Source organism: Aquarana catesbeiana, linkage group LG06 (genome assembly GCF_042186555.1).
Source record: "Aquarana catesbeiana isolate 2022-GZ linkage group LG06, ASM4218655v1, whole genome shotgun sequence".
In the NCBI taxonomy this organism is placed as follows: domain Eukaryota; kingdom Metazoa; phylum Chordata; class Amphibia; order Anura; family Ranidae; genus Aquarana; species Aquarana catesbeiana.
In genome coordinates, this window is record NC_133329.1 from 96412485 (window position 1) to 97313757 (window position 901273).

A 901273-nucleotide genomic window follows, 5' to 3' on the forward strand; every position below is an offset into this window, starting at 1 on the left:
GACAAAAGCATTTTCTAAATCAATGAATCGCTCACTTAGTAAATTCCAACTAATCGACTCCTGGAGAGCTCATAATATTGGTGTTAGGGCTTTCACCCACTACTCCCACCCACATGACTGTTATGCTAGGCTCGATTACATCTTCACAACCCCCATCATATTGGCAAACTCATCAAGAGCCCGAATCCACCCCTGTCCGTGGTCTGACCACGACATGGTTGAATTTGAAACCTCTCATATTGGTCTTGCCCCTACCCCATTTAATTGGCGTCTGAATGATTCGATCTTATCAGACCTATCCACTATTCAGAATATAACCACACACATTGAGGACTACTTTAAAAATAACTCAACTAACGACATCTCCCCCACTTCACTCTGGTCTGCACATAAAGCAGTCATCAGAGGACATCTGATTAGTATAACCGCAGCCAAAAATAAAGTTAAACTCATAGACATCAAAAGCCTCACAAAAGACCTAGACCTTCTATATATTAAACTGAACCAATCCCCGTCCCTTGAAACTACAAAATTAATTCAATCCAAACGTCAGGCCCTAGATACAATTCTTTCAGCAGATACTGAAAAATCCCTCAGATTTTCTAGGGCAAAATTTTTATTACATGGTAACTCTAACTCTACCATGTTCGCAAAAAAACTCAATCAAGAGCATAAACCTCCTCACATATACAAACTACGCAACCAATCAGGTAACTTGGTCACACACCCCAAAGAGGTACTAGACATATTCTCCTCTTTCTATAAAGATCTTCTCTCAGGCCCCCAAACCCAACCTCATCACACTTCAATTAAGTGGCTTGAGAAATTACATCTCCCCACCCTCAACGATCAACAAGCCTCTTCCCTCAATGATCCATGCACAGACGCCGAGATCATCAATATAATTAAATCCCTGAAAACCTCAACAGCACCCGGCCCAGATGGTTTCTCCTCACTATATTATAAGAAATTTGCTCCCCTCTTAGCCCCCAGATTAACCAAATTATTTAACCATATTCTGATGGGTGGCCAGTTTCCAGAGGATATGCTTTTAGCAAATCTATCCCTTATCCCTAAACCCCTTAAGGATCACACCCTTCCTCAAAATTTTCGCCCCATCTCAGTTCTCAATAATGATTTAAAAATTTTCGGCAGACTCTTGGCTGACAGATTGGCCAAAGTCATTACTTCTCTTATGCACATTGACCAAACGGGTTTTATTCCCGGTAGACAGATTACAGATAACATTAGACTTGTCACTAACATAGTGCAGGATGACAATCTCTCTTCCCACCCGGTCTGCCTTCTCAGCCTTGACATACACAAGGCTTTTGACAGTGTAAGCTGGTCATACCTTAACCACCTACTCCCTAAATTCGGCATCACAGATAAATTTATCCATGGATTTAATGCTCTTTACCACCTTCCTCAAACCAGAATAAAAATCCCAGGCCATAACTCAGACTTCTTTTCTCTAAGTAGAGGTACCAGACAGGGCTGCCCCCTTTCCCCACTACTATTTGCATTAGCAATAGAACCCCTAGCCCAAGCTATAAGAAATAACCAAGACATCAATGGATATAGTAAAGGCCCAAATGAATTCAAACTGAGTCTCTATGCAGATGACGCTCTACTATTCCTTACAAACCCTCTCATATCTATACCCAACCTTATATCTGAGCTTAACTCCTTTCATACTCTATCAGGCTTGGGCATCAACATCAACAAATGCTCAGCCCTGCCCCTCAATCTGTCCTCTAACTTGATCACAAACCTACAGCAAAATTTCAACTTCATATGGTGCTCCAAATCATTCAGATACCTTGGTATCCAAATCACATCTCATCACAAACTTCTATATAAAACTAACTACACACCTCTTTTCTTACACATTAGCTCTCTTCTTAAAATTTGGTCCTCTTATCGCATCTCCCTTCTTTGTAGAATATGTGCTTTTAAGATGATGATTCTCCCCAAACTTTTATACTATTTCCGTTCTTTACCTATCAATGTCCCCAAATCCAGAATTGAAGCTCTACAAAGAGAAATTAATAAATTTATCTGGTCTAATAAGAAACCAAGATGCAGCTACTCTCTCATGTTCAGACCCCAAAATAAAGGTGGGCTTGGCCTCCCAAATATTTGGCAATACTTCATAGCAACCAAACTCACACAAATAGCCCAATGGTTTGCCCCTAACTCAAACATCCCATGGCTAAATTTCGAATCAAATTCAATCTCTCCATACTTCATACAGGGTTTATTATGGTCCAATCTAAACTCCCACCACAAAATCCTCAAACTAAACAATATTGTGGCCCACCATCTCCAATTTTGGCTTAAAATCAATAAAACCTTTAAACTATCATTAGACACTCCCCCTCTAGCATCCTTTTTAGGAGACTCCAGACTTATACAAAACCATAATAATAATAATTCATTCCCTCACTGGCGTAACAATGGTCTGACTACCTTAAGATCATTACTCCCATTCAAGACGTTCATCTCCTTCCACACCCTACAATCTAAGTACAACCTTCCTTCTTCCGAACTCACAAATTATCTCCAGATTAGAAATTTCTATACAGAACACTACTCATTAAACATCCAATCTCAAACGACCTTATTTGAGCATATTTGTCTAAACTCCCCAAGGGACAAAGGCTTGATTTCTATTATTTATAGATATCTAAACGATATAACGATACCTGAAAAGTCCGGCCCAATGTTACAATGGGAAGCTGATTTAGACATTCCTATCTCCTTAAAAACATGGAATACCATGACAGATAACCTTCGTAAATGTAATATCGCAGCTTCATTTAGAGAATCGCCTATGAAATTATTCTCTAGATTATACCTGACATCCTCGAAAATTCACTCCTTCTATCCAACCGCCTCTCCTAACTGTTTTAGGGGCTGTAGGGTACCTGGCACATTCCTTCACATATTTTGGAGCTGTGTATATCTAGAGCCTATATGGAAAGCTGCTGCAAGTAAAATGGAATCTATAGCAAAGAAAAAAATCAACCTTTCCCCACAATTATGCATACTGTATGCAACAATTCCTGACATACCAACTTCATGTGTTAGACTGATCCATTCCCTACTTAGCTCTATCCAATGGATGATAGCCCTAAACTGGAAATCCCGAAACCTACCTTGGCCTCAAGTCCTGTCTAGGATGGATATGCTTAAACTTTCAGAGAGAATCCATCATACCCTACATGACAGTATGCATACCTTTAATAAAAAATGGACTCTATGGACTTGTGATTAAATCTTACTATACTATATTTTGCCTATTGCATACACTCCCTCAGATGTTATAATATCTTTACTCGCTTTACACTTGTGTATTACTCAAATTATACTGTATATTGTCTCTTATATACATCATTTTGTACTCAACTGTTTCAATCATCATAACTCTGTAACTCCTTTGTACTGAATCTTCCAAATAAAACTTTTGTAAACAAAAAAGGACCAATATCATTAACGAATTAAAATTCCTTAAAGCAGATGTGGTATTGCTACAGGAGACCCATTTCTCCTTGTGTACAAACCATAGAATACTCCCTAAAGATTACCCCCTATGGTACTATGGGGATTCCCCCATAAGTCGAGCAAAAGGAGTGGCCATAGGGTTTGCCAGGGGGTTAAGGTTCGACCTCGAAGAGAGAAAGACAGACCCCGAAGGGTGCTATTTATTCCTGAGAGGTAAATTGAATGGAGTCGAGTCTACCCTGGCAAACATATATGGCCCAAACAAAAACCCTATTGGCTCCCTATTGAAAGTAATAGTTGCGTTAATGGAATTCAAGAAAGGGGGGTCATAATCGCGGGAGATTTCAGTTTTGGGATGGAGCCTACGAAAGATAGTACGTTGCGTGTACAGGAGACTGGAACGAGATGGAGGAACAAACTAAAAATAACACTGCATCAATATCAACTGGTTGATGTTTGGAGGCTACAACACACTAAAATAAGAGACTATACGTTCCACTCCCCTGTACATGCGACGTACTCCAGATTGGATTTCTTTCTGATAGAGCACAGATTATTAGAGGTTGTTGTTAGCACAAACATAGGTATAATGACTTTCTCTGACCATGCGCCAGTGACATTGAAGATAGGAGAGTTTTGCAAAAGAAATAACTTGTGGAGATTAAATGAAGAACTATTACATGATAAAGCAATAGAAGAGCGAATGAAAAAAGAATTAGAGCAGTTTTTCAAAGAAAACAATACGGAGGGTATATCAGAAACCACAGTATGGGAGGCCCATAAGGCCTACATAAGAGGTATTTTGATAATGGCTGGGTCAGAGAAGAAAAAGAGGACTAGGGAGAATACAATAGCCCTGAGTAAAGAAATTAATAAATTAGAACAGCTGCATAAGAATAAGATCGATAGAGAAATCCTATTAAAACTTAACCCGAAAAAGGGAGGAGATGAGAGAACTCATAGAGCAAGAAAAGCGAACGACCTACAACATGGTAAAGAGAGAAAGGTATCAATATGGGAATAAGCCCGGGAAATATTTGGCGCAGGTATTAGTGAAAAAAAAGCAGCTAATTATATAGACAAAATACGAACCACAGGAGAATTTGTACATAAAACAGTAGAAATCGCCAAGACGTTCCAAGAGCACTACGGGAGTTTATGTTCCATTAAGAAGCAGGGTACTAAAGAAGAGGCCGAGAGGAAACGTGAAAAAATAAAAGCCTATCTGAGAGGGATCAGTTTAAATAAAATTTCAGAGGACCAACTCAGTCACCTAGAAGCCCCTATTACAGAGGAAGAGATAACAAAAGCCCTAAAAGAAATACTTGCGGGGAAAAGTCCTGGACCGGATGGCCTGACGATACTTTATTATAAAAAATTTAAAGATATTCTAATTCCAAAAATGTGTTCCTATATGAATGGGATAGGGGAGAAGTGGGATTTCCGTAAAGAAGCCTTAGAGGCTACCATTGCAGTCATCCCGAAAGAAGGGAAAGATGGAACGTTATGTTCCAGCTATAGAACTATTTCTCTCCTAAACTTGGATACTAAGATATTCGCAAAAATTCTCGCTGGATAGATGAAAAAAATAATGCAGTATATAATACACTCAGACCAGGTAGGCTTCGTCCCTGGAAGGGAGGGGAAAGACAACGGAACCAGAACCTTGCTAGCAATACAGAAGATGAAGGACAGCGGGGCCCCAGGACTACTCCTGTCGATTGATGCTGAGAAAGCATTTGACAGGGTAGACTGGGGCCTTATGCAGGGCACTTGGGAAGAAATAGGATTGGGAACGAAAATGATAGAACGTATAAAGGCACTATATAACAGACCCACAGCAAGGGTAAAGGTAAATTGGACAGTCTCAGCACCGTTCGAAATGTTCAACGGAATGAGACAGGGGTGCCCACTCTCCCCCCTGCTGTTTGTGCTGGCTCTGGAACCCCTTCTAAATAGTATAAGACAGAACCTAGACATTAGGGGGATAATGGTAGGGAAGGAAACTCATAAACTAGCGGCATATGCGGACGATATATTGTTCTATATAACCCGCCCCACGATAACTCTCCCAAATTTAATGAAAGCACTAAAAGAATACGGTGAGATATCCAACTTCAGGATGAATTCGGCTAAATCTGAGACCTTAAATTTCAATATATCAAAAAAGGAAGAACTTATACTTCAAAAAAACTTTCCATTTGCATGGGGTAAAAAAGAAATGAAGTACCTAGGAGTTAAGATAACCAACTAGTTTAAGACTATATCAAGTAAACTTCCTCCCTTTACTGAACGACATCAAAGCAGAGTTAAACAGAATAATTTCAGGACGAATATCCTGGGGGGGGAATTAATATTTTTTAAATGGTTATCCTGCCTAAAATTATGTATAAAATGCAGATGCTTCTGATCTCACGCCCAGAGGTTTTTTTTAAAACATTACAAAAGATGTTTTCAAGATTTGTCTGGAGAAGGATAAAAGCACGAATAAGTTTGAGACAGTTAACTAAAGATAAGTTGAGAGGGGGTTGAGGCGCACCAGATGTAAGAAATTATTACAATGCTATAGTACTGTCACGGATAGTAGAATGAGCAAAAGAAAATACAGAAAATAGATGGGTTAAGATGGAAAGCACAATAAGCACAGCTAAATTGGGTAAAATAATTTGGAACCCAACACGATATAGAAAGCTCAGTAACGACACAAACAATATCACTGTCAGAGAGGTTACCTGTCTGGGCGCTGGTGCGCGCCGGGGCGCGTTGGTGCGCGTGTTCCTGTGCGTGCTGGGGCGCGTGTTCCTGTGGGCGCCGGCGTGTCTGGTCTGGCCGGCCGTGGTGTGCAGCATGGCGTGCGGGCGCATTCGCGCTAGTGTGCGTTCATCTATGGGCGTTGCTGCCGGCGTGCCTGGTAGTACAGGCGTGCACGCCGGTGTTCGGGGGCGCGCTCGGGGGTGCGGGTGAATCGGCGCGCGCACGAGCGCGGCGTTTGGCGCCAATCTGCCTATTTAGGTCTGCCTCAATCCCTGTTCGGTGCTACCTGATCAACAGCTCTGTGCCCAAGTTCCGTGATCCTCTCTGTGTTCTGTATCTCTGAAGTTTGACCTGTTATGACCCGGCTTGCCTTTTGGACCCCCCTGCCTGAACCCGACCCCAGCTTGTTTGACCCCGCTTTTGCCTGCTCCTTTTGTACCTCTGCTGCCAGCCCGTTGCCAACCTCTGCCTGTGTGTGACCAGCCTAGTAAGCTCCTGCTCAGAATCAGTTCCAGCGTTCCTGAGTTCTACCTGCTGCTAGAAAGACCACCTTTCTCCAGGATCCATATACCAGGCCCTCATACCACTCCGTACTCGCGGGCTTCCTGTCTGCTCTATCAGGGGCCCCGAGTCGGATACGTAAGGGAGCCTACCCTCTGCCCAAGTGGACTCACCTGTCTGGTAAGTGTGGGACCTGACAATCACTAGAAATGCACTAAAAATATGGGACAATCTACATAAAAGGGAAAAATGGGAATACAACTCACCCCTAACACCATTAACAAACACAGAATATTTCACCCCAGGAATAGAGGCATTGTTTGGAAAATGGATAACACGGGAGAATGCACAACTGAAAGACATTATGGAGCAAGGAAACATTTACACTTATCATGAATTAAAAAACAAATGGGAGTGGAAATCGATAGACGAATGGCAGTATAACCAATTGAAACATTTCACAAAGTCTTTGCCCCAGCCTATTAGAACTGAGGCAAATTTACTCCCCTCTGTGTAGATAAGGGCAAGAAGAGGGTGATCTCAAGGATCTACAGAGCGTTAATGGAAAGGACAGGGCCGGAGATACCACCGTATATCGAAAAATGGGAAAAGGAACTCGGAACATCTGTGAAAAAAGCGGAGATCAGACAAATATTGCGGCAGGTACATGCTACTTCAGTGAACAATAATATGATAGAAATAAACTATAAATGTTTGGCTAGATGGTACATTACCCCTGATAAAGTACATAAATACCAAAATGAAATGTCACAATACTATTGGCAAGGGTGCAAAGAAATTGGGACCATGTCCCATATATGGTGGCAATGCCCGAAAATTAAAGAATATTGGGATGAGATTAGGCAAATAATCAGAGAAATAACTAATATAACGGTCCCAGACGATCCGTGGGGTGCCTATTCCACGGGATGAGAATGCCAACTAAACAATACATGAAAACCCTGCTACCACCACTCTTAAATGCGGCTAAAAGTCTTATACCCAGACACTGGAAGGAACCAATAAAGACCTACAACGAAGAATTGGTGTAATAAAATAAACGAGATCCAAAATTTAGAGTATCTAAGGTTTAGTGATGGAGAGAGCCTGGAAGTCTTTGAGGAAAAATGGCAGGAATGGGTTAACTATAAGTTAACAATAAGATACGCCGAAGTCATGGGTGCATAGGGAACACAGTAGAGAAGGAATAAAATAAAAAAAACAGAAGAAAAGGAGGAACACAGAGGGGGAATAGAGAGAGGTGACCTGAAATGCGACTGGTAGAGGGGGGTATTTTGGGGGGGTTGGGGGCTGGACGGGTAGGGTGTGGGAATGGGGTTGTACATTTTTGGGTATAAATGTATTTAGTTATATTAATCATATAAGTATATGGATGTTATGGTAGCTTCTAACATGCTAAATGAGATATGTTTTGATACAGACAAAATGAACAAAGAGATTAAAATACAAATGGGGGAAAAAAAATAGCTACTATGATGTAACATGTGATGGGACAAAAATGAACTTTAAAGGTGAATTTAAGTATCCCAAAAGAATTTACTGAAGTAGCTTAAAAAAAAAAAAAGAAACCGAACATGTCAAGCCTTAAAATTGTGTGCAAGATAAAATAAAAAAAAAACTCCACTAAAAGCATCATAGTCTCTAAGACTTAGTCTAAGGCTTGATTCACACCTAAACCGGCTGCGGATCGCACACCAGCGCTGTCCGTCCCTGTTCTCCGTTTCAGGGATGAATCAGGGCAGAATCTTTGCCTCAATTCTGCCCTGAAACGGAGCCAAAGAGGCACAGCGTTTCTGTGCAGTGCTCTCTGCAGCCGCAACGGAGATATGTGAACAGGCTCCATAGGGAGCCAGTCACATTCTCCTGCTATGCGAATTAGATGCAGGGAAACCAGCATTTAATTCGCATAGGTGTGAACCCGGCCTAAGTGACTCCAAGTTAAAAAAAAAATATATAAGAAATGTCTGGGAAAGTTTCTAATGAGATATAAATTAGACCAAATGAAGGTTAAGACCTTCTCCAGTCAAACCCCTAAACTTTCTGAGTTGCCCTAAATGAAAAATAAGTCTATGGCAATGATGGCGAACCTTGGCACCCCAGATGTTTTGGAACTACATTTCCCATGATGCTCATGCACTCTGCAGTGTACTTGAGCACAATGGGAAATGTAGTTCCAAAACATCAGGGGTGCCAAGGTTTACCATCACTGGTCTATGGGGTCCGAAATAGAGTCTATAATCTGCCCAAAAAGGGGTTAAAACAGCACTACTGCACAGGACCATGCAGCTCCATCAGCCAGCGGGAGATTGGTCTGGAAGCTGTGAGACATAAAAAGGAAAAGGCAGATCGCAGCGGCTCCTTGTGCAATAGAGTTTTATTAAATTACCAAACAACAATTAAAAACAGTTTGCACTCACAAAGGTTGTGTGGAACAGAGAGTTCATGTGGATAGCCACGGCCAGCATACAGGATGCAATCCTCCGAATGGTGGGAGAGCAAAGGCTGAGGAGAGAAGGGATCCAGCTTGCAGCAGCAGACACGCGAACCGCTCCTTCTGGCCAGGGAGTCCCAATCCGTTATCACATGACTCAGAGCTGTGCCAGCTGACAAGAGACGCTCTGGGGTATGCTATGAAAACACATTTCAGAGGGCATGGCCTCCTTCTTCAGGTCTGCCTATTGCTCTCCCAAAGGTCCTTTTATCTAATATGGACAGCTCCGGGATTATTAACCCTAGCGGTGCCAACTGATGGACTGTCATAGGATACACACAGGCATGATTAAACAAGTAACAGGCTTATATCTAAGATCGATGTTCATTACGTATCACCCTTGAATTTATTTGACCCTAGGGTGGCTGTCATGTTCCTACACAGTAGGACCTACTTAAAGAAAAGGGAGGAGTGGAGGGGGAAAAAAAGAAGAAAGGAGCAAGAAGAACCAGGACATGCAGCTACTTGAAATCAATTTGATTATAACGTATACCACTGATATTGCAACCTTAATAAAATGAATAATTATTTTTATATTATTATACAAGTTTAAACATTTTAAAATAGTTTATATATGTGTGTGTGCTTACTTTATGTCATTCTGTATACATTTTATGTATAAGAAACCTTTGCGTAATAAAAATAAAATAAATATAATATACAGTATGTGGTATGTGAATACCTGACACAAAACGACTTTGAAGAGTAATATGTGATTGTTATATTCACATTGTATTTGTTTGAGACAGCACACTTTTAATATTTCTTTAGCATTCATTGGTTTCTAGAATCACCAGGGTCCTAGCAACCAAAGATGTCACTTGTGTGCCCTGCCGCCTGACAGCCTAGCTACGGGGACAGCTACTCCTGGCACTGTACTCTATGGGGGACTCTGATAGGGACATCTGATGTAAGGTGAGACTGTGATGGGGGCACCTGATCAAAGAGGGGACTCTGATTGGGACACCTGATCTAAGGGGGGACTCTGATTGGGACACCTGATCTAAGGGAGGACTCTGATTGGGACACCTGATCTAAGGGGGATTCTGATTGGGACACCTGATCTAAGGGGGACTCTGGGACACCTGATCTAAGGGGGGACTCTGATGGGGCACCTGATCTAAGGGGGGACTCTGATGGGGACACTTGATCTAAGGGGGACTCTGATGGGGACACTTGATCTAAGGGGGGACTCTGATGGGACCCCGATGTAAGAGACTGTGGTGGGGACACCTGATCTAAGGGGGGACTCTGGTGGGAACACCTGATCTAAGGGGGGACTCTGATGGGGACACCTGATCTAAGGGGGGACTCTGATGGGGACACCTGATCTAAGGGGGGACTCTGATGGGGACACCTGATCTAAGGGGGGACTCTGATGGGGACACCTGATCTAAGGGGGGACTCTGATGGGGACACCTGATCTAAGGGGGGACTCTGATGGGGACACCTGATCTAAGGGGGGACTCTGCTGGGGACACCTGATCTAAGGGGGGACTCTGCTGGGGACACCTGATGTAAGGGGGGACTCTGCTGGGGACACCTGATGTAAGGGGGGACTCTGATGGGGGCCCTGATGTAAAGGGGGGACTCGGATGGGGACCCTGATGTAAGGGGGGACTCTGATGGGGACCCTGATCTAAGGGGGACTCTGATGGGGACACCTGATATAAAGTAGGAGTTTGATTTTAGGAGGTATGCTTTAAAATTATGTTTTAAAGGGAACCTGTAATAATAAACATACAGTTTCCACCACTGCAGTCTCATTTCTAATGGAGCAGAGTGTGGGGTTGTCACCCCCATGGTAGGCTGTGTCCCGGGACAATTACACAGTCAGTGAGGTAGGAAAATTATGACTCCATCCTGCATACTTGTTTCAAGTCAGTGACTTACTAGACAGTAAAGTCAGATCTGGTAGCTCCCATATTTCTATAGTCTGGTTTTCTTTGGTGCCAAACTCCGGCTTCTCACCTTTTCCTACTAATTTTACATTAAAAATTATACAGATGAGGATTCATCTTACCCCACCTAAATTGTTTGCTCTTGGATTCTGCCCAGACCCATTGTGTGCGAGATGCAAGGAAGCTAATGAGGGCCTGATACATTTTTTTGCGGTGCTTAAAGTTGCACCGCTTTTGGACTGGCATAGTAAACACCATCAACAATGTTTTTCAAGTAACCATCTCTCTTGACCCTAAACCGTGCTTATTGGGTATACTGGATGAGGTTATAACGGACAAGTATGTCAGAGAGGCGGTGTCCAGAGCACTGTTCCGAGCTGGAAAGCTGATCTTGCAACACTGGATCTCTCAAACCTCTCCAACTTTAGAGATGTGGTTGGCCAATATGGGATGAGTGCTTGATATATCAGCATAGAGGCAGTCCGACCCGATTCAAAAAGATCTGGGGATGCTGGCTAGCCAGCCCTGGCTTGGCTCCATTAGACCTAATTCTTGATAGGCTATTGACTTAACATGGGAACTCAACTGCTCAGTGTGTCCTCACCCTTGGAGTGAGTTTCATTTAAAGTACTGGGGAAGAGATATCTTTGGAGCGCATCTATGGAGCGCTGTAGGAGCGGTGTATTTACCTCTCCTAAAGCATCCCTTCCCATTGAAAACAATGGGGCAGCGCTCCAAATCCGCCTGCAAAGCGCCGCTGCGGGCGGTTTTAACCCTTTTTTGTCCGCTAGCGGGGGTTAAAACTGCCCACTAGCTGCGCTAAAACAACAGTGAAGCACCGCTAAATATATCGCTGATTTACCGCCAGCGCCCGCAACACTTCAGTGTGCAAGTAGCCTTAAAGTGACGCAGTGCCGAATCGCAAAAAATGGCCTGGTCATTCAGCAACCAAATCTTCCAGGGCTGAAATGGTTAAGAGACTTTTTTTTTTCTTTCAAACTACAATTTTTTTTTATTGCATTTTAGTGTAAATATGAGATCTGAGGTCTTTTTGACCCCAGATCTCATATTTAAGAGGACCTGTCATGCTTTTTTTCTATTACAAGGAATGTTTACATTCCTTGTAATAGGAATAAAAGTGACACAATTTTTTTTTAAAAGAACAGTGTAAAACTGGAGGGCTTCAATTACGAGGCATGGCTGCAAACACTAAATTTATTATCGCTGGAGAAAAGACGCTTGAAAGGGGACATGGTAGCAATCTACAGATATCTCAATGGGGATCCCAGCATAGGAAAGAAACTATTCAGACCTAGGCAGTGCAAGAGGACACGGGGCACACAATGAGACCGGAGGATAAGCGGTTTAACATTAAACTGTGTACGGGGTTCTTTACTGTCAGGTCAACAAGGATGTGGAACTCTCTTCCACAATTGGTGGTGGCTGCGGGGAGTATGGATATTTTTAAAGGACTCTTGGGTGTACATCTTAAAGGACATAACATACAGGGATATGGGAAATAATTATAGACACTGATACACATGCACCTACACAAGCTGAAATAGATGGACTATTGTCTTATTTTGGCCTTACCTACTATTACTATGTAACTATAAATCACAGTGCACCAATTACAATTTTAACGTGAAAACAATCAAAAGTCTATAATGGTGATAACTTGCAAACAATACTGTAAATTCAAAAGTCCATGTGTGATGAGAGATGACCAATCACCGGGCTCGTCAGAAAAATTTTAATTGTGCCCAAATCTTTAACATATAATGCTCCACCGGGTGTGTAAAATAGATATGCGCTCACCAAAACCAAAGCCAACAAGGTGACCATCGAGCAGATAATAGCCAAATCCACCTCTCAGGGGACCAGAACAAATTCTTCCAGCAATCTCCTTTCTCCCACTGTATACCACTGAAATAAAAAGCTCCAGGACGGACCAAAAGAAGGGAGTATATAGTGTAGTATGTTTTATTAGAATATGAAACTAAAGCAAAGCAATATGTATGCACTCACATTTCCATGAGGAAATACAGGCATTCAACATGAGCATCTTCCCAGCTGTAACAATATATCTCGTACCGCCGCTCACTGAACCCAAAGCCAGCATGCGTTCCATTAATCAGAAGAAGTGAGGGGTTGACTCCGGAATTGGCTAGAGTAGGCTTGTACCTCAATGCATTTCACGCATGTGCGCATCATCAGGAAGTAAAACATAAGTTTTTTCTGAAGAGCACGGTCATTGGTCATCTGTTATCACACATGGACTTTTGGATTTATTATTTGCAAGTTACCACCACTATGGACTTTTGATTTTTTTTTTTTTTTCATGTTAAAATTGTAATTGGTGCACTATATGTAATTTATGCATTTATAATTGGGTAATTAGGGCAGCACTGGTTTGGTCAATATATTGTGTAGCGTTGGCACTATAAAAGGGGCAGCAGCCTTATACCACTTAGTGTGAAAAGAAAAAGACAGTGGAAGGAGAGGTTGGCGCCCCTCATATTGATTACACTTAATTTTTCAGTACTGTCACATTTTGAATGACAATTAGTCATGTAACACTGCACCCAGATTACATTTTTTTCCACACAAATAGTTTGTGCATAAGTGGAGCGGACAGAGACTTGTTATCCACCTGCTCTGCTCAGCAGGGGATTAGCGGGAGAAGATCCCCCACTGAGCAAGCAGATTCCGCCCCCTGTGAAAGGGCCCCAACTTTTATTCTGTGCTTAAAGCGGTAGTAAAGCCTTTTTTTAAAAAAAACCTGCAAGACATTGGCATAATGTGCTAGTATGAAATACCTTAGAATGAAGCCCTCCAATGGCACGCTGTCACCACTGGCAGGGTTTCCATCTTTACCTGGTCTTCCTTCTGGGTTTGCATGCTCCAGCCGTTTAATTGGCCAAGCCACGATGATGTCACTTCAGCATGTGGGAGTCACGGCCGCTGCACTGGGCTCAGAAGGGGCGGCATAGGTGATGTCACCAGCTGCATGCAGTGTGTATTTCACCTAAATAGTGCAAGTTTAGGAGATATTCACTGTACCTACAGGCCTTATGGGCTGGGGAGCTACAGTTCATTGAGGGAACCATGAATGCCAACATGTACTGTGACATACTGAAGCAGAGCATGATCCCCTCCCTTCGGAGACTGGGCCGCAGGGCAGTATTCCAACACACCTCCGCGATGGCCACTGCCTTGCTAAAGAAGCTGAGGGTAAAGGTGATGGACTGGCCAAGCATGTCTCCAGACCTAAACACTATTAAGCATCTGTGCGGCATCCTCAAACGGAAGGTGGAATGCAAGATCTCTAACATCCACAAGCTCCGTGATGTCATCATGAAGGAGTGGACGAAGACTCCAGTGTCAACCTGTGAAGCTCTGGTGAACTCCATGACCAAGAGAGTTAAGGCAGTGCTGGAAAATAATGGTGGCCACACAAAATATTGACACTTTGGGCTCAATTTGCACATTTTCACTTAGGGGTGTACTCACTTTTGTTGCCTGCGGTTTAGACATTAATGGCTGTGTGTTGAGTTTTGAGGGGGCAGGAAATTTACACTATTATAACAAGCTGTACACTCACTACTTTACATTGTAGCAAAGTGTCATTTCTTCAGTGTTGTCACATGAAAAGATATAATAAAATATTTACAAAAATGTGAGGGGTGTACTCACTTTTGTGAGGTACCGTATGTGGGTAAGGCTTAAGGTGGCCATATACAGATGGGCTGGGGAGCTACAGTTCATTGAGGGAACCATGAATGCCAACATGTACTGTGACATACTGAAGCAGAGCATGATCCCCTTCCTTCGGTGACTGGGCCGCAGGGCAGTATTCCAACACACCTCCGCGACGCCCACTGCCTTGCTAAAGAAGCTGACTGCTTTGATGGGGGACATGGGACAGCCTGGAATGCTGTTGCTGTTCTGGAAAATAGGTTTGGCCCAAGACAAAAACTAAATAATTTGCATAGCTCCACCCACTATCCTAATAAATCCTTTTTGGTGACCAAATTGAGAAATGCTGGTTTTTGTATTGGACGGTTCTACTGTGCCTTACCCATTGGAGCAGGAAATTTTGGATCCATTTAAAGCACCTTATTATGTACCATATATAAAAGCATGTTGGGCCTTGTTCATTAAAGTGGAATTCTGACTAACATCTGACTAGCCTTAAAATTGCCCTCTCCTAACCTCAATACTAACTAACCTAAGTAAGAAAGATGTACTGTATATACTTACCTATTTTCAGATCGCTCTGGTCATATGATGTCCTCTGTGCCAGCCCCCACGGACGCAGGGGAGAGGGAGCACCGACATCGGATGGACCAGTGAAGCCTATGGGTGATGTCATTTCTCTAGGCTTTACTAGCTATTGTCAGGGTGACCTCTGCTCTTTCCTGCTGCCGCTGCTGGCTGACACAGGACAGACCATGTGACCAGACCAGAGCAGCCTGAATATAGGTCAGTATATACATCTTTCTTACGCAAGTTAGTATAGCTGGGGGAGGGGACAATTTTAAAGTGATTGTACTACAAATGCTCGATTTTTTTATGTATTACAATAAAAAATTATACTTACCCTGCTCTGTGTAATGGTTTTGTACAAAGCAGCCCAGATCCTTCCAGGCTGTCCCATGTCCCCCATCAAAGCAGTCCCCCCGTCAGCGTTCTTGGCTCCTCCCCCCTGCCGAGTGCTCCCATAGCAAACCGCTTGGTATGGGGGCACTCATTAAACTCATGCGTGCTCACTCCAGAGCCCCGCTCTGTGTATTCATTGACACACAGAACATGACTTGGCCCCACCCCCCCCCCCACTTCCGCCAATGGCTCCCGCTGCTGTGTCTAAGCCTGTGAGGAAAGGGAGAGCCGCTGCTCTTGTGCACATCGCTGGATCGAGATCGGCTTCAGGTCAGTATATGGGGGGAGCTGCATGCAGAAGTTTTTTTTTACCTTTATGCATAGACTGCAAAAAAACCTCTGCCTTTAGAATCACTTTAAGGCTAGTTTGGTGTATAGCCGGAACACCACTTTAATGTAGTGAAGGGCGGTACTGTTAGTTTTGGTATTTTCAATAAGATTGTCACTTTAAGCCCTTCCAACCTTTAAGAGTTGAAAAAGCCGCGAGGCAGAGGTGGGCATTCAGGTCATGTGACCGCTGTAATTGGCTGTCACATGATCAGAAAGCTCCAGATCGCTAGTATGCATCAGGAGTTTACCAGTACATGCCGGCTACCGTGCTTTCAGCACGGTAAGTAGTTTTGATAGAGTCATCTATATGTGGCTGCTCGGCGTGAAGGCTGCATATATGTGTGCGGTTGGGGTCAAGGTTTTAATTCCATAGTGCATAAACGATTTGCTATGAGAAGCTGAAGACAATAAAAAAGTCCCATGTAATTCTGCAAGAAAAGACAACACATGGCCATAGTGCAGTCATTTTTATTGTGACTTTGTCTTACAAGTTGCTTTGCGCATTTAACAAACATAAGGCAATAGTGATGAAGCAGCCTATGAGATAAGCCAAGACTTCCTCTTTGAAACGCCACTTCCTGTTGAAAGTGTTACCATCGCTGACAACATCCGAGGAAGCCATTTTGGGAGCTGAACCAATCTTTGGCCTAACAGTTCATTACAAACTGGTAACTGTGCTGTTCCATGTGAGCTGACAAACTGCAATCTCTCAGGGCAAAATTCCTGGAAATTTAAAGGATCTGTCCAATCAGGGATTTTGGATTCAGGAGCATGTGGTTCTCATAATGACAACTAAAAAAAAAAAAAAAAAAAAAAAAAAAAAAGCACCTGCTGTAGATTTTAGGTGCACTGGCTTTGTTTAGTGCTGTTCAGTATCCAAAATGGCTGCCTCCTACGTCACCATCCAGTCTGCACATTGCTTCCAGCAGACTATGACAACACAGAGAAACTTCGTACCTTGCAATAAATAATTTATCATACATAACTCCGTCCATACATAGAGAAGCAAAGCAAAACTGTCTCAGCTCCTGCACACAGGGAACTACTGCAAGCAGAAGTTTGGTTAAGTGCAATGTCTTACATTGAACATCTATAGCAGCCACTGATTCATGGCGTTTGTCAGTCATTCTAGCAACTGTTATCGCAAAATGACAAAACATGAACACATCTGTAAACTTGAATGAAGTTCCTTTTCCTGGTTATGCAAAATTGGACGTGTCTGTATGTAGAGTTGGGTTGTAAGCTGTGCCTTTTATATTGAATAATAATGCAAAATAATTGTAATGCCTTTTTTATTTTTGTCTTTAATTTTGATTATCCTGTTTTTACATTCTAACCAGCTGGATCAACAAACCGAACATTAAAAAGGAAACTGAACAGATTCTCTGGCTGTCTATTGGTATGGTTGAATTGGTAGATGTGATTTGTGCATATTTAGAGAAAATTAGAATTGAGTAAAATAATTCTGCATTTCTGTGACAGAACGCATAGGAGTACCTGCTGGACTGGAGAACTGTTTGTAGGTGTATGATGGGCTGGTATTGCAAGCAGGAGGAATTGTATAGTGCTCACTTTTGGTTTTCTATGGCGATGCCGGACATCTTTATTTGGTATCTGTATTATCCCACCAGTACTCAAATGATGTACTATTGTCCGGAGACAGCAAAATTTGTTTTTATAGAGATTGTTGTGTCAAAATGGTTATCCTTACTACTTGTACTGCGTTATGAAGGGCATCAGCTAACAATCCTCAATCTTTTTTTTTTCATCCAGATGAACCCTTGAAATCATTTTTAGATCTTGGGAAACCCCTACTATAAAAGGATTACTTCTACAGGTGACTATACATTAGCATGATCAGGAAGTTGTAGAACATACGAAAAAAAAAAAGAAAAATCTGTTCCTTTGCAGTGGGGCTGCCCCGCACTCCAAAGGGTTAAGTGCTCGTTTAGGTCTAGGGGGCTGAAAAAATGTTTTACTTACCTGATCCTGCACTCCTGTAAGCTCCCTCCAATCTATAAGACTGGTCCCCTGCAGCCTCTTCTACCCTATGGTCTAGCTGTCGCAGGTCCTCTGATATCAAGTTCAATGTGGAGTCCATAGCCCTGCTGGAGCATTCGGGAGTACAGGAGAGCAAAGGATCAGGTAAGGAAAAACTGCTTTTTTTGTAGTACTGCTGCCAGAACACACAGCCACTTATGCCCCGTACACACGAGCGGAATTTCTGTCATAAAAAAACTTGGATGGTTTTTCCAACGGAATTCCGCTCAAGCTTGCCTTGCATACACACGGTCACACAAGTTCGCTTAACTTTCAACCGTCAAGAACGCGGTGACATACAACACTACGATGAGCCGAGAAAATGAAGTTCAATGCTTCAGAGCATGCGTTGAATTGTTTCCGAGCATGCGCCATTTTTTGCGCGTCGGAATTGCATACAGAAGATCGCATTTTTGGATAGGAACTTTTTCCGACCGAAAAATAGAGAACCTGCTCTGAATCTTTTGAATTGGAATTTTGCCAGCAAAAGTCCGATGGAGCATACACACGGTCGCATTTTCCGACCAAAAGCTCTCATCGGTCTTTTGGTGTCTGAATTTCCGATCGCGTGTACGGGGCATTACTGTATGTAGCTAATGCTACTATAGTCCATTACAGCACACACATGGGGCACATTGTTCTGTAACAAAAATAGTTTTTTGGGGCCAGCTTGGCTCACATAAACTATTTAAAGTGACATTATACAAAGCGGTAGTAAAGTGGAGCAAAAAAAAAGGTGGGCTCCGAGCAGTTTAGGTCATAATGTGCTAGTATGCACCACATTTTAGCACATTATGACAGACTTACCTGAAAATGAAGCCCTCCAGCGGCGCACTGTCACTGCTGTAAGCGCTTCCATCTTCATCCGGCCTTCCTTCTGGGTTCACAGGCTTTGGAAGGTAGGAATGGTAGAGCCACAATGACATCACTTCTGTGTGCAGGGCACTGAAAGAACGGCATGGGTAAAGTAAATATCTCCAAACGGTGCACGTTTAGGAGATACTTACTGTAAAATCAATAAATTTTGTTTACTCCCACTTTAAATGAAGCAAATATTAATGGCCAGAAAAGAAACACAAACTGTGTCCCCTATCAGTAATTGTCAGTGCAAAAGTGCCCCTCCCCCCCTTTACATTGGTGGCCAATGGATGAGTGCACCCCTCACATTGGTGGTCAGTGGAGAAAAGCCCTTTACATTGTGATCAGTGTAGAACTGGCCTCTTACATTGGATATCAGTGGAAAATTGCCCCTTATGTCAATGATTAATGTAGGTGGAAGATCAATCTGCCACTGCTCACAGGTCAAGGTACTAGCAACCCCTGGAGAAACCCTGATTCAGAAAATTTGATTTAGAGAGACTGTCCGTCTTTTGGAACAACAATCTTCTGGCCCTCTTTGGTTTGAAGTTTAGACAAATCCCTTTTCTGTATATATTAAAGCCAGTTTAAAGGAAATGTACTGGTGGAAAAAAAAAACACTTGTGGGTTTGTAAATTATTTACAATCCATGTAACTGGGAGCATGGCAGGGGTGTCCTATGCCTACATACGTTATATTAAAGGTATCACTCTCTAGTTTATCAATGCAGAGAGACAACAGAAGCAGACAGTTGCAGTTGATGCATTCAATGACAAAAAAGGAGTTAAGCCTCTAAATACAGAAAGGTAAAGATTTGATTTTTATTTTTAGCTGGTGTATCCAAATGTACCATGATGTTGGTATCTGACTATCTTCTAGGAACTTGATGTACAGATAATGTGACTATTCTTCATTCAGTTACCTCTCTATCTACCGGGTGCTTGAAGTAACTAGATCTAAGTCTTAGGGGCACAGGTGATCTGATGTGAACACAATTAGTATAAATGAAAGAAAATAAAAGACATAATATCAATAAACACATTGTATCAAATATATTAAATAAGCAGCTCATATAATTTGGTTTGCATTATGCATACATGCTTTAGGCTCCTCCTGTCTTGTAAAATGTGCTGGTCATTCATATACAGTGGGGGTGATTTACCTGTGGCCTACCAATTCACTAGAAAGCAGAGAAATCTGTCACACTGCGGGTGGTCATTTTCTGTAGATTTTATATTATGTAAATACTTCAACAATTCAAAATAACACTTCTGCAAGGGACGGTGCTGGAGACGAGGTGAGCGCTGTAGACCAGAGCTGTTATATTTTATAGATGCTGGGAATAGTTGTTTTATTTTGATGGAGTTGGGCTTTCAGATTCCAGCTGACAATATAGAATGCTAAAGTCAAATTCTGGCCAAAACAAAGTCTTTTACGAGTTTTAGTTAACATTTTCAAAATAAGTTTAAATGTAGTATAAACCTATCTGAATGTTTTTTCCAATGAGCAGACGTCTAATCAGGGAACCATTTTAATAAGAAACTTTCTTTTTCAATTCCGTCTTTTAGCTGATTATAGACCAATGGTCTCAAAATTGTGGCCTGAGAGCTGAATGGTGCCCTTTGCTTCCCTTTTAATTGGCCCTTAGGACAGTATTCCACCAACTGACATCAATGATGGGACACCATTCCCCTTACTGACACATCAATGGGGCATAATTCTTCCCATTGATACCAACAACAGGGTACAACATCTCCCTTTAGAAACCAATAGTAGGACACTTATGCCAGGGTGCTTTTTTTACTCCCACTGGCCACAGTCAGAGCCTGAAGGACAGTAAACTGGCCCTTTTCTTAGAAATTTTGGAGACTCCTGTTCTAGGCTAACCATTTTCCATGCTCTGAAGCCTGAATACATACACTCCTGAAACATTTATGTGTAACACTGCTTTCTTTTGTAACTTCTGTTGGTGTGGTTCGGAGAACCATATCTATGGTCAAACAGGGTTTTTCATTTCTGTTGTCCTGGGATATGACTCTTCTCTTTAGTGTGCTTTACATACTGTTTTATTGTAGCATTGGCTCAAATTCTAGGACAATGGAATTAAACACCTCTGCTGGAGGAGAGAAAGACGCGACCAAAAAAAATAAATGCCAAAGACAATATTTTTTGGTAACAGGTGCCTATATAGACCAGTAAACAGATGGAAAAACCCTTCAAAGCAAATATCTACAGCTTTAATTTTCTCTCTCTATATTTCAGTGTTACCTTTCTAGCAAGCAGAACCTTTTCTTCAAGTGTCTCACTACATCTAATGTACTCTCTATAAAACATACAAATACAACCTCTCTCTAAAACAAAGTGAACCTGATTTAAATAAAAGGAAAACGATCTGTTGGAACTCAGTTAGAATCCACTTCTTGGTTTTCCAGGGCAAGATGGATTTTAAAGTGTGGCATCACACAAAACATTTTAGTTTGGGGCAGGTGTAGTCAGGGCAGGTTTCGACAGCTCTGTGACCTCTGAAATGGGATCTACTCACCACCTCACTTACAATACTGGCTGATCACTGAGTTGAGTTTTCTCAACCACTAAAATGTAAGCAACTTTAAGGTGCAATTCTACCTCGATTTTTTCACTGTTGCCCATCTGGACAGAGCAGAAATCAGTGTTTGATGGGTCACAGGAAGCTTACCTTCAATGCTAGCAGTGGGTGAAAATCTCCACACTAAAGTCTTGGTGAACTGCAAATACCCAGTATGGAATCAAACTATGTCAACCTGTCCAAAACAGTTCTGCTTTGACTTTAATTGCATTAGCCAATATGTTTGTTTCCCTCAATTCATTATGAGCACCCGTTTTAATTCACTTTTATCAACTATGTACTACATTTCTGAAATATAGACAACCTCCATAGTGAGGTTAAAGTGGTTTTGTCAAAGACGCACAGTGGAGATGATCATTTTTAAGTTGAGCTAAAGCAGCCAATCAGGGACCTGGAATTTAGTGACATCACCAACTCATAGTGAAGCAACAGCCTGCCGTTTTAAAAGGTTTAGTTTACAAATATGGAGATGATGGCTTCACCATAATGGTGCCATCAACGAAAACATCAAGCAAATATTACCTAGACAGGAGGAGCCAATTTTCGCCATGGCAATACTAGTACTAGTCTGTGCCTTTAAGCCAATATGCAGATTCGCCTATGCAGGTATAATACATTATAAATATATACAAGAGCACACAGTACATCATTTAAATAACTCTAGGGATAATAGTGCTCTGTACCTCTATCTACAGGACTGCTTCATTGGTTACGACGCTATGAAAATATAGCGAATACTACAAAAATATACAAATTTCCAGCCTGAGACCAGGTCATGCAGGTTGGCAACAAGAAAATGTTAGCTGAGCTTTGTAATAAGTAAAACCATCTCCCACTAGCTGACTATTAACAAAGGATTAAAGGCTAAATGTAACTTTTCAAGAATATTGCCTATGCAGCCAAAGAACCCTACTGGGTTAAAAAAAAAAAAAAAATCAGCAGTTTTGAAAAATGTTGATTCAAAAAAAAAACTTTGAGAGTTAGCATTTTCCCTACTTGCCTTGTTGCTGGGACACGCCTAGGATCACAGGAGTGGGTACTCTCCCTCATTCAAAGCCCAGCACATGCATGGTGAGCTGTATTCCCCTTGACAGCAAAGGTAATCCTTCATCCTGCCTTGTTGCTGGGATCCCTCAGCCGTTGGTTGCTCGCCCCAGTATCAAAGAAGTGAGCGCCTCCTGGTCACAGCAGCAGCTGCAATTGACACAGAAGAATGTGCATGGCACATGCACAGGCTCCTAAACAACAGAGAGTGCTTGTTTCTGAGATGCTGGGGGTGACTGCATAATGACTGCAGTGTATTAGCTACAAGGCAGGATGTGGAGATTGCGAACTATAAGAGTTTTTTTTAACAAGGTTCCAGGGAGTGCAAATAGCCTACAGGTATGGCAATTACAATATTCAACATTTTTCAAAGCTGACACTACGGAGCCATTCCTAGACATTGGAAATTGACGTCTGTCTGCTCCATTAGAAAATGGCCTGAGGAATTGAATTTTAATTTTTTTACTTGGATTAACTTATCTGTGTCTGCCAAACTTTAGACATTTCTATGACAACACACGTCCTGCTGGGTTGGGTAACTGGTGGGCCCAGGTTGTGGGCCTCCCCCTTGTTTTGTTTTTATCCTTTTTCTCGCTCTCTTTTACTTTCATCTCATTCTCTCATACCCATCAACCTGCTCTGTTTCTCTCCCAGATCCATGATGACCTTGGGTAGTCCCCCTTATAGTGGGCACCCTCTCTTTATGGTGCCTTCCAGATGTTTATTGCCTCCTTCCCTCCATCAGGCTCACCATACCATCCCTGTTATAGTGTCTGACGATAGAGGCAACTTGTCATTGAAGTTTTCATGTTTGGGGCAAACTATGTGTTCTGTACACAACAATGAGTACCCAATTATTATTGTTGTTTTCACCTTCTGTACATGCAAAACAGGTCCTATGTTGTTATTGCCTAGCATGTACTGCATTACGGATCAGTGTTTTGTTATTTTGAACATGCAATAAACTTACTTACTTACTGGGGCCCCTTGATTGCATAGGCAATTTTTTTTTTTTTTAAAGGTGAACTTGGCCTTTAAGTTAATCTATTAGTACAGGTTCCTCCTAACAGTAAACACAATTAGCATGCTACAAGTCCCATGATGCATTGCAAGGCTGACAGTTACAAGCCTGACTCCCACAGGCAGAGGCATTATGGGACTTGTAGTTTCGCAACAGCTGGAGGGCCGCCAGTTTGAGACCCCTGCTCTAAACCATCCACATCCTACTCTTATGGAGTTTTAAAAATATTGGTCTTACTCAAAACTGTTCTTTTTCAAACTGTTCACGGCCACCAGAGATCAGTCACCTTGTTAATTCTGATGAAATATCCACTTAATAAGCTGAAACTCTAAAAACAATGGTTGACCCACTGCACAGCACAACACAACACATTCTGCCTGAGAGTGAGAGATGGTTTTGAAAAATGGAGGTATTTTCTACTGAAGTATCTCCAGATAATACTAAACTGCTCTATTTGCATACCTCTGGCCTAGTTATACGTGAAAAAGCATTTGTTAAAGTGCGAGGCGCTCCATGCAAACGGCTGAAACAAAAAAGGAACATGTATATGTGGTAAAAAAAATACATTCAGAAACAGGCAGGCATAATAATCGTACCCTTAGAAGAATGTTGAAATGGTACTGCAATAATGTAAGCTCCCAAGCAACCTTTACATTGAGTGTTTTAATTTGCTGGGTGTTACTTTCCCCCTTCAAGGCCATGTGGTCATTTTAGGCCTAAAATAAGTTCTCTGGCCTTTGTATTATTAAAGGCACCAGATGACATCAAACACTGGGGGTTATTTACTAAAACTGGAGAGTGCAAAATGTGGTGCAGCTCTGCATAGAAACCAGCTTCCAGGTTTTGTTGTCAAAGCCTAATTGGACAAGCTGAATTTAGAAGCTGATTGGCTACCATGCACAGCTGCACATTCTGAGTGCACCAGTTTTAGTAAATCAACCCCATAGTGTCAACCACCATTTTGTTTCCAGAAGTAAAATGTATCATTGTGCAACCCGTCCATTCACTAGGTAGCCTAATATGGCCAGTACCTAGCAAAGTTGACTAGCTGTATGCCTATACATTTTACTGCAATGCCTAAAGTGGTCTCTGTGTGGTCAAGTATATCACTACCTTTAATGGACTAAAGCATCCCCTGAGGTTACAATACACCCTCATATTTTTTCCCATTCTTCTACCAGAAAACACAAAGTATTCAGTTCATTTAAGCTAATACTTGAAAAGAGCCTTGTCCGTTATTTCCTTTAGAGAGGTGTTCCCTGCTTTGAAAGAAAAAGATATAAAAATATTTTTGACAAAGGTGCAAATTTTACACATTGCCCTCTAGTGCAGATCGGGAGGACAAGAGGACCGTTCATACTTCGTACTCAGAGGTTGACGATGTGTCTTGTAAACTCAGATGTAGTGTTAAGACAAGCAAACCAAGGTGCCATGTCCTATCTGCCAATCAGAACATTTAAATCTTATCCACACATTACAAGTTCCTCTATGTAACAGCTTCAGTCTCTTCTCATAAAGAGTTCTTGCCCTCTAAGTGCACAGTGAGAGTCTACCTCACCTCGCATTCCAAGAGCATATCTGTATATCCCAGCCAATTACAATTCTGATTCCCTTTTTTTCCTGGCAACATGCTCAGGTTTTAGTATCACTACAGTGCAAAAGGGAAATGGAAGCTCTTGCAGCACCCTGAATAATCTAGGGACCCTCAAGGACTGTTGTACTGTCCCAGGACTGTCCAGCATATCCTTCAAAATACTCTGGTCCCTTTTGAAAGCACCATCAATACGTTGCAAAAAGCCTCTCCTAAAATTGGCTGGACATCAGCGTACTTCTTTGGTCCTTCTCATTTCCTCATCATTATAGGCTGCTTCTTGTGGATCAGTGTTTCCCAGCTTTGTAGTCTAATGAATGTCAACAAAACAGGGTCCAGGACAGCCAGCTGCCACTTAAAAAGAACAAGCCACCAGGGCTTAAGGCACACTTCCATGCTTAGTGTCACCAGGACACCTTTAACATGGTTTATTGATAAGCCACCAGGGCTTACACGGAAATACGAGTAAATCTAGCAAGCCACCAGGGCTTAAGAAGGAGAGATTCAGGGCTTTAAGGGCCTCCAGGGCACAAAGCTTCTGAAACAAGGAAGACAAAGCATTTTTGTTGATGTCAAGCTTGGAAACACTGATAAATATTGGATCAAAGACCTTCAATGTTCATAGGTCCGTAACAAGAGAGCCATTCAAGAGTCTAAATTGAATCTTGCTGTTTTCCAGATGATTTACAGAATCAATATCTGGAACTATTTTCAGAAGTTATCTCAACACTCCTGGACATTTGGAAAATGCTCAGTGCAGCAGTCATCAACTGCTGAGATCAACAGAACAAGAACCCTAGGGTTGGTGTCCACTAACTGACACTAGGGTGAACTCTGTTGTGGGCCCGCACTGACTTTCTCCGTTTGGTTTGAGAAGTGTATGATAACTGCATAGGAAGGAGAGCTGGTTCTTCTGCCACCACCTTGTCCACTGTGATGATTTTGCTTGCTGAACTGTTCTCTAGTGCTTGAGAAACTGTGGATGGCCGTGGAGCCAAAGAGTTCTTGCTAACCCTCGGGTACGGTTCTGACTTAGAACTTCTGCTCTTTGTTGAGGTGAAGCTCCGGTTGAGACCTGTGGTCACTTCTGTGGTGCATAATATTTTTTTAGTTGAAGCCTTAACGTGTTTTCTTCTCTTGGCTGCTCTTCCCCGTACTTCTTCTAGGCTTCGCTCAATTTGATACACCTCCTCTGTGGCATTGTTGACTACATCAAACTGGGACAACAAGGTTTCTAGCACAGGTAGCAATCTCTGCATATTAGCATCCACCTCTGCTCTCTCCCTGGTGCTCATGGCACTCAAAGTGTCCAACTGGCTGGAGATGGTAGAAAAGGATGAAGAAGAGGAGGTGTCAGAAGCAGCGCTAGGAGTGGAGCCTCTGAGTGACTTTGTATCGCTGGAGGAACGAGAAGGAAGAGGCTCCATACCTTCGAACCTCACCTTGTGACGAAACTAGAACACAAAACAGAAAAATATAAATAAATGTGACATGATCGGCTGGGTCATCATCTACATTTTTTAAGACCCACAAAATTAGTCTCTATTCTAGAAAGCAGATATTATACGGCAAGTAGCACAAATGACCTCAACCTTGCTTTATCTACCTCTTTCACTTTGCTGACACCCATCCATATCCGTAATCTCCTAAGAAAAAGCTCCACCATCTCATAATCCTGCAGTTCAAATGCTGGTCTGAACATGTCGAGTCGAACATGACGGTAGTTGTTGACCAAGATGGCTGCAAAGAACCTCACTAAGATCCACAGCTCCAAGACCTGGTAGCTCACAAAGTAAAGGCGGTGTAAGCAGGATGAATACGGAAAAGGAACTTTCAGACTAAAAGCCCCACGAGCCACAGAGAAAAGTGAGAGAATGCTGGACCTGAAACTGTGAAAACTTTCCCAGGAGGAGGAGAAAAGCTGTGAAGAGAAAAAGAGATGCATTAATATACAAAGAACTTATTTTAAAAAAATTACCTGAAAATCTTTGACGTACCATATATTTTCCAGTTCAAGTATGTGCCAAATAAAAAAATTACAGAATATACAGTCTCTCAATAGCATCATTAGTTTTTGTTTTTTTGAGCCCCCTGTGTCATAATTTTATTGATCCTGCCAGTAGGTCCATTATTGTATCACTTCCCTATGACGGGCCAAGCTGTCCAGCAAAAGTAGCCGTTACATGGGTTGGAACAAATCACACAACATTAACAGGGATGCTTTTAATGGTCAGATTGAACTGGTTCTGTTTAAATGTTTTTGGGGAAAAAAACTGTTGCCATAACTGCTTAAAGAATTAGTTCACCCTAACCAAAAAACTGCCTATGCAGATAAGAGGTGTCTGTAAATAAAAACAAACTGCAGGCCTAACAAAAGTTGAACATACCCTTGCTATAGGTGTAGGCAGGGCCGATCCTAGGGTCACAGACACCTGGGTGCAGAAATATTTTGGGCGCTCCCCCACGGGGGCGTGGTCATCTTACTAACTCCACCCCTTTGTAAATGTTTCTATGGCAACGACTGAAACACAGATATGCTCCCCTAAGGAGTCTTTGTTAACCTGTGATCCTCCCATGATCTCTTAACAATAAAGAGAACAAGATAGTCAGAGACTGCAGACATAATACAGGAGATGGTCAGAGACTGCAAACATAGTACAAGAGATGGTCAGAGACTGCAGATATGATACAAGAAATGGCTAGAGACTGCAGACATAGTACAAGAGATGGTCAGAGACTGCATACATGATACAAGAAATGGTTAGAGACTGCAGACATGATACAAGAGATGGTCAGAGACTGCAGACATAGTACAAGAGATGGTCAGAGACTGCAGACATAGTACAAGAGATGGTCAGCGACTGCAGGCAAAGTACAAGAGATGGTCAGAGACTGCAGACATAATACAGGAGATGGTCAGAGATTGCAAACATAGTACAAGAGATGGTCAGAGACTGCGGACATGATACAAGAAATGGCTACAGACTGCAGACTTAGTACAAGAGATGGTCAGAGACTGCAGACATGATACAAGAGATAGTCAGAGACTGCAGACATAGTATAAGAGATGGTCAGAGACTGCAGGCATAGTACAAGAGATGGTCAGAGACTGCAGACATAGTATAAGAGATGGTCAGAGACTGCAGACATAGTATAAGAGATGGTCAGAGACTGCAGACATAGTATAAGAGATGGTCAGAGACTGCATAAATAGTACAAGAGATGGTCAGAGACTGCAGAAATACTACAAAAAATGGTCAAAGACTGCAGAAATGATACAAGAGATGGTCAGAGACTGCAGACATGATACAAGAGATGGTCAGAGACTGCAGACATGATACAAGAGATGTCAGAGACTGCAGACATGATACAAGAGATCTACTGCGCCCCCTTCCTCCAGTAAATGGTCCCGCCCAGGGCATCTGCCCCTTCTGCCCACCCCTTGTACCGGCCCTGGTCAGAGACTGCATACATAGTACAAGCGATGGTCAAAGACTCCATACATAGTACAAAAGATGGTCAGAGACTGCATACATAGTACAAGAGATGGTCAGAGCCTGCATACATTGTACAAGAGATGGTCAGAGCCTGCATACATAGTACAAGAGATGGTCAGAGCCTGCAGTAATACTACAGGAGATGGTCAGAGACTGCAGACATGATACAAGAGATGGTCTGGAGACTGGCTGTGTTTGATGGGCACAGTGGCTGCGTTTGATGGACACAGTGCCTGAGTTTTATGGGTACAGTGGCAGCATTTGATGGCACAGTGACTGCGTTTGATGGGAACAGTGGCTGTGTTTGATGGGCACAGTAGCTGCTTTTAATGGGCACAGTGGCTGCGTTTGATGGGCACAGTAGCTGCTTTTAATGGGCACAGTGGCTGCGTTTGATGGGCACAGTGGCTGCTTTTAGGCGGGGCACAGTAGCTGCGTTTGATGGGCACAGTGGCTACGTTTGATGGGCACAGTAGCTGCTTTTAATGAGCGCAGTGGCTGCGTTTGATGGGCACAGTGGCTGCGTTTGATGGGCACAGTAGCTGCATTTGATGGGCACAGTGGCAGCGTTTGATGGCACAATGGCAGCATTTTATGGCACAGTGGCAGCGTTTTATGGGCACAATGGCTGCTTTTAGGTGGGGCACAGTGGCTACGTATGATGGGCAAAGTAGCAGCTTTTAATGGGCACAGTGGCTATGTTTGACGGGCACAGTAGCTGCTTTTAATGGGCACAGTGGCTGCATTTGATGGGCACAGTGGCTGCGTTTGATGGGCACAGTGGCAGCGTTTGATGGGCACAGTGGCAGCGTTTGATGGGCACAGTGGCAGCATTTGATGGGCACAGTGGCAGCATTTGATGGGCACAGTGGCAGCATTTGATGGGCACAGTGGCAGCATTTGATGGGCACAGTGGCAGCGTTTGATGGGCACAGTGGCAGCATTTGATGGCACAGTGACTGTGTTTGATGGAACAGTGGCTGTGTTTGATGGGAACAGTGGCTGTGTTTTATGGCACAGTGGCAGTGTTTGATGGGTACAGTGGCAGCATTTGATGGGCACAGTGCCTGCATTTGATGGCACAGTGGCTGCATTTTATGGCACAGTGACTGCATTTTATGGCACAATGGCTGTGGTTGATGGGTACAGTGGCTGTGGTTGATGGGCACAGTGGCTGTGGTTGATGGGCACAGTGGGCGTTTGAAGGGCACAGTGGGCATTTGATGGGCAGTGGCAGCATTTGATGGGCACAGTGGGCATTTGATGGGCACAGTGGCTGCTTTTGATGGGCACAGTGGCTGCTTTTGATGGGCCCAACTTTGTCACCTACCTCCTTGACCGGCCTGGTGCAGTGCAGGGACTGGAGACACTCACAGCAAGGCGCAGCAGCAGCGCTCTCTTCAGACACGCTTCGGCTCCGTCCGCTCCGCTCCCTCTCTTAGCCATGCTGTCTGAAGAACATGGCAGAGGTGGGCGGAGCTTGCTCACTAGCCACGGAGGCGGCTTGCAATGAATGCTGGGGCGGCCGCGGTCTCTCACTGACGTCACTGGTTGCTAGCTAGATGCCGGGCGGCCGGCGATTCTAGCAAGTCAAGTGTGCAACCAGTGCAGTTAGCTTCGACCGGGCCCCTCTTCTGCAGGCACATTACACACATAGTAACCACATTTTGTTGCTTTGCAGCCTAAATTAAGACAGACACAGATTTTGTTTTTTTCCAGCTGTATTTACTAGTGCAATTTATAACATTCAAGTAAAAGATATAAACACCAACATGTCAGAAAAAAAATAATAATTCACAAACAGAATCACCCCCTTATGTCAGTATTTTGTTGAACCACCTTTTGCTTTAATTACAGCCTTTAGTCTGTTGGGATATGTCTGTACTAACTTTGCACATCTAGACTTTGCAATATTTGCCCAGTTTTCTTTGCAGAATTGCTCAAGTTTGGTTAAATTTGATGGGGACATTCCACAGATTTTCAATGGGGTTTAGATCTGGGCTCTGACTAGGCCGTGGAAGGACATTTACCTGTTTCTCTTTCAACCACTGTGTGGTCATTTTTGCTGTTTGCTTTGGGTCATTCTCATGTTGGAAGGTAAACCACCTTTCCATTAACAACTTTCTAGCAGAGGGCAGCAGATTTTCCTCAAGAATTTGATGGTATTTTGCCCCATCCATTTTTCTTCTATCCTGACAAGTGCTCCAGTCCCTGCTGCAGAGAAACATCCCCATAACAGGATATTATCAACTCCATGTTTTACTGCAGGAATGGTGTTATTTGAATAGTGAGCTGTATTGGATTTCTGCCAGACATATCGTTTGGTTTTGAGGCCAAATAATTCAATTTTAGTCTCATCTGATCATGACACACTTTTCCATGTGGCCTCAGAATCTTCAAGGTGTGTTTTGGCAAAGCAAAGTCATGACTGCATGTGGCCTTTTTCTTGTAACCCTCCCATACAAGCTACATTTCTGGAGAATTTGAGATATTGTTGTCACATGCACACAATGGCCACCCTTTGTCATAAATTCCTGCTTCAGAGATGCTGTATGCCTCTTGGTAGCCTTTCTGACCAGTTTCCTCGTGGCTGTTTCATCCAGTTTGGAGGGACGTCCTGATCCAGGGAGGGTCTGTGTTGTACCAATTTCCTTTCACTTCTTAATAATAGACATCAATGTGCTTCTAGACATTCATAAAGCCTTTGATTTTTTTTCTATCCCACTCCTGACTTGTGCCTGTCCACAACTTTATCCCTGAGATCCCAGTGACAGTGCCTTGCCAACCATAGTTGATTGTTTGCTTCAGTTGCCCTACCAGGTACTGAAATGCTCCAGGAAAGCTCTTTTCATGCTGAGCTAACCAAAATGACCACAGCTGGTCACAGTTGAAAATCGAATGGCTTTGTGTGCCATTGAGAGGGTGATACACTACACCTGATTGAGTTTACAAGTTCTTTTTAGGAGGGGGTGATCCTTTTTCCAACTCAGTGATTCCATTTTTGCATGCTATTGAAAAAAAATCTGACATGTTGGTGTATAATACAGCTGAATAAAACAAAATCTTTGTCTTCATTTCAGGCTGTAAAGCAAGAAAATGTGATTATTTTAAAGGGGGTGTTTTTTTTCTATACCCACTGTATGTACCTCATGAAGCCTGAACGGAATGCTCTCAGGATGTTGCTGAGGCCTAGTCATTACTGCCCACCACCTTCATCAAAGGAGTGAACTCTCGGACTCTGCACTCAGAGACACTGCATCAGAGGAAAGAGAAAGACCATATGAGAGGGTTTGAATCATAGAGAAAGCTCGCTTAGCAACGTCCTTGGAGTATTTCAGTCAGGCTTCATGAGGTACGTAAATGGCCTACACCTATAGCAAGGGCATTATTCAATTTCAGTCAGAGCTGCACAGTTTTTTTTTTTATTTATTTACAAACTCCCCTTACCTGAATAGGCAGCTTTTTGTAAAGGTGAACTAACCCTTTAAAGCCCAATTCCAAGTACTTTTCGCTATAAGTAGCCAGTACTCCAAATATATTACATTAAAAACTGTTATAATTAAGCTGAAATGTGATAGATTCTAGACTACATGACATGATTTGAGTGCATGTTTCTAGTAGCCAGATACTTACCAATAATCCTAGTTGAGCGTACACCAGTAGCAGTCCTAATACCACCCCAGCTGCAGCACACAGCTCCCTTATAGACAGGCCCAGTGTCTTCCCAAACATGGACCACTCTCGGATGAATCTGAGCTGCTGAGCGGCCTGAAAAAAAGCAGAATGTGTTGAAAGGAGGTTTTAGCTTTTTTTCTTACATGCTTGAATGGAAGTAAAATTATCATGCAAAGATTATTTCCTTCATGACCAGGGCAGTATTTAGATTTTGAAAAGGTGACATTGGTCTAATAAAAGTTTTTTTTTTTGGTTTTCCAGCCTGACGGGTTTTATTTTGGTATCACACGCTCATAGGCTTTTTAAAGGGTTATTAACCAGTTCCTGCCCGGCCAATAGCAGACTGACAGCAGGGCAGTGGCTTTATTATCCTGAATGGACGTCATATGACGTCTTGTCATGAAGCGCCGATTGAGCAGCTGCAGGAGACGCACAATCTGTCACCGGCTGTGTCCACGGGACACGGCCGATGACTGATCACAGTACCGGCTCGCTGCCATGACGAATCACAGCAGCTCACATGACAGTTGTATACAATGGATGGCTTCCTTTCATGACATCCATTATATACAATTGTGTTGCTAGCTGTGATTGGTCAATTTGATCACATGGTACAGACAGGGCCAATCACAACCCATCTGTACTATGCAATTAGCTTGACCAATCTCTGCTAATAAAAACAAAATCAACATAGATCAACTTGCTAATGTTACTGATAAAAAAGGCCCCATTTCCTCGATCTACGAGTCATTGGCTCTTAGTTGTCAAAGTAGGGTGCAGGTTCAAGGTAGAAGGGACTGGTCATCGGATATCCTAACCATTGATGGTGAAATATGGCAGTCCATTTTAGAACAGGTCCCATTGGTTTCCATTTCCCCTACTCAGCGCCTGTCACAACTTTTTGTTATTCACCGGGTTCATAGAAACCCCCTCAAGCTGTTTAAATGGCATTGTAGAGAGGTCCCTGACTGTCCCAGGTGTGGGGATTCTATAGCTGATCATCTGCATATGTTCTGGACATGCCGCAAGCTTGTAATTTACTGGAACACAATTATTTCAGTCATCAATCAAGCCTTTCAGGTTTCCCTTCAAAATGATTCTCTGACTTGTGTTCTAGGGTTTCTGGATGAAGAACTTTTTACACCTCACGTTCGCAAGGCTATTACTCGCCTGCTGTATCTGGCACGCAATTGTATACTATTGAAATGGATAGCCCCCTCCCTCCTAAGTTTGAGGAGTGGCGCACCCAAGTAAATACCACCCTACTCAGGGAAAGGCATATCTTCAAAACTAGAGGTACCCCTCTCAAAATTTAATAAACTATGGGACTCATAGATTCAGGTTCCAGGGTTAGCTCCAATTGCCCTGGTCTCCCTGCAAATTCTACAAGGCCTATAGTAATACTTCAGTCACCTGTAGTTCTAAATTCTAAATAATTGATATGTTCAGACTTCGAATGACATAGCTGACATGTGTAAAATAAAAATCTTGCTGAATATGGCAGGTATGGTTTTAGTTCTGGTTTAAAACAGTTCAGTGGCACTGATACAGGGCTGTTTCCTCTGCCTATCGCTGTATACTTTGCTACTAGAAGTAAGAAAGTTTTGGTATATATACATGTTTTATATATTGGTTATAAGTGGTGGATATTGACATGTGAGTTAACATGTTACAATGACTCTTCTTGCTAGTATAATACTATAAGTCTGCAAACAATTCAATACATGATGTGAGATCAATTGCAACATTTTTTAACGTGCGCTCTACCGTTGTACAGTGCCAACGGTTTTGGTTGTTTGTATGTATGTATATTTTAATAAAAAAATTTTAAAACATTTTTCAATAAACAAATTGTTTAAAAAAAAAAATATGGGTGCAGTGCGTAACATGCTTCAAAAGGATCTTTAAACAACTGCAGCCTGACAGCTTTAGTTTTCTTGTGCCTGTCACTGAGCAAAACACAACGGCACCTGCACCATCAGGTTCACTTTGCAAACAAATCCATGTGATTGCCATGATTTAATTTAATGGTGATCACATGATTGAGTGGTTTCTGATGTGAGACAAATGCTGCTGTCAGTGATGGGCACTTAGGTTCAGGTCCCCTGTTCCGTAATGGAATGTAGATTAATGTTTGCTCAGCATCATACTCTAGAGATGTTAACTTGTAGATTGCTGAAGGTAAAGCTAGGTAGACATGTACTGAAAGTCGGCCGGTTCCTGCTGAACTGGCCGACCTTTGGGTCATGTGTATTCCTCTCTGTTCAACAGAAGCTTGCTTCTGTCGAACAGTCATGCTGGAGAACCAGCATTCGATCAGCACTTGCTGCCAATGGCTACAGCACTGATCACTGTATTCTGACAGGGGGAGCCCTCACTGTCAGAATACAATAGTGCAGCACATCGCTTGTGTGGATGTGGGGATCTATCAGTTTGTGTGTGTTTGCCCTGCTTAAGTGGTCTAAACTGATAATTTACCTACCAATATACAAAAAACTAAGCAACACTGCTGTGATCTGTGGCATTATGCATCTAGTGATGTCACTAGTTTTAATAAATTTATCAGCTGCATTGCATTTACCATTTTGACAGGATGAATGCAAGAAATGCAATGCAGAAATGAACGTTGACAGAGCTCACCTTAACAGTTAGAATGAAAAGGACACAGGCAGACAAGCTGTGAAAGGTGGAACTCAGGAATGCGACCTGATGGAGACCAAGGAATGCAGCTCTGTCCTTCAGGTACTGATCCCACTGTTCATCAGCCAGGCTGCCGTGACTAAGGTACATGACCACAGTACACACTGATAATACTGTCATCAGCCACTGGATGTAGTTCCAGAAGTGGGCGAAGTACTGGCGTCCCTCCTTCCTTATCGTCAGACACTCAGAGAGGACAAAGTACACCACAAACATCATTAGGAAGACCTGTGAAAAAAAATAAGTCAATTAAAGGAAATTGATCCAAAGCAACCAGTCGGAATTCACCATTCACTGATTTGAAGTTGGTAAACAAGTTTTACTGGTTTGTATGACCATACTGCAATAAAACAAGTCATCTATTTATTATAACAGAACATAACATACCATCATGACCAGAAGGAGGTGGGGTCCGCTGCTTAGGCGCAGTAATGGGAAGGCACGGATATCAACAGATGGAAGAGTTCTACCCGCCAGAGGGAACTCCAGAAGAAGCATCACTGAGGAGTACAGGTCAACCCCAGGACTGTACAGCGAGAATTCAACAAACAGCGCCCTCGTCCTGTAGGAATACAACATAAGCACACAGGGAAAGGGGCCTTAGATGATTCACCAGCATATTTACACAGGCAATTCCTGATACTGCAGAGAAATCAACCCCCCCCCCCCCCCCCCGACTCCCTTTAAAAACAGTACCTGCAGGTATTCTAGTTAAAAACAAGGTAAGTATTAGTCTTTTCATATATAAATTCTTTATTAACTACTTCTGCCCCGGAAGAATTTACCCCCTTCCTGACCAGAACATTTTTTGCGATACGGCACTGCATTGACTATTGCACGGTCGTGCGACGCTGTACACAAACAAAATTACGTCCTTTTTTCCCCACAATTAGAGCTTTCTTTTAGTGGCATTTGATCACCTCTGCCGGTTTTTATTTTTTGTGCTATAAACAAAAGAAGAGCGACAATTTAAAAAAAAACACAATATCTTTTACTTTTTGCTATAATAAATATCCCAATTAAAAAAAAACAAATTTAATCCTCAGTTTGGGCCGATATGTATTCTTCTACATATTTTTGGTAAAAAAAATTTGCAACAAGCGTATATTGATTGGTTTGCGCAAAAGTTATAGCGTCTACAAAATAGGGGCTAGATTTATGGCAGTTTTATTTATTTTTATTTTTTCACTAGCAATGTCGGCGATCAGCGATTTTTATCGGGACTGCGATATTTCGGCAGACAAATCGGACACTTTTGACACATTTTTGGGACCAGTGGCATTTATACAGCAATCAGTGCTATAAAAATGCACTGATTACTGTGTAAATCTCACAGGCAGGGAAGGGGTTAACACTAGGGGGCAATCAAGTGGTTAACTGTGTTCCCTAGGTGTGTTCTAACTGTGGGGGGCAGTGGCAGCTGCTGCTCAAAATGTTTGGGGGGGGGGCACAAAAAAACCTGAAAAATTCTGGAAAAAAAAACCCCATCAATTGCAGCCTCACTGTGCCCATCAAATGCAGCCACTGTGCCCATCAAACGCAGCCACTGTGCCCATCAAACGCAGCCACTGTGCCAATCAAACGCCGCCACTGTGCCAATCAAACGCCGCCACTGTGCCAATCAAACGCCGCCACTGTGCCCATCAAACAGATAAAAAGTGGTTCTGGACAGCCGCACTCCAAATATGCCTTTTATTCAAAAACTACAAACAAAAATACATGCCACAGCAGAACAAAAGAGCTATCACGTTTCACACTATATGTAGTGCTTAATCATAGCTATGATTAAGCACTACATATAGTGTGAAACGCGTTAGTATGAACACACAATGGGATTTGTGTGTTTACACACACAGATCCCAGTTCTCGCTCTGTCACGAGCGATCAAGGGTGCCCGGCAGGCGCATCGGCTCCGGGGACATGCTGTGGGTGTGCGCGGGTGCCTCCTACATCGTTTTAAAGGGCCGACGGCCCAGGGGAGCCATCCTGCCACAGTATAACTGCGGCGGCTGGTCGGGAACCGGTTAATGTCCAGGAGTAAAATATATTTCCATTATTTTGTCAAGTAAATATGACAGTATTGTACATGGTAATTTTATAGTTACCCATTTCCAGCCAGCAATTGGAGCTCTAGGCACATTCTGATATGTTTACCTGGCTAATTCTAACTGCTCTGCTGATAAAAGGCTGCTGTTTACAGTTTTCGATAATTTAAGATCTAATTGCATACATGGCTGACTGAGCCTGTACTCTTTCTGTATAAAAATCCCTCTAAATTCTCTGACACTAGGGTCCTAGAATTAATTAGTATTTTTTCATAAAACAAAATGTCTAGTTACCAGTAAAAGTATGGCTCCTATCCAAACTCTGCTACTCCCGCAAAGATCCTAAAAAGGTCCTCAAAGGGAACTTTTCCAAGTTTAATGGGATTTATTCTCCCAACGCAAATACACCTTTGCACACTGGGACTCTCCCTCATATAGGTAATGTGACCTCAGTGCTGATGGAGAGGGCAGGAGAGGGGCAAACAAGGATGCTGTGAAGGCGCCTGACGTCCTCCTTATCAACCAATAAGGAGGCCGGCAGTTAGAAGGTTGTAATGGTGCATAATGAAAACCTGTGGCTTTAGGTAACTAAAAGGCAGGCTTGATCCACCCACTGGCTTTGAAGGCAACCTGGTTGAAATAGGCTGAAAAAAAGAGAGCACATACAAGAGAAAAGCACAAGGCATGCTACTTACAGATTATCAATCCAGTGGTCTTCCTGGAGTTTCCCAATGATAGCCTTGTTTTCTTCTAAACCAACACCCAACTGCTGAATATACCCGGAGCTGTCATAGAAGGACAAGTAACCCCAGTACCAGGCTCTAAAGACATGAAATAGAGAAACAGGGAAATAATATTCACTATTCATTTTATACGCAACGTAAAAGAACTACTGCCTGAAAAGTACCATTAGATGTAACATACCCGGTATCATCAGGTGGAGAGTGCAACCAAGACTGGGAAGAGGTGAGCCAACCGCCATCATAACCTGCATCATCAAAGACCTCAATCTCCTCTGGACATGCACCATGTCTGCATGCTGCTGGGAAGAACATTAGAGACATATTTTCAACATCTCAAGCATAAGCATGTCCCAAATTATATGTTCTGGATGGCAATCATAATTACATTAAAAGGATAAAGACATATTCTTGGCTCCATATCATGCATTAGATCTCATGTTGAATATGCAATTGAGTTTTTAGGTACCAGTTCACAAAAAAAGATGTGCAACACAAAATGTGCAGGGAAGGACAACTAAATAAATAAGGGGTATGGACGACCTCAGCTAAAAGAAAAGATAAAACTGAATTTATTCACAATTAAAAGGGATATGCTTGTGACTGGAAGAGTTTAACTTCCACAAAGGTTCTTTACTATAAAAATTGTGAAATTACTGAATAGCCTTTCACAGGAGCTAGTACTGACTCTAAAAGCACATAAAAACAGCTACTAATAGTTATATAGCTAAAAAAGCACAGTAGAATGTTGTTCCAGAGAGTATCCAATTGCCTTTGGGGAACTGGAAGAGTATACTGTACCATATTTTAAAAGGGTTTTTTGCCTTCGTCTGGATAAGCTGCAGACTTAGGGCTCTATGGATGAAAGTGTTATTTTCTTATTAGGTTGAACACAATGGACAATGGACCATGGGCAAACTACATTATGCAACTAACCTAAATGCAGAATGTAATAGGAAAAAAAAGAAAAGGACGTGTACGGGTCACAGCAACAAAGTTCTCAAACTTCTCAACTGCAATCTGATTATACTAAAGGATGATGTAAAGGAACTGTATAGAACAAGAGACAATGTGCCACTGCACCTTTTTTTAGCCGAATCTGGCGAAAACGAGCAGATCCCAGCAAGTTGCTGTAGCTTCCCCTCTGGATGTTGCTCAGATATGGCAGCAAGACATCTGATGCCCAGTCCCAAAACTCCTCGGATCTGTAAATGTATAATAAGCATTTGTTGTTTGTACTCAGGACATTACATGGGAATCCTCCTGAACTTTTCAGCTTACAGGAAACCAGTGATGTCGGGCAGTGTCACCTCATTACTTTAGATTCCACTCAACAATCGTGACTAGGCTGCCTAAGCAAGAATTCGTTTTTAAAGCAAACCTGTATTTTGCTACACATACAGGTTTACTTCATTGCCCTCCACCCTAGCAGCATATGTTCAACCTTTCTGTTCAGTGTCAGGAGGGAAAAAACAACTGGTACTTTCAGGTATGGAGGAGCATGAGACTTACTCTATTTGACAGTGCAGACCCTTAGTAATAGGCCCAGCACCATAACATAGGCAAAAGAACACTATCCTCTGACCTGTGTAAGCTCCAACTAGAATGACTAGTGGTGGGGGCAAAGGAAAGGTTACGTTTGTTCTGCTGGGAAGAGGAGAAATTAAAGTACACCTGTTGCTTTACCCTACATGGACAAAACACAGGTTTGCTTTCAGGTTATGAGTGTGGCTTAAAATGCAATAGCAAGACCACATCAAGGCAGCTTGCTCAGTCAATGATAACTGACAAAAATATAACACAAACTTAACTATATATTAACATATGAGTATAATAAATTATTAACAGGGTAATTATGAATGTGCCTGCAGAGAACACCGTGGCAACAAATTAAAAAAAGGTATAAATGGACTTTTAAAAAGGAAGCAATGATGTCTAAACAATAAAATGCATTTTTACTGCAGAAAAATTGTCCCAAAGAACTTTCATACTTTTTTTTTTTTAATTTACAGTCACTGATACCATTGGAATCATTCAGTTGATTATGTCTTACCTCTTAATCTGCAAGAACCTCGGACTCGCCATCTCTTGTCTAATTGAACGCTGCAGCAGGTAAGCACTGGAGTTCACAGAAGAATCACCATAGTTTGTGAGAAGTACTACCAAGCAAAACAGCATGTACACCACCAGGTTCTGTGGGGAGGAAAAATATGTACTAGTAACCACACAGGACGTATGTGAAATATCTAGACTTTATGTGATTTTGCAGTTTATAAATTCCTTAAAGTTCTGAGTGTAAGCAGGACATATAGCTGGTTACCGTTAGCATCTTGTGCAGCAGTTTCACCTTGCGAGCCTCCTCTCGGGCCTGGAAAAGAGCAAAGCCCTGCGGGGGCCGGACCTTGGTAATCCTTTCAGAGACGTGCTCCACCAGGGGGCACTCTACAAGAGTGTCCTCCTCCTCAGGGTGCAAACGCTTCACCACCAACGCAAAGTACAGGGCTTCTGCCATCACCTGCCGTGAATTCAAAATGTTATGTTATGACTTGGGAACACTGAAAACGCTCTTGTTCACAGTAACTATAAAGACAAACTGAGGAGCACAATTCTATTTTACTAACTCTGGATTTTGCGCAACCTCACTATATAACTGAGAAAATACACAACCATGATGGTAAAGTAGTGCCCCACTTTGGTAGGAGTAGACAACCCCAAACCCTGAGTACTGAGTGGAAAGTAGCCTTAAATGCTTCACGAAAAGTGTATACTAGCCACAGCTTTTTGCTATATATCCCCTTAGAACACCTTTTTTTTTAATGATGCTTACATAAGCAGACTGATGCCACGTGGTGGGGAAGCCTGAAAGACATCCTCAAGTCATTGACCCCATTACTTTCCCAGTCTGCAAACAACATGAATTCCATAAGAGATGATCCATCATGGCTAAAGTTCAAAGCCAACAAGTTGCTTTGTTCAAAACATTGTCAGTCAGACATAATGGACAAAAAAAGCCATGACATGTTTAGAACAAGACCATTTTTGCACATTATGCCTCCTAACAAATTAGCAGACTGTTTAAATAGCATAACACTGCTCAACTCTTTGCCTTTTTTTAAGTGGTTCTAAAGCCTAAACATTTTTAATCTTAATGCCTTATTTGCACTAAGGTAAAAAAATATTTAGGCATTGAATGTTGCCGTCACACCCCCTCCCCCTCATACTTACCTGAGCCCTCATTTGATCCAGAGCAGTGCACGTCTGCAGATTTTTTCTCCATCACTTCTGTATCTCTCTGGCTTTGCTGGGGCACCGGGAGCCATTGGCATCCAGTGCTGCCAATCAAAGCCAGTGACAAGGGAGCAGGGGATGGGGACCGAGTTCCGCTGTCTATGCCAATGGACGCAGCAGCGGGGCTCAGGAGCGAACACGCACGAGTGCCCCCATGGGAAGCGGCTTCCTGTGGGGGCATTGGAAAATGAGGAGGAGCAAGGAGCGCCTGCGGAAGACCCGAGAAGAGGAGGTCTAGGGACGCTCTGAGCAATTCAATTGCCCAGAGCAGGTAAGTATAGGCATGTTTGTTATTTTTATTACTTTTTCCTTTATAACCGCTTTAAAGTGTAACTAAAGGCAAACCTTTTTTTTTTAGTTTTGGATATAGTGCAGAGGGTTTAGAACGCTTGTCAGTTTTTATTGCTGTCTGTGCCCATTAGAGAGATTCACCCTCTCTATTTGTCCTGTGATCTGTTATTTGTCATTATCATTGAAAGTGAAAGCAACAGAAATCCCAAAGTTTGGGTTGTCTCCAGTAATCTTCCAATGGGGGGTTCACTAATTCTGGTGACCTGGGCATCTCAAAAGAATCCCCTTAATTTGCAGGGATTTCCTTTCACTTCCTGTTTGGCTATTGGACAGGAAGTGAAGGAAAATATCTGTAATGGGACACAGATGACAAAAAAAAATCTGACAGGGGATATAACACTCCTTTGCTTTAGCCATAATGAAAAAAAAAGTGTTGTCTATAGTTCTACTTTAAAGTGACCCTGTAACTTTACTTAAGATTTTAAATCGAGATATACTTGTAAAAGAAATCTGTAAATACTTATCTTACCGTTTGTGTCCACCACCAAACTCATCTCTGACCCCCAAAAAATCTTCATGTGAATGGTGGTTGTAAACCTTTTTTTTTTTTTTTTTTCATTTTAATGTTAAATATGTTATACTTACAGTGGATATAAAAAGTCTGCACACCCCTGTTAAAATGTCAGGTTTCTGAGAAGTAAAAAATGAGACAAATATAAATAATTTCAGAACTTTTTCCACCTTTAATGTGACCTATAAACTGTACAACTCAATTGAACAACAAACTGAAATATTTTAGGTGGAGGGAAGTAAAACTAAAAAAAATGTGGTTGCATAAGTGTGCACACCCTTAAACTAATACTTTGTTGAAGCACCTTTTGATTTTATTACAGCACTCAGTCTTTATTGGGTCTTTCAGCATGGCGTATCTTGCCTTGGCAATATTTGCCCACTGTTCTTTGAAAAAACACGACAAATCTGTCAGATTGTGAGGGCATCTCCTGTGCACAGCCCTCTTAAGATCACCCCACAGATTTTCAATGGGATTCAGGTCAGGGCTCTGGCTGGACCATTCCAAAACTTTAATCTTCTTCTGGTGAAGCCATTCCTTTGTTGATTTGGATGTATGCTTTGGGACGTTGTCATGCTGAAAGATGAAGTTCCTCTTCATGTTCAGCTTTCTGGCAGAAGCCTGAAGGTTTTGTGCCAATATTGACTGGTATTTGGAACTGTTCATAATTCCCTCTACCTTGACTAAGGCCCCTGTTCTAGCTGAAGAAAAACAGCCCCAAAGCATGATGCTGCTACCACCATGCTTCACTGTGGGTATGGTGTTCTTTTGGTGATGTGCAGTGTTGTTTTTGCACCAAACATGGCCAAAAAAAAGTTCAACCTTGGTTTCATCAGACCCTAACACATTTTCCCACATGTTTTTGCTTTTGCAAAATTTAGCCAGGCTTGGATGATTTTCTTCGTAAGAAAAGGCTTCCGTCTTGCCACTCTATCCCATAGCCCAGACATATGAAGAATATGGGAGATTGTTGTCACATGTACCACACTGCCAGTACTTGCCAGATATTCCTGCAGTTCCTTTAATGTTGCTGTAGGACTCTTGGCAGCCTCCCTAACCAGTTTTCTACTCGTCTTTTCATCAATTTTGGAGGGATGTGCAGTTTTTGGTAATGTCACTGTTGTGCCATATTTTCTCTACTTGATGATGACTGTTTTCACTGTGTTCCATGGTATATCTAATTCTTTTGTACACTTCTCCTGACATTGATACCTTTTAACAATGAGATCCATCTAAAGCTTTGGAAGCTCTCTGCAGACCATGGCTTTTGCTGTATGACGTGACTAAGAAAATGTCAGGAAAGACCTACTAGAACAGCTGAACTTTATTTGGGGTTAATCAGAGGTACTTTAAATGATGGCAGATGTGTACTGACTCCTATTTAACATGAGTTTGAATGTGATTGCTTAATTCTGAACACAGCTACATCCCAGTTATAAAAGGGTGTGCACACTTATGCAACCACATTATTTTAGTTTTTTATTTTTACTCCCCCCCCCCCCAAACGATTTCAGTTTGTTTTTCAACTGAGTTGTACAGTTTATAGGTCACATTAAAGGTGGAAAAGATTCTGAAATTATTTATCTTTGTCTAATTTTTTTTACATCACAAAAACCTGACATTTTAACAGGGGTGTGCAGACTCTTTATATCCACTGTCCCTGCTCTGTGCAATGGTATTGCACAGAGCAGTCCTTTACCTTCTTTGATTTACCCCCACTGACATTGTTCGCTCCTTCTCCTCTCTGAGTGCCTCCTTACTAAACTGTGTGCTGAGGGGACACCCATGCGGACGTGCTTCTGAGCCGGGCTGTGTGCATCCACAGACATGCACACAGAGCAGCTCGGTCACGTCCCCCACTCCCTCCTCACAGGATATGACCGACAGTTGCAGGAGCCTATGACTTTTGCTGCTCTCAGTGTCCTGTGGAGGAAATGAGATTAGTGCTGCTGCAGATAGAACAGCGCTGGATCCAGAGAGGATAGGGTTGGGTGGAAACAGGCATTGAAAGGTTTTTCTTTTCTTTAGTGCAGAGAATGAATTAGGGTGAAATATCTTTTACATTTAGAACCACTTAGGCTAGGTTTCCACTAGTGCGTCCCCAAAGTCGCGCGATTTTGCCGCGATTTTTTACCGCGATTTTACCGCGACTTTTTACCGCGATTTGAAGCAATGCCTGTATCTATAGACCTCAAGTCGCATCAAAGTGGGACCAAAGTAGTGCAGGGACTACTTTGAAGTCGCTGCGACTTGAAGTCGCACAGATATGAACGGTACTCATTGGAAATCATGGGAAACAATTTGTCATGCGACTTTTCAGTCCCAAGTCGCATGAAAAGTCGCACTAGTGGAAACAGAGCCTTAAAGTCTGCGTGGAAACCAATTCTTCCCGGTGTGTTGATCTCTTAAATCCCCTGCAGCTCCCACTTTAAGTTTAGCTATGTAAACAAAATCTAGAAAAATCTGCATTTGTGGTATGATTTGAACTGTATTCTATACTGTATGAATGTAATCGTTTGTGTTTACATGCATATTATTATCATTATTTATTACAGGTACTTATATAGCGCTATTATTTAAAGCGGAGTTCCACCCAAAAGTGGAACTTCCGCTTAAAGGACTCCTGACATGCCACATTTGGCATTTAATTTTTTTGGGGGGGAGCGGGTACCTAGTTTTGACAGGTACCCAGCTCCCACTTTCACTTGGGCCGCCTAGGCGATTCGAGCGGAAGTTCTCCTCTCCCCCTCCCTCCCTGCAATCTTCTGGGACACGTCATAGGTCCGAGAAGATTACCCAGCCATTCAGGACGCACAGCGCCACTCACGCATTTGCAGTGCACACCCGACTGTGAAGCTGCAAGCTGTTGCAGCCAAGTGCCCACACTTGCAATGCCAGCACCACGGAGAGAACCGAGGCTTCGAGCAGCCGCATTGCTGGATCCTGGGACAGGTGAGGGTGTGCTTATTAAAAGTCAGAAGCAACACTTTTTGTAGCTGCTGACTTTTAATAGAGACGGAACCGGCTGGAACTCAGCTTTAAGCAACACTTTACTTATATATTGTACATTCACATCAGTTCTTTCCCTCAAGGAGCTTACAATCTAAGGTCCCTAGCTCACATACATACACATACTAGAATAAATTTAGATAGGAGCCAATTAACCTCCCAGGATGTATTTGCAGTGTGGGAGGAAGCCAGAGTACCCGGAGAAAACCCACGCAGGCACAGAGAGAACATGCAAACTCCAGGTAGGTAGTGCCGTGGTAGGGATACAAACCGAACAACGTTAGTGCTGCTAGGTGTAAGTGCTAACCACTTAGCCACTGTGCTGCCCATAGCATAAATGGACCTTATGCTGCCACCCAATAAATTCAGGGTTAACGTGTCAACAATGTGTACACAGCAGGGACAATGCAGATTAACCTTGGCCTTCAGTTATTCAGAATGACTGGAGGCAGAGGTCATTCTGCATCTGTGCTGCTGCCAGTGATTACTTACTATTTATGTTTACATGTGGCGGCGGTACAGAGACACAAAATTACCTTAACCCTCGGACTCTCAGAATGACTGAACACCAAGGTAATGTGCCTGCTCCACATGAATGACTCGATCTGGGTCGATGTGTAAACATCAACAGTGTGTAACCAGTGTTAGGCACAGAATGTACGCATCTCAACTCATGCGGATATAAACGAATGTATACCTATATAAAATTAGATGCAGCAGGAACAACTTTTTATGCTTCATAAGTCCATACAGTTATGTGCATGAGGCTCAACAATTGTCTAACTTTTTTTTCTAACACTCATTCACTGTAAGCATGTTCCAGATCTGTAGATCAGAAGTACTGATGCCAAATTGCAATGGCTGAATTTTAATTTTCCTCCCTTTAAAAGCGTCTACCTTGTTATTTTAAAAGAAAAAAAAAAAAACCTCTTCAGATCTCACCTTCAAAGGTTCCAGGACAAAGAATGAGAAGAGGAAGCTGAATATTCCAGATATTAACCACATAAGGCCTACGCTGGAGGTGAAGCCCACCCCAATCCACACAGATACCCCGAAACAGCAGAAGAGGAGAAAGCAGCTAATAACGTGAGCTACACGGGTGCACCAAGAGGGTAACATACTTCCACGTCTCTGGAAGGCATCTGTGATAACTGTAGAAGAGAAAGACGACAATGGAAGATTGTAACCAGTGCTGTAAACCACCTTACCAAAGGTAAAACTACAGATTACATTCTACTAAAAAGATTTAGGGTGTATGTCCGTGGGCTTTGGGCTTGTGTCGATTGTATCTGTTTAAGATGCTTCTGAGATCATTTAGAATTCATTGACAGTTGTGGATGACCTCCTTCTGATTTGCACTTTTTAAAGTGGAAGTCCATGCTAAAACTAAAATCCCTGCATCTATAGCCAACAACATTCTAACACTAACCTATCTAGCCCTGTAAAGAAGAAATCAGTATACATACCTTTTCTGAAGCCAATCCAACACGATCTCCAGCGGCGGAAGCTCTGCTGAGTACACGTCTGACGGCTGTGAAATGAATGGGGAGTGACGGCACCCATAGAGTTACTATGGGGCTTTCATTGTCGGAACGTGTCCTCTGCACCTACCTCCACAGCAAAGCCGCGGCTCACAGCTCAGCATGGGATCAGAACTTCCGCCCCTGGAAATCGGTATGTATACTGATTTTTTCTTTACAGGGCTAGATAAGTTAGTGTTAGAATGTTGGTGGCTATAGATGCAGGGATTTTAGTTTTAGCATAGACTTCCACTTAAAGTCAGTTTTTAAATTCCTTTAGACATAGATAGTATAGGAATGCAAACCGCATCTGGAGTAAACAAGACCATAAAAACAGACTCCAAGGCTGGATCTCCAATTATACATGTGTGGGTTACCATGTACATTGGTAATACAGTGCACATGTATTTGGGAGTGAAGGGGGCATCCTATTAATTCGTATTGGGTTCCAAAAACATGACAATGCAGTAAGCAACGCATCTGACCTTTTCAATGCACTGTAATGCATAGACAAGAATAATATTGTGGTGCACTGTTTTGGCAAAAAAATCGGGTCGGGTACCATTTTTTAGGCAGATGAACAAAGAAACATGCAGAGCTGTATTATGAATAGAAAAGCTCTCTGCTTATGTCCTCTAAGCACCCTCCCTGACACAAATTTTTATCTCGTGTGTCAGAGAACTTGTCAGAAGTGACTCTGCTGATAACAGAGGAATGGAGCACCAGAGAGAAATGGCATTCAGAGCTTTGAAGAGAGATAAGTAAGCACTACAGATATATGTGCCTAGGTCAGATTTCATGAATGGGGTTTACAACAACTTTAAAGGTACATGGGAAAATGAACTGGCTGCTCCAAAGCAACTTTTGGCATTGCACACGAATCGTGTGAAGGGGCCTTTAACAAAAGCTCTATTATCCTGCACAATTTTATCTCTGAGCCCCCAGATTTTTTATTTTATTAATGGCAAAACATATTGTATTTGTAATGAGCATATAATTTAGGTCATTACTGCAGTGCTGACTATAAAGTTACTTTATATGTGAGTTTCGTGTTTTTAAATCCTTTGCCCTCTTTTTTTTGTTATTGCATCAATTTGTAGATTGGTCACTAGCGGTAGCCTTTCATTTGCCTCAACCCTGTCTGGTATCCCTGCTTAAAGGATAAGTTCACCATTGGGGAAAAATACTAAGTGCACATATTTTTGCAGAAAACAATGCACTTATGTTTTCCCAAGGAGCCTGCTAAGCATTGCACCCGCAATCAGTGTTCCATGGGTGCAATGTCAGGCTCCTGCAAACAAGCCCTACAGCTTTCAGCCCATACCTCTGTACAAGCTTTCAGTTTGAAAGCTGCAGGGGTTGTCAATGAACTACAATGGCACTCATCAGTTCTCTTGAAGTTCATTGAGAACTACAAGCCGCCTGCCGTGGTGGATGATGGGACTTGTAGTTCATTCACAGATCGCTGTGAATAAATGACATGGCTGTGCGGGTGGACAGCCATGCCATTTCTGAAAAGCGATAGTGGTTGTGGTGAGAACCCCTGCTGCTGTCATGGGCAGGGGAGGATGGAGGGACTGCTGGAGAATGTTACATGTTACACCCTAAATATGGGTGTAACATGTACAGTGGGTAAAATAAGTATTGAACACGTCACCATTTTTCTAGGTAAATATATTTCTAAAGGTGCCATTGACATGAAATTTTCACCACATGTCGGTAACAACCCATGCAATCCATACATACAAAGATCCATGTGAATGCCCCTTTTAGCTTGAAATGGTTAACATTACCAGGAATTTGTATTTGTACTTTAAATTCATAAGTACCTGTCCTGGTTGACTTGATGGATTTGACTTCTCTGGGAGGTCCAGTTATCGTTTGGCCTTTTTCGTTTAATTTATCCAGCATTATGGTTTCTGTTTTATCGGCAAAAGGGTTTGACCTGTCAAAGTAATCAGCAGTGTTAGTTAAAGTGATTGTAAATGATCACCTTGTAAACCAACCAATCAGTTTAAAATAAAAAAATTAAAGGAAAACATTATTGTAAAGATATAAAAAAATAAACAGTACAAATACCTTTTTTCCCTTTTTTATAGGTGATCACATTGCCTCTGTTAGTAGGGGTGGAGGAGAAGGAGAAGCAGCAGCACACTGAGCTTCCCAGTGAATGGCTGCGCGAGGGGGTCAGGACAAGTCTGACAATTGTAGGAGAGCACACAGAGTTTCCCAGCATAGATAGAAAACTGGCCGCGGTGTCCTCTCCTGCTTAGTGTGGTCAGATTTTAATAGTAAGGCAGAGGGACTGGCAGGAACACCAGGGATTTCACACAAAAATAGGATTTTTTATAACAGCTTACCTGTCAAATCCTTTTCTTTCGATGGACATCATGGGATACAGAGCCTCAGTAACAACTGATGGGATGTCCCAGAGCAATGCTATCTGAGGGGGGGGGCCACAACCAAGTAGGGTGCAATCAGACCTGAGGACCCTGTACTGCTGCCTGCAGCACACTACGCCTAAAGGCGATATCCTCATGCCTTCTCACATCCACCTGATAGAATCTGGTGAATGTATGGACTGAAGAACAGGTTGCGGCCTTGCAGATTTGAGACATAGAGGCCCGGTGATGCACTGCCCAAGAAGCACCAATAGCCCTTGTGGAATGTGCCCTGATCTAAAACGGAGGAATCTTCTGTTTCAAACCGTAAGCTTGAATAATCAACTGTCAAATCCATTTAGAAATGGTAGCTTTTGACGCTGCCTGTCCCCTACTGGGACCCTCTGGCAGCACAAACAAAACATCCGTTTTGCGAATTTGAGCAGTTGCCTCCAGATAGGCCTTGACTGCTCTTACTACATCCAAAGAATGTAGTGATCTTTCTTCCGGAGAACAGGGATCTGGAAAAAAGGAAGGCAGAACAATGTCTTGGTTTAGATGAAAATCTGAAACCACCTTCGGTAAAAAACTAGGATGAGGGCGCAATACCACTCTATCCTTGTGTACAATCAAGTAAGGCTCTTTATAGGAAAGAGCTGCTAATTCTGATCCTCTTCTAGCAGAAGAAATGGCTACCAGAAAAATTCACTTCCTTGTCAACAAGACCAAAGGAATCTGACGTATTGGTTCAAAAGGCTGTTTCTGTAACACAGACAGAACCAAGTTCAAGTCCCAGGGGTTTAGGGGCGCCTAAACCGGAGGATTAAGATGCGTCACCCCCTGCATAAAGTTTCGGACCAAAGAATGCGAAGCAAGTGGCCGTTGAAATAATACTGATAAGGCCGAGACCTGGCCCTTGATGGTACTCAAGGCCAGCTTCAACTCTAATCCCAATTGTAGAAAATCAAGAATTCTACCTATCACATATTTTCTGGGATGCCAACCCCTGGATTCACACCAGGATACATAAGCTTTCCAGACTCTATGATAAATCATTCTGGAAGCTGGCTTCCTTGCATTGATCAAGGTAGATATCACAGGACCTGAAATCCCACGACTATTCAGAACGTGGGTTTCAATAGCCAAACCATCAAATTTAGCATTTGTAAGGCAGGATGGAACACTGGACCTTGAGATAACAGGTCTGGGCGTACTGGTAGGGTCCACCTGGAACCCACCGTCATCCTTACTATTTCCGCATACCAAGTCCTTCAGGGCCAAGCGGGGGCCACCAGAAGTACTGACTTCCTTTCCTGCCTGATCCTGCGAAGGAGTCGTGGCAGTAGCAGAATAGGCAGGAATGCATAAATCAGTGAGAACCGATGTCACGGAATCACCAACGCATCCGTCCCGCATGCAAGAGGATCTTTTGTCCTTGCCACAAATCTGTCTATCTTTTTGTTGAATCGGGATGCAAAGAGATCCACATCTGGAACCCCCCATCTTTGGCATATGGCCCAAAAGACGTCGGGATGCAAAGACCATTCCCCTGGAAGTAACTGCTGGCGACCTAAATAGTCCGCCTGCCAGTTCTCTATCCCTGGAATGAAGACTGCCGATATGCATGGCACATGCTTCTCTGCCCAGACTAAGATCTGCTTCACCTCTTTTTGAGCAGCTCGGCTCCTGGTGCCTCCCTGATGATTGACATAAGCCACTGCTGTGGCATTGTCGGACTGGATCCTGACCGGGCAACCCTGTAGCCTGACAGTCCAGGCCTTTAGGGCTAGATATACTGCACGGATTTCCAGAATGTTGATGGGTAAGGTCCTCTCGGTTCTGGACCATACCCCTTGGACCGCAGACTGTTCCAGAACTGCTCCCTAACCCGACAGACTGGCATCTGTGGTTACCACCGTCCAGGTGACCGGTAGAAAGGATTTCCCCTTCTGCAGGTTTTCGGGTATTAGCCACCAATTGAGGCTCTGATGCACCATATAAGACAAGTGCATCGGAAAGTCTAATGCCTGAACCTTCCTGTTCCAGGCTGACAGAATACTGTGTTGCAGCAGTCTTGAATGAAACTGAGCATAGGGAACTGCTTCGAATGAAGACACCATCTTTCTTAGCAGCCTCATACAAAGGCGGACAGAAGGACCCTTTTTGGTCCTGACTGCCAGAATCAGCTCCCTTAAAGCAGTGATCTTTGCCTGAGGTAAAAATATTTTCTCCTGGCTTGTATCTATGACCAGACCTAAATACTCCAGTCTTCTTACTGGTTTTAGGAACGATTTTTCTAGGTTGAGAATCCAACCTAGGTGTTCCAGATACTTGACTGTGGTCCTCAAGTTCCCGTTCAAGGAGACTACCGACCTGTCTATCAAGAGCAGGTCGTCTAGGTATGCTATGACAGCTATACCCTGAGCCCTTAATCTGGTCATAGGAGGAGCCAAGATCTTTGTGAACACTCGAGGTGCAGTGGCTATCCCAAAAGGCAGAGCCACAAACTGGAAATGGTGCCCTCCTATCTTGAAGCGCAGAAACTTCTGATGAGCAGGAAAAATGGGCACATGCAGATATGCATCTCTGATGTCTATCGATGCCAGAAATTCTCCTCCCTGCAGGATGGAGACTACTGTCCGTATTGATTCCACGTGGAAGGACTGAATCCTTAGGAATCGGTTCAGATCCCTTAAATCCAGAATGGGTCTGACATCCTCATTTGGTTTTTGGACCGTAAAAAGGTTGGAATAGAAGCCCAATCCTTGATCCTTCGCGAGAACCACCATAATGACCTCCAGCGACAAAAGTCACTCTAACGCTAGAAGGAGCGACTGCTTTTTCTCTGGATCTCTGGGGACACCTGATCTGAGGAAACGAGGAGGGGGAAATTCTTGAAACTCCAGCTTGTACCCTAAGGTTACCGTGGAGATTACCCATCTGTCCTGGAAGTCCTCCTGCCAGAGCCTTGAGAACTGTAGCAGTCTTCCCCCCACTCGAGCGAGCGGGGCGCCCCTTCATAAAGAGGTCTTAGTGTCTTGCCTAGTAGGCTTCTTCCCCCAGGACTTCTTTTGTCCCTGGGGTTGACTCTTGTTTCTTGATCCAGACGGAGGAGGCCGTCGAGACTGCCTGGAGGCTGAAGCTGGGGAGCTGGGGAAAGAGTCAGTTTGAAAGAGGGACGCTTACTCTTCTTCTTAACAGGTAAGAGAGTGCTTTTCCCACAAGAGATTCTCTTGATATAGTTATCCAAGTCCTCTCCAAAAAACCTTGCACCACGAAATGGAAACCCAGCCAGCAGCTTCTTATATGGTGCTTCGGCTGACCAATTTTTCAACCATAGGATTCTACGTATATGCACCAACCCCAGTGAAAGACGAGAGGTTTGCGTGATAGAATCTCTGATGGTGTCAACAACATAACATAAGGCCGCTGGAAGGTTAGCCAACCCCTGGGCCTGCTGTTCAGGTAAAACTTTGATGACCTGCTTAACATGGTCTCTTAAGTATTGACAGACTCCAATCGCTGCTACTGCAGGTTGAGCCACTGAACCTGCTAAGGAGAAAACATCCTTCAATAGGGATTCCATCTTTTTATCCACAGGATCCCTGAGCATTGTCTACAAGACAAGTCAGACTATTATTTACGGAGGAAATTGCCGCATCAATGGCCGGTATTCCCCACATTTTAATAAACTTTTCTTCCATAGGATAAAGTGTTGAAAAAACGCGGGAAAAAAACGTTTATCTGGGTGATCCCACTCAGAATAAAGGAGCTTTTCAAGTAAATTATGGACAGGAAAAGCATGTGTTGTTTGAGGAGGTTTCAGTGACCCTAAAGAAGAAGAGGGTTCTTTAACTGATTCAGATATGGGCAACTTAAATGTGGAGCAGACCAATCCAGTAAGGATCTGTACTAAGACTTTCTCCTCTTGGGAAGCCGAAGCGAGCCCCCCATCCCATCCTACCTGGAGCCGGCCGGAGGAGCTTGTGCAGCGTGCGAACACTGAGACAGACATCAGCATGAGAAGGTATGTGCTCTTAGCAGCCCCCGGTGGTGACAATAGGCATAGCATGCATTTACCTTAAAGGAGAAAACCTACTAGGATTAAAAAATTCTATGGAATCTCCCTTACCGTATCCAGCCGCAGGGTTCTGTTATACAGACCCAATCTTCACCTCTTACGGTGGGCTCCGTTTGAAAAAACCTTCAGAGACTGGGGCCCCCTACGAATAGGGGGATCCACAGTTCTGGGCCTGTAAAGCACCCGGCCAGAAATAAGGTTAGAAAACCATTTTCTGATATGCGGGGTCCAGCTCTCTAAAAAGAGGAAGCGTTACAGGTAAAACCTTGTTTCTTCGGACACGAGGCCCGGGTACCATCCAATTCGGCCTAGAAAAGACACTTTGAAATGGATCCGGTTCGCCTGGCTTGCCCCAGTATAGGATATAGGATATTCCCTTTGGAGCTCAGCACAGGACATCTTTACACGTCCATCACCTAAGACACTGGTGTAAAAACTGAGGTATCCCTGTGAGGGGAGGGATTATATAGGGGGTTGAACTTCCTGGTTAGGGTGTGCCAGTGTCCAATCACCTAGTGATACCTATATAACCCATCAGTTATTACTGAGGCTCTGTGTCCCGTGATGTTCGAGAAAGAAAGAAGCAATACAAAGAGAACAGGACACTTTCTCATATAAGTACATGGTACAGCAGGGACATATAAGGAATATGAAGTGTTGGAGTAACAAACGCTTTACCAGTGTTAACCGCTTCCGGACCACCCCACGCACTTATACTGTGGCAAGGCGGCCCTTCAGCACGAAATCACGTACCTGTAAATCTTTTGTTTCTTCAGTTCTGGGGCACGCACACGCATTGCCTGACCCGCTGCCTGTCCCACAGCTCACCACCGTCACCAAGATGGGGTAAGTGCCGGTCAGACAGCGAGCGGGCGGTGGGGGGGTCACAGTGAGGCTGCATATGATGGGCACAGTGGCTGCATATGATGGGCACAGTGGCTGCATTTGATGGGGCACAGTTGCTGCATTTGACGGGGCACAGTTGCTGCATTTGACGGGGCACAGTTGCTGCATTTGACGGGGCACAGTTGCTGCATTTGACGGGGCACAGTTGCTGCATTTGACGGGGCACAGTGGCTGCATTTGATGGGGCACAGTGGCTGCATTTGATGGGGCACAGTGGCTGCATTTGATGGGGCACAGTGGCTGCATTTGATGGGGCACAGTGGCTGCATTTGATGGGCACAGTGGCTGCATTTGATGGGCACAGTGGCTGCATTTGATGAAACAGTGAGGCTGCAATTGATGGGCACAGTGAGGCTGCAATTGATAGGCACAGTGAGGCTGCAATTGATGGGCACAGTGAGGCTGCAATTGATGGTTTTTTTTTAGTATTTTACAGAATTTTTCAGTTTGCCGCCACTGTCTCCAGCCCATATTTGTAAACATATTGCTTTGCAAATAAAACAAATGATAAAATCCTTTGTCCCCGGCCTCCAATACCTCTGGGTGATGTCACTGTGCCTCCAGAGAAAGCGGGGAGCTCAAAATCTCACATAAAATGCACTCCTGCAATGGGCTTAACAGTGCATTCGTAATGGATTTTTTTTTTATGTTGTCACTGGACAAGAACATACACTATATTACCAAATGTATTGAGACGCCTGCCTTTACATGCACATGAACTTTAATGGCATCCCATTCTTAGTCCGTAGGGTTCAATATTGAGTTGGCCCACCCTTTGCAGCTAGAACAGCTTCAACTCTTCTGGGAAGGCTGTCCACAAGGTTATGGAGTGTGTCTATAGGAATGTTTGACCATTTTTCCAGAAGAGTATTTGTAAGGTCAGGCACTGATGTGAACGTGAAGGCCTGGCTCGCAGTCTCTGCTCAACTTCATCCCAAAGGTGCTCTATCGGGTTGAGGTCAGGACTCTGTGTAGGCCAGACAAACTCGCTCATCCATGTCTTTATTATGGACCTTGCTTTGTGCACTGGTCCAAATCATTTGGTGGAGGGGGGATTACGGTGTGGGGTTCTTTCTCAGGTGTTGGGCTTGGCCACTTAGTTCCAGTGAAGGGAACTCTTAAGGCGTCAGCATACCAAGACATTTTGGACAATTTCATGCTCCCAACTATGTGGGAACAGTTTGGGGATGACTCCTTCCTGTTCCAACATGACTGCGTACCAGCGCACAAAGCAAGGTCCATAGAGAAATGGATGAGTGAGTTTGAAGTGGAGGAACTTGACTGGCCTGCACAGAGTCCTGAACTTAACCCTATAGAACACCTTTGGGATGAATTAGAACGGAGACTGCAAGCCAGGCCTTTTCGTCCACATCACTGCCTGACCTCACAAATGCGCTTTTGGAAGAATGGTCAAACATTCCCATAGACACACTCCTAAACCTTGTGGACAGTCTTCCCAGAAGAGTTGTAGCTAATATAGCTGCAAAGGATGGGCCAACTCAATATTGAACCCTACTGACTAAGACTGGATGCCATTAAAGTTCATGTGCGTGTAAAGGCAGGCGTCCCAATACTTTTAGTAAAATAGTGTAGGTGTAATGGGGACACCTGTTCAATGACTTCTGTCTAGGAGAGGATTTTCCCATTTTTTTCCGCTCACTTCTTGTTGTGTTTCGAGATGGGAAGTGAAGGGTAATCTTCCCAATGCAACATAGACAAAAAAATGCCTACTCTATCCAACACCAAAAAAGTAGCTGACTACATACAGTATATCACAAAAGTGAGTACACCCTTCACATTTTTGTAAATATTTTATTACATCTTTTCATGTGACAACACTGAAGAAATTAAACTTTGCTACAATGTAAAGTAGTGAGTGTACAGCTTGTATAGCAGTGTAAATTTGCTGTCCCCTCAAAATAACGCAACACACAGCCATTAATGTCTAAACCACTGGTAACAAAAGTGAGTACACCCCTAAGTGAAAATGTCCAAATTGGGCCCAGAGTGTCAATATTGTTTGTGGCCACCATTATTTTCCAGCACTGCCTTAACCCCCATGGGCATGGAGTTCACAAGAGCTTCACAGGTTCCCACTGGAGTCCTCTTCCACTTCTCCACAATGACATAACTGAGCTGGTGGATGTTAGAGACCTTGCACTACTCCTCCACCTTCCCTTTGAGGATGCCCCACTGATGCTCAATAGGGTTTAGATCTGGATACATGCTTGGCCAGTCCATCACCTTTACCCTCAGCTTCTTTAGCAATGCAGTGGTCATCTTGGAGGTGTGTTTGGGGTCGTTATGTTGGAATACTGCCCTGTGGACTAGTCTCTGAAGGGATGGATTCATGCCCTGCTTCAGTATGTCATAGTACATGTTGGCATTCATGGTTCCCTCAATGAACTGTAGCTCCCCAGTGATGGCAGCACTCATGCAGCCCCAGACCATGACCACCATGCTTGACTGTAAGCAAGACACACTTGTCTTTGTACTCCTCACCTGGTTGCAGCCACATACGCTTGACACCATCTGAACCAAATAAGTTTATCTTGTCTCATCAGACCACAGGACATGGTTCCAGTGATCCATGTCCTTAGTCTGCTTGTCTTCAGCAAACTGCTTGCGGGCTTTCTTCTGCATCATCTTTAGAAGAGGCCTCCTTCTGGGACAACAGCCATGCAGACCAATTTGATGCAGTGTAAGGTCTGAGCACTGACAGGCTGAACCCCCACCTCTTGTTAAACCCCTGTATGGTCTTGGCCACCATGCTGCAGCTCAGTTTCAGGGTCTTGGCAATCTTCTTATAGCCTAGGCCATCTTTATGTAGAGCAACAATTTTTTTTTTCAGATCCTGAGAGAGTACTTTGCCATGAGGTGCCATGTTAAACTTCCAGTGACCAGTATGAGAGAGTGAGAGCGATAACACCAAATTTAACACACCCAGGGGCGTACCTAGAGCATTTGGCACCCGGGGCGGATCCTATATCTGGCACCCCCCCTTTACTGATCATGCCTGTACGCACTCAGCCCCCCTCACACCTCTACGCACTCAGCCACCCTCAAACCTCTACGCACTCAGCCACCCTCACACCTCTACGCACTCAGCCACCCTCACACCTCTACGCACTCAGCCACCCTCACACCTCTACGCACTCAGCCACCCTCACACCTCTACGCACTCAGCCACCCTCACACCTCTACGCACTCAGCCACCCTCACACCTCTACGCACTCAGCCACCCTCACACCTCTACGCACTCAGCCACCCTCACACCTCTACGCACTCAGCCACCCTCACACCTCTACGCACTCAGCCACCCTCACACCTCTACGCACTCAGCCACCCTCACACCTCTACGCACTCAGCCACCCTCACACCTCTACGTACTCAGCCACCCTCACACCTCTACGCACTCAGCCACCCTCACACCTCTACGCACTCAGCCCCACTCACACCTCTACGCACTCAGCCCCACTCACACCTCTACGCACTCAGCCCCACTCACACCTCTATGCACTTAGTCCCCCTCACACCTCTATGCACTCAGCCCCCCTCACACCTCTATGCACTCAGCCCCCCTCACACCTCTATGCACTCAGTTCCCCTCACACCTCTATGCACTCAGCCTCCCAACACACCCGTAGACACTCAGCTGCCCCCCCACACACACACACCTGTACACACTCAGCGTCCCCCCCACACACACACACCTGTACACACTCAGCTGCCCACACACACACACCTGTACATACTCAGCTGCCCCCCCCCACACAGCTGTACACACTCAGCTCCCCCCCCACACAGCTGTACACACTCAGCTCCCCCCCACACACACACCTGTACACACTCAGCTCCCCCCCTCACACACACACCTGTACACAATCAGCTCCCCACCCCCCCCACACACACACACACCTGTACACACTCAGCGTCCCAGCCCCCCAACACACACTCCTGTACACACTCAGTGTCCCAGCCCCCCGACACACACACACACACCTGTACACACTCAGCATCCCGCCCACACACACACACACCTGTACACACTCAGCGTCCGTCCCCCCTCACACACACACCTGTACACACTCAGCGCCCCCCCCCCACACACACACACACACACCTGTACACACTCAGCGTCCCCCCCACAAACACACACACCTGTACACACTCAGCGTCCCCCCCCACACACACACACCTGTACACACTCAGCGTCCCCCCCACACACACACACACACCTGTACACACTCAGCGTCCCCCCCCACACACACACACCTGTACACACTCAGCGTCCCCCCCCACACACACACACCTGTACACACTCAGCTGCCCCCCCTCCACACACACACCCCTGTACACACTCAGCTGTCCCCCCCCACACCTGTACACACTCAGCCCCCCCCACACACACCTGTACACACTTAGCTCCCCACCCCCCCCACACACACACACACACACCTGTACACACTCAGCACCCCCCCCACACACACACACCTGTACACACTCACCGTCCCAGCCCCCCGACACACACTCCTGTACACACTCAGTGTCCCAGCCCCCCGACACACACACACACACCTGTACACACTCAGCATCCCCCCCCCCCCCACACACACACACACCTGTACACACTCAGCGTCCGTCCCCCCTCACACACACACCTGTACACACTCAGCGCCCCCCCCCACACACACACACCTGTACACACTCAGCGTCCCCCCCACACACACACACCTGTACACACTCAGCTGCCCCCCCCACCCCTGTACACACTCAGCCCCCCCCCCACACCTGTACACACTCAGCTCCCCACCCCCCCCCCCACACACACCTGTACACACTCAGCCCCCCCCCCCCACACACACACCTGTACACACTCAGCTCCCAAATCAGAAACACACACACTTGTACACACTCAGCTCCCCAATCTCCCACACACATTCCTGTACACACTCAGCTCCCCACCCCCCCACACACACCTGCACACACTCGGCTCCCCCCCCCCACACACACACCTGTACAACTCAGCTGCTCCTCCCCCCTGTACACAAACAGCCTCCTACCTTCACTTGTACTCACAGCCCCTACTTGTAAGGTGGTCTTCCTAGTCCCAGGTCCTGTTTCTACATGTCCCTGTGAGACACAAGAGGAGCTGCAATCCACGAGGGGTGCACATGCAGGAAGCAGCCAGAGGTGGCAGTAAAGAGCCCGACTGTGAGCTGAATAACAGAGGAGCATCGTTGCTGACACGCACAAATATAGAGAGTCAGCCGCAGCTACAGAGCAACCGCCTGCCTTGTCCCGTCCCTGGTAGCTGGCCTGATACCCCCCAATGTGCGATACCCGAGGAGGCCTGCCCCCCCGCCCCCCTCATAGGTACACCACTGACCACACCTGAGCCCTTGTAACACTAACAAGTCACATGACACAGGGGAGGGAAAATGGCTAATTGGGCCCAATTTGGACATTTTCACTTAGGAGTGCACTCACTTTTGTTGCCAGCAGTTTCAACATTAATGGCTGTGTGTTGAGTTATTTCGAGGGGACAGCAAATTTACACTGTTATACAAACTGTACACTCACTACTTTACATTGTAGCAAAATGTAATTTCTTCAGTGTTGTCACATGAAAAGATAGAATAAAATATTTACAAAAATGTGAGGGGTGTACTGTAGATGTAGTCTTAAATATTTGTTGCCCCTTCCAGACATAAAACATTGCATTTGAAATGAATAAAGGAATGGCAGCTTAAACCATACAGGGCCTTATCCATCAGAAAATAAAATACAGTATATTGTAACGTAATAAGCTGTATGGCCCCACAAATGTACTCACAGGTCTGACAAAAGATCTGTCTCTGTACGGGAAATCCTCCGCAGGTCTTGGGGGAGAGACATGCTGCTGGCTCCATCTTTACAAAACACAAGAAATAACTGGTTAAGATTTAGCAGTTTCTAATATACTAAGCATCTGTTCTTTCCACGTTTTTTTTAAGGGTTAAAATACAATGTTAAAGCGGAGGTCCACCCACCCCTGCAAAAATTAAAATCCAGCAGCTACACATACTGCAGCTGCTGACTTTTAATAATAGGACACTTACCTGTCCTAGAGTCTGATGGCGGCACCGCAGCTGATGTTTCCATCAGTTGTCGGGTGCTAACGCTGCCATTGCCAGTAAGGGAACCCGGCCTTGTAGCATTACGGCTTCACGTCGGGTCCCTACTGCGGGAGCCACCGCTGTTCTCTCCTACTGGCCCGGCAGTGGGGGAAGGAGGAGGGAAGAGGAGGGAGCCGAGCCGCTGACGTAATTCGCTGCGGCCTGGACTCCCGGAAGTGGGGACAGGGTACCTGTCAAAGACAGGTATCCGCTCCCCCCGAAAGGTGCCAAATGTGGCACCGGAGGGGGGAGGGAGGAGACAAATGAGCGGCAGTTCCACTTTTGGGTGGAACTCCGCTTTAAGGTAGCAACATGGAAAGTTGGGCCGCTGGTCTCACACACAAGCAGTGGTTCAGGTCTCCAGCAGTCCAATGTGGACTCCTAACATGGCTCCAAATAAGGGCACTGTTTAGAGAGCTAGAGTGCTGTGGATTGGAGCAGTGTGTAGGGGTGCATCCGACCATATCTCCAAGGTATTTCATTCCTTGCTGCAGCTTTTAGGAACTTAAAAAAATAAAAATAAATTATAGTGTATACAGTTAGGTCCATATATATATTTGGACACAGGCACAATTTTAGTTTTTTTTCAAGTATTTACCAAAACATATTCAAGCTATAGTTATATAATGGATATGGGCTGAAAGTGCACTCTCTCAGGTTTATTTGAGGGTATGTACATCCAAATAAGAGGAAGGTTTTAGAAATTAAAGCTCTTAAGAATAGCCATCCCCCTTTTTCAAGGGACCAAAAGTAATTGGACAATTGTATCATAAGCTGTTTCATGGCGAGGTGTGGGCTACTTCTTTATTATTTCTTCATCAATTAAGCAGGTAAAAGGTCTGGAGTTGATTCTAAGTGTGGTATTTGCATTTGTGCTGTGAACTTACATCATGGGTTCAAAGGAGCTGTCCATGCAAGTGAAACAGGCCATTGTAAGGCTTCAAAAATGAAACAAATCCATCAGAGAGATAGCAGCAACATTAGGAGTGGCCAAATCAACAGTTTGGTACATTCTGGGGAAAGAAGAACGTACTGGTGAGCTCAGCAACATAAAAAGGCCTGGATGTCCACGGAAGTCAACAGTGGTGGATGATTGCAGGATCCTCTCTATGGTAAAGAAAAACCTATTCACAACATCCAGACAAGTGAAGGACACACTCTCCAGGAGGTGGGCAAACAGAGCCTAAAGTATGAAAATTGTGCCTGTGTCCAAATATATATGGACCTAACTGTATGTTACTGTATATGCAGCCTGAATCACAGTTATAAATAGAGAACTCAACTAAGCTTTAAAAAAAACTACGGGGTGCAAAAGAAAAATCATATCCACCTTGCTGCCTAGAGCTGCAGCTGTCCCCCGCCAGCTCTAAACCAAGAACTGAGTGATCAAAGACCACTGATCACTCAGTTCTCAAGTCTGCTCTGAACACAGAGTGGTGACTGTCAGTCACCATTCTGTGCTCTGCCCCTTCAGCGCTCACTGGAGTGCCAGGATGAGGAGGGGCAGGAGAGGCCGGCTCAGGCTCTTAGTGGCACGCTGAGAGGCTGAGCAGACTGCCACCCCATACATCTGGGTGGATCTGGACATTATTGTCAGGATCCCTGCAGAGCCTAGACTGGCTTGGTGACTGCTGAACTTGGGTCACAGCTTTGGCCATACTTCTCCTTTAACAGCTTCCCGACTGGCTCACGCCGATATGCGTTGGCAGAAGGGCACATACAGGCAGATTAACGTACCTGTACGTTGCCCTTTAAGAAGCAGTTTGCGGGCGCGTGTACCGCCGCGACCTCTGTGAGTGTGATCGCGGGTCCCGTGGACCCGATGTCCATGAGGATACCCACGATTGTCTCTCGGAGAGGAAGAATGGGGAAATGCTGATGTAAACAAGCATTTCCCCGTTCAGCCTAGTGACAGGATACTGATCACAGCTCCCTGCAATCGGAGCGGTGATCAGTGTCATGTAACACATAACCACGTCCCCCCCAGTTAGAATCACTCCCTAGGACACACTTAACCCCTTCACTGCCCCCTAGTGGTTAACCCCTTCACTGACAGTCACATTTACACAGTAATCAATGCATTTTTAATTGCACTGATCGCTGTATAAATGTGAATGGTCCCAAAATCGCGCCAAAAGTGTCCGTTCTGTCCGCCATAATGTCGCAGTCATGATAAAAATTGCTGATTGCCGCCATTACTAGTAAAAAAAAAAAGAATAATTAAAATGCCATAAAACTATGCCCTATTTTGTAGACGCTAAATCTTTTGCGCAAACCAATCAATAAACGCTTATTGCGATTTTTTTACCAAAAATATGTAGAAGAATACGTATCGGCCTAAACTGAGGGGAAAAAAATGTTTTTTTATATATTTTTTGGGGATATTTATTATAGCAAAAAGTAAAAAATAATGTGTTTTTTTTTCAAAATTGTAGCTATTTTTTGTTTATAGTGCAAAAAATAAAAACCGCAGAGGTGATCAAATACCACCAAAAGAAAGCTCTTTTTGTGGGGGAAAAAGGACGTCAATTTTGTTTGGGAGCCACGTTGCACGACCGCGCAATTGCCAGTTAAAGCGACGCAGTGCCAAATCGCAAAAAGTGCTCTGGTCTTTGGGCAGCTAAATGGTCCGGGGCTTAAGTGGTTAAATACCCAGTCCCAAATGTAGATTCTTCTTTCCCTTCAACCCCCACTGGAGATAAAAGAAATAGCTAGTATTTCCAGGAATGGGGAGCATGCGACTGTGTTCCATTCCCCCCACAATGCAGTGCTGGGTTCCTGAACTTCCAGTTACTAGGCCTGAACATTGTCCTGAAGGAGCAAGTAGGGAGACTTGAACCCTGTGTTAGCTTTCATCTTTAAGCATGCACAAGTTCCTTTTAATTTCCAAGCTTTACATTGACCTTTTACATTTCATGAGTCCTTGTCATTGCCATGCAATGATTTCTGAGTGTGCTAGAAAATCTCTGAACAACCGGATACCAATATTGCTAACAATCCAAAACTGACCAAAATTCAGACCAAATACTAATGAAGTAAAGTGAAAAACAAATGCACAAAATGTCTCAAACCTCAAGAAGTGGCAGCCAACATTATTGGATGTGTCCCCACAAATTAAATATTGTATTAAATATATAAATGTGGCGCTAACTCAATAAATGCTAATAAGCAAGCAATAAAAGCAATATTCACATAATCAATAAATCAAATCAGGTCCATAATTATAATCCAATCAGTGAAATAACAATCCAAATTCATAGAAGTGCACGTGCAAAAAAAAAAAAAAAAGTAAAATCCTTGATTCCAATAATCAAAAGTGCATGTGCAATCAAAAAATGAATCACCATAAATTTGTTGATAGTAGATGTGTAGCAGTCAAGTGCAGGGAGAATATATATCGATTATTATAATGCGTATTCACAATTGCTTCCACCATCCATAATTCATCAATAGTGTGCCCCAGCCTCTCACCTCAAATAAAAACCCCAACCAGCGCTTCTGGTAATTGTGATCTTTTATGGCGGTTTCCGCTCTACTCTTCTCCTTACAGGCACCAGGCAAAGGTGTAAGCAGTGTTTGGGGATAAGTATAAAGCAGTGTTTTCCCACTGTGCAAAATACGTCTTTCTGAGTATCCTCCACTCAAGAATTTGTATGCATGTGATTCCAACTTTAAAGCAGAATTTCCATCTTTCTGGATATAAATCACATAAATGAATTTAATTCACATTTACTTGCATTCAGTTCTCGTCACTGTTTGGACACAATTCAAATTCTTGCTGTAACATCGTTAGGTACCTCACGATTGGTCTTGACCTATCACATGCACGCTGAGGAGTGGAGCCCCCTATTCACCTCAGGCGGAGCTGGTGTGAGGGAGTAGGAGTGTTCAGAAAGACAGAGGGAAGAACATCCTGTGCAAGCTCTAAACTAAACTGACTTGTCAGTGCTTACATAGGACTTCAGGACTTTGGACACCTTCCTAGAACCCATGTGATAGGTCAAGACCAATCATAAGGCACCTAATGCTGTTACAGCAAGAATTTGAATTGCGTCTAAAGAGTGACGAGAACTGAATGCAAATGCTAGATAAAGGAATAATGGACTTTATAGGCACGTATAAAAAAATAGGATTTTTTATAACATCTTACCTGTAAAATCCTTTTCTTTTGATATACATCACGGGACAGAGCCTCGATAATTACTGATGGGTTATATAGGGTATCACTAGGTGATTGGACACTGGCACACCCTAAACAGGAAGTTAAACCCCCTATATAATACCTCAGTTTTGTAGCAAAGCAATATACCGTATATACTCGAGTATAAGTCGAGTTTTTCAGCACATTTTTTTGTGCTGAAAGTGCCCCCCTCGAGTCAAGCACTTTTCTACAGCAAAAAATTTCATTTTCCGAACCGACTTTGGGGCCCCGTATCTCAGGGCCACTTTGCTAGGAACCCCAAATTTGGTGTGCAAATCCAGTGGAACTGGTACCACAACATATCCAAAGCTGGGGTTCCTAGGACCAAGTGGCCCCGAGATACGAGGCCCCAAAGCCGGTTCGGAAAATGAAATTTTTTGCTGTAGAAAAGTGCTTGACATTTTCTGAACCGATTTTTGGGGCCCTGTATCTCAGGGACACTTGGTGCTAGAAACCCCAGTTTTGAATATTTGATGGTGCTAGTTCCACTGAGTTTGCACACCATATTTGGGGTTTCTAGCACTAAGTGGCCCCGAGATACGGGGCCCCAAAGTCGGTCAACTGTGTCCATCTGTAGCAATGTCATTTCGGGACCATTTGGGTTCAGAGACCCCAAATTTTGGCTGCAGCTAGGGGGCTTCTAGGAACCCTTAACTACTGAGTTTGAAGTTTGGGGGACCTATGGCTGCAAATGGGCACAGTGAGACATGCAAATGGGCACAGTGAGGCTGCAAATGGGCATTGTTGACCCTCTTTTCCACTTACAGTAGCTGTGCATTTCTCACCCTCGTCTTATACTCGGGTCACTAAGTCTTTCCCATTTTTTTGTGGTAAATTAGGGCCTCGACTTATACTCGGAACGACTTATACTCGAGTATATACGGTAAGTTTATTAGAAGTGGGGCGGGACCTCTGTGTCCCGTGATGTACATCAAAAGAAAAGGATTTTACAGGTAAGCTGTTATAAAAAATCCTATTTTCTTTCTCGTACATCACGGGACACAGAGCCTCAGTAATTACTGATGGGACGTCCCAGAGCAATGCTATTTGAGGGGAGGGGACCACACAACGTAGGGTGTAATCAGACCTGAGGACCTCGTACTGCTGCCTGCAGCACACTACGCCCAAAGGCGATATCCTCATGCCTTCCCACATCCACCTGATAAAATTTGGTGAATGTATGGACTGAAGACCAGGTTGCAGCCTAGCAGATTTGAGCCATAGAGGCCCGGTGATGCACAGCCCAAGAGGCACTAATCGCCCTTGTGGAGTGTTCACTGATTTGAAAAGGTGGAATTTTTTGTTTCAAACCGTAAGCCTGAATAATCATTTGTCGAATCCATTTCGAAAGGGTAGACTTTGACGCTGCCTGCCCTTTATTGGGACCTTCTGGTAGTATGAACAAAACATCCCTTTTGCGAACTTGAGCAGTTGCTTCCAGATAGGCCTTGACTGCCCTTACTACATCCAAAGAATGTAGTGACCTTTCTTCCTTGGAACAGGGATCTGGAAAAAAGGAAGGCAGAACAATAACTTGGTTTAGATGGAAATCTGAAACCACCTTTGGTAGAAAGCTAGGATGAGGGCGCAATACCACTCTATCCTTATGCATGATCAAATAAGGCTCTTTACAGGAAAGGGCTGCTAACTCTGATACTTTTCTAGCAGAAGAAATAGCTACCAAGAAAATTAACTTTCTTGTCAACAAGACCAAGGGAATCTGACGTATAGGTTCAAAAGGCTGTTTCTGTAAAACAGACAGAACCAAATTCAAATCCCAGGGGTTTAGGGGCGCTTTAACTGGAGGATTAAGATGCGTTACCCCTTGCATAAAGCTTCAGACCAAAGAATGAGAAGCAAGTGGTCGTTGAAATAACACTGATAAGGCTGAGACCTGGCCCTTGATGGTACTCAAGGCCAGCTTCATCTCTAATCCTATTTGTAGAAAGTCAAGAATTCTACCAATGACATATTTTCTGGGATGCCAACCCATGGCTTCACACCAGGATACATAAGTCCTCCAAACTCTATGATAAATCACTCTGGAAGCTGGCTTCCTAGCATTGATTAAAGTAGAGATCACAGGACCTGAAAGCCCACGACTCCTCAGAACGTGGGTCTCAACAGCCAAACCGTCAAATTTAGCGTTTGTAAGGCAGGATGGAATACTGGACCTTGAGATAATAGGTCTGGATGTGATGGTAGGGTCCATGGGGAACCCACTGTCATTCTTACTATCTCTGCATACCAAGCTCTTCTGGGCCACGCTGGGGCCACCAGAAGTACCGACTTCTTTTCCTGCCGGATCCTGCGAAGGAGCCGTGGCAGTAGCATAATCGGAGGAAACGCATAAATCAGTGAGAACTGATGCCACGGAGTCACCAACGCATCTGTCCCGTATGCAAGAGGATCCCTTGTTCTTGCCACAAACTTGTCGACCTTGTTGTTGATCCTGGACGCAAAGAGATCTACATCTGGTATCCCCCATCTTTGGCATATGGCCCAAAAGACATCGGGGTGAAGAGACCATTCCCCCGGGACTAACCGTTGGCGACTCAAATAGTCCGCCTGCCAGTTCTCTATCCCTGGAGTGAAAACTGCCAATATACATGGCACATGCTTTTCTGCCCAGACTAAAATCTGGTTCACCTCTCTCTGAGCTGCAAGACTCCTGGTGCCTCCCTGATGATTGATATAAGCCACTGCTGTGGCATTGTCGGACTGGATCCTGACAGGGCAACCCTGTAGCCTGAGAGTCCAGGCCCTTAGGGCTAGATATGCCGCCGGACGTCGCTCTGCCCCCCCTCCTTTGACCACCCCTCCCGCCCCCCTCCTCTTTTTCAAAAAACTTGCGCTTCCCTGCGCGAGACGACCCTCCCGGACAAGCGTGGAGGGGAGGCTGGGGTGGAGGAGGAAGGAGAGAGGCCGGCAGATGATGGGATCTGCCATTAGTAATAGCGGCGGTAGTGCGATATACTACCGCCTTTCAGACCACCACGGCCCCCCTAATCTTGGGGGGAATATCCCCGAGGAAGAGCCCCCCCCCATCCCATCCTACCTGGAGCTCGGCTGGAGGAGCTGTGCAGCGTGAACACTGAGACAGACAATCAAGCATGTGAAGGTATGTGCTCTTGGCAGCCCCCGGTGGCGACAATAGGCATAGCATACATTTACTTAAAGGAGAAACCTACTAGAATTAAAAAAATAGGATTTTTTAAAACAGCTTACCTGTAAAATCCTTTTCTTTCGAAGGACATCACGGGACACAGAGCCACAGTAATTACTGATGGGTTATATAGGTATCACTGGTGATTGGACACTGGCACACCCTATCAGGAAGTTCAACCCCCTATATAATCCCTCCCCCTTGCAGGGATACCTCAGTTTTGTAGCCAAGCAATATAGTGTATTAGAAGAGGGGCGGGACCTCTGTGTCCCGTGATGTCCTTCGAAAGAAAAGGATTTTACAGGTAAGCTGTTTTAAAAAATCCTATTTTCTTTCTCGAACATCACGGGACACAGAGCCACAGTAATTACTGATGGGATGTCCCAGAGCAATGCTACCTGAGGGGGGGGAACCACGACCAAGTAGGGTGCAATCAGACCTGAGGACCCTGTACCGCTGCCTGCAGCACACTACGCCTAAAGGCGATATCCTCATGCCTTCTCACATCCACCTGATAGAATCTGGTGAATGTATGAACTGAAGACCAGGTTGCGGCCTTGCAGATTTGAGCCATAGAGGCCCGGTGATGCACTGCCCAAGAAGCACCAATAGCCCTTGTGGAATGTGCCCTGATCTGAAACAGAGGAATCTTCTGTTTCAAACCGTAAGCTTGAATGATCAACTGTCGAATCCATTTAGCAATGGTAGCTTTTGACGCTGCCTGTCCTCTATTGGGACCCTCTGGCAGCACAAACAAAACATCCGTCTTGCGGATCTGAGCAGTTGTCCCTAGATAGGCCTTAACTGCTCTTACTACATCCAACGAATGTAGAGATCTCTCTTCCGGAGAACAGGGATCTGGAAAAAAGGAAGGCAGAACAATGTCTTGGTTTAAATGAAAATCAGAAACCACCTTCGGTAAAAAACTAGGATGAGGGCGTAGTACCACTCTATCCTTGTGTATAATCAAATAAGGCTCCTTACAGAAAAGAGCTGCTAATTCTGATACTCTTCTAGCAGAAGAGATGGCCACCAGAAAAATTAACTTCCTTGTCAACAAGACCAAAGGAATCTGACTTATTGGTTCCAAAGACTGTCTTTGTAACACAGCCAGGACCAAGTTCAAGTCCCAGGGGTTTAGGGGCGCTTTAACCGGAGGATTAAGACGCATCACCCCCTGCATAAAATTTCGGACCAAAGAATGCGAAGCAAGTGGCCGCTGAAATAATACTGATAAAGCAGAGACCTGGCCCTTGATGGTACTCAAGGCCAGCTTCATCTCTAATCCTAATTGTAGAAAATCAAGAATTCTACCTATGACATATTTCCTGGGATGCCAACCTCTGGATTCACACCAGGTTATATAAGCTTTCCAGACTCTATGATAAATCATCCTGGAAGCTGGCTTCCTTGCATTAATCAAGGTAGATATGACAGGACCTGAGAGCCCACGACTCTTCAGAACGTGGGTCTCAATAGCCAAACCGTCAAATTTAGCGTTTGTAAGGCAGGATGGAACACTGGACCTTGAGATAACAGGTCTGGGCGTACCGGTAGGGTCCACGGGGAACCCACCGCCATCCTTAGTATTTCTGCATACCAAGTCCTTCTGGGCCAAGCGGGGGCCACCAGAAGTACCGACTTCCTTTCCTACCTGATCCTGCGAAGGAGTCGTGGTAGTAGCAGAATAGGCGGGAATGCATAAATCAGTGAGAACCGATGCCACGGAATCACCAACGCATCCGTCCCGCATGCAAGAGGATCTTTTGTCCTTGCCACAAATCTGTCTATCTTTGTGTAGAATCGGGATGCAAAGAGATCTACATCTGGAACCCCCCATCTTTGGCATATGGCCCAAAAGACGTCGGGATGCAGAGACCATTCCCCTGGAAGTAACTGCTGGCGGCTTAGATAGTCCGCCTGCCAATTCACTATTCCCGGGATGAAAACTGCCGATATGCATGGCACATGCATCTCTGCCCAGACTAAGATCTGGTTCACCTCCTTTTGAGCAGCTCGGCTCTGGGTGCCTCCCTGATGATTGATATAAGCCACTGCTGTGGCATTGTCGGACTGGATCCTGACCGGACAACCCTGTAGCCTGATAGTCCAGGCTTTTAGAGCTAAATGTATCGCCCGGATCTCCAGAATGTTGATGGGTAAGGTCCTCTCTGTCTTGGACCATATCCCTTGGACCGCAGCCTGTTCCAGAACTGCTCCCCAACCTGACAGACTGGCATCTGTTGTTACCACCGTCCAGGTAACCGGTAGAAAGGATTTCCCCTTCTGCAGGTTCTCGGGTATGAGTCACCAATTGAGGCTCTGACGCACCGCATGCGACAGGCGCATCGGAAAGTCTAATGCCTGAACCTTCTTGTTCCAGGTCAACAGAATACTGTGTTGCAGCATTCTTGAGTGAAACTGAGCATAGGGAACTGCTTCGAATGAAGACACCATCTTCCCTAGTAGCCTCATACAAAGGCGGACTGAGGGACCCTTCTTGGTCCTTACTGTCAGAATCAGCTCTCTCAAAGCAGTGATCTTTGCCTGGGGTAGAAATATTTTCTCCTGGCTTGTATCTATAATCAGACCTAAATACTCCAGTCTTCTTACTGGTTTTAGGAAAGACTTTTCTAAGTTGAGGATCCAACCCAAGTGTTCTAGATACCTGACTGTGGTCCTCAAGTTTCCATTCAAAGAGGCTACCGACCGGTCTATCAAGAGCAGGTCGTCTAGGTATGCTATGACAGCTATACCCTGAGCCCTTAATCTGGCCAGAGGAGGAGCCAAGATTTTTGTGAACACTCGAGATGCAGTGGCTATCCCGAAAGGCAGAGCCACAAACTGGAAATGGCGCCCTCCTACCTCGAAGCGCAGAAACTTCCGATGAGCAGGAAAAATGGGCACATGCAGATATGCATCTCTGATGTCTATTGATGCCAGAAATTCTCCTCCCTGCAGGGTGGGAACTACTGTTCAAATTGATTCCATGTGGAAGGATTGAATCCTTAGGAATCGGTTCAGATCCCTTAAGTCCAGAATGGGCCTGACATCCCCATTTGGCTTTTGGACCGTAAAAGGGTTGGAATAGAAGCCCAATCCCTGGTCCTTTGCGGGAACTATCATAATGACCTCCTGCGACAAAAGTCGCCCTAACGCTAGAAGGAGCGACTGGTACTTCTCTGGGTCTCTGGAACACCTGATCTGAGGAACCGAGGAGAGGGGAATTCCTGAAACTCCAGCTTGTACCCTAAGGTTACCGTGGAGATTACCCATCTGTCCTGGAAGTCCTCCTGCCAGAGCTCTGAGAACTGTCGCAGTCTTCCCCCACTCGAGTGAGCGGGGGCGCCCCCTCATGCAGAGGTCTTAGTGTTTTGCCTAGTAGGCTTCTTTCCCCAGGACCTCTTTTGTCCCTGGGGTTGACTCTTGTCTCTGGACCCCGATGGAGGCGGCCGTCGAGACTGCCTGGAGGCTGAAGCCCCCGGCGCTGGAGAAAGAGTCCGTTTGAAAGAGGGACGCTTACTCTTCTTCTTGACAGGTAAGAGAGTGCTTTTCCCACAAGAGATTCTCTTGATATAGTTATCCAAGTCCTCTCCAAACAACCTTGCACCACGAAATGGAAACCCAGCCAGTAGCTTCTTACATGGTGCTTCGGCTGACCAATTTTTCAACCATAGGATTCTACGTATATGCACCAACCCCAGTGAAAGACGGGAGGTTTGCACGATAGAATCTCTAATGGCGTCAACCACAAAGCATAAGGCCGCTGGAAGGTTAGCAAACCCCTGGGCCTGCTGTTCAGGTAATACTTTGATGACCTGCTTAACATGGTCTCTTAAGTATTGACAGACTCCAATCGCTGCTACTGCAGGTTGGGCCACTGATCCTGCTAAGGAGAAAACATCCTTCAATAGGGATTCCATCCTTTTATCTACAGGATCCCTGAGCATCTGAGCATTGTCTACAGGACAAGTCAGGCTATTATTTACGGAGGAAATGGCGGCATCAATAACCGGTATTCCCCACATTTTAATAAACTTTTCTTCCATCGGATAAAGTGTTGAAAACTTTCTCGGCGGAAAAAAACGTTTGTCTGGGTGATCCCACTCAGAATAAATAAGCTTTTCAAGTAAAGTATGAACAGGAAAAGCATGTGCTGCTTGGAAAGGTTTCAGTGACCCCAAAGCAGAAGAGGATTCTTTAGCAGTTTCAGGTATGGGCAACTTAAATGTGGAGCGGACCAATCAAGTGATGACCTGCACTAAGACTTTCTCCTCTTGGGAAGTCGCAGAGGGTCCCTCTCCACCTGAATCCTCCGAAGAGGAATCATCCATCCCATCCCGATCCTCTGAAAGGGATTCATCTCCTTTATCCCAGAGCTCCTCTGTCTGAGGGTCTTGGGGAACAGAGGAAAGCCTAGTGCGTTTTCTTCCACTGAGTGAAGACATAATCACGGCCATTAATCTTTCCTCTAGACCATTAATGGTTGAGGAAAAAACCTCTTGTGTAATATATACAGGGGCTGAAGTGCCAGAAGCAGGTGTAGCCCCTGACCCCGATGGCTCTCCCTGGCTAGCCGTCCCTGGCCCATCTTTAGGGGGGGAGGATGCTGCCGACAGGGGGCCCTCAGAACCTGAACGAGATCCCCTAGTGTCTCTGGTTCCTGGGGTGCTTGAACCTCTTCTACCCATAGTGCAAAGCAACAAGGTGTGAGGTATACAAATGAACACTGCCCGCTGAGCGATGTAGTCTGGCTAAAAGCCTTGCTACCCAATGCTCAGTCTGGGGTTACTTCAGTAAATGCTGCCTAGGAGAATGCCTGTGTCCCACCTTACATGCGACCGTCAGCTCTGTGTCTCTCAGAAGGCTGTGTGCACCTGTACAGAGTGCCTCTAATAGCCTGCAGCTGGCCTGAGTGGGGAGTCTAAGCACTCAGTGCTGACGTCCCGCCCCTCCCCCTCTACCGCCCCCCTTCGAGTTTTGAAAAAAATAGGCGCTTCCCACGCTGGCCGACTCTCCTGTCATGTCTCAGGAGGAAGGCTGGGAGCGGGGGGGGGGGGAGAGACTGGTACAAGATCTGCCTGAACGGCTAGATTCAGAGATGGTGGCCATTAGGCCGCAGAGTCCGGGTGGTATAACCACTTTCTAGACCCCTGCGACCCCTCTCTAGCCTGGGGGGGAACATTCAAACATGAGAAATCCCCCTTTCCACCTTACCTGTTTGCAGCCTGCTTGATACGCTGGGACATAAACAGCGATTACAACACCTGAGACAGACATGTCAGCATGTGTAGGTTTGTGCTCTTGCAGCCCCCGGTGGTCACAATAGGCATAGCATGCATTTACCTTAAAGGAGAAAAGCCACTAGAACTCAAAAATTCTGTGGAATCTCCTCTTACCTTATCCAGCCGCAGGGTGCTGTTTACACAGACCCAATCTTCACCTCTCACGGTGGGCTCCGTTTGAAAAAACTGTCAGAGACTGGGGCCCCCATCAGTAGGGGGATCCAACAGTTCTGGGACCGTAAAGCACCTCGCCAGAAATTAGGAAGTTTAAAGCCATTTTCTGATCTGCGGGGTCTAGCTCTCTAAAAAGAGAAGCGTTACGGGTAAAACCTCGTTTCTTCGGACACGAGGCCCGGGTACCATTCAATTCGGCCATGAAAAGACACTTTGAATGGATCCGCCAGTATAGGATCTTAGGATATTCCCTTTGGAGCTCAGCACAGGACATCTTTACACGTCCATCACCTAAGACACTGGCTTAAAAACTGAGGTATCCCTGCAAGGGGGAGGGATTATATAGGGGGTTGAACTTCCTGATAGGGTGTGCCAGTGTCCAATCACCAGTGATACCTATATAACCCATCAGTAATTACTGTGGCTCTGTGTCCCGTGATGTTCGAGAAAGAAATTCTGTGGAATCTCCCTTACCTTATCCAGCTGCAGGGCAGGGGCGGATCCAGGGGGGGGGCAACAGGGCAATTGCCCCCTCCGAGATTGTGTTTGAGTGGGTGGGCAGGGCAGGCATCGCTGTGGGTGAGAGAGCCGGCGGGCGGCTCCACAGCTGAGAGCACGGGCGGCTCCGTTAAGTGAACAGCTGTGTGCGGCTCAGTGACAGTTAGTTTGTGAGCGGCTGCAGTGCTGGCCAATCAGGGAGCCGGCGGGCAGCTCCACAGCTGAGAGCACGGGCGGCTACGTAAACAGCGGTGTGCGGCTCAGTGACAGTGTGAGCGGCTGCTGGCCAATCAGGGAGCCTGCGGGTGGGGGAGCAGAGAGATAACATCATCTCTCACCGCCCAGCGCCGCCCTGCATCCCTGCAGTTCCGCCCACACTGTTGAAAGTACAGGCAGCCGCGGCAGCAGAGAGATTACATCATCTCTCTGCTGCCCCCCCTGGGGCGGATGGAGCGCTGACACATCCGCTCAGGATGAGCCCTGTGTTTGCTCTGCTCCCATCGCTCTCCCAGTGGCAGCAGCCAGCCCATTCCTCCCTGCCCAGCACTGATGACAGGGGGTCACCAGTTAAATAAGCCTGACTCTGACTGGGACACAGCAGACAATTATAGCAGGCAAGTGACAATCCGCAACCTGTGGCATGGGACGTGGCAAGTGACAATCTGCAACGTGTGGCATGGGACGTGGCAAGTGACAATCTGCAACGTGTGGCAAGTGACAATCCGCAACGTGTGGCATGGGACGTGGCATGTGACAATCCGCAACCTGTGGCATGGGACGTGGCAAGTGACAATCTGCAACGTGTGGCATGGGACGTGGCAAGTGACAATCTGCAACGTGTGGCATGGGACGTGGCAAGTGACAATCCGCAACGTGTGGCATGGGACGTGGCAAGTGACAATCTGCAACGTGTGGCATGGGACATGGCAAGTGACAATCTGCAACGTGTGGCATGGGACGTGGCAAGTGACAATCCACAACGTGTGGCATGGGACGTGGCAAGTGACAATCCGCAACCTGTGGCATGGGACGTGGCAAGTGACAATCTGCAACGTGTGGCATGGGACGTGGCAAGTGACAATCTGCAACGTGTGGCATGGGACGTGGCAAGTGACAATCTGCAACGTGTGGCATGGGACGTGGCAAGTGACAATCTGCAACGTGTGGCATGGGACGTGGCAAGTGACAATCTGCAACGTGTGGCATGGGACGTGGCAAGTGACAATCCGCAACGTGTGGCATGGGACGTGGCATGTGACAATCTGCAACGTGTGGCAAGTGACAATCCGCAATGTGTGGCATGGGACGTGGCAAGTGACAAGCCGCAACGTGTGGCATGGGACGTGGCAAGTGACAATCCGCATCTAGTGACAGGTGACGTGGCAAGTGACAATCCCCAACATGTGGCAGATAACAGTGGCAAGTGACACGCTCGGGGCTCCCACTGATTCTATGGTGAGTTGAACCATTTCATTTTTTATAACCATGTAATAATAGTAATAATGCGCTTCAATCATCCTGACACCATAACAACCATGGTGCCGTGATGATTGAAGCGCTAACACCAGCCATTTCCCCGTTAAATTTACCCCCAAAAAAACGTATTTTCTGGCAGTGCCCCTCCCGAGACTAGGCTCTGGATCCGCCCCTGCTGCAGGGTTCTGTTATAAAGACACAATCTTCACCTCTCACGGTGGGCTCCGTTTGGAAAACCTTCAGAGACTGGGGCCCCCTATGGATAGATATAAGGCTAGAAAAAACAAATTCTGAAACGCGGGGTCCAGCTCTCTAAAAAGGGAAGCGTTACAGGTAAAACCTCGTTTCTTCGGACACGAGGCCCGGGTACCATCCAATTCGGCCTAGAAAGGACACCTTGAAATGGATCCGGTTCGCCTGGCTTGCCCCAGTATAGGATATAGGATATTCCCTTTGGAGCTCAGCACAGCACATCTTTACACGTGACCAACACCTAAGACACTGGCGAAAAAACAGGTATCCCTGTAAGGGGAGGGATTATATAGGGGGTTGAACTTCCTGTTTAGGGTGTGCCAGTGTCCAATCACCTAGTGATACCCTATATAACCCATCAGTAATTACTGAGGCTCTGTGCCCCGTGATGTATGAGAAAGAAAGTATACATTTTTAATAATTCACATAAAGTACATACATATACAACAAAAGCAATATGGGACACCGTGTTCAATCCCAGAGGTGACACTACAGTAATACTTCCTGTGTGGCAATATGGAGAAAATGCCCACACTGTGATGTAGCGTTCCTCTTGGTGAGTCCCACAGTCCTCATAGGTTAAAAAGAATTGCTTGCACATGTTTTACAAGTATTACTGTAGTGTTACCTCTGGGATTGAACATGGTGTCCCATATTGCTTTAATAGAACATTTTTTTTGTATATGTATGTATTTTATGTGAATTATTAAAAATGTATACTTTTTTATACATGCCTATAAAGTCCATTATTCCTTTATCTAGCATTTACAATTTACATAGGATGTGCCACACCTATATTTAGGTGTTTGATTGCCACCTTAGGGCAATGCAAGAAATTTAGTTTCAGAGAACTGAATGCAAGTAAATGTGAATTAAATTCATCTATGTGATTTATATCCAGAAAGACGGAAATTCTGCTTGGAAGTTGGAATCACATGCATACTAATTCTTGAATGGAGGGAGTGGAGGAGACCAAGTTTGACGTATTTTGCACAGCGGGAAAACACTGGTTTATACTTATCCCCAACCATTGCTTACACCTTTGCCTAATGCTCTAAGAAGAAGAGTGGAGCGGAAACCGCCATAAAAGATCACAATTACCAGAAGCGCTACTAGACCCATTGGGGTCTTTATTTGATGTGAGAGGCTGGGGCACACTATTGGTGGATTACTACTATCAACAAATTTATGATTATACATTTTTAGATATTAATGCACTTTTGATTATTGAAATCAAGAATTTAACTTGTTTTTTTTGCAGATGCACTTTTTGCACTTCTAAGAATTTGGATTGTTATTTCACTGATTGGATTATAATTATGGACCTGATTGATTTATTATGTGAATATTGCTTTTATTGCTTGCTTATTAGCATTTATTGACTTAGCGCCACATTTATATATTTGAGACCAAATACTACATTCTCTTCTGAGTATGTTGTCTACTCTAACTCGCCCATTTCATGTTATCACTTCCATCATTGTATGCTCACCTGATGCTAAGAAATGACATGGCATGGATGGGGGAAGGCCTAGTACCACATTGTCCTCCTCACTGGGATGGCAGCTGCCATCTAACCCAAGGTGTTGACTACTGCGGTGTTTCTCCAGTTTCTGGATGCTGTTCCCCATGATGGTCGGGTCACTTAGTAGGTCTGGCCAGCTGAGCATACCATCATTGGCACTCCACTGAATGAAACTGCACAGATAGAGACATACATGTTAACTATACCTTCCAACTTTCTGAGATATGAAAGAACTCCTGTTAGCACAAAGAATGTACAGAAAAGGACACCCCACTCCGACACCTCCATTTGCACAAGTTAGGAAGAATTAATACACAAGTTTTTTTTACTACTAGTTTTCTTCATATTGAAAATTTTAAAATAACAAATGTGAAGTTTATTAAAAGGTTTAAGGTAGTTTGACACCTTTTGGTAAATTATAAAACATTTTTATAGAGGTCAATACATCAGACCAAAAAGAGGGACAACTGAGGAGGAAAGAGGGACAGAGGAATTTGGTTCTATAAGGAGGACAGTCCATCCAAATGAGGGACAGTTGGGAGCTATTATCATAATTGGCAAAAAACTACAAATCTATTAATATATGCAGCAAAAAGATAATGAAATCCAGTGGACCTTTTGACATAGTTAACCTCTTTGCTCTGAGCGCATGCAAATGTGCGGCCGCGCCTTGACGCAGAGCACCCGTATATTTGCGCGCCCTAGCGCTGATAGAGCTGTGCCGAGAGCGGCTAACTGAAAGCTCCCTGTGACCTGGGAAAAGTGTGTGGGCCGCTTGGGCTCGATAGGGAGGGAGTATATAGACAGTGCATCTGCAGCTGCTGCCAGAGTGCTGACAGGGGATGGAGCCCATCCTGGCTCCTGCAAAGATTCAAGGGAAAAAAGTAACCCCTGGAAGTCGCACATCTATCCCTTGTAGGGATATGGAATTCATGCGTATGGGGAATATTACTCCCCATTCCCTATCCCCATGTCTAATCTCTTGGGGGGGGGGGGAGTGAAATGCGTTGAGGACTTGGCCTGGTCGGAGTCCAGGCTGAGGTTGCCACTCTATTCATTGCAGCAGTACCTCATAGATGTACGACTTCCAGGGGTTACGTTACCTTTCTTTCCTTTAACAGAAAGCTCCCGTCTGCTGCTTGCAATCGGGAGCTTTCCGATCATGCGACCGCTGTGACAGACAATTATGGGGGTCACATGACCATAAGCCATGCCTCCCAGCATTCTAAAGCCCTTAAAGGGCCAGCAGGCACTGGCTTTAAGGGGTTAAAGCGGTTGTAAACCGCTGGGCGCTTTTTTTTTTCCTGCTAGGTAAAGGCATAATGTACTAGTATGCATCACATACTGGCACATTATGTGAAACTTACCTGAAAACGAAGGCCACTTCAATCTTCACCCGTCTTGCTTCTGGGTTTGCGGACTTCAGCTTTGTGACTGGCCGGTGATGACGTCATGGTACAGGGCTCTGAAGAAATGGCACGCGTGGCCGTTCCTTCAGAGCGCATGCTCCAGTGATGTCACTGGCTGCTAGTACAGTAAATATCCCCTAAACGGTACAGGTTTAGGAGATATATACACTACCTATAGGCAAGCCTTATTATAGGCTTACCTATAGGTAAAATTCAGAGATGGTAGTTTACTTCCTCTTTAAATAAATGACAACAAAGAAGCGATGAACTCTGAAGACCAACGGAGATACAAGAACCACAGATAAATACAAGTCCAGGAACTCACCCCTTTGTGTCATCCACAATTATTTCTGTTTTGGTCTGGTCAGAAAATCCCTATGAAGATGAGGAAAGAGATTTCATCACCACATCACAAACACTTTACAATTTTGGAAATGTTTACACTGATGTCCACAACAACATCACATGATATTAATGGGGACATAGATTCAGGCAATCTGACCATCCATGTGATATAAGTCAGTTGTGAATGATGTAGGGCACACAGTAGACATTTTTTTGGCAGTTCTTTCAACCAGGTCCACTTTTTCATCCATTGTAGTGTGTTTTTGGAATAGCTCTTTCTGTTCCTACACCCTGTGCCTTGGTGACAACATTAACATAATCCAGAAATCGTAATCAAGAGTGGGCACAGTGTGCCTATGAAACTCCTGCTAGGCTCCTGTAGGGCTATAAGAACAGAGGGTGCCTAAGCACTGTCACACGTTTGGTTGTGGCCTGCTGCTTCTAATCTTAAATTCTATGCCAACTCATATTGGCTTTATTGAATTGCTTTGTCACATGTACATGTGTTTTGAGAACTATCCAACTATGAATGATGTGACATCCTCACCTCTCCATGTATCCCTGTATATGTCATAAAAGAACTCTCCATCAACATATTGTCCAGGTAGTTATCTATTTCCAAGGAGTTCTGATCGAAGTATGTGAGGGACGGCCGGACACAGGTCTGTGGGAAGAAAGTACACAATATAGACCATGCTGTGATATATGAGAGGGACACAATTAAATGTCCGCTAGTAGACACCAGTCAACTCACCTTGCTGCGAGCTCGCCTGAATAGGAAGAGGATGAACAGGTAAATGGGATAGACTAAGACACTTGTCACCAATCCTACAGCCACTGAGTCCACACTGAGGGGAACCACCTGAGACACCGCACCATCCCTGTAAGAGGGAAAAATTTGTTCTTTACTTAATACTACAAGAAAAGGAAAGGGATTACCTAGTATTACAACCAACAAAGAGTCACCCATTGCAATAAGATAATATAACAAAACTTATAATAGTATGCAATGAGAATATCCACATTCTTTTGTAAGCCCAACGGTGACTGGTTCCCTTTAAGGCAAACCTGTGATCTTCCCTTACATGGCAAAGCAACAGATTTGCTTTAAAGTGATTTTAAAGCCAATTTTTAAAAAATAAACAAACATGTTATCCTTACCTGCTCTGTGCAGTGGTTCCTTCAGAGGTCTGTGCCGTGGCCGTGACTCCCACGTGCACGCACAGGAGTAATGTCATCGCAGCTCAGCCATTCAAGAGCCCGCAAACCCTGAAGAAAGTCCAGGCGAAGATGGAAGCCTCTGCAGTGGTGACAGCGCACTGTTGGAGGGCTTTGTTTCAAGGTAAGTCTTTCATAATGTGCTAGTATGCGATGCGTACTAGCACATCATGCCTTTACCTTGCAGGGAGACATCTTTTTTTTTTTACGTTTACTACCGCTTTAGGATAAAAAAAAAAAATCTTCTGCCTTTAGAACCACTTTAATCCCCTTCCCATTACAGATGATACTTACTTCTGCAGAAGGACTAAAAGCAAATACCCGCTACTTCTGGATATGGAAGAGCATGTGACAGCTCTGGGCCAAGCCATGCTGTCACAGGGGTGTAAGCAAAGTTATATATTTCTCTTAAAGTGGTTGTGATAATTAGATGTCTAATCAATGTTTTGATGTTGTGTGGTAAAGGGCTGGGAGCAGTGTGGGCAGTAGGGTGGTAGAGGGAATATAAAATAAAAGTTTTTTTCTTTCTTTTCTAGTACTATGTGTTACTACATGTCATTTCATGATGCTGTATCTGTTTTAAATTTGGTAATATGAAATTCAATAAAAAAGGAAAATAATGGAAAAGTGGTTGTAAATCCTTACATATGCCCACTGAAGTGACATGCACCGAGATTAAACAAATCCTTCTACATAAGTTGTACTTATTTATCTGTAGCCACTTCTCCTATACAGCCCTTCAAAGTACACAGATCAAAGGCTATTTTCTGAGCCCAACAGAACTGAGTGCAATCTGAGACCTGAGCGGAAGGAATGGACCCAACTTCTACCCAGTCTCATAGTGAAACATGCACAGCTGAGGCTGTCAAACACTTGCTGTGTGCTGGTGGGAATGGGGGGGGGGGGCAGGGGACATCTCACGGGAAACTTTGATGTTGGCATAGCCGGTCAGAAGTGACTCGGGCAGATGGCAGAGAGAAGACAGAGCAGGCAGAACTGACCTTAGGTGCTTTGGATCGAGGCAAGAACATACTGGGGGATGTGCTTTGTCCATTTTTAATTTCAGAGGATTGGAGCCACTTCCGGTAGCAAGGGAAAAACATAAAGGCTACTCCTGCTCATCTCTACTTCAGAAGATACTAGTTGTCTGGCTGTCATGATGACCATTTTACTCCAATGCTTGGTGTCCTGATCCAGAACTAGTAGGCAGATGATGTATAACTTTTAAAGGTTGGTGACTCTAAAGGTATTAAAACCATGGTGTCAACATATCAGCCAGGCAAGCAGCATTTTCAGCAAGTTGGCCATGACAGCCCCCATATTTCTCATATGACAGGTTTACTATAAATGGCTAGGAAAGCACCTAACAATAAAAAAAAATCCTAAAAATGGGACTAATACATTAAAAGCAATTTATGTAGTCTAAGGAAAAGGGAGGTACACCCACCCATGATTCCGATCTCCCACAACGCCATACCACACCGTGTTGGCACACAGGAAGAGGAAGATAAGAACTGCACAGCAGGTGGCTCTCTGAACGCGGGTGAAGCGGCTACGTGGCGGTCGGTCCCACATAGACAGCCAGACGTGTTTCTCCGAAATGCCTCTCTGCAGTTCTGCCACAAAAATTCGAGAGAACCTCTTCAGCTCCGTCTCACCTGAAATACAAACATCCTGTCAGTGTGTATCCAGAAAAAGTAATACAAGCCACCTAAAGGTCATATAAAGATAACTCACTGGCAGCAAAGATTTCCTTCTCCACCCGCCGGCCACTGTCCTCCTGACCTACAGACAGCCAATCATTGACTAAAAAGAAGTAGCTTTTGCTGCTTTGCAGGTCTCGAATGATGACGTGTTGCACATACCAAGATGGACTGAGCCCTGAGACCAACACAGAAATATCAGCATCACAACTCTATCACATCATGAACATGACATAAAATTATTATAAACATAATTAAGGTAGATGTAAACTCTAAGTCAATGGCATAAAAAGTTGCACTTTTTTTTTAATATATAGTATACTTGTTTTCCCCTTTTTTCATCCCTTACACCCTCAGTGCCAATGATCTCCTGCAGCCACCATCTGTCTACAGGTTATGGCTGCATATCATTTTTCAGGGAAGGGGAGATGGTCACAACAGTGGATCTTGCCTGTGCAATGGGTGTTGAAATGGCCACAAGTAATCTCCATCTGAAGTCTTTGTGACAAGGTGACAACGCAGTAGGACAAATGGAAATATGGGACGGAGTGTTGTCATTTTTAACAGGAAGTGCTCGACTAAGGATCCTCATGGCAAGGTCACCAGGCAAATTAAAGATGACTTAAATGGCTTTTGAAATTTCATTAACATGTTAAAGCTTATATGAGATTTTAGCAATTGGGTTTAGAGCTACCTATTTAGCTTGCATAACATGTGTGGACTGAATGTTGCTTATTATTCCAGCAGTCTGTATCCATGCTTATGAAGAGATGACATTTGTTTAGAGGTCAGTGTAGAAATAACTAATCCTTGTTGTGTCTGTTCTGTCCTTCTTGCATGTATTTTTTATTTGTTGTATTGAACCTCATAAGGTTAATATTGTTCAGTAGTATGCTGACTTGGGCTGACATGGGCGGCACAGTGGTGTAGTGGGTAGCACTCTCGCCTAGCAGTAAAAGGATCGCTAGTTCGAATCCCAACCACGACACTACATGCCTGGAGTTTGCATGTTCTCCCTGTGCCTGCGTGGGTTTCCTCTGGGTACTCTGGTTTCCTCCCACACTCCAAAGACATGCTGGAAGGTTAATTGGCTTCTGTCCAAAATTGGCCCTAGTATATGAATGTGAGTTGGGGACCTTAGATTGTGGGCTCCTTGAGGGTAGGGACCGATGTGAGTGTGTGATGTATGTGTGGAGCGCTGCATAAAATTGATGGCGCTATATGGGTACCTTAAATAAATAATAATATAATAGATGAGCATCTTAATGAGATACAATATATAGGGATAGGGACCATTGTAAACACTCACTCAGGTTGAACTGGATGGACTGGTGTCTTTATTCAACCTTACTAACTATGTAACTATGTGACATATATAGCAGGTTTTGAGCCTTTTTTTTTTTTTAATTCCTTTAATTAACAAAAAGTAGCATTTTCAAACATGTGCAAAAATAGTGCATAACAAGGTCATATATAGACAGACTTGCAAAATCAGTGGTCTGCATCGCATCAATAAGCACCCAAAAAATGTCCATCTGCAAATCAAGCAACTACCGACAAAAAAAAACCCATGAAAGTCTCAGAAAGAGGTGGCAGGTGGGAGTCTCCAAGGCTTACAGATGAAGTGCAGCATAAGAATGCAACTACGTTCAATAGGAAAAAAGTAAATAAAGGGAGCGGGGTTGCCAGAGAGGCCCTGGAGGCCATAGTGACCCAGACAGGGTCAGCAACCAAATATAATGGCTGGGTAACTACCGTAACTGCAAGGGATATATCACCCAGCTTTTATATATATATATATATATATATATATATATATATATATATATATATATATATATATATATATATATATTTATAGGGTATTGGAGAGGGAAAAGGAAGGAAGGGGAAAGGGCAGGGGGAGGAAGGGGGAAAAAAAAGGTAAAGAAAGAAGCCAAGGAAGAAAGATGAAACCAAGTAAAACAGTCTCTCTCACCCAAGGCTAAGATATAACCCTAACCACAGGCCTTGAGGGCTCAGCCAGGTTGCGTTTACTTATTTGATTTGGTATCTCCCTCTGTATGCCCCTCTTGTTTAATGCTGGCTAGTTCAGTCCCAGCTAAACATGTCCTGTTTCTTCTATGTTCCTTCAGTCAGTGTTAGTACAGCTGAGAGACAGGGCTTAGGAAAGTTATTGTCATCTTACGCTTCAAAGGACTGGAAAAACATTAACTGCACTTCAATTAACTGAAGTAAAATTGTGTTGCATTCAGCTTCTGTGTCTTACTAAAGAGTTAAGCTGCCTGTTGATGGTGCCAAGTCAGCAGGTGACTATACTCTGGACATAGACCCAAAGCCTGGACAGACTGGGTATAAGGAGGTCTGGTAATGTATAAAGTGACTTTTGAAATAGAACAGTGTCTACAAGCCCAATATATGCTACAGCAATACTTGCATTCAATTTATTAAAGTGAATTTATTAAAGTGATTGTAAACATATATTTGTATTAAATAACAAACATGTTTTACTTACCTGCTCTGCACAATAGTTTTGCACAGAGCAGCTCCAATCCTCCTCTTCTGGGGTCCCACCGCCAATGCTCCTGGCTCCTCCCTCCTTTCGAATGCCCCCCTAGCAAGCCACTTGCTAGAGGGGCATTTGTGCAGGTTTGATCCTGAGCCACGATGTGTGTGGGTCCATAGATGCCCTCACTGACTGGGACTGACAGCAGCAGGGGAGGAGTAGCTGAGCCAGCACAGACAGTAATTCAACACTCCCAGAAGAGAGGGCTATGATGTGCGAGGAGTGAGCTGACCTAGGCAACCAACATTTTCCGGAGTGTCAGTTCTCTAGAATATTCAGAGGTATGTGGAGGAAGGTAGCTGAACACACATTTATGTAGTAGTGAGGTTTAATTTTACAAATACTGTATATTGTATATGTGATTGAATTTTTACCTTTGTTATCGTGCCATAAGCGGATTTTCCACACATTTCCCAGGCTCTTCTCAGTGGCTATCTGGAAGATATCCACACTGTTTCGGTGGAAGGTATTTTCACCATCCAGATGTCTGTGTCCACTTTTATTATCCACTCCATATAAGCTTATACCTACGTGGGCTGTGGTGCCTGAAATGCGGGATAGAAAGAGAATAGGGACAGTCAAAGTATAAAACTGTCCACATAGCAGATCACATCTGGGTATTGCCAGACACATCGACTGAGAGATCCATTTAGAGATCCATTTAGACAAGAAATCTATAATTTTCCAAGAAGTTCATTAGTGTTATGCCTGATACACACTTAATAGTTTTTTTCTCTTTCACCCAAAACTGACAGCTCTGGTCAGAGCCACTGTACTAATGATCTGATGATCTGATCTGAAACATGTAACAAATCTAAAGAAATGAAATTTGGCTGAAAAAGGGAAAAACACTTTGAAGCTGGACCCTAAGGACATGATTAGGTTCGCTTAGTCAAAAAAAACAAGTTATATAGTTCTTACTCACCTGATCCCCGCCCCCAGCCTGTCTTCACCAGGACCTCAAATTTATAGACGCCAGCCTTCCCACAGAATGGTATGACCCCGGCCTTGCTGACATCCAGACGGTCTAGTTTGTGGACGATAATGGTGGCTACGGAGTAGGTGGCAAAGCAGACGGCACATGTCAGAAGCACAATGTAATTGATTCCGGGAGGCGGAGGCTGAGGAAACAGACATAAATGAGTTTGTATAAGCGCTCGCATGAAACTGTGTGCTCCTGTTTATATTTTTTGAAGATATACATGCACATAATAGAATCCGTTACTTTATTCCAATAGATTTAACCTGTACCCTATTTTCAGTGGATCAAATAAAATGATATGCTTTATTAATTATTCCTGGGATGGGCAGATTAAATCATGGGTCTATGCTGAAGAAGACAGACCGGGCTCTCCAGCAGAAGGTGGTTTGATATAACCCGAACCAAAGAGCCGATTTGTCAATAAAACTCTATCTGACCAATGTGGCCCTAGTGTGAATGTAAATGTGTCAGGGTGGTTGGGATATTAGTAGGCAACTCAGAAGGAGGGACCGATGGCAATATTTCTAATATACTCTGGAAAGAACTCCATAATGTGTAATCAGTACATACATATGAGAAGTAGATCAATAACTACCAGATGAGTTTCAGCCTCAACTTACAGGGTAGATAAAGTTGACGGAGTGGGGTGGGACGAAGAGGCTGGCACCAAAGGCGGTGAGATGCTGGGTCAGACAAACAGCCTGGTTAGAACGGGTGTCCTCCAGGGGTACAACTCCCTCGGTCTTCCATCTCATCTCAGTACCATCAAAGTACTGACACAGGGAGGTATACAGTCCCACCGTCACATCCACAGAGGACCACATGTAATGGTTGGTGATGTTTAGGTAATAGTGTCTGGTCAGGTTTCCTTCCCTAGGAGAACAAACACAAATTTAATTCAGAGGGAAAAATAAAACCAAAAAAATATATGTCGCTTACAATAAAATTATATACAATGCATATTCTCATTCTTTTAAAAATTGCAGTTTCATCTATAACTCTTCTATACATGTACTGGAATTCCAGTAATTTTTAATTCTTTCCACTGGAACATTTTAATTCAAGCTATACCTTACTTACCATTACCATTGAAAGTGTTTTATCATATCTGTTTGACAAGTGTAAAAAATACCTAATGATCATGTCAGCAATGCAGGGCTCTCCTGTGCCCAGTGCTTCTCTTACTGTGTTATTTCAAGGTTAGTAATTATTGCTCCAGTCCTTATCTTGGGACTACAGAATGGTTAAGCTGGCCATAGACAGTTTAAACACCAGGACATGGAAATGCAATAATTTTAGTAAGCATAAACTGATAAATACCTTTTCTCTTCAGCAGTTAGAGCAATCTTGTGACTTCTATCACTGTCTGCCTAAAGCTTGTAGTAGGAGTTCTAATTTTCCCCTGACCCTCTGTCTGGACAGTGTTGATTGGCCCTGTGCTGATCACATGCACTCTCCCAAGAAAAAAAAAAAGCTCTCTAGCAATACACACCAAACTGAGCATGTGCAGCCTTTCCCCTAATGCTCTATTCTATCAGGAAATGGTCTGACGTCAGTGGAAGTGGAGGATCAGAGAAGACAGGATCACACAGCCTTTTTTTACACAATGCGGAGGATTAACCCCTTAGGATCCACAGTGTGTATAACAAGCATGCTTTACTGCATATGCAGACTGATTTTACTGTTGTGGGTTTAGTAACACTTTAAAATATAATTACATAAACCTTGTTAATGCATTCAAATGCCCTTAAACTCTTATGCCGCGTACACATGATCGGAAATGCCGCCAGCAAAAGACTGATGTGTGCTTTTGGTCAGAAAATGCGACCGTGTATGCTCCATCGGACTTTTGCTGGCGAATTCCAGCCAGCAAAAGATTGAGAGCAGGTTCTCTATTTTTCGGTCGGAAAAAGTTCCTATCCAAAAAAGCGATCGTCTGTATGCAATTCGGACAAGCAAAAAATTACGCATGCTTAGAAACAATTTGACACATGCTCGGAAGCATTGAACTTCATTTTCTCTCAGCTCTTCGTAGTGTTGTACACGTCACTGTGTTCTTGACGGTCGAAGGTTCAGAGAACTTTTGTGTGACCGTGTGTATGCAAGACAAGGTTGAGCGGAATTCCGTTGGAAAAGCCATAATATCTTTTTTACGACCAAAATCTCGATCGTGTGTACGGGGCATTAAAGTGAATCAATATATGTATTTTGACAGGTCCACTTTATAAGCAGGAATCACAAGGCTCTTGCACATATCATTAACCACTTAACAACCGGCCCATAGCCAAATGACGGCTACAGGGCGGTTGCTTAACTCTGGGAGGGCGTCCAGGGATGTCCTCCCAGAATTCTGCTCTCGCGCGCCCCCTAGGGCGAGAGCATCCAGAGGACCCGGCGCATCACGGATCCCGGTAAATGGCCGCTGATCGCGGCCGTTTACCATGTGATCGCGCCGTCAAATGACGGCGCAATCACATGTAAACAAACCGGCGTCATTCCTCTCCTCCCCTCCTGTGTACCGATCAGGACACTGTGAGCGGAGAGGGGGATGGATGGATGGCTGCAGCGTTGTGGGCTGGATGTGTAGTGCCCACAACGCTGCACAGTGACATCCAGCCATCCATCCATCCATGCTCAGCCATCCCCACTACTCTGCATGCCCTGCAATGCTGTGCAATACTCTGCAATGCCCCACAATACCCCTGCAATACTCTGCCATACCCTGGAATACCCCGCAATACTCTGCCATACCCTGGAATACCCCGCAATACTCTGCCATACCCTGGAATACCCCGCAATACTCTGCCATACCCTGGAATAGCCCGCAATACTCTGCCATACCCCGCAATACTCTGCCATACCCTGGAATACCCCGCAATACTCTGCCATACCCTGGAATACCCCGCAATACTCTGCTATACCCTGCAATACTCTGCCATACCCTGCAATACCCTGCAATACTCTGCCATACCCTGCAATACCCTGAAATACCCCGCAATACTCTGCCATACCCTGAAATACCCCGCAATACTCTGCCATACCCTGCGATACCCCACAATACTCTGCCATACCCCGCAATACTCTGCCATACCCTGCAATACCCCGCAATACCCTGCAATACCTTGAAATACCCCGCAATACTCTGCCATACCCTGCAACACCCTGAAATATCCCGCATTACTCTGCCATACCCTGCAATACCCCGTAATACTCTGCCATACCCTGCAATACCCCGAAATACCCCGCAATACTCTGCCATACCCTGAAATACCCCGCAATACTCTGCCATACCCTGCAATACCCTGAAATATCCCGCATTACTCTGCCATACCCCGCAATACCCAGCCATACTCTGCAATACTCTGTGATACCCAGCCATACTCTGCCATACCCAGCCATGCTCTGCAATACCCCGCAAAAATCTGCAATACTCTGCCATAACCCGCAATACTCTGCCATACCCAGCCATACTCTGCAATACCCCACAATACCCAGCAATACCCAGCCATACTCTGCAATACTCGGTGATACCCAGCCATACTCTGCCATACCCAGTCATACTCGGCGATACTCTGCAATACCCAGCCATGCTCAGCGAATACTCGGCCATGCTCAGCCATACCCAGCCATGCTCAGCCATACCCAGCCATGCTCAGTCATACCCAGCCTCTGTATGTGGCCAGGCTGTGGAAGTCTCACACATGTGGTATCGCCGTACTCAGGAGGAGTAGGAGAATTTATTTTGGGGGGTCATTTTTGGTATGTACATGCTATGTGTTAGAAATATTGTATAAATGGACAACTTTGTGTTAAAAAAAAAAGCGTTTTAACCACTTCCATTCATACGACGTCCTTGACTTTGTGCGGGGATATCTGAATGATGGGTGCAGCTACAGGCATCATTCAGATATCAGCTTTTTCAGCCGGCGATTCCCTACACCATAAGAATGATCATAGCGGCAGTTCCACTGCTTGATCGTTCTTACGGGAGGCGAGAGGGGACGTCCCCCCCTCCCGCCACCCTCCGGTGCTTCTACCGACTCACCGCTACGATCGAAGCCAGGATCTTTTTTTTTTTTTTTTTTTTTTTTTTATTTCAGGCACAGCCTAGAGGTGAGATGTGGGGTCTTATTGACCCCATATCTCACTGTAAAGAGGACCTGTCATGCCATATTCCTATTACAAGGGATGTTTACATTCCTTGTAATAGGAATACAAGTGATCAAAAAAATTTTTTTTTTGGAAAAAAGTGTCAAACTAAAATGAACAATAAAAAAAAAAATTAAAAAATTTTAAAGCGCCCCTGTCCGTGTGCTCGCATGCAGAAGCAAACGCATACGCAAGTCCCGCCCACATATGAAAACGGTGTTCAAACCACACATGTGAGGTATCGCTGCGATCGGTAGAGCGAGAGCAATAATTTTGGCCCTAGACCTCCTCCGTAACTCAAAATTTGTAACCAGTAAAACATTTTAAAGCGTCGCCTATGGGGATTTTTAAGTGGCGAAGTTTGGCGCCATTCCACAAGCGTGTGCAATTTTGAAAGGTGACATGTTAGGTATCTATTTACTCGGCGTAACTTCATCTTTCATATTATGCAAAAACATTGGGCTAACCTTACTGTTTTGTTTTGTTTTTTAAGCAAAAAACAGTTTTTTCTCCAAAAAAAAACGCGTTCGAAAAATTGCTGCGCAAATATCGTGCGAGATAAAAAGTTGCAATGACCGCTATTGTATTCTCTAGGGTCTTTGCTAAAAAAACATATATAATGTTTTGGGGTTCTATGTAATTTTCTAGCAAATAAATGATGATTTTTACATGTAGGAGAGAAATGTCAGAATTGGCCTGGGTGCTCCAGAACGCCTGAAGGTGCTCCGTGCATGTTGGACCTCTGTATGTGGCCACGCTGTGTAAAAGTCTCACACATGTGGTAACGCCGTACTCGGGAGTAATAGCAGAATGTGTTTTGGGGTGTAATTTGTGGTATGCATATGCTGTGTGTGAGAAATAACCTGCTAATATGACAATTTTGTGAAGAAAAAAAAAAAACTTGATTTTGCAAAGAATTGTGGGAAAAAATGACAACTTCAAAAAACTCACCATGCATCTTTCTAAAAACCTTGGAATGTCTTCTTTCCAAAAAGGGGTCATTTGGGGGGTATTTGTACTTTTCTGGCATGTTAGGGTCTCAAGTAATGAGACAGGCCATCAGTACTTCAGGTGTGATCAATTTTCAGCTATTGGCACCATAGCTTGTGGACGCTATAACTTTCACAAAGACCAAATAATATACACCGATTTGGGTTATTTTTACCAAAGATATGTAGCGGTATAAATTTTGGCCAAAATATATGAAGAAAAATTACTAATTTTCAAAATTTTATAACAGAAACGAAGAAAAATTTATTTTTTTACAGATTTTTTTTAGCGCAAAAAATAAAGAACCCAGCGGTGATTAAATACCACCAAAAGAAAGCTCTATTTGTGTGAAAAAAAGGACAAAAAAAAACAAAAAAATTCATATAGATATAGTGTTGCATGACTGAGTAATTGTCATTCAAAATGTGAGAGCACCAAAAGCTGAAAATTGGTCTGGTTATTAAGGGGGTTTAAGTGCCCAGTGGTCAAGTGGTTAATTATGCTCAAATATACGTGTGTGTGGCACTAGATCTCCAAACTAGATCTCCAAACCCCAGGCACCAAGACTTGCCTCTGCAACTTCGACTTACCACTGCCATTGCACTCTTCAATAGGGGTGCTCTCTATTGGGTTTTAAGGTGCCCCATTGGACCTTGTGATGGCAGGGAGTGTGCTGCAGCTGTGAAGTCAAAGTAAAGTCAAGTCCTACCTGCTTAGTGAAGCGATGTTTAACGTGAGCTCCATGCTTTGCCCATGCAGGGAAAGCCAACAGGCCTCATAAGCTGCACATACACCTCTTCCATTTGGTTTCCTGCTGTTTCATTCAGAAACTTGAAGCAAGAAGAGAAAATTCTGTGCAAGTCCCACGTCATGGAACTTACACAGGGCTAAGGACTTTCTCCCTGCCCCATGTGAAAGCCCTTGGTGACTGAGTGGCCAATCCCCAAACACCAGCATCGTCACGTGGGAGGAGGTGGAAATAAGTCACATGCTCCTCATACCTGGAAGTACCAGGTATTTCTCTTTGTTCCCACTTAGATTCCAGGCTGCATACCAAGGTACCTTTAATTGGCATTCAATATAATAATTTTCAGTGATAAGGCTCCCTTTAAAGCTGAACTGCACAAACCAATGCAGCTCAGTACCTATTAATACATTTTTATGCAAGAAACGTATGTAAGTACCTATATTTGACTTGGTATCAGTCTCTTGCAGGTTTACTACCCAGTTTGTATAATAGAGCTCAAAGAGGGGCAGAGAGAAGCAGCACAGGAGCCAGTTAGATGCAAAGCAGTGCAAGGGGCATGCTGATAGGTGGAGAGAGCAGAGGGACAGAGAGATGAGCTCATTAATCTAATGCTTTTACTGTCCAGTCACAGGGTGAGGGTGGTGACAGTACCTGTATGTGAAAGTGAATTGCATCAGAGAAAGATCAGGTCTATGTAGCAGAACATGATTGGATGGGCAGAAATACAAATCTATTGGCAGGTAAAACAGCTCTCATACAACCCCTGGCAAAATTATGGAATCACCAGTCCCTGAGGATGTTCCTTCAGTTGTTTATTGTTGTAGAAAAAAAGCAGATCACAGACATGGCCAAAAACTAAAGGCATTTCAAATGGCAACTTTCTGGCTTTAAGAAACACTAAAAGAAATCAAGAAAAATAATTGTGGTGGCCAGTAACAGTTAGATTTATAGAACAAGCACAGGGAATAAATTATGGAATCACTCAACTCTGAGGAAAAAATTATGGAATCATGAAAAACAAACAAACAAAATAACACTCCAACACATCACTAGTACTTTGTTGCACCACCTCTGGCTTTTATAACTGCTTGCAGTCTCTGAGGCATTGACTTAATGAGTGATAAACAGTACTCTTCATCAATCTGGCTCCAGCCTTCTCTGATTGCTGTTGCCAAATCATCTTTGCAGGTTGGAGCCTTGTCATGGACCATTTTCTTTAACTTCCACCACAGATTTTCAATTGGATTGAGATCCAGACTGTTTGCAGGCCATGACATTGACCTTTTGTGTCTTTCTTCAAGGAATTTTTTCACAGTTTTTGCTCTATGGCAAGATGCATTATCATCTTGATAAATGATTTCATCATCCCCAAACATCCTTTCAATAGATGGGATAAGAAAAGTGTCCAACATTTCAATGTAAACCTGTGCATTTATTAAAGATTTATTGACTGCCATCTCCCCAGTGCCTTTACCTGACATGCAGCCCCATATCATAATTGACTGTGGAAATTTGCATGTTTTCTTCAGACAGTCGTCTGCATAAATCTCATTGGAACGGCACCAAACAAAAGTTCCAGCATCATCACCTTGCCCAATGCAGATTCGAGATTCATCACTGAATATGACTTTCATCCAATCATCCACAGTCCACGATTGCCTTTCCTTAGCCCATTGTAACCTTGTTTTTTTGTGTTTAGGTGTTAGAGATGGCTTTCTTTTAGCTTTTCTGTATGTAAATCCCATTTCCTTTAGGCGGTTTCTTACAGTTCGCTCACAGATGTTGACTCCTGTTTCCTCCCATTTGTTCCTTATTTGTTTTGTTGTACATTTTCTGTTTTCAAGGCATATTGCTTTAAGTTTTCTGTTTTGACGCTTTGATGTCTTCCTTGGTCTACCAGTATGCTTGCCTTTAACCACCTTCCCATGTTGTTTGTATTTGGTCCATGTTTTAGACACAGCCGACTGAGAACAACCAACATCTTGTGCAACACTGCGTGATGATTTACCCTCTTTAAGGAGTTTGATAATCCTCTCCTTTTTTTCAATTGACATCTCTGGTGTTGGAGCCATGCTTCATCTAAGTCCAGTTGTTGCAACAGCTCTCCAAGGTGTGATCGCTCCTTTTTACCTACATACTAACAAGCAGATTTAATCTGATGCAGGTGTTAGTGTTTGTAATGAAAATTTACAGGGTGATTCCATAATTTTTTCCTCAGAATTGAGTGATCCCATAATTTATTCCCTGTGCTTGTTCTATAAATCTAACTGTTACTGGCCACCATGATTATTTTTCTTGATTTCTTTTACTGTTTCTTAAAGCCAGAAAGTTGCCATTTGAAATGCCTTTAGTTTTTGGCCATGTCTGTGATCTGCTTTTTTTCTACAACAATAAACAACTGAAGGAACATCCTCAGAGACTGGTGATTCCATAATTTTTGCCAGGGGTTGTATATGTATTCCATCAGTGTATTTAGCTGTGTGCCTGGAGTTCAGCTTTAAACCAAATCTTTTGAAAACTGCTTTTTAGTGAAATTCCGTAAATTCTAGGGCTCCATGCACACTGGAGCTCAAAAACGGCTGTTTTTTTTTTGGCGTTTTTTTTTTAAAGCCCATAAACTCCACTCTATGTTATCCTATGTGTTCATGCACACATGGACATTTTTTAGCTTTTATCAGCAGTGGAGTTTATGGGCTGTTGTCTGAACGCCCTAAAATCGCGTTCAACAGCAGTCCTAAAAACGCCAGAAACTGGTAAAAGCTGTTAAACGCGGTTTAACGCTGTAAACAGAGCGTTAAGCCTCGTCATGTGTTTATCTGCCTCTATTCAAAATCAATGGAGCCCATTGGTTTGAATAGAAGTCGTACCTAAAGTCGGATCATGACGATCCGACTTGCGGTGCGACTTGTGTGCTGAGGATGTTGAAGGGGAACCCCCGCCAAAATGAAAAAAAAAAAAAAATTGGCGTAGGGTTCCCCCCTCAACGATACCAGACCCTTCGATCTGGTATGGATTTTAGGGGGAACCCCCACGCCAAAAAAAATGGTGTGGGATCCCCCCAAAATCCATACCAAACCCTTATCCGAGCACGCAGCCCGGCAGGTCAGGATAAGTGGGGGAACGAGCAAGCGCCCCCCCCCCCCACTCCTGGACCATACCAGGCCAAATCCCCTCAACATGGGGGGTGGGTGTTTTGGGATGGGGGGCTCCCACCCCAAAGTACCTTGACCCCATGTTGATGAGGACAAGGGCCTCTTCCCGACAACCCTGGCCAGTGGTTGTCGGGGTCTGCGGGCGGGGACTTACCGTGATCTCGCAGCCCCCTTTAACAAGGGGGCCCCCTAGATCACGGCCCCCCACCCTAGGTGAGTATGGGGTACAACGTACCCCTACCCATTCACCTAAAAAAAAAAAAAAAAGGGTAAAAAATAAACACACTACACAGGTTATTAAAGTATTTTATTAAAGCAGCTCTGGCTCTTCTCCCTCTTCTGGCGACGTGTTCTCTACTCTCCAGTTCTTCTCCCCTCTCTCCGCTATCTTCTGCTCTCCGCTATCTTCTGCTCTTTTGCTGGGTCTTCTCCCTCTGTTCTTCTTCCGATGTTGACTCAACGCAATCTCCTGGTGTAATGCTGGGTCCGCCGTGTGCAATGACTTATATTGGCATGGGGCGGGGCCACCTGCTGACATCATCCGGAGGCCCCACCTTCTTATGACGCCATTGTCCCATCATGCCCTGGGTGGTGACGTCATAAGGAGGTGGGGCCTCCGGATGACGTCAGCAGGTGGCCCCGCCCCATGCCAACATATGGCATGGGGCGGGGCCAAATAATGTTGATCACGTTGAGTCAACATTGGAAGAAGAACAGAGGGAGAAGACCCAGCAAAAGAGCAGAAGATAGCGGAGAGAGAGGACAGCACAGAGAGGAGAGGGGAGAAGAATGGGAGAGGAGAGAACACGTCACCAGAAGAGACGGAGCTGCTTTAATAAAATACTTTGATAACCTCTGTAGTGTGTTTATTTTTGACACTTTTTTTTTTTTTTTTTTTTTTTTTAGGTGAATGGGGGTACGTTGTACCCCATACACATTCACCTAGGGTGGGGGGCCGTGATCTGGGGGGCCCCCTTGTTAAAGGGGGCTTCCAGATCAAGATAAGTCCCCGCCCGCAGACCCCGACAACGGCCGGCCAGGGTTGTCGGGAAGAGGCCCTTGTCCTCATCAACATGGGGACAAGGTGCTTTGGCGTGGGAGCCCCCCTGTCCCAAAACACCCACCCCCCATGTTGAGGGCATGTGGCCTGGTATGGTCCAGGAGGGGGCCACTTATCCTGACCTGCCTGGCTGCGTGCTCGGATAAGGGTTTGGTATGGATTTTGGGGGGGCCCCCCTTAAAATGCATACCAGATCGAAGGGTCTGGTATTGTTGAGGGGGGGGGAACCCTACACCAATTTTTTATTCATTTTGGTGGGGGTTCCCCTTCGACATCCTCAGCACCCAAGTCGCACCGCAAATTGGATCATCATGATCCGACTTCTGGTGTGACTTCTATTCAAATAAATGGGCTTCTATAGGGAACCACTGATTTTTAATAGAGGCAGAGAAACGCGGCTAAAAGCTTGACATTGACGCCAATGCAAATGCTGATAAAATCGCTTTTTTGAAGCCGCATTTTCCTGCCAGCAATCTGACGTCCAGAATTACTTTTTTGAGTGTCCTGTGTGCATGGAGCCTAAGAGCAATTTTGATAAGTGGTAAAAAGTAATAAGAGCCATAAACCAGAGCAAACAGATTGAATATTTTATGTGTTAAGAAAATGCTTGTCTGATACTAGTGACTGCACCAGAGACAAGGGGAATGTAATATCACCCAACGGAACATGGAAACAAAAAAGAGAAATACCTAAAAATAGGAAATATTATTATTATTTAAGGTACTTATATAGCGCCATCAATATACGCATCGCTTTACATCGTATATTCACATCGGTCCCTACCCTCAAGGAGCTTACAATCTAAGGTCCCTAACTCACATTCATATACTAGGGCCAATTTAGACAGAAGCCAATTAACCTACCAGCATGTCTTTGGAGTGTGGGAGGAAACCGGAGTACCTGGAGGAAACCCACGCAGGCACAGGGAGAACATGCAAACTCCAGGCAGGTAGTGTCATGGTTGGGATTCGAACCAGCGACTCTTTTTACTGCTAGGCAAGAATGCTACCCACTACACCATACAAATACAATCTCCAATACACATGTTCCTAATATATTATAGTAAAACTTAATCTTCCTTGTACAAAAAGTATGGAGAAAAAAATAATTGAAACCACATTATATACATGCTGGTATTTAAAATCAAACCACATTCCCATCGATTACTGCCATAAAGCATTTCTTCTGTCTTATTTATGGGCCCATCAGCACCACCTACTGGGATATTTATATAACTGCAGGGACACCAACAAACTAGGCATAACTGAAAAAATGTCTGGGGATACTGCAGAAACTCTGGCCTGTACTCCATTTTAACAAGCAAACAAAGGGTTCCCTGTGCACCAGACTGGCTTCAGAAGCACTTGGCTCCCAGGTTTACCTACGAACATAATATAATAAATGTATTTTAACCACTTGACCTCCAGAAGATTTACTTCCCCTTCACGGGCAGGCCATTTTTTGTGATAAAGCACTGCGTTATTTTAACTGACAATTGCACGGTCAGACAACGCTATACCCAAATAAAATGGGTGTCATTTTTTTCCCCCAAATAGAGCTTTCTTTTGTGTTATTATTTTTTATGTTATAAGCAAATAAATAAATAAGTAAATAATTTAGTAAAAAAACAAAAATTTTTTTTTTACTTTCTGCTATAAAACATATCCAAAAACAAACAAAAAAAAAATTCTACATAAATTTAGGAAAATACGCATTCTGCTACACATTTCTGGTAAAAAAAAATCTCAGTAAGCATATATTGATTGGTTTGCACAAAAGTTATAGCGTCTACAAACTATGATATATATATATATATAGATATATATATATATATATATCTATATATATATATATATCTATATATATATATATATACACATACACACATATATATTTTTTTTAATTTATTTATTCTGTCACTGGCACTGTATGAATGGAACTGGCTGAAAAGGGGTTAAACATCTAGTGTGATTAAAGGGTTAAATGTGTGCCTAGCCAGTGTTTTTGTTGTGCTTTTATTACTAAGGGATGTGATGGACTTTATTCCCTGCTTTGCATCGCTTCCCCCCGTCAGGACGGTGCTCTGCCTTGTTTACAGAGCTCCATCCAGCCTCTCTTCCCGACAATCGGCAGGTGCCGGCGGACATCCATTGGCCGGCACACGCTGATCGGCTTCTGCTGTGACTAATCAAAGTAGAAGCGGTGCACCCACTAGGCGGAAGTGCTGAATCATGTATATATACGAGATTCTACACAGAATGCCTACCCTGTAACAGTAAATCAGTTAGAGGGTGGTCGTTAAGTGGTTAAAAAAAAAAAGGTAATTTTTGAAATGTATACATTTGTGTTACCTTCCAAGACATTGCGCCTCAGGATTCCTTCACAAGGGTACGTATATCCATGTGAGGGATGTGTTTGCTTGCATAGGTGTTCAGTGAATCCATGTGCAGACAGTCCCATACATGTCAATTGGGATACAGCAGCTGCACAGACACAGCCACTGCTCCCAATCTGACATCCATTTAATATCTCTAATCAGGTTTAGATTGTGCCATTGGGGCTCAGCCCGTAGGTGGGCACCTTTAGCCCACCACATCTACCATATAATCTGACAGATATTCTCTTACATGGGAGCGATGAAGAACGTGTACAGCTTATGGTCATCTCCCTTTATAGCATCCAATGTGATCTGCTTCATGGCACTGCAATTGTACTGGTTGGGATGATCGGTCTCATGAAGATAGGCAGAGATGTATGGCTCCTTTTCCATGTGGGAGTACCACTCTGGGCAGAGACAGAGAAAATCAGTTTCACTAACAGAAGTTTCCATAAAGTAAAAAGAAGCCTAACAAATGCCTTGGAAAAATAGACACAAGGTTATTCAAAGAGGCCCGATCACCAGAACATTCATTTACAAAAATTTTACATAAGATTATATGTGCATATAACATTTTTTATTCATGTTAATAACCTGTAAAATCCACCCATTATATAGATCTCCACAAACCATAAGACTGCTGGTGGACGCCGCCATCTTGAATTGTGATATCAGCAGTCCCAGCAGACTCAAAGCTGTCACTTAAGTGACACTCTATAGCAGGGATATGCAATTAGCGGACCTCCAGCTGTTGCAAAACTACAAGTCCCATGATGCCTCTGCCTCTGGGTGTCATGCTTGTAGCTGTCAGAGTCTTGCTATGTCTCATAGGACTTGTAGCTCTGCAACAGCTGGAGGTCCGCTAATTGTATATCCCTGCTCTATAGTATTCCTGTTCGCTCCTCCCCCAACTATATAGGTGGTTATATAGGATGGTGAGGGGAGGGGTGGATGAGCTGGGCCAGCACAAACAGTAATTCAACACTATGAGAAGAGGAGAGGGTAAATATGCAAGAAGGGAGGGGGCTGTGCTAGGGCTTTGACTCTTCCTTGTGGTAACCACATTTTGAAAAGTTCAAAGGCACATTGCAAGTGAATAAAAAAACATGTATGCAAAAGCAATACAAAATTGTGATTATCCTTTGCTTAAAATTCTTGCTTATTCTGGGGTTTTTATTTTTTTATTTTCAGTTTGGTGACATGGCCTCTTTAGTAAAACTGTGCAAAAAGCAGAACTTAAAGAGGTTGTAAACTGAACAAGTTTTTTTTACCTTAATGCATTTCCTGCATTAAGGTAAAACACTTCCAATAGCTGACCCCCCCCCCCCCCCCCAGCATGGTCTTGGCTCCAGCACCTCTCCTTTCACTTCCTGGTCTCACAGGACACACAGAGTGGGGGGGGGGGGGGGGGGCATTGGCTCCTGATGCTGTCAGTCAAATGCTGGCAGAGGGGGGCATGGCTGAGCTAAGCTGCATGTGTACACGGACATACATAGACTGACTCAGGAGCGTGCCTGCATCCCAGATAGCAAGCAACTGTGCTGCAAGTTTGAAAATGACTTGCTAAGCTATTGTTAGACTTGCCAGGCTTGACAAGTTTGTTGCACAATTGCAGCAAGTCCGCACTGCATGACTCCAGATCAACTTTCTTTGCAAACATTCTGCAAGTCTGCTGCAAGTTTTGGTTCAGTTATGTTGTGCAATAGTCATCTCACCACAGGGGTCACTGTGGCTGAATTTTCATGCTATAGACTTGCAGAGCTCTTGATGTAGACTCACCACTGCAACTTTGATCTTGTTAGAGACTTGCTACGCATAATTGCTACAAATTGGAAAAGTGTCAACTAGAACGTGTGCTTCAAGTGCTCTGCAAGTGTACAACTTGCCAGTGAAAATGTGCAGTAAGTTAATAGATTTATAATTCAACACTGGGATGGGTGTGCCCATAGCACATGGCTTGCTAAGGGAGCACCCTGAGGAAAAAGGAGCAAACAGTGCTGGCGGGGGACTCCAGAAAAAAAGATAAGGGGCTGCTCTGTGTGGTATTGTTGCACAGAACAGGCAAGTATAACGCCTTTTTTTTTTTTTTTTAATAGCACAAAACAAAAAATATCCTATAATATCACTTTAAATATAAACTGGAGAAAAAAACAAGCAACCACTCAGATTAATTTCTGCTGCTTTCAGAACACTAAAAGCTTGTATCTGATTGGTTGCTTTGGGGTTCTGCATAACTAAGTTCCAGGAGCTAGGTGGTCAATGCCCTTACAAATGAACAGGATCTTAAGGTCATTGCACACAGCAATAATGTATGAACACCAGATCTTCCTGGAAGAAATTTCCTGTGCAAAAAATTTGATCATTTACATGCCTATAAACATTTTCTAGCTCCCAGAATACCAAATATTCAAATGATATAATCTACTATTCAAGAGGGAGGTGTAATAAATTCAAAACTAGTAAGGCACATTTTCATATCTCTTCTTTTCACTGATGTGGCACTAGTATACTGATATGTACGCATCTGTGTCAACAGGCCCCATTGAAAACAATGGGCTGCACTCAGATCAGAAAAAAAAACACCTAAGTGCTTAAAAAATTGGCGTTTTTGGCACCCGTGTGCAAGAGCCCTTAGCATTATGGACCCTCTTCTACCGTCATTAAAGGAACTCTGTTGCTACATAAAAAATTAGTGGCTATAAAAGCAGAGAAGTAGAGCTTATTTGTCCAGCCACTCGTGCCTTCAATTCTTCTTTTGTGAAGATCTATGCTGGCGGAAGAATATTCAACTTTTGACCCACTTCCAGGGGTGTCAGATGCCTGGTCACCCATGCGCACCTCAGTTTCACCCACCAACCACTACTGTGTCCTGTAGAGACACAAGCTGGTGGGTAGTACCACAGCTTACACAGAGGTCAGCCTACCGACACACTCAGGTGTGTTGTCTGCCGAAGACTTTAAGAGAGTGAAGAAAACAGGCATATAAAACTTACATGGGACATGTAAGTATTATTTTTTTTTTTTATTTGCGAAAAAGAGAGTGGTTATAATAGAAACACATTCATTGGGTCTTTAAAAAACAAAGTTTGGAGGGGCGTGGCCTGACCTGGCATGGAGAAAGTCGCCTAATCCCGGAGCTCCGTCCGCCACAGGATAAAGCTGCCTGAATATCGAGGTACCGTCGCACCGCACCCACACTAAACTATGGGGACGGCATCACGGAACTCTTCGGCATCACGCTCGAGATCCCCGAGAGATCTGGCCGGGGCACAGGGGCAGAACATCCCTGAGATGTTCAGGACGGGTAGAAGCAACATGGCGCCTTCCCGCCACACGCCGGCTCACTCCTCACAGCCACCCTCGCAATCACAACAGCAGTCAGTAATGCCGCCTCAAGTACTGCTTTCACCCGAAGGGAGTGAAGGGATAGAACTCATGCCCCACCCGCCCCTGAACATCCATGATCTCCGCTCCATAGTGGAGGACATCAAAGGAACCCTGTCAGCGGCCATTTCTGAACTCAAGCTTGAAATCAGATCGCTTAATGACAGGGTACAAGTGGTAGAAAAGGTCACGGAAAGGCAGGAAATCATTATACAGTTGGTCACAGAAGACATTGACTTTCACACTAGGCAGATGAGGGATATGCAGAGGCACCTTGAAGACCTCGATAACAGGGGCAGAAGGCATAATTTACGCATCAGAGGCCTACCAGAGTCCGTTGAAGGAGAGCAGATCTCTACAACAATAATTTCCATTTTTAACAATCTCCTCAACCGCCCTACCCAAACCCTGATAGCAATGGAACGCATACACCGCGCCTTACGCCCTAAGGGCAGGGAGATAGACCCCCCACGGGACATAATCTGCTGCATTGTGGACTTTAGACTCAAGGAGGATATTGTTAAAATGGCGCGGGGCAGACCACAGATCCTGTATGAGGGAACGCAGGTACAAATCTTCCAAGATCTTTCCGGCATCACGCTCCAGCACAGGCGCGACCTCAGACCCCTGCTGGAGGTCCTGAAGGACAAACAAATAACATATAAATGGAAATTTCCCTTCTGCCTCACAGCTTCTGCCCACGGCCGCACAGCCATCCTCAAGGTCCCGGAAGACCTACCACATTTCTGCGCCACCCTCGGCATTCCATCAGTGCCAGTGCCCAATTGGTACACAGCCTTTCGTCCCAGGCCTCCCACCCGGGAGATGATGAGGGAAGACCCTATGGAGACTCACCCACCCCTGCTCAACAGGAGAAGATCTCCTTCCCTGCGCAGAAGCAACACTGTACACCGCTCCAACTACAGGGCCAACAGCCCCGACCTCTCGCAGAGATCCAGGGGCCCAAGAAGGGACCGTCACAGGCATGTCTAATATGCCCAGCTCCTTCATGAGCAGACGTCATTCTGTCTTCATCACGAACGGCCCTGCCTGCTACTTCCACTTCAAATCTCAAACCTCGTTATCCGTTTAATTTCCTTCTTTTTACACGTTTTTCTCGTTTTTTTTTTTCTATCTCCGCTCTTCGCTGGGTTATTTCATAGACGCCCAACTCAAGCTATATTGAGAGGATATCGGCGGTCTTCTCTGTCCTTGCGCCTCCTTGAACTCTCTCCTACCATTGGCTAAGAGGTGAGAACTATGCATGCATGGGACATCCCCACTCACCGCCTTTCAGACTTAAACTGAAGTCTGACCTGACAGATGTACACGCCCCTTCCAGCCGGGCTCCAGCCGAACAAACTCTCCATCCCCCATGACTACAACCCCCAGACTGCATCACTCCTGCGCCTCAATGGGCACCTCCGCAGCACGACGCGGTACGTCGCTACGTCGCAGATAGGAGCTTCAATCAACTATTGCCTCCACGTCTCTACACATGGAATCTGCGCACTTCTCCATCAGCAGACGCATTCGGTTTCCTACCAGCAGCCCCTGTCTCGCCCTGGACAACGCATCGGCCCCTGCCTACCAATTGTACCGGACTTCCATCGCTACGGAGGTCATCGCACTCAATCCGCCGGCTGAACGAAATGCTAGACGCGCTTTACCGCAGTAAGCCCTACACCCACGTACAGGAACAAGAAATATCCGGTAGTCCTTACATTTGTTTTACAGTTTCCTCGCCTACTGGCAAGTTATACCTGCTGAACTATCTGTTATGCTGACACGTTCAGGCTTTTGTTTTAGATCCTGCTTCATCTTCATGGCTACCCCATAATTTGACGCCACCTTATTGAGCAGTCTATTACTAAAAGTGATTATGTTAGCCTTGGGAAAATTGATTTCAAGATGCTGTTTTTGGCTCAATCCCCGCTCTGCCAACTCCGACCCCCTCCCCTATGGGAGTGGATAGGTGCTTTTTGAGAAATTGCAGCCAACGCCGGTCTTCACCCCACTGCTGGTCTGGGGACTGGTGGACCTTAATACTCAGCATTTGAAGTTGCTTCACCCAAGGGCATGTTTGTGTTAATTGTTTTTATTGACCCCTTATTTCAATACTCTGTTGGACTTCAGCCCCCTAGGGTTCCCCTGATGATGGACGAACCTAGGCTAGCCTCCTAAAGTCCTTACCGCTCACGCCTAAAAAACAACTTGAAGCTACACACCTCATTCACCTGCTTCATACCATCCTGTGGCGGAGGACTTTGTACCCTCTTTCGTCACACACTCCCTTTTCCTTCTCCATCGCCTGGTTTTAGGTCAACTCCCACACGGGCTTGTTGTGAGTCACCACCTCCCTTCAGGGGCGGGGCGTCCCACGCAAGACCTGTACCCCACCGATCTATAGTTAGGGAGGTCAGTGGACACAGGGTTCCACCCCTCTTCGGTGCTTCTCCTATTGACCACACGTGTGTCAAACACAATATACCTACATATCGTCCACACACCTATACATACCCACCCTCCCCTTTTTCCCCTCCCACTTCCCTATCATGGCAGACGCAACACACTCATCCTCCACACAGGGTCTCTCACCTCCTATAACCCAATCACTTAAATTGCACTCGGTGAACATAAGAGGTCTCAATACCCCTGAAAAACGTTCGAGATTACTACTCTCTCTCCAACAATCTCGCACACATATTGCGCTCATACAGGAAACACACTTCCGTACAGACTCTATCCCTAAATTACACAGTAGTTACTTCCCCACGGCGTTTCACGCCTCCAATGTGGAGGCAAAATCCAAAGGGGTCACGATCCTCATTTCAAAAAACTGCCCGCTCCAGATAACAGACACGCTACAAGACCCTCATGGCAGATACCTCTTTATAAAAGGCACCCTACATCACTCAACATACACTTTTGCGAACATTTATGCCCCCAACACAGGCCAAGTACCCTTTTTCAAGACGACTCTACAACTACTAGCCAGCTTCCAGGCTGGAACCCTTATCGTTGGCGGTGATTTCAATATCTCACTGAACCCGTCGATAGACACTTCAAACGGGTCCTCCTCCATCTCGTACGGAGCCCTGCGGGCTATCAAAATTCAACTAAGTAATCTGCTTCTTCATGACACGTGGCGCACACTGCACCCCAAAGAAAAGGATTACACGTACTTTTCACCGCCACGCGATAGGTATTCCAGATTGGACCACTTCTTTCTTTCCCAAAACGACCTGAATAACCTCACTAAAGCCACCATTGAGCCATCCCTCATCTCGGATCACAACCCTATTACTATGACCCTTCACCTACCGACAAGGTCTACAAAGACGCATATTTGGCGCCTGGACAGCTCCCTACTGACGGATGAGCTAAATATGGACAGACTGACCAAACGCTTAACTGACTACTTCGACATTAATTCCACTGCAGACGTCTCCCCCGTAACCACCTGGAATGCTCACAAATGTGTCATTAGGGGGGAATTTTTGTCTATAGCCGCTAATCGCAATAAACTCAAACACGCCTACATCAACGAACTCACCACACGTATACACAAGTTAGAACAGGCCCACAAAGCCTCCACCGCAACGGCTTCGCTAGCTGAACTGACACAGGCCAGAGAGGAACTTTTGGACGTATTGAACAAAACACTGAAGCGTAAATTCTTGCTAACACAAAAACTGTACTACGAATTTGGTAACAAATCCGGCAAACTGTTAGCTAGAGCACTCCAATCCAAAAAGGCCTCGTATACCATTCATAAAATCACCAACGCGGCTGGGGAATCTTTCGTTAAAAATTACGATATCTCCTCCCAATTTGTACAATACTTCACCAAACTGTATAATTTGTCCCCAAATCAGCACACTGACGTCTCACTAAACAGAAAAACCGCCCTCTTGAATTTCCTAGAGCAATACGGACCTACCCCGATCTCCACAGAAGACGCACACTCCTTAGACACCCCTCTTACAACAGACGAACTTACTGTGGCATTACGACAAATGAAGACAGGTAAAAGCCCCGGCCCTGATGGCCTCTCGACTTGTTACTACAAAGCCTTCCCAGCCCTTCTTCTCCCACAGCTTGTGAAAACCCTTAATGCTCTGACCCCCTCCACAGATGCCTACAATGAAACGCTCACAGCCCACATCACTCTCGTCCCCAAAAAAGACAAGGATCCCACCCTAGTGACGAATTACCGCCCCATCTCCTTACTAAACGTAGACCTGAAACTATACGCGAAAGCATTAGCCAACAGACTCCTACCCTTCCTCCCATCTTTAATCTCGCTTGACCAAGTGGGCTTTGTCCCGGGTCGTGAGGCAAGGGACAACACCACCAAAGCCCTGAACATACACCACTGGCTCACAAAAACGTCTACAAAGGGATTCTTTCTCTCCTTGGATGCAGAGAAGGCGTTCGACAGGGTGGCTTGGGACTATATGGAAGCCACCCTTAAGGCGATAGGCTTACCTCCACGCATGCTCGGAATGATTTTAGCCCTCTACGCCGCCCCGACAGCTAGGGTTCGGATCAATGGCGGACTGTCGGACGCCTTCTCTGTATCCAATGGAACTCGCCAGGGGTGCCCTCTGTCACCGCTTATATTTATCTTAACCCTTGAACCCATGCTACGCAAACTTAAAGATAACCCCACTATCAAGGGGGTGGATATTCATCACAAACAGTACAAACTGGCCGCATACGCGGATGATATACTTCTATTCCTGACAGATCCCATCACATCTATCCCCAACCTTCTCGCTGACTTCAAGCTCTTCCACACCCTCTCCAACTTGCAAATTAATTTTGACAAATCCAAAGCCCTCAACATTACCCTACCCACTGACACAGTTGACCTCTGTAAACTTAATTTCCCATTTGGTTGGGAGCGCTCGGCTATCTCATACCTTGGAATCAAAATCACCACTGACCTGAGAAATCTGTACTCCAGTAATTTTGCTCCCATGATCCTGTCCATCCAAAAAGACCTACAAAAGTGGCACCTTGGCTCCTTCTCTTGGCTGGGCAGAATCGCCATATTGAAGATGAACGTACTACCCAGACTCCTCTACCTCCTCCAAGCCATACCAATCCGGTTGCCACCAATATTCTTCAGATCTTACAAACGTATCTGCAGCTCCTTCATATGGGCATCTAAACAACCGAGACTTAACTGGGACAGATTAGTTCTTCCCAAACGACTTGGAGGCCTGGGACTCCCAGACCTCCCGAAATACCATTGGGCTTGCCACTTAACCAGATTGATCGACTGGCACAAACACCGTCTGCGCAAAGTGTGGATAGAACTAGAAGACTCCTTTGCGAGTCTTCCGCTTGTCAACTCCCCATGGGTTAATAGTAGACATATACCCGAAGCCTTCTCGTCCCACCCATCCATTGGTGCCACCCTAACGATTTTTAAACGGGTATGCAAGACACTTCACATAACACCAGCTCCGGGCCCCATGACACCTCTGGATAACAACCCAGAATTCCCCCCCCGGGTCTAAGGTCCAAAACCCCCGCACTGGATACGGAAAACACTCCAACAAGGGCACATAGCTGTTTTCGAAACGGTTCGCTACTCTCCCACACAGACCTCACCACGACACTCTCTTCCTACCACTTACCGTTCTTCAAATACCTACAACTACGACACTTCCTCCAACCCCATACAAGGGATCGCCCAGGTGGCAGAGACCGCACCCCACTGGAACTCCTCTGCTCTGATAACGAACCCCAAGGACACCTGATAGCCACCACCTACTCTCTCCTGTTCTCACAATACAGAGTCAAAAACGACAAACTAGTTCAGCAATGGGAGGCTGACCTAACACTGGACCTTTCCACACAGGAATGGGATTCCATTTTCACCCTTATGCACAAGGGGTCCATAAATGTTTCCACACAAGAGAACAGATATAAACTGTTCTCTAAATGGTATAGAACACCCGACAGGGTCCATCGCTTCTGTCCAGCCATCCCCCCAACCTGCTGGAGGTGCGGCTCCACCAAGGGCACCCTACTGCACATATGGTGGGAGTGCAATCTCATACAGCCGTTTTGGAAGGAAATCCACCGGCTGATCGCTCAAATATCCTCATACACACCGGCCTTCACCCCTGAAAGATATCTACTACACCACACGTCAGTCCCGACGGGATCCTACAAAAAGTCACTCACCATACATTTAGTCAATGCAGCCAACCTCTGCATCCCCGCTCTCTGGAAGAGTACTACACCCCCCACGGTCCCAGACTGGATCCGGAGGGTAGATAAAATAGCTGAGATGGAAAAACTTATTTGCCAAGCCAATGATAACACTACCAAATTTAATACCACCTGGGCATGCTGGTTACACTTCCGTCAATCTCTCCCCCAGACTACCCTACCTAGCACTTCCTCACAGACACCACTTTGAGCACACAGACATTGCAATCCTGAACCCCTGCTTCCGCTGTGCTGCCTACCCCCTGTTCTTTCCTCTTACCCGTTTCCCACTCCATTCAGATACATACTCCCACCTCTTTACAGACATATTAGACAAGGTCTCTTTTGAACATACGCTTCCGTCCTCTTCACTTGTGATAGAAGCTGATTGCCACCGTTGTCTTCCTGCCTTCCCCGACACCTGTTTACAACAAACCAGGTCACCCAGTGGAACTGTATTGTAATCCACGTCACATGTTAGTTGATGACCCCACTTATTTCACGTCTTCAATTCCCGACCCATTCACAGTGATGGTCCCTTTGGGGGTGAATGGAACCGGGTACTGCCTGTGACAATCTTGACGTGACCGTTACCGTTCTTAAGATCCCACCCTCTAGAATCATTACCTTACCTTCCATTTATTGCTTTAGTTCAAGGAATTTTAGTTACTTCTGAAATGCATGTTCATTTACGGGATTTGACTTGCTGTTCACCCTCAGAGTGTGGATTACGTTGGATACTATACATATGCTCTCAGCTTTTATGTACTTACTGTTTGAGATGTATGTCACGTATACTTTGTACGTCTGTAAAACTTAATAAAATCTTTTGAAAAAAAAAAGTTTGTTGTCCCTGTTGAATTTTTTTGTCTGACGTTCTTGTTGCACTAGCATCCCAGTTAAGGTAGGGTAGGGACATACAGTCAGACAACAAGTATTTAAATTCTTCTGTCCCCTCTAGAATGGTTGTTTAGGGCCAGTAGGGTGCTGGCACAGACAGTAGATTGTCTTTTGACAGTCCTCTGTTGTCAAAGGCACCTTTGCATTGTGGAGTCAGGAGCAGAAAAATTCCATACTGGAGGGGAGTAGAACCAGAAACTCTAGAGGCGAGATCTCTGAGCAATATAGGGTGTGAAAGATTCTGGCCACAAAATCCTCAAAATTTTGCTTACAGAAATCATTTAAATCTGAAAAATCTGTTCTGGGTTAATAGTGCCTTTAAATCATTACCCTGCTCTGGAGAGTTTAAAGGCTAAATTCACCTTTAGCACCAGATCACATCAGAATTTAGGGCGTACAATGGTGGCAAATGCCTCCCCTCTACCCTCACATCGGTTTATAAAGGTGAATGTACCCTTTAAGGGACAGAGCAACAAAAACTAATATTTCAGTTTTGGAAGACACGGATCACTAGAAAACTTGGCCCTAAGCAAGGTAGCAACTTCACCACCCCCAATATCCTCCATTGTCCTTGAAAAGGATTGCAATAGGCACAGTACTTGCCCAAACAGGCTCCAACTCTCTACAAGTTCTTCCCTTTGATGAATTAGCTCTCCCCCTGATTTCATGCAAGAGCATGAAGGTTTTAGCTGACCTTCCTGACCCCTGGCTCCTGCCTAGGTTGCCTTGTGGATGATTTGGTAAACTCAGGGATTAACTCTTGGGACAGTTTTCTTGGGGACTTTTAAGACAAGATTCCTCAGCTTAGATTCCCAGGTTTGCCTCCCAACTGTTACCACCACAAAAAAAAATTTAGTGGATGCTTACTGATGCAACAGGAGGAGTCAAACGCCAAAGTAGGCAGAGACGGAACATGGTATTATGGTGAAGAAATCATGCTGCTCGAGTGCTCACAAAATATAATAACTAAGAGGATGCATGAGCCCACCAGATCTTATCTATAACTGATACACTCACTTTGGGGGGATAAATATACGTTTCATTTTTTCTTTGTATTTTCTTAACACAATATATGTTAATTTATAATAAACAGTATACAATTACTCACCATCCAGGACTTTATAGGTAATCTGAATGTGAAGGCCTGCATTCTCATTACTGCTCTCTGCTTCAATGTCCACTTTCACCGAGCGGCGGCTCTCAATCGTAGCCACACCTGCTGTGATATTACCAACACCAGTGTTATTGGCGACACTAACTGTGATAGCCTTTTCAGAATCCAGGCTTTCCACTGGGATCTGACTGCCATTACTGGTCTGGAATTCCATAGAGGCTACCTTGGTGGAGACGGTGTAGTTGCTGATGAAGCCAAAGGGGTAAGGGTTGGAGTCCACTTGGATCATGACCTGGATAATGTCCGTTAAATCTGGGAAGGTGCTATTAAAGCCCTGAGGTATAAAGAACTGGCAGCCTGTTCTGTTACTGTAGCAGAGCAGGTTAAGTGGATCTGACCGTTTGCCTCTGGCCAGAATTTCTCCTCCTTGTAAGGTCAGGGGCTCCTCATTCAGCACTCTGGACTTCATCATGATCCTCATGAGGTCAGAGGACAGATTGTAAGCTTCAGAGGCTACTGTCGCATTGTTCAGACTACCACACAGCTTGCCTCCTTTGTGGACTGATGATTTGGTATTTACAAGTTGGATGACATCTCCTGTAACAGAACCAGGAATGTTATTATAATTGTGACCTAGCAATCCTTGATCATTTGAAGAAATCCTGATAGTGTACAGAACCGGTAATTATTGTTTCTGTCCTTTTTCCAAGTAGGAAAATAGAAAAGTAAAAAAAAATGCTATATCCTTCCTTATGCAACAAAACTGTTACATGTTTACATGTTTATGCTACCTACTCCTAACCTTCTGAATGCCTAGAAACTGGACAACCTGTACCTACCTGTGTAATTTTTTCAATTAAATACATTAAAAAAAAAAAAAGAAACCAAAGAGATCATTTGTTCAACAGCTATGTCCTCAATGCAATATGGTGGACTTTAAAGTGGACCATGTAGTATAAATATACTATACAGTACTTATAATGTCCATGCCCCCACTGTAAATGTAATATTCTGAAAGTATATGCAAGAGACACCTGTAAAAAAAAAACAAGTTAGCTATTATCCCCCCCCCCCCCAAAGTCTCTGCATTCTCATCATCCTTCCTGGGAAATTCCTGGGGAATGCAGAACGAACAAGCCAAATCTCCCAAGAAGACATACTACTAAACCTTAATCCTCTCCTATTTGGTTCATATCAGTGTAACAACATCCCATCTGAAATATAAATATTGGAAGCATGGACTTGTCCAGAGAACAGTGAGAAAATGTGCTGGAAGCAGTGCAAGCTAGCTCTCTTAATACTTCTCAGCATTTATCACAATTATACCTTTTATTGTGAGTTCATTATACCCCAGTAAAATTGTTTAAATGGGGCTTTTGTCAGAGCCAGTTTGTCCTAAATGTAGAAGGGTCCATGGGGATCTCATTCACATGCTGTGGAGATGTCCCAAATTACACAGATACTGGGCGTCTATTCTTGCAACAGTTAACAGAGTATTCCAAAAAGACATCTCTTTCCGACCTCAGGTGCTACCTGCTGGGAGTTTTTGATGACATTATACTGCATGCCTTTACTAAGCAAGCTGTTTCTATGGCCTTGTTTCAGGCACGTAAAATTATCCTCCTCCGCTGGAAAAGCACTTCACTTCCATCTCTTAAGGAATGGCTAGACCATATGGATACTACTTTAAGATATGAACGGGTTATTTACTAGCACCATGGATGCTCAGCTAAATTTGGCTTGATGTACCACGATTGGCTCCAGTAGACCTGATTATTGATAGGAGATTAGGGTAGAATGCCTTTGATTACTGAATTTTGGTTAATTACTACTACCTAACTTTGGAATGTGCCACAGTGGTGCTCTATTGGTAATGTCATTTTGTTTTCAGACACTAGGTGGGGTTGTATGTTCTCTTCTATGAGGTTGGAAGCTGTAATTGACTATTTGCTTTTGTACATTACAACTTTACATTCTTTAGTGAGTGTTTATGGAACATGTATGCTTGAATGTGTTCAAATAAAACTTTATTTGGATTAAAAAAAAAAAAAAAGATATATACCCGGTATATATATATATATATATATATATATATATATATATATATACTGGAAGCATATAAAAACAGTTTGTGGGACTTTTTAGATACAAATAGATTGATATGATAACATGGCACTTGCTCACACTCCCTTGTTGGTCCACCTCACATAAAGAAGCTCCACATGGTACTCCCTCTAGTCCTCCAAATATGTTTCCCCTTAGGGCTCTTAATGTGGCCACCTTGGCTCATATTCCAGGAGTGTGACCACTGCATAACAGTAATCTACATTAAGACTCTGCTTCTCCCTTGGCCCCCTGCTGTCAAACACAGCCAGCGATGAGGAGCGAGGGTTGGTTGGGTGATTGAGCCCAGTTCTTTAGACAGCGAGCGCAAGAGGGAGCAAGCATGCACAAGTGCCCCCATTGCAAGCTTCTTGCTGTGGGGGCCCTCAGTGGGGGGGGGGGGGGGGAGTGCAGAGCACTGGCGGGGGACCCAAGAAGAGGAGGATTGGGGCTGCTCTGTGCAAAACCATTGCACAGAGCAGGTAAGTATGACATGTTTGTTATTTTAAAAAAATAATAAAAATTGTGCCTTTAGTATCAATTTAATGTTGAATGGTGTATAATATAATCAGCTACTAAATAACCAGCCATACATTGGTTGTTTTTTTAAGAAGTAATTGTTTAATGTTCGCATATAAAAATATGACTTAATGTAAAAATGTATTCTGGATGTATGTGTATCTTAAAGGTCATGCAAACTGTTTTTGTATGCTCACAAGAAGACACACCAGTCCATTTCAAGTGCGTCTTCCCATGAAATGTGGGCTATTTTGCATTTCCCAGGATTTGATCAGATAATGTTCAGCTTAGATTTGCATGTGCCAATAAATTTAAAAGAACAATCTTTAATAGGTTTTCAATCTTTATTTCAATTGTCTGTACTAAATAAAAGATATGATGAGTTGCCACAAATATGTCACAATCATTTTAACCAAATGCCTGGCTATCTATATGACCTCAGTTCTAAAATGGCAGTAAAATAACATCCTCTGTTATTCTATAGCAACCAATCAGAACCAAACATACAGTCCACAAGTGGCATCGAAAAGTTTGAAGAAGCTCTTAACACTAACAAGATGACAAGTGATCATTTGCCAAAACACAGAGTATCAAACAGTTGCTATGTTGTTGTTTTTTTTTTTACATATAGAATAATGTTTTCATTTTTTCATTCTTTCCCCCATCTCAGTACTGTTGATCTTCTTCGGCACCTTTCAGCCACTTCCTGTCTGTATGCACTTTCTCAAGCATTGGCTTCACATTGTTCTTGGCCAGCTTCCTTCTAGTGACAACCATGGGCATGCCTGTGCCATATTTGTTGGTACAACATATAACTGGTTGTAAATTCTATCAGGGGAGCATATCATAGGGTAATAACACAGAAACGCTACTGAGAAGACAATTGCCTCCCTATAGCAGGAAAGGCCTCAACAAGGAACTTCACAGCACCACAAGGTATTAAATGAAATGAGAAAAAGTAATGAAAGCTACAGGTTTTAAAAAGGATTGAAAACAACTTTTGAAATTGCCATATAGCAGCGTATATGAAATGTAAGTGATTGGGTTTAGATCTACTATATTGGCCATTGTGCTCAGAACAGACATCTCATATTTCACCATGATAAATGTGGCCCACTCAGTCTACGCTCAGAGACAACTTTGTGAATGTTTTGACGGCTGACCTCTAACAAGTTGGTAGTGGCGGAAAACAGAAGCTTATTTTTTTTGCATGACTGAGCCTAATCTTAATGGCTGGATCCCAGTCTGGCTGCAGAATATACAGCGAAATGTCTGGCAAATGAAGACAGATCTCTTGTATATCCGTGGAAGGTCTGTGCAGTCTTAGTTCTATAAATCTTTCCCCTTCAAGAGCCCAGGGAGGATTCATAATTCAACAGGAATGTTTCTGTGTGTCAGCATTTTGGTTCCAACCCAGTGACATTATTAAAAGCCCTTATCTCTCCACATTCCACTACTGTCATTAGCACGCTTCAATAGCTGCCCCAAGAAAACATTGCATTACCATCTTCTAATATTTATTGCCAGCTGTGCCATCCTTAAAACATTTGCTGTGGAGACAATTTTATTTTTCTATTAAAAACCCTACTGATTTAAAGGAGAATGCCTTCCTATACACTTATTTAAAAGGAACCTGTCACGGTTTTACTTTGCTAACTGGAGCACCTAAACTTGGACCCTTTAGGTTACTATAATCTTCCTGGTGGTGAACAGGATTTAATCTCTACTCTTGTGAGTCATTGTATAGAGACTGCTATGAATACTGCATGGTATATTTGTAAGAGCCACTTCAAGTGGATGGCAAATTGCTTAACAGGACTTGTCATCTTTACACTCATCTGCAAGGAGACACAGGTATGCAACTCTTTCATTCTGTAGTTGAACTATACAGACATAGAAAACTTGCCAACAACAGGATTGCTAAAAATAGGATTTTTTAAAACAGCTTACCTGTAAAATCCTTTTCTTTCGAAGGACATCACGGGACACAGAGCCACAGTAATTACTGATGGGTTATATAGGTATCACTGGTGACTGGACACTGGCACACCCTATCAGGAAGTTCAACCCCTTATATAATGTCTCCCCCTTGCAGGGATACCTCAGTTTTGTAGCCAAGCAATATAGTGTATTAGAAGAGGGGCGGGACCTCTGTGTCCCGTGATGTCCTTCGAAAGAAAAGGATTTTACGGGTAAGCTGTTTTAAAAAATCCTATTTTCTTTCTCGAACATCACGGGACACAGAGCCACAGTAATTACTGATGGGATGTCCCAGAGCAATGCTACCTGAGGGGGGGGAACCACGACCAAGTAGGGTGCAATCAGACCTGAGGACCCTGTACCGCTGCCTGCAGCACACTACGCCCAAAGGCGATATCCTCATGCCTTCTCACATCCACCTGATAGAATCTGGTGAATGTATGAACTGAAGACCAGGTTGCGGCCTTGCAGATTTGAGCCATAGAGGCCCGGTGATGCACTGCCCAAGAAGCACCAATAGCCCTTGTGGAATGTGCCCTGATCTGAAACGGAGGAATCTTCTGTTTCAAACCGTAAGCTTGAATGATCAACTGTCTAATCCATTTAGAAATGGTAGCTTTTGACGCTGCCTGTCCTCTATTGGGACCCTCTGGCAGCACAAACAAAACATCCGTCTTGCGGATCTGAGTAGTTGCCCCTAGATAGGCCTTAACTGCTCTTACTACATCCAACGAATGTAGAGATCTCTCTTCCAGAGAACAGGGATCTGGAAAAAAGGAAGGTAGAACAATGTCTTGGTTTAAATGAAAATCAGAAACCACCTTCGGTAAAAAACTAGGATGAGGGCGTAGTACCACTCTATCCTTGTGTATAATCAAATAAGGCTCCTTACAGGAAAGAGCTGCTAATTCTGATACTCTTCTAGCAGAAGAGATGGCCACCAGAAAAATTAATTTCCTTGTCAACAAGACCAAAGGAATCTGACTTATTGGCTCAAAAGGCTGTTTCTGTAACACAGCCAGGACCAAATTCAAGTCCCAGGGGTTTAGGGGCGCTTTAACCGGAGGATTAAGACGCATCACCCCTTGCATAAAGTTTCGGACCAAAGAATGCGAAGCAAGTGGCCGCTGAAATAATACTGATAAAGCAGAAACCTGGCCCTTGATGGTACTCAAGGCCAGCTTCATCTCTAATCCCATCTGTAGAAAATCAAGGATTCTACCTATGACATATTTCCTGGGATGCCAACCTCTGGATTCACACCAGGTTATATAAGCCTTCCAGACTCTATGATAAATCATCCTGGAAGCTGGCTTCCTTGCATTAATCAAGGTAGATATGACAGGACCTGAGAGCCCACGACTCTTCAGAACGTGGGTCTCAATAGCCAAACCGTCAAATTTAGCGTTTGTAAGGCAGGATGGAACACTGGACCTTGAGATAACAGGTCTGGGCATACCGGTAGGGTCCACGGGGAACCCACCGTCATCCTTACTATTTCTGCATACCAAGTCCTTCTGGGCCAAGCGGGGGCCACCAGAAGTACCGACTTCCTTTCCTGCCTGATCCTGCGAAGGAGTCGTGGTAGTAGCAGAATAGGCGGGAATGCTTAAATCAGTGAGAACCGATGCCACAGAATCACCAACGCATCCGTCCCGCATGCAAGAGGATCTTTTGTCCTTGTCACAAATCTGTCTATCTTTTTGTTGAATCGGGATGCAAAGAGATCTACATCTGGAACCCCCCATCTTTGGCATATGGCCCAAAAGACGTCAGGATGCAGAGACCATTCCCCTGGAAGTAACTGCTGGCGACTTAGATAGTCCGCCTGCCAATTTTCTATTCCCGGGATAAAAACTGCCGATATGCATGGCACATGCATCTCTGCCCAGACTAAGATCTGGTTCACCTCTTTTTGAGCAGCTCGGCTCCGGGTGCCTCCCTGATGATTGACATAAGCCACTGCTGTGGCATTGTCGGACTGGATCCTGACCGGACAACCCTGTAGCCTGATAGTCCAGGCTTTTAGAGCTAGATGTATCGCCCGGATCTCCAGAATGTTGATGGGTAAGGTCCTCTCTGTCTTGGACCATACCCCTTGGACCGCAGCCTGTTCCAGAACTGCTCCCCAACCTGACAGACTGGCATCTGTTGTTACCACCGTCCAGGTAACCGGTAGAAAGGATTTCCCCTTCTGCAGGTTTTCGGGTATGAGCCACCAATTGAGGCTCTGACGCACCGCATGCGACAGGTGCATCGGAAAGTCTAATGCCTGAACCTTCTTGTTCCAGGTCGACAGAATACTGTGTTGCAGCATTCTTGAGTGAAACTGAGCATAGGGAACTGCTTTGAATGAAGACACCATCTTCCCTAGTAGCCTCATACAAAGGCGGACTGAGGGACCCTTCTTGGTCCTTACTGTCAGAATCAGCTCTCTCAAAGCAGTGATCTTTGCCTGGGGTAGAAATATCTTCTCCTGGCTTGTATCTATAATCAGACCTAAATACTCCAGTCTTCTTACTGGTTTTAGGAAAGACTTTTCTAAGTTGAGGATCCAACCCAGGTGTTCTAGATACCTGACTGTGGTCCTCAAGTTTCCCTTCAAAGAGGCTACCGACCGGTCTATCAAGAGCAGGTCGTCTAGGTATGCTATGACAGCTATACCCTGAGCCCTTAATCTGGCCAGAGGAGGAGCCAAGATCTTTGTGAACACTCGAGGTGCAGTGGCTTTCCCGAAAGGCAGAGCCACAAACTGGAAATGGCGCCCTCCTACCTCGAAGCGCAGAAACTTCTGATGAGCAGGAAAAATGGGCACATGCAGATATGCATCTCTGATGTCTATTGATGCCAGAAATTCTCCTCCCTGCAGGGTGGGAACTACTGTTCGAATTGATTCCATACGGAAGGATTGAATCCTTAGGAATCGGTTCAGATCCCTTAAGTCCAGAATGGGCCTGACATCCCCATTTGGCTTTTGGACCATAAAAAGGTTGGAATAGAAGCCCAATCCCTGGTCCTTTGCGGGAACTATCATAATGACCTCCTGCGACAAAAGTCGCTCTAACGCTAGAAGGAGCGACTGCTTCTTCTCTGGGTCTCTGGGAACATTTGATCTGAGGAACCGAGGAGAGGGGAATTCCTGAAACTCCAGCTTGTACCCTAAGGTTACCGTGGAGATTACCCATCTGTCCTGGAAGTCCTCCTGCCAGAGCTCTGAGAACTGTCGCAGTCTTCCCCCCACTCGAGTGAGCGGGGGCGCCCCCTCATGCAGAGGTCTTAGTGTTTTGCCTAGTAGGCTTCTTTCCCCAGGACTTCTTTTGTCCCTGGGGTTGACTCTTGTCTCTGGACCCCGATGGAGGCGGCCGTCGAGACTGCCTGGAGGCTGAAGCCCCCGGCGCTGGGGAAAGAGTCCGTTTGAAAGAGGGACGCTTACTCTTCTTCTTGACAGGTAAGAGAGTGCTTTTCCCACAAGAGATTCTCTTGATATAGTTATCCAAGTCCTCTCCAAACAACCTTGCACCACGAAATGGAAACCCAGCCAGTAGCTTCTTACATGGTGCTTCGGCTGACCAATTTTTCAACCATAGGATTCTACGTATATGCACCAACCCCAGTGAAAGACGGGAGGTTTGCACGATAGAATCTCTAATGGCGTCAACCACAAAGCATAAGGCCGCTGGAAGGTTAGCAAACCCCTGGGCCTGCTGTTCAGGTAATACTTTGATGACCTGCTTAACATGGTCTCTTAAGTATTGACAGACTCCAATCGCTGCTACTGCAGGTTGGGCCACTGATCCTGCTAAGGAGAAAACATCCTTCAATAGGGATTCCATCCTTTTATCTACAGGATCCCTGAGCATCTGAGCATTGTCTACAGGACAAGTCAGGCTATTATTTATGGAGGAAATGGCGGCATCAATAGCCGGTATTCCCCACATTTTAATAAACTTTTCTTCCATCGGATAAAGTGTTGAAAACTTTCTCGGCGGAAAAAAACGTTTGTCTGGGTGATCCCACTCAGAATAAATAAGCTTTTCAAGTAAAGTATGAACAGGAAAAGCATGTGCTGCTTTTAAAGGTTTCAGTGATCCCAAAGCAGAAGAAGATTCTTTAGCAGTTTCAGGTATGGGCAACTTAAATGTGGAGCGGACCAATCCAGTGAGGATCTGCACTAAGACTTTCTCCTCTTGGGAAGTCGCAGAGGGTCCCTCTCCACCTGAATCCTCCGAAGAGGAATCATCCATCCCATCCCGATCCTCTGAAAGGGATTCATCTCCTTTATCCCAGAGCTCCTCTGTCTGAGGGTCTTGGGGAACAGAGGAAAGCCTAGTGCGTTTTCTTCCACTGAGTGAAGACGTAATCACGGCCATTAATCTTTCCTCTAGACCATTAATGGTTGAGGAAAAAACCTCTTGTGTAATATATACAGGGACTGAAGTGCCAGAAGCAGGTGTAGCCCCTGACCCCGATGGCTCTCCCTGGCTAGCCGTCCCTGGCCCATCTTTAGGGGGGGAGGATGCTGCCGACAGGGGGCCCTCAGAACCTGAACGAGATCCCCTAGTGTCTCTGGTTCCTGGGGTGCTTGAACCTCTTCTACCCATAGTGCAAAGCAACAAGGTGTGAGGTATACAAATGAACACTGCCCGCTGAGCGATGTAGTCTGGCTAAAAGCCTTGCTACCCAATGCTCAGTCTGGTGTTACTTCAGTAAATGCTGCCTAGGAGAATGCCTGTGTCCCACCTTACATGCGACCGTCAGCTCTGTGTCTCTCAGAAGGCACCTGTACAGAGTGCCTCTAATAGCCTGCAGCTGGCCTGAGTGGGAGTCTAAGCACCTGTGCTGACGTCCCGCCCCCTCCTCTACCGCCCCCCCCCCCCCCTCGAGTTTTGAAAAAAAATGAGCGCTTCCCGCGCTGCCGACTCTCCTGTCATGCTTCCGGAGAAAGGCTGGGGATGGGGGGGGGGGGAGGGAGGGAGGGAGGCTGTTAACAAGATCTGCCTGAACGGCTATCTTGAGAGATGGTGGCCATTAGGCCGCAGAGCCCGGGTGGTATAACCACTTTCTAGACCCCTGTGGCCCCTCTCTAGCCTGGGGGGAACATTCAAACATGAGAAATCCCCCTTTCCATCTTACCTGTTTGCAGCCTGCTTGAGACGCTGGGACATAAACAGCGATTACAACACCTGAGACAGAGTCAGCATGTGTAGGTTTGTGCTCTTGGCAGCCCCCCGGTGGTCACAATAGGCATAGCATGCATTTACCTTAAAGGAGAAAAGCCACTAGAACTCAAAAATTCTGTGGAATCTCCTCTTACCTTATCCAGCCGCAGGGTGCTGTTTACACAGACCCAATCTTCACCTCTCACGGTGGGCTCCGTTTGAAAAAACCGTCAGAGACTGGGGCCCCCATCAGTAGGGGGATCCAACAGTTCTGGGACCGTAAAGCACCTCGCCAGAAATTAGGAAGTTTAAAGCCATTTTCTGATCTGCGGGGTCCAGCTCTCTAAAAAGAGAAGCATTACGGGTAAAACCTCGTTTCTTCGGACACGAGGCCCGGGTACCATTCAATTCGGCCATGAAAAGACACTTTGAATGGATCCGGTTCGCCTGGCTTGCCCCAGTATAGGATCTTAGGATATTCCCTTTGGAGCTCAGCACAGGACATCTTTACACGTCCATCACCTAAGACACTGGCATAAAAACTGAGGTATCCCTGCAAGGGGGAGGAATTATATAAGGGGTTGAACTTCCTGATAGGGTGTGCCAGTGTCCAATCACCAGTGATACCTATATAACCCATCAGTAATTACTGTGGCTCTGTGTCCCGTGATGTTCAAGAAAGAAAGGAGCAATTGCTCCCTCGCTGGTCATAACATGGCAGAATCTCACCCAAGCCTACATCCCGCTTAAAGTCCACAACCTTTATCCCTGTCCACCATGTGGGTCACAAAGGTAGAAGAACTAAAAGAAATGGAAGATTATGTGCTCTCTTCACAAAACAAACATGATCTGTACTCAAAAAAGTTGGTCTACTGGAAAGCTGTCTGTTTCTCATAGGAAGGTAAATCCCATCTGATGGACCTAGGTTGAAAATCTTTCTTCTCACTGTCCCGTGGGTCTCAGGGGTCTCTCCAATTTTTTACTTTTCCCCTCGTGTTGCATTTTATTTTCTTTGCATTATCCTTCTCTTCACCCTCTTCACCATCTTATTTTCTACTGTATTCATTCATAAGTTAGAGTTCTTTTTCCCTCACTACTGAAAAATCTTTTAAAGTAGTAGTAAAGTCCCCCTGGACACTTCTACCTACAAGTAAGCTTATAAATAAAGCTTACTTGTAGGTACTGTAAATATCTCCTAAAATGTGCACCGTTTAGGAGATATTCAGTATCCCTGCAGCTGGTGACATCACATGCGCAATGCGCTCTGAAGGAACGGCATGCCTGTGCTGTTCCTTCAAAGCCCTGTGCCGTAAAAAGTACATGCGCATGGGAGTGCCGTCACCGCGGCTTGGCCACTCAAAAGAATTGCAGCCCGTGAACCCCGAAGAAAGGCCAGGTGAAGATGGAAGCCCTGTCAGCGGTGACAGCGCACCCCTTGAGGGCTTCTTTTCAAGGTAAGTTTTTCATAGTGTGCTAGTATGCATTGCATACTAGCACGTTATGACTTTACCTTGCAGAGAGAAGATTTATTTTTTTACTTCTGCTTTAATTTGGGATACGTAATGCTATGGGTGAATATCTCCCAATAGTGGTAACAATGAAGCCTTGAAACAATTCGCAATCATTGTCTGGTTATATTTCTAATGCAGTTACACCTAGGTTCAGTTTTTTACAACTTTGCCAAAATAGCTATGTGAACACCTAAATTCATGCTGACGTTTTCTTGTGCATGTTGATCCTATCGTCGATCGTGACGTGATCTGTATTCTACATATACTATGTTCTGTTTATCGTACATGATGCTTGACAAATAGATAATGAATCTGCAAAAAAAAACATGGCAGAATCTCGCTCACCAGCGAGAGAGCAATGACAGAGCAACACCTCGCTGGTTTGGCCAAATGGGTGTAATACAATAAGAGCATGTGAGTGTTCTCTCTGTCTTGACTTTCGTGACCATGACCATAATACTGCCAGAGTTCCTACAGCTGGCATCATTCGCACGGGTAAAACCTTATTTAAAAAAAAATAAATAAAAAAAAACTGTTGCTTCATCTGCTCTAGGACCCCTGACAGTGTTACTGGCTGTCACTGAAGGCCAAAAGCTTAAAATTACTTTACATAAAAGACCTCTTGGAATATTCTTACCCGTAATGTTCAGAATATTATCTGCGATTGTGGTAGGAGTCATCATTCCTTGCGTGGTCTCATTCTGAAGGATGGACATCATGGCTTCCAGCTTCATCAGAGTTTTCCGCTGACAGGATGCACATGCCAGCTCCTTACTGGCCACCTAGAGACAGGAAAAAAGTCTCATTGTTCTACTCCGTTGGCAAAGCTATGAACAAAGCAGGTTCCTAACTTTTGTCATGAAGCATCTTGAGGGCAGCAACAACCACAACAACAAAACCTATTGCCTGACTAAGGAGCAATTACAACACTGACCTGTGGACAAGTGAAGGAGACTTTATTCTGCCTATCATTCTATTCATTCTAACAGAGTCCAGCTTCACAGGTGTGTTGATGGTCATATTCAATTAGCATGCTGTAATTTATATTTGTTTAAAGGGTCATTCAACCCCAAACTTATATTTTAGATTTCGGGTGACACGGAAGAGTTGAAATACAAACACTGCACTGATATGTATATATGATAAACATAGAGGATAATATAATAGCTTTACTGCACTGACGTCTTGGTGAATCACAACCTCAACATCTTGAGAAAGGGCTCAGACTCCTCCAAACATTGGTCCAATAACGCTAATATACTGTCCTTGTTCATCTGTGAAAGCTGTTTGAGCACCCACAATACCTGTTGCTACATTATTTGTTTTGTGTGGCGTACCAAGTAATTTATCTTGGACAGAGTGCCAATACCACCTTACCAAACATACATACATACATACATACAAGGGACAGCTTTGCATTGAAGGCATGTATTCCTAGGTCTGCACACTTGCTGTGGCGATCATGAGGGTGTCTCAATTTTTCTGCTGGATTTTTATTTATTTTATATTCCAAAGAATGCAGCAGGTGGTATTAAACACACACAGAGAGCAAGAATTGTGTCATGGAGATCTCACTGTTGACATATAAGAAGTAATAAAATACTTATTTTGGGTAGAGTGACATTTCAGTATTGGTGCAAGTTTTCAGTTCCTCTTCCTTTCATCAAACACATGCCTGTACCGTTTATACATATACATTCATGACAAGTTCTGATCTCTACTGCACAACTATTATTTCTTACCGTACACTGCGCCAGTGCAGCGGCTATCTGCCGTATGTCGTCCACAGTATTGACTTTCAGGGATATAAGGGCATCTGTGATATTCTTGCGTACAATTCCCAAGTTCTGCTTGCCAATATTTTCATCTTTGTTCACAGTTTGTTCATACTGATGGCAAAAAGATTATTTGCCCATTATAAAAAACTACTTACACTAGACAGCAATCAGACTGAAGAGAGATTGCATCAATAAAGGCAACATATAAGAGTCTTTACCTCATTGAGAACTGTTATGAGAGCCAAGGAATACTCAGCCACGTGCTGGGGGTCTCCCTGTTTCAGTAAACCCTGCAGGGCGCTCTCTGTTAGGTTATACAACCAGTGACCAAGACTTTGGAAGCCCTCTGGAATTTTAGGCATGGAAATAACTAGGGACCTAGAGAGAAAACAGAAAGAAGGAGCAAGCTAAGAGGTATGTACACTGATAAGCAACCTCAAAATTATTATATTGTCTTTGAAAGAGAAGCAAAGCAAAGAAATGGAAATGAGGAGTAAAGAGGACATGGAAGGAAAATGGACCAAAGATCGGAAGTAGATGGACGAAAAAAAAATCAAAAAGTATGGATAGAATGGCAAAGAGTAAGAAGGTGGAAGGAAAGCAAACAGCACTATTGACAAAAAAAAGAGGAAAAAAGTGAGATGACAGGAAAGAAGAATGGCTGTTGAGGGAAGAGGATGGAAACGGAGGGAAGAGAATAAAAGGATGTAAAGAAAGGCAAGCAGAAGGAACAGGTAATGTAAGGGGAGGAAAGGGCAGGGAAGAGGAGAAAAGAAAAAGGCAGGATAGATACGATAGATAGATACGATAGATAGATAGATAGATAGATAGATAGATAGATAGATAGATAGATAGATAGATAGATAGATAGATAGATAGATAGATAGATAGATAGATAGATAGATAGATGTTACTCCACTTACTGGTTTAAGGCCACGGCAGTTGCCCCCTGCTGGTCTTGTACTAGTATGGAAAGCTCCACCACAAAGTTGGTCTCATTGTAGCCGACAGGCAGGAAGGTGCTGTGCTCTGATCGGCTGCCTTTATACACCCAGAAGTCATCACAGTTACCGGCTCGGCAGCGTTTAGCTCTCAGTATGAACACTAGGGCCACCTCATCTTCTGTATCTCTCCAACCTATTAAACCAGCAGTGATTAGGATTATATGTCATATTGTCTGCCTGTGCCAGCATGTACATTATTATTTCAAGTAAAACATTTACAGTGTACACTGTGAGATAGCCAAGACTTATAACCTACAGTATTCTGCTCTTTAGTATCAATTTTCTCACAACTTCCAACAGACTGGACAAAATACCAAGGTATATCTGCTGTTGGCTTTCAAATTATCTGTCTGTTTATTTTGAGTTCTTTGACATCTGGGCGCAGCATGATCCCGTTGGGTCGTCCAGATCTCGGGAATTTTTGTTAATAAGACTAATAGCAAAAGTTCTGAAAGCTGTTGAGATACTACATTATTTTCATATTGAGGACAGAACGCATAATATTGTACTGATCTGCCTATGTATGTTTCTTTTCTATTAAACCAGATTGCCCGATGTCGAGCATCTGGTCTTGTTAATGTATTCATCTTCCGCTTGGAAAATTACTTTATATACAATAAAAACTTATTGAACCTAAAAGTGTATTTTACCAAGTAGGAGGCATGTGCCACTGGAAGGACTTGAACATGAAAGACATATGTTTCATATTCCAGTGCTTCGGATTGCCCAGTCTGTGGAGGGCAGTGAGGAGTGCATAGTCCATTTTAAAGCATCAGAGTAAAGAGTTCACAACTGCATAGAGGCCCACCGCACAGCGCAGGAGATTGAAGAGTGTCTTTTGGATGCCACTGGAAGGACACTGGCCTTGCTGTAAGGTTTCAATCTATGGGTTTTCTCATTACTGGTGATGGAAGCACATTGTATCCCCTTGACTTAATTCTTCTAATGCCGTGTACACACGGTCGGACTTTTCAGCAACAAAAGTCCGACAGCCTGTCCGACAGACTTTTGATGGACTTTTGGCGGACTTCCGACGGACTTTTTAACGAACGGACTTGCCTACACACGATCACTCCAAAGTCCAACGGATTTGTACGTGATGACGTACACCGTAATAAAATAAGGAAGCTGATAGCCAGTAGCCAATAGCTGCCCTAGCGTCGGTTTTTGTCCGTCGGACTAGCATACAGACGAGCGGATTTCTGGGTCCAGTGCAGTTACGACGTAAAGATTTGAAGCATGTTCCAAATCTAAAGTCCGTCAGATTTGCGACTGGAAAAGTCCGCTGAAGGTCCGGTGAAGCCCACAAATGATCGGATTGTCTGCCGGATTTGGTCCATAGGCGTCCGTCGGACCAGTCCGGTCGAAAAGTCCGACCGTGTGTACGATGCATAAAAGTAGCTGTACTGCTCTGACTGGGCTGAAGCAAGGGAATGCTCAGTTTTGGCTTGTATTTTACACATTCATGTTGTCACATGATTATGTGCTGTAGATCCTCCATCATTCATACACAAATGGTTTGCAATATGACCAAAAGTGTGTGGACACCTGACTACCATCACACCTATAGGAGCTTGTTGGAGAACCCACTCCCCAAGACCATAGACATTAAAATAGAATTGACCCCCCTCCCCCCCCAACCCTTCTTTGTGTCTACAACAGCATCGAGACTTCTGGGAATGCTTACACAAGAATTCAGAGTGTGCCTGTGGGAATTTGTGCCAGTCACCCAAAATGGCATTTGTAAGGTCAGGTACTGACCTTAGGTGAAAAGAGCTAGCAAGGTGTTCAGTAGGATTGAGATCAGGCTTCTGTGCAGACCACTTTTGTGCACAACGACAAAGTCATGCTGAAACAGGAAGGGTCCTTTCCCAAATTGTTGCTACATGTTGGAAACTCACAAATAACTAAATCACTAAAATACGTTTGTATGCTGTAGCATTAACAGTGCCCTTCACTGGAAACACCTCAACTCATTATTTTGTAGGGTTGTCCACATGCTTTTGGCTACATAATATGTGTGATGCTCAGGTGTCCACAAACTTTTGACCATACATTTTAGTTAGCTGGTACACAGACTAAACAAAATTATAGAATTTAGAGTCAATCAACTTTGTTCATGTTTGAGTGGAATGTACAATGACCTTACCAGTGCAGTTAAAGTGGACCCGTGTGGTCAGAGCATGAATGGTTTCATTGGGGAAGATTCTACATGTTCCTCCAAATGGAGGGCTATTTGGTAGCAGATCAATGGAAGCAAATCCCTCCTCTTCCATTGTGGGATCACTGACGTGAAGAGTGAAGGTGTACCCCTCTCCGTCCTTTAACACTCCCTGCCTGAGCACTAGGTTCATTTCCCGGTCTCCAGTGGTCGTGGTGGAGGCATTGAGGACAAGAGTCTTGTTGCTGAAGCTTTGAGCGGTCCACCTCTATAAAAGAGACACACAGCTACAATTACAAAGACAAGAAACAAGCCCTACTGGGCAATTTGTTTTTCTTTCAGTCTGCTCCCCCTACAGTTTTTAAATACTGAAGACTTCTAAAACGTGTTTTTTTTTACACCCTGCATTCTCCTCCACTACCAATCACAGCTCCTATTACAGACTGTATGATGCCAAGTATCTTTAAACCTACTTTCTGTTAGCCCAGGGTATCAAGGTCACATGCCAAGGGGCTACAAGCACACACTGTACTGCCACAGGAAGAAGACCTCAAGATATCTCTAAAAAAGGGTACATAAACAAAAATTGAAAAAGGAGTGCAGGGGGGTGCGCCAAAAGAACTAAAGTGGAGGTCTACCTAACTTGGAGTTGGGCAACCCCAAGGCTTGCTTTCCAATTCAACCTCCATGACTTTCTTCCTCCCTCCAGGTTCATCCCAGCCCACGTCATCTCCCGTGCATTGGCGCGCTTGCCCTGTAGGCCGGCTCGGAGTTCGTGCGACTCTGTGGACACTGTCATCTTCCACTCCCAGATGTCTAGGACATTGTCCTTCCTACATGGGCTGCGCTTTGAGAAGCAGCTAATCTCCCACACTGTCAGTGAGTTGGCTTAATTGGATTACATCTCCTGGTTACATACAGTGCCTTGAAAAAGTATTCATACCCCTTGAAATTTCCCACATTTTGTCATGTTACAACTAAAAACGTAAATGTATTTTATGCGATAGACTAAAACAAAGTGGCAGATAATTGTGAAGTGGAAGGAAAATGATACATGATTTTTAAATTTTTTTTTTGCAAATAACTATCTGAGAAGTGTGGCATGCATTTCTATTCAGCCCCCCTGAGTCAATACTTTGTAGACCCACCTTTCACTGCAATTACAGTTGCAAGTCTTTTTGGGTATGTCTACCACTTTTGCACATCTAGAGAGTGACATATTCAATTCCATTTTTGGATGATGGATTGAGCAGTGCCCTGTGAAATGTTCAAAGATTGGGATATTTTTTTATAACCTAACCCTGCTTTAAACTTCTCCAAAACTTTACCCCTGACCTGTCTGGTGTGTTCCTTGGCCTTCATGATGCTGTTTGTTCACCAAGGTTCTCTAACGAGGGCTTCACACAACAGCTGTATTTATACTGTATAAATTACGCACAGGTGGACTCTATTTACTAATTAGGTGACTTCTGAAGGAAATTGGTTCTACTAGATTTTAGTTAGGGGTATCAGAGTAAAGGGGGCTGAATACAAATGCATGCCACACTTTTCAGATGTTTATTTGTAAAAAAAATTGAAAACCATTTATTATTTTCCTTCCACTTCACAATTATGTGCCACTTTGTGTTGGTCTATCATAAAAATCCAAATAAAATACATTCACAGTTTTGGTTGTAACATGACAAAATGTGGAAAATTTGAAGGGGTGTGAATACTTTTTCAAGGCACTGTATGGTTTTAAAACTGAATTCTGTGTATGAATAAAATGTGAAACTTTGGTACCTCAATGGCAGTTTTCCTCACTTGTTGTTCTTAGACACTCCTGTTCTGTAGCCACATAATTGTATATAGGGCAGTGTGATATCTAACACACTGCTGTCCTCTGACTACTATTCTCAGATTTGATGATTCCATTACTGTACTGCTTACGGTTCTCTTTGCTGGAGAAGATGCTGTGCATGAGGACCTATAGTGTAAGGATCTTGCTGCTTCTGCTTCATTCATTCTGTGGATCTGTGCTTCCTCTACCTCTCCTTCTGCTTCTTGAATGTTCCCTCACCAGTCATCAGATCCCCAGTCATTGGGGAGGCAGCTCTTACATGAGGAAGCAAAGCTCTGCTAATACCAAGATGGCAAGCCCCAGTGCCCCCATAGCAAGCGGCTTGCTATTGGGGGCACTGGTTGGGGAGGAGGAGCCAGGAGCGCCGGCAGGGACCCGAGAAGAAGAGGATCGGAGCTGCTCTGTGCAAAACCATTACACAGAGCAGGTAAATTTGACATGTTTGCTATTTTGTTTTTAAAAAAGCTGAACCTTTAATATCACATCAAGTCGGTTATAGGGAAAAGATCAGCCACAGACAATAGTGGTGACTGGCCCCTTGTTTTCTGCTTTCCGTTTTTTTGACAGAGTTTCCACATTAGAAAGCCCCTTAATGATTTTTTTTTTTGGGGGGGGGGTTCAGCTGCTAAGTACATTTGAACTGCTGACTAGATATCTAAATTGTCAAATATAGTTGTAGTGTTAGATTGAGATCTTACCCCAGTCCTGGATTCATCATAACAGTTGGTGCAGGACCCTTCTAGGTAAACATAGGAGCTGGCACTCACTTCGTACACAGACTGTGCCTTACAGGAGACACACTTAAGAGACACAATCGGAACCCTGCCTTTTTTAATTAAAACCTGCACAATAACAAAACAAGGATAAACAACTGATAAAAGATAGTTGGCAGCACACACATATAAAGTACAGCAAACGTCATATAACGAATATTGTTTCTACAACTGTAAGAGAACTATATGGTTTGCTTTTTGGTTCTGTTACCCCCACTGACCACAAGTTCATTGTTCACGAGTGGCAACAGCAGTCCCCCTCAGTGCTTTAAAAACAAATGTCCTAGTAGGCTGGGGGGGCATTTGACAAATGGACAAATACAAAAATGGCATTACACTATGGTGCTCAGATCCTCTTTGTTCTAGTCAACTTTCTGTATTCTACAGAAGCACTTTATTCCTCTACTCACTCACCAACCATCATCAATACTAATATAGATGATTTCCATAATTACATCACGTTCCATGTACAAAAAATGACTCCCCTTTATAAAGCAGCATATAGGCCTTAAAAAAAAATCTGACAAAACTCAGAGCACTTAAGGTACTTTCACACTGGGGCATTGGGAGCGTCAGCGGTAAAGCACCGCTATTTTTAGCGGCGTTTTACCGTAGTTTTTGCTGAGGTTTTCGGCCGCTAGCAGGGCGCTTTTAACCCCGGATAGCAGCCGTAAAAGGTTAAAACCGCCCGCAATTTGCCGGCGGTGCTGCCCATTGATTTCCAATGAAGCCAATGAACCGTGGGAGCGATAACTTATCTTTGGCTTTTCACATGCGGTCCATTGAAACATATTCCTTCTATAGTGAATCTGTACTTTGTTTAAGAAGAAACTGTCCTGCCTAAGAAAAGATTCCTTCTACTGCCTTTATCCACTATGCAAGTTTTATTTTGTTACTGGGGCCTCCAGAGTTTATAGCTATGCCCTAACAATTGCCCTTCCATGGTCAAATAAGACTGCCTCAAAAGCCACTTGGACCATTCTCTTTGAACAGGAGGCTCATGCTTGGTGGAGCTAAGCCACAAAATCAGGTCCTAGTAACAAAGTAAAACTAAATAAAAAATAAGCATTAAAAAGATACTATTAGAAATGTTGTGGTCTTCTGTTAGGCTGGACTTTTAAAAGTACAAGTTTCACTTATTAAGGTGCTTGCTAGCCCCACCGAAGTTAACAGAGGGTCTCTGATTGGCTGCAATAAGTTGTAGGACACATTAGGGCTGGGAGATTTTCTAAAAAAAAAAAAAAACTGCGATTTTCTTAAAAAGAACTCGATTCACGATTCGAATCGAGTTTTTTTTTTTTTTTTGACACTTCGCCGTTCCTGAGGAGCTGCGGGCAGGAGTTTTTTAGGTGAGGCCGCGCCTTCGGCTTAGTCCGCGAGGCCAGGTGCCACGGCTTCGGCCTCACCTAAAAACTCCTGCCCGCAGCTCCTCAGGACCGGCGCGGTGTCAGCTTCGGTCCTGGGGAGCTGCAGGCAAGAGTTTTTAGGCGAGGCCGTGGCTTCGGCCTAGTCCGCGGCGTCCAGCCTCGCGGACTAGGCCGAAGCCGCGGACTAGGCTGAAGCCACAGACTAGGCCGAAGCCGCAGACTAGGCCGAAGCCGCAGACTAGGCCGAAGCCACAGACTAGGCCGAAGCCGCAGACTAGGCCGAAGCCGCAGACTAGGCCGAAGCCGCAGACTAGGCCGAAGCCGCGGCCTCGCCTAAAAGATTCAAGATTTAAATCGATTTTTTCCCCAGCCCTAGGACACATGATCACTGCAGTGAACATCACTGGATCCAGGGTTGGCACAAAGTTCAATAATGAGTCATCTCTACATTTGCACACCGTTTGATTGGTGGACTCGGCATGTCTTCCAGGCTTGCGGACAGTCAGAAAAAATGTGTACTCCACATCTGGGTGCAACCTTGACTTATGGATAGACACTTCACCGAGCTCAGACATGATGTCTGAACTGCAAACCGTATTCTGCAAACTCTGAAATTACAACAGAAAATAAATTACAAAGAATTTTGTGACATGCACTCCAACAGTCAATTTATCTTTAAAGAGGAAAAAAGCCTATACTATAAAGATTTTACCCCTTTAGATATAGATGAGGAGAAAGGAGGGCACATACTAACAAGGCAGTTATAATGGCCATTGCCAAGGTTCCTGTAAAGCCCCCATACTAAATGCTCTCATTGTCTAAGGCAACAAATAAACAATATGGCCAAGAGTATTAGACCATTTCTACAAATTGATTTGTTGCATTCAGGTGCAGCCAAGTCCATCATGACATGGTTTGAAGGGTTTGATGTAGACATTGTAGAGGAACCAGTATCCTGCTCAGAGCCCCGACTTTAAGGATGAGCTCCGGCGTGTTCGCACAGCCCACGTGCAGAGCCCGCCAGGAAGTCGGCACTGCGCTAATCACAGGCAGTGAGACATTTCCCGATCTCTGCACCCGCGCATCAGGACAATGTCTCACTGCCTGTGATTAGCGCGGCGCAGTGCTGACTTCCTGGCGGGCTCTGCACGTGGGCTGTGCGAACATGCCAGAGCTCATCCTTACCTGACTTCAACCTGACTATACAATTGGGATGCTGACCGCAAATCAATCCAAAATCAGCAACTGTCCTTACAAATGCCAGCTTGGCTGAATGGACACACATTCCCACAGGTACACTTGTAAATCTTGTGGTGGAAAGCCTTCTCAGAAGGGTGGATGCTGTTATGGTTGCAAAGGAAGGATAACTCCATAGTAATAGTTTGGGAGTGGGATTAACAACAAGCTTATATAGGTATGGTGGTCCACAAACTTTTGGCGTATGAGAAAGAGGGGATACGGCACATTCAACATTATTACGTGATCTCACAAAATGCTCTTTTGGCTGGGTGGGCACAAATTTCAAAAAGACACACTCCAAAATCTTGTGCAGAGCCACCTCCATATAAATGCCCATGGCTTTAGAATGGGATCTAGCTCATATTGGTGTGATGATCAGGTGTCCACAAACCTCTGGCCATATAGTGCATTTTTCCAAGGTCTTACAAATCTTTTTGATTGTAAATTATTTCATTTATACAAATGTGAAAGTTGCTTGTTTAAGGCTGGTTTCACAAGGGCTTTCCAATCAGGTCCGCCTGTCAGTTTTTCAGGCGGACCTGATCGGACCATCCCTAGCTCTCTATAGAGCTACAGATGTCAGCGGACATGTGTCTGCTGACATGTGTCTGCTGACATCCGCCGGCATACAATCCAATCCTATCCACCTAAAACAGCAGATCAGATCAGATGACAGTCTAGTGGAAATGGAGAGGCAGTTCGTTTCCATCTGACAGCCCCAGAGAGAACAGTGAGGCAGTGTCCATAGTGCATAGTGGAGCGGACACGAACCTGTCATCCGCCTGCTCAGCAGAGTGATTCCCTGCTGAGCAGGCGGATGCGGACTACGGATAAAGCCCTTGTGAAACCAGCCTAAATGTTCAGATTAATCAGAACTAAGATTTTAGTCTTTGCTCTCTCAATCGTCTCTTCTCCAGAGAGAATACGTTCAGTGCTCGCAACCTTTCTTCATTACTAATGACCTCCAGACTCTTTATTAGCTTTGTTGCCCTTCTTTGTACTCGCTCCATTTCCAGTACATCCTTCCTGAGGACTGGTGCCCAGAACTGGACAGCATACTCCAGGTGCCGCCGGACCAGAGTCTTGTAGAGTAGGAGAATTATCGCTTTATCCCTGAAGTTAATCCCTCTTTTGATGCATGCTAATATTCTGTTTGCTTTGTTAGCAGCAGCTTGGCATTGCATGCCATTGCTGAACTTATCATCTACTAGGACCCCCAGGTCCTTTTCCATCCTAGATTCCCCCAGAGGTTCTCCCCCTAGTGTATAGATTGCATTCATATTTTTGCCACCCAAATGCATTATTTTACATTTTTCTACATTAAACCTCATTTGCTATGTAATTGCCCACCCCATTAATTTGTTCAGATCTTCTTGCAAGGTTTCTACATATTGCGGAGAAGTTATTGCCCTGCTTAGCTTAGTATCATCCGCAAATACAGAAATTGAACTGTTTACCCCAACCTCCAGGTCGTTTATGAACAAATTAAGATTGCAGATGGATTTGCCTGACTTAGTGCGGCATAATGGATTGCTGCTTACACACAGACAATTCAGTACAGCAGGGTCATGATTTTCTGATGGTACTGGGGGTTGAAGTGTGCAGAAGACAACCGCAAGAGATTCAAATAACATTTTTTATTGAGCCTCAATTTAAAGCATACCTTTTGCTAAAACTACAAATGGGCTTTCAGGACTGACTGACTGAAAGCATTGATTTCTTTGTGTGGCTGAGATTTTTTGTCAGCAGTCATTGAGTAGGTAAGCTAATTGATTACAATGAAACATAAATAGACACTAAAGAAAGAATCCAAAAATCTATATATATTTAATAGAGTCATGGAAATAAATAGTTCCGCTTTAACTTTTTCTTCTAGCACAAGTCTAAATTCGAAAAGTGATAGTTGTGAACACCCATCCCACCCAACATCAGAAGGATAATATGAGATAAGGATAATAATTCACCCCTTTTCTACCACCTTAATTTCAGCAGCCACCGTAGGCACTTCCTTAATGTATCACAGGATCTTTAAGTGAGGAAAAATGCAACATTTGAAGATGTTTGTGGGTCAAAAATAGAGGGGAAATCTTCAAATGGGAACACTTGTTTCAGTGATAGCTGTGTAACAGGGAACGTACTATGGAGAGATCTCTTCTCACTTCCTGTTTTATATCAAGATAGTAAATGAAAGGAAATTTGGCAAGGGCTTTTAATCAGTCCCTACTCAAAAACTAAAAATGAAAATTAAGGCTTTAGATATACTTAGAAAAACTCTTCATTTTACATATAGTTACATTTTTTTATTGCTATACCAACTACACTAACAATATTGGGACCAAAAACAAAGTGAGCAATAAGGACAGCACAGAAAGGTAAAATAAAGAACAAATCTCTTACCTTTGATAAGGTCGTACAAGACCATTTATAAGTCAGTGGAGTTTGCTCATCTTCTTCAAGGTTTGGGTCATAAGACTTTTTTCCATCCAAAACTAAGTCCCGACTACTTGACCAAACACGGTAAGATCCACCATCAATGATGGGCACCAATTTGCTAGGCATCATAGTCACATTGGCAAAGCTGCTTCTAGAGAGGGGTGTGTCTCCAAAAGACACAGTGAAGACAAAGCAGTAGTTTCCTATATCAATGGCTAGTTTAGGCACCACAAGCTGGGGTCTGCTCATATCCACATTCAGTAAGTGGACTTTGTCTGACTCATGATAGCTTAGGCAGCTAGAAGCTTTATAAATCTCCCATAGGTGTTCTGTTTGATAGCTGATGCAACCTCGCAAATTAAACTCCGCCTCAATATAATTTCTTTGTGACCTCCTCATGATTACTTGAGTTGGTAGCTCTAGCTGAACTTCTGGCTCTTCACATTCTAAAATCCGGGTGGTGACTGTCATTTCAGCAATCCAAAAGCTGATCAGGTTGGAGGCATTGACCTTTACCACAAAGTCTCCTGGGGTTAGGTAGGTATGTTTGGCAGTGGCAGCATATGTCACCAAAGCAAAGGCATCATCCCCAAACGTCCACTCAAAACGAACATCTAAGGAGCTAGGAACCACAACAGCACTAAAAGTGGCACTTCGGTTGACAAAAGTTTTGACAGGCACCAATGTGACACTGACAATCAGTTCTTGAATTATGATTACTTTGGAGATATTCTGACTTCCTAAAGCATTAGATGCACTCAAGTGGATTGTAAGCACCCCTGCAGCCATTGGCATGTAGGTTACATTTCTGCCTGCTAAGCTGGTTGGCGGATGACCCTGTAAGTCAAACTGCCAGGTGTAAGCAACCAGAGAACCATTACTGACCTCCGCTCTGAAGCTCTTTTCAATTCGGGCTGGTAATGCTCTCTCACAGCAATTTACAATTTTCAGATTCTCTATTGCTTCAAGCACAGAAATCATGACTGTGACCCGTTCCTCACTCACTTGGTTGTGGGCAACCACAGTCACAGGATAGCCACCGATTTTCGTGAATTCATGGGTGTAACTAGTACCATTAAGTAAAGTGGAGAAATCCCCATTAATAGTCAATTTATAGGTTACATCAGTACCGGCTGACATGATGACATTAAATGTGACTCTTTCACCAGGTTCCACCACCATTTTACTCACCAGTAGCTTCAAACCACATATTTTGTCTTGAACAGTAAAATTTTTATAGGCAATTTCCCAGCTCACATCATTGGATGCATTCAGGCTGACAGTATAGAATCCAGGTCTATTAAAAGGCACAGTAGCTGACCTTTCTTCCTTGTGCTCATCTTCAATACTCCAAATCCACGACACATTGGTACCACGTTGCACATTGCCAATAAGGTAAACAAGAGTTCCAGTTGGTACATAATCATTTTTATGGTCCAGGCTTGTAATGCTCAAACCTTCAACTGGCTCTTGAACAAAGATGGCGATGGTTGAGTTGACTAAACCTAATGTGTTGTTCGCGATGGCAAACACTTCTTTTGGATTAGGATGTAGGAAATTGTAAAGGACAAAAGATTCATATGTGAACCACACCACACTTTCTTCTAGATACCAAGTGTACATCACTCCTGAACCACTACTCAGACTCATGCTAATGTTGACTGTGGTATTGATTGCAACTGGGTTAGGATGAGCATGGAGCTGAACTTGACCAAGGCTTTCCACAAAAGTTACACTCATGGACACACTTGCATTTCCCAACATGTTTACAGCTTTTAAGACAAGTGTGTAAGATTCTGGTTGTAGACTTGTGAACTGGTAGGTCTTTCCAGCACCAGTCTGAACTACACTGTCATTTTTCAAAATAAACCAGCTGTATGAGATATTTGTCCCATCCTTCACTGTGGCCTGGAGAGGCAGACTCTTGTTGGTTGGGAAACAACAATCATTGACCAAGTCCCCTGTGATGATTTGCAGTCCTTCGATCATTTCCAAGACGTAGATGATGATACTATCCTGCAAGGAGCCAAGTTCATTTTCAGCCGTCACAATTACATTAAACGTCCCAATAGATCGAAAAGTGTAAGAAATTGTGGAATTGCAAAATATGGACGAGCATCGATCACATAATATCCATGAGTATCGAACATTATCCCCTGCCTGTAGGAAGGCTGAGAAGGTCACAGAGCCATTTAAAGGCACTATTGTCCTGGTGGCATTCATAGTCAGCCCTTGAATCCTTGTCTTAACTGTGACATTCAAATGTGTTCGGTTAAAACTTACACTATTATAGCTATATAGATTGATAGTAAAGGTGCCAGTACTATTATAAGCATGGGCTACGGATTGTCTTTTGTCTGTAAAGCCATCGCCAAAATCCCAGTGATGTTCAACTTTTGACCCACCACCCAAGGCTTCAAATAAGTACACTTGATCTAGTGCCAAAACCTCACTTCCATTGTGCTTGATATCTAGTGCTCCGATGGGTTCTTGGACATCTACAATTGCTGTTCCATTGTGAAAAGATACGTTGTTGAACACGGACACTGTAACCTGATATACTCCAGGGACTTCATACACAAAACTAATTTCTGTTCCACCATTAAACTTTGAGCCATTGGTCCCAAAGTCCCAACTGTATCTGTACTGGTAGAGAGGGAAGACAATCACTTTAAACAAACTCTCATTACCTAAACTTACATTCTGTAGAGTGGGCAGTATTGTAACATTGACAATCTCGGGTTCTATGCAGATGTTGGTAAAGTAGTAAGCCTTGTTGATCTGGCTTGAGAGAATTAGGGAAAGCGGAAAAATTCCACTGTTTGGAAAGTCATACTTCACAGATGGGAAACCATATACAGTGATGCTTGATGAACCATTATCAAATGTCCAGTTAAAGGTGTAAGTCTGGTAGTCTCCCGTAACATGAGCGGTCAGAGTGACGTTTGAATTTTCCAAAATGCAAGTAGAAGGCTCTATCTTAAGAATTTGTAGGACATACACCCACACTTGGAGGATCTCAGACATGGAGTTCACTGGATTCCATGCAGTGACATTAACGGTATAGTTACCATCTTTAGAGTATGTATGGTTTACCATAGGCTCATTACCCTCTAGGAAAGAACCATCTCCCATATCAAATCTCCATGTAAGAGCATCTCCACTTTCCACTGAGGCATTAATGAATGTCTGCAAACCTCTTTCAGTAGGCTCATCTGATGTTACAACTAAGCCAGTAATTTCTTCATAGACATAAAAAGTCTTCACAACCCTTTTTTCACTGACATCATTCAGTGCCCAAATGCTGACATTGAAGGATCCTGTCTTATTATACGTATGATTCACAACTGACTTGCTGCTGTTGTCGTAGTAAGTACCATCACCTAGGTTCCATGAGTAAATGATGCCAAATGAAGAGGGTTCAGCTGTTGCTTGAAAACTGACCATCCTGCCACTGACCAATACCTCGGCATCCGTTTCAATGGTCAAGTTAGTCAAGATGCTCTGAACTTGGAGAGAGATCAGTTTTGACATATTTTCATTCTTGTTGAACACTAACAGTGTCACATTATAGGCACCTGAAAGGATATAGAACAAAATTACATTGGCAAGTTAAGGGAGTTCTATTGTCACAGCATACACTTTCATTTCATAACATCAGCATTGTAATAGCAATACAAAAAAACTGTAATTATTGACAATCCAATATAAGCTTACTTGAAAAATCTACTTTCACATTATGAGTGTTGCCTGTCTGCTTTCCACAACTTCCTGTATTCCCTGCATGCTTTGCAGCTTCTCCTGTTCTCATTCTTTTGTTTTATTTTCCATTTCTAAGGACTACATATCCCATGGTACCTTTCTGTCTGCAAGCAGCGATTCCTGTACTGACTCCACCTCCGTAAACTCCTCCTCCCAGTACAGATGTGGTTCAGAAGGCAAGCACTGTGAATCCTGTGACACAGCAGTGTCAACTTCAAGGGTTCTTCACAAAGTAGTTCAGGAACAATTATAACAGGTGAGCATTATCCTGCAGATGACTTTCCAAGCCTCTTACAAGGTTTCCAATCCACTTATGCCAAGTTGATCCAATAAACTGTTGAAACCACCAACTGTGTGTCTTCTCCTATATTCTCTTTTACTTCCCAACTATATTCAACTCATCACATGTGAAACCCTCAAAAACTCATAAAGTGTAGAATTTTATAAATAAATGAAAACATATCTATATTGTGCTCACATGTGAATATACTAACATCAGTGCACCACCAGTGATAAAGTGCTCCACACACCATTTGTGCAGCCTCTTACTAAATAATTGAATCAGAACCGCTTATCATTCCAGGTAGGACAGCAGATCAACATCCCTTAGCGTTCCTTTCCTAGGAACACTATATTGTCCTAGATCACTTTTACAAAGTCTACGGACGAAACGCGTGACATCAGATATCTGAACCGGAAAGTACCCAGGTGGCCATGTGAAGTGTTGGATGGTTGTATACCTTCTTACATGTAAGTATATTGGTAGTGAACAAAGCAGTATTTATGGAATTTTCTGCACTATGAACTTTTTGCTTTCTCCATGTTCTTTAACTATTGATCTATGGGGAGGTTAGAACTGAGAAGGCTGGGAGAGAGCCCTAGATTACCATACCCTGTGCCTTTAAGGATCCATGTTGGTAAGGTTTTTAACACATATAAAAGTTGCAGGTGTATGGGAATCAAAGGTTTGCAGTTTATGGCTGGTATTAAAGTCGAGTACTGAGAAGATTGGAAGAGAGATCTAAGATTACCAGATTATGTGCCTTAAAAGGACCTACCTCTGGTAGGGGTTACTACATGTTAAACTGGCATGTGGTGTGGGAATCACAAGGTTTGCACTTTACTACTTATATAAATGTGAGCAATATTTATTTATTTATTTATTTATTTATTTATATGGTTTGTAATGTATGGCTCATCTACACTGCAGCTAAAAAAAAGCTGCTTTTACAGGCATTTGAGCTTTTACTTCAGCTTGAAGCTTGTGCTTTTTTGTGCCCTTTTGTGCATTTTTATTGAGCTTCTTAAAGCTTCTGTGAGCTTTTTTGAGCATAAGCGTTTTTTTCACAAACCAACCCCTTAGCTAATTTTCTTTTTTCTTTTTGTGTATTTTCAAACTTCTTTAAACTTTTTCATGCGTTTTCACGCACTTAGGCCTCTTTTCTGCTTGAAAGCTCCTCTCAAAAATGTGGGTTTGGTGGGGGTTTTTTTATGCCTGTAAAATCGTGAAAAAGCCATAGTTTGCATAGACACATTGGCTTACATGGTGGGGAGTTTCCAGGCATCAAAAATTAGAGCTCAAAAGCCTGTAGGAGCAGCTTCTTTGAGCTACAGTGTACATGAGCCCTAAGGGTTAAAGTCTAAAACGTGCAGGGAAGGTTGGGTCCCCTTTAAAGTGGAACTTTGCCCAAAAAGAGAAGTTCCGCTCTTCTCCCCTCGCTCCTCTGCCATATTTTGAATGAGGGGAGGCGGGGGTTGACAGGTACCCACTTCCCCTCCGGTGGGAGGGCCGCAGCGATTCCACTAGAAGTTCTCCCCACTTCCCCACAACCTATTGAGACTCGTCACAGGTCCCAGAAGGCTGCGTGACCATTCACAAAACAGCATGGCACGTGCATGCGCAGTGGGAAACTGGCTGTAAAGCTGAAAAGAGTCACAGCTGGCTGCCCACAGCAAACATCCCACGCCAGGGACCTGAAGACCGGTGCAGAACTGGCCCAGGTGAGGACGGCGCTGTATCTTTTGACAGCTGAGTGTTTGTTTATTAAAAGTCAGCAGCTACAGTTTTTGTAGCTGCTGACTTTTAAATTTTGCAGAACTGACTGAAGCTCTTCTTTAAATATAATCATTTGCTAGGCAGGCTCATGCTCCCCAGACTGATTTACCTTTAAAATACACTCTGACCACAGTTTGGGCATTTCTAGACTAAAGTGCAACTCAGCCTTACATACAGTGCCTTGAAAAAGTATTCACACCCCTTGAAATTTTCCACATTTTGTCATGTTACATCCAAAAACGTAAATGTATTTTATTGGGATTTTATGTGATAGACCAACACAAAGTGGCACATAATTGTGAAGTGGAAGGAAAATGATAAATGGTTTTCAAATTTTTTTACAAATAAATATCTGAAAAGTGTGGCGTGCATTTGTATTCAGCCCCCTTTACTCTGATACCCCTAGCTAAAATTTAGTGGAACCAATTGCCTTAAGAAGTCACCTAATAGAGTAAATAGAGTCCACCTGTGTGTAATTTATTCTCAGTATAAATACAGCCGTTCTGTGAAGCCCTCATAGGTTTGTTAGAAAACCCTAGTGAACAAACAGCATCATGAAGGCCAAGGAACACACCAGGCACAATGCACCACAGAGTGACACAGGAAATCATTTTTGCCTGTGGCGACCAAGATATATAATTCTTTTCTGTGAGGGCTGGAGGTGAAGATTTAATTCTGGTTTATGATCAGGATTTTGTGTTTTTATAGTATTGTGTTGGTTATTATTTGGGGTGGTGTTAGAGAAAGTGGTGTATTATTTGTATTTGGTAGTTTGTCTGTTATTTTAATCTGTGTTATTTATTCTATGTTGTATTTTAATTGTATGAATGTTTTATTTGTAGTGTAGTTTTATTTTTGTTATTTGGTGTTAATGGCTGTTATTGGTAATTATGTTGTGTTTTTGCATCTTGTTCAGTTTAACCACTTTGCGCCCGCGTTATAGCTGAAAGACGGCTGCAGCGCGGATGCTATCTGCCGGGTGGCTGTCCCTGGACGTCCTGCTGTTTACTTCCGCGATGCGCGCTCCCGCGGGCACGCATCGGGGAAGTTCTGTGCTGGCCGTGTCCCTTGGACACAGCCAGTAACAGATCGCTGAAAACGGCCAATCATAGCAGCCGTTTTCAGCGCGATCGGCGGTGCCAATGAGAGATGATCTCAAATGTAAACATATGAGATCATCTCTCATTGCCGGCTCTTCCTCCTCACACAGAGACCGCGTGTGAGGAGGGAGAGTGACCTGTGCTTCAGAGTTTTAGACTGAGTGAAAAAAACACATACACCGTGCCAACATTATAATATCAGTGCCATCTGCCAGTGCCAGTGTCATCTGCCAGTGCCTCTGTCAGTCCCATCTGTCAGTCCCATCTGTCAGTGCCATCTGCCAGTCCCACCTGCCATCAGTGCCACCTGTCAGTACCATCTGTCATCAGTGCCACCTGCCATCAGTGCCACCTGCCATCAGTGCCACCTGCCATCAGTGCCACCTGTCATCAGTGCCACCTGTCATCAGTTCCACCTGTCATCAGTTCCACCTGTCATCAGTTCCACCTGTCAGTGCAACCTGTCAGTACCATCTGTCAGTACCACCTGTCAGTGCCATGTGCCATCTGTTATCAGTGTCACCAGTGCCACGTGTCATCAGTGCCACGTAAGAGTGCCAGCTATCATCAGTGCCTTCTGTCATCACCAACAATGGCTAGAAGATTATATATAGCTGAGGAGGCATACAATATTCTTGCGGGCGACGAGAGCAAGGGGGAGCTCTCCGCTTTGGATTCCTCCTCATTTTCAGATTCTGAGTCTGATGTGGACTACGAGCCTGTCCTAACCAGTGGTACACTGACAGCCTCAGAGGAGGAGGATGAGAGTCCGCCCGCCAGACGAAGGCGTACTGGTGAGGCGGCAGTGCCATCCACCAGCACCGCAGTACCTTGGCAAAGGCCACGTACCAGTGGGGTGTCACCTCAGTCCCAAAGGGTTAGGTCCCATGCCAGCCTTCCCTATTCCCTTCAAAACGCCTTGTGGCTGCCTCCTAATTCAGGAGAAGCTAACGTTCCCCCTTTCACTGCCCAGCCAGGAGTCCAGGTGGACACAGAAAATTTTTTCTCGATAGACTTTTTCCACCTTATTTTTACTGAGGACATGCTTGTATCAACTGTGGCCCAGTGCAACCTATATGCCCAACAATTTATAGCAAGTAACCCAACGTCCTATTATGCCCGTCCCTACGAGTGGAGTTCCCTAACAGTGGAGGAGTTTAACATTTTTTGGGCCTCACATTCTGTATGGGACTAAACAGAAAAAATGAATTACGTTCGTATTGGTCTACCCTCCCCATCTACCACATGCCCACCTTTTCCTCAGTAATGCCCAGGACCAGATATCTCATGATTATGAGATTCCTACACTATAACGACAATAACCAGTGCCCTCCCCGAAATCACCCAAATTTTGACAAGCTTTTTAAAATTCGGACCCTAATAAATTATTTTTCTGAAATCTTCCCCCAGTTGTTTACCCCAGACCAACACATATGTGTGGATGAGTCCCTTATCAAATTTTCTGGCAGGCTGGGCTTAAAACAATTTATTCCCTTCAAAAGGGCCCGCTATGGGGTGAAGATGTACAAATTGTGCGATCGTGCTACAGGGTATACCTATGCCTTCATGGTATACGAAGGGAAGGACACCCAGCTACATCCCCCTAATTGCCCAGAATACATTGGATCGAGTGGGAAAGTCGTTTGGGAACTCATAAACCCACTCCTGGAGAAAGGCTACCATCTGTATGTGGACAATTTTTATTCTAGTTTGCCCCTGTTCCGAAACCTTCACAGAAAGAAGACTCCAGAATGCGGCACCGTAAGGACGAATCGGAAGGGCTTTCCTCAAAGCCTCATCAACAAGAAGTTAAGAAGAGGGGAGGAGGCGAGCTTATGGAATGAGAAAATTCTGGCTGTGAAGTGGAGGGACAGAAGGGAAGTCTACATGCTTTCTTCGATCTACAACAATACATTTGTTGAGATCACCAGGAGGAATGGCCCAATTCAAAAGCCAACATGTATCCATGAATACAACATGTATATGGGGGGGTGTCGACTTCAACGACCAGATGCTCGAACCCTACCTTTCCACTAGAAGAACATACCAGTGGTATAAAAAAGTTTCGATTTATTTATTTAATTTGGCCATATACAACACCTATGTAATTTATCGCAACTCCACCAGGAGGAAATCACCACTGCCCTTATATACTCGAACGGCCCACCAGAAAACATTAGATCCGATGTAATTAGCAGACTCTCTGAACGCCACTTTCCCAATAAAATCCTTCCCAGACCAACAGGCCAAAAACGTCAAAAAAAATGCCGGGTGTGCTCCAAACGAGGGGTGAGAAGAGACACCACTTATCATTGTCCCCAATGTCCTTCCCAACCAGGCCTCTGCATAGTTGACTGTTTCCGCCATTACCATACTTCACTAAATTATTAGTGAAGTATGGTAAACATAATCCTCACTTCCTGCCATTTACCTTCACACCCCTTATGCCTCTGCTTGCTCTGTAACTGACCCTGGCTTGTTATTCGACCATGCTTCTGCCTACCAATTCTGTTTATATCTCTGCATGATCTGGAACTGACCCTGGACTGTTATTCAACCACGCTTCTGCCTACAGATTCTGTTTATACCTCTGCCTGATCGGGAACTGACCCTGGACTGTTATTCGACCATGCTTCAGCCTACCGATTCTGTACATACATCTGCCTGATCTGGAACCAACCCTGGACTGTTTGACCATGCCTCTTGCCTGCCTCTTGGACTGATCTTGTACCCTGCCAGTGTGGGATTCAGAACACAGGGGGTCTCACATATGTGAGGGGCTCCAGAATTGTTTTTCTGGATGAAGAAAACAATTTCATTTGTTTTCTCATTCCTAGATTAGGGTCTGGAGACTCGGAGGCTTCAAAGAGATTTGGGTGGGAGAAGCCTCTACCCTGTCCCCATTCTGTCCTGAACGAGGCCCTACTTCTGCCTGCTGCCTGTAGGACCTATGCCATCATGCCTCTGCCTGTCGCATGAACTGACCACACCACCTGCCTACTACCAGGACCAATATATTGGCACTGCTGACAATCTATGCCTGCACTGACCCTGGACTGTATATGGACAGTATCCCTGCCTGCTGCCTGTACTGACTATGGACAGTATTCCTGCCTGTTGGCTGGAAAATTGCGTTCGCTTTTGCTGACCAAGTCCCTGCCTGCTGCCTGGACCAGTGCTATCCTCCTGTGTATAACTGCGCTACTACAACCACTGGTAATCTTTTGTTTACTCTTTGCTCAGCATAATGTATTTTGGGGTGTAATTCTTGGTATGTGAATGCGATGTGTCCCTAGAACACCTGATGGTGTTCCTTGCATTTTGGGCCTCTGTACGTGGCCAGGCTGTGTAAAAGTCTCACACATTTGGTGTCGCCGTACTCAGGAGGAGTAGCAGAATGTATTTTGGGGTGTCATTTTTGCTATGTACATGCTATGTGTTGGAAATATCTTATAAATGCACAACTTTGCGTAAAAAAAATGCGTTTTCATTTTTTTTCCACATTTTCCAAAAACTTATGGAAAAAAAATGAACCGTTCAAAAGACACATTATGCCTCATAGATTATATGTTGGGGGTGTTAGCTTTCCAAAATGGGGTCAATTTGTGGGCGTTTCCATTTTCCTGGTGCTGCAGAGCCTTCAAAAGTGTAATAGGTGGTTGAGAAATGAGATGTGTAATTTATGCTCCTAGAACGCCTGATGGTGCTATTTCAATATTAGGCCTCTGTATGTGGCCAGGCTGTGTAAAAGTCTCACACATTTGGTATCGCCATACTCAGGAGGAGAAGCAGAATGTATTTTGCGTAAAAAAAATGCGTTTTCAAATTTTTTAATAATTTGCAAAATGTTATCACATGAACTAAGAAAAATGCTTTTTTTTTCAAAATTTTCGGTCTTTTTTCATTTATAGCTCAAAAAATAAAAAACCCAGAGGTGATCAAATACCACCAAAAGAAAGCTCTATTTGTATGAAAAAAAGGACAAAAAATTTATTTGGGTACGGTATTACATGACTGAGTAATTGTCATTCAAAGTGTGACAGCGCTGAAAGCTGAAAATTGGTCTGGGCAGGAGGGGGGTTTAAGTGCCCAGTTGTCAAGTGGTTATGTTGTGATCTTGTGTTGTCTTTGTTAAGTGTGTCTGTGTGGTAACAATTTCCCAATTTCCCTTTTGAATTAATAAAGTATTCTGTATCTGTAGACAGGTCCAGGATACAGTTGTGGGGAAGTTTAAAGCAGGGTTAGTTTATAAAAAAATATCCCAAACTTTAAACATCTCACAGAGCACTGTTCAATACATCATCTGAAAATGGAAAGAGTATGGCACAACTGTAAACCTAAAGTGACAGGCCGGGCAAGGAGAGCATTAATCAGAGAAGCAGCCAAGAAGCCCATGGTAACTCTGGAGAAGCTTCAGAGATCCATATCTCAGGTGGGAGAATCTGTCCACAGTAGTGGTACACTCCACAAATCTGGCCTTTATGGAAGAGTGGCAAGAAGAAAGCCATTGTTGAAAAAAGCCATAAGAAGTCCCATCCGCAGTTTGTGAGAAGCCATGTGGGGGACACAGAAAACATGTGGAAGAAGGTGCTCTGGTCAGATGAGACCAAAATTGAACTTTTTGGCTTAAAAGCAAAACTGTCACAGTCCCTACCTCCCTACCGTGCCAAGCAGACAGCCAGGCGTGGTCGCGCCCCAAGTGGCTCTAGGTGGTATTGAACACATGACTGTTATTACTCCGGTTGCTTTGCCCCTGAGCCACTCCTCAGTTCTTTATTCTGCCTGCTTTCCAGCTAAGCCTAGTTCTGCATGAAGTACTGAGGGCTTTTCTCTGGATCTTACCTTGCAATCAGTACCTGTCACTCCTGGTTCAGCTGAGGCAGTTTACCTAATCAGCTGGATATAAAACACTGCCTCACTCTCAGGGCTTTGTCAGTTCATTGGTTTCCTGTTTTGTCAAAGGTTCCTGTATTCCTGTGTTCTAGTTACAGCGTTCCAAGACTGACTCCAGCTTCTGCCCCTAGCTCTGCTTGTCGTTTATTCTGTCTTCTGGAATCCCTGACTACGGCTTTACCTCAACTATCCTTTGGCAAATTCCTGTTAAGCCTCCGTGCACAGATTCACAGCCCAGGTAGCTTATTATCCTGTTACCGTGGGCTGTGTGTATTTGCAAGGGTGAGCATACATCTCTGCATCATGGACTCCAACCAAGGTAAGCCCTTACATAAAGCTATGTGTGGCGGAAAACTAACACTGCACATCACCCTGAACACACCATCCCCACTGTGAAACATGGTGGTGGCAGCATCATGATGTAGGGATGCTTTTCTTCAGCAGAGACAGGGAAGCTGGTCAGAGTTGATGGGAAGATGGATGAAGCCAAATATAGGGCAATCTTAAAAAAAACCTGTTAGAGTCTGCAAAAGACTTGAGACTGGAACAAAGGTTCACCTTCCAGCAGAACAACGACCCTAAACATACAGCAAGAGCTACAATGGAATGGTTTAGATCAAGGCATATTCATGTGTTAGAATGGCCCAGTCAAAGTCCAGACCTAAATCCAATTGAGAATCTGTGGCAAGACTTGAAAATTGCTGTTCACAGACTCTCTCTATCCAATTTGACAGAGCTTCAGCTATTTTGCAAAGAAGAATGGGCAAGAGTGTCACTCTCTAGATGTGCAAAGCTGGTAGAGACACCCCCAAGAAGACTTGCAGCTGTAATTGCAGTGAAAGGTGGTTCTACAAAGTATTGACTCAGGGGGGCTGAATACAAATGCACCCCACACTTTTCACATATTTATTTGAAAAAATTTGAAAACCATTTATCATTTTCCTTCCACTTCACAATTATGTACCACTTTGTGTTGGTCTATCACATAAAATACCAATAAAATATATTTACGTTTTTGGTTGCAACATGACAAAATGAGGAGAATTTCAGGGAATACTAAAAATTTTCAAGGCACTGTACAACCAAGGCATATATACAACATGTTTAAGTCCTTCGGCCTTCAACATGAACAGCTTTACTGAAGGATTGTGAACATGGTTTCTTCAGACTTTCAAGGCACTGATCTCTGAAGAAATTACACATAACATTTTGTCCTTGACTTCCTATTGAGCATGTTAAAGAGTTAAATTACTTACCCGTTTCTTGGTAGGTGTGGGTGACACTACTCTCAACAACTACCATATGCATGGGCAGGTCAGGAACAGAGAATGACTGATTATAGGGAGGCCGAACATTATAATCAAGCGACGTGTCATCTCCAAATGTCCATCTGAAAAAGAAGCCAAAAAAGACTAGACTTACATACAGAATACAACTAAACAAGATTGTGGAGATCTCTATGCAAAACCCATACAGCTGAAATGCATATAAAGGTGCAGATTATTTAACATGGCTGTTTACTTAAAGGGTAGCTCCACTTTCATGGGAAAAAATATAGAAAATAAAATATACAATTGCTACACAAGCCATGTTGTATATGAAAGTGGTTAAGTGGTTATAAAGCCTAACATTTTTTTTACCTTAAAGTGATATTAAAGGTTCTTTTTTTTTTTTTTTAAATAACAACCATGTTATACTTGCCTGCTCTGTGCAGTGGTTTTGCACAGAGCAGCTCATATCCTTCTTTTCTCGGATCCCCTGCCAGTGCTCCAGGCCCCTCCCTCCCGCCAAGTGCCCACAGCTTGCTATAGGAACTACTGAGCAGCTGCTGTGTGTCCATTCACACATGGAGCGTTCCTTGGCCCCAACCCCACTCTGTCCTTATTGGAGCGCTGTGATTGACAGTAGTGGGAGCCAATGGCTACCGCTGCTGTCTCAGTCAATGATGTGAGAGAGACAGAGGAGAGCCAAGACTCTTGTGCACATCGCTAGATCGAGATCAGGCTCTGGTAACTTTTAGGGTGGACTGGGGGTGCTGCTGCATACAGGTGTTTTACCTTCATGCATCCTTGAGCCTTTAGAACCACTTTAATGCATTCCTTGCATTAAAGAGGAAGTAAAGCGCTGGGTTTTTTTTCTGACCTGCAAAAGTAAAGGCATAATGTGCTAGTATGCATCGCATACTAGCACATTATGTGAAACTTACCCGCAAAGAAGCCCTCATTGTCATCACTGGAGGCCGCATCCATCTTCACCCATCTTCCTTCCGGGTCTGCGGACTCCAGTTAAATGTAAATGTCCGCGTGACGTCACTCCTGAGCACGCGCGAGGGAGCCGACGGTCACAGCAAAGGGCGCATGCGCCGATGACGTCAGTAAATATCTTGTAAAGGGTGCAGGTTTAGGAGATATTTACAGTACCGGCTATAGGTAAGCCTTATTATAGGCTTACCTATAGGTACAAACAATAGATGAAAGTTTAAATCCACTTTAAGGTGAAAATGTTTAGGAGGTAGTATCCCCCCTTACCCTCCCTTCTACTTAAGTCCTGTACACACGAGTAGTTTTTTCTTGTTCAACCCAGCAGGCTGAGAGCGTTGATCGGGAGCCGGTCGGCAGACCTTTTTCGGTCATGCCCCGTCGTCAGAAGCCAACTCCAGGACACACAGGCTGAATGTCAGCTGGTTTCTATTGAGCCGGTCGATGCCACCTGACATTCAGCCTGTGTGTACTAGGCTTTACCCGAGCCCTTAATTCAGCGCTTTGCCCATATGCAGAGGCTCCCCTCACATCCAGGGTCTCACAGGCTTTGCTGAGGCAGCTTGAACCACTGGCTCCTGCTGTTGTCAACCAAAGTCAGTGAAGAGGGAGCGGGAAGGCAGGGCCAAGCTGTACTGTCTATAGACGCAGGCAGTGGAGCTGAGTAGAGCGTCTGTGCGAGTGCCCCCATAGCACGCGGCTTGCTATGGGGGCACTTGCAGAAGAGGAGAATCCAGGAGCAAGAGCTGGGGATCCAAGAAGAGGAGGTTTGGGGCTGCTCTGCTCATTGCACGGAGCAGGTATGTATAAACCTATTTTTTTTTTTTTAATTTATCATTTACAATTACCTTAATGCATCTAAAATTATCTTTCCTTTTCAATCTGCAGGCACTGTAATGTTGTAAAATGCAAGGCAACATGATAGCCTGACGGTGTTCTTTGTTTTGTTAGTGCACACAACGCCTCCAAAAAATGTCAGCTCCTGCTTGTGTATTTGGTGCACCATGATACAAGTCGAATTTTGGATATGCAATATGAATTTCAGTTTTGATGAGATACTCCACAAAGCTAAAATACTTCTAAAGTGATGCAGAAACTGCAACTTTTCTCATTAGAATGCTGAGAGTGCATTATTTACTGTGTTTTTCTGCCTCTTTGTAATGTCCTCTCTGAGCTCCCAAACTTCTTTTTCCCCTCACTTCGATTTGTTCGTAACAAGCAGTGCATGTTAGTTGTGGTCATGTGCATGGCTCTATGCACACTACAAATCCCATAGCCCAAGAGAGGGTGGCTATGTTCCTACATACAATGAGACCATGGAGAATGAACATTCAGATTTTGCATTAAGAATACTGCACATACTTAAATAGAATTTTAATTTTTTAAACCAGTTTAATGTCACTTTAAGGTTAAAAAAGAAATACATTTGTTAGAAGAAGGCTGAGCCATGCTCACCGAAATGTGACTTCCACTGCAGAGTCGATAAGTATGCTTGCGGAGAGCTGTAATGGAGCATCCTGGGTAACGATGCCTGGGATGCTGGAGATCTTAAGGTCGCGCATTGGGTTCATCTTTTCTACAGTCACGTTGTAACTAACCGAAGCATTGCTAACATGGTTTGAAGCTGTCAACTGTGGGAAACAAAGAAGTTTTAGGCTTGGTTCACACTGATGCGACCTAGAATCCGACTCGTGAGGCCCCAAGTCGGATGACATGTGAAATTCAACGTTTCCTATGAGAAAGGTCTTAACTGATACTACACTGATCTGTCCGACTTTAGAAAAGGTTCCTGCACTACTTTGGTTCGACTTTAATACCACAGAGTGTAAAAAGTTGCAAAGGCATATCTTGAAGTTGCATTGAAAGTCACGGGCTAGTGTGAACCGAGCCGGTTCACACTGGGGCAGCTTCAAAGTTGCCCGACTCTCGTCCAACTCTGAAGCCACCCCGTACAGCGCGACTTCAGCACGGCTTGCAAAACGACTTCTGTATAGAAGTCAATGCAAGCTGCTCCGAAGTCGCCCCCAAGTAGTACAGGAACCTTTTTCTATGTTGGAGCGACTTGAGTCACACCTATTAGAGCAGTTCCATTGTACTGCATGCAGCGCGACTTGTCAGCCTGACAGGTCACCCATGTGAACCACCACTTACATTGAGTTATAATGGTTACAATGTACACTTTGGGAAAACATAATTCTACGAATATACAGTGGATATAAAAAAGTCTACACACCCCCGTTAAAATGTCAAGTTTCTGTGATGTAAAAAAATGAGACAAATATAAATCATTTCAGAATTTTTTCCACCTTTAATGTGACCTATAAACTGTACAACTCAGTTGAACAACAAACTGAAATCTTTTAGGTGGATGGAAGTAAAACTAAAAAATGAAAAGAATATGGTTGCATAAGTGTGCACACGCTTACACTAATACTTTGTTGAAGCACCTTTTGATCTTATTACAGCACTCAGACTTTTTGGGTATGAGTCTATCAGCATGGCACATCTTGACTTGGCAACATTTGCCCACTCTTCTTTGCAAAAACACTCAAAATCTGTCAGATTGCGAGAGCATCTCCTGTGCACAGCCCTCTTCAGATCACCCCACAGATTTTCAATCGGATTCAGGTCTGGGCTCTGGCTGGGCCATTCCAAAACTTTAATCTTCTTTTGGTGAAGCCATTCCTTTGTTGATTTGGATGTATGATTTGGGTCATTGTCATGCTGAAAGATGAAGTTCCTCTTCATGTTCAGCTTTCTAGCAGATGCCTGAAGGTTTTGTGCCAATATTGACTGGTATTTGAAAATGATCATAGTTCCCTCTACCTTGACTAAGGCCCCTGTTCCAGCTGAAGAAAAACAGCTCCAAAACATGATGCTGTCACCACCATGCTTCACTGTGGGTATGGTGTTCTTTTGGTGATGTGCAGTGTTGTTTTTGCGCCAAACATATCTTTTGGAATTATGGCCAAAAAGTCCAATCTTGGTTTCATCAGACCATAACAAATTTTCACCCATGCTTCTGGAAGACGTCAGATTAGTTTTTGCAAAATTTAGCCGGGCTTGGATGTTTTTCTTCGTAAGAAAAGGCTTCCATCTTGCCACTCTACCCCATAGCCCAGACAGAATACGGAAGATTGTTGTCACATGTACCACACAGCCAGTACTTGCCAGATATTCCTGCAGCTCCTTTAAAGTTGCTGTAGGCCTCTTGGACTCGTCTTTTCATCAATTTTGGAGGGACGTCCAGTTCTTGGTAATGTCACTGTTTTGCCATTTTTTCTCAACTTAATGATGACTGCCTTCACTGTGTTCCATGGTATATCTAATGCCTTGGAAATTCTTTTGTACCCTTCTCCTGACTAATACCTTTTAATAATGAGATTCCTCTGATGCTTTGGAAGCTCTCTGTGGACTATGGCTTTTGCTGTAGGATGCGACTAAGAAAATCCAAACAACCAACAGTATACCTCTCAAGGGAGGTATTAGGTCTTTCAAGGATGTGGGTTTGTCACTAAGGTGAGCACTAGAGTTGCCACCTCATGCCTTCAAACCCAAACACATATTAATTACACAGGTTCTGATGCTAATTTAATGCAGATAATACACCAAGTGAGTTTAATTACCACCTTAATCAGCCACAGAACCTGTGTAATTCATATGTGTTCAGGTTTAAAGGGATGAGGTGGCAACCCTAGTGAGCACAGACACAATTGGAGTAAAAGAGGTGTACTGTTGGTTGTTTGGATTATAAATATATAGGATGTGGATGTGAGTGGTTGTCCCTGGAATTGGTAAACTGAACCCGACTAAGAAAATGTCAGGAAAGACCTACTATAAAAGGTGAACTTTATTTGGGGTTAATCGGAGGCACTTTAAATGATGGCAGGTGTGTACTGACTCCTATTTAACATGAATTTGAAAGTGATTTCTTAATTCTGAACACAGCTACATCCCCAGTTATAAGAGCGTGTGCACACTTATACAACCACATTATTTTAGTTTTTTATTTTTAACCCCCCCCCCCCCCCCCCCCAAAAGATTTTGGATTGTTTTTCAATTGAGTTGTACAGTTTATAGGATGCATTAAAGGTGAAATGATTTATCTTTGTCTCATTTTTTTTACATCACAGAAACAGGTGTGTGTAGACTTTTTATATCCACTGTACTACTTTAGGCTCTAATCACACTTGTGTGACTTGTCATGTGATTTTGGACACTAAAGTCGCATGACAAATCGCACCCCATGTTTTTCAATGACAACCATTCAAATATGTGTGACTTTAAAAAGGTTCCTGCATTACTTTGGTCTGACTTTTTTTGCCACTTGAGTGCCATAGACTGCAATGTAAACCCTCAAAAGTCACACCTAAATGTTACACATGCAACAGTTGTGCAACCGTTTCCATTATAATTGGTCAAAGCCAAAGTAGCATCCAAGTCGCACCCATCCAAAGTTGCATCAAAGTTTCACTCCGAAACAACAGCAACAAGAGCAATGGACTCATCATATTTGGATGCCAAGGCAAAACGTCCAAAGAAAAAATCCCCAACACTTACTGTGAGCTTGTACACAGCGGCAGACTGATAGATCACATTGAAGACAGTGTTGTAATATGTAAAAGATGAGCGGTCGTCCACAGTCCATTTAAAGATCACGTCTGATCCGGATTCCACAGAAGCAACATTACTCTACAAAGACAAAGGGGAATAATAAAGTACAATGTAATGGAGATGAGCAAAAATCATAGTAGAAAAAATGAGTGACATTTGTAACATCCACAGTAACGATCAAATGGACACTACAATTTCTTAAAGCGGAGCTAAACCTACCTTTCCTCCAACGGTCTCCATCCCTGATCTTTTCATTGGCCATTGCGGGATGACGTCACTCCTGCATATGTGTCAGTCATCCCGGCACACAGGGACCATGCCAGTGATGTAAGCTGAGCTGCCCATACACAGCTCATTTTACATACCAGAAAAGCCAGCAGGCAGGCAGGTAGGTGTACTTCATCTCTTACCTGACTGGTCCCTGTGGAAGCTGCAAATCACTGTAGTAGTCGCTGCTATAATGGTGATAGCAGCGATCTTCCAGGGCCTGTGCAAAGAAACTGCCCTTCTGCAGAGTAACCACAGGGGGGCGCTCCCTTGGCACTGCCATCATTCAAATGCCTTATATTTTTTTCAATGAATACAAGAATTTCCTTGATTAGATAAGGTGGCAATTGTGACGTCACTGCCCCACCTTTTTACCTCCAATTAGTATATGTCTTGCATAAATGAAAAAAAAAGATACAAGGCAATCTGTGAATGGCAGCAGTGGAAAGTGAGCAAAACCTTTCATCTCTATAGTAAATACGCAGAAGGGAATCTATTCGGCTATAGCGGCAATCCCTGTATTTGCGGCAACTACTGCAGACGTTAGTGCCTTCCACCATGTGTTTTGCAGACTTCTATTGATCCTGGCTAGACCAATGTAACTATGCAATAAAAATCATAAATAGACTTCAGCTTTAAGGATACACTCTAGTCAAAATTGAGCCTTGAGATGCATACAGGCAACATGTTCTAATTCTTTAGTGGTTGTAAACCTTTACATTTTCCCAGTGAAGTGACTAACCTCAGGTGATACACAGATGAAAAAAAATCATCCTATATAAGTTGTATCTGTTTATCTGTAGTCTTCTTTTTTCTATCTACATCTGTTCAAAGTCCAGAATTTATAAGCTTGTCTGAGAGTTAAGAAAAAAGGAGGGCGGAGAGCTGAAGTTATACTCTGCAAAGCTGATTTAAGGGAAGAGACAACCCCCCCCCCCCCCTTGCAAACAGCACACGGGAACAGAGCAGAGGCTGTCAATCTGCTGGGGGTCCCTCCCTGTCCCCTTTTTTCTCCTGGAGTCAGGAAAACTTGTCAGAATGGACTCATGCTGATAGCAGAGGAATGAAGCAGCGGACAGAATTGACAATTGGTGCTCTTAATTCAGACAAGTACACACTATAGACCAGGTAGGCAACCTTAACGAGGTGGAGATCTACCGGAAACAACATGGGAGAAGTCAAAGATCATGGGGCACAGTGTCACCTCCTCTCACCTGATTTAAACCTCCAATTGCCATACTACCGTGTTACAATCACGTGCATTGCACAGCAATCATGGGTTTAATTCAGCTGATGAGGAGGCAACATATCGCCTTCTCACCACCTGTTAAAACACACTAGAATCGCTTTTCAGAGGAGCAGCAGTGCCTGCTGCATTTATACATGAGCCCTTAGTTGCATTCGGCAGCAGCACCCTTAAGGCTCATTCCCACGAAGTTGGGGAGGTGGTAAAACCCTGCGGTTGAGTTGTAGTTTTACTGCCCCCAATCCCTACCCCCTTTAGCTGCTGAATCAGCACCCAAAGGTGTACACATGTCGCAGCAGGAATTAAGCCCCCTGTTTGCTTTTGGTGGGTGCTACCGCCTGCCAATCACAACCTATTCAAGTATATGGGGCCACTCTACAAGTGCCCTGCAACAGCATGCTTCTGCGAGGTCCAAGGAGTTAAAGCAAGTTGTGAGAAAGCAAGGGGATGATGGTTCAGCTTTATGGTTTTATGGTGAATTTTAGCCTCATTTATGACACTTGTATCTAGTCTATAGAGCAGTATGGGATGGGCACAGACTGGATTTACAATGCTTTCACTATGCTCTGAACAGCTTTCTTGAAGTCTTGAAGGGTCTTTTAGCTCCAATCTGCATCTGTTCAACAAATATCTTAATGAGAAGGTTGGCACTCACTTCAAACAAGCTGTTATCAGACTTTGGCAGGCTTTCACAAAGCTTCAGCACTGCTTGAAGCTTGCTGGAAGCCTGCTAACAGCTTGCAGGGACAGGAAGCATTTCCTATTAAAGTTAAACTCCAGGCAACCATCTAAACACACAGATGAAATACTTATATGAAAGCCGACTAAAAATTCCATATCTGTTAATACAGTTCTCAGATCTCAGCCAGGAAGGCAGCACTATTTTCTCTGTTACTCTTAAAGAATACAGCGGTGACACCTTCCTGACTACAGCCTGCTGACTGGACAGCGAAGGAGCAGAGGCAGACCGAGTGGTCATCTCTCTGCTTTCTCCTCTGTTCAGAACATTTGCATGAAACACACGTGATTAATTTCTAGTGTCGTCTTTCAGTCTGTTCAGATACAGCAAAAAGTAGGTACTGACAGCCGGTTTATTTATGTAGCAGGTTCTGGTAAAATGCCACCCCTCATCTCCTGATATTCACCTTCGCTATATTCCCCTGCAGCCCTCTGTAGTCCTTGTTTAACTTTCTGTAAGGTCTCTGATTTAGCTTACACAGGGTTAGTGACATTCTCCACTGCAACCATATGACAGTGTTCAGGTCTAGTCATTGGCCCCTCAGGCCCATACATATTCTCCCCCAGCACAACACAGTGTTTAGGCCTTGCAATTGTTCCCTCAGACCCATACATATTCTCTGCTCCCACATTCCACCTTGTGACAGCATTCAGGCCTGGCCATTGTTCCCTTAGGCCTACACATATTCTCCACTCCCACCACATGATAGTGTTCAGGCCTAGACATTGTCCCCTCAGGTCCATGCATATTCTCCCCTCCCACCACATGACAGTGTTCAGACCTGGACATTGTCCCCTCAGGCCCACATGACAGAGTTTAGGCCTGGCCATTGCTCCCTCAGGCCCACACATATTCTCCCCTCCCACCACATCACAGAAATTAGGCCTGGCCATTGTTCCCACAGGCCCATGCATATTCTCTTCTCCCACCATGTGACAGTGTTCAGGCCTGGCCATTGTCCCCTCAGGCCCATGACAGTGTTCAGGGCTGGATTTTAGGCCTGGCCATTGTCCCCTCAGGTCCATGCACATTCTTCCCTCCTACCACATGACAGAGTTCAGACCTGGCCACTGTCCCCTCAGGACCAAGTATATTCCCCCCACCACCACCACCACCAGACAGTGTTCAGGCCTGACCACTATCCCCTTAGACCAGTGGTTCTGAACCTGGGGGTCGGGACCCCCTCAGGGGTCGAATGATGATTTTCCAGGGGTCACCGAATCCTGGGCTGTTCCTGAAGCCCACACCACTCACCTAGCCTTTTCGTGCCTGCCCAGCAGGGCTGTCCCTGGAGCCTGTGGAGGCCCAGCTGGGCTGTTCCTGGAGCCAGCGGCTGCCCACTCAGCCTCTTCACAGCCATCAATTCAGATTACGGCATAAATGGGGGGCAGAGACTAGAGGTCAGCTGACTGGCGAGGAATGTGAAGTGTGAGGGGCTGCAGAAGACCCAATCTCCTGATTTCGGCATAGGTGTCACTGCTGTGAGACACAGTGAAGCCAGAGACACAGAGAGTAACACTACCTGTGATTATAGTTGCCATTAAAAGTTCCCACTGCAGTTCTCAGATCAGCAGATGACCTTGATCAAAAGCACCTAAGCTGGCTGATCAGAACTCCTGCCACTAATCCCAACATCCCACCAGCACTGTCACTGATCCCAACTCCCTGCCAGCACTGCCACTGATCCCAACTCCCCGCCATCACTGCCACTGATCCCAACTCCCCGCCATCACTGCCACTGATCCCAACTCCCCGCCATCACTGCCACTGATCCCAACTCCCCGCCATCACTGCCACTGATCCCAACTCCCCGCCATCACTGCCACTGATCCCAACTCCCCGCCATCACTGCCACTGATCCCAACTCCCCGCCATCACTGCCACTGATCCCAACTCCCCGCCATCACTGCCACTGATCCCAACTCCCCGCCATCACTGCCACTGATCCCAACTCCCCGCCATCACTGCCACTGATCCCAACTCCCCGCCACTGATCCCAACTCCCCGCCATCACTGCCACTGATCCCAACTCCCCGCCATCACTGCCACTGATCCAAACTCCCCGTCAGCACTGCCACTAATCCAAACTCCCCGCCAGCACTGCCACTAATCCCATTCCCCCCCACCAAGGAGTAAGAGAAGGAATAAAAATAGAGAATACATGGAAGGGAGAGGAAAAGATGGAGAGGCACAAAGAAAAAGGGAGAGAGATTAAGAGAAAAAACAAGAAAGATGGCTAGAGAGAGAGAGATGGGGAAAAAAACAAGAAATTAGGATAGAGAGAGATAAAAGGGAAAGAAAGGAGAACAAAGAGAAAGAGTGGTACATCCTAAAATGTACCATAAGGGGTTTTAATACTGTACGAGTGGAAGGGACTCAGAAAGCGCTAAATGTGCGTGAGTTAGGGGCGCAAATTACTTGTCTTGCCTTGGGTGCTGACAACCCACGCTACGAAAATAATTTTAAAGGCCCACACATAATTTTCCTTCTCACTACATGACAGTGTTAAGGCCAGACCATTGTCCCCTCAGGCCCATGCACATTCTCCCCTCCCACCATGTGACAATGTTCAGGCCTGGCCATTGTCCCCTCAGGCCCACACATATTCTTCCCTCCCATCACATGACAGTGTTAAGGCCTGACCATTGTCCCCTCAGGCCCATGCACATTCTCCCCTCCCACCACGTGGCAGTGTTCAGGCCTGGCCATTGTCGCCTCAGGCCTATGCATATTCTCTTCTCTCACTACATGACAGTGTTCAGGCCTGGAGACTGTCCCCTCAAGAGGTCCATGCATAGTCTCCTCTCCCATCATGTGACAATGTTCAGGCCTGGACATTGTCCCCTCAGGCCCTTGCACAAGCTCCACTCCCACCACATGTAAGTGTTTAGGCTTGGTCACTATACACGCATATTCTCTCTTCTCACCTTGTGACATGCATCCTGGGAAACAGTGAAAAAGATTGCATTGCCCCTCCATACCTGGAAGAACTGGGTGTTCCAGAACTGAATGATAAAAGCAACAATTTTTGGAAGTACAGTGGAACCTCGGTTTGCAAGTAACGCGGTTAATGAGCGTTTCGCAAACCGAGCACTGTATTTCTAAAATTCCTAACTCGGTTTAGGAGTGTTGTCTCACAAAATGAGCAGGATTCAGGCCAAAAGCGGTGTGCAGTACCGCTTTTGGCCTGAGGTAGGGGGCGCCGGAGCCGAGCAGAACCGAAAGTCGCCGATCGGCGCCGTTCGGAAATGCACGGAAAGGCCCGAGGTCAGTTCGGCTGACCTCGGAAAGGCTTGTGAACTGAGTCTTTCCGAGGCTCTCCGGTTCCCCCTCGCCTCTGGCCGCATGCGGTATTGCATCCCACTGAAGTCAATGCGGAACTAATTATTTTAGTTTCCATTGACTTCAATGGGAAAACTCGCTTTGATATGCGAGTACATTGGATTACGAGCATACTCCTGGAACGGATTATGCTCGTAATCCGAGGTTCCACTGTACTTTCGAACCACATTCATTAAGTCATCGAATGTACTGATGACAATTTTCATATCAAAATCCGTACGAATGTTCGTTCAAAAATTGACTAGTGTATGGCCAGCTTAAGAGTTTGCTTTAAAAACTGGCAGCGGGACTCTCTGCTATAAAATTTTTGAAAGAACAAATGTGCCAAGAGATAGGAGTCAGCTGTTGGCAGATTAAAAAGGTTGCAACGGTAGTTTTTTTATACCTTAAAACCGAACTTCAGTCATTTTTTCATCTTTCCATCTATTAAATCTTGTTGTTTTAACTTTGGGTAGTAAAAAATGTTTTTTCTGCTAGTAAATACCTTATACAGCCCACTTTCTGTTTCTTGTCTGGTAAAAAGCCTAGGCTTATGACATCATGCACAGCTCTTTCTCTCTCACTCTTATGAGAGTTTGCCAGGAAGGGAAGGGGGATGAGTCATAAGAGGGCCAATGAGAGCTGCAGAGCTGGAGGTATGCCTCTGTGTGTCTGTGTAAATCCAGGAAGTGAACAGGCAGCAGCCTCAGCTGCCCACAGTTAAAATGGATGCAGCCAGACTCAGTGGAGGGAGATTTCTGCAGCATATTTGGTAAGTACAGCATCACAGTATATATAAAATAATATGCAAAGTGGTTGGAGGGAAGCTTCAGAATGGCAAAGATGTTTTTATTACAAATTATGTGGACAGACTGCAGTCCTCTTTAATGCATTCTCTGCATTAAGGTAAAACTTTTGTAATGTTAGCTCCCCCCCTTCCCTAATACTTTCCTGAGCCTGATCTCAATCCAGCGTTTTGCTGATCTGCAGCGCCGCTCTTCTCTGCCCTCTACTCAGAGGAAACGCAGCAGCGAGAGCCACTGGCTCTTTCTGCTGTCAATCAAATCCTCTGAGCAGACAGCGGGAGTGCAAGGCTGAGCCGCACTTTGTGTGTTAATAGATGCACATAGCCCAGATTGGTATCGAGCTCAGCACTTGGAGAGAAGGAGGAGCCAAGACTGCCATTGGGGGACCCCAGAAAAGGAGGATTAGGGCTTCTCTGTGCAAAACCATTGCGCAGAACAGGTAATCATGACATGGTTGTTATTTTAGAAAAAATAAAATTAAACCTTTACAATCACTTTAACGCATCAAACACAAAGGAAATCAAGTCATGACTTGAAGCACCAGATCAGGATACAATGTTCCTTTCTGCACCATTTCAAGACACAACAACTTTGTCCGCTCTGGCCCGACATCTCACCACATGCACACTATGGTCTGGGAGCCAAATAAGCTTTCTGTATGTTTATAAGTTTACAGTGGTTTATAGGCCTTGCATTAGGTTTGTTTTTTGTAGGTTGTCATGCTTCATTTTTAACAAAAATCTAACATGTTTACTTCTGGCAGAATCCACGCTAACTGTCGTTGCATCCTGACATAAGGGCGCCACATGGAGAAAGCATGATGGGAAACCGGATAGGAGGAGAAAGAGGAAAAAACTGCACAGTCGACTTGGCAGTGAGTCACTGGCTGCGGTTTCTGCATCATCTATCTTTAGGCATGCTGTGATCACGTCAGTTAATTATGTAAGATAATAGCCTGCAGCACTAGAAAATTAGGCAGTATGGCACCCGTAGCAAACCCTTTCACTCCAAAACCTTCTGACATTTATTAGCTTGCAATGTGATTAGTTACAAAGTATTGTCATTGGTGTGTGTTCTTTAAGGGGACACGGTCGTCTTGCCTACTCAGGGCAAAATGAACCCCAACCCACTGATACCTTGCCAGCACTCCGTAGTCCCTAGCTAGTTGTCTGATTGTTATGATGCCCCTTTCGCTTTAATGCTCTCTATGTCACAGCTCTTGAACAAGTATGCAGTTAGAAAAGGCTGAAAAAAAAAAAAAAGGTCAGAAGTACATATCTGCAGACAGCAACAACCTCTCTTTATTAAATCCCTCCTTTTACAGCTCTAGCTAATTTTTAAATGAGAGGGAGAGTGCATTTAAGCAGATAACTAGTGCTGTGCCCTCTCTTTAGCTATGCCATGTGACTCTGGGAATCCTTTGTCAGGTATTCTCAGTGGACAGTAGGGATGAGCTTTTGAGTTCAAGTCAAACTCATGTTCGACTCGAACATCGGCTGTTCGCAAGTTCGCCGAACAGCGAACAATTTGGGGTGTTCACGGCAAATTCGAAAGCCGCGGAACACCCTTTAAAAGTCTATGGGAGAAATCAAAAGTGCTCATTTTAAAGGCTTATATGCATGGTGTTGTCATAAAAAGTGTTTGGGGACCTGGGTCCTGCCCCAGGGGACATGGATCAATGCAAAAAAAAGTTTTAAAAACGGCCATTTTTTCAGGAGCAGTGATTTTAACAATTCTTAAAGTGAAACAATAAAAGTGTAATATTCCTTTAAATTTCGTACCTGGGGGGTGTCCATAGTATGCCTGTAAAGGGGCACATGTTTCCCGTGTTTAGAACAGTCTGACAGCAAAATGACATTTCAAAGGAAAAAAAGCCATTTAAAACTACTCGTGGCTATTAATGAATTGCCGGTCCGACAATACATATAAAAGTTCATTGATAAAAATGGCATGGGGATTCCCCACAGGGGAACAACGAACCAAAATTAAAAAAAAAAAAAAGACGACGTGGGGTTCCCCCTAAATTCCATACCTGGCCCTTCAGGTCTGGTATGTATTTTAAGGGGAACCCCGCAAAGAAAGAAGATAGAAGAAAGAAGAAGTATTTAAATAAAGGAATTGTCAAAAACTGTCTCTTGTCATTTTTAACATCTTTGACACTTTTTTTGTGAAATGGTAGGGGTACTTTTGTACCCCCTTACCATTTCACACAGGGGGGAGGGCTGGGATCTGGGGGTCCTCTTGTTAAAGGGGGCTTCCAGATTCCGATAAGCCCCCCACCCGCAGACCCCCACAACCACCGGGCAAGGGTTGTGGGGATGAGGCCCTTGTCCCCGTCAACATGGGGACAAGGTGTTTTGGGGGGGCTACCCCAAAGCACATTCCCAATGTTGAGGGTATGTGGCCTGGTACGGTTCAGGAGGGGGGGGGCTGCTCTCTCGTCCCCCCCTCTTTTCCTGCGGTCTGCCAGGTTGCGTGCTCGGATAAGGGTCTGGTATGGATTTTTTGGGGGACCCCATACCATTTTTTTTTTTAATTTTGGCACGGGGTTCCCCTTAAAATCCTTACCAGACCTGAAGGGTCTGGTATAGACTTTGAGGGGGACCCCACGCCATTTTTTTTTTTTAATCTTGGCCGGGGTTCCCCTTAATATCCATACCAGACCTGAAGGGCCTAGTATGGAATTTAGGGGGACCCCCCACGTCATTTTTTTTTTTTTTTAATTTTGGTTCGGGGTTCCCCTGTGGGGAATTCCCATGCTATTTTTATCAATGAACTTTTATGTGTATTAATAGCCGCGAGTAGTTTTAAATGACTTTTTTTCCTTTGAAATGTCATTTTGCTGTCAGACTGTTCTAAACATGGGAAACAAGTGCCCCTTTACAGGCATACTATAGACACCCCCCAGGTACAAAATTTAAAGGAATATTACACTTTTATTGTTTCACTTTAAGCATTATTAAAATCACTGCTCCCAAAAAAACGGCCATTTTTAAAACTTTTTTTTGCAATGATCCATGTCCCCTGGGGCAGGACCCAGGTCCCCAAACACTTTTTATGACAATAACTTGCATATAAGCCTTTAAAATCAGCACTTTTGATTATTCATGTTCGTGTCTTATAGACTTTAATGGTGTTCGCGTGTTCGAACAAATTTTTTGGACGTTCGCATGTTCTGGTGCGAACCGAACAGGGGGGTGTTTGGCTCATCCTTAGTGGACAGCACCAGCAAAAAAACACAACATTTATGCATACAACCAGGTGTCCCCAAGACCAGCCAAAATAAAAAAGAGAGGGGGTTGCAGCACAGGAAGCTTTATTTACTGTTCATTTAGGTTCAACAATAATCTAGCAATGTTTCAGACATGCATTCCCTTTATAGTTAATCATAAAATAGAATGCAAGACAGAACGTGAGATAAAAAGTAGCAACATAATACCTTCTGCATTATATTACTTTTCATATTGTTTTTATTTTCTTGTAATATAGAATGATTACTTTATATTCATTCCTTGTCACTTCTGGTTTGGTCTTTTATGCTTATTCTATTGTATAATTAGCTTGAATAAGTTCAGGGGTGCCTGAAACATTGCTTGATTATTGTTGAATCGAAATGAATAAGTAATGCTCTCTGCTTCACCACCCACTCTCTCTTTATATATATATATATTTATATATATATACACAGTTGTGTATGATACAGTTGTGCTCATAAGTTTATATACCATGGCAGAATTTATTATTTCTTGGCCATTTTTCAGAGACTATGAATTACTTTCACTCATGGTTAGTGTTTGGCTGAAGCCATTTATTATAAATCAACTGTGTTTACTCTTTTTAAATCATAATCACCACAGAAATTACCCAAATGACCCTGATCAAAAGTTTACATACCCTGGTGATTTTGGCCTGATAACATGCACATAAGTTGACACAAAGGGGTTTGGATGGCTATTAAAGGTAACCATCCTCACCTGTGATCTGTTTGCTTGTAATCAGTGTGTGTATAAAAGGTCAATGAGTTTCTGGGCTCCGGACAGACCCTGGGCATCTTTCATCCAGTGCTGCACTGATGTTTCTGGATTCTGAGTCATGGGGAAAGCAAAAGAATTGTCAAAGGATCTGCGGAAACAGGTAGTTGAACTGTATAAACAGGAAAGGGATATAAAAACATATCCAAGGAATTGAGAATTCCGCAGTGTTCAAACTCTAATCAAGAAGTGGAAAAAGAGGGGGTTTGGTGAAACTAAACCATGGTCAGGTAGCCCAACTAAAGTTTCAGCCACAACTGCCTGAAAAATTGTTAGGGATGCAAAGAAAAACCCACAAATAATTTCAGGTGAAATACAGGACTCTCTGAAAACATATGGTGTGGCTGATTCAAGATGCACAATAAGGAGGCACTTGAAGAAACATGGGCTGCATGGTTGAGTCACCAGAAGAAAGCCATTACTATGCAAATGCCACAAAGTATCCCGCTTACAATACGCCAAACAGCACACAGACAAGCCTCAAACCTCTGGCACAAAGTAATTTGGAGTGATAGGACCAAAATGTTGCTTTTTGGCCACAATCATAAACGCTTCATTTGGAGAGGAGCCAACAAGGCCTATGATGAAAGGTACACCATTCCTACTGTGAAACACGGAAGTGGATCGCTGATGTTTTGGGGATGTGTGAAGCTACAAAGGCACGGGAAATTAGGTCAAAATTGATGGCAAGATGAATGCAGCATGTTATCAAAAAAATACTGGAGGAATATTTGCATTCATCAGCCAGGAAGCTGCGCATGGGATGAGCTTGGACATTCCAACATGACAATGATCCAAAACACAAGGCCAAGTTGACCTGTCATTGTCTACAGCAGAATAAAGTGAAGGTTCTGCAGTGACCAACTCAGTCTTCTGACCTCAATATCATTGAGCCACTCTGGGGAGATCTCAAACATGCAGTTCATGCAAGACAGTCCAAGAATCTACAGGAAATGGAGACTATTTGCCAAGAGGAATGGGCAGCTTTACCATCTGAGAAGATAAAGAGCCTCATCCACAAATACCACAAAAGACTTCAAGCTGTCATTGATGTTAAAGGGGGCGGTATTAAGAACTGGGGTATGTAAATTTTTGATCAGGATAATTTCGGTAGTTTCTGTTGTCATTATGATTTTAAAAGAGTAAACTGATAATAAGAGTAAATTGATAATAAATGGCTTCAGTCAAAAAGCAGTACTTGACACGCATAGAATATTTTACGATTATCTATTGAGATTTATAAAATATCCCATTGCAGGTGCTTTGCCCCCCGTCGTCCTCTCCAGGTCCAAGAGCGTGGCCCCTTGCAAGTCTGGTGGACTGTGAATTCACCTGGGGGGGCGCGGAAGGGACGTGCGGAGACGATGGTATCACTGAACGCAAATGTTTTTTAGCAATCTGGTTTGTGCGATACATCCTCACTTTCTCATCTGTCCAATGGTAAATATACCTCTAGGTATATGGAGATATTTTTTGCACAATTTTAAATGTTGTAATAATGTTTTGTATACTGTTAAATGTCTTAATTAGAACTCTTTGATATATTTTCCTGGAAATTTTCAATTTTTTGTATACTTTTGGGTTGTGCAGCCCCGGAGACTCTCATATATGTTTTTTTCTATTCTATATTTCCAAATGGCTTCAGCCAAACACTAACCATGAGTGAAAGAAAAGTTTTTCTGTTATCATTTATATTCTCTTAAAAATGGCTAAGAAACCATAAATTCTGCCAGGGTATGTAAACTCATGAGCACAACTGTGTGTGTATATATATATATATATATATATATATATATATATATATATATATATATATATATATATATATATATATATACATACACACACACACACACTATACACATACACATACATCTAAAAAACAAGTTCAAAAACTTAAAAGCTTCAAATAATAAATCTCTGATTTCCTTTAGCATGGAATTAAAACTGCTGCGAAAAGTCTGCCTCAAACTAATAAATGTCAAAAATAGAGACCCATACAGAAAAAAAATTATATATATCTATGCACATTAAGGTTACAAACAGATTTTTTTTTTAATGTGCTCTACAAGCTTTTAAAGATTAAAGGTTGGTTCAGACACATATTTTTCCTGTAGATCTGTAATTTGTGCATGGCATCTATGTGATATAAAGTCAACTTACCACTCGGGTGTTGAGCAGCACTCTGGCTTGAGGGTAAGGGCTTGTGCTCAGTCCTCTGATCGGGTCCTCCATCTTCACTAAAAATGATATATTTTGGGAGCTTATCTCGTTTTGCACAGTTATTGAAACGTCCACAACCCCTCTCCCCAGCCCAAGTAGATTGACCTCAGAGTATGAAATGTCGTCTTTATCTGTGGTACATTCCATGGATACAGCAAAAAATTTTGGAGGACATGTTCGATTGAAGCTCCAAGTCTGGTTGTTGCCAGTCCAAAATGAGGTGGCATTGGAGCCTGAGAGAATCTTGAGAATCACAACGGGATTGTCACTGGGAATGTAGTAGATTTCATCTTGTGGTGTTGGATAGACGACACTCAGACCAGAAACCGGTGACACCACACTAAAGCTGTAAGACTGCATAGCTTCGTACAACTGGTTGGTAAAGTTTGCCGTGACTGTATATTTTCCAGGAGGCCATAGACCAGGGTTTAGTTTACCGCTGAAAATCAAGGCAAGCTTTTTGGTGGTGCCAATGACTCTTAATGAGCATGTGTTGTTGATAAGTGCTTCTCCTACGAGGTGCCCAGGAATACAAGTAACCCAATCTGACTGGTAGAATGCATGGTATGATCTGGAGGAGTGGCAGTGTAGAAATGTTTTGTTGGGGGCATCATGTTGTAGAACAATAAGGTAATTGGGGAGCATTTGAACACTTGCATCTTCAAACGTTGCCTAAAAAATGAAGAGTGAAAGTTTACAGAGGCGTCACAAGCATGAACATCAAGATTGCTGTATTGTATAGTGAAAGGCCTCTCAAAAGGCACCATGTGTACACTGCTGGTTCAAATTCTCCCCGTAGGTGGTACATGGAAGACCTAAGGATGTATGGGCTGGAAAGTCATGCATGACAACTTGTAAGCTCTAGGATTAGCTAGAAGGGAGCATGTTCCTTTAACCAGCAGAGTAAATGTGTGCACTGATATGGGATGAGCTTGGTAGGTGATAGGCATGCCTAACCGTAGCCAAATTGTTTATATTCCTTTGGATAAAGCAAAGAAGATTAAGAGATTTTTTGCCTTATTTTCTTTCAGGTCATAAAGTGACGTTTAATCTTTCCAAGGGGGACCAAAACAGAACCAAAAACACATTTTTACTAGAGTGGGGAAGATTAGAACTTCTGATTATGTATAAATTGCTGTCTGTGCCTTCCTGTCCCAGTCAAAACCACTTCTTTATTTCTTGTACAGGTGTCACAGTGACAGGAAGTGAAGACAATTCTCCGCAATGGCACACACAGAAAAAAACCAACAGACATTTTTAACTCTAGCTAACTCTATCCAAAACTAAAATAATGGCTGGGATAAAATTTTTTATAAGATCTATTGCTCCAGACCTCCTCCAGAAAATGCCAGTTGCTTGGCAGGTATGCTGATTCAGTGGAATCATTACTCTAAAGCTGGCCATACACTAGTAGAATTTTGTTCAAAAGATTTCATTTTAAGAAAATTCATTACGTTTTCAGTGGTCAGTGGGGGTCAAATTGATGCAAATTTTTGACCGCTGTGGTAGGAAAATTTAAGGCACAGGATAGAAAACTTTTTTCAAATGAGTGACTTTCTAACAGGTAATGTGGTCTTCATTCAGGAAATTTCATTCACCCCACTATTTAATGCTAAAAGAAAACAAAATATTGAAGTACTTCCAAACAACATTTATCAACTCATCAAATGACTGACAAGAATCAAGAATTTTTGTATGAATGTTCGTATGAACATTTATTCTGAAATCTAGTAGTGAATGGCCAGCCTAAAGACTCTGGACTAACAGTGCAAATCAGGCGCTGTGACTTCAAAGTTCCTGATCACCAGTTAAGAAAGAACTAAGTCAGACAGTCAGCTGAAAAAACCTTTTCCCAAGGAGGACACCAGTGGCAACCCCCATATTTCTCACAGACCAGGCTTACTAAAAATGTTTTCTTTAAATAGGAAAAAGACATAAGATTACCAAATACTGTGTAGCATTGCCAGCAGGGATTGTGAAGAGATATTCCTTTATTAAGGTGAAGTTTGGAAGGCTTCTGTTGGACTGGGCCATTGATGAGAAGGTGGCATCTTTAGATTTGCTGGATGGGAAATGGCCACTCTCCACTGGTATACTACTGTTGGTGTAATTGCAGGAATCCGGCTCTTCCTCACAGTCAGGGAGAGTCTCGTTTATTGGCTTGCTGCTTGGTGGGGAGCTTGCACTTTGAACTGGACAGTCTGACCGAAGAAAACAACATTAGTGAACCACAGAGGTCAGATGGGACAATCAAAAAAATATTATAAATAAACATTTACATCCCATAGAAAATAGGGAAAAAAAATTAACCTTAAGAATAAGTTAGAGTCCGATTTTATTTAAAGAGGTTCTAATTGGGCAAAGTGATTGGTTCGTTGGAAAGGTCATCCCCACACACCTTCGCTTGGCTCCCTACCTACTCTCTTCACCTGTTAGTGCCATGGATCGAATCCCAGCGTAAGCTCTGTAAGCCTTAGTGATTTGACACTTAGGCATCCTGGGAGAAAAGAGAGAAGTTCACATGCTGCATTTTATGTTGTGCAGATATAAAGTCATAAGAGAGGATGAGGTATTCTGTGGTTCCACAGAGAAGAAACTAGGCAGGGCTGACAACACTGCTTGGAATCTTAGAGCAGCAGAAGCCGCGTTGTCAACTCAAACAAGAATTCAGGCGCTCCCTGGATTACTGGGAGGACCACCATGTGTTTTCCTGTACTTACAGCTTTTTTTTTTTTTTTTTTTAAGTCAACACATGAGGAATGTGCAAAGCACAAGAATATACTGTAATAAGGAAAGTGCTAATATTTCTGCAATTCCTCCAATTGTATCCTCCTCTTCCCTCCCCAAGTTACCTCTTGTCTACGCCTCTACCCACCTACAAGCATCATCCCATGTCTCCATCTTCCTACCTGCTCCCGGTTCCACCCCTTTTAGAGAATACAAAACCAAGTATAATTTTGTGGTGCCAAAAAATTTGTACAGAATTTGATAATAACAAGGAAGGCAGTAAAACAGATCCCCTGCAGCCAGCAACACTAGACCCTCCAGCAGTCAGCCAGAATCAATAGACCCTCCAGCAACAATAAATCCCCCACTCCCATAAACACTACATCCCCCTTCCCCAAATGACAATAGTCCCCCAACAGCTAGCATCAATGTACCCCCCAGCACCCCTTGCCAGTACATACATTCAATGCTGGAGGCGCTGGAACTACGTGCCGCCGCGTTCCCAATTAAAAAGAGCCCTGGTTGCAGCAATTAGAGCAACACATGGAAGCCAGTGTGTGTTCATTTTCTATATTTTTTAGAGATCCCGTCACTGGCTAATTGCTGGCAGCACCAGGATCACTGGTGCGACATGGCCTCCATTGCACACAATTGTATTCTTTATATAGTGATATTAAATAGTTGATGGAATGCTTTATGTTCATTGACATGGTCCGAATAGCCATACTGCACACAGTCTCCTCCCTTAGAAAGTCAGAGTCTACAGCTTTCTTAAAAAATTCAAATAATTAACTAAATTCCAAACACAGAGAAATATTTTTTTGTTTTTACGCCATCTCCACGGCAACCGCATACCTTGGACGACGTTTTCACAATTTCTACCAAGTCTGTGTCGGGGTAAGGCTGCTCGTATGTAGGCTTTATCTTAAATATTCAACCAGTATCTGAGCCAGCAGGTTTATCTCCCGCCCATCTGACACAGGTGCAGAAGTGGAAAAAGACACATTTTTTACTGGAAAATGACGGCAGTGTGAAAAGGAAAATGTACGACTGGTGTATACAGGATGAGATCACCTCTGTCTGGATATGGAGCAACTTTCTGAATTTCAGGATTGACCCCTGCAATATCTGGAGCCATTGTAGACCAGACTCAGACAACAGAAACCTCTAGGAAAACTGGAGGAATGGGAAGGTGCCACTGTAGATTGTAGAAGGTAGTTTTTTTTAAATGAATGATTGCCAAGAGAGAAAAAAAAAAAAAAGTCCGATTCCCGGTTCACACTGATGCAGTGCAAATTCACTGGGAATTCTGTGCAGATTCCGCGCCGCATCCAAATCACGCCCTGTTCATGCAAACCTCTGTGGGTGTGTATGTTAACGACACCCCAAAATCGGTTAGCAAGTGTGATTTGCTGAATCGGATTCAAAGGGTCCTGCACATTTTTCGTTTGGATTTGGTGTGATTTGAGCCATACAGCATAATAGCTCAAATCGCACTGCCGAAGAATTGCATGTGATCCGAACAGGAATGCAGTGCGATTCCTGTTCAGATTTGCATGCGACTTCCGCACCGCGTTGTGTGAACCGGCACTAAAAGAAAGATGTGGAATTTAACCGTTTCAGTACTGGGCACTTTTACCACCTTCCTGAGCAGGCCAATTTTCAGCTTTCAGATTTTGAGTAACAATTGCGCGGTCATGCAACACTGAACCCATACGAAATTTTTATCATTTTTTTTTCACACAAATAGGGCATTTTTTTTGGTGATATTTAATCAACGCTGGGTTTTTTATTTTTTGCAAAAAAAATGATAAAAGACTTAAAATTTTGGGGGAAAAAAGTTTTTCTTAGTTTGTCAGAAAATGTTGTAAATAAATAATTTTTCTCCTTCGGGTGAGCTGATGAGGCAGCACTAATGGGCACTGATTAGGTGGCACTTATGAAGAGGCACTAATATGCCGCACTGATCGGTACTGATAAGCAACACTGACTGGCATCACTGATGGGCACTGATTGGTGTCACTGATGGGCACAGACTGGCATCACTGCTGGGGCTTCACTGATAATCGGGGCACTGATGATCAGTGCTCTGATTACCTGTACAGGTCTCCCCTGTGAGGAGATGCTATTGATCAGCTCTCCTCTCCTCACACATCTGTCAGTGTGAGGCGAGGCGAGCCGATAAAGGGCACGTACACGTTTAAGTGTGATTGGCTGTGATTGGACACAGCTGACCACATGGGTAAAGAGCTGTGTCATCGGCTCTTTACCGAGTTCGGGGTCGTGCCGGGTCATCACCGCGCTGTGTGCCCCGGCGGACACGCAAGAGCGGTGACACTGGGGTGACGTCATATTACGTCATCCCAGAATGGGAGGGGATTGGTGGGCGGGAGGAGGTTAAATAAGAATACCAGATATGCAAATTTTTACATTTGTAATAGATGAAAGAAAGAGGGCGCACTGACCTAGTGCATTATCGCACAAAATTTGCATTAAGAGTAAAATAAAAATAGTACTACACACAAACATAGGTAGTATAAGCGCTCATTGGCCCACTCCCAGTCTAGCCGATGACTCTAGCATAGGGGGGACCTCACCAGGGTCCCTACAGGCTGGCGTGTTTCGAAAGATTGTCCTTCATCAGAGCTCTTAATAAAAATTTTGTGGGATAATGCACTAGGCCAGCGCGCCCTTTTTCTTTCATCTATTTTTAAAGTGGTTTGAGGACAGCAAGACTTCAAGCGAATTATCCATCTTTGCAACGGAGTTATATTTCCTATTGCATTATCTCACTTATGCGTAGGCTATTATTGTTGCGGTTTATTTATATACCATACCTGTGGGATCCCCCAGGAAGCTGGAAATCACTGAAGTTGGCACTTCTAGAGTGATCTCCGCTGTCTTCCAGGACCTGTGCCGAGCAGCTTCCCAGCTACATTGCGAACACAGGAGGTCTCTCGGTCAGCATGGGTGCCCTTAAGAGAACACTTTGCATATTTTTCAAGGAATACAAACTATTCTCTGATTGGGTGACGTGGAGAGGCAGGGTGGTAAAATCATTACCTCCACCTTGTCCAATCAGAGAATACTTTGCATTCATTGAGAATGGCACCTGTGCCCAACGAGTGACCTCCTGTGTTCACCAAGCAGTGGGCCAGCCACTCAGCACAGGGCCGGGAAGCTAGTGTAGATCGTGTAGCAGCAGGGCTTAGTACAGGGATTTCCAGTGTCCACAAGGATCCCACAGACATAGCACATACATACTTATATTGGTCCAGGCTGAACCAATAAAAATTGACATACCTGGAATTTAGCTTTAAAGAAAGCACAGGTCCATTCAACATTTTTTTTTTCTAATTTTAGATAGAGTGGGGAAAAATCAGAACCCCTGTCAGTTTTTCACTGCTTTACAGGACTCTGGCTACTTTTCACTTATGCTACGGTGACAAGTTTAATCAGACAGGAAGTGAGGGAAAAACCTACAACAGTGACAGAAATAAACATGCTTTTAAAGATCTATTTTTTTGTGCACCACAATCCACAGATTGTTCACATATGACGTTTCAGTGTGCTAAAATTCACTTGCATCGTACTTTACTCTGGTCCATCTCTTCAAAATGGGCAAACAGCAAACTACTATTTGCCACAAATGGCAGGTGTTGGCCAGGGTGTTGGTTAAAACGGAAAATTGTATACACACCTTTCCCTAGATTTCCTTTCCTGTCGCATCTTCATGGCAGCATACACTTTGGGTTGTGACTCCGCCCCCACAACCTGATAGGACCACGTAGCTATGTATCCCAGAGATTGCCCCCACCCCAGTATTCTCTGTATATATATATATATATATATATATATATATATATATATATATATATCAATCACCTCAGAGGGGTGGGCATCTGTATGCTGTCATGAAGATGCGACAGGAAAGGTACATTACGGAAATTTTTTTTCAATTTTCCGTTTTCCTGACACATCATGGCAGCATTCACTTTGGGGAATAACTCGCAAACTGGGTAGGAATGCAGAATAAGTTTATTTAACAAGGAATAGAAGAGGTGGCCTGGATAATTGTTCTTCCAAATTCCACTGTTGACATCTGTGCGGAATCCACTTTGTAATGTGTCATAAAGGTGTTCTTAGATGACCAAGTAGCATATAGTTTCCGAATATACTCTGCAGTAAGCTGCCCAAGAGGTCGCCACGCCACTGCCCTGGTGGAGTGCGCCCTTAAGCCCTCGGGTATTTGTGACATACTCAATGAATAGACTTTCTTGATGGCCTTCACCAACCATGATGCAATGGTGCGGGAGGATGCCGCTTGTCCTTTCCTAAAGCCATGCAGAATGACTAAAAGATTTTCCGTCTTCCTGAGAGGGCTGGTTTTACCCCCCGCTAACTGCCGAGAAAGGGTTAAAACCCACCGCAAAGCGCCTCTGCAGAGGCGTTTTGCCGTCGGTATAGCCGCGCTGTCCCACTGATTTCAATGGGTAGGAGTGGTGAAGGAGTGGTATATACTCCACTCCTTCACCGCTCTGAAGATGCTGCTAGCAGGACTTTTTTTTCCCTCGGGGCTTTCACACTGGAGAGACAGCAACGGCTGTTTCGGGTCGGTTTGCAGGTGCTATTATTAGCGCAATAGCGGCTGCAAACCGCCCCAGTGTGAAAGGGCCCTTATTCTATACTGCATGCTGCTATTTGAAGATTGATTTTACTATGGGATCTTCTACAACTGTTTGTAAGTAGTTCCTTTTTACCATTGCTTTAATAAATTTACACTCAAAAGGATAATGCACATGGCTGGGGGGCCCTTTTTTTTTTCTTTTTCTCGTTGTCTGTTAGGATTCCCCATCCTTGAGGGCAGCAAGGCCTGTGGTTATACACTGCTTGTCTGGTCATCCACTTGTGCGCAGGAGCGTTATTTCTTCACTATTAGTACTCTAGAAACCTAGACCTTTCAGCTTCCAGGCCATCAGATGCAGCTTCTCCGGGTTTGGATGAAGGAGATGGCCCTTAGAGAGCAAGTCCACCAACAACGGGAGAGGCAGCGGGTCCACTGCGCTCAGTTGTAGAAGAGTTGTGAACCATGGCCTCCTCGGCCAAAAGGGAATCACTGCTACTACCATTCACGTTGATCTCGAGTCTGAACAGGAACCTCCCTATGAGAGGTGTCGGAGGAAAGATGTAGCCCAATCGGAAATTCCAAGGGTGTTGAATGCAGTCTGTCCCCTCCGTCAACGGAAAGGGGACCCTCAACAGATATCTCTGGCACTTCGCATTCGCTGGTGTCGCTGCTAGATCTATGTCCAGCATACCCCAGGTCTGAGATATGAGGGAGAAGGCCTGATGATTCAGTGACCACTCGTTGTTGGAGAGGAAATTCCTGCTTAGTGAGTTGGCTAGCAGATTCTGGGCTCCCGGGACATACACCGCCTTTAGATCTGACAAATTCAGTTGCGCCCATTCGAGAATGGGACGGACTTCCTTGATCATGGAGCGACTTCTGGTGCCCCCCTGTCTGTTGATGTAGGCGACAGCCACTCTGTTGTCCATTCGTAACAGGACCTGTTTTCCCCTTAGAAAAGAGCTGAAGGCTAATAGTGCTTGAAATGCTGCCTTCATCCCTAGTACGTTTGAAACGACATCCTGCGTCTTGAATGGCCAACGGCCCTGTACTGCGTAATACCGGTAGTGCGCCCCCCACCCCTCCATGCTGGCATCCGAAGTAACCACTTCCTGGAGAGGGGTGACTATGTGTCTGCATCTCTTCAGACCTTCAGATTGTATAATCGTGTCCACCACAATACTGACTGTTTGACCTCCCTTGAGATAACAATTGGCTGAAGCATGGACACGCCATTTCACTGGCGCAGGAACGAGATTTGAAGAGGTCTTATGTTCCCCTGTGCCCATTGGACCATCGGAATGGCTGCCGACATTGAGCCCAAGATACTGAGGCACGCTCTGGCTGGTAGTGTTGTGGCTGGAAGCAGTTTCCTTATTTTCTGAACCAAGGAGGGGATTTTCTCCTGAGGAAGCTCTACTGCGTTTACCTGGGTGTCCAGTTTCGCTCCCAGGAAGACCATTCTCTGAGTGGGCTGGAGATCGCTCTTCCCCCAGTTTATCAACCATCCGAGATTCTGCAGGGTGGAAATCAGTATCTTCTGACGGCAAATGAGAGATTCCTGGCTGTCCAAAAGGAGGAGGATGGACTCTTAACCCCTTTACCTTAGGGAAGCTATTACAGGTAACAGAACTTTTGTGAATGTCAAGGGGGCAGAAGAGATCCCAAACGGGAGGCTTTGAACTTGGAAGTGCTGACGGTTTACCGCAAACCGAAGAAACTTCTGAAATGCGGCATGAATGGGGATATGAAATTACTTGTCTTGTAAATCAACTGTAAGCATCCAGTCTCCTATGTTTATGGCCTGAAGAATTGACTGTAAGCTTATCATTTTGAAAGTTTCCACCAGAATTCTCCGGTTGAGATTTTTTAAGTCCAGGACAGGATGCAGATCCCCTGACTTCTTCTTTACCAGAAATATTAGGGAGAAAAAACCTTTTCCCCTCTTGGAGCAATGGTACCTCCACTATCGCACGTTTCTGGAGTAGATCCTGAATGTATTTTACTAGTAATAGTCTTTTTTCTCGTGACGCTGGTAATCTGGTTGTACAGAACTGGTCCCTCGGGACCCGCTTCTTGAAACTTCATCTGTGCCTGAATTGGATGGTGGCTACCGTCCATGGGTCCTTTATTGTTTCCGCGCAGGCCTGCTTGAACTTCTTGAGCCTGGCTCCTACCACAGCTGACTGGGCGGACGCACCTTCAAAAGGTCTTCTGGTCCCCAGTGGCAGGGGTTTTGGTTTCTTGAACTTCAGGAAGGAAGTCTGAGGGTTCTTCCAGTTCCTCCTGTATTCTTTCCCGGGTCTGTAGGATTTCGCCTCCCTGTATCTTTCCGGGAGGTTTCGCCTGAAGGGTGGTGGTCTCTGCTGTTTTACCCTCTTTCCGAAAGAATAAGCCCTGACTTTCTGCTGGTAACTTCCAGTTTTGCCCCAAAGAGGTTTGTTCCATCATATGGAATCCTACACCAATTAGATTTTGAGGCAGGATCCGCTGCCCAGGGCTTCAGCCATAGTGCCCTCTTGGCCATTACCGAAGCCAGCATTGCTCTTAAGGCAGACTTGATCGTATCTACGGATGCCTCCGCAACGAAATCTCCTGCGAGACTTCTTCTTGAAGGGCTGTTATTATTTCTTCTCTTGATCCGTCCCCTCAGTAATCAATTTTTTGACGTTAGAAGGCCAGCTGGAAATGGCTCTTCCCACTGCAGCTAATGCCAAAGCTGGTCTACAGGCGCCAACTGCGGACACATAGGCTCTCTTGAGGTCGAGATCGATCTTCCTGTCTAACACATCCCTGAACGTTACCACGTCCTCAATAGGAAGTGTTACGTGCCTAGCCAGGCGCATCAGGGATGCGCCCACCACTGGAGGAGAGACTGACGGGTTCATGTTAGGCTTCTTGAGTGGGTATGGTTTGGCTAGTCTGTTACTAAGACTGGTCTTCTTTTCGGGCTTTTGCCACTCTTCTTTGATCAGGTCCTCCAATTCGTCGATAAATGGGAACGTTTCTGCGTCTTTCTTGAGGTTTGGAAAATACTTTTTCAGCTTCTGTTTCTTTTGGCTCCTCCCATCATATCGCCTCTTTAATCGATTTCACGAATGGCTCTATCAGCGAGAAATCGAAGCCAGCTGAGATCTCCAAGTCTTCACTGTCAGACAGGGCCTCCGGAATCCTTGATGTGATGGGAGTAGCGGACGAGGAACTCTGAGCAGGCTTGTCTGGTTCAGGAGCAGAGACATGCAGAGTCGAATTTCTAACAGACTCCCTGACATCCGACTCTTTTTCCCTAGTGGCTTCATCGAAGCACATACAGCAGGCCAGCTTATCCAAAAGTGCTATGGCACCACATACCCAGCAGGAGTTCCCAGCTGGACGGGAACGATGTGTAGGAGACAAAAGCCTGCGCGTTGGGGATCTCCTATGATAGGAGTGACTATGCCGTGAGTAGGACTTTGAGCGGCTTCTTCTGCGACTTGAGCGACTTCCCCTGTGGCCTGAGCGGCTTCTTCCGCGATCTGAGTGGCTTCGCCTGTGACCTGAGCAGCTTCTCCTGTGTGAGGTCTCTCTGCGTCTTGAATTTGGCGATCTTGAGGACCTGATAGGGCTGTCCAATTTAGGCAGCGTTAGTGGCTGGCTCTCTTTTTCAATCTTCACTACTTACCAAAAACATCCTCCCCCCCCCTACCTATTAGGCTTGTAGTGGTCTGCTGAGGCAGCGGCCTCCATGAGTGATGACAGAAATCCCACCTAAGAAAAGCACAGGGAAGTGAGGAAAAACATGCAGAGGAAGGAACAGGAGAGAAGCACAGTTAGTCAAGTAGAAGCTTACCCAGGAGAGGAAATAACACAGCAGAGTGGTTATTAGTGCAGAGAAAGCAGGTCTGCTGAACCAGGTAGAAGAGAAGTGGGAAAGAAAACCGGATTGAAATCTGCCACCGTCGCGGCGGTGATGACGTCGCGCTTGACCGACGAGGAGCCCGGCACCATATTGGAAGCTGGCAAACCGGGAACTCGGCCGTGACACCACTGTCTGCGCATGCACGGAAGCGCCGGAACGCTCGGCGCACACGCTAGGCAATCCTGTTGGACTATAGGACTCAGGAGACCCACCCAAAATGCTGACAGTGCGCAAGATGAAACTGGAGGCCGCTGCACAGAGATTAAGCCTGTTTAAGGCTTGTAAGACATCCAACGGCATACCCATGAGAACACCAGAGTGGGGTTCCTTCCATCTAGCTTGTTTAAAGGCTGTACAGGCAAGGACTTCCACCCAGGAGAGGCTTGAACCTGGCTGGGGCAAAGCGGTAAGGGGGTGCTGATCCATTCGGTCCTGACAAGTGAGGGGAAAAAAAAAGGAGAATACTGGGGCGGGGGCCCTCTCTAGGATTAATAGCTACGTGGTCCTATCAGGTTGTGGGGGGCGGAGTCACAACCTAAAGTGTATGCTGCCATAATGCGACAGGAAAAGATATTATAAGGTAGGACCATGTTTATCACGTGTTCTCACACCCAATATTTACAACCCAAAGTGGGCACCACTGCCCAAGACCCCAATTCAGATAGGGATTTTGCAGAGCAGTATTGGCAGCTCTGCACATGCTCAGTTTTCAGTGAGTTTCGATGCTTAGCATTTCCTCCCTATCACATCTGAACAGCCCATGTGACTATAGAGTCACACATGTGGGTGTATAAACATGACAGCCCACTCCCTCCCTCCTCCTCCATGCCCACTAACCAGCTAAAGACGATGGGCGTGGGATATTACATGTAGATAAATGCTGGCTTCACCTCCTCCTTATTTTAAGACACAGGCTGGAGGGGCGCGACACAGCCTGTGACTGGCAGAAATCTGCCCACACCATGTTATTGCCAAAAAATAATAAAGATTTGATTTCAAAAATATATTTGTATGACAATTTAAATTAGTTTATTGATATTTATGATTTAGTTTTACTCTGTATTCCAAAGGCTTTTTTTTTTTTTTTTTTTTTTTTTAACGTGTAACCAGCAGCAAGGGACTAGAAGCTCCTCCTGCTTATGTTTCCCTGCAGACAGGCTGGGAAAGATCTGGGTCATGTGACAGCTGTATATTGAATAGGAAAAAGGTACCTAGGATTTATTTATTTTTTTATAATTAGGCCTCATGTACACTGTTGCTGGTAAACGGAAGTTCAGAGGCAGTTGGCTGCTTTTTTCAGCTGCCCCTGATGTGTACATGTACACAGGTTCATTTAATGTCGTTTTTCGGCAGTTGAGTTTAGAGGCCTTTTTTGGAAAGCAAAAATATGAGCTCAGATGCTGAGTTAGAGGCATTTCAAACGGCAAACGCTTCTAAATGCTTCTAAAAGCGTCTAAAAGCGGTGCCTCGCGTTTTGTTTACAGGCGTTTTTCATTTTTGGCTATATTTTTTTTTTTTTTAAAAAAGCATTTTTTTCAAATGCTTCTAAAGGCAAACGTGGCTAAATGCGGCATGTAAACGTGGCAAAACAGACGTTTTAAACGCGGGTTACTATCTGTCAAGTTAACTCATTCAGGAGACGTAAAAACGTCCCGTGAACATTAAGCCTTATAGTGCCATCATCCAAATACAGAAATAGTAGGGCTAATGTAAATTAAACAGTGTGTGTTTAGTGTCACCCAAAGTCTTTTTTGTGATGTGGATTTAGGCATGGTAAGGAAAACTCTCCGACCAATGCTGTGGATGTCCATTTCAAAACTACATTTTTAAAGTGGATGTCCAGTGAAGTTTTGTAAATAAAGTGTTCCTTTGTAGAAAAACCTATGGGAATAAAGGAGATCTGCTAAGTTTGATCAAATCTGGGAAGCCGTGCCAACTGTCAAAATACCTAGTCAGTGGCTGTACCTGATTTGATGCAGCCACTGTTCGGCCAAGAATTTTTCAGCAGGTTCCTTTGATAAAAGCTGTGAGAATAATCGTCTTCAGTCGAACACAGCAGGGCCAGCAGGACCACCCGATGAGCAAATTTCATCTAGTTCGTCAGGAAACTGACAAAGTTCGCACAATGTATGGCTAGCTTAAAATATGGTGGTGTCCTTTAATAGTTACCTGCCGCAGCAACTAACAGCTGCCCCATACCTGGTCATACATTCCATGGGACATGGGAGGCAAAAAATGGGCAAAATAGTGAAGTGGAGGCAATCTTGTAGAAAAAGGGACACTTCGCTAAACTTAATAAAAGTTTAGCGAACAAGTCATGCCATTCTTGTTCATAAATTTTTACACACCGTTTCACAAAGGCTTCATCTGTCTCGTAGAAAATTTACAAGTTAACCGGATTCTTACCTTGTTCTGTGCTCTGTGTATACACCTGGAACCTCAGCTGCACAGGGTCTTGTATTTCCTCGGTTACAAACTCCAGAGCTGATATGTACACTTCCCGTGAAAAGTGCAAACCAGGGAAAACCAAAACCTAGGAGAAAACAAAGAGCTGAAGTTGTGGGTACTTATTATTTGAATCATCTGTGAACCATCATTCTTCTCTCCTGCCAAGAGGAAATACAGAGCCTTTACTTTCTCCATAAAGGTGATGTGGCCCGTCAGTGTTCTGCCTCAACTAGGACACAGCCAGGACAAGAAGCTGTATTGAAAGATGAAGGACGAGGGGGCAGGAGGCGGAGCCTAGCGGAGCAGACATGCATTGTTAGAGCTCCACACCGCTGAGGAGAGAAGAGAAGGACAAACGGAGCCTGCAGGCTCAAAAGGTATCCATTTGAACCTTTTTGCCCCAGGGAACAAACTGTGAAAGTTTGGGCAGGAAATATGGTATTGGGAGGAAACCGTGGCAGAAATAAAAATCACCTCACAAAGAGCTCACAGGCACTCACTGCAACTAAAGCAGCTCCAGTCACCTCACAAGATACAGCATCAGGGCGCTCTCACAGACAGAAAATGTCACAGCAAGACTCTCCATTTGAGTCAGATACAGAACAAATCCTCTCACAAACTTCTCCACAAGACTCCTCAGCATCCCCAGTAATATTATTACAATTTGAAAAGATGCTTCATAAGGCTTTAAAACAAACCTCAGACCAAATAACAAAAAGCCTAACCAAAGAAATGCTGGGAAACCGCACCGCAGCCTTAGAAATAAAAATGGATGAAATTGAAATTACAACCCAAGAAAATATAACAGAATTGGAACAATTAAAAGAAGAGAATTTAATACTTCAAACTAAGCTTGAAGATTACGAAAATAGAGCCAGACGTTCAAACTTGCGCATAAGGGGAATACCTGAAACTGTGACAGACCTGCAATCTACTATTACTGCTCTATTACAAGAACTAAAGCCAGATATCCCTATTGAACGTTTAGAACTGGACAGAGTACACAGAGCCCTCACAGCCAAAAAGAAAGATGGACCCCCACGTGATATAATCACAAAATTTCATTATTACAGAACGAAAGAACAAATACTAATTGCTGCAAGAGAAAAAAAGGAACTTGATTTTCAAGGACACAATTATCAAATTTTTGCTGACCTATCCCAACTTACTATTACTAAAAGACGATCCATGAAACCCCAACTAATGGAACTGCAACGCCACAACATTATGTATCAATGGGGCTTCCCCTTTTCAGTCAGATTTAACTACCAATGTACAATTTACAGAAGCAGATCAGCAGATGAACTACAACAAACCCTTTTAAAATTAAATCTGACAGAACCCACAAGCAGCAACACTCCCACACGCAGAAGAATGGCATCATCTTCACCTTCAGGCAGCACCCAGAAAATTTCAGAACAAAATGGGAATCATCATTCTCACAAAAGAGGCCGTTATGCCACATCATCCATGGACCAAGAAGATTCAATGGACTGACATCCTAATTCCTGATATCTCTTCATTTATTATACTAAGAGATGGTTCTCTATAAAAAACCTATATTTATAACTGAATGTAACTGCATTCTGATAGTCACACACTGTGTGGGATCATGTTACATTCCAGTTATATTTCTTATTACTTCTGATTCATATAGCCTTAGAATATATAAGTGAAATAAGGAAATTCTTGTTCAGTTATATATTATCAGGTAATAACAATAGATTTATTACTTTTTAGGACAAATATGTTCAATAACCCAGAAGTAATGGAAGCTTTTTCTTTCTTTTCTTAAAACAAATATATTATTACCTAACTAGTTCCTAGAATTATGTTTTTGTTTATTCTAATCTGAAGCAATACAACCTCAATTTTATGAGTTAACATATCTAAACAGTTACATATGAATAAAATATGTAATTGTTTACTCTAAAAGGGTTAAAATCCCCAAATAATTTAAACTATCTTCATCAATACCAAAGTTATTAACAGTACCTTTCTAACTGAATTATTTAGCCTAGGGCGAGACTAACCATATACAACCACCCTGGAATAAATAATTTCAACAAAAACTATATTCTGCACTCCAATTAATGAAACATCATTTTGATGTCTTTTGACATAGCACTTCTCTCCTGTAAGCGGAAGATCCGTGTACCCCCATTAGCCCTCCTCATTCTCCCAACCATATTATGTGGGAGTGTGACGAAGGCACTTATTCCCCTGAGAGAGATATTTATTCTCTTTCACGGGTAAATTGTGATTACTTGCAAAAAATAATTTATACAATGTATCATCTAATCTCATATGTTTTTTGTTTACTCTTTACTCCAGAATTCACTGGTTTCTTTTCTATCTATTCATCTCTTCAGTCCACACAGGTTGATCTGCGCAGTCAGCTCTGCATAACAAAAAGTAAGTCAAAACTATTTTATCTATTGCCATGGCACCACTGAATATACTTTCCCTGAATGTTCAGGGAATAAATGTCCCTCAAAAAAGGACCAAAGCCTTCCGTACTTTCCATAACAAGAAGGCTCACATAGTATGCCTCCAAGAAACACACTTCACCAAACATTCTACTCCAAAATATATTTCTCCTTTTTATCAACAAATTTACACGGCTTCTGCCTGTACCAAGCAAAGGGGAACTCTAATTGCATTTCACCGATCCACACCATTCACCTTATCATCAGAAATTAAAGACCCAGAAGGTAGATACCTGATACTCATGGGTTATATAATGGATACAGCAATCACGGTGATTTCCTACTACGCTCCTAACAAACAACCTACACCATTCCTCTCACATATATTACAAGTGATTAATACACACAAAATGGGAACAGTGATAATGTGTGGGGATTCGAACCAGGTCCTCCTCCCATTTCTAGATAAATCACCTTTTACACCATCCAAAATAACCTCTAGATTACCTTTTTCTCAACTTCTTTCCAAATACAATCTGGTAGATTCGTGGAGAGAAAGTAACCCAATGAAAAAGAAATTCACTTATTTCTCGCACCCTCATCAAACCTTCACCAGAATAGATCATATTTTTCTAACAATAGGAATGATACCAGAAATTATTGCATCAGATATAATTCCGATTCCGTGGTCTGACCATAATGCAGTATACACTACTATAGCCTCAGCCATACCAAAAGCGCATGACCCAACGTGGTACTTACCGGACATAATGCTCAAACACCCACTACATCAGATGGCCATTGAACAAGCTTTAAAGGAATACATATCAATTAATAATACAACAGACATCTCCCCAATAACACTGTGGGAAGCTCATAAGCCTGTCTTGCGTGGTACAATACAAAGACAAATGCCACTATTTAAACGGGAACGCAAAAATCTAGCAAAAAAACTAGAACTCAATTTTAATGCAGCCTACATATCATTTCAAGATAATCCATCTCAGAGTACAAAATCTCATCTGGAAAAATCTAGATTGGCATACGATCTATTTCTCACTGAGTCAGTTGATAAATCCCTCAAACGCTCCAAACACAATTTCTACATGAATACAAACAAACCAGGTACATATTTGGCTCGGGCATTAAATTCAACTAACAAATCTTTCAAACCAATACGTTTGAAATTATCAAAAAATGTTTACACTTGTAATCCAGTTAAAATAGTCCATAAATTTCACTCACATCTCGCAACTTTATACAAGACAAACAATGAATTTAATCCTACAGAGGCTGAATCCTTCTTCTCAAAAATAACCTTACCTGAGTTATCTCAGAATCAAAAAAGCAGTTTGGATGAGCCTATAACTATAGATGAAGTTGCTAACACCATAAAAGACCTAAAACTTAACAAAAGACCAGGCCCAGACGGCTACTCGGCTTTATACTATAAAACATTCTCAGAAATACTCTCTCCCATTCTCACTGAAACTTTTAACAAACTTCTAGATGGACATTCTTTTCGGCAAGAAACACTAATGGCAATTGTTTGTATGATCCCAAAACCCCTTTCTGATGATACTTCCTGTGTGAATTATCGGCCTATCTCTCTGTTAAACCTCGATATTAAATTATTAGCAAAAATAATAGCAAAACGCCTCAATAGCATTATAGGAAAATTAATACATAGAGATCAAGTAGGCTTCATGCCAAATAGACAGGCAGGCGATAATATACGCAGGGCAGTGTTATTGGCACATATTGCTAAAAAACGGAAAATCCCTTTATGTTTTCTATCTCTCGATATTAAGAGGGCATTTAACACAGTATCCTGGCAATATATGCAATATTCATTACAAAAATGGGGTTTTGGACCCCACTTTTTAACATGGATCAAAGCATTATATAATAAACCCAAAGCCTATATAAAATATGCTGGATACAAATCTGAAGCCTTTAATATCGAAAGAGGTACCCGACAGGGTTGCCCATTATCTCCCTTATTATTTGCCCTTATACTCGAACCCATGGCCCAATACATCAGAACAAACCAAACTATAACTGGCATTGAAGTAGGAGGTATTACACACAAATTATGTATATTTGCAGACGATATATTACTTTTTCTATCATCACCACAGGTCTCTGGTCCTAACTTAATACCAGCTCTTGATGGATTTGCAGCCCTATCCGGCCTTATGATTAATCCTAAGAAATGCCTAGTGCTTAATATTTCACTCACAAACATGGAATTGATCCCGGCTAGGGCTGCACTCCCATTCACATGGGCAGAAAAATCAATCCCATATCTTGGAATTCATTTAACAGTATCTCATTCTGACTTATTCTCAACCAATTATCCTCCTGTATTAAGACAGATCACAAATCTAATAAAACAATGGTCGCAACTTCCTTTATCCTGGATAGGGAAGATTAATGCAATCAAAATGACTATTCTACCCAAATTGCTTTATCTATTCAGAGTCCTCCCTATTCCAATTCCTTCCTATTTTTTGAGAATAGTACAAAAAAGAGCAACTTCGTTTATATGGGGCTCTTCTAAACCACGTATACCTATACACACACTACATCTTCCCAAAAATAAAGGAGGCCTGGGATACCCTAATTTTACTAACTACTACAGAGCAGCACATTTGGCCAGTCTGTCCAAATACCATGCAAAACAGGAAATCCCATTATGGGTATTTATAGAGGCTTCAGAAAATGACCCTCTATTAATATCAAATTTATTATGGCTTGATCCTAAAGACCGCTTTAAAATTCATAATCCCATAACTAAACACTTCTTATCTCTCTGGGATAAACTAAAAACCAAATATCAGTTACAATCTCCACACAATCCTCTCCTTTCTTTTATCAGAAATCCTGCCTTTTATCCGGCATGGATCTACCCAAATTCTTTTAAAGCTTGGACAACATCAGGCATTCAGACACTAAATGACTTCATAGCATCTAAATCATTCCTTTCATTCCCATCGCTTAAAGAAAAATATGATCTACCAAACTCTGAGATATTTAGATATCTCCAAATCAAAAATTTCTATACACCATTCCTAAAGGGGGATACACCATTATCCCAATTATCCATTTTTGAATCAATCTGTACAAAAGATCCATTTGCTAAAGGTACAATTTCATCACTTTATAATCAATTATATGGAGTAGCAAATCTTAATAGACCCTCTTATGTTCAGAGGTGGGAGGAGGACCTGGGACGAACTTTAGAAGACACGGACTGGTCTAACATATGGCTCACATCTAAGTCATCTTCACCCAACATCTTAGCACTGGAGACAAATTATAAAGTCCTAACTCGCTGGTACCTGGTACCCCGCTAGAGTGGCAAAATATTCACCTAATACCTCAGCTCTTTGTTTTCGAGGATGCCCAGAAATAGGCACATATTTACACATATGGTGGACGTGCCCAGTAATCCAAACCTTCTGGAAGGAAGTCTTCGTGATTGCATCTAAAATATTTTAAAAAATAATACAACCAGATCCATATTTAACTTTACTTAATCTAAAACCGGAATGGTTAACACTCTCTCAATTCAAACTTATGATCCAACTAATAACGGCTGCAAAACAAACAGTGGCTAAGGCATGGAAATCTCCTACATTGGTACTAGCAGAAACAATTCACAGAATGAATAATACAATGTCCCATGCTAAGATGGTAGCCATCGATCAAAATCAAATTCCAAAATTTGAAAAACTTTGGCATCCTTGGATAAAACAACAGTTCCTGTCAAACTTCAATGACTCTGTCCTGTTGCCATGGTAACAGATTAAATGACTTACAGAGACACCCATTCTAAGGCTTCAAAGAGAACTAAAAAGAATAATAAACTGACGAGCGGGACAACCTTGTGGACCATACCTCTACCTTTCAACCCTTTTTCTTCTTTCTCTTTCCTTTTCTCCACCTTACGATTAAAGCTCATTATCAGAATTTTTTTGACCTATATACACTCTACAATAAACAATATGTATAGTAGGTATAAATCATTTAAATACCTACAAAAGTAACTAAGGAAATTATATATATCTTTAATTTAGGTTTACGTGAACCCAATGTTTAATATTTGAAATTTCATGATATTTACCTATATAATAAAAGAATACAGTCTAATTGTTGTGTAGGCAGCTTTCCATACACTTTTCTTGGGATTGGCGCAATATTATTATTTTTGTTTTATTTACCTATATAAACCCTACTGTAAAACAATGAGCTTACTTTATAGATCCTTGTAAACTTACTTTATGTATCTTTATAACATTGTATACTCAATAAACTTCTTTTGACAAGTAAAGATGAAGGACTCCTCAGTGGCCCTGAAACGCTACTGTTTGCTGGTGGCGAATAAATGTCCTGAATGTCTACTTTGGTGTGGTGGTGATAAGCTACTGCTTGGACTGTATGCTTGATGGCACCATCTGTAATTTTACCATGCTGATGTTTTGGCCTATGGCTGTAAGGCTGTAAAGAGTATGCTGGATTACTTGAATGTATAGTAATTGGAGGAACGCAGCAGTGCCTTCCGTCTGCTGGAGGGTGGCACAAGAATGAACAATTACCCACATTTCTACGCTATGTAGCCCAGCTGTACAAGAAACTTTAAAGTGGTACATATATGAATGAAGTGTCTTACAAGCCTTGCACATGTAAAGAAGGAGTTGACTGCACTCCAGTCCTCCGATAAATGAAAGCTTTATTGGGTACAATCCAGATAAGATGTACACCAAAAGCCCAAGACACAAGATGACAATACAAATGTTAACGTGTTTCACGCATATTGCGCTTTGTCATAACACAGTACACCTGTGTAGCAAGTTCACTTAAATGTCAGCAATCTCAACTGACTTAAAGTGATATTAAAGTCTTGTTTGTTTTTTTTAAACAAAAAAAAAAACATGTTATACTTACCTGCTCTGTGCAGTGGTTTTGCAGCGCAGCCCAGATCCTCCTCTTTTCGGGTCCCTCGTCGGCACTCTTGGCCACTCCCTCCTGCTGGGTACCCCCAAAGCAATCAACTTGCGCCCCCCCACAGTTTAAAACGCTGGCCACCAGCACAAAAAATCATTGGTTGGGGTCCGCTGCCTGGGTCCCTCAGGACGCCCAGGCTCCCTACATATGTATGGGCGGTCCCCCCCTGATTGTGGCCCTGTCAGTATTATCATACCAGCAGCAGTGCGGCTGCTTTATGGGGGTGCCAGGCCAATTTGCCTCCCGGCCCAGTCTGCCTCATAAGACCGGCGCTACACTAAAAGTGTAGCGCAAGCCAGCGGGGACTCTTTTCGTGTCGGCCTAGGCCAAGATACAGAGTTGGTATGGAGGTCTTAACTGTAACCCCTGACATCTTCAAGGCACATAATATTCAGTATATGTAGTGCTATGGAAGACTGCCAGAGACTGTGAAAATGTGATTGGAGATTAAAGACATAATGCAAAAGACAGTAGTAAGAATAGGGAAATGCAAGGTGAGGCTGTTAATGATAACCACCAATACAGCCCTTTTGCAAGCTAGAGATCCCACTACTGACTGCTGGGTTGTGAAAGCCACTAAACAAATACCAAAGGGCGCATGTTGCCCTAGAGCCACAGATTGGGGATTAGGGGCCTATACAATTATTATTTCTTCTTTTTTGTTTTTTTTTGCTTGTGATGTGAACAGTAGTTTACCTTCTCCTGCATCAACCTTGCTAGAACAGGACCTGTAAACAAGCTTATCTATAGTACACTTACCTCCACCTCCCCAGAAGACAATGCACTCTCTACTCTTGTTAAATTTTGTAGAGGCCAATTCCTGTCAAACGCCAAAGATCCCACCACAAAGTATTCTGCGTTCAGAGAAACAGCTGGGAATTTAAAAATAAAAGGGCAGCATTACTCTCCAGCACACAGATGACGTCATGCCCAACAATCCCACACAAGAATACCACCAACTGCAGAAGACCGCTCTCCATTTTCTGTGCTTTTTTCTAGTTTGTTACAATGAAGTGATAAAGCAATATGAGAAAAGGTGTGAAAAAAAAACAGAATGAAAAGTGTTCTTTAAATTGTATTTTCTTTTTTACAGGCTTGTTTTTCCATCATTTTCACCTAGTAATCCTGCAAAAGCACTCTTCCTGCAGTAGGGTAATAACGCTCACTTACTACACTATGGGGTTGATTTACTAAAACTGGGGAGTGCAAAATCTGGTGCAGCTCTGCATAGAAACCAATCAGCTCCCAGTTTTTTTCTTTGTCAACGCTTAATTGAACAAGCTGAAGTTGAAAGCCGATTGGTTGCCATGCACAGCTAAACCAGATTTTGCACTCTCTGGTTTTCTTAAATGCACACCTTTATCTATGGAGGAGCAGTGTTGGCACACCTAAAGATTGTAAGTTCATGTTAAATTGTAAGCTCCTTGAGGGCAGGGACTGATGTGAATGTACAATATACAGTATATGTAAAGCACTGTGTAAATTCACAGCGCTATACAGTAAGTGCCTGTATGATTACACAGGACATTTAACAGGTATTTTTCTGTAGACACAGAAATTTTGTTGCCCCAATGAGCTGACTTTACATATTCCACACTTGAAGGAACGTGGCTTGTTGACCTTGCCTGGTTCAGGTATGTTGAGTAAAATTTCAGTAAAATTTAACCACTTCATTTGCTCGACAGTAATATTTACTGTGAAGATGAACAGGTATGCACCGATAACCAGACATCAAAAAAGAAACATCAATGTGTTTCGCACAAAGTGCTTAAAGTAGTTCTAGGACCTCTTGTTTTCTGTCCTAAATACATTGGTGCCATGCAGCTGGGCAGTAAAGAATAAATTAATTTTAATACAAAAGTTCAGAAACACAATAAGAATGATCACAACTGCAGGCTCTAGGTTTGTGTACACCACTGTTCCCTTGACTCCCTTCCCCCTCCTCCTTGGGAATATACACTCACCGGCCACTTTATAAGGTATGCCAGTTCAATTGCTTGGTAATACAAATTGCTAATCAGCCAATCAGATGGCTGCAACTCAATGCATGTAGGCATCTAGACGTGGTGAAGACTGAAGTTCAAACCAAGCATCAGACTGGAGGAAAAAAGGGGGATTTAAGTGACTTTGATTGTGGCATAATTGTTGGTGCCAGACGGGCTGGTTTGAGTATTTCAAAAACTGGGCAGACTGGTTTGAGATGATAGAAAGGTAACAGTAACTCAAATAACCACACGTTACAACCAAGGTATGCAGAATACTATCCCTGAATGCACAACACATTGAACCCGATGGGCTACAGCAGCAGAAGACCACACCGGGTGCCACTCTTGTCAGCTAAGAACAGGAAACTGTTCACAATGATACAGTAACAGAGGGTGAATGGAGCGCTGACAGGTGCTGCTAGTGGGTAGATAAGGGGCAGTAGCGTGGGGGATAAGATATGTCCAGCGGGTATTAAACAGTTAAAAACAGTTAAAGATGGTTAAGGCTTCTATGATGAGCGGCAGCCGGCTTGTCAGAGTAGAAGGGACTCTGTGGTATGAAAAAGCAGAAAAGCAAAAAGAAAAGCAGCACTGCTTTTCTTTTTGCTTTTTCACACAGGCTCAACAAAATTGGACAATAGAAGATTGGAAAAACATTGCCTGGTCTGATGTGTCTCGATTTCAGCTGCGACATTCAGATGGTCGGGTCAGAATTTGGTGTAAACAACACGAAAGCATGGATCCATTCTGGTTTGTATCAACAGTTCAGGCTGGTGGTGGACTGGTGTGGGGGATATTTTCTTGGCACACTTTGGGCCCCTTAGTACCAACCGAGCATTGTTTAAACGCCACGGCCTACCTGAGTATTGTTGCTGACCGTGTCCATCCCTTTATGACTACAGTATACCCATCTTCTGATGGCTCCTTCCAGCAGGATAATGCACCATGTCACAAAGCTCAAATCATCTCACCACTTGTTTCTTGAACAGGACAATGAGGTCACTGTACTCCAATGGCCTCCACACTCACCAGATCTCAATCCAATAGAGCACCTTTGAGAAGTGGTGGAACGGGAGATTCGCATCATGGATGTGCAGATGACAAATCTGCAGGAACTGCGTGATGCTATCATGTAAATATGGACCAAAATCTCTGAGGAAGGTTTCCAACACCTTGTTGAATATATGCCAAGAAGGATTAAGGCAATTCTGAAGGCAAACAGGGGTCCAACTTGGTACTAGCAAGGGGTACCTAATTTAGTTGCCGGTAAGTGTATGTGTCCCATGATACCAAGTGCCAATGCACTTGTACCCCCCCCTCCAACTTGCACTGGATGCATGTGATGTGACCACTGCTCTGACTGACTTCCACTGCACTTACGTGTCCCATCCAGCCTGCTCTCAGAAGGAGGAAGAAAAAGCTTTTAATAAAAGATGAGCAGCATCTAATGAAATTTTGGACGTCTGCTGCAAAAAAACGAAATAGCATCTAATATCACTAGATGTATATATCCTAATTAGGCGCTTTTTGCAAAATGCATTAAGGTTTTTAGATGTCTGCTTATCAGTGCATGCCTGTACATCTTCAAAATAAATATTACAGTCAAGCAGAACAAACAAGGGAATGCAGCAGTTTTGCTTTACAGGTAAGATCTCTGTACTTGCAGAAAATGTTCTCTAGGTTGAAAAAATAAAACGAATGCAGCCATCTCATCACAGGGATGGAAAAGCTGCAATATATGACATTTTTTGTTCTTGAGTTCAGATACACTTTAACAACAGTAGCCAGTGTACATTCAGAATAATTTTTTCGTTTTTTTTCCATCATTAGTACACAGTGCATACCCTGTGGCTTGTATTCACAGATGTAGTTGTGTGTGGCACTGCACAGGTCGGTATTACACACTCCATTGGGCCCCATCTTCACACAACGATCGGCCTGGGACGGCTCCGGCTGGCCAGGGAGCCAATTCTGGCAGCTCTCCAAATCAAAGCTCCGGCTGTCATTGAATCTGATCCACACCTCCAAACCACTGAAAAGATGACAGGGAAAAGACAGGATTCGTTTTACGAACACGGGAATGACACAAGTGTCAATGACCTCAGCACTGCTTATATAATCTTACGTAAGCCACACATACAAATAAAGCAAAATTGAGGTTTCGTTTAAAGGTACACTGCAGGTAAACATTACAAATTTGCAGTTAAACTGGCCTGGGGGGACCAAGCCTACCTGCTGGCTTGTCCAATATTTTATCTTGGAAGCGATCATGTGCAGCTGGCCGACCTGCAAGCTAAGCCTCTATGGATGTCAGGATTTTTATTTTCTGAATGGCCCTAAATCTGTACAGACACACAATGACATGACAAGTGGCTGCAGTCCCACCTGGAACCATAGTAAAAACCCTGTTGACTGCATTTGGACTATACAGCTTACAAATTTAAAGTGTATAGAAACCCCAACAATGAACTGCCCCTATTCTCTTTTTGGTCTTTCAAATAAACCATCAAAAGTGTTTCACTACATCGGTTTCTTTATATCAAGTGCAAAACAATACCCATTGATCCCAACAGAAATTTTGTGAGTTCCTGTGCTCTCAGCCCCTGTAAGGGCTCTTTTAAACGGCAGCCAGGGGCCAGTAAAGACAGGTGGCTGAACCACGGTTTTTCTGTCCTCCGGCAAACCATCTGAGTTCTGACATTACAGCCACACATGCCGTGGCCATGATACTTTGTTTTACAGCCATGGCATTTTAAACTCAGGTTGCAGAATTTGACGAGGCAGCACATCTGTCAAACTCATCCACTCAGATCAATGGGGCCGCACCAAAAGTGAGAGTCAAACATTTAGGCCTCGATCACACCATACGTGCAGAAAAACTGATGGAAACCGACGTGCAGATTTCACTTGCAGAGACACGAGATTACATCAATTTTCAGGCATATATCAGTGAGTTTTAAACACGTTGCAGATTTCTGAGCAGAAAAAATCTGCATGTGATACATGTGTTGTGGTGTGAACAGGGCACATAGTGAACAACTGGGTTTTTTTTTTTTTTTTGTGCTCTTACAGACCGCATGCAGAAAAACGTATGCCTCTGCAAATGGTGTGAACAAGGCCTTAAAGCAGAGTTCTGCTTAAAAAAAAAAAAATTAAAGCCAGCAGCTACTAATACTGCAGCTGCTAACTTTTAACAATCGGACACTTACCTGTCCCAGGGTCCAGCAATGCGGGGGGGACGAAGCCCCGCTCGTCTCCCCCTCCTCTCTGCGGCGACGGCATTGTCACTGTGGGCGCCCGGCTGTGGCTTCCCAGTTGGGCACGCACTACGCATGCGCGCCGTGACTGGCCGGGCAATCATCTGGGACCTGTGACGTGTCCCAGATGATTACCGAGAGGGAGGGGGGAGAGGTGATCTCCGTTCCGGTGCTGCGGTGCGCCGGGAGGAAGTGGGAGCTGGAACCCTATAAAAAGAGGGTATCCGCTCCCCCCCCCAAAAAAAATGACATCACCTTCCCTTAAAGCCGAAGTTCCATTTTTGGGCGGAACTCCGCTTTAATGACGCGGCCTCGCAATGCAAAATTGCAGTTCAGAAATAAAAAAATTAAAAAAAAAAAGACAGACATCAGAAGGTGGCAGTAGCACCTCCTGAGCGCCTGTCAGTCACCACTATACCGCCCTCTGAAAAATAATCTACCGTGGATCACTTTGCAGAGGACAGTAAGCTTACCACCTATCTGAAACAACCCTTACTGTTAGCATGGTGCACTGTTCTCTATGGACTAGAAAAAACATTCCCCCATCACATTACAGAGAAGAGAGGTGGAGGTATATAGTAGTCCTTCCTAAGGTGAAAACACTGCTTACCCATACATACACTAAAGCAAGCGCGCGTTGTCACCCTAGGACAGTGGTCTCCAAACTGCAGCCCTTTGCTTGCCTTTATCCAGCCCTTGAGGCATTATTCCTGCCATTAACACCAACAATCGGGCACTATTCATTCCACTGACACCAACAATGGGGCATAATACCTTCCACTTACAGCAAAAATGGGGCACTATTAAACTGACACCAGCTATTTCTCCCCCTAATACCAAAGATTGGGCATCGTTTACTTCCACTGGCCACAGTCTGGCCCCCCTAAAGTCTGAAGGACAAAATCCATTTCAATTATTAATATGTTCTGAGCTGTGCAAGGAATGTGGAGCATCTGGTGAGGGTCTCAAACAAACACAGGGCAGAAAAACAAATTCAAAACATTGTCTCTGCTGGAAACTACACCCATGACTCTGGTGCTCCAAAGCAGGAGTGATAATCATTGACTCACCGCACTGTCTATAGCAGTGTTTCTCAAACTTTTTTTTTTCAAAGAACACCTGAAAAGATTTAACAATTTTTGTGGTGAAGAACTTATTTATTTTTACATATATGTTTAATATGAAATTTAAAGTGAAGGATGTGCCTGCTTTCGAGAGCAAATCAGATTGAAGCGATTGTAATCTTCTTTGTACTTTCGCTTGCTTCCTTGCTTTTCATTTTGCTTTTCATTTAACAGTTTCTCTTTCAGGGTTCCAGACTTGATTAGGCATCGCTAAACAATGAACAAACTTTATTTATAAGGATCAAAGTTGGAATGGAGTTGGTCAAAGATACTGGGCTTTCCGTAAGAAACAGAATTGACATGCATGTATAATGTATCAATGATTTGTGACTAGATTAGGACCACTTTGTCAAATATTAATTTAAATATTAATTATAAAATTAAATGTTTTAAATATAGATTTCAATAAAAGTTATGATAAGTTTTTTGTGGTGTTGGAAACACCTAAACTCAATCATTTAGAGGGGCGTCTATCCTATGAGTGCATCTGATTAGTAATTTTTATCTTTATTGAAGCAATTTATTGCACTAGATTGGTGAGCTCTCTGTTGGTTCTGATATTGTAGCATTAACAATACCCTTTCATAAGGAGAAGCATTCCTGTTGCCGGCTCTTTGACCCTATGGATCTGTACTGGAGGTTACATATAGTTACATAGTTACATAGTAGGTGAGGTTGAAAAAAGACACAAGTCCATCAAGTCCAACCTATGTGTGTAATTATGTGTCAGTATTACATTATATATCCCTGTATGTTGCGGTCATTCAGGTGCTTATCTAATAGTTTCTTGAAGCTATCAATGCTCCCCGCTGAGACCACCGCCTGTGGAAGGGAATTCCACATCCTTGCCGCTCTTACAGTAAAGAACCCTCTACGTAGTTTAAGGTTAAACTTCTTTTCTTCTAATTTTAATGAGTGGCCACGAGTCTTGTTAAACTCTCTTCTGCGAAAAAGTTTTATCGCTATTGTGGGGTCACCAGTACGGTATTTGTAAATTGAAATCATATCCCCTCTCAAGCGTCTCTTCTCCAGAGAAAATAAGTTCAGTGCTCGCAACCTTTCCTCATAACTAAGATCCTCCAGACCCTTTATTAGCTTTGTTGCCCTTCTTTGTACTCGCTCCATTTCCAGTACATCCTTCCTGAGGACTGGTGCCCAGAACTGGACAGCATACTCCAGGTGCGGCCGGACCAGAGTCTTGTAGAGCGGGAGAATTATCGTTTTATCTCTGGAGTTTATCCCCTTTTTAATGCATGCCAATATTCTGTTTGCTTTGTTAGCAGCAGCTTGGCATTGCATGCCATTGCTGAGCCTATCATCTACTAGGACCCCCAGGTCCTTTTCCATCCTAGATTCCCCCAGAGGTTCTCCCCCCAGTGTATAGATTGCATTCATATTTTTGCCACCCAAATGCATTATTTTACATTTTTCTACATTGAACCTCATTTGCCATGTAGTTGCCCACCCCATTAATTTGGTCAGGTCTTTTTGCAAGGTTTCCACATCCTGCAGAGAAGTTATTGCCCTGCTTAGCTTAGTATCGTCTGCAAATACAGAGATTGAACTGTTTATCCCATCCTCCAGATCGTTTATGAACAAATTAAATAGGAATGGTCCCAGCACAGAACCCTGGGGAACCCCACTACCCACCCCTGACCATTCCGAGTACTCCCCATTTATCACCACCCTCTGAACTCGCCCTTGTAGCCAGTTTTCAATCCATGTACTCACCCTATGGTCCATGCCAATGGACCTTATTTTGTACAGTAAACGTTTATGGGGAACTGTGTCAAATGCTTTTGCAAAATCCAGATACACCACGTCTACGGGCCTTCCTTTATCTAGATGGCAACTCACTTCCTCATAGAAGGTTAATAGATTGGTTTGGCAAGAACGATTCTTCATGAATCCATGCTGATTACTGCTAATGATACCGTTCTTATTACTAAAATCTTGTATATAGTCCCTTATCATCCCCTCCAAGAGTTTACATACTATTGATGTTAGGCTAACTGGTCTGTAATTCCCAGGGATGTATTTAGGCCCTTTTTAAATATTGGTGCTACATTGGCTTTTCTCCAATCAGCTGGTACCATTCCAGTCAGTAGACTATGTGTAAAAATTAGGAACAACGGTCTGGCAATCACTTGACTGAGTTCCCTAAGTACCCTAGGTGACGGCCCGACACTGGCGCTCAGTTCATGTATCTCCTGAGAGAGCTTAGGTGAGTTTCTTGTGTATTCACATCTGAGCGTTTTGGAGCTCGAAGCTCCAAAACATTCAGGGAGAAAAAAGAAAATCAATCAATCATTCTCTATGGAAATAGTTCACATCTCCACTACAAGCTGCCTGAAGCCAAACCCTTAAAGCTCAAATAAGTGTTGTAGCTACTTTTGTAGCTCAATACGAGCAGATTGGTGCTTTCTGAAGTGTTTTACTTTTCTCCACAGAAATGCATTGAAAAACGCCATTTGCCTGTTTTTTCCGTGTTTCGTCAAGGATTTATAGGAGCGTTCTGTGCTGGTTGTTAGGAGCTGGCACTCGCCGGTGTCCTAACAACCAGTGACTCATCTTTGCTGTCAGCAGAAGCAAGGATGAGTCATCAGTTGTTAAAGAGTCGGGACCCGGCGGCATCCAAACAATGATGACTCATGCCTGCTGTTAGTAGGGAATCCCTGTTGAAAAGAGAATGTAAACAAAAGAGCTGACACTGAAAAACAAAAAAAAACAAAAAAAAAAAACAGAGTGGAGTTCCCTCTTAAAATCCATACCGAACCCAAAGGGTCAGCAGGCATGAGTCATTGTTTGTTAGGACCCTGGCAGATGCTCGCTTGCAACTGGTTAGTAAACAAGCGGGTGCCAGCTCCTTAAAAAGTAAAAGCTCAAAAATGTTTTAAAAATGCTGTTTAAAAACATGCAAAAACACTCAAAAGCGCACATAAAAACATGCAAGAAAGCACCCCAAAAAAAAAAAAAAACGCTCAAAAACGTAATGCTCAGGTTTGAATGCAGAGGTAAAGTTGATCATTTTGCAGCACAGCCTTATGCCTTGTACAAACTTATGCCTTAGGTCAAACTTGTCTTGCATACACACGGTCGCACAAAGTTGTCGGAAAATCCAAATGTTGTGAACGCGGTGACGTACGACACGTACGTCGGGACTATAAATGGGGCAGTAGCCAATAGCTTTCGTCTCTTAATTTATTCTGAGCATGCGTGGCACTTTGTGTGTCAGATTTGTGTACATATGATCAGAATTTAACCGATCGGATTTTGTTGTTGGAAAATTTTATATCCTGCTCTCAAACTTTGTGTGTCGGAAATTCCGACGGAAAAAGTCAGATGGAGCCCACACACGGTCGGAATTTCCGACAACACAATCCGATCGCACTTTTTCCGTCTGAAAATTCGACCGTGTGTAAAGGGCATTACAATTTGCCAGAAAGGCAGTGCGACGCTCTCATTTCTAAAAGGAAATGAAATATGTACAGCGTAGCTAACTTCTGTCTCTGTATATATACTTTCCTGCTATCTGGCCATCTGCTTAGGATAGTGAGAACTAGCAGTCCAGCTCTTCAAGCAGTTGGCTTGGGGAAGAGGATCTTACTTCCAGGCTGCACATGTGTCTCTTCTCCCAGCATGCTCCGCTGCCAAGGACAGACCGGCTAAAACGAGTTGCCTTTGGGGCCTCGGAGAGGAGCTAGAAGAGGTCTGCACACAGCTGCTGTAGGGAGATGTGTATACAGGAGCCTGTGCCAGGAGCTGGCTGGCTGCTAGGGAGGAAATCGCACATTGCCTCCCGCTCTGGAGACTGAGCAAATAATCTGAAAAACCCAGGACTTCATCAAGCAAGAGGCCCAGAGCTGCACATTGCTATAGATGAACCTCCCACAGTACACTGCTGGAAAGAAGAAAGGACCTCTGGGCAAATGGCGTTTCTGGAGCATGTCCTGCACCGACGAAGCCTAGTAGGTTGAAGCAGCTCTATATATTGCCATACAGGCAGTGCTAATTCAGCAAAGACCATAATGTGTTAAAAGCACATTCTATCACATAAGAAACATTTTGAATCCAAATCCGAGGGAATAACACTTTAAATTTTACTGATTGGTGCATACCAATTAACAAAATGAGAGTCAAATAATAGTGCAAATGGTTCTCTAGCACAGTGATCAGGATATGGGAGTGCATGCTGGGATTGGAATTAAAGTACAGGCGGAAGACTGCGGTTATCTAAAAACGATTTAAATTATGTGACTAATGACATTAAAATCCTAAAACTGGATTTACTCTTACATGCTCTGTTTAATCACTAATCTGAATAATCAATTATGTGAGGTATGATCAAGCTTATGAGTTAAAGTTATTCCATAGCAGAAATATGTTGTAAAGAATGCAATTAAGGAAGTCAGACCATGCATCTGCTATACTTCTCTTACCAGCACTCCCTCCAATGCTCCTTCCTCCTCTACATATGACCTTCTCCCCTGTGGTCATCCTTTCCATTGATATGTTTTGCAGACTTGAGTCCATACAAGACAAGGAAGCATGTTACATGTGTGGCTGTAATGCAGTGGTCCCAACCTTTTTGGCACCAGGGACCGACTTTGATGTAGCCAGGGATCGGGGGGGCTGGTGGTCATCGAGTCGGTCCTTAGCCCCCCTTCACAGCACAACCCCTTCATATCAGTGTCCAAGTCTCTCTTTACATAACAGTTCCCCCTTTAAAGAAGTCCCACAGTGTCCTCATTTCCCCTTCACACCACATATCAAAGCTCCCCTTTACAGTGTAGCCCCCTTTACAGTCATGTAAAGGGGACTGCAATGTAAATGGGCACCATGATGTAGAGGGGATTGCACTGTAATGATTACAGTGCCCCTAGCAAACACAGTCCCCCCCGTCCCCCCCAATCACAGTCCCGCTTGCAGTCATGGCCCCCCTCTCCTATTTTACAACACAGTGCTCCTGCCAATCTCTGCCTCCTCTGCACAGTCTTACCTACGGCAGGGCAGAGGCAGTTTTATCAGTCTGTGTGAAGGAGGGCGGGAGCTGCTCAACTTATCATATTAACAAGCATGTGATTGTTAACAGGGTTAGCAGGGTCTAGCAGCCAATTGCTAGGTCCAAGCAATGTCACGTAGTGTCTGGTGACATCCATGCTTTCACAGGTTGGCAACACCAGTCTTTTCAATGATGATTAATCATCAGTCCTTAGGAAGGATGTCCTGGAACTGGAGAGAGCACAGAGAATGGCAACAAAGCCAATAAGGGGGCTGGAGGACATAAGTTATGAGGAATGACTACTAGACATTAAACTTATTCTCCTTGGAGAAGAGAGGCATAAGAAGGGATATGATGGCAATATACAAATATTTTTATGGTGATTCCAACATAGAAAGGGAGCTATTCAGTCTCAGGCTTCTTAACAGGACAAATTAAAGGGGTTGTAAAGGTTAGCGTTTTTTCTCCTATCCTTTCACCTCATCTTATGCATTAAGGTGAAAAAACATCTGACAATACCGCCCCCCCCCCCGCCCCCGTTTCACTTACCTGAGCCCCTAAACCTGCTGCGCTCGCCCCCCGATGTCCTCTTCGCCGCTCAGCGTGGCCGTTGATTGGCTAGAGTGGATGGATTATTGAAAGCAGCGCAGCCATTGGCTCGCACTGCTGTCAATCACATCCAATGACGCGGCGCGCCGGGGGGCGGGGCCGAGTGATGCAGTGTGCGGCTATAGCCGCTGGCTGCATCACGGGAGCACGCCCACAAGAACTAAACACCATGCGAGAGAGCTCACATGAAGGTGGTTAGTTCTTGTGGGGAGGAGCAGAGACAGCCGCCGAGGGACCCCAGAAGACCAGGTTCAGGGCCACTCTGTGCAAAACGAGCTGCACAGTGGAGGTAAGTATATGTTTGTCATTTAAGAAAAAAAAAATTCCTTTACAACCCCATTAACCTTGAACTGCGTAAGGGGTTCTTTACTGTCAGAGCAGTAAGAATGTAGAACTCCCTTCCACAGTGGGTGGTGTCTGCAGGGAGTATCGAAAATTAAAAAAAAAACTTCTAGATGGGCATCTTATACAATATATAAGGATATGGGAAATTGTATTAACATAAACACACCCACACAGGTTGAACTGTATGGACTGATGCCTTTATTCAACCTTACCAACTATGTAATTATGACTGTGGAGAAGCGGTAAGGTGGGTGGGGGCCCTTTGCAGCGACACTGTCACTTTGTCGTGTATAAGCAAGGTGACACGATCTCTTTAATAAATAAATTTTTAGGTCATTTTTGAAGTGTAGCATAAAATCCCAGACATCTCATATAAAAGTGGAACTCCCACCAAAACCTTTTTTGTTTTTTTAAAGCTGAACTCCAGGCACAAAAATGTTTATTTAAAAATATTCTCGATAGCCACAATGGATATAAATCCATTTTGTGTGCATCAAATGCCCTTGCAAACACAGATATCACCTTATAAAAGTATTATCTGTGCTGTACATAGTCTGTGCAGAGAGCAGAGCTTTGGGAGGGGGCCAGCAGCTCCACCCACTACAGACTGCCAGCAGGAAACTACAGGAGAGGGCGGAGACAAGATCAGTCACCCTACACAAGGAAAGAGCAAAAGCGACTTGGTCATTATTACAGAAAGCTCCTACAAGAAGCAAAGTTTCACACTGGATTACTGCATAGATCTGGAAAAAAATACACAAAGTACACCAAGATGCAAGTAAGAATGTACAGTACATGCCCTTTGTGTTTAGACAATATTTGTTTATCACAGAGTTCAGCTTTAAATTCTGGAAATTTAGTGGGGAAGGGTTAGAAAAATCTTGACCTTTGTTACCAGAACAGAAAGTAAAGGAAAATATCTCAAAGAGGTTTGCCTAAGCCATCAACTTTTGAAATTTCCCTAATTTCTGCTGCAGTGACAATTGTCACTGGAATGTTAAGTAAGGATGAATGTCCATGACGGAGGTTCTAACCCTTCCTTACTCTATTAAGGGTTAAAATAAAAGTGCTTGGACTGTATACTAACTTCAGAAAGCTGACTTTAGCTGGTGGCATGTCCAAGGAACACACAAGAACATGAATTCTCTTCACACTGTGGTTTGACATCTGTTATCGCAATTGCTGGCCAAGACTGAAAGTCTTTCATCATTCAGCAGCCCTGTCCTTTAGAGTATATATATTTATACGTTTCTTATAAAACATTTGTATAATTGTATGCACTACGCTCTCCTTCTTATTCCTTTTGTATAAATCTTCAAACACCAAACTTAAAAAAAAAAAAAAAACACTGAAGCTCCACAGGACAAAATTATATTTATAAAAAATAATGAAAAGAAAGAAGGTCAGAAAGAATTACAGAAATTGTAGTTTCCTTTTACACTGGTGGCCAGTGGTGAAGCGCCCCTTAATATTTGAAGGACAGTGGTAAGGTACTTCCTTACATTGGTGGTCAGTGGGAAAGGGCCAACTATTAATGGTGGTGAGTGGAAAGGGATCCCCGCCCCTTTTCATTGGTGGTCAGTGTAGAAATGCCCCAATACACTAGTGGTGAGGTGCCCCTTCTCCAGACATTGGTGGTCAGTGGGGAAGGGCCACCTGTTAATGGTGGAGAGTGGAAAAGGATCACCAGACATTGGTGGTCAGTGGACAAAGGCCCACTGGTAAAGTGGTATTAAAGGTTCACCTTTAAAAAAAACAAAAACAAAAAACAAACATGTTATACTTACCTGCTCTGTGTAATGGTTTTGAACAGAGTAGCCCTGATCATCATGTTCTTGGGTCCCCCGCTGGCGCTCCTTGCTCCTCCCCCTTGACCAGTGCCTCCAATAGCAAGCCACTTGCTATGGGGGCACTGGTGCATGCTCCCTCCCATGTCTTGCTCTATGCGTCCAAAAGACACATACAGCTGCGGCTCAGCCCCGCCCCCCCTCTTTGGCTCACTGACTGTGATTGACAACAAGCAGTGGGAGCCAATGAGGAGAGGGTGTCCTGGGACAGCCGAGGCTCTCGTGCACAATCGCTGGATCGAGAGGGGGCACAGGTGAGTATTGGGGAACTGTGGGGGGAACAGCACAAGGTTTTTTACCTTCATGCATACCACTTTAAGAAGGATCCCTTTGTGTACTCCAAGTACTCCTTTACAATGGAGATCAGTGGTGAAATGCTCCTTACATTGGAGGTCAGTGAAAAAAAAAAAAAGTGCACTTTAACATTCAGTGGGAAGAGTGTAAGAATGTCCCTTACACTGCTGATCAGTGGAAGAAGGGTCCCCTTACACTGATGGCCGGTTGGAAGAACATTCTTTAAACTGGTGGTCAGTGGAAAAAATGTCACTAAAATGAATTAAAACAGGTCCAAAGCCACTGGACTATGCCGACCGATGTTAGCACCAGAACTATGCAGGCACCATTAGGCGGGGGGGCCAGTCTGGCACTGCTCATGGAAACCCTAGCAATCTCTGGGGGAACATTGGTCAAGAAAAGTTTCTTTAAATGTATTATGCCTACCATAATGATAGCTGCGATGTGCAAGTTTTTGTCAGTGTGCTCTCCCCAAGTCCCAGCTCAAGAAACAATTTACAATACCTGGTAACATGAGCCTTCAAAAAACTCTGTAACTCGAAACTGCTGACCACTGCCATGTCACCATTCCCCCAGTCCTGGCAGGTCTTCTGGGCCTCGTACCACCCAGCCTTCTCTGATATTAGCTGGTAACAATGGTTATTGCCGGGGTACACGACACTTCCCGGGGGACAAGCAGGAGACACTTCAAGAGAAGAAAGGAGTCACCATGTTAATGGCCTACAATGACATTGAAAAGTTGCTTGTAACTACATCCACTCATTCCTCACTGGTTGCTCAGTTTATACCAGGACAGAAATTAGAGACAAGCATCAGGCCCCATCCACCAAACTCATTCACTTTTTACAAATTAAACATTGGCTAACTATGGTGTTCACTAATAAAGATCTGGCGTCTCAATAATCATTATTTGAGCACATTTGATGCAGCACACCTTGCCCCCCCCCCTAAGACTTATCTCAATTCTCTAGTTGCAGTTGAATAGTCTCAAAAGTCCTAATAGAAACACTTACATTTCTAGGGGGGAATAAGACCTCAAAAGTATCAAACACAAGGAAGACTGGTCACAAATCTGGTCCATGATGGCTTCCTGCTCCCTTGACACACTAAAACTTTAAAACCATCTTGCGGTGGTACATGGTCCTGTCTCGTTTGGCACACCTACACCCGTTTTCCTGGCACCTGTTTAGGTTTTGCCCCTTTCCAAGGGATTCATGGTATGTCTGGTTGCATCTGAAAATCCCCAGTCCTCACAAGGTCTTTAAATTGCCATTTGTATTACTGGCAGTGAAACTATAACTATAGCAAGAGCTTCAAAACAACAGTTTGTACCTTTTACAGAAGTCTACCGCTGCTTAGATTTCTTTGTTATCAACAAAATCTCACCAGCATTCTCTTGATATGCAAGAGAAACAGTCGGACCCCGTGGATGAAATATGTCCACCCCTCTATGCCCACGGCCAGTTTTGTGCTGCTATAGGCACTGAGGTCCCATGATATCAGCTAGGGCAGGGGTGTCAAACTCAATTTTATCGTGGGCCGCATCAGAATTATGATTGTCCTCAAAGGGGCCAGTTGTATCTGTAAGATTAGATGTCCAGCGCATCACCTCCCCTTACATTAAATGTCAAGGGCCCCCACCATCAGAAGTTGAGTCTCCTACTCTCCCTAAGATCACAGTTCACCCCTTTTCCTTATGCTGCTGCTGGGAAGAGGCTGGATGCATTGCTTGAAAGCAGAAAGTAGGGGTCTGGAGGAGGACCAGAGGAGGGCTAGTACTCTCCTGCAGCTGCAGGAGAGGTTTAAGGGCCACATGACATGGTCTGGAGGGCCGGATTCGGCTCGCGGGCCTTGTGTTTGACACCTGTGAGCTAGGGTGTCCCCAACATCTTCTTCCACCCTCTTCTTTTTTCCTTCCCTTCTTTACACCTTTTCCCCTCCTGTCCTCCCTGGCTCTCCTGCCATGGAGGCCACTTTTTTTGTACCTTGATTTTGCTTAAATATCTGCATGGGGTTACACTCTGTATCCTTTGAAAAAAGTTTTGTTTTTTTTTTTTGTTTTTTTAGGACAAGCTTTTGGGGTGTGCCCCCCCCCCCTTCTTCAATGTCCAAGCAGTACTAATGTACAATGTTTTCGCAGATTGTTAATAAGACATCTGAGAAAAGTAGGGAAAAAACACACACAGCAAAGGTAATTAAGCTTAAACATATGTGGTGCGGAAAACGCTGGGATCCCTGCACATTTCCCGAATCGCAATCTCACTGTGTTTGTGATCCACTGTGTGTGTCGATGCAAAGTTAATGACAGCCCAAAAGGATAGCAAACGCAGTGCGGTTTGCCCATCACATGATCAACTGAGAGGAAGTGACAGCCTGTAAAGCTCATTTAATCAGTACCTGCCAAGTCATCCTGTGATGTTACAATATATTGAACTTCCACATCTGTTCCTCCTCTAGTCATCACATGGACATCCACGGTTTCATTGGTCCTGACCAGGGATGGGCCCAGGAGCTTTACCTCTTCTGGAATGCCCACCACCCGGAGCTCTTCATGTAAGAGGAGATCTCTGCTGCCGAACCTCAGTTCCACCGTCACATTGTACACCCCTGGCTGGGCGTATCTGTGGGTGATGCTCACCTCATTGGTGTTGAATACCTGGCTAAGGTTGAATTCCTGGCTCCCCAAATTCCAGCGTAGATGACGGACAGGGATCTGAGACATGACCTGAAGGTGCACAGCTTCCCCGAGTCTGTACACATCACTGGAGGCATTCAGAGAGGTGAAAGACTCTGTCCTGAATACATCCTGGATAATGGTGAGACCACACCCAGACAGGAGGGATGGAGTGCCACAAACCTCCCGACACCGAAGAGAAGCATTAGAGGGCAAGATGTCACCACATAGGCAACCATGCTTGGAGTCTGGAGCCCAGTAGTTGTAGAGTTCGGCATAGCACTTGGCACTGCATGTCTCATTATTGGCATAAGTCAAGGCGCTGGGCACGAAAATCAACACAGATTCACTGTCAGTTGATGGACTGGGTGGACAGTAGATCCGATCAGATCCTAAAATATCAAAATATAAAAGAATATAAATGGTTTAACTGGAAAGATATATAAGTTACATTAAATAGACAGATAAGTGAATAAACATAGATCAAGATAGACGAATAGATTGATTGATCTCTGTGTCTTGTGCGGAACACTATAGCAAGATACTACACAAATGCAAAAATAGAAATTATTTTTCAATGTTTTCATAAAATGAAATCTGATTGTATGCTATCGGCAACATCTCCATCTTTTGTTCTCATATTCTTTAGAAAGGCTAGATTAAAAAATTATTTAGAATAGATAAATAGACAAAAACTACCTAGGCACATACAGTGCATCCGGAAAGTATTCACAGAGCAGTATTTTCCACATTTTGTTCTGTTACAGCCTTATTCCAAAATGGATTAAATTAATTATTTTCCCTACAATTCTACAAACAATACCCCATAATGACAACGTGAAAGAAGTTTGTTTGAAATCTTTCCAAATTTATTAAAAATAAAAAATGAAAAAAAACCCATGTACCTAAGTATTCACAGCTTTTGCTCAATACTTTGTTGAAGCACCTTTGGCACCAATTACAGCCTCAAGTCTTTTTGAGCAATTTCTCCCATTCTTCTTTGCAGGACCTCTCAAGCTCTATCAGGTTGGATGGGGATTATTGGTGCACAGACATTTTCAGATCTCTCCAGAGATGTTCAATCAGGTTCAGGTCTGGGCTTTGGCTGGGCCACTCATGGACATTCACAGAGTTGTCCAGTAGCCAGGCATGTCCTGGTCATTGGGACTACCTGGAGTTTCCCGGTGGGCCGATGGCTCAGTGGGCAGGTTTCAGTGACAGCTTGTCAAAGTAACTGCTGCGCGGTTCATGCAGCCATTAATTTGAGCACGACTGTACTGACTATAGGAGAAATAAAGTAGAACAGGTAATGGCTAGTGAAGGGTGGGGGAGTGAGCTTGGGTGGCATCGTGGTTGGCCGGCTGGGGGGGGCAGGTTTGTCCAGCCAGCCGGTATGGAAGAGACCTGTCATCCGCACTGCCCATCACCTCACTTCATAGTGTGCAACCTGGCTCAGCCTCAGCGCCGCTGCCTTGCTGAAAGGCAGCCAATGGCTGTGCAGCAATGCCAGTTTCTGAAATTCCAGACAATGAGGCTGTAGCAAAGTTCCTGCATGACATTAGCCCTCCCACTTCACGCAGTGATGTGAGAAGGAGAAAAATACAGAGAATACGTGAAATAATAACAGGGTGGGGGAGTGAGGAGTTATGTCGCGTACACACGAGCGGACTTTTCAGCATCAAAGGTCTGACGGTCTTTCCGACGGACTTTCGACGGACTTTCGAACGACCGGACCTGCCCACACACGAACAGACTAAAGTCAGTTTGAAAGTCCGTTAGTTTGAACGTGATGACGTACGAAGGGACTAGAAAAAGGAAGTTGATAGCCAGTAGCTGCCCTTGCGTCCTTTTTTGTCCGTCGGACTAGCATACAGACGAACAGATTTTTTGACCGGACTCGAGTCCGTCGGAAAGATTTGAAACATGCTCCAAATCTAAAGTCCGTCTGATTTTTCGACAGAAAAAGTCAGCTGAAGCCCACACACGGTTGAATTGTCCGACGGATTTGTTCCGTCGGACCAGTCCGGTCGAAAAGTCCGGTTGTGTGTACACGGCTTTAGAGTATATTTTCAGTTAACACATTTTCATACAGAAAAATAAATGTTGTAAAACTTGAAGAACAGATGATTTTGGACCTTTTTGGATGGTTAGTCATTTATACTGCCTTGTTAATTCGCATTGTATGTTAGAGTGGATTTTTCCCTGTCTTTTTAGGTTTGTGATTCCCACAAGTTGATGATTGAACAGTTTCTTGTTAATTATATATTCAAAAATAAGATGTTATTTATTTATAACTGTTTTTCTTTATTTATGATCACACTGCCATTGAACGGAGTGTAACTTACACGTCATTCTAAAGGCGTCTGTAATGTTGGAATGCATCTTTTTTCTCTAAATAAAAAGTTTAAAAAAAAAACATTTATACGTAAGGTGGAATGTTTTTACTTGCGCAATGGTGCAAGAATTTTTTTTTCTGTGCAATTGCATATAGTTTATATGCTGTTTTTGTGCGTGTATGCAAAATTAAAGTGGGCTGGTCTGGATAAGTCCAGGGACAAATTTTTGTCCCAGTCCAGCCCTGCCCATAGCCACTCCTTTGTTATCTTGGTTGTGTGTCGTTGTCCTGTTGGAAGATGAACCTTCGCCTCAGTCTGAGGTACAGAGTGCTCTGTACTCTGCTGCATTCATCTTTCCCTCGACCCTGACTAGTCTCTCAGTTCCTGCCACTGAAAAACATCCCCACAGTATGATGCTGCCACCACATGCTTCACTGTAGGGATGGCATTGGCCAGGTGATGAGCGGTGCCTGGTTTCCTCCAGACATGACGCTTGCTATTCAGGCCAAAGAGTTCATTCTTTGTTTCATCAGACCAGAGAATTTTGTTCCTCATGCTCTAAGAGTCCTTCAGGTGCCTTTTGGCAAACTTCAGGTGGGCTGTCATGTGCCTTTTACTGAGTAATGGCTTTCGTCTGACCACTCTACCATACAAGCCTGATTGATGGAGTGCTGAAGAGATGCTTGTTCTTCTAGAAGGTTCTCCTCTCTCCACAGAGAAACGCTGGAGCTCTGTCAGAGTGACCATCAGGTTCTTGGTCACCTCCGCTTGCTTAGTTTGGCTGGACTTCTTCCATTTATGGATGATGGAGGCCACTGTACTCATTGGGACCTTCAATGCAGCAGAAATTTTCTGTACCCTTCCCCAGATCTGTCCCTCGATACAATCCTGTCTCAGAGGTCTACAGACAATTCCTTGGACTTCATGGTTTGGTTTGTGCTCTGACATGCACTGTTAACTGTGGGACCTTGTATAGACAGGTGTGTGCCTTTCCAAATCATGTCCAATCAACTGAATTTACCACAGGTGGACTCCAATCAAGTTGTAGAAACATCTCAAGGATGATCAGTGGAAACAGGATGCACCTCAACTCAATTTTGAGTGTCATGGCAAAGGCTGAAAATACTTATGTACATGTAATTTTTTTCATTTTTTATTTTTAATAAATTTGCAAAGATTTCAAACAAACTTTTTGCAGGTTGTCATAATGGGGTATAGTTTGTAGAAATTTGAGGAAAATAATGAATTTAATCCATTTTGGAATAACAATATAACATAACAAAATGTGGAAAAAGTAAAGCAGTGTGAATACTTTCCAGATGCACTGTAGATTAGGTAGGACAGACAGGCATACAAAATATCTGATTTTTTAAATGACTTAAAGTGAAAGATAAGGCTAACGTTAGTTATTTTTAAAAATGTCCCCTTTCCCTCCTACCTATCCTGCCTAACCTGTATAAAAAGATCTGTGTATTTACTTATTTTTAAATCCACTCTGGTCTAGTCAAATGATCCTGCAGCTCCAGCTCCCCCGTGTCAGTGGGCGGCTGCAGCAGAGGAGAGGAGGGAGTGCCGACATTGGCTGGGCCATGGGAGCCTATGGATGACAGCATGGCTCTGGGAATTAACAGCCATGTCGAGTGCTCCCTTACACAGGGGAGCTGCAGGATCCCTTTGACGGAAGCGGATTATAAATAGGTAAGTACGCAGATCTTTTTTTTTTATACAGATTAGGAAGTATATGGAGGTGAAGGGGGCATTCTTAAAAATACTTAGTATTAGCCATTACTACCTTTTTGATTATAAAAAAAAATTAAAAATAATCAATCTTCGACTTGTCACGGACAGAGATATGATTAAATAAAAGCAAACTGGGCTATTTTTTTTCTGAAGGGCAACACATGCCACATCTAGATTTCTGAAATCATTACTTGTTACAATAAGGTTTTCCTATATAAACCTGCCCAAGGATTGCTTGTTAATTTACATTTCCTAAAAGCTGGAATTACTGTGGTCAGTGCTGTGCTTTAATGTGCACCACTAAAATACATCTCTCCTCATCGTCCATTCTTCTCAGCCAGTTGACCAGAAAGTGACAAACGTTTTGAAAATCAGGACTCCGAACCACAAGATCACACCGTGTCAAGTTATGGGCACTATTTGGTGGAATTGTCTTAATCTGCACTATTTACACCACCCAATTGGATGGTCATTTTCTTTTCCCATTGTCATTTTAGGGAAACAAAGGAAAAAAAAAAAAAAAAAGATAGCTATGGCCAAGGCAAACTCAGTCAATTCTTTATTCTTTTTTTACACTTTGATCAATGAGGCCCAAAATGCCACCCTAAGCAATCCAAAATTACAAAACATTATTTAGAAAAAAAAATAGTTCTCTATAACCCAATTAAAAGAAAGTTCTCCATAACCCAATATGTCAGTGTTCACTTACCGCACAGATATTTGGAGAAAGAGACATTAAAGAGCTGCTGGCCAGAGGCCACGTGAGGCCGGTCGCACACAGTAGAATCCGCCTGCACAACGCTAATCCCGCTCTTATTCGCCCAGCGAGGGAGCCATGATAGACGGCAGTCACACAACCATGGATTGTCACTAAGGTTTCTGCAACGAGCCCCAAAGGATCCAATCAATTAACAGCTTGTACAGTCTATGCAGTTTCTATAATTCAGATGCCAAATTCGCACAGCAGCCGGCCTGTCACTATCAGACAGCAGAGTGAAGCATCCGAAGAGTCTCTCTAATGGATCTAAGCCCAGATAAAAGGGAAATTCCAGCTTATTGTTTTCCAACAATTCTAAAGCACCAAAGCTACCAATCTGTGCAAAATTTATGTACAAGAGGGACTCATTTGTACAGCTATCTGCTCCATCCAGGGATATGAACCCTTCTCAATGTATAAAAATCACTTATGAGAACAACCCAACTGAACTGCTGCTGAGTGGGAGATACAATGACCACTACTGAGGTTGTTCAGGTAATCCCTAAAGTAATAGATGGGTAGAATTTCGAACAAAAATTCTTAGCAAAATAATATTCTAAGAAAGTTAGCTTGTTTTTCTAATCATTAGTGGGGTCAACCCAACATTTGTTTTCGACTCCAGTGATGAGAAAATTTGAAGGAGCGGGATGGAAAATGTTTAATTAGAAGAAACAAATTTCTAACATGTTATGCAGTTTCCGTTCAGTAAAGTCCATTTATTCAAAAATTAAATGTTAAAAGAAAACAAACTCTTTCAAATGAAATTCAAATGATCTGAGAATTTTTGTATGACTTTTCCTAAGACTTTTCATTAACATGTCTACAGTATCCACCTTAGGCTAGCTTTATTATGAAAGCAGGAAAGTCACTGAGATAACAAGCTGTCCATTTGCAAGCAGATCTGCTCTGCTTTTAAAATAAAAGGGGCCTGGTTAAGGTGATGTGGGCATTTTAGAGAGACCATACCTGGGTTGCTCCTTTGTACCAGACATATTCATATGAGAGGAGGCCATTCCTAGAACATTCTGGCAAAGAAATGCCTTGTACTACCCAAAGAAGAGCTGAAGACTGTTACAGGTCACAGAAAAGTCTGGACTGACCCCCTTGACTGTCCATTCCACAACCCTTACATTTTGAGTAAACAAATGTTACAGGGACTATGACATCACATGGAGGAGCAGTTAGGCTTGGGTCCCTTGACTTAATGGCCTCTGAAGTAGCTGTACCCTCTGCTACCGCTCTAGTCACACCCTAACCTATATGTTTACTTCATCTCAGTTAGTCCTCAACACAAACTGGCACCGCCATTCATAGATAATCAAAAATATTTAGTATGTGCACTTACATTTCCGTTAGATTCTGCAATTGTTCAAAAAGTTCTTCGTTCAAGGTTTCAATGTTGTTATTAGAAAGGTCCCTGAAAAACAAAAAAAGCACAATTAGAAAGCTTTCCAAAACAATCTCTCTCAGTTCATAAGCTGCCCCTATAACAAAAATTAATTATCATGTTGTACACAAAACACCAATTTCACATTAACCACTTCACCTCTGAAAGGTTTTACCCCCTTTGTGACTGTGGCATTTTTTGCTATTCAGCACTGCGCTACTTTAACTGGCAATTGCACGGTCATGCAACACTGTACCCAAATGAAAATTATATAATTTTTTTCACACAAATAGAGCTTTCTTTTGGTGAAATTTAATCACTGTTTTTTTTTTTATTTTGTGCTATATAAACAAAAAAAAAAAATACCAGAAATTTTGAAAAAAAAAATAAAATAATTTTTCTTAGTTTCTGTTATAACATTTTGCAAGTAATCTTTCTTCATAAATTTAGGCCAAAATGTATTCTGCTACATTTCCTTGGTAAAAATAACAAAAATCAGTGCATATTATTTAGTCTACATATACAAAAAAAACAGTGGTCATGGGACTTTATATGAGGCGTGTCACTTCAAAGAATAAAAATACATAAAGTAGAGATTTTACTATACAAAGAGGATTAAACAATCTCAAAATACATGTTGCAATTTTAGGAAAAAGAGCCAATGAGGCCATAAAAATCTGACATATGGCACATGATTAATAGAATAAATTCATAATTGATAGATAACATAATAATTTTTACATATATCAAACAAAACAAACAAGGCAGCGCTACATAATTAAACACAATATGCTTATTAAAGATATGCTATATCAAAGTGTGAAAAAAAAGTCTGTCCTAATTTGCAATTTATCGGTTATTCCAAACTATATATATATATATATATATATATATATATATATATATATATATATAGTGAGTCCAGCCAAATGTAAAACAGATCTCATTTAACACATTGCAGTAGTGACTTATCACCAAAACCTCCACGTGTGAGAAGGGGGGGGGGGGGTGGATCGGCCCCCTTGTGATTAAACTCTTACCAGACAATGCTGGAAAATAGGCATCAACACCAATCTCGGATGTTCACTCTGAATGGGTTTCACCTTATACTTAAAGCGTAAGTAAACCCCCCCTATCGTTTTCAGCCAAGGAAGCTACCATCTTTGCCTCTGTTTAATCTACAACTGCCATGATGCTGCACACGTGATCAGTTATGACACCTGCCATTGGATGGTTTTACAGTTTGGTTGAGAGTGTTACATTCCAGCACGTGCCAGAAATGAAACTGTTTTATGGATGGGTTCATTTCCACTTTAATCGCAGGGGATGGATCTCATGCTAATTGGCTCATTCCAAAGCAAAAGAAAAAAAGTTCCATAGCGTAATTCCATTTAAAAAGTTTTATTAAATTGAAACATTACAGCATTACAACGGTGAGATCAGCATACATCCAGGCGGGGAAAACAACACACGTGTCTCCTACCACACGCTCCTCTGCTCTGCTCTCTGGCAATAGCGAAAGCTGTGTCCCGATCTGCGTGCTGACATCACAACTGGCAGTCGTTTGGCGCGTTTCATCATCAACGACATCATCTGAGGGTATGGCCTAACGATGCGACATACCGCTCATATACTGACCCAATGCAAGCTATTAACCCCATGTAAACCCCGGGTAGCAGGCACCGCTTTGATCACCACCACCCGGTAATTATAACATGGCTGTCAGCTACCCGCTGATGCAGGCAGTGTCTGCTACCCGGGGTTTACATCGGGTTAATAGCTCGCATTGGGTCAGTATATAAGAGTGGTATGTCGCATCGTTAGGCCACACCCTCAGATGATGTAGTTGATGACGAAACGCGTCAGAATTAGGCCAAACGACTGCCAGTTGTGACGTCAGCATGCAGATTGAGACACGGCTTGCGCTATCGCCAGAGAGCAGAGCAGAGGAGCGTGTGGTTGGAGACACCGCGTGTGGTAGGACAAAAGCTTCTGTTTGGTGCCTTCAATAGCATGTTAAAACCGAATATAGGTGATGGCCATTTTCTAGACTCCTCTGAACCATAGCTTAAGTGGCTTTGGGATGCAAAGTTGGCTGACTGTTTTGTCAGGAGATAGGCTAACGAACCTGTAAATATCAAAAGCCAGGTTTAGACGACACGACTCCTTTAACATTGGTTGAGCTTCCTGGGCAAGTAGACCTGAGGCCCATCCAATCCCTTTCTTGAGAAAGATTTGATTGTGCAGTTTGAGCCAATTGGAATCTCAATGATAGACAGTGTAGAGAAGCAGTATAAAAATAACTATATTGGACATTGAGGGAGGCTGGACTGAAAGCTGGAGAGGGAACCTGACGGGGAGCTGGAAGGGAGAGAACTTGACTAAGGTGTACCTGGTGAGACCCTGACTTAATAGCGAGATTAGGGATAGCTTGACAGAGGAGTAGCTGGTAGACCCTGACTGAATAACCAGATTGGGAGCAGGACTGGAGGGGAAGCTGGACTAGAGACTGGGAGACCCTAACTGGAGGCTGATTATGGAGTGTGGTAATATTTGAGGTGCCTGCTAGCCAGATATCTTTCCAGTTTATAATTTCTGGAGTATATGGTCTTTGGCTTTATAAGCAGTTCTCTTCTTTGGTACAGAGGTCGTATTAATGGCTAGCATCACATGCTCCTGTTAATGTGCGTCTGTAATGTTTATACCTCTATTGTCAGTTATGTAATAATTCTTATGGGAGACTGAGCTGTTCATGTTAATTATGGGTACAATATAATCTTTTTTGCCTACAGTGTGTGTTTCATTGCTAACCTACCCCTAAAAAGAACGGTGAGAAGTGGGCGTGAATTAATATTATTTATGAATGTCCTTATTATTTGTGTAAACCCCCCCCCCCCCCATTTTCTTACAAAGTAACTAAAATGATTGAAGCCACTGGATTAGATTAGCAAGCTCCTAGCCTTTTCACGTAGAGGGATCAGCATTAGTTACCTTCCTAGTTCTCTTAGTACAGGTCTCCTTTAAACGTAATGCCAGGAAGCATCTGCGTTTGCAACAGGTCAAGCTGTAAGAATGGAGGTGGAGGACAACTGGGAATTGTAAAGATTATTCACCACCAAAAAATGAATCATTCGCCTGTCATGGTAGGCTAGAGATTTAACATATTTTTATGTGCTTTTTAATGAAACGACTGACACTGACCTCATCGATCTCAGCACATGCACGGGACGCCATGAATGCGGTCTTTGGCAGTGGCGGGTGGGAGAGAGTGCTGTGAGTACGCTGTCAGTGAACAAGCTCTCCAGAGGGCCTGCTGGACTATTGAGAAGATTGGAACTGTGTAAACTTTCCCACGGATGCAGCGATGGTGGTGAGGTAAGCCTGGCTATGACCCATCCAGATCTCAAACCCCAAAATAGCTTAAGACAACACCTGCCCACTGCATTCTGCCTGGCCGCCTTGTGTACATGATGTAGCCGATTAACCCACAGCATGCCAGGAAAAAACAAAATCAATCATAGCATGTGTACATGACATGCCATCTGCACTCTACTCCATCTATAACTGGCATCATTATATTGTCCATACTACCCATCCCAACAAAACTGTCCTGACTTGAAACGTATTTCCACCTTTGCAGTCAAATTTGAGAAAACCCCATCACAGTGTTTGTTATATGTTCTCATCTTGCACAGCATACTTAAAAAAATGTATTTCTTAGCTTTTGAAATGAATGCGATTTGGCTTGTTGGGTGTTTGAGCTACAGACTTCTAGCAGAAAATTGCTCAGGTGTGATCGGGGCCTAATCGCCACTGTTCCTACCTAAGCATTCTATTGCCTGAAGCAAAACGCCTGTCGCTCAAAAAAAGTGTATGAGCTTCTTTATGGCAGGTTGGAGGCAGATTGGGCCTCATAGACTTAAATGGGAATGCCTGAAAATGTGTGACATTGTGACATGAGCGTTTTCTGCTCAAACAGTAGTTCTCCACCCCTAATCTCCTCTACCTCTCCTCCCCTAGGGCTTTCTATTGGCTAAACAAGGGGAAAGGGGGATGAACAAGCTCCCCCGGACCATACCAAGTCACATGCCCTCAACATGGGGGGGAGGTGCTTTGTTGATAGAATGGGGACAAGGGCCTCTTCCTCACAACCATGGCCTGTGGTTGTGGGGGCCTGCGGGCGAGGGGCTTATCAGAATTTGGAAGCTCCCTTTAACAAGGGGGCCCCCAGATCCTACCCCCCCCCCAATGTGAATGAGTATGAGGTGTCATGGCTGGGAATTTCTAGCGAGTATCACAGTGTCTTTGTCCCCACACAGAATGAGCTATACCCCATACACATACAATACAGGAGGGTGGTTTCTAGGTTTTTAACACTTTGTTAGGACAGACCACGTTCAAAACTGCTTTACAGCTGATAATGAAAACCTGCAAACACAGTACAGACAAGGTTAATTACATTAACTCCACAGCCCCCTCCTAAACATTAGGTTAGCCATACATTATCCACTTGCCAACCGCCCCAAAACAGATTTACTGCTACAGGGCGACCTCGCTGTGCAGAATCACACACACACACACACGCACACACATATATTCCAGGTAGGGGGCGCACCACTTCTGCTGTGATTTGTCACAGCAGGAGGCAATCAGTGGGTGCCGGCCAATGGATGTCTGTCGGCATCTGCCGATCGTCAGGAAGACACACAGTCTATGTAAACAAGGCAGAGCTCCATTCGAGCGGGGAAAATCTATAATTTCCCTTAGGGCCCTTTCGCACTGGGGCGGGGCGGCGTCGGCGATAAAGCGCCTCTATTGTAAGCAGCGATTTATCGTCGGTATTCGGCCGCTAGTGGGGGGCGGTTTTACCCCCCGCTAGCGGCCGAGAAAGGGTTAAAAACCACCGCAAATCGCCTCTACAGAGGCGCTTTGCTGGTGGTATAGCCGCGCTGTCCCATTTATTTCAATGGACAGGAGCAGTGAAAGAGCGGTATATACTCTGCTCCTTCACTGCTCCGAAGGTGCTGCTAGCAGGACTTTTTTTCCCGTCCTGCTAGCGCACCGCTCCAGTGTGAAAGCCCTCGGGGCTTTCACACTGGAGAGACAGCAGCCGGTGTTTCGGGTCGGTTTGCAGGCACTATTAGCGCAATAGAGCCTGCAAACCGCCCCAGTGTGAAAGGGCCCTTAGTAAAAGCACCACACACAGTACACAAAAACACTGGGCAGGCACACATTTAACCCTTTGATCACCCTAGATGTTTACCCACCCAGCAAGTGTCCCAGCCAGTGTCATTAGTACAGTGACAGTGCATATTTTTTAGCACTGATCACTGTTGGTGTCACTGGTTCCCACAAAGTGTCAAAAGGGGGTAAGGAGGGACTCCACTGGGAATGCCTGGTGTAAGGAGGGACTCCGCTGGGAATGCCTAATGTAAGTAGGGACTCCGCTGGGATTGCCTGATGTAAGGAGGGACTCCGCTGGGGACATCTGATGTAAGGGGGACTCCGCTGGGAATGCCTGATGTAAAGAGGGACTCTACTGGGGATACCTGGTGTAAGAGGGACTCCACTGGGATTGCCTGTTGTAAAGAGGGACTCTACTGGGGATACCTGGTGTAAGAGGGACTCTGCTGGGATTGCCTGGTGTAAGGAGGGACTCCACTGAAATTGCCTGGTGTAAGGAGGGACTCCTCTGGGAATGCCTCATGTAAGGAGGGACTCCGCTGGGGACACCTGATGTAAAGAGGGACTCCGCTGGGGACACCTGATGTAAAGAGGGACTCCGCTGGGGACACCTGATGTAAAGAGGGACTCTACTGGGATTGCCTGGTGTAAGAAGGGACTCCGCTGGGGATATCTGATGTAAGGGGGACTCTGCTGGGAATGCCTGATGTAAAGAGGGACTCTACTGGGGACACCTGGTGTAAGAGGGACTCTGCGGGGATTGCCTGGTGTAAGGAGGGACTCCGCAGGGAATGCCTGATGTAAGGAGGGACTCTGCTGGGAATGCCTGATGTAAGGAGGGACTCCGCCGGGGACACCCGATAACAGGTAACGTGGCAAGTGACACACTCAGGGCTTCCACTGATTCTACATTATGGTGAGTTTAACTATTTCTTTTTATATTACAATGTAATAATAGAAATAATGCGCTTCAATCATTCTGTCACCATAACAACCATGGTGCCGATATGATTGAAGAGCCAACGACAGGTGTTTGGAGTATCTTTATCTGCTGATTGTTAAACTTTCTGAAATACACATATTTCTATTGTGGTGTAGGATCTGGGACTGCTGTTCCTCCATCCCTCTTTCTTTCTTTTGCTCTCTTTCTCCCTTTGTTTCTCCCCTCCATCATCTCAGACTCTAACCACACCCAATTTGAGTCATGCCCCTTTAAGCCACGCCCAATAGTTAGCTTAAACCACGCCCATTTTTCGTTGTGGTGTGCTGTGCACCGCAGTTTTATTCCCCCCTACGTCAAATGAATGCCCCTCCCTCTAATTATAAGACTCCGCCCACAGGCCAAAAAGTGTCCCTATAAATTTTTTTTACAATGTTGGCAACAACTATGCATGTAATATCCCACCCCCACTGTGTTTAGCTGGTTAGTGGGCATGGAGGAGGGAGGGAGGGTTGGGCTGTTATTTACCACTGCGTATACGCCCACATGTGTGCCTCTATAGTCAAATGGGCTGCTCAGATGTGATAGGGAGGAAATGCTCTGCATAGAAACTCACTGAAAACTGAGCATGTGCAGAGTTGCCCCCACAGCTGCAAAATCCCTAGCTGAATTGGGGACATGAATAAAAGGTGTAGGTAGAGAGCAGCAGGATCAACCAGGTTTTTTTGCAGACTATAGAAAACGAATCTCATAGGGACTGAGTGAGTATGAACAGCATGTAAAATTCTGGTGTCTATTGCATTGCACAGTTGTATTAGGACTCACAATATAACAGCTAAAGCTATAAAGTAGATGTGAGACTACACAACTGGAGGTTGTTAATACAATGTCTATTTGACTATCTTTTTTTTTTTTTTTTTATTAAGTTCCGTTGGCTTTTAACTCTCGGCATCTGAAATATCAATATGGGGCGGACTGAACATTTTTTTTTTCCCCAATTAGAACACAGCTATTTTCGGTGATATGAGTTGTTGTATCATAACAAAAACAAAACAGAATTAAATCATTTCCTCTTATTTTTGGAAGCAGGCTCTTTTCTGATGGCCAAAAAAAAAAACAAAAAACAGTCAGTAGAACAATGCAGCAATAACTCTCTTAAGCTGCTTGACAAAACAACGCTTTGATCGGCCAAATAAGAGAAGATAAACTGAAGCGGTGGCTCAGAGGGAGTTAATGGCGGGAAGTCTGTAGAAGTTTTCATTCTCAATGAAATGCGCAACTTGTGGGAAAAGGAGGAGGGAAGAAGAAAAAAAAGGAAAAAAGAACATTTTGTTCTCAAAGACGGGATATAAAAAACATGTGGATTAGGAAGATGTGGGTATGATGAAAAGAGTCATAGACTATAGTGACACCTGGGAATCTCACCAATAATGATTAAAGTGGACCTCTCATACATCGATCAAACATAACATAATGACCAGGTGTTCGAAAAGCATCAGAAAACACAGTGCATCACAGTTTGCTGCGTATTGGACTGCCGCAGACCGGTCCGCCAAAAGCGCCTACAATAAGCACGTGAGCATCAGAACTAGACCAAAGAGCAAAGGAAGAAGGTGACCTGGTGTGATGAATTCAAGAATAATTTGAGGAACACAACAATGAGTTTGAGTTGTTGACTTGGCCTCCAAATTTTTCAGATCTCGGTCTGATCCATGGAGGCCCCACCTCACAACTAACAGAACTTAAAAGATCTGCTACTGACAGCTTGGTAACAGATACCACAGTATACCTTCAGAGGTCTGATGAAGTCCATGCCTCAATGGGTCAGGGCTGTTTTGGTGGCAAAAGGGGAGCTACTCACTATTAGGTGGGTGGTTATAATGTTATAGCAGATCAGTGTATATTTACTTGTTTTAAACCTTTTTTTTTTATTATTTATTTACACATTTCTTCAGTTGGTTTCTGGCCTAGGCCAAAATGATGTCACACATCCCAGGAGTATTTAGGACAGGGCTATCTTAGTTAAGCACATCCTCCTGCCTAAGATAAGGGCAGATGAAGTCCAGGAAGTAAATGCTACATGAATCATCTGCCCTAAGTCAAGATGGCCACAGATAGAAATACTAAGGGGGGGGGGGGTTTCAAAGTGATTTCTCAACAAAATAAAGCAGAGAGACATGGAGGGATGGGAGAGTTTGCTTTTAATAGTAAAATGGAATCAAATAGTGTTTTCAGTTTGTGGTGCTCAGATACAGTTTAGTTCCACTCTAGCATCTCTTGTACCTCATTTCCGATGAATATCAACTGCAAAACGGTAATCTGAAGGAACAGTAGAATTTTCTAAGCCATTTCTGGTTTAGTATGTCATTTAGTGGTCCATTGTTGCCTAAAACTGGCTGAGTATACGGGTCCTTGGAGTTTATCTGATCATTGCCAGCTATGACAGTGGCTGTTCAAGTACAAACAGCCCCTCAGCACAGAGTACAGAAGGGCAAAGGAAGGTATAAATACCGATCACATTGATCAAATCAAACTTCCATGGTATGTACATTCCTACTGTAAAGAAGGAATTGAACAATTGACCTATCCCATAAATACAGTAGAGACGGCTATTTTATCAGAATAGCGATTAGACTAGATGCTTCTCGCTTAAAGAATATTTCCAGGCTAAATCTAACTAGTTGCAAACAAACAAAAGGAAACCAAATCTCCTGCGCTCTAGAGGAAAGTGCGACCACATACAGTCAACAATCTTCAATTGATTTGACTCCCGCACCCTCTATTTCTTATTTTTTAAACATAGCTAGTCCCCTTCTGACACCTACGCTGACTAAAACTGTAAAAGATGTATATACTGATCTATTTTCAGCCCGGTCCAATCTGGTTACGTGATCCTGTGTCAGCTGCAGGGGAAAGGAGGGAGCAGCAACAATGAATGTAAAACCTGGAGCGGTGACGTTACCCATAGACTTCTATAGGCCCACTCGTTGCTGCTACGATGTATGGCTTGCTGATGGGCGTGTGTTCGCCTTTCAAAAATAGGGACTGAAGCGCCACTTCACTGCTAAGAGGCCCAGATACAACTTATTCCAAAAAAAGTCAAATCCAAAAAGTAGCCAAAAATGCCACTTTCATCAGGGCTTGATTGGAAACAATATAAATGAACTGAACTGGAATGGACTTGAAGTGAAGTGGGCCTTTATTTTATTTCTTACAGCACGATTACAAGCCTACAGGCCTTGTCAACAGTTGGCTTGGTACCCAGACTAGTCCACTGACATTGTTTCCAATCAAGCCCTTATGAGGGGGGGCATTTTTTGAACCCCCGAAATGCATTTGTTACTTTTTGGATTGTCCCCCTGACTATTTTTGGAATAAAGGTGTATCTGGACCTCTTAATAATGGTGCGCTGTTTAAAATTTCCATTTTTGTTACATTACACTACAAACCAAAGAGACTGTGGAAATCCACTGGGGTGTTGTTCGAACGTACTTCAACATTCAACTTTGGAATGAATGAACTTTTCCCAAATGAAAACCACATTCACTGTTAGAAATTAATTTATTAAAAAAAAACAAAACAAAAAAAAAAACAAAACAAAAAAAACAAAAACAAAAAAAACCCAAAAACATTTCCATCCCGTTCCTTTAAATGTTCTCGTCACGGTGGTCAAAAATTAATGTCAAATTTTACCCTGCTAAGAATTAGAAAATCAAACAAACCTTTAAAGCAAAAAATTATAAACAAAGTTCTACTAGTGTATCGCCAGCTTTAGGCACAATTTTTAAAAGGGGTGGGAGAAAACAAATATCTTTGAGGGTGTCAGAGTGAGCTATGCTGGAAAAAATCCAAAACAATCACTGTACTCACTGGTCCTGTCCATAAATCACTGAGCACCATGCCATGTACACCGAGCACTGCACTGACACAGCCTTACAAAAGAGAATGGCGCAGGCTGGGTGATCCATTATATAACGTTTTTACAGCATTGTGGGGACAGAACTTAAACATCACATCTCTAAACTATACCGAAAAGGCTAAAAAAGACACACATCTATTCCTAACACAAACCAAATGTGCATTCTATTGACAGGATCACTAAAAGGCATGTGGATAACATGACTGCCTGAGCATAAATACGTATTAACACATTATTATGTTAGATATAGGCATTTTAATTAACTTGAGAGGTCATTTCCCTGAAATTTCAGCAAAAATCTGGAGATTTAGGTGAAATCTGGCAATGTTGGCAGAATGAAAGTCAATGGGGAAGAAATTACAGGCTAACTCCACCTTTTACACAATGTTGAAGCCTATACCCGTAATTTAGGGTGTAATATGTAACATGGTGCCAAGCGGTCCTGGCTCTGCCCACACAGCCATGTCACACAATCATAGAGACATGTGAATGAAAGAACTACAAGTCCCATCTACCACCGGGAGGGACTTGTAGTTATAAAGTCAAATCCAAAAAGTAGCCAAAAATGCCCCTTTGATCGGGGCTTGATTGGAAACGCTATGAATGAACTGAACTGGAATGGACTTGAAGTGAAGTGGGCCTTTATTTTATTTCTTACAGCGTGATTACAAGCCTACAGGCCTTGTTAACAGCTGGCTTGGTAGCCAGACTACTCCATTGATAGTTTACAAGTCCCATCTACCACCGGGAGGGACTTGTAGTTCTCAACTGAATACAAGTGCTGTGATCACCACAGTCATAGTCCACAGACGCTTCCTTTAGCTCTCCAACTGAAAGCCCATATGGAGGTTTAGACATGAAGATGGAGGAAGGGTTTGCAGGCTCCTGTGCTATGTTTTTTTGCTGTAAATATACTATATGTGCATTTATTTTTTTTCTTCCAAAAGATGGACTTAGCATTTAAAGAGTTTTTTTTTGTGGTTTAAAGGGTGGGCTTTAAATGGCTCCTGAGGATTACAAAAGCTCCTTTTCCCTATTGTGGGCCTGTTCTTGCACCAAAATAGCCCCTGATAGTACTTTTTTCTTTTAATTAAAAAAGCAAAAAAAAATTGCGGAAAAAGTGAAAAAAAAATTGACCATAAGAAAATAAAAATCAAATATACAGGAAAAAAAAAGTATGCACACCAAAAATATCTTACATCCACTAAATACAAAAAAAGGAGTACATGGTCAAATTGTGAATGTCTGCTTCTGATTAATTTTGCCGAAATTGCTGTGCTCTGCTACATTATTTTGTAAATCTAGTAAATTATTTGCAGTCACATGAGAAGTGTTTTTTTTTTTTTCTGTAAATTTCTGTTTATTCAGTTTTATAACATACAGACAACACAGTCCACAGATTGTGGAAATCAACCACCGGCTACAGTACAATTGTCGGTGTGCGTTAAACAAAAAGGAAAAAGGAGGACAAAACAAAAACTATAACCTCTCCCCAGAACAACAGAGTTTTCCCTAGACAGATACATGCATTGCTTGAACCTCCAGCCGGAGGTAGACATATATTGACACAGTGATGTCGTTTTAAGATGCCCTGCACAGCTCTGCTGGATAATGCCAGTACTGCGGTCCCCCTACCTCCCCCCTCCACATCCGGAGAAATGAAGATCTACATAGGAGAGAACCATTCCCCACTCTAGAGTGATCAGTACCTCGAATATTAGTCAATCTGCAATCTTCAATACCCCCCCTTTACATTCACCAACCTCTTGCATTTGATATCCAGGATCAGTAGCTATTGCCTTCCTCAAATCAATCTGATGCCGTGTCTGTAGAAGCCAACCAACCGCCCCCAGACCTTGTCGAATTTAGTCAATGCCCCTCTGGTACAGATAGGTAGCTTTATAAAATGGAATAGCCTTATTGACCAATGCCTTCCAGGACTCCAGAGGTGGAGTCAAAGAGCACTTCCACGATAGGATAAGTCATTTTTTGCATAGTACAACAAACAATAGGGTAAGAAGGGTCCGTATTGCCTTGGTGGCGGCCAAAGGTTCCACCAGATGCAAGAGACACACCTCGTCAGACATGGGAATCACGAGAGAAGTGACCGACCTGATACAGCTTGCAACAGCTTGCCAGTAATGTTTAACCTGAGGACAATCCCAAAATATGTGCATGAAGTTTGCTAGTGGTACAGAGCACGTCCAGCAACATGAGAAGTATTTAAAACAGAAAAAAAAAAAAAAAAGCGATTTGGAGCTTACACAGAGAGCTCTCTCCTCTTGGAGGAAGGGGAGTGAGGCACATGTGCCCATACCCAGAAACACTGGGTGCATCGCTTTGCTCCTATTGGCCAAACGAGCAGCAGAGGGGTGATGGAAAGGTGAATATGTGCATATTGATGCATTAGCAAACCAAAGGCTCTCTTAAAGACTAATAAAACTCTATCTACCTTCCAGGTTTAACAAAAGGTGTGCTTTAAGAACCCATCGCTGGGCTTTGTGGAACACAAATATTCAGTCTGTCCGCAGTACAGAAACTGCTGCCGAAATTTCCTGCCACTTTTCCAGCTGGAGAAACGTGCCAGTTGGTTGCAAAGGCCCACATGGTGTTCGGAGCATGCCTTGGCTAGTGTGAAGAGGATATTATTCTATCCATTCCTGCCTCTGTTTGTTCAGCTGGAGCCTGACTTTAACCCCCTCCTTGACACTGAATAAAATTTCAAACAATGTTTCAGCCTCAAGATTACTGTACCTACATTTCAAACCAGTTTCTACCACTGCTCAAACATAATCTGAAAAAAAAAAAAAATACTCAGCCATCATCTTCTCCAGATTGCCAGATATTTCCATCCAGAGGTCAGTTTAAAGAGGAGCTCTAGGCAAACAATCAACGTGGACCACACGTATGTCCTACCTTACATACTGTATACTTCTGCAAGCATCCTCCATATCCACAGTTTAACACTCCCATTTCCACTTTCTGAAATCATGGGATGGCAGGTTTCGCTGTACAAGGTATTCTAGGAAGCTATATTAAAGATAGACTGAGGTACTTAAACTAGATGTGTTTAAAATAAATGTACTGATTTTCTTTTAATAAATACTATCCTAGAAATGGTAAAATCAACCAAAAAGGGAGCTCGGACCTGCCAAGATGTGGAGGGAACCCCTATGGAAGACCACCAGCTGCCTATCATTCTTCATTGCCCCTCTTTCCTACCCGCTCTATGTCCAGTCCTTCCCCGCCCCTTCCCTTTTCTGTGCCCCTCCTTCCTGAACCCTCTATCCCCCTAACCTCCTTCCCCTCGACCACCTCCACCCCGCTATTCTTTTTTTTTATTCCACTTCAGTGATTGCTTTTGAGAGACTTATTTCAACTTGCCGTTCAAACTTTGTCCCTTCTCATTTCCACATAATTGTGGCGTCTTTTAAAAGAAGGAAGCTTTTATTTATATCTATATTAAAAAAATACATTTTTCCGTTCTACCCCCCCCCCCCCCCCTTCTCACCGTTAAATCATTTCTTTCTTTCCCAGATATTATCCTATCTTAAGGCCCTATACCTTCCAACATCTTCTGCCAATATCTGTCTGAGGTTTTATATTTTCCCCACCCACCCCAGATAGTATTGAATTTATCTAATTGCCCTTTGTCCTTACAGCCTAGTAGTTCCATTTTATTATAGTAATCCACTTGTCTGAACCATTCTCTTTAAATCTGGTCTTTCACTATTTTACCAATTTTTTGGGATCAGTCCCTTTGCAGCGTTTAATAGTTTTTGGCGTTACTTTTTTCATGTATTGCTTTATAGGAGTGTTAGAGTCGGTAAACAAATAAGTCAATATGTTATTATCTATCTTCTCACCCTCTATTTCCTTTATACAATCCACAACGCTATTCCATGGAATCTTCTACTTTAGGTTTAAATATTAGTTTGTATAGAGGCAAGTTCCTTCCTTGTTTCACATAAGGCCCCAAGGCAACCATGAGAGCCTTAGCTAGTTTGCCACCCTGACAGCCTCTACCCAGAGGTGACACAATAATGAACATCTAGCTAATGATGGGGACTTGGTTGAGCTCCTATACACCCTATTATCAGCAGGCCTATAAGAAAGGATACAACCTGAGAAATTATGGGAGGAATTGGCCTTCTGACCACCACTGTTTAGGCTTAAAGTGGGAGTCCAGCGACTAATCTTTTTTTTTTTTTTAGGTCATTGAGACACTTTGCTAATCCCAAAATAATACTCACAGTTTGGGTGTAATATTTCCGCCTCTGTCTGTTTTCGTACTGAAGAATAACTTTAAAAATGTGATGTTGGCTGTTTCCATCTTGCCTGTGGGCATGTGAAGCTCACAAGCATTGGATTTCCTGGATGCGGTGAATGCTGTTCATTCACAGCTTGTTCACAAGCATGATCATTGTTCCCGCACTGAATCTTTGGAAGCCTGACACTAAGCTCCCAGGAGACAGTGCGGCGCAGGGGAAAGGCAATAAACACGCCTACTTCCATGGGAGGAGAGACAGGAAGTGCCACAATAAAGTACAATATAAAGGTAATTACAGCGATAAAAAAAAATTTCGTGCGGCATTTGACCATCTATGCAATTAACTGAAGGGGGTAAGATTAAGTTAAAAATTTGAGTGGAACCCCGCTTTAAGGGCACCTGCAGTCCTTATCAGAATGCCCACAGTACTCAGACCAAATACACAGCTATCGCTTCTCTGAAAGCTATCAGAAGCTATCGCTTCTCTGAAATTTATAGGGAACCCTGCTTCTATTTTGTTTATATCTTAATATGTGTCTTCTACTAAAAATTTCCCACACCTCCTAGATGTTCAAATGTATTTTGACGACTGAATGTATATCATGGGGAAAAAAATAACAACGTTCATTAAATAATTAGATGAAATTCTTACAACTAATAACGTCCACAGTTATGATTACTAGAATGTGATAATGTCTTCTTTTTTATTCATGAAGACCTATCAACTACTCAACTAATTAACAACTATCCTTGTTGGATTCTCAGGAAAGATGATATTTCTTTCCTGTGTGTGGCAACATTGGCAGAAGTTGCCCAGGAGGTTTTATTTTGCTTTCTCCTGGACAAAAACTGCTGGAGCTCAACCTAAGTCAATTAGCCAATAAATCTTTAACCAGATGGACCTCAGTCTTTTCAAACTAGTTTATTATGTAACTGTGATTATATTACAGTTAGATGAAATCCGGTTGCCATGAGTTCCTGGATTTGGTGTAGTATCTCTGTTCTTGACACAGCCAACAAAGTAGGCCTTCTATCACATGTTTTTTTAAGTGCATACTACATGCCAAGTAATGTAGTAGTGTAACATTTCAGGTATTTATTACCTCTCACAAAGATCCCAGTACACCTCAGGACATTTACCATATCTGCCCTACTCTCCAGAAGGAAACACCATCTTAGTTCAGGTATCATTCAGGCATGCACTGAGATGCTGGCTCAGGAATGGCAAAATTGTGTAAAACCTGGTGCCTGTGGCCTGTAACATAGCATATAATTGAGCTGTTGCTTAGGGTCATGGAGGAACAGCATGAGGATGTTACAAGGGGTGGGAGGAGATGGGGGGGTATGGGAGTACAGATAAGGTTGCATGGGGTTGTGGAGGAATGGCGTGGGGATGTTGCAAGGGGGGAGAGTATGGAAGAGTGACTGACTGATGGGTCAGGTGTCTGGGGCCTATACTACTGATACAGGACACAAGCAAAAAACCGAGGTACCTCCAAAGGGGGGGTGTCCAAAAACTTTGCCAGCCTTCAATCACCTGAAAGTAGCAGCCTATGAGCCAGAAAATATAGAAAATAGAAGAGACTGAACCCTATGGGCTGGAGGGAATCCAGCTAGGGTGGGGGACAGTAAGTCCTTGTAGGCAGGTAATTTATTGTACTTGGGTACCATATGTGTCAAAATGTTTCCCCTTTATTGTGAAGGGAGGCTGTGAGGTCTTCCATTTTCATGATTTTGTTAACTATGGCAAACCATGAAGTTAAGGACAAGGTGGTGGGTTGCCTCCATAGGGTGGGGATTCAAGCAAAGCACAAGCCATGTTTAGCAGATATACAAGGAGAAATGTTTTGCATTTCTTCAGTGGAATATCATTTAGATGTAATATATACTCTAGTGGGTTCTGTCCAAGATCCACCAAGATAAGACTTAAGATTCGTTTTCTGACCTTTGCCCAAAAAGGTCAACAACTTATTTTTAATGATAAACGAGTACATCTATTCTGAAATATGATGCTGTTCATTTCTATTGTGACATGTCAGCAAAAATTACTCCTGCAGAATTGAAAAATTACTGAAATGTTAATGAATATGTCTGTGTTTTGATCTTTAACAGGCCTGTTGCTATGAAGTAAGCTTTCTTCTTACTGGGCGATTACTAGCTGTAATGAGAGGCTTTAAATCAGAGCAGAAACTGGAAGTTCAATAGACACTTTGTCATAGTCCACGCCAATATAATAGCCATTTTATGATAAGGTATTAGAGAAGATCCTTTCAGGCCCCGCTACAGTGTTCTTGGAGCTAATTTACCTCTCCCAGAACACATTTTATTCTAAGCTGTTCCTCTCATTACCGTCCTGGACAAATTCCATTCATCAAAAGCCGCTCAGAAAAGAAAACATTCTATCCGTCTTTTCTCCCCTTCACTTTTGGTCTGAAACGAAGCATACCGTGCCCGCAAATGACATAATGCGAGCTGACATCACTCTTGGCTCTCGTCTCTGGTGCAGTTAACCCCTCAGAGCTGGAGGAAGCTCGCACTTCTCAAAATTCGTAAGTGAAGGCTTCTCTGGTATCAGGAGCACTGGGTTTAGGCCAGGGTTGGCAATCCTGGCATTGGACAAAAGGGTACCTTCTTTGCAGCTAGTTCTACACGGACGCTTTCTGATATAGCTTCAAGTGGACCTCCACCAAGTTGTAAAAGTTCAAAGTCAGCAGCCACAAATACGGTAGCTGCTGACTTTTAAAATCAGGTACTTACCAGTCTATGGATTCCAACACTGTCTTCCCGCAACCGATTCTTCCCACTGCTGCAGAGCCTCCATCTTGGATTTGGGAGCCAGCTGTTACTCCTGGAATCACAGTTGGCTCTCCATGACGCAGGGAGACTGATCCCTTTAGCCTTGGGATGTGTGACACGTCCCAAGAGGCTGCGGGCGGGATGAGTGAAATCATCCTCACCTTGGTGAGAATTGAAGAAGTGGGAGAAGGTACTAACAAAATGTGGTACTCACTCCCCCAACAAAACCTGCAACTTCGTTACAGGCTGGAGCGATGTGAGACAATGAGTGCTACTTCACTCTCTGAGTGAAGTTACAATTTAAGGTGGTCATACGCTAGTATTTCCCCATGAACAATCCTAGGAACATACGAAAACTCTTATCAGTACATTCAATGACCTAATGAATGCTGTTCAAAAGTACTTAAAGCGTAACTCCACTTTTGTCGAGAAACAAACATTCCCCTCTGGGTGATCTATGTATTGCAAGGATTAGAACAAACTTTATTGCAGATTCCTACATTTTGTTAAGCAGGCCATGCATGGTGGAATTTCGAATGAATTTTCTTTTCAAAATCTGAAAGTTCTTTTTTTTTGTGATCCGATGATGCCACCATTGATTTTCGAAATTTGGCCGACCAAGCCTTCAATTTCACCTCATGTTGCTACAGAAAATAATTTTCGTGGGCGGGAATCTTCTTTTTTCTCCGTAAATTTTCTTTTCTTATTACATTTCTCGCACGATTCTCCCATCATTGATTAGAAAATCGTTCGGTTTTCAAAAAAATTCCAACATGTCCAATTCCTCAAATTTGATTGCCGCATGAAAATTGGCAATTGTTGCAGCACACTAATGGTGCGAAATTCGTACGAAAATTCTTTGATACGATTTTCGAAAGAAAATTCTTTCGAAATTCGAACCGTGTATGGCTGGCATTATTCTAAAGAAATCCATGTGTTTTTCTCTGTGCCTCTGTTCTAAGTGGGTCTAATGGGAGTGCTTTCATAATTAACTGTCAGGTGTGCAGATACAGAGCGCTAATGAGGAAATCTGCTGGGTCTACATCCCTTTAGACGTGTTCCTATTGAAAGTATCTCTCCAAAAATGACATTTTTGTTGCAGGGGATGCCTGAAATCTGACCTGTATCTTAGACAGACTTCTGGGAAAATTGGTGAGCCAATCACACAAGCAGGAATTTATGTTTCTGGGGGGTGGTCAGTACACACTCTGTGTACAGAACAACTCCAGGTAGCCATATTGCAATGCATTCTCAGAAAATTATATTGGCTGCACATTGAAAAGGAAAGGTAATTTTTAATAGCATTCAATTACAATATGATTAGTGTTGCAATTATATGCGCTACATTGTTTTTTTCTTTATTTGCTATTTTTTTCCCTCCATGAAAGTGGAGTTACCCTTTAAAAATGTATTTTGCTTTTGATTTCAGAATGAATGAACTTTCCTGAAGGAAAAACATTCACTGTTAGAAATTCACTCATTGAAGAAGAATCTTTCTTCCTGTTCTTTCAAATCTTCTCGTCAGTTGAAAATTAATTTTGATTTGACCCCACCAGCGATTAGAAAATCAAATGAAAGTTCTGAAAATGAAAAAGTTCCAATAAAGTTCTACTAGACTAGACCATGGTCTGCTTTAGTCTTTCTACTAAAATCACTAGACTGAATATTAAACTGATGAAACAAATGGTTCCCTGTGATGTGAGATACACAAGTAACATGTAGTAGCAAAGCGGGATCAATGAGGGATTAAATGCTACCGCATGCTACAGTGTATAGGGAGTCATTAGTCCATCTGTTTACCAATCAGTTGCTACTCCTGGCAATTAATAATTTTAGTAGCATGATTCAACCATTATAAAGTCACCCATATAACTCTAACTAATGCTAGCCTTCAATAGCAGCTACTGATGTGGTACAATGCTTGCAGTAGAGCCAGGTCTGCGACATTGGAACAATCTAATAAAGGTTATAGGAAGGAGCACCATTTTTTTTTCTTATACAAACCAGATATAGTTTATCAAAAACAAAGTTTGGATGCATTTCAGGGGTTCTACGGAATGCTATTTTTAAGGGTTTAAAGCTAAATTCGAAGAATTAGACATCTACCCCCTGCACTGCAAGGGTTAAGTGCTTGTCAAACCTAGGTGTGCAGGAATAAATAGTACAACTTACGTTATCTCCCCCCCCCCCCCCCCCCCCCGGTAGGCGCCTACCATCCATGTCACCACTCCCACAAAGCCTCTTCTCTAAGCTGCTCCCTAGCCTGCTTCCATGTACAGTACAAGGTTAACAGCCCTGCATTGTACGTGACGATGACAAGGGACTTGTACAATCTCCCCTGAACGATTTAACTTAACAGATAATTAGCCACGTTTAAAAAGTCCATTTTGCCATGTTTAGTAGCGTTTGCGTTTAGAAGCATTTGAAAAAAAATGTATTTTTTTTCAAAATAGCCATAAAATGAAAAACGTCTGTAAACGAAAAGCAGCTAAACGCGACTGAACTGATTTTTTTGCCGTCAAAGAAAAGCCTATAAACGCAACTGCCTGAAAACGACATTAAACGAACCTGTGTACATGTACTAATAAGATAACATTGGATGAGTTCAGGGGCAGTTGAAAAAAGCATCTGCCTCTGAATGTCCGTTTACCAGCAGCAGTGTACATGAGGCCTAAGAATTAGGCCCCATGTACACGGGACGCTGAGGCAAAGTCCTCTGAACAAATTTTTTTGACACCTTGAAACCTGCGTTCAAAAAACACCAGTTTAGCCGCGTTTGCATGCGCATTTAGCCGTGTTTGTGTCTAGAAGCGTTTATTAAGATTACCTCATTTAAGACCCTCCCCAAGCTCAAAAAACATTGTAGTTAACTGTTTCAGCCATTTTGAACAAAGTGAGTAGCAGCAGCAGAGAGAGCAGTTGTCTACTTGTATTTGCCTCTATTTCTGTGCTTTTTTTTGCAATGGATCCCATAATGAGCATATGTGAGGAAATGCTCCTGACATTACTCTTGATGAGGCTAGAACGACGTAGAAAATTGTGTGAGAAGTCCAGAGTCAGAGTTCGTCGCTATTGGACCCATCCTTTGATTGCGCAGCAAATGTCGGCAGGATATTTTGTAAACATGTACGTACAGCTGCGTACCTACCCCGTCAAATTTTTTAATTTCACACGCATGTCCATTGCCACATTTGACCTTCTACTTGAAAAAGTATGACTATATATGGCTATATATATATATATATATATATATATATGGACTATATATGGTCTATGAATCATCGCAAGTAATTAAAGCATTTTTAACTGTTTTTTTAATGTTTTTTCATTGTTTTCCATCATATTTTTGTCTTTTTTTTTTAGGTCTAAAATACCTTTAAAAAGGTCTAAAATACCTTTAAATACGCTTATAAACAAAAATGTGGCTAAACGCGGGTACCTGTTTCTGAAACGTGGAAATCTTCTGCGTCTGAACCCATTTTTTTGCTTCCAAAGAAACGCTGTTAAATGCAACTGCAAAAAAACGGCAATAAACGAGACTGTGTACATGGACACATAGGATAACATTGAATGAGTTCAGGGGCAGTTGAAAAAAGCATCCAACTGCCTCTGAACGCGCGTTTAACAGCATCCCATGTACATGGGGCCTTAGTCTGGTAAATTTGCTACACTACAAACTAGATAAGGCCCTTTTCAGACGGAGCAGATCTGCCTGCTCAGCGGGGGGGGGACCTGTCCGCTGATCCCCGCTGAGCAGGCGGATGACAGGTCCATGTCCGCTGCATGCATGCTCTAGCATGCCTTCCTTAAGTCGCTGACCCCTGTGCTAGCTTAAAGAGTATCCATTGTAATGTTCGCAATGGCAAATGCTTATTGGTCAACACGATTACGTAACCATCCTGACCAAGCGCTTCTTTCTTCTGGGACAACTTACCAAAAGAAGAAGCCCCAGATGTGCTTTTCATTGGCCAGCACAGTCAATGACTGATGAGTGGTTGCCTTTGCAAGAATTATGATGGATACTCGCTTCGGAATTCTGTATTGGCGGTGTACAGACTGCTACAACAGAAGCACAAGACACCATGGTCATTATGTGAAGTGGGGTCCGCAAGGGTGGTCAGGATATTTGGCATTAGTTCACATTTTTATTTTTTGTGAAAAGGTGAACTTACCCTTTAAATTTGGTCTGCACTATTGTTTAACTACAGCCCACATAGCAGCCACTAAAGATTTTTAGTTGTGTTTACCTTGGGTGTCTACACGTATAAGTTTGATTTTAATAAGTTATTGAAGGAAAGCATTTAGTGCTTGCAGTTGAGCGGTCCTATACAATGGCCTTCCTTCTTCCACTTTCCTTTGGCCAGGAAAACGGTTGCAGTGCGGTTGCCATGGCAGCAAACAGTTTATTAGTTTAATGAACAGCTGGGTATGATCTCTTATGAGGACCTTCCAGGAAACACACAGCCTCATTTCAGGGGGTGTGGTCTCCATCCAAGCGTCAATGCACCCAATTTTTAGCAAAGGGGGCGGAGGGCCCTTTCCTCAACTTGGCTTCTGAGGTTTATGCTATGGATCATGCCCGAATGCCTGAAATGACAGGGAAATTCTGGGTCATTCCGCCGACCCGGGACTCAGAGCTAGCCAATTAACTCCTTTGTCGCTATAGCCAGCGGTGCCAATTAGTGTATATTGACAGCGGGGAGGTCTCTGTACTGTCAAAATACAATAGCTCAGCGGGGAGGATTCCCTCATCCACATGGAGTGTGTAGATGGGGGGAATCGAGTCCTTTTTTTTTTTTTTTTTTTTTCAAGCCACTGGTTGAACGCAAAAAAAAAAATGACTTATGTATGTATGTACGTACGTATGTGTGTGTGTTTTTTTTCTTAGTTCAAGGGGAAAAGCAAAATCACTGGTGGTGAAAGGAAACAACATTCATTTACAATTCACCTCCGTAACATCTCTAAAATTCGCCCTTTTTTAACAAATTAAATCACCAAGCTCCTCATTCACTCCCTTATTATCTCTCGCCTTGACTATTGCAACTCCCTTCTCATCTCCTCTTCAGTCTATCATGAATGCTGCTGCCAGACTTATCCACCTTACCAACCGCTCAGTGTCTGCCAACCCTCTCCTCCAATCCCTACACTGGCTCCCAATAACCCAGCGAATTAAATTCAAAATACTAACCACAACATACAAAGCTATTCACAACTCTGCCCCGAGCTACATCACTAATCTTGTCTCCAAATATCACTCAAATCGACCTCTCCGCTCTTCTCAAGACCTCCTGCTTCCATCCTCTGGAACTCGCTACCTCCATCTATCCGGCTATCCCCTACTCTTGCTACCTTCAGGCAATCCCTGAAAACTCATCTCTTCAGGAAAGCCTATCACGTCTCCAACTAATATCCTACCACTTCCACCAGCTCATTCCCCACAGTTACAACCTTTTGTACCACCTGCCCCACCCTATTAGATTGTAAGCTCTTCTGAGCAGGGCCCTCTTAATCCTATTGTATTATAACTGTATTGTCTCCCTTTTATATTGTAAATCGCTGCGTAAACTGTTGGCGCTATATAAATCCTGAATATTAATAATAATAAAAAAAATAATAATAGATTAGGGGTCTCCAAAGTAACGTTCTAAAGTTAAACAAAGGGCCAGTATACTGCCCTTCAGACTTTAAGGGGGCCGGACTATGGCCAGTGCGAGTAGAAAATGCCCTGGCGCCTTTGGGAGTAAACAATGTAAAACAATGCCCCATCATTGGTATTAGTGCAATACCCCATCATTGGTATTAGTGGGGGGGGTATTGCCCTATTGTTGGCAACATGGAAAGGAATAGTGTCCCATCAATAGTGCCCCGGCACTGGTGCCATTGGGAGGCATAGTGCCCCGGCACTGGTGCCATTGGGAGGCATAGTGCCCGGCACTGGTGCCATTGGGAGGCATAGTGCCCGGCACTGGTGCCAGTGGGAGGCATAGTGCCCCGTCACTAGTGCCAGTGGGAGGCATAGTGGCCCGTCACTGGTGCCAGTGGGAGGCATAGTGCCCGTCACTGGTGCCAGTGGGAGGCATAGTGCCCCGTCACTGGTGCCAGTGGGAGGCATAGTGCCCCGTCACTGGTGTCAGTGGGAGGCATAGTGCCCCGTCACTGGTGTCAGTGGGAGGCATAGTGCCCCATCACTGGTGTCAGTGGGAGGCATAATGCCCCATCACTGGTGTCAGTGGGGTGAGTAGTGCCCCATCACTGGTGTCAGTGGGAGGAATAGTGCCCTATTGTTGGCATCGGTGACAGGAATTGTGGCCCATTGTTGGTGTCAGTGGAAGGAGTAGTGCCCCATTATTGGTGTTAGTGGGAGTAATAGTGCCCTATTGTTGGTATTAAGAATTATGGACCATTGTTGGTGTCAGTGGGAGGAAAAGTGCCTTGTATCAGTGGGATGAAAAGTGCCCCAAGGGCCGGATAAAGGCAAGCGAAGGGCCACATACGGCCCCTGGGCCACAGTTTGGAGACCACTGATATAGATCTATGGGTATTTGTTTATCAATAAGAGAACGATAAATTTAGAATGTTATTTTAAGGCTTCATGCACACGAGACGCCGGTGCAAACTCTGCTGAACACGTTTTTAAAAGCTGAAACCGGCATTTAGAAATGTCCGTTTTGCCGTGTTTGCATGCCGCGTTTAACTGCGTTTAGCCGCGTTTTACCACGTTTGCGTCTGGAAGCGTCTGCAGAGCAGAGAATGACATTTCGAGACCCAAATTTGGGGCCCCGCATCTCGGGGCCACTTAGTAGTAGGGACCCCAAATTTGGTGTGCTAACATAGTGGAGCACTACACCATATCCAAATTTGGGGGTCCTAGCACCAAGTGGCCCCGAGATACGGGGCCCCAAAGTCGGGTCGCAAAATGTCAAGCACTTCTGCAGCAGAGAATGACATTTTCCAACCTGATTTTGGGGCCCCATATCTCAGGGCCACTTGGTTCTAGGAACCCCAAGTTTGGTGTGCAAACAAAGTGGAACTAGCACTACAACATATCCAAAGCTGGGGTTCCTAGCACCAAGTGGCCCCAAGATATAGGGCCCCAATGTTTTTTCTTAAAATGTCATTCTCTGCTGCAGTTTACCATCATATTTCTGAGTTTTCTGGTCCAAAAAATAAGGGTCCTTTAAAAACACTTGCAAATGCGTTTGGCGTCTGAAACGTGGAAAACTTTTGCGTCTGAACCCATTTTTTTGCTTCTGGAAAAACGAGGTTAAACGTAACTGCCTAAAAACGCCAAAAAAACGAGACCGTGTACATGGACACATAGGATAACATTGAATGATTTCAGGGGCAGTTGAAAAAATTGTCCAACTGCCTCTAAACACGCGTTTAACAGCGTCTCGCGTGCACGAGGCTTAAAGAAAGCTAAATGTGATGAAAATAGAGAAAGGAGAGATTTGTTGATCTGCATTTCCCTGGCAAGTGGTCTCCAAAGCTTTAATCCCAAGGCCGAGCCAACAAAGTGAGGTTTTCTGGGATTAGTTCAGCCCTATGGTGCTGCTCTGCCTCTTCCCAGACAGATGTCTTCCTTGCAATAAGACAACCTAATATGGTCACAGAGACTAGAGAGAGAACGAGACGGCATCACACAAACATCACAACGCCCTGCTGCGCTTTCACGGTTTGGCAAATCGCTGCACTCCTGTCCTTTGATGGTTTACACATGACAGCTGTGTGTCTTTGACACAACAGCCCTAAAGTGTACCTGTCATTTCTAATTGGCAGAGGAAGTCATCTTGTCTGTTCTACAAATAAGTGTCTGCGTACACAACCTGCAGGATGAAGAAGAGATTTCAGCCCGTGTGTGACATTCCAGACCTCTTCCATGGCACACAGACAGAGCACTACAAATCAGTGGGGATCCTCTTAATGCAAGACGCGTTGATTTTATAGTAACTCTGCTTTGCCCATAATGTTCTTCTCCCCCCCCCCCCAGCAGCACTCATTGCTCCTTCACTTCCCTGCTGATCCACTTAAATGCCTACAGCAAAAAAAACATCCTTATGTTTCAGGAAGGTATCGGACAGAGGCCCTGGATTCAATTCAACAATAGTTTATGACTGAACAAGATCAATCAAATTCATATGAATGGCAATGGTCCAATCAGGCTGACCACAAACCGGGCACCCTGCTACCCAAGGGACCCAACGTTAGACATTTACATGCAAAAAGTCTAATTCTCAGACCAAAGAACTAAAAGATCAAAGTCTTTTAAAAATGGTGCTTGTAAAATACTGACGCATTTCGGGGGTTTAAAGATCTCCCCCTTCTTCATAGCTCAATTATTACATATAGTTGGGAGTACTCAAAAATGAAATGGCACAGTCACCACAATTAGTTGTTTGGAAGAGGAACAAAGAAAAGTCCCAATGAGCAAAATAACAGCAGTACATATCCTTATGTACCACTCAGAGCTTATAGAGAAGAGCTCCCCACCACCATGTGACAGTGCTAAACGGATCACAAATAACCAACACTGTCTTATGAAATCAGTCATGTAATACTCAATACGCAAAACACCAGGCAGCATATGCAGGAGAGGAGTGTAGGAGATGTGACAGTAGGCACTATGTGCAGGAGAGGAGTGAAGGAGATGTGACAGTATGTGCAGGAGAGGAGTGTAGAGGATGTGACAGACTGCAGTATTTGCAGGAGAGGAGTGTAGGGGATGTGACAGTAGGCAGTATGTGCAGGAGAGGAGTGTAGGGGATGTGACAGTAGGCAGTATGTGCAGGAGAGGAGTGAAGGAGATGTGACAGACGGCAGTATTTGCAGGAGAGGAATGTAGGGGATGTGACAGTGTGTGCAGAAGAGGAGTGTAGGAGATGTGACAGTAGGCAGTATGTGCAGGAGGGGAGTGAAGGAGATGTGACAGTAGGCAATATGTGCAGGAGAGGAGTGTAGGGGATGTGACAGAAGGTAGTATGTGCAGGAGAGGAGTGTAGGGGATGTGACAGTATGTGCAGGAGAGGAGTGTAGGAGATGTGACAGTAGGCAATATGTGCAGGAGAGGAGTGTAGGGGATGTGACAGTGGGCAGTATGTGCAGGAGGGGAGTGAAGGAGATGTGACAGTAGGCAATATGTGCAGGAGAGGAGTGTAGGGGATGTGACAGAAGGTAGTATGTGCAGGAGAGGAGTGTAGGGGATGTGACAGTATGTGCAGGAGAGGAGTGTAGGAGATGTGACAGCGGGCAGTATGTGCAGGAGAGGAGTGAAGGAGATGTGACAGATGGCAGTATGTGCAGGAGAGGAGTGAAGGAGATGTGACAGATGGCAGTATTTGCAGGAGAGGAGTGAAGGAGATGTGACAGACGGCAGTATTTGCAGGAGAGGAATGTAGGGGATGTGACAGCAGGAAGTATGTGCAGGAGAGGAGTGTAGGGGATGTGACAGCGGGCAGTATGTGCAGGAGAGGAATGTAGGGGATGTGACAGTAGGAAGTACGTGCAGGAGAGGAGTGTAGGGGATGTGACAGCAGGAAGTATGTGCAGGAGAGGAGTGTAGGGGATGTGACAGATGGCAGTATGTGCAGGAGAGGAGTGTAGGGGATGTGACAGCGGGAAGTATGTGCAGGAGAGGAGTGTAGGGGATGTGACAGACGGCAGTATTTGCAGGAGAGGAGTGTAGGGGATGTGACAGCAGGCAGTATGTGCAGGAGAGGAGTGTAGGAGATGTGACAGTATGTGCAGGAGAGGAGTGTAGGAGATATGACAGGGGGCAGTATGTGCAGGAGGGGAGTGAAGGAGATGTGACAGTAGGCAGTATGTGCAGGAGATGAGTGTAGGGGATGTGACAGTAGGCAGTGTGTGCAGGAGAGGAGTGAAGGGGATGTGACAGTAGGCAGTATATGCAGGAGGGGAGTGTAGGAGATGTGACAGTAGGCAGTATATGCAGGAGGGGAGTGTAGGAGATGTGACAGTAGGCAGTCCTGCCTTATCCATGATCTGTTACAGTATCGGATTGTTGCTGCTCTCATTTTGCTTTTGGGGAGTAATACTTGCACAAAGTGTACTGCTATTTTATGGGTACACTTCATTTCTGTACTGCCTTATTTCTTTTGTTATACTGAAAAACTTTAATAAAATCTCAGTAAAAGAAAGCAGGGATTTAACAGTTTTAAAAAACAGTTACATTCCCGGCACGTGCCAGGCATGTAACTGCCACATTGCTTGTGCTCTCAACTCAACTGTCAAGCAATCCAAAGGCTGGTGTCATAACTGATCACATGTGCAGTATCATGGTAGTTGAAGATGAAACACAGGCTAAGATGGCAGCTTCCATGGTCGAAAATGATAGGAGGGTTTAGTTCCACTTTAAATGACTCTCCAAACAGTTTATGACTGACTATTTAGGACAGAGGCTCACTAGGAGTCTTTTGCAAACTGTGTCCCCTTCACACGGCTGCCTGGTATAGATATGAGATTTAAATCTGACTGTTTTTGCTACCAACTTGCGAATTCTGGGGCAAATGAGGATGGCACTGTGTTCAGTACGAGTTCCCTATTCTCTCCACACAGATTAAGGTTAAGACCATCACCAGGTCTTCTCATCCTAAAACAGTACCTGATTTCATAAATGGTCTTTGGGCTGAATGGGCACACATTCCAACATACACATTAAAAAATATTGTGAAAAGCATTAACAGAAAAAGTGATAGGCTACTACAGGCACATATAGGTGTGGTGGTCGGGTGTCCACAAACCTTTGGCCTAAAGCCTTGTACACACCATCGGATTTTCGTCCGGGAATTGTGTGATGACAGACCGTTTGCCTAAAATCTGACCCTTAGTACGCTCCATCTGACAATTGTTGTCTAACTTTCTGCCAACAAATGTTGGATGGCAGGCTAGTAAATTTTCGGTGGACAACGGTCTGTTGTCAGATTTTCCTATCGTTGTACACAAATCCTTCACACAAAAGTTGAAAGTACAAAACACGCATGCTCAGAATCAATGCTCACCAAACACGACATTAGCAGAAGGTGCCCAAAGGGTGGCGCTCAAGAGCTGAAATTTCTCGTAGTACGTCACTACATTCGTGCTTGTTGGCCAACAATTACAAACGTAGTGACTTACTAGACGTACTATGTGGTTTTTCATCTCTTTTGCGCCACCCTCTGGGCTCCTTCTGCTAATTTCGTGTTAGTAGAAGTCTGATGAGTGTTGATTCGCGCTTTTCAGTTCGCCCTTTTCAGTTCGCGCTTTTCTGTTCGTTTCTAAACGGCCATTGATCAACCAGACATGCTGCGGAATCGGAGGAGATAACGTGTTATTTATTATTGGCCTTGGAGTTATTGCTTTGACATTATATTTTTGGTTGAAAATTGATTTGATTTGGTATATTTTCTATATTTTCTATATTTTTGGTTGCATAGAATGCACTTTTTGGTTAAGTTCTATTGGCAGATAGCATGTCTAATTTTATTTGTTTTCTTTTTTAAATGCACATTAAAAAAATTGTGGAGAATAATACTTGGCTGTGTGTTTTACTTCAAATGACAGTTTGGGAGTAGGCAGTTACATTTAAAAAAATACAATGTAAAACTGACAAGGGACAACAATATAGTTGTATCTTTGTTCTTAAAAACTACAGGATAATGGTGTTGTGGTAACTTGCCCCCAAAAAAAAAAAAAAAAAAAAAAAAAAAAAAGCATAATAATAATAATATTATTCTTGATAGCAGAAAAAAGCCTTTGAAAATTTGTTTGCAATAACTTCATCAGTATCACCAGCAAAGCAGCTTCATTATTACCCCATTAAAAAAGAAGAGAATTGTGCACTGCTTTTGCCACATCACAAATGTTAATTCTCCATTGCGAACGCTAGTTTACAAGACCGACTGCTTCTGGCTCGTCCTTGTTTCCGAGCATGCGTGTTTGTACTTTGGAAAAAAAAAAAAAAAACATAATAATATTATTTTCGATATCACTAGAAAATAAAAGCCTTTTAAAATACGTTTGGCAGAATGCCATCAGTATCACCAGCAAAGCAGTTTCATTATTATCCCATTAAAGAAGAAGAGAATTGTGCGCTGCATTTGGAGATTTCATAATTTGCCACGTCACGAATGTTAATTCTCCATTACAAACGCTAGTTTACAAGACTGACCACATGCGTGTTTGTACTTTGGACTTTTGTCCGATGGACTTGTGTACAAATCCAACAACACACATTTGTCTGCGGAAAACTTGAGAACATGCTAGCCAACATTTGTTGGCGGAAAGTCTGACAACAATGTCCGATGGAGAATACAAACGGTCAGATTTTCCGCCAACAGCCTGTCATCACACAATTCCCGTTGGAAAATCCGATTGTGTGTACGAGGCTTTAAGCGATCGGATTTTCGGCTGGGAATTGTGTGAGGACGGACTGTTTGCTTAAAATCGGACCGTTGTCCATCGGACAATTGTTGTTCAACTTTCCGCCAACAAATGTTGTACTAGCATGTCATCTATTTTCGGCAGACAATGGTCAGATTTTCCCATCGTGTGTACACAAGTCCGTCACACAAAAGTTGAAAGTACAAACACGCATGCTCGGAATCAATGCTCAACAAACACGACATTAGCAGAAGCGTCCCAAAGAGTGGCGCTCAAGAGCTGAAATTCCTCGTAGTACGTCACTACGTTTGTTGGCCGACAATTGTGTACCGTTTGTATGCAAGACAAGTTCCCAGCTAACACCCTTCGGACAAAAGTCTGACGCTTTGCCGAAAATCCGATCGTGTGTATGAGACTTTACAGTGTATTCGTCAGTCAAAAAAATTTTATTTGTGTCTTATACACTTTTCTATATAAAAGAAGACTCATACTTTTTTTTTTTTTTAAGAAACATGCTGTTCTTCATTAAAGACTGGCAAGCAACAGGTTAGCCAAGTCTGCAAAGCAGATACTTAACAAGGCTCCCCCCTCTCCACATTCGCTGCTACTGATGGAAACGGTGACCCAGCTGTGGTTTTCCTGAGGCCCCTCCATAACGTACCAGTGACTGCTCCAGACATTTAGAGAAAGGGAGGTGGAGGCGTGACGAGCGTGCGGCTGTCTCTTAACCCATTCCCACACGTAGGGTTAAATTACAATTGTCGAATTATTTACATACGAAAAAACAGGACTGTTGATGAGTCCGTATTGTATAAAAGATGAGGAAATCCCCATTTATGAGGCCTGGCAAGGCATGGCAGAGGCTCAACAAAATGTTCAGACAGTAAGTCGCCTGCCTCGGGCTCTTAAAACCCCGTGCCATGTTCTTATGAGTGTGAAGGGGTCTCTGCGGCAAGTTTTGGCACCGCAGAACGAATTTACAGTATTTTGATGGGGTCGGTTTCACACTTCTCTTTAAGCAAAATCCATCTTATTTCATTATTACATTCAAAAAGAGGAGGTCGTGAACTTAGGAACACTCGTAATAAACGCATTAAAACGTGGCTGCACGAATGTCCAAAAAATCTTCCTGCAGAACATACATTGTTAAAGTGTATGTAAACCAACAATCGATTTTTCAGTATGTTTGGAGTCGTGCCTCACTGTGTATAGTTTTCATAGGCAAACCATTTATTGTTGCAAAGTTTCTTACACAGAGATCCTGCCAGAAATGGCACTTCCTGTTAAAGGTTGACAACGCTAAGCTGCTGCCTTGCAAAAAACAGTTGTTATGTCAGCCTGCAATGCAAAGTCTCTTTTAGCCAATGGGCTGCTTATCAGGTCTAAGGTACGCCATAGATGAATTGCTCCATTCTCCCAACAACACAGTCATCGTTGATGGGTGAATGCCTACCGCAGCGCTATTGTGTTCTGTCAACTAAAGGGAGGTGGCGGGGGGGCCTTCCTGTCTGATGGAGCACATTGATTACTTCTAGTGGCAATAGCTGCAGGCAGCAATCGCATGCTAAAAATCCTACAGGCTGGTTGTATGCCAGGCGATCGATGTATCAATTTGGCTACAATCAGCCTGCCCGTGGGTCAAATCTCGGCCGGTGCTTGCTAAACTGGCAGAGATTCCATTCATCTATGGCTGGCTTAAAGGGTAACTCCACTTTTGTGGGAAAAAAATGTATATAATATAATAATATAAATAATATAGTGTATACAATTGCGACACAAGTCATGTTGTCGTTAAATGTTATTGAAAATGACCTTTCCTTTTCAATCTGCAGGTCTGTAATTTTCTGTAAAGTGCAATGCAATATGGCTACCTGGAGGCGTTCGTTACACAGAATGTGTACTGACCACACCACAGAAACATCATTTCCTGCTTGTGTGATTGGCTCACTGATTTTCCCAGAAGTCTGCACTAAGACACGAGTCAGTTTTCAGGCACCCCCTGTAACAAAAATGTCATTTTTGGTGAGATACTCCTAATAGGAAATTATGTCTAAAGGGATGCAGACCCAGCAGCTTTCCACTAAGATACAAGTCAGATTTCAGGCATCCCCTGCAACAAAAATGTCATTTTTGGTGAGAAACTCTCAATAGGAAATCACATCTAAAGGGATGCAGACCCTACAGCTTTCCTCATTAGAGACCTGAAGGTGCAGCAGCTGATTGATAAATTATGAAACCACCCCAATTAGATTCACTTTCCGACATGGACACAGTGGTTAGTCTAAAAGGAAGGGCTGTTACTGGCCGGATCTCCAAGTAAGAAACTTTGCAACAGAATCACAAAAAATATTTGCTTAAAGCAAACCTTAAGCCTCCCAAGCATGATCCCGCCTCTCCTCCCTTCCACCCATCCTCTGAAGAAATAGGGCTTTTTTTTTTTTTTTTTTTTTTTATATAGAATGTCCACCTGCCTCCCCATGCACATCACCTGCCTTAGGCAAATGACGCACACACTGCCCATTGTGCCTCCTGGGATATGCAAGTCACACATCCCAGGAGGCATCACCTTTCATTGAGGTGAGGAGGAGGGGGCGGACCTGTCAGTGCGTCATGGGGGGGGGGGGGGACAGCCGGCAGCCAAGCAATGACATCACAGCGAAAAATGGCAGCGCAGGACTGAGCGCTGCCAGAAGAGAAGAAGCTCTCAGCTGGACAGTGCTGGATCTGCTGGGTGTGTGACTATTAAAAGTTTGCAAAACTCACCACCAGGTAAGTAATGCTTAAAATTGAGGCATGATGCCAAACATATGAAAAATAGATTTAGATTTTACATAAAGTATACTTTAACACACAAATGAAAACACACAAATTGACGCAGCTTTTTAAATGCAAATACCTGAATATGACCTAGTATCAGCCTCTTGCAGTCTCTATACAGCAGGGCTCGTGTAGAAAAGTAGAAGCAGCACAAGGAGTCAATCAGTTCATGTTCTGACACGAAGTATGCTGATAGGAGGAGAAAGCAAAGTGAGAGAGAAGAGCTAATCACTGTGCTGCTTCTCCTTTCACTCTGCATTAATAGACTGGGGTAGGTCCAGGAAGAACTGGGCTCAGAGGAAGTGGGTTGAATGATCCCATCCATTAGACCAAGGACATCTAGTTGCTGAAAAAAAGTACTGTGATGGAAATATCTGAATTGAAGCTGAATATTAAAAGTAAGTTTTGTTACTTTAGCTTTCATTGGGATTTTCAATTTTAATCTTGATATTTTTGGCTGCAGTTTTGATTTAAGCTGTTTTAATAAATGCTTGAAAAAAAAAAAAAAAAAAAAAAAAAAAAAGGGAATTAAAAGGGGAAGTACAGCCAAAGCTCATTTGGCTGTACTTCTCCTGTGGATCCCAGGAGTGTAGATCGTTCTATACTCCTGTGACCCAGGCTGACGTCACAGCGGCAGTCCAGGCTGGGGCAAGATCACAACAATATGGTGTGGATCCACCCACAACCGACACCTGGCTCAGCCTCTCAGTGAGCCACTGAGAGCATGAGGCGGCCGCTCCCACCCCCTTCACAGCCCAGCGCTACAGTGAACATGGGGGGGGGGGGGGCAGAGCAGAGAGGCGGTGACTAACAGTCACCAGCTCTCTGCTCCAGGAGCTCTGAGAACCGAGCGATCAGCTTTGTTTGTTTGCTCGGTCTCCGTTCAGGGTTTTTTACCTTAATGCATCCTATGCATTAAGGTGAAAAACCTCCTGTGCTGCAGCTGCCCCCCAGAGCCCCCCTTTTACTTACCTGAACCTGGTCTTTCCAGCGACGGGGATGAGCACAGCAGCTCCAGCCAATGTCTCGGGTCCTCATTGGATAGATTGATAGCAGCAGGATCCATTGACTTCTGCTGCTGGCAATCAAATCCAATGACTTGGGAGCCGGGGACGGGTCCGAGTTCTGCTGTTTGTGTCAATGGACGAACGGTGCGTGCCCGCACGAGTGCCGCTAGGGAAAGCGCTTCTCAGCCGGGGCACTCGACAAGAGGAGGAGCCAGGAGCGCCGCAGAGGGACCCCAGAAGAGGAGGATTGGGGCCACTCTGTGCAAAACCCTTGCACAGAGGAGGTAAGTATGACATGTTTGTTATTTAAAAAAATAAATAATAGGACTTTACAACCCTTTTAATCTCAATAGAAAAAATACTGTTTCCGTAGCTAATTAAAAAGCTTTGGATTGGAGTTCAACAATTTTTTTAGTCAAGTTTATCTGAAACTATTAGTGCATCTAGCACTACCCTCTGCCCAGACTGACAATACTGCTGTCCAAGGGTGGCTTCATTGCTCCTTCAAACAGATTGGAGCCACCCTAGGGCAGGAAGTGTATAATTGGCCTGATTACCAGTTGAAATAAAGGGAAGCCTAAAAAAAAAGGAAAACTAATGCAGCCACCACATCTAAGGGTTGGTAAACCGCAATATATTATATTTTTGGTTTTGGGTTTAATACCGCTTTAAAACACATAGAATCCACAGGTCTACATGAAGGACAGAGCATCCACACTAGCACTAAGCCTGCAGTATCTTCTACGATCCAGCCCTCTTGGCCCATGTCCTGGGATCCTCAGATCTGGCTGTCCTGAAGACACTCCTCTGGAAAAACGAGCAGTCTAGGTCAGGCTCGGAGCGGAGGAGAGTAAACATCTGTGGATTCCAGACACATTGGGTAAGGGATCCGATCCTTCACGTGCGTGCGGTATGGAAAGCCTCAAACATGCACATCCAAGGTATACAAGCAGGAAAACACTAATCCATAGGGTGGAGGAGACCACCGAAGAGCTGATCTGCTGCACAGGATCAGGATGTGGTTAAAGTGCACCTGTCACCTACAGACTGCCATTTTGTGGGCTGAATAAATCATCAAAACAGCCCATCAAATTAACAAGAAAAAGATGTCGCGGACTAAGGGAGGTGTAAATTATTATGATTATCCAGCCACAGCTGGAGTCTATGCATGTCGACAGGAAGTGGCTGTACAGAGGATGGGGGAGATCAGAAACACTGAGATTGAAAAAAATAAAAATAAAGTATAAAAAAAAAAAAAAAAATATGGCAATGGTTAATGATACACGGCACTTCTTTAGGGCTCATTGCATCAGCTAGTGAATATTAAGGTGTGAACATGTATGATAGTATATGTTTTTCATGCTGGTTTCAATGTTCAAAAATAATATCACAGTGCTTTTTCTAACATTTGTTATTTAAAAGGTAACTCTACTTTTGTAGAACAAAATACATCAAATAAAAAAATAAACAATTGCTATACAAGCCATATTGTAATTCAATGTTTTTAAAAACTACCTTTCTGTTGACATGGGGATTTATAGATAGGCAACTCCTATCCTCATATTGATTAGTGGTTCCAAATTATCAATAACTACTGCAGTACGGAACAGACACAAAAGATACGCTCAGCATCTTTCCAAATAACTGTTCTGCCTTATTATGACGCGATTGAAGGTTTTTATACACATGATTACATAGGTATCACGTTATTATTACAATTGTACGTTTATGGTAACAAGGGGCGTAACATAGGCAGGCTAATTCTAATCAGAGAATGTAAACATGTACTGAAAACATTATTAGTGTTGTGTGCACAGTGAGGGCAGTGTGCAATACATACAAAATAGAATATAATTATATACAGAACTTACAAATTTCCTTTACACTGTGAAATTCAATGCTTGTGTAATTGGCTTCAGAAGTCTGCACTAAAATACAAGTCACATTTTAGGCACCTAAAAGGAATTTTAGTTTAGGTGAGATACTCTGCAAAGGGTTTAATTACTTCTAAAGGGATGCAGACACTGCAACTTTTTTTCCTTAGAACACTTAAAGCGGGATTCCGGCCAGGATAATTTTTTAAAAAAGTCAGCAGCTACAAACACGTAGCTACTGACTTTAAATAAGTAGACTTACCTGTCCTGGGTGCCCGCGATGTCGGCCGCCGAAGGCCGACCCGTCCCTCGGCTCTCGGGTCCCGGCATCCTAAGTAAGGGAAACAGGCAGTGGAGCCTGGCGGCTTCACTGCCATTTTCCTACTGTGCACGCGTTAGCGGCGCGGCGTTCTGTGAATGGCCCCGTGGTTTTCTGGGAACACACACAGTTCCCAGAAGGCAACGGAGCCGCTCACCGAGGAGCAGGACACGCCGCGGAATAGGAAGAGGCAGATTAGGAAGACTGCCTAGCAACAAGGGTTCAGGTAAGTTTAAAAAAAAAATTTTCAATTTTTTTTTTTTTTTTACGATTTTTCATGCAATTTTTTATTTTAGGGTGGCCCTCCACTTTAAGAGTGCACCGGGTGATTATAATGAACCAGACCCTCCCATTCAGAATCAGTCTGCAAAGGACACACCAGAGCAACAAAGTTAAAATTCCCGCAACTGTCATCGATCACCCAGAGGGGAATGTTTTCTTTCTCAAAAAAAGTGGGGATACACTCCAAAATTAAAAACTCTATGCGCGGAAGCGTGGCACAATGCAGGGCATCAGAACGCACTGGAAAAAATTGCAATGCAAACAGTATGACAGAAGATAAAGAACCCCGTGTATGAACGAGACAAGGAAAAAGGACTATGGGGGTTATTTAAGAAAGGCAAATCCACTTTGCACTACAAGTGCACTGCAAGTGCATTTGGAAGTGTAGTCGCTGTAGATCTGAGGGGAAGCTCTGCTGATTTTATCATCCAATCATGTACAAGCAAAAATGCTGTTTTTTTATTTTCCTTGCATGTCCCCCTCAGATCTACAGCAACTGCAGTTCCAAGTGCACTTCTAAATGCACTTGTTTGCACTTGTAGTGCAAAGTGGATTTGCCTTTAGTAAATAAACCCCTATACCTCTGTAAAATCAAAATCAGAATAATTAAATACCTAAAGCCAGAAAGTTGTACAGCTGTGACTGGAGGGGAAACGGGGACACCACTCACAGGGGAAGGGAGACCCCTAAATACAACACAGCAAGCAAAGAAAATTTTCCCAACAGGCACACACACCCAGAAAAAAAAATAAAAAATGACAGGGGTTTTAATTATTATCTGCTATAACCTAAACTAAAAAAAAAAGGCAGCTTTTGATATTCCTTTAACCACTTCAACACTGGGCACTTTCAACCCCTTCCTGCCCAGGACAATTTTCAGCTTTCAGCTCTGTCACACTTTGAATGACAATTGCGCGGCCATGCAACACTGTACCCAAACTAAATGTTTAATATTTTGTTTACACCAATAGATTTATTTTTGGGGTATTCAATCACCACTGGGTTTTTTATTTTTTGCTAAATAAAAAAAAAGGCTGAACACTGAAAAAAAAAAAAAAAAGTTTTCCTAATTTCTTTTAAAAAATGCAGCAAATAAATAATAGTTCTTCAAAAATTTAGCCCAAAACGTATTCTGCTACTTTTCTTTGGTGATAAATAATTTTAGCATTTTTTTCACACAAATAGAGCTTTCTTTTGGTGGTATTTAATCGCCGCTGTGTTTTTTTATTTTTTTCCTAAATAAATGGAAAAAAAATAGTTTTCCTTTGTTTCTGTTATACAATTTTGCAAATAAATAATCATTCTTCATAAATTTAGGCAAAAACTTATTCTGCTAAATTTCTTCGGTGAAAACAACCCCAAATCAGTGTATTATTTAGTCTGTAGGAAAGTTATAGAGTCCACAATCTATGGTACATATCTGAAAATTGATTTGAGGCCCGAAAATGCCAGGACAGTAAAAATGACCCCAAACGCCCCCTTTTTAGAAAGTAGGCAGTCTGAGGTATTTAGTAAGAGGCATGATGATTTTTTTTTTAAGTTGTACTTTTTTGGAAAATGAAGAAATTTAAAAAAAGTTTTTTTGCTTTTACACAAAAAAATGTTATTCTATTTTTTTCCATACTGTCACCAGTGCAGTACAGTGACATATGACTGGTGTGGCGGTGATCAGGGACACTGACTGGTGACAATATTTAAAAAATGATACACACATTATATATATATATATATATATATATATATATATATATATATATATATATATATATATATATGAGATATAATATATTATATATACACACACACACACGCACAAACTTAAATGGATGCGTTGGGGCGCCTACGCGTGAAAACGTTGATTGCGATACATGTGTTACATATTGCTGCGCACACCGGAGTGAGAGCAATAATTCTAACACAAGACCTCCTCCATAACACTGACAGGGGGCTTTTGAAGCATCGCCTATAGAAAATATAGGATACTGAAGTATGACGCCATTTCATGGGCACACAAAAATTGAAGGTTTGGCATGTTGGGTATCTTTTTACTCAGTACAACCTCGTCTTTTATATTTTTTCCAAAAATGTGGGTAATGTATTGCGTTTGTTTACCCTAATATTCACGTTAGTGTGTTTTTTACTGAAATCTTGCATTTCCTAGACCTTTGCGGTAATATTACGTGACATTAAAAAAAATTGGAACTACCACTAGGTTATTCTCTAGGGTATCTGCTTTCAGAAAATATATAATATTTGTGGCTTTTGTGTAATCTTCAGGCCAAAAAGGATTTCTTAAACACGTGTGCAAAAAAACGCAAAAACGGCTCTGGCAGCGAAAGGGTTAAAGGGAAACCAACCTGGAGCAGTCAATTCATTATCTTTGAAGAATACCGAAAACCCTACACCAGATTTGGTTGTTTTTTTCCTTGGCGAATCCAACCAAAATCTGATATTAGGTGTATGTCAATTATTATTTACGGTATGTCCTTTTCAGCAGTGAGATCCATGCATGTGCATTGCAAGCTTAAACCACCAAATTTACTATGCCCTTCTGCATCTTCCTGCCGGAGATTTCCTGCTTTTTTTTTTTTTTCTTTTATTGGAATGTGTGTCTTTTATAATGTCTTTATTATATGCAAGACTACAAACTGAAAAAAACAGTTATATTTTTTTAAATTATCCATGTAAAATGTTATCATTTTTTTTTTAATTATATATACCGCATAGGTATGGACCTAGCCTTAAAGGACTGATAGCTTGGTGCCAGATACTGGATACCTTCAGAGGTCTAGTGGAGTCCATGGTTATTGTGGGTGATCATAATGTTATGGCTGATCGGTGTATACAGTATATCTATATGTATGTATCTACATACTCTATGGCTTCCCTTATGCAACAGGTGACATGACAGATCTCTATACAAAAATCTCGATTAAGACTTGTAGTTGAAATATCAGTTTTGGAGGTAATGATCCTTTAAATTTGTTTTTTTCTTAAATTTTTTCTGGTTCTACAGTTACCAACATCAAATGCAGCATAGCCAAGCTGAAGCCTCAAGGACACAGGCTGGCACGTTAGAGACAAAGTATGAACTGACCTCTTCCATGTCACATGCTGCATGTCACAGAGTGTCAGTAATCATTAACTCTCCCGTCATCATGTATTTACTAACTATAATGTTATCGTCAAACAAGGGCCGCTAAATTTACAGCCGTTCCAGGCAAAAGAATAAAAACCCATCAATGAAGTGCTCTTTCTATTCAGAAAATACTGCCAAAAATCAGAAAGATGATTCAATTTACATTGGGATTTGTATAATCCACTGCGGCCATCTGCAGCAAGCTTTCACATGTGCTTCTGGGTGGGACTGCAATCTCAGGTCACATGATTTACCAGCTTCCTTCCTTTCTGTCTGAGACGCAGCAAGGCGTCTACAGTGGCCAAAGTTGTCTAAAACATCTGACCTGCACATTGACAAAAAAAATATATATATATACACATACACACACATACATATATATATATACACACATACATTATTATATTATATATTTTATATATATATATATATATATATATATATATATATATATATATATATATATATATCCGGAAAGTATTCACAGAACTTCATTTTTTCGACATTTTGTTATGTTACAGCCTTATTCCAAAATGAATTTTCCTCAAAATTCTACAAACAATACCCCATAATGACAAAGTGAAATTAGTTTGTTTGAAAATGTATTAAAAATAAAAAAAACGACAAAAAATCCCATGTATATAAGTATTCACAGTCTTTGCCATGACATTCATAATTGAGCTCAAGTTCATCTCGTGTCCACTGATCATCCTTGAAATGTTTTTACAACTTGATTGGAGTCCACCTTTGGCAAATTTAGTTGATTGGACATAATTTGGAAAGGCACACACCTGTCTATATAAAGGTTCCAGTTAACAGTGCATGTCAGAGCACAAATCAAGCCATGAAGCCCAAGAAATTGTCTGTAGACCTCTGAGACAAGATTGTATCTAGACGCAGATCTGGAGAAGGATACAGAAAAACTTCTGCAGCATTGAAGGTCCCAATGAGCACAGTGCTCTCCAACATCCATAAATGGAAGAAGTTTGGAACCACCAGGACTCTTCCTAGAGCGCACCTGTTCGACCAAACAGAGCAACCGGGGGATAAGGGCCTAAAGCCCTGTATACTCGATCCCAAAAATCGGACGATAGACCATCTGTTTTTTTTTTTTTTTTTTTGCATGCTAGTCAAATATCGAACATGAAGAGCTTACTAAAGTTACGAAAATTCTCGTACGACAGAACAAAAAAAAATCGGAAGTGAAGTCATGTGTTGTAGTGTATTTTGTATTGTATTTTCAAATGACAACTGTATTGAACAAATGAAAATCGTACGAGAAATTTTTTTGTGCTTGTCCGATCAGATAATAATTGGATGAACTGTCGTGATTGGCTCTCGAAAAGCTCTATACAGTACTAACAATTCGATTATCGTACAATCAATTCGAAAGCGGTATTTTGCGTACGATTTTCGGATCATGTGTACAGGCCATTAGTCAGGGGGGTGACCAAGAACCCGATGGTCACTCTGACAGAGCTCCAGCGTTTCTCTGTGGAGAGAGGAGAACCTTCCAGAAGAACAACCATCTCTGCAACACTCCACCCATCAGGCCTGTATGGAAGAGTAACCAGACGGAAGCCACTCCTTAGTAAAAGGCACATGACAGCCCGCCTCTGGTCTGATGAAACAAAGATTGAACTCTTTGGCCTAAATGGCAAGAGCCATGTCTGGAGGAAACCAGGCACCGCTCATCACCTGGCTAATACCATCCCTATAGCGAAGCATGGTGGTGGCAGCATCATGCTGTGGGAATGTTTTTCAGTGGCAGGAACTGGGAAACTAGTTAGATTTGAGGGAAAGATGAATGCAGCAATGTACAGACACATCCTTGATGAAAACCTGCTTCAGACCGTTCTGGACCTCAGACTGGGGTGAAGGCTCATCTTCCAATAGGACAACGACCCTAAGCGCACAGCCAAGGAAACAAAAGCGTGGCTACAGGACAACTCTGTGAATGTCCTCGAGTGGCCCAGCCAGAGCCCAGACTTGAACCTGATTGTACATCTCTGGAGAGATCTGAAAATAGCTGTGCACCGTTACTCCCCATCCAACCTGATGGAGCTTGAGATGTCCTGCAAAGAAGAATGGGAGAAACTGCCCAAAAATAGGTGTGCCAAGCATCATACTCAAAAAGACTTGAGTAATTGGTGCCAAAGATGCTACAACAAAGTATTGAACAAAGGCTGTGAATACTGATGTACATGGGATTTTTTTTTTCATTTTTTATGTTTAATAAATTTGCAAAGATTTCAAACAAGCTTCTTTTACGTTGTCATTATGGGGTATCGTTTGTAGAATTTCAAAGAAAACAATGATTGTAATCCATTTTGGAATAAGGCTGTAACATAACAAAATGTAGAAAAAGTGAAGCGATGTGATAACTTTCCAGATGCACTGTATTGCCCCGTACATAGGTTCGGATTTTCTGACGGAAAATGTTCGATGGGAGCTTGATGTCGGAAATTCCATAGGCTCCATCGGACATTTTCCATCCGAATTTCCGACCTCAGATCTGGATCTCAAATTTTCCAACAGCAAAATCCGTTGTCGGAAATTCTGATCGTGTGTACACAATTCCGACGCACAAAATTCCACGCATGCTCGGAATCCAGCAGAAGAGCCGCACTGGCTATTGAACTTCATTTTTCTCGGCTCATCGTATGTGTTGTACGTCACCGCATTCTTGGCGATCGGAATTTCCGACAAGATTTGTGTGACTGTGTGTATGCAAGACAAGTTTGAGCGGAAAAAAAAACATGCATTTTGTTGTCGGAAAATCCCATCGTGTGTACGGGGCATATGTGTTCAAACCTAAAACACTTTCAATTTGTGTGCAATCAGGCAAGCCCTTGCACTACATAGCTGAAGGTAAATCTAAAAGGAAATTGAATAGGAAAATTGTATAATGTATGGCCAGCTCAACTCCAGCATAGTGCAGAGACATCTTGTAAGATTTAGGATCTTCTGCATTCCCGGGATCTCATTAGAAGGATTGTGCCATCACCCTTGAACTTGAGCCTGAAGGTGAGAAGTATATTCTGTACTCCCTCTCTTCATTTAAATCATAGTGCTCTTAGAATACTTTATATATTATAGTATATATTTACCTATACTAAATGATTTTTTTGTAAAACAGAGATTGTATACATATAGAGAAAAAAAAACATCAGTAGAAGGTCTCATGCCGTTACACGGGACGTTATAAAATCGTAAAACCGTGAGTTTTTTTTCGCTATTTTTCCCCGCGGTTATTATCGAGAAAGCACAAACTATGGGAACAAAAACGACAGTTAGCCATGTTTTACCATGTTTTTTACAGCTCAAAAACTCCTCTCAAAACCCAATAGTTCTGGGGAGTTTTTTCCATCCAAAAAAAAAAACTGCTGATAACAGCCTATGTGCATGGACACAAAGGATAACATGCTGGGGAGTTTACTGGCTGTAGAAAAAAATGCCAGAAGCCAAAAACAGCAACCTCTGCACCCCCCCCCCCCCCCTAAAAGATTTCAGTTTGTTGATCAACTGAGTTGTACAGTTTATAGGTCACATTCAAAGGTGGGAACATTTCTGAAATGATTTATCTTTGTCTCATTTTTTTACGTCACAGAAACCTGACATTATAACAGGGGGGTGCAGACTTTTTATATCCACTGTATTTATTATAAAATTAGGTAATTGTTTGGATCTTCACTTTTAAAAAAGAACACCCCACCCAATTCCTTCAATAATTATTCCAGCCCCATCACTCTGCAGCATAGCAACCAGTGCTATACAGAAAAACAATGTAACATTATTAGTACTTATTCTCACTGATCAGAAGATCAAATAAGTGACCTAAGATCTGCATAATTTGTGAGATAATACAACCTTTCAAGTAAAAAAAAAAAAAAAAAAAATGTAATCTTATTCAGTCATAATTCTTCCCCCTTTCCTTATTTTAGCTATTACATTTTTATGCAATTTTAAAGCATTCATATTTAATTTTTTTTTTTTTTGTTACTTTTTTATTTTTTAGTGTGGTATTTAAAAATGTGCAAACAAAAAAAATGTGTTTATTCTATTTGAAAATTACTTTGCAATGCTTTTTACCAGAATCATAATCTTTGAATTATTATAAAAGGGGCAGATTATAGAATAAAATACACACATTTTAACCACAGTATCATCTTTTTAATGTAAACACTGATGAAAGTACAAAAAGGGCGTTGTATTTTACGTTTATAACTTGCATAGAAATTATATATATATACATACACACACACACACACACCACACACATATATTTTTTATATATATATATATATATATATATATATATATATATATATATATATATACACACACACACACACACACACACATATATATATATTTCTATAACTTTTTATTGAAAAAAATTATTGTAACAAACATGACTTAGGACAAGACAAGAAATATATATATTTTTTTTTTTTGCAAGACAATGGGGTTGATTTACTAAAGGCAAATGTACTGTACACTGCAAGTGCACTTTCTACAGAGATTAGTAAATGAGGTAAAAACTTCACTTTTCAAAGATTTATCAACCACATACAAGGAAAATAAAAAAAAAAACAGCAATTTTTGTTTGTACATGATTGGATGATAGAAACCAACATAGCTTCCCCTCAGATCTAGAGCAAATGCACTGAAGGCTGCTTTCCCACAGAGGAGGAGTTTAAAAAAGGGCTTTTGCGTTTTAAAAAAAAATGCCTTGAAAAGCTCAAGAAAAATGTTTCCCTTTAAAATCAATAAATATGTTGACACTGGGGCGGTCCACTACCCTTGCGGTGAAAAAAAATCCTGCTTACAGCATCTTTGAAACAGGTTTGGGGCATTAAAAAACGAAATAAAAACACCAAAAACTCACCTTCCCAATTAAAGAAATAGAAAACGCTGTTAAATGCATTTTTGCAGAGATCAGTGTGAAATTCCCCTTAAAGTGCACATGTAGTGCACAGTATACAGTATTTGCCTTTAGTAAATCAACCTCAGTATCACCCTAAAGAGCCCCTTTAGTGCCCGTTCACACAGGGGCGGCACGACTTGCAAGTCGACTCACCGAGGCGACCTGCACACGACTTCAGCGGCGACTTGCAAAATGACTTCTGTATAGAAGTCAATGCAAGTCGTCTGAAGTCGCCCCAAAAATACCACAGGAACCTTTTTCTAAGTCGGAGCGACTTGCGTCGCTCCTATTAGAACGGTTCCGTAGTACAGAACGGGAGACGACTTGTCAGGCGGCTAGGTCGCCTGACAAGTCGCCCCTGTGTGAACCGGCACTTAGGATTTTTCAGCCTTCTCCAAATTCTTTTTTTTTTTTGCTGCTGTGATTTGACTTCCTTTTAGAGGGTGGTTAAGTTCGTTCTCCATTCTCCATGACCCCACTTTATGTAGGAATGTAGCCACCCTCCCTTGCACGCTCCTGAGATGGACTTAGGCCTGGTTCACATCTATGCAGGTTTGTAGCCCACCTTTGCATAGGCACGGCAGCCCATTTATTTGAATGGGCTGCCGTGCCTACGTTTCCAGCAGGAAAAAGGTTCCTGCACCATTTTAAAAGTGCAGCGGCCGTGATATCGCATAGTGCTTTTTGCAACATGCGATTACTCGGTGCGGTTCTCGCACACGAGAAATGCTCCATTTTTATAATGAATGGCAGCCCCGTACATTTTTAACCACTTGCCGACCGCTGCACGCCGATGTACGTCCTAAGTTTGGCGGCGTATATCGTTGTTATGGCAGCAGCTAGCTGCCATAACCCCGGAATCCCAGTTTTCGTGCGGCGGTCGGCTTTCAGATAAAAGTGGTCTCTGCGGGCGGATTTGCCGCAAGATCACTTTTATTGGTGGCGGGAGAGGGCCCCCCTCCCGCCGCGATCCGGTGCCCTCCGCCGCTTACCGGAGCCATTGGTAGCGGCGAAGGCGATCGCGTCTGTCCCCTTGTTGTGCTTGGAGACGAGTGAGGGGAAGATGGCGCCCACTCATGTCCATGACACTGCTCGGCGGAAGCGACGTCAAAACGTCACTTCCGACCATACGTCTTAAAAGGCACATTTTTTTTCAATGTCATTTTTTTTTTTAATTACTTTTTTTTTTTTTTTTTTTAATTGCATTTTAGTGCAAATATTAGATCTGAGGTCTTTTTGACCACAGATCTCATATTTAAGAGGTCCTGTCATGCTTTTTTCTATTACAAGGGATGTTTACATCCCTTGTAATAGGAATAAAAGTGACACAATTTTTTTTTTAAAACAGTGTAAAAATAAAATAAAATCATGTAAAATAGATAATAAAAAAAAAAAAAAAAAAATTTTTTAAACCCCCCCCGTCCCGTCGAGCTCGCGCGCAGAAGCGAACGCATACGTGAGTAGCACCTGCATATGAAAACGATGGTCAAACCACACATGTGAGGTATGGCCGCAATCGTTAGAGTGAGAGCAATAATTCTTGCCCTAGACCTCCTCTGTAACGCAAAACATGCAACCTGTAGAATTTTTTAAATGTCGCCTATGGAGATTTTTGAGGGTAAAAGTTTGATGCCATTCCACGAGCGGGCGCAATTTTGAAGCGTGACATGTTGGGTATCAATTTACTCGCCGTAACATTATCTTTCACAATATAAAAAAATTGGGCTAACAACTACTGTTATCTTATTTTTTTATTCAAAAAAGTGAAATTTTTCCAAAAAAAGCGCGCTTGTAAGACCGCTGCGCAAATACGGTGTGTGAAGGAAAGTATTGCAATGACCGCCATTTTATTCTCTAGGGTTGTAGAAAAAAAACAATATAAAATGTTTGGGGGTTCTAAGTAATTTTGTAGCAAAATAAAACTGTTTTAAACATGTAAACACCTAAAATCCTAAATGAGGCTGGTCCTTAAGTGGTTAAGTAGCAGATGTGTATAGATTATTTTTTGGAAAATAAGGATTTCATATAGTCTTAAGCCTTGCCTGACACCAACCATCAATCGAAAATTAAGTTCTTAAATTGAAAGCAATAATATGCTCTCTATGTGCAGTAATTCCCAGCATCCAATAAGATGTCACCCTGCAGATTACAACTGTCAGAACAATAAAATATGACTACTGATTGGTTCGGATTCATGTCTTTGGCACATCAACCTTCACACTGTTAGATAAGCCTCAAAACCCATCTGTTTGAGCCTCAAAAACATCGAATGCACTGAGAAAAAGAGTTGCCTATAAAATGAAAACCATAAAAAAAGAGGCCAAGGTGAAAACAGAAAAAAAAAGGTTCCTTCAGACAGCAGATGTTCAGTGATCTGCCAAGCTATACACAGTTAATACGCAGTATTCCTCTGCCAGTTCTAAGAGGAGGAAAAGATTCCCGGAGAGGTTGGCGCAGTACGCACGGAGCGCTCCAGCTGCATTGTACAGCACACCGCGCCAATGTTCAGTCAAAACAGGCATCGCTAATCGTTCACAGCATCTGGGACACGTAAAAGAGCCAATCTACCCTTTCTCTACTGAACTCACAATAATACCGCGCTCGCCTTTACTTGGAACTGGGTTTCAGGGTCATTAACCTCAAGAAGAAAAATTAAACACATTTCATCTTCCCCGTCTTTTTCTCTTTTTTGGTCTATTTTTACCTGATTATCCTGCCAATAACATACTTGGGGTGACAACGGTCACAAATCGTAGTGTATCTATGGAGCAGTGTTATCACCCTAGGACAGGACTAGGGCACACCTTTCTCTAGCATGCAGGGGTAAAACTGGCAACGCGCTAATAGTTTTTTAAAGGAACATTTGTACAAAAACCTCTCAGTACATTCGATGACTTGATGAAGGTTATTTGAAAGTACTTCAAAATTTTGTTTTCTTTTAACAATCAATATACTTTCCCGAATGAAAATCACATTGTCACTGTGGTGGAAATAAAAACAAAAACCCATCAATTTGATCCCACTAACAATTCAAAAAATAGAATGAATGCTCTTAAAATTTAAAGTTTGATAACGTCCAATGACGAAACGCGTAAGCTGTGGCTACGCTACTGCGTCATTTCGGGTATGGAAGTAAGGGGCTGGAACGCAGGTGGAGCGCAAGCTGTGAACCAGTGCCCTTACAGATTGCCTGTTTCATTGTGCTTATAGGTCTCCCTGTACTGGGACACCTTTTGTTTTTGCTTATTAAACTTTTAATAAATACTTTTTAAAAATACTACACAATGGAAGCCCTATCTCTTTCTATGAGGATCTAACTATGAACAGCTGATGAATCTACTTTGGGAAAAGTGACCAGGAAGATTCCCTTGGATACCCTTACTGGGTGGAGTGAGCTCCTGAGGCCCTACAGACCACAGATACCACGTGTGGACCACTAGGAGAGATACCAGGAACCATCCCAGGCTATCTTTACATGCCCATTACCCCTGCAGGGGTGCAGGGAGCTGGTGAGTGGGCACTCATCAGGGGAAGCACAGAAGTCACTCGATTCTCTGAACACAAGAGTCACTTGAGCACTTTTTTTGTTTTTCGCTGGTCATTTTGGAGCTTCACAAATAATTTTTTTACTGTATATATATTTTATATCCTCATGCTGATTTTTTTATTATGGTTTATGACTACACATATGTGTCACTGGATTTTGCTGGTTTTGGGTTTTATACATTTTTGCACATAATGTATATATATTTTTTATCTTTTGGACATTAAGGTTTTTTTGATGGTACATGGATCCCATGAGGTTTATCTCTCAAGGTTATTCTTATGCACACATATATATGTGAGGTTTATTGGGATTCACTTAATATTTATTTTTATCTGTGGATTGCACACTTTTTTATTTTTTGCACATTGGTATGGATGCATGGAGCCTGCATTATCGGGCTAACTAACCCTTCCGTACACGCATTCACCACTGGCATGCACATTGCCACTATATTCATCCTTATAAGTTAGCCAGTAGGTACGCCACCAACCCCACACCTGCACATCATTAAAATTCTATTAGTGTATGGACAAAAGTATTGTGACGCCTAACTTTAATGGCATCCCAGTCTTAGTCCGTAGTGTTCAATATTGAGTTGGCCCACCCTTTACAGTTATAACAGCTTCAACTCTTCTGGGAAGGCTGTCCACAAGGTTTAGGAGTGTGTCTATGGGAATGTTTGATCGTTCTTCCAGAAGCGCATCTGTGAGATCAGGCATGAGAAGGCCTGGGTCACAGTTCATCCTAAAGGTGTTCTATCGGGTTGATGTCAGGACTCTGTGCAGGCCAGTTAAGTTCTTCCAACCCAAACTCGCTCATCCATGTCTTTATGGACCTTGCTTTATACACTGGGGCCCCACTCATGTTGGAACAGGAAGGGGCCATCCCCAAACTGTTCCCACAAAGTTGGGAGCATGAAATTGTCTTGGCATGCTGACGTCTCAAGACCCCTTTCACACTGGAGGCGTTTTTCAGGCGCTACAGCGCTAAAAATAGCGCCTGAAAAAAAGCCTCAGCTGCAAACCCAGTGTGACATCCTGAGTGCTTTTACACTGAGGCGCTGCGCTGGCAGGGTGTCACAAAAAGTCCTGCCAGCAGCTTCTTTGCAGCAGTGAATACACCGCTCCTGCCCATTTAAAACAATGGGGCAGTGCCGCCATACCACCGGCAAAGCGCCGCTGCTGCAGCGTTTTGCGGGCAGATTTAACCCTTTTTCGTCCGCTAGCAGAGGTTAAAACTGCCCCGCTAGCAGCCGAATAGCACCGCTTTACCGCTAACGCCCGACGGCTCAGTGTGAAAGGGGTCACGCCTAACCCCTGAAAAATAACCCCACACCATAATCCCCCCTCCACCAACTTTGTGGGAACAATTTGGGGATGGCCCCAACGTGAGTGGTGCCCCAGTGCACAATGCAAGCTCCATAAAGACATGGATGAGCGAGTTTGGGGTGGAGGAACTTGACTGGCTTGCACAGAGTCCTGACCTCAACCCGATAGAACACCAGCGGAGACTGCAAGCCAGGCCTTCTCATCCACATCAGTGCCTGACCTCACATATGCGCTTCTGGAAGAATGGTCAAACATTCCCATAGACACACTCCTAAACCTTGTGGATAGCCTTCCCAGAAGAGTTGAAGCTGTTATAGCTGCAAAGGGTGGGCCAACTATTCAATCCTATGGACTAAGACTGGGATGCCATTAAAGTGGATGTAAACCCAACATTTTTTAATTTTTTTTGATGTCATAATGTAGAGTATAAGATTTTCTATCATTTGAGCCCAGTCTTGCCACAAAGAGTTAATCCAGCTCTGAGCAATCCTCTTTTATTGTTCAGTGAGAAAAAACTTGACAAACAGAGAAGAACTTTGTCAAATCCTCCCCCTTGCTGTGAGTGACAGGTGATTTGCATATCTCATGCACTAGCCTAAGACATGCATTATTTTTTAATTCCCTCCCCCACTTCTTTCTTCAGCAGCTCTGCAAGGATTGGCTGTTCCACACCTCAGCATGATTTGGCATGCTGAAGTCATGTGGTTACTTTCCTGTCTTTTCATTGGATGTTAGAGATCATAGCAGAAGTCCAGTATAATAAATACACAGGAGAAAATACATATTGACAAGGGGAGTGTAGAGGTGGGCGGGGAGTCTACTGACATCACGACTCCACCCACCGAGCTCCAGACAACAGACCCCGCCCACAGAATATGCAGTTTTTCAGGTCTCATAACAGACAGAGGGGAGACATTTGACAGGTAAAGATACATGCAGAAGGCCTGTATATCCTTATAGATAACCCCTATGGCAGTAGTTTAGAAAGGATGACATTAGGCTAGTGCACGAGATATGTAAATCACCTGTCACTCACAGCAAGGGGGAGGATTTGACAAAGTTTTTCTCAGTTTGTCAAGTTTTATCTCACTGATCAATATAAGAGGATTGCTCAGAGCTAGATTAACTCTGTGTGGCAAGACTGGGCTCAAATGATAGGAAATCTTATACTCTACATTATGACATCAAAAAAAAAAAAAAAAATTCGGGTTTACATCCACTTTAAAACAGATCCCTAAGGGCTGGTTCACACCAGTTACTGCACTGCTGCTGATGTACGGTCCTAAGTTTGCCATCTTCAGAGCTCTTTCTTTGACACTATCAGAGAGGTAGCAACCCAAGCCTGGAAGAAGGTCTATCTACACAGTACTTTCATTATGCATAAGCCCCTTTGAAGGGGATTCAGTCTAGTTTATATCAACTAGAAGCAATACTTCACCTCTATCAGTCCAGCGCTATCTCATACACACACATCAGTTAGGCCTCATCAACATGGAGCAATAAAAATGCTGCTTTTAGGAGGATCTGGCTTTTTTTTCTGCTTTTGAACGCCCCCCTCTGTTAGAGGCAGAAAAAAAACACTGCTAGCGCATTCAGGAGCAACAGTGTTTTGACAGAAAAAAAAAAAATGCTTGACACATGTAAACGCATTAACATGCGATGCAGCAAGCACTTGAACGTTTATTCATTTCAATAGCCAGAAAATATTATTATTCTGGCCAATTAAATTAATTAACACCCAAGCGCCTGATGAGCCTGAACACATTTCCACGCATCAAGCATTTTTCTGCCAATATGCTGCTACCAGGAGTAAAGGGTGTTTAGGAGATCTGGGCAAACAACATGTGTGTATGCGGAACTGAGAAGTGAGAAAGCAGAGAAGCCCAGGAATTTATCAGCACACAAGATTTCTGGCAGAATCAACCAGTATTTCTTACTAATAGAACAGATATAACAACACTTCCAGTATGATATATAATAGACCAAAGATAGCTAATAACAGATCGCTGTTATGCTGGATACACACTAATAGAGTTTCCTTAGAAATTATTCATTTTAATTACATCTGTTTGTTTTTCTAATTTTTTGTGGTGTCAAATTATCGTTCGACCACATTGACAGGAAAATTCGAAGGAGCAGGATGGAAAGTTTTTCTCAAACAAATGGATTTTCAACAGTGAATGTGGTTTTCGTTCTGGAAAAGCCCATTGATTCCAAAACCAAATGTTAAAAAGCAAATAAAAATTTGAACTACTGTATTTATTGGCGTATAACACTCACTTTCTCACCATGAAAATCGGGTGCAAAAAGCGCGTTTGTGTTATACGTTAATACTTCAATTTTAGCTGCCTCGGAGGGGACAGGCCGTCAGATTACAAACAGTGAGAATCTCCTGTTTACTTGGCGGCCCCTGTAATAGGAAGTCCCGTCTCCTGGGCCGGCATTGGACCACTGTTCTGTCTATCATAGGAGATTCTCACTGTATGTAATCTGTTGGCACTCATTCCGCCCCCCTGCCTGTCCCCTCTAGGCTGCAGATGGGCATCGATCAGGCTGCACTGATGGCAATGGTGAGGCTGCTGCATTGATGGCAATGATGATGCTGCTGCATTGAAGGCAATGGTGAGGCTGCTGCATTGATGGTAATGATGAGGCTGCTGCATTGAAGGCAATGGTGAGGCTGCTGCATTGATGGCAATGGTGAGGCTGCTGCATTGATGGCAATGGTGAGGCTGCTGCATTGATGGCAATGGTGAGGCTGCTGCATTGATGGCAATGGGGACACTGCTGCATTGATGGCAAGGGTGAGGCTGGTGCATTGATGTGGACTGATGAGGCTGCAGATGGGCATTGATCAGGCTGCATTGATGGCAATGGTGAGGCTGCTGCATGGATGGCAATGGGGAGGCTGCTGCATGGATGGCAAGGGGGAGGCTGCTGCATGGATGGCAAGGGGGAGGCTGCTGCATTGATGTGAACTGATGAGGCTGCAGATGGGCATTGATCAGGCTGCTTTGATGGCAATGGTGAGGCTGCTGCATTGAAGGCAATGGGGAGGCTGCTGCATTGATGGCAATGGGGAGGCTGCTGCATTGATGGCAATGGGGAGGCTGCTGCATTGATGGCAATGGGGAGGCTGCTGCATTGATGGCAATGGGGAGGCTGCTGCATTGATGGCAATGGGGAGGCTGCTGCATTGATGGCAATGGGGAGGCTGCTGCATTGATGGCAATGGGGAGGCTGCAGATGGGCATTGATGGCAATGGGGAGGCTGCAGATGGGCATTGATGGCAATGGTGAGGCTGCAGATAGGCACTGACACTTATTTTGCTTCAAAGTTCTTTTTTTAAAATTTAAGTTTTTTCCTGACATTTCCCTCTTAAAATGAATGTGCGTGTTATACGCCAATAAATAGGTACTTTGAGCGACATTTGTCAAGCCGTTGAACAATTTTAGTATGAATGTTGGTATGAATACTTGTAAGAACACTGTCCTGTGTCCTGTATTCACTTTCTGTGTTCTGTGAACTCTCTGCTGTATTTTTTTGATGGGGCTGACAAAAATAGGAGGTACGGTAATCATATTATAAACAATTCAGTGGTAATTTGTTCTGACAGTGCAAATGCTGAATGCATCCCTATGGCATTTTCTATTCATTGACCCTTTACCCCTGGAGTGTTTTGACATGCGATTTGACATGTCAAATCAGCGGCAATTGCCTTCAATGGCACCGTCCTAATCGTGCGCTGCCGCATCTGCGGCGCTGCACCGATTTCAAAAAGTAGATTCTGTACTACTTTTTGTGATTTTAGGCTGCAATTTACATTGACATCTGTGCAGAAACCTGCACAGATGTCTCTAAAATAGTGGCTGAAATCGGGACTGACATGCGGGATTTAAACCGTGCAGCCTTAAGCCTAGTACACACTGAGTATATTTCCATTCAACCAAGCTGGTTGAACGAAAAAAAAATGTCAGCTCCAGTCGGAGCTGCTGTACTAATGATCTGACGTTAGTACAGTGATCTCCCCTGCTGAGTTGTTGTGTTCTAACAGGGGGACAGCCCCCCCCCCCCCCAACCGCCAGAACACTAATCGGCGCTCTCTGCCAATTGGCTGAAAGCGCTGATCGGCTGCTGGTTTTCCAGCATGCTCGTCCGACAGAAGCCGGACAAACGGACCGGCTGCCATACAAACGGACCGAATGTCAGCTCAAATCATTTGTAAAAACAATACTTGAGATGGTGAAGTTTGTTTCTGATGCAAGTAATAATTAAGTTCTGAGCAATTAGAGACTACACCACCTTGGAACACCAGACCTGCAGTACTCTCTTAAATTCAACTTTACAGGGGAAGTGTACCCTTTATTCTACCCGTAATTACTGGTTATACTGTCTATACACAACTATAGAGAATTATCTAGGAGACTGCAGGATAGGATTCATTATGGTGTATGTAACTGAGTTGTATGCCTATATCAGATGCGTTTTTAAACTTTCATGTCTATTCTCTGTGTTTTTGTATGCTATTAATAAAAATTAAGTTTTTTATATTTTTTGTAGTTTATTATGGTTGTGCCCTCAAAGTCCCACTATTTAGCCCCTTGATGCTTTCTATACATTATCGGGGACGTTGGCACAAATAATATCCAAAGTACCTACAGAGTCACCCTGTATACTAGGTACTTTAACACTAGAATTTTTCTGTTGCTACTTACCGTAATTGATAATGTGAAGATGTGCTGACTCTGTGAAAGGAGTGGGAAATCCCACAGTGATATAAAAAAAAAAAATATTATATATATCTCAATGCACGCTCAACTGCGTCAAAGTGATCCCTCCCTGGCCAGTCTCTACTGAGAAAACATTTATCTTTACTACCCTCCTTTGTGTCATTATGTTTATTTATTTATTTATTATTATTATAATTCACAGCCTCTTTAAACGTACCTTTAAGAGGAAAATTGCTAAGAAATAACCTGAAGATGGACGTACACCTCCAACCAAAAAGCCAGAATGCAGTTGACGTAGGGGTATGCTGTGACCTGGTCCACGATGAATCACAGATTGATTACTCAGAGCAATGACTCTTCCCAAACCTCATATCAGCCTGTCTGTACCGATCAGTGCCAGAAAGAACACTGCGCTATCAGTAGAACAGAGGCCAGGGCAACGTCACGGAAATCCTCAGAAAACTCAAACTTACTCAAAGCAGTATTTTGACGAAGCTTTATATGGCCAGCTAGAACTTATGCTCTCAGGTTTGGATAGCGTGGGGTTGGATTAGAACCCCTTTTCTGTTTTCACTGCTACCCAAGACTAAAGCTTAGTACACACTAGTATTTTTATTTTCGTTCAACCCAGCAGGGCTGAACTAAAACAAAACTGACGGCTCAGGAGGAGCCGCTGTACTAACTATTCAACGTTAGTACAGCGATCTCCCCTGCCATTGGCTGAGAGCGCTGATCAGGAGACCATCGACAGACTTCTTTTTTTTGGTCATGCCCCTTCAACAGAAGCTGGCCGAATGGAATCGGACCAACTCTGGTTTCTACTGAACCAGCCGATGCTGCCCAACATTCGGCCCATGTGTACTAGGTTTTAATAGGGAGAACAGGGAGTGAGGGAATATCTGGAACAGGAACACAGAGAAGATATGCTTTTGTTTAGAGAGAAAAAGGAAAGGCTAGAACCCCTGTAGAATTTGTATTTCTATTTGTGTGCAATTGCAGTGCACAGAGAAAGAGACACAGTGTTAAATGAACCACTTCCCCTTTTGCCCCTGTACATCCCTTTGGACCAGAGCAGGTTCTACATTTCTGCTATTTTCCCTGTTTATTCACCAATAACTTAAAGTGGTTTGTAAAGGCTCAAGGTTTTTTACCTTCATGCATTCTATGCATGAAGGTAAAAAAACCTGCTGTGTGTAGTAGTGCCCCCAGCCCCCCGTAAAGCTTAGCCCCATCTTGATCAAGAGATGTGCATGAAAGCTTTCCTGGGTCCCTTCGTCCTCATTGGCTGAGACAGCAGCGGTAGCCATTGGCTCCTGCTACTGTCAATCACAGCCAGTTAGCCAATGAGGAGAGAGTGAGGGCGGGGCCAAGCCACACTCCATGTGCTGCTTGCTATGGGGGCACTAGGCAGGAGGGAGGGGCCTGCAGTGCTGGCATGGGCCTGGAGAAGGAGGAGGATCCAAAACCATTGCACAGAGCAGGTAGGTATAACAAGTTTGTTATTTAAAAAAAAAAAAAAAAAAAACTGGAGCTTTAATGTCACTTTAAAGTGGTTGTAAACTCAGAAAAAAAAACCTGCAAGACAAAGGCATAATGAGCTAGTATGCATCGCATACTAGCTCATTACAAAATACTTACCTTAGATCGAAGCTGTTGCACACCGCTGTGACCGGCGACATGTCTCTTGGAGTTATTTCCGGGTTCCAGTGCTGTGATTAGCCGGAGCCGCGATGACGTCACTCACGGCTCTGGGCATGCACGTGGGAGCCGCCGGTCACAGCGCGGCTACGGAAGACATACCGTATACTGTTTTTTAAGGACAAACAGGGCTTTCTTTTCGTGGTACTGTCTTGCAAAAATCGACATTTCTTAATGCAGTCCTTAGACAAAAGAATAACCAAACTAAAAATGAACTTTTTTTCTTTTTGGCCAGTGCTCGTTTAAAAAAAAAAAAAAAAGTGTAATAGGAGAATCAAAGTATCAATATTATTCTGTAAATTGTCCTGTATATTATTACACTGAAATTATGATTCTGGTACTTTTCTTTTTTTTGGTATTTTTAATAAACCCTTACAATCAACTTTGACCTGCACGGTTTAGAAGATATGCCCTGTATCAGCATGTGCTGACATCATCGCGGCTCATCACAGCGCCGGAGCCCGCGATACCTGGAAGGATCTCCGGGAGCAATGTCCCTGGCCGGAGCTTTGTTCTGGGGCCGCTGAGGGGGCTTCGATCTAAGGTGAGTATTTCATAATAAGCTAGTATGCTATACATACTAGATCATTATGCCTTTGTTTAGCAGGTTTTTTTTTTTGGGGGGGGGGGGTTAAAACCACTTTAATGCAAAAGAGGCATACAATAAATATCCTCTGCATTAAAGTTCTACACACTGTACACTGAGCTCTGTTTACAATTTCTGCAATACTGAGATGAATGAACTCCCGCGCGTGTGCAGGAGTGGCGTCATCTTGGTTCGGCTAATGAAAATGGTCAAAGATGGTCAAAGATTGGTACCTGGAGGCCACTGGGCTGAAGATGTCAGTGGCAGCTCTAGGACAATGCAGTGCGGTAAAAAAGGTGAACATAAAGCCGCATTAATGGGTAAAAAAATAGAAATAAGAAAACAGTAGAAAAAGTGTTAATTAGGGGTGATTAGGGCAAACTAGCAATTAAGAAAAGGTTTAAATAAACAAATTGTATAATTTAAAAAAAAATTCATTTTAGAGCCGAGAATTGCCAACAATTGGGAAGGGGAATGGCAGAAGGGCAGGAGGACTGGACATGCTACACACGTCCTCTGTGATATAATGGCCATGTGTAGTATGTCCAGTGTCCTTAACTGGTTAAAGAATGAAAAAAAAAGAAATAACCCAAGATGCATTTTCACATTTCTGTCTATTTGTTAAATAATAAACGCATAGGCAGAACTTTTTTTTTAAATACTGTAGTTTATCTACTAAACAATATCGTTAAAATGATCTAAAAAATAAAAATAAATTGGTTACAGAGATATTGTTAAGTTAACTGATGTATACCGAAGCTGCTAAATTTGGTCTGAGCATCTGAGCTTCAATGACTTCAATGATAGGTCATTTCTAGCCCAAACTTTTCCCCCTTGTAAAGTTTGGAAGAGATAGAACTTCTACACAGAGGAACTCTCTGTTTAATATAATCTGTGACATTTACTTATTCAGGAACTCCCACTCCCCTCTCTCCTAGCAAAGACAAGACTATCTGGAGTAATCAATTATACACAGGCGGACAACAAGCATATATGCAGTGCTAGAATTTCTTGCCAGAAAGCCTAACATGCTTTGCATTGGATGCACACCGTATGAAAGGTTTATATCAGAAATAAAAATTTGACGCAAAAAACAATAGCAACCGCCCTACATGACACAAGCCATTTTAGTTATAATGGCACACCCCAGAAAAGGCCTGTTTCAAGCAGGCTTGTATAGGCCTTTTTTTTGCTAACTGAGGACCTTACGATACTACCAAAAGTCTTAGCATACAAAATAAAAAGGTAAATGCGCTTTTACTGCCTTGAAGTTTTTACAGGCAGTTTCTTTCAGGCTCATAGTTCTCTGCATGACTAACAAACCACTAACAGTTAACAGGAATGCTATGCCTGTTCAGCTTCTCCCGGGTCCACACCTTCATACAAGAACATTTATGAAATTTCAGACCAAAAATCTGTGCAGCAAAAGGAGCTTCCAGAATACTTACTGGGTGTAGCCAGACCAGAATATCCCCACATGATCTCTATTGACTCAGAATATCCCACGCTCACTCCCTCATTTATCTATATTTACACTGCCCATACTTCCATCCAGGAAGCCAACATCCATGACAGTACAAAGAGATGCTGCTGACTTGTACAAAGTCTTCAAAATAACAATCTGATTTTGTAAATTGGTAAATTACCTACTTAAAAGGTAATGAGGCCTGTACAATGTTAAAGTGACTCTATCACTAAAGAAAACGCTTTAAAAACAGGTCTCCCTGTTATTGTAAGAAAAGGCTTAAAACTCAACTACTGTATCTAACCAACAACTTTCACTGTGTTGCCATGCTAAGCTTGCTAAAGAATCAGAGAGGCCAACCCTTCCGGTGGTTCTAGATACCAGGTCCCCTCTTCACTCTGTGGTTTGATCCACTGACCCCCTACTTCACCACAAGACACATTTGTGATCGGCAGATCCAACCACAGTGCTCAGCATACAGATAATTGCTCTACCATACATGAAAGTACCGGGTTCAGGTAAATTCACAGGGCCCCAGCAAACAAACACAACACGGGGGAAACACAAGAAAGGCAAAACAGGCTATAAGGGGAACCCATTTTTTTATTTATTGGATGTCCCAATGCAAAGTCAGGTGAGGACTGGACTGTTTACACCCATCGTAGAAGCCGGAGCAATGACCATGTGATGGTTGGAGGCCATTCTTATAGCACAGAAAACTTTTTCAACTTTTGGCCAAAAAAGGTGGATGTCTTCTTGTCCACTGTTTTCATTAAAACATACACATCTATTCTCAGATAAACATCAGAAGATCTGGGAACATTTAGGGTCCATGCAATCTGGGCTTAAAAAAACCTGCTTCGACAGTAATTTAGTATTTTGCCTGTAGAAGCAGCTCAATGTTATTAATGTGTCCATGCACATTAGGTCATTTAGAGGCATAATTTAAGCTCAACGTTTGGAGGAAAAAAAAAAAACCTTCTGGTTTGCATTTTTGAGTTTTCTGGCAGAAAAAAAACTCTATGCTCCTAAATGGAGCCAAAAGAACTGGCGTTTATTAACTACTTCCCACCCGTGCTATAGACGGCTACAGCATAGGCCACCAGTTCTGGGAGGGCTTCTCACGTGCATGCCACCCGTGCGCCCCCTGAGGTGCGCATCGGGCGCGGTCTGTGACCCCTGTGCGCTTTGGACACAGCTGATCACAAATCGAGGTAAAGGCCCAATCACAGCGGCCCTTTACCATGTGATCAGCTGTGTCCAATCACAGCTGTCAAAGATGTAAACAGACTTCACTGGTTATTGGCTCTCCTTTCCTCACACAGAGACAGCATGAAAGGAGAGCCGATCTGTGAGTACAGCATTTACACTGATAATCAGCGCCCCGATCATCAGCGCCCTGATTAAGGCTTCATGTACACGGGACGTTTTTACAACCTCTCCTGAACGATTTAACTTGACAGATAGTAACCCGCATTTAAAACGTCCATTTTGCCACGTTTACATGCCGCGTTTTTTCAAAACAGGCAAAAATGAAAAACGCCTGTAAAGGAAACTAAATGTGAGCTACCGCGTTTAGAAGAGTTTGGAGCTTGAAATGCCTCTAAACTCAGCTTCCAAACCCATTTTTCTGCATTCCAAAAAAAGCATCTAAACTCAACTGCCTAGAAACGACCGTAAACGACCCTGTGTACATGTACTGTACTGATAAGATTACATAGAGGAGAGTTCTGGAGCAGTTGAAAAAAATGCCCAACTGCTCCTAAACGTCCATTTAGCAGCAGAAGTGTACATGAGGCCTAACAGTGCAGCCCTATCAGTGCAGCGTATCAGTGCCCATCAGTGCAGCCTCATCAACGCCCATCAGTGCATATCAGTGAAAAAGTTAAATGACATTTCATAACAGAAACTAAGAAAAGCTTTTTTTTTTTAATATTTTTGGTCTTTTTTAGCAAAAAATAAAAACTAAATACCACCAAAAGAAAGCTCTATCGGGCTCAAAAAATCATAAAAATTTACTTTGGCTGCGCAATTGTCATTCAAAATGGCCTTGGCAGGAAGAGGGATGAAAGTGCATGGTATAGAAGCGGTTAAACCCAGTGAGCATGGACTCTTAAGCCTTGTACACATGATCGGATATGTTTGATAACAGGCTGTTGGCGGAAAATCCGACCGTGTGTACGCTCCATCGGACAAGTGTGGTCGGATTTTCCGCAGACAAAAGTTGGATAGCAGGTTTTAAAATTTTCCGCGGACAAATGTCTGTTGTCGGATTTTCCGAGCGTGTACACAAGTCCGTCGGACAAAAGAACAAAGTACAAACACGCATGCTCGGAAGCAAGGACAAGCCAGAAGCGATCGGTCTTGTGGACTAGCGTTCGTAATGGAGAATTAACATTCGTGACGTGGCAAATTATGAAATCTCGAAATGCAGCGCACAATTCTTTTCTTCTTTAATGGGATAATAATGAAGCTGCTTTGCTGGTGATACTGATGAAGTTATTGCAAACAAATTTTCAAAGGCTTTTTTTTTCTAGTGATATCAAGAATAATATTATTATGCTTTTTTTTTCTTTTTTTTTTTTATTATTTGGGCAAGTTACCACAACACCATTATCCCATAGTTTTTAAGATCAAAGATACAACTATGTTGGTGTCCCTTGTTAATTTTACATTGTATTTTTTTTAACTGTAACTGCCTACTCCCAAACTGTCATTTGAAGTAAAACACATAGCCAAGTATTATTCTCCACAATTTTTTTTATTGTGCATTAAAAAAAGGAAACAAATAAAATTAGACATGCTATCTACCAATAGTACTTAACCAAAAAGTGCATTCTATGCATCCAAAAATATAGAAAATATACCAAATCAAATCATTATTCAACCCAAAAAAATAATGTCAAAGCAATAACTCCAAGGCCAATAATAAATAACACGTTATCTCCTCCGATTCCGCAACATGGCTGGTTGACGGAAAGAAGAACCTGACAGGGAATACTCTCTATTGGTGTGCCACATCCCAATAAGTCAAAGAAAGAAAAAATTCCCCAAAGGCGGGACTTTAAAGGCACTACCACAGTGTAAAAAAAATATACATTTTATTTACAGAAAATTCATATCAAAAAGACAATGATAAACAATGATGATACACATAAACAGCAATATGAATACAATAGACCATCTATGAAAATGAGTGTAGCTCCCTGAACCGACGCGTTTCAGAAATTTTTTCCTTTCTCAGGGTTCATACATAGGAGATTACATTTAAAATTCATCGACAACGCATAAGTATCCATATGATTAAAAACAAAAATAATGCAGCTTCACGTCTGGCCTCTCTCAGGTATCAACTTGGGATCTAATTGAAACCCCATTGGCTGTATGGAAAGAGATATCCCCCCAGAAGGGAAAAAAGGCCCAAGATGGCGCTGAAAAGCGATGTGCCCTGCACCCAGGCACAGCGTTTGTGTGTGTGTACCGGGGTCCGAAATGTGGAGGGCCTAGACGTGAAGATACAAAAATTATATAGGTGGGTAGTCTGGTAGGTGTGGACATCGGTACGTAGTATCCAAAGCAGTACGGTTTGAGGAACATCCTGTGATTTCCAGGCCAGACCGTCTTGATCCCAGCATGTCTGGTTGACGAACGGCCGTTCAGAAACCAAATGAAAAGCGTGAAATGAAAAGCGTGAAATGAAAAGCGTGAATCAACACTCACCAAACTTCTACTAACACGAAATTAGCAGAAGGAGCCCAAAGGGTGGCGCTAAAGAGCTGAAAAACCATGTAGTACGTCACTACGTTTATAATTGTTGGCCAACAATTGTGTGGCCGTGTGTATGCAAGACAAGTATGGGCCAACGCCCTTCTGACAAAATTCCACGGTTTTGTTGGCCAACAATCCGATCCTGTGTACGAGGCTTAAGACTTGGGAATGTAGTCAGATGAAGGCAAACTTCAAACAAGGTTAATAGCTCCGGGGAGGCAGCTCACACACAGCAAGGCTTCCCTCGATAGGCATCCAACAGTAGCTCAAACCATAAACATACAGAAAAGGAGTGCCAGCCCAAAATCGGATAAGAGAGTCCAAGATGATTTTATTTATTGATAAGAGTCATAGGAACAGCCTATAACAGATCTATATTAGAGCCGGTATTGAAGTCTCCTCATGGAGGAACAGTCTGACTCCACTGAGGCTTAGCATCTGCTGTCAAATCTTTACTCCATAAGGAGAGTTCAATACTAGTTCTAATATAATTCAGTGCTTCTTTGCCGTTTTCTCTGAGTCCATCCAAGTTTTATCCTGTGTTGAGCCCTGATGAACTGGGAGTGGTGTTGCCCCCTGAAAACACGTTGGCAGTTTTTATATGCCTTTTTTTTTTTTTTATCAACAATTAAAATCATCTTGGACTCTTTTCTCCTGTTTTGGTCTGGCGCTAACTTTTTCATGTGCACATCTATGGCCAGTATAGAGATTTTATTAAAAAAAAAATCAGTCCAGAAAACATAAAGGTTTAGTTATATAATATCAAGACAGATACAGAATATTAGCTCTATCCACTTGTTTGAGCTCCGTAGGGTCTGTCTGGAGCCAGGTCCTTTCGGCTAAGGAAATCTTCAGTAAACGGCATCATAGGTGTGTCCACATTTGGATCTAATTACACAAGTATATTATGCAGTAATTATAGAAGTTGCATAGCTTACCGAGTCTACACGTGGGACACAATATAGCGTCACACTCAGGCTTTTGGGAATGGTGGATGCCAAATGCTGATTTGAAGCATTCATTTTTCAGTGCATCCAAGAAGATAAGAAAAGACAGGTGAGTAGCAAAGATACAAGGCTATTTATTACATCTAATTTTCTATAAAGCCCTTTTTTAATGTCAGACATTTTACCATACACTGTAAGCCCCATGGAGAGTTAGAGTTATGGGTTCTATCCATGCTGGATGTCGTCCATATACTGAGAAGATGATACCTCTGCGCTGTGAGTTGAGCCATCAGCCGGACGTTTAATTTGATTGTAATTAGCAGTTTGGGCATACGAGCCAAGAATCCTGACAATAAGTACAGACCGCTTCAGAGAACGGCGTGGAAAAATGACAGTGAAGCAGAATATGATATATCCCCGTACAATACACTCTCGTTTCGTTTCCATACTCCCTTTTCCTACCAACACTCCCTAAATTATACACTGACACATTCCGGGCAAACCAGGAGAAATCTGACATCAACAATGGCTAGGAACCCAAACTGCCTCAACTACCCAGGTTTAAAAATGCACCTGCAGTTTAGAAACACGCATTATAGGCTAAAGTACCCAATTTCTAACTAGGGTTCCTCCAGGTTGTTGGTGGTTCCTTGAACTGTGGCCGATTTACCTCCCATCTGATGGTGTCTGCATAGTTTCAGGACCAACACCATTTGGGAGAGCCAGCAGAATGACACCAATGATCTTTTAACAGGTCTGTAAGGTTGTCAATCTGACCATCAATGTAAGGGGGGGGGGGCAGTCTTCCCAACTGTTCAACAATGTAAGAGGCATTCTTCCCACTGACCCCTAATTAATTCATTTTAGCAGGGGTCTCCTGAGACCTAAAATCATTCCAAGGGTTCCTTTGAGGTAAAAAAGCTGAGGTCTACCGTAGCATCTTGTAGTGATCAATCGATAAATCAATTGCTATTACATTCTCAGGGCTGCCAATAGGGGGTATTATTATATTATTATTATACAGGTTTTATATATAGCGCCAACAGTTTGCGCAGCGCTTTACAACATGAAATACCCACCATCCCTCCTGTACGGGGCCCCGGGCCATCAGTTCAAGCTTCACCTACTCTCCCCCCCTGCTTGTCAGCTGCAGCAGGGAAAGCCGAAGGGGAGGATCAACAGGGATTGCCCCCTTCCCCCCCCCCGATCACCCCCTCTTTGAATAATAGGGAGCTTTCTCTTTATCCATTCTGCAGTGCAGCAGAGGCTGCAAAGAAAGGTTAGGGGATCTGTGTCCTTAATCCCTGTGTCTCAAAAGTGACCCCTAAGATTTCACCAAAGCTCCCTGCCCTCTAGGGCTGTTAAAACATTTAAAAATTAAAAATAAAAAAAAAATACATAAAGGCTCATTCACACAGTTATTCTGGCCAGGTGAATAAGTGGTTTGCTCATGACGCTGGAGCCATGTTTGGGGCCATATACCTCCACCAACCGGACTGTCAGGTAGGCTGTACAGGGCGCCATGATTTCTAATAGCAGCCCTGTACATGCTGCTCAAAACACATTTTCCTATGGTGTAAGCTACACAAGTAGTATGCCATAGCAGAACCATTCTCAATCAGGGTTCCATGGAACCCCCAGAATTCCTCCAGGAGGTAGCTAAAGATTCCTTGAGCTTTGGCCAGTTGATCCGCCATCTGATGTTGCCTGTATAATTTTGTGTCCAACACCACATGGCAGAGGCAACGGCATGACATCAATGATGATTTTAGATGTATGTAAGGGTAGAATCCTGCCTACAAATGTAAGGGAGGCATTATTCTTACTGACCACTAATGTATGGGGCATTCTTCCCACTAATCCCAGATAAATTAATTTTAGCACAGAGGATTTCTGAGGCCTGAAAGATATTTCAAGGATTCCTCTGGGATAGAAAAGTTGAGAAAGGCTGCTCTAATAGAATAGGAGAGGTTGGATACTGTACTTCCAAGGGTTTTACAATAGTATGCAGCACAAAACATTGCTGTGCCAACTAACCCACATTACCCACTAGCTGCCAGGGTAAAATGCATATAAATGGAAGTTAGCGTGCATGTCTAGGAAATGCTTTTTTTTTTTTTTGCTTTCTGTGCTCCTCCTGGAAGATTTTTTTCGCATTTCCTGTCCTTGTAATAATGCTGTCTGCAAGACAGGAAGTGGGAAGAAATCTCTCCAACAGGGACACAATGATAAAAAAAAAAAATGCTAGTGATAAAACGATGAGCTCAGTGCGCGGCTTCTCCTTTCACTGTCCAAGGCCAGGCTGGGGGTTAGACAAGTTACTTAAAAAGGAGCCCCAGTCTGGAAAAAAAATAATTAAAAGTCAGCAGCTACAAATACTGTAGCTACTGACTTTTAATATAAGGACACTTACCTATCCAGGGATCCCGCGATGTTGCCCCCCCCCCCCGAGCCGATTCGTCAATTGGTTTTTGGTGCAGGCGTCGGCATTGTAAGTGAAGGAAACCAGCAGTGAAGTCTTCAGGCTTCACAGCCAGTTTCCTACTGTGCATGCGTGAGTCGCGCTGCACTTTCAGAATGGTCCTGCTGTCTTCTGGAACCTGTGTGTGTCCAAGAAGGCAGCAGGGGGAACGAGGAGGGGCCCGAAATGCACGTAGCTTGCCGATCTTACCCAGAAGTGGAAGCGGGTACCTGTCAAAACCAGGTACCCGCTCCCCCCCCCCAAAATGTGCCAAATGTGGCAGTGGAGGGGGGGGGGGGAGGTGCGACAAGCAGAGCTTCCCCTTTTGGGTAGAATTCCGCTTTAAAGAGGATCTTCAGTTCCCCCAAAAAAATGAAATGAAAGGACACTTACTAGCCCAGGGATCCAGTGCCGTGCTGACCTTTGGCTGGTTCTTTGCTGGTCTTTGGGTCCTCGGCGCCACCATGTCTAGTGTGGGAAGCCAGTTGTGGGGCTTCACAGCTGGCTTCCCACTGCTCATGTGCACGCAGCACTGTACTTTGTGAATGGTCCCGCAACCTTCTAGGACCTGTGACATGTCCCAGAAGGCTGCAGGCAAAGGGGGAAGGGGGCAACTTCTGCTCGGAGTGTCTAGGTGATCTGAGCGGAAGCAGGTACCTATTAAAACTGGGTAACCTCTTGTCACCTACCGCCCCCCCCCCCCCCCCCAAAAAAAAGGGTTTAAAAGTGATGGGGGGGGGGGGGGTGGACAGAAAAGCAGAACTTCCCTTTTGGGTGAAGTTTTGCTTTAACTGCAGCAGAGAATACACGTCTCCTACCCTGCCATTAAGGGCCATGCTGTGTGGTAGAGCTGTATAGTTCTCAGAACTGAATGGCCAAAAATACAAATCCTTTAGCAGGTAATGTAGATCCCATATATGTATTTCCTCTGTGTATTTTTTTTTTTTTTTTTTTAAAGGTAACTTTTCCTCTGTGTATTTAGCTGTTCCCTTGGAGTTCAGCTTTCAAGAAAACAAATAATTACTTTGATGTTTACAGAATAACTTCCCCCTATTTGACATTGAGCATTATTCTGCAGTATAAAATACTTTTCTATAGGCACTGAAAGGTACGGTTCTATTTAAACTTTGCAGTACATTCAAAACATAATAGTGTGTTGATTTTTGTAGCTGGAAGGAGGTTACAAACTGCTTCCAGAATATTTTACAATTACGGCTCTAACACCTCTCCATCCTTTAGTTTGAGGGGCCAAAAATGTTTGAAACTCCCAAACCATCCAAGAATGAGGTCCTGAACATGTTTATCCCACCCCGATGGAATGTTATCTGCCAGCTTCAATACCAAATAAAACTCCCATCATAAACTACAGCACTGTACAGGAGACATGTAATACTAAAGCCTCAGTTTTCTTTATAACAGATATTGCATGTACCTCTTGGCCAATTAATCACTGGACAGTTAATCATGTACCACAATGCCACATAGTCTTCATCTAAATGGCGTTGCCTCCCACTTCCTCTGTGCAGCTTCCCCAAATTTCCAGTTGGGGCGCACACTCTGAATGTGAAAAAAAATGAAAACGTTTCCTGTTGCCCTCCTCGGGACTACATGTCCCATCATTCCTAGCACCACAACATCGTAATTTCTATTCCTCTGGGCTGCATGTACATGTCAAGCGCAGGCAACAACTGAAGGTATTTTTTGAGGCCGCTTGTAGGGTTGGAGTCATCTTTGCAATGGAAGCCAGAGGACCAGGTGAAATGAGAATAAAGCAATAGAGCCACTTTAGAAGAAACATAGCACAATGTAATGCCAAAAGCATCATAATTAGCACAAAAAAGGACAGTTTAACATGACTTTAAGAGACTATATTGGAAAGACATGTTAACCGAAAATTGATATTTTAGTTATCGTTAGGGGATAAGGGGTTGAATCACCAATGTCTTCCAGAGAGATCCCCTCGTACATCCATGGCTGTTTGGTGGACCAGGTACAGAGATCTCACTAATGGCATCCCACAAAGATTTGGGTGGACCACCTTCTCATATATCCAGTGCGGTCAGACTAATCCTTTTTATGTACCAGGGATTACAATGTAATAATGTTTGCGGCAGGGGTAGGCAACCTCGGCCCTCCAGCTGTGGCGAAACTACAAGTCCCATGAGACATTGCAAAACCCTGACAATCACAGGCATGACACCTAGAGGCAAAGGCATGTGGGGATTTGTAGTTTCACCACAGCTGGAGTGCCGAGGTTGCCTTCCCCTGGCATCTGAAAATGGAAAAAGAGTACAGCACAACGGCAAACCTACCAAGACATGACCGTCCACCGAAACTGACAGGCCGGGCAAGGAGAGCAATAATCAGAGAAGCAACCAAGAGGCCAATGGTAACTCTGGAGGAGCGGCAGAGATCCACAGCTCAGGTAGGAGAATTTGTCCACAGGAGAACTATTAGTTGTGCACTCCACAAATCTGGCCTTTATGGAACAGAGTGGCAAGAAGAAAGCCATTGTTGCAAGAAAGTCATAAGAACACAGCAAACATGTGGAAGAAGGTGCTCTGGTCAGATGAGGCCAAAATTGAACTTTTTGGCCTAAAAGCAAACTGCTATGTGTGGTGGAAAACTAACATTGCACATCACCCTAAAAACACCATCCCCACCGTGAAACATGGTGGTGGCAGCATCATGTTGTGGGGATGCTTTTCTTCAGCAGGGACAGGGAAGCTGGTCAGAGTTAACGGGAAGATGGATGGAGCCAAATACAGGGCAATCTTAGAAGAAAACCTGTAATGTCACGTACACACAACCGGTTTTGCCGCCGGAATAAACTCCGAAGGTTTCTCCGACGGAACTCTGACGGAATTCCATTCAAGTGGTCTTGCCTACACACGGCCAACCCAAAGTCCGACCGTCAAGAACGCGGTGACATACAACACTTACGATGGGACTAGAAAAAGGAAGTTCAATAACCAGTAGCTTCCGTCTCGTACTTGCTTCAGAGCATGCATCGTTTTTGGTCCGTCAGAACAGCATACAAACGATCGGTTTTCCCGATAGGAATTGGTTCCGTCGGAAATATTTAGAACATGTTTCATTTCTAGGTCCGTCAGAATTTTCGAGAAAAAAAAAAAAAGTCAGATGAGGTCTACACATGATCGAATAGACGATGAAAAGCTTCCATCTGACCTTTTCTGTCGGACATTTCACTTGTGTGTAAAGAAGAAATACGGGACTTGGCACATCATTTTAACATGGATTTGGGTAAGTATTTTGAGCACTTAAGTTAGTTGAGGAGGGGGGTAGTAACCGGGAGTTTAGTGACCAGCTTTTAAGTAATTTTTTAAGGCTGGGTTCACACTTGAGTATGAGCAATTTCATGTGATTTGACCATTTATAACAATACATAAATCAAAACTAGAGAAAAAGTCAGACTATATAGGACAGACAAGGAGTCTTAAATAAAAATCTAATTTTTATTGTACATAATCTTTAAAAACAGAAAAAACTTTATAAAAGCATTAGTTTATGGTGCTTAATTGATCAACTGTACATAAAACGATTATAATGCTCTTGGTTGATAGCTCCAATGAAAGAAAAATCCTCATGTGTCAATGCGTTTCGCCAAAGTTAAGCTTCATCAGGACGCATGAGTGTAGTACAGTAAAAATAATGGGTCAATAGGATCTGTTAAGGAAGTGGGTCCTCTGGTTTGGGTGCACCGATTTGTTATGTTGCACATCGGTGAACATGTCTTTCAAGATTGGATCAACTAGGGCTGGGAAAAAAAATCGATTTGAATCTTGAATCGAGTTGAGAGGTCAAATCGATTCAAATCTTCTTCAAATCGATTATTTTAGATTTTTTTTTTTTTTTTTTAACAGCACCGCGCCGGGCCTGAGGAGCTGCGGGCACGATTTTTCAGGCGAGGCCGCGGCTTCGGCCTAGTCCGCGAGGCCCGACGCTGTGCATGGGTGGGTGGGTGTGTAGGCGGGGTAGTGGGCGAGGCTGTTGGTGGAACACCGCTGTGTATTGGAGGGCTGTGATATCAGAAGGAGGAGGGGGTGGGGGGAATCACAGGGACATTCCCGGGCTGCAGAGAGAGAGAGAGAGAGAAGGGAGGGTGAGTCAGAGCTGCCTGTATGGTGTATTTCATGAGATACTGATAGCCATGTGATCACTGCCAGAAAGAATAATACCTCAGAGGAGAGAAGTCACATCACATCCCATTCCATATATTCACCCTTCTTAAATTTCATTACACAGCACTGTGCTCAATATATGACAATACCCCCATATGACATCACACAGCAATGTGCTCATCACTGTATACTGACATGCTACATCACTGAATACTAAAACACTACATCACTGAATACTAAAACACTACATCACTGAGTGATGTAGTGTGTCAGTATACAGTGATGTAGCGACGTGTCAGTATACAGTGATGTAGCGACGTGTCAGTATACGGTGATGTAGCGACGTGTCAGTATACGGTGATGTAGCGACGTGTCAGTATACGGTGATGTAGCGACGTGTCAGTATACGGTGATGTAGCGACGTGTCAGTATACGGTGATGTAGCGACGTGTCAGTATACGGTGATGTAGCGACGTGTCAGTATACGGTGATGTAGCGACGTGTCAGTATACGGTGATGTAGTGTGTCAGTATACGGTGATGTAGTGTGTCAGTATACGGTGATGTAGTGTGTCAGTATACGGTGATGTAGTGTGTCAGTATATACGGTGATGTAGTGTGTCAGTATATACGGTGATGTAGTGTGTCAGTATATACGGTGATGTAGTGTGTCAGTATACGGTGATGTAGTGTGTCAGTATACGGTGATGTAGTGTGTAAGTACAGTGATGTAGTGTGTCAGTTTACAGTGATGTAGTGTGTCAGTTTACGGTGATGTAGTGTGTCAGTATACGGTGATGTAGTGTGTCAGTATACGGTGATGTAGTGTGTCAGTATACGGTGATGTAGTGTGTCAGTATACGGTGATGTAGTGTGTCAGTATACGGTGATGTAGTGTGTCAGTATACGGTGATGTAGTGTGTCAGTATACGGTGATGTAGTGTGTAAGTACAGTGATGTAGTGTGTCAGTTTACAGTGATGTAGTGTGTCAGTATACGGTGATGTAGTGTGTCAGTATACGGTGATGTAGTGTGTAAGTACAGTGATGTAGTGTGTCAGTTTACAGTGATGTAGTGTGTCAGTATACGGTGATGTAGTGTGTCAGTATACGGTGATGTAGTGTGTCAGTTTACAGTGATGTAGTGTGTCAGTATACGGTGATGTAGTGTGTCAGTATACGGTGATGTAGTGTGTCAGTATACGGTGATGTAGTGTGTCAGTATACGGTGATGTAGTGTGTCAGTATACGGTGATGTAGTGTGTCAGTATACGGTGATGTAGTGTGTCAGTATACGGTGATGTAGTGTGTCAGTATACGGTGATGTAGTGTGTCAGTATACGGTGATGTAGTGTGTCAGTATATACGGTGATGTAGTGTGTCAGTATACGGTGATGTAGTGTGTCAGTATACGGTGATGTAGTGTGTCAGTTTACAGTGATGTAGTGTGTCAGTTTACAGTGATGTAGTGTGTCAGTATACGGTGATGTAGTGTGTCAGTATACGGTGATGTAGTGTGTCAGTATACGGTGATGTAGTGTGTCAGTATACGGTGATGTAGTGTGTCAGTATACGGTGATGTAGTGTGTCAGTATACGGTGATGTAGTGTGTCAGTATACGGTGATGTAGTGTGTAAGTACAGTGATGTAGTGTGTCAGTATACGGTGATGTAGTGTGTCAGTATACGGTGATGTAGTGTGTAAGTACAGTGATGTAGTGTGTCAGTTTACAGTGATGTAGTGTGTCAGTATACGGTGATGTAGTGTGTCAGTATACGGTGATGTAGTGTGTCAGTATACGGTGATGTAGTGTGTCAGTATACGGTGATGTAGTGTGTCAGTATACGGTGATGTAGTGTGTCAGTATACGGTGATGTAGTGTGTCAGTATACGGTGATGTAGTGTGTCAGTATACGGTGATGTAGTGTGTCAGTATACGGTGATGTAGTGTGTCAGTATACGGTGATGTAGTGTGTCAGTATACGGTGATGTAGTGTGTCAGTATACGGTGATGTAGTGTTTCAGTATACGGTGATGTAGTGTGTCAGTATACGGTGATGTAGTGTGTCAGTATACGGTGATGTAGTGTGTCAGTATACGGTGATGTAGTGTGTCAGTATACGGTGATGTAGTGTTTCAGTATACGGTGATGTAGTGTTTCAGTATACGGTGATGTAGTGTTTCAGTATACGGTGATGTAGTGTTTCAGTATACGGTGATGTAGTGTTTCAGTATACGGTGATGTAGTGTGTCAGTATACGGTGATGTAGTGTTTCAGTATACGGTGATGTAGTGTGTCAGTATACGGTGATGTAGTGTGTCAGTATACGGTGATGTAGTGTGTCAGTATACGGTGATGTAGTGTGTCAGTATACGGTGATGTAGTGTTTCAGTATACGGTGATGTAGTGTGTCAGTATACGGTGATGTAGTGTGTCAGTATACGGTGATGTAGTGTGTCAGTATACGGTGATGTAGTGTGTCAGTATACGGTGATGTAGTGTTTCAGTATACGGTGATGTAGTGTTTCAGTATACGGTGATGTAGTGTTTCAGTATACGGTGATGTAGTGTGTCAGTATACGGTGATGTAGTGTGTCAGTATACGGTGATGTAGTGTTTCAGTATACGGTGATGTAGTGTGTCAGTATACGGTGATGTAGTGTGTCAGTATACGGTGATGTAGTGTGTCAGTATACGGTGATGTAGTGTGTAAGTACAGTGATGTAGTGTGTCAGTATACGGTGATGTAGTGTGTCAGTATACGGTGATGTAGTGTGTCAGTATACGGTGATGTAGTGTGTCAGTATACGGTGATGTAGTGTTTCAGTATACGGTGATGTAGTGTGTCAGTATACGGTGATGTAGTGTTTCAGTATACGGTGATGTAGTGTTTCAGTATACGGTGATGTAGTGTGTCAGTATACGGTGATGTAGTGTGTCAGTATACAGTGATGTAGTGTGTCAGTATACGGTGATGTAGTGTTTCAGTATACGGTGATGTAGTGTTTCAGTATACGGTGATGTAGTGTGTCAGTATACGGTGATGTAGTGTTTCAGTATACGGTGATGTAGTGTTTCAGTATACGGTGATGTAGTGTGTCAGTATACAGTGATGTAGTGTGTCAGTATACGGTGATGTAGTGTGTCAGTATACGGTGATGTAGTGTGTCAGTATACGGTGATGTAGTGTGTCAGTATACGGTGATGTAGTGTGTCAGTATACGGTGATGTAGTGTGTCAGTTTACAGTGATGTGGTGTCACCTGTCACCACCGAGCTTGCCTCAACCTGCTGTTGTTGATAGGTACATTTTCCTTGCAAAGAATGTTTAAAATGCACTTAAATTTTTTTTTTAATTTTGTTTGTTGATGCACTTTAAGATAATAAAAAAAAATTTTAAAAAAATCGGATTCGAATCGTGAATCGAGTTTTTTATAAAAAAATCGCAGATTTTTTTTGGGGGGAAAATCTCCCAGCCCTAGGATCAACACACTTTATTTTGGTTATGTGGACTCTATATAGAATTTATTTGGATTTATAATGACTACCAACATATCACAATAAGATTGTACAACATATGTGGCATTTTTGTTCACCTTTTTTTCCCCCTTTATTTTCCTGACTTTTGTAGTATTTGATGATATATATTATTTATAGAACTGTGCATTTTTCTTTACACAGTTACTACAAGTCTGATATCACAAATGTATTGTTCTGGCAGCTTATTCATATAGATCACCTAAGCGCAGTGATTTCTTTAGTGTGGACGGAAAGTATTCAGACCCCCTTAAATTTTTCACTCTTTGTTATATTGCAGCCATTTGCTAAAATCGTTTAAGTTCATTTTTTTTCCTCATTAATGTACACACAGCACCCCATATTGACAGAAAAACACAGAATTGTTGACATTTTTGCAGATTTATTAAAAAAGAAAAAAACTGAAATATCACATGGTCCTAAGTATTCAGACCCTTTGCTCGGTATTTAGTAGAAGCACATTTTGATCTAATACAGCCATGAGTCTTTTTGGGAAAGATGCAATAAGTTTTTCACACCTGGATTTGGGGATCCTCTGCCATTCCTCCTTGCAGATCCTCTCCAGTTCTGTGAGGTTGGATGGTAAATGTTGGAGGACAGCCATTTTTAGGTCTCTCCAGAGATGCTCAATTGGGTTTAAGTCAGGGCTCTGGCTGGGCCATTCAAGAACAGTCACGGAGTTGTTGTGAAGCCACTCCTTCGTTATTTTAGCTGTGTGCTTAGGGTCATTGTCTTGTTGGAAGGTAAACAGCATGATGGTGGCCCACCACCATGCTTCACTGTTGGGACTGTATTGGACAGGTGATGAGCAGTGCCTGGTTTTCTCCACACATAGCGCTTAGAATTAAGGCCAAAGAGTTCAATCTTGGTCTCATCAAACCAGAGAATCTTATTTCTCACCATCTTGGAGTCCTTCAGGTGTTTTTTTAGCAAACTCCATGCAGGCTTTCATGTGTCTTTTTTCCTCAGTTTAGGCCGATACGTATTCTACTACATATTTTTGGTAAAAAAATAAATAAATAAAAATCGCAATAAGCGTTTATTGATTGGTTTGCGCAAAAGTTATAGCGTCTACAAAATAGGGGATAGTTTTATGGCGTGTTTATTAATATTTTTTTTTTACTAGTAATGGCAGCGATCAGCAATTTTTATCGTGACTGCAACATTATGGCGGACACATCGGACACTTTTGGTGCTATTTTGGGACCATTCACATTTATACAACGATCAGTGCGATTAAAATGCATTGATTACTGTGTAAATGTGACTGGCAGTGAAGGGGTTAACCACTAGGTGGCGCTGTAGGGGTTAAGTGTGTCCTAGGGAGTGATTCTAACTGTGGTGGGGGGATGGGCTACGTGTGCCACGACACAGATCACCGCTCCCGATTACAGGGAGCTGTGATCAGTGACAGTGTCATTAGCCAGAACGGAGAATCGCTTGTTTATATTAGACTTTCCCCGTTCTTCCTCTCTGTGAGACGATCGCGGGTAGCCCTGCAGACATCGAGTCCGTGGGACCCGCGATCACACTCACGGAGCTCCCGGCGGGCGCGCATGCCCACAAGCCGCCTCTTAAAGAGCAACGTACAGGTACGTTAATCTGCCTGTACATGCCCTTTTTCCGCAGTATATCTGCATGAGGCGGTCGGGAAGCGGTTAAAACATTCAGGCACAATGATGAAGATTATCACTTGCAAGGTTTGCTGCCATCTTGCCCTATTTTAATGGCGTCATCATCATCACACAGACCCACCAGCTGCCAGCATTTGGCCAGCAGAGATCTACAATGAACTTACCCACCTCTTCCACACAGGACAGAGCAAAGACACCGTGTCCTCCCACGGAATGATAAAAGCTGGTTAATAAGTGTCACTGGAGGCACAATCCTATTCATGCATGACTCTGGTACTCTGCTAGAAACCCCTACACCAGCAATTTCCCACGCTGCTAAAGAGTTATACGGTAAAAGGATCTACAAATAAACATATACAGTGATCGTTTAGACTACTGAACAATGCATTGCTACTGACCAATGCATGCCGACCCATGAGAATGAGGTCCTGTTGGCAGTTCGGTAATCAGAAGACAATCCTTGTAACACTGGGGTCTTGGATTCAGTTCCCATCAGGAACACTATCAGCATGGTATCCATATATTGTCCCTATTTTTGTGTAGCTTTCTCCTGGGTGCTGCCATTTGATCCCACAACCCACAGAGATACCAAGTGGATTATTGGCTTTCTGTTTAGGTTGATCCCAGCATGTATGTGTTGGCTGATAGTAGTAAAGGGACAATTCTAGGACTGATTTAAATGGTCTCCGAGAAGACATCAGGACTGTATACATTACTAACAAACACAGGATATATTAAAGCGTTTGCTACCCCAAAACTTTATATTCCTGATACCATGTACTTGTATGAGAATTTTTTTTTCTAGATAATTATTTAGAACCCCCAAACATTAAATATTTTCTGAAAGCATAGGCCCTGGAGAATAAAGTGGTGGTTGTTGCAATGTTTTATGTTGCACAATATTTGCACAGCCGTTTATCAAACTAAAATTTTCAGGAAAAAAAAATACACTTTGATGAATTTTAGTGCACATGAACATAATATAATACCGATTTTTTTGGTAAAATATAAAAGATGGAATTATGCCGAGGATATAGATACCTAACATGTCAGGCTTTAAACTACGGTAGCTAAAAAAAATCTCCATAGGCGACGCTTTAAAAGCCCTTACAGGTTACTGGTTTAGGAGGTAAAGTGTAAGCCTGGTGCTAGAATTATTACTCTCACGCTGATGTTCTGGTGATACCTCTCATATGTGTTGCGATCACCGTTTACATATGCGTGCATTTGCACACGAGGACAGAGGGCAAGGGCACTTTACAATTTTACAATTAAATTTGTATTTATTTACTTTTTTTTTTACACTGTCTTTTTTTTTTTTTTTTTTAATCAACTTTATTGCGATCAGAAGGGATGAACAACATCCTTGTGACACTATGGGCAGTGACAGGTGCTCTTTACTGAGAGATCTGGGGTCTGCTAGACCACAGATCACTTCTCTGCTTTCAAAAAGCATCTGATCAAACAGAGATCGATTTGATCAGACGCTTTACAAGCCGGTAACGACTTGTAAACAACAAAACAGGAAGTGATAAAATTCTGGATTTCATTTGTCACAAAGGAGGGGCGGATATGGATGTACCTCCTACTCCTCTGTGTTCAGCTAGCCAAATAGGATGCAGCGGTCTCTATGTTCTGAAATCGCACCAGAGCCTGGAAACGGCAGGGCTGGAGCGTGAAAATAACAACACAAGAAAGAGCATGCTGATAGTAAGAGAACGCAGAATGAGCTCATCCCTGTGCTGCTTCACCTTTCACTGTCCAGTAATAGGGTGGGGCAGGCTCATTATGACCTGGACTCAGAGGAAGAGGGTTGAATGATCTCATCAAACTGAGAACATCAAGTTGCACAAAAAAAAAGCTGAATTTTCAAGCAAAAGTATGTTTTGTTATTTTAGCTTTTATTGGGCTTTTCAAATTTCGATTGATATTTTTGGCTGGAGTTTTGATTAAAGCTGCTCCTCCTTTCACTGTCCAGTCGCAGGCTGTGGGCAGGTCCAGGATGACCTGTGCTTACAGGAAGTAGGTTGAATGATGATGGTCAACAGAGTGAGGACATCTAGTGCCAGAAAAAGTACTGCAGGGAAAATCTCTGGATTGAAGGTGAATATTACAGCAAAATGATAGGTTTTGTTATCTTTCAATAGGCTATTCATTTTTTTTAGGCTGGAGCTCAGCTTTAACCCTTTTGTTGCCAGTTCCAGGACCCAGGAAAGAACGTATTGCAATGCGATCTGCATTGAATTAGATTTAGTGGCGCACAGAGGAGATATCCAGGGTCTTTTAGACGCACGTTCGAACACAAACGCACATTTCAAGGGCGACTACGCATGAAAACGTTGATTGTGATACACATGTTGCATATCGCTGCGCACACCAGAGTGAGAGCAATATTTCTAAAATGTCCAGGCTCCAGATTTATCTTCCTAATCTTGGCGTCACTACCTAGTGAGTTACTGACTTGCAACAAGCATGCAGCCAGTGATGTCAAAAGTCTGTGGTAAGTTGCTCACTAGTAAAGCTGCCCAGAGCCAGCGACAAAACAAGTTAGCAATGGCTGCTTCCACATTTCTGCCCTTCTCCGGCAGAGCACAGACGCACCGTTAGGTGGGATCCCTTTTTTTTTACAGATCCCATCTGTGTGAGCGGCAGCTTCCAGGCTGCTTGTATTCCGCCAATGAACATTTTCACATAGCTGACATTCCAGACCACAGTTGCCATAGCAAGAATGCAACCGTTACCACTTTTTTTTTTCTTTTTTTTTTGTTTCAACAGTTAAAAAAAAAAAAAAATTTTAAAAAAAGCACAACAAAATTCAATATTTTGCTACAAAAAAAAAAAATGCTTAAGCATTTAACGAGACCCCGTCAGCAGAATTCATTCTTTAAGTTAAAAACCTTGCAGAAGTAGAGGATAAGAATTATCGGCACTTGCAGCAGGTTTCCCAACTCTTAAAAAAAAAAAAAATGTAGCAGAATACATATTGGCTACAGTGGCAGATGAGTTCTGGGTTCTATAGATCTCTATGAATAAATAACATGGCTATGTATATTGTAAAGCGCTGCGTAAACTGTTGGCGCTTATATAAATCCAGTATAATAATAATAATAATAATAATAATAATAATAATAATAATGTTGCACAGGAGCACCGATTTCAAAAATGACTTCAAAAGGGGTTGAGGGGGCCATTTTCAGCATATTACACCCTAAATACACATGTAACGTGTTGCAAAAGGTTTCGCTAGCCTTTAAGGAGCGCTTCACACGGGGACACACATATTGCGCCGTGCAGTGCATTTTGACAGCCCATTAATTTGAAAGGGCTGCAAAATGCACTGGACCATGGAAAAGGTCCAGAGCTTGCACTACTTTTGATAACACACTGCACCAAACTGCATGCAATTTGGTGCCCGCAAACACACTACATTTGTGACCTGCATTTGGGGTGCCATTAATAATACATTGGCACCTGCATGCAGATTGCAAGGGTAGCGCGTTTACCTGAGGTTTGGACCGGCCCTAAGCTGGCCATACACCAGTAGAATTCTATTTGAAAATGTGTTTAATGCACTGACGCGTTTCACACAAGGTGGTGCTTAATCATAATATGAGTAACACAACTCTGTGTGAAACACGTCAACAGCAGCTACTCTGTGTCCTTCTATGTGCTGTCTATCCTTGGAGACTGTACAATAAATGGTTGACACAGATCGGCAGTGGTGTGCCGCCACTTCTGATCATACTCCGTTTCCCCCCACACTCCAAATACATGCTGGTAGATTAATTGGCTCCTGTCTAAACTGGCCCTGGTGTATGAATGTGAGTTAGAGACCTTAGATTGTAACCAACTTGAGAGACGGGATTGATGTGAATCTACAATATATGTATTGTGCTGCGTAAATTGAAAGCGCTATATAAGAACCTGTAATAAATAAATAAAATAATAACTCACATCACACACTAGTGGTGCCATTATTTCTCAATGGGAGCATAAACAAGGAGCAGTTTTGCCGCACTTGTCACTTGACAAAACCAGAGATGTGAAGGCCTGGGAAAAAAAAACGGAAAAATTCGGAAAAAAACATTTTTTTCCATTTGTTTCCTGAAAGTGGATGTAAACCCGAATTTTTTTTTTTTTTTTTATGTCACAATGTAGAGTATAATGCCCTGTACACACAATAGGATTTTCCAATGGAAAATGTGTGATAGGACCTTGTTGTCGGAAATTCCGAAGGTGTGTGGGCTCCATCACACATTTTCCATAGGAATTTCCAACACACAAAGTTTGAGAGCAGGCTAGAAAATTTTCCGACAACAAAATCCGTTTTCGGAAATTCCGATCAGGTGTACACAAATCCGACGCACAAAGTGCCACGCATGCTCAGAATAAATTAAGAGACGAAAGCTATTGGCTACTGCCCAGTTTATAGTCCCGACGTACGTGTTTTACATCACCGCGTTCAGAACGATCGGATCTTCCGACAACTTTGTGTGTCCGTGTGTATGCAAGACAAGTTTGAGCCAACATCCGTCGGAAAAAATCCATGGATTTTGTTGTCGGAATGTCCGATCAATGTTCGACCGTGTGTACAGGGCATAAGATTTCCTATCATTTGAGCCCAGTCTTGACACACAGAGTTAATCCAGCTCTGAGCAATCCTCTTTTATTGTTCAGCGAGATAAAACTTGACAAACTGAGAAAAACTTTGTCAAATCCTCCCCCTTGCTGTGAGTGACAGGTGATTTACATATCTAGTGCGCTAGCCTAAGACATGCATTATTTTTTAATTCCCACCCACTCCTTTCTTCAGCAGCTCTGCAAGGATTGGCTGTTCCACACCTCAGCATGATTTGGCATGCTGAAGTCATGTGGTTACTTTCCTGTCTTTTCACTGGATGTTAGAGATCATAGCAGAAGTTCAGTGTAAGAAATACACAGGAGAAGATTTGGATGCCGCACACCGGATGTAGTCAAAAAACTTCACTTTATTGAAAAAAATGGGATCATCAAAATAACAAGACTGTCATGCAGAAAGTACAGGTAAGCTGACGCGTTTCGCACTCAGGACTGAGTGCTTACTCATAGCTCCCCTATGGGGGATCGGAGGAACACGGACCGTCTGTCCGTGTTCCTCCGATCCGCTCTGCAGACGGATAGAAAAATAGGATTTTCTTCCGTCCGCAGAATCGGACGAGAGCGGAGGCGGACGACATCGGGTGTTAGCGGATGTACATCCGCTGACACCCGCTATCCCATAGGGATGCATGTATGTCCGTATTTCATCCGAAAACGGATGGATGAAATACGGACATACGGTCCGCATGTGTGAAAGGGGCCTAACACTTCCCCCGTCTTCAATTCTTTTCATGAGAATGGGGTTTTTATTTTTATTTAATACTTTGGAGAGGAAATATAAAAAAAAAGTTACTTTTGTTTTTGAAAATTGTTTTGTGGAGGCTTTTTGGCTGTTCCACATAAACTAGTAAGCTTGTTGCTCCCTTTGTTACAAATAAATATTATAAAAAAGTAAATTCTGTTTGTAATAATTGTTTGGCTACACTATATTTTTAATATGCTAGTTGTGATAATTTTATGCCAAGTCAAATTGTCCATAGTCATATTTTATGTTCCTAAAGTAACAGAATGACTTTCAATCTAAGGCCCCTTTCACACTGGGGCGGAAGGGGGCGTCGGCGGTAAAACCACGCTATTTTTAGCACTGTTTTACCGCGGTATTCAGGCGCTAGCGTTGCTGTTTTAACCCCCCCGCTGGCGGCCGAAAAAGGGTTAAAACCCCTCGTATAGCGCGGCTATAGCCGCGGTATTACCGCGGTATAGCCGCGCTGTCCCATTGATTTCAATGGGCAGGAGCGGTTCAGGAGCGGTGAATACACCGCTCCTTCACCGCTCCAAGGATGCGGCTCGCAGGAGATTTTTTCTTCTGCCAGCGCACCGCTTCAGTATGAAAGCCCTCGGGCTTTCACACTGAACAAACAGCGGAGGCTGTTTAGGGGCGGTTTGCAGGCGCTATTTTTAGCGCAATAACGCCTGCGAACCGCCCCAGTGTGAAAGGGGCCTTAGAAAGACAAAAAAGTGCTAATTTTTTTTTTCAATTTTTCCGAAAATTTCAGTTTTTTTCCCCCCCATAAAAAACGGAAAAAGAAACGGGTTTTTTTTCCAAGCTTCAAAATTTCCGGAAATTTTACATCTCTAGACAAAACACGCAACGCCAAATAGCTTGGCTCAGTGCCAAAATTTGGTGAATAAGCTTCTTTGGCACATTTCCTGGGCAGCAAACAGCCCATTACAGTTAATAGGCTGCTGCGCCATTTTTTTTTTCCATTATTTTTAGCCAGTGGAAGCCTGGAGCCTAAAAAGAAGGTCATGTATTTTGTCATACTACAAGCGACACTTCGCCATGGTGTGAACAGGCATGAAGGAAAATCATGGGATTTTGGATGTTGAGTGTTTTGGGGCTTCCAGCCCAGGTGTAAATAGGATCTTAGCGGACTACAAACCACCTCTCTTCTATTCTTTGAAGATGATAAGACAGAGAGGTGTTCAGTAGTCCTAACACGCTTTCTGCCTTATGCCCTGTACACACGATAGGATTTTCCGACAACAAAATCCATGTTTTTTTTTCTGACGGATGTTTGCTCAAACTTGTCTCGCATACACACGGTCACACAAATCTTGTCCGAAATTCCAAACGTCAAGAACGCGGTGATGTACAACACGTACGACGAGCAGAGAAAAATGAAGTTCAATAGCCAGTGCGGTTCTTCTGCTTGGTTCCGAGCATGCGTGGAACTTTGTGCGTCGGAATTGTGTACACATGATCGGATTTTACGAGAACGGATTTTGTGGTTGGAAAATTTGAGATCCAGATCTCAAATTTTGTGTGTCGGAAATGTCCGATGGAGCCTACACATGGTCAGAATTTCCGACAACAAGCTCCCATCAGAACATCCTAACTTGTGTACGGGGCATTAGGGTGACATTGCGATAAATACAGTACAGCCAGTAAGTGTTGTCACCCTAGGACAGGTAGTGTGTCATAGGTAGGGTCACCTGGTGAAAATAAAGATATTACATTTTTAGTCTTGGGTTTACTGGTTCCCAAAAAGTGTCACTTAGTGTCAGTTTTGTCCGCCAATGTCGCAGTCCCACAAAAAAAAAAAAAAAGTGACATTACTAGTAAAAAAAATAAAATTGAAATTCCATAAACATATCCCATAGTTTGTAGATGCTACAACTTTTGCGCAAACCAATCAATATACGCTTATTGGGATTTATTACCAAGAATATGTAGCAGTATATAATATATATAGTTTTTTTTTTTGCTTATAGCGCAAAAAATAAAAGCTGCAGAGGTGATCAAATATCACCAAACTAAAGCTCTATTTGTGGGGGAAAAAAAGGGACATCAATTTTATTTGGGTACAGCGTCGCACGACCATGCATTTGTCAGTTGAAGTAACTCAGTGCTAAATTGCAAAAAATGGCCAGGTCATGAAGGGGGGTAAACTTTCTGGGGCTGCAGTGGTTAAACACCTTTTAGGCAATTCTTTCTGAAACCCTACCACCTTCATTAGAAACTTTTTTTCGGGGGGGGGGGCAAAGCTATTTACATCTCTAAATATAACCTATTATTAACAAACAACAGCTTGATAGGTGCAATTATATAAATTAGTTGTTTGAATCCAGATAACCAGGACAAGTATGGCCTCATACACACAGGGCGTCTCTCCTAGATGCCTTTCCCCCTGGCAGCAGTGTTCTCGCAGGAAAAAACGCTTGACACTTGCAAATGCGTATAAACATCAAGACGTGTTTAGGCGCATAAAGCACTTGGCTGTGAATTCATTTCACTGGCCAAAATAATTTATTCTGGCCAGTAAAATGAATTATTGTTCAAACGCTTAATGCACTTAGCGCTAAAGTGTATTTATACCCATCAAGCTTTTTTTTTTCTGCCAAAACTACGCTGCTCCTGGATGAACTGGCAGTGGGGCGTTTTCTGCCTCCAAACGCTTATGTGTGCATGGACACATAGGCTAACATACAGGGGCATTTAGAGCTAGAAAAAAAAAACAAAAAAACGCCAGATGCCCCAAAAACCACAAACGTGTCGAGTCCAAAGCCCAATCTTTATTAAAAAAATAAATAAATAAAAAGATGGTATTAGGGATTAGGCATGCCAGCCCCATTGGGCAGCACAGTGACAATGCATCGACAATAGAGATGCACCAAAATTTCAGGTGGCCGAAAATTGTGTTTTTGTCATTTTTGCCGATAGAGAAAATAGTGCCGATAATGGCACCAAAAACGCACACGATTTTGCCATGATTTTCCTGTGCTTACGGTGTATTTTTCATACATGTGACTCAAAAGCCGCTTAAAAATGTAACACAGGTGTATTATTGATGCATTCTTGCTGCATTTTCAATGCATTTCAACAAGAAAGGGCATTTTTGGTGCATTTTTTTTTTTTAACTGACCAAAAATGCATCACGCATGATTTTTAACGCCACAACGGAAGCGCAATGGACCAGTGTGAAGACATACATAGAATATAAAAGGGATGCATTCTTCTTGGGCTTTTCTTGTGCTAAAGGTGCCAATAATGGCCCACAAATTCATATTCATTTAAAATCATGATATTAATTAAAAAGTCGAATATAATACAAACACACATATATAAATATATATATATATATATATATATATATATATATATATATATTTATATATATTTATTTATTTTTATTTATTTATTTATTTTTTTAAACTGTCATTTTCGGTTTTGGCCAAGTGCATCCTGAATTTTCAGTTTTAGCACCAAAATTTCCATCCAGTGCACCTCTAATAGACAAGCTAATCTGTTTTGTGTCCTACTGTTTCAGTCTACACCAATGCACTGCCTGTGTGATAGTTGCAGTTTTACACAGTGCATTGTGATATGCTACACTACACTAACACTTCACAATTCAATTGGCTGCAGTGCACAGAGATGAATGAAATGCCATTTTGTGTCATATCAATAAAGTAAAAAAAAAAAAAAAAAGACAGAAAAAGTAAACAGTGCCATGCATTATATCAACGTATCACACTGCCCCTACACAACACACACTGAGTATAGTACGCAAATGCTAGTGTGAATTGGCTTATAAATAACCTGTGAGTGTGTGGCTACAAGGGAACTACAAACCCCAGCATTCCCTAAATGGCAGGGGGCAGCGAGTTCTTCAACATCTGAAGGTACACAGCCAATGGGGCGGATAAAACTGGAGAACAAAGTGGAGGTGTAACCAACGGCAACCAATCAGTTTGAAGTTTCTATGTTAGGGAAACAATTACTGGGAATTCTGCTGGTATTCATTTCCCATGAATCTGCTCCCAATGCATGTTAGAAAAAAAAAAAGTTTTACAATTATAATGCATAAAATGCTATAACAACTATATACAGTATCTCAAACTGCACAATTTGCAACAATGATGTTGAATTAGTAACATTTTACTAGTGATAGTATTAAAGTGTATCTAAAGTCTTTTTTTGTTTCTGATACAGTAGAGAATGTATAAAGAGTATCTAAACCCAAGAATAAACATGTAATATATTGTTGCTAACCAGTTCTTAGACATGGTGTCTGTCTTTTTCAGACTTAGTTTTTCCGCTTTATACTCACTTGTTAATCCTGCCAATAACACACTTTGGGATGTATCTACAAAACATTTGCATAGCTGTTCATCCATCGATATTGCATGTTAAATAGTTTGGTGCAAATGGAGCAAAAACTGAATGTTCTTTGACTATATTCTCTGCAGATCAAATTAATAAAAGGGGTGGAAATACTGCATTATGGCCACTAGATGGAGCTAAAGAGCACTTTTTTTTTTTTTTTTTTTAGATAGTCAGCACCATCTAGTTGGCATAATGTGGTATTTAACCCATTCACACATTTGATCTGCAGAGAATATAGCCTGAGAACATTCAATTTTGCTCTATTTGCACAGAACAAAATTTACATGCAGTTTCGATGGATGAACGGTTATGCAATTTTTTTTTGTTTTTGTTTTAAATACACATCTTCCTGTATTAGGGTGGCTACACTCGCATGTAAAATGTGACATTTACCTAGGACAATTCCTTAAAGTGGAATGCCTGATAATTCTTTTTTAGTTAAACAGGGAAGGGTTACAACCTTTCCATCACTCCATCCAAAAACATAAATAAATACAAAGGCAAAAAAAATTAAACTTATAAATCAAACATGCACTCACTGAAAATGTATAATATACAAGCTGCCAACTGTTACACGAGTCTGAACTCTAATATACTATAAAGTATCTCTTGTGTGCTGATAGCAGACCACCTTCACTGAAGACATGCTGGCAGCAGACTCTAATACTATTATGTCATTTATGGCTCCCAATATATATTTTATAACAGAACTACAGGGAAACCAACAGCAGTGCCAGACAATACCAACCTCTCCATATAACCCAGCCTTGTGTGTCCTGTCTGTACAGCCCAATGACACAATGCACAAAGTCTGCTGTAACCAATGCAAATCAACACAATTTATAATGAATACCATTTAACCCCTGCTGTGCCAAGGGGGGTAATGAACAGAACCAATCGAAAAACTAAAACTACAAGCTAGTCATACACTAGCAGAATTCTTTTTTTTTTTTTTAAGTTTCTTTGATTTTCTGATGGTCAGTGGGGGTCAAAACAATGTTTAGGTTATTTTGAAACCATAGTGATGAGAAAATTCGAAGGTGCAAAAAACGTTTTTTTTTTCTCAAATTTCTAGCAGTGTGTGTGGTTTTTGTTTGGGTAAAGCCATTCATTTCAAAATCGAATGAGCAAACAAAACGTTGAAGTATTTTCCATTGACATTCATCAAGTTATTAAATGTACAGGGAATGTTCATTCCAAAAACTACTGAGCTGTCTTACAAACTGTCAAATCAACCGCCATACAAACAAAATTTCATAAAGTGGAAGAAGAAAAATATGACTGCTTGCAAGATATACATAAAATAGAGAGAGAATATAGGACTAGTTCAAGAACAAGTCCATAAAGGATTATATAAAAGGGCAGGGAGAGATGTGAATGTACAATATACAGCTGTGCTCATAAGTTTACATACCCTGGCAAAATTTATGATTTCTTGGCCATTTTTCAAAGAATATGAATCACAACGCAAAAACATTTCTTTCACTCATGGTTAGTGTTTGGCAGAAGCCATTTATTATCAATCAACTGTGTTTACTATTTTTCATAATGACAACAGAAACTACCCAAATGACCCTGATCAAAAGTTTACATACCCTGGTGATTTTGGCCTGATAACATAAACACAAGTTGACACAAAGGGGTTTGAATGGCTATTAAAGGTAACCATCCTCACCTGTGATCTGTTTGCTTGTAATGTGTGTGTGTGTGTGTGTGTGCGTGCGTAAAAGGCCAATGAGTTTCTGGACTCCTGACAGACCCTTGCATCTTTCATCCAGTGCTGCACTGATGTTTCTGGATTTTTGAGTCATGGGAAAGTAAAAGAATTGTCAAAGGATCTGTGGGAAAAGGTAGTTGAACTGTATAATACAGGAAAGGGATATAGAGAGATATCCAAGGAATTGAGAATGCCGATCAGCAGTGTTCAAACTCTAATCAAGAAGTGGAAAATGAGGGGTTCTGTTGAAACCAAACCACGGTCAGGTAGACCAACTAAAATTTCAGCCGCAACTGCCAGGAAAATTGTTCAGGATGCAAAGAAAAACCCACAAATAACTTCAGGTGAAATACAGGACTCTCTGAAAACATGTGGTGTGGCTGTTTCAAGATGCACAATACGGAGGCAATTGAAGAAAGATGGGCTGCATGGTCGAGTCGCCAGAAGAAAGCCAATACTACACAAATTCCACAAAGGATCCCCCTTACAATACACCAAACAGCACAGAGACAAGCCTCAAACCTTCTGGCACAAAGTCATTTGAAGTGATGAGGCCAAAACTGAGCTTTTTGGCCACAACCATAAAACGCTTCATTTGGAGAGTCAACAAGGCCTATGATGAAAGGTACACCATTCCTACTGTGAAACACAGAGGTGGATCGCTGATGTTTTGGGGATGTGTGAGCTACAAAGGCACAGGAAATTTGGTCAAAATTGATGGCAAGATGAATGCAGTATGATTATCAAAAAATACTGGAAGAACATTTGCATTCATCAGCCAGGAAGCTGCGCATGGGATGTACTTGGACATTCCAACATGACAATGATCCAAAACACAAGGCCAAGTAGACCTGTCATTGGCTACAGCCGAATAAAGTGAAGGTTCTGGAGTGGCCATCTCAGTCTCCTGACCACAATATCATTGAGCCACTCTGGGGAGATCTCAAACGTGCAGTTCATGCAAGATAGCCCAAGAATTTACAGGAACTGGAGACTTTTTGGCAAGAAGAATGGGCAGCTTTACCATCTGAGAAGATAAAGAGCTTCATCCACAAATACCACAAAAGACTTCAAGCTGTCATTGATGTTAAAGGGGGCAATACATGGTAATAAGAACTGGGGTATGTAAACTTTTGATCAGGGTCATTTGGGTAGTTTCTGTCCTTATGATTTAAAAAAAGAGTTAACATAGTTGATTGATAATAAATGACTTCAGCCAAACACTAACCATGAGTGAAAGAAAAGGGGGGGGGGGGGGATTATATATACACACACGGTGCCTTGAAATAGTTATAATGTTCCACATTTTTTCATGTAACTAAAAATGTAAATGTATTTTATTGGGATTTTATGTGATAGACCAACACAAAGTGGCACATAATTGTAAAGTGGAAGGAAAATGATAAATGGTTTTCACATTTTTTTTACAAATAAATATGTGAAAAGTGTGGTGTTCATTTGTATTCAGCCCCCGAGTCAATACTTTGTAGAACCACCTTTTGCTGCAATTACAGCTGCAAGTCTTTTTAGGGCTGTCTCTACCAGCTTTGCACATCTAGAGAGTGAAATTTTTGCCCATTCTTCTATGCAAAATATCTCAAGCTCTGTCAGATTGGATGGAGAGCGTCTGTGAACAGCAATTTTCAAGTCTTGCCACAGATTATCAATTAGACTTAGGTCTGGGCTTTGACAGGACCATTCTAACACATGAACATGCTTTGATCTAAACCATTCCATTGTAGCTCTGGCTGTATGTTTAGAGTCGTTGTCCTGCTGGAAGGTGAACATCCGCCCCAGTCTCAAGTCTTTTCCAGACTCTAATGCCGCGTACACACGAGCGGACTTTATGGCAGACTTGGCCCGGCGTACCGGATTTCGGCGGACAATTCGATCGTGTGTGGGCTCCAGCGGACTTTGTTTTCTCAAAAGTTGGACGGACTTAGATTTGGAACATGTTTCAAAGCTATCCGACGGACTCAAGTCCGGTCGAAAAGTCCGCTCGTCTGTATGCTAGTTCGACGGACAAAAAGCCACGCTAGGGCAGCTATTGGCTACTGGCTATGAACTTCCTTATTTAAGCCCGGTCGTACGTCATCACGTACAAATTCGCTGGACTGGTTAATTGTGTGTAGGCAAGTCCGTTCATTCAGAAAGTCCGTCGTAAAGTCAGTCGAAAAGTCCCCCGGGCAAAGTCTGCCGTAAAGTCCGCTCGTGTGTACGCGGCATAACAGGTTTTCTTCTAAGATTGCCCTGTATCTGGCTCCATCCATCTTCCCTGTCCCTGCTAAAGAAAAGCATGGTGTGTTCAGGGTGATGTGCAGTGTTAGTTTTCTGCCACACATAGCATTGTGTTCTTAGGCCAAAAAGTTCAATTTAGTCTCATCTGACCAGCGCACCTTCTTCCACATGTTTGCTGAGTCCCCCCACATGGCTTCTCGCAAATTGCAAACGGGACTTCTTATGACTTTCTTTCAACAATGGCTTTCTTCTTGACACTCTTCCAAAAAGGTCAGATTTGTGGAGAGCACGACTAATAGTTGTCCTGAGGACAGATTCTCCCACCTGAGCTGTGGATCTCTGCAGCTCCTGCAGAGTTAGCATGGGCCTCTTGGCTGCTTCTCTGATTAATGCTCTCCTTGCTAGGTCTGTCAGTTTAGGTGGACGGTAATGTCTTGGTAGGTTTGCAGTTGTGTCATACTCTTTCCATTTTCGGATGATGGATTAAACAGTGCTCCATGAGATGTTCAAAGCTTGGGATGTTTTTTTATAACCAAATCTTGCTTTAAACTTCTCCACAACTTTATCCCTGACCTGTCTGGTGTGTTCCTTGGCCTTCATGATGTTGTTTGTTCACTAAGGTTCTCTTACAAACCTCTGCGGGCTTCACAGAACAGCTGTATTTATACTGAGATGAAATTTCACACAGGTGGACTCTATTTACGAATCAGGTGACTTCTGAAGGCAATTGATTCCACTAGATTTTAGTTAGGGGTATTAGAGTAAAGGGGGCTGAATACAAATGAATGCCACACTTTTCAGATATTTATTTGTAAAAGAATTTGAAAACCTTTTATCATTTTCTTTCCATTTCACCATTATGTGCCACTTTGGGTTGGTCTATCACATAAAATGCCAAAAAAAAAAAAAAAAAAAAAAAAAAAAAAAAAAACCCACACATTTCTGTTTTTGGTAGTAACATGACAAAATTTGGAAAATTTCAAGGGGTATGAATACTTTTTCAAGGCACTATATATCTCTATCTATCAACACTCTCATCCAAACCTCGTCAACTCTTTTCTACCCTTAATTTCTTACTTCATACCCCACTGCCCCCACCCACCAACTTGCTTACCGCTCAACAGATTGCCAACCATTTCAAAAGCAAAATCGACACAATTCACGAGGAGATATCCAGCATTCAACTTCCTCCCCTACCCAACACATCAGGTCCAACACCGCACTCAATACTCTCCTGCTTCTGCCCAGTTACCACCGATGACGTTGATAAACTCCTCCACATGGCCCACCTTACCACCTGTCCCCTCACAATTACTGCGACCACCTTCCCGCTCTATCCTAAACTCCCTAACCCACATCTTCAACCTCTCCCTCTCCTCCAGCACCTTTCCTTCCCCTCTCAAACAAGTACTGGTTCCCCCATACTTAAAAAACCCTCACTAGACCCCACCTGTTTGAATAACTTAAGACCCATCTCCCTGCTCCCGTTTGCCTCCAAGCTCATCGAACACCTTGTCCATGACTGAATGAGTCGCTACCTCACGGACAACAACCTTCCCGACCCCCTACAGTCCGGCTTTCGTCCACAAAATTCCACTGAAACTGCCCTACTAAAAATCACCAATGACCAACTAACTGCTAAAACCAATGGCCATTACGCCATACTCATACTCTTAGACCTCTCTGCTGCCTTCGACACAGTTGAACACCTGCTCCTCCTTAGCAAACTACACTCCCTTGGCCTCCGTGATTCTGCTTTATCCTGGTTCTCCTCCTACCTATCTCAGCGCACTTTCAGTGTCACTTACAACTCCATCTCCTCCGCTCCTCTTCCTCTTTCTGTTGGGGTACCCCAAGGCTTTGTCCTTGGGCCCCTCCTATTCTCGCTCTATACCTCTTCCCTGGGCCAGTTGATAACCTCCCATGGCTTCCAATACCACCTCTACGCCGACAACACCCAGATCTATCTCTCCACTCCTCAACTCATCCCCCTTGCTCTCCTCACGGATCTCAAACTTACTGAATGATATATCAGTATGGATGTAACACCACTTTCTCAAACTCAATCTTTCTAAAACCGAGCTTGTTATATTTCCTCCTTCCCGATCCCCTCCTCCATGACTTTACCATTAAGATCAACAGCACAACCATTGGTCCCTGCACACATGCCAGGGTGCTGGGTGTAATCCTTGACTCTGACCTCTCCTTCAGCCCCCCCCATCCAATCACTGGCCAAATTCTGCCGCCTTAACCTCTGCAACATCTCCAGAATTTGACCCTTCTTGTCTAATGACACCACATAGCAACTTATTCACTCCTTGATTATTTCCCGCCTTGACTACTGTAACTCTCTCCTTAATGGCCTAACCTTACACAGGCTATCCCCCCTTCAGTCTATTATGAATGCTGCTGCTAGAATAATACACTTCACTAACCGATCCGTGACTGCTGCTGCTCTCTGCCAATCTCTTCACTGGCTTCCCCTACCCCACCGTATAAAATTCAAAATGATAACCACAACGTCGCCCCCAGCTACATCACCAACCTCATCAGATATCGCCCAAATCGTCCCCTCCGCTCCTCCCAGGACCTCCTGCTCTCTAGCACCCTTGTTTCCTCCTCCCATGCTCGCCTTCAGGACTTCTCCAGAGCCTCTCCCATCCTCTGGAACTCCCTGTCCCGGTATGTCCGATCAGCCCCTAACCTGTCCACCTTTAGGAGATCCCTGAAAACTCACTTATTCAGGGAAGCCTATTCCACACCCACCTAACAACTGTCCCCGAGTCACCCCCATCAAATCAGTCCCCGCAACTATTACCTTTTGTACCACCACCCCCTCCCTTTAGAATGTAAGCTCTACGACCAGGGACCTCCTGCCCCTTCTGTATTGAACTGTACTGTAATTGTGCTGCCCCCCTCTACATTGTAAAGCACTGCATAAACTGTTGGTGCGATATAAAATCGTGTGTAATAATAAAAAATATATATATATATATATATATATATATATATATATATATATATATATATATATATACATATATATATATACACACACACACATTTTATATATATATATATATATATATATATATATATATATATATATATATATATATATATATATATATATATATATATATATATACACACTGTACATATATACACACACACACATACACAGTATTTATTTTTAAATATTATTTTCACTTGATCCCTAATATATAACTTTTTTTTATATATATATTATTATTACTTATTATCAATTTATTTATTTATACGTGGACACATTATACATACCACAAGGACCAGTTTGTTTTTTTCATATATAACAAAGCTGGGATGATGTGCAGTAACCCATAGCAATCAGTCAATTATCACAGCGTGCACAGAAAATGACGATAACTAATTGGTTGTTTAGGTGCCCCTAGATTTTGTCCGCCCCCCTATTATATAAAGTGGAAAGTCCGGATCTGTGTCGGCGGCGATGTCAGATACAACAGAAAAAAGAAAATCTCAAATATCAGCACAGCCAAAGAACTCCCTGACAATAATAATAATAAATATAAATACAATCAGATATTTTGTATCCATGTTTTTTCCTCCCCCGGCACTCTGATTAATCACAGGATGGGGATCTGGATAGTCTGGTATGTCAGAGTTAAAAAGTTTTTTTAAGTTTTGGGAAAGTTTTGAAAAGTTTTTAAAACTCTGTAAAAGTTGGTAAACAAAGCTGTCCTGAGCTGTGGGGCTGCCAGGAGGGTCCAGGGGGTAAGGTAGGGGGTAGAGGGTGCATGGCAAAAGGGGTGTAGGGAACAATGGGTGCATGGTAGAAGGGGTGCAGGGAAAAAGAGGTACAGGATAGTGGGGTGCAGGAAAGAAGAGTAGAAGGAGTGCAGGGAAGAAGGTATGTTGGATAGTAGAGGCGTCGAGTAAATGGACGCAGGGCCAAAGGGGGCATAGGGTAAGGGGGTTAGAGGGTAAAAAGGGATGCAAGGTAGAAGAGGTTATGTTAGGGGGCTATAGGGTAGAAGGGGCATAGGGTAAGGGTGCAGAGTATAAGGGGGCGGTATAATAAAGTATTGGGGTGTACTCACTGCACAATGAGGTATTATCAGGTTGGGGGTGGTATATATCATTAGGGGTGCAGGGTATGGGGGTGGTATATTAAAGTATTGGGGTGTACCCACAGCACAGTGACATTGTCAGCGTATGAGGGGGGGGGGATGCTACAGAAAAGGTGCAGGGTATAAGGGGGGGTGTTATAATAAACTATTGGGGTATACTCACAGCATGGTGACATTTCTGGGTATAAGGTGGGGGGGGGGGGGTAATAAGGGTATACTTGTATAATAAAGTATTGGGGTGTACTTACAGCACATTGACATTGTTTGGGTATGGGGTTGTGGTATAGTACATTAGAGGTGCAGGGTATTGGGGGGTATAGAACATTAGGGGTGCAGGGTATTGGGTGGGGTATAGTACATTAGAGGTGGAGGGTATTGGGGGTATGGTACATTGGGGTGCAAGGTATGGGGTGCACCCCTATAATGTAGTATGGGGGTGTACTCACAGCACAGTGAAATTGCCAGGGTATAGTACATTGGGGGTGTACCCCAATGACATTGCCGGGGTATAGGGGGGTGGTAAAGTACATTGGTATGGGGGGTACCCCTATAATGAAGTATTCGGGTGTACTCACAGTAACATTGCTGGGGTACAGTACATTGGTATGGGGGTGTACCCCTTTAATGAAGTATTGCAGTGTACTCACAGCAGTGACATGGGGGGGTGGTAAAGTACATTGGTATGGGGTGTACCCCTATAATGAAGTATTGGGGTGTACTTACAGCACAGTGACATTGGGGGGTGGTAAAGTACATTGGTATGGGGGTACCCCTATAATGAAGTATTGGGGTGTACTCACAGCACAGTGACATTGGGGGGTGGTAAAGTACATTGGTATGGGGGTACCCCTATAATGAAGTATTAGGGTGTACTCACAGCACAGTGACATTGGGGGGTGGTTAAGTAGATTGGTATGGGGGGTACCCCTATAATATAGTATTGGGGTGTACTCACACCACAGTGACATTGGGGGGTGGTAAAGTACATTGGTATGGGGGGTACCCCTATAATGAAGTATTGGGGTGTACTCACAGCACAGTGACATTGGGGGGTGGTTAAGTAGATTGGTATGGGGGGTACCCCTATAATATAGTATTGGGGTGTACTCACACCACAGTGACATTGGGGGGTGGTAAAGTACATTGGTATGGGGGGTACCCCTATAATGAAGTATTGGGGTGTACTCACAGCACAGTGACATTGGGGGGGTGGTAAAGTACATTGGTATGGGGGGTACCCCTATAATGTATTGGGGTGTACTCACATCACAGTGACATTGGGGGGTGGTAAAGTACATTAGTATGGGGGGTACCCCTATAATGAAGTATTGGGGTGTACTCGGCACAGTGACATTGGGGGGGTGGTAAAGTACATTGGTATGGGGGGTACCCCTATAATGAAGTATTGGGGTGTACTCACAGCACAGTGACATTGGGGGGTGGTAAAGTACATTGGTATGGGGGGTACCCCTATAATGAAGTATTAGGGTGTACTCACAGCACAGTGACATTGGGGGGTGGTTAAGTAGATTGGTATGGGGGGGTACCCCTATAATGAAGTATTGGGGTGTCACCACAGTGACATTGGGGGGTGGTAAAGTACATTGGTATGGGGGTACCCCTATAAAGAATTATCGGGATGTACTCACATCACAGTGACATTGGGGGGTGGTAAAGTACATTGGAATGGGGGGTACCCCTATAATGAAGTATTGGGGTGTACTCACATCACAGTGACATTGGGGAGGTGGTAAAGTAGATTGGTATGGGGGGTACCCCTATAATGAAGTATTGGGGTGTACTCACATCACAGTGACATTGGGGGGGTGGTAAAGTACATTGGTATGGGGGGGTACCCCTATAATGAAGTATTGGGGTGTACTCACAGCACAGTGACATTGGGGAGGTGGTAAAGTACATTGGTATGGGGGGTACTCCTATAATGAAGTATTGGGGTGTACTCACATCACAGTGACATTGGGGGGGTGGTAAAGTACATTGGTATGGGGGGTACCCCTATAATGAAGTATTGGGGTGTACTCACATCACAGTGACATGGGGGGGTGGTAAAGTACATTGGTATGGGGGGTACCCCTATAATGAAGTATTGGGGTGTACTCACAGCACAGTGACATTGGGGGGGGTGGTAAAGTACATTGGTATGGGGGGTACCCCTATAATGAAGTATTGGGGTGTACTCACAGCATAGTGACATTGGGGGGGGTGGTAAAGTACATTGGTATGGGGGTACCCCTATAATGAAGTATTGGGGTGTACTCACAGCATAGTGACATTGGGGGGGGTGGTAAAGTACATTGGTATGGGGGGTACCCCTATAATGAAGTATTGGGGTGTACTCACAGCACAGTGACATTGGGGGGGTGGTAAAGTACATTGGTATGGGGGGTACCCCTATAATGAAGTATTGGGGTGTACTCACATCACAGTGACATGGGGGGGTGGTAAAGTACATTGGTATGGGGGGTACCCCTATAATGAAGTATTGGGGTGTACTCACATCACAGTGACATGGGGGGTGGTAAAGTACATTGGTATGGGGGGTACCCCTATAATGAAGTATTGGGGTGTACTCACAGCACAGTGACATTGGGGGGGTGGTAAAGTACATTGGTATGGGGGGTACCCCTATAATGAAGTATTGGGGTGTACTCACATCACAGTGACATGGGGGGGTGGTAAAGTACATTGGTATGGGGGGTACCCCTATAATGAAGTATTGGGGTGTACTCACAGCACAGTGACATTGGGGGGGGTGGTAAAGTACATTGGTATGGGGGGTACCCCTATAATGAAGTATTGGGGTGTACTCACAGCATAGTGACATTGGGGGGGGTGGTAAAGTACATTGGTATGGGGGTACCCCTATAATGAAGTATTGGGGTGTACTCACAGCATAGTGACATTGGGGGGGGTGGTAAAGTACATTGGTATGGGGGGTACCCCTATAATGAAGTATTGGGGTGTACTCACAGCACAGTGACATTGGGGGGTGGTAAAGTACATTGGTATGGGGGGTACCCCTATAATGAAGTATTGGGGTGTACTCACATCACAGTGACATTGGGGGGGTGGTAAAGTACATTGGTATGGGGGGTACCCCTATAATGAAGTATTGGGGTGTACTCACAGCACAGTGACATTCCCAGGGACTTGGTCCAGCTCTTGCAGTCCTCCTCCGGAGCAGTTCACCAGACAGGTAGGTGGGTCACACGTACAGTTGCCCGGGCAGGGTTGGCACCATGTGTCGGGGGGTGCCCCCGATCCGAGCCCCAGTAGGAGCCCAGCGGCCAGCAGGAAGAGGGGGCAGACCCGCAGAGCCCGCACAGGGGGGGAGGCGCCATCTTTCCTCCGGACTCCAGCCTGGCCATTTCCACAATGCATAGCTCACTCACATCGCACGGGATCCCCTGCTGCCTCCCACAGACAGCCAGCACCGGAGAAGCCCGCTAGTCCCGTGTCCGGAGCCCGGCTCTCAGCGGAGGGAAGCGCTCATGATCGGGGCGGCTCTTCTCACTCGCTGGGTCGTTGTGTCTTCTCTGTGTCCTGGAGGGGAGGGAGCTGACACTACCCTACTATGGACACTAGGTGGCGACCGAGAGAACGGCCCGTTCAGATGGAATACAGGCTGCGGTTTTATAAATGGCCGGTAGAGGGCGCTAAGAATAAATGCAGTATTGTTCCAAGCAGGATGCAAAATACATTCATTAATGATCTAGTAGAAGTATGAGGATCCAGTTATTTATAGAGAGAGATGTCTCTCTGTTACCGCTAGGAGAGAGGGATGGGATAGAACGTTATTCATAAAATAGGTCAGGATATGGGATTGTCACCAGACCCTAGGTGCCTATTTATAAATAAGTTTTACATTTATATATTTATTTTAACATTTACGACCTAAAAATAGTGCAAAAAAAAGGATCTTAAAAATTTGCGCTTATTTATTTTTTTTTAATTGCAAATCCGAGGGAAAAGCTGGGAATAAACATGTCCACTCCTATAATGTCCTTAAAAAGGGAATCATTTCCTTAAACATGTTTTTCCCTATTTTTACTATTAACATTTTTTTGGGATAGTAAAAGGAATGTTTAAAAGTCTTGTATAATTGTTTTTGTTTGTTTGTTTTTTTTAGATACGCGAGAAAGATGTCACCACTCCTATAATGTCCTCAAAGGGGGTCATTTCCTTCAATAACATGCTTTTCCCTAGTTTTTACTATCAAAGTTTTTTTCGTTTTTTTTTTTTTTATAGCAAAAGGAAAGTTTAAAAGCCCTGTCTGATTTTTTTTTATGTGTTCCCTACTGGGGAGATTTCCCTTCACTTCATTTTCTAAAGACACAATAGGAATTCAGAGAAAATCTCTCCAAATTAGTGATCTAGAAAGTATGAGGATATATTTATTGATGACTCTCAGTTACTGCCAGGAGATCAGAATAAAAAAAGAGACTGCAGGCATACAATAGAATGTTATTAATCAAGTACAGTAGCTCAAAATACAGGTCCTCCAATGTCTCCAAATGGGATGATATGCCCTAGTTTTTTTTGACTATCAAAGTTTTTTTTTTTGTTGGTTATCGAAAGAAATGTTTAACCACTTCAGCCCTGGAAGGATTTGCCCCCTTCCTGACCAGAGCACTTTTTGCGATTCGGCACTGCGTCGCTTTAAATGACAATTGCGCGGTCGTGCGCTGCTGTACCCAAACAAAATTGACGTCCTTTTTTCCCCACAAATAGAGCTTTCTTTTGGTGGTATTTGATCGCCTCTGCGGTTTTTCTTTTTTGTTCTATAAACAAAAAAGAGCGACAATTTTGAAAAAAAAAGCAATATTTTTTACTTTTTGCTATAATAAATATCCCCCAAAAATATATAAAAAAACATTTTTTTCCTCAGTTTAGGCCGATATGTATTCTTCTACATATTTTTGGTAACAAAAAAAATCACAATAAGAGTTTATTGATTGGTTTGCGCAAAATTTATAGCGTCTACAAAATAGGGTATAGTTTTATGGCATTTTTATTATTTTTTTTTATTAGTAATTGCGGCGATTTGTGATTTTTATCATGACTGCGACATTATGGCGGACACATCGGACACTATTTTGGGACCAGTGACATTTATACAGCGATCAGTGCTATAAAATGCACTGATTACTGTGTAAATGACACTAGCAGTGAAGGTGATAACCACTAGGGGGCGATGACGGGGTTAAGTGTGTCCTAGGGAGTGATTCTAACTGTGGGGGGGAGGGGCTACAACACACATGACAGCGATCACTGCTCTCGATGACAAAGAGCGGTGATCTCTGTCATGACACTAGGCAGAATGGGGAAATGCTTTGCTTAAAAAGGCATCTCCCCGTTCTACCTCCCTGTGACATGATCACGGGCAAAGGGGATGTACCTGTACGCCCTTTTGCCCACCCGTGCCATTCTGCCCACGTATATCGTCGTGCAGTGGTCGGGAAGCGGTTAAAACCCCTGCCTCATGCCTCTTTTTTTTTTTTTTGCTGTCTGTTCCCCACTGGGGAAATTTACCTTCACTTCCTGTGCTAAAGACAAAGCAGGATGTCAGAGAAAGCCTCTCCAAATTAAAGTGGAACTTCTCTCAAAAAGCGAAATCCCAGATGTTTGCTCCCTTCTCCCTTTTTATAACTGAATTATAGGTTGCAGTATTTTTTTGGGGGTGGGAGTACCCATTTTTTTTTTAAATGTAACTTTAAGTACCAATGTTTATTGATACCCACATCCACAATCCTCGCCCAGGCATGAATGACACCCCTTGCCCCACCCCCTGCCCTCTTGAAGCCTCCTGGGACATGTGACATCCCAGAAGGCTGCCAGACTAGTCACAAAGCGACATGTAAGCTCACGCTTGCACAGTGGGGAGACAGCTGCCTTCCTCTGAAAGCCACAGCCAACTCTTGTATCCAAAATGGTGGCACCGGGGACCCGCAGCGGTAAGAAGAACCAGTTGCAGGAAGACAGCACTGGACACCAGGTACTGGTAAGTACCTGCTTTTTAAATTGGAATTGTCGCTTTAACAGGTGTCCCTGTTGGAAGATTTCTTTTCACTTCCTGTTCTGGTGACAACTACCAAATTTCCCATCACATTCTGTTCCAGGACTAATAAAGGGGTTGATTTTTCCACCTGGGACAAAGAGAGCCATAAAAAAACACAACTAATAAATATATAGTATAAAAGTAAAAATGTAAATGTATTTTATTGGGATTTTATGTGATAGACCAACACAAAGTGGCACATAATTGTGAAGTGGAAGGAAAATGATAAATTGTTTTAAAGATTTTTTGAAAATAAATATGTGAAAAGTGGATCATGCATTTGTATTGAATGGAAAAAGAATTAAATTGAAAGTCCAGTGCACACATTTTATAAAATCAGATAACAATAAACTGCAGTCCTTCTTCCAAAGTAAACGGTGAGTGCAAAAAATATATATATTTTTTTTAAAAAATGGCAATAAAGTGCAGTCTTTCTTCCAAGATAAATGGTGAGTGATTGACAGACAGATCCCAGCGTCAACAATCATAAATTAGTACTGAATCTCAGACAGGGCACAAATCCACCACCATGGCCGCACACTTCAAATCCAAGGATTATGCGCATCAAACTACCAAAGCAATCTCCATATGATGTCATCCGTCAATGGTCATCGCACATGCAATAAGGAAAACATCTCCTCATGGTGTAGTATGAAACAATAGTCTATTTCAAACATAGGTAGACTTACATTTAAAATTGAAGATATGCGAGTAGCCACAGCAGAGTGGAGTTACACATCAGCAAGATGCTGAAAATGGAAGACTTCTGGTTTTGGCTATAACCAGAAGTGACATCAACTGGCTCCCTCTGACGCGTTGCGCCACTGTCACGTGACTTTATCAAGTCAATCACTCACCATTTATCTTGGAAGAAGGACTGCACTTTATTGCCATTTGTTTTTTTTTGTTTTTTTTATATTTTTTGTACTCACCGTTTACTTTGGAAAAAGGACTGCACTTTATTATTTGATTTTTTTAAATTTGTGCACTGGACTTTCAATTTGATTCATTTTCCATTTAATACTGTACTTTTTTTTACTGTATTTGCTTTTACATATGTTTCTTACACTTATATTTTTTTACACTTATATTGGTGTGTTTAGATTTTGTCCTGCTCCAACATATAGGTTTTATCAACATTATTGGTGTTAGTGACACTAAAGGAGTTTGGCAGCTTTATCACCATTTTGTTGGACCGCACTTTATTACTTGATCATAGTTGTAATTTATACTCTGAGTAGCGCATAAGTTCATTTACATTTGTTTGCATTTGTACGGCGCCCCCCTGAGCCAATACTTTGTAGAACCACCTTTCACTGCAATTACAGCTGCAAGTCTTTTTGGGGATGTCTCTACCAGCTTTGCACATCTAGAGAGTGACATTTTTGCCCATTCTTCTTTGCAAAATAGCTCAAGCTCTGTCAGATTGGATGGAGAGCGTCTGTGAACAGTAATTCTAAAGTCTTGCTACAGATTCTCAATTGGATTTAGGTCTGGACTGAGCCATTCTAACACATGAATATGCTTTGATCTAAACCATTCCATTGTAGCTCTGGCTGTATGTTTAGGGATGTTGTCCTGCTGGAAGGTGAACCTCCGCCCCAGTCTCAAGTCTTTTGCAGACTCTAAGGCTGCTTTCACACCGAGGCGTTGGCGGCGTCAGCGGTAAAGCGCCGCTATTTTTAGCGGCGCTTTACCGTTGCTTTTGCAGAGGTTTTCGGCCGATAGCTGGGCGATTTTAACCCCGCTAGTGGCCTTAAAAAGGGTTAAAATGACCCGCAAAGTGCTGCTGCAGCAGCGCTTTGCTGGCAGTTTGGCGGCGCTACCCATTCAGTTCAATGGGCAGGGGCTCCAAAGATGCTGCTTGCAGGTGTTTTTTTAACGTCTTGCCAGTGCATTGCCTCAGTGTGAAAGCACTCGGGCTTTCACACTGAGACTGCAGGGAAGCCGTTTTTCAGGCGCTTTACAGGTGCTATTTTTAGCCCAAAATAGCCTGAAAAACGCCTCAGTGTGAAAGAGGTCTAACAGGTTTTTTTTCTAAGATTGCCCTGTATTTGGCTCCATCCATCTCCCCATCAACTCTGACCAGCTTACCTGTCCCTGCTGAAGAAAAGCATCCTCACAACATGATGCTGTCACCATCGTATTTCACAGTGGGGATGGTGTGTTCAGGGTGATGTGAAGTGTTAGTTTTCCGCCACACGTAGCGTTTTGCTTTTAGGTCAAAAAGTTCAATTTTGGTCTCACCTGACCAGAGCACCTTCTTCCACATGTTTGCTGTCTCCCCCACATGCTTTCTCGCAAACTGCAAATGGGACTTCTTATGGCTTTCTTTTAACAATTGCTTTCTTCTTGACACTCTTCCATAAAGGCCAGATTTGTGGAGTACACGACTAATAGATTCTCCCACCTGAGCTGTGGATTTCTTCAGCTCCTCCAGAGTTACCATTGGTCTCCTGGCTGCTTCTCTGATTAATGCTCTTCTTGTCTGGGCCTGTCAGTTTAGGTGGACGGCCATGTCTTGGTAGGTTTGCAGTTGGGCCATACTCTTTCCATTTTCGGATGATGGATTGAACAGTGCTCTGTGAGATGTTCAAAGCTTGGGATATTTTTTTTATAACCTAACCCTGCTTTATACTTCTCCACAACTTTATTCCTGACCTGTCTGGTGTGTTCATTGGCCTTCATAATGCTGTTTGTTCACTAAGGTTCTCTAACAAGGCTCTGGGGGCTTCACTGAACAGCTGTATTTATACTGAGATTCAATTACACACAGGTGGACTCTATTTACTAATTAGGTGACTTCTGAAGGCAATGGGTTCCACTAGATTTTACTTAGAGGCATCAAAGTAAAGGGGGCTGAATACAAATGCACGCCACACATTTCAGATATTTATTTGTAAGAAAATGTGAAAAACATTTATCTATTTCCTTCCACTTCACAATTATGTGCCACTTTGTGTTGGTCTATCAAATAAAATCCCAATAAAATACATTTATGTTTTTGGTTGTAACATGACAAAATGTGGAAAATTTCAAGGGGTATGAATACTTTTTCAAGGCACTGTAACACAAACCAATATTTTACTTAGTTAAAACCTCTGACATTTTATATAGTGTGCAAGCGTATGTTATGATTCTTGAGATTTTAGTTGTGGATAGAAATAAAAATGTCAGATCTTTTAAATAAGAATCTTGATTTGTGTTATTATCAGTGGGAGCTGAAAAATACTTTTATATACCGTATTTATTTTTTATAGTTCTCTTCCCAAGGTATTAGTTTCCATTTCCTGACAGGCTCCATGGCAGCATACGTGTGGGTTGACCCCGCCTCCATAACTACCCAATAGGACCCCTCCCTATAAATTTCAGCTGTGGGCTCTCAGCCGTGTTCCTTTTTTGTCCTCCTCCGTAGGACCTGATGTTTGGTTCTCCTACCTGAAGACGATGTCCCGCGATCGTATCGGCCGACTGATGTGATGTCTCATCCCTCCAATAAGCCTTGACTGTTAGCAGGGTATGGAGTGTATTGCAGAGTAAGCGCTGAAGAGCTGGAGTCATTTTTGAATGAAAAGCGCGCACAGGCCGATTGCCTAGCAGTATGCAGGTGGCCATTATCTGCCAAAAGCCCGGTGTGTGTATGGATGTTCCGGCCGAGTCGATCGTAGGTGGTGGTGAGCACATATCGCCTTCATGGCAGCAGTGTATATATTTGTTGTTGTTGTTTTTTCTCTCTGTATGCTCTTTGTCAAATTGCCTATGCAGCGGCTGGTTCCCTGTGCGTTCCAGCCGCCGCTCCCTCTACTTCCGGGTTCTGTCTGCGTTCTGCGCAGGCGCAGTTCCGGAACGAAAGCGAGGCCTGGTTTCAGCATGCGCACGACGACCGTGGGCCTGGCGCGGCCGTGACGTCACGCGGCGCCAATTTTAAAAGCCTGGGGAAGCTTGCAGAGCTCGGGAATGATCGTGGGCATAGCGGCGACTTCCCTGAGCATCTGCAGAGCCTTCCCCAGGTAAGTGCAGTACAGATGGGTCTGTGCTTGCTGTTTTGCTTTCTGGTGTATCTGATTTACTGTGTTCACCTGCAGTGATTCCCAGCATCAGCCATGGACTCTTCACTGCCTCCTGGTGGCCAGTCCTCTCGCAGCAGGTAGGATTTGAAAGTATATTTCTTTACTTACCTGCTGGGGGGAAGAGAGCGGAGTGTAGGGCATCATTCTGACTTGTGCCTTTCTCTCTCTCTATTCCTGTCTTCCTTCTTTCCTTAGCCCTTCTAGGTCTGATCAAAGACAAAGTAGTTCCCGCAGAAGGAGCGGGTCATCTAAATCACACCACCGGCATTCCTCCTCTGGCTCTAGACACCATGGTTCATCCTCTAAGTCTAAAGACCACATTAGAGGCTCTCCTCACCCCCCCTCATCTCATAGGGGACCGGAGAAAATATGTTGGGGATGCAGGGCCCCAGTTCCTGCCAGCAAGTCTCTCTGTGACCGCTGTTTTTCTAAAGCAGCTAATGAGAGGGAAGGTGCAGACCAACACCTGGAAACTCTAATCAAGCGAGTTGTGAAAGAATCACTGCAGGAGAGAGACGCTGCAAAGCCTCGTGATTCTCCTCAAGATCCACTGATTCCCCTGTCAGAAGAGGGTCCAGTTCCTGAGACGTGGGAGTCTTCTCAACCTAGCCACCAGTCAGCTCCCCCCTCAGATAGTGGGTCAGAAGCAGATGATCCTGGGATGGGCTTTGAATATGCCTGGTTCCTTCTCTGGTGAAAGCGGTTAAAAACGCTCTGGTTTGGGAAGATCCAGTTATTTCTCCTGCTAAACAGAGAAAGTTTTTCAAACAGCTCAGCAAGGAGCGTCATTATTTTCCTTTCCTCACGGAAGTGGGAGCTATAATTTTTGAAGAATGGGGCAAGATAGATAAAAAAAGCTCTATGCAATCCAAAGTCGCAAAACTATACCCTTTCAAGGAAGAAGAGGTTAAACATCTTGAGTCAGCTCCCTTGGTAGATGCTGCATTAATGAGGCTTGTGAGATATGTGACTCTGCCTCTTGAAGATACAGTCTCATTTAAAGATCCGCTAGAGAGACGGATTGATGCCGACCTAAAAAGGATTTACCTGACAGCAGGCACAGTGTGCAAACCAGCTCTGGCCTTAGCAGCAGTCTCTAAAGCTTTGGAGGCATGGTCAGACAATGTGAATGATTCTCTTAGAGGTATCTCTGAAGAAGCGGCTAAGAGCTCCCCTATTCAGGAAATCAGGCTTGCCTCTGCCTTTCTGGGGGAGGTCTCTATTGACATTGTTCGCCTAGTGGCTCGGGTGATATTGTCATCGGTCACCGCCCGTCGGGCCTTGTGGCTGCGACCTTGGTTGGCGGACCCAGCCTCTAAACAGGCTTGGTGACGTATTCCATTTGAGGGTTCATCCCTCTTCGGCAACAAGCTGGATAGTGCCATTACCCGGGCTACGGGTGGTAAATCGGGGTTCCTCCCTCAAGACAGGCGTTTACAGAATCAAAAACGCACCTTTTCAAGATCGCAGAACACCGACCGTGCAAGGGAAGCACGTAGTTATAGGCCTGGTCGGGAATTTTCTAGATCCTGGAAATCCAGGCAGTCCTCTTTTAAAAAGCCCACAAAAGGGGCTTCTACCAGTAACCAGGACTCCACTAAGTCCTTTTGAAATTGGGCCCGCTCAAACATGTCAGGTGGGGGCTCGTCTGCTCCACTTCCGGCATGTTTGGGCGGCCTCAATTCGGGATTTCTGGACTGTCAAGACAATGTCCTCAGGCCACACCTGGGTTTTCAACAGCACTCCCAGACTAAGATTTATACCAACAAATCTTCCAAGTTCAGAAGAGAAGAAACAAGTTCTTTTAGCTTACATAAGCTCTTTATTAGCTCAAAACGCAGCCATTCCTGTTCCAGATGGCGAATGAGGAGAAGGCATGTATTCTCCTCTGTTTCTGGTACAGAAGAAGAACGGCACATGGAGGCCTGTTATAGACTTGACTCATCTCAACCGGTTTATCCGAAAGGAAAAATTCAAGATGGAGTCACTATTAACGATTCAACAATCGGTTCATCTAGGAGATTGGCTGGTGTCAATAGACTTGAAAGACGCCTACTTTCATGTCCCAGTGGCAGCAGACTTCCAAAAGTTCCTTCGCTTTGCTGTAGGCGATCAACACTTACAGTTTACCTGCCTTCCATTTGGTCTCACAACATCACCTCGGGTGTTTTCCAAGGTTCTGCTGGCTGTTGTTGCTCTGCTCCGAGTCAAAGGAGTTCGCCTTCACCACTATCTCGACGACTTCCTCCTTCTAGGCCAGGACAAGGGTCAGCTTCTAAAGCACAGGAGTCTAGTAATTTCCACTCTCCAAGAGTTTGGGTGGCTCCTGAATTTGGAGAAAAGTCACCTGATTCCATCTCAGTCTCTCATATTTCTGGGTGCCCATTTCAACACGCTAGAGGGCACCATCTCGCTACCAGAGGAGAAGATCGTGGTGATCCGGGACAGGATCCGTTCGACTCTTGCTTCATCTCACCTTTCCGCTCTTCAATGTCTGAAGGTGATCGGCACAATGGCAGCCACCATTCCCATGGTGAAGTGGGCTCAATGGCGCACTCGCCCATTCCAGAAAGGGTTTCTCCAACAGTGGGATTCTCCCAGCAAGAATCAGCGCATCCTTCTCACTCCATCCATGAGAGAGTCTCTCCTTTGGTGGCTCCAAGGGAAAAATCTCCGCAATTGCCATTCGATTCTTCCCATCACATGGGTCACAGTGACCTCAGATGCCAGCAATCGGGGCTGGGGTGCTCATTGCCTGTCAGAAGTGGCTCAGGGCAGATGGATCTCGCCATCTCAGAAGACTGTATCCAACGTTTTGGAACTTCGAGCGGCCTTTCAGGCGCTCAGATCCTTCTACCATCTGATAAAGAACTCCTCAGTGATGCTCCGGTTGGACAACACAACCGCTGTGGCCTATATAAGGAAACAAGGTGGGACTCGCAGCTGGTCCCTCCTAAGGGAAGTGGAGCCAATCATGAACTGGGCTCAGAAGAATCTGTCCAACATTTTGGCAGTCTACATTCCGGGGGTCCAGAATGTTCAGGCGGACTTTCTGTCCCGTGTTCAAATGGACAACAACGAGTGGTCCCTGCACAAAGAGGTGTTCAGGTGGCTCCTGACACTGGGAGTGTCTCCAGAAGTGGATCTGTTTGCATCCCCATGCAACTACAAACTCACCAAGTATTACTCGAGGTTCCGGGATCCCCAAGCATATGGGATAGATGCCCTCACGGATCGGTGGAGGTTCAACAAGGCGTATGCCTTCCCTCCGGTACCTGTGATACTCCAGTTTCTCCGCAGGCTCAGAACAGAGGAAGTGGAAGTCATGGCAGTGATACCGTTTTGGCCCAACAGGCCATGGTTTCCCCTCTTAACTCTCCTCAGTTATCGGGAGTCAATCCCTCTGCCTCTCAGGGCGGATCTTCTGTCCCAAGGTTCTATCCTGCATCCATGCCCTGCTCATCTACATCTCAGGGTTTGGTTTTTGAGAGGGGAAGGCTTGAAGCCTTAGGTTGTCCAGAAGAAGCCATCCCGACGCTTCTGAATGCCAGACGGAAGAGCACTAATAGAGTGTATGAACATATCTGGTCCAAGTTCACAGAGCACATGGCCTCTAGACCTAATCCTTGTGGTTCTCCAAAAGTCCAGGATATCCTCAGCTTTCTGCAAACAGGGTTGGATTTGCCTCTAGCAGTAAGTTCCCTTCGTGTGCAAATATCAGCCATCTCGGCATTCACATGAATTTCATGGGCTAACCATGCCCTGGTTCGCCAATTCTTCAAGGGTGCTATCAGGCTAAGACCTCAAAGGAAACCGAGATTCCCCAAATGGGATCTTCCCCTTGTTCTAGATTTCCTTTCCACGCTTGGAACAGATCCTGATGATCCTCTATCAGTTAAAGACCTCACACTCAAGACCGTCTTCCTGGTGGCAGTAACTTCAGCCAAGAGAGTGTCTGAAATCAGGAACTTAGGTTCCAAAGAGCCTTTCCTGACCTTTTTCCCGGATAGAGCAGTATTAATTCCCATGTTGGGCTCAAACCCTAAAGTGACATCTATTTTTCACGAAAATCAGGAAATTGTATTGCCTACCTTTAATACAACAGAAGGTCAAGAAGTTCATCCCCTTGATGTGGGACATACTTTGAGTCAATACCTGGAAGCTACGGAATCATTTAGACAGACGGACTTCCTTTTCATTCTTCTGCAAGGGAAAATAGAGGAAAACGGGCCTCAATCAGATCCATCTCTGCTTGGATAGTACAGACCATTCAAAGGGCTTATAAAGCGAAGGGCTTGGCTCCTCCAGAGGAAGTGACTGCACACTCAACTCGGAGTATCTCAACCTCGTGGGCGGCTTCTCTTCATGTCGCACCCGAAGTTATATGTAGAGCGGCTTCCTGGTCATCTACCAATACGTTTGTTTCTCACTATTGTGTTGAACCTGCCGCTTTGTCATCCATTAATTTTGGTTTGAAAGTGCTGTCAGTGGACAGTGTTAAATAAATTTTATTTTCTCGCTCAGCATTGTGCCCACCCGGGTGTGTTTGGCGAGTTATTTCCCACACGTATGCTGCCATGGAGCCTGTCAGGAAAACGGAAAATTTATATCAAATACTTACCGTAATTTTCCTTTCCTGATAGGCTCCATGGCAGCAGGAGTCCCTCCCAATGCTTGGAGTAGGCTAGTTACGAAACACGGCTGAGAGCCCACAGCTGAAATTTATAGGGAGGGGTCCTATTGGGTAGTTATGGAGGCGGGGTCAACCCACACGTATGCTGCCATGGAGCCTATCAGGAAAGGAAAATTACGGTAAATATTTGATATAAATTTTCCGTTTTATATTATTTGTTATTACTTATACCTCATCCAGGCAAGGGGTCATTTTTTTTTTATTCTAGCAATAAAAACCTGACAGAGGGCTTAACAATTCTCCACTCCATATGAAAATAAAAATAAAAATTTTTGGCTTTAGATACACTTTAGTGATTATATTTGCCAGTTTAAATGTAGAGCAAAGATGGAAGAATTTTATCCCTCTATTTAAACTGCTTTATCAAACATGGAAATAACAATGTATCCCCGAATCTCCCACTGGGGGAGACACCAAAGATAAATATGCATAAAAACAACAATATTTATTATACACAGGTAAAATCTGAGAGTACAATCTAAAATCATGGGAAAAATGCTGCCATGTTTGTTATACAACCAACATTTAAAGTACCCCCCCTTTTCTCAATACAACCAACAGAGCCAAAGGCCGATGGTGGGATTGACATGTTTTGCCCAAAATGGGCTTCTTCAGGATCCACTTGGGGTTCACAATATATTAACCCAAAATGGCGGATAAAGCGGGAGGCTGATGGGGAGGCTATGCCACAGTAATTCTACCAGCAGGATGATATCAAGAGAAATGATAGTCTTCCTTCCACAGAAGAAGAGCCCAATTTAAATCCCATAGGCCAGAATAATGTGTGGGGAAGAGATGATAATCACAACCTTAAATAGAAACCCCACCAACCATCCACATGGGTCACAAAAAACGCCAGCCCTGCATGCAGCCAATATAGCAATCGGCCTGGATTGTAAAAATGGCAACTTTCTAAATAAAAAAGTATCACGATCCAGAGAAAGTGCTGCAAAAATTAAACTAAAATGTTAAATAAATAATAAAAAGAAATGAAAATAAATGAAAAGTAGGGGAAAATAATACCAGAAAAACTGCTTAATCCAAAGATCAAAAGTTCAAAATCTTAAAATAAATGGAAAAATTGCCATTCTGATGCTTAATGCTCACCTGTGCCCAGCATAAAACTATTTATTTACAGTTGGAATAATAAACAAGAAACCACTGGGTTGCACCGTGGATACTCGTATACATAAATATAGACGAGTGCCACGTCCCAATTCATATATGTAGTTACAGAAGAATGTTTGGACCGTATTCCGTGGACCTTATGGGCACCACAACACAAACTGTTTTATATAAAATTAAAAAAGTCTTTCTTAGTGCATCATTAAAAACAAAAGTTAAAAAATATAAAGTAGTAACATATATTTCGCACCCTGTATGGATTAGTATGGAAACCCTTATGCCGCGTACACACGGTCGGACTTTTCGTCTACAAAAGTCCGACAGCCTGTCCGACAGACTTCCGACGTACCTTCGGCGGACTTGCGGCAGACTTTGTTACGAACGGACTTGCCTACACACGACCACACAAAAGTCCGACGGATTCGTACGTGATGACGTACACCGGACTAAAATAAGGAAGTTCATAGCCAGTAGCCAATAGCTGCCCTAGCATGGGTTTTTGTCCGTCGGACTAGCACACAGACGAGCGGATTTCGGGGTCCGTCGTACTTACGACGTAAAGATTTGAAGCATGTTTCAAATCTAAAGTCCGTCGGATTTGAGGCTAAAAAAGTCCGTTGAAAGTCCGGAGAAGCCCACACACGATCGGATTACCAGCCAGCTTTAGTCCGTCAGCGTCCGTTGGACTTTTGTAGACGAAAAGTCCGACCGTGTGTACGCGGCATTAGATTATTAGTATGGACAAAGGATTGTATTGTTGTAACACAAACGGGTATCACCATCCATTCACATGTTTCGCATAGTTTCCCCTTCTTCAGGAGAAGAAGGTGAGAAAATACAGAGAATTGGTTAAAAGAAGGGTCCCATTGGCGGTATAACACAAGATAACATAAGAAGAATCATGTAGGGCCAAACACAGCAACAGATCTTGTTAAGGAGACATGAAACTCAATCAGTATTGGAAACCAGATATCACATATCACCTAGAGAGATCAATAACAGTACCAATATCGCAGAAAAATGCAAGAGAAGCTCTCAAAACACTTATGTTGATGTAGAGCACCTCGCAAGCAGTACAAGATTAGTACCAGCCAAAAATCACTATATGTAATTCAAATCTCAAGAGGATCTGCATAACAATGTTCTCCTTAGCATAGAGTCCCTCACAGACTGCAGTGTTTTGAGAACTTCTGTTGCATTTTCTTTGTGATATTGGTACTATTGGATCTAGAATAATTTTGGATGTAGTGGATCTTTCTAGGTGTTATGTGATATCTGGTTCTAGTATTGATTGAGCTTCATGTCTCCTTAAAGTGATATTATAGTTTTTTTTGTTTTTGTTCTTTCGTTAAATAACAAACATGTCATACTTACTATTTGTCTATAGGAGAGCACCTAATCTCCGTAATTTTCTAGTACATAATGCTGTAGATCCCCCGAAGCAAGTAAAAATTAGTACAGGCCTAAAAGGGTTCTATAAATGCCGTAGGTGCCTAGCATGTAGGGTCAGCAAACTACAACCCAGGAAGAGAGAAACATTCAAATCTACAGTTGACCACAAACAATACAAAATCAGGAAACTAATCACATGCCAGAGTACTTACGTCACGTATATTATAGAATGTCCCTGTCACCTTCAATACGTGGGCAGAACCACCCGCCCCCTGGCAGTCAGAATTAGGGAACATATTAATAATATAAAGAAGGGGTTCCCCAAACACCATTTGTCTAGACATTTCGATGAGGTGCATCAGAGGGACCCCACAGGGCTTGTGTTTTATGGTATAGATCATGTGGAAGATCATTGGAGAGGAAACAACAAACTCACTCTGATCTCCCAAAATGAAACCAAATGGATCTACCGCTTACAATCCCTGGCCCCGAGGGGGTTAAATCTGGATATAGATCTGAACTGTTTTATAGCTAACCCTTAGCTATGGACCTGTTTAATTATTGCTACCATATGAAAAGCCCTTTGGGGGGATCAATTAATATTGATCCAACTATTGATCCTAGTATTGGCACCCCTCAGGTGCAGCATTATGCCTCCCTGTTCTATGTAGGACATACCTAAGACCTGTATGTGGGGTTTTTTCCCTATACCATACGGCTTGGGGGTACATAGGCCCCCAAGGTATATATATTTTTTTCTTTTCTGACATGGGTACCTATGATTAGGGGTATACATGTGGAGCCCCCATATGTGGTGTTGACCCTGAGAGGGGACATGAGGGGGTGTACATACACTTGAGGGGTGACTGATGGTTGTGTTGCCAGAATATATAACATCATTATACATGAGTACGTATACTATTCCATCATATGAACACAGGGGTCCACTATGTGTTATATTGGTTCTTTTTTAAAAATCCTAGTGAATGTATTTTAAATAATTTTCTCTTATGTTTAATATATATATATTTTTATTAATTAATTTTTATTAATTAATTTTTAATTAATTTTTAATTTTTATTTTTATTGATTAAATTATTAATTTTATACATATATATGTTTTGCTCCTATTATGCCGATACCAATTCCTTATTCCGGCTTATGTAATAATTGATGAATATAATCCCCTAGGGGGCTAGAAGCGGGCGGCTAGAACACTCTTTAATTTTGATATCCCGTGAGGCTAGGGGTTATCTTGTCATCAACATTATGGGTAGAGTAGTAATACATCGGGCTACCACTAGGTCCACCCAACGTATGATCCATCCTATTTCCCCTCTTATCCCTGCATTTAAACAGCTTGGAGCAGGAGTTGGTATCGTTTAGTCACTCTGAGAGGTCAAATGAGCACTAATGCTATGTAGAACATTACTATCTATGCTGTTAAGGATTATGCTGTTAAGTCTGCCTTCCTAATGACAAGCGGAGGTATAAGTTCAGGCTCCCATATATGGTAATTGGATCTCCTCTCCGCCTTGCAATGATTTGCTCTGGGAGGCGACATGAGACTATGAGTACACCCAGGGGAGGAGAGTGGGAGGAACACATACACTGCTTGTCTTTAAATAACATAGGACGAGGTACGCTAGCTGCGCCTTTGATAACGTCGATGACGAAACGCGTAAGGCGGAGCTACGCACTGACGTCACACGCGGAAGTAGGAGAGTGTGGAACGCAGCTGAGGCGCACGCCGCGCAGCTGACGGTTCTAAACGGCCTGCACTCTCCATACGAAACAGCTAACACGCTGTGTGACTGTCTGGCTTGGTTTTTGAACTCTTTATTTACCCGGTTTATTTTTATTTTTATTTTTGTACTGTTGTGATAAATAAAAAAATTTAAAAAAAAAAAAAAAAAAGCTTCCAGTTTGGAGACAGGAAGTCTTACCCTGGGTCAGAGGTGCCCCAGCCTGTAGCCAAGAGACAGAAGGTCTTACCCAGGGGTCAGAGGTGCCCCAGCCAGCAGCCAGGAGGTCTTATCCAGGGGTCAGAGGAGCCCCAGTCAGGAAACAGGAGGTCTCAGTCCAGGAGTCAGAAAGAGGTTGAAAGACAAAAGAAAACAGGTATCACACTATGGAGCCCTGTTTCTTCTCTATGAGGATACACTGAAGGAGACCTCACAGCTGGAGCGGTGGACCTTGATGACCCATACACATCTTACTGGTGCCTACCATTACATGCCTACTACCCCTGCAGGGGTGCAGGGAGCTGGTGAGTGGGGATCTTTGAGGGGGAGCACCGCAAGTCACTGGATTTGATCAGCTGTTTTCACGAAAGTCACCGATTACAGACGTTTTCACTTCCTTCACTTGGACTTTATTATATTTTTTACACTATATATATATTCTTTTCATCAAAAAATTTTTTCCACTAAGTTGTTCATTAATTTTCATTACTTTTCCATCAGTTTATATTATCTAATGTGCAACACTGCACTATATGTCTAATGTTGGGACTATTCAAATTCACCTTTTTGCTTATAAGCACATTTGGACACATTTGGGGATCAATATAAGTTCGTACCGTGGTGTTTTATTTAACTTTATTTTGTTTGGCTGTCACTATTGATTTTTTATCAATTGTCACCTATTTAATTTGTGTTGATTAATCACATGGTGTACACCTGCATGTAGGTATGAGACTGATCTGCTAGCACAGTCCACTCAGGTAACGTGGACATTTAGATCCACTACCTAATGAGGGATAAAGGTGTGTATTTATTATTATATAGTTCCTGGTTTCTTTTGAGGTTCATTAAATTATAAATCAAGGTACCCTGATAAGGTAGCGCCATCCACCCCTAATCAATTCCTTTCATCTCTGTACAATGATTTTGCGCAGAGCAGTTCCGATCCTCTTCTTTTTGGATCCCTCGTCGTCTCTCCTGGCTCCTCCCCCTTGACCAGTCCCCCCAATAGCAAGCCGCTTGCTATGGGGTCACTGGTGCATGCTCGCTCCCAAACCCCGGCTCTACGGTATGTATCCATAAGACACATAGAGCCCTAACTCGACCCCATACCCTGCTCTCTCCTCACTGACCCACTGGCTGTAATTGACAGCAGCGGGAGCCAATGGCTCCCGCTGCTGTCTCAGCCAATGAGGAGAGAGAGACCCGGGAGAGCCGAGGCTCCCATGCACATTGCTGGATCGAGAGGGTGCTTAGGTGAGTATTAAAGGTGGCTATGGGTGGTAGCTGCATTAAGGTAAAAAACCTTCTGCCTTCACAACCACTTTAACATCTGTTGCTGTGTATGGCCCTAATGTTGGTGCATGGTTCTCCTTATGTTATACCACCAATGAGAGGACCCTTCTTTTTAACTGATTCTCTGTAGCATTTCTATTTTTGCACCTTCTTCTCCTGAAGAAGCGTAAAAGACGCAAAACATGTTGAGCTGCTCCCCCTTTAAACTATGTGTTACAAGAATACAATCCTTTGTCTGTACTAATAATACTGTGTTATTGTAAGGGTTCCCATCCTAATCAACATAGGGTGCAAGATTCACTATATTGCCAACAGTATTGCTATGCCTGCCTTTACACGCACATGAACTACCGCTTATCTGTCTCCTTCCCCCCCTCTGGTGCCACATTTGGCACCTTTCGGGGGGGGGGGAGTGGATCTGTTTTTGACAGGTACCCTGTCCCCGCTTCCATCGGACTTCACCATGGCGAGGTACATCAGAAGTTCGGCCCCCTCCTCCTTCCTCCTCCTTCCCCTGCTGTGGGGCCAGTTGGAGAGATCAATTTGTAAATGGATAGAAAACTGGCTAAAAGACAGAATTCAGAGCATAGTAGACATGTGTGCCCTCAATAAATTTGTTTTGTTTCGTTCCGTTCCGTTTCGTATTAGAATTAATTCTTATTTCGTAATTCGTGTCCGAAATTTCGTACGAAATACGATTTTTCGTTAGGTTCGGTAACTTTTTGTAACAATTATGAATGTTCGTTATGATGAATTTATCATTATGAGGGGCTCCCACCATCCCTGTGCTGTGCTGACTTCCTGGGTTTTTAACTTTTAGGTTCGTTCATAACAATTACGTTAGTTTCATAACAATTACGAATGTTCGTTAGGAATTTGGATCCGAAATTCGTACGAATTTTCGATTTGTACGAAACTAATCGCACATGTCTAGAGAGTAGTGGTTAATAATTCTTACTCTGAATGGTCTAAGGTTATCAGTGGTGTACCCCAAGGTTCAGTATTGGGACCCTTACTTTTTAATATCTTTATAAATGATATTGGGTCTGGGATTACAAGTGACATTTCTGTCTTTGCAGATGACACCAAGCTATGCAGTGGAATAACGCCTTTACAGGATGTCTCCAATATACAAGCCGACCTCAATGCGCTGTCTAATTGGACAACTTAGTGGCAAATGAGGTTTAAGGTTGATAAATGTAAAGTTATGCACTTGGAGGCTAAGAATATTCATCAAATATATGTCAAATTCATTGATATTTTTAAATATTTGCTATTTTTGCACTAGCGCTGCTAATGTTTTAGAAATTTTTCTTTGACATATATTTGATGCATCTCATTTTAGTATAGCAGCTGCCAACTATTGTTTTATCAATATTTTCTCTGTGTGCGCTGAGGGAGGGATACTGAACATAGTTTTTATCTCTCATTCTTTGATATTTAAGAATATTCATGCATCATACATACTAGGAGGAGTACAACTGGGGGAGTCAAAGGTAGGGAAGGATCTGGGGGTTTTGGTAGATCATAAGCTCAATAATAACATGCAATGCCAAGCTGCAGTTTCCAAAGCGAGCAAAGTCCTTTCTTGTATTGAGAGGTATGGACTCCAGAGAGAGAGATATAATTTTGCCCCTGTACAAATCATCAGTCAGACCTCATCTGGAATATGCAGTTCAGTTTTGGGTACCAGTTCTCAAAAAGGATATCGGGGAACTGGAGAAAGTGCAGAGAAGGGCAACCAAACTGATAAGCGGCATGGAGGAGCTCAGCTATGAGGAAAGATTAGAGGAACTGAATTTATTCTCTCATGAGAAGAGGAGATTAAAGGGGATATGATCAACATGTACAAATACATACTTGTATGTACATGCATGTACAAGTCAATATAGTGAACTTAGAGTAGAAATAAAGAAAAAGCTGCACTAAGCCAAACAAAAAAATATGATGCAACAAAGTAACCAAAGCAGCTGACACACAAACAAACCAAGTCCACTAAGTATACAGAAAACCAAAGTGCAGCGCTACACTTTGGTTTTCTGTAATATAGTGAACTTGGTGTTGCGTTATTCACTTTAACCACTTGACGACCGCCTCACGCCGATGTACGTCGGCAAAGTGGCACGGACAGGCAAAATCACGTACAGGGTACGTGATTTGCCTTCCGCGGGTGGGGGGTCCGATCGGACCCCCCCCCGGTGCCCGAGGCGGTCGTCTTTTGTCCAGCGGCGATCGGTGATGAGGGGGAGACCATCCGTTCGTGGCCCCCCCCTCGCGATCGCCGCCGGCCAATGAAAACACTCCTTTGCTGCTGTATGCTAAACAGCAGCAAAGGAAGTGATGTCATCTCCCCTCGGGTCGGTATTTTCCGTTCCGGCCCGAGGAGAGAAGACATCTATGTGAGTGCACCAACACACACACACACAGTAGAACATGCCAGGCACACAAAACACCCCGATCCCCCCCCCGATCGCCCCCCGATCCCCCCCCAATCACCCCCCCCCCCCCTGTCACAAACTGACACCAGCAGTTTTTTTTGTTTTTTTTTTTTTTTTTTTCTGATTACTGCATAGTGTCAGTTTGTGACAGTTACAGTGTTGGGACAGTGAGTATTACCCCCCTTTAGGTCTAGGGTACCCCCCTAACCCCCCCTAATAAAGTTTTAACCCCTTGATCACCCCCTGTCACCAGTGTCACTAAGCGATCATTTTTCTGATCGCTGTATTAGTGTCGCTGGTGACGCTAGTTAGTGAGGTAAATATTTAGGTTCGCCGTCAGCGTTTTATAGCGTCAGGGACCCCCATATACTACCTAATAAATGTTTTAACCCCTTGATTGCCCCCTAGTTAACCCTTTCACCACTGATCACCGTATAACCGTTACGGATGACGCTGGTTAGTTCGTTTATTTTTTATAGTGTCAGGGCACCCGCCGTTTATTACCAAATAAAGGTTTAGCCCCCTGATCGCCCGGCGGTGATATGCGTCGCCCCAGGCAGCGTCAGATTAGCGCCAGTACCGCTAACACCCACGCATGCAGCATACGCCTCCCTTAGTGGTATAGTATCTGATCGGATCAATATCTGATCCGATCAGATCTATACTAGCGTCCCCAGCAGTTTAGGGTTCCCAAAAACGCAGTGTTAGCAGGATCAGCCCAGATACCTGCTAGCACCTGCGTTTTGTGCCTCCGCCCAGCCCACCCAAGTGCAGTATCGATCGATCACTGTCACTTACAAAACACTAAACGCATAACTGCAGCGTTCGCAGAGTCAGGCCTGATCCCTGCGATCGCTAACAGTTTTTTTGGTAGCATTTTGGTGAACTGGCAAGCACCAGCCCCAGGCGTCAGGTTAGCGCCAGTACCGCTAACACCCACGCACGCACCGTACACCTCCCTTAGTGGTATAGTATCTGAACGGATCAATATCTGATCCGATCAGATCTATACTAGCGTCCCCAGCAGTTTAGGGTTCCCAAAAACGCAGTGTTAGCGGAATCAGCCCAGATACCTGCTAGCACCTGCGTTTTGCCCCTCCGCCCGGCCCGGCCCAGCCCAGCCCACCCAAGTGCAGTATCGATCGATCACTGACACTTACAAAACACTAAACGCATAACTGCAGCGTTCGCAGAGTCAGGCCTGATCCCTGCGATCGCTAACAGTTTTTTTTGTAGCGTTTTGGTGAACTGGCAAGCACCAGCCCCAGGCAGCGTCAGGTTAGCGCCAGTACCACTAACACCCACGCACGCAGCATACGCCTCCCTTAGTGGTATAGTATCTGAACGGATCAATATCTGATCCGATCAGATCTATACTAGCGTCACCAGCAGTTTAGGGTTCCCAAAAACGCAGTGTTAGCGGGATCAGCCCAGATACCTGCTAGCACCTGCGTTTTGCCCCTCCGCCCGGCCCGGCCCAGCCCACCCAAGTGCAGTATCGATCGATCACCGACACTTACAAAACACTAAACGCATAACTGCAGCGTTCGCAGAGTCAGGCCTGATCCCTGCGATCGCTAACGTTTTTTGGTAGCGTTTTGGTGAACTGGCAAGTGCCAGCGGCCTAGTACACCCCGGTCGTAGTCAAACCAGCACTGCAGTAACACTTGGTGACGTGGCGAGTCCCATAAGTGCAGTTCAAGCTGGTGAGGTGGCAAGCACAAGTAGTGTCCCGCTGCCACCAAAAAGACAAACACAGGCCCATCGTGCCCATAGTGCCCTTCCTGCTGCATTCGCCAATCCTAATTGGGAACCCACCGCTTCTGCAGCGCCCGTACTTCCCCCATTCACATCCCCAACCAAATGCAGTCGGCTGCATGAGAGGCATTTTTATGTCCTCCCGAGTACCCCTACCCAACGAACCCCCCAAAAAAGATGTCGTGTCTGCAGCAAGCGCGGATATAGGCGTGACACCCGCTATTATTGTCCCTCCTGTCCTGACAATCCTGGTCTTTGCATTGGTGAATGTTTTGAACGCTACCATTCACTAGTTGAGTATTAGCGTAGGGTACAGCATTGCACAGACTAGGCACACTTTCACAGGGTCTCCCAAGATGCCATCGCATTTTGAGAGACCCGAACCTGGAACCGGTTACCGTTATAAAAGTTAGTTACAAAAAAAGTGTAAAAAAAAAAAAAAATATGAAATAAAAAAAAATAGTTGTTGTTTTATTGTTCTCTCTCTCTCTATTCTCTCTCTCTATTGTTCTGCTCTTTTTTACTGTATTCTATTCTGCAATGTTTTATTGTTATTGTTATTGTTATTATGTTTTATCATGTTTGTTTTTCAGGTATGTAATTATTTATACTTTACTGTTTACTGTGCTTTATTGTTAACCATTGTTAACCATTTTTTTGTCTTCAGGTACGCCATTCACGACTTTGAGTGGTTATACCAGAATGATGCCTGCAGGTTTAGGTATCATCTTGGTATCATTCTTTTCAGCCAGCGGTCGGCTTTCATGTAAAAGCAATCCTAGCGGCTAATTAGCCTCTAGACTGCTTTTACAAGCCGTGGGAGGGAATGCCCCCCCCCCCACCGTCTTCCGTGTTTTTCTCTGGCTCTCCTGTCTCAACAGGGAACCTGAGAATGCAGCCGGTGATTCAGCCAGCTGACCATAGAGCTGATCAGAGACCAGAGTGGCTCCAAACATCTCTATGGCCTAAGAAACCGGAAGCTACGAGTATTTCATGACTTAGATTTCGCCAGATGTAAATAGCGCCATTGGGAAATTGGGGAAGCATTTTATCACACCGATCTTGGTGTGGTCAGATGCTTTGAGGGCAGAGGAGAGATCTAGGGTCTAATAGACCACAATTTTTTCAAAAAAGAGTACCTGTCACTACCTATTGCTATCATAGGGGATATTTACATTCCCCGAGATAACAATAAAAATGATTAAAAAAAAAAATATGAAAGGAACAGTTTAAAAGTAAGATTAAAAAAGCAAAAAAATAATAAAGAAAAAAAAAAAAAAAAAAAAAAACACCCCTGTCGCCCCCTGCTCTCGCGCTAAGGCGAACGCAAGCGGCGGTCTGTCGTCAAACATAAACAGCAATTGCACCATGCATGTGAGGTATCACCGCGAAGGCCAGATCGAGTGCAGTAATTTTTCCAGTAGACCTCCTCTGTAAATCTAAAGTGGTAACCTGTAAAGGCTTTTGAAGGCTTTTAAACATGTATTTATTTTGTTGCCACTGCACGTTTGTGCGCAATTTTAAAGCATGTCATGTTTGGTATCCATGTACTCGGCCTAAGATCATCTTTTTTATTTCATCAAACATTTGGGCAATATAGCGTGTTTTAGTGCATTAAAATTAAAAAAAGTGTGTTTTTTCCCCAAAAAATGCGTTTGAAAAATCGCTGCGCAATTACTGTGTGAAAAAAAAAAATGAAACACCCACCATTTTAATCTGTAGGGCATTTGCTTTAAAAAAATATATAATGTTTGGGGGTTCAAAGTAATTTTTTTGCAAAAAAAAAAAACTTTTTCATGTAAACAATAAGTGTCAGAAAGGGCTTTGTCTTCAAGTGGTTAGAAGAGTGGGTGATGTGTGACATAAGCTTCTAAATGTTGTGCATAAAATGCCAGGACAGTTCAAAACCCCCCCAAATGACCCCATTTTGGAAAGTAGACACCCCAAGCTATTTGCTGAGAGGCATGTCGAGTCCATGGAATATTTTATATTGCGACACAAGTTGCGGGAAAGAGACAAATTTTTTTTTTTTTTTTTTTTTTTTTGCACAAAGTTGTCACTAAATGATATATTGCTCAAACATGCCATGGGAATATGTGAAATTACACCCCAAAATACATTCTGCTGCTTCTCCTGAGTACGGGGATACCACATGTGTGAGACTTTTTGGGAGCCTAGCCGCGTACGGGACCCCGAAAACCAAGCACCGCCTTCAGGCTTTCTAAGGGCGTGAATTTTTGATTTCACTCTTCACTGCCTATCACAGTTTCGGAGGCCATGGAATGCCCAGGTGGCACAAAACCCCCCCAAATGACCCCATTTTGGAAAGTAGACACCCCAAGCTATTTGCTGAGAGGTATAGTGAGTATTTTGCAGACCTCACTTTTTGTCACAAAGTTTTGAAAATTGAAAAAAGAAAAAAAAAAAATGTTTTTTCTTGTCTTTCTTCATTTTCAAAAACAAAATGAGAGCTGCAAAATACTCACCATGCCTTTCAGCAAATAGCTTGGGGTGTCTACTTTCCAAAATGGGGTCATTTGGGGGGGTTTTGTGCCACCTGGGCATTCCATGGCCTCCGAAACTGTGATAGGCAGTAAAGAGTGAAATCAAAAATTTTCACCCTTAGAAATCCTGAAGGCAGTGATTGGTTTTCGGGGTCCAGTACGCGGCTAGGCTCCCAAAAAGTCCCACACATGTGGTATCCCCATACTCAGGAGAAGCAGCTAAATGTATTTTGGGGTGCAATTCCACATATGCCCATGGCCTGTGTGAGCAATATATCATTTAGTGACAACTTTATGAAAAAAAAAAAAAAAAAAAGTGTCACTTTCCCGCAACTTGTGTCAAAATATAAAATATTCCATGGACTCAATATGCCTCTCAGCAAATAGCTTGGGGTGTCTACTTTCCAAAATGGGGTCATTTTGGGGGGTTTTGTGCCACCTGGGCATTCCATGGCCTCCGAAACTGTGATAGGCAGTGAAGAGTGAAAGCAAAAATTTACACCCTTAGAAATCCTGAAGGCGGTGATTGGTTTTCAGGGCCCCGTACGCGGCTAGGCTCCCAAAAAGTCTCACACATGTGGTATCCCCATACTCAGGAGAAGCAGCTAAATGTATTTTGGGGTGCAATTCCACATAGGCCCATGGCCTGTGTGAGCAATATATCATTTAGTGACGACTTTTTGTAAATATTTTTTTTTTTTTTTTTTTTTGTCATTTTTCAATCACTTGGGACAAAAAAAATAAATATTCAATGGGTTCAACATGCCTCTCAGCAATTTCCTTGGGGTGTCTACTTTCCAAAATGGGGTCATTTGGGGGGGTTTTGTACTGCCCTGCCATTTTAGCACCTCAAGAAATGAGATAGGCAGTCATAAACTAAAAGCTGTGTAAATTCCAGAAAATGTACCCTAGTTTGTAGACGCTATAACTTTTGCGCAAACCAATAAATATACGCTTATTGACATTTTTTTTACCAAAGACATGTGGCCGAATACATTTTGGCCTAAATGTATGACTAAAATTTAGTTTATTGGATTTTTTTTATAACAAAAAGTAGAAAATATCATTTTTTTTCAAAATTTTCGGTCTTTTTCCGTTTATAGCGCAAAAAATAAAAACCGCAGAGGTGATCAAATACCATCAAAAGAAAGCTCTATTTGTGGGAAGAAAAGGACGCAAATTTCGTTTGGGTACAGCATTGCATGACCGCACAATTAGCAGTTAAAGCGACGCAGTGCCAAATTGGAAAAAGACCTCTGGTCCTTAGGCAGCATAATGGTCCGGGGCTCAAGTGGTTAAGGTCATCACAGAGGACAAGGGGGCATTCTTTACGTCTAGAGGAAAAAAGATTTCATATCCAAATACGGAAAGGTTTCTTCGCATTAAGAGTTGTGAAAATGTGGAATAGACTCCCTCCGAAGGTGATCCTGGCTAGCTCAGTAGATTGCTTTAAAAAAGGCCTGGATTATTTCCTAAATATACATAATATAACTGGATACTCACATTTATAGGTAAAGTTGATCGAGGGAAAATCTGATTGCCTCTCGGGGGATCAGGAAGGAATTTTTTCCCCTGCTGTAGCAAATTTGAGCATGCTTTGCTGGGGTTTATCACCTTCCTCTGGCTCAACTGTGGGTGAAGGATTGTGTATATGGGATTGTATTTTTATTTTGTTTTTGGTTGCACTAGATGGACTTGTGTCTTTTTTTCAACCAGACTAACTATGTAACTATGTAACTATATAAGAGAGCGCAGTGTGCTTCGAGCATGCACAGTAGGGGATCCCCTTACCGGCAATGGCGGTGGCAGCACCCGACACCGATGGAAACATCGGCTGCAGTGCCAACATGGCTGGATTCCAGGACAGGTAAGTGTCCTAATATTAAAAGTCAGCAGCTACAGTATGTGTAGCTGCTGACTTTTATTTTTTGGAGGGGGAAGCCGGAAGACGGCTTTATTGGCATCCCAGTCTTAGTTTGTAGGATTCAGTACTGAGTTGGCCCACCCTTTGCACCTATAACAGCTTCAACTCTTCTGGGAAGGCTGTCCACAAGTTTTAGGAGTGTGACTATGGGAATGTTTGACTATTCCTCCAGAAGTGCATTTGTGACGTCAGGCACATGTTGTAGGAGAAGGCCTGGCTTGCATTCTCCACTCTAATTCATCCCAAAGGTGTTCTATATGGTTGAGGTCAGGACTCTGTGTAGGCCAGTCAAGTTCCTCCACCCCAGACTCACTCATCCATGTCTTTATGGACCTTGGTTTATGCACTGATCAAATTATTTGGTGGGGGGGGATTATGGTGTGGGGTTGTTTTTCAGGTATTGGGCTTGGCCCCTTAGTTTCAGTGAAGGGAACTTTTAAGGCATCAGCATACCAAGACATTTTGGACAATTTCATGCTCCCAACTTTGTGGGAACAGTTTGGGGATGGCCCCTTCCTGTACCAACATGACTGCGCACCAGTGCAAAAAAGCAAGGTCCATAAAGACATGGATGGGTGAGTTTGCCGTGGAGAAATTTGACTGGCCTGCACAGAGACCTGACTTCAACCCAATAGAACACCTTTGGGATGAATTAGAGTGGAGACTGCGAGCCAACATCAGTGCCTGACATCACAAATGCGCCTCTTGAGGAATGGTCAAATATTCCCATAGACACACTCCTAAACCTTGTGGACAGCCTTCTCAGAAGAGTTAAAGCTGTTATACTGTAGCTGCTAAGGGGTGGATAACTCAATATTGAACCCTACATTATTCATTCTAAAAGATCACAACAAAGACATTCAGTCATTTCTAATGGTGGCCATACAAATAATGATCTGATCAAATGATTCTTCACAGAATTGGACCATATGATTGGATCTATGAATTATTAAAAAAACACACTTTGTCATCAATAGATTTGGAGCTGATCTAAACAATTTTACCAAAATTAATCTGATTGGTCATGATGAAAAATCCGATCGAGGAAAGTAGCTAGAGGTTTATATGATTGTTAATTGTATGGTGCATAAAATGGTAATTTCCATCTTCCTATCGCATTTTTTTTTGGACAGTAAATTGAAAGACAGTTATGGTCGTATAAGAATTTGTTATGTTTTTGATCTCCATAACAGCTTAAAACACTTTTTGTGTTTACATTAGAGGGCTGTCAGGCTGCCAAGATTCTGCGCTTGGCTGCTATTTTCTCCACAGTACATATAGATACTGAGATGAATGCTCAGAATCTGTAAAAACATTTGTGTGCGTGACCTCAGCACAGATTCACCTTAAAAAAAATTCCTCCCTCCCCCGACCACTTATAATGATAAAATATTTTAACCCTGTTTGCTATTTTATTTAATAATAATGATCTATGTAGCCAAGTCCCGGGCCTCTCCAGGCCTAATGGTGACCTCCAGAGTTAAGGACAGCTGACATCCTTCTGTGTAGAGTGGGTTACGAGGCATGGTGGGTGCAATGTAAGGTAGATTAATGGGCGCCAGACACTTCTTGAATGCAAAGAGATTTCTTTTCTCTTAAACAGAACTGTGGGAAATAGGACACCCTTTAGTAGTTGCAATGTTAATTAGCAGACTTCTATAGGTAGACAGCCATGCAGGGAAAGGCACCCAGCCGGACACCACATCTGCATGTGTAGACACGCTTTCTCCTATGTTAACAATCTTGAACAGTTTCTAACAAAGTTTGTAATGAACTCTTTCACTTCCTCCACTATCTTCTTTTTAGATCTTCACTCAACTGAGCTCCCAGTCACTTAGACCCGCTGATCCACTGCCACTGGATCTCCTGAGCTCTTCCAATCTTCTCACTGAGTATCTTCCTCAAGCGTCACCCCCTCGTCCCTGCTGAGTCCCTAGCTTGGCACTCGTAGATACTCTTCAAGCGTCACCCCACTGGCCTGCTCGGTCCCTGATTTGGCACATAATATTGCTCCGCAAGCGTCACCTCCACTGGCTGGCTTGACATCTGCTGAAGTCTCCTGATTCTTCAGTGAAGAGAATACTGCTCTGGTACTTGCTTCAGCTACTCACAGTGGCCCCTGGTAGTAAGGCGGATGGTCCCTTAGTGGGGACAGCTTCCCCTCTACCTCCGACCACGACAGGTTCTCCGGCCGGCAGGACCGTTACTTCTGGTTGGACTGCAAGCCCCAATCCCAACCCTATGCTGCTCTCTTGCTTCTGGATAGGCCCTCAGACAGCCTAGCAGCCAGATGTCCCTGGGATAGGCCCACCCAAATAAATAGGCTCTCCCAGCAGGCCAAGGGACCCAAGAAAATCCCTGCCCATTGGCTGAGACACCCCATCTATTCCCAACCTGTCCTTGCAATGCCCTTGTCTCATCTAATGCCACCAGATACCCAGCCATCTAGTGACAGAAGAGAGAAGTGCAGCAATTCCAGAATTAGGGTGGAATCAATTGACCTCCTATCAGTTGGCCAAGGCAACTATCACTTTGCAGGTAAATTTACTAGCAACCCTGCCTAAATATCAGGGTGCTACATCTACTTAAAATGTATAATTCAAAGGCCTTTTTCTCTATTATATAGTATATTAAATGTATTTGGATCTCTCTAGCCTATCTTACCCAATCACCAGACAGTGACCAACCAATCTCTATACCCATAATACTCTATGATCGATTGTATTATTCCTATTCACCACCTCTGCACCTTTTACACCAGCGCTTTAAATGGACCATGATGCCATAGGCTGGTAGGAGGGACTCCTGATCATGTGGCTCTGTGACATCATTGGGAGCCCATGCTACAGGATTCTGAGCATTGGTAGTTGACCAGTAATTGTTCAGTGACATCTTCAATACAGTTCTGGGGGCCCTGATGGAGCGTGCCCCAGAACAAGACAGTAGTGACATAAGGCCTCATGCATATGGTAACACTCCAAATATTCTGGATTTTTTTCTGCCAGAAATTGGCAGATAAAATGCCTCTAATGTTGCATATGTATGTGCGTATACGAATGTATTGTGTTCAGCGTAAACGCATTCTATTGGCCAGAATATTTATTTATTCTGGTCATATTATTTTATTCTGGCTATGCATAAAAATGCTGATAACCTGTTCTCCGAATGCAGATTTGGACCTTTTTTTAGGGTTAATGCACACAGGACTTAAAAAAAATGTCTCTTTTACAGGTATTTGGCTTTTTTACAGCCTGTAAAATCACCTCTAGGTTAGCCTGTGTGTTCATGCACACAGAAGTATTTACAGATATATTAAAGGAAGAGCGTTTAAAGGCAAAAAAAATAAAAATTACCAGTGCTTTCAGGACAGGACCTTTTTTAGCAGAAAAAATGCTTTACATACCCAAATACGTGTATAGACATATCTAAACATGCCTAATCGCTAAATGCATTCAGCAGTTGAGCATTCATTCTAATGCCCAGAATAAAGTAATATTCAACAACCCATGTCCAGTAGTTCTTTTTGCATCCCATGGCTCTACCGTCTCTGTGATGCTGCATGTAACTCTCTGTTGCACATTCACTCATTTAAGGTGCATAGTTTTTGTCCTTCATAATCTCTCATATATGACTTGTTATTGATTTACTTAAAGCAGACCTTTCCCCTGTTTTAATAAAATTCCCTACAGCAAGCGGCTCTGAATGCTGAGGAGAAATCATTTAACAGTCTTTTTTTTTTTTTTTTACAGAAAATTATTTTTAAAAGTATAAACTAGGGGAGAGAGCCTGAGCTACCTCCTATAATTTGGGATTTTTAAGTGGACAAAATCATCTGTATAATAAGGTAAGCACAAACTTAAAAGTTTGAGTAAAATTACATTTTATTGAATACAAAATCACACATAATCAAGTGTAATAAAATCATGAGCTACAGACAGTCCATTAGAGATACTTAGTACTAATTATTATTAGTCCGAATATTGCCGGTAAAGGTGCTTGAATATGCGATGTGCCAACATGTTTCGCAGATTAACTGCTTCTTCAAGGGCGTCGCTTACTTCTGTTGGTATCTCTAGATTATATAAATTCATATTAGGTACTGTTTTATAGTTACATCATTCAGATACAATTTACAGCGCTAGTAGGAGTGCTTACCCAGTATAGGTTATCAATGCCTAAAAATGGGGGGGTGACTATGAAGGGGGGAGGAGCTAGAGCAGACACCTGCTGCATACACCTTGGAGCTGGATGAGAGAGAACGTGAGTGCGGCCCCCCCTGTAACCTGGATAGGAGGAGCAGTGGGGGCGGCTGCATATAGAAGAATCATTCTCTCCATCTTCCTCCTGCAGTCTCTGAATGCCTGCGAGAGGGAGAGGAGAAGTAGGCATTCCAAGACTGCAGGAGGAAGATGGAGAGAATGATTCTTCTATATGCAGCCACCCCCACTGCTCCTCCTATCCTGCTTCTTTCTGCTGCCTCCCTGTGCTCTCCACCCATGCTCTTTGCCCCCTTGTGCTCTCCACCTCCCCCATGCTCTCCAGCCTTCCCAGTACTCTCCGCCTCTCCCCCCATGCTCTCCAGCCTCCTCAGTGCTCTCCACCTCCCCCCAAGCTCTCCAACCCCCCGTGCTCTCCACCTCCCCCCATGCTCTCCTCCGCCCCCCCGCGCTCTCCACATCCCCCCATACTCTCCGCTGCCCCCCTGTACTCTCCACCTCCCCCCATGCTCTCTGCTGCCCCCATGTGCACTCCACCTCACCCCATGCTCTCCGCCACTCCTGTGCTCTCCACATCCCCCCATGCTCCCTGCCACCCCTCTGTGCTCTCCACCTCCCCCTGTGCTCTCCACCGCCCCCCTGTGCTCTCCACCTCCCCCCATGCTCTCCGCTGCTCCCCCTGTGCTCTCCACATCCCCCCATGCTCTCCACCGTCCCCCTTGTGCTCTCCACATCCCCCAATGCTTCCCGTCGCCCCCCTGTGCTCTTTACCTCCCCCCATGCAGCTCTCCGCTGCCCCCGCCCCGTGCTCTCCACTTCCCCATGCTCTCCGACACCCCCCTGTGCTCTCCACCTACCCCCATGCTCTCTGCCACCCCCCCTGTGTTCTCCACATCCCCCATGCTCTCCGCCACCCCCTATGCGTTCCACATCCCCCCATGCTCTCCGTCGCCCCCCCATGTGCTCTTCACCTCTCCCCACGCTCCCCACCGCCCCCCTGTGCTCACCACCTCCCACCATGCTCTCTGCCACCCCCCCTGTGCTCTGCACCTCCCCGTAATGCTCTCCGCCACCCCCCTGTGCTCACCACATCCCCCCATGCTCTTCACCACCCCCCCTGTGCTCTCCACATCCCCCCATGCTCTACGCCACCCCCCTGTGCTCTCCACATCCCCCCATGCTCTACGCCACCCCCCTGTGCTCTCCACATCCCCCATGCTCTCTGCCGCCCCCCCTGTGCTCTCTAACTCCCCCCATGCTCTCTGCCACCCCCTGTGCTTTCCACATCCCCCAACATCACCAAAATACTCCCCTCCCTAACCAATGTCACCGCAAAGCTCCTAATTCACTGCCTGGTCATCTCTCACCTCGTCGACTGCAACTTCCGTCTCATTGGCTTATCTTTAAATAGGCTATCCCCTATTCAGTCCATAATGAGCCATCCACAACTCGGCCCCCACCTACATCACTAACCTTGTCTCAAAATACCAACTAAATAATTCTCTTCGTTCCTCCCAAGATCTCCTGCTCTCTAGTTCCCTTGTCATCTCCTCCTATGCTCACCTCCAGAACTTCTCCCAGGCCTCTCCCATCCTTTGTAACTCCCTACCTCAATCTGTTTGACTATCTTCAACACTACCTATTTTTAGGCGTTCCCTGAAAACTTTATATTCCAGAGAGTTGAACAGAGAGTCATTTACATCAGTCTCTGCACCAGATGAGCTTACATTCTAAAGTCCCACTACTGTCACACAACCAAGCTGATGATACCTGCAACATGCCGGAATGGAAACGTGTTGGAAATTATTGATTATGTCAGGGAAATACCTTATTTTTTTACAAGCTAATCGTCTGACATAAACATGAATTTGCTGTCAAGACAAGTGACACTGCCCCAAGGGTAAGATTATGTAAAAGTCAGTGCTGGATCAAAAGAAAAAACATTTTTTTAATTAATACACACATAAAATAAGTGCATTAGACAGAACCAAGATTTATGATTTCCCTGTTAATAATAATATGATTTTTGCTTGAGGCTTTGCTACTGACTTGTATCACGTTGCAAGACTGCATTTGTCCTCTAGGGGGAGCTCTTACTACATGACAGCTATGCGGCCTTCTCACTCTGGAACTGAGCAGGTACTTGATAATAGAATGCTTTTGCTTGTGAGCAGAGCTGTTAATTAATTTTCATTTCATGCTGCATATATTTTAAGTGTTATCATTTCTATGTTTTCCCTATTAAGTGTGCTTATATCTTTTCTTTCTTTAGCTGATTGTCCCTTCACGCACCAGTATCAGGCCATCTTTATTCAAGGCTTCAGATGGGAGCCGGTGGAACTAATGAACGCTTAGAGGCAGATTTATCAAAGCTGGCCAAAGTCAGACATCTCCAGTTTGTCAGAATCCACTATAATTCGATGTTCATTTTCCCCTTTATTATACAGACAGTGCCTAGCAATATCGATCTTCAGCACAGTGTAAAAATAGCACATTGTGCATGTAAACCTTAAAGGGTAACGCCACTTTAGTGGAAAAAAATCTAGCAAATAAAAAAATAATATAGCATCTACAATTGCTGCAAAAGCCATTTAATGCTTTAAAAATTACCTTTCTTTTTCGAACTCTGTAAAATTCAGTGGAATGTGAAAACTGTGTACAGAACGTCACCAGAAATGTCATTTCCTGCATGTGTCATTGGCTTATTGATTTTCCCAGAAGCCTGCTCTAAGATACAAGTGAAATTTTAGGAACCCTCCACAATAGGAATTTTAGTTATGGTGAAATACACCATAATTACTTCTAAAGGGGTGCAGACACTGCAACTTTTCAAATCAGAACACTGAGAGTGCACTAGGTGATTATAGTGGACAAGTCCCTCCCAATTAGAATCAGTCTGCAGAGGATGTGATAGAAAAAACAGCTATTTCTTCAGAACAGAGGTCTCCAAACTGCAGCCCGGGACTAGGATGCAGCCCTTGTTTGCCTTTATCCGGCCCTTGGGGCATTTTTCCTTCCGCTAATGCAATACACTATTCCTCCCACTGACACCAACAATGGGGCATAATTCCTGTTACTGACATCAACAACAGGACACTATTTCTTCCACTGACACCAACAATGGGGTACTATTCCTCCCACTGACACTAACGATGAAGCACTGTTCTTCCACTGACACCAATGATTGGGCACAATTCCTCCCCCAAATGCCAAAGATGCATTGTTTACTCCCACTTATGCCAGGACAATTTTTACTTCCAATGGCCACAGTCCGGCCCCCCTAAACTCTGAAGGACAGTAAACCTGCCCTTTGTTTAGAAAGTTTGGAGACCCCTGCTTCAGAGCAGCAAAAAGCAGAAATCTGCTACAGAGTTTCCCCACAATGTACATTGACCACCCAGAGGGGATTGTTTTTTCTCTCTACAACAGTGAAGTTACTCTTTAAATCCATTTTGCAGTATGTTTGGCACCATGTTTTAATGTATAAAGTTTTCCTAAGCAAACTTTTATTTCTTAGTTTGTTGCAAAGTTTCTTACCTGGAGATCCTGCCAGTAGCAGCACTTCCTGTTTCTGGCTGGCAGTGCTAAGCCTCTGCCTTGTAACTAGCAGCAGTGTTGTCAACCCATCATGTGTGCTCCATTTGTTGGCCGTTTGGCTGCCTATCCAATCTGAAGGAGGCATCCTTAGACCTGTAATAGGATTAAAATGGCCAGCCAAACTGGCACTCACAGAAGGATGACAATGCAATTGTGAAGTAGTGTGGTTTAGCAATGTCAGCCTAACTTCTGTAGTAGTGGAAAATACCCACTGCTCCATTCGTACATGGACAGAAGGCCCACCTCATGTTAATAAAATAGTCCCCTACTATATATATATATATATATATATATATATATATATATATATATATATATATACACACATACACACACACACACACACACACATTATATATATATATATATATATATATATATATATATATATATATATATATATTCTACTGTAAGGGACTGAACCGGAATCAGTTCCTTACAGTAGATCAGTCCCGGAATGAACCGACCCGGGTTTTTCCAGTCTCTGTGGCAGGCTAGGTTCTGCACCGGATGTCTTGGGCCACTTGAGTCCACACTCAGGTGGACTTTAAATGACCTGGAAGAGAGCACAACAAAGCTCTGGCCTGAGTCTCAGAAGGTAATCTGAGAGAGAGGAGCTCTGTTTGGATTGAAAAAAAGGTTTGCTTTACCTCATGTTTTGTGGGTGATGGGGACCATCCTCGCACTGTATAGAGAGCAGTCTACTGTTTAGTTTAGCACCGGACGTCAAGGATTTGGTTTACTGTTTTTGTTTATTTTTTTGTGACTTGCAAACCACTTGTAAATAAAGCGGGAAACACGCCCGATTTTAAGAAAACTGCCTGTACGCTGACCTTCTTTCCGAGAAGAAAGTGATCCCCACGAGCTAATCTCCCACACGTGGTGGAGAATGCGGGCAGTTTCTAAAAATGGAGGAAATGCTAAAGGCCCTGCTACAGGCAAATGCAGCTCAGCGGGAAACCAACCGCCAAGTCGCAGAGGCCGCTGCAGCACAGCAGGAGATGTACCGCCAAGTCGCAGAGGCCGCTGTAGCACAACAGGCGGCCCAGCAGGAAATGAACTGGCAGTTCGCAGAGGCTCTGGTGCAACTGAAAAAGGCGTCCGCACCTCCTGTGCCAGTGGAACCAAAGTTGGCACGTGCATCCTACCACCTACAGAAAATGACACCTGCCGATGAGGTTGAGGCATACCTTGCGACTTTTGAGAGAGTTGCTGTCAGCGAAGGTTGGCCAAAAGAACAGTGGGCGGGTCTGTTGGCCCCATTTCTGACCGGAGAACCTCAAAAGGCCTATTTTTATCTGGAACTGGATAAGGCCCAGGACTATGAGACTCTAAAGACAGAGATACTCGCACGCTTGGTTGTCAATATGGCAGTCCGGGCCCAGCGCGTGCATAAGTGGACCTTCTCCAGCAGCCAGCCACCCTGTTCTCAAATGTTCGACCTGGTCCACCTCACCAAGAAGTGGTTGCAGCCGGAGACATTGACAGGCCCTCAGATCATGGAACGTATGGTAATAGATCGGTACCTGCGTGCGCTCCCTGCTACTCTGAGGAAGTGGGTCGGACAGGGGGACCCCAAAACTGCAACCCAGTTGGTGGACCTAGTGGAGAGGTACATTGCCAATGAGGACTTGGTGAACCCATCTATGCCCCACTTCAGTGTCTCTAGGGGTGCAAGATCGCCCGGCGGTTCTGGTAAGACTGTTCCGGGGGTTCAAGAGCATGGGGAAGGTGGATAAGACTGTTGTTACAGCTGATGAGACTGTGGGTCCTAGACCTGGAGACTGGCCAAAGAAGCCAGGAAAATCTTTGGGGTTGTTAAGAGGATTGGGGTTAGGGCACATACGGTGTTTTCGTTGCCATGCATTAGGGCATATTGCTGCAAACTGTCCTATAGATGATGAACCTATGCAACGTGATTATGCTTTTATGAAAAGATGCATTACTCTGTTTGCACAGGTCGCATGTACTGCATCATGTCAGAGTCGCATTGAAAAACAGATGTGTGTTATTTCAGTGGATGGAAAGCCACTCACAGCCTTGCTAGACTCTGGTAGTGTGGTGACCCTAGTCAGGAATGATTGTGTGAACCCCACAAAACTACATCCCAGTACTATTGGGGTAATTTGCATCCATGGGGACGCTCGGGACTACCAGACAGCGGTGGTTGATACTCCCTGGGGCAGTGTAACACATTCAGTGGTGGTGGTACCTTCACAGCTTCATGAAGCTTTAGTGGGGAGAGATTTTCCCCATTTTTGGAATTTATGGGAGAGCAAAGGGAGGCTGGTAGATAGAGCTCCCCCTGCTGGGGAAGCATGGGAACTCTCACCGGACCCTTTTTGCCAAAAGGAAAGGGGTGCTGTTGGTGGGATCGAGGAACCTGGAGATCCTCTTCCTTTCCCTGTCATGGCTAGGGAGCCGGAGGACCTGGAAGCTAGCTCCCAGCCCGAGGGTAACGAATAGGAGAACACCTCTGACCCTTACAATTAGAGTAGCCAGAATGTGGTACCCGACTTAGAGGTCAGGAGAGAGGATGTCTGTGCCGAGCAACTGCGAGATGCCCCCCTCATGAGAGCCAGGGAAAACGTTAAGATGTTGGATGGGGAACCCGTAGATCCTAACTGGGGGGGTGTATTTCCCCTACATGGCCATTAAAAATAAATTTATTGTATTAAGTGGTAAAACGTGGCGAGGACGAGATAGCACAGCTACTGGTTCCCAAACCCTTCCGCAGGGTGGTTCTAGACCTGGCCCATGGTCATGTAATGAGGGGACATCTCGGTATTGAAAAAACCAGGGAGAGAATCGTCCAGAGATTTTTCTGGCCTGGCATGTATGCAGATGTCAAGGAGTACTGCAAATCGTGCCCCGAGTGCCAAATGTCAGTGTCATCGGCCCATTTTCGCAGCCCCCTTGTCCCTCTACCAATAATCGAGGTCCCCTTTGAGAGGATTGGCATGGACCTGGTGGGGCCGTTTGTGAAATCTGCCCGGTGTCACTAGCATATTCTGGTGATCCAGGACTATGCGACGTGCTATCCCAAGGCCATACCCTTGTGCAACACCTCCGCCAAGGCTATTGCCAAGGAGTTGGTCCAGGTGTTTAGTCGAGTTGGGAACCCAAAAGATATCTTAACCGATCAGGGTACCCCATTTATGTCCAGGGTTACCAAGGAACTGTGTAGATTATAAAAAATCTCCCATCTCCGTACCTCTGTCTACCACCCCCAAATGGATGGTCTGGTCGAAAGATTTACTAAAACTCTGAAAAGTATGCTGAAAAAGGTGGTCGACAAAGATGGGAGAAACTGGGATTTTTTGCTACCATATCTCATGTTTGCCATACATGAGGTTCCGCAGGCATCCACAGGCTATTCCCCCTTTGAGCTTTTGTATAGTAGACATCCCAGGGGGCTGCTAGATGTCGCCAAAGAAACGCGGGAAGGACAGGCCACCCCATATAAAAGCATCATAGAGCATGTTTCCTTGACGCAGGATCGAATTGCAGTTGTCCTGCCCCTGGTGCAAGAACATATGGAGTGAGCCCAGGAGGCCCAGAGGAGGGTCTATGATCGGGGTGCCAAGGTCCGTACTTTCAGCCCGGGGACAGAGTGTTGGTACTGGTTCCCACAGTGGAAAGTAAGTTCCTAGCCAAGTGGCAGGGTCCCTTTGAGGTTGTCGAAAGGGTGGGGGAGATAAACTACAAAGTCTACCAGCCAGGGAAATGGAAACCACATCGAATTTATCATGTGAATCTCTTAAAGGCCTTGAAGGACAGAAAGACTTTACTGACCACTTCACCGCCTCCAACAGACCGGGTACCGGTGACACCTGACGTCCCCATAATGGATTCCCTGTCCGTGGCACAACAAAGTGACGTTAGGGCATTTGTGCACAAAAATAGAGACTTTTTCTCCCCCTTACCCTGACTGACCAAGGTGATCCAGCATGACATAGTGACAGAACCAGGGGCTCAGGTAAATGTAAAGCCATATAGAATCCCAGAGGCCAGGTGAGAGGCAGTCGCAAAAGAAATCAAAAACATGTTAGAGCTGGACATGATAGACGAGTCCCACAGTGGGTGGTCGAGCACCATAGTGCTGGTCCCAAAACCTGATGGCATTATCAGGTTTTGTAATGACTTTAGGAAACTCAACAGTGTGTCCAAGTTCAATGCATACCCGATGCCTCAGGTCGACGAACTCGTGGACAGGTTGGGACAGGCTCGCTACATAACAACCCTAGACCTAACGAAATGCTATTGGCAAATACCGCTGAAACTGAATTGGCCAAGGAGAAGACTGCCTTTTCTACTCCTGAGGGCTTGTTTCAGTACAAGCAGATGCCTTTTGGTCTGCACGGGGCCCCTGCGTCGTTCCAGCGAATGATGGACAAAACTTTGAGACCACATTACCCGTATGCGGCTGCTTATTTGGACGATGTGTTCTTCCACAGCCCAGATGGGGAATCAGGTACAAGGAGTGAGAGATTTCCTTAGGGAAGCAGGTCTCATGGCCAATCCAAAAAAGTGTGCCATAGGCATGGAGGAAGCCAGGTACCTTGGGTACATCATTGGCTGGGGACTTGTCAAGCCTCAGACCAATAAGACTGAGGCAATTCAAAAGTGGCCCCAACCAGTAAACAAGAAACAAGTTTGGGCCTTCCTAGGCATTACAGGGTAATACCAACGGTTTATACCCGACTTTGCCACCATTGCCGTCCCTCTGACCGACTAGACGAAGGGTAAAGGGTCAGTCATGGTCAAATGGAATCCTGAAGCCGGGGAGGCGTTTTAGAAATCAAAACAGGCCCTTTGTGTACTACCAGTGCTGGTGACCCCGGACATCACAAAGGTGTTTGTGGTACAGACAGACGCCTCTGATGTGGGCCTAGGTGCTGTACTATCCCAGAACAGAGATGGTGAGGAGCACCCGGTTGTATACCTGAGCCAAAAACTGAATAAGCACGGAAAAAACTATGCTATTGTCGAGAAGGAGTGTCTCGCTATTAAATGGGCCTTGAAGTCCCTGAAGTATTACTTGTTGGGTAGGTCATTTAAGCTGGTCACCGACCATGCTCCCATAAAGTGGATGTGTGACAACAGGGAGAAAAATGCCCGTGTGACAAGATGGTTCCTGGCTCTACAGCCCTTTAAGTTTACAGTAGAGCATAGGCCAGGCAAGCTCCAAAACAATGCAGATGCCCTCTCCCGCATGCACTGTATGTTTGGGTCAATTGCTCAGCCACAGGGGCTTGAGCAGAGGGGGAGGATATGTGATGGTATGCGAGGTAATGTAGTGGATAATCGCTATATTTCACCTCGCATTCATTCTATTGTAAGGGACTGAACCCGAATCGGGCCCGGGTTTTTCCAGCCTCTGTGGCAGGCTAGGTTCCGGTCTGGATGTTCTGGTCCACTTAAGTCCACATTCAGGTGGACTTTAAATGGCCAGGAAGAGAGCACAGCAGAGCTCTGGCCTGAGTCTCAAAAGGGAATCTGAGAGAGAGGAGCTCTGTTTGGATTGAAAAAAAGGTTTGCTTTACCTCATGTTTTGTGGGTGTTGGGGACCATCCTCGCACTGTATGGAGAGCAGTCTACTGTTTAGTTTAGCGCCAGATGGCAAGGATTTGATTTACTGTTTTTGTTTATTTTTTTGTGACTTGCAAACCACTTGTAAATAAAGCGGGCAACACGCCCGATTTTAAGAAAACTGCCTGTACGCTGACCTTCTTTCCGAGAAGAAAGTGATCCCCACAAGCTAATCTCCCACAATATATATATATATATATATATATATATATATATATATATATATATATATATATATATATATACTGTATTAGTCTTAACTGAGGCAGGTAGCTGTAAAAAATGTGTCTTTTGTAAATAATTTATCGTCATTGACAGTCTATCCATTCTTTCTGAAATGATGAATGTATGACCCGGGGGGGGGGGCAGTGTTATACAGTTATATGAAGTTTGTCTATGAGCTCTTAAAGCTCCAGGTAGATATTTAAAACATGCATGTATGTATTTAAAATAAAAATCAGTAAATGTATTTATCGATAATTCAGTAAAGTTTACATAAAACTAATATAAATAGCGGAATTTAACATGATTTCAGATTTTTGTAATTCCCTGTACTGTACAGCAATGTTCAGACTTGGAAAAAAACAGGGCAGTATTGTGAGGTATTTAGGTGTCCTGCCTAAATATCTAGAGTAGATGGATAACTTTGCAAGTCTGTTGCTGCTCCCTCGCTTGCCAATCACAGGGCAGGGGCAGGGAGGTGAGCTAGCTGTGTATCTTAACTGTAGAGAAAAATCATGTCATCAGGCTGGCTGAAATGTATATGTAGCACCCTCTAGTGTGCCAAAAGTAGAATGGCTAGAGTTTTGTGAGAGTAGGTAAATTTCAGGCTTGGTTGGCAGCCAAGCCTTGGTGTGTTTTGATCTGGGTTAAGAGTGACTCAGAGAAGAGCTGGTGACTAACAGGCAGCGTCTCCCAGACCTCCCAGTTTTTCCAGAGCCTTCTAAAATATTCTGGAAAGGAAGAAGTAGAGGGGAGGTGGAGCTTTTTGGGGTGTTTTAAGGAGCCCTGACCAATCCCCAACCTGGATTGGCAGGGGGCAGGCCTCCTTAAAGCGGAGTTCCACCCAAATGTGGAACTTCCCCTTTAAGGCATCCTGACCCCCTGACATGCCACATTTGGCATGTCATTTTTTTTGGGGGGGGGCAGGTACCTAGCTTTGACAGGTACCCAGCTCCCACTTCCGCCTGCGTTGCCTAGGCGACTCCTCCTCTCCCCCTCCCTCCCACACTTGCAATGCCGGCACCGCGGACAGATGGGGGGAAAAAACAGAGGCCCGTGGGACAGGTGAGTGTGTGTTTATTAAAAGTCAGCAGCTACACTTTTTGTAGCTGCTGACTTTTAATAAACACCGGCCCAGCTGGAACTCCGCTTTAAATACCTAGGGTCAGCCCAGTTGGGGAGGAGTTGTTTGGGTGGAAGCTGGAGATGGAGTGTTAGGCTGTTGGGGCCTTGGGGGGAGCTTCCCAGTCTGGGGGGTGACCTTGGGCCTGGGACTAAGGTGTGGACAGGACCCTTCTCACGACACACGGAGGTGTCCTGGACAGATGACACGGGAGAAAGAGAGGACAGTGGGAGAGCACTGCCAGGTAAAGTCCCCAGGGAGGAACAACAGGTCACAGCCAAGAGGGATGGTGAGTGACACACAGTCAGGAGTGGACTGGGGAGGCACACCTGAGAGGACTGGGAGATTGCAGTCTGAGATGGGAACAGAGCCAGTGGAGTGGACTGTGGTGGCACAGACAGTAGAGAGAGGCAGCTGCAGCCAGGAGGGCTGGCAGGGCCTGAAGATGTGGTACTGGGCTCAGTAGCCATGTGGACAGCTAGCATTGGGACTACCTTCATTTTTTTGCTATATCAAAGGGGCCCACGGTCCCTGCCTGCAGAGGGCATCTGCTTTAGGCCTGGCTGACCCAGTGTCAGGCCTACAAACAGTGCTAGCTGGTCCGGGAAGTGCAAGCAAGTGATGTGCTGGAGTTGTATATACCGGATGTGTATATAGTTAGACCCAAATAGATTTTTCTGCAATCAAATGGGCATCTCATGAATATCCCATCCCCATCCAAGTTTATTCCCCTCAATAAAAATACAAACAAAGTTCAAGGACTGGTTTTCTGCCTGAGGGTGAACGAGAACTGTGTGCCTGGCTGGGCAGGGTGACAGAAGGACCACAACAAACAGCAGCCCTCACGAGGGTACCGCTACATATAAATCTCAGGACTGGAACTTTAAATCTTTTAACCATCAGTGTATCTCAGCTGTGCATTTAGCTGTTTGCCTGGAGTTAGCCTTAAGCTGACCACATACATTTGATAATGTGACTTTTAAATCTTCTTTGGATCTAACAGCAATGGTGCAGTGAATGGATTGTTTAGTGGGTCTTCACATTACATTGATAAATCTAAAGAATATTGTAGAAAGATTGTATGACCAGGTTAAAGATTTTGGATGGTATTAAGAGGTCACACCTGAAAATTCAAATATGCTCAGTATCAATAACTCAGGACGTTTCTGCTCCACACAGCTGCTTTTCACCTTTGTTCAGAACCACATTTCTAAAACATTGTCTACTAAGAAAAAGTTCTCTCTGTTCACAGAACAGTCACTGTTCTTATTTTTGTGATGTTCTGTTCATCCTGATCACGCTTCCTGCCCGCTTAAGTAGACACGGCTGTGCCAGAGAATTAGCATGAAATCTCTGTCTGCTCAGAAAAGTGGTGAGAAGCAATCAAGAGGTAATTTGGAATAATTGAAGGGAAACATGATAGGTCTCACTATGATAGAATTACAAATCTGCTAAGGAATACTTGTTTCTGATCTTCATGTCTGGGACCTTGTTTGGTCTTTTGTGTGTTAAAGCAAAAGGCACAAAAAGGCCTATGTGTACCTTATCAGCACATTAGGCACATGCCTGGGGGCCCTGCAGATTAGGAAGCAGCATAAAAAATGAGTCATGGTAAAAATTATACAGATATTTGTTGCATTATATTTAATTTCTTCTCCCCTCCCATACCTCCCCTAAACCTCCCTCCCTGCCTTTCCATTCTGATCTTTCCCTTTCCTAGCCTTTCCTTTCCCTTTCTTAGACTTTCATTTCCTAGCTTTCCCTTTCCCCTTCTTGCCTTTCCCTTCCCTAACCTTTACGTGCCCCTTCTTATCTTTCCCTTCCCTAGCCTTTACTTTCCCTTTCTTATCTTTCCCTTTCTTAGCCTTTCATTTCCTAGCTTTCCCTTTCCCCTTCTTAGCCTTTCGTTTTCACTTCTTATCTTTGCCTTTCTTAGCCTTTCCTTTTCCCTTCATGCCTTTCCTTTCCCTGGCCTTTACTTGCCCCTTCTTATCTTTCCCTTTCCTATCCTTTCCGTTCCCTTTTTCATCTTTTCCTTTGATAGCCTTTTCTTTACTCTCTTTCCATTTCCTTCACGTTGCCTTTCCTTTTTTTTCTCTTCCCCTTCAATTTCCTCTCCCTTTATTTTATTTTTCCATTTTTTTCCTTTCCATTTTGCCCCCCCCCCCCCCTTTCCTTTTTTTCCCTCTTGTCTTTCCATTTTTTTTTTTTTTCCTATCCTTTTCTTTCTTTCCACTCTCTTTCTTCTCAATCCCTTGCCCTTTCTTTCTTTACTTTCACTTCTATTTCTTCTTCCTTTACTTTCTAGATCTTTTTCTTTCCACTCCCTTGTTTCCCTTCCACCCCCCCCCCCCCCCCCATTCCTATGTCATTCCTTTCTTCCCCATCCTTTTTTTCTCTTTACCTTCTCGTTTGTTTATATCTTTTGCCTTTTTTTCTCTTTCCCTTTACTTTCCTCTATCCCTCCTTCTCTTCTCTTCCACTTGCTTCCCTTTGTGTTCATTTACCTTACACTTTTCCTTCCCTTTCTCTCTCTTGGCTTTATTTTTTTTCCTTTCTCTAACTCTTCCCCTTCCCTTTCTTCTATGTCCCTTTCTTCCTTTTTTTCCCTCTTTCCTTTACGTTTGTCCTCCCTTTCTTCCTCTTGCCTTTCCTGTTTTCCTTTACTTTCTTCTTTCTCCCATCCTTTTCTACTCTTTCCTTTGCATCCTTTTAATTCTCTTTCCTTTACTTATTGCCTTGCTTTTCTCTTGCCTTTGATTTTTTGTTTCTGTTTTTCTTTCCTCTGTTTTCCTTTCCTATCTTTTTTAATTCCCTTTTTTTCTTTCACTTCTCTACCATCCACTATTCTTATTACAAGTCCCTTTTTCCTGTGTCTGTAATGTACTGTATGCAGGACATCTGACTGCACAGTCCAACAATTCTAGTAGCTAAGAGGAATGATATAGACTGGAGCAACCCAACTAATCACAGATCAGCATTTAATGGTTTGGAACCATATGAACTGTTGTGAAGTGGTCAATATTGTTTTCTGTCTTATTTAAGATGGATTGTTTTATCTTTCTAAAGAAATTATTGTCAGTTAAAAATATACTTTTATAGTAGTCATTGAATACTATGTCACCAGATTTCATTACAGAGGGATAATCAACATTACATTATTTAAATCTTTTTTTTTTTTTTTGTATGTATAGATTCCTCCTATAACATTTTACATTTTCTGTATGTTTAGCAAATATACTATATAGATCCCTACCCAAGAATAAGTGAATCTAGAAAATGATCACAGGTATTATTTTTATATTATATTTTGTGGAGATTGTCACTTTCTAACCTACACAGGGAAAATGACAACTGAAATCTGATTAGTTGCTATAGGCAAGCAGGCAGCAGGCGGCTTTAACAAAGCAGAAAGGCTGTGGGGAAAATAAAAAGAGGAACAGAGCAAGATGATGGTCTGTACTCAGCATACAAATGCTAGCGCTGGCTATTCAGGACAGATTTTATAGGCGTGTGATGACAGAAACATTTTCTATGGTGGTGTATTAAAGTTTAGGTTTGTTCTGGAGAAAGATTTTATTTCTAATAAAGCAATATCAGTGCCAAGAGTGCAGCTATAGATTTTTAAATAAGATTGACAATTAGTTAAACATTTTAAGAAATAAATAACTGTGAAAGCTAACAGGTAAGGTCCATTAACACCTTGGCAGTCCATTGTGTTTAATGCACGCATGTTACTGAGCATTATGTCACGTGGAAATGTGTGTTGTGTTTAGACTGCTTGCTCACTTGCATTACATTTTTAGGCCAGGTTCACACTGCTGCGGGATTGAAATGGTGCGAGTTCAGCTGAACGCGCGCAATTTCATACCCGCATGTCAGTCTGACGTCGGGGGCAATTTCAGAGACATCTGTGCAGGACATCTATTGAAATCATCCTCGAAGTCACCCAAAGTAGTACAGAAACTACTTGTGCAAATCAGTGCGGCGCCGCAAAGTTGACTTTGCACCGATTCGGACGGTGCAATAGCCGCCGATTTAGCATGCGATTTGACATGTCAAATCGCATGCCAAATCGTATCAATGTGAACCTAGGCTTAATTACATTTTTAATTGACAAACTTGTTATATTTACCTGCTCTGTGCAAGGGTTTTGCACAGAGCATCTCAGATCCTCCTCTTCTTGGGTCCCCTGCTGGCACTGATGGCTCCTCCTCGCTGCTGAGTGCCCCAATAGCAAGTCTCAAAGTCAGTGAGCAGAGAGAGAGGGGGCAGGGCCCAACCGAAGCTCTGTGCCTGAATGGACACACAGAGCATCTCAGCCAATGAGGAGGAAGAGTCCCGGACAGCCAAGACTCTTGTGCAACATCGCTGGATCGAGATGGGGCTCAGGTAAGTATTAGAGGGGCTGCTGTACACAGAAGGTTTTTTTAATCTTAAAGTGGTTGTAAACCCACAAGGTTTGGAATATGCATTAAGGTGAAAAACATTCTGTGCTGCAACTCCCCCCAGACCCCCTTTTTGTCTTACCTGAGCCCGATCTGATCCAGAGATGTGCACCAGCGCAGCGACTCCTTATTGGACTGATTGATAGCTGCAGGAGTCATTGGCTCCCGCGGTTTTCAATCAAATACAGTGACACAGGAGCGGGGGCCGAGTCCCACTGTCCGGGAGCGAACCCACACAGGTGCCCCCATGGTGTGGGTTCGTGGGGGCACCCGCTGAAGAGGAGGGGCCTGGAGCACCGGTGGAGCATCCTAGAAGAAGAGGATTGGGGCTGCTCTGTGCAAAATCATTGCACAGAGCAGGTAAGTATAGGCATGTTTGTTATTTTTATTTAAAAAAACAAGGGTTTACAACCCCTTTAATGCATAGAATGCATTAAGATTTAAAAAAAAAAAAAGAAAAAAAAAAAACCTTCTGACTTTAGAACCACTTTAAACAATTACAATTGACTAGAGTTGCACTAATGCTAGAAAAAACCTACAAATTGAGTCCATAGCCTGTAGCCCATATGCAGTAGTGATAGGGAAAGTAAACTGAATCCTGGAATTGCCTTGCTGCTCTCAACACCAACGGGACACCAGAAGGTGAAAACAGATCAAAAAAAGAGAGAGAGCACACAGGCTCTTGGTGCAGTATTCTTTTAATATAAAATTAAAAACAAAATAATCACACTCACAAAATAAGGCTTGTGTAAGGCATTGTACCCATTTCCTCCAGTCCTCCAGTCCTGCCAATGGAGGAATCTTCTTATACTGGCTTGCAGCATGGAGAGTGTTCGCCAGCAGTTCCAGTTATACCATGTCATTCATTCCCCCAGCTGACAAGCCATGTGGTGAGGTTGGTGCGTGCCAGTCATCCGGCAGGCCATGGCGAACACTCTCTATTCTGTGAACCAGTATAAGAATATTCCTCCATCAGCAGGACTGTAACAAAATGGATACATTGCATTACACAAGCCTGATTTGGTGAGTGTGATTATTTTGGTATTAATTTTATATTAAAAGAATACTGCATCAGGAGCACGTGTGCTCTCTCTCTTTATTGATCTGTTTTCAGCTACAGTATTTGTAGCTGGTGATTTAAATTTTTTTGGGGGGAGCCTAGAGCTCCTCTTTACTGGAATGCTTCAGCCATACAGTTCAAAATTAAAAAAGGTGTCCCCTATCTAACTCTCTCTCTAATAGGCTGCCCAGGCAAACCTCCACAAGGTAATAGTCCATGTTTGGCACTCTCCAGACGCTGTTAAATCTCTGGCCCCCCGATGCCTCTGAGGGACTGCATGGGACAGCTACCCTGCTCTGCAGCATTTACATCTCCTTCCTTATGGGAACAGGTGAAAGGCCTTGGACCCCGGCCTTCCCCCTTTTTAAAATACCAGGCTGGGTCCATAAAGCCCATGAACAGCAAGGCACAGTATTGACCTCTTCCAAGCCTAGGTCAGCCATTATATAAATAACCTGTAGGCAAACTGCCAACCCAATACAATCCAAAAGCAACCATGCTTCTTTTAAGCCTTCACCAACCAAGGGTGCTCCTCAAATGCCAGCACCTAAGTCCCCTTCTTCTGTATCCTTGTATCCATCTGTTTGACTGAACCTGGTACAGATGCATCAGTAGGTCAAAATGTCTCTACAGGATACCACATAATCCAAGGCCAGCTATTCAGTCACTTTTCTGCATTGCTAGAGCATGGGGACTTTGAAACAGAACCATAAAAGCCTTTAGATTTAATAGAGGTGTTGGAGTTGACACTTGTGATAAGGACATCTGGCTGCAAGATGTATGGCCACACGTCAGACTTACAGAAGATAGTCCAAAGTGAATTTTGCTCACATCCAGTAAATGCTGTGCGGAAGCTTAAGTAAGTAGAAAAAAAATGTGAGCTGTCAGATGAAAAGATATATGATGCTCTGAGGACCATTAAGACATTCTCAAACACCAGTATTATTTAACTCATTCTAAACTACTTCTCTGACCTAAAGAGTTGCAATTTTTTAATACAACTGGTCCCTCTCCACCAGACTAATTGATCACAGAGGACTCCCTTTTTATCCTATAATCTACTCCCATGATTCCCTACTGTTGGCAACCCTTATAATACTGTTGCCAAGCCACAAAACATTTAGTACATATAGAAAGAATACATTAAAAAAGATAGCTCTTACATTGACCCACATCTAATGTTCTTTTTATACTTTGGATAGTTTTCTTGGGAAGGAGGTTGGGGGGTGTTATTTTGCAGGGTGTTATTACAGAGCGCATGCATTTATGCGTGTGTATTTTAAATGAAATGGATTGCCAAGAGAAACACCAAGCTAAATAGATTTCTGGATTTTAAGTTGGGCATTGTTTAAAGTGTAAAAAATTATCATGAAGGTGACCGCGCCAAGATGATAACAATGCTCTTAACCTGTCCTGCTGCTATCTAATTGAGGAACCTCAACCAAACTAAAAATATATAGAAAAGACAGCGTTGTGCACAGGTGTGTACAAATTAATCAAAATAATATATGTGTATCATGTGCTAAATTCTAATATTATCCTTATTAAACCCTTATTCAATATCATCAATATGGCAGTGCTAGTGCTATCCAGAGAAAAACTTTGTATCATAAAAAACAAAAACACCAAACAAAAAGTTTCAAAACAGCAATAGTCCCACATTCAAGTGTGTAGTCTGTGAAGAAAAATTATCTTAAAAACAAAAAAATCTTTAAACTCTTTAATGTGTCAGAAACATTGTCCCTGGGAAGATGTCCAATGACGAAACGTGCGTAAGGGTGTGCACTTGGAGGTATAGCCATCACGCTAGATTGGGTGTCTGCTCGCGGCATCGGTATACCTGGAGCTGACCCGTACATGATTTTATGCTTGCAAACCTGTGTTGGGGGAGACACTTCTAAATGTAAGTGCATCGTGATTTTAATAAAGTGAAGATATTTTTTAAAGGATTTTATGCTATGCTGACCTTTCTCTCCTAATCTGGGTTATACCTCTCTGGAGATATTGCTTGAGATCAGTAGAAGAGTGCAGAGAAGATCCATTATAGATTCATGGATGATTGCGTCCTGTAAGGGAAAATGCTTGTTTGCTGGTTTACATATTACCAACCATTGTTATTGGTGAGTGATCTTGATCATAAGTGGTGGCGGATTATTCACTTGGTGTGGTGATAGTATATAAGAAGAGGAAAGCAAATTGTCAAGTTGCACTTAGCTGTCCTTTTGAGACCACACATGGAATTTGCTATACAGTGCCTTAAAAGTATTCATACCCCTTGAAATTTTCCACATTTTGTCATGTTACAACCAAAAAGGTAAATGCATTGTATTGGGATTTTATGTGATAGACCACATTGGTTTTCAAAATTTTTTACAAATAAATATCTGAAAAGCATGTCGTGCATTTGTATTCAGCCCCCCTAAACCAATACTTTGTAGAACCAACTTTCGCTGCAATTACAGATGCAAGTCTTTTTGGGGATGTCTCTACCAGCTTTGCACATCTAGAGTGGATTTAGGTGTGGACTTTGACTGGACCATTCTAACACATGAATATGCTTTGAATTAAACCATTCCATTGTAGTTCTGGCTGTATGTTTAGGGTCGTTGTCCTGATGGAAGGAGAACCTCCGCCCCAGTCTCAGACTCTAATGCCGCGTACACACGAGCGGACTTGCAAACGGGCTAAACTCCATCGGCATTTCCGACTGAAAGATTTAGAACATGTTCTATATCTGAGTCCGTCGGAAATGCCGACAGAAAAAGTCTGATGGGGCATACACACAGTCAGAATGTCCGACCAAAAGCTCCCATCGGACTTTTTCTGTCGGAAAGTCCGGCCGTGTGTACGCGGCATAACAGGTTTTCTTCTAAGATTGCCCTGTATTTGGCTCCATCCATCTTCCCATCAACTCTGATCAGCTTCCCTGTCTCTGCTGAAGAAAAACATCCCCACAACATGATGCCGCCACCACCATATTTCACGGTGGGGATGGTGTGTTCAGGGTGATGTGCAGTGTTAGTTTTCCGCCACCAATAGCATTTTGCTTTTAGGCCAAAAAGTTCCATCTTGGCCTCATCTGACCAGCGCACCTTCTTTCACATGTTTGCTTTATTCTCATGGCTGTCTTTCAACAATGGCTTTCTTCTTGCCACGCTTCCATAAAGGCCACCAGATTTGTGGAGTGCACAACTAGTAGTCCTTGCATGTATCACGGTGACATCAGCACGTTGCTCCTCTCTGACGATAACGTCACACCTGACGTCATCGGAGGTGTGATGCCGGAGGTGCCCCAGGATGACGTCAGGCAGTGTGTGTGGAGGTGGAAGGCAGATCTTTTCTCTCATCGCCATTCCCGGGTGCATTGTGTGTTGATTCACAGTGGAGATCTACTAACAATAAGAGTGGACTGTTTACAATGTGCAATTTGAGTAATTTTATTTATAAATGATCACTTTAGAAAGGTTTATTTCAATTCACAGCACGGATTCACTATGGAAATATAGCGCGATTTGACATTGGAAATTGTTGATTGATGTGTGTATCTTGCAGGAAGTCGCTGCTTTCTTTCGATATACATTTCAATTTCATTATAAATCACAATTTATATCACAGGGTATTTGGGACAGCGCAGTTGAATTATTATTGATATCACTGTATATGCAGTCTAGATGTATTTCACAAATAAGTAATGAGGGTTCAAGTGGGCTTTAAGGAATATTTAAATATTTTACTGTCTATAGCTTGGCCACAATTCTACTTTAAGTCAACAGCTCCTAATGAATATATGTACTTGATTCTCATAGACATATGTGGCTCCAACCAACATAACGGCTCCACTCCACTGTGCAAAGTGATTGCTCCCAATTGAGGAAAAGATAACCACACTGTACAGGCTCGATTTTAATCTATTCTAGAATGACAGGGAATAAATGAGATGCTAGCGTATACCGGCAATATATGGCATACCGATCTAATCATAACGCAATTTGCAATTTGCAACTCAGCGCTATTAACATGCAGGTCTATGGAAAATCTGTAATATACTGTGCAAACAGGGTCATGGAATACATCTGGAAAATCCATTTACAAGCTCTGTGCTGCCTAACAGACACATTGACATTAGATAATAGATGTGTGCAAATCTGAAACCTGAGTAGCAAGAAAGCAATGCAGAGCCGCTTAAAAGGAAAGTATAATTACTTTTCATGAACACACATTTTAAGCTATTATTGCAATGTTTGCTTTAATGTAGTTTTTGTCTGATTTACTTCTATTCAAGCTTTTGTGCACATTTTCGTTTCGTTAAATGTAGAGATTTGTAGATTAGCCACTAGGGGGCAGCTGCAGCTACTTCCAACGACTCTTTACAGATCACCGACTGCTGAGATTAGACATCTATGTCCAAGCGTGTGAATACTCCTCCAGCTAGTAATAACTAAGCTTAAAACTGCTCCCACCTAATCCTATACTAACTACCTTGCAGTAGGAAGATGCTTATACTTACTTATTCTCGGGGTGCTGGTCCGGTCATGTGATCGGCTCCCAGTGGCAGCTTCAGGGGAGAGGAGGGACAGCAGACAACGGATGCCCCATAGCAAGCCTATGGGTAACTTCACCCCCCAGGCATTTTGGTCATTATCGGCGTTCTCTCCTCTCCCCTGAAGCTGGTCGATGGGCAGATTACGTGACCGTATCAGAGTGCTCTGAGAATTAGTAAGGCAGACCCTAGATTATGAAATTTTCTTTCCTTCCACAGGTGGAAGAAAAAAAAATTGCACAATTCCCCTATCAACACAGTCTGTGTTGATGGGGGAATCCTTACAGTAGCACTATTGTGTTCTTCCGGTGGAGAGCCTTCCCCCCCACGATTAGTGTTGCCAGCTACAGCCAGCGGCACTAATCTTTTAGAAAAAACCCAACAGGCTGGTTGTACACAAATTGATTGATTGACTTGTGTACTTGTGTACAACCATCCTGTTGGTTAATCTATCAAATCGATTGATAGATCGACTTGTGTACAACCAGGGTGCTCATATATGGATTGAAGTTCAGACGGCCCCTCCTGAACCATACCCATGTATGGCTGGCTTAGGTATAAGTATCTTCCCTCTCATCTTCCCTCTACGGGGTAGTTGTACAGGTGTTAGAAGGGGGGGTCGGAGCAGATTTAAGCTTAGTTACTATTAGCCTGGAATTGTACTTTAGGTTCCGATGTTTCCATTAAAGGGTACTGTTGATGCCACAAAGACATTTTTGACAATTGTGCACTTCTAATCTTGTGGTAACAGTTTGGTGAAGGCTCTTTTCTTGTCTGGAATGACTGTGCCCCAGTTTACAAAGCCAGCTCCATAAATGTTTGGATGAGTCTAATGTGGAGGAACTGGAGTGTCCCTTACAGTGCCCTGACCTCAACCCTACTGAACTTTAGTCGGCCTCTGAAAAGAATGGCACTGTGCCTTAAAAGTAATATTAAACCCACATTTTTTAAGCTCTTTCAGCAGTTGATGTAATCACTTACTTCCTGAGTAAGGCTTTTCCACTGGATGGTCCTGCGACAGGTGTTCCTAAAGAGGAGGTGTCTACAGAAAGCACAGTCCTGTGAGTACTAATGACCCCGGGTGGAAGAAGAGACTGTTAGCAGAAGATGGCTGCTTAAAATGTTGCATATGCTTTCACATATGACTGCTGCAGACCACCCACTAAATGCAGGGATGTGCAGTCAGGGGAGGCAGTGCCATGAACATAAAAATAAATAAATGATTTTTAAAAATTATTGAGCTTGGGGATTAGGTAACGGAAGTCCCACCCCACCGCTGGTCAAACTTTGGGACACTTGGGACCTATAGTTGCGGAGATACGCAGAGATTGTGCAGCTTGTCAGAAGCTACATACCGAGCGACCAGTTTAAATAAAAGCTGGCACACTCTGTTTGCAGCAGACTGAGAGGATGAGCTCACAGTGCCTCTCACTTCTTGTCAGAGGCACTGAGCTCAATGGACAGCTTGGAGCCTTGGACCAATGGTAAAGTACCATTGACCCCAGCTGTCAAATAAAAATGCTGCAGTGGAGACACGCCCAGGGGCGGACTGACCATCGGGCAGTTCGGACGCTGACCGAGGGCCCGTGGCCAGTAGGGGGCCCCATGGCAGCTTCCACTTCGGGACCCGATCTACCCGTCAGCTAGCTGTGATTGACGGGCTGATCGGGTCCCTGCTCACTGCTAAGAGACTGCAGTGTATACACACACCTCGTGATGCGCTCCTCCTCCTCCCCGCCGGCCCCTCCTTCCCTCCCGTCCATCCCAGGTGCTTGTATCTGTCATCACCTCGGACGGACAGAAAAGAGGAGGGGCCGGCGAGGAGGAGGAGGAGCGCATCACGAGAGGTCTGTATACAGCCGCTTCCCGCGCTACTCTGCATGTAGGAAGGAAAGTGCAGCAGCTTGTACCACGTGCTGCTATTAGAAAGTTGCTGCACAGCTTCCCACCCACAGTGTCCCCCTGTGCCCCCCACCTCCCCACTGTGTCCCCCTGTGCCCCCCACCTCCCCACAGTGTGCCCCCCACCTCCCCACAGTGTCCCCCTGTGCCCCCCACCTCCCCACAGTGTCCTCCTGTGCCCCCCCCACCTCCCCACAGTGTCCCCCTGTGCCCCCCACCTCCCCACTGTGTCCCCCTGTGCCCCCCACATCCCCACAGTGTGCCCCCCACCTCCCCACAGTGTCCCCCTGTGCCTCCCACCTCCCCACAGTGTCCTCCTGTGCCTCCCCACCTCCCCACAGTGTCCTCCTGTGCCCCCCACCTCCCCACAGTGTCCTCCTGTGCCCCCCACCTCCCCACAGTGCCCCCCTGTGTGCCCTCCACCCCCACAGTGACCCCCTGTGCCCCCCACCTCCCCACAGTGACCCCCACCTCCCCACAGTGTCCCCCTGTGCCCCCCACCTCCCCACAGTGACCCCCACCTCCCCACAGTGTCCCCCTGTGCCCCCACAGTGTCCCCCTGTGCCCCCCACCTCCCCACAGTGCCCCCCTGTGCCCTCCACCCCCCACAGTGACCCCCTGTGCCCCCCACCTCCCCACAGTGACCCCCGCCTCCCCACAGTGTCCCCCTGTGCCCCACAGTGACCCCCACCTCCCCACAGTGTCCCCCTGTGCCCCCACCTCCCCACAGTGACCCCCTGTGCCCCCACCTCCCCACAGTGCCCCCCTGTGCTCCCCACAGTGCCCTCCACCTCCCCACAGTGTCCCCCTGTGCCCTCCACAGTGTCCCCCTGTGCCCCCCACCTCCCCACAGTGTCCCCCGGTGCCCTCCACCTCCCCACAGTGTCCCCCTGTGCCCCCCACCTCCCCACAGTGATCCCCTGTACCCCCCCACCTCCCCACAGTGTCCCCATGTACCCCCCACCTCCCCACAGTGCCCCCTTGTGCCCCCCACCTCCCCCCTCCCCACAGTGCCCCTCCACCTCCCCACAGTGTCCCCCTGTGCCCCCCCCACAGTGTCCCCCTGTGCCCTCACCTCCCCACAGTGCCCCCTGTGCCCCCCACCTCCCCACAGTGTCCCCATGTGCCCCCCACAGTGCCCCCTTGTGCCCCCCACCTCCCCCCTCCCCACAGTGCCCCCCTGTGCCCTCCACCTCCCCACAGTGTCCCCCTGTGCCCCCCCACCTCCCCACAGTGTCCCCCTGTGCACTCCACCTCCCCACAGTGTCCCCCTGTGCCCTCCACCTCCCCACAGTGTCCCCCTGTGCCCTCCACCTCCCCACAGTGTCCCCCTGTGCCCCCACCTCCCCACAGTGTCCCCCTGTGCCCCCCACAGTGCCCCCCTGTGCCCTCCACCTCCCCCCTTCCCACAGTGCCCCCCTGTGCCCTCCACCCCCCCCCCACAGTGTCCCCCTGTGCCCCCCACCTCCCCACAGTGCCCCCCTGTGCCCTCCACCCCCCCAGTGTCCCCATGTGCCCTCCACCTCCCCACAGTGTCCCCCTGTGCCCCCACCTCCCCACAGTGTCCCCCTGTGCCCCCCACCTCCCCACAGTGCCCCCCTGTGCCCTCCACCTCCCCCCCACAGTGCCTTCCACCCCCCCACAGTGTCCCCCTGTGCCCCCCACCTCCCCACAGTGTCCCCCTGTGCCCTCCACCTCCCCACAGTATCTCCCTGTGCCCTTCACCCCCCACAGTGTCCCCCTGTGTCTTCCATCCCCCCCCCCATGGTGTCTCCCTGTGCCACTCACACACAGTGTCCCCCTGTGCCCTCCACCCATCTACAGTGTCCCCCTGTGCCCTCCAACCCCCCCCCATGGTGTCTCCCTGTGTCCTCCACCCCCACTGTGTCGCCTTCCCCCCTGATGGCTACCCTGAAAGACACTGTGTTAAGTCTGGAGGATCCCAGTGCTCTACTGTGTGCCCTGTGTTTTGGTTTGTGCCCTGCTATTTGCCCTACTGCGTGCCCCATGGCCTGTGATGTGCCCTGCTAGTGTACCCCCTTATGTGCCCTACTCTGTGCCCCTTGCCCTGTGATGTGCCTTGTGATGTGCCCTGCTGTGTACCGCCTGTTGTGCTCTACTGTGTGCCCTGTAATGTGCTCTGTGTGCCCCATGCCCTGGGATGTGTGCCCTGATGTGTACCACCTGTGTCCTGTTCCCAAGGATGTGCCCTACTGTGTGCCCTGCTGTGTGCCCTACTATTTGCCACATGCCCTGTGATGTGCGGCACGCTCCCTGCTGTGTATCTCCTGATGTGCTCTGTGATGTGCCCCGCTGTGTACCCACTGATGTGCCCTGTACCCTCTGTGATGCACCATGCTGTGCTCAATAATGTGCCCTGATGTGTACAGCATAATAAACCCTGTTGGGTGCCCCATTATGTGTCCTGTGATGTGCCCTACTGTGTGCCCCATGCCCTGTGCCCCATGATGTGCCCCGTGCTCTGCTGTGTGCCATGTGATGTGCCTTACTGTGTGCCCCATGTAAGTGGGGCTTTGTGTAGGTGCGGCTTGCATGTGGGCGGAGACACAGGGGGCCCCATGATCTTCTATTGCCCGGGGGCCCCATGAGTTGTCAGTCCGCCCCTGGACACGCCTTTCACTGCAGTGTCATAGAAGTGGGTATGTGTCTAAAAGACACATGCTCTCTTCCAGCCCTCTTAACTACAAGAAAAAAACATGGGTTTATGGGTATAAGATTTACCCATAATCCCATGTTTTTCTCACACAGTTAAGAGGGTGAATGAGAATCTTCTACTGCTGAAAAAGGTACTGTTTTAATCAAGTTAAATCATATATTCTTATGCTATATGTTATAACATAATTTATTATTAATCTGTTTACTATGAAATTACTGGTTTGAAGTTATAACTTCAAACTTCTGTAATTTATCCATTAAGCCACCTGCTTGAGTACAGATTTTGAAAGTATAGTAAATTACCTTAAAAACAATATATAATAATTATTTGTATATTACTTATGGGGGTAATTAACCACTTGCCATCCAGGCCAATTCTGACACTTCTCTCCTACATGTAAAAATCATCATTTTTTTTGCTATAAAATTGCTCAGAACCCCCAAACCAAATATATATATATATATATATATATATATATATATATATATATATATATATATATATGTTGTTTTAACAGATACCCCTAGGGAATAAAATGGTGGTCATTGAAACTTTTTATGTTACACGGTAACAGCAATTTTTCAAACGTGTTTTTTTGGAAAGAAACTTCCATGAATAAAAAAAAAAACACTAAAGTTAGCCCGATTTTTTTGTATACTATGAAAAATGATGTTACACCGAGTAAATAGATACCTAACATGTCACGTTTTAAAATTGCGCACACTTGTGCAATGGCGCCAAACTTCTGTACTTAAAAATCTTCATAGGCGACGCTTTAAATTTTTTTTACAGGTTACCTGTGTAGAGTTACAGAGGAGGTCTAGTGCTAGAATTTTTGCTCTTGCTCTAATGTTCACCACATATGTAACCTGTGTGTATCTGGCTCTGATACTAGCCAGTGCCTCACCAGCCACTGACCTCACCGCATGTCCCAGACTAAATGTAATTATGTATTGTCAAATGACTCTGGAATGTATGTCAATGCAATGTGACTATGCTATTCCCCAAATTCCATCAGTAAAGTGCAGCAAATCTACTCATTTGTGCTGGATTTTCCCTCCTTGGGCTATAAAAGTCAATGGGCAAGAAAGTTGTGTGGAGGATAGTGTGTGGAGTGGGGCACAATATGGCGGAGACTTAGCAGAAGGGGCAGTGTTCTAGCAGGACAGGAGCAATGGGGGTAGGGACTTCTGCTCTTGGTGCCAATTCTAGCCAACCATGAAGCCCCTCTTACATATGTAGATAAATACAAACTGTGCAGCTTTGAACAAAGTTGAATAATGCCCTTGCTATAGATGTAGGCCATATACGTACCTAATGAAACCTGACTGGAATACTCCCCAGGACGTTGCTAAGTGAGGCCTAGCATTACTGCTCACCTCCACCATCACAGGAGTGAGCTCTCAAACTCTGAGCTCAGAGCTACTGCATCAGGGGAGTGAAAGCGCATGTGAGGGAGTTTGAATCAGAGAAAGAGCTCACTCCTGTCATGGTGATGAACAGTAATGATTAGGCCTCACTTGCCAACATCCTGGGAGCAGTGACGGCTGGTGCTATAAAAATTTTTTTTTTGGGGGGGGGGGGGCGCAAACAAACTGAAAAAAAACCCCATCAATTGCAGCCACTGTGCCATCAAACGCAGCTACCGTGCCCATCAATTGCCACCACTGTGCCCATCAAGCGCAGCCACTGTGCCCATCAAGTGCAGCCACTGTGCCCATCAAACGCAGCCACTGTGCCCATCAAACGCTGCCACAGTGCCCATCAAACACAGCCACTGTGCCATCAAATGCAGCCACTGTGCCCATCAAACGCAGCCACTGTGCCCATCAAATGCAGCCACTGTGCCATCAAACGCAGCTGCTGTACCCATCAATTGCTGCCAGTGTGCCCATCAATTGCCACTACTGTGCCCCATCAAATGCTGCCAGTGTGCCCATCAATTGCCGCTACTGTGCCCCATCAAATGCTGCCAGTGTGCATCGCCCGGCAATTACCTGTCTCGCAGTGGGTCAGCGGCGGTGCCCTGCACGCTCCTCGATGTCTTCTTCCGTCCTCTCTATCAGGCGTCCAATCACAGAGCCTGACGTTTCAGCCAATCAGTTGACAAGTAACAGACTTGAACACCTGATTGGCTGAGAGGCGGTTCAGTGTTGGCAAAGCAAATTCCTTCACTTTGCTAACACACAGCTGAGTGAACAGCGAACGAGCAGCATTGCGCCCGCTATTCACCTTTTTGGGCGCCTATTATGACCTACGGCTCTAATCTGGTGCTTCCAAAAAACAGCCCTGCCGCTGTAATTCAGGTGCCCGGTGCCCGAAAAGGGGCAGGACACCTGAATATTGGGTGTCAGCGGCGACCATAGATATGAATCTATCTATGGTGATAGAGCGGTGCCAGGAGAGAGGGGGCGACGCTCCTGTGCCCTTTAAAAAACAGATTACAGCGCACACATACAAAAATGACATTTATCCTGCAAAGCTAGTTAAAAACACCTGAACATATTCAAAAATACAGGTCATATAGTGCTAAGCCCATTTACTGCAACAAAGTACCCCGAATTAGTGGGTCCTACCCTAGTAATAGAATGGAAGTACCTGTGTCTCAACCATGAGAGATAAACTCCTCTATGTGGGAGAACTGAAGGGATTCCTCCTATGCAATGGTGGCCACTAATAAAAGATAATGAAGAGCTCCTGCGCCCTTTATGGGTGCACCGCCACTGAATGGGAGTATTCCAGAAGGTATGTAAATAGCTTACACCTATAGCAAGAATACAGGATTTACAGGGCACCTGTCATACATCAGGTTCATCAAGTGAGGCCTAGTCATTACTGCTCACCTCCACCATCACAGAAGTGAGCTTTTTCTCTGGTTCAAACACCTAATGTGTGCTTTCACTCTTCTGATGCAGTAGCTCTGAGTCCAGCTTTTGATGTGATGGTGGATGTGATCAATAGCAGATAGGGTTCACTTAGCAACGCCCTGGGAGTTTTCCAGTCAGGCTTCAAGAGACACATAAATGGCCTACATCTATAGCAAAGGCATTATTCAACTTTAGTCACAGCTGCACAGTTTGTTTCTATTTTACAAACACCCCTTATCTGCATAGGCAGATTTTTTTTTTGTAAAACTGAACCTTTAAGCCCTTATTCACTCGGGCCCTCATGCGGGAAGATTGATCTGGGAAGTGTAAATAAACGTTATACTCCCTGGAACACTTGTACACTTGTGTTTACACGCCTTTAGAAGATCTTATCTGCCCCCGCACACACAGGGGGTTATTTACTAAAGGCAAATCCACTTTGCACTGAAAGCGCACTTGGAAGTGCAGTCGCTGTAGATCCGAGGGGTAGATTTGAAATGAGGGGAAGCTCTGCTGATTTTATCATCCAATCAAGTGCAAGCTAAAATGCTGTTTTTTTTATTTTTCTCGCATGTCCCCCTAGGATCTACAGTGACTGCACTTCCAAGTGCACTTGCAGTGCAAAGTGGATTTTCCTTTAGTAAATAACCCTCACAGTCTTCATTTTTTCTTAACAATTAAATGAAAGTACAACTAAGAACAATATATTTTGGTAGTTTTGGATGGAGTGTAGAGGGTTCCACGCAGTGATGAGAGTCGATCACACGCCTGTACGATCAGCTTTACTAATGATGACATTAATTGTTACTGGATTGTCAGGCAGAGAACTGCCCCAGGGTACAATCATGGCTGCCTGGGCTTGATGTATGACAGGTGCCCTGTACATCCTGTATACTGATCATCCCATATATAATCTGAACACAAGGCACTGGTCCCAGTATAAAACCAAGGCATCAATTGTGTCATTTCAAGGTGTGTAATAATAATAATAAAATCATAATGATAGTTTTATTAGAGCAGGAAATGACTTTTATTGTAGAATAAACTCCATATGGATGGAGGGGGAGGGGGGGATGGGTATAGCAGACTGATCATGAGCCCGGTGTCTGCTGCAGGGCTTGTATACAGAGTTAGGCTGTTATTTAATGTTTCGATGCTGGGCTTGCTGTTTGTTCTTTGTGGTTGCACACAATTAGATTGGCTTAGCAGGGGATGTGAGCGGGGATTAGAGGAGGAGGTGAGCCGGGGAGGGGACCAGGCACACGGCTGCTGTTGCACGCGATGACTGGGGAGAAGAACCGAGCAGCAACATCTGTCCTTCTTTATTTGAATAGCCCCGCCTGCGGGGCGCTGTGATTGGACGGGCGGGATACTCTTTGACAGAAGTTGCGAGAGGGAGGCGGAGGTGATTGGCGGGTAGAGCTGTCAGCGGAGTCCGGCGGCCACGCCTCTTTCCAGGGCTGATACCGGTGCCTGAGAGAGGTGATCCGGGAGAGAAGCGACCGGAGGGGAGAGAGCTGGGCGGGCCGATCATACCGGACATCCCGGGACTGGAGAGCTGGACCAGCAACAGGAGGGCGAGGCGTGCCGGGGATAAGTTCTGAGTGGGGGGGGGGGTGCAGGGCTGAGCATTGGGGTACAGGGCTGAGTATTGGGGTACAGGGCTGATAAGTGGGGGCTGAGCATTGGGGTACAGGGCTGAGTATTGGGGTACAGGGCTGAGAAGTGAGGGCTGTGTATTGGGGTACAGGGCTGAGTATTGGGGTACAGGACTGAGAAGTGAGGGCTGAGCATTGGGGTACAGGGCTGAGTATTGGGGTACAGGACTGAGAAGTGAGGGCTGAGAAGTGAGGGCTGTGTATTGGGGTACAGGGCTGAGTATTGGGGTACAGGACTGAGAAGTGAGGGCTGAGCATTGGGGTACAGGGCTGAGTATTGGGGTACAGGGCTGAAAAGTGAGGACTGAGTATTGGGGTACAGGGCTGAGTATTGGGGTACAGGGCTGAGTATTGGGGTACAGGGCTGAGTATTGGGGTTGAGGGCTGAGAAGTGAGGGCTGAGTATTGGGGCGCAGGGCTGAGTATTGGGGTACAGGGCTGAGTATTGGGGTTCAGTGCTAGGGAGTGAGAAATTAGTATTGGGGTCCAGTAGTAGCGTCTTTATTTGGGTGCAGAATTGAGGACTGAGCATTGGGGTGTAAAGCTGAGGTGTTAAGAGTCATTATTGGGGTGTAAAGCTGAGCAACAAGGGATCTGTATTGAGGGGCACAGGTGAGGAACGAGAGGTCAATATTGGGGTGTAGATCTGAGGAGTGAGGGATCAGTATTGGGGTGTGGATCTCATGAGTAAAGGATCTGTATCGGGGTGTAGATCTGACGGGGTCAGTATTGGGGTGTAAATCTGAGGAGTGAGGAGTCAGTATTGGGGTGTAGATCTGAGGAGCGAGGGATCAGTATTGGGTGTAGAGTTGAAGCGTGGTGGATCTGCATTGGGGTGTAGATCTGAGAGGTCAGTATTGGGGTGTAAATCTGAGGAGCGAGGGGTCAGTATTGGGGTGTAGATCTGAGTAGTGAGGGGGTCAGTATTGGGGTGTAGATCTGAGTAGTGAGGGGGTCAGTATTGGGGTGTAGATCTGAGTAGTGAGGGGGTCAGTATTGGGGTGTAGATCTGAGTAGTGAGTCAGTATTGTAAGACTTGTATTGGGCTTACTGAGTGAAAGTGAAAGGTTTGGAAGTGATATGCCAAGAAGTGAAGATATAGAATAGACGTGGTGAATTATGGATTACATGCTCATAACTGGGGTGCAAGTTGTGATGTAATTCAGTAGTTGGGGTGCAGGCCTGAAGAACGAGGAATTGGTACTGGGGTGCAGAGTAGGAAGTTACTAAATGGGGTGCAGGATTTTGGGGTGAGGAACCAGTACATGGGTGCAGAGTAGAAAGTTAGAGGGGTGCAGGATTTTAGGGTAAGGAGCCATTAGTGGGGTGCAGAGTAGGAAGTTAGTAGAGGGGTGCAGGATTTTTAGGCCAAGGAACCAGTATTGGGGTGCAGAGTGGTGAAGTCAGTTGTGGGGTTCAGTATTGGTGTGCCAGGTTTAGATTGGGGCCACAGGATCAGGCAGGAGCTCCTCTTGGTCCAGTGTTGAGGTTCTCTTTCCTCGTAAGTGTGCATGTGATGTATAGAGAGCTGCGCTAGTTAAAGGGTAAAGTGAGGAGAGAATAAACACAGCAAGGCAGTGCTGAACAGAAAGAAGGAAGGGACAACACAGAGCAGCTGAGTAACCCTGAGCAGAGTGCAGGAGAGAAGAGATTCCGCAGAGAACAGGTTGCACAGACCCACAGCGATCACATACACACAATACACCGGGCTGACATACGAGTTAGAAGCCAAGTTGAAGGTTGAGTGGAAATACCAGCGAGGAGACACAGACGACACATGTTAGAGTAGATCAGAGGGATTCAGAGCGTTCCAATCACACAGCAAAGAGAAGGAAGGTGTGGGAAAAGCTGGAAGGTTTATAAGGTAAACAATAACAGGCAGAGAAACAGAAGAGACCTCGTGTACAGAAAGACTGAGCAAGCCTTCCTTCAGCACGGAGAGGACACTCGGGAAGCCAGAAAATCTGATTCCATGCCAAGAGTGGATTTGCATTAACAGAAAGCACAGTCATTGTTGGGACACCTTATTGTTTACAGAGTGCAGTTGGAGCTACGTGGTCACTTTGACATCGGACTTGTTCCCAGAGCTCAGTTTAGGTTGAGCAGGATTGGATCTAGAACATCTCCGAGCGTTTAGCACCTCATCCAGTCCAGACATTTGCAGCTGGGGCAATAACTGGAGTTCAGGCTAACTAGTTTTTGAGAGCACAATTCAGGCTGGACGAAGAAGAGAGATGCTTCATTAATCCTCTGAACCCCACTTTCCTACCAGATACCTCTGGTGATCGGCTATACTTTTTTTTCTTGGTGGGACTTGTCTTTCCTGTAATTAGGCACTCTGGCTTGTACCCTGTTGGCAGCGACACCCATACGCCAGAGGATGTCGAGAAAGAAGAGTCAGAAAAGTAAAGGTAGCGGCTCCCCTGCTACGTGTAGTGTCCCGGCCACCAAAGAGAATGGCAAGGTGGGCTCTGAAGGCCATAGCAATGGCATGGTGATATCAGGGCGCCCATCCCTCAGCAACAGCGGGGAGTTTTACGACATTGCATTTAAGGTGAGACTTTCGATTTGTTGGTCCATGTGCACTTCATGTGTCCGCTATGGCATCTTCACCATGAAATTTTGAAAGAGTCATATACAATGATAATCCATAATGACCTTCCATTTGTCTGACTTGTCCAATATCTCTTAAATATATATATGTATATATATATATATATATATATATATATATATTTTTTTTTTTTTTTTCTTAAAAGATCTAATTTTCCAAAGGCCAGCCCACCCCAATGAAATATAAGTTGTAGGCAGATCCTAAGCTTCGGTTGACTGTCAGTACCTATACCTTGCCAGGCATGCCCCTTACCCTGCAAATGAGAGTACTTGGGCATGGACACTCAAATGATGGGCACTGCATGACGGAAGTGGAAAAGGCAAAGTCATGCACCAGAGCAGGGGTCCTCGAACTTTCTAAACAAATGACTAGTTCAATGTCCGTCAGATTTAAGGGGGGTAGACTGTGGCTATTGAAAGAAGAAAATGTCTTGATGTCAGTGGAGTAAACATTCCCCAGGCTTGGTGGCAGATGGGATTAAAAATGACCTAGTGCCTGTAGTCAGTGGGGGGGGGGGGGGATTATGCCTGATCATTAGAATCAGTGAAAGTATTAGTGTAGCATTGCTGCTATCAGTGGGAGGGACTATGTACCATCAAGGATGTCAGTAGGAAGAAATATGCCCCATCCGATATCAGTGGGAGGAATAGTGCCCCATCATCAGCGTCAGTGGTGGAAATGGTGCCCCATTTTTTGGTGTCAGTGGGGGGGAATAGTTCCCTATACTTGGTGTCAATGGAAAGAATTGTATCCTATTGATAGTGTCAGAAGGAGGAATAGTGTGCCCCATCATTGCAAGCAGTGAGAGGAGTAGTGTACCATTCAGATGTCAGTGGAAGGAAATCTGCCCCATTTTTGTCAGTGGGAGGAATAGTGCCTTTATGTTTCTGTCAGTGGGGAAATAGTGACCTATTGTTGGTGTCAGTTGCAGGAATAGTGTCCCACTGCTGGTGTTTGTGGGAAGAATAGTGCCTTGGTATTGGTATCAGTGCGAGAAACAGTGCTCCATAATTAGTGTCAGCGACAGGTATAGTGCCCATTGCTGGTGTCAGTGGGAGCAATAGTACCCCGTCGTTGGTATCAGTGGGAAGAATAATGCCCCATCAGTGGGAGGAATAGTGCCCCATCATTGGTATCAGTGGTAGGAATAATGCCCCATTATTGGTGTCAGTAAGAGAAATAGTACCCCATTGTTGGTATTGGTGAGAGGAATAAAGCACCATTGTTGGTATCAGTGGTAGAAATAATGCCCCATCATTGGTGTCAGTGAGAGAAATAGTAAACCATTGTTGGTGACAGTTTGAGAATAGTGGCTCGTCCTTGGTAGGAGGAATAGTGCCCCATAATTAGTGTCAGCAGGAGGTATAATGCCTCGCTGTTGGTGTCAGTGGGAGGAACAGTGCCCCATCGATGGTGTCAGTGGGAGGAATAATGTGCCCCAATGTTGGTGTCAGTGGGAGGAATAGTGCCCCATCAGATGTTAGTGGAAGGAAATGTGCACATTGTTGGTGTCAGTAAAAAGAATAGTCCCCCATCATTGGTGTCAGTGGGAGGAAACGTGGCCCATCTTTGGTATCAGTGGGAGGAGTAGTGTCCCGTTATTGGTATCAGTTGAAAGAGTAGTGTCCCATCGTTGGTGTCAGTGGGAGATATAGCACCCCAATGGCCAGTTAAATGCAAGCAAAGGACCTGCATCCAAAGGTTGCATTTTGGGGGGAGGGTATCTGCTATTCACTGGAGGGTTTGAGAGTTACGTTTAAAGTGGAACTCAAAGGGTTTACAGCTCATGTCAAACTGTTCCACAAATGCTATATTTTGATCTTCCTCACTCCTGCAGCGTGGAAAGGTGACCTGCCCTAAAAACTGGGTATCAGTCTGCTACTGACTTCCAGGTGACACAATGCACAAAGTGGTGAAAGTGTCTCTTCCAGTGTCATCTCCACCCCAGCTTGAGTACTTTGAGAATATATCAAGTTTATCAGTTTGACTGGATGCAGCATGCTTTGGGGGTATCAGGTGCTGTTTGGAATATGCATAGTCCACCACTTTGGGACGTGGATTGGCAGCCAGAGTCTGAACTCACTCTCAACGGCCTCAATGCTGTCAAGATATGCAGTCAGGTCTATGTTCCAAGGTAGGGAATTGCAGTTCTGGAGATTTAAGCAATGGGGCTAACACAAGGGAAGGCGTTTTCAATAATCAAAAAATAATAATTTTGTTTGAATTTGTTGTGAACTTGAGGCATTACTGATGATTTTGCGCCCTATAGTTACAAATATGGCTTTGGAGAATGCTGATCTGCATTAGTGAGGAGCTTGATGGGTTTATTCTTGGGTTCGGTCTGAGCTCAAGTTTGTCCTAACCTGGAAGTTAGCTGCTATTGCTGGGCCAATGAGCTGCAGGCAGGAAATTCCCTGCCCCACCACTAATGTACACAAATGCACAGGCATGATTGTAACATTATTGACCCAATATGGGCATGTGGCCATATTAGTTCAATGTCATTTACTTAAAGGAGAAGTACAGCCAAAACTTGTTTGGCTATACTTGTCCAGTGGATCACAGGAGTGCAGATCGTTCCCATACTTCTCTTTTAAAGTGGTTGTAAACCTCAGAAATTAAAAATGAACAAAGTACATCCCTTATCTGATCTCTCCTCCTACTGCTATCTGCTTGAGTTACTTCTGACAGTAATGTTGACACCACAGAATCCCAGGACACGGCTCCACCCCCCTCCAGCTCACACAAGGTGACTGACAGCCTCGGCTGTGCATGTTTCCCAATTAAATTACACTCAGCCTTCCTCTCTATGCTGCGCAGTGTGTGATGTCAGATCCCTGCCTTTTTGAGCTGAGAAAAAGCCTTTGATCTGTGTGGTTTAGAAGGCTGTAGAGAAGAGAGGGCTGCAGCTAAACGGGTAAAACATATGGTGAAAGATTTGTTTTCTCTTCATTTGTATCATCTGAGGCCAGACACTTCAATGGGTAAATGTAAGGCATTACAAACATAATTATTTGGCCATGTGGCCATATTAGATGAATGATGTCACGAGCCTCCCCACCATTTTGTACATGCGCAGCTGCAGGGTGCAAAATCTGCCTGCAGCTCATTGGCTTAGCAATGACAGCTAACTCCGGGGGTTTGGCCCCAACCCAAGCTCATCCATAATCTCTATTAATTAAAGTAGAATTCCAGGCTAAAACTGCATAATCTTAAAACTGCTCCCACCCCTCTTCCAACACCTATGCTAACAGCCCTGTAGAAGAAAGATGCTTATTCTTGCCTATTCTCAGGGTGCCCCGGACCGGTCACATGATCTCCCCTGTGTCAGCCAACACTGGCTGCAGAGGAGAGGAGACAGCGCTCCGACAACGGTTGGTATGCCTGATCATTGAAGTCACCTATGGGCTTACTTTGACCCATCTGTCAACAGCGCTCCCTCTTCTCCCCTGAAGCTGCTGCTAGCTGAAAGAGATGAGCCAATCACATGACCGGACCAGAGCGCCCCGAGGATAAGTAAGTATGCGCATCTTTCTTCCTTTCTTCTACAGCAGTGGTCTCCAAACTGTGGCCCGGGGGCCAAATGTGGCTCTTTGCTTGCCTTTATCTGACCCTTTTGGCACTATTTCATCCACTAATACCAACAATTCCGCCCCCACTGACACCAATGAAAAGGCACAATTCCTCCCGTTTACACCATCAATTGGGTCGAATGACACCAACGATGGGGCACAATTCCTTCCAATGACACCAACAATGGGGTACAATTTGTCACTTATCAGGTGTGACCAGAGCTGTGTGGACTGCAACAGAGTGAACCAAACGTATATAAATGAAAAAGTAAGTCATTTTTTTAAGATAAGTGAACAATATATAAATGCAACCACTTCCAATATCACACAGTGCACAACAAACCAATACCAAACAAGACCCACAAATAACAATCAGACAAGTATATACAGCAAAAGAGAATACTAGAATCGTAATCTTTAGCCAGGCCGGGGTCATAAACTGGAGATCAGCAGATGGGGGGCAAGGAGTAAGACAGACAGGGAGAAGGTGGAAGGGAGAAGGCTGCAGGGCAGGGATACAGGATAGACAGGACCAGGTACAAATACAGGATCAGGGCACAAGGACGATACCAAGGCAAGGATGTGTGAGCTTGCCGGATATTTATACTCATCCTCTGCAATCAGGCTCAGGTGATGCCTGACTGCAGGAGATGATGTCAGCTCCACACTGCCAGGAACCACCCGCTGGTGGACGCCAGTACTGCGGCCCAAAGATCACATAACACCAGCAGGGGAAAGCTCCAGACTGCCAGGAGACACCTGCTGGTGGACATCAGTACTGCACGCCAAATGTCAGACAGTGTTATCAGCGGGTGGAACCTTTCCTGACACAGTTCATCCCAATGACACCAACAATTGAGCTGAATGACACCAACAATGGGGCACAATTCCTTTCAATGATACAAGTGATGGGGCACAATTCCTTTCAATAATACCAATGATGGGGCACAATTCCTCCCAATGATACCAACAATTGAGCTGAATGGCACCAACGATGGGGCACAATTCCTTCCAATGATGGGGCTCAATTCCTTCTAATACTGAATGGACCCTCTGCACGTGCTGCACCCTTCCCAGCAAACTATGCAATGAAAAACAGGGATATTTAGTTCACACATATTGCAATACATGTTTAAGCTGACTATCTCCATTAAAGTAATCTCTCTTCTGGCCAGTCCTACACTTCCTTGCCACTGCCAATGCTACGGTGGACACCATGCCAATCTGGGGCATAAAGACACAAGGTGAGGGGAGAGCTACAAGGTTCAGGTATGGTCACTGACCTCCATACAACAGAGAAAAGATATACCCATGCTCAGTTATATCTTTTCTCAATTCCTTCTAATGATTTCAATGATGGGGTATGATTCCTCCCAATGACAGCAAAGATGGGACATATTGACATGCATTTTTTAACTCAGATCTCCGTAGTAGGTCCTACGTGTTAATAGCCTGAAGTTTGGTTAGTAAATACCCCTAATGTTCATGGTTGCCAACTGTCTAAAAATTATATATAGTCTATAAAAAAATACATTTAATAAAAAGAAAATGAAAAATACAAATCAAAGCAGTCTGCAACAAAAAGTCCATTGAACATTTATTTCCTATAAAATATTAAATCAGCAGAGTTTCATTGTTTTTATCTCATGATATAGAGCTGAAAATGTTAATGGGGAGGGCTAATAACATCACACATCTCTCCACAGTGCAATGCCAGCCCAGCCAAGCGTGGTACCTGTTACACATAATAGCCTCATGGTAATATACATCTTTCTAGTAAAGTGTTACATGTACAGGACTACTGCTGGAAATAGGCTGTCATATCATTCTGTGCAATTTAATTCTGTTCTGATGTTGTGTCTTTTTACATTGTAACCCCTTTACGACCGCTTAACACATATGCACAGCGGCAAAAAGGGTGTGCGTCACTGCACATAGGCGCCACTCACTCATTCACTGCGTGCTCCAAGCACAGAGACAGAATTTGTTTAAAGGGACGTCGGGGCAGGTGGGAAGGGGTTAAGCTGTGCTTGCTAGGCGTGCAGGTGTCGCTTAGTACAAGCTTAAAATGTATGTAAACCCTAAAAATAAACTCTTAATGCTCCCTTTTGTTCAATGAAATATACCAGGAAAAGCATTTTGTTATATGTATAATAAAAAAATACCCCAAAAAAGTATGGAGCAACAATTGGCCGGCTTCCTGTGATCCACATTGACCCTCAATCTCATTACTGTACTTCAATACTCTATGATCCATTGTGGCTATTTTTCTCCATACAATAGGATTGGGTATCTGTTGACTTTTTGTAGATGAAGGTGCTTTTTAATTTCCCCTTTTCTATATGTTTTGTACTGTGTCTGTCTTTTTTTAATATATATCGAATAAATTTGTTAATCTTTTTATACAAACCGCCTCATGCTGTGCTTAGAAAGTCCGTTGTTTTGAGAAACTACAATTTTCTCTCCCTTTTTTGTTTTTTTTTTAACAAAAAAAAAAATCCATTCACCCTTCTAGAAATCTGGTGAGCTCGTAACTTTCTATGTGCTCTACCTCTGCTGCACTGAAATTCCAAGCATTGTTATCAGCCCTGCCCAGTTCATCTTTTAGACAACAGAACGCCCCACCATATGAAAGCTGAGGAGAGAGGGAGGTGTTCTGTAGTCCAAATCAGCATCGAGCAGTCTGGGGTGACAACGCCTGACGAAGGGGTCCTGCGTGGCTCCGAAACGTAACATACCGTTTTGTGATGTGATCATTCTTGAATAAAAAAAAACGTTTGGACGAAATTGTTGATCCTTGGTGTGCTGGCGAATATCTACATATCGTATAGGTTCCAGTATCCAGCTGGCGGTCGCTACAGCACCCAGTGCTCTAAGAGCTTATTCTGGGAACGAGTGCGATGGGAATATGGACTGTGTAGGGTGACAACGTTTCTCCTCCATAGATACAGTGGATTGAGTGGTGTCACCCAGGTACAGGAAGTGCTTTACTGGCAGGAAACTTCTGGCCCCTCCTCCTTCCCCCCTGTTGCCTTCTGGGAGACACATGGGTCCCAGATGATAGCAGGACCATTCAGAAAGCACAGCGCGACTCGCGCATGCACAGTAGGATACAGGCTTCACTTCTTGTTTCTTCTAGTGAAGATGTCGGCACCTGCACCAAGAGCCGATGAACAGATCGGCTTGGGGCGAGCTCCCTGGACAGGTAAATGTCCTTATATTAAAAGTCAGCACCTACAGTATTTGTAGCTTCTGACTTAATATTTTTTTTCCCCAGGCTAGAACTCCTCTTTAAAGGAATTTTTCATTTTTATTGTTGCACTTTAAGAATCATTAAAATCACTGCTCCTGGAAAAACAGTTGTTTTTAGAAAAAGTATTTGCATTGATACATGTCCCCAGAGCAGTACCTGGACCCCCATAACCTTTTTATGGCCAGTTACTTGCACATAAGCCTTCAAAATGGGCACTTTTGATTTTTCCTGTTCGGCTCCCATAGACTTCAATGGGGTTCGCCGTTCGGGTGTTCTGCTGTAAACCCAACAGGGGGCTGTTCGGCCCATCTCTAGTTGTCAGCATAGAACAGAAATGGTATTGAAAGCCATGGGAGGCTATCAGCTGACCCAGAGAGGAGGTGTAGATTGGGAATAAGAGAGATCCAAGAACAAAACCTTGAGGGACCCCCGATGGAAGAGGAAGTGGAGAAAAGGAAGTAGAATTGTAAGTGACAATAAAGGTGAGGTGGAACAGATAAGATGAGAACCACCGAAGAGGACAGTCGCGAAGACCAAAGGAGTCGAGATTTTTGAGGAGGAGGGAGTGGTCATCCACTGCAATGGTTCTCTCGACCCTGTCCTCAAGTACCCCTAACAGGCCATGTTTTGGGAATTTCTCTTAGATAAAATAGCTGTCCAAAATACCAAGCCATCGACTCTGATTTAAAGCACCTGTGCAAGATAAAGGAAAACCTGCAAACATGGCCTGTTGGGGGTACTTGAGGACAGGGTTGAGAACCACTGATCTATGGTATATAATAATAATAATAATTATTATATGATAATATATAATATCTGAAATGCCTCTGGCAAGCATGACACTTGCATTTGCTTGCAACCAGCAGAAAGCTCACCATGTACACACAATGGGTGCTTGTTTAGGTTTCAGATCAGAAAACCGGAGCAGATATAAAAGACCCCTATTTTATCCACTTACGTATTACATAAATAATCCTAATTGTGTATTTCCAGGCAAAATAAAAAAACAGTCAGTACATCTCTGCAATATGTATGCGCATGTCCATGTTTTGTCTCTTTCCAAACACTGCAAATACAGAAGAATACCTGTTGATCTACTCGAAAGCCATTGGTCTCCTAATTTCCTGTAATGGAGTGGAAATGTGAATGCAGGTTCAGGTGCACTAAAATAAAGTCTTGTTAGTCATGCTTGTGTTCTCCCTTGTTGAACCTCCCCTCTTTTCAAATCCATAACATAATTTATAGTCCAGCCTGTCAGAACATCGACTAGGATGGCAACAATACCTGGAATTTAAGGTCAGCGGAGGCAGAGTTGTCATCTCATACAGATCTGGATTTCTCTTATTCAGTGTGTGGGGGCTTAACAAGAGAATATTGAAGTGTGTATGTCCAGCCTAAAGCAGTAGTAAACCGCAGCATTTAGTAGTAGCTTCATGATGAGGGGCTGCAGTGGTAGATCACTGGTCTTCAGGCCGGGAAGATTCATCATGGAAGGTCACATAGTGGCACATTCGAACATGGGCTTAGGAAAGGTTTTTTTTTTTTTTTTTTTTTTTTATCCAGAATTGTGAATGGGTGGGAATAGGGTGGGCAGGAGAAAGGAGTTACCATATATACTTGAGTATAAGCTGAGGTTTTTCAGCCCATTTTTTAGGCTGAAAAACCCCCCTCGGCTTATACTCGAGTGAGGGTGCAGCCTCACTGTGCCCATCTGCAGCCATACCTTAATAACTAAAACAGCAGGTGTCTCCCGCTGTGTTATGCAGTCTGTTCGGCGGCCGTCCATTGTAACAAAGCCCTGCCTCCTCCTCGTTCGTGATAGAAGAACACTGATACAATGCTGGGAAACTGTATCAGTGTTCCACCTATCATGGACGAGGAGGAGGCCGGGGCTTTGTTACAATGGACCGCCGCCGAACAGACGGCATAACACAGCATGAGACACACACTGTTTTAGTAATCAAAGGTATGGCTGCAAATGGGCACAGTGAGGCTGCAGATGGGCACAGTGAGGCTGCAGATGGGCACAGTGAGGCTGCAGATGGGCATTGTTTACCCAGTAGCAGCTGCATTTTCCTACCCTAGGCTTATACTCGAGTGAATACGTTTTCCCAGTTTTTTGTGGTAAAATTAGGTGCCTCGACTTATTCGGGTCGACCTATACTCGAGTATATACGGTACTTTGATTTGCTTTGATAAGCTTTTGTGTAAATCTATGCTTTGGCTTTGAAGAGGAAAGCAACAAGTTCACTTAACTACCCCCATGTCCATCTGTTCAGAGGTGTGGGCTCCATTGGGAGCAAATGTCTCAACATGTCTCCTGCTTCCATGAGACAGCATTTGGTGGCAAACATAGGGCTTACACAGAGTTTGGATTTCTGACTCCACCAGAAGAATGGAGAAGTAGGGGAAGTGCAGGGGAAGGGGATATCCATAGGTGGGGGGTTATTTTTACAAGATAACCTGTCTAAGGGGACCCTTATTGGCAAGTCCTGCTACCCAGGAGTGTGGAAAGCCATGCAGAAGTGGTCCATGCAAATAGAAAACATATTTGTGGTTTGCTGATCTAATGTAGGGCACATTTTCCTCTCATAACCCATCATATCTATTGTATATCTGTAAATACAGCTTCAGAAATTTTGTTTGATTTTCTACAATAATCTCATTTTACAACCTGGTTTTGAAGCATTAGGATGAAGGATAACAGCGTATAATGCCGACCTTCAGGGGTGTCACAGTTTATAAGATATATTTTCCTTCGCTGAAAGCCTGGCTGTATTGCAAAGTGTCAACTGATGAAATTCATAATGTCTAATTCTTATTGAAGTCAGGGGCTAAGGAGCTGGTCAGGATTTATCCGCCTGCAGATTTATTAATGCTTTTATACAGTGTGTGGCCCTCACATGAAAATAGACCAAAAACTGGTTGACATAGAATAAAATTAAAGGCAAAGTTGTCCTATAAAACTTTGATGTGGGATGTAGGCCATGGAGCTCAAACATGTGCAATAGCTTATAAATACTATTTACAGGGTTTATCATTTTGCAGCTGTTTCTTTGCACTCTTTTAGACAAACTGTAAGCTTACCGCCTGCTGAAAGGGTTTTCATTGGCTTTTTTTCAGGAGGTGGTATAGCAGCTGCTGGCAGACGTCCTGGTGCCTGTTTTTTCTTTATTTACTGAGCGGCAATTTCACATTGCGGGACAACGCCACAAATGTATGCCAAGCATTTGGTTTGCAGTTGCATTGCAGCCCCATTTATTTCAATGGGCGAGTTTAATAGGCAGTGCCACCTGTCAAAGTTAAAAATGCATTGGCTTGTGTACAGCCCTATCAAGCTGTTATGTTAGAACTACAGTAGGTGGTAGTACAGCGTAAAACTGCAGCTTGAATGCCTGTTTTTACTGCCCCCCCCCAGTACCAGAGTAAAAAAAATCTTTTTTAAGTATTTGATTTATAAGAAAAGTAGAACTAGCTTTAAACCCTTCTGTGCATTGAAGCCTAGATGCCCAGGCCAATTTTAGCTTTTAGGCTTGCATTGATTAACTTGACAGTAACTCTGTAGGGCATTATTATATAGCAGTGAATTAAACGTTCACAGCAGGTGAATCAGTCACTGTCATTTAAAACACATGTTCCAGGAAGAATGACCAGCAGTGAATACCTGGTGAACATCACCTTCACTGCTTTATAAATATATCTCTATGACTAATTTGTCTACCTATCCTCTTTCTTCCTTTAAGGACATATTAGGATTTAATTTTCTGCATTGTTTTAATAGCAATCTTGTTCTGTTTTTCCAATTAGAGGCAAATAAATGGACAAAAAAGTGAATTAAACATTTTTTTATTATAGGTAATTATATAACGCTGTTAATTTACGCGGCACTTTACATACATATTGTCCATTCACATCGGTCCCTGCCCTCGAGGAGCTTACAATCTAAGGTCCCTAACTAACATTAATACATATACATACTAGGGCCAATTTAGACAGAAGCTAATGAACCTACCAGCATGTCTTTGGAGTGTGGGAGGCAACCGGAGTACCCAAAGGAATCCCATACAGACACAGGAAGAACATGCAAACTCCATTAAGAGTAAGTGTCGTGGTTGAGATTCGAACTGATGACCCTAGTGCTGCTAGGCAGAAATGCTAACCACTTAGCCACTGTGCTGCCCATTTTTAATTCTTTGTTGATTTATTTCTTAATACTATAATTGTATCAGACAATTACAATATTAGACAAAGGCACACTGCCATCTACAGGCTGTAGTGACCTCTGCAAACAAGCCCTCAGCATGCATGTGATCCCTATGGCGTTGTTGATATGTTGACATAGTGATCACATGATTGAAAACCACTGCAGCACCAGATTGTCTACCATCAGCTGCTTCACCGGGCACTGATCCCAGTGATTGACAGCGATGGACTAGGAAGTGACGTCATACATGTCGCTTCCTGGTCCATTCACTGGGGGAGGGGTTGATAAATGGGTGTTCGTAGAGCTGCCGCTGTCCTTCCCAGTGACACCCGCTATGACCACACTGGGAGATGGGACAGTGGAGCCAGGTAAATATGGTGGCAGAGGATTGTGTGGGGAGGGCACGTTGCACCAGTTGTGAAAGTTCCGCTCGACTCTCACATGAAAACTGACGGTCGGCTTTACAAATGTAACCCCCCACCTGCAGCTGGGGGTGTGTTTAAAAGCAAGTGTTACCAGCGCCATTTTACAAAAGTGGTTAGAGAAGCATTTTCCTGTGTTCAGAGGGGTTAAACAGATACCCCGGGTGCATGAGGCCTTAATGCAGTATTCCTCTTTCTTACACTATTTCCTTAGAATGAGTTACAGAAAGTAAAATGATCATCTAGATTTCACGGTCAACAGGTACTCACTTTGAGCAGCTCCGCTCTGCTCTACATTAGATCACCTTTCTCTACTTTTCAGAAGCTCAATTGATTTTGGAAGAAAAAAAAACTTGTCTTTGCAGAGGATTAGCCTTGCAATCAGCGTCTTTTAGTCTCATGTGTGATGTGCGTCGGCAGATGAAGAAGTGATAGAGAGAAGCCGAATACGATGCCATCAAAACCATCTTGAGAATGAGGGCTGATTCCTACCGTCAGGAGCAATAGACCGAATTATAAAGATTGATGAATCATCACACGTCTTGTAGCCTTTATTAGGCTTTTTTATTTTTTTTGTCTGATTGCGCTTCTCAGTGTTGTTTTTCACAACAGATTTATCAAGTCAGTTCCCACATTTTGCATTTTATCTCCAGAAACTTTTGATGCTGAAGTGGGTCAATGGAATCTTTTATATATTAGAGGTAAATGGCTCCGTTTTTTTTTTTTTTTCCGTTCTAAGAAGCTTGGGAGAGATGGAAAAAAAATTATCTCATAATCTGCCTCAGAAAAGCTTCTGCGGAACATTAAATGCTGTTGGGATTATATATAAAGAAGAAAAGACAACCTTTTGAATACAAACTAGTTTTTTCCTCATTGAGTGAGACGACGAAAGGAAGAAATATGATAGATTAGATTTATGTAAAAAAAAAATAATTATCTTGTTTTTAAGGTTGAGAAACATTTGCTGGATCGGCTACACTGAAACATGAAATGTGTTACAGGTCCCAGGGGCAAGAGGTGATTTAAAGGGCCCTGAATAAACTTTATTACTGTATTTATCGGCGTTTAACACGCACCCTAATTTTAAAAGGGAAGTTTCAGGAAAAAAACATATTTTTAAAATAAACAACTTTGAAGCAAATTAAGGGTCAGTGCCCATAAATGTTCATCTGCAGCCTGATTAATGTCCTCAATGCAGTTTAAATAAAGTCCTCAATGCAGCATGATTAATGCCTTTTTTTAAATTTGAAAAAAAAACGCAATGTTTTCTACTTTCTGTTATAAAACATATCCAAATAAAAAATTCAATTTCTTGATAAATTTAGGCCAAAATGTATTCTCTTACATGTCTTTGGTAAAAAAAAATCCCAATAAGTGTATATTAATTAGTCTGTGCAAATGTTATAACGTCTACAAACTATGGCATATACTGTATACTGGAATTTACGAAGCTATAGACACTATACTGTAATGGCGGTGATCAGCGACTTATAGTGTGACTGTGATATGGTTGCGGGAAATCTGGCGCTAACAGACCCCTGCTAGGAGGTACATTAACTGACTAAATAACTCTGACGTCAATAGTGATCAATAGAGAGAGGAGCTAATATTGTTGTAGTAATTATTACAACCATTGGGTCAGCAGTGTTTTGGTGACGGATTCTCTTTAATTCTTCTAGTTTCACCTCTCTTGATTTTGCTCATTTTCCAGCTTCAGCCAGAGCTCTGAAGTCATCTGTTGTTAATCCCGGGTTATTTTTGCCGCATACAGCTGTACCCAGAGTGATGGCATAATGGACACTTGGAGACTTTAGCATGCTTAAAGCTATGCAGTTCCATGTTTTTCTTTCCATTTACAGCAGGGGTGTCCAAACTTTTTTCAGAGAGGGCCAGATTTGATGAAGTGAACATGCCTGAGGGCTGACCATTTTGCCTGACATTCTTTGAACCATTAAAATTCTGTAAGTGTGTTCGTCCGAGCACAAATACACTCCCCAACAAGAATTCTCTTGCCTTTGTGGCTGTGTGTGGTGAAGAGATGAGCTTGGGCGTGTTATTTGGATATACCGTATTTATTGGCGTATAACACGCACCTTTACTTTAAGAGGGAAGTTTCAGGAGAAAAACAAAAATTTTAAATAAAGAACTGTGAAGCAAAATAAGGGTCAGTGCCCATCTGCAACCTCACAAGTGCCATGAATGCAGCCCCACCGTTGCCATGAATGCAGCCCCACCGTTGCCATAAATGCAGCCCCACCACTGCCATGAATGCAGCACCACCACTGCCATGAATGCAGCCCCACCGTTGCCATGAATGCAGCCCCACCGTTGCCATGAATGCAGCCCCACCACTGCCATGAATGCAGCACCAACGTTGCCATAAATGCAGCACCACCGTAGCCATGAATGCAACACCACCGTTGCCATGAATGCAACACCACCGTTGCCATGAATGCAGCCCCACCACTGCCATGAATGCAGCACCACCGTTCCCATGAATGCAGCTCGACCGTTGCCATGAATGCAACACCACCATTGCCATGAATGTAGCCCCACCATTGCCATGAATGCAGCCCCGCCATTGCCATGAATGCAGCCCCACCGCTGCCATGAATGCAGCACCACCATTGCCATGAATGCAGCACAACCGTTGCCATGAATGCAGCACCACCACCGTTGCCATGAATGCAGCACCCCCATTGTCATGAATGCAGCCCCACCGCTGCCATGAATGCAGCACCACCGTTGCCATGAATGCAGCCCCACCGTTGCCATGAATGCAGCACCTCCACTGCCATGAATGCAGCCCCACCACTGCCATGAATGCAGCACCACCGTTGCCATGAATGCAGCACCACCATTGCCATGAATGGAGCCCCACCATTGTCATGAATGCAGCCCCACCGCTGCCATGAATGCAGCACCACCATTGCCATGAATGCAGCACAACCGTTGCCATGAATGCAGCACCACCACCGTTGCCATGAATGCAGCACCCCCATTGTCATGAATGCAGTCCCACCGCTGCCATGAATGCAGCCTCACCGTTGCCATGAATGCAGCCCCACCACTGCCATGAATGCAGCACCACCATTGCCATGAATGCAGCCCCACCGTTGCCATGAATGCAGTCCCACCACTGCCATGAATGCAGCACCACCGTTGCCATGAATGTTGCACCACCATCGCTATGAATGTAGCACCCCCCATTGACATGAATGCAGCACCCCCATTGCCATGAATGAAGCACCCCATTGCCATAAATGCAGCCCCCCCATTGCCATGAATGCAGCACCCCCATTGCCATGAATGCAGACTCACCATTGCCATCAGTGCAGCCTGATCAATGCCCATCCATCTGCAGCCTAGGGAGGGGGGCGAGACGAACGCCAACAGATTACATACAGGAGAATCTGTTTTCTCAGTGGCCTCTTTAATACAAAGTCCCACCTCCTATGATGGACAGAACAGTCATCCAATGGCAGCGCAGGAGACGGGACTTCCTATCACAGAGGACGCCTCGTAAACAGGAAATACATCTGTGTGTACGGCACTCGTCCCGCCCCCTCCCTCTCCCCTCTAAAGCAGCCATATATATCTTTTGTGGTGCTCGGGAATTCGTTGGGGGCCGCAAAAGATATACATGTCCAAATTACCAGGCGGGCTGTTCAAAACCGGAATGCGGGCCGCAAATGGCCCGTGGGCCGGACTTTGGACTTGCCCGATTTACAGTAATAGCAGATTGTGATGTGGAATACTTGCATCACGGTATGCTTTGGTCACAGGTCTCTGCTGGAAATAACAAGATTACAGTAGTGTACACTTACCTTGTTACCTGTTTATCTGTGACTTGGTATTGTTGGTGAAGGGGTCATGCATCATGGGTGAGTAGTAGCTTCTCTGAGCTGTGTGATAGTGAAAAGGCTAAAGACATAATACCCAAAACTTAAAATTAAATGTATGCATAAAAACTTTTAATGGAAATCTATAGCTTATTTCTTAGACACACATATACCTTTTCAACAGCTTAAAGGGCAGTGACACTAAAGTCTTGTGGGGTTTTTTTTTGTTAAAAATAACAAACATGTTATACTTACCTTCTCTGAGCAATGGATTTGCACAGAGCAGCCCAGATCTTCCCCTTCTCAGGTCCCTCACCGGCGCTCCTGGACCCTCCCTCCTGCTGAGTGCCCCCACAGCAAGCAGCTTGCTATGGAGGAACCCGAGCCGAGCTGCTGCTCTGTGTGTCTATTCAGACACACAGCCACGGCTCGGCCATCCCCCTCTCTCCTGATTGGCTCACTGACTTTGATTGACAGCAGCGAGAGCCAATGGCGCCCCGCTACTGTCTCAGCCACTGAGAAGGAAGTGTCCCAGACAGCTGAGACTCTTATGCAACATCGCTGGATTGAGATGGGGCTCAGATAAGTATTAGAGGGGCTGAAAGGACTGCTGCACACAGAAGGTTTTTTTATCTTAAAGTGTTACAAAACCCAGGAACCTGCATTCAGTATATCTGGTCTCCCACAGAACATGGAAATGCAATTATTTTAGAAAATATCAACTGCTAAATACCTTTTCTCATCAGCAGTTTATAGCAGTCTTGTGACTTCTATCAGTGCCTCGTTAAAGCTTATAGGAGGAGTTTTCATACTGCACTAGCTGTCCTATCAGGATGCAGGACCCCTGATCCTCTGTCTGGACAGTGCTGATTGGCCTTTTGCTGATTGCATGCACTCTCCCACAAAAAAAAAAAAAAAAAAACTCTATCAATATATACCAAACTGAGCAGGTGCAGATTAACTCCACTAACTGTTTTATTCGGACATGTTTTGGGGTCAATGCAAGAAGAGGAGGATCTGTGCATACAGGATCAAACCGCCTTTTTTCACAATGCAGAGGATTAGCCACTTTAGTTCCACAGAGAATATAACAAGCGTGTTTTACTGCATATATAGAATGATTTTACTGTTGTCAGTTTAGTAATGCCCCGTACACACGGTCGGACTTTGTTCGGACATTCCGACAACAAAATCCTAGGATTTTTTCCGACGGATGTTGGCTCAAACTTGTCTTGCATACACACGGTCACACAAAGTTGTCGGAAAATCTGATCGTTCTAAATGCGGTGACGTACAACACGTATGTCGGGACTATAAACGGGGCAGTGGCCAATAGCTTTCATCTCTTTATTTATTCTGAGCATGCGTGGCACTTTGTCCGTCGGATTTGTGTACACACGATCGGAATTTCCGACAACGGATTTTGTTGTCGGAAAATTTTATCTCCTGCTCTCCAACTTTGTGTGTCGGAAAATCCGATGGAAAATATGTGATGGAGCCCACACACGGTCGGAATTTCCGACAACACGCTCCGATCGGACATTTTCCATCGGAAAATCCGACCGTGTGTACGGGGCATAACACTTTAATGCATAGAATGCATTAAGATTAAAAAAAAAAATTTGGAACCACTTTAAGCTGGTGCCATGATCACTACCCCAGGTTTTCTCTTTCAGGGTGGCTCCTTTCTCTTGTAGCATCCTATGGAGTCACCCTTGCAATCAGGGCCTGGAGTTTTATCTGCATACACTGTGTGCATCAATAGAAACACGCAGCCCCATAGCCTGGGATAGCAAGACAATCGTCTGCTACTTCCTTCTCCAAGCTTACAGGCTGAGTTAAAACTGCACCGTCCACTGTTAAAGTGATTTGAAAGGTTTATTTTATTTTTTCTAATTTACAAAGATTTTATACATACCTGATCTGTGCAATGGTTGTGCACAGAGCAGCCCCAATCCTACTTTTCTGGGATCCCCCATGGGTGGTCTTGGCTCCTCCTCTTCTCCGAGTGCCCCCCATAACAAGCCACTTGCTATGGGGGCACTTGTACAGGCTCGATCCCCAGCCACAAACTCAGGCCGCACCCCCCCCCCGCTCTCTGCGCACAAGAGTTGATTGACAGCCTTCTGTGGGAGGGGAGAGAAGAGCAGGGCTGCTGCAGACTTGCACAGCATTGGATTTAGATCAGGCTCAGGTAAGTATTTCAGGGGGGCTGGGGGGAGCTGACATGGAAAGATTTTTACCTTAAAGCGTTTGTTACCCCAACACTTCATAATCCTGATATGTGCCTGCTGTACCATGTACTTATGAATACAAGGAAAGAAGTGCCTCTAAGTATAGGAGTATATACCACTTTAATAAAGTAAAAACAATTGGCAACTCACACAACTATTAAAAAAGGCACATCAGAATGGAGGCATCCTGTAGGGCTGTCATGAGTGTCCGTCAGCCATGGCTCCCGCCGCGGAAATCTTTCACTCATTACCTGGAAGTCGGCTGTGAGATGGAGCGGGTATCGGAGCGAGGCTTGGGGCGTTCGTGACGAGAGGGGTGATGACATCACACGTATACGACATGTTTCCGAAAATGTGCCCTGCGAGTGTAGTGGCAGTCGCGCTCTTTCTTCAAGCTCATGTACTTGTATGAGAAAGTATCCTGTTCTCTTTGTATAACTTCCTTTGTGTGAAATCCCTGATGTTCATGCCAGTCCCTCTACATTCCTAATAAAAACTGACCACACTAAGCAGGAGAGCACACACCGTGGTCAGTGTACTCTCCCCCTATGATCAGACTTGTCCTGACACAGCCATTCACTGGCAAGCTCAGTGTACTGCTGCTTCTCCTCCCCCAGCTCTTATGCAGCTGAGAACAGAGGGAATGTGATCACTTCTAAAAAAGAAAAACAGGTATTTATATATATATATTTTTTTTATATCTATACAAAAATATTTAGCTTTTTATTTCTATTTTAAACTGAATGGGTTGTTTTACAAGGTGATCGTTTGCAATCACTTTAAACTAAACAATGCTGGGGGGTTTATACTACTTTATCATTCCTAAATTTGAACTGGAGAGTTCTTTAAAGGCTTCAACAAAGATGCTTGAAGCTTGCAAAACTTGCTGCACACATGGTTCTTATACGAGCTAAAGCCTGTGTGAGCAAGACCTAAAAGAGCAACTTGAATTTTGGGGTTCCTGGGTTGTTCTGGCAATAAACTGAAGAATAAACAGCGGGGGGGGTTGATTTACTCAAACTGAAGAGTGCAAAATCTGGTGCAGCTCTACATAGAATCAGCTTCCAGGGTTTTTTTTTTTGTCCAAACTTTATTGAACAAGCTGAAATTAGAAGTCAATTGGCTACCAATTTTAGCACCTCAACCCCCTAGAGTTGCTTGCTGTGTGGTGTGGAAGCCAGGTAGAAAAAGCCACAGGTTTTCCTAAACTCCATTTAAAATACCTTAAATGTTTACTTGTGTGCCTTTTAGGTGTTTTCTCTTTTTTTGGGTTATATTATCAAATCTCAAGTTACATTGAAAGCAGGCCTTTCTACATTTTCTACTCAAGATTCGGTATGTTGCTTTTTTTTCTCTCAAAGCAACAACAGAGGTTTTCAAGAACTCCAGGATAGATTGGGCCTTATTTGCATATGTGTAGTTTCCTGTGGCTTAAAGAAGTATGGCCAAAGCTTGTTTCCCGATTCCCATAGACTACTGACTTTAGATGACCCCAAAGAAAAAAGTTGAGTGGTGGTAGGCTTGGAGACATGGGAGGTCATTGAACTGGACCTTGACTTCTGATCCATCTGTTTGGAAATGTTTGGATTTACACCATTTTTCATAGTAATAGCAAAGGATGGTAGATGATCTTTCTGAGACCTCTTGGTGGATGGTCCAATAAAGAAATGTTATCTAATTGAGAGACAAGAAACAATTGTAACATATAGAGGTAAGGTTCCCCAGTTACTTTAAAAAAAAAATTTTTTATCAGCCATCAAGTATAAAATTGCCTTCAGTCTTCCAGTTTGGGTTCTTTTCATACCAGTTATGAGCATTGTGCCAGTAGACTACTATTGAGAAGAAGAAAAAGGCTTTATCAGTGTAAAACACCATTAACATACATACTGTATCATATCAAGTTGGAGAGGGCGATGGTTGTGGGTAGGAGGGGAAAATGTAATAGGGAAGGGGGGTAGAAGGGGATTTAAAGCGGGGGTCCACCTAAACCGCCAAAAAAAAAAAAAAATATTAAAAGCCAGCAGCTACAAATACTGCAGCTGCTGACTTTTAATACATGGCCACTTACCTTTCCCAGGGTCCAGCGATGTCGGCAGGCGACGCCGAGAACCCGCTTGGTTCTCGGCAGCTGCCGCCGCCATCCTAGGTGAGGGAATCAGGAAGTGAAGCGTTGCGGCTTCACTTCCCGGTTCCCTATTGCGCATGCGCGTCGCGCTGCGCATCGTAACTGGTCCCCGCTATCTCCTGGGAGCTGTGTGTTTCCCAGGAGACAGCGCGGACTGACAGGAAGAGGCATAGACTCCCATGGGAGTCTATGCCGGAAGTGGGTGCAAATACCTGTCTTAGACAGGTATCTGCACCCCCCTCCCCCCTGAAAGGTGCCAAATGTGACACCGGAGGGGGGGAGGGTTCCGAAAAGCAGAAGTTCCATTTTTGTGTGGAACTCCGCTTTAAGGGAGTCTGTTAGCCTTGTATAAATATTGGTTATGAGGGAGTGAGTGCTCTTGGCCCCCATGCATACCTGAAGGATCAGAATTTTCACTACAAGTGCTTCACCGCTAGACCAGGATTTCTATTATATATAATATACCTGAGTGTATTGTCGCTTAAAGCTTTGAAGCTTGTCACTTGAAAAAATACATGAACTTCCTTTAGGGTAGAGCCGTACTTTTTGGCCTTCAGCGAGCGCCTGAAAAACACATGTGAATGGTGCCTATGATCGTTGAATGTATTCTTCACTTAGACCCCTTTCACACTGGAGGCGTTTTTCCAGGCGCTTTAGCACTAAAAATAGCACCTGAAAAAAGCCTCATCTACAATGACGACATCAATAAAAGTCCTGCAAGCAGCTTTTTTGAGGTGCTTTAGGACACCCCTCCTAAAGCGCCCCTGCCCATTAAAATCAGTGGGCAGCATCGCTGAAGTGCCTGCAAAGCACCTTGGCAGCGGAGCTTTGTGGGCACTTTTAACCCTTTATCCGACCACTAGCAGGGGTTAAAAGTGCCCAGCAGGCGCCCGAAAAGCTCTGCAAAAACTACGGTTTAGCGGCGCTTTACCGCCGATGCCCCCGCACTGGCAGTGTGAAAGGGCTCTTAAAGTGATACTAAACACACACTTTAATTTAAATTGTGACTTCTATTCCTGTATGTGGATGATGGCACTGCAATTATTTTAATAAAAAAAATTTAAAAAAACGAAGTACCTTTTTCCTAATCGATATACAGCTGTCACATGATCCAGCTCTTTCCCAGCCTGTCTGCAGGGAAACATAAGCAGAAGGAGCTTCTAGTCCTCTGCTGATGGTCACATGTTCAAAATAAAAAAAAAAACAGCCTTTGGAATACAGAGTAAAAATAAATAATACCAATAAATTGTCATACAAATGTATATATTTGAAAGCAAATCTTTATATTTTGTGGTGAACAAATACCACCAAAAGAAAGCTCTATTTGTGGGAAAAAAATTACATAAATGTTATATGGGTACAGCATTCAGGGCCATCTTTAAGGCAGGGCAAAAGGGGTAGCTGCCCTGGGCCCTGTCATTGTTGTGGGGACCAAAGCAGCTGCCTCATACTTGCCAACTATCCCGGTTTAAATTCCATTGTCCCTTGATTTTTTTTGTCCCGTGCTGTGTCCCGATATCTCAGTGTGAAGTGCTGCTACTAATGCTGCCCAGCTCTGCCCTATTTCCATGTACAGATGACTCACCTGCAGAACCTGTGTTTACATGTAAATAACCAGCATTGATATGTAAATAACAAGGGCATTCATATGTAAATTGACTCGGGAGGTGGCTTTGCTATGTAAGTAAAGGTGGCATTCATATGTATATCATGCCCCCCTGAGGTCATAGCTACCATCACCTTTACTGAATGCTGCCCACTGGGGAGGTAAAGGAGCTTGAAAGTCCTGCCTGCAAATGTGGTCATTAAGCCTAACATCAGCCTGTTCTGCAAAGGTAAGAAAATTGGTGGGGGGGGGGTTTTAGTGTGGGGTGTGCAGAGGTAGGCAGAGAAGGAATCACAGTTTGGGGAGGTGGGTGAAAAGATGAGCAGAGGAGGCTGGTAGAGTTAAAGGGGTGGAGGGTTGGAGTGGAGGTCATGGGGGAGGTTTGGGGTGCAGAGGTTAGCAGGGGTTTTAGGGTGCACAGGTGTACTGACAGGGTGGATAAAGATGTAGGTCACGTGTATTTTTATTTCAATGGGCTGCTCTATGCACTAGAAAGAAAGTCCCTAACCCTTTTTCAAAATCACACGGTGCCACAGCACATCTCAGCAGATGCGTGAGGGTGTCATCAACAATTGATGGCACTGCTGTGTATCTGATAAAGGGCAGCACATTTCTGTGGTGTCAGGACAGCGATTTTGCATGCGTTCCCAACACACAAATGTGAACGCAGGCAAAATGCCTCAGTTACACTTGTGGTCAGGATAAATCTTCTCATTACATTGGGACTTGGTGTAGAATCCTTTCATTCACACTAGTGGCCAGTGTGAATATCCCCCTTACATTGGTGGTCAGTGTAAATCCCTCCTTACATTGGTGGCCAGTGTTGAAACTCCTCTTTATTATGGTAGGCGGTAAAAAAAATCAGCATTGTCATTGATCACACCCTCCCCTCCACCCAGCACTGCCACTGATCCCAGGAGTCCTAGGATCCCTAGGAGTTTTCTATCTATTGATGGGTCTGCTCACTTCCCCAGTCCATGGTGTGCAGGCAGTGAGGAGATGATGTGCTGTAACCTCTACCAACCAGTGAGCAGTAATGATGTGCAGTAACCTCTAGCAACCAATCAGTGAGCAGTATTGATGTACAGTAATCTCTAATAACCAATCAATGAGCATAAATCATGTGCTGTAACCTCTAGCAACTAATCGGTGAGCCATAATGTGTGCTGTAACCTCTAGCAACCAGTCAGTAAGCGGTAATGATATGCTGTAACCTCTGGCAACCAATCGCTGTCTGATCTGATTCAGTAAACTGATTTTGAATCTAGCTGCTATGTATTGTATATCTCAGAGCAGATGGAGAGCGAAGTTGCATGGGAGGGGTGCCCAGGAAAATGTTTGCCCAGGGTCCAATCAATATTAAAGACGGCCCTGACAGTGTGGCATGACCGCGCAATTGTCACGCAGTGCGGTTTCGCAGAAACCTTCCAGAGGGCAAGTGGTTAAGGCCAGAGAGTGACATATACAATGCAGTTAGTCATTTAAGACATTTTTATTCATGATTGCCTAAAGCGGCACAAAGGGAAAAAAATTACTGTAATTTCACTTATAGCAGAAAAGAGATTAGCTAATATATTATTATAGTATAGTATTGTGTCAAAATGACAGGTCCCCTTTTAAAATACTTTCTTTGTTAGGCATTTGTTATAGATTTCCTTAGATATGAGTAATTATTTCAATCCCATCTCCATCAATAGTTCTCTTCACTATAAATGTGGCTGTGATCTTTCGCCTCTGTCACTTTTCTTGGCTTGTGATTGGGTGGCGGTAATTATTGTGACCCGGGTTTAATTACTCTTACAGTCGTTAGATTTGACATAAAGCGTTCGCACATCAAGTATGAAACAAATCACAATTAGCCGCTCATCCACAGTGCAATTTTGTCTGTGATATAGAAAATGGCCAAGAGATCAATTAGGCTTTGTCTTTAGATGGGTTTTATTTTTTTTATTTCTCCTCTGCTGAAGTTGATACATAGCACAGAATAAAAGTCATCTGTAAAAATGTAGCACACGTATTATCATATTCTACCACCACTAAAAAAATAATAATAATAATTAAAGCAAATAATTTACTTCCAGATGAACTGCAAGGATTTTGGAGTCATTGTGGGCAGAAGTTTTCACAATACAGAGGACACATTCTGTAACACATGGTTCCTGTGGGACAATTTTATTTGCGCGACTGCATATAAGGATATGGCTTTACTTGGCCTTGGCTTTACTTGGCCTTGGCTTTACTTAAAGTGATACTAAACACACACACTTTAATTTACATTGTCCCTTCTACAGTGCCTTGAAAAAGTATTCATACCCCCTGAAATTTTCCACATTTTGTCATGTTACAACCACAAACCTAAATGTATTTTATTGGGTTTTTATGTTATATACCAACACAAAGTGGCACATAATTGGGAAGTGGAAGGAAAATAATACATTTTCCAGTCTGAAGACCACTGGTTTAAAGAATCTCTAAGTTTTCTATACACCCTTCTTAGAGGATATACAAAATAACTTGAAAAGCCATGGCTTTGAAGAGTATTTTGGTTTGTTTATCACGTTCCATCCCTGAGTAACAGAGACACAAGACTTTACTTTGCATCCAGCTGACCAAACATAACGGAAGCTCGTGTTCACTTTATATTGCCCTTCAGAGGTATTTGAGATGCAGGCCAATTCGTATATTTTCCCTGAGAATTGCTTCATAGGTGATTCTGGTCACTGTCGAGCTGTAATGGTTCCATCATTCATCTCTCTTTTAAGCGAGAGTTCTTTAACTGGCCTCTGGGAGAGCGTTGCTGCCTGTGTACTAAGCTACTTTCTGCCTTTTTTCCCAACAAAAAGGAGGAAAGGCTGAGAATTTAAAGTCGCAGTGTTACTGCAAATAAAGGACAGTTTCCCAAAACAACAGAAATTCATCCTCCGTGGATCTGAAGCTGGTCATGCACTAGTAGATTTTCAAACAAATGTTCCTATGAAAATTCGTACGAAAATTCTCAGCACATTTGATGAATGTCGTTCAAAAGTAGTTCTAAAAAATGTCATTTCCTTTTAACATTCTATTTTGGAACAAATGGAATTTATCAAACGAAAACCACATACACTGTTAAAAAATTGTTTGTTTAAAAAAAAATTTCCAGTCTCCTCCTTAAAATTTTTTGTCACTGCGGTCGAAAAAGGAATGTCGATTTGACCCCACTAACCATAAGAAAATCAAATGAAGGTCCCTAAAACAAAAAAATTCGAACAAAATGTAACTAGTGTATACAAATCTTTGCTACGGTCACTGCAGTTTGTCATCATAACTCTTTCTTTGAGGCCGAGTTCACACATCCGTACAATGTGTGTTTTAAGCAAAGGGACTGTAAAAGGCCATACATGTAGTGAGCAAGACCCACAAAACAAAAATACAGTGGGAAAATAATTATATAATAAATAAATAAAAAATCCAGAAAACACACATGATACAAATGTTATAAATTGAGTTGCAGTTCAGTGAGTAAAATAAGTATTTGACCCTCAAGCAAAACATGACCTAGTACTTGGTGGAGAAACCCTTGTTGGAAAGCACAGAGGTAAGACGTTTCTTGTAGTTGGTTACCAGGTTTGCACACATCTCAGGAGATTTCCTTCTCTAAATCCTTAAAGGAGAAGTCCAGCCTGAGCTTTTTAGGCTGAGCTTCTCCTAAGGGTCACAGGAGTGCAATTCGTTTTGCACTCCTGTGACCCGTTTTCAGCAGAGAGAGGTCTAAAGTCCGCTCTCCCTGCTGACGTCACTGCAGTCAGTTGAGGCAGCGCATCATCCCAACTTAGGAATTCTGGATCCGCCAGGTGTCTTGACTGATGGCAGTCTCAGCGAGCTGAGACGCTGAGACAGCCGCTCGCCACCCCTCCACAGCTCAGCGCTCCAATGAGCGTGGAGGAGCAGAGCAGGAGAGATGCAGCACCTCTCCGCTCAGGGAGGTGAGAGAACCGAGCCAACTTCAAAAGACCTGCCATGCCCCTTACTAAATACCTTGGACTGTCTACTTTCCAAAAAGGGGTAATTCGGGGGATATTTATACTGTCCTGGGGTTTTCGGGCCTCAAGAAATTAGATAGTCCATCAATACATCAGGATTGATCAATTTTCATATATATATATATATATATATATATATATATACATATATATATATATATATATATATATATATATATATACATATATATATATATATATATATATATATACATATATATATATATATATATATATATATATATATATATATATATATATATATATACATACATACATACATACATACATACATATATATACATATACCATAGTTTGTGGACTCTATAACTTTCCTACAGACTAAATAATATACACTGATTTGGGCTATTTTCACCAAAGAAATGTAGCAGAATACAATTTGATCTAGATTTATGAAGAAAGATTATTTATTTGCAAAATAATTGCAAAATTTTATAACAGAAACAAAGAAAAACTTTTGAGGTTTTTTTTGTTTATTTAGCAAAAAAAAAGAAAAAAAAACACAGTGGTGATTAAGTACCACCAAAAGAAAGCTCTAGTTGTGTGAAAACTAATTTCTTATGGGTACAGTGTTGCATGAGCGCACAATTGCAGAGCGGCAGCGCTGAATGCTGAAAATTGGTTTGGGCAGGAAGGGGGTTAAAGTGCAGAAAGGTGAAAATTTTTGAAAAATGATACTGTCAGGAATTTATTTGTGCAGACTTGTGAAGGTACTGAAAGGACCACTCGAAAGCCTCGTACACATGATCGGATTTTTACAACCTGACAGGCTGTTGGCGGAAAATCTGACCGTGTGTATGCTCCATTGGACAATTGTCGGATTTTCCACGGACAAATGTTGGATCGCAGGTTTTAAAATTTTCAGCGGACAAATGTCTGTTGTCGGATTTTCCGAGCGTGTGTACAAAAGTCCAAAGTACAAACACGCATGCTCGGAAGCAAGGACGAGCCAGAAGCGGTCGGTCCTGTAAAATAGCGTTCGTAATGGAGAATTAACATTCGTGACGCGACAAATTATGACATCTCGAAAATGCAGCGCACAATTCTCTTCTTCTTTAATGGGATAATAATGAAGCTGCTTTGCTGGTGATACTGATGGAGTTATTGCAAACAAATTTTCAAAGGTTTTTTTTTCTAGTGATATCAAGAATAATATTATTATGCTTTTTTTTTTTTGGCAAGTTACCACAACACCATTATCTCGTAGTTGTTAAGATCAAAGATACAACTATATTGTTGTCCCTTGTTAATTTTACATTGTATTTTTTTTAAATGTAACTGCCTACTCCCAAACTGTCATTATTCTCCACAATTTTTTTATTGTGCATTAACCACTTCAATGCCGGGCACTTAGACACCTTCCTGCCCAGACCAATTTTCAGCTTTCAGTGCTGTCGCAGTTTGAATGACAATTGCGCGGTCATGCTACACTGTACCCAAACTGAATTTTTATCATTTTGTTCCCACAAATAGAGCTTTCTTTTGGTGGTATTTGATCACCTCTGCGGTTTTTATTTTTTGCTAAACAAAAAAATAAGTAAGTAAGTTTTCTAAGGCGGCACTGACAGGCACTGATACGGCGGCACCGATGAGGTGGCACCAATGAGCGGGCACTGACGATGGGCACTGATATGCGGCACTGATGGGCACTGGTAGGCGGCACTGATGGGTGGCACTCATATGCAGGACTGATGGGCACTGATAGGCGGCACTGATGGGTGGCACTGGGTGGCACTGGTTGGCACTGATGGGCACTGATAGGCGACACTGATGGGCAAAGAAAGGCGGCACTGCTGGGCACTGATAGGGTGGCGCTGATAGGCGGCACTGATAAGCAGCACTGCTGGGCACTGATAGGCGGCACTGATGGGCACTGATAGGCGGCACTGATGGGCACTGATATGTGGCACTGATACGCGGCACTGATATGACGCACTGATGGGCATCCCTGGTGGCACTGGCAGTGGTAGGCATTGAAGTGGGCACTGACTGGCAGCTGCCTGGGCACAGATTGGCAGCTGCCTGGGCACACAGTGGCATTTCCCTGGTGGTCTAGGGGCATACCTGGTGGTCCAGTGTGGATCGCTTCCCTGGTGGTCCTGGGCAGCTTCCCTGGTGGTCCTGGGTAGGATCCGAGGGGGGGCTGTGCTGATAAACAATCAGCACAGACCCCCCCTGTCAGGAGAGCAGCCGATCGGCTCTCCTCTACTCGCGTCTGTCAGACGCGAGTGAGGAAAAGCCGATCACCGGCTCTTCCTATTTACATCGTGATCAGCCGTGATTGGACACGGCTGATCACGTGGTAAAGAGTCTCCGTCAGAGACTCTTTACCTAGATCGGTGCTGCGGGGTGTCAGACTGACACCCCGCAACAACGATCGCTGCGATGCGCGCCCCCGGGGGCGCGCAGCGGCTCAATATCCTGCTGACGTCATATGACGTCCAGTCAGGATTTTGAAACCACTTTGCCGCCGTCATTCTGCTATATGGCGGGCGGCAAGTGGTTAAAAAAGAAAACAAATAAAATTAGACATGCTATCTGCCAATAGAACTTAACCAAAAATTGCATTCTATGCATCCAACAATATAGAAAATGTAACAAATCAAATCATTATTCAACCAAAAAAATAATGTCAAAGAAATAACTCCAAGGCCAATAATAAATAACACGTTATCTCCTCCGATTCCGCAACATGGCTGGTTGACGAACGGCCATTCAGAAACTAGCTGAAAAGAACGAAATGAAAAGTGCGAAATGAAAAGCGCGAATCAACACTCACCAAACGTCTACTAACACAAAATTAGTTGAAGGAGCCCAAAGGGTGGCGCTAAAGAGCTGAAAAACAACGTAGTACGTCAGTACGTTCGTATTTGTTGGCCGACAATTCCTTACCATTTGTAATCAAGACAAGTTTGGGCCAACGCCCTTCGGACAAAAGTCCAAGGTTTTTTTGGCCAACAATCCGATCGTGTGTATGAGGCTTTAGTCAGCATTTTGATTATAGGACTGTTGGCAGCTTTTGTGTACTGTGATTATTTTTTTAATTGATTTATTTTTCCCTTGTGTGTTGCACAGCATTTCACAGAATTCCCATCACCTCCCGCCCTAGAGGAGTTTACAAACTATCAGTCATACAGAGGCAGATATACTAGAGCTAATTTAGCAAGAAGCAGATCACTCTTCTAGTATGTCTAGAGAAAAAGCTGCCCAAAGACAGGAGAAAATACAAATTCTACATAGATGGTATCCCTGGGAACTGAAAACAGGTCCCCTGTGCAAGGTCACACTAGAAATTACTAATTTTCTCAATGATTGATTTCTATAGACTGATGCGTGTTGACGCAAATGTATCATGAGTCACGAGTTCACGTATATATTTGTGTGTGAGGTTTTACAACTGATTCATCTACAGGGTCAAGGAGAATTCAATGATGAACCCAGATGTGTCTAAAGTGTCATTGTGAAAGCCTTTATTTGAGTGTTTATCATTTTGTATGGAGCTGACGCATTTGTGCCTGATGGGTGAACAAAGCTTTGCAATATTATTTTCCATATTTTTACATAAACATCCAACTTTTTAGAAAGCAAGTGGGGTGATATGTTGTGACATTGGCCAGTTTGTAGGATACACTAAAGGTTTGGTAGTCCAGCTGTCCTTTAGAATGTAAAGGTCAACTCTGGGAATTAGACAAAATCAACTCTTTTAGCCCCCTCCCCCCCCCCCCCTTTACCCTACACACACACACCAAGGGCTAAATGCATGTTAAAAGAGAAGTATGAGTTTTAGTAAAAAAATATATATATATACTCACCTAGGTGGATGCTGTATCGGTCCCATGCTACATCTGTCCCCTGCTGCTTCTAAGACTGAGAACTGAGTGATCCAAGACCACTGGATGCTTGGTTCTCAATCTTCAGACTGTCGGTCACCAGCTCTCTGTTTGTCCCTCCAGCACTCACTGGAGGGCTGGGCTGTGCAGGGGGTGGGAGTGGCTGAGAGGCTGAGCCAGCTACCTGTCCAAAAATTTGGGTGGATCCCAAGCATATGGTCAGTATTTTTTCAGAGCCTGGACCAGCTCTGTGACATCAGCCAACAGCGGGTCACAGGAGTGCAGAAGGAACTGGAGAAATACTGTCAGAAAAGCTTTGGCTATACTTCTCCTTTAGGTTACAAAGACTGTAGCACTTACCTTACCCCAACTCTGGCTGGCTCCAGCAATCCCCTCCACCAGTCTGAGTTGTGGGTGATTCCTCTGGAATGACCCTGCCGGAGCAAGGAGTAGGGTAAGTATTTCTCCTTATCCTTGACCCTTATGCCGTGTACACACGGGAGGACTTTTCAGCATCAAAGGTCTGACGGACTTTTGACGGACATCCGACGGACTTTCGAAATAACGGACTTGCCTACACACGATCACACCAAAGTCTGAAGGATTTGTACGTGATGACGTACGACCGGACTAAAATAAGAAAGTTGATAGCCAGTAGCCAATAGCTGCCCTAGTGTCGGTTTTCGTCTGTCGGACTAGCATACAGACGAGTGGATTTTTCTACTAGACTCGAGTCCGTCGGAAAGATTTGAAACATGTTCCAAATCTAAAGTGCGTCTGATTTTCGACCGAAAAAGTCCGCTGCAGGTCCGATGAAGCCCACACACGGACGGATTGTCCGACGGATTCGTCCCGTCGGACCAGTCCGGTCGAAAAGTCCGCCTGTGTGTACACGGCATTAGACTGATCAAGCAATTAAAATAGTATTACAGGATATACCTAACTAATCTTAGAACTGCTCCCTCCCCTCTCTTATACCTACACTATCTACCCTGAGGAAGATGCGTATACTTGCCTATTTTCAGGGCGCTCTGGTCCAGTTGCGCCCCTCTGTCAGCTAGCGGCAGCTTCAGGGGAGAGGAGAGAGCACAGACAACGAATGGGCCATGGTAAGCCTATGGGTGATTACCAGACATTGTTGAGCACTCTGTTCTCTCCCCTGCAGCAGCAGCCTGAAAATAGGAAAGTATCTTTCTTCCACAGGTTAGGTAGTATAGGTGTTTGGAGGGGGAAGGAAGCAGTTTTAATATTAGTTAGATATATCTTTGAATTCTACCTTAAGCCTTGCAGAGCAAGGGGGGTGTTGTTCCTGAAGACGTCGAGGAAGAGTTTTACTACTTTCAACCTAATTGCTTTTTTAATGGGCCAGTCCAATTCTATGTGAACTGCTCAGTGTGAGGAAAGAACACTACAAATTTTCAGGGGGGTAAAACTTCAGCTTACAGAATTTAGTCCAAGCCCAGCAAACCTCATCCTCACTCTTCCGATGATGTAGGTCAACAATCATCTAATGGACTGTTGCAAGAAGTCACTAATCACTAGTGGGTAGTTGGACATGCAGGAACTATCTTGAAGGTGTAGGTAGGGGAGCGTTGGATCCAAATATAGCAATATATAGAGATCTATGAAATATATAGAGATCTTTAATGTACAATGTCTTTGGTTAAGCAGTTCTCATATCTTAAAGAGCCTCATAGGGATTGGATTTAGCAGATACACATTAGAAAGGGCACAATGCCTATGGTTGAAAGTCCAACGATATTGATTTCCTCATTAAAGAAAAGTAAACACCTTTGAGTGGCTTTAAAGTACTCTTTATCAGGGCTCTGTAGACTGGCTGGCATGGAATGGTAGACTCAAAAGACCAGAATTGCTGTTGCTGAAAACTTGTTGAATTCTCAAATCTTTTACATTTTTGAGTCTACCATCCCATTTATGTCAAACTATTGAGCCCTGGTGAAGGAAGTACTTTAAAGCTCAACTTTAGCTATTTTTGAAACACTCCTTCTAAGGTTTTATTAAACAAATGTGGCTGTAATAGTCACCTTCAATCCAAAGCTGTTACCCACAGTACATGTTTCTAGTCCTATGGGTTAAATGACACCAAACGTCACTCAACATGAAAGATAGAGGACTGACTGAGTGTGCAGTGTGTCATGGCCCTACAGCTTCCTATTCCTCCGGTGTATTGATGCAGAGAATGGCGCTGATGTCATTTCATTACTGTTATCTGTATTTCTGAGCACCACCAGGAGAAGACTGAAAAGGACGAAAACCCAGTGCATAAAATGACCAGTCAGAAGATGCCAGAAAAAGGTGATATAAGAGATATTATGAGAAAATAGACAATTAAAAATGTAAAAAGTCCCTCAACAAAAATTTTTGACTTTTCATAATGGGTAACTTCTAACTTTAAGGCTGGGTTCACACTAGAGATCTCAGCGGCTCACAGCAGGAGTCCAGTGCGTCTCCATTCACCATTTCAGGTCTGATTTCAGTCCGAATTTTGGGCTGAATTCAGACCAGAAATGAACCATAAGATGCACAGGGCTCTTGTGCAACTTGCACTTGAGCCGCTGCGGAGATGTGTGAACCGGCTCCATAGAGACCTGGTCACAATCTCCTGCTATGCGAATTGGATGCTGGGAAACCCGCATTCAATTCGCAATAGTGTGAACCCAGCCATAAAGCAGAGTTCCAGGCTTTTTTTATTAAAAGTTAGCAGCTATAAAAAGTTTAGCTCCTGACTTTTAATAAACAGACACTTATCTGTTCCACGCTGCATGGAGCCTCGCTCCTCACCCCCTCCTCTCCTCGGCGCCTCCATTGAAATTGTGGGCACCCGGCCATGACAGCTTGCGGCTTCGCGGCCGGGCACGCACTGCGCATGCGCGTGTCGCGCTGCGATCTCCCAGTGGATCGGCAATCTTCTGGGACCTGTCACGTGTCCCAGAAGATTGCCGAGAGGGAGGGGCTGCCTAGGGAGGAGGAGGAGTTGCCTAGGCGGCCTGTAGGCGGAAGCAGGAAGTGGGACAAGAAGTCTCACTCAAAACCAAGCACCCCCCCAAAAAAAAATTACATGCCAAATGTGAGGGGGCGAGGAGTGCCTAAAGCGGAAGTTCCACTTCTTGGGTGAAACTCCGCTTTAACCCCTTCCCGACCGCCGCATGCCGATATACGTTGGCAAAATGGCACTGATGGGAAAAAGAGCGTACAGGTACGTTCCCTTTAAGATGCGGCATCGTTCTGCCTAGTGACATGACAGAGATCACTGCTCCCTGTCATCGGGAGCAGTGATCGCTGTCATGTGAGTAGTAGCCCATCCCCTCCACAGTTAGAATCACTCCCTAGGACACACTTAACCCCTTGAGCGCCCCTAGTGTTTAACCCCTTCCCTGCCAATGTCATTTACACAGTAATCAGTGCATTTTTATAGCACTGATCGCTGTATAAATGACAATGGTCCCAAAATAGTGTCCGATGTGTCCGTCATAATGTCGCAGTCACAATAAAAATCACAGATCGCCACCATTACTAATAAAAAAAAAATAATAATAAAAATGCCATAAAACTATCCCCTATTTTGTAGACGCTATAACTTTTGCGCAAACCAATCAATATACGCTTATTGCGATTTTATTTACCAAAAATATGTAGAAGAATACATATCGGCCTAAACTGTGGAAAAAAATAGGTTTTTTTATATATTTTTGGCGGATATTTATTCTGGCAAAAAGTAAGAAATATTGCTTTTTTTCTCAAAATTGTCGATATTTTTTTGTTTATAGCGCAAAAGAGAAAAACCGCAGAGGTGATCAAATACCACCAAAATAAAGCTCTATTTGTGAGGAAAAAAAGACATCAATTTTGTTTGGGTGCAACGTCGCACGACCGCACAATTATCAGTCAAAGCGACGCAGTGCCGAATTGCAAAAAGTGCTCTGGTCAGGAAGGGGGTAAATCCTTCCGGGGCTGAAGTGGTTAAAGTCGAACTATAAGCAAAACTTTTTTGTTCATGTTGGATAGAGTAATGGAGGATTATAACCCCTGTCATATTTTTTTAAATTTTTTTTTGCCATCTGTGTCCCATTGCGGAGATTTCACTTCTTTTCCTGTCCCATAGCCAAGACAGGAAGTGAGAGGAAATCCCTGCAAATTTAGGGAATCCCTTGGAGTTTCCAGAACTAGTGTGCCCATTGGAAGATTTCCCCTCTATTACTTTTCTGGGGACAACCCAAAATTTGTGACTTTCTTTTACTTTCACTTTCAACGATAATTGTAAACAGGACAAATAGAGAGGGCGAATCTCCCTAATGGGGGTTCCAATCTATATCCACTCCAGCATAGCCAGTGTTTGGTTTTGTTAGTATAACATCTTTACCCCAATGTCCGAGACTCCTTTCTCTAAAACTAAAGTCATTTCTTTAGAGAAGCTCACTGAAGCATACAGGCCTCAGAAGGCCGAGCCGTCGAAATACCTCTTCTACCTCTCCCAACAGACCTTCGTGCATGAAATATGATGTCCTCTCAGCTGCTGATGTTGTGACAGTCAATGCTGCTTAGCCCTTTTTCTGTCATTTGTGTGTCTATTGAAGTGCAGTCCTTGATTTTACCAATCTGATTTAATACAGGGCACTTTTACCCCCTTCCTGCCCAGGCCAATTTTCAGCTTTATGTGCTGTTGCCATCTGAATGACAATCGTACGGTCATGCAACACTGTACCCAAACAAAATTTCTATCACTTTGTTCACACAAATAGAGCTTTATTTTGGTAGTAGGTAATCACCACTGAGTTTTCTTAGTTCTTGCTAAATAAAACTATGGTATATATCTGAAAATTGATTAATCCTGATGTATTGATGCCTCTCATTTCTTGAGGCCCTAAAATGCCACTACAGTACAAATACCCCCAAATTACCTCTTTTTTGGAAAGTAGACAGTCCAGGGTATTTAGTAAGAGGCATGGCGGGATTTTTGAAGTTGTCATTTTTTTTGTCATAGTTTTTTGGAAAATTAAGAAATATAAAAAAATGTTCACAACATATATAATATTAATAACATTTTTTTTTTAGCAATTTATTTTTTTAACACACTGGGGATCATTTACTAACGCTTGAGAGTGCAAAATGAGTCACATTTCTGCATAGAAACCAATAGAAACCAATCAGCTTCTAACCTCAGCTTGTTCAATTAAGCTTTGGCCATAAAACCTGGAAGCTGGAAGCTGATTGACAAATTTTGCACTCTCTAGCTTTAATAAATAAACTCCACTGTATCGAGAGAAATATATTGTTACCACAGTAACATTGTACCACTCTGGGGAAGTGATCAGGATTTTTTTTTTTTTTTTTTACACATGCTTGCTTATAGCAGAGAATTACATTGTTATAAGCAAGCATTTTACTAAATGAAACTGAATCAACCATAAAAAAAAAAAAGGAGAAAAGGGCGGGACTTTAAATGAGGCACGCAGTCATTGGTGAGGGGTCAAAGGAACATATATTTGATGTATATTTGATGTATATCATATTTCAGATTTACATATTTTTGCTCCTGAAGAGTGGATAAAACTCCCCGAAACGCGTCGAGCCTCCTGTACATGCAATGTTTAAACCGATCATGTGTCTAATTTTATTCATATGAATATTTGTATATTGTTATGATTATCATCAATTTTTAATACAATAGGAAGCTTCAGAGGTGGTGTAGTTCTAATTTCTCTCCACTGTCATGTATTAACATGTCCCTTTGTGTATATAGATTAATTATACTGTGACATTAATTATTACTTTGTATGATTTTTAATATGATAAACATCAGATATAGGTCCCTTTGACCCCTCACCATTGACTGTGTGCCTCATTTAAAGTCCCATCCTTTTCTCCTTTTTTCTTATACAGACAGGGATGGAGGCATGAGACCTAAACGGGTCTCTGCCTCATTCAAAGTCCCAAAATTCCCTTTTTTCTTGAATCAATCAGTCTGTATTGTTATGATTAGCTGTGATTGGTCAAAGCTAATCACATGGGCTGTGATTGGCCCTGTCTGTACCATGTGATCAAATTGACCAGTCACAGCTAGTAACACAATTGTACACAATGGATGGCATAAAAAACAAACTGTTTATAGTGTACAACTGTAATGTGACCTGCCGTGATTGGTCACAGCGATCGCATGGTACCGGCAGTGAGCTGGTACTCTGATCAGTCATTGGCTGTGTCCGTGGATACAGCCGGTGACAGATTGCGCCGCTGCATGGCCCTGCAATCGGTGCTTTCTGACAGGACCTCATATAAGTCTCGATTCAAAAGCCACCACCTGCCTGTCTATAGGCCGGAGGGGAAATGGTTAAAACTTCAGCTGGTATGAAGGTGATAATTGGAGCTTGTCAGGGACAATGCAACTATGAAGTGTTCAGACACCTGATGTGCATGCTCATTGTAGCTCACATTGAAGGAAGGAAGGATCAGAAGAAGGAAGGATCAGAAGGAGGAAGGATCAGAAGGACACACCCAGAGCCTGTAACTTCAAACACAAGGGTGCTTCAATTTTCCATGATGAAATACGGATCATTAATGTATTTAGCAAAGTTAAAAAAATAGTGTGCGTGTTTTCAGTGAACATATTTATTACAGCCTAAAAGGAGACTCATAGGCGGACCATAGATGGTATGAACTGATTCCTGCTGAATCAGCTAAAAATCGTTCCATGCGTGGCCCTTTCACCGGACTTTTGTCGAAGGAGCCAAGTGGGAAATTGTCAGCTAAACAATGCCTACATCCAGGCAGATGCAAGCACTGTTCAAGGATTCTGATAGCCAGCACTACATTTTCATCCATCCTCGCTGTTTAACGTGGATGGGGGAATAAAGTGATTTCTCTTATTCAGCTTTTTTAGGCTGAATGAGAAAAACCTTAACATACAGTACAGTATATGGCCAGTTTTAGTGCCACCACTCTAATCCCCGCTACAACCTTGTCAAACTTTGGAATACATAATACGCCTTCTGCTGTCTGCTGATAACGCACTAGTCAGCAATTGAGCAGCCTATCGCCAGGCCCCAAGGTCGGGGCTATTCCTAAGAAAGTACAACTACCAATAAAACTGCGTTATTGTTAGTAGCTGCAGTAGGGTTTAAAAAGGTGGCTAAGAGTTCATTTAGGCTTTGAAGGAAACTTACCAAACAGCTGACAGGTGAGTTTTTTGACAGGTTTGCTTTAAGAGACTCCGTCACCAGCTTAAAAAAGAGAAATAACAGCTCCCTTCCTCCTTCCATGTTTACCGCTTCAGCCCCGGAAGAATTTACCCCCTTCCTGACCAGAGCACTTTTTGCGATTCTGCACTACGACGCTTTAACTGATAATTGCGCGGTCATGCGACGTGGCTCCCAAACAAAATTGACGTTCTTTTTTCCCCACAAATAGTGCTTTCTTTTGGTGGTATTTGATCGCCTCTGCGGTTTTTATTTTTTGCGCTATAAACAAAAAAATAGCGTCAATTTTGAAAAAACGCATTATTTTTTACTTTTTGCTATAATAAATATCCCCCAAAAATATTTAAAAAAACAGTTTAGGCTGATATGTATTCTTCTAAATATTTTTGGTAAAAAAAAAAAAAACGCAATAAGCGTTTATTGATTGGTTTGCGCAAAAGTTATAGCATTTAAAAAATAAGGGATAGTTTTATGGCATTTTTATTGTTAATTTTTTTTTTTTACTAGTAATGGCGGCGATCAGCGATTTTTATTGTGACTGTGACATTATGGCGGACACTTGGGACATTTTTAACACATTTTTGGGACCATTGTCATTTATACAGCAATCAGTGCTATACAAATGCACTGATTCCAGAAAAATAATTTTCCCCATGGGGCTTTAAAACAGCAATGCACATAATGAAAGGAAGTTCTTAATGGATGTATAAAAAGTTTTATCCAATATCATGGTTTGAAGTACAGTATAGAGAATCATCTGGTACAGTAACACACATCTTATTCCCCAGTGCAGTAACAAACACATATTAATACACATAGTTAGGTTACATAATGTTACATAAATAGCAAGCCCCGACGCGTTTCAACCTGTATATGTCTTCCTTTTTTCATAATGCACTGATTCCTGTGTAAATGACACTGGCAGTGAAGGGGTTAACCACTAGGCAGCTAGGGAGGGGTTAAGTATGTCCTGGGGCGTGTTACTAACTGTGGGGGGGCGTGGCTACGTGTGACACATCACTGATCTCTGCTCCCGATCACAGGGAGCAGAGATCAGTGACACTGTCACTAGGCAGAACGGGGAGATGCTTGTTTACATTAGCATCTCCCCGTGCATCCTCTCCGTGAGGCGATCACGGGTATCCCTGCAGTGATCGAGTCCGCGGGACCCGCGACACGACTCACTGAGCTCCCGGGCAGGTGCAATGGCACAGCGACAAATTCAAAGGGACGTACGGGTACGCCCATTTGCCCAGCTGTGCCATTCTTCCCAGCGTGCACCGGTCGGGAAGTGGTTAAAGCCTTCTCCTCTTCTGGGATTGTCTAATTACTGTCTATGCAGGCCCAGCTCCTCTGCCCCTACCTTTTGCCCCCCTACATACCATTTATATGTAGCTTACTAGAGAGACGCGGAGAGGGAATAGTGTAGAGCAGGGGTGTCAAACTCAATTTCATTGAGGGCCGCATCAGCCTTATGGATCCCCTCAAGGGGCCAGCTGTATCTGCAACCCTAGATGTCCAGAGCACCCAACCTCCCCACATCAGATGTCAAGACCCCCCCTCCCACCATCAGAAGTCAAGAGTCCCCTGCTCTCCCTTACATCACAGTACACCCCTCTTACCTTGTGCTGCTGTTGGGAAGAAGCTGGGTGAAGAGCTGGGAAACAGAAAGTGCTGGGTCTGGAGGAGAACCAGAAGAGGGCTGGAGTCAGTTGCTGGAGTCTGCTGAGCACTGAGAACATGTGAGACGGAGATGAGGGATGCACAAAGAGGTGCAGGATCTGTAGGAGGAGTTCTGTCCTACGCTCTCTGTCGACTGCTGAGATGGTGAGGGGGGGGGGGGTCAGAGATGAGCCTCTTCGTGGCTGCACAGAGAAGCGCAGGATCTGGCGGAGGAGTTGTGTCCTCTCTGCTGGGACAAGGTGGAGGCAGAGACGAGGGAAGATCTGCAGCTGCAAGAGTGGTGCGAGGGCCACATGAAATGGCCTGGCTGACCGGATTTGGTCTGCGGTGTCCGACATATGTGCTGTAGAGTGTCACATCCAAAATGGAGATGCAAAGCAGCAGTCTCAGGGCTTTTGGATGTCTATACAGGAAAGTCTTTTACAGGTAAATAACATAACTATAAAAAAGTTACATGAACATATGATTTCCTAGGAAGATTTTTGTTAAACTGAATGGTCTGGCAACCGAATCAGTTTACCGGGAAAATGAATAGGTAGCAGTCCAGTGTCATCAAAGACACTTTATGGGTAGTACAGTTACTGTAGCACTTCTGCCTTGTAGCAATGGGGTTAGATTGCAACCAGGGCGCTACCCACATGGCGTTTGCATGTTTTCCCTGTGCTTGAGTGGATTTCCTCCCATACTCCAAAGACATGATTGTAGGTTAATCACAGCCTCCTATAACAGACCCTGGTAACACTCTGTTGAGTGGCTAGTGCACATTTCGGGCATTGGAACTACAAAGAATAAAGTAAGGGTTTGAGTTGCACCATAGATTGCAACATGGTCATGGCAGTAGGAAAGCGGGGGACAGTCTGAGCTGCTCTCTGAACATTAGTGTCATAGGCAGAATCCTGGTTTTCTTGTCTGCTAACTACAGACCGTGTAGGTCTTGTGACTTCTGAATCCATTTGTGGTTGACATATCGGTAGAGTTTATGTTATAAGCCAAATGACATTCGTTCATCTTGACACACTGCGAAGTGTCTGTCAGCAGGAAATGCCTGGTAGAATAACTGCTCTTAGCAGATGTGACCACTGATGTATGATGCATATTCGAGAAGCTGTCAAAACACATGTAGGCGATGGAAAAGTGATATATCCTCATCTAAATGTAGAAAAAAGTTGTGCCAGTGTGTTATACCCTGAAAATGAAGGCCATCTAGCTCCAGAATAGATCTTTGGTTGTTTTCTACCGGTTGTAGCATATGTTTCACAAGCACTAAGCTCAATAGCTGCCCCAGGCAATAAGTAGAGTCAAGCCGGGAACCATGAACGCCTTCCAGAATATACTGCAACTGTGCTAAATTTAGAAAGTCTATGGAGTTTAACTATATTAGCAAAATGTAATGGTTTTGGGTCAATGTTAGTTTAAATACAATAGGAGTCTGAGCATGGCCGAGGTTGCTCATTGTGAATCTTATATAGTCTTATATAGTGAGACCAGAGTGAGTAGCAGCAGCTGAGAGAGCAGCAGTGTACTTGTATTTACCTCAGTTTCGGTGCTTTTACTATGGATCCCATAATCAGCATATGTGAAGAAAAAATGCAAATTTTTTTATATATTTAATTTTTAAACTGCAATTGATTAGTATATTTTTCGTTTATTTTTTATATAAGCTGTATATGTCATTTCATTTTTTTTAATTTATTTATTTTGTCTTTTTCATGCAAAATTTCATTGCAATTTTTTAAAATATATTTAATTTTTAAATTGCAATTGATTTATATATTTTTTGTTTATTTGTTATTATAAGCTGTATATGTAATTTCATTTTTTATGACATCTTTTTTATGCAAAATGTAATTGCAATTTTTAAAATATATTTAATTTTTAAATTGCAATTGATTATTAGAATTTTTTGTTTAATTTTTTTTTTTTTAAGTATCTGTAATTTCACTCTTTTTAATTAATTCATTTTGTCTTTTTTATGCAAATTTTAATTGCAATTTTTAAAATATTTTTAATTAACCCTAACCCTAACTGGAAACCCTAACCCTAACTTGTTCTTTCAGGGGAAAACCCTAACCATAACCCCCTAACCCTAATGGGAAACCCTAATCCTAACCGGAAACCCTAACCCTAACGGGAAACCATAACACTTACCATAACCCTAAACTTGTTCTTCAAGGGGAAAACCCTAACCATAACCCCCTAACCCTAATGGGAAACCCTAACTTGTTCTTCAAGGGGAAAACCATAACCCTAACCATAACCCCCTAATCCTAATGGGGAAACCTTAACCCTAACAAGAAACCCTAACCCTAACCGGAAACCCTAACTTGTTCTTCAAGGGGAAAACCCTAACCCTAACCATAACCCCCTAACCCTAATGGGAAATCCTAAACCTAACAGGAAACCATAACACTTCCCATAACCCTAAACTTGTTCTTCAAGGGGAAAACCCTAACCCTAACCATAACCCCCTAACCCTAATGGGAAACCCTAACAGGAAACCATAACACTTACCATAACCCTAAACTTGTTCTTCAAGGGGAAAACCCTAACCATAATCCCCTAACCCTAACCGGAAACCCTAACCCTAACAGTAAACCATAACACTTACCATAACCCTAAACTTGTTCTTCAATGGGAAAACCCTCACCATAACCCCCTAACTCTAATGGGAAACCCTAACCAGAAACCCTAACCCCAACGGGAAACCATAACACTTACCATAACCCTAAACTTGTTCTTCAAGGGGAAAATCCTAACCATAACCCCCTAACCCTAATGGGAAACCCTAACGGGAAACCGTAACACTTACCATAACCCTAAACTTGTTCTTCAAGGGGAAAACCCTAACCATAACCCCCTAACCTTAATAGGAAACACTAACCCTAACCCTAAATTTCATGCAACTATGTTTGATCAAGTCGGGGGAGAAGCTCAATGGTGGGGTCATCTGGTTGAAATCTAACATATAGGTCAAATTCCAATTATACTTTGGCTAACAGCAATGCTAGTGGTGTATTGGATCATGCTCATTAGGGGTATATAAATGGTTTATGAAGCATATCAAGCAATTACAAGTTTTTAATTTTTTTTTAGTGTTTTTTCATCATTTGCTATCATTTTTAAGTTTTGTAATGTTAAAAAATAGGGCACCTGTAAAAACGATTATAAATGAAATCGCAGCAAAACGCCGGTACCTCGTTTTGCCGCATCTAGTTGCATTTAGCGGCGTTTCGCATCTGAAACACCGGAAACTTTGACGTCTGAAATCATTTTTTTTGCCTTCAAAGAAAAGCTTATAAACGCAACTGCCTAAAAACGACATTAAACGAACCTGTGTACATGTACACATAAAATAACGTTGGATGAGTTCAGGGGCAGCTGAAAAAAGCAGCCAACTGCCTCTGAACGTCTGTTTATCAGCAGCAGTGTACATGAGGCCTAAGCCTCCAAGTTGAAATGTATGATAGTCTACAATTCACTTGCTTGAAGTAAGGAAATAGTCTGAATAACTTCTGCTTTGGGGCATAGGTTTATTTTAAATGATAGAGACAGAATATCAACCAAAAATCCAGAAAAAAAAAAAGATACAAATATTAGAAATTGAGTTACAGTTCAGTGAGTAAAATAAGTATTTGATCCCCTACCAACCAACAATATGTCTAGCTCCCACAGAATGACTACTTACAAAGAAATGAAGGGTCTATAATTTTTTATCATAGGTGTATTTTAAATGATAGAGACAGAATATCAACCAAAAATCTAGAAAAAACATGATACAAATGTTATAAATTGAGTTGCAGTTCAGTGAGTAAAATAGGTATTTGATCCCCAAGCAAAACATGACTTAGTACTTGGTGGAGAAACCCTTGTTGGCAATCACAGAGGTAAGATGTTTCTTGTAGTTGGTTACCAGGTTTGCACACATCTCAGGATGGAGTTTGGTCCACTCTTCTTTGCTCCAATAATCTCTAAATCCTTAAGGTTTCTTGGCTGTCGCTTGGCAAAGTTTCAGCTCCCTCCATACATTTTCTATAGGATTAAAGTCTAGAGACTGGCTAGGACACTCCATGACCTCAATGTGCTTCTTCTTGAGCCACTCCTTTGTTGCCTTGGTGGTATGTTTTGGGTTATTATCATGCTGGAAGACCCACTCATGACCCATCTTTAGTGTTCTGGCTGAGGGAAGAAGATTCTCATCCAAAATTTTACAATATATGGCCCCTCAATGCTGCAAAGGTGGACTGTCCCTTTAGCAGAGAAACAGCCCCAAAGCATAATGTTTCTACCTCCATGCTTGACTGTAGAGATGGTGTTCTTAGGATCATAGTCAGCATTTTTTTTCCAAACATGGCAAGTCCAGTTAATGCCAAAGAGCTAAATTTTGGTCTCATCTGACCACAGCACATTCTCCCAATCCTTCTCTGAATCATTTAGATGTTCATTGGCATGACTGTACATGTGCCTTCTTGAGGAGGGGGACTCGCCGTGTTTGCTGTCAATCAAATGCTTTGACGAGGAAGCAGGGGGTGGGGCCAAGCTGCCAGTCTGTGTCAATAGACACAGACAGGACGGCTCGGGAGCGAGCCCCAATGTGTGCCCCCATAGAAAGGGATTTTCTATGGGGGCACCTGCCAAAGAGGAGGAGCCTGGAGCGATGGCAGGGGACCTGAGAAGAAGAGGATCAGGGCTACTCTGACCATTGCACAGAGCAGGTAAGTATAACATGTTAATTATTTTATGAAGCTTTATTGTTACTTTAAGGGGGGGGGCTGGAGTAAAACAGACATAAAAAAAGGGGGGGATACTTACCTCTTTTTAATCCGGTCACGTGATCCTGCAGCTCCAGCTCCCCAGTGTCAGTGAGTGGTGGTTGCAGGGGCGAGGAAGGAGTACCAACAATGGCTGGGCCATGTGAACCTATGGGTGACATCAAAGCTTTTGGAATTCACAACTGTTATCGAGCGCTTCCTTGCACGGGGGAGCCAGAACTGCAGGATCATGTGACTGGATCTGACCACATTATAAAAAGGCAAGTATACTAATCTTTTTTTGTATAGGGTATACAGGATAGATAGGAGCGGGGGGGGGGGGGGGGGGGGACATTTTTACAAAGTTATGTTAGGCTTTACTACTATTTTAAGATAACAAAGTAAAACAAATAGCTTTTTTTGTGATATTTGGGCTGATTTACTGGAGAGTGCAAAATCTGGTGCAGCTCTGCATAGAAACCAATCAGCTTCCAGGTTTTATTGTCAAAGCTTAACTGAACAAGTTGCAGTTAGAAGCTGATTGGCTACCATGCACAGCTGCACCAGATTTTGCACTCTCCAATTTTAGTTAAATAGAAAGTTGGGAGGAAGGCCTCAATAAGAGACCCTCAGTGGATAGACAATTTAAGTAAATCAACTCCACTGTCTTGCAAAAATAAACTTTTTTGTTATGCAATTCTAGACAAAAAAAAGTAACAAAACATAAAAAAATGCACTTTTTCCTTTTTTGATCTGTGTTTAAAAAAATGTTACTGTAGAACAAAGTATCTATTCATCAGGATAATTTATCCTGTTTAAAATTACACTAAAATTGTGATTCTGGCACAAAGTGTTGCAAAGATATTTACAAAGGACATACGAGAGTTTCTCTTTCAATTTCAAATTTCAATTTTAGATGCAATACAAAAAAATTTTTTTTTTAAAATAAAGAACAAACAAAACACATAAAAAAAAAAAAAAGTTCACATTAATGGTTAAAAAAACTGAAATAAAATAACAGCAGGAAAATAATAGCTGAAGGGAGAAGGTGAAGAAGGAGTTGATTAAGATAAACTAAGGGGTTATAGGGGTTAAATAAGCATAGGTAGGTCATGGCAGAAGGGTTGGACATATAAGGTTACTGGATGATGAGGTTTTTTGAAAACGTGTAGCATGCTGTCAGAAGCCAGAAGATAGAAGTACAATTAAATCAAACTTGTTAAGTAATAAAAGTAAAAAGAACAAACGTAGTCAAAACATAGCCAAAGTTCAGTAACCGGAACAGATAGTCAGCCAAGCCAGAAGTCAGGGAACAATGTAGTGGAACAGCAAGCAGGATCTGGAGCCAGAAGGGATGTCAGCAAAGCAAGTGTCAGATAAGGGTCCAAGATGCTGAGAGCGGTAACCTCTTGCGACTAAGCTCACTCCACTCCTGGAGATGGTACAGGGGGTGAAGGGCACAAAGAGGCACGAGTCACCAGCAGGCTGGGCAGGTCTCGTGTGAAGGTCACCGGCAGGGAGACAGCTGTGCAGGACTGGAAGACGCTGAAGCTCAAGAAGGAGGATGAACAGCTGATCCAACAACAGGCCGGGGGTCAAACACCGTTGACTAGTAAGAGTCTCTAGATAGGCAAAAACAGTCTAGTGCAAAGGACTGTTAGCAGGTCTGTCAGCAGGCTGATGACTTAGTACTGAAGATTGATAGCAAAGCCGTAAACAGGCCAAGGGTCAAACACAGGTAACTGGAAGCAAAGTCTGTGAGCAAGCCAGGGGTCGAGCACTGAAGACAATAGCAAAGTCCAGGAGCAGGCTGAGGGTCAATCACTGGAGACAGGAAGCAATATCCGTAGACAGGCCGAGGGTCAAACACAGGAAGCAAATGGAGAAGTCCGAGAGGCAAGCTGAGGGTCAGATGCAGGAAGAGATCAGAGCAGGTCAAGGTCAATCTGGGTCACAACAGGTAATCAAGAATCAGGACACAAGCAGGAAACACATGGGGAGCTGAAAGACAAACCAGCAATCTGGTCATGGCACAGAGTGGCTTTTATAGGCCAGTGGGAGGCTCATGTTGTGCACGCTATTGCGTACGCCGTTCTGCTGAATCGCGCACGCGCATAGCCGTTTCGCTGAATTGCACACAAACATTAGCTGTTTAGCCGAATTGCGCACGCGCATTAGCCCTTTTGCTGTATTGTGCCCAGGGATGCGCCGGAGTGCTGCTCTACCGCACATGTGCGAAGGAAGGCAGCGAGACTGGTACTTGCCTCTTTCCTGACAGTTCCCCCCACCCCGAGGGGCGGCCTCTGGACGCCCAATCTGGACAGTAAGCCTGGGTGTTTCTTGTGGAAGGCTTGGATTAAGCGTGGAGCGTGTAAATTACTTGAAGGTTCCCAAGAATTATCCTCAGGGGGGTAGCCCTTCCATTTAATCAAGTACTGGAGCTGCTTGCCCTTCTTCCTGCAGTCAATTATAGCTTTTACTTCAAACTCATTCTCGCCATTGATTTTAACCGGAGGAGGAGGTGGTCTTTTTCTTCCTGAAAAAGGGCTAGGAATCACCGGTTTCAGTAGGGATGCGTGAAACACAGGATGTATCCTATAGGAACTGGGTAAGGTTAATTTAAAAGCCACAGGGGTCACAATCCTTTTGACTTTGAAAGGCCCGATGAATTTCGGTCCTAATTTCCGAGAAGGACAAGGTAGCCTAAGGTTGATGGAGGATAGCCAGACTTCATCCACCAACCTTGAAGGCTGCATTTTCCTTTCTTCCCTTGTCATTGTGTCTTTTGTAACTGTCCTGGGCCTTCTGCATGGTTTCCTGAATTTTTTGGAAATTTAGCGAAGCCAATGAACCGCTGGACACCTTTTTTATCTGCAGGGGCAGGCCATTCTTGAATTGCTTTAACCTTTTCCGGGTCCATTGCGACCCCATCGGTGGAAATAATGAATCCTAGAAGAGTTTTTTCAAATTCACATTTCTCTGCTTTAAGGTAAAGTCCATGTTTTCTGAGGATAGTAAGAACTTTCTTTACATGAGTCTGGTGTAGTTCAATGGTAGCAGAGAAAATAAGGATGTCATCTAGGTACACAATTACAAAATTATCAAGGTACTCTCGAAAAATGTCATTTACCTGAATTGCACACAAACATTAGCCGTTTAGCCGAATTGCGCACGCGCATTAGCCGTTTCGCTGTATTGTGGCCAGGCATGCGCCGGAGTGCCGCTCTACCGTGCATGTGCGAAGGAAGGCAGTGATATTGGCAAGACTGGTACTTGCCTCTTTCCTGACAGCAAGTCTTGAACAGGATCGCAGGAGATAGTTTCTGTGATGTTGACCAAGGCAAAGGCAGAGCTCCTCTGGACTGGACAGCTTAAGTAGGCAGGACTGACGAGCAGGATATCATCAACAGGTGAGTAATTATGGAGAGATAGGAGCTGGCAATTATCCGACAGCTGAGCAGCTAGCTCAGAGAAGGAAGGGCTGAGCCCAGCCCTCACACACGCCCAGTGTCCTCAGCTGATTAAGTTGACTCTGTCAATGCCATGCCATGCCATGGCTCTGTCCAGTGCCATGCGTTGACTTAAATGCTGTTTGAGTTCTTCACATAGACAAATATAGAGATAAGAAATTCTGACACTCCTAAGCAATATGTTTGTTCCGGGCAAGTGAACTAAACATAGTGAATCCAGACAGTCAGGTAACTAGCATTTACAAGAGTAGGTCAGCACTGTAAGCTCCCATACTCTTTTATTATGACAGAGTGAAGATGTATGCAAAACAAAAGAAGAAAGCACCCTTGCAGCCCACTGTATATTTGCTTACCAAGGGTTATTCCAAACGAACCTTGACTTGAAAATAATAGAGTAACTGGTAGTTTGCTGAGGCAGATCCCATAAGGATCCTCTGTTAGAAGTCTGTTCTGTGATGATTCATTTGCATGCGGTTTGAAAAAAAATATATATATACACCAGGCTTTTTCAAAATAGCCTGCTGGTGAAATGATCTTTATTTCTGTGCGGTTTACCCTTCCAGGAGCCAAGAGATGGGTTTTCATTGTGGTTTACCACTGACACTTAGAGGTCCCTGCGACCTTGCTAAACTTAAGCATCTGTTTGTTTTAATTTGTTTGTGAACCTATAGAGGAACTCTGCTGGGTTTGCACTAAATGCCATTTTACTTTTATAAGGACATCAAGCAATATAAAGTCAGTAGGGGACTTAAAATGAAACCAAATCCTCCTTTTCTTTACAGCCAAGGAAGCTGCCATCTTAGCCTCTGTTTGATGTGCAGTTGCCAGGATAGTGCACATGTGATCAGCTATGACACCAGTCATTTGATGGTTTGACAGTTTTGCTAACAGCTAACATAAGAATACCAGTAACTGTAAGGCCTCTTTTACACTACCTCTTTTATACTAAAGCACATGCCTGTGGAGGGTCATATTTGCCTGCGCAGGTGTTCCATGCATCCCTGTTCAGGCAGTCACATCCATGGAGGTACATGGCCCCTAAAATGCACTGTCTACTTTCGGGGCCGTGCACCCACATGGATGTCAGATTGGGAGCAGCTCCTGTATCCCTGCAGCTGCTGCTTCCTAATTTACATCAATAGCCTGCCTGCCTGTGTAAGAATGCGCGGAATGCCTGTGCATCTCTGTGCGAGTAAACACGGCCATCCACCGGTGTATGCTTTAGTATATCCCTTGAGAACAAGGCCCTAACCACTTCAATACCCGCGTATAGTCATATGACGTCCACAGATGGGATCTCCCATCCTGGGTGGACGTCATATGACGTCCTGGGATTCCCGGCCATCTAGGGGGCGCGCGCGCCGCCGGGAGCGCGCGCGCCCGCCGCGTTCCTCGGGACCCGGTGCGTGTGCCCGGCGGCCGCGATGTCTGCCGGGCACCCGCGATTGCCCGTTAACCGGGCCGGCATGTGGATCTGTGTGTGTAAACACACAGATCCACAGCCTGTCAGCTCTGAGGAGAGCGATCTGTGTTCCCAGAACGGAGGAACACTGATCGGTCTCCTCCCCTAGTGCGTCCTCTCCCCCTTCAGTTAGAATCATTCCCTAGGAAACATACTTAACCCTACCCCGCCCCCTAGTGGTTAACCCCTTCACTGCCTGTCACATTTACACAGTAATCAATGCAATTTTATAGCATTGATCGCTGTATAAATGTGATTGGTCCCAAAAATGTGTCAAAAGTGTCCGATGTGTCCGCCATAATGTCGCAGTCACCAACAAAAATCGCGATCGCCGCTAAAAAAATAAAAAAATATTTTTTTTTTTAAAATGCCATAAATCTATCCCGTATTTTGTAGACGCTATAACTTTTGCGCAATTCAATCAATATACGCTTATTGCGATTTTTTTTACCAAAAATATGTAGAAGAATACGTATCGGCCGAAACTGAGGAAAAAATGTGTTTTTAAAAAAAAAAATTGGGCTATTTATTATAGCAAAAAGTAAAAAATATTGTGTTTTTTTCAAAATTGTCGCTCTTCTTTTGTTTATAGCGCAAAAAATAAAAACCGCAGAGGCGATCAAATACCACCAAAAAAAAGCTCTATTGGTGGTGAAAAAAGGACGTCAATTTTTTTTGGGTACAACGTCGCACGACCGCGCAATTGACGTTAAAAGTGCGACAGCGCTGAAAACTAAAAATTGGCCTGGGAAGGAAGGGGGTGAAATTGCCCTGTATTGAACCGGTTAAAGCATATGGGAATCCAAAAAAAAAAATGTAATATACAGTAGTACCTTGAATTGCGAGCATAATTCGTTCCAGAAGCATGCTTCTAATCCAAAGCACTTGTATATTAAAGCGAGTTTCCCCATAAGAATAAATGGAAACTCAGATAACTAGTTCCATGGTCACTGCTCGTGTATGCAGTACCGCATGTGGTCAGAGGTGCGGGGGCGCTGGAGACACTTGGGAACTGAGCGTCTCCGAGCATCTCCGAGTATCTCCGAGCGTCTCCGAGCGTCACCGGTGCCCCTGCACCTCTGGCCACATGCGGTACTGCACACCCCAGCGGCTTGAATCCTGCTTGTCTTGCGAGACAACGCTTTCAAATGGAGTTAGGAGTTTAAAAAAAAAAAAAAAAGCTTGTAGTGAGAAACGCTCGTATACCGCGTTCCTCGCAATTCGAGGCTTTACTGTCTTGCAGCTTACTAGATGTGTTGACTACATTTGTTTTCCTTTTTTTCCCCCGATTTTGTTTTCTTTGTTTTTACCTGGTGATCCTTGAAATATCACACTTTCCAAATGGTTACACTCATTACTGCACTGTATCTAAACAAGGAGCCATAGTTGGACTTCAAGTATGTCAACCTTTCTTTTATCTCTATTACATAGTGTTGATGGGATTATTAGTTCACAAAAGAAAGACAACATTGTTTTTGCTCACTGGAAGGAACAAGTATATGGTATTTCTAGCAAGATTAACCGGTATCTTCTGCACTTTCTGAAAATGTTATTAGCCTGCAAAAAGAAAACTAGCTCGGCCATCACATCTAAGCTGAAATATAGTACAGTTTTGTTGTGTTTAGATATAATTACCTCAATTCTTAACACTAACCTAACCCCTTAGCTAAGCCCTTACACCAATTATCCCCGCCTAGATTCTTATAGTTTTACATAATGCAGCAACATCAACACATGTAGGACACCCAACATTAGAGGCAATTTATTCTTCTAAAGCAAATACACTTTTGCAGAGTGGTACTGACTAGTATTCCAATATTTCTCTTCCCCCCCCCGTAGTTTTTATCCATTACTCAGCTACTGTGACCCCAATGCTGATGGGGAGGGGCAGCGGAGGAAGGATGCTTTGCATGGGACTTGTATACAATTTTTCGGCAATTTTTAGGCATTTTGCCAAGGCACCCCTGGAAAAACCTCAAGGCACCCCAGGGTGCCTGGGCAACCTCGTTGAAAAAGGCTGCCCTAGATAACCACACACTGCCCAAGCCACATCTTCGCAGCAATAGTGCTGAAAATAATGGCTTTCATTTTGATAGATTTGCAGATCAATGGTGATCAGCTATGTTCTTTATCGTTCTAGGTGATGCTGGTTGGCGATTCTGGAGTGGGAAAGACTTGTCTTCTGGTCAGATTTAAGGATGGCGCATTCCTGGCTGGCAGTTTCATCTCCACTGTTGGGATTGACTTTCGGGTAAGCTGCTTTCCATACTTTCTTTTACTCTTCATCAGAGACATCGATGTTATGAATATGGACTTCTCACCTAATGCTGGCCTTTGGTTTAGGACCATGTTGTATCATTCTAATCTCAGGGGCTGTGATATCTGCACAGCAAGGTACCATTTCACCTAGAAATTGTAGTTATAGAAAGTTGAATCTCCTACCAGCTTTTTCATTCTTCTCTGAATTACATTGATGAGTTTGTGGGCGTAAAAATGGTTGGGAACTGCAGTAGTCTCACCACTGATGTTCCCAAAAAGGGAGTCTACTGGTCGGATTAGGGCAGGGCTGGACTGGGACAAAAATGTGGCCCTGGACTTCATCCAGACCGGCCCAGGGCACAGCACATCCTTTTTGAGAATACATACATACATTTTTGCGAATAGCTAGACTTTAGCTTTTCTTCCACATTAGTACTTAAGGCCCGTACACACTATATGAAAATCGGAAGTAAAATTGCATCCGATGAACGATCAGCCGATTTTCAGATCGTTAGTACGGTGCTTTGGACAGCCGATTCCGATCTTTCGTCCGACAAAAGCTGTGCAGACTATAAAATTTTTGTTGTACGTGAGCTCAATGTCCGATTTTAGTTTAATTAGTAAGTTTTTTGTCTGAAAAAAATTGTAAGAGCCAGACTACACATGCTCAGAACAAAAGAATACATACAAAACTAGTCAACACATGACGTCACTTCTGAAGTTGTATTCTGTCGTATGAGAATTTTCGTATGGTGAGTAACCTCTTCACTTTGGACATGAGACCAGCATGCAACAAAAAACAGAGGAATGGTCGTCCGAAAATCTGATCGTGTGTACGATGCTTTAATCTTCCCAGTGTTTTCTGTTTTTAAAAGACACCACTGCCTGAAGAAACTGCAGAGTCTGGTCCAGGAGTTTTGGTTGCTGATCCCCTGCTGCGGTCAGTGGTTGGATCCGCTGGACCCTATGTCACAACTGTGTCCTGTAGGAACGTAGGAGCCAGTGGGAGAAACCACAGAGAGGAGCTGGGACCAGACATTTGACACTTCCTGAAATGTCAGATTCTGAAGGTTCTTCAACCAGTGGTATCTCTTCCCTATAGTAAAATTCAGCAACAGGGGCAGCTGGAGAGGTATTAACTGTCTTCTTTGTCTTTCTTTAGATTTCTTTTCAAATGACAGAGTCACTTTTGAGTCAAAAAGTAGATCTTGCTTGCCATGAATAAACATTTTTTGCTCCTTCGTGTTTCATTAAACTAGACAAACTAGATCACCTTGCCTGTCTAAAAGGACATTTGTGGTGGAGTTTCTGTGGTCTTGAGACCTGTCTGATAGTCTTAAAGTGGTTGTAAACTCTGTTACACCACTTGTACTTACAGGCAAGCCTATAAGGCTTGCCTGTAGGTACTGTGAATATCTCCTAAACTTGCACCAATTAGGAGATATTCAGAGTGCGTGCAGCTGATGACATCACCGGCACACGCGCTCTATAGGTCTGGCTTACAGTGCCGGAAATGGCGGGCTCCTGCGTGCATGTGCAGGAGTGACGTTATCATGCCCCCTGGCCACTCATGTAGCCTGAGGCCACGAACCCGGAAGGAAGACGGGGTGAAGATGGCAGTCGTCTCAGTGGCGCCGTAATGCTTCGTTCTAAGGTAAGTCATTGCTTTGCGGAGGGTTTTTTTTTTTTTACCACCAGCGGTTTACAACCGCTATAAAGCAGAACTAAACCCATTGATTGAAAGCCCAAGTTTGCCTAAAACAAAAACAAACAAAAAATCAGCACAAGGGATGTTACTTACCTTCACTGAGATATATGCTGCTGTGTCCTTTTGCCGAAATCTTCCTCCTCCAATGCCCCTTACCCCCCACCTATCAATCTTCTACCCATCCTCCATTGTCTTTCGTTCATGGAAGCTGTAGTAATGGCTTCAAAGAATTGAGGAGGGGGTGCAAAGGGTAGGCATCTACCAGGCATCTCTATCGAAGGGTCAGCACCTTTGGTGAGAACTGTCACGACCCGGTGGTGTGGTGGGGGGGGGTATCAGAGGAAGAAGGCTTCACCAAAAGGAGGACACAGCAGTACAAGAGACACGTCTCATCAAAGCTAAGTAATGTCCCATGTACTGAATTTTTGTATTATTTTTGTTGTTGTTATAGGTAGCATTAGGCTTTAACTGTTTCACAAAACAGTTACACTCAAGGTATGCCATGAATGATAACAGTCACAGCTGCTTGTGTCCTCAACCAAACAGTCAAGCCATCAAATGGCTGGTGTCATGACTGGTCACATCTTCAGCACCATGGCAGGTGGAGATCTACGAGAGAATACATGGAGGCTTCCTTGGCTGAAATGGATAGTAGGGTTTAGTTCTGCTTTAAGTTGACCATACATAGCTCAAATGTCAGCTGATTCCTGTTGAATTGGCCAAAATTCGAGCTCTGGGGGCCCTGTCTGTATCACTCAATTCCACAAAAATCGATTGCAAAAATCGAGGAGCCCAGTGGAAAATTTTCAGCCAAACAGTGATTATAAGATGGAGTCATTTTTCAGGTATTCATCTGCAGGTGTCATGGCTGTTTGAATACAATAACCAGCAGTGGAAATTCCTCCATACCTGCTGGTAATGTGTATGGGGGAATCGATTGACTTCTCTTGTTCAGCCCCATGCATGGCTTTACAGAGGAAAACAATCTATCCTAATGTAACCTATCTATTGTTTTAAAAACTTTGCTTCTCTGTATACAAATAAATCTATATGTACCCCGGGGGTGGCCTTATATGCCGATTGCAAATGATCCTCTTTTTTAATTATTGAGATAAATATCTTAGATTAGGTCTAATTAATTAGCAGGCGGTATGCTAATTAATTGTTGATTTATATGAATTAATTACCTGTGTTAATTTGACTCATATACCATGATACTTGTTATAATAAGTGATAATTCATAATATTCTATAATTTATTTATATTTGAGTAATGAGTTAGGTTTGTTCGTGTGTTAATTTGTTTGATTAAATGTTTAGGGATGCGCAGAGATTAGTCGAAGTTTAACTAATTTCATTGACTATTGTCAATCATTTTAATAAAAACTGAAATGTCTGGCAGAAGGAAAATTCGAACTCATATTCCAGGCTATCCCTTCATTAAAAAAAAAAAAAAAATCAATACCTGGATTTTTAAATGCTGCTTCAATAAGTACTAAAATCTGTCTTTATATTGATTTCCAATAATCCCTATGCAAGCTAGTACTCAGTACACAGAGATGGAGGGCGGGTGACAGTGGGTGTCACTGTATCAGGGTCGTATTGCATTATACAGAGTTGTCAATGTAAAGCTGAACATGCACTAGTAGAATTTAATTTACAATTTTTCATTTTAATAATGTTCATTCGATTTTCTAATCGTTAGTGGGGTCAGATCGACGTTCATTTTCGACTGCAGTGATGAGAAAATTCAAAAGAGCAGAATGGAAATTTTTATTTAGAAATGAACAAAATTCTTACATTGTATGTGGTTTTCATTCATGAAATTTCATTCACTCCAAAATCAAATGTTGAAAGCTAACAAATATTTGAAGCAGTTTTAAATGATTATCGTTATTTAGTTTCATACTGGGAAAAGGCTTACAGGAGAGGAAAGCGCAGAGAGACCTCATCTGTGCTCCACCATTGTCCAACCAGAAGGTTTCTGGCGGGGTGGTTGTTGTTGGAAAGGTACAACAGCAAAGATGCTTATAAACTGACTATATATATATATATATATATATATATATATATATATATATATATATATATATATATATACATATGCATTATACCTATCTATGCCAGCAGGTGGTGCTGTACTATTATAGTATATAGTTCATGTATTCTATGATATGAGAGGAAGTACCTTCTGTATCTAAGTGTGCCTTGTTTGTGTTTAGCTTCCTGTTCTCTGATAAAAGGCATGTAATATATTTCTCCATAAAAGTAAAGCCGTTTGCTGTATCCAAGAAGCTTCCAAAGCATGATTTCAGTACTCTAATGGGGCGTACACACGGTCGGACTTTTCGGCTACAAAAGTCCGACAGCCCGTCCGACAAACTTTCAACTGAATTTTGGCGGACTTGCGGTGGACTTTCTAACGAACTTACTTGCCTACATACGATCAGACAAAAGTCCGACAGATTCGAACGTGATGACGTACACCGGACTAAAATAAGGAAGTTGATGGCCAGTAGCCAATAGCTGCCCTAGCGTGGGTTTTTGTCCGTCGGTCTAGCATACAGACGAGCGGACTTCTGGGTCCGGCGGAGTTACAACGTAAAGATTTGAAGCAAGTTCCAAATCTAAAGTCCGTCAGATTTGCAACTGGAAAAGTCAGCTGAAAGTCCGGGGAAGCCCACACACGATCGGATTGTCCAACAGATTTGGTCCGTCGGCGTCCGTCGGACTTTTGTAGCCGAAATGTCCGACTGTGTGTACGCCCCATAATAGTTACCAAGCTGTAATGCTCCTCTGTTGTACAGAAAACCAATGTCTATCACCTGTCTATGATGCATGGCAGGGGGTGTGTGAATTCCAGGACTGGCTGACCTGATTTGCAAATCTTTGGCCTGTAAAAGGACCCATATACTGTACACTATATATAAATGCAAGGAGGCTCCCCTTTCCCTTCGGAACTGCCTTAATTCTTCATAGCATAGATTCAACAAGGTGTTGGAAACATTCCTCAGAAATTTTGGTTCATATTAACATGATAGCATCACGCCGTTGCTGCAGATTTGTCTGCTGCACATCCATGATGCAAATCTCCCGTTCCACCACATCCCAAAGGTGCTCTATTGCAGTGGTTCTCAACCTCAAGTACCCCCAACAGGCCATGTTTTGGGAACTTCCCTTAGATAAAATAGCTCTAATCAGTACCATGTCATTGATATTGATTTAAAGCAGCTGTGCAAAGTAAAGGAAAACATGGCCCGTTTGGGGTACTTGTGGGCTGAGGTTGAGAACCACCACAGCTTGCTATGGGGGCTTTCGGCAGTGGGGAGAGACCTGACTGGGGACCCTAGAAGAGGAGGATCGGGGCTGCTCTGTGCAAAACCAACTGCACAGAACAGATAAGTATAACATGTTTATCTTTTTTTTTTTTAAATGGTTTTGCAATCACTTTAAATGTTTCAAAAAGTTATTTAAATGAGATGAACTTTTGTACCAGTCGCTCCTCCATACACATTCAAGAGTTCTATTCTGTTTATTTCACAGCTGGGATCCCGATAACGGTTTACTGTTCATTGTTTTTATTGTAAAGCTTTTTATTGTCTGCATTGCTTCTTTTTCATCACCAATAAATTCACAGCAACAAAAGCTCATACATTTGCATTTCAAATACGAATTTAGTTTTATGGCTACAGTCCAGCTTTGGCGTGTTTTGTATTAACTGAATCATTTTAAATCAACTTTATTCATCACAGTGAGGAGCAAGTATGAAAAAAAAAAAAAGACGTTAAAAAATGACACGTTTATTTATTAACAACATACCAGAGTCCTTTTGGAGTCCCTGTAACCAGAAGAAAACAAGTTGATTTTATTTTACATATTTTTGTCTTTTTCTTTTTGATAATAAACATATTCAGGATAAATCTACAGTTATTTGGTAAATGCCCCTCATTCCTACCAGCAGCCTCTTCTAAGTCTTAACCACTCAAGGACCGGACCTATTTTTCAGACTCTGTGTTTACAAGTTAAAATCTTTTTTTTTTTTTTGCTACAAAATTACTTATAACCCCCAAACAATATATATATATTTTTTTCTAACACCCTAGAGGATAAAATGGCGGTGGTTGCAATACTTTCTGTCTCACCGTATTTGTGAAGCGGTCTTACAAGTGCACTTTTTTTTTTTGGAAAAAATACACTTTTTTGAATAAAAAAATAAGACAACAGTAAAGTTAGCCCAATTTTTTTTTATATTGTGAAAGATAATGTTATGCCGAGTAAATTGATACTCAACATTTCACGCTTCAAAATTGCGCCCGCTCGTGGAATGAGGACAAACTTTTATCCCTAAAAATCTCCATAGGCGACGTTTAAAAATTTCTACAGGTTACCAGTTTTGAGTTACAGATGAGGTCTAGGACTAGAATTATTGCTCTCGCTCCAACGATCACGGTGACACCTCACATGTGTGGTTTGAACACTGTTTTCATAGGCGGGCGCTACTCACGTATGCGTTCGCTTCTGCGCGCGAGCTTGTTGGGACGGGGCACTTTAAATTTATTTATTTTTTCTTATTTATTTTATTTTTATTTTGACACAAAAAAAAATGTGGGTCACTTTTACTCCTATTACAAGGAATATAAGCCCCTTGTAATAGAAAAAAAGCATGAAAGGACCTCTTAAATATAAGATCTGGGGTCAAAAAGACCTCAGAGCTCATATTTACACTAAAATGCAATAAAAAAAAAAAAATGTCATTAAAAAAATAAAATAAATGTCTCTTTTAAGAGCACTGGGTGGAAGTGATGTTTGACGTCTCTTTCCCCCTCCAATGCTATGGAGCCTAGCGGGGGCCATCTTTCCCTCACTTGGCATCCAGACAGTGAGGGGAGCAGACGCAATCGTCACCACCGCTGCCGACGGCTCCGGTAAGCGGGGAAGACGACCGGAGCGCAGCGGGAGGGGGGCCCTCTCCCGTCACCGATAAAAGTGATCTTGCGGTGAATCTGCCGCAGAGACCACTTTTAACTTAAAGAGAAACGCATGCCAGTTCCGCTCCCCTTGCCTTGCGGCTTCACAGCCAGTTACCTACTGTACATGCTTGAATCACACTGTGCTTTGTGAATGGACTGGCTACAGGGGGAAGGAGGGGGGGGGGAAACTTTTGGCTCACTTTGCCATAGCTGTCAAAACAAGCTACCCCCTCCCTCCACCCCCCAAAGGTGCCAAATGTGGCAGCAGACAAGTGGAACTTCCCCTTTTGGGTGGATCTCCGCTTTAAGTTGGCCATACACTGTGCACATTTGGTCTGGTTCCTGCTGGCCCCCCTCCATTTGACAGAAGCCAATCATTCAATCGACTTTTGCCAAACCGAACCTGTTGGAAAATTACTTCCAAACAACAGGTGCATCCAATCAGTTGCAGGAAGCATTTTTGTAAGTGATATTGAGGCTCGGTTCACACTAAACAAAAAAAGTGACAATTGTGAAAAAAAATTTTTTTTTTTACTTTCCGCTATAATACATATTTAAAAAAAAAATGTATTCATCAGTTTAGGCCAATATATATTCTTCTACATATCTTTGGTAAAAAAAAAATCACAATAGGCGTATATTGATTGGTTTGCGCAAAAGTTATTGCGTCTACAACCTACGGGATAGATTTAGGGACTTTGATTTTTTTAAATTGTTTTTACCGGTAATGGCGGCGATCTGTGACTTTTAGCGGGACTGCAACATTGCGGCGGACAAATCTGACCCTTTTCTGACCCTTTTTGGCGACCAGTGACATTATTACATTGATCAGTGCTATAAAAATGCACTGATTACTGTGTAAATGACACTGGCAGGGAAGGAGTTAACACTAGGAGGCGATCAAGGGATTAAATGTGTTCCCTCAGCGTGATCAAACTGTAGGGGGGATGGGCTGCCTGGGACATCACAGAGATCACTGTTCCCGATAACTGGGAACAGCAAATCTCTGAGATGTCCCATGTCAGAATGGGGATCCGCCTTGTTTACAGTGGCAGATCCCCGTTCTGCCTCTGTATACAGCGATCGCGGGCGGCCAGCGGACATCAAGTCCGCCGGACCCACGGGCGCGCTCCTGTGGCGTGCAGCGGGCACGCGCCCGCAATCTCACATGCACGGATCGATGCACAGGTTGGGTGATTCGCGCAGCGCTGCCAAACTGCAGCAGTAAATGTACATAAGCTGGTCGGCAAGTGGTTAATGACACCCCCAAATCAGTTTGAATATTGCAGTGCGAACTGTCAGTTCGGACATGAATCTGATCCATGCGATCTGATTCAGGTGCGGACCAAAAAAAGGATCCTGTGCGAGATGCGATGCGATGCAAATTCAGCCATACTATCTGTATGGCTGAGTTTGCATCGCACAGACAGCACATGTGATTTGTACTGCAGTGAGGTGCGAATCACATGCGATATCGCACAGCGCACTGTTGTGAACCGGGACTAAAGGTACTTATTAAAGGTACTAAAGGTACTTATTAAAGGTACTAAAGAAACTTATTAAAGGTACTAAAGATACTTATGAAAGGTAATAAAGTACTTACCTGCTCTGTGTAATGGCTTTGCACAGAGCAGCTCTGATCCTCCTTTTCTGCTGGTGTTTCTGGTTCCTCCTCTTCTCCAAGTGCCCCCCATATCAAGGCGGTAGCAAGCGGCTCAGCCCTGTCCCCCCGTAATTAACAGCCAATAGCTCCCGTTGCTGTCTCTCAGCCAATGAAGAGACAGGGACCTGGGAGAGCAGCTCTCTGCCCATTACTGCCTTGCCTTTGTAAGATAATTGCCCCCCCCCCCTTATACTGCACCTGCATACTACAACCCCATTCATCCTATAGATGAGCCACACTTAGTTGGGGTCGAGACATAAAAGAAGTGGGTGCAGTGGGGACATCATCACTGTAAGAGCTGTGTGGCACTGCGTAATAAAGATAACTGGAATGGGGAGGACGGTAAGGAGCAGGCACAGTGGGGATGGTAAGGATTTTACCAGTACAGTAGAGCTGCACGATTCTGGCCAAAATGAGAATCATGATTTTTTGTGATTAGAATAAAAAAATTACGATTCTCTCACGATTCTAGCAACGTCTTTCACATTATACAAAAAAAAAAAAAATGGGCTAACTTTACTGGTTATAATTTTTTTTTGAATTCATTAAAGTAATTTTTTCATTACATTTGAAAGACTGCTGCGCAAATACAGTGTGACATAAAATATTGCAACAACCACCATTTTATTCTCTAGGGTGTCTACTAAAAAAAATATATATATATATATATATATATATATATATATATATATATTTAGTTTGGAGGTTCTAAGTAATTTTCTAGCAAAAAAAAAAAATGATTTCAACTAGAAACCAACAAATGTCAGAAAAAGGTTTAGTGTTTTAAGTGGTTAAACTTTTTTCACTTACACAGGAAGTCTATTCCATTGACAAATTGTTACAATGTTTATACTTAAGTTCAACTGATAAAGAATGTTTTGTTTCTTGACAGACTGCTTGTTTTTTTCTCTTCCTTTCTTTTGAGGGTTGTGGCTTCAGAAGAGCAGAAAATTCTTTGCATAGAAAGAATTGTGAAACACTTTAGTCAAGATTGCGATAACGATTCTTGACGATTAATCACGATAACGATTCTTGACGATTAATTGTGCAGCTCTACAGTACAGTGGTCCTTTAAATTTCATTGCAGCGCACAGTGAACCTTATTCATATATGTGTTGGGGGGCAGACTCTTTTCAGTGTATATTGCCCCAAGCAAGCAAATACATTGAAGGTTTGGATTCGCAGCTGTCTTTTTCCAGTGCAGGTTTACATTGAATTGGTTGCTAGGAGGCGGCTCCGACTGCCGCAGTTATTCCCTTCAACACTTTGATAAAGCGTTTTGTATTGTCTCTGTTGATCCAGCGGCAGTTTACATCAGAGTACATCAGCCTGTGCCTGCAAAGTAGCTTCAAAGAAATCTAGAGACTGCAATTACTGAGCAGCTTATGAAAATGCTAGGTACCTGGCTGCCATGCTGGCCCTCTTGCTTTAGTACTTTGAATTTTACTGGCCCATCATTTTCAGGTATGTGCAGATAAAGACTTCTAACGTTTCTGGCTCTTTCCTGATCTGCATACTTGTCTCAGTTCAGAGAGTGATAAAACCTATGGGTGAGCGTCACAGCCAGGCAGTTTGCGTTTTCAAACGAAAAGGTCTGTAACGACATCCCCTATATTTATCTAATAGGTGTGCTTTAAAAGAGAAGTATTTTTTGTTTTGTTTTTTAAGGATAATACTTACCTAGTCCAATGCTGCATCTGTCCACCGGTGCCTCTAATGCCCCGTACACACGATCGGACTTTCCGACGGAAAATGTGCGATCGGAGCTTGTTGTCGGAAATTCCGACCGTGTATGGGCTCCATCTGACTTTTTCCATCGGTATTTCCGACACACAAGGTTTGAGAGCTGGATCTAAAATTTTCCGACAACAAAATCCATTCACGTAAATTACAATCGTGTGTAGACAATTCTGACGCACAAAGCGCCACGCATGCTCAGAATCAAACAGAAGAGCCGCACTGGCTATTGAACTTAATTTTTCTCGGCTCGTCGTACGTGTTGTACGTCACCGCGTTCTTGGTGTTCGGAATTTCCGACCAACTTAGTGTGACCGTGTGTATGTAAGACAAGTTTGAGCCAACATCCGTTGGAAAAAATCCTTGGATTTTGTTGTCAGAATGTGTGATCGCGTGTATGGGGCATAATGCCCCATACACATGATCGCACTTTCCGACAACAAAACCGTGGAATTTTGTTCAAAGGTTGTTGGCTCCAACTTGTCTTGCATACACACGGTCACACAAATGTTGGCCAACAATTACGTTCGTAGTGACGTACTAGACGTACTACTTGGTTTTTCAGCTCTTTAGCACCTCCCTTTGGGCTCCTTCTGCTAATTTTGTGTCAGTAGAAGTTTGGTGAGTGTTGATTCGCGCTTTTCTTTTTGCGTTTTTCATTTGGCACTATTATTATTATCATTCTTGAAAAAAAAAGCCTTTGAAAATCCGTTTGCAATAACTCCATCAGTATCACCAGCAAAGCAGCTTCATTATTATCCCATTAAAGAAGAAGAGAATTGTGCGCTGCATTTGGAGATTTCATAATTTGCCACGTCACGAATGTTAATTCTTTCATTACAAATGCTAGTTTACAAGACCGGCCGCTTCTGCTTCTGAGCATGTGTGGACTTTTGTGCGGCGGACTTGTGTACACACGGTCGGAAAGTCAGACGACAAAATTTTGTTGGCAGAAATTTTGAGAACCTGCCAGCCAACATTTGTTGGCAGAAAGTCTGACAACAAATGTTTGATGGAGCATACACACGGTCGGACTTTCCGCCAACAAGCTCACATCCAACATTTCTCGTCGGAAAGTCAGACCGTGTGTACGCGACATAACACTGAGATCCGAGCGATCTAACACCGCAGATCGCTCAGTTCTCACAGTTTCACAGTTCTCCGAGCAGCGATTGTCAGTCAGCAGCTCTCTGATCTAGCCCCTCCCCCCCGCGCTCACTGGAGCGCTGGGCCGTGGAGGGGGCGGGAGTGGCCGGCTCAGGCTCTCAGCAACTCGCTGAGAGGCTGAGCTGGGTGCCGGTCCAGGTATGTGGGCGGATCCTGACTTCATTGCCACGATCTTGCCTGAGACTGGATTGGCTCTGTGACGTCAGCAGACAGCGGACTTCAGCCTGCTGTCTGCTGAAAACGGGTCACAGGAGTGCAGAATGAACTACACTCCTGTGATCCATAGGAGAAATACAGCCAAATGAGCTTTGGCTGTACTACTCCTAACCACTTCCGGACCGCCGCATGCCAATATACGCCCTTACTTTGAAAAGGAATATCGTTGTTATGGCAGCAGCTAGCTGCCATAACCCCGGTATCTTCTTGTTCGGCCGGCGGTGTGGTTTCCGATAATAGTGGTCTCTGCGGCGCTGCGCTCCAGTGCCCTCCGCCGCTTACCGGAGGTAATTGGATCCTTCTTGGTGTTAGGTATGGAGACAAGTGAGGGGAAGATGGCCCCCACCTGTCTCCATACCATTGCAGGGCGGAAGCGACGTCAAAACGTTTTTATTTTTTTTATTGCATTTTAGTGTAAATATGAGATATGAGGTCTTTTTGACCCCAGATCTCATATTTAAGAGGTCCTGTCATGCTTTTTTCTATTACAAGGGATGTTTACATCCCTTGTAATAGGAGTAAAAGTGACCAAAATCTTTTTTTTTTAAAAGACAGTGTCAAAAAAAAGTAAAATAAATAAGAAAAAAAAAAAAAATGTAAAGCTCCCCGTCCCAACAAGGTCGTGCGCAGAAGCGAACGTATACCGTGAGTAGCGCCCGCCTATGAAAACGGCATTCAAACCACACATGTGAGTTATCGCCGCGATCGTTGGAGCGAGAGCAATAATTCTAGCTATTCAAAACTGGTAACCTGTAGAAATTTTTAAACGTCGCCTATGGAGATTTTTAAGGGTAAAAGTTTGTCGCCACGAGCGGGCGCAATTTTGAAACGTGACCTGTTGGGTATCAATTTACTCGGCATAACATTATCTTTCACAATATAAAAAAAAAATGGGCTAACTTTACTGTTGTCTTATTTTTTAATTAAAAAAAATTGTATTTTTCCAAAAAAAAGTCCGCTTGTACGACCGCTACGCAAATACGGTGTGACAGAAAGTATTGCAACGACCGCCATTTTATTCTCTAGGGTGTTAGAAAAAAAATTAGGGCTGCGGAAATTAACGATTAATTCCTTGATTAATCGTTAATTTTTTTGATCGATCAAAATTCTTTTGATCGGTACTCACCTCTCCTCCGGCTTCCGGGTCTTCAGGGAGTTCCATCGGAGATCCGGTGACGTCACGGACATCGACGTCACCGGACTCCTCCCCCCTTCCCCAAGTGCCTTCATCTGCTAACGAAGGGAAGGGGGGAGGAGTCAGGTGACGTCGATGTCCGTGAAATCAAAAATTGAGGAACCATTTGATTGATCTCACTGGTCAAAGTATTCAGATAAACATCTATGTAAATCCTGGACCTGGCTATGAAAATCAACATATCTGAGGGCTTTCCTGGCTGTAAGTCAGTTTGACGATGAACTGACATTTATTGGTTATCCAGCAATCAAGAAACATTTATGATGAGGGCACCTTTTTTTTGCAAAGAGCTGACACTTTGCTGTCTCAGCACCTGATGGATGTCTTTGGCTCTTCATCGGTCCACCTGATGCACAACGGTGCTATTTAAATAGACTGTAGGGTGACGCTGTAGCCCTGCCCCGCTGAGGAAGTTCTGACGAAGTTCTGATTAAATGCAACGCGTACGGGGGAGGAGCTACGCATGACGTCAGCTAAAAGTAGTTGGATCTATATGTGCTTTATAATTAACTAAAATTAGTTGATTAATCGATTAAAAAAAATTTGATTAATCGAACACGAAAATTTTAATCAGTAACAGCCCTAAAAAAAATGTATAATGTTTGGGGGTTCTAAGTACTTTTCTAGCAAAAAAAAACTGTTTTAACTTGTAAACAACAAATCTCAAAAAGAGTCCAGTTGAAATATTAAACTTTTTATCCTTTAACAGCCCTGTACTCTTGTATGTTATAAATTGTGCTTTGCAATTGTGCTTGTGCAAGAAATACTGTGATTTAATTTACTTTTTTTATCCTGTCCTCACACTGCAGTTCTCTATGCTGGCAGAGCTGAGTAATAGCCACACCTTTTCCTATATGTGTCCTCACACAGTCTTGTGTTGTGAAAAAGGGGAGGTGGCGTTTCTGACCAGTTCTGTGCTGATAATGAGTGTGCTTGGTTTTATTCTGGCAACAAATGAACCATATTTAGACTCCTTGCCTAATTGATGTGAGGAAAGTGAAGGCCGGAAGTGTACACATGCTGTGGCCAACATGTTTTCATGCAAAGTTACGGCAGGAAGTATACCCCCCTGTTGCTTTGTGAACCATTCAAGTGAATAGAAGCACTCTGCAACTGCATGCAATGCACACAGTTGAGGAACGCTAGTGTAGGGATCCAGGGGTTAAATCAATCGGTGAACAGGTGGTACAACGCAAGTCAGCTACTTTCTGAAGAGGGATCCAAATGTGGATTGCTCTTTAGAGAGCAAAGCCAGTATGAATGAGCCCCAACGAGCCTTAAATGACTCCACCACCAATGCCAACACCACCTGTCACCACAAATTTTGATTTAGAAATCGAAGGAGGAAAAAAAAATCAGCTGAACAGTGACTGCAGCCAGTCAGCTGCTGCCACTGTTGGGGTATTCTGACAGACGCAGGTACCTGCTGGGCTGAACAAGGGTAATCTTTACATGTATGGCCAGCTTTAGTAAGGCTGATTCCAGCTTTTGTAGAAGACAGGTACACTTCAACTCCTTCACACTCATCAAGCCACACTAACAGCAGGGAAAGGCAGAAGACGAAGTATAAAAGGCATGAAATAAAAGCGATTTAATAGCACTTGTCGGAGCCAGTTTTAGCTAAATAAACAAATCAATCAGCCAGATAAGGGATCATAACAAATATCACTTTGGTCTTGGGAACGCTGGCCCTTAAGCTGATGTAAGACAACATGTATTTATTTTACGGAGTAAAGTAATGATGCTGTCAGCGAATGATTTAACACCGCTCGATGAAATTTACAGGGTGCTTTCAGCGATAGAAGACCATAAAATGGAATAGAGGCTGAACCTGTTCTTCTGCATCTCACCAGCACAACTCAATGCTATGAGTGTCCATGTGTGCCGCAGGCAGCCTGTTATCAGCTGATGTTCACATGTGAGCTGTAACGGCGGCAGCCATGAATAAAACATGGCACCTGTCAGGAAAGCATGCGTCATGTGTGAGACCGGGGTATGCCTCACCTTCCCTATTATTCTGCCTTTTTGTTTGCAGTAGAACGGTAACATATGGCCTCTGGACACTTCATAAGGTACTCTGCCTTTTTAAAGTGCAACTTTATCTGAAAAATAAAAATTGCTAGAAGGAAGGCTTTTTATTGCAGAAGAGACATGCTATGTCTCCGCAATAAAAGTCTAAAGCCTCGCACACACGATCGGACTTTCCGACAGGAAATGTGTGATGACAGGCTGTTGGCAGAAAATCCGACCGTTTGTACGCTCCATCGGACAATTGTTGTCGGATTTTCCGCGGACAAATGTTGGATGGCAGGCTTTAAAATTTTCCGCGAACAAATGTCTGTTGTCGGATTTTCCGAGCGTGTCTACACAAGTCCATCGGACAAAAGTCCAAAGTACAAAAATGCATGCTCGGAAGCAAGGAGCCAGAAGCAGTCGGTCTTGTAAACTAGCGTTCGTAATGGAGAATTAACATTTGTGACGCAGCAAAATATGAAATCTCGAAATGCAGCACAATTCTCTTCTTCTCTAATGGGATAATAATGAAGCTGATTTGCTGGTGATACTGATGCAGTTATTGCAAACAAATTTTTAAAGGCTTTTTTTTCTAGTGATATCAAGAATAATATTATTATGCTTTTTTTTGGGGGGGCAAGTTACCACAACACCATTATACCGTAGTTTTTAAGATCAAAGATACAACTATGTTGGTGTCCCTTGTTAATTTTACATTGTATTTTTTTAAATGTAACTGCCTACTCCCAAAGTGTCATTTGAAGTAAAACACATAGCCAAGTATTATTCTACACAGTTTTTTTATTGTGCATTAAAAAAAGAAAACAAATAAAATTAGACATGCTATCTGCCAATAGAACTTATCAAAAAGGGCATTCTATGCATCCAAAAAATATAGAAAATACACCAAATCAAATCATTATTATTCAACCAAAAAATAAAATAAAAGCCTCATGCATGTGTCCTGCTTCTTAATATAGGGGGTCAACAATGCCAAGAGTTGGTGAAAGCAGGGGTCTGTCATCTGGAGATAATTCCGAAAATCATCCGGATTATTCTCCTGGAGCTCCCACAGCAAAGGCATATGATATAATTGGTCACGATTAATAAAGCAATCAATTTTTGGTCCAACAACTCCTCCTCCTGTTCCTGGACTGGACTTGGGTTAAAGCAATAACTCCAAGGCCAATAAATAAATAACACTTTATCTCCTCCGTTTCTACAACATGTCTGGTTGACGAACGGCCGTTCAGAAACAAACTGAAAAGCACGAAATGAAAAGCGCAAAATGAAAAGCGCAAAATGAAAAGCGCGAATCAACACTCACCAAACGTCTACTAACACGAAATTAGCAGAAGGAGCCCAAAGGGTGGCGCTAAAGAGCTGAAAAACCACGTAGTACGTCACTACGTTTGTGTTTGTTGGCTGACAATTCCTTGTCGTTTGTATGCAAGAAAAAATCCAGGCACACGCCTTCGGACAAAAGTCTGAGGTTTTGTCTGCGGAAAATCCGATCATGTGCATGAGGCTTTACAATGAGGGAAAAAAAGTATTTGATCCCCTGCTGATTTTGTACGTTTGCTCACTAACAAGGAAATGATCCGTCTATAATATTAATGGTATTTTTATTTTAACAGTGAGAGACAGAACTAAAAAATCCAGAAAAACACATTTCAAAAAAGTTATAAATTGATTTGCATTTTAATGAGTGAAATAAGTATTTGATCCCCTACCAATCAGCAAGATTTCTGGCTCCGAGGAGTCTTCTGTACAGGTAAGGAGCTGAGATTAGGAGCACTTTCTTAAAGGGGGTGCTCCTAATCTCAATCTCAGATTGTTACCTGTATAAAAGACACCTGTCCACAGAAGCAATCAGTCGATTAGATTTCAATCTCTCCATCATGGCCAAGACCAAAGAGCTGTCCAAGGATGTCAGGGACAAGATTGTAGACCTACACAAGGCTGGAATGGTCTACAAGACCATTGCCAAGCAGCTTGGTGAAAAGAATTCCCCCACCCTGCACAGCCAGGCACACAGAATTTCCGCAGGCACACCTGAGTCAGGGAACAGTCCATTTTTTTTTGTATGTATTGAGGGGATAAATCTTGGATGGCAGTAGGGGTATTAAGGGATGACCACTTGACTTTAAACAACTCCAGGGACAACTCCTAGTGTATACAGTCCTATATACAGCTCCTTTCCTTCCTCCAGCACTTCACTTGCTTGCAGAATCACCAGCAATGTCATTCAGTAAAAGTCTGTAGCACGGCCCATTACAGGCAGGGACTCGCAGCCCCTATACTTGTGGAATGCAGAGTGCCACTAACACATGTACTGCACTTCCTCCCATGGTCACTGGTCCCAGCACCGCCTCTTCAGGCCTTGCCAGCAATCCTGGCTGCAGCAGCTCCTTTCACTAGCCCTCTTGGATATTCCTCCACAGTCCTCCTGACTGATGCTCCCCAGTCCTCCAGACTAACACTCAGGAGATCTCCCGGACGTGCTGACTCTCTCTCCTACTGTCCTCTCCTTGCTCCCGTGCATCCAGGAAAGGATTTCTCTGTGTGTTGTAGAGGATCCCATCAGCACCTGAGCCCCAGGTCCAAGGTCAACTTCCGCCCCACCCCCACACTAGGGGCACCGTCAAGGGCCACCGACAGCCTCCTCAGCACTCCATCTCCATCTTCCACCTGGCTGCCCCTGCTGGCATGACCCAAGAGTATTTAAGAGGTGCCCGCCCCCTGCCAGCCCACTTTGCTGGGGATTGGCTGGGGCCCTCATCAATACTCCAAACAGCTCCTCCTAAACTCCACCCTCTACTTCTGGAAGCTTCTCCAACGTTCCGGAGAGCAGGGGGAGTCACCAGAGGTGCTGCCTGCTGAGTCATCCAGCCTCCCCGAGTCACTCAGCCCTGACCCAGATTCAACCCAGGCTTGGCTCTCAGTCAAAAAGTGGAAAAAAAAGTGTAATTGTCTCTTTTTTGCTCCAGTTCAGCAGGGGGTCTGTTCATGGATCCCCCACTGTTCCAATTGAATCCAGCTTGTGTAAAATGGGCCCTAGAGTTTTTTTTTTTAGAAAGCACCCAAAGCTTGAGTGGAAAAGCCTGTCCCCTGCCAGAATTCTGCAGAGAAAGATCCTTGCTCTGTGTGGAAGCAATGGTCTGCCTGCAAAGGTCCAGCATGCCTCTTGCTGAGTCACACCTAAAAGTCTTCAATCAACAAAACTCATTCTCCCTGCTGATTGGAAAGCTATAGATTTTATTTTAATAGTTGGCAAGACTGGCCTCTGCAGAAAGACCACTGCTTCCACACAGAGAGTAAGCCCTGGTTCACACCAGTGCGGCTTTGAAATCGCACTACTGCAGTGAGATTTTGTTGTGTCATTTCATTGCTGCTTGTGACTTCATTTAACAAAAGTCAATGCAAGTCGCAATTAAATCGTGAAAAAGTATTGCAGGAAACTATTTCAAAGTCGCACTGGTGTGAACTCGAGCTAAGAGTCCTTCTCTACAGCATGCTGGCAGGGGTAGCCTTTTTTACTAAGACCGCGGCTGCTTTATAAAGTAAACAGGGACTTTGCATACCTTTTATTTTCATGCACCTAGAACGTATTTAGCTGACTCGAAGTGGTTGTAAACCCTTACATATACCCAGTGAAGTGACTGGCCTCAGGTGATACACAGAGATAAAACAAAACATCCTACATAATTTGTACCTGTTAATCTGCAGTCGTCTTTTCTCTAAATACATTCAAAGTGCAGAATGTATAAAACTTGTCTGAGAGTTCAGAAAAAAAGGGGACGAAAAGCTGAAGTTACACTCTGCACAGCTCAGTAAGGAGAGCTCTGAGAGCTGATTGAAGGGAAGAGACACCCACCTCCACACAGCACACAGGAACAGAGCTGAGGCTGTCAATCTGCTGGAGCTCCCTCCCCTGTCACCATTTTTCTCTTGGTGTCAGGAAAACTTGTCAGAAGTGACTCATGCTGATAGCAGAGGAACGAAGAAGCAGACAGAAATGACACTTCGTGCTTTTAACTGAGACAAGCACACACTATAGAGGGATATGCTTTGTTCATATTTCATGTCTGAGCTTTAAACTGTAGTTGGGCTTTAAAACTGTGCCTAAAGCAACACCACACAGAATAGTAATACAAGATGCTTGATGCTGGAGGCTTTCGTGGATCTAGTCTCAGTATTTTGATGTTCCCAAAGCGACTGTAAAATGGAAGCTAAAAAATGCGAAACAAATAAAACCAACGTTCACTCATCCGTCCTTGTTAGGGATTCAGCTCTTCAGTTGCTGTCATAGTGACCATGGAAAGTGACAGGGAGCCGAGATGAAAGCCGGAGAGGTCCAGCTCGACGTTGGCATTGAAGCACTTCACACACGGCGTGCCGCATGGACTATTGTGGTTTTGTATTCCTTTGGTGTCCTGCTGGCTTCGACTTTCTTTTGTACCACCTGCTATAATCTTGAGGTTGGTATCTTGTCCAAATCATTTCTTTTTAGGTTTCCATGTTCAGCCCAGCTAGGCAGATGTTCAATATTTTCTCATCAGGAATCTGCATCAAGTCGAATGAATGTTTCATCCGTCTTAGGTGTGTTTTCCTGACAAGACAGGTCAGTGTCCACAGAGATTTGTGGCTTCAAGGGTGAGGAGGGGGGTCTGTGATGGATGAAATCCTACTATAATCTGTCTTTTTCATAACTCCTTTCCTCCATGGTTTGTGTATTTCTTCTTATTAAAGCTGAGCTTCAGGCATGATACGGAGTTCAGCTCTGATTGCGTCAAGTGGCATTGGTCCAGCTTGGCACAATGCAAGTATGCATATCTCATACCTGAGGACTCATTCACACCAGGCATGATAGGACTGTGTTGGGCAGCTATTCCAGGGCAGTCCCACCGCAAGACAAGTCACAATGCTTTGTCTCTTACCTGACCAGTTCACACCGCCACATTGCAGTGGTGTACACTGGAAAAAAATACGACATGCATGCAGTGGCAGGCCCATCAATTAGGGGCGCCTGGGCATCGCCCCCTCTCTTTAGGCCACCCCCTTCATGCAATGAATAGATTCATGCATAGCATGAATCTATCCATGGCTGCCACGGCCACCCCCTATTCATGCGTCCGGTCCATTTCAGGGCACCGGGCACATGAATTACAGCTGCCAGGGTTTTTTTTAAGCATCTGATTAGAGCCAGAGGCTCTAATAGGCTTCCAAATTGGTTGGGTCTCAGAGAATGCGACCGGAGCCCACCCAGGTGTGTTATAACAGCGAATGAATACAATGAATGAAAAACTGATCCTCAATCCGGCCAATCAGAAGCAGGTGTGAGACCCGTTTTCCGATTGGCCGAAAAGAGAAGATTCCCGATTGACCGCCGAGGAGGAGGGAGGAAATGGAAGCCACCATCGCCGTGATGACCCATGGAGAGCAGGAGAACGGGATGCCGCCGAGCAGGGGAAGCCACTGGTGATGGGGTAAATGATGGAGGTGATGGGGTAAGTGGCATACTCTTTGCCCCCCCCCCCCAAATTTTTTTAATGCAATGCAATCCACTGCGGGCAGTAGAAAATAATGAAATGTAACATTTCAATAAAGTTCATCAAAAAAGAAAAAAAAGAAGGAAACAATGAATTTCACAGAATTTTAAAAGAGCCAACTTCCCCAAACTACAAACCTTGCTAAAAGGCATGAATTGGGATAAAATATTAGGAACAAAGAACACGGAGGAGAGATGGGTTTGCTTTAAGGGCATATTAAATAAGGGCATTAGCTAATGCATCCCATTGGGTAATACATTTAAAAGAGCGAACAAAAGTCCTGGATGCCTTAACTCCAATGTAAAAATGCTTATAAAAGCAAAGGAGAAGGCCTTCAAAAAATACAAGGTTGAGGGATCATCATCAGCATTCAGACTTTATAAAGAATGCAACAAGGAATGTAAGGGTGTAATTAGGATGGCTAAGATAGAACATGAAAGACACTTAGCGGAGGAGAGCAAAAAAAATCCCAAGAAATTCTTTAAGTATGTAAAGTATGTAAGAAAAAAAGGGAGGACAGACCATATTGGCCCCATAAAGAATGAAGAAGGACATCTGGTTACAAAGGATGGGGAGATGGTGAAGGTATTGAATCTATTCTTCTCCTCAGTCTTCACAAGGGAATCGGGGGGCTTCAGTAACCAAAACTGCAGTGTTTATCCTCATGACACATCACAGGAAGCACCTCCATGGTTAACAGAGGACAGAATTAAAATTAGACTTGAGAAACTTAACATTAATAAATCACCGGGACCAGATGGCTTTCATCCAAGGGTACTTAGGGAACTCAGTCAAGTGATTGCCAGACCGTTGTACCTAATTTTTACAGACAGTCTACTGACTGGAATGGTACCAGCTGATTGGAGAAAAGCCAATGTAGTACCAATATTTAAAAAGGGCCCAAAATACATCCCTGGGAATTACAGACCAGTTAGCCTAACATTAATAGTATGTAAACTCTTGGAGGGGATAATAACGGACTATATACAAGATTTTAGTAATGAGAACGGTATCATTAGCAGTAATCAGCATGGATTCATGACAAATCGTTCTTGCCAAACCAATCTACTAACCTTCTCTGAGGAGGTGATTTGCCAGCTAGATAAAGGAAGGCCAGTAGACGTGGTGTATCCAGAGTTTGCAAAAGCATTTGACACAGTTCCCCATAAATGTTTACTGTACAAAATAAGGTCCATTGGCATGGACCATAGGGTGAGTACATGGATTGAAAACTGGCTACAAGGGCGAGTTCAGAGGGTGGTGATAAATGGGGAGTACTCGGAATGGTCAGGGGTGGGTAGTGGGGTCCCCCAGGGTTCTGTGCTGGGACCAATCCTATTTAATTTGTTCATAAACGACCTGGAGGATGGGGTAAACAGCTCAATCTCTATTTGCAGACGATACTAAGCTAAGCAGGGCAATAACTTCTCCGCAGGATGTGGAAACCTTGCAAAAAACTAATTAATGGGGTGGGCAACTACATGGCAAATGAGGTTCAATGTAGAAAAAGGTAAAATAATGCATTTGGGTGGCAAAAATATGAATGCAATCTATACACTGGGGGGGGAACCTCTGGGGAAATCTAGGATGGAAAAGGACCTGGGGGGTCCTAGTAGATGATAGGCTCAGCAATGGCATGCAATGCCAAGCTGCTGCTAGCAAAGCAAACAGAATATTGGCATGCATTAAAAAGGGGATCAACTCCAGAGATAAAATGATAATTCTCCCGCTCTACAAGACTCTGGTCCGGTCTCACCTAGAGTATGCTGTTCAGTTTTGGGCACCAGTCCTCAGGAAGGATGTACTGGAAATGAAGCGAGTACAAAGAAGGGCAACAAAGCTAATAAAGGCTCTGGAGGATATTAGTTACGAGGAAAGGTTGCGAGCACTGAACTTATTCTCTCTGGAGAAGAGACGCTTAAGAGGGGATAGGATTTCAATATACAAATACCGTACTGGTGACCCCACAATAGGAATAAAACTTTTTCGCAGAAGAGAGTCTAACAAGACTCGTGGCCACTCATTAAAATTAGAAGAAAAGAGGTTTAACCTTAAACTACGTAGAGGGTTCTTTACTGTAAGAGCGGCAAGGATGTGGAATTCCCTTCCACAGGCGGTGGTCTCAATGGGGAGCATCTATAGCTTCAAGAAACTATTAAACACCTGAATGACTGCAACATACAGGGATATACAATGTGATACTGACACATAATCACACATAGGTTGGACTTGATGGACTTGTGTCTTTTTTCAACCTCACCTACTATGTAGCTATGTAACTATGAGCTGCAGTTGGCGCATTAGCACTGCTTTCCTCCTACCATGTAAACCAGCCCTAAGGGGCCGCTGGGGAAGCAGGGAACCACTGTAGTAGTCGGCTCTACTACAGTGATAGCAGTGATCCTCCGGGACTTGCATTTTTTTTCAATTAATACAAGGCATTCTCTAAATGGTGGTGGTGAAGAGGAGGGGTGGTGACATAACAAGCTCTATCTCATCCAATCAATGAACACATTGGGGGGAGATTTAATAAAACTGGTACACAGGATCTGGTGCAGCTGTACATAGTAATCAATCAGCTTCTAACTTCAGCTTGTTCAAGCCAAGTAATTGTAAAGGTTAATTAAAAAATTAAAAAAAAACAAAAACAAACATGTCTATACTTACCTGCTCTGTGCAATAGAATTGTACAGAGCGGCCACGAACCTCTTCTTTTTGGGGCCCACGCCGGTGGTCCTGGCCCCTCCTCTCTGTTCAGTGCCCCCCTGGGAAGTCGCTTCCTATGGGGGCACTCATGCGTGCCTGCACCCGAGCCCCACTGCTGTGTCCATTGACACAGACAGCGGGACTTGGCCCCGCCCTGCACTCCCTCATTGCTGACTTTGATTGACAGCACTGGGAGCCAGTGGCTCCTGGTACCCCAGCAAAGCCAGCGAGACATGGAAGTGAGAGGGGTACGAGGAGCTGAAGACGTGCACAGCGCTGGACCGAATGTGGGCTCAGGTAAGTATAAGGGGGGGTGAGGGGGGATGCTGACATCTAAACATTTTTTACCTTAATGCAAAGAATGCATTAAGGTAAAAAATGTTTAGGCTTTACAACCACTTTGCCAATAAAACCTAGCTGATTTGTTACTATGTAAAGCTGCACCAGATTCTGTGTGCACTAGTTTTAGTAAATCTCCCCCATTGCACACATTGAAAAAAAATACAAGGCATACTGTGAATGGTGACGGTGCCAAGCAAGCAACCCCCTGTGATCATTGTGCATAGGGGAGCAACTCAGCACTGGACTTGGATAATCACAGCTATCACTGTAGTAGTGCCAGCTACAACAATGACTGTCGGCTACCCCAGCAGCCTCTCAGGTATGAGATATGCATAATTACAATTGGTCCGCCAAGCTGGAAAAATGGCTGAAAGTTAAAATCAGGCCATTGGTGGGAGTCTCTGTTATGTAAAGTAAAAGGGAGGCATTACAAGGCTTGCTTACAAGAGGGAGAAAGGGTATTAGTATGTTGAAGTTTAATGGTAGTTCAAAAAGCAAGAAGGAGGAAAGGAAGTACCACCAAGTCTGCAGATTGTCACCTTCTCTGTTTGTCCTAGTGACCATTGCCACCAGAACATGGTGATACTGGAATAGAAGGTGAGGGGTAATCATACAATGGGCAAATCACGTTCAAGTAACAATTTACTCTCACTTCCTTCTCTACTTTTAGGGTAGGAAGTGAAGAAAAGTTTCACAAACAATAACATTTAAAAAAAAGACAGCGGAACTTATAACTATTATGATCTTTCAATAATCATATTATTTATTGAAATACTGTGATCAGCTTGTAATCCTTAGAAATTATTCTATTTCATCAATAAAAAATGATGTAAAAGATAAAAAGACCAGTTAGCGATTGCTTTCTTATCCAAAGATGAAAAAAGCTTATGTTACAATGCGTGCACGTATTGGTCCACTGTGATGTGGTTCATGGGATTGTGGCCTTTTAGCTATGGCTTGATGCATGTGTAGGCATTGGTGTGCACTTGTTGGCACACATCTGAAAGAGTGCTTTGGTACATGTGTGATAGCACACATTGGCATGCATCCTTGTTGCTGAATGCATACACAGGCCTCGGAGGGTATTAAAATGGTTTCCATTAAGTTGGTCGGTGCTGTTTCTTTTTTTCAGCTACCATGTGCAAGAGAAAACTATTGTTCCTGCTTTACCCATTGCTGCCATGGATTGCCTGACTCTTATTTCCTGCCCCTATTGCCCATTTCTGTTATTCTCTTACCTGCCCCAATCTTTGCCTGGACACTGAATACTCTCTTGCCTACCGCCTGTCTCAACCTCTGCCTGGACACTGACTACTCTCTTGCCTGCCGCCTGCCCCAACCTCTTCCTGGACACCAACTACTATCTTGCCTACCACCTGCCCCAACCTATTCCTGGACACCGACTACTCTTTTGCCTCCTGCCTGCCCAACCTCTGCCTCAACAACGACTACTCTCCTGCCTGCCGTCTGCCTCAACCTCTGCCTGGACACTGACTACTCTCTTGCCTGCCACCTGCCTCAACCTCTGCCTGGACATTGATTACTCTCTTGCCTGCCGCCTGCCCCAACCTTTGCCTGGACACTGACTACTATCTTGCTTGCCGCCTGCCTCAACCCCTGCCTGGACACTGACTACTCTCCTGCCTGCCTCAACCTCTGCCTGGACACGACTACTCTCCTGCCTGCCTAAACCTCTGCCTGGACGCCAACTACTCTCTTGCCTGCCGCCTGCCTCAACCTCTGCCTGGACACTGACTACTTGCTTGTCTGCTGCCTGCCTCAACCTCTGCCTGGACACTAAATACTCTCTTGCCTGCTGCCTGCCCCAACTTCTGCCTGGACACTGACTACTCTATTGCCTGCCATCTGCCTCAACCTCTGCCTGGACACTGACTACTCTCTTGCCTGCCTCAACCTCTGTCTGGACACTGACTACTCTCTTGTGTGCAGCCTGCCTCAACCTCATCCTGGACACCAACTAATCTCTTGCCTGTCCCTTGCCCCAACCTCTGCCTGGACACTGACTACTCTATTGCCTGCCTTAACCTCTGCCTTGACACCGACTACTCTCTTGCCCGCTGCCTGCCTCAACCTCTGCCTGCACACCAACTAATCTCTTGCCTGCCGCCTGCCTCAACCTCTGCTCAGTCTGCCATTATATCATACATTGTCTCTATAGCATAGCGACCCTGTTTCAATTACCTTTTTGGTGAGGCGATCCTGAGAGCCAGGACCTTGTGTCATTTAGCAGCAAAGTAGGTTCACCAGCCAATCATTCTGTACGGGGTGTTCTGGTGAAGATCAAGTTGTCGCTCCAAACCTTGGGTGAGCCCATGTCACCTGCCAGGGCGATATAGACACTTTAAATTATATTATACTCCTGGTATCACTAACATATTAACAGTGTTTCCAGTTAGGCGGTACTACACTAATACTAATACTACGTACACTAAGGGTTCATTTTCGTTAGCAGTTAGGGGGCATTAAAACTACCTATTTGAGCTGTGTTTTTACCACCCCTTATCTGCTCCTCCTCCGTTGGCTGGAAAGGCAGCAGCTAGGGGTGTACACATGCTGTGGCTGTGATGCTTTGCTTTGCAGCCGTGGCAAGAATTTTACCCCCTGTCGCACTCAGCAGGCACTACCCCCACCCACCCCCCACCCCCACCGAATACAACCCATTCAAGTGAATGGGGCCACACTGTAACTGCCCAGCAACCGTGCACAATGCACACGATTGAGGAGTGGTAGTCTTGCATTCGGGGGATTAAAACAGGCAGTGAGGAGGCGATACAAAACCTCTTTACCACCCGCCAATTGCTTTCTGAAGAACAATCTGAACGTAGATTCGGAGAGCAAAGCAAGTGTACACAAGGCCTTAGGCCCCTTTCACACGGGCGGACCTGTCAGTTTTTTTCAGGCAGACCCAATCGGACCATCCATTGCTCTCTATGGAGCAGCAGATGTCAACGGGCATTTGTCGATTCTATTTGCTAAAAACAGACAGATGGGGGGATCGAATGAGTGAATGAGCGTGCGGGCTGGTGTGAATTCTAAGCACGTTTTATCTGGGTAGGTGGGTAAGTAAGTCCCCATTGTTCTCTTTCTCTTAGTACTTGTGGCAGTGTTTCTAGTCTGTCTCCTCAGTTCACATGTTGAACATTGTTTCAGACAGATGAACACTCTCCAGCCGAGCATGGTACCATGGACAGCTCCCATGAGACTCTTCCTCTCCTCCATCATTACCAGCCTCTGATTAGGTTTTTATACACATCATTTGTATCAATTAACAGTGTAATTACTTTTCGGTCCTGCATGTGTCAGAGGAAAATGTGCTTTGGGAACTCTAGCTGCCAGGCACTTCGATGAGAGGGAACTTCTCAGATGGGAGTTTATTTCTGTGGTTTACAGTTGAAGAGAAATAATTTGGAGAGAAAAAAAAAAAAGAGAAAAAAAATGTTATATATTTTTTTAAACTGTTATTTTTTGCTATTATTCAACCCCGGTGCTTACAACATGATACTACCACATGTGCAGAGAATACAAATTGCTTTATCATTCAAACCTTAAAGCTGGCAACAGTTTACCACATTGTACATTCACATCCGTCCCTGCCCTCAGGGTCCCCATCATGCATACACATACTAGGGTCAATGTAGACAAGAGCCAATTGAAACGAAACTTCAGCCCCGTTCTGTGTAGCTCCCCCCCTCCTGCACTGCCATTATGGAGTGTACCAAAGGGCTCTGCCTGACCATCGGATCCTGGCAAAGCCCTTTAGCATATCTGCAAACACGCAGGGCATGTTGCCAGTTCCATACCACTTGTATTTGTGTTTGCGCATTCGCGGGGAAGCCCCACACAAGCACAGATGTACAAGGAAACGTTTGCATGCGCAGATGTGCCACAGGGCTGTTGTTGTATGTGCAGAATCTGGGAGGGACGGAGGAGGGAGTGGGGTCCCAGACGTAATTCTCACACAGGTGAGAATTGCAGAGGTGCTGCTTTGCAGCACAATAGATTTTTAAAAAAAGAGTGAACAAAAAATCCAAATTAGTATATACTCGAGTATAAGTCAATATAAGTATAATAAGTTATAAGTATAAACCTAGGGTGAGAAATGTGCAGCTACTGTAAGTGGAAAAGAGGGTCAACAATGCCCATTTGCAGCCTCACTGTGCCTATTTGCAACCTCACTGTGCCCATTTGCATGGCTCACTGTGCCCATTTGCAGCCATAGGTCCCCCAAACTTCAAACTCGGTTGTTAAGATGCCTAGATGCCCCCTAGCTGCAGCCAAAATTTGGGGTCTCTGGACCCAAAGGGTCCCGAAATTGCATTGCTGCAGATGGACACAGTTGACTGACTTTGCGACCCCGTATCCCAGGGCCACTTGGTGCTAGGAACCCCAAAACCCCAAACTAGCACTACAACATATCCAAAGATGGGGTTCCTAGCACCAAGTGGCCCTGAGATACGGGGCCCCAAAATCGGTTTGGAAAATGTCAAGCACTTTTCTGCAGCAGAGAATGACATTTTATGAACCGATTTTGGGGCCCCATATCTTGGGGCCACTTAGTGCTAGGAACTCCATATGTTGTAGTGCTAGTGCCACTGGGTTTGCATACCAAATTTGGGGTTCCTAACACCAAGTGGCCCCGAGATACGGGGCCCCAAATTCGGTTCGGGAAATGTCATTCTTTGCACCAGAAAAGTGCTTGACTCGAGTATAAACCGAGGGGGGCACTATCAGCACAAAAAAATGTGCTGAAAAACTCGGCTTATACTCGAGTATATACGGTAAGTTAGGACTTCTGCCTAACAGTACTAGAGTTGTCGGTTTGAATCCCAACTGTAACACTACTTGCACGGGGTTTGCATGTTCTCTCTGTGCCTGCGTGCGTTTCCTCCGGGTACTCCGGTTTCCTCCCACACTTCAAAGACATGCTAGGAGGTTAATTGGCTCCTGTCTAAATTTGCCCTAGTATATGTATGTATGAATGTGGCCCCCCCTTTCATATAGGCACCTCCGCTAAGTGGAATTCACTTGCTGAGCAGGCGGATGACAGCTCTGTGTCCACTCCGCTATGCAGAGTGGACATGGACACAGTCCTGCTCTCTTCTATGGGGCAATCGGACCGCTTGTCCATTTCCATCCGATGCCAACCGATCTGATCTGCCAGACGGATGGGGAATAGGACCACCATCTGTCTGTTTTTGGCGGACAGGATAGGATCGGTTGGCGTCGATACACCATAGCACCATAGCAGTGACTGAAGGGTCTGATCAGGTCCACATGAAAAACTGATGGGTGGACCTAATCGGACAGCCTGTGTGAAAGTGGCCTTAGATTGTAAGCTCCTTGAGGGCAAGGACTGTTGTGTAGATTGTAAGCTCTTTGAGGGCAGGGACTGATGTGTAGACTGTAAGCTCCTTGAGAGCAGGGACTGATGTGTAGACTGTAAGCTCCTTGAAGGCAGGGACTGATGTGTAGATTGTAAGCTCCTTGATGGCAGGGACTGTTGTGTAGATTGTAAGCTCTTTGAGGGCAGGGACTGATGTGTAGATTGTAAGCTCTTTGAGGGCAGGGACTGATGTGTAGACTTTAAGTTCCTTGAGAGCAGGGAATGATGTGTAGATTGTAAGCTCCTTGATGGCAGGGACTGTTGTGCAGATTGTAAGCTCCTTGAGGGCAAGGACTGTTGTGTAGATTGTAAGCTCTTTGAGGGCAGGGACTGATGTGTAGACTTTAAGTTCCTTGAGAGCAGGGACTGTTGTGTAGATTGTAAGCACCTTGAAGGCAGGGACTGATGTGTAGACTTTAAGCTCCTTGAAGGCAGGGATTGATATGTAGATTGTAAGCACCTTGAGGGCAGGGACTGATGTGTATAATATCCATGTAAAGCGCTGCATAAATTGATGGTGCTATATACGGAAAGTACCTGTAATAATGAAGTAAGGAGACAGGGGCAAGGGAAGATTTATTTTAGGGTGAAGGTCCACTTTAACCTACCAGCATGTTTTTTGAAGTGTGGGAGGAAACCCACATAAGCAGAAGGACAACATGTAAACTCCATGCAGATAGTGTCCGGTTTGGAATTCAAACCAAAGACCCCAGTGCTGCAAGGCAGGAGTGCTAACCACTAAGCTGCTGTGTTGCCCATTATATGACCTTTCTTAGCTGCAAAAGGATCTGTAACTCTCTTCCCCCACAACACTATTATTGAATATTGTGGTGTCAGCTCCCCACCCCCAGTCTGCTGATTGGGCAAAAAATTAGCATTAACATATAGTCATCCAATCTGCTCACTCTGCTCTCTCCTGCCAACACATTTCTTTCCTGTCAGCACATGTACATGCAGCAAAGGCTGATTTGCTGCTGGTGTTTCCTCTCACCTTTGTAGCTGAAGTGCTGACGTGGATGGGATGCCATAGGCTGATATCAAGATAAATTTGGTTATTAACAGTAAAGTATGTATTTTGTTACTTTGAAAGGAATACACAGCTGCAGCTGGTTTTGCCACTGTCAGCCTAGTTTGAACTTTCAGCTAGTGTGCAAGGAAGAGTGAGAATTTTAAGGAAAATTCTTTCTTCAGTAAAAAAAAAAACTTCAGTGAAAAAAACACGTATTTGCATGACTACACTGCAAATATACAGTATTGTATAAAAATATTTCTTACTACAGAGATTTGGCCAAGCCTTTAATATGCAAATGAGTTCTTATAGCAAACTGGACAACTAGAATAATTAGTTGTTGACATGCATGGCTGCTCTCTGTATACATGAAAGAAGGGAGATATGTAAATTCCAGGAGCCTTAGTACCTCCAGTACAGAGCTTCTCCAATTTGTGGTGCAGATCATATGTTGGCTATCATAGCCGGGCCAAGGAAGAAGAGGTGGGAGAGGGTGGGGGGCTCTCCTGTCTCTTCTTTACCCAGCAATGTCCTGAACTGTTTCCCCTTTTTCATCTTTTGTTAAAACTCTTTTTATCCTTTGGTGCTGCTGATATCTGGCAGCCTTTATGCAGCTACATTTTGCCTTCATGCACTACAAATATGGCTGCATGGCATTTTTCATAGCAGATTTCTTGATAAAGTAGGTTGAACTGTCCATTTGTAGTTTCCATTGAAATCTCAAGGCACAGGGTGACAATTGGGCGATGAAAATAGAGTGTTGTCACCCTGTAACAGAAAGTGCCTGAACAAAGTGAAAAAGGATCACCAAGTATTAGTATGATGATGTAGATTTAGAAATATTGAAAGTGACTTTTGAAATTACAGCTTATGAGATTTTCGTGATTGGGTGTATACTACTTTGAAAACAAACAAAAATAAATAATTTTGTCATTATATGACGAAACGCAAAGGGAGGAGTTACCATATGTGTAACGTTATCACGCTATGCCGCCAGGATCGCGCCCATCTTGTTGGAGATCTACTTGGATGTTAACATGTGAGTTAATACATTTTTGTGCTTTCATAAAATTCTACCCCATGACTGTTGTAAAATGTAAAGATCTGCTGCGCTTATACCCACAGCTAAGATGATATAACTAGATAAACAGCAGCTAGCGCAATATTAATGAAATAGCAATAGAGAAATCAGGGGCAGCCCATCCATTAGAGGCGCCTGTGTGCCGCCCCCCCTATCCTCGCCACCTCCTATATGCAGAGGATGGATTCATGCATAGCATGAATCTATCCACGGCCGCCCCCTATTCATGTGTCTGGCCCCTTTCGGGTCACTGGGCATATGAATTAGAGAGGCCAGGTTTTTTTGTTTAAGAACCTGATTAGAGCCATAGGCTCTAATAGACTTCAAAATAGGGTGGACACGGGATGCAGAGCATTGCGTCTGGAGCCCACCCAGGAGTGTTGCAACAGCGAATGAAAATTCGCTGTTGCAACACTGATTCTCCTCCCGGCCAATCGAGAAGCAGGTATGAAACCTGTTTCCCGATTGGCCAAAACGTCAGGTGATCCTATTGGACGCCTAGCGCTGGGAGAAGGAGAGAGCAGACACCGCAGAAAGCTAAAAAACAATTAACAGAACCGCGCTAGAAAACTAAAGTGAATAAAATTCCCATCAACCAGAATATCTCAAATATTGTGTTAAAATCAAAACAACATAATATATACTAAACCCAAATATCAACACAACATGATTGTGATTAATTAGATAGTTACAGAATATTGTGACTGTATTAAAAAAACTTTAAAGCAAATAAATTATAAGAGGTGACAGAGAGGACACCGGAGCAGCTTTCCCCGAGCCCGCCACACTCTCACCGCCCGCATCCAGGGTAAGGACAGCGGGTGGTGGTGGGGGCTGTGTTAGTGCCGCGGGGTGGGGGTAGTGCCGGTCCACCGGCAGCCCGGGGGGGTTGTTTGCCGCCCCCCCCAAAAAAAACCCCACCAGCCGCCACTGAAAGAAATATTAAAAGGTGGTGCAGCGCTTAGAAAATCAATAACATAAAAAGTTACCCCCAAGAAGGATTTATGGGACTTTAACGGCAAACGCGTAATATAAAATATAATTTTATTCAATAGAAAACAATATTTATAAAAGACATGAATGTTGTCACAATTACATAGCAAGAAAATCACAAATGACAAAAAAGCTAAAAAAGCTGTACTGATATGTAGGAAATGAAGCTATGTTCTATAGTCTTCCACGAAGGCTTACGCGTTTCGGGAGTGAACAGGCCGTCCCTTCATCAGAGACAATTCGTGAGACAAGATCCCAAGCATATCAGTGTTGGAGCACCCATCGCCAAAGTCACGGCGGCGAAAATGTCAGAACCACCACGGATCCAAAAGGCAAAGGAGCCGGGGTGCGTGGCTGGCCCCACTCTATCCACACTGATCCGCCCCAGAAAAAAGACACCAGACAACACAAACCATTCAGAGGGGAACTGCGTCAAGGCGCAGAACCGACTGGGTATCTGGGAGTCCACAAGTGTATATTGATGGATCTAAGTGGAAATGAGGGAAAGGAGGGAACCATAACATATGTGGGATGTAAAGCTGATGAGTAACTATATGGCTCTTCACACCAGCAGAGTATGGACGTGCAGAGCTTCTTCCCACCGAGCACTGAATATTAGTGCAGATCCGTTCAGGTAGTCACACCGCCTCCGCACGGGGCCAGCCATGCACCTCGGCTCCTTTGCCTTTTGGATCTGTGATGGTTCTGACATTTTCGCCGCCGTGACTTTGGCGATGGGTGCTCCAACACTGATATGCTTGGGATCTTGTCTCACGAATTGTCTCTGATGAAGGGACGGCCTGTTCAGTCCCGAAACGCGTAAGCCTTTGTGGAAGACTATAGAACGTAGCTTCATTTCCTACATATCAGTACAGATTTTTTTAGCTTTTTTGTCATTTGTGATTTTCTTGCTATGTAATTGTTACAACATTCATGTCTTTTATAAATATTGTTTTCTATTGAATAAAATTATATTTTATATTACGCGTTTGCCGTTAAAGTCCCATAAATCCTTCTTGGGGGTAACTTTTTATGTAATTCGACCCTGGGGATGTTGGCAACACACATGATCTAGCTGGATGGTAGTTTTCCTTTTTTATAGTACTTAGAAAATCAATAAGTCCATAAGAAATAAATCCAAAGACGGTGTTCAGCGCACTTCACATCAAAGGTGGTTAGTAGAAGGTGAAAGAGGAGGAAACCATCACCGGCACCCGATAACACAGCCAATTACCCTTCTTAGTAGACCCTCATCACAAAGGTCACATAAGCATTGGATAATAGGGGAAGCTCTTCAATCTCCATGCATCTCAATCGGCCAGCACATAGGAACACAGATGTATCAGCTCCGGTCTCAGCTATCCTTCTCCATATACTCCAGCAATGACCACCATAGATTAATCCATCCCATGAAAATGTAAAGAGATAGACCTCATGGTGCAGTATATTAGAAATAAGTTTAGTAAATTAAAAGAAGATAAACTAGCATGCTCCGCATAAAAATATGCTTTGTTTGTAATAACATCCAGCATTCCCCACCCACAAGATGGCGGCCACGTCCGAGCATACACCAGCGTCACGTCGCCAACTCCTCCCTACGCGTTTCATCATAAAGTGACGTCGTCAGGGGCGTGGCTTGACGGGCGCTTGGATGCCTTATATATGCGGGACAATATATGTAACCTGCGTTCCAATCTCCGGAAGATGTGAAATCATTCACGGCTATAGCAAAGCAGCTTTAATTGGTTGTAAATGCGTTTTACAGCCAAATATTGACTTTTTTGTGCTTACCTTTTATATGAGTGATATACATGAAGGCTGAATACCGTTTTGTGAATGTTGAGACCCCAAGTGGGCATTCCAGATGTGTCTGTGGTATGAATAAAGGGTTGTTAAAAAGTGGGGCCACAGGGGTATAGGGGGAGCGAAGAAGTCACTTTTTACAAGATTCGCACAGATTTACTGAATGAGAAAGTGAAGGGCAATAGGATGGCTTTACGGTATTTGGTAGGGGTTCAACGGATCGTCATTGATCCGTGATCCGATCCGCAGAGGTTGATCCATATGGGACACCCACGATCCGCGGATCGCTCTGTGGCCTCGGCCATAGGAAAGGCCGCGGCTTCGGCCTAGCTCCGTAGCGGCGGCCATCTTGGTACACCCGGCGGCCGTTTAGCACGTGATCGCTCTGTCAAATGACGGAGCGATCACTTGTAACAAACCGGCATCATGTCATGACGCCGGTTCCTCTCTCCCCTCTGTGTACTGATCTGTACAGTGGAGGGGAGAGATCGGATGGCAGCAGTGCCAATACTCTGCAATGCCCTGCCAATACTCTGCAATGCCTTGCCAATACTCTGCAATGCTCTGCTGCAATACCCTGCCAATACTCTGCAATGCCCTGCCAATACTCTGCAATGCCCTGCCAATACTCTGCAATACCCTGCTGCAATGCCCTGCCAATACTCTGCAATGCCCTGTCAATACTCTGCAATGCCCTGCCAATACTCTTCCATACCCTGCCAATACTCTTCCATACCCTGCCAATACTCTTTCATACCCTGCCAATACTCTTCCATACCCTGCCAATAGTCTGCCATACCCTGCCAATAGTCTGCCATACCCTGCCAATAGTCTGCCATACCCTGCCATTAGTCTGCCAATACCCTGCCAATACTCTGCCAATATACCCGCCAATACCCTGCCAATATACCCACCAATACCCTGCAATACTCTGCCAATACTCTGCCACAGCCTGCCAATAGGGAGATTGTGGATATTACAGTGGGGGAGATTTTTTTTTGTGTTGATCTGAAAATGATCCGAACCGTGACTCCTGATCCGAGGAACGATCCGAACCGTGAGATTTTTTGATCCGTTGCACCCCTAGTATTTGGAAGGGACCCAGAGCACCCCACTTCACTGTATTCTATGATAAAAACTTTATTCTATGATAAAAATAAATAATAGCTCACTGGATAAAAAAATAAATTGCTGCAATATTCACCTTCAAATCTCCACAGTACTTCTTTTTACTACATCTGTTTGACACTCTGTATCTACTTTCTTCTTCTATCAGCACCTTGTCAACACAATTGGCTCCTTGTGCTGTTTTTTTCCCCCAATCTAAGCTCTGCTGTACAGGGGCCTCAAGAGGCTGATGCCCCACTGCTTGCTTGTAATTAAAACACATTTAATGATGCATTCATGAATACAAAATTGTGTTAAATTCAGCTTTAATCTTGCAGGGGGTCCATTTGGTCATTGTTATTACTAATTGTGTGGCATATGGACTTCATGTAACACATTCTATTGTTTGCTCCACTTGCTTCATTCTTTCTGCATTCTTTATGTAAATGGGTAAGATACGTACATCACCCTCAGAACTATGCCAGCAATAATACTGTGAAATATAGAGTTTTGTTGTAGAAATAGAACTATGGTCTAAATTCCGCTATGCTTACGCATGAAGATGAGTTATGAAGAATGTTGGTGATGATGTTGGTCTTTTACAAAGACGGGTTTTCACCTCCATGGTGATTCATTGTGTTAGTCATCCTTTTACTTATAATAGATCTGACTACATACTTTCCACAAATATTGAAATATTGCTAAATTGGAAGAGTTGTCTAACCCTTTTAATGGAGGGTTGTCATCTCAAGATATTTTAATGGAGGGCTGTCATCTCAAGATATTGCCTTGAAGCGAGGAGCTGTAGGAATCACTAAATTCACCCAATTAATTTTGTATCGAAGTTTCTTGCAAGTGAGTGCTGAACTCACGAAGTGCAGAATCTGATTCTCTAAACATTTTTGCATTTTAGCATGCCCCCCTCCACCACAGGAGCTGATGATATAGAACAGGTGAGCCTCCTGTTGCCTCAGGGTAGCAGAACTTTTTTTCCTGGTTTAGACCTGGTCATCTAATATGGCGAAATGAATAGCGGCCACACACAAAATTCAGGTTGCCCGAATGTCAGAGGCAAGAGTGTGCCATAACAAAAAGGGTTGTTCCCAAATGTACAATAAAATTCTATTACATAGTAATTCTAGATCAACCTTTCTTAACCAGGAAAGTGTGGAACCCTAGAGTTCTTCCAAATGTTCCTGAAGGTTCTTTGAGTGATGAGCACTCCCTACCTCTCAGATAAGTTACTACTGATATCGTTGATCTGTTTTTTTGTAAGGGGAGTATTCTAACTACTGGCCACCAGCGTAACGTGACATTCTTTCCAGTGACCACCAATTTATAGGATAGAGTAATTGAGGGTTATAACCCCCGTTAGATTTTTTTCGCCATCATTTTCCCATTGCAGAGATTTCACATCACTTTTTGTCCCATAGCCCAACAGGAAGTGAAAGGAAATCCCTGCAAATTAAGGGAATTCCTTGGGGACTCCTAGGTCACCAGAACTAGTGTTCCCATTGGAAGATTTCCCCTCTATTACTTTTCTGGGGACAACCCAACATTTGGGATTTTCTTTTACTTTCACTTTCAATGATAATGGTAAACAAGACAAATAGAGAGGGTGAATCTCCTTAATGGGAGCACAGACAGCAAAAAAATCTGACAGGGGCTCTAATCCCTCTCCACTCCATCCACAACTAAAAAAAAAAGTTTTGCCATTATTTGTACTTTAATAACTGTGGGGAATGAGCCGATAGAAGAGTTAAAGGTTCAGTTGTTAGTTGGACAGAATAGCCTTCCCTGAATAGATGAGTTTTCAAGGATTGCCTAGAGATGGCCAGAGTGGGAGATAGCCAGACAGATTGAAGTAGAGAGTTCTAGAGGATAGGAGAGGCTCTGGAGAAGTCCTGGAAATGAGCATGGGAGGAGGGGACAAGAGAACTCACTGCTTACTGTCCTCCTTACTTGGGAGTAGGTGCCTGCTTTCAAAACCTTTTGCTAGTTTGATAAGTTAACGTTCGTGCGTAATAAGTTTAAAAAATTTAAAGAGCCTCTCTGCTACTGCGCATCTTCACTGGTCTCACAATTCCATTAGAGTACGATTACCCTGTCAACGATTCGCAATGCATCAAGATTATTACTGCCCCTGGTTTTCATAAAAAAATTCAAGCAAATTACACAGCCCCCATGTACATTTTAACTTTAGAATGAGCTGGCAGGACTGTCCCGGGAGAGGCAGGGGGTGCCGGGATGACGTCATCCATGCAATCAATGCTGCCTTCTTTGAATCGATGCTGAATCGTGGAAGGCTGCATCGAGATGCATCAATTCTATGGTTATTTTCAACACTCCTACTCATCTTAAAGAAGAACTTCATTCACTCAAAAAGTAATGTACTGCTGATTCTCTCCCTTCCCCATCCAGGTAACTGTGTTTCAGGTTTTTTGGACATGTCACATACCCCTGTCCTGGTCTTGTATCCCCTATATTTGCTATTGGTGGCCTGTAGTGGGCGGAGTCTGCTGACTCCCTCCCACAGCCTGCTGTCTGCAGAGGATATGTACAGTAATGGTGTCACCACTTTTTTACAAGGTGATATCTGGAGTTTCAAAGTTATCTTGGTGCACGCAAAGTGGATTTTTTTTTGTGGCTATTGAGGAATCTGTTTAAATAAAAGTGTTTTGTCAATGGGAGCACATATTGATTTTCTGCACCTATATCCTCAAGAGTGCACCATCTGCAGGAACTTTTATAGATATCCCATCCTTCTGTCCATTTCAGATCTGATGTGGATCTCTGTTTTTTTTCCTATTGAACTAATGTTATTAGTTAGAAAATCACTCAGTGGTTCGCTGGTTCACTAGCAGCAAAGACTGTATATTATTTAGTGATAACCTTAGAATAAAGCAATTCAGGATGAGTTTAGTGTTCACACGGCATTACCAATTTCTCGCCATCCCTGAAGGCACCATCTATCTTTTATCTGACAGTGGCGTTTTTTCACATACTGTGCTTAATAGGAGAATCATACGATTAATTAACTAAGGCAGGCTGCGTAAGGCATGGAGACACAACATTAAAGAATGCATTTATCGGCTACGAGGAGGACAAATCCCGAGACGGAAAATCTCATGTCTGGTTTAGCAGTAAGAGTTATTATTATATTTTTAATTAGGGTCCTCTGCCAAGGAGAGCATATTAGTATCCAGGATTTCAATAGCTTTAGACTAGAAAGGATAACCACCTTAACAATATCAACTTTTCAAGAGGAGCTTCAAATTTATCTGCTGTAAGACTTATACATGTATTTTAGTTTTTGGCCCCAGCAGTGGGAACCTCAACTTATATCTGAAGACCCCTCTGGCTGCATATAGCATTGGTCCAAACTGAAGCCAATTATCCTACTAACTGAAGATGGATGATATTAAAAGGTCCTACTAGTTGTGCATTAAGGATGGTTAACCTTGGTATGTCTCTATATGCTTCTGTGCCAGTGTTGCCATTTTATTAAAGGTCAACAAACTGAAGGGTGCATTCATAATTTGTTCATCGTCTAATGTCATCTTCGTTATCCGGGGGAACAGATGGTTATAATTGCTTGCAGGTAGAAGGTTCTTGATGGCTAACCGAACTTTGCAACTGACAGTGGCCATAAGTGTAGAGCAGTAGCCTAGCAGCTAGTGTTAGAAGAATACTCTTCAACACTAGACCAACAGCTATGTACAATCTTCCTTTAACAATAGTAAAAGAAGAACTTTAGGCAAAACTTTTTTTTTCATTTTGGATAGAGTAAGGAAGGGTTGTAACCCCTGTCAGATTTTTTTGTTTGCCATCTGTGTCCCATTGCAGAGATTTCCGTTCACTTCCTGTCCCATAACCAAAAGAAAGTGAGAGGAAATCCCTGCAAATTAACCACTTGCATACTGGGCAGTTTTACCCCCTTCCTGCCTTGGCCAATTTTCAGCTTTCGGCTCTGTCACACTTTGAATGACAATTGCGTGGTCATGCTACGCTGTATGAATTCATCAGAAGACAGTATTTAGTGGGGCGGATGTTATAAACCAGTGTTTCTCAACTCCAGTCCTCAAGGCGCCCCAACAGGTCATGTTTTTACACACAAATAGAGCTTTCTTTTGGTCGCATTTAATCACCATTTATATTTTTTGCTAAATAAATTTAAAAAAAATTTGACCAAAAAAAACGTTTTTCATAGTTTGTTATAAAATTTAGCAAACAGGTAATTTTTCTCCTTCACTGATGTGTGCTTATGATGCTGCACTGATCGGCACTGATAGGCTGCACTGATGAAGAGGCACTGATAAGCAGTACTGATGGGCACTGATAGGCGGCACTGATAGGCAGCACTGATAGACACTAACAGGCAGCACAGATAGGTGACACTGATGAGGAAGCACTGATGGGCACTGATTGGCAGCACCGATGGCCATTGATTGGCAGCACTAATGGGCACTGATTGGAAGCACTGGTGGGCACTGTTGGGACTACACTGATATTCGGGACACTGATAATCAGTGCCCTGATTATCAGTGTAGATGTCCCTTTCACACACGCTGTCAGCGTGAGGAAAGGAATGCCAATAACAGGCTTGTGTTTACATGGTGATCAGCTGTGATTGGACATAGCTGATCACGTGGTAAAGAGCTGCTGTGATTGTCCCTTTACCCTGATCTGTGATCAGCTGTGTCCTAAGGACACAGCGATCAAAGAACATTCCACAGCGGGCGTGATCACAGGAGGGTGTTATATGACGCCCTCACAGAACTGGCTGGCCGAATCTGCAGAATCTGTCATTCAGCTATAGCGTGGTCGACAAGTGGTTAAGGAAATTCCTTGGGGACCCCCAAGGTCACCCCATTGGGATATTTTCCCTCTATTACTTTTCTGGTGACAACCCAAAATTTGGGATTTTCTTTTACTTTCACTATCAGTGATAATGGTAAACAGGACAAATAAAGAGAGTGAATCTCTTTAACAGGGGCACAGACAGCAATACAAACTGGCACGCATTGTAATCCCTCTCCACTCTGTCCAAAGCAAAAAAAAAGTTTTGCCTTTAGTTATACTTTAATGCCTCATGCACACTGGGTGTTTAGCCCTGGGGCTCCAGCGTTTAGGTTTGGATGAATGGTACAGGAGCACCACCTATCCCCACTGCCGACAGCCTGACAAACTCTATGAGAGGCTGAAAGCTGCTGCGGCTGGCACGGAGCTGGACATTGCACAGAGTGGTACTTACATTTAATGCAGTTCACACCCAGGGACAAATGCTCAGTCTGCGTCTGCGATGGGCATTCATCCCTAGGCATATACTGCACTATACATAGGTTCCACTTGGCGCACTGTTCAGCCTCAGCAGCTGTCAGTATCTCATAGAGTTTGACAGGCTGACGACAGCGGGGCTGGCCGGTGTGCCTGCGCTACCCACCCGCACCTAAATGTCCAAGCCTTTTTTACCAGAGTTAAACGCCCAGTGTGCATAAAACCTAAAGCATACCCTTTTTTTTAGGGTGGGTATGTGCTTACCATAAGCTTACTTTCACATTTACCTCCCAGAGAACCCTCATCCAGCAGTGCAATATTCACGTTTCCCCTTGTTGCCACCAAATACACAAAGAAAGTACACCAAGATCCAAGTAATAATACACATGCCTCTTGTAATTACAGAACATTTGATTATCTTGGAGTATCTTGAAAATTTCACTAGTACAGAAAAAATATCTGTTGACCCTGCCAGGAATCCAGGAAGAGCTCCTAACTAGGGATACGACTTAGGTGTATTTGGATCCTAGTCGAAATCCACCTAAGATATCCATACAGGAAGTTGTCACTGTGCACCACCAGTCATAAATAGACAAGGCAGCCCGTATGTATGCAGGTGCAGTCTACTTTCTCCACTACAGGTGGCACTCAATCGCAGCGGCATTGCAGATGAAGGGGAAGTCAACAGGACCATGGTTCCTCTGTGATTCACTAGGGAAGCTATCTGATTGGATGCTGCCACCCCATGTGGCTCTGGTTGCCATCTTGGGAAAAGGCAGAGTCTGTTTAAGACCCTGGCTCCCAGGCTTGGTGCACATTTCGCGTGTGGGTAGTGTAGGGACAGGTTACCCGTCTGTTAGTATTGGCAGCAGGGAGAGGTTCCAGGTGAGTAGGGAAGGAGCAGGGACACGCCATCCTTCCTGGAAGCCTCCACATTTGGGTCTGAACTGGCCAGGCTGCATTCCATCCCTCAAGATGGGCACTGTCGGTGCACACAAGACCTACTGCTGTACTCTTTGCTGCGACATTCTGTGAGTGCGCTCAGTCGGGGTGTCTTTCCGCCGAGTAGATGTGCTTTGTTGGGCTTTAACTTCAGTACAGTTCTGTTTCTGCAACTGAACTCTTGTGTGTTCAGTGCCGCAGCACCATGTCGTTCCTCCCCACTCGCAGCCACATGTATGTACTCCCCTTTGCCTCAGCCACATATGATTGGCGGTGCACAGAAACAGCTTTTTGGTAATATAGTTCAGATAGGTTTGGACCAAGATCTGACCACACCTGAGGCCAAGCATTGTTGTCAGCCCTGCTTGAGTTTTCCCGTCTTGGACTACAGAATGTTGGAATGAGGAGAGAGGAGGTGTTCTTCAGTCCGGCATGGGAGAACTAAGACAGAGTTGACAAAACTGCTTAGGAGTCAGTGCAGCAGAGGCACTGCATTGTCAGTTCACTACATGTGAGGAGTTCATTCCATTTCTGTTAAGATCAACAGGTACTTTTGAAGGGATAAAGCAAGGGCAATATGTATTGCAGAGATGTACTGATTTTTTTTTTTATTCTGCACAAACACTTTACAAACCATAAAAATATCTTCAGAGGAAACCCTAATTATATTGCTTAGTCACAACATGAGCACGGCTAATGAATCACTAGCCTGGGGGGATTTCCCTGAGACGACTCCAGCATAGCTGGAAGAAACGCTGAGGCCTACACCTGAGTGGCCACACTTGACGCCAGGGTGATTGTTAGGCACAGCAAAACATACGGCGATCACAAGGCTGCAACTTCGCTGAACTCATCGACTTAAATCATTTCTCCTTCATTATTCCCACATAACAAAGCCGGAGCCCACTTTACAGAGCCCTCATGTCTTTTTAGCGAGTCTTTAAATTCAAATATCTGTTGTGATTAAATAGCGAAAAAGAATGGAATGATCCCTCACAAACAAAAACCGCACAGAGCTGGAAGCTATTAGCACTTGTCATCAGGAGGAGAAATGACCAGCTGTGAGATCCGATTATTTTGCAGGGTAAACGTCTTGATTAAAGATTTTGTTTTATTTCCCCACTGCTCAGAATCTGCAGAATGCACATCTGTGGCCTTCTGTTCTTATTTAGACTGCTCTTATGATACTTCTGTAGCAGTGAGGGGTTTGGGTAGAAAGAAATGTGCCCTTGTTGCCCTTGCCAAGCAGATTACAGGGCTGAAACTGGTACAAAACCTCATACCAGCTCTTTTTGAATTTTTAGGAAATTAAAGTGTGTGATATAATGTAGTTTGGGCCTGTGGGTGGTATAAGAGGCCACTGCTGTGTGGTATAATTTGGCTTCAACAACTGGGTGATATTTACTGCAACTCCTGCATGATATAATGTTGCTCTGGCTGCTGGGCGATATAAGGTGCCACTGCTGTGTGATAAAATTAGGCCCAGTCTGCTGGGTGATTTGAGTGCCACTGCTGTGTGATAAAATTTGGCCCAGGCTGCTGGGTGATATGGGTGCCACTGCTGTGTGATAAAATTTGGCCCAGGTCACTGGGTGATACTGCTGTGTCATGTATTTTGGCTCTAACCTCTGGATGATATAAGTTGTGACTATCAGGGTCCGTGACTGTGACTTGTAGCTTTTCTTGCTGTGCCACCTCAGATGCTGGACAGCTCCCTTTCTGATCTCTTAGGGCAGGGGTCTCCAAACTTTCTAAGCAAAGGGCCAGTTTACTGTCCTTTAGGCTTTTGTGGGGTCAGACTGCGCCCAGTGAGAGTAGTAAACGCCCTGGCATCAGTGCCCCATCATTGGTTTTAATGAGAAAAATAGTGACCCATTTTTGATATCAATGAGGAGAATAGTACTCCATTGATGGTGTCAGTAGCAGTATGGGGAATGATGCCCCATCATTGGTGTGAGTTGATGGAATATTGCTCCAAGGGCCAGATAAAGGCAAGCAAAGGGCCACATCTGACCCCTGGGCCACAGTTTGGAGACCATGGTCTTAGGGCAATCTTGCCTTGTCTCTTGTTTCTGGTGAACCTTGAACTCTTTGTTCCTCCAATGAACTTCATAATTTAAGCCATGTCTCTGCACTTCCTCTTTGCCAGATTATTGTGTTCTCTCCATCCGATATGTACATGCAGCTTTCCTTATCTTCACTACCAACCTTTGGCTTGTTCCTTGACTACTATACCGCTTGATCCCAAGCTGCCTATAGAGGTGCAAATGTGTAAACCAAAGTGAAGCCACTGCCTCTGGGGTGGAAAAAAGGTACATTCAGTAAACAACCAATGATATTATACACAAATCTTAAAATAAAAGGACCAACTTCCCAATGGGGAACAATCCAGACCCAATGTGAGTAAGTCATCAGGCTGGATTCATGTGAACTGAGTTTGTTTCTAAGATACTTATCAAGAGCTCCCTCTTTGGAACAGTAGGTGCCTTGACTACTTTGAGTACCATGTCTTTATGGTGACTTGGAGCTTCACTCTCTGCCAAAAATATAAAAGATGTAAGCCGCATTCCAAAACGTAACTCTTCTTTCTGTGTTTAATAATTGTCAAAAAATACTTCATATAATGTCTCCAATGGAAACCAACCTTCCTGGACATGTTTCAGCACTGCTGGCTTCTTCACAAGGATTGGGTCTTCTCCTATCCTTGTGAGAAAGCTAGCAGTGAAAAGCGTTAAGGAAGGTTGGTTTCAGGTGGCGACATTATTGTATGAAGCCTTTTTTGACAATTAAACACAGAAAGAAAAGTAAAGTTTTGGAGTTGAACTTACATCTTTTATATTTCTGGCTACAGGATGATATAAGAAACCTGTGATGATCAAAGAACGTTGTAAGTGGAAGAAATGTTTCCATTGATTATATCCTGTAGAAGTCATTTAGTTCTGCCTCAAACAGCCATCCAAGTATTTAGATTTAACCTTTAGCCTTGGCAAGAACTAGAGTCACATTCTTGCTGTACTTAAGAGGAAGATTTAAGTAGGTGAAGTACCCTAGGGGTGGCACTTTAAATGGCACCTTCTCAAACTTTTCATCAGCGACTCTTGTGAAAACAGCAGCCTGTCCACCCTAAGTATAATCAACCACACATTCAGTACTTGTGGGTGTATAGCCATTAATCAAACATAATAATTATAAAGATCTTCATGTTGTACTTTGTGTCCCATCCCTTAAAATGAGACATAACACAGATCTTCCTATATCCTGTCTGGGTGGCAGAACACATAATTGGAAATCGCTAAACATCAAAGAGTGTTTCTGAGCTAGCACTTCTAAGGAGCCAAAGAAGTGCCTGAATTAGAAAGCGACTTCCACGGTACCAGATGGTGAAACAGACCACCAAATGTTGTGTAGGTTCTTATTTAACTACAGGAGTATGCTGCTTGTCGTCCCAGGAAGTTTACCTAGGAAGAGAACTGAACTGAAAGAAACATAAAAGGGCTTAAATACTAATGTTAATTAATGTCTTTAATGTAAGAATCTTTTAGATAGAGAAAGTATAGTGTATAAAAATGCTTCCATATATTCTGTACAGTGTATATACAATATCTTTTCATGTGACAACACTGAAGAAATTACACTTTGCTACAATGTAAAGTAGTGAGTGTACAGCTTGTATAACAGTGTAAATTTGCTGTCCCCTCAAAATACCCCAACACACAGCCATTAATGTCTAAACCACTGGCAACAAAAGTAAGTACACCCCTAAGTGAAAATGTCCAAATTGGGCCCAAAGTGTCAATATTTTGTGTGTCCACCATTATTTTCCAGCACTGACTTAACCCTCCTGGGCATGGAGTTCACCAGAGCTTTACAGGTTGCCACTGGAGTCCTCTTCCACTCCTCCATGACGGCATCACGGAGCTGGTGGATGTTAGAGACCTTGCGCTCCTCCACCTTTCTTGGTATCAAAAGAGCCCCTAATTTTCCACTTCTTGATAAGTGATTAAACAGTACTGACTGGCATATTCAAGGCTTCGGATATCTTTTTATATCCTTTTCCATCTTTGTGAAGTTTCATTACCTTGTTACACAGGTCTTTTGACTGTTCTTTTCTACCTCCTCATGGCTCAGTGTCTAGCCTGCTTAGTGCATCCAAGTGAGAGCTAACAAACTCATTGACTATTTATACACAGACACTAATTGTGATTTAAAAAGCCACAGATGTGGGGAAATTAACCTTTAATTGCCATTTTAACCTGTGTGCCACCTTCTGTGTCTGTACCAAGCCCAAACATTCCAGGGTATGTAAACTTTTGATGAGGGTCATTTGGGTGATTTCTGTTGTCTTTATGATTTAAAAAGAGTAAACACAGTTGATTGATAATAAATGGCTTCAGCCAAACACTAACCATGTGTGAAAAAATGTTTTTGTGTTATCATTCATATTCTCTGAAAAATGGCCAAGAAATCATAAATTCTGCTGGGGTATGTAAACTTATGAGCACAACTGTATATATACATATTGATATATGTATATCCATATTTTATATACATGGGGCTTTTTTTCAGTGGGAACGCAATTCCTGCATCTCCATCATTTCGGGCTTCCCCGCATCCAATTTACATGTCAGAAACTTGTTCACACATCTTCGGAGCGGCTCCGGTGCGAATTGCACTGGAGTCCTGTGCGTTTTTTGGTCCGTTTCAGGTCCGAATTCAGCTGAAACTTCGGACCCAAATCGGACCTGAAACAGTGAACAGGGAAGCACCAGACCCCTGCAGTGAGCCCCTCCATGTGGCAGTGTGAACCCAGCCTTAATGTTTGGGGGTTCTAAGTAATTTTCTAGCAAAAAATACTGATTTTTAACTTGTACGCAACAAGTGTCAGAAAAGGCTTAGTCTTTAAGTAGTTAAACTGACCTCATATGCAGACCAAAGTTCATCCGTTTGATCTCTAAAAGAACAGAAGGATACAATGTTTCTTTTTATCTCTCATCCCTGAGCATTGTAGGCTGCCTTTTTTTTTTTTTTTTTTTTTTGACAGCTGCTCTGCACTTGTTACATGAATCGTGAAAATGCTGGATTAAAGAGGAACTGCATAGCTCCCAGCTGTCCCTGACTTGGAGGGACTGTCCCTGATTTAGAGCAATGTCCCTCTGTCCCTCATTCCTCCTCATTTGTCCCTCATTTGTCTGATCTATATAGTATATAAAATGCACTTTTTATCTTTCAAAAAGTATTTCCCAGTGCTAAATCTTTCATCCAATTTCTAAATTGCTGCATTTATACATTTTAAAAGTCAATGAAAAGGAATAGTAGCGGTAAAAAAAGTTCTTGTGAATTTAATTAACCTTTTTGGGGGTGTGGCAGGGGCGTGTCCTATGCCTACATAAATTTGTTAGTAGGTGTCCCTCATTCCCATCTCAAAATGTTGGGAGGTATGGAACTGCAGTCTGCTCACATAATTTGTAATAAAAACATCTTTGCCATTCTGAAGCTTCCCTCCAACCACTTTGCATATTATTTTATATATACTGTGATTCCGTACTTGCCAAATATGCTGCAGAAATCTCCCTCCATTGAGTCTGGCTGCATCCATTTTAACTGTGGGCAGCTGAAGCTGCTGCCTGTTCACTTCCTGGATTTATACAGACACACAGAGGCACACCTCCAGCTCTGCAGCTCTCATTGGCCTTCTTATGACTCATCTCCCCTCCCTTCCTGGCAAACTCTCACGAGAGTGAAAGAGGGAGCTGTGCAGGATGTCATAAGCCTAGGCTAATGACCAGACAAGAAACAGGAAGTGGGCTGTATAAGGTATTTACCGGCAGAAAAAAAATGTTTTACTATTCAAAGTTAAAACAACAAGGGCAGAAGATTTAATAGATGGAAAGATGAAAAAATTACTGAAGTTCCGCTTTAAGATCATGAGGTGGTTTGAATCGAGATCGCGATTTTTTAACGATTAAAGAGGAGTTCCAGCCACCTGTAAAAAAATAAAAGTCAGCAGCTACAAAAACTGTAGCTGCTGACTATTGAAAAACAGCCACTCACCTGTTTCATGATCCAGCGGTGTGCTCACTCCAGTCGGTCTCACCTGCTGTCTTCGGTCTCCCGGCTCCGGCATCTTTACTATGGGCACCCAGCTGTGGCAGCTTGTGGCTTCACAGCCGGGGGCTCACTGCGCATGTGCGAGTCGTGCTGCGCATCGTGATTGGTGAATGCAGTCTTCTGGGACCTGTCAATGTTCCAGAAGACTGCAGGGGAGGGAGGAGAACTTCTGCTCCGAGTGCCGCGGCACTTGAAACGAAAGTGGGAAGCAGATACCTGTCAAAATCCGGTACCTGCTTCACCCCACCCACCCCCACCCCGCTCCGCAAAAGTGACAATTGTGCAAGAGGAGCGGTGGAACGAGTCCTTAAAGCGGTGGTCCGCCAAAATTTTTTTTTTTTTAAAGTCAGCAGCTACAAATATTGCAGCTGCTGACTTTTAAAATAAGGACACTTACCTGTCCAGGGCGCCCGTGATGTCGACACCCGAGGCCGAACAGCCCCTCGGTCCTTGGGTGCTGCCGCCGCAGTCTTCGGTAAGGTAATCAGGAAGTGAAGCCTCGCGGCTTCACTTCCTTGTTTCCTACTGCACATGCGCGAGTCGCGCTGCGCAATCCGAATGGTTCCTGCTGTCTCTGGGACCTGTGTGTCTCCCAGCAGACAGTGGGGGGGCAGGAAGTGGCGTAGACCCCCCACGGTAGTCTATGCCCGGAAGTAGGTGCAAATACCTGTATTATACAGGTATCTGCACCCCCCTCCGCCCCTGAAAGGTGCTAAATGTGACACCGGAGGGGGGGAGGGTTCCGAAAAGCGGAAGTTCCATTTTTGTGTGGAACTCAGCCTTAATGGCCAGTACACACGAGCTGAAAATTGGACGAAAAATACCGCTTTCGAAGTGATCGTAGGATAATCGGATCGTTAGTACGGAGCTTTCGAGAGCCGATCACGACAGTTCATCTGATATTATTCGATTGGACAAACACGAAAATTTTTCTCGTATAATACGAGATCGTAGGATTTTCGTTTAATCACTATAGTTGTCCTCCGAAAATACAATAGAAATACACTTCAACACATGACATCACTTCCAAATTTTTTATTCTTTCGTACAAGAATTTTCTGAAATTTAGTAACCTCTCCATTTTCGATATGCAACTAACATGCAAAAAAAACCAATTTTTTTTCGGATCGTGTGTACTGGCCATTAGTCAGAATTTTTGATTATCACAGTTGATGAGGGAGATACGATGTAACATTGAATACATCCGTGGCATCTCTATCTGGCTTGGGAATCACATTGATGAATGTGGCCTAGGCTGATGGCCTTTCCTAATATGATTACAAAATGAACAAAGGTGTGGCCCCAACAGATCCACAAATGTCTTTCTGCAAACTTCCTGGTGTATCCAGCATGCCTCTATCACGCTGCAGTCTGATCACGTCCGCAGTGCCCTGTAGAGTCAGACATGGATGTTGTTAAGTAAATACAAGTGGCTGCTTGTTTTCTATTTATAACTCAAAACCACACAACTGCCGTTAGTGAAATAAAAAGGGAATTGATCTCTGTATACATTCTAGAGCTTGCTCATTAGGTATAAAAACATTATGCTCTCAAGGCATGCCACCCCTCTAGGGATCATTTGCAGCAAGTGTCTTGCTTCGGGAACACTGAGACTTTATGTTTCAGCCACCTAATTTTCAGCAACAAAATCTTCCACAGCATTTCTTTCCAAAGAAAAGTAAAAATATACATCAAAAGGAAGGAAAATGATGACCATTGTTTGATACTTGAGTCTATGTGCTCATTCATTTGTACCATAAAGCAGTTTCTGCATTGCTGACGCACACCCACTGGGTTCAATTGCCTTCTATGATTCGATTGCATGCTGAGAACAACTCTCATGTTTAAAGATAAAAGCTTGAAACGTCTACTCTTGCCAGTAACCATTCCGTCATCTATTCTTGGGATAAAATTCTAGATAGGCCCCCTAGGTTACTGTCTAACAACATGTAGTAGAGATTGCTACAATACCGATTCCAGCATGGAGCTCCTTAGCATTGGTCCGTCCAGTTAAAGCACAGCACCATCCAATGTTGCCTTCACCGTTGTGTCTTCTCACAGGACAAGCCTACGTAGATCTACTATAGATGATTGTGGCTACCAATACTGAGTTTACATGGTGAAAATGCTGGTTGCCTGACTCTTATGCCGCGTACAACAACATGTAGTAGAGATTGCTACAATACCGATTCCAGGATTCCAGCATGGAGCTTCTTAGCATTGGTCCATCCAGTTAAAGCACAGGACCATCCAATGTTGCCTTCACCGTTGTGTCTTCTCACAGGACAGATGAAGGGTACATAGATCTACTATAGATGATTGTGGCTACCAATGCTGAGTTTGCATGGTGAAAATGCTGGTTGCCTGACTCTTATGCCTTGTACACGCGGTCAAATTTTTCCGACTGGAAATGTTGGATGTGAATTGTTGTCATAAAGTCAGACCGTGTATATGCTCCATCGAACATTTGCTGTCGGACTTTCCACCAACAAATGTTTCTTAGCAGGTTCTCAAATTTTCCGCCAACAAAACTTTGTTGTCGGAAAGTCTGATCGTGTGTACACAAGTCTGTCACACAAAAGTTCACGCATGCTCTGAATCAAGCAGAAGGAGCCGCACTGGCTATTAAACTTCCCTTTTCTCGGCTCGTCATACGTCTTGTACGTCACCGCGTTCCCACGTTCGGAATTGTTGGCCAACATTTGTGTGACCATGTGTATGCAAGACAAGTTTGGGCCAACAACCTTTGAACAGAAATCCACGGTTTTGTTGGCGGAAAGTCAGATCGTGTGGAAAGGCTGATTTATTGGACTCAGAGATGTCAAAGTCATTGCCCCAGATCAAGAATGATTATCAAGAAATAGGATAAGCATGACATTAACTGTCATTTGTAGAATGTGTGTTCAACAATGGTTGTATCCAAGTATCTCTCAGGAGAATGCTTTAGTCAGTGGTAGGAGGTTAGGTTGTCTCATTGATGAAGCTACATAAAGAAGATCCACCTGTGTTAAATTTAGTTGATTGGATGTGATTTGGAAAGGCACACACCTGTCTATATAAGGTCCCACAGTTAACAGTGCATGTCAGAGCACAAACCATGAAGTCCAAGGAATTGTCTGTAGACCTCCGAGACAGGATTGTATTGAGGTACAGATCAGGGGAAGGGTACAGAAAAATGTCTGCAGCATTTAAGGTCCCAATGAGCACAGTGGCCTCAATCATCCGTAAATGGAAGAAGTTTGGAACCACCAGGACTCTTCCTAAAGTGGGCCGCCCAGCCAAACTGAGCGATCAGGGAGAAGTGCCTTATTCAGGGAGGTGACCAAAAACCTGATGGTCACTCTGACAGAGCTCCAGCGTTTTTCTGTGGAGAGAGGAGAACCTTACAGAAGAACAACCATCTCTGCAGCACTCCACCAATTTAGGCCTGTATGGTAGAGTGGCCAGCCGGAAGCCACTTCTCAGTAAAAGGCACATGACAGCTCATCTGGAGTTTGCCAAAAGGTACCTGAAGGACTCTGACCATGAGAAACAAAATTCTCTGGTCTGATGAAACAAAGATTAAGCTCCTTGGCCTGAATTGCAAGCATCATGTCTGGAGGAAACCAGGCACCGCTTATCAACTGGCCAATACCATCCCTACAGTGAAGCATGGTAGTTGCAGCATTATGCTGTGGGGATGTTTTTCAGCGGGAGGAACTGTGAGACTAGTCAGGATTGAGGGAAAGATGAATACAGGAAAAGTACAGAGACATTCTTGATGAAAACCTGCTCCAGAGGGCTTTGGACCTCAGCCAGAGCCCAGACTTGAACTTGATTGAACATCTCTGGAGAGATCTGAGAATGGCTGTGCACCAACGCTCCCCATTCAACCTGATGAAACTTGAGAGGTCCTGCAAAGAAGAATGGGAGAAACTGCCCAAAAATAGGTGTGCCAAGCTTGTAACATAATACTTAAAAAGACTTGAGGCTGTAATTGGTGCCAAAGGCGCTTCAAAGTATAGAGCAAAAGCTGTGAATACTTATGTACATGGGATTATTTTCATTTTTTATTTTTAATAAATTTGCAAAGATTGTAACATAAGAAAATGTGGAAAAAGTGAATACTTTCCGGATGCACTGTATCTACAACATGTCTAGCCATGTATCTATATCCACTCTATCTATCTATCTATCTATCTATCTATCTATCTATCTATCTATCTATCTATCTATCTATCTATCTATCTATCTATCTATCTATCGTCCTTTCACTCTCTCTCCATCTGTGGCTTTTTATACACCCTCATTCCTCCTCCCACCTCCTTTTTATATCTGCTACTAATTACAGGCGCACATTAAAGTATGCTCCCCTCCCTTACCAAGTAAGTGTTCAGTGGTGGGTGTAAATACACTATAGTTTTAACAGTTCATTTTTTTATTCGCTGTAGATATATATATTTTTTTTTAATTTGATAGAATTCACTGCTTCTTTTGGTTTGCTATATTTTAACCTGTCTTTTTTTGCATTAAGGCAGATGATAAACCCTTATTGAATGGCATTTAGTTTGCTGTATACTATTCATCATAAACAATTTCTGTATAAATAAAATATCCAATGCTAAATCCAGGCTAAACAGATATAGTCTTAGTATAAAGGTGTTGGGTATGCCATTCCTTCAGATCGAATGCGCCGGTGACGTCACCGTCTACATTTAAAGTAAATATCTCCTAAGCGGTGCACGTTTAGGAGATATTTACTGTACATATAGGTAAGCCTTATTATAAAAATCATACAAGGGAGTTTACTCTCACTTTAAAGTGGTTGTTAACCCTTACAGACCACTTTGATCTACAGGTAAGCCTAGATTAAGGCTTACCTGTAGGTCCAAGAAATATCTCCTAAACCTACACAGTTTAGGAGATATTTGCAAAAAGACAGGCACCGCTGTCTCCGGCGCATGCGCCGGAGACAGCGGCGCGCAGGCACACTGAGCATGCCGCTGCTAATGGAGATATGCCGTTAGTGGCAGCTCCCGTGCGCATGCATGGGAGTGACTTCATCGCGGCTCCGGCCAATCACAGCGCTGGAGCCACGATACCCGGAAAGAAGATGGACGCTCCGTAGCAGAGGGCACAGCGGTGACATCGCAGGCTCCTGTGTCAGGTAAGTGACACATAATGGGCTAGCCCAGTATGCTTTACCTTTGCAGGGAAACAAAGAGGAAGTAAACCCCATCAGGGTTTACTTCCTCTTTAAAGTGATACTAAAGCTTCGTTTTTTTTTTTAAATAATAAACATGTCTTACCTCCACTGTGCAGCTCGTTTTGCACAGAGTGGCCCCGAACATCCTCTTCTGGGGTCCCTCGGCGGCTCTCACGGCTCCTCCCCGCATTGGATAACCTCCTAGGAGAAGCGCTCTCCCGAGGGGGTTACCTTGCGGGCGCGCCCCTGAGTCATTCATTTGGCGTCCATAGAAGCGGAATGTATGACTCGACCCCACCCCACCCCCCGGTGCCCGGGTCATTGGATTTGATTGACAGCAGCGGGAGCCAATGGCTGCACTGCTATCAATCTATCCAATCAAAGCCGGGACTCTGTGGATAGAAGGACGGCGCGTCCCTGCTGAAGAAGATGAAGGGGCTCAGGTAAGTAAAACGGGGGGGTTGGGGGCCAGTCACTCCCAGGTGTTTTTTCACCTTAATGCATACGATGCATTAAGGTGAGAAAACACGAACCTTTACAACCCCTTTGCATTAAAGTTTTCTGCGTGGAGTTTAGCTTGAAATCAGACATAGTAATACACAATTTCTGTGATGTATAGTATTCCTAATTAGATTTACCTAGCCCCTTGTTGCATAATGCAATGTTTATGCAGAGAAAGGCACAATTCAACATTTGTGCGTAACAGTTTATTTTTTTTTTTAACAATGCAGACACTTGATTATTCATCAGCATATAATATTCAGCCAGGGGCGGCGTGTACCAGCTGTCTGAGCTTATTGTTTAATCTCCCTAACTTTATTAATAACATTCTTTAGCTAGTTAGCGTTCTGATATTAAAGTCTGCCAGACCTTTGCTCTTTATACACTCGCTTATATTTGCACAGATCTGTGTTTCATGAAGTCTTGCTTTATTAACATGGTGCAAAGATCAAACTAACTCCCACCCGCAGCAACTAAGGAGTCAGCTTTCACTGGTATCATCAAACTAGAGGACATTTAGTTTGCTAAAGCACTGTGTGTTGTAAACAATTACCATACTATTCTCCTAAAATACTGTCTTTCATTTTTTTTTTAATTCTTTCATGCATCTCAGTGGTGCTGATCTCCTCTGGCCTCCTTCTGACACTTCATTACTACATGTGTAGCGCTTACCCCCACAGTAACTGCTGGTGATGATGGGCCCTCTGTTCTGCCATGATTCTCTTAACTGCTCGGTCACCACTGACGCACTTGGTCATATTCTAAAGCCGTTTATACCAGTGGAGTTAAAGTGGGATTAAACTCCCATCTCTGACTTTTATCTATAGGTAAGCTTATAATAAGGCTTACCTATAGGTAGTGTAAATATCTCCTAAACGGTGAATGATTAGGAGATATTTATTGTACATGCAGCCAGTGACATCATTGGCGCATGCGCTCTGTAGGAACGGCCACCCGGGCCGTTCCTTCAGAGCAGTGTGCCGTAAACGGCAGCTCCCTCACGCAAGCACGGGAGTGACCTCATCGTGGCTCCGGCCAGTCACACAGCCAGAGTCCGCGAACCTGGAAGGAGGACCAAGTGAAGATGGGAGCGCCTCCAGCGCTGGAAGGGCTTCATTTTAGGGTAAGTTTAACTTAATGTGCGAGTATGCGGTGCATACTCGCACATTATGACATTACCTTGCAGGGTATAAAAAAAAAAAAAAAAAACACCGCTTTAAGGGTTAGTGAGCAACCACTCAAATAAAAATGCATAGAAATTAAACCACAGCAACTTGAAGGTAAATTAATTAAATACACTATCTCACAAAAGTGAGTACACCCCTCACATTTTTGTAAATATTTTATTATATCTTTTCATGTGACAACTCTAAAGAAATGACACTTTGCTACAATGTAAAGTAGTGAGTGTACAGCTTGTATAACAGTGTAAATTTGCTGTCCCCTTAAAATAATTCAACACACAGCCATTAATGTCTAAACCGCTGGCAACAAAAGTGAGTACACCCCTAAGTAAAAATATCTAAATTGGGCCCAATTAGCCATTTTCCCTCCCCAGTGTCATGTGGTTTGTTAGTGTTACAAGGTCTCAAGTGTGAATGGGGAGCAGGTGTGTTAAATTTGGTGTTATCGCTCTCACTCTCTCATACTGGTCACTGGAAGTTCAACATGGCACCTCAAAGAACTCTCTGAGGATCTGAAAAAAATAAATTATTGCTCTACATAAAGATGGTCTAGGCTATAAGAAGATTGCCAAGACTCTGAAACTGAGCTGCAGCACGGTGGCCAAGACCATACAGCGGTTTAACAGGACAGGTTCCACTCAGAACAGGCCTCTCCGTGGTCGACCAAAGAAGTTGAGTGCACATGCTCATCATGATATCCAGAGGTCATCTTTGTGAAATAGACTTATGAGTGCTACCAGCGTTGCTGCAGAGGTTGAAGGGGTGGGGGTCAGCCTGTCAGTGCTCAGACCATACGTCGCACAATGCATCAAATTGGTCTGCGTGGCTGTCGTCCCAGAAGGAAGCCCCTTCTAAAGATGATGCACAAGAAAGCCTGCAAACAGTTTGCTGAAGACAAGCAGACTAAGGACATGGATTACTGGAATCATGTCCTGTGGTCTGATGAGACCAAGATAAACGTATTTGGTTCAGATGGTGTCAAGCGCGTGTGGCGGCAACCAGATGAGGAGTACAAAGGCAAGTGTGTCTTGCCTACAATCAAGCATGGTGGTGGGATTGTCATGGTCTGGGGCTGCATGAGTGCTGCCGGCACTGGGGAGCTACAGTTCATTGAGGGAACCATGAATGCCAACATGTACTGTGACATATTGAAACAGAGCATGATCCCCTCCCTTCGGAGTCTGGGCCGCAGGACAGTATTCCAACATGATAACGACCCCAAACACAACTCCAAGACGAGCACTGGCTTGCTAAAGAAGCTGGGGGTAAAGGTGATGGACTGGCCAAGCATGTCTCCAGACCTAAACCCTATTGAGCATCTGTGGGGCATCCTCGAATGGAAGATGGAGGAGTGCAAGGTCTCTAACATCCACCAGCTCCGTGATGTCATCATGGAGGAGTGGAAGAGGACTTCAGTGGTAACCTGTGAAGCTCTGGTGAACTCCATGCCCAAGAGGGTAAGGCAGTGCTGGAAAATACCGGTGGCCACACAAAATATTGGCACTTTGGGCCCAATTTGGACATTTTCACTTAGGGGTGTACTCACTCTTTGTTGCCAACAGTTTAGACATTAATGGCTGTGTGTTGAGTTATTTTCAGGGGACAGCACATTTACACTGTTATACAAGCTGTACACGCACTACTTTACATTGTAGCAAAGTGTCATTTCTTCAGTGTTGTCACATGAAAAGATATAATAAAATATTTACAAAAATGAGGGGTGTACTCACTTTTGTGAGATACTGTATATTAAAGTAATGCATACAATCATGGGGTAAATCAATAATCATGTGGTTAGACAAACTTAAAGTGGTAGTAAAGTCTCTTTTTTTACTTCTACCAAGGCTTACCTGTATGTACAGTGAAGTTTAGGAGATATTCACACTGCATGCAGCTGGTGACGTCACTGGCGCATGCGCTCTGAAGGGACAGCATTACCCATGCTTTATTCTAAGATAAGGCCAGGTTCACATATGCGTGCCTGCGGCTCACAGCAGGGGGTCCGGTGCATCACTGTGTTGCAACCCGCCCTTAGACACAGCCTAAACCTGCCATTCAACACACTGAACCCGCCCTGCAACACGCCCTTAAATACACCCAAAATCCACCCCGCAACAGTGAGGCAGAATCTGACAATTATGTTCTTCCTCGGTGCTTTGCACATCATCGGATACTGCCACCGATGATCTGCACATGTGCACTGTTGACGTCACGCTGGCTGATCAGCATATCAGCTGGAGTGACGTTGCATAATGCACATGTGTAGTCCCGTCGGAGGCAGTATTCGATAGGATACTGGCTCCATTGCAAGCCGGGCACACTCTCCTGTCATGCGAATGGGATGGAGGGAAACCTGCAAGTGTGAACCCAGCCTAAGTATTTTATGCGGTGCATATTAGCACATTATGCCACTGTATTGCAGGATTTTTTCTTTTTTTAAAGGTGTGGTTTACTACTGTTTTAAGAGTACCATAAAGGGTGAAATGATCTATGACCCACTAGCTTGCACTCAATGGTATTGGTAAGACTAAATTAACCTACAACCAGGTAACTAGAGTCTCAACCTCAACCAGTTCAGAAGAATCAACTGTGTCCTGGTGTATACCTTGTGCATACAACCCCAACAGCAGGCAGGTGTACGCATGTCTAGTGTGGGGGTACCACCTAGAGGTGATAGAAAGTACCTGGCGCCTAGTAGTTAACGTTGGTCAGCTTTTGGTGGGGCCTTTCTTTTTTTTTCAATAAATGCAGGGCATTCTGCGATTGGAGGAGGGGAGATTGTGACATTCATTTGCAGCTTTAATAACTCCTTTATATACAGCTTTTGCAAGCTGGCAGCTTTATTAGTAGAAGTTGCTTGGACAGCTGTAGATTACTTCTATAGTAGGTGGTAGGTAACCCACCCTTCCCTTGCCTGCCTCCACATGGTGCTCAATTTTAAGTATATATAAAAAAAATAATAATAGTGAAGCACTCCAAATAATGTGCAAAATATTCAATCAAATCAATTAAATATATAAAAAGGTGCCATTTCATCAAAATGTTACTAAACACATATGATACATTATAATCATGACAAACAAAGTGCATGTGCAATGTGCATATAAAAGTACAAGTACATACATCCACAAAACATTCCAGTGTGTTAACATCCAAAAACAAAATATGTGACTAGTCCATAAAAATCCCAATAGTTAAATGTCCATATCATATAATCTTCAACGTGATCTACAATGAATTCTCGCAGTGTCCAACAATCTACATTTTAAGCATCACCGTGTACCCCAGAGGAAGAGCAATTATTCCAGGGCCATCATTCACTGTTTACTCTAAGCTGATGACCTGTAAAGGCCTTTAAAGTGTCGCCAATGCACAGTTTTGGTTACTGTCATTTTTGGTCTTTTTACAAGCGCACTATCTGTTTACTCGGTGCATCTTTTATAATGTATCAAAAAAATTGGGTAATATATAGTGTTTGTGGGCACTAAAATTTATTTGAGCAAATTTTTTCCTGAAAATATGGGTTTGATAAGCTGTTGCCCTAATGCTGTATGACATAAAAAATTGCTACATGCCCCTATTTTATCTTGCAGGTTCTTCACTTTCAGAAAACCTATAATGTTTGTGGGGTTTAGGTAGTATTCAGGCCTAAAATGTGTGTTTTAATGTGTGCAGAAAAAATGGCTGTGGCAGCAAAAAAGATCCTGTTACTCCTCTAAAAAATCCAGCCAACTGTAGAAGAGGCTGGATACCTATCTGTCAAGGTGAACAGCAAGTAAACTATTGTTTTCTGTAGCGATGTAGTAGCCAGTGGGAGGAACCTGTCACATACCTGATAGGAGACTGAGATGGCGAGGTTGGCTTCTCTTGCAATTCCAGCCCAGACCCCACTGAAGGTGGAACAGATGGTGCAGAGGTACAGGAGGAACATGAGTGCTGGCAGGTGTTGCTGGTAGAACATGCAGTAGGAAATGCAGGCAGGAACAATCTGGCAGGACATCAGGTCAGGAACTGCAACTGCACAGGATGAGCCAGCTGATGTTAAAGGAGCACTCTGCATACAGCACTGGTTCAGAACACGAGGATAGTCAGAGCTTCCAGGAGACAGGAACACGCTGTGATAATTGACGCTGATATAGGCAACAGCCTTAGCAGGAACCCAGAGGTAACGTGGAGCCAAATCATAGACATAAGTGAAGTCACAGGTCTAGCCGAGGTCAGCAACGGGCAAACAATGCAGCACAGGGGCATAGACAGAAGCATAGTCAAGTGTAGCACCAAGGTCAGGAACAGGTAGGCAGAAGAGCAATCAGGATCCAAGATCAGGTCAATAGCAAGTCGATTCAGCTATGGAGATCAGGCACAGGATACAAGCAGAACACAGGAACAGATGAAGATCAGTCAGCGGAGAACATGGGCATGAGCATCCTTTAAATAGTCCATCTGGAACTAACGTAAATTGTGCATGTGTGCACGTGAATGAGCGTGCATTCTTGTTCGCATGTGTGCACCTGGTCACCATTCTGTGGAAAATACTATGCACATATCTGCGCACCAGACGTCCAACAGGAATTCCCTGACAGAATCACAGCGCCCAGTGGGGGACACGCTATTTGAGACACCTGGAAGTCTTGCATAGCAGTGATGCTCCTACCTCTGCCAGAAAGGTAAGTATTTAGCTTCTTCAGCAGGGGGCAGCTTTATTAACTCCTTTATATACAGCTAGTGGCATATTATCATAACTGGCCCTTTAAGCTTCAGGCCCCTGCTGCATTTATTTTCTTGCTTGATCACATGCTGCAAAAACTCATCACTTTTTAATATTCCCTACAGAACACTTCTGATTTTACATTTTCAGAAGTACAAACAGTAAGCTCTTCAATATATGCAGCAAGGCTTGTCCTCCTTGCATTTCGCAATAATTAACAATCACCTCTTATCAAGCATGAACCACAAACCGCTCACCCGGATTTCTCATTTCTTTCATTTCACAGCCAAGTAAATCTATATTCTTCTGACACACCTTTACTCCTTTTTAGGTAAGCAAAATCATATACAGGGATAATAATGAGCCGGTACAAAGAGCAATGGTGATGTCTAAAATTCAAAAGCCTACCGGAGGTTACTGCTGTCAGGTCAGAAGAAGATCATTTCTGGTGGGTGATTAGGAGCAGTAGGGTGGTTTAGCACTCTTGTATTGAAGTAGCAGGATGCTGGGATTCGTTTCTAGCTGGGATGTTACATGGAGTATGTGCTTGTGTTTGTTAGTTTCCTTGAAAAAATCTATTTCTTGTCATTATATGTATGGACAGCATTTAATTTACCAACAATGTTGTGTGTGTGGGGTGGGGGGTTACTTTAACAATCCATACACCTTATGCCCTCATTACACAATATAATTGGTAAAGTAGGTTGACTTTAGGACCTCACAGATCAAGCATATGCCAAAGGAAAATCAAAGTCAAAATTAATTAACCCTGCGTAAGCCTCAGAAATTTTAAAAGTTAGTAGACGCCTGAATCCTATTCCAAAACCATGATCATTAATGTGGAGCCGGCTTGCTTGTGCAGCTATAACAACCTCCATTCTTCTATGAAGGCTTTCAACAAAAATATGTGCCCATGAAGCCAAAAAGAGCATTTGCGAGGTAAAGTACTGATGTTGGATGAGAATACTTGGCTAGCAATCAGTGTTCTGAACTGGTCAAGAGGTCAGGACTCTGTGCAGACCACTCAATTTCCTCCACACACACACACCTCATCAAACCATGTCTGTATGGAGCTGGCTTTATGCACAGGGCCACAGTTATGCTGGAACAGAAAAGGGTCTTACCCAAACTGTTACCAAAAGGTCGGAAGCGCACAATTATCTAAATGTCTTTGCATGCTGTAACATTAACTAAAAGACCCTTCCATGGAAACACCTGAACTCTATAATTTGGAGGAGTGTTCTTGTAACGTTGGCCATTGCGACAGTGTGAGACACTGCCCCAATGTATATGGGCGTAAAAATTACACCGGATTTTCAAAGCTGCAGTATGAGAAGCTCTGGCAGGTTGAACGTAGGTAGTGGTGGTCTGTTTTCTCTGGATTTGGTCATTCTGGATTGGGGCCTGGAGCTTGAATGTTTCAAAGAGTATTGGGCAGAACCTTCAATCTGGTGTCCAGGCTTTGCTTGACTGTTGCAGCCTGTGTGAGTACACGGTTGTGGGGCAATATAAGCTTGATGAGAGTTACTGCAGTTGGAGGTGGAGTTGGAGTTGTTGCAGTTTCTGCAGCCTGGAGAGAGGTGTGCTCCTGTCTGGATACATAGGCTCGAAACAGTACTCCACGTGGGAGGGGTTCCAGGCCATTGGACTAAGAGAACTGGGCCAGCTGAGAGAGTCTGGGAGACTAGAGCTCTGGCAACTTGGAGAGAGACTATGGGAGCCAGAGAAATCTGTGAGTCTCAGAGGAGTGAAAATGCTTGGGGTATCAAGAGAACCTCTACCTAGGCGCTAAGAGTGGTCCCATGCAGCGAGGTACTGCAATTAACGCTGAGTGAGTTTAAGAGCCAGATGGCACGGCTTTTTCATTTTGTGTGAAGCTGGAACACCCTGTGTGAGAAACCCTATGTTATAAATACTTTTGTTTTTCTTTTCTTAATAAAAGTGGGCTACCAGGCCCTTAACTTTAGTTCCTGTCTGCCATGGACTCATTGTACAAATGCATCTACCACAAGAGCTATTAGTGTACATGATCATGACACCCCTAGGCCAGTATCTAAAGCTAGCCATACAAGCAAAGGTTTCTTAGACAGACCAAAAAAAAAATTAATGGTTTCCCACAACCATGGCAAACAGCATGAATGGAGGAATCTCTCCTGCCCCAAGCTATTGTATAGGGGTGGGACCTGTGGCTGTTGAATACCATAACAGTGACTCCATCTGATTGGATACACTCACTGATTGGTTAACAGTTTCTCACCTGGCTCCTTCAACAAAAGTTGATTGAAAAATCGACCTTTTGTTGAGACGGGTGGTGCAAACAGTTAGGATTTCGACTGCTCATCAGGAATGGGAAGATATTCAAGACGTGTATGGCCAGCATTAGTCTAGGACAGGGTTCTCCAAACTTTCTAAGCAAAGGGCCAGTTTACTGTCCTTCAGAAATTAGGGGGGCCGGGCTGTGGACATTGGGAGTAGAAACTGTCCTGGCATCAGTGGGAGTAAACAATGTATCTTAGGGGTAAGAATAGTGCCCCGTCAGTGTCAGTGGGAAGAATAGTGCCCAATCATTGGTATCAGTGGGAGGAATAGTGTCTAGCATGAGTGGGGGAAAAGGGCCCCAAGGGCCAGATAAAGGCGAGCAAACAGCCGCATCTGCCCCCTGGACCGCAGTTTGCAGACCACTGGTCTAGGACAAAGATGCTGACCCTAAATGATACTTGTACAAAGATGACAGTAGCTTTACAGAGAGAATCATTGTTCTACCGCTGTCAGAACAAAAAAGGCAAGGACCCATGACTTCATCAGATCAACAGGAAAACTGCTGGACTAAAGGTGTGCATGCTTTTATTTTTTTTTATTTTTTTTGTGTTTTAATTTTTAATTTGCTGTTGTGGGAGATGTGGGGTGTGTATTTTCTCCTCCCTTCAACATAATTCTTAAAGTGGGGTTCCACCCAAAAAAAAAAAACTACAACAAAAAAAATTTTTTTACTTACCTCTAAATGCCTGTTGCTAGGTGGTCCCTCGTAGTCTGCCTCTTCCAGTGCCTGGGCTGGTGACATCACTTCCCCCTCGGCACAGGAAGGGCTCAGCTCTGCTCCCTCTCTTCTGTCAATCATCTGGGACCCATTACAGGTCCCAGGTGACTGAGCGGCCAATCACGGCGCACGACGCCGCTCGCGCATGCGCAGTGGGTGCCAGGCTGTGAAGCCACAGCCCGGCGCCCACAGTTGCAATGCCGTCGCCGCTGAACGGAGGGGGAGACGAGCGGGCTTCGATCCCCCGCATCGCTGGACCCTGGGACAGGTAAGTGTCCAATTAAAAGTCAGCAGCTGCAGTATTTGTAGCTGCTGACTTTTAATTTTTTTTTTTTTTTTTTACTGGACCTCGGGTGGAACTCCTCTTTAAAGTCTTATTGCAGTGTTAGAATGTGAGACCTTGCTACTGTAAACTGCAAGAGAGTGTAACTTCTATGGTTGGAATAATTATTTACAACTTGTCTTTTTAAATACTGTATTTATTGGCATATAACACTCACTTTTTCACCATGAAAATCCTGTGCAAATAGCGTGTGTGTTATACGGCAATATTTCAATTTTAGTTGGCTCGGAGGGGACAGGGAGGGGGGGGCAGGACGAGCACCGTCAGATTACATACAGTGAGAATCTCCTGTTTACTTGGTGGCCTCTGTAATAGGAAGTCCCGTCGAGGCTGTTGCATTGATGGCAATGGTGAGGCTGCTGCAGTGATGGCAATGGTGAGGCTGCTGCATTGATGGCAATGGCGAGGCTGCTGCATTGATGGCAATGGCGAGGCTGCATTGTTGTGGACTGATGAGACTGCATTGATGGCACTTGTGAGGCTGCAGATGGGCATTGATTAGGCTGCATTGATGGCAATGGTGAGGCTGCAGATGGGCACTGACCCTTATTTTGCTTCAAAGTTCCTTATTTAAAATCTAATTTTCTTTCCTGAAACTTCCTTCTTAAAATGAATGTGCGTGTTATACGCCAATAAATACGGGTAGTTTACAATTTGTCTATTAAATAATAAAAGAAATAAGTAGGGTATACGTTTCAAAACTCTGTGTGAGCGACGCAGCACATATTGGATCTCTTATTTCTTAACCCACGAATGTCTCTTAAATCAATCCCATCATTTGGCGACTCTTACACAGTCCGCCACACATTTAATGGTAGAAAGAATTCTTTTTTCATTTATTGAGCAGTCAATTATTTTTTGTGCTCACTGGGTGAGGTTTCCCTTCTATTAACTTCCCTTTGTTTCATTCTAGTAAATGCCTCTGCGCTGACATGGTGACCCAATATCATTGCGTTGGCGTTTCCTCCAGAAAGTATAAGTGTAGTGACTACTGCTTGCTTATTACACTTCAGACCTGCATGTCAGGAAAATGATTTTCCTCCTGCATCTTGGCTGAGCTTGTGTAACAAATGGCTTTATGAAAGGCTTATTGCTTTGTGGGTCAGAACCCCCTTGGTGACTTGGCACAGCAGGCTCAGTAAAATCTAAACTCCTCATGAAACAATATGAGACATGTTATCGCAAAGAAATGGAATTATTATGTAATATCACTTGGTGAGCTGGATCTTGTTCCCCAGCGTGTCAAATAAAACCTGTACACATTTTTCTTTAACAGCCAATCAGATTAAATTCCAAATCTACCTTCCCCTCCACCCTCAGTCCTCTCCCCTCCCCCCTGGATTGCCACACCCATAGAGTTTTCTGTTTCACGTTTACCGTTTTTCAGATTTCTGGTGTCTTCAGGCCAGTTACTTGACACGCAAGGTCCTCTCCCATGCTCAAAAATGCAAAGATCAGCATAACATTACCAGAGAGAGAACACTAGCACTGTCGTATGGGAGGAAGAGGAGTGTGTCCTGGGTATTTCTCTTTAAGTACATCTCTAGACAAAAACTTTTTTTAGTTTTAGATCGTTGGAGAAAGTCATCCTTCTATTATAACCAGTGGCCATTGTCGCTGAGAAAGAAAGTAAGAGGAAATTCAAAATTTTAGAATTGTCCTCAGAACAGGTGGTAGGGTACATTTTTTCAAAGAGGACACTTGCTCCCGGGGACAACTGTCTTAAGAGAAGAATTCCCCTGACTTTAAGATATACTCAAACTTCCTGTGGCATCTCTAGGATGGAAAGTGAAGTGAAATTTCCCCAATGGTACACAGACAGCAAATAATACCCTATAATCTTAAACCAGTGTTTGGGTAGCCATATAGAAGTGTTATAAAATATAAAGGATTTAGTGCAACAGAATTTATATTTTTTCTGGATTCACATACCCTACCACCGACAAATGCAAATGACAGCAGCTTTTTAGGGGGAGAAGATTTAATAGAATGTAGTCCTTAGGGCATGCAGAAACAGTAACACCAAGGTATCAAAAACTGGACACTATTTGAAAGCACAGCCCCAGTAGGGGGTCCAACGGAAGCAGATTGTACTTTTTCCAATAGATTTCTAATCTCAGGTAGAAGCCAAATTAGTGCGTTAAGTTGATAAGATTTTGGAGGAGGTTGGTATCCCCCAAAAGTAGTAGGGCATCATCAGGGTATAACACTAGCTTCTTGACCCATATTTGGGGAACACGCCCCTAATCACACCCTTTTGGGATAAAATTCTCCAACTGTACTACAAACTGGTAGGCGACTGAGTTCCCAACACTCCTGCTTTTACCCTGTTATGTATGCTACTGAGGTCCTACAAGCAATACAGGAGGGGCTTACTCCGCCACTTCTTGACTGCTGCACATACGGTTATCTCCTGTAACTGGCAAAAATTGCGCCCCTCCCCTACTAATAAAAATGGATAAAACATAAAACTATCTTCTCTTCTGCATTGCCTCTCCTGAAACCTATAATTTCAGGGGATACACTAATCAGTGTTCCTAATGGATCCAATGCTAACGCAAATAATAGAGGCAACAGGGTACCATCCTGTCAGGTATTTAAAGAATATGTCCACTCAACATTTGATATTCCTGATATGTGCCTGCTGTACCATGTACTTGTATTAAAAAAGTCTCCTGTTTTCTTTGTCTTGCTTCCTTTGTGTGATATCCCTGATGTTCCTGCCAGTCCCTCTGCTTTCCTATTAAAAACCAACCATTTCAGGCAAGAAAGCACAGTGTGGTCAGTTTTCTGGTTGTGCTGGGAACTCAGCTTGCTCACCTCCTGCTGTTCCATTAATGATTAGACCGGTGTTTCTCAACCCTTTTTTCAGTCAAGGCACGCTTTAAAAATTATGAACAATCCTGAGGCACCCTTTAAAAATTATGGACAGTCTCGAGGCACCCTATTCTAAAATGTAAAAACTATTTCAATAGGTTTATTTATTTTTTATTTATTTTTTATTATATAAAGACACAAAAGCATCCAACAGAGTATAACCATACAAAATCAATACAGTATCTCACAAAGAGAATTATTTTTGGACAATACAAAGTATCATTGCAATATAGTGTGAGATACAGTAAATGCAGAATATCCATAAGCATCAAATTCTTACTTCCAATAACAAAGAGACAATTGCAGGGAATATAAAGAAGTACTTTCAGAAGGATACTCTCATTTTAAAAAAGAGAAATAAGAGAATAGAAATCAAAAAAGGCTAAAGGATGCCAACAGGTGCTAAAAAGGTAGGTTTCAGAAAGGAAATATATTGGGGTATGAGGAAAGTGAAAAAGAGAAGGAAAGAAAAAAAAAAGTGGGGGGTGGGACCAGGGTGATAAGGTGCGCGTGCGTCACAGCAAGAAAGTACAGGAAGACCTCAATCTGCAGAGTAGTGTTCCATGAGGGCTTTACCCTCGTCTGTATATACAAACATGTTCCAGTATGACCATTGGTATATTGCTCTCTTCTGCACCAGGTCCTCCAGAGCATTAATGTTCCTTATTTTATTAAAGGGGTTGTAAAGGTTCAGGGTTTTAAAAAACAAAAACAAAAACATATCATGCTTACCTTTTCTGTGCAGTTGGTTTTGCATAGAGTTGTCCCCGAACCTCCTCTTCTGGGATCCCTCAACGGCGCTCCTGGCTCCTCCTCTCCTTCGTAGACACTCATGCGGGCGCACTCCCATGTCCTGCTTCTGTGTCTATTCATACAGAAAGCAGGACTCGCCCCCTGTCCGCGTCATTGGATTTGATTGACAGCAGCGGGAGCTGCGCTGCTATCAATCCATCCAATCAGGACCTGAGACACTGGCTTTTGCTGGTGTGCTAGTTTCCGGTGTGAGATAGAGGGGGTACAGGTAAGTAAAATAGAATGCATTGAGGTGAAAAACCTAGAGGGTTTACAACCCCTTTGAGCCACATAGCGATAGAAGGAGGGTTGGCTTCTTTCCAGCACAGAGTGATACAGGCTTTGGCGGCACCAACCAAGTGACAAATAATTGATTTCTTGTATTTATTCAAGGGAATTTGCGAGCAGTGGAGCAAAAAGAGGGCAGGATAATCTGGTATCGGGAAATCAGTAAATTGTTGAGTGATCTTTTTCACCTCCGTATTCTAATAGTTTTACATAATACAGCAACATTCACAAGTCCAAGTAGGACACCCAATGTTAAAAGTGATTTATTCTTCCAAATACACTTTTGCAAACTGGTACTGACTAGTATTCCAATGTTTCTCCATCACTCAGCTAATGTTACCCCACTGCTGATGGAGAGACGCAAGGGAGGGTCAAACAAGGATGCTATGCAGGCGACTGGCATCCTCCTTATCAAATGATGATGCCATTGGTCATTAGGAGGCCGGCATCTAGAAGGTTCTACTGGGGCACAATGAAAACCTGTATCTTAGTGTAAATATAGTACATAGTACATAGTACATAGTAGGTGAGGTTGAAAAAAGACACAAGTCCATCAAGTCCAACCTATGTGTGTGATTATGTGTCAGTATTACATTACATATCCCTGTATATTGCAGTCATTCAGGTGATTATCTAATAGTTTCTTGAAGCTATCAATGCTCCCCGCTGAGACCACCGCCTGTGGAAGGGAATTCCACATCCTTGCCGCTCTTACAGTAAAGAACCCTCTACGTAGTTTAAGGTTAAACCTCTTTTCTTCTAATTGTAATGAGTGGCCACGAGTCTTATTAAACTCTCTTCTGCGAAAAAGTTTTATCCCTATTGTGGGGTCACCAGTACAGTATTTGTAAATTGAAATCATATCCCCTCTCAAGCGTCTCTTCTCCAGAGAGAATAAGTTCAGTGCTCGCAACCTTTCCTCATAACTAAGATCCTCCAGACCCTTTATTAGCTTTGTTGCCCTTCTTTGTACTCGCTCCATTTCTAGTACGTCCCTCCTGAGGACTGGTGCCCAGAACTGGACAGCATACTCCAGGTGCGGGCGGACCAGAGTCTTGTAGAGCGGGAGAATTATAGTTTTATCTCTGCAGTTGATCCCCCTTTTAATGCATGCCAATATTCTGTTTGCTTTATTAGCAGCAGCTTGGCATTGCATGCCATTGCTGAGCCTATCATCCACTAGGACCCCCAGGTCCTTTTCCATCCTAGATTCCCCCAGAGGTTCTCCCCCCAGTGTATAGATTGCATTCATATTTTTGCCACCCAAATGCATTATTTTACATTTTTCTACATTGAACCTCATTTGCCATGTAGTCGCCCACCCCATTAATTTGTTCAGGTCTTTTTGCAAGATTTCCACATCCTGCGGAGAAGTTATTGCCCTGCTTAGCTTAGTATCGTCTGCAAATACAGAGATTGAACTGTTTATCCCATCCTCCAGGTCGTTTATGAACAAATTAAATAGGATTGGTCCCAGCACAGAACCCTGGGGAACCCCACTACCCACCCCTGACCATTCTGAGTACTCCTCATTTATCACCACCCTCTGAACACGCCCTTGTAGCCAGTTTTCAATCCATGTACTCACCCTATGGTCCATGCCAACGCACCTTATTTTGTACAGTAAACGTTTATGGGGAACTGTGTCAAATGCTTTTGCAAAATCCAGATACACCACGTCTACGGGCCTTCCTTTATCTAGATGGCAACTCACCTCCTCATAGAAGGTTAATAGATTGGTTTGGCAAGAACGATTCTTCATGAATCCATGCTGATTACTGCTAATGATATCATTCTTATTACTAAAATCTTGTATATAGTCCCTTATCATCCCCTCCAAGAGTTTACATACTATTGATGTTAGGCTAACTGGTCTGTAATTCCCAGGGATGTTTTTTGGGCCCTTTTTAAATATTGGTGCTACATTGGCTTTTCTCCAATCAGCTGGTACCATTCCAGTCAATAGACTGTCTGTAAAAATTAGGAACAACGGTCTGGCAATCACCTGACTGAGTTCCCTAAGTACCCTCGGATGCAAGCCATCTTGTCCCGGTGATTTAGTAGCCTCCCTGGCGGTTTTCCCGAGTGTGGCTCGGGGTTAAAATTCAGTACCATTAGCGGTAACCCCGAGCCACACTCGGGATCGCATTGCAGGATCCTGGGGCGGCGTTACTTACCTTGTCCCCGGGATCCTGCGATGTCCCCCGCAGTGTCCGAGGGCTCTGTCCTCCTCCGAAGCCTCTCCGTGCCAGGCTCCGTTCCCTGCGAGCCGCGCGACGCACGGGGCGGAGCCTGGCGGCAAATTCAAAAAAATGTCAAAATCATAACACATACAGTACTGTAATCTTACAGATTACAGTACTGTATGAAATGATTTCACATCCCTTTTGTCCCCAGTGCTCTGGCCCATGCCCTGCATGCAGTTTTACATGATATACACTGTTCTTTCTGCCTGGAAACTGGAGATTGTCCATAGCAACCAAAAAGTGTCCCTTTACGTCAAAAGTGGCTTTAGACCAGCTAGAAAACAGCGATAGTAAATTAGAACACTTGCAGAATTGAGCGATAGTGAATTGTGGGGAAATTTATTTTATTACTATTTTTTTTAATTTTTTTAAATTTTTATTTATTATATTATAATTTATGTTTTTGTGTTTCAAACTTTATCATACCCGGGATATCTACTAGACTCTGGTTTGGACAGATTTAAGTGTGTTATTGTTAAGATTTACAGACCTACAATATAAAACGCCAAATTTCCATGCAAAATAATTGTACCGCTTTCAGCACCTAAAATCCGAAATAATCATACCGCCAGGGAGGTTAATGTTAAGTTTCTCAAGTCTAATTTTAATTCCGTCCTCTGTTAACCATGTAGGTGCTTCCTGTGTTGTGTCATGAGGATAAACACTGCAGTTTTGGTTACTGAAGCCCCCCGATTCACTCGTGAAGACTGAGGAGAAGAATAAATTCAATACCTTTGCCATCTCCCCATCCTTTGTAACCAGATGTCCTTCCTCATTCTTTATGGGGCCAATATGGTCTGTCCTCCCTTTTTTACTGTTTACATACTTAAAGAATTTCTTGGGATTTTTTTTGCTCTCCTCCGCTATGTGTCTTTCATGTTCTATCTTAGCCAACCTAATTGCACCCTTACATTTCTTATTGCATTCTATATAAATTCTGAATGCTGTGGATGATCCCTCAACCTTGTATTTTTTGAAGGCCTTCTCCTTTGCTTTTATATGCATTTTTACATTGGAGTTAAGCCATCCAGGATGTTTGTTCGCTCTTTTAAATTTATTACCCAATGGGATACATTGGCTAATGCCCTTATTTAATATGCTCTTAAAGCAAACCCATCTCTCCTCCGTATTCTTTGTTCCTAATATTTTATCCCAATTTATGCCTTTTAGCAAGGTTTGTAGTTTAGGGAAGTTGGCTCTTTTGAAATTCAGTGTCTTTGTGTTCCCTTCATGTCTCCTATTTGTGTGATTTATACTGAAACTAATCGACCTGTGATCGCTGTTACCTAAATTGCCCCGTATTTCCACATCTGTTATCAGGTCTGTATTGTTGGTAATCAGTAGATCTAGTAATGTTTTATTTCTAGTTGGTGCGTCTACCATCTGACCCATAAAATTGTCCTGCAAGACACTAAGGAACTGGCGAGCCTTAAATGAATGCGCGGTTCCCTCCGCCCAGTCTATGTCTGGATAATTAAAATCCCCCATTATGATAACACTTCCCATCCTTGCTGCTAATCCAATTTGTGATAGGAGATCCGTCTCCACTTCCTCCCTCAGGTTACGGGGCCTATAGCATACTCCCAGTATTATTTTCCCCTTAGCTTCATCCCTTTGGAGCTCTACCCATAAAGATTCCACCTCCTCCCTAGCCCCCTCAGTGATGTCATCTCTCACATTCACTTGTACATTATTCTTGATATATAGGCATACCCCTCCCCCTTTTTTACCCTCTCTGTCCTTGCGGTATAGGGTATACCCTTGAATGTTTGCCAGCCAATCATGAGAGCTGTTGAACCAGGTCTCTGAAATTCCCACAAAATCCAAATACTCCTTGTACAACAGTATCTCTAGTTCACCCATCTTGTCCGCCAGGCTCCTGGCATTGGTGAACATGCCACATAGTTTAGACCGGTCGCATATTGTCCTCGTATTGGGTGTTTCAAGATTGCAACTTGGACTTGCTACTATACTCACCTTGTGTTTTTGTGCTTTGGTTAACCTACCACTAATGCCCCCAATACTACCCTCTGGAATATCTTCCGCGCTGGCTATCACTATCTCTGGACCCTCTCCCCCATCGCCTAGTTTAAAAACCCCTCTAACTCTAAAATGCAGCCTTCATCCATACATTGGCTTGTAAACAATTTTTGGGCAATTTTTAGGCATTTTGCCAAGGCACCAATGAAGAAACCTCAAGGCACTGGCTGGTTGAAAAAAGGTTGGATAATTAGACATTGTGCTGACACGCCCCCACCCTGCACAGCCATTCACTGGGAATTTCAATGTGCTGCTGTTTCTCCTCCCCCAGCTCTCTAAGCTCCTTTGCAGCTAAGAACAGAGGTTATATGATCACTTATAAAAAACTGAAAAAGGGTATTTATAATGGTTTTATATGTATACACAAATGTTTTGCCTTTCATTTTAAACTGATTGGGTTGTTTTACAAGGTGAGGGTCCACATATACTTTTACCCTTCCCTACTCTATCCAAAACAAAAAAACATTTTGGCTAGACGTATACTTTGACACCCAGCAGTGAGGGAGGTAGAAGAAATGAAAAACAAGTGTACTTGAAGGATTGGCCGCTTACCTGGGACCTAATTTTCCAGCTGTCAAAGCTGATCCTTGCCACAGGTTATACTTCCCTTCCCTTTAGTCTCCTGCTTGCTCAATAAATAAGGAGAAGAAACCCTTTGTAATCTCCAGGTCAATCCTGGCTAGAGCTTACCCATGGCTGAGAACCTCATTCACCTGAAAGACCTAGCACAAACAGTGTCACATGGGAGAACGTGGACTGAGTCACATGCACCCCTATACCTAGAAGTACCTGGTATTCACTCCCAGAAGCAAAAAGAGTAAAATGGGAGCAAAGTGAAGGTAAGTTGGTGCTGCAGTGGCCACCATTAGGCCTTATGCACATGGGCGCATTTGCCTGTACATGGCATCGCAAAGAAGAGGCACAAAACAGGTGTGTTTTGGCACCCAGGAGGTACAGATGGTGCATTGAGCCACAGTTAATGACAGGCTTTAATATGCTTTGGCTGTATGCACAGCAGAGCCGCACTCTCGGACAAGTCCGTATTTGTGTAGGAACTTTGCCCTGATGGCGGATTTTCTGCATTCGGCGCATATGTTCCTGTACACATACAGACCTGTACATATGGACCACTCTGCTGTACGTTCAGCTGAAGCATATTTCAGCCTGTCATTCATTTTGACTGCTGCTGACCGAGGTCTGTACGCCCAAGCATGCATCCCAGGTGCCAAAGTTCATCCGTTTTTTTATATTGTATGGATGAATGCGCCCGAGTGCATGAGGCCTTAAAGTGAACTTGTTTTTCACAACATGGTCAAAGCACAGGTTCATTTTCAGTTTTCTGTTATTCCGAAAAAAAAAAATAAGTTCCTCCACAGGAACTTGACTTTTGGCTATAAGTGAGAATTGACAGGAGGCAGCCAACATGCTTAACAGTAGCAGATAGGTTCTCTATAGTGTAAACACATGGCAACCCATGGAAATGTCAGCCTGTTCAGTCCGATGCAGCTGATAACAGCGTTATTTACTCCCCATACCTATAACTAGTAACAGATGTTATATATCACAGCAAAAGAAGCACGCTGGGCTTCTACTGAGTCAGTCCAACGTCATAGCAACAGAATAGATTCTTCGATGGGAAAGCTTAAGCTGGCCATAAATTAGTAGATTTTCAAATTAACATTGATATGAATATTCCTACAAAGCTCAGCAAAGCTCACCCATTGTTTCTAATCTTTAGGGCAGCCTTTCTCAACCTTTTCAACACAGAGGAACACTTGAAATAGTTCTCCAGTCTTGGGGAACCCTTGCTAGAAATCTACAACTCATGATACAATAGTGTGATGGTCAGTGGGAAGAATGGTCCTTACACTTGTGGTCATTGGGAAGAATTACCTCCTTACAGATAGCTAAAAAGATCAATGGTGTCAGTGGGAACTTATCTGAGAGGCAGAAATTGCCCAATGCTGAAGGAACCCCTAGCAACCTCTGGAGGAACCCTGGTTGATAATCACTGCTTTAGGGACTCGTTAATGACTGGAATGGTACCACTGGATTGGCGTAGGACCAATGTGGTTCCCGTATTTAAAAAGGGATCAAAGTCTTTACCAAGTAACTATAGACTTGTTAGTTAAACTTCTATAGTTGGGAAGGTACTGAAGAATTTAACCACTTCAGCCACAGAAGATTTGGCTGCTTTTTATCGGGACTGCGACATTATGGCGAACACATCGAACACTTTTGACACATTTTTGGGACCATTCAGTGCTATAAAAATGCACTGATTACTGTAAAAATGTCACTGGCAAGGAAGGGGTTAACACTAGGGGGCAAACAAGGGGTTAACTGTGTTCCCTGGGTGTGTTTCTAACTGTAGGGGGAGGGGACTGACCCAGAAGAAATGACAGATCGTGGTTCCTAGCACACGATCTGTCACTCCTCACAGAACAGAACAGGGATTTGTGTGTTTACATACACACGTCCCTGTTCTGCTTCTCGTGACCGCGATCGCTCGTGGCCAGTGGTCATCGCGACCCTCGGCCACGAGCATCGGCAACCCCGCAGTGCAGCTGCATGCGTGCGCCTGCTATCCCGATCCCACGAGCCGACGTATAGCTACGACGGCTCGTGGGATCGTGCCGACCTGTCGCAGTATAATGATGGCAGCTGGTCGGCAAGCGGTTAATGAAAGACCACATAGATGAGTTCTTGCTGGAAAAGAATATTTTAAGCAACAGACAGCATGGATTCATGAAAGACAGAAGTTGTCAAACAAACCTGATTTCTTTTTATGAAGAGGTAAGTAAAACCTTGGACAGAGGTGTGGCAGTGGACGTGGTATACTTGGATTTTGCTAAACCGTTTGACAAAGTTCCCCACACATGGCTAATGTGTAAGGTAAAGCCTACAGGCTTGGAAAGTTCAGTTTGTAAATAGATAGAAAACTGGCTAGAAAAACGAATCCAGAGAGTAGTTAATGATTCTTACTCTGAATGGTCTAAGGTTATCAGTGGGGTACTCCAAGGTTCAGTGTTGGTACTTTTTAATATCTTTATAAATGGCTGGGTCTGGGATTAAAAGTACCATTTCAGTGTTTGCAGATGACACCAAGCTATGCAGTGGAATAACGTCCTTACAGGATGTCTCCAATTTACAAGCCGACTTCAATGCACTGTTTAATTGGGCAACTGTGTGGCAAATGAGGTTTAATGTTGATAAATGTAAAGTTATGCACGTGGGGGCTGAGAATATGCATGCATCATACATGCTAGGGGGAGTACAACTGGGGGAATCCATAGTGGAGAAGGATCTGGGGGTTTTGGTAGATCATAAGCTTAATAATAGCATGCAATGCCAAGCTGCGGTTTCCAAAGCGAGCAAAGTCCTTTCTTGTATTAAGAGAGGTATGGACTCCAGAGAGATATCATTTTGCCCCTGTACAAATCATTAGTAAGACTTCATCTGGAATATGCAGTTCAGTTTTGGGCACCAATTCTCAAAAAAGGATATCGGGGAACTGGAGAAAGTGCAGAGAAGGGCAACCAAACTGATAAGAGGAATGGAGGAGCTCAGCTATGAGGAAAGATTAGAGAAACTGAATTTATTCTCTCTATGGAGAGATATGGTCCATATAGTGAACTTGGTGTTGAGCTATTCACTTTAAGGTCATCACAGAGGACAAGGGGGGAAAAAAGATTTAATCTCTAATTACGGAAAGGTTTCTTCACAGTAAGAGCTGTGAAAATGTGGAATAGATTCCCTCCAGAGGTGGTTCTGGCCAGCACAGTAGATTGCTTTAAAAAAGGACTGGATTCTTTCCTTAATGTACATACTATAACTGGATACTAACATTTAAAAGGTAAAGTTGATCCAGGGATTATCTGATTGCCTCTCGGGGGATCAGGAAGGAATTTTTTCCCCTGCTGTAGCAAATTGGAGAATGCTTTGCTGGGGTTTTTCTCCTTCCTCTGGATCAACCGTGGGTGAAGGATTGGGTAATGGGATTGTATGATATATTTGTTTTTTTTATTGGTTGAACTGGATGGATTTGTGTCTTTTTTCAGTCTGATTAACTGTATAACTATGTAGCATTCAATGACTTGATGAATGTTGTTTAAAAGCACTAATCCTTAATCCTTTTCAGGCTGATACATGTCAGTGACTTTGTTTCTCATCTGTTCTTAAATTTCTTTAGATCACAACATGATGTGTTGCTTTTTGAGATCTTTTAGCGTGCTTCATTTGTCAGACAGCTTCTATTTACCTGATTTTTTGATTCAACAGATCTGGCAGTAATCAGGCCTGGGTGTGGCAAGTGAGATTTAACTCAGCTTTCCAAAAAATTGTGGTTAATCACAGTTCATTCATGATTCAGCATGGGAGGGGGCAATTACTTGTTCGCATTACTTGTTGAACAGCTTTTTTGCTTTAATAAATAAAATAATAATTTAAAAACTGCATCTTGGATTTACTCAGGCTATCTTTGTGTAATATTAAAATTTGTTTGATGATCTGAATCATTTAAGTGTGGTAAATATGCAAAAAAAAAAAAAAAAAATGAGGAAGGGGTCAAATACTTTTTTACAGCACTGTACATGTAAAAACTAGAGGTGCACAGAATGGAAATTTTGGTACCGAAACCATAAATTCAGGATGCACTTGGCCAAAACCGAAAATGACAGTTTTAAAAAAATGTATATAGTATACTTTTTCATTGAGTCCCTAGGGAACCAAGATACCTGTGTGCACCTACATTTTGATATTCAGCGTTTTCTAACCTGAGAGATGTCACACATTTATGTGATGTGGCTCCATTGCCTATGTGTCAGGACTTTCTCCTACGTTCCTAGAGGCAGTAACTGTAGCATTGTTGGAAATATTCAGTGTGACACCAGAGCATCCCAATATTCCAAAGAGATCCCGGCAGGAATAACCTCTGTGGCACATGGTGATCATTATTGCAGTATAAGGTTGACCTCCGTGTTTTGTTGTTGAGAATAACCTCTGTGGTATTGATGGGTATAGCTACTCTGACATGTTATATAATCAATGTGGCAATAATTACTTGTAAAACAGATCCAGTGACTGTGACATGATGTAGATGGTGACAGTCATTGTTGGTGTTGGGCTTTATCACTCTGGTGTTGATAGAAGTAATCTCCGTAACAAATGGATGCAATGACTGTAGCTATGATGAGTGTCTTCCCCCCAGGTCATGCCATTGGCTCTTTGTGAGTTGATTGGCTGGATTTCATTTCAGTTTATGGCATCGCTGCCACCACTTTATGTGGAAGAGAGGTACACTTTAAAATGAACCTGGGATTGTCCCATGCAGGTTAAAACAATGGGTTATCTGTATTGCAGACAAGAGAGACATATACTTACTGTATCATTCTTTGGTTCTTATGCCGCTCCATTTCGCAGATGGGAGAAAGAGGATAGCCTAAGTTAAGCTTTGATTCACTGGAATAAAGAGAGCAATGGAGGGGCAAAATAAAGATAATAATATGCTAAGGTATAAAGCAAAGCTGGTTGCTTTGCTCCAAATGGACAGAGCACGGGTTTACTTTAGGTTGAGGGACTACGAGTTGGGCTGCATGTCAAGTATCACTGTATATCTCCATTACATAGCAGGACAAGTCCATCCATCACAAATGATTATTTGCTTTTTTTTCAGCAAAGGCATGGCAGACAGCCAAGCCAGAACAAGCAGCCGAATAAAGAGCACACTTCAAAACTGTTTTACTTTATTGACAAGCATATATGATGCAGACGTTCAGGCCAATTTTCCAAGTGCTAGAACTGTACAAAAGATAGTTTGATTAGACCTGCAATGTCATCGGTAAGGCTAGATTATTACTGGTAATATGCGCTCATTGTCACTATTATTCAGCTGTTTTGATCGTTTCATATAAATGTGAATGTTAAAAACCTGAAGCTATCTGGGAAACTGCCAAGACCCTTAGGTATGTATGTTTTAGGGTCCTCGTATATAGGTGATGTGTCTCCATGGAGGCATCTTTCTGCTTGGTGCCGCAGTTCTTGTAGACAGACATTTAAGGTCCAGTCATGCTTCTAGTGAGAATTAACAGGTTAAGTTCACTATCTGTCTATGGACATGATTCCCAACCTGTGGTCCTCTGTCACTTACAGTGTGGCCTTCAGAGCCCCAGATTGATGCATGGACTGTTTTTGATAATTACTCTAGTCATGTAAAAGGAAGATGCTTATACTTACCTATTCACAGGGTGCTTCAGGCCGTTCACGTTATCAGCTCCCAGCAGTCGGCTTAAAGTGGAGGTAAACCTGATTCATGAAATTTGACCTAAGCACATATATCTGTAGTGTTTTCTTATCTCTCTCCAAAGCCTTGGGTCCTGTGTGTCTCTGATGTTTTGTTGCTCTGTTATCAGCATGATAACTTTTGTCAAGTTCTCCGTCAACCAAGATAAAAACAGGATTAAATTTGTGTGGAGCCTGCTATAAATAGATTAGCGGAGAGCTTGACTTGTCACAGCACAGCTCTGAAGGTCTCTGCCTATGTGGAAAGGCGGTGGGGGGGTGTGCCTTTCTTCCAATCAGCTGTCTTGGCTGTATGCCAAGAATCAACTCCCAGTGCTGAACAGGAAGAGAAAATCTCTAACAGGATGTGCACTTTCTAAAGAATATATAAAGTTGAAGACAGCAGATATGCATTTAAACATATGTAGGGAGATTTGTTTCATCCCTGTGAATCATCTCAGGCTGTTCATTTCACTGGGTATAGGAGAGGGTTTACATCCACTTTAAGGGGAGAGGAGGGACAACTAACAATGCATGTTCCATAGTAAGCCTATGGGCAATGACACCGCCCAGGCATTCCATCCATTGTCAGCACTCCTTCCACTCCCCTGAAGCCGACCATTGGGGAGATCATGTGATGAGATCAGAGTGCCCTGAGAATAGGTAAGCACTGGTGGGCACTGATAGGCAGCACTGATGGGCACTGATACATAGCTTCCAACTGTCCCTGATTTGGAGGGACTGTCCCTGATTTAGAGCAATGTCCCTCTGTCCCTCATTCCTCCTCATTTGTCCCTCATTTTGGTCTGAACTATATAGTATATAAAATGTACTTTTTATCTTTCAAAAAGTGTTTCCCAGTGCTAAACCTTTCATCCAATTTCTAAATTGCTGCATTTGTACATTTTGTACATGTAAAAGCCAATATAAAGGAATTAGTGGAAAAAAAAGTCCTTGTGAACTTAATTAACCTTTTTGGGAGTGTGGCAGGGGGCGTGTCCTATGCCTACATACATTTGTTAGTAGGTGTCCCTCATTCCCATCTCAAAATGTTGGGAGGTATGCTGATAGGCGGCATTCATGGGTGGGACTGATAGACGACACTGATGGGCACTGATAGGTTGCACTGATTGGCACTGATAGGCTGTACCGATAATCAGGGCACTAATGATCAGTGCCCTGATTATCAGTGCGAACGATGTCCTGACAGCCTTGCCGGTTAACGGCTCTCCTTTTCTCCCACAGACACAGCGTGGGAAGAAAGGAATAGCGATAACCAGCAAGTCTGTTTACATGTGATTGGACACAGCTGATCACATGGTAAAGGGCCAGATCAGAGTGAGCGTAGCTACCCAGGGATAGAAAATGTGTTATCTGTATAATTATCAGGTGAAAATAAGGGTAAAAAGCCTGAAAAAAAAAAGAAAATGAATGCAGCCACCACATCTAAGGACTGGTAAGCTGCTTTTCCCCTCCCAGGTTCTGATTCCCCCTCATTTATTCACCTGAATGGGGCTGGTATTGCTTCGGAGTCCCCAAGCATGAAAGTACTGAACACATTTGCACTGGTGAGTGCTATCTCTTATAAATGGTGTCTGTTCTCTTTTTTTTAAAGCAACGTATAAATGCAGTAGGGCCACACCACAGTTTTTTAAAAGTTTTTTTCAACCAATGCTAATCTTATGTACATGCATTACAAACAAGTGCCCGTTTTGTTACCCGTCTCTTGTTGCTGCGGTAACAGCAGACCCTCACATTTGTCTCTAGCACCCGGCATTGACAGATCGCAGCTCAGATTTTCCAGACAGAGTGATTGGTTGTCAGAGCAATAACCTATTTTTATCGGTCGTATTTTTGGCCCCATAGCGCCTAGCATGGGAGAAAAATACATTCATCCAACTCTGTAACTCGTGTTCAAACTGACTTTTTTTTTTGCCCTGTAAATCCCATTACACCGCAAATTCACTCCAGATTCTACTTATCATCAGCTGCAGCCATTACGCTTCTCTCAGACATGGCCTATGGAAAATATATGTTATATTTTTTATACGTTTTAACTTTTTTTTAGCCAGGGGGCCTACATCGGATTGCTCTGCTGTGCACTAAAACCCTGACATCCAGAGGAACATGCTTTTTAATAATAAAATGGGACACTTTCAGAGCTTTAAAATTCCCCTTAGAATTTCTTTTTTTTTTTCTTTGAAGTCTTCCTTTTTAAGTCGAGTCCTTTACTTGTCAGCAATAACCGGCAGCTGTCTTATAGACGCCATCATTTTTAACACTTTGTTTTTGTACCGGCTATCCCCTCTGGTGTTAAAAATTTTGTGCAAGGGAAAGAGTTCTTTAATAACTCATTACATTTTTTTTGTTGTCTTATCTTCTCATTTTGCAGAATGGTTAAGCTGGCATAGTAGGTTCCCCTCACTTTCCTCATATCAGATTAATGCTTTGATGTTTTCTGATGATTGGTGAAATTAGAATCTGGTATCTCTGCCTGGTTTTGTTCCTCGCAATGATCAGTGTTCCCTTCTGCCATCTATCAAGAGTGCTTATTTTTCTTTCTTTTTTTTTTACCCTTCTTGACGCCGGCTGTCATTGCGCTGCCTAATTAATAAGCTGCAGGGCTATAGAAATATAACTCCCCATAAATAGGTGCAGTGCAACCCATAAATAATTTAGAGACCCAGCAGACAGCCAAAGTTTGCAGAGCTGCAGTCGAAAAAAAACAAAAAGGATGAGCAAAAGAAGTGCGAGTCTGAATTACAAGGGGGAAAGAAATGGTGGCTGCGTCATTCATAGCAACTACATTATACAGTACTGTGCAATAGATTTAGGCAGGTGTGAAGAAATACTGTAAAGTAAGAATGCTTTAAAAAATATATATTATAATGATTTATTTTGATCAATTTACAAAATGCAAAGTGAGAAAACAGAAGAAAAAGCTAAATCAGATCAATATTTAGTGTGAACACCCTTTAGCTTCAAACCAGTTCTTACACTTGCGCACTTTGTAGACTTGCACAGTCAGGGATTTTGTAGGATTAGAATCAGGTGTATGATTAACCAATTATAACAAGAAGGTGCTAATGATCATCAATTTCATATGTAGGTTCAAATACAGTAATTAACTGAAGCAGAAACAGCTGTGTAAGAGGCTTAAAACGGGGGTGAGGAACAGCCAAACTCTGCTACTAAGCTGAGGTTTTGGAAAACAGTTTCATGTCACAGGTCATACACCATGGCAAGACTGAGCACAGAAATAAGAAACTAGGTAGTTATACTGCATCAGCAACATCTCTCCCAGGCAAAGATTTCAAAGCAGACTGGGATTTCAAGATGTGCTGTCTGAGCTCTTTTGAAGAAGCACAAAGAAATGGACAACGTTGAGGACCATAGACGCAGTGGTCTGCCAAGGAAACTTAATGCAGCAGATGTATCATGCTTATTTCCCCTGAACACTGGCTGATTTCTAGCAGTGCGATTAGCACAGAACTGACGGAAACCAGTGGGACCCAGATACACCCATCTACTGTCCAGAGACTTCTGGCCAGAAGTGTTTTTCATGGAGGAATTGCAGCCAAAATGCCATACCTCTGATGTGGAAACAAGGCTAAACGACTCAACTATTAGGGTTTTTATTCCTCCTCTGGATCAACTGTGCGTATAGGTTTGTGTATATGGGAATTTTCAATATCCTTTTCTTGTTGGTTGAACTAGATGGACTAGTCTCTCTTTTCAACCTCACTATGTAATTATGCACAAAAACATAGGAACTGGGGTGCAAAAAAATGGCAGCAGGTGCTCTGAACTGATGAGTCAAAATTTGAAAAACACTTGGCTGTAGCAGTACCTCCATAACTAAGCCCTGTGTGTGGGGCGAAACATGTCAGGGGCGTGGCCTGGATGGAGTTAGGCTGAGGCTGATGTCACCTATTACACACTGGGTTGGGGCTGGGGAGCGGTACAATAATGAGTGTCTACAGGCAACAGTGGAGCCTGTTGGAGGTTCCTTACAAGTCTAGGACTGCATTTCTTCAAATGGAGTTGGAGATTTGGTCAGGATCAATGGTGTCCTTAATGCTGAAAAATACAGGCAGATACTGATCCATCATGCCATACCATAAGAGAGGTGTGTGATTGGCCCCAAATTTATTCTGGAGCAGGACAATGACCACAAACATACAGCCAATGTCATTAAGAATTATCTACAGTGTAAAGAAGAACAAGAAGTCTAGGAAGATATAGCGTGGCCCCCACAGAGTCCTGATCTCAACAACATCAAGTCTGTCCTTCGAAAACCATGTGCAATTGTATCTAGAAGAATTGATGCTGGTTTGAAGGCAAAGGGTGGTCACACCAACTATTGATTTGATTTGAAGTGTGTGTGGAGGCAACCAGGTGAGGAGTACAAAGACAAGTGTGTCTTGCCTATAGTCAAGGATGGTGGTGGGAGTGCCATGGTCTGGTGCTGCTTGAGTACTGCCGGCACTGGGGAGCTACAGTTTATTGAGGGTGCTATTAACCCTTTCTTTGGCTGCTAGCGGGGGTTAAAAGCGCCCTGCTAGCGGCTGAAAAGCGCCGCTAAAACTACATTAAATCGGCGCTAAAACTTTGCTTTACCGCAAACGCACCCCCGCCCCAGTGTGAGAGTAGTCTAAAGGATGCAAGTAATGAGAAAAATGCCAAGCAAAGATTTTACTGTAGAGTCATTGACCTTTGTGACTATATGGCCCAGCCAATCATATGACAAATATACTCATATTTCAGACTTAAAGCAGATCTCTGCCCATAAGAGGGAAGCTCCGCTTGTTTGCACCCTCCTCCCCACCACTGCCACATTTGGCACTTTTTTGGGGGGTAGCGGGTACCTGGTTTTGACATGTACCCGCTCCCACTTCCGGCTCATGTGCCTGCACCCAAAGCTGATTGAAGAATTGGCTCGGGTTCCTGGACAGGTAAGTGTCCTTTTGTTAAAAGTCAACAGCTACAGTATTTGTAGCTGCTGACATTTCTTTTTCTTTTTAGGAGACTGGAGCTTTAAGCACAAAAGGTAAATGAATGGACTGGGATTACAACGTGTCCAGTGTATGTTCAATACAGTGTTCTATTGTGTTGGTTCAATGTTCAATTGTGTCAGGTCAAGGAGTAACCTCTGTGAATCTGCCACCAACATCCAGTGCTCACACTATGCCGACAATCATGAAGTCACACATGTAGCGTACATCAGACATCCATCCAAATGTTCCATTGGTGAAGTTTATGCAATAAAGATTCCTTTGGTGTGTTAAGGACTGGTAAGCTGCAATATATTCCATTTTTGTTCTTAGGTTTAGATGTCCTTTAAAGGTGTATTTGAATCGTGAAAAGTTGTGAATGGCATGAAGAGTGGAGGTCAGGACGTGGGTAGAGGTACAGGAGAAGTCTAGAACAACTTACAAGAATGTAAAGAGCTCACTGGAATGGAGAAACAAAGAAGGTCATGCAGAAGTTAGCCACAAGGGTCAGATCTGGAACATGAGGATCCGATATAGAGAAAACCACAAGGGCCTTCATTTTAGAATATTTCATGTGGGTGAGGATCATTCCTACAACTTAAGATAAGTCCTTTGAGTTTTTTTCAAAATACCAGGCCATCAACTCTATGAGCAGTCTATCCCTAGCCTGCTAGGATTTGTAGTTCTCGGTTGGCTAAACAGCTTCAGATTTACAAGATCAGGATGTTTATTCTGTACATCTGCAGTGGAAAACAGGCATAATCACTATTATCCGGAGAAGCTGCAGTGCTGAGTTTGAAAAATTCTGCCCAGTGATGGACCTGGTCGCTGAGTGCTGCATTTTGCAGCTCATAAAAGTAACTGAAAGGTCAGATTTTACATATATATCGAAAGTTAAACAGCACAGTGATTGGGGAGACATTTTCTAGAAGGAAGCTCCAGGAAGGAGGTACAGCAAGAAGCTATGCAGATAGGTGCAAATGAAAGGATTTTAAAGGCTACAATACACAGACAGATGCTGTCACAACATTCAACATTTACAGTCTTATCGGGAAACTGACATTATCATTTCTAGCAAACGGGCAGGTTGGATTTTCTTGGTTGTTTTATATTCTGTCCGTCTCTAAAGCGAAATATTGATATACTGGAATGTAATTGTTGTTGGGTGATTGTGGGCAGAACTGCACGTAATCTTCACTGTTCATGATTTTAATGCCAGTTTTCCAGGCCACAAATATGGACTACTTTGCACCTGAGTACTTAGCAGTGTATAATTCACCACTTAGTTTCTGTCTGATGGGTATTCCTTAAATTCCAGGGACGAGCTCAACACAATCATCAACTTCAACCAGTGAAGGTAGCACTTAAAGCCCAACTCCAGGATGTTATCAACCACCACCCCAACTACCCACTGGTATGAAAAAAAAAAAACCTATCCAGATGCCCATTTTACTTACCTGAACCCAGTGTCATGTGACTCCACTGACCAAATCCTACTGGCTTCTTCTGTTAACTTTCAGGGTCTGTCTTCTGATGTCCGCATTCCTACCTGTATGATGTGGACACCTCCTATTGATGGAGGTGACAATTTCAGTGGCAGGGTTCTTTCTCATAAGGCAGTTGCCCAAGAATATAACTAAGTATGGAAAAATGGCCAATTCTCGTAGCAAAAGATTAGCTTGGCTCATAGAGGAAGCTGTGAATTTGATCTGTTACACTGCAGATGGTTGTAAAGCCTAAACTTTTTTTTACCTTAATGCATTCCTTGCATCCTTGCATTAAGGTAAAAAATGTTTAGGTGTATGCATTCCCCCTCACCCCCCCCCCCCTTTACTTACCTGAGCCCTCATTCGATCCATCGCCGTTCATGTTTGCAGCTCTTCTCTACCATCACTTCCAGGTCTCACTGGCTTTGCTGGGGCACCAAGAGTCATTGGCTTCCATTGCTGTCAATCAAAGCTAGTGACAAGGGAGCGAGGGGCGCTATCTGTATCAATGGGCGCAGCGGGGCTCGAGTGCGAGCACGCACAAAGCGGCTTCCCAGGGGGGCAATGGATAGAGGGGAGGGGCCAGGAGCGGCGGCGGGGGGGACCCGAAAATTCCATTGCACAGACCAAGTAAGTACAGACATGTTTCTTTTTTTAAAAAAAGTAAAATTACATTTACAATCTCTTTAAGCCTAGTACACACCACAGCTCAGGTCGGAGCCGCTGTACTAACAATCCAACATCCCCAACATCCCCGACATTTGGCTCGTATGTACTAGGCATTAGATGGAGGTTTTTGGAATCAAGACTGAGTAGTAAGGTAACTGATGCACAATGCACTATTTAAATTACATTTTTAGTTGGGCTTTAACTTGTCATTATACAATCATTGAATCATGTTTTCCGTCCAGTTCTGGTCACCAGTCCTCCGAAGGGGATGTGCTGGAGCTGGAGAGAGTTCAAAGAAGGGCAACAAAACTAATAGGGGGACTGGAGGACCTCAATTACGAGGAACGGCTGCAAACACTAAATTTATTCTCACTGGAGATGAGACACTTGAGAGGGGACATGATAGCGATCTACAAATATTTTAATGGGGATCCCAGCATAGGAAATATGCGATTTTCGGATCGTGTGTACACTACTTTCGACATCCGATCATGACAGTTCATCCGATATTATTCGATCGCACATGCACGAAAATCTTCCTCGTACGATTCCAGATCGTACGATTTTCGTTTAGTCAGTATAGTTGTCGTCCGAAAATACAATACAAATACATTACAACACATCACATCACTTCCAATTTTTTTTCTGTCATATGAGAATTTTCGTGACTTTATCTACCTATTCAATTTCTGCTTGCGACTATTAAGCGAAAACCGTCGTACGATCTGTCGTACGATATTCGAATCGTGTGTACGGGCCATAAGCCTAGGTTCACACTGACAGCAGGAATGAAATCGTGCGAATTCAGCTGAACTTGCATGATTTCATTCAGAGACATCTGTGTGGGTTTCTGTACAGTTGAAATCGCATCCCGAAGTCGCAAAAAGTAGTACAGAAACTACTTCTGGGAATTCTGACAGTGCCATTGCTGGCAATAGCGACCGATTTGACATGTGATTTGACATGTCAAATCGCATGCCAAATCGCTGCAATGTGAACCAGAGCTTAATCCGCTAGTCTAATGCCGCGTACACACGGGCGGACTTTTCGACGGACTAGGTCTGGCGGACTTTCCGACGGACTTTCCGAATGAACAGACTTGCCTACACACAATTAACCAAAGTCCGACGGATTTGTACGTGATGACGTACGACCGGACTAAAACAAGGAAGTTCATAGCCAGTAGCCAATAGCTGCCCTAGCGTCGGTTTTTGTCCATCGGACTAGCATACAGACGAGCGGACTTTTCGACCGGACTCGAGTCCGTCGGAAAGATTTGAAACATGTTTCATTTCTAGGTCCGTCAAACTTTTGGGAAAAAAAAGTCAGCTGGAGCCCACGCACGATCGAATTGTCCGACGGACTCCGGTCCGCCGGACCAAGTCTGCCGTAAAGTCCGCTCGTGTGTACGCGGCATAACACTACCCTTACTCCAGATCGACAATGTTGCTGCCAAAGGTGTCTGTTTTACTTCTTTATTCAGAATGTTCAATGTGTTACTGGCAGGATTAGCAGGTGAAATAAAGGGGGGAAAAAAACTAAAACGAAAACTAAAGCAGCCACAACATTTCAGGATTGGTAAGCTGCAATATACTACATTTTTGTTTTTGGGTTTAATACCACTTTAAGGATCCTGCTTGCTCTGTTGCATATAAAAGTGAGTTGCTTCTATTTTGTATGCATTTTGGTTTTGCTTGTGTGTTTTTCACTCTGGGTCTTTGAATACAAGCGTGTACATTTGTTTTTTAGGAAAACCAAAGATTAAAAGCTGCAGGCTGTATTTTTTTTTTAAATAAACATATGGATTGAAGCTGTACCGTTGAATACAACTTTCCCTTGCTGCTTCTCTGCAGTTTGATTTCTTTCCAAAACGCTGGGAACTTGTTAAAGTGGTAATGGGAGAAAAAATGAATAGCCTAAAGTTTTCCATAAACGTATCTACCCTTGGTATTCCTTCCTATTATCCCATTTTCAACGTGGAGCCACTGTTGCTCTTACTTTGGCCAATCAGCTCTAATTGCTCTCCATGCATCAATAGAACTCAACTCCGAGACCCCATACACACTATTAGATTTTCTGCAGATTTTTGTCTTCAGATTTACCAAAACCATGTAGTGCAAGGGCCTGCCTGATTGCATACAAATTGAAACTCTTAAGGTTTGACCACATATTATATGGTTTTGGTAATTTTAAAAACAAAAATCTGCAGAAAATCTAATAGTGTGTATGGGGCAGTACAATTACCCCTTGTACATTGATGACACTCAGGTCGGGGTCACACTGGTACGACAAACGCTTCAACATGGGGAGCTCATGTCGCATGACGTGTGAAAATCAATGTTTCCCTATGGGAGCCGTCTTGACTGGTCCGACACAAGTCGGTCCGGCTTTGATAATGCTCCCTGCACTACTTTGGTCTGACTTTGATTCTACTTCAGCCCATTGATTATCATTGAAGTCGGATCAAAGTTGGATCGCCGTCTTAACTGACCCGACTTTGTCATGTGACTTGTGCTCTGAGGATCTTGAAAGAGAACTCCACGCCAAATTAAAAAAACAAAACCGTGTGGGTTCCCCCTCTAAGAGCATACCAGGCCCTTCGGTCTGGTATGGATTTTCAGGGGAACCCCCACGCCGAAAATACATAAATCCATACCAGACCCTTATCCGAGCACACAGCCCGGCAGGTCAGGAAAGGGGGTGGGGACGAGCGAGCGCCCCCCCCCCCCCGAACCGTACCAGGCCACATACCCTCAACATGGGGGGTGTGGTTGCTTTGGGACCACCCCAAAGCACCTTGTCCCCATGTTGATGAGGACAAGGGCCTCTTCCCGACAACTTTGGTCGTTGGTCGTCGTGGTCTGTGGGTGGGGGGCTTATTGGAATCTGGAAGCCCCCTTTACCAAGGGGGTCCCCAGATTCCGGTCCCCCCACCCTATGTGAATGAGCATGCGGTGCATTGTACCCCTACCCATTCACCTAAAAAAAATGTCAAAAATAAAACACATTACACATATTTTTAAAGTAATTTATTAAGGCAGCTCCGTCGTTTGTTCTCCCCTCTCTGGGTCTTCTCCGCTCTCCGCTGATATCTTCTAGCCCTCTCTGGTTTGACCACATATTATATGGTTTTGGTAAATCTGAAGACAAAAATCTGCAGAAAATATAATAATGTGTATGGGGTAGAGCTGGGCGATTTTCTCAAAAAAAAAAATCTGCGATTTTTTAAATAAAACTTGATTCACGATTCCAAATGAGTTTGTCTTTTTTTTGGACACCGTGCCGGTCCTGAGGAGCTGCGGGCAGGAGTTTTTAGGCGAGGTCGCGGCTTCGGCCTAGTCCGCGGTGTCCAGCCTCGCGAACTGGGCCGAAGCCGCGGCCTCACCTAAAAACTCCTGCCCGCAGTTCCTCAGGACCGGCGGGGGGAATAAAAAAAAATTTAAAAAAAACGATTTGCTGAAATTTTGAATCGATTTGACCTCTCAACTCGATTCTAGATTCAAATCGATTTTTTCCCCAGCCCTAGTATGGGGTCTAAGGTGTATTCTTCACCAACATCTGCAGTTTGGAAGGTCACTTAGAATTTTTTCTGTAGGCTTTCTAGCTGACAATCAGAAATCAATAGCATCTTATAGGAGAACAATCTGACAACTGATGTATCTTATCAGCATATCTCAGTGAGTTTTTGATCCTGAGCAATGAGGCTCGAAACGATGTTGGCAAGATCTATCAATAACACATTCAAGGGTATTTTCTATCAGTCGCCGATCTGCGCCGCCTCGCTGTGCTCTGCTCTGCCATTCGGATGAATGCTGGTCAAAGCACCGCACAAATGATTGATAATGTCAATTATTAGTCACTGAGTGCATATAAAAGTCTAGTTAAATTAAAATGATTCCAGCTGTTTCGATCAGAATAACAAATGTTCAAGTTTAAATATTCAGCATTAGAGCCAGACTGTAGGATGCATGTACTCTGCATTGTACTGTGCTTGTTAAAGGGATGTTAAGCTTAAAGTGGTTTTAAAGGCAGAAGGTTTTTTTAGAATGCATTAAGATAAAAAGACCTTCAGTGTGCAGCAACCCCCCTAACACTTACCTGAGCTCCATTTTGATCCATCAATGTTGCCTGAGAGTCTTGACTGTCCAGGACCCTCCTCATTGGCTGAGATAGCAGCGGGGCGCCCTTGTCAATCAAAGTCAATGAGCCAATCACGAGAGAGAGGGGCGGAGCCAAGGCTCCATGTCTGAATGGACACACAGAGCAGCGGCTCAGCTCGGGTGCCCCCATAGCAAGCTACTTGCTGTGGGGGCACTCAGAAGGAGGGAGGGGCCAGGAGCACCGAAGAGGGACCCGGGAAGAGGAGGATCTGGGCTGCTCTGTGCAAAACCATTTTACAGAGCAGGTAAGTATAACATGTTTGTTATTTTTGAACAAATTAAAAGACTTTAAACTAGGGTTGTACCGATACTAGTATCGGTATCAGGACCGATACCGAGCATTTGCGCGAGTACTTGTACTCGCACAAATGCTCCCGATGCTCAACCTAATACCTGGAAGAGGCGGCGTTGCTGCGCGCAACTGGAAGTCAGTGGGTGGAGTCAGCAGGTGGAGCGGAGAGCGAGTCCTCAAGCAGTGGAACTAGGTAAGCTGGCAGGGGTGCAGGGTGAATTTATTGCTGCATTTCAGTGCCTGTCCATTAGTGCCCATAAGTGCCAACTATCACTGCTCATAAGTGCGAGCCATCAGTGCCAGACACCTGTCAGTGCTACCTATCAGTGCCAGCCATCAGTCAGTGCCACCTATCAGTGCCCATCAGTCAGTGCCATCTGTCAATGTCAGCCATCAGTCAGTGCCATCTATCAGTGCCAGCCATCAGTCAGTGGCATCTATCAGTGCCAGCCATCAGTCAGTGGCATCATTCAGTGCCAGCCACCTATCAGTGCCACCTATCAGTGCCATCTATCAGTGCCAGCCATCAGTCAGTGCCACCTATAGTGCCATCTGAAAACTGTCACATGACATAAAAAATAGTATTGGTAATCAGTATCGGCGAGTACCTGAAAAATAGTATCGGTACTTGTACTCGATCTTAAAAAAGTGGTATTGGGACAACCCTACGTTAAACTCAAGTCACTCTACATAATAAGAAGGTAACAGAGTGGCTTCATTTATCTTTTCTCCTAGAGTGAACCTTTGTGGGTGTGTCCACATACCTGGTCCCACTGGTAGCACTAATACTTTTGGTGATCTGATATGGAAATAGCGACTTCAGGAACTAAAGTCAAATATGGGTCTGCTTCCTCCCACATTTTCAGCTTACTGTCAGCCTATCGGTATGATCGATAGCCTAGTTGACCTTGGGGCTTTAAGATAAACACAGGTCCACATTAATACTGAACTCCAGTATGGCAGACCATTTTTTTTTTAGAAACTTAAAGTGTTACTAAACCCAGGACCCTGCATTCACTAAATCTGGTCTGGCACAGTACACAGAACATGGAAATGCAATAATTTTAGTAAATATAAACTGCTAAATACCTTTTCTCATCAGCAGTATATAGCAGTCTTGTGACTTCTATCAGTGTCTGGTTAAAGCTTGTAGGAGGCGTTTTCATTCTCTTCTGACTGACCTATGAGGCTGCATGACCCCTATCTTTCTGTCTGGACAGTGCTCATTGTGTCTGGACAGTGCTGATCACATTCACCCCCCCCCCCCCCCCAAAAAAAAATCTCTTTAGCAATACACATCAAACTGAGCATGTGCACAGTGCCTCCAAGGCTCTGTACTATCAGCAAATGGATTGTAGACAGCAAAAGAAGGAGAGGATCAGAGAAGACAGGATCAAAAAGCCTTTTTACACAATGCAGAGGATTAACCCCTTAGTACAGTGAGTATAACAAGCATGCTTTACTTCATATACAGACTGATTTTACTGTTGTGGGTTTAATGACACTTTAAACTGCTGGTAACATGCAATTATCATTAAACATTCACTGGGGTCACTGGAAGCACCTTATTTAAAAACAAAAAAAAAAGCAAGCCTCTCTTAATGCATCACATAACCAGATTACTAGGTAACCATCATTTAAAGCGGAGTTCCAACCACATATGATTTTTTTTTTTTAAATCATTCTCTTTCTATCTTATAATGTTAAATTAACAATTGTTATTCTCGTAAATAGCGCCGCTTTCATTACTATTTTATAATAAAAGTTACCTTATATTATTCGTGCTTTGGCATTCCCATCTTAGGTGTGGGCAGGTGAGGCCCACAAGCATACACTTCCTGGATACGGTGCTGCTGTACTACCAGTGACTATTGGGAAATGATGACAGACATCTCCCAGGAACACTAGCGAGCACGGGCGCCGAGGGAAATGACGTCAGGTGCCATGGAGAGGAAGAGGCAGATTATGGGGGACCCCCTAGCTAGGGCTGGGGAAAAAATCGATTTAAATCTTGAATCGAGTTGAGAGGTCAAATCGATTCAAAATTTAAGCAAATCAATTTTTTTAGATTTTTTTTTTTCACCAGGACCGGCGTGGTGTTTTTTTTTTTGACACCGCTTGGTCCTGAGGAGCTGCGGGCAGGAGTTTTTAGGCGAGACCGCGGCTTCGGCCTAGTCCGCGAGGCCGAACACCACAGACTAGGCCGAAGCCGCGGCCTCGCCTAAAAACTCCTGCCTGCAGCTCCTCAGGACCGGCGCTGACACCGCGCCGGTCCTGAGGAGCTGCGGGCAGGAGTTTTTAGGCGAGACCGCAGCTTCGGCCTAGTCCGCGAGGCCGGAAGCCGCAGACTAGGCCGAAGCCGCGGCCTCCCCTAAAAACTCCTGCCCGCAGCTCCTTAGGACGGGCGCGGCGGTGTCCCAAAAAAAAAACTTGATTCGAGTCGCGAATCGAGGGTTTTTTTTTTGTTTTTTTTTTTTGTAGAAAATCGCCCAGCTCTACCCCTACCAACAGACCTGAAAAGGTGAGTAAAATTTTTTTTTTTTTTCTGAAGGTTGTTCTTTGTATTGAATGCAGCTGAATAATGTTAAATTTGTTTTCTGACTGGAACTCCACTTTAAGTGTGTAACATCCCTGCAGTATTGAGAAGATACCGTGTGGGCAACAGGTTTATGGAGATACAAGTAGAAGTTTTTTCTTAATAGGGTCAGATCCACCAGCCAATCCTGATTATTATTTTATAATACATTTCTGTTCTTACATAAAAAAAACAAAACTACCTGGACTCTAGCTTCAACTGAGAACTAGGCTATGTCGCCCCACCGCTACCAATTAGGTTCAAATCTGCATTGGAATATGGCGGCTGGAGAACATTTGTGTCGAATTTGTGGCAGTAAAGGAATAAAGGAATACAGAGCATTTTTTTTTTTTTTTTTTACATAGGACAATGATAAATTAGACTTGTTGGGGTCATGACTTAAAACTGTCCAAAGTCCATCATGTTCAGCCTGCTTTTATTCTGATAACTACTTCTCATCCAGATTAGAAGTCAAAGCAAAACCCTAGTGAGCTGCCAAATTATCCTCATGGCTGGGGAAAGATTTCCTTCCTGACCTCATCAGGCAGTCCCTTGATGAATCTTTCTAACACCATCTGCAGATGTCACTTCCTTCAAATAAGGCATATAATCCATATTTAAATTCAGTTTTACTGTTAACAGAGGATTCCAAGGTCTGATCATCCTTGCACTTAAAAAACGTCTCTTCTACAGGAGTTTTGCCTACAGAAGCAGTTCAGTGTTATCCTATGTGTCCTTGCACATTGAAACATTTAGAGGCATTTTTTTTTAAGGTCAGCGTTTAAAGGCAAAAAAAAAAAACCCTTGTGGATTGTGTTTTTTAAGGAGCTTTTTGACAGAAAAAAACGCTAAACACGCCTAAACTCATGTACACAGTGGTGTAGTGGGTAGCACTCTCGCCTAGCAGTAAGAAGGGTCCCGACCACGACATTACCTGCCTGGAGTTTGCATGTTCTCCCTGTGTCTGCGTGGGTTTCCTCCGGGTACTCCGGTTTCCTCCCACACTCCAAAGACATGCTGGTAGGTTAATTGGATCCTGTCTAAATTGGCCCTAGTATGTATGAATGTGAGTTAGGGACCTTAGATTGTAAGCTCCTTGAGAGTGTAGGGACTGATGTGAATGTATAATGTATATGTAAAGCGCTGCGTAAATTGATGGCGCTATATAAGTACCTGAAATAAATAAAATAAATAAAAATGTACAAAAATGCTTTCTACCAAAAGAAGCAGCGTTTTTTAAGCCCAGTGCGCATGGACCCTAACCATAGGTAAACACCTTAGTGTTGTGCTCAGGCACAGCAGCCCATTCCAATGAATGCATGCACTTTTTTAAAAACGCAGCCACAGGGAAATCGCATGGTCTTTTTGACCATGCGATTTTCCTGCGGTTCCCGCACCCGCAAATGGGCTGCGGGCTGAGATGCCCTGCACAGCTCCTAAGAGCTGGACGATTTGGCTGCGGGTGCGGGAACAGATGTGATTCCCGTAGCCACATGCATAGGTGTGAACCTAGCGTTAATATATGACATAAAACCTGGAGAAGACATTAAAGAAAACTCGGTGTTGGTAGTGTTTAATATTGATTTTTTTTTTTTTTTTGGTGTGACCTGCAAGAAAGTTACTATGTAGAATCTAAAAAGTGATCACTGGATAAGAAAAATGGCTCATTCTGTCTGTAGCGATATATGACATCATTTACTGACTATGCTTTTCTAAAGTCTAGACAGTCACATGATGGAAGCTTAAAGTTATACTAAAGTCTCGTTTTTTTTTCTTTAGAAAAAACAAACATGTTATACTTACCTGCTCTGTGCAATGGATTTGCACAGAGCAGCCGATCCTCCTCTTCTCGGATACCCTGCCGGCGCTCCTTGCCTCTCCCTCCTGCCAAGCACCCCCACAGCAAGCATCTTGCTATGTATGAGGGCACCCGAGCCGAGTCACAGCTCTGTGTGTCCATTCAGACATGGAGCCACGGTCTGGCCCTTTCCCCCCTCTCTCCTGATTGGCTAACTGACTTTTATTGACAACAGCAGGAGCCAGTGGCACTGCTGCTGTGTTTCAGCCAATCAGGAGGGAGATTCCTGGACTGCCGAGGCATTAGTGCTCATTGCTGGATAGAGGTGGGGCTCAGGTAAGTATTAGGGCGGCTGCCACACACAGAAGGTTTTTTTTATCTTAATGCATAGAATGCATTAAGATAAAAAAAAAACTTCTAACTTTATAACCACTTTAAAGCTGATTTACTGTTTGGTAAGTACATATAAATATTTGAATGTCTAAAGTCCTTCCAAAGTTCTGCTTTAGGACAGTGCTAATAACATTGATGATGTACAGAATGCAGTAATGTACTGGACACAAAAGGCATCATTCTCACGAGGCGGAGCCACTGCCTCGGAGTCCGCCTCTGTCCGCCAGCTCAGCGGGAGATCTCTCCATTGATCTCTCCATTGATCTCCACTGAGCCGGCGGATGACAGGTCCCTCTCTGCTCACTGAGCGGGGAGGGGCTTGTTGAGCGCCGCTAATCGGACAAAAACGGACAGCATGTCCGTTTTCATCAGATCTCACCTGATCCGATCCGCCAGGGACGGATGCGAACGTAGGGACGTCCATCTGATTTTAGCGGATCGGACCGGGTCGGATGTCAGCGGACATGTCACCGCTGACGTCTGTCGCTCCATAGACTAGCATGGAGTGCCCGTTCAGGTCCGCCGACAAAACTGACAGGCGAACCTGAACGGTCACACAGTGTGAAAGGGGCTTAAAGCTTACTAACCTATAATGCTTGTTTGTTTTTTTTTTATAACAATGGCTATTTTCAGCCATGTGACTGTTGTTTTTAGTTATTGTTATTGCTGAAAATTAACAATTGTAAGGGTCGGTTCACACTGGGACGACTTGGGATCCGACTTGTACGCCCTCAAGTCGCCCCAAGTCGCCCCAGAAAGAGATTCACATTTAAGTGAATGGGAGCGTCTTAATAGACACTACTGAAGTCGCTCCGACTTCAGAGCGTACTCCCTGTACTACTTGGATCCGACTTGGTAGGGGACCTGCACCATAGAAATCAATGGAAGTCGCCTCCAAGTCGGATCTCTCTCTCAAAGTCAAGCGACTTTGCAGGGAAAACCCCTCCCTCCCAGAGAGCTGATTGTCCTGTGATTGGCCACAGCCAAAGTCGCCTGTCCTTGAAGTCGCGTTGTAATTTGCTAAAGTCGCGCTGAAGTCGCGCCGAAGACGCTTTGACGTCGCCGTGCAAAGTCGCGTTAAAGTCGTGTTGCCCCTGTGTGAATCGAGCCTTACAGCAAATAGTGATTGCTATAGCTTTAGTGAATTGGGCCTTTAGCTCCGTTATTACAGATTCTTTTGTGTTTTCACATTAGTCCCTCAATTTTTCCATCATGTCTGATTCCAGCGTCCCTGGCTCAACGGGGAAAAAAAAAAAAAGGGTTCTGTTTTTTTCTGCCAGGATGAGAATTTTGGAACATAAAAGCCCAATTAATTAGCAAACAATTATAGATGCCCCCAGATGGTTTAAAACAGTTTCCACATGTTTCTCGTCCAAGCCTAATTATGGTGGGCAATGCCGGTGCTAAAGATACAGACCAATTCCTATTATCTCTAGAGTTATTTTTGGTTTTCTGGGGAAACATTTTAATCAGCCAGAGTCAATGTTCACAAATTGTTTTTGATAGACATCTGATGCCACCAATGTTCTAAATCTCAACTTGTCTAGTTTGTCAGCAGCCCGGTAAACCATATACAGGGAAATATTTCCTTGCCCATATCAGAGAAACATCTACCTGTCTACAATGACCTTTAGCCAAGGATCAGACTCTGTTCACAGGGAGACTTTCCAAGAAGTTACATGGGCAAAGTACTGGTATGTTTTAAAGCCTAACCAAACTTTGAACTTGAGGTATGCAACGTCTTAAGCCCCGTACACACGATCGGACTTTCCAACAGGAAAAGTTGAATGACAGGCTGTTGGCGGAAAATCTGACCGTTTGTACGCTCCATCAAACATTTGTTGTCGGACTTTCCGCCAATGAATGTTGGCTAGCATGTTTTCAAAGTGATTTTCCAAGCGTGTGTACACAAGTCCATTGGACAAAAATCCAAAGTACAAACACGCATGCTCGGAAGCAGAAGCGGTCGGTCTTGTAAACCAGCGTTCGTAATGGAGAATTAACATTCGTGACGTGGCAAATTATGAAATCTCCAAAAGCAGCGCACATTCTCTTCTTCTTTAATAGGATAATAATGAAGCTGCTTTGCTGGTGATACTGATGGAGTTATTGCAAACAAATTTTCCGAGGCTTTCTTTTTCTAGTGATATCAAGAATAATATTATTATGTTTTTTCTTTTTTTTTTTTATTTGTGCAAGTTACCACAACACCATTATCCCGTAGTTTATAAGATCAAAGATACAACTATGTTGGTGTCCCTTGTTAATTTGAAATTGTATTTTCTAAAATGTAACTGCCTACTCCCAAACTGTCATTTGTAGTAAAACACATAGCCAAGTATTATTCTACACAATTTTTTTATTGTGCATTAAAAAAAAAAAAATTAGACATGCTATCTGCCAATAGAACTTAACCAAAAAGTGCATTCTATGCAACAAAAATATAGAAAATATACCAAATCAAATCATTATTATTCAACCAAAAAAATAATGACAAAGCAATAACTCCAAGGCCAATAATAAATAACACGTTATTTCCTCCGATTCCGCAATATGGCTGGTTGACGAACGGCCGTTCAAATAAACTGAAAAAGCACAAAATGAAAAGCGCTAAATGAAAAACACGAAAAGAAAAGGACGAATCAACACTCACCAAACTTCTACTAACACGAAATTAGCAGAAGGAGCCCAAAGGGTTTCGCTAAAGAGCTGAAAAACCACATAGTACATCTAGTACATCACTACATTCATAATTGTTGGCAAACATTTGTGTGACCGTGTGTATGCAAGACAAGTCGGAGCCAACAACCTTCGGACAAAATTCCACAGTTTTGTTGGCGGAAAGTCCGATCGTGTGTACGAGGCATAACAGTTAATTTTCTTTAGAAAGCAGCCAAAGCCTAAGTAGAAGCCTGCCAGTATGCTGCAGAGTAGGACTCTTTCCCTTTGTGTGGAAGGGGTGGTCTCTCTGCAGAAGTTCAACACACCTTCCATTGAGTCAGAGCTAGAGCTCTCCAATCAGCAGGTATGGCTCAGCATGGGGTGTGCCTGACCTCAACAGAGCGGCCACCGTTTCCACACAAAGAGCAAGGTTCCTTCTCTGTAGCATACTGGCAGGGAACAGGCTTTTCTACTCAGACCTTGGTTGCTTTCTAAAGAAAAGGAACTAATTGTTTTCATGGAACTGTAAACTGCATGCCTTTTTGTTTTGATGCACCAAAGAAGAGACTGCTGGGAATGCCTTAACACTTAAAGAGGTCTACAAAGCTAGCATGTGATTCAACATCCCAGCAAACACACAAAAATGAAATATCAGGTTTTGTTCAATACCCTTTACTTCGCTAGTATGTTTTTAGGCTGTGGAAGGGGCTGAAGCCCTCAAGGTAAGACCCAAATGAAGCGATCGTACAGAAATTGACCCAGGTGTGTGAATTGAACCTTATATTTTGGTTCATAATGATTATTATCAGAAAAATTCAGAACAAAAGTATGTTAAATGTCATTGTATTTTAAAATAGCAAAGGTGATCTGACAGCCTATGTCCCCAGCTGCTATGTGCTGGGCGCTGCAACACGTCTCATTGTCTTTCCTTTAACCAACCGGCCCTCCGGTGCCCCCGGCTAAAATTATTCCGGTGTCGGAGAAAGGACATTAACAGATCATTGGTCACAGCCGGTCTCTTGTTTGTTCAGCAGGCAATTGTTGTACTCCAACCGGTACACAATTATCCAAAGGCAACAAATATCACAGCAATTGAAAAGCCAGTCCCTGCAATGCATACTAATGCAGACAACTCAATCAAAACTCTTGGAAAACATAACAGAAATATGTCAGTAGTGGCAAAGAATAGCAACACACATGTGCTCTACACATGGTGCTGGGATGAGGTTGGGATTTCTTAGGGAATCGTGTAATTTACTGAGAAAGCTGCATTTGGGTGTTACCATGTAGCCTGTAGGTTTCATTTGTTTAGATTACAGAGTATGTGCATGTAAGCTGAAGATCATCAGATGAACGGACACTCACTTCAAAGTCTTTACTACCATAATCAATCCTTATGGCAGCCTGGCAAATAGTGTTTTTAGAAGGAGGTTGGCAGCTATAGTATATTGCTTGTGACAGGTTTTATTTCATATAGCTCCAGGCAAATGACTAATTATACAGCTGTAACACATATATATTAGCGGTTTGTCTACAAAGTATTTGTGTTTAAGTCTATTATAATTTATTAGTAAAAGACAAACACAAGAGTATGCAAAGGCCTAATGCATTACCTTAAAGGGTTAGTTCACCTTTACCAAAAAATTCCTATGCAGATAGGGGGAGTAGGTAGATAAACAATATATCTCTGACTAAGGATGAAAGATACCCTTGTTATAGGTGTAGTCCATGTACATACCAGATGAAGCCTGTTGCTAGGAAGTTACTAAGCGAGGCCTATTTGTTACTGCTCACCTCTACTATCATAGTGATGGATGGACAAATAAATAATGGAGATAGAAGACATGGCTACATGGGTAAACTCTATTTGATACCACTTCTACTCTAACTAAAAGTAATGTAACATTACAGTGTTAATCTCGAGGTTCTCATTAATCCCTCTAGGTGTTAAAGTACCCAATTGATTAATCCAAAAGGTCTCTCGACTAGAGACCCTTCTGTGTTTTTCCTGCCATCATCAAAGTCTCCCATAGTCGCCTCAGTTCCATACACTCTGAGGCCGGCTGGGTCCTTAATGTGTTTTTTTTTAAGTTGGCGATGGACTGAATATTTGTCATATCCCTTTAGAATACTCCTATTGTGCTCCCCAGCTGTAAGTGTACAGAAAATGCAACCAATATAAAGAAGGCCACTGGGACAGCTGAGGCCATAGATGACAAACTGAGACCCACAGTTTATGAACTGTTTGATTGTTTACACTTTCCCATCAGTACCTGTGACCCCCTTCCTGTATGTATGCATGTATTTACAGATCAACAATTAGCAATCCCACACCTGAAGCTTCCCCTGTAATCAAAGAGGTAGCTCCATACAGACGTGAAGTTCCCATTCTTGGGGGGTTTTACCATCTTGGGAGTAGGGTGACCACATTTCCAGACTGCCATTCAGGCACAATTTTGCCAAGGACCGGGGGGGGGGTTGTGTTGAATGTAGTCTCGGGGTTGACGGGATTTCGGCAGCGAGTGATTTGTCGGGTGAATGGCTGGTTTTAGCACTTATATCATCCCCACACCATGCTTGAAATGAATTTCTATTATTACGTTAAGTATAGACCCCCCTCCCTCAGTACGTACCCCCCCCTCTCCACTATGTATAGACCCCCTGCCTCAGTATGGAGCCCCCTCTCCACTAAGTATAGACCCCCTTCCTCAGTATGGACCCCCCTCTCCACTAAGTATAGACCCCCTCCCTCAGTATGGACCCCCCTCCCTCAGTACAGACCCCCCCACTAAGTACAACCCCCCCCCCACAGTACTGACCCCCTCCCCTTCCACTTGTGCTAGTAGAGAGGTGAAGGTCGGAAATGTGCTAGGAGGGGGGCGCTTTTTATCTTTTTCCTGATCACTGTCCCTGTCCCCCTCCTCAGTCCATCTATATAATAATATAAGCTTAACAACAGACCTCAGATCAGTGTCCCTCCTCCAGCTCCTGTGTACATGTAAACAGCCGAGGAGGGGGAGGCGACTTCGGCCCGCTCTGCGCTATGAGGCAGGGATACAGCCAGGGGCAGAGCCACGGAGATCCTAACCCAGACTGCAGTGCAGGTGTTCTGTCCAGCATGGTGGAGACTGGAGAGTGTTAGGCACGGAGGAGAAAGTTAACTTTTCCACTTTGCATGCTGGGCAGAATCGCGGCTGTGAGGTCACTGGTTGCTAGGCAACCAGTGGCCAAAGTCTCAGGTGGAGCTTGAGGCGGAGCGAATGCCAGCGCTATGGCGGGGTTCGCTCACTCTGTCAATTTCATTCTGGGACACTGTATTGTCCCGGAATGAAGGTGCCCGGGACAGACCTGCTAATAACTTGACAGGAAGTGAGGGGAACTTCAAAGCTGCACAAGGGGTCGCACTGCTTTGAAGTCATACTGAAGTAGCATGATTTTAAAACCACACTGGTGTGAACCAGGGCTTAAGGTTCCCTTCAATGGAACTAAGGGGCCAAGCCCCACCCCTGAAAAACAACCCCACACCATAATCCCCCTCCACTAAATGATTTGGACCCGTGTACAAAGCAAGGTCCATAAAGACATGGATGAGCGAGTTTGGGGTGGAGGAACTTGACTGTCCTACACAGAGCCCTGACCTCAACCCGATAGAACACCTTTGGGATGAATTAGAGTGGAGACTGCAAGCCAGGCCTTCTTGTCCAAATCAGTGCCTGACCTCACAAATGCGCATTTGGAAGAATGGGCAAACATCTACGAACTAAGACTCATGTGCGTGTAATACCAGACGTCCCAATTCTTTTGACTATACATACATATATATATATATTGGCTGCTACCCACACCTAATGCCATTGCTACCTATATTGTTTATATTCTCTATCCCTTTAAAATACACTGTACTTGGAAAGGCTTGAGTGCTGTATACATAACATGCTTGCTATTTCTGTGTATGTGTCTTTGGTATGTGTTAGCTCAACCACATCGTCCACCTTTAAATGAAATTGGGATCTGCTTGCTATTTCTGTGTATGTGTCTTTGGTATGTGGCCTTCTCTATCTGTTGCCCTGTGTGCATAACCATGACGTTGTTTTTTGTTGCTCTGGACTATCTTACCTAAGTTTTATGTGTTGATCTTATCTTGGCCTCTGGCCTCTTGCTATTCTGACTTTAGAAGCAAAAGGTCCACTTTGATTGTTAGGCATCCTTATATTCACTCATGATTAATTAACAAACTTCCACCCCACCCTTATAACAGTATAAATGTGAGCACCCTTAAGGGGTCAGCACATCCTTAAGGCTTCTTTCCCTAAGTGATTCTTTCTACAAGTGATATGCACTTCAAGCTCTGGACTTCAGCGATTGCACGAAGCAAACATACATAGCAAACTGCACTGGAAAGCATCTAACAGACTGCAGGTGACCCTGTCTCTCTATTAACTCTCCTACCACTCTGTAACATGCGCTCTCTACCACTCCTTCTGACAGTTGTGTCCTCTCTCCTCAAACTCTCTTACCTTTACCCCTCTTCTCCACCCCTCTGCTTATACATATCACCCTGCCTTCTGTCCTCTCCCTATTACTGCTCCTACCAACTCTTGCTCAATCTACATCCATATACTGATAAAACCTCCAGTACTCTGAGGCATGCTCCTTCCTATAAATTACACTCCCACATTACCTCCCTCACCCTCCTGCTTCTCCTAACCTCTGGTGACATATCCCCAAACCCTGGGCCTCCATCATCTGTCTTTGCCCGACGCTCCCATCTCCCTACACCCTCTGGCAGCAGCTGCAACCCATGGAACTTAGTCTCTATTCCTCTTCTTTCCAAAACCAGCCCCCCTTCTCCTGTGCCCTTTGGAATGCACGCTCTGTCTGTAACAAACTCGTCCTCCACGACCTCTTTATCACAAATTCCTTTAACCTACTTGCCATTACTGAAACCTGGCTTCATGAATTAGATACTACTTCTCCTGCTTCCCTCTCCCATGGTGGCCTTTTCTGGACTCACTCCCCCAGACCAAGTGGACGGAAGGGAGGTGGAGTGGGAATCCTTCTAGCCCCATGTAGCACCTATCATGTACTTCACCCACCTCCCTCTCTGACACTCTCCTCTTTTGAGGCACATTGCATTTGTCTATTCTCTCCTATTTCTCTAAGAACTGCTTTCACTTACCTGCCCCCTGGACCAGTATCAGCCTTCCTTGATGACTTCTCTGCTTGGCTACCCTACTTTCTCTGTTCTGAAATCCCCACAATTATTCTCAGTGACTTCAACATCCCTGTTAACATTAACACTACTATTACTTCTAAACTTCTCAGTCTAACCCCAATCTATTGACCTGAAGCAATGGATACAGGCTCCTACTCACTCCAAAGGCAAGACCCTTGACCTTGTCTTCTCCTATCTGTGCACTCTGTGCAACCTCTCCAACAATCCTCTCCCACTCTCTGATCACCACCTTATTAGTTTTGCCCTCGCCCTGTCTTCCACCTCCTCTCCCTCCAACCGCCTAACAGTTACTCGTAGAAACCTTCGCCACCTCAACCCTTCTCTACTCTGCTACTGATCACCTCTATGAAAAAGCTCACCCCTGTCCTGCCCCAACCTAGCCACTTTCGTCTACAACAGCTCACTGTCTTCCTCCCTAGACATGTGAACTATAAAAACACATATACTGCGCTGTCTATAAAGCAAAATAGCAGCCAGCACAAGAGTGAATCAATTGCAAAATATAAAAAAGTTGGAAAAGTGCAGCACTAACAAATAAACGATTTTAGAACTGAACTAAAATCAATTAAGTGAAAAGATTAAGTGTACTAATGACATAAACTCAATATACAAAAATGCAAGAAAGTGTCCATAGGTGAAACTTGGGAACCAAGAAAAGTCCTTAAAAGTGAAGCAAATCCAATATATAGTCCAATATGATTAGTGACAACCAGTCGGATCATAAATGTGCATCAAAAAATAGTGATGTGAATTGATAGGAGATCCACCACCAGAAACACCAAACACCCAATGAGTCAATCAAGCTTTGTGAAGTACCCGGGATGATTCAGGCTCACTGTATGGACACAACCTCCAGAGGGATGTTCAGGACGGTGGATGTCAACAGATGAGATAAAATCGTGCAATCAGCTCAACCATTTAGATAAACAAAGAGAAGAAGGAGGGCACATAGCGTAATTCCGTAAGGAATAAATGAATATTTAATGTGTAAATAAAGGCAATACACTCACATTTTCATGGTATAAAAAGCGCTTATAAGAGGACAGTAACAGTGGAATCAGCATAGCACCCCCCTCATTACACGTAGAATCAGGCCCCGACCACTACAACCCTGGCAAACAGACAACACCAGAAGTCTCAGAAAACGTAGCCGCACTCTTTAACATCTGTGGCATAAGACTAAGTTCCAGGAAGACTTCAAACAATATAAATCTGCCCTCCTAAAATACTATTCCTGCCTCCACACTGCCAAACAGACCTACTATTCACACTTATTAACACCTTCTCCTCCAGTCCATGTCAACTCTTCTCTACCTTCAACACTCTACTCTGTCCTCCAGTGCCTCCACCCTCTAATTCACTCACTGCCCAGGAGATCGCCAATCACTTCAAAAATAAGATTGATACAATTCATGAGGAGATCTCCAATGTGCAGAAACCTCCACCACGCAACACCCCATGTCCACAGATACAATCATTACTTCCCTCATTCAACCCTGCTAGTATTAATGAGGTTGCTAAACTTTTATCTAACACTCATCTAACCATCTGCCCCGTGGATACTGCTCCCTCATAAATGCTACGCTCACCCTCTGACTCGATTCTACACTCTCTAACTCACATTTTCAACCTCTCCCTCTCTTGTGGCATCTTCCCAAACTCTCTAAAACATGCAATAATCACTCCCATACTTAAAAAGCCCTCACTGGACCCCACCAATCTTAACAACCTACGTCCCATCTCTCTACTTGCCTTCTCCTCCAAACTTCTTGAAAGACTGGTCTACAACCGACTGAGCGACCATCTGACCATGAACAAACTTCTTAATTCGCTTCAGTCCTGATTCTGCCCTCAAGACTCCACGGAAACAGCTCTCAAACTCTCAAATGACATACTAACGACTAAGACCAACGAACACTATTCTGTACTACTTCTCCTGGATCTCTCTGCTGCCTTTGACACAGTCGACCTCCCCCTCCTCCTCAATAATCTCCACTCCTTTGGTCTCCATGACTGTAATTTTCGCTGGTTCTCGTCCTACCTATCCCACTGCTCCTTCAGTGCCACTTACAACTCTACTTCCTCCTCTCCTCTTCCTTTCTCCGTTGGGGTCCCCCCAAGGTTCTGTTCTTGGACCTCTCCTTTCTCAATCTACACCACCTCCCTGGGTCAGTTGATTGCCTCCCATGGCTTTCAATATCATCTCTACGCTGACACCCAAATCTATCTCTCCACCCCCCAGCTCTCTCCATCTGTCTCCTCACGCATCACCAACTTACTAGCAGACATATCAGCCTGGATGTCACATCACTTCCTCAAACTCAACCTATCCAAAACCGAGCTCAGGATATTTCCTCCCCCAGGTGCCACTTCCCCTGATTTCTCTGTCAATATCAGTGGCTCAACTGTCAACTTGTCCCCCCACGCCAAGGTCCTAGGCATAATCCTGGACTCTGAACTAACCCCACATCTTATCGATATCCAAAATTTGCCGCCTAAACCTCCGCAACATCTCCAAGATACGCCTCTTCCTAACCAATGTCACCACAAAGCTTCTAATTCACTCCCTGGTCATCTCCCGCCTCGACTACTGTAACTTCCTCCTCATTGGCTTACCTCTAAATAGGCTATGCCCACTTCAGTCCATCATAAACGCTGCTGCCAGGCTGATCCACCTCACAAACCGCTCATCGTCTGCTGTACCCCTCTGCCAACCCCTCCATTGGCTGCCACTCAGCCAATGAATTAAATTCAAGATACTAACTATAACTTACAAAGCCATCCACAACCTGGCCCCAAACTACATCACTAACCTAGTTTCAAAATACCAACCTAATCGTTCTCTTCGCTCCTCCCAAGTCCTCCTGCTCTCAAACTCCCTTGTCACCTCATCCCATGCTCGCCTTTAGGACTTCTCCAGAGCCTCTCCCATCCTCTGGAATGCTCTACCCCAATCTGTCTTACTTTCTCCTACTTTATCCACTTTCAGACAATCCCTGAAAACTCACCTCTTCAGAGAAGCCTATCTGGCCCCCGCCTAACAACTGTACATTTATTTTCTCCATCAGCACATCCCCCACAGTTATTACCTCTTGTATCTCTTGACCTTCCCTCTTAGCTTGTAAGCTCTAAGGAGCAGGGCTCTGCGTCGCTTTAACTGACAATTGCGCGGTCGTGCGATGCTGTACCCAAACAAATTTGAGGTCCTTTTTTTCCCACAAATAGAGCCTTTTGGTGGTTTTTGATCACCTTTGCGGTTTTCATTTTGTGCGCTATAAACAAAAGAAGAGCGACAATTTTGAAAAAAAACACCATATCTTTTACTTTTTGCTATAATAAATATCCCACAAAAAAAAATTCCTCAGTTTTGGCCAATATGTATTTTTCTACATATTTTTGGTAAAAAAAAATTGCTTGCTTTGTGCATATGTTATATAATATACAAAATAGGGGATAGATTTATGGCATTTTTATTATTATTTGTTTTTACTAGTAATGACGGCGATCTGCAATTTTTATCAGGACTGCGGACAAATTGGACACTTTTACACATTTTTGTGACCATTGACAATTATACGGCGACCAGTGCTATAAAAATGTATAATATATATATATATATTTATATATATATATATATATAAATATATATATATATATATATATATATATATATATATATATATATATATATATATATATAAATATATATAAAAGTATAATGATTACTGTATAAATGTCACTGGCAGGGGTTAACACTAGGGGGCGGTCAAGAGGTTAACTGGGTTCCCTAGGTGTGTTCTAACTGTAGGGGGGATGGGACTGACTAGGGGAAGAGAGAGATTGGTGTTCATACTTAGTATGAACACACGATCTGTCTCCTCTCCCCTAAGAGAACCGGGATCTGCTGTGCGTGCGTGCCCCTAGTGGCCAAAAGGCGAAGCGACGTAAGGTAACGTTAATTTGCCCAGCCGAGCCAACCCGCCGCAGTAAAACTGCAGCGGCTGGTCCGGAAGTGGTTAAAGTGTATTGTATTTGTACTGTCTACCCTCAAGTTGTAAAGCGCTGCATAAACTGTTGGCGCTATATAAATCCTATATAATAATAATAATAACAGTAATATAATGTGAGTGATGAAATCGGCACACAATGCCACAATGTGCAAGCTCTCCAGGATCTGGCCTTTAGTCCGCCCATGAAATGCTTTCAGCGCTGCCGGCCTTGAAGCAAGGCTGAAAGCCTCCATTGCAGAAGCTGACGAGGTCAGAACAATCATCGTCCCTGGCTTCTCGGCATCCTTGAAAATCTCACATACGCCTTCTCCTCTTTTTTCTTATTGACTCACCTCCTGTTATTCTACTTAGCATTGTATTCTAAATTCTCTGGAAACACATTAACCCCCCGTATAGCAATCACATAGCTTGAATTCTTCCCAATGGATTGCGGCGTTGCTTTCCTGAATACACAAACACTTTTGAGAGATGTAAAGCTGACATTTGTTTGGCAGGTGCCGGGTTTGTGGAAGAAAAGCTATAGCGTCAATCTGCATGAACAGTTGGCAGTGTAAACAATTACCGTTATGTACTTCTGCCTTTATCACTATACAGATGTGTGCTGCAGAGCCATGGTTCATTTTGTGCACTAGCTGCTGTAGTTTGCAATAAAGAAATTTCTGGTTATTTAGTGAACATAATGGGTCTTAATGGATGAGAAAAGACACCCACTCCTCCTGACATTAGGGGGAGTGCACAGGTAACACACAATGTCCACATTGGACCTATTTATAAAATGTGAATGCCTGTATTTTTTTTTTGTAGTTCATAGACATACTGGTCTTAGGCAGGACTTTTCAGAGTTTTAAATGGCTGTCAGGCTCACTCTTTTGAAATTTTGTGAAAAACAGGTTTTCTTTTGCCCAACCCCTCCCCATACTCACCTTTCTATCACTGCCCTGTCTCTGTTTGGCACCAGGAGCCAAAGGGAATACCTAGTACTTCCAGGTATGGAAGAGCATGTGATAGTGCTGGGCAAATTTGGGCTGGCATACCAAGTCTGCAGCCCTGTTCAAACACTGACCTAAATGACTAGCTTACATGTAAAGCTAAACAGTGCTGTCACATGCCCTGTGTAAGCTAATACCAAAGTGACTCATAGAAATATCAAAGAGATAGCCTGACCATTGCCCACTTCGCTGGGCCTGAGTGGTTAGCAGGTAAAATCAGCCTCAGCTCAAAAAAAAAAAAAAAGAAGCAGCTTTAGCTCAATTCATCCAGACCACACATCCAACATGTTTCGCCCTATTCCCGGGGCTTAATCAGTGATTTTACCTGTTAACTATTCAGGCTATCTCCTCCATTTTTTGCAGCGTGCTTTTGGTCTGGATGAACCTTTCCCCAGCCTGTACCCTCATTAGTAGCAGCATCCAATTCATCTGACTATGTTAAGCCTGGGCCCCTAAGCATTTATAGTGGGTCCCAAAGTGACTCATACTTACTTTTCCTTTGGTGAGTTAGGAAGGCATCCCTTCCACACATCCACTTTGAAAACATGAAAAACACCAGTGAATACAAAACGTCAGTACATGACCCTGAACTTAAAGTGGTGTTCCGGCCGAAATTATACTTTTTAAATAAAAATACCCCTATAATACACAAGCTTAATGTATTCTAAAATCTAAAGTTATTCTGTAAACTAAGGTCTGTTTTGTTAGTTTATAGCAGTAGTTTGTTATTTTATAAACTTACAGCAGGCCGTGGCCATCTTAAGTGTGGGCATCTGAAGCCAGACTGTATTTCTTCCTGGATCTCATCCTTGCAGATCTCGCACATGCTCAGTGCAGCATAAGCAGTGTAATAGGTTTCAGGTCAGGTTTCCATAGCAACTGCAATGTCAGAGGAAGTTGCCGACCCTTCCCAGAAGGCATTGCAAACAGGAAATGATGCGCTGGGCCACGGCCAGGGAGGAGGAAGTGAAAAATGGATACAGCAGATATACAGTAGGTCCTGAGAAAAATTTTTTTTAAATATCCAATTCGTTTACAGTGCACAGTTTAGTGAGGGATGCTGAAGAGTTGTAAAAGTGGGTGGAACTCCACTTTAAGAAGTGGCAATGTAAAGCCACAAAATACTTTTTTTTTGTGAAATAAAGCAATTGAATGACTCCAACCCATCCTTAAACATATATTGGGCGCCTCTGCCGATCGGACCACTGATGGGCCTTATATAGACCTTCTCTAATTCACCAAGTTCAACACCCACCCAGAGCGCATGAGCATCATGCAAAATGTAGTTCCAAAACATCTGGGGTGCCAAGGTTCACCATCACTGCCCTAGAGGATCTAGAATTGGGACCCCTGTGGCATTGAGAGTGACTTTTTCTATCCTGTGTGGACATCCTGTGCCTACCAAAGGTTGCGTTTCTCTATCCCATAGGGTGACCGGAGCCTCAAAAGATGTAAGTTATTTTCCTTTTTCCTTCTATTGTCAAATCTAAAGAGCTATTCACTTTATTTGAGTAAACTAACTACACTAAAGGGCTCTCCCACCTCTTTTTTTTTTCCAGTGGACATTCCAAGCTGCCCCACGGGGCCGGTAGCCAGTCCTTTGCAACCAACCCCCTCAGACCTCTGTGAACCACCACAGCTTGTTAGTTCCCTTGTGATAACAATAAAGTTAAAAAAAAATCTATTGAAGTAAGATAAATAAAAAAAAAAAAAAAAAAAAAATGTGAAAGCTCCCCCGACTTCCCAGGCATACACACAAATGCGATTGTGCACGTAGGTCCAACATGTATATGTAAAAGGTGATTGTCCCACACATGTGAGATATTGCCTCAAATGTTGGAGTGAGAGCAATCATTCTGGGCCATAATTCACAATTAAATCTAAACTGATAACCTGTAAAGGCTTTTATAGCATCACCAATGGACAATTTTAGGCACCATAGTTTTTATAGCATCACCAATGGACAATTTTAGGCACCATAGTTGCAGCCATTTAACAGGCGTGCTCAATTTTTTATCTTGACATGTTTGGTATCTATTTACTCGATGCAACTTCATATTTTATATTTTACCAAAGAATTGGATACTTCATTTTAGGCCTCGTTCACGCCATGTGCAGAAATGTGATTTTTTTCTACACGCATTCTGCAAGGGCACAAAGAAAACAGTTGTTCTCCATGTGCTCTGTTCACATCACAACACCATTTTCTCATGCAGATTTTTTTCTGAGCAGGAATCTGCAACGCGTATGCAGTTTTTGGTGCTGACGTCAGCATTGTGGTGTGAACAGGGCAGAAGAGAAAGTGATGACACAGGGCGTGATGTCTATCTGTTCATAAAAAAACATGCATGAAAACTGATGTTAGCATGCATAAAAACTCATTGAAATGCGCATGAAAACTCTCTCTGCAAGTGAAATCTGTGTGTTTTTTTTCATCAGTTTTCAGTGGCAGTGCATCCATAAGGGCGCACGGGAGCCGCCCCCTCTCTCCAGCCACCCCTCTAGCAACAGTAGATAGATTCATGCATTCAATCTATCTATGGCCGCCGCTGCCACCCCCTATTCAGGCAGCCGGCCCCTTTTTGGGCGCCGAGCGCCTGAATTACAGTGGCAGGTTTTTTTTTAAGCACCTAATTAGAGCCATAGGCTCTAATAGGCGTCAAAAAAAGGTGACCTGCGAGCGCCATGCTGGGCGCTCGCAGGTCACTCAGCTGTGTTAGAAAAGCGAATGAATATTCGCTTTCCTAATACTAAACAGCCTCTCCGCCAATCAGGTGCTCGGATCTGTTACCCGTCACCTGATTGGCTGAAATGACAGGTGCTGTGATTGGACATCTATCAGGTGTCCAATCATAGCAGAGCACGGGAGAAGACTTCGAGGAGCTGTCCCACCACCACTGAGGCAGGGTAAGTACAGACGGCGGGCGGGGGGCACATTGGCAGCATTTGATATGGCACAGTGGCTGCATTTGATGGGGCACAGTGGGAGCATTTGATGAGCACAGTGAGGTTGCATTTGATGGGCACAGTGAGGCTGTATTTGATGGGGCACAGTGAGACTGTATTTGATGGGGCACAGTGAGGCTGCATTTGATAGGCACAGTGAGGCTGCATTTGATGGGGCACAGTGAGGCTGCATTTTATGGGCACAGTGACTGCATATGATGTCACAGTGGTTGCTTTCGATGCTGCACAGTGGCTGCATTTGATGGGGCACAGCGGCTGCATTTGTTGGGCACAGTGGCTGCATAAGATGGGCACAGTGGCTGCATAAGGTGGGCACAGTAGCTGTATTTGATAGGGCACAGTGGCAGCATTTGATGGCACAGTGGCAGCATTTGATGGCACAGTGGGAGCATTTGATATGGCACAGTGGGAGCGTTTGATGAGCACAGTGGCTGCGTTTGATGGGCACAGTGGTGGCAATTGATGGGCACAGTGGCCTTGTTTGACGGCACAGTGATGGCAATTGATGGGCACAGTGGCTGCGTTTGATGGCACAGTGGCTGTGTTTGATGGCACAGTGGCTGCGTTTGATGGTAAAGTGGTGGCAATTGATGGCACAGTGGCTGCGTTTGATGGTACAGTGGTGGCAATTGATGGCACAGAGGCTGCGTTTGATGGCACAGTGGCTGCGATTGATGGTACAGTGAGGCTGCAATTGATGGGGTTTTTTCAGAACTTTTCAGTATGTTTGCACTCCCCCAAAAATTTTGAGCACCAGCCCCCACTGTCAGTTTTTATGCACATATCGTGTGAATGAGGCCTTAGTGTATTTTTTCTCAAAAAAATTGCATTTGATAAATGGTTGTTCAAATATCAAGCGGCATAAAAAATTACAACAACCAGCATTTTATTCTCCGGGACCTCTATTTTCAGAAAATATATAATCTTTGGGGGTTCTAAGTCATTTTCTAGGTAAAAAAAAAAAAACTGCCATGAACAGCAGCTGGTTAACCAAAGTCTAGTGTTAATCAGAGTTTAGCCAGCCAGACGGTTGACAGTGAACAGGTTAAGGTTCCTCCTTCCCCGGTTCGCATTCAGGTGCCAGTCACTCGTCTCACTAACTCCTCCAAGCTGTGTTTGCAGTTTTGCTTGCGTATGTGTTTCCCCGGTAACCACTTTGCTTCCATCAGTCCCATCTCCCCCTCCGCGACTCTACAATACATCCTAGTGAAAAAAGCGTTCGTACCATTGAACCACAATCACAAAGCTCGTAAACACAGACTATCTGACTGTAATGACAGACTGTGATCCAATGTCCGTGGCCTGCCTGGATCACCCTGCACAAAGAAAACTGCCACTTCTTCCTTTTCCCAACTAAATATCTGTTTTTAATTTTTTTCAAAGGTTCAATTTCAGGTAGTTATAAAAAGGAAATGTAGTACACTTACTGTATGTATTTATTAAAGCCGAACCCCAGGCAGATAAAAGGGATTAAAGGGATTGTAACCCCACCACCCCCCTGTCCCCATCCCCAATACTTACCTGAGTCCCATCTCTGTCCAGCGATGTCCACGAGTGTCTCAGCTGTCCAAAACTCTCCCTCCTGATTGGCTGAGACACAGCAGCGGCGCCATTGACTCCCACTGCTGTGAGTCAATCAGGAGAGAGAGGGGGTCGGGCCGGGCCACAGCTCCATGTCTGAATGGACACAGTGACTCGGCTTGGGTGCCCCCATAGCAAGCTGCTTGCTGTGGGGGTACTGAACAGGAGGGAGGAGCCAGGATCACAGAAGAGGAGGATCTGGGCTGTGCAAATCCACTACACAGAGCAGGTAAGTATCACATATTTGTTGATTTTATAGAAAAAAAAAACAAGCTTTACAATCACTTTAATTCAGCTCTTTATCATTATTATTAATATCATTGGTTGCCAAGTAATGTTTACATGCACAGTTGTTTGCATGTAAACATTACCCACATGTACCCAGTGAAGTGACTATTCGCAGGTGATAAGCAGAGATGAAACTAATCCTCCTACAGAAGTGGTACCTGTTTATTTGCATCTATCTCCCCTCTACAGCCCCCTAAAGCACACATTGTACACAAAACGTCTGATTTCCAGAAGGCAAGGGGGTGGGGGACTGACATCACACATTGCACAGCATAGAGTAGGGAGCTGAGTGTAACCTGAGACCTGATTGGAAGGAATGGACACACCCCCTCTACACAGTCTCACAGGGAAACATGCTCAGCTGAGGCTGTCAATCACCCTCTCTGTGCAGGGGGGGGGCATCTCTCTGGATCGCTTTGTGACAACATAACCTGCAGCTCATGCAGATAGCAGAAGAATGAGAGATCAATCAGAAATCACACCAAGTGCTTTGGGTTAAGGCAAGTACATGCTATAAAAGGATATGCTTTGCTCATTTTTTATTTAATTATCAAATGATTCTTGTTTAAAACTACTTGTAAAGGTGTTGTTTTTACCTATTTGAATTTGACCCCAATCTGTGCACCAGGTGCAGTGTTCTCGGCACCTTCCAGTTGGGGTGTGCATAGACAAACCCCTTAAATTTACCGATCTTCTATTTTCAGATATCATCTTTCTGGTTAAAACAATAGAGTTTCAGCAGTCCATAGATGACTCAATTTTCTTTCCTTCCACCCATGGTGGAAGAAAATCGCTCAATTCCACCAGCAACACAGTCAGTGTTGATAAAGAAATCCCTTTCACAGCGCTATTGTGTTCAGCAGATAGAGAAGGGTTGGGGTGCCTTCCCGGCTGGTAGAATGCGATGATTACTGCTAACAGCTATAGCCGATATAGCTATAGCGATATAGCTAAGCAGTAATTGAATGTAAAAAAATCTGACACACTGGTTGTACTCAAGTAAATTGATGGATCGACTTGGGTACAATCAGTCTGCTCACACATAGATCGAATCTCAGCCGGTTCCTGCTGAACCAGCTGAGATTCGGTAATTTATTAAATTAAACATCTACATTGTCCTTTGCAGCCAGGGACTATATGACCCAGGGTTTAGGTCACACAACTTTAGGGGCGACATTGTTTTATTCACAGCAATGAAGGGCTGTTTTTTTTTTTTTTTTTTTTTTACGCAAAATCATATTGAGAACTTGATGTTCTAGTTACATATAATAGGCATTCAGAAAATGATCTTCATTTTCTAAGTCCCTCTTGAAAAATGACAGCTTGTATGACACTGGACATCATTATTAGGTCAGTTCCAAAAGGGTGAATTCAAAGGTATTTCATATTTCTGAATCAAAGGTTGCAGTGACACTTGCCCATGCATCATAGGTTTAAATGACATTGCCTTTGCTCCTGTTGTGTGAGCATAGGGGAGCGCAAACCACTCCTAAAACACTGTTAATAGCTCAGTCCAGGAAATTGGATCTATATCTTTCCATCAAAGAAGACGCTGCATCTAGAATGACCCTTTAGACTTTGTCCTTGCAAAAGAAAGAGTAAGGTCACCTGGCAGGTTTCTCGACTTCCCTCTGGTCTAATGAGTGTTTCGTCATCCCAGCATAGAAGTCAATAGGAAGACTTTACCCCTCCATGGGGTTTCCAGAATAAAACATCTTTGTGGGTCTTCAAATTAAAGTGATCATGTTCTAACTTAGGCTGTAGGCTAAAGCAGTGCTTCCAACTGTCCCTTTTTCATGGTCTCTCTTCTTGTTCCAGATTCTCTCTCTCTACCCTCTCCTTTACTTTTACAGTCGGCCATACCTTACGCTCAGATCTATAGGAATAAATGTACTATTTTATTTTTATTAGAATTGTATTTTTCTTACATTTTTCAAGTTGGAACAAAAGGGAATCTGTAGCTTTTCATCAAAGAAAATGCTGCATATAGAATGACCTATTTGACCTTGTCCTTGCATATTTTCTTAAAAGAAAAGAAAGAGGAAGGTCACCTGACAGACTTCTTGACTTCTGTTAATGAGTGTTGCTTCTCAGCATGGAAGTCATTAGGAAGACTATATTCCTGTCTTTCATTTGATGGTGTTTTCAGAATGAAACCTCTTTGTGGGTCTTTAAAATAAATGTATCGTGTGCTAATTTTCAGCATATTTCAGTAGATTAGGGCAGTGGCAGTGCTTCCACGGTCTCTCTTCTGGCCCCAAATTCCTCTGTCTCTTACTTTTACAGCTGGCCAGCCTTTACTTTTGAGGTCTATGGAAATAAATGTTATTTTTTAAAATTGTATTTTTACTAAATTTTTCAAGTTTAAGCAAAGACACGGGTATACAATATAATTTGAATACGCATACAGTAAAGAGAACAATTAACCAATGTAAGGATACATAAGATAATGAAAAATGTACAGACAAAATGGAGCAAAGGGCGCAAATGGAGCTAGTGCCTTATCCACAGCACTTTTATTAAAAGATATAAAGAGCGCATACTCACAAAAACCAAATATGTAACATTATTGTACGTAAACCAAGAAACCGTAGGGGATGTCACTCAATGGAACTCCTCTGCTCCAATTGGATATCATAAAACCAGCTGACTCGTTTCAAGGGATGAGAGTTTTGCTCTGATGAAGGGGGACCATCCCCTGAAATTCATCAGCTGGATTTGATATCCATTTGAACCAGAGGAGTTCCATCACATGACATATCCTACAGTTCCTTGGTTTACGCACTTTTGTGAGTATGTATTCTATATATCTTTTGGCAAATGCACTAGGCGTTTGCGTCCTTTGTTCCATTTTGTCTGTATAGTTACAAAATTCCCCAGTCTGAAGAGGGCTGCATTGTCTACATCATCCAGTTTTGACTGTGCAGTGACCGCTTGTGGCAGTTTGTTCAGTTTATCTGGAATTCTTTAGCTAACATACTTTAATGAAAAATGTAGGGTCATAAAAGCAACAGGCAGATATCACCTAAATTAGTCCACAGGGACCCAACAGATGAACAAAAAAAAGTTCCAGACATCAAGCATGGAATCTTCTGGGGTCTGATACCCAAAATAATGTGTATAAATTTTTTTTCTAAGTAAACAACATATAGCTAAGAAAAAGAGAAGAGAATGGTGAGAGAGAGGGAGTTGAGATCCAGAACAAGCTCTTAGTGCCGTTTAGGATATTTCAACCCATAAATCATCAGAGTATATGTAACAGCAACTTCTACTATTAGATCACATCAAAAAGAGATGAAAATGGTTTAAAGGCCATATGGTGATTGATCCCACAATTCCCATATTTGGAGGAACTTATATGGTTTATCCCAGAAGCAAGGCACTAAGTGCTCCATCCTTTCATTCCCTATAACAGTATCCAGTAAATGTGGCAGGCATGGGAAATTACTTTTTCTTTAATGAAGAGGGATCAGCCTCTTAACTGCTGGTAAAATATGTCTATTTCTTTGAGTTTCTGAGAAGATAGTGATTTGTGTCTAAAGGCAGTATCACTCCCAACAAGCTGGCAACCATCTCCAAATATGTCTTTATCAGTGTACCCACTGATTGCCCACATCTCTAACACATCCTTGAGATAGGGGGTTTATAAGAATGCAATGCCACTGGAGTTTTACAGTACATCAGAACATAAGAATTATATATATATATATATATATATATATATATATATATATATATATATATGGGTTGTTTACGAAAGTCAAATCCACTTTGCACTACAAGTAATAAAAAACAGCATTTTTGCTTGTACATGATTGGATGATAAAATCAGCAGAGCTTCCCCCAATTTCAGAGCTTCCCCTCAGATCTACAGTGATATCTACAGTGACTGCACTTTCAGCGGGAGCCTCCCTTCATGCCAGCATGGGTGCGGAGCGGCCCGGAGAAGAAAATGAAGAAGAGAAGAAGAGAAGAAAAGAAGAAAAGAAGAAGAGCGGGAGCCTCCCCCCCATGCCATGGGTGCGGAGCGGCCCGAGGAGAAGAAGATAGAAGACGCCGCGGAGGAGATGCTGGACGAGAACGCCGGAGGAAGAACCAGAAGAGCCAGAAGAACCAGAAGAACCAGAAGATGAAGGAAGATAGAAGAAAGAAGAAGTATTTAAATAAAGGAATTGTCAAAAACTGTCTCTTGTCATTTTTAACATTTTTGACAGTTTTTTAGTGAAATGGTAGGGGTACTTTTGTACCCCCTTATCATTTCACACAGGGGGGGGGCCGGGATCTGGGGGTCCCCTTGTTAAAGGGGGCTTCCAGATTCCGATAAGCCCCCCACCCGCAGACCCCCACAACCACCGGCCAGGGTTGTGGGGATGAGGCCCTTGTCCTCATCAACATGGGGACAAGGTGTTTTGGGGGGCTACCACAAAGCACCCTCCCAATGTTGAGGGCATGTGGCCTGGTACGGTTCAGGAGGGGGGGGGGCCGCACTCTCGTCCCCCCCTCTTTTCCTGCGGCCTGCCAGGTTGCGTGCTCGGATAAGGGTCTGGTATGGATTTTTGGGGGGACCCCACGCCGTTTTTTTTTTTTTTTTGGCGCGGGTTTCCCCTTAAAATCCATACCAGACCTGAAGGGTCTGGTATGGAATTTAGGGGGAACCCCACGTCATTTTTTTTTTTTAATTTTGGCCGGGGTTCCCCTTAATATCCATACCAGACCTGAAGGGCCTGGTATGGAATTTAGGGGGACTCCCACGTCATTTTTTTTTTAAATTTTGGTTCGGGGTTCCCCTTTGGGGAATTCCCATGCCGTTTTTATCAATGAACTTCTATGTGTATTGTCGGCAATGCAATAGCCGCGGGTAGTTTTAAATGAGTTTTTTCCTTCAAAATGTCATTTTGCTGTCAGACTGTTCTAAACACAGGAAACATGCGCCCCTTTACAGGCATACTATAGACACCCCCCAGGTACGAAATTTAAAGGGATATTACACTTTTATTGTTTGACTTTAAGCATTATTAAAATCACTGCTCCTGAAAAAACGGCCGTTTTTAAAACTTTTTTTTGCATTGATCCATGTCCCCTGGGGCAGGACCCAGGTCCCCAAACACTTTTTATGACAATAACTTGCATATTAGCCTTTAAAATTAGCACTTTTGATTATTCATGTTCGTGTCCCATAGACTTTAACGGTGTTCGCGTGTTCGAACGAACTTTTTTCCTGTTCGCATGTTCTGGTGCGAACCGAACAGGGGGGTGTTCGGCTCATCCCTAGTGACAAGTCTAAGCTGAAACAATTAGCTTGCACCCAAGGTGGAATGGTAGGTAAAGGGAGGCTGTTTGATATGGAAGGATTATACAGAGTTTTACTAGTAAAGGTGGGCGATCTCATTTAACAATTTTAAACAGGCACCTTCTACAAAACTAAATGCATTATATGATAATAAAATCCCAACAATCCACAGATGAGGAATGTGGGACAGGGGATTTGTGTGTGCCACAAAAACAAATATAAAAGACTAAGAAGAAAGACAATACCATTTTATTAGTACATGAAAATCCACTATAAAATTCATAACACATGAACTACCCTCTAATCCAAGGGTCAGCAACCAGTAGATCGTGGCCAGGTGACTGGTAGATCATGGTTTGGGCTTGCTGACCCACCATCCCAGAGCATCAAACAAAGTGCAATGCAGAGGGACTACTGTTAAAGTTGGAGCTGTAGTAGGGAGCAAGAACCACATAAGCCCATGCCTCCTCTGTAGTGCTGGCTCTTGTTCCATGCAGAGTTATACCAACAGCACTCCACCACTTATCCCAGCTAGCGGTGTCCAGAGTGGTGCTAGCAGCAGGAAATAAGAGATCTTCAGGTCAGTGTGAAGCAATACACTAGGCATATTAGTATAGGACTGCTTTCACATTGATACACTGTGGTTTACCCATACCACGCAGTCAGTGTTGCCAACCGTCAGTATTTTTACTTGCAGCCAGTAAAAAACAGGCAATTTTCTCCTGCCAGTAAATGCCAGTAAAAGGAAAAAGTTGCCAGTAAAAAATATGGTTGTGATGTTCAGCTCGGTTCAGAGCCGGTCGAGACCATCCGAGTCCCTGCTACGGTGTTTGGCAGCTCTGGTGGAGGCGGTGTCCGAGCGTGTCGTGTGATGTCATGGTGCAAGGGAGCCAAGCAGAGCGGCCAGAGCCTCGTGTGTGGGTCTGCAGGACAGGAGCAGGGCAGGTCAGGAGTGGGACTGTCAGTGTTGTTTAGACTGGAGTGGACTGAAGGGACCAACTTCATGTGTGTGTGCCTTCCTATTCCTGTCCCTGAGCTACTTACTTACTATATCGAAAATAAAATAAGAAATATGTTTTTTGCCCTAATATCTACCTTAAATCACATTGATAATTGTATATTGTACTTGTTTGTAGCCTAAATACTAAAATGTGCACTTAAAACTGTAATTTTGTAACTGTGTTGCTCAGGTAGATCTCCACCTCTTTAAGGGTGCCTACCCCTGCTCTAATTTAATAAAAGGGGTACATAAATCTTTCATGATATACGGGAAGGCAAGTAGATTGACACATTTCACTTGGCATTAAGCTACCTCGGGATCTTGTCTCCAATGTGTCACGCAGCAGCTGACAAAAAACATATAATGGTAAAACAATAATAACATAATAAACTTTCAATCTCAAAGTGCATATGCATTAAATCCAAATAATGTAAAAGACATTGCAAACCCCAGAGGGAGAGGGAAAACCAAAAAGAGGGTGCAGAGGAGAGAGAGAGAGAGAGGGAGAGAGAAAAAAAAACGCCACACATGTCGACCTCTCAGTTGAAGTCAAGCACTAAGGGGAACCAAAGGCAGGAAAATAAATGACGGGGTGCATCCTCAACCTACCTCCAAAATATGGGCGTTCAAGCTCAATGGTGTTCTCCAACCATAAATACACTATATTTATATTGCACTATAAAATTATTGGGACATCTGCCTTTACACGTACATGAACTTTAATGACATCCCAGTCTTAGTCCGTAGGGTTCAATATTGAGTTGGCCCACCCTTTGCAGCTATACCAGCTTTAACTCTTCTGAGAAGGCTGTCCACAAGGTTTAGGAGTGTGTCTATGGGAATGTTTGACCATTCTTCCAGAAGCTCACTTGTGAGGTCAGGCACTGGTGTTTGACAAGAAGGCCTGTCTCTCAGTCTCAGCTCAAATTCATCCCAAAGGTATTCTATTGGGTTGAGGTCAGGACTCTGTGCAGGCCAGTCAAGTTACTGCACCTTAAACTCGCTCATCCATATCTTTATGGACCTTGCTTTGTGCACTGATCCAAATCATTTGGTGGAGGGGGATAATGGTGTGAGGTTGTTTTTCAGGGGTTGGGCTTGGCCCCTTAGTTCCAGTGAAGCGCACTCTTAAGGCGTCATTAACCTTGAACAACCCTAGGGTAATTGTTGGAGGTTTAGTTTTGTTTCCAATAATTGGTATACAGGATTTAGCTGCATTCAAAACTGCCTTTTTTACAGCAACATAGCACATAGGTGAATTATTTCTATAGGGACGTGCTAATATTCGATTCACAAGGCAAATATATAGATAGACACTCTGATGAATCATTGATAATGTCATATAAAGTGGCATAAAAATATCCAAAGCAGCCCACGCAGATGCTATGGGATTTGGGTAGGAGGGGGCTCTATCAGAGAGGATGTTAAAGAAAACGAAATCATGAAACATTATAGATGGGCTGACGCCAGACAGGAGGTTCATCAGTTACTCATAGATACCTCTCTGTGTGGTAAGAAGCATTTGCTTAAGGCTACATTCACACTTGCAATTTATAGCTGCTGAGAATTATAGCTCTACAAAAAAGTTTGAGATGTTAAAGACATTTTTAATAGGGTTTTAGAGTAGCTGTGTACAACAGCATTACTCATTTTGTCATATTCTCTTACCTTATGTTAAGATCAGTGACAGTATTGTCACAGTGGACACTGTCAGCTAACCTCACATGTACTTTGGTGGTTGATAGACCATAGTATGGTTTACACAGTTTAAGCTAAATAGTAATCATTAGTGGAATAGAGGCCTTGAAGTAGAACACGCCCTCACTTCCTGCCTCCAAGACAACAGGAAGTTAGAGGAACACTCTTCCGTTGTCATCAGAACAGGTGTCCCAATTTGGAGATTTCCTCTTCAATGCTGTTTTGCTGCCAATTGCCATATAGAAACTTTACTTCACTTTCTGTCCCTGTCACAAGAGTCCCCTAAGGACACGGACAGCTGGGAATCCTGACGGAGGTTCTGATCCTTCCCTACTCTATTTGAAAAGTGTTGAAAATAAATATTTGCAGGAATTCCACTTTCCTGCCAATAATCATAGTTAACAGGTACAATAAGGCTTCATGTACACTACAGTGCCTAATCTTGAGTTTAGGAGCTTTTGGCGTTTTTGTGCGAAAGGTCTTGGCTATGGTAACCCGTAAGCGATGACCTGATATTACTACCGGTTTACCCAGATGTCAACCGTGCCTTTTTCAAAAATCAAAAGCATTCGACAAAGACCAGTCTTGGTGTGATCGAATGCTTTTATGGGCAGAGGAAGGATTTGGGGTTTTACAGACCCCAGATCTCTCCATAAAGAGTACCTGTCACATGCCCATTGCTTTCCCAAGGATATTTGCTTTCCTTGTGATCGCAGCGGCGATCTGAGCCGGAAAGAGGAGCGGGTACCTGTCAAAACCAGGTACCCCCTCCCCCCCAGAAAGTTCCCAACATGGCAGTGGAGTGGGAGGGTACAAACAAGCAGAGCTTCCCCTTTTGGATGGAGCTCCGCTTTAAGATGGGTTTTCAATTTTACCCAAAGTGCAAGTGTTACCTTTTTCTCGCTGGCCTGCAGAGCAGTAATCAAAGATAATGAATTGCCATTCGCTTGAGGTTGTTATGCTGGTAACCCACATATGATAAATTAATTCTCTTGGCCTACACTGTATCAAAAAATAAATGCATTCACATCTAGCTGGTAATTAAATATGTAGACGCTCAATCAGAAGTCATTGTGAAATTGTGTACTGCAGCCACATGAAAAAATTATTATCTGCTTGGATCAATGAGCTCTCGAAGCCTTTTCAGCTTTTCGACTCTTTGTGATGATTTACGTTGTGTGCTTGAGATATATGATCACTACACAGAATGTCTTGAAGAGGTAATGCAGATAAAAGCCCTGTTCAGCCATTGAAAACTATGAGATCTATCAAAGGGTATGTCTGTTCTCTTGAGATCTGCTTATTCTTCTCAAAATTCACCTGCTTATGCCAGACAAAAAATATAAGCTTCCCATGTGTAAGTGCAGAAATCTTGTGCATTAACTTTACTAACCATTTATTGCAACAAGAACAAAATGCATTCACGGACATTCAGAAGAACAGTGCTTGTCAGAACCTACTGCAAAAAGTCAATTTGCAGTAGTCCACTGTGGGCAGCGACGGGCCTGCTTGTGTGAGTCAAGAATTGTGTCCTGGATGCTAGCAGAGAAACAAAGGACCCACCAAGCAGTGGAGAGCAGCAGCATCCTTGTAGCACCTGGGCATCACTTTTTGGTATCAGTGGGTACTGGGAGTTGGAAACTCTTCATTGATAAAGGAACCCCCTCTGGTGGGACTTTAGGGTTCCACGGAACCATGCTTGAGAAAATCTGCTGTATATGACCACTGTAGCTGAAATCCTGAACATGAACCAAAATCTCTTCTTCCTCAATGCAATAGGAGCTTCCCTATTCTACCCTATGTGGTGCAGGAGGTGGAAACGGACGCATCATTTTTTTTTTTAGTGTTAGGTCCCATAAAGCATATTTTTTGCTTTCCCTTACAACTTAAGGAGGTATTAATACAGAATCAAGCTTTTCAATCAGAACACTGATTTTTTTATGCTTAAATATATAATTCTCTGTATGAAACTTGGAAAATAGTTCTCTATTTTTAGTACCAATGGCATTAAATAAATCGGGTGATGGCACTACGGTGAAGAGTCATCTATTTGAGTACACCAGATTGCTGCAGAAACAATAGTCTAATTACTCGCTGGCATCTGCGGCTCAACATAACAGGCAGCAGCGTATTCCAAGAAGAGGAAATTCAGTGCCAGGTTTGAGGCTGAAAAATTAATTAATGGAATGAAAAACAAGGAACAGGCCACAGAAGCCTTTAACATCTTATCAGGTTTTGAATTTTCTGAAAGGAATGTTAAAAGCTGTATTATTAACTGTATTATCCAATTAGTAATCGTCCCCTGAGATGTTATAACAGGGTTCTACAGGGGCCTGCATGTATCTGTTGTTTTATAGTGCCCTAAACCTTGAACTGCTTGGTTATGGAATACCCATGAAACACGGTTTCTTGATTTTTTTTTTACCACCAATAAAATGTCTTTAATGACTGTGTCCCATTTCTTTTTGGCTTCACGTGTACTTAACCCATGGCCTTATAGTAAACTTGGTGGAAAGTTGTTCACTTTAGAGCTTATCTCTTGGATTCCTCCTATTACCTTTTAACCCTTACCCTCCTAACTGAACGTGAACTGGTTGTGGTTGACCCGTCTTAGATTCTCAGCTAGCCTTGGGTCCTTCATTTCATATTGTTTTACTTAGTCATGGCATGTTGATGTCCATACTTTTTATCAGCCTGGCTCAGTGAATGGTTTCACCGGAGTTACAGGTTAGCTAGTTCTTAATTGCGGCCGGGTTGCCACTCACTGGTGACTTGTTGATATGTGGAGGCGACACATAATTTAGTTGCCTGGGTTGTTGGCCTGACCATATTGGCGATGCATGGCCAGGTGAACCCTTCCCAAATCACCCTCCAGGCTGTTTATTTATATTAATATCATCTGCCAGCATCAGCAGGCCAACAATTGCACTGCTTGTAACCAGATTGTTGTTTTTTCACCTTTTTTTTTCTTTTATATGTGCTCCTTGTTAGATTAACCTGCTGCTTAGCTCATGTTTTCTTGTAATTTTTACTTGAACATGCCTTTTTGGCTGGGAGCTTGAGGCACAGTAAAACTTGTGGGTGTTGAGATTGTTGAGTTTTTAATTTGTAAGTATTGTATATCACACTCAATTGTGGATACTGACTTGTTTCTTCACTTTATTTCTATATCTGTAAAACTTAAATTAAGATTACATAAAAAGGGGTTTTATATAATTTAATGTATTAAAAGATAGGAATGGGGTGGGAGTGGTTGATGGGTGGGGGGATTTATATATGAATTAAGATGGGCTTCAAAGTCATTCCAAGACAAGAGGTCTGTCAGATAGCATATCCCCTGCTGTGCACGTTGGTTCCTCACACCCACTCCTACTTCACTACTATGTTCTGTAGTCACTTATGGGTTGACGGGAGAAGTTACATAGTAACATAGTGAGAAACCACAGTGGTCAAAAAAAGATACCCTAGTGTCAATAGTAGCACCCCAGAGCTTTTCAGGAGAGCAAAGTTTCACCTCATCGCCTGCTGGAAAGAACACTACACTTCTTCTTTTACAGGATTTTGCTGTTCTTAAGTTTTTTTCTTTCCTGCAGGGTCATTTTAAGAGATTCTGACATCAAATTCACATATACACAGTAGGGGATAATAGAGCTCTGCTATAAGAGTTTGTTGGTTTACAGGTTGTACTTTACAAGTGGGCTGCTTCCTGCAGGAATATTTTTCAGAACAGAATTGCTTATAGCCGGAGGATGTAATAGAGAGAACATAGCATGCAAGCAGTTCCATTTAAATATCTACAGATAAGTGGTGCAAATCTTAGTCATTTTCTATCATCAGAACAGTGTTTGGAAAAAGAAAATAACTTTGAGAGAACCAAACATGTAAACAGGAGGTTTCAGAAATGTGTGCGACATGTTTGTTGCTTGCAACCTTGCCTTATTAGGGCAGATTTAAAGTCTAAAGTCAGTTCATAAGCATAGTTTAAAGAGACCCTGTCAACTTGCCTAGATTAGTGTGTACCCAGGCCTGTACGCACGCCTATATATTATACTCATGTTCGTGGTGCTCTACCTTTGCTCCTTCCTATGTCACAGTCCTTTAAAAAATTACCCCATGCCAGCTGGTGTTGTAGCCTGGAGGGAGATACCTTGTGTTTTAAAGAACCCCCAAGTGTCACTAACTTGGAACAAGTGTGTAACTTAGACAACCAAAATGAACTGAGAACTCCTCAACAATGGTAGCTTTCATATTTTTGTTTTCATGGGTCGAAATACCCTCAGAGTTTCACAGCTGAAAAACATTGCTATGCTTATACACATCATTCCACCACGTCATTTTGTGCAAAATGATAATTGCACTTTAAAGTGTATTTAAAGTCATATTCCCTCACTTTCACTGGGACTAAAAGTAAAATGAAATCTGAAAATTTGAGTTGGCCCTGGACCAGGAATAAAGGGAAAGTCTTCCAATGCAAATATGTCTTGTAGACTTTAGAGATCTCCTCTCACTTTCTGTTGGTTGTATCTCGAGTCCAGAAGTGAAGGAAGATCTCCTTGATGGGAGGAATGGAAAAAAACATTTTGGCTTTATAGATTTTCTAACCACTTCCTTACACTTTAACATTTTTTGGTTAGGACATAAGATCCAACATCTACTTTTTCTTACGGTTACTAAGGTTCAAACTGTGGCTTGAAAGATTATTTTTAAGATACTTTGAGTATGAAGCCCAATATAGCATGTCACGTGCAGCTCTGGTGCCAAGCTGCCATGTCTGTGGAGAACAGAAATCTACAGGGACACCTCTATCTCCCTCACTCTAGTGAGGAATGGATCGCTTCCTGCGCTGCCAGGCGTAGCTCTTAATCACTTATTGAGGCAGATGGGAGTTGAAGAGCATCATTAGCTCCCCACAGGAAACTTGTTCTTCTGCCAATCTGGAGCCACTTGTGGAAAAGGAAGAAAAGGGCCTTTCGGCCACTTGCTGTGGTTCCTATAATGCTTGAGCTGTGCCTACGCTCCGCCATGCCTCAGCCTAACTGGCTGAGATTAAAATCCATATTTAATAAACAACACATTATACAATAAAATGCATTATACAGTAATATTTAAATTATTTATACATACATTTATGTCATAGGCTACAAAGCTGTGGTCGTTTGAGTAATAAGCATTTGGTATCTGTACAGGTTTTGTAGAGCAAATAAGGCCAAAGTTTGCCTTCTACATGAGTAAAGGCATTTGGTGCAGTGCTAAATAGCAAGCATCAGGCAGTTATATGAGCTTTCCTGGTAGAGGAGAGGGAGAATGGCTGATATTAACCAAAATATTTACTTAGAAATGCTTAGTGGATAGGCAGGGGGTATATAAGATTTGATTAGAATAGCACTTTATTTGCTGTATCATAGGGCTATTCAGCTAGTGGTCAAGTGTTTGGATGAATCCCATGCATCGCTGTTTTGTATTGTGACTATTGGTTTTGAAATGTTGCTGTTCCTGGACTATGTACGCCAAGTGTTTGCATATTCTGAACAAGAATAGAAGCACTTATAAATCAAGCACTCATTCACCTCTATAGCTACAAGCTATATGGAGAAATCAAAAGAAAACTCACCCAAGCTCTACCGCTGTATAATGTAGTTAGTGTGCAGAGTGGTGTGCTCTGGCTAATTGAGCTCACAGAGAATCCATAAAAAGTACAAGCCTGTGTTCTGCCGAGAAAGTTCCGCTCGGCGGATAAGGACCCCCCTCTACTGCGCAGGCGCTGCGCCTGCGCAGTAGGATCCGGCGGAAATAGCTGAAGATGAATAGGGGAAAATCAGCTGTACACGGCGCCTGTAAGAGGGCCCCTCGCGGGCTGGCTTCGCTCCCCATGCTTCGGGCACGGCCTCGCTTCGCTCGGCTCTTTTTTATTCCCCCTCTAGGTCCACTTGGATGGTGGGGAAGGAACCTGGACCTAGGGCGCAGGCGCCGTGTACAGCTGATTGTAGATTTTGTGCTTCGGCTATCTCCGGCGGTTGATAGTAGTTCGTACTGCGCAGGCGCTGCACCTGCGCAGTACAGGGGGGGAACTTATCCGCCGAGGGAACTTTCTCGGCAAGACACCGGCAACTCGACAGCTTCTCCATAGAAAATGTTATTGTAGCATTATAGCAGCAACTGGATGGACTACATGTCCCAAGATGCCTTGCTTCTTCCTCTAATAAAAGAGTGACAGAACAGCTAAGCTGGAACACTAGGGGGAAACAACTCCTTGGTAACAGCATTACACAGCGTCTTCTGATTGCAGGAAATGTAAGTATCCAGCTCCTGGCTACATATATATTTTTGTTTTTGTTTTGTTTTTTGTATACAAGTAGCTGCTGACGACGGATGTCCCCCTTGCTCTCTTCTGCTCCAGTCTTTTTTTCCTAATAGTTGCTATTGCACTGGAATCTTGGCAACCAGCAGACCTTCTAATAAATACACACAGCAGATGTTTCAGTTGTTAAAAAAATTACTAAAATCACCGTTTTTTTTTTTTTTTTACAAATGAGACTAAAAGTAAATTTAGAGTCTTTGTTGTGATCGTTGAGAATCTTTGAAAATGTATTACTTCACAGTACATGCACTTAGAGAGGTCAGTGATATCTTGCTTTAAAGCTCTTTTTTCTGCTTTTAGGATGATATAAATGTTTTAAAGTGGTTCTTAACTGGATTGACTTGGGTACAATTGCCTCCCCATTCTTGCCCCCCCCCTGGAGCATGTGACCCACAGTTATATAGGCCTGTAAGCCCCTGCCCATACAAATTAATGATAGGCTCAGGGTGACCCATGCGACTAACTACATCCTGTATCAAATCAACCTGTCCACCAGCACCTCTCACTGGTCAAACGAGGCGTCACTTTTTACAGAATACAGGTGGTCACACTCCCCACTTCTACTCTATTATTCCTCCCCAACAAATCAAACCCAGCCAGGCTTAAACCAAACAGGGTAATGCCTGGAATTTTCACCTAACTCTAATCCTCACTACCTATATAGCACACACCTAAGTAGGTGGGCGCTACATGTGGTTGCTAGTTTACTGACTACACCATTTGTAAATCTTTTGGCACAGTATCGCTGTTCCTTCCAATCTACAAGCAAGCAAGGTCCATAAAGACATGGATGAGTGAGTTTGGGGTGGAGGAATTTGACTGGCCTGCACAGAGTCCTGACCTCAACCTGATAGAACACCTTTGGGATAAATTAGAGGGGAGACCTCGAGCCAGGCCTTCTCGTCCAACATCAGTACCTGACCTCACAAATACGCTTCTGAAAGAATGGTCAAACATTCCCATAGACACACTGTGTCCTAAACCTTGTGGACGGCCTTCCCAGAAGAATTGAAGCTGTTATAGCTGCAAGGGGTGGGCCAACTCAATATTGAACACTACGGACTAAGACCGGGATGCTATTAAAGTTCATCTGCGTATAAAGGCAGGTGTCCCAATACTTTTGGTAATATAGTGTATTTTTGAAACTTGCCTTCTAACAGTAAAGAGGGGTGCAGATGGAGTTAGAGAACCTGACCTACTTCTCAAACTTTACACTCTACCTCCAACTCCAGCCTTGGTAAGGCCAAATGCTGGTGTGTCAGCCAATGGTGAGAGACCTTCCATAATGTTCATAGAATAAGGAAAGAGGAGGAAGCTCATGGTCAATGACCTTGCTGTGCCACTGAATGGAGGCCTCCAGCATGTAACAGTAATGATTAGGGAATGCACCAATACCATTTTTTTTTACAACGAGTACCGATCCTTTTTTATTTTTAGTACTCGCCGATACCAATTACCGATACCTACCGCAACTGTTTTGTTTTCACTTCAGCTGTCAGGAATGGTACAAAGCATTGAAAAGTTTTTTCTAAATTAAATTTTTTTTTTTTTTAATTGTGTGGTTTTTCAATGTAAATGTGTAAATATATGTTAATATATATGTGTAAAAATATTCACTAACAAAGCAAACAAAAAAAAGTTTTAATCGTTTATAAAAAAGCAGGAAAATATTAATTAAATGGAGGAGAATAGGGGGTTAATTAATTATTAGTAAATTAAGGGTTAATAAGGGGTTAAACAGAGGAACATTTGCTCATCCCTTTGATCTGCAGATGAAGAAACAGAAAGATACAAAAAGAAACAATGTTTCTTTTTATTTTAGTGTTTCAGGCTGAGCAATGTTGTTAATAAACATCGCCAGGTGCTTTTTTTTTTTTGACAGCTCCAATTACCGGACTTCTTTAACCACTTGAGGTCCGGGCCATAGCCGAATGACGGCTACAGCGCGGACCTCAATCTCCGGGAGGACGTCATATGACGTCCTCCCCTATGCATGCGCGCTGCGCGCACCATACAGGGCGAGCGCTGTGCGCGCTGTGATCACCGAGTCACGGAGACTCGGATGATCACAGATCCGAGTAAGGGGCCGTTCCCGGCCCCTTACCATGTGATCAGCTGTCAGCCAATGACAGCTGGTCACATGATGTAAACAAAAGCTCGGTGATCGGTTTCGTTTTCTCCTCACGCTGACAGCGTGAGGAGGAAAAAAAAGCCGATCACCGGCTTATGTCAAAGGGACATCGGTCCCGAAGAGGAAGGAGGCACAGATGCCTCATCTGTGCCTCCAAGTGCCATCTGCCAGTGACCACAAGTGCCACCTATTAAAGCCCACAAGTGCCACCTATCAATGCCCACAAGTGCCACCTATCAATGCCCACAAGTGCCACCTAGCAGTGCTGCCATCAATCAGTGCCCAATCAGTGCCCAACACTGCCACCCATCAGTGCCCATAACTGCCACCCATCAGTGCCCATAACCGCCACCCATCAGTGCCCATTACTGCCACCTATCGGTGCCCATCAGTGCCGCCTCATCAGCGTACATCAACAAAGGAGAAAAATTAACTGTTTGCAAAAATTGATAACAAAATATAAAAAAAATATAATTTTTTTTTTTAAATTCTGTCTTTTTCAATTTTTTTAACAAAAAGTAAAAACCGTAGAGGTGATCAAATACCATCAAAAGAAAGCTCTATTTGTGGGAAAAAAATGATAAAAATTTAATTTGGGTACCGTGTTGTATGACTGCGCAATTGTCATTCAAAGTGCGACAGCGCTGAAAGCTGAAAATTGGTCTGGACAGGAGGGGGGTTTAAGTGCCCAGTAAGCAAGTGGTTAACACTTCAGCTGTCAACTTGAACTTGAGAGTATCGCTTTCAGGTATCGGTGCATTTGCACGAGTACCGATACTTATGAAAATACTCGGTATTGCAAACCCTAGTAACCCCAACCCTAGTAATGATAGTTCCATGTTCATGTGCCACTTCGGCCGCATGCTTCATACAAAGTCCCAGGGGCATTTTTTTCGCCGCCCTGCCAGTGTTCTGCCCCAGTGTGAAAGCATTCATTGATTTTAATTACTTCAGCCCCGGAAGAATTTACCCCCTTCCTGACCAGAGCACTTTTTGTGATTCAGCACTGCGTCGCTTTAACTGACAATTGCGCGGTCGTGCGATGTTGCACCCAAACAAAATTGACGTCCTTTTTTTTACCACAAATAGAGCTTTTATTTATGGTATTTGATCGCCTCTGCGGTTTTTATTTTTTGCGCTAGAAACAAAAAAAGAGCGACAATTTTGAAAAAAAACACATTTTGTACTTTTTGCTATAATAAATATCCCCTTTTTGTTTTTTTAAAAAAAAAGCTAATTTTTTTCTCTGTTTAGGCTGATATGTATTCTTCTACATATTTTTGGTAAAAAAAAAATCACAATCAGCGTACATTGATTGGTTTGCGCAAAAGTTATAGCATCTACAAAATAGGGGATAGATTTATAGCATTTTTATTATTATTTTTTTACTAGTAATGGCAGTAATTACTAGTAATATCTGTGATTTTTATCATAACTGCGACATTATGGTGGACACATAGGGGATAGATCTATAGCTTTTTTTATAATTTTTTTTTTATTATTATTTTTTTTTATTAGTAATGACACATAGGGGATAGATTTATAGCATTTTTATTATTTATTTTTTTACTAGTAATGGTGGCGATCTGCGATTTTTATCATGACTGTGACATTATGGTGGACACATAGGGGAGAGATTTATAGCATTTTTATTATTTTTTTTTATTATTATTATTTTTTACTAGTAATGATACATAGGGGATAGATTTATAGCATTGTTATTATTATTTTTTTTTACTAGTAATGGTGGCGATCTGCGATTTTTATCATGACTGCAACATTATACCAGACACATCGGACAATTTTGACACATTTTTGGGACCATTGGCATTAATACAGCGATCAATGCTATAAAAATGCATCGATTACTGTAAAAATGTCACTGGCAGTGAAGGGGTTAATACTAGGGGGCGATCGAGGGGTTAACTATGTTCCCGGGGGTGGGGGGGTGATTCTAACTCAAGGGGGAAGGGACTGACTGGAGGAAGTGACAGATCGTGGTTCCTAGCTAATAGGAACACACGATCTGTCACTCCTGTCAGAACATAACAGGGAAGAAAATAGGGGATAGATTTATAGCATTTTTATTATTTTTTTTTTTTACTAGTAATGGCAGCGATCTGCGATTTTTATCATAACTTCGACATTATGGTGGACACATAGGGGATAGATCTATAGCTTTTTTTTATATATTTTTTTTTTTATTATTTATTTTTTTTACTAGTAATGACACATAGGGGATAGATTTATAGCATTTTTATTATTTTTTTTTTTACTAGTAATGGTGGCGATCTGCGATTTTTATCATGACTGTGACATTATGGTGGACACATAGGGGAGAGATTTATAGCATTTTTATTTTTTTATTATTATTTTTTTTTTTTACTAGTAATGACACATAGGGGATAGATTTATAGCATTGTTATTATTTTTTTTTTTTACTAGTAATGGTGGCGATCTGCGATTTTTATCATGACTGCAACATTATAGCAGACACATCGGACAATTTTGACACATTTTTGGGACCATTGGCATTAATACAGCGATTAATGCTATAAAAATGCATGATTACTGTAAAAATGTCACTGGCAGTGAAGGGGTTAATACTAGGGGGCGATCGAGGGGTTAACTATGTTCCCGGGGGTGGGGGGGGTGATTTTAACTCAAGGGGGAGGGGACTGACTGGAGGAAGGGACAGATCGTGGTTCCTAGCTAATAGGAACACACGATCTGTCACTCCTGTCAGAACAGAACAGAGAAGTGTGTGTTTACACACACACACTCGTCCCTGTTCTGTCTCCCCTGCTCACGATCGCTCGTGGCCAGCGGTCATCGCGACCGTCGGCCACGAGCATCGGCACCCCCCGCTGTGCTGCTATCCCGACCCCACGAGCAGACGTACAGCTACGACGGCTCGCGCAGGGGGGCCGACCCGCCGCAGTATAACTGCAGCGGTTGGTTGGGAAGCGGTTGATCGATATAGTTTTTCGTGAGCTTTTCAGGCGTTTTTTTTAGCGTGAAAGCGCCTGAAAAGCGTCTCAATGTGAAAGGGGTCTAATGATAGTTTTATCTAGTCTTTAACTGTGCTCTCAGTGTTATTAGTGTCTGCTGTAATTATGTGCCAAACAGAGGAAGTCATCAAGACTTTGTGTGCTGCATCCCCTCTACGGGGCTACCTACCAATGTTATTGTATGAGCTATTATAGCCTCAGCACAGTAAATTGTACTGTCTTACTTGAGTATCATCAGTTGCATGAACAGTCTATATGTTTTAGACATACAGTGAGTTTTGCATTTATATCACGAGGTTCAATTTAGTGATAGAGTACAAGTCTGAGAAATGACTCATTTTCTGTTGTCTTACCTTGTTCTTACCCATCCTGATACTTTGTGCACTAATCACTTGTGATGTCTCCTTGCTCGGTGTAAGTATTGATTTTTCAATCTCAGTGACTAGTCCCGGTTTGCTCATTTAGATATAAACAACAAAGCTTCAGCCCTGCATGCTAGAGAATCCGTAAAAAAAAAATAAAAAAATGACTTTGTTACATATTGTTTGGAGGATGAAGTAAGACTACTGATGGGCTTCCTCTTAAAGTGTTACTAAAACCCACAACAGTAAAATCAGTCTGTATATGCAGTAAAGCATGCTTGTTATACTTAGGCCCCTTTCACACTGGGGCGGAGGGGGCGTCGGCGGTACAACAGCGCTATTTTTAGCGCTGCTGTACCGTCGTTCTTGCAGCGGTATTCGTCCGCTAGCGGGGCGGTTTTAACCCCCGCTGGCGGCCGAAAAAGGGTTAAAATCCCTCGTACAGCGCGGCTATAGCCGCGGTATTGCCGCGGTATAGCCGCGCTGTCCCATTGATTTCAATGGGTAGGAGCGGTGAAGGAGCGGTGAATACACCACTCCTTCACCGCTCCAAAAAAGCGGTTTGCAGGACTTTTTTCACCGCCCTGCCTGCGCACCGCTTCAGTGTGAAAGCCCTCGGGCTTTCACACTGAACAAACAGCAGAGGCTGTTTAGGGGCGGTTTGCAGGCGGTATTTTTAGCGCAATACGGCCTGCAAACCGCCCCAGTGTGAAAGGGGTCTTACTGTGGAACCTAAGGGGTTAATCCTCCGCATTGTATAAAAAGGCTGTTTTATCCTGTCTTCTCTGATCCTCCCTTCTTTTACTGTCCCCAATCCATCTCCTGAAAATACAAAGCCTTGTGGGCACTCTGCACATGCTCAGTTTGGTGTGTATTGCAAGAGAGGTTTTTTTTTTTTTTTTTTGGGAGGGTACATGTGATCAGCACAGGGTCAATCAGCACTGTCAGGGTCAGGGGTCTTTCAGCCTCATAGAACAGTCAGAGGAGAATGAAAACTCCTCTTACAAGCTTTAACCAGAGCTCAGCCGGACACTGATAGAAGTCACAAGACTGCTATATACTGCTGATGAGAAAAGGTATTTAGCAGTTTATATTTACTAAAATAATTGCATTTTCATGCTCTGTGTACTGTGGGAAACCAGATATAGTAAAAGCAGGGTCCTGGGTTTAGTAACACCCGGCTCACATTATTGCGGTGCGAGAAACCTCATGCGATTTGGACAGGAATCGCACCGCATTCCTGTTCAGTCCCGGTTCACACTATTGTGATGAGAGAAGCTGCATGCGATTCAGGGAGGAATCACACCGCATTCCTGTTCAAATCACATGCAATTCTTTGCAGTGCGATTTGAGCCAATCATTTCGTATGGCTCAAATCACACTGCAGATCGCACCTCACCCGCACGAAAGGCGCAGGCACTTTTTTCTGCACTGGAATCGAATCACATGGGTGTTTACACCCATGCGATCCAATTCTTCCAATCGCACTGCATTTTGCAAACCATTTATGGGGTTTCGTTAACTTAACATAGACACCCGCAGCGGTTCGCATTAAATGGGTTGTGATTGTGATGCGGTGTGGGAAATACTTACAAATAAAGCCTGGGGAATGCCCGGGAAAAAATTCCAAGCCTACTTACCACCAGCTCGCAGACAACCAAACTGACCTGTTTAACAGTATGCGTTAAAAACAGGGGTTTAGTCCACACGCATTTGCAAACGCATGCGTAAGCCACAGAGCCTCGTCATGGCACCCTGATATCTGTGGTCCTAACACTAAAATGTGAGTGTCCCCACAGTGGAGGCACATACATTCTGATGGATAAATGTGGGGGGGGGGGGGGACTGAAGGGCAGCCCACCCCGTCTTAAATACACAGAAACACCTGCGAATCCCTCACTGCATCAGTGTGATCAGGGACTAAAGCTAAACTCCAGGCAAATAGATAAGTACACAGATACAATACATACTGTGCCTTGAAAAAGTATTCACACCCCTTGAAATTTTCCACACTTTGTTTCGTTAAATAAATGTATTTTATTGGGATTTTATGTGATAGACCAACACAAATGGCACATAATTGTGTAGTGAAAGGAAAATAATAAAGGTTTTATTTTTTTATAAATCAATATGTGAAAAGTGTGGGGTGCATTTGTTATCAGCCCCCCTGAGTCAATACTTTGTAGAACCCCCTGTCTCTGAAATTACAGCTGCAAGTCTTTTTGGGATGTCTCTACCAGCTTTGCACATCTAGAGAGTGACATTTTTGCCCATTCTTCCTTGCAAAATAGCTCAAGCTCTGTCAGATTGGATGGAGAGCGTCTGTGAACAGCAATTTTCAAGTCTTGCCACAGATTCTCAATTGGATTTAGGTCTGGACTTTGACTGGGCCATTCTAACACATGAATATGCTTTGATCTAAACCATTCCATTAGGGATGCACCGATACCAGTTTTTTAAGACCGAGTACAAGTACCAATACTTTTCCTCAAGTACTCCTCGATACCAGATACCGATACCTATTTTTTACATTTTCTTTTTGTTTTATTATCTAATTTTCTTTTTAACACTGTACCTTTAACTTTTTTTGATCAACTTTATTGCTATTACAAGGGATGAACAACATCCTCTATAATAGCATGGGCCATGACAGATCCTCTTTATGGAGAAATCTGGGTATTAGACCCCAAATCTCTGCTCTGGCCTCCAATGCAGCCAAGTAAAAGGGGAGAGAGGTTATAGGTGCAATGGTTTGGTCATTATACCTAATCTGCTGTAAACAATGTTCATGAAAGTATATAACGTGAGTCCATAATAAGTCCAAGCGGATTCAACACTAGGGCAAGCTTCTTGTAGAGCCGTAGCTGACTCCTCTAAATACATGAAGGACAAAAATAAAAGGAAGAGAAGCGCAGCAGAACTAAATGCTTTAATTGCCCCAATAGAGGGCTACTCACAATTTAACAGTGAAAAACAGACACATCATGTAGTGCAGGTCCAAAACGCTAGGTGTAGTGGTGTCACTAGGGTTGGTGTCACCTGGCATCACCCGGTAAAACATGGTGTCACCCACAGTGGGCAGGCTAGTTTTGGGCCGGCAGTGGAGGAGATCAAGCTGAGTTCCCAGAGAACTGACCATGCTGTGTTCTCTTGCTTAGTTTGATCAGTTTTAATAGGAAAGCAGAGAGACCGGCAGGAACACCAGTGATTTCAAATAAAGGAAGCAATACAAAGAAAACAGGAGACTTTCTCATACAAGTACAGTGATGTGAAACAGTATCTGCCCCCTTCCTGATTTTTTTTTTGCATATTCCTCACACTTAAATGAGTCAGATCATCAAACAAATTTTATTATTACACAAAGATAACCTGAGTAAATCCAAGATGCAGTTTTTAAATTATTATTTCATGTATTAAGGGAAAAAAGCTGTTCAAACCTGTCTGGCCCTATGTGAAAAAGTAATTACCCCCTCCCATGCTGACTCAGGAATGAACTGTGGTAACTAAAATTTTTTGGAAGACTGAGTTAAATGTCACTTGCCACACCCAGGCCTGATTACTGCCAGACCTGTTGAATCAATAAATCGCATAAAAAGAAGCTGTCTGACAAAGTGAAGCACACTAACAGATCACAAAAAGCCACACATCATGCCACAATCTAAAAAGATTCAAGAACAGATTAGAAACAAAGTAATGTAAAAGTATCAGTCTAGGAAGGGTTTCAAAGTCATTTCTAAGGCTTTGGAATTGCAGTGAACCACGGGGAGAGCCATTATCCACAAATGGAGATAACTTGGAACAGTGGCAAACCTTCCCAGGAGTGGCCGGCCCACAACAATTACTCCTAGAGCATGACAACGACTCATCCAGGAGGTCATAAAAGAACCCAGAACAACATCTAAAGAACCACAGGCCTCACTTGCCTCAGGTAAGATCAGTGCTCATGATTCAACAATAAGAAAGAGACTGGGAAAAAATGGCATCCATGGGAGAGTTCCAAGGCCAAAGCCACCGCTGAGCAAAAAGAACACAAAGGCTCATCTCACATTTACCAAAAAACATCTTGATATCCCCAAGACTTTTAGGCAAATATTCTGTGGACTGATGAGACAAAAATTTTACTTTTTGGGAGGTGTGCGTCTTGTTACATCTGGCATAAAACGAAACAGCATTTCATAACAAGAACATCATACCAACAGTCAGATATTGTGGTGGTAGCATGATGGTCTGGGGCTGCTTTGCAGCTTCAGTACCTGGAAGACATACCATAATTGATGGAACCATGAATTCTGAGGTCTACCAGAAAATCCTATAGGAGAATGTCCGGCCATCAGTTTGTGAGCTCAAGCTCAAGTGTACTTGGGTTATGCAGCAGGACAATGTTCCGAAACACAACAGCAAGTCCACCTCCAAATGGTTCAAACAAAGCAAAATTTAGGTTTTGGAGTGGCCTAGTCAAAGCCCGGACTTAAATCCAATTGGGATGCTGTATCATGGCCTTACACAGGCCGTTCATGCTGAAAAACCCTCCAATGTGGCTGAATTAAAACAATTCTGCAAAGAAGAGTGGGCCAAAATTGCTCCACAGCAATGTGAAAGACTTATTGGCAGTTATCGCAAACGCTTAAGTGCAGTTGTTGCCGCCAAGGGTGGCACAACCAGTTATTAGGTTTAGGGTGCAATTACTTTTTCACATAAAGTTAGGCAGGTTTGGACAGCTTTTTTGCCTTAATAAATGAAACCATCATTTAAAAACTGCATTTTGTATTTACTCGGGTTACAGTTGTGCTCATAAGTTTACATACCCTGGCAGAATTTATGATTTCTTGGCCATTATTAAGAGAATATGAATGATAACACAAAAACTTTTCTTTCACTCATGATTAATGTTTGGCTGAAGCCATTAATGATCAATCAACTGTGTTCACTCTTTTTAAATCATAATCACAACAGAAGCTAACCAAATGACCCCTTTAACATCAATGACAGCTTGAAGTCTTTTGTGGTATTTGTGGATGAGGCTCTTTATCTTCTCAGATGGTAAAGCTGCCCATTCCTCTTGGCAAAAAGCCTTCAGTTCCTGTAAATTCCTAGGCTGTCTTGCATGAACTGCACATTTGAGATCTTCACAGAGTGGCTCAATGATATTGAGGTCAGGAGACTGAGATGGCCACTCCAGAACCTTCACTTTATTCTGCTGTAGCCAATGACAGGTCGACTTGGCCTTGTGTTTTGGATCATTGTCACGTTGGAATGTCCAAATACGGCCCATGCCCAGCTTCCTAGCTGATGCATGCAATTGTTCCTCTAGTATTTTTTGATAACATACTGCATTCATCTTGCCATCAGTTTTGACCAAATTTCCTGTGCCTTTGTAGCTCACACATCCCCAAAACAGTAGCGATTCACCTCTGTGTTTCAGAGCAGGAATGGTGTACCTTTCATCATAGGCCTTGTTGACTCCTCTTCGAAGGTAAAGCTTAATTTTGGTCTCATCACTCCAAATGACTTTGTGCCATAAGGTTTGAGGCTTGTCTCTGTGCTGTTTGGTGTATTGTATATTGCAGGATACTTTGTGGCATTTGCATAATAATGGCTTTCTTCTGGCGACTCGACCATGCAGCCCATCTTTCTTCAAGTGCCTCCTTATTGTGCGTCTTGAAACAGCCACACCACATGTTTTCAGAGAGTCCTGTATTTCACCTGAAGTTATTTGTGGATTTTTCTTTGCATCCTGAACAATTGTCCTGGCAGTTGTGGCAAAAATCTTAGTTGGTCTACCTGACCGTGGTTTGGTTTCAACAGAACCCCTCATTTTCCACTTCTTGATTAGAGTTTGAACACTGCTGATTGGCATTTTCAATTCCATGGATATCTTTTTATATCCCTTTCCTGTTTTATACAGTTCAACTACCTTTTCCCGCAGATCCATGGATAATTATTTTGCTTTCCCCATGGCTCAGAATACAGAAACATCAGTGCAGCTCTGTATTAAAGATGCAAGGGTCTGTCAGGAGTCCAGAAACTCATTTACCTTTTATACACACACTAATTACAAGCAAACAGATCACAGATGAGGATGGTTACCTTTAATAGCCATTCAAATGCCTTTGTGTCAAATTGTGTGCATGTTATCAGGCCAAAATCACCAGGGTATGTAAACTTTTGATCAGGGTCATTTGGGTAGTTTCTGTTGTGATTATGATTTAAAAAGAGTAAACACAGTTGACTGATAATAAATGGCTTCAGCCAAACACTAACCATGAATGAAAGAAAAGTTTTTGTGTTATCATTCATATTCTCTGAAAAATGGCCAAGAAATCATAATACCTCTGCCAAGGTATGTAAACTTATTAGCACAACTGTATCTTTGTGTAATAATAAAATTTGATGATCTGAGTCATTTAAGTGTGAGAAATATGCAAAAAAAAATAAATAAATCAGGAAGGGGCAAATACTTTTTCACATCACTGTACATGGTACAGCAGGCACATATTAGGAATATGAAGTGTTAGGTTTACATATTCTTTAATGAATTTAGAGAGGCATTTACAGTGGGGGACGGAAAGTATTCAGACCCCCTTAAATTTTTCACTCTTTGTTATTTTGCAGCCATTTGCTAAAATCATTTAAGTTCATTTTTTTCCTCATTAATGTACACACAGCACCCCATATTGATAGAAAAACACAGAATTGTTGACATTTTTGCAGATTTATTAAAAAAGAAAAACTGAAATATCACATGGTCCTAAGTATTCAGACCCTTTGCTGTGACACTCATATATTTAACTCAGGTGCTGTCCATTTCTTCTGATCATCCTTGAGATGGTTCTACACCTTCATTTGAGTCCAGCTGTGTTTGATTATACTGATTGGACTTGATTAGGAAAGCCACACACCTGTCTATATAAGACCTTACAGCTCACAGTGCATGTCAGAACAAATGACAATCATGAGGTCAAATGAACTGCCTGAAGGGCTCAGAGACAGAATTGTGGCACGGCACAGATCTGGCCAAGGTTACAAAAAAATTTCTGCTGCACTTAAGGTTCCTAAGAGCACAGTGGCCTCTATAATCCTTAAATGGAAGATGTTTGGGACGACCAGACCCCTTCCTAGAGCTGGCCGTCTGGCCAAACTGAGCTATCGGGGGAGAAGAGCCTTGAGAGAGGTAAAGAAGAACCCAAAGATCACTGTGGCTGAGCTCCAGAGATGCAGTTGGGAGATGGGAGAAAGTTGTAGAAAGTCAACCATCACTGCAGTCGGGGCTTAATGGCAGAGTGACGCGACGGAAGCCTCTCCTCAGTGCAAGACACATGAAAGCCCACATGGAGTTTGCTAAAAAAAACACCTGAAGGACTCCAAGATGGTGAGAAATAAGAATCTCTGGTCTGATGAGACCAAGATAGAACTTTTTGGCCTTAATTCTAAGCAGTATGTGTGGAGAAAACCAGGCACTGCTCATCACCTGTCAAATACAGTCCCAACAGTGAAGCATGGTGGTGGCAGCATCATGCTGTGGAGGTGTTTTTCAGCTGCAGGGACAGGACGACTGGTTGCAATCGAGGGAATGATGAATGCGGCCAAATACAGGGATATCCTGGACAAAAACTTTCTCCTGAGTGCTCAGGACCTCAGACTGGGCTGGGGAAGGTTTACCTTCCAACAAGACAATGACCCTAAGCACACTGCTAAATTAACGAAGGAGTGGCTTCACAACAACTCTGTGACTGTTCTTGAATGGCCCAGCCAGAGCCCTGACTTAGACCCAATTGAGCATCTCTGGAGAGACCTAAAAATGGCTGTTTACCAAGGTTTACCATCCAACCTGACAGAACTGGAGAGGATCTGCAAGGAGGAATGGCAGAGGATCCCCAAATCCAGGTGTGAAAAACTTGTTGCATCTTTCCCAAAAAGACTCATGGCTGTATTAGATCAAAAGGGTGCTTCTACTAAAAGCGGTGTTCCGGCCGCAATTCTTTTTTTTAAAAAGTCAGCAGCTACAAACATTGTAGCTGCTGACTTTTAATAAGGACACTTACCTGTCCAGCGAGCCCGCGATGTCAGCCCCCCTGAGACCGATCCGTCCATCAGATCGGCTGTTGGCGCCTCCATCTTAACGAAGGGAAACAGGCAGTGTAGCCTTGCGACTTCACTGCCAGTTTCCTACTGCGCATGCGCGAGTCACGTGGCGCTTTGTAAATGGCCCCATTGTTTTCTGGGACACACACATGTCCCAGAATGCAACGGAGCCGCTCGACGAAGAGGAGGAAGCGCCACGGAATAGAAAGAGGCAGATTAGGAAGACTGCCTAGCAACAGGTGTTTCAGGTAAGTTAAAAAAAAATTTTTTTCAAATTTTTATTTTTTTTATTTTTTTAAGAATATTAATGCACTTTTTTATTTTAGGGTGGCCCTCCACTTAAATACTGAGCAAAGGGTCTAAATACTTAGGACCGTGTGATATTTCAGTTTTTCTTTTTTAATAAAGCTACAAAAATGTCAACAATTCTGTGTTTTTCTGTCAATATGGGGTGCTGTGTGTACATTAATGAGGAAAAAATGAACTTAAATGATTTTAGCAAATGGCTGCAATATAACAAAGAGTGAAACATTTAAGGGGGTCTGAATACTTTCTGTATTTGTATATTTTATATCTACCTGCAGTTTAGCTTTTAATTTCAGGGACATCAAGTGCAGTTCCTATTTCTTTGTGATATTATTTCTAATTCTACTTACTAGTAAAGAATATAAAGTAGACAATTGATTTTTGATTTACGGCCTTTTTAACAAAAGAAAAAAAAAACTGCTAAAAGTATAACGTTAACAAGACATCACAGCTTTCGATTGGCATGTACAGTACTGGAGAGCCTTGGAAATGATTGGACCGATGCCCAGATCAGGCAATGATCATCTTCTGCCTAATGCTGTCTTGAGATAGAGACATATTTAGACCAGTATTCCTCTATTCCTTTGTGATTATGGAAGAAGGTCTTTGATGTAATAGGTGGGCCATCTTTTGATGTTGGTACATCAAGCTGTTCAGTAACGGATAAGAAGATTTGATTTGATAATGAGTGGTAGGCAGGGCGCTTACGGCAGAATTTAAATCTTGTTCATGTGTCTTACTAGCAGACATAGGAGGAATACAAATGAACATGATCCTATACATATTGTATCTCAGTCACTAAGTTTAATTTAGTTTGATATCTGAAATACTCAAAAAATCGTATCCCTGCCCTAACAACGGGAGTCTCCTCAACCTGGCAAATATGACTTTTGAGAAAGCTGGTGTTGAGGCAGTGAGAAGTGCCCATGTTAAGGTCAACACTTCTAAAAGAAACAAGACAGAGTTCAAAGGCTTCTGGGGTTGTGCTAGCAGAAAGCAGAGGTGTGTGCAAGGGTCTTGGTGTAGGCCAGGGTGACCAGACATCCCTGATTTCCGGGACAGTTCCTGGATTGAGGACGTCTTTCCTGGGATCTGTCATCTCAGCAGGGGGGCCCAGAGGTAGAGCGGACATGACTCCCAAATGCTGTCCACCAACAAACAAATCCCCTGCGGTGCAGCTATTTACAAAAGAAACGTCTCCGGGCCCCCTGTGCTCAGTGGGGGCCTGGGGACAGTAAGCGGACTATTTCTTCATTTTCGGGTTTAGGTGGATTAATCCACCGCAGCGCGCTACACAGTTGATGCCCGACCTCTTCAATATGAAAACGGCCAGCTGGGAGAGAGGTGTATTCATATTAAATAAATCCGCCTAAACCCCAAAATGAAGAAATAGTCCGCTCTCTGTCTCCCGGCCCCTACTCAACACAGGGAGCCCGGAGTTTGTATTCTAAATAGATGAACTGCGGGTGATTAGCTTATGGTGGACAGGATTTGGGAGTCTCCGCCTGCTCTATCTCACCCCCCCCAGTTTCCTCCAGAGTTGCCCAGCTCGATGGTGCCCAGGAGGAAGGGAGAGGACCAGATATACCAGTGGTGCTCAGCTGGTCCCAGGATCCCAGCTCCAGGAGGAACCACCTTCAGGAAAAGCACTGCACCCAGACCCCAGGTAGAAGAAGCTGCCCAGACGAGGTAGTGGTGGGGGAAGGGGGACTAACAATGCTGAATTTGAATAGGTGAGGCTGCATTGCTGGGCACACATGAGGCTGCATTCCTGGGTACAGGTGACGCTGCATTCCTAGGCACTGGTGAGGTTGAATTTCTGTGCACAGTTGACGCTGCATTCCTGGGCACAGGTGACGCTGCATTTCGGGGCACAGGTGAGGCTGCATTCCTGGGTACAGGTGAAGCTGCATTCCTGGGCACAGGTAACGCTGCATTCCTGGGCACAGGTGACGCTGTATTCCTGGGCACAGATGAGGCTGCATTCCTGGGTACAGGTGATGCTGCATTCCTGGGGACAGGTGAGGCTGTATAGATGGGCACTGGTCAGGCTGCATAGATGGGCACAGCTGAGCCCTGCATTCTTTATGTAGTGCGCTCCTGAACTCTGCACTCTGTTTTTTCTCCTCCTATCTTCATAACATTTGGTAGTCACATCTCAAAAAATTCTAAGAAGTATCTTTTTTTAAATTTTTATTTATGGAGGAAATGTGAGAAATAACGTATATACAGTTTCTCACAAAAGTGAGTACACCCCTCACATTTCTGTAAATATTTTCTTCTATCTTTTCATGTAACAACACTGAAGAAATGACACTTTGCTACAATGTAAAGTAGTGAGTGTACAGCTTGTATAACAGTGTAAATTTGCTGTCCCTTCAAAATAACTCAACACACAGCCATTAATGTCTAAACCACTGGCAACAAAAGTGAGTACAACCCCTAAGTGAAAATGTCCAAATTTGGCCCAAAGTGTCAATATTCTGTGCGGCCACTATTATTTTCCAGCACTGCCTTAACCCTCTTGGGCATGGAGTTCGCCAGCGCTTCACAGGTTGTCACTGGAGTCCTTTTCTACTCCTCCATGACGACATCACGGAGCTGGTGGATGTTAGAGACCTTGCACTCCTCCACCTTCCGTTTGAAGATGCCCCACAGATGCTCAATAGGGTTTAGTTGTTGGTTCCAGTAATCCATGTCCTTTGCTTGTCTTCAGCAAACTGTTTTCAGGCTTTCTTTTGCATCATCTTTAGAAGAGGCTTCCTTCTGGGAGGACAGCCATGCAGACCAATTTGATGCAGTGTGCGGCGTATGGTCTGAGCACTGACAGGCTGACCCCCCACCCCTTCAACCTCTGCAGCAATGCTGGCAGCACTCATACATCTATTTACCAAAGACAACCTCTGGATATGACGCTGAGCACGGGCACTCAACTTCTTTGGTCGACCATGACGAGGCCTGTTCTGAGTGGAACCTGTCCTGTTAAACCGCTGTATGGTCTTGGCCACTGTGCTGCAGTTCAGTTTCAGGGTCTTGGCAATCTTCTTATAGCCTAGGCCATCTTCATGTAGAACAAAAATTCTTTTTTTTCAGATACTCAGAGTTCTTTGCCATGAGGTGCCATGTTGAACTTCCAGTGGCTCGTATGAGAGAGAGTGAGAGCGATAACACCAAATTTAACACACCTGCTCCCCATTCACACCCGAGATCTTGTAACACTGACGAGTCACGTGACACTGGGGAGGGAAAATGGCTTATTGGGCCCAATTTGGATATTTTTACTTAGGGGTGTACTCATTTTTGTTGCCAGTGGTTTAAACATTAATGGCTGTGTGTTGAGTTATTTTGAGGGGACAGCAAAATTACACTGTTATACAAGCTGTACACTCACTACTTTACATTGTAGCAAAGTGTAATTTCTTCAGTGTTGTCACATGAAAAGATAGAAGAAAATATTTACAAAAATGTGAGAGGTGTACTCACTTTTGTGAGATACTGTATCATACAATCATTCCATAAACACATACCACATACACTGCATATATCATTTGAGGAAAATATGCTTATAAAATAGTTTACCATTTGCCAATAAAAAAAAAAAAATGTCTCCGGATTTCATTTTAAAAATCTGGTCACCTTATCTTGGTGGCAGGCCCAGACTGGCCATAGGGCCGACCGGGCATTTGCCTGGTGGGCTGGGGCCGCCTCCCCCGTGGCATGTTGATGATCAGGCCGCACAGCGGGAGGCAAGTGGCGACCGCGGCCTGGATAGGGTTAACAAAGGCCGCTCTCCTACAGCTATGCGGCCATGCCTGGGTCTTCTCCGGCAGAACTAGCGGCTGCATGGGCTGAGCTGTGTGTCTCTCTCACACACAGCTCAGCCTCAGAGCCAACGCTGAGAGTTCCGCTCTCCGCTCCTACAGACTGCTCCTCCTCCTCCAGCCGCGGGCATCCGCACGGTGGGGTAAGGGGAGGAGAGCTGCGTGCCGCTGTCAGGATGTTTCCCCCGCTCGCCCCCCCTCCCCTTCTCATGTCTCATGGCAGCACGGGAGAAGAAAAAGCTTCTTGCTTGTTATTCTTCCCTCCCCATTGGCCACAGCGGAGGGCCAATCAGAAGAAACTAGAGGGGCATCATGGGAAATGTAGTTGTTTGTAATTGTTTTCAGCAGGGAACGGGCTACAGTCCCCAGCATGCACTCTCCTGGAGGGAAAAGGGAAAATCCGGAAACAAGCCGAGGAGTGCTACATTGTAGCAGCTACTACAGGAGACATGGAAAAAGAAAGAGGATTGTGCTGGGGGAACTAATAGCCCCAGCACCACCAGATAGAGCCGTGCTGTACCCACACCACCAGAGAGAGAGCCACGCTGTACCGGCACCACCCCAGAGAGCCACGCTGTACCCGCAACACCAGAGAGAGAGAGCCACGCTGTACCACACCACCAGAGAGAGCCACAGGAGTCACACTGTACCCGCACCACCAGAGAGGGAGAACCACGCTGTACCCGCACCACCAGATAGCGCCACGCTGTACCTGCACCACCAGGGAGAGCCACAAGAGTCACACTGTACCCGCACCACCAGAGAGCGAGAGCCACGCTGTACCCGCACCACCAAAGAGAGCCATACTGTACCCACACCACCAGAGAGAGCCATGTTGTACTGCAACCCCAGAGAGAGCCACGAGAGTCACACTGTACCCGCACCACCAGAGAGCGAGAGCCACGCTGTACCCGCACCACCAGATAGAGCCACGCTGCACCCACACCACAAGAGAGAGAGAGCCACGCTTTACCGCACCACCAGAGAGCCATGCTGTACCCAAACCACCAGAGAGCCACGCTGTACCCACACCACCAGAGAGAGCCATGCTGTACCCACACCATTAGAGAGAGGGAGCCACACTGTACCACACCACCAGAAAGAGAGCACCACGCTGTCCAGCACCACCAGAGAGAGAGCACCATGCTCTCCAGCACCACCAGAGAGAGAGCACCATGCTGTCCAGCACCACCAGAGAGAGAGCGCCATGCTGTCCAGCACCACCAGAGAGGGAGAGAGCGCCACGCTGCCCAGCACCACCAGAGAGAGAGCGCACAATGTCTAGCACCACCAGAGAGAGAGTGTGCCACGCTGTCCAGCACCAGCAGAGAGAGAACGCCACGCTGTCCAGCACCACCAGAGAGAGAGAGCGCCATGCTGTCCAGCACCACAAGAGAGAGTGCCATGCTGTCCAGCATCACCAGAGAGAGTGCCATGCTGTCCAGCACCACCAGAGAGAGAGCAGGTCAGTGTCACTGGGCAGTGTGGGCACGATAGGACTGGGACACTGTAATATAAAGGGGACTACACTGTAAGGGGGCACTGTAATCAATGCAGTGCCCCTTTACAGTGCAGTCCCCTTTATATCACAGTGTTCCTGCACATTACAGGTGGAGGACCGACACCAGCCACCCCTGCGAATGTCTACCGACAACACCTCCCCCCCCCCCACCCCCCCAGTCCCTGGAAAAGTTGGCTGCTCAGTCTAAAATGCCCAGGCCTTTTTTTTTGTCCCAGTCTGGGCCTGCTTGGCGGTATTTGCTTTCAGGCACTCATCTTTGTTTCACTAGTATCAGAACATCCTTTCAACCATCTCATGAAAATCTAAACCCAAAAACAAACAATTTTATTAATTGCAACTTACCCATCCTTAGATGTGGCAGCTGCATTGATTTTCTTTTTCCAGGCTTTTTGTCCTTTATTTTCAACTTTTGTTCCTGCTATCAATACACTTTGTTTTATAGTTATAAAGAATTTGCATAGCCATTTGTCTACCATATCTCCATGTGCATTCCTTGTGTGCAAACTGAGCAAAAATGAACGTTCTTTGAAGCGGAACTTAACCCATAGGGGAAAGTTACGCTTTTCCTCTTCCTCCACCTCTCCGCTCCACCAATATTGCAAAAGGGGTTGAAGAACGTCACATGCTTCTCCATACCCACTAGTACTGCACAAATACTGTAAAATGAGAGGAAGAATGTCACATGCTCCTTCATAAACACTAGTACTGCACCAATACTGTAAAATGGGAGGGGTAATGTCACATGCTCCTCCATACCCACTAGTACTGCACCAATACTGTAAAAGCGGTTGAAGAACGTCACATGCGCCTTCATACCCATAGTACTGCACTAATACTGTAAAATCAGAGGAAGGACGTTGCATGCTTCTTCATAAACACTAGTACTGCACCAATACTGTAAAATAAGAGGAATAATGTCACATGCTCCTCCATTGCCACTAGTACTGCACTGGGGAGGAAGTACATCACATGCTCCTCCATACTCACTACTGTTCCAGAACTGTAAAATAGGAGGAAGAATGTCACATTCTCCTCTATATCCATTAGTACTGCACAAATACTGCAAATTGAGAGGAAGAACGTCACAGGCTCCTCCATACCCGCTAGTAATGCACCGATTATGTAAAAGGTGAATAAGAAGGTCACATGCTCCTCCATACACTAGTACTACACCAATATTGTAAAAGGAGAGGAAGAACATCACATGCTCCTCCATACCAGCTAGTACTGCACCAATACTGCAAAATAGGAGGAGGAACGTCACATGCTTTTCCATACCCGCTACTGCTCCAATATTGTAAAAGGGGTTGAAGAACATCACAAGCTCCTCTATACCCACTATTACTGCACCAATACTGTAAAACGGGAGAAGGAACGTCACATGCTCCACCATACCTGCTAGTACTGCACCAACACTGCAAAAGGGGTTGAAGAACGTCACGTGCTTCTCCATACCCACTAGTACTGCACTAACACTGAAAAATGAGAGGAAGAACATCACATACCCCTTCATAAACACTAGTACTGCACTAATACTGAAAAATGAGAGGAAGAACATCACATACCCCTTTATAAACACTAGTACTGCACTAATACTGAAAAATGAGAGGAAGAACATCACATACCCCTTCATAAACACTAGTACTGTACCAGTACTGTAATGCCCCGTACACACGGTCGGATTTTCCGCTGGAAAATGTGCGATCGGAGCGTGTTTTCGGAAAAACTTTTTCCATCGGAATTTCCGACACACAAAGTTTGAGAGCATGCTATAAAATTTTCCGACAACAAAATCCGATCCTTTAAATTCCGATCGTGTGTAGACAAATCCAACGGACAAAGTGCCACGCATGCTCAGAATAAATTAAGAGACGAAAGCTATTGGCTATTGCCCTGTTTATAGTCCCGACGTACCTGTTTTACGTCACCGCGTTCAGAACGATTGGATTTTCCGACAACTTTGTGTGACCGTGTGTATGCAAGACAAGTTTGAGCCAACATCCGTCGGAAAAAATCCATGGATTTTGTTGTCGAAATGTCCGATCAATGTCCGATCATGTGTACGGGGCATAAAAGCGGTTGAAGAATGTCACATGCTCCTCCATACCCACTAGTACTGCACCAGTACTGTAAAAGAGGAGGAAGTACATCACATGCTCCTCCATACCCGCTAGTACTGCACCAATACTGTAAAAAAGGAGGAAGTACATCACATGCTCCTCCATACCCGCTAGTACTGCACCAGTTCTGTAAAAGAGGAGGAAGTACATCACATGCTCCTCCATACCCACTAGTACTGCACCAATTCTGTAAAAGAGGAGGAAGTACATCACATGCTCCTCCATACCCGCTAGTACTGCACCAATACTGTAAAAGAGGAGGAAGTACATCACATGCTCCTCCATACCCGCTAGTACTGCACCAATTCTGTAAAAGAGGAGGAAGTACATCACATGCTCCTCCATACCCGCTAGTACTGCACCAATACTGTAACAATGGGAGAGGGAACGTCACAGGCTCCTCCGTACCCGCTACTGTTCCAATACTGTAAAAGGGGTCACATGCTCCTTCATACCCACTAGTACTGCACCAATGATGTAAAGTGGGAAGAGGAACATCACATGCTACTTCATACCCACTAGTTTTGTACCAACACTGTCACATCGGAGGATGGGAAGTAAGTCACATGCTCCTCCCTACCCACTAGTACTGCACCAACATTGTCACATGGGAGGTAAGTCACATGCTCCTCCATACCCACTAGCACTGCACCAACACTGCCACATGCTCCTCCATACCCAGTAGTTCTGCACCAACACTGTCACATAAAAGGAAGGGGAGTAAGTCAAATGCTCCTCCATACCCACAAGTACTGCACTGCACCTTAGGGTTGCCACCTCATCCCTTTAAACCCGAACACATATTAATTACACAGATTCTGTGGCTTATTAGGGTGGTAATTAAACTCGCTTGGTGCCTTATCTACAATTAATTAGCCTCAGAACATGTGTAATTCAAGGGTGTTCAGATTTAAAGGGATGAGGTGGCAACTCTACTGCACCTGGGTATTTCTCTGCTCTTCTAGTGGCAAATGAAAGGTGGTGGGGTGAAAGGAAGGTAAATGTAAGCTCCTGCAAGGGTGACTATTAAAGTGAACCAACCTGTTTAGTTTACTATTCCTGCCATGCAGTGTTGTTAAATTCCTCTATTAGAATAGATTACAGGTTCCGTTTAATATATAGAAAAGAAATGAAGAATGTGGAACAAAATTACTGCTCATCAGCATAGAGGTGAATTTGCGGACAAAAGGCTAGGCAGGGCTTGGTGTTTTCTGTGGCTCTAGAACAGATATTATACCGCAGTTTACCACTGCTCATCAATAGACATATTCAGCTATGCTTTACAATTACATTATATGTTGCTTTGTCTACAAAAACTCCCTGATTGGTGCTGAGATGTGTACATGTGAATCAAACCTAACAGCATTGTACAAAGCAGTAATTGGGTTACATTTGCCTATTGAGAGGCTTAACCCTTTGCTACCTAGACGCTTCTCAGAACTGGTCGCTCTGTGCTGTATGCAAGCACACATATTTTAAAGCAGAGCCCTTTGCAAACTAGAAATTAGGCATTGATTGGTTGCGCAATTAGGCAATCGAATAATTAAATCCCGTGTGTGTTAGCGAGAGGGGGATGCCTGCTGCCATGCAGGGAAGAGAGAAAAAATATAAGTCCATTAGAAAAAGGCATTGCAATGAATTAAAGCAATTCATAACTACCAGCAGAGGCTGCCACCTTATGTAATAATAGGGCAGACTTATAGAAATAATGGCACCCCACTGTGCTTAATTATCACCCTTTCCTTGTGATGGAAGGGTACACAGAGCAGGTGGATTAACTATCTCCCTAGCTGACAACAGTAATGAAGAAATATGTATTTAGAGGAGATCCTTTAGGGGTAATGATATGAGAAGATGCCATTGCTGACTATTTTTTGAAGGTGCAACTCCATTCTCATTCTTTCCTCACTCTTAGGAATCCCTAGGCACTTAGGACTAGAATTGATTGGCTTTTGGTCATGTTATACAACTGAAATATATAAACAAAAGTGTAGCGCTGAATATACCAAAATGGAACACCACGAATAAGGTGGACCAAGGTATATAAATACAAATGGTGAATATAAGTGCTATGACACAGGATAAAACATGGTATAATATACAAAAACCCCGTGAGGATATGAAATACAATAATGTGTAGTGACTATCAGTCCAAACGCTAAAAAAAGAAAGTATAAGTGAACTTCATAGAAGTTGTGTCCAATCAGATGACTGTAATTAATTCCTCAGTGACAAATGATGGGATGATGCAGGTAAGAAGATGGCCGTGTGGCACATACGGGATGGAAATTCATCTAATGGAAAGTTGTAGATAAATACTTCTTACCAGACAAGGTGGACCCACCTGTGATACGACAGTGGGTCAATCTGGCTTATGTTGGCCAAAAGCCAGATGCTCATCAGTGGTACCAACTCAGATACAGATGGTGCCTGTAGAGGGATCACTCCAGAAGCAGACGTTTTATCGATCAACAAAAATGGATCCAGGTATGGCAACCAAATATCCAGAACTCAGACAGGTCTTCCAAGCAGATAGAGATTGGTCCTCAATAAGGGGCCGTACCGGGGGCCAGTGACAAATGAGACGTTGTCACATTTGAACCATGTTACAAAAAAAGAAAAAAGTCTCCATATGGTGCAGGTCATAAAAAAGGAGAAGATTTTTAATCTTATAAAAAATCCAAACATCGATAACAGATGGCTGCATAAAATGTGATCACAAAAAATATAGTAGTGAAAGCAATGTGGGAAGCACGTACAGCAAGTCCGACGCTTTTCGACATAGAGGCCTTCATATCCTTATGGGGTTTTTGTATATCATACCATTTTTTATCTTGTGTCATAGCACTTATATTCACCATTTGTATTGATATACTTTGGTCTACCTTATTCATGGTGTTCCATTTTGGTATATTAAGCGCTACACTTTTGTTTATATATTTCACTTGGACTTTGTTGGTTTTAGTGTTAGCAGCTTTCTATTGAGCAATTTTCTTCACTCTTCACATGTTATACAACTGCTTCTTTAACAGTATAAGTCAATAGGAATGCAGTAGCAGCTTGAGGCAGATTGATGACGTTTAAGAGGAGGTCAAATGCTGGTCAGAAACAGGGCAATAGCAGATCAAATGCACCTGTCAACGTACCTTTAAACTTCAGAAGCATATCAAACTGATGTCAGATGCAAGTAGAATGCATCTAAAAGTAAATTGCATTTGCCCATCGACATAAGTCCAAAGCCTGTTGACTCCGCCTTTTTTAATCATCTTCGCCATGCTCCCCCTCTGCTCTGTTCGTTCACCAGGACAGTGAGTAATACCTAGTGTTTTTGAATACTGGGGGGCACGTGACCATCTACCCTTCCAGCCAACCATCAAGGTCTGAATGATGTCGCATGAGGGAGAAGAGAAGGTCATTTAACCTGTGTAAGCTCTAAGATCACAGATCTTGTTCAGGGTTTAGGCGAATGGAGTGGCAGAGCAGTGTGGCAAAGGTGAGTATAAGTGGGTGGAGAGGTGCCCTAAATGGACAAACTAATAGAGTCTCTATAGGGCTATGTAAGACAACCCATTCTTCCATCTGGGACACATCACCAGAGGCAGATTCACAGGGGTGGGCAACCACTTCACCCAAATGGCTTCTCTCCTTTGTTTGGGACAGAACTCGGCAGAATATTTTTCTCCAGTAAGGTGCCAACAGGGACTAAAGCCTGGCACACACTGTGAGCCGAGCGGGCTGGACGAAAAAAAAAAACTGAAGAGCTCAGGAGCTGCTGTACTAACGATTCAATGTTAGTACAGCAATCTCCCCCACTGAGCTATTGTGTTCTGACAGGGGAAACAGCCCTCCCAGCCATTGGCTGATGGCTAAGAGCACTGACTAGATGCCAGTCATCAGACATTCTGCTGAAACGGCCGATGCCACCCGACATTCCGGCCAGGAGGAATAGCCTTAAGATAGCACCAGAGCAGTATCTGAGTCTGTGGCTCCATGGAAAAAGGTATTTGGTCTTATAGCGGTTGCCGCCATCAAAAGGAGCAGTCCACTGACAAGGTCCTTAGTAAGTCACTAACTCAGAACAAGCATGCAACCACAGTGCTTTTACGTTCATGTTTGCTCTGGGTCAATGACTCCTTGGGTAGTCAACCAGGAAATGGGATGAGTGCCCCACAGCCTACACCCTCAAAAACAAGTCAGCACTGCCAGTCTTTTTTGTACCCTGATAGATTCTTCTTCAGATGAGGAGTGAGCATGTGGTGGTGGGTTGAATCTTCCTCCCAGTATCCTGCCAGTTAGATGATAGTAAACCTTTCTACTTGGATTAGAAATGTTGGGTATATCTTGTTTTGTTTAGGTGAGGAGAAGGCCCATCTAGGGTCTGCCTTTTTATTCTGTTACCTCTACAGGACAGCAAGTGATAGGTGTGCTACAGAACATTGCCTGTCACTCAAAAAAATTGCCCCCTCCCTTTAACCTGAGCCTTTATTTTGCCCATACTTGGCAAATTGACAGGTGTATAAGAGACCCTGCTCACCAGAGCCCTGACAAATACCAATTACTTAAAGTGGTTGTAAACCTCATACATTAAAAAAGAAGAAAGCATATTCTTCTATAGTGTGTACTTGTCTTAATTAAGAGCACTAAGCGTCATTTCTGATGCCGCTTCGTTCCTGTGCTATCAGCATAAATCACTTGTGACGAGTTTTCCTGACACCAAGAGAAAAATGGTGACAGGGGAGGGATCTCCAGCTGATTGACAGCCTCAGCTCTATTCCTGTGTGCTGTGTGAAGGGGGGGGGGGGGTGTCAGGATTCTAATAGCTTTGATACTAGGATTATGTACTAACTGTACTTTGACATACAGAGGCTGATAGCAAGTTTTTTATCGCGCTGTAGTTCTAAACGGTGCAATTGTTTAACCCTTGTTCACAAGGTTAATTTTTTTTAATGTTTTTCTTTTTTCTTACTTCTTTTCTTTCTTCTCCAATTCGGTGGGGAAAGGGGTAAGGCCTATAACTAAAAAAATAGGGGATTAAGGTCTGGAGAGACCACTCTACCACCTCCATCCCTAAATTGCACAAGAAAGGACAGATAGCCCTGGGACTTTGGGTGAGGTGGGAGAGATTAGGCACACGTTCACAAGAAAATGTAATAAAATCAATTTATTGATTACACATGCTGTATAACCAAGTGGGAACAGCAATAATTGTGCGTTACCCAGCATAGTGGCCCGGGTAATGCACAATTATTGCTGTTCCCACTTGGTTATACAGCATGTGTAATCAATAAATTGATTTTATTACATTTTCTTGTGAACGTGTGCCTAATCTCTCCCACCTCACCCAAAGTCCCAGGGCTATCTGTCCTTTCTAAGGCCTATAACTATGTCACACTTACATTTTTGAGGAAGTGTTTTCACTCCAGCTTTAATATGTAATGTGAATCATACAATAGGGATTACATATATTGCACATCATTTAGACTGTAATGCTGTTTGCTGGATACAGCCCTATTTTCTGGTGTTATATTGTACCTATGTTACATTGCATGTATAACTTTGAGCACACGTATAGACAATTTCTTCTGTATTTTCATTTTTGGATGAAAAATTATCTGATTTAAAAAAAAAAAAAAAAAAAAGAAGGTGTGTGTGTCTCCTCCCTCCAATCAGCTCCCAGACCTCTCCTCATTGAGCTCTGCAGAGTGTAATTTCAGCTCTCCACCCCCTTTTTTCTGAACTTTCACACAAGCTTTAAAAAAACTTGACTTTGAGTGGATGTAGAGAAGAGAAGACTGCAGATAGGTACAACTCATATAGGAGGATTTCTTTCATCTGCGTGTATCACCTGAGGCCAGTCACTTCACTAGGAATATGTAAGGGTTTACAACCACTTTAAGGACATAAGGGATATGTTACAGACTCCCTTTTTTTCCTACAATGTAGTGATGGGTGTGGGAGCAGCCAATCACCAGACCTGAGAGCTGTCACAGGGAAGCAGAGAGGAGCTTACTACTCTGTGCAGGTTTTGGCATTCATAAAGTTGACAATTGCACAAGAATTTGTGTTCTTATGCCGCGTACACACGAGCGGACTTTTCGATCGAACTGGTCCGACGGATTTCCAACGGACTTTCCCAACGAACGAACTTACCTACACACAATCACACCAAAGTTTGATGGATTAATACATGATGACGTATGACCGGACTGAAATAAGGACGTTGATAGCCAGTAGCCAATAGCTGCCCTAGCGTTGGTTCTCGTCTGTCGGACTAGCATACAGACGAGCGGACTTTTCGATAAGAACTGGGTCCGGCGGAGTTCCCGACGTAAAGATTTGAAACATGTTCCAAATCTAAAGTCCGTCAGATTTTCGACCAAAAAAGTCCACTGCAGGTCCGATGAAGCCCACACACAGTCGAATTGCCTGCCGGACTCGGTCCGTCGGACCAGTCCGGTCGAAAAGTCCGCTCGTGTGTACGCGGAATTACTTGCTCAATGTGATGCAGTTCAGGCAAGTGCAGGTAAAATTTTAAAAATGGCAAGGTCAAACACAGGCACAGGCCATGCCACTTAACTGATGAAGGGATGTGGCCCTGAAATGCACCAGTTTCTGTGTTAACTCACAAACACAGAAACTGTTGATGCTTAAAAGATGAGATGTTTTACTCTTGCTCCTTTTCTGGTTGGAACACTGTTTGGACCAAGCAGATGGGTTCCTCTCCAATGCTGACTGTAGAAAAGTCTTACCCAGGGATCTATCCACCTATATTTATCCTGGTCATGATCCTAGTGCTGATCAAGCCTGTGCAATCAGGAGTCTTTTTAAGTGCAATATTTGCTATGTAAATGTTTTTTTTTATAAATAAATTGTATGATCTGCACTATTTGATGTATCTGTGATTTGCTTTGCCTTTTACAGTTTTGAGTACAATGTCACAAGCTGCATGTTTTAGTGCAACTATCTACCATATTGGTTTAGACCGGAACAGTGACTGGTTACGATCTGGTCAGTTTAGTAGTGAGCACCTTTAATTTTTTTGTGATTTAAAATGAAAAAGAAATACCTCTGTGCTCAAGGTTAGTGGTTCTCTTCAAACTTGAACCCAGCAGTCACTTAAAAAATTCTGAATAGTGATCCCCTGCAATAGATTAGGTATTGAACTCATCTCTATGGTGGTCTATGTGTTCTTCCATCGCTTCATTCAAGCACTGCAGCGTCCACCATACTGTCCACCATTGAAGACTTTCGGGAGTGTTGGATACGTATGCTCCTGCCATGAGCTGTGGTCCCATCCTCCGGCCCCTATTTAACTGCTGTCTGCTATAGTGGGGTTGGGGTCGGAGGATGAACCCCCTTTGCGCAGAAGGGGACACATTCAACTGACAGTCCTGGAACCATCAGACAATGAAGAAACTGACAAAGGCTGCAGTGCTAGATCATAGTGAAGGTAGGAGACTTGGGCTGCCAAAGAGGTGAGTATAATATCTCTTCTATTTAAGGGGACCTCTACTTGGAATTTATTAAGCAAGGTCACAATAAGTTAAACGTCTGACTGTCAAAAATCACCTTTTGGTCAAGGTGGGTTGGGTGCTTTTTGGACATACAGTATATTGATGTTCCTCTTTGATTACATGTAGATCAGTGGGGAAATCAAGCTCTTCTTTGCTGTCTTTTATATGAAAGTCTGCAGATGGAAGCCAAGGACTGAACATGACTTTGTTAATGCTGTGGTTGCTATAGTAACTAATGAGTAGCAAGCATCTTGATATACAGGGGGTTAGCTGTCACGGTCCCTTGATGTACCTGAAAGCTGGTTCATGTGAATGCGTCCTTGAGATTTTCTAGGTTGTAGAATATTCATTTGGCTAGAAAAATGGTGCTCTCATGGGAATATCTAAAGTAACCCTTTCCTTTGCCAACGATACCAGAAATGTCTGGCAAATATAAATTATTCAATGTTCCTGATGCATAAACAAAACTGTTCTCCAGTCCCCAGAAACCCAGTTTTTTCATTGTTAAGCGATCTAGCATCTCAGTGGTGAAGCCAGGCTGTCAATCACAGCCAACATTTCAAAGACCGCAGCCATGTGTCACTGCCCTCTGCACACATCAGTGGCCAGGGTGTGGTTAAAGCGGAACTAAACCCATCGACTTAAAAGTTACATTCCCAGCATGCCAGGAATGCTAACTGACACATTTGCTTGTGCTGTCCACCAAACTGTCAAACACCACCAAATGGCTGGTGTCATAACTGAGCACCATGGCTTTGCAGATCAAACAGAGGATAAGATGGCAGCTTCCTTGGCTGAAAAGGATAGGAGGGTTTAATTCCACTTTAAAGTGGATGTAAACCCGATGTCATCCTTTCTAAACTACTGCCATAGGGGTTATCTATAAGGATATACATGCCCCCATTCATGTATCTTTACCTGTCAAATGTCTCCCCTCTGTCTGTTATTAGACCGGAAAAACTGCATATTCTGTGGGTGGGTCTGTTGTCTGGAGCTCGGTGGGTGGAGTCGTGATGTCAGTAGGCTCCCCGCCCACCTCTACACTCCCCTTGTCAATATTCATTTTCTCTGTGTATTTCTAACACTGAACTTTTGCTGAACTTCTGCTATGATCTCTAACATCCAGTGAAAAGACAGGAAAGTAACCACATGACTTCAGCATGCCAAATCATGCTGAGGTGTGGAACAGCCAATCCTTGCAGAGCTGCTGAAGAAAGGAGTGGGGGAGGGAATTAAAAAATAATGCATGTCTTAGGCTAGTGCACGAGATGTAAATCACCTGTCACTCACAGCAAGGGGGAGGATTTGACAAAGTTTTTCTCAGTTTGTCAAGAATTGTCTCACTGCACAATAAAAGAGGATTGCTCAGAGATGGATTAACTCTGTGTGGCAAGACTGGGCTCAAATGATAGCAAATCTTATACGCTACAGTATGATATATAAAAAAAAAAAATTTTTTTGGGGTTTACATCCACTTTAAGTAGTGGAAGTCATAGTTTTGCAACTGACTTTAAAAAAAAAAAAAAAAGAAGGCAAGATTTGCATATCAGCAACAGCTCAATGATTTACGGAAAGGTGGAGTGCGCTTAAAGCTCACGAAGCAGATAAAGAAGCTACCACTATGTCTGCATGCTTAAAAAATTAAAGAGTTGTTTTTGGAATGAATTTCAGATTCACTAAAAATATACACATTTGCATGACCATGCTGTAAATGTGAACTTATATTGTACTACCTGCTGATATATGAAAATGAGTCCCCTTCACATTTCAAGACAATTCGTTGTCAGCATGTGCGTTATAGCGTTATGGTAGTTCAGTTATTCAACAGATGAACAACATCTGGGTGTGTGGTCTTGAGCGCCTAACACAAACCTCCATCTAGCTGGAAATTTGTTTAAAATACTTAATTGTTGAAAGCACCAGAAATAGCCAACACATTTCAGAGGAAGGACTCCCCTTCTTCGGGGCTTGAACAATGTTTTGTGATATAATCAGGATGAAATTATATATTGAGCCTTAAATTGAGGTTGGATTGAAGCTATCGTGTCCTGACGGCACTGTAAAAAGCCAGCTGGATCTAATAATTTTTGGGGGCTGATCTCAGATAGATGGTAGCCCTTGGAAGGTAAATAAAGCACTTTGTATTTATATATTTGCCTGGAGATGACCTCCTTTGCCTGTTGGAGCCCTTTGAAATAGTCTGTGCTTTAGAGTATGGGGAAGCATTTAACCCTCTCCCCTTCTTCACCCAAGGTTAGGTACAGTATTTTTCGGCAGGCAGCGAACACACAGAGTTCAAGTTTAGTAACAGCAGTGTATTATAGCAAACTTCAGCAAACACAAACAGGCCCAGCAGGGAGGCCATCCATCCGGAGCAACTTACAACTGTGACATTGGTGGAAGCAGTATGAAGACTAGAAGGTGCCAACAGCGTCTGCCACGAGGGGTGGAATGCAGCCTGGCTGCTCCACACCCAGAGGGGGAGGCTTCCTGACGAGGTAGATGTAGTCCCTGCACTGTCCCTACTCCTCCAGAACCTTTCCCTATCTCTATGCACTGTCCCTGCCAGACAGGGAACCTATCCCTACCTTAGCCACTCACATAAAGCATGCCAAGCCCGGGAGCCAGAGTCTGAAATAGACTCTGTTGGACCCAAGATGGCCACCAAAGTCGCATGGGGCACCAGCATCCATTCAGATAGCACCCCATGTGACTGAACCAAGTTCCTCTCGACCTCCTCCCTCAACTGAAAGCATCACCTGCAGTGGAGAATACAGACTGCACCTGCCTACAAATGCAGTGCATGTTGCTTGAGCGGCCAGTTACCAAGCCTAAGCACTGCCACTTGAAGTGGGAAGAAGGTCTCTAGACTTTGTAAGCAGACCGGTACTAAGATTACACATGACTTTCTACCCATGGCTCAGAAAGGTGAATGGACTTCTGAGGTTAGAAAATCTGTTACTTTGCTCTGGTTGACAGGTCCACTTTAGCCTCTCACATACAGTATATAGATGACTGAGCTTCCCTGATACAGTTTAAGAAAAAATGAAGCAGAAGATATTCTAGAAGTTCCAGAATTCTACCGGCAGAAAACCAGTTAATGTCGTCTGTCAGCATGTTCCTGCGGAGAAGGGATTATCACACACAGGCTCTGTCATAACCCGACAAGCTTTCTCTTTTTGACAGCTGTATTGTTCAACACCTACGGCACAGCGACACGGCACACGTTAAATGCGGCACACCTCCCCGACTACATCCAGGGAGTAATTAGCAACTCTCAACTCGGCTGTCAAAAACTCACCAATAAAGGAGAGGAAACTCGAAACAACTTCTCTACTGTTCCAGAAGCTGAGCACAAACCATTGTGTGCCACGGCTCAGTGCGACAAATCAAGTCCTAGTATATTGACGGGAAGAATGTTTAGAAAAGCATAAGAGATCCCTGCTGGAGTGTACAGAACAGATGGCCTGGTCTTATTTGAATGGAGGTACAGTACCTTAAAAAGGTATTCATACCCCTTGAAATTTTCCACATTTTGTCATGTTACAACCAAAAACGTAAATGTATTTTATTGGGATTTTATGTGATAGACCAACACAAAGTTGCACATAATTGTGAAGTAGAAGGAAAATGATAAACGGTTTTTAATTTTTTTTTTTTTACAAATAAATATGTGAAAAGTGTGGAGTGCATTTGTATTCAGCCCCCCTAAGTCAATACTTTGTAGAACCACCTATTGCTGCAATTACAGCTGCAAGTCTTTTTGGAGATGTCTCTACCAGCTTTGCACATCTAGAGTGAAATTTTTGCCCATTCTAAAATAGCTCAAGCTCTGTCAGGTTCGATGGAGAACGTCTGTGAACAGCAATTTTCAAGTCTTCCCACAGATTCTCAATTGGATTTAGGTCTGGACTTTGACTGGGACATTCTAACACATGAATATGCTTTGATCTAAACCATTCCATTGTAGCTCTGGCTGTATGTTTAGGGTTGTTGTCCTGCTGGAAGGTGAACCTCCACCCCAGTCTCAAGTCTTTTGCAGACTATGATGCCGCGTACACACAACCGGTTTTCGGAATAAACTCCCCGACGGAATTCCATTCAAGCGGTCTTGCCTACACACGGTCAAACCAAAATCCGACCAAATTCCGACCGTCCAGAAAGAGGTGACGTACAGTACGTACAACGGGACTAGAAAAAGGAAGTTCAGTAGCCAGTAGCCAATAGCTTCCGTCTCGTACTTGCTTCAGAGCAAGCATCGTTTTGGTCTGTCGGAACAGCATACAGACGAGCGGTTTTCCCGATAGGAATTGGTTCCGTCGGAAATATTTAGAACATGTTCCATTTCTAGGTCCGTCAGAATTTTGGAAAAACAAAAAGTCCGATGAGGCACACACACGATCGGAATAGACGATGAAAACTCCGTCTGACTTTCTGTCGGACATTCCGCTCGTGTGTACACAGCTTAACAGGTTTTCTTCTAAGATTGCCCTGTATTTGGCTCCATCCATCTTCCCATCAATTCTGACCAGCTCCCCTGTCCCTGCTGAAGAAAAGCATCCCCACAACATGATGCTGCCACCACCATGTTTCACGGTGGGGTAGGTGTGTTCAGGGTGATGTGAAGTGTTAATTTTCCGCCACACATAGTGTTTTGCTTTAGGGCCCAAAAGTTCAATTTTAAACTTATCTGACCAGAGCACCTTCTTCCACATGTTTGCTGTGTCCCCCACATGGCTTCTCGCAAACTGCAAACGGGACTTCTTATGACTTTCTTTCAACAATGGCTTTCTTCTTGCCACTCTTCCATAAAGGCCAGATTTGTGGAGTGCATGACTAATAGTTGTCCTGAGGACAGATTCTCCCATCTGAGCTGTGGATCTCTGCAGCTCCTCCAGAGTTACCATGGGCCTTCTGGCTGCTTCTCTGATTAATGCTCTCCTTGCCCAGCCTGTTAGGTGGACGGCCATGTCTTGGTCACTGCCCAGTCACAGGCTGGAGGAGTGACATGACCTGTAAGTGTTACTTAATTGCAGCAGAGAAAATATAGGTATCCTGCCTTGTCAGACTGTGCTACAGTATGCTGTATGGCAGAGCTGGTAAATCTCAGGACTGAATGTACAAATACAAATCCTTTGACAATTAAATATACCTTCCTTATAAATATTATAGCTGTGTATTTAATTGTTTGATTGGAGTTTGGCTTTGAGCTGCTCTCACATTGCATAGCTCATAGCTAGGATATAAAAGCAATAACTGATTGTATTTAGGGACAGAAATATCCTGTTTTCCTATTAAGTCTTACTTCAAGGAATACAGCTCTTATGTTAGCTGTGGGAAGAATGTTATATTGATAGATTACGTCATGGTCCAGACATTTTGCAAGAAGACCCACCACGTCGCCCATCGGCCAATTTACCGGCAATACCAGTTGGAGAACTATGCCCGCGTTTGATGTGTGCGTTATCGGTAGGTAGAGAAGTCTTTATTTCCTGGCTGAATTCTCTGCCCGCCGATCGGAACAAAACCCTGAAAAGCTTCTCACGGCTCTTCCTTCTCGCTAGACACCTCAGGAGATGAACAAAAAGCCTGACTTAGACCAGGCATCGGCACCATTATACTGTTCACAGTTCTAAACCTGAGAGCAATTTCGCTGAAATGCTGCCAGTCAGGAGGATTTAACCCATTCCTTGTTGACGTATCACAGAGCGCATTGCTAATGGTGTTTAAGAAAAAAAAAAAGAAGTGGAAAGCCTTCTAAATGAGAGTTTTTGTAAAAAATGTTTAGATACTGGCTAACTACTACATTCACATTGCACATTTCTACATCCTTTAAAAATGTCTGTACCCCCCCCCCCATGCATAGTTGCCAACATTGTCAACAAAATTATTGGGACACCTTTTTCTGTAGGCGGAGCCTTATTATAATTAGGGGGTGGGGCATGTGTTGTAGGCGTGGCATAGCAGCGCACCGCTGCAAAAATGGGTGTGGTTTAAACTAAATATTGGGCATGGCTTAAAGGGGGGTGGTAAGAGTCTGAGATGAAAGAGGGATGGAGGGAGAAGAAAGACAGGGATGGAGGGAGAAGTAGAGGGATGGAGGGAAAAAGAGAGGGAGAAGGGAGAGAGAATGAAAGATGCAGCTTGCTACTTGTCACCAGAGATGCAGCTTACCTGTCACCAGAGATGCAGCTTACTTGTCACCAGAGATGCAGCTTACTTGCCACCAGAGATGCAGCTTACTTGTCACCAGAGATGCAGCTTACTTGTCACCAGAGGTGCAGCTTACTTGTCACCAGAGGTGCAGCTTACTTGTCTACAGAGATACAGCTTACTTGTCACCAAGGTGCAGCTTACTTGTCTACAGAGATACAGCTTACTTGCCACCAGAGGTGCAGCTTACTTCTCACAAGAGATGCAGCTTACTTGTCACCAAGATGCAGCTTACTTGTCACCAGACATGCAGCTTACTTGCCACCAAGATGCAGCTTACTTGCCACCAGAAATATAGCTTACTTGTCCCCAAGAAGCAGCTTACATGCCACCGGAGATGCAGCTTACTTGTCACCAAGATGCAGCTTACTTGTCACCAGAGATGCAGCTTACTTGTCTACAGAGATGCAGCTTACTTGCCACCAGAGGTGCAGCTTACTAGCCACCAGAGGTGCAGCTTACTTGTCTACAGAGATACAGCTTACTTGTCACCAAGATGCAGCTTATTTGTCTACAGAGATACAGCTTACTTGTCACCAAGATGCAGCTTACTTGTCACCAAGATGCAGCTTACTTGTCTACAGAGATACAGCTTACTTGCCACCAGAGGTGCAGCTTACTTGTCACCAGAGATGCAGCTTACTTGTCTACAGAGATATAGCTTACTTGCCACCAGAGGTGCAGCTTACTTTTCACCAGAGAGGCAGCTTACTTGTCTACAGAGATGCAGCTTACTTGCCACCAGAGGTGCAGCTTACTTGTCACAAAAGATGCAGCTTACTTGTCACCAGAGATGCAGCTTACTTGCCACCAGAGATGCAGCTTACTTGTCTACAGAGATACAGCTTACTTGTCTACAGAGATGCAGCTTACTTGCCACCAGAGGTGCAGCTTACTTGTCACCAGAGATGCAGCTTACTTGTCTACAGAGGTGCAGCTTACTTGCCACCAGAGGTGCAGCTTACTTGTCACAAAAGATGCAGCTTACTTGTCACCAGAGATGCAGCTTACTTGCCACCAGAGATGCCAGAGATGCAGCTTACTTGTCTACAGAGATACAGCTTGCCACCAGAGATGCAGCTTACTTGTCACCAAGATGCAGCTTACTTGCCACTAAAGCACTAGAGATGCAGCTTACCTGTCTACAGAGATGCAGCTTAATTGTCTACAGAGATACAGATTACTTGCTACCAGAGGTGCAGCTTACTTGTCACCAGAGATGCAGCTTACTTGTCACCAGAGATGCAGATTGCTACTAGATTTTGAGACCTCCATGCTGCTTTATTGTAAGAGCCACTACTAGAGGTCCGGGGTCGGCACTGGTGATATTGTCTCCGCCGCCATTTTTGCAAAGAGCAGCTCTCATGGAGGCCGAGGGGAACAAACAAGAGGCGGAGCCTGGGTGTCAATGAAAGCCGCTCCCAATAGAAATGGAACTGCTGCCAATCCCCCTGCCCCATGGCCTGGCCCACAACCCGGGCTCTGCCTCTTGTTTCTTCCCTGTCTCAAGGAGAGCTGCTCTTCACAAAAATGGCAAATTGACAAAGCCAATTTCCCGTGATTTTTCCTGGGACACGGTAAGACTGGGATTTAGGTCTGAATACCGTAAATGTCCCGGAAAAGTCGGGACTGTTGGCAAGTATGCCCATGGTAGAAGGTTACCCACAGCCTCTTTTACTTAAAGTGGTTGAAAACCTCAGACATGAAATATTTACAAAGCATATCCCTCTATAGTGTGTGCTTGGTTCAATAAAGAGCACTAAGTGTCATTTCTGTCTGCTGCTTTGTTCCTCTGCTATCAGCATGAATCGTTTCTGATAAAGTTTCCTGACACCAAGAGAAAAATGGTGACAAGGGGGATCTCCAGCTGACAGCCTCAGCTCTGTTCCTGTGTGCTGTGTAAAGAGGAGTGTGTCCCTGGTCTCCGCCTCCTTTTTCTGAATTCTCAGACAAGCTTCATAAATGTTGAACTTTGAACAAATGCAGAGAAGAGAAAACTGCAGATAAACAGTTACAATTTAGGAGTGTAGGATAATTTGTTTAATCCCTATCTATCACCTGAGGACAAACATTTCACGGGCATATGTAAAGGTTTACAACCACTTTAAAGTGTATTTCTACTTTTGCAGCCAAATTGGGATAATAACTACTTTATATTTGTTACATGTCCCAATTCACATAGCATAACCTTTTTTTTTTTTTTTTTTTTAATTGCAGCTTACCTTTTTTAGATGATCTATTCTGGACCCTCTAGCAAGAAAAAATCCTAGGTTGTTCTCTTTGTTTATAAAGGGGCTGAGCAGCTGTGTTTTTCATAATTAACCTTGTCTGTACTGTACAGGCAGATCAGTTGTAACTAGATTTGAACACTGTCTGTCCTAACAAAAGGTTAAAGACATAGAGGGTGGGCTTCTTGTATTGTATGTTAAAGTATTACTAAACCCAGGACCCTGCATTCACTATATCTGGTCTCCCACAGTACACAGAATGGAAATGCAATTATTTTAGTAAATACAAACTGCTAAATACCTTTTCTCATTGGCAGTATATATCAGTCTTGTGACTTCTATCAGTGTCTGATTAAAGCTTGCAGGAGTTTTCATTTTCTCATGATTGTCCTATGCAGGGCAGTTTTTTCCACTGGGCACGCTGGGCAGTTGCCCGGGGGCCCCACTTGCCTGGAGGGCCCCATCCAGGGCCGATCCTCAGCGCTGCAATCTGCTGCTTAATTTGACTGACTGCCCTAGTTGCTCACTTGCTAGAATCGCCGGCCACCCAGCGTCTAGCTAGCAACCAGTGACGTCAGTCAGAGGCCGCAGTCGCCCCAGCATTCATAGCGCGCCACGGCCACCCCTAGCGGCTAGTGAACAAGCTCCGCCCACCTCTGCCATGTTCTTCAGACAGCGTGGAGAGGGAGCGGAGCGGAAAAACAGCCCTGATTGATAGCTGGCGCTGCCTTGCTGCTGTGAGTGACACACTGTACTGCACCAGGCCAGCGGCCTCAAGTAAGTCTAACACTGTCTACTTAAGTAAGTTCAAGTTGTGCATCAAACACAGCCACTGTCTGTGCCCCTCAAAAGCTGCCACTGTCCCCATCAAACACAGCCACTGTGCCCATCAAAGCTGCCACTGTGCCCATCAAACGCAGCCACTGTGCCCATCAAACGCTGCCACTGTGCCCATCAAAAGTTATATTGTCCAAACGTTGTGTTAAAGGGGTTGTAAAGGTAAATTTTTTTTTTTTTTTTAAATAACAAACATGTTATACTTACCTTCACTGTGCAGCTCGTTCTGCACAGAGTGGCCCCGAACCTGGTCTTCTGGGGTCCCTCGGTGGCTGTTTTAGCTCCTCCCCACAAGCATTAACCACCTTAATGCGAGCTCCCTCGCATGGTGGTTAGTGCTTGCGGGCGCGCTCCCGTGATACAGCCAGCGGCTATAGCCGCTCACTGTATCACTCGGCCCCGCCCCCCCAGCGCGCCGCATCATTGGATGTGATTGACAGCAGCGCGAGCCAATGGCTGCGCTGCTTCCAATCCATCCACTGTAGCCAATCAGCGGCCAGGGTGAGCGGAGGAATAGATGTCGGGAACGAGAAGCTGACTTTCGAGGCGTCAGGTAAGTAAAACGGGGGGGCTGGGGGCGGCGCTATTGTCAGAAGTTTTTTCACCTTAATGCATAGAATGCATTAAGGTGAAAACATTTTTACCTTTACAACCCCTTTAATGTTTAAACACTGATTTTGTTGGAAGTACCAATAAATATAGCCTTATTGATAATTTGCATTTTTATTCTCATGCGTGATTGTGTAGACAGGGCCCCAGTGCACTGTATTGCCCGGGGGCCTATAATGCTCTTAAGATGGCCCTGGTCCTATGAGGCTGCAGGACCCCTGACCCTCTGTCTGGACAGTGCTGATTGGGCCTGTGCCACATGCACTCTCCCAAGAAAAAAAAACTCTCTAGCAATACACACCAAAATGAGCATGTGCAGCTTACCCCCAAGGCTCTGTTCTATCAGGAGATGCATTTGGTGACCGTGGAAGAAGGGGAGGAACGGAGAAGACAGGCTCAAACAGCCTTTTTACACAATGTGGATGATTAACCCCTTAGGTTCCACAGTGAGTATAACAAGCATGCTTTACTGCATACACAGACTTATTTACTGTTGTGAGTTTAGTAACACTTTAATGAGGACAGACTTGGGACAGACTAACTCCAATATTGTTTATAAAACCTTGAAGTCAGCCATGACACCTTCTCATGAGAAACATCTGAAAGGTCAGAAATATATACCCGTGTTTCACTGAAAATAAGACTGGGTCTTATATTAATTTTGGCTACAAAAAACACACTTAGGGCTTATTTTCAGGGGATGTCTTATTTATTTATGGTATGTACAATGACGATCTTAAAGTGATTGTAAGGGTTCGTTTTTTTTTATAAATAACAAACACACCCTACTTACCTCCACTGTGCAGCTCGTTTTGCACAAAGTGGCCCCGAACCTGCTCTTCTGGGGTCCCCCGGCAGCTCCCACGGCTCCTCCCAGCATCAAATAACCCCCTCGGAGAAGTGATTCACCAAGGGGGTTACCTTGCGGGTGCGCTCCCGAGTCCAGCATTCGGTGTCCATAGGCCCAAATTTTTGACTCGGGCCCGCCCCACGGCGCCCGTGTCTGTGTATTTGATTGACAGCAGCGGGGGCCAATGGCTGCACTGCTATCAATCTATCCAATCAAGAGCCGAGAACCCCGGGCAGAGAGACAGCGCGTCCCCGGCAGGTCAAGTTCCAGGGCTCAGGTAAATAAAACGGGGGGCTGGGGGGCCGGTCACTGACAGGTGTTTTTTCACTTTAATGCATAGGATGCATTAAGGTGAAAAAATATAAAGGTTTACAACCCCTTTAAAGTGGTTGTAACCCTAAAAAAAAATATCCTGATCCTTTAAAGCATGATAGACAGCACAGTGCTTGTATTGTGTCATTTACCCCTCTCTATGTTCTAAAAAACCTGGAATAAAACAATAAAATGTTTTTAAAAAGTTCCTGTGTCCCCTATCTTCTTTCCCTCTCTACCCGTCAGCTCAGGAGTCAGAATTATGACATTCTGTAATCCCAAAAATAAACCTTGGTTAAAGTCATTGTAAAATGATATAATCCATTTTGTAAAAAAGATTATATAATGTGCAGTGTGTTTCCTTTTGTAACTTTATTGTGGAAAATACCTTATTTACAGCACCGCTGGGCGCTCATGTGACCCACCAGAGCTCTTCTTCCCCGCTCAGAATACTGCAGAAGGAGGGGCTGAGATCCCGCTGATGTCAGCCCGCTCCAAGCACTGCAGAGGGAGGGGCCACTGACGTCAGCCGGGTGGACAGGAGAAGATCTCCGGCGGGTCACGTGAGCGCCCAGTGGCGCTATAAATAAGGTATTTTTGACAATAAAGTTACAAACGGAGACATTATGCATATTATATGATCTTTTTACAAAACAGATTATATCATTTAACAATGACTTTACTAGGGCTTATTTTCGGGGTAGGCTTATATTGCAGCCTTCCCGATAATCATGCTAGGTCTTATTTTTGGGATAGGGCTTATTTTCGGGGGAAACAGGGTATATGTTTATTTAAGGCATGCTGTGTTTATGGGAACACATAATAACTATAATGGGGGTTTTCTCAAATTTGACTGCAAAAGTGGAAATACACTTTAAAGATGAACTCCAGGCAAACTATTAAATGCACAGATGAACTTCATATATGAGAGCTGTTTTACATGCCAATGGATTTATTTGGCTCTCCATTCATTCCTGAGATGTCCATTTATTCCTGACTTTTCCCTACTGCAGTTAGGCAATACAAATAGGTCCTGTACCTGCCAAACTGGCTAGACAGTGAAGGAGAAGCAGCAGATGGGCTCACCACTCTGTCATTCTGCTCTCTCCTCCTGTCAGCATGTCTCGTGTTACCCCTTGGGCACTGCAGCACAACTGATTGGCTCCTTGTGCTGCTTCGCCCTTTCCCAGTATGAGCTCTGCTACCATTTGCTAAATCCAAAACCAAGTCACATTTTAAGGCTACGTCCTCTTTCCTGACTCTGTTTCATGATACCCCTATATTTAGGGTGTAACATAAAACATATTATCAGTCTGCAAACCCCCAACCATCCCTCTACCTTACTGAATCTCCCACAGGCACCTGTCGTTGTTTTTACCTCAATGTGTGGCTTGCACAGCTGCATCATCCATTCATAGAGATCTGTGAATGGAGAGACTACAAGTCCCATCTCCTACTACGGCAGAGTGACTTGCAGATTTCAATGAAGCACAAGTGTGGTGACATCACTGCACTTTTCGTTTATTGATACGCTCTCCAGCCCTGTAACCAAAGGTCTGTACCTCAGTAAGGACCTGCGGCTGGAGGAATAGTCTGCAGGAGTCTATTATTATTATTATTATTCAGGATTTATATAGCGCCAACAGTTTACGCAGCGCTTTACAATATAATGCATTGCACCTGCAATCCAAAGCAAAAAAAATGTAACAAATGCACATTTATTTTAAACAATGTGGGTGCATAAAGTATTTTTTGCAAAAGTAGGGGAAATGCCTTTAAGTTATTATTACAAAATTGGGAATTTATCTTGACTCCATTCAAAAGAAACTGCTAGGTCAGACAAGTGTATAATTTCACAATACTCAGGCAATACTCAGGCACCATTCATTCCTAATCCTTAAATAGTTTTCTGTGCTTCAAGGGTCATAGACACACTATGCAGGGTTCTTGAGTTTATTTGTGTTAAACCTTTTTTTCTCTTAAGCTAAACCTGCTTTTGCAGTCTAATTTGCCAGAGACTGTATTCATGCTACAAGAGATTGCCAGAAACTGCAGAGATGCTAGAAGAGATTGCCAGAGACTGCAGTCATGCTAGAAGAGATGGCCAGAGACTGCAGTCATACTAGAAGAAATGGCCAGTGACTGCAGTCATGCTAGAAGAGATGGCCGGAGACTGCAGTCATGTTAAAAACAGATGGCCAGAGACTGCAGTCATGCTAGAAGAGATGGCAAGAGACTGCAGTCATGCTAGAAGAGATGGCCAGAGACTGCAGTCATGCAGAAGAGATGACCAGAGACTGTAGTCATGCATAAGAGATGGACAGAGACTGCAGTCATGCTGGAAGAGATGGCCAGAGACTGCAGTCATTTTAAAAGAGATGGCCAGAGACTGCAGTTATGCTAGAAAAGATGGGAAGGGACTGCAGTCATGCTGGAAGAGATGGCCAGAGACTGCAGTCATGCTAGAAGAGATGGCCTGAGACTGCAGTCATGTTAAAAAGAGATGGCCAGAGACTGTAGTCATGCTAGAAGAGATGGCAAGAGACTGCAGTCATGCAGAAGAGATGGCCAGAGACTGCAGTCATGCTAGAAGAGATGACCAGAGACTGCAGTCATGCTAGAATAGATAGCCAGAGACTGCAGGACTGCAGTCATGCTAGAAGAGATGGCAAGAGACTGCAGAGATGCTAGAAGAGATGACTAGAGACTGCAGTCATGCTAGTTGAGAAGGAAAGAGACTGCAGTCATGCTAGAAGAGATGGCTGGAGACTGCAGTTATGATAGAAGTGATGGGAAAAGACTGCAGTCATGCTAGAAGAGATGGACAGAGACTGCAGGACTGCAGTCATGCTAGAAGAGATGGCAAGAGTCTGCAGAGATGCTAGAAGAGATGACCAGAGACTGCAGGACTGCAGTCATGCTAGTTGAGAAGGAAAGAGACTGCAGTCATCCTAGAAGAGATGGCCAGAGACTGCAGTTATGCTAGAAGAGATGGGAAGAGACTGCAGTCATGCTAGAAGAGATGACCAGAGACTGCAGTCATGCTAGAAGAGATGGCCAGAGACTGCAGTCATGCTAGAAGAGATGGCCAGAGACTGCAGTCATGCTAGAAGAGATGGCCAGAGACTGTGAACGTATTATTGGAGTTGTAAGAGACTGGGGACATGCTTTAGGAGGCAGTTATAGACTGAAGACATTACATGAGACTGCTAGAAATTACTGCTATAATAACCCTTTACAAATCTTTTTTTTTTCCCTACAGCCCCCTTGATACATGTTCATCATTTCATATTTCTCTCAGTAAGGTACATTTTAAAAGATAAAAGGAAAAAATGTGAAAAGAGATGGACAGCAGACAAAAAAGGAAATCTTGAAAAGAAATAAACCAATCCAGTGAACTACTAGAATCCAGTCTGAGGGTAGATGCATGCAGCTGTATGGAAATACAGTAACTAGAACACAGAATCTTGCTGGCAGAAGCTGTAAACATTTACATGCATACAATGTTACAGCATAATTGGAAATGGCCTCTATTGATCGTCACCGCTGCTCAGGGTCGCCAAGGTATCGTCTAGCAGGGATCTCCAAACTACGGCCCTCCAACTGTTGTTGAACTACACATCCCATGAGGCATTGTAAAACTCTGACATTCACAGACATGAATAGGCATGATGGGAATTGTATTTCTTGAACAACTGGAGAGCCATAGTTTGGAGAGAGAAAGGTAACAGCACTCTCTGCAGGGACAACCCAATCCATACACCAGATCCACTCTCAGGTGCCTAGGCTCGATGTATCCGATCACACTCCAAGGTACTAAATAGTAAGAAGAGCCAGCAAAACTGAAATCCTTGAAGTGTCCTTTATTGGTATATCAGAGTGACAGTAAAACAATAGCTAAGACTATTGCGGAAAGGTGTCAGTAATTAAAAGCATAATTGGCTAGTATGCATCACATACTAGCCCATTATATGACACTTACCTGCAAAAGAAGCCCGTTCTGTCCCCTGTGCAGGTTGCGTCCATCTTCGCCCTTCTTACTTCCAGAGCCGCGGACTCCGGCTCTGTGACTGGCCGGAGCCGCGTGACATCACTCATGCGCATGCGCGCGGGAGCCGTCAGTAACTTCACACGCTGGGAGAAGAAACGGCACGGTGGTCCGTTTCTTCACAGCGCATGCGACGATGACGACATCAGCGCACTACAAGCAGGGGCGTAACTACCACCATAGCGACCCATGTGGGCGCTATGGGGCCCGCAGCCAAGTGGGGCCCAGTGAGGATGAGAGCACCGCTGGCACAGTCTCCCAGCCAGGGGAAGAGAGAGGAGAGGAACAGTCAAGCTGTGACCTGTGCCCAATGCAGCGTGACCTGTGCCCAATACAGCTTTGCCTGTGCCCAATACAGCCTGGTCTGCCTGTGCCCCATACAGCCTCACCTGTGCAGAGAAAGAGGCAAGCCACCCGGATCAGCAGAGAGCTGAATTGCCCGATGTAATAGCTTTCATTAGAACTTTCAGTGTTCCCGGGGCTCACATCACATAGCTCCACCTCTTGGCCTGGCGCCTTTGATAGACAGAACGCCAATCCAATGTGGGACGTGTGACGTCATCAAAGGCATCAGGCCAAGAGGTGGGGCTATGTGACGATGAGCCCCGGGAAGACGGGAAATTCAAATGAAAGCTATTACAGCGGGCAAACCCGCTCTCTGCTGATCCAGGTGGCTTGCCTCTTCCTCTGCACAGGTGAGGCTGTATGGGGCACAGGCAGACCAGGCTGTATTGGGCACAGGCAATGCTGTATTGGGCACAGGTCACACTGCATTGGGAACAGGTCACGCTGTATGGGGCACAGGTCACGCTGTATGGGGCACAGGTCACACTGCATTGGGCACAGGTCACACTGCATTGGGCACAGGTCACGTTGTATGGGGCACAGGTCACGTTGTATGGGGCACAGGTTACGCTGTATGGGGCACAGGTCACGCTGTATGGGGCACAGGTCACGCTGCATTGGGCACAGGTCACACTGTATGGGGCACAGGTCACGCTGCATTGGGCACAGGTCATGCTGCATTAGGCACAGGTCATGCTGCATTGGGCACAGGTCACGCTGTATGGGGCACAGGTCACGCTGTATGGAGCACAGGTCACGCTGTATGGGGCACAGGTCACGCTGTATGGGGCACAGGTCACGCTGTATGGGGCACAGGTCACGCTGCATGGGGCACAGGTCACGCTGCATGGGGCACAGGTCACGCTGCATGGGGCACAGGTCACGCTGCATGGGGCACAGGTCACGCTGTATGGGGCACAGGTCACGCTGTATGGGGCACAGGTCACGCTGCATTGGGCACAGGTCACGCTGCATTGGGCACAGGTCACGCTGCATTGGGCACAGGTCACGCTGCATTGTGCACAGGTCACGCTGCATTGTGCACAGGTCACGCTGCATTGGGCACAGGTCACACTGCATTGACACTAGGGCAGCTGTGGGGGGGGGGGGGGCTGTGTGCAGGGGGGCCCCATACAACATTTTGCTATGGGGCCCTGCTATTTCTAGTTACGCCCCTGACACAAGTGAATCATCTCCTAAACGGTGCACGTTTAGGAGATATTTCCACTACCTATAGGTAAGCCTTATTCTAGGCTTACCTATAGGTAAAAGTAAGACAAAAGGGTTTACAACCACTTTAAGGTTTATAATTATTTTTTTACTATAGCACAGCTAAACGATCTAAAAATGTGTCATAGTCCGTTGACTCCCAATTTAGATTTCAGCAAGCAAACATTTTTCATAGACTCTGAGCCGAAGTTATAATAGCAGGCAAGCCTGCCGCCTATCATTTTGGCACTGCTCTAGCTGTTTGTGATGATGTCCTTTCTATTCCTATGGAATTCATTTCCATACATCCTGTCCTTTGTGTCTAAAGCTTTCTACAGGCAGAAGTCAGGGGCATCTAGAGAGAGCTTTTATGAAGCAATTAGGCCAACATCTAATGTAGTTGGAATATGCTCTGTAGTACAGGCGTGCAATGCATTTTGCAGATGTTCCTAGTCTAGATTGTGCACTTTAATTGAAGGTCTCCTACAGAATGGCATTGCAGCAAGATCTCTCTGCCACTGTATATTCTGTATGTATATATAGATATTTTTTCATAACTTGATTTATTAGGCAAAAAAGAGAAAAACATTTTTTAATTATTTTTATTTTATTTTATATATATATATATATATATATATATATATATATATATATATATATATATATATATAAAACGCCACTACTTCTAATTAGTTCTCTCTTTGAGATGACTCTCAGACACCGATTTGACAATGTGGATCTTTACTGCTTCGGAATTCTTCTTCACAGGTATCACAATGACGGTGTACTTCACAGGTGGATCACTCATACACAGCTTCTGGCAATGTGAGGTTGTTATAAGTTGATGGATATATTTTCCAGCTCTTAACTCCAGTACAGCAATTCTAACACTGTGGGGAGCAAGCTCATCAAGTAAATGACAGTTCCATCAACTGTTCTGTGCTCTAATTTATACAATGACACTTGCCAACTTTGAAACTCATATAACTCTTCCATTTTTCCAAGGGAAAAAGTCCTCAAAAACTTAAAGTTCTTGTATTGCGTTTACTTTAGAGCTAGGCTAGCAGGCTGCTAAGTCATTGCTGGGAGGGGGAGCAAAGCTGATCAATCATTGCTGGTAGGGTGGGGGACAGGATGAGCTGAGCTACTGTGTCGTTGCTGGGATTTGACTGCAGGGGAGCTGAGCTGCTGAGCCATTGCTGAAAAGGGGAGCAGGATAAGCTGAGCTGGTAAGTCGCTACTGGGAGGGGGAGCAGGGGAAGCTAAGTTGCTGCATCACTTCTGGAAGGGGAAGCAGGGGAAGCTGGGTCGCCAAGTAACTAGTGGGAGCTGGGTGAGATGAGCTGTAAAGTCACTTCTGGAAGGGAGGAGCAGGGTGAGCTGAGCTGCTGAGTCACTACTGGGAGGAAGGGGAGCCGGGTGAGATGAGCTTCAGAGTTACTTCTGGGTGAGGGGAAGCAGAGTGAGCTAAGCTGGTAAATCACTACTGGGAGGGGGAGCAGGGGAAGCTAAGCTGCTGCATCACTTCTGAAAGGGGAAGCAGGGTGAGCTGGGTTGCCAGGTAACTAGTAGGAGAGGGAGCTGGGTGAGATGAGCTGCAACGTCACTTCTGGAAGGGAGGAGCAGGGTGAGCTGAGCTGCTGAGTCACTACTAGGAGGGGAACCAGGTGAGATGAGCTGCAGAGTTACTTCTGGACGGGGGAAGCAGGAAGGGCTGAGCTGAGTGACTAGTGGGGGGGGGGGGGGGGGCAGGGTGAAATGAGCTGTGGAGTTACTTAATGGAGGGGCAATTGGGGTTAGCTTACCTATTGAGTCAACGTTGGGAGGGGGAACAGGTAGGGCCAACCTATGGAGTGACTGCTGGGAGGAGGGAACATAGTGAGCTGAGCTGCTAAATTATTGCACAGAGGGGTAGCAAAGGGTTTGAGTGCCTGTTAAAAGAGGGGAGAAGGTTGAGAATGAAAGTTGCTAAAAGAATGATCTTAGAGCTCTACTGTGAATTGTATTTACTCCATAGTGCCTGCAGCTACAGAGGTAAGTGAGGGCTTGTTGTAAAGCTTGTTTACTGTCATAGGTTCACTTGAAGCTGCCGTAATAACCTAAAAGAATGCAATCATCTTACCTGGTTGCTTATGTAACACCCTCTAGGTAGGTGCTAGAGTAGATTTTTTTTTGTCTTAGGGTAGGCAAATTTAGGCAGGCCTGGCTGACAGCCAGTCCTATTTGTTTTGATCTGGGTTGGGAGTGGCTCAGGATAGCAGCTGGTAACTCACAGCAAGCATTACTAAGACCTCCCTCTTCTTTCTAGAGCTTTCTGGAAGGTACTGGAAAGAGAGGAGGAGAGGAGAGGTGGACCTGCCTCGGGTGTTCTAAGGAGCCCTGACCAATCCTCAACCTGGATTGGCAAGGGGCAGGCCTCCTTAAATATGCAGGGTCAGCCCAGCTGGGGAGGAGTTGGAGTTGTTCAAAGCTTGAAGATTGAATGCTAGGCTGTCTGGGCCTTTGAGGGAGCTCCCCCGTCTGGGGGGAGGGGGTGACCTTGGGCCCGGGGCTTGGGTGTGGATGAGGCCCTTCAAGAAACCATGAAGGCGTCTTGGACAGGAGGAGCAAGAGGACAGCAGCAGAGAGCATTGCCAGGCACGCCTGAGAGGACTGTGAGCATGCAATCTGGGATGGGTGCAGAACCAGTGGAGTAGACTGTGTTGTCAAGGGCAATGGGAAAGGGCAGCTGCAGCCAGGAGGGCTGGCAGGGCCTGAAGATGGGTTACTGGGCTTAGTAACCAGTGATAGGACAGCTAGCACCAGAGACTTTCTATTTGCTACACTATAGGGGCCCGCAGTTCCCGCCTGCAAAAAGGTTGTTGCTAAAGGCTTGGCTGAGTCAGAGTCAGGCCTAACCCCATTGTGCTAGCTGTGCCTGGAACCTTAGAGAGGAAGCAATGTGCAGGAGGTGAATAGAGAGAACCTTAGAGAAGAAGCGATGTGCAGAAGGTGAATGGAGAGAACCTTAGAGAGGAAGCAATGTGCAGGAGGTGAATGGAGCGAACTTTAGAGAGGAAGCGATGTGCAGAAGGTGAATGGAGCAAACCTTAGAGAGGAAGCAATGTGCAGAAGGTGAATGGAGCGAACCTTAGAGAGGAAGCGATGTGCAGAAGGTGAATGGAGTGAACCTACTGAACTGTACATAGTTGTCCAAAGCAAACTGCTATTATTTCTACTGGGCATTCCATATTTCCCCAACCCCATCCAGGTTCAATTCCCTCAATAAAATACAAAAACAAAGCTGACGGACTGTTCGTTGTCTTGGAGTGTCTGGGAAGTGAATGCCGGGCTGGGCAGGGTGACAGGTGTGCCATAACACTTAGCAGCTCCTACGGGGGGTACCGCTACACCTATAATGACATTTCCCCTACACTTTTCCCAAACTGCACTGGGACAATACAACTGGTTGCTGTATTGGAAAAAAATCATACCTCCTTCAAACCGTTCTCCTATGATTCCTATTTTCTTTTAACATATGGTTCCAATTGTTATGAAAGGGGAAAAGCTGTTTTCATTGTTTGAATAGAGCTTCAGAAATAACAGAATTTAATTGCTTTAGAGAACACCACCTTTGTCTTTACAAAATTTAAAAATGTTCAGCATTTTTAAAATAAAATTCCAATGAAAAGCATTCCTTGTTTCATCTACACTGTTGTTGTTAAACTGTACTGCTAGCCGTTTTCACCGTGGTATATTTGCCAGTGAAGAAGTGGAACTATGGCATCCATTTTTCTTCTGACAATTCATCTTCGCTTAATTGTAGCTGCAAGGCTAAGGGCTTAATTCCCCATGTCCCTGCCTATGCAGAATTCATTCTCTATTGTTGACTTGCTACTATAATGAATAACCCTTTACAGCAAAAACCATTACTAGTCATTGTTTTCTTGTAGAGTGTGCAGGTAGCAAAAGCTTTGAAGGATAAATTTGGACTCACATCGGACCCTGAAGGTCTAGAGTCCACACAAAGATCACCTATCATTTTGTAGAAAAGAAAAATGTTCCTGCAAACCAGCAGAGAAGATGAAGTGCAAGCCTTCATCAATTATAAATGCTTTATGCCCCGTACACACGGTCGGATTTTCTTATGGAAAATGTGTGATAGGACCTTGCTGTCAGAAATTCCGACCGTGTGTAGGCTCCATCACACATTTTCCATTGGAATTTCCGACACACAAAGTTTGAGAGCAGGCTATAAAATTTTCCGACAACAAAATCTGTTTTTCGATATTTCCGATCGTGTGTACACAATTCCGACGCACAAAGTGCCACGCATGCTCAGAATAAATAAAGAGATGAAAGCTATTGGCTACTGCCCCGTTTATAGTCCCGACGTACGTGTTTTACGTCACCGCGTTCAGAGCGATCGGATTTTCCGACAACTTTGTGTGACCGTGTGTATGCAAGACAAGTTTGAGCCAACATCCGTCGGAAAAAATCCTAGGATTTTGTTGTCGGAATGTCCGATCAATGTCCGACCGTGTGTACGGGGCATTAGTGTGTTCTGAGAGTGAGATATTAAACCCTGCACCCTTTTTTTGAAGCCCCACTCCAAGCAAAATGTTCATTTTTAGATGTGAACAGTGGAAAATCTGAATGGACTCCAGACTGGATAGACTGTTCTGTAGTGTGATATTAACCCCTTCATGCCTAAGCCTTTTTCTGTCACTTGTTGCTTACAAGTTAAAATCAAACTTTTTTGCTAGAAAATTGCTTACAACCCCCAAACATTATATAACATTAGCAGAGACCCTAGAGAATAAAATGGCAATCGTTGTAATATTTTATGTCACACTGTATTTGCGCAGCGAAGCGGTCTTTTAGATGCAATTTTTTTGAAAGAAATACACTTTTATGAATTAAAAAAAAGACCAAAACAGTAAAGTTAGCCCAATTTGTTTTTTATGTGTGGTTTGAACGCGGTTTGCACTTGTGGGCACAACTTACACATGCGTTTGCTTTTGCGTGTGAACATGGAGGCATAGGGCACTTTAAAAATATACATAATTATTCATTTCTTTTTTTTTTTTCTACACTGTCCCTTTAAAAAAAAAAAATTGGTCAGTTTTGAATACTGTAATTTTTAAAAATTTAGCGCCTTCAAACTGGAGCTTTTTGACATGCGATTTGACATGTTAAATCGCATGTCAAATCGGCGGCAATTGCCGTCAATGGCACTGTCCTAACCGGTGCGGTGCTGCATCTGCAGCGATGCACCGATTTCAAAAAGTAGTTTCTGTACTACTTTTTTTTGCGATTTCGGCCTGCGATTTACATTGACATCTGTGCAGAAACCTAGGACTCGGGAGCGCGCCCGCACGAATGCCCCCATGGAAAACGGCTCTTCGTGGGGGGCACTCGATGAAGTGGAGGGGCCAGGAGCACCGCCGGGGGACCCCAGAAAAGGAGGATCGGGGCCGCTCTGTGCAAAACCCTTGCACAGAGCAGGTAAGTATAACATGTTTGTTATTTAAAAAAAATAACCTGTACAATCACTTTAAGGTTTTGCCTATAGCACAGTGGTTATATGTGCACACAGGTTTTTATGGAAAGCTACCAAGTCATCATTGACTTTGTCCACTTTTTGGAAACCTGTAAGATAGGTGTCCAGCTCCGCCCCACCACCTGGTCTGTGACCCCATTGTGGAGATTTCCCCTCACTATCTGTCCCTATGACACCAAGAAAAGTTCTAAGGAGTACAGGTGTCACAGAGACAGGAAGATACTGACAGAGGCGGGAGAAGCTTCTGTCTCCAGCATTGTGCTGGGAAGACCCAGTTGAAGCTGAAGCCTCTCCTTTTGCATCGCCCGGCCTGGCCATGTTCTGCACGGAACAGGACCGAGGTGTCAAACTGACAGCTCAGGCATGCAGATTACTCTGGTGGTGTGTGCTGTCAATGTGACAGCCAGCCTGCTCTGTATCAGGAGCACACATATTTATATCACCTTCTGCAAGTAAGTTTTCTCATCTTAGAACAACATATGACTGTCACACTGAAGGCCCAACCTGCATCGGCAATTTTAATAGCTCAATCTTATTACTAATATTATCTGCGATCAGCTGCTCACTGATGGCTCCCTGTCAAGTCAGCTACATATCAGCATGTAGTCGGAATTAATTGCATATGTACGCATGTGTAAGTTTCCACCAAATATCACTTGTACATTTTGAAATAATAATCAGCACTTCTGGTAATAGTTAACCCTTGGGCATGCACTGCTTGTGCACTTATAAAAGATGTCTTTGTCCTACGGTCACAGCAAACACTTTAATTTTATAACATTGGCATTGTAACAACCAGAGCTTTTTTTCATCATGAACGGGGGAACGCAATTCCGGCACCTTCAGCATTAAACTAATGTAATGACAAGGGGTGCTGAGGCGTGCTGGAGCATCTATTGATGCTAGCTGCTGGATGATCTATTGTTGCTGGGGGGGAGTCATTTGTTGGAAGAAATTCACTATTGAGGGAAGGGTCTGCTGTTGGCTGCTCGAGGGTCTATTGATGCTGGCTGCTAGGAGATCTATTGTTGCTGGCAGGTCTAATAATGCTGGAGTGGATCCATTGTTGCTTGGGGGTACTTTGTTGTGAGGGATCTTTTGTTGCTTGGGGGGGAACTATTGTTAAAAGGGGGGTGTATTTTGCTGGCTGCAGGGGATATATTTTACAGCTTATCATTAACGCATTCCATACAAATGACTTAGTACCACAAAATGATACTTGGTTCTGTACTCTCTAAAAGGGGTGGTACTGGAAGGTGGATAGGGCGAGGAATCAAGGGGCGGTGCTCAGAGGTGGGTAAGGGACCAGGACAACCACCGAATTTTGATTCATGTATTGCCAGCTTTACAGTACAATGTAAGGCTGGTTTCACACAGCTGTTCTCTATAATTCGCATCCGCCTGCTCAGCAGATCTCCCCACTTAGCAGGCGGATGACAGGTCCGTGTCTGCTCCGCTATGCAGTGCGGACATCAACACAGCCCTGCTGTTCTCTATGGGGCTGTCAGGTAGAAACAGACTGCCTGTCCATTTCCATCTGACTATCATCTGATCCGCTGTTTTAGACGGACAGGATCGGATCGGATGTCGGCAGGTGTCAGTGGACATGTCTGCTGACATCTGCCACTCCATAGAGAGCTAGGGATGGTCCAATCAGGCCCACCTGAAAAACTGATAGGTGAACCCGATTGGACAGCCGTGTGAAGACATGATGGACTGATGTGAATATACAATATATATGTAAAGCGCTGTGTGAATGGTGCTATATAAGTACCTGTAATGAATAAACAAATAAACATACTAAAATAGATTTTAGGTTGACATTCACTTTAAGCTTTTTTATAGTTCACAGCTGCCTTGCTTAAAGCCTCATTTATAAACCAAAGACAATTTATGAACTGACTGAAGTTTCAAGAAGAAAGAACAATACATTGTAGGAGTAAAAGAAGATTCTTAGAAAGAACCTATTCAACTAGAGAAGTATTGCTTATTACTTTGCATCATACAACCTTGAAGAATGACTGTACAGGTCATCAGGATGGGAGATGGTGGGGGCTGGGCGGCGGATTGCAAGAAGAATAGAGGAACCGCTAATAGATTTTTAAGCAGGTTATTATGCTGGTTGTTGTTTATTTATCTCTCCATCCATGATCACGTGATGACATAGAGGGCAGCTTTGGCTATTATCTGCAGGCTCTTGACTTGTTGGTCTTTGCTGTGTAGCACAAATAATAGACGTGGCATACATACCCAATGACCATGAACCTCCTAATCCATACACAGGCGGAGGGGACCTTGTCCTTTGTTACATTATGTATATTGCTACAGTCACATCATATCTTTCCAAATTGTCTTCAGAAAGGTTATTTATGCTTCGTGGAGGTTCTTTAAAAAAAGATTGCAGATATACATAAAAAGAAAATATGTTACACAGTATGCTTTATAGATTTGATCTTACCATCTTTTAGGAGGGAATCTATCGGTTTACCCATGCAGGGCAAAGTGACAAATTCTCTTAAAGCCCCTTCCCACTTGTCTTCTAATAACATACTCTACTGCCACCCTGATGGACTTTTGTTGCCTTTGAAAATGCCTTTGGCTTTGAGGGAACATGTGACCTTTTCCCTTTCCTTCCAAAATGCAATGCTCAGCCAGTCGCCAGGCCCAAACATTGTCCTATGGAAGAGGGAAGAAGTCATACCTCCAAAGTTTCTGAGACTGGAATGAGGGACTCCCAATCCCAATGCTCCAAGTTATGGCAAAACTGGGTCAAACCCAAGTGTGAATTTTGAGAATTTTAAACCCCCCAAAACAATCCCACAATCCTTGGTGGGCAGTGGCATTTTAAAACTCCACACCCTCTCCCATCATTGGTAGTACTGTCTACATTGGTAGTATTGTCTACATTAGACCACCATATTCCCTCTGACCATTAACCTGTGCAATATTAATATTACACCTTTCCATCCACTCCAGTAGGGAAGCTTTATTGTCCTTATTCAGATAATTATTACAGTCCTCGCTTGCACGTTCATTACGTCGTTGTCCATCATTAGAGAATGATCTGCTCTCTCCATGGGATCAGAGGCTGAACTGAGCTCTTTTCCATGCTCTGACCGGGGGAAGCAGACAAAATCCCCTGTCTCCTCTATGAGCCATAATCAAGGGTAGAAAGCAAACCCCTAGTCCCCTCCAAAAGCCCCTGTCCCAGTTGGGTCTGTCACACTACGGTATCTACATTGGTAGTACTGTCTACATTTGGGATCACTGTGATTGGCCATCACAGCGAACACATGCTCTGTGCCTTTAAACTGGTCATAGATGGATCAACTTCAGCCGGTTCAGCAGGGACCCACTGAAGTTCGATCCATGGTTGTTCCCGATGATCGGCTTCTCAGGAACGGGAATGTTGAAAAATTCTTGTTCATTCAGTACTACAATCAATCATCTGCAACGCTGATCAGTGTATTCAAACAGAGGAGGAGTCCCAGCTGTCAGAATACAATAGCGCTGTGGGAGGATTCCTCCATCCACCTCAATTGTGTGGATGGGGGAATCCGATCTTTTAGTTTTTTATAGTCAGCTGGCTAATCTGAGAAAAAGTGATCCATCTTCCACCATCTTTAGCTCATGCTCTCCGAGGCTCCGTTCCCACCCACAGTGCATTGGAATTGCAGGCAGAATTGCATGATTGTACCTGCGATTCCAGAACCGCAACAAAGCGTGCGACAAAAATCGCAGCAAACAAACAAAATATTTTGGGGGCACACCCTAAAAGATGCATCAAAGATAGGGCAGCCATACGACCATAAAACAGAACAAAATATTACAGCGCACACATGCAAAAAATGACATTTAACTCCTGCAAGGCTATTTAAAACACCTAAACATTTAAAAAAAAAATTGCAGCAAAACACGCAACACAAAACACGCTTGGCTCAGTGCCAGAATTTGGTATATGAGCTTCTTTGGTGCATTTTTGGAGTGGAGGGAGGCCAATAATGCACTACAAAAACGTGCCAGAAAAAGGCAGCATTGCTCATGTGTGGCTCAGGTCTGAACGGAGCCTGATTTCTAATGATAGTAGGAGGCAATGTGCAGAATAATTGCTCCCCTTACCCGTTTTACTACAGGAGCTGTTAGGGGGGTGATTGAAGAGAAAATACAAGTACAGTGGAACCTTGGTTTACAAGTAACGCGGTTAATGAGCGTTTTGAAAGACAGGCAACTTTTATTTTTAAATTCTGACTCGGTTTGCAAGTGTTGTCTCGCAAAATTAGCAGAATTCAAGCTAATGGGCGGTGCAGTACCACATTTGGCCAGAGGTGCGGGGGTGTCGGGGACACTCGGAACGGTTCGGAGCCGTTCAGAGCTGGTCATACTCCGAATGATTTGGAAATACTCGGAAACACTCAGAAATACTCCGTTCCCGAGTATTTCCGAGGCTCTCCGGCGCTCCCCCACCTCTGGCCACATGTGGTATTGCATGCATATGAAGTCAATGTGGAACGAATTACCGTATTTATCGGCGTATAACACGCACTTTTTTCCCCTTAAAACCAGGGGAAAATCGCAGGTGCGTGTTATACGCCGATCCCCTGCGATCCCGACCTGTCACATTTTCAAAATCGCCGACTGCGATTTGAAAATGGCGCCGCCGGCGCCGAAATACACAGAGCCGGTCCTCGGCTCTTTCCGGCGGCTGTCGTTCATTTTCGGCTCCACTCGTAGTCCCGAGCGGAGCTATCCAAACCTATTCGGCTAGGTTCGGATAGCTCCGCTCGGGACTACGAGTGGAGCCGAAAGTGAACGACAGCCGCCGGAAAGAGCCGAGGACCGGCTCTGTGTATTTCGGCGCCGGCTGCGCCATTTTCAAATCGCGATCGGCGATTTTGAAGCCCATAATGGCTGGGATCACTGGGGAAGGCTGCACTGGGGAAGGCTGCACTGGGGAAAGCTGCACTGGGGAAAGCTGCACTGGGGAAGTCTGCACTGGGGAAGTCTGCACTGACAAGGCTGCACTGGGGAAGTCTGCACTGACAAGGCTGCACTGGGGAAGGCTGCACTGGGGAAGGCTGCACTGACATGGCTGCACTGACAAGGCTGCACTGACAAGGCTGCACTGGGGAAGTCTGCACTGACAAGGCTGCACTGGGGAAGTCTGCACTGACAAGGCTGCACTGGGGAAGGCTGCACTGACATGGCTGCACTGACAAGGCTGCACTGACAAGGCTGCACTGACATGGCTGCACTGAGAAGGCTGCAATGATGGGCGTTTAAATGTAAGTTTTTTTTCCCTTCAACTTCCCTCCTAAAAGTTTTTTTTTCCTTAAAATTCCCTCCTAAATTGGGGTGCGTGTTATACGCCGGTGCGTGTTATACGCCGATAAATACGGTATCTTCGTTTCCATTGACTTCTATGGGGAAACTTGCTTTGATATGCGAGTGATTTGGATTACAAGCATTCTCCTGGAACGGATTATGCTCGTAATCCAAGGTTCCACTGTAGTCACAATGGCTTGCAGACTGTCCATTTAAACACAATTCTTGATGTTTATAATCTTATGAGGACAATCCCTTTAACGCTAGGTTCACACTTTAGCGTTTTTGTGTGCCGCGTTTGCGCGGGCACGGGCAGCCCATTCAAGTGAATATACTGTCGTGCCTGCGTTTCTGCAAAAAAAAAGTGCGCGCACCTGTTCAAAAACGCGGCATTGTCTTTTTGACCATGCGATTCGCCGGTGGTTCCTGCACACGCACTGCGTTTCTACATGAACAAATGGATGAATGGCAGCCCTGCGCAATTTCGCAGAGCAGTGCGTTTTCAACTGCGGGTGGTTGCCGCTGCGTGAATCGCTGCGATACCCGCAGCTACACACACAGATGTGAACCAAGGGTTAATGATGTGTTTGATGATAAAAAATCTTCTACTCTGTTGGTGTCCAAATCTCTGCCCATAACTTCTTGTGGATATATGGGTTTTGTACTGTCAGCGTTGTTGGTCTCTGATGTGTTTGCCATCGTGATAAAGTAAACAGGCCCGCTAATGAATTGCGGCGTTTTCCCCCAGGGATTGCGGCATTTTATACTTTGTTTAATTAATGTTTTCAGCCTGTCCTGACATGTTGCTCATCGCTAAATTATTGCAGAAGGTTTAAATGGTAATTTTGGTGTTCTTTTGTAATAAGTACCACGGAGGGAGAAGCTTTGAAAATCGTCTTCAGAAGGTACTGGAGCATTTTATCATTTCCATATAAATGATGAAACCTGTGATTGTTGCAGCACAAAATATGATCAAGCTGTCTATCTCCTAGGAGAAGTGCACGATGGCCTCATAGAGAAGGAGAGGGGGGTGAGAGCTAAAGTGTGAAGAGTTGCAGGCATTGTCAAGTCAAGTCCAATAATCTCTTCTTAGATGACCTCTTTCTAGGAAAGCCATAATATACGCTCTGCTGTCCGCAAATCAATACGATTGTTGTTCAATGGGAGCGTAATTATTTTACAGCTGAAATCCAGAATACACAGCTACAAAAATACTCGAGTGCTGTCCGCAAACACTTTTTTTTATTTGCACTAACATCCAAATGTGCAGGACAAGCTTTTCGGAGTGTAAACCCTTCTTCAAGGTCCAAGCAGTACTGAATACACAGCTGAAAGACGTAAGGTTACTGCAAATCATTACATTTACATTGTGAACTGACTGGCCTCAGGTGATACACAGAGATTAAACAAATCCTCTTATATAAGTTGTATCTGTTTATATGCAGTCTTCTTCCCTTTACAGCAGTTTAAAGCCTAGAATTTATAAAGCTGGTCTGAGCTATCAGAAAAAGGGGGGGAGCTAGAGTCACACTCTGCAGAGCTCAGTGAGGAGAGCTCTGAGAGCTGATTGGAGGGAAGGGACACCCCCCCCCCTTCACACAGCACACAGGAACAGAGCTGAGGCTGTCAATCAGCTGGAGATCCCTCCACTCCACTGTCACCATTTTTCTCTTGGTGTCAAGAAAACTTGAGGCTGATAGCAGAGGAATGAAGCAGCAGACAGAAATGATACTTGCTCTTACTTGAGACAAGTACATACTATAGAGGGATATGCTTTGTTCATATTTCATGACTGAGGTTTACAGCCACTTTAAATTAGAATGGCCTTAAAGTGGTTGTAAAGTCAGAAAGTTTTATTTATCTTTATGCATTCTATGAATGAAGATAAAAAAAACCTGTGTGCAGAAGTCCCCCTAATAATTACCTGAGCCCATCTCTATCCAGCGAATACATGCACAGAAGACACCATCGGTCGGGGAAATAGTAAATATCTCCTAAGCCGTGTAGGTTTAGGAGATATTTCAAGCACCTACAGGTAAGCCTTAATCTAGGCTTACCTGTAGGTGAAAGTGGTCTGTAAGAGTTTACAACCACTTTAATGGGCTATTAACCTTCTCCCGCCCGTGCTATAGCCAAATGACGGCTACAGCACGGGCCTTAATTGCTGGCAATGCCATCATATGACGTCCTCCCGTGCATGAGCTGCCTGCGTGCCCCCTGTCTAGGAGACTGATGACTGATCACAGATCGATACCAGCCCCTTACCACGTGATCAGCTGTCAGCCAATGACATGTGATGTAAACAGAAGATCCGTAATCCTATTTTTTTTCCCTCACGCTGTCAGCGTGAGGGGAAAAAAAAGCCGTTCACCGGTTTCTGTCAGAGGGACATCGGTCCCTCACACAGAGAGCCGTGGCTGCCTCATCTGTGCCAATCAGTGCCACTTGCCAGTGCCACCTATCAGTACCCACCAGTGCCACCTATCAGTACCCACCAGTGCCACCTACCAGTGCCCACAGTGCCACATACCTTTGCCCAACAGTGCCACCTATCAATGCCCACCAGTGCTGCCAATCAATGCCCATCAGTGCCTCATTATCAGTGCCACTGATCAGTGCTGCCTATCAGTGTCACCTACCAGTGCCCATTAGTGACACCCATCAGGGATCATCAGTGTCAGTTATCAGTGCCGCCTATCAGTGCTACCTATAAGTGCCACTTATAAGTGCCCTTTAGTGCCACCCATTAGTGCCAACCATCAGTGCCACCTCTCAGTGCCCTATTAGTGCTGCCTTATCAGTGCAGCCTGTCAGTGCAGCCTATCAGGGCCCATCACTGCTTGCTATCAGTGCCCATCAGTGCAGCCTCATCAACGCACATCAATGAAGGGGAACCTGTTTTCAAAATTTTATAACAAACTATGAAAGTTTTTTTTTTTTTTCAAAATTTTCAGTCTTTTTTCGTTTTTTTAGCATAAAATAAAAAACCCAGAGGTGATTAAATACCACCAAAAGAAAGCTCTAGTTGTGTGAAAAAATGCTAAAAATGTCATATGGGTATAGTGTTATATGACCTCGCAATTGTCATTCAAAGTGTGACAGCGCTGAAAGCTGAAAATTGGTCTGGGCAGGAAGGGGGTTTAAGTGCCCAGTAAGCAAGTGGTTAATCTTGTATATGGCTGGAGTTCTGCTTTAGGAGAATGCAAACCCCATCAAAACAATTCATATGCTAGAAAGTCTGCAGCGTATCTTAACGCTTAGTCATTGAGTGCTAATTGCCTGTAAGCTCATTATACATTGCCAATAAACAGGTTGGAGTCTTGTACATGATGAAAGTGGATAATACGGATGGTAACATAAGCTTTTCATCTAGCTTCCCTCAATATAGCATGTTCTGGAATGACTCTGCTACACGGTGGAAAAGTAGTATACAAAATTACATGCTGTCTTCCCTAGTATAACATTATAGCGGTAATATTATGACTGGACTCGAGGGCATGCATTAGCTAATAAGGGAATATGTAGTGCTAGCTCAGAACGTTTGGTGTGGGGGTTTTATGAAGCCATAATTGAGCTGTGCAGACTTACAGGAAAATTCATGGGAACAAGAAAATGTTCGTAAAGGGCTCCAATGGAAGAAAAGCCTGTTTTCCAGCAGTTAAATTGCTAATGTTTGAAAAATATTTCCTTTCTCTCGCAGTGGCCCCCAACCTGTACATAATACAGTAGCTGGCAGTATATGCAAATTTATTGGTGGAAGCCAAGTCTTTGGATTGTTAAGGGAAATCACTCACCGTGGGCACAGGGAAACCATGAAGATCACGTGCCTGATGGAAGTTGATCGGAAAGTCACGCATGCCGTCTAGTGACTGAGCCCCATAGACTGCTGGAAGGATGAGACTCCCCTGTTCTGCCAGTTCCTCCTGCTGGAAATTTCTGTTGCATAACTAAGGCTAGAGATACATGGGCATTTTTAGGAGCTCAATCATATTACTGTCAGAAACCATGAAATCAGGCCGAGACAGAAGTACAGTTAAATCACACTTGTTTAATAATAAAAGTAAAAAGAACAAATGTAGTCAAGGCATAGCCAAAGTTCAGTAACCAAGACCAGATAGTCAGCCAAGCCAGAAGTCAGGGATCAATGTAGAGGAACAGCAAGCAGGATCTGGAGCCAGAAGGGATGTCAGCAAAGCAAATCTTGAACAGGATCGCAGGAGATAGTTTCTGTAATGTTGACCAAGGCGAAGGCAGAGCTCCTCTGGACTGGACGGCTTAAGCAGCCAGGACTGTCAAGCAGGATATCATCAACAGGTGAGTCACTGTGGAGAGATAATAAATAATTAATAAAAAGGGAGATTTGGGACTTTGAATGCGGTTCAAGACATGGTGGAGAGGTCTTTGAAAAAATCACATGTTTATTAGCATGGAAAGTGCATGACTATATGGGTCATAGGGTTGCCCAAAGGTACAAATACAGCATGAACATAAGAGACATATAATCATATCAACTTGGAAACTCATGACAATATGGCAGTGCATAAATCTAACATGGTACATCAAGGATGCGAAATAATGTCAACTTACAAATACATGACAATAATAGAGGTCAGTGAGCAATTCCCATGAGTCCATATACAGTATATAGCACATTGGTAAAAGCGGCATAGTGCATAAAATGGCATGATATCAATAGGTAAAAACATGATTGTTTGGACTTGGTTGGTTGCTGGTGGTGATGTGTGTCGGCATCCTAGATTACCCGACGCGTTTCGTGTTTACACACTCATCAGAGGCGGATGCTCCCAAGTATCTAAAGAAATTAGAATATTCAATCTAGTAAAGTACTAGTGATAGCACACAAAGGCAATTAAGCCCATCCTAAGTACTTACATATAGAGAATGATGGACAAAAGGGGGTTTGTTGAATGTGGCACCAGGGCCAACAAAAAGGTGTCCGTCCCGGAAGCTGGGGTATTGTGGGGCTGCGTGTAGCTGAAGCGTATTGCGCAGAGCTTCCCAGAGAGAGGTGAACCACTCTACATCATGTGCCATGGTGAAAAGAAGGTGCAAGAGACTACCATAGGATGAGAGAAATATGCCGCAGCTTTCTGGAAGCAATATTTATAGGGCCATCATTCATGTTTAACTCTAAATGAATGACATGTAAAGGCTGTTAAAGCATCACAGATGTATACTTCTGGGTACCGCAGTTTGTTGCCGTTTCATGGGCATGGGCAGTTTTAAGGCTTGACATGTTTGGTATCTATTTAAGTGACGTAACCTCAGCTTTAAAATTTTACAGAAATGTTTGGTTATATATTGGGGTTGATTTATTAAAGGCAAATATGCTGTGCACTTTGCAAAGTGCAGTTGCACTATGGAAGTATAGTTGCTCCAAAGCTTAGTAAAGGAGGTAAAGCTTCACTTTGGAAAGAATACCAAATCACATGCAGGGAAGATAAAAAAACAGCATTTTTGCTTGCACATGATTGGATGATGAAGTCAGCAGAGATTCTCCCCTTTTTTCTAAGCTCTGGAGCATTTGCTGTTGCAGAGTGCAACTGCACTTTGTAAAATGCACTGTCTATTTGCCTTTAGTAAATCAACTCCATTGCGTTTGTGTGCCCTAAAATTTTCATCGTTAGTGTATTTTTACTAAAAATATGAGTTTGATAAACAATTGTGCTAATATTGAGTGACATAAAAAAATGCAACCACCAACATTTTATTCTCTGGGGTCTCTGCTTTTAGAAAATATATATTTTGGGGCTTTTAAGTAATCCTTGGGTCTAAAATGTGCATTTTGACATAGGAGCCTTAGATTGTAGGCTCCTAAAGGGCAGGGACTGATGTGAATGAACAATATGCAAAGTGCTGTGTAAATTGTTGGCAATATATAAATACTATCAAATAATGTGTGCATATTTAAAAAGAAATATCTCTGGCAGCGAAGGGGTATTTTGTTGAGTTTATAGAATAAGTGCACTCTCTAACATGTCTATCTATCCTGCAGAGTACATAAGTTATATAATCTGCTGAATTGTTGTGCACATTTTTTTCCTGTCCTTAACAGAAATGTTATTTTATGTTCTTTATAGACTCTGCAGGGAATCATCAAACTGATTGCTGATTGTCTGTAAATTTCCTGTTGAGGTCTTAATGATTTTTTTTTTATGTTTCTGTCCTCAAATCCTTTTCCATCCTAACCATTGAATATGTGCACACGTCACAACTTTATGAGATGGGAAAGAGAGGACAACTTTTAGATAAAATGATGTAGGCAAAAATACACAGATCAGCCATTAAATTTAAACTATCCAGCAAATATTGAGTGGATCCCGTTTTGCTGCCAAAACAGCCCTGATGTGTCAAGGGTGGACTCCACTAGACCTCTGAAGATATGCTGCAGTATCGGTGACCAGGTCGTCAGTAGTAGATCACTGCCTCCACCCGGCTTGCCTTCATCCCATAGTGCGTCCTGGTGCCATCTCTTAACTAGGTAAGCGACGCACACGCACCTGGCCATCCATATGATGTAAAAGAAAACAGGCCACCTTCTTCCATTGCTCTATGATCCAGTTCTGATGCTCACTTGACCAATGTAGGCACTTTTGGCTGTGGACACAGGTCAGTATGGACACTCACAGCCCCATACATAACAAACTGCGATGCTCTGTGTGTTCTGACACCTTTTTATCTGAGCCAGAGTTAACTTTTTCAGCAAATTCTTATACTAGTAGAAGTGACAGAAAATTATATATAAAGCAATTATTGGGGCACCATCATCCGGAAGGTACTAAAAAATATATACTGCACGAGGAAGAAAGACTTTCTCGATACCCCCAACAGGGTAACTTCACGACATCAACAGTTTTATATTTAAATTTTTTTTTTACAAAAGCATTTTATTGTCACAGAATAGGTTAAAAGATGCGTGAACATGTACAACATATATGCCTCCCAAGATATACTCCCACACACTAGCAACAATTATTCCCATGCGGTTAGTCCATGCAAATATCCAAAATAGCTCATGCCAGATATGTTGTAACAATTTTAGATGAGGCAAGAAGAGTACAAATACATGCATGGGAAATAATGTCACATCTGATGTTTCTCAAGATGTTTCACGGCTCTGGGCCGCTTCCTCAAGAGAAGTGGGAGTCATAATATCCAAAAGATGAGGGGTAATTCACCTGTTCCAAGGCAGCACGCGGGTCACCAAAACCCCTCCCTGCGGGCAGGTATGGTAACACCAAGAGGCAATGTATGGGACATGTGAAAAAAACCCAAAAAAAGGTGGCAGGAACAGCTGAACATAAAGCATCTTGGTTAAGACCAATGACATCCTTACAAAAGACTGTAAACAAGCCACATGTCCACAGTATATCTGGAGCCTTTTCCTGCCTGCACAACGGATCCATCCCAGTCCACCACTAATTGAGCAACAGTAGCTTTTCTATTGAATTAGACTATACAGGCCAGACTTCACTCCCCAAATGCATAAATGAGCCTTGGCCGCCCCTGACCCTATCGCCGGTTTTCCTTCCTTGGACCACTTTTGGGTTGGTCCTGACCACTGCAGACTGGGAACATCCCACAGGAGCTGCAGTTTTGGAGCTGCTCTCACCCAGTCATTTAGCCATTACAGGAAATAGATAAAAACAGATGGCGCACTGGCCTAGTACATTATCCAACAACAATTTTTTTTTCACGTTAAAACATAAAAATGACTACTCACAAACATAGGTAGTGCGCACGCTTATCTGACCACTACATGTGGCTACGATCTCCTGGCTTTACCAAAGCTTCTAGCTTAAGGACGACCTCAACAGGGTCCTTGCTGGCTGATGCGTTTGGAAGGTAATTTCCTCTTCATCAGAGCCGCAGCTAATCCAGGGCCAAATAATGATTTACCATTTTTTGTGTGCTTGCACACAAAGCTGCTTCTCTTTAACGGTCCATTTGTCAGTTACACTCTGACATCATCATTTACAGTGCAGGATCAGAAGCCCTCCATGGTTAGTGAGGATGTCAGAGGCCTACACACAACACAGAGTGTTGAAAGGAAAGGACCAGCTGCAGAGGGAGCAAGTAATAAGGTAAAGTAAAACTGCTATAAGCTGGTCGTACACCAGTAGATATTCGTTTGAACATTCGTACGGAGATTCTAAAAAATCATTCATCAGAGCATTCGATCTTGACATCATTGAGTCAGCTAGTTTGAAAACCCTTAACATTTCATCCAGGCCTGCTCTGCTACTCAAATGGAATCCCAGACGTAATAAGGTTTCTTTTGTGCCTAGAATATGTGTATGATTTTTCCCAAACAAAAACCACATTCACAGTTAGAATATCATCTGCCTGAGAAAAAAAAAATCATCTTGCTTCTTCAAATTTTCTCATTACTACATTCGAAACTGAAAATTGATTTGACCCCGCTAACCATTTAAAAATCAAGAAAACATTCTGAAGAACTGAAATTTGTAAACAAAATTCTGCTGCTATATGGCCAGCTTTAGACAGGAGCATATTAAAGTTCTACCCTGAAATTTTTTTTATATTTTCACAGACCTTTATTAGTATTAACCACTTGCTTACTGGGCACTTAAACCCCCCTCCTATCCAGACCAATTTTCAGCTTTCAGCACTGACGCACTTTGAACGACAATTGCGCGGTCATACAACACTGTACCCAAATGAAATTTTTATCATTTTTTCACCACAAATAGAGCTTTCTTTTGGTGGTATTTGATCACCTCTGCGGTTTTTACTTTTTGTTAAAAAAATTTAAAAAACTGAATTTAAAAAAAAAAAAAATTTATTATTTATTTATATTTTGTTATAAAAAATTTAAAACGGGTAATTTTTCTCCTTCATTGATGTACGCTGATGAGGCGGCAGTGATGGGCACTGATAGGCGGCAGTGATGGGCACTGATGGGTGGCAGTGATGGGCACTGATGGGTGGCAGTGATGGGCAGCACTGGCAGGTGGCATTGATTGGCACTACAGGTGGGCATCGATAGGTGGTACTTGTGGGCATTGATAGGTGGCACTTGTTTGCATTGATAGGTGGCACTTGTTTGCATTGATAGGTGGCACTTGTGGGCACTGTTAGGTGGCACTGTGGGCACTGTTAGGTGGCACTTTTAGTGGGCACTGATGAGGCAGATGTGCCTCTTCCCCTTCGGGACCGATGTCCCTGACATGTGAGCCGGTGATCGGCTTTTTTTTCTACTCGCGCTGTCAGCGTGAGTAAAAAAAAAAAAACGATTACCGATGTTTTGTTTACATCATGTGATCAGCTGTCATTGGCTGACAGCTGATCACATGGAAAGACCGGCCCCCTTGCACTCTGTACATAATGCACTCTTGAACCCTGAACTCGGTACGTAGCACACCTCAGATACAACCATACTGCCGATGTGACCCACGATTAAATTGAGTTTGACACCCCTGTCATATGACATGGCTTACTTTAACTCCCTCTCTCTAGCGGCACAAAATTCAGCTCCTATTAGGGAACAATTGCCTCCTTGCCAGCCTGTCCTTCTTGTGACAGCCTCATTTTAAAATACAGGGTGACCCAGAAAGGAACAGGTATTACCCTCTTGTCAGTCATCCCACAGTGGATGTATGCTGCATGGTTTATCAGATATTCTTGTCTATACACATCAGAGGTGTAGTGTTCTCCGGCTGCTTGCTCCCAGCTTCTCAAGCTAATGCTCATGTCTATTTTATTTTGCTCAGCTGTCAGTGCTGCGTTTGTCAGATCTCCGCGCAAGTCAATAAACCACCTGTGCTTTTCATCTTGTGTGCAACCTTCTCTGCCTTGGATTTCATTTATTAAGGCAAAGAGTAAGAAAGAAAGAGTACATGACAAAATACATACATTTTCACCTTTTGAATTTTTTCAGCTGAAAATATCAGCTAAAGATGCTTAAAAAGTCACGTTCTTCAGTTTTAAGGTGTCCCTTCAGACCACAATCTCTTAACATACAGTAATTTAGGTGTTAACGCATGGCAAAGGTAAACAAAATATTGCCCTTCTTGTACATTGAGGTGTGGAAGTGCCATTCTCATTGACCAAGTCATTTAACCTACCAGCATGCTTTTGCAGTGTAGGAGGAAACCCAGAGTACAGCCAAACTCCAGCAAGATAGCATCCTGGCTTGGGTTCAAACCAAGGACCCCAGTGCTACAAGGCATAAGTGCAAGCCACTATGCTGCCCCAAGATTCCTTTAACCATTTCACCTCTCGCATTTGTATCTATGGATCAGAGCAAATTTTACATTTCTGCTGCGGACCTATTTATTTGGCAATACATTTGTCATTACCTAAAGCGTAAATTCACCCAACAGGAGTAGTTCCATTTTCCTGCCTCCTCCCCCACCACCATTTTTGAAAATTTTATTTTGGGGTTGGGTTTGACAAGTACCCGCTCCCACTTCTTCTCAGATCGCCTAGCTTCCAGGAAGTCCCCCCTCCTCCCTCCCTTTGCCTGCAGCTTTCTGGGACACGTCACAGATCCCAGAAGGCTGCAGGACCATTCACAAAGTACAGAGCACCTTGCACATTTTCAGTGTGAAGCCACAAGGAGTCACAGCTGGTTTCCCTTAGTAAACATGCTGGCGCTGGGGACATGAAGACCAGTACTAGTAGCTGCTGCCTTTTGATTTTTTTTTTTTTTGGGGGGGGGGGGGGGTGGACTGAAGATCCTCTTTAAGATAACAAAGTGTTAAATAAATATATTTATAATAAGGAGAGGACAGAAAGGGTGGGATTTTGAATGAGGTATGTGTGGGATAAGGGTTTAGTAAACATATCTATAATGCATTGTATATCTTGATTTCACATAATTACTATTTATTTGGCTGACATATACTATTGTTCAGACAAATTCGTAAATGTACATGGGAATAGATACCTACTAGGTTAAAGTTTATTAAACTAGTCCATTACAGAGAAGGATAGAAAGGTATACAGAATTAAAAGTTAAACAGCTTTATTATTTAAGTATAAAATAAAATTGGTGTATGGTACAAAACAGGTTCATAGAGTAATGAAAAAAATAATAAACAGCAATACATAGACAAAAAATATTGATGATGCAATATGGAAATACTGGTAGTGACACATAGTTGAACACGCGGTAACTGTTGGCTCTACGCGTTTCGCGACTTTATGTCGTTCATCAGGATAAACCTGTATTGTGTCTCTGAAATGACAGGGGTAAAATTACAAATTGATCCAGGACATTTACATGTTTAGGGGACAATGAACACAGGGTCAGAGTCCCAGCTGGTACTTACAGGGTGTCCATGTACTGCTGGCCTGGGAGCCGGGCCAACTACGCCACCAAATGCGGGCACTGCTCCCCCCCCCTCCCCCCCCGGGAGCTGAGACGGGAGACCTGAACAGCAGTCAACCCATACAGGGCATACCCAGGGTAGACAGACATCAGGCTATTGATGAATATATAAACTGTTGGGTAAGTGAAAAACAGTGGCTGTGAATAAATGAAATATAATGATGAGTAAAGATGTAAGTGCAAAAAAAAGGGGGAAGGTGTAATGGTGAACATTATGTTCATTATGTGATTTGATGAGTCATTTTATTTGGTTGCCCTCTAATTGTCCGGCTCATTCACATGTTTCAGTGCGGGTTCCCTTTGCGCTGGGGCTTGTTGGTCGTGCTGCCGTATGCCCCTTGCAGGCTTTCTGGGTATGGAGACGAGTGAGGAGAAGATGGCCCCCACCCATCTCCATACCATCGCAGGACGAAAGCGACGTCAAAATGTCACTTCCGCCCATAGCTCTTAAAGGGCCATTTTTTTTTTTTTTATTGCATATTACTGTAAATATGAGATCTTAGGTCTTTTTGACCCCAGATCTCATATTTAAGAGGACCTGTCATACTTTTTTTCTATTACAAGGGATGTTTACATTCCTTGTATTAGGAATAAAACTGATACAATTTTTTTTTTAAAAGAACAGTGTAAAAATAAAAGGTAAAATAAATAATAATAAAAAAAAAATTTAAACGCGCCCCATCCCGCTGAGTTTGCGTGCAGAAGCGAACGCATACGTGAGCAGAGCCCGCATATGAAAACAATGTTCAAACCACACATGTGAGGTATCGCCGCGATTGGTAGAGCGAGAGCAAGAATTCTAGCCCTAGACATCCTCTGTAACTCAAAACATGCAACCTGTAGAATTTTTTAAACGTTGCCTATGGAGATTTTTAAGGGTAAATGTTTGTCGCCATTCCACGAGCGGGCTCAATTTTGAAGCGTGACATGTTGGGTATCAATTTACTCTGCGTAACATTATCTTTCACAATATAAAAAAAATGGGTTAACTTTACTGTTGTCTTATTTTTTAATTTAAATTTTTTAATTTTTCCAAAAACTGTGCACTTGTAAGACAGCTGCGCGAATACGGTGTGACAGAAAGTATTGCAACGAGCGCCATTTTTTTTCTCTAGGGTATTAGAAAAAAATGTATAATGTTTGGGGGTTCTAAGTAATTTTCTAGCAAAAAAAAAGGTTTTTAATATGTAAACAACAGATCTCAAAAAGAGGCTTGGTCCTTAAGTGGTTAAGTTTCTCTTTGTGAGGGATGAAGAGCAAGAAGTGGCAGAGTTGTAGCAGGACCCAGGGATAAATGTTTATTTCTAAAATAAAGATTTTATGCAAGCAGTGAAATGGCTACATAAAGATCAGTTTATAAAGCTGTAAGTTTTTGTGAACACTTTAAAATGAATTTAAAACCTGGATGGTTGCCCTATACTGTAAATAAACCTGCCCGCATGATTGCCTCCAAATTCTGTGCAGCATTTGGGTCGGCTGGGACTTTAGCGATAGGGGTAGTTATGGTTGTCACTGTTGTCAGGCCTCTGACCCCCTGTTCATTGATCTGAACTTCGCGCTCCCTGGCCGGCTTATGTATCTCTATTGTACAGAGCTGTAGGAGGTGTGTATAATGAATAAGAACATTTAGGCTGAATGATGAGCGCCATGATATTGGCAGCAGAGAGAACGCCTGGCCTCCCTCCCAGTGCTGTCTTTCTCCATACCCCTTAGATTAGCATGTAATCCTCTCACACAGAAACAAATCCAGTGGGCAGCAATGTGCCAGGCAATTGCCAGCCGTCACTCCACTGTCACTGTGACAACACATTCATTGTTTTGGCTGCGTGTTTGATGTGTTTATTAGGGGAGCAAGTCTATCATGTCCTGGGGAACGTCAAGTGTCAGCGTGACCTGATTAAAGGGAACCTGTCAGCCATTTAAACATTTATAGTAGACGTTTCCTGAGAGAAATTAGAAAGCTGAAATTGCTGATATCCAAAAGTTGCAAATGTATCCGTCTGTTTTCACTTTAGGTTTTTTTCGGGTCACTAACCTGGAAAAAGAATGCATGTCAGAAAAGTCAGAGCAAGGTCAGAAGTCCTTATCTGCCTACGTTTTCAGGGTTAGTGGCTTAAAGTGATTGTAAAGGCTGTTTTTTTTTTTTTTTTTAATAACAAACATGTTATACTTACCTGCTCTGTGCAAGGGTTTTGTACAGAGCAGCCCCGATCCACATCTTCTGGGGCGCCCTGGCGGGGCTCCTGGCCCCTTCTCTTCATCGGGTGCCCCAACGGAGAGCCTCTTTCCATGGGGGCACCCATGCGAGCACACTCACGAGTCCTGCTGCTACGTCCATTGACACGCGCCCCATTCTCGTGTCCTTGGATTTGATTGACAGTGGCTCAATCTATCCAATGAGGACAGAGACAGTGGCTGGAACAAATGGGTTCAGGTATGGGCGTAGCATAAGGGGTTGCAGGGGTCACCATCACAACCCCACCCCTAGCCCCAGGGGGCCCCTGCAGCCTCCCTGTCATATTAACATATCCTCCACAAAATCCAGCTCCAATCTGCCCTAGGGCCCCACAGCCATGCTCCAGTACTGGGCTTCCACAGTCCACACCCCTCTGGTCCCATTGGCTGGGGAGAAGCTGTGAGCCATTTCCTGAATGGAGAGGAGCCCAGGATGGGGAAGTGTCTGTGCTGTGTGCAAGGCAACATGGAATGGTAACCGAGCTCAGCGAGGCAAGAGGAGGAGAGTTCCGTCCTGTAGCCACGATGGGACCAATGTCACTGGTGAGGTATGACACTGCTCAGTGTCTCCTAGTCACCAGCTGGGATTCTCTGTACCCCCCCACCCGGGGATGTCTACTTATCCCACTTCCCTGACAACTAGGGAAAAGACACACACCTCTGGGAGGTGACGTTCCCCCAACACCTGCCAACACTGACAGAGAAACCTTCAGAAACTGCTAAAACAAATCCCTTAACACCTCCCGAGGGGCCCCTGAAGGGCTGCAGGCTCCAGATTTTGTGTCATGGTTTTGCCCTCCCAGATCTAAGTTGCCCCTCACCCCCCAAAGCCCCCTGACCACCTCCTCCACCCTGCATGCTATACCCGGCTGCTGAGTTTCTTTCCCATTACAGCACTCTATACTGTTCCTCCTCTGCAGGGCTGAAATCACATTCCTTTACAGCACAGCCAGTTAGCCATGATCTGCTCAGGGTGTATCTGCCTACTGCAACTACACTGCCATTCTGACCAGAGAATTTCACAGGTCAGAAGGGCAACATAAAAGCCAGATACACCCTGTGAAAACTGACAGACTGTGTGTAAAGGAATGTGATTTCAGCCCTGTGTAGTGTGTGTGGGGGGGGAGCTGTATACAGTGCTGGGATGGGAAAAGAGCTCTGCCAAGTGACCTGCCAGGGGTCCCTGTTCTCTGATTCTCCAGCTGTAATTCCTGTCCTCTTATGTAAAGAGGAACTCTGGGAATTCAAAACTCTTAAGCCACTTTGAGTATCTTGGCGTGCGGTGGATGTATCTGCACGCACGTTGGAAGTAGTGGGGGGGGGGCCAAGGTCAACTTTTGCATTGTGGCCTACAAGCTTCAAGCTACGCCTCTGAGTTCAGGTAAGAAAAAGGGGGGGGCTCTGTGGGGCAGCTGCGGCACAGAAGGTTTGAGACCTTACAACCTCTTTAAAACGAGAATTCCAGGTATGAATATATTTACATACAGTGCCTTGAAAAAGTATTCACACCCCTTGAAATTTTCCACATTTTGTCATGTTACAACCAAAAACATAAACGTATTTTACCGGGATTTTATGTGATAGACCAACACAAAGTGGCACAAAATTGTGAAGTGGAAGGAAAATGATAAATGGTTTTCAAGATATTTTGCAAATAAATAGCGTGGCGTGAATTTGTATTCAGTTCCCTTTACTCCGATACCCCTAACTAAAATCTAGTGGAACCAATTGCCTGATTAGTAAAAAAGAGCAGATTACCGGCTCTGTTTACATCCCATGATCAGCTGTCATTGGCTGACAGCTGATCACGTGGTAAGGGGTCGGGATCGACCCCTTACTCCGATCTGTGATCAGCCGAGTCTCATAGACTCGCTGATCACAAAGCGCAGGCCGCTCGGTCACGGGAGGACGTCTATTGATGTACTCCCAGCAAAGTAGGTCAGCGCTGTAATGCGGATCTGAAGAAGTTAAAAACACCGTAAAGTTATGGCTGACCAGTGTAGACGTGAAAGTGCTAAAAGAGGCTGGAGGAGATCAGCAGCACTGAGATACAAATAGGGATGAGGAAAAAGTGAAAGCAATGCAATAGTTTATGATATACAGCACTCTAGTCAATGGAATGTCATCCAGTTAGAATTTAGATCTAATTTAAATCTGTGTATTTGGCCTGCAGCAGCTCTTGAGTGTTTATAGCTGCCACGGCACCATTTACAGTACAGACAAATTACCCAATTCCATCCAGGTGTGAAAGCAAACCCGTGCACCCCTCACAGCAATTTTGCATGGTAAAAAAATATTTTCTCCTGAAACAACGGTATCGCCTCCTTCCTATGTTAGTGGATGAGCCATCAATTAGAATGCTGGGTGTTTCTACCTAGTGATTATAGCTGAACTGTAATTGACAGGCAACTGCTTAACTGGAGCACTTTATGGGCTGATTGATAGGTATGTAGCTGCCATTTCACGGAGAGACTCCTGTGTTTCCCTGGAAGCCTAATCCATAATAATGGCTCTGCTGATAAACAGATCAGCCACACCGAGCTATTTCATTGGTTTTCCTCTTGCGGTGTGCGTCTCATGCTGATGGGTGCTGCTTTACCCCTCTTCTGTCTGCTAATATTATTACTCTGATCTCAGGTAATACAGGGTGTCTTAATGTCCTTCCAGCCGTGACTGACTGCCGCATCTGTCCACCCGCTGGCCATGAGATGGGTCTTCAGTGATCCCTGGAACATTTACTGTAAGAGTATTGCTTTCCTAGAAGGGATGAGAGAGTACAATGATCCTGTAAAATCTGAACCTGTGATCTTGTACAGGGTTCCCGTAGAGTATTTCTGCTTTCTTCGGTTCACTATCCAGTAAACACTAGTTACTGAGTAAATTAAAAAAGACTCTGTTGTCACGGTCACCCCATGTCTAACCAGATAAGCATACTCAGTAAAGATACTGGTACTTAAAAGAGAAGTATTGGGTTAGTTTTTTTTTTCTGAATCATACTTACCTAGGTGGATGCAGCATCGGTTCAATGCTGCATCTGTCCCCTGCTGGCTCTAACACAGAGAACTGAGTGATCTAACACCGCTGATTGCTCAGTTCTCAGGGCTCCCTGAGCAGAGAGCTGGCAGCTGTCAGTCACCGGTTCTCTGCTCTGCCCCCCTGTGCTCACTGGAGCACTTGGCTGTGGAGGGGGCTTGAGCAGCTGAGGCTGGTGCTGGTTGAGGCATGTGGGCGGATCTTAACTTCATTGTCATGATCTTGCACGAGCCTGGACTGGCTCTGTGGCATCAGCCCCCACAGCGGGCTGAAGCCCGCCTTCTGCTGAAAATGAGTCACAGGAGTGCTGAACGAGCTTTGGCTGTACTCCAATGGCAGCTGGTCATAATTCTTATTTGGGGGTGCGGCAGACAGTGCACTCACAGCCAGCCCCCCCCCCCAGTTGGTTTGGTAACCTGCACCACCAACCCCCCTCCCCCTGTCCGAGGGTCCAGAGCACTTACCCCATCTATGGCGGGCAGCGCTCCCCTCTCCTCCCTCCTCCCCGTCAGCCAATCTGAATGCTTCGTCTTTTGTAAATCAGAACTCAGCAGGTCTCAGACCCGCATCCTGATTGGCCAGGAGGAGAATCAGTGTGAAAATAGCGAATATTCATTCGCTATTGTCAAACAACTGGGTGGGTTCCAGTTCGCAGTGCTCTGTGCCCCAAGCCCACCCTTTTTTGACACCTATTACAGCCTCTGGCTCTAATCATGTGCTTCAACCCCCCCCCCAATTGGAATTCATGCATCCGGTGTCCTGCATGAGGGCCAGACGCATGGACGGGGGGAGATGCCCGTGTGTCCCTAAAGAATGGGCCGCCCCTGGATGTACATTGATTATCTTGGTAAAATGGCATCTGAAAGTCGGTAGGATATATTAGGCAGCAAGTATACATGCTGTCCATAAATTTAATGCGTTGAAAGCAGAAAAAAAATGGGCATCACAGTATGTTGTGTATGGGGCTGCGAAGCCATGGGCTAGTCAGGGTGCTCATGCTGACCCGTGTCCACAGCCAAAAGCACCTACAATCAGTATGTGAGCTTCAGAACTGGACCACTTAGCAATGGAAGGTAGCCTGTTCTGATGATTCACGTTTTCTTTTACATCATGGTCAGAAGGGTGTGTGCCGCTTACCTGGGGAAGAGATGGCAGTAGGATGCAGTGTGGGAAGAAGGCAAGCCAGCGGAGGCAGTGTGATGCTTTGGGCAATGTTATGCTGGGAAGCCTTGGGTCCTGCCATTCATGTGGATGTTACTTGATACGTACCCCCTACCTAAACATTGTTGCTGACCAAGAACACCCCTTCCTGGAAACAGTATTCCCTGATGGCAGTGGCCTCTTTCAGCAGCATAATGCACCCTGCTACACTAAAAAGATGGTCCAAGAATGGTTTCAAGAACACAACGCGTTTGAGGTGTTGGCTTTGGCTCAACATTTTTTAGATCTCAATCCATTGAGCATCTGTGGGATGTGCTGGAAAAACAAGTCCGACCCATGGAGGCCTAACCCCGCAACTTACAGGACTTAAAAGGAACTGTTACTTACAACTTGGTCCAGGTACCAAATCATACTTTTTGAGGTCTACTGGCATACATTCTCACATGCCATGAAGGCAGGGGTGGATCCAGAGTCTAGTCTCGGGAGGGGCACTGCCAGAAAATATATTTTTTTGGGGTACATCTATCGGGGAAATGGCTGGTGTTGGCGCTTCAATCATCACGGCACCATGGTTGTTATGGTGTCAGGATGATTGAAGCGCATTATTACTATTATTACATTGTTATAAAAAATTAAATAGTTTAACTCACCATAATGCAGAATCAGTGGGAGCCCCGAGTGTGTCACTTGCCACGTCACCTGTCACCAGATGCAGATTGTCACTTGCCACGTTGCCTGCCACATGTTGCGGATTGTCACTTGCCACGTCGCTTGTCACCAGATGTAGATTGTCACTTGCCACGTCGCCTGCCACATGTTGCGGATTGTCACTTGCCACGTCGCCTGTCACCAGATGCAGATTGTCACTTGCCACGTCGCCTGCCACATGTTGCGGATAGTCACTTGCCACGTCGCTTGTCACCAGATGCAGATTGTCACTTGCCACGTCGCCTGCCACATGTTGCAGATTGTCACATGCCATGTCGCCTGTCACCAGATGCAGATTGTCACTTGCCACGTCGCCTGCCACATGTTGCAGATTGCCACTTGCCAGGTCGCCTGTCACCAGATGAAGATTGTCACTTGCCACCTGCTAAGATGGTCTCTTGTGTCCCAGAGACAGGCAGCAGAGAGATGATGTAATCTCTCTGCTGCCGCAGCTGCCTGCATGGTGTGGGGGGAACTGCAGGGATGCAGGGCAGGCGCCAGGCGGTGAGAGATGATGTCATCTCTCTGCTCCCCCGCCCGCCGGCTCCCTGATTGGCCAGCAGCCAACAAACACATCGAGCGGTGCCGACACATCTCACCAACTGAGCCGCCGGGCCAGCCCGCTGTCTCTCTCCTGCGGAGCCGCCCGGCGGCTCTCTCACTTACGGAGCCGCTCGCCGGCTCTGTCACCTTTGGAGCCACCCGCCGGCTCTCTCACTTACGAAGCCGCCCGCCTGACTCACCTGCATTTCTCGGAGGGGGCAATTGCCCCGTTGCCCCCCCCCCTGGATCCGCCCCTGCATGAAGGGTCAGGGCTGTTTTGCCAGCAAAAAGGGGACCTATTCAATATTATGTGGGTCATCATAATGTTATGGATAATCTGTGTATATTTGTTACATGTCCCCATTCACATAGCATAACTTAAAAAAAGCTTACTTTTTTTTACGTGTTCTAATCTGGACCCACAGCAAGGAAAAATCCTGCTAGCTCTCCTTGTTTATGAGGGGTCTGGGCAGCCATAATTGACTCTGTCTGTACTGTGCAGGCAGATTTTCACACTGCCGGTCCTAACAAAGGGTATTGTATTGTATGTTAATGAGTACAGACTCAATTTTCTAAGCATTAGTGGGGTAACGCTGATGTTCCTTTTCAACTTCATCGGGAAGAAAATTTGAAGGAGCAGGAAGGAAAATTTTTCAAAAACAAATTTCTAAAATGTATGCTGTATGAATGGGAACACATAACAAAATTATAGTGGGGTTTCCTCAGAAGTGGAAATATACTTTAAAAGAGTTCTTTTTTTTGGCCATATTGTGGGTCACAGCAGTGCACTTTCTTTGGCTCTCCTGCGACCCAAAGTCAGCTGATAGTGGGCTTTTGCCCACTATCGGCTGACATCACAGAGCCGTTCCAGGCTCTGCAAAGAACCCGACTTTGATTGACAGCTGGCTCTGGCTCTCTGCACGTGGCTGAGAGCCGAAGCAAACTGCTCCCGTCCCCTCTCCTGCCCAGCACCACAGTGAGCTCTGGAGGCGCAGAGCAGAGAACATTGACTTCTAGTCACTACTCTCTACTCTTAGCAAACAGAGAACTGAGCAATCAGCGGTCATGTGATTGCTTAGTTCTCAGGCTTAGAACTGACGTGGGATAGCTGCAGCATCAGACCGATGCTGTAGCATGCAGGTGAATATGGATATTTGTTTTTTTATATAGCCCAAACTTCTTCTTTAAGTTGGCCATGCTCTATTCAAATTCCGTCTGGTTCCTGTTGAAATGGCTGAAATTCACTTACTGGCTGCCCCTGCCAGCCGCCTCCAGCCCAGCATCCCTCAATTGAAAATTCAAAGGAGCTGTACATGTGTCAGGAGTTATTCTTCATCCTATCTATTCCTGTATACCTCAGTTGACTGACATTTCTCTGGTTGAATGACCAGGAGCGCACCGTAGATCAGAGGCATTCCCCGTGGCCTCTGAGGTCCGGCCTCCTTCATTCTTTCTTTTTGGTTTTTGTTACCGCCGATAACTGTGTTCTACTTGTTAGAAACATTTAAATATCGCACATATACTATGGATCGGTTTACTTATTCCAATTATGTTGTGCACTCCGGATAACGGGTATAGTCAGTTGGCTCTGTAAGTCTTTACATTCTGTCAATAAAAACCTATATAAAAGAAAATTGTTGGCCAAACAGAGGCTACATCCATTCTGTATAGTGTGGATGCAGGCTGAACAGAAAAAGCCAAGTTTACATAACCATTAATCAGGCTTCCTTTTTTTTTCAGTTTTGCTCCCTGCCATACTAGCAATAGATTTTTTTTTTTCAAGCATCTCCAGTAGCGTCGAAGGCTGTATGCTGGACAGAGACCTATCTGCTGCCTCTTCCTAAGCCTCCCATCAGCCAATGTCCTGGCAGTGGCCAAGGTACCTTCACATGATCTTCATTGACAGTCTTTGCACATATTGTAAGGCTTCTCTAGTCATTGCAAGGATCTTGGTGGATCTCAGGGCCTTAGAGGGGGAGCAGCTTGGGTCTCTGGAGCGTATAGCCTCCTTCACTCCTGAAAATATCAGCGCTGGGTTACAATATCATTTCTGTTTCTTACAGGGCAGGGGAGCAAAATTGAAAAATAAAGCCAGTCTGACCTATAGGTATGTAAGTGCCTTCTGACCACAGGCCACACCCACCCACCACCATATTCCCCAGATACAACCATGTAAAAATAAACATGAAAACAAAGGATTCTGGCAAAAAAATGGCCGCAGCACTTTATTGGTTTACATTTTTCATAACAAAAACATATTACTCAATACCTGCATAAAATAAAACATCAAGCAGGCTCTGCTCACTTATTAGAACTTGAGCAGCTTAAACTTTAATATACTAAGAAAATGTCCCCCCCGGATTCCGGGGGTGACCCGACCACACAAAATGCTTGCGGCGGGGAGGGAGGGAGCTTTTCCTTTCATATTCCTGAACACTGCAGAGGAAGTACAAATTTCAGAACCGTCCAGCAATTCCCATTGGACTATTCTGGATGCCTTTCAAATTACCTTTAAGGGGACAGTGCCCCAAACCATTTCACCAAATAATACCTAAACGAGTAAAACACCTCAAACAGGGCTTGATGGCTGCCATCTCAAGAAAGTGGGCCCAAAGAATGTGCCCCCTTTATCATTACTCTCCCTTAACCTCTGTAGTGATCCACTAAAGAGAAGTATGCTTCTAATGCTCCTCCCCACCTACAAGCCTGATTTGTGGGCATGCCAGCTGTAGAGAAGTGGCAGTGCCCCGCCCCCTGTGTAGTGAACTGATATGAACTAATTTAAACTGAGCTGTTTGAAAAGGAATTTTTAAAAAAAGAAGACAAATCTTTGTTTATAAATCTTTATTTATGATTAATTAACTGTATGAGGAAGAACTTACTGTGTGTAAAAAGCCCGTGCCATGGTCAGTGTAAAACACTGGGAACTGGAGACTCGTTTTGAAACTCCAACCTCCCCAGTATGTATACAGACAGTGCATGTCTGAAGGAACACAAGCAGAACTCTGTGTTTAGCTTACACTATATTGTCAAAAGTATTGGGACGCCTAACTTTACATGAACTTTAATGGCGTCCCAGTCTTCGTCTGTAGGGTTCAATATTGAGTTGGCCCACCCTTTGCAGCTACAACAGGTTCAACTCTTCTGGAAAGGCTGTCCACAAGGTTTAGGAGTGTGTCTGTGAGAATGTTTGACCATTCTTCAGGAAGCGCATTTGTGAGGTCAGGCACTGATGTGGACAAGAAGGCCTGGCTCGCAGTCTCTGCTCTAATTCATCCCAAAGGTGTTCTATCGGGGTGAGGACTCTGTTCAGGCTAGTCAAGTACCTCCACCTGAAACTCACACATCCATGTCTTTATGGACCTTGCTTTGTGCACTGGTCAAAATAATGTGGTGGAAGAAGAATGCCTCCTACAGACAAAGGCCGCTAAAAAGTTCATTGATATCATGCTGCTGGCTTTGCCAAGTGGTTCTGACCTTGGAACTAAGCAGGCATCACCAAATGGGCGGTCAATGGGCCACAGCTCAAGGAACCCCTAGCAACCTACGGAAGAACTCTCTGATTCAATGTAACTCTATCTGGGAAATGGATGGTCTATGATGATAAGTGAGTTGGGTAGACAGTAACAGAGAGCAAGTTCACATAAGCCTGTTCATTGTAAGTTCATCATTGTGTATGTGCAGTTTAGGAAAATGCAATATAATTCAGTGTAGAATTATTTAAAAAAAAAAACAAACCTGTCTTTTCTCTACGTCTTCTGTATTTGCACCCGGCCTTAAATTTACACTCAGTGTCAGATAAAATTACACATTACAATTCTGGAATAAGCCTGTCACAATACAACAAAAATTCAAAGCACGTGGCCTACAATGCAGCAAAGAGGGATTGCCTAAAAACACTTGGTTGCATTATTTTCGGATTTATATGAATATAGAGTGAATGCCTTGGCAATTAGAGAGTAACGATAAGGATGCATTTCAGCTATGTGTGCAACTATAGAGTTATTTTTTATGAGCATCAAATACTTACAGCTGCACCTACATTATATTCAGGTCGCAGAAATCCATTAAAGGTCCTATCTATCTTCTAGACTATGCAAGTATTGCAAATTATATTCACATTGGTTGCATTACTTGCAGATATTGATGACATTACTTAAAATATACCTGAGCTATTGATCGTTGGCTTTTAGAGGTCAAACCGTCTTGCAGAATTTTTCAATTAGCTGTCACCTTTTATTTAGAGGAGACTGTTTCCTCTTTGTCATAAGTGATCATCCAATTGGACAAGTACACAATATGACAACCCAAGAAGTCTTTCTTTACTCTGGAGAAGAGAGCCAATAAATACATTGCTTCTAAATAGACTGTTCTGATCAAAGGGATTGCCCTGGGGGTATGTCGTCTCCGGGGCTTATCAGTTTGGCTTTGATAATATGTTTTGTGCCACAATACTTTTGCTGAATGTGGCCTTTCCTCAGACGTGATAAATGAGCCAATATATTGGAAAATGCAGTACACACATCCTTCCCTCGGAACAGCTGTGACCAAGAAGAAAGCAGGACCAAAGCCCAATTCTGGAGCGTCTGAGTAATAGCAGCATCTTTCTGGTAACTAATGCACTATGTTTTTTTAATGCTCTGGAAACCATTACAAATAATTTAGCGTTACTTAAAGGCAAATCCAAGCTTTAACTTTTATAAATGCTGTCATGTAACCAAAATCAAATGTCTGGCTTTAGGTGGGCACACACACAGATGCGGTGCGAATTGATGCGATTTCACAGTGCAATTTGTGTTTTGACAGGTGCGAATTTAATGGAATAGCATAGCTGGAGATTACATTTGCACCGCACTCGCACAGGACCCTTTTTTTAACCGGATCAAAATCGCACCGCATCAATGTGAACTGCCTTCATAAAAAACAATGTATTTTCACATGACATGTAATTGTAATAATTTCAGATCACATTAGATTTGCATCAGTGTGAACCAGCCCTTAAAGATAAATATACCCAGAAAAAATGCTGAGTTTAAAATGAGCAAGATTTCTGTCTTCATTAATATATATATATATATATATATATATATATATACACACACACAGCACCCCATATTGAGAGAAAAACACAGAATTGTTGACATTTTTGCAGATTTATTAAAAAAAGAAAAACTGAAATATCACATGGTCAAGTATTCAGACCCTTTGCTGTGACACTCATATATTTAACTCAGGTGCTGTCCATTTCTTCTAATCATCCTTGAGATGGTTCTACACCTTCATTTGAGTCCAGCTGTGTTTGATCATATTGATTGGACTTGATTATGAAAGCCACACACCTGTCTATATAAGACCTTACAGCTCACAGTGCATGTCAGAGAAAATGAGAATCATGAGGTCCATGGAACTGCCTGAAGAGCTAAGACAGAATTGTGGCAAGGCACAGATCTGGCCAAGGTTACAAAAAATTTCTGCTGTAGCTAAGGTTCCTAAGAGCACAGTGGCCTACCTAATCCTTAAATGGAAGACGTTTGGGATGACCAGAATGCAGTCCCAACAGTGAAGCATGGTGGTGGCAGCATCATGCTGTGGGGGTGTTTTTCAGCTGCAGGGACAGGACGACAGGACGACTGGTTGCAATCGAGGGAAGGATATCCTGGACGAAAACCTTCTGCAGAGTGCTCAGGACCTCAGACTGGGCTGAAGGTTTACCTTCCAACAAGATAATGACCCTAAGCACACAGCTAAAATAACGAAGGAGTGGCTTCACAACAACTCCGTGACTGTTCTTGAATGGCCCAGCCAGAGCCCTGACTTAAACCCAATTGAGCATCTCTGGAGAGACCTAAAAATGGCTGTCCACCAACGTTTACCATCCAACCTGACAGAACTAGAGAGAATCTGCAAGGAGGAATGGCAGAGGATCCCCAAATCCAGGTGTGAAAAACTTGTTGCATCTTTCCCAAAAAGACTCATGGCTGTATTAGATCAAAGAGGGGCTTCTACTAAATACTGAGCAAAGGGTCTGAATACTTAGGACCATGTGATATTTCAGTTTTTCTTTTTTAATAAATCTGCACAAATGTCAACAATTCTGTGTTTTTCTGTCAATATGGGGTGCTGTGTGTACATTAATGAGGAAAAAAATGAACTTAAATAATTTTAGCAAATGGCTGCAATATAACAAAGAGTGAAAAATTTAAGGGGGTCTGAATACTTTCTGTCCCCACTGTATATATATATGTATATATATATATATATATATATATATATATATATATATATATGCGACAGGTACACTTTAAGATACTGAAAACTGATTTGCTTGTTCATTCTTACAAGAAATCAGTTCAGTAAATGCTTAGGAATGATAGACTTGCCATTTAAGGTCACATTTAACAAGGTGCATATTAAAGTTAATTGGAAAATTAGCAATCCAACTTGCTGAAGATCCAGGCTTACTTGGGAATTAGCTTAATCACCTCTTAGGCTTGTATATTGTGTTTATTCTCCCAGGTTGAGTGTGACGGGCCAACCCCTGCAATTACATTTCATGTAACGTGTAAATATTGTTTTGCAGTAAGTATACCTAATCAATTAGCCACTGTTCTCGGTTTCCTCTGGCCTGGATTTGATGGCAGGCAGCAGTAAGATTTTGCAGAATTTGTCTATTAGTTGGTTAAACGGGACCCAAGGGCATTCAGAAGTGAGCCATCTATGGCTGTGCTAGAGGAAGTGATGTGAGGTTCAGCATCAGTGCCAACCAAACCACTACCATGCAGTTTGGTGGAGCACAATTTGTAAAAGTAGCACAGGATATGTAAAGCTTTGTTTTGTTTTTTTTTTAAGATAGCAAACATGTCATACTTACCTCCCTTTGTGCAGTTGATTTTGCACAGAGTGGCCCCAATCCTCTTCTTCTGGGGTGCCACAGTGGCACTCCTGGCTCCTCCTGTTCTCGAGTGCCCCGTTGGAAAGCCGCTCTCCCTCGCGCTCCCGTGTCCTGCTGCTGCATCCATTGACACAGACAGCAGGACTCGGCCCCACCCCCTGGCTCCCGTCATTGGATTTAATTGACAGCAGAGGGAGCCAATGGCTGCTCTGCTATCAATCTATCCAATCAGGACCCGAAACAGCGGCTGGAGCTGGTGTGCTCGTTCCCGTCGCTGGAAAGACCAGGTTCAGGTAGGTAAAAGGGGGGCTGCTGCATCACAGGAGGTTTTTCACCTTAAAGGGGTTATAAACCCTCGTGTTTTTGTTTTTACATGTTAATGCATCCTATGCATTAAGGTAAAAAAACCTTCTGACACTGACCCCCCCCCCCCCCCCCCGGTTTTACTCACCTGAGCCCGTTGGTTCCCTTGGCGGAGATGCGCTGTACCTCTGTCAATCGAATCCAATGACGCGGGCGCCAGGGCCAAGTCCGGAATTCTGTGTCTAGAGCGCGCCCGCAAGGTAACCCTCAGGGAGAGCACTCTCCCAGGAAGTTTACCGATGCGAGGAGGAGCCGCGAGCGCCCCCGGGGGACCCCAGAAGACAAGGTTCGGGACCACACTGTGCAAAACAAACTGCACAGTGGAGGTAAGTATGATATGTTTGTTACTTAAAAATAAATAAAAACAAAGGTTTACAATCACTTTAATGCATAGAGGTAAAGAACCTTGAGGGTTTACATGTTTCATTTTTGCATGTTCCCATGCATTTCAAAACTGGGATTCTTGGGAACGTGCAAAAACACATGCGTTCTATGTCTATAAGGTAAAGGGATGAGGAGTAATACCTTATTCCTCACTCCCTCCTTCTATGCTACCACTCTTGTAAAGCCCCCTCCCTAAGGCTCTCCCTGCTGTATGCTCCACATATTGTGTAGGGTTAATAGTTTTGCATTGTACGTGATGACGCTCAGGGACTACCCACAGCCCAGGGTGAAAAGAGGAGGGGACAGCAGTGGAGCCTTTGGAATGAGGAATAAGAACACTTTCACACTGATGCAGTGCGGTTTTTCTGCAGTGTGGGTGCAGCACAGTGTACCCATTGTTTTTGTGTGGGTTACCTGCTCTTTGCCATAGACTTCTATCAGATTGGGCATTTTTGGTACATTTTCTGAAAGAGCACCAAAGGTCCGGCATGCAAAACCGCACTGGATCAGTATGAAAGTGTCTCTTTCTCGACCCCTTAGACCTAATGAACATTTAATTCTTGCAGTGCAGGGGGGCACACTGCAAGAGTAATTTTTCCTTGTACACAGTGGGCTTCAAATAATTCCCATAACTCTTTATCGCTAATGTTAATTTGAGACAAAGATTGACCTAGGAGTTGCTTCTTTAAACCCCCTTATTCTCCCATGGCGGTATACTTTTTCCTTGAAGCTCCATGTTCCTTCACAGATAGCTAAAATATTTAGCACTTCTAGGTATGGAAGAGCATGTGACCTTCTACCCAGTGCTTGGGCTTAGCAGTTGGCTGCAGTACTGTCAGATGACCAGGGAAATAAAGTTCCCATTCCCGCAGGTCACCAAAGCAGCTGATTAGTGCCAGTTGGTGTGATGGAGCGCAGTTAAAGTAAGTATTGGGGATCGGGGGATGCTCTTGCAGAGACATTGTCACCCTGCATAGAGAAAATGGAAGTGTCTCTTTAAGTCATGATTGACCTGGGTATGGAAAAAGACGTGTTAATTATGTGGAATCGTTTTTATTTGGTTTTCAAAAGATAATAAGCACAAATTCGCCCATGCAGGGGGACAACACAATTACACAGACTGTTATGCCCTGTACACACGGTCGGACATTGATCGGACATTCCGACAACAAAATCCATGGATTTTTTCCGACGGATGTTGGCTCAAACTTGTCTTGCATACACACGGTCACACAAAGTTGTCGGAAAATCCAATCGTTCTGAACGCGGTGACGTAAAACACGTACGTCGGGACTATAAACGGGGCAGTAGCCAATAGCTTTCGTCTCTTAATTTATTCTTAGCATGCGTGGCACTTTGTGCGTCGGATTTGTGTACACATTTGTGTTGTGAATTTCCGACAACAGATTTTGTTGTCGGAAAATTTTATAGCAAGCTCTCAAACTTTGTGTGTCGGAAATTCCTATGGAAAATGTGTGATGGAGCCTACACACGATCGGAATTTCCGACTACAAGGTTCTATTACACATTTTCCATCTGAAAATCCTATCGTGTGTACAGGGCATTAGAGTAGTAATAGCAACAGATGATCAATTATATACAGTAACCATTTGGGATCATGGACCAACCGTAGGTTCATAATCCAATAAATTCCCCAAGGCCAGAGATCCTGGCATAAAATAGGCCAAAGAAAATAAAATAACTAGAAAGAAAGAAAAGAAGAAGGTATAGAGGGACTAAGAGAAGAGTGGGAGGGATTACCCCCTACGGACTTGGGGCCACTGCAGGCATCACATTATGAGTGACAGTAAACTAGTTGGATGTAGGGAGTAGTTAATCCAAGGTTCCCAAATTTTAAAGTATTGTGGAGTGAGTCCTTTAAAATACTGGGCAGTCATATTACTCCTTGAAACCAGACTGATGGTTTATTCCATGCATGAGCAATGGTCCGTTTAGCAGATAGGAATAAGTGGGGAGCTAATTTTTGTTGGTAGTGAAAAGGCCAGGGATAGGGCAGAGTGGTAGAGCCAATGTAGCATCTCCACAGCTTGTCAAATGAAATAAAGTACTGTGTGTAACAGACCAAAAAACCTGGCCCACAAGACCACTAGATATGCAGTACGTCCCCATGTTGGGCACTACTCCTAAAGCTTCTATCACTGCACGACGGATTCACATTGGCTGGAACCAAGTACCAACTCAAAAGTACTTTGTATGCAGATTCAAGGGTTGCCATATTAAAAGAGCATTTTACTACATTTAACCATGGCCTACTCCAGTCTCCCAGATTGTTCTGAGTGGTTAAGTTCCCACTGTGTCATGCATGAGAGGGGTGCTGAATGCTCTTGATTGTTCAGGGAAGTATATAGGACTGAGATGAGGCCTGGGAATGTATGTTCGAAGCTCGTCTTACGATAACAGTTCATCGAAGTACGACGGAGAGACATTATCCAGTGTTGAAGTTGGAAGTACCAATAGAATTCTAAAGGGGGAGCTTCATAGATTTCCTGGAGGGAAGCCCATGGTAGAAAGGTTCGGGTTTTCAGGAAATGCTGTACTCGTGTAAATCTTTGGGTGGTCCACCAGGCAAATGTATGCGGTTGTTCCATGCCAGGTGGGAACAGCGGATTGTTCACAAACGTTAGGAGCGGAAGAAAAGAATACATGAGGTTACCAGAATAATGGACTGAATCTAATGTTTTCAGACTATCTGACATGAGGGGGCTCAGTGGGGGTGGGCATAATTTATGTGGGAGCATGGTACAGGAATCAAGTCACAGTAGGTACTTCCAGAAGTACTTGAAATAAAATATCAGAAGTTGCGTGTAGCATAGATAGCTGCAAGATTCGGGCAGCTAATTAGCCCTGGCACATTTCTTAGCCCAAATAAATTGAAGAATTCTATCTTGCAAAAGTCGTCAATAACGGGGGGGAACTCGGACTGCCACAGTGGAAAAATAGTACAGGGCCTTGGGTAGCATCATCATTTTGATTACATTAAGGAAAAATAGAGGTATTGCCATGATTGCATTAGGGAAGTCAGTAAGCTTAGGAAATGATAATAATTGGCTGCAAATAGAGTTGAATTGGAAGAGGTCAACTTGATCCCCAGATAGTCCAGGGACGAAGTTGTTCAATGATAGGGGAAAAGTGATTGAAGCTGCAAAACTAGGTCAGTCGAGAGAGAGATGTTCAATTCGAAAATCAAGTTAATTCACAAGCTGTAACTTGTATATAATGCAGAGGAAAAAAAAATTTAAAGGGACCCTGTTAGGAAAATTAATTCTGGAAAAAAAGAACGCTCTTCAAAAGAAAAGAGGAAATACTTACCCTGACCCCCACAAAAAAACACAGCAGTGATTTAATATTTGGATGGAGGAACTACTGAGCGATGCAGTGGACACAGGAGATTGACGCTCCCGCAAGTGTCAGTTACTCAGGTAGAGTTCAATGTAGTATTCTTTTTCAATGAAGCTATATTTGGCAGCCTGATCAGCAGGATAGGTATTATGAGGTAGTATACAGTTCCTTGAAAAAATATTCATACCCCTTGAAATTTTCCACATTATGTCATGTTACAACCAAAAACGTAAATTTATTTTATTGGGATTTTATGTGATAGACCAACACAAAGTGGCACATTATGAAGTGGGAGGAAAATGATACATTTTTTCAACATTTTTTACAAATAAATGTGTGAATAGTGTGGCGTGCATTTGTATTCAGCCCCCTTTACTCTGATACCCATAACTAAACTCTAGTGGAACAAATTAACTTCAGAAGTCACCTAAGTAGTAAATAGAGTCCACCTGTATGTAATTTCATCTCAGTCTAAATACAGCTGTTCTGTTAAGCCCTTAGAGGTTTGTTAGATGACCGTAGTGAACAAACAGCATCATGAAGGCAAAGGAACACACCAGACAGGTCAGGGATAAAGTTGTGGAGAAGTTTAAAGCAGGGTTAGGTTAAAAAAAAATATCCCAAGCTATGAGCATCTGACCTTTATGGAAGAATGGCAAGAAGAAAGCCTTTGTTGAAAAAAAAGCCATAAGAAGTCCCATTTGCAGATTGTGAGAAGCCATGTTGGGGACACAGCAAACATGTGGAAGAAGGTGCTCTGGTCAGCTGAAACCAAAATTGAACTTTTTGGCCTAAAAGAAAAACGCTATGTGTGGCAGAAAACTAACACTACACATCACCCTGAACACACCATCCCCACTGTGAAACATGGTGGTGGCAGCGTTTTCTTTGATGGCCAAAAAGATCAATTTTAGTCTCATCAGACCAGAGCACCTTCCTCCATACATTTTGGGAGTCTCCCACATGCCTTTTCGCAAACTCAAAACGTGTCATTTTGTTTTTTGCTGAAAGTAATGGCTTTCTTCTGTCCACTCTGCCATAAAGCCCAACTCTATGGAGCGTACCGCTTATTGTTGTCCTATGTACTGATACTCCAGTCTCCTCCAGGGTTACCTTAGGTCTCTGTGCTGCCTCTCTGATTAATGCCCTCCTTGCCCAGTCCATGAGTTTTGGTGTGCAGTTGTCTCTTGGCAGGTTTTCTGTTGTGCCATGTTCTTTCCATTTGGTTATGATAGATTTTATGGTGCTCCTAGGGATCATCAAAGATTTGGATTTTTTTTATAACCTAACCCTGACTTGTACTTCTCAACAACATTGTCCCTTACTTGTTTGGAGAGTTCCTTGGTCTTCATGGCGGTGTTTGGTTAGTGGTGCCTCTTGCTTAGGTGTTGCAGCCTCTGGGGCCTTTCAAAAAGGTGTGTATATGTAATGACAGATCATGTGACACTTATATTGCACACAGGTGGATATCATTTCACTAATTATGTGACTTTTGAAGGTAACTGGTTGCACCAGAGCTTTTTATGGGCTTCATAACAAAGGGGGTGAATACATACGCACATGCCAATTATCAGTTTTTTATTTCTGAAAAATAGTTTTATGTATATATTTGTCTAATTTTACTTCACAAACTTAGTCTATTGTGTTCAAGCCAGGATTCTGATTGCCCGGAGGTGGCAGTCGGCGTCACCACCGTACAGTGGGGATTGGCTAAATAGTATGAACGGGGTCATTCTCAAGGAGAAATGGTTATATATAAAGCAAGGAGCAATAAAGAAATATTACTCGATCTGGAAACCCTGGTGGGAGGCAAAAGGATTTTCCTTATAAATTTTATCAGCGTAGTAAACATGCAAATGATGGCCCATGACCCAAAAGAAATTAGTCCGTGAGAGGATGTAAGATGTGTGATTGTGAGGAATGGATGGTGCTGTGACGGTGAAGTGAATGGAGTAGGACTTGGGTTATAATCGAAACTTTAGTCAGGCCCCTCCTTGGGTTGCTCCCCCTAGCCAGGAAACATCCATAAAGTAGCCTTCATACCATCTATACTGCATATTTCTAGGATGGGGGAGTACTGGTGGGGGAGGTGGGGTCCTGGAGGTAATGTCTGTATTGTTATTTTGTGTGTAAAAATTTTGTTTGTTTTTTTTTTAAAACTTTAATAAAGAATTAAATAAAAAAAAAAAAAAAAAAAAAGGCTATTGTGTTCTGATCCATCACATATTCAGATTAAAAAAACATTGAACCAAAGGCTGTAATGTAACAAAATAGGTAAAAAGCCAAGGGGGGTGAATACGTTTGCAAGGCACTGTAAGCACTTTATTCATATTGCCCATATTGGGTTATATTGCACAAGGTATTTCCAGCAAATTCGTTAGCACTGCACTTTTTGTTCCTATTTTGTGATACTTTACCATAGTATTGTGCCAGCAGGTTTATTTCCAAGTAGGTCTGAGCGCGGAAGTTTTCTTTTTTCTTTCAAAAGTAAATATAATATACCTTCCTATCTATTTACTAAGGCTAGCAGCACAATAATTAAAATAGTTATTGTTGGAGGGCACATGCGCGCAATTGCGGGATATGACTGCCTAGTCCCTGCACTCCGTGCCGCCGGCCACAGCATTCCCGGCTACCAAAGCACTATCTGCCTAAAGACACAAACCACCGGACCCCCGGGATAGCGGACATCACCAGGCACCTTTGGGTATGCACCGCTCTCAGAAAACCGGACCGAAACATCCCAAGCAGCATAAGGCATCTCCTGGGTGGGGGAAAGGCAAGATGGTGCCCGAACCTCCAGAGCCTGATGCTTCCACGAGGCTCTCCGTGGCAGGTCCGGCCTCCCCTTCAGACAGCCTGCAGCAATTTCCCTCAGATCTGGTAAGCCCTGATCAACACACTTGGGATGCTATGCTAGATAAGTTCCACTCCATTGTGAGAGATGAAATCTCTGCAGCCTCATGCAAACTTTCCTCTGACCTCAGGCGGGGCCTAAAAGAGCTAGGCCACCGAACGAATCAGCTTGAACAGTGGATGGACTTAACCACCACCGTGCTAGAGGGGCATGAGGAAGAGGTTGACAAACTTAACGCTGAGCTGGAAAACTTGCGTGATAAACTAGAAGACTCTGAAAACAGGGCCCGCAGGGATAACCTTAGAATCTGTGGGATCCCTGAAGTCATAACTGACTTGCAAGGCACAGCCACTGCCTTCTTCCAAGAGCCCCTGAGATATCGCTGGAACACCTGGAATTTGATCGCATTCATAAATCCCTTGCACCTAAACCTACAGAAGGCCCACCTAAGGATGTCGTTATAAAGTTCCATTTTTACAGAACTAAAGAAAGGCTGTTGCAGGCGACAAGGGAACGCCCGAATCTTTCCTTTCAAAATCATTCCCTTCAATTGTTTGTGGATCCATTTCTAGTCACGATCGCAAAGAAAAGAAACTTGAAACCCTACCTCCAAATCCTGCAAACTTATGGTATTAAATATAGGTGGGGATTCCCCTTTAAGATCTCTTTCTGCCTGCAAACCCATGGTATTAAATATAGGGTTTAATAGGTAAAACGTCACTTTCAGGACTTTCAGCTGAAACTCCCTTCATCCCAAGGGGAACCATCCTCATCGACCTCTGGCCCCAGAGGAGTACAACCCCCTCGCAAGCCATCGCAGGCATCCCAACAAGGCTCCCAGGCTCTACGTTCACTTCAAGCTCAACGCTTCCAAATGTCTCCACCTGCTGAAGAACTGAATCCTCCTACACTAAGAGGTTAATACGTTAACAGAAGCCTGAGTTACTTCCCAGGCCTTTTCCTACAACCGTAGCCTACTTTGCCCATGTTTGCAGACAAGTGGCTCCTCAGAGTCGCATTACTGATATCGACCTTTTATATGTTTCTTTTCACCTTCTTTTTACTATTTTAACTGTTCACAAGGTTGTTATCTTACATTTATAAGTGGCCGGCTCTGTCGGTTGCGGACCGGCCACCCTGAGCCGCTCAAATAGAGAGATGGTGGCAGGGGTGGAGGGTGACCTGCAGTGACGGAGCCAGATGATGCCTCAGGGCCATCCTTGGCTTACTTTTTTTTTGGGGAGGGTTAGGGGCCCACTCGGTGCCTATTACGGGCCCGGGGGCGACCCCCTATTCCTCACGACCCGAGTTAATCTCTGACAAACCTAACATCATACATTCTCGCAGGTCGTTATGATTTACTATAACAGTTACCTAGTTAGTAGTGAATACCAGTACTTAGGCTGCTCAATTTTTCACTGAATGCCTCTCACGGGCCTTCCCCAAATCTTTCTGGGGGGCTGGCGAGAGGTCCAGCCGAACTAGTACTCGAGCTAGAAGTTATTGTTTCTTTTTTAGTTTGTGTTTGATATTTTTCGTTATATTTAGTGCTCATTATAATGCATTTTTGTCTTATGGTTTCAATAATTAAGTAAGCCGAATGGGTCCGGTGGACCACTGCGCCCCCACAGCGTCGGCACTTGCTTGGGATCTTGATCCTAACCAACCACCGACCCACTGGTGGGCCTTCAGATCCATGATTAGTTGCACTTATGCTTCGTTCAAAACATTCCTTCTGAGAACTCCTCAGATCTAATGTCCTCACTTTTCTTTCTTCCTTTTTCTACCTTCCTCTACCTCCCTCTTCCCTCCCTACATCCTCCTTCTTCTGTATTCTCCCTGGGGTCCATGGGGGTTGCACCTGGAGTCCTTGATGTACCTATACTTACCTCTCCACCATGACGCTACATTGGTTGTCTTTAAATGTGCAAGTTATGAACTCGCCACAAAAAAGGATAAAAATATTTAAGTACTTAAAAAAGCAACATATAGACATAGCATGTCTACAGGAAACACATTTTTCCTCCGCCTCTAATCCTAAATACTTTGATGCCCAATACCCACAGGTCTTCATGGCTAATGGCCCGACTAAGCAGAGGGGAGTCTTGATCGCCTTTAGTAAATCGGCCCCTTTTAACTGTACTAAACAGATAGCAGACCCCAATGCTCAGGACCCTTCTTGAAAACATCTCCCTTTAATTGAGTCAGTGTTTATACTAGCAGCCCCCTGGACAGATCATGACCCTCTTCTAGTGGCAGACCACTATACAATACATATATACAATACATAATACATACAATACAATACCAATACATAATCCTCTACACTCCTTTTGGATTATGAACGATTCACTACTATCCTTACAGATCATTCGGGAAGACCTGTTAGAAGCTTCAGTAGAATATTTTCGCCTCAATTCTATCTGTTTCCTCCCCAGTGTCTCTCTGGGGGGCCTATAAGGCTGTGCTCAGGGGTCATATAATTCAGATAGCATCAAAGCGTAAAAAGGAACGGCAAAGGTTGCAGACAACACTAGAATCCCGGCTGGAATCTACCTCTGCAGCTTTTAAGCAATCCCCCACACCTGCAAACCATAGACTCTTGGACCAGGCTCGCATAGACCTAGACCTATGCCTTACCGATCAGGCAGAACGCGCATTGCGCTGGTCTCCCCAGTATTGGTATACCAAAGCAAACAAGCCAAATTTGATGTTGGCCAAGAGATTACGCACCTTTAACCCCAAACCTACCCCTATTAGTTTACGTACCCATCATAACATACTCACCAGCAACCCGCTCCGTATTCTAGACGAATTTTTTCATAGACTCTCTATCCTGTATTCGGCCCAAGACCCCACCAATGAACAAGATAGGGTAGACTTTTTGCAGAGTATTTCGCTGCCTACCATATTCACGGCGCATATGGAACTTATGGACCGTGACATCCAGGAATCGGAAGTTAGATAATGTATAAAAGATTTAAAGATAGGAGAGAGGCCAGGTCCGGATGGCTTTACGGCACTTTACTACAGAAAACTGGTAGATGTATTAGCCTCTCCCTTGACGGCTATGGTCAGAATCTCTCTCCTGATTTTCTGATGGCTAATAAAGTGATGTTGCCGAAGCCAGATCGTGACCACTCCTCTTGGGCTAACTTTCGACCTATATCACTAATTAATGTTGATATGAAAATCCTTACCAAAATCCTGGCTAATCACATGAACTCTTTCCTCCCCCATTTAATTAAAAAAGACCAAGTAGGTTTCGTACCACAGAGACAGGCAGGGGATGTTATTAGGAGAATTATACAACTACAACATATCGCCCATAACCGTTCCTTAGAAACCATGCTTTTGTCACTGGATGTGAATAAAGCCTTTGACACTTTGTCCTGGCCTTATCTAATGACAGTACTTCGCCATTATGGCTTCGGTGCTTCGTTTTTACAGTGGCTAATGGCCCTGTACGATGCCCCTCAGGCTACAATTAAATATTACGGTTTGAATCCCCTATTTTTCCTATCCGGAAGGACACTCGCCAGGGCTGCTCACTCTCGCCTCTCTTGTTCGTTCACATCCAGATGTAAAAGGCATTGAAGTGGCAGGCTCTGTCCATAAGATTTCATTATTTGCAGATGACATCTTGTTGACATCACCCAGAATCTCCCTGCCTAACATATTCCCCCTTCTGAAGACCTTTGCGTCTCTTTCGGGTCTACAAGTTAACCCTACTAAATCTAAGGTTATGTCCGTAAACCTTTCCCCGCTGGAACTGACCTCCCTAAAAATGAATTTCCCATTTCAATGGCTCCCCTCGCTGCCCTACCTAGGAATATGCCTCACTCCTAAATGTGACGGATTATACCAGACCAATTTCCCTCCTATGTTTAGAAAGCTCACTGATACACTATCCTCCTGGTCCCAGCTCCCGTTATGTTACTTCGGAAGGATCTCTGCCATCCGTATGACCCATCTCCCAAAACTATTATATTTCTTTCGAGTAATACCAGTCCCAATTGCCTCCTACATATTACGAATTCACCAACATAAACTTTTTAAATGCATCTGGGGTTCTACCTGACCCTGGATTAATAAACGGGTTTTGTATGCTAGACGGATCAATGGGGGTCTTTCAGTTCCCAATCTTCAGGCATACTATACAGCAGCGTTCATAGCTCCATTATCTCACCTTCACGACACATATCAAATGCCGCTATGGGCCACTATCGATCTGGTTGCATCTCACCCTGTCCCCATTTCTTCTATACCCTGGCTCCCTGCCATCAAGCGCCCACGCGGGTTTGGACCATGTATGGCACACTCCCTCCGCTTATGAGACTCTGTCAAATACACGGCAAGATTATTGTCCCCACAACTACCATTGTTGCGCCTTACTCATTGTCCATTATTTCCCCCAGCTGTGAGAACCCTAAACAATTTTCTTTTTTCAAATATTGATTTTATTAAGTTTTCCAACAAAGAAATACAGTGGGAATACAGTACAACTGTGGTTATGATAAACAATAAAATGTTATGTTACAAGTGAGCCTTCCAGTTAGAGTCCCTCCGCAGTCTATAACGCGGACTACATACACTGTTACAACTGACCACAATTTCAATATGGTTTTAATACAGTAACATTATCCACGTTGGGAATAATTTTCTTGATCTTGTTTTCTAGTGAATATGATGACCTGTTGATCGTCACGTTGCATGTTTAGCTGCAGAGATCATAATCCAAACTAAATACGCAGCCCCTAGCCATCTAGGCATAAAACCAGCAGTTTGAAGAAGAAAAGATCGAAAAGACAGAAAAAGCGGGAAGATGATAGAGAGGGAAGAGGGTGGGTGGGTTAATGATGGGGAGAGGGGGTTATTTTTCAGCACGGAGGTGATGGATATATCAGTAGTGTCCCGCGCGCTTTGCCAGCATCCGTAGGACTTTAAAGAGTTTAATAGGGATTGCCCTTCATTAGAGTATATGTATAGGTTCCATAGCCTCCAGACTTTGGAGTGTTTTTCTTGTTTGTTTTGAGCTGTAAGCACTAGATCCTCTAATTTCTTAAGCTCCTCTACCTTACGCAACCTCAATCCAATGGATGGGGGTGTGTTTTGTTTCCATGTAGCTGGGATGCACGATTTAGCTTCATTGAGCAAGTGTCGTACAATGGATATTTTGTACAATTGTGCTGGGATTGTGGTAGCGTGCAGCAGAAAGAACATCGGATCTTTTTGGATTTTGTGATCAGTGAATTTTTGTATGATTGTCTCTATTGTCATCCAGAAGTGTAGCAATAATGGGCAAGACCAAAAAATGTGAAAGAGTGTTCCTCTATCTGTGTGACACCTCCAGCATTTGTCTGTCGTGTTAGGAAAGAATTTGTGCAGTAGTTGCGGTGTATAGTACCATCTTGTGAGAATCTTGTAGTTTGTTTCTTGTATTCTGGTGCAGATTGATGATTTCAGAGAGAATCTGAGAATGTTCTTTGTTTGTAAATCAGTAAATGTCTGTTTCAGGTCTTTTTCCCAAATATGTAAAAACCCCAGGTCCGGTTGTTCTGTCGGAGTGTTAAGTAAGGTATAAGTTTTCGCCAGTACTTGAGGTAGTACACCTTTGTCTCTGCAGTAGTCTTCAAAAATTGTCAAGTCACGTGCATACTGCACTGGCTCTGGTATGGAGTGGAGGAAGTGATGTAGACGTATAGCTGTCCAGAATGAGAGTCTAAAGTTACCAGTGCCATCCGTCAATGAGTGGATCGATGGCCATCGATCTCCGTCCACATAGTGTAACCCGCAATCCTTACCCTCTTTCCATAGTGTCTCATATTCCGCTTGGTTCGAACCAGGCTTAAATGCCGGGTTGCCAAGAATTGGGAATAAAGGGGAATTTTTGGATGTTAGAGAGGTCGTGGTAAACAATTTTCATGGTGGACAGATAATGGATTCACTGACGTCCACTCTTTGTTTACCCCCACAAGAATAATCATGTTTGAAGCTCTTAGATCTCCCCCTTAGAGAACATTATAGCTACCTTCAAATAAAACACTTTCTACAGCTACTTATAAAGGCCCAACCAACCCCATACACTCTGACACCCTTTGAATGTATTTGCAGGGCTACACCCCATTCCCCGGGATTAATATCCTTAATCTACTCCTCAATCATCTCCTCCAGGAAACCCCCCGTGCGATTGTACCATTTCCAATGGGAGAAGGATCTGGGTAAACAATTGGATCCAGAGGATTGGCAGATCATGACGATATCCCTTACAAAAAGCTCTAGGAATGTTCTTATTCTGGAAAAATGCATATAAGGTGTTGTATAGATGGTATTATACGCCAGCCAGACTAGCTCACTTTATTCCTTCCTACTCCCCCCCATTGTTTTCGGGGATGTTCGCTGGAAGGTACAATGGATTATATTTGGTGGACATGTCCTAAAGTATGCAGACTATGGGTCAGGGTTTATACTCTTCTACGCAATATGCTCCACTCTAACCTTAAAAGAGATCCCTATGAAGCCCTCCTATGCAAACCAATTCTTGAACGTGGAAAACCCCTATACTCAGCTTTGAAGCAGTTAAAATCCGCATGAATGATATTATGATCAGCGAGAAATTGGCGTCCTTCACCTCTGGCACTCATACTAAATTTCTCAGGGTCTGGCAACCATGGATATTATATAACCAACCATCCAGGTTCGATAACCTACTTCTTTCAATCTAGGGAACTCTGGGTCCAACCCCCCCCCCCTTCTGATGGACTCTTCCCCTCCTTCTTCCCTCTTTCTTTCTTCCTTCTTTTCTCTTTCTATCAAGTTCCTCCCTTACTTTCTGCAGTCTGCTTTCTCTCTTCCTTTTTCTGCTTATTCTTCTCTGAGACTCCTGGTTACAAAGATTTGATTTAGTGACGAGGGTTGCAACAATGCAAAATAATAATAAAAAATAAAAAAGTCTGTACAAAGGGATAAACAAGAACGAAAATTATTCTGCCCTTTTCTTTGTTACTAAATACCAATATACTATTGTTCTTCGAAAATATGCACTTCTTTATGTAGTCATTGCACTGATGAATGCTGTGAAATGTATATATTATATCTCTTTTGTTGGGATTCTCCCCTTTATCCTATATTTGATGTAACCATCGCACTATTGCACTTTTCTGCTGTAAATATTTTTTCTATCAATAAAACTTTGTAAAAGAAAATAGTTATTGTTAATTGAGAGAGTTTAGTTCCACTTTAAAGACACAAATTAATGTAGCTTTGTGTTCATACCTGTTTTAAATACAAGCAGTGTAAACGAATTTGATTTGGTATCAGCTTGTGTTGCAGTCCCTGCAGAGCTGAGCTGGGGGAGGGAGAAGCAGCACAAGAAACCAATCAGCTTTGCTGCAGTGCATGGGATATTCTGATAGGAGGAAAGAGCAGAGTGACAGAGAGATGAGCTCATCAGTCTGCTGCTTCTCCTTCCACTCCTTCCTTTGTCCAGTCAAAGTGGGGGTGGAGAGGAGACCAGTAAGCATCACTAAAAATGAGACCTCCTGCCCTCCTAGATAGGGCTGTGCTGTGTGCCATAGCTGTGTAAATCTAAACACTGGATGTACAGACATACATATCTTTTGGCAGGTAAAATATCTCCCTAATATGAATTTTATCTGTGTAATTAGCTGTTTGCCTGAAGTTCAGCTTTAAATTAATCGACTTTAATCCTCATCAGCCATTTAGCCATCTAGCACAGCTTGTATGTTGGGGATATTTTTCAAATATTGTATTCCACTATGGAATTCTGTTTATATGCAAACAGAATGTGTATTGTTAATCCATAACATTTATAAACAATTGAGAATCATTAATCATGTTTTTTTTTTCAATACAGTCTTTAAGATGGTTTTCGGTCCTTTTTTTTAATTAAATTTTCTAAACAAACAGATTCTAATTTACATATTCAGTGCTGGAATCTGAATCCCATTCGGTTATTATAGTTTGCAGGCTTTGCAAGGATAGATGTTTTTTCCTGCCAAATACTTTGAAGTAACATTATAGTGGAGCTCCACCCAATAGGAGTAGCTCCACTCCCCCCCCCGGCATCACATTTGGCACATTGTAGGGGGGGGGGGGGGGGGTACCTGGTTTTGACAGATACCAGCTTCCACTTCCTGCTGAGTTTGCCGCGGCATACGAAGCCGGAGGTTCAGCTCTTGCCACAGCCGGCCCATTGAGAAAGCCAAGAGTGATTCACGTATGCACATTAGGTAACTGGCTGTGAAGCCACAAAGCTTCACTGCCAGTTTTTCTTGCATAAGATGGCCGCGCCAGCACCTGAGAGCCAATTCCAGAATTGGCAAGCCGCCGAGAGTCTGTGCCAGTTGCTCCCGTCCCCTCCAGTGAGCGCAGAGCAGAGAGCCAAAGACTGACAGTCACCAGCTCTCTGCTCACGGAGCTCTGAGAACCGAGTGATCTGCGGTGTTTGACTTCTCCATTCTCAGTCTTAGAGCCGGCGGGGGACAGATGCAGCATCAAGCCGATGCTGCATCCACCTAGGTAAATGTCATTCTTGAGAGAAAAAAAAAACTATATTTCTTTTTTAAGGTAAAAAAACCCTTAGAGCCCCTTTAAGCCAACCATAGAAGGTTCGAGTTTAGTCCAATTATTGCTACATTGGACAAAATTCGAACATAGATGACCCTGCAATACACTGAGCTGGGTGGAAAATGATCAAAGCATGATGAGAGAAAAAGATCATTGGCCGAATGCTGCACATAAGACTATACCCCCCTCCCCCCGATATCTGTCTAAGCAATGATACTGCAGTCACATGAGTGCACAAAAAAAAAGACTCTTAAAGGTAGTTGCATACAGTTCTGATGTATGAACATTAGATATTCCTGTCCGAAAAAAAACCCTGAGGATGAGCTGTGTAGCACTTGCGCATATTGGCAAGTACGTGTTCACACGTGTAAAAAATTCTTTCTTTTTCTAATCAAGGGAACATGGCGTACATACATATAGCATGTAGATGGGCCTGTACATGTGACTTCTTCAGGAGTGGGACCTTGCAGGCGCTGCAGGATATCAATCCATGGCGGCGTATTGTGTTACCAATAGTTTGTTTGGTGACTGTGGTCCCACCTGCCTTGAAATTATTCACAAGCTCCTCCCGTGTAGTTCTGGGCTGATCCCTCACTTTTCTCATGATCATCCTTACCCCATGAGGCGAAATCTTGCATGGAGCTCCAGAGCGAGGGCGATTGATGGCTATTTTGTATTTCCTCCATTTGCGAATAATCGCTCCAACAGTTGTCTCATTCTCATCAAGCTTCTTGCTGATAGTCTTGTAGCCCATTCCAGAATTGTGCAGGTCTACAATCTTGTCCCTGATGTCCTTTGTCAGCTCTTTGGTCTTGCCCATGATGGTGAGGTTTGAATGAAAGAAAGAGATTCTGTGGCCAGGTGTCTTTTATACACATAACGAGTTGTCGTTAGGAGCACTTCCTAAATTGACAGGACTAATCTGTGTACCATATGAGCACCTATTGTAGTCAGTCTGTGGGAGCCAGAATTATTGTTGGTTGGTAGGGGATGAAATACTTGTTTTACTCACTGAACTGCGACTCAATTTCATACCTCCCAACCTTTTGAGATGGGAATGAGGGACACCTATCAGCAAAAGTATGCAGGCATATGACACACCCCTTGCCACGCCCCCTTAAAGGGCAATTGTATAAAAAACAAGTTTGGTTAAACCCACGAGTGCTTTTTTTACCACTACTATTCCTTTATATTGGCTTTTGGGATTTACAAATGGAGCAATTTAGAAATCAGATGAAAGGTTTAACGCTGGAAAACCCTTTTTGATAGAAAAAAAGTGTATTTTATATACATCTGTAGCGCTGGTAGATTTTTAATCTACCGCTTATATGTAAATTTAGTGGGTCATCTGTTCCGTACATAGTTCAGATTTAATCTATCACTAAATTAGCTTCTGTTCCAACCTTGGTTGTGTGCAGTTCCACTCCATTGCCTGTAGATGTCGGTGTCACTACAGACCGGAGCTGGAAAGCGACAGACTTAGGTGTATTGAGTGCTCTTCTTTCTCAGAAGTAACTCAGCAGAGGTTGTCCCCTGCGGTGCATTCTGGGAGGGGGTATTTAAGAGACAGATGCCATATTTCTGGGTTTTTTCGTTCCACCTGCTGGCCCTCCTGGCCGACAGGTATGTGCTAGGAGTCCTACCTCATGGTCCTCTGGTCTGGAGGACTGCGATGCTGCAGCGTGTGGGTGGGCCCAGAAGTCTGTCTGGGGCCTACTACAACTGCTGCGGAGATGGTCCTGTGCTGTCTGTCCTGTGGGAAGAAGCTGGACAATTAAGAAGAATCCAGGGGAGGACCCGTCATGGAAGGATCATGCGGAGCGCTGGTCTGGAGAGGGGCCTGGTGACTCAATTGGAGGACGCATCTTAAGTTAACCTACCACATAGTACTGCCGGGTCGGCTTAAAGGTTCGAACTTCCCTGCAACTCTTCTTCTATCTCTTTCCTGCTACTTCTTCCAGTTATCTCCCATTAAAGCATTGGAAAAGTACTAAAGTGACTGGTGCCTACATTGTTAGATGATAAGTTTAACGTGGACTCTAAATCTGGTATTGGTGAAACTACAGGTAAAAAGGTGACAGAAACAGCCCGCTTTAAATCAGCAGCTCCACCGTGAGTTAGTGCTACACATCTTTATAGATCAGACCAAAATGAGGGGGACAGAGGGACATTGCTCCAAATCAAGAACATTTGAGAGCTATGCAATTTACTTCAATTGTATCATGTGTTTTTTTCTGGATTTTTGCTTGATATTCTGTCTCTATCATTTAAAGTACCTATGATAAAAAAATTATAGACCCTTCATTTCTTTTTAAGTGGGCAAACCTACAAAATCTGCAGGGGATCAAAAAATGATTTTCCCCACTGTATATGTAAAGTGCTGCGCACATTGATGGCGTTATATTAGTACCTGTAATAATGTAAATAGTGAAAAAACTACTTTTACTTGGCTGAAGCACTTACTATAAAAATGGCCCTTTTTCCATAAAATGCTGTTTTTGTCTTTTTTATCCTTTGTTGCATCTCAGTGCTGCTAATCACTTGCTGTCTGCATGCACTCCAGTCGTGGTTGCATGGCATTTCCCAGGGCAGGTTTCCTGATGGTGACAACAATGGACCATACCTGTGCCATGCTTGTCAGTATATCCATATGCAGTCTCCATTGAGAGAGTTGGAGAGATTTACTAAAATGGGAGAGTGCAAAATCTTTTGCAGCTCTGCATAGACACCAATCAGCTTCCAGGTTTTATTGTCAAAGCTTATTTAAACAAACTGAAGTTAGCAGCTGATTGGCTACCATGCACAGCTGCATCATCAGATGCTGAGTGCTCCGGTTTTAGTAACTCTCCCCCATAGTGGCAACGCAGGACCATAATTTGGGTACAAGTAAAGAGCGTTGTCACCCTACAACAGGAAGTGCCTGAACAAGAATCATTGTGGCAGGATCACCAGGTATGGTTTCATGAAAGCAGCAAAATTCTACATCTTGAAAACGCCTTTTGAAATAACATTAATATCTTAACGCTAATATGAGATTTTAAATATTGGGTTTATATCTATTTTAACTTTGTTGTGCCAACACTTTGAAGAAATGCAGTGATTTGTCTTGGCATTAGCTAACAAAGATGAAAAATGTTGAAATAAATATCGATAATTTCTGTGTTCCAACACTTATGTATTATTGTCTTGTGGGCTATAAAAACACACGGCTGAACATTATGTAAATGAGAAGATAATAAAACATAATATAAGTGGTGAATATAGTTCTCCTGCGGTAATTGAAATGCATGTAGAAGTCGCTCCAGCACACAGCGTTCTGACAAGCTCACGGCTATTATGTTTTTGTCTTGTGTTTCAGAACAAAGTACTGAATGTGGATGGCGTAAAAGTCAAACTGCAGGTAAACACATTATATTTTTCACGCAGTTGTGTTCACTTTGCAGAACATTTTGGCTTAGCACAATGAAAGGCAGTTAACGATAACAGTACAATAAAATCATGCAGTCTATATATGTATTGTATACAGGAGAGAAAGCACGCCTGAAGATGTATCCTCTCTATAAAATGGTGATATCACATAAGGAACTGATTATATTCTTATATCCTTCCTTCCCTGGCTAAACATCTTGTGCTACCCGTCTATTACCGCAACCAACTGACTAGTAAAGGTGTCATATAAAGTCCTTGTTCACATGAGCTTACTACTCTCGTGTTTACCTGAACTGATGTTCCCTGCATCCCTGTGTAAGCAACCCCATTCATGTCAGTTGGGACTCCCGAACACAAACAGTTTGCATTCTGGGCTGTTTACCTGTATGACTGTCAAATTGGGAGCAGCCGCTGCACGGGGCATAAGGCTTAGTTTACACTCGTGGTGGGGGTGTGGTAAAAATAGGGAGGGAACTGAGCCGCCCCCCTAAAGCCGATCTTCATCCTCATATTAAAAGTCCATCCCGTCCACCCCTTCTCCGCTCCACTTCCTGAATATCAGCTTTTTTATTAATTTTTTTACCCTTTTTTTCTGAAAAGGGTTCAGTCTTGCCTCCAACATACATCATTTACTTAGGCCAGTGGTCTCCAAACTGTGGCCCCCCGGGGGCTGGATGCAGCCCTTGCCTTTATCTGGCCCTTGGGGCACTATTCCTCTCACTGATACAAGACACTATTCTGCCAACTGACATCAGCAATGGGGCACCATTTCTCCCACCGATGCCAATAATAGGGCACTATTCCTCACAATGATACCAACGAGGAAGCACTATTCCTCCCCCTAATCCCAAACGTGGTGATGTTTACTCCAACTGTTGCCAGGAAAATTTCCACTCCAGCTGCCCACAGTTTGGACCCCCTAAAGTTACATAGTTAGTCTGGTTGAAATAAGACACAAGTCCATCTAGTTCAACCAATGTAAAAAAAACAAAAAAAAAAAAACAACCATACAATCCCATATACACAATCCTATACCCACAGTTGATCCAGAGGAAGGCGAAAAACCCCACCAAAGCATGATCCAAAAAATCCTTCCTGATCCCCCGAGAGGCAATCGGATATTCCCTGGATCAATTTTACCTATAAATGTCAGTATCCAGTTATATTATGTACATTTAGAAAAGAATACAGGCCTTTTTTAAAGCAATCTACTGAGCTGGCCAGAACCACCTCTGGAGGAAGTCTATTCCACAGCACTTATCCCACGTATACACGCTCGGAATTTCCGACAACAAATGTTCGAAGGGAGCTTGTTGTTGGAAATTCCGACCATGTGTAGGCTCTATCGAACATTTGCTGTCGGAATTTCCCACAACAAAAATTTGAGAGCTGGTTCTCAAATTTTCTGACAACAAAACTTGTTGTCGGAAATTCCGATCGTGTGTACACAATTCCGACGCACAAAATTCCACGCATGCTCGGAATCAAGCAGAAGTGCCGCATTGGCTATTGAACTTCATTTTTCTCGGCTCGTCGAACGTCTTGTACGTAACCGCGTTCTTGACGTTCGGAATTTCCGACAACATTTGTGCGACCGTGTGTATGCAAAACAAGTTTGAGCCAACATCTGTCGGAAAAAAATCCAGGATTTTGTTGTCGGAATGTCCGAGCGTGTGTACGCGGCATAACTGTGAAGGAACCTTTGCATATTTAGAGGTGAAAACTCTTTTCCTTTAGACATAAAGAGTGCCCCCTTGTCCTCTGTGATGACCTTAAAGCGGGATTCCGGCCGTGAAAAAAAAAATTTTAAAAGTCAGCAGCTACAAACACTGTAGCTGCTGACTTTAAATAAGTACTTACCTGTCCTGGGTGCCTGCGATGTCGGCCGCCCGAGGCCGACCCGTCCCTCGGCTCTCGGGTCCCGGCACCGCCATCCTGCATAAGGGAAACAGGCAGTGGAGCCCCTTCGGCTTGACTGCCAGTTTCCTACTGTGCACGCGCGAGCGGTGCAGCGCTCTGTGAATGGCCCCGTGGTGTTCTGGGAACACACACAGTTCCCAGAAGGCAACGGGGCCGCTCACCGAGGAGCACAACACGCCACGGAATAGGAAGAGGCAGATTAGGAAAACTGTCTAGCAAGAAGGGTTTAGGTAAGTTTAAAAATGTTTTTTTTTCAAATGTTTTTTTTAAACATTTTTTAGGATTTTTCATGCAATTTTTTTTTTTTAGGGTGGCCCTCCACTTTAAAGGGGTTGTAAACCCTAGTTTTTTGTTTTTTTAAATACCAAAAATATCATACTTACCTCCACTGTGCAGTTTTTTTGCACAGATTGGCCCCAATTGTCGTCTTCTGGGGTCTCCCAAGGCACTCGCGGCTCCTCTCCACATCGGAAAGTGTCAGAAGTTTTTTTACCTTAATGCATAGGATGCATTAAGGTGAAAAAACACGAGGGTTTACAACCCCTTTAAAGTGAATAGCTCAACACCAAGTTCACTATATGAACCGCTTATGTATTTGTACATGTTGATCATATCCCCCCTTAATCTCCTCTTCTCAAGAGAGAATAAATTGAGTTCCTCTCATCTTTCCCCATAGCTGAGCTCCTCCATGCTCTTATCAGTTTGGTTGCCCTTCTCTGCACTTTCTCCAGTTCCCCAGATATCCTTTTTGAGAACTGGTACCCAAAACTGAAATGCATATTCCAGATGAGGTCTTACTAATGACTTGTATGAAGGACTGGCCCTTTGTTTAGAAAGTTTGGAGACCCCTAACTTAGGCGAATGACATGTACTGTGTCGGTCGGCTGTGCCTCCTAGGATACTGTATGTACATCACATATCCCAGGAGGCCTTTGTGTTTCATTCAGGAGGAGGAGGGGGGTCGGACCTAGTGATGTGTCATCGGGAGGCCTGCCAGCTAAACCCAGAAGAGCTGGTGGGCTTCACGAAGACATCACACACAAGACATGCCGGTGTGGGACTTCAGCAGAAGAGGATCTTGGCAGGACAACGCTGGAACTGCTGGACAGGGGTTCACACATGCCGCAGCTGGGATGGTTTGCTTTGTGGTGCAGCAAAAATGATCCTCCCTGTGACATTTGGCGAGCAGTACCGCCAATGAGCGTGACATATTCAAACGAATGGTGTTGTGCCTCAGTATTCCCATTCTAAATGTTGTTTGGCTGTCCAAAAAAACAGGCATTCAGGAGCCACGCCTTCAAAAAGCAACGCAGGTGTAAAGATGATTCCTGCTAAATCAGCCATTTGAGTCATAGGTGGCCCTGCTAAAGTGACTGTATCCTACCAGTTGCAATCGCTGTTCTTCAGCGTCATTGTGTTCTGGCAGGCACAGTTGCTGCGACTGTTGAATCCAATAGCCGGCAGTGGAGGTTCCTCTATCCATGCAGCCTGCAGTGTGAACAACAGAAAATCGAACCATGTATGGCTAGCTTAAGCCACGGCCTTCATTGGCTATATCAGCATTTCTCAAACTTTTTTTAGCTGCAGCCTACTTTAAAAGTAGGCAAAATCTCGAGGCACCCCAGACTAAAAGGATATCAATGGAGAAACCTGAGCCTGGGATGATTAAATTAAGTTTACATCTTCACATTAGAGGTCCTATCATCACATTAGAGTACCCCCATCACATCAGAGTGTCTCATTCACTTCAAAGACCCCACTAAACATGAGAGTCCTCCCATCATTTGAGAGCTCCCCAATCACACAGCTCCCCCATTGCAGAGCTCCCAATCACCTGGTCCCCCCATCAAAGAGCCCCCCATCAAGCAGACTTGAGTTTTTTTCTGAATGCTGGGTGCTGCCCTGCATGCTTCATGCCCTTAGTCAGTGGCATACTTTGGCATGGTCAGGCTGGTAAGACCATAGCAACAAATGGTGCTGTGTGCCCTGGCCTTGTTATGGTGATGGCAGTTGCCCCACCAGCACCATGGCAACTGATGACACTCATTCAAGGCAAACTGGGTCCCGGTGCTCATGGCACCCCAGTGAAACCCAAACGGCACCTTCAAGGTGCTGCTGCACCCTGGTTGAGAGAGACTGGGCTATACCCAGTATATAGCCAAAATAGCTATTTTGTAAGGTGCACCAAAGCTACTAACAATTTGCCAGCATCCACCTACATAGCCAAAAAGCACAGTCTGTGGTATAGCCTGTAGCAGCCAATTGAATTTCAGCTGTTGTTATTCATATATTAATTTAAATTTTTTTTTTTTTATAAAAGAACCTCAAATCACCAATGTTCTGCTCTTCTCCTTTTTCTCTTTAGATCTGGGACACGGCTGGACAGGAGAGATTCCGCAGTGTTACTCATGCATACTACAGAGATGCACATGGTAAGTGCTACAAACTACTTTAGAGTAGGGCAGCATAGTAGCTTAGAGGTCAGCACCTTAGTAGCTTAGAGGCAGTACTGAGTTCCTTGGTTTGAATCCAACATGACACTACTTTACGTGGAGTTTGCATGTTCTCCCTGGGTGCTGCAGTTTCCTTCCTCACTCCAAAGACATGCTGGTAATTCAGTTGGCTCCAGTTCAGATTGGTCCAAGTTGCTTGTGAGATGGGGATCTTAGATTATAAGCTCCTTTAGGACAGCGACTGGTATGAATGTGTAATATTTATATAAATTGTTGGCGCTGCATGAATACCTGTAATTAATAAATAATTGAGGCTGTGATTTCCATACATAATGGCCAATTTAGGCTAAAAGTCAAGTTTAAGGCCGGGTTCACTGCGAATTGGATGCGGGTTTCCTTGTGTCCAATTCGCATGAGGAGACTATGACTGGCTGTCTATGGAGCTGGTTCACACATCTCCGGGGCGGCTGCGGAGCAGATTGCACACGGGTCCTGTGCATCTTTGGCTCCGTTTCAGGTCCGAATTCAGGCAAAAATTCAGGCCTGATTTGTCCCTGAAACTGAGACGCACAGGACCCCTGCTGTGAGCCACATCCGAATCCAATGTGAACCCAGCCTAAATGTGTTTTCCTATAGACAAAACAATGATCTGGCCCGGAAATAATTGTCTTTATATTTTGATGTGACAGCATAGCATGCGCACAGGGTGTGCCGGTGAGCCTGGGCACACCCTAATCACCCTGTGGTGCTCAGATTCCCCTTGCTCCCCGGGCCCCCCTTAGTAAACCGTGTTTCCTATGCTTCTGTTTGTGAATGAACAGGAAGCCACTCAGCACAGAGCACTTCCCAATCATTCACTGGCCATTGCAGCTCAGGCTGCAGAGAAGGGGGCTGGGGAATCTCTATCCTCATTCCCTTTCTCTGACTCAGGTGAGTTTGTTTAGACCTCTGATATTTTACTAAAGCCTCCAATAGGGCTTCTAAAATTTGTAAAAAATATAATAAAAAATAATATTTTAAATAAAAAAAAAAAAAAAAACTACTGACATTGTTGTATGTTTACATTTATTTATAAGAGTGTGTGTGTGTATGTGTATGTGTATATATATATATATATATATATATATATATATATATATATATATATATATACGCATGTGTGTCTGAGCTTTTGCCACATAACAGAGATATTAAGAAGATACATCAAAAAAGACTTTTAATACTCACCTTTAATAGTATGCACAAGAGCACACTTTTAATACCATGCACGAGAGCACACTTTTAATACAGTAGTGGCTCTCTCAGATCTCTCCCTTCTCACTGGGCAAATTGGTAGCAGCGGGAGACATTAGCTCCTGTTACTGTCAATCAAATCATATGCTGAGGGAGTGGTGGGTGCAAAGCCTCGATGTCTGTGTCTATGGACGCAGGCAGCAAGGCTCAGTAGTGAGTGCGCTTTAGTACCCCCCCTAGCAAGCCGCTTTCTGGGGGGGGTACTCGGAAGGCAAGAGAAGCCAGGAGCACTGGCAGGGGACCCGAGAAGAGGAGGATTGGGGCTGCTCTGTGCAAAACCATTACACAGAGCATGTAAAGTATAACATGTTTGTTACTTAAAAAATGTTTTAATTAAAACCCACTGCTATGCTGTCACATACAGTATAAGCATACAACCAGTACTAAGGTGACAGGGTCTCTTTAAGGTAGACATGTCTGCTGAAAAGAAAACAATTTTTTATCTTAGTAAATGGGAGAGGCTCAGACAGCAGTAAATTAGATTAGTAGATCAGACCCAACACTTGCATGAAATTGAATCTCCTTGTTTTTTTCTCTCCAGCCCTGCTGCTACTGTATGATGTTACCAACAAATCCTCCTTTGACAACATCAAGGTAAGACAGTTCATCTGTACAAAGACAGCAACACAACAAAACATGTAAAGTACCTTTTATGTATATGAGCATTTACCTGCGTGTGAGAATGACTGGCTAAACCCCTTTATGACTGCCCAACACAGTGGGCAAAAGGGAGGACTTTAATGCCCACACGCTGCACATATGTGTCGCTATATGACCATTGTGCCATTCCTCCTCCCCCACCCCCCTCCCGGCCATTCAGACCTATTTAAAGGGGTGTGGGAAGGGGTTAATATTCTTTAAAGCAGTATTAGACTCCCCTTGCAGTCTTATGCCATAATGTGCTAGTCAAAGGAAGTCATCCAGCGCTGCACTGTCACTATCCCACTGGTCCCAAGTGCTTCCATCTCCGCCCAGTCTTCCATCCAGGTTGTTCCAGTTCTGCTACTTGACTTGCATGCACATGGGAGTCATATCACCACGGCACAGAGCAGGTTCCATCCGTGTATGCTGAGCTGTGCATGCGCAGCTCAGTGTACATGACAGCTGACAGGCAGGGGGAAGCATTTATGACAGAAAAGACTTATAGGGACCGACACGGATTCTGTTATAAAAACCCTACCTGTCACCAATTTGTAAAAAAGTGAGTTTGATACGACTTTAAGCTAAAATAGGTGTGGCAGGTGTGTCAAATCACAAGACTGGCTTGACAGAATTATTTGGCTTGTAACAAAACTCCCTCATATGTACTGCAACTGGGTATGTATCAGTTTGGTGTTAAAGGGTTAGTTCGCCCTTTCAGAAAAAAATGAAAAGGTGAAATAACACCCCACACCCACCCCACTCCCCTCCCCTCTGTACTTACCTCGATGGAAGATGAGCTGTCAGTGCTTACGCATCCGGTGCTGACCTATCACGCTGATCTGTCCTGGAAGATCTACCGAATGGAGGGGAAGAAGAGCGGGGATTTCAAATCCCCAGTCCGCTATTCTGGCTGTGAGGGCACTGACAGCTCATCACCTACAGTAAGTAGGTAAAGTGAGGACCAGGGGGTTTGGGAAGGTGGTGTAGGGCAGTGGTTCTCAATCTCAGTCCTCAAGTACCCCCAACAGTTCATGTTTTGGGGATCTCTCTTAAGGCCCGTAAACACGATCTGACTTTTTGACAACAAACATGCAAATTAGCTGTTTTGGAGCAACATCCGACCGTGTGTACGCTCCATCGGACAAACTTTTTCTGTTTCCATCTGACTTTTGTTGGCTGTGCGAACGGACAAACTTTCCGGCAACAAAAGTCCGATGGAGCAAAGTCCGATCGTGTGTACACAAAAGCATTGGACTTCTGTACAAACTACAGTACGCGACCGCGAGAATGTTTCCAGCACGAACCCATCGTGCTGGTATTCGGCGACAGGGTACTGTACATCTCACGCTGGCTGCAATAGGAAAAACACATTTTCCTATTGCGGCGAGCGCAAGAGGGAATTCCCCTCTGGGGGCATAAAAGCCCCTTGGGTCTGGTATGGATTTTAAGGGGAACCCCCTACGCCGAAGAAACGGCGTGGGGGTCCCGCCAAAATCCATACCAGACCCTTATCCGAGCACGCAGCCCGGCCGGTCAGGAAAGGGGGTGGGGATGGGCGAGCGCCCCCCCTCCTGAGCTGTACCAGGCCACATGCCCTCAACATGGGGGGTGGGTGCTTTGGGGTAGGGGGTGCCCTGCAGCCCCCCCACCCGAAGCACCTTGTCCCCATGTTGATGAGGACAAGGGCCTCTTCCCGACAACCCTGGCTGTTGGTTGTTGGGGTCTGCGGGCGGGGGCTTATCGGAATCCAGGAGCCCTCTTTAATAAGGGAGCCCCCAGATCCCGGGCCCCTAGATCCCTGCCCCCCACCCAATGTGAATGAGTATGGGCTACATGGTACCCCTAACCATTCACCTGGGGGAAAAAAGTGTCAATAAAAAAAACACACTACACAGGTTTTAAAAGTAATTTATTAGGCAGCTCTGGGGGTCTTCTTCCGACTTTAGGGGTCTTCGGTCTTCTACCGACTTCGGGGGTCTTCTTCCGACTTCGGGGGTCTCTCAGGCCTTTTCTCCCTCTTTCCGGTGTCGTCTCCGCGCTCTCTGGTTCTTCTCCGGTGCCTTCTTCCTTCTGCCGGGCTCCTCCACTATCTTTTGCTCTTTTGCCGCTCTTTTGCTAGCGGAGGAGCCCGGTCTTTTCAGACGTCTTCTTACCTCTTCTCTTCCAGAGATGTTGACATGACGCTCTCTCCGGCTGTAATGCTGTCTGTGCGCTCTGCTATGACTTATATATGCGGTGACCCAGCCCCCCTATGGCATCACAGTCCCGGGGCATGCTGGGACTGCGAGGTCATAAGGGGGCGTGGTCAAAGGATGACATGTCATAGGGGGGCGGTGTCACCGCCTATATAAGTCGTAGCAGAGTGCATAGACAGCATTACAGCCGGAGAGAGCGTTGTGTCAACATCTCTGGAAGAGAAGAGGGAAGAAGACGATCCAGATGTCCGGACCACCGCTAGCAAAAGATCGGCAGAAGATAGCAGAGGAGCCGGCAGAAGATCCAGACACAGAGAGAAGACGCCGGAGAGACCCCCGAAGTCGGAAGAAGACCTCCGGAGTCGGAAGAAGACCCCCGGAGCGGCCTAATAAATTACTTTAAAAACCTGTGTACTGTGTTTTATTATTGACACTTTTTTCCCTAGGTGAATGGGTAGTGGTACGATGTACCCCATACTTATTCAAAAGGGTGGGGGGCCGGGATCTGGGGGCCACCTTATTAAAGGGGGCTCCCGGATTCCAATAAGCCCCTCGCCCGCAGACCCCGACAACCAGCGGGTTGATGAGGCCCTTGTCCTCATCAACATGGGGACAAGGTGCTTTGGGGTGGGGGGGCCGCAGGGCGCCCCCTCCCCCAAAGCACCCACCCCCCATGTTGAGGGCATGCGGCCTGGTACGGCTCGGGGGGGGGGGCGCTCGTTCGTCCCCACCCCCTTTCTTGACTGGCCAGGCTGCGTGCTCGGATAAGGGTCTGGTATGGATTTTGGGGGGATCCCCATGCTGTTTTTTTGGTGTAGGGAGTTCCCCTTAAAATCCATACCAGATCTAAGGGCCTGGTATGCCCCTGGAGGGGAACCCATGCCGTTTTTTTATTTAAAATTTGGCGTGGAGTTCCCCCTCAAGATTCATACCAAACACAGTGCCTGGCATTGGCATCCAACTCGGATCCCCGCACCAGTGTAAACCCGGGTCACAAGGTGTCAATCTCGCCAATAAAAGTAGCGAGATTAACACAATATCGGACAACAATACAGAAGTTGAGCAAAGGGTGGTGGTAAAGAGCTGAGAAACCACGTGATTTGGTGAAAGTTGGCTGGAAAAGTCCTGCCGTCTGTATGCAAGACAAACCTCTGGCCAACGCCCTTTGTACAAAAATCCAAGGGAAAGTTTGTACAAAGTCCTATCGTGTGTATGGGGCTTTAGATAAAATAGCTGTTCAAAATACCAAGCCATTGACTCTGATTTAAAGCACCTGGGCAAGATAAAGAAAAACCTGCAAACATGACCTGTTGGGGGTACTTGAAGACTGAGGTTGAGAACCACTGGTGTAGGGTGTTATTTCACCTTTTCATTTCTTCTGAGCACCCATATTAAGAATTAGATTTATTCTACCCATACTCATCAGATAACAGGCTGGTAGGTTGTTCGGTGATGAGGGAGAAAGGAGGCGCATGACCTAATGCATGAATCAAGTTGATAAATAAAGTTTATTCTAAACAAATAAATGAATACAATAAAAATTACATAAAAACAGGTTACAATATTTTCATTTGATAAAATAGTGGAAATGATTAGAAAACCCATGCAAGGGTATAGGCTGAATCAATGGCTAACCTGTTTCGAGGGGATTTCTTTTCATCAGAGCCTTGGAAGACAGAAAATGGTCTGCATCATGTGGTGGATTTATATAGAGAGCGATGACTGTGTGGGAGATGTGTCTAGTGGTGTTCCCATTCACATCACAACGCTCTATGTAAAACAATGCTTTATATATATATATATATATATATATATATATATATATATATATATATATGTGTGTGTGTGTGTGTACATATAGAGATGAAATAAGAGTTGCAAATGGTATAAAAAAAAAATATGTATATATAGATCTATATACATAGATATATCTATCTATATAGATATATAGATAGATATATCTATATAGATAGATATATATATATGTATATACATGGTTGAACCATTATCAAGTGTGTATATAAAAAAAAAGTGTATATAAAAACGTTTAATGTTATTCCACAGAGTAAAAAGTAATTAAAATTGTGTATATATACACACACACTTTATATATCAGTTATATATCAGACATACGCACGTCTGCATATATGGAAAGCATACACAATGCAACATACTGTATATCAAATAACAAAATTGGCGCTCATTTGTGTATTTGAAGAAGCACCCGACAAGTAAGTTGCTCATCTGACCTTTTTGTATTGTGACGGTAAGTGCCACCAAAAAAAGCATGAAAATCCGCATCGGTACAGCAGCCAATCACGTTGCTATACAGTTAGTAAACAATATTTTGAAAATGACAGACTAGGACCAGTTGCTGTGGACTGCGGCATCATGTTCTGTACAGTGACCTTTTATAAACAAGGTTTTCTCTGTTTCTCCTGGCTCTGGGCAGAGAGCTGTGCAGGCTGAGATGTGTATGAGCAATAGTCGAAATAATAGTCTTTATTTAAAGAAATTTAATTACTTGGATGTGCAGCTGACAGCAGCCTGCTCTGCCTTAGGGTATTTCAGGAGAAGCACACAAATGTTTCCCACCAAAAAATATAATGATAAGATAAAAATAAGTGGCTTATAAAGGCATTTTTTTTTTTTGGAGCTTGTTGCAGCAGATACGATACCATAAATCCCGGTTACTTATCCTGCTGGTAATTAGGGACTTTCTATTTTAGAGTCCCTCAATATCCCTCCATATGAGTTAGGTTTTATATCTTTGTATTGTCTGCAAAGGTTCTTTATGGCCTCTTATGGAGCCGAGGAAAGCTGGCCTTGAGCAGCAGATTGGCAGGGAATTAAATTGGGCTAGGTGAAGTGCGCGGTTTAAGCCTGAACTTTTCAGCTGATGGTTTTCAGATGACGTCTGTCATCCCGCCGCTCCCCTTGTTATCCTCAAGATTGACGTCTTCGATGAATTAGTCTTGTATTTTCTTCACTTCAGGATTAGAGAGACTCACAGGGAATACTCACTCTTGTAGATGGCCAGACCATTGTGGAGTGGAAGCGAAAAAACATTATGGGGGAAATTTATGGGCTGAAGGCAAAACAATATCTGTGCGGCTAGCTGGCCTTAAAGTAGATCTAAACCCAGCCACTAAAATCTCATTTAAGCTTTAACATTCAATCAATTACAAAACTTATGTTTAATCTTTGGCTTTCATTAATTTAATCTTATTTTATTTAAAGAAGAGCAAGTATCAAAAGTACAGAAATGTTGTTAAACTTGCAGGCATAACGTACATTACTACATTTATAGTCGAAGGACATCTATACCAGCGGGACACCAATTTAAACCCCTTTTCATGGTTTTTGGAAGTGAGAGATAATTTGTGTGTTAAGATTAAACACTTTTGCCATTCCATAGTTGAAATGGTGTGACCCAACTCCGTTTCCCAGGCCTTTGTATACTGAGGGAAGTCAGGGTTGGAGGCAATTTGTATGAGAGAATAGAGTTGGGAAACCACTTGCGTTGGTGGGTCGGTCTGCAGCAACATGTTCTCAAAGTAAGATAAGTCTGAAAGAACATCCGGTATAAATGAAAAGGTGCGGATATAAGACAGTACTTGTTGCCTCTGGAGCCATTGTGTTGGGTGATGAGAGGATGATTGGGACAAAGTGTCCACAGTTAAGGTAGGATCTGCTCGAAGAACTTGAGCAAGTCGCTGATGCTCCTCTCTATGCCAAGGTCCAAATTTCATCCCATGTATGGCTGGCGGAAATGCCAGAGTCCCAAACAAGGGGGTCATGGGTCCCAGTGGCTTAGATATGACCTTAGAGGAAAGCAGTCGATTCCAGATTTGTAATGTTTAGTGGGTGAGGTCACTAGGGAACAATGTGCCCCTCAGGAGTACGGCAGGCGTCCACGACAAAGCGCGGAGGTCAATCGAATTTATATGACCTTCTATTTGGACCCACAGTTTGGACAGGGAATGGTGAAACCAGTTGAGTATACGCGTGAGTATTGCTGCTCTATGATAGATAGAGGCATCTGGAGCTCCAGCTGCACCCCCAGCCTTCGTGAGTGAAAGTGTTTCATAATGTAGCCTTGGTCAGGCCCCTTTCCAGATAAAATTGGAAAACATCTGGCGGAGCTTCTTGAAGAATGAGGAAGGTGGATAGGTATTGTTTGGAACAAGTATAAGAACCGATGGAGAATGTCAATTTTTAAGACATTCACCCTGTCTAACCAAGATAGGCGCCTGGCTGCGTAGTTTAAAAGGTCTGTCTTAGTTCTAAGAAGGAGAGGAATGAAGTTTGTGGAAAACAACTGGGTCACATCTGAGGGTATGTGAATTCCAAGATAACGGATGGAGGCGGAGTCAGTCTTAAAAGGAAATTGTTGAAGGGCCTCTTTTGACAGTGAGCTATTCAGGATTTCCGATTTGTTATGATTCACTTTAAAGTTGCCCACCTTCCCGAACTTCGCAAATTCCTGCAGTATCTGAGGTAAGGACAATCTCGGTTGGGTCACAAACAGTAATAAATCATCAGCAAAAAGGGCTAGTTTAGAATGAATAGGGCCCACCGAGATACCTGTAACATTGGATTTATTGCGCAGGGCGATTGCTAAGTGTTCCATAACAAGAACGTAAAGAGGAGATAGAGGACAGCCCTGTTGTGTCCCATTATGGATGGAAATGTAGGGGACAAAGACCCATTTACCCAAATTCTGGCAGATGGGGAGGAGTAGCGGGACATCATACGTGGGCCTAGACCTATTTGCATCAAGGACAATCGAAGGAATTGCCAGTTGGCCCGATCAAATGCCTTTTCCACGTCAAATGTTAGGAGGCATAGGGGGATGCTGTGGGTATGGGCGTGTTCAGTCAAAAGTAAGGTTTTCAGAGTGTTGTCTCTTGCTTCACGTCCACTCACAAAACCCACCTGATCTAGGTGTATCAGTCGGGGCATCAATGGCTGCAGTCTATTGGCTAGGGTCTCAGCAAATATTTTTGAAATCTACACTTATCAGTGATATAGGCCTATAATTTGCACACAGGGTTGGGTCCTTGTCTGGTTTCAGGATAAGGGCTATGTGGGCTTCAGGTGTTTGCACAGGAAACGCGGAGCCCTCTGATAAGGGGTTGAACACTGTAGTCAAAAAGGGGGCCAGCAGGGGGACAAATACTTTATAGAATTTAGGGGTAAAGCCGTTAGGACCCGGGCTTTTACCAGGGGACGTGGCAGCTATAGCCCTCGTGACTTGGTCTACAGAAATTAACTTCTCAAGTTTGTCGATAGTGTCACCATCTAAGGTAGGAGGCTCAGTTTCCTCAATATAGGACATTTATTATCAGTAACAGAAATGGAAGGGGGGCCTGGGGGATCATCTGGAGATATATATTGTAAAGGGATTGATAGAAATCTCTGAGATATTTTAGAGGGTGCAGTAAGAAAATCTCCAGATAAGGCTCGAATATGAGGTATAAATGCAGAAGACGGGTTAGGGTGTATGATGCAGGCTAGAGGTCTACCACATTTATCTTGGAATCGATATTGATGTAGGGCAATCTTGTCGGTATAAGTACGAGCTGACGCCTCATAGAGTTCCCTGAGTTGGGCTTGAGCCGTTGAGACCTCTGTGAGAGTCCCTGTCATTGGAGCTCATTAGTGTTGGGTTTTTAAAGCTCGAAGCTTTTGCATTGCAGACACTATAGCTGCCGAGCCTTCCTTCTTCAAGCGAGCCCCCATCTGGATAAAAATTCTGCGCAAGACGGCTTTTAGAGCTTCCCATTGTATAGGTAGTGAGGTAGCATGATTAAGTAGTAAGTCCATAGCATGACCTGGAAAGAAATTAGAAATGGTTTTTGAAACCCTCTTAATACATTTTGGGTTTGTGAGAAGCGAATTATTGAGATGCCACATCCACTCTTTTACCGGAGTGGAATAAATCGACATGGTTAGATAAATGAGCGAGTGGTCATACCAAACCATGGAGTCTATCTCGCATTCGGGTGACCAGTCCAAGCAGCCATGATCGACCAAGAAATAATCAATACGGCTATACGACTCGTGAACCTGTGAGAAATAAGTGCAGTTGCGCGTTTTTGGGGCACAGAACCCTCCATGCATCAATAAGATGGAAATCGTGAATAGCCCGTTTTAGGGCCCTCAATTTAGAAAAGGGTATGGAGGATCTCGAAGTTGAGGAGTCCAGGAGCGGGTCTTAAGGGGTATTAAAATCTCCCCCTAGGATGAGCTTACCCTCCATGAAACCAGACAGAATCTTCAAGTACTGCAGAGCAGATGGAATTTGGTTGACATTAATTAGGTAGATATTAGCAATGGTGAATTTCGTTCCCCAAAGTAAGAATTTCACAAACACATATCTTCTCTGAGGGTCAGAAAGCTGATCTATTAGTTCAATCGGAAGCGTTTTATGAAGGGCAACGGAGACGTCCTTAGCTTTCTGAGAAGGATTCGTACTATGGAACCATCTGTTAAACAATCTGTTGGAACAGGAAGGGGTGGAGTCAGAGTGGAAGTGTGTCTCTTGTAAAAGTAACACAATAAACTGATGTTTATGCATCTAATAGAGGATTTGCCCTAGTTTAGATGCAACTTTAAGGCCATTTACACTATAAGAGCAATGTTTCAGACTAGGGTGAGAGACCACCGTGTGGGCCATGGTGGAGTGTAGAAAAAAAAATCAATTTTATCCAATCAGAGAGAGAAGGGAAAGAAAAAAAGGAGAGGGAAGAGGGAATCAGGAAAGTGAAGAGGATATAAAAGGACAAGGGCTAAGTAGAGAGACACCGGGGCACGGGTGTCCGAAGAATACTAAGGTGCCCGCGTGGGCGAGACACCATGTGAAATATCACGTATTAGGCACAATCCATGCCAGGCCTATTAAGTGGGAGAGGTCGAGATGGAGAATACTGAGCCCGGCAGTATGGCAGGCGACGATAGGTTAAATGAAACATATCTATAGATGACATCATATAGGATACATAACATACACCACACAGCAGAGTATCTGAAAAGGAGGTTGATGATTCACTCAAACAAATATGCCCGGGTGAGTCCAGCCCCACCCCCTGCCAGCAGAACTGTCCTGCCTTGATGTGACATTATACGGGAAAAGCAGTCATACACATGATAATGTATATGTAGGCCAATATGAGCATTTTAAACAGAAACATGAACAACAACAGTAAATGCTTTCATAGAAAAGGTAGCACAAATTATACATTGTAAGCTCCTGTGACCCGAATCAGAAAGGTTGGTAAGTCTCCGGCTGTAGAGGCACACCAATCTGGTGTGGAAGACTGCAAAGGCCCATGTAAGCGATGGAAGGAACTGTAATCAAGTCTGTCTGCAGACCTACTAACCTATATCAAAATGGGCTACCTCTCCAGCCGGGGAGGTGCCGTATTGAAGAGGTATGTTCCCAGTGCTGAGGTAACCCCGCCCACCCAGGGGGAACAGCAATTCCATGTGGGTAGTGGGGGAGAGGGGGTAAATCTGGATAACCTGCAGTGAGAGCATCTGCGTTATTGCCTCATTGAGTCATGACGAGTATGTAAAAATTTGGGGGAGCTCCTGCTAATAGAGCTAATGTAGGTAGCGGAAGCTTTGTAATTTTGTAGGCTCTCTGAAACACCAGCTGGGAATAACACACCAGCGAAGAGCAGAGAAAGGGTGCAAAGTTCCATTACACCATGGGACCATGTGGTATCTGGGCAGGAAGTGTATCGGTCGTGGACCAATTGTGATTCACGCCATAGGAAAAAACTAAAACAAACCAAAAACGCTCCCATTGCAAACCTGTAGCGGGCGTAGGCAACATTTGCAGGTCCTAAGTGATGCTGTAAATAAGTGCAATAGGAGCAGAACAGCATGCAGTAATTACAGCTGATGTCAATCTTCCGGTGAGGTAGGCCGTCATGGTCCGCAAAGGTCGAACCAGATCTCAGGCGTCTGCGACGTTGTGGGTGAGGATCACGTCCTGGCAGTCTGGAGCCGTCATCAGGCGGGTCCAACCAAATTGGCACATTTATGGGGTCTGTCTTAAGAAGAAGAAGGTAGGGAGTTGGTCTGGGTCAGACAAGACTAATTTACTGTCGCCCCTGGTCACCTTGATGCTGAAGGGGTGACCCAAGTATATGTTGCTCCAGCTTGACGGATCAGGTCCTAACAGAGGGTGGGCCACACGCCACATGTAGAGAGTGTTGCGGGAGAGGTCAGGGTAGAGATGGATAGAGGATCCGTTAAAGTTTATTGGACCCAAGCGCCAAGCCTTACGCATTAGTTCTTTTTTAAGGGTATAGTAGTGTACCCTGCAAAGGACGTCGCAAGGGCAGTCACTGTGCCCCCCCCTCGGCCCTCCTACTCTGTGCACATGGTCCAGTTCTATAGGGGTGGAGGTTTTCCTGCCCAGCACTAGATTGAGAATGGCAGTGACAGTTGGTTTTAAGTCCCTGTTAGATCCTCCAGTATGCCCCGCAGCCTGACATTATTCTTGCAGTTCCTGTTTTCACTGTCCTCTATGCGGAGCGGGTGTTGTCTTTTGCGATGCAAATGATCCCTGGATGCTGTTTCAAGGACTGTGATAAGAGCCACATGATCATGTTGGGTGTCAGTTAAGGCTGACACTGCAGTCTCTGTAGCAGAAACCTGTTGTTTAAGGGCATGCAGATCCTTGTGGAGTGAGGTTTCTATTTTTACCGTCCACTTCTCAAATTCTGCCTGGAAGGCTGACAGAAGGGCCATGGTCTCTGATCTAGACGATCCCCCTGGGGTCTGTGGAGGCATTTCAGCTTGATCAGGGTCAGTGTATGGGACAGCAGAGATCACTGACCTGGATGTTGATTCCGAGGAGTCTGACTGAGGAGCGGGATAGTCTTCTGAGTCCTCGCAGTCGTCCACCGCTGCATGGGCAGGGGGAGGAGGCTTGTGTTTACCTGTGGTCCGGGAAGGCGCCATCTTGTCTGTGGGGGTGCGGGGTTCCGAGTGGGATGTGCAGAGCAGATAACGCTGCATTGTGCCCTGATGTAGCTCAACTGACTCAGCATGGTGAGAGCTGTGTGCCGACATAAGAATTGTAGATGTGCAATGTCGGGAAAAAAGCCTGTCAGCATCGGGCCATTACGGAGCTCAGCAGCGCACATCTTCAGCTATCCCTGGTCGGCTACGCCCCCCATCTGTGGCTTTTATTAAAAATAATACTTAGTGATCGTGCTTTGAGGGTACTTCCTCTTCCTCAATTGTCTCTCAGTTGTGCCCTTTGTTGTTACCCTGTCCAATTTTCCTCTGATGGAGACTATGTGCAATTACAAGAGTTATATTTTCATTTTTTTTTTTTAAGTCTAGGTTTACCTAAAACAAAACAAAAAACAGCACAAGGGACATTACTTATTTTCAGTGAAATATGCCCTTTGTGCTAATGTGTCCTCTTTGTGCCAAAATCTTCCTCCTCCGATGCCTCCACGCAGTAATCTTTCAGCGGAGTGGGAATTAGTAGAACTAAGGGGCCGACTATGCCCGCCCTTTCCATCCAGCTGCTCCAGTCACAGTAGCTATCAGGCCTGGACTGGGACGAAAAATAGGCCTGGGCATTTTAGACTGAGCAACCTGGGGTGGGGGGGATAGGCATTCGCAGGGGCTGTTGGTAGCGGGATTTGGGGTTCCAGGATGTGTGGATTTGGTTATGGTAACTTTTTTAGTTTAATGTGACAGATTCGGGCCAAAGCCAGATATAATGGAGAAAAACTCCTTTAAAACTGGCTCTGTGAGTAATATATTACAACTGGCTTTGTGAATACTGCAATGCCAGTTATAAAGCATTACTCACAGAGCCAGTTATAAGGGAGTATTGCTTTATAACTGACTTTTTGAGTATTACTTTAAGACCCCTTTCACACTGGGGCATATTCCAGGAGCTTTTGAGCTAAAAATAGCGCCGGTAAAGCTCCTGAAAAACGCCTCCCCTGCAGCCCCAGTGTGAGAGCCCGAGTGCTTTCACACTGGGGCTGTGTGCTTGCAGGACGTTAGAAAAAGTCCTGCAAGCAGCGTCTTTCGGGCGATGCGAGAGCGGTGTATACACCACTCCTCTACCGCCCCTGTCCATTGAAAATGGGCACTGCTGCCGAAGAACCTGCAAAGCGCTTTGGCAGCGGCGCATTTAACCCTTTTTTCGCCCCCTAGTGGGGATGAAAAGCACCCTGTTAGTGCCCGAACAGCGCGTAAAATTACAGCGGTAATTCGCCGCTAAAATTAGAGGAGAGCCCAGAGACAGTGGCATAGCGTAGGTTGTCAGCGTCCAGGGCAAGGCAGGTAATTTGCGTCCCTTAATCCGTGGACTTGACTATACTTATCTCGCACCCGGAGAACTCTGCCGTGCTCCCGCTGCCATGGAACCTTACATGACATCAAGGGCAGCACACTCTGGACAGCGGCCCTCTAAATTTTGCGCCCGGGGCCATAGCAGGTCTGCCCCCCCACGCTACGCCACTGCCCAGACAGCAGGTGCACACTGATTAAAAAAGCCTGGCCATGAGCTGGCTGATTAGAAGACTGCAGTCACAAAAGAGGAGAAAAATTGCATAATTACCATTATCAAAGGAGCACTCTCTGGCCCTGGAGCATCAGATCCAAATCCCTTCGCCAGCGGGAAAAGAAGTGGGCGGGAAGAGAGGTGGGTGTACACCAGCCCCACTGCTTTCCCTATAATCGGCGGCAGCTTTCATGTGCAGGAGGCGGGTCTGAGATCCTGCAGCTGCGTATACAGAAGGTAGTGGCGTAGAAGGACTCAGCCTCTCCTTCCCTCCTTCTCTCCTGGCGTCCTGGTTGGCAGGTGACCGGCGGCTGTGAGGCACATGCGTGAACTGGGACCTTCGCTTCAGCAGTGGCCTAGGTTGCTATGGAGCGGCTTGGTGGGCGGGGAAATGGTAAGACTCCTTCCACTCCTCCTGCATATGCAGCACATCACCCGCGGGCGGCTCTGCATCCTGCCCATCCACCCGCAGCTGGCCCTGCAATCCGCCCATCCACCCGCGGCAGGCCCCACAATCCACCCATCCACCCGCGGCCAGCCCTGCATGTCACAGTCTCCCTAAGATAAGCGGCCTGGCGGCCCTGGCCCGCCAGGAAAATGCCCGGCATGCCATATGGCCAGTCCGGGCCTGGAAGCAATTACCACAGCATCTTTGAATGAAACATGATATATGAATGGAGGACAGATGGATGATTGATAGGTTCCCCCTTCATTCTTGGACCAGGCTTCATTCACAGTAACTGTAGTACTGGCTTCTATGAATGGTGACATTGGGTGGAAAGGACGAGCCTAGTCGAACACTCTTGCTGAGTACCTGTTAAAGCCCCTTAGTTCTACTAACCCCCCCCCAGACTGGAAGTAGGGGGTGGGAAGGGCATCAGAGAGGATGATTCTGGTGAAAGGAGGGCAACAGCACAAGGAACACATTTCACTGAAGATAAGCAATGTCCCTTGTGCTGATTTTTAATTTTTTCTTTTAGGTCGGTGCACCAAACATGACCCATTCAAGTAGAATGGAGCGACACCGAACAGCTGTGGTATTTACATACAAAATGCACATTGAAAATGCAAACTGCACATAAAAATAGGCATTCAGGAGGTGGCAGTATCACCTCCTGAATGCCTGGCCGTTGCTTCTCTGACACTCTCTAAAAAGGTGTGTTGGCAGCTATTGCACAGGTATGTTGGGTGTCATTTTAATTTAATAGTAACACAACGCACTCAGTACCTTTAGGGCTCGTTCATACTATGTTTTTTTGGTAATGTGTGCAGCAATGCACATCAAATGCACTGGTGCAATGCAGTGTCAATCAATCTAAAAGGCACCCCGATGCAGTTTTCAGCATTGTGCTGTGGTGCACTGCTGAAAAATGGTGCATAGCACCATATTGCACTGGTGCATTTAGCCTGCGTTGACACATTGCGGTAACGCCTGCACTCGCAAAAATACAGTATGGTGTAAACAGGCGCTTACCGCTACACATATGTTTAAATGGACCCTAACAGAGGATGGAGCCAGGTTAAACCTAATAAAATGGCTGGATAAACAAGAGCATTGTCAACCTTTCCTTCTCTGGCTTTGTTTAAGGATTACATTAAGTACAAAATTACAGGTTTTATTGCTTGTAGAGTTCAATGAAGAATACATGTTCAGAGCTTCTTATTTAAACCTTAATCCACCTTTGTGATATTGTGATAACCTGTAACCTTCATGCTGGGTATACCTCAATTATATTTCATTGCTTCCTTCCCCTTTGAAAGATGTTACACCTCCACACACAGGTCTTTGTCCATTGAAAATGTCAGCTCTTTCACTTCATTACATAAGGCTAAGGTCACACTAGCCAAAGCTCTGAAATGCGATCCGCGGTGGATCTGCAGCAGTGGGGATAATGCACTACCACGGTAAGCCATGTGTTTGGCTTGCAGTTGCAGTGCAGCCCAATTGACTTTAATGGCTGAGTTTTACAATTCCAATTCTACCATCTGCATCCCAATTGCCGCCCCCCATCCCATTTTCTGTTTTTTTTTTCTTATGCATACTTTTATTAGATGTCTTTAGGCTAGTTGTGAGGCATGCAGGGTGTTATTTGCCTCTTCTCTGGCTGTGGGGGGCCCTCAATAATGCAAAGACCCCCTGCACTCACAGGGAGTGGGTTGAATGACTCTGAGCATCATTAAACAACGAATAGGACCCAGTGCCCAGTGCTGGATTGCAGAGCTATGAGTCTGTGGGGGACAGTACTGGAGAGAACGTGAATATTGCAGCAAGCCCTGCTTTATTTCTGATGTATAATTGCTAGGGCACTAATTAAAATATACAGTATACTTAGGTGTGTGTGTGTGTGTGTATATATATATATATATATATATAGATAGATATATAGATATATATATCTATATACACTGTATATATATCTATATAGATATATCTATATAGATATATATCTATATATATCTATATAGATATATATATCTATATCTATATAGATATATATAGATATATATCTATATATATACCGTGTTTCCCTGAAAATAAGACCTACCCTGAAAATAAGACCTACTGTGATTTTCAGGGAGGGCTGCAATGGGGTGGGCTATGGAAGCTGATCTCCGCTGCTCTCCTCACCTCCTGGGTGTCAACGGGGGATCTCGGCCCCCCTTCCTCTGCAGGCACTCAGCTGATCTTCGCTGCTCTGCTCTTCAACACCTCGGGGCAGGCCATGGAAGCGCCAAGCAGCGATATATACGGTAAGAGGGTGTTTGCACATTTGTATTGCAGCAGCACACACCTTTTGCATTATATAATCATGTAGTAGAGAGGGTTCTAGGATTTTACAACCACTTTTACTATATTCATTCTGGGGATTACTGCATGGCAAATCCTACCCAGAAAATAATCCCTAGTGTGTTTTTGGTTGCAGAAATGAATATAAGACCCAGGCTTATTTTCGGGGAAACGCAGTATATATATATATATATATATATATATATATATATATATATATATATATATATATATTTATTTATATATTATTGTCAAAAGTATTGGGACGCCTGCGTTTACACGCACATGAACTTTAATCGCATCCCAGTCTTAGTCCGTAGGGTTCAATATTGAGTTGGCCCAATCCTTTGCAGCTATAACAGCTTCAACTCTTCTGGGAAGGCTGTCCACAAGGTTTAGGAGTGTGTCTATGGGAACGTTTGACTATTCTTCCTGAAGCGCATTTGTGAGGTCAGTCACTGATGTTAGACAAGAAGACCTGGCTCGCAGTCTCCACTCTAATTCATCCCAAAGGTGTTCTATCAGGTTGAGGTCAGGACTCTGTGCAGGCCAGTCAAGTTCCTCCACCCCAAACTCGCTCATCGATGTCTTTATGGACCTTGCTTTGTGCACTGGTGTGCAGTTATGTTGGAACAGTAAGGGCCATCCCCATACTGTTCCCACAAAGTTGGGAGCATGAAATTGTCCAAAATGTCTTGGTATGCTGACACCTTAAGAGTTCCCCTCACTGGAACTAAGGGGCCAAGCCCAACCCCTGAAAACAACCTCACACTATAATCCCCCCTCCACCAAATGATTTGGACCAGTGCACAAAGCAAGACATGGATGAGCGAGTTTGGGATAGAGAAACTTGAATGGCCTGCACATAGTCCTGACCTCAACCCGATAGAACACCTTTGGGACGAATTAGAGCGGAGACTGCGAGCCAGGCCTTCTCGTCCAACATCAGTGCCTGACCTGTCAAATGAACTTCTGGAAGAATGGTCAAACATTCCCATAGATACACTCCTAAACCTTGTGGACAGCCTTCCCAGAAGAGTTGAAGCTGTTATAGCTGCAAAGGATGGGCCAACTCAGTATTGAAGCCTATGGACTAAGATGGATTGGGATGCCATTAAAGTTAATGTGCGTGTATTGGCAGGTGTCCCAATACTTTTGGCAATATAGTGTGTGTATACTGTGCACGGTTTCTTCCCCACTTTCATACTGTGTGTGTATGTATATATGTGTATATATGTGTATATATATATATATATATATATATATATATATACATATATCAAAATTCAGTTGGTCATTAATTCCAAATCAACATGAAACTTGAATTTTACAGCCTGTAAGCATCATCTTTTTATAATGCAGTATTTTTTGTGTACGAAATGTTTCTTATACAGCCATAGAAACGAAAGATGACGATAAGAATCGCTTTATATTTAGTGATTAGAGTAGCATTACGGTTGCCAGAAAAATAAATTTAATGTGAAGTTAATGACAGGGCATAAACTGAAGTGTAATTACTCTTTACAAGGATTGATTGTACTTATTTACGTGTACCTTTTGAACCTGCTTAGCATGTCTTGAGTTAATTTTAATCTATAAAGAAAGCTTATATTGTTTTCTTCTTAAATGATTAGAAACCGAAAATGTAATTTGCCTTTTTGTAAATGAGCTAGTCATACCATGTACGCATTTGTATGCGGCATTTACAATACCTAGGCCAGCATGAAGTATCTGACATTGCTATGACCAAAGTGTCTGACAAAAAGTCATCTTAAAGCGGAACTTCAGTAATTTTTTCATTTTTCCATCTATTAAATCTTCTGCCCTTGTTGTTTTAACTTTGGATAGTAAAACATTTTTTTCTGCCTGTAAATACCTTATACAGCCCACTTAATGTTTCTTGTCTGGTAAAAAGCCTAGGCGTATGACATCCTACACAACTCTCTCTCTCTCTGAAAAGAGTTTGCCTGGAAGAGAGAGGGGGTGAGTCATAAGAGGGCCAATGAGAGCTGCAGAGCTGGAGCTGTGTGTCTGTAAATCCAGGAAGTGAAGCTTCAGCTGCCCACAGTTAAAATGGCTGCAGCCAGACTTAGTGGAGGGAGATTTCTGCAGCATATTTGGCAAGTACAGAATCGCAGTATATATATATAATAATATGCAAAGTGGTTGGATGGAAGCTTCAGAATGGAAAAGATGTTTTTATTACAAATTATGTGAGCAGACTGCAGTTCCTCTTAAACCACTTCAATAATGGGGCTTTCACCCCCTACCTGCCCAGGCCAGTTATCAGCTTTCAGCGCTATCGCACTTTGAATGACAATTATGCGGTCATGCAACACTGTACCCATATAAAATTTTTATAATTTTTTGAGACAGAGCTTTCTTTTCATGGTATTTAATCAACACTGGGATTTTTATTTTTTTGCTGAACAAACGAAAAAAAGAGCGACAATTAACAAAAAAACCCAAAAAAACGTTTTTCTTCGTTTCTGTAATAAAATTTAGCAAATAAGTAATTTTTCTCCTTCTCTTAGAGCCCTTGCACACAGGGGCGGGGGGCGGCGTCGGCGGTAAAACGCCGCTATTATTAGCGGCGTTTTACCGTCGGTATGCGGCCGCTAGTGGGGCGGTTTTACCGCCCGCTAGCAGACGAGAAAGGGTTAAATACCACCGCAAAGCGCCTCTGCAGAGGCGCTTTGCCGGCGGTATAGCCGCGCCGTCCCATTGATTTCAATGGGCAGGAGCGGTAAGGGAGCGGTATACACACCGCTCCTTCACCGCTCCGAAGATGCTGCTGGCAGGACTTTTTTTACCGTCCTGCCAGCACATCGCTCCAGTGTGCAAGCCCTCGGGGCTTGCACACTGGATACACAGCAGCGGCACTTTCGGGGCGGTTTGCAGGCGCTATTATTAGCGCAATAGCGCCTGCAAACCGCCCCAGTGTGCAAGGGCTCTTATGGGCACTGATAGGCTGCACTGATGAGGCGGCACTGATGAGGCTGCACTGGTTATCAGTGCCCTGATTATCTGATTATCTGTGTAATTTGACATGTCAAATCGCATGCCAAATCAGCGGTTCCTGCCGGCAATGGAACCGTCCGAATCGATTCCCAAAAGTAGTTCCTGCATAGCTCCCAACTGTCCCTGATTTCGAGGGACTGTCCCTGATTGGCAGCAATGCCCCTCTGTCCCTCTTTCCCTCTCATTTGTCCCTCATTTTGGTCTGATCTAAATAGTTGTATATAAAATGCACTTTTTATCTTTCAAAAAATGTTTCCCAGTGCTAAAACTTTCATCCAGTTTAAATTAAATTGCTGCATTTGTAAATTTTAAAGCCAATATAAAGGAATAGTAGTGGTAAAAAAAAAAAAAAAAAGCCCTTGTGGATTTAATTAACCTTTTTTATTTAGTTAATTCTCCTTTAAGGGGGTGTGGCAGGAGGCGTGTCCTATTTATACATACGTTTGCTAGTAGGTGTCCCTTATTCCCATCTCAAAATGTTGGAAGGTATGGTTCCTGTACTACTTTTGGCGACTTCGAGGGGCGATTTGTATAGACATCTGTGAAGGAACCCGCACAGGTGGTCTGTCAAATCGCCCCAAAGTCGGACTGCATTGTCGGGTTAAAATCGTGCAAGTATTTCTAACCCACAGCAATGTGAACCTGGGCTTAATGTCTCCTGTCACACTTGCCTGTTATCAGCACTCCTTTCCTCACACTGTGACAGCATGAGAGGAAAGAAATGCCAATAACCAGCAAGTTTGTTTACATGTGATCAGCTGTGATTGGACACAGCTAATCACATGGTAAAGGGCCGCTGTGACTGGCCCTATACCGCAACCTGTGATCAGCTGTGTCTGAAGGACACAGTGATTCACAGAGCATGCCGAATGCACTCCCTAGGGGGCACACAGGGGGGCGTGGTTCGGTAGAACGTCAATGGATGCCCTCCCAAAATGAGAGAGTCGCACTACAGCCGACTTTCGGCTAAGCGTAAGTCTGAAGTGGTTAAAGAACATGTTGCCCCAACATTTCATATTCCTGACATGTTATACCATGTACTTGTGTTAAAATATATCCTGTTCTCTTTGTATTGCTTTGTTTGTGTTAAATACCCGGTGTTCCTGCTAGTTCCCTTGCTTTCCTATTGCAAAATTACCACACTAGGCATGAGAGCAAATTCTACACAGCGTGGTCAGTTTTCCAGTTGTGCTGGGAGCACAGCCTGCCTGTCCTCCAGTGGTCAGAATTGCATTGACACCCCCTCCTGTTATTAAAACAATAGAAAAAAGTATGTATATACTGTGTGTGTGTGTGATATATATATATATATATATATATATATATACATATATATATATATATACACACACACACACACACACACATATATATATATATATATATATATATATATATATATATATATATATACATATATACACACACACACACACACATATATATATATATACACACACACACACACACACATATATATATATATATACATATATACACACACACACACACACACACACATATATATATATATATATATATATATATATATATATATATATATATATATATATATTACTGTGCAAAAAATTCTAACTAAAACTATCAATTAACACAGTGAGTAAAAAATAAAAAGACCAAACGAGATATCCAAATCAATTTAATATTTGGTGCAACCACAATTTGCCTTCAAAATAGCATCAACTTTTAATATCTTCTAGGTACACTTGCACATGTTTTTGAAGGAACTCAGCAGGTAGGTTGTTCCGAACATGGTGATTTAGGCTGCCTCAAATCCTTCTGTCTCTTCATGTAATCCCAGACAGGCTCCATGATGTTGGGATTAGGGCTCTGTGGAGGCCAAACCATCACTTCCAAGACTCCTTGTTCTTCTTTACACTAAAGATAGTTCTTAACGACATTGTCTTTATGTTTGGGGTTATTGTCCTGCTGCAGAATAAATTTGGGGCCAATCACACGCCTCCCTGATGGTATGGCATTATGAAGGAGTATCTGCTTGTAATTCTCAGCATTAAAAAAAAAAGTTATAGTAGCAGTAATAATAGTAGTTTAGCAAATGACAACTTGGCAGGGCTGACACCACTCAGTCCACAAATATGCTGTGTGTTGTCAGCCCACAACAGAGCTTAAAGGGGTTGTAAAAGCTCTTTTTTTATTAGAATATTACTATTATAATACATTTTTTATATAGCGCCAACAGTTTGCGCAGCATTAAACAGGTGTATATTTACCTGCTCTGTGCAATGGCATTGCACAGAGTAGTCTCAATCCTCCTCTTCTGGGGTCCTCCGCTGGCGCTCTTGGCTCCTCCTCTTCTCAGTGCACCACCATAGGGAGGTGCTTCCTATGGGGGCAAAAGTGGGGTCTCGCTCCTGGGTTGGGCTGTATGCGTCCATAGACACACACAGCATAGCTCGGCCCCATCTCCCGCTCACAGGAACTGATTGACAGCAGCAGGAGCCAATGGCACCCACTGCTGCCTCTCCACCCTTGGGAGAGAGGAGAGAGCCGCTGCAGACAGGGACAGCGCTGGCTGGAGTAAGGACTCTGGATAGAGTAAGGTAAGTATATGGGAGGGGGCAATACACTTAATGAGACATACAAAGTTAATTTATGGTTAGATCAAAAGATATTTTTCAGTATTTGCATGGTCTTTAACCACTTCAGTACCGCCCATTATCATATGACGTCCGCAGGAGGGATCTCCCATCCTGGGCAGGCGTCATATGACGTCCTGGGCTTCCCAGCCGTCTGGGGGGTGCACATGCACTCGGGAGCTGATGCGTGTGCCCAATAACAGAGCCGGGACGTGGATCTGTGTGTGTAAACACACAAATCTATGTCCTGTCAGTACAAAGGAACACTAATCGGTCACCTCCCCTTGTGAGTCCTCTCCCCCTACAGTTAGAATCACTCCCCAGGTAACACCGTTAACCCCTTGATCGTGTTAACCCCTTCCCTAACAGTGACATTTAAACAGTAATCAATGCATTTTTATAGCACTGATCGCTGTATAAATGTGAATGGTCCCAAAATGGTGTCAAAAGTGTCCGATATGTGTGCCGCAATGTCGCAGTCACAATAAAATTCGCAGATCGCCGCCATTGCTAGTAAAAAAAAATGCCATAAAACTATTCCCAATATGGTAGAAACTATAACTTTTGTGTAAACCAATCAATATACGCTTACTTTGCTTTTTTTTTTTACCAAAAATATGTAGAAGAATACATATTGGCCTAAACTGAGGAAAAAATATGTTTTCTTTTTAAAAAAATGGGATATTTATTATAGCAAAAAGTAAAAAATATATTGTGTTTTTATTTTCAAACTTGTCGCTCTTCTTTTGTTTATAGCGCAAAAAAATAAAAAATGCAGAGATGATCAAATACCACCAAAAGAAAGCTCTATTTGTGGGGAAAATATTATTTCAAAATTTATAAATTTATAAAATTGATGAATTTATAAAATTTAATTTGGTTACAGTGTTGCATGACCGCGCAATTGTCATTCAAACTGAAAACTGAAAATTGGCCTGGGCAGAAAGGGGGTGAAAATGCCCTGTATTGAAGTGGTTAAAAGGAAAGAGTATGGGGGAAATTTGCATGAATTGCAGTGATCTACTGCATGCCATACACTTTTACCCACCACGGTTTTTTTTTAATCGTTTTTCAGGGGGTCCACAAGGGCTGCCGCAAGTATTCACAAGCTCTACGTGTGTTACTGTCACAGGACATTGGGAGGAGCAGCTGCAGAATGTTAGCCCCTAGCTCCGGAGCTCAGCTCTGTTCCAGCAACTTAGTTCCAGTTCCGGAGCTTACATAAAAATTGATGAGCTGTGCGCCGAAACCAAAGCCTTGCCAACCCTTTTCTGCAAGGCACAGTGTTTACCGTTTGTGTTCCTTTTTTTTGTATTTATTTAGCTATGGTTGGTTACCATAGACAAGGTATATAGCAGCAGTCTACATTTCTCATCTGAGCATAAAGTCTTTCATAATACATCATTTTACATCTGGGACACATTCAAATATTAATGCACTAATTCCTTCCAATTTAGCTGAGCATTCTGCTTTGTAACAGACGGTGTGCATCATGCATCTGTTGAAGGCATCACAGCACCTTTTAGTGCTTACCAGGAACTGGGACAACTGCCACGTACACAAATTAAGTGTGCAACATGCCTTCTACAGCGGCCGGATATTAAACGATATTTTAAAGTAATCGCTTGTCGCTTGCTGGCATTTCGCTGGCATTTCTATTTGGGTCAAGAAAACATTGTTTTTGCAATATTCATGGGAAGTACGCATTGTTGTGCTCTTTCTATAACCAGTGGGAACAATGAAGCTGTTTATCCCTCATAATTGGATAGTGGGTGTAGACATGTAGATTATTCCTTATGCTCCCGTGACCAATATTGCATCCGGAAATGATGATTTATAGATGCAGCCAAAAGAAATAGAGCCATGTATCTAATTTGCATGTAACTGTTTCCAGATTGCTACCTCGTTTCAATGGAAACCGTGGCCTCCAAGGAGATGGCGATGTGGATTCATTTATAAACACAAAAGTGATGCGCGAACTATATGAACACAATGCAAAATTGTGTGCAGTAAATGAATGTGTATGATAAATAAATATAAATAAATCACTAAAACATTATTGAATGAAAATATATATAAACATCCCAAGTACATTCTCAAAAGGTTTATGAATAAATAAAGAAATTGTTCACAAAAATATTTATATCAATGTGTCAAAAATTGTCCAAACTGAAACAAAGTAACAAATGATGTGGATTCATTGAAAATATCAATAAAGTATACCTAAAATAAGATGAAAATAAAACTAAGGGCTCTTTTCACACGGGGTGGATCAGTGATGATCCGCCCCGTAAACACCCGCTTGCTCAGCGGGGATCGCTCCGCCGATCCCCGCTGAGCAGGAAGATGACAGGTCCGTCGCTGCACACTCTCCCACTGCACACTCTCCCCTATGAGGGATCGGATGATGACGGACTCGTACGATCCGATCCGAAAACAGATGGAAAATTAGGGTTTTCCTTCGTTTTTCGGATCGGAGCGGGTCGGATGTCAGAGGACGTTTATCCGCTGACATCCGCTATTCCATAGGGATACATCTATGTCCGTTTTTCATCCGAAAACAGAAGGATGAAAAACGGACATTCGGATCGTCCGTGTGAAAGAGCCCTTAATGGTGTGTTAAAAGATAAAATTCAAAAAGGGCTTTTGCTGTAATATAGAACAGTCTCTTACCCCCATATGGGGTATGTGTGCTCAGTGAGGACTTTAAAGGTACCACACAGAAGGAATCAAATATACAGTTCAAACTACATTTTATTACTTTATTACTAAAAGACATAAACATAAAAACATATCAGATTGGATACCAATATACGGTAGTATCCTCATGATTTTAGTGCTTGAAATCTGTTCATTTTGTGATTTATGCCGTGTACACATGACCGGACTTTCCAGCAGAAAAGGTCCGACAGAACAATTCCGTCAGACATTCCAATCGCGTGTGGGCTTCATCAGACTTTTTCTTTCTAAAATTCTGATGGACCTAGGAATAGAACATGTTTCAAATCTTTCCAACAGACTCAATTCCTATCGGGAAAACCGTTCGTCTGTATGCTAGTCCGACGGACCAAAAACTACGCAAGGGCAGCTCTTGGCTACTGGTTATTGAACTTCCTTTTTCTAGTCCCGTCGCACGTCATCGCATTCTAAACGAACGGACTTTGGTGTGATCGTGTGTAGGCAAGTCCGTTTCAACAGAACTCCGCCGGAACTCCATTAAAAAGACCGTCGGAGTCTATTCTGAAGGAAAGTCTGGTCGTGTGTACGCGGCATTAGAATCACCCACCAGGACACCATCTTGACAGGTAGGTTTATACAAGGCTGGAAGTTCACCCTTTTCAGAATGGGGTGTTCCATTGGACACCTCCTGGTGGGTAAGTACATTTTGGGGCATACTTTGTCATTTGTTATACCCCTTTAGACATATGTCTGGTTTGATTTTTTTTTCTCCCCTTTTTTTTTGGGTCTGATTCTTTTGGTCCACTAGATTGCACCTACATCAGCACACATGCAGTGAAATTAATTTGTCTTAAGGATATAAAGGAGATTCTTTCGGCCTTGACGTCTTGAGTGATGTTCTATTTCCAGATTGGATGTGCCGATTAACCACTTCAGCCCCAGAAGATTTGGCTGCTGAATGACCAGGCCATTTTTTCGCGATTCGGCACTGCGTTGCTTTAACTGACAATTGCGCGGTCGTGCGACACTTTACCTAAACAAAATTGACGTCCTTTTTTTCCCACAAATAGAGCTTTCTTTTGGTGGTGTTTGATCGCCTCTGCTGTTTTTATTTTTTGCGCTATAAACCAAAAAAGAGCGACAATTTTGAAAAAAAAAACCACAATATTTTGTACTTTTTGCTATAATAAATATCCTCATTTTTTTTTTTTTTTTAAAGCGAATTTTTTCCTCAGTTTAGGCCAATATGTATTCTTCTACATATTTTTGGTAAAAAAAAAATCGCAATAAGCGTATATTGATTGGTTTGCGCAAAAGTTATAGCGTCTACAAAATAGGGGCTAGATTTAGAGCATTTTTATTATTTATTTATTTTTTACTAGTAATGGCGGCGATCTGTGATTTTTATTGTGACTGTGACATTATGGCAGACACATCGGACAATTTTGACACATTTTTGGGACCATTGGCATTTATACAGCGATCATTGCTATAAAAATGCACAGATTACTGTAAAAATGTCACTGGCAGTGAAGGGGTTAACACTAGGGGGCGATCAAGGGGTTAACTGTGTTCCCTGGGAGGTGATTCTAACTGAAGGGGGAGGGGACTGACTAGAGGAAGTGACGGATCGTGGTTCCTAACTAATAGGAACACACGATCTGTCACTGCTCTCAGAACAGAACACGGATTTGTGTGTTTACATCCAGGTTGCTCCAGGCCCTCAGATAAGCACATGCTAAGGCCTGAGCAACGGCTCCTCAGTAACACACAGTTGCCTTCCAAGCCAAAGGCCCAGGACAGAGGGAGCCTCTGAATCAGCCTTCCCAAACATTTAAATTTTCCCCAGCCACCTTCTAGGTGCCCCTTTGCATAGATTGGAAGTTCAGATTAATATTCATAGTCCAGTGGCTCACCCTCTTGCACATGTCTAGAAGCTTCTTCCAAAGGCAGGCAGGAGTAATCAACCACCAAGCTTAGGGATAGGCCTAACCAGAACTGAAAAGTAAATTGTTGCTCAACTGAGTACAGCAAAGCCAAAAACAAAATTTAAGACAGACAATATTGAGTTGGCCCGCCCTTTGCACCTTCAACTCTTCTGGGAAGGCTGTCCACAAGGTTTAGGAGTGTGTCTATGGGAATGTTTGACCAATCTTCCAAAAGCACATTTGTGAGGTCAGGCACTGATCTTGGCTGAGAAGGCCTGGCTCGCAGTCTCCGCTCTAATTCATCCAGAAGGTGTTCTATCGGGTTGAGGTCAGGACTCTGTGCAGGCCAGTCAAGTTCCTCCACCCCAAACTCACTTATAATGAAATACAATACTCTAGGGCTTCTAAGCTTTTGGTGTGGTTCTCTTGTTTTCCCTATGCCTTCCCTTATACACCTAGGATGCCCTTGGGTCCTTTATATATCAGACAGCTGCCTAACCAGAGTCATTGTACTCATACTGTATGAAACCAACTCTGAGTCCAGCGCCTCCTATCAACAATTTTTTAAATGGTTGTGTGCGATGAAGGTTTGTAATTTACAACATTGGCTATATACTGTAGAATTACAATTCCTTTGGTAGGAAAAAAACATAATTATATATATGTGTTTTAACTGTGTATCTAGCTGATTGGCTGGAGTTCTGCTTTAAAAAGCCAAATAATAATATAAAAAAAGGGATAACCCATATCATACAAAAACTGGTTGCTTTTAGGTACATCCCTTTGCATCACAGTATTTTTGTTCCTTCGAATAAAACAGCCCCAACCCAAGGCCTGTTTGGTCCACAGCTTGAACTGAACTTCCATATTCATGTGATTAATGTGAGCCCAGCTTAATTAAAGGTTCTTCGATTCTCAGGAATGTGTAAAAATAAGCTAAGAAATGCTTTGTATTTTTAAATAAATGCTGCGCACATGAAATAACGCATTAAACGCCCAATACGAAAATATACTGTATATTATCTTTATACTTATGGGAACAGTTTATATGAGCAGCGATCTCTTCTTCCAGTGGCCATGGGAAACTCTGCGAGGAAGTCCATTTGTAATGTGTAATCACACGTAAGATGGCCTTGGACAATGCAAAGAAGGAACAGGGATTTGGGTTCCCAGGGGGATCAATACTGATCTATAAGCAATCTAGGAGACAGCCCATTATGGTGAATGATAATGTGCTAATCTAACTGTGTTCAATAGAGGAAGGGGGGGGGGGGCTAATCCCTCTGTTTCTGTCATTGCATTCTGTACTAAATATATATCAGACAAATATGGTACATTTCTATATAACCTGATCCTAAAATTGGTTTTATATGGCACAAACTACAGCATCTTTCTCTACTGCTTTTCGAGTGTCAGTCCTAGGAAGCACAGACACAGCTCACCCTGATTCAGGAAATAAAACTATTAGGATATACTTAGCTTAAAATGAATCTAAACCAAAGAAAAAAACATTTAATATATTGCATTATACTAGTCTTTATATGTAGTGCCTGCATGTTTTTTTTCCAAAGTTTTTTTTCACCTGGTGATCCTGCAGATAACATACTTTCTGTCTTTGGGTGACAGAGCTTGCCCACTGTCCTAGAGGATTAGCGTTGTTACCCTAGGACAAGAAGCGTCTTAGGACTGCAAAACACCCCCTTCTCCTCATCACCATAACATATTGGATGTTGTATGAGAAGGCCCATACCTCCCAACTGTCCCTGATTTCGAGGGACTGTCCCTGATTTGGAGCAATGTCTCTCTGTCCCTCATTCCTCCTCATTTGTCCCTCATTTTGGTCTGATCTATATAGATGTATATAAAATGCACTTTTTATCTATCAAAAAGTGTTTCCCAGCGCTAAACCTGTCATCTGATGTCTAAATTGCTGCATTTGTAGATTCCAAAAGCCAAAATAAAGGAATAGTAGTGGTAAAAAAACACTTGTGAGTTTAACCAATCTTATTTTTTTTTGTACAATTCTCCTTTAATGGGGTGTGGCAAGGGGTGTGTCCTATGCCTCCATACTTTTGTTGATAGGTGTCCCTCATTCCCATCTCAGAACGTTGGGAGGTATGGAAGGCCTATCTCCCTATCTGCGTTCTAATTCATCCCAAAGTTGTTTAGTAGGGTTGACGCTGGAGCTTTGTGCAGGCCACTTCAGTGCTTTGCATTAAACTCATCAAACATTGTCTTTATGGAGCTGGCTTTGTACACAGGGGCGCAGTCATTCTGGAGCAGAAACACAGTATTCCCCCCTCCCACACTACACAGAACATGGAAATGCAATATCTTTTCTCATCAGCAGTTAGCGCAGTCATGTGACTTTTATCAGTATCCAGCAGAGCACTGGTTAAAGCTTGTAGGAGGAGTTTTCATTCTCCCTGATTGTCCTATGAGGCTACAGGACCCCTGACCCTCTGTATGTACAGTGCCGATTGGCCCTCTCCCAATTAAAAAAACAAACTTTCTAGCAATATACACCAAATTGAGCATGTACAGCGTGAACTCAAGGCTCTGTTCTATCAGGAGATGGATTAGTGACTGTGGAAGAAGGGGAGGTTCAGAGAAGACAGGATCAAATGGCCTTTTTACACAGTGCAGAGGATTAACCCCTTCGGTTCCACAGTGAGAATAACAAGCATGCTTTACTGCATATACAGACTGACTTTACTGTTGTGGGTTTAGTAACACTTTAATGCAACGCACCAGAGCAGACAGTTATGAAGTACCCCCCAGGGTTTTCAGGACACTTCTTTTTTTTATGTTTGGGTATAGGTGTAAGTCACCAGCATGTAAAATAATGTATTGCTTTTACAATAATCTACCCCCCCCCCCCAAGCAAGCAGTGTTATACTTTAAAACCTATATGTGACAAACGTATTGCTTTTGGAGATGGGGATTCTCTATACAGAAATCTATCTTGTAAAAAATGTCCCTTTCTTCATCCAAACTTCCTGCTTAGTTTCCCTGAAGCCATTTTCAGGAAAGCTTTCTTGAAGTGTTGACATTCCCCTTAGAGTTGCCAGTTGTCCCTTTTTGGCAGTGCTGCTCTGTATATTCAGTAAGGTCATGTTGTCCTGTTCCTCTGTTATCAACTTCAGTCATCTAGAACAATGGTTCTCAACATTTTTTCAGTCAAGGCACCCTTCAAAAATTATGGACAATCTCGAGGCACCCTTTAAAAATGACTGTACGGACAGTCTTGAGGCACCCCATTCTAAAATGTAAAAACTATTTTTAATAGTTTTACATAATTCAGCAACATCCACACAAAGTAGGGCACCCAACGTTCGATATGATTTATTCCTCCAAAGCAAATACACTTTTTCAAACTGGTACTGACTAATATTCCAATGTTTCTCTTCTCCCTCAGCTTTTCTCCATCACTCAGCCAATGTGACCCCAATGCTGATGGAGAGGGGCAAGAAAAGGGGGATACAAGGATGCTTTGCAAGCAACTGACATACTCCATATCAACTGATGAAGCAATTGGTCATTAGGATGCCGGCAGCTAGAAGGTTGTAATGGTGCACAATTAAAACATGTGGCTTTGTGTAACTAGGCAGCCTTCATCCACCTGATGGCTTTTATACAATTTTTGGGCAATTTATAGGCATTTTGCCAAGGCGCCCCTGTAGAAACCTCAAGGCACCCAAAGGTGACTGGGTACTCTCATTGAAAATGGCTGATCTAGACAAACTTCTGCAGTTGAGCCTATGCAGAAACCCTACACATGTCTGCTGATAATACATTATTTCCAGATGTGAGATGATAACAATTTCCCAATACCGATCCTTACTTTCAATTGGAATCTTGACAACTCAGGCTTCCAGGTGTGACAGTAATTTTTGGCGCCCACCCAATTAGCCATGGAAAGACTGCATGTGCTTGGGTTAGATAGGGAGCAGAAAAGTGTTGATTTAATTTTGGGTGTCCATATCGTTCTTCTTCAAACAACGGGAGTCGGGAAGCAGAGTCAGCAATGGTTATATACAATTATGCAGAAACAATAGGCCAACGTGAAAAGAAAATGGCTGATGAGGAGGTGGTAGCCAAATGTTTCAATCTCCGATCTGGCGGCTCTTGTTTCACTGACGTGTCATGATTGTATTATCAGAATATAAACATTCTTGATTACAGGCACAGATTGCAGTCACTGCAGCTTTCCTCTGATAAGCTGTGTGACATTTTCAGCTTGGCGGCATTGTGCGTCCCCCATTTACTGTAGTCTGGATATCAGCCTCCAAGGGGCAGTGGGGGTGGAGGAGAATAATACCCTTTTGTTTTGTTTATTGTGTTTCTTTCCAGTTCTCTTTCTTTTTTTTTTTCTTTTTTTTTTTGTACTGTGTGTACTTAGTGCTTGGAAAAAAAAAAACTGGCAGACAAAGTGAAAAGCATTGATCTGAGAGAAAGAATGATGTTAATTACTGCGGTGTGTTATAGGCCAGCCATTTCCCGATCCGGATCACCACATCTCTTGGCCTGCTGATTTCAGGGGAAGAACTAATCACCTTAAAATGGATCTTCTCAGACATCCATTATCCTTCAGCCGAGATAAGAATGTTACAAGGGATCTCTGTGCAGTGTCTAAGCCTTCTTCTGACTGCCAACTCATGTCAAAGGGCATCCAACAGTTGGCCATGCACTTACAGATAAATGCAAGCTATACAACTCTTTTGAGCATTGTGACAGCCATATGACTGCATGGTAGATTAAACTAGATCTAAACCTAATCACCAAAATCTCATATAAGCTTTAAAACGTTAAAGTGATTGTAAAGAAAAAATAATGTCTATACTTACCTGCTCTGTGCAATGGGAGCCTCCTCTTTTCGGGTCCCCCTCCGGAGCTCCTGGCCCCTCCCCTCGTGTTATGCATGCTCGCACCCGAGCCCCACTGCTGCGTCCATTGACAAAGACAGCGGGACTCGGCCCCACCTCCCGCTCCCTCTTTATTGGCTTTGATCGACAGCATTGGGAGCCAATGACTCCCGGTGTTCCCAGCAAAGCCAGAAGGACCCGAAAGTGAGGGGAGAGAAGAGCTGCAGGTGTGCATGGTGCTGATTAGAATGAGGGCTCAGGTAAATAAAAGGGGGGGTGAAGGGGAATGCTGAGACCTTAAAAATGTTTATCTTAAAGCGGTGTTCCGCCTGGGGAAAAAAAAATTAAAAGTCAGCAGCTAGAATTACTGTAGGGAGCCCACGATGTCAGCACCCCAGCTGATTTTCGGATCGGCTGTCGGGTGCTGCTGCCTCCATTCGTCATAAGGGAAACAGGCAGTGAAGTTTTTCGTCTTCGCAGCTGGTTCCCTACTGCGCTTGCACAATCTAACTGGCCCAGTGGCAGAAGGGGGGCCAAACTACTGAGTGACGGCACCGTGGCGCTGTCTCGCGTATGTGAGGAAGGGTACCTGTCAAAAGCAGGTACCTGTTCCCCCTCCCCCCTGAAAGGTGCAGATAAACAGAGGTTCCACTTTTGGGTGGAACTCCACTTTAATGCAAGGAATGCATTAAGATAAAAAATGTTTAGGCTTTGCAACCACTTTAAAGCTGAACTTTGGGTAAGAACAATATTGGGGCATTAGGTACCGATAATATACATCTATGGCAGGCCACAGGTTGCAGGAAAGAAACTTGCATGATTCCCCCTTCAACACAGACAGTGTTGACAAGGGAAATGGGAATCCCCCCTGCCGAGCAATTGACTGCTTGCTCCCTGTGGTGGTGGTGGTGGGGGGGGGGGGTTGGCTGGGAAGCCATCCCCGCTGGGAGAAGACAGTGATTATCGCTAGTAGCTTTAGCAGCCGCTTGAGATAATAGCGAGCGAATCCGGACGGCTGGTTGTACCCAAGTTGATCCATCAATTTGGTACATTCACCTTGCCCGTCAATGGTTCGAATCTCGGCCGGTTCCTGCGATTCGACCCGTGTATGGCTGGCCTAGATTCATACACTCCCTGACATGGTGTAAGCGCTGAACTTTGACCTCTGAAACTGACAGTCAAGGCTGGAGCACAGCGATCTTGTTGGTTATTATAAGTAGTGTACTAAAGCGCTGATATGTAAACTGAGTTATACAGTAGACTATGTGCAAAAAAAATTTCAAAAATTATATATATATATATATATATATATATATATATATATATAACAAAGAAATGTGCAAATTGATCCCCAAGGAAAATGGGATAAATGTGAATGTTTGTGCCAAAAAAATCCCAATAATAAGTGAATAATAGGAACTGACTTTATCACGTGACATGTGACGCAATGTGTCGGGAGGAGCCAGTGACGTCATCTGACCTGCCTGTGTGCGAGACACACTGAACGGTGAGAGGAAGGAGAACGCGACTAGTTCTGATTGATCCATAAGCGCTGTTATTTGCCCGTTCATGTGAGTGAATATGCTTAAACATAGATAGCACTTTAGAAGTGGTTCACTGCGCAATGATATCTCTCTTTTTTCTTGTGGCTACATGAATATAATATATAATGGGAGGAAATTAAAACCACCAGCTGAGAGCATCCGAAGTGCAGGAGAGAGACTCACGTTCCTAATAAACTGTTGACTGAAGCAACCAGCAATAGCATTTGTGGTGTGTTTTTCTCTGAACATACATAGAACACTTGCTTAGATTTCTTGAAGCATCCAGATACATCATCTAACATTCTTCCTATATTCTTCTGATATTTTTTGGGTGTTTTTACCATATGAAGGCAGTTATGGAATATTCATATTTTATTTACATTTGTGGTATTTGATAATAGGTATGTGTTTCACATAATATTTTGGATATACTCACGGCATGTTTTATACTAAATATATGGTTTATTATCACATTTTAATAGGAAGTTAATTGTAGCGCACTATTCCTTTGTCAGATCTTGTTGGTTGCTTTGTAGCTCCTCCATCCATAAAATGTCTTGTATTTTTTTCAAAGAATATAGAGCAATCTGTGGTTGAATAAGGAGTGCTTTAACCTCACAATCCCCCCTTGTCCAATCATACTTCCTTTGAAAAGAATACAAGATGCTTTATGAATGGAGGAACTGCAGAGCCAATGACTCGCCATACTCTCTGTGCTCTTGCTTCTACTGTCAGTTTAAGTGGCAGTTCAGTACTTTCATCACTGCAAGAGGTGGCATGAGTCCAACGGTTTTCCAGAATGAAGCAGCAGCCTTGAGTGGGACACACATCATTAGAGGTAATTTATTGATACAAACTATATTGTTTTTACTGAGAGTTCAGCTCCAGAAGATTTTACCCCCCTCGGGAACTTTTTGCCATTTGGCACTGCGCTACTTTAACTGCCAATTGTGCGGGCATGCAACACTGTACCCAAATGAAATTTATATCATTTTCTTCACATAAATACAGCTTTCTTTTGGTGGTATTTGATCACCACTGGGTTTTTTATTATATAAACAAAAAAAGGCCGAACATTTTGGAGGAAAAAAAACGCTTTCTTCTATTTTCTGTTATAAAACATATCCGATAAAAAAAAATGTCTTCCTAAATTTAGGCCAAAATATATTCTGCTACATGTCTTTGGTAAAAAAAAAAAATCCCAATAAGTGTATATTAATTGGTTTGTGCAAAAGCATAGCTCCCAACTGTCACTGATTTCGAGGGACTGTCCCTGATTTGGAGCAATGTCCCTCTGTCCCTCTTTCCCCCTCATTTGTCCCTCATTTTGGTCTGATCTATATAGATGTATATAAAATGCACTTTTTATATATCAAAAAGTGTTTTCCAGCGCTAAGGCTTGATTCACACTTATGCATTTTTAGTGCTTTTTGCTTTTTGCAGATTTGCACTACAGTCCATTTAACATGATTTTCTATGGAACACGTTCTGTAATACAAATATGCAAAATGCAAAAAGCACTAAAAATGCATAGGTGTGAATTGGGCCTTAACCTTTCATCTGATTTCTAAATTGCTGCATTTCTAAATTCCAAAAGCCAATATAAATAAATAGTAGTGGTAAATAAGCACTTGTGGGTTTAACCAAACTTGTTGTTTTTTTGTACAATTTTTCTTTAAGGGGGTGTGACAAGGAGTGTGTCTTATGCCTGCATACTTTTGCTGATAGGTGTCCCTCATTCCCATCTCAAAAAGTTGGGAGGAATGCAAAAGTTATAGAGTTTACAACCAATGATATATATACATAGGAGATGTAAACAATGCTGTTGTCTCCTCTGATGGACAAGATTTCAGCATGTCCTTCAGCTGCAGGCCCCACCCCTTTCTGTTCCACATAATGCTGACAGCATTCCAAGCTTCTGGGTGCCAAAGCTGGTAAGGGCAAGATTTGCACAGAGCACAAGGAAGCTTGGGAATTGTAGTTTTTCCATGGCTAGGACCATACAATGGGATGACTGGAGGATAGCTGCAGGATAGTCCCCCTAACCACCAGCTCCATTTCTCTAAAGGGCAGACAGTCTGCGGCAATAGAAAAAGAAAAATACAATTATGATTATAGAAAGGCAATTGAACTTTCTTTTTTTTTTACATTGACAACTTCAAAAGGCTTTTAACTTGTCCTTGGCAGGGTAAATGGCTGCTGTAATGATATTCCAAGCTTCATTTTCTCCTGCCCCTTACAGGCCTTTCATTGCCTCTGTTCAGTCAGAAACCATGAAATCAGACCGAGACAGAAGTACAGTTAAATCACACTTGTTTAATAATAAAAGTAAATAGAACAAACGTAGTCAAAACATAGCCAGAGTTCAGGAACTGGCGAGGGTAGTCAGACAAGCCAAAGGTCAGGGAGCCGGAGATAAGCATAGTAAAACAGCAAGCAGGATCTGGAGCCAGAAGGGAAGTCCGCCAAACAAGTGATTTTAACAGGAATGCAGGAGATAGTCTCTGTGATGTTGACTAAGGTGAAGGCAGAGATCCTCTGGGCTGGACGGCTTAAGTAGGCAAAACTGACGAGCAGGATATCATCAACAGCTGAGTAACTGTGGAGAGATAGGAGCTGGCAATTAGCCGACAGCTGAGCGGCCAGCTCAGAGGAGGAATGGCAATTTTGCGGCGTTTTTTGCTGTGTTTTTTACCGCGATTTTGCGGCATTTTTACCACGATTTGCCCTGATTTTATGCAGGGCAAAAGGTCACCAATGTAAAAAGCAGAAAAACGCCCAAATCTGCCTGATTCGCGCAACAAAAAAGGGTCCAGAACTTGTTTGAGCTTCAGGCGTAGGGCTTCAAGCGTTTTGGAGTGGAGATGTGAACCATCTCCATAGAGAATAATTGATTTTTTCCCCTCCAGCATTTTGTAGCTTGAAGCTTCAAGCTACAAAACGCACAGGTGTGAATGGGCTCTTAGAGGGTAAAGCTACATTTACCGGGAGATCAGGATGGAGAGCAGATCCTGTGTGAGAAAGCTGCCGAACAGCAGGGTAGCACAGGTTGCCGGAAGTGGCGTGGCTGGAACACAGGGATGACACAGGGATCAGCTGATCCACTGACAGGAAGCTGAACCAACAGGAAGTGAAGCCGGTTGCGAGCCCTGGTGTTTCGTCAGAGTAGGCGACCCATCAGATTTTGTAACGGAAGTGATGTTCCCTCGCCGCCATCTTGCTACACCCCACACTCCTCCACAGTAAGGATACAGTGAGAAGGCTGCAAGCGGATATCTTGTTACACCCACCGGAGTCTTGCATTTCACACTTGAGTTTAACAGTAAACGGAGCTTATATAGTGAAATTCAGTATTTTTAAATCCCTTGGACTGTTTTGATGTTGATTTTTCAAAGCTTCTGTCATATTAACAAACATGTGAGATTAGCAGGCTCGCCGCTGCTTTAAAAATTCAACATCTAAACAGTCAGACGGATTTTTAAATACTCTATTTCACTAAATAATCTCTGTTTACTGTTAAAAGTAAGTGTGAAATGCAAGGCTCCGGTGGGTATAACAAGTTGTCCGCTTGCCGCCTTATCACTGTATCCTTACTGTGGACGAGTGCAAGATGCCAGGGACGAAACGTCACTTCCGTTACAAATTCTGATGGGTCGGCTAATCTGACGAAACACTGGCAACCCGGCTTCACTTCCTGTTGGTTCAGCTTCCTGTCGGTGAATCAGCTAATCCTGTGTTCCAGCCACGCCACTTCCGGCGACCTGTGCTACTCCGCTCTTCGGCAGCTGTCTCACACAGAATCTGCTCTTCATCCTGATCTCCCGGTGAACGCAGCTTTCCCCTCATCATCAGTGCTCTCTAGCAAACCTCTCCTGCTGTAGGTCGGAATTGGATCCACCTCTGGTAATGCTGTCCCACATTTACTGTAGCTTCAGCTGATCCACTGACAGGAAGCTGAACCAACAGGAAGTGAAGCCGGTTGCAAGTTCTGGCAACCGGCTTCACTTCCTGTTGGTTCAGCTTCCTGTCGGTAAATCGGTTAATCCCTGTGTTCCTGTGTGATCCCTGTGTTCCAGCCATGTCACTTCCAGAAACCTGTGCTACCCCACTGTTCGGCGGCTTTCTCACACAGGATCTGCTCTCCATTCTGATCTCCCGGTAAACGCAGGTTTCCCCTCATCATCAGGGCCCTCTAGCATACCTCCCAACTTTTTGAGATGGGAATGAGGGACACCTATCAGCAAAAGTATCCAGGCATAGGGCACACACCTGGCTACGCCCCCTTAAAGGAGAACTGTACAAAAAAACAAGGTTGGTTGAAAACACAAGTGCTTTTTTTACCACTACTATTCCTTTATATTGGCTTTTGGAATTTACAAATGGAGCAATTTAGAAATCAGATGCAAGGTTTAGTGCTGGAAAACACTTTTGATAGATAAAAAAGTGCATTTTATATACATCTATATAGATCAGACCAAAATGAGGGACAAATGAGGAGGAATGAGGGACATTACTCCAAATCAGGGACAGTCCCTCGAAATCAGGGACAGTTGGGAGCTATGCCTCTAGCAAACCTCTCCTGCTGCAGGTCGGGATCAGATCCACCTCTAGTAATGCTGTCCCACATTCAGCTTTGGCTTCTTGCTACTTTTGGAACAAATTGTGTTTTTATCTGACTTCTGGCTACCGATGTTAATGGGCTCTGGACTTCCAATCATCATTATCATTAGCCCCACACACATGGGCCCATGTACAGTTTATATTCGGGTGCATTATCGCATAAGCACCAGGCAGTGGTTGTTTTGTGCATACGTTTATTTCCCCATCATTCCTGGGGACACTTTTTGGCTGCCCTGCTTTTTGTGCCATTTGCTAACTCTTGTCCTTCAGCTGTCATCATGACACTATGATGGGGAGAAAGTCTTTTAGCACCCAATCTGCTGGTGTTGTGTAGCATATACCATATATTAGAGCAGCCTTTCTTAATCTTTTAACCCCCCCAATGACATCATTTTCAGGTCTACAGGAACCCTTGCTAATTATAATTGTATACAGTTACAGACCATTCAAAAATTCATTGGTGTTATGCAACTGCCTCTGCCAGGAACCATTGGCCCAAGAACTATGCAAGCATCATGAAATGGGAGGTCAATCAACCGCGGCTCAAAGATAGAGTTGCCACCTCATCCCTTTAAAACCGAACATATATTAATTACACAAGTTCTCTAGACGATTAAGGTGGTAATTAAACTCACTTGTCTTATCTGCGTTAAATTAGCCTCAGAAACTGTGTAATTCATATGTGTTCGGGTTTAAAGGTATGAGGTGGCAACCCTACTCAAAGAACCCCTAGAAACCTCTGGAGGAACCCTGGTTAAGAATGGCTATATTAGAGGATAACAATTCATGCTACTAAACTGATATCATTTTCTCCTAGGGTTGTAACGCTAATCCTCAGGATGAATTCTTTTAAATTAAAATGCAATGATGTAGGTAAATCTTTTTGTGGAAGTGGAAGTTTAATCCCTTCACTGGTCCACCATTGCCCTTATGACCCATAGGGGTTTCCTATGGTGGTTGTTTTCCACCAATTCAGAAGATATGCTCAGACCATCAGGAACGAGTCTCTGTATATTTAAGGTACACTGTATTCATCGAGGGAAAACTACATAAACAGCCTCTAAGCCTAAAGTTTCTAAATGCGTTGTTTTTACCTAAATGTCAAGCTCATGCGTATTTTTTTAATTCTTTATAGATATTTCAGCTTTCACATTCATCCCTGTGCTTGTTATTAATAGCTATTTTATATAAATTAACTTTAGGTCTACAAGCCCCTTAATGCTTGCTGTGCCTGCTTAGAATCTGTCTACAAGAGCGATCGATGAACAAACAAGGCTGAGAATGTTTCTGGAAAGATCATTTATTTAATCAATCCAGCATTCAGAAGTGTAAAAAACATCAAGCCAGCTCATTAAAGCTGAACTTCAGCCAAAAATAACAAGAAAAAAAAATGAATAGTCTATTTAAAGATAAAATAACAAAACCAACTTTTGCAGCAATGTTTACTGTCAAACCGCAGTTTTTCCCCCGTATATTTTTCTTGTTGCTAGATGTCATTAGTCTGATGGCCAGCATCATTCACCCTACTTCCTCTGAGCCTAGGTCATTTTGGACCTGCCCCATCCTGTAATTGGCCTATGAACGGAGAAGCAACACAGTGAAGAGTTCATCTCTCTGTCATTCAGCTTTCTCAGCTTTCCTATCAGCATGCTTCTTCCCAGCACATGGACTGGGCTCTGTGCTGCTACATCTATGCTTAGTCTGAGCTTTGCAGTACAGGTATAGCAAGAAAATCATACCAGGTCAAATTTAGGTAAAAAGCAAGTTTAAAGTATATGTGAACACAGTAAAAAAAATCACATTGTGGAATAGGGTTTTTTTTTTCAGGGGTCATGTAATCGAACAGCTTTCCTTCTCAAGTATTTTCTCATAGAAGGGGGTGGGCAGCATCTGATGTTACACACAGTGGGGAAGTACATTCCCTGTCTGCGTGCGCTCCGATCAGCTGCTGTTTTCACACCAAGGCTTCTGCTTGGAGGCGCTGTCATTCAACACAGGGCTGGGCAGACAGCATGGTCCTGTGTGTCAACATGGTATCCTGTGACTCTAAAGAGAAATGCGTACACACAGAGCAGCCATCAGACATTTTTGGGCCCCTTATACAGCTTTAGGCCTGGGCCCCCCCCGAGCCTGACCACCAACATTCCCCAGGGCTTGGCCACTGGCCATCACACCGAATTCGCACACCGGCCACCTCACCTGAACGCTCTTAATCCCCCCCAGTCCTGTATATATGTCAGCCCCCTCACACCTGTATATATGTCAGCCCCCCCTACACCTGAATATATGTCAGCCCCCCCTATACCTGAATATATGTCAGCCCCCCTACACCTGTATATATGTCAACCCCCCTCACACCTGTACATATGTCAGCCCCACCCACTCACACCTGTCTATATGTCAGCCCCCCCTTACATCTCCTGTATATATGTCAGCCCCCCACACCTGTATATATGTCAGCCCCCCACCCCACACCTGTATATATGCCAGCCCCCCTCACACCTGTACATATGTCAGCCCCACCCCCCCACACCTGTCTATATGCCAGCCCCCTCACACCTGTACATATGTCAGCCCCCCCACACCTGTATATATGCCAGCCCCCCTCACACCTGTATATATGTCAGCCCCCCCCCCACACCTGTATATGTGCCAGCCCCCTCACACCTGTATATATGTCAGCCCCCCTCACACCTGTACATATGTCAGCCCCGCCCCCTCACACCTGTCTATATGCCAGCCCCCCTCACACCTGTATACATGTCAGCCCCCCCCACACCTGTATATGTCAGCCCCCCACATCTGTATATATGTCAGCCCCCACCCGACACCTGTATATATGCCAGCCCCCCTCACACCTGTATATATGTCAGCCCCCCCTCACACCTGTATATATGTCAGCCCCCCATCACACCTGTACATATGTCAGCCCCCCTACCTGTAAATAAATGTCAGCCCCACACATACACACAGCCCCCCCCCCCCACGTCTGGTTCCCCGGCCGGCAGAACCGTTACTTATGGTTGGACTACAAGCCCGCAGTCCCAACCCTGCAATACTTCTGGATAGGCTCTCAGATAGCCTAGCAGCCAGATGTCCCCAGGATAGGCCTTAGGTTTCTGGCCTAGCAGCCTGGGGCAATACGACACACGTCCACCCAGACAGCCGTCCGGGTGGCACAGAACACCGATCACCTGATTCCACCCAAATAAAATAGGTTCTCCCAGCAGGTCAAGGGACCCAAGAAAATCCCTGCCCATTGGCTGAGACACCCCATTCATTCCTAATCTGTCCTTGCAGTGTCCTTATCTTATCTAATGTCACCAGATACCCGGCCATCTAGTGACAGATGAGAGAAGTGCAGCAATTCCAGAATTAGGACGAAATCAATTGACCTCCTAACAATTGGCCAAGGCAACTATCACTTGGCAAATAAATTTAATAGCAACCCCTACCTAAACATCAGGGTGCTACATGTAGTAAAGGTCCAGTGCTGGGCCTTCTGCCCCCTCCAAAAACTAAGTTTCTTACCCCAACTTGGATAACAGAGCGATGATCTGCAGAGCTGCTTGTCAGTATGGTACAGCTGCACTGGCTTGAGAAGTGGGTTCATTTAGGGTAGCTGTTCCTTTAGCTCTGATGGTTATAGGCAGATTCGTTTTAGTATTGGTAATTTTAATTAAAATAAGTACTTAGGGCTTTTTTTTACAGCCCCCTAGAGCTCTTAGAGTGACTGTTCACCCAACATCGCCTTGTGCCCCCAAGAGAGATGGAAGATCTATAGTATTAATTGATATTTCTCTCAGCGCTGAATATATTTTAGATTATAGCCATTAAGTCATTCATTGTCATTCACTGTTGACTCCAAAGAGATTGTTTCCCTACAGGCAGCGCCGCAACTAAACTTCCTGCCCTCTGGCCAATTGTCCGATATCACAATCTAGTACTACCCCGGCTGACTGTCTAGCTTTCATATTAATGGGATGTCACACAAATACTGGGGATGGAGAGACTGAAAGAGACAGTTTACCTATTCTGCATTGCTGTGTCCAGAACCTAGATAATAAGAAAAGTCATCCTATTCTACTTGTAGGCACAAAGCAGATGAACTGTAAGCTTATTCCCTGGTGTTTACCAGGCCTAATGGTGGAAAAAAATTTGAACTGCAGAGATCAGCACAGAGGATTTGTAATTAACTTTCATTTATTCACATTGGTCAAGATCTTTGGATAGGAGTAGGAACTGTAGACATTGTTCTCTGTATTATATCCAATTTTTGGGTATAATACAGCCCTTTTTCAGACCGGAGAACTGAGTAAACTTCATAAAATTCTTGTAGACTCAATCAGATTACTCTATGCTGGTTCCACGTTCAGTTCTCATCCACCTTAGAGTCCCATCTTTTAAAGTGGTTGTAAACTCTTACATATGTCCAGTGAAAGGACTGGCCTCAGGTGATACACACAGACATCCCAAGGATCCCGTGAGGTGCGGGAGTCTCCCACATTTTTGCTGCGGCTTCTGGGCACCTGCAAGCGCCTCCCGATATCTTGGCTGCAGGGCCGATCCTAGATGGTTCCCTGGTTCACAGCAGGGAAGGATCGGTGCGGCGGGAGGGACAGCTGTGAACACCGATCTCCATGTATGGCTTATTAGCTGACAGCCGCTTCTCCTTCTCTCCCTCCCGCAGCTGTCGGCTAAAAAGCTATTCATGGAGATCAGTGTTCACAGCTGTCCCTCCCGCCGCACCGATATTCCCAGGTGTTCCCTGTGTCCTCCTCCTCCAGCCACTCCTTTGCTCCTCCTCCACCCCCCTCCTCGTCCCCCCGCAGCCGGCTTCCCTCCTCTCCCGTCGGTTGCAGGGGGGATGTGCCAGGATGGAGAGCGGAGGAAGGGACCAGTAAATATGTCATTTACTGGCCCCTTCCTTTTCTGAATTGGACACAGTGAGCAGCGCTCCCTCCTGTGTCCTTTGAAAACTGAGCAGAGGAAACTATGTTTCCTCTGCTTCAGTTTATGAATGAATGGGAGCCTCTGTCTCCTGTCCATTCATCTTCAATGCTTAGAAAGGGACTGGGGAATCTGTGTCCTCAGTCTCTTGCTCTGTCTCAAAGGGGGAGATGTCAGGGGTCTGTTTAGACCCCTGATATCTCACCAAAGCCCACCAACAAGGCTGATAAAAATATATATATATATATATATATATATATATATATATATATATATATATGAAAATTACATTGTAAAAAAAATATATAAAATAAAATATACTGACACCACTCCCCCCTGCCCTACCAACACTGTCCACTGCCCCAACCCCCTCCCCCAAAAAAGCATTGTGAAAAAAAATTTGAAAAACAAATTAAAAATTGTAAAAAAAAAATCAATACGTAAAAATAAAAAACTACTGACACCATCCACTGCCACATACCCCCCACCCTCTTCCCCAGAAGCACTGAAAAAATATTAAAAACATTTCGCCACTGAAATGAGTTTGCCACCTCCCTGAAATTCGTTTTTGCAGGTTGGGATATCTGTATACAGGGATGAAACAAATCCTCCTATGTAAGCTGTAATTGTTTATCTACAGCATCTGTCCCCTACAACCATTCAAAGTGCAGAATTTACACAGGATCTATCTGCTCCTAAAAGCAGGGAGCTGAAGTTACACTCTGCAGAGCTTAATGAGGGGAGCTCTGAGAGCCGATTAGAGGTAAAGCCTAGTACACACAATCAGAAGATCGGACGAAAAATAATGCTTTCAAAGCGATCGTATGAAAATCTGATTGTTAGTACAGAGCTTTCGAGAGCCGATCACAACAGTTCATCTGAAATTATCCGAAGAGACAAACAAAAATTTTTCTCGTACGATACCAGATTGTACGATTTTCGTTTAATCAGTACAGTTTTCGCCTGAAAATACAATACAAATACACTTCGTCACTTTTTTTTACTCTGTTGTATGAAAACTTTAGTAATCTCTTCATTTTCGATATAGAAACTAGCATGCAAAAAAAGAAAAAAATTGACGATCATTTGTCCGATAATCTCATTGTGTGCACCAGGCATTAAAGGAGACAGACCCCTTCACACAGTACAAAGGAACAGAGCTGAGGCTGTCAATGTCAATCACAGGCTGTGCCTACCCCTGTCACCTTTGTTCTCTTGGTGTCAGGAAAACTTGTCAGAAGTCACTCATGCTGATAGCAGAGAAACGGGGCAGCAGACAGAAATGACACTTATGTGTTCTGGATTGAGACAAGTACACATTATATACACAGGGCCGGATTAACATAGGGGCTGATGGAGCTGCAGCTCCAGGCCCCTGCCTTAAAATCGGCCCTCGCAGCCAGCAGTATAAGCCTGATTTCTCATGTCCATAAACTTCTCTGGGACAGGAGAAGCTGTGTGTAAATGTAGGGGTGTCTGGCTGCATCTGTGTTGGCTCACTGTGGTTATTACAGTGTCACAGTGCACAGTTCCCCCCTACACAAATGGCTCTGCCTTCCCCCTCCCCTCTCTCCTCTCTCTGTGTGCAGTGAAGGAGCCGTGTGGGCTGGGAAACAGAGCAACTGCAGCCAGCAGATAGAAGGTGAACATATATCTGAGTGATAAGCTTCCAAACATCCAAGTGTGAGCTCAGTGACTGGACTCTTATCTCCTTTCTCTCCCCCTCTTTTACCTTTATCTTCAGCAATGGCTGTTATAACTGCAGTCAATATATAGACTCGGCTCCTTGTGCTTTTAGGTGGGTTCACACTGCTTTGCTGTGTTTTGGCCCATTGCTGGTGTATCCGCAGTTTTCCTGCGTTTTACCCAGAGTCCTATTGATTTCTAAACTGCAGATACACAAGCAGTGCGCCCAAACTGCAGCAAACCAGTGTGAGCCCAAAGGCTGTACACACCCCCCTCTATAGAACTTGGTCTGATCAATACTCCTGGCATTCATTTTACACACAGCCATACCATCCCAGATCAGGAGGGGTGGGGGCTCCAGGGATTTGTTTGACTATGCAGGCCCTGTCCCTTCTACCCATCCTGGAAGAGTCCTGGAGGGAGTGGCAGGCTGCTGGTGGCAGTTGGCACACTGTATCTGGTGGCAGGCTGCTAGTGGCAAGTGGCACACTGTATCTGGTGGCAGGCTGCTGGTGGAAAGTGGCACACTGTATCTGGTGGCAGGCTGTGGTTGGCAAGTGACACGCTGTATCTGGTGACAGGCTGTCAGTGGCAAGTGGCACACTGTATCTGGTGGCAGGCTGCTAGTGGCAAGTGGCACACTGTATCTGGTGGCAGGCTGCTGGTGGCAAGTGGCACACTATCTGATGGAAGGCTGCTGGTGGTAAGTGACACACTGTATCTGGTGGTAGGCTGTGGTTGGCAAGTGGCACACTGTATCTGGTGGCAGGCTGCTGGTGGCAAGTGGCATACTGTATCTGGTGGCAGGCTGCTGGTGGCAAGTGGCACACTATCTGGTGGAAGGCTGCTGGTGGTAAGTGACACACAGTATCTGGTGGTAGGCTATGGTTGGCAAGTGGCACACTGTATCTGGTGGCAGGCTGCTGGTGTCAAGTGGCACACTATCTGGTGGCAAGTGGCAGACCTTATCTGGGGTCAGGCTGCTGGTGGCAAGTGACACGCTGTATCTGGTGACAGGCTGTCAGTGGCAAGTGGCACACTGTATCTGGTGGCAGGCTGCTAGTGGCAAGTGGCACACTGTATCTGGTGGCAGGCTGCTGGTGGAAAGTGGCACACTATCTGGTGGAAGGCTGCTGGTGGTAAGTGATACACTGTATCTGGTGGTAGGCTGTGGTTGGCAAGTGGCACACTGTATCTGGTGGCAGGCTGCTGGTGGCAAGTGGCACACTATCTGGTGGCAAGTGGCACACTATCTGGTGGTAGGCTGTGGTTGGCAAGTGGCACACTGTATCTGGTGGCAGGCTGCTGGTGGCAAGTGGCATACTGTATCTGATGGCAGGCTGCTGGTGGTAAGTGATACACTGTATCTGGTGGTAGGCTGTGGTTGGCAAGTGGCACACTGTATCTGGTGGCAGGCTGCTGGTGGCAAGTGGCACACTATCTGGTGGCAAGTGGCACACTATCTGGTGGTAGGCTGTGGTTGGCAAGTGGCACAATGTATCTGGTGGCAGGCTGCTGGTGGCAAGTGGCACACTGTATCTGGTGGCAGGCTGCTGGTGGCAAGTGGCACACTGTATCTGATGGCAGGCTGCTGGTGGCAAGTGGCACACTATCTGGTGGAAGGCTGCTGGTGGTAAGTGACACACTGTATCTGGTGGTAGGCTGTGGTTGGCAAGTGGCACACTGTATCTGGTGGCAGGCTGCTGGTGGCAAGTGGCACACTATCTGGTGGCAAGTGGCACACTGTATCTTGTGGCAGGCTGCTGGTGGCAAGTGGCACACTGTATCTGGTGGCAGGCTGCTGGTGGCAAGTGGCACACTATCTGGTGGAAGGCTGCTGGTGGTAAGTGACACACTGTATCTGGTGGTAGGCTGTGGTTGGCAAGTGGCACACTGTATCTGGTGGCAGGCTGCTGGTTTCAAGTGGCACACTGTATCTGGTGGTAGGCTGTGGTTGGCAAGTGGCACACTTTATCTGGTGGCAGGCTGCTGGTGGCAAGTGGCATACTGTATCTGGTGGCAGGCTGCTGGTGGCAAGTGGCACACTATCTGGTGGAAGGCTGCTGGTGGTAAGTGACACACTGTATCTGGTGGTAGGCTGTGGTTGGCAAGTGGCACACTGTATCTGGTGGCAGGCTGCTGGTGGCAAGTGGCACACTATCTGGTGGCAAGTGGCAGACTGTATCTGGGGTCAGGCTGCTGGTGGCAAGTGACACGCTGTATCTGGTGACAGGCTGTCAGTGGCAAGTGGCACACTGTATCTGGTGGCAGGCTGCTAGTGGCAAGTGGCACACTGTATCTGGTGGCAGGCTGCTGGTGGCAAGTGGCACACTATCTGGTGGAAGGCTGCTGGTGGTAAGTGACACACTGTATCTGGTGGTAGGCTGTGGTTGGCAAGTGGCACACTGTATCTGGTGGCAGGCTGCTGGTGGCAAGTGGCACACTGTATCTCGTGGCAGGCTGCTGGTGGCAAGTGGCACACTGTATCTGGTGGCAGGCTGCTGGTGGCAAGTGGCACACTATCTGGTGGAAGGCTGCTGGTGGTAAGTGACACACTGTATCTGGTGGTAGGCTGTGGTTGGCAAGTGGCACACTGTATCTGGTGGCAGGCTGCTGGTGGCAAGTGGCACACTATCTGGTGGCAAGTGGCACACAGTATCTTGTGGCAGGCTGCTGGTGGCAAGTGGCACACTGTATCTGGTGGCAGGCTGCTGGTGGCAAGTGGCACACTATCTGGTGGAAGGCTGCTGGTGGTAAGTGACACACTGTATCTGGTGGTAGGCTGTGGTTGGCAAGTGGCACACTGTATCTGGTGGCAGGCTGCTGGTTTCAAGTGGCACACTATCTGGTGGCAAGTGGCACACTGTATCTGGTGGTAGGCTGTGGTTGGCAAGTGGCACACTGTATCTGGTGGCAGGCTGCTGGTGGCAAGTGGCATACTGTATCTGGTGGCAGGCTGCTGGTGGCAAGTGGCACACTATCTGGTGGAAGGCTGCTGGTGGTAAGTGACACACTGTATCTGGTGGTAGGCTGTGGTTGGCAAGTGGCACACTGTATCTGGTGGCAGGCTGCTGGTGGCAAGTGGCACACTATCTGGTGGCAAGTGGCAGACTGTATCTGGGGTCAGGCTGCTGGTGGCAAGTGACACGCTGTATCTGGTGACAGGCTGTCAGTGGCAAGTGGCACACTGTATCTGGTGGCAGGCTGCTAGTGGCAAGTGGCACACTGTATCTGGTGGCAGGCTGCTGGTGGCAAGTGGCACACTATCTGGTGGAAGGCTGCTGGTGGTAAGTGACACACTGTATCTGGTGGTAGGCTGTGGTTGGCAAGTGGCACACTGTATCTGGTGGCAGGCTACTGGTGGCAAGTGGCACACTGTATCTCGTGGCAGGCTGCTGGTGGCAAGTGGCACACTGTATCTGGTGGCAGGCTGCTGGTGGCAAGTGGCACACTATCTGGTGGAAGGCTGCTGGTGGTAAGTGACACACTGTATCTGGTGGTAGGCTGTGGTTGGCAAGTGGCACACTGTATCTGGTGGCAGGCTGCTGGAGGCAAGTGGCACACTGTATCTGGTGGCAGGCTGTGGTTGGCAAGTGGCACAATGTATCTGGTGGCAGGCTGCTGGTGGCAAGTGGCACACTGTATCTGGTGGCAGGCTGCTGGTGGCAAGTGGCACACTGTATCTGATGGCAGGCTGCTGGTGGCAAGTGGCACACTATCTGGTGGAAGGCTGCTGGTGGTAAGTGACACACTGTATCTGGTGGTAGGCTGTGGTTGGCAAGTGGCACACTGTATCTGGTGGCAGGCTGCTGGTGGCAAGTGGCACACTATCTGGTGGAAGGCTGCTGGTGGTAAGTGACACACTGTATCTGGTGGTAGGCTGTGGTTGGCAAGTGGCACACTGTATCTGGTGGCAGGCTGCTGGTGGCAAGTGGCACACTATCTGGTGGCAAGTGGCAGACTGTATCTGGGGTCAGGCTGCTGGTGGCAAGTGACACGCTGTATCTGGTGACAGGCTGTCAGTGGCAAGTGGCACACTGTATCTGGTGGCAGGCTGCTAGTGGCAAGTGGCACACTGTATCTGGTGGCAGGCTGCTGGTGGCAAGTGGCACACTATCTGGTGGAAGGCTGCTGGTGGTAAGTGACACACTGTATCTGGTGGTAGGCTGTGGTTGGCAAGTGGCACACTGTATCTGGTGGCAGGCTGCTGGTGGCAAGTGGCACACTGTATCTCGTGGCAGGCTGCTGGTGGCAAGTGGCACACTATCTGGTGGAAGGCTGCTGGTGGTAAGTGACACACTGTATCTGGTGGTAGGCTGTGGTTGGCAAGTGGCACACTGTATCTGGTGGCAGGCTGCTGAAGGCAAGTGGCACACTGTATCTTGTGGCAGGCTGCTGGTGGCAAGTGGCACACTGTATCTGGTGGCAGGCTGCTGGTGGCAAGTGGCACACTATCTGGTGGAAGGCTGCTGGTGGTAAGTGACACACTGTATCTGGTGGTAGGCTGTGGTTGGCAAGTGGCACACTGTATCTGGTGGCAGGCTGCTGGTTTCAAGTGGCACACTGTATCTGGTGGTAGGCCGTGGTTGGCAAGTGGCACACTTTATCTGGTGGCAGGCTGCTGGTGGCAAGTGGCATACTGTATCTGGTGGCAGGCTGCTGGTGGCAAGTGGCACACTATCTGGTGGAAGGCTGCTGGTGGTAAGTGACACACTGTATCTGGTGGTAGGCTGTGGTTGGCAAGTGGCACACTGTATCTGGTGGCAGGCTGCTGGTGGCAAGTGGCACACTATCTGGTGGCAAGTGGCAGACTGTATCTGGGGTCAGGCTGCTGGTGGCAAGTGACACGCTGTATCTGGTGACAGGCTGTCAGTGGCAAGTGGCACACTGTATCTGGTGGCAGGCTGCTAGTGGCAAGTGGCACACTGTATCTGGTGGCAGGCTGCTGGTGGCAAGTGCCACACTATCTGGTGGAAGGCTGCTGGTGGTAAGTGACACACTGTATCTGGTGGTAGGCTGTGGTTGGCAAGTGGCACACTGTATCTTATGGCAGGCTGCTGGTGGCAAGTGGCACACTGTATCTCGTGGCAGGCTGCTGGTGGCAAGTGGCACACTATCTGGTGGAAGGCTGCTGGTGGTAAGTGACACACTGTATCTGGTGGTAGGCTGTGGTTGGCAAGTGGCACACTGTATCTGGTGGCAGGCTGCTGGAGGCAAGTGGCACACTGTATCTGGTGGCAGGCTGTGGTTGGCAAGTGGCACAATGTATCTGGTGGCAGGCTGCTGGTGGCAAGTGGCACACTATCTGGTGGAAGGCTGCTGGTGGTAAGTGACACACTGTATCTGGTGGTAGGCTGTGGTTGGCAAGTGGCACACTGTATCTGGTGGCAGGCTGCTGGAGGCAAGTGGCACACTGTATCTGGTGGCAGGCTGTGGTTGGCAAGTGGCACAATGTATCTGGTGGCAGGCTGCTGGTGGCAAGTGGCACACTGTATCTGGTGGCAGGCTGCTGGTGGCAAGTGGCATACTGTATCTGATGGCAGGCTGCTGGTGGCAAGTGGCACACTATCTGGTGGAAGGCTACTGGTGGTAAGTGACACACTATATCTGGTGGTAGGCTGTGGTTGGTAAGTGGCACAATGTATCTGATGGAAGGCTGCTGGTGGCAAGTGGCACACTGTATCTGGTGGCAGGGAGCTGGTGGCAAGTGGCACAATGTATCTGGTGGCAGGCTGCTGGTGGCAAGTGGCACACTGTATCTGGTGGCAAGTGGCACAATGTATCTGGTGACAGGCTGCTGGTGGCAAGTGACACACTGTATCTGGTGGCAGGCTGCTGGTGGCAAGTGGCACACTGTAACTGGTGGCAAGTGGCACAATGTATCTGGTGGCAAGTGGCACACTGTATCTAGTGGCAGGCTGCTGGTGGCAAGTGGCACACTGTATCTGGTGACAGGCTGTCGGTAGCAAGTGGCGCACTGTATCTGGTGAAAGGCTGCTGTTGGCAAGTGGCACACTGTATCTGGTGGCAAGTGGCCCACTGTATCTGGTGGCAGGCTGCTGGTGGCAATTGGCACATTGTATCTGGTGGCAGGCTGCTGGTGGCAAGTGGCACACTGTATCTGTGGCAGGCTGTGGGTAGCAAGTGCCACACTGTATCTGGTTGCAAGTGGCACACTGTATCTAGTGGCAGGCTGCTGGTGGCAAGTGGCACACTGTATCTGGTGACAGGCTGTGGTTGGCAAGTGGCGCACTGTATCTGGTGAAAGGCTGCTGTTGGCAAGTGGCACACTGTATCTGGTGGCATGCTGCTGGTGGCAAGTGGCCCACTGTATCTGGTGACAGGCTGCTGGTGGCAATTGGCACATTGTATCTGGTGGCAGGCTGCTGGTGGCAAGTGGCACACTGTATCTGTGGCAGGCTGTGGGTAGCAAGTGCCACACTGTATCTGGTTGCAAGTGGCACACTGTATCTGGTGGCAGGCTGCTGGTGGCAAGTGACATGCTGCATCTAGCGGCAGGCAACTGTGGAAAGTGATACGCTACATCTGGTGGCAGGCTATGGGTGGCAAGTGACAAGCTGCATCTGGTGGCAAGTGACAAGCTCAGGTCCCACTGATTCTGCATCATGGTGATTTGAACTATTTCACTATATATTACAATGTAGTAACTGAAATAATGGAATTTGATCATCCTGACACCATATCAAGCATGGTGTCAGGATGATTGATTTTATGTACTAACACCAGCCATTTGCCTGACAAATCACCTCCACTGCCAATTTCCCCGCCAACCCTGAGACTACATCCCCCACCCTCATCTTTTTTTGGGAAGAGGGGGTTGTCTCTGAATGACAGTTTGGAAATGTGGTCTCCCTATGTTGCTGCTGGTGAGAGACCGCATAGCAGGTGGTATTGGTGGTGTTACTGCTGCTCAGAGGCTGCACAGCTGATATTACTGGTGAGAGTTTATTTAATTTGTTTTAGCGAAAAATTGTTTGCATTTTCATTTTGTTTCCATAAAAAGGCCCACCAAAATCCTCAGCACCAGGCCCATGATGCTCTTAATCTGGCCCTGTATATACAGATAATGCCTTGTTCATAATTCATGTCAAAGATTTACAACCACTTTAATATAAAAAAACTTTAAAGGGGAGCTACACTGCATCTGAACACCACAAACAAAAAACACTCTTTAATTCATTTTTAATATTCAAAGCAAAGTCACCCATCCATCCATGTCTCTATGATTTATTTTGCTGAGAAATCACTTTGCCCCCCCCCCCCCCCCCCAGCATTTCTGGCTGTGGCCATGTTGAGTAAGGGCAGATGATTCATGTAGCATTTCGTTCCTGGAATCTGCCCTTAGGCATGCAGGCAGGAGGTTGTGGTTAGCTGAGAAAACCCCTTCCTCCCTCCTCAAGACTCATGGGATGTATGACATAATTTGCCTAGGCATGGAAACCACAAAGTAACTGCAGAAATGTAAAAAACAGTTTAAAACAAGTAAAAAATGTTATATACTTTCCTAACTATATACTAATGCTAGCAGCATAAGGATCAAAAATAGTCAATGTTAATTGAGGGAGTGAAGTTCCACTTTAACCGCTTCAGCCCCGGAAGATTTTACCCCCTTCCTGACCAGAGCTCTTTTTACAATTTGGCACTGCGTCGCTTTAACTGACAATTGCGCGGTCGTGCGACGCTGTACCCAAACGAAATTTGTGTCCCTTTTTTCTCACAAATAGCACTTTCTTCTGGTGGCATTTGATCACCTCTGCAGTTTTTATCTTTTGCGCTGTAAACAAAGGAACATCGAAAATTTTGGAAAAAACACAATATCTTTTACTTTTTGCTATAATAAATGTCCCACATTTTTTTTTTCATTAAAAAAAAAAATGTCCTCAATTTAGGCCGATATGTATTCTTCTACATATTTTTAGTAAAAAAAAAAAAAAAATGTATTTCTTTTATTTATTTCAGTTACTTATATAGCGCTGTCAATTTACGCAGCGCTTTACATATACATTGTACATTCACATCAGTCCCTACCCTCAAGGAGCTTACAATCTAAGGTCCCTAACTCACATTCATATGTAGCACTAACTCACAGTGGAGCTGCTGATTTAAAGCAGGCTGTTACCGTCACCTTGTTACCTGTAATTTCACCAATACCGGGTCTAGGGGTTCCCGTTGAGTTTACTATGAGGCAATGTAGGCACCAGTCACTTAAGTACTTTTCCAATGCTTTAATGGGAATAACTGGAAGAAGTAGCAGGAAAGAGGTAGAAGGAGAGTTGCAGGGATGTTCAAATACCTTTTCTAAGTGTAGCATCAAAGACTTTAAATCTTTAGGATGGATGTATCCTCAGCTTAGGATTAAATCTTTGCCCGCCCCGATAGGTTTCTCTCACTAACCTAGCAGCCGGAACGTAGCACGAACAAAAAGTCTCTGCCACAGACTTGGGGGAAACAAACTCATACGATCCTCTGCCACAGGATGTAGTAGTTTTCGATGAATAGCAAACACAGTACCAGAACCTTTAAGCCAACCCGGCAGTACTTGTGCGGTAGGGTAGTTTAGGATATGTCCTCCAATCGAGTCACCAGGCCCTTCTTAAGACCAGCCTTGCATGATCTCTTCCAAGATGGGTCCTCCCCTGGTACTTCCCGATTGTCAGGCTTCTTCCCGCAGGACAGACAGCACAGGACCATCCAGCCATAGCAGGCCCCAGACAGGCTTCTGGGTCTACCCGCCCGGCTGCAGCAACGCAACCCTCCAAGCCGGAGGGCCACGAGATAGCACTCACTGACACATACCTCTAGGCCAGGAGGGCCACAAGGCAAAAAGCTCTCCGAAATATGGTGTCTGTCCCATAAATACCCTCTCCCAGAATGCAACTCGGAGGACCACCTCCGCCGATTTATCTCTGGGACAGAAGAGCACTCATACACGTCAGCTTGTTGCTTTCCAACACTGACCCATGATGACAACGACTCCCACGGGCACCATGTGGAACTGCACGCAACACAGCCAAGCTGGAACAGAGGCTAAATGAACATTGGATTAAATCTAAACAATGTACAGCACAGATGAACCGCTAAATTTACCTATAAGCGGTAGATTGAACAAATCTACCAGCGCTACATACTCCCCCCACTACAATAGACGTTGTCCCCAAAGTCTACCAAAATATAACTCTCAAGCCTGAAAGTAGGTATTTTAACTTAAAAACTTGGATGAGAAAGAAGAAAAGCAGTAAGAAATGTTACAGTTTCAAACATTTATACAACAACATATCATTTCAGCAAAAAAGAAGTCACATTAGTCATGTCACAGACCCCACTATCTACCTAGCTGAAAAGCCTAACAGCTTGACAGGAGATCTAGTTGTTCCTGAAAGAAACAAAGTTAAACACACACAAAAATATACAGTATCATCACTAAACAAGTTAGGAGCAAAGCAGAAGAATGACACTCTCTTCCCACAGATTTTCTTTTCTTCCCACTAGACAAAAATAACTTGAAAAGTCCATCCCTATCTCTGGGACAGTTGTGTCTTTTCGATAAAGAAAATCCAGTCAGCAAAAATCTTTGGATCTGAAGACGCTGAGATGAATACAATCTCTTGACCACGGAGATCTCTAAACACCGACACTATCTAACTATACACCCCAAAGTTCTTTTGCATAATCACCAATAAAACCGGGGATCTGGCAATGTCAGTTTCCTTCCTAGTTTATCCACGGTGGTGATAAAGTACACAATGTCATCTTTTCCTGGTCTGCAAATGACCACCTTGTCAGCATAGATGTGCCGACCATAGTTCCAATGCAGAAAACATCCATTAAAGCGTTCATCCATGGCAACAGAATACCCAACTTTCCGGAAAGGTTTTGGCACCGACAAATAGTCCCAAACAGCTTCACGGTACCACTGTTCCCAATTGGTCTCAATTTCCTGCATAATTTCCTGAGTAACATAGGGAAATTCCAGACCATATTCTGTGGCAACTCGCTTGGTGAGCACTCTCTGTAAACGGGAAAGTTTAGGCAAAGTTCTATTTTTCCCCAAAAACCAGGAGGCACACAAGAATTCAGTGATTTATGCACCATAGATCCGACGGGTGTCGGTTCAAACTCCAACAAACTAGCAACTTTAGGCAATGTCTCTTTAGTAGTACTGTGCGGGTCCACACAAGGTGATGTCTTCCCAGAATCCATGGCTATCCATTCTGAGAAAGTCAGGGCAGAAGCAACGTCTTCACCCTGGGCCCACAATAGTTCCTGTGACATTGTCTCAAACAAATTATCATCACCGGAGAGATCTGACATAGAATCTATCTCCGAGTCTCTCAACTCCTCTGCAGGCAAATATTTATAAAGAGTCCCAGATATGTTCCCCTTTGATCTCTCACCCGTTCCTGACGTGGACTTCTCCGGATCCATATATTTCTCCGGCTCCGGTTCGGGTAGTCTCTAGGGTAGGCCTCGACCACGGCCGCGGGAAGCCTTCACATATCCCACCTTCCTCTGGACAGATGCAATGGGGATAGGTGTGGTAGAACTAGAAATAAAGGTGATGTCCGCTGATGAAGCGGTAATAGCGACATCTCCCTCCAAATCACGGCCCGTTGCTCTCCAGCAGCAATGGCAGTAGTTTCCACTGTGGCAATACCTGTAGCCCAATCCACACGATAAGCATGGAGCGACATTGTAGGTTGCTCCACTGTGAACAAATATTCTCTGCACTGCAAACATCGGACAAATGGACGGAGATGTATGGCCAGTCCTTCACACTTGTGGCAAAGCATGCCCAGCCCTTCGATATCTCCAACTGTGTACAGTACGAACCGCCCCTGCGGCTTCAAACGAATCTGTAAGCAGGGTTCCGGTCAGCATAGGACCTGCAGCGGTACTCGTAGGGAACATCTTGGACCCCATAGTTGACGGTACCAATGGGATAGAAGACATGGCTGTACTCCAATCCTCTCAACATGATCACGAGGCTTCTCTTCTCCCTCGGCGCCAAACACACACACACACGCGTCCCACGCGGCAACAAGTAGATGTGGCTCCTCCCACTTGTTCTTCTGATCATGTAGCTCCCGGGCTTTTACTTCTCACCCGCAGCCTACGCACTCAGAAATAAAGTCCTGCAATTTAACCCCTTCTTTTCCGGGAAAAAAGTGACAAAGTCCAGAAATCTCTTCTAATATTGACTCTCGGTGAAAATATTTCTCAGGGCTGCGAGAGGTCCCGGGTTCAAATCCCGGACGAGCCCCCACATGTAGCACTAACTCACGGTGGAGCTGCTGATGTAAAGCGGGCTGTTACCGTCACCGTCTTACCTGTAATTTCACCAATACCGGGTCTAGGGTTTCCCGTTGAGTTTACTATGAGGCAATGTAGGTACCAGTCACTTAAGTACTTTTCCAATTCTTTAATGGGGATAACTGGAAGAAGTAGCAGGAAAGAGGTAGAAGGAGAGTTGCAGGGATGTTCAAATACCTTTTCTTGGCGTAGCGTCAAGGACTTTAAATCTTTAGGATGGATGTATCCTCAGCTTAGGATTAAATCTTTGCCCGCCCGGATAGGTTTCTCTCACTAACCTAGCAGCCGGAACGTAGCACGAACAAAAAGTCTCTGCCACAGACTTGGGTGAAACAAACTCATACGATCCTTTGGCACAGGATGTAGTAGTTTTTGATGAATAGCAAACACAGTACCAGAACCTTTAAGCCAACCCGGCAATACTTGTGCAGTAGTGTAATTTAGAATATGTCCTCCAATCGAGTCACCAGGCCCTTCTTAAGACCAGCCTTGCATGGTCTCTTCCAAGATGGGTCCTCCCCTGGATCTTCCCGATTGTCCGGCTTCTTCCCGCAGGACAGACAGCACAGGACCATCCCAGCCATAGCAGGCCCCAGACAGGCTTCTGGGTCTACCTGCCCAGCTGCAGCAACTCAACCCTCCAAGCCGGAGGGCCACAAGATAGCACTCACTGACACATACCTCTAGGCCAGGAGGGCCATGAGGCAAAAAGCTCTCCGAAATATGGCCTGTAAATACCCTCTCCCAGAATGCAACTCGGAGGACCACCTCCGCCGAGTTATCTCCGGGACAGAAGAGCACCCATACACTTCAGCTTGTTGCTTTCCAACACTGACCCATGATGACAAGGACACCCACAGGCACAATGTGGAACTGCACGCAACACAGCCAAGCTGGAACAATGGCTAAATTAACATTAGATTAAATCTAAACAATGTACAGCACAGATGAACCACTAAATTTACCTATAAGCGGTAGATTGAACAAATCTACCAGCGCTACACATACATACTAGGGACAATTTACACAGGATCCAATTAACCTACCAGCATGTCTTTGGAGTGTGGAAGGAAACCGGAGTACCTGGAGGAAACCCACGCAGGCACAGGGAGAAACTGTGCAAACTCCAGGCAGGTAGTGTTGTGGTTGGGATTCTAACCAGCGACCCTTTTTACTGCTAGGCGAAAGTGCTATCCACTACACCCATGTGCCGCCCATATGTATTCTTCTACATATTTTTAGTAAAAAAATAAAAATAAAAATATCGCAATAAGCGTATATTGATTGATTTGCGCAAAAGTTATAGCATCTACAAAATAGGGGATAGATTTATGTCATTTTTATTATTATTGATTTTTCTACTAGTAATGGCAGCGATCTGCGATTTTTATCGGGACTGTGATATTACGGCGGACAAATTGGACACTTTTGACACATTTTTGGGACCACTCATTTATACAGCGATCAGTACTATAAAAATGCACTGATTACTGTAAAAATGTCACTGGCAGGGAAGGGGTTAACACTAGGGGGCGATCAAGGGTTTAACTGTGTTCCCTCTCTGTGTTCTAACTGTAGGGGGGATGGGACTAGGGGAAGAGAGAGAGATTGGTGTTCATACTTTGTATGAACACTCGATCAGTCTCTTCTCCCCTCAGAGAACCGGGATCTGTGTGTACTCGCTGTGTCACGAGCGATTGCGGGAGCCCGGCCGTCATTGCGCCCGCCAGGCACTCGCATCGACTCCGGGGGCGAGCAGCAGGCACGCGCCCCTAGTGGCCACAGGGCAAAGCGAAGTAACATAACGTCATTTCGCCAAGCCGTGCCATTCTGCAGCGGTAAAACTGCTGCGGCTGGTCGGAAAGTGGTTAACTAAAAAATCCAGGGAGAATGGGATCCCCATTATGTGCAGTTTTCTTAATCAGAGTTATCAGAGAAGCGGAGTAAAATGTTAGGTGATAAAACTGAAATATCAGTTTGGTGACCCGATCCTTTCAGGTAGTAGGTCACATATGTCATTGTGATAAAAATGCTCATTCAACAAGGGAAGGCCATTATACTGTAATGACAGTAAATTATACAGGAAAGTACAAAGCAGCTTCCAGGAGGATGCTGGGTAAAATCTGCCCGCTGATTAGGCTGCGCTGATAGCTCCTGAGATGGCCCTTAGGCACAGTCTGTTAGCAGTTTCCTCTTCTGCCTTGATAATATCCAGCCCTGAAGGCACATAACTAAATATAACTCATTTACCTGCTGCTGAGACCCCAACCTCATACTGCTTTCTCAGCATCTATGTGTATGTACACCTAATCGTTCATACTCTCCACTTGCAGTATCAAGTTAATAAAACAGGAACCTGACTGAAATTTTCTTCCCATTTTCCATCTTCTTCTTCAGGGAATATTTTTTAGTCTTCAAAGAGATAAGAACTTGGTATAAATAATATTATATGTAAAAAATATATCCGATTTTAAACGTATGCTTACATTTTTTATGCTTATGATCACATGAAATATAAAAAATATACAGTGCCTTGAAAAAAGTATTCATACCCCTTGAAATTTTCCACATTTTGTCATGTTACAACCAAAAACGTAAATGTATTTTATTGGGATTTTATGTGATAGACCAACACAAAGTGGCACATAATTGTGAAGTGGAAGAAAAATAACAAAAAAGGTTTTCAAATTTTTTTTACAAATAAATATCTTAAAAGTGTGGTGTGCATTTGTATTCAGCCCCCCCTTTACTCCGATACCCCTAACTAAAATCTAGTGGAACCAATTGCCTTCAGAAGTCACCTAATTAGTAAATAGAGTCCACCTGTGTGTAATTTAGTCTCAGTATAAATACAGCTGTTCTGTGAAGCCCTGTTCTGTGAAGTAATTGATGCTGTTCTGTGTTAGAGAACCTTAGTGAACAAACAGCGTCATGAAGGCCAAGGAACACACCAGACAGATCAGGGATAAAGTTGTGGAGAAGGTTAAAGCAGGGTTTGGTTATAAAAAAATATCCCAAGCTTTGAACATCTCACGGAACACTGTTCAATCCATCATGAAAAGTGGAAAGAGTATGGCACAACTGCAAACCTACCAAGACATGGCCGTCCACCTAAACTGACAGGCCGGGCAAGAAAAGCATTAATCAGAGAAGCAGCTAAGAGGCCCATGGTAACTCTGGAGGAACTGCAGAGATCCACAGCTCAGGTGGGAGAATCTGTCCACAGGACAACTATTAGTTGTGCACCCCACAAATCTGGCCTTTATGGAGTGGCAAGAAGAAAGCCATTGCTGAAAGAAAGCCATAAGAAGTCCCCTTGGCTGTTTGCGAGAAACCATGTAGGGGACACAGCAAACATGTGGAAAAAGGTGCTCTGGTCAGATGAGACCAAATTTGAACTTTTTGGCCTAAAAGCAAAACGCTATGTGTGGCAGAAAACTAACACTGCACATCACCCTGAACACGCCATTCTCACTGTGAAATATGGTGGTGGCAGCATCATGTTGTGGGGATACTTTTCTTCAGCAGGGAGAGGGAAGCTGGTCAGAGTTGATGGGAAGATGGATGGAGCCAAATACAGGGCAGTCATAGAAGAAAACCTGTTAGGCCGCGTACACACGACCGGATATTTGGTTCGGTGGACCGGAGTCCGTCGGACAATTCGATCGTGTGTGGGCTCCAGCTGACTTTTTTTCCCCAAAAGTTTGACGGACCTAGAAATGAAACCCGTTTCAAATCTTTTCGACGGACTCGAGTCCGTTCGAAAAGTCCGCTCATCTGTATGCTAGTCCGACGGACAAAAACCGACGCTAGGGCAGCTATTGGCTACTGGCTATGAGCTTCCTTGTTTTAGTCCGGTCGTACGTCATCACGTACGAATCCGTCGGACTTTGGTTGATCGTGTGTAGGCAAGTCCATTCTTTCGTAAAGTTTGTAAAGTCCGTCAAAGTCCGCAGGACAAAGTCTGCCGTAAAGTCCGCTTGTGTGTACGCGGCATTAGAGTCTGCAAAAGACTTGAGAATGGGATGGAGGTTCACCTTCCAGCAGGACAACGACCCTAAACATACAGCCAGAGCTACACTGTAATGGTTTAGATCAAAGCATATTCATGTGTTAGAATGACCCATTCAAAGTCCAGACCTAAATCCAATTGAGAATCTGTGGCAAGACTTGAAAATTGCTGTTCACAGATGCTCTCCATCCAACGAATAAGCATCCAAATGATGTGAAATGCGTTAGAAGTCTACCACCCTGTACATCTCTGCAATTGACTGTATTGTTGGATTTTATTGAAATAAAGATGTCCTTATCCCAGAGTGCGGCTATCCAGGATTTCTTTCTACCTCTCTCCATCCAACCTGACAGAGCTTGAGCTATTTTGCAAAGAAGAATGGCCAAAAACTTCACCCTCTAGATGTGCAAAGCTGGTAGAAACATACCCAAAAAGACTTGAAGCTGTAATTGCAGTGAAAGGTGGTTCTACAAAGCTGAATAGAAATGCATGCCACACTTTCACATATTTGTTTGTAAAAAAATTTGAAAACCATTTATCATTTACCTTCCACTTCACAATTATGTGCCACTTTGTGTTGGTCTATCACATAAAATCCCAATAAAATTCATTCACATTTTTGGTTGTAACATGACAAAATGTGGAAAATTTTAAGGGGTATGAATACTTTTTCAAGGCACTGTAATATATATACCAATATACATAAACACTCACCAGCCACTTTATTAGGTACGCATTGTTAGTACCGGGTTGGACCCTCTTTTGCCTTCAGAACTGCCTTAATTATTCTTGGCATAGATTCAACAAGGTGTTGGAAAAATTCCTCAGAGATTTTGGTCCATATTGATATGATAGCATCACGCAGTTGCTGCAGATTTGTCGGCTGCGCATCCATGATGCGAATCTCCTGTTCCACCACATCTCATACTCCAATGTGGAGGTCATTGGAGTACAGTGACCTCATTGTCATGTTCAAGAAATCAGTGGTGAGATGATTTGAGCTTTGTGACATGGTGCATTATCCTGCTGGAAGGAGCCATCAGAAGATGGGTACACTGTAGTCATAAAGGGATGGACATGTTCAGCAATAATACTCAGGTAGGTCGTGGCGTTTAACCATTTCAATACAGTGCACTTTCGCACCTTCCTGCCCAGGCCAATTTTCAGCTTTCAGCGCTGTCACTTTTTAAATGACAATTGCGCCATCATGCTACATTGTACCCAAACTAAATGTTTATCATTTTGTTTCCACAAATAGAGAGCTCTTCTAGTTGTATTTGATCACCTCTGCGGTTTTTACTTTTTGCAGAACGAATAAAACACCGTGATTGGACACGGCTGATCACGTAGTAAAGAGTCTCTGTCAGAGACTCTTTACCTAAATCGGAGTTGCAGTGTGTCAGACTGACACGCTGCAACAACGATCGCCGCGATGAGCGCCCCCAGGGGCGTGCAGCGGCTTGATATCCTGACAAGGTCATATTACGTCCGGTCAGGATATCGCAACCACTTTGCCGACGTCATTTTGCTATATGGCAGGCGGCAAGTGGTTAAACAATGCTCAGTTGTTACTAAGGGGCCCAAAGTGTGCCAAGAAAATATCCCCCACACCATTACACCAGCACCAGCCTGAACCGTTCATACAAGGCAGAAGAGATCCATGCTTTCATGTTGTTTACGCCAAATTCTGACCCTACCATCTGAATGTCCCAGATGAAATCGAGACTCATCAGACTAGGCAACATTTTTCTAATCTTTTATTCTCCAATTTTGGTGAGCCTGTGCAAATTGTAGCCTCAGTTTCCTTTACTTATTGGACCAGAGTGGCACCCGGTGTGGTCTTCTGCTACGATAGCCTATCTGCTTCAAGGTTCGATGTGTTGTGCATTCAGAGTTGGTATTCTGCATACCTTGGATGTAACGAGTGGTTATTTGAGTTACTGTTGCCTTTCTATCATCTCAAACCAGATTTCCTATTCTCCTCTGACCTCAAAAAGGCATTTTCCTCCACCCAACTTCTGCTCACTGGATATTTTCTCTTTTTCGGACCATTCTCTTGTAAGCCTTAGAGATGGTTGAGTGTGTAAATCCCAGTAGATTGGCAGTTTCTAAAATACTCAGCCCAGCCGTCTAGCACCAACAACCTTGCTAAAGTCACTTAAATCTCTTTTCTTCCCCATTCCCCATTCTGATGCTCGGTTTGAACTTCAGCAAGTCGTTTTCACCTTTTCTTGATGCCTAAATGCATTGAGTTGCTGCCATGCTGATTAGCATGCTCCAGCTTCAGTGAATAATCCACCACCAGAATCTGCTAAATTAATCATCAGGAGTAATGGTTCGTAATATCAAACCAGCAAATGCGCATAATGCAGCTCTCAAAGGGGCATTGGGGATCTTTCCTTAGAACCGTCACAAACTATTATCCCACAACAACCCGGGTTTTTTAGAAAAGAAAAGGGTACTTATAGCATAAAACTAATAAAGCTTTATTTTATAAAAGAGACTTAACCCCATCCACTTACACAGTAAGTTTACCAGCCCATCTCTGGCCACATCCTCTGACCCCAAGCTTGGAACCTGGCGTGCATGGTGACGTGACATCAAAGCCCCACCCTATGCGTTTCGTTGACTGTCATCCTCCAGGGGCAGAATGACTGAGTGTGTGTCACCACCATATAGCCATATACATCATTTGCGCAAATTGTTTTAAATACAAAACAGAACTCAGAATGGCATTGGATACTTTATGAGATTGGAGAAATATATGGATTGTTTCTGGATTTTTTTAACATATTTATGATATAAATAAGCACAGGACACTTTTTATTGTTTTTTCAGCACGTTATGTTTTGCACTGTTGGCACATAAGCACTTTTTTATTGCTGTTTACATATTATATGAATTGTTGTGGTGATAGCGCTGTCCTCGACACTATATTTGATTGTATGATTGTATTCATATCACACATAGATAGCACCAGAGAATATTGGTGTTATATATTTTCTCTGTGGCACAATTCTTAACATTTTACTTATATTATTTATATATGTATATATATCTATATCTCTATCTATATATATATATATATATATATATATATATATATATATATATATATATATGTATATATATATACACACAACACACACACACACTGCAATGGGAAGGTGAACATCACCTGCAATAAATATGGTGCCAGGAACCAGGGCCTTGCCCAATGCCTCAATACCTTGCCCCAATCCAAATTGCAAACAGCAAGGGTTGCAGCATGCACAGAGTTAAAGTGTATTTAAGTTCCAAAGGACATGGGCAAATTGGCAACAATTTTTGACAACAAGCGAAAGGTATAAATAGATATGAAATACTCACAAAGATATGAAATACTCACCTTAGATCAAAGCCCCCGCAGCGGCCCCAGCACACAGCTCCAGCCGGTGACAACGCTCCCGGAGTTACTTCCGGGTATCGCGGGTCCGGCGCTGTGATTGGCCAAAGTCGCAATGACACCACTCTCGCGCATGCGTGCGGGAGCCGCCGGTAACGGCACACTAGCTGAACCAGTGCCGTTGCTTCAGTCCGTATGTGCCGATGACGTAAGTACATGCTGATATGAGGCAGCTATATTATTATAGGCTTATTATAGGCTTACCTGTAGTAAAAAGTGGATTGTAAGGGTTTACAATCACTTTAATAAAAAGAACATTTTTTATTTTCAACTTACATTCTACAAAACAGAAAAAACCTTAATTAATATTAGGACACTTACCTATCTTGGAATCCAACGGTGTCTTCACCCAAGCTGATTTTTCAATTGGCGCTCGGGTGCTCCCGCCGCCATTTCTTGTAAGGCTCCCTACTGCGCATGGGCAAAGCGCGCTGCACTTTGTGAATGGCCCTGCGGCGGGTAAAGGAGGAGGGGGGCCGAACTTCCAAGTTATGTTGACGCGGCGAAGTTACCCAGAAGTGGGACTGGGTACCTGTCAAAGCCAGGTACCCACTCCCCCCCGAAAGGTGCCAAATGTGGCAGTGGAAGGGGGGGGAAGCAAACACACGGAGCTTCCCCTTTTGGGTGGAGCTCCGCTTTAAGTTATAAATGGTCAATAGCATATAAGTGATCCTCCTGAAAAGGTCTCCCAGCCCTATCCGACCATCCCACATCGATCACCTCCACCTCAGAAAAGAACCACCATTGGGATAAAAATGATGGAAGAACATCACAACACTTCTTTCCACTTTATTAAAAACACTCTAATGCCGCATATACGCGAGCGGACTTTACGGCAGACTTTGCCCGGCGGACGGGCTTTGGTCGGACAATTCGATCGTGTGTGGGCTCCAGCGGACTTTGTTTTCTCAAAAGTTGGACTGACTTAGATTTGAAACACGTTTTAAATTAATCCGTCTAAATCGAATCCGGTCGAAAAGTCCGCTCGTCTGTATGCTAATCCGACGGACAAAAAGCCACGCTAGGGCAGCTATTGGCTACTGGCTATGAACTTCCTTGTTTTAGTCCGGTCGTACGTCATCACGTACGAATTCGATGGACTTTGGTAGATTGTGTGTAGGCAAGTCCGTTCATTCAGAAAGTCCGTCAAAGTCCGCCAAGCAAAGTCTGCCGTAAAGTCCGCTCGTGTGTACGCGGCATAATAGTGCAAACCGTGTCAACAAAGATTAAAAAATGCCAGAGAAACAGCAATAATCCAATGTAGCAAGCTGTATGGATGCTGCCGGGGCTCCGGGCGGACGTAGACACGCCCTACACATTTTGTCGAAAATGTCATCATCATGGGACTGTCTGTCTTATCAGTTTAGCATTCTCACTGCCACGACAAGTCAACTACATGGAGTGAGAAGGGTAAAGCTCTTTAGACTAAACCAGGGGTCTCCAAACTTTCTAAGCAAAGGGCGAGTTTACTGTCTTTCAAGCTTTCAAGCAAGGGGGGGGGGGGGGCTAGACATTTGCCAGAGGGCATAAACAATGCCCCGTCATTGGTTTTAATGGGAGGAAGAAGGCCCCATTGTTGGTATCAATGGGAAGAAGAATGTCATCGATGGTCCTACTGGCCAGATAAAGGCAAGCAAAGGGCCACATTCGACCGCAGTTTGGAGACCACTGCACTAGACAATAACATTAGTCTTGTGTTACTTTCTTCACAAAGCTTCATTGGCAATGTGGATGATTTTGACAGAATGTCATTTTGTTCATGCCGTGCCTGCTTGAAAGAAAAGTCCTCTTCTAATCCTGCTTTCCATAATCCTTTTCTTACACTTTCCAAAATCACTTTATTAGAAGATATCTGTATGTTTGCAAAGATCCTTCTACCTTTCGTCTTTTGGGGTTTTACTTTCTGTGACGTGATTGCCTTCAACTGTTCATCATACATATTTCTGTGCTGGTATTGCAGTCCTCTATTCGGGGTTGTACTGGTTTGGTAGACAATGGAAATAAAAACAATAAAAAAAAAAAGAAAAAATACCAGGCTTGTAGTTCCACAGTACTCAATGATGCCTGAGCGTGTCTGTTCTTTCTGTGAGTGCTGATTCTGTTTATTTGCATTGTAGGAGTTGCAGTCGGTGTGCTATAATATATGTGCATGTCTCTGAGAGATGGCGTGTGTCTGCATATTAATGAAGGTTGTTACACGCTTTCCTCTGGGACACAGACTCTCAGAGAACACAATCTGGTTTTACAGATCACACGTTTCTTCTCAGAAGAGGGAGTCACGTAACCCCCCCAGAAGCAAGCCTTGCAGGTGATTCGAGGAGCAGCAGCTGCCAGGCTGGGCATGCACGCTCCTGCAGGTCGTCTCATAGCAGTAATTACTTCCAGTGAGAGAACCCTGCATGTGGATGGCTAGATTATAAAAGAGATGATTGTGGCCCCCGGCTTGTGGCAGGAGAGATGTTCTAGAAATTCAGAACATAAATATACAAGGGCATGGGAGGACATGAAATGATCCATGTCATGCATTGTAGGTGCACGGCATGGTCTACCTTATTCACCCCTCACTGGGGAATAGGGGGTTTCAGCTTATAAAAGTTTCAGGAACTGCAGTCCATTTGCTCGATACACAGCTGAAACAGCCTAAAAATTTCAATTCTGTTCAGCCGGATTCAATCAGGATGACCAGTGTCGTGTATCTAAACAATTCCCCAATATAATATCAGAAAAGCAAACCTTTAGGGCCTGTTAACACCTTTGTGCTTAACACATGCATGTTAAAGGATAAGTTCACCTTTCCAAAAAAAAATAATAAATGCATATTTTCTTGCAGGTAAAAAAAAAAAAAAATGCATTTATTCTTTTTTTGTTAGGACCCTTTAAAGCAGTGGTCTCCAAACTGCGACCCTTTCTCTGCTTTTATCCAGCCCTTGGGGCAATATTCCCATCCACTGTCAGCAACACAGAGGCATAGCTCCTGCCACTGACACTGACAAATGGGCAATATTCTTCCCACTGACACCAATGATGTTTCACCATTGCTCCCATTAACACCAATGATGGGGCACTATTCCTCTCACTGACACCAAAAAAGGGGCACTATTCCTCCCTTTGACACTAATGATGGGGCACTATCCTCCCATTAACACCAATGATGGGGCACTATTCCTCCCATTGACACCAATAATGGGGCATTATTCCTCCCACTACCACCAATGATGGCGCACTATTTCTCCCTTTGATACCAGTGATAGAGCACTATTTCTCCCATTGACACTAATGATGAGGCATTATTCCTCGCACCGACACCATTGATGTTGCACTATTCCTACCTTTGACACCAATGATTGGGCATTATTCCTTCATTGGCACCAATGATGGGGCACTATTCCTCCCTTTGACACCAATTATGTTCTACTATTCCTCCCATTGGCACCAATGTTGGGGCAATATTCCTCCCAATGACACCAATGATGGGGCACTATTGCTCCTATTGGCACCAATGATGGGGCACTATTCCTCCCATTGGCACCAATGATGGTGCACTATTCCTCCCATTGTTACAAACAATGGGCCACTATTACTCTCCCTAATACCAACACACGTAATGTTAATGGACATTTTGTTAACTGTACCGTAGTACAATGGTGCGTTCGGACCCTTACCAGAAGGTGGAAATATTATCTCCTGTTTACGACCAGTTCTCCTTGTTATAGGTCTTAAATTTAAAGTAAAAACTTGGATCTCATGGATGTTTTCTGGCATTTATGAGCATATTTTTACAGCAAGTGACATTCATCAATTCTTCACTGCAAACTGAATCTTCCTGGTGCATGCGTTTTAAATTACAGTGATTGACTGACCTGCAGAAAATGTTTGGTGAATGTCACATATACTGCTTTATGAATATGCCCCGTATTGGTGATTCTGATTTCAATTATTTTCCTTGTCACGGGCCTGTCCTTAGAAATTTTTTTATTGTATCTGGAAGAGTATGTTGCACAACAAATTAATAATAAATAATAATAATAAAGGCTTTATTATTACTATTATTATTATTATTATTGTTATTTATTATTATTAGATCATTACATTCCATTCGTTTAGATACGGCATTCGTTATTTCAGATAATTCGTAACTTTGGATAAATTTGTTACGTTCACTAACAGCCAAATTTGAAAGGAAATTCCAATGCCTATAATTTAATATTAGTTAGGTATTATTTCAGATTTTCGAATTTTCATTCTTTTGATTTTTCAGATTTTCATTCTTATTTTTGGATTTTCAAATTTCTAAATATTTGAATTTTCTAATTTATGAAATTTCGAATATTCAAATTTCCTAATTTTGAATTTTCAAATTTCCAAACTTCCAAATTTCTGAAATTTTCCAATTTCCGAATTTCCAATTTCCAAAATTCCGAAATTGGAAATTTTGAATTCTCCAATTTCCAAAATTTCGAATTTCCGAAATTCCGAAACTTAGAATTTCCGAAATCCGAATTCTCCAATTTCCGAATTTCAAATTTCCGAAATTCCGAATTTTCAGAATTTCGAATTTCCGAAATTTCTAATTTCCGAAATTTCAAATTTTCACATTTCCGAATTTTCGAAAATTCAAAATTTCGGAAATTAGAGAATTCGGAAATTCGGAAATACGGAAATTCGAAATTTCGGAAATTTGGTATTAACGAATTTGTCAAAATTTGTTAAAAAACTAATTCGGGACTAAACGAATTGCACATGTCTATTGGTTTCTCCATTCACTAAATACTAAATTATATCTCACTTGAACATCACACTCACACTATATGCCACTATGTGGACCCTCATATTGAGTTTAGGTATTTTCAGTGAAGGCTACTGTTAATGCTACACCAACATTTTAGACCAAACTTTGTAAACAAAGGGCCAGTTTACTATCCTGACGGGGTCGGATTGTGGCCAGTGGGAGTAGAAAATGTCATGGCATCAGTAACAGCACCCCCATCATTGGGGTCAGTGAGAGGAGTAGTGTGCAAACATTGGTGTCAGTGGAAGATATACTGACACATCATTGAGGTCAGTGAGAGGAATAGAGCCCCATGTCAGTGGAATAGTGCAACACCTATGAGATGAATTGGAATGCCGTTTTTTAGCCAGGTCTTCTCTTTATTACTTGACCTCGCAAGATACTCTTTTAGTTGAATGGGCACAAATTTCTACAGTTTGAATCCTAGCCAGATTGCTTTAGGAATAACGTTTGCATGTTCTCCCTGTGCTTGCATTGGTTTCCTCCAAGTACTCCAGTTTCCTCAAGAAAGCTCTTTTGAAGCAGGAAATTATGTGATTGTACAGTATTTAAAGCGGACCTTCACCCTCTATATCAACTTACAAATATCTTAATGGTGATCCCAGCCTCTTGATGACATCACAAGTAAGATGGCAGACCCTTCTGTTGGTGGCGGAACAGCGCTGGATCCGGTGACTGTTAGAGTATCTGAACTGTGCCTATTACACCACCAGGTAAGTGGGGGCAGAGAAAAAGAAAGTGGGGGGGGGGCTATGCTGAAGGTCCTCTTGAAAGCATTGTGTAAATTGTTGGTGCCCTATTAATGCCTTTAAAAAAATATATAAATTCCCACATATACTCCATAATTTTTTGAAAGGGCTTCCATATGTGGAGGCTGCTCTAACCACAAAGGGGGGCCAATGTCATGCTAAGGGCCTGTGTTTGGTCTCATTCTTCATTCTCATACAGCTCCATAGGCATGGAAAACCCACTGAAAGCAGATCAGAAGCAGGTCAGATGTCAATGGATCCTTCATGATCTCAGAGGTGTCTTAAACTGATGTCATTGCCAAAGTTGATGGACACTGGCTCTGATGCCCATGGTTTGGAGTTGTTCATCAGGTTTATAAAGTTGTGAAGGTTTTGTGTCTACAAATTCTTGACTATGTAGTGTATATGCCTGGATAAGGCAAGCAAATGGTTTTAATTATCAGCTAGCCAGGAGACTTGCCTTTCAGTAGTTGGATAAATCCAGCACAACTGATTACTCTGGTCTGTTTATGACCAACCTAGGACATTTGCCACCCATGCTTCTTGCTTGCCCCGGCCCTGTCTGCTTGTCATATACAGCAGCAGTGGAGCACAGATAAAGTACACTGACATTTGTGGAAAAGATCTGCACAATGTTATGCAGGTACTCGGGCACACTTTAGCCCAGGGGTAGGCAACCTTTTGAGCACAGTGTGCCGAAAAATAATTTCAAAGAAATTCAGAGTGCCGATTTTATAACAAAAAAAAAGTCAACTTCACACTCTCAATCACGAAAAGGATTTTTTTATAAAGTAAATGCTGTAAACTACTTGAGTAGTACTGAGAAATTAACATCCTGCACTCTCACGCTTCAGATTGGCCCCAATTGCTGCAACTCAGATCAGCCCCAATTCATTCACCTCAGATCACTGTCCCCCCTGCTCATCTGTTTCACCACTGTAACCCCATGCATATCTTCCCCACCACTGTAACCACCTGCACATCTGCCCCACCACTGTAACCCCCTGCACATCTGCCCCACCAGTGTTCCCCCTTTCTCATCTGCCCCACCGCCGTACCCCCATGCTCTTCTGTCTCACCACTGAATCATCTTCTCATCTGTCTTAACACTGAACTTATCTGCTCATCTGCCCCACCACTGTACCTCCTGCACATCTGTCCCACCTCTGTTCCCTCTGCTCATCTGTCCCACCAATGTACCTCCTTTCTCCTCTGCCCTGCCACGGTACCCCCTGTACATCTGCCCCACCTCTGTACCGCCTGCTCTTCTGCCCAAACACTGTAACCCCCTGCTCATCTGTCCCACCAATGCACCTCCTTTCACATCTGCACCACCACTGTACCCCCTGCTCTTCTGTCCCACCGCTGAACCCGCTTCTCATCTGCCCCAACACTAAACCCCCCCGCTCAAATTTCCCACCGCTGTAACCCCCTTCTCATCTGGCCCAACACTGAACTCCCCCCTGCTCATCTGTCCCACCACTGTAACCCCCTGCTCATCTGCCCCATCACTGTACCCCCCTGCTTTTCTGTCCCACCGCTGAACCCCCTTTTCATCCCTCCCACTATTGTACCTCCTGCACATCTGCCCCACCACTGTAACCCCGCTGCTCATCTGCCCCATCAATGTACCCCTTTTCTCATCTGCCCCACCACTGTACCTCCTGCACATCTGCTCAACCAATGTATCCCCATGCTCTTCTGTCTTACTACTGAATCACCTTCTCATCTGTCCTAACACTGAACCCATCTGCTCATCTGCCTCACCACTGTACCTCCTGCACATCTGTCCCACCTCTGTTCCCACTGCTCTTCTGCCCCACCTCTGTTTCCCCTGCTCTGCGCCACAGGAAAAGCTGGGTGTGATTTTCATTGCGCTGAATACTGACTCTGGCTTAAAGGAACACAGAGTGCAGGGGGTTCATTAGTAAGTGATGCAAAGGTTCAGGAATAATTTCAAAAAAGTTCCCAGAAGCTCAACAGTAATTCCACAAACTGTCACCTGATTGTGGTTTTCTCAATCACAGTGAAATCCTTTCTTTCTGATTGGTAATGGCGACCAAGGGAGTCATCTTCCTCCAGATGGAGGGCAGGGCTAGCAGGACTGTGATTGGCTTTAGAAGTGGCCAATGACAGTCCTCCTCCTCCTGGAAACAGGGAACGCCCCCCCTCCAGCAGAACTGCACCCAATCTCTTCCCCATAACAAAAGCTGACGATCGCAGCTACAGCAAAGTTAGAGAACCAAACAATGTTTCCCATCTTTTACAATGTGTGGGAGCACAGTGCCCCCCCCCCCGTGCAGGTGTGATGTGGGGAATTCTGAAATTGGAATGTATTAGTGTCTCACCGACACTTCCCTGATGGGAAGGGAGTCGAGTGCCGGCAAAGGAGGCTTCGAGTGCCGATTGCGGCACCAGTGCCAGGGGTTGCCTAACCCTGCTTTAGCCCCTGATCTACAGAGAGAAGTGACATTTAATTTCTGTCGAGATCAATAGAGATTGCTGGCTGGGTTTAATTAATCATTTATACCAGTTTGAGTCACGTGCTCTTCATCTCAGAAAATGCTCTCTGTGTATTACTGCAGCAGATGGGGAAATGTCAGAGCAACAGGCATCAAGTCTGAAAGCTACAAAGAATAAAAAATTCAGACCAGTAATTCGTGCTGAAGTGTTCATTTTTGGAGTAGATGGTTTCCAAAACTGATAAGGTAAGTATGTGAATTAACAGGATTTTATAGTCTTATCTGCATCTGTCCCCTGGAACCTCTACACTGAGAACCAAGCGATCAAACACCTCACGAACTCTGCTTCGTGAGCAGAGAGCTGCTGACTGTCAGTCACAGCTCTCTCTTGTGCCCCCTCCTCGCTCACTGGAGCGCTGAGCTGTGGAGGGGACGGGGGCGGCGGGCTCAGGCTCTCAGCGACTTGCTGAGAGGCTAAGCCGGCTGTCGGTCCAGGGATCTGGTGGATCCTGGCTCCATGGTTGTGATGACGCGGAGACTGGACCAACTTCTGTGATGTCAGCAGAGAGCAGACTTCAGCCCACTCTGCTGAAAACGGGTCACAGGAGTGCAAAACGAACTGCACTTCTGTGATCCATAGGAGAAGTACAGCCAAACAAGCTTTGGCTGTACTTCTCCTTTAAGTGTAAAGATTAGGTTAAACTGTTACTAAGCCCACAACAGTAAAAGAGCACAGAGGGTATTTGTGTGCGGCGTTGCATTACATGATCATAACTGGGCACAAGTTCCAGTACCTCCGCTCCTGCTTGCTGCTGCCACGTAATGTTTGATGTGTTAAACTCTCCAATAAATCTGACCCGGTTCTATAACACTTGGAGGATCCATAAAACCACTTTGATTTTCAAAGCTGTAATCAGGGTTATGGCAGCCGGGCTCCCGGAGCTTAATTTATTTAAATGATAGCAGTGGAGCGGAGTGCGTTACAGCTCTGGTATATAGTTATGAGCCGGAACAGCGGGCAAAGTAAAAAATGGCCTTTTCCACGCCGTATTTCTCTCTGATGGCTCCGAGAGCTGCCGCAAAATATTTATTGAAAGGAAACAATATTACCTTTTCGATGAATTACTGCTGGAACGTTTACCAAAAGAATAATTTTTGATGCGACTTTCACACTTTACGTTCTTCATGGTCAATATTTTCATGCCTGTATTACGTATACAGACTTTCAGTGCTTTCTGTGTATTAGGCATGCTGGATAGGCTTTCTGCAGAAAAGACAGAATCCCCTTGTGGTGGACTTTAAAAGGCAAAAATGTGTAAGCAGATTCTTCTATAAGGGCATTATTTTAGATATTAGTATATATTACATATCATATTAAATAAATGTCAATGTTTTAATATTTGTTATAACCGAGTGTTTTAAAATGTATGCTTACACATAGCAGTAAAAACTAGATCAGTACGATCCTATTAAAAGGTTAGTATTTATATTAGTAAATCGTTGACACCTTTGGCATAGCATTGTATATCTAGCTTAGAAATTGCCATAGGAAAACAAATAGTCCAATTGCAGGCTATCGTGAAGATTTAAAAAGAGTCCTTACCTTTTGATTCGTTTACCAACTGAATGAGGTGGATGTCAGGGCCGGCATGAGCACAGCTAATCCGATTGGAGATGGGAGGAGAAATAGGGCTAATCTCCTCGGCCCCCCGATCCGCGCACGCCGTTCCGTCCCAGCACGCCCACGTGACCATCGCACGCCGGAACGGTGCCACCCCCACACTGCCCGCCGACACACAAGGCCTCATCGGTGGACTACACATGTCCGCCGGAGAAGCAAGATGAAGGTCGGACGCGATGGATACAGCGTCTCTGGCCTCACAAAACGCCGCCACAGGTTAGTTTAACCTGGGCGGCTTTGTGTGCTGGGCGATCCTCAGACATGCCCACATCAGGGGGGAAAGGGGGGACAAAGGGAAAACGTGACCATCCGTCTACAAGGCAGAGGCTTTCTACAGAGCAGTTGCTGCAATTATGCGACAGACATATCACATAGAGATTAGTTAACCAAAGTCTGGCTTTTTAGTTTTGAACAGAGAGGAGAAGAGTTATTCTTGATCTCCAGCGTTAAATTCAGTCTTGCACAGTTGTACAGGCTCCCCTGCTGTACTGAAATTGCTTACTCTGATTTCACTGCACACTGCAAGCTTCTCACAGTGTTCATTAGAAGCTGCAGCAAGCCAGATAGAGCCTGCCTTATTTGCTGCAGGGATGAGCTTCGAGTTCGAGTCGAACTCATGTTCTACTCGAACATTGGCTGTTCGCAAGTTCGCCGAACAGCGAACAATTTGGGGTGTTCGCGGCAAATTCGAATGCCGCGGAACACCCTTTAAAAGTCTATGGGAGAAATCAAAAGTGCTAATTTTAAAAGCTTATATGCAAGTTATTGTCATAAAAAGTGTTTGGGGACCCGGGTCCTGCCCCAGGGGACATGGATCAATGCAAAAAAAAGTTTTAAAAACGGACGTTTTTTCAGGAACAGTGATTTTATTAATGCTTAAAGTCAAACAATAAAAGTGTAATATCCCTTTAAATTTCGTACCTGGGGGGTGTCTATAGTATGCCTGTAAAGGGGCGCATGTTTCCTGTGTTTAGAACAGTCTGACAGCAAAATGACATTTGGAAGGAAAAAACTCATTTAAAACTACCCGCGGCTATTGCATTGCCGACAATACACATAGAAGTTCATTGATAAAAACGGCATGGGAATTCCCCACAGGGCAACCCCGAACCAAAATAAAAAAAAAAAAAATGATGTGGGGGTCCCCCTAAATTCCATACAAGGCCCTTCAGGTCTGGTATGGATATTAAGGGGAACCCCAGCCAAAATTTAAAAAAAAAATTGACGTGGGGTTCCCCCTAAATTCCATACCAGACCCTTCAGGTCTGGTATGGATTTTAAGGGGAACCCCGCGCCAAAAAAAAAAAAAAAAAAACGGCGTGGGGTCCCCCCAAAAATCCATACCAGACCCTTATCCGAGCACGCAACCTGGCAGGCCGCAGGAAAAGAGGGGGGGACGAGAGTGCGGCCCCCCCCCCCCTGAACCGTACCAGGCCACATGCCCTCAACATTGGGAGGGTGCTTTGGGGTAGCCCCCCAAAACACCTTGTCCCCATGTTGATGAAGACAAGGGCCTCATCCCCACAACCCTGGCCGGTGGTTGTGAGGGTCTGCGGGCGGGGGGCTTATCGGAATCTGGAAGCCCCCTTTAACAAGGGGACCCCCAGATCCCGGCCCCCCCCCTGTGTGAAATGGTAAGGGGGTACTTACCCCTACCATTTCACTAAAAAACTGTCAAAAATGTTAAAAATGACAAGAGACAGTTTTTGACAATTCCTTTATTTAAATGCTTCTTCTTTCTTCCTTCATCTTCTTCTTCTTCTGGTTCTTCTGGCTCTTCTGGTTCTTCCTCCGACGTTCTCGTCCAGCATCTTCTCCGCGGCGTCTTCTATCTTCTTCTCCTCGGGCCGCTCCGCACCCATGGCATGGGGGGGGGAGGCTCCGGCTCTTCTCTTCATCTTCTTCTCTTCTTCATCTTCTTCTTCATCTTCTTCTTCTTCTTCTCTTCTTCCTTCTTCTGTTCTTCATGTCTTCTCCGGGCCGCTCCGCAGCCATGCTGGCATGGAGGGAGGCTCCCGCTGTGTGACGGCGTCTCTTCGTCTGACGGTTCTTAAATAACGGGGGGCGGGGCCATCCGGTGACCCCGCCCCCCTCTGACGCACGGTGACTTGAGGGACTTCCCTGTGACGTCACAGGGAATGCCACAGGGAAGTCCCGTCATGTCACTGTGCGTCAGAGGGGGGCGGGGTCACCGGGTGGCCCCGCCCCCCGTTATTTAAGAACCGTCAGACGAAGAGACGCCGTCACACAGCGGGAGCCTCCCTCCATGCCACAGCATGGCTGCGGAGCGGCCCGGAGAAGACATGAAGAACAGAAGAAGGAAGAAGAGAAGAAGAAGAAGAAGATAAAGAAGAAGATGAAGAAGAGAAGAAGATGAAGAGAAGAGCGGGAGCCTCCCCCCCATGCCATGGGTGCGGAGCGGCCCGAGGAGAAGAAGATAGAAGACGCCGCGGAGAAGATGCTGGACGAGAACGCCGGAGGAAGAACCAGAAGAGCCAGAAGAACCAGAAGAAGAAGAAGATGAAGGAAGAAAGAAGAAGCATTTAAATAAAGGAATTGTCAAAAACTGTCTCTTGTCATTTTTAACATTTTTGACAGTTTTTTAGTGAAATGGTAGGGGTAAGTACCTCCTTACCATTTCACACAGGGGGGGGGGCCGGGATCTGGGGGTCCCCTTGTTAAAGGGGGCTTCCAGATTCCGATAAGCCCCCCGCCCGCAGACCCCCACAACCACCGGCCAGGGTTGTGGGGATGAGGCCCTTGTCTTCATCAACATGGGGACAAGGTGTTTTGGGGGGCTACCCCAAAGCACCCTCCCAATGTTGAGGGCATGTGGCCTGGTACGGTTCAGGAGGGGGGGGGCCGCACTCTCGTCCCCCCTCTTTTCCTGCGGCCTGCCACGTTGCGTGCTCGGATAAGGGTCTGGTATGGATTTTTAGGGGGACCCCACGCCGTTTTTTTTTTTTTTTTTTTGGCGCGGGGTTCCCCTTAAAATCTATACCAGACCTGAAGGGTCTGGTATGGAATTTAGGGGGAACCCCACGTCAATTTTTTTTTTAAATTTTGGCTGGGGTTCCCCTTAATATCCATACCAGACCTGAAGGGCCTTGTATGGAATTTAGGGGGACTCCCACATCATTTTTTTTTTTTAATTTTGGTTCGGGGTTGCCCTGTGGGGAATTCCCATGCCGTTTTTATCAATGAACTTCTATGTGTATTGTCGGCAATGCAATAGCCGCGGTAGTTTTAAATGTGTTTTTTCCTTCAAAATGTCATTTTGCTGTCAGACTGTTCTAAACACGGGAAACATGCGCCCCTTTACAGGCATACTATAGACACCCCCCAGGTACGAAATTTAAAGGGATATTACACTTTTATTGTTTGACTTTAAGCATTATTAAAATCACTGCTCCTGAAAAAACGGCCGTTTTTAAAACTTTTTTTTGCATTGATTCATGTCCCCTGGGGCAGGACCCAGGTCCCCAAACACTTTTATTGACAATAACTTGCATATTAGCCTTTAAAATTAGCACTTTTGATTATTCATGTTCGTGTCCCATAGACTTTAACGGTGTTCTCGTGTTCGAACGAATTTTTTTCCTGTTCGCATGTTCTGGTGCGAACCGAACAGGGGGGTGTTCGGCTCATCCCTAATTTGCTGGTTGGAGGATGTCCAGCATCATCTAGCCCAGGCATCACTAAATGGCAGACCGTGATCTGGATCTTGACCGAGCCACTGTCCCATCCAGACTGTTGTGGTCGCACCATTTAGGAGCTGCTTCTTTCTAACACTCATTGTCAAGGCAGAGTGGAGAGCGGGAGGCAGCACAGTAATGAATTGAGGACAGGGGTACAGCTGTACTGGCTGGAGGGTGGGAGCGGGAGCTGCACAAATTCACTTTCCAGATTAACCAGCAGGTTATTTGTTACTAGTACATGGGGCGGTCCTAGCAACCAATCACCTGTTAATATTAAAATGTAACCATGGCAGCTCCTGGTCCCGCACTCCATTCAGTGCTCCTGTGCCTCCTGCCCTCAATTCAATACTATCCTGCATATTCTGCATCGCGCTCTGTATAATGTAGAAGAGGGAAGGGGGGCAGGAGGACATGGCTGTAAAGGATGGGGGGGGGGACGGACAAGGGATGATGTGAAAGGGTCAGTGCTATGTGCGTGTTGGGGTGATGTGAAATGGGGTATTGATGGGGAGGGAGAGAGGTGGTGGTGATGAGGGGGGAGTTGGTGTGAAGTGGCAGAGCACACGATTATGGGGGGGGGGGGGGGGGAGTGCTGTGAAAGGGGAGCAGTACTGTTGGGGAAGAGATGTGAAGGGGGGCAGTGCTGTGGGGGAGTGATGTAAATGGGTGGCAGTGCTGTGGGTGGGGTCAGTGATGTGAAGGGGGCAGTGCTTTGGGGTGGTGAAGTAAAGGGGGGCAGTGCTGTGGGGGAGTGATATAAAGGGGGGCAGTGCTGTGAGGGAGTGATGCATTAGGGGCAGTGATGTAAATGGGTGGCAGTGCTGTGGATGGAGGCAGTGATGTGAAGGGGGCAGTGCTTTGGGGTGGTGATGTAAAGGGGGGCAGTGCTGTGGGGGAGTGATATAAAGGGGGGCAGTGCTGTGGGATAGTGATATAAAGGGGGGCAGTGCTGTGGGGGAGTGATGCAAAAGGGGCAGTGATGTAAATGGGTGGCAGTGATGTGAAGTGGGGAATGCTTTGGGGTGGGGATTTAAAGGGGGCAGTGCTGTGGGGGAGTGATGTATAGGGGGGGCAGTACTGTGGGGGGGTGACAGGGGGGTTGATGTAAAGGAGAAACTATGATGTGAAGTGGGGGACTGTGATGTGTGGGGGGCTGAGACACTGATGTAGGGTGGTGATGTAAAGGGGAGCAGTGCTGTGGGAGAGTGATATAAAGGGGGGGAGTAATGCAAAGGGGGGGCAGTGCTGTGGGGGAGTGATGTAAAGGGGGGGGGTGAAAGGGGGGTTGATGTAAAAGGAGAAACTGTGATGTGAAGTGGAGGACTAAGACACTGATGTAGGATTGGATTGTGATTGTGATATTAGGGGGATTGTGATCATCGTACAAATGTGATTCAGATCTCTGCCATAAGAAAATTCTAGTGATTGGACCTCCATGAATTTTAAATCAATGGCCCTGATCTAGCCACCGCCAACCCCCCCCCCCCCCCCCCCCCATAATTAAAAGATTTCAATTCTTTTAATTATGGCAGCTTAGCTTTGACATTAACACAGCTTCTTGTTTTCAGAAAGCTACTGTATATACAACACCCTACTGACTCCTTCCACCTGCCTGCATTGCATAGAGAAGCACAGAGATCTAGTCAGTCATTGGGGGTAATGTAACTTATATAATGGATATAGAAAGGTGTTTTTTTTAAGTGATTGTAAACCTATTTTTTAAATTACAATATTAAAGAGGCTTATACTCACACACACGTATTAAAAATAGTGGCCCTTAACCATTTCCTCTGTGGTCCCCCGTGCCTGCCTGGGGTCCTTCTTTACACCTGCATGTCATGGACACTTCCTACTGGATATGCAGCGGTGTAGTCTTCTCAGAATCTGAGAAGGGCAATGCCACCAGAGGGGGAATGGCAGGGGACTGGTGACCTCAGGAGGGCATTGCAATGCTGAATCATATAAAAAAAAAAAGTTAATAAAGCGCTACCATCAACCTTATTATAGCACAGTGATCCAATAAATAACGTGATCCAATAAAAGCTGTGATCCTATAAAGAATAACAAGTCGTTTTTAGTTTATTTATTTGTGCAATGAGGTATGTCTTTTCTTTTGTTTGAGCAATATCGATCTATAAGGGCCCTTTCACACTGGAGCGGTGCGCTAGGAGGACGGGAAAAAAAGTCCTGCTAGCAGCATCTTCGGAGCGGTGAAGGAGCGGAGTGTATACCGCTCTTTTCACCGCTCCTGCCCATTGAAATCAATGGGACAGTGCGGCTATACCGCCGGCAGAGCGCCTCTGCAGAGGCGCTTTGCGGTGGTTTTTAACCCTTTCTCGGCCACTAGCGGGGGGTAAACCCGAATACCGACAGTAAAGCGCCGCTTACAATAGCGGCGCTTTACCGCAGACGCCACCCCCACCCCAGTGTGAAAGGGCCCTAAAGGATTGAGGCTGGGTTCACACTGGTGCGACACGACAGCCGTCCTACTTTGGATCCGACTTTGCCGGCATGTGTCCGACTTTCAATGAACGGGGATCCGACTTGGATCCCCGCCAATGCCCGGCACTGTGTTTGGTATGAATCTTTAGGGGGAACTCCGCGCCAAATTTTAAATAAAAAAAACGGCATGGGTTCCCCCTCCAAGAGCATACCAGGCCCTTGGGTCTGGTATGGACCTTAAGGGGAACCCCCTACGCCGAAAAAACGGCATGGGGGCCCCCCCAAATCCATACCAGACCCTTATCCGAGCACGCAGCCTGGCCGGACAGGAATGGGGGTGGGGACGAGCGAGCGCCCCCCCCCCTCCTGAACCGTACCAGGCCTCATGCCCTCAACATGGGGGGGTGGGTGCCTTGGGGGAAGGGGGCGCGCTGCGGCCCCCCCCCACCCCAAAGCACCTTGTCCCCATGTTGATGAGGACAAGGGCCTCTTCCCGACAACCCTGGCCGTTGGTTGTCGGGGTCTGCGGGTGGAGGGCTTATCGGAATCCGAGAGCCCCCTTTAATAAGGAGGCCCCCAGATCCCAGCCCCCCACCCTATGTGAATGAGTATGGGGTACATGGTACCCCTACCCATACACCTAGGGAAAAGTGTCAATAAAAAAAAAAAAAACACAGTACACAGGTTTTAAGATTAATTTATTAGGCAGCTCCGGGATCTTCTTCCAACTTCGGGGGGGGGGTCTTCTTCCGACTTCTCCCGGTGTTCCGCCTCTTCTCCTGGGCCCCTCCGCTATCTTCTTCCAGCTTCTTTGCCAGTGGGGGGCCCGGTCTGCTGCCGCTGTCTTGTCGCCATTGTCTCGCCGCTTCTTCTCTTCATCTCTTCTTCCGATGTTGACACGACGCTCTCTCCAGCTGGAATGCTGTGTGCGAGCTGCGGAGCCATTTATATATGCGGTGACCCCGCCCCCTTGGGACGTCACGGTCCCAGCATGTGCAGGGACTCTGGCGTCGGGGTCACCGCCTATATAAATGGCTCTGCAGCTCGCACACAGCATTCCAGCTGGAGAGAGCGTTGTGTCAACATCGGAAGAAGAGATGAAGAGAAGAAGCGGCGAGACAGCGGCGACAAGACAGCGGCAGCAGACCGGGCCCCCCACTGGCAAAAGAGCTGGAAGAAGATAGCGGAGGGGCCCGGGAGAAGAGGCGGAACACCGGGAGAAGTCGGAAGAAGACCCTCCCCCCCCGAAGTCGGAAGAAGATCCCGGAGCTGCCTAATAAATTAATCTTAAAACCTGTGTACTGTGTTTTTTTTTTATTGACACTTTTCCCTAGGAGAATGGGTAGGGGTACCATGTACCCCATACTCATTCACATAGGGTGGGGGGGCCAGGATCTGGGGGCCCCCTTATTAAAGGGGGCTCCCGGATTCCGATAAGCCCTCCGCCCACAGACCCCGACAACCAACGGCCAGGGTTGTCGGGAAGAGGCCCTTGTCCTCATCAACATGGGGACAAGGTGCTTTTGGGTGGGGGGGCCGCAGCGCGCCCCCCTCCCCCAAGGCACCCACCCCCCCATGTTGGGGGGCGCTCTCTCGTCCCCACCCCCATTCCTGTCCGGCCGGGCTGCATGCTCGGATAAGGGTCTGGTATGGATTTGGGGGGGACCCCCACGCCGTTTTTTCGGCGTAGGGGGTTCCCCTTAAGGTCCATACCAGACCCAAGGGCCTGGTATGGTCCTGGAGGGGGAACCCATGCCGGTTTTTTATTTAAAATTTGGTGCGGAGTTCCCTCTCAAGATCATCTGAGCACAAGTCACGTGCCGAAGTCGGATCATGTGAGACGGCGATCCGACTGAAGTAGGATCAATGTCGGACCAAAGTAGTACAGGGAGCATTTCTAAAGTCGGAACGACTTGTGTCGGACCAGTTAGGACGGCTCCCATAAGGAAACATTAAATTTCACACGTCATGCAACATGAGCTCCCAATGTCGGAGCGTTTGTCGGACCAGTGTGAACCCAGCCTGAAAGCAATGAAGGTTTGAAAGCAATCCACCACATGTGAACATCATCAGAGACTACACACCTGATCATTTGGGTATCTTTGTCCTTCTGTGTTTTATCTTACAATTTGACTTTTTTCCCAGCATCTCCAGAAATCTACAAGCATTTTGGAAGAACACTAATTAATTTATATCTAGTTTGGTTTATTGGACATTTTATACATATGATTAGTTTATTTATTCTTTATAGGATCACAGCTTTTATTGGATCACATTATTTATTGGATCACTGTGCTATATTAAGGTTGATAGCAGCGCTTTATTAACTTTTTTAATATATTTATGTTTTTGTGATATCAGCACATAACACAATAATAGCAGTCACTATCATTTGTTCATCTTAATATAATTTTTGGTTCACAATTTGATACAATTATTCACATACAGCGCTTTAGTAATTTTTATACATTTTGCAATGCTGAATCAACAGTCCCCCCATCCGAAACCAACGGCGGTGTGGGGACTTGTTGGGGGAACTTAGGTGAGTATATCTGGCTTCAGATAAGGAAAAGACATTTCACATTGGCATGAGTTTGAAAGGGGTGAGAGGGAGGGATGGTCAAAAATGTGTTTTATTTCGGTGTGGGGCTTTAACACTGAAAATCCTGAATGAACCCTTTGTACGCCGTGTTATACAGGTAACACGTTCTTTCTTTTTGCTGACTGCAGTAAAATAGCTGCAATAAAATGCAGTTATTCCCGCACTGTACAGTAAGTCCACCTCTATATTTAGCTCTGCACAAGCAAAATGTACTGACAGCTCCTCCAGAGACTTTAAAAGAAGATCCTGTCACCTTGGCAGTATACTGGGCAGATTGGAGCGACAACCTGTAAGCTGACCCTCCCATTTCTGTGGTGGCAGAGATGACACCAGCCAGCAAAAGTGACATGCTTTATGTGCTTCCACCGCCAAAATTAAAAGGAAACTTGTACTGAGGTACACTATATTGTCAAAAGTATTGGGACGCCTGCCTTTACACGCACATGAACTTTTATCGCATCCCAGTCTTAGTCCGTAGGGTTCAGTATTGAGTTGGCCCTCCCTTTGCATCTATAACAGCTTCAACTCTTCCGGGAAGGCTGTCCACAAGGTTTAGGAGTGTGTCTATGGGAATGTTTGACCATTCTTCCAGAAGTGCATTTGTGAGGTCAGGCACTGATGTTGGATGAGAAGGCCTGGCTCACAGTCTCCGCTGTAATTCATCCCAGAGGTGTTCTATTGGGTTAAGATCAGGACTCTGTGCAGGCCAGCCAAGTTCCCCTACCCCAAACTCGCTCATCCATGTATTTGTGGACCTTGTTTTGTGCACTGGTGCGCAGTCATGTTGGAACAGGAAGCAGCCATTTGGCTAAGAAAATATAGCGCTCACAACACACCATATAAATAAAACAAAATATAAAATGAATAAATAGACATAACAGTCCAAGTAAATATAACTGAAGTGATAATCTGCAGTGACGAAAGTGCAAAGTGCTTCAAAAATTTTCAGGTGTACAATAACACCCCCTCATGTGTCTCCACTCACCGGATCGGAATGACCCCCAGCTTTTCAGTCTAGGGGTCACTTCAAGCTTGTAAATGGTATCCTGGAATGGTGGATTGGGTGTCAGGTCATCAGATTACAAATTTCCAAATGGAGGCTCTCATCTGGACAGACAGGTACCCAAAAATGAAAAGAAGATGGACTAATAGTGAAGTACTGTTATAAAAAAGATTTATTGCACAAGGGGATCGGTACTTACAAAAAAACAGGCATAAACATGGAGCTGTAGAAGCAGGAAACACCGTATCTAGCGTGCGTTCCACGAGACCGGAAGTGACGTCAATCGTAACCGGAAATTGTGTCAACGCGTTTCGCCCTCCCACAGGGCGTCATCAAGCGGCCATTCCCAAACTGTTTCCACAAAGTTGGGAGCATGAAATTGTCAAAAATGTCTTGGTATGCTGACACCTTAAGAGTTTCCTTCACTGGAACTAAGGGGCCAAACCCAACCCCTGAAAAACAACCCCACACCCCCCTCCACCAAATGATTTGGACCAGTGCACAAACCAAGATCCATAAAGACATGGATTAGCGAGTTTGGGGTGCAGGAACTTGACTGGCCTGCACAGAGTTCTGATCTCACCCTGATAGAACACCTTTGGGAAAAATTAGACTGCAAGCCAGATCTTCTCCTCCAACATCAGTGCCCGACCTCACAAATGCACTTGTGGAAGAATGGTCAAACATTCCCATAGACACACTCCTAAACCTTGTGGACAGCCTTCCCAGAAGAGTTGAAGCTGTTATAGCTGCAAAGGGTGGGCCAACTCAATATTGAACCCTACGGACTAAGACTGGGATGCGATAAAAGTTCTTGTGCGTGTAAAGGCAGGCGTCACAGTACTTTTGACAAAACAGTGTACATGCAGGCTGCCATTCTTTCTCAATCACTGGCCCACAGCAAACTCTTGATCTCATCACTCTCCTTCTGAAAATACTACTTCCCTGGCTGTCATGCTGATCTGCTGGCTTCAGTGCTTTCTAAGTCACTGACTTAGAAAGCAGCTACATAAGTTAGTTCACTCAGAATTTACTAATCAGCGTGGAGGCTCTAGGCCAGTATTCCAAATTTGTAAAGTCAGAGACAGCCAGGCCGATAGTTTTGGATAGAGAGGGGAAGGGTCTGTTACCCCTCATTTTCCCCCTCACTTCCTGCTGTGCTTGTAGACAGGTGCCTACGTTTTGGATGTATAGAATGACCCCCTTGGGGACTGCTTGGATTTACCTGCTGATCTGCACCGCCATGACCTTGTGAACATTCCAACCCACCTGACACTCTGGGTTCGGACATCTTTGCACCACCTCAAAGTAATAACAGAATATAAACGTACTGAGTTGTTCGACTTAACGTTTACTGAAATGACTCAAAGAGAATATTGTTACACAGAGGAGGCAATAGATCCACTGAGCTTTGGGTAAAAGTCCTAGCTCAGCAGAGGAATTCCTCTACAATAACACAAGTTAAGATAATTTGCTTGTAACAGTAACAGTATATATTATATACACATACGTATACTGGAACATGACCTGCAAGGATAAGCAAGAGTTGAGCATTAATTCTGGCAAAACCTCTAAAGGGGGAACCTAGGCCGGCTTATATAACCTTTAATAATTTTGCAGGCCTGATGGTCTTCACCGGCAGTCGGAGCTCATTAACTATATCCAAAAGGGTGCAGTAACAAGTCAATGGTATTTCTTGGAATGGATGAAGCTAAAGATGTCTACGTACAGTGTTCAAAGATAGGTGCAGTAAAGTATTCCCAAGGTAAAGCTGTCTGTACGCAGTGTTCCAGTGAAGTGACATGGAAATTTATAGATAGGCAACTCTTATCCTCATATTGAAGTAATAAGAAAGGGTTTGCAAAGGTGGGCAATTGCCCTCTCACCAACGACCAGGCCGATTCAATGCCTTCTGGTCAGCAGCTCCCGGAGCGATGTCCTTGCAGCGGATCCGCATCTCCCGATGCGAAGCTCGAAGCACGGGTGTCGGATGACCGAGATGGTGCTGGATGGATGTCTGACGAACAGCAAGCAGTGTTAGGCCCTTCTCATCTGGGTTGGAATGTTGTACCCCGCATGGTAGGCCGCGACCTCACCCTCATAGAGGAACGACTTGTCATGCAACTTTGATGTCCAAAGTTGCATGACAAGTCGCACAAGTGTGAATGGAGCCTAAAGCCGTGTACACACACGATCGGGTTTTTCTGACGAGAAATGTGTGATGACAGGCTGTTGGTGGAAAATCCGACCGTTTGTAAGCTCCATCGCACAATTGTTGTCGGATTTTCCGCGGACAAATGTTGGATGGCAGGTTTTAAAATTTTCCGCGGGCAAATGTTTGTTGACGGATTTTCCGAGCGTGTGTACACAAGTCTGTCGGACAAAAGTACAAACCCGCATGCTTGGAAGCAAGGACGAGCCAGAAGCGGTCGGTCTTGTAAACTATCGCTCGTAATGGAGAATTAACATTTGTGACGCGGCAAATTATGAAATCTCGAAATGCAGCGCACAATTCTCTTCTTCTTTAATGGGATAATAATGAAGCTGCTTTGCTGGTGATACTGATGGAGTTATTGCAAACAAATTTTCAAAGGCTTTTTTTTTCTAGTGATATCAAGAATAATATTATTATGCTTGTTTTTGTGGGCAAGTTACCACAACACCATTATCCTGTAGTTTTTAAGACCAAAAGATACAACTATGTTGGTGTCCCTTTTTTTAAATGTAACTGCCTACTCCCAAACTGTCATTTGAAGTAAAACACATAGCCAAGTATTATTCTCCACAATTTTTTTTATTGTGCATTAAAAAAAAGAAAACAAATAAAATTAGACATGCTATCTGCTAATAGAACTTAACCAAAAAGTGCATTCTATGCATCCAAAAATATAACAAATCAAATCATTATTATTCAACCAAAAAATAAAATAAAAGCCTCATGCATGTGTCCTGCTTCTTAATATAGGGGGTCAACAATGCCAAGAGTTGGTGAAAGCAGGGGTCCGTCATCCGGAGATAATTCCGAAAATCATCTGGATTTTTCTCCTGGAGCTCCCGCAGCAAAGGCATATGACATAAATGGTCACGATTAATAAAGCAACCAATTTCTGGTCCAAGAACTCCTCCTCCTCCTGTTCCTGTTCTGGACTTAGGTCAAAGCAATAACTCCAAGGCCAATAATAAATAACACGTTATCTCCTCCGATTCCGCAACATGTCTGGTTGACGAACGGCCATTCAGAAACTAACTGAAAAGCACAAAATGAAAAGTGCTAAATGAAAAGCACAAATCAACACTCACCAAACTTCTACTAACATAAAATTATCAGAAGGAGCCCAAAGGGTGGCGCTAAAGAGCTGAAAAACCACGTAGTACGTCACTACGTTTGTGTTTGTTGACCAACAATTCCTTGCCATTTGTATGCAAGACAAAATCCAGGCACACACCTTCGGACAAAAGTCTGCGGTTTTGTCTGCAGAAAATCCGATCGTGTGTACGAGGCTTAAGTGTTGCTGTGCAAGTCGAAAAGGCTCACTTCTAAGCTTGGGGTGCCACCTTAATTGCTGATTGTCGCATGACCGCGGTCCCCGCCTAGTTCCTGGGCATAAGTGAGCAAATTTGTGAAGGGTCCTTGCTTAGGGGGAAGAAGGCCCCGCCCACATGCTGATGATGTTTTACCAAACAGGAAGTGTGAGGAAGCTTGTATGAGGTAGGAACAAGTACTTTATTGTCCCTCCTATTGTGCTATTGTGTGATTTTATAGCGACTCTGTCACTAGATAGAAGATTTTAAATCAGTACTCTGGGACATGAAAACTTTAATTTCAAAATTTTCCTCACTAGCTACCAACGTTAGAAATCCACTTTGTGTGCACCAAATGCCTTTGCAACTTGTTAAAGTAGCAGCAATATCATCACTGTGCTGTATATCATTTGTGCAGAGAACAGATGGGAAGGACCTAGCAGCTCCACCCACTACAGGTTGCCTGCAGAAAACTACAGGAGGGGGTGGAGACAAGACCAGTCACCCTGCACAAGTAGAGAAAGCAGCAGTGAGCGGTCTTCATTATAGGAATTTCCTTTTACAGATGCAAGGTTTCCCAATGGATTACGGCACAGATCTGGAAGTAATACACAATGCACACCAAGATCCAGGGAAGAATACACATGACTCTTGTATTTGGAGCATATTTGCATATCCTGGAGTTCAGCTTTAAATAAGGTTTGCCTGTGAAGAAAAGTTTTAATACATGTTCAACTGCTTGCACCGCCAATCTTCATTCTGGAAGAGCTAAGCTGGCTGGAAAATCTTTTGCATCCAACCAGGTGTGAGTGGCCTGCTGCTGAGCACTGTGGTTCCAATCGCCTGTCCCTATCTCTTTACTTTCTTCTGTAGCGACAGAACAGCAGGTGGGAGGAACCACAGCACGCAGAGGAAGCCAGGCTTCTAGAACACCAGGATACTTCAGATGCCGAGACACTTTAGACTCCATGGGTCTGCAGCACAGTGAAAATTGGCAGCAGGATGGGGATGCATTAACTGTTTCCTTACAGAATGCCCTTATTTTAAAATGTTTCATTTAAAGCCCAACTCCAGGTTGGATCCTCTGGCCTTCCAATTTTCACCCTGAATATCCCCCCGCCCACATCATTCTCTTATTTAAAAAAGTTTGTATACATACTTGTTTTCCTGTCTTCAGGCCATTCACAATCTCTTAGCCCCAGGTCACACTAGAATGCGGTGCGGAAAACCCTCAATCCATGTGCGTTTCCCGCACCGTGGTCAAAACGAATTGCCCTTGCAGTCTGCAGCCATGTTAATGGCTGCCGAACAAGCTGCTGATTAGGCCTGTGCTTTCAACTCACCATTGTAGGTCCAGTTCACTACTGGTTTGTTCACTTGGTTGCCAGTCAAGCCTTGATGAAGGGGGCGCGTAGACCCCAAAACGTGTTGGATATTTCTTGTTCTGTATCCCTGAGCTTTAATGGAATAAAGTTGTATCTTAACCTCTTAGCAGTGGGGTGGCACTTAAATTTCAAGCCTTCTTACATTATACTACAAGCCAAGGAGATGCCTGCCCAGGAACCAGATCATTTACACCAACATTAACACCTTAAGATAACAATACCAGTAAAATAAACCTACCGTTCAGCGCTATATTTCCACTTTCCTCGATTAGTGAAATGTTAATGACACCCTAAACGCAGTGCGTTTTCCTGCATCGGATCACATGGTACAAAACTACTATGCAATCTGGTTGCAGTGCGTTGGATGCACCACTTTGGTGCAGTGTGGTGCAATATGAGCCCATTTAAAATGAATGGGTTTAAATCGCACTGCACTGAGTCACATGTGAATTGCACAGGAATGTGGTGCGATTCCTGTGCGAATCATAGGCGATTCATGGTGGGAATCATAGGCGATTCATAATGTGAACCAGGGCTCATCTTCCTCCAGCATTTGACAGGTCCTGAATGTTCTTTGCAACATGCTCCCGTGAATCCAACTTGATTAAATACCCCCAGGGGCAGATATATGATACCCTGGGATGACAGGAAGTGGGTTGAATGATGCCAGGTGTAGAAGGGGCAAATGAGAGGAGATTTACCAATAGACATTTCAGGAGAACAATTTCGAATTGATCAAAGTGATGGACAGATCGGCTTGGGGTGCCGTCATCACGGGATCCCTGGATAGGCTGGAACTCCTCTTTAAGGAGACTGAAAATTCTACTCACCCCCTTCTGGAGTGGTTTATATGACTGATGAGTAATCCTGTATAAAACATAGACCCTGCGCTGTCTTTATTAGCCTATGATTCAGTGAGTTGCTCTTTTATGGGTGCGGGTCAGATATAATATGATAACGGTAATGTTACCGGTGGCAGAACTTTTTCGGGACTTATCTTCAATAGATTATCACAATGTTCTATACACTTGCATGGACTTTCTTTGTGACAACTTTATTGGACTTTACTTTAAACTTTAAATTTAAATTTTTTTTTTATTCTCTTATATAAATTTTTTGATCACTGAAGACTGATTTCAGGAGTTGCACTACTGTGGATTTACATTTACATGCTATTTATGGTCTTTTGTATTTTCACTTGTTTGACAATTTCAAATGATGTTAGCAAGACTTACTTTGAGATGTGTGTTTTAAAGAAGAGATCTAATGAGCAATGAAAACCTAAATTCCAGTCAACCGATTTATGTAGAAATACTTGCGTCTTTTTTAAAAAAAAGAAAAGAAGCTGAACAATTGTGCAGTAAATGTCTTCTTTATCTGCAATTACTGCCTGTCAGCTCCTCCCCTACCAGGAGCCCGATTTGTGAATTTTCCTATTTGGTAGCTCAAGCAGAGCTCTGTTGATCCCACCCCTTCTTCTGTGACCGCCAATATTGGGTGTGCTGTCATCAGTCCTGGTCTAGCACTTACAGTGTTGATATGAATAGGCCCTTTTCTGCAGTCAGTGCTCTGTTTGTTTTCTGACTGGAAACAGGAGACTCACGCTAATGCACCCCCTCCCCCTGCATGCATAGTGATGGAGCTTGTCAGCACCTGGCACCTGGGACCAGCACTGTCAATGAAAACAAATTAGCTATTCGTCTCTCGCCGAGCAGCATGGTCCAACAGCATGGGGGGCGCATTAACGATTATGCTAGCTTGGCATCCACAGTACCCCTCAAAAAGGGACAAAGTGCTACTTATACTGTGCCCCCATGAGAACCAGATACTTGCTTGGTTAAATTCCTGCTGTGACTTATAAATCAACCCCCCCCCCCACACACACACACACACACACACACACACACACCACCATCTGCTGGTTAAAGTAGAGTAAAACACACACCTGACCAGTTCTTCTAAGTGCAGAGCTCACAAATACATCAAAAACTATCACAAAACCTTAATAGATGAGACACATTTATATATACGCTTTGCAGAGATCTGATTTTATGGACAGATTGCTTGCTAAACCCCCCCCTTGTTGCTTGTCTCCATGAACCGCAGTGACACTGCTTACTCTTGAGTATCATTGATTGATTGATTTGACCGATTGACTCATTACAGTTTATCTTCAGTGCTACATTGCTATTGCTAACAACCTGTGATAGATGGAAGCATTTTTTTGTCTCTTTCAAGCATTAATCATTTCAAAAGCTTATTATTCAGTGACAGTACATCGGTCCCGGAGACTGGATGACAATCACTCTCAAATTCACTAAGTGGAGTGCTGTCAAAAAAATTGTCTACTTATAGAATGAGCAAACTTCCTTTTAAAAAAGTTTTGCTGCTGTGTACTGGATCAGGATTGCCATCTAGTGGAACTTTGCAGCATTGCAGAGTGATTGTTTACACCACCTTTTTTTTTTTTTTTAGTGGCGGAGCGTTAGTTTGTTACAGTACTAACAAGGTGCAGGAACACCAACACCGACTGGTGATAGAATGTTTTGGCGCCTTGAGATGTATGTGAGAAATGTAGTCTTTAAGGAAAGGAAAGACATACAGTGAAGTGTCGATTTTATCTATATGAGTATACTTCCTTGAAAAATATGCGTGTGCATGTAAACGTGAGTGCCAGCGGTTATGTGCATATAGCCGTGCACAGCGTTTTCTGTAATACATCTTAAAAGTGCGCTGCAGCTGCGGCTCCATAACGACAAGCGTTTTTTACTCCTCACGCCCATACACCCTTATGCCCCGTACACACGGTCGGACATTGATCGGACATTCCGACAACAAAACCCTAGGATTTTTTCTGATGGATGTTGGCTCAAACTTGTCTTGCATACACACGGTCACACAAAGTTGTCGGAAAATCCGATCATTCTGAACGCGGTGACGTAAAACACGTACGTCGAGACTATAAACGGGGCAGTAGCCAATAGCTTTCATCTCTTTATTTATTCTGAGCATGCGTGGCACTTTGTGCGTTGGATTTGTGTACACACGATCGGAAATTCCGACAACGGATTTTGTTGTCGGAAAATTTTATAGCCTGCTCTCAAACTTTGTGTGTCGGAAAATCCGATGGAAAATGTGTGATGGAGCCTACACACAGTCGGAATTTCCGACAACAAGGTCCTATCACACATTTTCCGTCGGAAAATCCGACCGTGTGTGTACGGGGCATAAGGGTCAGGTTCAAGAACTATGGAACATGTTCACATCTATGCATTTTTGTGCCTCTGCATTTTTGGAAAGGGTGGGGGACTTTTTTCCTGCAAAATGCAGCGTTTTGCATGTAATAGACTTCAATGGACCCGCATCCAAAACGCAAGTACCGCATTTTTAAAATGGCGTGGGGTCCCCCCCAAAATCCATACCGGACCTTTTAAAGAGCATGCAGCCCGGCAGGTCAGGAGTGAGCGCCCCCTCCTCCTGAACCATACCAGGCCGCATGCCCACAACATGGGGGGGTGGGTGCTTTGGGGCAGAGGGGGCTCTGCACCCCCCCACCCTAAAAGCACCTTGCCCCTATATTGATGGGGGCAAGGGCCTCTTCCCAACATCCCTTGCCCGGTGGTTGTCAGGGTCTGCGTGCAGGGGGCTTATCGGAATCTGGAAGCCCCCTTTAACAAGGGGCTCCCAGATCCCGGCCTCCCCCCTATATGAATGAATATGAGGTACATTGTAACCCTACCCATTCACCAAAAAAAAGTAGTGTAAAAAAATACAGTAGCCAGTTTTTGACAAGTCTTTTATTAAAAATATCTTCTTCCCCGCTTCTTCCTCCATCTTCTCCTGCAACTTCATGGTGCAGATCCCCCCCACCCCAAAGCACCCACCCCCCCCCCCCCATGTTGAAGGCATGCAGCCTGGTATGATTCAGGAGGGGGGGCGCCCTCGCTCGTCCCCTCCCTTTCCTGACCTGCCGGACTGCATCATGCTCGGATAGGGGGCTGGTATGGATTTTGGGGGTCCTCACACCATTTTTTTTATTTTGGTGTGGGGGGTCCCCTCCGAGTCCATACTAGACCCAAGGGCCTGGTATGGACCTGGGGGGGGGACCCCACGCTGTTTTTTTTTTTTTTTTCCAGAATTTTTTTTTTTTTAGGCGGCAATCCGTTTTTTTTTTTTTTTTACATCCAGTGCAGAAGCCGCTGACAGCTGATGACTCATCGGATGTTAAGGACGCGGCTTCCCGGTCCCCTCCTTAAAAACCAGCTATATATAGTGTAAAAAAAAAAAAGGGGCAAAATGCAAATCACAGGAAAATTGCGGTAAAACCACATGTTTAAAAACGCGGCAAGCACTGCATAAAGCACTGAAGAAACGCTCAAAAGCAACATGCATAGATGTGAATCTATGGATCCATGGAACAGGTGTCACCTTCTTTGGGATTCACATCAGTAAACAGTTGGGATTAGAGACAACAATTTATCGGTGGGAAACCCTCTGCTTAGGTACTACTACAGCTCAGAATCAATTGCAGTAACAAGGCAATACCATCTAACCTGAAATGATGATGATTTATTTGTGATTTTATGTTGACTGGGATACTCATTAAAACATTTTTTTTTTGTTTTGTTTTTCAAGAACTGTTTGAAGTCTCGTATTATTGGGTGCTATTCACTAAGCTATTACAAGTACTATTTACAGCACTAGCAGCCAAATAAATCTGACAGTAACAGTCACATACAGTGGGTAAAATTATTATTTGATCCCCTGCAGATTTTGTAAGTTTGCCCACTTACAAAGATATGAAGGATCTATATTTTTTATCACATGTGTATTTTAAATGATAGAGACAGAATATCAACCAAAAATCCAGAAAAAGAACAATATAAATGTTATAAATTGAGTTGCAGTTCAGTGAGAAAAATAAGTATTTGATCCCTTACCAACCAACAATAATTTAGCTCTCACAGACTGGCTACAGTATGTGCTCATGTAGTACACAGATTAGTCCTGTCAATTTACGAAGGTGTTCCTAACGATAACATATTATGTGTATAAAAGAAACCTGTCCACAGAATCTCTTTCTTCCATTCAAACCTCACCATCATGGGCAAGACCAAAGAGCTGTCAAAGGACGTCTACAAGACCATCAGCAAGAAGCTGGTGAGAAGGAGACAACTGTAGGAGTGATTATTCACAAATGGAAGAAATACAAAATTACCATAAATTGTCCTCAGTCAGGAACTCCATGCAAGATTTCACCTCATGGGGTAAGGATGATCATGAGCAGGCCCGGACTGGCCATAGGGCAGACCGGGCATTTGCCCGGTGGGCTGGGACCTCCAGCTCCATAGCCTGTTGATGATCAGGCCGCACAGCGGGAGGTAAGCGGCGCCCGCGGCCTGGACAGGGTTAACACAGGCCACGGCCGCCGCTCACCCACCGCTATGCGGCCGTGCCTGTGTCATCTCTGGGCTCCGGCGCAACTACGATAGCGGCTGATTGGCTGAGCGGCTGAGCTGTGTGTCTCTCTCACACACAGCTCAGCCAACGCTGACAGTTCCACTGCTCCTCCTCTTCCCGCCCCTCTACTCTATCTGCTCCGCCCATACCCCTGTGTCTGCCCCGCCCATACCCCCTGTGTCTGCCCCGCCCACACCCCCTGCGTCTGCCCCGCCCACACCCCCTGCGTCTGCCCCGCCCACACATCTATGGGGTGAAGGAAGAAAAGATTTAAAAGCTGCAGGCAGCCCGCTCCTGAGCCTCATCCTGGGGTGAGTAAGCTCACCCTCTCTCCAGCCTTCCAATGTGTATAGAAAACTAATTTAAGGGGTGTTCTGTGGACTCTGATACAAGAGGGGGACTTTGGTGAGCAGAGACCCCCTTAAATCAGTGTTCCCCTTTACATTAGAGTCCACAGAGCTCCCCCTTACAGTAAGTGGGGGCTGAGTGCGGACTCTGATGTAAGGGGGCTCAGTGCAGACTCTGATGTAAGGGGGCTCAGTGTGGACTCTGATGTAAGGGGGCTCAGTGCGGACTCTGATGTAAGGGGGCTCAGTGCAGACTCTGATGTAAGGGGGCTCAGTGTGGACTCTGATGTAAGGGGGCTGAGTGCGGACTCTGATGTAAGGGGGCTCAGTGCGGACTCTGATGTAATGGGGCTCAGTGCGGAATCTGATGTAAGGGGGCTCAGTGCGGACTCTGATGTAATGGGGCTCAGTGCAGACTCTGATGTAAGGGGGCTCAGTGTGGACTCTGATGTAAGGGGGCTGAGTGCGGACTCTGATGTAAGGGGGCTCAGTGTAGACTCTGATCTAAGCGGGCTCAGTGTGGACTCTGATGTAAGGGGGCTGAGTGCGGACTCTGATGTAAGGGGGCTGAGTGCGGACTCTGATGTAAAGGGGCTCAGTGCGGACTCTGATGTAATGGGGCTCAGTGCGGAATCTGATGTAATGGGGCTCAGCGCGGACTCTGATGTAATGGGGCTCAGTGCAGACTCTGATGTAAGGGGGCTCAGTGTGGACTCTGATGTAAGGGGGCTCAGTGCGGACTCTGATGTAATGGGGCTCAGTGCAGACTCTGATGTAAGGGGGCTCAGTGTGGACTCTGATGTAAGGGGGCTGAGTGCGGACTCTGATGTAAGGGGGCTCAGTGTAGACTCTGATGTAAGCGGGCTCAGTGTGGACTCTGATGTAAGGGGGCTGAGTGCGGACTCTGATGTAAGGGGGCTGAGTGCGGACTCTGATGTAAAGGGGCTGAGTGCGGACTCTGATGTAAAGGGGCTCAGTGCGGACTCTGATGTAAAGGGGCTCAGTGCGGACTCTGATGTAAGGGGGCTCAGTGTGGAATCTGATGTAAGGGGGCTCAGTGTGGACTCTGATGTAAAGGGGCTCAGTGCGGACTCTGATGTAAAGGGGCTCAGTGTGGACTCTGATGTAAAGGGGCTCAGTGCGGACTCTGATGTAAAGGGGCTCAGTGCGGACTCTGATGTAAAGGGGCTCAGTGCGGACTCTGATGTAAAGGGGCTCAGTGCGGACTCTGATGTAAGGGGGCTGAGTGCGGACTCTGATGTAAGGGGGCTCAGTGCGGACTCTGATGTAAAGGGGCTCAGTGTGGACTCTGATGTAAAGGGGCTCAGTGCGGAATCTGATGTAAAGGGGCTCAGTGCGGACTCTGATGTAAGGGGGCTCAGTGCGGACTCTGATGTAAGGGGGCTCAGTGCGGACTCTGATGTAAAGGGGCTGAGTGCGGACTCTGATGTAAGGGGGCTCAGTGCGGAATCTGATGTAAGGGGGCTCAGTGCGGACTCTGATGTAAGGGGGCTCAGTGCGGACTCTGATGTAAGGGGGCTCAGTGCGGACTCTGATGTAAAGGGGCTCAGTGCAGACTCTGATGTAAGGGGGCTCAGTGCGGACTCTGATGTAAGGGGGCTCAGTGTGGACTCTGATGTAAGGGGGCTCAGTGCGGACTCTGATGTAAAGGGGCTGAGTGCGGACTCTGATGTAAAGGGGCTCAGTGCGGACTCTGATGTAAGGGGGCTCAGTGCGGACTCTGATGTAAGGGGGCTCAGTGCGGACTCTGATGTAAGGGGGCTCAGTGCGGACTCTGATGTAAGGGGGCTCAGTGCGGACTCTGATGTAAAGGGGCTCAGTGCGGACTCTGATGTAAAGGGGCTCAGTGCGGACTCTGATGTAAGGGGGCTCAGTGCGGACTCTGATGTAAGGGGGCTCAGTGCGGACTCTGATGTAAGGGGGCTCAGTGCGGAATCTGATGTAAGGGACCTCTGTGCGGACTCTGATGTAAGGGGGCTCAGTGCGGACTCTGATGTAAGGGACCTCTGTGCGGACTCTGATGTAAGGGGGGTAACCATTACAGTGCAGTCCCCTTTATATTTATATCAGTGTTACTGCACATTACAGCGTGGAGGACCGATACACCCCCCCAGGTCCATGGAAAAATTGGCTGCTCAGTCTAAAATGCCCGGGCCTATTTTTTGTCCCAGTCCGGGCCTGATCATGAGAAACGTGAGAGATCAGCCCAAAAATACACGGGAGGAGCTTGTGAATGATCTCAAGGCAGTTGGGACCACAGTCACCAAGCAAACTATTGGAAACACAATACGCTGCCATGGATTGAAATCCTGCAGCCCCTGCAAGGTCCCCCTCCTCAAGAAGGCACATGTACAGGCCCATCTGAAGTTTGCCAATGAACATCTAAATGATTCAGAGAAGGATTGGGAGAATGTGCTGTGGTCAGATGAGACCAAAATTTAGCTCTTTGGCATTAACTCGACTCGCCGTGTTTGGAGGAAGAAAAATGCTTTAGAGCTGTTTCTCTGCTAAAGGTGCAGGCTGACTTTTGCCGAATTAATGGGGTCATGTATTGTAAAATCTTGGGTGAGACCCTTCTTCCCTCAGCCAGAACACTGAAGATGGGTCAAGGATGGGTCTTCCAGCATGAAAATGACACAAAAGCATACCGCCACTCAATTTATAATATTTGTATCATATGTTTTTTTCTGGATTTTGGTTGATATTCTGTCTCTATCATTAACATACACCTATGATAAAAATTATAGACCCTTCATTTCTTTGTAAGTGGGCAAGCTTACAAAATCTGCAGGGGATCAAATAATATTTTTCCCCACTGTAGCTGAAAACAACAATAGTTACAGTCAATAACATGTTAAAGCTTAGTGAATTCAATCTATTATTCTAGTAAACTTCACTGTAGAAACAAGAATTGCCTCTGTTGTCATTACCAATCTCTGCTTATCGAAATGTTAGGTGCCTGGCTGCCTTTCTGAATTTGTATCTTCAATACGTTCTGATTTAAAGGCCAAATAGACAGATGATGTGCTCTCATTTCTCTTGTTGCTTGCTTTTTTGAGTCAGTGGCTCAGAAACTCTGTCACTTCCAATACAATCTAAAGAATTGCTTCAGCAATACAATACTTTAAAGTGGTTGTAAACCTATGGCATAAAATATGAACAAAGCAGATCCCTCTATAGTGTACATGTCTCTATCCAGAGAACTAAGCCTCATTTCTGTCTGCCGCCTAATTTGTCTGTTATCTGCATAAGTTGCTTCTGTCAAGTTTTCCTGACACCAAGAGAAAAAAGGTGACGGGAGAGGGAGCTGTAATTGACAGCCTCAGCTTGCCTAAGATTGTGATTGACAGCCTCAGCTCTGTTTGTGTGTGCGGTGTAAAGGGAGGTGTGTCCCTTCCCTCCAATCAGCTCTCAGAGCTCTTGTCACTGAGCACTGCAGTGTGTCATTTCAGCTCTCTGCCCCCTTTCTTCTGACAGCTCAGACAGGCTTAAACTCTGGACTTTGAACATATGTAAAGAGAAGACTGCAGATAAACAGGTACAACGTATGTAGGAGTATTTGTTTAATCATTATGTATTACCCAAGGCCAGTCACTTCACTGGGTATATGTAAGGGTTTACAACCACTTTAAATTGCAATTCTAGCTCCGTTGTCTTCAAGTTCTAAAACCTCTGGTAGAATCTTGAGAATTCCACAATCCTGCAAGTGTTGGATCCCCTACCCACATACAGTGGTTCTGTGCGCTGGCCTCTACTTTACTACAGGACACACCAGTAACATAGCAGTCAGCCAAAGGAACCATCAAAGCCTCAATCCCCCCCCGCCTACCCTCCTCTAACTAATCACTATATTGAAAAAATACACCCCATCTAAATGCCCTTTTTACTTACCTGTAGTCATGGTCACAAGACGCTCCAGCCCAGAGTCCTCTCCTCTTCCAGGTTTACGTCGTCCTGGTTTGAAAGGCAGATGTCAGAACAGGAGAGCGGATGGGCAGCCCCGAGGGGGGACCACCGATCAGCAGCAGTGTGGGACCTAGATGGGGGACTTAGGTGAGTATATTTTACCACCAGGTAATGGGGAATAAAGACTAATAACATGGGTTAGAGGTGGGTGGGAGGTAGGGTTGGTAAAAATTTTTTTTTTTTTTTTTGCCCGAATGAGGGCTTTAAGGTTTCTGACACCCAGAGGTGGCAAATGCTAAAGATTCTGCTGCAGGGCTTTAAGATATCAGAGTGAGGATTTGTTGCACACTGGAGAGGCAAGTATTCAGTCTTCTATAGCATGAGCTATTTTTTTATTTCTTTTGGGAAATGACAGAGTTGCTTTAAAGCCAAAGGCAGCCAGGCACTATCAAGTGGTCAGCAGTGTCATCTTCTATATTTCTTTTGATTACTTTGAGACACACATTATGGCTGCGGTCACACGCTCCATTTTTGTTCTTTGCTATATCATTTCATACCAGATTTTGGGAATGTATTTGACCAAAAGTTTTTGTATCCATTGAGTGAAGTTTAGTTCAGCACCCGTCCAGCATTATAACTAACAAAATGTTTTCTTACAGGCCTGGCTGACTGAGATCAATGAGTATGCCCAGAAAGATGTGGTCATCATGCTTCTTGGAAACAAGGTGAGGAAAAGTTTAAAGAGAATTGTTGAGCTACCCCTGCAAGGGCCGCTGGAAATTGCTTGTCCCCATTGGTTGTCCTGACCTTGCAAGCTCCCCAACCAGTGGCGGCCCGTCCATCACGGTGCCGCCCCCCCCCTCCCCCCCAAGCTATTCACACACAAAAAAAAGGGGGCCCTTTAACAGTGTCCAGGCGCCGGACACACAGCGGTCTATGGGAAGCTTCCCAGCTTGCAATCAGCTGATTGCAGGCTGGGAAGCTGATTTGCCCAAGTTTAGGGAGTGTTCAGGAAGCAAGTGATGTGCCCTGAACACTCCCCACTATACACTCATTCGTCTCTGTCCTTCTTTCCTATCTATTAATTGGTGGGGGGGACCGGAGGACAGTGGGCACTGGGCGGTGCTTTTTGTGGCACTGCGCGGCATCACTTCCGGTTTCCCAGCTCACTGCTGTCCTGTGTGGAGTGGGCTGACCCCGACTGAGACTGCCTGAGTGACCGACGCAAGGAAGGCCTGAGCGTCGTGGCTCCTCTTAATGGGTAAGCCCCTAGTAGCAGCACAATGTTCCAGTCCACCCAGCATAAGCATCCAATTGGAGAAGAACAACAATCCCCCTGAGGCCCTGACACAATCCGGTACCCATACACAGGCAATACGGCACTGCGGGCGGGCCTCAGGCTCAGTGAAATCTCTCTCTTCTAGTAGCTGAGCTTAGCTGACTGACAGCCACAAACCGCCCCTCCGCTCTGCAGTGTGCCTCAGTCAGTTCCCTGCACTTCTCTGCTGGATGAGGTCTCTCCACTGGCACTCAGTGAGTGCAGACAGTGCCCAGGCCAGGACGGATGAGTGATGCGCTGCTGGACTGGGCACTGGAGCAGCAGGGTGTCAGTGAGTACATCTGTCCTGTAGTGTATACAGCTATATACACCCACCGTCTTCCTTCCTGTATATAGAGAGTCTCTATATACTATCTATATATAGGAAGGAAGAAGGTGGGTGTATATAGCTGTATACACTACACAGATGCACATAAATTGTTATTACATCTGTCCTGTGTAGTGTATACAGCTATATACACCCACCTTCCTTCCTGTATATAGAGAGCTTCCTCCATCATCGACTGCAGATATACATCATCTGTCCTGTTACAGTATATATAGCTGTATACAGGAAAGATGATGTATATCTGCAGTCAGTGATGATGGAGTAAGGTCTCTATATACAGGAAGGAAGGTGGGTGTATATAGCTAGTTGTATACAAGACAGATGATGTATACCTGCATACCCTGATCTGTGAGGCTGAGCTATATACCCAGATCTGTGAAGCTGAGCTGTATATCTTGATCTGTGAGGCTAAGCTATATACCCTGATCTGTGAGGCTGAGCTGTATACTCTGTCCTGTGATGCTGGGGCTGTATACTCCTGTCCTGTGTTCTGGGGCTGTATACTCCTGACACTATGGAATACTAAGCAAGATGAATACAGGGGACAGATTGGGTGGATTCTACAAGGGGCGTGGCTTGTGAGAAGTGGGAGGGGCCAAAAAGGAACGACGGGGTCTGGCGCCCCCCTTTCCTAAAACTTCACCAGCCACCACTGTCACCAACACCTCTGGAACTCTGAGTTCTGACATACAGTATTTAAACCAAACATAAAATGGAAAGACACCAACAGTTAGTAATGTTTGAAAAATAACACTTTACTGGGATATTAAGTCAAACAGACTATAACGGACATAGTTGTAACCCAAGTTGAGTAATAATGCAGTAAAATGAATTCACAGGAACACACAAAGAAATAACAATAACGGTAAGTATCGTTTGTAACAATTGTTAATTAATTGTTATAATGAATTGGCTGAAAAAATAATACAAATGAATACAAATGCACACCACACTTTTCACATATTTATTTGTAAAAACAAATTAAAACCATTTATCATTTTCCTACCACTTCACAATTATGTACCACTTTGCGTTGTTCTATCACATAAAGTCCCAATAAAATACATTTACGTTTTTGGTTGTAACATGACAAAATGTGGAAGATTTCAAGGGGTATGAATACTTTTTCAAGACACTGTATATAGACATATATTAAATAGCAGCGGTCATCAACTCTATGGGTTCACCAACAGGGCTCAATCCAAAAGCATCCTTCCAATTTTGTGACACAGGAACGAGGGATACCGATTAGCAAAAGTATGTAGGCATAGGACACACCCCCTGCCACACCCCTTTAAAGGGGAATTATACAACAACAAAAAATTAGTTAAAGTAGTAGTAAATAGGGGTGCACTGAATGGAAATTTTGGTACCCAAACCAAAAATGCAGGATGCACTTTGCCGAAAAAAGAAACCGAAACTGAAAATTACATTTCTTTAGAAATCTTTATATTTTTATATATAATTGTATTGTATTCAACTTTTTAATTAATATCATCAATTTAAATTAATATGAATTGATTGTTGGCCAATATTGGCACCTTAAGATGTGAGAAAGGTCAACAAAAATGCAGTCTGCAGTCTATAACCATCTCTTATATCATGTCCTCAATCTCTAACCATCTCTTGTATCATATCCTCAGTCTCTGACCATCTCTTGTATCATGTCCTCAGTCTCTGACCATCTCTTGTATCATGTCCTCAGTCTCTGACCATCTCTTGTATCATGTCCTCAGTCTCTGACCATCTCTTGTATCATGTCCTCAGTCTCTGACCATCTCTTGTATCATGTCTGCAATCTCTTAAACTTAAACACACTGCTAATAGTATTAGCAAAATTTCCACTTGGTGCACATCTAGCAGACATGATACAAGAGATCAATGCAGCCTCACCAGTGCCTATCATATGTAGCCTACCTGTGCCCAGCAGCCTCACCAGTGCCAGTCATATGCAGCCTGCCTGTGCCCAGATGCCTCACCAGTGCCCATCGTATGCAGCCTGCCTGTGCCCAGCAGCCTTACTAGTGCCCCTCATATGCAGCCTTCCTGTGCCCAGCAGCCTCACCAGTTCCCATCATATGCAGTCTACCTGTGCCAAGCAGCCTCACCAGTGGCCATCATATGCATTCTACCTGTGCCCAACAGTCTCACCAGTGCCAGTCATATGCAGTCTGCCTGTGCCCAGCAGCCTCACCAGTGCCAGTCATATGCAGCCTGCCTGTGCCCAGCAGCCTCCCTAGTTCTTGTCATATACAGCCTGCCTGTGCCCAGCAGCCTCACCAGTGCCTGTGGATGCAGCCTACCTGTGCCCGTCATATGCAGCCTGCCTGTGCCCAGTAGTCTCACCAGTGCCTGTGAATGCAGCTTACCTGTGCCCAGCAGCCTCACCAGCGCATGTGGATGCAGCCTACCTGTGCCCAGCAGCCTCACCAATGCCTGTGGATGCAGCCTGCCTGTGCCCAGCAGCCTCACCAGTGCCAGTCATATGCAGCCTACCTGTGCCCTGCAGCCTCACCAGTGCCTGTGGATGCAGCCTGCCTGTGCCTGGATCAGAGCTGTGAAATTTGTGTGTCATGGAAGTTAATTTTGGGAGTGTCATCCTGGCGCCCCCAGTCCTCAGCTCCCTCCTCCACCCCTCCCTCCTCCTCTCCTTGCCGTGATCTCCGTGTGTCACTGAGCTGAATTGTCCAGGCCGCAGTAACAATGTCCCACCTCCTGTGATCACGTCACGCTGATTCAATGTCCCGCCATTAGATCAGTGTGTGTCTATCACAGGAGGCGGGACATTGTTACTACAGCCCGGGCAATTCGGCTCAGTGACACATGGAAATTGCGGCGAGGAGAGGAGGAGGGAGGGGTGGAGGAGGGAGTTGAGGACTTGGCCCACCAGGATGACACTCCGGCATTGGACGGCACCCGGGGCGGACCCCGTCCCCTTTCGTTATCGCTTTTTTTTTTTTTCTTTCAGCCAATACTAAAAACACAGTTTTCGGCCAATAATTTTCAGTGGCCAACATTTCGGTGCACCTCTAGTAGTAGAAGCTGTTCTACCACTTATCCCTACAGGCAAGCTTTTAATAGGCTTACCTGTAGGTACTGTAAACTTGCACAGTTTAGGAGATATTCAGAGTGCATGTAGCTGGTGACGTCATCGGTGCATGCGCTTTGAAGGTCTGGCATACAGTGCCGGACATTCAGAGCCTGTGCCGTAAACAGCAGCTCTCCCATGCATGCGTGGAAGTGACGTCACCACTCACATAGCTGTGAACCCAGAAGGAAGACCGGATGAAGATGGAAGCTCCCTCTCAGTGGTGACAGTGCGGTGCTGGAGGGCTTCGTTTTAAGGTACGTTTCTCATAACGTGCTAGTATGCGATATATACTAGCAGATTATGACATTGCCTTGCAGGGAATTGTTTTTTAAAACCAACTGCGGTTTACTAGCGCTTTAAACCAGCAAGTGCTTTTTTTTTTACCACTGCTATTCCTTAGTACCGGCCTTTGACATTTACAAATGCAGCAATTTAGAAATTGGATGAAAGGTTTAGCACTGGGAAACACTTTTTTTGAAAGATAAATAGCACATTTTATATACAACCGTATAGATCAGACTAAAATGAGGGACAAATGAGGAGGAAAGAGGGCGGAGGGATTTTGTTCCAAATCAGGGACAGTCCATCAAAATCAGGGACAGTTGGGAGCTATGCCAAAAGCTCCAGTTATATTGCCATATCTCCATATCCTAGATGGATGCTCCCCTGTCCTGTATTAACTGCTTCAATATAAAACCACTTGCATGTAGGCCACAAACACGTCATCAGAAAAAGCTCATGTCTGATTCCAATATGGCGTCCAGCAGCTTTTTTTCTTTACCACTCTCCCCGTACTCTTTAAAGAATGATATTGTTTGTTAAGAATTGTGTAGATACATGACATGTTGTTTCCAGGTAAAAATATCATTTAACCCTTTCACCTGTAGAGATTAAAAAATAGATTCACCCCATGGTAATGTGGAATATGAACATTTGTCTAGGGGTAAGGAACAAGGTGTAATACTTACCTTAGGCTAGCCATACACATTTAGATTGCCTACGGGGCTGAATTTAGAGTTGCCACCTCATCCCTTTAAACCCAAACACCTTTGAATTACACAGGTTCTGAGGCTAATTAAATGCAGATAAGGCACCAAGTGAGTTTAATTACCACCTTAATCAGCCACAGAACCTGTGTAATTCATATGTGTTCGGGTTTAAAGGGATGAGGTGGCAACTCTAACTTCACTGCTCCACTGGTTGTCGCCCCTATGAACTAATCATGTACAACACACAACTCCAGTCAGCTGTTTTGTCCAAGCTTCCTAAATGAAGGGCCAGTTTACTGTCCTTCAAATTTTAGGGGGCCAGCAGGAGTAGAAAATGTTCTGGTGTCAATGGGAGTAAACAATGCCCTTTGGTATTAGGGGGAGGATTAGTGCCCCATCATTAGTGTCAGTGAGAGGATTAGTGCCCATCATTAGTGTCAGTGAGAGGAATAGTTCCCCATCATTAGTGTCAGTGAGAGGAATAGTTCCCATCATTGGTGTCAGTGGGTGAAATAGCTCCCCATCATTGGTGTCAGTGGGAGGAATAGGGTCCTATCAGTGGTGCCAGTGATAGGAATAGTCCCCCATCATTGGTGTCAGTGGAAGGAATAGGGCCCTATCATTGGTGTCAGTGGGAGGAATAGCGCCCCATCATTAGGGTCAGTGGGAGGAATAGTGCCCCATCATTAGGGTCAGTGGGAGGAATAGTGCCCCATCTCTAGTGTCTGTGGGAGGAATAGTGCCCCATCATTAGTGTCAGTGAGAGGAATAGTCCCCCATTATTAGTGTCAGTGGGAGGAATAGCTCCCCATCATTGGTGTCAGTGGGAGGAATAGTGTCTCATCATTGGTGGTCCAATGACTGGTCCTCTTCACCGCTCACAGCCTCTCCAAACTCATCTCATCCAGTGGTTCTGCATTGTATATAAAGTTGTCAAGGGCCCACCAACATCCTAATAGAGTCAGAGAGCGGAGGAGAGTGCTGGCTGCTGGGGAAGTAAAGAATAAGGTAAGTATCACTACATATTACTTTCAGCCTAAAGAAAGACAGCTATTAACCTTTGCAGTAGGGGGCACTGTCTTGTTAATTGTACAGCTGACTGATGTTTAGTTTGCTGCCCTGCCTCGCACTTTTGGATCTATCAGAATGGTGGAGTCGATCTTAGGGTACAGCCTTGGTCATATTGTAATTCCGCTTAGCAAGCAAAGTGTTAAATCGTAATAATCGTGTAATAGGTTTCCCAGTCTGGTGCTGTAAAGACTTTAGCTCTCGTTAAATATTCATCATTTACTTGAAAGCTCACAATGCATAAAACATGTGTTCACACTCCTCACTAGGGCCCTGGCGTTCTTCTGATTTGTAAAATGAAATTCTGGTCCAGAGAACAATTATTTTCTTGAAGTGCTTAATGCATCATGGTGTGCAAAACCCGCTCACAGAATTCCCTAGCCAAGCTGTCCAGTAATGGCCTCATTTTAATTGTGATTTGTTTTCATTTCCCCTCAGGTGGACTCCACTCATGAACGGGTCGTCAAGATGGAAGATGGAGAGCGGCTGGCAAAGGTGAGTTGGATATATAATACCTTCTATAAATTTAAAGTACAACGTTGTAGATCTAAACTCTAGCTTGATGACATTTAAATTGATACAGCTCCGTTTCCCATAGACAATTGTCATTTGTTTTAATAAAATAGTGTTTTAATTTTTTTCATCTCAGTGCTGCCGATCACCTTTAGCCCCTTTCAGCCACTTCCTATCTACATGCTCTGGACCGGCTTCCTGATGGTGACAGCAGAGGACCACGATTGCACAATATGTGCTGGCATGGCCCCTGGTAGTCTCCACCATATGACTGGGTAACAATGCAGTGGTAGGATAAAGTCAGAGGAGGGGAATGTAGGGATTATGACGGTGCCAGGAAAAACACAGTATATTTTTTAAAATAAGTAATTTTTATTAAGACATATCATGTATATAAAAAATATAAACAGAAAGATTACAAAATCAAGGTGTGCATAAATGCTAAAAACATATCTGTAGTGAACTTCACAGGGCTTGGCCTCATGGGTGTGACGGCCAATGCGAAGGGTAGGTATTTTAATTATCCGACATGTTTCGCCAGTGTTGGCTTCTTCAGGGATAGGTTGTTAATACCTAGAACGCTACAATAATTCTGTGAAAATGACATAACAATCAGTAGATGTAATCGAATAAATGATACAATAGAAAAAATATCATTTAAATATATATATATATATATGTTTGCGAGCTGACAGTATAGACTGACCTCCACCACCACCCAAAGGGCACCAAGAGAAAGTCCCCACACAGCATCGGGCAGCCCAGAGGTCCCCATCCCGAAACAATCACCCAACCAGACATTCTATAGATGGAAATGAGATACCTGCAAGTCACCAGGGGGGGCCCCCACACACCTCCAGCACTAAACCTCCAGCCAAGATCACAATGGGTAGCTGCAGGGGGCAGTAAAAAGGACCTGGCCAAGTATGTATCTAAAGAGGTATAAATTATTTAGAATAAGATCATTTATCATAATGTCATATTTTTCTAAAGAAGTCATATAAGTTCCAATAGTTGGTGGGGAAAATTCATTGTATGGGACTAAAGAGTCTCCAATTAATGTACTTACAAAATAGTGCTCTTTAAAGTGAATGGCAGGACACCGATAAGTCCTTCAGCTTAGAGAGAAACTTTAAACAACAATAGGAGACGTATCTCTATGATTTGCATAAACAGGAGAAGAGTTTATGTGCCACTTGTAAGATTATCTGGGGGGGAGAAGGTATAATCACAAAATGCACTTTAGTTGATCCATAAGTAGATTGCACCAGCGAAAAGCAAGGTAAGTTCACACTTACCATTGAGTAGATATATAGCGAAATGCTGGGCTAAGTAAAGCCTGCAGCCAGTGATAACACTAGATAGGAAAAACCAGAAAGCAAAAGATAGTAAGAACAAGAAGTAAGTCGCCAAGCATTAAGGGTCCATACTAGTACCTACCCAGTCAAGTGGTGGTTGGTACGTCGGTGTCCTGTAACATCCCTGGCGAGTGTGCTGGCCTGGGATGCCGGCGTTCTTATGCCCCCCACACACGCGCGGCGTCTGACGTCACCGCACGTGTGAGCGGACGAAGGAAGCCACGGCGCATGCGCCCACCGCAAATCCGTCCCGGCCTACAAGATCCAGAGGGCATTGCGGTGGTGTCCATGGTGATGTGATCAGCATCACAGACAGGACGCGGTGTCAGACACCGCATAGAGCGGAGTGATACCTGGAGAAGAATAGAAATTTCCAATGCGTCGTGGCTAAGGCGGGCAGAGGGAATTCCCTAAGCCCTTGGGTGTCCATACAGCTAAGTGTGTCCCCGGTAGGAGGCTAAAAGTACCGGATAAAGTGCACAAACCCCACATCGGGAAGCAGGGACTCAGGGACAATAGAGAAACCAGAAAGGGGATTGAAAGGGAATAAGGGAAGAGAAAGGGAAAAGGAAAGAGATAGGCCAGAAGGTAGAAAGACAAGAGAGGAAAGAGGCAAGGGAGGGGGGGAAAGAAGAGAAAGAGGGGGATGAGGGGGAATTGGAAGGGAAAGAGAAAGCCCGGGCATCCGAGGGCACGGGGACGTCATCGAGGCACACAGAGGGAGGAGGTAAAGGTGGGCGAGAACAGTCCAGGGATATGTGTAAAACCCCAAAGAAGCGCCTGCACACAAGGCATGAAATTGGGACAGATTACAGAAGGAAAAATAAGGAGGGGGGGGGGGGTTTTAGTCCCTGGAGTGTGCTCACACAAGTCGCCCTGACAGCTCGCAAAAACCATACATAGGTAATAGTGATAAAGATTCATAAACTACCAATCAAACAGTGAGGTCAAAATATAATTTACAATAATGTACAAGATAATAAAGTAAGTGTCTTAACTGAACATAAATATACCGTGATGTATCCCATGATAAGAAAAAGTATATTTTTTTCCCAAAGGAAAAAGAAAAGGAAGGGAAAGGGGAGCTGTGTCCCAATCCAACATAGCCAACTTATGCATGGGGAGGGCTAAAGGGAGGAGTATGAAGAAAACACATAAACAAAGTAAATGAATACAGTAAAACTTGATATAGTCCACATCACGGAGGATTTTTTATAAGAAGGGTTTGAAACTAATATTTTCATTGAGCCCAGGATATCTGGTGGCATCCAAAATGTGTATCCACTTGGTTTCTAACTGTAAAAGTTTCTGGTCAATATCTCCACCCCTTACATGTACAGGGATGTGTTCTAATGCTGTAAATCCTATAACATGGGGATTAGACTCATGATACTGTGCTATATGTCGATTAATAGAGGTAGAAGTCTTCCCTTTCAATAAGGGCTTGATATGGTCTCGAATCCTCACACAAAATTGGCGTTTGGTTTTACCCACATAGTAACTGCCACAGAGGCATGTGGCAAGATATACTACACCAATAGTTTGGCACGTAACTTTATGTTTAATTTTGTATGTTTGGCCATTGGGAAGCGGTTTCTCGCATGTATCGTAGATGAACTCACATGTGTCGCAGTGGCCACAAGGAAATGTGCCATGCACAGTTGAAAGACACTCAAGTTTAGATGTATGGTGACTCACCGTGACTTTATCCCTTAGGGATGGAGAGCGACAGTAAGTAATTTGAGGCTGAGACTGAATGTATTTTTTGATGGTATTGTCTGCTGTCAAGAGAGGCCAAAATTTACATAAAATGTCTCTTATTTCCTTGTGATGTTGGGAATATTGGGTTATAACCCGGACAGGCTGAACATCATCCCTATTTTTGGTAGAAAATATCAGTTTTTTACGATCCAATTTTTTAACTTTGTTAAAGGCCTGCTTTAGCAGGTTATGACTGTAACCTCTTCTTTTTAGTCTTTCGTAAAGTTCATGTGAGGCCTTAAAGAAGTCACCTTCATCCGTACAGTTTCGTCTGATACGCAGGTATTGGCTGTAAGGAATGCTGTTGAGCAATGGTTTGGGATGGGCACTGTCAGCATGTAAAATAGTGTTCCCTGATGTTTCTTTACGAAACAGAGACGAGGAAAGATTTCCTTCAGAGTCCAATCGTATTTCCAGGTCAAGGAAAGTGATCCTTGTCTGGCTACACTCGATTGTGAACTTAAGATTATACGAGTTAACCGCAAGAGTGTCTATAAATCTCGAGAGATATTCTCGAGTACCTGTCCAAAAGAAAATGATATCGTCTATATACCTGTGCCACGAGGTAACGTGGCACAGGAAATCGACCAAGTCATGATTGGAAAAAAGGTCTTTTTCCCACCCCCCCAGGTACAAGTTGGCGTAGGATGGCGCACATTTAGTGCCCATGGCTACGCCTTGTACCTGGAGGAAGTGGGAAGTACCAAATACAAAGTGATTACGTGTTAGGATAAATTTCAGGAGGTCAACAACAAATTGGTTGTATGCCTCAGAGCTAGGGCCTCTGTCTTGTAGCAGTTTAGAAATGACTTGAGTACCAGTATCATGGGGTATTGTGTTATACAGACTTTCTACATCCAAAGCCACCATCCACGTGTTTCCTGGAAGCTTTAGATTCTCAAGAACACGGAGAAGGTGTACTGTATCCGGTATATATGAAGGAAGAGCCTGAACATGTGGGCTCAGGTACTTGTCCACCAAAGCACTCGCATTTTCTGTCAAGCTTGAACATCCTGATATAATTGGGCGCCCAGGGGGATTTTTTAGAGACTTATGAAGTTTGGGCAAGGCATAGAACGTGGGTATTCTTCCATCTTTGACATTTAGGAATTTCCAGGTGTTAATGTCTATGATTCCCTTCTGGTAAGCAGAAAAGATGAGTTCATAATATTCGCAAGCGTAATTTTCAATAAGTGTACGTGAGATGGGTCTATACCAATCAGGGTTGTCAAGGATGTTGCGGCACATGATTTCATATGCCGCAACATCCATGACAACCACATTACCACCTTTGTCCGCAGGCTTTATAACTAAGCCAGCGTGGTTTTGAAGAGATCTCAAGGCCTGTCTTTGGGCTCCAGACAAATTAGAGGAACGTGGAGTGGAAAAATCGGTATCTCTGATGGTCTTAGTTATTTGTTCAACGAATGCCCAGATGTTGGGATTCGTGGAAAGGTTAGGGAAATTGGTAGATTTGGGTTTGAAGGATAAGGGAGGAGGGAAGGATACTCCAGAGGCAACGATGCCGTGGTCATCAGATTGCCACTCACATTCGTCCTCTGTGCCACCTTCTTCAAGAAGTGTTAACAGGTCTTCGATGGCCTGGATTTCGGCCACCGTGGGAACAGTATTGTCTGAAGCTGAGGCTACCGTAGAAGTAACCATTGTTTTATCAAAAATGACCTTATACATCAATTTTCTTGCAAACAATTGTATGTCTTTGACAAATCGAAATTTGTCAAATTCTGCTGAAGGACAGAAGGTGAGGCCTAATTGTAAAACTTTTATTTGGTGTTTAGTTAAAGGAAAAGACGAGAGATTGACCACATCTAGGTCCAGGGTATTCGATACAGAAGTAGTAGGGACTACAGAGTTGGGCTCTGGGTTGAGTCCAAGGCTTGGGATAAAAAAATAGGAGCTAACTTGGGATCAATCGACTGGGATGCTGTGGGAAACATAGTAGTTAAAGTAGGTTCACTTACCCGTCTTGCCATAGGAACAGGGAGTGCAGGTAGTGCCGGAGTGGTGATAGGAAGTGCTGAGTGAGAGGTACGAGTGGAGGTGAGTGGTGGTCGTGGTAGTGCTCGTGTGAGTGGAGTGGAAGTGCTCGTGGTTTTAGGTCGGGCCCCTAGGGGCTTAGTAGAGTGCGTAGTTCCAAAAGTGCGTCGAATAGAATCTGTAGAGGAAGTAGGTAGGTCATTCTTTCTTTTTTTAGGAATTCCATCTTGTGAAAGCTCGCGATAGGTGGTAGATGAGCTGGAGGAAAAGGAGGTAGAAAAAACATTAGGTACTTCAGTGTTGTTTTTAGGTACATTATCCGGATTTGATTTGGTGAAGGGTTTTTTGGGGGTATTTCCATCCCATCTATAGGCGTAGCCATTGGTATGGGCGAGTTTGTCCCGCAGAAACTTGTTTTCTTTGGCATTAATTATGTCTATTGTGTACTCCTCGAGGTGAGCGCGGAGGTCCTTCTCCCTCTGGGCAAATCTCGAGGAGGCTACATCTGCCGCCCGATCCACAAGCCATTCGTTAATAGAGACATCCAGAACTGCCAATTCCTTGTCATATTCCTCACAAAGCGTACGAATCATATTAAAAGAGCACATTTGTAAGTTATCTTCCCAAATCTTTTTAAGGGGGTCAGTAATTTTTTTGATATTGGGGAATATCTGGATTCTAAGTCCCCAGGGGACAATCCGATTCTCAACGTATTTTTCAAAGTAAGTTTTGTGCCAATGGACACGAACCTTCTTTTCCAACAAACGTTGCAATCTAATAAAGTATTTATCTAGCTCAGTGTCGGAGACATTTGAGCTAGTATGTGACGTTTAAATTTTTGTCATGAGGTCCTCCCACCCTGCCCCACAGAAATCAGCCATGGCTTCAGAGGGAACAGCGAAAAATGTATGCAGAAATTACACCGTATTACAATATATCAGCTTCAAAAATTAGAAAAGATTAGTTTAGAGCACAAAATAAGATGATTTTTAGAAAATAGTTAATACACAGTAATATATAAGTGCATGTCCTGGCACAGACATAAATATAAGTGTAAGAGGATAACCCAGCCTGAAAAATGTGTATTAAAACACTGAAATTTCAGGATAAGAGTCCAGAAAAACCACAAAAATTACTATGTGGCTGGGCGGTCCTCAATGTGATACAGCACCTCATCCCAAAAATCTAATGATAAAGTCAGAGGAGGGGAATGTAGGGATTATGACGGTGCCAGGAAAAACACAGTATATTTTTTAAAATAAGTAATTTTTATTAAGACATATCATGTATATAAAAAATATAAACAGAAAGATTACAAAATCAAGGTGTGCATAAATGCTAAAAACATATCTGTAGTGAACTTCACAGGGCTTGGCCTCATGGGTGTGACGGCCAATGCGAAGGGTAGGTATTTTAATTATCCGACATGTTTCGCCAGTGTTGGCTTCTTCAGGGATAGGTTGTTAATACCTAGAACGCTACAATAATTCTGTGAAAATGACATAACAATCAGTAGTTAATGTAATCGAATAAATGATACAATAGAAAAAATATCATTTAAATATATATATATATATATATATATATGTTTGCAAGCTGACAGTATAGACTGACCTCCACCACCACCCAAAGGGCACCAAGAGAAAGTCCCCACACAGCATCGGGCAGCCCAGAGGTCCCCATCCCGAAACAATCACCCAACCAGACATTCTATAGATGGAAATGAGATACCTGCAAGTCACTAGGGGGGGCCCCCACACACCTCCAGCACTAAACCTCCAGCCAAGATCACAATGGGTAGCTGCAGGGGGCAGTAAAAAGGACCTGGCCAAGTATGTATCTAAAGAGGTATAAATTATTTAGAATAAGATCATTTATCATAATGTCATATTTTTCTAAAGAAGTCATATAAGTTCCAATAGTTGGTGGAGAAAATTCATTGTATGGGACTAAAGAGTCTCCAATTAATGTACTTACAAAATAGTGCTCTTTAAAGTGAATGGCAGGACACCGATAAGTCCTTCAGCTTAGAGAGAAACTTTAAACAACAATAGGAGACGTATCTCTATGATTTGCATAAACAGGAGAAGAGTTTATGTGCCACTTGTAAGATTATCTGGGGGGGAGAAGGTATAATCACAAAATGCACTTTAGTTGATCCATAAGTAGATTGCACCAGCGAAAAGCAAGGTAAGTTCACACTTACCATTGAGTAGATATATAGCGAAATGCTGGGCTAAGTAAAGCCTGCAGCCAGTGATAACACTAGATAGGAAAAACCAGAAAGCAAAAGATAGTAAGAACAAGAAGTAAGTCTATTAAGGCGCCAAGCATTAAGGGTCCATACTAGTACCTACCCAGTCAAGTGGTGGTTGGTACGTCGGTGTCCTGTAACATCCCTGGCGAGTGTGCTGGCCTGGGATGCCGGCGTTCTTATGCCCCCCACACACGCGCGGCGTCTGACGTCACCGCACGTGTGAGCGGACGAAGGAAGCCACGGCGCATGCGCCCACCGCAAATCCGTCCCGGCCTACAAGATCCAGAGGGCATTGCGGTGGTGTCCATGGTGATGTGATCAGCATCACAGACAGGACGCGGTGTCAGACACCGCATAGAGCGGAGTGATACCTGGAGAAGAATAGAAATTTCCAATGCGTCGTGGCTAAGGCGGGCAGAGGGAATTCCCTAAGCCCTTGGGTGTCCATACAGCTAAGTGTGTCCCCGGTAGGAGGCTAAAAGTACCGGATAAAGTGCACAAACCCCACATCGGGAAGCAGGGACTCAGGGACAATAGAGAAACCAGAAAGGGGATTGAAAGGGAATAAGGGAAGAGAAAGGGAAAAGGAAAGAGATAGGCCAGAAGGTAGAAAGACAAGAGAGGAAAGAGGCAAGGGAGGGGGGGAAAGAAGAGAAAGAGGGGGATGAGGGGGAATTGGAAGGGAAAGAGAAAGCCCGGGCATCCGAGGGCACGGGGACGTCATCGAGGCACACAGAGGGAGGAGGTAAAGGTGGGCGAGAACAGTCCAGGGATATGTGTAAAACCCCAAAGAAGCGCCTGCACACAAGGCATGAAATTAGGACAGATTACAGAAGGAAAAATAAGGAAAAATAAGTGTAGCCAGACAAGGATCACTTTCCTTGACCTGGAAATACGATTGGACTCTGAAGGAAATCTTTCCTCGTCTCTGTTTCGTAAAGAAACATCAGGGAACACTATTTTACATGCTGACAGTGCCCATCCCAAACCATTGCTCAACAGCATTCCTTACAGCCAATACCTGCGTATCAGACGAAACTGTACGGATGAAGGTGACTTCTTTAAGGCCTCACATGAACTTTACGAAAGACTAAAAAGAAGAGGTTACAGTCATAACCTGCTAAAGCAGGCCTTTAACAAAGTTAAAAAATTGGATCGTAAAAAACTGATATTTTCTACCAAAAATAGGGATGATGTTCAGCCTGTCCGGGTTATAACCCAATATTCCCAACATCACAAGGAAATAAGAGACATTTTATGTAAATTTTGGCCTCTCTTGACAGCAGACAATACCATCAAAAAATACATTCAGTCTCAGCCTCAAATTACTTACCGTCGCTCTCCATCCCTAAGGGATAAAGTCACGGTGAGTCACCATACATCTAAACTTGAGTGTCTTTCAACTGTGCATGGCACATTTCCTTGTGGCCACTGCGACACATGTGAGTTCATCTACGATACATGCGAGAAACCGCTTCCCAATGGCCAAACATACAAAATTAAACATAAAGTTACGTGCCAAACTATTGGTGTAGTATATCTTGCCACATGCCTCTGTGGCAGTTACTATGTGGGTAAAACCAAACGCCAATTTTGTGTGAGGATTCGAGACCATATCAAGCCCTTATTGAAAGGGAAGACTTCTACCTCTATTAATCGACATATAGCACAGTATCATGAGTCTAATCCCCATGTTATAGGATTTACAGCATTAGAACACATCCCTGTACATGTAAGGGGTGGAGATATTGACCAGAAACTTTTACAGTTAGAAACCAAGTGGATACACATTTTGGATGCCACCAGATATCCTGGGCTCAATGAAAATATTAGTTTCAAACCCTTCTTATAAAAAATCCTCCGTGATGTGGACTATATCAAGTTTTACTGTATTCATTTACTTTGTTTATGTGTTTTCTTCATACTCCTCCCTTTAGCCCTCCCCATGCATAAGTTGGCTATGTTGGATTGGGACACAGCTCCCCTTTCCCTTCCTTTTCTTTTTCCTTTGGGAAAAAAATATACTTTTTCTTATCATGGGATACATCACGGTATATTTATGTTCAGTTAAGACACTTACTTTATTATCTTGTACATTATTGTAAATTATATTTTGACCTCACTGTTTGATTGGTAGTTTATGAATCTTTATCACTATTACCTATGTATGGTTTTTGCGAGCTGTCAGGGCGACTTGTGTGAGCACACTCCAGGGACTAAAAAACCCCCCCCCCCCTCCTTATTTTTCCTTCTGTAATCTGTCCCAATTTCATGCCTTGTGTGCAGGCGCTTCTTTGGGGTTTTACACATATCCCTGGACTGTTCTCGCCCACCTTTACCTCCTCCCTCTGTGTGCCTTGATGACGTCCCCGTGCCCTCGGATGCCCGGGCTTTCTCTTTCCCTTCCAATTCCCCCTCATCCCCCTCTTTCTCTTCTTTCCCCCCCTCCCTTGCCTCTTTCCTCTCTTGTCTTTCTACCTTCTGGCCTATCTCTTTCCTTTTCCCTTTCTCTTCCCTTATTCCCTTTCAATCCCCTTTCTGGTTTCTCTATTGTCCCTGAGTCCCTGCTTCCCGATGTGGGGTTTGTGCACTTTATCCGGTACTTTTAGCCTCCTACCGGGGACACACTTAGCTGTATGGACACCCAAGGGCTTAGGGAATTCCCTCTGCCCGCCTTAGCCACGACGCATTGGAAATTTCTATTCTTCTCCAGGTATCACTCCGCTCTATGCGGCGTCTGACACCGCGTCCTGTCTGTGATGCTGATCACATCACCATGGACACCACCGCAATGCCCTCTGGATCTTGTAGGCCGGGACGGATTTGCGGTGGGCGCATGCGCCGTGGCTTCCTTCGTCCGCTCACACGTGCGGTGACGTCAGACGCCGCGCGTGTGTGGGGGGCATAAGAACGCCGGCATCCCAGGCCAGCACACTCGCCAGGGATGTTACAGGACACCGACGTACCAACCACCACTTGACTGGGTAGGTACTAGTATGGACCCTTAATGCTTGGCGCCTTAATAGACTTACTTCTTGTTCTTACTATCTTTTGCTTTCTGGTTTTTCCTATCTAGTGTTATCACTGGCTGCAGGCTTTACTTAGCCCAGCATTTCGCTATATATCTACTCAATGGTAAGTGTGAACTTACCTTGCTTTTCGCTGGTGCAATCTACTTATGGATCAACTAAAGTGCATTTTGTGATTATACCTTCTCCCCCCCAGATAATCTTACAAGTGGCACATAAACTCTTCTCCTGTTTATGCAAATCATAGAGATACGTCTCCTATTGTTGTTTAAAGTTTCTCTCTAAGCTGAAGGACTTATCGGTGTCCTGCCATTCACTTTAAAGAGCACTATTTTGTAAGTACATTAATTGGAGACTCTTTAGTCCCATACAATGAATTTTCTCCACCAACTATTGGAACTTATATGACTTCTTTAGAAAAATATGACATTATGATAAATGATCTTATTCTAAATAATTTATACCTCTTTAGATACATACTTGGCCAGGTCCTTTTTACTGCCCCCTGCAGCTACCCATTGTGATCTTGGCTGGAGGTTTAGTGCTGGAGGTGTGTGGGGGCCCTCCCTGGTGACTTGCAGGTATCTCATTTCCATCTATAGAATGTCTGGTTGGGTGATTGTTTCGGGATGGGGACCTCTGGGCTGCCCGATGCTGTGTGGGGACTTTCTCTTGGTGCCCTTTGGGTGGTGGTGGAGGTCAGTCTATACTGTCAGCTCGCAAACATATATATATATATATATATATATATTTAAATGATATTTTTTCTATTGTATCATTTATTCGATTACATCTACTGATTGTTATGTCATTTTCACAGAATTATTGTAGCGTTCTAGGTATTAACAACCTATACCTGAAGAAGCCAACACTGGCGAAACATGTCGGATAATTAAAATACCTACCCTTCGCATTGGCCGTCACACCCATGAGGCCAAGCCCTGTGAAGTTCACTACAGATATGTTTTTAGCATTTATGCACACCTTGATTTTGTAATCTTTCTGTTTATATTTTTTATATACATGATATGTCTTAATAAAAATTACTTATTTTAAAAAATATACTGTGTTTTTCCTGGCACCGTCATAATCCCTACATTCCCCTCCTCTGACTTTATCATTAGATTTTTGGGATGAGGTGCTGTATCACATTGAGGACCGCCCAGTCACATAGTAATTAATGCAGTGGTAGGGATGGGAGACAATTGACACCCTGTAACAGGAAGTGACTGAACAAGGACCTTCATGGCATGGCAAGATTTTTGTTTTTTTACTGTTTTGAGCCAGTTTTTCTTTGATAAAAAAAAAATCAGGAGATATCCATTAGCATTCACCACCGAATGAAAGACCAATGTGTCCTTAAAAAACAATGTATAGTCCGCCTGGATACACTAAGTAGTTGCAGTGATATATACAGTTTTACTAACACATGTCAAAGTTGCAAAATTATGTTGCATGCGTAAAGATTTGTTTTAGCCTCCGTAATGAAGGGGCTAAAGCAGTGGTCTCCAAACTGTGGCCCAAGGGCCAGATTCGGCCCTTTGCTTGCTTTTATCTGGCCCTTGGGGCAATATTTCATCCTCTGACACCAACTTTAGGGCATAATTTCCCTATTGACACAATGGGGCAGAGTTCCTCCCAACGACACCAACGATGGGGCACAATTTCTACCAATGACACCAACGATGGGGCACAATTCCTCTCACTGACACCAATGATGTGGCATTATTCTTTTTACACCAACGATGGAGCACATATCCTCTCATTGACACCAAAGACGGGGCATTGTTTATTCCCACTGTGCCTGGGACATTTTCCAATTGCACAGTCCGGCCCCCCTAAAGTCTGGCGGCCAGTAAAGTGGCCCTTTGTTTAGAAAGTTTGGAGACCCCTGGGCTAAAGAATGAAGCATTGACACATGCCCTTTACATGGCTGGAGTTCCACTTTAAAGGTAACATCCTGAGGGAAAAAAAAGAGACCATCGTTGCCAACAACCTTCTAAAAAATGGCGAAATGTTGATTTTGTGACTTCAATTTGTCCTCATGTGCATACTGTACCTGTTCTGTAGAGACCTGAAATACAGTTCCTTCAATCCTTACCATCCCATTTAGCTGCCAGTAGCAAGGAAAGAAACCCCTGTGTAATTTTCAACTTTCTGTAGTTAGAGGTTACACAAAGAGAACTTACCGTGTCTTGTCCTGCACTGTGTGGAGGTAGGGTGACCACATTTCCAAACTTCCATTCAGGGACACCCCCCCCCCCCCCCCCCCCCAAAAGATGACTTTTGATACTTTTTTTGGGGCAGGGGCAGTGGCGTATTATGCAGACAGTGGGCCTGTGTGCAAGATCACAAGTGGGCCCTAGAATCACTTTTCAGAGGGACTACCGCAGGGAGTACAGCAGGTCTATCCCCCCCCTTACATCCTCCTCCAGGGTGCCCCCTTAGACTGTACTAAGGGGCACTCCGAGGGTTGTAAAGGGGCTCTCTGGAGGATGTAAGGGGGCACTCTGGTAGATGTAAGGGGGCACTCTGGAGTATGTAAGGGGGCACTCTGGTGGATGTAAGGGGGCACTCTGGTGGATGTAAGGGGGCACTCTGGTGGATGTAAGGGGGCACTCTGGAGTATGTAAGGGGGCACTCTGGCAGTACTAACTTAGTCATAGCCTCCTTACATCCTCCAGAGTGCCCTCTTAGTGCCTCCTTACATCCTCTGGAGTGCCCCTTACATTCCCCTCCAGAGCGCCTTTTTAGTACCTTCAGAGTGCCCCCTTACATCTTCCTCCACAGTGCCCCCTTAGTACTACTGTTCAAAGATGTCAGTGGGCACTCTGGAAAAAAGTAAAGGGGCACTATGTAAAAAGTAAAGGGGCACTCTGGAGGCACCATGGAGGTTTTAATGGGACACCCTGGAGGATGTAAGGGGACACTCCAGAGGCACCAAGATAGTTAGTACCTCCAGAGTGCCCCTTTCAGAGAGCCCAGCGGAGCGATGGCCATTAATCATGCCATGTCAATGTTAGGAGCAGAGCACACCGCCGACCTCACGGCCACCCTATTCCAGTCCTGCTTGCGCTCTCCCTGCCACAGCCCCATGTTGTCTGTACCTGTGACTGCAGCTCCTTGTCGGTGTCACTTGCTCTCGGTCTTTGCGGTGAAGTGTAGGGAGGAAGAGTTCCGGGACTGGAGTCTAGATACTTCCTGCTCCTCTGGGGTCAGCCTAACAGCCGTTACCACTACTGCTTCCTCGCACTGTCATCGCTGGTAACCAGACCCACCGCCTGACACCCGAGCAGTAGAAGCAGTCGGGTAGGCTGACACACAGTAGGTGGGCTGGTCAGGGACTCGGGAGACACTGTCCTGACTCCCTGCTGCATGCCGCCAGGTGCTGGAGAAGGAGGAGGTGCCAACTGCCGAGGTGGGTGGAGACAGCAGGGCAGCCACGCTCACTGTCTGTGACGTCCGGGTTACTAGACGCCAGGCAGGGCCGGCCCTAGCAACCAGTTACGCAAATGTAGTTAACAGGGTGACTAGACTGGCTGTGCCCAGTATTTCATTCCGGGACACTGTATTGTCCCGGAATGAAGGTGCCCGGGACCCAGGACTGACATGTCCATTGCGGGACAGTCCCGGGCAATCTGGGACACGTGGGCACCCTATGTGGAGGCGGCCATCTTAGTAGAGGGAGGGATTTGTTTCCTCATGTCAGAGCCTTTAGTAAGGAAAACAGTGAGCAGCACAGTGGTGACATCACCAAATCTTACTCCAAAACTCCTGGGACTAGCAGTCGGAGGCAGCAGTGATAATTCACAGCATAATCACCCCATAATGGAGTATTATGGATAAAGAATTTCCTAGGAACAACAGAAGGCAGCACACTCTTCAGTACAGGGCCGATCCTAGGCGGGTGCACAGGGTGCTCCGCACCTGGCGCCGCAGAGGTGGGGGCGCCGAAGCTCCAGAGTGCTCCCCTCCCTCCTCCTCGTCTGTGTCCAGAGACGGAGGTGGACCCACCGGCAACTGACAAGAGCGCATACCGCTCCCGCTGTTCCCGGAGTCCGTGCTGGGTACCGCAGTGGTCCGAGCCTAGTACCGGAACACGTTCCGGTACTAGGCTCCACTAATCTCTCTGTCCGGTGCGCGTGGAGTCTCCTGTCTGCCCCGCCCCCTCTGCGTGTGTTGGCTCAACTCCTATAGGCGGTGTGATGAGAGGCTTCTGGGTTGGCTGGAGCTGCTGCCAATCATCGAGTGCATGTGCACGCCCAGAAATGCTCTCCAAGTGCCGCCCTCCTAGTAATCACATATGTCCCGCCCCCGCAATGTGCTTCTGCTACCAGCGTGCCCGAGCAGGGATCTATTAGATAGGTACTGAATGGGGACACCTGCTGTGCGGGGATTCTGATGGGGGACACCTGCTGTGGGGGGGGGGGCTCTGATGGAGGGACACCTGCTGTGGGGGGCTCTGATGGGGGACACCTGCTGTGGGTGAGGGGGCTCTGATGGAGGGACACCTGCTGTGAGGGGGCTCTGATGGGGGGACACCTGCTGTGGGGGGCTCTGATGGGGGACACCTGCTGTGGGTGAGGGGGCTCTGATGGAGGGACACCTGCTGTGAGGGGGCTCTGATGGGGGGACACCTGCTGTGGGGGGCTCTGATGGAGGGACACCTGCTGTGGGGGGGCTCTGATGGAGGGACACCTGCTGTGGGGGGGCTCTGATGGAGGGACACCTGCTGTGGGGGGGCTCTGATGGAGGGACACCTGCTGTGGGGGGGCTCTGATGGAGGGACACCTGCTGTGGGGGGCTCTGATGGGGGACACCTGCTGTGGGGGGCTCTGATGGGGGACACCTGCTGTGGGGGGCTCTGATGGGGGACACCTGCTGTGGGGGGCTCTGATGGGGGACACCTGCTGTGGGGGGCTCTGATGGGGGACACCTGCTGTGGGGGAGGGCTCTGATGGAGGGACACCTGCTGTGGGAGGACCCCTGCTGTGGGGGGCTCTGATGGGAACCCTGATGTAAGGAGAGACTCTGATGGGGACTTTGATATAAGCTGCGCGTGCCGCAGGTCACTCTCTCCCCAGAATGTCCCTCATTCTCAACATTAAAAGTTGGGAGGTAGGTAGTTGGTAGTTGGGAGGTAGCTCTTAGACCCCCCTCCCTCTCCTCCTCGCACTGCTGTACTAGTGAGTGGCAGTCTCTAACCATCTCCTGTAGTGTGTCTGCAGTCTCTGATCATCTCTTGTACCATGTCTGCAGTCTCTGACCATCTCCTGTACCATGTCTGCGGTCTCTGATCATCTCCTGTACCATGTCTGCGGTCTCTGATCATCTCCTGTACCATGTCTGCGGTCTCTGATCATCTCCTGTACTATGTCTGCGGTCTCTGATCATCTCCTGTACTATGTCTGCGGTCTCTGATCATCTCCTGTACTATGTCTGCGGTCTCTGATCATCTCCTGTACTATGTCTGCGGTCTCTGATCATCTCCTGTACTATGTCTGCGGTCTCTGATCATCTCCTGTATTATGTCTGCGGTCTCTGATCATCTCCTGTATTATGTCTGCGGTCTCTGATCATCTCCTGTATTATGTCTGCGGTCTCTGATCATCTCCTGTATTATGTCTGCGGTCTCTGATCATCTCCTGTATTATGTCTGCGGTCTCTGATCATCTCCTGTATTATGTCTGCGGTCTCTGATCATCTCCTGTATTATGTCTGCAGTCTCTGATCATCTCCTGTATTATGTCTGCAGTCTCTGATCATCTCCTGTAGTATGTCTGCAGTCTCTGACCATCTTCTGTACTATGTCTGCAGTCTCTGATCATCTCCTGTATTATGTCTGCAGTCTCTGATCATCTCCTGTATTATGTCTGCAGTCTCTGATCATCTCCTGTATTATGTCTGCAGTCTCTGATCATCTCCCGTATGTCTGCAGTCTCTGACCATCTCCTGTACTATGTCTGCAGTCTCTGATCATCTCCTGTATTATGTCTGCAGTCTCTGATCATCTCCTGTATTATGTCTGCAGTCTCTGATCATCTCCTGTACTATGTCTGCAGTATGGGGGCTCTTTCTAACAGAAGCCCTCTCTGTGTGCATCAGAGAGACTCCCCTCCAGGTCCCATTAGTGTACTCTCTTCCTGTATTTTCTTTATTGTTAAAAGATCATGGGAGGATCCCAGGGTAATGAAGACTTCTTAGGGGAACATCTCTGTGTTTGAGTCGTAGCCATAGAAACATTTGGAAAGGGGAGGAGTTAGTAAGATGACCACGCCCATGTGGGGGCACCAGAAATATTTTTGCACCCAGGCGTCTGTGACCCTAGGATCGGCCCTGCTTCAGTACTCGCAGAATGCTGGAGAGGAAATTCACCTTTTTAAATTTTTTTTTATCTTTTTCCGGGGCTCTGGGTCCAGAATATGCTGTGTGCACAGAGGCAGCTGGGGTAGCTTGCAGCCTCTGCTAGCAACAGTCCTCTGCAGTCACAAGAGGAGAAGTTGGCACTCAGAATGGCATCCAACAATGGCTATCATTTTTTGCAAAAACATGTATAACAGCTGTAAAACATCCAAAGCGCTTCATCCGTACAAAACGCATTGGCCGTTTTACAGCTGTTATACATGCTTTTGCAATAAATGATAACCATTGTTGGATGCCATTTCAAGTGCCAACTTTTCTCCTTGTGATTCGTGTTACCTGAGCCTCTAGCAGCCTGTAGGTCTAAGTACCGGGCAGAGTGCTTACACGCTTGTATTCATGTGAAGTGCTCTGCAGTGTTTGAGGAGACAGGTGCCCATTTCAGATAGGATGTATGGGGCCCCTATGTTATCTACTTGTGGCCCTGTGCATGGTAGACCCTGTCCATTAATCCATGACTTTGTTGTGTCTTGCAGGAATATAGCGTGCCATTCATGGAGACGAGTGCCAAAAGTGGACTAAACGTGGACTTAGCATTCATGGCCATTGCAAAGTAAGTCTGTCTCTGCCTATCTCTCAAAGTTTAGAAATGTCTATGAAAGGAGATGATGTAGATTTATTCCAATTCATACAAACTATATTCTCTTGTACATGGACAAAACATGGGGTACTACTTTGTCATGCAACTTTGATGTCCAAAAGTCGTATGAAAGTCACACAAGTTTAAATGGGGTGTGAATGGGACAGGCCAGAACCTGATCCTTGGTCATTATAATTAATTCTGAATTCCAGGTATGTATTGCATAGTTACATTGGTCCAGCTTGGATGCACGTCTCATACCTGAGAGACCGCTATGGAAGTTGACAATTGCTGTAGTATTTGGCACTACAATAGTGATAACTGCGATCTGACAGGTCCTATGCCAGGGGGCTTTCACTCTGCTTAGTGACCATGGGGGGGGGGAGGTTGCTCAACTCAGCACTGATGCCATTAACAGAACGCCTTGTATTTTTTTTTAATTCATGAAAGGCATTCTCTGCCCAAGGTGGAGAGGAGAGACAGTGACATCATAGTCTCCAACTCATGTCCAATCAGATAATGCTTTGTATTCACAGAAAATGTACATAGAATTCTGTGAATGGCAGCAGTGCAGAGCAAGTGGCATTGTGTGGTCAGTGAACAGAGGGGAAGGAGCTCAGCCAAGGCCCAGAAAATTACTGCCATCTCTGTAGTAGCCTTTCCTGTCGCATCATGGCAGCATACAGGTTGGGTTGTGACTCCGCCCCCACAACCTGATAGGACCACATAGCTATAAATTAATGAGTAGACACCCGTCCCAGTATTCTCTTATTTTTCCTCACCTGTCAGGACTGCAATGGATCAGCACCCCCTTACCGCTTCGCCCCAGCCAGGTTCTAGCCTCTCCTGGGTGGAAGTCCTTCTTGTACAGCCTCTAAACGAGCTAAATGGAAGGAGCCCCACTCTGGTGGTCTCAGGGGCACTCTCTCTTCTCACTCTGCTGTCTGACCACGATATAAGCCTTAAACAGGCTTCATGTGCAGCAGCCCACATAAAACCTTAAACAGGCTTGCTGGAGGAATGGCCAGGGAATCTTCGGTTTGGCCTCATGAAATAAGCCTTAAACAGGCTTAGTTGTGTGCAGCGGTCTCCCCCCCCCCCCTTCCCCCTTCTTACCAGCTGTTTCTGCCTGTCTGCTGGGCTCTGTTGTCCTCCATCCTGCCCTCCGTGGGTGCCGAGCGTCCTTGGCGTTCTCGCGCATGCGCAGTGTGTCGTTTCGGGCGCTCCTATGCCTGTACCAGCTTCCAAGATGGCGCCGAGTGTCCCGCGGCGCTACTGCGCATGCGCGAGCGTCTGACACCGATGGCGGCGATTTTAAAAGCCCAGCATCAGCTGTGATTGCTGCTGCTGGATGACTGCACTGAGACAGTTCGTTTCTCCCTGTAAGACGCCCTACAAAGGTATGTGCTTACCCTTTATTCAGCTATTAGCCTAGGAATCTTGCTCCCTCTGCATAGCTCTTCTTGTTTTACCTGCAGGTTTCCAGTCCACTCCTCACCATGGAGACCGCTGCCCCAGTAGATCACCGCCAGCCTAATAGGTAAGGGGGGGAAGACAAGGGTAAGTAGTGAAGATCGAAAAAGAGAGCACTACTAATGCTGCCTAAATTGGTCAGCCCTACCAGGTCCTCAAGAACGTCTGCTTCAAGACAAAGAGAGTCCTCGCACAGGAGAAGTCGCTCCAGACACAGACGGAGCCGTTCCTACTATAGGAGAAGCTGCTCGAGAAGAAGCCGCTCTGGGTCGCATTCTAGACATGGTCGATCCCGCCATAGAAGGTCGTCTTCACGCAGACCTCGTTCAGCTGCACACCATTCTCGACCTGCCTGGAACGCATGCTGGATTTGCGGCGCGGCGGCTCTCCCGGATAAATTGGCCTGCCAAAAATGCCTGGAGGAGGCCACAAGAGAAAGAGCCTCGGAGACCGGAGATTCCGCTGGGGCCTTAGCCCCCCAGGCCTCGATACCAGACGTGGATTTCTCCACCACTACCTATCCAGCCCGGGCCAGCACATCAAGGGAGCAAGACTCTCTGTCTGATAATGATGGTCTGGAGGTATCGGCGGGATTCGATTTCTCTCTGATAGAACCGTTTGTCAAATCGGTTAAAGAGGCGATAGGATGGGAGGAACCCCAGGAAGCTCAACCGAAGCAAAGGAAGTATTTTCCTCATCTTAAAAAGGATCCAGAAGCTTTCCCGTTCATAGACGAACTGGAGGACCTAATTAAAGAAGAATGGCAAAGGCCAGAAAAAAAAGTCTAGTCTGAATAACAGACTTCTAAAACTATACCCACTCAAGGAGCCTAAAGTGAACCGTCTGGTGTCTCCTCCGGTAGTAGACGCATCCTTAATGCGCCTAGCCAGGCACGTTACCCTCCCGTTAGAAGACGCGGTAACATTCAGGGATGTGTTCGACAGGAAGATCGACACGGATCTCAAGCGGGCTTACCTGTCGGCAGGAGGTGCCTGCAGGCCTGCAATAGCACTTGCAGCAGTAGGAAGGGCCATCTCGAGATGGTCTACAAGCACAGAGAAGCTTGTATTGGAGGGTGCAGACCAAGAAAAAATAGTGAAAGCGTTACAAGAGCTAAGCTTGGCAGGTGACTTCGTGGCAGAGGCTTCGGTCGATACCATCAGGCCTGCGTCAAAATCTATGCTGGCCTCAGTAACGGCCAGAAGAGCACTATGGCTGAAACCCTGGACGGCGGACCCAGCCTCCAAGTCTAATTGGTGCCGTATCCCGTTCGACTGAGAAAATCTCTTCGGAACAAAATTGGACACAGCCATCTCCAAGGTAACGGTGGCAAGTCTGGTCTCATCCCCTCGGACAGGAGGCCCAAGCAGCAGAGACCTCCTCCCTTTAAGCGAAACCTCCCAGAGAGGTATAGGGACGCGAAAGCGTACAGACCGGGGAAGGAGTACCGTAGGAGCTGGAAGAACCCTCAATCCTCGTTTATGAAATTCCAGAAACCTAAGACCCCTGCTTCCAGCGACCAGAAGCCTTTTTGAAGGTGCGCCCATCCGGCCAGCGGTAGTGGGAGCAAGACTCTCCAGTTTCAAGCTGGTCTGGGCGGAGACCATAAGGGATACCTGGACTCTGGCCACTGTCAGTTTCGGCCACAGGTGGTCCTTCAAAAACCGACCCCCAAGGGATCAATTCTGTCCAACCCGTATTCCTCCATCTCGGGAAAAAAGTTTGTGTCTACTGAACTACATTCAGGATCTTCTCCAAAAACGAGCAATAATAGAGGTCCTGCCAGCACAATGAGGCAGGGGATTCTATTCTCCTCTATTTCTCGTCAAGAAGAAGTCAGGGGACTTTCGACCGGTTCTAGACCTAAAGAACCTCAACAAGTCCATCAGTGTGGAGTCATTCAGGATGGAAAGCTTGCAGTCTATCCTCCAGGCCATAAATCTGGGAGACTGGATGCTCTCCATAGATCTCCAGGACGCCTACCTGCACATTCCAATCCACGTGGCATTCCAGAAATGTCTGCGATTCTCGGTGGGTCAGGGGCACTTCCAGTTTCGAAGCCTTCCTTTCGGGATCTCAACAGCCCCCAGAACGTTCACGAAGGTCTTACTGCCAGCAATAGCTTATTTGAGGGAGAAAGGTTTAAGGGTCCACCATTACCTGGACGACATCCTCCTCCTCTCAAGCAGCCAGGAATCACTTGTGCAGCATCGCGAGATCTTAGTTTCCACCCTAATGAATCTGGGATGGATAATAAACTGGCAAAAGAGCAACATCCAACCTACCCAAAGGATGGTCTTCCTGGGGGCCTAACTAGACACCCGAGCAAATAGAGTGGAACTGCGAGGGGAGAAGTTGTCCCTACTAATTCAGAAGGTAAAGGATGCTATTCCGGCACCATGCCTTCCAGCCAGAGCATACCTCAGCCTCCTGGGTTCCCTATCAGCAACCATTCCAATGGTCAGATGGGCGCAATGGAACACCAGACCCCTGCAAGCCTCCTTCTTGCGCCAGTGGGACGGCTGGTCCATGTCCCAATTGATTCACATCTCGGAGGAAGCCAGTCTATCTCTACAGTGGTGGACACACCCCTACAACTTCAGGAGATGCAAGCAGATAGTCATCCCCCACCAGGAGGTGGTAACTTCGGACACCAGTCTGGAGGGATGGGGGGCACATTACCTACACTATGCGGCTCAGGGCCGCTGGCACTTCAAAACCAAGGATGTGGTCTCAAACGTTCTAGAGATGAAGGCAGCTTTCCAAGCCCTTTTGGCATTCAGCTCACTTCTGAGAGGGAAACAAGTTCTCATTCAGATGGACAACCGAGTGGCTGTAGCCTACATTAACAGGCAGGGGGGTACCAGAAGCATCTCCATGATGCAGGGGGGTACCAGAAGCATCTCCATGATGCAGGAGGTTGGTCCGGTGATGCGGTGGGCCCAACTGAACCTGCGGGATCTGAGGGCGGCCTATATTCCGGGTGTTCAGAACCTTCTGGCAGATTCTCTCAGCAGAACATTCGTTTCCAACAACGAGTGGTGTCTAAGCCCCCAAGCATTTGCCCTCATATGCCAGACATGGGATCATCCGGACATAGACCTCGCAGCAACGCCAGCAAACAGGAAATGTCAGAGGTTTCTGTCAAGGAACCCCTTCCCCTCAGCGGAGGGAACGGATTGTCTCCAGCACTCCTGGAACTTTTGCCTAGGCAACATTTTCCCTCCAACTCCTCTTATAGTCAAGTTCCTTCTGAGGCTCAAATATTCAACGGCCCTAGTACTGGCTGTGATTCCCTTCTGGCCACGGAGGCCTTGGTTCACCACCCTCCTGCAGCTGAGCACAGCGGCTCCACTTCCACTCCCGGTGACAACGGATCTACTAACCCAAGGCCAGTTGCTCCATCCGAATCCGGAGAAATTACACCTAACGGCCTGGAGATTGAAAGGTCTAGGTTCCTAGACCAAGGCTGCTCTCAAAAGGTAGTCGATACCCTGCTCCAGGCTAGAAAATTCTCCACAAATAACACCTACGGAAGAATCTGGGGAAAGTTCTCTTCCTTTCCCCATGAACAAGGTTGGGACCCTTCTTCCCCATCAGCAGTGCAAGTGCTCGAGTTCCTCCAGTCAGGTCTGGACAAAGGCCTTAGGTCCAGCAGCCTAAAGGTCCAAGTTTCTGCCATCTCCGCTTTGACAGGAGTTAAATGGGCACTTAATCCTCTGATGGTTCAATTTCAAAGATCCTGTCTGAAGCTAAGGCCCCCTAGAAAGCCTTCATTCCCGACATGGGATCTATCAACCGTCCTAGAGGTCTTATCCGGAGAGCCATTCTTCCCACTTGAAGACATCTCCCTTTGGGACCTGACACTAAAAGTATCATTTCTAATTGCCATCACATCGGCGAAGAGGGTCTCAGAAATGCAAGCCTTGCTAATCAAGGAACCGTATCTGATGGTTTACCCAGACAGACTAACCCTGAAACCTTCAGATAGATTCATCCCAAAAGTCTCCTCTTCATTCCACTTTAACCAGGAGATTGACCTCCCGGCTTTAATCACGGATCAGGGCGTTCCTCATCCTCTAGATGTCAAGGGCAACATTCTGCAATACCTCTCTATAACCAAGCCATTCAGGAAATGCGAGAACCTTCTAGTCATCCCACATGGATTCAGGAAGGGCCAGGCAGCTTCTGCCCGTACAATCGCCTCATGGCTCGTGAAAACTATCAAGAAAGCCTACTCCTTAAGCACCTTGCAGATCCCAGAAGACTTAAGAGTGCATTCCACCAGGGCAATGGCTACTTCATGGGCAGCTTACTGTAAAGTCTCAGCGGAAACTATTTGTAGAGCGGCGACTTGGTCTTCTAGAAGCACCTTCATATCCCATTATAAAGTAGACGCTGCACGCTTAGCAGCAGGTGAATTCAGGAGGGCTGTTATACAGGCCAACTCTGTTTCTTGTCAATAAAATTTACTTTGCATTCCCACCCAGTTTGGCGAGTTACTCCCCAACGTGTATGCTGCCATGATGCGACAGGAAAACGGAAAATTGTATACTCACCTTTCCGTAATTTTCCTTTCCTGTCGCATCTTCATGGCAGCATACAATCACCCACCCTTCTAAGGTGACATATGTGTGTATATATATATATATATATATATATATATATATATATATATATATATATATATATACACACAGAGAATACTGGGACGGGTGTCTACTCATTAATTTATAGCTATGTGGTCCTATCAGGTTGTGGGGGCGGAGTCACAACCCAACGTGTATGCTGCCATGAAGATGCGACAGGAAAGGAAAATTACGGAAAGGTGAGTATACAATTTTCCGTTTTCACGTATGACATACAGTGCATCCAAAAAGTATTCACAGCGCTTCACTTTTTCCACGTTTTGTCATGTTACAGCCTTATTCCAAAATGGATTAAATTAATTATTTTTCTCCATATTCTACATACTAAATACCACATAATGACAACGTAAAAGACGTTTTCTGAAATCTTTGCAAATTTATTAAAAATAAAAAACAAAATACATAAGTATTTACAGCCTTTGCCATGACACTCAAAATTGAGCTCAGGTGCATTGTTTCCACTCATCATCCTTGAGATGTTTCTACAACTTGATTGGAGTCCACCTGTGGTAAATAAAGTTGATTGGACATAATTCGGAAAGGCACACATCTGTCTCTATAAGGTCCCACAGTTAACAGTGCATGTCAGAGCACAAACCAAGCCATGAAGTCCAAGGAATTGTCTGTAGACCTCTGAGACAGGATTGCATAGAGGCACAGATCTGGGGAAGGGTACAGAAACATTTCTGCAGCATTGAAGGTCCCAATAAGCACAGTGGCCTCCATCATCCGTAAATGGAAGAAGTTTGAAACCACCAGGACTCTTCCTAGAGCAGGCCGCCTGCCAAACTGAGCAATCAGGGAGAGAAGGGCTTTTGTCAGGGAGGTGACCAAGAACCTAATGGTGACTCTGACAGAGCTCCAGCATTTCTCTGTGGAGAGGGGAGAACCTTCCAGAAGAACAACCATCTCTGCAGCACTCCACCAAATAAGGTCTGTATGGTAGAGTGGCCAGGCGGAAGCCACGCCTCAGTAAAAGGCACATGACAGCCTGCCTGGAGTTTGCCATAAAACACCTGAAGGACTCTGACCATGAGAAACAAAATTCTCTGGTCTGATGAAACAAAGATTGAACTCTTTGGCCTGAATGGCAAGCATCATGTCTGGAGAAAACGAGGCACCGCTCATTACCTGGCCATTACCATCCCTACAGTGAAGCATGGTGGTGGCAGCATCATGCTGTGGGGATGTTTTTCAGCGGCAGGAACTGGGAGACTGGTTAGGATTGAGGGAAAGATGAATGCAGAAATGTACAGAGACATCCTTGATGAAAACCTGCACCAGAGTGCTCTGGACCTCAGACTGGTGTGAAGGTTCATCTTCCAACAGGACAATGGCCCTAAGCACACAGCCAAGATAACAAAGGAGTGGCTACGGGACAACTCTGTGAATGTCCTTGAGTGACCAGCCAGAGCCCAGACTTGAACCCGATTGAACATCTCTGGAGAGATCTGAAGATGGCTGTGCACCGACACTCCCCCATCCAACCTGATGGAGCTTGAGAGGTTATGCAAAGAAGAATGGGAGAAACTGCCCAAAAATAGGTGTGCCAAGCTTGTAGCATCATACTCAAAAAGACTTGATGCTGTAATTGGTTCCAAATGTGCTTTAACAAAGTATTGAACAAAGGCTGTGAATACTTATATAAGTACATGTGATTTTTTTTCGCTTTTTATTTTTAATAAATTTGCAAAGATTTCAAACAAACTTCTTTCGCTTTGTCATTATGGGGTATTGTTTGTATAATTTTGAGGAACATAATGAATTTATTCCATTTTGGAATAAGGCTGTAACATAACAAAATGTGGAAAAAGTGAAGCGCTGTGAATACTTTCCGGATGCACTGTATGCATACTTACATTGGTCAAAGCTGGACCAATGTTAGTATGCAATAAAGAGTATACCTGAGGTTCAGCTTTAAGTGCTTTCAATGGGGTGTCAATGGCAGCTTGTGGTAAGTTTGGGATCTTCTAGGTGCTTGCCTTTTTTGCTTTAGCTTATAGTTCAAAATGTGTAATTACTACAGGTACACTAAAAAGTCATATAGTATAAGCACCCATATTATACTTTGCCTGAACTGGACTACAAAGTTTAGTCTTGGTATACAATGGAAGCAAATCAATTCCACATCCAAAAATATGAAAATTACAACTAGAAAAAAAAAAAAAGTTGGACTTTACTGGCATATCAAGGAGCACAACAAAAGTATAGAAAAAATATACATTTTATTAAATATATTAATAACAACCAAAATAATTTAGTAAAAACAATCAACTTTGTTTACTGTGTGTATAGGCAATTAATTATAAAAAGATACAGTATTATACACACATATCAGTGTCCCTTCCGCATACAGCGTGCTTGTGTAGCAGTGGGGCGAAAGCCAGGAGAAACGGGAGACCTATACTGGGGGAGAGCCGGGAAGAACAAGAGGCGTGTAGTGGGGGTGGGCCAGGAGCGGGAGACCGAAGCACACTGTACAGAAGTAAAAGATAGTAATGTAAGGGGCAAATGTGTGCTGGACATAAAAGTGCTGGGAGACTGATGTGGACACAGAAGTCGGGAAGACTGATGGGGCGACTGATGGGGACGCAGATGTGCGGAAAGGCTTTGATGGGGACGTGGGTGTGCAGAAAGGCTCTAGATGGGACACAGGTGTGCAAGGAGGATAACAGGTGTACCATTCAGTCCTACTGCTGGCAGCCTGTCAAATTCCATTCTGCTATTTTGGATTCATTTTTAATTTTTTTTTTCCAACTAGCAAACGTTTGTAAAATATACGTGGCCCTCAAAGTAAGGCCTCTTTCACACTTCTGCGACCTGAAAGTTGCATGATTTTGATGCGACTTGAAGCCATGCCCATGTAATCTTGATGTCTATGTACTTCAAGGAGCATCAAAGTTGGACTAAAGTAGTGCAGGGACTACTTTGAAGTCACACAGATATGAATGGTACTCATTGGAAATCATGGAGTATGAGACTTTGCAGTCCCAAGTTGCACAAGTAGGAAAGGGGCCTAAAAAGTTTGGCTCTAGAGCAGGGGGTCTCAAACTGGCGGCCCTCCAGCTGTTGCGAAACTACAAGTCCCATCATGCCTCTGCCTGTGGGAGTCATGCTTGTAACTGTCAGCCTTGCAATGCCTCATGGGAATTGTAGTTTTGCAACAGCTGGAGGGCCGCCAGTTTGAGACCCCTGCATGAATTGTATTATCTCCATGCAGAAGCAGCAAAGGACCAGTAGAAGGATTTCCAGCAGTGGCTTGCATGGTATACAAAACCAAGTGAGAACATAAACCACTATTCAGGGATCAGATGGGAAGAGGACATTCATACGTCCTGTCAATTAGTGTCCAAACAGTGCTTTTATTAACCCTTTTTTTTTTTTAGCAATATTTAACATATACAATTGTTATTTTCTTCCAACAGAGAGTTGAAACACAGGTCCATGAAGCTCCCCAATGAGCCCAAATTTAAACTCCATGACTACGTCAAGAAGGAAGTCAAAGGCTCGGGATGCTGCAAGTCCTGATTCTGACACCTGGTTTCTGTACAAAGACTTGATGAGAACTTTCAGCCTCTCCACTAGGGGGGGGTCACTCAAGAACCCACCCAGCACAGCCCCCTTTATTCTGTGGAAGAGCATTCTCTGTGCATGTCTGTGTTTGTATCTGTGAGGGTAGCAATCTGATGCGTTCAACAAAAGGACATCTAAACAACTAGACTGATTCTGCACAGTTGGCCACTAAGCTGTACATAAGGGTGACATTTAGGTATGTTGCATATTTACTGTAAAAACATTACCACATCTGAAACAAAGATCTGTTTTATATATAAAATTACAGTACAGCCGTGCAGAGCTACAATTTATATGTACATATCTGACTGTTCTGGGGCATTGTGTTCAAAAACCTCAATGAATGTATTAAATTTTGGTGGGATTGCCTCACAGAATGCACCGACACGATAATTCAGGGACCAGAGCTGCACATGCTTGCAGGTTTTCTTGAGCAAGCCATCTTCACATCCACTGAAGGTTTGGGTGTCCTTTTGTCCACACATGCATCTGCAGCTCCAGAACCCATCAAGAAGCTTCTGAGCTTTTTCTATATATTTTGCCGTTAACAAGACGAGAAGCTCTGTGTGTAGGTGTTCCAATGCAAAACCATTTAGGTTGGATTCTGTTGTACTTGTTGCTTTAAAAGTAGAGGTAGCCTTTCTGTAAGCCACAGCATATTAATAAAGCACCTTGGCCTCTCACCCAAAAGGTGCAGTATGGAATTCATACACTATGGGCAACTGGCTGCCTCATTTACCAGTACAAGAATTTCAATACAGTTCTAGGTCAGTCAACTTAAAACCTGAAGATTACAGGTTAACAGTTTGGAACTGCCCAATGCAGACTGAAGACACTAAGGCCCCATATGTAGTACCTCAAAGTAATCACACACAAGCTACATCAGTACAGCTTCTGTTGGCTTCCACTCCACTAGAGGATGGCTATAAACAAGTATTTGCATTGATATTGTTCGTTAAAACCATTTGTATTCAGAATCCATTTTAAATGGCAAGGGTTACCCATTCCATATTTACCAACTTGACGCCAATCTATTCCTAACCACAGCTCTCCATACACCATAAAAAGGTGGATAATTCATGGCACTACCAAGAGGCATTTTTTTTGAATCTCACATTCTAGCTGGAGAGCTTCATCTTTTACCTATAAGGGCTAGTTTACACCTTGTCTTTTGCTCGGTGCGTCGGTGGAACTTCAAGCAAGCTTTGCCATAGACTTCTATGGAGGCTTTGAAGCACCACTAAGGCTACACGGGGTATAATTTTTGAAGTGGAAGCATTTATTTAGTGACAGAAGGTTTGACTGGCGTTCAGAGAGCTTTAACAAAGCGTGTCCGAAGCAAGCGTAAACTAGCCGTTAATGTGTGTTGAAGCCATAAGCAAGTGTAATTGAGCCTTAAGATTATAGCTACATGTCATCAGGCCAGAGTAGGGAATTCTCTATTCCACTGTACCCAATATACAGGGCTTTATATACACAGTGCTGCAGCTAGTTGCTACAGTGGCAATTGATGCAATAGATCTGCAGCCCACATATTCCTGGCCTGTATGAAACTTTAGAATTCCAGGTTTTATTTCACTTTAAAATTGTTAGTTTGGGCCAAGGTGGCCCAAAATGAACAGCTATTACTCAATAGATCCAGTAATGGACTGTGGTAGCTATTTGCTATATCAGTATGCAGTGCCGATTTCCAACTGCCAAACAGGCAACTTCCTACCAGATGCTGGAATAAAAAAAAAAAAAAAAAAAAAAAAGAAGGAGTTAGACCCCTTTCACACTAGGAGTTTTTCAGGCACTTTAGCGCTAAAAATAGTGCCTGTAAAAAGCCTCAGCTGCAATCCCAGTGTGAAAGCCCAAGTGCTTTCACACTGGGGCACTGTGCTGGCCTGTCCGGCAAGCAGCTTATTTGAAGCGCTGTAGGATCGGTGAATACACCGCTCCTAAAGCACCCCTGCCCATTGAAATCAATGAGCCAAACTGCAGGTAAAACACTGCTGCAGCAGTGTTTTGCAGGCTGTTTCAACCCTTTTTCGGCCACTAACAGGGGTTAAAAGTGGCCAAAAAGTGCCGCTAAAAATAGGCTGAAAGCTTTGTTATTCAGGAGAAACCATGCATTTTACCCAATACAAGGTTTCCTCTGACTGGTTGAGGTGGAAATTGTAAATTCATCCACCCACCTCAGAGTAAGCCTTGTAGTCATGGGGGGGTGGGGGGGGTGGGGGGGGGAAGAGTCTAATGGCAGAGAAGCCCTCAGGGCAACTACTTCTGGAAGCAGATGAAGTTACCGATACTTATGGTGAAGTGCCCCTTACTGTATTTAGCTACTGATTAAAGCAGAACTTTACCCATCAACAACTTGATAAAAAAAATAATGTTCTTTAGCAAGGAACACATTCCACATTATGCTACCAGAATTAATGTGTGCTATAAATTGCCTCCAGCATTGCGCCGTTTCTTCTTGCTGGAGGCTGCCATTTTGCTGAAGCCCAGAGCTCCTCAACGCCAGCAAGTCATAAAGCAGAACTAAACCAGTTGATTTAACAGTGTCAAAAAAACAAAACAAAAAAAAAAAAAAAAAAAAAAAAAAACCAGTTCCATTCCTGGAACACCAGGATTGCCATATTTGCTTGTGTCCTCAACCAAACAGTCAAATGGCTGGTGTTAGAACTGATCACATGTGCAGCACCATTGCAGTTGCAGATCAAACAGAAGCAGCTTCCTTGGCTGTAAAGGATAGGTGGTTTAAATTAAGCTTTAAGGCTGTCAGCAGATCGGCCTCTACAAACTCGGCAGTGTCTAAAAATAAAGAGTAACTGAGCATGTGCAGAGCAGGGAGAGTTTATTACTGAATTTTAACCAGTATAGAGCCTTATTTTTTTTAAGCCGTTTACATAACTATACCTGCAAAAGGGGCCAGCCTGAAGTGATGTAGCAGGACTTACTTTAAAGGTTGTCTAAAACATAGCCTTTAAAACCAAAATGTAATATTTTCCCACCACTAGCTTGTTATGCAAAAGAATGGATGAGGGACACCAGTTACATTGGTCATCTCTCTCAAGCACATCCATGTGAAGACTTCTGGGGAAGTTGGTGTAGAGCAGTGGTTCTCAACTCCTGTCCTCAGGACCCACTAACAGGCCAGATTTGCAAGATAGCTCAGCGATTGCAGTATTCTAGTCTGCATCTCCAAGACAATACTTATAATCTGGACTGTTAGTGGGTCCTGAGGACAGGAGTTGAGAACCACTGGTGCAGAGGATATTGAAAGGACCCTAAAGCCAGGTATACACCATTAGGTCTTTGTTCAACCTCCACGGGTCAAAAAAAAAAAAAAAAAAACCTCCACTTAAAACCCAGCTCTGGTCGGAGCCGCTGTACTAACCATGTGAGTTTAGTAAAGTGATCTCCCCCGCTGAGCTGTTGTGTTCTGACAGAGGGATCACGCCCGCCCCCGCTCCGATCAGCACTCTCTGCAATTGGCCAAGACCCAAGAGCACTGATCAGGAGTTGGTCGGCTGCTGGTTTTTCAGCATGCACATCCAACAGAAGCCGGCCAAACAACTTTTTTTAACCGGCCGCGGTCTCCCACCATTCAGCCTGTGTACCCAGCTTAAAAACACACTGGTTACTTTCCCTCACTATATTAGTACTTTTTCCAGAAGGAGCAAAGTTTCTAATCAATAAAACCCACAACTTTCACTGAGTCTTATACAAGGCAGGCATATGCAGAGAACACGCAGGCCGAATATCGGCTGAAATCAGCCATTACAGTAGAAACTCCCACAGCCCATGTTTACAGCTGCCCATCCAACAGAAGCCGATCTCACCAGTCTTCTGTTGAATGAGCATTCATAAAAACCAGCAGCCAATCGGCATCCTGTGGGCCGCATGTCCAATTCTTGCAGCAAAACTGAAAAATGTGCAGGTCATTTAAGACTACAATTTATAGCGTCCAATGACCATAAAGAGCTTCCCCAACCAAGCTTACAGATATTACTTCAAAGTAGTCCTGGTTTACATGATGGGTAAAGTTTTATGCCTCTTTCACACAGGCAGCTGTTCTGCCGCTGTTAAAAGCATGTTTTGTCATTTTGAAATTCCTAGACTCCAGGCACAGCGATCACTTGCACAATGCTATTAGCAGTGTTTACATGCGGCTGTGTTTAGCTGTGGTGGAACATTCTTTCCATTTCTGATGTGCTTCCCGTTTCTTTCCTCGTTGCCACTATCCGCAGGAAAAAAAAAAAAAAAAAAAAAAAAAAAGTACACTGCGATTACCTGCAGTTATGTACAGATAGCTGCGCCAAATCAGTCCTGGACAAAGTCAAATTTATTTTTTCTAACTGCACAAAACCCCATGTAACAAAACCGTCGCTAAATGCAGTGTGTGAATGGGGCAATAGGAAAGCATTGTGTGAGTTTAGGTGTGGTAGATAACTTCACCTGTCTGCAGCTAAAAGCCGAATTCAATCCGCCCGTGTGAAAGAGGCCTTACAATTGCAGCAAGAGGAAATCAACTGCACAGGACTTTTACAGCAGACAAAGGGTCTGCTTCTATTAATTCTCAACCGTTTTATTCTGTAGTGCTAGCAATTACAATAGTAAGTGTTCACTGTATAATTTTGTAAAACATTTAAAAATAAAAAGTATGCTTGTAATGCCAAAGTTGTTTATTGAAATGACCACAAACATTTTCTCAGCTGGAGCAGAGCTACAGTGCCACCTTGTTCCATTTAACTAACTGAACCAGCAAACCTGGTTCACCCATAACATGGCTGCCGTTGGAGTACCAAGGTGATGTTTAGCTGGTTAACCGTCCTTCGTTGTGTCACTCTAGCTGCTGCAATCAGTTCCACAATTTTAGACTCCAATCAACTCCTGGGGAGAAGACAAAGAATTCAATTAACAGCTGTTTCTACACAATCTTACTGATTAACGAACCAAACATAGGCAACAGTTTTAGCAGATGGCTAGAATTAAAAGCAAGCCGATTTCCCCCTTCCCCCACCCCAATATTGCAGCGTGTACTCTAAACAATATATTGCACCTTCCCCGTTCCTTAGATGTGTTGGCCTCAGCCAATCAGGAGGGAGAACCTTGGACAGCTGAAACACTCCGACATTTCTAGACGGAGGGACCTTAGGTGAGTATTAGGGGGGGCTGCTGCACAGTTTTATCTTAATGCATCAAGATTTAAAAAATAAAAAAAATAAAAAAACCCTTCTGCCTTTACAACCACTTTAACCAGATTTTTGGCAACAAATATATTGGTGCATCCCTATTGCTCAGACAAGCTCAGCTGATGCAAACAAGCAGGTATGCACTTCACCTGGAGAAACATTCAAGCTGCGCTCAAGGTAAACCACTAAACGCACATGTAACACGGCTAGAAGTGTCCAAAGGACCTCTTCCAGTACCATGTTGTCAACATTTTTGGCAATTTTATAGCCTGGTCACCTATTGCACCAAGAACATGACTGGACGTTGAAGAAGCAGTAGACATTCAATAATTCTTGGGCTTCTTCTTACAAGGTGTAAAGACTATTGACTGGTGACATTTTGCAGAAAAGCTGACTGTATCCTAGTGCCAGAGCCGGGACAAATAAAGAAAGCTTCAAGAATAGCCATTACCCCTTCCTGCAAAAAGCCATCCTTTAGGTGTGCCGCCAATTCCAGGACAGTGCACCCCCCCCCCCGCAGCAGTAGATGGAAGGGTCAGCTGTGATAGGGAACTGTCTGAAAGGTTTCCTTTTACACAAAAATGACATCTAGAAACATTTTTAATTTAAAGAGCCTCAGATAAAGCATATCAGCACCAGAGTGCTCAGATGAGGTGTCAGAAAGTTTAAAGTATCATCAGTGGCTCTCATTACAAAATCAATATAATTTACAAGATAAAACAAATTACCTTTTTACAAATCACCACCAGCTTCATGCCAACCTTAAAAGAAAAAAAAAAAAAAAAAAAAGTCAGATACATTTTTTTTAAACTGATTTTTAACCACTTCAATCCCAGGCACTTAGACACCTTCCCGCCCAGGCCAATTTTCAGCGCTGTTGCATTTTGAATGACAATTGCGCAGTCATGCAACACTGTACCCAAACAATTTTTTTATCATTTTGTTCCCACAAATAGAGCTTTCTTTTGGTGGTATTTGATCACCTCTGCGGTTTTTATTTTTTGCGCAATAAAAAAAAAGACCAAAAATTTGGTAAAAAAAAAAACAAGTTTTTCTTTGTTTGTTAAATTTTTTGTAAATAAGTACGTTTTCTTCTTCAATGACGGGCACTGATATGACGGCACTGATGGGCACCGATGAGATGGCACTGGTATGCGGCACTGATCACATTGATGGGTGGCATTGCTGGGCATCCCTGATTTAAAATGGTGCAGATTGGGCACATGTGGATGGCCATCCACAAGTTGCTCGGCTCCCTGGTGGTCCTGGCGGCTTCCCTGGTGATCAAGTGTGGGCATCCGAGGGGGGGCTGCGCTGATAATCAGCGCAGACCCCCCCCTGCCAGGAGAGCCGCCGATCGGCTCTCCTCTACTCGCGTCTGTCAGACGCGAGTGAGGAAAAGCCGATCAACGGCTCTTCCTATTAACATCGTGATCAGCCGTGATTGGACATGGCTGATCACGTGGTAAAGAGCCTCCGCCGGAGGCTCTTTACCAAGATCGGTGGAGCGGTGTGTCAGACTGACACACCGCTCCACCGATCGCCGCGATGCATGCGGCGGCATGTTATCCTGCTGGGCGTAATATGGCGCCCAGTCAGGATAACCGAACCACCGCCCGGCATCTGCTATGGGCCGGGCGGGAAGTGGTTAAAGAGTAGAAAAAGATTAACCATACAAGTCATTACAATTTATGTGAGAAAATGCACCCGATTGGCTGCCACAGGAAGGAAGAAGTTCTACTCACCTGCTCTGTACAATTGTTTTGCACAGAACAGCCCAGATCCTCCTGTTCTCAGGTCCCCTGGTGGTGCTCCAGGCCCCTTCCTCCTCCTAAGTGCCCCCACAGCAAGCAACACCCGAGCCACAGCTCAGCATGTCCACTTGAATCTTTACAACCACTAACTAGGGCACAAGCTCTTTGTCTAATGGTCTGTCTCAGCTTTGAAAACCAGCCCTATCCAAGTCCTATTTAGTAGAGCATACATCTGCTAGAACAGCTAAACATACACAAGCTTAGGTGTATTCTTAAAAAAAGGCAGACTGCCCACCATGAGGATAAGAGCAGGGACAAGGCTTGCCGGACACAAGTCTGCAAACCAGTCCTCTGGAACACCTACAACCAGCATTAAATAACTCCCAAACAGGACAGTAAGCTGACATGCCTGTAAGATTACACATTAAATTGCAAGCTGAAGTAACTTCTACAGTAATTGCAGCAAATAACCTAGCAGCTAATTTAATATAAAAGGGGGACAGGATTGATCATTCTGTTTGTAGGTTAATTATTTAGCATCTATAGCCCACAGAAGTAGTGTGTCAGACTAGTTTAAATTTTCTACCATGACCCCAGAACTTTGTACAAATAAAATAGCCACCAATAGCATGGCTTCCCTGGAGTTAATATTTAACCATGAAAATGTAAGCCATTTCAACTGGATGTTTAGACTTGCAGATAACGGGCCAACTTTCTGTAGACCTTTGACAGAAAAGGTAACCATAATCTGTGGCAGGAGTATATGAACTGCAGATAGGGTTTATGTACACTCCCATAGCTCCCCATCAGCTATACATACTTCTCAAGATAAGATTACAGCCTTTAGCTAGCTACTGTTGTGACACCAAGCCTGCTTCTGTACACATTTCAGATTGAGGCCTAATGCCCATACAAACGAGCGGAAATTCCGCCAGCAAAAGTCAGATGAGAGCTTTTGGTCTGAAAATGCGACCGTGTGTATGCTCCATAGGACTTCCAGCAAAAATATTGAGAGCATGTTCTCAATTTTTCGGTCGGAAAAAGTTCCGATCGGAAATTCCAATCGTCTGTACCAATTCCGATGCGCAAAATTCCTACGCATGCTTGGAAACAATTCGACGCATGCTCGGAAGCATTGAATAATCGGACCAACTGTTGTCACCCTCTCACCAAGCTGCTTGGCAATGGTCTTGAAGCCCATTCCAGCCTTGTATAGGTCTACAATCTTGCCCCTGACATGCTTGGACAGCTGTTTGGTCTTGGCCATGGTGGAGAGATTGGAATCTGGTTGCTTCTGTGGACAGGTGTCTTTTATACAGGTAACAAGCTGAGATTAGGAGCACTCCCTTTTAAGAGTGCTCCTAATCGCAGCTCGTTCCCTTTATAGAAGACACCTGGGAGCCAGAAATCTTGCTGATCAAATACTTATTCCACTCCACATTCCACATTAAAATGCAAAACAATTTATAACTTTTTACTGTATATTTTTGTTATTCTGTCTCGCATAAAATAAACCTACCGTTAAAATTATAGACTGATCATTTGTCAGTGGGCAAACGAACAAAATCAGTAGGGGGATCAAATACTCCTCTTCCCCCCACTGTATGTCAAAATCACTGAAGTGTGAATGTGGAACAAAGACACCACAGGTAGCTAGAATGTCCCCAAAACAAAATTTCTCCAATGATAAGAAATATCAGTGGTGGCTGCCATCATTTAAACTATTTTCCTTTCCCAAGATTGTTAAAGGAAGTGAGAGGTAGTCCACACACAAGGGAGCCAGACAAGTTCTAAATCCACTCGAGCCAAATAAGGGTTTGGACAAAGTCCCACTAGAAATTTTGCATAGTTCTAAAGGTTTTGTTCAAACTGGGCATTTATAGATAACCCCTGGGAGTCATAACCCCCCCCCCCAAAATACTGCGGCCATCCCACCAACTTACAGCCTTTTATTCCAAGGTTCCAGACAGGGCTTGGTGCTACAGCATAGTAGCCATAGAACTAGCCATGTGCAGTAAAAAACAAAAATGACATGATTAAGACAGTTTAGATAACCACTACAGGCAAACACTTACCACGGTCTTCCAGACATCACCATGCAGAGATGGTCTACGAGAATGATGAGTTTACACCAAAATATTTGCCTTGTAAAAGAAAAAAAAAAAAAAAAAAAAAAAAAATTTTAAAATCATTTATACAACCACGTTGGGATGCTTAACATTAACATTTTTATTTGGCAGCTGCCTCAGCCCAATAAGAGAATCATGAAGCTGTTTAACAGTTTCATATGAGGTGTCAGAATTTAGGGTACATCATGGGCAACGTCAAAGCTAAGATACAGGGGGAACTAAACTCACCTGATCATGGAAAGTCCATGTACTGCCATGGAGAGGGTGCATAGTACAAAGTACCATGTCTCTGGTCAGACATGTTTTATCTGAAAAGCAAGCAATGAAAAAAAGGTTATCAACTGAATGGTCAGGACAAAAAAAAAAAAGTCATATTTACAATTGTTAAAGTAGAGATGTGAACATTTCCTCACGTTAATGCAGAAATAAAGGCAAACCATTAAATTCCCAGCTGAAGTATGTATGTGTGAACTGTCCTACAGAACCTGGCACCAACAGATTCTTCCATCCACATGTGGTTGGAGGAATCCTCCCCCACCAAGACATAGTATCCTGGCTGCAGTACCTCCCAATGTTGACTGATTGAGAACTTTCCCAACATGTCCCTTCAACAGATGTCTATAAAAACCAATCTTGCAATCAGTGTATGGTCATTCATTTTGAAGGGACTTGGAACTTTACACAGGACTGTCTTTACTCCTGGTGACTGAACAAAAAGTACAGGACAGATTGGGGAATTTACCACAGGTAGCTAGAATGTCCCTAAAGCAAAAATCTTTCCTATAAGAAATATCAGTGGTGGCTGCCATCACTTCAACTATTTTCCGCTCCCAAGATTGTTACAGAGACAGGAAGTGAGGGGTAGTCATCCCACCAGGGACCCAGACAGGTTCTATATCCACTCTAACCAAACAAGTGTTTGGGCAAAGTCCCACTAGAAGTTGAGCATCTTTCTAAAAAGATTGTGCAGACTAAGCATTTCGAGATGACCCCTGGAAGTCATAACACCCCCCCACATACCAGCTTACATCCTTCCATTCTAAGGTTCCAGACAGGGCTTGATGCTAAAGAACAGTAACCAGCCAAGTATGTGCAGTAAAACCAAAAATGAAGGGATTAAGAATTTAGATAACCGCTACAGTCACCAACACTTACCACGGTCTTCCGGATATTGCCATGCAGAGATAGCTTATGAGACAGATGTTGCATTTACACTACAGTCTTCAAGACCTCATCATGCAGAGATTTGTCTACGAGATTGATGCGTTTACACCAAATATTTTTGCCCTGCAAGATAAAAACAAGCCATTTATGCAACCCATTACTAGACCACCACAATGGGATGCTTAACATTTGTATTTGGCAGCTGCCTCAGCCCAATAAGAAAATCATGAAGCTGTTTAACAGTTTCATATGAGGTGTCAGAATTTAGGGTACATCATGGGCAACACCAAAGATAAGATACAGGGTAACTAAACTCACCTGATCATGGAGGGTCCTTGTAATGCAACAGAGGGTGCATAGTACAAAGTATCAGGGCTCTGGTCAGACATGTTTTATCTGAAAAAAAAGCAATAAAAAAAAATTGACTGAATGGCTAGAACAAAAAAAGTGGCAATATTTACAATTGCCATGTTAAAGTAGAGTTGTGAACATTTTGTTGCTTTAATGCAGAAGTAAATGCAAACCATTCAATTCACAGCCTATGCATGTAATGTCCTACAGAACCAAGAACCAACAGATTCTTCCATCCACACATGTGGTTGAAGGAATCCTCACCCCCACCAAGACACTGTCGCAGTACCTGCCAATGTTGACCGATCGAGAACTTTCCCAACATGTCCCTTCAACAGATGTCTAAAAAAAAAAAAAAAAAAAAAAAAAAAAAAGTCTTGCAATCAGTGTATGGTCATTATTTTGAAGTTACTTGGAACTTACACAGGACTTTACTCCTGGTGACTGAACAAAAAGGAGTGAACAGATAGGGAAATTGATCAGTTCAGTTTTATTTGTTTGGTCTTCAATTGTTTTCTTGTATCCATTTTAGGCCTAAGCTTTTTTCAGACAATGGAAAGCTAGTTACTAGTTACTAGACGACTGGGGTGTAAAAATTGCACATTGCTGCCAAACAAGTCTACTGGGGCCAAAAAGGCAATCATGTCCCAAAAAAGCTCCTGTACTCTGAGCGTTGAGCAGCAGCACATTACAGCATGAAAATATACAGATTTTGGAAATACTTCAAAACCACTGAAGTGTGAATGGGGGACAAAGATACCACAGGTAGTTAGAATGTCCCCAAAACAAAATTTCTCCAATGATAAGAATTCAGTGGGGGCTGCCATCACTTCAACTACTATTTTCATCTCCCTAGATTGTTACAGAGACAGGAAGTGAGGGGTAGTAGGGGCAGGTTCTATATCTACTCTAGCCAAACAAGTGTTTTGACAAAGTCCCACTAGAAGTTGAGCATCTTTCTAAAAAGTTTGTACAGAACAAGCATTTTGAGATTACCCCTGGGAGTCAAAACACCCCCCCCCCCCCAACATACTGCAGCCATCCCACAGCTTACATCCATGCCAAAGTTCCAGACAGGACTTGATGCTAAAGAATAGCATAACTAGCCAAGTATGTATGTAAAACCAAAAATGAAGGGATTAAGAATTTAGATAACCACTACAGTCACCAACACTTACCATGGTCTTCCAGATATTGCCATGCAGAGATAGCTTATGAGATCGATGTTGCATTTACACTAGTCTTCCAGATCACACCATGCAGAGATTTGTCTACGAGATTGATGTGTCCACACCAAATATTTTTTGCCCTGCAAGACGATAAAACAAGCCATTTATACAAACCAGGACTAGACCAACACGATGGGATGCGTAACATTTTTTTTATTTGGCAGCTGCCTCAGCCCAATAAGAAAATCATGAAGCTGCTTGACAGTTTCATATGAGGTGTCAGAATTTAGGGTACATCATGGGCAACACCAAAGATAAGATACAGGGGAACTAAACTCACCTGATCATGGAGGGTTCTTGTAATGCAACAGAGGGTGCATAGTACAAAGTATCAGGGCTCTGGTCAGACATGTTTTATCTGAAAAGAAAGCAAGGAAAAAAACGTTTATCGACTGAATGGTTAGAACAAAAAAAAAAAAAAAAAAAAAATGGCCATATTTACAATTGTCATGTTAAAGTAAGTCGTGAACATTGTTGCTTTAATGCAGAAGTACAGTATTTATCGGCGTATAACACGCACCTCAATTTAGGAGGGAAGTTGAAGGGAAAAAAACTTACATTTAAATGCCCATCATTGCAGCCTTGCCCGTCCAGCCTTGCCCAGTGCAGCCATGTCAGTGCAGCCTTCCCCAGTGTCCAGTGCAGCCTTGCCCCAGTGCAGCCTTGCCCCAGTGCAGCCTTGCTGAAGCCTCTGAGCTTCAAAATTGCAGACCGCGATTTGAAAATGACGCCGCCGGCGCCGAAATACACAGAGCCGGTCCTCGGCTCTTCTCGGCGGCTCTCGTTTACTTTTGGTTCCACTCGGACGGTGAGCGGAGCTATCCGAAACTAGCCGAGTATACTCGGCTAGGTTCGGGCGGCGCTCGAGTGAAACCGAAAGCTGCCGAGAAGAGCCAAGGACCGGCACTGTGTATTTCGGCGCCAGCGGTGCCATTTTCAAATCGCGGTCAGCGATTTTTTAGTTCTGACAGGTCAGGATCGCAGGGGATCGGCGTATAACACGCACCCGCGATTTTCCCCTGATTTTAAGGGGAAAAAAGTTCGTGTTATACGCCGATAAATACAGTAAATGCAAACCATTCAATTCACAGCTGATGTATACATATGTATATGTGAACTGTCCTACAGAACCTAGAACCAACAGATTCTTCCATCCACACATGGTTGGAGGAATCCTCCCCCACCAAGACATTGTATCCTGGCCACAGTACCTGCCAATGTTATGGTTATAGATTATACAATTTTCTTTCCTTCAACCAGTCAGCACTGATAAGGGAATCCTCCCCACTATGCAAGTGTTCTGCCAGCAGGAGGTTTCTCACCCATCAGAAACCAACAATCACTGCTGCTGTCTACTGGTGGTGATCACACAAATAACCCAATAGGCTGGTTGATCCCCCCCAGAACCGAGTCTTCCCCCAGAATTATATCCCATCATGATATAACCAACAGGAAGAATGCTGCACATGCACTCCCTATCCATGAACAACTTCTGAATTAGTCGCCTGAAAAGCCAGAATGGGTTATGACCGGTCCATCACGTTCTTGCTCAAAGACCGATATCCTTAGTCACTGCCCTAATTGTGTAGAGTTGGGGGAGGAGAATGAAGGTCTACTTTAACATACACATGTGAACTAGGATCATTGGAATACATTGGATTTACAGTACATGCATTCTGCATGCATTTCAGGGATCAGTTCACACCAGAATACAGTGTAAAAAGGCATGTTCTGTACGTTTCTCCTGCACTGCATGTGAAGACACTGCCCTTGCGAAAAGTGAACGGGTGGCAATTAACCAATCCAGGTCCGCCCTATAGCAGTATTACTGCTACAGGGTGGCACCCCGTGCACTGGATCACATACATCTACCAGTATTTCTCAACTCCAGTCCTCAAGGCGCTACGACAGGTCATGTTTTCAGGAATTCCCTCAGATGAAACAGCTGTGGTAATTACCAAGGCAGTGAAACTGATCAAATCACCTGAAAATGTGACCTGCTGGGGCACCTTGAGGACTGGAGTTGAAAAACACTGATACACACATGTGATCCGACACTTTTGGGTAGGGGGCCCGTATGCTGTGTAATCAGTGGGAGCAGCTTGGCTGGTACCGAAGACTGTCTGCCGACTATGAGGAAAAAAAAAAAAAAAAAAAAAAAAAAAAAAAAAAAAAAAAAAAAAAAACACAGAATGGTGAACTGCCTACGTAAACAAGGCAGGTCGCCGTTCTGACAGGAGGGTAGGGGTGGAATTTGTGTCCCTGCATAGCATCTTACACAGTATAGTGAAATGATGAAGGCATTTGATTTTTTTTATTGGATAGGTTTTATAGCAGAAAGTAAAAAGTAATACAAAAAAATAAAAATTGAAAGCTCCTCCAGTCTGCTCAAGCAGAGTAGCGAACACATACATAGGTCATGCACACATGCAAGGTATCGCTGCGATCGTAGAGAATAATAATTCTAGCACTAGATCTCCTCCAGCTCTAAACAGGTAACCTGCATGAATTTTTAAAGCATCACTAATAAGGATTAAGTACAGTAGTTTGGCGCGATTCCACAAGCAATTTTTAAGCATGACATGATCAGTATCTATGTACTCAGAACACCTTCCATATAACAAAAAAGGGGTATATTTTGTGCTTCTTTTAATTCATTAAAGTGTATGTATTAAAAAAAAGAAAAATTGCCGTGTCACAAAAAATTGCAATGACAACCATTTTATTCTCTAGGATCTCTGCTAGTGGGGTTCTAAGTAATTTTCAAGCAAAAAATACTGTAAACAACAAATGTCAGAAAAACGCTGGGTTTTACTTCCTCCTTTAGCCCCAGCAAAGTAAAAGTATAATGGGCTAGTATGCATCACATACTAGCCCATTATGTGCCACTTACCTGCAAAGACCCTGCACCCATCCTCACCCCTCTACCCTCCGGGGCCGTGAACTCTGGCTCTGACGGCCGGAGCCGTGTGATGTTATGCCCGTGTGTGAGCCGTCAGTCACGACACTTGCGAGTGAAGAAACAGAAGGGAGGTCCATTTCTTCACAGCGCATGCGCCGACATTGGCGCACTACAAGGTACATATCTCCTAAACGTCGCACATTTAGGAGATATTTCCACTACCTACAGGTAAGCCTTATTCTAGGTTTACTTATAGGTAAAAGTGACAATTAGGGGGTTTACAACCACTTTAAAAGCAGTTGTACAACCACTGGACATGTTTTTTTTTTTCTTCATGCAAGGTAAAGTCATAACGTGCATCGCCGCGATATCAGCGCTGCAGGGGCTTCCATTTTCACATGTCTTCCTTAGTGCTGATGGTCCAGTTTTGTCTGCGTTGCAGGACGGGTTTGCTGTGTTGAACGGCTGGTTTTGCCTGTGTGAAAGGGCGGGATGCATCACAGACAAATGCAACTCTTCCGCACAGCCACTAGCCGCCCTCCAGCAGCAGCGATGCACAATCTGAGAACTACGGTCTCCCCCCATTTGTATAGGTTTAAATTGTGCCTGTGAAATAGTATCTCCCATCGCGAGACGCCTACGATCTGCGCATGCGCCCTGGTTACGTCAGCCCAGCCGATCGGCAAATCAGCTGTTGTGCAGTTCCGTACGGCGCATGCGCAGTACATCCCGGGCACTTCGATAGAACACCCCATGCAATTGTAAACACAGCAAAAAACCTAGAAAGGATGAAAGTACTCCAACGAGCTTAGGTTACACCATTGCAGCGCCTTGATGTGCATAAAGTGCGGCATTGCTCTACACGGGGGGTGCAATACAAACACATTACGGCCCTTTCACACCAAACGCAGTCGGACACATTTTGAACCGCATAGACAACCCAAAATCAAGGCAATCCTATGGGCATAGTTCACATTGCAGCACAGTTCCAAAATGTGCATTTTTTTTTTTTCCCACACTACAAACGCACCACATCACTCCGTTTCAGCACCAGTTCACACCACATGCAGCCCTGTGCATTTTTTTCCTGCATCAAAAGTGCATGGAAAGTAGGTTATACGTTACCAATTACATAGTTCACACCAGTGCAGTCAGTCCCAAAAAAATGATAAGGTAGAACATGCGGCATTTTTCCTGGACTGTACTGAACGTGGTAAAATACATCAAAAATGCACCAGAACACAGTACAGTGGGGGGAAAAAACGAATCTGGAACGCATGCAGAAAAAAAAATGCACCAGAACACGTTAAAAACACACATAGAAACATCTGGAACGCGTTTTGCAGTGTGAATCCGCCCTTAAAAGGAAAGCCAAGCCCAAAAAAACATAGAAAAACGCATTCAAGCGCACAAACGCATAAAAACATGCAGTAAAAAACGCAGCTGTGTGCAGCTTGTGGTTGGAATGGGCCCCAGACATACACGTGACGTGTAAATACAATTTACAAAAAAAAAACCTGAACCGAATACCTAGGAATGTGCATTGTACGGCATGCAGACACAAAGCTGGAGGTGTGACTTCCCAGCACACTATCTTATCACTGGGGCCATAAACCGCCATAATCCTTTACCTTCAGATATCCACACACCCCGCTCCACCCACAGAAAGGACCGGCCACACTGCCGCTGCTAACTATATAGTCCTCCGAATGCAGCTTCCCCATTGGACCTCTGAGTCACATGCCACCAACGCAGCCAACGGGCGCTCTTTCTCTCGCCCTCCTAGGCAGAGGCTTGCTCTGGAACAGGCATTGCCTCCTCAATGGACTCCGCCAGCGGCTAGAGGGCGCTCTGAGACGCACGGATTAGCGAGGTTAGACGGCGGGGAGGGGGGCGCGCACGTTAGGCTGCGGTGGCGCGCTTCCCACAATGCCTTGCGCGGTGGGAATTCCCGGAATGTGGCTGTGAGGAGGGGGAGGGGCCAGTCAGCTGCTGTGAGGAGAGGAGGGGGGGAAAGCCGGAAAACATGGCGGCGGACTGGTGAGTGTATCATGGAGAGAAACGGGGGAGGATAAAAGCCGTCTGGGGGCGGGCAGTCTCACTTCGGTGGCTGCAGCGGAGGACAGGCCTGTGGTCCGTGTCAGGGTGCTGGAGACAGACATACAGATGGGGGAGGGGTTGCTTGTAAAGAGGAACTCCTCACCCGGGACACACGTTAATGATCAGCTGGGCTGACGTACAGCTAATAGGAGTGCTGGGATCTGTCTGTATACTATCCCCCCCCCCCCCCCCTCAGAGGTGATGTGGGGTCTCCCTGCCTGGATAGGAGGGGCTGATATCATCCTAATAATAAGCCTCACCTACAGAGATGTCCCATATTGAAGATCTTATTTCAGGCTTTTTTTTTACTTTATTTCACCTGCTGATCCTGCCAGTAACACACATCCTGTCGTAGGGTGTCGCACTTCCTGACGTAGGGTGTCACACTTCCTGTCGTAAAGTGTCGCACTTCCTGTCGTAAAGTGTCGCACTTCCTGTCGTAAAGTGTCGCACTTCCTGTCGTAAAGTGTCGCACTTCCTGTCGTAGAGTGTCGCACTTCCTGTCGTAGAGTGACAACGCTGGCTGTTGTGGGGGAGCAGCGTTGTCACCCCGCTACTATAAACACCTCCCCCCCCCTCTCCTCCATGACAATGGAGGGGGGATTTGTAGTTTACAGACAGGAAACATTCAGTGCCGGTTCACACCACAAATTCTGCTCTCCGGATGTGTTTTCTGCATTCGCCTTTTTACCCACTCACCGACCAGCCGCCATCGGCTCGTTCCCGCCAATCACCGTATCTCTACGTCGGTCCGTTTTACAGCTATAGCAGTCGCCCGCCGCACAAAGCCGACCGCCGACCACCCGCGATCGCTCCGCAGAGAGCCAGAACGGGGATCTGTCAATGTAAACAAACAGATCCCCGTTCTGACCGGGAAGTAGAGAGAGATCGCTGTTCCTGATCACTAAGGGTGAGCTCAGGCGTGTTCGCCAGTCCACGCGCCCGCCAGGAAGCTGACACTCCGCAGTGCCAGTCACAGGTAGTGAGGAGTGTCACCTTCCTGGCGGGCACGTGGACTGGCGAACACGCCTGAGCCTACCCTTAGTGATCAGAAACAGCGATCTCTCTCTCTCTCTCTCTGTACTCCCAGTCAGTCCCCTCCCCCCACAGTAAGAAACACCTCCCTAGGGAACATATTTAACCCCCCCCCTAGTGTTTAACCCCTTCCCTGCCAGTGACATTTATGCAGTAATCGGTGCATTTTTATAGCACTGATCGCTGTATAAAGGTCAATAGTCCCAAAAAAGGTGTCCGATCTGTCCACCGCAATGTTGTAGTCCTACTAATAAATAAATAAAAAAATAAAATAAAAAATCGCTGATCACCACCATTACTAGTAAAAAAAAAAAAAAATAATAAAAATGCTATAAATCTATCCCCTATTTTGTAGACACTATAACTTTTGCGCAAACCAATTAATATACGCTTATTGCGATGGCCTGGTCATTAAGGGGGTAAATCTTCCGGTCCTTAACCACTTCCCGCCCGCCGGCCGTCATATGACATCCTTGACTTTCCGGGGTTATATCTGAATGATGCCTGCAGCTACAGACATCATTCAGACATCGGCTTTTTCAGTCGGCGATTCCCTACACCATAAGAACGATCATAGCAGCTGTTCCGCCGCTTGATCGTTCTTAACGGGCGGCGGGAGGGGATGTCCCCCTCCCGCCGCCCTCCAGTGCTTCTACTGACTCGCCGCTTCCATCGGTGAGTCGGAGACGGGATCCGCCGGCCTCGGATGGTGATCATAGAGATTTCCAGCGGACCAGATGGTCGCCGGAGTCTCTATGATCGTTTGGAGGCCGGGCGCGATGTTATGACGTCACGCCCGGCCTCTGCATTAAAAAAAACAGCGCCGCCTCGGCTGGGAAGCGGGGATCGTTTTTTTTTTTTTTTTTTTTTTTTATTTCAGGCTTCCCAGCCTAGAGGTGAGATGTGGGGTCTTATTGACCCCCATATCTCACTGTAAAGAGGACCTGTCATGCCATATTCCTATTGCAAGGGATTTTTAAATTACTTGTAATAGGAATAAAAGTGATCACAATTTTTTTTTTTTTTTAAATGTCAAACTAAAAAAATAAAAGTCAAATTAACAATAAAAAAAAATAAAAATTAAAGTGCCCCTGAGCTTGCACGCAGAAGCGAACGCATACGTAAGTCCCGCCCACATATGAAACCGGTGTTCAAACCACACATGTGAGGTATCACCGCGAACGTTAGAGCGAGAGAAATAATTCTAGCACTAGACCTCCTCTGTAACTCTAAACATGTAACCAGTAAAAAACTTTAAAGCGCCGCCTATGGGGATTTTTTAGTACCAACGTTTGGCGCCATTCCACGAGCGTGTGCAATTTTGAATTGTGACATGTTAGGTATCTATTTACTCGGTGTAACTTCATCTTTCACATTATGCAAAAAAATTGGGCTAACTAATGCTTTGTTTTTTTTTTTTTTTTAAGCATGAAACTGCTTTTTTTTTTTTTTTTTAAAAAAGCGTTCGAAAAATTGCAGCGCAAATACCGTGCGAGATAAAAAGTTGCAACGACCGCCATTGTATTCTCTAGGGTCTTTGCTAAAATAAACATATATAACGTTTGGGGGTTCTATGTAATTTTCTAGAATAAAAATGATGAATTTTACATGTAGGAGAGAAATGTCAGAATTGGCCTGGGCACAAAGTGGTTAAAGCTTTATTTCCCCATTTTTTTTCTTAGTTTCAAATCATGACATGCATTTTTCTGCATTCCAGATGCCTTCCATACAAAAAAAAAAAACACAGCATGTTCCACTTTTGTTGCTGGCACTGAAAAGCGCTGCTCTATTGTGAATTTGTGTCATTGGAATCCATGGAAAACACCATCCATGTGATTTGTGTGAACCAGCACTCAGTGTTTTATAATGTGGCTGTATTTGGGATTTAAAGTGGAGCTCCACCCAAAAAGGGTGCCCCCCCCAGCTCCCGGTGCCACATTTGGTACCTGTTTTTGACTAGTAGCTGCTCCCACTTCCTGTTGAGTTTGCCGCCGTGAACTCAGCTGGAGGTTTAGCCCCTCGCCACAGCTGGCCCATTGAGAAAGCGCAGCGCGATTCACCTATGCGCAGTAGAAAACCGTCTCACTACCAGTTTCCCTTAACCAAGATGGCGGTGCCTGGACAGGTAAGTGCCCTAATAGTAAACGTCAGCAGTTACAGTATTTGTAACTTTTTCATTTTTTTGTTAGGGGGGCCGGAGCTCCTCTTATGCCCCGTACACACGGTCGGATTTTCCTACGGAAAATGTTCGACAGGAGCTTGTTGTCAGAAATTCCGACCGTGTGTGGGCTCCATCACACATTTTCCATCTGAATTTCCGTCACACAAAATTTGAAATCTGGATCTCAAATCTTCCGGCAACAAAATCCGTTGTCGGAAATTCCGATCATGTGTACACAATTCCAGCGCACAAAGTTCCACGCATGCTCGGAATCAAGCAGAAGAGCCACACTGGCTATTGAACTTCATTTTTCTCGGCTCGTCGTATGTGTTGTACGTCACCGCGTTTTTGATGTTCGGAATTTCCGACTAACTTTGTGTGACCGTGTGCATGCAAGACAAGTTTGAGCCAACAGCCGTCGGAAAAAAAAACATGGATTTTGTTGTCAGAATGTGCGATCGTGTGTACGGGGCATTATAGTGAAAATTAGATGTCAGCAGCTACAAAAACGGTAGCTGCTGACTTTTAATAAACACACACTCACCTGTCACACGATCCAGCGCCATTCTCACCCCAGCCATTTTCTCCCTGTGTCCTCCCTCGGCGGTGCCGCCATCTTCACTATGGGCACCTGGCTGTGACAGCTTTTGTGGCTTCACAGCTGCGTGCATGCACGAGTGGCGCTACACATGGTGAATGGTCCAGCCATCTACTGGAACCTGTTGTGTGTCCCAGAAGACTTTGGGGGGGGGGGGGCAGAGAATTTCCATCCTAAGGCGATCGGCGCGGAAGTGGTAGCAGGTACCTGTCAAAATCAGTTTCCTGCTTCTCCCCAAAAGCTCCATTTTACAAACAGGAGCGGGAGAGGCTTTAAAGCCAAGCTTCCCCTTTTGGGTGGAGCTCCGCTTTAACTACTTCCAGTTCAGGCCTTTTCTGGCACATTTTTTTACATGTAACAATCAGTATTTTTGCTAGAAAAATTCCTAGAACCCCCAAACAGTGTGTATGTGTATATATAATATAATTTTTTTTTTTTTTTTTTTTTAAAGCAGAAGCCCTAGAGAATAAAATAACGGTCGTTGCAAATTTTTTATTTTTTTTTTTTTATATTCAAAGTTTATTAAAAGATGAAGTATTTGCAAGCATATTACAAGTAATGCAGATATACTTGCCTGTGTTTGCGGCGTAGACATAAACAATAATACAATCAATTTGTTATAAATCAAAATAGGTGAAGTTATAAGGACATGAGTATGGTGGTCGAGTTGTCAGTTTGGCGTAGATCCCTAACCTATCCACTCTGTAGTCAGATGAATAGTTCCAATACTCAGTGGGATCAGATATGAGCGAGCTCTCGATATTCTAATCAAACAGCAGGCTCTGCTTTCTGGCTGTGACTTCATATGGAGGGGGGGGGGGGGGGAGGAAGGAAAGAGAGAGTGTAGAGAAAGGGAAAGGATAAGTATTCGACATTGGATATATCTTAAGTGGTATAAATGACCTAGCTGTTACTGGTGGATAAATCAGGTATTATCATACTGCTAATTCATTGATTCCTATGGCACATAATGTTTTCATATGCTTGATAATACTTGAATATGAGCCATGGCTGCCATGTTTTGTGGAATGACTCTATCTTCTCATTAGCTTGGGCTAGGGTCTCTTCCATTTCATGAATGTCCGAGACCCTGTTTAGCCAGTCAACGATGGAGGGAACCCGTTCAGATCTACAATGTATGGGTAGCAGGGATTTAGCTGCATTAAGCATATGTCTGGAGAGGGAGCGCTTATATTTTTGGAACGAGAAGTTAGACACATGCAGTAGGCAGCAAGCCATGTTCAAGTTAGCTTTGGTTTCAGTGATTTGTTTGATTAGAGAAATGTTGACCTTGTCCCAGTAAGGTGTGATATGCTCACAGTGCCACCATATATGAGAGTGCCTCTCTCTCGCAGTGGCACCCCCAGCACGTCTCTGGTATCTGTGGGTCCCAGCCATGTAACTTGGCCGGCGTGTTATAAAAGTGAGTGAGGAGTTTGTAAGCAGTCTCCTGCATTTTTGTGCTAATAGAGCATTTATGAGCAAAAATACAAGCATACCTCCATTGTTTTGCAGAGAGTTCCAGGCATAGTTCCTCCGACCATTTCCTCCTGAGTCCCTCCGTGCCAGTGGAGCTTGAGTTTTGCAGCCAAGTCTGAAAGGGTTCTGGTGAAGTCCCTTCTACCTGACTTTTTCCTTAGGAAGCTGCCCAATTGAAGGTATACCCAGAGCGGCATGTGTGGTAAGCCCCCCACCTCTTTGAATGAGGCCCATGGTTTCAGCTTGCCTTCCACAAAGCAGTCTCCTGCCAGTAGAATGTCTGCTTGCTGGGTGGGTCTGAACGCCCTGTCACCTACCGCCAGGGTGAAGTCAGGGTTGTCTTTTATGGGGGTCAAGGGACCGTAGGTAGAGGTACCCACTGACTTGGCGGCCACCTTGTGAAAGATTGCTAGAGTAGTTCCCGTCAGTGGGTGTTGCCGCATGCTAGGGGGGTAGCTTTTCCATGGAATCCACGATGAATATTTCAGTGGTATTGGGGAAAGCGCCGTCTCTAAGGAAACCCAGTCCTTCGTCGCCTCATGGCAATGCCAATCTATTAATCTTGTCAAGTGTGATGCTCTGTGATATTTTCCAAAATGAGGCAAGCCCATACCTCCTTGTTGCTTGGGTTTGGTCATTGCAATTTTTTATGTCACTTGGAATTTTAAGAAAAAATACACTTTTTTTTAATTTCACTGCAAAAAAAAAAAAAAGAACACAATACATAACTCATTTTATGTAACATATGAAAGATGATGTTACACTGAATAAATCTTTACCAAACATGTCGCACTTTAAAATTGCGCACGCCCACACAACGGTGACAAATGATGTAAAGTTTACTATCCATAGGGGATGCTTTAAAAGCCTTTACAGGTTACCCCTTTAGATTTAGGCTGGGTTCATACCTATGCGAATTGGATGTGGCTTTCACCGCATCCAATTCGCATGACAGGAGATTGTGACCAACTCTCTATGGAGCCGGTTCAGATATCTCCATTGTGGCTGCGGTGCGGCCCGCACAGGAATGCTGTGCGTCTTTGGCTACGTTTTTCGGGACTGAATTCAGGCAAAAATTTGGCCCTGATTCATCCCTGAAACGGAAAACAGGGATGCCGAACCCCGGCTACGAGCCGCATCTGTCGGAGGTGTGAACCCAGCCTTACACAGGAGATCTGGTGCTAGAATTAGCCCGGGTGCACACTGCACCCAACTTCAAAGTCAGACCCCAGCGCAACTTCGGCGCAACTTTTTTAACAGAAGTCAATGCAAGTTGTACCGAAGTCAGACCAAAAGTAATGCAGGAACCTTTTTCTAAGTCAGAGCGACTCAAGTTGCAATGATTAGAAGGGTTCCATTGCACAGGATGGGGTCTGACTTCTGATGCGACAAGTACTCCAAAGTTGGAGCGACTGTCATATCAGTGTGAACTGGTTCTTACTGGCCATGATCTGAAATTCAAAGTGATACCTCATATGTCTGGGGTGATCGCTGTAAGCGTGCATGCGTGATCACTGAGGGACGGGGACACTTTACAATTTTTTTTTTTTTTAATTATTATTTTTATACCGTTGCTTTATTTTTTTTAAATTTTTTTATCACTTTTATTGGTGTCACAAGAAATGTAAACATTAGGTACTCTGTATGGGGAGATCTGCGGTCTATAAGACCCCAAATCACTCCTCTGCCCTTAAATGCATTTAAAACACCAAGATCGTTGTTTTTGAATGCTTTTGATTTTTTTAAAATTACACTGATGACATCCGGGTAATTCAGGAGTGATGTCAGGTCATCGCTTCCAGGTTAATATATAACGGAGAGCCGATCCTGGCTTTGTTCGACGGTCCGACCATCCGACGTGTCCACGGTGGGATGGGAGAGCCCGAGCAAGCTGCTCAGTGGCTAGTTAGCTGCTAGGATTGCTTTTACCAGAGAGCCAACCGCGGGCTCTAACAAAAATGGTACCTGTGTGATGCTTGCCGCTGCAGGGATCATCCCCGTATAACCACCTGAAATCCAGCGACTTACGGGTATGTTGTTGGTCCAGGAGTGGTTAAAGCAGAACTGCAGCCACAGATGAGAGGAATGAATATCCTATTATGGCCCCTTCAGACTGGGGGAGAACCATACTGCCTGAATGAGGTGTTTGTTTTGGTGTCTGCATCCAACCTTTGGACATGGATGCAAACACAGTAGCCCCCCAAGAATACAGCTGATGTTCTGTCAAAATAGCCAATTCATCGAGATCTCTAATCAGGTCACTTCCAGTTACTGTAGCATCAGTACTTGGAGATTTCCACGAGTTGTTGTTTTGACACAACAGCACCAAGCGCGTACACTCCAGTACACGATATGAGCGGACATTGTTAGTCTATCCGATACTAACCAACAACATGGCCGCCTTCGAGGCGGCGACAACTTAGCCGCTGTTCTTTGTAGACAGCAAACTCTTTGTGCACCCCAGTGTACGCGCTTGCCGGTGTTGTGTCAAAACAGCAACTCGTCTAAATCTCCAATTACTGATGGTTTACAGCAGGGGTAGGCAACCTGGGGCTTTCCAGCTGTTGCAGAACTACAAGTCCCATCATGCCTCTGGGAGTAATTGTAACTGCCAGCCTTGCAGTGCATCATGGGAAATGTAGTTGCACAACAGCTGGAGGGCCCCAGGTTGCCTACCCCCTGGTTTACAGTAACCGGAAGTGACGTGATTGGAGATCTCGAAGAAATGGCTATTTTGACAGAACACAGCCGGTCAACATTTGTTCATTAGCAAGTGGACCCAGAACGCCCAATGTCTGACCTTCAATACAGAGCTCTCCCCTGCAGTAACTTTCTCCTGCCTTTTAGATGTCCTCAGTCTGATGACCTACATTTAATCCATTTCTTGGACCTGCCCTCCCAGTCTGTGATTGGTCAGTGGAGTGAGAAGCAGCACAGTGATGAGATGATCTCTCTGGCATTCTGCTCTCTCCTTCTCTCAGTATGCGTCTGATTGGCTCCTTGTGCTGCTGCATCTTCCACTCACACTCCAGCTCTGCTGTACAGGGAATGCAATAGGTGTGATATCAGGTCACGTTTGGGTTCTTGCACTGCTTACGTTTAATGATGTAATGATTACAGAGCTTAAAGTGTAACTAAAGCCAAAACTTCTTGTTTTGGATGGAGTAAGGGAGGGTTATAACCCCTGTCAGTTTTTTTCTTTGCCATCTGTGTTCCATCAGAGAGATTTCCCCTTACTTCCTGTCCCAAAGCCAAAACAGCAAGTGAGAGGAAATCCCTCCAAAGTGAGGGAATCTGGGGTGTCACCAGAACTAGTGTCCCCATTGGAAGATTCCCCCTCTATTACTGTTCTGATGTCAACCCAAAATTAAAAAAAAATAATATTTCTCTTTCACTTTTGGTGATAATGGTAAACAGGTCAAATAGAGAGGGTGAATCTCCCTAATGGAGGCACAGACCGCAATAAACACGTGACAAGGGGTCTAATCCATCCCCACTCTATCCATAACTAATAATAAAGTTATGCTTTTAATTATACTTTAAAGTTGAACCCCAGGAATGGCTTGTTTTACATAGTTACATTGGACCAGCTTGTACCAAGTTAAGTACACAAATTTCATATCTGACTAACCCTTGTGCAAGTGGAGAATCACTCTAGTAGTCACCGCTACTACAGGGATCCTTGCTGCCTTCCAGTTCCCATGCCGAGTGGCTGTATTGGGAACATAGGAGGTTACTCGCTGGGCACTGCTGCCATTCAGAGAACGCCTTTGTCACGAATTACACACACCCACGGCGACTAGCTAACCGCGACGTGCGTTCCGTGACCGGGGTATATGAGGAACTAAGGGAATAAGGGGGAACTTATACTGAGCATGTAAGACTGGCTGTGGTACTTTCACAGCCTGCACTACCTTTGGCCACCACTAGAGGGAGACTCCAATCCAGCTAGCTGACCACACACAGGCAGATATGAATCTTACATATAATCTGGTGCACTCTAAGGGTTGGGGAGCCGTCTAGCAATTACTACACACTTCTAGGGTTCCTCCAGCTATCCTGCAAGATTGAACCCTGGTGTTAATCACTCTTGCCACTGTCCCCACACACCAGACACACAATAAACGATAGCCTGCCACCACCCAACAGTTTGTCCGCAGACTGGTCTGCTGAGCCACCAAACACACAAATCTCCATCTGGCAGATCTGTTAGCTTACAATCTGCATGCAATCTGCCAACACACGCAGTGCAATTGCATACCAATTGGCACGTAACTTAAACTGAGTACTTAGGCACTAAAATACAACAACCTCTCCAGAGATATGAGTCCTAGCTTAGTACACAGAAGTCACTTATTAATTTTATCATTTAATATCCCGAAAGTGGGCAGTGCATCAAAGATATACAAAGAAAAAGGAATTACTAAAAAAAGATACAAAAAATACAGAAAGACACACAATTGCCAATTTGCTATGAAAATAAAAAGGGGTAAAAACAGAAATAAACTTTACCCAAGTCTATTTGTTAGTAGAAGCATACTGGAACATGTGGGAACTCCCCAGTTTCGAACTGGCTTCGTGGAAGAACCATGTCCATATCTCAGGCTACCCAATTTATTGAAATATGGATGTGGGCGGGACTTTAGCCTTTGGCCAATCAAACCTGGGGGGTGTTCCTGTCTCAGCCAACAGAAGGTTTTGTGTTCTGAATTTACCAGAGTGGAATTGGTGCAGAACGGCGCTGATTGCTGGGTCATGGATAGGATTTCCGATACCAGCGCATCAGGCCGATCGCAACAGTACCAATCACTGCCTGCCTGCCGCAATCAGGCGCCATATAACGGTTTTGTGTGGTTCTCTAGGATTCCACACCTGCTAAATATACAGAGTTACCTGTACACGTAACCCATCACGTGTACGATCAAAAGGAATTATTTTCATCTCTCTGATGCTAAAATTTTAGCTTTTATGAGAGATAAACTAGGTTCCTTAGATCTGTTGGTATTAATCAAAGTTTACAGACTGTCCGGAGCCTTGTGAATGCCCCCTGCGGATCAATGTAGCCAAAATGACTAGCAGTTTTCTTTGAGGCCTCAGGAAGGTGGCAATCTATGTTTACTCTAATGGAAACTTTTATTGGCATCTAGGTGTCACTTCGATCCTAGAAAAAACTTTCTCTGTCCTTTTCAAATGCTAATGAAAGACTGACATTGAATACTATATTTTTAATAACCCAGAATTAAACTACATCTACAATTACACTACTTCTACAGATCACACCACATCTTGTTAAGGCAAAACTATCCTACGCTTACATTTTCGTCACAGCCTTGTATTTTTCTCAATGAATGCAAAGCATTCTCTGATTGGATGAGGGGGAGAGGCAGGGCAGTGATGTTACAATCTTCACCTCATCTAATCGGAGAACTCTCTTCATGAATTGAGATAAAAATCGTACAGTAATCGGATCGTTAGTACAGAGCTTTCGAGAGACGATCAAGACAGTTTATCCAATATTATTTTATCGGACATGCACGAAAATTTTTTCTCGTATGATACCAGATCGTACGATTTTTGTTTAATCAGTACAGTTCTCGTCCGAAAATACAATACAAATACAAAATATAGTGAACTTGGTGTTGAGTTATTCACTTTAAGGTCATCACAGAGGACAAGGGGGCACACTTTATGCCTAGGAGGAAAAAAGATTTTATCGCCAAATACGGAAAGGTTTCTTCACAGTAAGAGCTCCAGAGGTGGTTCTGGCCAGCTCAGTAGATTGCTTTAAGAAAGGCCTGGATTCTATCCTAAATGTATATAATATAACTGGATACTAACATTTATATGTAAAGTTGATCCAGGGAAAATTCAATTGCCTCTCGGGGGATCAGGAAGGAATTTTTTCTCCTGCTGTAGCAAATTGGATCATGCTATGCTGGGGTTTTTTGCCTTCCTCTGGATCAACTGTGGGTATAGGATTGTGTATATGGGATTGTATTTTTCTATTTTTTTTTTTGTGGTTGAACTTAATGGACTTGTGTCTTTTTTCAACCTGACTAACTATGTAACACTACAACACATGACATCACTTCCGATTTTTTAATTTTGTCATATGAGAATTTTCATAACTTTAGTAAACTCTTCAGGTTCGATATACGACTAGCATGCAAAAAATAAATAAATAAATAAATAAAAACGTCGATCTATCGTCCGATTTTCGGATCGTGTGTCAAATCTTGGGGCAAATCAATTTTTTGTCCTGTGTATCTGGTTGGGGGAAAACTCCAGTTTATGCCTTACGCACACAAACCACTATTCCCTGTATTGGGAGACGCACACTGCGGTTATTGACCTGAGACTGGTGTGTTTGCTCTGTCTGTTCCTGATCAAGCAAGCCCAAAATCTTGAATGTTTAATAATGCTGGCCCGGCTGGCAGGCTGCTGATTGGACAGAGTAAGGGATTTTCCAGTTTTGCTAACTTGTCGCCCACTGCTGAGCATGCCTTTCTGTTTACATCACTCTCTCTTGCCTCACGGTCAGCACACAGACTTGGGTCGGTGTTGTGAAATCCACTCAGTTGCAGAGAGTCGAGTTTCCTGGAAACTGGGAGAGCTTCAGAGTCTTCCTGCGAGGTATGTGTGATCAGCGATCGGCCAGAGAGAGGATTGTATTGGGCTCTCTCCTCCTGATATCCAACAGACAATCTTATTTTAGAGTCATTAGAGCGTTGGGGCCCTTCTGCTTTAATGAGACTGCATGGCGTGCAATATATCAGAGGCTGAATGAATAGAGCTGCTTTCTGCCAGGAGGACTAGGAAGAGTGTGGGGAAAGAGCAGCTACTTTTATATAGAATTATGTTGTCATGGCAAGCTTGTTTTTTTCTTATCTGCATGGCCTGGTTATACCGTCTTATTTAACTGTAATGTGCAAGTTGCAGAATGGCTTGGCAAACTGGTAACAGTCGTCTTCCATTGGTCCGAGTGCCCAACGGTAATGAAATAGAATTCACTCTTGTAAAACCTGGCGAGCGCTTACTATGTACCACCTGGTGTGGGTCAGTCTATTTCAAGCGCCCTGACATTTTCATTTATTGCATCTAAGATCTGTTTGTTCTCAAACTGCACGCACAGCCAAGACTTAAAGTGCTATTAAACCTAAGATCAAACATTTATTAAAATCGCTGCTTACCAATTCTTAGATGTGGTGGCTGCATTAGTTTTCCTTTATTTTCAGCGGTGAGTGATCTAGCCAGTAAGTCTGTTGTTTTTTTTTTTCCAGAAGAACAAGCTGTCCTGCAGATTTAGCAGTTAGAGGTTTGAGTCAAGCCATTTCAAGCAGGGGTGCTTACAACGATCAGCTTTTACTTTTATTTACATTTTATTTACGTAAAACCTCTATCCCAAAAGGAACAGAACTGTTTGCTGTAAGGCTAGGTTCACATTGATGTGGCTCTGCGCATTTTGAATGGGCTGCTGTGCCTCCTAAAATGCAGGAAAAAGGTCCCTGCACCATTTCTGGAATTGCAGCCTGCACAGGAACCACAACTGCAGTTGAGTTCCCAGTGTGGGAGCCATTTCTAGGTTTAATGGCACCCACACACGTCTCCTGCGTTTTTCTGTGCAGCTGGCTGCGGGAACAGGTGTGGACCCATAGCAGGAACCACCCAAACAGATGTGAACCTACCCTAACTGCACAGAAAGTATTACCTGGAGTTCGGCTTCAATTTGTTAGTTTATTTAAATCTACTAGTCCATCTTATACTTCCCTCCCCCCTCAGAATGACAATGCTGCTGTCCAAAGGTGCCCCCTGTGCCTGTGCTCCTTCATCCAGAGTGGGGGCACTCCAATACAGTAGGAGTGTTGCTGGCCAGATCACAGGGTGAAAACAGAGGGAAAAAAAGCTTAAAATAGGAAAACAGATGCAATTGCCCCATCTGATGATTGGTAAGCTGCAATTTTACATTTCTGCTTTTGGGTTTAATACTGCTTTAACCACTTAAAGACCAGCCGACACAGTTGTACTGCAGCAGGTTAGCTCTCCTGGGAGAATCGCCGTCATTGTACGTCATCTGCTTTAAGATCACTAGGAGGGGGCGCGCCTGCAGCGTGACGCCGGAGCCAATGCGCATGTCCGCCGGCCACCCGTGATTGCTCTTGAGAGAGACAGAACGGGGATCTGTCAATGTAAACAGACAGATCCCGCTCTGTCAGGGGAGGATAGACAGATTTGCTGTTCCTAGTGATTAGGAACAGCGATCTGTCTCCTCCCCCCGTCACTACACTGCCCCCACAGTTAGAAACACCTCCTTAGGGAACACTTAACCCCTTGATTGCCCCCTAGTGTTAACCTCTTCCCTGCCAGTGACATTTATACAGTAATCAGTGGCTAATTTTTAGCTATGATCTGTCCACCGCAATGTTGCAGCCCCGCTAAAAATTGATGATCAACGCCATTACTAGTAAAAAATAATAATAATAAAAATGCCATAAATCTTTCCCCTATTTTGTAGACGCTATAACTTTTGCACAAACCAATCAATATACGCTTATTGCGTTTTTTTTTTTTTTTTGTTTCTTTTACCAAATATATAGAATACATATCGGCCTAAACTGATGAAGAAATTTTTATTTTTTTATTTTTGGGGGATATTTATTATAGCAAAAATTAAATATTGTTATTTTTTTGAAATGGTTGGTCTTTTTTTGTTTATAGCGCAAAAAACTAAAAAATGCAGAGGTGATCAAATACCACCAAAAGAAACCTCTATTTGTGGGGAAAAAAAAGGACATACATTTTGTTTGGGTACAGCGTTGCACGACCGCACAATTGTCAGTTAAAGCGACACAGTGCCGTATCGGAAAAAATGACCTGGTCATTAAGGGGGCAAATCCTTCGGGTCCTTAAATGGGTAACCGCTACATGCAGGTTTCTATTGCTGTCTTTGTCTACATCGGGTGGATTTCCTCATTTCCTGTCCTGAGGACCACTAGGAAATTAGACTACCAAACTGTCAGGGGTTAGTAAACGTTGCCCATCATGTGATGAGCCCATACCAGTATTGTGTATATAAGTTTTATATCTTGTTGTTATGGTCCTCTAAGCTCCACAGAATAGTGAGGCTGAAAAGCTCATAGCATGTCCGGCCTGGTTCATGTTCACATGAGAGTCGCACAACTTTCACCCAGGTTTCACACATTTTACCAATTGAATCCAATGAGCAAATGTTGTGAATGTTTGATGAAAGTTTTGTCAGTCTTCGGTAAAAACATTTATACATAGACTCCAAGGTAAAAAAAAATATATGTGTGTGTGTATATATATATATATATATTATACACTATATTACCAAAAGTATTGGGACGCCTGCCTTTACACGCACATGAACTTTAATGGCATCCCAGTCTTAAGCCGGCTACACATTATACAATAATTTTTTATTTTTTTTTAGATTTACCTTGAACTATGTAGTGCAAGAGCCTGCCTGATTTCATATAATTTTAAAGTGTTTAGGTGTGACCTCATATTATATGGTTTTGGTAAATCTAAAAGAATATTGTACAAGAGAATTGTATAATGTGTAGCCAGCTTTAGTCCATAGGGTTTAATATTGAGTTGGCCCACCCTTTGCAGCTATAACATCTTCAACTCTTCTGGGAAGGCTGTCCACAAGGTTTAGGAGTGTGTCTATGGGAATGTTTGACTATTCTTCCAGAAACTCATTTGTGAGGTCAGGTACTGATGTGGTCAAGAAGACCTGGATCGCAGTCTCTGCTCTAATTCATCCCAAAGGTGTTCTATCGGGTTGACCTTGCTTTGTGCGCTGGTCCAAATCATTTGGTGGAGAGGAGATTATGGTTTGGGGTTTGTTTTTGAGGGGTTGGGCTTGGAACTAAGGGGGCAAGCCCAACCCCTCAAAAACAAACCCCAAACCATAATCTCCTCTCCACCAAATCATTTGGACCAGCGCACAAAGCAAGGTCAACCCGATAGAACACCTTTGGGATGAATTAGAGTGGAGACTGTGAGCCGGGCCTTCTCGTCCAACATCAGTGCCTGACCTCACAAATGTGCTTCTGGAAGAATGGGCAAACATTCCCATAGACACACTCCTAAACCTTGTGGACAGCCTTCCCAGAAGAGTTGAAGTTGTTATGGCTGTAAAGGGTGGGCCAACTCAATATTGAACCCTACGGACTAAGATGGACTGGGATGCCATTAAAGTTCATGTGTGTGTAAAGGCAGGCGTCCCAATACCTTTGCCACTATAATGTGTGTGTGTGTATATATTATACCTATTACATATACAGTATATATACATATACAGTATCTCACAAAAGTGAGTACACCCCTTACATTTTTGTAAATATTTTCTTCTATCTTTTCATGTGACAACACTAAAGAAATGACACTTTGCTACAATGTAAAGTAGTGAGTGTACAGCTTGTATAACAGTGTAAATCTGCTGTCCCCTCAAAATAACTCAACACAGCCATTAATGTCTAAACCACTGGCAACAAAAGTGAGTACACCCCTAAGTGAAAATGTCCACATTGGGCCCAATTAGCCATTTTCCCGGTGTCATGTGACTCGTTAGTGTTACAAGATCTCAGGTGTGAATGGGGGAGCAGGTGTGTTAAATTTGGTGTTATCGCTCTCACTCTCTCATACTGGTCACTGGAAGTTCAACATGGCACCTCATGGCAAAGAACTCTCTGAGGATCTTAAAAAAAGAATTGTTGCTCTACATAAAGATGGCCTAGGCTATAAGAAGATTGCCAAGACCCTGAAACTGAGCTGCAGCACGGTGGCCAAGACCATACAGCGGTTTAACAGGACAGGTTCCACGCAAAACAGGCCACGCCATGGTCAACCAAAGAAGTTGAGTTCACATGCTCAGCGTCATATCCAGAGGATGTCTTTGGGAAATAGACGTATGAGTGCTGCCAGCATTGCGGCAGAGGTTGAAGGGGTGGAGGGTCAGCCTGTGAGTGCTCAGACCATATGCCGCACACTGCATCAAATTGGTCTGCATGGCTGTCGTCCCAGAAGGAAGCCTCTTCTAAAGATGATGCACAAGAAAGCCCACAAACAGTTTGGTTAAGTCAAGCAGACTAAGGACATGGATTACTGGAACCATGTCCTGTGGTCTGATGGGACCAAAATAAACTTATTTGGCTCAGATGGTGTCAATCATTTGTGGCGGCAACCAGGTGAGGAGTACAAAGACAAGCGTGTCTTGCCTACAGTCAAGCATGTTGGTGGGAGTGTCATGGTCTGGGGCTGCATGAGTGCTGCCGGCACTGGGGAGCTACAGTTCATTGAGGGAACCATGAATACCAACATGTACTGTGACATACTGAAGCAGAACATGATCCCCTCCCTACGGAGACTGGGCCACAGGGTAGTATTCCAACATGATAATGACCCCAAACACACCTCCAAGACAACCACTGCCTTGCTAAAGAAGCTGAGGGTAAAGGTTATGGACTGGCCAAGTATGTCTCCAGACCTAAACCCTATTGAACATCTGTGGGGCATCCTCAAATGGAAGGTGGAGGAGTGCAAGGTCTCTAACATCCACCAACTCCGTGATGTTGTCATGGAGGAGTGGAAGAGGACTCCAGGGGCAACCTGTGAAGCTCTGGTGAACTCCATGCCCAAGAGGGTTAGGGCAGTGCGGGAAAAAAATGGTGGCCACACAAAATATTGACACTTTGGGCCCAATTTGGACATTTTCACTTTTGTTGCCAGCGGTTTAGACATTAATGGCTGTGTGTTGAGTTATTTTGAGGGGACAACAAATTTACACTGTTATACAAGCTGTACACTCACTACTTTACATTGTAGCAAAGTGTCATTTCTTCAGTGTTGTCACATGAAAAGATAGAATAAAATATTTACAAAAAAAGTGAGAGGTGTACTCACTTTTGTGAGATAATAAATAAATATATATAATTTCAGTTGCATAATCCTATCTAGTTGTGTAGGAAAATACTAGCGATTATTCAACGGTCAGCAGATGTAGGGTTATCAGACAGTGGTGAAAAAAAACTTCATGAACAATTTCAGGAAAAAAAACAACACTCTATTTTATGATTTCTATATGTGTATCTGAAAGTATCATGACTATGTGAGCCTCACTTGACTGTTAACTGTTGGAAACATTGCCTGCTGTAAAAGATAAAAGCATAATGGTTGTTCCATTGTTAAAGAAAATTGTGATCTGACTGCTTGCTGCTGTTTGTGTCATAAAGGTTTATAAAGAGTGTATTTTTTATTTAATTTTTATTTTTTTAGTGTTTTTTTTTTTTATGTATAAGCAGAGGCATATATTGCATAGCACATGCGTCATGCAGTGTAAAAAAAATCAGGGGCATGGGGCAGATGTTTTTGTTTTTTTGAAAGACCTTCATGTCTCCTCTGCCAAATAACTAGAACTTCTATCAATGTTTTTTTATTGCAGAGCTTTCGTTCTACATTAATTTCTTATACATCACATATATTATGAGATTATACACACACACATATTTTTGGCTAGGAAATATGAAATAATGCATAATATCATTTCATATTCTTCTTTTGGATCAACAGGTGGAACTTTAGACTCTAGCTATTTGCAAGTTGTTTATATAACTCAGTAGCTCAAGTTGATTTTTACACATAATGACATAGACACAGATAAGCTTCCAGTCTTTAAATGCATCTAACTGTAGTTACCCCAAACATTTTTTTCCAGTAAAGAAGCTTTTAATCTAGGGAAGGAAACCTGTCCAGTTAACCTGCATAAAAAAATACCAGAGTAGCATAAAATATGCAGCAAAAGTATAATTTGTCGTAAAAATTCCAACTTTAATCATTAAAAGACATTCCTAAAGCGGAGCTCCACCCAAAAGGGGAAGTTCTTCTTTAGGCACTCCCCTCCCCTGCTACATTTGGCATGTCATTTTTTGGGGGGGCGAGCGGGTACTTAGTTTTGACAGGTACCCGCTCCCACTTCCGCTCAGATCGCCTAGGTCAGTGATGGCGAACCTTGGCACCCTGGATATTTTGGAACTACATTTCCCATGATGCTCAACTACACTGCAGAGTGCATGAGCTTCATGGGAAATGTAGTTCCAAAACATCTGGGGTGCCAAGGTTCGCCATCACTGGCCTAGGCAATACGAGTGGAAGTTCTTCTCTCCCCCTCCCTCCCCCATCCTCCTGCAGTCTTCTAGGACACGTCACAGGTTCCAGAAGACAGTCAGACTATTCAGCAGGCACAGTGCATGCCTGGCTGTGAAGCTGCAAGCTGTCACAGCCAGGTGCCCACAGTTGAAACGCAGGTGTCCGACAAAATACTCAACTCGACAGAATATCGAACCACGTCACTTCCAGTTTCTTTAAACCCACAGTAATTGGACATTTTGACGAATTTGTGTTTGGACACAACAGCGGCAACCAAATGCAGTCCGGTAAAGCAACATTTCACAGCACAGCGGCTAACGGGGACAAAGTTGTCACCGACTCGGAGGCGGCCATTTTGTTGATTAGTGTTGGAGCGGACTGTATTCTGTTGCCGCTCTTGTGTCCAAGCACCTATTCCTGAAAATGTGAAATTACTGCTTACAAATTTGCAATTAATAATGGTTTAAAGAAACTGGAAGTGGCGTGGTCCAAGATTCTGCCGAGTTGTGTCTTTTGTGAGAACACCGGCGCCGAGGAGAGGGAGAGAACTGACGGCTCGGGTGAGCACATGGCTGGACCCTGGGACAGATGAGTACGTGTTTTATTAAAAGTCAACAGCTAAACGTTTTGTAGCTGCTGACTTTTAAATAAACACAAAAACGCCTTGAGCTCCTCTTTTTAAAGTGGTTGTAAATAATTTTTTGTTTAAATGTAAATTCTTACATATACCCAGTGCAGTGAGAGGCCTCAGGTGATACACAGAGATGAAACAAATCCTCCTATATAAGTTGTACCCGTTTAACTGCAGTCTTCTCTTCTCTACATCCATTCAAAGTGCTGAATTTATAAGCTTATTTGAGAGTTTAGAAAAAAGGGGGGCGGAGAGCTGGAATTACACTCTGCAGAGCTCAGTGAGGAGAGCTGATTGGAGTGAAGGGACACACAGGAACAGAGCTGATGCTGTCAATCACAGGCTGTATGCTGGAGCATACAGCCCCCCCCCCAAACACACACACTTTTTTTTTCCCCTCTTGGTGTCAGGAAATGTTGTGAGAAGTTACACATGCTGATAGCAGCAGGCAGAAATGACACTTAGTGCTCTGGGTTGAGACAAGTACACACTACAGAGGGGTTTTCTTTGTTCATATTTAAAGTCTGAGGTTTACAACCACTTTAGAGTACAACTCTGCCTAGACATTAAAAATTTGTGAACAGGCAGGCTGTTATTGTAAAAGAGACTTATTGTCTCTCAAGAGTAATTACACTATGCGTGTTACATATCACCACAAACGTCAGAGTAAGAGCATGAATTCTGGGGCCATCATTCACGGTTCACTCTAAACTGATAACCTGTTCAGGCTTGAAAGCCAAGGAACAGTCCAGGAGCATGAGGGAGCGCCGTCTGAGGGAAAGCAGAGGACCAGGCACATAAACTGGCTTTTCTTGTCCCCTAGACAAAAACTAGAGACAAAAGCTGATTAAGGCATTGTCAGGGGGGAATACTGTGATCGGAAATAGGTAATAAATACCTGAAAGTGTTAAACTTACTCAGTACTTGGCATGTATGCATGAAAAACATGTCTTGACTCAGTCTTATTTAAGACGTGGAGGAGTATAGAAGTCATTTGTGAGGGCAGTATAAGTCCTGGATGGATAGATTTTGTAGAGGAGATGTGAAAAAGTGCTGATCGTTAAGAATGTGTTAGGACTGTTAAAGGGATTGTAAAGTCAGAAGGTTTTTTATCTTGAGGCATTCTGTGCATTAAGATAAAAGCCTTCTGTGTGCAGCAGCCCCCTCAACACCCCCTAATACTTGAGCCCATCTTTGTCCAGTGACGTTCACAAGTGTCTCAGCCGTCCGAGACTCACCCTCCTGAATGGCTGAGACACAGCAGCGGTGCCATTGGCTCCCGCTGCTTTTAGTCAAAGTCAGTTAGCCAATCAGGAGAGAAAGGGGCGGGGCCAGGGAGCTGTGACTCGGCTCGGGTGCCCCCTATAGCAAGCTGCTTGCTGTGGGGGCACTCGAAAGGAGGGAGGGGCCAGGAGCACAGAAGAGGAACCCAAGAAGAGGAGGATCTGGGCTGCACTGTGCAAATCCACTGCAACGGAGCAGGTAAGTATAAGGTTTGTTATTTTTATAGAGAAAAAAAAGAGACTTTAGTATCACTTTAAGTGTGGCACTGGTGGGCCATGGCAGGGACTCACAGATGAGCAGTCAAAATGGATCAGAGTGGGACTTAAAGTCATATATAAGCTTCCATTTTTTTAAAAATTAAATAACAAAGATAGTAGACTTACATGCTCTGTACAATGGTTTTGCACAGAGCAGCCTCCATCCTCCTATTTTTGGGTTCCCCACCAGCACTCCTGACCCCTCCTCTTTGGCTACTGGCCCCATAGAAAAAGGCTTCCTAGGGGGGCACTCGTGCGGGCTCGCTCCCCTGAGCCACCCTGTCTATTGCGTCTATTGGCATAGACACCTTGGCCACACCCCCTTCTACCTCATCATAGGATTTGATTGACATGAGCGGGAGCCAATGGCTTCCTCTGCTATCAGTCTGCATAGTGAGGGATGAGGGAGCCAAGAGAGTTTGTGATCTTGTGCACAGCGCTGGATCGAGATTGGGCTCAGGTAAGTATAAGGGGGGGGGGGGGATCTTCTGCAACCGAAGGTCTTTTACCCTAATGCATAGAATGCATTAAAAGTTTACTAAACCTACGACGGTAAAATTAGTCTGTTTATGCAGTAAAGCATGCCTTTTATACTCATTGTGGAACCTAAGAGGTTAATCCTGCACATTGTGTAAAAAGGCTGTTTGATCCTGTCTTCTCTGATCTTCCCCTTCTTCCACAGTCCCCTATCCATCTCCTAATAATACAGAACCTTGGGGGCAACTCTGTACATGCTCAGTTTGGTGTGTATTGCTAGAGATTTTTTTTTTCCTGGGAGAGTGCATGTGATCAGCAAAGAGCCAATTGGCACTGTCCAGACAGAGGGTCAGGGGTCCTGCAGCCTGATAGGACATTCAGAGAAGAATGAAAACTCCTCCTACAAGCTTTACCCAGACACTGATAGAAGTCACAAGACTGCTGCTGAGAAAAAGTATTCTTAGTATACAATGAGCTGCGCATGCACAGCTCAGTGTACAGTCTCAGGACAATTTTGTTGTGCATGTGCACAGAAGTTATGTCCTTGAAGTCAATCAAGAAGACCAATGACTCTGAACCTGTAAGAAGAATGCATGAAGATGGAAGCGAGGATATCACAGCGTTGGAATGGATCAGTTTGCTGGGTAGATGTGCCATAATATGTTGTGCATACTTGCACATTATGGTAAAGAAAACAATTCTGGGAGATCAGAGTTTTCAATGTGCTGTGGTTGTTTTCTTCTGCTTTGACAGGCAGTGAATGTGCTTTGAATCCAGTTCTCCCTGCTCTATGTTGCTGCTGGCACTTTGAGTTTACTACAAAGACAATGAGATTAAAGCTCATCTCCCTTTGCTTCTCCTAAGCAGCAGGGACAAGGTAGCAGGCCAAAAGCAGGGGATGTAAAACAAACTATGACTAGACTTCAGAGTCTCTGTTGTGATCTTTGAGGATGTTACCCCACAGTGCCGGCAGCTACAGAGATCAATGAGGGGTTGTTTTAAAGTGTTACTAAACCCAGGACCCTGCATTCACTATATCTGGTCTCCCACAGTACACAGAGCATGAAAATGCAATTATTTTTGTAAATATAAACTGCTAAATATCTTTTCTCATCAACAGTATATAGCAGTCTTGTGACTTCTACGAGTGTCTGGATAAAGCTTGTAGGAGAAGTTTTCATTCTCCCACGATTGTCCTATGAGGCTGCAGGACCCGTGACCCTCTGTCTGGACAGTGCTGATTGGCCCTGTGCTTATCACATGCACTCTCCCAAGAAAAAAAAAAAAAAAAAACCCTCTAGCAATACTCAGCTGGCTCTGTAAATATCAGGAGATGGCTTGGGGACAGTGGAAGAAGGGGAGGATCAGAGAAGACAGGATCAAGCAGCCTTTTTACACAATGCGGAGTATTAACCCCCTTAGGTTCCACAGTAAGTATAACAAGCATGCGTTACTGCATATACACACTGATTTTACTGTTGTAGGTTTAGTAACACTTTACAGGCTTTCGGTTGAGCCTGGTTTTACTGCCTCCCCCTCTTAAACGGCAAAAATGATACCTCTGTCACATTTGGTGGCATTACTGCTGCAAAACGTGACGTATATAGGTTAATGTGGCTGTGCTGCAACAACATTGTAGGTTTTAGAGGGTTAAAGCAGGTGGAGAGGGGGTTACATAATGTAAGACACCTGTGAAAACCCCTTTGAAAAGCGATCCTCTTCAGATCGCTCTTTAGAGGGCGACACGAGTGTAAACAAGCCATAAAGCATAGGAATATGGAAATGTATATATGTCCATAGCCTGACCTTGTGTTCACTTGAAGTGTTTAGTTTAGTTTAGTCCTACTAAACTGCTTCTCACAATTTTTAGTTTTCTTTCTTTATAACTACCATTAGTTACTTATTCTCTAAATGTAAACCTATTACGTTCCGTTTTGGTACATTCCTTTGCAGGGCTGACTTTGTAGAAATTCCTTCACCAAGAAATAATACCTTACTGACGCCGAACCCCCCCCCTCCAATCCCCAGAAATAATTAAAATTTACTACCACCAACAGTGCTTGTAAATCTCCAATGTTTGTTAAATGTAATATTCCTATTGTAGTTGCCACAAACAGAAGCCAGTATAAAGTTTATTGTATAATCTGCTGCAGACAGACTCACCTTCCCGTGCTTTCTCTTGTCCGATGATTCCATGCTGTATAGGACTGCAATGGAAATAGCTGAGTATACCTGACCGGCACGTAGTCCACTCAAGAGTTGTCGATCCAGTGACTCCATATTACTAGAAATCAGACTTTAAAACAAAAAAAAATCCTTGTAATGATGCCCCCTGGACTGTGATTAAATGCTTGATAAGTCTAGGGGTAGCAGAATAAGCTGTAATAATTATCTTATTCCTCACTCTGGCCCTGTACTCTTCTCCCCGATACTCCCTGTTGTGGGCGGGCCCTCATATACAGTGCAGAACTACTGGTCCTGCTTTGTATGTGATGATGTCAAAGTGACAAAGAGAAGAAGCTTGGGGGACCAGTCACACACGGCCCTGGAATCCTGCTGGAGAGAAGAATAAGATGAGTCTTACAGTCTATTTCTCTAACCCTAAAATGTAACAAGCATTTCACCCTTCCATTGCAGAAGTTTATAAATGCAAGGGTATTTTTTTTTTTTTTAAATCCCACAGTTCAGCTTTAAAGGATAACTATACAGTTATTCTTAATAGGTCCAATCTCCTCCTGGCACATTGGGCATCACACAGGCTCGTTTTCAAAAGGCTCATCGCTGTACTTTACTCTGCTCCCAACAGGCCACGCTGCAGGCACAGGTAAGTATAAGATTTGGGAGGGAGGCCCTAGAAGGGAAACTACAGTGAAAATGCCAGCAGTTCATATCTGGATGTACCACCCGGATGAAATCAAAATCCCTGGGCTACAATTTTTTTTTTTTTTTGCAGGGTTTATATATCAGTGTATCATAATTTTATAACACACAGTTGTACCATGCTGCTGCAGGCTTTTAGGGGTTAAAATGTGGTGAGGAGGTAACATCTAAACAGACCCCTGACCTCTCCCCTTTGAGACAGGGAAAGAGGACTGAGGACACAGATTCCCCAGTTCCTTTCTCTGCAGCCTCAGCTGCACTGAAGATGAATGGACAGGAGACCTAGTTTATGATGCTCAGTTATGAATGGACAGAGTCAGTGATCACTGACTGTTGATTCTAAAAAGGAAGGAGCCGGTAAATTACATATTTACCGGCTCCTTCCTCCGCTCACCATCCGGACAGATCCGGGACGGGGGGGGCGGAGGAGGAGGAGGAGCCATAGAGGACCCGGAGGAGGAAACGGATCGGGACCTGGAGGGAGGAGGACACAGAGGGGGACCCAGTGGACAACATGGATCGGGACCCGGAGGAGGACACAGGGGACACAAGGAGCACAGAGGGGGACTCGGAGGAGGACACAAGGGACAGTCAGTACGGCGGTGGAGCAAGCATGCACGAGTGCCCCCACCCTTAACAAGCGGCTTGCTATAGGCAAGAGGCACTCAGCAGGGGGGAGGTGCCAGGAGCGCCAGCAGGGCACCTGAGAAAAGGAGGATCGGGGCTGCTCTGTGCAAAACCATTACACAGAGCAGGTAAGTATAACATGTTTGTTACTTTAAAAAAATAAAATGCTCAATGATTGGCAAGATTCCAGTCCCGTGCGGAAGCACTGTGAGAGCCCAGCTTGGTCTGCTAGAGAATCTGAGAACATAACCTACAACTCAAATAGAAGATTCCTTACCAGACCTGCAGACTCTGACACAAATCTGGAGGTGAACAAATGTGTCAGTTCACTGATTTCCTGTTTGGCTACAGTTCTTCCACCTTTTTTGTCCTTTAAAAAAATTTTCTCTGCAGAATTTTGTACCCTTATGCTGGGTTCAATGGATGTGGTGTTAACCGCATCCAATTCGCATAACATGTAAATTGGACCGACTTTCAATGGAGCCGGTTCACACACGTGGGGGGGGGGGTTTAAAAAAGGGTCCTGTGCGTTTTTGGGTCCATTTCAGGTGCGAATTCAGGTAGAAATTTGAACCTGAACCGGTGAACAGAAACGTACAGGACTCCGGACTGCAAACCGCAGCCACATATGTGTGAACCCAGCCTTAATCTATACTTGTGATAGATTCATTACATGTACAGTGTATGTCTGTATATTGTACTTAGAAGTTCTTAGCAGCCACTTCCTCTCAGTGTTGTGTACGTGACATATATCTGTATAGTACATGTTGGGAAATCCAGGCAATATGTTCTGTAGCCGTGTCATGGAAACTGGCTGTGTTTGTTAGTGTTGTCTCCACGTGGGCTCTTTCCAAGTGTGTTTTTAATAGGAACAAGCTGTAGGAATGTAAAGTCCAGAGAGCGTATCTACACTGAGTATGTCCTGACCCCTTGCTGCTTCATGCTGCTAAATCCTATTGTTCTGCTGCACATTCGTTCACTGCTTTATGAGAAGAGCCACAGGTATGCAGATTGTAAGCTCTTGGGCCAGAACATTTAACTTTCCAGTTCATACTCACTGGTCCCAGTCTGTGTGTTGCCATTTTGTTTATTTTTATTTAATGGATTACATTGCTTGCTAAAGGATTGCCTATAATAAACAATTGCTATTTTTTCCCTTTTAAAATATACTGCTTTGTGCTTTTATATTTTCCCATCCTTTTATGCATCACAGTGCTGCTGGCCTCCTGCACCCACTTCCTGTCTTCAGTGGCTGCCTCATGTCATTGCAGACATTGGAAGACAGGGACAGAGGGTTGTCACCCTGTAACAGGAAGTGCCTGAAGCAAGACACTCATTTTTTTAATGAAAGCTTCATATTTAGGAATATTGAAAATTACTTTTGAAATTTAAATGAACATACTATAGATTTTATAGGTATTTTTGTGATTTGATTTAGATTTATTTTAAGTCTGACAAGACACAGCTGTTGTCAAAGGCAACAGATGTCTGTCTCCCCACCTTTCCTTCTTAGGGAGACATGCCTGCACATGGGAAGCCTGTTTACATAATGTAATGGTCTATTTTTGTTTTCTCTCTCTCTGCAGAGGACCTCCGGTGCAGCCCTGAGATGCCAGCCTAGATTATGACCACGAGTAAGAATCCACGATTCAATCATTTTTCAGCTGGTGCCACGAACATTCCACCAGAAAACAAAGACGGGTACCAGCCTTTCCTCCCCACTACTATCTGCTCTTTCTATTGTGCCACACACTTTGATAACCATTCACAATAGAAACAACATGCCGAACTACTGTATGCTATATCATAAGATGCACAGCTTTACACCTTTGGGTCACCCACACTTTCTGTTGACCTTTTATTATTAGAACACATTCCAACCCGTTGTTTCAGGGTCAGTGTCTGCATGTTTCCTGACTTTTGTCAGTCATCATCTATTAGAACTTCATTCATTAAAAGTAGAACTGTGGCCAGGCTTAAGGCCCCGTTCACACTTGAGCATTTTGTAGATTGTAGCTCAAAGCTGAAAAACGCTCAACAAGCAAAAACCTATTGTTTTCAGTAGCCCTTGCTCACATCTGAGTGTCCTGTCGCTTGTAGCAAAATGCCTGTCGCTCAAAAAAGTACATGAGCTACTTTTCAGGCAGAATTAATAATTTTTGTCCCCATAGACTTCAATGGAAATGCCTGAAAAGCATGATATGAGCTTTTTTTAAGTATTTTGTCACGCGTTTTCTGGTTAAACAGCAGCTCTCCAACCCTTTTCCAGCAGCACTCTACACCTTTTAGATGAAAAACGCCTGGCAAAAGCTGCAAAAATGTGCATTTCTGCTCCAAAAAAACACTTGAAAATGTGACTCGTAGGTGTGAATGTTACCTTAGACATTTAACCTATATTCACACTTAAGCGTCACGTTTTCAAGCATTTTTATAAGCATTTTTTGGAGCAGAATTGCATGTTTTTGCTGTTTTTTTTTTTTTTTTTTTCAGGTGTTTTTTGACTAAAAGGTGTAGAGTGCTGTTGAAAGATGAACGGAGAGCTGCTGTTTGAGCATAAAATGTGCAACAAAACGCTTGAAAAAGGCTCATGTACTTTTTTGAGTGACAGGCATTTTGCTCCAAGCGACAGGACAATCAGCTGTAAACAAGGGCTATTGAAAACAATGGGTTTCTGCATGTTGAGTGTTTTGAGCTTCAAGCTACAAAGTGCTCAGGTGTTAACTGGGCCTCAAAAGTTTCCATATTCCAAACAAGCAGTAAATAAACATTATTACAAGCCTTCACTGGCCTCTTCACATTGCGTTGTAATTCATTCTCATACTTCCCAAGTAAAGCACTGAAGTCCTTTAAGTCTGGTCTTGGCACCACTCCTCTTCGGCCCCTTTTCACACAGACTTTCCGATCAGATCCGCCTGTCAGTTTTTCAGGCAGACCTGATCGGATGCTCCATGCACCTCTATGGAGCGGCGGATGTCAGTGGTAACATGTCTGCTGACATCCGCCCCTATCCGATCCGATCCTGCCTGTGAAATCCAGACGGGTGAAAACCCCATTTTCCATCCGTCTGGAGAATCAGATTGGATGAAAACAGACAGGTGGTCCGTTTTCATCCGATCTCCATAGAGGAGAGCGGGACTTTGACAGGTCCTTCTCCACACAGTGAGCAGACACGGACCTGTCATCCGCCTGCTCAGTGGGGATCACAGACAAGCCCGTGTGAAAGGGGCCTTCCTGTGCACTTACTTTTCTGTTTCCTAGGACAACCACCTTTGTAAGCTTAGTTTAAGTGTATCTAAAGCCAAACCTTTCTGTTTTTAGTGTTGGAAAGAGTAGGAATGGTTAGAAACTTCTGTCTGTGGGAGGTTCTACCTCTTTTTGTCTTCTTGACTGTCATCAGCAAGAAGGCAAATCCAACATTGTAATGGGAGATGAGGGGTAATCTTCCAGTGGGAACATCTATTCTGATGACCAGCTGAAAATCTTCACTTTAGAGAGAGATCCTCTGGGTTCTTGTTGTGTCTCCAGGACAGGAAGTGAGGGGAAATCTCTCCAATGGGACTTGAAGGCAAGGTGTGATGTGTGTTATGTTGTAATGTTTATCAGCCTAACAGCTTGTGGTTTAGTGTAAGAAGATCAGAGATTATTTTTGATAGTTAGCAATGATTTACTGTATTGCTTGCTGTTGTTTGCCTTTTTTTTGTCAGTCATCCTAAAACTGCTTTCACACTTCAGCACACATAATTTCACACTGCATTGCTTTTAAAACACGCTATACAGTTTTAAAAAAAAATGCATAGCGAGTTTTTAAAGAGTTGCATTACAGCCCATCTGTGTCAATAGCTGGTTGTTAAGGATGCCATCTGTTGCCGGCCCCTTAACAACCAGCTATTCATTGCTTATTAGGGGCGCTGGCCGGTGGTTGTTAGGGAGCTGGTACCCTCCGGCATCCTTAACAAACAGTGATAAGGCCTTCCCCCTCAGTGGTCAGCAGGAGCGATGCTACCACTGGAGGGGAGGAGGCAGAGGAGAGGGCGGTGGCCGGACCAGAGGAGCTGGATGACAAGTCTATGCTCATGCTATCCTGGCGGGGATGGGTTGGATCGCAGAGGGGTGCATTTTTTACCTATAAGCTGATTGTTAAGGAAGGCGATGTGTCGGGTCCTTAACAGTCAGCTTTTCAGTGGTTGTTAAGGACGCTGGTGAGTGCCCGCTCCTTAAAAAGGAGCCAGCCTCCTTCAGAAAAAAATTAAAGTGAGTAGCTACAAATACTGTAGCTGCTGACTTTTAATATTAGCACACTTCCCTTGCGGGTTCACAGCCGGTTCCCTACTGTGCATGCTGGTGGCGGTGAAAGGAGGGGGGGGGGGTACCTGCTATGGGGGGAAGCAGATGGGCTTCCACTTTTGGGTGGAGCTTCGCTTTAATAACCAGCAAAAATGCACCCAGGGTGTGTTTTTGGTGTGTTTCCTATTGACTTCAATGGACGCAGGAAAGTTAACCCACCTGGCATTTTCTTATGTCTCTTGAGGAGTTTATTGATAAAATCTCTGTGTTTAGCTCCCAGATCAGCTGTGACCATTAGGGGCTCCCAATCTCCCTGCTGAATTCCTCTTTATTTTATCTTATGCAGAGTGTAGCAGGAATAGCTAGAACATACAGTACAAAGGTGGGGGAAAACACCCAAATCTCCCAGGTGGACTGCACCAGGGTTAGAAACTGTACGATGTAGATGTTACAGTTGAACTATCCATGACATATAAGAAGCCACCATGCTCCGCTTATAATTAGAATATCAAAAATCAATTTTGGGTGGGCATACCATTTTTCCTTTCTTCGGTCTCCTTTCTTAATTTTGAACCATCGAGCTCTTGGCAACCCTCATTGTTTTGGGGTCTTTTTTTGCTGCTTTCTTCTGTATTCCTTACCACATGTTAGGCCATTACTTTGTATTCCTCACCACTTGTTAGGCAATTTACTGCATGTATACATTTTGTATATTACAGACCAGAATGGAACCTACATTTGGACCAGCATTCACAGCAGTGACAACAATTACAAAAGGTATGTTCAATTAATTCAATTAGAATAATGTATTGTAATGTAATAGTGTATTTGGTATTTTGTAGATGATATATAGTTATTAAAAACTTAAATTGGAAGTACAGGCAAAAACTCTATACCTTCTCCCACCCCCATTCTAAGCCTAATCTATCTAACACTGTAAAGAAAAGATCAGTATACTTACCTATTCTGAAGACGCTCTGTTCCGGTCTCCAACGGTGCCTTCTGTTTGCAGGAGAAAGCAGCCAACGGCTGGGAAACTATGTCATCCATAGACTTACTATGGGGCTTTCATTGTCAGCTGCCTCTCCTACACACTGAAGCCGCTGCTGACAGCTCAGCCTGGGATTGGACCGGCTTCAGAATAGGTAAGTATAGCATGAAAAAAAAAAATAGGAACTTTTCTAATAGAAATTAGGTTGTCCTCAAATGATTAGGCACCAGTATTGCCTGTGATTTCCCTGCAGCTAATCTTTCCCCATTACCAATTTTCCATGCCTTGCTCTGCACTGTGTCTCTGTGCAGAGGCAGCCAACTTGGTAGGGGCAGGGCTTTGCTTCCTCGTGTCAGAGTTGACCCCACCTGATGACTGCTGATCTTATAACTGGAGGGGGAACATTCAAGAAGTAGCAAGAGAGGAAGACAGGATCTGCATAAGCAGGGAAACCCTTGGGCTTTGTAGATCCTTGAAGGACAGTCTACAGCACAGTAATAACATCACCAAAGGGTTGAATTACTTAAAAACTGGAGAGTACAAAGTCTGGTGCAGCTGTGCATGGTAGCCAATCAGCTTCTAACTTCAGCTTGTTCAGTTAAAGTGACACAGAGGTGCGGCTCATCCCCACCCCTCACCCCCTCTCCTCATTGGCTCACTGAATTTGATTGACAGCAGTGGACGCCAATGTCTCAGCCATTTGGGAGGGAGAGTCCCAGACAGCCAGTGCTCTCAGTCAACATCGCTGGATCGAGAGGGGCTCAGGTAAGTATTAGGGGGGGCTGCTGCACACACAAGGTTTTTTATCTTAATGCATAGAATGCATTAAGATAAAAAACCTTCTGCTTTTAGAACCACTTTAGGCTTTTACAAGAAAAAAAAAAAAACCTGGAAGCTGATTGGTTTCTATGCAGAGCTGCACCAGATTTTGCACTCTCCAGTTTTGGTAAATTGACCCCCAAGTCTCACTCCAAAAAGCGTGAGACTAAATGTCAGAAAAAAGTAGCGACTTCAAAGAATACTTTGAAAACGTTGAGGCTAGAGGCGTTTGTATGCCTAGGCACAAGAAGTGCACTGCTATTTTTCAGGAATCATTCAGGACACAAGGTAGAGATGTTTAATATAACAGCAAATCTTTATTTTTGGAGTTCAGGTCCACTTTAAAACGGTGCATACAGTTTTTTCAGTTTCGCAAAGTACAAATCAGAATGTTAAAGGCCTGCACAAGCCAAACGGAGCTGGAAGGTTTTTCCCTCCATTGCCTTACTCCATGTGTGTGATTCCAATAAAAAAAATCAGGACTGGGTACCAGTATCCCGCTTTTCTATCTTTCAGCTGAAAGTGCGAGTACGTTTAAACAGCATCGCAGAACGCCATCGACTTCCAGCACTTTAGCATTTTCACCCAGGGATGAAGATGATGTTATGGTGAGTAGGAAGACTCCAGTGCTCTATGTTGGCATATATGAGTAATGAACAATTCCTCATTATAACACACTTTGTAGTGCTGAGAAAGAGGTGTGCACTGGGCAGTATGGTCAATTTCTAGTGCCTAATAGAGTGCACAGTCATATAAGATAGACCATGCTATTGCTATAGACAGAATAAAACGGAAGTTGTTAATGCAGTGTCTATGACACAAAAAATATCTACTTCTGTGTCTTCAACTGGACTTTAAGAAAGCATTGGGCATTTTAACTGTCCAGTATCCCCTCTGATCTGGCTCCAGTGACAACCATTACATTTGAGATTTACATTCACCTTCTGTCACCAGGACAATAAGCAAGTGTAATACATAGACAGCAATAAATATCTGACAGAGGTTCTTCTCTTTTCACATACTATTCACTGGCTGTTAAAGGGTTAAGAAGTGTTGGCAGTGTCCCAGTGGGAATATCATTCCCAGTATATATTCGCCATTCACCCCCTCTCCCCCCCCCTTCTTCCCACACGTTTAGTATATCCCCTCCTTCCCTAGTCTCCTCACATCTCCAGCAGGAAGCAGCCGAGCAGCCTGAATTCAATAGGAGGAAGTGTCTGCATATACACTCTGGACAGAGCTGGCAGGACTTAGCCTGGAGCAGACACCGAATCACTCTCCGCAGGGTGCTGGGAGCCGCAGCTGTGCTGGGGATTCGGGGGGGACATGGGTCCATCAGACTGCGAATGTCGCCCATAACACCAAGAATGAGTGAAACAGCAGCACTTATCAGATTTGCCATGCCAGCCTTCTGCAACATGTAAGGATTATCTGTACAGAGAACAGCTGAGGTTGCTGGATATATAATGGCATTCTATTGGACATACCCCATCCCAGTTCCTAGCATGGTGTGTGGGCATTCATTTGGATCATTGTATTCCTAAGATTCGTAATCTGCCCTTTTGGCACAGATCGGGAGCCTCTGCTACACTTTATCTCAACCCCTTTTGGATTTTTTCTTTTTCCAGCCTCCGATTAGCACCTCCCGACGCTCAGATTCAGCCATATCCGTGCGGTCTCTTCATTCAGAGTCCAGCATGCCCTTGCGCTCCAACTTTTCACTCCATGAGGAAGAAGAAGAGCCGGTAAGGAAAAAATCTTAAAGCTGTCACAGAATCTGTAAGTAGCCAGGAGGTATCACATGTTTTTAACCATCCAGAAGTGTTCCCTGGAGTCAAAATTCGTCAAAGACTAGACTTTCCAGTCTGCAGGTTTTTGCGACGACTGCTTTCTGACGTTCAAGGGATCCTGCATACAGGCCAGTGTGTATACAGATAGTTTAAACAGATGAGGCATATATCAATTATGAAGATGAAGAATAATGTGTAATACGTAACTTAATCCTCACTCCAACAGGATCCCTCCCTCAATCTGTGCAATTGGTCCCCCTAATCCTCCTTTATAAGGTTAAGGTTATCTGGCCTACAGTCACATGATGATGTCATCAAGTACATTGCAGGGCTGATAGCCCTGCATTGTACATGATGACGGAGAGGGCCTACCCACAAGCTGGAGCAGAGCCTGCTGGAAAGAGGAGCAAGGTAAGTATTACATTTTTTTCACATCCTTTAGGGTTAACAAGGATTTAACCCTTGCAGTGTGGTGGGGTCCACAGCAAGGGTAGATTTTTGTAATTCTCAGAGCTGGGCATTAAGGGATTGTGGCCCGCCTTGAACAATTTGTACAAAAGGCACAGCATGTGAAAGGACACTGAGGGGTTTGTTGTAATAAAATGGTGCATTATATAAATATGTAAATTGCTGTAAATGGTTAACATTCATTCCTAATCTGGGTCCTGTAAATAGGTGTTTTTAGTTTATTATCCACCCAGAATACTTTTCCCCCATGCTCTCTTATCTGTGGAGCCCCGGATAACTGTATTGTTTGTTGGCATTGCTCTGGTATCCAGCAACTCTGGAAGTAATGTCTGCAGCAAAGCTGCTACAGACCAATCAATTTCATCCATTGGAACGTGGAGAACCTCGTTGATTGCTAATACTAAACTGCCCAAATCAAAGATGTCATTAAACGTATCATCATAAGTATTTGTACACCATCCAGATGTGTATCAGACAAGAACATACATCAGATAAGTTTGTCATGGCAACTGGACCTTTGTCCTCGAGCCTATCACACTTCCTGTTCCAGTCTATTAAAAGACTCCGCAGGGAAGGTTGCCAGTGACTGATAGCAGAGAACAGTTCCTTATGAATAGCTACACTGGAGATCCAAAAAAAGTCACTTGTCCCCCTCACACAATAACTTTTACATTTACAAATTACAGCTTATAAATGGGCGTTGCTTTACATTGTATACACTTGTGATTAACACTCATGTAAAGAGAAATTATGTTGGTCAGTTTAATGGGATTTTTTTTTTTTTTTTTTAAGTTTAAAAGTGGATTTAATCTTATCTTACCTCCAAAACGTTTTATTCCGGGTACACTAATGGCGCAATATTTTATGTACGCTTGCTGTGTGCAACTAAGAAAAGCCGGACACACACTGTCAGTTTTTCTACATTCAACCAGTGGGTTTAACGACATGAGCACAAGCGATGTTGATGCAGAAATCTCCCCCACTGTGTCTTTGTATTCCCACGGAAATACACTTTCAGCATGTCCCTTTGACAAAAGCTATCTGTTAGACTGGCTTCTGTTGAACAGACGGCTGTATACACTTACCGAAAGTCGGCCGGTTCCTGCTGAACCAGCCAATTTTTGGCCAGGATGTACCAAGCTTACAGCTGGCTATACACAAGCTGAAGAGGAGAGATCACCTGATTCCCCCATCTCTGCTTAACAGCATGAATGGACGAATCTGCAGTGCAGGCTATTGTGTCTGACAACCGGCACCTTCGTTTGTTAGAATACCTGAACAGTGTCTACATCAACCTTCAGCTGTGTAATCTGATTATTCTAGTCCATTATAGAAACTAAGTGCCTCCAGAGTGCAGGTGCTGTTGGTTAGAGCTTACCGTACATGCTGTAGGTGGTAAGTGTAACCTGTTCATAATAAATATGTTTTACCTGATTCAATTAATACATATTTAACGCACTTCATAAATGAACCGGTTCAAAAATATTTTTAGGTTCTGATCATAATTTATATATAAAAATATATGTATGTCTATGTGTATATATGTGTGTGTGTGTATGTATGTATGTATGTATGTGTGTGTGTGTATATATATATATATATATATATATATATATATATATATATATATATATATATATATATATATAGAGGCAGCACAGTGCCTCAGTGGTTAGCACTTCCGCCTAGCAGTATTAGGGTTGCCAGTTTCAATCCCACTATACCTGCCTGTGGTTTGCATATTTTCCCTGTGCCTGCGTAGGTTTCCTCTGGGTACTCTGGTTTCCTCCCACACTACAAAGACAGGCTGGTAGGTTAATTTTTATCCTGTCAAAATTGGCCCCAATATGTGTATTTATGTGAGTTGGGGACCTTATATTGTAAGCTCCTTGAGGGCAGGGAGTGATGCGAATGTGCAATATATGGTATATGTGAAGTGCTGCAGAAACTGACAGCGCTATATAAGTACCTGTAATAAATGTTATATATAAATATACACACACACTTTCTCTTTAACCACTTGCTGACGAGCAAACAGTGATTTTAATGCTGGTCGGTGGCTTCCTAGGTACTGGGACGCTATAAGCAGCCCAGATACCACATGATCGCTGTGTGATCACGTCACCTAGTAAACAAAATTCATGAGTGGTTTTCCACTTTTTTCCATAAAGAAGCACCCTCCCTCCCACAGCCAGAGCTACCCCCTTATCTTTACCTGATATGTTACTGAGCTGGAACAGGCTTGTACATATTAAGTGCCTTTATAATAAGCCCAGGACACACTAGGTAGTGAAGCCAGGGTCAGGATGACAGCTTTGAAACATTCATATTAATAAACAAGTCAGCAAGTTCCTCCTGTACAATTCAGCATTTGGCATCTGCATGGTTGCAAGTTGAATTATATGCTGACCTTTTGTGTTTCCCAAAAAGATCCCGAGGGTTTCGGTGTTCCCATTAGAATCGCCAGTGCACTCAACTTTTATGGAAGCTACAAAGCCAAATAATGGTGTGTTGCTCCATCTATAGATACTTCATAATGAAGAATATTCAGATGAAAAGTCCAGCAGGAAATGTCTGACATCTTTTTTTATAAAACAAACACTAGATATTACCATCTAAGTCCCAGGCCATGTCACGGGTTGCTGGTGTTTCAACCTACTATTGGCTTCATAAAATTCAAATATTACATTATGTAGGGTTAGTTTTTAACACCCATGAGCAGATGAGTGTTCCCCTGCAGGGAGGGTATATGTATGAAGGCGAATGATGTCACTGATTTCAGGATGTCTGCTCAGTGGTATGTCATTGTCTCATAGCCTCTTGTGTTCTGGTTCCTTGCAGGACCCGCTAGTGTTTGCAGAGCAGTCCTCCGTGAAGCTGTGCTGTCAGCTGTGCTGTAGTGTCTTCAAAGATCCCGTCATTACCACCTGTGGGGTAAGTAGAATTCATTGTGCTCCTTGGCTTCATTGTCATACATCTTAACATACAGAGTTCATTTTTAGTTGCATTATAATACTAGCTACAGTGCCTTGAAAAAGTATTTATACCCCCTTGATATTTTCCACATTTTGTCATGTTACAACCAAAAACGTAAATGTATTTTATTGGGATTTTATGTGATAGAACAACACAAAGTGGCACATAATTGTGAAGCAGAATGAAAAGGATAAATGATTTTCAACATTTTTTACAAATAAATATGTAAAAAATGTGGCGTGCGTTTGTATGCAGCCCCCTTTACTCTGATAAAATATAGTGGAACCAATTGCCTTCAGAAGGCAATTAATAAATAGAGTCCACCTGTGTGTAATTTAATCTCAGTATAAATACAGCTGTTCTGTAAAGACCTCAGAGGTTTGTTATAGAACCTTAGTGAACAAACAGCATCATGAAGGCAAATGAACACACCAGACAGGTCAGGGATAAAGTTGTAGAGAAGTTTAAAGCAGTGTTAGGTTAAAAAAAAAATACCCCAAGCTTTGAACATCTCACGGAGCACTGTTCAATCCATCATCCGAAAATGGAAAGAGTATGGCACAATTGCAAACCTACTAAGACATGGCCGTCCACCTAAACTGACAGGCCAGGCAAAGAGAGCATTAATGTAATAAAAATATTCCTGCGCTACCCAATTGGAAAAAGAAAAGAAAACAAAAACTCAGAAAAATAGTAAAAACGCACGTATGCGACTCAGAAAAATAGTAAAATAGTAAAAACGCACGTATGCGACTGGACAGCTGCATGCACCGAAGCAAGGGTCAGACATAAGCCCAAAATCAAACTGAGGTATAGGGGGGGAGGTGCTGCGCTAACCAGAAGAAAGCTGTAAATCTGTCTGTGGTCAATTAATAAAATGGCATAATAAATCGCATAAATAAGTGTTGACACTAAAAAACATTCAAGTCTTAATAATCAGAATCATGTGTATGTGAAAAAAAGTGCATAAAAAATCCTTTTCAATTGGTATATTCTAAATAACAAAAAAATTGCATGTTAAAAACGTTATGTTTTATGCGATTTAACATGCGATTTTTTTGTTATTTAGTATATACCAATTGAAAAGGATTTTTTATGCACTTTTTTTCACATACACATGATGCTGATTATTAAGACTTGAATGTTTTTTAGTGTCAACACTTATTTATGCGATTTATTATGCGATTTTATGTCATTTTATTAATTGACCACAGACAGAGATTTACAGCTTTCTTCTGGTTAGCGCAGCACCTCCCCCCCTATACCTCAAAGAGAGCATTAATCAGAGAAGCAGCCAAGAGGCACATGGAAAGTCATAAGAAGTCCTGTTTGCAGTTTGCAAGAAGCCATGTGGGGGACACGGCAAACATGTTGAAGAAGGTGCTCTGGTCAGATGAGACCAAAGTTGAACTTTTTGAGCTAAAAGCAAAACGCAGTGTGTGGCGGAAAACTAACACTGCACATCACCCTGAACACACCATCCCCACCGTGAAACATGAAAAAAGCAGCATCGTGTTGTAGAAATGCTTTTCTTCAGCAGGAACAGGGAAGCTGGCCAGCGTTGATGGGAAGATGGATGGAGCCAAATACAGCGTAATCTTAGAAGAAAACCTGTTAGAGTCTGCAAAAGACTTGAGACTGGGGCGAAGGTTCACCTTCCAGCAAGACAACGACCCTAACCATACAGCCAGAGCTACAATGGAATGGTTTAGATCAAAGCATGTTAATGTGTTACAATGGCCCAGTCAAAGTCCAGACTAAATACAATTGAGAAGCTGTGGCAAGACTTGAAAATTGCTGTTCACAGACGCTCTCCATCCAATCTGACAGAGCTTGAGCTATTTTGCAAAGAATGGGCAAAAATGTCACTCTCTCTAGATGTACAAAGCTGGTAGAGACATCCCCAAAAAGACTTGCAGCTGTAATTGCAGAGAAAGGTGGTTCTACAAAGTATTGACTCGGGGGCTGAATACAAATGTACCCCACACTTTTCACATATTTATTTGTAAAAAATCTTTAAAACCATTTATAATTTTCCTTCCACTTCACAATTATGTGCCACTTTGTGTTGGTCTATCACATAAAATCCCAATACTTTAAATTCAACCTTTTAAAAAAATTATTTATTTTTACACTGTCTTTAATATTTTTTTCTAGTCACTTTTATTACTGTCAGAAGGAAAGTAAACATCCCTTGTGACAGCAATAGGCATGTGACAGGTACTCTTTATGGAGAGATCTAGAGATCTGGGGTCTATAAGACCCCACATTCCTCCTCTGCCCTTAAACGCATTTTAATCACACCAAGAGCGGTGTGATCGAATGCTTTTAATTTTTAAAAATGGCGCCATTTACATCTGGGTAAACTGGAAGTAATGTATGGTCATTGCTTCCGGGTTACTATATCACAGAGCTGAACTAAGCCAATCCAGTCTTTGTTCGGTTCTGTTATCAGCGGGCGGAAGTGTCGGCTGATCGTTCGGGACTCCCAGTGGGACCTCCCTTCCCGCTGCTTGTAAAGGCAATTCAGCAGCTAGTTATCCGCTAGGATTGCTTGTACAAGAGAGCCGACTGTCGGCTCTAAACAAACGGTACCGGGATGATGCCTGCAGCTGCGGGCATCATCCTGGTATAACCACTTGAAGTCCAGTGACATACCTGGTACATGACTGGTTGGCAAGTGGTACAGATTAAAGATAGTGAATAGACTGTAATGCTGTACTAAATACACACTATGTTGTTTACATAAGCAGTGCGGCTCATTGTCCTTCGAAGGGTATGTGGTGGTTTTGTATGTCTTGTTTTGACCGAGTTTTTGAATGCCATCCATAGAGCTCATCGTCATTCAGTGATAACTGGCTGCCCTGTAATTACTTCGCTTGTACAAGCTCTCTATTTAATGGCTGTGTGTAAAATAATGCATTTTCAGAGCATCTGGGATCTTGGCAGCCTGTGTCGGGAGGACAATGATGTGGTGTTTGGCACACAGCTGTGGACATTGGCCGCACGTTGTTATGTACACCTGTAGCCACAGCTAAGTTTCCAGTTCTTCTAAATGCCTGCTGATGGCTGGGAAAATTGTTAATGTGCCGTGACCGTTACCCTTTCTCACAAAGAGAGACAATAGAAAATGATTACTAAGCTTGCAGGTTTTGTTTGTTTGTAGCAAAGGCTATGTTTAATTCAAGTGTGCCTAAAGCAGAACTCCAACAAAGCGGTGGAGGACACATTTGGCACAGGTATATACACACTGTTTTTCCTTTCTTTTGTGATTCTGTTCAGCCAGCCCTGTGATTCACACACCAGAGCTACTTTCTTCCAAACTGCTTTCCTCCCATTTTCTATAAATAAATGAGCATCACCCCACTAGTGAGATTTCAGTTCTTTTGCCTAAACAACTCCCAGTGCCTGAAAAATGTTAGGATGACAGCACTGAGGCTATCGGGCCATACAACACAATTTCTGGTGTGCAGGTGATTATAGTAGATTATTTAGTAGTGACCTGTTGTGTACTACTTGGCATAAGTTTGAATTGCATTTTTTTGCAATTCTAAGAAAACCTTTTTAAATTTCTACATAGGGCAACACAGAGTTGTAAATATAGAATGTAAAGAATAAGTTCACCTTTCGAACATTTCGAACCCCCATTGTTAGGGTCGAACATGTAACATGTTGCAAGCATCTGCAAGCGCTTCATTCCTAGCCCCCCTCCCCCATGTGACAGCGTATAGGGCGTCCTCTCTCTGCAGTCACTGTCACAATTTGAAAACAGCATGGCCGTGCAGGGCTCCGCCCACACATCCGTGTCATTCATTCACTGTTTTCTCTGAATAAAAGCCTTCAAGTACCATCAGCCATTGCGGCAGACAGCTTGTAGTTCTCAATGAACTAGGAGGGTGCTGTTGAGAACTCTAGTAGTTCATTGATTCTTCCTGCTCTCAGGACAGACTCCATTCACCTTAATGTGTCTCCAGAGTTGCAGGCTTCCCAGTGAGACTTTTGGAGCAACTTTTGCTGCGAGTTTGATCAGAATTTACATTCTCTGGACCAAAATTGCACCAAAGTAGTGCGGGCACCTTTTCAAAGTTGCTTTGATTTGAACGGGTGCCTTTGAAAAGAATGGGCTGTGATTTGTCATGTGACTTTGACGTTCAAAGTCGCATGGCGAGTTGCACAAGTGTGATTGGAGCCTAACTGTCTGCCCGTACAAGGTATAAGAAGACAGCTGTGCTGAGAGTCTGCAGGAGCCTGAGATTGCACCCATGATCTGCTGATTGCGGGTGTAATACTCTGCTGGCTCCTTGGGAAAGAAAAATAATAAAATCACATTTTTTTTACCTGCAAAAAATCTGCATTTATTTATTTAGTTTTTTTAAAGGTCAACTTTAACAGTCTGTGGCAGCAGATAAAATATTACATGGGTCATCATTCACTTAAGCAGTAAAATGTGCTGTGATGATGTGCATCGCTGCCATTCACAGTGCCCAGATTTCAGTGAGTCAATGCACTGACACAGATCTCTACTTTAAAGTAAAGATAGTGTAAAGGTAGGCGCTACTTCTTAAATAATATAAATGAAAAGAAATGTGAATAAAATGCAAATTATCAATATAAACAATCAAGTAAACAACAAAATTACAATTTAAGCCATTCCTGTGACAGATGGAAAGTCAGCTCAGATTGGCTGCTCTGGACTGGACCACCAATAAATAGGTCGAACAGTGCAGCCAATAGATTTTCAAGCAAAGTAGCCAATCCCGAGTACCCCTGGTAATGATTGGGCAGTGTTAGGGCCAGTGTGGACGGGCTTTAGGCTTGATGACATCAGTTTAAGATGCTCCAGAATCATTGAACATTCAGAATTCATTGAAAAGCGAATATTATAGCTGTGATTTTTTTTTTTTTTTTGGCCAGTGCAATAAATGACAGCAGGTTCTCGTTTTTTGCTCAAAGGGTTAATCATGTGTGAGCGACACTGAAGTGTGGCTCCTTTGCAGAGGAAGGAGTGGATTGTAACTGTACATGACAGCTAGGTCAGTGGGAAGCCCTTCTCCGGAAACCCATGAGCAATGCCGGCCAAGTCATGGAAAGTACTATGACAGGAAGCTGTAGGGCTCTTGCCCAGTAATGTTGCTCAAGAGCCGGCACCCTGCAGCTGTTCTCTTCAGGAAGGGGGCTGGGAGTCTACTTTCTATCAAGGCCAAGGCTCAGGGGATGTGCTGACCTATACTGATCACAGAGCTCAGTGAAAGTATGGAATAATCAGCCAAGAATGAGATATTGGACTCTGCTGCAAAGATTTAAAACATTGTTTCTAAAATTCAAAGATAAACACTGAGATTGCACAACAGATTATAACTTCGTATTCTCAGAAGGGAAAGGAACAGAAGAAAAAACAGAACTAAAAGAGGAATGTTTCTTATGCTTAGCAGGAATTGTGAGAAATGAGAGAGACCTGCTTAAGTGCTTGAACTCTGTTGAGCCATCTGTGAGCTCCAGAGATCTCACACACTTGCTTGTTGGCATTTAAAGCTCAAATCTAGACACATATAAAGGCACATATTAATTTGGCTCTGTATTAATTTATACATCCTAAAATGTACTTTAAATGCACACAGTGTCAGCATCTGGTTTGGGGTCACCCTCCTGCATTCCTTATACAGCAGATTGGGGTTGAGAAAAGCAGCACAGGGAGCCAATCAGTTGTGCTGCAGAGGAAGGACCCCTTGCCTGCTGCTTTTTAGACCTCGTTCACACAGGGCATATCAATGCATACTCCATGTGGAGGGCCGTGTTATCTACACAGGAATGCACAGGTGTTCTGTGCATCACTGTGCAGGCAGTCCCATTGATGTCAGTTGGGATGCCGTGGCTGTATGGACACAGTTGCTGCTCCCAATTTGAAATCTGTGCAGGTGCATGTCCCCGAACGCAGACAGTGTGCGCTCAGGACCATGCACCCACACAGATGTCATATTGGGAACAACGGCTGTGTCCCCGCAGCTGCTGCTTCTCAGTAGACATGATCGGGACTGCCTGCATAGGGGTGCACGGAACACCTGTGCATCCCTGTGTGGGTAAACACAGCCCTCACATGGAGTACGCATTAATGTGCCCCATGTGAATGAGGCTTTGGGAAACATTGCTGAATGCTAATGTTATCCTTAGATACATTAGCAATTCCTACACTATAGCACTTGACGAAGAGAGCGATTCAAATTGCAAGAATGGTACTTTTTGGGAACTGTGAGATCATCTCCAAATTCCAGGTTAAAAGCCGGTATGAATTCTGCAATTAACAAGCAGACTATCCCATAATATATATATACTACATTATTAAAAGGTAAAATCCAATAAGGCAGAAAAGCTTCCAAATAACCAATATATCAGAGGGATACACCTGACAAATCTGTCTTGAGCCATGATGTGGGTGTGTGATTCAGTGTCAGCCTGTGATGTCACTGGCTAAGTACATGTCTGCTTGTCAAGAGTCTCCTGTGTATCCCAGAGAACATTAAAGGGTGCAATCTGACCACATTATTACAGATCTGCTTCAGAGCCTAGCATGGTCACAACCAAACAGGAAGTCCTTCAATGAGTTGGGGACTCCCAGGATCACCAGGTGTTTGCAAAACTTTTATAGATAAAAGGATGTTAAATGTTATGAGGGATGGAGGAGAGCAGCCCCACCCTTTAAATTTTAATTGCACACACTTCAACAGCCAGATGCTCAATAAAAGATACTATAAAAAGATCATTGGATATTTTTCATTTGGCCAGCCCCTTTTCATAGCCGGGCAAATATAGTATTAACTGAGGATCTCTATTGCTTTAGGTAGTGACAGCCCTCTTGAGGCAGTTCAGTGCAAGAAAAAAAATTGCAATTTTAAGGAACCCCGTAGATTATTATTATTATTTTTTTTTTCACTTAACCACCGGTTAAAATAAAAAAAAAAAAAATACTGAGCCGAATCCTCCCCACTGTGTCTTTGCATTCTGACGGCGGGGAGATTTCCCCACTATCAGAATACACTGATCATCACTGCAGCCAACTTGCAGCGTTGGTCGAGCAGCTAAAATTCAACAGGTTTGTTGAACAGAAGTTGGTGGGTAGATCAACTTCTGTTCAACCACAGTGGCCAAACATGGAGTGAAATTCTGCCAGTCCCTGCTGAACTGTCCAAATTTTGATCCGTGTATGGCCAGCTTAAGTAAGAAATATCTTAGATAAGCAAAAGATGTATAAAAACTTGCATGTGTCTTCCTTTCTTCCCATTATTATTGTATGGTTAAAGGATGCTTTTATTTGACAATCCTGTCCTCTCTTCTCTACAGCACACGTTTTGCAGGAGGTGTGCCCTGACCTCTGGTAAGTAATACTTTACTACCCTTTGTTTGGAATACTGTTCTTCAGAATTGCTGCTTTTATTACTGAAGGATAAGAACCAAAATAATTTTATTTCCTGAAGAGATGTCAGTTGTTTTGGCACTGGTTTAAAGTGTGTGTGTGTGTGTGTGTGTGTGTGTGGGGGGGGGGGTCATATATGTCAGGTCACCTCTGTGACATAGGAGGCTTGTTCAGCTTCCTTGGTATGCAAAGACATTTTGAAAGCAATGTTGGAAATACAGAAAGCATCAGCCAGTGGTCTGTTTGTTCCTCCCCACAGAACAGCTGAGTAGAATTGTTTACTACAGTTATTAACCTGAAAGCGGACAACCCTTTTAACCAGTTAAACTGGGTATACACGTTCATTTTGGGTTGAATTAAAACAAAAAACCCACAGATCCCCACATCAGCACAATTGACGATTGATGTTGTCTGTTTTTTCCTCCCCACAGAACAGCTGAGCAAAGAGGGTCCTATGTTGGGCAATCCCTTCTGTTCTGCATTACCCCCCTCCCCCCCAAGAATATATTGATGAGCACTGTAGCCATTGGCTGAAAGCACAAACGAATAGATACCCCTGCGCACACCATTATACAAACCAAATAGAGTGCTGCTGCTAAATCTAAGAGTGTACCACTCACTCACAAGTATTAAAATATTCAAGACCAATAGTGGTTTAGCGCTACACCTGCATACAGGCACACATATATATTTGTGAATTTACAAGTCTATCAAGTGTATGATAACATCATCATATAATACCACAATTCCGAAAAAAGTGAAAAAATAAAAGTAAAAAATATAGATTATAAAAAAGTCCACATGAATGTGCTTCTCCACCAGCAACTAAAATTCTCTGAAACTTGTTTATTCTTAAAGCGGAGCTCCACATAAATGCTGTAGCTGCTGACTTTTAATTTTAGGACACTGACCTGTCCAGGGATCCAGCGATGTCCTCACGCAAAACGATTTTTCAATCGGCTCTCAGGTGCTGCTTCTGCCGCAATCTCGACTAAGATATTCTTGACTCCCGGCTTCACAGCCTGTTCCCTACTGCGCGTGCACAAAGCGCTCTGTGCTTTATAAGTGGCGGGGGGGAGGGGGCTGAGCATCCGGCTGAGTTCGCTGCGGAAAACTCAACCGGAAGTGGGAGTGGGTACCTGTCAAAACCAGGTACCTGCTCCTCGCTCCCCCCGAAAGGTGCCAAATGTGGCAGTGGAGGCGGCAGAGAAGCGGAGCTTCTCCTTTTGGGTGGAGCTCCACTTTAAATGTTCTTCACACCATGTGTAACCACCACCATTGGCTGCTCACCTCCTATATTGACCTATAGGTAATAGGTCTAAAACGCTTGTCCCTTTAAGGGTAATATATAGATATGGTCTGATCCTCCTCTATCTCCTCCTGGTCTGTTTCCATCATACAATGACTCTCAACAATATCACAATCGGAAGCTCAGAAATAATACATATTGGACCATCATAGCACTTTCCACAAAAACAACCGTGTTTATTAAAAGAATTATATATAATAAACTAACATTTGAAAGTGCACTAGAGGTTGGTGCACCACAGACAATTTTCATGTGTGTTGGAAAATCACCAAGCAGAGCAACACTACTGAAGGCTGCATCTTGTGGATAGAAAGTCGGGAGCTGTCCCCTTCAAGCCACAAGATCCTTCCAAGGCTTGTTAGTGTGACACACAGATGGCACACGTTTTTACCAAGCGTTTTTTACAGAGTGTTTAATTTGTTATTCATTTGCCAATTTTTTTAAATAATTCATGAATTGTATTGGCTTTGGTTGTTTTATGGTGGCAATGATGGGAGATCCCACTCTTTATTAGTTCTGCCCATAGTCTTAACAGTATTTAATTGATGGTTTCCCTTAATCCTGTGACTTGCTAAAGCGCATGCGTATGAAACTTGTCATCATTGCAACCCCAGGGCTTGTGGTCCACTCCAGCCCTCCCTCTCTTCCATCTCCGACGCGCCGCACGCCTCTCCCGGTCCTTTGGCTCGGCATCTGCACTACTGTAGATGTTGTCATCTCTCCCTCTAGTCCGCTCGGATTGAACCAGTGGCAGCATCCAGGTCCCATACTGCCTCCAAGGTAAGCCCTTATCTGTGGATAGCTCTACAGAAGGAGACTTTTGTATGGACCTTTTTTTGTTATGGTCTGTTTCTGCTTTTTTCTAGGCCAAACCGGTAAAGAAGAAGTGTGGGAACTGTAGGGCCAGGTTTTCTGATAGTTATAAAAAACTATTTTGTGAGGATTGTATTCCATCCAGAGCTAGTTCAGAGGCTTCCTCTTTTAAGGAGTTAATGTCTTCTATGAAGGTAGTAGTGGCCTCCTTTCGGTCCTTAAGTGACAGGTGTATAGGGGTCTACAGGGGCGGAAGAATAGAGCTTTTCTTGTACACCAGTCACTTAAAGACATGATTCTTTCTGAGTGGAAAGAACCTGAAAAAAGGTTGTTCCAGTCTAAAGGACACAAAAGAAGGTTTCCTTTTCAGTCTGAATTTGAGGAAGTTTTCTTTAAGTGTCCTAGATTAGATGCCCCTATGCCGACTCATTGCTACGTAAGGCCTGGGATACTTAGTTTTTTTCTTTGGGTCCAGTGGTAGTATCCACCTGTGTGGCTAGGAATTTAGACATATGGGTTCAGCGTCTGGATGATCTTCTTTCATCCGACACCTCCAAAGAGGAGATTAGGGAGTCTCTCCCGCTTATTGCCAACTCGGTTGCCTTTTTTTACTGATGCAGCAGCAGATTCCGTGAAATCTGCAGCCAGGTCTTCTGCCCTCATTAATTCGGCTAGATGAGCTATCTGGCTTAAATCTTGGGAAGGTGATCTTACCTCCAAGAATAAACTATGCGGCATACCCTTTGAAGGCAAGCTCTTGTTCGGTTCCTCCTGGGTGGAGGTCCTAGCTAGTTCCTTTGAGAAGAGTAAATGGTTCCCTTCTTCCCAAAGGAATAAGCCCCAGAATAAGAGGCCTTTTCACGGCTTCCAAAACAAAGTTAATTTTAAACAGGCTAACAGGCAACAGGCAAAGAAAAAGTGGTCTTTTAACAAAGACAAGCAGAAAGGGGAGGCTTTCTTTGCTCCTTCAGCCCCTTCCAAAAATCCCCAGTGACACCAAGATAGGGATAGGGGGAAGGTTGTCCCATTTCGTCAAAGAATGGGCAGAAATTTCTGACAATTCCTTTATTCTTCAGACATTGGAAAAGGGTTACAGGTTGGAATTCAAGAGTCTTTCCCCCCCCAGAGATTTTTTCTTACCCACCTGCCGAGAGACCAAGAGAGACGGCAAGCTATGATGAATCTGATTTCTGTGTGGGAAACAGAGGGAGTTATTTCTCTTGTCCCAGAAATTCAAAAGTTCCGGAGATTTTATTCTCGCGTCTTTCTGGTCAAGAAAGCATCCAGCGGCTTTCGTAGGGTCATCAGAGATTCATAGTCTACAGACGTTTTCGGATGGAGAACATTTATTCTGTAAGGAATCTGTTGTTACCAGGGGTCTTCATGCTTACCCTGGATCTTCAGGACGCTTATCCTCATGTGCCAATCTGCCAAAGTCACCGAAGATTCCTCAAGTTTGCGGTTCTCATGGAGAACGGGCCAAGTCATTGGCAGTTCAATGCCCTTCCTTTTGGTCTCTCGGCAGCACCCAGGATTTTTACCAAAATCATGGCCGAGGTTATGGCCTTTTTGACTCTCCAGATGGAGAGTCAACCAGCGAAAGTCTTGCCTGGTGCCCTCCCAGAGCAAACTTTTCCTAGGTTATCTAATAGACTCTGCAGTCCAGGAAATTTTGCTTCCCGAAGAGAAGATTTTGAAAATTCTTCTCTCCGTGCAGGTCTTCAAGTTGCTCCCACAGACCTCCCTTTGGCGGATCATGCAGTTATTAGGGTTAATGACAGCGGCCATCCCAGAAGTGCCCAACTACACTCCAGGCCGCTCCTCAAATTTCAGGGAGCTTCTAGCTGTGGGGAAAGCTCTTATGTCCCTGGAAGAGAAGGTCTATTTCGAAAGACCTATTAATTTTCTCAGACAATGCCATACCTGTGGCGTACCTGAACAAGCAAGGGGTCACTCGCTCAAAGTCGCTTCTAACATTAACACAGCAGATTCTGTCCTGGGTAGAGATCAAGGTCACTTCAATCAGGGCAGTCCACATCAGGGGATCAGAGAATGTGCTGGCGGACTATCTGAGCATGGTGAGCATCAGTTCCAGTGGTTGGGAACTACATCAAGGCACATTCCAGGAGGTTGTGCTGAGATGGGGTCTTCCCACAGGGGATCTTTTTGCCTTCAGTCTCCACCCAAAACTGCTGGCGTTCTTCCCACTGGAGAGCGAGACGGAGTCCTTGGGGATGGATGCTCTCTCCTTCTTCTCGTGGGATTTCACTTTGGCCTACACCTTCCCTCCTTTTCATCTCTTACCTCTAGTAGTTCGGAAAATTATTCAGGACCGGGCAGAAGTTGTTCTGATTGCTCCCTGGTTTTCCTCTCTGAAGGCCCTCTCTGTAGATCCTCCCTGACACCTACCAGTTCGGAAGGATCTGCTCCATCAGGGACTGGTGTTGCATCCAAACCCTCAGACCTTCCATTTGACGGCCTGAAGGCTGAGCAGCGCATCCTACAGCTGAGGGGGTGTTCAGAGAGGGTTATTCCAGCTATCCTGGACAGCCGTAAGTTAGTCACAAGAAGGATCTATCCATGGGAACGTTTGGAAAACTTTTGTTTCCTGGCAAAGGAAAGCCGGTTTAGATTCTTTTTCGACTCCTTGTGTATTGGATTTTGTGCAGAGGGCAGTAGAAAAAGGTCTCTCTGTCAGCACCCTTAGGGTTCAGATCTCGGCCTTATCTTTATTTGCAGAAAGAAGACTAGCGGAAGATCCTTTAGTTAGCAGGTTCCTTTCAGACAGATCTAGACATACTCCCAGGGTCATCAAACATATTCCTCCCTGGGATCTGTCGTTAGTATTGAATGCGCTGACAAGGGCTCCTTTTGAGCCTTTGCATGAGGCTTCCCTGAAATGTATTTCTTTGTAGCTTTCATTCCTTTTGGCTATGACGTCAGGGAGAAGGATTTCTGATCTGGAGCCTTTCCTGTAAAGACCCCATCCTGAGGATTCTAGAGGACAAGGTAGTGATTAGGCCTGATCCTTTCTACTTACCCAAAGTTTCTTCCAGCTTTCATAGGTCCCAGGAGGTAGTCCTTCCTAGTTTCTGTACCTCTCCCAAGAATGCGGCCTTTTAGATGTAAGGAGATGTCTTTTGCCCTATCTAGAAAAGTCCAGTAGTTTTAGGAGTTCCTCCCAACTGTTGGTGTTGTTCAGTAGCCCCATGAAGGGGTCCAGTCTGCAGGGTTCCATATTGAGTTGGCCCACCCTTTGCAGCTTCAACTCTTCTGGGAAGGCTGTCCACAAGGTTTAGGAGTGTGTCTATGGGAATGTTTGACCATTCTTCCAGAAGCGCATTTGTGAGGTCAGGGACTAATGTTGGATGAGAAGGGCCTGCAGCAAAACCCAATACTTTTGGTAATATAGTATAATTATTTGTTTACCTGTATTTAGGTGCAGCGCTGATTCACTGTTGGTTTAAAATATTTTAAAGTTTGACCATTGCTGTCTGTTTCCTCCTACCTCAGAGGCACAGTCACATGCCTGGGTTTTTGCGATTCTTTCAAACCCCCTCAGTCCACATCCATTCTGTGAGTATCCTGCCAAGAAGATCCTCACATAGCAATGGAAGATTGCAGGCTCTTGGGAGCAGGAACACATGGAAGAAACAGTGGGGATTTTGCTGCAGGCCCTGAGGAAACTCAGGCTGATAGCTGCAACCTTGTCCCAGGGAAAGGTCTTACATTGACATCGCTTCAGCCCCTGGATTCAAGCTCCCTCTAAGATACTCAACATGCAGGCAGTCTTCCTACACCTCTTTCCAGTTTACAGTCACAAAGAGTGGTCATCTTTCTCTGTTAGGGAAAATTACAAGGACTTTTTAAAATCCTACACGTGGAACATTCTGGGTGGTTATTTCAATGGCTTCTGCCCTCAGGGAACACGCCCCTCCTTTACTACCTGAGCCCATTCTCCCAAAGATGTCAGGGTTATTAGGCTTTCTACAGAATCCAGCATCTGTCCTCACAAGTCACAGGACCATCATCTGTAATTCTATTCACGTTTTCAGAACCATTTTTTTGACAGGTGGCTTTTTGAGCCTCTGCTGCTTCATGCTTTGGCTACAAGGCACTGCTGCTGTCAGTTGTTTGGTCCGTTGACTCTCCTTGTTTTTCCGGGGCCTGGAGCTATTTTTGGCAATTTATTTGTCCACCCCTTGATTTAATCAATTCCTGTGTCCTGTACTTTTCGATTAAGATAATAGCAATTTTGACATATATCTCCATATCTTGGAGTACAGTATGGAAAGCAGGTTCCTCCCCTCTTTATGATCTCCTTACTGCTTGCTAAAAAAAATGGCGTGGGTGGGGTTATATATGCACTCAGCACCTAAAGGTAGTGGCCTATAACCCATGGTCTAAGAATTTATTCCTGTGTCCTATACTGCACTCCAAGATATGGAATTTACAGGTATGTTAAAATTGCTATATATTTTTTTTCTCCTTCACTGGCCTGAGCCTAGGTGCAGAAAATACAGAATACTGTCTGTAGTGGCCACAAGGGCTGCACAAGGGTTGAGCACCAGGCCCCTAATTAGTCATCCTAATTGAAGTATTCCTCTCCTGGCTCTACTTAGCTGTTTTTGTTTTTTGTTTTTTATGGAATTCTTAATTAGTATAGGTTCATTTTTTTTTTCATGTGTAACCCTTAAAATGCACTCTCACATTTTTAGAAATTACCTAAATTTTATTGCTGAATAACTTTGCCATGCTTTGTACCAGGACAAAATTTTTTTTCTAGTATGTTTTCTCATGCTTTTAAAGTATAGTAATCTTTTTAGGAAGGATTCACTATGCAGTTTGCACGGCGAGTGTTTTTCAGACATATCTGTTTTTTTTGGGGGGGGGGGGGGGGTTTTGCATTCGGACATCATATTCGCCTTATGTTTAATGTGGTGACTGGTGGACAAATCTTGTTGAATTTGAATGTGATAGGTGAATCCTTTTTTGAAAAAAATGGGCCAATGCCATGAAAATTTCGGGTTAATGGGGAAATTCCTGAGTGAACTCCCTAAAATACTGTATGCCCATCAAACATTTGCGCATCTAATCCCTTAGAAATAGACTCCATAGAGGAAAATGGTTAAGGATTTGTCAATAACACACATTTCTGTTCTTTAAACAAAGAGGTAAGCAAAACAGACAAGTAAAGAAATCTGTACACCTGGGGCTAGAAATTGCCTTCTTAGAGGTTTAATTATACTTAAAAAAATAAAAAAATTTTGTAAATACGCTTATACAAATCATGTTGTAATTGGACTGTGTTTTTTTTTTTTTTTCTTCTTTTTAATCAGAAAAGTGTCCAGTTGATAATGCCAAATTGACAGTGGTGGTGAATAACATTGCTGTTGCTGAACAAATAGGAGAACTTTTTATTCACTGTAAATACGGCTGCCGCCCTTGCGCCAATGGGAAGCCTACAACATATGAGGTGGACCCCCATGGCTGCCCCTTTACTATCAAACTAAGTGCCAGGAAGTAAGTATCACAATCTGTCTCCTTTTGTAACATTATAAGTTGGGTACCTTTTCATTAGATAAACAATACCGTGCAAAAGTCTTAAGCGGGTGTGAAAAATGCTGTAAATTAAGAATGCTTTCAGAAATGAAAGTGTTAATAGTTTTTTTTTATCAATTAACAAAATAGAAAGTAAATGAATAGAAGATAAATTAAATCAATAATAAGTGTGGCCACCGTTTGCCTTCAAAATAGCATCAATTCTTCTAGGTACACTTGCACACAGTTTTTGAAGGAACTCAGCAGGTAGGTTGTTTCAAAAATCTTGGAGAACTAACCACAGATCTCGGGTGGATGCAGACACTTATTGTATTGCTCTCCAGCCCTTCATGAACAAACTGCCTCCTGCTACAGCCAAATATTTTACATTTTGACTCATCAGTCCAGAGCACCTGCTGCCATTTTTCTGCACCCCACTGTTTTCAAGCATAGTTGAGTCGCTTAGCCTTGTTTCCATGTCCTACGCACAAAACTTAGAACCTGGGGTGCAGAAAAATAGCAGCAAGTGCTCTGGACAGAGTCAAAATGTGAAATATTTGGCTGTAGCAGGAAGCAGTTTGTTAGCAGAGTGCTGGTAGTCACACCAAATTTTGATTTGGTTTATTTTCTGTTCATTTACTTTCCACTCTGTTAATTGATGAAAAATAAACTATTATTACATTTCTGAAAGCATTCTTAATCTACAGCATTTCTTCATACCTGCTTAAGATGTTTGCACAGTACTGTATGTCATCAAAATAAGGAAGAGCAGAATTCATATTCATTGATACTGGGACATTCACCCTCTCTATTTGTCCTGGTGATTTTGTCAAATTTTTTCCCCAATTTCACCCGATCAGCAATAGATGGGATATCTTCCAGATGGAGATGTATAGTAAAAACATTAGTACCAACTTCTAACCTGAGGGTCACAGATACAATTGTGTTCCTTCAATAGAGAATTTTCAGACAGAATGGAAGCAGTTCAGTGTGACAGTAATAGGAGGTAGTCACTGACAGCTAGCACAGAGGCAGGCAGGTGGAGTGTAAAGTTGGAAGGAGGATTCTAGTTTGATTTTCCATGATCCTTCTTCTTTGTGTTTGTCATCTTGTTTTTCTTGTGTTTCAGCCAGTCTTCTGCCGTTTTGTATGGTAGCATAGCATAAGTAGGGAGAGCGTACATTTTCAATGGCTGCAGCTCTACAGATTCTGTCCTGTGTAGGCACTCTCACCTAAATATAATTTTGAGCAGCAGAGGGTAGAGTTTTAGAATCAAGCTACAGCTTTATAGTTTATGTACTGCTCATGTTTTGCACTGGCTTACTTTGTGTGTCAAATAACTCTCTTCCCCAGTGATTTCCTGACTTAAACACTCAGAAGTTAATTCCTCTCGTTGAAAGTATTTCATCAATTTCCTCCTTACAGGGACCATGAAGGCAGCTGTGACTATCGGCCGGTGCGGTGTCCTAATAACCCTAACTGCCCTCCGTTGCTAAAGATGAACCTGGAGGCCCATCTAAAAGAGTGCGAACACATAAAGTGCCCACATTCAAAGTATGGGTAAGTAGATGGGTAGATATAGGAACTGGTCTACTGACTGGTAATGTGCTGTTTAGTCCTCTCGGTCTTCCCTATTGGTTCTTTGGGTATCCTCAGGAAGATGTGGACTCAGGCTTGACTTTTACTTGGAGAGTTTTGATTTTAGTATAAATCCAGCTGCCTATATGTTTGGAGCTACTGATCCATTGGTTTAAAGTGAATTTTTCACTGAGGGTCACATTCATTCCACTCATGCATTTTTTCAACATATGTTCTCTTTTTACCACCCGAGTAACTCATGAGTGGTGGCAGTAAACTGGGCTTTAAGACCCACACTCCGCACAAATGCGTTGCTGGGCAGGCAAAGTTCTCAGAATAAAGACTGAGTTGCTAAAATCTCTTTCAGTCCCAAGAAAATATTGGTAGCCGGTGGGACCATCTGCTCATCATGTGACAGCCAGTCACATTGGTCACATGATCGCCGATCCTTTCCGCCCCTCTTGGCGTTAAGAACATTTAAAGGGAGTGCAAGGCAGATGGGAAGGGGTTAATTACCCAGGTTGGTAACAGGATTGGACATACACACACCATATTATTTATTTATTTTTTGTTTCCTAACATGAGACTGTTAGTTGCATAGGGAGTGGAAACCCCATACACATTTTTTTTTCCCCTGCAAAATGGTCTGTACTAGAGTTTAGATGCAAATTTTGCTTTTTTGGGTACTTATATCGAACATAGTGAGTTGCAAAGATCTTTATAACCTCAGGGGAAAGACTATGGTTCCTGGGAACCTGATATACCACTTTTGTCTTTGATGTCCAGGTGCACGTTTATTGGGAACCAGGACACGTATGAGACGCACCTAGAGACGTGCAAGTTTGAGGGTCTGAAAGAGTTTCTGCAGCAGACAGATGATCGCTTCCATGAGATGCAGGTGGCTATGACCCAGAAAGACCAGGAGATCGCCTTTCTGCGCTCCATGTTAGGGAAACTTTCAGAGAAGATTGACCAGCTGGAGAAAAATCTGGAGCTGAAGTTTGGTACGGCATGTTTTATCATCACACACACTGTAAAATGCAGGTCACGATGGAGCTCATGCAAAGTGAATCTGTCACTAATTTTACAAAATGGCATAAAGGTCTCTCTCTGCAAAACTAACACGTATTATTTATCTGTCCCTCTGCCTGCACAGATGAACTTTGTTGGGTTGAAGAGATTGTAGAAAGATCTTCAGCATCCAGCACACTTCTGATGCCCCGTACACACGATAGGATTTTCAGACGGAAAATGTTCTATGGGACCTTGTTGTCGGAAATTCCGACCGTGTGTAGGCTCCATCACACATTTTCCATCGGAATTTCCGTCACCCAAAATTTGAGAGCTGGTTCTCAAATAACAGTCTGTGTAAGGACACATCCAAATAGATAAGTCCAAAAAGTTTCTTAGAAAATGCTTTACTTAAAGTGGTGTTCCGGCCGAAATTATACTTTTTAAATAAAAATACCCCTATAATACACAAGCTTAATGTATTCTAGTAAAGTTAGTCTGTAAACTAAGGTCTGTTTTGTTAGTTTATAGCAGTAGTTTGTTATTTTATAAACTTACAGCAGGCCGTGGCCATCTTAAGTGTGGGCATCTGAAGCCAGACTGTATTTCTTCCTGGATCTCATCCTTGCAGATCTCGCACATGCTCAGTGCAGCACAAGCAGTGTAATAGGTTTCAGGTCAGGTTTCCATAGCAGTGTCAGAGGAAGTTCCCGCCCCTTCCCAGAAGGCATTGCAAACAGGAAATGATGCGATGGGCCGCGGCCAGGGAGGAGGAAGTGAAAAATGAATACAGCAGATATACAGTAGGTGCTGAGAAAAAAAATTAAAAAATATCCAATTTGTTTACAGTGCACAGTTTAGTGACGGATGCTGAAGAGTTGTAAAAAGTGGGTGGAACTCCACTTTAAGTAAATAAGTATTACTGCTGAGTTTTAGGTTAGCAGTGGCATTACAGTGCTAGATACCTGTGAAAATAATTTTAACGTAGTGTAGGAGAAGTAGAACGTTTCTTGTATTCTTAGTATGACAGCTACTGTTGTCATCTCCTGAGAGTTCAGGTCAGTACATTTCTCACCTCTTGTGTCTTCTTTACAGACGTCTTGGATGAAAACCAAAGCAAGCTGAGCGAAGACTTGATGGAGTTCCGCAGGGATGCATCAATGCTAAATGTGAGTCCTTCATACATGTGTTTACCCCTGAAAGTTGCTTATCCTTGGCCTATGTTCCTCACCTATTGCTTTTTTTTTTTTTTTCTCCTGTAACAGGATGAGCTCTCACACATCAATGCTCGGCTAAACATGGGAATACTGGGCTGTAAGTCTCACAGTTTGAAGCCAGATAAAACATTTTAAATATTTATCAGACATCAGTATGCCTTCCTCCACTGTTAAATTATCCTTCATTGCTCATTATTATGTTCTCTTCATCCACAGCCTATGACCCTCAGCAGATATTCAAATGTAAGGGAACCTTCGTGGGACATCAAGGCCCCGTGTGGTGTTTGTGTGTCTATTCCATAGGAGATCTGCTGTTTAGCGGCTCTTCTGACAAAACCATAAAGGTTAGTGAAATTTTGTTCAAGAAGATTTTTAGGTTCACCAATACATTGTTTTTCTAATATTATTAGCATCTCACCTGCAATTTTTCCTTCTAGGTGTGGGACACATGTACAACTTACAAGTGCCAAAAGACATTGGAAGGACATGATGGCATTGTGCTGGCTCTGTGTATTCAAGGGTGAGGGATCCTCAGCTATTTGTATGCAATATTAATGTCTCTGCAGAAGCTGGTTCAGTAACAGTATTTATTATTATGTGGTGATTTTATATATATATATATATATATATATATATATATATATATATATATATATATATATATATATGATACTCTGTAGAAATGCTTTTTTTTCTTTCACTCTCTTAACCTCCTTATGTAAAAATCTTCTAAACTCTATGTAGTTCCAACCTCTCTAACCTCTCTAACATTTGGGAGTTAACGCAAAAAAATAGCTGGGGATGTACAGGATCGTGAAGGATGGAGGTGAATATGCCTCTGCTTCTGTATTGTGAACCAGGAAGCCTTATGCTCTGCTTTTTCAGGTTCATGGCTGTCAGATCTTGGGCAGCTGCAGCCAGAAAAAGAGGCAAATCTATATTGTGTGTGTGTGTGTGTATATATATAATATAATCCTTTTTTTTTTTTTTTAATGCAGTGCATGGGAGCCATATTTTTGTATATTGATATTATGGCTGTGTAGCTGGCTGGACAACATTTTTATGTATAAAAACTGTAGCAAAGCAATCAGTTAGATACCAGCATGTACTCTTGCAATTCATTGGGGAGCAGAGGGGACACTAAGACCCCTTTCACACTGAGGTGTTTTTCAGGTGCTTTTCTGCTAAAAAATAGCGCCTGTAAAGCTCCTGAAAAAACGGCTCCCCTGCAGCCTCAGTGTGAAAGCCCGTGTGCTTTCACACTGAGGCGATGCGCTGGCAGGACGTTAAAAAAACTCCTGCAAGCAGCATCTTTGGAACAGTGAAGGAGCGGTGTATACACCGCTCCTAAAGCGCCCCTGCCCATTGAAATGAATAGGCAGCACCGCAGGCAAAGCACGGGTTATTTTAACCCTTTTTTGGCCGCTAGCAGGGGTTAAAAGCGCCCCGCTAACGGCTGAAACCTCTGCAAAAACGACGGTTAAGCTTTGCTGCCGACGCCCCAGTGTGAAAACAGTTTGAGTGTACATGTTGTGCCTATAAGTGATTGGATATTAGTAGTTTATCATTGCCTCCTATCACAGCTACTACTAACGAGAGTCTCTTTTTTTCTTTTTATATGTGATGTGTTCTCTAATAATATGTGCTGTTCTCTATTCTTGTTCTACAGAAGTAAGCTTTACAGTGGCTCAGCTGACTGCACTATAATTGTAAGTTTAGACTTTTTCTGGATATATGCTAAGGTGACCATCTCTTTCAGATCATGTCAATCCTTCCACCAATTTTCTGACCATCTGTAGATGGCCATAGACATAACACAGAGGTGTGACATATGCGCTTTGTTACTATTGTAGAAGACAGTGACTTTCTGGCATGAAATTTCTGTCTCTTTTCAGAGCGCTCACACATGCAGCTCACTGAATGCATTGTAATTGTGTGGGTGCACTCTGACATATATATATTATTTATTTATTTTTTCAACCCATTCATACACTTAAAGTGGTAGTAAACCTTCTCCCTGTAAGGTATTGTCATAATGTGCTAGCATTCACAGCATAATAGCACCTTATGAAAGACTTACCTTGAAACAAAGCCCTCCAGCGGGGTGCTTGTCACCGCTGACAAGTCTTCCATCTTCACCCAATCTTCCTTCCAGGTTTGCGGGCTCTAGCCACTTGAATGGCCAAGCCATGATGATGTCACGTGCAGGAGGTTTGGCCGTGGCACAGAGCTCTGAAGGAATGGCATGGGTATGCCATTTCTTCAGAGCGCATGCGCCGGTGAAGTCAACGGCTGCATCTAAAGTAAATCTTTCCTAAATGGTGCACGTTTAGGAGATGTTCCTTGTACATACAGGAAAGCTTTATTATAAGCTTACCTGTAGGTACAAGTATCCAATGGAAGTTTACTACCACTTTAAAGGATAAGTTCACCTTTAGTTACATATTACAGCCATTTGTTATGTTTTACCGGCCTCCCCAACCCCCGTTCCCATTTTAACAGCAAGTGGGGGACCTTCTCCCCCCCCCCCACTCGCTGTCACAATATGGCCGCATCATTCGTTCAGTGTTCTGTGATTGAATGAACTACAACTACTGACAGCTTTTGCTACTGTCGGCTTGTAGTTCTCAGTTCTCTGTAGTTCTCAGAAGACTCATTGAGTCTTCCTGTCAGGGTGTAACTGCCTGCGCGTATCAGAGGTACAGGCAGTGCTTTAAAGGGTCCTAACAAAAAAAGTAATAAATGCATATTTTTTTAATCTGCAAAAAAGGTGAACTTATCCTTTAATTAACATACACAGGGCATTTGCAGAAAATGTTGTCTTTCACCATATGTGTTTTCTATCTAACTTACCTCCCTGTGTCTAGGTGTGGGACATTCAGGCTCTCCTCAAGGTGAACACTATTCGAGCACACGACAACCCAGTCTGCACTTTAGTATCTTCTCATAACATGCTCTTTAGCGGCTCCTTGAAAGCCATCAAGGTTTGTGTTAATCAGTAATATAATGTATGACTTTTCATGGCTCAGATATCCTAGTCAGCTTTCAGTTTGATACAATTTTTCTAGTATACCTCCTTTGTCACAAAAAGTTGCTTTTATTATTTGCACTAACCATTCAATTTTAAGGACAAGCTGTTAAGAAATCCTCTCTATCATTTGAGTCAAAGTAATGCTGATACAAAGAGTTTTAACAAAATGCCAAGACAGATCCTAACATTCTGTGAAAAGGAAGGTCTTGGAAGGTTTTCATGGAATAGTTAGTAATGTGCATTTATAGCTAAAGGGTGAAAAAACCAAGGGCCATAAAAATGCACCGTAAGGAGTGAGGCTCGATTCACATCTATGCATGTTGCTTTTGAGTGTTTCTGCAGTGCTTTTTTGCTGTGCTTTCCGCGATTTCAGACACGCATTCTTGATGCGTTTTGCATTTTTAATGTTTTTGTTTTTTTCTTTTTTATTTGGCCAATTTGTTGTTGGGCAGATTAAATAATGCAAAACGCACCAAAAATGCTCTAAAAATACAATACACACTTTTCTACAGGGTCTCCATTAAAGTCTATTGAACCAAAAAAGCACCGTTTGCGTTTAAAAAAGTCCCTGACCCTTTCCAAAAATGCAGAGGCACAAAAACGCATTGATGTGAACACGTTCCATAGAAACCTCATGTTTTTCCTGAATTTCTGCAAAAAGAATAAAAAAAATGCATTGGTGTGAATGGAGCCTAAAGGCCATCTCACACTAGCAAGCTGATGACCGTACCAATACCATATAGGCATAAAAATGCAGATTTTAGGATGAAGGTAAAACTGGAGTACCCAGAATATAGAGTCCTACACAAGAGTAGATTTTAGAAAAAATGCAAAACTAGAGCACTCAGAGAAAACCCATACAAAGATACAAAATCCATGGCAGTGGAAAGTAGGGTCCCAGTAAATAGCCACTTAGTTCCTAGTGAAATAACAGACCGGGAAATAGTTCTCTTGGCTGTTTACCTGTAACAGATACAATTTGGAAAAGTCTGAGTGGTCCAAGATTAATTTATACCCCTTATCTCTACAGGTTTGGGACATTGTGGGTACGGATCTAAAGCTGAAGAAAGAGCTGACAGGCCTGAACCATTGGGTGCGAGCACTAGTGGCCTCTCAGAACTACTTGTACAGTGGCTCCTACCAGACCATCAAGGTGAGGCTTGACATTACCTATAATGGTACCCACGGGATTGGAAAACATGTATAAGAGCAAGAAAACCAGTAATTCTGGAAATAGGGCAGTCTGCAGGATTTAAGTGTTTGACATATTTTGAAAACAACTAGGCAATCTTGTCTGAACTAGTATGGCTAGTAGAGATGGGCCGAAAACCCCCCTGTGCGGTTTGCAGCAGGACACCTGAACAGGGGAAATGTTCTAACCCGAACAGCGAACCCCATTGAAGTCTATGGGAGCTGAACAGGAAAAATCAAAAGTTCCCATTTTGAAGGCTTATATGCAAGTAATTGGCCATAAAAGGGGTATGGGGGTCTGGGTACTGCCCTAGGGGACATGTATCGATAAACTTCTTCTTTTTTTTTTTTTTTTTTTTAAATGATAGTTTTTTTAGGAGCAGTGATTTAAAGTGCAACAATAAAAATTAAAAATTCCTTTAAATATAGTGCCTGGGGGGTCCCCTTGATGTGCCTCTAAAGTGGCGCATCTGTAGAACATATATACCATGCTGCAGCAAAAATGAAGCCCTCTTCATCGCTGAAGGCCGCATCCATCTTCACCCGTCTTTCTTCCGGGTCCGCAGACTCCAGCTGTGTGACTGGCCGATGCCGTGTGACGCCACTCCCACGCATGCACGCAGGAGCCGCCGGTCAGGGCACAGGGTTCTGCAGAAGCAGCATGGGTGGCCGTTCATTCAGAGCGCATGCGCCAATGACATAATTGACTGCATATGCAGTAAACATCTCCTAAACGGCGCACGTTTAGGAGATATTTACAATACCTATAGGTATAGGTTTACCTATAGGTACAAACAATCAATGGAAGTTTTACTTTCACTTTAACAACCAGCTTCCAATCAGAGCGCAGAATACACTGTGCGGCACTCAGTGCATTGCAGGGTGTTCGTCAGGGTTTAGAAACCTGGGCGAACACCCTGCAAATTCGGGTGTTTGGCGAATGGCCGAACAGGCAAATGTTCGGCCCGAACTCATACTCAGACTGAACTGTTTGCCCATCCCTAATGGCTAGGTGATAGCAGGGGCCATTTCGTGGCAGAGCATACATCTGGCTTGTCAATACAGTGCCTGTATCTGTGAATTACTAAACAGTTTTTTTCTTTCCTCCAGATATGGGACATTAGATCCTTAGAGTGTGTCCATGTCCTGCAGACTTCAGGAGGAAGTGTGTACTCCATAGCCGTCACAAACCATCACATAGTGTGTGGAACCTATGAGAACCTCATCCACGTAAGTCATCCAATTGATTGTTTTACATTTTACAGCTCTGTGTAAAGCTAGTGAAACACAAGAGGATCCCTTGTTAAGTAGAAAGAGTCCACTCATCCTTTCAAACTGTTTTGTTTCTGGATAACCTTAGGTTCCCATATATGCTCTATGACCAAAACTATGTGGACACCTTCTCCAGATTATTGCATTTAAGGCTTCATATGAAGGATACTGTTAATGCTACAGCATGCAAAGACATTGTAGGCAACTTTTGTCATCAGTTTGGGAAAGGCACTTTTCTGTTCCAGCATGATTGGGCCCCTGTGTACAAAGCCAGCTATAGAAAGACAAGGTTAGATGAGTTTTGTTTGGAAGGACTTAAGTGTCCTGTACAGATCTCTGGCGTTAACCCTACTGAACACTGTTATGCCCCGTACACACGGTCGGACATTGATCGGACATTCCGACAACAAAATCCATGGATTTTTTCAGACGGATGTTGGCTCAAACTTGTCTTGCATACACACGGTCACACAAAGTTGTCGGAAAATCCGATCGTTCTGAACGTGGTGACCTAAAACACGTACGTCGGGTCTAAAAACGGGGCAGTAGCCAATAGCTTTCGTCTCTTAATTTATTCTGCGCATGCGTGGCACTTTGTGCGTCGGATTTGTGTACACACGATCGGAATTTCTGACAACGGATTTTGTTATAGCCTGCTCTCAAACTTTGTGTGTCGGAAATTCCAATGGAAAATGTGTGATGGAGCCCACACACGGTCGGATTTTCCGACAACAAGGTCCTATCACACATTTTCCGTCGGAAAATCCGACCTTGTGTACAGGGCATTAGGATGAATTGGAATGACAATTCCAAGCCAGGTCATCTTGTCCAACATCAGTAGCTGACCTTACAAATTCCCTTTTGGATGAATGAGCATGAATTCCCAACATCTTGAGGAAATCCTTCCCTGAAGAGTGCAGGCTGTTATAGAGCTACAACGGGGGGGGGGGGCGCAACTCCTTACTAATGACCATGGTTTTAGAATGGGATGTCCAACAATCTCATATATGTGTGTGATGGTTTGGTGTTCTCAAACTTCTGGACATACCGTAGCATTTGTAAGCATCAGATTTAGCATTTTCCCGAGTGATCAATCGCTCCATATGATGTATAGTATGTCTCTTTTGCATTAAAAATCCTGTTTGCCATTTTTTCCCCTAAAGTTCCAGTTTAAGTGACAAAACTGTTGATGGGTCATAAAACCTAATACAGTATTGTTTGAGCTATATCTGGATACCTAAACAGCTCGGCCATCAGGAACTATGTGAAAGTTTTTATTTTGTTCTTTAATGTTGTTCTCTTGTTGTAGGTTTGGGACATCGAATCTAAAGAACAGGTCCGCACATTAACTGGACATGTAGGCACAGTATACGCTTTGGCTGTCATTTCCACACCAGATCAAACCAAGGTTTTCAGTGCCTCATATGACCGGTCCTTACGGGTATGTCGCTGCTTAAAATTTCCCATCAAAATAGATGTAAACCATATTCTTTATTTCATATTTTCGGCATCTGCGCACACTAGGGAATCATTCCCTGTTGAAATTGCACTGTAAGAAAAGCTCAAAATAACTTTTCTTTCCTCTTTATTGAACGGTCACGTGACCCGTTTTCAGCTTGTAATCTGTATTAGCAGTGGGTGGGAATAAAGCCGCAAGGTACTGGTTCCACCACTTTCTTCTTACTGTATACACTGCCTTAAAAAAGTATTCATACCCCTTGAAATTTTTCCACATTTTGTCATGTTACAACCAAAACGTAAATGTATTTTATTGGGATTTTATGTGATCGACCAACACAAAGTGGCACATAATTGTGAAGTGGAAAGAAAATGTTAAATGGTTTTCAGATTTTTTTTTATAAATCAATATGTGAAAAGTGTGGTGTGCATTTGTATTAAGCCCCCTTAAGCCCAGGTTCACACTGAGCTGCAGGAATGAAGCTGTGCGAGTTCAGCAGATTTCTGCACAGGTGTCAATGTAAATCACAGCCCGAAATCGCAAAAAGTAGTACAGAAACTACTTTTTGAAATCGGTGCGGCGACGCAAATGCAGCATCGCACCGATTAGGACGGTGCCATTGCCGCCGATTTTACATGTTAAATCGCATGTGAAATCATTCCAATGTGAACCAGGGCTTACTCTGATACCCCTAACTAAAATCTAGTGAAATCATTTCCTTCAGAAGTCACCTAATTAGTAAATGTGTGTAATTTAATCTCAGTATAAATACAGCTGTTCTGTGAAGCCCTCAGAAGTTTGTTAGATAACCTTAGTGAACAAACAACATCACAAATGGCAAGGAACACACCAGACAGGTCAGGGATAAAGTTGTGGAGCAGTTTAAAGCAGGGTTAGGTTATAAAAAAATATCCCAAGCTTTGAATATCTCACGTAGCACTGTTCTATCCATCATCCGAAAATGGAAAGAGTATGGCACAACTGCAAACCTACCAAGACATGGCCGTCCACCTAAACTGACAGGCCGTTCAAGGAGAGCATTAATCAGAGAAGCAGCCAAGAGGCTCATGGTAACTCTGGAGGAGCTGCAGAGATCCACAGCTCAGATGGGAGAATCTGTCCACAGGACAACTATTAGTTGTGCACTCCACAAGTCTGGCCTTTATGGAAGAGTGGCAAGAAGAAAGCAATTGTTGAAAGAAAGCCATAAGAAGTCCTGTTTGCAGTTTGAGAGAAGCCTTGTGGGGGAGACAGCAAACATGTGGAAGAAGGTGCTCTGGTCAGATGAGACCAAAATTGAACTTTTTGGCCTAAAAGCAAAGCGCTATGTGTGGTGTAAAACTAACACTGCACATCACCCTGAACACACCATCTCTACCGTGAAACATGGTGGTGGAAGCATCGTGTTGTGGAGATGCTTTTCTTCAGCAGGGATAGGGAAGCTAAATAGAGTTAATGAGAAGATGGATGGAACCAAATATGGGGCAATCTTAAAAGAAAACCTGTTAGAGTCTCCAAAAGACTTGAGACTGGTACGGAGGTTCACCTTCCAGCAGGACAACGACCCTAAACATACAGCAAGAGCTACAATGGAATGGTTTAGATCAAAGCATATTCATGTGTTAGAATGACCTAGTCAAAGTCCAGACCTAAATTCATTTGAGAATCTGTGGCAAGATTTGAAAATTGTTGTTCACAGATGCTCTTAATGCAATATGACAGAGCTTGAGCTATTTTGCAAAGAAGAACGGGCAAAAATGTCACTCTCTAGATGTGCAAAGCTGGTAGAGATCCCCTAAAAGACTTGCAGCTGTAATTCCAGTGAAAGGTGGTTCTTCAAAGTATTGACTCAGGGGGGCTGAATACAAATGCACGCCACGTTTTTACCTCACACACAGGAAGCAGAGGCAGGATCATTCCTTGGAAATTCATTGGATTTTTCTTCCTGGATACTGAAATTGGAGAGCTCTGATTAGGAGAATCAGCTTTGGAATTCTGATTTGGAGGATGGACCGGATGGGCTATCGGGAGACACCTCGCCAGGTGAATCGGTTGGAGGATATACTAAGGGACATCTAACCCCCCCCCCGTTATCTATACATGCCAATCACCCCTGCAGGGGTAGTGGGAGCTGGTGAGTGGGGACCCTTGAGGGGGAGCACAAGAGTCACCTGATCTGCTGAGCACTGTGGTCACCTTTGGAATCGCTGGCACTTCTTACAGCAATTGTTTGCACATTATATATGTGGGACTATGGAATAGCACTTTTTTGTTTTTAAATATATATATATATTTCGTTTTTTTCAGCAAAACATATATTGCCTCTACACTACTTGTTACTTGGTATATACTCTTTTTCACTAGTTATATGTACCAATCTTTATAATCTTATATTTTTTTCTTTTTATGGTGTTGTATCTCATATTCAGAAGTAGGCATCTAGGTTTAGGCACAGATGGTTTACATGATCTTTTGATGTGTGTATTAACACTTGGCACATTACTGATATTTCCACTAATGTCACATATGATTATTTATCATTTTTGTTTATAAGTAAGGTGTGGGTATTATAGTATTGTGAGATATAGAATACCATCACCCACTATTACACTAGGGTAGCGCCACTTACCCCATGGCTTGTTTTAATTTTATTTTTATCTGTAAGCTCCTTATTGGAGCCTATTGGGGGGGCTGCAACCCGTTCTTATCCTAAGCGTGGAGTCTACCATTTTCTTACAAATGCACGCCACACTTTTCACATATTTATTTGTAAAAGGTTTTGAAAACCATTTATTATTTTCCTTCCACTTCACAATTATGTGCCACTTTGTGTTGGTCTACATAAAATCCCAATAAAATACATTTACGTTTTTTTGGTCGTAACATGACAAAATGTGGAAAATTTCAAAGGGTATGAAAACTTTTTCAAGGCACTGTAAATGGATGACAGTGAAAAGCTGCTTACCGTTGAGAGCTGAGGACCCCCCCACAGACAAGCCGATCTGAGATATGGGCAGCTTCATACAAGGCTGGGAAAGCTTACTGGGGAACAAATCAAAACACAACTGGAGCAGACAAAATCTGCAGCAGTTACATATAGCAACCAATCAACTTTTATCTTCAGCTGGTTCAGTTATGCTTTGAAAATGAAAGCTAGAAGCTGATTAGTTGCCACGGACGTCTGCTCCAGTTTTGATAAATCCCCATCTCTGTGCATTGGAATGGGCATGGGAGCAAGTGCACATGGGTGACTACACTGGGAGAAAGGCCCGCCTTAGAATGTGTTCACCCCAACCCAAGAACAGGATGAAACTGTCAGGATCATCTTTTTCTTAGTATGAGAACGGCTCAAAAAAAGAGTCCGCTCATAAATTCACTTTTTTTGAGTGACCCAATTTTACTTATTTATGATTTAGGTTTACAAATGTTAATAATTGGTGGAAGGAGGGCACCTTGCGCTTTGAAAGTCTATTGTATCAGAGGGGCATGTTTCTATGCTTTCAGCTGGCTCAAGGCTGATTTATTGTTTCACAAAAACCCTTTGGGTGATCTTAAGCATTATAAAATATGACAGCCTTTAGTCGAGCTTGGTGTATGGAAACATTGTGTACTGTGAATGCTGAGGTGAAAGACATGTGTTTTATGTATCCAGGAGGTGGTAGGCCTTGAAATCCAGTGCTCCTTTCCATTCACTCTGCTCACAGATCAGTACATTTTATCATATCATAATGTTTATTGTTCCAAACACTGCTATTAATGGAAAGTCCGCCTGGGTGAGCGTTGTTATGTTCTGGATTTTCTTTTACAAAAGGCTTTATTGTCTTTAGAACATGCACAACAGAGCCGATGGGATGACGAGTACAAAGCATACAGTATGTATGCATATATGGGATTGCAAACATAAAATTGATGTTGATTCGTACAACAAAGAAAATAAGTAAATCAGAACTTTACAACGTTACAAAAAAAACAAAATTACACTCCCATCCTATGTATTAAGGTGAAAAAACACCTGGCAGTGACCGCCCCACCAGCCCCCGTTAGTTGAGCCCCGGATTTCCCTCGACGGAGATGCGCTGTCCCTCTCTGCACGGGGTCCCTGCTTTTGATTGGATAGATTGATCGCAGCGCAGCCATTGGCTCCCGCTGCTGTCAATCAAATCCAATGACGCGGGGGGGGGGGCCTGAGTCCGGCATTCATGTCTATGGACGCGGAATGCTGGACTCGGGAGCGCGCTCGCAAGGTAACTCCCCGGGAGAGCGCTTCTCCTAGGGGATTATCTGATAAGAGGAGGAGCTACCAGCGTCGCCGGGGGACCCCAGAAGAGGATGATCGGGGCCACTCTGTGCAAAATGAGCTGCACAGTGCCGGTAGGTATGACATGTTTGTTTTTTTAAATAAATAAAAAACTAGCAATTACAATCACTTTAAGCTTAGCTAAAATATCATATCAAAAGAATTGCGATTCCACAGTGAGAACACAGAATAACAAAAATTCCGAGAGGAGCTGTAAGCTCATCTACGTTATAACCAGGCCACAATCTAAAGGCCTAATAGGTTTACACATCGATTGAAAAAGGAATACAGGGTTAAAGGAAAAGAGCAGGTGAGCTGGAAACGAGGGCAGATCCCAAGAAGGGAAGAGAAAGAGAATAAAGAAGAGATAAAGAGGTTTGGGGAACAGTTGATTAGAATCCTCAGGTTGACATAAGGAGGTTATCAAAGAGCAATGTATGGGATATCCAGGGCTGCCAGACTCTGAGGATTTTTTCGTGGCTGTCAATTAAAATGGCTGTTAATTTGTTGTTGACCATAATGTCGGTCATTCGATGCTTGACTGCCTCGAAAATGAAAAATTAACAAAGCATATTCTGCATATTCTTCTATACATGCATACTCCTATCCAAAGCACCTAGTGTGATTTCTGCCTGCTCTCTAGTCCATCTGCTACCTTCATAAGTCACTTATGACTGTCTATGCCCATACCAGACAATCCCAGGAGATGGCCTCACCTCCCTCCAGCACACAGCAGGTGATTTACAGCCTCAACTGTGCATGTTTCCCCATGAGACTGTGTAAGGGGATGGTTGAGTCCATTCCCTCCACTCAGGTCTCAGATTATATTCAGCTTCCTCCTCTTTGTTGTGCAGTGTGTGACTTCAGAACCCCACTCCCTGCCTTCTGGAGCTGAGTAATGCTGTGTAAATTGTGTGCTTTAGGAGGCAGTAGAGAAGGGAAGACTACAGATAAACTGGTACAACTTATGTAGAAGGATTTGTTTCATCCCTCTGTATCACCTAAAGTTTGTCACTTCAGTAGATGTCTGTAAGGGCTTACAACCACTTTAATTGTAAAACCCCAATGTTAAGTTCCAGCAGGGGGCGAAATACACCAAAGGGGTGGGTGGAGTGTATTAGCCACTTGTTGCAATAAAGTTTGGCAAGCAAGACTGGAAACCGTGTGCAGATCTACTTTTTTTTGTTTGGAGATAAGGAAAGGTGACAAAACCAAAGTTTGTCTGGCACCCATAATCAGAGTGCAGCTTGGAACTTTGGAGCACCTTGAACTGCACTATAGTATTAACTGTTTGTCCTCAGTCTGCTTATGCACAGTGCAGAGGAGACATCAGGGGTCTAAAACTGATTTGAATGAAATGCTTTAAATTTAAAATCTAATTTCTGTTGGTGAAATTGGTGCTCCTTGCCCTCACCCAGCAATGCCCTGTCCTGACAGAGCTGAATGACAAACACAAACTGCCTTGCAGCCCTGTATATGTGATGTAGTTGTGGCTTGATATTTAATTTTTGTGTAGTGTGCACTAGTTCTGGTATTCAGAATTGTATGTGTAATTGTATATTGCGTGCATAATACTGTATGATATACCCTTCTCTGTCTAGGTCTGGAGTATGGATAACATGATTTGCACTCAGACGTTGCTGAGACATCAGGGCAGTGTGACCGCTCTTGCTGTGTCCAGGGGGCGGCTCTTTTCCGGCGCAGTGGACAGTACTGTAAAGGTAAGATTGTTGTATTCTTTTATGTTGCTATAATTATAGAGGAATGGTGGGGAAATAAAAATCCTGTTTTCTCTTTGAAATTCCCTGCTTACTACATCACTGCATTAGAAATCAGCTGCGTCATCTGCCGTTGTATCTGCTACTTCAACCTGAAAAAAAAAAAACTACGCCACCTGCTGTTGTATCTGGTATTACAGCACTTACTGTACAGTATTTCAGCAGCTGGACCTCCAATGTGCTGTGGGAGTACAAATGAGGGGGCTGACAGAGGTAGGGAGACTTTGTAAATAATACATTTTTATATATATATACTTACACACATATATATATATATATATATATATATATATATATATATATATATATATATATATGCGCAATAGCAGCTGCATCAGAAATTGCACTAGTGTGAATGGGGGCTCAGAGCCAGCGAAGGGCTTTCTGATAAAAGTGATCCACTCTATCACCTTTATTGGGCTCTCAATCCATTCCCCATTCCCCCTGCAATTAATGACACAGCTGTCATTCTTTGGCTATGCTGGAGTAGCTGCATTGGAGGGCAGGGGAGGCATTGGGGGTCATCTGCCCATGATATAATTTAGAGGGCTTGTGATAGCAATAAAGTAAAAAAAATAAATAAATAAATAAAATGTATATTAAAAAAATTGTAGAAAATAAATAAAAACTATTTTAAAAAAATGTAAAGCCCCCCTGCACACACCCCATATAAAAAGCACAGCGTAAGGCGAGCATGTGTATGTAAGCATCAATTGCGCCACACATTGGCGATATTGTCCCAAATGTCAGAGAGAGTAATTATTCCAGGGCCATAGTTCACGGTTAACGCTAAAATGATGACCTGTAAAGGCTTTTTTTTTTTTCAATCTAAGGGCCATGGGGAATTTTAGGACTTGACATATTTAGTATGTATTTACGCAACGCAACCCCATCTTTTATATTTTACAAAAAAAACATTGGGTATAACATTGTGTTTGTTTGCACTAAAATTCATTATAGTGTATTTTTTCCTTAAAATATGTGTGTGATAAATAACTGCACAAATGATGTCCGTCAGACAAAAATTGCAACTGCCACCATTTTATAAAAATGCCCTCTGTGTGCAGCAGCCCCCCTCAGCCCCCATAACACTTACCTGAGGTCCCTCTTTGTCCAGCAATGTCAACAAGTCCCTCGGCCGTCTGAGATTCTCCTTCCTGATTGGCTGAGCCACAGCAGAGACGCCATTGGCACCTGCTGCTGTCAATCAAAGTCAGCTAGCCAATCAGAGGAGAGGGGGCGAGTCCAGTTTGGGTTCGTGTCTGAATGGACACAGGGAGCTGTGACTCAGCTCGGGTGCCCCATAGCAAGCTGTTTGCTGTGGGGTCACTGAACAGGAGTGAGGGGCTAGGAGAGCAGAAGAGGGACCCGAGAAGAGGAGGATCCAGGCAGCTCTGTGCAAATTTACTGCAGCAGAGCAGGTAAGTATAACATGTTTTTATTTTTTTGGGAAAAAAAACAAACCTTTACAATCACTTTAAAGCAATTGATTGCAGCCACGTCATTAGTCATCTCAAGACAAGCTGTACAAAAGGAGCAGGAAATAGATATGTTTCCTTTTTTGCTGTTACGCCTATACTGTATTGTTACATCTGGCTTAAAGCCCAACTCCAGCTAAAACTTTAAATTTTGCCCTGGATAATGCAGGGAAAGGTTATTGGTTACCTGTATCTTCCTGTCCAAGTGACAACCGCTTCCCTCCATTTCTTGTATGGGTGTCACAGAGACAAAAAACAGAAACAAAAACCCAGCAGAAATGTCAATTCTTTCCTCCTATCTCAGTGCTAAAATAAAAAACATAACAAAAAAAACATAGTTGGTGCTTTAAATAGTTATAGATGTGATAAGATCTGCAGTGTGAGACATTCCCACATATAGAAACGTAATCTCAATAACCGTGGCAGATGGTCAGCAGAATTTCATTTTGTCCCCTGATTGGTCTATTGTCTTCATCTTTGTTGCAAGATTGCACTTTTTTAGTGACTGAGAATATTGTCATTTATCATCTATTGCTATTTGTCGTCTTCTCTTCCCAGGTTTGGACCTGCTAAGTAAAACCAAACACTGCCAGAATCAGCCTCGACTTCCGCCACCTCCTCTGTGCCGGCCCTCCATGCCCTGCTATCACATTCCTGCTCATGTCACAGAACAGACACCGGAGGAGCCAATGTACTGCAGACTGCTGGATCTTCCCCTCTGCCTGCTCACTCCAAGCCTATACTGGAACTTTCTGTTCACAAACATCGTGCTGCCTGTCCAGTGTGAATGGCGTGTCTACACCGGCACTGATATTTTCATATGAGGAGAAGCCTGGCTGCTGCTACTATCATCATCCCCAACCCCCAGCTCCCCCCCTCTAGCTGCACACATCTGCCTCATCCCACAGCCTATGTGACAGTATAATGTGACACGGCATAGCACTCTGCAGCATGCACAAACCACTAGGAGCATGTTAGAAAAACATTAGCCTTTTTATAACTCTGGTTTGTACTTATTTTAAGCTATATGGGTACTTGTTATCCTGCTAAAAGAGCATCAGTCCTCTGCCAATATGCATTCATTAGCATGAGTGGGATTTGCCTGGTTGCATAGAAGATGCTGAGAGGTTTATGGCTTCCATTGTTTTTCCATCTCAGTGCCCTTTATCATACACATACACAGTGTAGACACCAGAAAACAAGGGGAGCACCTAGGAATTGCTAATTCTGCAGAATTTAGGTACTCAAGTAGACCCCCCTATAATGTTAATATAATTGTGCCATGGCTCAGGCCCGGTATAGCTACTATAAGTTATCATTCTCTCTGCCAGTGCCAGTTGTAACAATGTGAATTAGTGAAGTAATGTTTGCTGGGTGACGTATTTGGCAAGCGTTTTGTCGCCATTGAAATACAAGTCCCAGCATGTACTGCCAGGTAGACATTGGTATGGCTTGCTTGAAAATGCAGATTTTTGACAGCTGGATAGTCACAAAACACACGGGATTATTTCTGAAAGGCAAATCCACTTTGGACTGCAAGTGCACTTAGATTTAGAGCGACTGCACTTTCAAGGGGTAGATCTGAAATGAGGGGAAGCTCTGCTAATTTTATCAGCCAATCATGTGCAAGCTAAAATGCTGTTTTTTATTTACCTTGCATGTCCCCCTCTGTTCTACAGCGACTTTACTTCCAAGTGCACTTTCAAGTGCACGTGCAGTGCAAAGTGGATTTTGCTTTAGTAAATAACCCCCATAGTGTTGCTCTTATCACTCCTCCCCCAAGATAATATATAAGGGTGGGAGTAGACGTGAAGTAATTATAACTCCACGGAGGCACCGTCCCTAGTAGATGCAAGATTCAAATTCAAAAAGAATAGAGTGGGACTTTACATGTGCCTCAGTGGAGTGTAAATAATACTTTATAACACAATTTTTAAAAAATTTAGAAAAACTTTATTTGCCATCCATGGATGGAAACTTTTAAAACATATTACAGTCTGAGAGAGAATACAGTTTACTGTTTCTTTAGTCCAGGGTGTGCAGGTCCTGGTATGAGATGTCAACGATATTGCCTACACGTTTTGCAGGAAACCCCGCTTCGTCAGGGCCTTTAAAGCAGCACAGTAAACATGTAAGTATTAAGAGTGTCTTAAGAGATACACAATTAGCTACATTATAAAATAATATTAGGTAGAGCATTGATTAATACAATTTTATTCATGGGTAACCATAAATGCCCCACACGATGTTAGGTTTTGTGCAAAAGTCTATTCACATGTTGCACATGTAATATCAATGCTCTACCTAATATTATTTTATAATGTAGCAAATTCTGTATCTCTTAAGACACTATTAATACATACATGTTTTCTGTGCTGCTTTAAAGGCCCTGACGAAACGGGGTTTCCCACAAACGCGTAGGCCATATCCTTGACATCTCATACCAGGACCTGCACACCCTGGACTAAAGAAACAGTAAACTGTATTCTCTCTTAGACTGTAATATGTTTTAAAAGTTTCCATCCATGGATGGAAAATAAAGTTTTTCTGCATTTTTTTAAAACGGTCTTATAAATGTATTATTTACACTCCACTGAGGCACATGTAAAGTCCCACTCTATTCCATTTGAATCCTCCCCCAAGATAGTTTTATAGTAACCAAAGCAAGATATCTACTTGAAGTCCTTCTGATGAAAGCCGCCATTCTCTGACATCCAGACCCCTTACTAATTCTATGTCATTAGTGACAGTCGCTGTGAAGCTTGATAACTTGGGCATCTCTGCTTCTGGAACAAGCCTGCTGCCTGCAAGTCAGAGAGTGACAGTTGCCATCTGAGGTTTCTCACGTACGTTTTTAGTTTCCTCCTAATGTTGCTCAGTGGTGCAACATCAGTTAGTCATCTAACTTGCAGCCAATTGAAGTCTGCATGCTGCTATGTTAGCAGTGTTACTGTACATCTGTACCATTTGTCAGAGTTCATTATTAGAGCTATGAATATCCTGCTGCACTACCTGCTATGGTTAGGCTTCAGTCTGACAAACATTAAAACAACTGTGCAAAGGTTGGTTGTGGGAAACCTTACAATGTAATTTCAGGGAGGCATTCTTGGCAGACTCCCCTTTGATCCATATAAGCTATTCAGCTACTTTTTTTTAGCTCTATATGCCTTCGTTCAGTAAGGTGTACTGCTCAGGCTTCAGTTTGATGAAAAGGCAGTATGGCTGATCCTGCTCATGTTAAGATAGCGCAGATGTATGACAGTATCCACCGCAGCGTCACTTAAAGCCTTGTGTCCAGTTAAATACCCAGAGGACACCCTAGGATTCAGATATAAGGATTGCAAACTTGTTAGTATTTTCTTGATCTTGTCTCCAAATCAGTGCCTGGGTTTGGGTGTTGCTCATCGCTTGACAACATGGCTGAATAGGCACCCAGACTGTGTATTAAAGATGGGATCATATCTACAGGCTGGATGGAATGCCATGTGAAAATAGGCACGCATCCTGGACCTGGTCAAGTAATCGGGATAAAAAAGTAATGTTAAGCTAGTGAAGTAGAATTGTACATATATTATTCAGTATATCCTGTATAAATATATTTATGGAAATCTGAGCTAGGCAGGCCCAGGGGCTTTCCTACTTATGTAGATCCACAAGGCACTTCATGCCCAGACTGAAAGGGCGATGCTGAGCTTTGATTTTCTACAACAATTGGATAGCTTCGGGCTGTTTGCTTGTGATCTAATGGAGGAAATAGGATTAGATGTGTTTTTACCGCCAGTCTGTCTCTTTATGAAGACCAGTTTGTTTGATTTGTATATCAGTTCTAGATCACTGCGTCCACCATAAACTGATGTAGATTCTGGATATGTAAAGCCAACCACACAAGGCCCAGGACACTATACAGATTATTTGAGCATGGCTTGTAACATAAGTGTTGATGACCAAGGATGCTGAAGTGTCAGTGATGCTCATTATCACTCACAGTGACATTTGGATAAGACTTCCCTTATCTTCATATAAAGGTAACCTTCACTCAGATTGTTTTCTGCAAGTAGATGTGGAACAGAAAAATTGTGATGGGTCTGCAAAACAAGTCTGAGCACCGCTGTCCATAGTGAGAGGAGGGCTGCCAGTCTGTAGGCACTGCAGCTTCATATACACAGGGAGCTTTGCACACACCCATGTGCTTATAGTTGGTGGTAGAATACAGCCCTGGGGTTAAGATGTGGAGCACATTTGCCATACCGACATCACTATCAATGGACCCTGTAGGATGCTGAGCTTTCTTATCCCATTTTATTGTTCCAGTGTTATTTCACATCCTCTGAATGAAAAAGGAGGTGCGCGCAGTTTACTGTGTGCAATCCAAGTGTGCTGTCCTCAGAGATACTGTGGTGCCGCTCAGAGCACAAAAACACATCTATGTTTCCCTGTGTGTACAAAACATAAAGGCAGACGTCGGTATATACGAGACTGAAGCCAAAATCACTCACAGCTAAAAATCAATTGAGTGTTCGCAACTAGCATTTTTGAAGATAGGTCCCCGATCGCTGCTCATGTAATTCAGCACTCGTTTCCTTAGAGGTATCTTCAGTCGTAGAGATTAGAGATGACCCATGTTTCCGCACACTGAACCCATCACAGCTTTTCCTTTCCAAATCTTATAGATCTTTTTTGTCTAAAGAAAACATGGAATCACCTTAAAGCAAATCTGTATCAAGGAGGAAAATTCCAAAGTATGAATGAGGGAAGATATAGCAGATAGTGTTGAAGCTGAGTTCCTGTCATTACCCCAGCACTAGACACTTCCCTCCACTTCCTGCAGTGCAGTACTCACTTCCTGTGTGCCCTGTCACATGGGAGGGGCATGCAAACCCTGGACAAACAGAGTCCTTCAATAAGTCAGTATTTGGTTGAGGAGGGAGAGCATAGTTGACAGACTGCTGTACACACTGATCGAAAGCTGGCTGGTTCCTGCTAAACCGGACAATTTTCAGACAGTGTGTACCCAGCTTAAGGTACGCACTGATTCGTACATTGATGTTTCCCACTTTGTTACAAGTTCACTTTAATCTTTGCATTGGACACCAAGTACTTTGGTCATCTTTACTCCTGGGCCCTCATACATAAATGTGTCTATGGGATAAGCAGATCTTGTTCATTTTCTCTTAGAATCTTCGAAGACGAAATAGTCCTAGGTACTAGGACCAACAAGAAACATCCTTCACCCTGGCCACTTGTAATTTTTTTCGGCTCCTGCAGTGCCAAAGGATGGCTGGTTAGTGGCCTCCTCAGTATGGTGGGTCTAAGCTGGAAAGTCAAGTCAAAATAATGATGCAGTGTGCTGTACACATGCACTCTAATATTCAGTGAAACCCTACACAAGTGAATGTATATACTGTATATTTTTTTTATTATTTTAACTGTTGCTAAACACGGTTGCCGTTTTTTATGTAATGTAGTACCTACACTTGACTGCACTGCAGGTAAGCAAACAGCCCTGGTGGAAGTGCAGAATCCAATCAATGGTTAAACACTTATCCACAACACTAATGTGGGGCTCCCAGCTTGTCACATGCCACCCTGTCCTATCTGTTGAAGTGTACAGTCTTGTGTAGTCAGGGCAGACATGTCCAATCTGTTGGTCGTACTTCACAAGTGATGACGCAGAAGGCACCGACTGTCCATTTAAATCCATAGCAGCTAATCTCCAGGTACGCCTCATTCAATGAGATCACATCTGAGAACTCTACTCCCATCATGCATCACTCCTCCCACAGTCAATGTGCAGACTCTGCATTTTTAAGCCACCTTTTTTCTACTGTTTTTAAATACTGTATAATAGAATTAAAGCGATTTCTTCATTTCCAATAAAACCGGAGTGAAGGCTGAGTCATTGTTATTTCATTTTTATCTGGGATTTAATGCATTCATTTGATAGCTGAAGAAACTCTATGAACTTCTGCTTAATATATTTTAATCATTTATATGATGTAAATACAAACCTATTTTCATAACACAGGAAGGGCTGTATGTGTTAGCGCACCTACATAGGATACTGTCCAGTGTATCAAAAGATCCATAGAAAGTACAGGCCGGGACAGCTTCTCCATAGAAAATATTTATTTAAGTATTACAGCAATAACATCATCCAAAAATGCTGATGCGTTTCGGCCTTAGGCCTTCATCAAAAGCAAGTCCAGTGTATGTACCCAAGACTTATCTGGGTAAGTCTGGAAGTCACCCTTCATAAGCAGAATCGTTTAACGAAAACCTCTTGAATGAATTCTGTTTTAATAGGCCTGTTGAAAAATACGAAGAGTACCCTAAACCCTAGGCACTGGGTCATATGATTTCAGTTGAAGGGGGATCTCAGAAATCAAGCTGACTCCTCCTTCACTTATGCAGAGATCTTGTGACCCAATGTGTAGGTTTTAGTCATGTGACGACCACTTAAAGTGGTTGTAAACCCTTACAATCCACTTTTTACTACAGGTAAGCCTATAATGAGGCTTACCTGTAGCTACCTTGGATATCAGATCCGAGGTTTAATGACAGCAGAGTCCATTTACTCCCAGCCGCCCATAGAGCAAAGTGACCTCTGTCCATGTCCGCTCTCCATAAACTGAGTGGACATGGACCTGTCAGCTGATCTGGTCTGATTAGTGAACAGCCCATTCAAAATGGAAAGCGTTCATGTGAAAGGAGCCTAATGACAGCTGTAAGGCAAAACCTGTAGGGTGAAATGAAATAGCGAAGGAAAGCTTGAATCATAACTGAAACTAGATTTCTTTATCGTACATCACGGGACACAAAGCACCATAGTAATCACTATGTGGGTATATAGGCACCTTCAGGTGATGGACACTAGTATACCCAATACAGGAAGTTCACTCCCTATATAACCCCTTCTCTTAAAAGGAGTACCTCAGTTTTTTCGCCAGTGTCTAAGATGTTGGTCACGAGTGAAGATGTGCTCTGAGGAGCTCCACTGGAGGGATCCCCGCTGGATTTAAATAGCCTCCACAGACCGGATCAACCCAAAGTGCCAACGAGGCCAAGGTGGATGGTACCCGAGCTTCGCATAAGAAGAACAGGGTTTTGCCTGTAACACCTCTCCTTGCAGGACTGGACCCCGGGACCCAGGGCTTTGGTCATGCTTACATTACCTAAAGTTTTTCATGGCGGGGTGCTATTACAGGTCCAAGGGAGTAGAACCCTGATAAAAATGGACCCGGTCCTTGAAGGTTTGCTAACGCAGCCCGCCATGATGGGTGAAGGTTGGATCTGTCTGTTAATTCAGCAGAATCCTGAGGCGGGGATAAGGTAAGGGAAGAAGCCTAGGAACTATAAAAGTCCACCTATGGTTTTCTTTAGGGAAAAATGTTGTCATGCCTTAATTCTCCACTAGAGGGAGTATATGCACATACCTTAATTTGTTGTCTTCACTTTAGCTCAGTGTCAGTCTGTGTGTGTGTTCGGCAGCAGCTTGCACAGTGGGGATTCCTCTTGAGGTAAGAGATCTGCCATCCTGCTTTTCTCCCCCATGGAGGGACAAAGAGGGTTAGGGAATCAACAATCGTTGTTACCCCCTTGCAATACCCCCCCTCCCCGCGGAGGCTGCTGAGGTCCCTGTTTTCGGCTCAAGAGGTTTTTTCTTCTGCTTGGTGTCATTAGGCTTTTTCAGCCTCGCAATCTGAGAAATTGCTGGTACAGTCCCTTACGGAAATGGTTCGTTCCACTTTCAAGCTACCCCTAACGGAGTCAGCTAAAAGTTCAGTTTCTTCTTTTGGTTCCTTAAAACCTTCACAGCCTTTGCATGCGTTTCCTGTCCATGCATTACTAGAACAGCTTATTTATGCTGAAAACACCTGGATAAGCATTTTCTCCCTCCAAAGAGATTCTCAGTTCTCTATCCCATGGAGGAGAAATTCACCAAGAAATGGAATGTACCAGCAGTTGACGCTGCAATTTCCAGTGTGAATAAAAGCCTAACCTAGTAGATAATGCTCAAATGCTTAAGGATCCAACAGATAAAAGGTTGGAATTCCTGTTAAAATCCTCTTTTTCTTTAGCAGGTGCCGTTACTCAGCCTGCAGTCGCTGCAATAGGCATCTGTCAATCCCTAAAGGACCAGTTTAGACAGGCCCTTAAAGAGGTTCCTGTACAGCAAGCCCGGGATTTGGCCGAACTACCAAGAGCATCATGTTTTGCCATGGACGCCATTAAAGATTCTATTCACCAGGCGTCCCGCCTTGCGCTAGTACACATGCGCAGAATCCCGTGGTTAAAAAATTGGTCAGCTGAAGCACCATGCAAAAAGCTCCTGACTGGTTTTCCTTTTCATGGGGATCGGCTATTTGGGGATGATTTGGACAAATACATCCAAACGATTTGAAGTGGGAAAAGTACTCTTTTGCCAGTTAAGAGAAGGAATAAACACCCTTCATTTAAACGGACTCTTTCACCTGTGCCAGGGACATCTGCCTCTAGGCAGTGGCAACGGCCTCTGCCGTCAAACTCTAGAGGAAAGCCTCAGGCCCAGGCACAAAAGAAGTCCTGGGGGCAGAAACCTGCAAAACAGAATTCTAAAGCCTCATTATGAAGGGGCGCCCCCCCCTCGCCAGAGTGGGGGAAGACTTCTGCAATACTCAGAAGTCTGGCAAGAGGAAATTCAGGACAGATGGGTCATCTCCACGGTGTCTCTAGGGTACAAACTAGAATTTCGGGACTTTCCACCTTCTCGTTTTCTGAGGTCAAACGTTCCCAAAGATCGAGGGAAAAGGCAATCTCTGTTTCGGGCACTAGACCAATCACTGGCTTAGGGGGGTGATCATACAAATCCCCACAGAAGAGCAAGGTTTGGGGTTTTATTCAAACCTCTTTACGGTACCAAAACCGAATGGAGACGTCAGACCCATTCTAGATCTAAAGAATCTAAATCAGTTCCTGAAGATCCGCTCTTTTTGTATGGAGTCGATCAGGTCAGTGGTTTCTATCCTACAAGGAGGAGAACTTCTGGCGTCTATCGACATCAGGGATGCATATCTGCACGTCCCTATATTTCCCACTCACCAAAGGTTTCTGCGGTTCGAGGCAGAACAGCAGCATTTTCAGTTTGTAGCCTTGCCTTTCAGGCTAGCTACAGCACCCCGGGTGTTTACAAAAGTTCTGGCCCCACCTCTAGCCAGGTTAAGGGCACAAGGCATAACAGTCTTGGTGTACCCAGACGATCTATTGCTAACAGACCAGCCGGTGGCTCGTTTGGAGCAAAGCGTGCGCATTACAACCAGTTACCTGGAAAGTCTAGGTTGGGTTCTCAACCTAGAGAAGTCTTCCTTAAAACCGCTAAAAAGGCTGGAGTACATGGGTCTGATCATAGACACAGCCCAGAAAATGCCTCAAGCAACGATCAACTCCATAAGAGAGGTAGTGCAGATGGTCAGGTCAAAAGGAAATCCCTCCATTCGCCTTTGCATGAGGTTGTTAGGAAAGATGGTGGCTTCATTCGAAGCAGTTCCCTATGCCCAGGTCCATTCGAGACCGTTGCAAAACAGTATCCTGTCTGCTTGGAACAAATTGATTCAAGCTTTAGACTTGACAATTCGGCTGTCCCTAAGGGTGTCCCAAAGCCTCAGTTGGTGGTTGCTAACCCAGAATCTGCTTAAAGAAAAATCCTTAATACCAGTTATCTGGAAGGTGGTAACAACAGATGCTAGCCTTTCAGGCTGGGGAGCAGTGCTAGAAAAGACAACTGTCCAAGGACAGTGGTCAAGAACCGAAAGGACCTTGCCCATCAACATCCTAGAGATCCGGGCAGCGGGTCTGGCTCTAAAGGCCTGGACATTCAGGTTCCGGGGTTGTCCTGTCAGGATCCAATCCGACAATGCCACAGCTGTGGCTTACTTCAATCACCAGGGGGGCACCAGGAGAATGTTCCGTGTCTATCAGCAGTTTTGATTCCGGGAGTAGAGAATTGGCAGGCGGACATCTTGATTCGCCAGCAGTTGCTCCCGGGGGAATGGTCTCTTTACCCAGACATTTTGTGGGATGTTTGCTAGAAATGGGGGACTCTGGACATAGATCTTCTGGCATCCAGGTTCAACACAAAGTTGGTCAACTTTGTGCTCAGGCTGAGAGATCCGCTCGCATGCGGTACAGATGCGTTGGTGACCCCGTGGGATCAGTTCTCACTGATTTATGCATTTCCCCCTATTCAGTTGCTGTCACGACTTCTTCGCAGGATCAAGCTGGAAAGAAAGCCGGTAATTCTGGTAGCCCCAGCGTAGCCCAGAAGGTCCTGGTATGCAGAAATCGTAAAGATGGCGGTGGAGGATCCATGGTCCCTTCCACTACGGCCAGACCTACTCTCACAGGGGCCGATATTCCATCCTACCTTACGAACTCTAAATTTAACGGCTTGGCTATTGAAACCCACATTCTGAAGAAACGTGGGTTTTCCAGGTCAGTTATCTCTACCTTGATTAATGCAAGGAAGCCAGCTTCCAGAACTATATATTATACAGGCTGGAGGGCTTATCTTTCCTGGTGTGAATCCAAGGGTTGGCACCCTCAGAGGTATATCATAGGCAGAATTCTTGCCTTTCTACAATTAGGGGTAGAGATGAAGTTGCCCTTGGGTACTATTAAAAGCCAAGTCTCAGCTTTATCCGTCTTATTTAAAAGAACGCTTGCTTCACATTCTTTAGTCCGGAGTTTTATGCAAGGGGTGATGCGGCTTAATCCGCCTGTTAGATCACCTTTGAACCCTTGGGACTTGAACTTAGTTTTGTCAGTGCTACAAAAACAGCCATTTGAACCGATACAGCATATTCCCTTAGTCCTTCTGACAAGGAAGTTAGTGTTCTTGGTTGCTATATCCTCAGCAAGGAGGGTTTCGGAATTGGCCGCTCTTTCTTGTAAAGAGCCATACTTGATTATTCATGAGGACAGGATGGTGCTGCGCCCTCATCCAGGGTTTCTGCCAAAAGTGGTCTCAGGTTTTCACCTGAACCAAGATATTGTCCTGCCATCGTTTTTTCCAAAACCATGTTCCAGGGTAGAGAAGTCACTACAATGTCTTGATGTGGTGAGAGCAGTCAAAGTCTATTTAAAGACGACTGCTCAGATCCAGAAGACTGATGTCTTATTTATACTGCCAGATGGTCCTAAGAAAGGACAGGCAGCGTCGAAATCCACTGTCGCTAAGTGGATTTGGCAAGTTATAATTCAGGCTTATGATTTAAGGGGTAAGATTCTACCTTTTCAAGTCAAAGCGCACTCTACCAGGGCGGTTAGTGCTTCTTGGGCAGTGTGTCACCAGGTCTCCATGGCTCAGATCTGTAAGGCCGCAACTTGGTCTTCAGTACATACATTCACCAAGTTTTATCAGGCAGATGTAAGAAGGCATGAGGATTATTGCCTTTGGGCGCAGTGTGCTGCAGGCAGCAGTATAGGTTCTCAAGTCTGGGGGTGCCCTACGGGTTGTGTCTCCCTCCCCTCAAATAGCATTGCTATGGAACGTTCCACATAGTGATTACTATAGTGCTCTGTGTCTCGTGATGTGCGATAAAGGAAATAGAATTTTTATAACAGCTTACCTGTAAAATCCTTTTCTTGGAGTACATCATGGGACACAGAGGTCCCTCCCCTCTTTCTGGGGTTTAGGTATATTGCTTTGCTACAAAAACTAAGGTACTCCTGGTAGGAGGAGGGGTTATATAGGGAGTGAACTTCCTGTATTGGGTATACCAGTCTCCATCATCTGAAGGTGCCTATATACCCACATAGTGATTACTATGGTGCTCTGTGTCCTGTGATGTACACCAAGAAAAGGATTTTACAGGTAAGCTGTTATAAAAATCCTATTTTTTCCCCAGATTTTGAAATGTAAAACCAGACTGCATGATGTCAGTGAGTAACTAAATCTAATCTAATAGTGATACTTTAACCACTTGAATACCAGGCACTTATACACCTTCCTGCCCGAGCCAATTTTCAGCTTTCAGCGCTGTCCCAATTTAAATGACAATTGCACGGTCATGCAACACTGTGCCCAAACAAATTTTTAATAATTTTGTTCCCACAAATAGAGCTTTCTTTTGGTGGTATTTGATCACCTCTGCATTTTTTATTTTTTTCGCAACAAATAAAAAAAGACCGAAAATTTAGAAAAAAAAAAGTTTTTCTTTGTTTCTGTTCAATTTTTTTGTAAATAAGTAAGTTTTCTTCAATGACAGGCACTGATAAGGCGGCACCATGGGGCACTGATGAGGTGGCACAAATGAGATGGCACTGATAGGCGGCACTGATGGCCACTGATAGGTGGCACTGGTATGCGGCACTGATGGGCACTCATAGGCGGCACTGATGGGTACTTATGCGTGGCACTGATGGGCACTGATGGTCACTGAGAGGTGCACTGATGGACACTGATGGGTGGCATTGCTGGGCATCACTTGTCTGTACTGATCCATAATGTTGCCATCTGTGGGCACTGATTGGTATGTATTGGGCATATTTTTTTTATATGTGGATGGCCATTGGGTATATGCCTGGCCATCCACATGCTGGGGGCTTCCCTGGTGGTCCAGTATGGGCATCCGCAGGGGGGGCTGCGCTGATAAACAATCAGCGCAGCCCCCCTGTCAGGAGAGCCACTAATCGGCTCACCTCTACTCACGTCTGTCAGATGCGAGTGAGGAAAAGCCGATTAACGGCTCTTCCTGTTTACATCGTGATCAGCCGTGATTGGACACGGCTGATCACGTGGTAAAGAGCCTCCGTCGGCGGCTCTTTACTGAGATCGGTGTAGCAGTGTGTCAGACTGACACACCGCACCACTGATTGCCACGATGCACTCCCCTACGGGCAGCTGTTATCCTGCTGGACGTCATATGACGCCCAGTCAGGATAACTGAACCACGGTCCGGCCGTCATTTTGCTATAGGCCGGGCGGGAAGTGGTTAATACAGCCTTTTTCAACCAGGGAGCCTTCAGGTTTCTTCAGGAGTGCCTTGTCAAACTACTTAAAAATTGCCTAAACATTGTATACAAGCCAGCAGGTAGATAAACCTTCCAGCCACTTGCCTCCTAACAACCAATAACTACGTTGGGCGTTTGCACAGCATACTTGTTTGCCCCTACCCCACCCCTCTCCATCAGCAATGGGGTCACATTAGCTGAATAAGGGAGAGAATCTGAGTGAGAAGAGAAACATTGGAATACTAGTCAGTAACAGTTTGCAAAGCTGTATTACCTCTAACGTTGTGTGTCCTACACAGTGGCATAGCGTGGAGGGTGCGAGGGGGGCATAGGCCCTGGGCGCAACATTTGGGGGGGGCGAAATCCTGCTCCAGTATGTTGTGTCACCCTCTCTCCATACATTTAAATTCTATTTTCTGTGACCCCGCGCTCCGGCCACCATGTTAATTCTCAGGCCGTCCCCTGGCGCCCTGTGATTGGGCGAAAGGGGTCATGTGTGGCAGGTGGGGCTGGCCTGTCCTCAATCGCGGGGGAGCAAGGCTGGCCTTCACTGTGGCTGCCGTCTTCTCCTGCTCCTCCTCTCCGGCCCGGGTCACCAATCATGTCCCCGTCGCGGCAGGCAGTCTGTGGCCGCTGTCTTCTCCTCCTCTCCTCCTCTCCAGCCCGGGTCACTGATCATCATGTCCCCGCCGGGGGAGGCAGTGTGACAGTCAGAGGCGCAGAGGCAGAGCAGATGGAAGAAAAAAAAGGTAAGAGACTCACTCGGCCCGGGGGGAGTAGATATGGTATGGGGAGAGGGAGCAGCCAGAAAGTTAGTGTATAGTGTAATGTATAATGTTGTGGGTAGTGTATTGGTCTGTGGGTAGAGTGTTGTGTAGCAGTCAGTATGTAGTGTATTGAGTAGTAGTGGTCTGTGGGTAGTGTATAGTGTAGTGTGTAGTGGTCAGTGTGGTGTGTGGTCAGTGTGTAGTGTAGTGGTCAGTGTGTATTGGTCAGTGTGTAGTGTAGTGGTCAGTGTGGTGTGGTCAGTGTGTAGTGGTGTGTAGTGGTTAGTGGTGTGTAGTGGTCAGTGTGTAGTGGTGTGTAGTGGTCAGTGTGTAGTGTAGTGGTTAGTGGTGGTCAGTGTGTAGTGGTCAGTGTGTGGTGTAGTGTAGTGGTCAGTGTGTGGTGTAGTGGTTAGTGGTGTGTAGTGGTCAGTGTGTAGTGGTCAGTGTGTGGTGTGGTTAGTGGTGTGTAGTGGTCAGTGTGTAGTGGTCAGTGTGGTGTGTAGTGGTCAGTGTGTAGTGTAGTGGTTAGTGGTGGTCAGTGTGTGGTGTAGTGTAGTGGTCAGTGTGGTGTGTAGTGGTCAGTGTGGTGTGTAGTGTAGTGTGGTCAGTGTGTAGTGGTCAGTGTGTAATGGTCAGTGTGGTGTGTAGTGGTCAGTGGTTAATAGTGTGTAGTGGTCAGTGGTTAGTAGTGTGTAGTGGTCAGTGTGTAGTGGTTAGTGGTGTGTAGTGGTCAGTGTGTAGTGGTGTGTGGTGTGTAGTGTAGTGGTCAGTGGATAGTGTAGTGTATTGTGTAGTAGTATAGTGTAGTGGTCAGTATAGGAATCAGGTAGGTCAGTGTGTGGTGTTTAGTGTAGTGGTCAGTGTGGTGTGTAGTGGTCAGTGGATAGTGTATTGTGTAGTGGGTAGTGTAGTAGTATAGTGTAGTGGTCAGTATAGGAATCAGGTAGGTTGGTGTGTAGTGTAGTGGTCAGTGTATAGTGGATTGTGTAGTGGATTGTATAGTGTAGTGGTCAGTGTGTAGTGTAGTGGTCGATGTAGGAATCGGGTAGGTTGGTGTGGTGTGTAGTGGTCAGTATAGGAATCAGGTAGGTTGGTGTGGTGTGTAGTGTAGTGGTCAGTGTATAGTGGATTGTATAGTGTAGTGGTCAGTGTGTAGTGTAGTGGTCGATGTAGGAATCGGGTAGGTTGGTGTGGTGTATAGTGGTCAGTATAGGAATCAGGTAGGTCAGTGTGTAGTGTAGTGATCGATGTAGGAATTGGGTAGGTCAATGTAATGGTCAGTATAGGAATGAGATAGGTCAGTGTATTGTATAGTGTAGTGGTCAGTATAGGAATCAGATTAGTGGTCAGGTAGGTCAGTATTATTGTAGGAAGGGAAGGGACTCAGGGAGTGCGAATTGTCCGCAGGTTAGGGGGCGCAAATTACTTGCCTTGCCCCGGGCGCTGACAACCCACGCTATGCCACTGGTCCTACTTGTGTAGATGTTGCCGTGTTCTGTAAAACTTTTAGTTTTGTTCTTTACATTTTATAATGGGGTGCCTCAAGACCATAATTTTAAAGGGTGACTGAAAAAAAGTTTAGAAACATTGCCCTAATACATTGTGCCCCCTGTTTCTTTTAACATGAAACTGCCCCCATATATAGTGATTATTGACAGAGATATGACCAGCTATCTGCTGAATAATGCTCTACTGGAATGCACCATGAAGCTGATTGCACAATTGTGTATACATATTCTCAACAGAAAAACCCCACTGATTGTGCACTTTCTTTTAGTAAAGGAGTTTTATAAAAACTTGCCTAGAGCAGCCTTTCTCAACCTTTTTACCTCAGAAGAACTAGACATGTGCACAGCCAAAGAATGTTCATTCTCGTTTTCGTTTAATTCGTTTATTATTTTTTTCGTTTTTCGGGTAATTCGTTATGATCGCGATTCGTAAATCCGTTCATTCATAAGTTCGTAAATGCGTTCATTCGTACATTCGTAAATTCGAACATTCGTTCATTCGTTCATTCGTACAGTCGTACATTTTTACATTTGTACATTCATAAATTCGTACATTCGTAAAATCGTACATTTGTAAATTAGAAAATTCGGAAATTTGTAAATTCGAAGTTTGAAAATCCAAAAACCCGAAAATTCAAAAATCTGAAATAGTAACTAACTATTAAATTATAGGTATTGTAATTTCCTTTCAAATTTGACTGTCAGTGAACGTAACAAATACGAATTTAACCGAAGTTACGAATTATCCAAAACGAATGCTGCATCTGAACAAATGGAACGGAACAAATTAATAATAAGTAATAATAATAATACAACGTTATTATTATTGTTATTTACTGTTATTAATTCATTACGTTCCATTCCGTTTTTTTGGATCATTCATAACTTCGGATAAATTTGTATGTGTTACTTTCACTAACAGCCAAATTTGAAAGGAAATTACAATACCTATCATTTAAAAGTTACTAGTAATTACTAACAGTTAAGTTATTATTAGTTAACTATTATTTCAGATTTCCGAATTTCCAAATTACGAATTCACTAATTTACTAATGTACGAATGCCCAAATTTACGAATGTCCAATTTTATCAAATTTATAAATATTCGGAAAAAAATCGTTAAACAGGTTTTTGTTAATTCGGATATTCCCGAATTAACGAATTTGTCGAAATTCGTTAAAAAACTAATTCGGAACGAAACAAATTGCACATGCCTAAGAAGAACCCTTGAAATACATTTAGAGCCCATTTACACACGGTCAATAAGACTTCAAGCGCAACTTTGAGAGGCAACTTGGACACGACTTGAGTATGAATCACAGCACGACTTGGGGCAACTTAAAACACAACTTGAAGTCGCCTCCAGGACAAGGAACTTTACAAGTGAACAATCAGAGTTTATCAGCTGTGTGTGAGAAGGAGGGGGCTGGCTGTTTAGTGGAGTAAATGACTTTCTGTTTCCTTTCTGCTTCCTGTAAAGTTGCCTCAGTTTGAACAGTGATCCGACTTGGAGGCAACTTCCATTGAAATCAATGGGTACAAGTCACCTTCTAGTCGGATTGAAGTAGTACAGGAACCTTTTCTGAAGTCGGAGTGACTGCAGTCGTGTGCATTAAGACGGATCCATTCACTTACATAGATTTTTTTATGTAGCGCGACTTGAGGCGACTAGGGGTGACTTGAAGTCGGATCCAAAGTTGCCCCTGTGTGAATGGGCTCTTAAGGTCTGGGGGAACCCCTGCTAAAAGCAATTCATCAGTGATTAACCACTTAAGGACTGGGAGGATTTGCCCCCTTAATGACCAGGCCATTTTTTGCGATACAGCACTGTGTTGTTTTAACTGACAATTGCGCGGTCGTGCGACGTTGTACCCAAACAAAATTGATTGTCCTTTTTTTCCCCACACAAATAGAGCTTTCTTTTGGTGATATTTGATCACCTCTGTGGCTTTTATTTTTTGCGCTATAAACAAAAAAAGAGCAACAATTTTGAAAAAAAAAAAACAATATTTTTTACTTTTTGCTATATAAAATATCCAATTTGAAAAAAAAAATCTTCATCAGTTTAGGCCATAATGTATTCTTCTACATATTTTTGGTTAAAAAAACGCAATAAGCGTATATTGATTGGTTTGCGCAAAAGTTATAGTGTCTACATAATAGGGGGTAGATTTATGGCATTTTCATTATTTTTTTTTTACTAGTAATGGCGGTGATCTGCGATTTATACAGCGATCAGTGCTATAAAAATGCACTGATTACTGTGTAAATGTCACTGGCAGGGAAGGGGTTAACACTAGGGGGAGATCAAGGGGTAAATGTGTTCCCTGGGAATGTTTCCAACTCTGGGGGGATGGGACTGACTGGAGGAGGAAAAAGATCGCTGTTCCTAATCACTAGGAAAAGCAGATCTATCCTCCCCTGTCAGAACGGGGGTCTGTCTGTTTACATTGACAGATCCCTGTTTTGGCTCTCTGTGGAGCGATCACGGGTGGCCGGTAGACCACCGGCCTCGGGCATCGGAGTAGCGCTACGGGTGCACTCGCACGCCCCCTATCGCTCTTAAAGCGTCCGACGTACACCTACGGCGACTTGCGCAGGATAGCCAACCTGCCGCAGTATGACGGCGGCTGGTCCTTAAGTGTTTAAAATGCCCACATCCGTGTCATGTCACTAGCGTTGTCAAGTGGTCTTCGTCCTGAAGCTATGCAGGTATCATCAGATGGAAAGTCAATAAGACAAAGCTGAAGGAGCCCCTAGCAACCTCTCAAGGAACCCTGGTTGAGAACAGCTGGCGATGAAAAATATGCAAAATTGCTACTACAAATTATTAGAAATTAGCTAATATGATTGCAATACATGTACTGCTAACATAATGCAAGAGTGGACATTGCAATATATTCTGTCTAATGGTTTCTACAACTCAACCCATAATTCAGGCCAACTCCTCCTACTACCAGTATCCTGCCTGCATGTTCTTAGCAATGAGCAGTGAAATCAGGACATGCATCAAAAATTAGAGATTTAATGTGATTTTGGCAAGGGCCCTTTCACACGGGCGCATCAATCTGGTCCACCTGTCAGTTTTTCAGGTGGACCTGATCGGACCCTCCAGTCTCCTCTATGGAGTGGCTGGTGTCAATGGACATATGTTCATTGACACCAGCCGACATCAGATCCGATCCTGTCTGCTAAAAACAGACGAATGGGGATCCGTTCCCCAACTGTCTGGTGGATCAGATCGGATAGCAGTCAGGTGTAAACGAACAGGCGATCCATTTTCATCCGAACGCCCATAAAGGAGATCGGGCTGTGTTTGTGTCCGTGTCTGCTCTGCATAAGTGGACCAGACATGGACCAGCCATCCTCCTGCTCAGCGGGGATCAGCAGACAGATTCCCCACTGAGCAGGCAGACTCCAACAGAGCCTGCCCCATGTGTAAGTGGCCTAAGTATGAAATACTGTAACATTTTGGTTGAGGCTTTCACATCTATATCTTTATGGATGTATTCTGTTTACAGATAGACAGGTAGATTATTTCAATGTATAATAGAGCATGTTATTAGAATTTCAGCTGAGACAACATCCATAGTCACATAGAGGTGTATGTTCAGTCAGTCTGAGCCAAATGGTAGACTTTCCTTGACCAGGAGGACCAATGCAATTATTGTGTAGCACTACCAAACAGTAGGCAGGCCTGCTTATGTAATGAACAGATATGGTTGCCCCCATGCCTCTATTGATTTACAAAGTAAATCAAGAAACATCAACGCACATTAACATGGTTATCTTCAGTACAGGATCCAGGCTTGATATTCAGAGATCCTGGGTTATAGGCTGTACCTTCACTTGAAAAGCTTAGTGGACGTGACCCCTGGGCATCCCCCATAACCCTTCCTTACTTTGAAGTCCTCCTTTTTTTGCTTGTTTCTTAAGATGATTGACCTCTTCTCTAAGAGTAAGAAATCACTCTTAGCTTAACTAGTTTATTATTGTACTTCAAATTCTTCAGCCAACTCTTCATACAACAATTGAAGCGTTAAAAAGGTAAGACCTTCTGAGCCGTACCCAGACCCCATTCTTTGGGGGCAGCTTGTAATGTTCCTTCAGGCACTGGATCCTACATAGACGCTCGCCTCAGTACTTGGTGCAATGCATGTACCTAGCTGCAGGGTGTTATACAGATCCAATGCTATGGTCTATCCCTATGGAACCAAAACCCTGAAGACCCTTTTGAGGGTATGCCTTCTGTGATGGGCGAAGTCTGGACCCTACATAGGGGCCAGCAACATGGACAGGTAAGCCAGGGTCATGTGTCCTTTGACCATTAATGTAGTCCCATAGCAAATATGAGACATAATATCTTTATTACCTTACTTTACACGAATAATGTGTATCCTTTATAGTATACATACAGAATCTCACAAAAGTGAGTACACCCCTCACATTTTTGTAAATATTTTATTATATCTTTTCATGTGACAACACTGAAGAAATGACACTTTGCTACAATGTAAAGTAGTAAGTGTACAGCTTGTATAAAAATATAAATTTGCTGTCCCCTCAAAATAACTCAACACACAGCCATTAATATCTAAACCGCTGGCAACAAATGTGAGTACACCCCTAAGTGAAAATATCCAAATTGGGCCCAAGGTGTCAATATTTTGTGTGGCCACCATTATTTTCCAGCACTGCTTTAGCCCTGTTGGGCATGGAGTTCACCAGAGCTTCACAGGTTGCCAGTGGAGTCCTCTTCCACTCTACCATGATGACATTACAGGGCTGGCGGATGTTAGAGACCTTGCGCTCCTCCACCTTCCATTTGAGGATGCCCCACAGATGCTCAATAGTGTTTAGGTCTGGAGACATGCTTGGCCAGTCCATCACCTTTACCCTCAGCTTCTTTAGCAAGGCAGTGGTGGTCTTTAAGGTGTGTTTGGGGTTGTTATCATGTTGGAATACTGCCCTGCGGCCCTGTCTCTGAAGGGAGGGGATCAGTATGTCACAGTATATGTTGGCATTCTTGGTTCCCTCAATAAACTGTAGCTCCCCAGTCGCGGCAGCAGTGGCGGCTGGTGAAGTTTTAGGGTGGGGGGGCGCCAGACCCCGCCCTTCCTTTTTGACCCCTCCCATTTGGTGAAAATGGGCGTGGTTTCAGCTAAATGGTGGACGTGGCTCTAAGGTGGTGTGGTTGGCGTCTGAGATGAACGAGGGATGGAGGGAGAGGGAGAGAGGGATGGAAGGACAGCAGGCCCAGATCCTACACAACAATAGAAATATGTGTATTCTAGAAAGTTTAACAATCAGCAGATAAAGATACTCCAAACACCTGGTGGTAGCACTTCAATCATCCCAGCACCATGGTTGCTATGGTGTCAGGATGATTGAAGCGCATTATTTCTATTATTACATTGTAATATAAAATTTAATCATTCAACTCACCATAATGAAGAATCAGTGTGAGCCCTGAGCGTGTCACTAGCCACGTCGCCTACAACCAGATGCCATCAGGCGTCCCCAGCAGAGTCCGTCCTTACATCAGGTGCCCCCAGCGGAGTCCCTCCTTACATGCAGCCTGTGCCACATCAAATGCAGCCTTTGTCACATCAAATGCAGCCTCTGTCCCCCCCCAAATGCAGTCTCTGTCTCCCCAAATGCAGCCTCTGTTCCCCCCCAAATGCAGCCTCTGTCTCCCCAGATGCAGCCTCTGTTCCCCCAAATGTAGCCTCTGTCCCCCTAAATGCAGTCTCTGTCCCCCCAAATGCAGCCTCTGCCCCCCCAAATGCAGCCTCTGTCCCCCCAAATGCAGCCTCTAACCCCCCAAATGCAGCCTGTCCCCCCCAAATGCAGCCTCTGCCCCCCAAATTCAGCCTCTGTTCCCCCAAATGCAGCCTCTGCCCCCCCAAATGCATCCTCTGTTCCCCCAAATGCAGCCTCCGTCCCCCAAATGCAGCCTCTGTTCCCCCCAAATGCAGCCTCTGTCCCCCCCAAATGTAGCCTTTGTCCCCCCCAAATGCAGCTTCTGTTCCCCCAAATGCAGCCTCTGTCCCCCCCAAATGCAGCCTCTGTCCCCCCAATGCAGCCTCTGTCCCCCCAAATGCAGCCTCTATCCCCCCAAATTCAGCCTCTTCACTTCAAACCCCCCATCCCATTCTCCGCACAGCGGTACTTACCGTGCTGTTATCCTCTCCTGCGGTGTCTCCTTCCACTGGCAGCGGCGATGGAGCAGCATACTTCCTGTTTCCTCTCTTGGGCGCAATGGGAGAAAGAGACAGGAAGTGACATCTAACTCAGGTCAGATGTCAATCAAATCTCAAGCGCCGAGTAGCTTCCGCCCAGCGCCTGTAGTATATATTACTATGGCCGGGCGGAAGCTACTCGGCACTTCAGAAAATGCCGCAAGGCGAGCTAAACGCCCGCAAATGCAGTGCCACGTCTGCAATCTCGTGGTTGCATAGATGTGGCGCTTCCCATAAGTGCACTGTCTCCAGCATCGTACTGTGTCCGGCATCTGAACACATGGCACTTAAGGACCTTTTTTTTCATTTTTTTTTAAAGGGACAGTATTGAAAAAAATTTTTTTTTTGTGGCTGCCTGGAGGGGGGAGGGGGGGCGCCGCCCATGCGCCCCCTATGGACGGGCATTAATGCAGCCCCAAACCATGACACTCCCACCACCATGCTTGATTGTAGGCAAGACACAATTGTCTTTGTACTCCTCACCTGGTTACCGGCACACACGCTTGACACCATCTGAACCAAATAAGTTTATCTAGGTTTCATCAGACCACAGGACATGGATCCAGTAATCCATGTCCTTAGTCTGCTGGTCTTCAGCAAACTTTTTGTGGGCTTTCTTGTGCATCATCTTTAGAAGAGGCTTCCTTTTGGGATGACGGCCATGCGGACCAATTTGATGCAGTGTGCGGCGTATGGTCTGAGCATGACAGGCCGACCTCCACCCCTTCAACCTCTGCAGCAATGCTGCCAGCACTCATATGTCTATTTCCCAAAGACAACCTCTGGATATGACGCTGAGCAATTTGCACTCAACTTCTTTGGGCCTGTTCTGAGTGGAACCTGTCCTTTTAAACTGCTGTATGGTCTTGGCCACCGTGCTGCAGCTCAGTTTCAGGGTTTTGGCAATCTTCTTATAGCCTAGGCCATCTTTATGTACAATTATTTTTTTCAGATCCTCAGAGAGTGAGAGCAATAACACCAAATTAACACACCTGAGACCTTGTAACACAAATGACACGACACCGGGGAGGGAAAATGGCTAATTGGGCCCAATTTGGACATTTTCACGTAGGGGTGTACTTACTTTTGTTGTCTGCGGTTTAGACATTAATGGCTTTGTGTTGAGTTATTTTGAGGGGACAGCAAGTTTACACTGTTATACAAGCTGTACATTGACTACTTTACATTGTAGCAAAGTGTAATTTCTTCAGTGTTGTCACATGAAAAGATATATTAAAATATTTACAAAAATGTGAGGGGTGTACTCACGTTTGTGAGATACTGTATATATGGTAAAGCTCTTGGGAACCTGGGATTGTGTTTGAAATGTATTTACTTACACGGTGTAACCTTTTCAAGTATTGCACTAAATTTTAACCACTCCAGTTTAGTTTCAGGTGGGTGACTAGGTGTTACATCACAGCACAGGTCAAACACTTTACAGTCACTTCTACTAGAGCCCTTAAGGTATAAGATAAGGTAGTCAGGCATTTCCTTACTCCCTTTTTTTCACAAGGAATTCACGTGACAAGTGGCGTAACATGTAAGGGTGGAGTCTATAGTGATGTCACATACTGAATGCTGGAAGCAGGGCGTGACTCTATCTGCGTGTAGTACTACATGCTTGTCATTACTTCTTAAATGTGAGTGCATTCATTTTATTATTGAATAAAACGATTAGTGTACCATACTTACACTTACTACTTTTGATTTTGAGCATTCACAGCCTACCTCCTTGGAATACGAAAATTAAAGGGATAACATCTGAGTGATTTGCTAAAGAAGAAGCTTAATCCGAGATTCCTGCAGTCCCCCCATAGTGGGGTCCACCTTTAACACACGAGGTGCCATGGTTTTTCACTTTGTCTTTTTTTTGTTTCAATATGTTTATTAGTTTTCCAAAGATTAACAAATCATATGTTACAAAGCAATATGATACATGCATATTGTTTCATTTTAACATCAGTCATATTAATATCTATCAGTAGTATATTATTGGTTATTGTATCTATTCGTCCAAATCAGCTAGTTTTTATCGAACAATTTGCAACGCATAGCGTTTATCGCTATAAGGCGTTCAAAGGTATAATTTCTATGTACAGCTTTTACAACATCCGAAAGGTTAATAGAGGCAGTATCTTTCCAGTTGCGAAGTAGTAAGTTGCTAGTTTCTAAAGAATGTGGGTTATCACTGATCTAAAGTGTGGTGGGAACTTCTCTATACCCAAGTGGAGAACCGCTAATGCTGGGTTAGGAGGTGTGATGATACCTGTGAGCAATGAGATCAGTTGGAATGTTTGATTCAAGAGGCTTTTTATGCTCTGGCAATGCCAGAACATGTGTAGTAAATGTCCTATGTTTCTTCAGTTCCTCCAACAGTGAGGCAAGTGTTCTGGGTAGAACTTAGCCAGTCTGTAGGGGGTGTAGTGACATCTATTTGTAATTTTGATTGTTAGCTCCCAATGTTTGGTGCAATGTGATGCTTTGTGGATTTCTTTGAATGCAGATTGCCATTGTGCATTCGAATGCGTGGTGCCCATCTCTGTTTCCCATTTTTGGATTGCTATGGTTTTTATCTTGAAAGAGGTTGTAAAAGAGTGATATCCCTTTGATGTTGTTTTGGAGTGTAGAGTAGAATGACCATGCTTTGGTAGGCATCTTTGTCTTTGGAATAGGGTTTTGGCTTCTAGGATGTCAATTGGAGGCTGGTCGTTTGTCACAACTTCCTCTGTGTGCTTTAGGGATAAAAGGTATCTCCAAGCTTGGATCGACACTTGAATTGGTGGTGAAAAGTGTTTGATATCCCAAAGTTTCCAATTGTCACCCATGAGAAAAGTTTTTAGGTTCCTTGTTGGGATCTGTGTCTCTTCTATGTCCACCCATAATGGTTTATTATTCTCCTGAAACCAGTGTTTGAGTTGGTCCAGTCTTACTGCCCATAAGTAGTCATACAAGTCTGTTAGGCCTGCCCCCCCCCCCCAACTCATTTGTGCGGAGTGAGGTTGTGTCTGGGGCATCTAGCTTTTTTGCCATTCCATAGATATTTCCATATGAGGTTGGATAATGTTCTAATATAGTGTTGAGGTATGTGGGTTGGTAATGTTCGAAATATGTATAAGATTTGTGGCAGAAGTGACATTTTGAAGGCTGCTAATTTGCCTATCTATGAAAGTTCTTTTTTTGGAGATTTCCTTTAGTTGGGATTCTAGTTTGGTCGTCAGTGGTCTGATATTGGCATCTGTTAACGAGGTGGTTGTATTTGTTAATGTGACCCCTAGGTATTGTATGCCTTTTTTGCTCCAGGTATATGGAAGCGTTTTTTGTAGAGTGTCTTGAGTGTGTACCAGTACACCCAGGCTTAGGATTAGAGATTTGGAGAAGTTGACTTTGTAATATGAGATTGCCCCAAAATCCTTTAGGATTTGGTGGGCTTGTTCTAGGGATGTGCATGGATTAGTTAGTAGCAATATAACACCGTCCGCAAACAAGTTGATAGTATGCATGCCAGAAACCTTTAATTGGGGGATGTGATCTAATGACCTCTGCTAAAGGCTCTATCATTAGGTTGAAGATAGTAGACAACAGGGGGCACCCCTGGCGGGTCCCGTTATGTATGTTGAAGGGTGAGGACAGGAAGCCTGAGGAATACACCTGTGCTGAGGGACAAGAGTGCAATGCTAGGATAGCCTTCAATATGGAGCCTTGAAATCCAAGCTTGGCCATTACCATTTCCATGTAGTTCCAGTGTACCCTGTTGAATGCCTTCTCTGTGTCTATGGACAACAGCAGAGAGGGTGTTCGACTGCTCACAGCATTATACATAACGTTAACAATTCTCCTAGTAGCATCTGAGGTTTGTCTCCCCTTCACAAACCCCATCTGGTCGCATTGGATAATGGTAGGAATGATATTCATTAATCTTTTGGACAGTAGTTTTGCATAGATTTTAATGTCCGAGTTTAAGAGGGATATTGGTCTAAAATTAGCTGGTGTATTGGGATTTTTGCCCGGTTTGGGCAGAGTTACTATATGAGCTCTCAGCATCTCTAGACTGAACATAGATAAGGTGAAAGTATGGTTTTGAAGGATTTATAATATTCATTGGAAAACCCATTTGGTCCTGGTGACTTACCATTGGGTAGTGTGTCTATAACTGTTGCAATTTCTGTAGTTGTGAATGGGGTGTTTAAGTTTGCTAAGTCAGTATTGAAGAGAAGGAAGTTTTATTCCTTGTAGGAATTTTTGTATTTTCTCTGTGGATGGTTGTGGCGTGGAATTATCTTCGTGTAAGTTATATAATGCTCCGTACTATTTGGCAAACTGGTTCACTATGTCTTGTGGGTTAGTTATTTTGTAATGTTGGGTAGGGTGTATTAGTTGTGCTATTTTGGTTTTGGTACGTGCCACTTTCAACCTCCTGGCTAGATATTTACCAGCTCTGTTTGCATTAGCATAATGATTTAGTTTCAATTTTCTAAGATGTATGTCGTATTTTTGAGAGAGATGTTCTCTCAGATTTTCCCTGAGTTTGGAAAGAGTGTTAGTTAACGTGACCATAGGGGAACATTTGTTTTGAGATTCTACAGTACGAATTTCTGAAATTAGTGTGTTGAGTGTGGATCTGTAGCATTTCTTTTCCCTGGCCACCATGTGCATTCCACAAAATATGCAGGTTGGATACTGACGTCTCATTGGTGAGAAAGAAATTTTGGAGATGCTGAGATATTATTCAGTGAGTTTTGGGTTCTTGCAGTAATTTAGTGTTACAGCGCCAGATAGGGGAGTAAGAGGAGACACCCTGTTCTTTAAATGACATAGAAATTGCTGCGTGGTCAGACCACGTGATATCATGAATTTGAGCGCTTAGTATTTGTTGTACGAGCCATTTGTCTGTCAGAAACATGTTGATACGCGAGTATGAACAGTGCCTATTTGAAAAAAACGTGTAGTCCTTTTCATTAGCATGAAGGCATCTCCACGCATCAAACAGTTCCTCTCTATGTAGTAGCACCTGCAGTGATGTCGTCCCTTTGGGCTTGCTGTTAGTGGTGTCCATTTTTGGGTCTGCAATAAGGTTGACGTCTCCGCATACCAGGAGGCTACCGCGTTTCATGGAGACTGCTTTTTTGAGAACCTTTCCTATAAAGCGTATTTGGTGAGAGTTCGGAGCATAAAGTGTCACTATTGTATACGTTTTGGAGTTCAGGTCCCCAGTTATAGGAAAGGTATAGGAAAGGTTCTCTTGCGTTAACTGATGTATCTACCTCCTTCGTCCAATAGAGCTTCCTTGAGTTGAAAGGAGAGGGTATTTTTTATAGCAAGAAGCACTCCTCCTTTTTTGTGGTTAGGTGTGCAAGCTAGGAATACGCTCGGGAAGTCTCTGTGTGCACAGGGTGGGGTTTTGGACAGTTGGAAGTGGGTTTCTTGCACACAGAGGATGTCCGCTCCCTGACTGCAGGCCTCTTGCCACATGGAAAATCTTTTAGAGGGGTGGTTGAGACCCCTGGCATTAATTGAGAGGCATTTGATGGTCATAGCTGGTGTGAAGCGTTTTTTTTGGAATGTGTGGTGTAGACACTCACTGCGGTCACACAGTCTCCTTTGGGGTGCCACTTTATGAGATGGATAGGATGTGTGGAGCTTGTAGTCTTCGTTAGATGAGTATTGTTCATTGCGGATATAACTACGTGTATCAGACAAATAACAAAAGGAACAAAAAACATAGAAATTTAAAGAAGTGACCATAAGAAATGAATCTTATACTGATCCCTGGGCAGATGTAACTGCGTTGATGCTAGGAGTAAAAACGAGAAAATAATCATTAGCTCCTAAACTGGAGATGTTGGTTAACTGAGGATGTTTACTTGTGAGCTTCACCATTGTTTTTCTTGTTAGAGCGCTTGTGGGATACTATTTGCCACTCGTTTTGGACTGCTTGTGGCCTTGTTGGGGGTGCTTGATGAGAAGCCTGGTCTGAGAGTATACCCCACTGGCGTAAGGCTGCGATCGCTTCATCAAGCGTTGTTACTGATGTTGTGAGCCCATTATGTGTAATGGACAGAGTTGCAGGGTATTTACACTTGTGGAGGACTTTGTGATTTCTTAAGGCTTTGGTAATTGTCGCCAAATTGCGGCAGCGTTGGAGCGTATGCCTGGAGAGGTCAGGGAGCAGCCTTATAGTGGTGTATTGTGGTGGGATGTTGGATCTCGTGGATGCTTGCAGGATCTGATCTTTGATGTGGTAAAAATTTACCCGTAGTAGGACATCCCTGGGAGTCTCCTCAGGGAGAAAAGAGGGTTTGGGGACCCTGTGGATCCTGTCCACTATAAGGTTCTGTGCTGTCAGAGATGGTACTAAGGTGGAGAACAGGGTATGGGCATATTGGAGAAGATTTGGTGTGACAGACTCTGGGATGCCCCCGATTTTGATATTGTTCCTTCTGGACCTGTCCTCTAAGTCTGCGATCTTGTCTTTCAGCCATGTTATGTCTTCCCCCTGTGATGTGTGTGGTTCCACCATTATGTTATAGGAGGATGTATATTCTTCCATCTTTTTTTCCACATGATCTACTCTGAGGCCTAGGGCTTGTACTTCCCTTGTGCACTTATTAATTCCTGTGATCATGTCTGCTTGTAATGATGAGCGCAGGGACAGCAGTATCTCTTTCAGCATAGTGTCCGATATGGGTCTGTCTGATGTGGGAAAATCAGCTATAGGGTCCCCCTCCTGATCCTCTTGGGCTGTGTGTAGGTCATGTGGTCTGCTTAACTCCATCTCTGGGCCAGGCTGCGGCCTAGCTGAAGACTCCCTCCTGGGTCTCGATTTTGCTGGGCTACTCGTGGAGGGGCTGGATGTCCCAGAGGATGATTCGCTGTGCAGCTTGGTTATGTGTGCTTGGTTATGTGTGGGGCCGTGGATGTATGTCCGGGACCCCCGTTGTGCGTCGCGGCCTTGTCCATGTACTACTGTTATCGGGCACCGCCATTTTGTCATGGTCCGCGCGAGGGCATCGTGAAAAAATCTGGGAGTTTGAGTGGCTGCTGTGGATTCTTTCTTCGCCTCAGCATCCCTGTGGTGTGCAGCAGTCCGATGTGTGTGGTTGTGGCTCTGGAAGGTACCAGTGAGCTCGGATGGCGATGGATGTTCTCCGGCGGGCTGTGGAGCTCCTGAACTACACGTCCATCTTGGAGCCCGGTAGCTACACCCCGTTTTTCACTTTGTCTTTTGAAGCAATTTACAGCACTGGGATTTTGGTCACATAAAAGTGAAAAAGAAATTAATTTGCACCTAATTTGAAGAATAAGAACTGTTATTTGGTTCATTGGAGTGGACATTGTATATACAGTATCTCACATAAGTGAGTACACTCTTCACATTTTTGTAAATATTTTATTCTATCTTTTCATGTGACAACACTGAAGAAATTACACTTTACATTGTAGCAAAGTGGTGAGTGTACAGCTTGTATAACAGTGTAAACTTGCTGTCCCCTCACAATAACTCAACACACAGCCATTAATGTCTAAACCGCTGGCAACAAAAGTGAGTACACCCTAAGTGAAAATGTCCAAATTGAGCCTAATTAGCCATTTTCCCTCCCCCATGTCATGTTAGTGTTACAAGGTCTCAGGTGTGAATGGGGAGCAGGTGCGTTAAATTTGGTGTTATCGCTCTTACTCTCTCATACTGGTCATTGGAAGTTCAACATGGCACCTCATGGCAAAGAACTCTTTGAGGATCTGAAAAAAAGAATTGTTGCTCTACATAAAGATGGCCTAAGCTATAAGAAGATTGCCAAGACCATGAAACTGAGCTGCAGCATGGTGGCCAAGACCATACAGCGGTTTAACAGGACAGGTTCCACTCAGAACAGGCCTCGCCATGGTCAACCAAAGAAGTTGAGTGCACATGCTCAGCGTCATATACAGAGGATGTCTTTGGGAAATAGATGTATGAGTGCTGCCAGTATTGCTGCAGAGGTTGAAGGGGTGGAGGGTAAGCCTGTCAGTGCTCAGACCATACGCCGCACACTGCATCAAATTGGTCTGTATGGCTGTCGTTTCAGAAGGAAGCCTCTTCTAAAGATGACGCACAAGAAGCCTTGCAAACAGTTTGCTGAAGACAAGCAGACTAAGGAGATGGATTACTGGAACCATGTTCTGTGGTCTGATGAGACCAAAATAAACTTATTTGGTTCAGATGGTGTCAAGCGTGTGTGGCGGCAACCAGGTGAGGAGTACAAAGACAAGTGTGTTTTGCCTACAGTCAAGCATGGTGGTGGGAGTGTCATGGTCTGGGGCTGCATGAGTGCTGTCGGAACTGGGGAGTTACTGTTTATTGAGGGAACCATGAATGTCAACATGTACTGTGACATACAGAAACAGAGCATGATCCCCTCCCTTCAGAGACTGGGCCGCAGGGCAATATTCCAACATGATAATGACCCCAAACACATCTCCAAGACAACCACTGTCTTGCTACAGAAGCTGAGGGTAAAGGAGAGGGATTGGCCAAGCATGTCTCCAGACCTAAACCCTATTGAGCACCTGTGGGGCGTCCTCAAATGGAAGGTGGAGGAGCTGAAGGTCTCTAACATCCACCAGCTCCATGATGTGGTCATGTAGGAGTGGAAGAGGACAGTGGCAACCTGTGAAGCTCTGGTGAACTCCATGCCCAAAAGGGTTAAGGCAGTGCTGGAAAATAATGGTGGCCACACAAAATATTGACACTTTGGGCCCAATTTGGACATTTTCACTTAGGGGTGTGCTCACTTTTGTTGCCAGCGGTTTAGACATTAATGGCTGTGTGTTGAGTTATTTTGAGGGGACAGCAAATATTCACTGTTATACAAGCTGTACACTCACTACTTTACATTGCAGCAAAGTGTCATTTCTTCAGTGTTGTCACATGAAAAGATATAATAAAATATTTACAAAAATGTGAGGGGTGTACTCATTTTTGTGAGATACTGTACATATGTTGCATAAGAAATTTGGTTTGCCTTTTTCAATATTTCAGATATTTGTGCAGTGGATAATATTGTTTTCACACATTTAATAAGATATTGACTTTTTTTACAGCACTGGGATTTTGGTTTCAATTTGTCTTTGCTCTTTTTTGAATATTTGTACACAGTATATTGGCAATCATCATTACTGTGCAGCTCTACACTATTTTATTTGTATTTCGTTTATGTAAAAGTGTGGGGGACACACTTATAAGTGTTAGCTGCAGCAATGTATCACTTATCTATTTAGAAGTATAGCAGAACACTGGTAATTACTGTGAAACATACTTTGACTGAGCCATTACAGCAATTACCTGTAAGTTATGAGTGACACTGATCTGCAGAATGGTTCTGGTTTCTGTCCACATGCAGAGAATCTTGTGTGGCTGAAGACCTGGTCAGCTAAAGCTACCTGTAAAAGACGCTTCACATGTATACACTTTGAAGAAGGATGTCTCCTTGGTGAGGCACTTAACAAATGTATCCAAGAAGTTACAGGAGGAAAGGTACTTCTTCCACAGCAAAGGGTTATAAAACCTTCCTCTTCAGCGGTCTCTACATCCTCAAAACACAGAGCACATCAAGTTTCTATTCAAAGCGGAGTTCAGCTGTCGGATTGCTTAAGTCCAGGAGTTCTGGTCTACACTGTGCTATGTCGATCGGGTGTCCACGCTAAGTTCGGTATCAATATGGTGACCCCAGGGGAGCCCAGAGCCACCAGGTTGCACTAAGGAGGGGTGAACCGGCCCAGGTCGGAAACGGAGCAGGTCAAAACCCCCGTGCTGATCAGTAGTGGGATAGTGCCTGTGAATAGCTTACGGCGCCGCGGTGCGCAGAGAGGAAGTGGGAGCTGGAACCCTTTTTTTTCTGCCCCCCCCCCCCCCCCAAAAAAAAAAAAATGACATGCCAAATGTGGCATGTCAAGGGGTCACCTTCCCTTAAAGCGGAAGTTCCATTTTTGGGTGGAATTCCGCTTTAAGCTTCAACTGTTAGAGCAGAATTAAACCCAAAAGCAAACATTTATTATATTGCACCTTACCGATTCTTAAGCCTCGTACACACAGGGCAAATGTCAGGCAGCATCAGCCAGTTCAATAGAAACCAGCCGACATTCGAAGGTGCATGACCGAAAAAGGTCTGCTGACTGGAATTTTTCATGCAGGGGGGCCGTCCCCCTGTCAGAACGAAAAAAAAAAAAAAAACTAGCAGTTCGCACTATACTTTAGATAGGATGGCATTTGCTTCCTTTTTTTAGGCTTTCCTTCTTCTATTTTCCTTTTAATGATCCAGCCAGCAAGTCTGTTGTTTTTCACAAGCTCAAGCTCTCCAAGTAGAATGCATCAGTTTACACAGATGAGACAAATCACTTAACACTGGCAGGGCTAATTAAAATGATCAGCTTTTATTTATTCATATAAAACCTTTATCTCAAAAGGGAAAAGAAACTGCTATAACTGATTATAAAGTGTGAGCTATTGGCTGAGTAGTTTGGCTTCAACTTGTTAGTGTAGTTAAAGCGGAACTTCAGTAATTTTTTTATCTTTCCATCTATTAAATCTTCTGCTCTTGTTGTTTTAACTTTAGAGCGTAAAACATTTTTTTCTGCCAGTAAATACCTTATACAGCCCACTTCCTGTTTCTTGTCTTGTAAAAAGCCTAGGCGTATGACATCATGCACAGCTCTCTCTCTCACTCTTGTGAGAGTTTGCCAGGAAGGGAGGGGGGGTGAGTCATGAAAGGGCCAATGAGATTTGCAGAGCGCCTCTGTGTGTCTGTGTAAATCCAGGAAGTAAACAGGCAGCAGCTTCAGCTGCCCACAGTTAAAATGGCTGCAGCCAGACTCAGTGGAGGGAGATTTCTGCAGCATGTTTGGCAAGTACAGAATCACAGTATATATAAAATAATATGCAAAGTGGTTGGAAGGAAGCTTCAGAGTGGCAAAGATGTTTTTATTACAAACTATGTGAGCAGACTGCAGTTCCTCTTTAAATCTTCTAACACTTTTAACAAACCATTCCCCAAGGCTGACAATGCCGCCGCCTGCTGTGCCTCATGTTCTAATTCCTTCCGAGTTGTGTCCCCATAATACAGGAGGTGTGTTACTGGCCAGATCATCAGATGAAAACAGAGGGAAGAAGCCAAAAACTACCCCCTCACCCCTTGCTTCTTTCTAATCAGCCAAAATTTGCTCAAGTGCAGTCAGTTTTCCAGAACGTCCTAAACCAGCTCTGAAGTCTAGAGTGGTCATTCCAGTACTTCTGAGGAACAGGTTGAAATGATTGTATTCAGATCTGTTCATGTTACCAAAAATCAGCAGGGGTATTCATCCTATCCTGGATCTAAAATCCCTAAATAAGTACCTTCCAGTTCCAAAGTTTCGTATAGAATCCACAAGGTCAGTTATTTCCTCTCTGAGGCAAGGGCAATCTCTTGCACCTATAGACATCCAAGATGCCTATTTGAATATTCCCATTTACCCACCTCATCAGCGCTTTGCAGTAGGAGACAAACGCTTTGAGTTTGCCACATTACCATTTGATCTATCTTCTGCTCCCAGTGCTCCCAGAGTATTCACAAATGTACTTGCACCCCTTCTTGCCCTTTTAACAACTCGGGGCATTCCTAGACATACCTAAACAACTGTCTTCTGAAGGACTCATCTCCTTTCCAATTCTCTGCATGTGCCCACAGGACTATTCAGATTCTTCAGCCTTTCATTTTTGGGTAAACAACTTCAAAATTCTGATCTCTAAGGCCCCTTTCACACTGGGGCGGTGGGGGCGTCAGCGGTAAAACAGCGCTATTTTTAGCGCTGTTTTATCATCGTTTTTGCGGCTGTATTCAGCCGCTAGCGGTGCGGTTTTAACCCCCGCTGGTGGCCGAAAAAGGGTTAAAACCGCTCGTACAGCGCGGCTATAGCCACGGTATTGCCGCGGTATAGCCGCGCTGTCCCATTGATTTCAATGGGCAGGAGCAGTTTAGGAGCGGTGAACACACCACTCTTTCACCGCTCCAAAGATGCGGCTCGCAGGACTTTTTTTACCGTCCTGCCAGCGCACTGCTTCAGTGTGAAAGCCCTCGGGCTTTCACACTGAACAAACAGTGGAGGCTGTTTAGGGGCGGTTTGCAGGCGGTATTTTTAGCGCAATAACGCCTGCAAACCGCCCCAGTGTGAAAGGGGCCTTACCTTCCCTTCACCTGGAATTATTGGGCCTCATTCTGGTCACATCCTAAGCAAAACATTTTTTCAGAAAAAAAATTGATCTCTCTTAGATCTCACATCCGGAAAGAAATGTCATTTTGTGAGATTCCAGGGCCTCCTTTGAGGCTGTTCCATTTGCCCAATTCTATTCAAGGCCTCTCCAACACAATATTTTGTTGGTATGAAACAAATACACTTCCTCTCTTAACTGACTTATGCGCCTATCCATCCATGCAAGGAGCTCCCCAGCAATGTTAATTTTGATGTCAAATTTAGATTTAGCTTTAGTTATAGTCTTTTGACTAAAATGCCATTTTAGTTTTAGTCGTATTTTAGTAATTTGAATTGTTTTAGTCCAGTACATTTTAGTTGACTAAAACCTCCAGTAAATTTTAGTCGACTAAAATCTCCAGTACATTTTAGTCGACTAAAATTATTTTAGTCGACTAAAATTGAATGGGTTTAGCTAAATTGTAATGCATTATTAAAGCATTTCTCTAGAATTTACAAACTCATTATATACTCCTGGAGTAAAAATCTAATAACACGTTATTATTTATGGTATTAAGGTTTGAAAATCCACTACAGACACAGATTTAGCTGTTGTGATATATAACCAGTGTTAGTTTTGACAATACATTTTGATTTAGTTTTAATCAATCTTTTGACTAGAATGCCATTTTAATTTTAGGCATCTGAATTGTGTAAGTTTTAGTCCTCTGAAATTGTTTTACTATCGTCAACGAAAATATTTTAGAAGATGAAATTAACACTACTTCCTGGCTTGGTGGATTTCCAACCCAGCCTTGACAAAGGGGAAGTCATTTTTACAATTCCACTGGAGGGTAATTACAAAAGATGCCAGCCTTCTAGGCTGGAGAGAAGTATTCCAATTCTTCACAGTTTAGGGAATATGGTCACCAGAGAAAAGCAAGCTCCCCATCCACAGCTCAGAGCTCTAGCATCAGATACTCTGATAATTTTCTAGATTCATATCAGGATGATCTATGCCTTTCCTCCAGTGCTAATCAAAACCACATTTACAGCACCGGTGCTTCCTTGGGACCTCAGTCTTGTTCTCTCTGTCCTGCAAAAACCACCCTTTGAACCCATTAGGGGACTCCCTGGGTTAGTGGCTTGCTCTTGTAAAGAACCATTCCTCATTCTTCACAAGGATAAAGTTTTGTACCCAAGACCCTCCTTCCTCCCCAAGAAACTGGATAGACATTTATCTTTTTTTAACCAGACTATGTAACTATGTGGTGTCAGCCTGCCACCTCAAGGAAGACATAACCCTTCTCAGCTTGTGCCCTACTGCTAAGCACCCAAAGGAAATTGCTTTTCACTGTCTGGACGTGGCCAGAGCTATCTATGAGGAAGACTGACTTCCTATTTGTCCTGCCATCAGGACCTCAAAAGGGACACCCTTCAAAATCTACCAATGCTAGGTGGATAAGACAACTAATCTCAAGAGGTTATGCTCTAAATAAGGGGTCTCCAAACCTTGCAAACAAAGGGCTAGTTTATTGTCTTTCAGACTTTAAGAGGGCCGGATTGAGGCCAGCGGGGGCAGAAAATGTCCCGGGCCCAGCATCGGTGAGAATAAATATGGCCCCAGGGTTTCGTGGTCAATAGGAGGGTGGTGCCCTTATTAGTAGGAGAAATAGTATCCCATCATTGGTATTGGTGGAAGAAATAGTGCCCCATTGTTGATGTCAGTGGGAGAAATGGTGCCTCATATCAGTGGGAGGAATAGTGCCCCAAGGGCCAGATAAAGGCTAGCAAAGGCCACATCTGGCCCCTCGGGCCACAGTTTGGAGACCCCTGCCTTAAAGGACTAAGCACCTCCTGCACTAATATGTGCTTACTCTACACTCTTACTCCAGATCTGTAGTTTCCTGGATGTGTTCTGAAATAAAGCCACTCTTGCCCAGCTCTGTAAGGCTGCCACCTGGTCCTCTGTTCATATATTTTCCAACTTCTAACAGGTGAACATCCAATCTTCTATGGATGCAGCTTTTGACTGCAAGGTTCTTCCAGCAGCACTCTGAGTTGGGTCTGTTGATCCTTATTATTGTGGGGCCCATTGGCACAGTTCTGTTTGCCTTTTTGTTGTCCACCCTTCTTATTCATTGCTTGGCGATGTCCCAGGGTCG

The 901273-nt window shown here is 43.9% G+C and overlaps 3 protein-coding genes, 2 long non-coding RNA genes and 4 other non-coding genes across 15 annotated transcripts; 3 read left to right on the forward strand and 6 right to left on the reverse strand.

The window, feature by feature from the left end:
• Positions 1-16619: 16619 nt before the first annotated feature.
• Positions 16620-305072, reverse strand: PKD1 (polycystin 1, transient receptor potential channel interacting). The gene is made up of 45 exons (XM_073636475.1): positions 303445-305072; positions 208731-208802; positions 207338-207507; positions 202276-202944; positions 200383-200563; positions 189245-189432; positions 186175-186287; positions 177935-178061; positions 166221-166477; positions 164217-164948; positions 151590-151721; positions 148485-148660; positions 146028-146161; positions 132925-136538; positions 129747-129896; positions 127847-127990; positions 125297-125576; positions 123067-123280; positions 122362-122521; positions 122108-122254; positions 121003-121147; positions 109088-109690; positions 97715-97871; positions 85609-85861; positions 84932-85127; positions 84381-84551; positions 81475-81618; positions 81185-81395; positions 79274-79400; positions 79067-79183; positions 78500-78549; positions 76733-76938; positions 59867-59942; positions 48492-48607; positions 46085-46293; positions 40304-40498; positions 40037-40176; positions 39067-39188; positions 38168-38282; positions 37939-38064; positions 35586-35760; positions 35139-35426; positions 32457-32591; positions 26933-27247; positions 16620-26780 (listed from the first exon to the last, which is right to left on the reverse strand). Exons 1-45 carry the CDS (start codon positions 303696-303698, stop codon positions 26139-26141), a joined length of 12948 nt encoding a protein of 4315 aa, XP_073492576.1. The 5' UTR covers positions 303699-305072; the 3' UTR covers positions 16620-26138.
• A 58138-nt stretch (positions 305073-363210) lies between these two features.
• RAB26 (RAB26, member RAS oncogene family) lies at positions 363211-781056 on the forward strand. 2 transcript variants are annotated; one of them, XM_073636482.1, is made up of 9 exons: positions 363211-365995; positions 415901-416011; positions 642182-642223; positions 646538-646604; positions 648460-648512; positions 745518-745583; positions 752112-752168; positions 769486-769562; positions 779137-781056. In XM_073636482.1, the coding sequence occupies exons 1-9, from the start codon at positions 365822-365824 to the stop codon at positions 779237-779239; spliced, it is 750 nt and encodes a 249-aa protein (XP_073492583.1). In that variant the 5' UTR covers positions 363211-365821; the 3' UTR covers positions 779240-781056. The 2 variants fall into 2 exon arrangements, with proteins under 2 accessions (XP_073492583.1, XP_073492584.1); XM_073636483.1 differs by lacking the exons at positions 363211-365995; positions 415901-416011 and adding an exon at positions 434987-435168.
• A 439-nt stretch (positions 781057-781495) lies between these two features.
• Positions 781496-783942, forward strand: LOC141148763 (uncharacterized). The gene is made up of 2 exons (XR_012245251.1): positions 781496-782376; positions 782526-783942. It is a non-coding gene; the product is annotated as an uncharacterized lncRNA (long non-coding RNA).
• Positions 783937-795758, reverse strand: LOC141148762 (uncharacterized). 2 transcript variants are annotated; one of them, XR_012245250.1, is made up of 10 exons: positions 795625-795758; positions 791372-791449; positions 791041-791171; positions 790152-790204; positions 789830-789907; positions 789503-789634; positions 788576-788655; positions 788294-788362; positions 785193-785225; positions 783937-784162 (listed from the first exon to the last, which is right to left on the reverse strand). It is a non-coding gene; the product is annotated as an uncharacterized lncRNA (long non-coding RNA). The 2 variants fall into 2 exon arrangements; XR_012245249.1 differs by lacking the exon at positions 790152-790204 and having other exon boundaries at positions 795625-795750.
• Positions 785075-785149, reverse strand: LOC141101932 (small nucleolar RNA SNORD60). Its single transcript, XR_012235061.1, has one exon. It is a non-coding gene; the product is annotated as a small nucleolar RNA SNORD60 (small nucleolar RNA).
• Positions 788459-788539, reverse strand: LOC141101931 (small nucleolar RNA SNORD60). Its single transcript, XR_012235060.1, has one exon. It is a non-coding gene; the product is annotated as a small nucleolar RNA SNORD60 (small nucleolar RNA).
• LOC141101930 (small nucleolar RNA SNORD60) lies at positions 789714-789794 on the reverse strand. Its single transcript, XR_012235059.1, has one exon. It is a non-coding gene; the product is annotated as a small nucleolar RNA SNORD60 (small nucleolar RNA).
• On the reverse strand, positions 791256-791336 carry LOC141101933 (small nucleolar RNA SNORD60). Its single transcript, XR_012235062.1, has one exon. It is a non-coding gene; the product is annotated as a small nucleolar RNA SNORD60 (small nucleolar RNA).
• A 167-nt stretch (positions 795759-795925) lies between the features above and the next one.
• On the forward strand, positions 795926-867361 carry TRAF7 (TNF receptor associated factor 7). Of its 5 annotated transcripts, XM_073636480.1 has the most exons (22): positions 795926-796033; positions 822279-822393; position 822586; positions 825696-825753; positions 827303-827394; positions 828415-828531; positions 831886-831978; positions 839356-839389; positions 846890-847073; positions 848517-848651; positions 849456-849673; positions 850776-850849; positions 850946-850994; positions 851114-851241; positions 851335-851417; positions 852567-852606; positions 853765-853881; positions 854959-855081; positions 856230-856349; positions 857701-857832; positions 863749-863868; positions 865962-867361. In XM_073636480.1, the coding sequence occupies exons 2-22, from the start codon at positions 822317-822319 to the stop codon at positions 865974-865976; spliced, it is 2010 nt and encodes a 669-aa protein (XP_073492581.1). In that variant the 5' UTR covers positions 795926-796033; positions 822279-822316; the 3' UTR covers positions 865977-867361. The 5 variants fall into 5 exon arrangements, with proteins under 5 accessions (XP_073492581.1, XP_073492579.1, XP_073492577.1 ...); XM_073636478.1 differs by lacking the exon at position 822586 and having other exon boundaries at positions 795931-796033; positions 822279-822326; XM_073636476.1 differs by lacking the exon at position 822586 and having other exon boundaries at positions 795942-796033.
• The last annotated feature ends 33912 nt before the right edge of the window (positions 867362-901273 follow it).

Coding starts and splice junctions, on each gene's coding strand:
- PKD1 (XM_073636475.1), bottom strand. CDS start 303,698: ATGCATTGTGGAAATGGCCAGGCTGGAGTCCGGAGGAAAGATGGCGCC. Junction 79,401..81,184: donor GTGGGAGATCGGAATCATGG/GTGGGTGTACCT, acceptor TCCCTCTTACAG/GGATGGTGCGGTGTCTCAGG. Junction 76,939..78,499: donor ATTGTGGATGACACAAAGGG/GTGAGTTCCTGG, acceptor CTATCTGTGCAG/TTTCATTCAGTGGAGTGCCA.
- TRAF7 (XM_073636480.1), top strand. CDS start 822,317: ATGACCACGAGTAAGAATCCACGATTCAATCATTTTTCAGCTGGTGCC. Junction 831,979..839,355: donor CCGTCATTACCACCTGTGGG/GTAAGTAGAATT, acceptor TCTTCTCTACAG/CACACGTTTTGCAGGAGGTG. Junction 839,390..846,889: donor GAGGTGTGCCCTGACCTCTG/GTAAGTAATACT, acceptor CTTTTTAATCAG/AAAAGTGTCCAGTTGATAAT.
- RAB26 (XM_073636482.1), top strand. CDS start 365,822: ATGTCGAGAAAGAAGAGTCAGAAAAGTAAAGGTAGCGGCTCCCCTGCT. Junction 642,224..646,537: donor GCGTAAAAGTCAAACTGCAG/GTAAACACATTA, acceptor TTTTCTCTTTAG/ATCTGGGACACGGCTGGACA. Junction 752,169..769,485: donor ATGGAGAGCGGCTGGCAAAG/GTGAGTTGGATA, acceptor TGTGTCTTGCAG/GAATATAGCGTGCCATTCAT.